This window comes from Pelodiscus sinensis, chromosome 1 (genome assembly GCF_049634645.1).
Source record: "Pelodiscus sinensis isolate JC-2024 chromosome 1, ASM4963464v1, whole genome shotgun sequence".
NCBI classification, from domain to species: Eukaryota; Metazoa; Chordata; order Testudines; family Trionychidae; genus Pelodiscus; species Pelodiscus sinensis.
In genome coordinates, this window is record NC_134711.1 from 129,988,746 (window position 1) to 131,141,321 (window position 1,152,576).

General features: G+C 44.1%; 7 protein-coding genes and 3 long non-coding RNA genes across 36 annotated transcripts; 5 read left to right on the forward strand and 5 right to left on the reverse strand.

The window, feature by feature from the left end:
* Positions 1-2,954: 2,954 nt before the first annotated feature.
* On the reverse strand, positions 2,955-18,221 carry LOC142826740 (uncharacterized). Its single transcript, XR_012900966.1, has 3 exons — positions 18,141-18,221; positions 17,520-17,600; positions 2,955-3,784 (listed from the first exon to the last, which is right to left on the reverse strand). It is a non-coding gene; the product is annotated as an uncharacterized LOC142826740 (long non-coding RNA).
* Positions 18,222-21,378: 3,157 nt separating this feature from the next.
* Positions 21,379-540,598, forward strand: CCDC91 (coiled-coil domain containing 91). 12 transcript variants are annotated; one of them, XM_075901335.1, is made up of 15 exons: positions 21,631-21,817; positions 22,965-23,033; positions 26,475-26,959; positions 64,556-64,599; positions 65,798-65,876; positions 105,802-105,971; positions 107,332-107,538; positions 110,780-110,884; positions 153,079-153,156; positions 206,450-206,557; positions 242,019-242,111; positions 242,280-242,348; positions 253,442-253,618; positions 288,197-288,310; positions 298,264-301,308. In XM_075901335.1, the coding sequence occupies exons 4-15, from the start codon at positions 64,570-64,572 to the stop codon at positions 298,483-298,485; spliced, it is 1,452 nt and encodes a 483-aa protein (XP_075757450.1). In that variant the 5' UTR covers positions 21,631-21,817; positions 22,965-23,033; positions 26,475-26,959; positions 64,556-64,569; the 3' UTR covers positions 298,486-301,308. The 12 variants fall into 12 exon arrangements, with proteins under 12 accessions (XP_075757471.1, XP_075757455.1, XP_075757427.1 ...); XM_075901340.1 differs by lacking the exons at positions 21,631-21,817; positions 22,965-23,033 and adding an exon at positions 21,380-21,605; XM_075901364.1 differs by lacking the exons at positions 21,631-21,817; positions 22,965-23,033; positions 26,475-26,959; positions 298,264-301,308 and adding exons at positions 21,386-21,605; positions 448,346-448,450; positions 538,263-540,598.
* Positions 540,599-668,867: 128,269 nt separating this feature from the next.
* Positions 668,868-909,932, forward strand: FAR2 (fatty acyl-CoA reductase 2). 5 transcript variants are annotated; one of them, XM_075901421.1, is made up of 12 exons: positions 668,868-669,048; positions 806,465-806,699; positions 851,662-851,837; positions 854,257-854,436; positions 860,091-860,268; positions 862,235-862,279; positions 877,218-877,336; positions 885,486-885,553; positions 895,039-895,210; positions 897,358-897,487; positions 901,250-901,377; positions 903,200-909,932. In XM_075901421.1, the coding sequence occupies exons 2-12, from the start codon at positions 806,511-806,513 to the stop codon at positions 903,360-903,362; spliced, it is 1,548 nt and encodes a 515-aa protein (XP_075757536.1). In that variant the 5' UTR covers positions 668,868-669,048; positions 806,465-806,510; the 3' UTR covers positions 903,363-909,932. The 5 variants fall into 5 exon arrangements, with proteins under 5 accessions (XP_075757536.1, XP_075757518.1, XP_075757531.1 ...); XM_075901403.1 differs by lacking the exon at positions 668,868-669,048 and adding an exon at positions 700,792-700,946; XM_075901416.1 differs by lacking the exon at positions 668,868-669,048 and adding an exon at positions 701,073-701,383.
* LOC112547431 (uncharacterized) lies at positions 742,383-759,218 on the reverse strand. The gene is made up of 4 exons (XR_012896569.1): positions 759,120-759,218; positions 752,872-753,001; positions 743,978-744,145; positions 742,383-742,505 (listed from the first exon to the last, which is right to left on the reverse strand). It is a non-coding gene; the product is annotated as an uncharacterized LOC112547431 (long non-coding RNA).
* Positions 909,933-939,200: 29,268 nt separating the features above from the next.
* Positions 939,201-963,200, forward strand: LOC102456816 (TRPM8 channel-associated factor 2-like). The gene is made up of 8 exons (XM_006132962.4): positions 939,201-939,395; positions 943,427-944,063; positions 945,383-946,356; positions 949,506-949,600; positions 951,738-951,951; positions 952,852-953,091; positions 956,344-956,681; positions 959,049-963,200. Exons 2-8 carry the CDS (start codon positions 943,438-943,440, stop codon positions 959,286-959,288), a joined length of 2,727 nt encoding a protein of 908 aa, XP_006133024.2. The 5' UTR covers positions 939,201-939,395; positions 943,427-943,437; the 3' UTR covers positions 959,289-963,200.
* Positions 963,201-965,734: 2,534 nt separating this feature from the next.
* LOC112547427 (uncharacterized) lies at positions 965,735-973,705 on the reverse strand. 3 transcript variants are annotated; one of them, XM_075901515.1, is made up of 5 exons: positions 973,585-973,705; positions 972,774-972,852; positions 970,310-971,017; positions 967,713-967,787; positions 965,735-967,634 (listed from the first exon to the last, which is right to left on the reverse strand). In XM_075901515.1, exons 2-5 carry the CDS (start codon positions 972,850-972,852, stop codon positions 967,312-967,314), a joined length of 1,185 nt encoding a protein of 394 aa, XP_075757630.1. In that variant the 5' UTR covers positions 973,585-973,705; the 3' UTR covers positions 965,735-967,311. The 3 variants fall into 3 exon arrangements, with proteins under 3 accessions (XP_075757630.1, XP_075757640.1, XP_075757647.1); XM_075901525.1 differs by lacking the exon at positions 973,585-973,705 and adding an exon at positions 973,528-973,581; XM_075901532.1 differs by lacking the exon at positions 967,713-967,787.
* Positions 973,706-978,440: 4,735 nt separating this feature from the next.
* LOC112547428 (protein mono-ADP-ribosyltransferase TIPARP-like) lies at positions 978,441-987,051 on the reverse strand. Of its 2 annotated transcripts, XM_025189603.2 has the most exons (7): positions 986,650-987,051; positions 985,761-985,824; positions 985,115-985,520; positions 984,482-984,653; positions 981,048-981,235; positions 980,691-980,960; positions 978,441-979,658 (listed from the first exon to the last, which is right to left on the reverse strand). In XM_025189603.2, the coding sequence occupies exons 3-7, from the start codon at positions 985,396-985,398 to the stop codon at positions 979,211-979,213; spliced, it is 1,362 nt and encodes a 453-aa protein (XP_025045388.2). In that variant the 5' UTR covers positions 985,399-985,520; positions 985,761-985,824; positions 986,650-987,051; the 3' UTR covers positions 978,441-979,210. The 2 variants fall into 2 exon arrangements, with proteins under 2 accessions (XP_025045388.2, XP_025045387.2); XM_025189602.2 differs by having other exon boundaries at positions 985,115-985,824.
* A 52,739-nt stretch (positions 987,052-1,039,790) lies between these two features.
* ARHGEF5 (Rho guanine nucleotide exchange factor 5) lies at positions 1,039,791-1,093,219 on the forward strand. Of its 9 annotated transcripts, none has more exons than XM_075901556.1 (18): positions 1,039,791-1,040,298; positions 1,058,374-1,058,434; positions 1,062,205-1,062,309; positions 1,062,449-1,062,565; positions 1,066,923-1,071,087; positions 1,075,856-1,075,907; positions 1,076,297-1,076,361; positions 1,076,704-1,076,966; positions 1,078,258-1,078,418; positions 1,079,536-1,079,688; positions 1,082,890-1,083,019; positions 1,084,571-1,084,645; positions 1,088,008-1,088,097; positions 1,088,567-1,088,721; positions 1,089,458-1,089,619; positions 1,090,326-1,090,396; positions 1,090,837-1,090,941; positions 1,091,315-1,093,219. In XM_075901556.1, exons 4-18 carry the CDS (start codon positions 1,062,524-1,062,526, stop codon positions 1,091,467-1,091,469), a joined length of 5,844 nt encoding a protein of 1,947 aa, XP_075757671.1. In that variant the 5' UTR covers positions 1,039,791-1,040,298; positions 1,058,374-1,058,434; positions 1,062,205-1,062,309; positions 1,062,449-1,062,523; the 3' UTR covers positions 1,091,470-1,093,219. The 9 variants fall into 9 exon arrangements, with proteins under 9 accessions (XP_075757671.1, XP_075757661.1, XP_075757655.1 ...); XM_075901546.1 differs by lacking the exon at positions 1,058,374-1,058,434 and adding an exon at positions 1,061,008-1,061,159; XM_075901540.1 differs by lacking the exon at positions 1,058,374-1,058,434.
* On the reverse strand, positions 1,086,863-1,097,560 carry LOC142818892 (uncharacterized). Its single transcript, XR_012896592.1, has 3 exons — positions 1,097,421-1,097,560; positions 1,090,843-1,090,966; positions 1,086,863-1,086,992 (listed from the first exon to the last, which is right to left on the reverse strand). It is a non-coding gene; the product is annotated as an uncharacterized LOC142818892 (long non-coding RNA).
* On the forward strand, positions 1,097,463-1,113,001 carry NOBOX (NOBOX oogenesis homeobox). Its single transcript, XM_075901595.1, has 9 exons — positions 1,097,463-1,097,647; positions 1,099,226-1,100,062; positions 1,100,584-1,100,690; positions 1,101,494-1,101,612; positions 1,102,857-1,102,990; positions 1,107,478-1,107,748; positions 1,108,136-1,108,482; positions 1,111,249-1,111,599; positions 1,112,733-1,113,001. Exons 1-9 carry the CDS (start codon positions 1,097,614-1,097,616, stop codon positions 1,112,756-1,112,758), a joined length of 2,226 nt encoding a protein of 741 aa, XP_075757710.1. The 5' UTR covers positions 1,097,463-1,097,613; the 3' UTR covers positions 1,112,759-1,113,001.
* Positions 1,113,002-1,152,576: the final 39,575 nt, after the last annotated feature.

Genomic DNA, 1,152,576 nt, shown 5'->3' on the forward strand with positions numbered 1-1,152,576 from the left:
CCTGCTTCCTTCCTACCCCTTCTCCAAGACCCTGCCCCTGCTCACACCCTCCTCCCTCTCTTGCCCATCCTCACTCACTTTCATCAGGCTGGGGCAGAGGATTGGGGGCGCAGGCTCTGATCTTCAATTAAGGGATTTGGAATGTGAGAGGGGCTCTGAGCTGATCTCAGGTTAGGCAGTTGGATAGAGGAGGGGGTTCTAGGTGCAGGCTCTGGGAGGGTGTTTGGATGCAGGGGTGCTCAGAGCTAGGATAAGGGCTTGGGTTGTATGAGGGGGGTTCATGACTGGGCACTGCTGCTGGCTCCTGGGTGGTGGTGCAGTGGGGCTAAGACAGGCTCACCCGTGCCCTGGCCCCGAATCACTCCATAAAGCAACCAGCAAACTCCATCCCTGGGCCTGTTGTGCCCCCTCTCTGCTCTGTGGAAAAAGGATACAGAATGGGAGAAGGGGCAACCTGACATCAGCACCCCTCATTCCCCTCCCCTGCCCTGCACAGGAAGCAGGAGACTTCCAAGGGGAGAGGCAGCTCCAAGGCAAAGAGCAGGAGATGCATAGCAGTGGGGGGAGGGGCAGCTGAAGTGCAGGCACTTGATAGCCTCTTGGCCAAACCAGTCAGGATCACCTGTCAAAGGCTCCAAGATCTACCAGTAGATCCTGATCTACTGGTTGGTGACCACTGCTCTAAGGGTATGTCTGCATTACAGAGTTTTGTCGGAAAAACAGGCGTTTTTCTGACAAAACTTGAGGAACATCCACGCTGCAATTGAAAGTAAATTGAAAGAACAGAGAGCTTTTTCCGATGTTGGTAATCCTCATTCTACGAGGAAGAAGCCTTTTTCCAAAACAGTTCTTTCGGAAAAAGGCATGTGTGAGCGGGGAGGAGGAGGGTTTTTTTCAAAAGAAGAGGCCTTCAGGAAATAGCACAGGTGCCCTGGTGGCCACTCCATACAAAGTAATCACAACTCTATAGTTCCTGTCTCCTGGCCCCTCTTAAAGCTGCAGGCATCTCAGACAAGCTTTGTGGCAAGAAGCCTGCTTCAGAGCAGCACCCTGACGGTGCAGCTCTCCCTGCCACAGGCCTGCATAGAACGGCACAGCCTCAAGCCCCCCGCAACCCTTCTGGCCCTCGCAGGGGGCAGCCCCAAGGGTCCCAGGACCCACCCAGGAGGACCAAGAGGCATGCCCCATCCTGGTCTGGCCCAGAGATCCAGTCCCTCCTCAAAATGTGGGGTAAAGAGGAGACCTTACAGGATCCCCGGGCCAAGCGCCGCATCCTGGACATTTATGGTTGCATGGCCAAGTCCCTGGCGGAGCGCAGACACCCACCCCGGACCTTGGAACAGGTCCAGAGTAAAATCAAGGAGCTCCGCCAGGGATATGTCTGGGCCACAGAGTGCAGCTCGCACTCAGGGGCAGGATCTCACACCTGCCCCTACTTCGATGAGCTGCACCAAATGCTGAGGGGTGGGAAAATGTCTTCCCCATCCATCCTCATTGACTGTGGCCTCGAGACCCCTGTGATCACCCAGCTGGAGGTCTCTGCGGAGGAGGAGCAGAAGGACCATGGCCAGCTGATGGAGAAGATAGGCACCATGATCCTCTCCCTTGAGCTGGTGCCTGTGAGCCAGAACATCTCCCAGGCCTCCTCAGGTGCCTGGGAGGGATCTTCAGGTAAGTGGTTTCACTTTGTCACACATACAGGGCGGGGGAGGTGGGCGTACAGGGAGTGTGGAGGGGTGAGTGTCACTCGGGCAGCTTGGGTTGGACATCGTGCTGTGGTCTGTGCACGTGCAACCATGTGCATTACTATGCGGCATGTGAACACAGCAGGCAGCCCCTGAGCATGGGTGGGATCCTGCTGCCAGGCTCAGAGGATGCCACACACATCCTGCCATGGGGGGTGGGGCAGCCCAGGTTGAAGCAGGCTAGCAACAAAGGTGCAGGCATGACCCCACACAGAATGAGGAGTGCTGCACATGGCATGCGGGTATGCCTGCACATGCAAGGCAACAGCCGCTCCCACAGATAGGACTGCAAACTGCACCTGTGTGTGCAGACCCCAGGGAAGCCGAGGCTGCTCCTGGCTCCTCTGCCGCCCATGAGGGGATCCCACTGTGACCAGACACTTCCCTTGTCTCCTTGTCTCTGGGTCGGGGTGGAGTGGGGTGGGACGCAGCATGGACCTCTGGGCATGTGTAGTCCACACATGGCCTTGTTCCTGGGACATTCCCATTCCTCTGGGCTGCACACTGCTGCTCACAGAGAAGGGCAAAGTCTCAAGGACAGTGTCTGCAGGAATGACTGACCACCTCTCCCTCTTGTGTGTTCTCTACAGCTGAACCAGCCGGGACTGAGGGCCAAGCCACACCACTGCAGCCACCTGCCAGAGCCCAGGGGACCCAAAGGCACACCAGGGTCCATGAAGACCTGATGTGCCAGCACATCAGTGTCCTTCGTGACATCCACCAGACCTTGGCACACAAGGTCCGCGTGGACTTGGAGTGGCAAGACTGCACCTGGGACCAGCTGATGCAGCAGTGTGACGTGTGCCGGCCTGTCCCGCCTGATGGCACAACCGCCTGATGCCGCTGCTCCTGGCTTCTAGCCTCCTGCACCCTATGCTATGCTCATTCCCCATCCACCTGCCCCCCTGCAATATCTCTGCTCCCTTCCCATGCCATGCCTCTGTGCCTTCCTCAGGTGATGCACATGCCTCCTCCCCAAGAGATGCCTATAGCCCCTCCCACTACCCACCCTGACCCCACTCCAGCCCCACCTCCTGTCCACCCGCCTGTGCTCCCCAGACTCACCCAGCTCCAACTCCGATGAGGTCCCCACACCCGAAGTGGCACATTGAGCCCCCCCCCCCCCCCCCGCTCACCGTCTCAGAATCTTTCATTAATACAGACTGCATTTTTTTGAAAACTAACAGGTGTGTTTATTGAGAGGTCAGGGAAAGGGTGAAGGGAGAGGTTGTGGTGGGGAAGGGATAGGGCTGCAAGCCAGAGGCCCCTAGGGAGGAGGCCCTGGGGAGAGTTACTAGGGTCCTTGGGAGAACCTCTCCCTCAGAACGTCCCAGATGCATACCCTGGCCTGATGGGCCTGGCAGATGGCAGCTGTCCGCGGCTGCTGGAAGGCTCGCCCCTTGTGGCTGGCGTCTGCCCCTCACCCCAGAAGGCCTCCCCCTTCCTCTCTACAATGTTGCGGAGGTCACAATATGCTGTGACCACCTCGGGGATGTTATGCTCCCCCACCTCAAGGTGGGTCAGCAGGAACCGGAAACGTGCCTTGAGGCGGCCAAAGGTGCAGTCTACCTGGATCTGGGCCTGGTTCAAGTGGGCACTGAATTGTTCCCTGCTGGGATCCAGGTGGCCGGTATATGGCTTCAGCATCAGGGGGTACGCCACGTCTTCCACACTGCATAGTGGCATCTGCATATGCCCCAATGGCAAGTTCACGGTGAGGGAAAAATGTGCCCACCTCCAGCTTGCAGGACAGGCTAGAGTTTCTGAACACTTGGGCATCATGTGCTTTGCCCAACCACCCAACAAAAATGTCTGTAAAGTGTCCCCAGTGGTTGACCAGGCCTGAAGCACCACTGAAAGGTAGCTCTTTCAATTGATGTACTGGGCCGCTCGATGGTCTGGTGCATGGATCAGGTTGTGGGTCCCATCTATGGCTCCTCCACAGTTCGGAAACCCCAAGACAGCAAATCTGGGCATGGTTGCATCCTGGTCTCCCAGACAATTCTCCACAGCAGTATCGAGTTGATGGCCCTTAACACCTGTAGGAGACAAAGAAACATACAAAACAGAGAATGAGAGAGGGGATGTCTGAGCCCTTCGGAGGTGCCCGCCCTGCTTCCCCAAACAGCCCAGGAGCCACCTCCTATGAGGCCGCCCCTCCCCCAGCAGCACAGCTGTGTGAGGACAGGATGGCGCAAGCCCCCGGGGACAGGGATTTCTCCCCCACCCCCACATCACCCCCCACAGTCCCCACCTAGGGACTAGGGATGCTAAAATGCAGCTGACTACTTGACTATTGATAGGCACTTCTGCATTCCTCCTCTGAAATGTACAGGAGTCCCCAGCTGTGTGCCGTTGCCACTTTTAAGTACCCTTCTCCCCTCCTCCTTTGCTGCCTCCATGTATTTACATATGTTCATGGGAAAATACTGTGTAAAGAATCCAAGTTTAGAGTCTGTTCCAGTTTTCATTAAAATCAATTGAAGGACTCTGGTTGGCTTTACGTGAAAATGCATCAGCATCAAGCAATAGCTCCTTAATACAGAAAGGACATTAAAAAAACCCTTTACCTTCTTAGGGAATGCAGGGCAAGGCAAACACAAGAGACAGGCCTATTTGCTTATCACACAGAAAGTGAGTTATGATGAAGTGGTAGTTATCTTATAAGAACACAGCTAGTTTGAAATTAGTCCACTTTTAAAAACGGAATAAAAAAGTTCCATGTTATATACTTGCCAGTGTTTATGACCTTATATATATGTTTTCCTATTTAAAAGTATCTTTTACTTGATATGTGAAAGAATCATTCAAAAAGGAGAAATTGATTATATATCGAAGGAACTATGTAACCAACTATATATACAACCTGAATACAAGGCCCCCGGACCGCTGGAGGGGGCCCCCAGCAGACCAGAGAGACGCGGAGCAAAGACGGGGAGGATGCGGGCGGGACTGCAGCGCGTCTTGGCGGTCCCGCCGCCCGCATCTCCCTGGTCTGCTGATGGCGGGGTGGCGCAGCTAGTGCGCCACCCCCCACAGCAGACCAAGCTTTTCTCGCGACGCCTGGGGTAGGGCAGCTGGGGTGCTGCTGGGTTGGTCCAGTAGCGCTGCGGAGGGGCGCTACTGGACCAACCCGGCAGCACCCCAGCTGTTCTGGCCCAGGCGTCCCCAAGTCAGCCGCTGCTGAAACTGATCAGCAGCTGACTACAGGAAGCCCGAGGCAGAGTTGCTCTGCCCCGGGCTTCCTGGAATCAGCCGCTGATCAGTTTCAACAGCGGCTGACTTGGGGACACCTGGGGTAGAGCAGCTGGGGTGCTGCCGGGTTGGTCCCCACAGCGCTGAGGTGCGGCGCTGTGGGGACCTACCCGGCAGCACCCCAGCTGCTCTGTCCCAGGCGTCCAGATTCAGCCGCTGTTGAAACTGATCAGTGGCTGATTCCAGGAAGCCCAGGGCAGAGCAACTCTGCCTCGGGCTTCCTGTAGTCAGCCGCTGGTCAGTTTCAGCAGCAGCTGAATCTGGATGCCAGTTCCGACTTACATACAGATTCAACTTAAGAACAAACCTACAGTCCCTATCTTGTACGTAACCCGGGGACTGCCTGTACTACTTTAATTATTTTCAAACAAGTATCTTTGAAAGTTTGTCCCTTTTAATGTCTAAAGCTTTTTCCAAAATATCTCAAAGGATACCTGTTGTTCATAAATTAACAACATACGGAGCCATACATTTTGGAAAAAAGTGAACTTTAAAGTTTTCCTACTATTCAAAACAATGAGAGTATTCCTTCCAAAGCATTGCTTCCAAAACACAATCTAGAAGAGAAAAGTAAAACTCTTTGGAAAAAGATACATTTAGCCCCAATTACTTCGTTTTTTGAAATAGACATAGTTATTAAATTATCTAAATAGTAAAATCTAGAATTCTTCCCCAGGGTGTGTCTACACAGCAGGGCTTAACTCGAAATAAGTACGCAAATTGAGCTATGTCAATTGCGTAGCTTATTTCGAAATTGAAATTGGGAGCTTCTACATAGCACTTATTTCAAAATAGAGCACTCTTCCTCCGACTTCCCTTATTCCTCATACAATGAGGCTATGTCTAGACTGGCATGATTTGCCGGAAATGCTTTTAATGGAAAAGTTTTCTGTTAAAAGCATTTTCGGAACAGAGCATCTAGATTGGCACGGATGCTTTTCCGCAAAAGCACTTTTTGTGGAAAAGCGTCCGTGGCCAATCTAGATGCGCTTTTCCACAAAAAAGCCCTGATCACCATTTTCGCGATCGGGGATTTTTTGCGGAAAACAAATCTCAGCTGTCTACACTGGCTCTTTTGCGCAAAAGTTTTGTGCAAAAGGGACTTTTGCCCGAATGGGAGCAGCATAGTATTTCCGCAAAAAGTACTGATTTCTTACAGTAGGAAGTCAGTGCTTTTGCGGAAATTCAAGCGGCCAGTGTAGACAGCTGGCAAGTTTTTCCAGAAAAGCAGCTGATTTTCCGGAAAAACTGGCCAGTATAGACACAGCCTGTGGATCACAGGAGTCGGAGTAAAAAGTCCTCGAGCTTGACAGTATTTCAACATTATTTCAAAATAACTGCCTGCTGTGTAGACGTGGACTAAGTTATTTCGAAATAACACTAGTTTCGAAATAATGTTCCTGTGTAGACGTACCCTTAGAGAGTAGCAGTCTTATGTCAAACAGCATCTTTTTTCATTTTTTATATATATTTCTGTTCTTTCTGCTCTTCATCCATGAAGATAATGTTTGTGATTATTTCTATGGCATATTGTTTGTATAACTAGAATGTGTTTACCATACATATAATATTCCAATGTATGGATCAGATTCAATTCAAAATTCTCATGCATGACCATGCCAATCTTAATTTCATCTTTCCCATATAGACCCTTTTTTAATTCATATTTTCTCAAGACAGATGTTTCCACTTCTTTAAACGTTTGGTAATAGTTCATACAAATGAAAAATATAATTTTCCATACTCATAAGTTGTTCCACAAACATCTACAAACTAAACTCTTAGACTATGTTAGATGCCAAGCCAAACCAGGTGTTCAGTATCATTTCTCTTGAACTCCATGATTGCCTACAGCAATTCTCTGTAACTAATATTGGCATTTTAATGGTTACGATGATGCAAAAGGTCATGACATAACTTTCTGATGTTATGCATGTATATGATGTGAAAGTTCCATCAATGAGTTTTTAATAAAAATTGCCTACATTGCTGGCCATCAAATTTTGCCAACTGAAACACTGACTATAAACCTTAAAAAAATCCTTTTTCAAATACATGTTTTGGTAAAATGAATTGCCAAAAACATAAAGAACCTTAGAAAAAATGTTATTATAAACTGCCTAATATTATACTTAAGTTTTCTGGCTTGCATGAATCTTATATTCCACATTACAAATAGCATTATTGTGGTGGGGATATCCTATTACAGGCAGTCCCCGGGTTACATACAAGATAGGGACTATAGGTTTGTTCTTAAGTTGAATTTGTATGTAAGTCGGAACTGGCTCCAGATTCAGCTGCTGCCACTGAAACTGACCAGGGGCTGACTACAGGAAGCCGGAGGCAGAGTTGCTCTGCCCCCAGCTTCCTGGAATCAGCCTGATCAGTTTCAACAGCTGCTGAATCTGGAGCCTGGGACAGAACAGCTGGGGCGCTGCCCGGTAGGTTCCCACAGGACCAACCCGGCAGCACCCCAGCTGCTCTACGTGAGGCGTCCAGCAACAAAAGCCTTGTCTGCTGGGGGGGGGGGGGCGTACTAGCTGCGCCCCCTCCCTCCCCAGTAGACCAGGGAGACCCGAGCAAAGCCGCACAGGCGGAGGGACCCCGCTGCCCGTGCGGCTTTGCTCCTGTCTCCCTGGGGTGCTGGGGGGAGTGCCCCCCAGCACCCCAGGGAGACCCGAGCAAAGCCGCACAGACGGAGGGACCCCGCCGCCCGTGTGGCTTTGCTCCTGTCTCCCTCGTCTGCTGGGGGAGTCCAGCAAAGCCGCTGGACCCCACCACCCCCAGCAGACCAGGGACACCCAAGGAAAGCCGCTTTGCTTGTTTGCCCGGGAGCAAAGCCGCCCAGGTGGAGGGACTCCCGCCGCCTGGGCAGCTTTGCTCCTGTCCCCCTGGTCTGCTGGGGGGGTCCAGCAAAGCCGCTGGACTCCCCCAGCAGACCAGGGACACCCGAGCAAAGCCGCTGCCTGGGTGGCTTTACGAGCAAAGCCGCCCAGGCGGCGGCTTTGCTCAGGTGTCCCTGGTCTGCTGGGGGGGTCCAGCGGCTTTGCTGGACCGCCCCCCAGCAGACCAGGGGGACAGGAGCAAAGCTGCCCAGGCGGCGGGGGTCCCGCCGCCTGGGTGGCTTTGCTCCCGGGCAAACGAGCAAAGCAGCTTTGCTTGGGTGTCCCTCATCTGCTGGGGGGGGGTCCAGTGGCTTTGCTGGACCCCCCCAGCAGACCAGGGAGACCGGGAGAAGCTTTTCTCGCCCCAGAGAACACGGATGGCGACCCGCTGCCCGTGAGCTCCGGGGCGAGAAAAGCCCCGTTTGTAAGTGTGGATCCAACATAAGTCGGATCCGCGTAAGTCGGGGACTGCCTGTTCTGAACCAAACAATGGAAAAAAAACTCCATTAGAAACAAGCTTAGCCCATATCCTGATGTCTTTACTCAGGCAGAACTCTCACTGAAATCAGTAAGGCCATGTCTACATAGGAAATCATTTTGAAATGACTAAATTTGACTTAAGAACTTCTGATTTAACAGATTCGAACTAGCATGTCCTCACTAGGGGGAAGCATAAAAATTATTCCAAGGCAGACTTTGTTAATGTGGACATACTATCTCGGACATAGAGCCACAGGAAACACACTGGGGAGCTGCAACAGGCCTCCCAGAGGCCAATAAGTTCCAACTAGTGCACTGGAGCATTCTCGCTAATGTTATTTTGATATTACTATTTCAGAATTACTATTACTCCTTGTGAAAAGGAGGAGTACAGAGTTTGAATTCCATGGTCTATTATTTCAAAATAACAGGCGCGGTAGTGTGGATGCACCGCTTATAAATTTGAACTTAGGGTGTGTGTGTGTTATTTCAGAATAAGGTCCCAGTGTAAACCTAGGATAAGGTTTGTGTATGGTTAATATGTGCTCATCATCTTTCTACATTTGGTCCAATGACAGTATTGGCTGAGTAAAAATAAAATATAGACTTTAGGATCTAAACTTATACAAATAGGAAGTTTGTTTATTGGATTTTTTTCCAGATTAGTAACTTAAAGAATGATCTTTTATGAATGTGTAAAAAAAAAAAAAATCTCCTTCACTGTGCATTTTTATGCCTGGTAACAGCAAATTCAACTAAATTGTCTATCATACTAGCAAACATATATGACTATATATAAGATTTTCCATAACATAAGGCATATTAATAATTAATATTTTAATGATTTTTGTATAGGTATTAAAATGCTCTAATTAGAAAATAAGCTTTCAATACATGGATATAATTGGGGTTGGGGATTTTTGTAATTTCTAAAAATAATAATTGCACAAAATTATTTGTAGTCATTCACAGCTACCAGGACTGTTCCACTAACGCATAAATATAATAATTCAATATTTGTGTTATGCAACAATGAATCTCATGATCTCTGCTGTCTTAAAGGGTAATGTAGGGGAAAAAATGACATTTTCAGCTGTTCCTTCCATCCATGGTTTCCTTTTTTCCTTATATCAAATACAGTCACCTCACGTCTAAAAAATGAGATTCACTCAGCATTGCTTAAATCCTTAACTCAATTAACATTTTTGTTTTTTTTAAATAAAAAGAAAATGTACATGCTTTATTTAAATGATTGAATTTTTCAAAAATAGTGTTATTTTTATGAAATTTGTATTTCAGTTTTCTCAGAAGGGATTGTTTAAATGGATTTTTTTAGTATTTTCTTAAAATTCAAACCCCATCCAGTGTATTTTTTTTCTTTATCCCTATAAACTCTTATCATTCTCTATGTTTTAACAAAAAAGGGGTATAGTCAATTTGGTTTCCAGTAACACTATATTCTAGTTTTCAAACCTTAATCATTGATTTAGCTGCTTTAGCTGTGCCAAAACAGAACACTATGCCAGACAGATTTCTCAATTTTATCTCTTTTCTGTAAGGTTTATTGAGAAGTAATCCTATTCCAGATTCATCATATTTTTGGGCTGATCTTGGTACAGTCTCTTTCAGCATTCAACCAGTTAGGTCAATTTTGAGGACTATGCTTGATTTATAACAAAATACAGGACTATGTAGCACTTTAAAGACTAACAAGATAGTTTATTAGATGATGAGCTTTCGTGGGCCAGACCCACTTCCTCAGATCAAATAGTGGAAGAAAATAGTCACAACCATATATACCAAAGGATACAATTAAAAAATGAACACATATGAAAAGGACAAATCAAATTTCAGAAGAGGAGGAGGATGCGGGGGGCGGGGAAGGTAAATGTCTGTGAGCTAATGGTATTAGAGGTGATAATTGGGGAAGCTATCTTTGTAATGGGTAAGATAGCCAGGGTCTTTGTTGAGACCCATGCTTAGAGTGTCAAATTTTAGCATGAATGACAGTTCAGAGGATTCCCTTTCAAGTGCAGATTTAAAAGGCTTCTGAAGCAGGATGCAGGTAATTAAGTCGTTGAGACAGTGTCCTTTCTGGTTGAAATGGCAAGAAACTGTTTTTTCTTTGTGATCCTGTCTAATATCTGTTTTGTGGGCATTGATCCTTTGGCGAAGTGTCTGAGACGTTTGTCCAATGTACAAAGCAGACAGACACTTTCGGCACATGATAGCATAAATTATATTTCTGGATGCGCAGGAATATGTCTTCTTGATCTTATAACTCACTTGGTTAGGTTCAATAATGGTATCAGCAGAGTGAATATGTGGACAAAGCTGGCAACGGGGTTTGTTGCAAGGGAAGGTACCAGGGTTGGTATTAGTGTGGTATGTCCTATGGTTGCTGGTAAGAATCATCTTGAGGTTAGGTGGTTTTCTATCGAGACTATCGGTCTGTCTCCCAGAGCCTCTTGGAGTTTAGTGTCCTGTTCCAGTATAGGCTGTAGTTTAGTGATAATGTGTTGGACCAGTTTAAGTTGGGGGCTATAGGTGATGACAAGTGGTGTTCTATTGTTGGTTTTCTTGGGTCTGTCTTGAAGTAGATGGTTTCTAGGTATTCGTCTGTCTCTTTCAATTTGCTTTTTTATTTCTCCGGGTGGGTAGTTGAGGTTTATAAATGCTTGGTAGAGATCCTGAAGTTTCTGGTCTCTGTCAGTGGGATTAGAGCAGATGTGGCTGTATCGAAGGGCTTGGCTATAGATGATGGATCGTATGGTGTGTGCTGGATGGGAGCTGGAAATATGGAGGTAACTGTATGAGTCAGTGGGTTTTCTGAGAGGGTGATGTCTAATTTTCCATTGTTGATTTGTACTGTGGTGTCCAGGAAACGGATCTCTCGTGTAGAATGGTCCAGGCTGAGGTTGATGGTGGGGTGTAGGTTGTTGAAATCTCTGTGGAATGTCTCCAGTGTTTCTTGGCCATGCATCCAGATCATAAAGATGTCATCGATGTAGCGTAAGCAGAGAAGGGGTAAAAGGGGACGGGAGTTGAGGAAACGTTGTTCTAGGTCAGCCATAAAGATATTAGCATACTGTGGGGCCATGTGTGTACCCATGGCTGTGCTGCTGATCTGGAGGTATAAGTTCTCAAACTGGAAATAATTGTGGGTGAGAACAAAGTTACATAGGTCTGCTATCAGGTTGGCAGTGGTGACCTCTGGGATAGTGTTTCTAATTGCTTGTAATCCATCTTCATGTGGGATGTTGGTGTATAGAGCTTCTACATCCATGGTGGCAAGGATGGTGTTATTAGGAAGGTTATCGATGTTTTGTAGTTTCTGTAGGAAGTCAGTAGTGTCTCAGAGATAGCTGGGGGTGTTGGTTGCGTAGGGTTTGAGGAGAGAGTCTACATAGCTGGATAGACCAGTAGTGAGCCAATACCAGAGATGATGGGACATCCAGGGTGTCCAGGTTTATGGATCTTGGGAAGCAGATAGAACAATCCTGGTCGGGGGTCAGAAGGTGTTTCTGTGTGGATTTGTTCCCAAGTAGCTGTAGGGAGGCTTGTAAAGAGACAGTGTAGTTTCTTTTGGTATTCCGAGTTGGGATCAGAGGAGAGAGGCTTGTAAAATGTGGTGTTGGAGAGTTCCCTTGCAACAAACCCCATTGCCAGCTTTGTCCACATATTCACTCTGCTGATACAATTATTGGACCTAACCAAGTGAGTTATAAGATCAAGAATACAGTCCTGCGCATCCAGAAATATAAATTATGCTATCATATGCCGAAAGTGTCCATCTGCTTTGTACATTGGACAAATGTCTCAGACACTTTGCCAAAGGATCAATGCTCACAAAACAGATATTAGACAGGATCACAAAGAAAAAACAGTTTCTTGCCATTACAACTAGAAAGGACGCTGTCTCAATGACTTAATTACCTGCATCCTGTTTCAGAAGCCTTTTAAATCTGCACTTGAAAGGGAATCCTCTGAACTGTCATTCATGCTAAAATTCTACACTCTGCACGTGGGTCTCAACAAAGACCCTGGCTATCTTACCCATTACAAAGATAGCTTCCCCAATTATCACCTCTAATACCATTAGCTCACAGACATTTACCTTTCCCCACCTCTAATACCATTAGCTCACAGACATTTACCCTTCCCCCCCCCCCCCCCGCCCCCCGCATCCTCCTTCTCTTCTGAAATTTGATTTGTCCTTTTCATATGTGTTCAATTTTTAAATTGTATCCTTTGGTATATATGGTTGTGACTATTTTCTTCCACTATTTGATCTGAGGAAGTGGGTCTGGCCCACGAAAGCTCATTATCTAATAAACCATCTTGTTAGTCTTTAAAGTGCTACATAGTCCTGTATTTTGTTTCAGCTACACCAGACTAACACGGCTACATTTCTAACACTATGCTTGATTTAGTGATTCTGTCTCCTTTCCGTTTGGTTTTATGAGAAGCAATCCAATTCTAGGCACATCCCCTTTTCCTGGCACAACCAATCCCTTAAGTTGATCTTCCTAACATCACTAAACCCTTATGTTATGATAAGAGGAAGCTGTATACCAATTTGGAGCTCTTATCATTTAGGAGAAGTTCTTGATCAAACAGACAAACTCTAAAATATAGATATAATTTTCACTAAGGCACTATAAACAGAAGCACCAAATGCTCCCAAATCAATACAAATATATTAATTTACCTAGGATATGAGACATAGCTGACTATTGCTACGTTCTAGCTACTTATTACTCAGTGCTAACATCATATGAAATTTATTTTAACTCTTTGTAGAGTTTTCTTTTGCAAATTGTCGCCAACAGTGATTGACCCCTTCTAGGTTATGGTGTGGGCATGTTTCCTTAACTGCTTAGCTGTCTGCCAAGCTGATTTGAAGAGCTGGACATGTGGAAATCTTCATCAAAGACAGTGAGTTAGAGTGGGGCTCCCAGTTTTCTTCCAGCACTGGCTGCAATGGTTTCAGAACGTCTATTTAGCTCAAAAGTGTGCTGCTGCAGAAGAAAACAGTTGGCACTGGAAGTGTTGGTGTGTGTGTGTGTGTGCATGCGATGGGTTGGTCACAGAGAAACTATCACCTAATAGGCTTATCATACTACTGAACCTGACTACCTGCCATAGGGGTGCCCTACCACCCTATCCTGCTGAGCCAGAAGCTCCTGTTTCCTCCATCAGAGTTGTATAATAGACCCCCAGCAGAATAACACAGACACTGAGGACAGCTCAGCTCTGGGAGAGCTCAGTTACTGGGAATTGACAGCACCCAGAAGGACAGCCCCAATGGGACCAAAAATCCCCAATTAAATCTCTCTTACTCTGTATAAAACTTTTACACAGAGAAAGCTCACAACGTTCACTCCCTTTATAAATGAAAGAGAGATATGGACAGATGTTATCTTCCTCCCCATAACAATTATTTACACAGGGTTTGATAATAAAAGTGTAAAAATAGGATTAAAGTGATTGCAAGTGATAACATACAGATCAACTTAAATTACTAAGCTAAAATAAAACAAAAAATGCCAGCTAACCCTAATACACTAATAAGTTGTTACAAACCATAGAATCATAGAATACTAAAACTGGAAGGGACCTTGAGAGATCACCAACTCTAGTCAGCACTGCATAAATCATCCCTGACAGATGTCTGACCAACCTGCTCTTAAATATCTCCAGTGATTGAGATTCCACAACCTTCCAAGGCAATTTATTCCAGTGTTTAACCACCCTGACAGTTAGGAAGTTTCCTAATGTCCAGCCTAAACCTCTCTTGCTGCAATTTAAGCCCATTGCTTCTTGTCTTATCATCAGAAGCCAAAGAGAACAATTTTTCTTCCTCCACTTTGTAACATCCTTTTAGATACTTGAAAACTACTATCATGCCCCTCTGTCTTCTCTTTTCTAAGCTAAACAAGCCCAATTTTTTCAATCTTCTCTTATAGCTCATGTTTTCTAGATCTTTAATCATTCTTGTTTCTCTTCTCTGGACCTTCTCCAATTTCTCCACATCTTTCTTGAAATGTGGTGCCCAGAACTGGACACAATACTCCAACTGAGGCTAATCAGTGCAGAGTAGAGCAGAAGAATGACTTCTCGTATCTTGTTCACAGCACACCTATTGATGCATCCCAGAATCACATTTGCTTTTTTTGCAACAGTGTTACACTGTTGACTCATATTTATCTTGTGGTCCACTATGACCCCTAGATCTCTTTCTGCTGTACTGCTTCCTAGACAGTCACTTCCCATTCTGTATGTGTGAAGCTGATTGTTCCTTCCTAAGTGGAGTTCTTTGCATTTGTCCTTATTAAACTTCATCCTATTTACCATTTCTCTAATTTGTCCAGATCATTTTGAATTATGATCCTGTCCTCCAAAGCACTTTCAAGCCCTTCCAGCTTGGTAGCATCTGTAAGCTTAATGAGCATATTCTCTATGCCATCATCTAAATTGTCAAAGAAGATATTGAACAGAACCTGTCCCCAAAACAGATGTCTGCGGAACCCCACTTAAACTGCAGCAAGGGAGGTTTAGGTTGGACATTAGGAAAAAGTTCCTAACTGTCAGGGTAGTCAAACACTGGAATAAATTGCCCAGGGAGGTTGTGGAATCTCCATCTCTGAAGATATTTAAGAGTAGGTTAGATAAATGTCTATCAGGGATGGTCTAGACAGTATTTGGTCGTGCCAAAGCTTATTGATAAAGTCATGTGAGACAACATTGAATGCTTTACTAAAGTCTAGGTTTCCCCTGTCCATCGCTTCTCCCTTATCCACAAGGCTTGATAACTTATTAAAGGAAGTTATCAGACTGGTTTGGTATTATTTGTTCTTTACAAGTCCATGCTGGCTGTTATCTATCACCTTATTTTCTTCCAGTTGCTTGCAAATGAATTCCTTAATCTCTTGTTCCATTATCTTCCCTGACACAGAATTTTAACTGACTGGTCTGTAGTTCCTGGGTTGTTCTTATTCCCTTTTTTATAGATAGGCACTATATTTGCCTTTTTCCAGTCAAATCATAGCTCCTCATCTTAGTTCTTATTTTAGGTGAAATCTTTTAAGGCTCAGGCTGCTCTTTCTGACATGGATCTAGCAACTCATCTCCACCCTTGTTCTAATATTTTTGTTTCTGGGTGTTTTCATGTATCCTCTCAGTGTGAGGAAAAGTCTGTGAAACCAGCTAAAGACCATCATCCTTTCCTTCCTATCCCTTAAAGAAAATTTCCCTGGGGTGGAAAGTCTTTGTCCCATTCCCCGACTCCTGTGGAAAAGTATGAAATTCAAGATGGATTCCAGTATCACATGGAATGGTCACATGTCTTTGTGGGCCGAAACATAGATTAGCCTTACAGAAAAAACAAGACTATTCCCAGATCCTTTTCTTGAGCACTGGGTCATTATGTTCCTTAAGTATCAGTAATGGCTGTCACTAGAAGACCTATATTAATAAACATATTTACACCTTATATTCCTAACTTCACATATAAAAAAATAATAATGCACGCAAATACAATATACACATTCAGATGATTAGAAGTTCTTGAATGGTAAGTTATTTCCCCTGTTTTGCATAAAGCATATTTGAGTTATGCTTGTTCATATTCAAAAACATTTCCAGAAAAATGTGGGTGCAGTTCTACAGAGAATACAGGAATGGAGTTCCTCTAAAGTAGCTGTCATGGAGTTCCTCTAATGTAACAATAGTGATCACAACCCAGGCTCCAACATCAATGAACAGTAGCTGGCTTTGTCCTCATTTTAAGGAATGATGAAATATTTAAGAAGCAGACTTAGGCTACGTCTAGACTACAAAGGTAAGCCGGAAAAAGATACGCAAATTGTGAACCACAATTTGTATATCTTTTCCACTTTTCTGTCGAAAGAATCTTTTTCAAAATTTGGCGCATCTGTATGGTGCCAAATTTTGGAAAAACCTGCTCTTTTGACAGATCCTTTCTTCCTCATAGAATGAGGTTTACAGGAGTGGTGAAGGAACATGTCCGCTTTTCCAAATTTTTTTTCGGAAAAGTGGACGCATTCCTCTGGTATCCCAGAAAAGTGCTGCAGTCTAGATGTAGCCTTAGTCTTGGAAATTTGATCAGGCCTACAAAACATTTTCTTAAGTCCCCTTTCTTAAACTATTCCTGTCTAATATTCCACTATTTTACATATATCCCACATGTTGGTAAAAAAATTATTTGGGTACACACAAACATATTGTTAGGTGAAACAAAATACAGGACTATGTAGCACTTTAAAGACTAACAAGATGGTTTATTAGATGATGAGCTTTTGTGGGCCAGACCCACTTCCTCAGATCAAAAAATTGAAGTGGGTCTGGCCCACGAAAGCTCATCATCTAATAAACCATCTTGTTAGTCTTTAAAGTGCTACATAGTCCTGTATTTTGTTTCAGCTACACCAGACTAACACGGCTACATTTCTATCAATATTGTTAGGTGATCTGCTTGATCTTCTGCTGCAGAAATAGAGCCCTACTGCGAGTTACTGTCAACAGTAGTCATTAATTTATACCAGTTCCATTTTGCAAGGCAATTCTTGCAAGGAAAAGGGCTAGAAAACTTTTAATCAATGTCTCTTATGCAGATTCTAGCCTCTAAGGAGGTTAATTGGTTTGATGCCACAAAACTTATGTTGTGGCTGGAAAAGCATTCAATTTAATATGCATAATTTAAAATAGTTAATCCATTTTATTTGTTGCGCTGAGGTAACTGTTATTTCTTAATTATTTAAATTTAGGATTTATGGTATCAAAGGATAAAGGAAAAAAAATCATTGTCTGCTGACTGTATAGAATGGAAAAAAACAGTTGGCTGGCCAAAACTGTTCCACCCAAGCTCTTCTTGCCAAGATACACAATTTCTGTCAAATCATGCTCCTTTCCACATATAAGATTGAACCTAAAAATGCTTTTGAGATCTATCCCATACACTTCTCTTAGCTATCAGAGTGCAGGAAAAGGCCAAAGTGGGCCAATCTAAACCCAGTAAACAAAAACATTGGTAAACAGTAGCTTCTTGTAAGGCACGGGTGGGGAACCTAACGCCCAATCCGGTCCCTGAGGCTCGGGGCTCATGAGGGGTAGTTTTTGTTTTGTTTCTCACTTGTGTGCAGATTCCAACTGACTTTTCTGTGAGTCAGTGGTCCTGACCCAAAAAAGGTTCTCCACCCATGTTGTAAGGTTTCTGTGGATGAGAAAGAATAAACATAAAAATACATACATTCTTAAGTCCTCATAGTGCTTTGAATCACTATTTATGCCATGTGATGTGAGTGATTTTCAAAATTGTATTTTCCATGCTTTTCATTACTGAAGATTGAAGTTCAAACCATGACACCAATTATTAGTGAAATGGAGTTTGGCAGTCTTGTCATAGTACTCATTTATTCATATCAGCTTTCAAATTATAGTATAATTTAGTGCAATGTTACACTCAGTTTATGATGAGAGGTCCAGGTCTGATTTCCAGGACTATCAGAAGGCAAGAATGAAGTGACTGGACAAATGTACATGTGAGTAGTTTGCATAATGATGGCCCAGACTGGTGTATGTTTGTGTCAAATCCAGAGCTATTAGTCGGAATTTCAACGTCACTAAATTCACTCAGAAATTTTAACAATCTAAACAAAGGAGGAAAAAAGACATAATCTCGAGTTACAATGTTGGTGGTCTTTATGTTGGCATTCTGACACTTAACTTAAAGTCTGTAGACTGACTTAAGTACCTTCTCACTGCTTACAGGTAGTTGCTACAAAAGTATGTTGAAGGAATTGGTGGGAAGAACTTATCTTCTCATAGATACTCTAGAAAAAACAAACAAACAAACAAAACACCTTAAGGTAAAATCTTAATGTTAACATTCCCATTGTCTTCAGTGGAATCAGGAAGGATATCCTCTTATTATCCAGTAATTTTAACCTGGCATCTCTCATGAGGGATAACTTAATATATTAAAAAACAAACAAACATGTTGCAGAATAGTCCAAGTAAACTTTGCCTACTAACATTCTAAAAAAAATTAATGGGGAAAAAGTGTAATTGATTTCAGATTGAAACAAGGTTGCTTTGCTCCCACAAAGAATTTTTAATAAAAGTTCCCAGAACTGGAGATTGGTTTAGAGAGAATTGGTATCTATCTTTTCACTCTTTCAAAGTGCAAAGAGAAGTTGTGTACATAGTGCTACAGTTTAAAGTATCATGGAACTGTAGAACTGGAAGGCACCACGAGACATTATCAAACCAGACCTCTGCATTGTGGCAGGACATGTAACCAAACACTAATCTTGTCAGGTGTATGTCTAACACAGCAGCTCTCAAACTTTTTGGGCTCCGGAGCCCTTTACATGCATAAAAATTTATGCAGAGCCCCAGCGGTCCACTGATTGTATCGATGGGTATGTCTACACTACCCTCCTAGTTCGAACTAAGAGGGTAATGTAGGCATACCGCACTTGCAAATGAAGCCCGGGATTTGAATTTCTCGGGCTTCATTTGCATAAGTGGGGAGCCGCCATTTTTAAATCCCCGCTGGTTCGAACCCCGTGTAGCGCGGCTACACGGGGCTCGAACTAGGTAGTTCGGACTAGGATTCCTATTCCGAACTACCGGTACACCTCGTTCTACGGTTCCATGAGGTGTACCGGTAGTTCGGAATAGGAACCTAGTCCGAACTACCTAGTTCGAGCCCCGTGTAGCCGCGCTACACGGGGTTCGAACCAGCGGGGATTTAAAAATGGCGGCTCCCTGCTTATGCAAATGAAGCCCGGGAAATTCAAATCCCGGGCTTCATTTGCAAGTGCGGTATGCCTACATTACCCCGCTAGTTCGAACTAGCGGGGTAGTGTAGACATACCCGATGTTTCCAGTTTGTCAGCCTCGCGGAGCCCCTGGAGATGTCTCGCGGAGCCCAGTTTGAGAAACACTGGTCTAACCTGTTTTTAAAAACTTCCAGTGATAGTGATTCCACAGCTTCCTATTTCAGAGCTAAACTACCCTTATATTTGGAAAGATATTTTTCACAATATTTAACCAATTTCTTCCTTGCTGTGGATTAAACTATGGAAGTAAGGGAGCAGTTGAGTAGTCGTCCAACTGCTAAGTCAAGGTTTATAGGTTAGTTAAGTTGACTACATGCATTCCCGCTGCCTTGCTGCCTCTGGATCAGTACTGTCTACCCCATCACCTAGGGTTGCCAGGTGTCCGGTATTGAGCAAGACAGTCTGGTATTTTTTACTTCTGTCCAGTTAAAAAATTCAGAAAATACCGAACATCAAAAATGTCTGGTATTTTCTGATTTTTTCCCGGACAGGAGGTGAAAATACTGGGTGGTTTTTTTTGGGGGGGGGGAGAGGGGGATTCAATATTTTTGGTTAAACCATCTGGCAACCCTACCTCCACCCCACACTGCTGCCTCTATCAGCCCATGGCTTCCAAAGGAGCAGCCTCTGTTCATGCTGGGACCCCCTGTGGACAGGAACTGCTAGACTTGGTGTGAAATGGGGCTGAGCTACCCCTGCTGTGACTCTTCAGTTTAAATATAGCAGGAGCCAGGCTGCTTGCCTCTTACTACATTTAAACCACAGAGCCGCAGTGAGGGGTAGCTCCCAGACCCGAAACTGAAGCTTTCCCCCCTTATCCGCTGATTGTGTTGCTGATAGAATGTCTAATTACTCGCTTCCTACCATTCCTAGATTAAACCTATTGTTTCTTGTTCTACATTCATTTGATGTAGAAAACAATTGATCTCTGTAACAACCCCTAATATATCAGTTTTCTTCTCTCAAGGCTAAAATATTCCTAGTTTTTTTTACTGTTTTTCAAAGGTCAGATTTTCTAAACTCTTTATCATTATTGTGGCTATCCTCTGAATTTCCTCCAGTTTGTCCACATACACTTTAGGAAGTATCACCCAGAATTTGGACTCAGACTTTGAGGCTTCATCTGTGCTAATTAGAGCATGATAGTTTCCTCCCATACCTTATATATGGTGCTCCTGTTAATATACCCCAGAAGTATATTTCCTTTTTAACAACTGCATCACATTATTGACTCAGTTTGTAATCCACTATAACCCCAAGCTCCTGTTCATCAATACTACCAGATAGCCCAGAGGTGGGTAAAAGGTGGCCACCAGGCTGGCTGTGGCCAGCCAAGCCACTGGATTTGGCCCATGGCCGGCTCACAAGCACTCTTAGGCAAAGAGCACACTTTAAACAGCTGGCTGCTCCTTGTTCTGGATGCTGGAGAAGGAGAAGGAGGCTTCAGGCACTGCTCCAACCCCCTAGCAAAATCTCTCAGCTCCCATTGGCCAGTTTCTGGCCAATAAGCGCTGATAAATTTTGCTGGGACGGGGCCATGTGTGAACCCGCCACCAGATCAGGTCAGGTGGAGCAGCCAGCTGACCACCCTGGGACTTCAGCAAACAGGCAGAGAACCTCCCAGGCAGAGCCTGCATATGGGATCCCACCCTCTCTTTCCCCACAAGTACCTGCCTCAGGCCACCACCCAAACTCTCTGTACCCCTTTCCCTCCTTGAATATTATCACAGGTTTTAATTTTGTTTTGCACCTGTAATTTAGTTTTCTCAAGAACCGTAAATACCTATTGGCGGGTAAACAATTAAACATATGGATTAGCAGCCTGGCCTGCGGTCTCCAGGTTTCTATCAGGAGATCCCATTTGTACACAGTCAGAGGACTAGATGCACATCCAAGTCCCCTCCCCGGGGGCAGGGAGGCGGGTGTGTCCGGCGCTGCCGGGTGCCCAGGTGACATGACTTGAGTAGGGCGGGACTCGTGGGCGCTGCCTCGTCTCAGAGCCTCCAAGGTGTCGACAGACGGCGAGTGACCCCGCCTTAGCGCCCCCGCAGGCAGCTGCTTCCTTTCACGTCACCAGGGGGCGGCGCCTGGGGAAAGCGGGAGGGGCTGTCCCCGCGCTTTGGGTTTCCAGTCCCCACCGGCTTAGAACGCGCTCGGGACAGGGAGCGTCTCTCCCAACACCACGTGATCGGAAGAAGGGGGAGTAGCGTAAACGCCACATCCGGGTGTTTCATGGGAGGATGGGACAGGTTGCTGCCGCAATAGCGTCACTGGGACGATTGTGTTGATTAGTGACGTCCGCACGCAGACACCTACGGCGGGCCCAGGGGAGGAGAGGGAGGGTAACTGGAGCGAGTCACTCTCGGCGGCAGGTAATAGAATGTTCGCAGCATTCTAAACACCAACGGTCTCAACGGCTCCAGAAGTGGGGGAGGGGTGCGTCTTAGGGAGACGTTCGGGTCGGGTTGAGGGCAGTTGGCGACCTGACTGGGACAACCTGTCCACCTCCGGCGCTGGCTGTGATGCGTTCAGTTTGCCCGGCATATCTGGGAGAGTTCAACAGCCCTGGGTGAGCCTGTAAGAGGTATGAGCCACTCCCATATTTGGGGTAGGGGCTGCTGAGACAGCTGCTGGGCAAGCCCTTGGCTGCTCTTGCAGGCGACGGTATCCTAAAAGCTTGTCTCTTGTTCCTGTCCATTTGTGTGACCAGGGACTGCAGCCCCCATTTACTAGTACTGCCAGTGGCCCGGTGCCAGGGCATGCATGTCCCACTAGCTTTTGTGCCCACATCCCTGGTGAGCTGTCACAAACCACACGAAGAAAGGGAGGTTACCAGATGAGGTTCAAAGTATTTCACTGATATTGCAAAATCTTTCATTCCTTATGCCTTAAAATTAATATTCCTCTATGTGCTTGAGTGGTTAGAGTTGTTTAGTCTGGGAATCTGGTTTAATTTCCTCCTTTGTCATAGTTAAGGATGTAAAATGTTGTGGAAAAATATAACCATATAACTGCTAAAAATCCTAGCAGTTACACACACTGCAGTGCCTGCAGCGGCAAGTTTTAAAAGTTACACAGTAGAAGCCCAGGAAAGCGTCCCCGGGAGCGGAACCGGCTGCAGGTTGTGGTGTGACAACTGGCTACCTGGGAGTGGGATACTGCACAGCTGCAGTGGAGCCCCCCCCCCCCAAGAGTAACCATGTTCCTGGGGAGACTTTGCTGCTAGGCACTGCAATATAACCTTTATACTGCAGAGCCCACAACAAAGCCGGAGAGCCAGTGCGTAACCGTTAACGGAAACCAGTAAATTGATGCTTATTGGTTAACTGTTTAAATGGTTACACTTTTACATTTCTACTGGGACAAGTCATTTTGTGCCTGAGTTCCCTCTCTGAAAAGTGGGGATAATTGAACATACCTCACAGAGGTGTTGTGAGGATACACACATTAAAAGCTGTGAGATGCTCAGATCAGAGTGTAGCCATAGATGGGCCTGGTTAGGCCTCAGCTCACCCTCTTAGCATCCAGACCCACCCAGATTTGTGCAGAGTCTCTGTCATGGCTCCTTTGGGGGGTGTGTCATGATCATGAGGGTTAGCCAGCAGCCTGGGGATTAAGGGGTTAACTATGTCCCTTACCTAGCAAGGAGGAGTGGCCAATAGGAATGTAGATTGGAATTTCAAACTGGGACAAAGTAATTTTTGGCTTTTTCCCCCCTTTGTTCTGGGCAGTTTCCTTCAGCTATTGAGGGGGACAGACACTGTTTCTCCCTCCAAGAAAAGAGTCTTTCTTCACTTTCTGTAAGTAGGGTAAAGTTTAGATAAATCTGTTAGGTTTTGTTTTTTTATGGTTTGGGTATGGGATCTTCTGTCTGTGCACTTTTTAAAAAATGTTTTGGCTTTCCTTTGTAACTAAGTTCTAGGCCCATGGAGTTTCTCCACTAGTATATTATTTTGTTACTCTTCCATCTAATCATTATGCTTGCAACAGGAATAGTGTGGTGATAACAAAAGTTTTCTCTTTTCCTTTTATTAACCTGGTATTGGTTAATGGTGGTGTCCTGCTTTTTACTTTAGAGGTGAGATTTTCCGAAATGGGGTCTCCCCTGGTTTCTTCATTAATTTGGGTGGTGGCAGCGGAGATTCTATCCCCAAAATCTAGAGTTTTAAGATTTTTGGGGGAAATTTTATACCAAAGCCTAGTAGATAAGGTTTTGGGTACACCTTGCTGGCCCCCACTTCTGCATTTATCGTGCCAGAATGGGGAAGGAGCCGTGACAGTCTCCATTTGGGGTTTGTCTGCCTGGTGCATCCTTCTCCTGCTGGTGCGGTGCACAGCTGACCTGGTCTCTGGCCCCAATGCTAACCCCACCCAGATCCCCGAAGCACACATCTCTGGTGTTGGGACTAGGGCAGCACAGCATGTTGCAGGTGGGAGAGGGATGCATCCTCGGAGGGGGTGAGTCAACCCAGATTGGGGGTTTGTTGTGGGGGTAGGTCTGAATGGGGATTGCACTGGGACTGGAGACCAGGGTAGCAGTGTACAGCGTTGGTAGGAGAGGGATACTGTGGAGTAAGTGACACTTGAGCCCTGGAAGGGCCCCTCTCTGGCTCATAGGTTCGTCCCACAGCTTGTGTGCCCCTGGCAGCCTTGTTGCTTGCTGAGTAGTAAGGGCCAGCTGGAGACTCCTCTGTTCCTCTATATCATTTCCTGCCACTCAAAATCATGGCCCACCCAGTTTTCCTGTTGTAGTTATGCTACCAGCTTAGACACTATGGTAATGGGCCCTTCTTCCTCCCCACTCAGATTGTGTCTGTTTCCTTGAAATATTATTTTAGTGCAGAAGGTGATAGTGGCCTTTTGTGCATCCATTTCTTTATAAGTGGAAGGAGTTGGGATAAAAGGAGTGAGAAAATCTACTTTGGCAAGTAGGAAACTTCCTTGCTACTTGGTGGGTAGGATGGGAAGTGCGAAAACCATCCATTTTTGAAGACTTTGTGGTTTTGTGTATGTTAAAGAAATAGTTTTCTAGAGCTTAAGGTTACCATATCTCTCCAGTGTGTCTGCTGACAGATATTTCTAATTCTCCAGGCCATAATAGCAAAGTTTTGTTGCAATTGTTCAGAGCAGCGGTGAAACTGTCAATGATCCTGTCAGTTTCACTTTGTTTCTAGTTAACACTTGTTACCAGTAGCAGAGACCTTCCCTAAAGCTTGCAAGCAGTGGCAGACGAGGCCTAAGGGAGTGGCAGAATATTTAGGATGCTCTAGTTGAGGAAGATCAAGTCAGTGCTATAACACTTCAGAGGATCAGTATTTTCGCTTCTGAGCAAAGCAAAATTCAGTAGACTGGTGATGATTTTTTTCTTATCCCTAAAGGCAGAATTTACCTGTTCTTTACTTATTCATCTTATCAGTGTCTGACCTTAACTTCTGCCCATGGAACTTTTCCTTGACTTCTTTTTTGACTACATCTTCAGTCATAGTTCTTCTCTGTTCATTACCGATACTTTGCTTCCCTTGTGGGTATCCTTTCCAAAATTTCTATCTTCCAGTCCAGGTTAGTAGTGTATTGGTTGGCATACATATTTCAGTGCTTCTGTGGTCAATTTTCAGCACTTCAATTCTTCGTGCTTCAGCACCTGTTTTTAAGCACTTACCTATCCAGTCCTAGGGCTGCCCAGAGGAGGGTGTAATCTACCTGGATTTCAGTAAAGTATTTTATACAGTTCCACATAGGAAATTATTAGTTAAATTGGAGAAGATGGGGATTAATTTGAGAATTGAAAGGTGAATAAGGAACTAGCTAAAGACTAGTCGATAAGGGCTCTTTCACCTTTGAAGTGTAGTAAGAGCCCCAGGGCTGTTGCTACACTTCAAAGATGAAAGCTCTGCAGGGAGCACGGGTCCAGCAGGGGACTCAAGCAGTCCTCCACTGGCCCTGTGTTCCCCGCGACATTTCAAAATGGCAGCAATGCATGGAGTCCCCAGCTGACCCTGGACTCCATGCGCCACTGCTGCTTTGAAATGCCACATGCATCCTGGGCCAGCTGGGGTCTCCTATCTGGTCCTGGGCTGCACGCAGCATTTCAAAGCAGCAGCACCACGTGGATCCCCGGGGTCTGGCCCCATGCTCCACGGGGCTCTGCTGCTTTGAAGAACTCTCTCCTTTTCTCCCCTTTGCTGTCTCTTTCTGATAGAGGCAACAAAGGGGGAGAAGCAACTAGTTGACAAGCCTGTTGACTATCCAATAAGCATTTGTGTATCGGATAGTTGACTGGTCATTCACATCCCTAGTTTTGTATCCAGGTGCCTGTATTTTTGGTTTCCATTGTTACTTTCAGTCACATCTGTACTCAAGGGTAAATACTTAAGCACCAATTGGCATTAGTGGTTGCAATTTAGTTGCATTCTTTTTACTTGACTGTCTCCTCAACCACTAAAGCAGAAATACTATTTACTGGCTTCAAAAGATATCTGAATGGTAGAACCTGATCAGTTGTCTGCTGTGTGGTTGCATTTGCAGTCTAACCTGCAAGTATGGAGGTATCCAATGTGCAAGCCTCTGGACACTGAGGAAACAAGAGAAACATTTCCTTTTCAAGGCATCTTAGGGAAACTCCCCAAAGTTTGGCACAATGTCATCCTAGACTGCTTCAAAAGGAAAGCTGCCAAATACAATGTGTATGTACCATCTGCCTAAGCACAAACCTAGCTTCCTCCTGATATGTCCTTTGTTCACCAACAGAAAGGCCTGTGCTATCACTCTTATGTATCAAAATTTTGAGACTTCAAGTCTCAATATTGAAATCTTTGATGCTGAGTTCTTACATACTAGATGAGGTGGGGGTAGATTCAGGTAGGGGTTATTGAGAGGAAACCCTCTACTTTCTTCTGGCACACTGCAGTCATATTCCTATGATCCATTCAATTCCACTTCTAAAATTCCTGCTGATGCATGTTCCCAGCTTGGTGCCAAAAACAGATTCACAATGTTACAATATGGTATGAGGCTGACATGTCTCCAGTGACAACTTTGAGGCATTTCTCTTGCTCTTTATGAGTCTGGAGCTCTCGGAGCAGTCTTAATTCTTTTTGCATGAAAGCTGGTACCTGTTTCCTTGGAGTTTCCTCCTAGGCACATAAACTTTTGGCTCTAAATGCTTACCCCTTTGTAACTCTTATGTTGGGATTCCAGCATGATGACTATTAGAAGTTCATGAAGCCTTTTTGGTGTTCTAGGTACTTCCATTGAATCAGATGCTTGTGTTGTGTAAGCTGAATTCAAGAGGAAAAGGACAACAGCTATATGTAGTCCTAAGTGCCAGAAGATTCCACTGGTGCTACTTGTAAAGCAAGGCAGAAAAGCAACTGAATAACATCCTGCAAGGCAGGATCCAGCCTTCTCTAACTTTACAGAAGCGGCTAAGACATCAGAGTCTTTGATCTCTGAGAAATTGGGCAGGTTCTTACACTTTGTGAAAGTCACTTATGAGGAGGACTTAAAACAACAACTGGAAAATGTTTTATGGTGTGGTGAAAACCAAGCTCTTTCATTCTCCATACTTACATGAAACAAACGTTTCTTACCACAGTATTCAACTGCATCTAAACTTTTTTTGGTAGCTTTTTCAGCCTATTGTGCAATAGTATATTTCTGTAAACTTCTACAGGCATTCCCCGACTTACAAATGTTCTGAACACCTGGTCATAACTCGATTTGGAGGGTAAGTCGGAAATACCCTTAAACGTGCTGCCCGCGCTGTTCGAAAAACTTGACATACATAGTTCTCAACTCGAAAATATTATAGTGGGATTAATGGGAGGTTGGTTGTAAGTATGGATGGTTGTAAGTCAGTGTGTTGTATTGTTAGGTTCATGCAGGGTTTGGCATTTGAAAAAAGGTCAATATTTGAAAGCTCCCTCCATCCTGGAGTGTTAATGTGTTGCTGCTGAAATGCCTTTTGAACTCAAGTTTCTTACATAAGGAGTCTTATTCCTAGTGTGTCATCATCTCTTACACAGCCAATGAGATCAGTCCATTCTGTCATACATTTGTTTCTTTTAGAACAGCTAAATTTATGGGTGGTTTGTATTTGCTGTCATCATTTATGCAACCAGTGTAACATATAGATTTATGAAGGAAGTATTTTCTCCTTTTGCAGTGTTTCCAAAATAAATACAGAAAATCTTTTTGTCATTGGCCTTATTATTACTTTCTCTTGGAGTTTTATTTTCATTTAATTTTACTCTTGAACATCCTTTTATCCACTGGACCTGATCTCCAGAACTGAGAATCTTGGAGAAATGCTTTTATCTTCCCTTAAGACTTCAGATTTCATTACAATATGATTCCTATTCACTTGCACAGTCATTTCAGAGTTTGACAGAAGTCTTTGTTTTTTGTGTGTGGTATATGTGTGGTGGTGGAGTGTGTGTCTTTTTTGGTGAATCAATTGGTTTTTTTTGTTTTGTTTCAATCTTTTGTTTTATTTTAGTGGCTTATTTGGGAATACTGTGCCTCCAGCTCAGTAAGAAACTGACTTGGAGGAAAAATGGTTAAACTCGCAGAGTTGCATGGGTATGTGAGTCTACATAAGTTGGGGGTTGGTTTAGATTCCATTCTGCTACTGCTCACCTTGTGGACCAACAGTTGTTTAGACCTTGAGGATTTCTGCTTGTCTCATCTTAGGGAATTAGCAGTGTGAATCTTCTTGAAATGGTACCTTCAGAGAAGCAGACTTAAAATATCCCTCTCAGGAATTAGGGATGGGAATGAAGAGTTGTTTAGTAGACTCTGATAAGCAAATGCTTATTGGATAGTTGAGTCAACTAGTTGTTCCCCCTTCCTGACCTGGGCTGCCTCTATCAGAAGGAGGCAGTGGGGGCGGGAGGGAAGAGGAGGGAGTACTTTGAAGTGGCAGCGCTAAGTGGAGCCTGGGGCCAGACCCCGGGCTCCACGTGGCACTGCCACTTTGAAACACTGCGTACAGCACAGGGCCAGCTGGGGTGTCACCAGGCTGCATGCTGCATTTCAAAATGGCAGCACCATGTGGAGCCCGGGGCTCCATGCAGCGCTATTGCTTTGAAATGCCGTGGGGAGCACAGGGCCAGTGAGGGACTGCCCCACTTCAAAGGAGGAGGTGCCGTATTGACTAATCAAATAGTCAATGCAACTTGCATCAACTATTCTATTAGCCAGTTACTCAAAATTTAACATCCCTATCAGGAACCACACCAGGCATTTTGAATTATGACTTGATAATTTATTACATCTACTTTGTAGAAGCTTATTAAACAGATGAAGTTCCTAAGCAATGTTTTAGAAAAGCCATCTGGTAGAATTTCTAGCACTTCTACACTTTCCCATCAGCTGGATGTGAGAACTTTGTACCTGGATCTTGCTTGTAGGACTCTGAGTAGTCTTACATACTGGCATCAGGCAAGAAGGGGGTCATTTTGTAAACTTTTCAAAACATGGAAACAGGGCTTATGGAACTGATGAATCCTAATATTAATACATCTCTTTTGGATTCTCAGGGCACGTCTAGACTGCCCGCGGCTTTTGATCCCATTTTTGGAAGAAAAAAATGTTTTGAAAAAAATAAAAGCAGTCTTGATGCAGTTCTTTCGGGGGAAAAAAACCCTCTGTGCCAAATTGAAGGAGGGTTTTTTTTTTTAAAAGGATTTTTTTTTCTTTTGAAAGCTGCGGGCAGTCTAGATGTGCCCTCAGAGTAAGTAGTATATAGAAGTAAGAAGTATTATTTAAATGATTATGGTTATCTGTTTCTTTGGGTTGGGCTTTCAAATCATCATAATGGCACTATACATACTAAGTGATATAAGTTTCACCTTAATTCTAACTGTCATGCTGACATTCTTTCAAAAAAGTCAAGCCAAGTTTAAGAGAATACTTTTGTTCTTAATTTATAAACTGAGTAAAACAAATGAGAAAAATAATCACAGGAAGGATAACTTGCTTTCTTTTCTCTAGATGAATCAGTTGTCAGTAGGTTATTGAGGGGGGGAAAAGCCTGGAAAAAGTAGCTAATAGCTGTTAATTACTGGACAGTACATATACAGCTTACAGAAAACATGGTTTCATTTTACATAGCTATAGCTCCAGTAGAAATGGAGAGCCAGCATCATGTGATCAGCCAGCAATCTGCAGCTACCTAGTGGGCCATAGATCAGTTGCAGGTGGGGTGGAAACCCCAAAAATATTAATAATTTTTGTTCTTTGGAAGCAAGTATGTGTGCATGTTGAGGTGGGAAAGGATGACTTACAAGCAAATTCTTAGGAAAAGCATCTTGTTATCCCTCAAAATTAGTATTTTTCTGTGACCTGTTGCTGGGACAGTTGCCTATATTTCCATTGGGTGATGGTGAGTTTATGTAGGGACTTCTCTTAATGTGCTGATTTTGGATAGTTGGCCCAGTGCCACATTGTAATAGGGATCATCTGTTCAAACCTGTTTACTCAAACTTTGAAATATATTTGAAGCATCAATATAAAATATATTCTCAAGACAACTTTTGTCATAATTTCTAGAAATTACCTTACTAATTTTGACTAAGTTGAGACACTCTTAAGGATAATTTATTTTCCTTGTTTTTTGAAAAAGTATGTGATTGTGTATGTTTGATTTGTGTGTCTCTTGCCTTTTTTTGTATATTTTGTTTTCTTAAATTATAGGTCAGTTCTTATGGATTGCTCTTAATTCAGGGTGGATACTACTGGAATAAAAGCTTCAGGGTATAGCTGAGTTAGTCTGTAACTGGAAAAACTTAAACAGTCTGTTAGCACCTTAAAGACTAACAAAACATGTAACTTGTATCATGAGCTTTCGTGGGTACAACTCAGTTCTTCAGATGAAATACATTAAATACTACTGGAATACTAATGATTATTAGTTCATCTGGACTGAAGATAGTGATCTTGAGTTGGCTTCCACAACTGTTCCACTTTAAGCCCATGAACATACTTGTATACGTGGTGACATGTAAATGAATAATACCATTGTCTTTGGGCAAGTTGGAACATCTCAAAAGATATTTAACCGTAAAGGTTTGATTGCATTACTGTTTATACATCCGTCTATGCATGAAAGCATAGAAAAGGACAAAGTTAAGTACTCTTCATTTATCTACTTTATAGAGTAAACAGCTTGTTACAACTTGGCTTCTACATACAAGAAGAGCTAAATAAATGCTTTCTGGACGATACTGCTTTCTAATCAGAGTACAAAAACTGTGATATCCAGTAAAAATAAAATTGGACATATAACCAATATGATGAGACTTGAAGAGGACTTGGGGTGGTCCATCCTATTTTTTACATAGCACTGTGTTAATTATGCATTGACATGCACTGCTCTTCACTTCTGTGGCTTGTCTTGATTACATTGTTAGCTTAAGCTGTACATTTTGAGTTTTGTTTTTAACCTGACTCTTATCCACACACAACACTAGCTCAAATTATTGGCACTGCAAGTTTGAACTAGCTAGGAGGGTATAAAGTGCTGCTGATGCTGTAGCTAATAATGCAGTATAGGGATGTAAGCGACTAGCTGACTATCCGATAAGCAAAGGCTTGTCAGATAGTCGGCACCCTAGTCACTTCCCCATCGTTGCTGCCTCTATCATAAAGGGAGGGGGAGGAAAGAGGAAAAAGGTGCTGGGGGAGCCAGCTTAAAAGCTGGTTTCCCTCTAGTTCCATGGGAGGGGGAGGAGGCACAGCGGCATTTCAAAGATTGAAATGCTGCATGGAGCCTGGGCCAACAGGGAGTCCCCCACTGACCCCAGGCGTCATGTGGTGCTTTCGCTTTGAAATGTACAAGAGGCCCAGTGGGAGCTCTTGTACATTTCAAAGATTGAAATGCTGGGTAGGGCTGTATGCTGCTGCGCTCCAACTTTGAAATGTACATGAGTCCCACTGGGGATTCGTGTACATTTCAAAGATGAAGTGCTGCATGGAGCCTGAGGCCAGCGGAGGACTCAGTACCCCGCTGACCCTGGTCTCCACACGGTGTTTCAGTCTTTGAAATGTACAAGAGTCCTTGTGGGACTCTTTTTAAAGCAGAAGCACCCACATGCAGCCCACCCCCCCCCCCCGACCTTGGGCTCTATGTGGCGTTTCAATCTTTGAAATGCACAAGAGCCCCTCCTGGGGCTCTTGTATATTTCAGAGGTGGAACGCTGCACTAGTCCTTATCGACTAATCAAATAGTCAATGGAAATCCAATAAACTATTTGATTAGTTAATTAATTGAAATTTAACATCCCAAATGCAGTGGAAATGTAGCAGGTCAAGTTGTGACTTCAGCTTAGTAATTAACTCTTTCAGTTTGGTTGCCTACTTGAAAAATCAAAACATTCACTTGAAGTTTGAACCAAAACACAAACTTTTCAGATTTTTTTTTTTAATGGAATGAAGAGTTGAAAAATTTGTTTGGGATTGAACAAAATGTTTTGGGAGGCTAAATGTTTTTAAAATAAGGGAATTCCAAAATGAAACTTATTTGTGAAAGAAACAAACAAATTAAAAAGGACATTTTGACATTTGACAGACACTATTTGCCAACTCAACCCAAAATTTCAGATAATTTGGTTGTTCAGAATTTGCATATTTTTGGTGGAAAAAAATATTTGCACTCAAATTTCAGAGAGTGATGGTCTAGAGAGGTTCAACCTGTACCAGAGAGAAATAAATTCTGATGTTTGAATTACATTTGAATTATAGACTAGCTCTATAATGCCTCATGTATAGATGAAGTCTGTTTTGTGTTTTCTCTCATTAGATTTGTGCTTATGGTGCATGTTGCAGTAAGGATATTGTGGGAAGGATCTGATCTGTGATACAGTAGAAACTTGTTTTATTGGATGCGGATGAGTACTGTTGCTATAGCTCCCATTGGCCAGGAACAGTGAACCACAGCCAACAGGAGCTGTGAGTGGCTGCACTTGGCAGGTGCACAGGGAAATACAGTATCTGGTGACCTCCTAATTGGGAATCCTGGAAAATCCTATCCAGTCCATGGGCCGCTTATTGTGCACCCTTGCGATAAAAGATGATTCAGTTTTTAACTTTTTCTACCAGTGAAACACAAATCACTTCAGCAGAGAGAAGTATTTATGAATATAATGACATCACCAGGATGGATTTGATTTAAATAATGATTTAAATCACTAGTAGGAAGACTCAATTTAATAATGGTTTTCTGCAGAAAAATGCATTCTTGTTGGTTATTACCTTAATACATATTCTTCACAACTCAGAGATAGATGCAGGTTTCATTTTTACAAAGTACACACTACATTTTAAAATAATGATTTATTTTAAATTTTTCAGATTAGTTTTACACTATATCAGAAAATGAATGATTGGTTATTTCATTTACCAAAGGTAAGTGGAAGCAGATATTTATGAAGTTGATGGGAAGTGTACTGTCTCCAGTTCAACAGGGTAATCATTAATATTTGGAGAATTTTCTTGCCATGTTGTATTAGGAGGAGAACATCACCAGACAGATATTTACATTGTTTTATTTAACTAAAACAACAACGTTCTACTGGATTTTTTTTCTCATCAAAAATACATTTTGCTGTATGGCTCAGAGGCATGGTGCGTTGTTCAGTGCAACACTAAGAAAATTCAGACATTTGTCAATAAATGCATTAGACACATTCTCCAGCTAAAGTGATATGATAGAATGCCAAATGAAACCTTGTGGACCACAACAAATCAGAAACCAATAGAGGTCCAGATTAAGAAAAGAAAATGGCGATGGGCAGGCCACATCCTGCGTAAGGACTGTGAGGAATGTATCATGAGACAAGCGTTAGAATGGAATCCAAAGGGAAAGAGGAAAAGGGGACGTCCCAAACAAACTTGGCATCAAAGCTGCCTGGACTAAGTAAAAGCAGCTGGCTTAACATGGGATCAAATCAAGACTATCACTAAGGATCGCATCAGATGGAGAATGACTGTGGAGGCCCTATGCTCCATTAGGAGCCCAATGTACTAATAGATAGAAATATACATTTTAACAAAACAAGCATATGAATTTAGTTATACATTTAATTTTTTTAAAAAAATCAGGTTTGTCTCTGTTAAAATTTGTTTTTAACAGTTAATTTTTAAATTTCATTTAAATTGACTCAGCTAGGTCAACTTGAGAAACCTAAAACTGACTTCTGCAGCTAATTCAGTCATTTATTTTCCTGTTTGTTTATAATTTGGAAAAGAAAAAGAAAGCTCTCCTACTTTGTCAGGCCCCAAATGATTTCTCAATTTGGAGTGAATTAATCCAAAGGAAGAAATTTTTCTCTCAGCAGCAGTAGCTTCTTCTGCTGCTGTAAAGTGAGACTATCACTTCAACATCTCTGAAGGCAAGTCTTAAGTGATTTCCACTGGTGTGATTTTTTTCCTTAAAACATTATCAGCAAACATATTTCTTGAATGGTTCGCCCTTAGCTCTGAGGTAGGGATGTTTAAATCCCAGTTGATCAGTTAACCAGTTAAATGCTAGGTGTATCCAGCTTTTAAATGGTTAACCGACTGAAGCAGGATCCCAGGCAGGGGACTGCTCCAGCTTGGCTGGAGCATTCCCCAGTCCTCATGTTGCAACTGGGGCTGGGGCTGCCTAAGGCGAGCCTGGGCTCAAATGAGCATTGCAGCTATATGTGACTAGCTTGGGACTGACTTGACTCTCTCTTCTAAATTTCTTCTCATCTTGAGTATATTTGTGTCATTGTCTGTGACCAAACTCCGTACACTTGAATTTTTTTTCCATAGCTAGTTATGGCTTTTACTGCTGCTACTTGTACGTATTCTGCTGCGTGTGCATTTCCTGATTTATCTATTGATTCTGTAAGGAAGACAGTACCTTCTGTTGTCACACAAGCGCATGAAACGGGATCATTGTGGACATTGCTCTATCCATCAAGACTCATGTTAGCAATTTTACTCTTGAGACTTTTTGCACACTGCTCAATTTCTCTTTGATATACTTTGTCCAGCAATGTGCCTGCGGCACCTGTTCTGTTGGGTGAATTGTATCCTGGTTTTAATGACTGAAGCATTTTTATGAAGTGTGGGTTCTCAATCATATGGAAAGGAGAGTTTGTTGCTTAAAAAACTTTTATCATTTACTTTTTTTTGTAATCTGCTGGTTCTTATCACAAACTTATCTGATTGTTTCTGCAAGATGGAGTTTTTTCTTTTTGGTATGGGTGATATACTGTTGCTATGTCATGTATGTGATGTGACTGAAACACTATCATTGGCAGATAACTCTGAAATTATAGAAAATGATTGTGATCTTGAAGGTGGATAGTCTTTAGAATCCTTTATGTTGAGGAGGATTTATTCTCCTAAACAAAATAAGTCAATGCAGTTATTTACTTATTATTATCATTGCGTTCCCTGACACTGAGAGTGACTTTAAAGGTGAAATTGTGAAAGGAAAATCTGCCTATTTCAGCTATTTATTTTTTTTTTACAACTGCATCAAAAAGGATAGTACGATACAGTAACAACTATATTTTTTTTGTTCAAATATGAGAATTCATACTTAAGGACTGCCTGTCTTCCTTCTGGACTATTCCTGCAGTAAGAAAGCTTACCAACCTGAAGATCCTGAATGTTCATACACATTCTTTTCATCTTCTTCAACACAGTCTCTCTGGAGAAGGAACACTTCTCATTGTTTTATTTGGGCAACCAGGCCTTTCATTTCTTTGTTGAACTGTTTACATTTTGCACACACGCCTGTCTTACTTACAGGTATTCCCAATTTGGGTCTCTCCTATGATGGCAGTAGGTCATAAGTTTTCCCTTCTAATGAGAGAATGGTATAGTAAATTTCAAATCAAGGAAGGCTATACTCAGACCTCAAGTGTTCTGGAATATGCTGCTCAATCAGTTCCGCGTCTGTTTCTACTAGGGATGTAAGCAATTAGTTGACTGTCCGATAAGCATAAGCTTATTGGATGGCTGACTAGTGATGCAGCTAATCCCCCATCCCACTGTCTCTATCAGAGAGAGGCAGCAAGAGGTGAGAGCAGGAGCCAGTGATGGAGGGGAGCCATCTTAAAAGCCAGTTTTACCCCAGCACTGTCTCTGCAGGGGACAACGGTGGTAGAGGCACAGCAGAAACTGCTTGTGTGGGGACTGAAGCAGTCTCCACGACTGCTGGTTCTGCTGCAATTCTGCTTTTAAAACGTACAAGAGCTCTGGCAGGGCTCTTGTACATTTCAAAGGCTGAGATGCTGCAGGGTACGTGGGGCCAGTGGGGGAGTCCCCTGCTGGTTCCTCACTCCCTGCGGGGCTTCTGCTTTTAAAATGTACAAGAGCCTCAGTGGGCTTTTGTACATTTCAAAGGCTCATGTGCTGCAGGGAGTGTGGGGCCAGTCCCCTGCTGGCTCTGCGGTCCTTGCTGGGCTTCCGCTTTTGAACTGTAGCAAAAGCTACATCCACGTAAAGCATCCACGTCAGCGGGAGGCAGCACTGACCCTCTCTGTTGCCCCCTTAAAAGGCAATTGCAATGTCACAGTCTAGAACAAGCAGTTTATAAGGCCCAGCCCTTGGTCAGGATGGGGCAGAAAGACAAAAGTTTACCGTGGTGGTTTGATAACAGTTTAAGGCTCTGGCTGGGTTCCAGCCGGGCAGGGGTCGGAGTTTCCTAGCTGGAGGAGAGCCGACAAATTTCCTACCTGGCTCGGGTGCTGCTCTTCAGGGTCATCTGAGGACAAAGGTGCTGGCAGTGTGTCCACTGGTTCTGGCTCTGGCAGGGGCCTGGATGGACCGTTCCAGTCATTGGGTCCCGGAGGCCTCGGCAGGTCTTCGGGCAGTGGAAGCGGTCTCAGTGGACCAGGCCTGTCCTCGGGGGCTGGCAATGGTCCTGGCGGCCTGTCAAGGCTGTTCCCCACTCTGGCACGACGAATGCAGGAGTTGGACGCCTGCAAGAGCACTCCAAAACCTTGCTTCTACAGGCTCTGGAATAAAAACTACCCCCCCCCCCCCAAATCTTGTCAGAAAAACTAGGTTTTTTTTGGTGACTAATGCTAACTCTAACAATCTACATAATTATTTATCTAAATAACCATCTACAATCGATAATTATTTTTCAATGGTTTAGGAATAGGAGAACTGGCATGTAATATGAGAGTAAGTTGGGAAAATACACCTCAAGACCCTGATTACAATTCTGATTTTGTTTTAAAATCTACCATTTGCTATAGTGCTGACACTTTTCTGTTGAGACTTTTCCAATTATCTGAAAAATTTCATCGTTTTAACTAGTGCATAGTTTAAAAATCATAGTTCTTTGATAAATCATTTCTGCATATTAGCGGGAAAAGTCACTTGTGGCCCGTTTTAAAGAATAGAAAAATATCCCCATGGCTCCTAATCAGATTGTGAATTCTGAAATAACTGTGTTTAGTAAATAAGTACTACATAATGGTAGCTGATTATATACCTAGTTCTTAAATTTGCATTAGAATGGTTCTAAACAATACAAACAAACACAAAGTCTCATCACTTTCAGGAAATAATACAAAATTCTATGTAGTGTTATTGAAACTTTGCTTCATAGAATCATAGGGCTGGAAGAGACCTCAGGAGGTCATCGACTCCAGCCCCCTGCCGAAAGCAGAACCTACCGCAACTAAATCCTCCCAGCCAGGGCTTTGTCAAGCCAAGACTTAAAAACCTCTAGGGATGGAAATTCCACTTCCTCCCTAGGTAACCCATTCCAGTACTTCATCACCCTCCTAGTGAAATAGTTTTTCCTAATATACAACCTAGACTTTCCCCACTAAAACTTGAGACCATTGCTCCTTGTTCTGCCATCCGTCTCTACTGAGAACAGCCTCTCTCCATCCTCTTTGGAATCTCCCTTTAGGAAGTTGAAACCTGGTATGAAATTCCTCTTCACTCTTCTCTTCTGTGGACTAAATAAGCCCAAATACATCAGTCTCTCCTCATAGGTCAAGTGCTCCAGCCCCCTAATCATTTTGGTTGCCCTCCATAGGACCCTCTCCAGTGTGTCCACATCCTTTCTGTAGTGGGAGGCCCAGAATTGGTCGCAGCATTCCAGATGTGGCATTACTAGTGCCAAATAAAGGGGAATAATCACTTCTCTAACTCTGCTGGCAGTGTTTCTCCTAATGCACACCCCAATAGGCCATTAGCCTTCTTGGCTACAAGGACACACTGTTGATTCATATGCAGCTTCCATCCACTGTAATCCCCAGGTCCTTTTCTGCTGAACTGCTACCTAGCCAGTCGGTCCCAGCCTGTAACAGTGCTTTGGATTCTTCTGTCCCAAGTGCAGGACTGTGCACACGTGCTTGTTGAACCTCATCAGATTTCTTTTGGCCCAATCCTCTAACCTGTCTAAGTCACTCTGGACCCTATGCCTGTCCTCCAGTATGTTTACCTTTCCCCCTAGTTTAGTGTCATCTGCAAACTTGCTGAGGGTGCAATTCATCCCCTCATTCAGGTCATTAATGAAGATTTTGAATAAAACCGGCTCTAGAACTGATCTTTGGGACACTCCGCTTGAAACCGACTGCGAACCTGACATTAAGCCGTTGATTGTCAGGCCCAACGGGCAGTAATCTAGCCAGCTTTCTATCCACCTTACAGTCCATTTATCCAATCCATATTTTCTTAACTTGCAGGGAAGAATATTGTGGGAGACAGTATCAAAAGCTTTGCTAAGGTCAAGGTATATCATATCCACTGACTTCCCCATGTCCACAGAGACCGTTACCTCATCATAGAAGCTAATCAGGTTGCTCAGGAATGATTTGCCCTTGGTGAATCCATGTTGACTATTCTTGATCACGTTCTCCTCTTCCAAGTGCTTCCAAATGGTTTCCTTGAGGATCCCCTCTGATTTTTTTTTTTTTTTTTTTGGGGGGGGCACTGAGGTAAGGCTGATTTGCCTTTGGTTCCCTAGATTGTCCTCCTTTCCTTTTTTAAAAGCTGGGCACTACATTTGCCTTTTCCCAATCATTTGGGATCTGTCCCGATCTCCACGAGTTTTCAAAGTTAATGGCCAAAGGCTGTACAAATGACATTTGCCAACTCTCTCAGTCCTTGCGGATGCATTAAATTCGGACCTATGGATTTGGGTATAATACACTTTGGTATAATATGTTGTGTGGCAGTGGGGGGGTTGAATTTTTCTTACGAAACATAATGCTGGTGATTGCTTCATTGAAGGGATGGATACATTGCTAGAACTGATTTCATTAATTTTGGAAAAGATTGGAATAGTATAGGCATATGAAAGGAACTGTGTACATCATTAACCAAGGAGCCTGTGCTCATTGGTTAACCATCACAACTACACATAGACTCCTGGTATGCATGGGAAGCTGTCTTAAAAGCTGGCTCCCTGTGCATGCATGCTGCATGCCTGCCCTCTGTCCGCCGCTGCTGCCTCTGTATCAGGGGCATCAGTAAGGGGGACAGGTGGGAGACGCCCCTCCCCCCCATCTCTGTGTAACCACTGAATTTTTCATCGGTTACAGGTTTACATAATTAAATGCATTTTAGTATCCCTAGAATAATATTCTCTATGGATTTGTTTGAATATTGGTTAACTTTATATGTTAATCAATTTCTCAGTTAAAGTATCTTGTGTTTATTGTAGGGTATGGGACTGTGGGGTTTTTAGCTTATCAAGAACAGTGTGCTACAGTAAATTTCTTTTCACTAGAGGTTTACTGTTCCTGCAACTTTAACAATGCTTTTTCTATGTTATAATTTTGTGTTTAGTAGATGTGGGTATAGAGAAATAAACTGGAAATCCTGTCTCTGTGGGTTGGAATCGTGTAGTTTTTGAAGGGAAAACAATATTTTAGCATACTCTTGCCAGTTGAGCTTTTAAATGGACTTTCCATAGGATACAACTTCTGAAATGAAAATAATGCAGTGCTTCTAAAGTGATTTCTGTGCTGATATACAAATCATGGTCAACATACATTTTGGTTTAATAAGTTGCTGGTGGTAAAATGAGTATTCCTGGCCCAAGACGACAAAAACATCCAGTTTTTTTTAAAAGTCATTTTTAGGCACTTATGACAAGTTGGTGTGGAAAGCACTGAACTTTATTATCTGCTGTTGATTTTTATGATGGTCTCGTGTAGAGATGTAAGCGGCTAGTTGACTACCTGATAAACAGAAGCTTATCAGGTAGTTGAGAAGTCACTTGAATAGTCATTTCTCCTGCCCTTGCTACCTCTATCAGAGAGAGGCAGCAAGGGGTGAGAGCAGGTGCTGGTGCTGTGGAAAGCCAGCTTGAAAGCTGGTTCCCCCAGTACCATTTTTGCGGGGTACAGAGGAGGCAGAGGCATCCCTACTATTGGAGCTCTTGTATATTTCAAAGGGAGAGATGCAAGAGCCACAGTGGAATAGCAAGCACCCCTCCTTATAGACTACTCAATTAGTTGATGAATTGAAATTTAACATCCCTAGTCTCATGCTTTGTCAAATGTATTGCCAACCTATTTACAATTTTCTCAGTTTTCTAATTTTAGCAATAGGAATCTAAATTATTTTTTCTTTAGACATTGTTGCACTACTTTGCAAGTATATTTTTGTGTTTTCTTTTTATTCTTTTTATTCTTGTTATCCCGAAAAAGAATTTAGAAGCAATTAGGCAGATATAATTACTATTAATTTATAATAAGACTACTCAGTTAATAGGGACATGTTTTCAAAACACATAGGAGTTTGTAAATATCTATCTTTATGTGATATAGTCACATTTAAAAATGTGTTTTGTTTTTTTGTCTGAGTTGCTGTAAGTGCCCAATTGCTGTAAGTAGTCTGATGAGTTAATCCTGTAGTCATCTACACTTTTGGCATTGGTAGGTTGGACCTTTTGGCCAAGATGAGTTGGACTCCTTTAACCATCCATGTCAGGTTATATGACTTTCTTTTCTTCTTTGGCTGATTTCTCAGTTGATCTTTCAAAACAAAGCCCTGCTCCTTTATCCCAGTCTCCGAATCCTTCACATGCATGTGTGGCTCCATCTTAGTTCTAAGGCTTAGAGGCAGAATTCTCTGAGCTAAAACAGGTGTTGCAGCACAGCCAAAGTTGACCACTTAATATACTTACCCCCCAAATGGAAACAATTCCAAGTTGTTGTTAATCTGAACTTAGACCCAATCTCCTCTTCCCTCCCTCTAATTGTACATGGCATTTTAGACCTCAAGAGAGCAAAACTGTCACTCAGTTCCATTAAGGTACATTTTGCTATGAAAATGTCCTTCCGTGACCGGATAGATAAATACTTAGTGGTTACTCACCTGCTGATGCTTTGATTCCTTAAGGACACTGGGAATCTCTTCCCATGTGTGACACCACTGGCTCCAGCCTGAGATCTTAACCTAGTTCTCCGGGCTTTGACTAGACCTCCTTTTGAGTCCATGGCAATTTGGTGTCTTCTACATGTGCACGTGAAGACACATGTAGGAGTGATGGTCATTTCCTTTTTAAAAGACAAACTCTAGGGCCATATCTCAGGTTTCTTCCTACCCCTTTGTATTTTCCATACAACGACTCAAAAGATCCATCTTCCTGTTTTTCCCAAACCCACTTTGTGACAACAGGAGACGGATTCTGCATATGCGATGTGTTAGAAGAACACTAACATTCTATTTGCAGAAGACTAAAGACATTAGGAAATTCCCTAAATACTTCCATATATCCACAGAAAGACATAATTTAGCAATGCAGTATAGCTGCGGCCAAGCACACATTATGGATTTTTTCAAATGATAACAAGATCTAGGGTCACACAATTACTAGATATGATTTTTGGTTGACAGGTTTATGTAACCTTTAGAATTTGAAGCCTAATGGTAGCAAAATATATGTCCTTTAGCATTGCCAGATTTTTTTTTTTTTTTAAATCATGGACGGGTCCACATCTGTTCTCAAAGTTTTCCCATTCCTGGAATTCAGTAGTCAAAGCATACAAGTTTCAAGTGTTCTATGAAATAGTATCAGTTCAAACAAACTAGGGTGAATTCCATCAAAAAGCAAATTGGCGGAGTTTGCTTATTAGGGACCCAGGTTTTGAAATGTGATTATTTTGAGATCTTTTAAATGTAATACATGAAGGCTTTAATTATATATGTTTGAGTAGATTGGACTTTTATTTAGATGAGAAAAATCAGAGGTGCTTTTCTTCACATGGTTATGAACAGTAAGTTCTTAGTCTTCTGCTCAAGTTAAAAAAAAAAAGTGTAATGGTGATAGACACACTGTTTTCCAGGTGGAAGAAAAGTGCTTCAGATGTGCTTACCCTTTTGTACCTGACTAATAATTCCAAAAAGCAAGATTTTTAAAAAAGTCTATAAAGATTTTATGCACCTCAATTTTTGGTGTCCACCTTGAAACATCTTAAAGTAGTTGAAATGTTACAGAATGATATAAAACTTACAAAAGGCTGTTACCCTCCCGGTTCTAAATGAGGTGTGTGGCTATGTCTAGACTACATGCCTCTGGCGACAGAGGCATGTAGATTAGACTACCCGGCATAGGAAAATGAAGCGGCGATTTAAATAATCGCCGCTTCATTTAAATTTACATGGCTGCCTCGCTGAGCCAATCAGCTGTTTGTCAGCTCAGCGCAGTAGTCTGGACGCTCCGTGGTCGACATCAAAGGCATGTTAATAAGTGTCAACATTGAGCTAATTGAATGCTTGTTGGGCCTCTGGAGATCAGGTGGAGGTGGTGGTTTTGTGGAAAAGTATGATCAGTGGGGCAATTTGGACTGAAAACCTGGAGATGAAGTGTCTACAAAAGTCAACTCCAGGAAGCATTGTAGCTCATTGATACTTTAGGAGGGTGTGCTCAGGCCCATATCACTTACACCTTCTTTGGTTTCATTTGGAGGTCCAGCCATGCTTTAAGAGCAGGTTAAGACCTATGAAACCTGCTTGTGGCACCCTAGAAACCCCAGATCTGTCATTGAGAACACCTAGTTTAGACTGCTTTTCTCTACAACTTTCAACTCTGCGTCAGGAGACACTCCTAAATAAAAACACAGCAGTAGTTGCCTCTGACTTGCAAATACAGGATGACTAGATATTGAGCCAGAACCTTTCATATCCTCTAGTGGGCCAGAAGAAAGATACCTTCTCTCTGTCTCTCATTTGAGCTGGCAGAGTGGAATGGAGCTCTGATTTACAGTTTGACATAGACACAAATCCATGGGACCAGTTCTACTGCAGCTGAGGGAGTTGGCTGATGGGATTGCAGAGCCATTAGCCATTATCTTTGAAAACTTGTGATGATTGGGGTGGGGGGGAGAAGGTGGGAAGTCCTGGATGATTGGAAAAAGACAAATGTAGTGCCCATTTTTTTAAAACAAGGAAAGGAGGAGAATCTAAGAAACTATACAACACTCAGCCTCATCTCAGTCCCTTGAAAAATCATGGAGGGGACTCTCAAGGAATCAATTTAGAAGCATTTGGAACAGGGGAAAGTGACCAGGAACAGTTAACTGTCATGTATGCTTAGCAGCTCTTTAAAATTAATTCTGTAGCAAAAGCACAGACAGCTATGTTTAAGAGGAAGTAGCCTAACCACAGACTACATGAATTGTCTTTTAGCTGTTGAGAAGGTTTGCTGTTAAGAAGGAGTGTATTAGGAAATGTGTTAGGAAACATGATAATTTAGGATAAGCAGTAAAACTTGTAAGAGTAAAAATCCTCATCTGAGATTCTAGCTCTTCAACAATACACCAAGTTTGGTGTAAGAAGAAAAAATTCCTTGCATCTAATTACAAGAGCTTCATCTCATTCGCTAGCTCTTGAGTAACATACAAAAAGAGTCAAATATAACACAAAGATTCTAAAAAAATCAAGAAAAACAAAGTAATATTGATAAGCTATAAGTTCAAGGATCCTCATAGTTGCAGTTCTTAAAAAAAATTAATCTAGAAGAAATTAAACTACATAACAAGTTAGCTGATGTCACTAAGTATCCTTGTAATCATGCTAGCAGAAACAATTTGCTTTTTGTGTATTTTTTTTATTCATTTTCTTTTAATTCTTAGCTGTTATCTTTTAACTTTGTTATTCATTAAGTGGCAATATCGGTAAAGTTATGCTCATTAATTAAAACACAAATTGGTACTTGGTCTAAATTTATTGACGACTTCCCAGGTAAGCAAGGGGGCAGACCAGAGTTCTGCACAGTCCTAGTGAACCCAAGGGAAGGGGTCGGTTTGTTTAATCGCGACCACTCACAGCATTAACAAGGATTCACCAAGGACAAGTGATGCCTGACCAACCAACATCTTTGAAAAGTTGTGGAAGTTGGGACAGATACCAGAAGACTGGAAAAAGGCAAATATAGTACCCATCTATAAAAAGGGAAATAAAGAACAACCCAGGAAACTACAGACCAGTCAGTTAAAATTCTGTGTCTTGTAAGATAATGGAACAAGAAATTAAGGAATTCATTTGCAAATAGCTGGAAGAAAATAAGGTGATAGGTAACAGCCAGTATGGATTTGTAAAGAACAAATAATGTCAAACCAGTCTGATAACTTTCTTTAATAGGCTATCAAGCCTTGTGGATAAGCAAGAAGCATTGGACGCGGTATACCTAGACTTTAGTAAAATATTTGATACAGTCTCGCAAGATCGTCTTATCAATAAACTAGGGAAATACAACCTAGATGGGGCTACTATAAGGTGGGTGCACAACTGACTGGATAACCATTCTCAGAGTAATTATTAACAGTTCACAGTCATGCTAGTAGGGCATAACTGGTGGGGTTCTGCAGAGGTCTGTTTTGGGACTGGTTCTGTTCAATATCTTCATCAGTGATTTAGATGATGGCATGGAGGGGTATGCTTACTAAGTTTGCAGATGATACTAAGCTGGGGGGAGTTGCAAGTGTTTTGGAGCATAGGGTCATTATTTAAAATGATCTGGACAAACTAGAGAAATGGTCTGATGTAAATAGGATGAAGTTGAATAAGGACAAATGCAAATTACTCCACTTGGGAAGGAACAGTCAGTTTCTCACATACAGAATAGGAAGTGATTGTCTAGGAAGGAGTATTGCAGAAAGGGATCTAGGGGTCATGGTGGACCACAAGATAAATGAGTCAGGAGTGTGACACTGTTGCAAAAAGGCAAACATGATTTTGGGCTGCATTGATAGAAGTGTTGTGAGCAAGTCGTGAGAAGTCATTCTTAACTCTCTACTCTGCACTGATTTAAGGATGTTAAAAACTAGTTGACTGTCTGATAAGCATTTGCTTATTGGATAGTCTTTTGACTAGTTGATAGGCACTCAGCTAGTGCATTTCAAAGAAGGCACCTGCATGCAGCCTGCAGTCAGCAGGACTTCTCGCTGGCTCTGGGCTGTATGCAGAGTTCTGCATTCCTCCTTTGAAATGTACAAGAGCCCCAGCAGGATGCATGGAGTATGCGGAGTTCCTTACTGTATGTGGAGTTCTGCAGTCCTCCTTTGAAATGTACAAGAGCCCCTGCATTCAAAGGAGGAATGTGGAAGTTCCTATCCACTAGTCGACTAGTCAATTAACCGCATTTTAACATCCGTACACTGATTAGGCCTCATTTGGAGTATGGTGTCCATTTGAGAGTACCACATTTCAAGAAGGATGTGGAGAAATTGGAGAAGTTCCAGAGAAAACCAACAAGAACGATTAAAGGTCTAGAGAACATGACCTGTAAAGGAAGACTGAAAGAATTGGGCTTGTTTAATTTAGGAAAGAGAAGACTGAGATGGGACATGATAGCAGTTTTCAGGTATCTAAAAGGGTATCCCAAGGAGGAGGGAGAAAAATTGTTCATCTTGGCCTCTGAGTATAGAACAAGAAGCAAATGGCTTAAAGTACGACAGGGGAGGTTTAGGATGGAGATTAGGAAAAACTTCCTAACTGTTAGGATGATTAAACACTGGAATAAATTGCCTCAGGAGGTTGTGGAATCTCCATCACTGGAGATATTTAAGAGCAGGTTGGACAGATACCTGTCAGGGATGATCTGTGTGGTGCTTGGTTCTGCCCTCAGGGCAAGGGACTGGACTTGGTGATCTCTTGAGGTCCCTTGCAGTTTTAGTATTCTATGATTGCCTATTATGGTAAGGTAACTTACTTTGTGGATATTGGTAAGGCGATATATGTGATATACCTTGACTAGCCAGCAAGTTAAAGAAGTACGGATTGGCTAAATGAGCTGTAAGCTAGATAAGAAAGCTGGCTGGATTTTTGGGCTCAATGGGTAGTGCTAAATGGCTACATGTTTGGTTGGCAGTCAGTTTCAAGCAGCATGCCCCAAGGGTGGTTTCTGGGGCCGGCTTTGTTGAACATCCGATCGCTACACTTACCTTCATACTTCCAGCTTCCATCCCAGACACATTTCTCAATCTATTGTATATAGCCAAGCCCTAAGATACACCTGGATTGGCTCCGATCCAACAGACAGAGACAAACACCTACAGGATCTTTATAGAGCATTCCTAAAACTGAAATACCCATCTGGAGAAGTGGAAAAAACAGATTGACAGAGCCAAAAAAGTACCCAGACATGAACTACTTCAAGACAGACCCAAAAGAGAAAATAACATAATTCCATTTGTCATTTACCTACAGTCCACAACTCAAACCCCTCCAAGGCATTATACACAATCTGCAACCAATCTTGGAAAATGATCCCTCGCTGTCAGAGGCCTTGGGAGAAAGCCTATTCTCGCTTACAGACAGTCCCCCAACCAGAAACGAATTCTTTCCGGTCACGATGGTACACAACCACATCATAAGCATCCAGGAACCCAGCGCTGCAATCAGCTGTGGTGCCAACTTTGCTCACATATCTATACAAGCGAATTCATCACTGGAGCCAACAGAAGCTACGAAATCAAAGGCTCATTTAACTGCACGTCCAGTAATTTGATCTATGCCAGCAGTGCTCCACTGCAATATATATTGGACAAACTGGACAGTCCCTATGGGAAAGAATCAATGGAAACAAATCAGATATATGTAAAGGGAACATACAGAAACCTGTTGGAGAACACTTTATATCTACCTAATCACTCTTTAAAAGATCTCCAGGTGGCTGTCTTTGTGACAAACGAATTCTACAAGCCAAATACAGAGAGGCGTTCAAATTACAATTCATGCACAAATTCAGTTCTCACACTGATGACCTCCTCAATTGAGATAACGGATGTCTGGGACATTATCAGCCTAACATTCAATGAAGGTGCCAACAGCTTTGTCTGTGTAGATTCTTGTGTTAGTACCCTTCCTATCTAATTGTTATCTTATGATCTTTATCGGCTTTTTAACTATCCAATCCATAGGTGCTTATAGGTTACCAGTTCTGTCTACTTGTTTTTCCCTTTGATATTTTCGCACCCTCTGCTCTTTGTTTCCTGTACCCTTCCTTTCCCCCCCCTTACTCCCTCTCCATTCTCTCCTATTTATTTTGGGTCTGTTCATCCTAAACTCAAAACTCTGGTCATCTGAAGAAGTCGGCTGTGCCCATGACATCTCAAGATACCATTTGTTAGTCTATAAAGTGCTACCAGACATTTGCTGTTTAAGTTTATCTTTATTAATGACCTGGATAAGGGGATATATTGCATCCTCAGGAAGTTCGTGGATGACACTTAAGTTAGGAGAGAGGTAGATATGCTTAAGGGTAGGGATGGGGTCCAGAGTGACCTAGACAAATTGGAGGATTGGGCCATGAAAAATCTGATGATATTCAACAAAGACAAAACACAAAGACAGAAGAATCCCAAGCTGTGTTGTACAGGCTGGGGAGCGACTGGCTAAGCAGCAGTTTTGCAGAAAAGGACCTGAGGATTACAGTGGATGAGAAGCTGGATATGAGTCAACAGTGTGCCCTTATAGCCAAGAAGGCTAATGGCATATCTGGGTGCATTATTAGGAGCACTGCTAGCAAATCTAGGGAAGTGATTATTCCCTTTTATATGGCACTAGCGAGGTCATATCTCAAGTATTGTCTAATTCTGGGCTCCCTCTTACAGAAAGGATATAGACACATTGGAGAGAGTCCAGAAGAGGTCAACAAAAATGATTAGGTGACTGGAGCATATGACTTAGGAAGAGAGGCTGAGGGTTTTGGGCTTATTTAGTCTACCGATGAGAGGAGTGATGGGGGATTTGATAGCAGCCTTCCAACTACCTGAAGGGGAAGAGGATGGAAAGAGTGTTTTCAGTGGTGACAGATGGTAGAATGAGGAGGAAGGGTCTCTAGTTACAGTGTGGGAGGTCTAGGTTGGATATTAGAAAAAACTGTTTTATTAGTAGGTTGGTGAAGCATTGGCAGGGGTTCCCTAGGGAGGTGGTGGAATCGCCATCATAGAGGTTTTTAAGTCCTGGCTTGAGAGAACCCTGACTGGGATGATTTAGTTAGGGTTGCTCCGGCTTTTAGCAGCGGGATCTATTATTCTATGATCTGTGGGCAGGTGTAATTACTACAAATTTTAGCTACCTTCCAGATATCTATAGAGAGTATCTTTATTGACTTGTGGGAGTTGTCTCATACCTCATAGTCCTAAAAAATCACAAGAACAAGGTGTGTCACCAAAGAACTGCAATGGTTTCTGACCCTCCTTGTTTGTGAAACTGATATAAATGCCAGAATGTGATTTCTTTTGCATTTGTCACCACTTCAGTGCTTCTTCTGAAATCATGGGCATTTCAAAATACTAATCTTGCTATTTGATGTTGCTTTCCATTAAGTTTGAAGTTTCATTTGCTTACTATGGAATCTGGGCTGTTTTTTCTATAGCCCATCATGGTTTGAGGGGTGGGAAACAATGTGTTTAAAAAAAAAAAACACCTCACCCAGATCTTTTGTTCTCTTGCTGAGGGTTCAAGCTTTAATGATTAGCTTTAGTTACTAGCAAAGGGGCTGGCAAACTTTCCGAAGTGGTGTGCCAAGATTTAATGCTCCTTCTCTGGGCTATGTCACTCTCCCAATAGGGGGGAAGGGGCTCTCTCTACTGCACACTGTGGACCACCTGCATCAAAACAAACCTTTCTGTGGACTCCCAGTTGCTAATGGAAACTCAACGTTAATTATTAAATACACCCAAGCCATTTTGCTAGTGCTGCAGCTGGGGAGAATGGTTTAATTTAAATTATTAAACAGATTAAATGTTTTAGCTTTCTCATGTTAGTTTATCAAACTACATTTTAAATGTAGTAAAATATCATGTCCAACACAACAGGTTTCAATGTTTTCTTTATTTATGGCAGGGGTGGGGAACCTTTTTTGGGTTGGGTCACCGACCCACCGAAAAATCCACTGGGGATCACACAGGTGAGAAGGCAAATACTCTTCCCCAAACCCCAACCCTCACTGATGGGGGGGGGGGGGGGCAACTTTGACACCCCACTCTTCTGGCACTATAGTCCCCACAGGCTGAGTGGAATGGACAGGGTACATTCAGGGCTTCCTATAAGCCAGATTTACTTTTCTGGGGTTCCAGAGTTAGTGGATTTTGTGGATCCTCTTAGGCTCTAGGGCAGTGGTCTCCAACTTTTTAAAGAATGAGATCATTTTTTGAATTTAAGTGCAACCCAAGATCTACCTCAAATCCAAATACCCTTGCTACCACCTCATTTCTGTTTTCCAAGGCTTCGCCCCTACTCACTCCATCTTCCCTCCCGGAGGAGCTTCTAGGTGCAGGCTCTGGGAGGGTGTTTGGATGCAGGGGTGCTCGGGGCTAGGGCAGAGGCTTGGGGTGTAGGAGGGGGTTCATGATAGGGGTAGGGTTTCAGGATATGAGCTCCAGGGGTACTGCTTTACCTCAGGCTGCACCTGGATGGTGGTGCAGTGGGGTTAAGGCAGGCTCACCCCTGCCCTGACCCTGCATCACTCCCAAAAGTAGCCAGCAAACTTCCATCCCAAGCCCTGTTTCCCCCCTCTGCTCTGTGGAGCTAGAATACTGGGTGGGAGAGGGGGCACCTTGACATGAGTGCTCCTCTTCTCTCTCCCCTGCCCTGCCCAGCAAGCAGGAGTCTCCCTTCCCCAGCACACAGCCCGCAGGGAGCAGTGTGGTGCAGCCCAGGCCCCAGAACGCCCCCGTGTGCTGGCTGATCAGCCCTGGCTCTGTGGAGCAGGCCCAACTCCGCCCCTTCCTAAAGCAGGAGGCATGCATGTGCCTCTCTTCCCTCACTCCCCCCCCCCCCCCCCCCCCCCCCCAAGCCGGAAGCTGGAGTTGGTGCTCGAGCCTGCAGCTACTTGGATATAGCACTGGCTCCCCACTGTGGGGGGGGGGGGGGGATGGGTGGGGCTGAGCTTCCTCCCCATACGCTAGTAAAAATCGGCTCATGTGCTGCTTGTGGCACTCATGCTGGTGTTGCTGACCCCTGTACTAGAGAATGTTGAATACCCATCTTATTGTAATTTTTTCTCCAAGCCATTGCTTATATTCCTCGTTGTTAATCCTCTCTCCCTGCTCCCCTTGACTTTTCATTTTCATCCCCAGAATATCACACAGCCTCAGGAAGCTCTGCTTTTAACTCTTAACAGAGGAGAGCTGGATTTCCTTTCTGTGAAGCCATTTGTTTATATGCCCAGTGCGTTAGGAAGGGTATGTATACCTGCGAGGGAGGAATGCAAATGCGGCTGAGCGAAATTGCAAATAAAGTGCGGATTTGAATTTACTGAGCTTAATTTGCATAATCGCATGCAGCCGCTTTTTCGAAATACCTTATTTCGAAAAAAGAAATGCTGTCTACACATGGATATTTTGAAAGAAAACCCTTCTTTCGAAATTACCCTTACTCCTTATAAAATGAGGTTTAAGGGTAATTTTGAAACAAGGGTTTTCTTTCGAAATAATCGCATATAGGCAGGATTTCTTTTTTCAAAATAGTGTATTTTGGAAAAGCGGCTCGCTGCAATTATGCAAATGAAGTGTGGGAAATTAAATCAGCGCTTCATTTGCAATTTCGCTCAGCTGCATTTGCATTCCTCTCTCAGAAGAGGAATGCAGTGTAGACATACCCAAAGTTTGTTACGTTGTTTACCATGTCTCTATTCCATTGCTTACCAAGAAAGCATAGTAATCCTTAGGACCGGTATTCTCTCTAACATTTTCTATATATTTCAAAGAGCTTACAAATAAGGGCTTATCTTATAAAACAACTAGCATTATACCTAGTACTTGGTACTTGTGACTCATCAGAGCCAGAACTCTAACACATAGCAAAGATCTGGACTTAATACAACACAATTTACCATGTATTAATTAGTAACATAGGATTTTAAAAAGTCAGAGTTTTAGATATTTTTTTAGATATTTTTTTCTTTCTTACCTTAAGCCATTAACACCAATATAAACTTGGTTTGAAATGCAATCTTGGAAATGTCCTTCCTCTTCTCTCCCCCCCTCGCCCCGGCATGAAATATACTTCCTCCTCCAATTCAGACACAGAGGACTCCCATCTAGCATGGAACTGGGACTTAAAAACCTCTAGGGATGGAGATTTCACCACCTCCCTAGCTAACCCATTCCCGTACATTACCACCTTCCTAGTGAAATAGTTTTTCCTAATATCCAACTTACACCTCCTGAGACCATTGCTCCTTGTTCTGCCATATGTCACTTCTGAGAACAGCTGCTCTCCTCTTTGGAACCTCTCTCCAGGAAGCTGAAGGCTGCTATCTCTCTCTCTCTCTCTCTCTCCCCCCCCCCCCCTTACCCCCCTCTTCTTCAGACTAAATCAGTGGTCCCCAACCTTTTGGGGCTGCCAGACATCTAGGGGTGGGGCCACCAACGTGCTGCATGCCCGGGGCTGGTGCTGCCCCTGTGCCGCGTACCCAGGGCCGGCCACACTCCCAGGGGCCAGCATCGCCCATATGCCGTGTGCCTGGTGCCAGCACAGCCATTGCGCTGTCCACCTGGGGGCGGGGCCGCCCATACGCTGCATGCCCGGTGCCAGCGCCACCCATGCGCTGCACTCCTGGAGCCGGCGCCACTCCTGTGCCACACTCCCAGGAGCCAGCAGTGCCCATGTGCTGTGTGCCTGGGGCCGGTGCCACTCTTGTGCCACATGCCCAGGGGCGGGGATGCTCATATGCCATGCGCCCGGGGCCGGCACAGCCCATGTACCACGCACCCGGGGGTGGGTCCGCCCATGTGCCTCACGCCCAGGGGCCGACACCGCCCATACGCTGTGCGCATGGGGCTGGCACAGCCCTTGGGCCATGCACCCGGGAGCGGGGCCACCCATACGCTGTGCGCTCAGGGGCTGGCACCGCCCATGCACCACGTGCCCAGGAGCGGGGCTGGCCCCGGTCACTCGGTGGATGCACAGAAATGGCCCGGCGGGCGCCATGGCGCCCATGGGCACCGCATTGGAAACCACTAAAATAAATCAAAATCCCTCCATTTGTTCTTTTGTTGGCTGGTTCCTGAAAAAAGGCTAATTTTCTTCAGGTATATTCCCTTTAATGTTGTGTAATAAGTGTTGTGTTTTTCCCCTATAGCTAATGGAAAGAGATAAACAAAAGTAGAAAAAGCTGCAAAAGTTGTTGATTTCTACTTTACCAGACAGAAAAGATGGATTTGGATTTATTATTTGTATTTGTGGAACTGGGTCATAGAAGACATGGGCTAAGGGCTAGAATCTGATTCCATTTCTCACAATGAATAGTCATGCTTGTAGTTGGACCTTTTATATATACTCTCAGTACTTAAAAACCCCAATTGGAAGTTTACATCTGTCTTGTCAATAAAGGCATTTTACATATCTTCAGCTCAATTAGTACAATAATGATGCTACACATTATAGTCCCAAAACCACTGTGGTCAGGACTAGTAAATAAATGTGTTCAAATCAACAATTAATTTATTTATGTTTCCTTGAAAATGTAATGTGCGGTATTTGAATAATACTCTTATGTAATGATTAAAAAAACTCTGAAACTTAGTTTCCAAGTCTAAATGCCTTTTAAGTAATTCTCCAAAATAAGAAGCTTACGTTTATTTCTTAATGGATTTTTACAATGCTTAACTTTGGCTCTACTGAGAAATATTACAGTTATCCTATTAAAAAAACTGTAGGTTATCCAAGGTTGATCAGTGAGGAACACTCAATGTAAAGTAACGTATTTCCATTTAGAAGAGTTTAGAATATCTCTCAGGAAATAATTATCCCCATTTCCTACCTCATATGTTCTGTTTTGGCACGAATTCTTAAGTTGTTAATGAAGAGTTTGTATAAATTCTATTAAAGCAATTTTTGTAAAAATCACACACAAATATTATAATTAGTAATGTGTCATTTTTCAAATTAGAAACAGTATTAATTTTCCCTTTCTCCCCCCCCTGCACACCTGATTTTGTGATGATGACTTTTGTTGAACTTTATGCCTCCTTAGGTGATAACTAATAGCTAAACTTGTATTTTAGAAATGCAGAGAGCTTTGAAAATTGACACAGATCATTCTTTACTTTTCATACAGGACTTTGAACCCTACTACTTCAGTTAAAAAGAAAAACATGAAATGAAATCTTAAATATTTGGACTTTATTCTCTTTATCAGATCTTTTCATGTATGTCTTACTGCACACTTCTAAAAATGTTTGACTGGCATCACAAACATAAGACAATGTGTATAATAAAATATCACAGGATTCAGCTCTCCACTAGGGATGTAAGTGAGTAGTCGAGTTGACTACTTGACTACTCACTTCCACCCCCACTTTGCTGCCTCTGTATCAGAGGTATCACTGTCTTCACAGTGCTGCTTGTCTCCCTTCCTCTCCCCCACTACTCTGCTGCCTCTAGCAAAGGCAGCAGGAGTGGTGTTAGGTGAGTCTGCTGCAAAGCCATCCCTGTTTGTGGCCAGCCCTGGCTGCCGTGGACAGGGGCTGTTGGAGTCCGTACGAGCCAGGACTGAACAAGCCTGGCTCAGTCCTGGCTCGCACCTGTCTGGGACTGCTGCAGCTCAGTATTTTAAATGTATTAAGTGTCACCTGGCTCTCAATACATATAAAATGCAGAGCCTCAGCAGTCCTGGCTCTGTCCTGACTCATGTTGGTCTAGGACCTACTCCCACTGTAGTTTAAATGTAGTAGGAGATGGGATGCTTGAGTACTTGGCTCCTACTACATTTAAACTGCAGAGATACAGCGGGGGTAGCTCCTGAACTGGTACAAGCTGGGACAGAGCACCATTTTTTATTGACTAATGTACTTGATACAAATTGTATCGAGTACACGATTAGTTGGTTAATCGTGTCTTAACATTCTTATTCTCCACCAGCTTCATGGGTTAGAAGTCTGTATATATATCATTATATTCCTGTAGAACTACAATTAAAATGTCTCCACATTTTATGCTACATTACATCCACTATTTTTCGGAGAGGAATTGACAGATATGCCCACCATAATTTCTAACTTCATTCCTAAAGGAAAAATATAAATTAAAAAGTGAAATATGTGATATGTTTTGTTTTTAGCAGATTCTTATTATTTTTAACTATAGATTTTTAGCAACGTCCTTTTATAAAAGTGTCTTTCTTTCAATAAGATCCCGAATTGGTATAAATGCAAATATATTTGTGAACTACAGCAAATTGAGAGATCATTTAATCTCACAGTTCAAAATGGGAGATCCTTCATCATTTGGTCGTCTTTGTAACACCCTGATAATTGAAGCCAGGCGATACGTCATAACAGCCATAATGGCCAGTGATCATCTGGCAGCCATGTCCGCTGCATTAAATGCTGGTTATAGATTCACTCTAACAACTGACTGGCCCCCATTGACAAGTAACATAACTTTGCTATATTGCCTAATGTTCTAAAATTCTTCCTAATAGTAAACATTTTTTTTTTGTACTTACGTTTATGCCAATTACTACTTGTTCCATCTTCTGTGGTGAATGAAAATAATTGAGCTTGGTTCATTCTATAACATTTTCACGTATTTTATATAATTATCATCAATTTACCTGCCCATTTCTCAAAAGTTTCCCAACCTGTTGTCGGTCCTGTTTCTGAACTTGTTCCAATTTGTTTGCCTTTGTTAAAGTCTTATGCCCACAATTAATGAATATAGTTCTACAACTGCGATCTAACCTATGCTAAGTGGAGTCAAATAAAAATTCACTCCCCATTTTAGGTGAATAAACTTTTTAATGTGATGGCTCTGAACCTGTGGTCTATGGACTACAAATGGTCCACAAAGCACTTTTTGTTCATCTTTGGAACCACTGACTACATGGTGCTGATGTTCTTTATTTCTGGTTGATCGATCATATTAGATAAAATACATTACATACTTTTCTGTCCATGGTACAGTTGCAGTAGATGACATACTGATGCTATAAGATTATAAGATACAAAAACTCCCCCCAAATCCTAATACCTGGATTTTGGGGAATCTGCTGCCACTATCAAGTGCTTTTGAACCCACAAACAGGGATGGACACTGAAACCAGTCCCAGGACACCCCAAGCTCTTTTCTCTAAAGAATTTGAAAAGAAAAGAGAAAATACAAGTTGCAGGCTGTGATTACTGTCCCCTCATCAAAGGCATGCGGATCCCACAGACAGATTTTCCAGGACACAGAAATAAACCAGGTTAATTTAAAAAAAGAAAAAAAAGAAAAAACTTTTATCCAAAACAATGCTACTGTTGCAAGCATAATGACTAGATGGAAAAAGTCATCTATTAATATACTCATGGGGGACCCCCATGGGCTCAGGACGTAGTTACAAAAGGAAGGAAAAAACATTTGCAAGAGCACAGTCATCAGATCCAAAATCCCAAACCAGAAAACAAAACCTGACTGATTTATCTAACTTTATTCTACTTATGCATTATGAAGAGTCTTTTTCTTGGAGAGAGACATGTCTTCTGTCTCCCTCAGTATCTAGAGTGAAAACTGTGGCCCAGAGACAAAGGAGGAAAAAGTTAAAAATCCTTTGTCCCAGTTTGAAATCCCTACCTGCATTACTATTGGCTGAGCAGATTCTTGGCTAGGTACAGGGACATAGTTAACCCCTTAATCCCCAGGCTTCTGGCCAACCCTTATGGTTATTACAAAATTACTAAATTATTCTTCTGCATCTGTTAGGTGTATATCAGAGAGTTTATGTATCTAATAGTTCTTCATCGAGTAGTGTCCCCGAGGGTGCTCCACTCGAGGTGCTGGGCTCGTCCCGGCGCCGCAAACCGGAGGAATTTTCACTAGCAGTAGCCCCCTGCCAGACCGCGCATGCGCGAGTGCCCCTTCACGCCTTTCATCTGAGCGCGGTCCGGTCTTGTCAGTTTCTCTCCAACCGTCCGCAGCTGCAGACGGAGTTAGTTGAGGCTCCCTTCTCCTCTCTGAGGGGAAAGGGAAAAACCTTCCTAGTTATAGTTGTTATTTGGTTAGTGATAGGTAGTTATCTGTTACACTGTTCTAGTTGTAGTTCCCCCTTTTTAAAGAAAAAAAAAAAAAAGAAGAAAAGAAAAGCTGCTTTTCTTCAGCGGTCGGTCAGGGCTTTCCTGACTGTAATTGACTAATAACCAAAGGACTCAAGAATGCCAGGATCACCCGGCTTCAAGAAGTGCCTCCAGTGCCAGGAGGCTATCCCCATCTCAGATGGACACTCCCGGTGTGTCAGATGTCTCGGGGACACTCATGTCCCAGCCAAGTGTAGTCACTGCGCGAAGATGACAGCTCGCGCTAGAAAGGATCGGGAGCTGAGGTTGAGAGTCCTTTTGTTCAATAAGGCTCTCCAAGCTCCGGAGGTCTCCGAGCCACACTCTGCATTTCCTGAGCAAGCCGGGCAAGCCCCCAAGATCCACGGGACGCCGAGCGCCACTGCGGACAAGCCGGGGAGCTCTGGCTATGTGCCGAGACTCCCCGCGGGCAAGGCGGGCAAGGGCCGTAGCTCTTCTGCCCCAACTGCAGCCTGCCCCAAAAGCTCCGCTCCGACACCCAAGAAGGGGTCGAGAGCGGAGTCGGTGCTGGCAACGGCTTTAACGGCCATTGCAGAGCCGGCAAGAGAAGCCCCGGCACTGGGAGTTCCGGCGCATGCGCACCCGCAGCCAGCTGTGACGGCACCCACAGCGCCTTCCATAGGTGCCGCTCTGGGCTCCTCGGTGCCGGACATATCGGCACCGGATGCACCTCCGCCGCAAGAGTCTCTGCCAGCCCAGCCTCCTGCTTTCACCTTTCCGGGGGATCAAGCTGCACCGAGCCTTTACTCTGCCGTTCACGTGGCAGACGTTCAAGTGGCAGAGGCTTCTTCACTGTCTGCTGTTCTGACACAAGCACCTCCTCAGCCTGCCTGCAATGCCTCGGTGCCAACCAAAGCGCAACAAAAGACTGCAAGGGTCCAGACACCATCAATAACACCGGACAGTGTCACCTTCTCACCTGGACCTGACTCACCTACCTCGTCCCATGCTGATTACCGTCGTCGTATTCACCGTTACACGACCTCCAGGGAACCCTACTATAGGTCACCTCGTCATTCATCGCCACGTCGGTACTATCGGGATCGCTACTCGAGGTCTCCCTTACGCTACTGTAGGAGATCCCTTTCACCAAGATCCCCAAGACGTACAGACTGCCATCGTCGGTATGACACAGTGAGAAGATACAGCCGTTCTCCCTGCTGCAGTCGGAGGGAGGATAGATATTATCACGAGTACTCTTCTCATTCATCTCACCGCAGAAGGTATTCGCGATCGCGATCACTGCAATCTTCTCGGCATCATTCTCCACACGGTCTGCACAAGTCTACTCTTTATGTTGCGCCACCATCCTCGGCTGGGGATTTGGATTCGCAATATCAGGAGGATAAGCAGGACCACACTGCTCTTCAAGGACAGCAGAGCCCTGATTCCCCGGCGCAGCGTTCCTCATCCTCGCCGGATGACGCAGTGGTCCCTGCGGACTTGTCTCCTACGGAGGACCACAAGCAGTTCCAGGAGCTCTTCAAGAGAGTTGCACAATCCCAGGACGTTCAGACCGTGGACGTGCAACAGAAACAACATCGATTGCTTAAGAATCTGCAACCTTCCCAAAAGTCAATACTCGCTTTTCCCTTTGATGAAGCTATACTGGAGATCGCCAACGACATCTGGCAGACCCTGGCCACTTCGCTACCAACTAATAAGCGGTCGGACAAGAAGTACTTCATCACTCAGAAAGATATGGAGTTTCTCTTTACGCATCCTCAGCCTAACTCCCTTGTCGTGGACGCCGCGCAACAGAGAACAAGATCATCTCAGACCAAGAATCCCTCAAATGACAAGGAGGCCAAACGTCTGGATATCTTGGGCAGGAAAGTATATTCCTCCTCTACTTCTGCCCTGAGGATGTGTAACTTTGCGGCACAACTAGCAAACCATGATTTCGATAACTATTCGAAACTGATCCCTTTATTTGAGCACTTGCCGGATTCCAAACGTCAGATGCTCAAGGCAGTGATACAAGAGGGCTATACAGTCGCCCGAACAGCCTTGCAGATCGCCCTTGACACGGCTGACGTAGCTGCTAGATCCGCAGCTTCGGCCATAGTCATGCGTCGGGCGTTTTGGCTGCATCAGGCCGCTGTCCCGAAGGAGATGCAGGCCAAGGTGGAGGATTTGCCCTTCGATCGCAAATCGCTATTTGCTCAGTCGACAGATCAGGTCTTCCACTCGGGCAAGGATACACGTATGACTTTGAAAACGCTAGGGATGTACACCCCCCCCTACAAACGTAGGAGATACATACCCTACAATAGACAAAGACCATTCTCATATGCAACGCCACGCGCCAGGCCATACGAGCAACAGAGGCCGAGACAATGGCCCCAGAAGCGTCGCCAGCAACCCAACAAGACGCCTGTCCAGCAGCAGGGCCGACAGCAGGTTTGATGGGTTGATCGAGGGACTTCGGACCACCCTGTTAACAGAGACTCCGGATATCACAAAAGGCGTATTCCATCATCCTCTCAGACCTTATCAGCATCGTTGGGCTGTCATATCCACCGACCGGTGGGTTCACAACATAATTACTTGAGGATATGTCATCCCCTTCACCTCTCTTCCCCCTCCCTCCCCTCCTGCCCCGTCCCTTTTCAGGGATGCCTCTCACGAGACGCTTCTACATCAAGAGGTGTCACGCCTTCTCATGTTAGGGGCAGTGGAAAGGGTGCCGACCCCCTTTTTGGGGAGAGGGTTCTACTCTCGCTATTTCCTCACCCAGAAGAAATCAGGGGGTTGGAGGCCTATCCTGGACCTACATCGGCTCAACCGTCATCTGAGAAGGCAAAAATTCAAGATGGTCACGTTATCTTCAATCATCCCGGCTCTCGACAAAGGGGATTGGTTCGCGTCCCTCGATCTTCAAGACGCCTACTTCCATATAACGATACACCCGGCGCACAGAAGATTCCTTCGGTTCACAGTGGGGTCCGACCACTATCAATATCGCATGCTGCCTTTCGGACTATCGGCGGCCCCACGGGTTTTCTCCAAGACCCTGGCGGTAGTGGCGGCCTACCTGCGACGCCTCGATATTACAATCTTTCCATACCTGGACGATTGCCTGCTAAAGGCTTCCACACTCGACGAGGCTATGAGGGCAGTGTCTATAACTACCGCTTTGTTCACAGCCCTCGGGCTCATAATCAATGTCAAGAAGTCCTTCCTAACACCTACTCGCGACCTGGAGTTTATCGGTGCAAGACTCGACTCCCTAACCGCGAGGGCATACTTGCTGGTAAAGAGGTTTCAACTCATACAGGACCTGGTACAATCATTATCCATTTTCCCGAAGTCCCGAATACTTACCTGTTTGCAACTATTGGGACACATGGCAGCCACCACGTATGTGGTTCCACATGCCAGACTCCATATGCGAAGTCTTCAACATTGGCTGTTCACTGTGTACATGCCCCAGGTGCGCAGTACGAACAGGGTGGTTTCTCTGCCCAGTCAGGTGCGGTCTTCCCTGGCATGGTGGGGCAACCCCTTCAACATGCTAACAGGGGTCCCCTTTCATGCCCAAAAAACCATCTCTACAAATCACTACAGATGCCTCTCTACTCGGCTGGGGCGCCCACCTTCGGGAGCTCCGTGCGCAGGGTCTCTGGACGCCCCAGGAATCGCTACAGCATATACATTTTCTCGAACTAAGAGCAGTCTTCAAGGCTTGCAAGCACTTTCTGCCCATCATCCGAGGACATTCCATACAGATTCTCACCGACAACATATGCACGGTGTATTATATCAACAAGCAGGGGGGGTCACACTCCCGCTCCCTGTGTGTGGAGGCTGTGCGCCTGTGGAATTGGGCTATTCAACAAGGTATCACCATAACTGCAGCATACCTCCCTGGCAAGGACAATGTAATTGCCGATACTCTGAGCAGGCATTTCCTCTCACAGCACGAGTGGGAATTGCATCCCGAAGTGCTCCGCGACATCTTCTTGCAATGGGGTTTTCCCAAGGTGTGGACTTGTTCGCCACTCGACACAACAGGAAATGTCCTCAGTATTGCTCACGAGCAGGCATCGGCATGAACTCTCTCGGGGATGCCTTCCTTCTGGACTGGAATCACCACCAATTGCTGTACGCCTTTCCTCCTCTTCCACTCATTCCAAGGGTTTTGGAGAAGATAGCACTGGATGGCGCAACAGTGATTCTGATAGCACCTTTCTGGCCCAGACAGATTTGGTTAACACAGCTGTCGAGAATGTCAGCGGCCTATCCACGACGACTACCGCAGCTGTCCAACTTGCTATCCCAGAAACACGGCACGGTTCTTCACCCAGCCATCGACCGCATGCACCTCACAGCATGGCTCCTAGTTGGCTCCAAGCTTCGGAACTCTTATGTTCCCAAGAAGTGAGACGCGTGTTGGTTAACAGTAGATGCAGTACAACGCGTAAATCCTAGCTCTATAAATGGCGCCGTTTCCATTCGTGGTGTTTGGCAAAGGATCTTGACCCTCACTTATCGTCTATACAACAGATACTGGATTATGTGATGCATCTAAAGACGACGGGACTAACTATTTCTTCCCTGAGGGTGCATCTAGCGGCAATTTCAGTCTTCCGTCTTCCCGTTGACGGCTTTTCAGTGTTCGCCCACCCTATCACCAAGAGATTTCTGAAGGGGCTAGGCAACTTGTATCCGGCCCACAGGATCCCACCAGAGCCTTGGGACTTACCTCTGGTATTGGACGCTCTGACTCGCACACCCTTTGAGCCGCTTGCAACGTGTGGTCTACGGATGCTCACGATGAAAACTGTGTTTCTACTTGCCATCACGTCGGCGCGTCGAGTAAGCGAATTAGCAGCTCTTTCCGCCGATCCGCCGTATACGCAGTTCTTCAGTCATGCGGCAGTACTGCGTGTCCAACCAGCGTTTTTGCCAAAGGTCAACTCTGCTTTCCATATAAATGAGCCTATAATTCTACCGACTTTCTACCCAAAGCCTCACTCCTCATTGGAAGAAGCACGTCTACACACCCTAGATGTCAGGCGAGCACTGGCCTTTTACCTTGACAGAACTCGAGTCTTTAGAAAATCTCAACGGCTTTTCCTTTCTACAGCCGAACGCTCCAAAGGCAAACTACTTTCTGCACAGCGTATTTCCCGGTTGGTCATTGCTTGCATCACGCAATGTTACGCCTTGCGCAACAAGTCTCTTCCGAGCGGTCTTCGTGCTCATTCCACCCGGGGCATAGCTACATCCATTGCCTATCTTCATGGAGTACCATTGCAGGACATATGCCGTGCAGCAACCTGGTCGTCCACCCTCACATTCGCTAAACACTATGCCCTTGCGAACATACTTACCTTTGATTCGAGGGTAGCTCAGGTTGTCTTGTCTACAGCCCGAAAGCGATAGGTCCGAAGCACTCAGGTCACGCTGGACCACTGCTGTGTACTCACCTCGAGTGGAGCACCCTCGGGGACACTACTCGATGAAGAAAAGAGAGTTACTCACCTGGTGCAGTAACGTCTGTTCTTCGAGATGTGTGTCCCCGTGGGTGCTCCACGTCCCACCCTCCTCCCTGCTTCGGAGCCTCTATTTATGTCTTTCAGATGCTTCCGGTTGGGAGGAAACTGACAAGACCGGACCGCGCTCAGATGAAAGGCGCGAAGGAGCACTCGCGCATGCGCGGTCCGGCAGGGGGCTACTGCTAGTGAAAATTCCTCCGGTTTGTGGCGCAGGGATGAGCCCAGCACCTCGAGTGGAGCACTCACGGGGACACACATCTCGAAGAACAGACGTTACTGCACCAGGTGAGTAACTCTTATTAACCCCCCCCCCCAAAAGATACAGTGGTTATTTCAATTGGGTTTACAACACATACTGTCAAGTGACTAAAATTAGTTTAAAAGCATATGAAAATAAAATATCTTTTATGGGATAAATAGGTTAACTTAGATACTACACGTAGTGAAGCTGAAAATGTGATAATTGCTAGGTTTATTTTTTGTATGTGTTTAAAGTTTTACATACTAACTTCCATTTTCTTTCAAATATTCTTTAGTGACCTGTTCCAAAACTTATTGTCTGACAGACTCCCATGAACTTTTAATGAGTATTGAATCAGGCCCTAAAATATTGACATAGTTTCAACATCTTTTCAAACTGTTATAAATTTATTAAATCTGGTTTACATTTTTGAATACTTTGTGTAGCTGGATAGCTGTCCTTATTTTTAGATACATGCTAATGATGTGCAATGGTAATAGTGTGCCGTGACTTATTTTGATTCCTTTACCTTCAGTAATGGGTTTTTGTCTACATATTTTCTATTTGTATAATTCCATATCACATTTCTGTGACCAGAAAACAACTCTTCATCACAGTCGTTTTTTTACTCCTGGGTTTTTTTTGGTACTGTGCATTTAACTATTAATGTTAATTAAGTGTGCAGTCATAAATAAAGGACTAGTCACTTAGGACTGGGTTCGTCCACCTTGTATCTGTGCTATGAAAAATATCCATCTGGCATCTGCATTGCGAAAAGCTGTGTGAACTTAGAGAGTTTGATTTTTGTTTTTCAGGGTTATGTGGAAATTGAACAATTTTTTTTATTTAATTGAATCATCTCTTATTAGGCATAACCATGCAAATTTCAATTTAATTTGATCAGTTATATTTCATTAACATTTGGTAAGCCCTGGAAGAGACTATTTCTGTATTGCTAATGATTTTCAGCAGCATATCGACACTCATGTCTGCCTGACTTTGGAGACATTACTCTTTTATAATGTTCTAATTCATTAGGATTTCTTGCAACTACCTGCATCTTTTGTTTTCTGCCATATGTTACTGAAATCATCACAGCTAGCCATTTAAATTAACTGGAAAATAATACATTTTATAAATTTGTCTTCCATTTTTGTTTCATTTATTGAAGTTATTTGGTTCATCCTTATTCTTAGTCTTTTATCAGGAGAAACTTTGAGTATATATTACTTGTTTAGCTGAATTCTTTCAGGAGTAACAATTTATGGCTTGATTTACTTTCAACTTACTTTGCGTGTTTCAGAAGAAACAAGACATTTTTAGCTAAAATGTGTATCAAAATGTCACATATCATGGCCACAACTCAAAAATGCTGATCAGTTTTGAAAATCTAAATCAACACCTTCCATGAAACCTAGGAAAGGACCTTTGTGGTGACAGAAAGACTTCCAGAAATTCACCACAGTCCTGTTCTAAATTGGAGTTTGTGCTATTGCTGCCAGACAGCTAAGAGATGTGAAAAGCAGAAAATATTATTAAATTGAGCCACAGTGCCAATTTAGAAAAAGAACTTTAAAATGTAAAAGTATTTTTCCATTCGTGGCAGATGAATATAACTTCAGAATACATGGTAAATGAAGAAATACAGAAATGTTTAATTCTGCTAGAAAGTTCTGCTGGAAAGTAAAACAAACAAAACCCCAGCTTTAAAAAAATCTAATAGTTGAACAGATCCCAGTTTTAGTAACGAAAAAAACATTTTACTTTAGATTAGAAATAATACAGTGGTATGTCATAAATCTAGCCACTCAGATGTCATTGAAGACATGGTTACCATAGGTGATCTCAAGTCATTTAATGGTGATGTGATATCCAAGAGACTAAGTAAGCTAGCAGCTTTTAATGCTACTGATTATAGGGTACACTGGACATGGCTGCTTTATCTGGTGGTAGACAGGCAGACTCACATTTAAAATCGCTACTTTCATTAATGAAATCTTGAACAATATTTTTTTTCCTTACTAGGGGAATTCCACTGTTGAGTCCCACATGATTTCTGTTTTCTGGCCTTCTCAAATATTTTGTGGTGATAAGGACAATAATGAAATTTCAGTAGGCTTATTATTAGGGATGTCAACATGTAGACAACTACACAATTAACTGATAAACCTAGGCAAATCCTAGGCTTAACCGAATCGGTTAATCCTGTCAGTTATACACATTTCTCCCTCCCCTCCCCTCCCCTTCCCCGCTCCCACTGCCTCTCTATCTGATAGAGAGACAGTAACACAGAGGTGTGAGGGGGCAGGTAGGAGTGATACACTTGAGAAACTGGAATTTAAGCTGGCTGTGCAGAGCCATCTGCCCCTCCATGCTGTTTCCTCTCTCTTTTGCTGTGGACAGAAGCTGCTCTGTGGGATGTCCACGGGGAGCTCAGACCCCTTGTGGACAGGGGTTGTGCCGTGGAGCTGAGGTGCCCTGCAGATAGGAATGGCAGTTAGGAGCTGGTCTGCATGGAAAGCTGATTTTTTAACCGGCTCCCCTTGTGAACCAGCTCCCGCCTACCACCTAATGCTGCTGTCTCTGATAGAGAGGCAGCAGCACTGGGTAGCAGTGGGATTCTCGGAAATGGGGTCGGTAGTGCACTGACTATCGGCCCCATCCCCAGGGATTATCGAATAGTTGTGTAACTGCTAACATTTGATGCAGTTACATGACTACTCAGTTACACATTACCCAGCATCCCTACCTATGATCAAGTCTGGATGAGAAGTCAGTGATAATAGCTGGGATTAAGAAAATAATTTAGTTGAACTAGCAAAGGTTTCTCTTGATAGAGGTTACTTGTCTTGGTATCACTTACTTCTTTCAGATGCAGCATCGTCTGTGGTTATCTATGTTTGTCTCCTTGAGACTTGCCGGTTGTAATGTGTTATTCTTTAGGATATCTTTGAAGCCTGCCTGAAAGCTTTTGCTATGCAGAACACATCTGCCCACTCTATGGCAGACTGCCAAGAACTTAGATTCTTTGATCAAATTTATTTTATATCTTCTAGGTGCCAACTGGAAAATGGATGATGATGATTTTGGAGGCTTTGAGGTATGTCATATTGCTGACCTTGAAAAATTGCTCACTTTACAAACTTTTGAAATTGCATCATTTGGAGGAGCATGCGGTATATTATGATTAGTAATAGTTCTGATGTTAACATGAAAATTGTGCATACGGGAAAACTCCAGTAGTCCGGCATCCAATTGTACGACACTCCCAGTAGTCTGGCATCAAAATGGCAAGAGCCTATTGAGAGAGCTTAGGCAAAAAACGAGTCACAAGGCAGCAACGGCAGTAGCTGAAACTAGTGAAACCAGATGGGACTGAATCAGTCTGCCACTGGCATTGTGTGATGCTGGACAGTGCTTCTGCTACAATAAAAAGGGTTAAAAACACTTTATATACAGTGTATAGTGTGTGTGTGTGTGTGTGTATGTGTGTGTGTGTATGTGTATGTGTATATATAAAAACCAGTTTATAGTACCTCCTGATAGTCCATCATATCCGATAATCCGGCACCACTTAGGTCCCAAAGGTTCCGGATTATCGGAAATCTACTGGTAAAAGTTAAATCAAAATTTACCAACCAACACTAATAAGCAGTATAATTTATTTTTTCTTTAGGCAGAACGTAAATTAGAGATGCTCAGCATCTTTGAAAATCAGGCCTCCTAACTAAATGTCTATGTATTTAAATACCTAACATTAGGCATTACAATTTTAAAACTTTGGCCTAGTTTTTAATATATCTGGGCAGTTGAATTTTTGTTCAGTTAGTTAATACCAGTTTATGTGATGTGAACTTACCTCTGCACATCACATAAAAGATATTTTGTTTAAGGTGCAACATTTGTAAATTTAAATAAAAGATTTTAGTGTGCTTGCTTAGTTGTCTGTGATTATATCTGTATTTCATATCCAGTTTATTCATAGCTTTTTCTTAAGTTTACCTGTGCTTTTAAGCCCGATGAAGCAGCCAATCCCAATCAAGTGTTTTTCTGATTAATGATGTACGTCAGTGATTTCTGTAGTTTTTTTTTTTAGTGCATGCTTATTAAAGTTGAACAAATACAGTAAAAATATGTTCTTTCACATGCACTAATTCAGTGTAGTAGAGGTCATTGTTAAAGGAGTATATTTGAAATGTTTGATAAGCTGTAATAAAAGTGATCATTAGAACATGCCTCCTGGAAAATCTCTACATAAGTTTAGAAGACTAACATAACAGTATTTCCCATATCTGTAGGCAGCAGAGACATTTGAAGGTGGAGATGGTGAAACACAAACTACTTTTCCTGCTATTCCTTGGGCAGCATTTCCTGCAGGTACTGGTAATCAATCTCAGCTCTTCTCTTTCATGTTCTCTTCCCTCTCTAGGCAACAGCTCTCTGCCAGCTCTCAGATATTCTTAGTAAAGCAGTGGTTGCTTTCTTGGCAGTAGCATGGGCCTGGCTTCAGAATGTTCTTGTGTCGAGAATCTATTTTGGGATGCTCTAAAATTTTCTTGAAAAATGCCAGTGAGAAGGGAAAAGGATGATTTTTAACCATTCAAAAGCTGAATAGAATTTCATGGGACAAAGAGAAGGCTCTTCCCTAGCCTGTGCGTACTTCCTACTAAATATCAAACAGCTGTTTCAGGTAATAGAGAGGTGCTGAGAACTCCTAAAAGAGAAGATGAAGAATCTTTGCACTATGTATGTAGCAGTAAGTTATTACAGGACATTCCAGAAGCTCTGAGATTTGAGTGTCAGCAGTCTAAGTTCTCCACATACCACAATTCTAAGGAAAGGGAGAACAGGAAAATAGAGACAATGGATTTTAGGAAGGTGGATTTTGGTAAGATCAGTGAGCTGATAGGTAAGGTCCCATGGGAATCAAGACTGAGGGGAAAAACAACTGAGGAGAATTGGCAGTTTTTCAAAGGGACATTGTTCAGGGCCCGAAAGGAAGCTATTCCGTTGCATAGGAAAGATAGAAAATATGGCAAAAGACTGCCTTGGTTTAACCAGGAGATCTTGCATGGTCTAAAAATAAAAAAGGAGTCCTATAAAAAATGGAAACTAGGACAAATTACAAAGGATGAATATAGGCCAACAACACAGGAATGCAGGGGCAAGATTAGAAAGGCAAAGGCACAAAATGAGCTCAAACTAGCTATGGGAATAAAGGGAAACAAGAAGACTTTTTATAAATACATTAGAAGCAAGAGGAAGACCAAGGAGAGGGAACAGGAAACTTGGAAATGGCAGAGATGCACAATGACTTCTTTGTTTCGGTCTTCACCGAGAAGTCTGTAGGAATGCCTAACATAGAGAGTGCTAGTGGGAAGAGGGTAGTTTTAGAAGGTAAAATAAAAAAAGAACAGGTTAAAAATCACCTAGAAAAGATAGATGCCTGCAAGGCACCAGGGCCTGACGAAATGCATCCTAGAATACCCAAGGAGCTGATAGAGGAGGTATCTGAGCCTCTAGCTATCATCTTTGGAAAATCATGGGAGACACGAGAGATTCCAGAAGACTGGAAAAGGGCAAATATAGTGCCCATCTATAAAAAAGGAAATAAGAACAACCCAGGAAACTACAGACCAGTTAGTTTAACTTCTGTGCCAGGGAAGATAATGGAGCAAGTAATTAAGGAAATCACCTGTAAACACTTGGAAAGTGGCAAGGTGATAGGGAGCAGCCAGCATGGATTTGTAAAGAACAAATCGTGTCAAACCAATCTGATAGCTTTCTTTAATAGGATAACGAGTCTTGTGGATAAGGGAGAAGCAGTGGATGTGGTACACCTAGACTTTAGTAAGGCATTTGATATGGTCTTGCATGATATTCTTATCGATAAACTAGGTAAATACAACTTAGATGGGGCTACTATAAGGTGGGTGCATAACTGGCTGGATAACCGTACTCAGAGAGTAGTTATTAATGGTTCACAATCCTCTGGAAAGGCATAACAAGTGGGGTTCCGCAGGAGTCTGTTTTGGCACTGGCTCTGTTCAATATCTTCATCAACGATTTAGATATTGGTATAGAAAGTACTCTTACTATGTTTGCAGATGATACCAAGCTGGGAGGGGTTGCGACTGCTCTGGAGGATAGGGTGACAATTCAAAATGACCTGGACAAATTGGAGAAATGGTCTGAGGTAAATAGGGTGAAGTTTAATAAAGACAAATGCAAAGTGCTCCACTTAGGAAGGAACAATCAGTTTCATACATACAGAATGGGAAGCAACTGTCTGGAAAGGAGTACGGCAGAAAGGGATCTAGGGGTTATAGTGGACCACAAATTGAATATGAGTCAGCAGTGTGATGCTGTTGCAAAGAAAGCAAACCTGATTCTGGGATGCATTAAGAGGTGTGTTGTGAGGAAGACACGAGAAGTCATTCTTCCGCTCTAGTCTGCGCTGGTTAGGCCTCAGTTGGAGTATTGTGTCCAGTTCTGGGCACCGCATTTCAAGAAAGATGTGGAGAAATTGGAGAGGGTCCAGAGAAGAGTAACGAGAATGATTAAAGGTCTAGAGAACATGACCTATGAAGGAAGGCTGAAAGAATTGGGTTTGTTTAGTTTGGAAAGAAGAAGACTGAGAGGGGACGTGATAGCAGTTTTCAGGTATCTAAAAGAAGAGTGTCATAAGGAGGAGGGAGAAAACTTGTTCATCTTGGCTTCTGGGGATAGAACAAGAAGCAATGAGCTTAAATAGCAGCAAGGGAGGTTTCGGTTGGATGTTAGGAAAAAGTTCCTAACTATCAGGGTGGTTAAATACTGGAATAAATTGCCCAGGAAGGTTGTGGAATCTCCATCTGTGGAGATATTTAAGAGTAGGTTAGATAAATGTCTATCAGGGATGGTCTAGACAGTATTTGGTCCTGCCATGAGGTCAGGGGACTGGACTCGATGACCTCTTGAGGTCCCTTCCAGTGCTTATATTCTATGATTCGAAGGTCGAGCATCCATGGGTAGCATCGAAGAAGGGAAGTTTCTTCTTGGAGTAGTGTCCCCGTGGGTGCTCCACTGTAGGTGTCTGGCTCATCTCAGCGCCTCAGATCGGAGACTTTTATTAGCTGTAGTCAGCCGGTTCGCACATGCACAGTGAGTATCTTGCGCTATTCACTCCCTTTTCCTGTCGCACGCAGTCCGCTTCCGGCCAGTTCCTCTCAACCATTCTCGGTTGTAGACGGAGCGCCTCATCTCACCTGGTCTCTGACAGAAGTTCTTCTGTAAATAGTTAAAATGCTGATATAGTTGTTAGTGTATAGTTAGATCATTGGTATTCATTATCGTTCTCGAAAAAACCCCAAATCCTTCAGACTGTTTTTCTGTTTTTAGCCATTTAAAAAAAAAAAAAAAAGAAGCGGAAGAAATGGGACACGAGTTTCAACCACTCCCACAATGCCTGGATCCCCAGGTTTTAAAAAGTATAGCCTTTGACACAAAGCCATGCCAGCCTCTGACGGCCATGTAGTGTGTATCTAATATCTGGGTGAGGCACATGTGCCACAAAAGTGAACCCACTGCTCGAAGCTGATGGCGAGAGCGCAAAAAGATAGGGAAATGCTCCTTAAATGCTCCTTTTGACAGGGCGCTTCATCCTCCCAACGTTACATCGCCAGCACAGCCCGAGCGTACAGTGCCTCAAAAATGTAGTGTGTCATCCCCAGAGAGGGGCCCAACAAGTAAGATAAGGGCATCTCCGACATGCTTCCTGCCTGCTGCTTTGCCGAGCAGAGTCAGTGCAAGGGATAAACCGGGTACGTCCGGCACTATCCCTGAGGTTTCCAAGGCGTCCATGAGCGCCAAGCGTTAGGAACCAGTAACGTTGCCACTGACAGCTTAGGCAATGCCAGCACCGAGATTGGCATTGGCACCGCATATTCCTGCGGACCGGTTGTTGGCACTTCTGCCATTGAGGAGATTTCCTGCACTGGCATCCTTGGTGCCTCTGGCACCGACACCCTCCTTGGCGCCTCTGGAACCGGCAGTCATTATGGCACCGGCGCTGAGGGCAATAGTGGAGCGGCACTGAAGAAAGCCGCAGGAAAGACTGGCGTGTGAAGCAGCCCTATTTCCCCTTCTCTGACCTTTTCCCTGATACTGTCTCCTTCACCTCTGCCACGAGATTTCCCCCATACTGAGTACCCGATGCTACCATCACAGGGACTAACCATACTTTCCTCAATGCAGCCCCCATCTCCATATTGGTAACTGCACTAGGAAGATGCAAGGCATTATGGGAGACACCATTCTTCTTCGAGTGGCCCCGTGGGTGCTCCACTCTAGGTGTCGGGTCCTGTCCCGGCGCCGCTGCTTGGAGACTTTTCATAGCCGTGTTCCGCTGGCTCGTGCATGCGTGGTTCCCCAGGATAGCGTTCGCGTCTTTGATCAGCCGCGCACGAGCCGGCAACCGTCAGTTCCTCTCAACCGCCTCAGGTTGCGGTCGGAGCTCCATGATCTCTTCTTCAGTTATGGTTTTAGATAGTTGCTTACCTGTAAATAGTTAAAATTTTTAGTGTTAGCTATGTTCCTGTTACTTGTTATGTATTCTCTTGTTTAAAAAAAAAAAGTTTTTCTTTCAAACCCGCTTTTCACTCAGAAGCGGTGCGGTGAACGCTAGACTGTGAAACTGACTACCCAGAGTGGGGGTCACAGCTGGGATCAGTTTTTCGTTTAACTCTACTGACAATGCCAGGATCAACTGGTTTTAAAAAATGTTCAGTATGCCTTGAAGCCATGCCAACGGCTGACGGCCATGACACGTGTATTAGGTGCCTGGGGGAGACTCATGTCCCTGACAAGTGCACCCATTGCCGCAAGTTAACTTCAAGAGCCCGGAGGGAGCGGGAAATGAAGATAAGGATGCTGATGTTTGGCAAGGCATTGCAGCCTATCCTATCCCTCCAACAGCCACAAAAACCTCCCATCACAAGAGGAGAGCAGCTTCTCCGGGACTGATCGGCTCCAGAGCGTCAAAGCCGTCCCCGACGCGCTCCCTCCTTGCGGCAGTCTCAACCCTGGCAGCGGCTTCTAAAGTGACCCCGGGGGGTCCGGACAACTTGCTGGGGCTGGCATAAGTGAGCCCCCACCATCCGGAAGGAGAGCGGCTTCAGCACCGGTGCCGGGAGCGGCGCCGCAGCTGACCAGCAAGCCTGCACCGGCTTCAGCCACACGCTCCTTGAAATTGACGAGCGCGCCGGCGCCGCAATTGACCAGTCTCCCGGCACCGGCTTCTGCGGCACCCAGCGGTTCGGCGCCTATTTCGCCGGCCCCGGCGGTGACGTTGGCACCGTCTCCTCCAGCACCGGGACCTGAGGCGGGACACGCCACTGCCTCAGACCCGGCACCATTGCTAACCCCGGCACCGGGGGCCATGCCGGCACCGACACCAGATCAGCAGCAGCTGACCTCTCCGGCACCGTCTCGCCTTCACTCGGTGCCTGGTTCCCCTGTGCTTCGGGCTAGGGATGAGACTTCAACATATAGAAAGTCACAGTCAAAGACCCATTATAGGGACAGATCTCTTTCCCCGTCTGCTTCACCAAAAAGGCGAAGTTGCTATCACGGCTACTTTTCCCCCTCGAGGAGTAGGTACAGCCGGCACGATTATAGGGACGCGGTGTATTTAGATGCACATCGGTCTCGTTCGCGATCCCGGTCGCCCTCCCGTCTCTCGAGGTACGGATCGGTGAGGCGCTCTCCATGCCGCGTCTATTATATCCAGCATGGTAGCGCACGTTCTTCTCGATACCCCTCTCCGTCACGCTCTGAACGTTACTGTGAGCGCTATCATAGATCATATGTCGATCGTCCCCAGCGTCACCATTCAACACCATAGCATAGGGGATCTTCTCACATCTGCCAATCACCGTTAGCGGAATACTTTCCTCATCGATCACAACCACTGCGCTCACCTTCTCCAACTAAGAGCCCAACAATCCAATTAGACCAATCCGAACCAGAGGAGGGTCAGTTGTCGGAAACAGAGGACCCTAAGACGGAAGCTCCCCAGCGGACTGCCCATCGTCTTCACCGGATGAAGCGATTTGCCCAGTTGAAATCTCCCCACCGGATGATCTGAAGCATTTTCAGGATCTCTTCAAACGAGTGGCAGACACGCAGGACATACAGCTAGCAGATGTGCCTATTAAGAAACATCGCCTTTTGAAGAACCTCCACCCTCAACAACGTGCGAAAGTCTCGTTACCAATCGATGAGGCGATTATGGAAGTGGTGGACGAAATATGGCAAACCCCAACATCGGTTGCACCTACAAGTAAAAAAGCTGATAGAAAATATTTTGTTCCAGCTAAGGGGTTGGACTTTTTATTCAATCACCCCCAACCCAATTCACTGGTGGTAGACGCAGCGCAACGTAGGGGTAAGGTGCCACAATACAGAAATACCGTTTTGGACAAGGACAATAAAAAATTGGATATTTTTGGGAGGAAAGTCTATTCCTCAGCTACACTTTTACTTCGCATTGCAATTTACTCAGCCCATTTGTCGAACCATAACTTCGATAATTACTCCAAACTAACAGATTTGTTGCACCATCTCCCAGACACCAAGAAACCACTCCTGAAAGCAATAATACAGGAGGGGTACGCGTCATGTAGCGCTGTACTTCAGATTGCTATGGATGTGGCTGACACAGCAGCTCGGGCTGCTGTGACTGGTATCGCCATGAGCAGATCATCTTGGCTTTCGTCAGCAGGGGCGCCGAAGGAGTTGCAAAGCAAGGTTGAGGATCTGCCCTTTGACAAATTTAAACTTTTTGCGGCAAACACTGATGAGGTCCTCCACTCGGGAAAAGACTCACGCACCACGCTACGTACGCTGGGGATGTACACACCTTCCTTCAAACGTAGGCGTTATTTCCCTTACCAATGGAGATATGACTTCAATTTTGCTAGACAGCAATCACGTCCTTTTGACAACCAGCGTCCTAGACAACGCCCCCAACATAAACGACCACGGCAGAACCATTCGGGTAATCGGCAGTCGACTAAGCAACAGATTTGATTTGCTTGTCGAGGATGCAAACCAATTGCCCATAGTCAATACGGAAGCTCATCATCTTTTTCACCATCGTCTACGCTCTTTTTACTACCACTGGTCTACGATCACCACAGACAGATGGGTGCTAGAGGTAGTTCAATCCGGCCTCTCCATCCCTTTTCTCTCTATTCCCTCCACCACTCCCCCCTCCCCGTCCCTCTTCAGGGACCCCTCTCACGAGAAACTGTTGGAACAAGAAGTTCAACGTTTGCTCACCATTGGGGCAATAGAGAGAGTTCCCAAGCAGTTTTGGGGAAAAGGTTTTTACTCCCGATATTTCCTCATACCAAAGAAGTCGGGAGGATGGAGACCCATCCTGGACCTTCGAAAGCTAAACCAGCATCTTCGGAGGCAGTGTTTCAAGATGGTAACCTTATCAACCATTCTTCCGCCATTGAACAAAAAGGATTGGTTTGCAGTCCTCGACTTGCAAGACGCTTATTTCCACGTAGAAATTCACGTGGCACACAGACGTTTCCTTCGTTTCCGATTGGGGAGCGAGCATTACCAGTACAGGGTCCTACCATTCGGCCTGGCATGTGCTCCTAGGGTTTTCACCACGATGTTAGCAGTAGTTGCGGCCCACCTACGCAGACTAGGGGTGACAATATTCCCCTACTTAGACGATTGCCTTCTCTGGGGTACGACCTATATGGAAACATGTCATATGGTTCGGACAGTATCCGACGAATTTGCTACTCTGGGTCTTCTCATAAACTTGAAGTCAACACTAGTTCCATCCCAAAATCTCATGTTCATAGGTGCACGCCTCGATTCAGCTATGGCGCACGCATATTTACCGATGGAACCTTTTATAATAATCAAAGCATTGATACACACAGTGGTCCACGCTCCGAAAATTCCCACACGCATCTGTCTACAGCTGTTGGGACATATGGCTGCTGCCACCATCGTAGTGTGCAACGCAAGATTACGTTTTCGTTGCCTCCAGCACTGGTTAGCCACGGTTTACATCCCATCAAGGCACAGTGTCCACAGACCGGTAGTGGTACCACAGTATGTCCGGGAATCCCTGCAGTGGTGGACCAACCCAACCAATCTTCTCACGGGCGTCCCATTTCATCGCCCTCAACCTACTACACAAATAACTACAGATGCCTCCCTCATAGGCTGGGGAGCTCACATGGGCAATTCCACGGTCCAGGTCGCCACGAGAAATGCTACTGCACATCAATCTGCTCGAGTTGAGAACGGTGCAGCATGCCTGCAAGCATTTTCGGTCACACATTCAAAATACAATGACCAGGATTTTAACGGACAATATGGCGACTATGTTTTATATAAACAAGCAAGGAGGTGCCCGATCCTGCTCTCTTTGCGTAGAGAGCATCCGTTTATGGAATTGGTGTATTGCCAACAACACTGTTCTAACAGCTTCCTACTTGCCGGGTGTCGACAATTTAGTAGTGGACTCTCTCAGCAGGCGTTTTCCACACGACCACGAGTGGGAGATTCACACGGACATACTCAATCGTATTTTCGCTCGATGGGGATTTCCGACGATAGATCTGTTTGCGACAGAACTCAATTTGAAATGTCCCAATTATTGTTCGAGAGCCGGGATAGGACAACACTCGCTGGGGGACACCTTCCTTCTCCACTGGGGAACGGCACTACTGTACGCTTTCCCACCGACAGTATTAATTCCCAGGGTTCTCAAAAAGATCAGTGTAGACAAAGCTCGGGTAATCCTTCTAGCACCAGCATGGGCTTGTCAGCCTTGGTTTTCAATGCTCCACCAGATGTCAGTGAAAACGCCATATCCTCTACCTACTCTTCCGAATCTGTTGACCCAGGACAATGGATCCGTCAGTCATCCGCGACCAGAGGTTCTACACCTCACTGCGTGGATGCTGGCTGGTTTACCAACTCTGAGCAATCCTGCTCTCAGCGAGTCAAGCAAGTGTTGATGCACAGTTGAAAACAATCTACACAAACCGCTTATACAGCTAAGTGGGCAAAGTTCCAAGCATGGTGTGCAGACAATAACGTGGACTCGTGGTTTGCATCCTTACCTTGTATATTGGATTATCTTTTACAAGTACACGACAATGGCTTGGCAATTGCATCGCTACGGGTACACTTGGCAGCAATCAATGCATTCCACCATAGGGATGACGATATTTCCTTGTTCGCTCACCCTACTACAAAAAGGTTCCTGAAGGGACTTTCAAATCTCCACCCTCCCCGGAGGCCGCCTCCTCCTCCCTCATGGAACTTGGATCTGGTCCTACAAACTTTGACTCATCCCCCTTTTGAGCCTTCAGCGACGGTAACATTGCACTTACTTACGGTCAAGCTGGTATTTCTCCTAGCCCTCACTTCAGCTCGCAGAGTGAGAGAGATAGCAGCTTTTATGGCTTCGCCGCCCTATACTGTTTTTTCGGAAGAATCGGTAACGTTGAGGACCCATCCAGCGTTTATTCCAAAGGTGTCTTCTGAATTCCACATAAACGAACTGGTAGTTTTACCATGCTTCTTCCCAAAACCCCATACCTCAACGCAAGCAGCACACTTATATACCTTGGATGTGAGAAGAGCGTTGGCGTTTTATATCGACAGAACACGGGGTTTTAGGAAAACAGACCGTTTGCTAGTGTCAGTGGCGAGTCATTCAAAAGGACAGCCTTTAACTTCTCAGCGTATTTCCACGCTCATAGTGTTGTGTATATCTATGTGCTACTCGCTGCGAGGGAAGCCTCTCCCTTCTCGTCCCAAAGCTCATTCAGCTAGGGCAATTGCTGCTACTACAGCCTGTCTCAGTGGGGTGTCCTTTCGTGACATTTGCAGAGCGGCAACATGGTCCTCACACGCGACTTTTGTGAAGCACTACGCCATAGTCGATCAGTTTACTTCAGATTATTCTGTGGCTACAGCAGTACTGAATCGTGCTGGTAGTCTTGATTCCGGAGCGCTTTAATTCTGTTCTGTGTACTGCTCCGGAGTCACCTAGAGTGGAGCACCCACGGGACCACTCGAAGAAGAAAAAGAAGTTACTCACCCTGTGAAGTAACGATTGTTCTTCGAGATGTGCCCCGTGGGTGCTCCACGACCCACCCTTCCTCCCCGCTCCGGAAATTTCTTCTTAATGTTTCTTACAGATGAGCGGATGAGAGGAACTGACGGTTGCCGGCTCGCGCGCGGCTGATCAAAGGCGCGAACGCTATCCTGGGGAACCATGCACGCGCGAGCCGGCGGAGCACGGCTTTGAAAAGTCTCTGAGCCGCGGCGCTGGGACGGGACCCAACACCTAGAGTGGAGCTCCCACGGGGCACATCTCGAAGAACAATCGGTACTTCACAGGGTAACTTCTTTTTCTCTCTCTCTGCCACTTTCCTCAAGGGTATTTGCTCATTTCCCCTGCTCGCCTCATGCTCACCTTTCTCCTTGAACTATAAGCGATACACTAGTGTCTTCTCATCCAGGAAATTGTCACTGGCACGTTCTGACCGTTACTACGGATACCATCATATACCGTATTATTCCTCACATCACCATTACCATCTTCATTCATATAGATGGTCTCTATGTTGCAGCCGTTCACCCAGTTATCAGCACCCTCCCACTGATCCACGTGAATAGCATCCGCAGATTCTTCCACCACAAAGTGCTACCTTCCGGGCACTACAATCGGAACCAGAGGAGAAACAACTGTCTGAAGTGGTAGACTAGCAATCTGACACTTCACCTACAGACTAGTGCTCGTCCTCCCCGGACGAGGTGGTCTTTCCTGGAGATATGTCCCCTCCTGATGACCTGAAACAATTTCAGGAACTGTTTAAGAATGTGGCGGAAAGCCAGGATGTCCAGATGGCAGAAGTACAGACTAAGCAGTATCGCTTGTTGAAAAATCTGCAACCTCAAGATCACTCGAAGATTGCACGCTCTATTGATGAGGTGATTATGGAAGCCGCGGAAGATATTTGGCGGACTCCCGCCTCAGTATCTCCAACAAGCAAACGGGCTGACAAAAAGTACTTTGTGTCTTCAAAGGGGCTGGAGTTCTTGTTTAATCATCCACAGCCAAATTCCCTCATGGTGGACGTGGCAGAACACATAGCCAAAACCCTGCAACAGAAAAATACCCTTGGGGAGAAGAACAATAAAAAACTGGTTATTTTCTACAGGAAGGTTTATTTGTCGGCCACCTTATTCCTTCGCATAGCTAACTATGCGGCCCTGATCTCAATCCACAATTTTGATAATTATACCAAATCGACAGAGCTTCTTCAATATCTTTTGGACTCCAAACCACCACTGTTGAAAGCAGTAGTACAAGAGGGCTATTCATCGGCAACGGCTGGGCTACAGATCGCTATGGACATTGTGAACACGGTATCGTGTTCCATGGCCACAGCGATCGCAATGAGTTGATCCTCTTAGCTTGCGTCAACCGGCATCCCGAAAGAGCTTCATACCAACGTGGAGGATCTCCTGTTCAAAAAACAGGAGCTATTTGTTAACAAAATGGACAAGGTCCTCCACTCCAGGAAAGATTCCTGTACTACCTTCTGGACGCTTGGCATGTACATGCCTCCGTGCAAGCACCAGTGGTACAACACATACCATAGGCACTATAACTACCTGTACCACAGGAAACAGCACCGTACACGTGACAGATCTCGGCCTAAGCAACATCCATAGCGGAGGCGACTGCATACCACAGGCAACAGTACCATGCATATGATCAATCTCGGCCTAAGCAACATCCATAGCGGAAGCGACCCCAACCATCCTGCATCTCCAATGAGCCTGCTGAGAAACAGCAAATTTGACTCCTCGGTTGAGGGCACACAGAATTCTCATATTGTCGTCTCGAAACATCATATTTTTCACAGTCGGTTAAGGCCATTTTACCATCAATGGGCCGACATCACTTCGTAACGTTGGGTTTTGGAAATTGTAGCATCCGGATTCACGATCCCATTCCTATCCATACCGCCCACTACCCCTCCCACCCCGTCCCTCTTCAGGGACCCTTGTCACGAGGACTTACTAAAACAAGAGGTCCATTGCCTCCTTTCCATCCGAGCCATAAAGAGGGTTCCCAGAGACTTCAAGGGAAGAGCGTTTTACTCCCATTATTTTCTCACCCAGAAGAAAACAGGAGATTGGAGACCCATTCTCAACCTTTGGAAGCTGAATCGGCACCTCCAGTTCAAAATGGTGACACTCAACACAATTATTCCATCACTAGACAACCAAGATTGGTTTGCGGCCCTCGACCTACAGGATACTTACTTCCATAACGCCATTCACTCAGCACACAGGTGATTCATTCATTTTGTTGTCGGCAATGAGCCTTTTCAATATCGAGTCCTACCATTTTCAAGACCTTCACAGTAGTGGCAGCGCATCTGCATTGCGGAGGTGTCATGATATTTCCTTACTCTGATTGCCTCATAAAAGGCCGGTTGTCAGATGTCAGATGGTTGCGTTAACCAGACAGACTTTCAACTTCCTCGGTCTCATTATCAAGAACCAAAAGTCCATGGTAGAAGCAACTCAGTCTCTAAATTTCATAGGGTCTTGCCTCAGCATGAGTGTACTTACCCGTTGAGCATTTCCAAGCAGTCCAAGATCTAATAGCTATTCTGACACACGTCCCTAATGTGTCAGTACTAACTTGTCTGCAACTAATGGGCCACATGGCTGCCATCACGTTTGTAGTTCAGCACACAAGGTTACTTTTCCATTGCCTTCAACACTGGTTGGTGGCATCAATTTACATCCCGACAAGGCACAGTATCTACTTCAGGCCCTCACATCTCTATGCTGGTGGACCAAACCGAGCAATCTCATGGCTGGGGTATCATTCCACTGGCCCCAACCACTGAACTAGATAACCACACATGCTTCGCTTACCGGCTTGAGCGCCAATATGGCCAGTATGATGGTGCAGGGAAATGATCAGCAGCAGAGAAACTTTTCATATAAATCTTCTTGAGCTCAGAGCAGTCCTTTACAGGCAGACACTTCCAGGCTCACATATCCAATATGACAATCAGGATACTTACCGACAACATTGCAATGATGTATTATATACATCGACAAGGCGGAGCATGGTCCCGGTCCCTCTGTGCAGAGGTGGTTTGGTTATGGAATTGGTGTATTTGAAACATCACCAAAATAGCATCATACTTACCTAGTACCAGCAATGCTGTTGCAGATTCACTGAGCAGGCATCTTCCCCACAATCACAAGTGGGAGATTCGCACAGATGTCCTTCGACACATCTTTCATCAGTGGGGTTCTCTGAGTAGACCTATTCACCACCTACAACAACGCAAAATGTCGTCACTATTGCTCCAGAGCAGGCATCGGACCAGGATCAATAGGAGACACATTTCTGATACATTGGGGAACTTCCGTACTGTATGTGTTTCCCAGTGCTTATACCACCCAGAGTCTTAGAGAAGGTCAACACAGATTCAGTACAAGTGATCCTCATAGCCCGTGCCTGGGCAGGACAGTCTTGGTTTCCATTCCTTCAACAAATGTCTGCACAACCACTCTATCCCATTTCCCCCCCACTTCAGGACCTTCTTACTCAGAACCACGGCTCTCTCCTTCATCCGAACCCCAAGAACCTACTCTTAACGGCCTGGCTCCTATCTGGTTTAAGGTGTCAGAAGACCTCGGTTCAGAGAAAGTTGAACGGGTTTGATACACAGTAGAAGAGAATCTACCCGAACTATGTATCTGGCAAAGTGGCGGAGATTTGTTGCCTGGTGTTCTGATAACAGCATCAACCCACAGGTTTCTCTTTTGCACCAGATCATGGACTACACTGTTCACTTACAGCAAAATGGCCTTTCAACTGCTTCTTTGAGAGTGCATCTAGCAGCAATCAATGCCTTCCAGCACCCCATAGATAGACTGTCCGTGTTTGCTTACCCAACAACTAAAAGGTTTATGAAGGGCTTGACTAATCTCAGCCCCCCGTGTAGGCCACCACCACCTTCCTGGAATCTGGACTTAGTGCTGGATACCATAAGGTATCCTCCATTTGAGCCTTTTGCCATGGCATCACTCAATATGCTCACAATGAGGCTGCTTTTTCTGCTGGTGATCTCATCTGTTCGCAGAGTTAGCAGCCTTGATGGCATCGCCACCATATACAACATTCAACAGTGAAACAGTGATGCTACAACCTCACCCTGCCTTTATCCCTAAAGTCTATTCGGAATTTCATGTTAATGAGCCTATAATACTCCCTTTTTTCTATCCTAAGCCTCACGCTTCATCATGGGAAGAGCTTCTCCATACCGTCAACGTGCGTTGAGAGCTTGCATTCTATATTGACAGATCTAAGGATTGGTGCAAGACAGACCAGACTGTCTGATAATATTAATTGCTGATTGATCCAAAGGCGAAGCTTTATCGTCCCAACGTATTGCTTGCGTCATAGTCAAGTGCATCACGACGTGTTACTTTATCTGGAACAAAATTCTTCCTGCCCAATTGAAAGCTTATTTGACCAGAGCAATGGCCACCTCTATGGCCTTCTTTATGAGGAGACCCATTCCATGACATCTGCTGAGAAGCTACTTGGTCATCCAACACTACTTTCATGAAGCATTGTGCTATTGTACAACATCTAGCTGCGGACTCCACTGTTGTCTCATTAGTACTCACACCTCATGACTAACCTTGATTCTGGAGCCCACTGTCTGGACAGTTTGAGTACTGCTACATAGTCACCTACAGTGGAGCACCCACAAGGACACTACTCGAAGAAGAAGTAGTTACTCACCTTGGGGTAGTAATGATGGTTCATCAAGATGTGTGTCCTCATGGGTGCTCCATGACCTGCCCTCCTCCTTGCTCCGTAATTTTGTTTCTAGTTTTTCCTTTCAGGTCACCAAGTGGTGAGAGGAATTGGCGGGAGCTGGGCCATGCTCAACAGGCAAAGGGCGCGAATGGCACGAGATGCTAACTGCACGTACATGGTCTGGCTGACTATGGCTAGTAAAAGTCTCCGATCTGCAGCATCAGGACAGGCCCAACACCTACAGTGGAGCTCCCATGAGGGGACACATCTCGAAGAACCATCATTACTGCACCAAGGTGAGTAACTTCTTAGATTGTGCAGTAATTGGAGTTCTTCGAGATGTCTTCATGGGTGCTCCACAACCACCCACCTCTCCTCTGCTCCGGGTGTAGAGAAGGAACGGAGGGAACAGCTGCTGGCACGCGTTTAACTATCAATCTGGGCAATTGCGCAGTAGCACAGTACATGCCGGCAGACTGCTAGCAAAGATCTCTGGGCCGTGTGCACAGCAGTGCTGACATACCTAAGGTGGAGCAGCCACGAGGACACATCTCGAAGAATTCCAGTTACTGCACAAGGTGAGTAACCTCCCCGTCTTGTGTCCTGCTCACAACACTACCGCCTGTCAGCTCCTTGAGTTTTGTAGGATGCGGGCCTTGATGACTTGAAGACATCTAACTTTTCTAAGTAATTTTCAGCTTGTTGTTTTATTTTAACCTCTACACTTATCCCATTTCCACTAGCATTCACTATGTTAGGCATCCCGTCACCATCCATCTTCTTGATAAAAACCCAAACAAAGAAGCCATTTGCAAGTTTCCTGTTAGTATTTCTCCCTCTTCACTGAGCATTGGGCCTACTCTGTCCTTGGTCGTCTTCTTGCTTTTAATATATTTATAGAATGTCTTCTTGTTTCCCTTTATATCTTTTAGCTAGTTTGAGCTTGTTTTGTGAGCCCTTTATGTGTCTAGCTCAGCAGTTCCCAGCCTTTTCCAGATGGGGACCCATTTTGACAATTCAGGAAGACTTGGTGACCCAAGGCAATTAAAAAATGGGGGAAGGAAGGAGGGCAAAGCCACCTGGGGAGACACCTGGCGACCCATATTTGAGTCCCAACCCTGCTCTAGCTGAACTGAGCTCATTTTGTGACTTTGGCTTTCTAATCTTGCCGTTGCATACTTGAGTTGTTTGCTTATATTCATTCTTTGTAATTTGACCTAGTTTCCACTTTTTATACAACTCCTTTTTGATTTTTAAATTATATAAGATCTCCTGATTAAGACACAGTGATCTCTTACCATACTTTCTATCTTTTGTACATAGTGGAATAGTTTGCTTTTAGGCCCTTGGTAATGTCCCTTTGAAAAACTGTCAACTGTCTTTAGTTGTTTTTCTTCTTAGTCTTGCTTCCCATGGGACTTCACCTACCAGCTCTTTGAGTTTACTAAAATCTGCCTTCCTGAAATCCATTCTCTCTATTTTGCTGTTCTAAAGATACCCCCCCAAAAAATCTATGAATCAACTATAAATAGTAAAGCTTTCATTGAAATATTAATGCAATATTTACTGACACTGGAAAGGAGAGTAAAAGGCAAGCTTATACATTTTCTTTGAGGAATGTTTAGGATCCATTCTATGTAAGTACAGCAGAGACCTGTAAAAACTTATAAAAGTTCTGGTTTGAAACTCGTCTTTTGTGTGCCACTAACTCAAAAGAGTAGAAGCTCCAGAGCCCTTGTCTGGAATCCAACTCCCATTGAAAGGCCAAACAAATTAACCATGGTCCATGGTAAAGTTCTTCCAGTTTTAACAATTTACCATGTATTAATTAGTAACACAGGATTTAAAAAAAGTCATTAAGATCAGAGTTTGCAGATATCTACAACACTCAAAAGAATTCTGTTAAAAGAACCCTTTTCCTTCTTAAGTCATTAACACCTATGTAAACTTTGTTGGAAATGTAATCATGCAAATGTCATGAACTAAGTCTTTTGCTCCAGTATTCAAAAGCAGCCTAAAAGCTTTTCACCCACCTGAAATTTTGTTATCACCCCATACAGCCTGCCCCAGCTCAAGAGAGTCCTACATCTGCAGCCCAGCTGGAGCTGCTGTGCTTAGATCCGATGCAGCTCAGATTGGAGCAAGTCAGCACACCCCAAACTCCCCTCCATTTCCACCTCACTGCACAGATACCGGCACCTATCCACCCCTCTTCTCCCCTACTTCCATGCAATCTGCTCCCCCCTAACTGAGCCAGAAAAGAGTCCTATGTCTATAGCCCAGTTAGAGCTGCTGTGCGGAGACAGACAGGGTGTGACTCCTGCTGCCTGCAGCCCAGATGGGAGCAAGTTAAGATACACCAAATTAACTTCCCTCTGTTCCCACCTCACTGCACAGATGCTAGCACCCTACCACGTTATTTCGAAATAACGTGTCTACACACAAAATGCCGTTTGAAATAGCATTTTGCTATATCAAAATAGCGAGTCTACACTGAGTGGACACTGAATTGCATTTAAGGTCGGCCGGAACCAGGTCCGGCAGGGCATCAGGTCAGGAGCTACTTTGTGTGGCTACTGCCTGAGGCTATCTGAGGCCTGTGCTTAAAGGGACCCCCCCGGACAGCCGGTTCTCAGCTTTCCCTGCTTGCTTGCCTACCTCGATGAGGGACAGCAAAACATTTTGTCTCTGTGTGCTCTGCTTGCCCTCACTTGGGACACCACAGCACTCTGCAACATGGAGCCAGACCTGCCCCTGGGCACTCTGGTGCTTCTCTTGGATGCGAGCCTGGCTGCACTTTCTGCAGGCTGCCATCCGGGAGGTCCATCAGGGGGCTGTCAGTATCCAGGAGGCCCTGTTGGAGAGCTTCCACCGTGAAGATCACTAAGAGCGTCCCTGGTCTGCCCCACTGAGGGCTTGTGCCTTATTCCTCCCTCACATCCTTCCACTTACCTCTCCCTAGCCCCCCTTCCTGATGTCAAATAAAATACATGTGTTTTCATGAACACAAACTCTCTTTATTTAACAAAACTGGGGGGGATGAAACTCTGGTGAGACTGGGGAAAAGGAGGCGGGAGAGGGGAGGGGGAAACCTGGGAGGAGGAAGTAAGAGGAAGAAGGGGGAGGGGAAGCTCAAGCCTCAGGGTTGGGGGTCTCGCAAGACCAACTTGATTTTCATGCAGACCTCCTTAGTTCGCATGTGGCCTTTGGTGGCCAGGCTGGCAGCTATCCTGCCATAGACGGCCGCATTCCTCCATCTAGTGCAGAGATCATGGATGTTGGGGGCATCCCCCCCCAAACCTGAATAAGGTCCATGATCTCCACCCAGGACCAGGAAGACGCCCACTTTCTCCGGGCCCTGGCAGGCTCCTGGGAGCTAGCAGACTGCTCCTGGGGAGCGGTGGAGGGCTGGCTGCCAGTGGTTTGTTGGCTCATGTTTTGGGGCCACTGGGTCAGGGGCAGTGACTGCTGGCTCTGGGCTGGCAAGCTTGGAGTTGGTACTGGCACTGGTCAGAGTCATCCCCTTTAAGGTCTCTGGGGACGGGGAGGGAGAGGAGTGTTCTTGGTTGAGGCTGGAGTGGCCACCAGGGCACCCTGGGAAGGCTGGAGGGCCCCTATTTCAAAATAGCTATTTCAAAATAAGTGCTTATTTCGAATTGGCGTTATTCCTCGGGGAATGAGGTTTTCCAAATTCGAAATAAGTGTTCTGCTATTTTGAATTAATTTCGAAATTGCAGTTTGGCTGTGTAGATGCTAGTAAAGTTATTTCAAAATAACTTTGGTGTGTAGACATACCCTTTGAGACTAACAAAGCTATTTAGTATCATGAGCTTTTGTGGGCAAAACCACTTCTTCAAATGAGCTGGAGTGGGGAAAAAAAAGTGGGGGGAGACTCAAAATGTATAACAGAAAAAGGAGAGAGGAAAAAAGTACTGTCAATTGTAATGCTTGTGTTAATGAGGCTAATTTAGTGGGCGAAAGTGTCCTATACTTAGCTTTTGATGTGGTTAAGGTGTTAAATGTATTTAGTTAATGTCATTGTTCAAGTCCAAGGAAACAGTCCTGTAGTAACTTAATTAAGATTGTATTAATTAGGAAAAAGAAATGAAACGATTATATTGTGTTATAAGACGAAATACAGACATCACAAGTAAGCTTAATTCATGCAGCAATGTACCTGGATTTTATAGCACCTAAACCCATTTTACATGTTTAATACCCACCTGGAACAATATTAGCATATTAGATGAGCTGATCTGGTTTTCAGCTCTGAATTTGTCAGTGCTCCCCTCACTTCTGAAGACTTGGTAAGAGCTGGCATCTGGTTTTTCAGTGTCACTGTATTTTCATAAATAATTTCACACCCATCATGTTATTTGTAGAGTTCTCCAAATCTATTTACTTGCATGTAAATCAGATATGAGAGTGATCAGGGCTCGCCGAACCGCGTCGAGTTCTGCTCGCCAGCTGCGCTGTCTGGTGATCTGTGCATGCACAGATCGTTCTGCGCATGCGCAGATCGCCCGAACCCGGCTCTTCCGGGTTGCAATCTACTCGCCACAAGCGAGTAGATTGCATTATTTGTCGAGCCCTGAGAATGACTTTCACATAATTAAGCCATTTTGGCTTCCCTAAACAGTATCTATTTTCTAAAGTCTGGTTTATGCATAATGTTACATCCATTTATCTTATTTTAAAAGGAATTTTAAAAATTTTGTGTGATTTATAAGCAAGTCTGCAATGATTTTTTTGTGGTGTTTTATACCAGGCTGTTTTACAATTTGAAAAACTCCCTGTATATTCTGCTATAATATAACAAGTTTTAACTGGCAATACTGCTCTTTCTGTTACTGTTTCTTAAGTTCAGTGCACTTAAAATCTTGCAAATATTTCATGAATAAAGTTTATTGCAACAAGTAATATTTTATAGGGCTAATCCAAGGTTTTATATACATTGCCTTGTAAGTTAACTTCAGTTTATTGGGAAATTGCCTTGGATCTGCATCGTTTTTCCCCAGGGATTTTCAACATGGAAGGATAGTTTTAGTAATTACAGTGTTTTATTAGAAGAATGAGCATTCAAAATGTTGATTCATGTCAATGATAATGCAAAGTTCCACTTTTCACTTTTGGTTCAGATAAAAAAAGAGAATATGCAATTTTTTGTGAGGAGGATAGAATACCAACACTTCTTTCCTATGCCCATCAGAAAGTGCTTTGGACTAATTTATCCATAATCTGGCATTGGAAACAAAAATATATGCACGATTGAATTTTTTGCTGGTATAAGGAAAAACGACAAGATAGAATAGTTAAAGTATATACACTATTTTTCTATAATAACTTCCTCTAGCACCATGTAATGCTAAAGAAATTATTGTATAGGTTGGACCTCACTTGTCTGCAACCCTTGGGTCCTGAGTGATCTCAAATGAAGGAATTTGCCTGACCAACGGAGGTTCCTTGACACTGGCCCCCTCAGCCTGCCGCCCCTCCCTGCCACCAGCTCCTTCAGCTCCACTGCTGGCCAAGCAACACAGCTGCCTTGGCCCCGTTGCCGTAACTGGTGATCCAGCCCTCCTGCTGGTATGGCAGCACACAGTCCTAGCCCTGCTGCCGTGTCACCGGTCCTGCTCTTGTCTGGCACGTGGCCCTGATTGGGCTGCCTACCTGCCACGGCTCCAGACGGGCTTCCCTTTCTGGGTTGCCATGGCCCAACATTACCTCCAGCCAAGCTGCCGTGGCTCTGACTCCACTGCTGGGCTGGCACTCAGTTCCACTCAGGCTGCCACGGCACAACCCCATTGCTGGTTCAGCACTCATGGGCTGCTCCTGCCCCACTATCGTGGCCTCATTATCACCGCCCATCTGCTGCTGCTGTGGACCTTCTTCTATCAGCCTTGCCTTTTGTGGAACTTTCAGCTCCTGCCATACCATGGATATTGCCAAATGAGCGTCCTAGTTTAGGGAGGTGCAACTTGTATTAGCTGACTGGTAGCAGTGGGTAGATTTATTTATTTATTTTATTTCTGGAGTGTATTCCAATCAGAATTAAGAACCCATTGGCTGTGTCTACACTGGCCATTTATTCTGGAAAATCAGCCGCTTTTCCGGAATAACTTTCCAGCTGTCTACACTGGCCCCTTGAATTTCCGGAAAAGCACTGATGATCTACTGTAAAATCATCAGTGCTTTTCCGGAAAAACTATGCTGCTCCCGTTCGAGCAAAAGTCCTTTCCCAGAAAACTGTTCCAGAAAAGGGCCAGTGTAGACAGCACAGACTTATTTTCCGCCAAAAAGCCCCGATCGCGAAAATGACGATCAGGGCTTTTTTACAGAAAAGCGCGTCTACATTGGCATGGACGCTTTTCCGGAAAAGCACTTTTTCCAGAAAAGCATCCTGCCAATGTAGACGCGCTTTTTCCGGAAATACTTATAACGGAAAACTGTTCTGTTTTAAGCATTTCCAGAAAATCATGCCAGTGTAGAGGTAGCCAATGTGTTAGAAACTGTGCATGAACAGAGTAAAAAGACAAAAGAGCTTATGCTTCAAAGAGCCTTTATTGCAGAGAGCTTTCACTCATATTTAAGGGCAAGATGGTATGAAGGAATGCTTGAGGAAAGACTTGGGAAAACAATAATAGTATATATTTGCATTGGCCAGCTGATGCTACTGTTTATGAGGTCTGAAAAAATGCTGACTCCTCAGACACTACAGGTACTTTTTTTGATTGTTTTATTGAGGAAGGCACAGAGAGTAATCTTTAATATGGTACCAGTGTAGGAGTGATAGATTTCAGTTCTTTTTTTCTATTCCCTCCATGTTCACATAATGAAAATATGGATGTAAAAACATCTACTGTGTGCTCAGTGAGTGGTCCACAGAATAAATTTTCAAATGAAGGGCAGTAGGAATATGTGTAGCAGACGGTCGGCCAGCGCGTCTTCTAGCCCCCTACCCACTCTCTACCTCTGTCCCCTCGTGGCCCCTACACAGCCACTCCTTTTACAGTCATCATTTGTCCTCTACCGGGAAAGTTCCTTGCCCAACGTCTCCACTGTCCACAGCCTTGCCTCCGGGCTGCTCATCCTGCTGGGCTGGTCTCGGTCTCTGACCACCTGCTCCGCCCCGGGGGCTACCTCCGTTCCGCCTGTCAGGGTAATGTTCGCTCTGCTGGCTGGGGTGGAGTCTGCTCCACCTGTTGGGGATGAGAGCACAACCAGCTCCTGCTCTCCCCCTTCCCCTGCTGGCCGCCCTCCCTCTTGTATTCCCCACGTGGTGTAACGCAGCATCCCTCCACTGGGGCTGGCCGGCCGCCGCAGGGTCCTAAGGCCTGTGGATTCTTGCTGGGGTGCCGCCACGCTTGTGTGGGTGGCCTGTCGGTCGCTGCTCGACACGTCACCAGCAGCCGCAATTGGGTGGTTTTTAGTGCGGGGGTCTGGTCCCCCGTGACAGTATGATACAAAATACTGATTTTTTTTTTTTTTGAGGGCTGTAAGGGAGCTACTCAAATATCAGTAAATAATGGATTTTACTGTTTATTCAGTTGATATTTGTAAAAGAAAACAGGAAGGAATCCTGAAGAAAAAGTTATTTGTGCCTCAAGATTATTTAAGAAGTGTTGCTGTATGTGAAAGTGTGATTCATCTGATACTACCAAGGTCAATGAGACCTATGGTGAACTATTATCTCTCAGAATAGCCCCTATTCCAGGCGTTCCCAAACTTTTTGACACGGGGACCAGTAAATCCATTCACGAGCTCTTGGAGGTCCGATAATATTCATTTGCATATTCATTAAACAAATGATGAATATTCAAATACGTTGTTTCTGGTCCTCCGAAAGCCCCCCGTGCCAGCTTTAGCAAAGCTTTTGATACGGTCACCCACAATATTCTTGCCAGCAAGTTAAGGGAATATGGATTGGATAAATGGACTGTAAGATGGATAGAAAGCTGGCCAGACCAGGGTTTCCCAAACTTTTTACTTTAGTTGGAACCCTTTTTTTATTACTGTTTTCTGCAGCCCAAAAATATAAACGCATATAAAAAATAATTAAAAATTAATAAATTTTCAGTGTTTCACCTGGCTGCATCCTCCGCCCAGCCTGGGCCAGGGCTTGGGGGACCCAGCTCCGCATGGGCACTTCAGGAGGTAGGAGCAGGAGCAGTTTGGGGGTAGGGTATCTGGCTGGGAGGGGGAGTGGAAGGAAGGGTAGGGTTGCCAGGTGTCTGGTTTTGTACTGGACAGTCCGGTATTTGAGGGTTATGCCCGGGAAACAAATTGGAAAAATACCGGACATATGCAATGTCCGGCATTGTAGTAAGGTAAGTTTTATTATTATTAGGTATATCAGTCCGTAACTGTGAATTGCTTGGCTGGTAGATGTGCTCATGCTGCTTGAGTGTGTCTACCAGCCAGGCATTTCGCAACTACTTGAGGGAGGGTATGGGGGGGGGGCAAAATGGAATGCCTGGGTCAGTCCTGCTTCCCGCCGGCCGATTCGCTCCCTGCCCCTGTTTCTTCTCCCAATCTCCCCTGGCCAGCCCTGCTTCCGCTGCTTACCCACCCCAATCTCTGCCAGACAGCCCCGCTGCCCCCTACCCTGCTTTCCCGTGGCTGTTTTTTCCCCCCTCCCCACTATATGCACACCTCCTCCCAGCCCACCCCTCCCTGCTCCCCTCCCGGCAGCCACTCTGAGGCACGGTATTTTTTTCCCATAGTTTGGGAAATGCTGCCCCATTCCTATGGTTTAAATCTCAAAAAATCAGATACAAGGTACTATAAATATTAAGAAACCTTAAATAAGTAACAGATTTATGGAACATTAATGTGCAACTGCTAATTTTTCCCTGACTTCCTTCTTCCCCCAACAGAGCCATCCCATCTAGAGGATGGTTTGGGGTGGCTGCCTCAGGCTCTGTGCTTTGGGGTCAGGACCAATGTTTCCTCTAATTTTTTCCATCAATTTGTAGAATAAATTTAATGTGCATCAAGGCATATACAGTTGTGTTCCACCAGTAGAAACACATACTGTTAGCTGCTAGCAGCTGTAGGTGCTAATCAGCTGGGCAGCATTTGAATCTCTCCTGGGCAGCTGCCCAAGCACAGCGTTTATTGACAACACTAGTCAGGAGCATGTGCACTCATCACAACTTGGGGTTGGGGGAGCAGAGTACACTGAGACTAGGTCACTCTGCTTCCAACTGCTGCTGTGGTGTAGTGGAGTGACCTGGCTCAGAGATGAAAGAAGGACAGCAGAGGCTGCTGGGTTGCTCCACTTCCTGTGGCTCCTGCCTCCATGGTGAGTGGTGGTCTGAGCCCTGCTGTCACTCGGAACTGGGGGCTTTGGGGAACGGGGGTAATGGGAGCATGAGAGGGTGGAGCAAGTGTGGCAGGGCTTGAGGGAAGGGGTGTAGAGGGTGTATATCAGGGATGGGAAGAGGTGTGCTTTGGGCAGGAGGTAGCAGGCCTGATCTCTGCACCCCTGTAGGAATGACCCTGCCCCCCACAGCAGAAGAATATTTACTTTATAGATTGATGACTCTTAGAGACTTATTTTGTTTTTCTTCTTGTATGCAACTAACAGACTTACCCAGCCTTGCCCAGATCCTTCAGGGCAGGGGACTGGCAGTGTGGGGTTGTAAAGACACATGCCTTTTCTCTCGCCTTAGTTCCCCTGCTGACTGTCAAGGTTTTTTTTTCTCCTCTCAGCACCCCCCTCCCCCAGCTGCCAGCAGCTGTTTTTCTCCCCTCCTTCTGGCATTGCAGCTAGGGGCTGGGAGGGAGGGAAAGGGCTTGGGGCAGGACAACTTACTCAGTTTTTTTGGCAGGCAAGATGGCAGAGCCCCAGCCCCGCTGTCTACTCCCTTGGTGGTATGGCTGCTCAATGGCTGGGTATTTCTGCTAGTATAAAATAATTATACATATTCTATATAAAATGTGTTATCTTGTATTGTTTACATTTGTGACCTAGCTCAGTTATTTCATACTAGCAGAAATACCCGGTGTTGCCCGAGGAAAATATAGTAGAAGGTGTGATTGAATGAACTACGTCAATGACATTAACATAGTATATTTTAATGGAAATGCTTTTCTCTTATATATGACTTTTCTCTTATACATTTGAAGAAATTAACATAGCTAGTACTTTTTATGTTATCATAGGGAAGGGATCTCATAGTTGCAGTTTGTGTGACAGGCTTAACAGAAGAGTCCAGCAAATGCCTATGATCAGGCGCTACTAAAAGCTAATTAGTGGCCCAATTGGGCTTCTGGGGGCCCAATTGGGACTCTGAGGGAACTGATTTTGAGATATAACCAACCCAGTTATTTAAGTTAGGAAATCAGTAGTCTCTGTGCAAAATTTGGTGTTTCTGGCTCTTACCGTTTCAGAGATCTTTCGGGACAAACAAACTAACTAACTTTCAGAAATATTTATAAGATTATATGTTAATCCTGAAGTGACTCTATTGACTTTAGAGATGTTGAAGGAATGCATTTGGTGCCCTATTTTATATAGGAAATTATCTTTAAAAGTGTTTGAGAGGCTGGAGTGATATCTACTGACAGCAGGAATAAGTAGGTTTCGTTGTTGAGAAAACTCGTTAGTTTTTGCTTAATACACTTTTAGTGTAAAAATTAAACAATAAATAGTAACAAAAGGAAATAATTTCAACATAATTTTTAAAAAATGTTTTCATTGTAACAGGATTTTGTCAATTTGCAATCCAATGATTGCCTGTTTTAGCATTAGATTTTTTGCTGGTTGTGGGGTGCAATCTATCAGTTGTGGCATACTTTTGTTTCATGCCCGATTGTTCAGTTGTTGTTTGTAATTTTTCTGCCTGTTAGCAGGATCTTGGAAAAAAATCTGACACCCTTAATTGCCGTGTGTTTGTATGTTGGCACATGTTTCTGGTTTTGCCTGTGTTCTTTTAAGGCTCAGAATGACATGCATCATGATGAACTGAGAATGAGTGACTCAGCTTGGCAGGACTTGTATAAGTGCTTCTCCCTGGCACATGAATGTTTCATATTGTCAGGAGCTGCAATAGCGTTTCGGACAGGAGAATCTCATATGTGGGAGCAGCTGAAAGGGGAATTGTGTGCACCATTGCAGGCCAGCAGAGGACTCTGGCCATGACTAAGAAGCACTGCATGATTCTAGCTTGATGTGGATTGCACTAATTAGAGTAAACAAACGAACAGATGAACAAAAAGGAATATTTTAAAAATGCCGAGCAATAGATGATATCTCAGTGAAATTCAAGCAGAAACTGCTGACTCCGTGTTGTGAAAACAAGAGTGCAGTTTGGGCAAGAATTACTGATTCAAGCTGTGTGGATCCAGGAACTGCTTTGTTTACAAATGCCACCCATGGCAGATTCTTCCACTATGTATTTGATGAATGCAGAGCCTTGAGATAAGCTGTGGGGAACTACCAGAGGAGCCATTTACAGAGATTCTTTCTACTGAGTGCTTGTTGAAAAAAGTTACTCACGTTCTCATAACCGTTGCTCTTCTTCGAGTGATGTCCCCATGGGTGCTCCACTGTAGGTGCTGGGCTTGCCCTGGCGCCGCAGTATGGAAATTTTTCGCAGCAGTAGTTGGGCCGGACTGTGCATGCAAGTGTCTCATGCATGGGTGTATCTGGTGGCATTCGTGCCTTTTCATGCTACTCGGTCCGGTCTCAGCCAGTTCCTCTTAACTGCCTCAGGCTCCAGACGGAGGGAACTGGTCTCCTCCAATCGTGTTGTTTGTGAGGCAATTCAAGTTGTTCTCCGTTGTAGTTACTCTCTATAATTAGTCTCCCTACAGTTCACTTCGTTCTCCTATTTAAAAAAAAAAAGTTAGTTAAAAGTTACTGTTTATAAATGCTTATTCACTTAGAGTTATATAAGTTTCTGTTAACTCCCTAGTTCAATTTAGTCAGTACCCTTCTCCCTGTTAAAAAAAAAAAAAAAAAAAAAAAAAACACCAAAAAACCAAAATACCCAAGCGAAAGAAAGGAAAGAGACAAAAACATGGAATCATGCCTAGTTCACCTGGGTTAAAAAATGTGAGGCCTGCCACGAGACTATGCCTGCCTTGGACGGCTCTTCAACCTGTATACGTTGCCTGGGTGAGAGCCATGTCTCACGGAAGTGCCCTCACTGCTCTAAGCTCACAGCTAGAGCTCGACGAGACAGGGAGATGAGGCTTCGCATGATCCTGTTTGTTAAGGCTCTTCAGCTTCAAGGATCTGCCTCCCCCCCCCCGTGGCCGTCACAAGAGCCCCGGGGCCTCTTCTCCAACTGCTGCCCCTCCAAGGAAAAGCAAATTATCTCCAACCCGCTCTCTGCCTGCTACTTCGCATGGCAGATTGAGTGTAGGCAACAAACCGGGCACTTCTGGTGTGCACTACTTCAATGGCACGGTCTAAACAAAAAAATCTTCCTGATTTACAGATAGCTGGAAATAGGGTTTCTAGAGAAGTGCAGATGGAAAAGTTTATCCATATGTTTAGTTGAGTCCTAAGAACTCTTTTTTACATGCACTCATACTGTACCTTTTCTAGTATTTTAAGGGACCCAAAATATATCACATAGAGCAATATTAGTAAAACAAGTGGATTATATCAGTATCTTTTCTGTACTCTGGAATAGAAAGCTGAGCTCTGTGAAACATTTACTGCAGGTGCAGTGGAAGTTACATGTATATTTATTAATGCATCCCTCAACACATACTTGGAACAATTTTACCATCTTATAATGAGCATCCTTTATATAGAGTTTCACTAAGCTGAAAACTGCAGTGAAGAGTTAGAGGGAAAAAATGACTCTATTTTGAATTATGCATTGGCTGTTGCTATTTGTTTAGTTGGAATAAAAGAGAATGAGCTTGGAATAGATTCCATCTTTCTCCAATAAATTTAGAAAGATTTTTCCACTGGCAGTGGTTGATAGTTTACAGTTTGAGTGTTGGTGATTTTTTTGTTTTTTATTTGTCTTTGTTCTGCTTTGTGCTAATGTTCTGTGTAATTGATTCATTTGGGCCAGAAATTGGAATAGTATTGTCTATCCTAGGAATTTCACTATCTTTCTGTGTCACTAAGTAGCTTTACAAATTTTAGAACTGTATTTTGCCTTTTCTTCCTATTGTTTTTTCCTTACTATTCTCTTTTATTCCTCTTTCTTCATTGTGGGATTTTGCTAAGTGTAAGCAATTGTTGGTTGGTGGGATTGAGCTAATAAAAGCAGTTAAGATGGTAAAACTGCCACTGTTTCTCCACTTTTATACTTTAGGCTCTTGAGTTGTGAAGGACCATCCATTTTCTGGGCATGCTTCATGGATCTGTACCAACATGTGAAAGGAGAGGGTGAATTTGACTTCAACAAGCCTTTTTAATAAATTTATGCTAGAGAATTAATTGTTGATCTTGGTTCAAGGGATTATTCTAATGTTAATGATCCAATTGGCTGAAAGTTGAAGCTAGACAAATTCAGAGCAAAAACTAGGTGTGAATATTTAGTAGTAAGAGTTGTTAACAAGCGGAACAATTTACCAGTGGTTAAAGTGTATTCTCCATCACTAGTTAAGATTGGATTGTTTTTGTTAATCATACGCTTTATGGATAGGATTTTTTTCCGCAGTATCTTCTTCTATACAGTAGGCCAGACAAGTTGATCACAATAGTCCCTTCTGGCCTTGGAATCTATTAGTCTGTGAATCCTTACATATAGCATATGTATGTAGGCAACTGCTAATAATGGATACTAATTGTTTCTGTTCAGAGTGGATTGATTTAAATCAATAACAAAAATTGATTTAAATAATAATTTAAATCCAGTTTCCCACTGATACTTCTTCTCATAGTTGTTAAACAATGGTACAAATCTGATAATTAAGACATGTTAATTTACAACTCAGTACAGCTTTTTATGACATTTAAGAAGGTATATTTTTTGTAATTTTTTTAGGTAACTTGATTTATTTTAATTTAGGAAATAGTACATAGTACTCATTCCCTGTGTCAAGCTGCAGACGCAACAGCAGTGCATTAGTAATGGTAAGAATTAAATCACACAAACACAATAGCGCTTATATTTTATTAAACAAAATCTTAAATGTTACATAAGTGTTTCACAGTTGCAACTGCTGAATTGCTGGCTGATGGCTGTCCTTAATTTTTTTCCTGTAAATTATCAAGTTGTATTAACTCTGGCAAGTTATCACAACACTACATCTACACATTCTTTAAAACTTCTACAACTAGCTCGCATCTTCCCTACTTTCACTGTTACGTGGATTCATAGAATGTAACAAATACAAATGTTCCTGCTTTTTCAGCGCCCAGTCGGTTTCTTAGATTTGAGTGAATAATACTGAATGATGAAAATATTCTCTTTGGAGAGGACTCTGCTGCTATGAAAAATTGGCGTAACCACTCGTGGAATTCTGTTTCAAATTGCTTGGCTAATGATTTTGAGATGCCCATGCCATGGTGGCAGGAGCAGTATCTTTAGAAGTTAAGCGTTTTTCTTTATATCTGGGGTTAAGAATGTTCAATAAAATGAGGTGGAGTTAGTGATTCATTCACTTCTTTACTGCCTGCAGTTTAACTTTCTGGTGAGGTATTTCTTTCGTCTGTTTCTTGAAGAGTCTTTCAAATTTTAACATCATCAGCAATACAGCAGCAATTTCTGTGAAGTTTGTTTAAAGCTCTGGGTAATAAGTTTCAGTATACTGAGCATATCTGCTCTCTTCAGTGAAGCTGAAGCAAAATGGATGAGACGGAAGTACAGTATTTTGTGACTTCAACAACATTTTCTTTTGTTTATGGAGAAGACATACTTAAGTATTTGGCTAAAAGATGCATTAAATGGGCACCAAAGCCACGAGGTTTTTAAGGAGTATCCTCCTGCTTCTTCCTTTAAGTAAAACTGCACACGTGACTGTTGAATTTTTGGTCACAGTTTATTACGGTGTGCCATTTCTTTTAAATATTCTGTTGCGGGGGCATTTACCGATATATCCATTGTTTTTGAAAGAGATACAACCCCATCTTTTTCTTCAAGGGTCCCCTTGGGTATTCCGCTTAGGTGTGTCAGCTCCATTGTGCACATGGCCCAGAGATCTTTGCTAGCAGTCTCCTGGCATGTGGTGCACAATTGCCCTAATTAAGTTAGGCACACAATGGTGGTCATTCCCTCAGTTCCTTTCAATGGCCACCAGCATCGATCGCACTTCAACCAGTCTCCCTAATACACCGGGGAGGGAAAAAAGGGGGGGAGAGGATAAATAATAAAAGAAAGTAGAAGAATTAGGGGGAGAAAAAAAGGAAAGGACAGAAAGACAAGTGTGCGAAGAGGTGCGCGGTCACTTCTGCTATGTCCTGCTCCCCTGCAAGACAACACAGACAAATAATCCTGTCATGCCCACACCACTGGGCTTTAAAAGGAGTACAAAGTGCGGAATAGCAATTGCAGCAGCAGACGGACACGGGCAGTGTCGGCGTGGCTTAGGGCAAGATCTTTCGGTCAGTCATTTTCCTCACTGTCAATAGCTCGCCCCATTCTCCAAGAGGGCAAGAGATTTACAAAGAAGACTGCTATTTATGGATATCATGGCTGAGTCACAGCCTCATTCGCCCCCACCCAGAGGTAACCTTCTCAGGGAGGAGGGCAGGAGGAGCACTCCCCGGCAGGGATGTGCCAGAGACCAGGAGCCAGAATGGAGCACAAAATGCTCTTGGTCCCCCACTGAGCCTCAGCCTCTAAACAACAAAAAAGTAAAGGAAGCTGATCGGAGCACCAGCAAACAGGGCTCCCAGAAGCAGGACAATGGATCCTGCTTAAAGAAAAGCCATGACCCTCACATGGAGCAAAGGTCTACTGGACATGCTTCAAGCTGCCCACAAAGGAAAGCAATACCGCTGGAGAACATGGTACCGTGAGGCAGCAGGAATACCGGCAAGCTATAGAGCAGCGGAATGCCGCATGTTAGTAAGCACTTGGTACCGCCGATACAGGCATACTTTAAAGTGCCAATGGTATAGACACAGACAGCGGTAGGGAGCTACACAGAGCTGCCCCCACCCCAAACTCTGGTACTGAGGTTCATAACAGAAGCTGAACTTGCAGTAACATCGTACTTGCAGTAACATGCTTGTACTATTCGGTACCGGTTCCACATCATACTCCAGATATTCTCTGTTCTCCTCGATACCCGCATCACAAACATCCACCAGATTCAGTGAGGATGAGGAGGAACAGTCAAAGGGCCAGCATAGAGTTCCTCCACATGCGGGATTGCAGCACCAGCAAATGCAGACATGGCAGATGGCACGGCGGATGCCTCCACCAATTCCACCACAGTGGGCATATTGGGATCCTTGAGCACCTTATAGAACCCAATAATTTCAAAACAATATGCAGGTCCTAGTGACACAGTCAGCTGACATGAACATCTGAAGGAGAGCTGACTGGGACCAAACTGACCATGACAGCGAAATATCTATGGAGGAGGCAACCCCGGCTTCCTCTATTCTGCCCAGTACCTCCTACTCTAAGACAGAGGAACACAGTCTCCCACGTCACCAATGAAAGGGGACGACTTCAGGAAGTTCTAAGGCTTCTTCAGGAGGGTGGCGGACACGCTTGCCATAAAATTCTCTGACATAACACAGAACAAACACAAACTCACAAGCATACTCACTTTACCTGAACACAACAGGATGGTTTTACTAATGAATGAAGTCTTGATGGATCCTGCCAAGGTCATTTTCAAAACTCTGTCATTGGTGCCTCCAATATCGAAAAAGCTAGACAAGAAATATTACCCTCTGAGTTTGAATTCCTATTCTCTTACCCTGCCCTGAATTCCAGGACCTTTCATTCAAGGGGGAGAAGCTCTTTGTAGCGGCAACAAACTCAGTCCTCCACACATTAAAGGACTCTAGGGCGACAGTCTGTACATTAGGAATACAACTGTCTGGAGCCAAGAGAAAACAATACAAATGCTATAACCAAAGGTTCAGGGTGCCAGCGTACATACAATAGCAAAGACCCTATGAAAACATGAGGCACGTGAGACAAGCCCGACACAGACAACCAAATGAGCAATCATTGACTCAGGTATCCACCTCGCATCAGCAAATTTGAGGATTTGGTCAAGGGTACAAAAGCCCCCACTTCCCCAAGGCAGGTATATCCAAGCAAACAAACACTTGGAATCATACTCACCGCATTCTACTTGGCATGGACAACCATCACATCAGACCAGTGGGTTCTTGAAATAGTACAAACTGGATACTAAATCCCATTTACAGCAGTTACACCAACCCACACGCTCCTTCCTTGTCCCTCTCCAGGGACCCCTCTCACGAGCTGATTCTCCTAGAAGAAGCAAAGCAGCTCCTGGAACTAGGTGCTATAGAGAAGGTACCCAGCACTAGGTGCTATAGAGAAGGTACCCAGCACTTACAGAGGAAGGGTTTTTACTCCTGGTACTTTCTAACTACCATGAAATCGTGTGGGGGGGGGGGGGGGGGGGAGGAATGGAGACTCTTCTTAGATCTCGGGGTCTCAACTGGTTCATCATGTACCAATGATTCAAGATGGTCATGTTGGCAAAAATTATACTTGCTTTAGAGAAAGAGTCATGGCTAGCTACCCTCGACCTCAAGGACACATTTCCATGTATATATTCATCTGGATCATAGAAGATTCCTCAGGTTCACCATCAAAGACTTACATTATCAGTACAGGGTCCTCTCTTTTGGGCTGTCCATGGCACCCAAAGTCTTCTCCAAAGTCCTGTCCATGATTGCAGCACACCTGCACAGAAAATGAATAAACATCTTTCCATATCTCAATGGTTGCCTGATCATGGTGTTCGCCTATGGCAACATGGAACACTCACTGGAGTCAACATGAGCATTGTTCAACATGCTTGGGCTCTTGCTGAATCTGGAGAAGTGCGCCCTTATCCTGACACAGACATTGGAGTTCATAGGTGCTCATTTGGACTATAATTGGGGCATAGCCCTAGTGTTGACCTAGAGATGGTCAAGAATGTACGATTTCATCATGTCTGTGCAGAGTTGTACACACACCATGGCATGGACATGCATGAAAATATTAGGAAACATGGCCGTATCCACGTTCATAGTCCCCAATGCCTGATAACTTATGAGGCCATTTGAGGCATGGCTACACTCCATGTACTGCCCCAGGTACCGTCCGCTCCATGAAACAATCCATGTGCCCAGATGGGTGAAGGACACCCTTACCTGGTGGACATACATAAACAATGTCTGCATAGGCAGGGCTCGACAAACCGTGAGCAAGTAGATTTCAGCCGGTAGCTCTGTGCGCCCCATTCACCGGCGCTTCACGCATGCGCAGTGCCAGTCTTGCACATGCGCAGTGCGGGGCTGGCGAGTAGCTCTCGCCAGGGTTTGTCAAGCCCTGTGCATAGGACTTCATTCCAAACGCTGCCTTCGTCTGTCACTATCACAACGGACGTGTCCCTACTGGAATGGGGAGTTTGATATTGCAGGGTCAATGGTCACGCAAAGAGTCCCAACTTCATATCAATTTGTTGGAACTCAGAGCAGTAAGGAAGGCATATGATCAAATACTTCCACACACATGAGACAAACACATGAGAATAATGTCGGACAATGTTGCAATGACATTTTACATCAACAGGCAAGGGGGAGCAAGATCATGCAGCCTGTGTGGAGAAGCAACGAAACTATGGCAGTGATGTATTGTATACAATGTCATACCTACTGCGATGCGCTTATCGGGCAAGGACAACGTCCTAGCAGATGCTCTTGGCAGACAATTCCCACAGAACCACGAATGGGAAAAAAACAAATCCATCTTAACTAACCTGTTCAGGAGATGGGGATGCTCAGTAGTAGGCTTGTTTGCAATGCACTTCAACTCCAAGTGCCCCCTGTATTGTTCCAGAGTGGGCATTGGACCACGATCTCTAGGAGATGCGTTTGCAATACACTGGGATTTTCCACTGGTGTAAACATCTTCACCTATACCTCTAATACACCAAACGGTAATAAAGGTTAAACAGGAAGCATCAAGAGTCATATTTGTAGCTCCCATCTGACCGAGATAAATCTGGTACCCCACCATATTAGCATATTACAACTTAGCACACATCAGTTGTACAAGTTTTCCCTGGTACGAGCTCTATTTAGTCAGGACAAGGTGCGCATACCACACCCCGGGATACATACACTGAACCTATGAGCCTGGATGCTTGTTGACTCTTATACAAGGAGCTAACCCCTTCTCGAAGAATCAGACATCCTAATTAATTCCAGGAGGCCCACTATGAGACGAACTTACCTGCAGAAGTGGGCCAGATTTGTGGCCTGGAATTTGACTTGCACGGGATCCACGCAAGGCAGGGATATCAGATATACTGGAATATAGCCTTCACCTACAAGACGCAGGATTATCAATTAGTTCTATCAATGTGAATTTATTACCCATATCAGCCATTCACCCACCCATACAAAGATACTCCATTTTCTCTCACCCTAGCGTTAAGAGATTCTGGAAAGGACTCAACCAAGTCAATGAAAGTGTTTATTGTTGACAATGTGAAAAGGAGAATTTGTGACATAAATGAACTGAGCAATCTTTTAATCTATGGTCCCTTGTTTGCATTGGCCAGTCCATACTACAAACTCATCCATGATGATAGTTTTACTGAATGACTCTAATCTTTTGCTTGCTGATGATACTATAATGTCTGAAATATATTGTTGTTGCAGCAATACTGTCAACAGTACCAACTGATGACTTCGAAGTTGTTGCAGATAGATAGTTGAGTCTCTTATGCGTAAATGGGATCCTGAAACAACATTAAAAAATAATTTTGGATAGATGTTCTTTTCACTCTGTTGTTTAGTTAATCATTTACATTTTTTTAAGCACAGATGGAAATCAAATTCCAAATTACCAAAAAAGCTCAAACTGACTGTGCTGAAAGTGAACTTTATTTTGGAATAAACCTCACTGACCTCAATGGTGGTTATTTTTATGAGAAAACAAGTATAAGATAGGGCTATCCTTGGGAAAGCTGAGTTATATAGAAGTAAAATAGAGAACAGATATATGGCATCAAGATTATGGTCTATGACTGTGATATTCCAAAATTAGGGGCATGTACTGTCTACTGTATGTTTGAAAAAGTTTGTCTGTCTGTCTGTTCAAGAGCTCCTCCAAAATGGTAAGAGCTAGGACCACCAAATTCAGTATCCAGCTTTCTCTTATCATAACTTAAGGATTTGATTATACCGGGAAAATGGGATGTGTCTGGTATGGGGTTGTTTCTTATGAAACCATACGGAAAAAGAGACACCAGGCAGGTGAAAATGGCTCACTGGGGGTGTACTTTCTTCCCTCCTCTCCCGTTCCCAGTCAGGGGCTGCCCCAACCCTGATACTCCCACCCCCAAGGGCATTTTAGGAGGGGCAGCGTGGCTAGATTTGATAGGGACATTATTCCCCTTTGTTAGAGAGTGAAAGGAAAGTGAAGAGTTTGCTACATTCCTCACTCTTACTGGCGAGCGCAGGGGGCAGATGAGCTGTGTACTTTGTTTGCTCTTGCTCCCAGACAGGAACAGGAAAGGGAAGAGCAAATAGCCCAGGTGCAAATCTCAGGATAGGGGGAGGATTTTGGCCGCCCTGCCTACCCCTCTACGCATACATGCGCACATGCAATCACTTGCCGAGAACCCCTTCTCAGCCTCCTGGCCTGAGCCTCTCCTTAGGGACCTAAGCAGCGCTGGGTGAATGTTCTAGTGTAATCTAAAAAAAAGAAAATAACAGTCAATAGCAATTGACAACTCTAGTTTTCTCTTACTGCAGCTCTCTGTATCGTATGCTTGGATGATAGATTCTAAACCTAGTTAACTGATTAAACAAGCCACAAGGATTATCTAAGCTAATTTTTTTAACTAGCATCCAACATTGCAAGCAACTTAAATTTACTTGTTAAATCACACTTACAGTAAAAGGCATAGTCTTGAATAATGAGGCATTGAAAAGTGAATTATTTGTTACTAACCAGTTGATCCACACTGTTGTTCAGATATCTCCATCTCCATCCATATAATTTTCTCCTAATAAACAGTTTTCGTTATGAAATTCCATTCTTGCAAATAGGCCCTGCATCATCTTCTTGCACTTGACACATTTTCTGTTTTTGTCCAGAGAACACATTTCTTCAAAATATTCACCAGATAGGGTCTCATGCCCAGAAGCCTTGACCACTTTCCTGTGCCAGAAATGTGGGGGAATGGGATCTTTGTGTGTGCTGAATATCTTCCTGTTTCCTTTCCAGTTCACTCCACTGTTTCTTTTTATGCTTCCTTTATCCCTTCCTAAAGATTGTCTGTGTCTTTAAGACAATGTCTTAACTAACTCCACTGCCATGCTTGACTCAGGTCTTCCACCACCACACAAGCACAAAATAAAACCATCTTATCCAGTCTGTGTCTTTGCATATTACTTTGCTATGCTGAGGAACAGAAATTGAAAGCCCAGAATTTTCAGGAAACAAGAGCTGGTAGTTAGGTCAGACAGACTAGAACCATTAATTTGTTTTTGAGATTATAATGGTAGATGTAGCATGTTTGTGATGAGATTTAATTGTACCTGTTACTTTTAAATGAGACATTTAGTATTTTATTCATGATTTAGAAAAAAAATAAAAAAATCCAATTTAAATAAACCATAGAAGACTCTTAAATTATATTGTCTTATTTCCTCGTAAGAATGGAATGCTGTAGGATTTATTTTATTTTATTCATGAAGAAGCCAAGATTGCAGTCTGGGGTGGAATTCTCTAATTTTATTAATAGAATCTCTAGTTCTAAACATTTGAAAAGACTAGTTAGTTTCTGTTTTTTTTTTTAAAAAAGCATTTTAACCATTTTAGTGACCCTGTAGATTGCATGCTAGTAAACTGGCCTTTTTTCCCCTCTACTGAAAAATCATATCTATAACTGGTGTAGTCCAACATTCCTAAAACCAATTTAATACAATATTGATGCAATCTCACTGGCTTTTCCTCCACGTGGTTACTTTTTACATACTGTTGTTTATTATTTAGTGTATTACTATTTATTCCCTTAAAAACTACCTAGTTCACTGTAATGTAGAAGTTATAAGGATCCACATGTAAAATCATGGCTCAAAATAGGAAACTCCTTTCTATGGAATGTAATGAGTGCACTGCTCTACAGCCAAAATGCTTCAAACTTTACTAATTCTGGGTAACTGAGAACAAAAATGATGCTTAAAATTGTTGATTGGCTCTAGTTTTCAAGATATGCTATTGGGTCAGTATATACGACCCTTGACTTGCGAATGGCGGAGGATAAGTGAGTTATAAAGGGAAGGGATCTCAATTTAAACCAGAAATGACTAAAATACATCTTTGACTGGATCTATGAATAAATCTATGACTGGGTTTGGACAGTACTTGCTTTTTAGGCAAAACAATGAATGATGCAATCTGAAGCTCGTATTGCGTCATACATGATATGAATTGCATCATGTTATTCCTAGAAGTCATGGATGTTTTGCTGCATAATGGCAATGTTTTGCCATCAATTCCGGTTGGTCATTCAGTCCATATGAAGGAAACCTATGACAACATGAAACAACTTTTGAGGTGCATAAACTATGACCAACAACAGCGGCAGCTTTGTGGCGATTTGAAGGTTGTTGCTCTCTTGCTTGGTCTGCAGACTGGATACACAAAGTACTGCTGTTTTCTCTGCGAATGGGATAGTCGTGCAAGAGATTCCCACTACATCAAGATAGATTGGCCACTCCGACAGTCATTGGAGCCTGGGAGGAAAAGTGTTCAGCATCCACCACTTGTTGAATCAAGGAAGATTTTGTTGACACCCTTACACATCAAGCTGGGTCTGATGAAGAACTTTGTCAAGGCCATGGACAAAACACAAGCAGCTTTCAAGTACCTCCGTGGAAAATTTCCAAGGTTAAGTGAAGCTAAGATAAAGGAAGGTGTCTTTTTTGGTCCTCAGATTCGTGAACTTCTTCGAGATGATGCATTTGACCATGCACTGCGTGGCAAGGAAAAGATGGCATGGAAAGCCTTCCAGTTAGTGGCAATAAATTTTCTTGGAAACAACAAGGCAGACAACTACAGGTTGTTGTTGGAAAACCTCCTCAAGGCATACAAAAGCCTTGGTTGCGACATGTCACTAAAAATACATTTTTTGCACTCTCCTCTAGATTTTTTTTCCACTGAACTGCGGAGCAGTGAGCGACGAGCACTGCGAGCGTTTTCACCAGGATATTGCAACTATGGAGAAACGGTATCAGGGCAAATGGAGTCCATCAGTGCTTGCAGACTATTGCTGGACAGTGACAAGAGATGCTCCATTTAATGAGTACAAGAGACAAGCCAAGAATTGCCGAGTAGACACTGAATAGGACTAAACTATGTACATAATAGTTTTTTGCTTTTTGTTTCATAATACATTTTATTTATATAACCTTTTGCTGATTTGTAAAGTGTTACATAAACAGAACAGGTGAAATATTATCATGTAAAGCAACCATAAACACATAAAAAGACCTAGGTTTACAATTCATGATTAAAACTCTATTATCTACACAATATACATAGACGTAAAATGTCAAAACTTAAATATCTTGGAAACAGTAGCCAATCAGTTGTTTTAATTGTCATATTTGAATTCAGCACATCAAAATACATAATAAATAGCACATTTTATCTCTGAAGCAGACGACTTCTAATAAATTGTAGACCAATGCTATGGAAGAGCTTCACGCATTCAACAATAATTATTACACCTGTGTATTGTTGGACATAAGGTCGTTGTATTTATTTGCTTTCCTTTGATCACTGTTGTAGATGCAATGTATAACACATGTTGTATTTAACAACAGATTGGCAAATTGTTAGGTTCCATGTTGCTTGGTGAAATGTTTATCTAAATATTCTTACGTAGAGCTGTCTTTATTCCTGTCAAGGTTGTTCTCCATTCTAACACTCCCAAGTGCCTGCAAGAAACTTTAGAATGCCTTGTCTTTATGGGCTTCTGCTTAAAATGTCCCCAAGATCACAGATTCTCTGGCCTTGGAAGGTAGCTGCCACCACCAAGTGGGAAAAAAACAACAACAACAAACCTTTCTTTTTGAACCCAGGAAGAGAGAGCACTTAGTCTTCATCCAAAGGGGTACTTTCAAGCTCTTTTACCACAAGCGAGTTTGGAATAAAAATGAGAAAACAAATTGCAATTTCTGATAGCTGACCTCTGAGTCTTAGGCATGCATACACAGACCTCCTATTATCTTCCAGGATGTAAGAATCATCGCCTTAAACTTGATTTTAACAACTAAACAAAAAGTTATACTTGGTTGCTTAGGTGTTACAGAGCAACTGAGAAAAGAACAGATTAAAACACAGAAATTGTATCTCTGGAATACAGCTTAAGATGCAGTGTGTGGGGGGGTGGGGGGTGCGGGAAGGGGGGCACATTGACTTAACATAGACAAGTTTAACCAAACAACAAAACAAAGAAAATAACCTGATTGTGACTAAATAGACGTTTCCCTGTCTACTTACAATCTGAGTTTCAAGATCCAGTCCATTTCCATGCCCAGTATTCTTTATGGCATGGTAGTTCTGCCTGGTTCAATTCATTTTCTCCCAACTCTTGGCTTTAAAACTCACACAAAGAAAAACAGCAGGCAGGTATATCTTTCCATTCAAATCTCAACACCTTTTCCCATCTGCTCCCTGCCAATACCCTCTAAATACCTGCCAACACCCTTTAGTCACCGAATGCTGGCCAGCACTATTCCTACCCATCACAGTTCTCCATCCAAAATATACTAGGTGCCTTAATTCCATACCATTAGAAATAACTACCTAGTACAGATTGAACCTCTCTTGTCCCTGACTCTGGTCCAGCAACACTGCTGGATCAGAGAGAACCTGGACCAGAGAGTTTGGTGGCTACAAGTAGTCCTGGAACAATGGAGCCGTAGCAGCCTCCGGCCAGGGGAGCTCCAACAGCCCCAGGATAAGGGAGCACTGGCACCTCAGGCAGCGGAAATACAGCATCCCTGGCAGCACCAGTGCTCTGGAGCCATGGAAGCTCCTGTGGCCTCTAGACAGCAGAGCCCTGTTGACTTTGGGGAGCTGAGCCCCGATTGCCACAGCACTCCCAATGTCCCAAGGCATGTTCGTATTATAAGTTGTATTTTTCATAACAAAAATGAACTGTTATGTTCACTAGAATTAGATTTCAGAAACATGTGTACCTAATTAACTAATATTGGATTTTTGTGTGTGTGTGTTTTCTTTCTTGCATTAGTATCTGAAGTCCATGTGCTACAAAATATTTCTTCAGATATTTTACCGGAGCATTCTCTGCCTTCTGCTTGCCCTGTCCCTTCTGATCCATTCATCTCATCAGGTGATAGCATACAGGCAGCTGTTCAAACAGTCAACTGTGTTTTAAACCCCGCTGTTGTTAAAGAACAGGTAAACACTGTATTTTTTATTACACGAAGTTGATGTGTATTATTCTTTGGCATTATCTTTTTTTCTGATGATAAAATTAGAGATTTTTTTCTCAAGTTGACTCTTGAGTAGATTCTACCATTTGACTTACAGAACAAAGATTTCAGTTACCTGCCTGTGAATATTAACTGTGAAGATGAGTATTTTTGAATCCTTTGAGATGGCAGAATATAATTACGTTACAAAGTAATGAAGGTTTTGCATGTATATTTCAGATAACACTGTACTTTATATCCACATTAAAATGCTTATCAACCTCAAAATAGTAATTTCAATACAATAATGCTCTTTTTCTATAATGATTTTTAAAGTAATATGTGAACTTATGGTTCCTAATTAAGCTATGAATATTAAAATGTGGTCAGTTTTCAGCACATATGTAAGTGCTTTGCTTAACTGGGACCATAATGCTGAAATGCATGACGCATTTGCAGCAACATACCTTGGAAACTGCTAAATTGCTGATAGATACCAAAAAATTCAAAAGTAATCATTACTTAAAATTGTCTTTTCTAGCATCCTTAGAATTAGATGATCACCATAAGATTGATGAGCCCCCTCTCTCAAAATGAAAAGTATCTTACTCCCCAAGTGTTCCCACCAACTTCAGTGTGGTTACTCGCTCTGTAAAATACAATCCAAAGTGAATTAGGCGCTAACCATCTGGTTGTTGGTAAATTTTAAATTTAATGTTATTTCAGAAGCAAATGTTTCCGTGTGAGCCCTTCAGACACAGGTCTGCTAACCACCATGGCTGTGTCTACACTGGCATGAATTTCCGGAAATGTTTAAAACGGAATATTATTCCGTTCTCATTTTTTTCCGGAAAAGGAGCATCTACATTGGCAGGCTGCTTTTCCGGAAAAGCCCTTTTTCCGGAAAAGCGTATGTGGCCAATGTAGACGCGCTTTTCCGGAAAAGAGCCCCGATCGCCATTTTCGCGATCGGGGCTTTTTTCTGGAAAAGACTACTGGGCTGTCTACACTGGCCCTTTTCCGGAACAGTGTTCCGGAATAAGGACTTATGCCCGAGTGGGAGCAGAATAGTTTTTCCAGAATAGCGGCTGATTTTGTACAGTAGAGCATCGTTGCTTTTCCGGAAATTCAAGGGCCAGTGTAGACAGCTCGCAGCTTATTCCGGAAAAGCGGCTGATTTTCCGGAATAAGTGGCCCAGTGTAGACACAGTCGATATGTATATGTTATGACAAACTGACATTTAACTTCTATTGAAAGTAAAGTTTACATATCTCTTTTATGAAAATATTTCAAAATATGGTCTCATCTCATATTATTTATTACTTTGTCTCTCCTATGAATTTAGGTTCAGTTATCAACTAGTTCTTCCTTGGATACCTCTATTCCTTCTTTGAGTTCAACAGAAGGAAAACCTTCAGAAAATTCAACCATCCCTGTGAGTGACTCTGAGAAGCAGGGGATAAATGGGTCAAAGAAGCATCTTCAAACAATAATTAAAAGTCTAGAGATTGAACTCAAAGTTGCTGATGAAGAAAAATACAGAATTAAAAAGGTATGGCTGCTCTTAAATGCATGCAAAACTTAATTATAGCAGGAGCTGGCAGTGGTTACACATAGTTCAGGTGCTTAATAGTTTCTGTTATGAGACCTTATTTTCAGTTGGTTACAACTTTTCCAAACTTGAGCTGTTCATGCTTAAATTTTCCATGTTGGGGTCTGCCTCAGGCTGTGCTGCTTCTTTTTTTGTTCTTTAATTTAAGCAGCAAGCGGTTCAACTTGTTCTGAGAATTTGATTAGGAAAAGGTGGTGTCTTTCCAGTGTGAAAACATTTACAGTCATTTTGTTGAGATGCTTTAGCACCTCTTACTCTAGAACATAAGAACATAATAACAGCCATACTGGATCACACTAATGGTCCATCTAGCCCAGTATCCTGTCTGTCAACAATGGCCAATGCCAGATGCCCCAGAGGGAGTGAATACAACAGGTAATCATCATGTAATCCCTCTCCTGTCATCCATTTCCAGACAAACAGAGGCTAGGGACACCATTCCTATCCATGCTGGCTAGTAGCCATTGATGGATCTAACCTCCATTTATCTAGCTCTTTTTTGAGTCCTGTTAAACTGCTAGTCTTCACAACATCTTTTGGCAAGGAGTTCCACGGGTGGTGCGCTGTGTGAAGAAAAACTTTTTTGTTTGTTTTAAACCTGCTACCTATTAATTTCATTTGGCGACCCCTATTTCTTATATTATGGGAACAAGTAAATAACTTTTCTTTATTCATTTTTTCCACACTGGTCATGATTTTATAGACCTCTATTATACCCCTCCTCCCCCAGCCTCCTCTTTTCTAAGCTGCAAAGTACAAGTCTTTTTAATCTCTCTTCATATGGGACCGGTTTCAAACCCCTAATCATTTTTAGTGCCCTTTTCTGAACCTTTTCCAATTTCAATATATCTTTTTTTGAGGTGAGGCAACCACATATGTATGTAATATTCAAGATATGGGTGTACAATGGTTTTATATAGATTTATAAAATATTTTCTGTCTTATTTTCTTTCCTTTTTAAAATTATTCCTTACGTTCTGTTTGCTTTTTTGACTGCCACTGCACATTTAATGGATGTTTTCAGAGAACTATCTACAATGACTCCAAGATCTCTCTCTCGAGTAGTTGTAGCCAAATTAGTCCCCATCATATTGTGTATATATAGTTGGGATTATGTTTTTCAGTGTCCATTACTTTACATTTATCAACATTATATTTCATTTGCCATTTTGTTGCCCAGTCTCTTAGTTTGGTTAGATCTATTTGAAGCTCTTCACAGTCTGCTTTGGTCTTAACTATCTAGAGCAGTTCAGTATCATCTGCAAATTTTGCCACCTCACTGTTTGCCCTATTCTCCAGATCATTTATAAATAAGTTGAATAGGATTTGTCCCAGGCAGACCCTTGGGAGACACCACTAGTTACCTCTCTCCATCTGAACATTTACCATTTATTTCTACCCTTTGTTTCCTGTCTTTTTTTAACAAGTTATCAATCCATTAGAGGACATCCCCTCTTATCCCATGACAACTTACTTTACTTAAGACCCTTTGGTGAGGGACCTTGTCAAAAAGCTTTCTGGGAATAACTACACTACATCCACTGGATCCCTCTTGTCCACATGTTTGTTGACCTTCCCTCCCCCCAAAGAACTCTAGTATATTGGTTAGGCATGATTTACGTTTACAGAAATCATGTTGACTTTTCCCTAACAAATTATGTTCATCTATGTGTCTGACTATTTTATTCTTTACTACAGTCTTAACTAATTTGTCTGGTATTGAGATGTTAAACTTAGTGGTCTTTAATTGCTAGGATCATTTCTAGAACTCCTTTCAAATATTGGCATCACATTAGCTATCTTTCAGTCATTAGGTACAGACGCTGATTTAAAGGCTAGGTTACAAACCACAATTAGTAATTGCACAGTTTCCCATTTAAGTTATTTGAGAACTCTTGGGTGAATGCCATCTGGTCCTGGTGACTTATTATTGTTAAGTTTATCAATTCGTTCCAAAACCTCCTCTAATGACAGCTCAATCTGGGGACAGGTCCTCAGATTTGTCACCTAAAACAGGGACTTGATATTTTGAAACTGGAATTGCCCTGGGTTCAGATAGGAGCCTTTTGCTGTCTCTGTAGAAATCATGTTCAGTACAGGTTGGACCTCTCTGGTCCGGCAGCCTCGGGATCTGACCAGTTCCAAATGAGGGAATTTGCCGGATCGGGGAAGTCTCCTGTTGTTGGACCCTCACTCCACTAGCTGCCCTCACTGGGTTACCAGGCTGCTGCAGCCTTAGCAGCCTGAATTGTCACATCCCCAGCCCCGGCCCCGCTTTGCTACCATGGCTACCGTGTCCCCAACCCTGCTTCTGGAGTTGCCATCGCTCTGGCCCCAGTCCTGGTCCCGTCCCAGCCCTGCCAGGCTCTGAGCTGCCAGCCCTCTTACCACTGGAGCTCCCAGCCAGACCACGGATGTTGCCAAATGAGAGAGTCCTGGTTTTGGGAAGTCCAACCTGTACAACTTTTGTAAGAGACTGGCAGTTCAATTTACATGTAATCTGAAGAATTTAATTAAAAACCAGTTCCCCTCCGTGGGAGGGGACAGGAACACAGCAGCGGTGTTCCACCTTCAAAATGTACAAGAGAGCTTTCTGGGGCTCTTGAACATTCAAAAGCAGAAGCCCACATGGTGCTTGGGTCCATCGGGGGACTCTAAGTCTGCCGCTGACCCCAGGTTTCATGTGGTATTTCAATCTTTGAAATGCACGGAAGCCTCTGCTGGGGCTTGTGTACGTTGCAAAGGTCGAATGTCATGCGGCACTTCCTCCTTTGAAATCTAACAAGAGCTGGACAGGCGCTTGCTACGTTTCAAAGCGGAAGTGCTCTTATCGACTAATTGAATAGTCAATGGAAATTCCATCGACTATTTGATTAATCTAATTTTAACATCTCTAACTACTACTGAACATGTTCTTGTTCATTTTTGGGAGGTGCTTAATGTGACCTGCAAGTCTCTGCATCAATTGGCAGAGGGGGGCATAAAGGGTACAGGGAATCCCAAGTCTGTGACATGTATGCTAATTTGCCTGAGTGGCATTTGGAGTCTTATGAGATCTGAAATATAGTCTGTTTTTTAGCCAGTGTCCTAAAACCATCAGAAATATAGTTAGCATGGAATAATTTCCTGAAGACTGTACCCACATTTATGAGAAATTTTGTGCAACTTTTTCTATTGTTAGGAGTTAGAAGATTTGATGGAAAGGCATTGTGTCCTACAAACAGATTTCTTGAAAGAAAAGGAAAGTGAATTCATCTCACATCAAGATCACTACAAAAAGCTTCAGGTAATTCTGCTTCTTTTTCTCTCATTGTCCTTCTTTCAAAGATCACGTGTAGTGTATATTTTATATTCCATAAATCTTATATGTACGTGTCCAGGGGCCTGATCAAAGTTCTGTGAGAGAATTTTGATTTATTTTTATGGCCTTTGGATCAGGCCTGATATTCTGTACTGGTAGGGGGATAGTTTTAATGACCTCACTTCTTTGAACTTAAATGGGTGTACTGGATCAGCTACACCCTAATTTACAATTCTAAGTAAACCCACCTTACCAGAGACTGGAAGAATATTATGTTCCATTTTTGTGTGTGTGTGTGTGTGTGTGTGTGTGTGTGTGTGTGTGTGTGTGTGTGTGTGTTATAGCTATTTGATTTCACATATTATCGCGTGTCTATGAATGATTATGTTTAAAGAAGTTAGCTGACTTAAATAGAAACTAGAATAGTTTGAGCTTTGTGTCAGAATCATGTTGATAAAAAATAAGTGCAATTGGGTAATTGTTAGAAAACAGAATAAAAATAATTTTCATCATATCATCAGCATTAAGCCATTGCAATAGATAAATGTCCAAATCCCCTTACACCAGCAAGAAAAGTTAATCTTTCATTTAAAAAGTTTTCAATATAATTTAGTTACTTTAGAAGAGATTTAAAAAACAAAAGCCTTTCAAAAAATTTTCATGATGCTCCAACATGACTTGACTTTTGACATTCCTAAATGTCAATTGTGTTATGTTGTTTTCCATTGTATTTAAGGTTGGCTGCAATAAAATATATCCTTCATCAGGTAGGATTGAATTCTTGACTGCTCTACCTTCAAGCCTTATGGTGATTTTTTTTTTTTAACCTTTCAGTGCAACCAGCCTACTTAAGTCAGGAATATTTGCATAATGACAGAACTCATTAAACTGGGTCAATTTGCTAACTACATTTTAAAAATAAAGTTTGCTTAAAATCCTTTCTTACTTACAAAGTCATAGTTTATATTGATTATAGGGTTAATCACTACACTGTTCATAAACCCAGACATCTGAATTACTAGGTTTAGTTTTCTAATACTTTGAGAGAGGCTTTCCTTTGATGCATGAATAGTGTTTAGGAAAAGGCTCAGGCTGACAAAAATTGGAGTGTCCATGTGGTACTTTTTCACTGAGTCTGATTCTATGGCTTTCAAGAATGCCAAATGAAAAGGTCAGAGCCTTTATCTTACTTTGAAAAAAGACTCATGTACTTCCTCTTTCCCTCTTCTGTTGTCTTGAGGGTATAGTCTGAATGAAATCTGAAAAGAGAATTGAGTCATACTTTTAGGAGTGGACAGCTAAAATTACTTCCATGAAATTTAAGTATTGGATTCTTTCTGTTAGTACAGCTATTAATGCCGGTTCCTTTTGTCTTCCTCCTTTGGCTTCTTAGCACTTAAGTCAACACCTGTGGCCACACACTAAGTAAACTTGGCCACTGCAAAGTACAGATGTCCAGCTTGCCAACAATTCTTTTTCCAGCAGAAACAGCTGGTTATTAGACTGTTGACTTGTGTAGCTTAAGAACAGACTGTATCAGAGACTATATAATATCCTTGGGAGATTCAGACTAAGCCTATAATGACTGATCCTGTCTTCCCAAACCGTAGTTTTCATATTTACCTCCTCTTATATGAAGTTTGTTTATTCTAATGCAGAAGTGGGGAACGTAAGGCCCGTGTGCCAAATCTGACCCATGAGGCTCCCACCCCCGGCATTGGGGAGCCCACACTGGCGCTCCACCTTCCCTGCCACCTTACACAGGACTGGAGCACACAAAATCTACTCGCGCTTTGGTGTAAGAGGGAGTGCCTTTCTCCTCTGTTGAAAGCCAAGTTAGTGAGGTGTTTTTTTTTTCTTCTCACTTGTGTGCAGCCCCCAACTGATTTTCTGTGGCTCCCAACCCAAAAAAGGTTCCCCACCCCATTGTAATATTTGAATATAATAGATAATGCAAGCATATCTCAGGATCCTTAGAGAAGGTTATTTTATAGAAATGCGTTGTTTTAGATGACCGTATATAGTTGTTTTATAAACATACATTATCTCACCTATACCTCAGTGCCTTTCTTACACTGAATACTGCCACCCACAATCCCATATGGTATTTATAAAAAAAATAGTGTATTCAATATTTGTAACATAAAGAATCCTCAAGATGATTCCATTTATCTTCAGTGGAGAACTAGTGATGGACAAAGTTGTTGGGAAGTGATAGATTGAAACTGCAGACCAAACTTTGAAACAATGTAAAATATGTAATATTTATATAATAGTTTAGCCCAGGACATGTTTGGACAAGCAGACTGTCACTTTACTGCCAGCAGCTACCTGTGCCTGAGACCACATACATGAGCATTGAGAGATACATCATATAAATTCAAAGAATAAATAAAAGATAAGTCTCTTGTTTTACAAGGCATGCAGGTAAATCAAAGAAGTGTAATATCTTCTGTCTTATATCTTCTGTCTTAACACAGTAGATCATTTAAACAACCTTAATGATGATATTCCTTTTGAACGGAAGGAATTTATAAGTTTTCACCATTCTAGTTCTTTTTTCTGGTAGCAGTTGTCTGCCGTCCAGGTCTCTGAGATCTGTGCTTTTACAGTCTTCTATTTTTAGTTTTCCATAAAAAAACAAAACAGTTCTACGTATCGTCCAATCCACTGCTAACATATACTCTGCAGAATATGTGATTCAAGATATTGTACTCCTTTCTTCCCTTATATATCTTTCAATCTGGAAAGAATTACTTTTGTTTCTGTGCCATAGTTGTATTCAAATACAATTTCATGACTATGTGTTCTAGTAAGGTATGTCTACACAGCAGCGTTATTTCAAAATCACTGGTGTTATTCTGAAATAACATAGTGTGCTTCTACACTAGAAGCCTTTATTTCAAAATAATGTTGCGCTGAAGGACTTCTTACTCTTATTCATGGTAACTCTCATTTTACAAGCAGTAAGGGAAGTCAAAGGGAGAGTATTCTTCCTTCGATTTCCTGCTATTTAGACAGCACCAAAAGCCGAAATATCTGTTTTAAATTAAACTCCACTGAAGTTGATGTAGCTGAAGTTGTGTAGCTTATTCTGACTTTAGCCCTGTTGTGGAGACTTACCCTAAATGGATTAGTGTGTGTGTGTGTTGCTGGGATAAAAGCCATTTAGGGCTTCTATGATCCCTCAGAGAATTGCCCCTCCCCAACTACGAAGCCGGTTAGTCTTCTCATGAACACATAAATATGAAGAAGCTGAGATGAAGTTTATAATGTTGAACCATAGAAATATTTATTTGGGATAGCTAGAACTACAGTTCAGAAATTGTATGCTTTAATACCAGCATTTGACTTAACAGATGATAATGCAGTGCTGTACTATCTGTAAAAGAGGGAAATAAATGTTTTTCAGACAGGTGTTTCTCTAAAAAGTCAAATGTGAGCAGAGCATGTGGTATTCTCACATCCTTAATGTTCTTTCCACATATTTCAAAACAACCATAAAAGAGCAGAGCAGAACATTCATAAATTGAATGGACGAATTGCTTTTAATTGATATTATATACTTTATCCAATATTAAATGTAAATTTATGGTTGAGATTTCACACACACAAGCTAGTAACTTCAGTTATGATTTCCACTTGAATATTTGTAATATTTAAAGATATGGCTCAACATATTGTAAGTTCAACTTCTTTGCATATGAAGTGTGTCCAGGTTACAATTGCTGTGGGGACTGTAGCTTTGAGTTTCCTGACTTTTCTGTATGCAACTTCTCACCATAAAATTGCACTAATGCAGTTTTATCCATATCATTTCCTTAGTTACTCAAAGAGAAAGAAAACTAGCAGGTGCCAATATTTGTGCCTGATTTTCTGATCAAACAGTCACCTGTGTATTCATCTCAAATGTCTCATGCTCTGTGTTTGTGCCCCTGAATGCCCTGTGTTGGACCTTTTCTAATGACTTTATGGATACACATATCTGCCTTTGCAAACAAAAATGTTTGGAGAAAATAAAACTATGACATATTTTGAATTGATATATTGTAGAACTGAATACTAACTAGAACTGAATACTAACTAAGTTTTCCAGCTCTGCATTCTGTGGTAAGCAGCTATGTCTAATAAGGATAGGTATTACAGTGATACTGAAGGAAACAGTACTTTATTAATAGGTGACAGTCACATATTAAAAGCACAATAGACAGGCAACATTTAATTTGAGAGAGAAAAAGTTGCATTTTATGTATTATTGTAAAACTATATTCCAAAACTCTGAAGTGGAAACAAATCCTTTTAATGCATTCTTTGATATGACTTCTTATGTTTGGTCTTTTGCAAACAACATTATGATCGTTGACTAAAATCTGGATAGTTATTATGCTTTTTTTTAAAAAACATTTTACCACACGTACTTATTTAAAGTGATGTAGCTTCTCTGTTGGAAAATTCTACTTGCAACAATACAAATTGTCTCCATTACCAAATCTTTTAGAAGTTGAGTAGTTCCCTCTTCCCACCCAGAAAAATACAATTCATGTGGGATGATGTTTCCTTTTAAACACAATTTCAAGATTTTTCTTTTGGCAGCCTGCTTAAAAAAAAATTAAAAACAATGCATATTTTTGTTTTTGAAACCCCTGACCCAACCTTGTTCTCGTTTTTTTTCTCCTTTTGTTTAGGGAATGTCTTTGCAACTTACTTACTTCCAAAGTTGATTTCATTCTGCTTGTTTGTTAACATTATTCCAATTGCGGTAATAGTCATGAGCAAAAATGATTTCACTTTGATAACATTCAGGATGAAAATCTATTGTTTTTCCTCTTTGTGTGAATTGTGTAAAATGGAGGGTCATCAGAGGTCAGATAGACAGCATGATCTCATATTGTTTTATAGGTATAAGACTAAAATGAAACTGATGCTACAGAGACACACATTTTCAATGCAACATATAATGAGTGTTTGAGTTACACAAGATCCATTATCATTAATGGGGCTTGTATCTAATTTCCTGGGTATTTAACAAAAGATTTAATGTAAATTAGGATTGAAGTGGGCGACAACTTCTAGGAATACTGTTTTACTAGATGTTAAAGGACAAGAATGCCCGTTAAACTCTCTGATGATGCCCGTTACCCACAAAAGCTCGCTAGGTGCTACAGAACTACTGGTTACATTTTCTCAATTCTGATCATAGAGCATATAAAACTGCGAGAAAAGAAATATATAATTGAAAATAATTAACTCTGAATTTTTTGGTGAGGGTCATGCCTGTATAATCTTTGAGGCATATTGATTTGCTTTTGTTTTTACTCTGATCAGTATCACTTAGTTATGCCATTTATGGCTGAATTTCTAAATTGTATTTTTTAAAGGAATTAAACAATGCAACTATTTTCTGGATTTGTTAAATCAATCATATGATTCTAATCTGACCTGTTGGGAATGATATGCAAAGCATTTCAAACAGAATATCTTTCAGTATGCAGTTAGGGAATGTTCATGACACTCTACTTCAGGAGATAATTCACTTGTACTGTTAAATGTATGGCTAAGACCCCCTGCCAGTAGGCTTGTACTGTTGTTTTATTGTTATTTTTTTTCTACTTGTTCAGGAGTATAATCAATTTTATGTTTTCAAATATTATTTGTTTGCTGAATGAGTCTTCCAGGGAATTTTTTTATATGCTTATGCACCATATGTCCTTTTAATATTTAGCTCTGGGGAAGTATCTGATCCAAAGAAAGACACCTGTAATGTGGTGTTCAGTCTTTTCTTTTATCTAAAACTATAGGGATATTTAATTTCATATTTAGTCCATTTAGCATTGGAAGCAGATATGTACATAAAAATACAAAAATATAATTCTGGGTATGCAATAAGTATTGTAATAGGTACAGTGCCAAAATCACACACAAGTTTAATATTTTGTTTATGAAACTAACTAGTTGGGAACAACCTGTACATTAGAGAAGTCTCTGTCATGCGCATCTGGTTATGTGGTGAGGCTGTCCCTTAGGTAATTCTAATTTATTTATTTGTTGATGGATTTTATAGTTTTTCCCCTCAGATAAACAGATTTTCACTGGAGAAATTTTGAAGATGTGATGATAAATAATGAGACTTAATAAGCATGTGTTTTTACTTCCCAGCAGAGTAGAACTGGTATGGTGTTGTGGTTTTTATCATATACTCATGACATTTTATTTTCTTTATAGATTCAAAATTTAGGATGCCCTGATCTTTGGTTACTATATGGCTTATGTTGAATGAAGATAATTAAAAATGACATGGTCACTTGTCTAACATATAAATCTTATTGTACCTGTAGGCACCTGAAACACTAGTGAGCTGTAGCCTATGAAGTGTTAATAAAAAAGCTGAGGAAAAATTAACATTTTTTTTAGGATTTCCATTTCCTCATGTAATGCAAGGCAAACCAAACCATGCATTTCTCAACATACTCACTTTTTAAAACTGTGAGACAAAACTCTGAGTTCCTCTGTGAAGGTTTTATTGTGGATTTGCAAGAGGCATAAGGGATCTGTCGAAAAAGGCTTTCTTTCTCAACAGATGCCACGCTAGACTGCTGCTTTTTGCTGACAAAGTGCTGAGTTGGCAAAATCCGGTGGCTATTTTTATGCAAATTAGGCACAGAAGATTTAAATGCCTGCCTCATTTGCAATGTTGACCTGCCTAATCTGCAACAGAGGGATGCAGTCTCGACATACTCTTATGTAGTGGCCAATTGCGGAAGAATTTGTATCTGGTAGGGATGGTGAGGCCTGCATTCTCCCCCCCGCCCCTCTTTCCTTTTTCCCTATATCTGATGAACCAGAAGCAAGTCTTTGGGAACATACACCACTTAAGACAAGCATTGTTGCCAGTGTAGCAAGAACAAGTATGGAGATGAGGGTAAAGGGCAAGAACGCATAAACAATTCTGTTTACCCTAACATACTGATCACGTAAACAGGGCCAAAGAACAAGAAGATCCAGATCAGAACCAGATAGATAACTAACAGCTAAGCCCTACATCAGCATAATAAGTAAACCCTGGAAATGTCCAAACTGCCAAACAAGGCAGGAAAACTGTATTTAAGGCTGCCTCAGAGCCTAACAAATCGGACTTCACCGATGGGCTTTGGGTACCGGTGCCTCGGAAGCTGAAACAACCTACCACTTCATCTGCAGCCTACCCAGAGTCCCAGGCTTGCAGGAAGGGACGTAAGATATGCCGCGTCTTTGTTATATTGTTCTTCCATTTATGGGGCACAGCTGTTAGCTGTCAAGAAATAAACTGTTTGTGTTTGACAGATACCTGTGTAGCATACTTTGTACTTTCGGAACCCAGTGTCGGACCTGAGACTTACTTTTGCTGACTACACCTTAATGCACACTGTCACAGCATTCATTCCCTATGTACATTCACGAAATATTTGTAAAACAACTTGAAAAAAATGAGTAGTCATGTGGCACCTAAGAGATTAACAAAAATATGTGTATAGTATCATGAGCTTTCATGGGCAAAACCCACTTCTTCAGATGAGATGATTCTTTTTTTGGTTACTTATCAAGTCCACTGCTTAAGAGCACAGAAAATCTTAGACCAGAATTGTGATATCCTCTGCATTTAGATCCACCAGTTGGCTGCATAGCCATCAACACATATATTCCGTGAATTGTATGGATTGATAATCTAATCTTAGGCAGTACTAAATCCTTTGTTTTGGCAGAAGTCTTGTCAATGCTGTAGTTTTGAAGGTAAGATAGAGGAGATAATTGGATACTATATGCCTTGTTTTAGATGTGCCACCGTTATGAAAATCCCATTGTCTTGAATCTGTGAATCTGAACACAAAATAGGACAATATATCTGGGCTTAACTGAAAATGTCCTTTCTGCAAGTAGTAAAATCCACAGAAGTCCTTTTTTGAGCCAAAAGAATCATCCAGCAGAGATGAAAATGGACCTCCAAGGATGGTGGGTTATGGTGTTTAGGTGGAATTTAGCATGACTAATGCTTCCCCCAAACTCTAAATCAGGGGTGGGGTATATCAGGCCTGGGGGGGGGGGGGGCCAGATGCAGCCCTTGGCTTACCTGGATACAGCTCCCAAAGCTCAGCCCCTCCCCACCAGCACTGGGAAGCCTATGCTGGTGCTTCAGCCCCCCTGCTGCAACCTGGGGAATGGAGTATACAAAATCTATTAGGCTGGGCCCCCCTAGACTCTGGTGTGCGAGGGGAATGTGGAGAGTGTCTTTCTCCTCAGTCAGGGGCCACAGTGAGGGTTTTTTTCTGCTTCTCGCTTGTGTGTAGTCCCCAACTGAGTTTTCTGTGTGTCAGTGGCCCCCAATCCAAAAAATGTTCACCACTTTGCTATAAATAGACTGAAATACCAATTGTTAATATTTTCTGGACCTTATTTTTCAAAGAAAAGACATTTATAAGCATGGATAACATTTTGTGTTCTGTCAGTCTAATCTTCGTGTAAGAGTGGTTCTTTTCCGAATCTCTTAAAAAGATACAGAAAAAAAAGAGTACCTATAATTTTATAGCTGGTATATCAAAATCAGTTTAGGCCATGGGGATCTGTCTATACTGTAGCACCAATTTGTTTTACAGTTGATTCAGCTGATTTTCAAACACAAACCAGAATTTTGTAGGAAAATTTTTCATATTGTAAGCCAGACTGGAGAGCTGGTGAAATGTACAGCTGACAAATAACGTGATTCTTTGAGTGCTTACTCATGTCTATTCAACATAGGTGTGTGTGCTCACCACATGCACTGGTGCCTGAAGATTTTCCCTAAGCAATACCCATTGGTGCAGGGGTCTCAGTGCCTCCTTAGAGTGGTGTGCATATGCTGCGCTATGTGGGGCTCTCCTCAGCCGCTCCCTCCTCAGTTCCTTTTGGCCACCAGTGAGGGAGCTAGGAACAGTGTAGTCCAACGGTTAGTTGTAGTTAGTTTTCCTTATTGTGTTGTAGATAGTTATCTTTCCTAGTGAAGTACCTGTAAATAGTTCTAACAACACTTCATTTGTTCCAGTTGGAGACTTACCCTGGCAATTGGGCATTCCCTACTTCCAGGACTTCAAAGCCTGCACTGCGTGCCAGCTTGTGCCACCTGCCTCTGGCCTAAGCCAATCAGCGATCCACATGTGAACTGCCTTTGCTCTCTGAGAGAAGGGCACGTCAGGCAAGTGCTTGTGGCAGAGCTCTGATTGTGCTTGTGGGTCCTGTGCTTCTGGCAGATAGTGTTCAGTCTCAGAGGCTTGCTGTGACCCTCTATATCGGGGGAGGGCAATAATTTTTAAAGGGGGCCACTTCACAGATTTCAGAAGTGTCCGAGGGCTGACCCAGAAGGTGTGGGGAATTGGGCTGAAGGGGCAGGGCCTTGGGTGGAAGGGGCAGTCCATGTGCTGTAAAAAGATGCCAATATGTGTTTTACCCCACAGAGTAATTACATTTTAATAATAGTTAACTGCATATAGCATTATCTAAAGATTATCAGAGAAGGCAAAACTTGTAAAATTTGTAATAATAACACTAACATTTTGAGAACACTTGTAACATTTGTAATAACAACAACACTAACGCTAAACTTCTAGTTACATCAGTGGTGGTCAGTATCCAACCTGCAAAGCGGACACTGTTCACCAGGGTTAGACCCGGCAGGCCACCAATGCTTTATTTACATGCACTTCCATTGGTACAGCTGCTTGAACCTCCCATTCACTGTGGAGCACCATCTCCAGCCAATGGGCGCTGCTTGAATTGGGACACCACCTCCTACAGCTCACATGGACTAGGAATGGTGATCCACAGTCAACAGGAGCATTAAATGGCCATATCTGCAGAGGCACATCTTAATTATTGCTCACCTGAGTTTAATGCAACTTACATGTGTTAAATTTAAATATCAAAGAAAAATGCAACTCAGTGTGAAGAAAAGTCTATGCTGGGCACTAACAAGGAAGGTAAAGTCAGGTGTCATTTCTGATGTTGCAATGCGGAGCACTACTGCACGGTGGTCATCAGTGAAAGAAGATCTGTTCTTAGATTTATTGAATTTCATCACAGAAAATGTCTGCTCGCAGATGTAACTAGATTCGAACAATACAAGCATCTTTTGAGCATGAGCCTTGACCTTGGGAAAGCTTTGTTCATTGAGAGATGCATAAAATTCCAGAAGTGGTATTGATTTGAATTGCTCTGCAAGCAAGGCATCACTCTGTAAGTCAATAAACTCAATTTGGAGGTCGCTTAGAGCACTGTCTACCACATATGCGAAAGCAGAGGAGAACAAAGCTATGCCCCCCACTTCTAACCTATTGCCTGTAAGCTGCCTGGCAGGAACAAGCCCTTTGAATAGAAGTAGTTGAAAGGGCTCATGCCTCCGGGCAGCTTCCAGGCAACTGGTCAGTGGGGCAGAGCTGTGAGCTCTTTTCAATTGCTTCTGTTTAAAAGGCTTGCGCCTGCCAGGTGACTGCCAGGCAGTGTAGCCACCCAGCAGGCGAGCCCTTTAAATAGAAGCAGTTGAAAGGACTCGCATCTCTGGCTTCCTAACAACTCGTTAGAGGCAGGGGGAGCTGTGAGCCCTTTTAAGTGCTTTTATTTAAAGGGCTGGTGCCTTCCCTGTGCCTGAGAGGCACCCCGTTGCCTAGCAGCCCAGGGAACACAAGAGCCCTTTAAATAGAAACAGCTGAAAGGGATCACAGTCCAGCAAGGCACTAGAGGCAGGGGGAGCTGCGAGCTCACTCAGCTGTTTCTATTTAAAGGGCTGGTGCCTTCCCCAGGGCTGCTAGACTACATGTTGCCTAACAGCCTGGGGAACAGGAGAGCCCTTTAAATACAAACAGCTCAAAGAGATCCTGCATCTCGGGCAATGCACTAGAGGCATGGGGAGCTGCAAGCCCTTTCAGGTGTTCCTATTTAAAGGGCTTGTGCCTTCCCTGCAGGTGCTAGGCAAGGCACAAGCCATTTAAATAGAAAGTTTGAAGGCTCTTGCCCCTCTCCTGTTCTGATCCAAAGAACTAGGGAGCAGGGCCTGAAATTGCCTCGCAGGCCAGATCAAAGCCCTAGGTGGGCCAGATCCGGCCCACTGAGAGGCTTTTGCCCACCTTTGCTCTACATGGCCTTCTCTTATTCTAGAGACAAGGGTCACAGCCTACTGAACCTCCAGCCCAGTCATCGTCCCTGGCACTGGAGGTTCAAGTCCCCTCCATGCCGGACGCCTTGCACAGGATATTATGACCATGCTGGTATTGCCACACTCAGCACTTGTTCGACCTCAGCATAGAGGAAAGCCACATCGAGTACCACACAGTCCTGCTTGCCTTCCCAATCATAGAGAAGAGAATGTCTTAGCCAGCAAACTCAGAGAGAGATTGACCTGGGCAAGACACAAGATCTTCAAGATCGCCAATTTTGGCGCACAGAGCTATGGAGGTGTGCACTCCCTCGACATTGGCAGCATCAAAGGGAAAAATTGATCCCTTTGTTATGCTCATAAGAAGTACACCGGATCTTTTTCAGGGGGATAAGGCAACATGCCACATTTATTGACAATATAAGAGCATGCGTGCACGCACACACGCGCACACACACACACCCACCCACCTCTCCTGATGGAATAATTACCAGTGTGTTCCTTAGCCCAACCTATAGGCCAGATAGGTCAGGTGCGAGGTAAGAGCCGTGTTCATGTCAGTCCGGACTGATGCCCCTCCTGGTCTTGATCTTAGCAGGACAGAACCTGAAGAATCATACAAGACTTTCATTCCATATAAGTGTGCATTTTTACCTTGTCAGGCCTTAATCAGTCATTCACAATCAGTCCTACTACGACTTGGGAAGAAGTTGTTCTCACAGTCATCTGATATCAGTATGCTGATGATCCCTCAGGGGTGTTGTCTTTCTGGTGAAAGTTGTGATTGGTTCTCAATCAAGGGGTGCTTGCCTCTAGCTTCAGTGTTCGTCAGTCTGCCAGGGTAGTTTGCATCTTCTGAGTAATTTCACTTATTTGATAATTATTTGGTGCTTCAGCCCTTCCTCTGACCATTTGAGCTTACAGTGGGCTTCACACTTATCTTTCCTAAAACATTCTCTCTCTCATTCACACAAACAATACATTTACAGAATTGCAGTATGGAACAAAGGGTACTTCTAGTCAAAGTTACAAAGTCTTTTAAAATTAAACTTCTTTCTGTTTACTACAAGGCCTTATCTAACATTAACATCACTATGTATTACAGTATTCCATCCCTTTACTTTAACATGCTAACATCAAACAAAGCTGGAGCTAAGTTAAAGCTGCCTGGCCCTGTGTGAGGCCTACATCTTGTATTTAAGTTTAATCCAATCCTTTTGCTATAACATATATTTATTACTACTGACTTATTAGTTACAAAATTCCATTCCCATGCTGCACCCTTACTTGCTGCACCACTCGAGGTCCTTGTGGCCTGGGCACCACTCACCACACCGGAGGTACTCACACCTTACCAGTTTTGCTCAGCCTTGTGGCACTGATGCTCACCTCAATACCATCGGTTGCCACACCCAACGAGACAGTCCATGGAGCTCCGGAGTTCCCGATGGGTCGCACACCCTTCACGGTTACTGAGGTCACTGTAATAGGCGTAGTCTTCCCCAGATTCCGGTACCGAGGCTCATGAATGAGGCGGAACTTGAAGTACCATTGGTACCATGCTCACTATTATTCAGCGCTGATGGAATGCCACACTCCAGATATTCGCTATTCTCCTCGACGCAAATCTCACAGAAATCTCCCAGATTCAGTGAGGACGAGGAGGAACAGTCCAAGGGACGAAATGGAGTCCCTCCACTGGTGGGAGTGCAAAACCAGCAAATGCGGACATGGCAGATGACACAGTGGATGGCTTCACCAATCCCACCACCGTGGGCATATTGGGATCCTTGGGCACCTTATAGAACCCAATAATTCCAAAACAATATACCAGTCCCAGAGACACAGTCAGCTGACATGAACACTTGGAGGAGTACTGGCTGGGACCAAACTGACCATGACAGTGAATCGTCCATGGAGGAGGCCATCCGGGATTCCTCTATCCCACACAACACCTCCTACTCCAGAACTGAAGAACACTGTCTCCCCACGTCACCACTGAAAGGGGACAACTACAGGAAGTTCCAAGATTTGTTCAGGAGGGTGGCGGACACACTTGCCATAAAACTCTCCGATGTCACACAGAGCAAACACAAAGTTACCAGCATACTCAGTTTACCTCAATATTGCAGGATGGCTTTACTGATGAATGAAGCATTGATGGATCCTGCCAAGGCCATTTGGAAGACCCTGCCATCGGTGCCTCCAACATCAAAAAAGTTACGCAAGAAATATTACGTCTCCTCTTCTGAGGTCGAATTCCTATTCTCTCACTCTGCCTCGAATTCACTCGTGGTCGAAGCAGCTAACCAGAGGGGTGGTCAACAACAACAGTACCCCAGGACACCTGGTCATGATAAAGAGATTAAAAGGCTGGACATGATGGGGAAGAAGGCAGACTCATCAGCCTCCTTCCAGCTAAAAATCGCAAATTATGTGGCTCTATTCACCAAATACTCTCATAACACATTTGAATTATTCAATCTTTTTATTCAATAAATACCAGAGGATATATAAGAGCAATTTGAATTAAATATCAGAGAGGGTTCACTGATCTCTCAAACAGCTTTACAGGCAACTTTAGATGCTGCTGACAGCCATCAGGTCCATGGCATCTGTGGTAGTAATGAGACTGATGTCATGGCTGCAGCTGTCAGGGTTCTCCAGGGAGGTTCAAGCGAACATTGAAGACCTTCCATTCGAAGGGGACAATCTCTTTGCAGAGGCAACAAACTTAGCACTCCGTACAGTAAAGGATTCTGTACATTAGGAATACAGCCTCCTGGAGTCAAGCGAAAACAATACAAACAGTATAACTACAACCAAACGTTCAGAGCGCCAGGGTACATGCAACAACAAAGGTCTGTCATGTATGCTTAGCAGCTCTTTAAAATTAATTCTATAGCAAAAGCACGGACAGCTATGTTTAAGAGGAAGTACCCTAACCACAGACTACATGAATTGTCTTTTTGCTGTTAAGAAGGAGTGTATTAGGAAATGTGTTAGGAAACATGATAATTTAGGATAAGCAGTAAAATTTGTAAGAGTAAAAATCCTCATCTGAGTCTCTGGCTCTTGAGTAACATACCAAATTTGGTGTAAGTAGAAAAAATTCCTTGTATCTAATTACAAGAGCTTCATCTCATTCGCTAGCTCTTGAGTAACACACCAAATTTGGTGTGTTACTCAAGAGCTAAGTAGAAAAATTTCTTTGCATCTACTTACAAGATCCTCAGCTAATTCGCTAGCCCTTAAGAGAAAAAAATTATTTGCATCTCAAATTAACTAGAGAATTGAATGGACAATGAGAGATCAGGCCATAAATAACCTGCAGTAATGATTGCGGGTACCTCATCATCTACAACTCATTCTGGAAACTGAACTCACATGCTGCTCTCTGATGACAAGAGGCAGGAGGTCCATACAGAGGCAGGCATCATAACAACATTCGTCGTCCTCTACTTGGCCAGTAGAGAGATGCTGCTACACCTGATCGGGTGAGTCAAAAAACTTAACAAAAAAGTAAAAAAATCTAACAAAAAAAGTAAAAAAAAAAAAAATCAAGAAAAACAAAATAATATTGATAAGCTATAAGATCAAGGATCCTCATAGTTGCAGTTCTTTTAAAAAATTAATCTAGAAGAAATTAAAAAACTAGATAATGAGTTAGCTGACATCACTAAGTATCCTTGTAATCATGCTAGCAGAAACAATTTGCTTTTTGTATTTTTCTTTTTTATTCATTTTCTTTTAATTCTTAGCTGTTATCTTTTAACTTTGTTATTCATTAAGTGGCAACATCAATAAAATTATGCTCATTTATTAAAACACAAATTGGTACTTGATCTAAATTTATTGACGACTTCCCAGTTAAGCAAGGGGGCAGACCAGAGTTCTGCACAGTCCTAGTGAACCCAAGGGAAGGGAGCGGTTTGCTTAATTGCGACCACTCACGGCAAGGTCCTACAAAAACAGGATGTGCATGCGACAAAACCGTCGCAGACAACCAAACGAACAATCATCCACTCAGACATCCATTTTACGTCCTCAGATTTGAGGAGTTGGTCGAGGGTACGACAGCCCCCGATCTCCCAGGGAAGGAAAATCCAAGCAATCGAACATTCGGAAATAGACTCGCTGCATAGTACCCGGCATGGACAACCTGGAAATAATACAAACTGGATATTTCATACCGTTCACACCAACACTTCCCTTTCCCCATCAGATGTACTGGAATATAGCCTTCACCTACAGGCACAAGAATATCACTTAGTTCTATCCACATGCATTTAGCTGCTCTATCCAACATTCACCCACCCATACCAGGGTACTCCGTGTTCTCCCACCCTTGTGTTAAGAGATTCCAGAAAGGCATATGGAATCTCTACCTACCACGTTGTCAGCCGACGGTCAGGGCAGTGTGTGTGTGTGTGCTTCCAAGAAAAGGTTTAACGTCCGTGTCTTTACTGCTAGGGCCGGGGTCCCATCGCAGAGGGTAGCCAGCAGGCCAACAGACGCCCCGTTATATAGGAAGAGCTTATTACACCTTAGATTTTAGCTGCTAGAACACAAAGTTCCTTTGCAGCGGGCAGCCTGGGGAAGGCTGAAAAGTGCCCCAACGGATCTGTCACCTGGGAGTGACACAGATCCAAATGCCCAAGCTCTCCCTATGTCTGTCCCTTTATGACCGGCTGAAGTTCTTTTAAATTGTGCTTGGTTCTATTACAGCAACTGAAGGAGTCAGGTTAAAGCTTAAACAGTTACAGGTTTATTAAAAGACTTATAAAAGCATATGGTTACAATGGCTATTGCTCTATTTCTTAAATGCTAGCAAATATATATATATAGGTCTTAAAAATGATCACAGGAAAAAGGTAAAGATAGAAAATAGAAATAATGGTACCAAGTGACAGCTTAATCTTTAAAGAGCTCTAACAGTATGTATATATATACTTAAGCAAAGGACCACATCCAGGTACAATTTTTACCCCTTTCTGTGCCTCTCAACTCCAGCGTGTCAGGCCAGGGCCGGTCTCTCAATTCCTAGGAAAGACGAATACGAGGTGGGCGTCCCCTTCGAACCTCGGGAGATCAAACACCTAACCCGACCAGCAGATAGATGATAGATTGACACTCAAAGCAAGTGTGCTGCTGGACTCATCTTTATACCCCTGGGGGCCCGTATTCTCTTTCTTATCTTAAGAGGCCAAACTTTACTGGTCTTTTTTGTGGCGCCAGTTCTTACAAGCAGATTACAAGTTAATTTACACTTGTAAGAGAGGAAGATAGCTAAATTAGGACTGCCGGATGTTCTTGTTGGGCGGGAGATTCCTCCCCCCGCGGACAGTTGTGTGTTCGTATCAATATGGGTTAAGTCAAGGGCACGATGTACAGCCTCTTAGTTTGACCACCCTCTTATCTCTGCTTACTGTTGGTCATGGTCACTGAGCCAGCATATCTAAACCTCTTGCTCCAAGGTTTTCAAAGAATATGCTGTTTTCCTGCTCTTATGTGTCCTGCATGGTTTCAAGCAGACAAAGATGGATGTAAAATGGGGGTTCACATCTGGCTACACACGTAGAGATCCAGTGCCATCATGGGATCTGAACCTTGTGCTCAACTCAATCATGAGATGACCATTCGTACCACTTGGGATTTGCTTACTACTCTACCTATCAATGAAAGTGGCCTTTCTTGTGGCAATAACATCGGCCAGGAGAGTGGGAGAGATAGCGGCACTCATGGTGGATCTACCGTACACTGTATTCCACAAGGACAAGATTGCGCTTAAAACCCACCCAAAATTTCTTCTCAAGATAACGAACTGATATACCTACCCATGTTCTTCCTGAAGCCACATAAGGACAGCAACCAGGCAATGCTGCACACACTGGATGAACGCAGAGTGTTAGCCTTTTATCTGGGACGCACAAAAGACTTCCGAACAACACCTAGACAGGTCCAGTGGTCAACTGGTCTCCAAACAATGAATATCCAAATGGATTTCTACATGCATACGGTTGGCTTACTCCCAGAAAAACAGCCGCCAACAGCTATCTGGGCGCACTCCACAAGAGCAGGGTCTACCACGACGGCATTCCTCAACGGTCTTCCAGTAGATAATGTTCACAAAGCTGCAACATGGGCCTTGGCCAATACCTTTGCACAACATTACGCTATTCAGTCATTTCAGGACACGGGCACTAGATTTGGATGTGCCGTACTGTCCAACATCCAATCCTGCATCATGGAGCGCTCACCTCCAAGCAGAAATACTGCTGTGTAGTCACCTAAGTGGAGCACCCACAGGGACCCTCGAAGAAGAAGGGAAGGTTACTCATGCAGTAACTGGATTTCTTTGAGATGCGTCCCTGTGGGTGCTCCACACCCACCCTCCTCCTCTTTGCTCCAGGCTAATACAGTCCAGCATAGAATAGGGACGGAAGGAAGAGTCGCTGGTGCGTGCCTAACTGTCATGCTGAGTTATTGCGCAATAGTGCAGCACGTGCCGGCGGCTTGGAGACTGCTAGCAAAGATCTCCGGGCTGTATGCACAGCAGTGCTGACACACCTAAGTGTAGTACCCACGGGGACACATCTGAAAGAACACCTGTTACTGCACGAAGTGAGTAACCTTCCCTTTGGATTCTCCGAGTTTGTTTTTATACTAACTTTGCCCTTTCTTATCAGCCTGGAAAGTCATTCCCTTGGACTGTTGAATCTTAACCACCATCCACTAAGAGTACACCCTCCAGCTCTCCTCCACTATGCTCTCCCACCCAACTTCCCTGTTCCTCTTCAGGGACCCTTGTCAGAAGCACCTACTCTAGCAGGAGTTGTCTCAGTTCCTGCAAGTGGGAGCAGTAAAATGGTTACCCCCTTTCTTGGATTCGAGGACCGGGGCTTCTCGTCCCACTAATTTTTACTTCCCAAGGACAAGGAGGTCTGAACATATATTTCATCTCTCTCAAGTTCTGGATGGCCTCCCTAGCCTCCATCATCCCCAACCTGAATCCCCGGTACTGGTATTTTCCCCTCAACCTCAAAGACACATACTTCTTTGAGGGACATAAGCCTTTCCTGTGGTTCAAGGTAGTCCTGAATTACTACCTTGTGGTCCTGCCTTTTGGTCTGTCCAAGGCTCCCAGGATCTTTACCAAATGTATATCTCTTGTAGCAGCATACTTCAAGTGTCAAAGTGTGCAGGTGTATCCTTATGTGTACAACTGGCTTGTCAGGGATCCCAGGAGGCTCAAGGTCCAGCATGATGTAGAGTTCCTGCCAGACATGTGTTGCTGCCTCGGTCTCCTGGTAAACGAGAAGAAATCATTCTTTTTCAAGTAGTGTCCCCATGTGTGCTTCACTATAGGTGTTGACTCACCCCAGCGCTGCAGTTTGGAATTTTGCTTAGCAGTAGCCGGTTGGGCCATGAATGCACATATGGCATCTTGTACCATTTGCGCCCATTGCTTAGCGTGTGTGACCCCACCCCTCTTCAGTTTCTCCATTACTGTCCTCAGCTGCAGATGGAACTCCGCTGTTCTCCTCAGAGAATTACCTCAGATTTTCATGTTAGTTAGTCATTAGTTCCACTTATAACCTTGTTAGAGTTAGTTAGATTAGTTCTAATAGTATTCTTATCATTTAAAAAAAAAAAGAGGAGACCAGAGCACCATGGCTCAGCTGTGACAGAATTAAAAAAAAAAAAAAGGGAAAGAGAAGGGGAGCAAAGTACCCTTACAACGACAACAATGCTGGGCTCTCCCAGTTTTAAAAAATGTGATACATGCTGAGAGGCTATGCTGGTCTCTGATGGCCACTCATCCCGATGCCAGACACCAAGATCACCGACACCTACCATTGCTGGACCGACACCAGCAATGTGTCTGTGCCTAAACTCCGGCACCAACTAAGACAAAGGAGCTGGAAAGACCTACCTCCACGGCCCCAATCGGCACCGGCGAAAGCCCGCACCAAGACAGATTGCATCCACATATCTCCTAGCCCAGAACCAACCTTCTCGTCAGCACCGCTATCGCCATCTTTGGGGCCACATTCGCCAGCACCGATTCATGGACCCTCAATCCTCTGCATTGTCACGTGTCCCTGGTGCTGGCACCACTGCATGCCAGATCCTCTAGGCAGCTTTCTCCATATCCACTCCTGTCATCCAGGGGGTCAATTAGGTTACAGAGATCCCCCGTTCACTCAATCCGGAGTGTAGTGCAGGAGCATATGAGCATCTCTTCCTCCAGACACTCCTTGCTCATTAGGTCATACTATGACAGATACAGGTACTCTTGGTCATACCATCATCCATCCCCCTGGAGAATTGAATGGGGCTATGCTATAAGACACTTCTGTCACTAGTTACCATGTTGCAGGCATTCAGTTTCACGTACCATTCTTCTGCTCCTCCCACACCACTCCATATGCAACCACAGCCTTCCCCACAATCTCACGTCCCACAAACAACCAATCATCCATAGACGGAGGAAGGTCAGATCATAGAGGATGGGGAAGCCCATCATCCAGATATGTTTCCCCACAGACCAGTCATCATTGTTGCTGGATGAAGCTATGCTTCCCCTGGCGATGATTTGAAGCAGTTCCAGGAACTGTTCAAGAGGATAGCTACAACTCAGTAGATACAACTTTCAGGGTTAAGGAGAAGCAACACTGCCTCCTCAAAAACCTACAGGCAACTCAAAAAGCAAAGATAGTGCTTCCAGTAGATGAGGCCTTATTGGAACCTACAGATGAAATATGGCAGATGGCTGCATCTGCAACTCCCACTAGCAAAAGTGCAGATAAGAAATACTTTGTCCCTTCCAAACGATTGGACTTCCTATTTACACATCCTCAACCTAATTCACTGGTAGTGGATGCAGCACAGCAACGTTCAAGAGTCCCACAATACAAAAATACACCACAGGACAATGAGTCAAAGCATATGGACATATTTGGAAGGAAAGTTTACTTCTCCTCTACATTACTGCTCTGTGTAGCCAATTAAGTTGCTCTGCTTTCAAACCATGATTTCAACAATTATTCTAGATTGACAGACTTAATGGAAAACTTCCTAACAATAAGAAGCCTATACTGAAGTTGATCATAAAGTATGCTTACACAACTGCCCGAACATTTCTCCAAATATCGATGGATGTGGAAGACACCACGGCTAGTTCCACAGGAATATCTATAGTCATGCGTTGAGCTTCCTGGCTCTCATCCTCTGGGGTGCCTTAATTGCTTCAGGGGAAGGTCGAGGACCTCCCTTTTGATAAGGAGAAACTATTCGCTGTCAGAACAGACAATCTTTCATTCAAGTAAGGACTCTCAAGTCATGCTCTGAACAGTCAGGATCTACACCCTACCAGTTAGATGGAGATCCTACATTCTTTACTATTCCTACCATTGCCAAAAAGACTTCTCTTATGCTAGAATCCAACAAAGGTCCTTTGTCCAGAGCTGACCTAGACTCCATACCCAGAAGAGGAGGCAGTAGAACAGCCGCTCACCTGCATCCCAAAATAACAAGCAGCAGGTTTGAGATATTGGTTGGGGGCCTGCCTGATCTCTCCCACATCCACCATTAGAATCACTGAGCTATTTTTTTACCATCGTTTCACCCGTTCTACCATTGTTGGGCTGCCATCACAACAGATCAATGGGTTTTAGAAATAATTATTTCCAGTTATTCCATCCCATTTATTTCAGGGATCACTCTCATGAAGATCTTCTGAGTCTAGAGATACACTTGGCTTCTTGAAATCGGCGGTATCTTCGTTATCCATTTTTCGTTTCTCTTGCACCTTACCTCTTAGTTTGAAAACTACTACTTAAAGAAATCTTAACAGCCCTGGAATAAAAGAGGATGAAATGTTTCATTTCCTTCAGTACATAAGAATCTGAAAAAAAGGTGTTTAAGGATGGTTAGAAACTGGTTCTGGAGGTAGGTGCTTTATGCAGCTAGAGTTCTAGATGATGGATGTTTTCTTACAAAACCAATATATAACTTACATCTCATTAAATACCATCTTCTAACAAAATATTTAGGTTGGTTTTAGATGCAGACATAGAGGAGACAGAGTACTAATAATGAAAAATAGTTGTGTTTTTTTTTTTAAAGTAACCTGATGTATCTTCAACTAAATTCATATATCACATTTCAGGAATTTTCATAGGTCACAACATAGTATAAATCTGTACAGTGTGAAAATTGCAGAATCCAGAAAAGCACTTTCATAGTAGACATGAGCTCTTTTGCTGAAAGTTTAAATGTAGTGTATTTATATAGGTGGCAATAATCTCCTGCCCCTTCTCTTTCAAAATTGTGCCAAAGACCTCACATATATTTGTAAGCCTTCATTTTTTTTTTGCATTACTCTATGTACAATTCCTCCTGACATATTTTTGAAAACTTTTATTATTTTCACACTTGTTTACCTTTTGGCCTTTATATATTCCATTTTGATGCTCTATATCCTTTACCTAAAATCATTTTCTTATTATATAACTCATTTTTGTTTTATTTTTTAAAATGTTTTACTTTTTTTCTGTTTAAAGATTATTTTTTCCATTACTGCCAGGGCATAGAAACATGAAAAAATACTAAGTTAGAAATAGGTCAGGTGTATAACGATGTTAGTTGTAAAAACTGCTACCTTAAGAAAAGTTCAGTTGATTAAATGATCATGGTAAACAAGACACAATTGCAGCTAATTTGGTATCCCATCAAAATTCATGGACATCAGGATTTCAAGAATCTAGTGAAGAGCAAGGAGGAGGTATGCAGTGTGTGTGGAGGGTTAAGGAGATAAAGGGTTGAAAGACAGCTCTTCTCCTGTTCTAACTCTTAAAAGTTTTTCTAAAATTAGCTATTACATTGTATGTAACTAAATACTAAATGGCTTGCATTTTTGAATGTGAATAATTCTGATTTAGTTTATATATGACCAAAGCAATGCTGTAATAACTTTTAGTCCGTTTACTGTTACTGTTTTTTTTAATTGTAGCTAAGATTTATATAATATTTCCATTAGTAAATGTCTGCATGCTCAGAAAAATTATAAGTTTGAAGATTAAAATACAAAGTATTGTGTGACATTTAAAATCATATAATTTAGCTATTAAGATCTCTTTTTTTTTTTAGTTTTCTTGGCCTAAGATAAGTTATGTGTGCATGCTGAGTTCATTTAGAGAAAACTGACACTAAACAAAACTCAAACATACATTCTCTAAGTTAAAGGATATTGAGATAAATGAACTGCCGTTTCAAACAGACTTCCCTTGTATTTCAGTATTATAAATATACCTACAGTTAACAATGCATGGAGTGTAGATTTAAATTACAAATTTAAGTAACCTCAAGCATACTACATGACTTAGGGTGAGCAGCCTTCTTTTCCAGAATTAAATACCATAATGAGACGATTCTTAAAAACCTTGCAACTGTGCTCAAAATAGTAAGAAAGGGTTAAAATAATAATGGCATAAAGGAGGAAAGAATGGACATTTTTTCCGAGCCCCTTAAATTTAGCTAGTCTTACCATTAAAAATAACTTAGGCACAACTGAAGGAAATGGAAGAGCCCTTCTAATATATAAGATTAATAAGAAAGAATCTTCTCTTCATATTTTCATTAACTAAGAAAATAATTAATGTAAATGCTACACCTCAAGGGACACCCATTTTTGTGGGGTTAATATTGTAAAACATGTTGGTAGGAGAACTTTATAGTATTTTGTTGACTGTCCTTTATTTTGACAATTTCACAAATCTAGTTTACAGCATGGAGGTATGTGAAAAATCTATGATGCCTTGTACTGTGGTAATTGAGCATCACTTCAAATTATGAAGTATATTTTTGTTTTTACATAAGAATTGCGTCACTGGGTCAGATTAGTGTCCTGTTTCTGACAGGGTATGTCTACACAGCAAAGTTATTTCGGGATACCAGAGGTATCCTGAAATAGCTACCCCGTGTCTTTTGAACACATCCACTATTTTGAAATATAGCACATCGGCTATTTAGAAATATAGTGGATGCACTATTTCACCATCCCTGTAAACCTCATTGTATGAGGAGTATGGGATGGCTCGAAATAGCACTGCATTTTGAAATTTGGCACTGTGTAGACATCGCCAAATGACGAAATAAGCTATTTTGAAATAGATTTGAAATAAACAACCTAATTTGCGTAGCGCAAATTCATAGAATCATAGGACTGGAAGGGACCTCAAGAGGTCATCGAGTCCGGCCCCCCGCCCTCAAGGCAGGACCAAGCTCCACCTACACCATCCCTGACAGATGTCTATCTAACCTATTCTTAAATATCTCCAGAGAGGGAGATTCCACCACCTCCCTTGGCAATTTATTCCAATATTTGACCACCCTGACAGTTAGGAATTTTTTCCTAATGTCCAATCTAAACCTCCCCTGCTGCACTTTAAGCCCATTACTCCTTGTCCTGTCCTCAGAAACCAAGAGGAACAAATTTTCTCCTTCCTCCTTGTGACACCCTTTTAGATATTTGAAAACCGCTATCATGTCCCCCCTTAATCTTCTTTTTTCCAAACTAAACAAGCCCAGTTCATGATGCCTGGCTTCATAGGTCATGTTCTCTAGACCTTTAATCATTCTTGTCGCTCTTCTCTGCACCCTTTCCAATTTCTCCACATCTTTCTTGAAATGTGGCGCCCAGAACTGGACACAGTACTCCAGCTGAGGCCTAACTAGTGCAGAGTAGAGCGGCAGAATGACTTCACGAGTTTTGCTTACAACACACCTGTTGATACAACCTAGAATCATATTTGCTTTTTTTGCAACAGCATCACACTGTTGACTCATATTCAACTTGTGGTCCACTATGACCCCTAGATCCCTTTCTGCCATGCTCCTTCCTAGACAGTCGCTTCCCATCTTGTATGTATGGAACTGATTGTTCCTTCCTAAGTGGAGCACTTTGCATTTCTCTTTATTAAACCTCATCCTGTTTACCTCTGACCATTTTTCTAACTTGCTAAGGTCATTTTGAATTATGTCCCTATCCTCCAAAAAAGTTGCAACCCCACCCAGTTTGGTATCATCTGCAAACTTAATAAGCGTACTCTCTATCCCAATATCTACATCATTGATGAAGATATTGAACAGTACGGGTCCCAAAACAGACCCTTGAGGAACTCCACTTGTTATCCCTTTCCAGCAGGATTTAGAACCGTTAAAAACAACTCTCTGACTACGGTTATCCAGCCAATTATGCACCCACCTTATCGTGGCCCTATCTAAGTTATATTTGCCTAGTTTATCAATAAGAATATCATGCGAGACCGTATCAAATGCCTTACTAAAGTCTAGGTATATGACATCCACCGCTTCTCCCTTATCCACAAGGCTCGTTATCTTATCAAAGAAAGCTATCAGATTAGTTTGGCATGACTTGTTCTTCACAAACCCATGCTGGCTATTCCCTATCACTTTATTACCTTCCAAGTGTTTGCATATGATTTCCTTAATTACCTGCTCCATTATCTTCCCTGGGACAGACGTTAAACTGACCGGTCTATAGTTTCCTGGGTTGTTCTTATTCCCCTTTTTATAGATGGGCACAATATTTGCCCTTTTCCAGTCTTCTGGAATCTCCCCTGTCTGCCATGATTTTTCAAAGATCATAGCTAAAGGCTCAGATACCTCCTCTATTGCATGTCTTATTTCGAGTTTCGGGTGCTGTGTACCCACAGTGACCAGTATTATATTTTTATTATTCAGAAAATTAAATAAAATTTGTGCCTGTGAATTTTGCTATTTTTACAGAATCTGTTGTCTGATATCCTGTTTACCCACCAAAAAGTTAGAACATAGACAGTGACATGACAGTTCAATTTTCCTTATAGTTCCCTGGTATTCAGTCATTGTCCGTGGCTGAGACTGCCAACCAAGTTTCCTGTTATGAAGTTAATTTATGTGATATAGACTTCTGTCTACTTTGAGACCACTAAAAGCTGGATGGAAATGGTAATTTTGTGATGTCATTGACTGGGTAACATTTCAACCAGTAATTGACAGGGATGTTCTCTATCATTAATAGAAAAAATATTTAAATCTATTTCATCATCCTAAAATCCCATGAAGGGAGTGGCAATTGTGTAAGTGCATAGTGCACTTACAAAGTGTATTAATTGCATATCTTGCATTTGTAAGAGCATTAATTGGATATCTTGCAATTAATAAACCTATCCTTGTTAAAAAACACTTGGATTACATATCTTTATTTAATAAATACATACAAACTAAAAACCAAGAGGAAAGCTCTATAAAACTAGAGCAGGTATTTACCATCAGCCTGTAGTAATATTCTAACTGACCCCTAAATAGATATAAAAGTAAATGTGTTATTGTGCAAAGTTATGATTGCACAAAATCAAGCATATTCAAAACATAATTTCTCCTGTGAGTGACTGTGTACATACACATTTAACTGCAGGTGTGCCAGTATGCATTCAGTGCACTCAAGCCAGACACTTTTATTAGCAGTATCAGGGTATGTCTACACTACAGCACTAATTCGAACTAACTTAATTCGAATTAGTTAATTCGAACTAAGCTAATTTGAACTAGTGCATCTAGACCTAAAAACTAGTTCGAATTAGCAATTTGCTAATTCGAATTAGCATGTCCACATTGAGTGGGCCCTGAACCGAGGTTAAGGCTGGCCGGAAGCAGTGCCGGCAGGGCATCAGGTTAGGACTTAGAGCATGGAGCTGCTGTCTCAGGCTAGCCGAGGGCTGTGCTTAAAGGCACCCGACCCCCACTCCAGACAGACAGTTCTCAGGGGTTCCCTGCTTCCTTGTCTAACTAGATGAGGGACAGCAAAGCAGTCCTGGCTTGGAGTGCCCTGAATGCCCACACTCGGCACATCACAGCACTCGGCCATCAGCCCAGCTGCACTTGCCGCAGGCTGCCATCCGGGGGGTGTGTCAATCGGGATTGCAGGAGAGCTTCCACCCCGAGGAGCCCTCAGAGCCACCCCAGTCCTCCCCATTGGCGGCTCGTACCCCATTCCTCCCTCATCTCCTTCCACTTACCCCTCCTCCGTAGCCCTCCTTCCTGATGTACAAAATAAAGGACATGTGTGTTCAAAAATAGAAACTCTCTTTATTGAACAAAACTTGAGGAGACTGGGAAAAGGAGGTGGGAGAGGGGAAGAGAGAGGGTGGGAGAGGGGAGGAGGAAACCTGGGAGGAGAGAGCTGGAAGGGGGAAGCCAGGGGAAGAAGGAGGAGGGGAAGTATTAAACTATGGTACCCCATATCTTGAGTACTGTGTACAGATGTGGTCTCATCACCCCAGAAAAGATATTTTGGCCTTGGAAAAGGTTCAGAAAAGGGCAACTAAAATGATTAGGGGTTTGGAACAGGTCCCATATGAAGAGAGGCTAAAGAGACTGGGACTTTTCAGCTTAGAAAAAAGGAGACTGAGGGGGGATATGATAGAGATCTATAAAAGCATGAGTGGTGTGGAGAGGGTGCATAAAGAAATGTTCTTCATTAGTTCCCATAATATACGGACTAGAGGACACCAAATGAAATGAATGGGTAGCAGACTTCAAACTAATAAAAGAAAGTTCTTTTTCGCAAAGCAAATAGTCAACCTGTGGAACTCCTTGCTTCAGGAGGCTGTGAAGGTTAGAACTATAACAGAGTTTAAAGAGAAGTTAGATAAATTCATGGAGGTTGGGTCCATGGAGTGCTGTTAGCCAAGGGGTAGAAATGGTTTCCCTGGCCTCTGTTTGTTGAAGGCTGGGGATGGATGGCACGAGACAAATGGCTTGGTCATTTTCTTCGGTTCATCCCCTCCAGGATACCTAGTGTGGGCCGCTGTCGGCAGACAGGCTACTGGGCTAGATGGGCCTTTGGTCTGACCCAGTATGGCCGTTCTTATGTTTTTATGTTCTAAGCTCAGGGCTCAGGGTCGGTGGTCTCAGTGGACCACCTTGATTTTCATGCAGACCTGCTCCTGGGTGGCCAGGCTGGCAGCTATCCTACCCTAGACGGCCACTTTCCTGTGCCTAGTGCGGAGGTCGTGGATGAGTTCCACGATGTCTGCACTAGACCAGGCGGGCGCCCACCTCTTGCAGCCCCGGGCAGGCTTCTGGGAGCCGCCAGCCTGGTCCCAGGAAGAGGCGGAGGGCTGGGTGGCAGCAGGTGGCTGGCTCGTGCCGTGCCAGGTGCAGGGTCTGCTGGCTGGGTGATGGCAGGCTTGCAGCTGGCACGAGCACCATAGCCAGACTATGCCCTTTTAAGGGCTCTGGGGCCGGGAGGGGGGCAGACAAGTTTTCCAGGTGGTGCCCAGAGTGGCCATCAGGGCAAACTGGGTAGGGCTAGCCTCCCACTAGTTCGAATTAAGGGGCTACACAGCCTTTAATTCCAACTAGTTAATTTGAACTAGGCATTAGTCCTCGTAGAATGAGTTTTACCTAGTTCGAATTAAGCCCTCTGCTAGTTCGAATTAAGTTCGAACTAGCGGTTTGTATGTGTAGTGCCTATTAAAGTTAATTCGAACTAACGTGTTTTGTTACGTAAGTGTAATTCAGTTGAATTTTCCTGGGTTTCTCTGAAAATCAGGGACCTTCACAGTATTTTAACAGGGTTCAGCTTGCAGGGCAGCGATTCCACCAAGGCTACATCTAGACTACATCCCTTTTTCAGATCTTTCGAAAATAAAACACTTTTAGTACAGGATCTTTCGAAAAAGCGTTTTATTTTTGAAAGGTCCCCGTCTAGACTGCTGTTTTTTCGAAAAAGCCCCATTTAGAAAAAAAAGCGATAGTTGCCATTATGCAAATGAAGCACGGTATATTTAAATCCAGGCTTCATTTGCAATATCAACGTGCCTAATTTAGATCCCTTTACCGAAAAAGGGATGTAGTCTAGACACACCCCAAGTGATAAATATTTCATTTGTCAGTTTTATTTTGGAGATGAGCATTTGAGGGACAAATGCTCTATTTGCATATTTTCCCCTAAAGGACAAAGAAACCTAAAGTTACCTATTTCCATAACTGGTGTTCTTTGAGATGTGTTGCTCATGTCCATTCAACATCTTTCTATCCTTTCCCTCTGTTGGAGTTTTCCAACTAGAAGGAACTGAGGGTATGTCTACACTACAGCACTAATTCGAACTAACAATTCGAATTAGTTAATTTGAAATAAGATAATTCGAATTAGTACATCTAGACCTAAAAACTAATTCACTAGGCCGCTTTCCTGTGCCTAGTGCGGAGATTGAGGACATTGGAGGCCTCCCCCCAAGTCTCGATGAGGTCCACGATCTCCACACTAGACCAGGTGGGCACCTGCCTCTTGCGACCCCGGTCAGGCTCCTGAAAGCCGCCAGCCTGGTCCTGGGAAGAGGCGGAGGGCTGTATGGCAGCGGGTTGCTGGCTCATGCTGTGCCAGGTGCAGGGTTTACTGGCTGGGTGCTGGCAGGCTTGCAACTGGCACAAGCACTGTAGCCAGACCATGCCCCTTTAAGGGCTCAGGGGCCGGGAGTGGGGTGGAAGAGTTTCCCTGGTTTGGCCCAGAGTGGCCACCAGGGCAAGCTGGGAAGGGCTAGCCTCCAACTAGTTCGAATTAAGTTGCTACACAGCCCTTAATTCGAACTACTTAATTCGAACTAGGCGTTACTCCTCGTAGAATGAGGTTTACCTAGTTCGAATTAAGCGCTCCACTAGTTCGATTTAAATTTGAACTAGCGGTTTGTATGTGCAGTCCCTATTAAAGTTAATTCGAACTAACGTCTGTGAGAGTGGAGGGGGCTGGAGGTACCGTATATGGTGTGGCATGGCGTGCCACTCCGGGGGCACTTGAGCCAGTGCCCCTACAGATACTGCTAATGAAAAATCTTCCAACACTGGTGCATGTGGCGATATCACATAGTTATGTTGAATGGACATGAGGAACATGTCTCAAACACCAGTTACAGAAGCTGGTAACTGTCTTTAGCTTAAGCAAGCTGGGGTGTGAATCTACCCTGTGCTGTTAGCCAAGTGAAGTGTTTCTGGGTGCACTGAGGATATGTTGTATCACTTTGGTTGAGTGCTTTGAAATAATCTGGTTAAAGTGCATCAGCAGGGTGTACATGGACAGACCACAGCAGGCTGTATGATTCAGACCCCAGATTGCCACAGTCTGACCATGTAGACAAGCCCTTAGTTGTTTTTTTTTTCTCAAAAATTCACTTCTTTCCCATATCCTGTTTGTTTTGAAGAAGTTCTTAGGTACTTTCCAGAAAAAAAATAACGTGCCTTCCCTTCACCTACTAGGCATTGGCATTTATTTACTGTTAATTCATTCGAAGTATGAATCTTGAAAAATAACTTATAAGAGAAGCATAGATACATTTAAGAATTACTGTGTGGTAGAACATGTATTTTTGGTACTTTTTAAAGTAAATATTTACAAGGATATTAACTTTGTTATATTGTCATATGTTTATTATTCTCTTTCTTCTCTATTTTTTTTTTATTTGACATGGAATTGTGTATATATAACATGACATTTTTAAATATGAGTGAGTGATATGCTTAATTTAAAATACACTGAGAACTTGTTGCATTTTATTTCAACCATTGACTGGGCTCTGACATGTGAATTTTGTATTTTGAAAATTAGTCTGAGTTCTTTTGCCTTAACCTTTCACAATTAGAAGAGGATTACATTTTAAAACCGAGAAAAGTGCAATGTTTGTCAAAGCTGTGTAGCAGCACAGCTTCGCAACTGCATAATGAGCCGTACCCAGGGGCTCAGGTCTGCCGCGCATTGAGCTGCCTGCCTGTGGGAGGTACACTTCTCTCTCAACCACAGAAGGACAGAACAGTGAGTTGTGTGGCATCCCTGAGCAGGGCTCATTAAGCAGCTATGAGGCTACATAGATTAGAGGGAAGCTGGATGTTTATTGATAATACATTTTAAACAATGGTACCAAATTTATTTATTTTTTCACTAATTCAACAAGATAAAACAATCTTAGTTTACATAGAGCTACATGTACTGGTGCAAAGTCTTGTTCCTAGCTCCTTGAAAATTGGTATGGGCATTTTGACTCATCTTTAATAAAATACGATAAACAGTGTCTTAGAAATGTTGCATTTAATGACGTTATTTCTCTCTATAAATTTGTCATTTTTATCTAAGATACTCTGGTCTAAATAAAAACAAAATCTGATGAGATTGATACAATATTAGATATTTAGATATCGCTGCTATAGATTTCTTCTCTGAGCATTGCTGCCTGCTCCAGATGCTTAAACAGGTGTCTGTTTACAGACAGAGAAGAAACTAAAGATTGCTAGCTCTTCTGGTCTTCACTTAATTGAGATAAAAGAGAACAACTGAAACAAGGTAGGGTGAAAGCCCTGACTCCACTGAAATTGGGGACTTTTTCAGTTACCTTCAGTTGGTACAGAATTTCATTCCTAAACTATTAGAAACAACTCCTTTTGTCATTCTTATATATGACTCCTATTTCATCTTTCCTACAGATTGACTTCATAATTTAAAAAACCCCACAAAATTCAACATTATCACACTAGGTTAGTCTCCCAGAGTCACATTTAAGCACCTAAATAAAAAGATTATTTTTTCCTTAGGACTTTTGAAAACCAAATAATGTTTATTTAACATAAATAAGGATTTAAGAGCTTAATTTTAGGCACCTTATTTTGTCTTGTGTATGTTGTTTTTTACAGAGACAGAAAGACTTATTCTCTCAGATCTAAATGTCAGACATCAATTTATTATCAAGTGATGAAATTACAGCCACCTGACCAGTTGATTGTGGTTAAAAAAAAAAAAAAAAAGAACCAAACCACAGACTGCTCCCCACCAAAACAGATGAAAAATTGGATAATTTAATCTACTATTTTGGCCATTAATAGTGAAAAGTAAATAGTCGACTCCCAGTCACTAGGGTCATAGTTCAATGGATGTGATACTCCCATGAAGTAGTTGGAATGTTTTATTCTTGTCTGGCCTGATTAACTGTTAAGAGAAACATATTAGCAATTTAGGGCAGGGCAGGAAATATATGCTTGTACCAAAAATCTGATTAATAAAGTATATGAAATATTATACTAAGCAGAATATCAGTGGTTTTAAATTTAAGTCACAGCTTTACTGAATTGCTAAAGTTTTAGTGTTTGAAAAATATCTGATCTCTAAGAACAGGAATTTGTGTTACGGTTTTCTGTGTTCTCTGAGTTTTAATCATAATAAAATGTCATTTAGGTCACATTATTTTTTCTATTTTGCTGTTATTTTTGCATGCATTTCTAAGATTTCTTTAACAAAAGGATGTTGGTGCATGTTACATAAATTAGCAGTACGTCAGCCATTCACTTCTCCTTACACAAACTCAGTGCTGATGGTAAGTTCATCAAATGTCCATTCCACCTTAGGTGTGTGTGCTCACCACTCACACCAGTGCTAGATGTGTTACATTGAGCAGTATCCATTGGGGAGGAGCTCTGGTGCCTTCTGAAATGGTGCCCACATAGCACGGTATAGGGAGCACCGCCAGGCAAATACTTTTTCAGAATTACATAGATGGAAGACTTTTAAAGAAGGAAGATAGTCTTGTGATTTAAGTTGTTTGTCTGCAACTCAAGAGACATGAATTCTGTTTCCAGGTCTGCCACAGGCCTCTTTTTGGCTTTGGTTAGTTAAGTCTCTGTACCTCAGTTTCCTCAATGTAAAAAGGGGATAATATGGTCTTACAAATTCAATAGGCAGTATTGTACTGCTAGCAAAATATAAAGTAATAATAATATTAAATATGTCCTTAGAGTGCTGTGGTGAAGGATAACTCATCTCCTGACTTTCTGTACTAATCTGTGCTTTTTCTTCAGTGGACGTTCTCTAGATTCCCTGCACTGTACTGTATGTGGGAATAGAATTCATCCATAATCTTTTTGCATGTAATATTTTAAGGGATTAATGTTCACACATTAGAGAGCCATATAATATATTACAAATGCTGAAGGGATCGAATTACATTGGCTGTGGGAATTATAACCTTACATTTCCTTACTTTTGGGCATGTAAAATCTCTACCATAACATTGCATTAACATAGTTTTTCACATTTAATCAATCATAATCTATCCCAGAAGACTGGTACATTCACATTTGCACAGCACCAACAGAAACTGGAAGTGTTCTCACCAGTATATTAAGAAATTGTTCATGAAAGTCAATTCACTACCTTACTAACTTAATTACTTGAAATTGTTAAGTCTGGTATTGTAGTACGCAGTCTGAATACAAATGGTTATTTTGTCTTACATTAATAACCAAAAAAAATCATTATTATTAGAAGAATTAATGAAGTGTACTTCTGGGACCAGGTGTAGTGTGAACCTTGTAAAGTTTGTAATTAAGATACATTTATTTATTTTTGCAGCCTTCTAGAGAAATATCTTTTTCACTTTAGTTTACATGTTCTTTGGTGCCTGTTTGACTAAAATTATGGTAACTTGAAAGTGAAAAATGCTACACACCTGCCTCAACTGGGAGGAGAACTTTGTGGGCCAGCAGGGAAGGAGGGAGACACTTGCTAAGGAGGACACTAAGTAGCTTCTCCTTGCTCGTAGAGATTCTGGCAACCATTGAGCAGTTGTGAGGATGGGGTTCTGATTAGCTTACTTTCCCTGATGCTAGGGATTTAACTTGGAGTACAGGTGATGATGAGCATGTTTTGGTTCCTTTCCTGCAGCACAGAATGTTTGGTTTTGATGCAACCTATTCCTCCGAAAACACTGATGTACCCTTGTTCTTATTATAATAGAATACACGTTCTGTGATAAAAATAGTTGCTACACAGTAGCATGCTCCAGTGGGTATGTTCATTAGTCATGATGGGAATAATTAACATGAATTCAGTGGGGTTATTCTTGCTTTACCCCTGTGAGAATAAGAGGGGAGTCAAGTCCATGTGTTGTTGACATTTAAGTACTACAGGCCTCTCTGGTCCGGTACCCTCGGGACCTGACCATCCCCGAATGAGGGAATTTGCCAGACCAAAGGAGGTCTCTTGCTTCCAACTCCCCAGACCACCTTCCCTCCCCACTGTTGGCCCCAGCTGCTCCTCTCCCTGCTGCGCTGCCGTGGTGCTGCAGCCCTGGCAGCCTGGCCTGCCCCAACCCCAGCCTCTCAATCAGGGTTGCTGCATCTGCAACGTCTCTGGCTCTGGCCCCGTTATTGGGGCTGCTGCGTCTGGCTCTCAAGGTTCTCTTCATCTTTCCTCAGCTTTTTCTCTTTAAAATCATGCAAAGAATTGTCTCCGGCACATCACTGCTTCCAATTCAAATCTTACACTTTTCTCCATTGGTTCTCCTGGCTCCTTGTGAATAGTTCCTGGATGCTACTCTTCTGGGTTTAACACTTTAGTTACTGAATGCTGGGACATCTAGAAAAGGTTAGTACCCCGCCCATCCATCATAGTGATAATGACAACTCCATCCTGGCCCTGCCAATTCTCATATGCATCACTTGTGGAAATGTCAGTGGTAGCCCCAATTATGTTTGTCACCTCCATGGAAGCCTGAGTCACCATGAACCTACCACATTTGATGAAGTGAGCTCCAGCCTACAAAAGCTTATGTCCAAATAAATTTGTTAGTCTTTATTTTTACTGAAAAAGACTAACATGAAACTTTGAAACTTGTACCCAATCTCTTCGCTGCTCTTCTGGGACTTAATAAGTCAGTACCATGAGTTGTTGCACCTCAAAACGTGGAAGCTCCATGGCTGAACCTGATGGAACTTACCTGCTCATTCCAGGTTAGGCAAGTCCTCTTTGGCAATAGGAAACCCTCCACTAGGGCTACCTGCCTTGCCAAGTGGAAGGGAGTTTGTCTGGATGACACAGCATCATTCATCCGTTATGCTTGCTGTTATACCATTTATTGTAGATTACCTTTTACATCTCAAAAATCATGATTAGTCCATGTGAAAACTAAGGGTTTCCATAGTCACCATTTCAGTTTTTCATCCAGATGCAGAGGGATTGTCAGTCTTTGCCAACCTCATCATCAGTTGTTTTCTGAAAGGTCCTGATAGGCTATTTCCACGTGCCAGGTAGCTGATCCCACTTTGGGACCTTAACTTGGTCCTTTCAAACTGATTGGTCTGCTTTTAATCACTGGCAAGGTGACTTTTCTGGTAATGATAACCTAAACCAGGAGGAACAAAAGACAGAACTATGTAGCACTTTAAAGAGTAACAAGATGGTTTATTAGGTGATGAGCTTTCGTCACCTAATAAACCATCTTGTTAGTCTTTAAAGTGCTACATAGTTCTGTCTTTTGTTTCAGCTAGGCCACACTAACACAGCTGCATCTCTATCACTATTCTAAACCAGGAGGGTGTTTGCGCTCCAGGTCTTAACATCAGAGCCACCCTAAGTTGTGTTCTGTAAGGACAAGTTTTAGCTCAGGCCTCATATGGCTTTCCTTTCCAACGTTGTTTCTCATTTAGACATGAATCTGGACATCTTCCTCCAAGTGCACTCGAGAGACAGAGAGCAGAGGCTTCACTCATTGGATGTCTGCAGAGCACTAGTTTTTTATATTGACAGAACAGAGCCATTCCAAAGTCCATATAAGTATGTGTAGCCATAGCAGACAGAATGAAAGGTCCTCCTGTCTTTTCTCAGTGGATTTTGTCATGCAAATGCCAGTGCCAATGCTATAACTTTCCAGGAGTTGCTTCCCCACCAATTACGGCCCCTCCCATTATTGTGCACTCCACAAGGGCATAGGCCTCTTTAGTGTTGTTCCTGTCACAGATTCTTGTCCAGGAAATTTGCAGGGCAGTGACATAGTCTTCCATACACACTTTCATAGTGAAATATGCAGTTACCCAGCATGCCAGAGTTGATGTGGTCTTTGGTGGAGAGGTGTTTCAATAACTCCAACACGAACTACTGAACTTGGGTTTGCAAGTCTCCTGATTGAAATTGACATGAAGAAGTACTCAAAGAAAGAATGCTTATCTTTTCATTACTGTTCTTCATGTTGTCGTGTTCATGTCCATTTCAATACCTTTCCCTCTATCCCTCTGTTGGAGTAGCCGGCAAGAAGGAACTGAAGGAGTCGGATCAGCAGTGCTCTATATTGGACGCCATGAAGGCTCAATTCTGGAGGGCACTCTGGATGATCTTACAGATAGTATTATGAACTTTCATGGGCTGTTTTGTTAGTCTATAAAGTGCCAGACCATTTGTTTTTTTTTAAGTTTATCCTGTACAGACTAACTCGGCTACCCCCTGAAACTTACGGATAGTGTTAGGGGAAAATGTTTCCAGTTGTACATGTTACATGCACACATCTGTTTGTAATGGACATGAACAACACATCTCAAAGAACAGTAGTTATGAGAAGATGAGTAACCATTTTTTACTCATCAGTTCCTTTCATTAAGAAAAGCATCTATAGTGATCTGATATGTCTTTTTTATTTTTCAAATACTTTTTAAGAGTACTCATCTGCTTAATCTGGCATTTTCATATTACTAAATATAATCTGGTCTGAGTTTAATAATCCTATATACATCAGTTACTAGTTTATACTTATCAGAGGGATAGCTGTGTTAGTGTGAATCTGCATAAACAAGTAAGGCTAAATCTACGCTACAGTGAAAATCAGCATTCTGAGACTGTTGCACCGGCAGTTGATTTAGCCGATCTAGAGAAGACCCACCATATCAGCTGCAGCTCACTCTGTAGTTGACTCTTGTACTCTACCCCTAACAAAAAGAATACTTTTGTCCTGTCAACTCCCTGTGGTAACTCAATCCATGATACTGTTACGGGAGCCTGGACTGCCCTGCCTCAACAATAATGTCTGCCTTGACCACAGTGCAGATCCCTAAAATGCAAAACCCTGGGCTCTTTCAAGTCTGGTGCACGTAGCACGCAGGCAAGGTCGAGGGAGAAGCTTTGAAAGGCAGGAATGTTTTGCATAACAATGCAGATTAAGAAGCACAGCGAGAAAACGTCAGGAACACACGACAAGAAACCTTGCACTGGTATTTCTGTTTCTGATAAGTCCTGTGGCACCTTATAGACTAACAGATGTCCCATGCATCTGACAAAGTGGGTCTTTGCCCATGAAAGCTTATGCTCCAATAAATCTTTTAGTCTATAAGGTGCCACGGGACATCTCTTAGTTTATATTTGGTATATATTGCTTAGATATAGATATGAACAAGTTATTATACTGAAACTTGAAAGATTCACTGTGAAGAGAAGCTTCTGGAGGGGCCCTGGTGTTGATCCTCGTGTTCTGCAATTTTGGATGCTTCTGTTCTAGCCCAAAGGAGACATAAACTATGATCAAATCCTGTTCTCACAGTCAATCTAACATTTTTGATCCCATCAGTCTTGGTATTGCTCACTTACATTTGAGTTGTATTTGAGATTATATTGGAAACAATATTTTCCTGTCATGACCCTTTAATTGTTTTCATTTTAAACCTTTTTTTTTAGTTTATAACTTTTTCCCTCTGCCAGAATTGTTACTGAAAATGATCTTTACCCGCAATCCCCTTTTTCATATCTATGATCAAAGATAAAGCGGTATGGAATGCTTGTCTTCTATACTTTCCCATGTTCACTTCTTACAGCTAACTTAATTTGCTAATGACTTGTGAAGTTGTGGATATTAACTCTGTACCATATTTTTCCCATGCAGTCGATTCTGTTCTTTTATACTAAAAAAAAAATTGTTTGTTCTCAGCGTATCAAGTGTGGGTTTTTTACAGTGTCTTAGTTAGCATGTGGTGTCATTGGTATGTGTCACATGATGTGAACTGACTTATTTAACCAGATGTTCTAGTCCCAATGCAATGTTATCTAAGCATAGTAGTGTATTTGCATATTAAATTTCTCTAATCCTCCAATTAAATCTTCTTCTGCTTTGAATCTGATATTCAGTACTGCTGCTAAAATTCTAATGATGGTTACCTTCAAGTAGCCAAATATTTTTGCTGAATGTAGTTGAGGAGGTACACCAGTGTGAAAAACTATGATTCAAACGCATTGCTACAGCTCTAGATATTTTTCAGTAAACAGTTAAAATTTTTAAATTTAAATATTTCTTTCACTTGTAATCTGTTATCACTTGGTTACACAAACTGTGTGTATTAAATTGAATTTTTATTTCCACACTTACTACAACTCTTTAACTTGAAAAACATTTTGTTGAGTAGTTCATTGTTCTGCTGTGGAAAGGATGATGTGTGTTGTTTGGGCATTCATACTGTATTGTCTGATGAAATAAACATTTATTAAGCAAAAGCATGTTTCATAATTAAAAAAACACATAAAATACATCCAATCTTGGGGTCTACGACCCAGGTTTTTAAAGGTATTTAGATGATTATATGAAATTAATGGGATTTATTGCCTAGGCTTATTAGGAAAATCTCACTAGACACCTATCTGTATCTTTAACTATTTAAATTTTTTTGAAAACTTAAGTGTAGGTGGTAAAACAACTTCTATAATTATACTCCACTCCAGATAAGAAATAACAGATTATGAGTAGTTTGTACATCAAAAATCTTTTAACTAAATATCCTCACTCATCACCTTTCTAAAGATCACAACTCCATCAAAATTTACTAAGAGATAATAGTGTCAAGAAGGTGATACTGAAAGTAGACCCTTTCTATTATGCTACATATAGTACTAAGCAGGAGGTCATGGTTCCTTTGATTCCCGCCTGTTGGAACGCTATGTGCTAATGTAGCTGGTGTGAAGGGCCTTTTTACTTCTAGTTACATCAAGCAGGACCTGTGGGTCGATTCTGCTCATTCCCTCCCTTCTTACTAAGCCCATTTTATAGCAAAGTGAGACTTGGTTATCCTAATAATAATTACCAATTGATTATGTCTTGTGTAAGATACCTACAATGCCCCTATTGGGTACATCCTGCTACTCAGGATGTTGCAAAAGCTGTATGCATAATTAACAGTTTTATGACAGCATCTGTAATTTTTGCTTATCAGAAACAGAAATATCAGTGCAAGGTTTCTTGTCGTGTGTTCCTGACGTTGTCTCGCTGTGCTTCTTAATCTGCATTGTTATGCAAAACATTCCTGCCTTTCAAAGCTTCTCCCTCGACCTTGCCTGCGTGCTACGTGCACCAGACTTGAAAGAGCCCAGGGTTTTGCGTTTTAGGGATCTGCACTGTGGTCAAGGCAGACATTATTGTTGAGGCAGGGCAGTCCAGGGTCCCGTAACAGTATCATGGATTGAGTTACCACAGGGAGTTGACAGGACAAAAGTACTCTTTTTGTTAGGGGTAGAGTACAAGAGTCAACTACAGAGTGAGCTGCAGCTGATATGGTGGGTCTTCTCTAGATCAGCTAAATCAACTGCTGGTGTATCAATCTCAGAATGTTGATTTTCAGTGTAATGAGATGTAGTCTTATTTGTTTGATGGATAGAAGTTCCAAAGGACAGTTGTACAGGGCTGACAATAGAGGGCTGTTAAACTTTAATGTCCACCTATTCAAATTTAGCATTGTTAAATAAAGAGATGGGTGTCACCCAGAGCACACCAGATATTAAATTTTGACTTCTAGGGGAAGGAAACTAGGCAATAGATCCTCTGGTCATGGACCATCCTCATATTTTGAGGCTGAATAGAGTTAGTTAACAGAGAAGACTATAGGGTTATAAACTGGGAAGAATCTGGTCTATTTGTTGTCTGTCTTCTGTTAATTTTGTCAGCTGAAGATAACTGAGAACTGCAGTAGAACTGCATGTGTGAACTTGGGGACCTTTGTGTTGCTCAACACAGCTTGACACTCTTTACTCCACAACTCTGCCCAACTTCAAAGGCTTAAAACCCTAATGGAGCCCATCTGGATCTGTGACAACAGCACATTGTAATAGCTTTCCAACCTCCTTATTGGGTGCAGATGAAAACAAATATTGATTCCCCAATTACTATCTTGAAAAGCAACAAAAAAATCTAAGAAGGTACCCAAATTTCAGACTCAGGTAACAGAAAACTGACAGATGCTTTAGATAAATGGAATGATGTAATGCTCACTGTGTCTTCTAGTACTTCCTACAATTCATGAACGTATATTTTTGTTAAAATTGTTCATCTGTAAAGGGAGTGCAGAAGATGCAATATTTCTATGTAAGTAAAGTATTGTATGTTCTCTACATTTTAATTACTGATTAATTCAGATTGGCTTGGAGAAGAACACTGTATGCTGAAAACTTGAAAATAAGAAAGATAACAATAAACAGCTGTACACCAAGTTGGGGTTAGGTGTGTAGTGGGTGTTCAACATGGTTTACAGATTTAATTATTGATATGCTATTGGTATGATATTATCGATCTTTTGTTGTTGTTTTTCAAGGTAGTAACTGAGATCAACATTTTTTTTTCATCTGCACCTGCTAAGGTGCTGTTGTCACAGATCTAGGAGTTAGTAGTAATTAGCATGCCATTTTACTTCTGAGGTTATGGATTATTGTAATTTGTGAAAATCTGCCATTAATGAGAAATGATGCAAAGGAACCTAGAGAATTCAGAATCATGAACAGAAAATTACAAAAGACTCAATATGGACAAGCTATTGCAATACATGTGATATGTATTATTCTGAAATGTACTGAAAAGAAGAAAATTAGTAAGCAGTAATAATAAGAGTACTGGGGTGATAATGAACAGTAAATTAAGAGATAAATTCACTAGACATTGACAGTTAAAATGTATTTTTCAGCTGTAGAATAGTTCTTTGTGACTGCCTGCCTAGATGGGCCACGCTGAGAGTGCCTTACTCAGGACAGGTTTCATGAAAAAGGGCAAACAAACTCTGAAACTATTGGTTTACACTATCTTTAGATACACCAAGCCAGTAAGAAAACAGTTGCAGTAGTACCCCACTCTTTAACAAGAAGCCAAACACAATCCCCTTCAGGTATCCCATGAAGTAAGGGATCAATGAGGAGCAGAAGAAGGTTGTGATGGTGCCCTTCGAGAACTGGACCCCAGCCTTCCACAGGGCCCATGCTCGGAAGTCTAAGAAGTACATTCTGCTGACTGACACCCTGAGGGCCCTGAGCTATGAGGTCTAGCTTCGTGCCCTATTAGTGGAAGTTCTGTGTGTGGGGAACCCCTACAAAGAGCCAGTGCTAAGAGCATGCAGTGTTTCAGTGCTATACCTGGTTCATGAGACAGCTGATGGTGGTATAGAGACATCTATATGGAGTATGTCATGGGCTACCAACAGTACCAGGATGAATGACTTGAGACTGCCAACAAGGGACATGGCCAGGGAAACCACTCACTTCTTTCTCTAACAGACAATATATCTTCCCACAAGAGACACACGAGACTGCCGACATAGGACATGGACAAGTGATTGAGACCGTTGATGAGAGATGTGGCCAGGGAAACAACCCACTTCCTTCCTTCTGTAGCAGACCATATATTCTTTCTCAAGAGACACATGAGAACGACACTGAGAGAGATGGTCAGGAAAACAAACCGCTTCCTTCCCCGACTGACTATGTATCTTCCCACAGGATACACATGAGACCACTGATAAAGTACATGGATAAATGAATGAGACAACCAACAAGAGACATGATCAGGGAAATAATCACCCACTTCCTTCCCTGATTAATTTTGTATCTCTTCACTGAAATCCCCACAAGATGCTGACAAACCAAGGGACGTACTCCACTGAGGGAGGCACTCCAGCCATATGCCTACATGTTTAACTGCCACAGATTGTGACTTTATACACTTTATGTTGGCGTCCCGAGGACATTTATTTATTGCTGCTTCAAAAAATTCACCCACCTTAATTCAGGACAACACTGGTTATGCATGATATGTGTCTTGTTAAGCACATAAACCGATGCTTGTATTTCCTCATAACCCAGGCTTGACCCCAGATGTATAATGCCTTCCTTTTTAACTTATCTTGTAAACTTTATTTGAAACAATCACTTGAATAAAATCTGTTCCTATTCATTCAGGTTTATTGCATTTATTCACATAAGGTAATTAGCCAGTAGTTGATTATAGCAAGATAGTTAAGCTGAAAACAATGTAGATAATATTATTAGCTTCTTGTAGTGTTTCACAACTTGGATTTTAAATTTAACTGGATAAAATTGCATACGAAGATCTGTGTAAACAGAAACAAATACACTTAGCAGCTATCCTTTGGTTCTTATTAATATAAATAAATGAGTTGGGGATTGATAGTTTTAATTACATTTCTTTGATACCCATAAAGTAGATTGTCTTGATTACAAATTGTAATGCTTCCTGTTGTTATGGGGTTATAGACTGATTGGTTGGTCTGCCAGCATCACATTCTTTTACATGATTATAACACAAAGCCCATGTGGGGTATTGTATTAGGTTCTGGGCAACATTTAAGTAGAAAGATACTGATAAAGTGGAATGAGTTAAAATTTAGGTAATTAAAGTGATGATGGGGCTTGAGAGGTTGATTCGAGGACAGTCATAATGTTTTGATCCAGAGAAATACAAACCATCTAAACTCTTTTTAAGGCTAAAGAGAATAAAAATGTAAAGTGTCTTACTCAAGAAAGTGCAAAGGCATTATGGTAATATATATATAACAAGAAATAAAAAAAGACAGTGAATGTTCAGATTTTTTAAAGGGGATAAATATAAAGAAAGGAGAAGTAATAGGAAGAGATTTAGAAATGGAAAACTGGAGCTGAATATTAGGAATTACTTTTTTGCACTGAATTGAGCAGGGCAAGAAGATAGTATCTAAAGAGAAGGGATGAAAACTTAGTTTCTTGCAACTTTTAAATGTAGCTTGCAGAAAATGCGAAAAACAATCCTGTATTAAGAAAGAGATGTACAGTTACTTGGTTGTTGTATCTCAATTTATATGATTCTTTAAAGTGTGTGTAGTTATTGTGTAACATTTGTTACATTGTTTTTTACAGGAGAAACACAAGCTTGAGTTAGAAGACATGAGGAAAGCTGGACATGAAGCTCTGACTATTATTGTGGAAGAATTTAAGGTAAATTGCCCCAGCAGGACAGTTAATTGGATATTGTTTTAATTTCATATTTATGTTAGGATAATTAGGACTTCACCCAGTAGTTGGTATGAAGGTTACACAACTCTTCCCTGAAGACCTTATTTCACTGGCTTATAACTTTGCCAAACTTTGACCATTTGGTTGAAATTTTCCATGTCTTTCTCAGGCTGATTTAAAAAAAAATCAACCAAAACAGTTCAAGCAAATTCTGACTATGAGGCTAAAGAAGAATATATTATGTCACCTATTAAAAAGATTTGGCAACTATTTTAAACAGCTCTATTATAAGTTGATACCTACGGTTTGGAGTTAGACACTTGAAACTTTAACAGGTTAACTGATTAATTGGGATTTTACATCTCTAATTTTAGTGACATGATCATTTGGGGAAGAGTGTTGGGCTGGAGATTACTTCTATGTTGTTGCTGTCTGATTGTTCCTGCTGTTTTGCTTGTAGAGATGCTGCCAGGTTGACTTAGGACAGGGTTCTGAGGAGAGTGCTGCTGGTTGCCTGTGTAATTCAGATAGACTTGTATTTTTCTTTTTCCAAAATCTCACTAAAGAAGAAAGTTCATGTCTCTTGCAGGGTTTGCTAAATTTACATATCAGCCTCTGTCTTTCATTGTCTAAACATCTTTATGGAATTGGCTTGGTAATATTTCCATCCAATCACTATACAGTCTCCTAACATATATGCACTAGGATGCAGTATTTCCTCTAATTTTCCCCACCCTTTTGTGGAATGAATTTTATGTGAACTAACATGGAAGTGATGTGCAACAATGTGCTGACAATGACTCTCATTTTTGTGCACATAACAAAATTAATATGGCGGAAGAGGTGTCAGGTGGTTCTGAGCATAGAAGGGGACTGAGTCTTGGGGTAGAGGGTTGGGGTATAGCTTTGTCTGGGGGTACAGGCTTTGGGTTGGATCTGGGTATGAGGAACTTGGGTGGAAGAAAAGGTTAGGGTTCAAAGGCTCTGTCTGAGGGTGTGGACTCTGGAGTGGGACTGTAGATAAGGGGCTCAGGGCTAGGACAGAGTTGGGGTGCAATGGTTCTGGGGTTGTGGGCACTGGGGTGTGGCTAGTGCAGAGGTTGGGGTGCCGGTGTGTATGGGGGCTCCCTGGCCAGGCTGCTTTGTTCACAACAGGAGTGTGGTTGGGCTCTGGGCTGCCTGGACCATGGTCTGGGATACCTCAGCCATGGCAGGTGGGGATCCAGGGTGCTCTGGCTGTAGCAGGTGAGGGTCCAAGCTGCTCCAACTGCCCAGGGGCTCTAGCTATGGCAGGTGGGCCATAGCAGAGGGAGCTGGAGCTGGGTCAAATTTGCTTTCAGGCCTGGGGGAGAGGTGCCTGGTTTAGGCTGTTGCTTTGCCAGTCACCAGCTAGAGAATAGGTCCCAACAGAGCTTTAGCTAGACAGATGTGCAACTTACTGGGATTTTGGAATTCATTGGTCTAATTACTTTTGTCTTTATGGCAGGAAATTCTCAGCACATCCTTAACATTAATTTGATCTGTTTCTTTTATTTAGTCCATTTTCTGAAATATGTCTTTAGTTATACCACATTTTAATAAGAATTGAAAACTTTGCAGGGAAAATAACAATTTGGACTCATTCAAAACAAAATTTTATCACCAAATTAGTCTTTTTTTAAAATATAAATAATTCTGTGAGAATTTGTAAACCCTAATAGTTATCAAATAAGTGCATTTGGTATGATGTCTGTTTGCTCTTGGAAAGGAAGATGGTGTCTGTATCTGCACAAGTTTTTCATGAAGCTAATAGATTTCCACTTCATACAGCTAAATTCAGTGCTTTGCTGAATTTAGCTATATGTAGTGGAAATCTATCACTTAATGAAAAACAAAACAAAACCTCATGCAGATACATCATCATCTTTTCCAAGTTATCAGATAAGGTTTTGTCCAAGTTTTGTTTTTCAGTTTGCTTAAGGAGTTGCTTAAGCATTACGGGATAACTAACTTGCATTTAATATAAATATGTCTATATTCTAATTGCCAATGTAAGAAGCCATAAGTCATCAGTTCTAGCATCTATGCTATGTTTGTATATGAAACATACTCATTTAACAATCATATCAAGCAGTTATATGAAGGCTTGCATTTAGATAGAAGACATTTGCAAGGAAGGTTATTCAATTTAAGCATTTGAGGAACAAACACATTTTCACCTTCTAATGCAAAGGAGTTGAAAGTAGTTAATATCTGCTGTAAAACATTTTTCAATAATAACTGTTCTTTGAGTGTTTTATCTGTGGATGCTTCATTCCAGAAGGCAGTGCAGTGCGTTCCACCACCATTGATTGGAGAACATTGGTAGCAGTGCCTGGGTGGGATGTTCACACACAAATGTTACATCACACAATTTTTAGGATGGGTTTGTATGTGCACGTGATGGAATCCCCTGGTTTAAGAAAGAAGTTTGGCTCCTGCAAGGATTCTCTACTGCATTCAGAGCACAGATTCACTCTGTACCAGGGTCCCCAAGCTCTGTCCACATACAGGACTATGGAGGCTCTACACAAAAAAGTTGAGGAGGAGCTTGGACCTGAAGCCAAATCACCAGAACTTGATTTCTTACCATCCTCAGATGAAGCTGTCATGCTACCCCTACCAACATAGGCAGATGATTTTTAGCAGTTTCAAGAATTGCTCATAAGAGTGGTAATCAGTTAGGACTTCTCCTTGGAGAAAGTGCAGGATACACAACACAAACTCCTGAAAATACTTCAATCTTTGGTGACATTAAAATTGATTTTTCTATACTGGAACCCATATGCCAGACACCTATTTCTGTTCCACCAACATGTAAGGGGATGGAATAAAAGTATTATGTACTGGTCAACAGTGTAATCTTCTTGTTCTCTGACCCACAGCCTAACTCCCTCATGGCTGAAGCAGCGACCCACAGGCAAAACAATCCCAATACTGGTTCACACCACGAGAGAGAGACTTCAAATGATATGACCTCCTGGGTTGAAAGATCTACACATCATCCCCTTTGCAATTCAGAATAACAAATTACATTGCTCTTCTTGCTAGTTATGACTCTAATGATAACAGCACTATTTTTTAACTTACCTCTCACATCTCTGTCCATGAGGACAGAGGTGCAGACTTTAACTTGGTCTTCATAGAGGGACAGCTAGTATCTAGAATGGCATTTCAATCATCTCTGGATATGTCTGACATGGCAGCCTTCACTACAGCCATTGTAGTGGTAATACATAGGGCTTCATGGCTTTCCCCATCTGGCATCCCTAAGTACCTGCCAATCAAAATGGAAGACCTACCTTTTGATTATCTTTTTTTTTTTCTTCCCACTCCCAAGAGAGGCCACTCTCATACTAATATAACCCACCTCAGTCAAGACCATATAACAATGGGCAGAAACCGAAGCAGACCTCCTTAAGTGTAGACAATACCAGTCGGAATAGGCCCCGTCCCAAACATTGGGAACCAAACCACAATTTTGAAGCATGGGTCAGGGGTCTGACTACATCAAAGAAGAAAGACCTCAAACGATTTAACCTCCTGGGTCGAGGCTCAAGGTCCAGTGCAATGTAAGTCTACTTCAGGACATGTGGCACCATCTCAGCTTATTGATAAACGAGAAAAAGTCTCTGTGCCAATACAAAGAATAGAGTTCATAGGAGCAGTCTTGAAATCTACCACAGCTAGAGCATCGCTCTCTCAAGAGAGGCTTGTGGCCCCACTGACCCTCCTGCAGCAACTCACTTTTGTACCCTTGACCACTGCAAGGGTGTGTCTACAGATTCTGGGCACATGCCCATCTGTACATGTGTTGTTCCCCAGCCAGACTCAGGATGAGGCACCTTCAATTGTGGGTGGCATCACTGTACGTACCAGCTAAACACTCCCTCAGTAGGGTGGTAACAGTCTCACCCCATGTGTTGAGGGCCCTAGAATGGTGGACAAAGACAGAACCCATAATGTTGGGCATCCTATTCACCATCCTCAACCACACTTGAGGGAACTAGTAGCCGACACTTCGGATTGCGATTGGGGAGCCCACATGAGAACCCTTCAAAATTAAGGGGTTTGGTTTGTTCAGGAGAAATCACTCCACATAAATATAAAAGACTCAGTGTGATCAGAAACATGTGTGGTGTGTTTCTCCCTAACCTTGTGGACAGAATGGTTAGGTGTTCTAATCAACACCATGTACTACTTATACAAAAGGGGCAGGGGCATTCCCCAGAGCTCTGCAGGGAAGCAACGAGGCTTTGAGAGTTCCATGTCCTTTATGGTATCGTGCTAGAGGTGCATCACTTTCCAGGGGTATGGAAAACAATTGCGGACTGTCTCAGCAGAGAGTTATCCTCTCACCACAAGTGGGCTGTTCAGCCAAGGTGACTACCTCCTCTCCCACAGTGAGACTTAAATTTGGTCTTGATGCAGCTCACGGGAACATTGTTCGAGCCTTTGGGCACATTCCTTATGTTGTTGCTTTCTTTCAAGACGGCCTTCCTGATTGCAATCATTTTGACTAAAAGCGTGTTTGAGCTTCAAGCCCTGACATTGAAACCTCTGCATACCTGGTTTTTCAAAAGTAAGGTCCAGCTGCTCCCTCATCCAGCCTTCCTTCCTAAGGTAGTCTTCCATGTGAAACAGGACACTTTTCAGCTAGCCTTTTATCCCAAGCCTTATGCGACCAATGAGGAGAGACGCTTCCACACATTGCGCATTCGAAGAGTGCTGGCCTTCTACATGGAAAGGACGAGGCCCTTTGCAAGTCCACACAGCTCTTTGAGGCCTATGTGGAGTGAGAGAGAGGTTCCCCGATTTACTTCCAGAGACTCTCTAAGTGGATCTCTTCCTGTATCCATATGCACAACTGTGAGTTGACAAGGACCCAGCTGCAGCGCTGATCAGGGCCCACTCTACTAGGCTTCATTACGTGCTTACTTTGTGCATGTACCAATTCAGGACATCTGCTGAGCAGTGACGTGGTCATCAGTGCACACCTTCACGTCTCATTGTACCATCACGCAGCAAGCTAGGGGTTGTTACCCCAGAGTCTCAGTAACAAGCAAATTTAGAATGAAAATTTAGAATTTGGAATAAGGATCTGATCTGTGGTGATATGTGCTCTGGTTGTCAGAAGGGAGGCCCTGACAGTACCTTATCTAATCAGTGGTTGGATAGTCCAAAGAAACACTCAGGCTGTGTCTACACTGCACCCCTTTTCCGGAAAAGGGATGCAGGTTAGACACTTCGGAATTGCAAATCTGTGGGGGATTTAAATATCCCCCGCGGCATTTGCATTTACATGGCTGCCGCTTTTTTCCAGCTTGGGGATAAGCCAGAAAAAAGCGCCAGTCTAGACGCGATTCTCCGGAAAATAAGCCCTTTTCTGTAGGATTTCTTATTCCTACTTTCAATGATACTTTCAAGTAGGAATAAGAAATATCCACCGCGGATTTGCAATTCCGAAGTATCTAATCTGCATCCCTTTTCCGGAAAAGGGGTGCAGTGTAGACACAGCCTCAGAGTCCAGATTGTTTACTAATATATTATAGAATTTAAATTGACAAGTGCATGAAACAATACCAAGAATCACCAATCAATAAAATCTAACCTCCACCCCAAAATAGAAGAAAAGACAGACAGAAAGATCCCCAATACAGGCAAGGTACATACACTTTACAGAGTCTCTGTGCCGCTGATGATGGTGACAGGGCTTGTGACCTACTAACTTTAGGCTTTGATAAGCCTTCAGGGAGGAACAGCAAGTGATCCCTTGCAGATTGAATTGATTGCCCTTGGTGGAATCCCAGGTGTTCACCACAGGAGCCAAGGTAGATGTTGGGTGGTGGCACAGTTCCCAGTCCTCATTGAGCCTTTGCAACAGCAGAGTAATTCGGGAATGGTGTTGTTGCCCGAAGGCAGATAGAAACCAATGACCCCTGTTTGGTGTATCTCAGATCCACCGAAGCTGAACCTTCGCTACAGCACAGTGTGAGAACCCACCATGGTTATGCGAGGTTCCTATGCCTTTCCGGTGATGACAGGCTGGAACAGCTGCTGCTGATGGGTGGACGACACTGGTTCCTGACCCTTCAGTACAGGACAATGGACTCGCAATGACACAGGCTCCAATGCCTGACAGACGCTGTCCACACAGACTACACAGACTGAGCACACCCCTTTTTAGGGTGCAGTACTTTTGTGTTGTCTTTTGCAGGAAAACCTGTGTAGGGTGGTGTGCACAATTCCCGTGCTATGTGCATAGGGTTTATGTTCCTTGTGCAAGCTTCTGTGTACCGTGTGCACAACTTCGGTATGTCATATGCACAATTTGGTGACGTGTGCAAAGGACTTCAGGCGGGAAAACAGAGTCCTAGATCTTTCCCCAGTCTTTGGTGACAACTGCCATTTTGAAAACACGTATCTTACACATAAACCACATAAATGTTATAAACATCATAATACCCTAGCAGGGTGACACTGCATTTGACAGGGCCGTACTGCAGTCTGCATATCCTTAACTCCTACCCACCTTGGCAGACACTGCTTGCAATCACGTATGTTAAATGAACACGAGCAAGCACTCAAAAAAGACGACAGCTACCTGTTTTTGTAATTGGTGTTCTTGGAGATGTTTTGTTTATGTCCATTCAGCCTCCCACCTTCCTCCCCTCTGCTGGAGATCCAGCAAGAAGGAACTGAGGAGGGAGGGGCCAGGGAGTGTCTGACATAGTGGGGCATATTCGCATCACTCCAGGGGGTGCTGGCCCTGATGGGTACTACTTAGGGAAAAACTTCAAGCACTGGTGCATGTGGCAGGCACACACACCTATGTTGAATGGACATGAGCAACACATCTTGAAGAGCACCAATTACAGAACAGGTAACTGTCTTTTTGCTGCATGCTTCATGCTCCCTGGGGAGCACAAGGGGCAGATGAACCTGAACCTGACCCAGCTAGGGGACATGCACCCCTCCCCCAGTTTATACCCCCTGGAGCAGTAGCAGCCGTGGAGAGGTGGTTTTTACCTGGCCCCAACTGGTTGTGAGGGAGGGTTGGGGTAGTCCTCTCTGTTACAGTGCAGCCTGCAGTCTCAACTCCTCATCCCCAGCTCTACTCCAGAGCAATGATTTAAATGAATCACATACATTTTCATTTAAAAAAAAATGAGTTAAGGACCTGAACAATGCCAGGTAAATTTTTTAATAATTAATTACCAACTAAAATTAAGCATATAAGCAATCATGTTCTCTAAACATCATTGGAATTAAAATAATTGTATTCCTGAATTCAGTAAGGGCAGTGGCAAGTTTGTAATAACCTAATGTTACAACAGCTAAGTAGGATTCTTTTCTTAATGGCCTTTTCCATCAATATTGAGTTTTTTTTCTCCATAATGTGAATCTCATGTAAATGAACAGATTGCAAGCCCTGAAAACTGAAGGTTTTAGTCCATGAATAGTTAGAGCATTACCACTGGCACTGCAGGTTTCTCCAGGCTTGCCCTATCTGTGTGCCTCAAGCCCAGTTTGGAGCAATGAACTTTGGAGAGAGGGAGTTCATTCTTTCTACTCACTTACTCCTTACCATCTCTCTGAAGACTGTTAGAAAGGGTAGAGTTGTGATGGGTAGTTTCTGAGGTGTGGGCTAGTCAACTAAGAATCTGATTGAGACTGCCTGTTCACTTTAGGCAGACTATTGAAAACTATTGAAACTTTCAACATATGCCAGATTTGAGCCACTGACCAAAAAGTGATAAAAGCTGTCCCTAAGACATGTGCTCATATTAATTTAAAATTATACTTTGGTAAATACAAGGATCTGTTTGTTATAAGTGCCCTGACTTGTTGCAGCTAAATTTTATTCGTTTTCATTTCTAAACAAAATTTTATAAAAGGTTTTTTTATATATTGGTTGTAGGAGACGTTTTGTGACCTTTGTTAATTTTTGTATTTTGTATTTGATAACTGAAATTTCTTTGTATGAGTTGTTGTGTTCTTCTTCAAGAAGTGTCCCTGTGGGTGCTCCAACTTAGGTCTTGTCATGCCATTGCGTGTCTAGAGGTATATTTACAGTAGCAGTGCCCTCTGGTATGCGGCTCATATGAGACAGACAGCACTCACGGTGCCGCTTCCACACGTGCATGGCAACCGTCCCTTTAGTTCCTTCACTACCACTGTTGGTGTCAGTCGGATCCGCAGTTGCTCTCCATTTTCACTTACTAGTTCAACATTGTTTTTCTGGTAGTTAGTCAGAATTAAGATTTATTTTTCTTTTATATGTATATCAAAAAGAGGATTTTTGGTTAGACTATGAATTTTTCGTCTAACAGTCCTACTATCCTTGGGATGCTTGGCTCTCCAGGTTTCAAACATTGCCTCTCCTGCAGGTTGTCTATCCCCATCTCCGACGGTCATTCCGAGTGTGTGCACTGCCTTGGTCAGGCACACATCACAGCATAGTGCGAGCACTGCAAACAACTCACAGCTTGCACAAGGAAGGCACGGGAGCTCCAATTGAAACTTCTCTTGCTAGAAAATACGGTGAGACCAGCTTCCAACCTGGAGCACTCGTCTCCCCCATGCCAACCATCACCCCCAGGCCATGTCTGAAAAGTCAGCACTGGCCAGCATCTGACTGAGGGGCTCTTCCTCTGACCAGACCAGTAAGAGGTTGCATTCCTCCAGCAAAGGTGACTCTCCCTCAAAAAACGGGAGCAAGCATCTATACTGCTCCTTGCTTCAACACCTACCAGGGTTCCGTAAAGGGAGGTTCCAGGACCGTCAGATCCCAATGGTTTCTGAGGGTCGAAGGACTTACATAAGCCTTCCAAACCTTCAGACAAGGCCAATGCAAAATCAGCTCCATTGGCGTCAATGCTGCCTGCGTCGGCACCATGAAAACAAAAAATCAAGCTGGCCTCCACTGTGGCACTGCTGGCACCAAAGAAAGTGAAGCCGCATGCGGTACCGTCAGCACTTATGCCGCCTCCAACACCAAGGCTCCACAAGCATGTGGTACTAACACCCTCTCACTCGGTACCATTGGCACCGCAGACTGTAAACATAGCTCCACCCCAGCTTCTCTTGGCACCACATACGCCAGGGTCAGCATCATTCACTACAGAGAAGGAGCTGAAGGTATCCTCAGTGCCCACAACACCTCTGTTCGGCACCAAGAGCACCCCTGCATCCAGCAACTTCCTGTGTTTGCTTACTGCACCTTTGGCACCACCTTTGTTGAACAACAATGAAGATGATTTGGTGGTTGGTACCCATTCTCCAAGGCATTCTTCCCCAAAACAGCCTCAACCACCGAAATTGCCAGGAGCTCAGCAACAATCTCTACAATGGTTGTCTCTTCCCATGCCTCTTCCCTCCAACTGGTCTTGTTGGGACCTGTGGGCTCTGTATCGGGTTTAACACCAGGTACAGGGTCAGCAGCTCACGCCAACAGCCCCTGCTTCCAGAGCATCATCCATGCCAACCATTGACAGGTCGCTCTACCAAGAGGAGGAGGAGATTGCTTCCAGTGACAAGGAATCATCAGTCTCCTTTCACAGTGCAACCCACATATCTTCCTCTTCTTCTGACGACACCTTTATGCCCCCGTCTCCTACGGCGGGTGATGACTTCTGATTTCCTCAAGAGCTCTTTAAACAAGTAGCTGACGTTCTTGAGGTGTCTCTGGTCAGCTTCCCTGAGACCCAACACTAACTGACCAGCATTCTCCACGCCATGCCAACCTCCAAACTGGCCTTGACTATAAATCCTTCCCTTTTCAACTCTGCCAAGGTTATATGGCAGATGCAAGATTATATGGCAGATGGAAGAGATCTGACTGCAAATACTATGCAGTGCCACAAGATATGGACTTCTTTTTTTTCTCATCTTTCCCCCAACTCTATAGTGAAGGATGTTGTCAACCAAACGGGTAAACAGAGTGCAACACATACTACCCCGTATGACAAAGTGTGGAAGTGGTTAGATCTTATGGGAAAGGAAGCTTATTCCTCAGCCTAGCTTCAACTATGTATATTGAATTATACAGCCATGTTAGCTAAATACACCCACAGCTTTGAACAGCTATTCCTTCTTATTGATAACTTGTCACAGAATAAGAAACAATAGTTCTCTGCCAGTATAAAGGAGGGAATGTTGATCTCCCATATGGCCCTTCAAGCCACCCTCAATGCATCTAACGCAGCCTCACGGTCCATTGTGACAGCTGTTGTCATGAGGAGGTCCTCCTGGCTCCACCTGTCAGGTTTTCCTCAGGTGGTACAGGCCACAATAGAGGATCTCCCCTTCCAGGGATCAAAGCTGTTCGTGGACACAACTGATGCATCCCTCCATTCGCTCAGGGATTCTAGAACAACACTGAAAATCCTTGGGATCCATGTCCCTGCAGCAAAGCACAAACACAATAGATACTTGAATCACAGGTACAAATTCTATTTTTTAATCAGACTCAGAGGCACTTCGACAATAGGAGGAAACAACGTCAAACCAAACGCAGACAATCCGCTGACCAGCCAGCCACGTCTCAGCCATCTATCTCCAGGCAAACATTTTGAAGGTCAGGTCGAGAGCCCGATACAACCCCTTCCTATGGAACAGCCTCAATCCTAACTATTTTTCCACCAATGTCTTCTACCCTCTTCCACCAATGGTCAGCCATCACGACCGAAAAGTGGGTGCTAGAAGTCGTAAGAGTGGGATACTACATTCCTTTTACCAACTTCCCTTCCATCCATCTTCCCTCCCCATCTCCCTTCAGGGAACCATCTCAAAAAGAGCATTCTACTTCATGAGATCCACGGTCTTCTCCACCTTGGTGCCATAGAACCGGTACCTCAGCATCACAGAAACAGAAGCTTCTATTCTCATTATTTCCTCACAACAAAAAAATCAGGAGGTTGGAATCCAGTTCTCAGTCTCAGGAAACTCAACCGCCACATTTGGAGGGAACGCTTCAAGATGGTGATTTTAGCTACCATAATACCAGCCCTAAACGAAGGGGACTGGCTATTGACTCTCAGCTTCCAGGATGATTATTTCCACATATCCATGCATCCTGCACATTGCAAATATTTGAGGTTTATTCTGGGCACAGCACATTTCCAATACACAGTGCTGCCCTTCAGACTTTCCACAGCCCCAAGGATCTTCTCAAAACTCATTGCGGTAGTGGCAGTCTACCTCTGTGAATGAGGTGCATCTATATTCCCCTGCCTTGACGAATGTCTGATCAGAGTTCCCACTCTCCAGGAGGCCCTCGAGGCAGTCTCCCAGGCCATGTCCTTATTCCAGATTCTAGGACTCCAAACCAACCTAGTCAAATGCAAGCTCTAACCAGCTCAGACCATAGAGTTTATAGGAGCCTATCTCAGCTGCACTCAGGCAACGGCCCTTCTCCCGTACCACTGCTTTTAAACGCTCAAGCACCTCATCGAAGTGCTGCAATCCAGCTCACAAGTTCCTGTAAGAACTTGCCTACAACTTCTAGGCCACATGGCAGTGGCCACAGCTGTGGTGTCACATGCCAGGTTGCATATGAAATCGATACAGCAATGGCTCTGAATGGTGTACAGACCCCATTACACCTCTATCAGCAAACTGATATTGTCCCCACACAGGATCAAGTGCTCATTAGAGTGGTTGGCAGATCAAAAAAATCTGTGCGCTGGGGTAACCTTCTGCAGAAGTCCCCTGATGGCTGCAATCACGATGGACGTTTCCCTTGTAGAGTGGGGAGCACATTCAGGCTCCCTCACAGTCCAAGGACAATGGCAGTTCCATAAGCACTTCCTCCACATTAGTGTGTTGGAAACTCAGACCTGTATGGTATGCGCTCCGTGCTTGCCTTTTCTCTAGAGAGGACAAAGGCAATTCATAAAACTAACAGACTTTTAATCTGCATCGCTAAAAAGGTGATTGGGCATGCAAATCTCGACACAGAGACTTTCCAAGTGGATCATAGACTGTATCTACCTGGCTTAAATCAGTTTTAACCAGCAGCCCCCGCTGCAATTTGCGAGTGCATTCTACAAGGGCCATGGCAACCTCTGCGGCCTGCCTTAGCAGCATTAATCTGAAGGACATTTGTATAGCCGCAACATGTTCTTCTGCACACACGTTTGCTAGACATTATGCCCTGGACAGTTACCTGAAAAGGGGCACGGAATTTGGATTAACAGTCCTCATCAAAGCCCAACACGATTATTAACTGAAGCATCTGCCTCCTAGCATGGGTACTGCTATATAGTTACCTAAGGTGGAGCACCCACAGGGACACTCTCTGTCTAGATGAGCAATGGTGCCAGCAAGACCTAAGATGGAGCACCCACATGGCCAGCCATCTCGAAGAACCTCTGTTACTGCACAAAGTGAGTAACCTTCTCTTTCCTGTGATGAAAAGTATAGTTGTTATCCTGAAAGAATTTCTTAAAATATGCACTATAAACATAAATTTCATGACAACATATCAATTTGTAATTCTTTGAAACCTTTCTACTCAACAGCTGTTGTGGAAATCAGTTGTATAGATTATCACTAACGTGAATTTAAACTTTCAGGTACCATGATTTGGCACAGAAGTTGAAGAGGCCAATCAAATATATTCCCCTGAGTAATATTTATATTCAACATATCATTTCTTGTAGGCTGTTTATGTTCAAACCATATAAAGACATTCTTTTAGATCAGAGAGTCCTAGGATGAATACACTTCATACAATTTTTCCTGTTGCCTCATTGGTTAGTTGCCACATTTTGGTCAATGAGATCACAGTACTCAGAGGAGGAATAACATGAGATATGCCAGCCCCCATTTAAAATACTGCAACCAACCTCTTCTACAAACATGCAATGAGTCAATCTTCAAAGTAGCATGAGAAAATAAAAAAAAGTTCATATAGAAAAAAATCAGTCCTCTCCTTATGGCTTTAATATCTTTTTAATATCCCTTTACCATCTGCAAAACAGGGGAAATTTTAGATTGCAGGGGCCTCCAATGAGGACAAGACTCTTCTTATTTGTGATTAAATGAATTTAACGTTAAAATATGCATTAAGTGGTAAATATTCCTGTATGGAGCAAGTATAAAGAATATCTTCCCCCTCAGGTAAATAAATGTCATGTGTTATGGTTTGGAAAGTATGTTCTACAGTTTTAAGATAATTTTTACTGCTCATTCATATCATTGGGGAATTTACTTAATTAAATTCTGCAGATGTGTTAACAGTCATGCTCAGTTAATAGCCACATAACCAAGTAAGGAGCCAAAGTATAGCATATTTCTTTAATGTAAAAAAGTAATGTATATGTGATTATGCCTCTGGGTGAAACATACAGCTGTCACGCTATTGAATCTCTTAATTCACTTATGTTTAGCCACTTGTAATGCTGTGTTGAAATATGTCTCCTCTAGATTTAAGTTTCTGTAACAGTAAAAGAGTGGCTTCCATTTTTCAGAGGACTTCACAAATATTAATTAATGAACTTCTATATCTGTGTGAGGTAGATTAAATATTTTCCCTATATTTTAGAGATAGGGAAAATAAATCAGAAAGCTTAAGTGACACACAAAGCCATAAAGAGAGGTTTCAGATGTAAAATTAGAATTGAGGAGTCTCTGGCCATTAGACCTGTATTGGAACCACCAGATCATTCTGAAATTGACTAGATTATGGCATGGGCAAGGTTATCCAGTATACAAATTTAACCATAGCTTCATTTCATGTTCAAAGACTGTACCTCCTATATTACGGTGCAGTTAATTACAGCCATTATATGTAGCATCCTGCATCAGCACATCTTTTTATTGCTTCAAGATGAATGTTGAAAAATTGAAGAGCATTCAGAAAGGAAGTCATTCGCTACAGTGAGAGCTTCTGAGCTTACCCTGTGGGGTTTACCATAGCAAAGATTTAAGGGGTCATTTGATCACATTGTATAAGTACCTGTATAAGCAACAGAAATTAATAATAAAATGATCTTCATTTTAGTAGACATGGGTACAAGAACAAGAATCAGGAAGCTGAAGTTAGCTGAGTTCGTATTAAACATAAAGGTACATATTTTTAATATGGAAAGTGAGTAGTCACTGGAACAATGTACCAAGGATTCTTAAAGGACTGGATATTTTTTCCTGAAAATATGCTCTAATTCAATCACATCTATTAGACTTGAAGCAGGAATTAATGTAGGAACAACCTATGTGCTATATTATGCAAGAGAACTGGTCTAAAAATATTTGAATTACCACTCATCTACACTCTTTTTACTAGCTTCAGTGTTTTAACTGCAATATTACATCCAGGGTACAATAATTACAGGTGCAGATATACCATGTTAAGTAATCCTAAAATGTAAAAAACTGTCATTATTCTATTGCATTTTCCTGAGGATATGAAAATAATTATAGATTTGAGGATGTGACAAGCCTTTGTTTTCTGATAAAGAATTTTGTGGGAGAGAATAGCAGGGAGTTTCAGAGCTCTTTTCAGAACCTAATGGCACAGGATGATATCTAAGTATAGGTGGTAAACAAACTTTTGTGGCCCACCCCAAGATGCGCAGTATATTCACATTAATATCAAGTTGTGAAAAAGGGACTTCATACATTTACAATCATAACATTTGTAGAAGTCATTTGACCATCTTACTCCAATCCTAAAAGAGCAAGAATAGAAAAAGAAACAACTAATATAACATCAGTAAAAGCTGATTACACAGAGAGCTGAGCCAAAGGGCCTGGGTGGCGGTGTGTGAGAGATGGGAGATGGCCTGGAGCCACATCCAGTCAACAAGCTGTGTCTGCACTGGTAGGATTTTGTGACTAAAGCGCTGTTGACTTGCAAAAGTCTCCAAAAATAAAAAGCCGATCAAACTGATTTTTCTGCCTCCCATTGTCAACATTTCATGGCCACATTCCTAGCTCCCCCATTGACAGATAGAGCAAAGCCATGTGGGTAAGCATCCCACAGTGCAGTGTTATGGGAAGGCAGAGTTCACCCCTGCCCTTCTTGGGATTCCTTCCCAGATCTGTGAGGAATGTCAAAAGCAGCACTGCAGTTTCTCCAGCCTTTCCTCTGCAGAAGCAGTCTGACTGAGGCTGTGTTACTGGTAGGGCAGATCAGAAGCATTCCAATGATTTGATCTTTGTTCCCCAAATGGAGCAGTTCACTCAGCTGTCAGATGTTTCTGGGAGCTCTGAAAGGGAGGAATGATTGCCTGCAGGGCAGCAGAGATCACAAAACACTGAGCACAGCTATTAGGGCAAGCATTGTGGGATACTGGGCAGCCAATTCTCTAAAAAAAAAACCAAACAGCAGAGTCCACACTGACTCTTTGTTGGCAGAAAAGGGAGGATGAAATACAAAAGTCTCTCACAAGGTGGAAGTTTTTTGTCACTAAAACTGGATGTTTTTCCTGACAAAAGTTGGATTGCATTGTAAATGGTCCCACTGTTTTGTTGCTAGTGTGGACAAGCCTTCAGAAATGTCTGCCTGTACAACAGAGATACATCAACACAAGAGTTATCTTTGTCAGTGAAGCCAAATTTATCTCATTTAATTAAAAACGGTAAATTGAGGAGAAAGAAATCTCTTTGGGACACAGTTTTGTCCATGTGAGGAAAAGAATTGGACTTCAATAAGATTTGAGTTCTTCCCTGAGACAGCGTAGGTTTTTCCAGCTTAGGTTTTTCCATTTTCAAGATGACAGCCTTAGAAAGGCCTGTCTAGGAAATGTGAAATATGGTGCTTCAGGTTAGAGCTGCAAGAAAACTAAGAATTGTGCAAATCCTTCCCTCATTCACACAAGGTATATATAAAAAGCTATTGAGAAAAATTGCACTGATCAGTCTGTGGCCTCCTTTATGGCTTACCAAAACTATTCTGGTAAGCAGTAAGGGACACATTCAGAGGTAAATCCCAGAGAGTCTGTGCTGATGTGACTTCCATGGTTTTCTGTCCTGCACAGAGTATAGATTACTCTGAGATTTGTACTCACAGATATGCAGCTTTCATGTCCTTATCAATTATCTGTGGATTGAGCCAATGACTCTTAAAAAAATATAAGTGTAATATAAATTCTGTGGTTGTTAAAGAGCAGCATGAAATAGGAAAAGGGCTCACTAAAGGAAGTCTGTGTTACAGAATCTTAGACACCAGCCTTTCTTAGCTAATGAAAGCAAATGAAGATTACTTTGATTCCTCTTTCACTAATTCATCCCTCATGAAGACCATCTATTAGTATCCATGAAACCTATGATGACCAGCCCCCTTTTTAGCATATGCATAACGTGCGTCAGGTGGTGCATAATCAAGATTCATCACCAAATTTGGTTGCTAGGCAGGGTCAGTTACTGACAGGGAGTGTGAACAGGAACCTTGAGTCCTTCATGGATACAACATTTGTATCCTTTTCTGCATCTATATCTGCAAAAAATGAGTCACAGATATATCTGCATCTGTATCAGTGGATGAGGATACCCATGGATATAAAGAAGATAGACACAAGTTTTCAGGGTTCTCAATGGGGATGTGAAAGGCTATCCAGTTAACTGACTAATCAGTAATCATCACCGTAAATGGTAATGTTTACCAGTTCCAGTCAACTGTAGGGGCTGGGGCAGCTCTCTACCCGCTCTGGGCAGGGGACTGCTCCAGCCCCTCAGGGCCCAACATAAGCAGGGGCTGCTCTAGTTGGCTGGTTTGAGCAACCCAATCCTAGAAATTCCTAGCTATAGAAAATATGTTTTAGGTGACATTAACTATGTGAAAGTAGCTGGATTTTAAAAAGCATAGGGGATATAGAAGAGCCAAAAGGCTGCAAGATGGGGACATTTTAGTTGTATGTAAAAATAAAGAACCGTTTGAAACTGCTAAAAATGAAAATGCTAGGGTAAATTAAAATAAGTTGCCAGCTACTACAGTATCAACTGGAACAATGGGGGTAGTATATGGAGTGCCATTAGAGCTGAGCAAGAATGAGAACCAAAATCATAGAAAATGAGCAAGTATTAGTAAGTAAGCAGCTAATTAGTAAAAGAGGCGAAGAAGGCAATCCATCAACAGCAGTACAGATTACATTTTAGAAATGCTCGACATTTGAAAATAGCACTTCCATTTCAGATATTCTGAACCAAGTCATGCATTCCCCCGCCACATTTAAGATTTTTATAAGGGAAGGTCAGCACTTGCCAAATGATTAATGCTTCGGTGATCGATCCCCTGGGAGTCGATTTAGTGGGTCTAATAAAGACTCGCTAAATTAACCACTGATCACACTTTCATTGACTCCGGTACACTACTGGAATGAGAAGTGAAAGGGGAGTTGATGGGAATGCCTCTCCCATCGACCTCCCGCAGTGGAGATCCCGGAACAACTTGATCTAAGGTATGCCAACTCCAGATGTGCAACTCCAGCTACGTGAATAGTGTACCTTAAGTCGACATTGCCCCCTTGGTGCAGACCTGCCCTGAGGGTCAATGCTATGGGTACGTAGCAACTGTTTGTAAAGGGAGGTTGAGAGATGGTGCGGGAGAGCAGTGCAATATACATTTTACAGAGGGCAGAAGTCAAGTACAGTGACTGTGGAGAGGCATAAGGATCTTGCGCAAAAGGTTTTTTGTGCGTAAAATGGAAGCGGATACACTGCTTCTTTTTGCACAAAAACCCCTTGCACAAAAAGAATCAGAAGAAAATATGCTAATGATATCGCAACTCATGCTTAATGAGTCCCTGCCACAAAACTTGCAATGTAGACAAAGCCTAAGAGTCTTGCAGGGAGTATTGTTGGCAGATAAATTAAAATACCAAGATACATACAAACACATCAGAAGAATGAATGGAATTCAGATCAAGGTAGTCATAGCTAGGGATATAAAATCTAGCTTAGTTGGATAAGTGGTTAAATGTTATATTTAACCAGTTTATGGCTTAAACAGTGTGGGCGGGCATCACCTGGTAAGGTTAACTGGTTAACCATTGAAGTATATTAGTCTTAGCCCAGGTCTTGTTGGGATTGACAACATAGAAATTCTCACAAGGAGAAAGCACAGGTTTTAGAATATTCCAGGGTGTAAGTAGTGGGGAAAATCTGAGTACAGGCAGTCCCCGAGTTACGCGGATCCGACTTACGTCGGATCCGCAGATACGAACGGAGATTTTCTCGCCCCAGAGGACTGGAGCAGCGGGATGCCTGGTCCCACCGCTCGCCTCCACCGGGGCGAGAAAAGCTGCTCTCCGTCTCCCTGGTCTGCTGCGGGAGCCAGCAGACCAGGGAGACGGGGAGCAAAGTGGCGCAGGACCCGGGGCTGGACCCGCGGCCACTTCCAGATCAGCTGGAAGCGCTGCGGGTCTGGCCCAGGGTCCTCCGCCGCTTTGCTCCGCGTCTCTCTGGTCTGCTGGGGGGGACGCAGCTAGTGCCCCCCTCAGCAGACCAGGGAGATGTGGAGCAAAGCCCGGGGCCTGTGGTAGAGCAGGTGGGGTGCTGCCGGTTGGTCCCGCAGCACCGCTCCTTGGCGCTACTGGACCAACCCGGCAGCACCTCACCTACTCTGCCCCAGGAGTCCTGATTCAGCCGCTGCTGATCAGTTTCAGCAGTGGCTGAATCAGGACGCCTGGGGTAGAGCAGCTGGGGTGCTGCTGGGTTGGTCCAGTAGCGCCGAGGAGCGGCCGTGCTACTGGACCAACCCAGCAGCACCTGAGCTGCTCTGCCCCAGGCGTCCCCAAGTTAGCCGCTGCTGAAACTGACCAGCGGCTGACTACAGGAAGCCCGAGGCAGAGTTGCTTTGCCCCGGGCTTCCTGGAATCAGCTGCTGATCAGTTTCAGCAGGAGCTGACTTGGGGACGCCTGGGGTTCTTAAGTTGAATCTGTATGTAAGTCAGAACTGGTGTCCAGATTCAGCGGCTGAATCTGGACGCCAGTTCCGACTTACATACAGATTCAACTTAAGAACAAACCTACAGTCCCTATCTTGTACGTAACCCGGGGACTGCCTGTAATGTTTTCTACTGGAATAAATGGCAATTTCTTTAAGATAGTCATAATCCATTATGTAAAAACAATGAGAAGTCCTGTGGCACATTAAAGACTAACAGATTTATTTGGCCATAAGCTTTCATTGACAAAGACTTCCTTTATCATATGCATTGTAGTGGAAATTCCAGAAGCTGGCATAAATATGCTGGCACATGAATAGAAGGGAGTTACCTTATCAAGTGGGGTCCAGTACTGACGAGGCCAATTCAGTCATGGTTGATGTAGCCCACTCCCAACAGTTGAGAAGCCTATTGATATCTGCAAGATTGCATGTCCAGATAAAGTTACCGTTTGAAGCATAGTGTTTAAATATCTGTCTGAAAGCAGTTTGAGAGTTCTCTTGGAATTATATAATGATTTGAGGTGGGGGGAGAAGGGAAAGAAGTGATAGGAGCATTATTGGTCAGGTGGAAGAAGGCAGTAGTAATAAATGAAAAGTAGGCAGACTATTCAAAAAAGTGCATGCCTATTACCAATTGCCCTTCTGTCCTGTCTGGATTAAATTATGGTGAGAATAGTAAACAAAACATTGGTTTCCTCTTTGGAAAACAATGGCATTATAGATAAGATGCAAAGAGATTTTAGGAGACAAAGATACATTGATCACATTGTATTTCAGTTCTTCTTCGAGCAGTCCCCTGTGGGTGCTCCACTGTAGGTGTTGGGCTTGTCCCAGCGCCGCAGATCGGAGATCTTTTCTAGCCGTAGTCTGCCGGACCGCGCATGCACGAAGTACGGCTCGTGGCTTTTCGCGCCGTTTGAGCATTGGTGGTCCGGCTCCCGCCAGTTCCTCCTGACCATCCTCGGCCGCGGACGGATCAACGTCTCTCTCATGAACCCTGCTCACAAAGACAGAGAGAGATTACCAATAGTTGTTATATACATAGTTTTAAAAAGTTATAGTTATAGTTCTTTGTATAGTTAATAGCTCTAGTCGTTTAAAAAAACATTTTTTTTCTTCAGTAGTTAGTTTATTCTTTCTTAATGCCGGGGTTCAAGAAGTGCGGCGAATGCCGCGAGGCAATGCCTGCCTCTGATGGCCATTCCCTGTGCATCAGGTGCCTCGGGAAAGGCCACATACCCCAAAAATGTCCCCATTGCTCCAAGCTAACAGCCAGAGCAAGACGGGACAGGGACATGCGCCTAAAGAGCCTCTTTTTCGACAAAGCTCTGCAACCCCAAACCCAGCAACCTAAGGGGCACGCGAAGCAAACTTAAAAAAAATGAAGAGGAATCCATCTCCAATGCGATCCCTTCCACCCTCACGATCAAGTGCTGGTGACAAGCCAGGGACATCAACGGCACCGCCTGCACGCGTTGCGGTGGCGCCCAAAGACAGTCGGAGTAAGTCGGCTCCGAGCCCTTCTATATTGGGCTCCACGGTCTCAGCCGTTCCCTCGGTTTCCAAACAGCTTCTAGGGACCTCCACGGCTTCGAGGACCTCTGCCGGTGCAGAACGCACCCCAAAACCGAGCCGCTCCCCCGCACGCAGCCGCTCCTTGGCGCCGAGACGCTCCCCGGCACGCAGCCGCTCCCTGGCACCGAGATGCTCCCCGGCACCGAGACGCACATCCAAGCTGCCTGCGGAGCCGAGCCATTCCTCTGCACAAGAGCGTTCTTCGGCGCCGGCTCATTCTCGAGCACGATCACCAGCTTTGAGGTGCTCCTCGCCCCAGGTGCATGTGGCACGGCCAAAACAAACAGCGCCGAAACCCTCGACACGGGTACGCTCGGTAACTCCTGAGCACCCTTCTTCTCCTACATGGTCGGCACCGAATCGATCATCGCCGCCCAGGAAGCAACAATCACCGGTTACACAATCACCGGCACTGGAGCATTCCTCGTCATCGACGCGCTTACTGGCATCGAGCCATCCTTTGGCACCGGAAGGATCGTCACATCACAGGCTTCCCTTAGAAGGACGTCCACCGGCACCGAGGCGGCCTTTACCCTTGAGATGGTCCCCGGAACTGAGACAATCGGTGCCGACACAATCAACTCCGATGACGCAGACCACCTCGGCATGGACTCCTTCAATACCAGTGGAAATAATCCCTCACTCTGTGCTCTCCACTCCAACTTCCTCTCCACCGGAACAGTTGCTGGCACCACCTGCCCATAGATCTAGATTATCTTCTCTCTCACCAAGTCCTGAGTTCTCTCCTGAAATACGTTCACCATCCCTGGCGTACTCTGAGTACTCTCATACTGGTCAATTCTCCCCACGATCCGGTCATTTCTACCACCATGATCGTCGTTCACCCAGCCACAGCACCTATTACAGAGGAAGGTCACGATCGCCAAGATTGCCTGCGTTTTCAACCCATTCGGAATATTCCAGGAGGTCCCGTTGTTCCACGTCACCCTACTATCACCATAGGTCATCGTCTCATCATCACCGGTCCCCTCAAGCACACTCTCGCTCCTCTCTCATCCAAAAGCACTCCGCTCCCTCTGCTCCTTCAAGGCCACCAACTCCCTCCCGGTCTCCTTCTCACACCGGACAACCTCTTCCTGTTCGGGATCCCGAACCTGATCGATCACCCACGGATCAATCTTCATCGTCACCAGACGATGCAGTTTTTCAGGGAGACACCTCACCATTGGACGACCTACACCAGTTTCAGGAGTTGTTTAAGAGAGTGGCAGAGAGTCAAAACGTGCAGCTGGAGGGGGTGCAACAGAAACACCACCACCTCCTCCGTAATATCAAACAATCTCACCAGCCCAAGATCTTGTTGCCACTGGACGCGGCCATTCTTGAAATTGCAGACGATATTTGGCAGATGCCGTCATCCGCCCCGCCCATGAATAAGAAGGCGGATAAAAAGTATTTCGTCCCCGCTAGGGAGATGGAATTCCTCTTTACCCATCCACAGCCTAATTCATTTGTTGTGGATGCAGTGCAACAAAAGGCAAAGATGCCGCAACACAAACCTACTGCCGCAGACAGAGACAGTAAGCGTCTCGATTTATTCGGACGTAAAGTATACTCCTCGGCAACACTCACTCTGCGAATGGCCAATTATTCCGCGCTGTTGGCGAATCACAATTTCGACAACTACGCCAAGCTTGTGCCACTTCTTCAACATCTTCCAGAGGCGAAACGGGACATTTTAAAGGCTGTAATACAAGAGGGCTACGCAGCCTCTGGAACGGCCTTACATATTGCCCTGGATACAGCCTACACTGCAGCGCCCATGACTGCTACATCGGTCGTTATGCGCAGAGCATCCTGGCTGCAGCAGTACTCTGCTCCCGAAGACCTCTTGTCGAAGGTCGAGGACCTACCCTTTGACAGGCAAAATCTCTTTTCTGATAAGACTGACCAACTTCTGCACTTGGGAAAGGACTCCAGAACCACTTTAAAAACGTTGGGCATGTACACTCCTCCATACCGTAGAAAACGATATACCCCCTACCAAAGGCAGAGGCCCCCCCCCACGACAACCTCCTCAGTATAGGCCTCCAGTCCAACAAAGAGGTAGACAGCGTCAACAGCGGAGACGTCCGTCACCCAAAACGACTTCCCAACAGGGTACCAGACAGCAAGTTTGACGCATCACTCGAGGGGTTAAGAACCATTCCTATCATCACCATTCTGAGTGCTACGAAGGCGATTTTTCACCACCGTCTGAGGCCGTACCTCCATCAATGGGCTTACATCACCACCGATAAATGGGTTCTTCAGACAATTCGCCTTGGTTACACCATCCCATTCACGTCGCTCCCCTCCCTTCCCCTCTTACCCTGTCCCTTTTCAGGGACCCATCTCACGAGCCCTTGCTCCGGCAAGAAGTTACCCATCTACTCGCTGTCCGTGCAATAGAGCCTGTTCCGGACGAGTTCAAGGGCAGAGGTTTTTATTCCCGGTACTTTGTAACGGAAAAGAAATCGGGGATGGAGACCGATACTAGATCTTCGCGACCTCAACCGTTCCTTACGAAAACAATGGTTTCGAATGGTTACCTTAGCTACAATCATCCCAGCACTTCAGAACGGGGATTGGTTCACATCCCTCGATCTTCAGGACGCATACTTTCACATTGCGATTCATCCGGCACACAGACGATTCCTACGCTTCCAAATCGGTACAGACCATTTCCAATACAAGGTCCTGCTGTTCGGTCTCTCGTCGGCTCCATGGGTTTTCTCCAAGACCCTGGCTGTGGTGACCGCATATCTTCGTCGTCTACACGTAATGATCTTTCCATACCTCGATGATTGCTTAATCAGAGCCCAATCATTGCAGGAAGCACGCGATGCGACAGAGACAACACGCACGGTCTTCCAGGAGCTGGGTCTCATTCTCAATATCCCGAAGTCCTCATTGGAACTGCACCAATCAATACAGTTCATAGGCGCTTGTCTAGACTCTAGGTGCGAGCGTGCGTCATTACCGATGGAAAGGTTCCAGACGATGCAGGATTTGATCCAGATCTTGCTCATCAGCCCAACGGTTCCCATACTACGGTGCCTACAGCTTATGGGGCACATGGTCTCCACAACATATGTGGTCAAACACGCAAGGTTGCGTTTTCGATGCCTTCAACATTGGATGGCACGGATCTGTCCCCCCAAAGTATGTGACGTCCACATGACAGTAATGGTTCTCACCCATGTCAAGAAGTCACTAGCTTGGTGGACAGGTCCAGACAATCTATTGTCGGGCGTACCCTTTCATCGCCCTCAGCCATCGGCGCAGTTGACAACAGATGCGTCACTCATTGGATGGGGCGCACACCTCGGCCCCGAACAAGTACAAGGCCTATGGTCACCAGACAAATCGTTGATGCACATCAACTTCCTGGAGCTCAGGGCAGTGTACAAAGCATGTCAACACTTCCTTCCCGTCCTTTGGGGACAAGTCATACGAGTCCTTAAAGACAATATGACAACCGTTTATTACGTAAACAAGCAGGGTGGAGCCAGATCCCACTCCTTGTGCGCAGAAGCGGTACATCTATGGAACATGTGCAATCGCCACAACTTCTTTTTAATCACAGAGTATCTCCCGGGCCACCACAATGTAACGGCCGATGCCCTCAGCAGGCATTTTTCTCTCAACCACAAGTGGGAGTTACATTCCACAGTGCTCTCTGCGATATTTCAACGATGGGGATTTCCGTTAGTAGACCTCTTTGCCACTTGTCACAATGCGAAATGTCCTCAGAATTGCTCGAGAGCGGGGATTGGGCGAAATTCAAAAGGCGACGCTTTCCTATACAACTGGGGACGTCACCTACTTTACGCATTTCCACCCACACCCTTGATTCCCAGGGTAGTGGAGAAAATTATTCGGGAGAGGGCTACAGTAATCCTAATAGCCCCCTCCTGGCCCAGGCAAACGTGGTATCCATACCTCCATCGCATATCGATACGTCCTCGGTGTCCTCTACCAATTCGACACGATCTGCTCTCACAAAATCATTGCTCCCTGCTCCATCCGCAGGTGGACCATCTCGCACTCACAGCGTGGTACCTAGTTGGTTCCAACAATCAGAAGCATTATGCTCACAATCTGTCAAGCACATTTTACTAAACAGTAGAAAATTATCTACGCGGACTACTTACCTCTCAAAATGGTCACGCTTCTCATCATGGTGTTTCCAAAAGGATCTAAATCCAGTCTCTACACGTCTACAGTGTATCCTGGACTACCTTGTACACCTCAAGAATTTGGGCCTTACCTGCGCTTCCATTAGAGTTCATGTCACTGCAATAGCAGCCTTTCATCAGCCTGTCGAGAGATGTTCCGTATTTTCCCATCCGACAACGAAAAGGTTCTTGAGGGGAATGTCCAACTTGTATCCACATTATACTCAACCGGCGGATCCTTGGGACCTCGAAATGGTCCTGAATACTCTGACGGGCAAACCCTTCGAACCGCTAGCAACATGCAATCTACATGACCTGTCCATGAAGGTCGTTTTCTTGTTGGCAGTTACTTCTGCGAGGAGAGTGAGTGAGCTAGCTGCACTATTAGTCTCTCCTCCCTATACGGTTTTTACACACCAAGCGGTGATATTGCGAACGCAACCACGTTTTCGCCCCAAAGTGATCTCTCGTTTTCACATCAATGAACCTATAATTCTTTCTATATTCCATCCCAAACCACACGCTTCACCAGAACATGCGCACCTGCACTCTGGACGTCAGACGTGCTCTCGCCTTCTATATTGAGAGAACCAGACCTTTTCGAGTGGCGGACTCGCTACTAATATCAATGGCGGACTGTACTAATGGTCGCTCATTGTCCGCTCAACGCATCTCCTCCACTATTGTGCAATGCATAAGGACTTGTTATAAACTGCAAAACAAACCACTGCCTTCGACTGTGAGAGCCCATTTTGCTCGGGCTGTCGCAACGTCCACTGCATTCCTCAAGGGAGTTCCCTTGATAGATATCTGTAGAGTGGCTATGTGGTCTTCCAACCTAAGCTTCGCTACACATTATGCCATCCACAATTTCTTAATACCTGATTCGGCGGTGGCGACAGTGATGTTATCCTCAGCTACGGCATGCTAGCTCCAAACCCACCTCCATTCGCGAGCTACTGCTGTACATTCACCTACAGTGGAGTACCCACGGGACACTGCTCGAAGAAGAAAAAGCAGTTACTTACCTTGTGCAGTAACAATTGTTCTTCGAGATGCGTGTCCCGTGGGTGCTCCACGACCCGCCCTCCTCCCCTCTTCGGAGTTTTCTCTACTTCGTGTCTTTCAGAGCAAGAGGCAGGAGGAACTGGCGGGAGCCGGACCACCAACGCTCAAACGGTGCGAAAAGCCACGTGCCGTACTTCGCGCATGCACGGTCCGGCAGACTACGGCTAGAAGAGATCCTCGATCTGCGGCGCCGGGACAAGCCTGACACCTACAGTGGAGCACCCACAGGACACACATCTCGAAGAACAATCGTTACTGCACAAGGTGAGTAACTTCTTTTTCCTAATTTAACAAAAAATTTGAGTCACAAGGGTTTCAGTATAGCTGTCTACATAGATATTCAAAAGACATCCTGTGGAGGGAAGGCTTGTTGTATAAAGTAGGTGTACTAGATGGAAAGTCACATGTCCATATGTGGATTTAGATGTATTTTTTAAATTTAATATGAGTAGGAGAGACAGTAGATCTTAAAACAGAAGTATACTAGTATGTAAATGAAAAGTGAAGTCTGTTCTCAAATATATACAGATGGTCTAAGAAAGGGGGAGAAACAGGAAGAGCATGGTCGGCATATTGTATATCAAATTTGGGAATGAGGACATCTGAAAGAATATCCATTTATGTATCTTTCACAACAGCTCAAGTAGTAGAAATCATAATAGCATTAAATTGGATCTGGGACGTATGCCCAGAAACGGCAGTCATTTTTAAGATAGTTTCAGGCGTTATGGCAGAAAATGATTTTTCAGTATGAAGAAGTGATTTAATCAATGCAATCATATTTCTAATAGAGTCAGTACAGATGGGAGTATATGTAGCATTAACTTGGATACAGTGCATATTGGGACAAAAGGAAATGAAATGGTGGACAAAGCAACTCAAAACTGTGTAAAAAGTAGAATAAACATAGTGTGACCTAGTAATACCTCTGTGTAAACAGGAATTCAAAAGTCTTCTTTAAAAGAGGAAGGCAAAAAAATTGAATTAATAAAAAGAGAAGATTTTTTAAAATTGTTCCCTAGAGTTGAGGATGCAGCTTAATTCAGAGTTTATAGGATTAAATAACTGCTTTTGTTTAAAGTACTAACTGGCCTTTGTGGCTTAAATAAATATATCTTTTGAATATATAGACACGAAAATGAACCATATGCAATGTTCAGAAACTTCAGGGGATAGCCGAGTTAGTCTGTACAGGTAAACTGAAAAAACAACAAATAGTCTGGTAGCACATGTTTTGTTAGTCTATAAAGTGCTACCAGACTATTTGTTGTTTTTTCATATGCAATGTGTGCTCTGTAAGGTGGAAGAAATAATAGATCCTCTTTTTAGGGGTATGTAAGAGTTTTGATAAAAGAAAGTTTTGTGAGTAATTCAAACATCTTAAGATAGCAAAAATCCAGGGATTTGGAGCAGTCACATTTTTGAATTGCACCATTCCAGCTCCACTCCGGCACCAATAGGGACTGCTCCGACTGCTCCACGTTCTGACTCAAATTAATTTTTAACTAAATAAAAAAGTGCATACTGTAATTTTGAAAAAACATTATTTTTATTCAGTTTTAAAACAATTTAAATGTCATCAACATTGATACAAACTAGAATCATTCATAATTCAGTCTGTAAAAAATTATTGCAGCAATCAAGTCGTCTTTCATAGCCTGCTGCAGATCATTTAAAATTAACTTTAAAGCCAAAAATAGTCTCTTTATACTAGCTTGAGTTGTTGGCATGCTTGAAGCAATTCTACGAGCAACTTGAATGCAGTGTGGGTAGCTGTGAATGGCCTCAAAAACAGACTTAACTTTTAACCTACCAGTAGACTCCATCACCGCACAATCTTCCCGAAAGTTTCTCTCGAATAAGGCTTCATTACAATTATGAATCTCAAAAAACTCGCCAGCATCTTTCTTGTTTATCCAGTTCCTTTTCAAAGTCATCATCTTCTGAAGAATTGGTGCTTGAATTATCTCCATTTCCCTGTGATGGTTGAAGGAGTCTCAAGAATGTACGCTTGAACAAGTTCAGAGTGGAGACGGAAGTTTCAGAACAGCCTGCTATTTCTGAAGGATGTGAACATTCAGAAACCGCAAATTTGATTGTTGATAACTCCTTTTGTTGTGTTTTGTTTTCTTCAACCTCTTTCGCCAAGTTCAAATGTAGCAATAGATTTTGTTTTTCGAGTCGTCGAGCAATATCAAAGAGCCCTTTCTTTGCCTTTGGTATTTCCCTTGAGGTAAGAAGAATCCGATACCCGTGGGTCAGCATAAACTCCAGCAAGGAAATGAATATGGTCAAAAAGCTTCTCTTTACGTTTCTGCATGGGGGATAGAATTCCTTCTGCAATTTGTCCACCATTTTCTTGCAAGAATTTTGATAGTTTTCGCCATTCCTTCATTAAAATTTCTGGGGTTACATCGACAGCTTGAAGATTCACGGTTGTTTAGTTTGGCTTTGCCAAGAGGTCTCGCAGGTTCTTCACTGCGTTTTAGTTAACTTGAGTTCTCTTGTTCCAGCAGCAGCCACTTGTTCACAGTAGGATTGAAAAACGAGAAGCTGATCAATCATCACAAATGTAGAACTCCAGTGAGTCACAGTATCCAATGATTGAGTTATCCCATGTAGATCAAGTAGAACACTTTGTATGCTTGAGGTTTGTAGTTTGATAACGACTTGTCAAATTTTTGCCAGAAATTTCTTTGCATGTTCTTTGTTCAGTGCATCCCAGATTGCCAACTGAATAGTGTGAATACCACACCTCATCAGTTGGACTTTTGAGTCATCCTCATGAAGCCATGTTGGAAGTATGAGGCTAGGGTCATTAATCCATTGTGCAGCAGCATCCATGTTGAGTTCACTTGCATCCATTCCTTTAGTTCCTTCATCAGGCAAAATAGCTTTAGTTCTGTACACATCCCTGTTCTCAGATGTAGAAATGGTTTCATTGTCCTCGCTGAAATTTTTGACGGCACACGTCATGTTTGCTGCATTGTCAACTGATCCCAAATTTGCATTTCACTGATCCCAAATTTTTCTAAAATAGCTTTTACTTGACTTTTAATGTAGGAAGAATTGTGACGTCCTACAGTGTCGATTATGTCTATGGTTTTTATCACAGCTTTATCTTTTCCTTCTTCATAGTACTGAGCATTGATTGCAAGGAAATTTCTGTTTCCACGGGTTGCCGCATCCATTTTCAGGTAGCACAATTTTTGCTCCAAATCTTTCTTGAGCTCTTCACGACTAGACTCAGCTGTGCTGACAACTAAATGACGAACCACAGTGTGCTCCGTCAAAATGCCAAGCTGCCGACCCATTTCACCTGCAGTTTTTTGGAATCCTTTGTTCTTTAGCCTGAAGGTAATGAGAAGTGTTGAACTGAAGCAAACCATTTCCATCATCCCTTTACGGAAAGTATTGGCATCCATGGTGACTGTAATCTTTGAGGACTTTAAATATGAGTCAAGTTTTGTTTGCTCAATTTTGGGTTTCTTTTCAGATTAAGCTCCGCAAAAAATCTTTTCTCCAGGAGTTTCCAAAGAGTCAGATGAACGTCGTTTAGCCGCATCAGCTTTCTGTTTTGCCTCATCTTCCTGGTCCTTTTTTGTAACCTGAGCTGCATAGTTTTCAGGGTGGTTACGTTTTACGTGCAGCCAAAGGCTGAAACTTTTCACGACTCTTGCTTCGCTTGTCTTGAAGCTACATGGTTTGAGCTCACCATTCACTTCCTTTTCTACCTTGCACATTGCCAGTTTCTTCTTTGCTTTTCCCAAAAGCCCAAATTTGGTCTTTTCAAATTCAAAGTAAAGACGTTATTGAGATCATTTTCCGTAAATTGGCAGATATGATTTTTTTTGTTGAAGCCATGGCCAAATCTTCTTGTGCTGCTACCACATCCAAATGTTTCTTGTTATAATCTTCGAAAAGCAATGAACAAAAGCATTACTTTTTTTTATAATGCACCTGCTTGTGATATCTTAACCACTTAAGGTACTTTGAATTTATTTTGGATTTCTGGACAAAAATGATCGCATTTTCTTTTTACACAAAATTATTATTATATTTTTAATATTTTAACATTTCTTGCTGTTTTAATTAAGAAATATTTTAATATACATAATTAATATCAATTTGTATTTATAAATTGCAATTTAGTTTTTCTTATGAAATTTTGCGGTAAAAATATTCAAAATATTTTCCAAGTTTTTAATTAATATAGATATATCAATGAAATTTGGTATGTGCCGTAGCGTTAGTACGTGCTATCGCTGTTCTACAACATTAACTGTTGGGAAGTAATGAGGCTACATGTTACAAGGTTGAAAATAAACACATACTAATCTAACTATCTAATCTACGCGAGTACGTACTTGCCTAACCTTGGCACAAGGGTGGGAGCAGTCTGCAGTGTTGCCGGATGTCTGATAATTATCTGATTCTTTAATAAAACATATATCCAAATAACTTTGTACTTTTGTATCTGTACATTAAATCTTGATTTCAGCCAAAGTGAGAATAACTGTGACATATTACGTAAAGTGGATGTTAATATAAATTGTTATACAATATGAAACTTTTTGGCACCTTTAGGACTTTCTTGCTAAAATATCATTCATTTTGGATTGAAAATGAAAAAAAAAAAAAAAACCTGGAGCAGTGGAGCAGTCAAGATTTTCTGTGCTCCGGCTCCGCTCCAGCTCTGGGCAAAAACCTGCAGCTCCATTGCTCTGCACTCCAGCTCCAGGCTCCGCTCCAAAGCCCTGCAAAAATCACATTGTTATCTAGTAAAAACACTGAGTAAATGGAATATTATGATTGAAAAGGAATTATCTTACCTGAAAGACCCCAGGATAGAGTGAGAGAATATAAACTAAGTACTGAGGAATTATGATTGGTAGTGGCTATCCAGTCAAGTCTACTTCACTGTAAAAAGGAGAATGAAAAATAAAGGAGTGGGCTCAAGTTAACTGAAACCCACATGTGCTGAGATCTCAGAGAAGGGAGACCTCTATTCCTCCCGAGCTCTGTGAGGGAGAACTAAAGGTCAAGAAAATACATGAGACTGTGTTGGTGCTGGCAAACGAAATCTAAATACATGACATTGTGGAACGTAGAGGTTCTGGATCATTATGATGATAGTGAAGATAGTATTAACTATAATATGAAACTGAAATTATTTCATTAATGTGCAGATTACAAAGGAAACTAACTCAGTTTTATGTTCATCTCAATTATTTTGTGTCACAATTATATTCCTTTTATACACCTGGTTGTACAGTTTAGTGTATGCAGTTTAAGAGAAAGACAGTGTTTAGTTCTTAAAAAGTTGAAGCTGCTAATGTTTTTAATACCCTGAGAGAAATAAAAATGGTTTTTCTTTTTGTCATGAACAACTTCTGAGAAGAATTTTCCAGAGGAAATACTGGTTGATTCAGTGTGTGAAAGTTCAAAGTAGGAACTTTGCTAAAGCTTGAGTAACATGCTATAACTATGAGTGGAAAAATTCCAGAAATTAACCTCAACATGTCTCTCTTTTACCTCATTTAGAGCCCACTTCATTAAAAATTCCTTGATTCAAATAGGGATTGAATAGACTTTTGGTTACAAATCATGTTTAGGAGTACACAGAATCCCCTTGATGATGGTGCTTAAAAGGGCATATCTCATTTGCACTTCATTGAGGGTGTGTCCGACATGGAACTTAATCAGAAAAATCGACAGTTTCTATATCTCAAATGCATAAAATGTACATATTCATTTGAAAAAAGGCAGCTTTGAAATATTTTAATCTATGGTTTTTAATTTATTTGGCGATAGTTAATTTATTATAGGAAACTGTCAATGAAGTGAGTTGATCATTGAGGCTAGGGAGAGAATTTTGATCATTCCCTGTTTTATTCTTAAATAATTGGATAAGTATGTTACTTATTAACACATTTGTTTTCATCTGAAGAAACAATAGCTAACTACTGCTAGATACTGAACACTGAATTAAACAGAATAATGTCAATTCTAGTGCTGAAGTAAGTGCTAAAAGTATTATAATTTGCATATTTCACTCATGGTATACCTAGATGGGTAGACTGTATTCCATTACAAAAGCTTGGTTGTGGCCACAATGGCTTATACCAATTTTGAAGTAAGTAGGGTATTTTATGAGCTAATTTGTATATAATTGTCCATGATGCCCTCTTAGCTATTTAAATGCAATATTCTATGGAAATAAATTATAAATGTGGTGTGATTTTTCAGTACTACACATTAGTTAACATTCTAACGTGAGCATCATGCAGTATATACACTAGGGATGTTAAATAATGATTAATTTGCTAGTCAAATAGTTGATGGAATAGTTGATGGAATTTCCATTGACTACTCGACTAGTACTGAGCACTTCTGCATTTGGCTGGGAACTTGTACATTTCAAAGCTGGCATGCGGCATGGAAACCAGGGTATTCCCCAGCTGACCCTAGCTCTGTGTGGCACTGCTGCTTTGAAATGCCTAATACAACCCGGGATCAGCTGGGGACTTGCCAGCTGACCCCAGGCTCCGCACAGCATTTCAAAGTGGCAGCACTGCATCCCCAGCTGATCCCGTGTGGCACTGCATCTTTGAAATGCCGTGAGGAGCCTGACACTGGGCTCCCTGTGACATTCAAAACGGCAGCGCTTCATAGAGCAGCTGACACCGGGCTCCATGCGGTGCTGCCGCTTTTAAGTATCCCCCTCACATTCCCCCATCCCTTGCTGCCTCTATCTGATAGAAGGAATCAAGGTGTGGGAAGCGACTAGTCGACTATCCAATAAGCATTTGCTTATTGGATAGTCAACTAGTCCTTTACATCCCTAATATACATTGGTTGATGTATGTAAATATGAGCTATTTTTAATGTTTTCAGAAACACTATGTTCTGATAATTAAAGGACCTATTTTTCCCAGGATTTAGAATTGTTTTTGTAACATTTCTAAGAAGAGGGAGGAAATTGATAAACCATATTCTGTTCTCTCTTCTTTTTGGCCTGATCTCTGACTGCTAATTGATTTGCTTTCCAAAAAGTAGGTGTGTATGAAATTTGACAGTGCCACTGAATTGGGAGTTCCACTATTTTTGCTCCTCCTAGGGAGTGAAAACCTAAAGAAAACCAAAACAGAACTCTTGTTCTGTGTAATTGCATGGGGGTTCTCATAAAGTCCTGTTTTAAGACATGTTCCTGGGCAAACAGAGGTGGTTACAATTGTGAGTTCAGCTTAGTCTGTCTATGTGCTAGGGTTAGGAAAACTGTTTTATATAAATGACGTGCTTGGGTTTTTCTGTTTCTGTTTTGGCAAATTCTTACTCATTAGGTTTTGCCTTTCCAATGACAAAACATTTAAATTGATTCAGGGCTGCCTTCTGATCTTGCAAATTGACAGCGTCATCTCTCCATGGGGACTCCAACCTCTGCAGAAGGGTTTGAAAGACTTTGGCATACTAGGACCTCATGGATAGGAGAAATGTCGTCTGATAAGCTTTTAGCATGCCTATTGGAACGTCTTCGGTATGTTTTTCCCCCTGTAATGCTTTTACCTGTAGAATAAATGTGCTAGTTTGTAAGGAGTTGTGTAGTAATCTTTAAATGTTGGTAATACACTATTTAGGAATACTTTTAAAAAGGATAGAGAATAAGACAGATATAAATCCATGGTATACCCACATCTTGAATACGGCACACAAGTGTAGTTGCCTCATCTCAAAAATAATATATTAGCATTGGAAAAGGTTCAGAAAAGGGCAACACAAATGATTAGGGGTTTGAAATGGCTCCCATATGGAGACAGATTAAAAATGGACTTTTCATCTTAAAAGAGACTAAGGGGGAATATAATTGAGGTCTGTAAAATCATGACTGGCGTGGAAAAAGTGAATAAGGAAAAGTTATTTACTTATTCCCATGACATTAGAATTAGAGGTCACTAAAATGAAATTAATAGGTAGCATATTTTAAAAAAAAATAAAGTTTTTCTTCATGTAGCGTGTGGTCAACCTGTGGATCTCTTTGCCAGAGGCTGTTGTGAAGACTAGGATGTTAACAGTGTTCAAAAAAGAACTACATAAATTCATGGAGGTTAGGTCCATCAATGGCTATTAGCTGGGATGGGTAGGAATGGTCAGAGGCTGGAAATGGATGACGGGAGAGGGATAACTTGATGATTTCCTGCTCTGTTCACTCCCTCTGGGGCATCTGGCATTGGCCACTCTCGGAAGACAGAATACTGGGCTAGATGGACCTCTTGGTCTTATCCAGTATGGACATTCTTATGTTCTTATTACTGGTCTTCTGTGAGAAAGCAAACCATTGTCTGAAAAGTGCAGAGGCAGCTTCAAGATTACAAAATTTAGAATTAATGGATAAACCACAGCTAAACAACAAAACTGCCCACAATTTGCCATACTTCCCTGTATCCTGCAACACAGGTCATGTACAAGGCTCCCCCTAAGCTACGTGCCCTGCAACTGCTTAATAAGAACTGCTTAGGGCTGCTGTGCACAGAGCTGCTGCAGCTGGGAGAGAGGTGCTTTGCGAAAGTTCTTCCTGTATCTCCAGCAACATGGATCTGCTGCAGCTGGGAGAGAAGTGCACCTCCTCCAGCCTAACTCAGCCTTACTGGAGCTGCCACGGCTGGCAGAGAGGTGCCTCTCACCTGTCCCGGAGCTGCTGCGGTGAAAGAGGATTGAGGAGGGAGGGGGGGAAGGTGCCCTTTCTTCTGGGGAGGCTTTTACCCAAAACCCCTAATTCCCAACCCCATTCTAGATCCCACGTCCCCAACAACAGTCTGCACTCCAACCCTGGGGCCCCCTCACCCGAAATCCCTCATTTCCAGGCCCATCCTAGAGCCCTCAGCCTGCTCCTACACTCAAAGCTCACCCCCTTTGCTGGTCATCCATGTGCACTATTAATTTTATGTTCACAAATATGGAGGTAATGTGTTGCTCATCCTCTCCATATTACTGCACATAACAAAATTCACTCTGTACATGGACATAAAAAATTAGAGGGAATGCTGGTGGCATTGTGTTTTGAGAGTATACATTCCCTTTTCCCCCCACCCACCTTTTGAACTGTGATGATGAGTTGTGTTTTTGTCAGTAATGGAGTATGTAGTTTTGTTCTTTGCTTGCCCATTGGTTATTTGAATTTTTTTTAAACCAAAAACCTAATTTATATAGCGTATGTGCCAAGAAACATGGCATATAAACAACATTGGAAGTGCATTTTTAAAAGTTGAAAGGGAGGACATTTCATGATGTGTATTATCTAAAGGGTTCAGTATCATAAGTTTAAAGTGATTGTATTACTCCACAAGTAAAGCCACAAGTAAATTAGGGAATTCTTCTGATATGAATGCCAGCATGTACACAACTCTATCGTCTATTTATGCCATGTATTTTACCAAAACTATTTTACAAGTGTTTTAAGGCATTATAAAAACGTGTTACTATTTTCCACAGCACATGGCATATAAAAACAGATTTCTTTAATTCCATCACTCCCAACTATACAGGTTTTTTAAAGAGATTAATTGTGACTAGCAAATTTTAGAAATGACTAAAGACTAGGGGTACGTCTAGACTACATGCCTCTGTCGCCAGAGGCATGTAGATTAGGCTACCAGACATCGGAAAATGAAGCGGCGATTTAAATAATCGCCGCTTCATTTAAATTTATATGGCTGCCGCGCTGAGCCGACAAACAGCTGATCAGCTGTTTGTCGGCTCAGCATGATAGTCTGGACACGCGGGTGTCGACATCAAAGGTATTTGTCGACCACCCAGGTAAACCTCATCCCAGGAGGCATACTTGGGTGGTCGACAAATACCTTTGATGTCGACACCCGCGCGTCCAGACTATCGCGCTGAGCCGACAAACAGCTGATCAGCTGTTTGTCGGCTCAGCGCGGCAGCCAGGTAAATTTAAATGAAGCGGCGATTATTTAAATCGCCGTTTCATATTACTATGTCTGGTAGCCTAATCTACATGCCTCTGGCGACAGAGGCATGTAGTCTAGACGTACCTTAAGGCTCAGTGTATTATGATTAAGAAGCAAATGCTCTATACCACTGAAAAAGGCAACTGAGGAACTCCTAAATCTCCAGTTGGATAAAACTCTTGTTTTTAACAATAATGGTACAAGAGAATTGGGAAAGCTTTATTTTGTTTTTCATTTTACTATTTTAAAAGGATCTAAAACCTCATGCATCCACCCATAATCCAACCACTAACTAGGAAGGTTTAGCTTAGAAGTGAGTTAACCGAATAACTTGAGACATCTAGTATGGACAAAAAAGATACCAGATTACTGAATTGACCAGGTTCAACAATTACTGTAGCTTTGACACTAGTCCGTGATCAAATATGGCCCACTCTCTACCTCTAGCCATTGGGGAGCAATTAAAACAAGGAAAACAAAGGAAAACAATAGAAATGTAGCCGTGTTAGTCTGGTGTAGCTGAAGCAGGACATACCACAGGACATACCACACTAATACCAACCCTGGTACCTTCCCTTGCAACAAACCCCGTTGCCAGCTTTGTTCACATATTCACTCTGCTGATACCATTATTGGACCTAACCAAGTGAGTTATAAGATCAAGAACACATATTCCTGCGCATCCAGAAATATAATTTATGCTATCCTGTGCCGAAAGTGTCTGTCTGCTGTGTACATTGGACAAACGTCTCAGACACTTCGCCAAAGGATCAATGCCCACAAAACAGATTTTAGACAGGATCATAAAGAAAAAACAGTTTCTTGCCATTTCAACCAGAAAGGACATTGTCTCAACGACTTAACTACCTGCATCCTGCTCCAAAGACCTTTTAAATCTGCACTTGAAAGGGAATCCTCTGAACTGTCATTCATGCTAAAATTCGACACTTTAAAAGTGGGTCTCAACAAACACTCTAGTTATCTTACCCATTACAAAGACAGCTTCCCCAATTATCACCTTTAATATCATTAGCCCACAGACATTCCTCTCCACCCCCCGCATTCCCCTTCTGTTCTGAAATTTGATTTGTCCTTTTCATATGTGTTCATTTTTTTAAAATTGTATCCTTTGGTATATATGGTTGTAACTATTTTCTTGCACTATTTGATCTGAGGAAGTGGGTCTGGCCCACGAAAGCTCATCATCTAATAAACCATCTTGTTAGTCTTTAAAGTGGTACATAGTCCTGTATTTTGCTAAAGGAAAACAAATATTTATGTGGCAAGCTAACTTTTACAACAAGATATTGGTTTGCAGTTGTTTTTTGGTTTGAATTGGTTTAGAAACCTCATCAATGGGAGGAGACAGAATAGGTGAAATGTTACAGGTGAAGTGAACATAAATTAATCACATGGATATCTAGTGTGTATGTAAGTTTATTTGAAATATGGTTGTCACCTAAAGACGTAGGAGTCAAGACATACCAAATATAAACAGATTATTCTCTCTCAACAATAATGGAGATAAGTTGTAGATACTAATATTTTCAAATGTCTACTATTGTTGTCAGCTGTCCATACTACCCTAGCTCTCCTCTTTATTATTATTAAAATTGATTAATGTTTCCTGTTGTTAGTTCTACAAAAATTGCAAAATCCAAAGTTTAATCATTGTTTTACACGTTCCTTCTCTCTCTCTCTCTCTCTCTCTTCCCCCCCCCCCCCCCATAATATGAACCATAAGAAGTAAAGCAAAGACTGGGAACAATTGTCTGCCACAAAACAACCAGCACAGTTAAAACTTAAAAAAAATTGTAAACACAGACCTCTTTCTGCCCCATCAGTCTGAGTTTCATCTGAAAAGTGATTTTGAAATGGGATCTCAGGTTTCATCTCAGATTTACTCAGTTTTTCACAGTAACCCTGCTGGTGGCCAACATGGGATGGCCAGTCCTAAAATAATGAGTTACTATAGTTTGGCTTAGACAAACAAAGAGACTCTGTCGCTGTAACTTATTCTCTGTAGCTTGGAATCGGTATGTAAATGGTTAACCGGTAAGCATTGCCTTATTGGCATGCTTGCTGGGGTAACTGGCCAACCAGCTGCTCTAGCCTAGTCGGGCCAACCAGTTAATAATTTACATGTGATTTTACAACCCTAATTTGGAAGTTGTGGGTGACATATAACCCACACAGGCAAGTTAGTTGTACATTTTCACAAGACAGAAAAAGCCCAGCTTGAGCATCTGTTGCTCACAACAGCTGGAATCATGGATGAGGCTAGATCCTTGTGGTACCTTCTAACTTTATGATTCTCTGAGTTTTAAGTTGTGTAACAGCCACTGTAGACCTCCAAGCCTTGAAAGAGTGAGTGTCTACAGTCTAAGCTTAAGAGAGCCAGGCTTTGTAGCTGGGCTGTGTGGATCAGTCACGGAGGGGGATGCATAATATACACTGACCAGTAGGTGTCTCTTAATTTTCTTGTCTTTCTGTTTTGTGGTGTTTAACTGGAGAGTATCCAGTAATGTTCAGTACAAGCGTTCACATTTTTTTTTTGTAGGTCACACCACCTTATAATAGAGAAATTTATTGTGGATCATTTCCCTTGCATAATCCTGCTACCCCAAATATCAATCATATAGCTTCTCTGTAGTAATTACAGTAATATGGAAAATAGTATTAGAAAACTGGGCAATATATTTTTGTTATTGTAATTCAATTTAGTAGCTATAAACAAGAAAGAGGACTGGCATTAAAATAATAGTCAACTTTTCATGGATAGTTTTTGATGCCCAGATTGCAGTTGGGGGACCATTGCTCAAATGTGTCTGCGTACAGTAAAGTGACTTACGAATAGGTCAGAACATCCAGTTCTGGCAGACTAAAGCAGTTTGGCATGAGCAATGAGGTTTGGAGATTATATACATTCTTAATGTATAAATGTACATAGCACAGAATATATTTTCACTATGAGAAGGGTTTGTGTTTGAGGTAAATTCATCTTACTAGAATCATTTGACAAGAAAGTCAGCAGTAACTGTTATCACATTCTTATATACTTCCTTTGACTTCTAGATACTAGTCACTTAGTAGCATCATTACTTCAGATTATATTTAATTTCCATTTTTCAAATGTACACTATAGTTCACCATATTTTGAATTGGCCTTGTGCACTGTAATTCAAACAAGACGTTAAAGCAGAGGAACAGAATAACCTAAAATGAGTGAGATACATGAAGAAAAATTTCAGTACTTATTTAAATTGAAAATAATAAATGCCCATTACTGGACACTTTGGGTGAGAGTCTGCATCCTGGGTCCTGAAGAGGATGGACAAAATGACTTACTCATCTGCTTGAGTTCTGTGAGAGGGGTCAACAAATTTGGACAAGGGGGATGCAGTGGGTATAGTATACTTAGATTTCCGAAAAGCCTTTGACAAGGTCCCTCATCAAAGGCTCTTAAGTAAAGTAAGTTGTCATGGGATAAGAAGGAAGGTTCTTTCGTGGATTGATAACTGGTTCAAAGACATGAATCTAAGGATAGGAATAAATGGCTAGAACTTGAACAAAGAGCTAGATAGATTCATGGAGGTTAGGTCCATCAATGGCTATTAGCCAGGATGGGTAGGAATGGTTATCCCTACCCTCTGTTTCTTTGGAGGTAGGTGACAGGAGAGGGATGACGTGAGGATTAACTGTTGTGATCCCTTCCTCTGGAGCATCTGGTATTGGCTACTATCAGCAGACAGGATACTGGGCTAGATGGATCTTTGGTCTGACCCAGTATGGCCGTTCTTATGTTCTAAATGGGGTTCCTTTTAGAGTTCATCAGTACAGGCAAATGCATGTTCAGAAATATGAAATCTTGGTGCTGTTGAGCTTGTGAATCTCTATCCATGCTATGCTAAAACAAAGTGTAGAAAGTCATTAATAAAATTAAGTAATACCACATCTCTTAAATATTAAAGGGGATTATTTGTCCTTTTTAATTTAAAGAAAACAACCAAGGTAAATTAATTGTTCTGAATCTTTTTTTCTGTTGTTTGTTTTCCCCATTTTGTCACTTAGATATTTTATTCTGCTGTAAAAAGTTGTGTTTGCGGAAATTAAAATTTTGAAAACAAATAGAGGGCAAAGGGGAAAAAGAGGTTTTTTTGGTTAATTTAATTTTATTTAGGATATTTTGATTTTGTAAAAAACAAAAACAAAAAACCCCACCTCTATGATTGACTTTAATTTATAACTTTGTGTTCTATTTGAAATCCTACATAACAAGCTTTCAACATTTTTTGTAGGATCCAGTGAAAAGGCATCTCAGACAGCGTGTCTATTGTGTCTTTTCTCAAATCCACCAAATTAACTACATTTTTCTACCTCGGTCATAGTACTGGCATGTTGATCAGAAGGTTTGGTTTTTTTTTTTTTTTAAATCAAACAACAAATCAAACTATCAGTTAAGTCAACATAGCTATAGATTGAAGTCTGAGACTTAAAAACTTGGCAAAATTGCATCTGTGATTAGCCAGTAAAGTTATTGAAGATTATGCCAAGTTGGAAACAAAGATTTGTTTCCTGAGCCAAATCTAGTCAGTTAAAATCAATTTGGACATCAATTCTCAGTTTTCTTTGTCCTTATTTTTTCCCCAGTCGAGACATGATAAAACGGAGATTATGAATACAGTGGAAGAAGTAAATGTTACTAAGTCAAAACAGGATACAGTTTAAGGAAATACAGTGGATCACCAATTAGTTGGTACAATAGTTTGATAAAGCGTTTTTTTTGGGGGGGGAGGGAGGGAAGCTGTTTGTTTTCAGGAATATGGAAAAAGATGCAAATAAAGGCTTATTTTATTTTAATATTAAGAATGAATATACTTTCTACTGTCTTTTCCTTAGAGAATCATACAGTTGCCTAATGAATGACTGGGATTGCACCAGCACAAATAGTGTTATAATTTTGTCCATGCTAACCATTTTTTTCTGAGTCCATTTATTCCCCAGTTCACATGAGCTGGAAAATATTTTGAGAGTCCAAGGGAATTATGAGAGAGAAATAAGTCACTGGAAAGCTATTTCTATGGCATATTCTGCTAATGAAGACCAGGCTAAACAACAAGAGTTCAGTTTTGGTAAAATAAACAATTTTTTTGGTAAGGGCACTTGAAGATTAGTTTTCAGTATTTCATGCTGCCCAGCAGAAGCAGTAGAAGGTGATCTGAAAATACATGTGGAGAGCCAGAAACTAAGAGTATTACGGCATGCTGTAGCGCCATTCTCTTCTGCGCATGTTCTAATTGAGAGCTATTGGAAGAAAAATATTGCTAGTGGAGTGCCACTTTTACATCAAGTTACCCCTGACAGGAGATGAATAGAAGTGCGTGTCTGTTCTCATCATCACAGTTCAGGTAGCGATGTAAAATCCTATTTAATTAGGTAGCCAGTTAAAGTTATGTTTCTTCTTCAAGTGCTTGCTCATGTCCATTCATCATGCGTGTGTGTGCTCACCATACGCACTGGTGCCAGAAGATTTTCCCTTAGCAGTACTCATAGGGGCCTGTGTCTCAGTGCCTTCTGTAGTGGCCGTGCTATATAAGACACTCCCAGCCCCTCCTTCCTTAGTTCCTTTTTGCCACCAGTGATGGTACTTGGAATACTCTGCTCCAGCCTTAGCTGTAGCCAGGGCCGGACTGAGGCATGGGCTCGTCGGGCAGCTGCCTGTGGCGCCAACTGATGGAGGGCACCAGATGGCATCTGTAAGGGGCGCGCGGCATCCTTTACAGCTGCCATCAGGTGCCATGTATCCGGCTCCCGCAGTGCTGGCCCCACAGTGCAGGCCAGCAGCGCCCTTCCCCCCACGGCCGCAGGGCCCTGCATGGCCCGGCATGCGCGCCAGCAGCGCTGGTCAGGCTGGGCTGGGCAGCGCATGCACCGTGCGCCCCGGGGGCAGGCTCGGACTGCGTGCCAGTGGCCGTGGTGGGTCTGCGCATGCGCCGTGCGCCCTGGGGGCTGACCCGCACACCCTGGGGGGCGGGCCCGTGCTCCACCGTCAGACCAGCGCACGCGCTGTGCGCCCTGGGGCAGCACCGCGCGCCTGGGCCCAGGGCACCAAAAGGGTTCTGGCCGGGCCCTGGCTGTAGCGTTATCATTCCCTCTGTTCGTAATTTCCTTTTTGTGTTAATAGAGTAGTTAACAGTTAGTTCCCTGTTGGGACTTAGTGTGGGGACAAGGCATGCTCCTTTCCCCTGACTTTTAAGCATGTGCTGCATGCTGCAGGCTTATGCCTGTTAGCGACCCACATGCTGATTGCTTTTGTTATTTGGATGTTGTTTTTTGTTGTTTGCATTTCTTAAAAGTGCAAGATTTGCACTTCTTTCTGCTCCAGGACAATAAGAAAGAGGGGCATTCGATGAAGGGTGCTGCTCATGGACCCTTCCGTACCACTGCAAGATCAGACTTGGCACCAAGCATTTCAGCCTTGGTGCGGAGTGCACTTCTGGCACCATCAACTCAGCACTGGATGTCTTTTGGCACCCAGGCTAAGAAGGCTGCTATGGACAGCTCTCCAGCCTGAAGGGAGAAGGCCAAGAAAGGGAACTGTTCATCAGAATGATCTAAAGACAAGTCCCCAGCGCAGGCAGAAAGTCCCAGTCTGACCTAGTTGCCTCTGGCTGCTATGGACCGGCAATCCCCATTTATGCTGAAGGCCTTCCAAGTGGCACAGGACATTCTTACCATGCTGGGACCATCATCAGTGGGACTAGCCAGCCCAGGCACAGGGGGAAAACGTTGCTTACAACTCGGTTACTGAGCACTTAATGCTTGCTTGTACATTTGGACAGGTATAGGTCTAGCCACGATGTCATGCCAAGGTCTCTGTGTCCCATACCATGGAACACAGATATTTGGAGGCATATGCTCCACAACCGCAGTGGTACTATAGAGAGAGTCTCTCCCCATAGGGTTCTCACCTCATGAGGCATTACTCACCCTCTCTGTGCCTCTGCTTTCTCTGGCACCAGTACGCACCAGCACCGAGTTGTTCTCATCTCCGAACCTGTTCCTACATGTTCTGATTGGTGTCCCGGCACTGGAGATCACCATCCCAGCGCTATCCCTCCAGGGACTGCAGGAGCCCAATTACCAGACACTCCAGGTCTTGTACTCGATCACTAAGATCACTTTTGGCCTCAGGTGTTTATCACCACAAGGCATGTAGAGCACGCTCTGGATCTTGGGCCTCCAGACACTTAGATTTGTTTGGAAGCAAACTTTATTCTTTGTGCAACTTTCAGTTATGGATGGTGAAACATCAGGCCCTATTCACACTATGACCTCAACCCATGGCAAACCATTGGCCAAGTTTGAGGCATTGCTCCCCAAAGCATCCAGGAAAGAGTTTAAGGTGCTGTCAGAAGAAGGCTTGGCCACATCAAGGGCAGCTCCTTAGGTGGCAGCAGACACAGTGGACTCAGCTGCATGATTCATGGCTTCCACAATCTCCATGAGAAGGGCCACATGGTTTCTTCTGTCGGGTCTGTCTCTGGAAGCCTAGGATTCAATCCAGGACCTCCTTTTTGATAGGAGCGGTTTGAAGAATTGGCAGATACCAAGTTACATGGGCTCAAGTACTCTGGCACGACCCTAAAAATAATGGGTCTCTATGTACTGGGACTGTAGTGTAAAAAGTTTAAGCTCCATCTGGATCCTTCCTGTCCTTTTCTTCCAAAAAGGGTCGAAATTACAATAGACCACTTGTTTCTGGCCACAGCACGGCATGGATATATCCTCCAGTTGATTTCTCTCCTGCTTTCTCATGCTCCCTCCCCATTCCTCTTCAGAGACCCTTCTCGCAAACAGCTTCTCAAACAAGAGATGGTGGAGCTACTCAGCCTGGGAGCAGTGGAAAAGGTGCTGACCAGGTTTCACAACTAGGGTTTTTACTCCTGTTATTTTTTAATCCCCAAGGCCAAGGGAGGGTGGGGTAGTGTTGGGGGTTCAGACCTACTCTGGACCTGCAAGACATGAATCAGTACCTGGTCCACTTCAATTTCTGCATGGTCACCCTGGCAACAGTTATCCCCGACATGGATCCGGGAGACCGGTATACCTCCCTCAGCCTCAAAGATGAATATTTTCACATCGTGATCTTCGAGGGACATATATGGTCCCTAAGGTTCAAGGTAGGACAAGGTCACTACCAGTTTGTGGTCCTCTCTTTTGGCCTAGCCACAGTGCTCCGAGTATTTACAAAGTGCATGTTGGTGGTAGCTGCTTACCTTCATTGTCTAGGGGGCTAAGTGTATCCCTATCTGTACAACTGGCTGGCCATGATCGCAGCAGAAGGTCCAGTGAGATGTCAATCTCCTCCTGTCCACATGTTGTTGCCTTGAGCTGCTGGTAAATGAAAAGAAATGCTCCTTAGTTCCTGTACAGAAAATTGAATTTATAGATCCAGTACTCGACTCTACATCAGCCATGGCATCCCTCCCTTGGGATAGGTCAGAACACTACAGGACCTCATTTGCCAAATGTCCCTCTCCTCGACAACAACGAGGGCGTGATTACTCCTCCTCGGTTGTATTGCAGCCTGCACCTATGTTGTGCCATTTACCAGGCTCAGAATGCACCCTCTTCATCTTTGGCTAGTGTTGGTATACTCTCCAGCAAGGCACCCCCTTGACTGTGTAGTCACAGTACTGCTGCATATCCTTCACTCCTGCGGTGGTAGACAGATCCCCACAATCTCCTCAACCAATGTCTTGTTTTAAGCAACGTCAGCATTTGATTAAACTATTGTCAGATGCCTTGGGCCATGGATGGGGTGCTTAACTTGGAATGCTCCAGACAGAGGTCCAGTGGTCCCAGAATGAGACAGTGCTACACGTAAACGTAAGAGAGCTCAGAGTGGTCAGGAACATGTGGAAAGTGTGTGGGGCCTTAGTTCCAGTACAGAAAATTGAATTTATAGGCCGGGTGGTCTGGGTCCTCACGAACAGCACGGCAGCCATGTTGTACATCAGAAGACAGGAAGGAGCCCTTTCAGCACCTCACTGCAAGGAAGCAATCAGACTGTGGGAGTTTTGTGCCCTCCACCAAATTTCCTTGCAATCTCATCAACTCTTGGGGATACACAGTGATGTTGTGGACCATCTGAATAGGGAGTTCTCTTCTCACCATGTGTTGTCTCTCCATTCAGAAGTCGCCCTCATGCTCTTCCAGGATTGGGACTCTCCCCATGTATATCTGTGATGTGGCGCAACACAAAGCGCCCCACTTTCTGCTTGCTGATGAGCCTAGATGCAGGCTTCATTTCTGACACCTTCCTTCTTCCCTGGATGAGCGATCTCAGATGTGCGGTTTCCTCCATTCCTGCTGATTAGCAGAATTCTCCAGAAGCTCAGGCAGGACTCTGAGCAGATCATACTGATTAAACCAGCTTGACCTCGCCAGCATTGGTTTAGCTCCCTCATGCGCCTTTTGCAGCAAGCCCCTTGCTTGCTATTGTGCTTTCCGGACTGCTTGTCCCAGGATCATGGTCATCTCCTTCACCCGGACCTTCCGCCACTTTACCTCATGGCGTGGCTGTTTCATGGCTGAGCCAACAGAAATTGCTGTGGTCAACAGAGATACAAAGGGTCCTCTTTGAAAGCAGGAAACCTTCAACTAGATCAAACTACAGGATGAAGTGGAAGCAGTTCTTGGTCTCTGCATCCCAGACAGGAATTGTTCACATGGATGCACTGCTTCAGTTGATCCTGGACTACCTTTTGTATCTGAAAGGAGGTCTCATGCTCTCCTAAATTAAGGTGCATCTAGCCATAATCTCTGCCTTCCATATGCCAGTGCTCAATGTTCTCTCAGAACCTTATGCGTTGCTTCCAAAAAGGCCTGGAATGGGCCTTTCCACAGACGCCAACCCCTCTCTTGCAATAGGATCTTAACCTGGTCCTCACTGTACTTGCCTGTCTTCCGTTTGAACCACTGGTCATCTGCCCCCTTTCTATACTGTCGATGAAAGTGGATTTTCTGGTTTCCTTTACATCCGCTAGGAAAGTCTCTGAGCTACGAGCGCTAACATGTGAGCCACCAAATACCATCATCTTCAAGGATAAAGTGCAGGTTAGCCCATACCCGGCCTTCGTCCTGAAGCAGTCTCAATCTTTCATATGGGCCAGGACATCATCTTCCTGGTCTTCTACCCAAAGCCTTTTGTGACCAATGATTAACGATGTCCGCTCACTTTAGGTGTCTGGAGGGCTCTAGCATTCCATCTGGAAAGGATGAAGCCATTCCATAAGTCCACGCAGCTGATTGTGGCCTACATGCATAGGATGATAGGCCATCTCGTGTTGTCCCAGAGGATATCCCGATGGATTATCACCTGCATCTGCATATGTTATGACCTTGCAGGCATTCTTGCCCTGGAATTGGACAAGGCTTATTCATCTAGGACGCAGGCCTTGTCTGCAGCCTTTCGGGAGAACATCCCAATCCACAAAATCTGTTGCAGTAATGTGGTCATCAGTACATACCTTTGCAACCCTCTGTATGGTTGATTGCGCAACACGCAAGAAACGACTCAGCCTTCGGTAGAGCAGTGGTTGTAATCTGTATGTTCTTGAGTCTCCTACCTGCCTCCACAAATACTGCTAGTAGTCACCTATGTTGAATGGACATGAGCAATGCATCTCGAAGATCACCAGTTACAGAAATAGATAAACGTTTTTTAACGGGTTAACCAATTAAATGGGATGGAGGGGGGCATCTTCCCAACCACTATGACTGGGCTGAAGTGGCTACGTCTGGTCTCCAACCAGGCTGGAGCACCTCTGCTTTTGGCACACCCCACAGGGCTGGAGCAGCCCCTTTCCCTTTCCCACCAATTATCCGTAACCTTTTAAGTCTCACCTGTTAAGGGTGAGGTTTACTGGTTAACCAGTTACACATTCACATTCCTAGTGTTATGCCGCCAGCTTCATCCCATTGTGGAAAATGGGAATTTAGCCTATCAAAGCTTGCTACCCAAATTATTTTTGGTCAGGAGGGCAACTTTTTGAGGTTGGTGCTGTTGTGCTGCAAGTATGTATTTAAATATATCAAGTTTTACTGTGGTTTGAGTGAACTGTGCTTGAGTTTTTAGTGATTTCAAGAAGTCTAACTGCATTAATGTGTTGAGGCTATAAACAGTTATATATGTCCACTCTCTACTCAACCCATGAAGCCAATGAATATATTTAATAGAAAAGACTACCATTCCAATATGATGCAAGCCTTAAAGCAGGGGTGGGGAACCTATGACCTGGAGTCCAGATGCAGCCTCTGGCTTTCCTGGATCCAGCCCTCAAGGCTCAGGGCTTTCCCAACCACACCCTAGCATTGGGGATCCCACACTGCTGCTCCAGCTCCTGCCACCCCATCACAGGGCTGGAGCACATAAAAACTAGCCTGGGCCCGTCTAGGCTCTGGTGTGAGCTTCTCACTTGTGGGCAGCCCCCAACTGATTTTTCTGTGGATCAGCAGTTCCTGACTCAAAAAAGGTCCTCCCCCCTTCCCCCCATCTTAAAGGAGCATTGTGGTTACTAGTTTCTATGTACTTATAGAAAATGGTCAGGCAAAGGTTATGATGCCAACATTTTTAAACTTTGGGTTATTAGGTGAGGCATAGTCTTCCCACCTTATGACTCTGTCAACAGTGAACACTATTACACTGCTCTACAGCCAAAATGCTTCTGAAATAAATGTAGCCGAACTTTACTAATTCTGGGTAACTGAGAACGAAAATGATGCTTAAAATTGTTGATTGGCTCTAGTTTTCAAGATATGCTATTGGGTCAGTATATATGACCCGTGACTTGCGAATGGCGGAGGATAAGTGAGTTATAAAGGGAAGAGATCTCAATTTAAAGCAGAAATGACTAAAATACGTCTTTGACTGGATCTATGAATAAATCTATGACTGGGTTTGGACAGTACTTGCTTTTTAGGCAAAACAATGAATGATGCAATCTGAAACTGACATTGCGTCATACATGATATGAATTGCATCATGTTATTCCTAGAAGTCATGGATGTTTTGCTGCATAATGGCAATGTTTTGCCATCAATTCCAGTTGGTCATTCAGTCCATATGAAGGAAACCTATGACAACATGAAACAACTTTTGAGGTGCATAAACTATGACCAACAACAGTGGCAGCTTTGTGGCGATTTGAAGGTTGTTGCTCTCTTGCTTGGTCTGCAGACTGGATACACAAAGTACTGCTGTTTTCTCTGCGAATGGGATAGTCGTGCAAGAGATTCCCACTACATCAAGATAGATTGGCCACTCCGACAGTCATTGGAGCCTGGGAGGAAAAGTGTTCAGCATCCACCACTTGTTGAATCAAGGAAGATTTTGTTGACACCCTTACACATCAAGCTGGGTCTGATGAAGAACTTTGTCAAGGCCATGGACAAAACACAAGCAGCTTTCAAGTACCTCCGTGGAAAATTTCCAAGGTTAAGTGAAGCTAAGATAAAGGAAGGTGTCTTTTTTGGTCCTCAGATTCGTGAACTTCTTCGAGATGATGCATTTGACCATGCACTGCGTGGCAAGGAAAAGATGGCATGGAAAGCCTTCCAGTTAGTGGCAATAAATTTTCTCAGAAACAACAAGGCAGACAACTACAGGTTGTTGTTGGAAAACCTCTTCAAGGCATACAAAAGCCTTGGTTGCAACATGTCACTAAAGATACATTTTTTGCACTCTCATCTAGATTTTTTTCCACCGAACTGCGGAGCAGTGAGCGACGAGCACGGCGAGCGATTTCACCAGGACATTGCAACAATGGAGAAACGCTATCAGGGCAAATGGAGCCCATCAATGCTTGCAGACTATTGCTGGACAGTAACAAGAGATGCTCCATTTAATGCATACAAGAGACAAGCCAAGAAGCGCCGAGTAGACACTGAATAGGACTAAACTATGTACATAATAGTTTTTTGCCTTTTGTTTCATAATAAATTGTATTCATATAACCCTTTTGCTGATTTTTAAAGGGTTACATAAACAGGACAGGTGAAATATTATCATGTAAAGCAACCATAAACACATGAAAAGACCTAGGTTGACAATTTATTATTAAAACTCTACTATCTACACAATATACATAGACATAAAATGTCAAAACTTAAATATCTTGGAAACAGTAGCCAATCAGTTGTTTTAATTGTCATATTTGAATTCAGCACATCAAAATACTTAATAAATAGCACATTTTATCTTTGAAGCAGACGACTTCTAAAAAATTGTAGACCAGTGTTATTTGAGTGCCTACTGAATCTGTATGTTTGTCTATATCTGTAAACTAATATTCAATAGTAAACTCCTCTAAGTTGTATAAAGATTTGAGTCTCATCACAGAATTCATATTTACTGGCACTTTGTTGAAGAATTTGCATAAAGATGAAAAGAGCTATTACAAAAGTAGAAGACTGCAAACTACATACTATGGGAAGAGATGTCTTAGAAGAGCCTATATATATATAATATGGGGCTAGAGCAAGGCACAACTGTGGTGTGTGGTATATTATGATATTTATGTGTTACCTTTACTTTATTGAATAAACTTCCTTATGTGCTGATACCGACAATTATGATAATTCCCCCTAAGCTAAATTGGATGTAATTTAATGCTAGTGTATTCTCTGAGTACAACATATCCTCACAAAATCATTTTTCTAAATTATATTTAGAAATTATATTTTAACTCCCTGTATGTATGTAAATATACTCTTGTAAATCTCAATAAAATCAGCCCTAAAAGAAGCAAAACAATTTATCAGAACATACAATAACTTTCCATTGTAAAACATACAAGGGGGGTTGTTACTTTTTGCAGTCAACTATTTTAGTATTTGTTTGCAGTGAAAGCTATTGAAAATATACTTAGACTACTGGTTAAATAATTTACAGGAGTGGGCAAGCTATAGCCCATTGGCTGGATCTGGCCTGTTTATCCTTTTAATGCAGTCCGCAGCCCACCTCTCCGGGACCCTTGGGCACAGAGCAAATCCAAGCCTCTCTAAACAGCTGGCTTCTCCATGTGACTTTCCATGCCAGATGCAGGGGAGTGATGGAGGCTTTGTGGGAGCTGAGATATTATGTTGGGTTTGGGAGGCTGTGTATGAAGCCTACCCCTTTCAGCCTCCCCAGACATGCAGCACAAAGAGCCACATGGAACAGCCAGCTGCTTTTAATTGTCTGGGGATGCTAATGGGCAGGGAGACTGCCTATGGGTCCCACTGGGCTGCTGGCTGGGAAATGCCTAGGTAAGTGCCTCCCAGCCGGAGCCTACCTCTGGAACACCATCCCTTCCTGCCCCAGGTTACTGTCAGCCGATGGTCAGGGCAGTGTGTGTGTGTGTGTGTGTGTGTGTGTGTGTGTGTGTGTTACACCCGAGTCTTCAACTGCTTGTATGCAATGTCCCGTCGCAGCGGGCAGCCTACGGAGGCTGACGGGTGCCCCGAGAAGTTTAACGTCCATGTCTTTAACCACTAGGTCCCTCCGCGGTGGGCAGCCAATAGGCTGACAGACTCCCCAGAGTTTACAGGGAGAGCTTATTACATCTCAGATTTTGACTGCTAGGATACATGATCCCTTCGCAGTGGGCAGCCTAGGGAAGACTGAGAGATGCCCCACGGATCTGTCCTCTGGAAGCGACACGATCCAAAAGCCCAAGTTCTCCCTATACCTGTCCCTTATGACCGGCTGGAGTTCTTTTAAATTGTGCTTGGTTCTGTTACAGCAACTGAAGGAGTCAGGTTAAAACTTAACCAGTTACAGGTTTATTAAAAAGGCTTATAAAGCATGTGGTTACAATGGCTATTGCTCTACTTCTTAACTGCTAGCAAATATAGATCTTAAAATGGTTACAAAGGAAAAAGGAAGATAGAAAATAATGGTACCAAGTGACAGCTTAATCTTTAAAGAGCTCTAACACTATGTATATACTTAAACAAAGGTCACATACAGGTACAATTTTTACCCCCTTCTGTGCTTCTTGACTCCAGCGGGTCAGGCCAGGGTCGGTCCCTCAATTCCTCGGAAAGACGAATATGAGGTGGGCGTCCCCATGGAACCTCGGGAAGTCAAACACCTTATCCGGCCAGCAGGTAGATGGCAGATCGACGCTCAGAGTGAGTGTGCTGCTGGACCATCTTTATACCCCTAGGGGCCCATTTTCTTTCTTATCTAAGATGCCAAATTGTACTGGTCCGTTTTTGTGACGCCAGTTCCTACAAAGGAGTTTCAAAGAATTTACACTTATAAGAGAGAGAGAACTAAATTAGGAGTACTGGACATTCTTTGCTGTGCAGGAGATTCCTCTCCCTTCCCCCCCCCCCCCCCCCCCCGCCCCCCGGACCAGTGTGTGATCGTATCAATATGGGTTTCAGTCAAGGGCACTCCTCGGCAGCCTCTTGGTCAGCAATTAGTTCGACCACCCTCTTACCTCTGCTTACAGTTGTCCAGGGTCACTGGGTGAGCTGGCATATCTGTGCCTCCTGTCAAGGCTTTCAAAGACTATGCTGTTTTTACTGCTCTGTGTGCCCTGTATGCTTCCAGGCAAGCAAAGATGGATGATACGGAGGACGGGGGGGTTTCAAATCTGGCTACAGTTACCGCTCTTTTCTGCCCCAGGTTACCATCCAAACCCTCTGCACCCTCCACCTCCTAGAGTTCACAATTTCCTTCTAGACCCTGCATCCCCTCCTATACCCTTTTTCCAGGCAAGAATCCTCTCTTGCATGCATACTCCCCTCCTGGACTCTGCACCCCAATACGTTGCCACAACCCCCTCCTTGACCCAAACTCCCTCCCAGACCCCACACCCTCTCCTGCACCCCAGACCCTTACCCTTAGCTTCTTTCTGCACCCCCTCCATATATAAGTCCAGCCCTTTCCCACTTACCAAAATCTTGAATTGCTCTCCTCATCAAGAATTACTACCCATGTGTGCTCAAGAGTACCTAGTGGTTCAGCTGAACCCGCGCTAGAAGGCAGGGCATGGGGGTAAGGGAGCAATCTTATTTAGGACTACATAGTGCACTTCTCTATTTGAATATATTTATTATGGGATTTAACACCATAGAGTAGACTTATGTGAATTTTTCATGTAGGAATTGGAATCTTTTGACACTTCAGTTTTTGTAATTGTTTGAATTTGTATCAGTACAGAAAATGAACAAGAAATCTGCAAAAGATCTTGTACATTTAAAGACAAGTGTAAGCCAGTAGAAAAGCCACTACATTTATTCTTGCCTTTTGATTAAACCTTATGTTTAGTACCATCTGTCATTTTTTGCTAATTTGCTAGGGTTTTTTTCCTTTTTGCTTCAATAAAACTGCTACTGACTTTCAACAGTATTCATCCTGAAGAACACTAATGTTTGCAAAACAAAGCTAATGATTGGAAAATGTCAGAAGATAGACCCAAAAGCTGTACAAAATATTTTTGTCCCAGGGATTTTTACATTTATTTGACATCATATATAGAATGTATTGTTTCCCACCAAGCAAAGTCATTTTCAAAGTAAAAATTATTTAAATAATTTCACCTTTTTTGCTTCTCTGCATGTGTGCCGATAATTTTTCTATAAATTTTAAGTCTATTTTACCTTATATTGTCATTGCATATAGATTAATGTGCAGATTTTGCTATTTAAAATTAGATTCTGCTGTTATGAGTATAAATAGTACAGTACATATTATGGAAAGAGGGGACATATAAATAGCATATACTGTAGAAAATGTATATAGCACTGGAGTATGTGAAGTGAAGGTAAAAAAAAACTAGTGTCTTCTTAAAGGAATTAGGTGGATGTGATTCCTTCAAGTAGTGATTTGGCTTTTCTTGAGAACTGTTTTAGTTTTTTCCCTTTGCATACAGATTCTTTAACCTTTGCACCACTAAGATGAAATATCTATATAATGTTCCTAATCTTATTATCTTTTTAATGTTGTCTTGGCACTTTGACTTCTTCCACATTATGACTTCCACCTCTTCACATCAGTGTGTGAATTTCTTGTGGGGGGGAGGGGATTGCTTTTATGTTTTAAACTACTCAGAATTTCCATCTGCTTTTACTTGACTTGTGGTTGTGAAGATCATGCTTGGCCCATGGGATCTTCCAGTGTGCCGAGAGGATGTGGAATTTTGTCAGCCAGTGAAATATGTCTGGGTTTTTTTTCTCTGCAGCTTTCATATACTTCTCATCTTGTGTGGTCCCACTAAACTGAGTATATTTAACAGAACTACTCACCCTCTCTCTTCTTCTGTAAGTTACCTTCTTTTATTCAAAAGGTGTGTGCAGGAAACACGAGAGCCAAAAAATATAATCCTGGCTAAAGGAAGATACAGAGTAGCGTTATATAGAAAAGTACTCCAGGAGTTGCACATTTCTGTTCTTTGGGTGCAGCAGAACATCAGATTTCAGTTGTATACAAAAGTTAGTTGATTTGTTACATGTCAGAAAACCCCTCAAGGGTGTCTCCTGTTTTGAAATTGGTGTGCTGTATTTGTTTCCAGGCACTTCTGCAGTCAACAGTACAGAAGCAAGAAGAAGCCATTCAAAAACAGTATATAGCTGCAATTGAAAAACACTCATATAAATGTGAGGAACTGCTGAATGCTCAGGTAATACAACCACTTGTCCACACAGCCCACAGGTTTTCATAGACTAACTAAATGAATATGTTTTGCAGAACAAAAAGCATTATGATTTTCATTCAGTTTCAGTGCATTTATTTTTCTGTTTTGTTTGTTTTGAAATAAACGTGTATAATAAAACTACCAAGTTTTCACTATAATATCTTTGAAATAACAGTAATTACGGGCAAAAAGAGATAGGAACTTAACCATAGCTCCTAAATCATTAGAGCTCAGTTGTGCATTATTACTTTCTAAATTGAATAACCAAGATCCCAGAGGAACATAGCACTAAAGAGAAGAAAGCTTGGAATGTAATATGTATTCCTTTATTAACTGTATAATTTTCTGTAGCTGCAGAGAAAATATTCAATATTTCTTAAGCCTGAATTTTATTTACTATAATGGACTGCAAGCAAAGATCAGATTTCTATGAAACAGACATCAGTAGATGTTTTCTGCAACTTATAAAATGGTCATTCTAACATGTACTGTCGATATCTATTTTTATTTCCATTTAGCCACTGCAATTAATATGGCATCAATGATTTTTGTAAGTAGGTTGTATACGCATTTACAGCTGCTGATCCATGTTACTGGTCTGACTGACTGTTTAAACTATTGGATCTTTTAATTATTGGCAAAGTCTTGCTTGAGCTTAAGTAAAATTTAAATTATAAATCAAATAAACTCCATACATTACACCAGGTATATATTTTTCAGTAGGCTAATCTTGAAAAATCATGGTAAAGTTGTTTGCATTGTAGTTACTTTTAAATCTGCTAGGAACAATTTTTTTAAATGACTAGTAATAGTTATTGTTTGTTTCATTTTTCTATGATGGTAAATTAAGACCTAAGTATAGGAAGCCCCAAACTTATGAATGGATTGTGCTCCAAAAGTTTGTTTGTAAGTCATTGTTTGGAACTTAGCACACATTTTTCCCATAGAAACAATGGTAGTTAGGTTGCCAGGCTAGCCCACAAAATAACCTTTTTAACCCATAATATGGCTGAAATATTGTATATTTGCAATTAAAATAATAGTAGAAATACTTTTTTATTTAACTTTGAATGCTGGTGCTTGAGGAAAGACAGGTTTAATTAGAGGAGGATGAGGAGATAGGTAGAGATTCTGACTTTTGGGCATCCCTGGATGCTATCCCCGTCCCCAGTGGATGCTGTGCCAGCTGCTATAGTCAACCCTATTCCCTCTCCTCACCTCCCTCCCTGTGGGCTGCACCCAGCCACTACTCACCAGCCATGTGAGCATGAGCCAGAGGACTGAGGAAGAACATAGGGCAGAAGTGCAGCTGGCAGGTGGAGAGAAGCAGTGTTTTCCCCTTCAGAGCACCACTAATCTCCAGCCATTGGCTATGTGACTGCCCCCTGCTACTTCTCACTCTCCCAGCAGCACTTGCACAGTTTGCCGCCACCTGTACCTGTTTCCTGCTTCCCCGAGGCCAGGAGCTGCCTTACCCTATGCAGCTGCATATTCTGCATATGGGTATCTGAAAATACGGGGCACCACTAGGTCTTAATGCCCACCCACCTCTTCCTATCCCCATTGTGTGGCCCTGTTTCCTCAGGAGAGAATCTAGTTAACTTAAAACAGAAAAGCCTACCAGATCTACTAACAGAACATTGATCCTGTGAAAGAGTCATGTAAGTGGGAATGCATAACGTGCATATGGCAACCCCAGTATATACTTTCCGTTTCTGAATTTACTGCGATAGTCTGTAAGACCTTAGGTTAAAAAGTTTGCTTTAAAAATATATCATTAGTATGTTGTTGAAGATTATAGAATCACATTGCTAAAAAAAAAAATCATCATTTCCTTCTGCCCCCACACTACTGTTGGGCATACGGGCACCAGTTTAATAATAATTTGTAGGGCCCTATTAATCCTAAGGACATCAGTGACTAAGGCTGTAGGTGAGCTTTTGTTTGTATGAGCAGAAGTTTGTAAGTCAGATTCTTGTAACTTGGAGTGCCTGTACAGCAAATGTACACTTGAGAAATTATATGACACTATAATACAGAAATATAAAGATAATAACTTGATATGGGTTAATTCATTCCAAAATTCTCTGAGGTATTTTACAACTATCTCTTTGTTATGACTATATCCATTGAAGAGTTTGCTAAAAGCATGTTGTCAATTTGTGTAAATAGTATAATGGACAATGAAAAGCACTTTGGAAAAATAATTATTCAACTTTGGACAGGGGCACATTGTGCAGAACTGCAGTGCGATTGAATGCATGCCGTACAGCCATGCCTAAAAATATTCTAAAATGGATTCAAATATTTGATTAAATATTTTGCCTTTTTCTGTTGCAGTATCCACAATAGTTGCAATACTGTTTTAATTTATTATTGTTGAATAGTAGGGCTAGATGAACTTCAGAAAAACTGGAAATTAGGTGAGAATAGACTTTCTTATAACATTGTTGGTACTCCTTGTTCTTCTCTGAGGAATGTCCCCCTGGGTGCTCCATCTGGAGGTGCGCCAGCACTGCTGTGCCTCTAATTGGATATTTATGACAGCAGTGCCCCTAGTTGGCTTTGCAGGCGTAATGCCGGCACGCAGCCTTTGAAATGGCTATCCCACACGCACAGCCAACCGTCTCCTCAGTTCCTCTCTGACCACCACCAGCTTTGGTCACAGCAGAACAGTCGCCTTCACATTACCTTGTTATTAGTTCATAGGTAGAGTTGATAGTTAATATTTATTAGCATAGTTGAATTCATTACTATGGTTTAGGTTAAAAAAAATCCTTTTAATTGTTTAAACCATGGTTCATTATACCGCATATATATAGTCGCTGTCCCACTGTTAAGTGACAGTTTGGAAGAGACTGTTTTACTGGGACATGCCTGGCTCATCAGTATTTAAAAAGTGAAAGATTTCTGTATCAGACAGACACTTGGAGTATGTCCGCCATTTGGGTGAGAAGCACGACATGGAACAGTGCCCTGACTGTAAGAAGCTGATAGCTAGAACAATAAAAGTGAGGAAACTCCAGCTAAAAATGATTAGCATGGAGAAAACCTCACAGTCTGCCTCAGACTCTGAACATGGCACACCACCCTAGTAGGTATCCCCTGGAGCGGCATCTGAGAAAGGGGCTCCCACCAAGTCAAGTCTTGGGGACCAGGAAAGGGTGCAAATACCAAAAAAGAGGTCCCTTTCTTCCTCAGAGTCTGTACCCCCCCAGTGAGGAAGCACTCTGAGTAAAAAAATCTGACTCCATGCTGATTCAATCTAAGGCACTTGAGAAACAGACAGCAAACGGACCCGGCATCAAGAATAGCCGTGACCGCAAGGAGAGGGCCCTTCCTCCCTTAAGCCAAGCACAAAGTCGAAACACAACAGCTCCATGCCAGCACTGACGAAAGTGCTGGCAATGCAAAAAGCAGTACCAGATCTCATCACTATGAACTGATGGGTTTTCAATCCCCTAATACAATCCCCTTTACTTCTATGCCCCCTACGCAACTCCCCTCCCCGTTCTTCTTCAAGGACCCTCTCACGAGCCCTTTCTACAAGCAGAAGTGCAACAATTGCTCAGCTTGGGGGCAATAGAGATGGTTCTTCCCAAATTCCAAGGAAGAGGGTTTTATTCCGACTACTTCCTGACTGCCAAGAAGACAGAGGGGTTGGAGGCCCATTTAGATCTCAGGGAGCTCAACAGTTTTGTACGCAACAAATAGTTGAGGATGGTGACCCTGTGGACTATTATACCTGCTCAGGATGAGGTGGACTGGTTCTCAGCTCTTGACCTTGAAGACACATACTTTCATATACTGATACATCCTGTGCACAGGAAGTTTCTCAGGTTTCTCAGGCAACACCACTACCAGTATCGAGTTCTTCCCTTCAGACTTTCCATTGCACCACAGGTAATCTCAAATATTCTAGTCATGGTCACTGCATTCCTCAGGAGGCAGGGCACCTTCATATTCCCCTACCACTATAATTGTTTTGTCAAAGGCACTTTACTCCAACAAACCCTAATCATGACAGATATGACCAGAGAGACTTTCTCTCGCATAGGTCTAATAAAAAACACTCAAAAATCCACTCTGGGGCTGTTCCAGAAAATCAAGTTTATTGGGGCATCGCTGGATGCTGTGTCATCCAGAGTCTATCTTCTCTTCATCATTTTCAAACTCTGTGTGACCTCATCAATGGAGTCTTCCACACTCCATTTACTACTGCTCATCCATGCCTTCAGATCTTGGGTCACTTGGCTGCTACCATTTTCATGGTACCCCTTGCGAGAGTACACATGCACTGCCTACAGGTGTGGATGGCATCTGTTTATCTTCCAAATTGAAACAACTTCACCAAACTCTCTCACGTCCACCATTAGTGCTGCAATCTCTGAAATGGTGGACCTTTCCACACAGCCTCCTCACTGGCATACCCTTCCACCGCCCAGACCTGTCAAGGGTAATCACAGCCCATCATTAATAGGCTGGAGTGTCCACTGCGGCATGCAGACAGTAGAGGGCAACTGGTCACATTTGGAGATGAGACTTCATATCAATATTTTGGAACTCAGGGCCATTTGCAATGCATGCATACACTTCCTTTCCCTCATTTGAGGCAGAACTACGTGTCCTCACAGGCAACACACCCTGTAATGTTTTACATTAACCGGCAGGGGGGTGCCCGATCATGCTCATTATGTGCCAAAGCAATCAAGTTCTGGAATTGGTGTCTGAAAAATGACATCAGACCAACAGTAATATATGTTCCAGGTCAACAGAAAATTACTGCAAACAAGATGAGCAGACACGACTCAGAACAGTACAAGAGGGAACTCAGTCTCAGCATCATCCTCCCTATCTTTTTGCAATGGGTTTTCTTAGTCATAGACTTATTTGTATCAGCATCCAACTGTAAGTGTTACCACTTCTGCTCCAGAACAGACTGAGGCAAGCGATATGCCTTCACCTTACCCTGGACTGCATCCCTCCTGTATGCTTTTCTTCCAACTCCCTGACTCTCCTGGATGATCAACAAGATCCTTGCAGACCAAGCAGCAGTTATCCTGATCAGAGTCCTCTTGGCCAAAACAACTGTGGTTTCCCTATCTGTATCATCTATTGATTGCCCAACTGATCCCCCTCCTCATCAATCCCACCTGCTGACCCAACATTGAGGGAAAACTCCTCACCCCAACCTGAGGGCTCTCAAGCTCACTGCATGGCTTCTTCATGATTGCAAAATGAAGAACTTACCTGTTCCTAGAGGGTACCAGTAGTAGCCAATACCCTCCATGAGGTACACCTACCAAAATAAATGGAAGCATTTTCAGGAATGGTTCAATCAACACCAATTACAACCTAATACTACCCTAATACCTCTACTGTGCTAGAATACCTGAAGAACTTCAGTGATGCAGGTCTCTCCATCAGCTCCATCTAGATCCATCTCTCATGAATCAGTAGACATCGTATCACTGTTTGCACCATCCCATTACCTAGCATTTCCTAGCATGGTTATAAAAGACACTCCCAAACTTATGTTCTCCCGTACCACCTTGGGATTTTGTACTTTGTATTTTAAACCTTGTACTTGGCATATTGACAAAGACCACCTTTTGAACCTCTGGATACTGCTTTTCCCCAATATCTAGTCAGGAATGTGGCCTTTATAGTAGCAATAACCTCTACCAGGATGTTGGGTGAAATTGCAGCCCTGATGGTGGACTTGCATTATATCATCCTCAGACCTCATCCAAAATTCCTTCCAATCATCTGATTTTCCTATTAATAAGTCCATTTATTTACCTACTTATTATACTAAATCTCACAGTTCCCCCAGAGAAGTGATGTTATAACATCTCAATGCTAGATGAGATTTTGCATTCTGTATTGATTGGACCAAGGAATTTAGACAATCCAATAGACTTTTTATCTGTATGTCTGCTTCCCACAAGAGAACAGCCATCTCCACACACCGTATATCCAAGTGGATTGCCAACTGCATATACACCACGTCCCATCTTCAGGAGAAAGACTCACCACAGAGTATTTCCATGCATTCCACTTATGCAGTGGCCACATCAATGGCCTTCCTACATAAGGTACCCCTCGTTGACATTTGTAGAGCAGACACATGGTCTTTGCATCATATCTTCACTCAACACTACACTCTGCAGCAAGGACCCATACCTGCCACCTCCTTAGTAGATGCGGTCCTTGCCTCTTCTCACAACTGACTCCAAACCCACCACTACAAGTGACAGGTACTGCTCATTACTCAACAGAAGAGAGCACCCACAGGGGCACCACTCAAAGCAGAAGTTACTCACCTTGTGCAATAACAATGATTCTTCAAGATGTGTGGCTCTGTGGGTGCTCCACTACTTTTCCCTTCCTTTCCACTAGCTGGAGGTCTGTTATAGGATTTCTAGTAGAAAAGGATCAGAGGGGAACCTGCACTGTACTTGCAGCCAATGGACAAAAATAGCCTTTTCCTCCGTTCTGTGTTTTAACCTTTGTAATTAGTTAAAAAAGAAGCAAGAGGGAAGAGAAGGATACAAGAGAAGTAAAGGGAAAGAACAAATTAAAATAAGAGAGAAGAAGAAAAAAGAAGAGGAGAAACAATGCCTAGTTCTCCAGGATTTAAAAAGTGCAACGCATGTCACAACCCCCTGTCTCTCTGACGGGCACTCAGCCTGTATTTGCTGCCTGAGGTACTTGCACGTTTCCCAGAAATGCACTTACTGCTGCAGCTTCACAGCCAGAGCTGAGAGAGACAAAAAACTGAGGCTGAGGATGCTTCTTTCCATAAAGACTTTGTCGTAGGAGCCAATAAGACCTCATCTTCAGAAGCCACAACCAATCAAGGCAGCCAAGAAATGGCTTGCTTCCCCCTTGCCCAGGGACTTGACAAAAAGGAAGGTCTCACCAGCGAGATTCCTGACAGCCATACCTCCTCCCAGATTTATTAGGGGAGACAGGCTGTCTACCTTCAGTACCACAGCAAGATGCACCCCTCCCGGCACAGATTCCAAGTTCTGCCATCAGCCACAATCACTGGCACCTACTCAGGCAACACCATCATTGCTGGCACCAGCATCATTATTGCTAGCACTAACATCTTTGCCACTACTACCGGTTCCACTTCCCGTGGTATTGCTCTACAAGATCGGTGCAGTGGAACCTTATGCACCTAAACAGATTTGACTGCAGCACCCCAGAACTGATCAGACTGTAACCACCTCATCATGCCATCCCCAGAGCCAGAACAACTTCACCAGCACCACACTCACTGCTGTTCAGTACCAGTGCCTGAGCCCCCCAGATCTCCAGTAATCTTGGTGCACAGCAGACTTGACTCTGAATACCAGAGGAGCCATTTTTTCTTCACAATACTTCCCCCCTATAGTATTGCATTCATCTTGGAAGTGAAATAAGGCTCGAAACCTACAGCAGCCTCTTTGGTATGGCCAATGGCCCTTCCACCCAACCCTGTGCCATGTAGTGCCTCCTATTGGATCCATGAGTAGAATATAGGCACCATTTCACTGTGCCATCCAACCCAGCTAAGAAACCCCCACCTGCCTCACCCCCTTCTCCCAGACTCATCCCCTTACTCCTTGAAAATCAGGAGGAGGGGGAGAACCAGCCCAGGAAGATGAACCAGAGTCTCAGTATTCTGGCACCTTCCCCCTGAACAATTCTTCCTGCTCATCAGATAAGGCAATAATCCCCTCTGACTCATCCCTCTCTGATGGCCTCAAGAAGTTTCAAGACTTCTTCAAGAAGGTAGCTACTAGTCAGGAGATCCCCCTTCAAGAGGTCTAGGACAAACAACAAACACCAAAAACTATTAAAAATCCTCCAACCTATGCTGCCTGCCAAAATAGCATTGCCCATTGATGAGACCATCATGGAGGCCTCTGATGAGATTACCATAGTTTCATCAGGTCCAACCATTATGGTCTTCGACTGCTTGAAGCTCATCGGGCACCTGCCCACAACCACATATGTGGTGCAGTACACCCACCTTGCATATGTGTTGCCTCCAACACTAGCTCACCACCCTTCCCATCATCCATTCCACAGGACAGTTTTGCTACCAAGCAATGTTACCTCACTACGATGGTGGATTGTTCCAAACAACCTCATGACCAGCATCCCGTTTCAGCCCAGGATAATTAGTTAACCGTTTACATGTTTATGCTGAGACATCCTACTTGACAGAGAGGCACTACACTTACAAAGGAATTTAAAGAGGTTTTAGATGGCAGCTTTGTAGGCAGCTGATTCTTCTGTTGCAGTATCAGTGAAATTCTGACCTGTTCTAATTAACAGGAAGAATTAGACCCATGCAAAAATTATTCAGAAAAAGCTATGAAAACTTTCCATTATTTAATAGATATCCAAACTATAGGTTTGTTCTAGAACAGGAAAAGGAGACTGAGGCAGTAGTCTTCAATGCCTTTTTGTCTAGCATTTAAAATTGAAGCTATGGATTTTGAAATAAAATTATTTATTTGTAAAGAAGGATGTGTGTTCATTGGCCGAGCGTGCTGTGAAACATTTTGGAAATACAATAATAGAAGATGGGATGGTTTCATTTAAAATTTTATCAGTTTTTAATGGGTTAGAGAGGCAGCTGTGTTGTCTGTTTCAGCATAAATAGTGAGTCTGGTGGCACTTGAATAGATTTGTTAGTCTTTAAAGTGCCACTGGACTTCTTGTTGTTTTTAACATTTTAAAAATATCCTTTGTAGATGATTCAGCATCATAAACATACTTTAAGCACATATGGGTTCAGTTGGTCAAAACTTTGTAACAGACTACACTTGAAAAAAAAACCCAAATTGCTAGAAAAACTTGAACAACAAATAGTCTTGAAGCACCTTAAAAACTAACAAAATATGTAGATGGTATCATGACCTTTCATGGGCACAACCCGCTTCTTCAGCTTATTGGTATTTAAGAGCAGATACAAAAGTGCTATGCTTAGCTAGTTGGTCTTCTGGAGACTCCATTATTGAGTTCTTATATTCTAATTACAAAACAGAATGGTTTTGTTTATTTGGGTTAGTGGTTTCATTTAGGCAATATGTGCTACTTATGTTTGCAGAGTTATGTTTATAAAATAAAACACAAAGTGGGTGTTTGATGTTTTATTTAAAAAAATAACAATCCTTTTGTAGATTCCTCCTTGCTTATTTTTCTGTTATTATTTTTCAAGCTGGAATAAACCACATCAACCTGCAGTTTTAACTTCTCCTTATATTAGGGCTACTCAACAAGCGGCCCACAGGCCACATGTGTTCCATGGCCAGCCCACTTGTTTGGGCCCACTGTGCAGTTTGGGTTTATGTGGGGCTTAACACACAGCCTGCGGATGGGAGCCAAAACAAAAAAAGTAGTCGATATAATGGTCTTCTGTTGATATGCATTTTGGTAGTTAAATTCATGGACAGTCATTGCTCATTAAAAGTGCTGTCATTTGGGTGGAAATTGGTAAAAATTGAATTATATTAATATCAACAGAATTGACTTAAATGAGGCCTGTGTGTTGTGTTGTCTTGCCTTAATCTTTGTATTTATGCCCATCAGAGTGACAAGATATTTGCATATATTTACATATATATTTGCATGTACAGTAAACTTCTGATAATCCGGCATCTAGGATCCAGGGGGTGCTGGATTATCAAATATGCCAGACTGTCGGAAGGGGGGGGGGCTATGAGGTGTCTGGGGTGGGGTGGTCAGTTTCAGCAGCAGAGCAGGTAGAGTGCTGCCGGGTTAGTCCGGTAGCGCTGACCCTTGGCGCGGCAAGACCAACCTGGCAGCACCCCTGCTGCTCTTGGGGACGCCTGGGGCAGAGCAGCGGGGGTGCTGCCAGGTTGGTCCCGCAGCGCCGCTCCTCGGCACTACTGGACCAACCCGGCAGCATCCCAGCTTCTCTTCCCCAGGTGTCCCCAAGTCAGCCGCTACTGATACTGATCAGCGGCTGACTCCAGGAAGCCCGAGGCAGAGCTGCTCTGCCCCTGGCTTCCTGGAGTCAGCCGCTGGTCAGTTTCAGCAGCGGCTGACTCGGGGACACCTGGGGTGCTGCCAGGTTGGTCCCGCAGCCCCGAGGGGCAGCGCTACAGGACCTACCCGGCAGCACTCCAGCTGCTCTGCCCCCAGCTTCCCCGATTCAGCCGCTGGTCAGTTTTAGCAGCGGCTGAATCGGGGAAGCTGGGGGCAGAGCAGCTCCAGTGGTCCAGCTGCCTGGAACACTTCCGGGTTCCTGATGGTGCCGGACCATCAGGAGTGCCGGACCATCAGATGCCGGACCATCGGATTTTTACTGTATATGCAACCACACTTACATTGCAGCGCTCGGCATGTGCTATGAAGTATTTCATGCCATCTGAAAGCATGGACTTTCTCTACCTGCACCCTCAACTAAACTCCTTAGTGGTTGATGCTTCCAATCGAAGGTCCAAGAACCCAAAACACATACACAGGACAAGGACCACAAATGCCTGGATGTGTTTGGGAGAAAAGTGTACTCTTCATCAATCCTCCGGCTACGCATAGCTAACTATACAGCACTGCTTGCAAATCATGATTTTGACAATTATACAAAATTAAAAGAACTCATGCACAATCTTGCAAAGGATAGAAGACCTGTCCTCAAGGCAATCATTAAGGTGGGTCACTCTGTATCCCATATGGTACTGCAAATGGCCCTGCGGCTATGTCCAGTGCAACATCCGTGGTGATGAGATGTTCATCTTGGCTGCAAGCAGCAGGAGTCCCTAAGGCCTTCCAGGCCGAAGTAGAGGACCTGCCATTCAATAAAGCAAAATTGTTTGCTGCAGGTACCGATGAAGCACTACATTCCAGCAAAGATTAGCTCACTACTCTTTGCACATTGGGGATGTATACTCCCCTTTACCGAAGAAAGTGCTACACACCCTATCAAAGAAACAGGGACACAACCTTCACTAGACAACTCCAACACCGACTCTTGAGCAAAAATACTTCAGACCTCGAAACCAACGAAAGAGAGCCCCAAACCACTGCTCTTCTGCGACCTAGGCCTTGAGGCAGCAAGTTTGAAAATTTGGTTGAGGGTCTGCCCAACCTCCCCCCAATTACAGTATCAGGTGAGCACAATATATTTCATGACCGCTTGTGCCCCTTCTACGATCAGTGGGCAGCAATCACTAGAAATCATCACCTGTGGTTATTCTATCATTTTCACAGCAATTCCTCCAACCTCCCCACCCTCTCTTTCCCTCTTCAGGGACTCATCTCACAAGTCTCTGCTCCGCCAGAAGGTTTTACACCTCAAAACAGGCGCTGTAGAGCGGGTCTCCGAAAAATACAAAGTTAGGAGGTTTTATTTGAACTACTTTCTCACTGAAAATAGAGATCAGAGATGCCTATTATCTTGTACCTGCACCAATTAAATATCTTTGAGGTAACACTTCAAAGTGGTCTCACACACCACAATAATTCCAGCACTGGGCAGGGGTGACTGGGCAGGGGCGATACCATGCTTCTCACTTGGTGGGGGAGGGCATCTATTATATGCCTTTCCATCCATTCCTCTCATTCCCAGAGTCCTCTGGAAGATACAGACGGATGAGGCCCGGGTGATCTTAATAGCCCCAGCCTGGTTCACATGTCTTTATCACCTGTCTCCCAGAACCAGGGATCAGTACTTCACCTCCAATCACAAATGCTGCACCTGATGGCATGGTACCTATCTGGTTCTTGGGAGCAGAGCAACAGTGCTCCCAAGAAGTAAAAAGTGTTTTTCTGCATAGCATGAGACAAATGACACACAAGACTTACCTATACAGGTGGCACCGGTTTGCACAGTGGTGCTTACACAGGACACTTGAATCATCCAGGGTGCCGCTCCACCAAGTACTGGAGTACATCATGCACTTGAAACAACAAAATGTGTCAATTTCATCACTCCGGGTGCACATGGTCACCATTACAGTGCTCTACCTTCCCATTGATGGGGTTTCCATATTTGCTCACCCCATCTCAAAAAGTTTCTGTAAGGGCCTACAGAACCTTAACCCACCTCAAAAACCCATACCCCCACGTGGGACTTAGAATTGGTCCTACACTCACTCAGAAGATCACCCTTCGAACCAATGCCAACCGTACCACTTACCTTTCTTATCATGAAAATGTTGTTCCTTCTGGTGATCACTTCTGTAAGGTGGGTCAGCAAAGTTACAGCTCTCACGTCCTCACCTCCATACATGACCTTTCACAAGCACAAGGTCATCCTGCATCCATACCCGTCCTTACCCAAAGTAAATTCAGAATTCCATATCAATGAACCAATAATCCTTCCCACTTTCCACCCAAAACCACATCATTCCAGAGAAGAAGCCATACTACACACTCTGGATGTCAGAAGGACTCAGTCCTTTCGATCATCCCAGAGACTGATGGTTTCCCTGGCCGAGAGGTCCAAAGGAAAACCACTGTATTTCCATCACTTATCAAGGCTTATAACATCGTGCGTTATTGCATGCTACTCGCTCCAGAAAAGGGAATTACCATTGAATCCAAAGACCCTCTCTACCACAGCTATAGCAACATCAGTTGCTTTCTTAAAGGGAGTCTCCCTCTAGAAAATACACAGAGCAGCGACATGGTCATCTAATCACACCTTCATAAAGCATTGTGTTCAGTCATGCTCCACAACAGATAGAGCAGTAGCCAGCGCAGTTCTCTCCACAATCTGTAGCAATTGATTGAAGCCCACTGTCCATCTCAATGGGCACTGCTACACGGTCACCAACTATGGAGCACCCACAGGGACATCACTTGAAGAAGAAAGAGAAGTTACTCATCTCATGTAGTAACAATTGATCTTCGAGATGTGTCCCCCTGTGGGTGCTCCATTACCCACCCTCGTCCCCACTTCTTCGGGCAATAATAGCAGCTCATGAGGGAGTCATAGAAGAAACTGAGGAGAAGCAGGCTGCATGTGCTACTTCAAAGGCGGGAACGCTGCTCTCTGCTTGCGCATGTGCAGCCCGCTCAGTCACTGCTATCAAAGCCTTCAGTCTGTGGTGCCAGGACTAACCTGACACCAGCTGTAGAGCACCCACAGGGACACACATCTCAAAGAACAATAGTCACTTCACAAAGTGAGTAACTTGTCTATCTGCTGTTGGTATTGAGGTTTTTCACTTTGTTCTACACTTTCATTATAACTAAGTATGAGGAGTATGAACCTTGGGAAACAGAATGAGTCACAGACTATGATGTCACACCCTACCTAATCCTTGGTTCAGATCCAATGCAGGTCAGTGATATAAATGAGTATTTTTGCCACTTAACAGGTGTTTGGTGCTTTATGTGAAATTAGTTGGTGTTAGTCCAATTCCTGGCTGGTACATCTCCACATACAACACGGTCCTCTAATTTACAGTATTTTGTAGTGTTAAAATATGTATTACTAATTCTTATGGATGGAAGTTAGTTATGTCTCCCCACATGCAACATAACTCTCCAGTTGTCACTGTTTTACAGTGTTAAAACTATGTCATATTAATTTCATGAACAGACATTAGTTATGCATATCTGAATTAGAATTCTGAAAACCTGGTAGAGGATGGATAATTTGTATGCTTTATAGATGATGATTCTCAGACTGAGTTATTCAAACTAATTGCTACAGACCTCTGTATTAATGGATAAAGAATAATTTTTTATTGGCAATTCCATTTATATAAGGAAAAGAATTAGTATGAAAAACTGTATCGCCTACAAAGGTATTTATAATATATTGACACCCACGTCCCTTGAACTACAAGAGTTTTATTACCAGAAAGTTTGTGGGGCACTATAGTCACAAAATAGATTTATTTAAAATAAGAAATGTTAATTTATTGAATGTATTTAACCAAGGAACATCAGAGTTATCAAAGGTGTTTGTGTTCTATCAAAAGCTGTAAAACATTTAAGTTGTATTGAGAAGCTAAACTGAAATTATATCTTTAAGGCAAACACAACGAAAATTTAATCCTGAATAGCCACAAATTTAAGTGCTTGATTAAAAGTGCACCAAGGAACACAACTAATAATCTAGAGTCATTCTAACTTTATAATTGAAGTGCTAATAAACAAGTGCTAATATAGAGGTTACAGATTCATATAGCTGTTTCATCCTTCTGGTGGATGCCAGCTGAAACAGTTGGGAAACAGATTAATTTACATAACATTATATAGCTGAGAGATGGGCTAGATGATTGAATTGGTTTTAAAATATATCAGATAATGTGGAGAGCTGTTTGCATGTAGCAAAGCAAATTACAAAACGGTCATTTGTGTGAAAAAAATAAGTTGCTGATACTGGTATTTCAGCCTGAGATGGAACACCACACTCTGCAAAGCTAACCAGTAAGATTAACCAAAGTTAACCCTGAGAAAATAGAGGGACCCTGACAGACCTTTTAAAAAGAAAAAAAAATACAAAATTCATTAAACTATGGATGTCAACACTAGAGACCATAGAAGGATGTTCTAATCAGGTATCCATTGGTTGCTTCATATTTGGTAGTTTGCAAGTGGTATTGGGAGGTCCTAAGACATTTGTAGTTTTACATTCTTTGACTTCTGGAAACAACCACCTAATAATGATGTGTATTTTACAAATAGGATGCCATGGAAAAGATGTCCTGTTTATTTTTCTATACAACATGGAAAAGGTGATGCATGAAAAACAATTAAAAATGGGTTTTATAACTCAATAGATTCACATCACATCACATTTTTAAAAAGAAAACCAGTCAATAAACTATTAGCATCTCAGCATTTCCTCCCAAAAGGGAACTTTCCCATCTTCCGTTGCAAGATGAGAATAATTGAAACATAAACTTAGCTTTGTTGCTGTAGAGGTGAAGATGAGAGAGAGAGAGAGTGTACCAGGCCAAGATCCCTGCCACCGTTTTATTTTAAAACTTTGAGTTAATGGTGTTTCTACTCCTGTTTTCCTTTTCTGCAGATGGAGAAATAGTAAATAAAAGGAGTACCTCTAGACAATTTGATAAATATTCTTCTGTTAGGTGTTGGTGAAGGGGAACCTATAATTATTGTCCATAGCCTTTTCCATTTGAATATTTTGCCTTTTAAAATCAATGTTGGGGGATAGATTAAAAAAAGTGAGATTTGCAGTAAAGATAGTAAGTAATAAAAACCTTTTCCAACTGTAATAAGCCATTTTACTAAGATTTTCCCAAATATTATGTAATTTACCAACTACATTCCACATACAGTAGTAATGAATTTGATCATTCCACATACAGTAGTAATGAATTTGAAAACCAGTGCCTTTCTTAACGTGCAAATAAAATTTAAAACATAAAATAAAATGACATTGCCTAGAATATTACCCATACAATTCTAAATTCCTTTTAAAGCATTCCATTGTCACAGAATAAAAAAATTATTCCATATGTGCATATTAATTTCAAATGTTAGATTTTTCCTCGGGTGTTCTGCACTTATAGACAAATTGTTAGATTCATTCATGAATATGTTGAAGGAGGAGAGAAAAGGTGCTTCCTGCCCCTCCCCTTTACAGTAAGACAACACCTGTGGTGGGCAAACTACAGCCCGTGGGCCACATCTGGCTCATCATCCATATTAATCCAACCCTCAAGCTCCTGCTGGGGACTGTGGTCTGGGGCTTGCCCTACGCTATGCACATGCTATGGTACTTCATATCTCTCAGAAGCAGCAGCATGTCCCTCCCTCGTTTGGCCCCTATGCGTAGGGGCAGCCAGAGGATTCTGTGTACAGGCCCTGCCGAAGCACCATTGTTGCAGCTCTCATTGGCAGGGGCAGTGTACAGAGTCACCTTGCTGTACCTTTGAATAGGAGGGGTCATATAACTGCTTCAGGGAGCTACTTGAGGAGTAAGCACATCCTAAAGCCTGCACCCCTGAGGCCCCTCCCTATTCCAACCCCAGCCATGATAGACTCATAGACTTTAAGGTCAGAAGGGACCATTATGATCATCTAGTCTAACCCCTTGCACAGTGCAGGCCACAGAATCTCACCCACCCCTCCCAGAATAATCCTCTCACCTATATCTCAGATATTGAAGCCTTCAAATACTTTGAAGACCCCAAGATCCTCTAGCTGTGATCTGTACCCCATGCTACAGAGGAAGGCGAAAAACCTCCAGGGCCTCTGCCAATCTACCCTGGAGGAAAATTCCTTCCCGACCCCAAATATGGCGATCAGCTAAACCCTGAGCATGTGGGCAAGACTCATCAGCCAGACACCCAAAAACTTCTCTAGTAATTCCTGTCATCCCTCCGTTGACCTATTTCCCACTGATAATGAATGGTCAGTTAGTTACCAAGATCATGTTATCGCATCAAACCATCCCCTTCATAAACCCATCTAGTTTAATCTTGAAGCAAGATAGATTTTTTGCCCCCACTACTTCCCTTGGAAGGCCGTTCCAGAACCTCACTCCTCTAATGGTTAGAAACCTTCGTCTAATCTCAAGTGTAAACTTTCTACTAGCCAGCTTATATCCATTTGTTCTTGTGTCCACATTGGTATTAAGCTTAAATAATTCCTCTCCCTTCCTGGTATTTATCCCTCTAATATATTTTAAAAATGCAATCATGTCCCCCCTCAGCCTTCTTTTGGTTAAGGTAAACAAGCCAAGCTCCTTGAGTCTCCTTTCATAAGACAGGTTTTCCATTCCTCTGATCATCCTAGTGGCCCTTCTTTGTACCTGTTACAGTTTGAATTCATCCTTCTTAAACATGGGAGACCAGAACTGCACACAGTATTCCAACTGGGGTCCCACCAATGCCTTGTATAATGGCACTAATACCTCCTTATCCCTACTGGAAATACCTCGCCTAATACATCCCAAGGTCGTATTAGCCTTTTTCACGGCCATGTCACAATGGCGGCTCATAGTCATTCTATAATCAACCAGGACTCCCAGGTCCTTCTCCTCCCCCGTTACTTCCAACTGATGTGTCCCCAGCTTATAACTAAAATTCTTGTTATTAATCCCTAAATGCATAATCTTACACTTCTCACTATTAAATTTCATCCTACTGCTATCACTCCAATTTACAAGATCATCCAGATCTTCCTGTATGATATCCCGATCCTTTTCTGAATTGGCAATAGCTCCCAACTTTGTGTCATCTGCAAATTTTATTAGGACACTTCCACTTTTGGTGCCAAGATCAGCAATAAAAAGATGAAATAAAATTGGTCCCAAAACTGATCCCTGAGGAACTCCGCTAGTAACCTTCCTCCAACCTGACAGTTCACCTTTCAATATGACCTGCTGTAGTCTCCCCTTTAACCAGTTGCTTATCCACCTCTCAACTTTCATATTAATCCCTATCATTTCCAATTTAACCAATAATTCCCCATGTGGTACTGTATCAAATGCCTTACTAAAGTCGAGGTAGATTAGATCCACTGCATTTCCTTTATCTAAAAAATCTGTTACTTTCTCAAAAAAGGAGATCAGGTTGGTTTGTCACGATCTACCTTTTGTAAAACCATGTTGTAATTTGTCCCAATTGCCATTAGCCTCAAGTCTCTAACTACTTTCTCCTTCAAAAATTTTTCCAGGATCTTACATTCTACAGATGTCAAACTAACAGGCCTATAGTTACCCGGGTCACTTTTTTCCCCTTTCTTAAAAATTGGAACTATATTAGCAATTCTCCAGTCAAATGGTATAACCCCTGAGTTTAGAGATTTATTAAAAATTTTTGCTAATGGACTTGCAAGTTCATGTGCCAGTTCCTTTAATATTCTTGGATGAAGATTATCTGGGCCCCCCGATTTACTCCCATTAAGCTGTTCAAGTTTGGCTTTTACCTCGGATATAGTAATATCTACCTCCATATCTTTAGTCCCATTTGTTAAGTTACCATTATCCCTAAGCTCTTCATTAGCCTCATTAAAGACTGAAGCAAAGTATTTGTTCAAATATTGGGCCATTCCTAGATTATCCTTAACCTCCACTCCATCTTTAGTAATTAGCGGTCCTACTTCTTCTTTTTTTGTTTTTTTCCTATTTATATGGCTATAAAACCTTTTACTTTTGGTTTTAATTCCCTTTGCAAGGTCCAACTCTACCTGACTTTTTAGCCTTTCTCACTTTGTCCCTACATGCTCTAACCTCAATAAGGTAGCTTTCTTTACTGATCCCCTCCCATTTTCCACTCCTTATATGCTTTCTGCTTTTTCTTAATCACCTCTGTGAGATGCTTGCTCATCCAGCTTGGGCTAACACACCTGCCTATAAATGATCCTCCTCTTGCCCTTCAAACTCCTTGGTCCCAGCCCAGAGCACGCTTTTGGTTCTCAAACTTCTCGTCCCTGGCCCCACCCCTGCTGGAGCCCTCATCTCCCAGTTTTGTGAGCATTCATGGCCAAAAAGTTATGCCCTCAGGTCAAAACCTTATGCAGCCAACCCCTGGCCTACACTGAGGCAAGATAGAAGTTGTCCATATTTACAGAGCATTTCAGTCATCCCAGGACAGTTTATTCAGTTTCTGATTTGTAACTTGCATTTTAGGATTAATAAGAATATGTTCAATGTCCTTTTTTGTAACAGATTCGACCTGATTATTAGTATTTTTATAGAGTATTCTAGAAGTACAATAACTGTAAGAAAACATCTGAATTACTTAATTCATCATGTAAATTATTTATATCATATACTTTTGCAGACCTTCTAAGGATATATATTTGCATACACAAGAATAAATTGTAACCATTCTTCAGACACATTTAATATAAAAAAATTGACTGGTTGTGATTGTGATTAAACTAGTTTACAATATATACTGAGAGACAGTCGAGGAAAAAAACCCTTTTTTACAGGAATCTAGAATAACCACGGGATTGCTGTATTTATATTTGAATCTACATCAAATATTTTTCATTTGGAACTGTTATCCGAAGAACTTTGTGAGAGGGGGGAAAATCATTGTAACTTATGTTAAATGCATTCACAAACGAACAAAAATGTTTTCCTCCCACATATTTCAACTTTCCCCATTTCAAAAAGTTTGTTTGCAAAAATATTGTTGCCTAGTTAACAATCACCACTTAGAGCCATCAAATGTAACATTTTGTAAGAACTGAATTTTGGAGCACTCGGAGAATTCCTGATAGCTAGTTTGCATCTCATTGACAGAACTCTCAAAATCTAAACTGAAATTCCAAAATTTCCTTAGCCTTCTTTGCACTGGTGACACACTGTTGACTCATCTAGTTTTTGTCCACTATAATCGCCACAGGTCCTTTTTGCAGAACTGCTGCTTAGCCAATTTGTCCCAGGGCAGGAGAGCTGCCAGCCTGGCCACCCAGGAGCAGGTGTGCATGAAAATCAAGGTGGTCCACTGAGACCCCCGACCCTGAGCCCTGAGCTTACAATGGCCGTCCTGGGTCAGACCAAAGGTCCATCTAGCCCAGTAGCCTGTCTGCCGACAGCGGCCAACCCTAGGAACCCTGGAGGGGATGGACCGAAGACAGTGATCAAGCCATTAGTCTCGTGCCATCCCTCTCCAGCCTTCCACAAACCTTGGGCAGGGACACCACTCCTACCCCCTGGCTAATAGCACTCCATGGACCCAACCTCTATGACTTGATCTCACTTCCCTTTAAACTCTGTTCTAGTTCTAGCCTTCACAGCCTCCTGTAGCAAGGAGTTCCACAGGTTGACTCTTTGCTTTGTGAAGAAGAACTTTCTGTTACTAGTTTGAAGCCTGCTATCCATTTCTTTCCTTTGGTGTCCTCTAGTCCTTCTTTATGGGAACTAATGAAGAACTTTTCTGTATGCACCCCCTCCACCGAACTCCTGCTTTTAGAGACCTCTATCCTGTCCCCCCTCAGTCTCCTCTTTTCTAAGCTGAAAAGTCCCAGTCTCTTTAGCCTCTCTTCATATGGGACCTGTTCCCAACCCCTGATCATTTTAGTTGCCCTCCCCTCTCCCACCCTCTCTCTTCCCCTCTCCCACCTCCTTTTCCCAGTCTCCCCCAGTTTTGTTCAATAAAGACAGATTCCATTTTTGAACACAATTGTCCTTTATTTTGTACATCAGGAAGGGGGGCTAGGAAAGGGTAAGTGGAAGGAGGTGAGGGAGGAATGGGGTACGAGCCCCCGATGGGGAGGACTGGGATGGCTCTGCGGGCTTCTGGGGGTGGAAGCTCTCCTCCACCCCCCCAATTGCCCCCTCTCCCCAGATGGCAGCCTGCAGCAAGTGCAGCCGGGCTGATGGCCGAGTGGTGTGATGTGCCCAGTGTGGGCACTCCGGGCACTCCAAGCCAGGACTGCTTTGCAAGCGGGACACCCCTGAGAACTGTCTGTCCGGGGTGGGGGTCGGGACCCTTTAAGCACAGCCCTCGGCTAGCCTGAGATAGCATCTCCTCGCTGTAAGTCCTCCTCTGATGCCCTGCCGGCACTGCTTCCGGACATCCTTAAGCCCGGTTCAGGGTCCACTTAATGTGGACATGCTAGTTTGAATTAGTAAAACGCTAATTCGAACTAGTTTTTTAGTCTGGATCCGTTAGTTCGAATTAGCTTAGTTTGAATTAACTAATTCGAACTAAGTTAGTTCGAATTAACGTTGTAGTGTAGATGTACCCTAACATGCCTAAGCCCCTAATGGAGATTTGCAAAGCCGTAACTTGGATTTAGATGCATCCATTCAATAATCACTACTACACGGATTTAGTGTTGCATTTTGATCCTCATTTTGGAATAGCAGTGCTGCACTCCATATTTAGTTGAATCTCCTAAGTGTTTACTTACCAGTAACTGTTCTTTAAGTACTACTTCTGTGTATTCACGCTACCCAAATACCATCCATATATCTTTGAGTTCTATAACTGTTGTGCTTTGGAAAGAAAGAACCAAGATGATTGAGGGATGCATTACCTTTTACAGAGTAGAGTAACAACATCATCTTCTCATGACAGCTTTCTTCAGCGTCTCAGTTGACACAGGTTTCACAGCAGTTCCACAGTTTGACACCAGAGGTAATATGTTCTACTAAAGTGAACACACTAAAGTGATTCTTGAAGAATAGGTATTGTTTAGTAATCTTCCTACTTAATTCCATTAAATCTATTATATTGATCCTCTTTATTATACACTCCCTCATTATGAAATGTAAGCATTTGGCCTCAAGATCTATTTCAGAGAAAGAGAATGTGCAGTATTTTTATTTTTTACACAACTCTTTCCCAATTACTTTTTTCTCTTCAAATAATTTAAGTAATTTAATACCTGAAAATTCTTTCTACCCTGCAAAAGAAAACTAACTGGGTGAATGTAAACATTGAAGGCAAATAAACTGTTCTGAAAGGTATTTCTCTAGCTCTAATACAAGAGTAGTGCTTTCCTGGGACAGTGTGTGGACAGCTGTTGCAATATTTGTGATGATCTATGAACTTCTGGAAGTTCAAATACAAAGGTAACCTTTTTTTGGAAGGATTATTCTACATGTATAAACATTTACATTACAATAAGAAAGGACATGCTAATTTATTCACAAGAGACTTGTGGCCTTCACAAAGTTCATAGCATCATAGAATCATAGAGCTGGAAGAGACCTCAGGAGGTCATCAAGTCCAGTCCCCTACCAAAGGCAGGACCAATCCCATTTAAATCAACCCAGCCAGGGCTTTGTCAAGCTGAGACTTAAACACCTCTAGGGATGGAGACTCCACTACTTCCCTAGGTAACCCATTCCAGTGCTTCACCACCCTTCTAGTGAAATAGTTTTTCCTAATATCCAATCTGGACCTCTCCCACCGCAACTTGAGACCATTGTTCCTTGTTCTGCCATCCATCACTACTGTGAACAGCCTTTTTCCAGCCTGTTTGGAACCTCCCTTAAGGAAGTTGAAGGCTGCTATCAAATCCCCCCTCACTCTTCTCTTCTGCAGATTAAATAGACCCAACTCCCTCAGCCTCTCCTCGTAGGTCATATGCGCCAGACCCCTAATCATTTTGTTAGCCCTCTGCTGGACCCTCTCTAATGCGTCCACATCCTTTCTATAGTAGGGGGCCCGGAACTGGACACAATACTCCAGATGTGGCCTCACCAGAGCCGAACAAAGAGGAATAATCACATCTCTGGATCTCCTGGCAGTGCTCCTCTTAATGCAACCTAATATGCCATTAGCCTTCTTGGCTACAAGGGCACACAGTTGACTCATATCCAGCTTCTCATCCACTCTAATCCCCAGGTCCTTTTCTGCAGAACTGCTACTTAGACAGTCGGTCCCCAGCCTGTAACAATGCTTGGGATTCTTCTGTCCCAAGTGCAGGACTCTACACTTGTCCTTGTTGAATCTCATCAGATTTCTTATGGCCCAATGCTCCAATTTGTCTAACTCACTCTGAACCCTATCCCTGCCCTCCAATGTATCTACCTCTCCCCCTAGCTTAGTGTCATCCACAAACTTTGCTGAGGGTGCAATACATCCCCTCATCCAGGTCATTAATAAAGATGTTGAACAAAACCAGTTCCAGAACTGAACTGGGCACTCTGCTAGAAATCGACTGCCATCCTGACATGGAGCCATTGATCGCTACCCACTGGGCCTGACCTTCCAGCCAGTTTTCTATTCAATCCACATTCCCTTAACTTGCTGGCAAGAATATTGTGAGAGACCGTATCAAAAGCCTTGCTGAAGTCAAGGTATTCCAGTTGCGCTTTCGCCTTCCTGATAACTCCCTTGCATTCTTGAGCTATACATTTATACTTCTCCCTAGTTATCTGCAAGTTTCCACTTTTTGTAAACTCCATTTTCGTGTTTAATTTCACCAAGGATTTCCCCAGTAAGCCAATCTGGTCTCCTATCATATTTGCCTCTCTTGCTACGCGTTGAGACTTTCCCACTCCCCTCAGGGTTTTGGTCACCGTCCCCCAACAAAACTAGTTTAAAGCCCTCCTCACTAGCTTTCCAATCCTGCCTGCGGAGATGCTCCTTCCTCTCTTTGTTAGGTGGATTCCATCTCTTCCTAACAATCCTTGTGCCCGGAATATAGTCCCATGGTCAAAGAAACCAATGCCCTCTTTCCGACACCACTTGCGCAACCACGCATTTACTTCCTTAATTTGACAATCCCACCCAGTCCTTTCCCTTCAAAGGGAGGATGGACATGAACATCACTTGCGCTCCGAATTCTTTGATCCTTCTTCCCAACTCTACGTAATCTGCAGTAACCTGCTCAAGTTCATTCTTGGCCGTATTGTTAGTTCCCACATAGAGAAGCAGAAAGGGGTAGCGATCCAAAGGTTTGATCAGTTTTTTAAGTCTCTCGGTCACATCCTGAGTTTGAGCTCCCGGTAAGTAGCACACCTCTCGAGATTCCAGGTCCAGAAGGCAGATGGATGGCTCAGTCCCTCTTAGGAGGGAGTCCCTGACCACCACCACCCACCTTCTTCTTTTTGGGGTGGTGTTCGTGGATCCCTCATCCCTGGAACTATGCATTCTATGCCTTCCAGTAGAAGTGGTTCCCTTCTGATTTCTTCCTTGTGAGGTCCCTTCCAAAGCATTCACTATTGCAGAGCCTGTGGAGAGAGCCTGAAAGTAATTACTTACCTCTGTAGCAATGGGGGAATTCCTGTGCTGGCCTTTTTTTCCGTCTAGAAGTTACATGCTGCCAGTTCTCTTCCTCGTTCTGTACTGCCGTCTCTGGCTCTTCCGCCTTCCTTGCTTGCAGGATTAAATGCTGCCTTCTACTGAGGAAGTCTTCATCCTCTCTGATCGATCTGAGGGTTGACACTTGGGCCTCCAGTCCTCTAATTTTTTCCTCCAAAATGGCGACCAGCTTGCACTTAGTGCAGATGAAATCTCTTCTTTCTTCTGGAAGGAAGACAAACATGGCACATTCTGTGCAGGTAACAGCAGAACTATCACTATCCATACCTGCTGTCCTAAAAAAGGGTTTAAAGGAAAGGCAAGAGTACCTCGTCTCCTTCCCTCTCCCCTTCTAAATTCCCTGTTTGCAATCACTTGTTCTCAAGGTGCCTGGTCACTGACTCACTCCTTTAGAAAGCCCTGGATTGCCTGATAGTCCCTCCCCCACCAAGACTCGGCCAATCAGCAGAGGCTTCTGGATTTCAAACTTTAAGTAGAAGCCAACAGTTTCCAGCTGCCAGTCACAGCAGACACTCCGTGTGGGGGGCGGGGGCAGGGAAAGGGAAAAGGGAAAAAAAAACCACACACACCACACTCACAAACACAAACTCAGCACACAGCAAGAAAGCCCCAAACACAACATACACTACAGACAGCCACTTCCCTCAAGAGTCCTGTAGTCACTTCTCCCTTACCTGGAGAACTCCCTCTCTAAACTCTCTGTTTGCAATCACCTGTTCACAAGCTGCCTGGTCGCTGATTCACTCCTTTGTAAAGCTCTGGACTGCCTGATAGTCCCTCCACCACCACCACAACTCAGCCAAGTTATGATATATTTCTCATATTTTGAGATTTTTAAAAAAGTCTTCTATTGATAATATATTGTATGAGGTCTCATTGAAATCTATCAGCATGATAGATGGCAGAAGAAGGAGCAATGGTCTCAAGTTACAGTGGTAGAGGTCTAGGTTGGATATTAGGAAAAACTATTTCCCTAGGAGGGTGGTGAAGCACTGGGATGGGTTACCTAGGGAGGTTGTGGAATCTCCATCCCTAGAGGTGTTTAAGTCTCAGCTTGTCAAAACCCTGGTGGGTAGATTTAGTTGGGATTGGTCCTGCCTTTGGCAGGGGGCTGGACTTGATGGCCTCTTGAGGTCTCTTCCAGCTCTATAATTGTGTGATTCGATAATCTGCATATTGAAAAAATGCCAAGTACATACAGAAAAGTAATATGCTTATTTCCAGTGTATAGACAAGTTACTGTACAAAATGATCCCAATATTGTTACATTTTCCAAAAGGCAATGAAATGTAAGAATGGACATCTGGGTCAGACCAATGTCCATCTGACCCAGTAACTTGTCTTCCAGTAGTGGCCAATGCCATATGCTTTTGAGAAAATCAGCAGAATAGGATAAATACAGAATGATCCAAACCTGTTTTGAAACTCAGTTACTGACTGACAGTTGTTATAATCAAAGATTGAATTTTAGTACAATTCAATTTAGCAATGGAAATGTACACAGATTTAAAGATTTAAATCCTTCCAGAAAGCAAAAAGCAATTTAGCATTCTTTATTTACAAGGCTTAATTTAGGCTGGCTGCTAATATTTTCTTTCTTTGCAAGCTACATCTGACTAGAATTGGTGGAATTTGGTAAATCTGTGAAGGTATTTTTAAACCACCTGTTACGGTAGTAGCCAATCAGTAGCAATTTGGGTTAGTAACACACTGAACACTCTAGGAATTAATTGTGCACTGTCTTTTGGGGAAAAAGTTTTTAGTTTTCAGAGATCACTTCAAGCATCAGCATCTTGTGAGTTGCCTGTGCAATAGAGATTTATTCTTATTTTTTGTTAGCTATCTTACATGGTTGTAATCCTGGAGTAGTTGTTTGAAAAATAAATTCCAGATCTCATACAGGTAATTGAATTAATGCATACTTTGAAAGTCACTAGTCCATGCTGCTCTAAGGAATGTAGGTATTTGAGCACCTGCAGAATAGAGGTAGAAAAGGGGTCCAAGTCATGTTGCAGACATCAACACAAGGGCTGTGTCCAGACTCGGGGGTTTTTTCGGGAAAAGTAGCCTTTTTCCGAAAAAACTTCACCTGCGTCTAGACTGCAGCCGTGTTCTTTCGAAATTAAATCGAAAGAACGCGGCTTTTCTTTCGACGGCGGTAAACCTCATTTCACGAGGAAGAACGCCTTCTTTCGAAAGTGCTTCTTTCGAAAGAAGGCGTTCTTGAATGTAAATAGGGCTTCTTCGAAAGAGAGCATCCAGACTCACTGGGTGCTTTCTTTCGAAAAAGCGGCTCACTCTTTCGAAAGTTCCGCGTGCAGTCTAGATGCTCTCTTTCGAAAGAGGCTCTTTCGAAAGTATCTTTCGAAAGAGGCTTGCAGTCTAGACATAGCCAAGATGTGTTTCCATTTGGCCAAATATGCAAGCTTGATAGAAGGCTTCCTGGTACTAAGAAGCACATGTTGGACCCATTCCTAGCAGGCCTATTTGGCTGGATTCAGTCATTAAGCTCCCATGCTATGAGGTGGAGGGAGCACATGTCCAGGTGGTGCAGATTTTCATGATTCTGCATGATGAGGTCTAAAAGCAAAGGAAGCAGAACTGATGGCTGTATTGACAGCTCCAGGAGTGTGGCCTACCAATGTTGATGAGCCCAAGCCGGGGCTAGTGGGATGCTATCTATCCTGACTCTGCGGATCTTGAGGAGCACCTTGTGAACCAATGGAAATGGAGGAAAGAAATACAACAGGCCAGTGTGCCATGGGCTCAGAAATGCGTCTATCACCTACCCTGGGCCAAGTTTCCTCAGTGAGCAGAAGCGTGGGCACTTCCAGCTGTCCTGGGTAGCAAAGAGGTCTACCTTTGGAAAATGGTGTGCAGGATCTCCAGCCAGATGAACCACTCAGGAGAGAAGAACCAGAAGCTGAAGTGATCCGCCAGATGGTTCTGGGCCCATGGCAGGTATAACACCTCCAGGTGAATAAAGTGGGCAACACACAAGTCCCAAGGGTTTCTTGGCAGAGTGGAAAAGTCCATGCGCTGGCTTGTTTGTTGATGTCATACTTCGCAGTCATATTGTCGGACATGACTACCATATATCTCCCCTGAATATGAGGGAGAAAGGCCAGACATGCAAGGCGAATTTCCATGAGTTCCTAGACGTTGGTATGGAGGGACATCTGGGTCATCATTGAGAAGTGATGCTCTGGAAGAAAGGCCCGTGCCGCGGTGGTGTCAAGTACTGCCCTGATGAATTTGATCCTTTGTGTGGGCATAATGGTTGGCTTCCTGAGGTATGAGTAACATGCTGAGTTGTTGCAGGGTATTCTAGGTAAAGATGACATGCAGCCCCACCTAATGATATGAACAGCCCCTCAAAAGCCAGGTGTTCAAGTAGGGGAAGATAAGGATTTAGTATTGCCATTGGAAGGCTACCACCATGACCAGGCACTTGGTAAATACCTGGGGCACTGTAGATAGCCCAAAGGGGAAGGCAGTAAACTGGAAATGGTTATCGCCCACTAGAAGATGAAGGTAGAGTCTCTGTGAAAGCTTGATCAAAAGATAGATATAGGCATCCATCAAATCCCCTGGATCCAGTAAGGGGCATGATGGAGCTCAGAGAAACTGGCAGGTGGCAATGAATTTGCTGAGCTCCCTTACATCCAGGATGTGTTAGAGATCACATTTCACCGTAGGGGTGAGGAAGTAGTGGAGGTACAAACCCCTGCCCCTGAAACCCTGAAGGACCTCCTTCACTGACCCAAAGCTCAGGAGCATTCGTACCTCCTGGAGAAGCAGTTGCTCATGAAAGGGGTCCTGAAGGAGGGACAGGAGGAAGAGGGGAGGGTGACAGGACAGGAGGGAGAAGAATGGGTTACAGTAGTTGCTCTCCACAATCTGGAGGACCCAACTGTCTGAGGTGATTTGAGATCTGGCACAGTGGAAATGGTTTAGTCTGTCAAGAAAAGGCTCCATTAGTATCAGTACTCCATTCTCAGGCACACCTTCAAAAGGCTTGCTTGAATCCCAAGGAGGGCTTGGACTGTTCCTGGTTATTACCAGATCATGGGCTAGACAGCTTTTGGAGGTAATACAGAGGATGTCTACATGAGAAATCAGTCCTTGGATGAAATGACAAAGGCCTCTGCAAAGGCTGGGATTTAAAAGCACTGTGTAACTGTTGTATGCATGCCCAAGGACTTCACAGTATTATGCAAGTCTTTGAGGCTATGCAGCCTTGAGTTTATCTGGTCTGCCAAGAGGTCCCATAGGCATAGATCAGTCTGATACCACCGAGACTTTCTGGATTGATACCAGCAATCCAGATCGAGAAAGTCAACAGGGTGCCAAGCTGGTAATCAGTATAGGGCCCCTTGACACTGTGTCTTGATGACAACGAAGTATGATGTGCTGGAATTGGGACCTTCCATGGGACTGACACCAATGTAGAAATTGCATTGGGAACCCAGAGGGATCGGTGCTCAGATCAAAACCATGATCTGCACCAAGACCAGGAAGAATACCAAGAACGAGACTGCTGTCTAGAGCAGGACCAGCGAAAAGAGCAGGAATGGCAAGAAGTGTGCAAGCAGGACACTTGTGTTGAGGATGTTGTGGCAAAGGCAGGTGCTGAGGCAATGCCATATAATCCAAAGTGTGGTGTCAGGGCAAGGATGACCATCTCTGGGGCCGTAGATTCTCTGGGCCATGGTTCCAGTCCAATGAGACATGCTCTGAAGAGTGACGCTGAGATTAAGGGCAGTGCCGTCAATGCTGAGAAAACTGGAGCTTGACGTGTGCTGGTGCCTCTGCTGCTATGACGTCCCTTGATGCTAATCTCTGTGGGAGCAGTTGGAATGTGGAGAGAGTAGCAAACCAGAACAGGACTAGCTCAACCAGAAGCTTTCAAGTGGGAATGGCTCAGAGAACTGGCTGCGAGTGCAGTGCCACAAGTCAGACTCTTTAGTGGGGCGGAGTGACTGCCCACTGGTCCCAAAGGTAGGCAGCACCTGACCAGAAACCAGAAAGAAGGGTCAGGAATATAAAAGGCCTGCGAGAAAGGCCAGTGAAGCCCCAGCAACTGAAGGAGCCAGCATCCTCCCCTGTGCCCCCAAAGGAGGAGTTGGACCTGGGGAAGCTGAGGACTGGCCTGGGCCACAGGGCCCCAAACTGAGTGACTACTGGGAAGGACTGCTTACCAGGCCAGAAGTTCCCAAGCGAAGGAGTCCAGAGGACTTGCACTGGACCCAGGTACAGCGTGAAGGGGAGTGTGGAAAGAGCTCAGGGATAGCTGACCAGTGTTTGGCTGGGCCAGAGACAGGTCAGCTTGTTGTGATGCGGATCCCTGCTGACCCAGCAGCAGACTGCCCTGCTGCTACCAGGGCCCTGGGCTGGGATGCAGTGGAGTGGGTAGTCCTGCATCCCCCCGCCATGCCACTCTTGGGTGGCAGTTTCCCCTTCGGCTGTTCCAGAGCAGCATCCTGCATCTACCGGACCCCCACCTGAGTAAGGGGATCCAGCTGGGTGCTCCTCTCTGAACTATTTGCCTGTCCCCCGACCCTAAACCAAGGCCGGGCTCTGAACTGCTTATTTGCCTGCTGCCCTGCCCTGAGCAAGGGGCTTGGCTTCTGAACTATGTGCCTGCCGCCCACCCTGAGCAAAGGCTTGGGTTCATTTTCCTGCCCACAGCTATTTGAGACTGTGGGCTGCCCCAGCACTAATTCCCTGGAAAGACCACGCCTGTTGTAGTGGGGCGAAGTGGCCACCTACTGACCCTGAGGGGGAGGAGCCCCTCCCTGAGCCCTACAGGGCTACAGATGGACACTGCAAGTCACACCAAAGGTGCCAGGACTTCAAGTGTGCCAGTATGCCGATTGTGGGGGTACTAGAGCAGGAGTAAGGGGGACCCAACATGATCAGCTTTTCCTGTGAAAGTTGTTGGGTGTAGGCCTGTCTCAAGAAGACTGGGTAATCTTGATAAAGTCCCACCTAACCTTGAACATGTTCAGCGTGGAGACGAGGCTCACAGGCACTACCTCTGGACTCAGGAAATCCAGGACAGTCAGGCTCACCACACAAATGGAGCCAAGTACCTCCATGCCATGGGGATGAGGATCCTCAGTATCCACTGATACAGATAGATTGGGGACCAGAGGTGCGAATAATAACAAGAATGTAGGTTTGACTATCTTAGAACACTCTGCTAGGGAGCAAGATTGACAGAAAATTTGACAGAATCGTCCACATCAAATGTGCTCAGGACCTAGCTATTTGTGATGATCTGAGCACAGTCATGGTAGAAGTGGCATAGAAAGTTCCCAAATGGAGAGACGGGGGGAGGCAGGGAGCAAAAATCCAGGATTTGGGCTGGTGCTCTGCCCTTGCATACACCGTCAAAAGTCCAACTTATAGACTGAAGGCTGTTTCAAATTAGTCTGGCCTGGGTCTGAAGAGGATTGAAAGGGCCACCATTGCTCACTGTTTTTGTTTCTTCTCTGAGTATAGTCCTGCTTAGGGGAACCAGGGAAGAAGCAAATGGGGCTGCAGCTTAAAGGGTTTCCTTTCAGGCAATGGCGTAAGAATACAGAGTGACTCAAAAGTAGCCTAGGAATCTGTCAGACCATGTAGTTTGGTGGCTGTCTTTTCCGAGAGAGTTTCCACACAATTCAATGAGAGATCTTGAATTGTGTTCTGGACTTCTGAGGGGAGTCAAAATACCTGAATCTAGTCACTGTGTCACATAACAATAGCTGTGGCTATGGTTCTTATCACCAAATCAGCTTAGTCCAGTGCCACCTGGAGGGAGTTACGAGCTACCATTCTGCCTTCTTCCAGGACCGCAGCAAACTCTTGTTGAGACTCAGTCGGAAGAACTGTAATGTAGATAATATGTTCCAGGAGTTGTACTCACTCCAGCTCAGCAGCCTGTTGAATCAATATGTGAACATGGCACCTCCATTGAGTAAACCTTACGACCAAACAGATCCAGTTTCTTAGCCTCTTTATTATATAGGACCTTTTCTGGCTGTCCCTGCTTTTCTTTGTGGTTTACAATATCAACCATGAGGGACCCAGGCAGGGAGAGAGTAAATACAAAATGGTTACTAATCTTTTCTAACTGTTGTTTTTGGAGATGCATTACTCATGTTCATTCCAATTCAGGTGTGTGTGTGTCATGTGGACAGCTGTAGCCAGACAGGAACCCCCCTGTAACATCCATCTTTGCTTGTCTGAAGCATACAGGGCACACAGAGCAGTAAAAGCCTTGAACAGAAGGCCCGGATATGCAGGCTGCTGTGACCCTGAATGGCTGTAAACAGAGATACGCCAATTGCTGACCAAGAGGCTGCAGAGGCGTGCCCTTGACTGAAACCCATATTGATACGAACACACAGCCGTCCACGGGGGGAGGAATCTCTCGCCCAGTAAAAAAATGTCCAGTACTCACAATTTAGTTATCTCTCTTGCAAGTGTAAATTAAGTGGAAACTTGCTTATAAAAACTGGCGTCACAAAGACAGACCAGTACAATTTGGCATCTTAGATAAGAAAGAGGATACGGGCCCCTATGGGTATAAAGATGGGTCCAGCAGCACACTTACTCTGAGTGTCAGTCTACCATCCTATAACAATGCTTGGGATTCTTCCGTCCCAAGTGTAGGACTCATCAGATTTCTTTTGGCCCAATCCTCTAATCTGTTCAGGTCACTCTGAACCCTATCCCTGCCCTCCAGCGTATTTACCTCTCCCCCTAACTTAGTGTAATTTGCAAACTTGCTGAGGGTGCAATCCATCCCCTCATCCAGGTCATTATTAAAAACTGGTCTTAGAATAAATCCTTGGGGCACTCCGCTAGAAACTGATCACCAACCTGACATCAAGCCATTGATCACTATCCATTGGGATCGACAGTCTAGCCAGATTTCTATCCATCTTACTGTGCATTTATCCAATCCATATTCCCTTAACTTGCCGGCAAGAGTATTGTGGGAGACTGTTATAACAGTTTTACTAAAGTCAAGGTATATCACATCCACTGACTTTCCCATATCCACAGAGCCAGCTGCCTCATCATAGAAGCTAATCAGATTGGTCAGGCATGACTTGCCCTTCATGAATCCTTGTTGGCTATTCGTGATCACTTTCCCCTCTTCCAAGTGCTTCAAAATGGATTTCTTGAGGTTCCACTTCATGATTTTTCCAGGGATTGAGGTAAGGCTGACTGGTCTATAGTTCTCTGGATTGTCCTTTTCCCCCTTTTTAAAGATGGGCACTACATTTGCCTTTTTCCTGTCATCCGGGATCTCTCTCAATCTCCACAAGTTTTCAAAGATAAGGGCCAAAGGTTCTGCAGTGACTTTTGCCAACTCCCTCTGTATCCTCGGTTGCATTAAATCTGAACCCAAGGATTTGTGTATGTGTAGCTTTTCTTAATAGTTTTTAACCTTGTTCTTTCTCCACCAAGAGCTGTCCACCTTCTTCCCGTACTGACTAGACTAGTGCAGTAGTCTGGGAGCTAACCTCGCCTGTGAAGACAGAGGCAAAGAAAGCATTGAGTACTTCAGCTTTTCCCACATCATGTCACTAGGTTACCACCCTCATCCAACAAGGATCTCACACCTTCTCTGATCACCCTCTTATTGCTAACATGCCTGTAGTAACCTTTCTTGTTACCCTTCATATCCCATGCTAGCTTCATTTCCACTTATGCTTTTGCCTTCCTGAGCATTCTTCCTCTTCATTCTTGAGCAATATATTTATACTCCTGCCTAGTCATCTGTCCAAGTTTCTTCTACTTATAAGCTTCTTTTTTGTCTTGAAGTCACTAAGGATTTCCCTGTAAGCCAATCTGGTCGCCTACCATATTTGTTTTTCTTACTGTGCATCAGGATGGTTTCTTCCTATGCCTTTAATAAGGCTTCTTTAAATACTGCCAGACTCTCTTGGTTGGATCCCATCTCTTCTGAACAATCATTGTGCTCAGAACAGAATCCAATGTTCGAAGAAACCAAAGCCCTCTTTCCAACACCACCTGCTCAACCATGCATTTACTTCTACGATTCCCTCCCTTTGAGGCATCTGGCATTGCCACTGCAGGCAGACAGGATACTTGTCTAGTTGGACTTTTGGTCTCACCCAGTATGGCCGTTCTTATGTTCAGAACAAAAACAATCCTATGCAACTTGTTTCTCTTCATATATGTGATTTTAGTCTGCCAAGAAATTAAAAGTTCAGAACCTTGAAGAACCAAACTGGTAGTTAAGCTAGAAAGACTAGAGTCAATAATTTATTTTTATAAGACTGAAAGTGTAGGTCTAGCATGTTTATGATAAGATTTAATTGGGCTTATTTTTTAAACGAGTGAAATTTAGTATAAATAAAAAAGAATAAAAAAATCCAATTTAAATTTAAAAATCTATTTATTTGGTTTTTTTTTAAATAATCATTGATTTTATCTACCTTGTCCTTCACTCAGAAAGGACTGTATTAAGTTCACAAACAAATGCCTTCTTGACTAATTCTGCTGCAAAAATTGGATTTTATTTTGTGTTCTAAAGCAGTCTAAATGTTCGTGTTCTCTTCAAAAGAGACTATTTGCCATTGCAGTTTGACAGTAGATTTTATGCTGGTATTAGAAAAACTCGAAGTATAGTAGATTTAATGCTGTATAATAATATATTTTAGAATATTGTAGTCAAAAGCACTATTCCTGCTGAAAGTTAAGTGTGCTTATGTGTTTGCAAGTTAAGGACTTTATAGGGTATGTATTATGGTAGCCTGAGAGCAAGAGGCTTCAAAAGCCTTGTGGAAGGCAGATATACGGGGAGCTGGATATGTGGTTTTATGTTCCCTGAATAGGCTGCCAGAGACTGAGGTATAGCAAATACCACACCTGAAGCCCATCTGGCATTAGCCTGAGAAGAAAGCTAGTTAGGACACCTGTTGCCAGTTAAGGCTGATGGGTACACTATAAAAAGCCTCTCCCTCAGGTAAGCTAGAGAGAAGGAAGGAGATGAACGCAGGAGGACAACCAGTTAACTAGGGGTGTTCCTGGACACCAGGGAGGAGGTACCTGGGGAGTGGTTGGGGAAGTGGCCCAAGGAGGGGCCTGCATTCCAGTGGGGCAGGAGTCTAGCCTCATAAGCTTACTCAGGGCTGCCCCATGGGGCCCTGGTCTGGAACCCGGAGCAAGTGGGTGAGACTGGGTTCCCCCCAACTTTTCTCTTGGCTGGTCGGGTATTGGCAAGCAGAACCACTGGCCCTCAAATCCTGGACTGACCAATGATGAAAAGAACTCTCGGAGCAGGGTACCCTTGCCTACTTGGCAGTAGTAGGGACACTGTGAGCCTCTGAGGCTCGTACAAAGACCCTGCCAAAAAGAGCAGAACACAGGGGACTTAGCCCCAACTTGCCACAGTATGTATGTATGTATGTATTTTAATAGTATAAGATTATACATTTATTTTCATGTATTGGTTTTTGATCTTATGAAATATTATTTTTACTGGTACTATACATATGATTTCAGGTTACTATAATCTTCACTTAAACAGCATGTTCCCTGATTTGCTGTCCAATTGTCTTGACATAAACACATGGCATCAATACTTTCCATTAATAACTTAGGTTTCCATCAAGCTCAGATTTTTTTTAAAGACAAACCACATCTTTCGCGTGCTTTTCTTGATTTCTTGAAAAACATAGATAAAAGGATTTTAATTAGAAACAGCGATGATAGATTATATAAGCAGACATAGACTACTTGGTCACTTACTGTCAGCATTTGCTGTCTCCCTAAAAATGTTTTAAATTACAAGAAAATTGAAAGAAAGCAACTTTTGTTCTCATCTTCTAACCTTAAAACGTTAGTGTCCAAATGGTTTGTATAGATACAAATATTTAGAGTTGCTCTCTTTCATATAGATTTATATTCAAATTATAGTTATTAGAAGCACACCTTATGTTAAAATCCACAGTTGTATTTAAATGAATGCTATTTATTGTACCATGATTTTGTAAGAATAATTATTATTTGGGTGGCATAGCCCAGCTAATTAATATACATTTTATTTTATTTTGTGTACATAACATTGAGGAAAAATAATAGAAAATAATTAATTTCTAGATATGTCTCATTTTACAGTGCTCTTCATTGTTGTTGATATTACGGGACTAATCTGTATGTAATGTAACCAGTTCTACAGGTGGGACCTCCCTGGTCTGGTATCCTTGGGATCTGAACAGTCCCAAACCATGGAGTTTGCCAGAGCAGGGGATGTCAAGGCTCCCTGCTGGCTGCTGTTCCTGTTCCTGGGGGCCAGCCCTAGTTGTGCTCCACGCCACCAGCCCCACTCCTTTCAGCCCTGTTGGGGTTGTGCTTTTGCCTGGGGCCAGGGCTGCACTCACCAGTCCTTCTGCCTCCCTGCTGTGCCTGCCCCAGCAGGGGCTGTGTTCCCCACTACATTGGAGCTGCTGCCATCCACCCTGTTGAAGCTGTGCTCCCCACTGCTAGCCCGGCCTACCCTATGCTCCTGAACTGGGCCCACTGGTGCTGTCTGGTCTAGCAGTATCCATGGTCTGGGGGCACCATGGATGTTGTGAGACCAGAAAGTCATGGATTTTAGAAGTTCAACCGGTAGTTTTTCCAGTCATCATGTAAGGAAAATACATATTTTGTTAACAGTGTTTCACCAACTCTTTTCCTTGTGTTGCAGTGAGGCTAGAATTTAATAATATTATCATCTTCTTTTATAGCATCAGAGACTTCTTGACATGCTGGATACAGAGAAGGAAGTTTTTGCACAAAAAGTAGAAGAAGCTTTGATGCAGCAATCACAAAAACATAAGGTAAAGCTTTGAGTACAACAAGTGCTTGATCCTATACCAGAGAAGTCAGTAGGACCTTTGCCATTTACTTGGAGTAGGATTAGGCTCAGAATATTTTCAGTCTTTGAACCAAATTCTACCCATACATCATAATCTACGTTGCAACTTTATTTTGCTTATTATTTTCAGGAAGCACTGGAAAAGTGTTTGGAGGAAGAGCGGAATAAAAGTGAAGAGGCTTTGGCAGCAGCTGCTAAGGTAATTCCAGTTAAATAGTAGATATACAATATAAATACCATGTGTTCCATTCAGTAGTGTCATATTTAGGAATTGGGCTCTGATTCTAAGACTAGATTCAGTATGTCTAGGTCCATGATTTCTACTGTGTTTAAAAAGGGTCATAAATCATGAGGCCTTCTAGAAGATTTAGAGGCTATCATTGAAATCTGCTAACTGCTGATAGAAATTACATTTTGTATTATTCCATTAATTATAGTAGTTCCACTATTAACTTACCTCTTTCATAATATTGAGTCTTTGGGACATTACGGGGTAGTTATTTGAGGTATCTAAATAAAACAATCTGTTTTCATAGTCTCCAGCTGACAGCAGTGGTGGTGTGTTTTTGTTTTGTTTTTAAGTGCAAGAACAGGTACCAGAGTTGTTACTGAATTTGTGAAGACACTTAACAGTTTGTTTTATTTAATATTTTACAACAGAAAGGTCATTTCCAGTGTTTCCTGTAAGCTGTGTGCTTGTGTGCCCATTCAGGAGAAATTCATATGGCACCCAGTTGATTAGCAGAGTTCCCACAGTGGGTTTTCTGTTTCTATTTGTGGTGCACATTCACACATGCATTGGTCCACATAACATTATTCCACACATGGATGGAAAAATCTGCACATGGATGGAAAAGGTTAGAGGGAACATTGGTCGTTACTAGAAAACAATTAAATATGAGTTAATTGTCTAATATGTATCATATATCCCTAATATGTATCATATATCCCTAGTAGAAAATTGTATATCCCTAGTAGAAAATTGTAAAGTTATTAACTGAATATTGCATGCAATTAATCAATGTAAACTATCCTGTATGATCCACTGTATATTGTTTTTAGTAAAAAAAAGTACATTTCACCTTTGTTTTAGTGCTTTTCATTAATGAATGCCTTGAACAAATTAAAATTATTAGATAATTAGGTGATCATTTGTAGAGTATATTTGCATATCAAATCTTGTATAATCCAGCACAAAAGTGACATATGGACAAAATAATTGTCTATCATTAAGACACTAGCAAATTCACAGTCTATTTTGATCAATTTCATAGTCCTAGGATTTAAAAAATTATAAATTTCATGATTTTAGCTATTGAAATCTGGAATTTCATAGTGTTATATTTGGAAGGGTCCTAACCCAAAAAAGAATTCAGGGAAGGGTGGGGATCATTGCAAGATTATTATAGAGGACTTATGGTATTGCTACCCTTAGTTCTACACTGGCAGTGGCACTGACTTCAAAGCTGAAAAGCGGTGGCCAGTGGCCAGGAGCCCACTTCTAATGGCAGAGATGCTGCCAGGTTAGGCATTGAGGTAAGAATGACATTGTATGGTATTCCCACTCTTACTTCTAGGCTGCTGCCTGTAGAGTTGAGTTCTCAAACAGCAGCTTCCAGTCTTTGGCCACCCTATTCTGAAGGAAGTAGCACAGAAGCAATTATGATTTGGTATGGTATGGTATTGCCATCCTTACTTCTGAGCTGTTACCTTTATAGTTATGCCCCTCACCTACAGTTACTTCTCTCGAGGTGCCCAGCGCTGAATGAAGTGTAGACGTAAAAGTAAAAATATTCTGACCCTCCCCCCCAAATCTTGTGGCCCCCTTGCAGTTCTCTTTTGAGTCAGGACCCCCAATTTGAGAAATGCTGTTCTTCCCCATGAAATATGTGTAGTATAGGGTGAAAGCACTCAAACCACCAGATTTCAGAGTTGACCAAATTTCATGGTTTGTGATGCATTTTTCATGGCCGTGAATTTAACAGGGCCCTACTTATCATGTAAGACTCTGGGAAAACCTGTAACACTGTATCTCAAGATAATTTGTGTAATGGTTGATAGTGGTATATCTGTGGCTAGTTTTCAACTCTTCTTGAATCTTAGTGCTATGAGACTTAATGTTTGGGTCTGGGAGGTTAGTAAAACTCTCATAAACAGCTGTGCCTTTATCCAGCAATTAGACTACTTCTTTGCCTTCATACTTAAGTTAATTCTTGGAACATAAGAATGGACTTACTGGTTCAAACCAAAAGTCCCATTTAGCCTAGTATCTAACAGTGGCCAATGCCAGATGCCTTAGAGGGATTGAACAGAACAGGTAATCATCAAATGATCCCTCTTCTGTCATCCATTTCCAGCCTTGACAAAGAGGCTAGGGACACCATTCCTACCCATTCTGCCTAATGGCCATTGATGGATCTAACCTGCATGAATTTGTCTAGTTTGTTTTTTTTTAAATCCGTTTAATTTCTGGCATTCACAACATCCTTTGGCAAGGATTTCCATAGGTTGTCTGCATGCTGCATGAAGAAAAACTTTCTTTGTTTTAAACCTGCTGCCTGTTAATTTCATTTAGTGACCCCCTACTTCTTATGTTATGGGAACAAGTAAATAACTTTTCGTTATTCATTTTTTCCACACCAGTCATGATTTTATAGACCTCTATCGTATCCCTCCTTAGTCTCTTTTAATCTCTCTTCATATGGGGCCTATTCCAAGCCCCTAATCATTTTTGTTGCCCTTGTTTTGAACCATGTCCAATGCCAAAATATCTTCTTCTTTTTTTTTTAAATGAGGTGACCACATTTGTACTCAGTATTCAAGATGTGGGCATACCATGGATTTATATATAGATTTATAAAATATTCTCTGTTTCATTCCATATCCCTTTTTTAATGATTCCTAACATTGTTTGCTTTTTGACTGCTGCTGCACATTGAATGGATGTTTTCAGAGAACTGTCCACAGTGACTCCCAAGATCTCTCTCTTGAGTGGTTATAGCTAAATTAGTCCCCATCATATGGTATGTATTGTTGGAAAAAATAATCCCAGTGTTGATTACTTTGTATTTATCAATATTCATTTGCCATTTTGTTGCCCAATCACCTAGCTTTATGAGATCCTTTTGAAACTCTTCACAGGCTGCATTGGTCTGAACTGTCTTACAATTTAGTATCATCTGTGGATTTTGCCACCTCACTGTTTTACCCTTTCTCCACTTCATTCATAAATAGGTTAAATAGGATTAATCCCAGTACAGAACTTTGGGGTCACCACAAGTTACTTCTCCATTCTGAAGTAACTATTTGTTTTGTTTCCTGTCTTTTAACCAGTTATCAATGCATGAGAGAACCTACCTTCTTAACCCGTTACAGCTTACTTTCAGTAAGAGCCTTTTGTGCGGGACCCCATCAGAGGCTTTCTTTAAATCTAGGTACACTATATCCACTGGATCCCCCTTGTCGACATGATTATTAACCCTCTCAAATAGCTCTAGTAGCTTAATAAGTTATGATTTCTCTTTTCCGACTCCATGTTGACTTTTTCCCAGTAAATAATGTTCATCGTATGTGTCTGACAACTCTATTATTAACTATAGTTTCAACTAATTTTCCCAGTACTGATGTTAGACTTACTGGTCTGTAATTGCCAGGATCACCTCTAGAGCCCTTTTTAAATATTGTCATCACATTAGCTATCTTTCAGTCATTAGGTACAGAAGCTGATTTAAAGGATAGGTTACAAACCACAGTTAATAGTTCCACTGTTTCACATTTGAGTTCTTTCAAAATTCTTGAGTGAATGCCATCTGGTCCCAGCAACTTGTTACTGTTAAGTTTATCAATTTGTTCCAAAACTTCCTCTAAGAACACCTCAATCTGGGGCAATTCCTCAGATTTGTCTCCTAAAAAGAATTGCTCAGGTTTGGGAATCTCCCTAACTTCTTCAGCCCTGAACACCGAAGCAAAGAATTTATTTATTTTCTCCGCTATAACCTTATCATCTTTGATTGCTTCCTTAGCATCTAGATTTATTCAGTGACCCCACTTGTTGTTTAGCAGGCTTTCTGCTTCTGATATGCTTAAAAAATGTTTGCTATTACTTTTTGAGTTTTTGGCAAGCTGTTTTTCAAACTCCTTTTTGGCTGTCATTATATTTTTACACTTAATTTGACAGTTGATTCTTCTTTCTTTTTTCCTCACTAGGATTTAATTTCCACTTTTTAAACAATGCCTCCTTTTTCTCTCACTGCTTCTTTTACTTGGTGGTTAAACCACAGTGGCACTTTTCTAGTTCTCTTATCTTTTTTTAAATTTGGGCTATACGTTTAAGTTAGACTGCTATTGTGGTGTCTTTGAAAAGTCTCCATGCAGCTTGCAGGGATTTTACTTTTGATATTATACTTTTAAATTTCTGTTTAACTAACCTCCTCATTTTTGTGTAGTTTCCCTTTCTGAAATTAAATGCCACCATGTTGAGCTCCTGAGGTGTTTTTCCCACTACAAGGATGTTAAATTTTATTACATCATGGTCACTATTTCCAAGCGGTCCAGGTCCCAATCCTGTGCTCCATTTAGGGGTAAATCAAGAATTGCCTTTTCCTTTGTGGGTTCCAGAACCAACTGCTCCAAGAAGCTGTCATTTAAGGTACCAAGAAACTTTATCTCTGCATCCCATGCTGAGGTGACTTGTATCCAGTCAGTATGGGGATAATTGAAATCTCTCAGTATTATTGAGTGGTTTTTTTTTAACATAGCCTCTCTAATGTCTCTTAGCATTTCATAGTCAGGGTGGTGGTGATATATTCCTAGTGCTATTTTTTTATTAGAGAATGTAATTACTATCCAGAGATTCTGTGGAACATTTTGGTTCATTTAATATTTTTACTTAATTTGATTTTACATTTTCTTTCACATATAGTGCTACTACCCCATCAGCACAATCTCTTCTGTCCTTCCAATATATTTTGTTCCCTGGTATGACTATGTCCCATTGATGGTCCTCATTCCACCAAGTTTCTGTGATGCCTATTATATCAATAGGCTCCTTAAGTACAGGGCACTTTAGTTGACCGGTCTTATTATTTAGACTTCTAGCATTTGTATATAAGCACTTCAAAAACCTGTCACTATTTAGGTGTCTGCCATTTCCTGATGTGTTTTATGGTACTCTTTATATTTGACTTTCTCATCTGATCTTAACTATGTTTTGTCATCTTCCATGCTCTTCTCTATTAATAAACTCTCCCCTAAAAGATGCCTTTGTCCTATCCATGTGCTCTTCCACACCTGTCAAGGCTGTTCCCCACTCTGGCACGATGAATGCAGAAGTGGGGGGCCCACAAAAGCAACCTAAAACCTGATCTCTACAGGCTTTGGTACAAAACTTCCCCCAAAATCCTAACAGCTGGACTTTGGGAAATAAAAACAACCCCGCTGCCACCACCCAAGTATTACAAGGAAAACCAGGGAAGAGGTCACTTGGGAAACCTCAGCCCTAAACTAAAACCAGGACACACAAATTATCCAATACCAGGTTAAATAAAAAAGAAAGAAGTTTTATTATCCAAAACAATACTGCCATTGCAAGCATAATGACACAATTGAAAAAGTCACCAATTAATATACTCCATTGGTGACTCTCATGGGCTCAGGACTTAGTTACAAAAGAGAGGAAAAACCATTTCTAACAGCACAGACGTCAGATCCAAATTCCCAAACCAGAAAACAATAAAACCTGACGGATTTATCTTGACTTTACAACTTACACATTATGAAGAGTCTTCTTCTTGGAGAGAGACATGTCTTCTGTCAGTATCTAGAGAGAAAACTGTCCCAGAGACAAAGAAGGGAAAAGTTAAAAATTCTTTGTCCCAGTTTGAAATCCCTACCTGCATTACTATTGGCTGAGCAGATACCTGGCTAGGTTCAGGGACATAGTTAACTCCTTAGTCCCCAGGCCGCTGGCCCTCCCTCATGGTTATGACAATACCCATTGGCTTTTCCTGAGTCCTTAGTTTAAAAAGTGTTCTATGACTTTTTGAATGTTAAGTGCCAGCAATCTGGTTCTATTTTGGTTTAGATGATCCTATCCCAACAGTTTCCCCAGTTTCTAATAAATCTAACCCCCTTTTCCCTACACCAACCTCTCATCCATGCATTAAGACCCTGCAGTTCTTCCTGCCTACCTGGCCTTGTGTGTGGAACTGGAAGCATTTGAGAGAATGCTACCATTGAGGTCCTAGATTTCAATCTTTTCCTTAGACTTTTGCCATTTATTCTGCTGAAGTGCTATATTTAAATACAGAACAAACATGCACATGGAAGTTTCTTCCATATTGCCCTACTAATATGGCTGAACCCTGGCTTGGAGAGACCACTTTTGTGGTTGAAAGGATGGTTTAGTCCCCATTTTACTTTGAGTAGCATCCCTTTGGGTGTTTCACTGTAAGTGTGCTTGCATTGCTGATCAGAGAAATTTGGTGGTAGTGTCTGTTCAGACTGTGCATGCACTGCTCTCCAGTCTCTGCCACCAGTTTAGCTAGAACAGTGTTTCTCAACTTTTTTTGTATAAAGGACCCCCTTTATAAAAAATTGTAAGTATCTCCACTACCTACAGTTTTCAGACACAATTTTTTTTGTACCATTGCAACACATTTGTTTAAACAACGTAATCGTAGCCAGACGGGCAATGACATTTTTGGGTGTAAATGGTACAAAAATAATAAAACGCTGTAAAACTTAAAATAAAAGTTCAGTTTTCTCCAAACTTCAGTTGCGTTGATGTACCCCCCAGACTTCTCTCGAGTACCCCTGAGGGTACTTGTACCATTGGTTGAAAAACACTGAGCTAGAATACATGAGCGAACCCCCCTCAGTTCCTTCTCAGCCATTCCTGTATAGACACAGCGGTTTAGATTTTTTTTTGTAGATTATTCACCTCTTTAAAATTAAAACAAGTTGGAAACTTGTTTTTCTTTTATTTTTTTGCTTTAAAAAAAGGAAAGGGAGAAAAGGACTTTATTCGTATTCTACCCTATGTAAGAGGACCACCCTGAACAGTGTATGCTTCGCTCCTTGGGCTGCAAGAAGTTTCTCAGTTACAGGGAATCTGTCCCAGTGACCCACTGCATACTCTGTGTGTCTGCTGCCTGGGAAAGAAACACATCAAACAGAAGTGTGGTGTGATCCAGCAAGTGAAGCCCAGATCTAGAAAAGGCAGAACACTGAGGCTCAAATTCCTGTTCATGGAGGCACCTTTTTCAGCTGTCTCCTGGACAGTGGGAAACCTCACCTCAGTCCCTACTTTGAAGGGAAATGAACCCAAGACCCTCAAAAGCTAGTGCCGCAGGATAACACAGCTACTCCTTTGAGACTTCTAAGAAAAAAAGTCATGAGTCCCCAAAGTGAACCCCAGTTGAGCTAAAAATGATCTCCAGTTCAACCATTATGATTTGCCTGGTCATTAACGAGGCCATCTAAATCCAGTACCCAGGACGCTCACACTTACTATCCTAATAGAGCCAGCAGTGTTGCTTCAGGACCCAAAGAGAACAGGCAAGGAAGTCTTCTGTGGTACGGACATTGACTTTGGTACCACCTATGGTAGGAGAGGCACCAACAGACCATACTATCAAGTTCACAGACCTGACACCTCGGCATCCCACTACCACTACGGAAACCTTCCAATACACAATGGATGCTTCAGTGTCTGACACACTGTATTTTCCTCTGTACAATACTGGGAACTTGATAATGAGTTCACTGTGAACTTTTGACACTCCAATTTCTTGTCATGGACCACCCTTTTTATCCTCAGTGTCAGAAAGTGAGCAAGTCTTTCTCACTCACTATATGGTGCCCTATTTCAATACAGATTGCAGTCATATCATATTCTTCTGACACCTAGTCGCTCTGATTTGGATAGTTGTATTACCAACCACCAGATCCCTTTTCTTTTCGCAATGGCCCATCTGCAATCTCTGGCAATCTCAAAGACAATATGCCTCCCATAGTTCTAGTGTGGCCTACCAGCAACCAAGGAGAGACACTTCTTCAGCTGCTGCTTCAAAAGCATCTGAGCCCCATGAACAGAGAAGGGAAGACCAGGATGTTGAAGTTGAGGAGGAAATTATCTTTCAGGCCCATTTCTCTTCATCATCACTAGATGAGATGGTTGTGCCTCCCTGCAGTAAATGGCAGATGACTAAAATGTTTCAGAACCTGGTGCAATGGATGGCAGGGGCACTACAGATAGCACTACAAGAAATGACCAAGTCACATCACAAGCTAGTGGGCATTGAGGTGGTGGAATCTCCCTCTCTGGAGATATTTAAGAACAGATTGGATAGACATCTGTCAGGGATGGTGTAGACGGAGCTTGGTCCTGCCTTGAGGGCGGGGGGCTGGACTCGATGACCTCTTGAGGTCCCTTCCAGTCCTATTATTCTATGATTCTATGATTTTACATTCTTTTGCCTTGTCTGGAATAACCCTTCCTGTTAATGAAGCACATTTGAACCCTGTCGAAATCATATAGCAGACTCCCACATCAGTCCCATCAACATATGAGTGAGCTGACACAAATTAGTATGCGCTGGTGAAAGACATGTAGTTCCTCTTCTCCCTGCTTCCTGGTTGACCATAGTGGATGCAGTCCACTCAAAGAGCTGCCAACACCCATTTACACCCCTTTCCTGTGACCTTGATCTTTTTTTGCAAGAAAGCATACTCCTTTGGGCACTATTCAGTGTTGTATTGCAAACTGGCAAGTCTTAGTGACAAAATATGATTGTCGGAATTACTTAAAACTGAATTCCTTTATTGAGCAGCTTCCAGAGTTTCTTATTGAATAATTGACAGCCAATGCCAATGAAATCCAATTGGTGGCAAAAACATGTCTCCGGTCTGTACTTTATGCAGCTGACAGTGGCATGTCCTATCATGATGACGAGGTTCTTGTTTTCTCCTATCCAGCTTCCCAAAGGAGACTTAAACATATGTAAATGACCTTCCTTTTGAAGGGACAAAGCTGTCTGTAGAAAAGACTGATACTTCACCCTATACCTTAAAATACTCTTTGATTTCTCAGGATCTGTACACCTGGGTATAAAAGAAAGCATAGCCTTCAGACCTCCTTCAAGATGTGTATTATATGTCTCAATCATATACCAAGTCATCGCAAGTGCCTCAGGATTGGGCTAAACCAAGACTACTGCCAATATGGAGTACTCCTTTTTGACCCCTCATTGACCCCAAGAGTAATCTCCAAAGTCCTCTCAATGGAGGTGGCCCACTTATACTCCCAGGCTACATCTAGACTGGCATGATTTTCCGCAAATGCTTTTAATGGAAAAGTTTTTCCGTTAAAAGCAGTTGCGGAAAAGAGCATCTATATTGGCATGGACGCTTTTCCGCAAAAGCACTTTTTGCGGAAAAGTGTCCATGCCAATCTAGATGCGGTTTTGCACAAGAAAGCTCTGATTGCCATTTTCGCCATCAGGGCTTTTTTGCGCAAAACAATACCGCATTGTCTACACTGGCCCTCTTGGGCAAAAGCATTTGCGCGAGAGGTCTTTGCCCGAACGGGAGCAGCATAGTATTTGCGGAAGAACACTGACAATCTTACATAAGATCTTCCGTGTTCTTGCACAAATTCAAGCAGCCAGATAGCAACTCTAATAGAGCATTCCCCCTTTACAGTAGTCTTCCCTGACACAGTTATGCTTCGACTACATCCAAAGTTTACTCTCAAGGTGACATCCGCTTGTCACATGAAACTGACTCATGCACCTTTCGACTTTTTATCCCAGATCTCTTCAGGATACTAGGGAAGCTGTTCTCCATACACTTGATGTGAGAACAGGATAAGAAATCTTAGAAAATCTCAGACAGGTGAAAAGGAACATCAATTTCATCCTTAAGACTCTCCAAAAGGTTTTCCAACTGTATCAGTTTCTATTATCACCGTCGCAGTGTAACACTCCCATCTTCAATACACATGCATTCTATGAGATTCCTCTCCTCAGCAGTTTCCTCCTCTAAGGGTACATCTATACTTGCTTCCTATCTTGAGATAGGGATGCAAATGAATCCGACCAAAATTGATAATGAAGTGGGGATTTAAATATCCCGTGCTTCATTAGCATAATCTCACCCACATGCTGTTCTGATCGCCAGTTGATTCGAACCAGGAAGTGCGCTCCGGGCCACGTTAGTTCGAATCAGACCTCTTGGTTCAAAGTAACATTACTCCTCATTAACGTTAGTTTGAACCAAGGGATTTGATTTGAACTAACGTGGCCCAGAGCGCACTTCCTGGTTCGAATCAGCTGGTGATCAGAATAGCACGCAGGTGAGATTATGCTAATAAAGTGTGTGATATTTAAATCCCCGCTTCATTAGCAATTTTGGTTGACTACATGTGCATCCCTATCTCGAGATAGGGAGCAAGTGTAGACGTACCCTAAGAGGATCCCAGTATCAAAAATATACAGAGCAGCTACCTCGGCATTTGTGCATACCTTCACAAAATACTATGCCATTCTACGGGACTCTACTAAAGATGCCAGTTTCAAGTGTCTCATTACTATCTATAAAGGACTGAACTCCGAAGTCCCAGCCTCTAGTGGGCACTGCTCAGGAATCATCTTTCATGGAACATCTATAGGTATGCTTCTCAGAGAAGAGAAAGTTACTCATTCTGTGTAGAAATACTGTTTGTCCTTGTGGATGCTCCACACAACCTACTCTCCTCCCCTATCTTTCAGAACTGCTTGTCATTGACTCTGAGGTAGAGCAGGAACTGAGGAGGGTTCACCCGTGCATCCTGGCTAGCCTCATGGAAGAGCACAAGGAACAGCAGAGGCACAGGCTGAACAGACACTGCTACCAAAGTTTTCCGGTTAGCAATTCAGGGACGCACAAATATTTGCAGCGGAACACCCATAGGGACACACATCTTAAAGAATCATTGTTGCTGTGTGATGTGGGTAACTTCTCGTTATTCAGCCTCTGTAATCTACTTGAAGAAGAGCAGTTGTGATGGGTTTTTTTCTGATTTGGACAGCTAAGAATTCAAAATCCTCCTCACTTCAAACTCATTTTTTAACAACTAACACATAGCTATAATAATATTTTTGGGGCATTATCATCCTAGATTCTGATATGCAATAGTGACTTAGAAGTGAAAATGTCTGTTCTTATTCTATCACATAAGCCTGTCAATCATTCAAAATGAAGGGATTTTAATGATTCACCATTTCTGTCATTCATTTTTGCTGTGTTTCAAAGATTGAAAAAGAAATAATGCAAGAGGTAATTTTAAAGGCAGTCAAAGATGAAAGAAGAAACATGGAGAAAATTCATGCTGAAGAAAGAGAAATATGGCTGGCAGAATGTGCCAAAGACACAGAAAAAATTGCAAAGGCTTTTCAGGAAGTTATACAAGAAGAAAGAAAAAACAGTCAAGTAAGTACATTTTACCTTTTCATAGATCGTAGTTGTGTTTTAATTGTTCCAAAACAATGTTTAAACTCCTATATATAACTACATAATGTTTAATTAGGTCCTTTAAAAATATAAACGGTTCATTATTATCAAAACATGGAAAGGATTCTAGGCTCTTTAACAGCATATGAATCATCATAAATACTTCATGTCCTGAAAGACAGACATATCTTTTATTTATACTTAGAATACAACAAATTTGTCGTTCTTTTACAGTTGGTTAGAATTCCAATGTCTCATTTTTTGTACACTAACTATTCTGAGATAGAAAAAAGCATTGGCGATTGGATAAATGAGAAAATAGTGTATAATCTGACACATCTAGAGCAATTCACAAGACAAATTAATCCTCCAATGAGAGTTGAGTGTGCACTACTTAGACTCTATTTCAGCTTGTGTTTCTCAACCATGCTTTAAAGGAGGTAATAGAAACTGCAAATTAAATATGTGGCAATAATGTTTATACATTTTTCCAAAAAACATGTTTTGTCATCTATTATAACCCTCTTTTTTTTCAGTAAGCAGCTAAAAAGTCCCCTGGATTATTGGCATCCTAGTTTGATATTGGTCCAAAATGTCCAAAGAATAGCTTTGAGCCAAATTAATTTAATTCAGGTGTTAAATCGTAAAAAAAGTAAATTTTGTAAACCCTACATAAGCAAACCAAAGACATTAGCATTTGAATTATAATAGACATACTTTACAAGTCACAACAAGTCTACAGAACGTCCTGTTAAGAAAGAGGCTGCATTTTCCATATATATTCTCTTTCAGTTTACCTAGATATTGTATTCTTCTTAATTTCTTGCCATGAACTCTTGCTATGCTATTAATCAGCTACTGTGTAATACCGTGTTCCCCACCTGAATTGTCTATATGTCACTGGTAAATGAATAGTGATAGAAATGTAGCCGTGTTAGTCTGGTCTAGCTGAAACAAAATACAGGACTATGTAGCACTTTAAAGACTAACAAGATGGTTTATTAGGTGATGAGCTTTCGTGGGCCAGACCCACTTCCTATTTGATCTGAGGAAGTGGGTCTGGCCCACGAAAGCTCATCACCTAATAAACCATCTTGTTAGTCTTTAAAGTGCTACATAGTCCTGTTTTTTAGTAAATGAAGTGATTCTTGTATTATATTAACATAAGTTTTATGTGTTTGTATAAACACATCTAATGAATAAAATATAATACAATTCTGAAAGTCAAACAAAAACATTTTTCCTGCTAAATTAATCTTACAAATTGACATCTCATAATCAGTAGTTGTTAGATGTAGTTTTGGTTTATCATATTGGTAAACTGAAATTCAAGGGGTACCTCTGGCACATCTTGCCTACTGGGACAGGCAATTACTCTCTTAACGTTATGCAGACGTGTTTCCAAAATAGAATCATATTTTACATTAAAGTATAATAGTTGAATAACTTGAATCTCTTTGCAGATTAAGGCTAAATTTGGTTTTCTTGCAGTGGCTGTTTACAAAGAATAACTTCACTTCAGTCTTTTTCAAGATAGTAAAAAGTAAACCATGTTAACAAGCTGAGCACCAAGATAACAAAATGTAAAAATACGGTAAAATACAAAAAAGGCAACTAGAATAAGATTTAATTGTTTACCTCAGGGGCAAGGAACCTTTTTTTAGGTCAGGAACCACTGACGTACAGAAAAGTCCATCAGGGGCCATACACAAGTGAGAAGCAAAAAACAAACAACACCCCCCCCCCTCCACTGATATGGCCTCTGACTGCCCACATTTCCCTTACACATTAGATCTTGAGGCTGGAGGGGGGCGGTCTAGTAGATTTTGTGTGTTCCAGCTCCACAGTGGGACAACAGGGGGACTGAAGCACCAGTGTGGGCTCCCCAATGCTGGGGAGGGGCCCTGAGCCTCAGGGGTTAGTTCCAGGCGAGCCAGCCCCCAGGCTCAAGGTTCCCCACCCCCAGTTTACACTTTATTATAAAGTATAAGGGCACCCTTAAAACTTTTCAGTGCAGAGAGAACTTTTATGTTGAAAGTTACTTCACACACCTGAGTCCTCACTGATTCAGGGTCATTACCTCCAGGCTTAATTTTATTATTATGCTTTGTATCATGGAAAACTTAATAAAATAAACAAAATACCTCATCTCCATTCAGTAACAAGCTGCTGCTAAGGGTATAGTATTCAAGCATTCTTCTTCAAGGAGTGTCTCTGTTGGTGCTCCACTGCAGGTGTCTTGGCACTCCTGTGCTTATAATCATAACTTTTTAGCAGAAGCATCCCCCTGGGTGCTGGCATGCACGCATGGCAGCGCAGCAAATGTGCCAATGCACACGTACTGTCCACCATCCCTCAGTTCCTTCTCAACCACTCCCGGCTTGATCAGAACCCAGCAGCACTCTGTGCTTACTGCTTAGGTAGTGTTATTGTTAGTGACTTAAATAGTTATTTGATAGTACAGTAAAACTCCATTAGTCCGTCATGTGATGGTCCGGCACTCCTGATGGTCCAGCACCATTGGTCCGGCATGTGATGGTACGGCGCTCCTGATGGTCCAGCACCATCAGGAACCTGGAAGTTCTCCAGGCCGCCGGACCATTGGAGCTGCTCTGCCCCCGGCTTCCCCGATTCAGCCGCTGCTGAAACTGACCAGCAGCTGAATCGGAGAAGCCGGGGGCAGAGCAGCTGGAGTGCTGCCGGTAGGTCCCATAGCGCTGCCCCTCGGCACTGCGAGACCAACCCGGCAGCACCCCAGCTGTCCCCGATTCAGCCGCTGCTGAAACTGACCAGCGGCAGACTTCGGGAAGCCCGGGGCAGAGGAGCTTTGCCTCAGGTTTCCCTGAGTCCGCCGCTGGTCACTTTCAGCAGCGGCTGATTTGGGGATGCTGGGGTGCTGCCGGGTTGGTCCAGTAGCGCTGAGGAGCGATGCTACCGGACCAGCCCAGCAGCACCCCAGCCTCCCCAAGTCAGCCGCTGCTGAAACTGACCAGCGGCTGACTTCGGGAAGCCCGGGGCAAAGGAGCTCTGCCTCGGGCTTCCCAGAGTCAGCCGCTGGTCAGTTTCAGCGGCGGCTTACTTGGGGATGCTGGGGTGCTGCCAGGTAGTTCTGGTAGCACCCCCCTTGGCGCTGCCCCAGGTGTCCCCAAGAGCAACTGAGGTGCTGCCAGGTTGATCTCGCAGCACCAAGGGGCGGCGCTACTGGAACAACCCGGCAGCACCCCAGCTGCTCTGCCGCAGCGGCTGAATCGGGGACGCCTGGGGCAGAGCCGGACTATCAGAAGGGAGGGCTATGAGGAGTCTGGGGTGGCATCCCCTCCCACTACCCTAGACCCCTCATAGCCCCCTCTCTTCCGATAGTCCGACATATCTGGTAATCCGGCACCCCCTGGGTCCTAAAGGTGCCGGATTATCAGAAGTTTATTGTATTTGATTTTTTTCTCTTGTTACCCTGTTCCCCGTCTCTCCCTCTCCCTGTTTAATTGTTAGTTTAAAAATACATATTTTTCTCTTTTTAATAGGTATTAAGAATAGTGTAGTCATGCCAGGCTCCCCTGGATTTAAACAGTGCCTGACATGAAGAATATCTATTCCTATCTCTGATGTGTATACCCCGTGTATTTGTTGTTTGGGGCAAGGTCATTCTCTGAAGAGCTTTCATCATTGTAAGAAGCTCTCTTTGAGGGCTTTGAAAGCGAGAGCGCTCCAGTTAAAACTCCTCATGATGGAGAAGGTAGAGGGGCCAGCCTCAGAACTGGTATCCCAGGCGTCTCCAACCTGTACCTCACTGACTGAGGCTTCTGACCCAATGGTAATCTGCACTGAGGGAGCGTCCTGCCAAGAGAACAGCTAAGAGCAAGCATACCTCATCTTATGCAGACAGGCCACCCAAGAGATTATCCCCTTAGCAGAAGCCTTCTTCAACATCCAAGGTACAGGCTTTGCGGGGTATGCAGGCACTGGGGATGTGTCCAGTATGGACAAATCCCAAGGGACAGTGTCCTCAAAAGATACACGCCCTGCATTCTTGGTAATGAAGCTGAAGAAGGCTGCCCCTGTGCTGTTAGTACCAACAACATTGTTACTGACGCAGTCAGTACCTAAAACACCACCACAGGCTGTGGCTAAGAGCCGATTAAAACTGCCAGTACAGATGCCAGCAAAGTCGGTACTGGAGTCACGTACTGGAATTTCCCCAGTACCAACCACATTGAAGGTACGGGGTAATATGGTACTGCAACTAATCCAGCCCTCTGCCCCAATGGCACTGGTCTTTCTTCCTCCAAAGCTGCTTACCACTCATCAAGAGCTGGTGGATGTGTTTGTAATGGTCACACGGTTATTCGGTGCTGATACCACACCTATATTAAAGGGCCCAAACAGACTAGGTAAACCATCAAGCTTGGCCCCTCCTCTGTTGGTAGTGAGGATGAGGAAGAAATCTCCTTTTCCCCACAACACTCATCCCCAAAGCCATTCTTACAGTTGTAGCAACAAGAGCTAACCCCAAAAGTGGAAATCATTCCCATGGTTCTCTCCCATCCCACTCCCAGAACCTTGGTGGGGGTGGGATCTCTGAAAGCTCAGGTACCAGCACCTCAATTGACAGTAATAGTGAGACCTCAGGAAGTAGTTTCTAAACCACCTGCATCCACATACAACATTGCATAGGAGGAGATAGAATACTGGAGGACACACAGGAGGACACTTTGTCTCCTTCACATATTTCATCGTCTTCTCCCGACAAGTCAATAATGCTCCCTCTGCCAATGGCCAGTGATGACTTCAAGTCTTTTCAAGATCTATTCAAGAGAGTGGCCAATTCCCTCCACATTTTCCTGATTGAGGTTCCTGAGGTTCAACACAAATTGGCCAACATTTTTACAGGCTTTGCTGTCATCTATGATAACCTTGAGAGTCAATGAGGCTATGGACCCTGCAATGATTTTGTAGCAAACTCTACCCTCAATTTCCCCAACCTCAAAAAGGGCTGAAGTATTATGTACCTACCAAAGGGACTGAAGTTTTGTTTATCTACCCGGCACCATACTCCCTCATGGTGGATGCAGCCCATACCAAGGACAAGCAGACCTAATATAAATCCACTCCCAGTGACAAAGAATGGAAGAGACTGGACATTTTGGGTAGGAAATCATACTCCTCAGCATCCATCCAGATCAGGATAGTGAATTATTCAGCATTTCTAGCAAAATAAACATACTATTATTTTGAGAAAATGAAAACCTTTATTGCACAACTGCCTGAAGACTATAAATCTTCATTCAAGTCCAACATAAATTAAGGAGTCCTCATAGCAAAAACAGCATTGCAGGCATATCTGGACACAACTGACACTGTCTTAAGATCTTTGGTCGCATCAGTTGTCATGTGTCCGGTCTCCTGGCTGCACCTTTCTGGATTCCCTAAGGAGGTGCAGAACCCTGTTGAGGACCTACCGTTCAAGGGAGAGAAGCTTTTTTCTGCCACCACAGATGCTACACTGCATTCGCTCAAGGTCATACATGATAAATTAAGAATGTTGGGCATGTATGTGTCTCAGCCAAAAAAAAAAATTGAACCACATCTGTGTATCCTGTGGCAGGGCATTATTGTCATACTCTTACCAGACAAGTTACAATCTCAGATGTCAACAAAGGCAGTAGAAGCATAGGCAGCCTCAGGAGAAAGCACCCATGTCCCAGTCCTCCAATGGCAGGCAGACATTTTGAACATCTGGTCGAGGGTTTGACATTGTTTCCACTGGCCAATCAGTACAGGTTCAGCCTTCAGCCTTTTTACCATGCATAGTCCAGGATCACAACAGACAGATGGGCCTTAGAAGTCATAGAAAAGGCCTTACAATTCCCTTCCTTACTTTTCCTTCTATCCCTTCACTAGCCCTCTTCAGGGACCCCTTTCATGAGTATCTGCTCCAACAGTAATAAACTACTTCACGTAGGGCAATAAAGTTCATACCAGAATATCAGAGAGAAAAGGGCTTTTACTCCAGATACTTTCTCACTCCACCAAAGTCAGGGGGTTGGAGACCCATCCTGGACTTACGCAGTCTGAAGAAGTACTTAAAAAGGCAATGATTCACCATGGTAACCCTAGCTAAGAGAATTACAGCTCTGGAAAAAGGGAAACTGGATGTCTTCCCTCAACCTACAGGATGCTTATTTCTACATAGCAATTTGGCCTTCACACAGGTATGCAACACTGCCAATACAAAGTACTTCCCTTTGGACTTTCTATAGCTCTGAGAGTTTTCTCAAAGGTTTTTGTGGTCATCACAGCTTACCTGCAGAAAAAAAGTGTCATCATAGTCCCTTACCTGGATGACTGCCTCCTCAGAGCGCTCTCACATAACGACTCTCGACACTTGCTGTCAGTCACAAAGCATTTATTCCAACTCTTGGGTCTATAAATAAATGAAACCAAATTGACATTATCTGCTATGCAGAAGATTCAATTCATAGGAGCGTACCTCGATTCCATAAGGACCACTGCCTCCCTTCCTACAAACTGTTTCAACAAAATAGTGGCCTTACTACAAATGTTATAATCCAACCCCGGAGCAACAACACATAAGTGCTTCTCTGTTAAACGAGAAACCTTGGCTGAAAGGAATCACAGTGGTCAGGCCCGTCCCCATACCCGCATCTATCAGCGATTGTTAATAGCACACTCCGAAGATAAGAAGACAGACCCAGAATGGTAAACTAAAGGGATTTTATTAACAAGAATAGGAAGAGGAACAAGGTATGATGGGTAAGTATTAACTGTACAACTTATATACATACAGCTCTATAAGGACCCCACTGTTACAAAGGAATATAGGAAACAGAATACACTGAACAGAACTATACTGAACTGACACACAAAAAAGGACAGGCTAGATAGAAAGCCAATAACACCGTACCATGTCTTGCAGCTTTTTCCCTTAATCTTGTGACATAGCTTCGGATCAGGAAGGATCAGAACCAGCAACCAGGAACAGCAGCAGCTAGAATGGTGGTGCTGTCTAACCACCTCAGGCAATGACAGGCCTTTATTTATCCTACCCTCCCCTGTGTCATCGTGACTGTAAGTGTGTGGATGATAAGGAGCAGTGCATAGCCACCCACTCCTTGCTTGCAAGTGAGCCTATTTCTACCCAGCTACCCTAGGCGTGAGACCAGTGTACCCACTCTAGGACTGGTTTACCAGCCCAACATCCACCCATTATCCAAATCCCTCTTGATTCTAGTACCGGTAAAAAAATCTCTGCAGTGGTGAACAAACCTGTAAAATCTTTATTTTGGAGTACCTTTCCACCCATCAGAACCATGATGAAAGATTCATCTCTCACAGGATGAGGCACTCATCTACGATATCATGCGGCCCAGAGTCTGTGGTCCAGCAGCGACAAGAACTTGCACATAAACGTACTAGAACTTCATGCAGTGAGATATGCCTGCAAGAAATTACTTCCATACATCATCAACAATCATGTGAGACTGTACAGAGACAATGTTGCAGCAATGTTTTATATAAATCGTCAGGGCAGGGCCTGATCTCAAGTCCTGTGCACAAAATCGATCGCCGTTTGGAACTGGTGCATAAGATACGGCATAAACATTACTGCTGTGCACCTTCCGGGCACCCTAAATACAACTGCCTATGCTCTCCACAGAGCCTTCCCAACTGAGCACAAGTGGCAATTAAACCCACACATTTTGTGGCAATTAAACCTGCACAACCGGGAGCGCGCAGCATACGCAGTCGCAAGGAAATTGCTTTGAAATCTCTAATTGAAGGCTCAGTGGCGGTGCACCAACCTTATGTGGAGCACCCACAAAGGACACACATCTTGAAGACCATCAGTTACAGTCCAGGTGAGTAACCTCCTCTTACTCAATACCTGCAGTAACTGCTGTTCTTTGAGATGGATGTCCCTGTGGGTGTTCCACGACCCTCCCTCCTCCCCCTGCTTCAGAGTTGTAACGTCTTTTCATGGTACAGAAGGAATTGAGGATTAGTTGATGGCAAGCACATGTTGGCATGTTTGCTGTGGTGTGAGTGGTGCCACGTGTGTGGTGGCACTTGGTCGGGGGAGGGGGTGGATACTGCTGCTAAAATGTTCCAATTATAAGTGCAGGAGCACCAAGATACCGACAGTGGAGCGCCTACCAGGACACCTGTCTCGAAGAACACCAGTCACTGCACAAGATGAGTAACCTCTCTTTTCTGCCTCTTTGCATTCCTGGTGAATCTGGATCAGATTCAAAGATTAGTCCTTCTCTTCAAAGCCCACCATGGGATTCATCCAAGTTACCTTAGCTACTTCCTCAATGGGTGTGATGTTGATTTCCCTGAATAGCTACCTTTCTTTGGGACAATGGAACTGTCAGCCTCAAAAGTGAGACTAGTAAATGCAGACAGACTTTCTCTGTGCCTGCCACACATATATCTAGAACTCAGTAATAGGAAAGATCAGTATAAACTTCTTTCGCTTAGCTTTCTGAAATTAACAGGAAGGGAAGGAAATAGGCTGTTGAGAAACACAGTTATATTTGAACACACGTTTTCATAAATTTGGAAGGTGTTCAAGTATTATGGGTGGTGAGTGTCAGGTGAAATATCTAGATGAGTACAGACAGAGAGATATTTATTGTGATTTACTTTAATGTGAAGAAATGGTCAAAACTGCAAGCTACAGGTAAGAGAAATGAAGCATTAAGAAAGAAGCATGTCAGTTAAAAAAGTGAAGCATTTCTATCCTAGCATTGCAATTTTAAAGAACAGAAGAAAAAGCTGAAAATAATCCACTATAATATCACCTATATTTAAGATAACTAGCAATGAAACAACATGGCATGTATCTATGGTATAGCAGCACTGCTCCATGATTGAAAACGCCAATAGAAGCTTGAAGCCATATGAAAAACTCTCAAACTTCCTGTGTGATAAAAATCCATCAGAATTCAAGAATAGCTAAATAAATTTTAATTGTGGCAGACCACAGCCTGTGACTTGCAAAAATCTTATAGAAGGCAGCTGTATTGGGAGGTGGGTTTTAATGCCGCCTTGTTTCCCAATTAGACTCACCTGAACACAGCCCAGCAATCGGGCAGACAATGGAAGCCTAATTAGGCATCAGCCTGCAACAGGGGTTAATTAAACACCTGTTGCTAGTTAAGGCCTCCGGGTCCCTATAAATGGTTTCCTCGCATGCAGCAGGGGAGAGCTTTGAGAGGCACAGAGGAGAGCTGGAGAGCAGGGAAGTGCCGAACCCCAAGGTAACAGGCGGAAGATAACAGAAGGAAGCGATGGGTGAAGTGGCCCAGGGGAGAGGTAGCAGTATTAGGGTAGGGCAAAAAGCCCTGCCAGCTGCCCCTCCTGTAGGGCTTCTGGGCCGGAGTCCAGGGGAGTGGGTGAGCCTGGACTCCCTCCCCCCTTCTCTTGGAGGATTACCCCGCCGGGGAGACGGAAACAGATCAAAGGCCAGGAAAGGGGGATTTGTCTTCCCCCACTCTTCTCCTACTCAGGACTTGCCTGTGATGAGAATGACTCGGTAAACGGGGACCCTTGCTTCTGGGGAAGTCCCAAGGCTGCAAAGTCTCTGAGGCACACAAGAAACCGTCAAGAAGCGCAGAACTCCAGGGGAGCTAAAAAAGGACACTTTGTCACATAATCTATAACAAAGTTAATTAGAGCAAGACAAGAAAAACAGTACCCCCAGAAAAATCCACAATGAGCCATAAAGACTGAGGAGATGGTGCAGTTGGGAGAAAACACAGGATTAACACTGAAACAGGAATTTAGTTTTATCTTAAAACTGCCCAGGACCAAAACAAAACAAAACAAACCCACAAAGAGGAAGAAGAACTTCAGTCAATATCATGCAAGTTAAAACCTAAGAAGACAGATATGTGAAGATACAAGTGTGAAAAACTTAAAAACATAAATAGGTTAGCTAGAATATCTGGCAAAGGAAAAGAACCTTTTCATAACAGATATTTCTGAAACATGTTTGAATGCTCCAAAAATCAAAGGGATTCTATATTACTAAAGTAGAAAAACATACTGTATTAGATTTTATAAGAAGGGGAGTAGCTCTACTCAGTATCTGCAGAATTCCAAAAAAATCTAATGAGGTAAAATTTGAGTGGTGAGGATCTCGTGTATGGGTATAAGCTTCAAGTTTAAAGAGTACAACTGTGTGATATGGTTGCACTACTGACTTCAGGAAAAAATATACCAGAGTCCTGTCTGTGTCTTTGTTTTGAAGAGGGAAGTGAATCACAAAAGTTCAAAGAATTAATAGAAAACTTTAAATAAAATAAAATTAGTTACTGTATTTATTCAAACTGTTAATTTTCACTTGAAGAGTTTTTGTGTATAGCCTCTCTCCGACTTACGAACCGGTTATGAACCAAGCAATTGGTCATAACTCGTTCATAAGTTGGACCCCATAGAGTTACACGCGACTGCGCTGTTCGTAAGCGCGGATCGCGTTAATTCGGGGTCCGCCATCTACGACAGTTTCGGTTGTAACCGTGAGCGGTCGTTAAGTTGACCGTTCGCAACTCGGGGACTGGCTGTAGTTCAAAAGCTTGTACCTTCCAGAGCAGAAAAAGGTTCAATAAAAGATATTACCTCACTCACCTACCTTCTTTCTCTCTCATGTGCTAAGACCAGCTCGACAACCCACCTACTTTCTCTCTCTCTCTCGTATGCTAAGACTATGCAGTTTTCTCATGGAAATAATTAAGCACTTGGATCCCAGTTCTGCTTATCTACAGATAGCTAAGTGTAAAACTGGCCAGGAAGAGTTACAAAAGTATCTCACAAAATTGGGTGAATTGGCAACAGAATGGCAGATGAAATTCAATGCTGATAAGTGAAAAATAATGCATATTGGAAAACATAATTCCAACTGTACATACAAAATGATGGGAGGTCTAAATTCGCTGTTAGCACTTGTGAAAGACATTTTGGAGTCATTGTGAATACTTCTCTGAAAGACATCTGCTCACTGTGACTTGGAAGTCAAAAAGCTAGCAATGTTAGAAACCATTAGAAAAAGAATAGATAATACAACAGAAAATATCACTATATAAATCCATGGTATGCCCACAGTTTGAGTTCTGCATGCAGTTCTGGTGGCCACATTTCAAAAAAGATATATTAGAATTGGTAATAAGTACAGAAAAAGGCAACAAAAATGATTAATGGTATGGAACAGCTCCATGTGAGGACTGAATAAAAAGAATGGGACTTTTTCAGTATAGAAAAGAGATTAGTAAGAAGGGATGTCATAGAGTTCTGTAAAACTATGAATGGCGGGAGGGAAGTGAATAGTGAAATCTTATTTACCCATTCACATAATACAAAAACCAGAGGTTCAACCACTGAAATTAATAGTGAGCAAGTTTAAAACAAACTACAGTTCAAAAATCAAACAAAGCACTTCTTCACACAACCCAGAATCAGCCTCTGGAATTCATTGTCAAAGTATGTTGTGCTGGGCAAAAGTATAAGTGAGTTAAAAAGAAATTGGTAAACTCGTGGAGGATGGGTCCATCAGTGGCTATTAGGACAGTCAGATTATCTTGCCCTAAGTGTCCATAATTTTCTGACTTCCAAAAGCTGGGATTGAACAACAGGGGGTAGATCATTCAGTAATTGAGCTGTTCAGTTTATTCCCTCTGAAGCGTCTGGAAACCAGTCATGTTGAGAGACTGGATGCTTATATATATGAGCCATTGATCTGAGCGTGTATGGTTATTCTTATGCTGAATCATCTAGTATGAATTCTCACATTGGTTTCTAAGCAGGTTACCTAAAAGAAAACAAAATGTATATTTATAGAATAGTAATGACCGAAGGGAACACATGACTTTCAGGGACTTCATAAGTCATCAAGCCTAGTCCGGTTGTGACAGAGAATGCCATTTTGTGAATAAAATGATCTTTTTGTAGATGCATAAAGTAAGTTTTCTGTGCAGGTTTTTTTCAGGCAAAGTGAACACTCTCCTTGAAAAAAACACATTTATTTGACACAATTCACTTGTATTAAATTGTTGCTTTCCATGTTTCGGACTTGGAAAGAAGTGTACACTCTATAACTGAAAACAGAGCTTGCTTCTCAGTTTATATGGTTTCTTTTATTTATTTACTCTTATCAGCTAATTGCTTTGACCACAGTCTCAGAAGCTGGTTGAGGTGACCAGCATCATTTGGTATGCAAGTTTGGTGTGCAAATGAAGTACAGTAAATGAAGGTAGGAGTCCTCCACAGTTAAATTATTAGAATTTAACCTGGTGTCAGCATGATTATGGGCCTGTTTTTAGTGGGAACTGGAAGGAATCATTAAAACATCAACACTCTGTCTTCATGAACATAGTGACTGTTTCCTTGGTTTGAGGCCTTCCCTTTGGCAACTTAGATTTTTATATTTAACTGGTGAATGCTGTACCTTGAGGCCTCAGAAATCTGGCAGAGATAAATGAGTTGTATTACATCACCAAAGGAATGTCAAGCTTTTTCTGTAGCAGTATCTCAAGAGGATGTAAGGTATTAGTAAGTCCAAGAGACTGTTTGTTTCCTTTTTGTAGAGTATCCTGATATTTTCAGCTTTCAGACATGTGTTATCCAGGTGGACAGTCAGATTTATAAAAGAGACCTGTTAGGGTCTCTGTATCCTTTTTCAGTTTGGGGATATAATATGGGGAGAAGACGCTCTGCTTCCTAAAATAAGTAGAGGCTTGATTACAGAGATTCTGCAGTGGTTTGCATAGTGGTCTCATGGTCTTTGTGCCACACATTGAAAAGTCATTATGGGTGAGGAAGTCATATGCTCAATAGGCTAGATGTATACTGGCATAATTCCAGTATTTTTGTTCTATTTTTGGTACACTGTATGCATTTTACAGTAGCACTTCCATGCAAATAGAGTTTAATATATCTCTAATAGTTGTCAATACAGAGAAGAATTCCTAAAGGAATAGGAAAACTCTCCTCCTGCAATTTTTTTCAAAATTACATTTTTAAATTCCAAAGAAATGGTAATATGTGTTGCCAAGAGCCAATGGTAGTTAAAATGGATTGAAACAAGAGAGGGGACACATAATTCCATGGTGCAATGAAGCTGTAGTGAGGGTGTTTATTCCAAAAACCAGAGAGAAAATAATATTCCTTGTGTCTACCAGAGGGTCTACCTGTTCTCCTATCCTTGAACATTTGGAAAGCCAGAAAAAAATATGGGGATATAGTATGAGTCTATTAAAAATATTTTGGATTAAGTATAGAGGGTCTGACTGTCTTTTATGAGCATAGTTATATCACTAGAGTACAGGTTGGACCTCTCTAATCTGGCACCCTCAGGACATGAGCAGTGCCGAAACAGAATTTTCCGTACCCTGAGAGGTCAATATTGTCTAACAGCCTTACCAACACTTCCACTGCTTATTGGCTTCATAGAAGACATACAGAGGTAAATTAGAGTTAAAAAACAGCACAGAATATTGAGAGCCAGGACTGGTGGCTGCAAAAAAAACTTTATGGGACTATGGTAAACTTGTCCACAGCCATGATAAATGGATATCCAACTAACTAGAATCAGGCTGGACCCATGGATGCTTCCAGACCAAAGACTACTGGACTGTAGAGGTTCAACCTGTAGTGTCATGAATTTACAAATTTGCCAACCTAATTATATAAGCAAGGTGAACATAAAAACTTCAGATATTAAGACTTGAACGGCATAAGAAAAACAGATGAAACAACTGAGCAAAAAGTATTAAATGAACCAATATAAAATCTGCTTCTTCTTGAACATGAGCAAACGAACCAAAATGTAAAGATCATAGCACTGGGAATTCAGGAAAATTGAGGCTGCAGTACTTCACTCAGCCAAGCCAGAAGTGAGATATACAAAGAAAATATATTTTGGAAGTTATGTTTAACTAAAAAAAAATGGAAAAAATGTGAACTTCCCTGTACTCTTTCTGCAGTAACTCCCTGAGCAATCAAGACAATTGAATATGTTCAGATTAATGAGGGTTCATGTAGTGTAGCTCCTTGCAGAACTATGATTTATAATTTATTATTTTGGAAAGTCTCATGTAATTTTATTGGCAAACCCAGTAAATGTCTTTATAGTTGAAACAACTTGATTAATTAGAAATTCTTAAGATGATACTCCCTGTGCTTGAAAGTATTTCATCAGTTTATGAATACCAGTGTGATCCTGTTGCTCAGAAGGTAAAACTAAATGACTGGGACATACAGTACTTAGTCCTGAAAAAATGAGTAGCTACCTCCCTGCTGCTAAATGTTGTTTTTTTTAAAATGAGTATTTATAGTTGTGCTTGAAGGAGTGCTTCTTTTAATGGACTTGGCAAGCCTTAAACAACTTTGTATTGAATCTCTGGATGGACCTCTAACTCCCCTCTGGCCCCAAAATCTCCATCCATAGAGGAGAATGAAGGCTATATAGTAAAATGCATAAGGAACTGAACATGGACTAACGGCACTTTTTACTTTTTGTTGTTTAAGTCTGTTGTAAATGTCTTGACTGAATAGTAATATTAGCCTTGTTCTGTTTTTCCTCATTGCCATATATGTGATATGGTTGAAAACCCATTTAATCCAAAGTTTGTCCAAAAATTATAATGGATTCCCTAATCACATTTTCAGTCTTGTTTATTACAAACACATAGGTCTTTTATGATCCCTAAATTAGCTAAATTTCACCCATCTCTTTCTATTTTCTCTGTTCCTTGGGATCAGTAAATGTCTCTAAGAGTTTAAGGAAGCTAACATGATGGAGAGAAAATGCATGGGTGTCACTCTTTTTTCTTTTTTATTGCCACATTGAACTATTCTGCCAGATTGTTCTTCATCGAAAATTGCTTCATCCTCCATTCTTGGGAGTTCATTCATTGGCACCATAATTGCAAAATCATTAAGAAATCGGCAACAGCAATGTCGTACCCGCTCTTATAGATCTTAGCATTTGGTGTGAATTTCACACTGAAACCATGGAAGTCTGCACTCTCTTCCTTTTCTTTCGTTGCAGTAGTATTCGGATCCATCATTGCATCTTTCTATGCCCTTTTCCACAGCAGTTGTTAGATGTAGTCGGTTTTCAGTAGTAACTGTTTAGTTGTATGATTTTTTTTAAAATAGCCAAATATATAGCACTGTTTTATGATAGGCTTGCATCATTGTGGTATCTTCTTCAGGTTCACAATAGTGATGTGAACAGGTAATTGCTTAACCAGTTACCTGGTAAGCTTCACCCTTGATAGATGTGGTCTTCATGGTTGAGGCTTACCAGATAAGTTAACCATTATCCAGGAGCAGCCCCTCCTATCCTTGGCCCACCACAGGTGGAGAGCTGCTCCAACCCTGCAGGGTTGCTGGCTCCCAAATAGTACAGACTGAGAGTAAGCAGCCTCACACGCGGCCAGAAGCAGCATCTGGGAGGAAGGACGTTCTGGCTCCCAGCTGTGCAGGTTGGGGTTTGCAGCTTCACACAAGGCTAGAAGCAGCTGGGCTGGAGCAGCCCCTTCTTGCAGTGTGGTGGCCACTCCTGTCCACCCGTTTAATCAGTTAACCAGTTAAACATTATGTTTAATTGGTTGGGGTGTATGGGGTGTTCAGGGAGGGGTAGCACCTCTGATGTACGGGCATGTCGTGTCCTTTTAGGGCAGCTCATCCACCTTTGGTCCCCACTTGTCACTCAACTCTCACCTGTGGCTCCTAGTAGCTGTAGCATGTGCAGCGGCCACACCCCGGGCAACAGCTTCGACAGGCTGGCTAAACCAGGTTGAGAGTAGCCGTCGGGTCATCGACCTTCGGTGAGATAGGGACTTATCTATCCCGAGCATGTGAAGACAGACTCCGGCGGATCGAGCGGATGAGACCTACTAGAATAGGACCAACGGTCATGAAGGTGGTTTCTGCAAGCGATGTGGTACGCTAAGAGCACGGCAAGACATGAAAGATGCCCTGGTCAACCACTGCGCCCAGACCATCTCCAACCGTCTCGACATTAGTCCTGCCATTGGAGTAAGATGGAATCTGGGAAGAGAGAGTGAGGCTGACTATGCGCACCTCTCCCTCACTTTAATCCAATTCACGCGCAAGTCTTGACATCTCGACATCTCCTAAGTCCTGTGGCGACAGGCGAGCGACGAAGCAGCAGGTGTGGATACACTGGGAGCTGTAGCCGCGGACCTGCACACAGGCGGCTCAGGTCTAATGGTCGTCTTCTTGCTGGTGGAAGCAACAGCTGGATTCGGCGTCTACCTGAGTGACTGAGCAGCCCTCTTTAGGATTGCACTGCTCACTCCGTAGTAAGAGGAAGGGGCTAGAAAAGGTGCCCTAAACATTGTTTGCTTCATAGAACCCTGGCCAGCTTACCGCGGCTGGAGGGGATCCCATCTCATGCGGTCGAACAATAAAATTTCGAACAAAATGCAAGGTGACACCACTCACTATTGGCACATGGAACGTACGCACGCTTCAGGACAACCCTTCAGCAGACCGACCAGAAAGAAGAACAGCCCTGGTCGCCAGAGAGCTCACAAGATTTAACATCGATATTGCGGCACTGTGTGAAACTCGTCTAGCAAATGAAGGTCAGCTCATGGAAACAGGAGGTGGTTACACATTCTTCTGGCGTGGACGCAGCAGTGACGAACGTCGTGAATCTGGAGTTGGCTTTGCGGTTAAGAATCATCTTGTCCGCAAACTTGCCAGTCTTCCCAAGGGCGTGAATGACCGACTCATGACACTGTATCTTCCACTACCAAGAGGAAAGCAAGCCACACTGATCAGCGCTTACGCGCCCACAATGACGAATCCGGATGAAGTAAAGGACAAGTTTTATGAAGATCTCGATGCCCTACTCTCATCCGTGAAGCGCACTGACAGGCTGATTCTACTTGGCGATTTCAACGCGAGAGTAGGATCTGATCACACTGCCTGGGATGGCGTCATTGGAAAAAATGGAATCGGTAAATGTAACAGCAATGGCCTACTATTACTGAAGACATGTGCGGCTCATGATTTGATCATCACCAATACCATCTTCCGCCTGCCCACTCGCAAAAAGACGTCCTGGATGCACCCACGCTCTAAGCACTGGCATCTCATTGATTATGTCATTGTGCGGAGGAAAGACAGACAGGATGTAAGGGTGACCAAGGCCATGCCGAGTGCTGACTGTTGGACTGACCACAGACCTATCATCTCCAAATTAAGCTTTCACATCAAGCCAAAGAGACGTCCGCAGGGAAACAAAGCTGTGATGAAAAAGATCAATGTCAGTAGACTGAGGAACCCCAACACAGCAACTTTACTAGCAGAAGATCTTGGCAACCAACTTTTAGAGCTGCAATTAGAGGAAAATGCTGAGAAGGACTGGGAACGCTTCCGGGATATTGTGCACTCTTCTGCATTAAAGGTTCTTGGACCCTCACACAGGAAACAGCAGGACTGGTTTGATGAAAACAATGAAGAGATCAAGGCCATACTTGCTGAAAAGCATCGCCTTCACCGTGCTCACCAGAATGACCCATCGTCAACAGCTAAGAAAAATGCCTTCAACAACATTCGCAGGATCGTACAGAACAAGCTTCGTAAGATGCAGGACTCCTGGTTGAGTGCCAAAGCAGATGAAATCCAGAAGTTTTCTGATAGAAACGATGCCAAACGGTTCTACGAAGCCCTTAGATCCTTGTATGGACCTCAGCCCTCAGGGAGTTCCCCTCTACTGGACTCAGATGGTGCAACTCTCATTACTGAGAAGGCTCTGATTTTACAGCGTTGGGCTGAGCACTTCCAATCCGTACTGAACCGCCCATCTTCCATCAATAACGAGGCGATTGATAGAATGCCCCAGGCGGCTATCAACCACAGCCTGGATGTCTCACCATCAGAGACTGAAACCTTACAGGCCATCAGCCAGCTGTCCAGTGGCAAGGCCCCAGGATCTGATGCGATTCCAGCGGAAGTCTATAAGGGTGGTGGTGCAGTGCTTGTCAACATACTCACTCAGCTGTTCCAGTCCTTCTGGAATCAAGGATCTATTCCTCAGGAACTGAAAGACGCATCTATCGTACACCTCTACAAGAGGAAAGGAAATCGACAAGTTTGCAATAATCATAGAGGAATATCACTGCTTTCCATCGCAGGTAAGATCCTTGCACGAGTGTTGCTGAATCGTCTGATTAACCACCTGGAACAGGGTTTATTACCCGAGACACAGTGCGGCTTCCGCAAAGAGCGTGGCACGGTGGATATGATCTTCGCAGCCCGACAGCTTCAAGAGAAGTGTCAAGAGCAGAATCGTGAACTGTACACCACCTTCGTGGATCTCACCAAGGCTTTTGACACTGTCAGTCGCGAAGGTCTGTGGTGCATCATGTCGAAGTTTGGGTGCCCTGACAGATTCATCTTGATGGTACGTCAGTTCCACGACGGCATGACGGCTCGTGTTTTGGATGATGGAGAAGCTTCAGAGGCCTTTCCCATCACAAACGGCGTCAAGCAAGGGTGTGTGCTGGCACCGACCCTGTTCAGCATAATGTTTTCAGCCATGCTGTCAGACGCCTTTCAGAACAGTTCCCTGGGAATCAGACTGAGATACAGGACCGATGGGAAACTGTTTAACCTGCGAAGACTCCAGGCTGTCACCAAGATAAAGGAGACTGTGTTACGAGATCTCCTTTTTGCTGATGACTGCGCCCTGAATGCTGGATCAGAGCAGGAAATGCAAGCCAGCATGGACAAATTTGCAGCAGCATGCGACAACTTCGGCCTTCTCATCAACACAAAGAAAACCGAAGTGATGCACCAGCCAGCTCCAAAAGCTCAGCATCAAGTGCCCACCATCACAGTGAAGGGACAAAAGCTGCAAGCAGTGGACCAATTTACATATCTTGGCAGCACCCTCTCCCGCTCAGTGACAATTGACATCGAGGTCAACTGCAGAGTCGCCAAGGCAAGCTCTGCATTCGGCAGACTGTTGACCAAAGTGTGGGACCGCCGTGGAATAAGCCTTGCTACAAAGCTTAAAGTCTATCGAGCAGTAGTGTTAACTACCCTGATGTACGCCAGTGAGACTTGGACTGTATACAGGAGGCACGCTAGGCAACTGAACCACTTCCACACGATTTGCCTCCGCAGACTTCTGAGGATCCGGTGGCAGGATAAGGTGCCAGACACAGAAGTCCTTTCTAGAGCAGGTCTGCCGTCAGTTTACACCCTGCTGATGAAAGCTCAGACACGCTGGGCAGGCCATGTTGCAAGGATGCCAGATCATCGCATCCCTAAACAGCTCTTCTATGGTGAGCTGTTTCAAGGGAAGCGATCGCACGGGGGACAAAAGAAGCGATACAAAGATACGCTTAAAGCCTCTCTCAAGTCCCTGGATATTGACACGACCTCCTGGGAGACCCTGGCACAAGACCGATCAACATGGCACACGCTGATCTACCAAGGCTGTCAAACATCTGAAGCCAGAAGGACAACCATAGCACAAGAGAAGCGAGCACTCCGTAAAGCCAGAGTTGCAAAAGCTGCAACAGTGGTGCCCACACATGTCTGCCCGACATGTGGTAGAACATTCCGTGCCCGTATCGGCCTTATCAGCCATTTGCGGACACACCATGAACAGTCCATAACCCGTTAGATGTCAAGGTCCTCTTCGAATATGATGGACGAACAACAATGTTTAATTGGTTAACTCATTGAACTGGATTTTACATCCCCATTCTACAATCATATGGATCAAGACAAATAGTTCTCTGTGATACTATGATCCAAGTCTCTGTGATACTATGTCATAGTTGTATTTATTTACTAACATTTCAAGTTCTTCCAGCATATTCCCCATACTTCTTGCATTTGTATACAGACAACTAAGATGCTGATTTGATTTTGCCCCCCAATTCTGCCTTGTCTCCCCATTGTCCCTGCTATTATAGCCCATCTTCCCTCTAATATCTGACCCGTCTCCCAGGTCTCCATGTTTTTCACTTACCTGTTGGCTTTGATTGCCTTCCCCCATCAAACCTAATTTAAAGCCTTCCTCGCTACAAGCCAGTCTGTAGCCAAACACTCTATTGCCCTTCCTCGATCAGTGGACCCCATCTTTGGTTAGCAGTTCTTCTTCCTGGAACAGCATCCCAAGGTCAAGGAAGCCAAAGTCCTCCTGGTAACACCATCTTTGCAGCCAGGCATTCATCTCCAAGAGGCATTCATCTCTGCCTGGGCCCCTACCTTTGACCTGAAGGATAGAAGAGAACAGCACCTGTGCCCCAAACTCCCAGAGCACTGTGCTCACTTTTGATCTTCTCAAGGTCCCACCTTGCTGTATCATTAGTGGCCACATGGATGAGTAGCATGAGATAGTAGTCAGAGAGCCAGATGAGCCTCAACAATCCCTCTATAAGGTCTCAGAAATGGGCCCCTGTTAGGCAGCATACCTCCTGGGATGTCCTATCAGGGCCACAGATTGGTGCTTTTGTCCCCTTCAGAAGAGAATCTAGTGAGGAAATTAGAAAGGAACATAAACTCTGTCAAGTGAAATGTAAATAATAATGATAGTAGTAGTAATTAGGTAGGCCAAAAAAGAATTTAAGTTCATCAGAAGCAGGAAGCCTGCTAAACAACAAATGGGACTAGTGGACAATCAAGTTACTAAAGGAGCACTCAGGAATGATAATGTAATTGCAGAGAAACTAAATGAATTCTGTGCATCAGTTTTCGTGTCTGAGGATGAGAGGGAGATTTCCAAACCTGAGCCATTCTTTATAGGTGACAAATCTGAGGAATTATCCTACATTGAGGTGTCATTCAAGGAGGTTTTGGAACAAATTTATAAACTAAACAGTAATAAGTCACTTATAACTACTTGATTAGCTTGCTGTTCAAAGTTCTTTCTTTCTTTCTTTCTTTCTTTCTTTCTTTCTTTCTTTCTTTCTTTCTTTCTTTCTTTCTTTCTTTCTTTCTTTCTTTCTTTCTTTCTTTCTTTCTTTCTTTCTTTCTTTCTTTCTTTCTCTAAAGAAAATTAATGCAGTTCTTAATGATATTTTTCAGTGAAAATGCAAAATGATTCCTCACATTATTTTTTTCTGTTGTGATGATTTTACAAAAACAGTTTTATAAATTCAGTTCTCCATTGTCTTTGTCAAGGTGTCTGAACTCTACAGAAACATGGTAGAATTTCATTGGTCTGTTGGTTCATCCTTTACTTGCATAGCTTACTTTTTAAAGTTTACAGTAACACGGCACCATGATACTAAAGTTCACTCTCAAATGAAGTCTTCTGTTCATCCTTTAATATTTGTATACAGTTGATCAGTGTAACATATTTTGCATCTTCAAGACAACTCTGCCTTATCACATCTGTGTTCTGTTTTAAAGAATTTATTATGGAGTTTGAATGGCTTTCTTCCCATTGTAATGCAAAACATGATATTTTGTTCTTTTTCAGAAATTAAAGCGGCATGTCAATATAGCTATGTGAGCAGCATATTTCTATAATGTGTAACTTTCTGCTACATCTGTGGTTAGTCTTGCCAAGACTCTCCAGTCAAAGATACCTTTGTGTCAGGGTTTGCTCCCTGGTAAACTACATTAAAATAGAATAAAATAGTAATCAGTTTCAAAACTAAAATGTTCATATTTGCTAGGCCCCAGAATGGAGAAGATTGTGGAGATGGGAGTTGTGAATTTGTGATTATATTTTTCTACTACTGCTACGTGGATGATAAAAATGGTGTCATTTTCACAGGTTACTATATGTGATAAAAAGTCACTAGTTTGCTTATCAAAGAGAATAAAAGAATATGCTATTGAAATAGTTCAACAAGATGCAATATTTCATCAATATTTTATATTATGGAGGCATGTTAATCCCTCTATACTTAAGAATGCAGTGTGATATAATTCTAATACTTTGTACTCCTGGAGTTCTAGAATTTCACCTTTCCAACAGGGTGAATTTCATTTAATAGCACTGAGTTCCCTTATTAAATGTTTCCGGAAGGACAATTGGGATTTTAGGGCTTCAAGGCTTTGTAAATAATTGTGAAGTGTGGTATAGTGTTCTTAAAGACAAGATCACTGTGTAGTTGAAAAATATTAGTAGCATTGCAAAACATTTGTATAAATGTATAGCCAAAGCAAGCAAATTTTAGAGATGGCCATAAATAGAGCTCACAAAAAGCTATAGAACTCAATTCTCTCTCCTTATATTGATTTTTTTCTTAATTCATATATGAATGGCCATTCTCTCTCTCTCTCTCTCTCTGTGTGTGTGTGTGTGTGTGTGTGTGTGTGTGTGTGTGTATATATAGAGAGAGAGAGATCAAAAAACCTTTTCCTGTTGGATGACAGAGTGATGTCATCACATCACTCTGCATTCACAAGCATTGCCCCACCAACTAATCTTGACCCTGCTGCAGTGAGGAAAGTTTGAGGGAGCTTGGGGAGGTGGAAGCAGGAAGCTTCAGCAGGGAAGGGCGCTCACAAACAGGGAGCAGAGCCGTGGGCAGCTCTCCGGGGTGGGGGAGAAACAAGGAGGGGGGATTTTCCTGAGAGAGGCTGCAGAGCCACAGCATGAGGAAGGCACCATGGGGCTATGTGCAGCGGCATGGGGCTGGAGCTGCTGTGGAGTGCAGAGTCAAAGCCCTGTAATGCTAGGAATGCAGAGCAGCCACTGTTCCTGTTGGGCCTGGAGATGTTCCAGGATTTTATATGTGCAAAGAAAAATCAAAACAAAAAAAGCCCAAGAGGAGGAACAAAGTCCATCCCAGGGAGGAAGAGGAGGGGTAGGCTCCTGTCAATCCTGCCTGTTGCCAGGGTTTTGGCTTAGGGAGGGGCGGGGGACAGGCTGGAGCACCAGTGTGGTTCCAGCCTGCTCACTGAGTGCCCTGCTAAGGTGCCACACTCCCCAGTCCCCTCACTCACTGCCCTGTTGAGACCCTGCACCCCCAGTCTCCTCACTAACCACTCTGCTGAGAACCCCCCCCCCCGCACTCCCATCCCCCTCATACACTCCTGCCGCCAAGCCCCTGCATCCTAGCTTGCTCTCTTACTGCCCTGCTGAGACCCAGCATTCCCAACCCCATCACTCATCCCCTCCACTGAGACCCTGCACGTTCAGCCTCCTTACTCACCCCTCCACCATTATTGTTCCCATGGCCCTGGAGCAAGAAAGCACTTACACACTTTTAAAGGTCATTCAAGTCAAGATGGGAATTAAACATGTGATTTGAATATTTTCCTCATTAGGGATGAAGTTGAGCATGTACTTAAAATGCTTTTCTGAATCAGAATCTGTTTGAATGGCTTTCTGAATATATCAGCCATGAGTATTTTTCTAACTTGAATGATATCAGAGATTTTAAAGAGAGGATTCAGGTGAGACATCTCTAATACTTAAATCCAATTACAATACTTAGTAGAAGAGAAGCAGAGATATCTGAACTGCCCTGTTCTCCTTTTAGGTTATCTGGAACATTAGGACCCACTGCAGCAGGGTTGAAACACACTAGCAAGACAATACTCTGACACACTTCCTGTTTTATGGCTAAATAGAGAACTTCTGTGTCCAGTATACTCAATATGGCTCCTTTCACCAGCATATTTGTATGGGGTTATAAAATAGTATACGATAAATTACTCATTACTGCATGCATCTCACAATTCATTTAGTGATGAAGGCTGAATTATAGTTTTAATTAGTCTTTGGGCTAGAGCTTCAAACTAAGAGTCTTTTGTTTACTGTGGACTTCCGATGTTCAGAGTAAAACATAGCCAACTTCAAGGGTAGAGTTATACTTCTTAAGTAATGATTTTATATTGTACATAGTTTAGGTTTACTATGTTGCATTTATCATTGCTCAGTTGAAAATAGCGTGTGAATGAATGTTAGGACCACCACTCTTTCTGTCCTTACATTTCTTCTGTCTCATTCTTTGTTTGCGTCTTCCAAATTCTCTGCTGCTTGGAGTCATTAAAGCAGCCCTCACAGTAATTTAAGATTACACTTATATTTGGTCTTGCGAACCACAGTAATTGAAACCAGTGTTCCAATAAGTCGATTGCAAATGGAAAATAACTAGAATGGTGTGAATCTAGTCACTTTCCCTTTCAGCCAACTATGTGTGTAAAGAGCTCCTGCACTTGCTGAAACTATAAACACAGAATATAGTTAGTTTGCCTTTGAATCTAGCTCTTTGTACGTAAAGCCAGCCAAAAAGGGAAACTGTCAATGATCTTAGGATCCTCAGAGTCTGTTTCCCTTAGTAGCTGGCATGCTGTGTCTAAAGCTACAAATGAAGCCTAATTGCAAGGCAATCTTAAAAAGTGCTAGGTGAATACATCCATTGTGACATGAGTTCTGATAACTTGATCTGAAAACGAATTAGTTACCAATTAATTATTCTTTTTTAGTAGAAGTAATAAATGTGTTCTTTAATTCTAAATTATTTTCCTTATGCATGCAAATTACGCGTTTCACATTGAATCTGTGATGAATGGGCGCCATGAATGCTCTGGCCTTACCATTCATGATCAGAGTAGGAAGGACAAGAGAAGTAACAGAAAATAATCCATCATTTTTTATTTTAAAAAACTAATTGGTTTGCTCCTCAAGTTTATATTTTAAAATAACAAATTTCTCCCATTAATGTAATATATAATGTTTATATTAAAACATTACTGTAGATACTTCAACAGTCTTGGGAAGTCCCCACAAAACTAAATATTATCCTAACTTTTTTGCATCCATGCTCTCAGCAATACTAGATGATTGTGATACTCTACCAAAATCAAGCACTGCCCCTTGCTGTATGTTATCCAGTAACCTAAAATAAACTTGTACTGTGAAGCCAAGTATCTCAAGATACATTTTTTCATATTTTTTCTGCCATAAGATTTTTTTAAAATAATTAATTGTTGTTATATTTGCCAGCAGAATTTCAATGCAAATATATTTTAACAGAGCAGCTAGAGGGACAATGTCCATATGAAAGCTAGTATGAAATTGAAATCAGGGTGAAGTAATTTCCAAATCTCAAAATAACAATAGATAGGTACAGAAATGACTTCTCAACTTTCACATAGAACTTTTGCACTTGTACTGTACTTTTACATTTGTATTTGAATGCATTGCACGGATTATAATACAACTAGAATATAGTGGAGGAAATTTTCAAAGGAAGCAGTAACAGTTAGGTGCCTAATACCCGTTGACTCTGTGGAGAGGAACCACCTAGCTAATTTTGTTTAAAAAGTATCTGCATAAAATACTAAGAAGATCATTTACAGGCATCTAATTAAGTAAACTGATTTTCAAAAGTGCAGGCATTTTCAGTTCCTTTAGGCTATGTCTACACTGCACTCTAAACTCAAAATAAGATACTCAATTTGCACTATGCAAATTGCATACTTATTTTGACTTTATTTTGAAATAGACTCTTTCAAATTTGGTGCTGTCCAATAGCACCACATTTCAAAATAAAGTGCTATTTCAAGATATCCCTTAACCCTTGTGGATGCCAAAATAGCGTGCCTGTTACTTTGAAAAATATTCCAAAATAACGGGTGGCTAGTGAAGACATAGTGTAACTATTTTGGAATAACTCTGGTATCCTGAAATAATTTTGATGGGTAGATATACCCTTAGGGAGCTAATGCGTGCTTAGCAGATTTGGAAATCCAGACCTTTTTATTTAGGTTATTTTTGGGAGATGTAATCTGCTTAGGAAGAGAATGGAGGTATAAAAGCACCCAAAATGCAGCTCTCATGAGGTTCTGCAGTGGGATTTCTGAATAAAATGTTTTTGCTTTCAATTTGAAGATTTTGGAGTGGAGGGGTATTTTGTTTCTATTTTCGTTTTGTGTGAGGGAGTGGTTCCTTCTTTCAAAAAAATTATTTTTGAGGAAAAGTTTTTTTTCAACCAGCTCTGCCATTAGTATACTTTATTTTTATAGAGTGGTGGGGGTTTTTTTGGTTAACGGATATTCCATAATAATTGTGTGATGTAGTTTGCTACTTACGTTACTGGATTCTCTTTAGACCAAAATACAAGATATAGGGTCAGATTGACGAAGGTTGTTATAGGAGAGCAAATTGCACCTTTCTGTTCCTACTAGCTCCCCTGCAGTAAAGTAGAAATTCACCCTAATGGAGCACAGATTGCTCTTTTCCTTTGGGTTTTTGCCAGGAACGACATAGGAGAGGGTATATTTAGTACATGGCAGCTCTGTGTCTCTCTTCTGAGATTTCTTTTTTAGTGTGTGCTACCCAGTTTTTGAGCTGCAATAACATGTAAAGCTACTTTCTGATCAATGTACAAGCCGCATGTTGGACTTTCATTTGTGAGGGCCCTGTACCTGGCTTTGTGCTGCCTGGAGTTGGCTTAAAACCTGGCTGAATCTAGTCCATAATTTTTTTATATATATACCTCTGTCCAGTGAATAATACATTGTGAGCCCATCTATAACTTTGTCTGGTTAGTTACTTAAGTGTGTACTATTATATATTTAGTTTTTTCCAAATCCTCAGCATTGTATCTAGTAAAATTATTGTATAATCTTGTAACAAGGTTGAAAAATGCAAATCCAAAATTACTCTTTTGCTAGCATTTCTTTCTTCTTCATATAGAAGGTTCTGTGCAGTACATCCTCCTGCTCCTGAACTGCTGTTAACTAGCACTGCTGTTACTCGGATCGTGCTTAATCCTATATCCTGTACAGTGCTTTTTTTTTGTAAGAAAAAAGGTGCCGGTACTCCAGGCTCAAAGTTAAAAAAGGCAGGAGGGAGGTTCCTGGGTGCACTTCTGTCAGGAGCCAAGTCGCCCCAGGAAATTGTAAATAGCTGCCAGTATACCAGAGGGGAATCCCATACAATTCAAATAAGATGGGAAAATCGGTGCCAGTACACTGTCGCAGGGCATACCGTCACAAAAAAAGCACTGATCCTGTACATAGGAGATTTATTAGAAAGGAAATATATATCTGAAACAACTGCTCATGACTTCTGTCAGAACATCCTTCCTACTTCTTTGAGTATGCATTCCAAAAGAGGTGTGCTTGCTTGTCGTGCATTGATGCCAAAAGTTTTTTCCCCTATCAGTACCTGTAGGGGAGTGCCTCTAGTGACCATTCAAGTTGTGCCTTTATGGTGTGGCATAAAGAGACTGCATGTTTCCCCTACCCTTAGTTCTATTTTGTTGCCAGTGACAGTGCAACGGAACTGCTTCACTCCAGCCTTGTCCCCTTTTGGCTTTTTCTTGTTTAGGTAGATAGTTTTCTGTTGCTGTAATTCTTAGTAGAAGAAGTTTTCTGGACCCTGTCACGGGCTGGGCCCCCCCTCAGGCTTACGGCCCTGTCATCATTGGGGTTGCCTACCCACGCACCTTCCCCCCCACCCGTGTTTCCCTAGTTGTTAGTGGTCTGACTCGAGGGAGGAGGGGGACTTGGGCCTGCCCTCACTCCAGGTCCCAACCCAGGACCCTAAAGGCAGCGGTGCACTGTCACTGCCTAGTTGGTGGGGATTCCCCCGTAACTCACCAACCCTCGGGGTCCGGTTGAGGTGCCGCCGCTGCCTTCTGCCTCCGTCCTGGGTCATTTCCTCCTCCTCACCGGTCTCGTTCCTTCCGCGACGAGTAGAGTCGCCTCTCATGCCACTAGGGGCCGCTCTGACCATGCCGGGCTGGTCTCCCTCAGCCGGAGCCAGTCTCTCTCCCTTCTCTGCCCTACCCGGGCGTCCTTTGAAGGGCCCGCCTTGCGTGGCCCCGCCCCTCACTCCCAGGCGCCAGCTAATGACGTCACCCGCGGGAGGTCCCTCCTGGATGACATCTAGGCCCCCGGCTACCTCCGTACAGGCGAGGCATGTGAGCCAGGGCGCTGCACGCAGGCGACCGCATCCCCGGCTCCCGACGCCTTTTGCTGCCGCAGCTGGCCCCGCGGCATCCCCGCCGGCGCCTCCCTTGCCCCTCGCGTGCCTGGTAGTGCGGGGTGCCATGAGCTCCTGGGTGGCAGGAACCGGCACCCCATCATAGACCCCCTTTGGGACTTTTGCCTGGATTGGGGCATGTTCCAAGACTCCAGACTTCAAATCTTATAACGCCTGCAAATGAGCCGTGCCAGTCAGTGACCAATACAAGAGATGTTTGTGCTTCCTGGGTGAAATTCATATCAGCAACGGATGCAAGGTTTGCAAATCCTTTAAACCAAGGACCAAAACGGAGCAGAATGTTCAGTTTTATGTCCTCCTTATAGAGTTGGCGCATTGATCTGACTTGATACAAAGCACTGAGGCCTCTGTGCACAACATCCCAGCAGTACTGTCTAGAGGCTGACACCACTCTCCCTCTATGGCTCCACCAAAGAAACCAAAAAGGATGGTATGGGGTCATTCACCCTCATCCTTAAATAGTGGGATACGTCTACGCACAAGCATAGACCGACGTCAGGAGTTCTGAGTCCACCTTGGGGGTCACGGAGCCCAAGTCAAGTAGTATGGAGTAGCCTAGCCCACTCCATGCCAACCTCCCTGGACATGAGCAGGATCCTTAGCCACATTCAGGTGTACTTCCTATTAAAAGCCCTGCTGCAGGTAGGGGAAGAGATATTAATTCTATCAGTGCTAGTCACCCAGACCTCCTCAACTTCTTAGTCACAGGCCAGCCTTGTACTCAGTCCCACACTATCAGACTCCATCGAGAGAAGAGTCCAGATGCCGCTCCCTGGCATGCGACTGCCAGGAGTCAGACTGGGACAAGCAAACCCCTCTAACTTCTCTCTATTGTTGGTTTGGGAGCCCAGATACAGAAGCTTGTGGCATGGCTTTCCAGCACGGGAACACACACCTTCTTTTTTGATGCTCCACTTCAGGTGTTTTGGTACCTTGCAATTATAGTCAGAAATTTTTAGCAGTAGTACCCCGAATGACAGTGCCTGTGCAGTACACGTCTTGCACACATGTGAGCCATTAACTATTGCGTGCCATCAGCCATCTCTCATTTCTTTCTCACTTTAGGCTTGGGTCAAAACTGTAGCAGGTCTGTGAACTTCACTCCTCAACTTCTTAGATAGTTTTCCCATTTTACTTACCCTGCTTTTTTCCCTTTCTTCTGCTTCCACCATTATTATATTTATTAATTTTATCATTTAAAAAAACCCACATTGAACCCTTGCGCCTTTTGGCACCTTTATCGGATCTCAGTGCCAAACAGCATGCCAGGCTTTGAGGGATTCAAATGCTGCACCCCTTGCAAGTTGTTTATCCCTATTTCAGATGGACACTCACAGTCCATGTATCAGAGGGGTAGCCTTGTTAGTCTGAATCTGCAAAAGCGACGAGGAGTCCTATGGCACCTTATAGACTAACTGAAGTGTTGGAGCATAAGCTTTCGTGGGCAAAGACCCACTTCGTCAGATGCATCACAGTCCATGGACACTAATCCATTGTCTGGGTAAGGCACATGTCCCACCATAAAAAATTAGTCAGCCAGGTTCCTTAAAGCCAGGGATTTAACTGAAGCTGCTCCTAATGGAAAAATTTCTCCGCTTTAGAGCCAGAGACCAGGTCTCTTCCACAAGAGACATCTCCATCAGCAGTCTCAGACCAAGGGCTTCAATCACCTTTGAAATACAGGTACCCTATAAAGCACAGGCTTCCAAATTCTCCCCAGAGACAACAAGTGAAGAAAATCATTCTCCAGGCAAGAAATATGCCTCAGTACCAATGATACTGTCCACCATTGGACTGAGACACACTTGGAACATCAGCCATGCAGATGTCCCTTTGGGCAAAAGCAAGAGTTGTCAGATCCTACCTCTGGTGCACAAGCAAAGAAATAGCCTTTTAGCTTATCCCCACTGGCGCTGTCACCAAAGAAGTTGGCACTGTCTCTTGTCCTCCTCTTAGGAGGTTACCAGTGCTTACTAAGAGCTATTGAAGAGTGTGAAGAGTCTCCGACCTTAATCTACAGGTGGAGGATCTTGGGAAATTCTCGGACTCCAGTGTGATCTGTGCTTTGGCACCTTCCAGAATGGCCTTGCCGCTTCATAAAGGGATGGCAAAGATTACTGAAACACTGTGGCAAACTCTATCTTCCCTAGGCTCTCTCTCAAAGAGGGCAAAACAGAAATATTTTGTGCCCTCCAAGGACTACGAATATGTATATTCCTATCCTGTCCCTAACTTTCTGGTGAAAATAATAAACCACAGAGAGCATCAGGACGAACCCGCAGCTATCCTTTAAAATAAGGACTCTACGAGACCAGAGTTTTTGGTAGCAAACTTCATTCATCATTCAGTTTCCAGATCAAGGTGGCATGCCATCAGACCCTCCTGGGGCAGTATGGTTTTTACTTGTGGCAGAATACGTCCCAAGTTTAAAAGCTCCCTTCCTGAGACTGATAGGAAGTATATGGCCCTCCTGGAGGAGAGTACTTCAAGTGCCAGGGCAGCTCTGCAGGCAGCTTTGGCCTCAGCAGTTTCAGTGCACGAAGTGTTATGACTTCTTAGTAGAGGCCCAAAATCACTGTAGGATCTCCCATTTGATGGGAAGGATCTGTTTGCTGAACAGACAGGTGTCAAGCTCCTTAGACTTGAAGACTCACGTGTGACATTGAAGACACTCAGTCTCTAAGGATATGTCTGCACTGCAGAGACGATCAAAGCTGCTGCTGTCAATTTTCCAGGGCTTGAAATACTGGATCTAGTGAAGAAATGCTCTTTTGAACTGAGAGGGGCCCTCCTATCAATGCTGGTAACCCTGCTTCCACAAGGAGTAAGGGAAGTTGAAGGGAGAGCGTGCTCCCTCTGACTTCCTGCAGTTTGTACAGCATCAAAAGTCAAGTTAAGGTACTTAGACTTCAGCTACACAGTTAATGTAACTGAAGTTGCATATCTTAATTGGACCTTATCCTGCACTGTAGACATACCCTTAGACCCTTTCCCAAAGGCCTCATACCCAGGGAGTCACCCCTGCCGGGAGCCTTCGCACAAGTCGTACAGGGGCTATAAGAAGGGCTCCTTTCTCCAGCCTCAGCCAGCCTCGCAGCCTGGTCCCTCCAAGGGCAAGTATGCTAGCAAGTGCCTATTTTGATGGGATGCTTGGGGTGACTTGCCCACTTTGCACAGTGGATCCAGATCTCCTCTCCCCCTCTCCCTTTCTTCAGCCACCATTCCCAGTTTTTCCCACTGTAGGCATTGATAACTTCGGACTACTGAGTCCTTAATGTCCTATCTGGAGGCTATCCCTCCAGTAACTTTCAACTACCCCTACCTATCTATCTCACAAGCATTTTCTCAAACAGGAGGTGCAATAGATCCTACAGTTGGGGGGTGGTAGTGGAAGTGGTCCCTGCATAACACAAGAACAGGGGCTTCTACTCTTATTATTTCCTTTACCCCAAGGCCGAGGGGGAACTCAGGCCCATTCTGGATCTGTGAAACCTAAACTGTTGCATGGCTAAAGTTGCACACAGACTTTCAGGCTTTGATCATCCCTTCCCTGGAGATTGGTACAACTCCCTCTGTCTTCCAGACATGTGTTTCCATATTCCCATCTTCGAGGGCCACAGGAGCATTCCCTGCTTCATGGTAGAGCTAGAATAATACCAGTTTATGGTCCTTCCATTTAGCCATTGGCAATGCATAGGGTTTTCACCAAATGCTTATTGGTAGAGGCAGCTTACCTGAGATGTCAGGGTGTCCAGGTCTTCCTGTACCTCGACAACTGGCAGGTCAAGGACAGCTCCAGGTCTCAGGTACAGAGTTACGGGATGTTCCTGCTGTCCATGTGCCACACTTTAGATCTTGGTAAAGGACAAGAAATCCACATACCAGTACAGATGATAGAGTTAATCAGAGCAGTTCTCAGTGCCTTGACCTCCAGGGCGTTCCTACTAATGGAATGGTTCAGAGACCTAACAAACCTCATCAGCAAGTTCTCCAGGTTCCCTATGACCAAGTATCAGAGGGGTAGCCGTGTTAGTCTGAACCTGCAAAAGCAGCGAGGAGTCCTTTGGCACCTTATAGACTAACCGAAGTGTTGGAGCATAAGCTTTCTTGGGTAGAGACCCACTTCGTCAGATGCATGTAATGGAAATTTCCAGAGGCAGGTATAAATATGCAGGCCAGAATCAGACTAGAGAACTACACACACAGCCTGGCAGAAGAGTCTGTTCTATCTCGGGGACTCTCTTTTTTCCCACTACCCCCACTAACGTGATACAGGTTCTGCGGTGATCTGGAAGCCTACTTTCACTGTCTCTGTCTTAAGGAATACTTCCAACACAGCACTGAACAATGCACTGACACACACATACCTTCCCACCAACAACACAAGAAGAAGAACTCCACATGGACTCCTCCTGAGGGTCGAAATGACAGTCTGGACCTCTATATAGAATGCTTCCGCCGACGTGCACAGGCAGAAATTATGGAAAAACAGCATCACTTGCCTTCTAACCTCAGTCATGCAGAACGCAATGCCATCCACAGCCTCCGGAACAAGTCTGACATTGTAATCAAAGAGGCTGATAAAGGAGGTGCTGTTGTCATCATGAACAGGCCTGACTACCAAAAAAGGAGGCTGCCAGACAACTCTCCAATACCAAATTCTACAGGCCACTTTCCTCAGATCCCACTAAGGAATACATTAAGAAACTGTACCATCTGGTCAGGACACTCCCCACACAAGCACAGGAACAAATCAACACACCATTAGAGCCCCGACCAAAGTTGTTCTATCTATTACCCAAGATCCACAAACCTGGAAATCTCAGACATCCCATCATCTCGGGCATTGGCACTCTTACTGAAGGACTGTCTAGCTATGTGGACACTCTACTCAGACCCTACACCACCAGCACTCCCAGTTACCCCCGTGACACTACTGATTTCCGAAGAAAACTACAATGCATTGGTGATCTTACAGAAAATACCATCCTAGCCACCATGGACGTAAAGGTTCTCTACGCAAACATCCCACATGTAGATGGAATACAAGCTGTCAGGAACAGTATCCCTGATGATGCCACAGCACAACTGGTGGTTGAGTTCTGCAACTTTATCCTCACACGCAACTATTTCAGATTTGGAGACAGTATATACCTCCAGACCAGTGGCACTGCTATGGGCACCCGCATGGCCCCACAGTACGCCAACATTTTTATGGCTGACTTAGAACGCTTCCTCAGCTCTCGTCCACTTACACCCCTTCTCTACCTACGCTACATCGATGACATCCTCATCATCTGTACCCATGGGAAGGAGACTCTGAAAGAATTTCACCACGATTTCAACAACTGATTGATCCCCACCGTCAACGTCAGCATGGACCTGTCTACACAGGAGGTCCATTTCCTGGACACCACGGTGCAAATAAGTGACGGTCACATAAACACCACCCTATACCGAAAGCCTACCAACCGCTATGTTTACCTGAATGCCTCCAGCTTCCATCCCAGACACACCACAAGATCCATTGTTTACAGCCAAGCACTGAGGTACAACCACATATGCTCCAACCCCTCAGACAGAGACCTACACCTACAAGATCATCAGCAAGCATTCTGTAACTATGATACCTACACGAGGAAGTGAGGAGACAGATTAACAGAGCCAGACATGTACCCAGAAGCCTCCTGCTACGGGACAAGCCCAAAAAAGAAACCAGCAGAACACCACTGGCCATCACCTACAGTCCTCAGCTAAAAGCTCTCCAACACATCATTAGTGATCTACAACCCATCCTGGACAATGATAAAGTTTGACACAATCAACTCAGGATTAAACAAAGACTGTGAATGGCTAGCTAACTAAAAAGCAGCTTCTCCTCTCTTGGTATTCACACCTCCAGATCAGCTACTAGAAGTGGGCCTCATCCTCTCTGATTGGATCCACCTCGCCATCTCTAGCCTGATTCTGGCCTGCATATTTATACCTGCCTCTAGAAATTTCCGCTACATGCATCTGACGAAGTGGGTCTTTGCCCATGAAAGCTTATGCTCCAACACTTCGGTTAGTCTATAAGGTGCCACAGGACTCTTTGCCCCTGTGACCAAGGGTCTCAGACTCCTGGCCCGTGGGCCATCCCTGGCCAGAGCAACTGCGCAATCCAGTTCAGGACTCCTGGTGGCTTGAGTTGCTGGTAGACATTACAGGCCCACAAACTTTGCCTTCTCCCTCCTGCCCTGTCCCTCAATGACCCGGCATCAGGGATCACCATGGGGGGGGCCTGGCACCCTGTAGTAGCAGCAGTTGCATCCCTCCTCATTCCCAGTGGTGGCAGGAACTACGATTTTCTATTGAAGGTATTGTTAAATATATGTGTATGTATTGATATTTATGTTGAAGATAATTATGATTGTGAGAAGAGTGCACTCATGCTAACAAATTCTAAGGGGAAAAAAAGGGATACATGTTGAGAGACTTTCCTCTGTTCCCCTGAAATATTTGGAATATAAATATGTACACATATACATATACATATATAAGTTTTCAGATTTCTTGTTCTGTTACAGGACGTCGTTAAGGCTGCAATAATGGAAGAACAAAAACAAAGTGAAAAGGCTGTGGAAGAAGCTGTGAAAAGAACAAGAGAGGAATTGATGGAGTATGTCCAAGAGCAGAAGAGGGTAGGTGTCACTCATGAATTTACATCTTCAGACACTGTTATGCAAGTGTCTAGAGTTACATGAAAATACATTTTAAATTGTAATAAATACTCTTAGTTCAATTTGTATACCTTTGATTTTGCACATCTACTTTTGGATAGTTTATCTGGCATAATAATATATCCTGTTATGCACATTTTCAAAATTTCAATTCTATCAGAAGGCAAGAAGTACAGCAATAAATACATTGATTAAAATACACAGTATTTATTACGAAAATTATGAGGTTTGGACAGACATACAGACAATTGTATCTCACTATCGGCAGTTAAGTTCAACTCATTAATAAGTTCAGTAAGCGTAGCATATTGTATTTTATCACTATACATAAAATCATTGTTCTGCGGATTGTGCATGCAACAAATTCCCTAACTGTTCAATTGCTTATTCTCTTGTGTGTAATAAGAGACTGTCAGGTATTATGTCTACATTGTCAGACACCATTCTGAAAATGTATTATGTTGAAAAAGTTAATGTACCAAGACTATAAACATTTAAAGGCCTGCTCCTATTGAAGTCAGGAGAATTTTATCATTTATTTCAGTAGCAGCAAAAGGAGGACTTATCTGGAGAGAAGTCTATTCTAGATGGATAAATTCATTTCCAAGGGGGGCAAATATTTTCACCATTGCTTTCATCCATGGGTTGAAGGAAAGACCGTTTTGAATTCTTGTAGTGATGGTTCAGAGGAACCATACCTGGAAATGCTATTTGGAAATCCAAAAACAGTGTGTACCCTAACTACACTGCTTCCCGCTCAATACAGTCCAGTTTTTAGGTTTTGCTCGATATCTGAAAGTCTTTTGGGGACCTAATATGACCTGAGGCTTCACCTCAATCAAACCCTGTAATTTTAGAACTCTGGAAACATAAATAAAACATAATGCTTGAACCTAACTGGTAACAAATCCATATTTCTTGGTGAAAGAGAGCATGTGTTTCATCTTTTAGTTTCTTGGCCAGCAAAGGCTGGCAGTAGTGTGCAAATTCAGAGTTTCTTTTAACTTCAAGAGTAGTACCTGCTGATCAGTCCAAGAGCAGTATTGGAAGAGTTCTCTGTCATTATGGTTATTGCTGGCAGTTAGTTTTAACAATAGTGAGCTTGTTGAAATGAAAGGTGAGATGGACACAGAATGGCTAACCTAGTGAGGAGGGCTTTAAACTAGGTTCGACGGGGACAGGTGAGCAAAGCCCACAGGTAAGTGGAGAACATGGGGACCTGGGAGATGGGTCGGAAATGGGAGGGAGCATGGGCTACAATGGCAGAGAGAAAGGAGGGTCAGGGCAAAATTGGGAGGCAAGATCAAATCAGGATCTTAGATGCCTAAATACAAATGCGAGAAGTATGGGAAATAAGCAGGAAGAACTGGAAGTGCTAATAAATAAGTACAATTATGACATTGTTGGCATCACAGAAACTTGGTGGGACAATACACACGATTGGAATGTTTCTATAGAAGGGTAAAGCTTGCTCAGGAAGGGTAGACGGAAAAAAGGGAGGAGGTGTTGCCTTATACATTAAAAATGAACACACTTGGAGTGAAGTGGAGATGGACATAGAAGACGGAAGTGTTGAGAGTCTCTAGGTTAGGCTAAAAGGGATTAAAAACAAAGGTGATGTCATGCTAGGAGTCTACTACAGGCCACCTACCCAGGTGGAAGAAGCTTTTTTTAAACAACTAACGAAATCATCCAAAGCCCAAGATTCGGTGGTAATGGAGGACTTCAACTATCCAGATATATGTTGGGAAAATAACACTGCGTGGCACAGATTATCCAATAAGTTCTTGGACTGCATTGGAGACACCTTTTTATTCCAGAAGGTTGAAAAAGCTACCGGGGGAAGCTGTTCTAGATTTGATCCTAACAAATAGGGAGGAACTAGTTGAGAATTTGAAAGTGGAAGGCAGCTTGGGTGAAAGTGATCATGAAATCATAGTGTTCACAATTCTAAGGAAGGGTAGAAGGAAGAACAGCAAAATAGAGACAATGGATTTCAGGAAGGCGGATTTTGGTAAGCTCAGAGAGCAGATAGGTAAGGTCCCCTGGGAATCGAGACTAAGGGGAAAAACAACTGAGGAGTTTTTTCAAAGGGACATTGTTAAGGGCCCGAAATCAAGCTATTCCGATGTGTCAGAAAGGTAGAAAATATGGCAAAAGACGGCCTTGGCTTACCCACGAGATCTTGCATGATCTAAAAATAAAAAAGGAGTCCTATAAAAAATGGAAACTAGGACAAATTACAAAGGAAGAATATAGGCAAACAACACAGGAATGAAGGGGCAAGATTAGAAAGGCAAAGGCACAAAATTAGCTCAAACTAGCTACGGGAATAAAGGGAAACAAGAAGACTTTTTTATAAATACATTAGAAGCAAGAGGAAGACAAAGGAGAGGGTAGGCCCACTGGTCAGTGAGGAGGGAGAAACAGTAACAGGAAACTTGGAAATGGCAAAGATGCTCAATGACTTCTTTGTTTCGGTCTTCACTGAGAAGTCTGAAGGAACACCTAACATAGTGAATGCTAGTGGGAAGGGGGTAGTTTTAGAAGGTAAAATAAAAAAAGAACAGGTTAAAAATCACCTAGAAAAGTTAGATGCCTGCAAGTCACCAGGGCCTGATGAAATGCATCCTAGAATACTCAAGGAGCTGATAGAGGAGGTATCTGAGCCTCTAGCTATCATCTTTGGAAAATCATGGGACACAGGAGAGATTCCGGACGACTGGAAAAGGGCAAATATAGTGCCCATCTATGAAAAGGGAAATAAAAACAATCCAGGAAACTACAGACCAATTAGTTTAACTTCTGTGCCAGGGAAGATAATGGAGCAAGTAATTAAGGAAATCATCTGTAAACACTTGGAAAGTGGCAAGGTGATAGGGAACAGCCAGCATGGATTTGTAAAGAACAAATCCTGTCAAACCAAACTGATAGCTTTCTTTAGGATAACAAGTCTTGTGGATAAGGGGGAAGCGGTGGATGTGGTATACCTCGACTTTGGTAAGGCGTTTGATACGGTCTCGCATGATATTCTTATCAATAAACTAGGTAAATACAACTTAGATGGGGCTACTATAAGGTGGGTTCATAACTGGCTGGATAACCATACTCAGAGAGTAGTTATTAATGGTTCACAGTCCTGCTGAAAAGGCATAACAAGTGGGGTTCCGCAGCGGTCTGTTTTGGGACCGGCTCTGTTCAATATCTTCATCAACGATTTAGATATTGGCATAGACAGTACTCTTTATTAAGGTTGCAGATGATACCAAGCTGGGAGGGGTTGCGACTAATCTGGAGGATAGAGTCTGGACAAATTCAGAATGACCTGGACAAATTGGAGAAATGGTCTGAGGTAAATAGGATGAAGTTTATTAAAGACAAATGCAAAGTTCTCCACTTAGGAAGGAACAATCGGTTTCATACATACAGAATGGGAAGCGACTGTCTGGGAAGGAGTACAGGAGAAAGGGATCTAGGGGTTATAATGGACCACAAGTTGAATAGGAGTCAGCAGTGTGATGCTGTTGCAAAGAAATCAAACCTGATTCTGGGATGCATTAAGAGGTGTGTTGTGAGCAAGACACGAGAAGTCATATTTCTGCTCTACTCTGCACTGGTTAGGCCTCAATTGGAGTATTGTGTTCAGTTCTGGGCACCGCATTTCAAGAAAGATGTGGAGAAATTGGAGAGGGTCCAGAGAAGAGCAACGAGAATGATTAAAGGTCTAGAGAACATGACCTTCATGAGGGAAGGCTGAAGGAATTAGGTTTGTTTAGTTTAGAAAAGAGAAGATTGAGGGGGGACATAATAGCAGTTTTCAGATATCTAAAAGGGTGTCATAAGGAGGAAGGAGAAAACTTGTTCATCTTGGCCTTTGGGGATAGAGCAAGAAGCAATGGGCTTAAACTGCAGCAAGGGAGGTTTAGGTTGACATTAGGAAAAAGTTCCCAACTGTCAGAGTAGTCAAACACTGGAATAAATTGCCCACGGAGGTTGTGGAATCTCCATCTCTGGAGATATTTAAGAGTAGGTTAGATAAATGTTTATCAGAGATGGTCTAGACAGTATTTGGTCCTGCCATGAGGGCAGGGGACTGTTCTTGATGACCTCTCAAGGTCCCTTCCATTCGTAGTATTCTATGATTCTGTTATAGTAAGGTGAGCTGTCTTCAATAAAATTCTCACTGTCAGCAACAATTGGTGGTGGTTCAGAAAATATGGCCTTCTGGAAACAAATCTAATCAAAGCCATATCCAGCAGAAAAATTCAAAATATGCATAAAATAGTTAAATGTCTGGATCAAAAGTAAAAGTTTACTAAAAATCTTATGCATGTCTTCTATTGAGTTCTTGTATATTTCCCTGTTCTTCATGAAGAGACTCAGGGGCTTTCCATCTTATTTACCAGTGCAAGGAGGGAGGGCCCGTGGCTCTCGGACACCCTCCCATGTTAGAGGGGAGGGAGCGTGGCTCCTGGACCCCCCTTTTCCCCTTGTGGGAGGGAGGAGGTGCAACTCCCAGCCCCTCCTCAGAGCACCAGAGAAGCCCCCTTTCCTCCCCTCCTGGAGCTCCGGGGAAACCAAGGACACCATGTGGTTGCCACCCTATGTCCTGGAGCTCTGGGGAGATTGGAGAAGCTGTATGACTCCCTCCCTCCCCCCCCACAAAGCTTTGGGGAGACCAGGGAAACCATGTGGCTGCCACTTGCCCTCTGTATCAGCTGCCACTTGCCCTCAGTATAAGTAGGGAGGGGTTGCAGGATGCAGAGTGACACGATCACGTCTCACTGTCCTGCAGGGAAAATTTTTTATATGTATAGAAAGATATTGAAATTTTAGACAAATCAGGGCATACTTGTTTTTCTATCTCTTCTTGTCCTTTTTGTTATCTTTTCTTCTAAATATTTTCAGTTTCTTTATTTGATCTTCCTCTGAAGTGATTGAGATAAATGGAAAGTTTATTTTCTTCCCTTTGTCTTTGTAATCCTTCACCCTTCCATGAAAAAGCTATGTTCTTTCTTATATTTTATAATGCTTGAGAACATACTCTGTTGCAAAACAGAGCTAAGGAAAGTTAATACATCTAGTAGTTATTAAAAAATCTAAAATCATGTTGTTGAAACATGTTTTTCACTTTAGGATATCACTGATATTTTACAAAAGTGGCGAGGAGTCCTGTGGCACCTTATAGACTAACTGAAGTGTAGAAGCATAAGCTTTCGTGGGCAAAGACCCACTTCGTCAGATGCATGCATCTGACGTGCATCTCACGAAGTGGGTCTTTGCCCACGAAAGCTTATGCTCCTACACTGCAGTTAGTCTATAAGGTTCCACAGGACTCCTCGCCGCTTTTGCAGATTCAGACTAACACAGCTACCCCTCTGATACTGATATTTTATTACGTGTACTCTGAACACGGCTATAAAGACCAGTGATGCAACTGGAGCTGATAATGGCTATCAGTTTTGGAAAATTATGAATTGGTGATTGTATTGCCATGCATATGTGATGTACCATATGGAAGAATGCAGTTACTTTTAGGTGCATACAAGATACACATATATAGTTTATAGATGGTAATGCACATTTTATATATAATTTCAGTTTTATTACATCTAGATGAAAAAAGAAGAAATCACGAGAAGGATGCTGTTTGTTATGTAAACCAAATGTAACTGGACAATAATGTCTCTGAATCAAGGCAAAGTTTTAAATATAAGACAAGAAAATTCAAATGCATCTAATCCTTGAAATACTTATCAAGGAGGCAATGAAAATGATATCCTTGACAGAATCAATGCTTCCTTAAATTTAAATCTTTTGCAAACAGAATTTCCATTTATTCCATAATGAATTCCAGTATTGAATGTCGAAATGCTTTGTATAAGTAGATTTTTTGTTTGTTTTACTATAAACCAGTTGCCTTACATGCGTAGACTGAAAGGATACTGCTAGGCAGGCTTAGGTGTTCCTGGTGCAAGATTTGTGAAATCTGTCTGTGTTGCCATTCAAATTGGAAAATGTGTCTAACACCAAATAATTTGGCAAAACAAGCTTTTCAGATGGCTGTATCAGAGGTACTACATATCTCTGGTCAAATTGGAGCAATTGTCAAAATAAAAAATGTACCTTACAAATTATAGTGAATTGATATAACTTTGGGAGGGACTCCTGGAAGGGCCTTAAGGGGGAGCACAGGTTTTATTTCCATTTACTGGCTGAAGTTCACTGAGATTGTTCCTATTTTTCTTTGAATATAGGGGAAGATCCGGTTCCACCCACTAATGGGTAGCATATAGTGTGTAAAAGTACACTTCCTTGCCATTTAAAAAAAATGTTTGAAGTCCTTCGAAGCAGAGGACGTGGGCATACCCATGTTTCCTCTTGGTTACCAATGATTAAGTGTTTCAGGGGAAAAAAAACATAAATAGAATTTTGTTCAGAAGCATCAGCTTATTTTGAAATTCCGTGAAATACATTTCTTTCCTTACAGTAAATTTTCTTTATAGCCAATGTTCAAAATAACTTATAACTCACAGCTGGACATATTGGGTTTTTTGTTGTTGTTGTTGATCCATCAATTTATGGAGTTCACTATAAGCAGCTAAAAAAATCTAAGAATTATAGAACTCATTAATGGAATCGTGAAAAAGTTTTTGCATTTGTTCACCAAGCAGTAGTAATAGCAGCCCAGAACTGTGTGTCAACTTGAAGTTTTAATGTTCCAAAATAGTTTTTTGCTGGTAAGTAAAACTAAAGAAGCCTTCACTTTTAACTTAATTCTCAGCAAAAACTTGTCTAGAAATCTTGAAAATCCCAGTATAATAATCATTATCCCCAAAAAACGAAAAGGAGGTATGAGAGAAAAATCTGAAAGAAATATAGTCTTTTGTTATTATGAACATGTTACAACATTTAAGTCAGAAAGCTGGTTTTAATTTAAAATATAAAAAATCCTTTGTTTAAATTTGTATAGTAATTTTCAATATTAAGAGCCTTATAACTGTTCTCACTCACATTCAGCTTTCTCTATAACATTACCCTTCTTAAAAAGAGACCTTTCTCTTTTTAAAATTATATCAGCTAGAATTTTTCCAAATGTCTTTGGAATCTATGTGAGATACCAATTTTAACTGCTTTAAAAAAGAAAAAAAATCCTGAAAATAACTTCCTTTTCATATGCATAACCAGTGTAATATCACATATAACATGCTGAAATTAATAAAAGATACCACAAGCTTTGAGGCTTTTAGAAAGAGGAGACAGAAAAGACCACATCCCCTGCCATATCCCTGAGGGAGGAAGAGTTTTTGGTTTATAAAGACCTATGGCCTTGGATTAGAATAAAGTGTTCCAATCCATCCCACAAACGAGACCGTTACACATAAGCTTGCTATGAAGAAGGAAGGAAGCATCCAAGAAGCAACAACTGCTCACATAGAAGGGGTGATTTCTAAAGCCAAGTGTAATAAGTTTTTTTTTCCTTCAATTTCAAGAATTAATCTTCTGCATTGGAACACAAATTCTAAAGAACCCTAACTTTTGTACATTAATAGGTAATGGGCTAGTGTACTGGATAGTTGTCTTTAAAGTTTTTTTGGAAACAATCAAACTTAGAATTAGTACAAAGGTCTTCCTTCCTTGTTGAATTATAAATTCTGTAGAAACATGTTTATTTTAATATAATTAGTGACTTTAACAATAATTACAGTTTTTAAAAATGTCTTATTTGATAAATTAGAATATCCTGATTATGAATGGCTCTGTTCCTTTATAAAATAGATTATCTTGGTATTCTTTTATTAAGAATCCATATAACACTAATCATGTTAATATTATAAGTAATAATAAACAATACACAATAAAAGCAATCCTAATATTAAGTCATAAAAGAGAAGTTTTAGATACAGCAAGCGTACAGATGGGGTTTGTTTACTTTTTGGATACAGGTGTAAATATGCTAATTAGAGCCACATTCTGCAGGTCCTCACAACACAGAAAATCCTTTCATTTTCCCAATTTGTAATTAATGCAGGGATGTCGGACCAGTTTGTGTTGTGTGGGTGCTAAGAGCCATAGACCCAAACAGTAAACTTTGTATATGTTAGAAACCACTTCAAGCAAAGGGGGTGGCAGCACTCCCTGGCACTCTTATGCCTCAGCTACATTAGGACTTCAAATCAAATTTAGCCACATCTCATTAATTTCCTAAGTGATGCATCCATGCTGTCAGGCCTGTTGCTTCGCTCTTAGCAGCCACTGAAGTCAATTTCTGTACCCCTGCTTTTCATCAGGAGTAATGCTATTCCTGACCTTGCATGGTTGAAGTTATGCTAGTGTAGCCACAACCTTGCTGGAAATTCAATGTTATGGTATCCAGGAGGCCTCCTGCAGCTCCCAATTCTGACCAGCACTTACTCATCTTCTGCTCTCCCGTTGAGCTCAAAAAGTCCCAAGAACAGCTGTCCCCTGTGGCCAGCATTGCGAGCCCATTGAGAGTGATCAGTACACCATGGCACATGTGGACATGAGTTCCAACATTCTGTTGTATGACTGCAAGTATTTCTGGTCCCAGGGGTTCCAGTGCCTAGCGGAGCAGAAGAGGACCAGCCTGGAGTATCTAGGAGATCTTGGATGTCATTGAGTGTGTGGGGAGATGAAGTCATCCTCACAGAGCTCAGAACCAGAAAGAGGAACTCTGAGATTTACGGTAGGATTGCAAGCTATCTCGGGGCAAAAGGATATTCCAGGGATGCCCAGCAGTGCAGGGTGAAAATCAAGGAGCTGCACCATTTATTCCATGAGATGAAGAGGGAGAGAGGACACCTCTCTGGGCAACACCTCACACATGCTGCTTCTATGAGCAGCTGGCTGCCATTCTGTGTGTGGGGGGGGAAGTTCCCCCCCCCGGTTGTGGAGTCTGGACAAGACACGCCTGGCATCAGCCTGGAAGAGAGAGGGATGGTGGAGGGGCAGGATGAAGAGGAGGAAATGAAGGAATCTAGTCACCTGCTGATACCTGAGAGCCAGGAGCTCATCATGAAGCTGGAACTGGTACCTCCTCCAGGACATCTCCAAATCAGTCACCGATCCTAGAGAGGGCACTTCTGGTGATTTCACAGATTTTTTTCTAACTACAAGCAATGGGGTGTGAGACGTGGTGTGCTCAACACTGCCTACACAGTGTGGAACAGCTTGTTAACGTATCTGCAGATGGAGTGAGTATCTTATTTGCATAGTTACATGAAGCTCTCACATAAGGACTCTTTGATCATTCTCACAAAATTTTTGGGGAGACAACATTGTGCCATCCTCCACAATAGGACACCTTCCCATGCTAAGCCACCAGTAAGTGGTCTGACATTATTTAACTACAAAGCTGTGCAGCATAAGGCCCAGGTTTATAGCCACATTCAGTCAACGTATGCTCCTGATAATGCACTGTGATTTGGAGAAGACTGATATTTTGCATGACAATCTGGAGGGAGGAGAAGAGGAAGCTCTGTGAGGCTGCGTGTGCTGCACGCGCACCCCCCTCCATTCCTTCAGGCAGGAAAAGAAGCAGTGTACCCAGGAAGCTGCGTGTGACAGACCAGACATGTACTGGACATAGTGTGTAGCTGACCCATCCCTTTCCCCCCTCTTGCCTGCAGGCTCCTGCTCTGGCTAGGAAAGTAGCAGTGTCCCCAGGAGGCACCGTGTGCTGGACCTGGTGTGTGCCAGACACAGCGGGAAGCTGCCACTACTCCCCTCCCACCTGCAGGCTCCTGGCCTGGCAGACCCCTTATCGTGCCTGCCTGCCTCTGGACCGAGTGTGTCCCAGTGCTCCCCCAAGACATCTGGGCACCTGCTGTAAGGTGCCTACTTTAAAGCAAATATTTCGTCTTATTCTGGAATCCATCTCCTTTTCTTTGCAGCTGGATCAGCAGCCAGCCTGGTGTGTTCTCCACCTAATGAGTATCTGCCCACCTGGCTCATGTCTGCTGGTGCAAATGCACACAGGAGGAGATCTTCTGCGAGTAGATGGACTGCATAAACACCATCATGACAGAAATCCGGGCAGAGTGGCAGGACTGGATCACCGAGGGCTGCCCAAGAGCAACTCGCCAGACAGCATAAGACGATGTTTACCGGCCTGACCTCTGTCATGGAGTGTGTGACATCTTGTTTTGAATGGGCCATCTGCCAGAACCCTGCCCACCCCGATGACACCTCCAATGCCTCCTCCTCCTGCCCCTTGGCTTCTACCACCAAAGGCCCCTGGGGCCCCAAGACACAGGGCAGGAAATGACTCAAGGGTAACTGGAGCCTCCAGGTCCTTGGGAGGCAGAAGGCAGTCTCACTGCCATTGCTGAATCTGCCTCCCCCCTTCTGGTTCCCAATTCTGTTCTGTCCTTTTCTAGCTGTTTTCCCCCAAATAACAACTCCTGTTCTGTAACCAACAGTGTCTTTATTGTTTGAACTGCAAGAATGGGGTGAGATGGGGGATTAAAAGGAAAGCAGGGGCAACTTGTGGAGAGCCCCGGGGAAGAATGTCAAAAAAGGCCTTGCATAAAAATGTCCATCAAAGCGTCTCTGATTTGTTCTGCCCCTTGCTGTGCTCTCCTTATGTCACTGGTGTCTGGTTGCTCAAACTCTGTCTAGGTGCTCTGTCTCAGCCCCCCACACTTCCAGGAAAGTTTCCCCCTTGTTCTTGAACAGGTTTAGGAGCACACAACAGGCCAATGCCACAAAGGGAATGTTGTGTTTCACAGAACCACGAACATTAGAACTGAAAGGGACCTTGAGAGGTCATCAAGTCTAGTCTCCTGCCCTCATGGCAGGACCAAGTACTGTCTAGACCATCCCTGATAGATATCTATCTAAACTGCTCTTAAATATCTCCAGAAATAGAGATTCCACAACCTCCCTAGGCAATTTATTCCAGTGTTTAACTACCCTGACAGGAAGTTTTTCCTAATGTCCAACCTAAACCTCTCTTTTTGCAGTTTAAGCCCATTGCTTTTTGTCCTATCCTCAGAGGCCAAGGAGAACAATTTGTTTCTCCTTGCAACACCCTTTTAGATACTTGAAAACTTCTATCATGTCCCCTCTCAGGTGTGAAAGTAGAAAGAGTTATATTGTAAGAGAAAGATGAATTATACTGAATTGTATAAGTTGAAGGAATACTGTTTGTCTCTGAACAGGAAAGAGATGATTATGTTTATAGGTATGCAGATCAGAATGAAGCCAGGTGTCTCTGGGAGAACAGGAAAAGGAACATTAGGTGTTAGAAAGTAATTGAGGTAACCAGAGAAATATGGACAGGAGATTGCTGTGTGCTTGATGTGGAAATGAAGATACTTGACTAATCTCATACTAATCATGCGAAGTTTTGCCACCTTTTAATCTTGTTAAGTTGGCTTTCTTTTGACTGTATAAATCAAAGGGGTTTGAGTCTTGTATGGTACTCACATTTTCTGGGTGTATTAGCAGAGCGGCTTTGCTAATAAACACAGCGGTCTGACAAATCTTTGAGTCCTGTGTGTCTGACTTTCATACAGGCTACTTTTAGACTACGGAGTTTTATCGGGAAAAGGTACGCAATTTGTTCTCCTTTTTCTAATTGTTTTTTCAGAAGAGGCTTTTCGGAAAAACTTCCTTTTTCGGAAGAGCCCTTATTCCTTGTGAATACAGGGGGTTCCAAAAGAGCACGTCTGCTCTTCCACAAAAAAATGTCAGAAGAACTGACACGTTCCTTAGACATTTTTCCTAGCAAGAACAGATGTTGCTCTGAGTCCATTGACTGGCAGATGCACTACCAAGAGCGCCAAGCCTTGCCTGAACAGTGCCAGTGTGCCATGCCGAGCTTCGTCCTTGTCCTCTTCCTGGTGAAGCAACATGTGTATGCTCTCGAAGTATAATGCCATGAGGCACACCACGATACCCATGAACATGATGATGCTTGCTTGCACACTGGGCTCCAGGCTTATAGTTCTCTGGCATCCGCATGGGCAACCAGGGATGAGGGCCATTCTTATATTTTCAAACCATGTTTTTAGATAATCTTTTAACATTTAACATTTATAACTCTCCTCTTTTCTTCTAACAATACTTGTGATAATCTCAGATTGAAAAGCAAACCTTCATACATGTCTCTTCCTGGCTGCTCATAGGGAGATTCGGTGCTTGATATCAATACACAATGTATATAGTTCAGCCTTTGTTGCATTTGAGCTAGTCCTAAATAGCAAGGGACTCATTTTGATATAATTATAATGCTTCAGTTAATAGTATCTCGTTATTAGTCTAGATGTCCCCTGAGAAGTATCCCTGTAGAAGATGAGTAGAAGGGAATAATCCATTCAGTTGGATAAAAGGTGAAGTACTTATACTTAAATTCTTGTACACAACTATAACATAAGCATTCAGTGGAGAGCACTCTTGTCCAAAAAGGTTAACCTAGTTCACACATTTAGAAGTTGTAAAGAACCTAAAAAATGGACCTTGAAAATGACCAGTAACTATCCAAAAAAGACAAATTGCTCTCTTGAATTTACACCCAACTGATTTTTTGTGGGTCAATACATCCCAAAAAGGGTTCCTCACCCCTCCTGTAATACCTTACACTGAATGCATTATTCTTTGAGATGTCCTTGACCACGTATTATTAGGTCGAACATACTCATCTTTTAGATTTGTTGAGGGAACATTGTGTACATAGTCCTTTCTCAGAATCAAGTAGTGAGATGTCCTAATAATGCTTCAAGGTTAGTCAAATGGGAAGTACCTCTCTGTGTAGCCTGCAAAGTATGAATGGAATGTTAAAGACAAAGAATGGGCCCTTCACTATCCCAGAATTAAATCAGTTTTGAGTTCAGTAAAAATCAAAGAGCATTTCATGTTCTTGGTCCTTTGGCCAAGATAGGTCGAAAATGATAGCTCTTTTGAAGGTATATAGGAAATATGCTGCTGTGAAAATGACGAGGTGTACAGATAGTTCGGATTAGGAAGCCTAATCCGAACTATCTAGTCCGTGCCGCGTGTAGCCGCGCGGCACGGGGTTCGCACTAGCCGGCTTTTAAAAATGGCGGAGCCGGCTTTATGCTAATGAAGCCCGGGAAATTCAAATCCCGGGCTTCATTAGCACGTTCGGTATGCATACATTACCCCGCTAGTTCGAACTAGCGGGGTAGTGTAGACATACCCATACTGTAGCAAACCTTATACAGTAAACTTCCGATAATCCGGCACCTTTAGGACCCAGGGTTTGCCGGACTATCAGATATGCCGGACTATCAGAAGGGGGAGCTATGAAGGGTCTGGAGTGGGGTGGGAGGGGATGCCACCCCAGACCCCTCATAGCCCCCCCTTACGATAGTCCAGCTCTGCCCCAGGAGTCCCTGATTCAGCCGCTGCTGGTCAGTTTCAGGAGCAGCTGAATTGGGGATGCCTGCAATAGAGCAGCTGGGGTGCTGCCGGGTTGGTCCCGCAGCGGCAAGGGGTGGCGCTATGGCACCAACCCAGCAGCACTCCAGCTGCTCTTGGGGACGCCTGGGACATAGCAGCTGGGGTACTGCCCGGTTGGTCCCGTAACGCTGCCCCTAGGGGCTGCGGGACCAACCCGGCAGCACCCCACTGCTCTTGGGGACGCCTAGGGCAGAGCAGCTGGAGTGCTGCCGGGTTGGTCCCGCAGCGCCAAAGGAGCTGCTCTGCCCCGGGCTTCCTGGAATCAGCCGCTGATCTGTTTCAGCAGCGGCTGAATCGGGGACCCCTGGGGCAGAGCAGCTGGGGTCCTGCCGGGTTGGTCCCTCAGCGCTGTCCTTTGGTGCTGCGGGACCAACCCGGCAGCACTCCAGCTGCTCTGCCCCAGGCATCCCCAAGAGCAGCTGGGGTGCTGCCGGGTTGGTCCCGCAGCCCCGAGGGGCAGCGCTATGAGACCAACCCAGCAGCACCCCAGCTGCTCTGCTCCCGGCTTCCCCGATTCAGCTGCTTGTCAGTTTCAGCAGCAGCTGAATGGGGGAAGCCTGTCCGGCTGCCCTAGCACTCCGGGTTCCTGATGGTGCCGGACCATCAGCAGTCCTGGAGCATTGGATGCTGGACTAATGGAGTTTTACTGTACTAGGACAGTATCACAAAGGTGCGTTGAGACAAAAAACATCAATCTATCTTTTTTTTCCCTTTTTTCTTGCCTAGTGACTTCTCCAAAGTTTATAAAGAATATATATTCCACAGAGTTTAACATAATTGTTGTCAAATTAAAAGCAATATACTTTAAAAACAGAATTACTTTATCTAAAGCAGGCCAACTCCATTAGGCTTCTGTGACTGATATAACAGGACTAGTATGGTGTTGCATCTTGAACAGTATGTATAGATAGAAAGGACATATGGAAAAAACAGTAGCCCTGGAAGCTAATTATTTGTGCTATGTGATAGGAATCTAACTTTGGATATGTACAATTTAATTTATAATTAAACCTACAAAGAAAAAGAGTATTATTTTACATCTTAAGTAAAATAATCTTATGCCATTGACAATTGCAAAAAATATTATAGATAAAATGCTCTTTAGACCCAATTCTTACCTTTTAATCTGATTAGTCTGTTGAGTGTTGCCAAGGCAAAACATAACTGTGGCTCAGTCCTGTAAAAAGTTGTTGGGTGGTTGCATAATGAGAGGTGAAAATATGAAGTAATGATAACCTTGCTGCTCTACAAATGTCCTTCATAAGAACCTCTGCTACAAATGCTGCCGAAGATGTTTGGGCCATTATGGAATGTATTCTCAGGGCAGGAGGAGCAAGGACCTTTGCCAGGTCATAGCTTGTGCAGATACCAAAAATAATACATGGTGAAATTCTTTGGACTAAGACAGGAAGACCTTTCCTTCTGTTTGTGATGGCCACAAATAGTTGAGTAGCTTTCTGAAATGGTTTAGTCCTTTTTCATGTAGAAGGACAGCACACACATGACACCAAATGAGTGAAGCCTCTGTTGTTCTCTGTTGGCATGTGGTTTCAGATAAAATACAGGTAGGATGATATCCAGTTAGTATGGAACTGAGAAACCACGTTTGACAGGAAAGCTAGATGAGAACACACTTGGACCTTGGAAAGATTGGCATGCCAAATAAAGTACCCCGAGCTCCCTTATGTTGATGTGTAGTGAGAGCTCTTCCAAAGACCAGAGGCCTTGTGTTTTAGGGCGCGAACCTGAGCACCCTCGACCATTGATGATACATCTATAACAAGATACATTGATGGTTGGAGTCTTGCTAATGGGTCTCCTACACAAACCATCATCAAGTATAGCCACCAACTAAGGAAGCTAATCACTGATGGGTGAACCTGATAACTGTGTACAGATGGTGTCAGTTTCATGATAATATGGATATCAGGGAGGTCTGAGTTGAAGTGTGGCATGCTGCACCACATAGCTCTATGAGACCCTGTGGCTTGAAGCAGTTCCTTGCTGTCATGAAGATACGATCGCTGAAGTTCTCGGTAAGCATCACTATTCCTTGGTGTTGCACTTCAAGGAGGAATGCTCTCGCTTGGTTGCACTTCTGGATCACCCCAATAAACTCTATCCTTTGAACCAAGGAGAGGGCAGACTTCTGCATGTTTATCAGCAGATCCAAGTACTAGAATGTTGACTGGAACAGCTTTATAGAGGAGTCAACCTAGACCTTGGTCCAACTTCTGACCAGCCAGTCATCAAAGTAAAGGTAGATCTGAACCCCTAGCCTTCTCAACAAGGCTGCAACGACTGCCATGCACTTTGTGAACAGCCAAAGGGCTGCTGACAGGCTGAATGGGGAACTGGAAATTGAAAGTGTCTGTGGTTTATGATAAACCCAACCTTCTGTGACTCTGACTTAAACATCCTTTAAATTGAGGACAGCATTCTAGTCCCTTAAGTCCAGAGAGAAGATGAGGGAAATTACAGACACTATGGGAAACTTGCTTCTTAATGGCTCTTTTGAACTTTCACAGGTCCAGAATCAGTTTTAGACTACCATTTGATTTTGAGATTAGGAAATCCTGGGAGTAGATCATTTGTCCCCACTGGCAGAACCTCTTCCACAACTCCCACCTTGAAAGCAACTGCACTTTTCATTAGAAGTTGCTCATTAGAAGGGTCCCTGAAGAGAGATGGAAAGGACATGGGAAAAGGGGGAACAATTTAACTTAATCATAGAACCATAGGGCTGGAAGAGGTCATTGAGTCCAGCCCCCTACCCAAAACAGGACCAATCCCAACTAAATCATCCCACCCAGGGCGTTATCAAGCTGAGACTTAAAAACCTCTAGGGATGGAGGTTACACCCCCTCCCTAAGGAACCAATCCAGTCCTTCACCCTCCTAGTTAAATAGTTTTTCCTAATATCCAACCTAAACCTCCCCCGCTGTAGCTTGAGACCATTGCTCCTTGTTCTGCCATCCGTCACTACTGAGAACAGCCTCTCTCCATCCTCTTTGGAATCTCCCTTCAGGAAGTTGAAGATTTCTATCGAATCCCCCCTCACTCTTCTCTTTTACAGACTAAATAAGCCCAAATCCTTCAACTTCTCCTAGTAGGTCATGTGCTCCAGCCCCCTAATCATTTTGGTTTCTCTCCACTGGACTCTTTCTACTGTGTCCACATCCTTTCTGTAGTGGGGGGCCCAGAATTGGATGCAATACTCCAGATGTGGCCTCATCTGTGCCAAATAAAAGGGAATAATCACTACTCTAGATCTGCTGGCAATGCTGCTTCTAATACATCCTAATATTCCATTCGCCTTCTTGGCTACAAAGGCACACTTTTGACTCGTATCCAGCTTCTCATCCACTGTAATCCCCAGGTCCTTTTCTGCTGAACCACTACCTAGCCAGTCGGTTCCCAGCCTGTAACAATGCTTGGGATTCTTCTATCTCAAGTTCAGGACTCTGCACTTGTCCTTGTTGAACCTCATCAGATTTCTTTTGGCCCAATCCTCTAATTTGTCTAGATCACTCTGGACCCTATCCCTTCCCTCCAACATATCTACCTCTTCCCCCTAGCTTAGTGTCATTCACAAACTTGTTGAGGGTGCAATCCATCCCCTCATCCATGTAATTAATAAAGATCTTGAACAAAACTGGCCCTAGAAACAATCCTTGGGTCATTCCACTTGAAACTGACTGCCAAGTAGACATCTAGCCATTGATCACTACCCATGAAGAATGTATCCCTCTGCCATTGTGCTTAACTCCGAACAGTCAACTGTAATATTCACTCATTCCTGATAAAAATGGGATAAATGGTCTGAAAAAAATGGGAAAGTTGGATCCAAAATCTGTCTTGGTACATTGTCCCCAAATGTCCTTCTTGGACCCACCAAAGTATCTGAAATTGCATGCATGAACGTGGACGAGTATTGGAGTAGAGCTCTTCTAAAGTGTCGTCTGCTTTTCCTGTGGTAGATGTCCCGAGCAGATAGCAGGAATAATAGAGTATCTGGCTAAGACTTCTTATGTGTTCTCATGGGTCTTTGTATTAAGTCCTAGGGACTTCTGAGTTGCTCTTGAGTCCTTCACGCTGATGGAGACTTTCTGCTCAGAAAAAAATAACATACTTTCAAAAGTAAGGTACTGGGGGATTTGTTGGACCTTGTGCAGCAGCCCTGAACTTCTATGCATTGCCACCACTGAATCCATTGCTCAGACTACAGAATCTACCATATCCAGAACTGCCAGTAGGGATTCCTTTGCTACTGACTTGCTTTCCTCCATAAGAGTTACAAATTCTGTTATGGATTTTTGAGGTGACAATGCCTTAATTTCAGAATGCAGTTCCAGGAATTAAAATTGTACTTGCTTAGAGTCCAATTAATGGAGAAGCTGCTTTTTAGAGAATGTACCTGAATAGAAATTTCTATTAGCTACATTTTAGCAATACCTGTAATGTTAAGATAATTAAGTTAAGATAACGTTAAGATAATTAAGATTCAGTTTCAGAGCACGTATTCTTGTCTTACCTACACCAAAGCTAAACAAATACACCTAAATGATTTTGCTTTCGTGAAAAGGAATGTTTGTTTGTTTGTTTGACTGCTGTTTGCATGTATCCTACCACTGCTCTTGCAGAAGTGTATTGATTCAGTGGCACTCACATATTCTGCTTCATTTTACTTTCTTTTGAATGCTTGGAGTATCATTTGAGTTATCATGACTAACACCAAAGGAATATAACTAGAAACAAGACTGATTTGGAGAGGAACCAGACATCCTAGATTTTGCTTCTCTCCTCCCCCCCCCCCCCCCCCCAAGTGAAAAGTGAGCTGCACTTCCTCAGATCAAATAGTGGAAGAAAATTGTTACAACCATATATACCAAAGGGTACAATTTAAAAAAATGAACACACATGAAAAGGACAAGTCCCAAAGGACTGAAAGTGAACAATCCATTAAGATCAACATACTGTACTGACTTGTCCTTTTCATGTGTGTTCATTTTTTTAAATTGTATCCTTTGGTATATATGGTTGTGACAATTTTCTTCCACTATTTGATCTGAGGAAGTGGGTCTGGCCCACGAAAGCTCATCACCTAATAAACCATCTTGTTAGTCTTTAAAGTACTACATAGTCTTGTTTTTTGTTCTTTTTACGTGTTAGGGATGTCAACATGTAGTAGACTACATCATTAACCGATAAGTCCTGGCTTATTGGTTAGCCTTGTCGACTATATGCACTTCCCCTCTGTATCAGAGGGACCAAAGGTGGGGGAGTGGGATCCGGTGCCCACAAGGAGCTGGCTTTTAAGCAGACTTGCCATAAGCATAGGTGGAAGCTCAGAGGGTGAGGGTGGCAGGCCTTAGCTGGTAGGTGCGGGGAGCTGGCTTTCAAGCAGGCTCCCCGCACGTGCTAGTTCCACGGGCTCACCTGCTCCCCCATTTTCTGCCTTCTACAGAGCCAGCAAGAAGGTGCGGGGGGGCAGGCAGGAGCCAGTGTTCAGGGGAGCTGGTTTAAAAGCCAGTTCCCCACAGGACCATCTCCATGGTGCTGCCTGCCTTCTCCTCTTTCCTCCCCTCCCAGGTTGCTGCCTCTTTCAGAGGTAACAGCATGTGACAAGGGAGGTTGCTGCAAACCATCCTCTGTCTGTGGTGGTCTGGGTTCTCCGTGGAAAGAATCTGGTCTGCAGCAGCAGCCCGTGTCTGTGGGGGATCTGAGTTCCCCAGGGACAAACTCTGCTCCGGAATCCCATGGAGCAGTCTTAGTCTGCGGTGAACCTGGGCCCGCTGCAGAGTCTGGTCTGTGGCAGCAGCCCCTGTCCGTAGGGGCGTCCAAGCTTCCTGTGGACAGGGGCTGCTTCTGCGGACCAGCCTTTGTCCATGGGTTCAGGAGTGCACTAGCTGCTGTCCCCATCCCCAGGGACTGTTGAATAGTCGTGTAACTGCTAATATTTCATCTAGTTATGACTATTCAACTACATGATATCTAACATCTCTATTAAATGTGGTTTTCCTCTGCTTTTTCTAACCTTTGGGGATACACTATCAGAAATTTCAAACATTGTCGTCTTTGCTCCTTCTGGAGAACTTGTTGCATGTTTCGTGTGTAAATTGGAACTCTCCCATATCTTAATTGAAAGGTGTGGTTGTTAAACCGTTAGGAAAGGCCTTCTCTGCAATGTGTTAAGCATTTGGTTTGAGGGACTGTGGAAACAAAAATTTGACATTCTTTGAACTATAAATCTCTTTCCTCTCTCAAATTCTTGTTGTTCCATCTTTTCTCTTATGACAGCGTAATTCTGTTCATTCTTCATTCCCAGAAATCCATTTTAAACAAGGACTGAATGTAATGTAAAACATGAATAAAATACTTTTAAAAAAAAATTTCAGGGGAGAAAAGTTTGGGTTTTTTGTTTGGATTTTTTTTCTTCCAGGTGACCTTTCAGATGCTTTCTCCTGAAAAAAAAACATAGTTTGCACTTTTAAAATGCATTAAATTATATATTATACAACACCTTTTATAATTGGCATATAATTTAGGTTAGAAAAGCTAAAATCAATGGAAGATTTTCCTTTTCTGTTCAAGCTTACAGTTTTTTAATTAATAACCATTTTTGTGCAGGTTGCAACTCAATCATGGCAAAATATTACTAGTGCATGGAAACCTCAAAGTGAAATAGCCAGAAATAATCTATAACTAAAAATATAGTGGCACTTTAGAGACTAACAAAAATATATAGAATCATAAGCTTTTGTGGGTTAATCTACTAGTTTGACACTGTTACCCTGGGCTTGCATAAAGACATTAACTGGTTGGCATATTACAAAGCCAAATTCTCCTGCTATTAACAAATGCATTTTAATAGTAAAAGCTAGGAATGGGACATATTGAGCCCACTTAATTAGCCCTTACAATTGACAGGTACTTCCTTTACTGCTTTATATAAATCTTGGTTTTTGTTGTTTCTACTGCAACTCATCTGATGAAGTGGGTTTTACCCATGAAAGCTCACGATTCTATATATTTTTGTTAGTCTCTAAGGTGCAATAGGACTACTCGTTTTTCAAGTTATAGATGAATATGGCTACCTCTCTGAGACTTTATAACTAAGAATGAAAATATCTGATGCATTTTATTATTCGAGCAGAGACATACAAAAACCTAGCAAAGTACGTAAGTAATGAAAAATAATGTATTAAGATCTTTTTAAAATATATTTTATTTTATTTGGACTAAAGTCCAAATATTATTATTAAATTACTTTGTGAATGGAGACTCTCTATCTAACAAATTAGCACTTACAGAGGTTTGAGGCAGGGGGAATACATAAGATGCACTACTATGTGAACAATGATCGTAACGGGCTAAAGAGCATGTGGGGTGCCTCTTGATAGCGAGCTTGCAACTTAACCTGTCTATTCATTACTTCTGTGCATTCTCTCAGTCTCTGCTCAGCTGGATTTTGTGTATATGAAAGGACTGCACCCAAAAGGAAGAATCATTAGTTGCTCAGGAAGAGATGCAAATAGAAAATGTAACTTTAAAATGAAGTCTTAGGCTATCTTTTAATTATGAACTCTTTTTACTGTTCAAAAGAGAGACTTTTATAGGAACTGAATGTACCTCAATCTCACCTGCTATAGGACTCACCTCACCCAATAGATTTGCATTTGCTCAAAGCTAATTAACTGAGTAGAGTCCTCCAATAAAGCTGGAGTAGCAGTGGTGAAACATGAATACGTGCCTTCGAGTGGATTTACTAATTGAAAGCCTCAATAAGAGGGACGGTGCATTTAATGAGTCCTGGAAACTAAACTATCCTCTCTCCCTTAAAGGTGATTGATCTTTACAATTCAGAATTGAGACACACTGATTGGGTGGTGTAGAGTTAGCTCGTGTTGATGCTGCCATTGCTGTACTTATAGCTAGAGTAATAGAAGGCTTCATCTTTCCAGGCTGTCACTTTCATACCTTTCATCAGATCAATCCCATATTGTCACTATAATTCAACATGGTAGGTTTTCTGATCATTTTTGTCCCGAATTTTATTCAGCGATCCAAGACTTATTCTTTAAGAACATCTGAGCAATAAAGTAGCTACAAGGACTTAAAAATTGCCTTTAACTTGCTAATAATGGTTTAAAACTTTCTTTCTTCAAAGGAAACCGCTTTTGATCATCTTATGACTCTATCCACTGAGTTTACCACACAGAAAAAGATATTTAGATTAGCAACTGTTTAGGTGATCAAGTTTAGTCAAGATCCTTTAAAAGGGACAGTAGTGCTATGACCAAGTGCAGTATTTATGTAAGTGTATATATTTTTGCTTTGGTATTAATTATGTGTTAAATTTTAACCTCCTCCTCCCCCCAAAAAAAAGTGCATATGGAGTTTTTATAAAACTTATTTTTGGTTGTGCAGAAAAGACATTGTTACATAAATTATGCTAAAGTTGATACATATAATAGATATATTTTGCATGCTGCTGCTGCTGAAGGGAGGAGGGATTCGTTTTTAGGGGACATCTTGAAAAGCAGAAGTGACTATTTAGTTGAACACCAAAGTAGAAATGTGGTGACAGTTATGTGCAGCTATGTATACTGAGCTTTCGGGGCAAACATTTGTAATGCTGCAACAAGAATGAATAAAACTAGAATTATATAATGCTTGTAATTTGCAGCATGCCTGGCAATCCTTCCAATCACCTGGATAGGGATGATTTATAGTAGAGGAGTTAAATGATAAATATTTTAGATAGCATTCTGATTTGGAACATGAATTGTCAGAAATTTCAATAAAAATCTCCATGGAGACAGCAGTAAAACTCCTGGAATATGATTTTATTATCAACTCTCAAAAAAGCAAACTGACACCCTCACAAGAAAGAAATAAGACCAAAGATACAAGTTCCAGGCAGACATCAGGAACATAATTTCAAAGGGGCCAGCCAAAATCAGGGACTTAAGTTTTTTTTGGCACAGATGGTGACCATTATAAAAGTACTCTGTTGATCCAAGTGGCAACTGCAGAAAATTCAATCTTTCAACTTCATTGAGTTTCAAAGGAGTCAATAATCTATAGAGATACCATATGGATATAATCCAAGACTGTTTGCAGTCATGAACGTTATAAGAGCGGTTTTATTCTGAGATGCCACTCCAAATATCACACAAGGCAATTCTCATAATGAAGCATATTCTGGAAAAAACAGTCTACAAAATGAAAATGATAGCAATTCCAGCCTTGCCTAGAGCTTCAGGCAATGAATGTGGAACTTCACCTACATATTATAAATTATTTTTATCGTCATCCTTCCTTAGAGAATCACACACTCTCTTAAATGACATAAACACCAAGACATTGACCCCCAAAAAAGTAAACGCAGCTGTTATTACTCTAAATCATTCACATAAATGATAATTCAATTGAACCCAATGATGTTCACCCTATTAACTTCCTAGAATCATAGGGTTAGAAGAGGCCTCAGGAGGTCATTAAGTCCAGACCCCTACCTAAAGCAAGCCCAACCGCAACTAAATAATCACAGCCAGGGCTTTGTCAAGCTGAGACTAAAAAACCTCTAGGGATGGAGGTTACACCCCCCCCCCCCCCCAGGGAACTAATCTAGTCCTTCACCACCCTCTTAGTAAAATAGATTTTCCTGATATCCAACTTAGACCTCCCCCGCTGTAGTTTGAGACTATTGCTCATTGTTCTGCCATCTGTCACAACTGAGAACAGCTCCTCTCTATCCTCTTTGGAACCTCCCTTCAGGAATTTTAAGGCTCTTATTAAATCCCCCCTCACTCTTCTTGTCTACAGACTAAATAAGCGCAAATCCTTAGCCTCTCCTTGTAGGTCGTATGCTCCAGCCCCTTAATAATTTTGGTTGCCCTCTGCTGGACCCTCTCCAATGCATCCACATCCTTTCTGTAGTGGAGGGCCCAGAATTGGATGAAATACTCTAGATGTAGCTTCCCCAGTGCCAAATAAAGGGAAATAATCACTTCTCTAGATCTGCTGGCAGTGCTCCTTCTAATGCACCGTAATATTCCATTTGCCTTCTTGGCTACAAGAGCACACAGTTGACTCATATCTAGCTTCTTATCCACTGTAATCCCCAGGTCCTTTTCTGCTGAACCACTACCTAGCCAGTCGGTCCCCAGCCTGTAACAATGCTTAGGATTCTTCTGTCCCTAGTGCAGGACTCTGCACTTGTCCTTGTTGAACCTCATCAGATTTCTTTTGGCCCAATCCTCTAATTTGTCTAGATCTCTCTGGACCCTATCCTTTCCCTCCAACATATCTACCTCTCCCCCTAGCTTAGTGTCATTCACAAACTTGTTGAGGGTGCAATTCATCCTCTCATCCATGTAATTAATAAAGATCTTGAACAAAGCTGGCCCTAGAACTAATCTTTTGAGGCGTTCCACTTGAAACCAACCATCAACTAGACATGGAGCCATTGATCACTAAACTTTGGGCCTGACAATCTAGCCACCTTTCTATCCACATTAGAGTCCATTTATTCAATCCATATTTCCTTAACTTGCTGACAAGAATATTGTGGGAGACAGTATCAAAAGCTTTGCTAAAGTCAAGGTATATCAACATCCACTGACTTCCCCATGTCCACAGAGCCAGTTACTTCATCATAGAAGCTAATCAGATTGGTCAGGCATGAGTTGCCCTTGGTGAATCCATGATGACTATTTGTGATCACTTTCCCCTCTTCCAAGTGCTTCAAAATGGATTTCTTGAGGATCCCCTTCATGATTTTTCCGGGGACTGAGGTAAGGCTGACTAGTCTGTAGTTCCTTGGATTGTCCTTCTTCCCTTTTTTAATGATGGGCACTGCATTTGCAATGACATTTGCCAACTCCCTCAGTACCCTTGTATTCTGGTACTGGTAAATCCGGACCATGGATTTGTGTATGTCTAGCTTTTTTAAACCATTCTTAATCTGTTCTTCTTCAGTGAGTGGTGTCCCTGTGGGTGCTCCACTCAGGTCTCGGTGCGTGCCTGCTCCTGGGATTGGAGAATTTTGCGAGCAGTGCCCCTCGCGCCGCACCTGTGCACTCAGTACCACCCACCCTCGGAGCATGTGGGGTGTGCGCATGGCGCAAGTCCCATCAGTTCCTTTTCAACTGTCCCTGGCTGAAGATGGAGTTCAGAGCAGCGCTTTTCTTCCTGACAGGAAAAACAGAAATCTTGTATTTGTTTGAGGCTTTTAACTTCACAATTTTATTTAGTTCGACCTTTTTCAACATTTACTTTGTTTAAGAAGAAAAGAAAAAAAATAGTAGGTGCCGCCATGGCAGTCTTTTTTCTCCACAACATTCCAGGTTCCCCCAGCTTTAAAAAATGTGATTCCTGCAGAGACTCGATGCCTACTTTAGATGGCCATGTCTCGTGTGTCAAATGCCTGGGGAAGTGCACTCATTGCCTGAATATGACAGCAAGGGCCAGAAAAGACTGCGAAATGTGACTTAAGACTATTTTCTGGGAAAAGTCTCTTCAACCACCAAGAGACAAACCAGAGGAGGTGCGGTCACAGCAAAAGCCCTCGGATAGGGCAGCTTCATCACCCCACAAAGACTCTCAAGCCGCAAGGGCTTCCCTGGCATCCTTCCTATCCGAGCTGCCATCTCCGAGCTCCCTATCTCGTTCCCCAGAGCCATCAATCTCTGGGTATGTCTACACTAGAAAGTTAGTTCGAACTAACGGACGTTAGTTCGAACTAACTTTCCTATGCGCTACACTAGCGCTCCGTTAGTTCGAACTTAATTCGAACTAACGGAGCGCTTAGTTCGAACTAGGTAAACCTCATTTCACGAGGACTAACGCCTAGTTCGAACTAGCTAGTTCGAACTAAGGGCTGTGTAGCCCTTTAGTTCGAACTAGTGGGAGGCTAAGGCTTCCCAGGTTTCCCTGGTGGCCACTCTGGCCAACACCAGGGAAACTCTATTGCCCCCCTCCCGGCCCCGGAGCCCTTAAAGGGCCACGGGCTGGCTACTCACTTTGTGCCAGTTGCAAGGCTGCAAGCACCCGTGCCTGCACAGCCTGCACCTGCCACACTATGAGCCAGCCATCCGAGGGCTCCCAGCCCTCCACTGCTCCCCACGACCAGCCTGGCGGCTCCCGGGAGCCTGCCCGGGGGCGCAAAAGGCGGGCGCCCGCCTGGTCAAGTGCGGAGATCGTGGACCTCATCGAGGTTTGGGGGGAAGCCTCAAATGTCCACGATCTCCGCACTAGCCACCGGAACGCGGCCGTCTATGGACGCATGGCTGCCAGCCTGGCCGCCAGGGGCCACCAGCGCAGCCGGGAGCAGGTGCGCTGCAAGATTAAAGACTTGCGGCAGTCCTACTCCCGGGCCTGCCTGCCAGGGGCTGACCCGGAGGCCTGCCCCCACTTCCATGCCCTGGACCGCATCCTGGGGCCTCATGCCGTCCCTGCCCCCCGGGACGTGATTGACCCCGGGGCAGAGGGACCGCTCCTGGACACCGAGGAGGAGGAAGAGGGCTCTGAGAGCCAGGAGCCTGCTGCCAGCCTTCCCAGGACCCGGGACCCCCGAGGCACCCCACAGAGCCGCTCGCCTGCATCATCAGAGGCCGGGGAGGCGTCCACCTGTGAGTACCCTCGTGTTCCCCTTATGTGTACGGGGGGCTGGGGCGAGAGGGAGCCCCGGGACCGTGCGCCTGGGCCTTGCCCACTACGGAGCAGCAGCTGGGGATCCTGCAGGGGCCCTGGCCTTGCAGAGGGGAGCTGGGTTTCACACACCTGGGCCCCTGGGGTAATTGACCGCTGGTCTTCTTGCACCACAGCTGCAGCACCGGGGACTGCAGGGCGCACCACCCCGCCTGCAGCAGCCGCCCGCGCCCGGGCAAGCAGGACAGCCAGGAACCAGGAGGACTACCAGAGGCGGCATCTCCGGTTCCTGGACCGACAGCTCCGTCTCCAGGACCACTGGGTCCAGGAGGACCTCAGGCTGCGCCAGAGGAGTCTGGAGGCCCTGGAGGAGCAGGGCCGTGCCCTGCGAGGCCACCTCCAGAGCCTGCTAGACCGCTTCCCATTTCCTCCTCCCCCTGCTCCCCCTCTTGCTCCCCCTCTTGCTCCCCCTGCTCCCCCTCTTGCTCCCCCTCTTGCTCCCCCTGCTCCCCCTCTTGCTCCCCCTCTTGCTCCCCCTGCTCCTCCTGCTTCCGCTCCTGCTTCCTCCACACCCCCTGTCCTCTCTGCCCCCCCCTCCACAACCATTCCCCACCGACGCCCCCGGACCCGCAGTGTGGCGAGACGGGAGAGGCACCCAGACTCCCACCCCTGAGCTTTCCTTTCCCTTCCTCCCTTCCCTCCCCTCCCCTTCCAGCTCCCTCGTCCCAGGTTTCCCCCTCCCTTCTCCCACCTTCATTCCTCCCTCCCCCACCCCAGTTCTGTGAAATAAACAGACGTTTTTGTTGGAAAAACAGGTGTCTTTATTTGACAGTAGGTAGGGAGGGGAAAGGGGAAGGGGGGGGTAGGGTGGAAGAAGGCCCCGGTGGGGCATGCAGGGAGAGGTCAGTCCTCCTCCTCCTCCACCTGGAAGCTCTCCCGCAGGGCTTCCCGGATCCGGATGGCCCCCCGCTGGGCTTCCCGGACGGCGGCGGTGCGGGGCTGACCGTAGTGTCCAGCCATGCGGTCAGCCTCAGCCATCCAGGCTGGCAAGAAAGCCTCCCCCTTCCGCTCACACAAATTGTGGAGCACACAACATGCCGCCACCACGGGAGGGATGTTGTGCTCGGCCAGGTCCAGACGGGTGAGGAGGCATCGAAAGCGGGCTTTCAGTCGCCCGAAGGCCCCCTCCACCACGATGCGGGCCCTGCTCAGCCTGTTATTGAAGGCCTGGCGGGAGGGATTGAGGTGTCCCGTGTAGGGCTTCATGAGCCAGGGCTGCAGTGGGTAGGCGGCATCCCCCACCAGGCAGACGGGCATGTCCACGTCCCCGACCCTGATGTGGCGGTCGGGGAAGAAGGTCCCGTCCTGCAGCCGCTGGCACACGGAGGAGTTCCGGTACACCCGGGCGTCGTGTGCTTTGCCGGACCAGCCCACATTTATGTCCGTCAACTGTCCCCGGTGGTCACATACGGCCTGCAGGATGACGGAGAAGTACCCCTTGCGGTTCACGTACCGGGACGCCTGGTGTTCCGGGGCACGGATGGGGATGTGCGTCCCGTCGATGGCCCCCCCGCAGTTGGGGAAGCCGAGGGCGCCGAATCCCCGGATGACGGCATCCGGGTTGGCGAGGCGGACCACCCTGCGGAGCAGCACCCGGTTGATGGCCTTGACCACCTGCGGAGAGAGACACAGCAAAGCGTCAATCAGTGGGGCGCCCGGGTGGCTGGGAGCGTGCGTGCCCTGGCAGTGCCCCGCGCCCCACTCCCGGAAGCAACCCCCCTGGCGGCGTGTAGTACGGCCGGGACAGCCCGACCCCTCCGGTGCGGGGCGCCTTCGCCTCCTCCCGCCCCCCCCTTTGTCCCTGGGGCGGCCCATCCCCTCCTCGCAGCCCCCCTCCCCCCCGGCTCGGTGGCCGACGAGCGCCGTACCTGCATGAGCACTGCTCCGACAGTGGATCTCCCCACGCCGAACTGGTTCCCGACGGATCGGTAGCTGTCCGGCGTGGAGAGCTTCCAGAGGGCGATGGCCACCCGCTTCTGGAGGGGGATGGCGGGCCTCATGCGAGTGTCCCTTCTTTGCAGGGCAGGGGCGAGCCACTCGCAGAGCTCCAGGAAGGTGTCCCTCCTCATCCTAAAGTTCTGGGTCCACTGTCGGTCGTCCCAGTGCTCCAGGACGATGCGGTCCCACCAGTCGCTGCTGGTGTCCAGACGCCAGATGCGGCGGGGCACGCCGGTGCCGGGGCGCTGCCGCGGCTCCTCCACGGCCCCCAGGGCGGCCAGGCGGAGAGGCAGGGGGCTGACGTTCCCCAGGTGGTGCCAGGCAGCCTCGAGCCATTGCTGGCAGGCTTGCAGCAGCAAGTCCAGAACGTGCACCAGAAGGTGCAGGGCGAGCCGTGGCTCCATGTTGCCACCTGCGGCGGCCCCCCCGAAGGGAAGCACCGACACAGACGGGCACAGAGACCGACGCTTTGCTGTCCCTCGGCGAGGTTGGCAAGCAAGCAGGAAAAGCTGAGAACCGGCTGTCCAGGGGGGGTCCCTTTAAGCACGAGCCTCAGATAGCCTCAGACAGCAGCCACACAAAGCAACTGCTGACCTGATGCCCTGCCAGAACCGGTTTCAGCTGCCCTTAAATGCCCCCCTGCGTCCAATCAGTGTGGACGCGCTAGTTCGAACTAGCAAAACGCTAGTTCGAACTAGTTTTTAGTTCTAGATGCGCTAGTTCGAACTAGCTTAGTTCGAATTAACTAATTCGAACTAAGTTAGTTCGAACTAGCGCTGTAGTGTAGACGTACCCTTCGGCACCACAGAGAAACATGAGTCAGTGCCAGCCAGGAGAGCTGAGGCACAGGCTAAGATCACCACATCAACTGGCACCACTGAGGCAGTAGCTTCAGACAAGCTGAATATGCCTGCTCCATCAGCTCCTGTGAGCCCTCCCTCTGCACCCAATCTAACTGGACAGAGTGATTTTGATCACCCCATGGCACTGCAGCACAAGAAAGCACTGTGCAAAAAGTGGCATTTGCAAAAATCCCCTCAGTCTGACTTAAGAGGAGTAACTGGCTCACCACGCTCCATGGTGCAGGGGTACCCTAACACTTCATAGAGTGTCCCCCACTTGCCTACACCGCTATCCCCAACATCTGATTATGGTAGCAGGTATAGGAGCAGGTTTTCATGACACCACTCCTCTCCTTCTCCATCACTAACTTCCTGGCATTCATACAGGGATCATTCCCTTTAACAACATCCCGTCTGGCATCATCAACCTATGGATGTATCCTCCACAATAACTCCCGCCTCAGTGGAGCATCTGGGATGAATGTCAAGGGTACTCATACCTACTATTCAAGACACACAGCCTCTACATCCCAGCAACATTGCACCTCTAGGTGCTCACCCACAATCTCTGCACGTTCCTCACCTCCTCACTCACCCTCAGTCATCTCTCAGGCATGTTCCAATGAGCACGATAACTTGTCCCATTCAGATTCAGAGAGCTCTTCACATAAACCCAGATCCAGGCAGGATGAAGCAGTATTCCAAATCTCACCTTCTCCTCTGGCAGATGACCTGAAACTTTTTCAGGAACTTTTCAAACAGGTAGCCCAATGACAAGACATCACATTACAAGAGGTGCAAGACATTACTCATGATATGACAACCCTCAGCATCCCCAAAAATAGCTTTACCTATCAATGAAGCTATCCTTGAACCTTTGGATGCTTTGTGGCAAAATCAAGCCTCTGTTCCACCTACAAACTGCAGAGCGGAGAGAAAATATTTTGTCCCTGCAAAAGACATGGACTTCCTATTTGCCCACCCGCAGCCAAACTCGCTGGTGGTGGACTCTGTGAATCTCAAGGCTAAGAACCCACAATTTAAATCTATGCCCCATGACAAAGAACACAAATGGCTAGACACCTTGGGCCATAAAGTTTACTCCATGACCACACTCCAGTTCCGTATATCTAATTATACAGCACTGTTGGCTAATTATGATCATACCAATTATGCCACATTACAAGACCTCCTACAGGACCTCTCTGAAAACAGGTGACCTCACCTCCAATCCCTCCATTAAGGAGGGTTTATCAATAGCTAAAACAGCTCTTCAGTCTGCTATGGATGTCTCAGACACTGCGGCTAAAGCCACAGCCATAGTAATGCGCAGGGCTTCCTGGCTGCAGTCATCAGGGGTCCCAAGGGAACTACAAAGCAAGGGTGGAGGATCTCCCCTTTGATAGGAAACAATTATTTGGTAAAAATACAGACGAGATACTATACCCAATGAAGGATTCTCGTACGACATTACACCTTGGGCATGTACACCCCTCCCAATAAGTAACGCAAATATACTCCCTACCAAAAGCCGAGGGCTTATAATTACAACTATTATAAGGCAGCAGCAGAGGCCATATGATAACAGGCTCAAAAAATGCCCTAATAGGAGGAAGAATCAGCAAAAACAGTCCTCCACAAATCAATCCACCTCTCACAAACAGCAAATTTGAAATTTTGGTCGGGGGTCTGTGAGACCACCCCACAGAGCCAGTGCAATCCAATATCATCTTCTGTCACCATCTGAGACATTTCTACCAACAGTGGGCCCTAATTACCAGAGACAATTGGGTCCTAAAAATTATCAGATTGGGTTATACAGTCTCCTTTACATCATTGCCCCCTATCCAATCCCCTACCCCGTCCCTCTTCAGGGAGCCCTGTCACAAGCCCCTGTTATGGGCAGAGGTGCAAAAACTACTTACCTTAGGAGCAATAGAACCATCCCCAAGGAACACTGAGGAAAGGGGTTTTACTCCAATTATTTCCTCACAGCCAAGAAAACAGTTGGATGGAGACCGATCCTCGATCTCAGGAAATTCAGCAAGTTTATTTGCAACACAAAATTCAGAATGGTGACCTTAGCAACCATCATACCTGCACTGGACAAGGGGGACTGATTCTCAGCCCTTGACCTCCAGGACGCATATTTCCATTGGAGTATCCATCCGTCCCACAGAACATTCCTCAGATTTGTCATGGGACAAGATCATTATCAATACAGAGTCCTCCCTTTTGGTCTCTCTACGGCCCCTCTAGTATTTTCAAAGACCCTAGCCGTAGTCACAGCCTTTCTCAGAAGACAAAACATCATTATCTTCCCTTGCATAGATGATTGTCTAATCAAAGGCCCTACCTATCAGCAAACTACTATCATGACATCTATTACCAGGGAATTTTTTTCCCAGCTTGGCCTACTTATCAACATGCAAAAATCCGCCATACAGCCCACACAAAAGATAGAGTTCATTGGGGCATTATTAAATTCAGTCACAGTAAGAGCCTACCTCCTGCCACAAAGATTCAGGGTGATTTGTGACCTCATTCAACACGTCAAACAGGCCTCCTCTCCACAGTCCAGACATGCCTTCAATTACTGGGGCATATGGTGGCCATGACATTTGTGGCCTGGTTTGCAAGACTGCACAATGCATTGCCTACAACATTGGCTCACAATCAGCTATATACCAACCCAACTCAGCCTTGCAAAGCACCTCTCGTTTCCTCCACCAGTGCTGCAGACCCTCCAATGGTGGACATTTCTGAACAACCTCCTTGTCAGAATACCCTTCCACCAACCAGATCCTTCAGTTACTATAGCAACAGATGCATCACTCATGGGCTGGGGAGCCCACTGTGGCACAGCGTCAGTACAGGGTACATGGGCCCAACACGAGAGACACTTTCACATCAATATCCTAGAGCTCAGGGCCATTCTCAGGGCTTGCGCCCATTTCCTTCCCCTGATAAAGTACAGAACTATCCATGTTTTCACGGACAACACACCATCTGTGTTTTATGTCAATCGGTGGGAGGGTGCCCGATCACACATTCTATCTGCTGAGGCAGTCAGATTCTGGGACTGGTGCATCAGAAACCAGATAAGCCCAATGGTCATGTACATACCAGCAGAATGTGAAAGCCGACGAACTGAGCAGACATTTCACAGATCAGCACGAGTAGGAGATCAATACCAATGTCATTCTTTCAGTCTTCGCAAATGGGGCTTTCCAACTATAGAGCTCTTTGCAAAACCTCACAACCGCAAATGCCACAGGTTCTGCTCTCTGGCAAGACTGGGCAAGAGATCAGAAGGAGACGCCTTCACCATCTGCTGGACAGCTCCCCTACTTTATGGCTTTCCATCAATTACACTTATTGCCAGAGTAATCAACAAGATGTGATCCGATCGGGCCACAGTAATTTTAATAGCCCCAGTCTGGCTGAGACAGCTCTGGTTCTCTTATCTATACCTGTCAATAGATCAACCTATCCTTCTCCCATTGGTGCCGAATCTCCTCACACAGCACTACGGCAGTATATGTCACCTCAGTATCAAAACCATGACACCATGACACTTGAACTGGTTTCTCCATAGTTCAAGAATGAAGAACTCACCTATTTGGACAGAGTCAAACAAGTTCTTCTTAACGGTCGGTGTCCCTCCACAAGAAACATCTATCAAAACAAGTGGAGGTGCATGATGCACAATTTGCATCCCACTACAATCCCCATACCAACCTTCCTCAACTACCTCATGGACCTTAGTGACACAGGTCTCTCCATCAGCTCCATCCAGGTCCACCTGACAGCGGTCACAGCATTCCATGAGCTGGTAGACGGCTTCTCTCTCTTTGCACGTGCCATGGTGAAGTGCTTTCGCACAGGCTTCCAGAAAATGCGTCTAAACCTCCACCACCTGGTGCCACAGTCCAATCTGAATTTGGTCCTTGACACGCTTACCAGTCCACCCTTTGAGCCATTAAACACTACGCCACCACAGTATGGGTATGTCTAGACTGCATCCCTCTGTCGGCAGAGGGATGCAGATTAGTCAGGTCGACATTGCAAATGAAGTGGGGATTTAAATAGACCGTGCTTAATTTGCATAAAAATGACCACCGTTTTTGCCTACTTAGTAGTTTGTCGGCAAAAAGAGGCAGTCTAGAGGGAGATCTGTCGAGAAAGAAAGACTTTTTCTACGGATCCCTTATGCCTCCTTGCCACCAGCAAAAACCTTGTCAGCAAAAACGGTGGCCATTTTTATGCAAATTAAGCACGGGATATTTAAATCACTGATTCATTTGCAATGTCAACCTGCCTAATCTGCATCCCTCTGCCAACTGAGGGATGCAGTCTAGACATATCCCTCCTGTCTGTGAAGGTGGCATTCATAGTGGAAATAACATCAGCAAGAAGGGTAGGGAAATGGCAGCCCTCATGGCAGACCCTCCTTTCACTACATTTACTAGGGATAAAAATCATACTCAGACCTCACCCCAAGTTTCTCCCTAAGGTTATATCCGACTTCCATGTAAATCAACCCATTTACTTACCTGCCTATTTTCCTAAACCTCATACCTCCCCCAAGGAGGCTATATTATATATGCTGGATTCAAGGAGGGCAATTGCATTCTACCTTGATAGAACCAGAGCAACCAGGAAATCAGACAGGTTCTTTGTTGCGTGGTCAGGACCACACACAGGAACAGCAGTTTCGGCACAGCGTCTGTCCAAGTGGATCGCAGGCTGCATATGTACCGTTTATGAACTTAGGGGTAGACAGTCACCACAGCCCATCAGGGCTCACTCCATACATGTGATGGCCACTACAGTGGCCTTCCTGAACAGTATGCCATTGGTAGATGTTTGTAGGTCAGCCACATAGTCCTCACACCGTACGTTTGCACAGCACCATAGCATACACAAGGGGCCAATACCCTCCACATCTCTAGCAGATGCAGTCCTTCCTTCTTCCACTTAAAAAGGCTCCAATGTCCACCTCCATTGGGCGGGTACTGCTTTGGAGTCACCTGAGTGGAGAACCCGCAGGGACATCACATGCTGAAGAAGAAGTTACTTGCTCTGTGCAGTAATGATGCTTCTTCGAGATGTGTGTCCCTGTGGGTGCTCCACTACCCTCCCATCCTCCCCTCTGCTTGGAGTCTTCAGGGACTTTAGGTAGAAAAGGAACAGACGGTACTTCTGGCGCGCACACTCCATGGGCTTCGGGGGGGGGGGCTGAGTGCGCAGGCATGGCGCGAGGGGCACTGCTCGCAAAATTCTCCGATCCCTGACAGAGACACACACTAAGACCTGAGTGAAGCACCCACAAGGATACACATCTCAAAGAACCATCGTTACTGCACAGAGTGAGTAACTTCTTTCTCCACCGAGCGCTGCCCAGCTCCTTCCTATACTGTGTTTCCTAGTGCAGTAGTCTGGGGAGCTGACCTTGTTTATTAAGACAGAGGCAAAAAAAGCATTGAGTTCTTCTGCCTTTCCCACATCATCTGTCACTAGGTTACCTCCCTCATCCACTAAGGGCCGCACACCCTCTCTGATCACCCTGTTATTGCTAACAAGCCTGTAGAAATCTTTCTTGTTACCCTTTACATCCTTTGCTAGCTGCAATTCCAGTTGTGCTTTCACCTTCCTGATTACTCCCCTGCATTCTCGAGCAATATATTTATACTTCTCCCTAGTCATCTGTCCAAGTTTCTACTTCTTACAAGCTTCCTTTCTGTGTTTAAGGCTCACCAAGTATTTCCCCGTAAGCCAATCCTGTCACCTACCATATTTGCTTTTCTTACTGCACATCGGGATTGCTTCTCCAGGATACAGCACAGCAAAGGTGTAATCTGGTTACAGGGCAGGCCTAGGATGCCTCAGCCCCCCTTGAGATGGGGGAGACTGGGCCCCTAAATCCCAGCCTGTTGCTTAGGCTGCTTCCTCCATGAAACCAGACAGAAACTAAAACTCTCTTCCAGCCCTGCACCCCAGCCAGGTGCTGGTCTCTGCCTTCCTTCCTTTGTCTCCCTCCCTGGGATGCTGAGCCTGGGTGTCTGGGTTAATACACATTTGGGAGAGTCAGTGAGAATCTCTCACCACAGCGCAGAGGGACCCCGGGTCACAGAGCAGACAGCACCCCCACTACGCCACAATAAGCCAGGCGGGTACTCGGAAGTCACCTAGTATAGGACAGACCCAACAAAGAAAGCAACAGAACACCACTGGCCATTACTCACAGTCCCCAGCTAAAACAGTCTCATACGTCATATATTTAACTTTACATACAAGAATAATACATGCACCAAAATAAGATACACAGATCCAGCAGACTGCAACATTAAAATTAATAGGTTACATGAGGTATTTTATGCAAAGCATCTTCAAGTTAGGCATATTTATATCCATAATCCAACCTCATAAAGCCTGGGGGAAACCATCACACCTCCCGCCCTGAAATTACTGCCAGAGGGTTGGACAATGTCCAATGCAGAGGCAGTATGTCCAGAAATTTGCTTGGGCTTTGTTTATATAGCCACCCAGTGTCACCAGACCCGATGCTAGCATTTATAGGAGTTTTTCCAAAGTTCTGGGTTCCTGTCTCCTGGTTGCCTGAAAACATGTTGGAGATATAGCAGTGTCCCAAGTATACAGCTAGCACTGTCTTCTAATGTATAAATGTTTTGCTTTTTAGCCATCAGTGCCATGAGTGGTGGGCCTCTGTTTCCCTTCCACGCTGAAATGCAGGTTGGTTATGCCTTTGCTGCTGCACTCACTTCTAAGCCTGTGAACAGTTATTAGCTGCATGCTCCTGTGATTTTTTTTCGCTCCTGACCCCCCCCCCCCCCCCAGCAGGTACAAAAACATTTCACTATCAACTCTGCACCCCACAACAGAAAAACTAACCCAGAAACCAAACCCTACAACAAACCCTGTTGCCAACTCTTTCCACACATATACCCTAGTGACACCATCCTAGGACCTCATAACATCAGCCATACCATCAAAGACTTGTTTACCTGCCCATCTACTAATGTGATTGATGCTATCATATGCTTGCCAGCAATGCCCCTCTACCATGTGCATAGCCAAACTGGACTGTCTCTTCACAGCAGAATAAATAGACACAAACCAGACATCAAGAAAGATAGCATACAAAAACTAGTGGGAGAACATTTTAAGCTCTAGATAGTTGCAGAAAGTCACCATTCACAAGGGGAAAAAAACTGAAAAACAGTACAACATGAAACTACTAAGCTGTAATTCATAAGCAAATTTGAATTGGGACTGGGAATGGCTCTCTCATTATAATAAGTAATGTTCCCCTTTAAATATTCTCATCTTCTTATTCACATCTGCCCTGATTGCATTACCTCTGACATAACACTCTCATCTCTGTCTTCCTACCATCTGTTTCTTTTTTTTTCCACTTCATGCATCTGACAAAGTGAGTTGCAACTCATGAAAGCTTATGCCGTAATAAAATTGTTAGTCTTCTTGGTGCCACAGAACTGTTTGTTGTTTTCCCTCTACAGTTTTTTTCTCATAATAATATCTTTCATCTGGAGAGTAACTTTCTTCTATCCAACCACCTGTAAAGGGAGGGACGTGGGGGGCGCCCATCCCCTCCCTAGTCCCGAATGGTTTGTGGGGTAGGGCTTGCCCGTAGTCACTCCACGGAGGGGCTCCCCACTACCCCTTTCCCCTTTACTCTCGGCCAATAGGGCGTAGCAAGGTTCCCTTATGCCGGGGTCACCCCCATTATGGCTGGAACCTTCCTACTTAGACCCTGGGGCCTTCCACCTGCCCGGTCCTCATGAGCCACCCAGTCCAGCTCCCCCTGGTCCGGGGGACCCACCTCAGGCAGGTGTCCCACCCTGGGGTCCCACGTCACCTGTTGGCTCCTTGGCGGTTGGGGTGGAGCCAGCTCCGGTGTGCGTTCTACCCAGCCGTCCTCGGTTCGCTCCTCCGGGCGTCAGAAGGTCGTCCGGACGCTCCTGGGCCTGCCTGCCTGCCGCGGAGCCCCCCCAGCGGGGCTCGGCGGCGGCCCCCGAGACCTCCGCGCGCCTTCCTCGGCGTCTCCTCTCCGGCCTTCCGCCGGCGGTCGCTGTCTTCCGCCTGCGGGTCGGTGTGTCCCCTCCCCCCCCCGCCGGTGTGCCGGCGCCGCTTTTAAAAGCGGACGCCGGCTTGCTGTGCATGCGCAGCAATACAGCCAGCGCTCCTCCGGCTTTCCGCTCGCAGTGCGAGCTGCCGGCGTTAGTGACGGGGCCGGCCCGTCACACCACCATAAAAATTCACTATGGTATTTGAGTGAAGAATGTTCTCATTTCCATGACTTTTCTTTTGAAAGAGAAATACTTTAGGTTAGATTGTCCTCCGAATTTCTTCTGTAGCTAAGTGACATTGTTTAAAAGAATCGTACCTCCAGTCTCACACTTTAGAATATCAGAAAAGATCTTAAATATTTACACTTACCTAGATGCCATAAGTAGGTATTAAGTTTGTTGGCGTTTCTGACTCTTCGAAAGATGGCAATTTTGTGTTAGTGTGTAATGTTGACTTTGGCATTTGTGTCCACTTGTCAATGGGTGATACCCATTCAGAACAGTGCCACCAATTAAGAGTGTTTTGCGCTCAATAAAGCCTTAAAGGAACATTGTCAACTTGACTATTTTGAATTGAACAGCTTTTTAAAAATTCAGTATAAATATCTGGAATTTAATATGCAGCAAGTCCGAACTTAAAAAGTACATTTGTATGTTTTGTTTTGTGTTTTTTTAACTTGGAACACACCTTTCTATAGAAACAATGTCATAAATGGTAGTTGGGTTCCCATGCTAGCCCACAAAAGCCTATTTAAACCATAATGTAGTTGAAATACTGTATAAATTCTCTCTGAGAGAGACACTAATGACAATTACTAATGAAAATTAGTAGACATGCTTGAGAAAAGGCAGGTTTAATTAGCGGAGGAGGTAGGTAGAGATTTTGAAGGGGACTTCTGGGCATCCCCCAGTCGCCAATCTGCCTCCCCACCACCACCACACACAGAGGCTCTGTGCTGGTTCCTGTGACTAGCCCCATCCCTAGGTATCTCCTGGTCACCCTCTCCTCCCTTGCTGTGAGCTGCACCCAGCCCCTGCAAGCCTTGTTAGCATGGGCCAGAGGACCTCAGAGGAGTAAGGGGTAGCCATGCAGCCAGTGGCTAGAGAAAAGCAGTGGTATCCTCTTCAAAACATGGCTTATCTCCAGCCACTCACTGCATGATCGCTCCCTGCTCCTCCAGAGTCCTCCAGCTAGCACTTGCACTGTTCCACACCAGCTGTGCCTCTTTCCTGCTCCTGTAAGGCTGCTGCCCTGAGACCAGGCCCATCCTGCCCATATGCAAAATACACAGATGCATAGGATGTCTGAAAATGTGGAGCCACAACTGGGTTTTACTATCCACCCATCTCTTCCTATTCTTGTCTGTGGCTCTGCTTCCTCCAGAGAGGGTCTGGTTAACTTAGAAGTTAAAATCCCAGCCAAAACTACTGGCAGAACATTGAACCTTTGAAAGAGCCATTCAAGTGGTAATGAAGCCACTTAACAAGCATTTGCCAATCCCAGGTATTTACTGTCATTTTCTGAATTTGCTGTGTTAGTCAACAGGGCCTTAGTTTAAAATTTGTTTTAAAAATATTTCATTAGTGTGTTGCTTAAGATTATAAAACTATATCTCAAAGTCATCACATACACCCAGGCTGCCATTCGGCACAGGGGCACCAGTTTAATAGTACTGCATAGGGCCCTGTAAATCCGAAGGATGACCCTGCCTGAGGCTGCAGATTGCTTGCATTTGTGGATGTTTGTAAATCAGTTGTTTGTAATTCATAGAATGATTGTATATTGTTTATCTGCTGATGTTTAGAAGTATCTTTTGCAGTGATGAGTGTCTAGGTTCAAGAATGATACTATGGCTCCTATCTCCATGTCTGTGCCTATTTTCCACTGGCTGTGACAGAAGCAGCAGCATTGAAGATAAGTCTTTCCAATATCTGTACACTCATTGTCCCAAGCTCTGTGTGTGTGGCTGGCAAGGAAAAATCAAGTACCAGGGTCCTGCAGCTTTCTATCTCTCCCTGGTCCTGGGCTGGGTCCTGGAAATGAAAGAAAGTACACACTTCTCAGGCTCTCATTGTTTTCATCCTCATGTAATATTATAGAGTAAAGAAGGGAAAGTCTTCGTGTGTGCCTCCTGCTCCCAGCTCTGTTGAGGAGTTACAAAACATGGAAACAAACAGTGCTGCTGCTTTTATTAATAATAAATGCCCTTTTCAAGAGTTTGGGAAAGAGGGTACTCGTCTGCTTGCTACAGACAATTAACATGCTATTCATGAAGAGGCAAGTGCAATTGACCGATTAAATAGTTAATTTTATGTAAAATGCTGTCTATATGCACAAAGTAAATAAACTAGGGGCAAAAATTTGTTCAGTTTTAATAACACTAAGGCTTTCTTGTCACTAAAGTAGGTATATGACATTTTCAGAAACACATTATTTTAATGTTGATGGTGTCCTTGTAAATTGCCCATAAACTGACTCCAGCTGAATTCAATACAAGCAAAAACAATATGTTTCCAAATGTCTTGTTAAAAATCCCAATCCCCAAAATAATTAATTGGTCACTAAATACTTGTAACTGCTGCAAGTGAGTTTGCCATTAATCAAGGTAGTGTCATTCTGTTTTCATATTTTTGAAGCTTGAAATCAACTAAAATCAAGCCTCTGCTATATAAATTATACATTTTCATTGATTAAAATAGGGTGTGACGTCTCAAAAATTAGACCATGTGTTCCTAAGGGAACAAAAAGTAGGAAAGCTTCAGGAAATGAAGAGGCATATGATAACTGTGTCCTCAATAGAGCTGATTGTCCAAGAACCAGTCAGATTCTAACTGCCTATTGTTATGAAAGCATCATATATATCCTGCATCAAAGCATGTTTATAGGAAAGAACCCAGTGCATATAATGTATTTTTCTAGATGTATATAAAACATGGTGCATATTACACACTTTTTTGAGTGTCTGTGGGCATTGGCAGTGCATAGAAAAGGGGATTACTGGTGGGCGGAGCTGGCACATGCAGAAATAAAATGGAGCTACCAAAGATTCAATTTTTTACCAAATAAATCTTCTCATGCTGAGTAGGCTATTGAAACAAATCTTCTGAATGACAAATAATTTACCTGCAAGACTAATGCTCACAGTAACCATTTCTTATGGTCTCATATTTCAGGACACACAACATACAGCCAACAAATTTAAGTTTCCCCTGTTGACTTTGACATTTTGCTTCCTTTAGAAAAAGTTAATGCCTGTTTCCTGACCTCACAATGAATTTCAACAGTCAAAATTCTGTCCTGATATGCATGTGCAACATCCATTGACTTCAGAGGGCATAACTTGGTCTACAAAATAGAGAAACAGAATGCCTAGTCAAGGCTGAGTAATCATTAAATTGCACTTATTCTGTCCCAAAAGCTGAGAGCAAGGATGTATCCATTATAAGCAGAATTCACTGTACTAATTTGTGCTCCCATATGATTTGTGCAGCTGTGCCTCATAACCTTTACAAAAGAACATAACCAAACATTGTCTCTATCTGACTAATACTTGCCAAAATAAAAATGCACACTTCAAAAGTATGTCCAGAGGACTTATTTTTTTAGTTTGTTATTTAATAGATATTTTTCCAGTATTATATCAAGTAAAGGACACATTTTTAAATATAAATATATAAAAATATATATTTATGCTGTAAGAGTCTCTATAATTTGGCATTAACCATGTCTTTCGTATTCTAAACTGAAGGATTTTGGCTAAAGAATCAGAGGGAGGTTTTTCAGCCATAAGTAGAAGAATTACTCTTTTAGTTCAGTGACAAGGTGCTTGTTCTGGGAAATTATAGGTTCTCGTTCTACCCTCCTTTCAATAAATGGGTGGCTTTTTGCACAATACTATTTATCTAAAGAGGTCTATCTAGGAATACATATTGATGTCTGGTATATTCTAGTGCAATAGGATTAGGTTTTTATTACGTAACTCTAAGAATTGCAATTATATCCCTTTACGTTTTAAATTAGTACATTTGGAAAAATTCACAATTTTCCATCCTAACATGCATCTTTATAGGATACATTCTTACACATTTACTCATATTGAATATTAATTTAGTGTACAAACATTACTGATTTCAATGCAATTACTCGAAGAGGAAGCAAGGTACTAATTAACATGGTCATGGACAGCAGAATCACACCTTTAAACCTTTACAAACATAAATTACATAATGTTGAAATTATAATTTAATGCAGGAGAACATAAAGATTATGACTGACTCAGAGCTATAGAGAGAATAGAGTGTATCTGCCAGGTGCAGGTTTAGAACTTAGAATGTCATGGCTTCCAGTCCTGTGACCCTTCTCTTATATTAGTGTAACTTTTTCATGATTTAACTTTAAGCAGTTTTTTTTTTCTTTTTGGGGATGCAGGGAGTTCAAGCCTTTTATCCATTACAGTAAGTGATTTTTGTTCTTGTTTTTGGATCTGATGTCATATTACATTCCAACTTGCTTGAAAGTTCTTCCAATTATATTTAAACAATTGAATATTGCAGTGTTAGATTGGACTCCCATTAACTCAGTTCCAGTATTTACCATTTTCTTTGTGACTTTGTTATTTCAGATCAAGTCCAGTCCATATAAAATATAACCTGTCATTGATATTCTGCTTGCCAACTAATTTCTCTTGAGGCCCATATCATTTTTTTTAATCCATCTAGACCTTTTCCTGCTTTTGAAAGCAGGGGTTTTTTAGTTCAGTATTCAGTAGAGAATCTCTGTATCTATTGTAACTCTTTCAAAATCCAGTCCTATGAGATCCTGATTATCCTGCAAAGTTCTATGCATTCTCTGCTGCCATTCACTCTTATGGTATATCACTTGACTAACGTGTTGATATTGATAAGAAAGATAGTTGAACCCTTGTTGTTGTTTTGTGCTGAAATACTTCTGTCACCAAAGCCTTTTATAACAGGTAAATGAGAGAAATGTTAAAAGCTCTGTTCTAGACAAGTTTAATGTCTAATATGTAGCAAAAAAATAAAAATCCAGATTTTTTCATAAATTGTCATTAGCATTAAGTCAACAAAACACAAGACTACTTGAGACTTTGCAAGTTTCATTGCAAACTCAAAATTCAATCCATATTCTTTAATATTCAACTTATGCTTAGAACTTCATTCCAGAAAAATATCCGTGCAAATCTAATTCCAATATTCCTCAGACTCATTTTTTAACATACACCTTTCTCCAATAAGTAAGTGATGGACTAACAGATTTAGTCTCTCATCCCCTCCAGCTACCTTAGCGCCACCCATATTTAGTGATGATGACAATGATGAGCCTATTCAGACACACACGCAGTGGCTCCCACCATCCTTCCGATCCACAGTAACTCCCACCATTCTTCCCAACCAACTGGCCTTACTGGGTCTCTTGGGCACCCTACAGAACACAGCAGGCACAGCCACCATTGCCAGCTCCCAGATCTCTGGCCCCTATAGCCCAGTTTTCTGCCCACTCCAATTCAGGTGACAAAGAGGACGTGGACATAACAGGCGATGACTAGACACCTGACTCACCCCCCCCCCCCCACACACACACACATTTCGTCGTCTCCAGATGATTCAATAATACCCCCCCCCCCCCCCTCTGATTTTGATGGATGATTTTAAATCATTCCCAAGAACTGTTTAAGAGCATTGTGGACACACGAGTTCTCCCTCTCAGCTATTCCAAAGACCCAGCATAAGCTGATGAACTTACTCCACATGCCAACTACTTAACTATTCAGCACTCTTTGCCAAATATACACACCACATAATTGATCAGCTCACATCTTTTATTGAGTTTCTTCCTGACAACAAAAGAGAACAATTTAAATTGAACATTAAGAGGTGGGCACTAATCTCTAGAACAGCTTTAGAGGCTGCACTAGATTTTGCAGACACTGCAGCAAGATCCCTCGCCTCAGTGGTCGTCATGAGGCAGGCATCGTGGCTCCAGCTCTCAGGTTTTCCAAGAGAAGTCCAGGCCACAGTTGAAGATTCTCCATCTTTATGCCTGGATGCTAGCTCGTTGACTCTCATAAGCTATGTCCACACTGCAGAGTTCTTCTTCGAGTGGCCTCGTGGGTGCTCCACTCTAGGTGTCAGGTCCCATCCTGGCGCCGCAGCTCAGAGAATTCTCATAGCCATGGTCCACTGGCCCACGCATGCGCAGCTTCTCCAAAGCGCCATTTGTGCCTTTGATCAGCCGTGCGCGGACCAGCAACCATCAGTTCCTCTTAACCGCCTCAGGTCGCGGTCGGAGCGCCCTGTGTTCTATTATCTCTTCTCTCAAAATGATCTTACTTAGTTTTCTTTATCTGTAAATAGTTAAAAGTTTAGTGTTAGTCATGTTCCTGTTCTTCTGATCTTCTGTTTATAAAAAAAAAGGGGGGAGAGGAGGGGGGATTTTCTCTCCAAAATCAGTTTCTTCAAAGCACTGCGGATAAGTGCTAAAGACCTGAAATTGACAAGGAGTGGAAGACGGGGATTAAGCAGGCTTGGCATTCAGCCGCCCTCACCGGCTCCTCAGAATGCCAGGGTCCCCCGGTTTTAAAAAATGTTCAGTTTGCTGGGAAGCCATGCCAGCGCCTGACAGCCATGATGCTTGCATTAGGTGCCTGGGCGAGTTACGCGTCCCTCAAAAGTGCACCCACTGTTGCAAGCTTACATTGAGGGCCCAGAGGGAGCGGGAAATAAAGGTCCGGATGATGACTTTTGGATAGGCACTGTAGCCTGACCCGATGCCTTCCTCAGCCACCGCAAAAACCTCCCATCATAAAAGGAGAGCGGCTTCTCCAGGACTGGCTATTTCAAAGAGAACGAAGCCGTCCCCGATGTGCTCTCTCCCCCCAGCAGCTTCAAAAACCTCGGCAGCATTCAAAGTCACCCCCACGGGGTCCCAACATACTGCTGGCCCTGGCACCAGGGAATCGCAACGGCTGAGGGCTCCGCTTGCTTCGGCACTGGCATCAGCTCCAGTGCCGCAATTGACAAGCAAGTTGGCGCCGGCTCCAGCCGCACCAACTCACAGCACTGCACTACTGCTGCAATTAACAATGCTGCCGGTGCTGCAACTGACAAGCCAGCCGGCACCGGCTGTTGCGGCACTGGCTTCAGAGGCACCGCTCGTGACGGCACCGGCTTCAGCGCCACTAGCTTCAGCAGCACCGGACTCGAGTGTAGGGTCCTGCCGCATCACCATCAACAGTGTTAGCAACGCCGGCACCAGGCGTTCTGCCAGCACCGGCAGCAGCACGGCTGCAACTGATCTCCCCGGCACTGCTCTGTTTCACTCAGTGCAGAGCTCCCCGCTTGCCATGGAAACTGACAGTGCCTCAGTCCTTGGAAAGCACTGTCAAAAACTCATGTAAGAGAGAGGCCTGCCTCCCCGGTGTTCTCCCTAGGACCATCTCTCTACCCGCCAAGGCGTGCACAATACCGTGATTATAGCGTCTCTCCTGTCCATGTCACATACAGACGACGCAGTTATAGAGACACAGTATATTTGGAAGCACATTGGTCCCACTCACAATCTCGTTCACCCCGACAGTCATCCAGGTACGGGTCCACTAGACACTCTCCATGATGCATCTATTACATCCAGCACAGTAGTGCACACTCGTCACGTCATTCCTCCCCATCGCGTTCTGAGCGCTATTATGGTCACTACTATACATCATACAATGATCGTCCCCACCATGATCATACATCGTCATCCCATAGGGGATGCTCCTGCAACTGCTGGTCACCAAGTGCGCAATACTTACCTCAACAACCACAGCAGTCAAACTCACCTCCCCCATCGAGGAGTCCAACTATCCAACAGAATCAGTCTGAGCCAGAAGAGGGACAGCTGTCTGATGTGGAAGATCCTAAACCAGAAACTTCTCCGGCAGACTGTTCATCGTCCTCACCGGATGAAGCAATATTCCCAGGTGACATATCTCCATCAGAAGACCTAAAGCAATTCCAAGATTTGTTTAAACGGGTAGCAGGCACACAAGAAATACAGCTGGCAGATGTTCTGGTTAGAAAGCACCGCCTCCTAAAGAGTCCCCATCTGCAGCAGCATGCAAGGATCACCTTACCGATTGATGAAGCCATCATGGAAGTGGCGGATGATATAAGGCAGGCACCAACATCGGCTACTCCTATGAGTAAAAAGGCCAATAGAAAATACTTTGTACCAGCAAAGGGGTTGGATTTTCTATTCAGTCACCCCCAGCCTAATTCATTAGTTGATGAAGGTGCTGCAGTACAAAAGTGCGCTTCTGGATAAGGACAATAAAAAATGTGATTTATTTGGTAGGAAAGTCTATTCTTCAGCCACACTTCTATTGCGCATCACAAATTATTTGGCCTATTTATCAAACCACAATTTTGATAATTATTCGAAAGTAGCGGAGTTATTACATTATCTCCCAGACAATAAGAAACCATTACTAAAAGCAATAGTACAAGTGGGATATGTAGCACTGCAGATTGCTATAGAAGTGGCTGACACAGCTGTGAGAGCCACTGCTACGGGTATCCCAATGAGAAAATCGTCATGGCTTTAGTCTGCAGGAGCAGCAAGAGAGCTACCAAGCAAGGTTGAGGATCTGCCTTTTGATAAGCTTAAGCTTTTCACAGTAAACACCGATGAAGTCCTTCATTCGGGCAAAGATTCTTGCACCACTCTACGTGCACAGGTGATGTATACACCCTCCTTTAAATGTAGGCGCTATTACCCTTATCCGCGGAGATACGATTTCAATTTTCCAAGACAACAAACACGTACCTTTGAGAACCAACATCCTAGACAACGTCCTCAGCGAAAACGGCCCGAACAAAACCATTTGGCCCATCAGTCTTCGGCCAAACAGAAGATTTGACTTCTCTGTCGAGGATGCAAGCAAGCTGTCCATAGTCAATGCGGAAAATGACACTCTTTATCTCTTTCACTGTCATCTGAAATCGTATTACCATCGTTGGTCCAACATCATCACAGACAGATGGGTACTAGAGGTGGTACAGTCCAGCCTCTCCATTCCCTTTTTCTCCGTTCCCCCTACTACGCCACCTAACCCATCCCTTTTCAGGGACCCCTCTCACGAACAACTGCTGAGACAAGAAGTTCAGAGCTTGCTCATGATCGGGGCAATAGAGAGAGTTCCCAAACAGTTTTTGGGAAAAGGGTTTTATTCCCGAAATTTTCTCACACCAATAAGTCGGGAGGTTGGAGGCCCATCTTAGACCTTCGAAAGTTAAATCGCCACCTTCAAAAACATCGATTCAAGATGGTGACCTTAACTATCATTCTGTCATTGAACAAAGGAGACTGGCTTACAGTCCTCGACTTGCAGGATGCTTACTTCCATGATGCTATTCACGTGGCTCAGAGACGTTTTCTTCGGTTCCACTTGGGGGACGAACACTTTCAATACAGGGTTCTACCGTTCGGACTAGCGTGTGCCCCCAGGGTTTTCACGGTAATGGTGGCCCACTTACACAGATTGAGGGTGACAATATTCCCCTATTTAGACGATTGTCTCCTCAAGGGCACAACGTATATGGAAACATGTCATATGGTATGGACAGTATCCAACGAGTTTGCTTCTCTGGGCCTTCTCATAAACGTAAAAAAGTCATCACTGGTTCCGTCCCAAGATCTGATTTTTATAGGTGCACGGCTCAACTCAACCGTGGCACAGGCATACCTACCGACGGAACATTTTGCGGCGATCCAAGACCTTGTACATACTGAGACACATGCTCCAACAATTCCCATGCGTGTCTGTTTACAACTGATGGGCCACATGGCTGCCTCCACCATCGTGGTGCAGAATGCAAGGTTATGTTTTCGTTCACTTCAGCATTGGTTGGCCATGATTTACATTCCAGCGAAGCACAGCTTCTGTATATACAGATCAGTACTGTTACCACAACATGTACGGGAGTCCCTTCAGTGGTGGGCCAACCCGAGCAATCTACTCACGGGCATCCCATTTCATCACCCACAACCTACAAGGCAAATAACCACAGATGCTTCCCTTACGGGTTGGGGAGCTCACATGAACAACCTGACGATCCAAGGTTGCTGGTCGACGCAGGAAATGATGTTGCATATCAATGTGTTTGAGCTATGGGCAGTACGACACGCTTGCAAGCATTTCTGGTCCCACATATAGAATACAACTACTAGAATTCTGATGGACAACATGACAACCATGTTTTATATCAACAGGCAGGGAGGTGCCCAATCTCGTTCTCTCTGACCGGAGAGCGCCCGTTTATGGAATTGGTGTATCCACAACAACACCATTTCAACAGCATCTTACCTACCAGGTGTCGACAACTTGATAGCGGACTCACTCAGCGGTCATTTTCCTCACGACCACAAGTGGGAAATTCACATGGACATTTTGACTCATATATTTGCTCGATGGGGGTTTCCGACAATAGACTTGTTTGCGACAGAAAACAACTCGAAATGTGCCGCCTATTGTTCAAGAGGCGGAATAGGGCATCACCACTGGGAAAGGTCGCTGTCATTTGTTTTTACCCCAGTGGTTCTAATACCCAAGATTCTCAAGAAAATCAACATAGAGAGGGCTCGAGTGATTCTTATAGCCCTGGCATGGGCTCGTCAACCTTGGTTCTCAATGCTCCATCAGATGTCGATAAGAGCGCCGTATCCCCTACCTCTTCTCCCGAGTCTCTGGACCCAGAACAACGGATCCCTGAGTCATCCGAGACCTGAGATTCTACACCTCACGGCATGGATGCTCACTGGTTTAGTGATTCTGAACAACTCTGTTCCCAGCGGGTCAAGCAGGTGTTATTACATAATAGGAAAGAATCTACATGAACCACATATACAGCTAAGTGGTCCAGATTCCAGGCATGGTGTGCGGGCAACAATCTAGATCCTCGCTCCACAACCTTACCTCGTCTATTGGACTACATTTTGCAGCTCCATAACAGCGGGCTTGCAGTAGCTTCCCTACGAGTGCACTTGGCAGCGATTAATGCCTTTCACCATACGGACAAGTGCTTCTCCCTCTTCGCTCATCCCACTACAAAAAGGTTCCTGAAGGGGCTCACAAACCTTAATGCACTTCGGAGACCCCTCCCCTTCCACCACCACCACCTTCATGGAATCTGGATCTAGTATTGGAAACTTTAACTCGTCCTCCCTTTGAGCCTCTGGCCATGATTCCATTACACATACTTACCGTCAAACTTTTATTTCTCCTAGCCCTTACCTCAGCTCATAGAGTAAGTGAGATGGCAGCTTTTATGGCTTCATCTCCTTAAACAGTTTTTTTTAAAGATTCAGTGACATTGAGGTCTCACCCAGCATTTATTCCAAAGGTCTCCTCTGATTTTCACATTAATGAACCGGTGGTTCTACCATGCTTCTTTCCTAAACCCCATACCTCAATGCAAGAAACGACACTACACGCGCTGGATGTAAGGAGAACCTTAGCATTTTACATTGACAGAACGCGGGATTTTAGGAAAATGGACCATGTAATAGTATCATTGACAGACCATTCAAAAGGGCAACCACTGACCTCTCAGCGCATCTCGTGACTGATAGTTTCATGCATATCTATGTGTCACTCTATACGAGGAAAACCTCTAGCGTGTCCTCCAAAGGTTCATTCCACCAGAGCAGTTTCTACTACTACAGCCTTTTTAAGGGGAGTTCCATTTCGTGACATTTGCAGGGCAGCCACATTGTCTTCTAATGTCACCTTTATGAAACATTATGCTATAGTTGAGCATTTTCCTTCGGACTCCTCAGTGGTTACAGTAGTACTTAATCATGATCGTAAATGTTGATTCCAGAGCGCTCTAATTTTTTGGGGTACTGCTCCGGAGTCACCTAGAGTGGAGCATCCACGGGGCCACTCGAAGAAGAAAAAGAAGTTACTCACCCTGTGAAGTAATGATTGTTCTTCGACATGTGCCCCGTGGGTGCTCCACGACCCGCCCTTCCTCCCCACTCCGGAATTGTTTCTTTTCTCTTTCAGATGAGCGGGTGAGAGGAACTGACGGCTGCTGGTCCGCGCGCTGCTGATCAAAGGCGCGAATGGTGCTTTGGAGAAGCCATGCATGCGCGGGCCAGTGGAACATGGCTATGAGAATTTTCTGAGCTGCGGCGCCAGGACGGGACCCGACACCTAGAGTGGAACACCGATGGGGCACATCTCGAAGAACAATCGTTACTTCACAGGGTGAGTAACTTCTTTTTTTGTGCAAAAAAGGCTAGTTTTGTGCAAAAACTTGCAGAGCATCCACAGTACAACCGCATTTTTGTGCAAGAAAAGGTACAGTAGAACATCAGAAGACAGGGCTTTTTGTGCAAGAGTTATTCCTCTTTGAGGAATAAGCCTTTTTGTGCTAGAATTCTTGCTTAACTTAATGATGCAGCTCGTGAGGCAGCTTAACTCAGGGAAAGTCTTTTAAAATTGTATTTATTCTCTTAAGAAGAGGCAGCAAATTCCATCTGATTGCTGACTTTATCTGAGGAATTTAATGTAATTCCCTCATAAAGGTCGGTCAAATTAGAAGGAAATTAGATAAGTTTTCACTTATTTTTGTTACTATAGTAGGCAAATTTGTCAGTTCTTTAATTTTTATATTGGCAGGAGTATTGTGAAGTTCCTTAGTGTACAATATGTTGTCATCATCATAAGGATATTCTACTTTCAAAACCCTTGTATATTTAGGCTTATATCAAATTTATGGAGGAAAAAATGGCTCAGGAAAGGAAAACAAAAGGAAAGCAAAAGTCTGGCTATAGCTATATTAAAGGAGTTTTGTTCCCTCTGGTATTTATAGCTTTATAATATACTTGTAAAACAAAGTAATTATCAGAAAATCTATTCAAATGTCACCTTAATAGGACTTGCTTGTTGATCCTACAATACTTACTTTTTTTCCTCACTGTTCGTTTTAGTGATACTCAAATTCTCTGTCAGAAGTTTTTGGGTTTTTCTTTTTTGTAATCCCTTTTTATTTGCCAAAAAAATTACGAAATCTAGAGGTTTTTTTAATGTTTAGTATTTCTCCCACATAGGTAATATTGCTGGGATGGAACCATATTTATCTTACACATACTTGATCCTTCAGATTTCTTATCCAGAGTTTTGGTACATTGTGATTAAGTGATTTTAGATCCCTAGCCAAATCAGATTTGACATAAAGATCACCTGTTGCAAACCTGAGTTGCATGGAAATTTACAGTTCATCTGTTCTGAAATCAGGAAATTGGCTGCCTATTAAATAACTTACTGTACTTGAAGCAAAATGCAGGACAATGTAGCACTTTAAAGACTAACAAGGTGGTTTATTAGATGATGAGCTTTCGTGGGCCAGACCCACTTCCTCAGATCAAATAACAAATTATTTGATCTGAGGAAGTGGGTCTGGCCCACGAAAGCTCATCATCTAATAAACCACCTTGTTAGTCTTTAAAGTGCTACATTGTCCTGCATTTTGCTTCAGCTACCCCAGACTAACACGGCTACATCTCTACCACTATTTTACTGTACTTGGCATTGTTTATTTTTATCCAGTATGACAGGGTCCGAGCAGAAGACTATGAAATGGTAGTGGAGGGGAAGGATCTGTAAGTCTTAGACTGAGGAGATCTCTGTTCCCAGAATTACAGGGAGGAGCTGGTTTAGAACCATCAGAGGCAATTGGGGCAGTGAAACACCTGGAGCTAACTGACCAGGCCTGCAGTCAGGCCAACCTAGGCTGATTAGCACACCTGGGGGTAATTAAGAAAATCAGTTCAGACTGGCTATAAAAGAAGCTTTGCCTACAGTTGGGGCATGTGTGTAGCTGAGAGGATGGAGGAAAGTACCACTTAGAGCAGGAGGAAAGGAGACAACTGAACACTAGGAGGATGAACTAGAGAGAAGGAAGGTGCTGGGGAAGGTGTGGGAAAGTAGCCCAGGGGTCTTGGAGCTGTCTTATAGCAGGTGATGGGGACTCACACAGGCAGCTGCTATTACAGGGCCCTCGGCTGGACCTCGGAGTAGAGGGTGGACCCAGGTTCCCCCCAACACCTACCTCCACATTTCTATTCGGGGAAAAGGATTGTGGAGTTTATTCTTCTTTTTACCATACACTGGCTGATGATAAAAAGAGCTCAGCAAACTAAAGCTATAGACATGCCTAACATTGTGGGCTGCCATGAGCCTCTGAGGCAAGCAAAACTTTCAGGAAGCGCAGGACCCACCAAGTTTTCTTAGGAGCTTTATCACACCTGATAGACATTTTATGGCCTATTATCATTATATCTTACTTTTCTTTATACTTATTTGTTCCTGGCCATTATATATCCACTTTTGTGATAAATCTTAGCATAAACGTGGTGAAAACGATCAAATAAAATCTATTTCTTGAGTTCCAATGGCACTATTTATTTTATATCCATGGATTTCAAATATATAGGGCTTGATCAGTGATGTGTTTTTTCTTAAATTTAGATTGTACATTTTGTAGTTTAATTTTGATTTCTTGATAAACTTCCTGGTCTGTTTAATCTGACTTAATTAGTAATTGCAAAATTGTTATAAAAATGTACCAACAAAAGCACAAAACCCACTTGCCTGCTCATTAATATAATACTGATAATTGATCATGATAAAACCTAAAGATATTTTTCAAAAAATTACTCTGTATAATCAAGAAATACAGTTTTGCAAGACTGATATATTTGTTTAAATAGCAAATTTGTCAGCAAAGAGCTACTGAAAGTTAGTACAAGTTGGACCTCCCTGGTCTGGCACCCTTGGGACCTTGACTGGTCCCGATGAGGCATTTTTCTGGACCAGGGGAGATCATTTCTGCCCGTCTCCTACTGACCCCACCTTTTGCCCTGCAGTCCCACCAGGCTTATTGGCTCCCATGGCAGCCCAGTTGAGACACTGAACCCCCTGAGCCATGCACCACGCTTCCTGGCATGCGTGGCTTCCCCGCCCCCTGCAGCCCAGCTGGGCCATGCATCACTTCCCCTCTCCCCTCATCGCACCAGGTTCCCAGCCCCTCCAAGCTCCACAGTGTGCCGGGACTCCCTGATCCTGGAACATCTGAGTTCCTTCTGGACCATGGATGTTACAAACCAGAGAGTTCAGTTTATAGAGGTGCAACCTGTAACAGCTTTTTAAGAGCTAAACTGTGCATCTACTGTCTTCCCTGTATAAGACCTGTAGCTGTGCTGCTTGTGGAGAAGTACAGACATGAGTCCTTCTCTACTGCTTCTTTGCCCCAGGATGGGTAAAAATTTGCTGAGACACATGATCAGCTATACTAACCAGTCATTGCAGTGTCATGAAGGGTTCTGGAAATGATGCCTTCTACCCATCTGTTTGCTTGAGGGAGCAGGCATGCAGTATCTGTTTGCCCCATCAACCCAGACCAAAGTTCCAGGAAGTCACCAAATTGGAATGGAGGGCCTCTCCGTGGCCATGTGAGCTGGGTTACAACTTGGCCTTTAGTTATTTGACAGAACTTACGATTACATATTCCAGTGGTGCTTTTAAAGTTTACCCCTGAAAGTAGAAAATAAATAGACCAGATGAATTGTCGGTCACATAGGGCACGTGTACACAGCAGGGCAAAAGTTGAATTAAGCTATGCAACTTGAGCTGTGTCAATAGTGTAACTTAAGTCGAAATAGCTTAATTTGGCTTTTGGTGCTGTCTACACAGCAGGAAGTCGAAGGAAAAACAATCTTCCTTCGACTTCCCTTACTCCTTGTGAAATGAGAGTTACAGGAATTGTAGTAAGAAGCCCGTTACTTTGAAGTAATTTAGAAATAACAGGCTCACTGTGTAGACACACTCTTTGTTATTTTGGAATAACGTTAGTTATTTCCGAAATAGTACTGCTACATAGACATACTCATAGAGTACGTAGAAATAAGCAGAATAAGTATATTATAGTATCTTGTTCTTTGAGTGGTCTTTTCACCATTTCCTGATGGTGAATTGTTTCAGAGCAGTGCCTGTTGGAGTGCTCTCACACATTCTCCTACCTCAAATGTTCTGGGCAAGACTATAAAAGTGTGTGGTGTATATCAGCTGCGTCAGTTCTTCACAATTTTGGCACGAGACAAACCAACTCTGACGACTCAGTGCTTTAGGTAGCTTTCTTAGGTTGGTGGGTTTGGTGTTACAAATTTTATCTTATTTTCTTTATACAAGTACAGCCGGTCCCCGAGTGGCAAACGGTCGACTTACGACTGTTCACAGTTATGACCGATGCTGTTGTAAATGGCGGACCCCGAGTTACGAACATGATCCATGCTTACAAACAGCATGGTCGCGTGTAACTCTCTGGGGTCCGACTTACAAACGAACTGAGTTATGACCAATTGCTTGGTCCGTAACCGGTTCCTAAGTCGGGAAGAGGCCGTATCTTTATTAGCTTTGCAAATTCTTATTTAAGTTTTTGGTCAATTGGGTGCTCCACATGCTTCTGGAGATTTTTCTTTAGCAGTGTTGCAAAGCCTACATCTGACGCTACCTATCCTCATGCTCCAAACCAGAGGTACCATAGCTCTGGTTCCTTCCCAGCCTCCTGTAACTGGTTAGATGCAGTCATGCTAGCTTATCTTAAGAACATAAGAACAGCCATACTAGCTCAGACAAAGGTCCATCTAGCCCAGTATCCTGTCTTCAGACAGTGGTTAATGACAGATACCCCAGAGAGAGTGAACTGAACAGGGAATATTCAAGCAATCTTTTTCCTGTCACCCATTTCCAGCCTCTGACACAGGCTAGGAATACCATTCCTACCTACCTATTCTGGCTTATAGCCATTGATGGACCTAACCTCCATGGATGTATCTAATTCTTTCTTGAACCCTGTTAAAGTCCTGGTCTTCACAACCTCCTCTGGCAAGGAGTTCCACGGGTTGTGTGTGTGCTACATGAAGAAAAACTTCCTTTTGTTTGTTTAAAATCTACCTATTTTGTTTTAAACCTGCTATCTATCTTCTAGCTATCCAGGCCTCTTTCGTCATGTATTTTTTAAAATTTTTATTTCATTGTAACTTAGTATTCTTTATTTACTCTAGCTCATGTTTGTGCTTTTATCTCCTCACATTCCTTCATTTTGTGTGGTAATGATTAGGACCTCCATTACACTTAAACTTGCCTCAGCTGAGGACTTTACTCTGTTGGTTATGCCCATAAGCCTACAATTCACATCTTGCTAGTCCTGCCATAGGTCTTTTCCCCTCCAGCTGCCTTTAATGCCTTGGAGATTCCCATATCCCATCGAAGTGCAAGGTCTACACCAGATCATAGAATCATAGGGTTGGAAGATACCTCAGGAGGTCATCAAGTCCCAACCACCTGTTAAAAGCAGGACCAGTCCCAACTAAATCATCCCAGCCAGGGCTTTGTAAAGCCAGGACTTAAAAACCTCTAGGGACTGAGATTCAACCACCTCCCTAAGTTATCAATTCCAGGGCTTCACCACCCTCCTAGTGAAATAGTTTTTCCTAATATCCAACCTAGACCTCCCACACTGCAACTTGAGACCATTGCTCCTTGTTCTGTCATCTGTCACCAATGAGAACAGTCTCCCTGCATCTTCTTTGGAAGCCCCTTTCAGGGGCTGCTGAAGGCTGATATCAAATCCCCTCTCACTTTTCTCTTTAGTAGACCAAATTAGTCCAAATCCCTCAGACTCTCCTAATAATTCATGTGCTTCAGCCCCCTAATCATTTCTGTTGCCTTCTGCTGGCGTAGTCCTGAATTGGACAGAGTACTCAAGATGTGGCCTCACCCATGCCAAATAAAGAGGAATAATAAATTCCCTACATCTGCTGGCAGTGATCCTATTAATGCACCCCAATATACAGTTAGCGTTCTTGGCTACAGGGGCAAAGGAGGCAAACAGATGGTCTGGTATGTTGCTGCAAACATTCCACTTCTACGCCCAGTTGCATGCAATCCTTAAGAGGGACCCGATCACCCTCTGAAGCCAGACCATGTACTTCTCCCAAGACACTCCAACAGCCTCAATAAGTGGTGCTACTAGGGAACCGATTTCACTGAGAGCCAAGAATAGTGCATCACTTTGGAGACAATCCCCTCCTCCCAGGAACAACTTTCAACAGTTGGGCATTGATCCCAGGAAAGGCACTTCTATTAAGTTCACATTTTTATTTTGGTAAAGGCAGGTTAAGGAAAATGAGTGTGAGGTGGTGAGCTGTGATGTTCTTTGTGCCTACTCAGCATAGGGGGCCTAGAACAGCTTGTTAACCTCTTCTCGAGATGGAGCTGGACTCCTCTCTGCACATCTCCATGAAGCTCTCATAGAGGAATTCTTTGATCCTTCTCATAAGGTTTCTTGGGAGGCCTGCTTTATTTCATCCTCCACAGTAGGACACCTTCCCACTCTAAGCCAGCTGTAAGTGATCTGGCATCACTGCAGCACAAAGCATTGCAGCAAAATGCCCAGGTTTCTGGCCACATTGTCAGCATTAGCTCCCTATCGCTCTCTCTGATTCAAAGAAAACTGGTTTCTCACATGGCAACTTGGATAAAGGAACAAAAAACAGGACTATGTAGCACTTTAAAGACTAACAAGATGGTTTATTAGGTGATGAACTTTCGTGGGCCAGACCCACTTCTTCAGATCAAATAGTGGAAGAAAATTGTAACAACCATATATACCAAAGGATACAATTTAAAAAATGAACACATATGAAAAGGACAAATCAAATTTCAGAACAGAAGGGAGATGGGGGGGTAAATGTCTGTGAGCTAATGATATTAGAGGTGATAATTGGGGAAGCTATCTTTGTAATGGGTAAGATAATTAGAGTCTTTATTCAAACTTAGGTGTAAAGTTGAATTTAAGCATGAATGACAGTTCAGAGGATTCTCTTTCAAGTGTAGTCTTAAAAGGCCTTTGAAGCAGGATGCAGGTAATCAAGTCATTGAGAAAATGTCCTTTCTGGTTGAAATGGCAAGAAACTGTTTTTTCTTTGTGAAACTAATAGAAAGAATTCTATTAACTGCTGCCTCTGCTGCTTACCTCCATTTGCCCATCCCCAGTGAAGCATGGCTTCAATCCCTGGCCTCCCTCCCTCCTTCCTGCCCTCCCGCTGACACACTCCTGCAGGATGGGAAAATAGCGCACTCATGGGATGCGAGGTGTGCCGGACACAGAGAGCATCTGGGTGAGCCACCGCACGACTGAACCCCTGCCCTCAGGTTCCTGTGGGATGGAAAACTAGCACTTCTGCCAGACACAGAAGGCAGCCGCATGAACCACTGCCCTGCCTGGCCAGACCACCTGGACTCCGATCTCTCTCCCACCCGCAGCAACGTGCGCCAGCATGTTCCTTACCATGCCTGCCAACAAACCAAGTCTAGCTGCTCCCCTAAGAACTCTATTGTGTATCTGCTGAATAGTAGCCACTTAAAAGCATAACTGAAACCTTGCACCGAACATTGTCTTTAAAGTGACCTTCACTGTATGTTAACAGATCGAATTTTACACTCCACAGTGTATCTCCCGAAAAGTCTACCCTTCATTTTTCATTATAATGGGAACAGCAGGGGCTTCACCATCTGACAAGGGCCATGTTCAAGGAACAGATCCAATCCACTCGCATGGACACGGAGCAATTAAGAGAATGGAGGAACATACTGCTGGAGGAAATGTGCACTGAATGTGAGGACAGGAGAGCATTCAGGAACAGATGAGCCAGGAGAGACTAATATCATCCATGGTGGATGTGATGGACCATAGGACATGCTACTGCAGAGGGCCTCCCTGCAGCCCCTGCAGAGCACCATTCCTACTTTGCTGGGGTCGGTAGACTTTTCTTCCATGGACCCAAGAATGCTGGAGGTGGTGAGTGAAGCCAAGGGCAACCTCAACACCCCTCCCCCCCCATGGCCTCCCTTGTTGCATCCTGGAGCAAAAGGCTTTCCTGCCCATGCCACTGGTTTCTCCCCATCCCACTCCTACCCTGAACTCCTTTTTTATTTGTGTTCCCTAAATAAAAACACATAATTTCTGAAACCGTGGTCTCTTTATTGCTTGTTTGGGAGGGGGATGACAAGATGAAGTGGCAAGCACACTGAAAGTTGGGGCACCTCGTTAAGAGCAACATGCATGACTCTCAAATCTGGCTATTTATAAAGCCACCTTTGAATGTATTTTTTTATTACCACTGCCCCTCACTGAGGTCTCCTTATTGCCCTAGTGTCTGGTTGCCATAATGTGTGGCGAGGTGCTCTGCCTCAACCCCCAACCCTGCAACATAAACGTCCCCCTTATTCTCACAAATATGTTGCATGCAGCAGACTGCCACTACAATGGGAATGTTGCTTTCACTGAGATCTAACTAGTCAGTAGACTAGAACCTTCCCTTTAAACATCTAAAAATACATTCTACCACCATTTGACACTTGCTCAGCCTGTAGTTGAACAGCTCCTTGCTGTGGTCCTGTTGCCTTTGTACGGCTTCATGAGTAGGTTGGATCTCCCAGGTTCACTATTGGCAATTCAGTGCCCCCAATGTTTCAGCTTTGTGAACAGGAGTTCCTAAAGATGCGCATTTCATGCACCTTTCCTGACCATCCCATGTTGATGTTGATAAAATGTCCCTTGTGATCCACTACGCCGTGCAGTACCATCAAGAAGTGCCCTTTATATTTTATGTACTCTTTGGCATTCCATCTATTGCTGCACCACAGTTGAGGAACCCCATCTTAGCAAAGCCCTGCATTATGTCCTCCACATTTCCAAGAGTCACTACCCTCCATAGTAGGAGGGCATTGATTGCCTTGGTTACTTGGATCATGGTAGCCCCCACTGTATATTTCCCCACTCCAGACTGATTTCCAACTGACTGGTAACTTTCTTACATTGCAAGCTTCCAAAGCATAATTGTCACATGCTTCTCCACTGTCACAGGGGGTCTCATTACATAAGAATATAAGAATGGCCATACTGGGTCAGACCACAAGTCCATCTAGCCCGATATCCTGTCTTCCAACCATGGCCAATGCTAGAAGCTCCACAGAGAGAGTATACAACAGTTAATAATCAAGTGATCCCTCTCCTGTCATTTCCAGCCCCTGACAAAGGCTACGGACATCATTCCTACCCATCCAGGCTAATAGCCATTTTCATTCTGGTTTTCTTGCACTTTGGGGAAGGGGGAAGCAATTTGCAAAGTTCCATGAAAGTGGACTTGTGCATATGGAAGTTTTGGAGCCACTGCTGATCATCCCATACCTGCATTACAATGTGGTCCTACCAGTCTGTGCTTGTCCGATGGCAGCAGAATTGGCATTCCACTGTGTGTCAATAGAGCATGTTCATGGCCTCCCATGTTCATGGCTTGGTCTGACAAGCCCTTGATAAGTTTTGGATATACTCCCACATAAGGTACACAATGCTTTCCATCATTATCACAGTGCTTTGCTGCACAGCATGCTCCACCGTGGAATCCATGCTTGCGCTGCTATGGCATCTGTACAGATAGCAGGTGAAGAAAGGGTGCAAAAAGAATGTTTGCCATGACAATAAAGCAGAGGTGGAGTGAGTAGATGAGTGCTGATGATGACAGCATGTACCCAGAACCACGCATTGCACAGTTTTGGTGCCAGTGTCCACTGGGAGCTTAACCCAGAATGCAAAGGGGCACAGTCACTGTGGGATAGCTTCCCACAAAGTTGATGGTAGTCTCCCAACCAGAGACGCACTTCTTCAACCTACTTTGAATACCATTGAATTCTCTTGCAAAGTGGGGACCCACACCTTGATTTAATAAAACCTGGCAGTAAGACAGCGACCTTAATAAAGTTGGTCTAATCGTGTAGTGTAACGTGGCCTAAACATTGGACCGTTTATGCATCCAAGGATTTCATTGGCCCTTTTTGCCACAGCATTGCACTGAGAAGTCATGTGCAGCTATTATCTGCCATAATTCCAAAGTCCTTTCCAGGGTCACTGCTTCCTAAGATAGATTCCTCCTATCCTATAAGTATAGCACTCAGGATTAGTGAAGGAAGGGGGACAGACGAGGATGCAAGCATTTCAGTGGATGCTCCTATGAAATGTTCCACTGTCAGAGAAACACTATTCCTGTCCCATGAGTATGAATATACACAGCCCATCTCAAAGAACTATCGTTATGAGTGAGTAACTTTCATTTATTGATCCATATGTGGATCGGTTAAGTTAATGGTAGATATTGATCCTGTCATTGTACTGTATGCAGAATTAATCTTGTAAAGCTAGTCGTCATAAATTACATTATAAGTATTATAGGGTTTGTATTCTTTAAGCAAAAATAGTATTTCAGAAACAGCTGTGAAAATTAAGTGATTTCAGTGTGCCGTGAACTATATTCCATACTTTTCAGCATCATTCATTGACCATCAGTTTCATCTGAAGCTAGAAACCCTTTATTGTTCATAAGTGAGTATTTTATTTCAAGAGTTCAGTACTATTTTATTTAAAGGCAAGTACAAGTGGGAGAGGTGTAGAAAATAAGATTAAACATTTGGAAAACTCTTAAAATTAGTGCTTTCTTGTATTTAATTTTGTTTTACTTTGTTTTACTGTGACTTAGAACAAAACAGGGTGTCGTTACCATTCTTGTTCCCAAATGTTTCATTTGGCATTTGATCCAAGGCCTCAGTTGCAGACTCAAGTGCCAACAGCTAAAGCTGAAAACAAGACTGTGGTGGGCAAACTCAAGATTTAATTTCAGAAAGAGTGTTTATATTTTCCCAGGAGTCACGTTAATGAGTGTCCAAGCCCTAAATGTTTCCACCAACACACTTTAATAGACCAGTTTCAAATGTGGTGTCAACTGGAGTATTTTTCTTATTTTTTTCTATCTTCTGACTTTAAAAGAAAAGCAATATACCTGTATCATTTTTGGCTAAATACACTGCCACAATTGGGGAAAACACTTTTCACAAGGATATATGTAATCTGTCTCTACCAATAAGATGCATTTGAGACCACTCTCTTGCATCTATTATTTTCATATTAACAGTGTTTTGATCATTCAGCTTTGAAGTAACCATATGAAACTTGGTGCTATACAAAAAATGCTATTAGCCAATATGTACACATGAGTGAAAAGGGCACAGTAATTGTGAGCTGAAACTGGTCTATGCTACATCACCAAGGCCATGTTCATGGTGAACTTCTGACCAGCAGGTTAGTGCCAAGAGCGACAGTGGTAACCGGGTCATTTAAAGTTCTGTAGCTCAGTTTCCTGCTCATTCAGCTGGGCCTGTTTTGTGGCTTTATTAGGATTAAAGAAACATTTACATTGAGGCTTTCAGAGCATTTTCACACTGCTCCTTTACCCAGCTCAAAGAGCAATATAAACCCAAAGGATTAAGTAGGGGATTTATGTAACGTTGTAGTGTAAAATGAGTTGGTGCACCTGGCTCTCCGTGTTTTCTCCCCATTGATCAAGGCATGCTGAAGCAGTGTACTCTGTATGCATGTCTGATACATTGGTCCCACCAAATTCACAGGCCATTTTTGTCAATTTCACATAGGATTTTTTTTAAATCATAAATTTCACTATTTCATCTGTTTAAATCTGAAATTTTATATATAATTGTAAGGGCTCTGACTCACAAAGGAGTAGTGGAGTTGTGGAACAGCTATCCTTGTTTCTGCACTGCTGCTGGCAGCGCTGCCTGCAGAGCTGAGCAACGGACAGTGGCAGCTGCTGGACATCAGCAACAGTGCAGAGGTAAAGATGGTATGGTATGATATTGCCATCCTTATTTCTGTGCTGCTTCCTGCAGAGCGGGGCTCTCAGTCAGCAGTTCTTATTGCCGTGCAGAAGTAAGAGTGGTAATACTTCTATTCCCTAAAATAATTTTACTGCTACTCCCTAAAAAAATCTTGTGTCCCCTTGCAACTCCTTCTTGGGTTAGGACCCTCAATTTGAGAAATGCTTGTCTCCCTCTTGAAATCTGTATGGTACATGGTAAAAGCATACAAACAACCACATTCCACAAGGGGAGACCAACTTTCATGATCTGTCATGCATTTTTAATGGCCATTAATTTGGTAGGATCCTAATAATACAGAACTGAGCCTAAGATTTTCCATTCCTAGGAAACGAGCTTAAGATTTTCCATGTCTAGTCCATAAAACTTTTGATTTTTCAAATATTAAATTGAAATATATCACTCTCATAATATTGGGAGAGTACAGAATTACAATTGCTACATCCTGCTAAGTGGAGACATATTTCAGCATCTCTTTGTGGATTTCTCTTTCATTTCATTATCTATCCCAATTCTGTACAGTAACATACATCTCCAAATGACATTACTGGATCTTTATTTTTTAAATAATAAGAAAGGAAGGGGGGCAGAAAGATGGTAGTAGTTTGGAGGAGGGGCGGTGTTTCCTCCCAAACTGCAAGACTCGGGCAAGCATTTAATTTGTACCCCCACCATGCACTATGTGGGCCTGTTGTCCTCACTGGAGCTGTCCCTCCATTCAGAAGTCAAAGTACACCTATGGACAGGAAAATATATTAATTTTGTACACTTTGCTTTTGTTTATTATAAAACATCATAAGAATAATTAAAGGCAGCTTGTGGGTCCAGGGCTTTGTGCCCAGGGAGGTTGGGGTGCTTCTCCACCAGCTAAAAGATGTTGCCATTCTTTATACCTGTTTTATTTCTCTTCTGCATCTGCCAATGTGAGTTGTAGCACATGAACGCTTATGCACCCGTACCCTAATAAAAGTGCAGGACAATGTAGCACTTTAAAGACTAACAAGATGGTATTTTGCTTCAGCTACCCCAGACTAACACGGCTACATTTCTATATCTAATAAAAGTCTTAGTCTTTAAAGAGCCACCGGGCTCCTAATTGTTTTTATGTTACCTAATGTAGAAAATCATACCGACTTGAGTAACTTAAATAAAATTTTATGAAAGAACTTAGGTGGGTGTGTGCATGCACATAAGTATTACAATTGCCATAGAATAAAGTTACAAGACTATGAAAGACTGCCCTTACAACAAGTAAAAGCTATTTAATTTATTCTTTTGTATATGTTAGTCTACAAAGAATTAGACTGATTTCGCACTCATTGTTCAGGATGAACTCTGATTGAAAGTGTGTTTTTTCTGTTAAGACTACAGAACCAATCAAAATGGGTAGGGTGGCAGTATAAATTACAACCTTCAGAATTATCAGAGGGGTAGCTGTGTTAGTCTGAATCTGCAAAAGTGGCGAGGAGTCCTTTGGCACCTTATAGACTATCTGAAGTGTTGGAGCATAAGCTTTCGTGGGCAAAGACTCACTTCGTCAGATGCATGTAGTGGAAATTTCCAGAGGCAGGTATAAATATGCAGGCCAGAATCAGGCTGGAGATGACGAGGTGGATCCAGTCAAGGAGGATGAGGCCCACTTCTAGTAGCTGATATGGAGGTGTGAATTCCAAGAGAGGAGAAGCTGCTTTTGTAGTTAGATCAGCCATACTGTCACTGGTTCATTCTCCTGCACATCTACTAACATAATATATGCCATCATGTGCCAACAATGCCCCACTGCTATATACATCGGCCAAACTGGACAGTCCCTACGTAAAAGAATCAATGGACACAAATCAGATATTAGAAATGGCAACATACAAAAACCTTGTTGGGGCTATGCTTGCTTGCTTGCTACCCCTATGTGGTCATTTAAGAGTATAACTGTCCCTGGTATCACAGCCCTCTCTTTCCATTTGATGAGAAACAATTGCATTCCATGCACATCCCATCATCCTGGCTCAATCAAACCCTGACCTTCCTTTAAGTTATGTTAAGAGGAAGCTTCATACCAAATTTGGTGTTCCTAGCTCTTGCCGTTTAGGAGGAGTTCTTAAACAAACATATTCACGTACAGACAGACTGATGCACAAACTCTCTTGAATATATAGTAGATGATGGACAAATAGTGGCAATTATTTTGTGGTTGTTTCCCCACCTACCTTGTGACTGTGATATACTTTTAACTATGTTTCTTATATGTTGTGGATCTGACCAGTTTATTGGGGGAAGGGGGGGCAGGGTGTGTATCAGAAAGGATTTTTCCCTCAATTCAGCATTGATTAGAGTTTGGGTTTCCCTTCATATTATCCTGAAAGCCCATTTTTTAGGTTAACAAAGGAGTAGCTAAACATCTAAAGTTTATTTTAATAAGAGGAATTCGAATTTTTTTTTGCAACTTTTGGCTGTTATTCACTGCAGCTCCCAGAGGCATAGATGAGTAAGAGATGTCAGGTGGTAGAGACTGTGAGTCTTTGCAAATTGAGGAACCCTTCATGAGTACCCTCATTCCCCCTTGCAGAATGAAGACAAGAGTATTAAAAGGAGAGCTGAATTCTTCAGGTTAAGCTGAAAAAAGCCAGCCCTCGTTATTGGTTATATGGCATGAGGCCATTTACTGTACTAGACTCAATTTAAATGCCTGGAATTGGGGGCACAGTCTAGAAAATTAATGCTCCTCTCTGCTATTAAAATAAACATTAGTAAAGTTGGAAGCTTCCACTTTAAATCTCTGTGTCTGTTTTGTTCACTTGCAGGTAATGTATTCCAGTAATGTATATAATTTAAACTAAATCATTGACATTCCTTCAGTCAGGCTTTATTTTGAGTACATAAAATTAGATATATTGGCAAGTATGACAGTAGTTGTAATATGTTTTATCTAATGCGATATAATCCACATTGCTGTATAAATCATTACAAAATGTAATGAGTCTAATATGATTAACATACATGAATGGCTTTTGCATAAACCTTCTGTAGTTTTCCCTCATTTTCAGTCATAGGAACTCACAAACAGATGGGTATCTTTTAAAGAAGAAAATGTGTTTACCTGCATCAATAATAGTATTAAACAGATGATGAAACTGAACATTTTTAAAAATCTTTATATCCTTTTCACTATTTTCAGTCTTAGGGCTCGAAAGAGTCATAGGGCCTCTTTGTAAGTTCTCTTTGCACCATCCAGTGGAACAGAGGGGATTTAAAAGTTGAGCTGAATTGCAGCTGAGGATTCCCTTAGCAAATTGCAATCCTCCATGTGATTTCACCTGCTCTACCATGGGCATAAGGAATGATTGGAGGCAGGGAGGGTATGTGTCAGACTTAACTAGAGACCAACTTAAAGCTACATGTGACTCCCGATCTCTTCCTCCCCCCCACTCACACACAGGTGCATCAAGCTCTACTCCAGTATATCTGGGGCTCAGATTCATTACATGTAACTTAGTAACAGATGGTCTTTTTCTTTTAAGTTGTTTGTTGTATGTCTCCACAATTGTATAATTTCTTCTTCAGCAGAAAGCATGAGCTTTCCAAAAGATGTGAAAGCTGTGTCTTCCCTATTAAGACAAAAATGTACATAATTTAGAGGATTTATCTCACATTGCTTGGGTCTGTGTGGGGGCTAAGGGCAAGGGATGGAGGATGGAGGTGTCAAGGCAGAAGGTTGGGAAGTGTGCAGAGCTCAGGACAGGGGAAGAGATTGTGGGGAGGTTAAGGAGTCCAGGCGGGGCTTTGGGAGGTATGGAGGAGCTCAGAACAAAGTGTGAAGGGTGCAGGTGTTTGGCAGGGGGTCAGGCGTGCAGGAGTGATGAAAGAGGATTGGGAAGTGTTTGGGGGGGCCGCTCAGGACGGGGGGTGGGAAGTATAGAAATCAGGACAGGAGATTAGGGAATTTGGAGGGGGTTCATGGCAGGAATGTAGGAATCAGGCCATGGGTTCGGAGATGTTGGGGGACTCGAGGCAGTCCCAACGCCAGCAGATGGCTAGTGTCTGGAGGGCTGGAGCAGCAGAGGCTGAGCTGCCCAGCTCCATCCAGTAGCTGCTTCCTGGGATGGCTGAGACTGCACCGCCCAACTGGCATCTGGTGCCCAGAGGCACTATGCCGGCAGGACCGCTGACCAGTGCAGCTCCCTCTCCCCCACTCCCTCCAGTTTCTGGAGCTGAGGGCTGGGAGGGGGGGAGGGATTGGTTTTGGCTCTGGCTTTGGGCCAGAGGGACCACTTACCCATGGCTGGCTACGTGCAGAGCCTTGCCCCCAGCCAGCCACTCTTACAGATGCGGCTGCCCCCCTATGGTCATTCAAAAGCGTAAGTGTCCCTGCTATCCTACCCCTCCTTTTCCTTTTGATGAGAAACAATCTGATTCCAGGCACATCCCATTGTCCTGGTAAAACCAAATCCTTTTTTTGTGTTAAGTTATGATAAAAGGAAGATACCTAGCAATTTGAGTTGTTCCATCTCTTATCGTTAGGGACTCGCAAACAAATGGATATCTTTTAAAAAAGCAAAAACTGAACATTTTAAAAAATCTTTATATCCTTTTCACGATTTCTACTGCTTATTTACATTTTGTACTCGACTTTTCAAAAACTAGTTGGTTTCTTTCCACTTAAGCACTTAGCTTATTGCCTGAGTGTTTTTGATATTATGAATCATTACATTTTTACATTATTTAATTTCTGAGCTAAACTACCTGGACAGAGCACTATAAATTCCCAGGGTAATTTTTCATTAACTGGACTTTTTTTGTTTTGCTATGAAAAGCTGCTTCAAACATTATACTGCATCTAGGTAAAGAAACTTCCTTTCATTGGAAGATTAATGTTACCCAGTGTTATTCCTTTGAGTCTAAGCTGATTCCTGGAAAACTGCAGGTTTGATCAGTCAAGTAATATCAAGGGAAAGCTTTTGCTGGGAATATGCTATAGTTGCGTAGTTCAGGAGTCTCTGCTGGCTGGCATCCGCAGAAGCAATTTGGAATTGATTAGAGTCCTTAGAGTCTAAAGCCTGTAGATTATTATTTTTTTCTTATGGATCTTTCCTCCTGCTCTGGAAACCTCTCCTGTGGTGTCATGAGTGATGACCTGCTGAGAGCCACAGGCACTCTATCTGTTTATGTTTTAAAACTAGGAGGTCTTTTCTTTGATGACATTGTTGCAGCTGCAGCTTTATAGACTTCTTCCCCCACAGCTGCACTGAACTTTGTTTCACTTCAGCATGAAACACTCCCAATATTGCTTTTTTAATAAAGAGTAAATATTACAATCAAAATGGTGCAACTTTATTTGTGGCTACAGTCTCACCAGTGTTGAGAGAGGAATCCAAAGCTCAAAATGATCTCAAAAATACAAATGTCATAGATTAATAGAATTTCTTTCATTGTTATCCACTTTTTAGGGCTTGGACATCTTGTTTAGTACACACATAATTCCCCCTTTACAGAGGCTGGCTGACCATAGATTCACTGCAGCACTGAGATTTTTGATTTTTTAACTGAGTCAGCCACCCAATGTGAACCCAATCCATTTCTATCTTTGGAAGAAATCTAATATGTAAAGAGATGGTTTAGGCATTTTCTAGAGTCTCATGCAATCCCGGGTCTGCAAATATACTATCCTGTATTATAATCCTTTCAGCGCTTAGAAGCTAAGCATCCTATAGGAAACACCTAATTGTCAAAGTAATGCTAGATATTGGACCTCCCTGGTCTGGTACCCTTGAAACCTGACCAGTCCCAAATGAGAGAATTTGCTAAATCAGGGGCGGTCCCCTGCCACCAACCCCCAAACCCGAAGCCTGATCAGTGCTGCTGGCTCACTACCACCTCTGCTGGGCCCTGCTCCCACGCTCCTCTGAGCTCCGGTTCTGGCCCTGCTGCCATGGGCTGCCAAGAGCTCTGGACCCAGCCCCGCATTGTTTTGTGCTGCCAAGGGTCCTGGCTCTGCCCTGCTGTGAACTTCGGACCCACGCTGCTGTGGGCTCTGACCCTGGCCCTGCACTCTGGCCATCCCACCTCCTTTCTGATCCAGAAGCATTTGGTCCTGCTGGACCACAGATATTGGTGGACTAGAGAATGACAGTTTTTAGAGGTGCAACTTGTGTTGATTTAGGCATTCTTTCCTCTAAGTTAGGTCAATATAGAACCAATGCCCCCAATATATTGTTCGGGGTCACTTTGCTGTTGGCATAGCTTTTTTTTTTCTCCTTTGCACATAACATCTACATGGCAGTTGGCACTGGTAAGTCCTCTGATGGAATACCGTGTTCTATTTTGGGCACCATAATTAAGAAAGATGTAGACAAATTAGAAAGAGTCCTGAGTAGAGGCATCATATGATAAAAATTTTAGGAAAACCTGCCTTGTGAGGAATGTTTGAAAATTCTGGGCATATTTAGTATTGACAGAAGAAAACTGAAGGGGTACCTTTTAAGTTTACAAATGTAAGTGCTGTTCTAAGAGGACAATGATAAGCTGTTTTGTATGTCCAGTCAAGGTAAGATAAGAAGTAACAAGCTGAATCTGTAGCATGGTAGATTTAGGTTAGATATTAAGGAAAATGTTCAGTATAAGGACACTGCAATAGGCTTCCAAAGGCAGTTATGGAATGGTGGTCATGGGAGAGTTTTAAGTACAAGTTAGACAGTCACTATCAGGGACACATTAGATATGCCTAATGACTGACCCAAATGACTTCCCAAGGGCCCTTCCACCCCTATATTTCTACAATAATGTAGTCAAGCGAAGATACCCTGACACTTTTTGTGAAAGCAGAGTGTTAATGCCAGTTTCATGGCTGTATTCTGACTTAGGTAACTGAACTATGCCACCTAAAATCATCTGCACAGTTTCAGTTGGATACATTTTTCCTCACTGCTCATCTTAACCTAAAATGATGATTCAATTTGTCGTGAAATTGTTAAAGACCCACCACGTTTTATCTCCAAGACAGGTGAACTGTGAGCACAATGAATACCTTATCTGCATTGGAGGGTTAATGTGATTTTTTGTTTAGGTAATATTTGTAAACCACTTCAAGACCAAGTAATTAATGCAAAGGGTAGAAGGATTGTGTAATGGTGATATGATTTACATTGTGATTGCCAAATCCTGGATTATATTTCATGGTTCCCTTATTTAGTATACAGCTCCACTGGAAGCAATAATAATATACATAGAAAGTAACTTTAGCTTGCTGTATTTCCTGATAATTCTCATGTACACAATAATAAAATAAATCATTATAAATCTATCTTTGTAGTTTGCTTTTCAGTGAGGCATAGTGACTCCTATTATTTAAATATAATGATGTCATTTTGATGCCAATAGAATTACTATAGCACATCTGTGTGAGTATGACTCACTGGAAGTCAGATTACTCTATTTCTCCATTTCATTTGCTAATGTAATTTCTTTAAATATATTAAAGGAAAATGTAGATGCAGTACTGTGAATGCATTATCCTGGCCTGACCATATTTTAATTGTAAATAGGGCTGTTAATTGAAACTAACTCAAAAAATTAATCACGATTAAAAAATTAATCATGACTAATCACAATTTTAATCACACTATAATACTGATTGAGATGTACTAAATATTTTTGGATGTTTTTTCTACATTTTCAAATATATTGAGACAAAGTGCACAGTGCTTACTTTATATTATTATTTTTATTGCAAATAGTTGTACTTTAAAATGATAAAACAAATAATATTTTCAATTCACCTCATACAATTACCATAATCTGTCATGAAAGTGCAGCTTACAAGTGTTTTTATTATTAAGAGTTTTTTTTTAATTAAGTCTACTCAGTCCTACTTCTTGTTCAGCCAATCACGTAGAAAAAGAAGTTTGTTTACATTTGCAGGACATAATGCTGCCTGCTTCTTGTTTATAGTGTCACCTGAAAGTGAGAACAGGCATTCACATGACACTGTTATATCTTGAGTCACTTGATATATACATGGCAAACATGCTAAAGTTTCATATGTCCCTTCATGCTTCAACCACCTTTCCAAAGGACATGTGTCCATGCTGATGACTAATTTCACTTAATGATATAGAACAAAGTGGACCAAAGCATGTCATTTTCATCATATGAGCCAGATACCACCAGCAAAAGTTTGATTTTCTTTTTTGGTGGTTCAGGTTCTGTAGTTTCCATGTTGGAGTATTGTTATTTTAAGATTTTTGAAAGCATGATCAACATGCAATTTTGGAATGCACTTCAATTCTTAAACCTGTGGTCAAGTACTATAGCTCACATTAGTACCCTCTTTGTGTTTTGTCAAGTCTGCAGTAAAAGTGTTCTTAAACATATGCTGGGTCAAGAGAGTGCTATAATATGAAATATATGGCAGAATGTTGATAAAACAGAGTGAGAGACGTACAGTTCTGCTCCAAGAAGTTCATTTACAAATTTAATTAAAGCATTATTCTTTTAATGATCTTCATCAGTATGGAAGCATGTCCCCTGGAATGGTGGCCAAAGTATGAAGGAGCATACAAATGTTTAGCATATTTGGCATATAAAAACCTTTAGGTACCAGCAACAAGTGTGCCATGGGAAGGCCTGTTCTCACTTTCAGGTAACATAAACAGATGCCGTCAGGATTGTCTTTTGCAAATGTAAACAAACTTGTTTGTCTGAACAATTGGCTGTACCAAGACTGAATAGAGTATAGTCTCTAAAGTTTTATATTGTTTTATTTTATAAACAATATAAGAGGATGGAGAAAGGCTGTTCTCAGTAGTGACGGATGCCAGAACAAGGAACAGTGGTCTCAAGTTGTGGTGGGAGAGGTCCAGGTTGGATATTAGGAAAAACTATTTCACTAGGAGGTTGGTGAAGCACTGGAATGGGTTACCTAGAGAAGTAGTGGAGTCTCCATCCCTAGAGGTGTTTAAGTCTCGGCTTGACAAAGCCCTGGCTGGGTTGATTTAGTTGGGATTGGTCCTGCCTATGGCAGGGGGCTGGATTTGATGACCTTCTAAGGTCTCTTCCAGCTCAATGGTTCTATGATTCTATGAGTCTATGATTTTTGAATGCAGTTATTTTTGTACGTAATTCTACATTTGTAAGTTCATTGTTCATGATAGATTGTAGTACATGATAGATAATAGTACAGTTTTTGTATTAGGTGATTTGAAGTATACTATTTATTTTGTTTTCTTACAGTGCAAAAAAAAATTAGCACTGTATATTTTGCATTCTGTATTTTAATTAAAATCAGTACATTTGAAAATGTGGGAAACATTCAAAATATTTAAATAAATGGTATTCTGTTGTTTAACAGTGCAATTAATCATGATTATTTTTAAATTGCTCTATAGCCCTAGTTATAAAATTGACGCTAATAAACAGAGCATTAAGAAGTTTTGCAGCTAATTTAGAATAGGGTGCTGAGCACACTCACTTCCCATTAACTGCCTTAATACTTAAGGGAACTCAGTACTTTGTAGGAAGGATGCTCCAGAGACATCCTTTTTTGACCTTGAGTAAGTCACGTAGCCTTCCTAAACCTCAGTTCTCCATCTGTATAATGGAATGCTATCTCTTAAGAATTCTGTGAGGATAAATGCATTACACAGTATAAGGAGCTCTTGTTCGTGGCTATCTAAGTACCTAGTATAGTTAGATAGGAGATGCTCATTCCTCTAATTGTGACTATCGTAATATATAACATATAATGCAATTCTGAAATGGCAATAATGGTCTTTTCAATACATTTCTGTTCATTTTGAAATTTATTTCATTGAGATTGTAAATAATAATTGCAGTTATATTTACATGTTGAGATGAGTTGGATCTGAAAGGATGGCAACTGAGGTTCTGGAGATACCACTGAGTCCGCCTTCTCTGCTAATGTGGGGCTCTTTAAATCTTGTCTTGCTTAACAAGGCACTAAAACCTCCTCCAGCAAAGCACACAAGCAGGACCACATCCAGCTGCAGAAGATACAGAGACAGGCTGAGACAGAGGGTTAGTGTGCAAGGGCTATGTCTCAGGGTGCAGGCTGTGGGGCGGGGCCAGAGATGAAGGGCTCAAGGCTGAGACAAAGAGTTGTGGAGCAAGACCTCTGTCTGGGGACATTGCTTTTGGGGATAAGGGGCTCAGGGCTGGTATGAGGGGTTAGGGTGCAAGGACTCTGGCAAATCAGGCTCTGGAGTGAGGCAGGAAATTGGGTACAGAGATATGAGGGGAGACTCATGGTCAGGCCACGGGAAGGGGGGCTTCAGCAGGGGGTCTGGGCCACAGGGGTGGGGGAGAGTGTTCTGGACTGCCCCAGCCACCCAGGACGCTTCAGCAGTGATGGGCAGAGGTCCAGGGCCAGACCACACCGGGAGATGGGCCAGGACAGGACCAGGGTCTTGAAAGCTTATTGCTTTCAAGCTGAGGGAGCGGCACCTGAGTGAGGCCATTCCCCTCCCAGTCACAAGTCAGGATGCTAGTTTGCAGGTGGGGCATCCCTCCTCCTTCCTTGTATGCCTTCAGTGGTGCTACTAGGCAGCTGCACAGCCTGCAGAGAGCTTAGCCCATCAATCCTGTCTGGCTTTTCCACTGTAGTCCCTGAAGTGTCCATAGTGGGAGTGACTCAATACAGCAGATATGAAATGCAGATATACAGGGCAATATTCCTAACTTCAAATGCAAAAATGATAAAAATTCAGATTTAAGTGGCATAAGTAATAGCACACAGAACAAAGTAAGTTACTAAGCAAAATAAAACAAAACAGCAGCTAAGCTTAATATATGAAGAAACTGGCTACGTGGAATATCACATACTCCATTATTCTGATAAGCTTCTTTTACAAAGTGGACAGCCTGAGTTGATCTTTCCCCCTTTTCAGTCTTAGGCAAAGTCGACGCTACAGGGGAAGTTCGAATTAAGATATGCAACTCCAGCTACATTAATTACGTATTTGGAGTTCCATGAGGAGTAACGGTAGTTCGAATTAGAGATCCTAATTCGAACTACCTACTCCATGCCGCGTGTAGCCGCGGGCACGGAGTTTGGACTAAGGGACATTTAAAAATGGCGGCGCACAGGAAGATGCAAATGAACCCCGGGATATTTAAATCCTGGGCTTCATTTGCAACTTCAAATGTCTACATTAGACTCCCTAGTTCAAACTAGGGGGCTAGTGTAGACATACCCCAACTTATTCCAGTGTTTAACCACCTTGACAGTTAGGAAGTTTTTTCTACTGTCCAACCTGAACTTCTCATTGCTTCTTTTCCTATCCAAGGAGGCCAAGGAGAACAATTTTTCTCCCTCCTCTTTATGACACCCTTTTAGATACCTGAAAACTGTTATCAAGTCCCCTTTCAGTCTTCTCCTTTCCAAACTAAACAAGCCCAGTTTTTTCAGTCTTCCCTCATAGGTCATGTTTTCTAAGCTTTTAATCATTTTTGTTCCTCTTCTCTGGACCTTCTCCAATTTCTCCACATCTTTCTTGAAATGTGGTGCCCCGAACTGGACACAATACTCCTATTGAGGCCTAATGAGCACAGATCAGAAAAATGACTTCTCATGTCTTGCTCACAACACTCCAGTTAATGAATCCCAGAATCATGTTTGCTTTTTTTGCAACAGCATCACGCTGTTGACTCATATTTAGCTTGTGGTGCACTATGACCCCTAGATCCTTTTCTGCAATACTCCTTTCTAGACAGTCGCTTCCCATTCTGTATGTGTGACACTGATTGTTCCTTCCTAAGTGGAGTACTTTGCCTTTGTCCTTATTAAACTTCATCCTGCTTACCTCAGACAATCAGGTTCACAATAGCCTAACCTAGAAATACTTTTGTTTGCCAACTCTTTATAGATATGTGGCTGGATTATACTTTGAATGCATAGCAGTAGATGATGGACATGGTTGGGTGGGAAATGTTGGACATGGTTACAACCCTTTCCATACATTGTCCCCCCCCTCTTCTCTTCCCCCTCCCCACACACACACACACGTGTCTACATGGTATTTATTACAGTAAAGGTGAACATGAGGACATAACAGATTTCAATGTTGTTCTCTGTTGATGAGAATAAGCCGTTGTATATCTTGGAAAGTTTGCTAATATGTATACACATCACAGTAGCTAATTTTCTAGAATATAGGATATTAGCGAGCACAAGAATATACAAAGGATGAAATCCTGTATCCATTTAAGTTCATCGGAGCTTTTCCATTGAATTACATGGGGGCAAGGATACACTTCAGGATCCAATATAAATTGTTTGTAAGTAGTAAAATAATTGAGTGTTTCCTTTTATTAAATCATGAAATATGGTGGATATGAGAATCTTAGAATTGTAGGACTGGAAGATTTTCTAGTCCAGACCCCTGCACTCATTGCAAGACTGAGTATTATCCTTGAAAGGAGTTTGTCTAACCTTTTCTTTAAAACCTCCATTGATGGAGTTTCCATCAGTTTATTTCACTGTTTAATGACTGTGACAGTTAGGAAGTTTTCCTTAATGGCCAACCTAAATTTCCTTTGCTCCAATTTGAACCCATTTTCTTCTTGTGCTAGGCTCAGAGTTTGATGAGAACAATTTTTCTCCCTCCTCTTGTAGCAACCATTTACGTACTTGAACATTTTTTAAATGTTCACCCTTCCCCATCTTCTCCATACTGCTACTTCTACTGTTCCCTCATAGATCATCTTTTTAAGAATTTTGATGCTCTCTTCTGGACTTTCTACAATTTGTCTACATCTTTCCGGAAACAGAGCACTGAAAACTAGACACAATACTGCAGCTGAGGCCATATGAGCAGAGAATAGAGCAGAAAAAGTAGTTCTTGGGTCTTGCTTACAACACTCCTACTAATACATCCTAGCACAATGTTTGCTTTTCTTGTAACAGTGTTACACAGTTCACTCATATTTAGTTTGTAATCCACTATGACTCCCACATCTTTTTCCATAGTACTCCCTTCCAGGCAGTCATTTCCCATTTTGTATGTGTGCAACTGATGGATCTTTCCTAAGTGGAGAACTTTACATTTCCCCTTATTGTATTTCCTTCTATTTACTTCAGACCATTTCTCCAATTTGTCGCAATCATTTTGAATTTAATCCTACAGAGTACTTGCAGTCTCTCCCAACTTGGTATCATCTGCAACCTTTATAAGTGTGTTCTCTGTAATTGTCTAAATCATTGATGAAGATGTTGAACAGAACTGGATCACATATGATTCCTGAGGCACTCTACTTGATAAGCCCTTCTAGCTTGATTGTGAAACACTGATAACTTACTTTCTGGAAATGGTTTTCGGTCAGTTATGCACCCACCTTATAGTAGCTGCATGTAGGTTTCCCCAGTTTATTAATGAAAAGGAATTGTGAGACTATATCAGATGCCTTACTAAAATCTAGATATACCATATTTACTGCTTCCCACTTATTCACAAGGCTTCTTACCTCATCAAAGAAAGCTATTATATTAGTTTGACACAATTTGTTCTTGATATCCATGCTGTTATTTATTACCTAAGTATCTTTTAGATGCTTGCAAATGAATTCTTTAATTATTTGCTCCATGATGTTTCCTGGTACAGAAGTTAGGCTCACTGTAATTCCCTGAATTGTCCTTATTTTCCTTTTTATAAATGGGAACTATATTTGCCCTTTTCCAGTCTTCTGGAATCTCCCCTGTCCTCAGTGATTTTTCAAAGATAATAGCTAATGGCTCAGATATCTCCTCAGTTCTAATATAACCCAGTTTTTGTACTTTCTAACTGAGGGAGGAGGCATAGTTCATATAACTTTAGGATCAACATCTGAATGCTGGAACAAGACCCTTCAGTTGATTCTTTTCAGAGCTGATCTCAATGTCTGTATCCTCTGCAGCTGGGTATGGCCCTGCCTGTGTGCTTTCCTGGAGAGGGTGTTAGTGCCTTACTCAGCCCTGGTCTACAACACTAGGGATTTATTTTGAAATAACCCTCCTTATTTTGAAATAATACGTGGAGCATCCACACTACCAAGCCCATTATTTTGAAATAACAGGCTACTTATTTAGAAATCTGTACTCCCGCTTTCCTCTGGGAACAACACTTAAATACCATGAGTGTGGATGCTCTGCTGCTGCTACTTTGAAATAATTACTCCCCAGAATAATTCAGAGTAATTACTTCCCAGTGCTTCCTGGGGCTCTGAGTCAAAGTAGTGCATACACAATAATGGAGCCTACCTCTGACTAATTTCGAGGCTCCCCCGTAATGGGGACATGCTAGTTTGATTTTGTTACTTCGGGAGTAATTTCAAATTTAGTTATTTTGAAATAATTTCCTAATGTAAATAATTTCTTGCCCTCAGCAAGATGCAGTGTAGGGGGCCCCAGACTGGCAGAGAAGGCAGACTCAGTGGTACCTTCAGCACCTAGGTTGGCATCCTAGGGGGGTCCAACCCATCAACATGTAAATGTAGGTGCAATGGTTATTTATAGCCACAATAAAATAAATTCCAAAATGAAAAGAAATTGATTGAAAATGCCATCATTGCCATTTCAGAATTCCAAGGTTAATTACTGGCAATCTTAGTGCTGTTTCTAAAACTTGGTTTTGTTATTTTCGGTATCTTTGCCAGCATTTGCTACATCACATTTTCAAAAATTATGAAAGACCCAGGCCAAAGCCTGAACCCCTTGAAGTCAGTTTTAAAGCTCTCATTGGTTTCATTGGTTTAGGATCAGAGCCCTAAAGAATAATTCTTTCTTAGGACACTCACCAGGAAGCTAAATAATTTTGTTCCTGTATTGTAGGAGTCTGAAAAACACTTCAGTAAAGTGATTTATTGCAGAGAAAATTGACTGGTTTTGCAACATTGAAAAAGGAAAGGATCAATAAAAATTTGAACAACTGGAAAGGAAGGTTTATTGGCCTATTAGAAAACCAATGTATTCCTTTTGATTTGTAGCACCAAACACTTTTAAAATGTAAGATCGTTTTTTTCTTTGTTTTAATGTGTTAATTCCCCTCATGCAGTGAGAGCTTTAATGTTTGATTTAATATTTAGGGTTTGTGAAGACTTGACTTAAAAGAAAATTGTTCTAAGACCATTCTATTTTGGTCATCATTTTCATGGGTTGAATATTAGACCATGTTCCTGTAAAAACCAATATTGCACACACTGCAATTCCAGTTTAGATATTACAGGGTTCTAGTGTTGTTTACATTTTTAAGGTACAGGCAGTCCCTGGGTTACGTACAAGATAGGGATTGTAGGTTTGTTCTTAAGTTGAATTTGTATGTAAGTCGGAACTAGTACATATTGTAGGGGAAACTTTAGCCAAACATTTCTCCAGAGCTCAGTTTTATTCTCCCACACCTCACTTCCCTCAGTCCTTTATTCTCAAACTGAGGTGTCTGCTGAGAAAAGCCGCTCCGCATCTCCCTGGTCTGCTGGGGGGGGAAGGGGCGCTAGTCTCCTTGGTCTGCTGGGGGGAAGCAGCTAGTGCGGGGTTGCCTCACCCCGTTTGTAAGTAGGGATCTGATGTAAGTCGGATCCATGTAACCCGGGGACTGCCTGTATATGGACGATCTAAAAAATCGATGAACTTTTAAATTGTGTTCACTGTACACACTGTAGTAACTTTAATCAGATGAATAATGCCTTTGATTATGAGCAAATTTGCATGTACATATAAATGTTTGCAGGGTCGGGTCATTAATTTGTCAGGCAATGCTTACCACCTATGGGCTAACATTTTTCACAAAGTGATCATTTCATTCTTTCAGTATTCGTCCTCAAAGGAAACCAGCATATCACCTTCAAAAGGCAAGCTTAAGAGCATAAATTCATAATGCTGCTAGATTAGGGTTGCCAACTTTATAATGCACAAATGTGAATACTCTTGCCCCACCCCCGCTCCATCCCTTCAATGAGGTCATGTCTACTGCCCTGCAAATCTGCGGATATCTGCTTTATATCCACGGCTCATTTTTGCGGCTACAGATGTGAATACTGATACAGCTTTTGCATCCACACATGGCTCTAGCCATACCCTGTCCTGTTGTACTTAATGTACTGCATGGGATCTTTTCAGGGGGATAAGGCAAAATGCCACATTTATTGATATTACAAATAGCAATCAATATTTATCATATGCATATGATACATTACATTCACGCACTCTCTCGCACATACAAGCACACTTCATCCTTTTATTGTTACCAATAGTTGCTCCCCCTAACTGTACTGGCAGGTGAGTTAGATGTGGGAGGGTTGAAGCTGGGCTTCTGCCAGTCCAGATTGGTGCTCTCATGTTGACAAGACAAAAACCCCGGGGTCCTCCTGTAAGACACCTTTGATTTATAGTAGCTCCCCTCTCATGCAAATCTATCATCTTATGCGTATGCAGAATCTGTGAGAGTCATCATACACACATGCATATCTGTGGCACCTTCTTCTGGGTGTTGTTTCAATGCTGCCACATTCATTTTCATAGAGAGTGCTTCCAAAAGCAGGCACTAGCCGCTGACTCCCAAGACCGTCCATATGTCCAATCTTCTTTCAGTGGGCCCACTTAACAGGTCTTATTGTCCTTGGATCTGGCTTCCATCCCCTCTCCATCCTTGCAACTGCCGGGAGGTGCTTGACTTCCATACCTTATCCATTCACACTTCATTAATTCAATAGGGCAATCAGTTAAGTAAAGGAGGAGAGATCTATTCTGGTTACAAAGACATTCTCTTTGTCTTACTTATTTTTAGGGACTATTCTGTCAAGACTTAATACGAAATTTCTATGTTCGTTACGGAAAGATACCAAGTTTCTATCTAAAAGAACTTAATACAAAGCTATATAAAAGGACTTGATACAAAGTTAAAAACTTAATACAGAGATTACATTAAGATGATCCACACTCCATATGAAAATGATTAATATCGAGATTTATGATTAATACAGAGATGTATCTACAGTCCCACCCCTTTTCTAAATCCACCTCCTCCTGCTCATTCCAACCCCCTCCCTCTGTCACTCACTGTTCCCCACCCTTACTCACTTTCATTGGGCTGGGGCAGGAGCTCAGTGTATGAGGGGTGAAGGCTCTGGCTGAGGATACAGGCCTCTTGGCACCACCACTGCAACTCCCATTGGCTATGGTTCTGAATCAGTGTGAGCTGCATAGTCAGTGCTTGGAGCAGGACACAGAGGACCTTCAGGCTGTCCTTGCATCTAGGAGTTTAACATGCCAGTCACTTCCAGGCACTGCATGGAGCCACGGCAAGTAGGGAGCCTGCCTTAGTTCCACTCTGCCTCCATCAGGACTTTTGTCCTATTAAAATATCCCAGATTGCTTTTAACAGTCACCAGGAAAATGAAGCTGGTTTTGGTAAACTCCTGGTCAATCCAGGATGGTTGACAACTCAGTGCTGAACACTGAAAATGATGGGCTCATCAGGCACACTGGCTTCATGGCTTATTACAGTAGTTTGTAATACACAACTCCTTGCTCACTCTCAATGGCTCATTTCAAGCCCCTTTTGCATAACAGTATCATTTCATTTCAAGTAGATTCCCATGTCTTGGAACTTATGCTTAACAGTCTGTCCCAGCACATATTTAGCTCAGACATTGTTTCAGTCCTCACACCTGAAGAAGAGCTCTGTGTAGTTCATAGAATACAAGAACTGAAAGGGACCTCGAGAGGTCATCAAGTCCAGTGCCCTGCCTTCATGGCAGGACCAAGCAACATCTAGATCAGGAGTCGGCAACCTTTCAGAAGCAGCGTGCCGAGATTTAATTTATTCACTTCTATTTACAGGTCTGCATGCCACTGATATATTTTAAAGTCAATAGTAGTCCTAGTTACATATTAGCAGCTTAATTAATAAATACATTCAGATCTTACCATTGCTGAGCTCTCTGATCTTGGGCTCATAGTTTGATACTTTAAGCAGCTCACAAGTCTCTGTCTCTAGCTCCACTCCTCCAGTGATGATGGCAGAAAGAACACCAGGGCTGAAGAGGGGGCCAGGGCTGACTTCCCAGCTATCTTGGGTGATAGCCCTGGAGTCTGGAGTCACCACTGCCATGGCCACGCGGTTCCCGGGCTGGTTCCAGACACTGGAGGAGCCGCTGCCTAAGCCCCAGTGCTACCTCCTCCCACTGCCACTGGGGAAAGGGGAGGGCTCCAGCAGCAGCGTGGACTCTCCACTGCATAGGGAGAGCTGATCTCCCGCCATGTGCCACTCAAAATCAGCTCGCGTACCACTTATGGCATTTGTGCCATAGGTTGCCGACTGCTGATCTGATCATCCCTGATAGCTGTTTATCTAGCCTGCTCTTAAATATTGCCAGTGAGAGTCCACAACCTCCCTAGGCAATTCATTCCAGTTAGGAAGATTTCCTAATATCCAACCTAAGCTTCCCTTGTTACAATGTAAGCCCATTGCAACTAAACCAATCCAGTTTTTTCAGTCTTCCTTCATAGATCATGTTTTTCAAACCTGTAATCATTTTTGTTCTTCTTCTTTGGACTCTCTAATTTCTCCACATCTTTTCTGAAATGTGGTGCCCAGAACTGGACACAATACTCCAATTGAGGAAAAACAGTTAGAGTAGAGTGTAATAATGACTTAATGTGTCTTTCTCACAACACTCCTGTTAATGCATCCCAGAATCATGTTTCCTTTTTTTTTTGGAGCAGTGTCACACTGTTGACTCATTTAGCTTGTGGTCCACTATTACCCCTAAATCCTTCTCTGCAGCACTCCTTCCTAGACAGTCACTTCCCATTCTGTATTTGTGAAACTGATAATTCCTTCCTAACTGAAGTACTTTGCATTTGTCCTTATTGAACTTCATTCTACTTACCTCAGACCATATCTCCAGTTTGTCCAGATGAATTTGAATTTTGACCCTATCCTCCAAAATCACTTGCAACCCCTCCCAGCTTAGCATCAACTTATAAGCATACTCTCTGTGCTATCCTCTAAATTGCTGATGAAGATATTGATCAGAAATGGCCCCTAAACTGATCCCTGCAGAACACTACATGTTATGCCTTTCTGGCATGAATGTGAACCATTGAGAACTACTCTCTGAGAGTATGTCTACACTACAGCATTAATTCGAGTTATCTTAATTCAAAATAGTTAATTCAAATTAAGCTAATTCAAATTAACGCATCTACGCACAAAATGCAGTTCAAATTAGCGTTTCACTAATTCAAACTACTGTGTCCACACTGATTGGACGCTGAATCGCATTTAAGGCCAGGTGATGTCGGTTACCAGCAGGGCATCAGGTCAATAGTTGCTTTGTGTAGCTGCTGGCTGAGGCCATCTGAGGCTTGTGCTTAAAAGGACCCCCCTGGACAGCCGGTTCTCAGGTTTCCCTGCTTGCTTGCCTACCTCACTGAGGAACAGCAAAGCATTTTCTTCTCTACTTGCCTTGGTTTCCTCAACTTGGGTCACCACAGCACTTGGCATCATGGAGCCAGAGCCGCCCCTGGGCACTCTGGTGTCCAATTTGGAAGACTTGCTGCAAACCACACCAGATAGCTACTGATCCGTGGGGAACCAGTCCGGCGTAGGGAGATCCACTGTCGGAGCAGTGCTCATGCAGGTAAGGCAGTCTCCAGCCACTGAGCCAGGGGAGGAGAAGGAGGAGATGGGCTGCCCCAGGGAAAAAGGGGGGAGGTGGTGCAAGTTCCCTCCATGGGAGGGTTTGTTTTGTCCCAGCCACACTACGGACTGCCCGCGGTGGCCAGGATTGCGGGGGGGGTTGCTTCTAGGGAGTGGAGGCGTGGGGCAGTGGCGGGGAAGGAACGCTGTCGGCCACCCTGGCACCCCAGTGACTCTTAATTTTGTGTCTCTCTGTGCAGGTGATCAAGGCCATCAACAGGGTGCTGCTCCGCAGAGTCATCTGCCTCACAGATTTGGTTGCGGTGATTGAGGGATTTGGTGCCCTGAGCTTCCCTAACTCCGGGGAGGCAATCGACGGGACTCACCTCCCCATCCGTGCCCCAGAACACCAGGCCTCCCACTACATTAACCAGAAAGGGTACTTCTCGGTGATCCTGCAGGCCGTGTCTGACCACCGAGGCTGCTTCCCAGATATCAACATGGGCTGGTCCGGTAAAGCATACGACGTGTGGGTCTACCGCAACTCCTCTGTGTGCCAGAGGCTGCACGCCCGGACCTTCTTCCCCGACTGCCACATCAGGCTCAGGGATGTGGACATGCCTGTGTGCCTGGTGGGAGATGCGGCCTACCAGCTGCAACCCTGGCTAATGAAGCCCTACACGGGACACCTCACCCCCTCCTGATAGACCTTTAATGCCCGGCTTTGCAGGACCCGCATCATCGTGGAGGGGGCCTTCGGCCGTCTGAAGGCCAGATTCAGATGCCTCCTGACCCGCCTCAAACTCTCCTAGAGGAATATTCCGCACGTGGTGGCAGTGTGTTGCGTGCTGCACAATTTGTGAGAACAGAAGGGGGAGGCTTTCCGGCCAGCCTCGATGGCAGGGGCCAACCACCTGATTGGCCTGTACGTGCAGTCCCACATGGCTGCCATCTGGGAGGCCCATCGGGGGGCTGTCAATATCTGGGAGGCCCTGCAGGAGAGCTTTCACACGGAGCAGGACTGAAGTCTCCCTGGCGTGCCCCACTGGGGCTTTTTTCTACCCTCGCATCCTTCCACTTACTCCTCCCTAGCCCCCCCTTCCTGCTGTAAGCAATAAAAAACATGTTTTTTCAAAAATATCAACTCTTTTTATGTAACAAAACTTGGGCTGGGGGGGTAAAACTCTGGGGAGACTGGAGAAAGGAGGCAGGAGAGGAGAAGAAAGAGGGTGGGAGAAGGGAGGGGAACTGGGAGGAGGGAGCTAGAAGGGGGAAGAAGAGGGAGGGGAAGCTCAAGGGTGGGGGTCTTGCCAGAACAACTGACTCCCAGCACCGTAGGTGCGGGGGCCTCGGTGTCCCCAGGAGGATGGGGAGGAGGGTGTGGAGATTGAGGAAGAGGGTGTAGAGCTTGTGGAGGCTGGGGCAGAAGGGGGAGCAGGAGTGGGAGGAGGAGCGGGAGCTGGGAGAGGGGCAGCAGGCACTGGGGTGGCACGAGGCAGCATGCTCTGCATCAGGGCCTGCTGGTGTTTGCAGATGGCACGGCCCTGGGCAATCTCCTCCCACTGCAGCTGCAGGTCCTTCTGCACCCAGTCCCGGATGGTGTGGTGCAGGACTCGCAGGGCCCTCAGGTGCTGATCCCGGTACCCCTGCAGCATGGCGGTGGTCCTGATGACCCCATTGGGTGCGGGAGGCTGTCCTCGGCGGGGTGGTGCGCCCTGCACGTGCAGCTGGTGCAGCTGTGGGGCAAGAACAGGAGTGGTAAGTTCTCCTTGGGGACACAGTGGATGAAGCCCAGCCCCCCTGCGAGACGAGATTGACCATTCCCTGCACCGTCAGAGCCGATGTGCTTACACAGAGGCCATGGTCAAAATGTCCGGCTCTCCAAGGGAGTGGGAGCTGCCCCAAGACTGCATCCATGCCCCTGTGCTGTGTATAGTGTGGGTGAGGTGAGGGGAGGGCATCCTGCTGTGTCCCACCCCGAGGTCAGAACGAGTCAGGTCTCTTCACACACACGTGTGGCTATCAGGCCATGGCCCTTGTGTGTCATGCAGCTGGAGCCACCTGCCCAAGGGTGGCACGGCACATACCCGCATGTGCACAGATTGCTGCGTGATCCATGGTAGGCAAGGCCCACGTGCGCGGTCCCTGGTCTCTCTCTCCCCCCACCCGCCGGGTAGGGAACGGTGATGGCACTTACCTGGTGTGGCCTCCCCAGATGACCCTGCTGACTCTGGTGCTGGGACAGCTCGGGGGTCCCGGTGACATGGCACCCTCCGCGCTGGCTCCTCCACCGCACCCAGGTCAGGGCCCTCTGGTCCTGACTCGCTGCCTCCCGGGCTGGCGCAGACCATCTCGCTCCCCAGGATGTGGTCGTGGAAGATGGGGCAGGGGTCGGCCCCTACTGCAGAGCTGCCCTTCATGGCCCTGGCGTACGCCTGCCGCAGCTCCTTGATTTTGAGGCACACCTGCTCCTGGGTGCACCTGTGTCCCTTCCTGGCCATGGAGGCCGCTATGTGGCCGTAGATGGCCGCATTCTTTTGCCTGGTACAGAGATCATGAACATTGGGGGGGCCTCCCCCCAAACCTCAATAAGATCCATGATCTCCGCACCAGTCCAGGAGGGCACACACCGTCTGCGGCCCCTGGTTGGCCCCTGGGTGTTGGGGGACTGGGCAGGGGATGGCTGGCTGCCACTGGATGCCCAGCTCATGGTCTGGCCACTGGGAAGAGGCTGTCACTGCTGCTTTGTGCAGGCAGTCCTGTAGCTGATACATGCCCAGTGGCCAGACTCTACCCCTTTACGGGCCCCGGGGCTGGTGAAGAGGAGAGGAGTTTTCCTGGTCGTGGCCACCAGGGCACCTTGGGAAGGGCTGGAGGTCCCCTAATTCGAAATAAGGGTCTACACAGCGCTTATTTCAAATTAGCTATTTTGAATTTGGCGTTATTCCTCGTAGAATGAGATTTAACTAATTCGAATTAAGCGCCCCGCTTCTATTTCAAAATAGCAGTTTGCCTGTATAGATGCTATTAAAGTTAATTCAAAATAATGGCTATTATTTCAAATTAACTTTGCTGTGTAGACATACCCTGAGAATGGTTATAAAACCAGTTATGCACCCACATTATAGAGGCTTTATCTAGGTTGTATTTCCCTAGTTTATTGATAGGATCATAGAAGATCATATAAAATGCTTTACTAAAATCCATGTATACCACATATACCACTTCCCCCTTATGCACAAGGCTTGTTACTCTGTCAAAGAAAGCTATCAGGTTGGTTTGTCATGATTTGTTCTTGATAAATCTAGGGTGAATGTTATTTATAACTTTATTATCTTATCATGTGTTTGTATATAGATTCCTTAATTATTTGCTCTATTATAGTTGAAAAGCTTATACCTTCCACTAAGAGAAGTTAGTTCAAAAAAAGATATTACCTCACCTACTTTGTCTCTCTTAGGGTATGTCTACACTGCCACCCTAGTTCGAAATAGGGTGGCTAATGTAGTCATTTGAACTTGCAAATGAAGCCTGGGATTTAAATATCCCGGGCTTTATTTGTATGTTCCCGGGTGCCGCCATTTTTAAATGCCCCGTAGTTCGAACTACCTGCCCGTGGCTACTCATTGCAGGAGGAGTAATGGTAGTTCGAATTAGGAGCTTTAATTGGAACTACCTATCCCATGCCGCGTGTAGCCGGGGGCAGGTAGTTCAAACTACAGGGCATTTAAAAATGGCAGCGCCCGGGAACATGCAAATAAAGTCCGGGATATTTAAATCCCGGGCTTCATTTGCAAGTTCAAATGACTACATTAGCCACCCTAATTCGAACTAAGGTGACAGTGTAGACATACCCTTATAAATAGAATGTCAGAGAAGCCCAAATATTTGTTCTGTTGCTTAATTTTATGTTTGTCTTTATAACCAGATCAGTCTACTAAAATAAACTATGGTAACTATTCCAGATTGCACCCTACAAAAACTAAGATGCTATGTCAGAAATCCTGCCTCATCTGCAGAATACCCATGTTCCTGTCTAAAAAAATTACAGATAGTTGTGTCAGTTGAAATATTATGCATGGAATATAAAAGTTTGCCCCTCAGCTGGCTAATGTATTTCCCTGCTAAATTGCTTGAGGTTTTTGTTTTTGGTGGTTGTTTACTTTGATAAATTCTCAATTTTTCTGCAATCTCTTGGGCAGGACTGTTACCATTTTTAGTTCCTTTCTGCCCCCAATGTAGCTTCCTTAATTGAAAACAAATTTTCCTCTTTGTATGAAGAAAGAAAATTAGTGTTTTCTTACATTCCTGTGTTCAGTTGGGAGACAGAAATGTTTCTAAGAGAGTTGACACAGGGTGTTTTCCCACCACCTTCACAGTCTCTGCAAATCTGTTTTAAAGATGTCTCTCCAGCATATGGTATTATTTTTAATAGCCTCACTGATCAAGCACAGAGCATAAAATCCTTAAGGTTTAGAAGTTGCAGCATTATTTATTTAAGGAGAAAGAAACATTTTCATATGGCACTATAATTTGTTAAACGTTTTTTTCCAAGTGGTTCAGTCCTGAACACTGATGGTTTTCTAATATGTAGCAGAATACAGTATGAATTACAGCCATGAGGAACCTTGTTTTTATATACTTAGAAAGTGTTATCAATAGTGGAAATTCACAGGTGGACAGACAAAAATGTCCTGTTCTGGGATTAACTGTAAAGTAAACTCTGCTACACACATGTGCCATCTGGATCTGTTTTCATTTTTGCACATTATAGAAAAGAGAGGAAGTAGTCCATTGTTTTCTCATCCAACTCTTAGATCTGCAGGTTCCTCAAGGTAGCAATTTTTCATATCCTCTATATAATGTGCTAGGTTGTTGGATTTTGTGTTGAATCAGTGGGGAACAGTTCATATGTTAATGCAGTGGGAAAGCTTTCTGAGCCCACAATTTTTGTAGAGAAGATAATTATATACTTGAACTTTTCCAGCTACAGGGCTTTTCAACACCATGGCTCACTCATTCATTAGTGTGAGATAGTGATGAAAAACTGTTACAATTGTAAAAATTGTACCAAACTTCTCAGCTATAATTGATTTTGTAGTTATGGAATGATACCTCCAGCTCAAAGTATGAAAGGGTGTTTATAAATCCATAATTCAGTACAGTATAGTGTTCTGCTGAAGAGTTTGGCATCTAGAGCCAATACACAGTACAGTAAAAGCAAAGAATCTTAAGAAAAAAGATATAGTAGACAGTGACTTTCCAAGGAATTTACTGAACACTTTGTGAATTTTGAGGGACAAGGCTCAGGGGCTGAAATTCAACCACCCAGGAAGAATCATAACGTCTCAAGTTCACTGCCTGGATTTTATTGCTATTCAAATAAAGGAAACTACAAAGCAAATAAGGAAAGTTGGTTAATATTTGCAACTTTACAAAAATTAACAATAGGTAGCAGCGACATTGAGAAATATATTTTAGATAAAGCCAAATATCACTGTTATAATGGATAAATTCATACAAATTTGTGCAGTGAAAATATGGCATTACTTAAGCTTGTCATTATACAATAAAAATAGTGAAAATTCAGTATACAAAGATTATAATACAGTAGTTTAGTAATGCCTCCAAATCCAGAACCCATTGAAGTCAAAGAATTTGATGTCTACATTTAAATAGTCTTTCATCCCAAACTTTCTCCAAACACTTTACCAACATTACAAACAGAGCTGTTACTCTAGTCAGCATTGAAATGTAGACACTTCGGAGTAGCATGTAACTTGTTTTCACAGTGCAGAGTGACATTAAAACAGTTTCGCTCAAGATGTGAAGACTGTTATATACAATAGAAACCAGAGGAGAAATTGAGGAAGCCAGAATGTGATTATCTAATCTAGAATTTGGTCAGCATATTAGTGGTGACATACCTCCTGATTCTGTGAAAAAGTTTGATGTGATTTTTAGACTACAAGCCATCTTTTTTTTCATTATTTCTAAGTGATTGCACTTCAAGCTGCACGGTATCCTCTTAATGCTATTCAAAGGTAGGCTTTGAAAATTAAATACTTGCTCAGAATGAAGAGTACCACTTTTACACCAATTTAGCAACCCTTTAAACACTTAACTTTAAGAAGAATCTTAAATTAATCTCTGTGCAGCAAAGCGCTCAAGAAATTTTTAAACTTTAAGTGTGTACCTAGATCCCACTGACTTAATGGGAAATTAAGCAGATGCTAAATGTTTTGATGCATAGGCATACATTTATGCACATGCTTAAGTATTTTGCTGAGTGAAGGTCTTAATCCCACAGTCATTTCCAGTAGTAGAGTACTCTGTTTTCCTTGAGGGTATGCCATCCAAGTGGTGACCAATCTTTGTAAAGTTTAAATTACTGATTCATTAAAAGTAATTCCAAAATATTTTCGCACATAAAAGTGGTAATTTAGCATACTAGTTTGTTTGTTCCCAAGAATTGGGACAGCTGCTAAGTATTCAGGAAAATGCTTTGAAATCATCTGAAAATCCATATTGAAAGTGTATTATATCCTTTGCTGGTCATTTGGTATTTACTATTTTAAAAGTTCCATTAATCTAGTCAGGAGATGTTCCAGCCAGAACGTCAGAACAGCCTCTTCCTCCAGGTCGTTCTGGCCAACCGCAGGCAGGAGCTGCTCCAGTCTGGCCAGTATTGCCGCTGCCTGCAGTGGGGGCAGGACTGCTCCAGCCCTACAGTGGGCAGGGAGGCTGCTCCAGCCAAGCTGAAGAGGCCTTCCCCCGCTCATCACCCCTTTAATCAGTTGACTGGTTAAACACTGTGTTTTACCAAGTTAGTCAATTAAAAGGGATTTTACATCCCTGTTCAAAACACAGATTCAACCAGCTGTAGCTACATTATTGAAATGTCTTTCTACTAATGAAAATAATTACTTGTACAGAAAGTCTCCAATTTACAAACAGGTTGCGTTCCAAAAGTTCATTTGAAAGTCAAATTGTTTGGACCTTGGAATGAAGTTTCCCGTAGAACCAATGTTATAAAAGGTAGCTAAATTCCCAGGCTAGCCTGCAAAAGCCTATTTAACCTATAATGTAGCGGCACAATGTAAAATAGTAGAAAGAGTTTTCTATTTTACCTTGAATGCTAGTGCTTGAGGAAAGGTAAATTTAATTAAAAGATGATTTGGAAATAGGTGGAGATTCTAAAGGGGACTTATGGGCATCCCCTAGCTACAACAGCTCCTACAGCTATCCCTATTCCCTTTCTCCCCCACCACTATGAGCTACACCCGACCCTTTCGCTAGGAGGTGGTGACCATGGGCCAGAGCATTCTAACGGAGCACAGAGTAACTGCACAGTCAATGAGTGCAGAGAAGCAGCAGCTTCCCCTTTAAAGCAACATTTCTCTCCAGCTGCTAGCAACTTCCCTTTGCTGCTCTCAAGTCCTCAGGCGGCACTTGAGCTGCTGTTCCCCATCATTTGTGTCTCCTGCCAGTTCTCTGAGGCTGCAGGTGAGCTTTTGTTTGTATCTGCCGGATGTTTATAAGTTGGATGTTTGTAACTCAGGGAGTGCCTGTCCTTGTAGAGAAGAAAGAAACAAAGCAAAATCTGGAAACATAAGGACAGCCATATTGGTCAGACTAATGGTCCATTTAGTCCAGCATCCTATCTTCTTAATATGGTTTGCTTCTCTGAGACCATTTCTTAAAAAACAAAAACCTCAATACTGGAGTTGAGCATACAAAAGTTTGATTTAAGAGTATTAAGTTGGTGAGGAATGCTGCTCAAAAGGTAGTGAGAAGCCACCAGCATATAGTAAGTAAGGTCTATACGTGCTCCCCTCCATTATCAACTTATCTAGATAAGATTGGGAAACATTTTCATATTCACATGCTCATAATCTGAACAATCTGGGTACTGAAATTTCCCATGGTTCATTTTTGCATGCATATAATTACTACCTTTCTCCCTCCTCCTACCCCCAGAGGAAAATGGATGTTTTATCAACATTTCTTAGGTTATGTTTATATGCAAAAGATAGATTTAAGGATGCACATGCTACCTTAACTTTGCATTTATTGGTTATTGGCGGTGAAATGCTGTTCCCGTTGAAGTCTATGGCAAAATTGGTCTGATTGACTTCAGTAAGACCAGAATGTCTCCTGCATCCTCCATTCAGGCTTAAAATTTTATTTTGCAATTGATATATTTCACCTGCTACAAACTAGTAACACACTATATATGTGCTATAATGGTTGGTTCTTCCTGTTATTTAGTAATCTGAAATTCTTAAACAGGTAAAAAGGCTTTGAACAGAGAAAGCAATGGAGGATATTTCCTGTCAGGAACTATTAAAGGGGAAACAGGTTGTAGCAGTAAAAGTATGCATGTGCCTTGATTTTTATGTAAAGCAGTAGAAAATATTTTCTTCCTGAGACATCAGCCATATGGAAATTCAGTTTTGTGGTAAATTTGAAATGAATGACAAGCAGATACTAAGAAGAATTTTGCTCTAAGAACAGCTTTAGAGTTCGGTTTTAGCTGTGTATTTTAAGTGATGCAAAGTAGGAAGAGGGATCAATATCAAATAAAATAGAGAAGCTGGAGCCAGAACAGTCACTTAGTGGCAATATTATATGCTGCCATCTATGGCCCATGGTTTAATTTCCTGAAAAGTAAATCCTTGTGTGTGGTCAAAGGGTGATGTAGCTGGTATCACAGAGAGTTCCAGCCCGTCATGTTTGGCCAGCAGGATGTGGAATCATATTGGACCCTTAAAGTTGGGGTGAAGATTGAAATAGAAGAAAAAAAACAGCAATTGGATGTTTTTGGAATGTACTGTTAGGAACAGTTAATTTTTGGAAATGAAAGGACTGTGATTTGTTGTGGAAACTTCAATGGCAAAAGGCATCTAATGAGTCAGGAAACAGTGTTGCTATGGCTATTAACAGTTACAGCCAAATTCTAAAAGAGTGCCACATATGCAAGTCAAAGGGAAGAATTTAGCTTTTAAGTGATTGTCATATGGTTCTAGAAGTGCAAGGAAAAAAAGAACTTGGTAAAATTAAAATGGTGTTGGTGAATGTCAAAAAAAAAGTGCTGAGACAGAATTATAATGTAAGGAGGTTGAGAGAGATTTTGTGCAAACAGTACCTAATTAATTCCTCTATGTTAAAAGAAGATATCACTGTGGAGACTTTGTGCCTAATGGTTTTCTATCTTCTGTTGTAAGCAAAAGATAAACCGTTCCTCAGTATTAACCATGGTGGCAAAGGGTGAAAAATCTGTCCATGCTGTTGTAATTCCAGATAATCAAATTAATGTGTTTTTCAGTGTGAACTGAATTAGAATTTGGGTTTTCAAGGGTGGGTAGACGCTCCAGCTCAAATAGGTGTTATTCATACTGATCATATTTGCATATGAGTCACATTCAGTCTCTAAATTTGCCAGATGTCCATTTATTTTTATTTAAATAATGAGATCAGTCTATGAAAGGAACATAATCTAAAAATATAGAAGGAAGACTATTTAGAAAAACAACATTCAAAATTGTTGGTCTCTGGTCTGGCACTCTCTGGAACTGACCGACTGGTCCCTGATGAAGGATTTTGCTAGACCAGGGAAGATCATTTCTAGACCCTCTGTGCTGGCCTCCTGGCTGGCTCCTCACCTCCTGCTGCCCGGCCGACCCCTCAGGGCAGTCATCACTGCCCTGGCTCTGGATTCTGCCAGGCAGCCGTTCATGCCACACTGAGGTTCCGAGTCCTGCTGGGCAGCCGTGCATGCTGCACTGAGGATCCGGGTCCTGCACCAGGTAGTTGCGTGCACTGTGCTGGGGATCTGGGACCCATTGGGCAGCTGCACGTTGCAGAGCTACAGCCCCACTGGGCAGCCGCACGTTGCAGAGCTATAGCCCCACTGGGCAGCCACGCATGTGTCTCCCAAGCCCTCTGGGCAGATCTGCTGCCATGCACTGATGGCAGACTCACTGCAGGCAGCCCACTGCCCTGCTGGCCCCACAGGGATCCTGGTCACTCTCTCTCCACCGGAACGCTCTGGTCCTGCAACTTCGGTGCTGGACCATGGATGTTGCCAGATGAAAGAATCCTGGTTAACAGAGTTTCAACCTGTAGTTACATATTTTCACATTCTTCTTCAAGTGGTCCCCATGGGTGCTCCACTGTGGGTGTTGGTGCATCCTCATGCCGGTGACTGGAGACTTTTTTTTAGCAGTTTCTGCCGCACCGCGCAGGCGCCAGAGTGCCCTCTAGTGCCATTGGAATCCTAAGATGCCTGCACGGCACTGCTCCTCAGTTCCTTCTCTACCGTCCTCGGCAGCAGACGGAGACACTGAGTTCTCTTCATTTCTGTTTAAAAAAAGATAAGTACCTAGTTTAACTCCCTAGTTTCCTCAGCATCCAAGTTTTTTAGCCCTTTACTCCTTACCCAGTCTGTTTTAAAAAAAATGTTTTCTTCAATTGCAGTCCACTGCTTTCCCCCCGGGCGTCTCATGCCCAGCTTGCTCAGCTTTAATAGATGCGAGGCATGCCGCAATACCATGCCTGTCTCTGATGGACACTCTAAATGCATAAAGTGCTTAGGAGAGGCACACCAGATGCAGAAGTGCTCCCACTGCCTTAAACTCCCCGCGAGAGCGTGCTGTGACCAAGCCAATAGACTCAAAATGCTACTATACGAAAAGTCCCTTCGCCCTTCTTCTGAGGACTTTCCCGCGGCTCCTCAACCAGCAGCACAAAGTAAGGGTATGGATAAAAATTGTCCTTCTACCCACTCCAGCCATACAGCCTCAAAAACAGGGCTTTTCGCCAACTCCCTCGCTCCCCTAGGCACCGACAGCTGCCCAGGTCATCACCGGAGATAGACCGGGGACCTCAGGCACAGGGCCGCGTAAGTCAGTGCCGACTCATAAGAGAGCCCACCCAGAGCCCGAGCAGAGGCCAACGGCACTGCAACCTACGGCACTGGGGGCACATGAGACTCCGACCATACCAACTGGCCAGGGTTCAGACCGAACGGCACCAAAGCACCATCCTAAACCGCCACAAATGCCTGCACCGAAGAAACCCCGCACCGACGCTCTGCCACCAGAACATTCGGCACCGGAGCCAATTGCCGTGCCGCCGTCACGTTCGGCACCTACGGTGCCCCCGGCTCCTACAACATCCTCGGCACCATCCAGACACCACCATTTGGCACCAAGAGTGGGCTGAAGTCGGTACCGTTCACTAGTGCTGAATCATACTCCTACAGCATCGCTTTCACCGGGCTCTTCTGTTCAGTCCGTGCTGTCTCAGTGATCCTCTGTGGTGTCTCGTTCCCCAAGCGAAATTGGCACCGGATCTAGAAATAGATTTTCCTCCCAACATTCCAGTCTGACACCTAGGCTACCATCTTGGCAACCTGCCACAGTGCAGTATGCATACCCTCCTCCTCCATCTCCATGGTATGCACAACAGTACGCCTACCCATCATCGCCATATGCCACCCAATGGCAACCTTGGGAGCCGTATCCAAAAAAGAACCATTGTCGCACTCCTTCGACTGTTTCTAGGCCACCACTGGCCTCACCATCCTCTACTGCGCCTGTTACTGAGCCAACCTCCCCACCTCATTCGGACATACAGAACTTCCTTTCCGAGGGGGAAGATATGTCGCCTTAGCGTAATTCGTCGTCATCTCCAGATGACACAGTCACAACCGAAACCCCACCACCAGGCAATGACGCTAAGAAATTTCAAGACTTGTTCAAGAGGGTGGCTGTGGCACAACAATGAGAACTTCAGGAGGTCCAGGTGAAGAACTATCCACTTCTGCGCACATTGCAACCTCCAATTGCCTCCAGGATAGCAATCCCCATGGACGAAGCTATCGTGGACCCATCCAACGTCATTTGGCAGACCCCAGCCTCTATTGCCCTGACAAACAAAAGAGCTGGCCACAAATATTTCATCGCTTCCAAAGACATGGATTTTCTTTTTACTCATCCCCCTCCGAATTCATAAGGGTAAACAGCCTAATTTCAGAAATACCCTACAGGACAGAGATCACAAAAAGGTTGATATCATGGGTCGTAAAGTTTACACCTCTGCTACTTTGCTCCTTAGAGAATCAAACTACACTGCCATGCTCACAGATTACGACCATACTAATTATTCCAAGCTGCAGGACCTTCTTCCACACCTCCCCAAATACAAGCGGCCAGCCCTACTGAACATCATGCAGGAGGATCATAATATCTCCCATACCGCCTTACAGTCTGCTATGGATGTAGAGGACACTGAGGCTCATATCACTGCCTCCGTCATTGTCCTCCAAAGGTTATCCTGGCTACAGGCATCAGAGGTTCCGAGAAATCTACAGCAAAAGGTTCTAGCAAAAGATCTACCTTTTGACAAGACCAACCTATTCTCGGCCAAAACGGATGTAGTGTTACACTCTATGAAAGACTCTCGGACTACCCTCAGAACTCTGGGGATGTACACTCCCCGCTTTAAGAGGACCAGATACCAGCCTTACCAGCGCCCCAGAGAGCCTTTCAGGCAGCATACAAGATATGACTCCCGCCAGAGACAAAGACCACAGCTTCGTAGGCCTCAACGCCAACAGCAACAGCACCCTACTACAAATCCACTGGGAAATAAGTAGCAGATTTGAAAATTGCATCAAGATACAGAAAGCTACTCCTCCAACACTGAAAACTGGTATTCTTCAATTCCATCACCCCCTCCAGGCTTTCTACCACCAATGGGCCCTCATTACATCAGACAAATAGGTCCTGGAATTGATCCAATACGGCTATGCTATCCCATTCACTTTCCTGCCTCCCACCCATCCTCCCATCCTATCCCTTTTCAGGGACCCATCTCATGAAACCCTTCTCGATCAAGAGGTTTCACACCTCCTACAACTAGGTGCTATAGAACCAGTTCCACTGGAGTTCCAAGGTCAAGGATTCTACTCAACTTACTTCCTAACCCAGAAAAAGAGTGAAGGATGATGACCCATTTTGGATTTGAGGCGACTCAACAAGTATATTGCCTACCAACGTTTCAAGATGGTAACTTTAGTGACAATAATCCCAGCACTCGATCAAGGAGTTTGGCTTTCAGCTCTCGACCTCCAGGATGCCTACTTCCATATCATGATCCATCCTGTTCACAGACGTTTTCTGCATTTTACCATGGGTACCCAGCACTACCAGTACCGAGTGTTCCCCTTTGGCCTCTCAAACGCTCCAAGGGTCTTCTCCAAAACCCTAGCAGTTGTAATGGCCACACACCGTCGTCAAGGGGTCATGATATACTTGGCCGATTGCCTCATAAAAGGTTCCTCTTTCCAGGAAACCAAGGCCATGACCGATACCACAATGCACCTTCTGGTCAACCTGGGTTTTCATATAAACCACGCAAAATCCTCTCTACTTCCAACGCAGAGGTTAGAGTTCATAGGTGCTTATCTCGACATGGTAGCAGCAAAGGCTACCCTATCTGAGCACAGGTTCATTTCCATCTGCGACCTGATCAATACTGCATGTTTAACTCCTACCATGACGGTAAGCCAATGCCTCAAAATTCTCGGGCATATGACCTTTACAGCGTACATAGTCACGCTCTCCAGACCCCATATGAGGAATCTACAGTATGGCTGGCAACATCCTACAAGCCTTCCAGAGATCCACTCTCCAAAATGGTGGCTATCCTACCCCGCATTCTCAATTTTCTCCATTGGTGGACATATCCGCAGAACATGCTAGTAGGTGTTCCCTTCCAGAACCCTCCTCCTACGCTAACAATTGCGACGCACGCTTCCCTTATGGGCTGGGGAGCCCATTTGGGCAACGTTACAGCCCGGGGCAAATGGTCGTTGACAGAACAAACTTTCCATATCAACTTCCTCGAAATACAAGCAGTCAGATATGTGTGCCAACATTTCAAACAATACATTGCGCACAAGCTGATTACCATCATGACAGACAACACCACGTGCGTGTACTACATCAAGTGCCAGAGATGTGCCCAATCCCTATCCCTGTGTGTGGAAGCTATCAAGTTTTGGAACTGGTGCCTTACACATCAGGTCACTCCGGTAGCCACTTACCTCCCAGGGATACTCAATGTCACAGCGGACACTCTAAGCCGCAAATTCCACAATCAACACGAATGAGAGAGAGACAGACACGCTCTCATTCCTCTTCTTCTCCAATGGGGACAACCAGACATAGATCTCTTTGCCACAAAGACCAAGAGAAAGTGCCACCTATACTGCTCCAGAGGAGCCCTGGGGAAACATTTCCTCGAAGATGCTTTTTCCATCTCATGGAACACTCATCTCCTTTATGCCTTCCCGCTCTTCCCCCTACTGCACAAAGTCCTCAACAGAATCAGGACGGACCAGGCACAAGTTATTCTGGTGGCACCGGCTTGGCCAAGACAGACATGGTATCCTTACCCTCACAGGATGGAGAAGACGTATCCATTCCCATTCCCGCTCCAGCATGACCTTCTGTTACAGAATCACAGGATGACTCTCCATCTGGACCTCCGCAAGCTTCATTGCCACGCTTGGCTCCTTCATGGCTCCAGGATGCTGAGATTTCCTGTTCGGAACCAGTAAAGGAGATACTAATCAATAATAGAAGACAATCCACAAGGAAAACATACTTATACAAATGGAAAAGATTCTCTCACTCGTATAACGATCTACAAACAATATGCCCGGAGTCCGCCCCCCTCCCTACTTTGCTGGACTACTTACTATCCCTGAAACAGTCAGGCCTCACCCTTAGCACAATCAGAGTACATGCAGCCGCCATAGCAGCCTTTTATCACCCTATCAACTGCTCTTCCTTCCTCGCTAACCTGTTAACTAAACGCTTCCTTAAAGGGTTGGAGAACACCTTCCTACCTGTCCACCCACCATTCCCCATCTGGGATCTCAACCATGTTCTCAAAAGTTTGACAAAGCCGCCGTTTGAGCCGCTGGCCACTTGCTCTTGGTCCCATTTGTCTATGAAGGTGTCCTTTCTGGTTGCTGTAACCTCCAGCAGGAAGATGAGTGAATTCGCGGCCTTGATTGCTAACTTTCCTTACACGATATTCACAAAGGACAGGGTGATACTCCGACCCCACCCGAAGTTCCTCCCTAAAGTGCCTTCCCCCTTTCATTTTAACAAACCTATACACTTACCTGCGTTTTTTCCCAAGCCACATGCCGATCCAGTCCAGGCTGCATTGCACACACTCAATGTCCGGAGGGCACTAGCATTTTACGTGGATCAAACTAAGCCTTGGCAAGCCTCTCCTAGGCTCTTCTTGTCCTACACCGAAAGATCTAGGAGACAGGCAGTCTCATCTCAGAGAATTTCAAAGTGGATCACCTCCTGTATTAGAACTTGCTATAACTTATACGATAAACACTTACCTGAATCCATAAGAGCTCATTCCACCAGAGCTATGTCTTCTACAACCACCTTCCTTAGCAACATTCCTCTTCAAGACATTTGTAACGCCGCCACCTGGTCATCTGACCACACATTTGCGCAACATTATGCACCCTCTTCTTCGATTGCGTCTTCTATGGCAGTGGGACACACAGTGCTATCTACAGTGACTCCAAACCCACCTCCATGAGCCGACAACCGCTCTGTAGTCACCCAGAGTGGAGCATCCACGGGGACCACTCGAAGAAGAATAAAAAGATACTTACCTTGTGCAGTAACGGTGGTTCTTCGAGATGTGTCCCCATGGGTGCTCAATTACCCTCCCTCCTTCCCCTGCTTTGGAGCCTCGTACTCTGGCAGGTAGAGAAGGAACGGAGGAGCCGCACCGTACAGGCGCCTTATGATTCCAATGGCACTAGAGGGCACTCTGGAGCCTGCGCAACGTGGCAGAAACTGCTGGGAAAAGTCTCTGGTCGCCGGTACAAGGATGCACCAGCATCCAGAGTGGAGCATCCACGGGGACACATCTCGAAGAACCACCGTTACTGCACAAGGTGAGTAACTCTTTCTTTCCTGTATATTGTGCTAGCAGAAGCACAGTGATATTGAAAGTACTATTTATTAAAATGTGTATGACTGGATAGCATTTCATTAAACAATAAGTTGCATAGCAAAATTGCTTGGGTTTTTTTGTTTGTTTGTTTTTCTTCCTGGCCTATTTCTACATTAAAGGAAATATTCTCCTGTTGAATGTACTTGAAATATATATAATTTTCAAAACCAGCGTAATTTCGTTATGCTTCTCATGTTATGAGAGGAAGCTAAGTGTTTATACACAATACTTTGTCATTTACTGTAGCATGAAAATGTTTAAAAATGTAATGTTTAATGGGAGGGCAAAGCTAACACAAACTGAGCAGAGAGGAGACAAGTGAGTTTCTGATCTCTTATTTTACTGAGTTTACATAAACTTTAAAACTTTTAACAAGCAATAAACTTTTCTTATGAAAAATGGTGACTAAACAATTAAACCCAACTAAAAATCCCCAAATGTATGGCTAATTCATATGAGACTTTTAAAATCTAAGACCCGTATTCTCTAAGGCCAAAGAATTCTGAGTTTGTTGAAATACATGCAAACCACTCCATGCAAGAAGTGTTTACATTAACACTTAGAGAAATAAATACATTTTAAAATACACAGTTTGAGATTGCTGCCTTGGATAAAAAAGGTAGCACTATTGTGTCACAAATCACACATCTGGATGGCTGCTTTGATTTCCATGAAACAGAATCTGCCCAATTAGGCTGAAAGGGAAAGGATGGGGGATGGAACTTGACTTTAGCTGAATGCCTTATTAAAAGGCTATAAGTGTACACACTATAATGTGTAGTAAAAATAAAAATGTTAAACATGGGTTTCATATCAAGTTTATCCAACTGATATGTCTACCAGAGGGAACAGAATATGAGGACCTAATGATATTTCTAGAGAAATGGGTTATTTGCAAGTCATACCAGATGGTCTTGTGTATTGAGCTATATCTTCACCTCTTGTGGAGGGACCAAGGGAGAATACAAAAGGCACAGAAAATGTCTGGAGGATTCCCCATGCAGAGTGCTCTGCAAATCATCATCTGGGATGCTTGGGGGAGACTTCAGAAAAGGAGAGAAGCAAGACTTTCCAACTGTACACACTGTCAAAAGACACCTCTAGATCCACAGAGATATGAGCTGAGAGCTCTCCTGCCTTCATATTGCTCCCTGGTTCACCCTGCCACCTGTAAGCACTGCTGCTTTGAGGCTTATGTTACTCTTGGCTAGACCTCTCTTCCAACCCACATACATATCCTCTGAAGGTTTGTCTATAATGAGTGTTGTTAAACTATATCAGCAGATCTTTGAAAAGCAATTTAACCTAATCTGGGTGAAAACTCTTTATAAAATGTAGGCTAAATTCAGATCAGCAGTATGTGTGGAGCGATGCAGTAGAATGAGAGGATTATATAGAAGGTGATATAAGATACTGGTGGAGGGATTGAGATGGGCATAGCCTATGTCTAAGAAACAAGTAACTTGGGTGTGGCTATGAAAAGTATTGACATTGTGAAACCAAGTATTTCAGCAAGAGCCTCATTTGTACTGCAAGATAGTATAAGGAATAGCAACAAATAGGTTCATGACAACCTGTACATCTCTCATAGTTAATTCAGTCACAGTTGTAAATAAATCATAAAGGCATTTTTCAAAGAAAAGTGAGACCATACCATTGGACTGGCACAGCACTATATATTAAAATTAAAAAGCTGTTATTTATTAGAATATAACACGTATGCAAACATTTGTGATTGCATTATGGCAACTAATAGATTGCAAACTATATACATACATAGTCTGAAACATCCCACAGGATTTTGAGATTTTTGTCAAAAGCTATAATTAAATTCATGGGTGCTAGAGTGTGGGGCATATACATTTTCATAAACTGTGGCCACTTGCAGATGCTAACCACTTAAGGTCTGCCAGGGACATATGGCCTCATATTGGTATTTTGCTAGTATTACAGCTGAATGAATAATCTGCATGACTATTAGACAGCTCATTTTATAGTTCAAAACTTTTCTTACTCACTTATGCACAACAGTTTGCTAGATCTGGTGCCAAATTAGATTTCTTCTGAATTCCAAAATCTACTTTTGTAGAATGTCTTATTAGACTTACACCACTACTTCTCACTCTAATCCCAGAAGTTTATTATACATAAACTCAGTTGAAATATAGCTGTCCTAAAGAAGGTTGTGTTGAAATCATTTCTCTACTATTACTTTATTTGCTTTATATTTTTAAAAGATTTAAAATTCTATTGTTTCTATTCATTTTGCTCACTAATGACATGTCAGAAATTCCAAAAATATTTTTGTAAACCCTTTTACCTTGTCATACATTTATGTCCTGGAAAATGTAACATTGTAGGACAAATGCTGTTACTTTTCCCCACCTTCTTTATCATAGTGGGCCATGCCCTCAGTGAAATGAGCTATTAAGTTCCACACAGCCTGATTGGAGGAGAATCATAGAATACGAGGACTGGAAGGGACCTCGAGAGGTCGAGTCCAGTCCCCTACCCCCATAGCAGGACCAAATACTGTCTAGACCATCCCTGATAGACATTTATCTAACCTACTCTTAAATATCTCCAGAGATGGGGATTCCACAACCTCCCTGGGCAATTTATTCCAGTGTTTGACTACCCTGACAGTTAGGAACTTTTTCCTGATGTCCAACCTAAACCTCCTTTGCTGCAGTTTAAGCCCATTGCTTCTTGTTCTATCCTCAGAGGCCAAGATGAACAAGTTTTCTCCCTCCTCCCTTTTTAGATACGTGTAAAGGGCTATCATGTCCTTCCTCAGTCTTCTCTTTTCTAAACTAAACAAACCCAATTCTTTCAGCCTTCCTTCATAGGTCATGTTCTCTAGACCTTTAATCATTCTTGTTGCTCTTCTCTGGACCCTCTCCAATTTCCACATCTTTCTTGAAATGCGGTGCGTAGAACTGGACACAATACTCCAACTGAGTCCTAACCAGCACAGAATAGAGCGGAAGAATGACTTCTCGTGTCTTGCTCACAACACACCTGTTAATACATCCCAGAATCATGTTTGCTTTTTTTGCAACAGCATCACACTGCTGACTCATATTCAGCTTGTGGTCCACTGTAACCCCTAGATACCTTTCTGCCGTACCCCTTCCTAGACAGTCGCTTTCCATTCTGTATGTGTGAAACTGATTGTTCCTTCCGAAGTGGAGCACTTTACATTTGTCTTTATTAATCTTTATCCTGTTTACCTCAGACCATTTCTCCAATTTGTCCACATCATTTTGAATTATGACCCTATCCTCCAGAGCAGTCGCAACCCCTCCCAACTTGGTATCATCTGCAAACTTAATAAGCGTACTTTCTATGCCAATATCTAAATCGTTGATGAAGATATTGAACAGACCCGGTCCCAAAACAGACCCCTGCGGAACCCCACTTGTTATACCTTTCCAGCAGGATTGTGAACCATTAATAATTACTCTCTGAGTACGGTTATCCAGCCAGTTATGCACCCACCTTATAGTAGCCCCATCTACATTGTATTTGCCTAGTTTATTGATAAGAATATCATGCGAGACTGTATCAAACGCCTTACTAAAGTCTAGGTATTCCACACCAACCGCTTTTCCCTTATCCACAAGACTTGTTATCCTATCAAAGAAACCTATCAGATTGGTTTGACATGATTTATTCTTTACAAATCCATGCTGGCTGTTCCCTATCACCTTGCCACCTTCAAAGTGTTTACAGATGATTTCCTTAATTACTTGCTCCATTATCTTCCCTGATACACAAGTTAAACTAACTGGTCTGTAGTTTCCTGGGTTGTTCTTATTTCCCTTTTTATAAATGGGCACTATATTGGTTACTTTCAAAATGATAAAATACATTTATCATGTATATGATCCAGCAATATGCAGAAGAGAGACACTGAGTGAATAAAAAATGTTTAGTTTACTGCTTTTTCTGTATGGACCAACAAAAATCCATCATCGGGCAAATTCAAAGTAAAATATTTTCAGTTGTTTCAGTCGTTTTTAGATGTAGTGTTCAATTTTAGATGTTGTGTTGTAGAGCAGGTTGTCTTTCATATCAAATCCAGTGGGAATTTTCAGAGACTGGGATCATTAAGATAAGCTTTTCACTTGGAATGGTAATTGGGTGAAAAGTTACAGAATAACACTTTTGGTCTTTTCCCAAAATCAGTCTTCTAGCTGAAAATAATGAGTTTTGTCAATATACTTATTATAAATAAATTAAACTTGATCATATTTAAGTTTGTATTTTATCATTTTGAAAGTAACCAATTGTCTTTCTGTTTTACCTAGAAGGAAACACTAACTTCCAAATGGCAAGTAACAATGAACAATTGCCAGTTGGCCCAAATGTCTTTTAACATTTATGTAGAAAATGTTTCCTGAAAGAGGGGAAATCTTTAAGAAAGTGTGGATAAGTTGTACCTCCCTAAGCTGGGACTCTCTGGTTCAGAAGCTCCGACTGAAACCAGCAGCCCCTGGTCCAGCAGCCCACAGCAGCAGAGCTGAGAGCCCACAGCAGTCATGGCTGGCTGGGCCTGGTGGTTGGAGGTCTGGGGCTGGCCACCCAGTCGGGCCAGAGGCAAGGGAGCTGACTGCGCTGGAAGCAAAGCCAGCAGCAGGGAGTGCCAATGGGTTAGTGGCAGTAGAGCACTCCTGCCCCAGCAATTTCCCTCGTTCGGGACTAGTCAGATCCTGAGGGTGTTGGACAAGGAGGTCCAACCATAGTTATTGTTAGGTCAAGTCACTTTAACCGTCAAACCCAGATTAGTAGTTTGGATATTGTGTAAAATATCCATTGTATCCTATTGTGTTTTTCACCTTTTTGCAATAATTATAAAGAAATTATTTTACAGCAACAAACCAAATAACAATTTTAGTGGATTCTGTACATAGAATGTCTAAAACTATGCATTAAAAAGGAAAATATACAGTGATATAAATGGTGGTGCTTTATTTTACATATTTCTGTTAGTGCCTGCTTGTCTCACCCTTTCTGCACATATAATTTGCACTGTTTTTGCATATCCATTGAACACTAGATCAGTACACGTGTTGCTCTTCTACCACATAAGATCCTTAATAAACCTCTTTTCAGATTATAGAGTGAAATCCTGGCTTCATGGAAGTTTTGCTAGATTTTACCCATCGAATTCTACCCATTCACATGGGTTTTAGAGTTTTGCATGTTGAGTATCCAATATAAGAATGCAAAAATCAAGAAGGAAACTCAGAATGGAACTTTTAAGCAAAATATGAGTTCAGATTCTCAGCTGGCATAAGCTGATAGAGCCCAATTGAACTCAAAGAAGCTGTGGTGATTGATACCACTTGAGGATCTGGCACATTGTTGTCGAGAAAGAGGTATTTCAAGGAACCTTGAATGCTACAAGTACAAAAAATATTGCCATTAGTTGTATTTTCAGATCAGGAATGAATAGTAATAGAAGGAGTCATCCTCTGTGCAGCAGTCGAAAAAGGTGATTTTGAAACCAAATCCAGGCTGGAATACCCAAACTATTTTATTGTACTCTGGTAGTCTCTCTTTCCTTTAGAATTCATTCAGGGTACATTAAACTTTTATAGCACTTTTACAGACTGTTTAAGTTGTAATAATATTTTAAATGCTAACTACTATTAAAAAAATTTCAATTATGTAATTTGGCTGGAGTCAGATTGTTCTTTTGGAGAAAATTATACTGACTGGTCACTTCTGAAAATGCATCATTGATTATTATTTTAGGAACTGCTAACAGTGCATGGGAAAATGAATAAAGTGTTGTGTTGGAGAGCTGCCAAAGATGGGATGTTCTAATACAAAGGACCAACCCCAGTAATTTTGCTGTGTATACCTTGTGGCTAGGCTGGCAACTTAAAAATGTCCAGATGAAGACAGCACAGGGTGTTTTAATTTTTTGACACTAACCATCTAGCATTTACAGTATATGTTTCTGTCAGTCTCCCCACAATATTTATTAATCTGAACATTTTAATATTATCTGTAGCCATTTATTCATTTTAGCTAGAGGAAAAACAGATATATGGGCATGTGATTAAATTTCATTGTGTCATTAAAATCCTACATGTGCTCAATGCATTTAATTTCAAAATGGTTTTATTTACAATTTGGTATTTATGTATTTATTTATTTATTTCTAGTTTCTTTGTTAATTCATCCTTTCTTTCTTTTATTGTTTTTTCCAACAGCTCGATCATGTTGTCCGCCAACGTAGCCTGTCTAGTTTGGAACTGTTCCTCTCATGTGCACAGAAGCAATTAAGCATTTTATTAAAGGAAGAACCAGTCATTTCAGAGCACAAGGGTGAAAGTGACAATGTAAACAGCAATGAAAACATGTGATACATGATTCTACAAAATTATTCTGCAAATTACAAACATCTCTCCTTTTTAAAATATGTGACTGTATCATTTATCAAGACTGACATGAAGCAATGTTTAGTAGAAACTTACGTGCAGGTGACTTCATTTGATTTTTTTTAATCATTATTATTGGTTCACAATATTAGAAATAAGAAAATCATTCGACGAAATTCTCAATATTAAATTATGCCTTAATTGTCATCTTTGTAACCTTCAGTGGCCTATTATCAATATAAAAGACAAATGAAGTTGTGATTACAAGAGATGTCATCATGTGTCCATATATTTTATTAGTATTTTGATACAGGAAAAGGCTGTAATTTGGCCCCTGATTTAGCAAAGCACTTAAGTGCATATGAAAATCTATCTGCATCCCTCTAGTGCACGATCAAGTGCATTGCTGCAATGGGGGCTTTAGAACTTTATTTATCACCACCTTTGTTATTTACCATCACTGTCAATACTGAGTCATAGGAATGCTGCTTAACATTTTTTTAAATTGTTTCTGAAGATCAGTCTAGCTTCTGAAAAGGAATATTAAAAAAACCCAAACACTACATCTTTTTACACTAATTCAAAAAAATCGTTTGTATTGTTAAAACTGTGAAGTATATGTGAAGTATATTTCTCATTTCTGTTCTCGAAACATACTGTGATTCTAAAAATCAATTTTTCTCATTAAAGTGGGACTTCAGTAATTTACTTCAGTCATAGGAAAGGATACATTTAAATAATTAGAATCAGCTGCTGCACTTCGTATTTGGGCAGAATTCCCACTGACCCCACTGGAAGCTCCACATGAGTAAGGAGTGCAAAATGATGACCGTAAAGAGCCTGATTCAAAGCCAATTTGAAGTCAGTGAAAATTTTCCAATAAACTTCAATGTGCTTTGGAGCAGGCCCTTAAATTCTGACTCTGCTGTGGAGGTGGAATGCTGTAGTGGGGTACTATTGATTGTAGACCTGAGACCTTAGTTTGTTAGAATCAAGTAAAAAACAAGTATGTTGCTTATAATTATAAATGTAAATAAACGATAAGTGATATCTAACCTAAGTTTGTGCCTTGCTGGGGAATCATGGGTATGTATTCAGTACAATTTTTATTGTAATTAGACATATTTAGCCATTGACATTAATTAATTTGGTTTTGCTATGAGTAAAGCTGAGCAAATAACTTTTTTTTCCTTCAGTGGCTAAAACAAAATAGCCAAAAATAATTTTATTTGAGTTCACCTGAGGTGGAAAAAATTTTGTTGTTAAAACAAACATAAGTGGGACGGGGGGGGGGGGGGGAGGCAATCATTTGGGGTTGAACGAAATATTTTGTTTAGTGCCAAATAGTTTTTTTTCTGTTTAGCTTAGTTTTTCAGGGTGTTTTTATCTATTATTTTGGTTTTTAAATAAATCTAGCTAAATTATATTTTATCTCATCTCTGTACTTGGAACTGGTGCAACTGCTGCTGGAATATTGTGTCCAGTTCTGGTGCCCATGATTCAAGAAGGATGTTGATCAATTGGTGAGGGTTCACAGACTAACCACAAGAATGATTAGAAAACATATATTTTAATTCCATGAGGCTATTACTGTATCTATTTAGCTTAACATAAAAAAGGTTAAAAGGTAACTTGATTGTACTTTGTAAATACCTTATGGGAAACAAATATTTAATAATGGGCTTTTCTTCCTAGCAGACAACAGTGTAACTCAATCCAATAGTTAGAAGTTGATGCTCAACAGAGTCACACTGGAAATAAGATGTACATTTTGAACAATGAGAGTAATAAACTATTGGGACTGCTGACCAAGAGTCATGGTGGGTTCTCCATCACTAAACATTTCACAATCAACATTCGATGTTTTTTCTAAAAGATATCCTCAAGGAATTATTTTTGAGGCATTCTATGCCCTAAATTATAAAGGTTAGACTAGATCATGATAATGATACTTTCTGACCTTAGAATCTATGAATTTCAAGACAAAGCATCTCTTTGAAATGAGTTGAAAACATTGAACCAAGATACTTTTTTTCAGACAAAACTATTTGCTGAATTGATTATTAGTTTTGGATGACCTGTAACTGCATTTATTGATTAAATAACTTTTCATCCAAAATCTTTCACCCAATTCTAACTGCAGATGCATCCTTTTCATATATCATGAGCTTTCTTATTGCAATAAATAAAATCATGACATATAAAAATACACATCTAGTGAAGAAAGATTTTTTTTCTCGCTTTAGACCTTTTAAAAAAAATTCTATGTGCTTTATTTTGTATTTAAGTCTAAAATTACTCATCTCTTTTATGGACATGACTATCCCTTAAGAAATGAACATTGCTGATTTTATTGGTTGGTGTTTTCTACCTGCCAGTTTGAAAATCCAGTGTTCATGCTAATTCCTTGAGATTTGTCTTTCCATTTTTGTACTGAGTTACAGATTCAATCAGGTCAAAATAATTCTGGTTAGATAGGGAAAAATAGCCAAAAGGAATGGTTTAGATGAACAGGCTCATTCAGTTTTGATTGCCCACTCAGGCTCACAACAGAGTTATTTTCCAAGCCATCAGAAGGAGTCAATAACATCAGTGGTTGGAGCACTTTTTACTACTTGTGCCAAGTCAACAGCCTTCTTAGCATATTCACAACATGTCTCAGATGACACGTGATCACCAAATTTAATCTGCTGGTTGGATCATTAGCTTTCCTAGGCCAGGCCAGGTACTGATAGGTAGAGTGACATGAATGCTGATCCATATTCCCCCAGGTCAACAGTTTACAGTCTTCTTCTTTGCATATTCCCCCCTCCCTTGGAGGTGGTAATTCATGAATTTCTTAGCACTAAATTGGATTCCATAGGACTTCATCTTAATAGTTTAGAAAGTATAAGTATACAAAGTACAGCTGTTTACATCTTTGTGCCATATCTCACAGAACATTTTACCTGTCCTTATGGTCTAATCCAGATGCACTTAACATATTCGTTCTTCAGGTGATGTCCCTGTGGGTACTCCACTGTTGGTACCCGGTCATCCCCAGAGCTTACAGTTCGGAGCTTTTCCCTAGCAGTTTACTGTTGGGCCATGCAAGCGTGGAAGGCGGCTCACACCATTGGCGGTTTGACAGCTGCCTCATGCGCGGCCCAACCTCTCTTCTTCAGTTCCTCTCTTACCACCCTCAGTCTCAGACAGAGATCCTCAGCTATCTCTCTCCTCAGAGACATTCCCTTAGACTAGCACTTGCTTCTTTCAATTTTTGCCTCAGAATTTACCCTCTTTTTATTCCTTTCTATAAAACATTTAAAAAAAGATTTTTTTCCTTTCAGTCCTTTCGGACCACTTCAGAAGCAGCAGCTCCGCTTCTCCTCAGCCAGCCACCCTTCTCCTCTCCCCTTTCTTCCCTTACTATCTATTGTTTAGTGTGTAGCCGAGTTAGTCTGTACAGGATAAACTTAAAAAACAACAAATGCTCTGGTAGCACTTTATAGACTAAAAAAGCATGTAGATGGTATCATGAGCTTTCGTGGGCACAACCCACTTCTTCAGATGACGGGTAAAACTCTTGTCATCTGAAGAAGTGGGCTGTGCCCACAAAAGCTCATGATACCATCTACATGTTTTTTTAGTCTATAAAGTGCTACCAGACCATTTGTTGTTTTTTTAAGTTTATTATTTTGTCAGAGAGTGGGCACTGGGAGAGAGAGAGAGAGAACATAAATAAATATAGAGGGGCAGAGGCTCCCACTGTTAACAGCTGATAACGGTGGGGAGCTAATTATAGCCTTCAGCCTTCTGACATCTCCTCAGCATGACACCTTTTAAGAAGTGTCAACAATGTAAGGAGCCTATGCCTACTTCTGACTGTATATGCTGCTTGAGTGAGCCATACTCATCTAAAAAATATGACCATAGCCACAGCTTGTCAGCCAGAAAGGACCTGGAGCTAGAGCTGGATGATACTCTTTGAAAAGGTGTTGCAGCCTTCAGAGAAACCTCAGTCTACCCGCTCTGTGGGAGATCCTGAGACAGAGGTACCTGTTAACCCCAGTAAAAGTCGGGGCAGGAAGCCTTCCCCCTCGAGATCATTGCCTCCTATGCTGACCCCCAGTGGGACCAGGGGATATGGGCCGAGCACCTTTACAACTGCGGTGCCAGCACCCACTACAGGCATAGTGACCGCAACAGAAGTGGGGCCATCACACTTGTTCTCGGCACTGGAAAAAACATGCTGCCACACATCGACACTGCCACCAACAGCGCTTACAAGCATAGCACTGGGATGGAGCGGGGAGCTGCCTGTCAAGTGATTCTGTAAGACTCCAGTACTGCCCTAGGATGGGCTGTCATTCTCACATGGCTCTCATGCCTCAGAGACGCTGTCAGATGGGCGACCATCAGTGCTCCCTCACCATTCTGACCTAGCCACCAGTAACCCCAATTTAACAACATGGGGTACCAATGATATATCTTTAAACTCTCTTCCCCTTTGAAGGGAGCCTTCCCTAGTGCCCCCTTCCTCTCGTTCATGCAGGGACTATACCAGGTCTCCATCACTGCATGAAGGGCTTCATTATTATGACCAGAGGAGTGTTTTCTCTTCACAACACTTCTCCCCAACCTCATCTGAACAATACTATTGTTACAATGACAGACCATTCCACACCCCATGGTATCCTGAATGGCACTATCCCCTCCCTCACTACCATTCCCGTTGGGCCCCATGGGAGCAGTGGGAATCCTGTAGACGCTCCGCCATAGAATCAGCTACTTCCTCGAAAGGGCTCCCTCTAGCCTCACCATCTCACACTATTCCCACCACAATTGACTCTGAGGAGGAGGAGTGTCACATCCCAGGGGATAACATCGATATGCAGATGCCTCATAACTCTCTGGGCAAAAATTCATCCTTGTCCCCAGAGGATGCTGTAATTCCAGAGGATAGTCATGCCTCTGATGATTTAAAACAATTCCAAGAGCTCTTCAAAAAGGTGTCCACCTCTCAGGAGTTCCAGCTCCAAGAATTAAAGGAGAAGCAACATTGCCTTTTAAAAAACATACACCCAGCTGCCCAGGGGCAAATAGCATTGCCAATTGACAAGGCGATTATGGAGGTATCTGATGACATCTGCAGACACCTGCTTCCATCCAACCAACCTGCAAAAAGCTGGACCACAAATACTTTTTCCCCCTAAGAATCTAGAATTTCTCTTCTCTCATCCACAACCAGATTCTCTGGTCGTGGACACAGCTAATCAGAGTTACATATACTTGGGCAGAAACAAGGAACTGAAGAGGAGGGGTTAGGCTACTTGTGAGGCAGCTGTCAAACCACCAATGGTGCAAGCCGCCTCCCACCCTTCCGAGGCCCAACAGTAAACTGCTAGGGAAAAGCTCCGAACTGAGGCTCCAGGGATGATTCGTCACCAATGGTGGAGCACCTATGGAGACTCAAACCTCGAAGGACAGTTGTTACTGCATGAAGTGAGTATCTTCCTCTTTTACTCTACAGATTTGTAAATGGATTATTATTATTATTTAGTTGTACAGTAGACATTACAGAGGTGCCAATCAGGACTAGAGGCCCATGGCTTTAAAAATATGGTCGCAGACCCAAAGAGTTTACATTTTAATTGGAAACAAGATTGCAAACAATGAGCATAACAATATGGGGAAGAAGAAATTAATATAATAGTAAAAACATCACGTGATTACATAGACGGATGATGTGCACAACTTACATTTCCTCTTGTCTTTCCCCAATGTAACTTACTGTTAGTGGTATGGATTCTTGCAGGTACTGCAGCAGAAGTGGATCTTAATGAGGAATTTGCAAAAATAAAAGGATGGTATCCTTACTGATTAGTTCCAGGAGGGCACTTTTTGCATATGTAGGCAGGTGTTTGTTGGAGACATTTACAATGCAGAGATTTCACTGGCACCCATTGTCTGTTTCTTCCACCAATTGTAACAATCATCCTCTTAATCTCAACACTTGGAATATCTCAGACTCTGACGGTTGCAGGTACTTTTACCTTTGACAGATTTAGTTCCTTTAATCTCTCTCTCTCCAGTCTCCAAGCAAAACTGATTGTCTGCTACTGAAATCAGGGTATGTCTACACTACCCTCCTAGTTCGAACTAGGAGGGTAATGTATGCATACCGCACTTGCTAATGAAGCCCGGGATTTGAATTTCCCGGGCTTCATTAGCATAAGCGGGGAGCCGCCATTTTTAAATCCCCGCTGCTTCGAACCCCGTGTAGCGCGGCTACACGGGGCTCGAACTAGGTAGTTCGGACTAGGGTGCCTATTCCGAACTACCGGTACACCTCGTTTCACGAGGAGTAACGGTAGTTCGGAATAGGACCCTAGTCCGAACTACCTAGTTCGAGCCCCGTGTAGCCGCGCTACACGGGGTTCGAAGCAGCGGGGATTTAAAAATGGCGGCTCCCCGCTTATGCTAATGAAGCCCGGGAAATTCAAATCCCGGGCTTCATTAGCAAGTGCGGTATGCATACATTACCCCGCTAGTTCGAACTAGCGGGGTAGTGTAGACATACCCCCAGTGACAAACACAAATCAGAATTAAACCACAGTCATGTAAAATCAAATTGAGGATTTTGATTGGATTCACAACTCAAGTCTTAAGGGAAAAAGAGCCACCCAATATATAAGCTCTGCAGCATGTAACTGTATGAAACCCCCATCTGCCAAAACGGTTTTTTACATTATTTTTTCATCACTTCGTCACTGCAGTAGAACAGAGTGGTCTATAATGGCATTTGTTTTTTTACCAATTATAGGCATGGGATATCACACGGAATATCCGTTTTGTTTTGTTTTGTGTTTGTTTGTTTGTTCTGAAACATATGTAAATATACAATAGATTAAGAGTCGGATGGAACTTTGTCTGCCTCTTTGAGAAATTGCAGTCATCTTGATGAAATGTACACTTCTATGGTCAGCCCAAAATTTTTCCTAATTTTAATATTATAACTTATTACGTACAGTAATTTTGGCAATCAGCTTCTGAAAAACAGGATGTTAACCGGACTCTTAAGAGTTGTACAGAGAACAACCAAAAACATGCATATCAGTGAGATTCAATCTTAAAAAACTAATTTGTTTATCAATTTTATTGCTAATAATCTGTAATATAGCTTGGACTCACTGATCTGGCACCCTCAGGACCTGACTGGTCCTGAATGAAGGGATTTGCCAGACCAGGGGAAGGTCCCTCCTCTTGTGGCTGTGCTGCTGCTGGACTAGGGCTCCAACCTGCCCCTGCTGCTACCTCAGCTTCCTGGGGATCTCCCCAGCCCCGCTGCTGCTGGGACTGAAGTACCATGGCCAGAGCTCTGCAGCTGCCTGGCTCCACTACTGGGGCCAGAGCTCTGCAGCTGGGGCAGAGGGCCGGAGATAGAGCTCCATGGCCTGGGCTAGTATTGAAGTTCCCTGGCCACCAAAGCCAGAACATGGCTGGAGCTCCAGGGGTGGGGACAGAACTCCTGGGCTGTTGCTGGGGTTGGAGCTCACTAGCCGGGGCCAGAGGTCCATTGCCACTGCCAGGCTAAAGCTTCCTGGCCACTGGGGCCAGGGAGCTCCGTTGGGGCCAAAACTCTCTGCCATGCCATCCATCCTCCCTCCCACGTACACACTCTAGGTTCCCAGCTGACTTGCTGGTTCCCCTTCGGTGCTCCTGCCCCACTGCCAGACCTCCCTCTTCCTGGCCTTTGTGCTCCAGGAATATTCATGGTCCATGCCAGACAACTGATGTTGCCAGACCAGGAAATCCCGGTTAAGGGAGGTACAACCTGTACTTGTTACACGTTGTAAGTGTTAAAAACAGTCATGTGTAATGAAAACTGGCTAATAGAGGCTGGCGGAGCCCTGGGCCCTTTGTAGCATGCTCTGGGCAGCTCTGAGGGATGCCTGGGGATTGGGGACCATGACACAGAGCCCCAGCACCGCCTGTTCTTCCCAAAGTCCCGCCCCTTCCAGGAATGCAGAGCCGCCCCCCTGACTGCAGGGAATCAGTGTTAGGCTATTTCTTACTTAACACGTTCATTAATTATCTAAAAAATATTTATGTGCATACTGCTATTCCCACCCCAACCAGGATCTTAATGTATGTTTCTAGATCAGCTACTGGTTCTTTCATATAGAAACTTCTAGGAAAGGGTCATGTCTAGACAAGATATTTTCCAGAGGCATTCTGTGTGCTGTCTGCAACTACAGTAACAATGAGCAAAAGTTTGAATATAGTTCTGGTCTAGGAGTTGAGCATGGCACTTAGATTCCATCACTGATTTTGCAGCAATTCTAAACTAAAAGTACATGTTGGTTAGTTTCAGAGGATGAAGACCGTGTTAATTGTTTTGAGACTTTGATGTTCGGATTGTCATTTATTCTATTGGTCCATTAGGCCATCTGAGGCTCCTGCAGTGTTCTCTTTGACCTACTAACATGAAAACTGTCAACCACTTTGTCCATGTTAGCTAAGACTTGCTGAAAAGTATATACACCTTTTTCATTAGTTTAGCTGCACCATGAGACTATAAAGTGTCCTGGTCTTTAAATGGTCACACACACAATTTCCTCCCACTTTACGACCACTTTTGCTGCTTGAGCAGTCTTAAATGGACTTAGTGCAAATGGGAGAGAAGTTTTTAAGAAGGAAGAGGACAGTATGGCAGTAATGAAAATTGATCAGAAAATTATAACCACTTCAGCATTCTTTTTTCCTCCGGGAATTTGATATGGTTTATAATCATGCAACAGAATATTACACAGTTTGAGAGGCATTTTTCCCTGTATATAATTATAGCCTTTAGTATTGAGCACACTTATCAGTTTAGATTTAATAATGTTTTCTCTCCTTTACTTAGTCCAGGAATATTGATCTAAGGCTCCAAGAAAGAGGGATTGCACATTAATAAAGCTAGACACAGATTACAAGAAAACTGCCAGTTCTACCCCTGAATAGAGATTTTAAGCCATATTCCGCTATGACATAGCTTCATTGAAGATGATGGAGTTGTGCCCACATACACAAGGTTTGAGTTTGTCCTTAGAGAATATAAGTTTCATTAGCTAATGGAAGGGGTAGGGGGGCGTGTAATTTTTTTGTTGTAGACATTACCTAACCAGTTCATTTGCCGTGATGATGCAGTATCTAAAAATAAATAAATAAATAAAATGCCTTTACCATCTCACTTGTAGAGCAAAAGGTCAGTCTTATTTTATACCATTTGCCACATATGCACATGGCATGTTTTTATGATTACTACATTTCTATGGGAAGAATCACTAACATTACTTTATAAAGGCCTACAGTAGCATCTCAGGAGCAATGACGCTCAGTTGAAGGTGCAAGTGACATTGTGGTATTTGGCAACACAAAATAAAGATGATTCATTTTTTTCTTTTGGTCTTCTCTGTTCCAGGGTGGGTATTTTAAACTTGCTGCATAATTTTTCAGAAGAATCATTTCCTGTGATAGATGTGGAATCTGTATTTTTAATGCCTTACATAATGCCTGTGATATTATAGCTATTTTAATGTCAGAGATTCATATGCGTTTACATAGTCAGAAATGTGAAAAATTAGAGTCTAACTTATAAAACCAGCATTTTTAAGATTCTTTCCATTGTCCTTCATGAGTAATCTGATACACAAAGGAAGGATGAATGAATAAACACTTGTGCTCTTTCATTTTTTCCAATGGTACTTTTAAACAGTTTGACAGTTAATCCTTGTAAAAAAGCAAGACAGAGTTTTATAATGAACATTTCTTAGCATTTCATTGAAAATTGTTTGCTCTAATTTTTCTCGTTTGTTCCAACCCCTTCCAGTGTTTCTTTTTCTGTAGGTGTATTGAAATCCCAGATCAGTCCCTCTCCCTATCTTTTCCTAGAGTTATTTCTCCTTCACCCCACACATATAAAGGGCCATATTGTATCCCTCTGCACTTCTCTGCATTAATAATAACATCAAAGCTTCTGAACAAATGAAAAGCAAAGTTTTGTATTTCCTGATTCCACTCTGTGAGGTTTCCAAAGTTCCATGCCACTACCAAATGAGGCCATCTGTCAAGTAATTTAAAAACAGCCTGTCTGTATCAGGGTGGGGGACTTCAGGCCCAGGGACTGGATTCTCCATTTGGCTTTGCCATTCCACTATGGGGCTAAAGCACACAAAATCTACTACCCTTGCTCCGCTTCCCCCAAACTCTGGTGTGTCAGGGGCCACATCAATGATGATTTGGGGATTTTTGTTTCTTCCCACTTGTGTGCAGCCCCCAACTGATTTTTCTGTGTGTCATCAGCCCCCAACCCAAAAAAGATTCCCCACCCCTGGTCTATATAGTTTTTTGTAAGATTGGCATCACAGTGTCAGTAGCCCCTTCAATGGGACATGAGGCCAAGCATACCAGCCAATAATTAGCCGCTTCCCAGTCTGAGAGGACAGGACTAAAGAAGATTAGGCAATATCTTAATAATCACGGACCTTGTAAAAGTACTGAGAGTGAGTTCAGATCAGAGTTGGAAACACAGGGAGCAGGCAGCCTAGAGCCAGAAAGTGAGTCTGAAAGGTAACTGAGAAAGGGGCTGTGAACTGGGCCCAGAAAGTGGGCTGCAGAAAAATCCCAAAGAGCAGAAGAATCTTATTTGTTTCATATGTTAGCTACCCCAAAAGAGATTGTTTGTTTGTAATTTGCCCAGGCGAGGCGGGGGGACACTCCAGAAAAGATTAGTGTCTGGAAATCTAAGGAAACCAACCTCAGGGAGGAAATCTGAGGCAGAGATTGTTTTCCTGTACCAACAAGGAGTGCTGTAGGGGCAGCCACATCCTTTGGCAGACATTGATGCCTGACCCTGATATGGAGAGTCTCTAATTTTGTGGACATAATTCTATAAATGCCAGTTCATAAACATTTTATTATCTGATTGTGCGAACAACTAGCTTATATAGATCTTTTTAGTGAAATACAGGCACCAATAAAATCAATGAAAGTTTTAGTATTGACTTCTATGGAGGCAAGATTCTACCCCTAACTACTTAGTATGTGTATTTATGTATTCAACGTGGGCAGTTTTTTGTGGATGTAAATATATTGGGAGGGAGCAAAGGGGGTTTGGGTTGAGATCCTTTGAAGCTCAGGCCCTATGTTAAGCTCTTTGAAGCAGGAACTGTCATCTGTATAGTCGCTAGCCTGTACCTGGCTGAGGCCTCCAGGCACAACTGCAAAATAAATGTTTCATTAACAATAATGATGTGCATATACTTGCACATTCTTGACATAAGCTTCTGCTCCTCCAGTATGCTGTAAGTCAGTGGGCAGCCTGTGGCCCAAGGGCCACAAGCAGCCCATTCGGTTTCTATGTGTAGCCCATGAGGCATTTTGTTTACCATTGTCCACACACTGTGTTGCCAGATTCTGCTGATTTTTGTTTGCATTGTTTTTTCCTACTGCTATTACAAAAGTGACACACTTAAATAAGTGTATGTGGAGTGAGGTGCATGCTAGTTACAATATTGTGAGAGCCATGTGTTCCCTTTACATCCAATCAAAGCGCTGCTCTGGTTCAGTAGGCACACCCTGCAAATTCTAGGTACACAAGCACAGACAGCAAAACTAGCCTATCCTGGGGGAGAGTCTTGGTTACAACAATCTGGTGGTAACCTGAGATAAGGGAAAGCAACTCATGCAGCCCATTCACTAGCCTAGGTTGCCCCTGATTGCAGTAAATGATGTCAGTGCAGTGGCATTCCATGCTGAAGTGTAGAAATACCATTCACAACATCAAAATCATTCACATCCAAAAGGAGCCAGTATAGCAAGACATAGGGACAACTCTGTCTTAGTAATGAGCATGATGATAGAAAGTGCATGTAGAAAAAAGATAAAAGTATGGAAGCTAGTTATCTATCCCACAATATCACCAAGCAAAGATTAGTATGAGGTTCCCTTACACATGCATCATTTGTTACATTTTTCCCACAAAATGACCAGATCAATAAAGTATGTAGATGGGTGGATTGAACAATATCTGTAAGCAACTTCTTGGCTCAAACCTAGCTCTCAGTTAAACCAGTGTCCCCTAGTGAATTTGTCAGTGTCACCGAGGTGTAAATTACAACAGAAATGTTTGTGTGTGCTCCGTGGGTCAAGATGACTTCAATGGGAGTTGCATCCTATTGTAGAAGGACTAAATGTGGTCTATTGAGAATGTTAGTGTTAGTGGGAGCTTCTCTGGAGGAATATTGCATGGACATATTACTAACATCATATCATTCTGCTATGTTGATGGACACAATCTTCTTTTTGGATAGTTATGTGCGAATTAAAACCTTGATCTGTTTGAAAGAGAAATGGATAGTGATGTCTGCCCAGGTTAGAATGATTCTGGTATTGTGTCACAGTTGACATACAACCAGTTCATTGCCATGGGAATGAACAAGTTTAATGGCTAAGGACAGAATAACTTTCCATCTCACTATGTACCTGAAACTCTGTTAGCAACAAGTTCACATAACACAAGTAACCATAGAATTCTCTAGTGATATATAGAGCTTTTGAAGAGCATTAATAACTGCAGCCAGGAACAACATTAACTTGGACTCTGTTTGATTATATATGTAGGTTTTTCTGATCATTGTAAAACTTTTCTTAAATAAATTTATCCACAGTATCTCAAAAACACAGTATAATTTAGGGGGAGAGCTCAGCAATGTTACTGTACATCCAGGGTAGCAAGGATCCAAATAATGATTGTTTTGTCTTTTGAAAACCTAGGGCCAAACTTTTATTCCATTGACTTAACAGGACCAGGATTTCCAACTTTTTCTTTAAATATTCAAAATCTTCATACAGGAGAGACGTAGCAAACCAGTTTCCAACCTGCTTAGTTTAGCAGTTTAAAAATCAATATTTTAAAATTAAAATGTTTTGTTTAAATATTATTTCTCATGATGGTTAACCATTATTACAGCACATTGGAATCTGGTTTATAGCCTTTCGTTTTGGCTCTGCCAATGTCATAAATGACTTCATTACAGTTGCCTGCAGCACGAGGCTCAGAAATGTCCATTAAAAACTTAAAAATAGATTTGATAGATGATTACTCATGATGAGAACTGGTTCTGACTTTATGAACTTGTCCTTGTACAGGGCAAAATAGGTGCTCTTTTCTTTTAAATATAATAAAATTAGAGACCTAAACAGGTTTCTTTTTTATAACAAAAATGGTCTCTGTATGTAAATGTGGTTGCTCTTCTCTGAAAAGTGCCTCTCTAAAAATGGTTGCTTCTAACCCAGAAGAAAACAACTGCTGAAGATTGGATAGTTAAAAGGAAGCAGATAAGAATCAAAGGATCTGCTTCCTTTTAATTATCCAATCTACAGATGCTTATAGATTGCCAGTTCTGCCTACTTGTTTGTCCCTTTGATATTTTCATACCCTCTGCTCCTTTTTTCCCGCCCCCCTCCTTTTTTCCTTCCTCCCCTCTTTCTTCTCCCCTATTTATTCTAGGTCTGCACATCCTAAACTGAAAACTCTGGTCATCTGAAGAAGTGGGCTGTGCCCACGAAAGCTCATGATACCATCTACATGTTTTGTTAGTCTATAAAGTCTAGTGCTACCAGATCATTTGTTGTTTAAGTTTATCCTGTACAGACTAACTTGGCTAGCCCCTGAAGCTGTTAAGAAAGAGATTGTTACTCTAAACACCTAGAATTAGTTGATGAGTCTAAATTATACAAAAGAATGACTTTCATCATAATCCTCAATTTAGGGATTTGTTTGGTTTCAAAAACTAGCCTAATACCTCTAGGGAATGCTAAGCAATTATTCATTAATAATTACAAATAGGAAACTCCAAAGGCAACCCATTCAGGATACTCATATGGAAGAGCATTAAACAGCCTTACTCACATTCATTGATGTACATCCTGGGTGGGACAGGTTCTGCCATGTACATAGGGAAAAATCTATTTACCCATGTTTGTACAGTTCCTATGCCACAGGCCTGCTTCCCCTTTTGAACGGGCCTGAACAGCCAGAGGCAGGATACACCTCAAAGTAGGTGTGTAGTAATGGGCATGGCAGTAAGCCCAGGAAGGCTTTTATACCTTCCAGAATTCCCTTAAGGGGGATGAGGCTCTACAGGCTGTACCTAATAGATCTGGTCTAGTTCTAAATTAAGGAGGAATCAGGATGTGTTTGAAGCCTCCTCCTTGAGACTTGGCTCAGTGGGAAGCTCTGCTCTGCTTCTCTTGCATATCCTTTAAGGGTCCCATCATTGCAGCATAGCTTAATGGGTGAATAATCCTTTGTTGTGATGGCCCTTGTGGCATGAAAGTCCGTCCTTTGGAGCCCACCTTTCCTCACTTTAAAAAGTGATTGGAAACTTTTTAAAGCTAGTCTCTGTTGATCTTTCTCTACATCTGTGAGGTTCCTCATTCCCTCAAACCCCCTTTTTAATTACCTTGTTTGTTTGATCAGCATTTTATTACATTATAAATCTTAAGCTATCTTATCTGTATTTCTTCTAAACTCCGCATGCAGCATCCAAATGACTTCTTCAGTAGGATACTCAGCTCTCTTGAAAATCAGGTCTCTTCTATATAAATAGGTATTTCAACATGGACTTAACAGTTTAATTTTAGACTGTCATGACTGCATTTCTCTCAGCATGTTATCTGTACATTTCAGCATGTCTCCCCACAGATTGACTGAGTATGCTCCTTTCTTGTTCCCTGCCCTGCAGGGGCTGAGCCAAACCTTCATAGTAGACACTTTTTTCATCTGCCAGCAGTTGCTATAGCACCAGATAGAGAAACTGAGAGCAGGGAGTCTCTTTTGTGTCTAACGCTTCCATTGCTGGTTCATGCAGCATGGAGGCAGAGCAGCAGCCTGACTGGAATGCAGAAGTGTGAAAACTGAGGGTCCCCAGGTACAGGAGTTTCACAGTCCTTGGTGGATAGGAACTCAGTGTATTTTCCTCCAATGCTACTTGGACTAGAACAGGGGTGAGAAAAAGCCACTCAGCGGGCTGGATCTGGCCTACATAGGGCTTTGATCCAGCCCACCCTACTATTCCAGGCCCAACCCATTAGCGCATTGTCTGGGAGCCAGAGCTGTGCGAGCCCTTTCAACTGCTTCTATTTAAAAGACTCGTGCCTTCCCTGTGGCTGGTAGTCAACAGCCTCAGGGAAGGCACGAGCCCTTTAAATAGAAGCAGTTGAAAGGGCTTGCGTGTCCCCAGCTCCTAGGCAACGCGCTAGCAGTGAGGCCAGGAACAGTGAGCCCTTTAAATACCACTTGTCATCACCTACAACCCCCAACTTAAACCTGTCCAACACATTATCAATAAACTACAGCCTATACTGGAACAGGATACCATACTCAAAGAGGCTCTGGGAGACAGACCCATAGTCTCCTATAGACAACCACCTAACCTCAAGATGATTCTTACCAACAACCACAGGACATACCACACTAATACCAACCCTGGTACCTTCCCTTGCAACAAACCCCGTTGCCAGCTTTGTCCACATATTCATTCTGCTGATACCATTATTGGACCTAACCAAGTGAGTTATAAGATCAAGAACACATATTCCTGCGCATCCAGAAATATAATCTATGCTATCGTGTGCCGAAAGTGTCCGTCTGCTATGTACATTGGACAAACATCTCAGACACTTCGCCAAAGGATTAATGCCCACAAAACAGATATCAGACAAGATCACAAAGAAAAAACAGTTTCTTGCCATTTTAACAAGAGGACACTCTCTCAATGACTTAACCACCTGCATTCTGCTACAAAGACCTTTTACATCTGCACTTGAAAGGGAATCCTCTGAACTGTCATTCATGTTAAAATTCGACACTTTCCAAAAAGGACTCAACAAACACTTGAACTATCTCACCCATTACCAAGATAGTTTCCCCAATTATCACCTCTAATACCATTAACTCACAAACATCCCACTCTCCCTACCTCTAATATCATCAATTCACAGACACTTACCTTCCTTCCTTCCCCCCCCTGCATCCCCCTCCTGTTCTGCAATGTGATTTGTCCTTTTCATATTTGTTCATTTTTTTAATTGTATCCTAACCCCAAGCATTCAAAAATCTTGATATTGACTTTAAAATCATGTGATGTTATAACTACGAGCTGCTTTTTTTTTTTTTTTTTTTTTTTTTTTTTGCCTTCTGGTTTTTGTTTTTAGGCTTTCCTGGGCAACAATGAAAGTAGAAAACTTTTTTTGTAAAAAGATTTTCATTGGATTACAAGAGATAGGGCTTTAAGAAAAACACTACAAAATCACAAGACTCTTGATAAAATCATCTTAAAAACACTAGCATGGATCAGTGTTCATCTGACAAAGAATGGCATGCTTCATAAAGTTATTGCTGTCTGTGTCCCTTTGCTACTGACTTCAGAGGAACCAGGATTTGGCCCATAGAGAATAAGACCTTGATTCTGATCTCAAGCCAGTTTTATCTTGGTATTGGCTTCCAGTGATTTACTTCCAATCTTACACTGATGTCACTGTGAAGTTACTTCTGATTGATGTGAGTGCAACGTGGAGCTTGCCTTGATGTGTAGATTTTCCTGCTGTAGGAGCTTAAATGTCTTAGGTAGATGACTGTTTTTATCATTATTCTCACTGTCTAGATGCACTCCAGCACACCAGGATACAGCTGGGAAAAAGAGGGATTTTAGTTCTGTTTCAAATGTGAATCTCAGTGCAGTCTTAATTAGGAAGTGATTTCTGATGTCTCCGTACTCACTTTGCAGCCATGTGTCAAGAAGTTTAGTCTCCTTTATCTTCAAACAAATTCTCACCAGTTCCTATAAAATTTAGGCAATTCTCTATTAATAATTTTCCCCATCTATAAGATCATTTGTGGACATATACTCTTGAACATTGAAGTAGCCAATGATTAGACAGCTCAGACATAGATAAGACAAAAATGTGGAAAACAAGAACTGCACACAGCATACCAAAATATTATTGACGATCCTGTTTATGTAAAAGATTCTTCACACTTGGAATTCTAAGCCTTACATGTTTGTAGTTCACATCAAAACACCAGAGAAATGTCTAGAGATGATATGACCAAACAGAGAAGAAAATATTTGCAGTAACTGTCTTGTAAAAGTTTTCAGGATTAGTTAACATGAGATTTCTAATGACCTTAGCAGAGCACTTGACATTTGGGTTAGATAGAGAAATGCCATTTTGCTCTTTAGTTAGTTTAAGTAGACTTGCAAATATACAAACTAACAAAAGTTAAATATCCAGTGCACATAATTAATTAGCACTTAATAGTGCTAATTAACATGGTGAGTAGTTGATTAGCATGCTAGGCAGCTGTGTTATGAGAAGGTAGAGCCTATCCAGGGTTTCCTACGGACTAAGGATGATAGTATTTTGTCAGATATAAACTATACTTCAGGATCACTTGAGGTTAATGTGGATGTGACATATATCAGTAGGGATGCCACTGTCTTTCAATTACTTTGGGTACGTCTAGACTACAGGGTTTTGTCAACAAAGAGCGTCTAGACTACATTCAGTTCTGTCGACAAAGCAAGCTGCTTTGTCGACAAAACCCTGTAGTATAGACACAACCCTACATGCAATAACACTTTCTGTCAACAGAAGGCGTTATGCCTCGTAAAATGAGGTTTACCAGCGTCGACAAAACTGCTGAGTTCTGTCGACGTTATGTCGACAGAACTCAGCAGTAGTGTAGACGCAGGTATAGTTTTGTCGACAAAAGTCCACTTTTGTCGACAAAACTCTGTAGTCTAGACACACCCTTTGTATAATCAGTCCTGCAAACTGTTCCATGTGGGCAGAACCCAGAGCCCCATCAGTGGGACTCTGCTCAAGTGTCAGAGTCTTCATGCATGGAGCAACTTGCCTTATCAAGCTATAAACAGTGACAATATTAAAACTTGAGGATTCAGTCCTATTCACAGATAACAAACATATACATGTATACAATAACCATCTTGATGGGCTGTCAAACCACTGAAAGATAAATTGTTTTTAAAAAATCAGTCTGTTTGGGGCTCTCTTTCCTGTCTTTCTATCCTTTCTCTTTCTTTTATTCCATCATTTCATTCCGTTCCTGTCTGTTATATCTTTTGTCTTCTCTCATTTCCTCTCCTCAGGCCTACAGAGCTTATCTTCCTGGAATAACTGTAACATTCTTGTGTTTGCAATGGAACAGCTCTGATTCACTGATCCACTCCTGTGGATTAAGGCCCTATGTAATTTGGGCAGTTGATTTTGATTGCAAGATCTGACCACTATTTTAGGGTGAAGCAACCCTTCCTCCTGCCTTATTTTAAGAGACATTTTTTTTTCAGAAATTTCACAGATCCATTTTCATTGATTTCCATCTTTAGTTTCATATATATTTTCTTCTGTCAGCTGAAGGCATTGATGCACTGAGGCAGCATCTTGATTGCTGACAAAATTCAAGGAACCAATGAACAGAGTGACCAGAGTAGAAAGTTTGCAAGCTCACAGTATGACTACATACATGTAAAAAATCTTTTTTTGTAACACTTTACTTGCATGTAAGTAGATTCTACATTCAGATTGGACATCAGTCCACAAAAGCACAGCAATTTTAGTCAGTTTGTCCAGATCTACACTACAGGAGAAGGTCAAATTAAGATACGCAACTCTAGCTATATTAATTATGTAGCTGAAGTTGACATACCTTAATTTGAGTTTCTCCGCTGTCCCCACAGTGGGAGGTCGATGGGACCATGCTCTCTCACCAGTGTCCCTGGCTCCTCACAGGAGTAGGCATATTGGAGCTGAAGAAGGCTACCTCTGAGTTTGATTTTGTGGGTCTTTAATAGACCTGCTCAATCAAACTCCAGAAGATCAACTATGACAGCATCAATCTTTCACATAGTAAAGACAAGCTCTCAGAATACAGGGATTCCCAGACTGCAGCTAACAATAAATAAATATTTTGTGATAATACAAAACAGGCACCTACAATCAAAAAAGATCTATGAGGAAACAAATGAAAAGGGGGAGAATCTATCCAGTTATGCATCAGTAACTATATAGCAACTCTGCCCTTTGATTTGCTGAAATATTCCATATTCAGAATTGAAGTTCAATGTTTGTTATTGATGGACGTGGTCAAGCTAAGTCATGTGAATCTGAACTGCTATCAGATGGACTCCTGAGTCATTTGTGCATGATATAATGGGTAACTGAGACAAAACAATGTTCTTGCCTGAAATGGGCTTGACTTTGCAGAGAGCCATAGATAGTAGCAGACCAAGTGAAAACTGTGCTTCTCATGACAACTGTGTTGTCATGTAGTGAAATAAATAAAATGTATCCAATTAAAAATGTATGATGAAGCATACAAATAGAATATAAGGGTAAACAAATGGCAATCTAGATTTGTTTGCAGTAGAGATGGAGGTAATACCAAGACTATGAAAAATGTGGCCAGCCCAAGATAATGCACTATCATGCTTTCAATAGAAGCAACCATTTTGCAACTGTATTGCTGTCATGACACATTTTAAAGAAGTACAATTAATGAGCATCTAGGTGTAGGGTAAAAAACCACTGTGAGTGAAACTTAAATAAAGTAAATTGCCAGACACTGGAGCTGGAAGTGTCATCACTGTAAGTGCCTACAAATTGATTAGTGAGCTTTTAACATTGAAATTAGAGAGAGAATGCCAGAGCACATTTCAGTAGATATGTATCCCATGAATGTGGGTTGAGCCAGACAATTAATGTTGGTCTGTCACTAGTGCTCCTTTGTATCATAACTTTGTTACAATCAGAAGGCATTAGAAGCATAAGGCTAAAGAATTAAAGAGAAATGAAGTTGATTGGAAAAGGAAAGAGAGTAGAGACAAGTGCTGAAAGAATGTATTTAATATGGAGGAAATGGGAAATGCCCATGGACTTCTGTTGTGTAGTTGCTCTACTCACCTCTGGGTGGCACTGCCTCTTGGCATTTCTGGGGGTTAACTCAGTCGGACCAATGTGTCTTCCAGTGGTTTCTCCTGTCAGTTTCTCCTCTCTAGCCCTGCTCTCACTCTAGGAAGAACAGTGGTCTACTTGTAACTCAGCTCACTGGCTAAGTCACTGTCATGGTTTCCCCTTCCAGGGCAAATGTTCCTGCTCTCCAGCAGTCTCAGGAACTCTTCTGCTTCACTTCCTCACAGTGCCATTCCCACAGTAGCTGGCAGAGGAACCCGGGCCCAACCTCTATTCCAGATTCGGCTGAGGGACTCTCCACAAAGCAGCTAAGGCCCATTCCCTGTACCTTATTGCATTTCTCTGGGTCACTTCCATACCTACTGGCCCTCCCCATGTCTCTGGATTTGCCAGTCTTCACTCCCTCCTCTCAGGGAGGGACTGCAGCTCATCTCCATAGCTGCTTATCTCTGTAGCCATCCAAACTTTCCTCCTTTCTCCCAGGGAGGGACTGCAAATTCTGCCTGTCACCTTCTCTGCTTCCAGTTTTCTTTCCAAGAAGCTCCACTTGTCCCTCATAGGTGAGCTTCTCTCTAAATTGCTGCCTCCAGCCAAAGCAGTGGGTGACATGGGAGAAGTGCTCAATTACTAAAGTTCTGAGCATAGTATAAATGCTCAGATGGATATAAGGGACAACAAAAAAGGTAGAAAAAGAGAGCACAGCTTTGAAAGCAGATGACATGGAAAGTGGGATCATTGTGAGTGGCAGTGAAGTAAGAAAGGTTGACTGAATGGGTATCAGAAGGAAAAAGGAGAGGGGAAGTGGTATATGAAAGAAAACAAAATGGCAGACATGGACAGCAAGAGTACATCTAGACTGTGGTGTTATTTTGGGATACTGGAAGTATCCTGAACCAGCAATGCTGCATCTTTAAATGCTCCCGTTATTTCCCGAAATAGTGGGTTCGCTATTCCAGCATCCCTGTAACCCTTGTTCCACAAGAGTAAGGGATTTGTTGGAATAGTGCCTTATTTTGATATTTGGTGCTTTCTACACAGCGTTGAATTTCAAAATAAGCTCTTTCGACCTAGACTCAGAATAAGATATACAATTTGCATAGCTCAAATTGTGTATCTTATTCCGACAGAATGGTGCTGCCTAGACGCACCCCCCAGCCCCCCCAAGGGAAAATTCTGATACAGATCAGAAAGAGAATGTAGCAGTCACACAGGCAGAGAAGAAACAGATAAAAAGATGCACTTCTATGCAAGATTCACTTTCAGCAGCAGAAGATGGTTGCATTATATTAAGCTTGGAGAGAGAAGTGATTCAAAGAAGAGTGAAAAGCAGTTGATTTGAGGTTTTTTTAAGGATTTCATGATGATTTACATACATCTGTCACCTCTTTAATTTTTATCTATTAGAAATTAGCTGAGGAGACATGGTTTGGATCTTTGTTCATCCTATCTATTGTTCAGTTTTTGGCTGGGCAGAATTGTTTTTGGATAGAAAAATGAGGTTTCCATTAAATAAATTACTTTGTAAAAAGTGTCTGCTTTCCAGGAAAAATGTTGAGTTTTCATTGAAAACCTTTTGGCTGAAATCTTTTAGGTTTAGATTGAAAATCTTGTTGTGGTTGTTGTTGTTTTGGTGTTGGCAATTAGTTGAAATTTGCCATGGAAAAATACCATTTCCTGACTAGCTCTACTTCTAGCCCAAATCAAGCTTAAGATTCTAGTTCAAGGTTGGCAGGATCAAACTCTCACAAGCGCCTCTCATGGGATATTGTCCCAGCTACGATTGCTATATGTCTGTTATCCAGAATTGCTTTGTTTTCAATCTCCCTCTTAACCAATAAATGGAGGTGTATTTGGATCAAGGGATTAAACTCTGTGTTGTTGTCTACCTCCTTCCTATCTACCCAAATGCATCTTTTGCATCTGTTTTTGGCCACTGTCATAGACAGGATATTGCACTCAATAGATCTTGGGTGTGATCCATTATGGCAATCCTTATGTTCCCAAATATGCACTGCTAGCTTCTTTTGCCCTTTTTGGATTGCCACAGTGAAATCTTCTCAACCATAAATAATATCAGTTGACACTAACCCAGTGTCACAGCTACTCACAAGATGCCCACACATTTAATAGCAGGAAGAATGTGTATATGTACATCAGAGGCTCTACAGCATTCAGCAAACCATACAATCTAACTGGGAGACTGTTCTGTCTAATGCAGAGGGATTTGGATTCCCAGGAGCCTGAGGTTTTGTTCCACCTTCATTCCGTCACTGAGTCAATGTGTGACTGGTAAAAACCATTTTGTGTCTCAGTTTACCTGTCTGTAAAAAGGGCATAAACCTGGGGAATGGTTTTTTCATACACTGTATGAGGATGTAATGAGTAAATGTTAGCTTTATTCCTTTTTTTGTTGTTGGTTTGTTTTTTGCCTGTTAGGAGTTATGTGCCATTGCAGTGTATAAACAAGAAGTGAGCATTTATACATGGCGGCTGTGCCTAGACTGGCCAGTTTTTCCGGAAAATCAGCAGCTTTTCCGGAAAAACTTGCCAGCTGTCTACACTGGCCGCTTGAATTTCCGCAAAAGCACTGACTTCCTACTGTAAGAAATTGGTGCTTTTTGCGGAAATACTATGCTGCTCCCGTTCGGGCAAAAGTTTTTTTCCGAATGACTTTTGCGCAAAAGGGCCGATGTATACAGCAGAGATTTCTTTTCCACAAAAAAGCCCCGATCGCGAAAATGGCGATCAGGGCTTTTTCGCGGAAAAGCGCTTCTAGATTGGCCACGGACGCTTTTCCGCAAAAAGTGCTTTTGCGGAAAAGCATCCTGCCAATCTAGATGCTCTTTTCCGAAAATGCTTTTAACGGAAAACTTTTCCGTTAAAAGCATTTCCGGAAAATCATGCCAGTGTAGACGTAGCCGGCAAGAAGTAGCTTCATGAATTACAGGAAAGCAATAAATTATGTGGAAAAACACATTTCATACCCTTGTAGGATTATAACCACTACCTGAAAAATCTAGATTACAGTGCACTGATTATTTTTCATGAGCAGGTTGGATATGTTGAGAGTTGAGATAGTATTCTGAAGAATTGCAACAAAGCCTTCTAATATCTTTCAGGAGCGAAAACACTTTAACTGCTTGTTCCAGTCTGGGTCATTGTAGGTGTGTTTCTGTTTGTGGGATTGGAGCAAATCAGGTTGTATCTTAGGGCTTGGCTGTATACAATAGATTGAGAAATATGTCTGGGATGGAAGCTAGAGGCATGAAGGTAAGTGTAGCTGTCGGTAGGTTTCTTGTATAGGGTGGTGGAAATTTGTCCATCATGTAACTATATTGTAGTGTCAAGGAAGTGGATTTCTCGTGTGGACTGATCCAGGCTGAGGTTGATGATGGGGTGAAAGTTGTTGAAATCCCTGTGAAATTCTTCAAAGATCTTTCCTGTGGGTCCATATGATGATGATGTCATTAATGTAGCGCAAGTCATTGAAGTGAGTGCCTAGTGCATAAACAAAGGTCTGAAAGAACTGACAAGCTTACAGAAGGTCAAACCCCAAAGTGCATGCTATTTGTGAGTAGAAGCTCTAGCAGAAAACTGGGAGGGGGCAGTAAATACTGCAGTACAGGTGTTTAGCAAAGGTGGAAATAACTATTTGCATCCTAATAGACTGATAGTAAACATTGCAGCACATCTGTGAGATGTGGTGCACTGTAAAGAAAGAATTTGAGATAAAAGTAGTTGAAGCTGCTATTAAAAAGCAGCATGTGATTTTGTGCATGGATCTATATACTGAACATTTACCCTACAATACAGGAACCCTTTTAGCACAAACAGATTTGCGTACAGTGGCCCCGATCCGGCAATCAGAGCTGTGTGGCCTTACATCCATGTGGGATCCCATTGACTTCAGTAGGGCTCAAAAGTCTGCTTGCCACAGATATGATCACAGGATTGGGGGCTAAAGCTTTCAGAGAGTACTTAGGCTTCTTTTTATTTTTTTTCAAGAAATAGTTTTCAGGCACAACTGGAGCGTCCTTGACCTGGTGTCTTATTTAAGACTCCATTGAGCACCTGGACAGATCCCACAGCTTTGCATTTGTTGGCATAACTTCTAATTCATTACAAATCAGACCATGCAGTAGCCCATGGTTATGGCATGTCTCAAGTGGTTAAATTCACCTGGCTTTCAGATGTCTTCCTGGTTATAACACAAGATGAGACATAATGCTCACCAAGAAACACACTTCCTGCCTGCTGGGTCTTGTCACTCAGCTAAGTCTCAGAAGCATTGTTTAATGAGAATTTAAGGTAGGGACTGTAATGAAACAGAGCTCGTGAGTTTGACTGTCTGACCCTAATCCCTTAATGCAGGGGTGGAGAACCTTTTTTGGGACAGGAGCTCTGACTCATAGAAAAATCAGTCAGGAGCTGCATAAAAGTGAGACGCAAAAATGATGTGGCCCCCAATTGAGAAGGACACCCCCCACATAGCAGGTTAGCTTTTATGGGGTCCCCTAGGCTCTGGGGTGAGGCCAAAATGAGGGGTTCCAGTGTGTGGAAGCAGGCTTGAGTGTGGGGTCTCGGCTAGAGGAAAAGTGGGTTGGGGGGATCCAGGCAAGACGGGGGCCCCATCCAGCCCCCAGGCCTCAGGTTTCCTAGCCTTGACTGAATGAATTATAAATGTTCTAGTGTCAGGTAGTGCAACAACGATAATTGATTGGCAGATAGAGTGGAATGGATTCAGAATATGGAAGTTTTGCATCTCATCAGTTAGCATGAAGTGAGCTGGAGAAATCAAATTATTTGATTTTTAATAAGAATTTCAAGAGCAATCTCTGTAACAAAACAATAATTACTGAACTTGCATATCCATATACTCTATGATCAAGTGCACAGAGCCTCATTTCTCACCACCTTGCATGCTGCTAAGTCATCTACAGCTGTGTCAAGTGGATATAAAGAGTGACCTCCAGTGTGATGACCAAGTGCAAGGCAGAGGATAATCAGTCTTCTGATACATATAATGTGCACTCCTTTGAGCTTATAGCCAGTGATGGGAAGAGGAAAGATGAGGGATGGCTTACAGTAGATAGGAGGAGCCTAGCCTGCTAAATATATCACTTGCATTAGCAGTGCCAGCTGCTGTGTCATGTCACAGTTTGGAGGAAAAGGAGCTGAGCTGCCCATTTGCTCCCATTTTGCTTTGTTCGTTATCATTCATCAAGTGTTGTGTCTCTCAAACCTTTTTGCAACCCTTTTTGGCTATATGGTCTGGTACTGCTCAACAGCAGCAACCTGTTGATTCTGGACTGCTGACTACTACTGGCTGGCATACCAGGCTGTAGGGTGACTTAACTGGGGCAGACAGATGGAATTGTTTCCAATGTACACCTAAGGAGGCCCTCAGTAAAGCAAACATTGACTTTGGAGGGTTGTTTTTTCTTTCTACTTACCTGCTGCCAGAAGGCTGTAAATAGGATCCCTATATTTTTCCCCATTAATATGAACCCATATTGAATCTTGGAGACCTTGCTGAGCATTGCTGGAAGCCTGCACACGCCTCAAAACAAAGTAGGTCCATACCAGGTCTTAGGGACCACATCAAATGGGCTAAGGAAATGGGAGGCAAAGCTGAAGTCCATGGGTGGCCTGTTACTGCTGGTGCACTGGGTTCATCCTGCCTTGATGGACTAGTTCCCACTACTATAAATTATATAGATGTGATTTTCTTCCTTCAGTAACTTGTTTGCTTTATTTATTTGGAAAATTTCTGTAACTGCACTCTCTACCGCCTCTGCTGTAGAACTTGCCATAACTGAGGCTTAGTCAAGAATGTTTAGTCTTAGCAGCGTGTGGTTTCCTTTAGTGACTTCTGAACCACATTCTAAAGAGAGACGTGCTGGTACTGAAGTATGGTAAATACACTTCCAGATATGCCACTGGTATCTCAGAAATAACCTTCTTCATTAAGACAAGGCAAGCAAGACAGCTGAGGTGCCTTCACTCCTACAAAAGGACAGGCAGGCAGTCTCTCTGTCTCAAGATCTAGGGACTGATTTACAACAGAGAAACTATTTTTAGAATAATCAGACCGCTCATTCAGAGTATTATTTATATTTAAACCAAAAATATTTATGCTTTCACTGGACCAAAAAAAACCCCAGTGTTACTGGGGAAAAACAGTGATTGCAATACATAAGGCAATTTATTTGAAGCTGGCACTAGATGCCACAGGAAACATTGTCTCTTCCCTTTAAAATAGAGGAAAAAGCAAACTAGAACAACATTGAAAAGTGGTTACCTGTAAATAATTCTCAGAAGTCAACTATGTCCTGTGTTGTACAGCAACAACTAAGGGATTGCTTGAGGGAGTGAAATACCCAAAGGTGCCTCTTTGGAACATTTTCATTTGAGTCACTTTATTTGCAGTGTGAAAAATGGCTGTTATTGTGCTTACTTTGTCACTAAATGCCTCTATGGGGGTTGCAGAAACAATATTCCAAACTGTTTACTCTTCAAGAGAAAATCCTACTGCTCACTTATTTTTTCAGAGGAATTAATTGTTACTATATTTTTATGAATACCAAGCAATTGTCAGAATCAGTATGGTTGTTCAGTCACTCTACACTGTCAGTGCATGTTTCCATTGTGCACCTAGGGCCTGCTTAGAAGATCATTCAAGTGAATGGAAAGACATTCATTAGCTTCAGGTAAGTCCTAAGCTTGCCTTAACATCCTGTGCTTCTAAATGTTCTAATATGCTATTTGCAATGGACATGGGTATGGGAATGTGTAGTTGTGCCCTTCATCTGTCCCTTTTCAGACTGATTCCACTCCCCCAAGTGAGTGGCAGTCTTGCCAGGATTAGGGGGAGAAGAGTAGAGCAGGGGTCTTAAACTTATGGCCCTTAGGCCATCTGCAGCCTGAGCAGATCCACAACCTGGCTCACCTACAGCTGCTGGCACGAGTCCCCGTGGCTCTGGAAGGGTTTCTGTATCCTTCCTCTGGAGCCTGCTGCTTCTCTGCCCCTGCCAGGCCTCTTCCTGCGCCTGCTCTGCCCTCCTCTCCCCCATTGTGCCCCCCTCCGAGTCCTCTCCCCCAAGGGCTACGACCTCAGATTACCTGGCACAGGGTGGCAGTAGGGATCAGGCTCCCCCAAACTCACCATGGTGGGTGGAATTGTGAGGAAGTAGAGTGCCCCAGTGCAAGTTGGCTTGGGAGATGGCGGCAAAGTGTAGCAGACTGCTGCATAGTTCCACTTCCTCATGACTCCCGCTGCCCCTGGGAGTGCAGCGCATCTCACCCCTGCTGAGGACCTCAGCTCACCCAAGGCCCCATGGGCTAACCTCAGTATGGGAGACCATCCCAGCCATAGGATGGTTGGGAAGGCCGCCACAGGGTCCCCAACAGCACAGAGCCTTGGTGGCTGCCCCAAACCATCCTATGGATGAGACAGCTCTGCACACGCTTCCCCCATGCCAGAGGGACATGCTGGAAGTGGCACAGAGTTACTGCTCTAGCCCTGTTGTGCTGCCAGTGGGACCACTGAGATACTCAGGGACAGGAGGTGAGGGTGCAGAATGCATGGGGCGGGAAGCACATTGAGCAAGCACTGCATGGAGCCCTGCCCTATAGCTGCCCTGCCTTGAGCACTGCCAGAGGGGGCGACCTACTGGTCCACTAAAAGAATTTGAGCACTGGCACTTGTCCTATGTAAGTTGAGTTTGAGATCCCTGAAATTGATGGGAGCAGGAAAACGTATGTTATGTTACCCGTACTTTAGTTCTAAAGTCAGAAGGGACCATTACATGATCTAGCTTGATTTTCTATATAACACAGGCCATTGTGTTTCACCCAGTTACCCCTGTGTTGAGCCCAATAACCTATGTTTGACATAATTTGATTTGTAAACTTAGTCATGGAGAATCACCATTTTTTGTAGCAGCTTGTTCCATGACCACGAGTGAGCTCACTGTTCAAATTTGTGCCTTATTTCTAATTTAAATGTGTCTGGCTTTAACTTCCAGCCATTGGTTCTTGGTGTTTTCTTCAGCCCTCAGATCATTTTTGTGAATCTTTTTGCACCATCTCTAATTTTTAACTTTCTTTTAAAAACATGGACATCAAAACTGTAGACAGTACTCCAGTGTTGGTGTCCCTCGTGCTGTTTACAACAGTAAGAACACCTCGGTTACGTCTAGACTTGCATGATTTTCCGCAAATGCTTTTCACGCAAAAGTTTTTCCATGAAAAGCATTTGCGGAAAAGAGCATCTAGATTGGCACGGATGCTTTTCCACAAAAGCACTTTTTCAGAAAAGTGTCCGTGCCAATCTAGACGCTGTTTGGCGCAAGAAAGCCCCAATCGCCATTTTTGCCAATCGGGACTTTTTTGCGCAAAACACTTTTTAGCTGTCTACACTGGCCCTCTTGCACAAATACATTTGCGCAAGAGGGCTTTTTCCCGAACAGGAGCAGCATAGTATTTGCGGAAGAACACTGACAATCTTACATTAGATCGTCAGTGTTCTTCCGCAAATTCAAGCGGCCAGTGTAGACAGCTGGCAAGTTTTTCTGCAAAAGCACCTGCTTTTGTGGAAACACTTGCCAGTCTAGACACAACCCTCATCTCCTACGTACTATTGGGCAGAATCAGAGGCAGAACTGGCTAAAGCATGAAGATAAAGATCAAACATTTGTGAAGGGAGGCAACATGAATTATAAGAAGAGGAGGAAACTCACAACCACAAGATTTTTACAATAGCTATAAAAATATTTTAGATGTAGCCTATAATTAACCTTTACACCTGTGATATTAAGACCAATCTGAAAAGAGATTTGCTTGTATGATTAACAATGACACCTGTTGTACTAGCTAGGATAAAAATTGCAAGCACAACAGCTGATTACCAGCAGGGTCAGAGAAAATTAACATTTTTAGGCTCATAGAATAATAGTGGCTGGAGGAAGTATGAGTTTGTTTCAACTTTCCTCTGAACACCAGCTACAAGCTAAGCTATTGAACTACATGACTGTGGTCTTTTCCAGTATTGCAACTCTCATCGCATATTTTTAAAACTAGTTACTCTTTTGACCCGAATGATTGCGATGTAATGCCAAAATAAAACAAAAGTGATTTGGTGGGAAACAAAAATACCCTGGATAGTCCAAACACATGAAGAATTTGGTATGTCAAAATAGGGGGAACATGCGCAACAGAGAGAAAAAGGAATATTGAGGGGAAATCTAATAAACACCTTAGCTTTTCATATACTAGTGTAAACAGCAATAACTAGAAATACTAGTGAATAGTCACAAATTAGCCAATTGGCATCACAGAAATGTATGACTGGAATATTACTATCAAAGTGGTCAGCTTGTTCAGGAAAGATAGGCAGATAAAAAAGGAGGTAGTGTTGCCTTGTGTATCAAATCTGCATACAGTTGGACCTGACATTGAGATGGAAGTGAGCAGCAGACCTGCTGAAAGTCTCTTGGTAAAAAGGGCAAAAATAAGGGTGATGCCATTATAGAGATCTACTACAGAACATGTCAGAAGAGGTGGATGAAACTTTTCAAACAAAATCATCAGAAACACAGGATTTGGTGATATTTGGGGTGGTACTTCAACTACCCAGATATCTGTTTGGAAAATAACACAGCAGGGCACAGATTATCCAACAAGTTTTCAGAATGTATTAAAGACAACTTTTATTACCGAAGGTAGAGAAAGCATCTAGGGGACAGGTTAGTCTGGGTTTTATTCTGTCAAACAGAGAGGAGTAAGTTAATAACCAGAAGATGGAATGCAGCTTAGGTTAAAGTGATCATGAAATGACAGAGTTGATTATTCTCAGGAACTCTATTGATTATTGTATTCAGACATTGAAATCTATTATAATTTCTAAGTGGTCAGCAAACATTTGGCTATAGAGTCCTGGTCTCACTATCGAGGGATAGACTGTTGTGGTGTGGGGAGGGTTGGGGAGGAAAGCCAGGCCCACCCATTACTCCACGTTCCAGCCCAGGGACCCTAAGGCAACAGCAACAGATGGGATTTGTTCTATTTCTCATGTGGTAACTACTTCCCTGGGCCACTTCCCCCAAACAATCTCCACTAGTACTTTTCCTTTGGTACCTGAGCAGCTTCTCCTGCTCCTCCAAAACACTCTGCCTGACAGCTCTTAACCAGATTCCACTCACTCTCAGAACTTTGGCTCCATTCTTCTTCTGCATACATTCCTGAACTAACAGGAGTGTCCTTTTAAACCAGCCTCAACTGGTTCTTGATTGGCCCCAAGTGGTCTGATTAGTCTGACTCCCTTCGCTCTGGAAGGCTCCTAATTAACTTCAGGTGTTCCACCTGGCTTGATTGTCCAGACTGCTTCTGGAACATTCCTGCTGGTTCTAGGCCAGCCCCTGCTAGTGTACCCAGGGAATTGAGACCTACTTACTCTAAGGCTAACATATATCCCTTCAAGTACTCTTCTATAGCCATCTGACCGGATTTTGGGATAGTTGGGTCCTGAATCACTGAGTATCATGGGGCGAGGCTGAAAAGGGTCAGTGGGTTATAGTGGATCACAAATTGAATATGAACAATGAGATGCAGTTATGAAAAAAACTGGCATCATTGTGTTGTATATTAGCAGGAGTGTCATACATAAGATACAGGAGGTAACTGACCCACTCTACTCTGCAGTTGTGAGGTCTCAGCTAGTGCGCTGTGTTCAAGTTTTCACACCACATTTCAGGAAAGCTGAGGACGAAGTGGAGAAAATCCACAGGAGAACAAAAACTATTAATGATCTAGAACACCTGACCTAGGATGAAAGATTGAAAAAAACTGGGTTTGTGTAGCATGGAGAAAAGACTTGAGTGGGGCCTGGTAAGTTTACAAATACGTAAGTGCTGTTTTAGAGAGACTTGTTATCATTTGTTCTTCAGGCCCATGGTAGAATCTTTAAAGGGTTGTGACAAGTTTTGTCATAGTTGGATGCATAGGACTTGCTTGGCCTTTGCAAAACAGGGTTTAACACAGAGTATGCTCTTCTCATTGGGTCAGTAAATGATGTCTTTTTGGTGATGATTGATGCCCGGGGATCCATTTCTGATGTTATAGTTGCCCTCATTGCTGCTAGTCATGAGATGTTAGTTCAGTTGTGGTCTCTAGTGAGTGTGAACCAAGTTGCCCACAGAGGGCTCCATTTCTTTCTGGTGGGGAGATCCCAGAACTCATTATCCTGTATATATTTCTTATCTCCTCTGAAAGCATAGGGCTCTTCTTTGTTGTTCCCTTTCTTCAGTTGTCTGGGAGGCTGTTGGATCCAAAATGTTCTCATGTTGGATGGATTGTTTTGAAAGGTGAGGTGGATTTAAATCTGCATGCTTAGTCAACTTTTGGCTGTTCAGCTTAAATGGCTAGCAAAGATGAAATATGTTGTTTTGAACTTGAAACTGGACAGAGATCAGTATCTACATATAGACCAGTGAATTTCACCTGAGTTGAACTCAACCTGCTGACTTTCTGCTGAACATCTCCATATCATATTAGCTTCCCTCCCCTGCTTGTTTCTCTTTATAAACAAACAAAAAACAATAAAAAGCCGGGTACCAAGTAATCCTGCAGTTTAGAAATGCCTATAACAGTTTGTACTAAACATTTATAACCTTAACAGGGTTGGGGACAATGTTTGAGTATAAACTTTAGAATCTAAAATGGCAATATTTAAATGCTAACTGCTAACACATACAGACTATATATTTAAGAATAATCTGGTTTTCTGTGCAAAGGAATCCAGCACCATGTTGACATGGAATGACTTGTAATGGAATTATTAGATGAGCAGTGAGAAGTCATATTTTTTTTCTTTAAAACTGCTATTTTTGTTTACATACCTAGATGAAGTTTAGCCTTGCTGCAGTGTCCCATTCATCTTTCCCTTTCCACAATTTTGTTTTATTTCTGTGTTGCTTACATTTTGGGTAATTGCAACTAGCGGATGGGCAAGACAATGACCTCATTGTCTCTCTTGCCTAGAAGTGAACATATGGAATAAATTATAATGTTGTTAATGAAAAGATGCTACTAAAACTTCTAAGAGCCATTAGTAGGCAGGATGGAAAGAGCATCCTGTGCATGCTATAGTGCATTTATCAGCCTGTGCAAACTTTGAAATAAATGAATATATATTCCATATAACATATAAAGTGGTTCAGTCATTTAAAACATCACTCTGATGTTTTGGAAGAATATGACAGGTACATAACAATCCTGAGTCTGCTGGCTGAGATTTCCTTGTGGTCTGGGTTGGATTGTTGTGATGGTAAAAAGTGGCTTCAAGGTCAGGCAATGTTACCAAGGACTTCCCTTTCTCTTAAATTATTTCAAGGAAAGTAACTTTAAGCCACCTTTATGTTCCCCTGATCCTTGGCCTGATAGGGGGCCAAGCAGTCACTAACGGTTTGTCTACACTGCACCTTTACCTCAAAATAAGCTATGCAATTTGAGTAACACAAAGTGTGTAGCTTATTTTGAGGTAATTTTGAAATAAAGCGGTATTCCGACAAGTCCCTTAACCGTCGTGGAACGAGGGTTACAGGGATGCCAGAATAGCGCTCCCGTTATTTCAAAATATATTTTGAAATAACGGGCATGTTTAAAGACACAGAATTGCTATTTCGGGATACTTCCAGTATCCCAAAATAGAACTGCTGTTTAGACATAGCCTAAGTGAAATTTAGAGCAGTCTAAAGGATGCGCTAAGTTACTCTGTTTAGAGTGGTGCCCTTGGTATTGCTCAGTTGGCCGAGGATTACCAGAATGAAATGTGCTTTGACTTTCTTCTCCCTCCTCTGGCCACGCTCTCTTCCAGCTTCTTCTTCTTTGCCACATTCCTCCCAACTAGATGGTAGAGAGGGGGTAGCATAAAATCACCTATGCTGACTATACACCAGAGAAATCCCTCGCTTTCCTGCTAATATAGATCTCTTATATAAATATGCTTTCAGCTTCAGCATATAGGTGCTAGCTTCACACACAATTGTTAGCCCTACAATCCTCTATTTCACTCGATCTATGTTCATAATTTTCTGAAACCTTCACCCTTGGAACTAAATATTTTGTTTTTGGTTTCTGCTTCAAGATGCAATGTTTTTGAACATGGAAGTTAATTGTTTTCAGCTAATGTTGAATAATAGCTGTGAGTTTACAATAACTTTTCCCTTAGAAACCATGGCTTGTCAATGTGGCTGCAGGAAGAATGCCTGAAGTGTGAAGTTTGATATAGTGCGCATTGAGGACTAACATCTTCACTTAACATTATTCAAATTCGATCTAACAAAGACTTTGAAGACTTTGAGTATGTGCAGTTAAAACCATAGGTACCGGATATGTATGCACATCCTGAAGTTATATCATTGCAAATTCTCAGGTCAAAAACGCTGAAATAGTTAAATGCATATGGTTGGTTCAAAGCACTAAAGAGTTTAAATTAAGAGATTACGGAAGCTTTATTTTATTTCTGCTAAAAAAATAGGAAATCGCATGCAAAATAACAGGATAAATGACATGTTCAGTTTTTCAAGTTAAAACAAAAATAGGCAGGCAATGTGAAAGGTTTCCAATGGCAGGGTTAACTAACTCCAGGTGGGCAAATGGAGCAAAATTCACCAAGGCACTCTCAGCACAAGCAATAGCTGGTATGATTGAACATAATTGGATTGATCCAGCATTGTGCCATTACCATAACATAACAACTGGCAGGCTGTCACCAGAAGCCCCATAGTTACATCTCTAGGTGGTATAAATTACAATACCTCCCTAACAATCCTGGATTTTTACCCTGAAAGAAGTCAGGCAATATTACCATAGCTTTTTCTTTCTCAGTTTATTTCAAGGGAAGCAGCTGGGGTCTATAGGAGCACTTACCAGGGGATGCTCTAGAAATCAATAAAGCCCCATTCACTCTGACCAGACCTTCTGCCAGAGGTGTAAAAGACCTGTGGTGCTAATCCCTCTGCCTGCTGAGGAATAATTGCTCCCTAAAGTAGATTGTCCAGTGTATTTTCCAATTCAGTTTTAAATCTCTCAACAAATGGGATTTCCCTGACTGCTTTTACCAGAAAGTAGAGTAATCTGTAGGCTCATTTCTAGAAAGTTGCTGCTTGAGAAAAGGAAGACCTGGCTTGGAAATAGAAAGCAAAAAATCTATGACTGTATCTGTAAGGCAGAGGACACGCCAGGCAGATCAGAGTTAGGGTGAGCTGTTAATCAAAAGTTTGGAGGGAAATCCAAGCCTCCAGAACTTGACAGAAAAACAGAAAAGAGAGTTTCCTATTAGAAAAGCATCAAATGTTGTGTTAAATGAAAAGGCTTCTTGGAAAAGGGTTTTTTTTTTCTACTGCAAACTACGTAGCTTTCTCTATAGGTGTGGTGCACTGGGTACTATCCTGGGAAAAGCCCACACTTTAGTGAGACAGGCATCTGTCTAGGTAAAGGAATATTCTACCTGCCAATCACTTTACATGACAATGACTTTTTGAGTTATTTATTGATCTGAGTCAGGGTTATTGGAGGCCATGATACCTCTAGATTCAAACTTCATAGGGCCTCATTTAAGAATCCATTGAATTCAGTGGAAAGATTCCCACTGACTTTAATGGGGATTGGATTCAGATCCATTATCTCCCTGACTTCTGTGATCTATATCCACGTGAGCCCCATTTCTTCAAGGCTTTGGAACTCCACTCTACCATCTAAGAACGTTCCCAGGCAACCCGTTCCAGATGTACATCATCTGATATATGGGTTTAAATAGATAAAAAAGAATAATCTTCAGACCAACTGGATTCTCATTTGCTGGGTTTATCCAGCTTCTGTTGCAAACCCTCCATCAAAAGTCAAATGCATTCCAGCCCCTACTCTAATGCTGAAAAGCTGAGACAAATGGAACAAAAAAGATGGGAAAAGAGAGACACTACAGAGTGGGGAAATAAAGACAGATGCTGTGGTCATCTGCCTATGACCTGTAGCTTATATTTTTGTATGTGTGAAAGAAAAGAGCAGGTCCTGGATCTGTCCATCTGACTCTCACAAAAGAGTTCAGATGTTTTGCTTAACATAACTGGGGTGAGTCACTGTGGGCATTCGTCCTTTTGGTGCTATGCTTACATGTTGAAATCAGCGGTAGAAATAGAAAACTACCACTCTTTGTCCACAAAATCCTGACCACATACGCTCACAGCTGGAACTTTTAGAGGGATTGTCTTTCAGTGAAATAGCAAATAACTCCTCCATAAAGCCTCTAGGGGTTTCATGCCAGTCCCAAGCCTGGATAAAGGAGGAAGGTTGTTAGTTTACAACGGTGAGAACGGTGATACAACGATAAAGGCCAACTTTGGTCCCCCCCCTCTTTTTTTTTTCCATCAACAGAATTTTTTCCCCGTGTTTTTTTTTTGGGGGGGGGGGGCAAAAATGTTTTGATTGGGGCAGCAAAAACCTAGAGCTGGCCCTGGCAACAGGAAAAGAAATCTAAGTCACTGCAGTGAGCCCTCACATTGAAATGGAGCTCTGCATGCTGGCATACCCAGTGGAGCATCCCCCGTGGTAAGGATGAAGGCAGGTGCTGACTGAGGAGTACATTCCATCTGCCACCTCTGACCTGCATGCTTCAATTGAGTCACCCCAGAACTGCACATCAGAGAGGGGTTGTCTGTCTCAGAAGTAGTGTACCAGGTATGATGGACCGGGCCAGGTCTGGGCACCGCTGAGAGTGTCTGCTCAGGGCAAATTGCTCAAACTCAGGGCTCCTTACAGCCCTTGACCAGAGACCTTCCCAAACAGGCCACCAACTGGTCACACCAAGCAAAACTCCTCACACACTACAGCTCTCCCAGTGCCACAGTCAGCCCCGGATCTACCACACAGGTGAGGGGTTTTAGAACCCAATCTCACCTACCCCAAATGGGTCTTTCTGGTCCCAAAGAACCAGCCACAAATCCCTGGTCAATTTACACTTTGGATGTTAACCACAGGATCACACTGAGCCAATCCTTTAGAATCTAAAGGTTTATTACTAAAAGAAAGGAAAGCATGAGAGTAAGGTTGTTAAGGAGAATACATTACATGCATCAAATCACCAAGTTCTTGATATAGGCTCTTAGAAGAGATGTTATAAACTGCTCTTAAAAGTCTCTTGTGTACATCCTATGTCAGGATGGGTACACAATTCTTCCCGGCTCTCTGACCCTTGCAAGGCTGCATCTGGGATCAGGAGCAGAATTGGAGACCAGATGGAGTCTGCCTCATGGCATTTTATATCCATGCCTGGTCTCTTCCATGATGAAGCAAGTCACATGTCCCAGTGACCTATCTAAGTGTCCCAAGTCAGCAATCATGATGTTGGCTGGTTTGCAGTTTCCAGACACATTCCTCAGATGTATATTCACCTCTCTGAGAGCCTTGCTAATTAGCATAGTCACTGACTGAACATTAACACAGAGTACATATTTATAACTCTACATACAGATATCACACCAGTACATGAGTAACATACATAAAATCAGTGGAACACAAGCTTTCATTTGACATCTTACACAGCCCCCTTTGTACAGACTTTTGGGGCAACCCCATCCCCATGGGTGCCACAATTATCTTTAAAATCCAATAATGTGACACCGGGTTATATTGCATGTTGTAATAAGCTACTGGTTTATTGGGACTGTACTGAACTGGGCAGTCAAGTAAAAACAATATAAGATTTCACTATAAACAGTGAGAATACACTGGATTCCTCCAAGCTTTTCCCGAGGATTTTACTATCTTTATTTCACTCTTTTGTAGCGCATCAGCATAAGGCCCCTCTATCCGATCTGAATCCATAAGGTTGGGTGAGAAAGGTGGGTGGGGCCTTGCTCTGGTTCTCTCTACTCTGGGGTGAATTTCATCCTCCTTGATTTTGTTTCTGAAACTTTTCAAAGCCTCTTCTCACCTGTGGCTGCTAGGGCCAGCAGGTGATAATATGTGCCAGTCAAAATAAAGGGGTGGAATGCATGCAAGCAAAGGGGTATCACTTCAAAATGTGTTGAACCTATTCTAAAACCAGTAATTGCTGAATTAGGAAGTAATGTGTATCTTTGTCTTGCCTCTATTTATGTGTTTGATATTATCCTACCTGAATATAAGGAGTTGCATCTAGGTTGTGGGGCAGGGAGAATGGGGAAATAGCAATGGCAAAGAGAAGGTACAAACCAAGAGAATTTGGGAGGTCATTGAGGAAACCATGAGGGAAACGCTTAGTTGGAGAATGTCCCCTATCTGCCTTTAGCAAGATTTATTCCCCTCCCTCCCCACAACTTGAATTTATAGCCAAAAGGACAATTAAATCTTAAAGGAGTGGGCCTACAAGAAAAAAAGAGTTGAGTGCTCAGCAGCTGCCCAGGGTGAGAAAAATTCAATGCAGTAGGATAGACTGCACCTGTCACCCCAGAGATGGAGATAACTGGGCTGAAGGGAATTAACAAAAGCTTGCTGGGAAAGTTCTGTTTTAGGTAAGGGAAAATACATACTTAGATGTCTTTAGAGTGTTTTCTCTTTATTGTGTGTGCTATACATCTTTTGTGGGGGGAGGGGGAGGAGGAGCATGCTTTGATTTGAAGAAGCTGCTTGAGGTCCCCTTTAATCAGCCGTTGCCTCTGGTTTCCTAAAAGGGTTAAGCACAGTTTGACCTGTCAGGTTAACATGGTTGGGAAATGGGGCTCCACCTAATTGAGAAAGGTGCAGGAATCCGCTCCTGTTGCCTCTGGGGTACACTCAAAAGGGACTAACCGTGGTCTAAAGTGCAGCTTACTATGTCAGGGTGACATGACCTAAAATCCCAATGTGTTGTAATGCAGACCTCACACTCCACCAAACTGCCCATCTCTCTCCCCTTTCCCAGATACAGGGATCAGTGCTTGGCACTTACTGCTACACCAACTATCTGGAGCAACTTCCCTTGTGATTCAGTGACTCATTCTCTTTTAAGGACTGATTTTAAAGGGTCTCAACCTGACCTTTGATTTGCAGATACAATCTTGAGACTAATTAACTTTTGCACTTACAGTTAATTACACGTTTATATCTTACCCTTTAGAAATCTAAAAACCTGATCTGTGGGTGCTTGCATGTCTCAGTGGTAGGATATGTATACACAAAATTGTGCCAACGATGAAGAACTGAAAGTCTGCTCCTTAATATTTACTTAGAAAGAGCTTTGCACATGGGCAGACCAGAATTAAGAGAACATTTTTCTAAGACCAGGACTCTCCCATGTTTTACAGTTGATATTATTGAAGGGTTTTGTTGTTGTTTTTAAATAAGTTCTCTGCTGTTTGCTGCCTAGCATCCCCTTTTGCTTCAGCCTGTGGGGAAATCATAGTCCTGTGTTTATAATGACTTATACTTGCTGTGGAAAAGATTTCAGTGCCACAATTCTGCATTGTGCCCAGAGAGATGAGCCTGAACTGAGCTCCCAAATTGCACTGAGATTTGAAACCACACCTGGACTGGTTCTTTTTCTGTCAGACTGAGCCAAAATCCTGCTTTCTACCTACATACACACATACATTTTGAAAGAGTGTTGATCCAGATTTCATGACTCAAATCAGCCTTTTTTTCTATAGTGATGATGGTGTATAGAGTACACATAGCTACACACCACAGTGAAAAGCAGGCTGCATCCACACTGCTCTATGGAGGTACACAGAGCAGTGAAAAGTTCTGGCAGGGAGGAGGCAGCCCCACACTATACTGCTAAAAATAATAGTATAAACAAAGGAACATTGCTTGGACATGTAGAGAGCCATTTAGGATGCATACTTGAAGGTTTTGGTCTGTTTTACTCTACTCACCTAAGGAATGCTTCATAGTTTAGAGTATTTTCTCTTTATTCTGTGTGCCATACACCTGTTGTTTATATCTGAGGGGAGGGGTGCAGCATTGGGGCTATACATTCCACTGTAAATGCAGACATAGTGTGATAGGATCAGGCCAGATGGCTACAGGAAAGTATTGGAAAGGAGGCATATGTGCCCTAGAGTAAGTAGGTCTCTGTTCCTTGGGTAAACTGGCAGGGGGTGGCCTAGAACCAGCAGGAACCTTCAGAAGCAGTCTGGACAATCAGGCCAGGTGGAACACCTGGAGCTCTTTAGGAGCCTTCCAGAGCCAAGGGAGTCAGGCTAATCAGACCACTTGGGGCCAATCAAAAACCAGTTGAGACTTGTTTAGAAGGGTTCCTCGTCTGTTAGCTCAGAGGCATGCGAGGAGGAGGAGGGAAGGAGCTAAGGATCTGAATGTGAGAGGTGTCTGAGTGAGAGCCGGGAATTGCAAGTCAGGCAGAGAGCGGTGGAGGAGCAGGATGGACTGCTCAGGTACGAGAGAAAAGGTGCTGGGACGGGGCCCAGGGAAGTAGTTGCTAGACCAGGACTAGAACAAACCCTGTCTGTTGCTGCTGCCTTAAGATCCCTGAGCTAGAACCTGGAATAGTGGGTGGGCCTGGCATCTCCCCAACCCCTCCCATGTCACTACAGAGTCTGCCCTCAGACAGGGAGACTGGGACTCTAAAGCAGTTTCACCCCCACATGATGGACTAGCCTGTGATGAGTATGGCTCAGTAGACTGTGACTCTTAACTCTTCTTTTTTTTTTTTAAACTGGACACTATCCACCAGAAGCACAGGCCATATGGGCACAGCCAGAGCTCTGCCACAGTAGCCTATGTATGATTTCTCCACTAAAGCAAATGGAGAGGAGAAGATAGGTTATACAGGGATAGAGAATGGCAGAAATTGCTCCCCCCCCCCCAAAAAAAAGATGAAACATCAATAAAAGTAAGGCATATAGGCATACTCTGCATCACTTACAATACTCCCACTGTGATGTTCTTTAAATGTTTCCATTTCTCTTTAGTGTGTATCTGTTTGTATGGGTCCCACAACCACAGTGTCTGAGCAGCTCACAGACATTAATGAATTTAGTATCCTCACAGTGCCTCTGTGAGAAAGGGAGTGCTATAAACCCTCATTTTACAGAGGGGGAAACTGAGGAGCAGCATTATGCTGTGACTGACCCAAAGTCACAGAAGTCATTCTGGAAGTCTCTGGCAGAGGACAGGATTGAATCTGGGTCTCCTGAGTATACGTAATGCCTTAACTACAAAACCGTCCTTCAGCTCCAATTGTTTTTCATTGTAACAAGACAAAATTTAATTCCAAATAGAACAAGTTACTGCTTGGAGTTCTATTGCATTAGGAGGCCTTGTGTTGCCCCAGCGATGTGAAGTTTCCAGTCACCCATGCCTTTTTTTTAATAGAAGAGAGATTAGATGCTGATTCAACAAATCATTTAAACACATGCCTGAATCCATCCTTATTCATCAAAGCACTTAACCAAATATGTAACTACCATTAAAGTCAATGGAACTTTCAAACAGCCTCAACATTAAACACATGTTCAAATGCTTTGTTGAATCAAGGCTGTAGAGAGTATAGTAATGGTTCTTATTTTAGTTTTTAAAGGAAAATAGCAATTGCTATGTGCCGCTCTAGCTCAATATCGTGTCCAGTGGGACCTCTAGCTCAATATCCTTTCTCTCACAATGATCTGCACCAGATGGATTTTAGAATGGTGCAGCAAATTCCATACCGGATAATTATGGAATAATCAGTCCACTTGAAAAATGTCTTCCTACCTGTAGGATGTTAGAGCTTTATTTATGATTTGAAGCTTGATTATCTATATTGCAAATATTTATAGATATGCTTTTATCATATGTAATGTCACCGTGGATGTTCTTATTATTTGTATAAATGATCTAATCTTTTTTTGACCCCTGCTAAAGTCTTGTCTTAGTGCTATCTTAGGGCATGAAATTCCACAGGTGAATTGTATTATTTTTAAAAGGCTGCCTTCATATTTTTTAATGTCTCCTTATTCCTGTGTTATGAGAGAGGGTAAGGAGGTGCATAGACTATACATTCTCCATAACATTCATTACTTAGTTTACTGTCCCATTTTAGCCACCTCTTCTATAAACTAGATAGACCCACTCTTTTTTATCTTTCCTCTTGGGAGGGTCTTTCCATGCCTCTAACCTGTTACATGACTGTCTCTGGATCCATTCTATTTCAGCTGTATATGTTTTGAGATCACATTGAATACAGTGTTTTCCTCTGCCCCAGCAGACTTGCAGGGTGCTGATCATAAGCACAAAATTAAAAAGTATTTTTAATACACACTGTGTCCGAAGGGTGGTACACATGCTTACACAAATTGTTACATGTGCCTTTTGATTTGACTTTGGACCATGTTCTTTCCTCCCACAGAGCTTTGTCTTTCCAGACCAAGATACATTGTTGTATGGGAGGTCATCCTACCGTTGTTAGCTAAACTGATGATTATTTGTGCTCAAAGAAGGCCATAACAGAGACTTTGTGTATTCCCTCCTCCAATACTTCTCTCCCAAACCCAAATGATTTCCCTCCAGCCGGGATGTTATCAACAATGTATATGAATACATTAATCCCAACATGCTGATAGAACTGGGACAGCGGGAGCATCTATGCTGTCTGCAGCAAGGTCACATCTGTATCATAATTAGGGGATACAGAGGCAAGGATATAGAGTTTGATTCTTGTTTCCAGTAATGCTGCTTTACACCACTCTGACAGTGAAAAAGGGTCTTACAGTGAATGTAACTATAATTTGCTCCCCAGATTAAGGTCCTTTTATACTATCGAAAAGTATACAATAATCTTAGCATAAATAGGAATCTGATCCACAGACTTTGCATGTTTCCCACTTTCCCCATGCCCAGGTCTTTGTAGAATTTTCTTACTTTGTGGAGTTAGAGGAGGGTTAAGGCAGAGGTTGATTTAGCAAAAAAAACCATTCTAACAACTTTCATGTTGCTTCAGCTTTAAATTTCTCCCTTCCCCTCTCCCCACCTCCCTTTTTGTTTTTTTAAAAGATGTAATCCACATAGGAAAGTGACTTTTTGTTTATTTGGGTTAATTTTTTCTGTAAAACATCACACACATTTCTCGTTTACTCAACTGTTGGTATAAAAGTAGGTGATATATTCTGGTGTCCCTGGCAGGTTACATAAGTTCCCAAACTGAGCACAAAGACCCTATTTTGTGAAAATAAATGCATTCTCTCTCTGCTCACGTCTGAAGGATATCCCTAATGTACTGTCCTGTGTTTATCGTGCAATAATATAATGCATATCTGTGCAACTCATGGCCATCTTAGAAAAGCATTCATGTTTAACACACGCTGTTGATGCATCAATTAACTTCATTAGAGTTGGCTTCTCAAACGATTGTGAGTGCTTCCTTGTACAGAATGTTCCATGCCTGTGTTGGGGAAGGGAGGCCAGCCAGAGGAACTTGCTGTTTATTTTTAAGCCAATGTAAAAGTAGACCGTGAGCAGACACCGCCTGCTGCAGGCTAGACCTGACAAAGAGGTCATCTTTGTTGCACATGGCTGACGAACTGCGTCCCCTGCTGATGATCAGGACTATTTTTAGCACAGGTTAAAACTCTTCATTCTTGACATGGTTTTTATTTCTTCTGAAGAGTCAAACTGCGTGCCTAGGGGAAAAAAAATTAAAAATTCAGGAGGCAGTGGGGCTAATATGAGCCATGGATCTGTGTAAAAAGAAACCTGATGAAATTGCTTCTACTGGTGCTGACAACTTTGTCCTGGCAGCACCAGTGCACTAATAGTTATAGGTTGAAAAAGGACCATTTTCAAAAGCAGTTCATAATGATAATGTAAATTTCACTTAAGTAGATATGATTACAGTAAATTGCACAGAATTGCAACAGACACTGTGCTGCACTGTTTATAGAGCAGTATAGGTTTACCGGCTCCACTTTTCGACAGTAAATGGAACCCTGGAGGGGAGAAAGAGGAGGCCTTTTGGCTCAGTGGATATGTAAATGTCTATGGGATCATTTTAAAACAAATGAAAACTTTGTTTGAGTCTGCCCCAGATACAGTGAGTGTAAACAATGCAGTGGTGGTCTGTCCTGCACCTCTTTTTTCTATGTGTGGTGATTCGCTATTGTAAATAATGCTTTAGTGCATGAGCCTTGTCCCCTCAGAGGGGACACAGATGAAGATGAAGATCCCTGTTTTAACACAAGCAAAGTGAGATGTTGACATGATTTTTTTCCCCATGTATTTCATATATTTTGAGATTGGAAGGAATCATTATGATGAACTGATGTAAGGTCCTACACAAGCCACAGAACCTCATCCAGTAATTCCTGCATCAAGCCATTACTTCTGTATGATCAGTAGCACATTTTTTTAAAAAAAGAATTCAGGCTTGACTTCAAGACTTCACGTGAAAGAAAACTTATCAAGCACCTAGGTAAGTTGTTCCAAAGGTTAATTTTCTTCACTGATAAAACCTTGCCTTATTTCTACTCTGAATTTTTCCAGTATCACCTTCCAAACATTTCTTCTCATTATCCTTTTTTTCCTCTAAATTAAAAAACCACCTACCATCATGTAGTTATGTGTAGCCTGTGTAGTCACCTCTTAGCTTTCTCTTAAATAAACTGAAGAGATTAAGTTTGTCATCTCTCATCTCTCTGTATAAGACGTGTTTTCCAGACTGCAAATCATCCCTTTTGAAGTGTGTATAATGGTCTAACCAATGCCATATACAGCAGTAATATCAAGTTCTCACTTCTGTATAATAGTTACCTGTTCATGCATCCAAGGATTGCTTTCATTCTCTTAGCTTACAGCATCCCACTCGGAGTTCATGTTCAACTGGTTATCCTATCATGACCTCTAGGTCTTTTCAAAGTCATCATTTTCTAGGATACAGCAGCCCTCATGCACACATTAAGGGTTTGAGCGTCATTATTTTTTCCAAGACTTATGACCTTGCGTTTGGCTGTGTTATAAGGTATAGTGCTCAAATGAGCCCATCTTATCAAATGATCTAGGTTTGTCTTATAGCTGCCCCACCTCCCTCCCTCTCTGTTTCGTCTTCTCTCTGTGTGTGATTATTTATGATTGCAACAATTTTGTAACATCTGCATATGTTAGTAGCAATCCTGTTATATTTTCTTCCAGAAAAAGATAGTGAATAGGATTAGGCAAATATAGATTTCTGTGGGATTCTAGTAGAAACACCACCATTGTATGAAAATTCCACATTCACAATTACTTCTTGTGATCTGTCAGTTCAAACAAATTTATAATCCATTTAGCTTGGCCTACCCTGATTGGCTGTGTCTAGACTGCACCCCTTTTGCGGAAAAGAGATGCAGATTAGACACAGCGCAATTATTCCTCTTAAAATCAGGAATAAGGGATCTTTCGGAAAAGGCTTTATTTTCCCAAAGGTCCCTGTCTAGACTGGCGCTTTATGCCAGCAAAGCCCTGAGTTGGAAAAAAGCGGCAGCCATGTTTATGCAAATGAAGCGGGGAAGATTTAAATCCCCGCTTCATTTGCAATTGCACTGTGTCTAATTTGCATCCCTTTTACAGAAAAGGGATGCAATCTAGACTGCCAGTGTGTATAATGCTAATTTTCTTTTCATAACAGAATATTATGTGGGACTAGATGAAATGTCAGACCAAAATATAAGTATATTATGGTGAAATAGTTACCTTTATTGCCAAACTTGTGATCTCATAAAAAAACAAGTCTGAAGAAGTAGCATGACCTAGCGGATAAAAAACTGTACCAATATTCTATTTCCAGCTCTGTCATTGGCCATCTGGGTGTTCTTGCCCAGAATTCTCCATGCCTTAGCTTCCCTATCTATAAAATGGGGAAAATGTCACTGACTTATTTTGTTAAATGTGTTGAGATCAGCCCATGAAAAGCTCTATAGAAGAGTTGGGTATCATTAGTATTTGTTCGACCAGACCTGTTTTTCATAAAATCATGCTGATAGGCTTAATTATGTTCCCATCTTTTAATTATTTACTAATTGCATCCCAAAGCAGCCTACTGTGACAAATGACAATATCCTGAATGAGCGGTGAGGAGTCCTGTGCCACCTTATAGACTAACCAAAGTGTTGGAGCATAAGCTTTCGTGGGCAAAGACCCACTTCGTCAGATGCATGTAGTGGAAATTTCCACAGGCAGGTATAAATATGCAGGCCAGGATCAGGCTAGAGATGACGAGGTGGATCCAATCAGGGAGGATGAGGCCCGCTTCTAGTAGCTGATCTGGAGGTGTTAATTCCAAGAGAGGAGAAGCTGCTTTTGTAGTTAGCGAGCCATTCACAGTCTTTGTTTAATCCTGAGTTGATTGTGTCAAACTTGAAGATGAACTGTAGCTCAGCAGTTTCTCTTTGAAGTCTGGTCCTGAAGTTTTTTTGCTGCAGGATGTCTACCTTCAGATCTGCAATTGTTTGTCCAGGGAGATTGAAGTGTTCCCCTACAGATTTTTGTGTGTTGCCATTTCTAATATCTGATTTGTGTCCGTTTATTCTTTTACGTAGGGACTGTCCAGTTTGGCCGATGTGTATAGCGGAGGGGCATTGTTGGCGCATGATGGCATATATTACGTTAGTAGATGTGCAGGAGAATGAACCAGTGACAGTATGGCTGATTTGGTTAGGTCCTGTGATGGTGTTGCTGGTGTATATATGTGGGAAGAGTTGGCACCAAGGTTTGTTGCATGGATTGGTTCCTGAGTTAGAGTTATTATGGTGCAGTGTATAGTTGCTGGTAAGAATATGCTTCAGGTTGGCGAGTTGTCTGTGGGTGAGGACTGGCCTGCCTCCCAAGGCCTGTGACACTTTCACCCTGGACAATGATCCCTCACTTTCACTTTTCATTCTTCTGCACATCTACTAATGTAATATATGCCATCATGTGCCAACAATACCCTAGTCTGAGCTGGAAGCCTAAGTGTGGCTGACTTAGCTAGGCCACTGTAAGGAAATACAGGGGTGGTTACCCTCAACTGTGCCGCCTTTCATGATTTTCCATGGGATCAGTGTTAGCCTAACATGCCTATAGATAGCCAGATCATCTCACTGACCTTTTAAAAAATAGTAATACAATGCTACCCCAACCCTCTGTAATGTCTGCTGTGTTTCCAGATTTGCTAAAAATCGATATTAGTAGTTAAGAGAGCTTCTGGACTAATTGTTTTAAAACTCTTAAGTCATAGCTCCACTTACAGGAGGGTCAACACTCTGGTGATTGACCTTCTGGGGTTTGATTTAGCAGGTCTAATAAAGACCTACTAAACTGAATGCTAACAGTGCCCCTGTCAGCACCAGTACCCCTTGCTGTCACAAGGAGTAAGGGGAAGTCAATGGGAGTGTTTCTCCCATCGACCTCTCACTGTGGAGACAGCACCAAGCCTGGTTTAAGGTACCTTGACTCGAGCTGTGTTGTTTACAGTACCTTGAGTACCTTAAGCCAACCTTCCCCTTAAGTGAAGACCTGGCCCGAGGAGTTAGTTATCTGGTCCTGCAGATTTAAATTTCTATGGTTGCTGTTTAACGTCTTCCCTGGCTAAGATGGAATAGAACGTTTGTTGTTGTTGTAAAATATGAAAACATGATTCTGCTTCTTTCTGAATACAGAAGAGAAATATGTATTGAACACTTCTGCTCCTTCTGCACCATAGATGATGATTTTGCCATGCTTGTGTAGAATCTGAATTATCTGAAGGATTCAGTTTAATCTGAGTGACTTTCCACACTTGGAAAAAACAAATAACTGGATGCAGTTTTCTCAAGAATGGCCCAGTGATGGGATAGGAGATACCCTGATAAAATTGTGTGAGGGCTCAAGAATGGACCAGCAGTAAGCTTAATAGAAATAAGCGGGGAGCCTGGTTCAGAGAGGTGCTTCAGGTCAGGCTTGTGGTACAGTGTTAGAACTACATAGTTAGGTCTAGAATAACAGGAATGCCTGTAGTCCAAGATTCATGTGCAGTATAGAGTTGAAAGAAGGCCCAGGACTGGAATAGCAAATGGTTCTGCAGGTCATGGATGAGCTGCATTCACACAGCTATCTGGAGGAGCTGCCCACAAACCCCACATCCTCTAACCAGTTATTTCATCTCTTCACATTCATGGGCATCATGAACATTGAAAAATAATATCCACACATTCTCAATGTCGTTCCTGTGTTTAATAGGCTTTCTGTTTTGGCTATGGCTTGAGCCCTGCCCAATGGCACGGCTTCAGCTCTTCTACTGCCAACTAGGAAACTTGAGGCCAGAGCACATGCTGGGCCCATTGGCCTGGCAGAAGTTGAGCACATCAAAGAAAGTCTCTGACAGCTACTGCAGCTGATCAAACTCCAGCATCTGCATCAGTCCCATTGGGAGGTAAAGAAAGAGGTCAGAGGCTATAGACAGCAGGAAAGAGGCGTTAGTGGGCAGAGAAGAATTATGAAAAAAACCTGATTGGAGAAGCCTTCACGAGTGAGCATGTAGTAGATAGTATACTATATTCCTGGGCACAAATAACAATGTAATTAATCCATAATTACCCGGTAATCACTCTTGTGAGTATCCATAAACTTGGCACTCTGGGTAATTACTCTTGGAGAGTCAAATTCACCCTTATATGTTTCCAGTGCAGCTATCTGGGGATGAATTTGATCTAGAGGCCCTATGAAAACCTGGGACCTTTCCAGGCAGTGCCCAAGAAGTGATGAGGTGATGGGTGCCACATGACCAAAATGCAAGAGTTAGCTTGAGTGTGGTGCAATCACTTACGTTTGTTATATATTTTAAATATCACTAATTCTATTTGATAATCATAAGTGATTTTCAGTTCAGAAAACTTTTTTTAACAGTCACATTCAGAGCCTGATTCTCCCCTCACTAACACCACTTGTATACTAGTAAAGTTATTGTGACTTAACTGGAGTTAATTCTGATTACACCAGCCAAATGAGAGAAGACTCCAGTTCCTTATTTTCCTTTTGTTATTATTAATTATTTGTAATATGATGGCATCTAAGGACACCAAGAAATATGAAGGCACAATTGTGCTAGGCAGAGAACAAATATTCTCCTCTCTGACCTTTGCATGGAAAAAGAACTTTAAGTGAAAGTTTTATGAGAGACTGAAGATGTCTCATCTTCATCTGAGTCACAGAAATCCTGATTAAATACTAGATCCAGAAAGAAGCATTTGTTTTACCAAAATTTAGTCACCTGCTTATTCTCTGAGCTCATTGGGAGGTCTCTCCTATCAGATGCAGTTAAATCCACAGGCTTATGACTGGAGCAGACAAAGGTGGTGGAAAAAGTCAGTGATACTTTGAAGGGAGGGCAAAAATAATGCACTACAGCACCTATGTTCATTACAACAGTAACACAACCATGAGGAAATGTGAAAGCTGAGAAAAATTACTATAATTACTAATATATATAAACATGCCTATTCTGTATGGGATTCTGTCCCCTTCTAGCACCTCAGCCACAGATAGTAGTTGCTACACCTTTAGTCAACTGTGCAGGGCCTTTTACTTCAGGGGTTAGCAACTCATGCTTTTAGATTCAGAGGTCTTATGCTTGATCCTCACTGTTGGTACCTCACCATAGCATAGGAACGGGCATTCAAATTCTGGCCCGTGGGCCGGATCCAGTCTTTGTGGTAAGTCCCTGATAGGTTCCCACCTCCATGTTTACTTGTCCTTTTGCAGGTATAAGAGAGTCGCAGCTCTTGTTGGCCACGAACAGCAATCTGCGACCAATGAGCGCTGCAATCATTGGATACCTGCAAAAGCACAAATAAACACAGTGATGGCAGTGGACTGCCGCTTTTTTTATTGCCCACCACTGCCATAGCATCATGTTGCAAATAGAGTTCTTGGTTTCAATAATTGGAAATAGGGTTTTCCAAACGTGTAAGTCAGTGTGACTATATTAACTTCAATGGAGCATATACATTGGGATTCCTGAGCAATGCACAAGTTTGAAGAATGATGATATCCCTTGTCTGCTGCACATTGCAGGAGACATGCAAAATGCCTTTATTTATACAGATTCTAATTTCTTTTAGAGCTTGAAAATTTCCAAGGCTCAAAGAAGAAAGATGGAAATGAATATTCTAGTCCTATAATCCATTTCCCTCCTCGTGCTGGAGATGTCTTACAATATACACTATAGTACTTTATTCAGCACAGATCTAAATGGCCCAAGAGTAATAGATCTTCAAGCAGGAAAAAAAATTCTAGCTATCCATCCTAAATGATTTCTTTTCTGAACCCTAGTTACTCTTCCTCTTGGCATCTTAAATAATTTCTCTCCACCATGGAGGTATATTGCCTTCCAGTAGCCTTAAGTAGTTATATTCCCCCTTAGACTTTATGTAGCCTCCCTGCAAACAGTTGCTTTCTTAAGAAATCAGTCCCTTAATAATATTGATGACCTTATTTGAATTTCCTCACATGACGCTGCATCTTGATGAAGCAAAGTATGTAATCACATACCAGCATATCGCAATTCCATTGGCTTTAATGAACTTATTTTCATGCTGATAGTTAAGTGTATGTTTAAAAGCTTTTTCCAACCAGGCCTAAGGGATGGGGTGTTTCTAGCGTGGTCAGATGAGAGCAGTATGCACAGGGACTATAGCATGCTCTGTGAAGTAACAGTTCTGCATATACAGCACAAAATTGCACTGGCCTTTTAGTCTACAATGTCTGTTGCAGAGTGGACAAACTTACTGGCCCTGCGAGCCACATACAACAATCTTCAGAAGTTCAAGAGCTGAGGTGCACCTATCTGGATTTGGGGTTTCAGCCCTATAAGAGGTGTTTCCCAGGGCCTGGGGCTTTCATCCCACTCTTCTTAAAGCCCTGAGGCCAATGGCACTGAAGTCCCAAGACTTCTAGTCCACACTGGGCAGAAGCCTTAAAGTTTGGACCCCTAGAATTACAAACTGACCAGTCAATCACACATACTGTGTTAAATATCAACTACTAAAAAATAGAAAGTTAAAAAAAAAATTGGCAAGGTAAAGGAACTGGTTCTGTGCTTGTTTCATTTAAATTAATATGGTTAATAGCAGCATTTTTCTTCTGCACAGTAAAGTCTCAAAGCTGTGGTAAGTCCATGTTGGGTTGTAAATGTTTGAAAGAACAACTATAAAATTTTGTTGAGAGTTATGAACATTTTGGAATTATGAACAATCTCTATTGCTGAAGTGCTCATCACTCTGAGGTTCTACTGTGTACAGAGCTGTAGATAAGTTAATATACATTTGGAAAGCAATTATTAAGATAGTCGATGTTCTTTCATACAAATATATTTGTAGTAAATCTAACTGTCCTCTTACAGAGTGATAAAATCCTCATCTACCGCCACGTGAACGGGTAATGTAATTTTTACCTCTAAAATGCTTGACCATAAATTCACCTGTCCCTTATTCCCCTGGCCATTGGTTTGTCTATAGTTATACTCAATATAGCAAAGTCCAAAGCAGACTGTGGAAAAGGATCTCACAAAATCAGGTGGTTGGGCAACAAAAGAGCTCACAAAAGCTTATTTCTCTCACTACCGAAAGTTGGTGCAATAAAATGGCAGACGAAATTCAAGGTGGACTAATGCAAAATAACGCACATAGGAAAATATAATCTCAACTATACATACAATATGATTGTGTCTAAATAGCTATTGCCATTAAAGAATAGTGATAGAGATGTTAGTCTTTAAAGTGCTACATAGTTCTGGCTTTTGTTATTGCCATTTAAGGAAGAGATCTTGGAGTCCTAATGGCTAGTTCTCTGAAAACATCCACTTAATGTGCAGTGGCAACCAAAAAGGCTAACACTGTTAGGAACCAAGATAATGAGACAGAAAACATAATGTCACTGTATAAATCCATGATACATCTACTTTTTGAATACTGACTGAATGCAGTTCTGGTTGTCATCTCAGAAAACAGATACATTAGAATTGGAAAAACAGAAGGTCAACAAAAATGATTATGGCTATGGAAGAAGCTCATATGAGTAGAAATGAATAAGACTGGGACTATTCAGCTGGGAAAGGAGATGACTGAAGTGGAATTTGACAGAAATTTGTATAATCACAAATGATGTGGAGAAAATGAATAAGGAAATATTATTTTAACCCTTCCACATAACACAAGAAGTAGGGGGTCACTCTATCAAATTAATGGAAACACCTTTCAAACAAATAAAAGGAATTACTACTTCACACAATGCACAGTCAACCTGTGGAACTCATTGCAAAAGGAAGTTGTAATGGGCAAAAGTATAACTGGGTTTAAAAAGGAATTAGATAAGCTCCAGGAGGATGAGTCCATCAAGTGCTGGTCAGGGATGTAGCCCCATGCTCTGTGTGTCCCCAGACCATGATTGATCGAATCTGGAACTAGATGACAGAGGTTGGAACACTCAGTGACTGATTGTTCTGTTCATTCTTCCTGAAGCACCTGGCATTGGCCAGGGTGGGAAGACATGATACTGAGCAAGATGGACTATTTGTCTGACTCGGTTTGGTTATGTCTACACTACAAAGTTAATTAGAACTAACAGCCGTTAGTTCAAATTAACTTTAACAGGGTCTATACATACAAACCGCTAGTTCGAATTTAAATAGAACTAGCAGAGTGCTTAATTAGAACTAGATAAACTTCATTCTATGAGGAGTAATGCCTAGTTCGAATTAAGGGATGTGTAGCCACTTAATTCAAACTAGTTGGAGGCTAGCCCTTCCCAGGTTGCCCTGGTGGCCACTCTGGGCCAAACCAGGGAAACTCTTCTGCCCCCCTCCCAGCCCCAGAGCCCTTAAAGGGGCACGGTCTGGCTACAGTGCTTGTGCCAGTTGCAAGCCTGCCAGCACCCAGCCAGCAGACCCTGCACCTGGCATAGCATGAGCCAGCCACCCGCTGCCACCCAGCCCTCCGCCTCTTCCCAGGGCCAGGCTGGAGGCTCACAGGAGCCTGCCCGGGGCCGCCAGGTCTAGAGCGGAGATCGTGGACATCATCGAGATTTGGGGGGAGGCCTTCAATGTCCACAATCTCTGCACTAGGCACAGGAAAGCGGCCGTCTAGGGCAGGATAGCTGCCAGCTTGGCCACCAAAGGCCACATGAGAACCCAGGAGCAGGTTTGCATGAAAATCAAGTTGGTCCAGTGAGACCCCCGACCCTGAGCTAAGAACATAAAAATGGCTGTACTGGGTCAGACCAAAGGTCCATCTAGCCCAGTAGCCTGTCTGCCGACAGCAGCCAACACCAAGTACCCTGGAGGGGATGGACCAAAGACAATGACCAAGCGATTTGTTTCGTGCCATCCATCTCCAGCCTTCCACAAACAGAGGACAGGGACACCATTCCTACCCCCTGGCTAATAGCACTCCATGGACCCAACCTCCATGACTTGATCTAACTTCTCTTTAAACTCTGTTCTAGTTCTAGCCTTCACAGCCTCCTGTGGCAAGGAGTTACACAGGTTGACTATGCGCTGTGTGAAGAAGAACTTTCTTTTATTAGTTTTAAGCCTGCTACCCATTAATTTCATATGGTGTCCTCTAGTCCTTCTATTATGGGAATTAATGAAGAACGTTTCTTTATTCACCCTCTCCACACCACTCATGATTTTATATACCTCTATCATATCCCCCCCAGTCTCCTCTTTTCTAAGCTGAAAAGTCCCAGTCTCTTTAGCCTCTCTTCATATGGGACCTGTTCCAAACCCCTAATCATTTTAGTTGCCCTATTCTGAACCCCTTCCAAGGCCAAAATATCTTTTTTGAGGTGAGGAGACCACATCTGTACACAGTACTGAAGATATGGCGTACCATAGTTTTATACTTCCCCTCCTCCTTCTTCCCCTGGCTTCCCCTTTCCAGCTCCCTCTTCCCAGGTTTCCCCCTCCCCTCGTCCACCCTCTTTCTTCCCCTCTCCCACCTCCTTTTCCCAGTCTCTCCAGAGGTTAATTTCCCCCCCCCCCCCCAGTTTTGTTAATTAAAGAGAGTTTCTATTTTTGAACACACATGTCCTTTATTTTTCACATCAGGAAGGGGGGCTAGGGAGCGGTAAGTGGAAGGAGGTGAGGGAGGAGGTCTAGATGCACTAATTCGAATTAGCTTATTTCGAATTAATGAATTCGAATTAAGTTATTTCGAATTACTGCTGTAGTGTAGACATACCCTATGAGCCTTGTATGTTCATGTAATGACTGGCTGGTTTGGACCCATTTGGTGATGTTTAATACAGGTTGGAGCTCTCTGATCCAACACCCTTGGGACCTAAGTGGTTCCGAAGGAGCAAGTTTGCTGGGCCAGGAAAGGTCAGGCTTCGGGATCTCCTGGGGGTGCCTCTCCTGGCCTCTCCTGCCCACAACTGGTGGTGGCTCTACACCCGCAGCTGGCACTGGCTTCCTTGTCCTCAGCTGCAGGAGCTCCCTGTCCCTGGTTGTCAGCAGCTCTGTTCTCCCGCTCTCCCCCGACCCTCCAGCTGGTAGCAAATCCATGCATCCAGCCAGCATGGGCTCTGTGTCCCCAGGCTGTGGCGCTATGCTCTTGAAGGGCAGGGCTCCCTGCCCAGTCCTGCTCCAAATGCCAGTTGTGGCTGGACTTCCTGCCCCAAGGCCCCTGACCCTCCAGGCTGCATGCTGACTGAGCTCCTAGCCACTGGCAACCTCTGTGGCTGGGGCTCTCTGGTCAAGATGTTGCTAGATCAGAGAGTCCTGAACCATAGAGGTTCAACCTATAGTGTGAACAGATCTGTGACTGAACATATATATTAATAAACTGAATTTCCCTAGCACCTACTCTTAACTGTCCATCAGTACAATCACTGAGCCCACCTGCTACCCATGTTCCTTCACCAAAGCTGTGCTTTAGAATCCTGTTGTTTCAGGTATCTTCACCCCGTGATGATCTACAGGAATCTTGGACTTAATGGGCCTTGAATCAAGCTTGATCTAATTGTCACAGAAATGAGTGGTGCAGATATAAAGTCTTTATGTCAGCGTAAAAAAAAAAAAAAAAAACTGGCTTGTCTTGGCTTTGTTTCAGCAATCTGATCAACCCTGCTTCACCTTCTCCTCCAGTGGGACTAATGGCCTGTAGTGGAACCATGTTAAATTAGAATCTGTGTTTTTTCACATGGTCCTCTGCAGAATCTATTTTCTTCACTATACCCTTTGGACATCACTGAGCAGACATTTCTCAGTACCAGGTTTGGTGATTTCAACCCTCCCCACCTTCCCCCCCACTATACCCACCAAATGTCCTATTTTTCATTTCCTTTGTGTCCTTATACCCAAAATAAATTCAAAGGGTAAAGTAAAACAAAAATCAGAATATATATTCTTGTGCAAGGAGGGTTTTTTAATCACTTTGTAATGATTTGCACATTAGCATAAACCATCCAAAATTTCTGTCTGTTGTAAGTTCTTCTAGCCAGGCAGCATCTTGATGGAAGCTTTATGATGATTCATAGTTTGCTTTGGATTTACACCAGTAGCCTGTCTTCTGTGAATATTTTATGGGGTTGTCTGATGCAGGGGATTTTAATTGTATGCAGTATCATTGTAGGCCACCAGTTCAAAGGCAGCAGATTGGCAGTGACAGCTGCTATTCTGATGTCTATTCAACGCTCTGGGTAGTGGCAATTCAATTCCAAGTGGATCCCAAAAGCAACTATTTGCTTTTGATTCAAATTGGCACCCTTAATAGTAGTCTTACCTCAAAGACCAAAGTGAGTAGAAATAGGGATGAGCTCTCACTTCTCCACTAGGCATGGTGTCCTTACTACCTAGCTGAGGTAGAGCCATTTGATAAAGTTTTTATTGCTACTTCCCTTCCTATTGATAAGTAAAGAACATCAACTGAGGGGTAGCAGTGGGAGCTGATTTTTTTTCTAAGCACTGGTCAAGATCATTCACAGACAAGACATGATTGCTGTTTTGAAGGTATGACCATTTGATTTCTATCATGAGACAGCCTTCAGAAGCCACGAGAGAGACAATAGTATATAACTGTGTTTGCCAGTATACAGTTATATAAGACATCTACTTTCTATTTCCACACACCAAGTCAGAAGCATTTTGAAAGAAATTCAAAGTGGTACTGTACAATATGAAGGAGCTGCAGTCAGTAAAAGACTAGAAGAACAATAGCAAGTTTATATCAGGCTGTCCTTACAGGAAGGATGGCTCTGGGTTTAGGGCACTAACTTGGGATTTGAGTGACCAAAGTTCAACTCACTGACCTGGATCAGACTTCCTGTGTGACCTCAGATGAGTCAGTTAACTTACTACGCTTTGGTTCCTCATCTGTAAAATAGCACCTCTTTACACTAAAGGGGTGTTGTGAGAATAAACAGAATATGAGCAGTGACATTGGAACAATTTGTATTGTGGGGTTGTTGAGAGTCATTGAACCAAACTGGAAAGCCTATATATGATGGAAGGTATATATTGCACCTCCAGCATCTGTGAATGTCAGGTGCTCAGATACTATGATAATGGAGCTAAGTACGTAAACAGAATTTTCTTTATAAACAATTTCAAAATACATTAATTTCACTTTCTTAATTGTATAACATACAAACAAAAACATGCCTATCCCAAACTTTAGGTGTCTTTGACAATTGTTTAAAAGCACTGATTAACATAACACTCAGCATCAACTTCCGCCAAATGCCATAGCAACCAGTCACTCACTTTTGCCAAAAGTGTGAGGAGAAGATTCACCTTTAAGTTATCCTTTGATGAGAGATTATGAGACTTTCATTAGGTTAAAGAGGAGTCATGAAGGAGAACACTCTGGCTACATCTAAACTACAGAGTTTTTGCGCAAAACCAGCTGTTTTTGTACAAAAACTTGCCTAGGGTCCACACTACAAGCGCATTTTTGCACAGGTAAATTTACAGTAAATCAGAAGAAGAGAGGGGTTTTGCACAATAGTTATTCCTCTTTCTTCGAGGAATAAGTCTTGTTGCGCAAGAGCTCTTGCGCAAAAAGGTGAGTGTGGATGGGAAACGGGGTTTTTGTGCAAAAACAGCCTATTGAAAGAAACACAGGAGGCCATTCTGTTAATGGCAATCAGCGCTTTCTTGCGAGAGAGTGTCCATGCAGTGTGGACGCTTTCTTGTGCAAAAGCGCATCACTTCAACAATGTACTTTTTCAGTGTGGACACACTTTTGCACAAGAAGCTTTTGCGGAAGATCTCTTCCGCAAAAATCTTATTGCACAAGTAGCCTGCTGTGTAGACATAGCCTCTGACTACAGCCCCCTCTCTTCTATGTGGAGGAAACTCAGCTCAGTCATTTACATGGATCTCCATAGCAGATGCCACAGGGAGAGATGATCTCTCAAGTGGCCAGATCCCAGGGCATAGTAGATTACAAATGGCCAATTAAATTCTGCCAGAAACCGTGGGGTAGGCCCCTGGTGGCCATGCAGACACCAAAACCAGTCAACTACCAAACCAGCCCTCCCCTGCTCCATAGCTCTGAAAGAGGTCACAGCCCTATGTGGTACATATGAAACCAATAAGATTTGTAATTCATAGCATCTCTTCTAAAGTGTTACCTCAGTTAAAATCTAGGGAAACATTCTAAACTGCCCATTGACAAGGTGAAGAGACACAGTGACCCTCAATCTCAGGTCCTTCAGGTCTCCTATAACAGGAGTGAGAGTTTCAAATATGTGTCAGGTTTTCTGTTCAGAAGGGCTAGCAATTGGCATTCTTAAAGCTCTTTAAGCTTTACTCCCACCAGCTTTTCAAATGCACTTGCACTGACTCTGCCAAAAATGAAACCTAAATCTCCTTGCTCCTCTTTCTTTTTACCTGTTAGACCACTGTATTCATCAAGAGTGGGGCTTCAGTGCTGTATGGAAAGGGTTATTCCTGCTGTAATGACTGTTTCTTCCCATGTTTTTTTTTGTTGTTGTTTTTGTTTGTTTGTTTTTTGACATTATGTTCTCTTTTCTTGCAGGAAAATCTACTTGCTAAAAATATTGCTGCTGAGAATATTGTTCATACAAGGCAGCGACTACCTACAAGTTAAATATCTCTGCATTTCACAGGGTCTTTGTTTGGGGTAAGTGTTGTCATTTCTTATTTGAAGTAGGGAGAGACTTGAATACTTTTGTTTACAAGAGGATCTTGTGAGTAATAGGTGGCTCATGGCCATACCTCACAATGTTGTTTGTCCCAGTGATTGTGATTGGATAGCTATGGGGCACTTTTTGTGATTTCGACCTTTATCCTGAAGAGGCTTTCAAAGGCATCAACATTTCCCTGGCTAGGGGCTGTAGAGCATGTCGGTGCTTCCACAGTACCCATGGGAGCTCTAATAGGAAGCTGGCTTTTGACATAGTGCTGACTCATCTGAATGCATAAATAATAGCCTTGGTTCTAGATGTATGAGATGGGGCTGAAATGCACTGAATATTTCCCTAACATTAACTTTTTGTGCAAGCTACTGCTATAGACCACACAAAATTGTCTTGCAACCAGAGGCACTGGAACAGTCTGTGTAGTGGGGGTGCTTAGAGGCATACAACCAGAGAGTAAACCTGTATATGATAGAAATGACTTCAAGATGGAGAGCAGCTGCACCTCCAGAACCACTAGTTCCAGTGCCTATGAATGTTATCAGAAATGAAGTAGGTTGACATGACCAAGGAAAGGCGAGCTGGTTTCCATAAGAGTCTCCCTCTATTAAGACCAGTTTTGAGAGTCTCTTTTCTGTATAAAAGTTACAGATTCTACATACATTTCACAAATAAGCAAATCAAAAAAGAGCTGTCTTATAATTAGTTGGTATAATGTTAGTTAGCAGATATTCCCTTGACTTAAAACACCCCACCCTTGTCTTTTCTCTCTGTTGTAATGCTTTTGGATTGGTTCAAGAAAAACTTGGTTTTCAAAATAGCATGCAGAACAAGATGGCCAAGGGGTTTCAGCATTTGACTTGTGCAATGGTCAAATTATCTCCTCCCTGTTCTTTGTAAACAAAACTGTTACAAGGAATATCTAGATAGCATGAAAGTGATTTTCACAAATTCAGTAGATTGCATGTGCTTTTAAGATCCCATCCACCATTGTGAAGGATTATTTTAAAAGGAAATGAAAACTGTCATGTCCTTTCAAACACTGAGAACTCCATTATGGTGTTATTGGCCATCATAGGGGAATTGGAATTGGGCGATTGAAGGGGGAAATGGAGAAGCTTTGTAAGTGGCAATGTGCATCCCAACCCAAAGTAATGTGAAGTCCTTTCATAAGTCTAAGAAGAAAAACCAGCATTTCAATGAAATGAATATTACTGGTAGACTTGGGCATGTATAGAATGGTTACAAATGAGGGACGCTTTCCTCCTCAGGGTTGTCAGGTCTGTTTTGAGAAGGTGTTAAGAAGGTATAGTTCTCAATTACTTGGCAGCTGTCAAAAGTATTCTTGAATAATTTGGCTTGGCGTCTAAAAGGGAGTGTTTCATTCTGTGTAGGTAAGAGTGGAAAAATAAATGAAAAACTTAACAGTGATACCACAGAGTATATCTCCAAGCCCACATCAGAGGGGAGACAGAACTGCTAAGATGGGGAAAAAAATCCACGATGGATGTTGCTGACTGTGATTTTTGTAATGTGTTTGAATGGCTTAGAGATGTAGAACAAGGCTGCAGTTGTCAGGGTATGAGGTCCTGCTGCTTCAGAGGTGTCAAATTATTACTCCTCAGCTGGAAGAAATAGTGCTCCAGTGCCAGGAGCCTGTAGATTTTGGCATATGTCTTATCCACTGCTGGCACGTGTAGGCTGCACTGTGAGGGAATAACTTTTTGTTCTTCTTTGAGAGGCGTCCCTGGGGGTGCTCTACATTAGGTGCTGAGCAGCTGAGCGCATCTCAACAGATTTTTCTCTAGCCGTGCATGTGCGGTGCAACCGGGCCTCCCCGGGTGCCATCGCGCATGCACAGCCCCTCCTCCCTTCAGTTTCTTTCTAACATCCCTGGCTTCAGATGGAACTCTTCAGTGCTTTTGCAAAAGAAATATCTCTTCACACTTTAATTGTTCATACTTAGTTAGAATTAGTTTTATTAGTCATTATAGTTGTTTACTATTCATTAGTGTTAGTTGTAGTGAAAAAAAAAAGACAAAAAGAAGGAAGACTTTGACCTCAAACTGCTCTCTTTGAGTAATACCGTGACATGGGCTCATCCGGCTTCAAACACTGCATGCCCTGCAACAACACAATGCCAGCCTCCGATGGGCACGATAAATATGTCAAGTGCCTGGGGCAGTCACACTCTCAAAGACTGCCAGCATTGTGCAAAGCTGAAAACGTGAACGTGCAAAGACAGGGAGCTGTGGCTTACAATGCTCCTGGCAGACAAGGGCAAACAACATGCCTCTGACCCGGGCTCAGGACAGAGTGCTACATCAAAGTGCTAAATAAGTATAATTATGACATTATTGGCATCACAGAAACTTGGTAGGATAATACACATGATTGAAATGTTTGTATGGAAGGGTACAGCTTGCTCAGGAAGGATAGATAGGGAAAAAAGGGAGGAGGTGTTGCCTTATATATTAAAAATGAACACACTTGGAGTGAGGTGGAGATGGACATAGGAGACGGAAGTGTTGAGAGTCTCTGGGTTAGGCTAAAAGGGATTAAAAACAAGGGTGATGTCATGCTAGGAGTCTACTACAGGCCACCTACCCAGGTGGAAGAAGTGGATGAGGCTTTTAAACAACTAACAATATCATCCAAAGCCCAAGATTTGGTGGTGATGGGGGACTTCAGCTATCCAGATATATGTTGAGAAAATAACACAGTAGGTCACAGACTATCCAATAAGTTCTTGAACTGCATTGGAGACAATTTTTTATTTCAGAAGGTTGAAAAAGCTACCGGCGGGGGAGATGGGGAGCTGTTCTAGATTTGATCCTAAAAAATAGGGAGGAACTGGCTGAGAATTTGAAAGTGGAAGGCAGCTTGGGTGAAAGTGATCATGAAATCATAGAGTTCACAATTCTAAGGAAGGGTAGAAGGGAGAACAAACAGCCTCTCTCCATCTTCTTCAGAACCGAGAACAGCAAAATAGAGACAATGGATTTCAGGAAGGCAGATTTTGATAAGCTCAGAGAGCTGATAGGTAAGGTTCCATAGGAATCAAGACTGAGGGGGAAAACAGCTGAGGAGAGTTGTCAGTTTTTCAAAGGGACATTATTAAGGGTCCAAAAGCAAGCTATTCCACTGTGTCGGAAAGATAGAAAATATGGCAAAAGACCACCTTGGCTAAACCATGAGATCTTGCATGATCTAAAAATAAAAAAAGGAGTCCTATAAAAAATGGAAACTATGACAAATTACAAAGGAAGAACATAGGCAAACAACACAGGAATGCAGGGGCAAGATTAGAAAGGCACAAAATTAGCTCAAACTAGCTACGGGAATAAAGGGAAACAAGAAGACTTTTTATAAATACATTAGAAGCAAGAGGAAGACCAAGGACAAGGTTGGTCCACTGGTCAGTGAGGAGGGCGAAACAGTAACAGGAAACTTGGAAATGGCAGAGATGCTTAATGACTTCTTTGTTTCGGTCTTCACCGAGAAGTCTGAAGGAACACCTAACATAGGGAATACTAGTGGGAAGGGGGGAGGTTTAGAAGATAAAATAAAAAAAGAACAAGTCAAAAATCACCTAGAAAAGTTAGATGCCTGCAAGTCACCAGGGCCTGATGAAATGCATCCTAGAATACTCAAGGAGCTGATAGAGGAGGAATCTGAGCCTCTAGCTATCATCTTTGGAAAATCATGGGAAACAGAAGATTTTCCAGAAGACTGGAAAAGGGCAAATATAGTGCCCATATATAAAAAGGGAAATAAGAACAACCCAGGAAACTACAGACCAGTTAGTTTAACGTCTGTGCCAGGGAAGATAATGGAGCAGGTAATTAAGGAAATCACCTGTAAACACCTGGAAGGTGGCAAGATGATAGGGAACAGCCAGCATGGATTTATAAGAACAAATAGTGTCAAACCAATATGATAGCTTTGTTTGATAGGATAACGAGTCTTGTGGATAAGGGAGAAGCGGTGTATGTGGTATACCTTGACTTTAGTAAGGTGTTTGATACGGTCTCGCATGATATTCTTATCAATAAAATAGGCAAATACAACTTAGATGGGGCTACTATAAGGTGGGTGCATAACCGGCTGGATAACCATAGAAAGTAGTTATTAATGGTTCACAATCCTGCTGGAAAGGTATAACAAGTGGGGTTCCGCAGGGGTCTGTTTTGGGACTGGCTGTCTTCAATATCTTCATCAACGATTTAGATATTGGCATAGAAAGTACGCTTATTAAGTTTGCAGACAATACCAAGCTAGGAGGGGTTGCGACTGCTCTGGAGGATAGGGTCATAATTCAAAATGATGTGGACAAATTGTCTGAGGTAAATAGGATGAAGTTTAATAAAGACAAATGCAAAGTGCTCCTCTTAGGAAGGAACAATCAGTTTCACACATACAGAATGGGAAGCGACTATCTAGGAAGGAATACGGCAGAAAGGGATCTAGGAGTTATAGTGGACCACAAGCTGAATATGAGTCAGCAGTGTGATGCTGTTGCAAAAAAAGCAAACATGATTCTGGGATGCATTAACAGGTGTGTTGTGAGCAAGACATGAGAAGTCATTCTTCCACTCTACTCTGCACTAGTTAGGCCTCAGTTAGAGTATTGTGTCCAGTTCTGGTCACCGCATTTCAAGAAGGATGTGGCTGAAAGAATTGGGTTTGTTTAGTTTGGAAAAGAGAGATTGAGGGGGTACATGATAGAAGTTTTCAGGTATCTAAAAGGGTGTCATGAGGAGAGAGAAAACGTGTTCATCTTGGCCTCTGAGGATAGAACAAGAAGCAATGGGCTTAAACTGCAGCAAGGGAGGTTTAGGTTGGACATTAGGAAAAAGTTCCTAACTGTCAGGGTAGTCAAACACTGGAATAAATTGCCCATAGAGGTTGTAGAATCTCCATCTGTGGAGATATTTAAGAGTAGGTTAGATAAATGTCTATCAGGGATGGTCTAGACAGTATTTGGTCCTGCCATGAGGTCAGAGGACTGGACTCGATGACCTCCCGAGGTCCCTTCCAGTGCTTATATTCTATGATTCTATATTTTAAAAAGAGGGATAAGTCCCCTAAGCCCTTGAAGAGAAGGGCACACTTGCTGCCTCGTCACTTGCCAAAAAGGCGCTCTGAGGGAAATAAATAAGATGACTGCGATAAATAACATCTGAGCATGTTTGACCGCCCAAGTACTTCGGGAGAGTAGCGTAAGAGCTCTAAAAGCACAAAGAAACCTGCCCTCATGGAGGCAACAGGCTACCCTGTGCCTGCCTCACACAGCGCGGTGCCTAGCATGGCACAGATTGCCCTCACATCAGCTGTAGGAGCACTTCACACTCCCAGCACAGCACTGCAGTTCCTCACAGGGAAGCCATTGGGCACCACTTCTCCTTCTCCATTCCTGGGGCAACCCCTCAAACTGAGGATCTCTGCTCTGGCACTGCAAACAGTGGGGCTGCATATTTCCCTCACTTGCTCCAGGGAACACAAGGATCTGGCAATCTCTCCTACGCTGCATTCGCCTATTCTCACTGATAACAAATACCCCCTCACTCTCCATTCTCCGACTACTCTGGGTCCCCTTTACCCCTCTCGGGATGAGGAAGAGGATTTGGCTGCTTTTTCACCTCAGCCATGCACAGAAGGCTTGATAATATCTGGTTATCAGCCACAGCCAGATTTTCTCAGAGCATAAATGGCTCCTTGGGCTCCTTACCTTTGGATGCCACTGCCTATACCTTGCCCCCCACAGTGGCAAATGTTCAATCAGTGCCATCAGTCACATAGAAAGAGGCCATTTAAAACCAAACATATGACGAAACTTCGCTCACCCTTAACCCAATTACCCCATATGTTCATGCCGGGGGGGGGGGGGGGGAAGGGGGCAGAGGGAGGGATGAGAATGAAAGCCAATCTCAGCTTCTGCATCTTTAGTGCACACAAATTCAATGATTCTATCAGGTCTAAGTACATGTTTAGAAATTTGTGGTACTGGCTAGACTGAAAATACAGACCCTCTGGAGAAGGGCTTTCTCAGGGAGTTTTGGCACATTGGCTTCCTGCTGGAGCCAGGAAATGCAAAGGCACCACAGAAGTATTTAGTCTGAATATTAGGCAAATGTTCAAGTCAGTTCCTCTGTTAACCAAACTAGTTCACACATCTTCAAATGAAACCAATCAATTAAGATTGTTGTGCTGAGCAAAACAAGGCTTCTTTCTTTAAACCTAATCCTGGAGCTATTAGGTGTTACAGAATCGTGTTACTGATCATGCAGCTATGAAATCTGTGCCTTAGCTTTACTTATGGAGACTTCTCCTCTCCCCACTACCATTGTTAAAGGCTTTGGGGGCAGCATTCCAACATTGAGTTCCTGCCCGAATTAAGTCAAAGGGGGCTTTACTGCAGACATCAGAGTAGCCAGGATTTCACCCTGAGTGTTCTACGTTCCTTGTCTTGCACGCTAAGCTGTTTTGCAACTGAAGCATTTTGTCTCTGTTCACTTATTGCATCTTTTCCCTCTGGCTTCCATTCTTAATAGTCCTTAGGTCTCCAAAACAGGTGCCTGGCCCTCCCAACTGCCAGATCCAAATTCTCAATTTCTGTCACAGCCGTGAACTTCACCATTCCTCCCAACTCAGGAAATTCCTCACTGCTCCCATTCATCTGTCTCTGTCTGAAAACCAGCTGGGGGACCCTTGATTGTTTTAGTTATTGGCATTCCACAAATAAATGGCAGACCAGCGTGTTAATAATAAAAGCAAAGGACTTTCACATCCTACCCTTTTCTTGTGGATTGCCTGTGCCAACAATGTTTTATACTCAGAATAAGCTATAAACCCAGAAGGAAAACTTTTTTTTAGATGATAACCAACTGTGTTTTGTATTTTCTCGGAAATACTTTATTACCTCGGAAACCAGAGTTGGAGCATAGCAGATAGTGGAGGCAGTGTTTCAATTGAAGTAACACAGTGCAGCTTCTAACACTCCACATGATAGACTTATGGCAGCTGAAGTGACATTAATAAATAAAACAACATGGGCAGGGTGAGGCTTATTAAAAATTACATCTTCCACTGTCTAAACATGAGTTTAATATGAGTCAAAGGTGTTTTCACAGCTTGGTTCATAGCTTGGCCATGGTGGTGGTCCATTAAGGAAAGATATAAATAATTAACATGTCCCTCTAGATTGCAAAAATAAGGTCTGCTTTGTGTCATACTCTGACTTCATGGCCAAGAAAAGAGGCCTGGTATACTGTGCACTGTGAATGGGAGCATCTAGCGTTGCTTCCTCCTCTGCCCACAGGCTTGGCTCCTTTGTCCATAACAAATGACTAATTTAGGAAAACTTCAAAGAAATTCTATGCTGGATTAACAGCCAATGTATTAAAAAATATCCATACCCAATAAACAGAACACAGCACTAAACCAAAACAAGGTCTGAATTCATTCTTCATATTTGGCCAGTTCTTCCTTTAAGTATGTATCTTGCTGCCATATTGAACTGGCTAGTAGCTCGGCAAGGCAGGGGGTCAGTTTTAAACTGAAAATGAGATCAGGAAGTTTGGAGAGGGTGATTCCAGGAATAATCTACATTTGTCCGAGTGCCTACATATTGGGCAGAGTGCCGCTGTCTCTAGATTGGGGATATGTTTTTCATGAGTCAACAGTGAACCAGCAGGAACTCTTGAGGGGCTGTCTTTCATCTTCTAAACATCTGATTTGAGATATAGAGTTCCCCTGATCAAATCCATGTGAATCCCAGCTGGGCTGACTCAGCTTTTCATCCTCAACAGAGAAAAAAAATGAGTTGCATGCAGTTTGCTGCATATTTTGAGTAACACTGAGGTCTCTTCTGCTATGGACAGTAAAGAACCCCAAACCACTATATATAGGCATTAAAGATCCCAAGACATTTGCTAGCTTTCCTACGGATGTGAGCTATGCTTCACTGTGTTAATGTTGTTAGTAATGAGCAAGAGTAGACGTACCCAAAGAGTAGACCTTTCTGCATCTCTAAAAGTAGGCCTTCCTGCATATCAATGGTCTCTGTGTTGTCAAACAAGAGAATGCACTCCAAGCCTCCCCCAGAGCACCAGAATCTTTTTCTAATAACTCCAGAACGTCAGCTTCGGCATAATCTTTTTAGCATAATCTCACCCGCGCACTATTCCAATTGCCAGCTGATTCAGATCAGGAAGTGTGCTCCGGGCCGCATTAATTCGAATCAAGCCCATTGGTTTGATCTAATGTTACTCCTAATTTTTTGAGGAGTAACGGCCCGGAGCGCATTTCCTGGTTCGAATCAGCTGGCAATCAGAATAGCACACGGGAGAGATTATGCTAACGAAGCGCAGGATATTTACATCCTTGTTTCATTAGCAATTTCTATCGGCTACATTTGCATCCCTATCTCGAGATAGGGCACAAGTGTAGACGTACCCTTAGAGACTTTTAGACTTTAGAGCTGCTTGCCTAGCACTAAACTGTGTCTCTTGAGGAATCTGTTATCAATAGCCTCTTTTTGTTCTTCTCCGTTTCCCCTAAAGTCTTTTTCTTTAATGCCCCAAAAAAGGGAGCAATGGGTGGAATTGTCTATCTCCTCATTGTTTTGTCCATCAATTAGATCTAATGTCCTACCCACTGGTTTTGGTTAATTCCCAGTGCAATGTCTTCTGTTTTTACCAACTGTGCGTTCAGCACTCCTTGAACCATGTGAGTAGGCCTTTTTTATTTGGACCAATCTAGCTTTTCTGCTACTTTCTTGAAACTGTTTATGTAATTTACTATTGAAAATAACTTACCCTATAATGGAAAATGTTAAAATTGGTTATTAAATCATCTTATCAACATTCACCTATCTTTTTACAATTGAATTTAGAGTAAATGTATTGGGCCAATTATCACATCAACGTTCTCATTATCTGAGACAAAATCTAAGTAAAGAGAGACTCAATACTGGAAGTACATATCAATAATTTAGGGTAAAATACATTATATGGGTATTGTAATTATCCAAACTCCAAGAATTATAAAATGAGGAATTCACAGTTAAGGTTCAACGTAAAAGAAAGCTAAACTTCTCAAAATACAGAAATACACAGTTAAGGAATTTAAACAAACTTAATTCTGACTTATCATGACACTATGCAATAGCTGGTCTCTTTCACAAGCAGAAATTAATTGAATGAAATATATTATGTCAGTGGCCTTGTCTCTCTTCTATCCTAGGACTGACATAATACAATAACAGTGCAAACAACAATTAAGGCTGAGGCATTTTTAGTATTTGTGGTCCCAGGTTTGATTACATTGGTTTTTAAAGGCAGGTTTTTTCTCCATCATGATGTCAATGTAGGGGAGAGTTAAGATGGTTTTGTTGCCCTAATTGCATTTCCAGACCAGAATGTGTTTCTTTTATGTTTAATCTTAACTCTGAATTTCTTGGTTTTGTAATGTTGGCTTTGGGAATAATTACAACATCCTTGTTCACTGAATACCAAGGTTGATAAAAGGATGTAGAAAAAAGGAGGACAAAGAGTAGGAAGCAAAGTAGTAGGAGGGGGGGATATGAAGGTAAGGGAATGAGAAAGTTGGGAATGGAAGTAACTATACTAGATGTGTAAGGTGTGGTGCAGGGGATGGAGGAGACATGGAAGGTGGGCAGGCAAAGGGGAGAGAGAAAGATAGTACAATGATGATAAATGGCAGCATCTTTTATCTAATTGTACACACACACACACACACACACACACACACATACACATACAGAGACACACACTCTCAATATTTTTTTAGTTAAAACTTAAGTTTAAATATTAAGTTTCTCATATTGGATAAACACTCCCTTCTGTTCCCCTCCACCACCTACATATCCTTCCAAGGATACATAAACCTACTATTAGATTATTAATATGTGCATGAGGGAAGCCCTGCTTTGATGTACTTCATAAAATATGTTTGAGCTTCTCTTCTGCGGAACCTCTCTGACAACCTGGTTTAACCTTTTGGCACTAACAGAGGTGTGAGAGTTACTCCTCCAACTCCTTCTGCTTTCCTGGGGTTCGAGGGAAATTGACTCTCCCAGAGCTTTCCTGCTCCTTGCTCTTTAGTGGCTGGTGGACTTATCAGGCAAGAGAGTCTGAGATAGGAGCAGTCTTATCAAAAGAAATTTGGGGCTGCGGTACATAGAAACATAGGACTGGAAAAGACCTCAGGAGGTCATCGAGTCCAACCCCCTGCCCATAGCAGGACCAACCCTAATTAAATCATCCCAAAAGCTTCAGATGGTAGTCAAGTTAGTCTGTAACTGGAGAAACATGAAAAACAATAGTCTAGCAGTACCTTACAGACTAACAAAACCTGTAGATGGTATCAGGAGCTTTCGTGGGTACAACCCACTTCTTCAGGTGAATGGAGTATTAAAAGTCCAGATCCAAAAATAGAGTAGATGGTGGGGGAAGGAAGTGAAAAAATATTGAATTAGAGTGTTCAAGTTAGAAGAAGCTGATAGAGGAGGTGCAAATTGTTCTTAAGAACCCATTGTCTAGTTGGTTAAGTCATTAGGATGTAGAAGGTAGTATGCTACCCAGATAATGTCTTTATTCATACCTTTTTTGATGGCTCCCAAACTTGTAAATGAAGCTAAGTTCCAATGCTTCCCTGTGTATTTGGCTTGTGAAATTGGCCTGAAACAACACGTTGACTTTGAGATCCATTAATGAGTGCCCAGGCAGGTTAAAGTGTTCTCCAACAGGGTTTTTGTGTGTTGCTTTTTCAGATATCTGATTTGTGTCCATTCTTGCTTTCCCATAGAGACTGTCCAGTTTGGGCAATATATGGTGGGTGGGGGGTATTGCTGGCATTTGATGGCATAGATCACATTAATGGACATGCAGTTAAATATGTCCCTGATGTAGTTGCTGATATGGTTGGGTCCAGTGATGGAATCGCTTGTGTATAATCATCCCAGCCAGGGCTTTGTCAAGCTGGAACGTAAAAACTTCTAAGGATGCAGATTCCTACACCTCCCCAGGGAACCCATTCCAGTGCTTCACCACCCTCCTAGGCTGTGTCTAGACTACATGGCTCCATTGATGGAGCCATGTAGATTAGACAGATAGGCAAAGGCAAATGAAGCCATGATTTAAATGATCGCAGCTTCATTTAAATTTACATGGCTTCTGCGCTGAGCCGACAAACAGCTGGTCAGCTGTTTGTCGGCTCAGCGCGCTAGTCTGGACGCTCCCCTGCCGACATCAAAGCCCTTTGTCGGCAGCCCCATTATTCCTTGTGGGATGAGGTTTACCGGGGCTGCCGACAAAGGGCTTTGATGTTGGCAGGAGAGCGTCCAGACTAGCGCGCTGAGCCCACAAACAGCTGATCAGCTGTTTGTCGGCTCAGCATGGCAGCCATGTAAATTTAAATGAAGCCGCGATCATTTAAATCGCGGCTTCATTTGCCTTTGTCAAAAAAACAAATCTACATGGCTCCGTCGATGGAGCCATGTAGTTTAGACGTACCCCTAGGGAAATAGTTTTTCCTAATATCCAACTTAGACCTCCCCCACTGTAACTTAAGACCATTGTTCCTTGTTCTGCCATCTGACACTACTGAGAACAGCCTCTCTCCATCTTCTTTGGAACCTCCCTTCAGAGAGCATAGAAGAATGTGTGTCTGGACAAAGGGTGGTTCACATTCATGCATGCACTTAAGTTTAGCTGGCATGGACCCACTAGTGGCTACTGATTCCACTAACATACAACATTCTTCTTCACTGAGCCGTGCCCTATCACATGAGAAGATGAAGTTTTCCTTCAATACAAGAGATTACCACCCATCGCAATACAAACATCAGCATTGGTGAGCTTCCCTTTCCTATTCTCAGGAAGACCAGCCCCAAGCATTCAAACTCATGGATCAGAATCCTCCATCTCCCAAAGTTATCCTGTTGGTTTTGCAAATAATTACATGTTGAAAATAATGCAGTCGTCCTTTCATTTGCCTTCTAGCTTTGGAGCTTTTAGCATTCAAGTTTTCAAGCTTCAACCATGAGGGCTTTTAAAAAAAAGACGAGATTCTCACATTATTGTAAGAGCTGGGCCTTTCAGAAAATCTTTTGAACTTATGGTAACATTAGTTGTAATTTTTTTCTGTTGAAAGAAAATTAAATTTGGGGGAATTATTGCTTCACTCCAAGGTCACGTAGTAAATTTTCTGCTAACTTGGCAACACTGTATTCTGATTTAACTGGACCATGTATTAAAAGTATAAACTTGCAAAGTCTGTTTACCTGGACCTACAACATGATGTACTTCGTGCCCTGTATTAGACCAAGTAGATCAGTAGTTTCATTTTTTTTATTAAACACTATTCTAATGCTCTACAAACACTAAAGAAAATATCTAGAAATCTGATTCCCATAAATCTGTGGGCCCATGGACCATATTACTTTTCAAAACTGTACCTTAATTTAAATAGACATTGCCTAGAATCAGCAGTATGTAGTCAGCAGCATATTTCTATTCCAGAAGAAAATGCAAGACAGTGCTAAATTTGGATAGGCAATGTAAGTCACATGAATGTTAGAGAGAAGGCCTCTTGTGTATGCACAAGTGCCTTGTGCACTGTGGCTCTGGTTGTGTGCTATCATAATGTATATATTTACTAGAACTGTTACCTGTACTACTAAAAAATTACTATGTCTTGCTGGGTCCCTTAATTGTTCATTTCCAAACTTTGTAACACTCAGGAAAATAGAGGCGGGTGTAAGTTACAATTTTTGTTTGTATAAAGAAAATTAAATTTGTGGGAATTATTTGCTGGACTCCAAGGTCGCACAGTACATTGTGTGCTAACTTGGCTGTGCTTAGAGGTTGACTTCTTTCTACCCTTTTTCCCAGTGATGGCTAAGGTGGGGATAAGGGATGCCATGGAAACCCTAGATTGGATCGACTAGCATGGTCCATGATAAGAATGTTAAATAGCAGTTAGAAATTCCATCAAATATTCAATTAGCTTCCTAAGGACTACTCAATTAGTCAATAAGGAGGTTCACTACAGCTCTCCTTTTTTAATATAGTAAGAGCCACCTGGCGGCTCTTATTACATTTAAAAAGCAGAGGCGCCACATCTGGGAGCCAGCACAAGTTGGGACTGCTGAGTCCTGGCTTCCACCAAATCCCCTACTGCACCTCTGCCTCCCCTGCCCCCCTCAGAGATGGTTCTCTAGTTTCTCCAGATCATTTTGAATTATGACCTGTCCTCCAAAGCACTTGCAACCCCTCCCAGCTTGGTATCATCTGCAAACTTAATAAGCGTACCGTCCATGCCATCATCTAAATCGTTGATGAAGATATTGAACAGAACCAGTCCCAAAACAGACCACTGCAGAATCCCACTTGTTATGCCCTTCCTGCATGACTGTGATCCATTAATAACTACTCTCTTAGGGTATGTCTACACTGCAAAGTTAATTCGAAATAACAGCCCTTATGTCAAATTTACTTTAATAGCTTCTATACATGCAAACCGCCATTTTGAAATTAATTCGAAATAACAGAGCGCTTAATTCGAATTTGGTAAACCTCATTCTATGAGGAGTAACGCCAAATTCGAAATAGCTATTATAGAATGAGGTTTACCAAATTTGAATTAAGCGCTCTGTTATTAAGTGCTGTGTAGACACTTAATTTGAAATAGGGGGCCTCCAGCCCTTCCCAGGGAGCCCTGGTGGCCACTCTGGGCACAACCAGGAAAACTTACTCTCCTCTTCCCCAGCCCTGGAGTCATTAAAGGGGTAAACCCTGGCCACAGTGCCTGTGTCAGCTCCAAGCCTGCCAGCCCAGAGCCAGCAGTGGCCACAGGGGCCCCTGACCTAGTGGCCCCAAAACATGAGCGAGCAAGCCACTGGCAGCCAGTTCTTCTTCGAGCAGTGTCCCGTGGGTGCTGCACTGTAGGTGTCAGCTTGTCCCGGCGCCGCAGATCGGAGATCTTTCTAGCCGTAGTCTGCCAGACTACGCATGTGCGAAGTACGGCTCGTGGCTTTTCGTGCCATTTGAGCAGCGCTGGTCCGGCTCCCGCCAGTTCCTCCTGACCGTCCTCGGCTGCGGACGGAATAACGTCTCTCTGACGATTACTGTTTCCTACAGAGACAGAGAGACTTTAAATGTTATTGTATATAGTTCCTATATAGAGTTTTCCAAGTTATACTTATATTCTAGTCATTAGTCGTTAAAAAAAATTTTTTTCTTCAATAGTTAGTTAGTTATCCCAATGCCGGGTTTTAAGAAATGTGGCGAATGCCACGAGGCAATGCCTGCCTCTGATGGCCACACTCTATGTATTAGGTGCCTCGGGGAAGGACATATACCCCAAAAATGTCCCCACTGCTCCAAACTAACAGCTAGGGCTAGACGGGACAGAGACATGCGTCTAAAAGTCCTTCTGTTCGACAAAGCCTTACAACCGGACATCAAACAGTCAAAAGGACACTCGGAACAATCTAAGAAAGTTAAAAGAAAACCATCTCCGACACGATCCCTCTCACCCTCAAGATCGGCAGACGATCAGCCAGGGACGTCAACGGCACCGCCCGCAAAAGTAGCGAGGCCGCCGAAAGACAGCCGGAGTAAGTCGGCCCCGAGCCCTTCTATATCGGGCTCAACCGTCTCAGCCGTTCCCTCGGTCTCTAAACCGCCTATGGCTCTGAGAACTGCTCCCGGCACTGAGCGTCCCCCGGCACCGATCCGTTCCACGGCGCCGAGACGTAGCCACTCCCCGGCACCGAGACGCAGCTGTAGCCTGGCACCGAGCCATAGCCCGGCACCAAGCCGTAGCCGGGCACTGAGCCGTAGCCGCTCACCGGCACCGAGGGCCCTGGCACAGAGGCGCTCTCCCGCACCGAGACGTTCTCAGGCGCGTAGCCGCTCTCCGGCACCGAGCCGCTCCCCAGCGCCGAGACGATCACCTAACCTAACACGCTCTCCGGTACCTAGGTGCTCACCTGCACCGGAACAACTACCAACGCCGAAGACCGCAACCAAACGTTCGGCGGAAGTTAGCCACCCTTCAATGCATGCGGCTCCATCGGCACCGAAGCGTCCACCGCCTCCCACCAAACAACAGGAGCCCCAATGACCATCGGCACAGAGACACTCCACAGCTTCGACCGCACCGGCACCGAGTCGCCCTTCGGCACCGAAAGACCCGTCTCACCACAGATGCTCACCGACAATGCGACGGCCTTCTCCTCTGCATACATCTCGGGAGCGCAGTCAGTCACTGGTGCCGAGTCGATCAGCGATGTCGACGGGGCCCACCTCGGCACGGATTCCCCCAATGCCAGTCGAAGTGATTCCGCATTCAGTTATCTCTACCCCGGCATCCTCTCCACCGGAGCATTTACTAGCCCCAACAGCCCACGCAACCAGGGGATTATCCTCCCTATTCCCGAGCCCTGAGTTTTCTCCAGAGCTGCAATCCCCGTCTCCACAGTACTCCGAGTACTCTCGTACTGGCCATATATCACCACGTTCTGGTCATTCTTACCGCCGTGACCTGCGTTCACCCAGTCGCAGCACTTATTATAGAGACAGGTCGCGATCACCAAGATCAACCCGCTCGGAATACTCAATGGGATCCCGTCGCTCCACATCTCCCCATTATCGCCATACTTCGTCCTATCAACACCGGTCCCCACAATCCCATCCAGGGCAGAAATACCAGTCCTCTTCTGCTCCCTCAAGACCACCAACTCCCTCCGGGTCCACCTCTCATGTCGAACAACCTCCTTCCGCTCAGGATGTCGAACCTGACCAGTCACCAGCACAACAGTCCTCATCGTCCCCCGACGACGCAGTGTTTCAGGGTGACACTTCACCTTCCGACGACCTCAGTCAGTTTCAGGAGTTGTTCAAAAGGGTGGCGGAGAGTCAAAGCGTACAGTTGGGTGACGTGGAGCAAAAGCAACATCATCTCCTTCGTAATATCAAACACACTCATCAACCAAAGATTTCCCTACCATTGGATGCAGCCATTCTTGAAATTGCGGATGACATCTGGCAATCCCCAGCATCCGTTCTACCGACAAATAAAAAGGTGGATAAAAAGTATTTTGTCCCTGCCAAATGGATGGAATTCCTCTTCATGCATCTGCAACCGAACTCCTTGGTTGTGGATGCAGTTCAGCAAAGAGCGAAGATACCACAGTACAAGCCTACTGCTGCGGGCCGGGATAGTAAACATCTCGATCTATTCGGACGTAAAGTCTATTCCTCTAACACTAACACGTAGAATGGCCAATTACTCCGCACTGTTGGCGAATCATAACTTTGATAACTACGCCAAGCTTGTACCTTTGCTTCAGCACATTCCAGAGTCAAAGCGGGACATCCTAAAGGCTGTGATAAAAGCGGGCTACGCAGCCTCAGGAACAGCCTTGCATATTGCTCTGGACACAGCCGACGCAGCAGCACGCACAACAGCCACATCAGTCGTTATGCGCAGAGCATCCTGGCTGCAACAGTCTTCTGCTCCCAAGGACCTGTTTTCAAAGGTTGAGGACTTACCTTTTGACAGGCAGAACCTCTTCTCCGAGAAGACTGACCACCTCCTACACTCGGGGAAGGATTCCAGAACCACTCTGAAAACACTCGGAATGTACACCCCTCCATACTGCAAAAAGCGGTATACAACCTACCAGAGACAGAGGCCCCCCTTCCGGCAATCCCCTCAGTATAGACCTCAGGACCAACAGAGGGGTAGGCAGCGGCAACAACGCAGACGCCCACCGCCCAAAACGACTTCCCAACAGGGTACTAGGCAGCAAGTTTGACGTGTCCCTCGAGGGGTTGAGAACCATTCCCGTCAATACCATTCCGAGTGCTTCGAAGGCGATATTTCACCATCGCCTCAGACCGTACCTCCATCGATGGGCCTACATCACCACCGACAAATGGGTCCTCGAAACAATTCGTCTCGGTTATACCATTCCATTCACGTCGCTACCTCATCCATCCCCCCCCGCCCCGTCCCTTTTCAGGGACCCATCTCACGAGATACTGCTCAGACAGGAAGTCGCCCGTCTTCTTACTGTCGGAGCGAAAGAGCATGTTCCGGATGAATTCAAGGGCAGAGGGTTCTACTCCCGCTACTTCGTAACGGAAAAGAAATCAGGGGGATGGAGACCGATACTAGATCTCCGTGACCTCATCCGTTTCTTGCGAAAACAACGCTTTCGAATGGTTACCTTAACTACAATCATCCCAGCACTTCAGAATGGGGATTGGTTCACATCCCTCGATCTTCAGGACACATACTTTCACATTGCGATCCACCCAGCACACAGACGATTTCTGCGCTTCCAAATCGGTACAGACCATTTCCAGTACAAGGTCCTGCCGTTCGGTCTCTCGTCGGCTCCGTGGGTTTTCTCCAAGACCCTGGCTGTGGTGACCGCATACTTACGTCGCCTACACATAATGATTTTTCCATACCTCAACGATTGCCTAATAAGAGCCCAATCATTGCAGGAGTCGATCAGTGCCACTCAGATAACACGCAGGCTCTTTCACGAGCTGGGCCTCCTTCTCAACGTTCCAAAGTCATCACTGGAACCACGCCAAACAATACAATTCATAGGCGCCCGTCTAGACTCTACGACCGAACGCGCATCATTACCGATGGAAAGGTTCTCCACGATGCAAGACTTGATTCAGATATTACTCATCAGTCCAAAGGTTCCCATACTACGGTGCCTGCAGATCATGGGTCACATGGCCTCCACAACATATGTAGTGAAACACGCAAGGTTACATTTGCGATGCATTCAACATTGGATGGCTCGAATTTGCCCCCCCAACGTACACGACGTCTACAGGACAATAACAGTCCCCATCCACGTCAAGAAATCACTTGCTTGGTGGACAATACCTAACGATCTGCTGTTGGGAGTGCCCTTTCATCGCCCCCAACCGTCGATGCAATTGACAACGGATGCGTCACTCATTGGATGGGGTGCGCACCTCGGGCGCGAACAAATACAAGGCCTATGGTCACCAGAAGAGTCGCTGATGCACATCAACTTTCTGGAGCTCAGGGCAGTGTACGAGGCATGTCAACACTTCCTTCCTGTCATTCACGACCAGGTCATACGAGTCCTGACGGACAATATAACGACTGTTTACTATATAAACAAGCAAGGGGGTGCCAGGTCCCACTCCTTGTGCATGGAGGCGGTTCGTCTATGGAACACGTGCAATCGCCACAATGTCTTTCTAGTCGCAGAATACCTCCCGGGCCAACACAATGTAAGGGCAGACGCCCTCAGCAGACATTTCTCTCTCAATCACGAATGGGAGCTGCACCCGACCGTGACTGCAACGATATTCCAACGCTGGGGTTTCCCAATAGTGGACCTCTTTGCAACTTCTCACAATACGAAATGTCCTCGGTATTGCTCGAGAGCGGGGATCGGACAGAATTCAGAGGGCGATGCTTTCCTATACAACTGGGGGCGTCACCTACTCTATGCATTCCCACCCACCCCTCTAATTCCAAGGGTGGTAGAGAAAATAATTCGAGACAGGGCCACAGTAATCCTAATAGCCCCAGCCTGGTCCAGGCAAACATGGTACCCATACTTACATCGCATGTCGAAGCATCCTCCGTTTCCTCTGCCGCCTCGACACGATCTCCTATCACAGGATCATCGCTCCCTGCTTCACCCGCTGGTGAATCATCTTGCGCTCACGGCATGGTACCTAGTTGGTTCCAACAATCAGAAGTGCTATGCTCACAGTCTGTCAAGCACATTCTACTGAACAGTAGAAAACTATCTACATGGACTACGTACCTTTCTAAATGGTCGCGTTTCTCACCGTGGTGTTCACAAAAGGACCTGGACCCAGAATCCTCACCTTTACAGTGTATCCTAGACTATCTCGTACACCTTAAGGATTCAGGCCTCACCTGTACCTCCATCAGGGTTCATGTCGCTGCAGTTGCAGCCTTTCACCAGTGGATTAACGGATGCTCAGTATTCTCTCATCCAACAACTAAAAGGTTCTTGAAGGGAATGTCCAACCTTTACCCGCACTATACTCAACCAGCGGATCCTTGGGACCTCGAATTGGTTCTCAATTCCCTAATGGCCAGACCCTTTGAACCGCTAGCGACATGTACGTTATACAACCTGTCCAGGAAGGTCATTTTCTTACTGGCCATCACTTCCGCGAGGAGAGTGAGTGAACTAGCTGCATTATCAGCCTCTCCCCCATATACGATTTTTACGCACCAAGCAGTAATACTCCGAACATTACCATGCTTTCGCCCCAAAGTGATCTCTCGATTTCACATTAACGAACCTATAATCCTCCCTGTATTCCATCCTAAACTGCATGCGTCACCAGAGCATGCACGCCTGCACACTTTGGACGTCAGACGGGCTCTCGCCTTTTACATCGAGAGGACCAGACCGTTCCGTGTGACGGATGCATTATTAATATCAATGACGGACCGTTCTAAGGGTCACCCACTGTCCGCCCAACGCATCTCTTCTTCCATCGTACAGTGCATAAGGTCATGTTGTGAACTACGTAAGAAACCACTGCCTTCGACTATGAGGGCTCATTCAACTCGGGCGGTCGCTACATCCACTGCTTTTCTCAAGGGAGTCCCCTTGATAGATATCTGTAGAGCTGCTACGTGGTCTTCCAACTTAACCTTCACCACGCATTACGCTATCCCGAACTTGTTAATACCTGATTCCACGGTGGCGACAGCAGTGTTATCCTCAGCTACGGCACGATAGCTCCGAACCCTCCTCCATTCGTGAGCTACTGCTGTACATTCACCTATAGTGGAGCACCCACGGGACACTGCTCGAAGAAGAAAAGGAAGTTACTCACCCTGTGCAGTAACGTTTGTTCTTCGAGATGCGTGTCCCATGGGTGCTCCACGACCCGCCCTCCTCCCCTCTTCGGAATTTATTATTATTTGTCTTTCAGACTAAGAGGCAGGAGGAACTGGCGGGAGCCGGACCAGCGCTGCTCAAACGGCGCGAAAAGCCACGAGCCGTACTTCGCGCATGTGTGGTCCGGCAGACTACGGCTAGAAAGAGCTCTGATCTGCGGCGCCGGGACAAGCCGACACCTACAGTGGAGCACCCACGGGACACGCATCTCGAAGAGCAAACGTTACTGCACAGGGTGAGTAACTTCCTTTTCTCCACCGCTCCCCGGGAGCAGTCTGCCAGCTCCCAGGAGCCTGACAGGGGCTGGAGAAGGCAGGCGCCTTCCTGGTCCAGGGTGGAGATCGTGGACCTTATTCAAGTTTGCGAGGGATGCCCCCAACGTCCATGATCTCCCCACTAGACAGAGGAATGCGGCCATATATGGCAGGGTAGCTGCCAGCCTGGCCACCAAAGGCCACATGCGAACCAAAGGAGCAGGTTTGCATGAAAATCAAGTTGGTCCAGCAAGACCCCCAACTCTGGGCCCTGAGCTTACCCTCCCCCTTCTTCCCCTTGCTTCCCCCTTTCAGCTCCCTCCTCCCAGGTTTCCCCCTCCCCTCTCCCATCCTCTCTTCCCCTCTCCCACCTCCTTTTCCCAGTCTCCCCAGAGGTTCATCCCTGCCCCCCCCAATTTTGTTCAATAAACACAGTTTCTATTTTTGAACATATGTGTCTTTTATTTGACATCAGGAAGGGGGGCTTGGGAGGGGTAAGTGGAAAGACGTGAGGGAAGAATGGGGCACGAGCCCCCGGTGGGGAGTACCGCAGTGGCTCTGAGGGCTCCTCAGGGTGGATGTTCTGCCACAGGGCTTCCTGGATCCTGACAGCCCCCCGATGGACCCCCCTGAATGGCAGCCTGCAGCATGCCCAGGGGCAGCTCTGGCTCCATGTGGCTGAGTGCTGTGGTGTCCCGAGTGTGGGCACTCCAAGACAGGACTGCTTTGCTGTCCCTCATTGAGGTAGACAAGCAAGCAGGGAACCCTGAGAACTGTCTGTCCGGGGTGGGGGTCGGGTTCTTTTGAGCACAGAGCTCAGATAGCCTCAGGCAGCAGCCTCACACACTAAGTCCTAATCTGATGCCCTGCTGGCACTGGTTCTTGCCAGCCGTAACTTCAGTTCAGGGTCCACTCAGTGTGGATGCGCTATTTTGAAATAACAAAACGTTAATGTGTGTAGATGCATTAATTCAAATTAGCTTAATTCAAAATAGCTAATTTGAATTAAGTTAACTCGAATTAATGCTGAAGTGTAGATGTACCCTGAGATTATAACATTGACAGGGCCCTTATAATGCCTACAATAGGTAGAAATACACTCCAAGAATATTTTTAAAGAAATATTTTAAAAGAAAATTAAGTATATTAAACACCATCAAAAGTAGGTTGTGTTTACAACACTTACAGATGATTCTTGATTGATTCATTGAGAAAAGACTCTAGAGGCAATTAAAGCCATAGATAAATAAAGCCTTTTGGCTCTAAATTTGGGAAATTAGAGCTGAAGAAGCCCATCACAGCTCTTTATGGCATATACTATATAAACTTTACTCACCAGTTTGAAAACTAAGGCTGAGATTCCTGTGCATCGTAGATCCATTCACTGTCTGAGCAAGGGTGTGATGCTCAGCTCATGTACACAAACTTGCATGAGCAGAGTAACAATATGGTAGCACGCGTAGCAGCGTGCATGTAGGATATGGTCTGTGAATGGTACACTTGGAATGAGGAGAAGTATATACATTGTGCAGGAGAAAGTGTTCTGCTGCTCTCCAGGAAATAGTTTTATAAGATGTTCTTTCTGTGTCAGCAGATTTCTATCTTAAATCTCTAGGAAATTCTGTGTCAAATAACAATATTGATTAATTTATAGAAAAAAAGCTAAGACGTACCAATGTTAACATTTCCTGAACAGCCTTAATTAAGTCCTTTTATGCACATGCTTTATGACTGGATTTTTATGGAATCATCACATGCTATATTTTTACTAGGCCCTTGTCTCACCGTGTATAGGACAGTTGAGGCAGAATCTCTTGCTTCTCTCATAGGAATTAATGAGCAATGAATCACACTGGAAATTAGACTATTTTTATTTTGGTTCCCAACAATGAATAATAATAAAATTGCCTAACTTCAGGCCACCTGGTTTGCAATTTTTTTTAACTTCATGCCTCCACAGGCTCTTCTTTACCTTAGCTGGCATGGATGCTGTGATATTTAATTAATTAATGTTTATAACAAATTTTGGGATCCTGGGTTAAAATGAAGCAATCAACAGAAATGCAAAATGTTACTTAAATGCTAGGCCCCTTTTGGTATTGTGAAAGTGCTCAGGATATTGTGAAACTGCTTAGAAATCTCAGGAGAGCTTGTGTTTCATGGGATTTCCAGCTAATTTTGTAGATCATAGTATTCTGGGTATGTTGGCTGAGGGATGGAGAAAGGTTGAAGAGCTTTCTATAAGAACTGGCAATACTCAAAGGTGTTTTGAATGTGAATTTGTTTGAGATAAATCTCAAAAAAAAGTCAGATGCTTATCAGACTATCTTGAGTCTGCAAAATTGGGGTGGAAATCATGGTATCTAAACATTATTGTGATGGGCACATTAAGAGCCTGCTCCTGCTCTCATTAACTTTAATGGGACCAAAAAATGCTTCATCTGTCTCTTCCACTGGTGCCTTTGGCTAGAAATATTGAGAGATAAACCTTTTCTTGGCATTGCAGTACTGGAAACTGGAAATGAAAATATATTTATGCAAAAATTCCAGGCTCTCAGAAAAAGGGAGAGGGCTACTTTGTTTTTGAGAGCTTCTGTGTGGTAGCCGAGTTAGTCTGTAACTGGAAAAACTTAAAAAAACTAATAATCTTGCAGCGCCTTAGAAACTAGAAAAATATGTAGATGGTATTATGAGCTTTCTTGGGCAGAACCCACTTCTTCAGATGAGTGGAATTCATGTGAAGAAGTGGGTTGTGCCCACGAAAGCTCATGATACCATCTACATGTTTGTTAGTCTCTAAGGTGTTGCGAGATTGTGCTGTTTTTTAAGTTCTTGTTTTTGAGAATTAGTGCTGGTTCTGGTGGTTCTTTATCTAGCCCACCCTTGAGAATTATCTAAGGTAAACTGAATAACCTAGCACTATTACAATTCCTTTAACAGGAAGTGGCTTGAATTTGTACTAGAAATTTTAAGTGAAATTTTGACTAGTGTCAGTAGAAACAACATTGTGTATTGGTGCTTACTTTTATTTTTTCCTGGGGGTGCTCCACTTTGAGGCCAGCTCCCAATTTGCCTCTTTTCTTAGGGCTCTGCCCTCACATCACCTCTTCTTGCTCTACTCTGCCCCCTTCCCAGAAGCTGCCATCTTGCTCTAACTCTTCCTGCCCCTGCTCTGCCTCCTCCCCGAGGCCGCCACGCCCCACTCTCCACCCTCTCTGAGACTCTCCCCTGCCTGCCACACAGCTGCTCAGCAATCCTGCCGATAAGTTACTTGGATGAGGGCTCCACTGTTTGGCTTGTGGGTGCCTTGAAGCACCCATCCTATTGTCACCTATGACACTGAGTACAGTGATGCTTCTCTATTTCTTAATCCAGAGGTGGGCAAAAGCCTCTTAGTGGGCCAGATCTGGCCTGCCTAGGGCTTTGATCTGGCTGCAAGGTATTTTCAAGCCCTGCACCCTACCACAGGGGTTGGCAACCTATGGCATGTGTGCCGCTTTTCAACAGCATGGGGAAGGGAGCTAGCCCCACCCCTCCTTCCCCGCGCAGCCTCTGGAGAGCACTCCCTGCAGCAGGTCAGGCTGTGGTGTGAGGAGGCAGTGCAGGGGCTGAGGCTCTTTAGGAGCTCCTCAGCAAGGACTTGGAGGCACCATGGCTATGTGGCCACATGGTCTAGGGCTGGCCCCAGAGGCTGGAGGTGCTGCTCCCTCTGGAGATGGCCCTGGATGACATGGCCACGGCAGCGGCACCTCCGGCCTCAGGCCAGCCCCAGACTGCGGTGGCAGCCGGGACAGCGTGGCTGCAGCCATTGCTGCAAGGAGTCACAAAACCAGGTAAGGTGCCCCCTCATGCACAGACCCCCACCCACTCCGTCACTTCCCTCCCTGCCAAGACCCAGTACGCCCACCTTGCTCCGACACTCTCCCTTGTTCCTGTTCTTTCCATCTGGCCAGACACCCTACTCCCAGCCTGCTTCTACACCCCAGCTCCTTCCCAGATCCTTCAACCCATTCCTATCCTTCTTGCTGGCAGCCCTGTGTCATGCACTATACTCCCTCATTTTTGTCCCTACTCTAGAGCCTAAGGAGGTATATAAAATCCACTAACTCTGGAACCCTGAAAGTAAATCTGATCTATGGAAAGCCCTGAACCTCTGCCCTCCCCGCCTTCACCCTGTGAAGTTTGGACATCAGAGGTGTCTCAGTTGGAGGCCACATTAGTGAGCGATGGGGTTTTTGGAGGAGTTTTTTTGCTTCTCACTTGTGTGGTCCCCAACTGATATTTCTGTAGATCAGTGACCCCTGACCTAAAAAGGGTTCCCCACCGCTGCCATAAATAAAGAAAACATTGAAACCTTTTGTGTTGGATGTAATATTTTACTGTATTTAAAATGAAGTTTGATAAACTAACATGAGAAAGTTAAAACATTTCATACGTTAAATCAAACCATTCTTACTAGCTGAAGCTGGTTCAGAAAATAAGGTCACCATACCCCAGCCTAACTTTGCTTCCCATCCCCGCTCCTTCCCCCAGCACACAGATCCGTAAATAAGTTAAATCTCAGTACGTCACTTCTGAAAGGTTGCCGTCCATGCACTAAAAGATAAGATCTGCATCTTTATTTATTAACAAAGCTGCTATGAGTAAGACTATTATTAACTTTAAAGGTATCATCGTCACTCAGACCCATATATAGAGGTGAATAAGTCAAATCTTAGCACTCCGCCTCTGAAAGGTTGCTGACCCTTTTCCTAGCACGTTGCCTGGGAGCCAGAGATGGCTGTGTTGCCTGTCAGCTACCCAGCAGGTACAAGCCCTTTAAACAGAAGCAATTTAAAGGGCGCACACCTCTCGATCCCACTGGCCCATTGCCTGGGAGGTGCCTGAGAGGCGCAAGCCCTTTCAACTGCTCCTATTCCAAGGGCTTGTGCCTGCCGGGTGGCTGCCAAGCAGCAGGTTAGCAGCGGGGCCAGGAGCTGCCAGCCATGTAACATGAATTTTAAGCCTCCACCTCAGGCAACTCTGGGAGGAGGCCAACCCCCAGCACCCTCCCATCTGCTGCAGATCCCTTCCTTTGGCCAGAAGTCAGGGGGCAGGTACCTCAGGTCAAGCAAAGCTCCCAGAAGTGTAGTTCTCAAGCCCACCCCTTCCGCCCAAGGCCCTGCCCCTTCCGGGTTTCCCTGCAGCCACTTCCAAAATTTGTGAAGTGGCCTCCCCCTTCCAAAATTATTGCCCACCCCTCCCTTAAGCAAACATATTGGTCTGACAGGCAGTTTTTCACAAAAAATGGGTATCTGAATACACTCAATTTTCCTTCTGACAATGTCTTTTCCCATAGTTCTGTTCATCTGGTGCAGACAAGTATATGCCCATGTCCTCTCTGTATTGTCAGAAAGAAGAAAAAAAGAGTGACACTCCCCATGAATTGTTTGTAATTAGTAGCTAGTGCTCAGGAAAGGCCCTGGAAACTGTCTCCTTTGCTGCACAGTAGCAAAGACAAGTCAGACCAGCTGAACTTTCCTCTCCTGAGCTCTCAAAAGCTACCACTGTGGAGAGTGGGTAGTGGCTGGTGACATACATTCTTCAGCATCTTCTTGTGAGCCTTTTTCTCCATTTTAAGTAAGGTTAACTTAAATTTTGTGTAAATATGATATGGCCCAGCTCCAGGTCCAACACTCTTTTGAAAAGTAAATACAAACACAAATGTAAAGCTTAAATAAATAAAAATCTTCTTCAAGAACAAGAGTCTCATTGTCTGGGCTGGCAAATTTACCTGAAGCTATTTTTTTTTAAATCCTTAATTGAAAAATTGAGCCTCTAGTGGCCAAAACATACACTGAAATATTAAAAGACATTTGGACACTGGCATCTTCAGGAACCTGGCAGGGGTGACTACAGCAGTGAGTTTTTTCGCTGAAAGTCTGCTTTTGATTTATTTCCATAATAAAGTGTGAATAGGTGTAGCATCATAAGGGTTTGAGATTTGTTCCCAGTTTACAGGTCTCTGGAGGCCTCGTAAGATTATTATGGCAGCACATGTTAGGAAAATGGAACCTGCCTGACAGATACTACTTTTCTCAGTCCCAACATAACTCTTGCAGGGGGTACAAAACATGCTTTCAGCCCTCCCACCCCAAAAAATAAATCACTGTGGCACGGCTCTCCTGTCTATATCAGCAACCTTATAACTTTGCATAACCCTCTCTCATTTTCCCTCCACTTTCACAGACAAGCGTTAGAGTTCCAGAAATTTTCTTCTGGCATCACCCTGCTAATACCAGTCAGAAAAGTCATGTTGGCCTGAGACAGCTCTATGGGAGGCTGGATGGGGAGGGTGGATAGAGAGGGAAGACTCAACTGCCCTCCCAAGAAGCAACCGATCTAATGAGTAACTGTGAAAGACTCCCTAGCCTGGCATGTTAATGCTTAGAAATATACCATGGAAAATCAACACTGTCTCTCCCCAGAGCAATAATATTTCACCCCCAGGCTTGGGGAGTCACTGTGCCAGTTCCTACTTCAGATGCATACATTTATTTTATCTGTTTGAAACACTTTTTTTTTAATATTAGTTCAGCTATTTCTGAGAACTGGTCGTACTTGTCAAAAAAAGAAACTGAAGTTACATAAGAGGCTTAATGCATTACTCTGTGTCAGCACAAATGGGAATAGCAGGCTTAAATACAAGCAAGACAGATGAACTTGGCTTTGGTTCCAAGCATCTCTGAGAGGAGTATCACTTAATCCATGTCACTTGTCCCCCGTTCTCCTCAGATCTTACTCCATTTATTAATTCATGTGGCTCAAGCTCCAGAAATGTAGTTAGGGTCCCCTGCTCAGGACACTTCTGTTTTAGTGCTTTCAGTCTCCTGAGGGAGGCAGGATGGTCAGGAGGAAAGCAACATGGAGTGGGCAGTTAGGTCAAGAGTTTCATACGGTGGCTCAGCCACTGGCTTGAAGTGTAGAATTAGGCCAATCCATTCACTTCTCTGCTTTAGTTTCCCTGGCTGTGTCTACATTGTCACCCCTTTCCGGAAAAGGGAAGCTAATGAGACCAGTCGGAATTGCAAATGCCGCGGGAGATTTAAATATCCCCCGCGGCATTTGCATGAACATGGCTGCCGCTTTTTTCCGGCTCGGGGTTTTGCTGGAGAAAAGTGCCAGTCTAGACGGGATCTTGCGGAAAATAAGCCCTTTTTGAAAGTAGGAATAAGGGATCTTCCGGAAAAGGGCTTATTTTCCGCAAGATCCCGTCTAGACGGGCGCTTTTCTCCGGCAAAACCCCGAGCTGGAAAAAAGCTGCAGCCATGTTCATGCAAATGCTGCGGGGGATATTTAAATCCCCCACTGCATTTGCAATTCCAAAGTATCTCATTAGCATCCCTTTTACGGAAAAGGGTGCCAGTGTGTAGACAGCCCCTATGTTTGAAATTGAGATAAAACTTGTGTGGACCACGTCTTCCTCAGAGGTGATTAATGGTTGTATAACAATTCGCACATGCAGGGAAAAACACTAAGTTGGTGGAAAGCAGGATATCTCTATTGACATCATGGAGAAGAAATCAAGCAAAATAGATGATGGTGTATTTTGGGCATCCCCAGAGGGGCGGACAAACTTGCCAGCCCTTGACAATGTGCGGGGACAGAGGGCAGGGAAGAGGATGGCTCAGTTCTTCCAGAAGGAGCAGGGCTTCAGGCAGGAAGGGTGGGCAACTGCCCCCTTTGCACACCAACCTCCTCTTGGCAGCTTGAGCATCTGTATAATTTACAATGCATAGTGATTTAAGTGGGTGGAGATTGTGTGTGGAGTTTTGGTGAGTTCTTCCCTTTCTTTGTGTTTTCCTACTCAAGCTTTGGTACTTGCATTTGTTTGAACCAGTTCGTTCAACATGTGGCTTGCTGTTGTTGTTACCAACAGTTTCAGTTTTATCAGGGCTCAACAATAAAATCGTAACAAACTGATTCAGTTTCTTTTCTAGATGCAACTTTTTACACCCAACGTATGATTTTCTTGAATGTATTAGTTTTATTATTCATAGACTATTTCTTGTGAAACATTGTTAATCAGCAGATGATCTGAAAACAGCTCTTTGTAAGAAACTGAAATTTGAGTTGTACTTGTTGGTTTTGATTGGACATGTGAGCCACATGATATGCCTTCTGACCCGGCTGGGACCAGTTCCACCAATTCTGAGAATCAGGTATTTCTTGTGAATGTTTGCTTTTCTGCATTTTTTGTCTGTGCATATCACATATATAGTAGCCCAGTGTCTGAGAGTCTGTAATGCCGAAATACTGGTTGTTCCCTCTGGGCGGCTTTGTTGCCTGAAATGCTGGCTGTTCCCCCTGGGCGGCCCGTGCTGCATGGGAAGTGCGGGGCCCAAATGGCCGCTTGCGCCACTTGCTCCGCCGCGGCGGCCCAGCTGAGCGGCTCAGAAGTCAGCCGAGCGCCATGGCGGGAGGCGAAGGGGGGTGGGGTGGTGACATGCGCTGTGACAGTGGCTCCAGGCCCTGCCCGTGAATGTCACCGCCCACCACCCTTCGCCTCCTGCCGTGGTGCTCGGCTGACTTCTGTGCCGCTCAGCCAGGCCGCCACGTGGGAGCAAGTAGCGCAAGCGACCGTTTGGGCTCTGTGCTCCTTGTGCAGCATGGGGAGTGTGGAGCCCAAACAGCCATTTGGGCTCCGCGGTCCCCCAAGTGAGAGGCAGGAGGGGGAGGAGAAGAGAAAGAGAGAGACAAGAGAGAGGCAGGAGTCGTAGGAGAGCTGAGCGTGGCCGGGGGGTGGGGGGGAGGCAGAGAGAGAGGGAGACCGGAGGCTCAGGAGAGAAGACTGACATGGAGGAGAAACCTGAAAATCCTGTCTTATGACGGGCTAATTGACTAGTTCCATAATAGTCACTTAAAATTCACTGCAGAAGTTACTGACAGCAAATGTGTTCTTAAGAATTTTTGTTGAAAATTAACACAAAATGAACACAATCACATCCAAAACCTTTTTTTTTTAAATCTGAGATATTTGTCTAGCTCATAATTGCTTATTTTATTACTATGTTGTTATTTTAATTTGAGTGCCCAGCTGCCCACTTTTGTGCAATCATAAATAATGAGGTGATGTCTGCCTGAGAGACTGTGCAGTCTAAGGCCCTGGTATTTGAGAGAGGCTATGTCTAGACTACAAAGAAAAGTCGAAAAAAGATACGCAAATTGTGAACCGCAATTTATGCATCTTTTTCTGCTTTTCTTTCCAAAGAGGCTTTTCTGAAATTTTGTGCATCTACATGGTGCCACATTTCAGAAAAACCTGTTCTTTCTAGCCATCCCTTTTTCCTCATAAAACAAGATTTACAGGGATGGCAAAAAACACATCTGCTTTTCCAAAAAAATTTTCGGAAAAGCAGATGCATTCCCTGGACATGGCATTGCTTTTCCAGGATACCTCCAGTATCCCAGAAAAGTTGCTGCAGGCTAGACATAGGCAAAGAGAGAGAGAATTGCATTAGAGGCATAGCCAGGGTGTTATTCACCTGGGGGCAAAGGCAAAATTTGCACTCCACAACTCCCCACTGGCCCGCCCCTTTACCTGTTCTGCTACCACATGGGGCTCCCTCCAGTGCATGGGGCCATTCTGCTTCCAGCCAGACTGATGCGCTCTCTGGCCAATTGGTGGTTGCGGTTTCTCGGAGGGGTGGGCTACAAGCGAGGACCCAGATGCTGCAGCCCAGTGAGCAGCGCTTGGATCGACTGGTGGCAAAGGAGATTGTGGGGGTTGTAGTCGCAGACAGGGCCTATGCATCAGCCGTGTTCTGCACATGCTCAGCCTGAACCCCTGACCTCTGTGCTGCCCCCGCCGGGCACTTCACGCTCTGTTTCAATTTTCTGCAGGAGAGGAAGCAGCTGGCACCCACGGGGTCCTAGTGCTGCCCTTCCCTCCACTGTCCGGCTGGCGCCCGCGGGGTCTTAGGACTCCTAGTGCCATCCTTCCCTACGCTGCTAAATTGGCATCCCTCTAGCATGGTGCCCAGGAACAACTGCCCACCTGCCCCCCTCGCTACGCCACTGAGATGCATTATCAAAAACTACTTGCTCAGAACACTATTGTGGGACTCCATGCAGCAATAGTTGATTGCCCGTGCAGTTCTATATGCAGACTTGGAATGCTTATTGGTTCATCCTGCAAGTCTTAGGCCAGATCTATGCTACAGAATTAGGTCAATATAAGCTGCCTTGCATTGATTCAAGTGTCTTCTCTGAAATTTGGCTCTCACCAATCTGATTTAGTAAAAATCATTCCCCTAAGCATTGAAGAGTCATGGTCAATGTAATTAGGTCAATGCAGAAATTGTGCTGCTTACATTTGTCTTTACTGGCTTTTAGGAACAAATGCACAATGTTCCACAGTGGCAACACAATTAATACAAGCACTCCGAGTGATGAGATGCACCACCAACACAAGAAGCCATGTGTGTGTGCACTCAAATGCTATAATAACTTTTGGGCTTATGCCAACATGGATTAGTTAACTAAATTTTGTAGCATAGATTTGGCCTTATTCATGAGAGTAAACCCATTGAAGACAAGATCATTATGTACTTAGATTCCATCTACATTCTGTAAAATTGCTCTTAAACCATTGTAACTCCCTGATTTAACAGAACGTATCAAGTTGAGAAAGTCTAAACAAATGATGTCTGGATGGTTTAAGACCACAGTGGCTGCTGTGGAATCAAGATAGTCTGTAATAGCAATTCTAGTCTATATGGACACTTTGTTTAGGAAAAAAAGTCACTATTTTGGAATAATCACTTTGCTTTGGAAGGACACTGATTGTTGTGGTGTAAAAATAACTTTCTGAATGGATTGTGTCCACATGAGGAGTTATTTCTGACTAGCTCACTTTGCAATTGCTATTCTGGTTAATAACAATCCCTAAGACCCCTTCAAACCACTGAAAACAATGTTCTAAGGGTTCTTTACACCATTACAAGCTATGATAGTGTACAGGAACCATAGTTGAGAGTAAATTACATTTACACCTACTTTTAGGCCCTTGTAGACACCCAGGTCCATATCAAGAAGCTGGGGGCTGGTGAAAGGCCCTAATGTGCCAAGCCCTGTGTGTGTTTGTTTTCTTCTTCAGATAAATGTTTGCATTTTGTGGATCGTTGCTGAAAGGACTCCTTGAAGAAGTATGTTCTAGGTATGAATGAACAGAGAGGAATATACTTTGAAAAACAAAGAGAAACAGTATTACCCCCGTTCATTGCAGTGGGAGATGTGTGAGAAATTGATGGTAAAATTTGCCCCTAAGGACTGGATTATTTGCCCTCACTTTATAGGTACTTGATATGACTATTCAGATAAGAGGATACAGCACTCAATGTTACTTTCCTATGAAGGAATCAGAGATCAAAATGACAACAGCATAATCCTAATGAGCTGTAATAATCCAAAACATGTAGGTTTTCTTGTGACTGGTTCCCTATCAGTCTATTGAATGTAATTAAAGTTTTCCAGAACCTTGTGACTTCTTAAGGTTGCCTACACTGGGAAAATTAAATCAGCAAATGGTGCAGCAGAATATTGTTTAACCACGATTTTTTATAAAAGTGAGACATGTTCAGTGTAGTTTCCAAAATGTGGGGTTGACCACATTTTGTTTTCATGGGCACCTTTACTCTAATAGCATCAGAGACATATCAAGGGTGTTATGCACCCATGGGAAAAGGCAAAATTTGTGTCCTTCTGCTGCCACCACGTGGCGGGGCCCCGTACCTGGCACACGGCTGAACCCAACCCTGGGAGGAGGGGAGTGGAGCTTGTACCATGTCTTCCCCCATCCCCTCTAGTTTGGGACCAGGCCCCCACATGCACTAACCTGCCAGCGGAGATGGAGGAGGGTCGTGCTGGGGGCAGAGAGGTGGGGAGGAGGCTCCAGCTGGTGGTGGCAGGCGGAAGAAGAGCAGGTGAGCCAAGGGATGACAGGGGGAAGTGGAGGGGGATTAAATTGGTGCCCTCCTAGCATGATGCCCAGGGGCAACTGCTCCCGCCATCCCCTCTTGCTACGCCACTGAATAGCATCCGACACCTAGTCAGCTGCCCCTTTTGCTGATGCCCATTGTTAGTGGAAGGATCAGGAAACTAGGGAAACAAATGAGTTTCCTAGTCTGGTTGAAGCTTCACAGTGCCGCTCTATATGCTCATTATTTACAGGGCTGTGCTATCTATTAACCATTATTATTATATACACAGATATGAATGTTTTAACTAGAAATTTCTCTGCAGCTTTTAAAATAAAGCGATGGATCAGTCTATTTCTGGGGCTTGCACCATTTTTTAAAAACTTATCCAAACTATAAAAGGAGTTTGTTGAAAAATATGAAGGGAATTATTAGTCTAGGAATGCATCTACACAGCAGGGATTAACTTGAAATAAGGTATATAAACTGAGTTACGTCAATTGCATAGCTTATTCCAAATTGGGAGTGTCTACACAGCACTTATTTCGAAATAGAGCACTCTTCCTCCGACTTCTCTTACTCCTCATAAAATGAGGTTTACAGGAATCGGAATAAGAAGTTCTCCATCTTGACAGTATTTCAACATTATTTCAGAATATCTGCCTGCTGTGTAGATATGGACTAAGTTATTTTGAAATAGCACTAGTTACTCTAAATAATGTCGCTGTGTAGACACACTAAGAGTGAGCTGTTCCCTCCTCTTATTTAGATACAAGATGAAAGTTAGATTTTATAGTTTTTGTGTCTGAATGTTACAATTGATGTTTATACTGTGGGACTGGGAAGAAATCTGGGTTATCTTGACACCCAGCTGGAGGGACTCAAACTTTTAGTGTTGGAAAAAGGACAATCATGTTTTAGGCTAGTCAGAGAACTGTCCTGTCCCAGGGGAATTTGTAGAAGGGACCATATCTCTGAGAGACACCGTCAACTTAAGTGTTCTTAAGAGCACTGCAGGAATAAGCATGATGTACCATCCATTCATTTACTAAGTATTATAATTTACAACATACATGTGGGAGTAAATTATTATTGCACTTGTTTTAGAAATGAACAAATGGGGCAGGGAGATTTAATGGTCTGATTGTCAGAGGTGCTGAGCATCCAACCTTTCCCATTGATTTCCATGAGTGTTGCTGGTGCTCAGCATTTCTGACCATCACAGTGTATGTGATTTGTTTAAAAGTCATTGTTAAAAATGGATCTCCCCCCCCCCCCCCCGAAGTCCTGATTTAGAACCCAGAGTCTTAAATGTTTATCCTTTAAATTGCTGGATCATGCTTTGCCCAAATAACAATTTATTTGTTAAAGTAATTTAAAAAGCAAAGTAAATATCCATAACATTTCACTTCACATTCAAGTTTACCACAATCCTACAAAACCCAGAAAATTCAGAATTAAGGCTGACATGCTATCCTTCAGAGCATTCTGTTGTCCCCCTTCCCCACAAAAAGAGACATAAATGTCAGGGATGTGGACTGTCGGCCTTAAATAGACAGACTGTCCTCTTTTTGATGCTTTGTCAAAACTTAATGTTACTGAAATGTGAAGGGTTTTCTTTTCATATTGTGCAGAACAGGGTTTTGATTCAGGCTTTCCATGTCAGTGTTCTGAACTTGGAAAAATTGCATTCCTCATACTGCCAGGCTAGTAAAGAAGAGGGATTAGGTGATGAGTACTGTATATTTGTTGGCAAAATAGCTCCCAAATATTAAATGAAACTTTACTTTTTCTGACATTTTTGCCTTTAGCACATACAGCTAGTCTGTTGAAATGTAGGGGTCTGGGAAGGTGCGCTGTCGGGTTCAGCACAGCTGCTAAAAGTGGTATCATTCTATAACCAAATTTCTGTGTGGACTTTGCTAAAGAAATCAAACCACACATCCCAAAGTGAGCACGTTTGTCAATCTTATGCACTGTAAGCACCATTTGTAACCAAATATTTTTGGTATCAGTACGTCAGGGTAATTAAGGTTAATTATGCTCAACTACAGAGCTCCACTATTGGCACAACAATCTGCTTCCATGACAACTTGAAATGTGTTTGATCTTTTCATGTTTTGAAAGCATGGGTAATTTAGCTTTTCTTGTGCCCAAACCCAGCAGAGGAAAAGGTTTCACAGTGTTTAATTTTAAAAAAAATGAGAATACCTGATGGACTTATTTAAGAAATATTGCATGTAGCCCAGTGGTGCTCAGAAAACTTCCGTAGACAGTAATATTATTATTGTTTCTCATTGTGAGAAGTTCTGTGGGTTTCCTGTTATTCTGCAGACCCAGTAATTAACTCCCCTCTCCTCAGGGGAGGAATAACAGTGGATCTTTGGGATCTTGGCCAGGCATTCAGAAGGAGCCCAGTACCCAGCCAGGTGCAGTGACGAGCAACGAGGCAGAGCAGAGCAGTCTTAAATTGCAAGGGCTGGCCATGTGTATATTGGTGCTCTAAGCAAAACACATTTCGATCCTCTCAAGGTAGGAGGGAGAAATATAAAAGAGGGTCTATAATAAACCTGGTTTATAGAAAAATAAATCTATAAATCACCTATTAAGGCCTTCCCCTCGAGATACTAGCCAAAATGTATGAAGGTGACTCAGGGCTACAGTGGTGCAATTGTAGTGCTTTAGTGAAGACACTGCCCATGCTGATGGGCTTTTCCCATCAACACAGGTAATCCAAGGATGACAAAGCACTATCTACACCTGAAATTAGGTTAGTATAACTGAGTCACTCAGAGGTGCAGATTTTCCCCATCCCTGAGTGACACTGTTATAATGAGGTAAGTTGCTAGTTGTAGACCAAGCCTAAGAAAAATATTTACTCATCCTCATGATGAGTGTAGCTTACAGTTTTTCTTTACCTCTTTTCCATTTCATTAGCCCCTCTTATAGTTCACATTCACTCTATCCTTATCTTCCTTTTTACTTTCTCTTCTTTCCTGACTCTTTCCCCACTTCCCCCCCCCCCCTGCACTTAGCTGCTATGCTTTCTTTCCCTACTACACTCTCCCCCAGTATTTCTTTCCTACATCTGTACCCTTTGCTTGGATCTCCCTCCAGCCATCTCTTCCTTCACTAGTCCATCTTCTCATTATATCTTTCTCCCCAGGTTCTCCCTTTGCTCTTCCTTCCACATCCCCATTACCATGACTGGGAAATAACCATACAAAGACTCTGGAGATTTGACAGGGCCATCTACCAGCTTGGGCACAGGGAAATTCTGTATCTGATGGTATGGGGATAGGGATTGTTGCATAATCAAGTATCAGAAACTGTACAAATGCTTGATTATGCAGTAATTCCTATCCCCAAACCACCAGCTACACAAGATTCCCTGCACTCCAGTTCATAGACGGCCTTGTCCAATCTCCAGTATCTCTCTATTCTAGCTGGCTGTGTGATTTTCATTTCAGTATAATTGGTGTTTTCGTTTTCAGATCCCTGTCCTGTGAATTGCCCAGAAAACATGTATTTTTGTTGAATCTAGGCTGAATTTGTGGACAATTATATCTTGGGAGGAAATACTACTTGATTTGTTTGGAGGAAATGTATCTTTGTCACCTCAAGAGATGTATGCAGTTTTGTAGCTGTTTTTGTCCCAGGCTATTAGAGATATTAGGCCCAGACTTGAAAAAGAGCTCTATGTACCTTGAAAGCTTGTATCTCTCACCAACAGCAGTTGGGCCAACAAGTTATTACCTCACCCACCTTGTTCTCTCATCTCAAGGAAGGCAGTGGCAACCTATGTATTCGGGCCAAGAGCACAAAAAGGTATCAAGTTTTCCTCTGAGAATTGCCACAAAAAGACCTGTGAGTACTGAATGACTTGAAAGCATGAGGCACCTTGGCAGAATGTGCTGTTCAGTAGAGCTCCTCAAGGTTGATTAGCTCTGGCTTCAGAACAATAAACATTCTGGCTACGTCTAGATTTACAAAAAAGGGATGCAAAAGGATGCAAATTAGACGTACCGCAATTGCTAATGAAGCGGGGATTTAAATCTCCCCTGCTTCATTAGCATAAAAATGGCTGCCACTTTTTTTCGGCACGGAGCTTTGCTGGAAAAAAGCGCCAGTCTAGATGCGGATCTTTTGGAAAATAAAGCCTTTTCCGAAAGATCCCTTATCCCTCTTAAAATAAGGGATCTTTCGGAAAAGGCTTTATTTTCCGAAAGATCCACGTCTAGACTGGCACTTTTTTCCGGCAAAGCTCCGTGCCGAAACAAAGCGGCAGTCATTTTTATGCTAATGATGTGGGGGAGATTTAAATCCCCGCTTCATTAGCAATTGCAATACGTCTAATTTGCATCCCTTTTTCGAAAAAGGGATTCAATCTAGACGTAGCCTCTGAGTGCCCGTAGTTTCAACCATATTCCGAGAGTTCATTAGAGAAAATGATATTAGGATAATAAACAAAACAAGCCAATGCCATTCTCCTAATTATAACAATAGCTACAATATAGGCCATGTACCAGACCCCCCTCAGTCACATAACTGCCTGCTAGGTACAATCATTTTCAAAGGGGAGTCCTGTTTTTTGCAGTTCAAAAAGACAAAGTGTGTGACAACACTTTTAAAAATTTGGGTGCCACCATCCATATGAAAGCATCTAAATTTAGATGCCTAGCTTTAGACACTTACTGAACATGGTGGCCTCAGCTCTTAAGTGATGCTGTGTTCACTAGAAACGTTCAGATTCTAAGTGCATAGTAGCCGGTCGTCTTATTGGCTGGATATGACCACTCTATTTTGTTTTTTATACAAACATCGGTTAAGAAAAGTTAGAGTTCTGTGCCATTTGCCCACACACCTCGTGCCATTTGCCTCTCAAAAAATCTTAGGAGTTGTAGGGCCACATTTTACGTTGGGATGAATGTGTGTGTGCCACTGAGTCAATGTGAATGGCATGAATGTATCACAGGCAGGATTTTAGCCATGATATATGTGTGTGTGTGTGTGTGTGTGTGTATTTACAGCTAGAATCTAAAGCAAGAGATTTGTTTTTAAAACAAGCTCTCCGATAAGGAATAATAGGCCTGCTTTAATCTGGGTGTGAGACTAGTTGTTAGCTTGTTGTAAATGAAATTGAATTATATCTGTAATGAAATCCTTCCAGTGACTTGGATCTCAGCACTGGTGACATGTTCTGATTGTACAGTGCCCATATAAAACCAGCTCAAGTTTATAATGTCATCCCCCATCATTATAAAAATATTGAAGTACTAGGGGAACTAGGGTATCAATTTCCAAATGATATGATGAACATAAGTAAAAGAGACAGTGTGTCAGGGAACCCAGAGGAGGTCACATTTCTCTTACTCACAAAGAAGCTCGGAAAATCTTGCTCTCTCATGAAGTCTGGTGGTCTTGTTGGCTGGAAATGGCAAGGACTCTGAGACTGTGTGCGCTACATGGTAGTGGAGTCCCTTGGACCGTGTTAACATACTGTCTTCCACCAGTGGTATTCTGGAGGTAGATTCACAAATCATAAAGTATTCTTGTCTGGATCCACAGGAAACCGATTGTCTTCTGATGCCTGCATTCTGGGGTACATGTCCCAAAAAGGAGGCCATTCTGAACTTCTCTCCTTTCACCTTGGCTCTGGGGATTCGTTCCAAAAGCCGCATGGAAGGTCGGCTTAGTCCCGCCAGGCCAGCTGACAGCACCGAAGGTGTGGCAGGTGCCAGCACCGAGAGCCGAGTGCAGAGCTGGCTCTGCACTGCCAGCACAGCTGGCGGCAACAGAGCAGCAAACACAGGTGCCGGCACAGAGAGCCACACACGGAGACAACTTTGCACCACCAGCACAGCTGGTGGCACCGAAGGAGCAGCAAACACTGGCACTGAGAGCCGCGCGCAGAGATAGCTCAGCACCGCCAGCACAGCTGGCGGTACCGGGGGTGCAACACACACTGACATCGGCACCGAGAGCCATACAGGCTGATGGCTCAGCACCGACAGCAGAGTTTGCGGCACCAGACACACTTCGACCACCGCCAGACACATCAGCACCTGGGGGGAGGGGGGGTCAGCAGCCATGGAGACAGCAGAGCACAGCGGAGAGCCAGAGCACTCTACTGCACTGATAGTGCATGACAATGGAGACCATGCCCAGCTGGACAACAGAGTGGCTGCAGCACAAAGAAAAGCCGCTGGCAAAACGACCATGTGCCTGTCAGCTCTCTTCCCGTCGCCAACTTTCTCCCCGGTACCGTCTCCTTCGCCTCCTAAGCACTATTCCCGCATACAGGGGGCCACGTACTACCGCAGTACTCAGGGGTCTTATTCAAAGACTACCTGTCCGTACCATCTTTGATCAGTCCTCAGGCACAACCACAACAGTCCGATCCTGAATCGTTACCTCCGGAAACAGAGGTTCAAGATGGTGACACTAGCTTCAATTATCCCATCGCTCAACAATGGGGATTGGTTTGCAGCCCTCGACCTACGAGATGCTTATTTCCACATCGCTATTCACCCAGCACACAGGCGATTCCTTCAGTTCACAATAGAAAGCAATCACTTCCAATATCGCATCCTACCCTTCAGTCTGGCAGCCTCTCCAAGGGTTTTTCCGAAAACGCTGGCAGTGGTGGCGGTACATCTCCGTCGGATGAACGTGGTGTTATTTCCTTACCTGGATGATTGCCTCATGAAGGGCAGGACACGGCAGAAGGCGGCACACATGGTTATGTTGACTGTTCAAACTTTCAACTCCCTGGGCCTTATAATCAATGAGAAAAAGTCCACTTTGGATCCTACTCAGAACATAAAGTTCATAGGTGCCACACTTGACTCCATTTCTGCGAGAGTGTACTTACCTGTAGAAAGGTTTCACGCAATACAAGACCTTGTGTCCATGCTCGTCGATGCTCCCATGGTGTCAGTACACACTTGCATGGAATTAATGGGCCATATGGCCGCTACCACTTTTGTAGTTCTCTATGCCCAGCTACATTTTCGATGCCTCCAGCACTGGCTAGCGTCCGTATACATACCTTTGAGGCACAGCATCCAAAAGATAGTGGTGCCCCCAGCCTACGTCCACAAGTCCCTCACATGGTGGACAAAGCCTCACAACCTCAGGGCGGGAGTTCCATTCCATCAGCCGTAACCTTCCTACCAAATAACCACAGACGCTTCCCTCATCAGTTGGGGTGCAGATATGAACAGGGGGAGGTGCAGGGCAGGTGGTCGAACTCCGAAAGACTTCTCCACATAAACCTCCTAGAGCTGGGAGCTATTTTTCTTGCATGCAAACACTTTCACACCCGTATCATGGGCACTGTGGTCTGGGTGTTGACAGACAACATTGCTGCAATGTATTATACCAACTGGCAAGGAGGAGCGAGATCACGTTCCCTGTGTGCAGTAGCAGGCCATCTGTGGAACTTCTGCATCCAAAACAACATCATCATCACCACAGCATTATACTTACCTGGGTACGATCACAGACTCTCAGTCACCAATTCCTGCTGGATCACAAGTGGGAAATACGTATGGACATCTTTCTTCAGATTTTCTGCAGATGGGGAACACCTCTTGTAGATCTGTTTGCCACTCCATACAACAGGAAATGCCAATTTTTCTGTTCAGACTCAGCATGAGTAATATTACTGGCCCCGGTGTGGGCAAGACAGCCCTGGTATCCATTCCTCCATAGGATGTTAGTGGAACTGCCTTATCCACTTCCGCCCCCATCAAATCTCCTATCCGTCTTTCATCCCAGGCCAGGAACTCTCCACCTGATGTCCTGGTTCCTGATTGGCTCAAAACAAATGAGCATCTCTGTTCGGAGCAAGCGAAGACAATCCTTTTGAACAGTAGGAAATTATCTACCCGAAAGACTGGAAAAGTGGACTAGATACGCACGGTGGTGTTGCAACAGTCAGACTAACCCCAAAATAGCTCCACTCCATCGAATCCTTGATTATGTTGTTTAGCTGCAGGGTTCCAGTCTGGCGATCTCTTCTCTGAAAGTACATATGGCAGTGGTTAGTGCTTTTCATCATCCTATAGAAGGATTCTCCATGTTCTTCTTCGAGTAGTGTCCCTGTGGGTGCTCCACTCTAGGTGAAGGGTCGCCCTGAGCCGCAGATTGGAGCTTTGTAAAGCAGTTTCTCCCATTGGGCCGTATATGCCCAGGAGGCATCTCGAGCCCTTCCTGCAGCGTGCGGCTCACCCCCCTCCCTTTCAGTTCCTCTTGAATCGTCCTCATCGGTGGATGGAGCAAACAGGAACTCCCTGTCAGTCTCTGACTACCCTCCCCTTTAGTTAGTTTTTAGTCAGAGTTGTTTCCCCTGTTGTATTCCAAGTTAGCTTTCCCTTGTGTTTTTTTTTTAAAGAAACAAACACCACACACTAGTAATAATAAGAATAAACTTAACAAAAATCCCCCCTCGGGGGCTTGAACTCAGTTCAAACTGGGGCCCCGGTGAACCGGGGCTCTCCTGGCTACTCAACAAAATGAAAAAGAAAAGAAAAGAAACAGACGACAACGATGATAACAGAGAAAAAACAAACAAACAGAATAAGGTGAAGGAGGAAAGAACTGGCCATGTCCGGCTCCTCAGGTTTTAAAAAAATGACCAGTGCTGCAAGCCTATGCCGGCTTCAGATGGCCATTCGAAGTGCATTCACTGCCTGGAGGAAACTCCCTCTCCCCACAGCTGCACTCACAGCGAGAGCTAGGAAAGACCGAGAGCTCCACCTGAGAATGATCTTATTTGAAAAGGCTTTACAGCCTACTGAGGAGCAGAGGACAGAATGGCAGGAGCCCCTCCTCCTCCCCCCGCCTCCAGGAGCAAGCCAAGATGGAGAGCCTCACCATCCCACTCTTCCAGCTGCTTCCTCCCCAAAATGCAGAGGAGAGGCACAGCACAATATGAGGACCCCTGCCACTAAGGCAGCGGGACTCTCCTCATACTCTGCACCGGGACCAGTGTGTGCCACATCTGAGCTGTCCCAGGAGCGCTCCAGGCACCCAGCACGGCAAGAAAAGCCGGCGCTGCTTCAAACCGTGGCACCACTTCCAGCCCCAGCACCACAAAAAGCCCCGGTGCCACTTAAAGCTGTGGCGCCAATTAAAGCTACAGCAGAAGAATCTTCACCCTGCTAAGCCAGCACCAGCTACAGCTAAGCAGCATGACGCTGCACCAATGCCGTCAGCAGAAGCAGACAAGCAGCCAGATGAGGCTACTACAGAGCAGCCCCAGCAGGAAACTGACAGGCATAGCAGGCAGCAGTATCCATGCCTGCCTTCCACGGCTTATTCAGCTGGGAGGTCTCCATCAAGACAGTCCTCTCCCAGGTCTATATCACCATTGTCCCTTCATGAGGCTCCCCTGCCGGATGATGACCGTCACACGGTGTACTCCTCGTGGCACGCATCACCTAGGAGGTTTCTCTCCTACCACTTCTGGGCTCCACCACAGCACAGCCCATGGCACCCATACTGGCCTTACCCACCCCTACCTTATCCACTGCAATGGGGGCCCTGGGACCACTGGGACCCATACAGACATTCGTCCTCAGCTAACTCCACTCCATCCTGGGGAAGCTTGCCTCAGCCACAGTCCCTACCTCCAGCAAGTCATTCAGAGGAGGAGGCAGAACAGATTTTGGACAACAAATCAGACATTCATTCAATAGATGTCACACACTCTGATACCCTCAGTGCACAACCGGATGACGCCATTGTACCATCAGACACTGTAACGATAGACGACCTGAAACAGTTTCAAGAACTATTCAAGAGAGTAGCAACAAGCCAACGCGTCTCCCTGCAAGAAGTGCAAAAGAAACAACAACTACTAAAGAACCTGCATCCTACATTACACAGAAAGATTGCCCTACCAATAGACGAGGTAATCATGGAAACTTTGGAGGACTTGTGGAAGACACCCGCATCCATTCAACCAACTAAAAAATAAATAAATAAATAAACGACAGAAAGTACTTTGTTCCATCAAAAGACAATGACTTTCTCTTCACACATCCACAACTTAACTCCTTAGTAATGGACTCGTACAACAACGAGCGAAGCTCCCATAATACAGGATGGGCAGCGCAGACAAAGACCACAAAAAGCTGGATTTGTTTGGCAAGAAAATATACTCCTTTTCCACCCTACAACTCAGAATATCAAATTACTCCACTGTTAGCAAATCATGATTTTGACAATTATTCCAAACTAGGTGAACTGATACTACACCTCCCTGACTCCAAAAGAGCCATCTTGAAAGCAATAGTCCATGAGGGCCATATGATCGCCCGCACCGCTCTTCAAACCACAATGGATGTTGCTGACACCGCAGCCAGAGTGACAACTACGGCAGTAGTGATGCGTAGAGCTTCCTGGCTTCAGTCGTCCGGAGTTCCCCGTGAACTCCAGCCCAAAGTAGAAGACTTGCCATTTGACAAGCAAAAGTTGTTTTCAGCTACTACATATGAAATGCTCCATAACTGCAAAAATTCTAAGACTACACTTCACACGTTAGGCATGTACACGCCACCCTACAAATGCAGACGATACGCTCCATATAACTCATACAACCGATATCTATATGGGCAATACAATCGACCACAGAGGCCCTTTGAGGACACTAGACCAAGACAACGAGCTACCAGAAGGCACCCCAACCAGGGCCGCCCACCAACTACCCAACCCTCCAAGCAGCAAATTTGAGGATGTGGACAAGGATCTGCAAGACCTCCCTTACAATCTAGTACCAGTTCAACATGGCCATCTATTCACCCACCATTTGAGGCCATTCCTTCCACAATGGGAATCCATAACATCGGACCATTGGGTACTAAAGATAATCCAAGTAGGCTATACCATACCATTTACTGCTATTCTACCTACCCTTCCCCCTATCCCGTCCCTTTTCAGGGAACACTCTCACGAGACCCTACTAAAACAGGAGATTGATCAGCTCCTTACTATCGGAGCCATAGAAGGGGTACCCGAAGAATTCCACAGGACAGGATTTTACTCAAACTATTTCTTAACTGAGGAAAGAACAGGGGGTTGGAGGCCTATATTGGACCTCTGCAAACTGAACAAGTTTCTCAAGAAACAACGTTTCAAGATGGTCACTCACAACAATCATTCCTGCGCTTGATCAAGGGGACTGGTTCACAGCCCTCGACCTGCAAGATGCCTACTTTCATATAACTATTCACCCGGCCCATAGACGCTACCTACGCTTTATGCTCAGCCCAGAACACTTCCAGTACAAAGTTCTCCCTTTCGGTCTCTCATCAGCTACAAGGGTATTTTCAAAGGTACTAACAGTTGTAACCGCATACCTCAGATGACAGAATGTCATCATATTCCCCTACCTAGACGACTGCCTTATAAAGGGATCGTCGCAGGATGAAACAGCCTCTATGATACATATGACCACAGGCCTCCTCAATCATCTAGGCCTTCTAATCAACAAACACAAATCAATGTTGCACCCAGTTCAAGATATAGAGTTCATTGGCGCACACCTGGACTCCGTTACAGCTCGAGCATACCTATCTTGACAACGCTTCACAACTATACAGGAAATTATAAGCGGGATGCTCACAACTCCCACCACCACTTGCCTCCAACTAATGGGACACATGGCTTCCACTACCTACGTAGTCCACCATGCTCATCTGCGTTTTCGATGCTTTCAACTCTGGGTAGCAACCATTTATATTCTGTCATGACACCCTCGAAACAAAAGGGTTACCATTCCGCCAAACGTTCTTGCATCCCTACGATGATGGATAATACCGAACAATCTTCTGGCAGGTTCCATGCCAACAAACCAAACCCACTATCCAGATTACCACAGATGCTTCCATGCTCGGCTGGGGGGCACATAGATGGTTGCAAGGTTCAGGGCAGGTGGCCCTCAAGCGAGACACTATTACACATCAACCTCCTCAAATTAAGGGCAGTAAGGAATGCCGGTGCACATTTTGCCTTCGACATCGCCATCATACAGTTCACATCCTAACGGACAACATTTGCATGATGTTCTACATAGACAGGGCGGAGCCCGCTCCCGCTCCCTCTGCATGGAAGCTGTCTGTCTGTGGAACTCGTGCATCTGCAATCAAGTCACCCTTGTAGCATCCTACCTGCCTGGGGTGAACACCACCAAAGCGGACTCCCTCAGTGGCAACTTCACCTTGGACCACGAGTGGGAGTTACATACAGAGGTCACAAATTCAATTTTCCACCAATGGGGCTGGCCATCTATAGACCTCTTCGCTTCTACCCAGAATACCAAGTGCCCCCAGTTCTGCTCACATTTGGGACTCGGCAAACACTCTCTGGGGGATGCCTTCCTAATCAAATGGACAGCCCCCCTACACTACGCTTCCCCCCCATACCGTTCATCCCAAGAGTCCTACGCAAAATCTGCAGAGACAAAACCCTAGTCATCCTGATTGCCCCATCATGGTCTCGTCAAACTTGGTATCCATACCTCTACAGGCTAGCAGTTCAGCCTCCCCATCCACTACCATACCGAATAGACCTACTATCTCAGGACAACGGCAGAATACTGCACCCACAGCTCCATACCTTACATCTTCAGGCAAGGCTTCTCTCTGGTTCTCAGAGATAGAAGATCACTGTTCTCAGCAAGTTAAAGACATCCTCCTCCATAGTAGGAGGCAATCTCAGAAAACTTACCTGCAAAAATGGACATGATTCTCCCACTGGTGTCAACAGGCCAAAATAGAATCCCGTGTCTCCCCACTAAATACCATCCTGGACTATATTCTAGACATTAAAGCATCAGGACTGTCTATCTCTTCTCTAAGAGTACACCTCTCTGCAATAGCAGCATTCCATACCTCTGTGGATGGTTTCTCCATTTTTAACCATCCTATCACGAAGAGATTCCTTAAGGGACTCCATAATGTGTACCCACCATATAAGGCCCCACACCCCTTGTGGGACCTAAATCTCGTTCTAGACTACCTCACCAGACCTCCTTTCAAGCCATTGGCAACATACCAGTCCCCTTTCTTTTTATGAAAGGCTAAGAGGAAGCAGACATCACCTCCATCAGGAGGGTGAGTTAACTTGGGGCATTAATGTCAGAACTTCCTTACACAGTTTTTATGAAGGATAGGGTCATACTTAGACCCCATCCGACATTATTGCCAAAGGTCTGTACAGAATTCCATGTCAACAAACCGATCGCACTACCTCTCTTTTTCCCAAAACCACACATTTCTCAGAAGGACGCCAGCCTACACACTCTGGACATTCAGAGGGGGCTGGCCTTCTTCCTGGAAAGAAAGAAAACAATTTCATAAATCTGAAGGACTTTTTATTTCCATTGCTGAACGATCCAAAGGTACACCCATATCATCACAACGAATCTCAAAGTGGATATCGACATGCATAATTAAGTGCTACTCTCTGGGCAATAAACCACTACAGCACCCACCATGAGCGCATTCCACTAGAGCGACGCCTGCTACTACAGCCTTTTTGAACAATGTCCCCTTAAGAGACATTTGCCGGGCAGCAACATCGTCTTCAGACCATACCTTTGCCAAACATTACGCTATCCTGCCACAACTCAAAGATGACTCAGCAGTTGCTACAGCAGTGCTCTCCACTACCACTAAACACTGACTCTGGCTCCCTCCAGCCATATATTGAATACTGCTTTGTAGTCACCTGGAGTGGAGCATCCACAGGGACACTACTCGAAGAAAAAAAGGGAGTTACTCACCTCATGCAGTAACGAGTGTTCTTCAAGATGTGTGTCCCCGTGGGTGCTCCATGACCCTCCCTTCCTCCCTCCCCTCTGCTCGGAGACTAAATTACTCTGGCAGAGATGAGGAACTGAAAGGGAGGGGGTTGAGCCACGCGCTGTAGGAGGTGGAAAGGCTTGAGATGCCTCCTGGGCATGCACAGCCCAACGGGGGAAACTGCTTTACAAAGCTTAGATCTGTGGCTCAGGGCAACCCTTCACCTAGAGTGGAGCACCCCCGGGGACACACATCTCGAAGAACACTCGTTACTGCACAAGGTGAGTAACTCCCTTTTCTCCCACCCAACTACTAAAAGGTTTCTAAAAGGTCTGACTAACCTTCACCATCCACGGAAACCATCTACCCCTTAGTGGAATCTAGATTTGGTACTCGATACCATGATGTATCCTCCCTTTAAGCCTTTAGCAACTATACCATTTTGAATGTTAACAATGAAAGTAGTCTTTCTACTAGAGATTACATCTGCACATAGAGTCAGCGAGTTGGCTGCACTGATGGCAAATCCACCATTCACAGTTTTTGTAAAAGAGTCGGTCACATTATGTTTGCAGCCAACATTTATTCTGAAAGTATGTTCTGTCTTTTCATCCTAAGCCTCACTCGATGTGTGCAGAGCACTCTCGTTCTATATCAGTAGAACTCGGGACTGGCGCACAACAGACAGATTACTAGTGTCAATAGCACAACAATCCAAAGGCAGCGCGCTTTCCAGCCAGTGTATTGCAAAGCTCATAGGCACATGTATTACTGTCACGCTACCCGAAATAGACCTCTTCTTTCACAACCAAGAGCTCATTCCATGAGAGCAGTAGCTACAACCACAGCCTTCGCCTGTGGGGTATCCTTGGAAGATATCTGCTGGATGGCCACATGGTCATCAAATACTACCTTCACGTGACACTATACAATCACGCAATGTTTAACAAAAGACTCGGCTGTGGCCTCGGCAGTATTGTCAATTGTGGACAAACATTAAGTCTGGAGTACTGTCTGGGTACTGCTCTACGGTCACCAAGAGTGGAGCACCCAGGGAGACCACTCGAAGAAAACAACGAAGTTACTCACCTTCGTTCAGTAACGATGTGTCTTCGAGATGGGTCCCCATGGGTGCTCCACGTCCCACCCTCCTCCTTTCTCCGGAATTTGTTTCTTTCTCGTTGCAGACAACCAAGTGGTAAGAGGAACTGACGGGAGCCAGACCACGCGATCAAAGGCGCAAAAGCCGTGAGACACTGACCGCACACACGTGGTCCAGCTGACAACTGCTACTGATCTGGTAACGTTTTTCCATGTGAAAAAAATAAAGAAAATCATTCATTTCTCAAAGAAAGAGGGTGTAATCAATGGGGAATGTGCCAGTTTCTCTGTTGCAAGATATAACGTTCCTGTTTGTGATGGCAGGAGAGACAAAAAATTTTCACAGACACTGGCAAATCTTCCATGTGGGTCTGGCACCTGGGGCACTGCCATTTCACCAAGAAAACTATCTTCTGTTACAGCATGGTAACCATGTATACTAGCCAGGGATGGTTTTGGAATAGCTAGTTGCTTTTGGAAAGAGAAACCCTTTTTTGTTTTGGTAAATTTTTTTAAAAAAGGCTATTGACTGATTCACAGGTTAAATCCTTTCAGAAGCACAAAGTTCTAATTGTTGGGGTGGAAAATCAGCTATTTAATAAAATGTTAAACACTTTTTTGTTGTTGTAATTTCAAGTTTGAAACAGTGACTTTCTGAGCCAGGACACACAAGTTTTAGCTTACCTTCTAGGGTTTGGCACTTCACTTATCCTGGCAATTAGTTTGGCCTGTACAGGCAAATACTGAAGTGAGGGCCTGAGTTTGATTAACGGAGCATTTATGAATAACATCCTCAGAGAATTTAAGGCCACAGCCAGGATCAGGCCACAACGGCAGTGGAGTAATATGCTGTATGGCTAAGCTGTTCCATAAAACAGGAGATCCAGGCAGTTCATAACTCTTTAGACCTATGGCAGTCATCACCCTCCTTTCACTACTTGCTAAGCCCGGTCTGAAATTCCTGACATTTTCGTTTTACTGATTCCTAAGTAAATCTGCCAGTTTCAGAGGAAAATACCAGGCAGCCCTGACACGGTGGTACATTTATGAAAATGATGTTATTGACATGATGAACAAATCCCAAGTTTTCAGAGGACTTGGTGAGATCAATCCATTTAATACCCAATTTTTAAAGGATATTTACACACTTAGGGCCAAATGCTGCAGGCCTTGCTCCCACTGAAATCACTCCTCTCCCTCATGCACTCCCTGGCCCGAACCATTACTGTTGTAAGCATTTGGAGTTTATCAGTCTTGCTTCCAAAGCTAAGAGGAATAACTAGTGCTGGTTCGTAGCCCCACAAACTGATTGCTCAGAGGGGCTGCAAACTTTTGATATGGTGAAATTTACAATAGTCTGGCTGAGCACACCTGTGCCTCAAAGATCTCACCTTACCAGACCTCTCACACATGTTAATATCTGACAAAGTTTCCAGTGAGTCCCCCGCCACACACACACACAAGCCAAACAAGCCCTTGAACCAGGCCTACTTAGAACACTGCAGTGAAAGACAGCCAAGGAAGCTGGCTTGCTTGGCTTGGGAGAGAGAACATAGGTCACTCCTTTCTCTCATCCTTTCATTCACACAATATGTTGATGACACCAGAACCAGCATCCTCATCCTGCATACCTGAGCTCCACCTCATCTTGAGAGAGGCATCCTTTTCTTTGGGCATCAAGTGAGCAGGCTTGCTAAACAAGACATACAGGTGAGTGGATATTTCTCAAAGGTACTAACTGCTGACTGAGTTCCAGGCTACTGCAATTCATCTGTGTACTTGGTAGCTGTTGTCCTTGTGGGTCAGATTAATTCAAAGCCTGCACTGGCAAAAGGCAGAGCAGACCTTGATAATAACTCTTAACAGCAGAAAAAGCCACTCAAAGAGGAGCAGGGCAGCTGCCAGACTTTGCTGGGCTCTGAGGAAGGTGTGAAGGGGCCAGTTCCAGCTCCCTTGCCCCTGAAGGGGTGGGGCATTGGTGGAAGAGGTGAGGCTGGAGCTAGTATCCCCTGGCAGCCCTTCAGCGGTGCTCAATACATGCCATCTCCAGTGTTTTAAAGGTGTGGGCTCCAGATGTTTCCATTGTAGCAGCAGTAGTGGGTGGGAGCGCTGGGCCCTTTCATATCGATGGGTCCGGGAGCAGTTGCCCTCTTTACCTCCACCCCGTCAGCTTGCTTGAAAAGGAGTTGAAGTCAGGCAAGAGATTCACTGGGGCTGGAGAGGAGGTTCACACAGATAACATAGCTAATGTAAGGGTGAATCCGCTTCTCACCAAAGGGGTTAAGACTGGAGCATTGCACAGCTAATATAGGCAAGTGTCAGGGTGCACACCCCCCACTGTGCCTCAGTGCCCCCTGACTGTCCTCATATAGCCCCTCTCAGGGCAAGTTACAGTCTGTATGGGTTGCTCATCATTGGCATTGGGATTATCTCCATGGCCCTGCTTACCTAAGATGTGCTGTGATCCGCATCCAAACCAGGGTTTTGTCTCCAGCCCCTAGCCAAGGGGAGTCTTGACTGGCTATCCCCAGCTTGTCTCCCTCCTAGGAGCTCCTGCTTCCTCCACAGTCAGCCCTTCACTGGCTCCCCCCCTCTAAGCAAACTGTGCTTCTCTATATACCTGCCAGCTGGGCTCTCACTCACCCTAATGGTTTCAGCTAGCTTCTACAAACCATTTGTGCTGCCCTAGATAGTTGCCAGCTGGGCTCTCCCTAACCCAAACAGCTTCAGCTGGCCTCTGTTTCCAGCCCCAGCTCAGGGCCTGAGTCCTGGTCTTAAAGGGCCAGTGCAGGGCAGGCGCCCTGTCACAGCAAGTCAGCCAGGAATGTACTAAATCCGTGTATCCATTCTATAGCCTCTGCTTGCTGGAACCTCCTGCAGAGATTAAAACTGCCCTTTTCCTTTAAAGGACATCACATGCACTCCCTGCAGTGAATCCAGTGCTTATTTTGTATTGAAAGAGGTGCCTGGACTCAAACATGTGTGACTATTTTATTTTAAACTTTTATACCTGACATGACAACCCCAGAGCTGCTGGGGCTAGGAACTGTCTCACTGAATGGTGCCAGGGGTCAGCCCTGGCAAGCCCTGCCACAAATTAAATACTGAGTGAATCCCAAATTTTCACTTCTCTGTACTCCTACAAGTCAGTCCAGCCGAAGGCATTCTAATCTTCTAAACTGTATTGTCTGCTGGTACTTAGTACAGGCTAGAGTGTTCCACCCACCTGTGCAGTCACATATCCTCGTGCTTCAAGGCAAGTTGCATTTCGTTGGTTTTGGTTGTCTGTACAAACATACATACCAATTTATTATTTTGTGGACTCTCTTATATGCTTTATCTGGGGTGAATTGCAGTGTTTGGTCTACAAGAAAGTGCACTGGTTGCCCAAGGACATTAGTTTAAGAGCAGGAATATGGTCCCTCCCAACCTGCAGGTCCTAACTGTTATCAAGTTTGAGTGATTTGGTCTATAATTATTGGAACTCACTATTGGCCCATATTTTAAAACTATGTTTATGCATTTTTATAAACTGTTTTTATGCATTTAATATACTACAAAGAAAGCGATGCGGGAGGAGAATTCATAAAGAGGCCCAATAAAAATAACAAGCGTTTTAAAGAAATTTCTTTCTAGCATCCACTAGCTCAGTAAGGGGAGGATACTCTGCATCTCAGTAGGAATTTTGTGTAATAATTAACAGTGCTAAAATGCTGAAAGACCTCCATAGTATTGTTATGTCATCTAACATGCAGATGACTCATTTTAGTCTAATCAGCAATGACAACCAATTGGTCAAAATGATTCTCAGAGCCACTGGTAAGATTTTAAGCCTAATATATTCTTTTTCCATTCTACAGCCTCTCTTGTGGTTGTGTCCTTTCTTTTAACATAGTTTTATACCTTTTTCTATAGCCTAACAGCACAAGAGATAGGTACAGTTCTGCAATTCACATCCTGGCAGCTTCCACAATTCTGATTGGCCCAGTTTATAGCAGCCTTTCACCACTGCAGAACTGAGAAAGAGAGAATCTCTTCTGTGGAAAATGGGAGGACGGGGGATTGTCCTGAGTTTGCCAATGCTTTCTAATACTGTAGCAGCAGCAAAAGTACTTCCCAGCTTGCTCTTAGCTACTCCTCAATTGTTCCTCAGCCACTGCAGAGTCACTCTTTCTAGCACTCCCTATCGATGTATAGCCATTTAGAGAAGAAACCCTACAGCATTCTAGGAGCCACAAAAGCAAAGCAAGAAGGCTTTTTCTCTGCCTGACTGATGGCATGACAGCCTAGGAAGAAGCTTATGTTTATGATGGATGTTATGGACAGAATGTGCCAGAAGTGAGGGGCATTTTGAAGTTGGCATTGGGCCCCCATCTGCAAATCATTACTTGACTGATCATAGAAGAAGCAACATTTCCTAATCCCAGTGTACAACAGGGAACAACATTACCCTTGTAGTCTACAAAACTGTCCAGGCTGATTTTCTAACAAAGACCATCCCATGTTGTCTTGAAATTATAATTGGAGAGAAGGGGGGAGAGATGGGCAACTCTTAATACAAATGGTTTATTATATATAACGGGACAACACCCTTCCCCAACTGGATAATACACAGCTCTGTGCATCACAACAGGAATGTTCCAAGTGCAGAAGAAATGGTTGAAACATGAGAGAATGAAGTCTGTATGGCTGATACTGTTACTCATATACTTTCATCTCATTTTTAGCTTTGCCTCCTGTGTAATTCATGGTATTACTAGATATATGTGCCAGTAAAAAGCAGCCCTAAGCAGTCTAGATAAAAGAATTTTATACTTTCTAAGAGACACACAATATTCATAGTCAGTTAAATCAGCCTAGTAATTAGTTGGCTTAATTATTTCCCCTCTTCAGTTTAAAAAAGAGTTTTCATGTAAACAATTGAAGACAACAAATCACATATTTGTATTCTAGTTCTGTCTAGTCAAATGTCCTCTAAAATACTGATTGTTCTATGTGACGTGCTTTGTTCTGATTATCTTTCAGCCTTTTCTTGCACATTTAATTAAGCTATAATACTAATCCATTTATTATAGGACTTTTTCTATTCCTTAAAGTTAATTCAGTTGAAGGTAGGACAATAGCCATTCCCACATAACTCTATATGTGGACTCTCTTATTTCAGCATAAGTGTGATTGCATATGGATTTATTCTGGAATAGTTATTCTGAAATAGCTCTTTGCAAGTCCTAACATTTAGCTGTCCACATGGAAATAACTAGCAATATCTCTCACACAAAACAAGGAGCTATGCCAGCAGAGATAACCGTGACTGGAATACTGTTTTGATTTGAATCTTTCAAAGCCACTTTTTTTAGATGCACAACCTTCAATAATATTAAAGTGAATTATATGCCTGAATCTTCAAGGCAGCTTTGAAAAATTCAGCTAGGCTTTATGTGCATGTTTGTTCACAAAAGTTGGAAAAGACTTTCAAGAAATGCTCTAGGATTCTCTGTATTCTTTTATGACTTTTCTTCTAAGAAAGCTGTTCAATATACAAAACCTTTGCAAGTTTACAACTATGCTTGTTACCATCCACAAAACCTGGGACTGGTTTGAAAACAATCTGTGGTGTCAATTCATGAAGAAAATTCTTGTTATTGTGCAACCCCCTATCACATAACAAGACACAGTTCTACTCCTGACTAAGGTTATGCCTTTTAGCTCTTAAAATTAGGGAAGGTTAAAAAATGTTCATCTATATATTTATTTGATGAAAAATGACTTTTATTTTGGTTAAAATTTCTTGGGTTTTGATGGGAAAATGTAATGTTTTTGTTTTGTCTTCCATAGTGTTTTTAAAAAATGAAACCTGTGTTCTAAAACTTAATTTGGGGAGCAGGTGTTTGGGATGGGGTTTTTTTTTTTTCAATAAAACAAATGTGGGAGAAGATTTAAAAAATTCCCATGAAAAATAATTGGCATTTTTGACCAGTTATACTGCAGTGTCTTAAAGGTTGACACCTGGAAACTACAGTAAAACTCCAATAGTCCGGCATCCAATAGTCCGGCACTCCTGATAGTCCGGCATCAAAATGACAAGAGCCTAGTGAGTGAGCTTTGGCAAAGAATGAGTCACAAGGTAACAGCGACATCAGCTGAACTGAGCAAAAAGGGTAAAAAAGGCTTAAAAAAAGAAAACATTACAGTATACTGTATACAGTATGTACAATAAAAAGGGTTAAGAACACTTTATATACAGTATATACTGTATACAGTATATATATAAAACCAGCTTATAGTACCTCCTGATAGTCCGGCATATCTGATAATCCGGCACCACCTAGGTCCCATAGGTTCCGGATTATTGGAAGTCTACTGTAGATGGCTGAATTTATATATTTTGGAATAATTTGAGAGAGGCACTAGTCTGCGAGTGTTTCTGGTATCTGGGGGGTTTACATCATCTCTCCTTTACCTCCAGGTATGTACTTTCTAAGTATCCCACCTCCCCAGGTGTTGAATCTGGAATTTGTAGTTGGGAACACACAGAAGAGGCAGAATAATAGCAAATGTGGCTATTGGAAGGCATGATGGAAGGAGTGGCTTGTCAGAGAGTTTTAAGCAGATAATTTAAAATAGAGAAGTGTGTGAATTCTAACCTTTGCACTATATATCATTTTCATTAATAAGATAAAATGATATAAAATTAAGATGGCACACAATAGATGGATTCAGCCCTAGCTAACTGATAGGTTTCAACATGTATTTGTAAATGAGATTCATCATTGAGCAGATGTGTTTCTAGTGGGATCCCACAGAGAATTGTTCTGTGCCCTGTGCTATTTAACAGTTCTATCTGTAAGCTGGAAGAAAGCTTGCAAATGACACACAAATTGGGGGAGTGGTAAATAATGAACAGGACTAGTTCCTGTTATTGAGCTTATTTGGATTGCTCAGTAAGTTGACTACAAGCAATTAGACCTTTTGCATGTCTAAATGTTAATGTATACACCTAGAAACAAAGAATGTAGGCTACATTTCCAAGATGGGGGACTCTGTCCTTGGAAGCAGGAGCCCTGCTTGGGAGTTAGAGTGGGTAAACTACTACTGAGCTCTCAGTGCAACACAGACAAAAAGGGCCAATGCAGTCCTTGGATGCATAAACAGGGAAAACTTGAGTATGAGTAGAAAGGCTATTTTACCACTGTATTTGGATTACCATCTCAACTTTTGGAGTCAACAATCCAAGGGGTATATTGATTAAATTGGAGAGGCATGCAGAAGAGCCATGAGAATAATTAAAGGATTAGAAAATATGCCTTCTAGTGATAGATTCGTGGGCTGTGTCTACACTGGCAAGTTATTCCGGAAAATCAGCCGCTTTTCCGGAAAAACTTGCTAGCTGTCTACACTGGCCGCTTGAATTTCCAGAAAAGCACTGACAATCTAATGTAAAATCATCAGTGCTTTTCCGGAAAAACTATGCTGCTCCCGTTCGGGCAAAAGTCTTTTTCCGGAAAACTGTTCCGGAAAAGGGCCAGTGTAGACAGCTCAGTAGTGTTTTCCGCAATAAAGCCCCAATCGCAAAAATGACGATCAGGGCTTTTTTGCGGAAAAGCGCGTCTAGATTGGCCACGGACGCTTTTCCGGAAAAAGTGCTTTTCCGGAAAAGCGTCCTGCCAGTCTAGACGCGCGTTTCTGAAAATGCTTTTAACGGAAAACTTTTCCGTTAAAAGCATTTCCGGAAAATCATGTCAGTGTAGATGTAGCCACAGAGTTCAGTCTACTTAGCTTAACAAAGAGAAAGTGAAGGGGTGACTTGATTGTAATTTCTAAGTATCTGTATTGGAATCAGATATTTGATAATGGGCTCTTCAGTCTGGTGGAGAAACCTGTAGCATGAGCCAATGACTAGAAGTTAAAGATAGGAAAAACTCAAATAGGAAATAAAGAGCAAATGTTTAGTAGTGAAAGTAATTAACTAATAACATTAACCAAGAGTTGTAGTGGAGTCCTGACCACAAGTAATTTTTATTTTAAGATTGGATGTGTTTCCAAAAGTTGGCATTATTCTGCAGGAGTTCTGTGGTCTGCACTGTGTAGCAGACTGTCAGACTAGCTAGATTCTTCATGGCCTTGGAATCTACAAATCTTAACTGTGGTTTCAGTGTGCTTCTACAATACGAATGGTAAGTACTACAGTACACCCGCTCTATGACAAACTTGTCAGGACCCAAGCCGTCTCATTGTTATAGTGAAAAGGCTGACAACCGGGGAGAGGTGGTACAGGGGGCACCTGACAACTTCTCCTGTCCCTGACACAGCCATAGTGCTTGAAGTGAGATCCAGGGACTGGGTTCATTGTATATGAAGATTCATTATTATGAAGGGTACAGTAGTTAGGGTGTACTGTAATAAATAGTTAATAAATAGCGATAAATAGAGTTGTTGAAACTTTATTTTGAAATAAATGCACATCACAGGAATGGTGACTAAGAACTGATCATCATGTGAAAACAAAGCAATGGGTGAAATAGATAAGGTCACTTTCTTTGAAGGAACACCCTCAAAATCAGAGCTGGTGAAAAAATTTTCAAGAAAGCAGGGAAAATGCTAATTTAACAACATTGAAGTGTTGTGCAGTGGGGCCATGCGTGTACCCATGGCTGTGCCGCTGATCTGGAGATATAAGTTGTTCTCAAACTGGAAATAATTGTGGGTGAGAACAAAGTTACATAGGTCTGCTATCAGATTGGCAGTGGTGTCCTCTGGGATAGTGTTTCTAATTGCTTGTAATCCGTCTTCATGTGGGATGTTGGTGTATAGAGCTTCTACATCCATGGTGGCAAGGATGGTGTTATCGGGGAGGTTATCGATGTTTTGTAGTTTCCTTAGGAAGTCAGTAGTATCTCAGAGTTGTTCTAGTTTGAGAACAACTTATACCTCCAGATCAGCGGCACAGCCATGGGTACACGCATGGCCCCACAGTATGCTAATATCTTTATGGCTGACCTAGAACAATGTTTCCTCAACTCCAGTCCCCTTTTACCCCTTCTCTACTTACGCTACATCGATGACATCTTTATGATCTGGACGCATGGCCAAGAAACACTGGAGACATTTCACAGAGATTTTAACAACCTACACCCCACCATCAATCTCAGCCTGGACCATTCTACACGAGAGATCCATTTCCTGGACACCACAGTACAAATCAGCAATGAAAAATTAGACACCACCCTCTACAGAAAACCCACTGACTCATACAGTTACCTACATGCTTCCAGCTCCCATCCAGAACACACCATACGATCCATCATCTATAGCCAAGCCCTTCGATACAACCGCATCTGCTCTAATCCCACTGACAGAGACCAGAAACTTCAGGATCTCTACCAAGCATTTATAAACCTCAACTACCCACCCGGAGAAATAAAAAAGCAAATTGAAAGAGCCAGACGAATACCTAGAAACCATCTACTTCAAGACAGTCCCAAGAAAACCAACAATAGTACAGCACTTGTCATCATCTACAGCCCCCAACTTAAACCTGTCCAACACATTATCAATAAACTACAGCCTATACTGGAACAGGATACTAAACTCCGAGAGGCTCTGGGAGACAGACCCATAGTCTCCTATAGACAACCATCTAACCTCAAGATGATTCTTACCAACAACCACAGGACATACCATACTAATACCAACCCTGGTACCTTCCCTTGCAACAAACCCCGTTGCCAGCTTTGTCCACATATTCATTCTGCTGATACCATTATTGGACCTAACCAAGTGAGTTATAAGATCAAGAACACATATTCCCGTGCATCCAGAAATATAATCTATGCTATCATGTGCCGAAAGTGTCCGTCTGCTATGTACATTGGACAAACGTCTCAGATACTTCACCAAAGGATCAATGCCCACAAAACAGATATTAGACAGGATCACAAAGAAAAAACAGTTTCTTGCCATTTCAACCAGAAAGGACATTGTCTCAATGACTTGATTACCTGCATCCTGCTTCAAAGGCCTTTTAAGACTACACTTGAAAGGGAATCCTCTGAACTGTCATTCATGCTTAAATTCGACATTTTACACTTAAGTTTGAATAAAGACTCTAATTATCTTACCCATTACAAAGATAGCTTCCCCAATTATCACCTCTAATCTCATTAGTCACAGACATCTACTCCCCCCCCCCCCATTCCCCTTCTGTTCTGAAATGTGATTTGTCCTTTTCACATGTGTTCATTTTTTAAATTGTATCCTTTGGTATATATGGTTGTGCCAATTTTCTTCCACTATTTGATCTGAGGAAGTGGGTCTGGCCCACGAAAGCTCATCATCTAATAAACCATCTTGTTAGTCTTTAAAGTGCTACATAGTCCTGTTTTTTGTTTCAGCTACACCAAACTAACACGGCTACATTTCTATCACTATACTTTGGTAAGGGAGCCTTAGATAGAGAGGAGAACTTTCAAATGTCCATTCCACCCTACAAACACCCAGGATAGTGCCTCTACTGAAGTGAATAGACCCACTGAAATACTTGTGTGAGGAGTCACTGTGTGTGCAGATGTGCCAACAGCCTTCAAGGTTCCCTGGGCAAGGTGGGGAGAGCAGCTCAGCACTCCTAGAAGGGACAAGGCCTTGGACAAAAGAGAAGAGACTCTGCAGGACTCAGAGTGCGTTATGCCCCATCCTAGCCCTCAGAGCCACCCAGAGAACACTATTTTACCAAAACCTTTTTCAAACATCCATTTGTAGGCTGGTGGGCTTGGGGGGCATCTCTCACTGAAAACCACAAATGCTGGGAATCAGAGTCTAGGCGGTCACTGCTTTCTTGCTCTCCCCTTCGTGGCTAAGCATAAAGCATCAGAGAGCTCACCAAACAGCAGCTGATATGTATTTACTGCGCCCTTTTCTGAAGAGTGCATTAAGGTCGGAGTTTCTGTCAGATTTAACTGTGGATCCAGACTTTGTGGATGTTGGTCAGACCCTTATAATTTATTAGAGATTTTTCCATTATGGTTTAAATGCTTAAGAAATGTTCTGTAATATACCCTTGTAATTCAACTTATCCACATATTAGCCTGAGTGTATAAATCTCGTTTGTCCTTTAAATGTAAGGAAGCCCTTCATGTAGCATGTAAGATTCACCCCCTTGGTCTTGGAGCCCTAGAGGGGAAAAACAACTATTATGTATGGAAGATTCTCTGTGAAACAGTGAGGTATGTCACATTGTTGGAGAGGGGCAATGGCTAAAGCCTGTTAAAAATGTCTTTAGATCAGTCCCTGAGTCCTTTATATCAGTGACTCACAAGGCAGTGGCGATCATTTCTGAGTCTGAGCTTTGCAAATGAATATGGCACAAGGATGAGATTTTTTGTTTTGCAATATCTCTCATTTATTACTGTCCATCTCTGTAAATAATATGGGCCAGATCTTCAGCTGGCACTCAGTCAGGAAATGTGTTTGCCTGGGCCAACAAAGCGCTTCAGTACACATAGGCAAGGGGAAGTAAGGGAGTAGGGGGGGGTTATGGATGTCCTGGCCCCTACCCCCTGCGACCTGGGGTCCTGGCCATCAGGCCCACCACTGCCCATCCCAGCTCCCACTCAGACGCTTGGCCCATGGGTCATGGTCAGTTTCCACTACAAGTTCTAGAGGAGCAGTGACGGTTTTGTACAGGTGTAAGGAGGGGTGCAGCTCAGCACTCCCATGCCAAAAACTGTTCCTCTGCTACTGCCAGAATGTTCTTAACATGTAAGGAAGTCAGTCATTTCATGTAAGTTAGTAGGGCTGCTTACAAGCTTAAATGTCGTCATAATTGTTTTGCTGCATAGAGCCAGGTGCTCAGAACCCCACAGGTTTGAGACTCTAATTCAAACTGCCATAGCTCTATTGATGTCAGTGGAGTTGTGTTGACATGCATAATCTGAAAATCTGGTCCAACATCCTTTTCTTTTACTGCTTCATCATTCCTTCCACCATCCCCTAAAAGAGAAGCATCTACCCTAGAGAGCACAGTTTTTAATGTGAGAAGGATGCACCCCTCTAGGTCCCTTCCTTCCATTGCAAAATAAAATGGTAACTGTTCTTTATTCCATTAAACTGGCACTTAGTTTTTCTGGGGGAGCTGGAAGGGAAAAGAGCTTTGTCAAATATATATCGCTTTTCTGAATGCATGTCGTCTTGAATCAGTGAGAGATGACCTATGTCCAAACATGATTAAAATCCCTGTACGTTAAGTCATTTTGAGCTGACTGCATGTTATAAAAACCTCTCTGAGTCAATGACAATTTTACAGACTTAGTTTTGTGTGGTCCTGACTTGGAGAGCATTAGGCACAAAGTTTGTCTGAGTAGAGTCCTAGTGGGTGTGATTTATGAGACTTACTGCCTAGTGAGAATGAAGTCATGTAGTGTATCAGGATTGCCCCACAAATGAAGCAATTAAACTTGTTGTCTTTTCTCCAAAGGTGTCCATTGAAAAAAAGCAAGGCACAAGGGAAGTAAAATAAGAGAGATGGGAATAATTTGTATGGTATATTGATAGATGCTTACGGCACTAATTTTTTTTTTAAATCTCTAATTGAATTTCATTTGCTGAAGACTACTACCATGCCTGGAGGCTACAGAATATCTGTTACTTGCCAGTTCTATTTATATGCCCGTGAAGTAGATCATTGTAATGAACACAGATGGGCAATAACTACAAAGTTATTGCATAATTTTTCAAAATTTTATGATTGCCTTTCCTACTTCCTCTTAAAATAATGACTCCTCTGTGCAGTCTGGAGACCATTCACTATATCTTTCGTACATTTTACCACTTCAGCAAATTTAAATTTATTGGAGACACACTAGAAGTGGTGGGTAAACAATCCACAGAACGAAACCGATTTATAAGACATGGAAGATTTGAACCGGTATTAAGTTGCTTTGAAGATCACTTGGTAAATGTGAGCATACATGAATTTTCTTCCCTCTGACTTGGCAGTGAAGGGGAGTGTGAGTGTATGTGGGGAGGAATTAAACTGAAAGCCACCCACCATCACCATCCCATAGCATATAGCACAGGTTTGTGATAGGATGCCTAGTGACATGGTATAAGCCTGTACCAACATTTCTTACCTCTGAGTTGGAGGCACATGCTCTAGGAAGGATAGAATAGCTGAGAGTCCATTGGTCATTTATTGCTTGACCTCCTAACTGAAACTTACCGTAACAGTGAGAACTGTTGTGATGGTTTCAGGAACATCAGATAACCAGTACACAGACAACCAAATGCCCATCCCACACAAGATAATTAATTTTGATTGCTGTTTATCTGAGAAGGATTTATACTAGTAAAATGGAAGGTTTTCCCATTGTTGGTTCTATAACTTTATAATATATCATATATTCACTAACACTATAATGAGTCTGATCCTAGTTTACTTCTTTATTTTAGGGGGGGTTGTACTTTTTATTTTCTTTGTCTGACGCATGAGGATGTTAGACTTGTTTGGTAAATAGTCTGAGATGAGCCATAATCCTTGTTTATTACCTGTCCATCTATTTTATAATGCCATAGGGAAGAGAGCACAAAGACTTACATGATTCTATAACTCTAAGGGTACATCTACACTAACCCCCTAATTTGAACTAGGGAGGCTAATGAGGGCGGCCGAAATTGCAAATGAAGTGCAGGATTTAAATATCCCGTGCTTCATTAGCATGTTCCTGGGCGGTCGCCATTTTGGAAACTGACTAGCCCAGAATTACCGCCCGCGTCTACATGTGGCAGCGAAATGGTAGTTCAAAGTAAACCCTTTAACTCGAATTAGCTGTTAAAACTCATTCCACGAGGAGTAACAGCTAATTTGAGTTAGGGGTTTACTTCGAACTCCCGTTTCACTGCCGCGTGTAGATGCGGGAAGTTATTCTGGGCCAGTCAGTTTCCAAAATGGCGACCGCCTGGGAACATGCTAATGAAGAGAGGGATATTTAAATCACACGCTTCATTTGCAATTTCGGTCGCCCTCATTAGCCTCCCTAGTTCAAACTAGGGGGCTAGTGTAGACATACCCTAAGTCTGTTGTTAACACTAGAAAGCACAACTGATACCACCACCTTCCTAACATCTCAGAGCCTTACTGTCCCTAATTGGAACTCTGCCTACAGCCTTCAACCTGCTTCTCTTTCAGAATGGACGCTAGAGAGTTTTTGTACCTCCATGCATTTCCTATCTTTGTTCACCCCAAGCATTGGAATCTTTATTATTAATATTCCAAATCACAGTCCCCCTTATCACATAGAGGAATATGGTTTTTAATATAAGGCCAGCCTACAACAGGTTCTCAATCATCTCAAAAAGTGCTCTTTTTCATTTTTTTAATATGTTGGCACACTAAACTCTTTCACCATATGGAACCACTTCTACCTCCTTATCCCCTGCACACTCTTTCCTACTCAACACGATGACATGTGACCACTCAACTCATAAATGGGAGTTAGGGAAACAGAGGTTAAACCACGGCACCAAAATTGGTTTTGAGTATGCAAATGTGGAAAAAGTGGTATAATCCACAAGCATGTGGTTTGTTACCATCCACCTCATGTTCCAAATGTATAAACATATTCACTCAGAGCTTACAATTGGAGAGATAAAATGTTTTTTTCCTTCTGGTAAAACACTGCTCATTTTGGCTTGGACAGCATTCCTACTTCCAATCCAGTGGTGAGATTACAGGTGCTACACGCTGCTATTATGGTTGATTTTTTAAAAATAAAGATTCCACATAGGCCATGATACCAAACAAACAAATCTGGCATATTGTGGTAAATTCCCTGTGTTCCCTACTAGAGTATCCTCTTCCTGTAGCCCCATCTAGTGGCTGAATGACACTTCTCTTGTATATTTACATATATAAGTAATATGCAAATTATTTACAAAACATTCCAATGGAAATATGTCTACACACAGATTTTCAAATGCATTCTACATAATCTATCCCTTTATATAGGCTGACCTCTTGAATGTATGGCACCCTATATGTTGTGAGTGACTCAGTAGTAAAATTTGTGTTGAGATGAGAAATTATAATAAGGATTAAGTCCTTTTCATAGTTATGAAAATCTGTATAGATCCTCACCAAATATATAGCATTTAGAGTGTTCTCACATACACCAGTGGGGGAGGAGGGGAAGGAAGAGAACCAGACCAACTAACCACACTAAAGAATGGGAATAGTAAACATTTACACCTGTTTTTCTCTGATGTAAACCAAGAAACTTCTCTACTGCCCAGGATTGTAGCTAGGTCCTGATTTCTGGCTTCAGCTCTTTCAACAGCTCCTGCTCTCTGAATCAGGCCCAGTGTTCCCTCTAAACTGCCGGGCAGCACAGCTTCACAAGTGATTAATCCGCCCTGCCCATTCAGTCAGCTCTGTGCATGGAGCCCTGAGCCTCTAAGCTGATTAATCTCCTGTAAAGCTGTGCTGCCACCCACCTTAGAGGAAACACTGATCATGCCTCCAGCAGCCCTAGATTGGTAGGTACAACTCTAGCTCTAAATCCTGGGTCTTAGTCACACTATTTAGTTTTGATGAGACTTGTTCCTTTCCCTGCCTCCTTGGGTCTTTGCACTGAGTAAGTTCAGCACTCTTGTGAGAATCAACACAGGACGTGGGGTGATCCTATTTGGTGTCCAGGAGGTGTGCTGGTGTCAGCCCACCCACATCTAAAGGACCCCCCAGCCTACGGGAAGGGTTCACATAGCCCAGATAACCAACTAATTATTTGGGACAAATAAATAGAAAACAGGGATAAGTGTGAGGGTCAAAGGGCTAATATGAGGGAACTGGATGGGGACACCAAGCAGAGAATCCTGGATAGCACCAACTGCCCCTCAAAGGTCTCGAGAGCTAGCAGATGCCGCCCAGTGAAACTCTGCCCAGATGCATGAGCGGATGCAGGAAAGGAAATAGGCCCCACAGTTGCAGGCCCCTCAGCAAACCTTTGCTCTCTGGTTTTGTAAATTGCCAGTTTGGCAATAGCGAGGAGGAGGTTGACCAGGAGGTCCCGCAACTTTGTGGGGCCACGGATGGGGTGTGCATAGATTAGCAGGTGAGGGAAAAAGTGCAGCCAGAACCTCAACAAGAGGTTCTGGAGGAGCCGAAAAAGGGGCTATAACCTAGTGCACTCGAGGTAGATGTGCACCAGGGTCTCCCTTATGCCACAGAAAGGGCAAGTGTCGGGAACAGGGGTGAACTATACCCATTGCTTCTTGTCCTATCCAAGAGGCCAGGAAGAACAATTTTTCTCCCTCTTCCTTGTGACACCCCTTAGATACCCGAAAATTGCTATCATGTCCCTTCTGTCTTCTCCTTTCCAAACTAAACAAGCCCAATTCTTTCATTCTTCTTTCATAGGTCATCTTCTCTAGACCTTTAATCATTCTTGTTGCTTTTCTCTGGACCTTCTACAATTTCTTCATATCTTTCTTGAAATGTGGTGTCTAGAACTGGACACATTACTCCAAATGAGGCCTAATCAGTGCAGAGTAGAGCGGAAGAATGACTTCTCGTGTCTTGCTCACAACACTCCTGTTAATGCATCCCAGAATCGTGTTTGCTTTTTTTGCAACAGTGTTACACTGTTTACTCATATTTAGCTTGTGGTCCTAGATCTCTTTCTGCCTTACTTCTTCCTAGACAGTCGCTCCCCATTCTGTATGTCTGAAACTAATTGTTCCTTCCTAAGTGGAGTACTTTGCATTTGTCCTTATTAAACCTCATCGCCCATCCCCACCTTCAGGGAAACAGAAGCTAGGGACAAATGGAAGCTGTTCCGTATCCCTAATCATTTCTGTTGCCCTTTCTGTACCTTTTCCATATTCAGTATATCTTTTTTTAGATGGGTGACCAAATCTGCATACAGTATTCAAGGTGTGGCCATATCATGACATTATATAAAGGCAATGTGATATTTTTCTGTCTTATCTATTCCTTTCCTATTGATTCCAAATATTCTGTTAGGTTTTTAGACTGCCACTGCACATTGAGCTGATGTTTTCAGGGAACTAGCCACAATGATTCCAAGATCTCTTTCTTGAGTGGTAACAGCTACTGTAGACCCCATCATTTTTCTATGTATAGTTGGAATTATATTTTTCCATGTACATTACTTTGCATTTATTAACACTGAATTCCATCTGCACTTGTTGCCCTGTCACCCAGTTTTATGAAATCCCTTTAACTCTTTGCAGTCACCTTTGGATTAGTCCTTGTTCACCCCCTTTTCAAGAACATATATAAGTTTAACTCAGTGATCCAAATGCAAATCCCAGCAGCACAACACCTGCTTCCCTCTTTTTATAACAAACTCCCTGCCCCAAAGACAAACCTGCAAGAAGCTCAAATGCTGTTGCATTTAAGAACTGCTTCCTGAAGCTAGGGCATGCAGCTTTAAGCAGAATTCAAGTATCAGAACCAGGGGTTCAAGCTTCAGGGAGGGGCTACTGCCCATTACCCCCCCCCCCCCCCCCCCCCGCTTAAATGGCACCCTTGCCCAAGTTATGCTGTTTATGCCTGGAGAATTCTTTCCCAGCCAGTTGTGCACATTTATGGCCCCTATATAAAAAATTGGCCCATAACATATGATGTAAGAAGCATTCTGACACTGTCCCACGTTTTAGACACATGTTCACAGTCTTGCCCAGACTGGCCATAGGAACAACTAAAGATTTCCTCTCCTCCACCTTACATGATTTGCAACCTGCAAAGCAGCTCCAGGTATTTGAGGTATAATAATGGCAGCTCCTGAGGTGACATTCCAGGACCAGATAGGTAGAGAAAGAGAGAAAGGAGAGGCAGTGTGTAGGTGGAGCTATGGCTTTACCCCCAGCTCCACATCTACTCTCCTAAATAATTGTACACACTTAGGGTATGTCTAGACTACATCGCTCCATTGATGGAGCCATGTAAACTAGTTTACCTGGCACAAGCAAAGAAGCGGGGACTTAAATAATCCCTGTTTCATTAAAATAAACATGGCTGCCGCGCTGTGCCAACGATCAGCTGATCCGGCACAGCGTGGCAGTCTAGACGCGGATCTGTCGGCTGGGGAAGCCTTTGCTGACTGATCTCTTATGCCTCGTGAAACGGAGGCTATTAAACCATTCTGGTTGTCTTTTTCTTGATGTCAGTACTTCTAACCTGCCACATTCAAAAATCACAAGAATTGACTTAAAATCATAAGTTTTAAAAACACATTCATTTTAGGTTATTTTTATTTGCCTGCAGACTATTGAGTCTTTGAGCCTATTCAGTGTATATGTTTAAGCTGTCCTCTACTATCATGGGTCCTTACTCTGGGCTTGACTACGGGACTGGGCCCTGCACATAAATAAATGTCTCTTTGCCCAGTTTGTGACTCGCTCTGGGACTATGTCAGGGAGCTAATGAGCCAAATGCCTAGTGTGAGGTGGCAGAGCCCAGTGGCAGAAACCTATGTGACTTTTACTATGAAAACTTAGGTGCCAGATAAGTTTGTCAGATTTTGACAAGAAATCTTGTGAATTGCAGTGGACCAAACTGGGCCTCTAGCACCTTTCTGGATATTGGCTAGAGAGACTCAGTGACTCACTTTAGGAAGACTGTAGGGGAGCTAGTAATTAAACACAGGTTTTGTGGGGCTGAGGCTAGCACCCTAACCCCAAGGTCATTCTGTTTCAGAGAAACCAAGCTGCTGCCCTTGCTTTCAATGAGTAACACCTTTCTCCAGGCTTAGTCCCAGTAAAACCAATGGGACTGAATGCAGAATGAAATTCCAATCAATATAAAGGTTGGGAGAATTGCACTCAGTGTCTCAAAAGGAAAAGTAATTTGATTGGTTTATAAACCCTCTGCCTCTTTCTCCATGGTAAGCTTGTCACATTGCAGAAGTGTCCTCTAATGTTACTTGTGGAAAGGAAAGGCTGCTCGTTCAAGCAAAGTTCCTGATAACTGCAGGTGTATTTGTCTTGGGAGCAAGATTGCTAGAGAAACAAAAGTTTTGGTTAGTTTAGGTTGGCAAATCAAAAATGCAGTCCTACGGGAAGACTTTATTTAGCAACTTTATTTTTCCCCTGTTAACTTGGATATTTCATGGGGAAAAAAGGTTAAAGGTTCAGAAGTTCACATTTTTTTAGTTGTACCTTAAAAATAATAATAATTAAACAATTCCCCAGCTGGGCAGGCCATTCTATAGATTAATGCCTGGGAACTCATTGATGCCCTGGAACTCATTCAACATAAAAGCAACATTTCTTCTGTTTTAGTGATATAGTTTTAATAATTTTCTGCATAGCTCACTTCTCATAAAAATCCTGTAATCATTGTGCATATAGGGTTTAGTGTCTAATAGAAACTGTGAGTTAATTCTACCAGTGATGCAAGCATTTGCTTTTTTCCTTACAGAAATGAGGATTTTAATTACAAACATTTCCTCATTCTCATAAGGAAACACTCCTGGCTATTAGATGCTTAATCATGACATGACTTATATCTCTCCAGACAAAAGCAGGAATGTACAATGAGCCTGAAGGTTGGTTACCTGGTGACCGTTAGATCTCACAACAAAGAAGGAGAAATAGTCTAGATTTTTCATACGTGCTGATGGGGAATGAATTTTTGAAATATTTTTGAGGGAGAGGATATGGGAAGCATTGTGAAGAGAGAAGCAGTCCACAAGGCCTTGCAGACGACAATTGCCACGGCAGTATCTACAACGTCTAAGGTTGCTTGGAGTGCCTTGTGGGCAATGGTGTGACCCAATATTCCCTTTATGATGCACAGCAGCACAGCTTCACAGGTGATTTAATCAGCCCTACCTAGTCAGTCCACCAGGAAATCCTTGTATCTATAAATGGAATAGATTCTCCACATGGATACAGGAAAAACACAGCACCCCACCCACCACCACTCCTCTACCAATCATACTGCATTACCTTTTTGAGCTGAGAGAGTCTCTCTTTTAGTTCAATAAAAGTCCACACAGTGGCAATTACAGCATTTCATGAACCAATGGATGGGATCTCACTTTTTTCACATCCCATGACTAAACACTTGTCAACAGGGCTCCAAAAACACATTCACCACAGTGAGACCATCAGCAGTGGCCCTTGTGGGACCTCAGTCATGTCCTTAAGAGTCTCACAAAGCAGCCTTTAGAACCACTCACCACATGTTCATTGCTATATCTCCTAATGAAGGTGGCCTTTCTCATATCCATCGCTTCCATCAGATGTGAGGGAGAAATAGCAGCTTTGATGGCAGATCCCCCTTACACCATTTACAGCAAGGACAGGGTCATAATAAGACTTCATTCAAAATTCCTCCCAAAAGTCCCACATCCTTCCATATTATTGAACCAATCTACTTACCTGTTTTCTGTCCAAAAACGCACAATGACACAATCCAAGCAGCAGTACACACCCTTGACATCCAACAAGTGATCACTTTTCATCTTGACAGGACCAAGTCCTAGAGAAAGTCCACAAGACTTTTTATCTCCTTTGCTGAATACTCAAAAGGACAAGCTGTCTCTTCCCAATGGATTTCAAAATGGATCTCCTCCTGCATCCATACTTGTTATACTATCCATAACAAGCAACTGCCACTAGTCATCACAGCTCACTCCACCAGAGCAGTGGCTTCCACCACAGCTTTCCTCAGCAATATCCTGTTTGAAGACATCTGCAGAGTGGCAACCTCGTATTTGAGATGTGTATCCTTGTGGGTGCTCCACTACCCTGCCTCCTCCCCTACAGGATGGAGCCTGTTTAGGGTACATCCAAGGTAGAGAAGGAATGGAGGCACTGCATGCACAACTAACACACATTAATGGCATGAGGAGATACCATTGAGCATGCACAACGTGGCAGGGCACTGCTAGAAGAGGTCTCTAATCACCAGTGCAAGGATGCACCAGCACCTAGAGTGGCGCACCCACCTCTTGAAGAATGGATTTTGAAGAATCCCCGTTACTGCACAAGGTAAGCAATTTTCACTTCAGCCATGTTGTGGGTTCTGGACAGGAAAGAAGGAAGATGGGTCCAAGAAATAGGAAACAGAAGTTTCAAAGGGACTTTTGACATTAAATTGTGATCATGAGCCTCTGCTTTCCCAGAACTCTGCCTGTGTGGAGAAGAGGGTGATAGGGGGTTGTTCAAAGCAAAGTGACTGAGGGCACGTCTACACAGCAGAGCTAAAGCTGAAATAAGCTACACAACTTGAGCTATTTCAATTGCATAATTTAAATCTAAATAGCTTATTTCGGCTTTTGGCACTGCCTATATAGCAGGAAGTCTGAGTTAGAGCACTCTTCCCCCAACTTCCCTTAGTTCTCGTACAATGAGGGTTACTGCAGTCAGACTAAGAAGTCCTCCAGATTGACATTATTTCAACATTATGTCAAAATAACTGCTTGCTGTGTAGGCATGTCAGTGGTCCCCAACCTTTCATGGCTGCTGGGCGCCCGGGGCAGGGCCGCTCACGTGCCGCGCTTCCAGAGGTGGAGCCGCCCACGCTCCCTGTGCCCAGGGCTGGCACTGCGTATGTGCCGCGCGCCGGGGGTAGGGCCCGCCCATGCGCCCTGAGCCCAGGACTGGCACCGTGCATGACCGTGTGCCCGGGGCAGGGTCCGCCCATGCGCCATGTGCCCGGGGCCAGCACCACGCATGTGCCGTGCGCTGGTGGTGGGGCCAGCACAGATGTTTCGGCAGGTGCACATAAATGCCCCGGCGGGTGCCATGGCGTGGACCACTAGACTATGTTATTTTGGAATAGTCTTAGTGAACTGGTAAATAGACCCATATTTGTCTTTTCCTTCTGTTTGGTTTGCTGGATGTTTTTTACATTAGGCTAAAGAAACTCCTTCCCTGAATTGTTGTACATTAGGCTGTGATGGAGCAATGTCTGAGCAAAAGTGTGTTTCTTAATATAGCAGGTTGCAACACTTGATTTCTTATTTCCTTTGTTTTCCTCTTTTCTGTTGCCTGCAGTTATAGCTTTGGCCACTTTTGTATAAAATTGTTTTCATGTTTAGACAGAGGAAATATAAATTAGGAGGGGTGAGAGTGAGTGACGAATGTTTACATAACAGTTTGAAAAATGGGTGGGTTGCTTTAATGTTTAATCCAGTCTTTCTAAAGAATGCTTTTGTGTTGTTTTTTTAAAGGTATAGAAAGTGCAAGGGTTTTGGGGGGAGGAGGTGTGCTTGTTACCTGGATTCCAGCAAAACACACTTTCAGCTTGTACTCTTTATTAACCAAGTTCACTTGGATAGTTTCTTTGGAAGCTGAGCAACACTAATGCTTAAGAAATGGGCCAGTTCCAGGCAGCAATTTTTCCTGTCTCCTCTTTATAAATTTCTTTTTCTTTGACCAGGAAGCTCTAATGACTTGAGGTGAATGGTCAGAAGAAGAGCAATGGCTTTATAAAATGGAATGGTTAACGCTTTCCCTATATTAATGTAAAGAATAAAGTACTTTTCAGTAGGCTTTCATCTCCTCCCAGTATAAATATTGTCAAACATCCTCCTGCCCTCTTTTCCTCCCTCCCCCCCTCCTCCATAGTTTAAGCATTAGCATTTAGGCCCTCCCCCAAATGTTGAGATTCTATTAAAAAATAATGCTTTTTTAAAAAAACAAAAACCACACACATTTTCAGGAGTTGTCTTTCAATTTGGGGGCCTTTAAGAGAACACACAGGTTATGTTGTCCAAGTTTGCCTCTGTAACCATGAGGGCTAGAAACTTACTTTTCTAATGAAAATTTTGATTATCATAACATCAGAGGTCTGGAGATTCAAGTAAAACACCAGCCATAGTGAAACCTGCAATAAAATTGTAAGAGTTGGCAACATTACAGTAGTTGCTTTACTCAGTCCAAGCAACTCACCTGGTCACTTCCTTCATCCACACTCCTCAGTGCATCCCCTATGAGACTAACCCTTAGCCGAACCCCATCAGCCATACCTCCATTCTATCCTGTTTTGAAATCCTCCTCAAAATATACTTCTCCACTGAGGTCTTGCTAACCATAGCTTTCCCCTTTTATGATACTAGCAAGACATAAAAAACATTTAACGCTATTCCCCCTATAAATCTCTGAAAACACGTGTCACATACCAAAATCACCATTCAGGCTCTGAGAAGTGTCATTTAGGCTCTTCCTCCTTCAGTCCCTCCTGCTGTATCTTTTACCTGTTGCCTTCCCTCTAAATTAAAACCTTTTCTGGGCAAGGATTAGCATGAGCTGCACACAATTGTACAAACAGCCTGGAAGGTGAGCCCTTCTTTGGGAAGCAACCTCTGACAGGGAAAGGACAAGGACCATAGCTGACAAAAGTTACATATGCATATTCAAGGGAGAATTATCTTCTCTCTGCACTTTATTCTAATACAGATGTGTGGGAATACTGAAGCCACATGCAGTATCTAGTGAAGATAAACATTTACTTTGGCTGAGCTGGTATATCAGTAGATAGACATCTGGCTTTGAACTCAATCTCAGTTTGTAGCCTGCTGCTGCCTTGGGATTAATTTCAGAATTTCTGTTTGTTTTTAATATTGAGAAATTGATTCCAGCTGATTTTTAAAGGCCTTCATACTCTTCAAACAAGCAACATACTAAGCAAGGAGGTGGGAGGCAGAAAATGACAGTAATTTTAGATGACATCCACTGCTCCTTAATCCTTCCTAGAAACACTGGGTGAAATCCTGACCTTAGTGAAATTAATGGAAATTTCATTGTTGACTTCAGTAGAATAAGAGATTTCACCCACCATTTCTGGGCATGCTATTCCAGTGGTAGCAATCCCACCTGTCACCTTGTAAAGATATTGACACAGCAAAATATGAGGTTACTTACTGCTATTGCTATCTATGAGTGTATACAGACAAGATGGCTTTCAGTCTGCTTACCACTACTTATGTTATTTTGTAGCTGCCTTTCACCTCTTATTATAAGTCCTTTTGGATACTGAGTCTGTCTGTTTGGCATGCTTTAACAAGCTGTACTGTTCACACACACAGTGTTGTATAAACACATAATGGTCAGCAGAGGCTGTTGAGTTCTGCCATGCTGTGCTGGATCTCTGGAGATGGTGGCTTTCAGGAGTGACATGGGAAAGGAATGGAAGGATAGATGATAGAAGAAACATCATGGTAGAAAGAGAGATGGTTGTAGCAGGGGAGTAAATGAACTTCACTATCACAGCTAGAACATCTACGTGCAAGCAGTGCTAGCTTAAGAAAGAATCAAATGGATCCATATAATTTGAATGTTCAAAAGGATTCTGGGAATGGCTGATCCAAATCTGTACTTCCAAGCTTTTGCCCCCCAAGCTGCTCTCCCAGCTCTACTGCTCTTATGTAAACAATGGAATTTGAGCTCACAGCAAATGAGAATCATCCACTGTATGCAAGGGGTGGGAGGAAGTCATATATCGGTGTCTTTACTTCATGTATTGTATTTCAGCTTCAAGATATTTTGCTTTCATGAACCAATCAGCTCATTCTGATCATTCTCTTTCAAGTGCATTCACCATTCCACTTGACACTAGATGATTTTCAGAAGTAGGTCAAGTGATGTACTTTACAGAGTCGTGAGGAACCCTTCAGAAGGCAAGCCATTACATGAGAAAGAGGTCATCTCCTCCACTCCCCTTCCCTGTGGCAGAACTGAATATTACTTAGACGTAGGATGCCCATCAGATTTCACTGGACTTTGGGCAAGGTGGGAGGGGAGCAGTTCCAGTACTCTGGAATGGGCAAGGGCTGAGACAGAAAGTGCAGGGCTGGGGATAGCTTCAGTGCCACCTGGTAAGCGCTGCCCAGAGCTCCGATTGCTGTTTTCACTGTAAAGGTGGTGGCAGCTGGGAGACCTGGACCCTTTTAAATCACCAGGCTTTGGGTCAGCAATACCCTTTGTCCTTCATTGGTGGGCCTGCCTAGACCATCCCTGACAAGTATTAATCTAGCCAATTATTAAAAATCTCCAATGACAGAGATTACACAGCCTTCCTACAGAATTTGTTCCAGTGCTTAACTACCTGCCAGTTAGGAAGTTTTTGCTAATTTATAACCTAAATCTCCCTTACTGAAAGTTAAACCCATTATTTCTTGTCTTGTCCACAGTAGATAAGGAGAACAATTGATCATTCATGTCTTAATAAAACCTTTTATGTCCTTAAAGACTGTTATTGTGTCTCTCCTCAGTCATCTTTTCTCCAGACTAAACAAGCCCAATTTTTTTAGTCTTTCCTCTTAAGTCATGTTTTCTAGGTCTTTAATCTTTTTTGTTGCTGGCTTCTGGACTTCTATCAACATGTCCATATCTTTCTTCCAGTGTGGTTCCCAGAACTGGACAAAGTACTCTAGTTATGGCTTTATCAGTGCTGAACAGAATAAAAGAATTACTTCTCATGCCCTGACAATACATCCCAGAATGAAGTTTGCTTTTTTTTTTTTTTTTGGAACAATGTTTCATAATTGACTCATATTTAGTCTGCAATCCACTGTAACCTGAAAAACTTTTCTAAAGTACTCTTTCCCAGGCAATCATTTCCCATTTTTTATTTGCACAATTGATTATTCCTTCCCAAATGTAGCAATTTGCACTTCTCTTTATTGAATTTTATCCTGTTTAATTTAGACCACTTCTCCATTTTGTCAAGGTAATTTTAAATTTTTATCCTATCCTCCATAGCACTTGCAATCTCCCGCAGCTTGGTTTCATTTGCAAACTTTAGAAATGTATTCCCTATACCATTATCAAAAATTCTAAATAATTCATGATTATATTGAATAGCATCAGACCCAGGACGCATCCCTTTAGACTCCACTCAGTTTGACCTCCTACCTCAAGTGTGAGCATAGGCATGCACAGCACATTTCATTAGGGCGTGCACCCAAAGAATTTTTTTTAAATGTACTTTGACCCCCATTAGCCACACCCCTGATCCCATTAGCCATGCCTCTGGAGGTAACACTTTCGGGGCAATATGGACACATGACCAGAAATAAAAGGTGTCATGTGACCCTCACCTCCCCACGGACTTTTCCCACCATCCTCTTACCAATAGTGATTAGTTTGGCCCTCACCAAACCCCCTTCATGCAACTATCCTGCAATTGCATTAACCCAATGTGTGTGACATTAACTCTGGGGCAGAGAGGCTAGGGGAAGTGTTCCCTCTAAGAGTTTCCTCCCATGAGCACGATACATTTTTTGCTCATGGACATGGATGTGGGGGGAGTGGAGAGGGACTGGCTGGGGGGCAGGGACTGGCTGGGAGGAAGAGGGGATGGGAAGCAGCTCTGCGGGGGGCGGGGGCCAGCCACACTGTCCCCTCCCCCAAACCCCTCCCCCCCTCTGTCCTGGAGCCAGCCACACTGCCCCAGATCCCCCCCCCCCCCCCCCGTTCCCGGGGCCAGCCATGCTGCACCCGATCCCATGCCCAGGGCATACACCCCCACCTTCCCGCACGGGGTTTAAACTCATCTCGCTTGATGGGGCAGCGGGGTGACATTGCTTGATGGGGCAGCGGGGTGACCCTGCCACATCTTTCTGTGGGGTCCTAAGACCCGCTGGTTTTGGCCACGCATGAGCGGCAAACCTGGCACGGTGTCCGTTCCCCAGAGCACCAAAGCAGCGCTCCTTCACTCACACCCCCTTTGAAACATTAGGGTGTTCCTGGGCACACCCAGCATACCCCGTGCACATGCCTATGATTGTAAGCCACTGATAACTACTCTCTAAGTATAGTTTTCCATACAATTATGCATCCACCTTATAGCACGATTGTCTATACTATATTTCTCTTGTTTGTTTATGAGCAGGTCATGTGAAACAGCATAAAAAGCCTTACTAAATTTGAGATATATGACCTCTACTGTTGTTCCTCATCCACAATCCTGTAACCTTGACTAAGAAGGGTATTGAGCTGGTTGATAACTCCATGTCGACTGTTACTTTATTACTGTAATTTCTTCTAGATACTAACACATTGCTTGCTTGAGTATTTGCTCCATTATCTTTCTGGATACCAAAGTTAAGCTTACTGGTCTAAAATTTTGGGGGTTGTCCTTATTTGCCTTTTCATAGACAGGTTCTATATTTGTCCTTTCCCAGTCCTCAGATATCTCTCCCATCTTCCCCAAGTTCTCAAAGATAAACAGCAATAACTCAGAGATCTCTTCAGCAAGAGTTGTAAGCATTCCAGGAGGTATTTCATCAGGCTCTGCTGACTTGAAGACATCTAAATGTCTAAGTAACTTGTAACTTGTTCTTTTCCTATTTTAGCCTCAGATCTTACACCATTTACACTGATGCTCTTTACATTAGTCATCCAATCACTGCTACCTTTTTTGGTGAAAACTATTAAATGCCTTTTTTATTTCCCTTTGGCCATTGCTGCATTTTCTGTTGTTGCCTTTCTCACTTCATTTAGCAATGGGCCTATCTCTTGCTTTTCATGTATTTTTAAAATGCTTTCTTGATACACTAAATATTCCTATGTAATTTAATCTTGTTCTGTGCCATAGCCTTTCTCATTTTGTCCCCACATGCCTAATTTTTAGATTAATCCATTTGTAATTTGACTTAGTTTGCACCTCTTATATGGCTCTTTTTTGAGTTTCAGATCCTTGAAGACCTGCTGACTAAGTTAGGGTGGTCTTTTGCCATACTTCCTATCTTTCTTACTCATTGATATAGTTTTGTCTTATGCCATTAATAATATCTCTTTAAAAATTGCCATCTCTCCTAAATATTTTCCCCATTAACCTTATTTCTCATGGGATTTTACCATCCAATTCTCTGAATTTGTTAAAGTCTGTGTTTTTTAAATCCACTGTTTTTTATTCTGCTGTTTTCCCTCCCACCATTCTTTAGAACTGTGAACTCATCATTTCATGATCACTCGTCCAAGATGCCTTCCACTTTCAGATTCTCAGTTGGTTCCTTCTCGTTTGACAGAATCAAATCCAAAATAGTTTCTACCCTCATTATTTTCTCTACCTTCTGTAATAAGATTTTACCTTCACTGATCCCCAAAATTGTTGGATAATCTGTACCCTACTGATGATTTTCCCAACAGATATCTTGGTAGTTGAATTTCCCCCCATCGTCGCCAAGTCCTGTGCTTTGAATGACTTTATTAGTTCTTTAAAAAATGTCTCGTTTACTTTCTTGCTGAGTTGTCTAAAGGTTTCTCTTTGTGAAGGAATTGTTTTCTCTCCCCGTGGTGCTGGTACAGCCTTCCTCTTGAGGTGGATCTCTTCCTTGCACTTGGAAGCCTCCATAAGTATGTTTTCAATTAATTCCTCCCAGGCACAGATGCACTTCAGCATAGCTACTGCCTAATGTAGCTCTCTCAACTGCTGTCTGAGAGATTCTACCAATGGGCACCTCTGACACTGGATGGTCCCCGATCCTGTTTTTCTATGACAACCAAATTAAGGCCACAATCTTCGGAAATCTACATCAGGGCCTGAGTTAGAGGCATTAATGGTTGACTTCTCTGTCGAGACCCAGATGCAGCTGGAGTACTTAGAAGCAATGTTGGTATTGGCAACACAGCCTTTCCAGACCATTCTGATTTTATTCTGTCTTCTTCCAACAATCTCCCCCTCAGATTCCCATTTGCTGCCTTTAGTTTACTTGTTTCCCTTGGTTGCTTAGCCTCTGCCTTGGGAGCCCTTCTCTCCTACTTCAACCCTGCCACTTCTTTAGCAAACTGAGGTAGAGGGTGTTCATAAAGCCAAAGGAACAAAAGACAGGACTAGAACCTCAATATTATCCTCTCAACTGACCCCCACTCCAAAACAGTCCCCAGACAAACACATAATCCCTAGCACACCACACACGTAAACATTTAACAAACTAAAAGAAAAAGCCAAACAGATTTGCCCACAAAGAGTTAGTGCTTGCTGCTTCTTCCACAAATTCTCCTATTTGCTGCCCTCCATTCACCAAAGCTGTGGGGTCTGGCTTTTTCCAGCCATTTCAGTTATTCTTCACAATTGCCTATCCAACGATTAGGTGATCTGTGAAGCCAACATATTAATTGGAATATTTAAATGAACAAACATAATCATATTTTCCTACTCAAAAAATACATCAATCAACCTACATTTCTACAAATAACATAGAATAGGCTTGTAATGCCTTTTGCTAGCTACTTCCTGATGATGGTTTTATTGCTGAATCTTTGTGAACTGAAACTGAGTTGTATGGCACTGCTTATTTCAAATGCTCCCAAGGAGCATGCTACATAATTTCTACTCCAGATCTCTGAGAATGAATGAAACAAGCACACAGGGGCAGATGACTGTTTTGCGGGGCCCCGGGCAGCGTAACTCCGCGGGGCTCCCCCTTTGTCACGGCGCATGCGCGGGGCTTTTTTAAGCGCGGGGCCCGGGACGACCACCCCGTTCGCCCTGCCCTATATCCGCCCCTGCAAGCACAGTTTGCTTACACCTTCCCATTCAAAGTAGCATCAGTATCAAATAATAGAGACAGCGGAGACCCTGCACAATTCCAGTCCAACATGGCCTCCCCACCTACAGCCCACCCCACAATAGCCCACGGGATTCAAGCATCATATGCAAACTGTAGCATGTCACAGACAGATTAATCAGTGGAACAAAAGAGACCAGCAGATTACCACAGAGTTTTTCCCTTTGGCTCCCTGCTTCAAATCCAGTTTAGATTGGCAGTGATTTTTTCCAGTACCAATTTGAAGAGTGTTTGGACTATGTGAAATTAATTGATGATCTCAATCTGGGTGCAAATAGGCAACCATACATGTCCCAAAGGCACTATTGAGGCTGGTGTTAATTGGTATGCTAGTGGGAAAATTCAGAAAAGTAACCAAAGACTGAATGAGAAGAGACTCAAGTTGCTTCTCCCACCCTCTGAAGTGCATGTGGCAGCTCAGGGTTAAGGCACTTTGATAGGGGTGCATGTGCAAAGCCAGGTTTTGGAAGCTACAGTCAGTGTCTGGGAGGGTCCATAATTTGTTAGATAGGCCCAAATATATGACAGTATCTGCAATCTACTGCTGTCTGAGCACACTTACGTAGGGGATAGGGAAAGGAAAGTGAGGAATTAAGATGATATGAGTGACCCCTCCCCCCAAATCATAAAGTTAGTCCGTGGTGAGAGAGAGTTTGAACAGCCTCAGTTTGTCCCATGTCTGTTCTGTGGATGAACTGAAGTGCCCAGTGCTCTTAGTCTTGCTTCTTTAATCAGCCTTAAATTAATTTGAGAGACATCAACAAATCTTGTCAATAATTAAAAAAATATATGTTATATCATGCATTGTATTTATACTGCACTGCTGATGTGCTCGTAGCACTGTACAGGCAAGCAAGAAAATGGACGAGGTTATGGAATTTAGGGTGGGAGGGATTGTTCTTCTGCTTTGAATTCTTGGTTGCTGTGTTGTTCAGGGATTATTCCCGTATGGACTCTGACTCTAATTTACTGTCAGGGAGTCTAGAGCTGCGGGTAGGTGTCTTATTAAATCTGTTTGTATTTAAATCTAAGTAACTATAGAAGAGAGTTCTGCCTTGTCTATAACCTTTTAAAAGAAAATCTCTGGCAAATACTCAAAGTGACTGAGTGGTCAAAGCAGCCTCATCTTGAACTGGAAAATCATAGTAGTTTATCATTGAAAAACAAAACAAAAAACACCCAAGGGCACTAATAATTTTACATTTTCATTTTCACTCCTAAAGTGTTGAATCCATTTCAATCACATTGAAGGATAAGGGCAGCCAACAACAACACTCCTCCTGGTGTGAGACCTTTTCATGTCCTCTTTTGGGCTGTAGCAAATGTTTATGACCAATTTATGACCCCCTTTGAAAAGTCAAACTTTTGCCTGTAGACATTGGCCAAGACTTTCAAACACAGAGGGGCTGGTCTTCACTGAAAACTTACATTGACAGAGCTATGTCTTTCAGGGGTGTGAATAATCCATGCCCAGTGAGAAATTTAGCTATGCTGACCTAATCCCAAATGTAGACAGCAGTAGGCTGACAGAAGAATTCTTCTGTTGACCTAGCTATTACCTTGCAGGAAGGAAGGTTATAAACAACAATGGGAGAACCCCTCCTGTTGCTCTAGTGAATGTCTACACTGGAGTCATACAGTGGAGCAGCTGCAGTGCTGCAGTTGTGACGCTGTAGCATTTTAAGTATAGACAGAGTTTAGGATCCTAGAGTTAGATCCCAAAGTCCTTATTAAAATGCATGCTTATTAATGCGTCTTTATAAAATGTCCTTAGCACCCAACCACATGCATTGAACTCATGCAGAGCAGCTGGGAGCTTGGCACTTTGCAAAATCAGGCAGGTGGCAATATCTAGATAGAGGAGCTAAACTGTAGTCACCTATTCTTTGAAATGTTGGCCCAGGATTCCTAAAATTCACCCATCTTAGTGCACAGGAAGCCTGGATCCACAAAAGGACTTCCGTGAGGCAACACCCAACTTTTAGATTCCTTGAAAATCACTGGAATCCACAAACCTTGGATTAGCTGGCTAAGATCCCTGTATAATACATGGAGTGAGATAATTTTCTAAGAACGGGCTCCACAAATGTTAGTACAGAAGACAGGGAGCAATGTAAGGTAGCCAATGGGATGTGGTGACGAAAGAAGTGTGCTCCCTTCATAGAGATGGGTACCCACGTCCTGGCTATAGTGAGACACCTATTTCTGCATTCAGTTCCCCTTTTGGAAACAGTTCTGTTGAAGGAATGGCAACTTAGGCACCTAAGCCATTTCTTGCCAGTATGATTTAGGTGCCTCCTAACACCACAAGAAAAAACTAGAAAAGAGGGCTGTGTGGAAGCAGATGTCACCTTTTTTTATAATCCTTAGTCTAGTTGTTGGGGCACTTGCACTGAATTTGGGAGACCCTGTTTTAATTTCCCCCTCTAGTTGGCAAAGAGAAAGAATTAGAATTTGAGCAAGGATTTCCCACCACTCAGGAGAAAGCCCTAGTGCTGGGCTATGGTATATTTTGATGTCTCTCTCGGCATCTCTTGTTGAAGCTATTCTACTCTGTATACATAAGGAGGAGCCAGAGCCAGAGTAAAAATGGCTCTGTGGCTAGGGAACTCATCTGAAAGGTGGGACACCTAGATTCAAATCTCTTTGCCTCATCAACCAGAGGGAAAAGTTGAACTGGGATTTCCCATGTCCCAGGTGGGTATCCTGACCACTAGGCTGAAAGTTAATCTTCCCCCACTTGTCTGCACTCCCATGTTGTGTGGCTTTAGGAATGCTCTGAGCATGGCTACTGAATAAGGACCCACAGATTGGATAGGCAGTGGAGTGCCTATCTTCATCTGGTGTGATGATTATGCTGGAGCTTAGGTGGAAGACTGATGTCCAGCTGCCTAGAATGAGGCAGCAGTACACATTCCCAGAAGCAGAAACTTTGAGTCATAGAAGACTTTAACAACAGAAAATTAGGTGCTGGGTTTAAGCCCATACTGGGTTATGTTACAGCTCAGTATAGGTTTTGTCAGCTATTGGGATCCATTTCTTTCTTATCTGATACATGGGTTGGCAATAGTTATGGGTGAGCTAGAAAAAGTGGTGAGGTGTGGTTGAAATGGACACTCAGATTCTTAATAACAAAGTTCAAGGTATCTGGCCTTCCTGGTTCTGGGAAAGTAGGCTGGATGACATATTAGAATAAGCTTTCTGCAACTCCCTGTTACAGGGGGATTATGCCTGTAACATGTTCAGAATGGCTCGTCTCTTATGTCACCATTTCCCACTCAGAACCAGGATGTTCAAAAGAGCAAGAAAGTGGCTGACAGGAGGGAATTTACTCAAACTACATCACAATTCAAGGAAAATTGTGTTAGGTTTAGGTTCAGTTTTCCTTTGATTGGTAATATTTATTACCATGTATCTATTACAGTCAGTTATGAGGGTGTGCAACCAGAAACTGAACTTTAGTTCCAAACATGCACACCTAAATCTGAGATACCAAATTATCCCATTGGAGAGATGAAAGAAGTGATTTAAAGATCATTGAAGTCAATGGAAAGACTTATTCTATTAACTTCAAAGAGATTTGTTTTCAGCCCAGGGCATGAAAATGGTGGGGGAGGCAGATGTCCAGTGAGGGATGATAGGAGTTACTACAGAGAACTTTCTGGGTGTCTGGCTGATGAGTCTTGCCCACATGCTCAGGGTTTAGCTATTCGCCATATTTGGGGTCGGGAAGGAATTTTCCTCCAGGGTAGATTGGCAGAGGCCCTGGAGGTTTTTCGCCTTCCTCTGTAGCATGGGGTACAGATCACAGCTAGAGGATTCTCTGCATCTTGGGGTCTTCAAAGTATTTGAAGGCTTCAATATCTGAGATATAGGTGAGAGGATTATTCTAGGAGGGGTGGGTGAGATTTTGTGGCCTGCACTGTGCAGGAGGTCAGACTAGATGATCATAATGGTCCCTTCTGACCTTAAAGTCTACGAGTCTATGAGTCTATGAAACCAATGAGACCTTTGCTGTAATTCGGTTAGGTCAGGATTTCTCCCTGTTGGTCTATGTGATGTCCTGATCATTGGCTTTTCCTCAGCATATTTGCGTGATTTCAGACTTTCCCAGAGCTAACTGCTGATCTTACTAAGGTTGAGCCTATCCCTTCCTACTTTTTATCATTGTCTGAAGGAAAACCAAAGAAAGGGTTTGATCTTGCAGTAGTGCGAAAAATATTTCAAAATAAAAAGTTAGCGTGTGCAAATCTCTTCACAAACTTGAGTTTGAACAAGATCAGCAGGGATACTGATGGTATTTCATCAACTATAATCTTGAGGTAGATTTCCAGTGTAAAATTATTTTCCTGAATATTTAATTAGGATTGATATTTCTTATTTATTATGATGATAGTAATTGGACTTTATTACTAGTGGAAATCAACTGCGTGCTGCCAGTGGTGAACATGTAGGAGAAAAAGAAAATTATATTAGCCATCTTCTTCTGGGAATTATGACTAGAATATATTAGACACTTTCTGGATTTTAAAAAAAAACTGAAAAATTATTATTCATTAAATTATTTTTAAAGACAACTATCTCTAGTAAGGCTATGTTTACACTGCAGGGAAAAGTCAGAAAAAGATATGCAACCATCTTATTGCCTCTATGTAAAACCATGGTACGCCCACATCTTGAATACTGCGCACAGATATGGTTGCCTCATCTCAAAAAAGATATATTGACATTGGAAAAGGTTCAGAAAAAGGCAACAAAAATGATTAGGGGTTTGGAATGGCTGCGATGCAAGGAGAGATTAATACAACTGGGACTTTTCAATTAAGAAAAGAGGAGACTAAAGGGGGATATGATAGAGGTCTATAAAATCATGGCTGGTGTGGAAAAAGTGAATAAGGAAAAGTTATTTACTTATCCCAGAACTAGGGGGTCACCAAATGAAATTAATAGGCAGCAGGTTTAAAATAAACAAAAGGAAGTTTTTCTTCACTCAGCACACAGTCAACCTGTGGAACTCCTTGACAGAGGATGCAATGAAGGCTAAGATTTTAACAGGGTTTAAAAAAAGAGCTAGATAGATTCATGGAGGTTAGATCCATCAATGGCTGTTAGCCAGGATGGGTAGGATTGGTGTCTCTAGCCTCTGTTTGTCTGGAAATGAATGACAAGGAGTGGGATCACGTGAGGATTACCTGTTGTGTTCTCTCCCTCTAGGGCATCTGGCATTGGCCACTGTCAGCAGACAGGATACTGGGCTAGATGGACCTTTGGTCTGACCCAGAATGGCCATTCCTATGTTCTTATATCAAGTTAACTGCATATGGGAAAATAAAAAACTGAAAATGACAAAGTTTTTAGCTCAAAATAGTTGGGTTTTAGATGAAACAGAAAAAAATATTCAAAGAAAGGAGACTGCTAATGAAAATGTTTTGTTTAGTTGAGAATAGTGTTGGATGGAACAATTTTTACCAGCTTTAATTATTACCTTTATTATATGTTGAAATTGACACATAAAAGCAAGTTGACTTTCCTGAGACCACATAGTAGATTAGTGGCAGAGCCAGGATGAGAATTTAAGTTTTCCTGTTTCCTAACCATACGCTTAAAGCCATGGAATGTTCCGTGTATTTGGGACTTATAATTAGTTCTTTTACATAAACAAAAATCACCAAACTCCAAAAACAGAATGGAGATTCCACAATATGGTCCAAATATTCAAATGAGTCTATAAATTTGTACCTGTAATTGTCCATGCTTTTGATTTTTGGTAGAGAAAGCAATCACTTCTGTGTAAAATAGTGATAGAAATGTAGCCGTGTTAGTCTGGTGTAGCTGAAACAAAAAACAGGGCTATGTAGCACATGGTGCTACATAGTCCTGACTTCTGTGTAAGAATGCCACATTTATTTAAATGAGCTTCCTGACTTGTACAAGCCATGTCCAACAAAAATCATGAAGATATAACTTCACTGTAGGCTAGAACTGGGTGCATTTTTGGTTGAACAGTAAATTCAGTGGAAAATGCTATTTGGGGGAAACTACAACTATGAATTTGGGTTGAATATGGTAAATAGTTTTGTCTCAATACGAAAATGAGGAACAAAATCAAAAGAGTCAAAATGGTTCATTTAGCACTAGAAAGAGGGGAGAAATATAGAACATACCATTCATACAACTTAGCAATAAACACTCAAACACCCTCAGATGAGTACCATACCAAGCAATATGAGGGGACAACTTAAACACTCCATCACTGTATAATGTATAGCAAGCTATACTTTAAATAAAATACCAAAGATGAAATTGCATGTTTCCAGTGACACCTGTATGCATGCTTTTACACAACTGAATGAATTACAAGAATAAACATGCAGCATGGACTTGATAGACATGTACATCTACTGCAGATTTTTATTTATAGGCAGCAGGGCCAACAGCCACTGTAGACCCTGGAGTAAGGTTATGCAGGAACCTGACTCCACACCCGTTGGAAGCAGTGGAGCCAGGGGTAGCTGGCATGGCCCCTCCTTCATCTAATCCAAAATTCAATGGTTAACTTCCTTGTCTTCTAATCTGTAGGATTCACTGATTCACATCATCCTTTTCATGGCAGTATTCCTGAATGTCATTCTCTTATATTCATTGGGATTACATCAAGTGGGAAATAAAATAACACATCAAGGAAGATGTCTGCCACTATAAAATGATATCATGACATCCAGTGCAAGCTGCACTGTGCCTGGCTATAAGTGTTCAGCTGTTGTTAGGCTTTATACCAGGGCTACTCTACACACGGACCGTGGGCCACATGCAGCCACCACCTATTTGTTTATGTCCTGCAGTGTGCTTTGGGTTTACACGGGGCTCAACGTATGGCCCATGGGTGGGATCCTTTGAACATGGCCTCTACTAGGAACATGTTCCACAATGGTGAGTCAATATAATGGTCTTCTGTTGATATGTGTTAGTAGTTAAATTCCTGGACTGTAATTGCTCATTAAAAGTGCTGTCATATAGGTGGAAATCGGGTAAATATTGTATTGCTTTAATATCAGCAGAACTGACTTAAATGGGGCCTGCATGTTGTGTTGTCTTGCCTTAATCTTTGTATTCATGCCCATCAATGTGAAAGAAGCTATTTGCGTATATTTGCATATATATTTGCATGTATATGCAACCACACTTAAGTTGCAGCCCTCGGCATGAGCTGTGACTATCATTGTGACCTCTGGGGCTTCCAAAGTTGAGTAGCCCTGCTTTATATGGTACACAGAAGCTGTACAGAGAATCAAATTTTATTCAGCTTTAGGGCACAATCCAGCAATGCCACTCCTTTAAGGTCCAGCCAAGGCCTTCAGCAAAGTGAAGGAACATTGGGAAAGTTCTTTAACCTTTGCTGCCCTTCCAAAAAAAATAACAAAAAAAACAAATGAACAAACTCACTGTAAATTGAAGACAAGCTTCAGTTCTTTGTCACTGGATTCAGAGAATTTCCCTGACTTAGACAGCAGAGGGATCCACCTAATGCATTCCAGTCAGCATGCACTGGACACCTTGCTGCAGAATGTGAGAGAGTGTATATCTCAGCTTTGTTTCTATTCAACTTCTATTTCTTGTCGTTAATCATCTGAAGCCTGCTAGAGGAATGTGATTCCACTAACAACTCCAGAACTGAAATGTGCCACTCTTTTTCAAGTTTTATTTGACCTTCTAATTTATTTGCTCCATTTGTCCTTTATCCCTAGTCTCTCTGTCTCCACATGTACCCCTATTCCGAGATTTTTATGTTAATGCCCTTTTCGTTTTCCTTTTACCTCATTTTATATATTGAAATCTATTCCTTAAAAAATAAATATTAAAAAGGCCTTCCAGTTTTTCTAGGTGAATTCAGGACTGGGGAAAGGCATATCATGATTTATCAATTAATCAGAAGCTTGATTTTTGTAACCCACAGTAATTTCCAAAGTATATAAGGGCCTTTTCTCATGATTACAGAGCTTGTCTATATGATAAATTAGGGCTTAGCAAGGTGGGGTGTGAATTTACAGGGCACTGGTTACTCCTCGCTAACTCCGCATGTAGGTGCTCTAAGGCTGTATCTAGCATTGGAGCTAGGAGTGTGATAAAAGAGACAACAGAAGAAGGGAAAAAGAGAGAATTTTTAAAAGTGCTCCTGCTTGGATGTGTTGGTAACTGGGTGATCATTGTTGACAGTTGTTTCAGGCTGGAATCATTGATATTTCCTTGACCAAGCAAAGTCCTTGGCCCACCTGAGGTCAGGTTGGAAGACTGGATCAATTGTCCAGTGACTGATGAAGGTTTCCATTTTCTTCCATTAACAGGAATCAGGAGAGGCAGAGTTGGATGGGTGAAGCCCTAATCTAGGTGTCTCATATAGAGTATGCTGTAAAGGCTGAGAAATATCATTGCTTCAGGCTCAGTAGTCTTGACACCTATTAGACCTGTCTCTTAGAACAGAAAGATACAGAGAAAAAATCCACACCCAACAAAAAACAAAGCAAGGCACCTCCTCTCTTCCACCTTTACCATTTTACAGTATTACACTGTAACATTTTCAGCATTAACAATCCAAGAATGCTATTGGTGCCACAAGCTACACTTTTATTGACATGTTTCAGACCTTTTAGCAAAGTTCAACGAAATTCCCAGCACGCATCAGACCCTCATTAGAACTACTTTGGTCATGGGATTTATGTTTTCTCTCCCAAAGTCAAATGGACAACAGTACATGACTAGAGGCCTCAAATCTATTAGCGGCTTCCTCCTTATGACAGGTTAACTCAACTGATCTCACTGTTACAAGGATGCTATCTGTGCTTCTTGATGATGTTCTTGTCATCTTGTTCCACAATAAACTTATCAGGCCATGAAGTCTGGTGACTTTTGCAGTGTCCTTTGTAAGGCCTTTATCAAAGGTATCAAATCTAAAGAGCACCACTTTTCTTGCAATATTGCATACATAAAATTCGACACTTACCAACAAGGACTTAACAAGTCTTTGAACTTTCTCACCCATTACCAAGACAGTTTCCCCAATTATCACCTGTAATACCATTAACTCACAAACATCCCACTCTCCCTACCTTTAATATCAGCAATTCACAGACACTTACCTTCCTTCCTCCCCCTTCCCACCCCCCCCCGCATCCCCCTTCTGTTCTGCAATGTGATTTGTCCTTTTCATATTTGTTCATTTTTTTAAATTGTATCCTTTGGTATATATGGTTGTGACTACTTTCTTCCACTATTTGATCTGAGGAAGTGGGTCTGGCCCACGAAAGCTCATCATCTAATAAACCATCTTGTTAGTCTTTAAAGTGCTACATTGTCCTGCATTTTGCTATAAATGTGGGCAGGTAGTTAAAGCCTGCACCCAACACACCTTGTGGAATGGATATATCTTGCAGAATGAATATATCTAAATCCCATCTCTGTTGAGATGTCATTCCTGCAGTGTGCTCTATCCATAAATCCCACAATAGTGGATATTAATTTCTAAAACATTTTTCATAATTCTAAGAAGATTTTTAATCTTTTAACCATTTCTGCTAATATTTTCCTTGTTACAGAACATCAGTAACTTTGATTGTTATCATACCTACATGAGTTTCTGATCTTCCAACTTTGGCTAGAACATCAGTTACATCACTTCTCTATATAACATGTGTTGGAATACACTGAAAAGTCAATTTATTACCTTGCAGTCTGATCCTCTGAACCACCTTGAGAACTACATTCATGATGATAATCTGATTTTTTCTAACAGAGCCAAAGACCTGTGAGGCAGACATCACAACATCCACCTCTACTACTGCTTTGCAGTGCAATTCGAATATCTTTCATTTCAACCATATAATTTGAACTGGTAGTGCAGAGGTGAGCAAATACTGGCCTCTGGGTTGGATCTGTTTTGCCAGATTTAGCCCCTGATGGGCCACCACTACTATATTTACCAGCACCTCCACAGGTTTGGGTGATAGCCACTCCTGTTGCCTGTGGATCACTGTTCCCAGCCCATGGGAACTGTGGGACATGGTGTCCTTGTCCACACTACTTCCTGCAGCTCCCAATGGCTGGGAATGGTGATCCACAGCCAATGTAAGCTGCAATCACTTGTACCTGTGCAGGTAAAGGAAAATATAGTGGCAGTGGCCTGCCAGATGGCTAACCTGGGGGAATTGCTGCCATTGTATTGCCCACCCCCGTGATAGACCATTAGTTTGGAATATTTCTTGTACATTTCCTACTAGGCTACTTGATGAGGACATGAGCACTGTTCTTGAAGGATTTGTCTGATGCAACATCAGCGTACATATTAATTTGTTTAACTTGTGACTGATATAATTGGATGGTCTTTTCTCCAGTTTGTCTTAGTATATATAGCCACATCTGTGTAGTCCTTTGAGCAAGGGTAGGTTCATGTCAGGGAAGAATTGGACCTACAAGCTTCTTCACGTATACTGCCTTCCTAACCTTAACTAATGCTTTTAGTTCCTTCAGTAGCTTTCACACACTTTTTGAAACAACAAGGAGTCTAAGATGATCATTTCAACATTGATCTATTTTGCCAATTCCTGAGCAGACCAAACAGAGATGACATTCAGCTGATTTCTACACCCAATTAGCTGTTGTTTTCTACAAAACACAAGAAGTTAAACATCAGACTGTTCTATACACATTGCTGTTGGGGAGAATCTTACAGCCCCAATTATGATATGAACTGAGGCTGACTGCAAAACATTGCCCTTGGCTAGATTATTGAGAGCAGTATGTTACTGGACAGGTGAGAGATCGTCAACTCTCAGGTGAGCTATCGAGCAGAATGTTTTCAGGCTCTTCTTTACTTTGTCTGCCATCCTTCTCTTATGAGTCAAGTTCTTAGTTCTTTATCCAATGTCACTCTGCAATATACTGAGTTCCTCTCAAAGGCAATACCTTCTCCATCCAATGTCAATTTCAGACAGTGGTTGAACTTCTTATGGTTTGTGGTAAAGTAGGTTGACTCTATTTTTGCTGGATTCAGATAAAATTTGTGTTTCTTTGTCCATCAAGGTGAAATTTCCAAGTCTTGATTCAATTCATTCTGCATTACATCTGTTTCACAGGATACAAAGCACAGCATCATGTGCATATGAGCACACAAAGAGATGGCGTTAGGCACCCTGATAGTACAGCAGAAAAAAAAGGACTTCAACCTGATTCCTGAGGAACTCCTGGCCTGAATGACCTAGTCTTTGAAAAACATAACATTTAGTCTTCCTATTATTTTCCTGCAGGAAATCTCTTGTCCAATTATATATTTTTCCACAGATTCCCGCCTTGCTGAGTTTCAGTAGCAGCCTATTATGTCAGATTATACCAAATGCTGAGATCCAAAACAATTCTTCCTGATGATGATAATGGTGACTTTTGTTAGAATTCATCAATGCTAGACTGACAGAAGGTCACCATTAATTGCAAGGGTCTGCCTGATGTTTTGGTTAGCTTCTATCTTCCCTTCTTCTAGAAGTCATCATAGAAACCTTGATTGTACTGTTCATCCCGTCATCTGAAAGATTACTGGTTAAAAATACATCTTGACAGGACTGGCAAGGATCCCTCTTTTCTGAGCAGCTAAGAGGAGGAACAATAACTGCTGACTTCCAGTAATTAGATAGCCTTCATTTTTCCCATGATTCTTTTATTATCTCCAGAAGTCTGGTTGTAGCCTTCTTCCCCAAGCGCTTTCTCAGATGGTCATAAATGAGGTCCAGTGTAGATGATGTTTTTGGTTCAACCCATTGCACCTTCCAGATTATGTATGAGAAAAAGCTTTCTGAAGCCAGAGTACTCAGTGCACATTTTTAGATTTCTTTTTTCCTCTTGAATAGTCCATTTTGTATTTTTTATAAAGGCTCTGTCCTCATCAATATATGTGAACATGCTAGTTTTGGCATAATGTTCAACCTGCATATTTGCAGACTGTCATCTAATGCTTCTCTACCTTCATTTGACAGGATATTGGTGTTCTGTAGATTGCAAGACTTACTCTGTTTATTCTTGATTCACTTCAATATCATCCTTAATTTTTTCCCCTGTGAGGATCCGTAGCTGGGGTTGTGGTTTCTGTAATGTGGGCACCAAGCCACTAGGAACTGGACTGAGACCACCAACTATTCCGCATAGGCCACCTGATGATAACTTTCAGCCATTCATTTTCCTTTTAATGTGAGTGTTTGAAAGGCCAAATTTCTTCCATGTTGGGTTTTTACCTGCTGCCAGATAGACAGCATGGGATAGGAATATGCCTCATGCCAGACATAATTTTAAATTTATTAACTTGTCATTCTCTTTGCTCTTGATGGGATTTGACAGACTGGCAGACATGCACCTAAATTAAGTTAGTTCTTAACCAGCCTCAGAAAAGCCAAGAAAAACAAAGATAAATTGGGGGAGGAGAGAAGGGTGCACGAGAGGAATAAAAAATGCACTTTGGATTGGAGAAGTTTAAAAAATTATTCTGAGTATAACAACATGAGATGAGACTGCCAAGAGAGTCTCATCTGTGAGGGGAGGTTTAGTGTATGTGTAGTAAGAAAATCCCAGATGCTGTTGCAGTAGGATAACATGGATTTAAATGTAAACTGACTTTGTAAAGGAAAATGCATGTAGTGACCTCAGCTCTGGTCACTAGAGAATAGTAGCCCACCGCATTACAAAACCACTGCTTGAATTAGGCACATTTGGCAGTGTGAGCATTTGGGATAGGCCCAAAGATGAGCGAGTATGAGGATTTGATTTCATTTCCTAGGAGGGTGGTCTTTCCAGTTCAGGGTCACCAATAGGACAGTGCAGTGGGTGTAGAGATGGAAAGGGAAGCACATAATTTGGCTGACTGTCATGACCTGTGGATAATTGGAGATTTAATTTTCCATGTCTCGGCACTCCTTTATTCTTCCAATATAAGCTTAGTCAGCCCCACTCCCCCCCCCCCCCAAAAAATAGACACAGACACATACAGATTTGATGGAAGAAGGTACACAGTAGTTGATCTGCATTATTGACATTTTTCCTCATGGGCTTTGCTGTCATAACAGACATCAGTTTTTAAAGTACATAATATACGCACATTTTGTGTTTGGTTTTTAGGACTGAAGCTGTAATAGATGACATGCCAGCCTGGAAGTACTTGGAATGTGTGGAAAGAGAAGACAGTGAATATTGGTTTGACTTTTATTAAACAGTGAGTTATGTCTACATCAGAGGAGTGTGTGCATATGCACACGTATCCAATGATACAAGTTATGTTTCAGATAAGTCACATTTTCATTTGCAATGCAATTATTATGATTTCATTCTTTGCCCTTCTATGACACACCATAAGGCAAAATTAATTGCTTAAGGTATTGTAAGGTACATGTGTAGCTTTAAACAAACATGATTCTAAAGGTTGATAGCATGAATCACATGAGAAACTCCTCACCCTCACAAATGTTAAGCGACCAAGTTCAAACCTGGGATGAAATGTGTTGCACATATATATTCTGGTAAAGCATCTAAAAATAGAAATAGACTTAAAATGGAGGGAAAGGATCTGATTTTTACAAAGGATCAGAAAAAAATCCCACCCAAGGCTTATAATATTGGTCTGTTTGCAGGAATCTTATAAAGTATTGCCACTTTAAATGTTTTCTCAGGAGAAGTAAATATTTAACATTAGGCTTAAATATCCTCAGTAATTACCTAGCTTCCTTTAAAAAGAGCCCCAGAGGGGTGTCTTGAGACGGTCTCTTTCTGATAGACAGTAGCACGGCATAGAGGCACCACATGCTGATATCCTGTTTCTGACTCTGCCAGAGAATTGAGGGGTGGAGTGAGATTGCTACAGCAACAGCACGTCCAGCAGCAGATGTGCATGCTACTGTAGGTTTAAGCAGGAGACATGTAGGTAGATAGAAATACCTGTGGTGGTAAATTACACATGAAAAAGTAAGTGGCCTCCTTCCTGCGGATGCTGCCGAACCTAGTTAATTTACTCCAGTCGCATATCTGGGATTTAATACACAGAGTAGCAAAGAATTTGCCAGTGACTAAGGCAGGGTACCTGGCCTTGTTTAGAACTGCACCCACAGAGGAAGTGCTCAGATAGTTTGTGTTTTGTTCAAGTGTAGTGCTCTAAAATTGTAAATACAGATGAAAGTATAAAATAGAACTGGCTGAAAATTGGAATTTCTTCAGGAAGAGATTTCAATTTTGCAGAAATTGAATTTTTTGTGGAAAAAACATGTATCATCTACTTTGTGACTGGGACTTTGGTACCCTCCAAAATAATTCTTAATTGTTAATTGAATTCAATGCATACTGGGATAAGACTTTGAAAGTTTAGTCTGTGTTCTATGAAAATTGATGCAGTGCCTACAAGATCACTGATGCTCATAATAATGTATCCACTCTTGGATATCTGAGCTTTGAATTAAGAAACTCTGACTAATATAGGACATATAACTAGGGGGAGATGGTGGTATCTCACACACCACTGTGTGGTAACATTGACTTGTAATGGCAATAATTTCAGATAATGCATCTGGTTATGCAGGTAGGATATCAATAAATTATTTTTGTTTTGTTTTGGAAGTTAACCCAATACCAAGTTCAAGACACAGTGCTTGGTAATTCCTCTTTGACTATTATATAGGAGACTTTAATAAGGGCACCACTTCATTTGATATACTTTACTGGTTTTGCTTCTGTAGAGACAGTGCCCCATATAATGGCGGCATACTCAGCTCATGACATAGGAGACATGAAATAGTGAGTAATGTGTTTTTATGACACATTTGTATTCCAGAAAAGAAGCCTTACTAATCTACTCGGCTTCCTGTTACTTGTTCATCATTCCCCTTTGAGAGAGATTTATGAGGACAAGCACCCGCAGTCTTACGTTGAAAGAAATTAGGGGGTCATATATGTCTACCCATCACAGTGCAATAGAAAGATGATGGGCTTAGATTCTTGAGTGTGTCTTAGCTCTGTTTGGATAGAATGGGGTAGTAAAGGAGCCAGTAAAGGTGAAGTCCAGCAACAGAGTTTTGCATGAATCTAATTTTTCTAGAAATGTTTTGTCAGGATGTCTTATGCCCCAATTGATAATACTCGTATCATAATAACACCCAAAACACATGGCAGTGTACCAACAGGAAGACAGTCCCCACAGAGCTTCCAGTCTGAATCTATTTATGTCACAACAGAGCTATGTTAGAAAATGATTCAGCATGGTTTTCAAACCTATTTTGAGCAGCCAGTGTAGACAGAACCAGTCCATATTAGTTTTGATCATTGTTTTAATTTGGTTTACTAATGCTTTGTCCAGTGCAGTTTGTTAATGTTGCTCATTGATTGCTTCTAAAGATTCCCTTCTTAAAGTAACCCCCTATGACTCCTCATTAAAATCTGTTGAAATAATTTCTGTCTGTTCTTCTTTCCAGCATTTGTAGACTATGACCTTATTCCCCATTACACAATCCTTAGCCATGCTGTGGACAAATGGTTGGTTGAATCCCTGAAGCAAATTATGACAGACGTGCATAAAAATAATACCTGTATACACAACTACAACCGCTCAGGGCATAGACAGGATGCAGTCAGGGCTCAGCAATTACTGCTTCATATTCTGACACATATTAGCCTGCTCTGACCTAGCTGGGATTGCCTGATAATCCTAGAAATTCCAAGTCTTTAAAAAATAACCCCACAAACAGAATAAAATGACCAAAGAATATTAAATAATGCAAAGGCTTTTTAAAATCACAAATACATTTTTGAAGTGTATTAGGTCAAGTTCTTTTCTAACGTACATCTTTTCAATTCAGGGAATTATGACGGGGCCAGATTGCTCTATTCTATGCAAGATTGTATACATTTATTTATTTTGCCCTTTAAGCAAGCCATGTCTACACTATGAGTGAAGGCAGGATTCCCCTGCTCATGTACATCTACTGCTAGCTCTCATTGAGGTAGCTCAATTATAAATAGCAATGTAGCCACTGCAGTACTGGTAATAGTAGCTAGTGCAGTTTAGCAATGTGAGCGGTGTTCTCTGTAAATTGTGCACTTGTGTGGCCACTCAGGAGAGATTCAGATGCCACCCAGCTGATCAGCAGTGCACCCACCGCTGGGTTTTTGTTTCTACTGGTGGTGCACATTTGCACATGACTCGGCGCACATGGAAAAAAATATTTTGCCCATGAATGGAAAAAACCCACACAGGAAGGGGAAAGATTAGAAAAACTTTAGTGCTGAATACATTCCCACGCGTTTTAAGCAGGTTTGTAGTCAGCATGGCTCAACCAGTGGTGCTGACAGCCTCGCTGGGCCTCTAGGCAAAGTGGAAGTCAGGGGTTGCTTTGCAGTGCACAAGAGGCTGGGCTGGGGATAGGTAACCCTCAGTGCTGCCCAGAAAGTACCACACCTCTTCTAGACCACCCTCAGTGCTGCCTGGAGCATGTGATGCAGTGCTCCCTCAGCAATTTAAAGGGTCCTTTAGTATCACCAGGTCCCAAGGCAGTAGTCCCCTTTTTCTCTCACATACACACAGACACCTCTCCATTGGCAGGCCTGGGCTCAGCCATCCTTCCAGTGTCACTACCAGTGCTAGTGTAGCTGCAGTGCTATTTATATTTGCATTAGCTCAATGAGTATGTGTACACAAGCAGGGGAGTCACACCCCAGGTCTATGGTGTAGACATAGCCTTAAGGGAATGTGAAACAAATGCCTTCAGAAAGGAATCAGCTGCAATGATTGGAAGATACTGGAGACCAACATTCAATTCCCTGCTCTTTCACAGACTTTGTGTGTGACCTTCAGTTAGCCACTTAAGACTCAATTTTTAAAAGTATGCAGATTACCTCTACTGAGATTTTCATAAGCGCCTAGCACCTGAGGGCTAGATGTCTTAGGGATTCTGTCTTGGAAAATGGGGATACTTGTGCTTCCTTGCCTCCTTGGGCATTATGTGGATAAATGCATTAAAGATTGTTAGTCAAAATTCAATTTTTATTTTTGATAATTTTGGATGATATATGTGTTTGTAAGCATTTACAAATATTTTTAGTCCTTTACATTTCCATGATTGCAGAAAGCTATAGGAAGGGCAGACAATTATTTAATGATAGTAGAGTCCAAAATCAATAAAAGTTAAAACTTGGTAAAAACACAAATTATCAGGATCACAGGTCAAAATATACAAAGGTTGCATGTGATGTAGTTTATATACATGTACAATATCCTTAGATAAACACATTATACCTGTTTTGACCTTTCATTCATTAATCCATTTGTAATAAGCTTAATTCAAAAGTCTAAATTGCTGGATTTAAATTCTAAGAAGTTTGTAGGCAGCATATTTCTTATTTTGCCCTTACCTGTAAATTTCAATGAAAATATTGATGAGGAATAACAGTAAACTAAGGACTTAGTTCGGATTTACTTTAAACAGCCGTGTGTAGCCGCGGGCAGTTCGTTCGGACTAAGGGGGATTTAAAAATGGCGGCCGGATGGGAACATGCAAATAAAGCCCGGGATATTTAAATCCCGGGCTTCATTTGCAACTTTGATTCCCCTGATCTACCTACCTAGCTCGAATTAACGAGCTGGTGTAGACATACCCAGACAGCTTACAACAAAGGGAGGAGCAGCTTCTGAGAATGGAGAGAAAAGGAAAACTTGTACATAAAGCTTCTTCTCACCTCCAAGTTCTTTCTGAGTTGGGTGGCACCAAACATTCCTCCATGCAGAGAAGTGGGATGTGTGGAGGCAACCACTGACAAGTGGGTGGGAATGAGTCTCCACAGAGATTGGCTTGTTTGATTTGGACCTAAGTCAGCTCAACTCCACACAGACAGTAGTTGTCCCTCAGTCCTCGCTCTGGTGCTAAGATTTGTGTCTCAGGCTTATTGCCATCCATCCACCCTTCCTTTCCTTTTTCAAACTGGATTCCCCCCTCAGCTCTCTTTCTCAAACCAGGGTTTAAGTGTCAAGCTGCTTGCCTTTAAATAGTCAGCGGTAAGGCTTTTGCTAGCTCCTTTCAGCTCTATCTGCTCTCCAAACAGCTTTCCAATCTGTAAGGTTCATCAAGCCAGCCCTCTCCTGTCAACATCTGTGTATTCATGGCAGGCTTTATGTTGATTCCTTTCTCCTGTTTCATCTTCTAGCTGGGAGGGAAAGAGGACCCTTGCCAATTGCCATGCCCACTCTGCCAGGCTCCTGGGCCCAGTCCTTTAAAGAAACAGTGCTTATGTTTCTCCCAACCACTATTTAGTATTGGAAGCACGTTTCTATCTCCCTTCCTTCTAGGTCTTTATATATCTTTGCTGGGCCTTTTGAAATCAGCTCATATGGTTACAGCACACTGTTACAGACTGCTGTTTACAGAACCACAGCATATTAATATGGCTGGATTATGTCCTGAGTTAGGTTTTCATCTCCAACTCTAGATTAGAAAACAGCTTTCAAAAATTGAATTAGTTTTGAACACCTCCATGCTGTCCATGGAAGATGTCTTTAAGCCATTTAGTATAAAACCATTTGTATAAGGTGGATCCAGCTAACTTTTATTCTCTACTTGTAAAGATGAGCCCTAGATTTCTAGCAAATCCATATAATCAACAATGGCAAAAATGTAGGCAAACTGAATCACAACTATTGTTAAATTAATCCTATTTTGGAAAACTCTCTAAAAGTCTGTACAAAGGAGTTGTAGATACAGAAGGCTGTGATTCCTTTCTTACAGCTATCTATGGATACGTTATAAGATCTCCTTTGAAAAGATTTCATTTCCATGACTATGAACAGAGATCATTTACTGTTATCACCACCTATTTGCTTTTCTTTTTATTGCACATCTTTTTCAGATTGTCTGGACAAATTGGTTTCAACAATCTAGGTGGGAGACTGCATTCAAGAAAGGCAGTTGGTGATGCAATAAATTCAGGCCAAAGCAAACTGAGGGCCAACCAAAGTTTATGGAAATGTGTACTGATGTAACTACATTGATTTTTATCTCAGAGGGATATCTGTGTTAATTTGTAACTTTAAAAACAAGTAGTGAATTTCTCCTGGCTTTAATCTCTGCATTTCCACATTAAATGTTATGTATGGGACACATGCAGCCCACTTAATTAGCCTCATTAGCATGGGTCCTAGAATTGACAGGTACTTCTGCTGTTATATACATATCTTGGTTTCTGTTATTTTTACTCCAATTCATCTGATGAAGGAGGCTTTGCCCATTAAAGCTCATGATTCTATATATTTTGGTTTAGTCTCAAGGTGCCACAGGACTACTCATTGTTTTTACCTTGCTTTAGTTATCCTGGTGCAAATACCCTAATGTAGATACACTGCAACATTGGAACTTAGAAGTGCAAGCCTTGTAGTTTTATCAGTCCAAAACAAAATTCAATAGTAGAGTTGCTCTTTGGAAAGAGATTCATTTTCTTGTGAAAAAAGTTGATGGAAAATTTTCATTTGTATCTACTTTTTGGGTTTTCATCAAAAACTTGAAAAACTTTGCATTTTTGATTGCCATTTAAACAAAAACCCAAATACTTTGGACAAAAATTGAATTTTTGTTGAAAATTTTAATTTAGCTGAAAAGCTCTTGTAAGAAATTTCCTTCTCTTCTGCTTTCAACAACACATTGAAAATCTTGTGTTTTGAATATTCCTCCCAATCTCCTCTTTCTCCATCTTCATTGCCTTTATTTTCTGCATTGGGGCAGCCCCGTGCCTTTATTTTCTCCATTGGGGCAGAGTGGGCATGGTAATTGGCAAGGGTCCTCTTGGAAAACATCTTATTTAAAAATAATTCTTCTTTCACTGTAATCTGTATTGTGTAGACTTTGCCTCATTTCTTAGGGACATCTATGTGAAAGTAGCATGTTTGTTCTTTGAAAGCTTAGATGAACCTTTGCTTATTCTCATCTGATGTCTGCTTATGGCTTTGCATACATCTCTACAACCATTAGTTGTGAGACTGCAAAAAGGAATTATGACTTCAAGGGAAGACTAAGAAGCAGGTTTTCTATGCATCAACAATCTCCTCTATATTTAACTCTCCTTAGAAATCATCAATCCCAAAGAGGTCAAGAGTGACACTGAAAATATGAGGAATGAACAAATTTTCTGAACAGAAAAGGGATATCCTCATGTCAGTGACGTTGGTGGGAATTTTGCCATTGACTTCAGTCAAGATTTCAACCAGAACATTTACAGTTTTCAATGAGACTTCAGTAGTTTGTTATACATGTTGTTTTATTTAAAGCACAAAAAATGCCTTGAGCTATGAAGCCTCCTACTGAATTCCATTGGCTATGCCAATATTTAGTACCTCCCTTGTTCCTATTCCATCCAAATCCCTTACGGGCACTGAATAGCCTCTGCATGGAGCCAAAAAGTAAATATGCCTAAAAATAAACAAAATTAATTTTAAAAAATTGAATATTGTAACTGGTGAGGGGAATGTCTGCTACAGTTAAATTTAGGACCCAAATTCCTTTTTATCATTCTATTTCATGTGGTTGAAGACTTGTTGACTCTATTTCATAATTCTAAAGCTAATGAAACTATTTTCATCTAATTTTGTGATTTCTCAGGCTATATCTAAACTTAAACCACTACAGCGACACATCCAGGCACCAGCCCCAAAGCTCAAGTGGCTGGGCAGTTCAGTCCCTGCCACCCTGGTCAGTCCCAGGGATCCAGGAGCCAGGCAGCATGATGGCCACACTCTCAGTCTGAAGGCTCCTGACACCTCTTGCCCTGAGCCCTCGCCACACCACAAGACCCTTTCCTGAGACCCCACACACATCCAACCTCCTGCCCTTACTCCTACACCCCCCCCCCCAATATTTCTGCCTTGAGAACCCTAGGCCTCACTCCTGCATCCTGCCCCACACCCTGCCCTGAGCTCCACATCTCCCAGCCTCCTGTGCTGGGTCCCCTACATCCCACTCCCATGCCATGAGCTCCCACATACACATCACAACACTCTGCCGCGAGCCCCCAGCTCTCCAACCCACACTTACATTTCTTACAAGTACTGTCATATCGCACATACACCCCTACCTCCTACCCTGGGGGGGGGGAGGTTAGTGTTGAGATATGACAGTTCACCCCTCCTTAGCATTGTCTGCACCAAGAGTTAGGTTGGTAAAGCAACATTTCTCAGGGGGGTGGATTTTTCATACCTGAGCAACATAGCTGGGTTGATCTAACTTTTTAGTGTAGACCTAGCCTAAATTTCAATGACATCTATAAAATAGTCACTTTTAAGTTTCTAAAATCAGCTTGTTTTGAATTTACCACTCTGATCTAAGGAAGACAGGGTTCAGGAGACAAACTTAGACCATAGATCCAACTGTAGTAATGGCCTGAACTCACAACTCTTCCCCAATGATTTGCTGTATTAACTGATCCTAAAACCCTATTCTAGCCCAACCTCATTGATTATCACAAAACTTAGCCCAGGACTCTCATAAAACTGGGTGACTAGGCAACAAAATAGTAGATGAAATTATAAAGTAATGCAAATATAATTATATTTGAAAATATAATCCCAACTATAGACAAATTAGCTGTTACCTCCCAAGAAAGACTTCATGGAGTCATCATGGATACATAACCATATTCAAAAAGGAATTAGATAAGTTCATGGAGGAGAGGTCCCTCAAAGGCTATTAGCCAAGATAGTCAAGAATGCAGCCCTATGCTCAGGCTGTTTCTAAGCCTCTGACTGGACTGATAAATGGTGGGACTAAATGACAAGGATCACTTCACAATTGCCCTGTTCATTTCCTTTGAAGCATCTGACATTGGTCACTGCTGAAAGACACGACAGTGTGTGACCCAGTGTGGTCATTCTTATGTTCTTATGCCTCTGGCACTAACACTCTGGTACCAATCATTATTGAAGGCCATGAATTAGATCATTTGAAAGATTGCACTCAAGTCTCACTTTCTCTCTTTCTAAATATTACATATAAAAATATTATGTTAAGGTTGAGAAGTCAAATACTCCAAAGTTAGGAAATGACAGAATTAAGGTTGCTCATGCAACATAAATTCAGACTTGTATGCATGCATTATGATATAGTCTTCCATTACCTAACCATATAATATTTTTCCTGCAGGACCTCTCCCACATTCAGTGCACATGATGGACAATTTTCAGTTAAGGAGCAGCCATTCAATATTTTGTATTTTCCTTATTATTTAGTAAGTGGCTACAGCTTTTCCTCACTTCACACTATTCATAACCCGCTTTGAAGATGGCATTATTAATTTCCTTCTGGGCTTTTTTATGGTATTGATCACTATGGTATCTGAGTATTTCAGAAACATTAATTTATCTTCACAAAATTGTGGCCAAATTTATGTTTGGTGAGATAAGAGGTAACATTATCTACATGCTACGAATGGACAGTTGAGGCCCAGATAGATGAAGTCCAAAAGTATTAATTTCTTGTACCTAATTTAATGTACCTTTGATGTTTCAGAGTACCTGGCATGATATAGCACCTTATATATTCAGGTATAGTTCCCATTGGTTGAAACTGTGAGTGTTCAATATTTCCTCAACTCAGTCCCCAAGATCTCAAGTCGGGGACCCAGAAAATGAGGAACACAACAGTTAGGGAAGTGATTTGCTTGACATCACATAGGAACTCTGTGGCAGATTCAGGGATCAAATTCAGTTCTCTAGGGCAGCATTCAACTGACAAGTCTTGCCTGTCTCTCTCTGCAGTCCCCAGCCTGATTCACCCCACACCCTCAAACATCTGCAAGGGAAAATTCAGGAATCCCTCACACAGTAGCCTCCTGAGTCATTTCCAGAGCAGGTTCATTCTGTACACTAAATGAGTCAGATATCCTATAGAAATATTAACACGTAATTAAAGTATTATAAAGGATACACTATACAGAAGATTTTTAAAAGGTGCCAAATTGAGATTGTCCAGGCACCCAATTCAGCTTTGAGTTTCACAGATATTTGCTGACAGCAGAAGATTCCATTCCAGAATTCACACTAGTTAAGAAAGCATCTTCTGAACATTCTTTCCATGTTTGGCCTTTTGTGCCCTATCTGTCCCAACCTGATCTTGTCTAAGGTACGTCTTAGTCCTCATTCCTCAGACCTCAGCTTCTAGTCCAATTCTATTAGTCCAGCCATTCCTAGTCTCCTCCTCCAGGGTCACTGTCCAAGTCCTCATCTTCCTTCCTCATGCCCAGTCCTGGTCCCCTTCTCACACCCCAGCTCCTTTTCCACAGTCTGCTTGCCTAACCAGTTCATGTTCTCCCATTCTGGCTCCTCACCTGATCTGTCTCCCCTCCCATGCACTCTGAGTTCTCATATGCTGCCCCAGACTCTTCATCTCATTTCAGCTTCTCTCAACAGCTTTCCCTGAGCTCATTGTCTGAGCCTCCTCCTTCCCAGTCTGCTTATCTCAGTCTCTTTATGCAGCCAGTCCCAGTTCTCTACTGTACAACCTTGTTTGTCCACTCAGATTGTCCATTCTTCTTATCTGATCTTCTTTAATGCTTTGAGTCCCAGTCTCCCTCCTTAGCCAGAGAACCTTATCCGATCAGTGTTCCCCCACCTCTCCAGCCAACTGGCTGCCAGTCTCCCTTACCCCTCCTTCACCAGCTTCTAGTACCAGCCTCCCTTTACCTCAGCTGTCAGTCCCAACCTCTTGCCCTGTCACATTTTCTCTTTCTCTACCCCATTCCCAACATCACCAGATTGTGTCCAAATCTGTTCCTTTCCCTCCTCCCTTGTCCATCTTCTGTCTTCTCTGAATTTGAAGCACAGAGCTTCCTCCTCCATGCTGCTTGGGTGCTGGAGTAGGCAGGAGTGTATTTGAGAGCACAGGAGACAGGCTTTCTGATCTCAGGTCTTGTGCCCGACCCCAGAAAAGAGTAGCCTTTACAGAAAAAGTCTGGCTTCCCCCCAAGGAGCCCTGGTCTGGAGACATGCTCAGTTAATCTGTGATGATAGCACATGCGCAGCCCAGTGAGCACTTGGAGCTGTGAGTGGCTAAAATCAAAGATGCTTCCGCTCAGCATCTGTGATGTTTGAAATGCTTATAACTTGGCCAGAATTGTCATGGGAAAAGCAAAAGGCACATCTCTGGCAAAAACAAAAAGTCCTGCAGCCACCAACTCCTGCCAGACTTCAAGTTCCTGCTCCAAAGCATGGGGGAGTTAAAGCTGTCCAAAGGAAAGGTCACCAGAATTCTTAACGTGGGCAAAATATTGTATGTTTCCTACCCTTGTTCATAGATACAGCTGAACTGTTCTGGCTGAAATTTTCCAACAAAATTCATCTTGAGGCAGACACCCAGAAAGGAAAATTTCATCCCAGATAGTATAAGATTGTCAAAGTTATGAGCAACTGAAAACAGGATCACACTGTGGGAAAGCTTTGGTAACCTTATAATAGATAGGACCCTCAGCACTGACTAATACAGATAAATCTAGTGATAGAAATGTAGCCATGTTAGTCTGGTGTAGCTGAAGCAAAATACAGGACTATGTAGCACTTTAAAGACTAACAAGATGGTTTATTAGATGATGAGCTTTTGTGGGTCTGGCCCACGAAAGCTCATCATCTAATAAACCATCTTGTTAGTCTTTAAAGTGCTACATAGTCCTGTATTTTGCTACAGATAAATCTGTTTGCAAGGGACAATCAAATGAGAGGATAAATATAGGTCATTATTCATACCCATTCATTCCAAGGTCTCATGCTTATATCTTCCAGGAAAGGAGCTGATTAGAGTCGAGTACAATGACCATTTTAGTATTGTGCTTGCTGTGCATGAAAGTGGATTCTGATAGTCAAGGAAATGATCCACAGCTGATTAAAGTCAATCAAAAGATTCCCATTGACTACAATGAACTTCAAATCAGGACCCAGTTTTAGTTTAGAGAAATCATTGAGCAGATAGGTATCAGCTGACAGTGATTTAGGAATGGGGCCACAAAAGGATTTAGGTAGCTAAAGTTCAGATTCAGGGAAGTCCCAGTGTGAGGCAACACTACACTCCATATTACCCTCATTTAGCTACTGTCCAACACTGTAGACATCAAATACATTGCTGTAACAGTCCACTTGTTACCAAAGTTTCCATCTCTGGGAATGAGCACTGTTTCCTCAGACAGTTTTCTGGATGTCTGTCTCCTGCTTAAGCTCCAGATCAATCCTCAGACCTGGAAAAGGTACACACCTTCCTCACCTGTGGGACCCAATTCAGTAAGCATGCTCAGAGCAGTACATATGCCCTTTTCTGGCTCTGGCCTTAGTCACTGTCAAGTTGAACTGGATTTCAACCATAGATTTCAAAGTGAAAGGCTCTTGTTCCACTTTTAAAACTGTCTGAACTGGTTTGTTGAAGGGATGGATAATACAATATAGGACCTCCTAAGTGAACCATGAATAGCTGGCAACAGTTTTAATAAGTAATGGGGTGGTAATACATATGTGAACCTAATTGGCTTTCTTTGACACAAATTAAAAATTAGAGCTAGTAAATGTTTTTAGAGTGCATTAGGAAGGTTTGTTTTGTTTTGTTCGGTAAGAGCTTAAATATGTAATTTAAACCGCTTCCAAGACGAAGTAGAACCTTCCAATGGTGTTTAGAATGGCAACTCTTTCTTCATGCAAAAGTGGCTTGGTGGTAATGGAAAATCTGCTTCAGTGGGAAAAGAAAGTGGTTTGTTGTTAAAGGTGCGGCAAAAGGTGTAGTAAATTAATACATAAATCAGTCAACCTTTACTTTAATTAGTTCTGCCAAAACTACTTGTATGAAAATGTTAAAAGTTGTTTCAGAGCTAAAGGTAACCCATAAATCATTACCTAATCACAACTTTTAATACATTGGATGAGATTTGCCTACCTGTAATGCCCACTCTGCTGACATGTCTGTGGAGGTAATATGGATATTGCTTTAAAAAATTACAGGAAAAGCTGTGAGGATCTTCAGCCTGGTTGACACTGCAGATTGAGGAGGATGTAAAGCACTAAGTCACGCACTACACCAAATTAATAACTCCACCTCAGTAAGAAGCATAGCATAGCATAGTTAGGTGAACACTGTGTAGACTATTCCAGCTGTGAGCCACCCAAAGCTGACAGACAGAGACCTGCCACCTGGAGCTGATGGCCAGAGCCCTGAAGCCTCACTGCCCTGAGGTTGACAGCCAGACCCCCACCATCCACCACAAGCTGCAAGACCCAGGCAGCAGGACTGGGGTTGTCAGTGCTCCACAATGCCCAAACTGGTGAGAATGTGCACCATGACAGAAGGTGCCAGAATGGACATACAAAACCAATTGAATTAGTTTGATGGCTGTATATGCACATAATTTAAATTGACTTAATCTTGCAGTATTGACATGTCCTTCCTGTTTTATTTAAGAAACATTAGAGTCCTGGATTATAAATCTTACCCATGACCTCTAGCTCCAGTTAACCAAGGTATTTTATGGAAGTTCTTGCCCTCAAGTGAGATACTGTTTGTATTAGCTTGTGATCCTCAGGTGGACATGCCCAATAGAATATGTTACCTTAGCAACAAGTGTAACTACTAATTACTGAACAAATCTGACCTATTGCATTAATTAAGATAATATGTCTGGATTAATATATGGCACTATGTCATGTTACACAGAACTCTAATATATACCATCGGGAACTTTATAGAACAAGTCAAGATAATATGGCATCCAAGCAATTGCCACGTGATTGCAAGTTATGTACCTACAACTAAGAAATAAGAAGTTGTAGCAGCACTGTGGATAGCAGGCATCAGATTTGTGAATTTGTTTAAGAATAAAACTGAGAGAACCCACTTCTTAGAGAAAGTCATTTAAGACATTTAAGATGATCTGTTGGAAACCTAGGAACTGTGCAACAGATGTATGCCCAATAACCTTGCTTTTCTGAATTCAGCCAGTTCCCATGACAGGAAATCTTAGAAGTACTGCAGAAAAACTGACTCTGATTCATGCTGCTGGCTAGTGACACAGAGATGATAGAAACTGGGACCTAGTCTATCTGGGAATGTGAACACTTCTTTAAAGGGAGATTTACTTTGAATCCCCACAATAGAAATATGGCCTTCCCAAGCCACTGCTAAATGCAAACAACCTTTCTAACTAACTACAATCTGGTATCTGATCTGCTTTTCCTGGGCAAATTATTGGACATTTTACAAAGACTGCCCCGAACCACAACCTAATAGAACCAGTATCCTAGAACCCATCCCCCAAACGGGGTTCTGCAGAGATGTCACTGAGAGGTGATTACCTCTTATTTGTGGTCACATGCCTTACATCCCCATCTATGCTGCTGAATCTCTCCTCAGTTTCTGACACAGTTGATCTGCTATCCTGCCTTTGAAATGTAGCAGGGTTTAATTTATCATGCTGAAAAATGGCTTCAGTTTTTCCTTTCAGGAGGCACTCAGAGTTGTGATAGGCTCCTCTGCTCCCAAGACCCTCATCTGATGAGTCTTATGGGGATCCATTTTGCCCTTCACTGTGTTCTACAGTTACATGGAACCACTAGGGGAGACTGTAAAACAGCTTGGATTTGAAAAGCCACTAACATGTAGAAGACATTCAGCTCTAATTCACTTTTTCACCAAGTTTAAACAGCACAAACTCCAAGCTGTTTAAAGATTTAGCCAAGACCAGCAGCTGAATGAGGAGCAGCTGATGAAAGCTAAATCTTGGAAAGGCTGAGGTGAATTAGGTGGAAAGAAGTAAGTAGTTTAAAGAACTCTCCTCCACTATAATGATATCCCCTATTCAAGGCATCTGGTCTCAGCATATTAAGAAGATCTGCCACCTTGATAGTCTGCTGGAGTAATAGTTTTGACCACCAGAAAAAAATCCCTTTCCATCTACAGCTGGGAAAAATGACTGTGTCAGTCATGTCAGATTCAGGATTTCCCACTGTTATTTTTTATGAGCTTCAGACTTGATTATCATAACTTTCAATAGTGGTTAGGAATCTCTTGACCTTAAAAAAACCTATGGTTAGTTGAGATTATAGCAAATTTGAGGTTTCAGTCTTCGAGTTATGGGCATGATGTGGGAATTTTTAGGTGGGATCCCATGGCCTGTGACCATAATGGTCACCTCTCACCTTAAAAATCTATGAATCTTTAAAATTCTCCAAGGTGCTCCTCCCAGTTTGGCATTGCTGTGCATCCATGCAAGGAACAAAACTTCCATTGTGGTCACTACAAGTTCAGCTCGGGGTAAGTGTCACGTTACTGGCTTTTAGGGGGATCAGACAGGTCACTGCTGCACCTATGGGGGGGGGTGTTTGCCCCAAAGTATGTACAAAGGGGGCCATGTGAGGTGTCAAATGAGAGCTTGTGCTCTACTGATTCTATATATTCTACTCATACTTGTGTGATAGCTGTATGTGGAGTTATAAATATGTACTCTGTGTTAATGCTGGAAGATTCTCTGTCTGAGACAGAACGATGTGCCAGGAATGTTCATTCAGTGCCTCTGCTAATTAGCAAGGCTCCAGGGACAATGGCTCTTTAGGTGCCAAATATACACCAGAGGAATGTGTCTGGGACATGCAAACCAGCCAGTGTCTAATGACCGCTGACATGGGACACAGGGATAGGTCACTGGGCCATGTGGCCTAATCTGGGCAGGAAGATGCCAGGAGAGGTATATAAATGCCATGAGGTAGACTCCATCGTGTTTTGAATTCTGCTCCTGATTCCAGATGAAGCCTTGCGAGGGACAGAGAGCCGGGAAGAATTGTTGGCTCATCCTGACATAGGATGTACACCAGAGGCTTTTAAGATAGCAGTTTATAACATCTCTGCTAAGAGTCTACATCAAGAACTTGGTGATTCGATGCATGTAATGTATTCCCCTTAACAACCTTACTCTCATGCTTTTCTTTCTTTTATTAATAAACCTTTAGATTTTAGATTCTAAAGGATTGGCTCAGCATGATCTTATGGGTAAGATCCAAAGTGTAAATTGACTGGGAACTGTGGCTGGTCTTTTGGGACCAGGAGAACCCATTCAGGATAGGTGACAAACCTCAAATTTGCTATAATCTCAACTAACCATAGTTCTATAACCCCTCACCTGTGTGTTAGGCCCTGGGCTCATTGTGGCACAGGGAGAACTGGGGTGTCTGAGAGGTTTTTCTTGGTGTGACTGGTTTGTGGCCTATTTGGGGATGGTCTCCAGTCAGGGGCTGTAAGGAGCCCTGAGTTTGAGCAATTCGCCCTGAGCAGACACCCTCAGCGGTGTCCGAACCCGGCCCAGTCCGTCACAGTGGGAGAAAGATTGCAGGATCAGGCCCTGGTTTTTCATCTGGATTTTATTTTTCTTTCCCTTGCTCTGTTTTCTTTTGAATATGGAGAGTTTTCCTCATGCAGTCCTCTTTTCATTTGAACTAAGTTTTTGTTGTAGATGATACTGTGAATTGCTTGGCCTAGCTGTCTCTGTATTTCTCCGTTTCAAAGGGAACATCAAAATTAATATGTATGGATTTACTTTTCCCTTGTAAATCTTTTCTTCTGTTGCTGCAACTTCAGGTCCAGTTAACACCATCACTGCTTTCTCTCAGAATTTGGCTTTCTTTCGTAGTGTGTTTTACTAATTTTTATATTATTTAACTTTTTATTCTTTCTGATAACTTGAAAATTAATTTGGTGTTAATGAAAAGTACTAATCCATGATAGAAATGGAGGCTCAAATCTTCTCTATCCACTGTCCACACTGAATCTGTTCTAATAATACTGTACTTAGTCCCTATATAATGCATTCCATCTTCAAGCATGCTATTTTTCCTCACTAACCAAAGGACAAAAATCTTTTAATCAAGATGTGAAGTAAGGAATATACCAAGATCATGCCTATAATTAAGGCTTATCATGGATATTCCATTCATGGTCCTTAGAGGTTTAGTGATATGCGAGTCAGTATCCTTTTGAGGAAGATAGAGCAATGTAATTATCACCTTACTTTTACACATGAAAGAAACTGAGGGCACATCTTCATTTCCCAGAAGATCGACACTATGGCGGTCACTCTTTTGGAGTTCAATTTAGCGGGTCTAGTAAAGACCCAATCAATCAAATGCTGAGGTTGCCCCTGTCAATGCCAGAACTCTTACTCCTCACGAGGAGTAGGGAAGTTGATGGGAGCCAACTTCTCCCATCAACTTTCCACTTTGAGGATGGTGCCAAAGCTCCAGGTATATTGACTCCCGATACATTTTTTACGTAGCTGGAATTGTGTACCTTAAGCCAACCTTCATCTGTAGTGTGTGGACCTAGCCTGAGGAAGGGAGGTAAAGTAGCTTGCCCAATGCAACAGAGAGGGAGTCAGTGTAATAGCTAAGATATGCAGTCAAGAGCTTTTTCTTTCTATTCCTCTGCTGTGGTCGTAGTTCTCCCTCTCTTGAGAATAAATAGAGATCTTCATCCTTCATAGCTGTCCGCACCTTTTGTCAACAATAAATTGACTGATGCCTTTTAAAAAAAAAAACTTAGTATTGTGGGCAAGTGGGGATAGCTGGCTCTGCACTGTAATATACTGACTTAAAGAGAGCACATACAAGGCCTGGTCTGAGCCCTGTCATCAGAAAAACAGATACACTTCATTGTTTTATGTCAAAGGAGATGATTTGAAATAGTTCTTCCCTTCTGAGGAAACTTTCTAAGTTCTCAGGGTAGCATTTTGACACCAAATCATGTAGGGCTTTGTATGTGCATAAGTCCTCAGATATTTTAGTGATCGGTGCAGTACAAGAACCTACAAAGAACATAATAATGTATAGGGAGAAACTCCTCTCCTCCTATCCTTGTGCCCACACTATGTGAAAATGCATTTCCGAAAGTGAGACTAAAGCAGAGAAATTAAGGAAGTAAACAAGCTTTTAAGTATTTCTCTCAAAAGCTAACTGCTTATATGCATGTAGTCACAGCTGAAGACAGACTTCTCCAGATCCTGGACAATGTGGGATGGAGGGATTCAACTCCAGAGCCCCTGGAAGGGGCAGGACTTTGGGCAAAAGGGGTGGAGGTGGGGCTAGCCTCCCCAGCCAGCCCTCAGTGCTGGTGCTGTGGTAGCAGTAGTGCTGTCCCAGAGCCTTGGGCCCTTTTAAATCATCGTGGCCCAGGGCAGTTCCCTCCCCACCCCTGCCCCCATCAATGGTCCTGCATGTAGTTAAACAGAGCTTCCCAAAGCCTCTACAAAAAAGCCATCTAATGAATCACAATAATATTAAATGCATGTGTTGCTGGTTAGCAGCACAATTTTGTTTTCCTGGATTTTTGAAATAGTATCATCTCACAAGCAAAAAGAAGTGTTTTCACAGCATACACAGGCTATTTCATTTACAAAATGCTGTTGAATATTTTATGTTATTTTTTAAATGGTACACTTCTATGTCAGGGAGTGTTCAGAGTTTGTCTCTGGATGGGAACTAAAGTTTATTGTTTTCATTGCAAACGGCAAAATCTGATTTTATTGGAACAAATGGTGACATTGCACCACACAGGAATAACTGGCCTTTGTCTACTAAGTGAAACAATATAATTTCAGCCAATTCTTCTGCTGATTTGCAGAGCTGAAGCAAGTTTCTGCTCCAATATACTCTTAAAAGCCTGATTTAAATAGGTTGAAAACGGGGAGGGGAGTTGGAAGATACAACAGAGGAAAAAGTGCTGTGATCAGCTAAATTACATGCGTTAGTTTGTAGGCGGGGACTTTAAGGACATGTCTACACTCAGAAAATATTAGAAATAACTGAATTTGAAATAACTCTGGAAATAACTATTTTGAAGTAAGTTTATTCCACAAGGAAAGTAGGAGTATAGATTTTGAAATAACCAGCCCGTGTGGATGTTTTGCTTATTATTTTGAAATAAGGGGGGGTATTTCAAAATAACACCCTAGTGTAGACCAGGGCCAAAATATTATACTCACTGGTAAACATTCTGTTTACCTTGTGTTTCATTTCTGAGCAGAAAGACACTTACTTGCAAGATCCTGAGACCACCCAGGTTAATGTGAAAATGCCCGTGGATGAGTGGCCACCTCAGGTGGGCCTGCTGGGCACAAGTTTCCCTGCTTCTGATGGGCATTGCATGCATACCCATAAAAGGTCCCGTGACATCTCACATGGACACCCAAGATGGAGAGACACCTTTTACAGAAGCTTCTTAGGATTCAGTTCCGTAGTTCAAGTTCTTGCTTATATGCTGCTGCCTAGAGTAAAGAGCTTCTGTTAGATTTTCCCTCTGTGGGTTTAGGTAATAAAAACTACTGGTCTGCCTTGAAGGCCCTCTAATTGATTTTCTAATCCTGCCAGAGAATCCCTATAATCCTGTGTTCTACCTTCTTGAAAGTCTGTCGTGAATCTGAGCGTTACAAAGCTTTCCAAGTCTGTGTGGTTGCCTCATTCATTACTCGTGAAAGAAAAAGCAAGACCCAAATCTCATTGGACCCTCTGATCTTTACTTTACTCTGCTTGTTTGTTTGTTTGGCCATGGCTCATGATACAGGCTAGGGAGTTTCAAATGAGACCACTGCTCTCAGGATTAGGCTTTTCTAGAAAGAGCATTCAACTCTCAGGTTGCCACAGGACTAGTTTTTTTAACTGGCTCAGCCAAGATTCCCCATCCCCTGCCTTTTGCTTACCACGAATACTGATGGGAGCAAAGTAAAAGCCTTTCTATTTGTTTGTTTGTTTGTTTGTTTAAGACACACAAATAACAGTAATACTGTATGTAAATAAAAAAGGAAAGGTACTTCCTGTAAATTTCTGAAGGCTTCTGAAAATAGTCCCAAATCTCAGCCAAAGTTAATACAGCCAAAACTTCTATGAAAGCGTCTGTACCAGTAAATTTGTGAAAGTAGCTACAGCCAATGTCTTAATCACATTTCTTCTGCTTCACAACTAGTGGGCACCTTTTTTCTTATGATGAGCGTGGTAGCACACTTCAGTTATTTTAGAATTAGTACTCTGTAAAGAAAAACATGGGTTGCCTTAAGAGGTGTATCATTGTCATGGCCTATGCAGTCCTGAAACCAACATGCTACTCTTTGTTAGGCAACATACAGCTCTCAGAGCCACAAAACTATCTTTACTTTTGCTATACAAAATGAATTATTCCCTCATTATTAAGTATTTGTATTACAGGAGCACCTAGAGACTGTCAGCTGATGGTGTTCTCTCAAAGAGTCCCAGCTTTTTTCTGCTTCCTTTCAATTAGTCTGCAGTTAGATCAGTCCATAAACTCTTACTGTAAATTGAGTCTATCAGCCCCTAAACTCTGGGATTTACAGTTTGCTTTTGTCTCCTTGTTGCTTTCTCAGAGGCAGCTTAGCATGGGGCTGCTATCCCTTTGCTATCCCAGACTTTTCTGTCCCCTTTTCCTTATCTGTTCTCCCTCCTCATTTTCTTTATTGGTCACAGCTGTGGGTGCATGTCTCCAGGACTGGCAATTCTAGCAGCTGCATAGGGGTGTGATTGGCCTGACTGCCTGTAAGCAAGGAAGACTCTCCTCTCAGTTCTGCTTATGCTCATGATGGGCTTTGTAATCTCAGTACGTATCAACCTCCTTGAGGCTGAGGTCTGGCCTGGGCTGGCAAAGGTTACTTCTCTTGCCAGAATATCAGGATTGCAATGCAAACTTACTGTGTGGTGGTGTGTCTGGAAGACATAGGGTTGTAGTGACAGGTCCTGTCTTATGTTCCTTGGGATCATGCCTTTCATTACATTCAGCCAGCCCAAGCCAAATGATGCATGATCAGTAACTAATGTGAATTCGTCTCCGAGGATGTAGTGTCATAGACTCTCTATTGCTTAGTTGTCAGCCAAGCATTCTTTCTCTATCTTAGGGTATGTCTACACTACCCTCCTAATTCGAAATAGGAGGGTAATGTAGGCATACCGCAATTGCAAATGAAGCCCGGGATTTGAATTTCCCGGGCTTCATTTGCATAAGCGGGGCGCCGCCATTTTTAAATCCCCGCTCGTTCGAACCCCGTGCCGCGTGGCTACACGGGGCACGAACTAGGTAGTTCGAACTAGGCTTCCTAGTTCGAACTACCGTTACTCCTTGTGGAATGAGGAGTAACGGTAGTTCGAACTAGGAAGCCTAGTTCGAACTACCTAGTTCGTGCCTCGTGTAGCCGCGTGGCATGGGGTTCGAACGAGCGGGGATTTAAAAATGGCGGCGCCCCGCTTATGCAAATGAAGCCCGGGAAATTCAAATCCCGGGCTTCATTTGCAATTGCGGTATGCCTACATTACCCTCCTATTTCGAATTAGGAGGGTAGTGTAGACATACCCTTAGAGAATACCCATTTGAGAGGAGAGAGTTTCTGGGTGATGTTCACTACTAAATGTTCTTTTCTATCTTCTTCTTGAGAAATGACTGTCCTTAGCCCTACTTCTGAGGCAATATGAATTCCTTCTTGAAGTTTGGACTATGCAAGACTAGGTGTTGCAGAGTATACCCTGGACCTTTTAAAAGGTCCTTTGGTAGGTGGGGATCCATAGCACCCATCTTGGGGCTGTGTCCCTAGATAAATCAGTTAGCAGGGCTACTATGGGACTCATTTATGGGCTACTAACTGGCATGATGCACAGATGTTTAGGACCCCTGGAAAAAAGCATTGGGCCAGGATCCTAAGCTGTGTCTTGTCTTCCCAAAATGTCCTGCATGTGAGATTACATATGCTAGATGAAGGAGGTCCAGGTCCTAATAGCTGTAACTGTATCTCTCAGGTTGGCTCGTCCTGGCTTGCGTGATACAACAAATCCATTTTAAAAATGGAGATACTATCATTCACTATGTAGGCATGGGGAGTGGGCCTGGCAGAGTGCTTAAAGTCATGGGTCTGGTGTCTCAGTGAAGTCTTTCCAATGACCCTAGCCTGCCTGCTGACCCGTCAGTTCCTCTGTGGTCTGTAGTTTACCTACTATGGACCACCACTTCCCTTGGATAGCTGTCTCTTTCCTTTTCCAGGGAATATGGAACAGTTAATTCCACATCAGAGTGTCCCTGGATGGCTTGAGTGGCCATATAGTCATCCATGAGGCAGGCTGCATCAACCCGGTTTTACTGGTCAATGCTGCAAACTCAGTCTCAGGCTGCAGATAGAAGAATCTGTATGAACTGCCCTTGATGAGTTCTGCTGCCTGGGGTCATTCAGGGCTTTGGTTTTAACCAATACCAGCAGAACACCGGCAGGTGGGCCATCACCTAGCACTTGTGCTTTCAGGGTTTGCACTCCTGGCAAAAGCACTGATGATGGGTGTCTTCATCTAGACTTAGCTGGTCCAATGTGGCTGCCTTCATTTGTTCATAGTCCCAGGCTGCTGCATCATCAAAAATGTTGCCTGGACTTCCCAATAAGGAATGAAGTAAGCAGGATTGCCCATTGCGTTGGAGGACATTGAGAAGCCAACATCACCCTTTCAACAATGACTCAGGATCATCTGTCAACACCTTTGGAAGCATCAGGGTCACAGTAGTTCCTGAATTATGGGAGACTCATTCCTCATGGGGTGGGATGCAGAGAAGTAGCAGCTGATACCAGTTCTGCCACCCATTGAAGCAACTGTTGTTGATATGATGTCATCTATCTTTGTTGCTGTTGTGCTTGTGTTTCTGCTTGTTATTGCAGGAGCTGATTCACCTCCACAGCTCTCTTGTATATATGAAATATACAATTTTTTTTAAAGCTTCCCTTTTCTGCAGGGACTGTTAAAGTCCACTCCATATCTGCTCCTATATTGACAATTGCTCTGAGTGTTACCCTTCAATTTGTCTGCAATTAGATCAGTCCATAAGCTCTTACCTTAAATTGAATCAATCAGTCCTTAAACTCCAGAACTTGATTTTCTTTTCTCTCCTTGTTGATTTCTCAGAGGCAGCCTAGTATGGTGCTGTTCCCCCTCTGTAATACTAAGTCTTTCTCTCCCCCTTTCCCTCTCTGTTCTCCCTCCTTGATAGTTAGGCTTATTTTCTTTATTGGCCACAGCAGAGGGTGCATGTCTCTACAACTGGCAGTTCTGGCAGCTGCACAGGGGTGTGATCAATATAATTTCCAGCCCTTCTATCAATGCTCAGAATGGGGTTTATAAAATGCATTATAGGATCCTACTGAGATCAGGGTCCCATTGGACATGGGGAGACAGATGATACTACCTGTCCCAAATAACTTACAATCTAAATAGATAAAGAGAATATAATTTTTCATAATTTACAGATGGGGAACTAAGGCACAAAGACATTAACTGATGTGCCCAAGGTGGCACCAAGGTCATGTCTTCACTATGGGGGAGATTGATACTTCCATAACTAATTTTCAAGAATTTGATTTAGCAGGTCTAGTAAAGACCCGCTAAATTAAACACAGAGGGTGTGTCCATCAGCACCGATACTCCTGCTCCTCATGAGGAATAAAGGAAACTGAAGGGAGCATTTACTCCTGTTGACATCCTGCTGCGGAGATGGTGTGGAAACTTGAGTTAAGGTACATCTACTCCAGTTACATAATTAACATAGCTGGAGTTGTGTATCTTAATTCGGCCTTCCTCCAAAGTGTAGACCTGGCCTAAGGAGTCAGTATAGAGCTAGGTCTTGAAGCCAGCTCTGTTGAGTCCCTTTCCTGTGTCTTAACCACACGACCAGCTTTCCTCTGAGACAGAACTTCAACTCTCAGCCTCCTGGTTCCCCACCTAATGTCCTACCTTCTAACACACAAAGTAATTTGATAACAGCTATTGTGCAAATAGGCCTTCTCATCAATGTGCATGCTATTTGCTGCAGCTCACAAGCAGGGATCTGCATATAGTGACTGGTTATTGTAGGTGTTTTTACTAGCGCTGGTCTACAGACATTTCTATATCATTCTAAGGTTGCTTGTAAAGGTTGGCCAGCTGGCATTAATATCTGTGATTTCTTTTGGTTCCTCTGTTAGTTTTGCATAATATTTTATTTGTCACCAATTTTGCCTCCCTTACATCCTGGCTCCCAAACATGTGCTGCCGTGGCCAGTTAAAGAGGTTTATTCTTTTATGGCAAAGGATAAACAACCTGCAACTCTTGACAGCTTTCTAGCCTCAGCCAGCTGTGCTCCAAACCTTGCAGCAGCAGCCACAGGTTGCTTCCTGTGCCTCTCTTGCTCCAGTGGCTCACGACAGGAGTTAGCTCCCCTCCTGTGGGGCCTTTGCTGCCCTGGACTCAGCTTGTCCCAGTCTTCCCTCCCAGAACTCAGCCAGTCATTATCCTACTCGCAACCCTTTATAGACCCAAGTGTGACACCTTTCCATTAACAAAATGTGCCTATCAAATTCTAGGTAGATTTGGAATTAAAAAATAATAATGGATGATTAGCTAATTCAGGGCTACACTTCAAACCCAACTGGAATCCCAATTCGATACTTTTTTTCTCAGTGGAAGTACATGACCGGGTGGCACTGTGATCTTCACTGGTTATCTTTCAAATGGAGTTTATGGTGTTAGTTTTGACCTAGAAAGCCCTAAGTGACTCGACACTTGCCTACTTCCTCATGCTCTAATTGTTGCCATTGTGATCAGTGCAGGCATCTAGCCAGGGTTGCACTGATGTGAAAGAGGGAGCTTCAATAAAGTATTACCTGAGGAGGTCTCTGAGCTCCATAATCTTAGAATCATAGAATCATAGAATAATAGAACTGGAAGGGACCTCGAGAGGTCATCGAGTCCAGCCCCCCGCCCTCAGCAGGACCAAGCTCCGTCTACACCATCCCTGACAGATGTCTATCTAACCTGTTCTTAAATATCTCCAGAGAGGGAGATTCCACCACCTCCCTTGGCAATTTATTCCAATATTTGACCACCCTGACAGTTTGGAATTTTTTCCTAATGTCCAATCTAAACCTCCCTTGCTGCACTTTAAGCCCATTACTCCTTGTCCTGTCCTCAGAAACCAAGAGGAACAAATTTTCTCCTTCCTCCTTGTGACACCCTTTTAGATATTTGAAAACCGCTATCATGTCCCCCCTTAATCTTCTTTTTTCCAAACTAAACAAGCCCAGTCCATGAAGCCTGGCTTCATAGGTCATGTTCTCTAGGCCTTTAATCATTCTTGTCGCTCTTCTCTGTACCCTTTCCAATTTCTCCACATCTTTCTTGAAATGTGGTGCCCAGAACTGGACACAGTACTCCAGCTGAGGCCTAACTAGTGCAGAGTAGAGCGGCAGAATGACTTCACGAGTTTTGCTTACAACACACCTGTTGATACAACCTAGAATCATATTTGCTTTTTTTGCAACAGCATCACACTGTTAACTCATATTCAACTTGAGGTCCTCTATGACCCCTAGATCCCTTTCCGCGATGCTCCTTCCTAGACAGTCGCTTCCCATCTTGTATGTATGGAACTGATTGTTCCTTCCTAAGTGGAGCACTTTGCATTTCTCTTTATTAAACCTCATCCTGTTTACCTCTGACCATTTCTCTAACTTGCTAAGGTCATTTTGAATTATGTCCCCATCCTCCAAAGAAGTTGCAACCCCACCCAGTTTGGTATCATCTGCAAACTTAATAAGCGTACTCTCTATCCCAATATCTACATCATTGATGAAGATATTGAACAGTACGGGTCCCAAAACAGACCCTTGAGGAACTTATCCTATCAAAGAAAGCTATCAGATTAGTTTGGCATGACTTGTTCTTCACAAACCCATGCTGGCTATTCCCTATCACTTTATTACCTTCCAAGTGTTTGCATATGATTTCCTTAATTACCTGCTCCATTATCTTCCCTGGGACAGACGTTAAACTGACCGGTCTGTAGTTTCCTGGGTTGTTCTTATTCCCCTTTTTATAGATGGGCACAATATTTGCCCTTTTCCAGTCTTCTGGAATCTCCCCTGTCTGCCATGATTTTTCAAAAATCATAGCTAAAGGCTCAGATACCTCCTCTATCAGCTCCTTGAGTATCCTGGGATGCATTTCATCAGGACCTGGTGACTTGCTGACATCTAACTTTCCTAAGTGATTTTTAACTTGTTCTTTGTGTATCCTATCTTCTAAACTTACCCTCTCTCTGCTTGTATTCACTACGTTAGGCACACCTCCAGACTTCTCGGTGAAGACTGAAACAAAGAAGTCATTGAGCATCTCTGCCATTTCCAAGTTTCCTGTTACTGCTTCTCCCTCGTCACTAAGCAGTGGGCCTACCCTGTCCTTGGTCTTCCTCTTGCTTTTAATGTATTTATAAAAGGTCTTTTTGTTTCCCTTTATGCCTGTAGCTAGTTTGATCTCATTTTGTGCCTTTGCCTTCCTAATCTTGCCCCTGCATTCCCGTGTTGCTTGCCTATATTCATCCTTTGTTATTTGTCCTAGTTTCCATTTTTTATATGACTCCTTTTTTATTTTGAGATCATGCAAGATCTCCTTGTTAAGCCAAGCTGGTCTTTTGCCATATTTTCTATCTTTCCTACACAGTGGAATTGTTTGCTTTTGGGCCCTTAACAACGTCCCTTTGAAATACTTCCAACTCTCCTCAGTTGTTTTTCCCTTCAGTCTTGCTTCCCATGGGACCTTACCTACAAGTTCTCTGAGCTTATCAAAATCTGCCTTCCTGAAATCCATTACCTCAATTGTGCTGGTCTCCCTTCTACCTTTCCTTAAGATCATGAACTCTATTATTTCATGATCACTGTCCCCTATACTGTCTTCCACTTTCAAGTTCTCAACTAGTTCCTCCCTATTTGTTAAAACCAAATCCAGAACAGCTTCTCCTCTGGTAGCTTTTTCAACCTTCTGAAACAGAAAGTTGTCTCCAATGCAGTCCAGAAACTTATTGGATAGCCTGTGCCCCGCTGTGTTAGTTTCCCAACATATGTCTGGATAGTTGAAGTCCCCCATCACCACCAAATCTTGGGCTTTGGATAATTTTGTTAATTTTGTTAATCTTCCTTCCTGTGGTTCCAAATACCCTTTTCAGTGACCTTCCAGATATATTGCAAGGAGTGTAGTTGGATTCAGGCTCTTGAGGGAGGGAGAGGCATGGGGTGGGAATGAAGTCTGGAGAAGGAAGAGAGGTGTGGAGAGAGAAGGGAGCTTTCTGTAACTGAGAGTTGGTGGGTGTTGAGTTTTGTGAGCGCTTCATGTTGTGGTTGGAGCTGTTGCTTGTTAGTGGGTTTAGAAGAGTAATGTTTTGTTAATTTTGTCATCACTCAGGTAACTTTTTCAACTATTTTTACATATTTTAATAAAATATGCACAAATCAATAATGTAAACAAAATAACTCCAATACCAAAGTAGACCCCTTCCACTCCACCTAATCTAATCTCTCAGAAAAAGCTAAAGAAAGTATATGGGCCTTCCAGTATAGCTGAAGCATGGCTTCTATTGTACTGCAGGCATTGCTTCTCTATAATCCAGGCAGCTTTCACATCTTTGAATTACAAAATACAGCATCTAGCCTAAATCTCCAAGTAGCAACAAAAATAAACAGTCTGTTCAAATCTAAAGGCTCGGCTCACTTTCTCCCTCTGGATGGTTTACAGAAAGGAGTCCCCTCCTCTCCTTCTTTCTACATCTTCAAGGTCATGCACATTCGGCAGCCCTCATCCTCTAGGAACATGCAGCCATGCCCATAATGATCAAAGAGGATGGCTGCTTCCACCCAGCTGCGAGATCAACTGTTTCTTGTGCAGCACGGTCTTCCTTGTCTTACCACACAAGAAGCAAAAGAGAATATTATAACAACAACCCTCCCAAAGATTTTAGACTGCCTTTCCTGAGAATCAGACCCCTTATGACTCACCTTCCTGGGAGCGTGATGTTGGCTCACCAGCTTGGATTTTGGAAAGCAACTAGCTGCAGCATGTTGTTTCAATTTGTCATCTGCCATCAGAAAGGTGGCCGCAGTTCCTGATGGAGTTTCCTCACTTAAACATTTCTCCGTATATAAAAAAAGTCCATGCAGTTATCCTGCCAAGATCTGCATATTTGGCCAGAAGTTTAGAGAGAAAAAATATGTTACATATAAAGTGCACCATTGAAAAGTGGGAAAGCTAGTGAATGGAGAAAGAAACAAGAGGATTCTTTTCTTTTTCCTGGTGAGATCCTATCTTTCTTTAGATCCGCATCTAAAGTACAGGCCTTCAATGTTTTCTTGTAAAGGAGTGATTCCATCACTGTCTTTTAAAGGAAATGTAACTGGTGAAAGGTGCAACATAATGTTCTGTAACTTCACAGATTTAGTGCCTTACACGCTCTTTCCAAATTCAGAACTGAAGAGTATACCATTGAAAGAACCAGCTCAGTCTGGTCCACTACTGAGGGTGGTAAAATAGGTGTCCTGCAGCTAGATGAATAAAAATAATTACAAAATAATTCTCAATTTATGCTACGTGATATCCTCATTTTTGTAAATTTAAGGGGGTCTTATCTTTTGGGTATGTGATAAAAACTAAACTAACAGAATGTGTGACTGCAGTGACTGCAGGAAAGTCTCAGATGTACTCTACCCAATCAAACCAGAAGATGAATTGATACCATACATCTGACTGATATTACTCCTCTGCCTACATTACATATCTATCTCCGTTAACAACCTCTATTTATCTCCTGGGCCACAACAGCATTTAAAGAAGTACCACCAACCAAAGAGGATAAATTCTGATATGAAGTTGGGTTTGGGTGGTTTTTTTTTAGGGGGGTTGGATTTTTGGGGATGGAGGGCAGCTCACCATTCTGATGTTGAAACATTATGGAAAGAACTTACTTTAGGAGACCACACTTCCAGAAGTGGTTTCATAAAAGAAATTTGGCATGCAGGGTCCCAAATTCAGAGATGCCCATCTATTAATGGGTATGTATTAGAAACAAAAAAACAGGACTATGTAGCACTTTAAAGACTAACAAGATGGTTTATTAGGTGATGAGCTTTTGTGGGCCAGACCCACTTTGCAGCTAACACTGATGGATCCAGCTCCTGAGAGATCTCTCCAGTGATATCCAATTAATGGTAACTATCCATTGATGGCCACCATCGAGCCACACATGCCATTATAAATACTAGTATTTGGCAGTAAAAATAATGACAGTATAAAAGGCAGGTGGATTACAATAGTTCAGTGAATTGCTAGGCAAACTGGGGATATTTTCTGAGCAGGAGCTGTGCTTATGGCACCAGAGCATTCCATTTGCCTATCGGCCTTGTTTTATTCTAGCTGGGACCTGCTGACAGTAGCTCAATGTGATGCATCAGGAAACAGTGGAAGACTCTCAGAATGAACCTGAGCACACCCGCATTGCTTTTTTATTGAGCAAGAATGAAGAAGGATGGACTGGCTTCCTTCTTAATTTCTCCATCTCCCTGACTGCCACCCCACAACAGTCTAATTCTGCCATAAGGGAAGATGGTTGACATTCCTGGTACTTTTTGGCTCCGTTAACATAGGAAAAAAATAAAACCAACTGATCTTGTAGGAATTTTAAGCCATCTTATTAAACTACCTTTTCCCTGTTGATTGCCTCCTGAGATGACCTACCATAAATCCATGATTACATTGCATGAACATGGGAAGAGATGAGTTGTTTTATTGTTTGTCTATCTAGTTTTGGTATGCTGTCTCTGGTCATGCTCTACCTCTCCAGCTAAAGAGAAGCTACTATAGTTACCTTGCATGGGATTTTTAACTCTTCCCCTGGTTGCTGTTGCTCTAGAAGGAGGAAGAGCAGCTTGGTCTATTCTCATAAGGATGTGAGGGATGGATGTGGGAAAATAGTCTTTAATGTTCATGCAGCCATAGATGGCAAAATATTTTTGTTTGCTTGCAAAAAGCGCTGGATTGTCTGTCCTAAAGACTTCAGACCTCTATTTTAGACACATAATTCAAGTGTGGGTTAGGTTCCTGTTTCATTTAACATAGGTATGTCACTAGAAAATACTGTATTTAAAAGTGGGGAAAGGGAGCTGTACTACAGGATTAAGCAAAAGGTACGATCTGACTAGAAGAGAAATTGTGAGAGAACTAGTACGAAATTCCCACCCAAGGGCTGAGAAATCCTAGCAGCTGGATTGTGTTTATCAAATGTTAATATGGATAGCAGAGTAAGCCATTCTAAAAACTCCAGACTAACTCTGATTGAAAGGCAACTGGGGCAGAGAGTAAGCATTAGGGCTTTTCAGAAGAGCAGCTTGTTTTGGTAGAGCTAAGCAAGGCATAGGGGATTTTTAAGGCATAAGTGATTTCACTTGGGGTTGGTGGGAAAGAAAGGCTACTTTCTCGCCATGTTGGGTACTGTACATTTCAACTCTCTTTTTAACAAAGTTACATGTGAGAGAGGCTGGTTCTTGGAGCTGGGCTACAAATGATTAATTGTATCAGGAAAAAGAAACAGTGTCTCCTTGCTAAGCTTTGTAACGGGCTTCATATAAATTTGCGTGAAATATTATGTGGGATTAGTGCAGCCAGCCAGGAGTTCAGCAGCAGGAGCCAAAAGAAGAATGGGAGCCAAGCCAACAGGAGAAGCAGGAGATGAAGTGGATGATGTTTGCCAAGTCCAGGAGGAGAGCCAAACCATAGCTACAGTAGCATAGTAATGAGAAATGGGAATTACATTCTGCATTTGTGTTTATTATTATTATTATTATTATTATTATTTTATTATTTTATTATTATATTTTGAATATAATTCTTTATCCCATCCCCACCTCAGTGCTCAGCAAAATGTAAGATTGCAACAAACAGTAGATAACATAAATGACATGTATTCAAATTGAAAGCTCTGAGGGCCCAGGCATAAATCCCCCACCCACCCACCGTGGCAGGCAAGGCCTGCAGTAACAGAAACACTCTCTTTACCTGGGGGAACATCAAATGCCGCTTTCCAGCTACTTCACCCACTGAAATGATTCAGTAGCAGCATGTTGACTCAAGAGGATTAAGGAGAATTGGAGCCTAAGGGCAGCATTTGTTTCACCCTTCTTTACCCTCAATTTGTGTTGACAGTGCCCCTTCAGTCTCCATCTTGTTATAGCTGGTGAAGGGGAAAGAAATGCAGTGATCCAAAGCAATGGGGATTTTGTGTAGATAGATGTATCTTTCATGTTTGTTCTCAGCAACTAAGAGACTCCTGGCTACTGCTCCAATGCAAGAGGGGATTGTTATTTTAAGCAGAGCAAGGCCTGAATGAGAATTCAAATCCAAAAGAAACTTCAAGCTGTGAGGATGTGTGAACATCACCTCTGACTCTTAACTCCAGACTAGAGCAGAGCAAAGTCCCAGGTCTGAACACCCTGTAGAAGTTTGGATCTGAGCCTGAATTTAGCAGTTGGCCCCTATCTCCATAAGGACCCCAAATCAACATCTGATTATATGTAAAAATGCTTTCGCCCTGGTTTCTGTTCTAGTGAAGACATGTGCTGCATGTGGACGTTGCACCGGTCGAGATGTACACCGAAATGATCTTCAAGCAACAGCTCAGAGAGTCAAATCCAGGAGGAACCACCCAGCAGGCCTCGCTGGTCTGGCAGGAGCTGAGCAAAGCTTGCATTTGCTGGAAATCATATTTTTTCCTGTCTTACAATGCTTATACATATACAGGTTCACTAACTGATCCATGAGATTGAACTATATTAATACATCCCTTTCCTACAGAGGGGCAGGCAAATGTGTACATGCAGTAATATGAAATAATATATTCTAATCCTTGGTGGCACATGAGTTCTGCCTGCTGCTTCTCCACTCCTCCCTCCCTCCCCCAATGTGTGTGGAACCTCAATCTGACTGAGAAAAGGGTGACTTTTTTCTAGTTTTCCCGCTAGCTGGAGTGAAACTCACACAATCGTCTCATAAACACAGACTAAGAGATTCTTGCTTTCTGGAAGGAGACAGGGTAAAAACCTGGACTTCAGCCTAAGCCAAAGTTGAAAGCATTTCCCTCATGGAGAGAGAGGTAATGTTAGCCAACATCACTGAGTGTCACAGAGTGCCCATAAATAGGGTGACCATCTGTCCTGTTTTTACCAGGACTGCCCCATATTTAAGCTGTCTCCCAGGAATCCTGAGTTTTTTAAAAGGGGCAAAATGTCCCGTATTTGCATACCCACCTCCTGTTGGTCCTTGAGTTCCCTGGTCAATGCAGCTGTAGCAGCCTCCTATTTGTGACAGGCGGTAAAGCAGGCACCAGCATGTGGTATGTGGAGTCAGGCAGGGTGCTGAGCAAGAAACCAGGTAGTTGTGGGTGTCTTCCCTGCCTATGCGCCCTAAAGAAGGGAGGAAGTCTACCAACCTTTCAGGAATGTGGGGCTGAAGCCTCAACCATTGGGACCCCTCTCCAGGCTGAAACCCCTTTCTTTGGCACCCCCCCTCCCCACACTGGCTGTAGCCCCATTCCCAGACAGCCCTCACCACAGGGCTGAAGCCGTGTTCCTGGTGCTGCCCCCTACCCACCGTGGTGCTCAGCCTGCTTCCAGGCATCCCCACCCACTGTGGGGCTTGCCCCATTCCTGGGTGGCCCCTGCTATGGGGCTTATTCCCCCCCATCCCATTTCCTTCCCCCCTCCACTGGGGTTGGAGCCCCAACTACCAGCAGCTGACTGCTGCAGGGCTGAAACCCTGAGCACTGGTGGCTCCCCCTGGCTCCTACTGTGGGGCTAAAGCCCTGCATGCTGGCAGCCCCCCCACTTTGGATTAAAGCCCTGAGCACCAGCAGCTCCCCACCTTGGTGTCCCGTAGTGGGTATAGGAAAATGTGGTCACCCTACCCATTAAACATAGTGCCAACACAGCTCCATGTATCAGTGTTTGTGGACTCATCTGTTCACCCTCCAATGACATCTTCTGACATCTCATCACCTGTCCAATGCAGCATCTGTCTCTTCCATGGCTCACTGAAGAAGCAAGACACAGCCTTCCCTGTTTCTTCTGTCAAAGCTACCCTTGATAGCTGTGGGTGGTATATGAGCCCCCACTATATTGAAACAGTAAGGGTGAGGGCTTCAAAGCTGCAAAAGAGACAATGTGTAGTTTTTCTTAACATCTGATAGTCTCCTGGGAGATTACAGATTTTTTCAGATCTTGGGCTGCAGCCCAAGATAGGTTCCAGTGGGGTCATAAATGAAAGCCTCTAGTAATGGGGGAAAAAAACTTCTTCCACTGAGGAAACATTTCAAACAGTAAAAGAGATCAAAATAAAATAGTGAACCACTCCAAATATCATGGAGGCATCATGAAAACCTAGAATGGGCACACGAGGAATATTATTTTGTTTTCATTTCATTTTGTGGTCTCTGTGCATTTTAACAAGTGGCTGATCTTACCTGTACTTCTAAATCTCACACAGCATTCACCACTTTGGGATTCTTCTCTTGCAGGATCCAAACGAAATCTGAACTCTGAGCAGAAATGCAGAGTCTCTGGGGTAGCGATTTTGTTTTTGTTTGGTTTCTTTTTAAAGTTCCAATGGTAAGAAATATTTCTTTGCTTTGCCTGTGCTGGGACAGGAAACAAAGCAGATAGCTTGTTTCTCCCGTGTTTAAACCAAGGTTTCTGGTTAGTATGCGATAGCCTCTTTTTTCAAATGTTCAGATGAGCTAATACGTTTGTGTGATATTTATGCTGAATTGAGTACAAAGGGCCCCTCAACCCATAGTCTCTGTTATTGCTAAGTATAACACAGATCTTGCACTGCTTCTTGTAATCCTCTCATTTTCTCTATGCTCATTAAGAAAAGTGATATGTAACAATAGGGCACATAAAGTAAATTCCACTTCTTGTATTTGTCCATTTTTAAACAGTCTCTCTGCTCTGCCAAGGGCCCATTCTAAGATCTTCCCACCCTTCCTTCCTCCCCTGCTTCCCTGTTCACACTTTTTCTCTTTTTTAGCAACTAAGCATATTAGGTCTGTGAGCTACATCTCCACTGTCACCCCATCTTCATTCTGCCAGAATTTGTCTCTAAGCTCTTCCTTTCTACAGGTTGAAACTCTCTTGACCAGGATTCTCTGCTCTGACAACATCTATGATCTGGCATGGATGTTGCAGACCCAGAGAGTCCCAGTGGAGGGTCAGTGGCAAGGATCTCTGCAGGGACTGTCTGCTGACGGTAGGGCCACCCAGCGCGTGGCAGTAGGGCTTGAAGCCCCGGTGTCTGGTGCACGCAATGCACGTGGCTACCTGGACTCCCAGCGCTGGGCTGCCCAGCAGTGCCACAGCAGCAATGGCTGCCCAATGAGTTGGCAAGGCAGCGGGGCCATCAGGAGGTGAGGAGCCAGCTGGGAGGCCGGTGGCTGGGCCAGGGGGGCCAGTAGCAGGGGTCCAAAAATGACTTCCCCAGGTCCGGCAAAATCTCTCATCTGGGACGGGTCAGGTCCCAAGGGTGCCAGACCAAGGAGGTCCAATCTGTAGAATGCAGTGAAGTTTGCAATCAGGTAGGACAGTCTCCACTGAATGTGACAGGCCCCCTCCATCGTTCTTGCCAAGAAGCCTTTCCCCCCATTACATTGCCCCTAGTTTTGACAACAAAGGCAAGATTATTAGTGTAGTGATTTATATATATTGCCTGTGGACCCTTTCTCCACCCACAGTCCCACCCACATTATGTGTAAAGAGCTGTATACAGACTGCAGTAGCTGCAGGTCTCTATATAATGTGTATACTTGGGCACTATAAGTAGAAAGCTGGAAAAGGAAGTAGCTGAGGGAGACAAGAAAGACCTTATGAATTATAGTAGAGGGAACAATATTGCAGCTTCACAAGGAATTAATAGGATTATGAAGCAGTTGAAGCTAAAAGATCAGAAAGGAAGAAGTTTGTTTGAGGTCCTCCTTGCAAGAACTGCGGCTGTGACACACATGCAACCTAACAGCCCTTGAATGGGTTAATACACCTTGAAGGGTAAAATGTATTCCTTTTCCTCTTGGCCTCAGCATAAGGCAGTGCTCTATTATATTTGACCTTTCTTAATGCGAATTAGCAGCTTGGTGGAACAGGATCCAGAACTCAGAGTACCTTCCCTTTTCACATCCATGCATTAATGTAACAAAAGCAAAAAGGTGTCAGCAAGGCTAAGAATATCCGAACAGATCGTGTGCCAGTTTGGAATAAAATACAGGACCCTCCAGACATCGGAAGTAGCTGGTTCCTTCTGAATTCAAGGTAGGGCAGGTATTTTAAATTCACCCCCTAGAAACCACAGAAATGAAAGCATGGACAAATTTAGGCACTGGATTTTTTAAAAGTTCTTCATTTAAGTAGGAAAAACTAAATATCTCTTAGTATTGAAATTACCTCTCTCCTCTAGAAATATTTTTGCTAGATTGTTTTACAATTTTAAAAGAACCCATTCTTCGATCCTTCCTGTAGGGGTTTCCTGCCTGTCCTCCCTGTTTTTTGCTTGAAATCTCTCAGCAGTCTTGTCACCTCAGGTCCTATCCTGTCTCCTGAGGTGATTGATGAATCGTAACTAGACACAAGGATGTGCCATCCAGGAAACCAGACCAAAGCTGATGTATTTAAAAAACATGTTTGAAGAAAGCACAAGATGATTGGGGAAAGGAATTTTTTTCAGCCATTCCTTCCCCCCATGACCTCAAAACTGATACACTTCTTTCTGCAGCCCACAGAAAGATTTTGGATTGTAGGTGGGGGCTATCTGATAACCAGACTTTCATGGTACATCTGGTTTTAGGTACTCACAAGCGCTGCAGCTGTGTAAAGTGGGGGGAAGGGAAAAGGGGTTTCAGCTCCAACTTTCTAGAGATGAAGTTATTTTAAGCAATGTCTTTGAAACAAAAAAACATGTGTTCTCAGTTCTGTAAGGCACTGGGCAAGGCTTAAACATAGGGCTGGGTTGCCCAGGGTCGCAGACCCCGCCAAAAATAATAGAGAGCTCTGAGGTGGGTCTGAGGCAGGTTGGTCACTGGTGAGGGAGCAGTGACACGGCCAAGTCTGAAGTAGTGCGCTCTGATTGGCAAACAGGGAGTGCAGTGTTGACTATTCCATAGGTATTTTCCTTTAAATGTGCTGCTTTTTTCAGACTATGTTGCTACTAGCCAATGTGCCTCAAGGACAGGGCCTTGGACCTGAGGAATGAGCTTTGTGCGCATTTAACATAAGAATTTACTTAAATTTGTTTTCCAATTTTTTCTGGTGTTGATAGCAACTGCTTCTTGCCAGTCATGGGATCAGCAACACATCAAACCCTACCATGATGTCACACTGGGTTTCTCACCAGCTCCCTTCCACAAAGCCTGATAAGTCACATAACACCTCCCTGACTAATAATTCACACCATTGCACCTTGGTACTCATTCTGCACCTGGAATAAAAGATCAGTTTCCTACAGCCTCAAAGAGGGGACAAGATGCAAAGTCCAGATCTGGATAAGAACATCCTCAAAGCCTGCATGTTTTCTGAGATGGGGTAGTGGCTTGGCTGCATTCACCAAAGCAGGGTATTGTTACAAATACAGTTAAACAAGCATTCCCAGCCCTTCCCAGCAGTGCAATTAACACCATTTTTAGGTAGTGACAAACCAGCTGCCTTTTTGAGAACACTTAAAATGCTGCCATTTGAAACACTGTTGTTTTTGAAAAATTGTGAGGAGACTCCACCCTTCTCCTCAGGCCGCCCACCAAGAGGCTAGTGCACTGGACCTGACACTGGCGTAACTCCATTGATTTTGAGATTAAATCTTCTCTCCCTCCCCACCCCCCAGGGTTTACTTGTGTGTGATGAGCTGCTGCTCCCATTCTTTGAAACTCAGTAAAGCAGGCAGGTGGGTGACTGATGTCTGAGTCCATCGCAGAAATATGAGAAAGAAGCTGCACTCACGCAGAAAGCAGCAAAAACCTCTCCTGTCCTTTCTTGGTGGTCCTGTTGGAGATGTACACAAGTATTTTTTCTTCTGGAGAGGACTATCCCACAGGGCAGGGGTGGGGAACCTAAAGCCCAGGGGCTGGATGCAGCCACCAGCTTGCCTAAATCTGACCCCTGAGGTTCAGGGCTCACCCCAGCATTGGGGATACCATGCTGGTGGGTTTTTTGTTTGTTTCTCACTTGTGTGCAGCCCCCCAACTGATTCTTCTGTGGGTCAGTGGTCCCTGACCAAAAAAAGGTTCTCCACCCCTGCCATAGAGAGAAAAATAAATATTCCATAGGTTGTTTTAGGCTATAGTTTTACCAGGCATGCCTATATCATGATCCATGGCTCTTTAACTCAGGTCTGTAGGCATCATCAGGCTCCATCCATCCACCTGATAGCTTACTAGCAACAATTAGAACCAGAACACCTTGAAACCCAACCCAGAGAAAAGTCTTCACTCTCAGACCATGACCGGTGGAACACCAAAGCTTCTGAATGGCCTGCTTGCCTTACTTAAGCCAGAAGGAGGAACAAAAAGCCATCTCTCCAAATGAGTTTCACCTGGCTTTAGACAGTTCACCCAGTGCTACCTATTCCTGTCTCCTAATCTTGACTTCCTGGCTTGGCCTAATTCCTGGTACGACTTGTGCTTCTTAATCTCAGCCTCTGACCCCTGGTACTGAATCCTGGTGGGTGTGGGGGCCTGGCCTCCTGTCTTGTGTAACCAATGCACCTGGCCTGAAAATACAGTGATATACCGTGGATAGTATCCCACTGAAACCAGGGAAACTACTCGTAAAGCTAAATATGTGCATGAGAGTTTGCAGAATTAAGGCCTAAGGTTTCATAACAATATATGACATTGGCATCTCTTCTGTAAACTATATGATGATATGGTGCCCGCTTTGCTGAGTACCTACAATTCCAATTGAAGTCAGTGGAGGCAGAGGGTACTCAGCATTCCTGAAAATAAGCCTCATGATGTATCAGGGTTGTATTAAGGACCCTATCATTTTTGGCTAGTTGTAGGGCTCTTTAAAATTTAACACCATATATTTTATAGGATTTTTCTCCTGTGTAGGAGTGGTAATGTTGAAATGTATTTTAGAAAGTCTCTTGTTGCCACAGTATATTTGTTTATATAGAGGTTTTTTTTACTGGCACTCATCAACACAGAATCTGAGTGCATCACCTACATTAAGGCATTTACCCTCCTAACACCCCTGTGAGGAAGATTGATGTTTTCTCTATATTACAGGAGGGAATTAGCTCATGTTTAGACCAAGATCACACAAGGCTTCTGTGGAAGAGTCAGAAAAAGAACCCAGATCTCACCGATATTCAATCACATGCATTAATAACACGACTAGAGTTAGCTGATTTTTTTTAAACTAATAGTTCATTCAACTTAAAATGCAGTTTGGAGTTGACCAAACTATTGTCAAATTTGACAGAAATTTGCTGCATAGTTTTGGATAAAACAAAAGCATTAGGGCTCAGTACACAAAGGGACTTTGGCATTAATCACCAGAACACACAGGTAGTGCCAGCCAATGGCCTAGCCTGGGATGTAGGAGAATCATGTTCTACTCCCCACTCCTATTCAGTACAGGGATTTAAACACCAATCTCTCACATCTCACATGAATGCTTGCACTACTAGGCTATGTGGTACTGCATTATGAATGGGATCACTCTTAAGCTCTCTTGTCAAAGACATCGCACTTCTATATAAACTGCTGAAATAGTCACTAGGGCATGAACTGTAACTCTGGTAGTCCTCTTCCCAAGGTGAGTCCTCAGAAAAGGAGGTCATATAGAGTCATTCTTGGTTTTTTCCTCTGACACAATGAATACTCATTGGCTACATCTACATTGGCCCATTCTCCGGAAGAGGCATGTTAACTTCCAACTTCAGAATAGGGAAATCCGCGGGAGGATTTAAATATCCCCCGCGGGATTTAAATAAACATGGCCGCCGCTTTTTTTCCGGCTTGGGGAAAAGCCGGAAAAAAGCGTCTAGACTGGCGCGATCCTCCGGAATAAAGCCCTTTTCAAAGTAGGAATAAGAGATCCTCCGGAAAAGGGCTTTATTCCGGAGGATCGCGCCAGTCTAGACGCTTTTTTCCGGCTTTTCCCCAAGCCGGAAAAAAAGCGGCGGCCATGTTTATTTAAATCCCACGGGGAATATTTAAATCCCCCCGCGGATTTCCCTATTCTGAAGTTGGAAATTAACATGCCTCTTCCGGAGAATGGGCCAATGTAGATGTAGCCATTGGCTATAACTGGGGTGCATCACAACCACCCCCCTCCTTGGTTGGTTTTGTGATTTAGATGTCACATAGTGCTGCACAGAACATCCTTCCTTCCTGTTAGATCAGTTCTCTTAGAATAGGTGAGGCCTATTCTAAGACCAAAATTATGAACATGGCACAAATTGGACTACATATAGGATTTGTCTGATTTCCCTGCTCTATTAAACAGAGCTTTCCTGGGGTCTGCTAAACTACCAACAATAAGGGATGATATCCCTTTGGGAGGTCTGGGAGGGATAAAATTCAAAATGGACCTTGACTACTTGAAGCAATAGATACTGTCTGAGATGACATTCACACAAAGGGATGCTAATGGCTTCTCTTTCTCCCCATCACCAGTAATGCATGTGGAATTGATGAAAAACAGATGGTTTAATTCTCATACTATCCTGTCAAGGAAAAATGATACAGTACAATATATAATTACATACATACAAAGACCTACCATGTTATTTCTTCCACAAAAGTTGAAGAGTATGAGCCAAAGTCTACTGACATCAGTGGGCATTTCCCCTTTAGTGTCATTGGGCTTTAGAAAAGGAGCTTCATCTTTGCCTTTGATTTTTTTTTTTAATTCTTCCTTGCTGGTGGTGATGCTGGTTGGTTGGTTGGTTGGTTGGTTGAACAAGATGAAATTTCTAGTACTTAGGAGAGCCAGCAACTAATTCTCTGACTAATGCCAATGCAAGTAAGAGCTGGACAAGCTTCCCCAGTCAGATCTTCCAGCACCTCATTCCCATCCTGCAACACTCTCAATATTCCAGTCCTCAGTGTGTTTTTGAGCAGACTTTCTTAGCGTTCTAAGGTGTGCCTAGTGGTCCATACAATTTGTGATAGACATGAGTCAACATTAACTAGATTACGGCTGCCCAATTCCCAATGTGAACTTAGGATAGCAAATGCTGGTTAGTTCACTCACTGTGCTACCTTCCTTGTCCTCCAGCACTCTCCCCCTCTGACCAAATTCAACACTCAATTTTCTTGTGTCACTTGAGTAGCATTCATGTGCCAAACCACTTAAATATTTTAATCTTCTTTACCTGGGAGGAAACAAAAGCAGACCCATGCTTGAATTCTGAATAACACTCAGACTTATTGTTAAACACTTGTCTCAAGTTGTTTCAGCAGAAAAAAACTTGGAGGTTACAATGGATGAGAAGCTGGATATGAGTCAACAGTGTGCCCTTGTAGCCAAGAAGGCTAATGGCATATTAGGGTGCATTAGGAGGAGCATTGCCAGCAGATCTAGAAAAGTGATTATTCCACTTTATTTGGTGCTGGTGAGGCCACATCTGGAGTATTGCGTCCAATTCTGGGCCCCCCATTACAGAAAGAATGTGAACATATTGGAGAGAGTCCAGTGGAGGGCAACCAAAATGATTAGGGGGCTCGAGCACATGACCTATAAGGAGAGGCTGAGGAATTTGTACTTAGTTAGTTTGCAGAAAAGAACAGTGAGGAGGATTTGATAGCAGCCTTCAACTTCCTGAAGGGGGATTCCAAGGAGGATAGAGTCTGTTCTCAGTGGTGATGGATGACAGAACAAGGAGCAATGGTCTAAAGTTGCAGGGGAGGGTCTAGGTTGGATACTAGGGGAAACTATTTTCACTAGGAGGGTGGTGAAGCACTGGACTGGGATACCTAGGGAGATGGTGGAATCTCCATCCCTAGAGGTTTTTAAGTCCCAGCTTGACACAGTCCTGGCTGGGATGATGTAGTTGGGGTTGGTCCTGCTTTGGGCAGGGGGCTGGACTAGACCTCCTGAGGTCTCTTCCAGTCCTCCGATTCTGTAATGCAAACCCTCAGCTCCTGATGTTGTGAAACTGCTCAAATGGAGATGCTGTGCATCTTGGAAAAGTGTCATTGGCAAGATAGGAAGAATTCTCTTCTGGTCATGTGGGAAAAGTTGCAACATGTCTTACAGAAAATTCATAGTCATACAGAGGCCATTTCCTCCTCCTTTGTTAATACAGTGCTGATGTAAGTTATTTGTATAGCAGCCACAAAACAGTGGGGAGTGTTTTGCAATAATGTAATTTTAGTGGAATATCCATAGATGCTAATGGACATTTCAATTACATGAGTTGGGCAAAAGGGACTGCTGGGTGAGAGAAGTTCCTGCTTCCTCATTCTCCAGGGTCACCTTGGAAACGGGCTGACTTTAGTTGTGATTTCACCCTGGACTACTGAAGCTCATTTAATACAGCCACTATCCCATGGAATGGGGTCTGTTAATTCAGTGTTTATGTTTATCTTACTGTGAGCTTGCCATGTTGTGGACAAAACACTGGCATTAGATTGGAAAAGAACATTACCTACTGGCTTTAAGGTTACTGCCACTCTAGATGCTATTACACCCTTGCTATGAACAGCCAAAACAGATTTCCTCATTGAAGACAAAAGTGCTAATGAAAGCCTGTGTCAAAACCAGAGAAGTCTAATTAAAGAGTTCTGCCTAGCCTTTGAACATGCTTAGCAATAAGGTCAGGTTAGGCCTATAAAAGGGAAAATAATATAACTAAAATGCAAAAATGTGCTATCAAAAGCTTTGTGTGTCTTAATAGATAATGCACATTTTATTATATTATGACAAGTGCCAGTTTTAGCCTTCCTTCTAAGTGGCTAGTTGATTTCAGCTGAACCCATCAGGCCTTGAGTAATAAGACACCTGACTGTGAATGATAACGAAGGTTGGAGAGATGGTGGTTTTGGGGCTCATGTTGCCTATGTTTGCTGTCAGTGCCACTCAAACAGGAGCCTATCCAGGGAGCTCTCGTCCTAAAGTCCAGGACTATTGTCCAAGAGTCCAGTCCAGAATATTCCATGTAAGTAAAAACAAAACCCCACGAGTCACTGTGATTGGCGAGGAATCTGAAGGAAACAGGTAATACTGTCCTCCAGCAGGAATGGTTTCTGCATAGTTAGCAGGATTGGAAAAATAGAGCATAATGAGTTTTTTGTGTCGGCATGGATAATGAATGCTTTTTTAATGTCTACAGGGCTTTTACAGGTGAAATTCGAGCCAGTCAATGGGCACCATGCCAAGCCCAACTCAGCTCCCCTCCCAAATTGGCTGCAGGGCATAATTATATTCTCTGTTCCTTCTCCCTCCTTTATCTCTTAAAAGGGTAATTCCTTATAAATTTACATTAACCGGCAGCTTTTGGGGGGTGTCTCTCTTTCCTCCTGGCAAGTGTTGAACTTCAGGTCTTCTGTCAGGAATAATTTATATCTCATTTACCTGATTAAAGGGAAGTGGGAAACCAAATAGTCTGCCTTGTAAGGTATACCTTCCCTGCTCCTCGGACTTTCAAAACAAGCCCTGATGCAGCGTGTCCCCCACCCCGGTGCTCCCTTTTCTAAGAATCAGAGCTCTGTTCGATATAATACTGCCCATTGGGTCCTGAGCAGAGGCCATCACAATTCCTTCCCATATGACCAAGAACCATAGTTAAAGCCATACGTGGCAATGTTAAGGTTGGAGAGAAAGGAATATTCCTCTTGGCTTGTTAGCTTGCAATTGGTCAGTGCCATCATGTTATATTACCATCATCCCCTGGAGAGGTTGTGCTCTCAGCTCTTGTTGCCCATTCACAACAGAAACAATGCCCTTTTTGTTGTTGAGGAGAATGTGGGATTACTCTGCTGCTTAAGTAGTATTGGAAAGCCCTGGAGCAGTGATTTGCCAGCACATCACCCCTAGAGAGCATAGCATGTTCAGGTGATTTATGGGGAAATGAAAGAAGCAGTTAGTGTTATTCCTGTGTGAAACTCCCACTTCCAAAAAGTAGGTTCAGACTGACAGTGGTGCAATTGGTAGCACTATGTATTTCTTGGGAGAAGATGCAGCTCTGGTGGTGATGCCTGCTTGTGCATGCCTTTTCCTCTCCTTTAGGAAGGACAATCAATGGCACAGGCTGTACAGAACACCATGCTAAGGGATGTTTTTCCATGGGGTCTCACAGACAGTGGCTCCCTGCCAGTCTTACACCCAACATGTATGGAGACCCTGCCTGGAAAGGTGGCTGGAATCTATACTGTGGAGGAAACATGCTGACATAAGTGTTTTTATAGTTTTTTTCACGTATTTTTTAACGTATTTTTTTCCTGAATCCATGACATTTCGGTGCTTCATCATGGTGATAACTTGCCATCAGTCAGGTTATATAATGGAAGTTCATATAAACAGGCTAGTAAACAGAATTGTTGTGTTAAATAGGTTTATTTCTGTTGTGCTTACAACCCTCCCTAGATTTAGTCTGAGCTCTCACTCTGCACTTCCAGAGATTTTATTTTTACATTGGCTTTGAACTATGAAGCCAAGGCATTTTCATTCCTATCATCCTTTTTTGATCATCCCTACAAACTAACTCCATAACTGGTAGGGTTGTGAGCTCTTGATTCTCTAGTAACTTTAAGAAAGATTTCAGGTTGGACTGAAAACAATTTTTTTTTTCCAAATGGATAAAATCAGGTTGGGTCAAAAGAAACATTTTGCTGAAATGTTTTAGTTTCAATTTCAGTCATTTCAAAATGTCTTTATTGTTTTCATAGCAAAACTAGCAGAAATTTTTAAACACATGCTTCAAAATAAAAAAAAGTTGAAGGATTGTATTTCATTTAGAAAATGTCAAAATGAAATTTTTTTGATTTTTTTTTTTGCATATTTTTTTAACCCAAACGGTTTAGTGAAACCAAGATGAATTTGTAGGCATTTTGATATCCTCATATATGCTCTTTCTTTGAAAAAAGGTTCTGGAAAAAAAATTGCTTATTTCTTGTGACTTTATTGAGTTTTCACTGAGGGGGATGGGTCTGCAGATCTTAGCTCAGTTCAGAAGTAAAACTGAGCATGTTGGCTGCCTCTTAATTCTTAGTAGATTTCTGTCATGGCAAACAATGCCCTTTGTGAGCCTAGTTTTGGAATTCTACCAGACAAATCTGTGTGGAAGCCCTGTGGCTGATCCAGCAAACACTGTAGTGATTATCTCTCCCGGCTTGTCTGGGAATACTGGGGAATCCACAGGATGAACTGGAATCTGTTGCAGAGGAAAGGGAGGTCTGGCCCCCATTACAGAAGGATGAGGATGCACTGGAGAAAGTCCAGTGGAGGGCAACAGAAATGATTAGGGAGCTGGAGCACATGACCTAAGAGGAGAGGCTGAGGGATTTAGGCTTATTTAGTCTACAGAAGAGAAAAGTGAGGGGGGATTTAATAGCAGCCTTTAACTACTTAAAGGGAAGTTCCAAAGAAGATGGAGAGAGGCTGTGCTCAGTGGTGACAGATGGCACTACAAGAAGCAATGGCCTCAAGTTGCTGGAGGAGAGATCTAGGTTGGATATTAGGAAAAACTATTTCACTAGGAGGGTAGTGAAGCACTGGAATGGGTTACCTAGGGAGGTGGTGGAATCTCCATCCCTAGAGGTTTTAAAGTCCCGAGTTGACAAAGCCCTGGCTGGGATGATGTAGTTGGGGTTGGTCCTGCTTTGGGCAGGGGGTTGGACTCAATGACTCCTGAGCTCTCTTCCTGCCCTAGGATTCTGGGGACTGGATTCAATGACCTTCCAGTCCTGGTATTCTATGATTCTGTGAACATAACCCTTGTGATGTCCAGGTAGGTAAATGCTAGTCAACTAGCTACATGACTAGGGGAGGCATTTGACTCTTATGGAAACTACGCCCCTTTACCCTATCGACCAGAAAGAAGAAAAATATTGTGAACTCATATTCCTCACTGCTTCCCCTTTCATAGATGATGGCATGTTGTCATCTTAAAATACCCTGTGACAGATGTTTATTTAACCTTGTTCATTTTTGACCTTTCTGTGTTTCCCAACTTACATCATATCATTTTTCTTCCCAAAGTAACCAAGAGAAATATAACAAATAAAGGAACCAGCGGAATATACAAACAGAAATATCTGCTCACCATTTCCTGAAAGCAAAGGACAACATAGAAACCAGAGATGGAAAAGCCTCATTAGGTCATTTTCCAAGTACGGGATGCTATTAGCCAAGTTTTGTTCTTCACATTTCCAGGCCTGCCTTTTAAGTGTGTAGATTGTTATCTATGCTGAATGATGCTGCAGGGGAATGAGCTAATGATCTCAAAGATGAAACGGTTGGTTCCCAAGAGCCTTGTTGGCTCTTTTCAGTAGATGATGAGGATGCAGCTGATGAGTACTACCCTCTTCAATAGGTGTTGCCCTAATCAGCAGTAATTACCAGCATGAATTTTGCATATAACTGGCTTAGCATGAAAGGTTAAAAAAAAAAACCTAACAAAAACAAGACCCAGTCTTATGAAGTCAGAAATGGCAAAGAGGATGCAAACAGAACATTATGATTTGGTGGGAAGCCAAGTGTGATACTATGAAGACTTGTGTATCTTCTGTCTGTTAACCTCTGGGTTAAATCAAGTCAGCAATTGAAGTCATACAAGCAGTATGAGGGAAACTTGTGTGTCTAATTAACTACCAAAGGAAAGCATATCTGGCTCCAACAAGTAGGGACATTCGTTCAGTATCCTGGTTTTACATTGTTTTCTTCAGTCTTGTTTCATTCCTTGCATGCATCTGTAGAGTTCAGGCTTCTATTTTATGTTTTAAAACTGAACTTAGTGCTGTCGAAAAGTACTGGATTCATAATCTTAGCGTCTGGGGATCTCTCTAGACCTACAGGATATCTACAGGCAGCAGTAGTGAAAATGTCCTCAAATTACATTGCCAATATGCCTGAGCCCTGACATCGGCTGAGAGAAGAGGGCTGAATCCATTTCCACTGAATTCTCAAGCATTTAAGATAAGTGGAACATGTAGTGGATTCATGATTTATAAGGCTGGAAGATAGGGCTGGATTCACAAATGGAGTAGGGTGCCAAGCTTCCATATTAGGTGTCTTGTTATGGGATTCAGAAAACAAATTCTCAATGCCACTAAACTCACTTCACACCTAAGTAGTAGAAGTAAAAAGTTCTCTAGGTGCCTATTTTTCTGCCCCTGGTTGTGCCCCAGTGCAATGCACAAACCAGAGGAAGTTAGACATTCCTTCTCCTGCAGGACCTGTTCCAATAAGCATGAGGCCTGTCTGTATGTGAACTCTCATGAGAGAGGCTTCTTATTTCAGGTACCTTTTCTGCCTCAAGAGGAGAAGAGGTTTGAACAGGGATCTGTCATCTCTCCAGAGAGTGCTTCAACCATTGGCATATGGGATAGTCTGATGTGGGGAATCTCTCCTCTTGAACCTGTTCCAAAAAACAATGAGTGAAAGAGAGAGAGAGAGAGACTAGAGCCTTCTTAGAGCCTTTACCTGGGATTTGGAAAACCCAGGATTCAGTCCCTCTTCAAAGATGTAATTTTAAATTGTTTAATCACAATGGAACAACTTCAAAAAAACAAAAAGAGACCGAGGAATACCCCCTATCAAAATAGCCTATATGCCAAAGACTATGTTACTCACCTTTGAGATGGCAAATCCCTTCTCCCCCTCAATTGGGGTGCATCTACACTGCACCATTTCTCCAGAATAACTAGCATCCGCACAGCAATTGTGTTATTTCTAAAGAAATAACGGAGGGCTTTTTCTGACGTTCGTAAACCTCATTCCACGAGGAATAACACCTCTTCCGAAAAAGCTCTTTCGGCAGAGGGTGTGTATGGATGCTCCACTCCTGCTATTTTGAAATAGCCCCTCACCAGGGTCATTCTAAATTATTCCTCCCCAGTGCCTCCTGGGGCTCTAAATCAAGGTAGTACATCCACATTAGGGAAGCCTGCCTCAGACTAATTTTGAGGCTTCCCTGTAGTGTGGATGCTGTGTTTCAAAAAGCTTGCAATGTAGACATACCCTTTGGAGTGGCGATTTGAAATGTGGGTCTCACTTATCCCAGGAGTGTACCCTCTCAACTTGGCTAAAAGCTATGAGGGGGCATTGGGGCAACTTCCATTCACAGTTGTGTTGAGTGAATTTGCAGGGGAGCCCCAATCCAGTGGGTAAGCTCTGAGCATGCTTACCAAATCAGGCACCAACAGGTGAAAGAATGCCAATCTTCCTCTTGTTCCTGCATTGTTCTGGGAGAGAGGCACCTGGAAATCTAGTGTGGAGCTACAGTGCACATGGGTAGAGCCATTCATAGGGATGTGTGGGGTCCAGGACAACCCCACCCCAGTGTCCCAAGTGCAAGGGTCTGGGGCAACCCCACCCCGTGCCTCTGCTCTGCCCCCACTGTTAGGGGCCCTAGTTGGGGCACAATGGATTTGGCTCCTATCCTCTGCCACCTCACTATAGGCCAGGAGGCCTATGTCAATCTATTGCCTGAGCACTAGACAGTTTGGTGTTCACCCCTGCCTGAAGGCTGGACTTATAGATTTTTACCTGCTCTATCTGCCTGATGGCTGGAGCACAATTCTCCTTAGCCCTCCACCCTGACTAAGGTTGTGGGCCTCTGATCTGTTTGGTGTTCTACCTTACCCACAGGTTTGAGCCCTAGGAACAGCTAATTTCTCCCTTTTGCAGACTGCTGTTCCAGGTGTATGATAGCAAAGTGGTTTGATGCCCTCATAGATTGACAATGAGGAATGACCCTGCATGCCTACAGGTGTCAAAGGAACTTTACTATAAAAATGTAGGTTCTGAGTGAATTTAAGCACCTATAGCATTCAGCATCTGCTAGGACATGGGGGTAGGAAGTTGTGAATCCAAGAGGGGACTGCTATTTGGGTGCCAATAGTGGCAGTTGAGCACCAAAATCTTTTTGATACCCTAGCCGCAAGGAGGGAAAACAGAATATTAAGGTTCACTTACAGGGCTCATCAAAAGCTCAACACTCTTTGTTCATTCTGCTTGCAGTTTACCTCCTGCTGTGCCATGGTCTCTGTTACTCAAGCATCATCTCAACTGTCTCTTCCCTCTCCCCACTTTGGTCTTTTCATTGAAGATAGTTGCCCACTAAAATGCAACTTGATTAAAAACATACTTAAATGGATAAACCAGAGTGCATCATGGGCTGATTGCAAGCTGTCAGTACAGTTTAGGGAAGCAAAAACATCTTGAAGGTAACTAAAGAAACAATCATGAATATTAACCTCTGTGTCCAAAGCTGATGAACATACACTAGAGCCATGGTCCCCAACACGGTGCCCGCAGGCGCCATGGCGCCCATGGGGGCACTTGCATGCGCCCGCCAGGTGCTCGGGGCTGGCCTGGCCCCAGGCACATGGCGCGGCGCTTGCGGGAAGCGTCGGCCCCGGGTGCGCGGCGCTTGCAGGAGGGAGGGGGAAGCGCCGGCCCCGGGCGCGCAGCGCTTGCGGGGTGCTTGCGGGGGGGGCACCGGCCCCGGGCGCGTGGCTATGGGGGGGCCCCGGCCCCGGGCGCGTGGCTATGGGGGGGCCCCGGCCCAGCGCGTGTGGCTATGGGGGGGCCCCAGCCCCGGGCAAGCGGCTATGGGGGGGCCTCGGCCCTGGGCGCGTGGCTATGGGGGGGCCCCGGCCCCGGGCACGTGGCTATGGGGGGGCCCCAGCCCCGGGCAAGCGGCTATGGTGGGGGGAGCCGCCCCCGGGCATGCAGCTATGGGGGGGGGCCTCCCCCGGGTGCGCAAGTGTCCCCGCCCACTGGCGCCCGGCGGGCGAACGGCCACGCCCCCTGGCGCCCGACAACCTCAAAAGGTTGGGGACCACTGCACTAGAGAGCAGCACAAAGCTATGGGCTCTGTACTGCACAGTGGTTGTCATAGTACAACATGGAAAATGCAGCACAGCCCACTGGACCTCATAAGACATTTTTAGTTTGTGAAAGTTCCAGTAAAGGATGTTTGGGCAAAGGAACAAAGCTGAAGCTGAGGAACAGTGTCCCCAGGATCTCCAGGGTGGAATTACAGCCTGATACACTGTTGAGTAGATTTTATTATTAAAAATTCATGGTATATTAAAGGTCTCATATGCTCCTGATTTCACTGATTTTAAAAATAGAGAGTGAAAACTCCCAGCTGGGGGGCACAGCTGCCGCTACGCACTAGTAAAAACCATGGCCTGGAGAATTGGTTGTAAACACGGAAGTCTGCAAATCAAGTGGAGAGAGAAAGCGTGTTCCTTCTTCCTATCTGCAACTGGATCTTGCTAAGGGGGGCTCCCCCCCACTGCCTGAAGGATGAATTGTCTTTAAGCAGACATAGACCTATTTAACTACCAAGATCCCAAATGCTGTCAGCACACAGCTCCATTGTGTTTCAAGGAGTCTGTTAAAGTGCTATTGTGAGAATTGTTCGGACACTGTCGTCTTTTACAAACATTCCGGCCCAAGCACTCTCATGCTAACATAGTGCAATTGGTAGTAATGGATTTAGGCTACCATCTTGGTAACACTTCATGTTCAGCTGGGAGGCTGAGTAGGTAACAAGTGATGCAACCTCTAACAATCTAAAGAACTGATGAAAAGAAAAATTAAAATATTTCCAAATGTACAAAACTTGTCACGTGGCCAGATTATATCTGCAGTTAAAGGACAAAATCGACCACACTAATAGCATGTTGGATGAGTGAAGGCTTCCATTGAAATTTCCACATAACTGGTCTTTGTAGGTTCTGTTGGGGATAATCTGAGATGACCACCTTGTGCCAGCAGACCTTGTCATCATTATCTTCCCGATAAAGTAGAAATCCCTGCCTGGGGTAGGGGAGTGTTATTCTGATTTGTTTAAAATGTCCCTGTTTGAAAGTTTTGTGAAAATTCAGTTTATCTTTAGGATTTGCCAGAGGAACAACTTTTTGGGCTTTTTGTAGAAATGGACTTTAAAATACAAAATGCTCCTTGAAAAGAAACTGTGAAAAGTAGTATTAATCCATTTGGTGAGGCTCAGATCAGGGGCTGTGTAATGAGAGATTCCAAGAAGAACAGTTTTTGCACAGCTGCTGTGTCTTGCTCTTAAATGTCTACAGTGATTCTGACTTGTAGATCAGGAAAAAATAAGAAATGCTATCTTGTTGAACCACACTGTCTCTTACCTGGCTTAGCATTTAGGTTGCTGGACTGGACCACCTAACTTGAAGACCTGCTTTAAAGGAAATACTTTGATGGCGAGACATGGGATTCAGAGATTTTTTAAACAAGACCGCCCTCTACAGGTAACAAAGAGGAAGCAGCAGCTATTGGACACAATGCTGAACATGTTCTCTCATGTATCCTGTACCAGGAGAGCAAATGCTCATGTTAGATCCAGTTAGTTTCCACTCCCTACCTTCAGTAGGGGGTTAGTTCACTTATAGTATAAACGATTTGTAGACAAAACATCAAATCAAAAACCAGGGCTTGTTAAAAGTAACACTTTGCATTTGTATAGGTCCATGCAGCCCAGAATCAGAAAGTGCTTTAGAAATATTAAGCGATAAATTGTGCCTTTAGCAAGAGGTAGGGCAAAAAGTACATTGGCCCAAGAAGCACTGGGACCCAGAGTCACCCCCTGAGGCGTAATCCCTTCTCTGAGAAGCTAGTAACTTTACTGCTGGGTTCGATCAGCAGCAAATTGTGACACGCTCTGTGCTGGAAAAGTTGCGATTGGGGGAGAGAAATTGGCATGTAGCATGCACTGCACAGTTGGACCTCAGATCCCCATAGCTGGAGCATGGCCACAAGGAGCATTTGTATTCCCTCACACTGGTGCATAGCTCAAGTCACAAGTTTGCCTTAACTCAGCCGCAATATAGGTCTGAGCATTAGACGTTATTGCGCACATTTTGTAGATGGGGGGAGGAAACCAGGGCACAGAGTTTCAGTGATTTGTCTAAGATGATGCTGCAGGTCACAGCTTCTCTGTAAGAACACTTAGTTTGTGAACTCTCCCCCACATTTTCCTTCTGAATGCAAAATGTCCAGATGCAACCTGCTGCCAAGCACTAACCATTCTCTAGTGTACTTCCATCTACACCACTTTCTGTCTGGTGTGCAGTTGCAGGGTCAACATGGAGACCGTGGCTATGTCTACACTCCCAGGTCATTTCAAAATAAGTTATTTCAAAATAATAGCTCTCAAAATAATTATTTCAAAATAAGCTTATTCCTCGTCACAAGCAGGAGTTGTTATTTCAAAATAACAAGCCCATTATTTAGGGTTGGTAGTGTGGGCACTCACCTTGTTATTTCAGTGTAGACATGCCTTTAGTGCTCACCAGCCCAATGGGGGATAGCGTTTTATTGCAGCTTGCTGCAAATCAAGTGTTTTGTATAGACAAGCCCTATGTTATAGAGCTAGGAATAGAACTCAGGTCTAATTCCTTATGCAATGTTCTGACCTATCAGATCTGGTTGTCTCTCTTCGAGGATGCAATTAGTGCAATGATGTTCTTAAAGCAATGAATTTTACTCACATCTACTTAAGGTTTCTGCACTGCAGTTTTCCACATCTGTTGTGTATCTTTCTCACATCTCGTCCCACAATTTGATTACAGTAGGCTGTGAAAACAAAGTTGTTCAGAGTCCTTATTTGCAGATGCACTATATACAGTACAAGAGATTTTCATTTTATCTGTGAAATGCCAGCACACGGGCTCACTAATATTTAGCCAGTGTAATTTCAACCTGAGCCCAAGCAGGGCCCTCTTGGTGATGCAATGGAAGGATGTGCAAGGCCAAAAGAAGCCACATCAAACAACATAGGTGTGCCATGTTCAGGCATGCCAACTGAGTCTATTGAAAGAAACAAACTGAAACATTTCCCTAAGATTGGTGAGTTGATTAAATCAGCCCAGAGGCATGTCTCGACTCTATGGGTTTTTTCCATGTCTTTCTATGCTGCTGGTCAATAAAATAATAAGACTGTGTAGACTCTCTGCCCCAAAATCAATGTATGTGTACATAAATAAACACAGCACACACACCAAGACCTTGCTTGGTAGCATATACAATATTGTAGTGAAAGCTGCAAAACAGTTTCTGTTATAAATCAATGTTTTCACTGCTCATAGCTCTCTGAAAGGTTCTACTTTCTAGGCTGAAATTTTCCATCATTGGTCTCAGCCAAAAAGTGAATTTTATGGGAAAGTTTGAGGAAAATCCATTGAGCTGTTTTTTAGTTCTGCAACTAAAAGCTGGAAAAAAATCTTTTCTTTCTCTTATAAACAACTTAAAATATATTAAGCTACACATCCAGTAAAGAAAACAAGAATTGGAAACACAAACCTATACACCATGACTGTTTATGTAGCTAAGAATCTTAACTTTTACCGCGACGTTTTATTTTATTTTCAGGGCCCCATGTTTCTCTCACTTAGATTTATAGTGGTGTACCTCCACTGCTTCTACTAGAGTTACTTTTGATCTGCATTGATTTAAGTAAGACCAGAATTAGGCGCCAAGTGTGTATGTTTGCCATTGCATTGAGGTTTTTGCATTTGATATGTGCATGTATATAGAATGTAAACCCATTTATCTCAATGTACAGTTTATGCTGCTTAACATTGTATGATAAGAAACTAGAATTCCCATATTTCATCAGACCATGAATCTACCAGATATGTCCTTCCTGCCTGTGACCTTGGCCAACACCTGGAGCCTAAGAAAAGGAGTGAGGGGGAAAAAGCAAACACCAGTAATGCACCTAAAGTGAAATTCACCCCCATGAGAGGGCCAAGACAGACCTCTCTTACCAGTGAGAAAGGGATACGTAAATGATACATATATTCCTTGTGCGAGTTATCTGTACAGGGTGAATTTCACCCCAAGGTAATTGAGCAATGATGCACATGAGAGATAGGCAACTTCCTTTCTGACCAGAGGGAGGCTCAGTTCAAACCCTGCAGCATGAAGTTTGTTTTTTAACATAACTACAAATCTCACTAACCTTTCAGGAGTGGGGAAAGGGCTCATGTTAGTGCACTTCTGAGCTGTAGACAACTAAGTACAAGCAACTGGGAGTGGAGTGTTGTGAAGGGAAAGGGGAGTGGTGTGTTAAAGGAACAGTTGTTTGTACTTTCACATCCCAAGGTGGCAAAATGGCACTCCCCAACATACTGTGGGGTGGGTGTTTGTTTATGGTTACTTGCTTTTCAATGTGGTTTCAATGTTCTTCCAAAGTAATGCTGCGTTTCCTGTCCCCTTCTAATGTTTTCCTTTGTTGTATACAGATTCAGTGCGGAGGGGAGGGGACTGGAGGGAAAAGATGGAAAGTATTGCCTTTTACAGGTGCCCTGGGGTCATGTTTAGTTTTCTTGGGTCACTGGAGGCTTGAGACAATTCTGTTTTGTGTGGTTAAGAGGAATCCCTTGATATTGTACCCAGCCCATCTGTGTAAGCTTGAAAACATGTCTCTCTCATCAACAAATGTTGGTCCAATAAAAGATGTTACCTCACCCACCCTGTCTCTTTAATCTCACTAATAGTCATATACCTACCTGCCTCTTATTAAAATGCTACTGCAGGACTTGACATTGAACTGACATTTATTTCTCAAAATGCCTTAGGCATAAGAGCATGTATTTTCCCACGCTCCATTTACTATAGCAGGAGAGTCTCTAAGGTTAGCCACAGAGCTCTGCCCGATAGTGACCAGTATAGATGATTTACTATCATAGATGCAAAGGTTCTGATCTCTGCTCATGTAAATCAGTAAAGCCTCATTGGTTTGAATGGGGCTATGATGAGTTATACCAGCTCATTGATGTATTGGGAAACCATAGTGTCTGATGTGTCTAATGCATTATGATAGCTCTCAAGTTTGACACTGAACATCCTGAGGAAATACTTATCTCAGAAAGTGTGTGTGTGTGTGTGTGTGAGAGAGAGAGAGAGAGAATGAGAAGAGAAGTGGGTTTGTGTATGTGTGTTTGTATGGGGTGGAATTCCTAAGTCTTTAGACTTGGAAAAAAACAGAACTCGGTTCAGTACTTTCATTAATAAACAGAACTTCTTTTGCCATTTGTCTTCTAGCCCTTCATCCATTTTTAAAAAGAACAATGGGTCTCATCTAATGAGTCTAATTAATTTTTCTGTGTGTAGTTTTGTCAAATCTTGTGCTTACCTTCACAATAGGAAGCCCAGATAAGAAACCTTGATATGGTCACCAGAAAAAATGAATTAGGTTGCCTCATTCTAGTCACCATGTTGCATATCATTATAACCGTCAAGTAGCTTGTCAGGAGTGGTGATCTCTCCTCCAAAGGCAGGACTCAGGAACAATGAGAAACCTGGTGTGAGGCAGGATACATAGCACATTGATTGTCTAGCATGACCACTATGTCTGTCTTAAACCTGTGCTCTTAATCCCTTCACACTCATAAGCAATGCACTGATGTACATAGTTTTAAGGGGGAGAAATCAAACCTTTTGCAACTATTACTCAAATACACACTCTTTCATTACTGTAAAACTTAAACCAGAGAGTCCTCTAGTGGCAATGTTTTAAATCTGTGTTTTCAACTAATATACAAATAAGTAGAGAGACTTGTTCAAATTCAGATACACATAATATATTTATGGAAAATATATACACAAAAGATTCTCACTAGAGGATAAATCTAGTGGAATAAATGTCTTATATTGAATGAACAGATTACAAAATATGTTGATGACCCCTGTGTGGTTTCAGCAAGTATTTGAGCTACATGTTGAATAATACTGAGTATGCTTTAATCCTTTCAAATATGACATGAGAACTGGAAGTGTATGCATTGTGTCTCTGTTTATCTAGAGACTAACATGTTCTCTGGATACATGGAATAGCACTTTAATAGGTTTGCAGGCCAATCAGTTTGGCAAAGGCTGAACACTGTAGGCTAAATTGACCCTCATGCAAAGGGCTAGCACATAGGTTATACACAGTGACGCCCTCCATAGAGGCTTTACTTGTCACTTTAGCATTGATTAGGTACCCTGCACAAAGGTGAATTTCATCCACGGTTTGTACTGAATATTTTGCATTCAATATATACAAATTTAATTTCATTTTCTGTAACCAATCTAGCATAAAGTTCCTTCTCTTCATATTTATGTTTGCAATATTTAAGCATTTGTTCACAGAAAGCAAAGCCCAAAAAAGATACAGTGAAACAGAATTTCACTTTTGAAGTCACAGTTTTTCCACTACTGACTCAGGTCTAGTCAGTTTTAACATTGATCTAATCATCTTTCAAAATGTGCAGCTATCATCAGTGTATTTTCCATCCTCCTCTGTGCCTGATTCACAGAATCTGTGAATTTCTTATAACTCCCAGCTATGGAACCATATTCTTTAGTTACATGCTGTTAACAATAATAAAAACTGGTTCCCTGAAAGTCAGCGAAGACAGGACATTAGTCTTCGAGAAGTTGTGCACACAATCACAAATGCTATTGGAGTGTGGGCCTCTTGTTTATTGGAATGAAGAGCCTTTTTATCTGAGATCTCTCTTTCTCTGGATTCCATTTGGGACACATATAAAACCTGATCCTACAGTCACTTAGAAGATGTTTAAATTTAAGTTTGTGAGTTCTTCCATTTAGGCTATTCACATGCTTAAGTTTATGCACATGGGCATGTGTTTGAAGGATTGGGACCACATTCTTAAGCCACACCTAGTTAAACAAGAGTTCAGTTTGAGTTTGGTTAAGTGAGGTTGTAGCATATAGAAGATTTAGTTTCCATGATTTTTTTCCCCATAAAGATCTGTTGGGTCCAGAAACTTTAATGTCAAACATCTGTTTTCATGGTAGAGGTCCCAGTTTTGCAAAGTATTATGAACATGCTTAAAAATTGATGAAGCTACTTATATGAATAAAGATCTGCATTTGCATGACTGGGGTCATCGATGATGGTCATTATTTTTGCTGCTGAGTACATTTTACTGTTTCTTTTTCTTTAACTTTTTGAGTGTATTTGTGTAACTGAAGAGGCTCTTTATGGTGCCTCAGTTTAGCATTTTATTTCCCATCAGTTTTCTTAGTAGTCAAATATCATTACAGTTCCTTTATTTCTAGTAGGGTGTGGGTTTTTTTTCCAACTAATGTGATCTTAATCTTACTACTTTGCTAACAGGGAGCTGGAAAAGATGTGGAATGAACTCCACAGTACACTTATACTAATATATCACATTAGAAATGTAAAAAGGCCAGTCATTTAAATGATCTGGTCACTGCAAAAAGAGTCTCTTGTAGAAAAGGAGTCACCAGTGTAATGATTAATTACATGTGAAACACTGGTCACTAACTTTTATCCCATTCACCAAAGCAGCACTATTTGCTGAGGGTATATCTGGCCTGGAAGTGGAATTTTCATCCTTATGAATCATTTGGCAGTGTTCCCAACTGGCCAGCTTTCCCACTGTGCTGGCTGTCCCAGAGGCCTGGGCAGCCTAGGGAACCAGGCATATCTGCAGTAATCCAGGAAAGCAGGCTGGCCAGCAGAGGGTGTTTTTGCATGGATTTACTGCTTTGAATTCCTTTTGCCTTTCCTGAAGGTGAGAGTAATTCTTTTATATAGGCTTCAGTAACATAAGGACTTTCTTCTGTTTATATGGCAGCACCACATAGAGCAGAACAATTTTTCTAATCTAAATTTCTATATGAACAAGTTTGAATTATAATTCAGCCATAGGGTGCCGGATAACTTGTGAAAAATCAGGATGGGAGTGGGGGTAATAGTCCTATGTAAGACAAAACCTCTGATATCACAACAGTCCCTATAAAATCAGGTCATCTGGACACCCTATTCAGACGTAAAATAAAGTTGGATAAGAGAAGTTTCTGTCTCTAGGTCAGTGTTTCTTAAACTGTGTTCTGCAGGACAGCGGTGTGTCACGAGGCAGTTGGAGGTGTGCCATGGAGAACAACAGAATTCAAAATGGCCACCTTAAATGGGCAGGTGACCTTTTTTTTCCTCAATAACTTTCCTGCGACTCTTTTTCCCCGCAACCTTTTTATTTTTATTTTTATTTTTTTTGGCTCAACAAAAAAATCCTTGGTGTTCCTCATAAAAAAAATTATTGTTTGGTATTCCTCGGTCTTGAAAAATTTAAGAAATCCTGACTACAATAAAGTTAGTAGCAAACACGCCGCTTGACTTAAGTAGAGCCAGCATTTCGCCCTCTGTGAGTAATAATTACGCTTGGGTTTTTAAAAATCTGGTTAGTTTTGAGATGGGAAGAAAATAATAGAAATGATTATTTTTCAAGAATATTTTTGTTTTCTTCTAACTCAAGTCTCTTATGGTCTCTCACACCCTATGACCAGTTTTTGAAGAGTGAATTTCTCCCAGAGCGCACACACCTTGATGTTCAATGTTCAGAGGTCTCACTGGGACATTGGCCTCCTGAGGACCTGGTGCACTGGATTGAATTTCACCTACATTAGACTAATATGGGAGGTCTTGGAATTTAGAGTCTGGCAAACATCTGGCACATTAACTGTCTCCTGTGTCAGCACAGTACATTTTTTCCCCAATCTGAAATTCACATAGTTTCTTAATCTGAATTCACACACATTAATAACACCAATAACACAGCTTATGTGTGGCTGCAGCCTAATTATGGAGTATAGTACTCCCCTTCTAATTACATAGCCAAGATCAAGAACAATTTTATATCACAAAATAAAGAGTGTGAGACCCATATAAATGCAGTAAATTAATGTGGGTTAATTTTCTTAACAGTTTGGATGCAAATTGGTGGTCTGTCAGGGCCAGATCTTGTACTCCTTACCTAAGCAAAATTCTGGCTGAATAGGACTTTTATCCTAGGAAATGCTTTAAAATATCTCCTAAAATGATGTTATTGATTTGTCCTGCGTTTTTCAGATCAGTTTAAATCATTTTTGCTAATCAGATGTTCAGATATCAGGGCCCGATCTCAACTTGCTGCAAATCAACAAAGTTCTTTTGAGACGAGTGGAGCTGCTCCAATTTATAGTAGATGGGAATCTTTCATACAGTGTTTATCATAGAATCATAGAACTGGAAGGGACCTTGAGAGGTCATTGAGTCCAGTCCTCTGCCCTCATGGCAGGACCCAGTACTGTCTAGATCATCCTTGATAAATGTCTGTCTAACCTGCTCTTAAATATCTCCAGTGATGGAGATTCCACAACCCCTTTAAGCAATTGAATTATATGTTCTAATTCAACATATATTTGTCTCCCCCTCAACCCACCTCTCATGGTGAGCTCTACAGTGAAGTCATAATGTTGACTTTATTACATTATCATTCTGTAATAGGATGGCTTGTCCCATTGGCTGGACAGCCTGCAATTAAGCCAACCCTTGTTACAGGGCGAGTCTCACCTCAGAGCAATCAGATGCTCCTAATGCAAAAGGAACACGAAGTCCCCTTGAATGGGGAAATTCAAACAATTATGCTAAATCTGTAAGTGCTGCAGGGAGTCAGACGATGCCTATAAGTTCCTGAGATGCTTGGGAAGCCACAGCTGTGCCCATAGATGTAGGGAGTGCTGAGAAGGTTTTCATAAGGCCTTCTCCTCTGAAGGAAGCTGAGGAGAAGAGCAAACTCTAGGCAGGAGAGGAGCTTGGGGGAGGCAATATGCTGAGCTGAAACTGATCTGAGGAGTGTATGAGTTTGTGTTCCACTTGAAAGATTCTTGTGATCCTGGATTACCAGGAAAGAGATGCTGATCTAGCTTTGGGACCTAGGGAACTAGTTTGTATCTGAAGGCTTAGGATGTGTCTACACAGCAGGGTTTAACTCAATATAAGCTACACAAATTGAGCTACATCAATAGCGTGGCTTATTTCAAAATAGCTTATTTCAAAATTGGGGGCATCTATGCAGCACTTATTTTGAAATAGAGCCCTCTTCCTCCAACTTCCCTTACTCCTTATACAATGAGGGTTACAGGAGTCAGAGTAAGAAGTCCTCCAGCTTGACAGTATATCAACATTATGTTGAAATAACTGCCTGCTGTGTAGATGCGGACTAAGTTATTTCAAAATAACAATAATGCTGCTGTGTAGATGTACCCAAAGTGAATTTGATCCTCACTCCCACCCCTCCGAAAGGGATTGTTTGACTTATCTTTGAATTGAATGAGTTTTTAAGGGGCCTTGAAAAGCAGTGGGGAGAATATGCATGGAAGGCAGCTGGCCATGTTATGCATTCCTTTGGAAAGTCTCTGTGTGATTTCATTAACAGGAGTTGATCCTAACCTTGTTGACAGAGCTGGCCTAAGCTACGAGCTGACCAGGCTATTAGCTGGGGTATCCGGACCGGGAAGGGGTGGGGCCACCATGCGCCAGGCGCCTGAGGCCCAGGGGGGCTGCCCGCCCGGGGGCGGGGCTTTGCATGCGCCACACTTCCAGGGGTGGCGCCGCACTCCCGGGGCCCAGGACGCACGAATGGCTCAGGCCGGCCCTGCTTGTTGACTGACAGATTAAACAGCATGCTTAGAATCTGAGCTTCTCCCAGAATCCAGACTTCCCTAAGTATTTTTAATAATATTTATTTAGCAATGTACAGGCACAGAAAAATGTTTAAACCTAAAGGCTACGTCTACACTGGCCCCTTTTCCGGAAGGGGCATGTAAATTTCACCAGTCGTCGTAGGGAAATCCGCGGGGGATTTAAATATCCCCCGCGGCATTTAAATAAAAATGTCCGCCGCTTTTTTCCGGCTTTTAAAAAAGCCGGAAAAGAGCGTCTACACTGGCCCCGATCCTCCGGAAAAAGTGCCCTTTTCCGGAGGGTCTTATTCCTACTTCAAAAGGGTCTTATTCCTACTTTAAAAGCCGGAAAAAAGCGGCGGACATTTTTATTTAAATGCCGCGGGGGATATTTAAATCCCCCGCGGATTTCCCTACGACGACTGGTGAAATTTACATGCCCCTTCCGGAAAAGGGGCCAGTGTAGACGTAGCCAAATGCTTTTATTTCTTCTTGTTTGTCCCAACATGAAAGTCCCTCTGTAATTACTTGCGACAGTAGCTGCCTGCCAAAAATGGAAGGGAGAGCTCTGTTTTAAGGAAAAGGTTTCAGGACTCTTTCTTGTTGACATCCTAGAAAGATCTTTTTTTTTTTGGTGGAGGGAGGTGTGAACAGCTGTCTGCCTTCTTCAGTGTGAGTTGAATATTGATTGTGTGTGTGTTTGCATACAGCATACACCAGCATGCAGGCAGAGATTCCACAGCCCCATCTGTAGTTTGTCTGTAAGCTTGGTAAGGGTTATTTTTTCATCACCTATAGCACTTCATTCTCCGTGATTCCAGAAAGCTGAATAACCTCTTAAAAGAGCATTAAATTGCTCTAGGGAGTGGGGGAGAAGCAAATGTAGCAAATCCATTGTGCTCAGGTGAGTTGGGGTTGTGTGGATGATAATTTTAGGAACTGCCTGTTTGCCTTAGAGTAGTTTTGTCAGGCTTTGCATGTCTTTTTTTTTTTTTTTTTTTGGTACAATCTGTACTTTTTCAGAAGTATTAAGGTTTTTCTGGATGTCTGGTTCCAGCACTACAAAACTCCAGCCAGAATGTAAATAAAATTCAATTCTTCAGTAAAATTCAATACATATAAGCTAATATAAATTGGTGAAATCATACTCTGCCAAGCAGTGTTAAACTTTGTGAACTGCTGAAATTCTTCACTTCAACTCTTTTTTAAATACCAAAACTAATATCTAAGGGTATGTCTACACTACAGCACTAATTCGAACTAACTTAATTTGAATTAGTTAATTCGAACTAAGCTAAGTCAAACTAGTGCACCTAGACCTAAAAACTAGTTTGAATTAGCATTTTGCTAATTCGAACTAGCATGTCCACATTGAGTGGACCCTAAACCGAAGGTAAGGCTGGCCGGAACCAGTGCCGGCAGGGCATCAGATTAGGATTTAGAGCGTGGGGCTGCTGTCTCAGGCTAGCCGAGGGCTGTGCTTAAAGGGACCCGACCCCCACCCCGGACAGACAGTTCTCAGGGGTGCCCCGCTTGCAAAGCAGTCCTGGCTTGGAGTGCCCTGAATGCCCACACTCGGCACATCACAGCACTCAGCCATCAACCTGGCTACACTTGCCGCAGGCTGCCATCCAGGGGAGGGGTTAATCGGGGGGCTGCAGGAGAGATTCCATCCCGAGGAGCCTGCAGAGCCATCCCAGTCCTCCCCACTGGGGGCTCATACCCCATTCCTCCCTCACCTCCTTCCACTTACCCCTTCCTAGCCCCCCCGATGTACAAAATAAAGGACACGTGTGTTCAGAAATAGAAACTCTCTTTATTGAACAAAACTGGGGGAGACTGGGAAAAGGAGGTGGGAGAGGAGAAGAGAGAGGGTGGGAGAGGGGAGGACAACTAAAATGATCAGGGGTTTGGAACAGGTCCCATATGAAGAGAGGCTAAAGAGACTGGGACTTTTCAGCTTAGAAAAGAGGAGACTGACGGGGGATATGATAGAGGTCTGTAAAAGCATAAGTGGTGTGGAGAGGGTGCATAAAGAAAAGTTCTTCATTAGTTCCCATAATAGAAGGACTAGAGGACACCAAATGAATTGAATGGGTAGCAGGCTTCAAACTAATAACAGAAAGTTCTTCTTCACAAAGCAAATAGTCAACCTGTGGAACTCCTTGCTGCAGGAGGCTGTGAAGGCTAGAACTATTATAGAGTTTAAAGAGAAGTTAGATAAATTCATGGAGGTTGGGTCCATGGAGTGGTATTAGCCAGGGGGTAAGAATGGTGTCCCTGGTCTCTGTTTGTGGAAGGCTGGGGATGGATGGCACGAGACAAATGGCTTGGTCATTGTCTTCGGTCCATCCCCTCCAGGATCCCTAGTGTTGGCCTCTGTCGGCAGACAGGCTACTGGGCTAGATGGACCTTTGGTCTGACCCAGTACGGCCATTCTAAGCTCAGGGCTCAGGGTCGGGGGTCTCACTGGACTACCCTGATTTTCATGCAAACCTGCTCCTGGGTGGCCAGGCTGGCAGCTATCCTGCCCTAGACGGCCACTTTCCTGTGCCTAGTGCGGAGGTCGTGGATGAGGTCCACGATCTCCGCACTAGACCAGGTGGGCGCCCGCCTCTTGTGGACCTGGGCAGGCTCCCAGGAGCCACCAGCCTGGTGCCGGGAAGAGGCAGAGGGCTGGGTGGCAGCGGGTGGCTGGTTCGTGTTGTGCCAAGTGCAAGGTCTGCTGGCTGGGTGCTGGCAGGCTTGCACCTGGCAGGGGCACCGTAGCCAGACCGTGCGCCTTTAAGGGCTCCAGGGCCGGGAGGGGGGCAGATGAGTTTCCCTGGTGGTGCCCAGAGTTGCCACCAGGGCAAGCTGGGAAGGGCTAGCCTCCCACTAGTTCAAATTAAGTGGCTACACAGCCCTTAATTCGAACTACTTAATTCGAACTAGGCGTTAGTCCTCGTAAAATGAGGTTTACCTAGTTCGAATTAAGTGCTCCACTAGTTCAAATTAAGTTCGAACTAGCGGTTTGCCTGTGTAGTGCCTATCAAAGTTAATTCGAACTAACGTCTGTTAGTTCGAATTAACTTTGTAGTGTAGACATACCCTAATAAACACACATTCATAGTAGTTACTAGTGCTATACATTGAAGCAGAGAATTATTTGTTGCATTATTTTAGGGCGCTATTTTTAAGTCAGGTTATAAATAAGAGCAAAACTCGTCTCTAAAATCCAATTCTATTAAATAGTATTGTCTTCAGAAAATAAATGGTTTTGGTTGAATATATATATTGTAGTGTGTAATAATTGAGTAGCTTAGATCTGTTACATAGACTCAAAGGTTAGACTTGATGCCAAATTCCTTCTAAACTATAGAGTCAGACACACTAGAATCTACTATAAACATTAGGCTCTGAATTCCTAGAAAGAGGGGTTAGAATAACAGAAAAGAAATGTACAGCTCATTTAAATATTAGGATCTGTCGGCTTTTATTTGTGTGGCACTGCCTATTGGCTGGTTGTGGTGGAGCAGCTAGTGCCTGAGGTCTTTGACTTGGCTAGAGAAGAATGGTGAAAAGCCTTGCGCAGAGGATCCAGCAGTGACAATGTTCTAGGCAGTGGACCCATCTTGAAGTCAGTGTGACAGACAGAAGGGAATCAACTACTGAGTAGCACTGGGTTGGTGGTTCTTTCATCTAGTTCAAGTGACATCTTTCTAAGAACTTTGCTTACCCTAGGGAATCATACCATTGCAACATACACTGGTGTGACTGAGCTCTTGCAGTGGTGCATTGTGTCCCCCACTTCGTATGCTGTTTGGGGTCGTAGGATGGGGTCTATCAAGCTTTCTCTGTCTCCTGCTGGAAAGCCTTGGCACTCTGACACCTCCTTGCTTAAGAAAAACTGACTTAGGCAAGGCTACAAATGAGGTACAGTCCTCACGAAGCCTAGAAGGACCAGGAAGACACACCGATCAATATGGAACCAGTAGGCCAGTTTAAGAAGGCTTGTCTGCTTCCTCTGAAGTACAGTTCTGAGTGGGTGTGGCAAAGAGGAGTTCTCCAGAACAGGTCTAGTACTCTAGGGCCAGGTTGGGTGCTTTGCTTAAATATCGTGACTGAGCAGTCACCTTTCATATTTAAAGGTGCAGGCAGCTAAATCTTCAGTTACAATTAAATAATTAAGACTCATCTTGAGGTCACCTTATGAGTCCTTCTTCTCTAGCCTGGCTTCCACAGGTGCACACAGTTCCTTACCTCCGGCAGGGCCTGCAGAGAGTTGAATTATCCCACTGGGCCTGACACATCTTCCTGGAGCAGGAGCATACTGTAGGTAGTCTCCAGTACACACATTCTCATTTTGTTCCTATGGATGCTTTGAATGGTTCTGTCCTACATAGGGATGTTAAATATCAGTTAATTGAATAGTCAAGTAACCTTATGAAATTTTATTGGTTAGTTGACTATTCTATAGTCCCCGGGGGCAGGGCTATCAGCCAGTACATCAGAGGCAGCAGTGTAGGGTGTCAGGTGGGAGCTGGTCTGTGAGGGGAGCCAGTTTAAAAACCAGCCTCCCTCACAGACCAGCTGCCTGTCGTTCTGTGCTACTGCTTCTGAGAAAGAAGCAGCAGTGTGGGGTGGCAGCAGTTCCTGTCTAGTGCGGGTCTGAGCTCCTGGACCTGGCATGAGCCAGAACTGAACTGGGCTGTCTGCCAACCTGGCTTTTAATACACTTTAAATGCAGAGCCTGAGCAGGGGTAGTTTTCAGACCTGTTGCAAACCAGGACTGAGCCAGGCTGCTGGACAGCCTGCTAAAAAATTTACTAGCAGGGAGAGAGGGGGAGGGAAATTCATGTAGTCTATAGCATTAACCTATAAACTTTTGCTTATCGTTTAATCCATTAATTGACTATATGATTAAATATCTAGTCTTACATAAGGAGCTGCATATTTAACTTAGGGAGCACAAGTAGGGTTGACAACATTGCAGGATTGTCCTCGAGTCGCCACGAAATAAAAACTAACCCTTGATTAAAGATTGTTGAGTGATGAAATTTCAAGAATACATCAAACCAAAATCAACACCTGTAGGCACAGGCTACGCATGGTATCACCTTCCCACCTACAACTGCTATACACCAGTCTCCCAGCAACCCTGAACTGCTTCTGGTTTGCCTGTGGTTGTGGGTCCATTCTGATGAATGCTGTAACCTTTTGGAAAGTGGAGATTAGGAGCTTGATGTTTTTTCTCATTTCTACAATTATTTTTACCATTCCAATTTTGTTGCACCGAGACTTTCTCTCTTGTCTTATATTTTGCTTTTTAGCTGAACTAACATTTTCTTCTCACATTTCTACGTAGGAGCCAGGATGGGAAGGGCTCAGAGTTGGATGGGAATTCTTCCAGTGTCCTAATGTCAAATCTGCCTACCCAACTCTCTTCCGTCATCTAACTCAGCAGGGGTCAGGTGGAAGTACTGATCCTCACGAGTGAAGAGACAAGCAGGTGCTGGAGAACCATGGTGAGAAGTAAGTAGACGTAGCTAGGGGCATGCATCTGCAGGGCAGGACTTGCTGTGTAATCTTCAACTATCTTTTTTCTGTTGGTTTTGGGGTGCAGACCAGAGTCAAGAACTTCCAGGCTCTACCTTGACTAGGGTAGTGGGACCAGTCTAAGCCAAGAACAGTCAAGTACTACTTCAGGTGTTCTCAGGCCTGCATGCAGCCAGTGGCTGGCTTGACAGGTGTCTCAGTCACTGATCTGAGCAATGAAGGCTGATGCTAATGGTTGTGTTGGCGCAACATGGCACTGAACAGGGAAGAGTCCTTTCTATAAAGCTCAGGGCTATACAATATTGCCCATAGGTTTGATCAAAGAAGATGAGTTGCAATTGGTTGATGAACCATATGCTGCTGAAAAGGGAGGTGGTCATCTTGGATAGTCATGTGGGAAGAAAGGAATCCAGATAGCACAAATGGCAGAACAGGTTTGAAAAACAATTAAACAATTAGTAAAATACACTGATGGTTGTACTGGAAAGTCACTTGCAACCTTTTCTCTACCATTCTACAGGTGAAAGGATATCTTGCACAATCCCCTGCAAATGCCACTCCATGGTGTCGATTGTAGGTTATCAAAGCATTTTCTTGTGGTGTGAAGGCATTCCAGTGAAATACATATAAGGGTGGAATTCAGCCCTGCACAGTGTGGGCTGAATTCGTGTACTCTTTGATGGTTATTTGGGGGCCTTATGTGAGACTTCACTGGTGTGTAGGCCTAGTGATCCTCTACACAGAGCTGAATTTAACACCATCACCATCATACATCCTCTTGTGGCTTATCTTACCTTCAAAGGAAGACTTTGTAGCTTCTCATGGAAGAAGCAGGCTTGTACAAACTAGTCTATTCATGGGTGCTTACACCTCATCACTTTGTTATCCAATGATCTGACAGTTATTTTGTTTGCTATACGTTACTTTGTAAGAGAAACAAGGCAATTAATAGATGCTGCTACGTAGTAGTTTGTGTGTCACAGATAGTAATTCCAAGGACTTTAGTTATGAATAATAACAAAGGACAAAATGAGGCTGAAATGAGCCAAAGAGCATTTTAAGGGCTAATGAGGCTACTGATTAATGTCTTCACAAGCCATGTTCTCAATGCTTTCTGCTTTAAGTACCAAGGAGAAGTTGTTATTCTTTTCCTGCATCTTCTATGAACATAGTGTGTTAAATCAAAGACCAGAAATAATATCATTGTTTGGAAAGCTATAGGTCAGATTCTCAGCTGGTGTAAATCATTGAAGTCAGAGTTATACCTATATAAAACAGTTGAATGTCTGGTGCATCAAATTCTGCATTGGGGGAGTGAACAACAGTGATGAAAACTCTTGGTCTTACTAAACTGTGACAGAATGACCATTTTTATTGAACATGATTCGTCACAGGCTGAACAAATGCTGTTCAGATTCTCTCATTATTCTCCTTTCTCTTGACTTGAGTTTGCTGTAGCTTTGTGTAGCTACATTTTAGAGGTGAGATTCAGGACTCAGTGCTGTTAGTCTTATAAAAAAGTGAAGATCCCTATGGGGTGCATATCCTGTTATTGTTGTATGAACCTGTTCAGTAGGGGGTAAAATTCACACACATGCAGAGGCCAGTATAGGGTACATACCTCGCTTCAGTCACATGTAAGACTTACTTAACTCCTCAATACAAGGCTTAAGTATTGCATAAACTATTCTGGCCTTCTCCATGAGGGGGAATTAAGAATAGCCGTGCTAGGTCAAACCAATGATTTGTCTCTCTCTAGCCCAGTATCCTGTCTTCCAACAGTTGGTCAATGTCAGGTGCTTCAGAGGAAATGAACAGACCAGGCAATAATCTGATCCATCCCCTGTCATCCACTCCCAGCTTCTGGCAAACAGACACTAGGGAGCCTGAGAGCAGGGTTTGCATCCCTGACCATGTTGGCTAATATCCAAGGTGTGGGCATATCATAATGCTACTACATAAATAAATCCATGTTATTTTCTGTCCTATTTCTATCCTCCTTCCACCAACCATGTATAGCTACCACTTGTGTTTAATATAATCATCTTCATAAACCTCCTGTGCTTTGTTCCATCTGTGCCTTGGTTCTTCCCTATGTAAAATGGGGAGAGCCACTTTGTTATAAAGAAGTTTGCGCTTTCTAAATTTCTGTCAGGCAAGGAATCTCAATTGTTTCTTCTTAGCACTATTAGATAGTTACTGTTAGAGAGGAGGGATGGTCCAGTTGCTAACATGTTGGTTCTCTAGGACTTGAGACACCTGAGTTATAATCACAGGTCTGATTATGATCAGAGAAAAGTACAGGGAATATGTAGGACAGTGGCTGCTATAGAAAAGTCAATTTGGGCCCCTTCCTAATGATTGTGGTGCATCTGATCTCCTTAGTACTTATTTGGATTGCAGTTTCTTTGGGGGGTAAGAAACCTTCATACAGGTTTGTAAACTGGGGTGGGAAGAGGTGTTCTGAAGCCTTTGGATGCTGCCATAATAGAAATCAAGCCCAGCCTTTGGGCAAGGCAAGCGAGGGGGTCACCTTGGGCCCCACATATTCAGGTCCCCACAGCTCCACGCATTCAGGACCCTGAGCTGCCTAGCTCCCGACTCCACCTAGCCAGGAGTCGCGTAACCATGCAGCTTAGCATGCTGCCTTGGGCCCCTCACACTCTTTGGCTAGGCCTGATAGAAATATTCTAGCAGTAACAGTGGTTCACTAAGGGTACATCTGGACTACATGCTCCATCAACGGCACCATGTAAAATAGTTTACTTGGCATAGTCAAAGAAGCGGGGATTTAAATAATCCCCGCTTCGTTAACATAAAAATGGTCGCTGCACTGTGCCGACGATCAGCTGATCGGCAGTCTAGAAGTGGCACAGTCGACAAGGGAAGCCTTTGTCAACTGCTCCGGTAAACCCTGGATCAGCTGATCGTCGGCACAGCGTGGCGGCCATTTTTATTTTAATGAAGCGGCGATTATTTAAATCCCCGCTTCTTTGACTATGCCGAGTAAACTATTTTACATGGTTCCATCGACGGAGCCATGTAGTCTAGATGTACCATAGGTGTCCCTGTGGATGTATGGAGGGGATGGTAGTGCTGAATGCTGGAAATCATTCAGTATAATGTCTTCTGGGTAGAAAAAGAAAACACTGGAAATGAAGACTGAATTGAAGAGCAGAAAGAGGAGAGTCACAGACATGCATAGTGCAACTTTTTCATGCTATATCTGATACCTAAGTTCTTCAAAGGTAAGTGTATTGGATATGCATTGAAATGGTAAATACAGAAGTAAGTTTCATAATGGCGAAGTGAATGAGCCAAACAGCTCCTTCCTTGGAGCTCCATTATTTAGAGATTGTTTTTGTGCTTACAAGACAATACATTAATTACAAAGAACACAAGTAAGCCTGCTGCTGTATTTACAAGCAATTAATGCATACAATTACCTTGCATTCTTAGCTGGCTGCAAGCAATCGACATGAACGGGTCTCATAATGGATTGCTATCACATACATTTTTCTTCAAGACCTTGAAAACTAGCAACATCTGTAATCAAATATGCATAGAAAGTATACTGGACTAAGTGTTGTATTCTTTGTCTTTTGCTGAGTGAATATAAATGCTTTTGGAAAACCTGTACATGGAGTGACTTACATCCCCAGGGTACAATTAATAAGGTTTGGAAAAGTGGCCTCAGGGGTTTACACTTGGCAGTGTTTGGATTATTGCAAGAATATGTAATGCAATTTGTTCAGCAAATTAAACAGTGTTACCAGCAATGATGTCTCAAAGTCGGCAATGACATTGAGCACTACATCTTTTCAATCATCTCTCTCCCATACCAGGAGCACTACTACCACCATGTAGGTTCTGTGATTTTGTTCACAATACACACGGCACATTGTATTTCTGTATTAAGATGTGGAAATAATTTCCATCAACCAATGTAGACAAATGTTTTATTGTAGCAGAAGTACTATTGAGAAGAATTGGCTGAGAAATTTGTACTCCAAGGGCAGAGCTCTCAAGACACAAGTGAACCAATGACATAAAAATTGCTATTGGCACTGGGGGAGTTCTGTTTACCAATGTCAGTGCACTACTAACTGTACTTTTGGGAATATGTCATTTCTTCCACAGAATTGCCTCCCCCTCCCCACATACACACCAAACCTGTGTTTGTTTTCCCCAGAAGTTTAATCTAGCTTTCCTGGGGCATCAGAGGTCAGAATTTGGCTCCCTCTTGGCAGTGATATGTCTTAAAATTAATGTTCTCATTTTAAGTTCTTCAAGACAACAGCTGTCCATACATCGCCTGGTACAGTGGAGACCTGATCAGTGCTGCTGGTTGCTACCATGATAATTAATACCGCTGTATTTCTCCATTTCCTTTTTGGTTTTTAAACCAAAATGAAAATGTCACTTTTAATCAAAATGTGAATGTTTTTAGTTTGTTTCCAATTTCCTATGGGAAGGTTGTAACTTTTGGTTGGCATCAACTTTTTCCCACAATTTTTTTTTCCAAGTAGACCATGTATTTCAGTGGTTTTCAGACTGTGGTCTGCAGATCCCTAGGGGCCCACCGACTATGTCTAAGGGCTCCACCAAAGGCCACTAGAAAAATAAAGTTTTAGATCCCAGAAAAGGCATTCAATTTTTCTGATCAATTAAAAAATATGCAAATAACCCCATTTACAGGTCAAAACACAGAAATGTTACTACTATAGGAGTCCATAGTTTAGTGCCCTTTTTCATGTCGTGTCAAATGCCACACTTGGCACATGCAACATTTATAGTTGAATTCCATTTCGTCAGCTTTCAGTGTAAGGGCGTGACTGCACAGCAGGGCTTAACTCGAAATAAGCTAGGCAAATTGAGCTACGTCAATTGCGTATCTTATTTTGAAATAGGGAGTATCTAAACAGCACTTATTTTGAAATAGAGCACTCTTCCTCCAACTTCCCTTACTCCTCCTACAATGAGGGTTACCGGAGTCAGAGTAAGAAGTCCCCCAGCTTGACAGTATTTTGACACTATATCGAAATAACTACCTGCTGTGTAGACGCCGACTAAGTTATTTCGAAATAGTGCTAGTTATTTTGAAATAGTGTTGCAGTGTTGACGGACCCTAAGACTTTTATGATAGGAGAGCACAGGTTGAATTTCCAAAGGGGTCCACATGTCCATTAAAAATTGTTTAGGGATCCATATAAGAAAAACTTGAAATACATCTGTGTCTTTCAATGGGGGAAACTTTCTCTGCCAAAAATGTTAACCAGCCCTAATTAATGTTTTGCCTGTGCAAGCATCCTGCATCACAGGTGGATTAGTTCAGAAGTAAATCCGAGTCATTAGGAATATTTTTGTTTTCTAATACAAGGGATGCCAGAGCTCACCTGAAGGTTGTTAGACAAGAACCACATGTGTAAGAATTTAAGGATGTAGCGAAGGAATGTAATGGTGGGTGGATGAGAGGGAAAGGTCATGTATGGGGATGGGCTGCCAGATTAGGAAAGCCAATGTGAAGGAATGAGCCTCAAACAAGGGGTTAGATGTTTGAGGGGAGAAAGGAGTTTACAAAGGATGTGCTGGTGAACAGAAGGGTGGAGTGAAGATACTTGCAACATAGCATCTGTTTTCTCCCTGGAAGTATCTCTGCCTTTAAAGCAGGGAGTTGAAGAATCATTTGTGAAGAAAAGCTACAGCCAGATCCGTGCTAATAATCATCCCATGAGGAGTTATCTTCTGCAAGGGTAAAACCCAGAGATGGCAAATGAAAGTAATTGATGTTCTCCAAGCTCTTGGGTGGCCCTAGTCAATAGCCTGAACACATCTTAAAAATTAAACTACTCTTGATGAAGTACTTGTCTGATTTTTAATGGGCACTTACTATTCCAGTCTGTCTGGCTGAGGGAGAATCAATATGATCCTTTTCCAGTCTATTCATCTTTGATAAGGTATGGTGTCTCCATGTACAATGACAAGACAGCAGTATGAAAAATTGGTACAAGAATGGGGAGGTAATAGGTTTCTATATAAGGCAACCCCCCACATATCATGTCTAAAGATAGAGCATCTAGACATCCTAATCCACTGTATTTAGTGGATATGTATGTGGTTGTTAACCAATTTGCCAGCTCTTTTAATTGTATTTTAAGAAAAATCAACTTGCAACATAATAAAGCATGTCCTAAATATATGAATTACACCGTGTACATACACTGTGTGGTAATGTATTAGTAGCCTGATAGAAAAAATACTGTATATATCAACTAATCTATGTCATGGATTATCAAACAAATCTAAACAATAGACATATGAAACCAGAAATGAACAAATTGGAAGATGACATTGCAAGAGAGACTAAACAAAATATTAAAGGGATTGATCATGACTTTTCATTTGGGAGTATGATACAAAAACATGTCTTAGCTAATGAGTTATTACAGTACTCCAGAGCCCCAATTTTTCACCCAGAAATCCACACCATTTAAAATGCAGTTAATGGCTGCAAAATGAACCAATAATATGTTAATTAATCTGTGTACAATTCAGTTAGTGGTTCCCACCACTGCCAGTATATATTCATAGAATCAGAGGGTTGGAAGAAATCTAAGGAGGTCAAGTTCATCCTCTTGCCAAAAGCAGGTCCAATCCCAACTAAAGCATCCCAGGCAGGGCTTTATCAAGCCAGGACTTAAATCTCTAAAGTAATCACCATCACATCCCTAGGGAACCTATTCCAGTGCTTCACCACTGTCCTAGTGAAATAATGTTTCCTAATATCCAGCCTAGACCTCCCCCACTACGACTTGAGACCATTGTTCCTCTTTCTGTCATCTGTCACTACTGAGAAGTGCCTCTCCTCTTTGGAAGCCCCTTTCAATAGTTGAAAGCTGCTATCAAATTCTCTTTCTTTCTATTCTTCTGTAGACTAAATACATTCAATTCCTCAGCCTCTCCTCAAAATTCATGTGCTCCTGCCCCCTAATCAGTTCTGTTGGCCTCTGCTGGTCTCTCTCCAATGAGTCCACATCCTTTCTGTAACGGGGGCCCAGCATTGGATGCAATAACCTATATGTGGCCTCACTCACCAGTGCCGAATAAAGGGGAACAATCACTTTTCTAGATCTGCTGGCTATGCTCCTCCTAATGCACCCTAATATGCCATTAGCCTTCTTGGCTACAAGAGCACACTGTTGACTCAAATCCAGCCTCTGATCCACTGTAATCCCCAGGTCTTTTTCTGCAGAACAGCTGCTGTGCCAGTGCTTGGGATTCTTTCGTCCCAAATGCAGGACTCTGCACTTGTCCTTGAACCTCATCAGATTTCTTTTGGCCCCATCCTCTAATTTGTCTAAGTCTCTATGGACCCAATCTCTACTCTTCTGCATATCTACCTCTCTCCCTAGCTTAGTGTTATCTGAAAACTTACTGAGGATGCAAGCTGTCCCTTCACCCAGGTTGTTAATAAACAAAACTGACTCCAGAACTGACCCTTGGGGCACACTACTTGATACCAACTGCCAACCAGACAGTGAGCCATTGATAACTAGCTAAGCCCAATGATATAGCCAGCTTTCTATCCACCTTTCAGTCCATTTATCCAATCCAGACTTCCTTAACTTGCTGGCAAGAATACTGTGGGAGACTGTCAAGTTATATGCCATCCACAGCTTTCCCTTTATCCCCAGAGCCAGTTACCTTGTCACAGAGGGCAATCAGGTTGGTCAGGCATGACTTGCCCTTGGTGAATCCATGCTGACTATTCCTGATCACTTCCAAAATATTTAAAACATTCCATTTTGAAAGTATCAGAATTAATTCATCTGATATTTCTGATTTATATTTTATTCAAGCCAAACTATTTGAGGAAAGGAACCCTTATTTATGCATTATTCCAGCATACCTAAATATTTTTGGCAAATTAATGGTTTGCGCAAAAATTTCACAGCACCCTAGTTTATAGTACTATCGTATCTGTCTCTTTAGTTATAACTAACCTATATAGTTACATTTACAGCAAGAGCTATTAAATCGGTTCTGTTCAGATTTTACAGTTTGAACTACTGCAATCAATAGGGACCAATAGATGAGATTTTGCTCCCATTTGTTCTAGGACTTGTTCAGCAGTAGAGATCCTTGTAGCAAGCAGAGGATGACTATGGCACACTGGCTTGGTAAGCTGGGGGAATGGTGGCATAGCACACAAAGCAAATTGCTGTATGCAAACCCTCCAGTGATCTGTAGTTGTGGTGTTGATGAGTCAGGAGAAGGCCTCTGAGGATCTCTTTAACAATTAGCTCCTCCTCTATAAGTATTCCTAAGCATAACTCCATGCTATGAGTTAGGAACACAGTACAGTGCCAATCCTAGTACCACATTGCAGTGTCTGATCTGGGGATTAATCTACTGCTGGCCACTGCACAGCTCACACTCAGTTGATGAGCAAGCAAAAAGGTTGAGGTCAGTTACTTCTCTATGCCTAACCAGCAAGTTATTGGTATGGCTAAATTATTTTGGGGTAGAAGTTCCACAGCTGAGAACTCCTCTTAATGAACAATCTGACACAAGTTCCCTCCTGTGGGAGCCAGCTTGAATTTGTGGGTATCACAGAGGGAGTGAGGTAATTTCAGGTTCCTCTGAGAGATGAATATTTTCCATGTGCATCCAGAATCTCTGTGACCCATGCTGGACAAAACATAACCACAGACTACTGTACTAAGCCACTGACCTTTCACCATTGGTACTGATGCTTCAGTCCAGATCTGAGACATTTTATTAGAGGGGATTTCTCCTGTTATTTTGCTATTTAAAGGTCGTTATTGCAACACATTCTTGACCACTAGGGACTTCACAGTTGTATTGATACAGCACTCAATAGCCACTTGCTACTTTTTGGTAGCAACAGAGATGGAGCCTGGGTGCTCTTATAGCAAAAGCATTGAATCTCCTGGAGCAGGGGACAATACGCGGGGCTTATGACATACACTAGAGGAGTTCTGATTCCATATACAAGAGTAAAATAAACTCCACATTGTCCTAGATTCTCTCAATCCATCATTCTGTTATCAAGATCTCAGACTCTGTTGCATGCCTGTGTGTAATAAAAACACATAATAATAGAGCAGCGCCAGGAAGACACATTCAAGACCCTATTGTGCTGGAGGCTGTACAGAAACAAAAAGATATCACTGGGCTCTCAGTTCATCATTAAAATATGGAGTGAAGTACTAAAAATGTGTGGAGGGAGAGGCCAGCTGTCTATTATTGTGAATGCTAGAACAAAATCCTGTTAGTGTTACAAACTGGGGTTCCTTTGCCAAAGTTGGGAGTTCCCAGGGAATTCTAGAAAAAGAAGACAGGACAGCCACTTGTAGCATCTAAAGAGGTCTCTGAGCAGTGTTATTTCTGAATAACTGATGTTATTTCAAAATAACATAGTCCGTTTCTATAATACAAGCAGTTATTTTGACATAATGTTGAAATAATTTCAAGCTAGAGGACTTCTTACTCCGACTTCTGTAACCCTCATTTTATGGGAAGTTGGCGGAGGAGTGCTGTAACTCGGACTTCCTGCTATGTAGACAGTGCCAAAACTCAAGTTACGCTATTTCGGCTTCAGCTACTCAACTGATGTAGCTGAAGTTGCGGAGTTTATTTTGGCTTCCGCCTTGCTGTGTAGATGTGCCCTGAGTAATGAAAGGCTCTCTTTAAGTGGGCTGAGCACACTCTGCAGTACTCCCCACTAGCTTCAAGGCTCAATGATGAGGGCCAAGAGGGACGGTGAGGTCCCTTGTGATGCTTAAACATTAAAAATAGATATTTTTTTAAGTAACACTGATCTCTTGCTGATCAGTAATAAACACAACTACTGACTTGGTTCCTCCAAAGCACTTTGATGATAAAAAGCTAGAAAATCTTATGCTTTAATATGTGAATGTTGTTTCTTCTAATTCTTCTTGTTGTCTTCCCATTTGCCCCTTATTCTAGTCCATTGCCCTGCTTTTCAAAAAGCTTGCTATGTTCCATTAGGCTGTAGCAGTACAGTGAGGGCTGGTCTCAAATGACACCAATTTCCACCATTGCTAGGATCAGGGCCCCCTTTTGTTGCATGCTGGACAAATACATAAAGAAGTCATCCCCACCCCCAGGGGATTACAGTCTAAAGCCCTTCATGCTTAAAATAGAATTTCCATTTTTTTTCCAGGAAATGAACTAGTTATTTAAGACTTCGTATGTCTTTGTTTTGCAGCACCCTCGTTATTTAAAGTCCTTGGGAGTTTAATGTTCCATTTCCAATGTTAGGATTAGTATTTGAATAAACTGGTGCTGAATGTCACTGGTTTACGGTCTTTCATGTGCCAGAGGATAATTGAAGCAGAAAAGTGCCTTTACGTCACATCACATTCAGATGAAGACATTAGTTTTCCCATAAGCAAAACTTCACTTGCCCTTTTCTCCTTTGAAGCTTGGGTGATTCATGGTCAAACAAGCAACAGATTTAAGTGTTGTTGCCTTGAGGCTGACTTCACCTTGTAAGCATGAGCATGAGCTTGCAGGGTGATGAGCGCCTTCAACTCCTGTTCAGTTGAGAGCACTTGGCGCTTGGCAGAATTGAAATCTCTACACTAATTCACATGTTCATATACATAGGAAAGGATAAGTGCATTTTCATTTGTTTGTTTAAAGAAGTTTCATTTTCAGTGTTTTATTCTTAATTATTGCAGACTATTGCTCCCAAGCCTTGCTGGTTTGTGTTGTTAAATGTCTCTTCATGCTGTTTCTCAAAAGCTGTGATTTTGCTGATATTTTAATTACTAATCAGGGTTCTTTCTGTAAATATCCCCACCCCACCCCCCTTTTTTTTTTTTTTTACTAGCAATGATGAAAGGCTAAAATGAAGTATCAGAGGAAACTGGTTGGATCATCCATTGGTTAGAATGGAACTAAGAAGGCCTTTCCTGTATATTTTATATCTCCCCACCCCTTCCCCGCCCCAACAGGGCTGGAGTAACTCTTCTGGTTGCCTGTGGCTATTAGATTTTATGGGACCATAGGCTCTGGGATGGGGAACCAAAAATGAGGGGTTCAGAGTGTGGGAGGGTGCTTTGGGTTTAGGGAGGAAGGTGACTGCAAGAGGGGGAGGGTCTCTGGGGTGAGGCTAAAGATGAGGAATTTGGGGTGTAGGAATGGGTTTAGGGTAGGTGGTTGGCATATAGGGTGTTTACCGGGGCAGCTCCCCTTTGGTGTGGAGGAACCTGGTGACTCAACAGAGGCCTCACTGCCCTTTGCTCACCTCTGTCATTCACCTCACAGAATGAGAGGCCTGAGCCATTTTCAGTTTAGAGGGTCCACCCCAGGTCCCCACTGTAAAACCAAAAGAATATATGAAAATGAACACTTGAGACATTTATTTATTAACAATGAAGTTGCTATACCAATAGCATGTATATTAAAAATGTAACTTTAATTGTGAGTTTCCATTGCAAGCAAAACTCTTCATTTTGTGAATGCTTTTCTGGCTTTGTTGTGTGCAAACTCATTTATAATTGAAGAAAAATCTAATTTATTTGCAATATCACTGTTAATGTTAAACTTTGCAAGCCCATTCAAATGCTCTTGTCCCATTATAGAACAATGATAGTTCTTTACTTGTTTTAACGCACTGAATGTGGAATGTGCTATCACCCGAAGCCACAGGGAGACTGACAAAAATATGTAATACAATTGTGATATTAGGAAATATAGTCAACAGGCTGAGATTGAATATTTCTTGAAGCGGTTCTTTTGGCTTGCAGTCTAATTTAAAGTTGGTGGAATGTACACATTTCAGGAAGATGATCTCATCACAGAGATCTCTTGAAATGTGTTGTACCTTTGTTGAAACTGTTCAGCTTCTGAATATAGATCTTCATCACTTAGTTCTCTGAACTCCCAAAGGAATCCAAAAATGATACAGATTTGTTGCAGCAACTCATATTGATTTGTAAAACCAGATTTGTTGGAGTCGATAGTAACAACAATAAAATGGACTTAATAGTGCCTTTTTGCAGCAGATTGAGATGTTAGGCTGCAATTGGTGGAAAATTCAGGTGAAATAGCAATAACATGTGCTACTGATTTGGACTCAGAAAGGATTGCATCCTATTTATCACGAATCTTCAATGTTATCCCTCTTAACATCTAATGTAGTATTGCATGCTTTAATTACAAGATTAGTTTCATGGATTATTTTTAGCAGCTTCTTCCACATGGATGACATTGCAGTCAAATTTAGATGTGTATTTCTGAATTGACTTAAGCTCAGTGCGAGCCTGTGCTTTGAGAGTAAGAGATTCAAGCTCACTTAAAGCCTCTCTCACAGAGTCAAAATGCTGTGTAATTGCTTTAATGCCATCAATTCATGTTGACCATCTCGTTGTCAACATGCCATTAAGGGAAACAGGCAGATGCTGCTTCAGAATTTCCCACTTTTGTAAAATTGCTGGATTGTTCCAAAATATGTGATTGCCTCCTTGTATGATTCAGCGCAATTGATGCCAACAAGGTTTAGTGTCTGATTGCCACAACTGGAGAAAATACAGTTGGATTTTGCTCAAGGACTGCTTGTACTCCATTATACTTCCCATCCATATTGGATCCGTTGTCATAGGCTTGGTCAATGTAGGCTTGCAAATTTAATTTGAAGCCTTCCAGAATTCCTAATACATGAGTGGTGATTTCTTTTCCCATTTTTTTTCATGAAATTATTGAACAAAATGTATCATTCTTTAACTGAAACCTTTGAACTTCCTGCCATTTTAATATAACGAACAACTAAGGTAGTCTGTTCTTCATGAAAACAGTCTGGAGTTTCATCAATAATAATTGAAAAGTACTTCACATGTTGTGTATCTTCAAGAATTGTTGATTGCACAAATATCCGTTATGCTCAATAAACTCATTTTATATTCTGGTAGACAGATAATGAACTTGCATGCATTTTCCATTCTCTTGTGATTCATGAACACGCTTAACATGGCCTGATAAAAGTGGGTCATACTTGCTAAGAAGTTCAAGTATACCAAGAAAGTTTCCAATTGTAGAGTCACCGATATGTTGACTTGAACCAAACAACGCCAATCCCTGTTCATAAAGAAAAAGAATGGCATTTAGTATGCGCTCAGGGAGTTTTTATCAGTTATTAGTTTCTGTGTTTATTTCACTCAGGAGTGAGTTTTCAGTTGAACTATCAACTAGTGATGATCTACTAGCTGTTTTCCATGTAACATAGTTATCTGTATGCAATACTGAATTTTATGTGCAGGTATTTGGTCGTTCAACTTCCTCCAATTTCTACTAATGCTCAAACCAGATGGATCAGACAGTACTGATACATCTGAAGTATTTCTGTTAAAAATGAAACAGGGTACACAGTACAGAACCTGCTTTTCCATGCTCCATCAGAGCCAGTCTCATGTATAGACCTCTCCATTTAGAAGAGTTTTTACCAGCAGACAAATGGGAAAAGCATGATTTTCAGCATCTTTTGGTATATTATTTGGAATCTGAAACCAACTAACTTTGAGACACGACTGCATTTGAGCAACATTGTTCTTATCGAGAAATCCACTATCAAGTTCTGATGCCACTGTTGTTACACTGTGCTAGTCATAATTTTTTGCTTTTGCTATGCAGCATCTCTGAGATCCTCATTTTCTGCCTCCACAGTCTCTAAATCAAGCATAGATTCTGCATCTATCGCTACTGTTGGCATTTCTGTGTCTTGATTTATGATCTCCTCATTTTGAGGCAGTGGCATTGAAATGGCATTTGTGGGTACAAACTTTTCATCATCAGGTCTGAAAGTGTCACAGTCAGTATGGTCACCATCTAATGGCAGAATCATCTTTTCTGCGAGAAATGATGTTATTGGCTTTACACTCTTAATTGCTGCTTCACTTTGTTGTTTTCATCAACTCTTGTACCACTTTCAAATTTTCAATTCATTTTTATAAAAGGGTTCTTTTAAACACAGTAACATACAATAAATTAATTCACTAAAAGTTATTGATTATACAAAATTTTAAATGCATATACTTTGCAGTGAATATTACATAGAGGTTTGAGAGTGTTATTTACTACGGCCTTTATAGCCTTATTTCAAAGTCCTGAAATTTCATCTGCTAAAATGTTCTCATTACTAAATTCCTCTAATAACTGGTGCGTTGTTATAAATATGAACATGAGGCCATTGCCGATTAGATATAAAGTTTATTAAACAACTAGAAGTAAAAGTTGATTATAATAAAAAAGCCTTTAAAGGTGAATCCAAAACTGAATGAAGAGGTAGTTAACAGCTGAGCCTGATATATTTGTTGTATACAAAGACACATAAGAAAACACAGGAATACGAAAATCTCCTAAGCAGGGCTAAACATCGGTAGGCAAACTGGTTAGGTTTAAAATTCTAGGCTGTGTCTAGACTGCATCCCTTTTCCGTAAAAGGGATGCAAATTAGACACATCGCAATTGCAAATGAAGTGGGGATTTAAATTCCCCCCTGCTTCATTTGCATAAAAATGGCTGCCGCTTTTTTCCGGCTTGGAGCTTTGCCGGAAAAAAGCGCCAGTCTAGACGCGGATCTTTCGGAAAATAAAGCCTTTTCCGAAAGATCCCTTATTCCTGAAAATAATCAGTGTAGCGGCATTGCGCAAGAGGGTTTTTCTTGCGCAAGAAGGGGCATTGTAGACAGCTCCTTCTGATGCAAGAACTTCTTCCACAAAAATGGTGGCTTATTAGATATGCAAATGAGACTCAGCGATATTCCACACTTAGCTTCATTTGCTTACTTCTGGCGCAAGATCGCACCAGTGTAGACATAACCTAAGTGATTAACCCACCATTGTCCACTACCAAGTCTGTCAAACAAAAGCTAGGAACGCACACAATATGGTGTTGCTCCCCTCCTCACCCTGGCTAATAGCCACTGATGGGCCTATCCTCCATGGACTTATGTAGTTCACATTGGAACCCTGGTATTGCTTTGGCCTGCACAACATCCACAGGTTTGATTATGAAGAGATACTTCTGTTTGTTTTAAATCTGCTACCTGCTATCTGTTTCCTCTGGGTATCAATATTCTGTTAGCTTTTTTTTATTGCCATTGAACAGTGAGCAGATATTTTCAGAGAACTATCCACAATGACTCTAAAATCTTTCTTGAAGAGTATCAGCTAATTTAGACCCCCTCATTTTTTACATATAGTTGGGATTATATCTTGCCATGTGTATTACTTTGTGTTTATCAACATTGATTTTCCTCTGCCATTTTGTTCTCCAGTACCCAGTTTTGTGAAATTCCTTTGTAATTCTTTGCAATCAGCTTGGAGCAGTTTTGTATCTTCTTCAAATGTTGCCATCTCCCTGTTTACCTCTTCTTCCAGATAATTTAGGAATATTCAACAGTACCAGTCCCAGAACAGACAGGTAGGGGACACCACTGTTGACCTCTCCATCCTCATTATGTGTTCCTACCCGTTGTTTCCTGTCTTAACTGGAGTACCTGGCAATGTTTTCAGGGTCTGATGATACTTAATTTAATGTAATGGTAACAAAAGGCTCATTTTAGGGAGCCTGCACTGGTTCTCCAGCCCCTCCAGACACCCCCCAACCCACATGGCTGGAGCACAGAATCTACTAGCCTGGGCCCACTATGCTCTGGTGCGAGAGAGGGTGTTTGGGGCCACCCTCACTTCTCACTTGTTTGCTTCTCACCCTGGGTCAGTGGTCCCTGAGCCAAAAAGGTTCCCGGAATTTAAAATACCCCTGCAGGAAAGCAAGGAAAGGGTTAATACTTTTTGCACTCCCCAGCTGGAATTGGACACTCGGATTTGAGTAAAAGCTCATATCTAATATATAAAGGAGAATGTTTGTAAGTTTGTGCACTAATAATTTGGACGCTATAAGAGCTACCACAACCAAACTTTGCATGGGATAACCTTTCATCTAGGAGAAGGTTTTAAGGTACTTTTGGACCCGATCAGGCCCGAGCTCAAGTTATAAAATTCAAAAAGTAACCGCTGTGCTGTGCTGTGCTGCATTGTGCTGCAGGGGCCGCCCCACCCACCCTAGGTCCCATGCCCGTTGCCTGTGGCTCCCATCACCGTCCAGGACTCTCCCCTACCCACCTGCAAGGTTACATAAGCAACCCTCTTCCCCCCGCCCCCCGCACCAGCAGACAGTGCCCCGACCCCCACGTGCACAACAGCTCGGACACCTGCCCTGCCCCCCACGGCACCTGCAGCCCCAGAGCGAGCTGGGGCGCCCCTCCCATGTGTAACCTCCCATCCACCCGGGGTTGCAACCTGTCACCCCCCCCCCCCCCCCCGCTGGGGATGACGCAGACTTATATTTTAATCCCTATAGAAATCAGTGCAATTTTTCTACCATACCAAAAAAAAAAGATAATGGACTACTGTTTTTTTACATTTTGTTCCTCCGGTTTCCTGAGCAACACCAGGTAACTCCAGTTAGTCTCTCTATAAAGCCCACTACACTGGAAGGAGACAGGAGTGAGTGATATACTGACTGGAGGGTCAGATCAACCCCCAGTAAAAGACAGATGAACACCAGGCATGATGATATCTGGGTTGCATGTGGGAGAAGAATGGCCATCACACCCAGTTCCAGGAAGACAGCAAACAGTATGTTGTGAATTTCTGTGTTAGGGAACCTCCTATCTAAAGAAGTTCCGAGAATGAAGCCTCAGAAATCAGTGGGTGTCTTCATTTCCAAAGAAGCATTCTGGTAGATTTGCTTGCAATAACTGCAGAAGATCTCATTTTCCTCAGAACTTTGTTTAAAACCTCAGAGTCGCTGCTCACCAAACTTTGAGCATGCCTTATTAGGTCTTTTCTGTTGTGACTTTGTTTCTCACCTGTCAAAGTAAAACTTTCTCCAGCTCCATGATACTTTCTGAATTCAATCATCTGATTGGGTTAATATTGTTTCTAAAATAGGGTTCAGAACCTGGTATTCCAAAACTATTCTGAGATCTGATGGCTTCTGCAAATTCCTCTGGTATTACTTTCCTCCATATGTATGTCTACTCAGCACCATTATTTCACAATAACTAGAGCTATTTCGAAATAACTTAGTCCACATCTTCACAGCGGGAAGTTATTTTGAAATGATGTTGAAATACTGTCAAACTGGAGGACTTCTTACTCCGACTCCTGTAACCCACACTGTACAAGGAGTAAGGGAAGCTGGACGAAGACAAACTTATTTCTGTTTCAAAATAAGTGCTGTGTAGACAGCACCAAAACTCAAAGTAAGATATTTTGAAATAAGCTACGCAATTGACATAGCTCAATTTGTTGTATAGCTTATTTTGAATTAAGCCATGCTGTATAGACACACCACAAGACTATTTCTATCTAAGGGTATGTCTACTCTACAAAGTTAATTTGAACTAACAGACGTTAGTTCGAATTAACGTTGATAGGCGCTACACATGCAAACCGCTAGTTCGAACTTAATTCGAACTAGCGGTGCGCTTAATTCGAACTAGATAAACCTCATTCCACGAGTGTAGAGAATCAGCAAGTATAGTGCTTTGGCCGTGTGACAGGGTATCCCTAGGACGAAACCAAGCAAGAGTCCTGAGCCAACAATAACAACATCTGCCCGAGTCAACGACCTTCGAGAATGCTGTGTTAGGGCTGTGAAAAAGCACAGTTTGTGAAAAAACAGGATGTGGACTTTTGGGAAGTTGAGAGGGTATAAAGATAGTTGTAATCTTGCAATAAAATGATTTCGTGCTTGCACCAGCCGGAGTCCGTGCCTTCATACACCACAAATGGCGCCCGATACAGGGCTTGAAGTGAACTAGTGATTCGAACCGGTGGTGTATCCGTGGCTCCACGGAGGATAAGCTGTTGAGAGGAGCTCCCGAAATTACTGACATCACCATTCGCAGGACAAACAGGTGAGCAGCCGCGGACAGAATAACAGTATGGGGCAGTCTGCCACGGAAGAGCAAAACCTGCATCTTGAGATCTTGCAGCGCATTGTGAAGGAACAGGGGTTTAAGGTTCCCCCTGTACAGCTGGTTCAGCTGTTGGTTTGGATACGAGACCACTGCCCGTGGTTCCCGGAAGGGGGTTCTTATGATTTGACCTTCTGGGAGAAGGTGGGCAAGGAATTGAGAACCTCTGAACATCTTGAATTATCCCTCCCAAAAGGGATCATAGTAACATGGCAAACTGTTTATACAGCCATACGGGTATTGCATCCCGCTGAGCGGGTCCTGAAGGAAGTGTCAGCAACATTTGATCCCAGGCTATATCAGGACCCAGAGGATCCCTCGTCCCCTCCCCCGAAATCCTCCAGGGAGGATTGTGAGCCAGTGTATGCCACGGTCCCGGTCTCCCCGGAGCCTGAGGACTTCTGCCTCGGCCCTGAGGACAGTGAATCTGAGGACGGCAGGCACGAGGACCCCTTTGACACAGGGACGGCGGCGGTCGGCGTAGGGCCTGACTCGTACCCATCGCTAGAGCCCGCCAAGGCCCTGGCAGCATCTGCGCCGACGGTGGAGCAAATTTTACAGACTCAGAGGCTATGAGCTGTTTCTCAGTCCTCGATTGTAGCCCCTCTGCCTTTTGCCCCAGCATTAGCTCCCGCTTCTTCATACAGGTCCGCAAGCCACACGGTCGCTCCATATGGGCCCCTCTTGGCGGCGCCCTCGCATAATGAACAGGCAGGGGTTTTATCTGAATGCCGACGTGAGGCTCTTCGGCGAGGAGATGTGCAGCTTCTACAAGCTTTTCCAATTGTATATGCGCCCCCAACGGCCCGCCCGACATGAGGCTTCGCCATATGAACTCGTAAAAGAGTTGCGCAAATCTGTGAAGGATTATGGATTACAGTCTTCTTATACAATGAATTTGGTTGTGGCTATTTTGGAGTCATATGTTATGGCCCCTCATGATTGCCGCGCGCTATTACACCTGCTACTTAGCCCGGCGCAGTATGCAGTTTGGGACACCGAGTATCGTGACGGTGTTACGTCGCAAGTTATGGATAATATTACCAATGGGGTAAACGTTGGCATGGATGAACTTATAGGGCAGGGCCAATATGCTACTCCCCAGGCTCAGGCTCAGATGAATCGCTTGGTATTTACGCAAGCCACATCGCTGACCCTTCAAGCCTTATGACAGGTCCCTGATGCGGGCCGAAGGGACACATCTTTTGCTACGGTCCACCAGGGCCCCCAGGAACCCTATGTGTCATTTTTGGATAGGCTCCAAACCACCATAGAACGACAAGTAGACTCAGAGGAGGCTCAGCACCTGTTGCTGTTTCAATTGGCTATTGAAAACGCTAATATAGACTGCAGGAAGGCTTTGGACCCCCTGCGTAACAAGGCAATAACTCTTTCAGCTCCTTTTGCAATTGTCACACCTTTTATTGGCTCAGACACACCTGTACTTTGTGGTCCATATTCGCTCACATACCACTTTACCGGGGCCCATCACGGAGGGTAATGCTGTGGCTGATGCCCTGACTATGCCAGTTGTCTGGCCCAATGTGTTACAACAAGCACGACTTTCACATGATTTTTTTCACCAGAATGCTAGATCATTAGCTCAGCAATTTTCCCTTACTAAACAGCAGGCGCAAGATATAGTTCATGCCTGTCCGGATTGCCAGCGTTTATCTGCCATACCGGTATCTAGCGGTGTTAACCCGCGAGGCCTACGGGCCAATGAACTTTGGCAGTCTGATGTGACCCATTTTTCCGAATTTGGCAGATTGCACTATGTACATGTTACTGTTGATACCTTTTCCCACCTTATTGTTGCTACTGCCCATGCGGGAGAAAAGGCTTGTGATGTTGTTCGGCATTGGTTACATTGTTTTGCTGTTATGGGTGTTCCAGTTTCTGTTAAAACTGATAATGGTCCCACTTATATCTCCCACAAAGTTCAGTCCTTTTTGCAGGATTGGGGTGTAACCCACACCACAGGCATTCCACACTCCCCCATGGGCCAGGCGATTATTGAACGCACGCACCGCACTCTCAAGACCCTTCTTGATAAACAAGAAAGGGGTAATCCACTGGGAATGACCCCATAGGAGCATTTGGACAAAGCTATGTATGTGTTAAACTTTTTAAATCTTTATGATTTGTCTTTCACAGCAGCACAGCACCACTTTGGGCAAGACTCTGCGTGGCCGGAGCGGCCACAGGTTTACTACAGACACCTGGAATCCGGACAGTGGCAAGGTCCCGTTCCATTAATCACGTGGGGACGCGGGTATACCTGTGTTTCTCTTCCCTCAGGTCTCTATTGGCTTCCTGTGCGATTTGTTAAGCCAGCCAGGATTGGTACGCCATCGGCACAAGAGATTCAACTCGAGAATGAAGGGACCACTGCCGATCCGTAGCGACAAATCCATGACGGTCACCGCTGCATTTTTGTTGTTCCTGTGGAGCGGTTTCTGTGTGCATACTGCGACAGTGCATTTGTATTGGGCGCACATCATTGATCCCCCCCGTATTCAGGCCTGTGACGTGGTGGGATCCCTCACCGCCCATCAGTAACAATGGTACCGATTGGGTGGGAGGGGTGTGGATACCCCCTACAGCGGAACAAGAAACCGAGGTCGTTAATGTTACCAATGTCACCTTTGTCACTGACCTCCCACCGCTTTGCTTTTCTACCCTTTATGACTCAGGTTGTGTGCCTGTGCAGCCACAGTTGCACCTAGTGGCGCAGGAGCACGACGGAAGGGTTAACTATACCTTACTGAGCATTCCCGGGATGCATGGAAGCGGTAACGACTCTTGGGAGCCATACGCCCCTGATTTGCCCCGCTGCATGATAAAGAGGATATCAGTGGACACGGCACCAGTTTGGCAGGCATATCGTGGACGCAGCCCCCTGGTACTCCGGGACGAATTCGGCACGGTTGTGGATTGGGGCCCTCACGGTATGCTGTGGGATAAAGTGGACAATTACACTGTCCCCTTCGGCCGGTATAATCATAGCCTTTCATGGCATGGGGGAGGCTCTGCCGGTCCTGTGTTACAATTTATTACCAATGGGGATAACGCCACAGCCTCCACGTTACATAAGGGGGTGTTGCAGATAGGGTTAGCATTTATGGGTTATAATTTAGGGAGTTTGATTTTAGAGAATTATACATCTAACTATATTAAGCAGCAAGATAATAGTGTTATGGTTTGTACTTCGCATCCATATGTTTTTGCCTTGGCACAAAATGCAAGTTTTAAGAGATGTAATTTTTCCCATTCTTGTTATTTTGTTATGTTGTCTGAGGTGCGATATAAGACCTGCATTTCCATGAGTGATAATGTAACCTTTGTGTTCCCTCTTCGACGACGCCCTGAGTTATGGATTCCTGTTAATCTCACACGAGACTGGGAGGAGATAGTGGCTTTGGCCATCTTACAAGGTTGCTGCAGGAGGAGATTACTAACACTCGTAGACGTACGATGCGATTTTTGGGGTGGCTGATTTTTGCTCTCGTGTCGGCAATTATTATTCTTGCTTCTGCCACTGCTGCTATTGCCTCTTTAACTCAGTCGGTTAAGACTGCAAAAATGGTAGGGGAAACTCTAATAAACGTTACACGGGAGTTCCAAACGCAGGAGACCATTGACGAAGAGATATTGGCGCGGCTTGAGGCCGCAGTCATTTGGCTTGGTGATAGGCACGCAGACTTAAAGACTAGGTTGTCTCTGCATTGTGATTGGGAGCACACTGCTGGAGGTCTCTGTGTGACATCCCTCCCCTGGAATTCATCAGTTCATGATTGGAGCCTTGTTAAGCACCATTTACAGGGTGCCTTTGATGTTTTTTTACTTTCTCATGTTAATTCTTTGTATGCTCAGTTCAAGAACCAAATCCAGCAATTGCAAGAATTAACCACACAAAAGGTTTTTGCTACTTTGCAATCTGATTTATCTTGGCTTAATCCTACTACGTGGTTTTCTGGATTAAATTTGCGCATGTAGGTGTTTATTGGACTTGCAAGTGGGCTTCTTATTGTGCTTTTTATAATTCTTTCTTTACTTTTTTCTTGTATTCGTTCTGCTCGGAAAGTTGAGGCTCGTGTAATGACAATGTTACTTATTAATGGTATTGCTTTGTATAAAAGAGGGGGAGATGTAGAGAATCAGCAAGTATAGTGCTTTGGCCACGTGACAGGGCATCCCAAGGATGAAACCAAGCAAGAGTCCTGAGCCAACAATAACAACATCTGCCCAAGTCAACGATCTTTGAGAATGCTGTGTTGGGGCTGTGAAAAAGCACAGTTTGTGAAAAAGCAGGATGTGGACTTTTGGGAAGTTGAGAGGGTATAAAGATAGTTGTAATCTTGCAATAAAATGATTTCGTGCTTGCACCGGCCGGAATCCGTTCCTTCGTACACCACACACGAGGACTAACGCCTAGTTCGAATTAACTAGTTTGAATTAAGGGCTGTGTAGCCACTTAATTCAAACTACTGGGAGGCTAGACCTCCCTAGCTTTCCCTGGTGGCCACTCTGGGCACCACGAGGGAAACTCTTCTGCCCCCCTCCCAGCCTTGGAGCCCTTAAAGGGGCACGGGCTGGCTATGGTGCCCGTGCCAGGTGCAAGCCTGCCAGCACCCAGCCAGTAGACCCTGCACCTGGCATGGCTCGACTCAGCCACCCGCTGCCACCCAGCCCTTTGCCTCTTCCCAGGACCAGGCTGGCAGCTCCCGGGAGCCTACCCGGGGCCACAAGAGGTGGGCGCCCGCCTGGTCTAGTGCGGACATCGTGGACCTCATCCACGACCTCTGCACTAGGCACAGGAAAGTGGCTGTCTAGGGCAGGATAGCTGCCAGCCTGGCCACCCAGGAGCAGGTGTCCATGAAAATCAAGGTGGTCCAGTGAGACTCCCGACCCTGAGCCCTGAGCTTAGAATGGCCATACTGGGCCAGAACAAAGGTCCATATAGCCCAGTAGTCCAGTAGCCTGATTGCCGACAGCGGCCGACACTAGGTACCCTGGAGGGGATGGACCGAAGACAATGACCAAGACATTTGTCTCGTGCCATCCATCTCCAGCCTTCCACAAACAGAGGCCAGGGACACCATTCCTACCCCCTGGTTAATACCACTCCATGGACCCAACCTCCATGACTTCATCTCACTTCTCTTTAAACTCTGTTCTAGTTCTAGCCTTCACGGCCTCCTGCAGCAAGGAGTACCACAGGTTGACCATTTGCTTTGTGAAGAAGAACTTTCTGTTAATAGTTTGAAGCCTGCTACCCATTCATTTCATTTGGTGTCCTCTATTCCTTATATTATGGGAACTCATGCTTTTATAGACCTCTATCATATCCCCCTCAGTCTCCTCTTTTCCAAGATGAAAAGTCCCAGTCTCTTTATCCTCTCTTCATATGGGACCTGTTCCAAATCTCTGATCATTTTGTTGTCCTGCCCTCTTCCACCCTTTCTCTTCCCCTTTCCCACCTCCTTTTCCCAGTCTCCCCGAGTTTTGTTCAATAAAGAGAGTTTCTATTTTTGAACACACGTGTCCTTTATTTTGTACATCAGGAAGGGGGGCTAGGGAGGGGTAAGTGGAAGGAGGTGAGGGAGGAATGGAGTACGAGCCCCCAATGAGGAGGACTGGGGTGGCTCTGCGGGCTCCTCAGGATGAAAGCTCTCCTGCAGCCCCCCGATTAACCCCCCCCCCCCCCGGATGGCAGCCTGCGGCAAGTGCAGCCGGTCTGATGGCCGAGTGCTGTGATGTGCCGAGTGTGGGCACTCAGGGACTCCAAGCCAGGACTGCTTTGCAAGCGGGGCACCCCTGAGAACTGTCTGTCTGGGTGGGAGTCGGGACCCTTTAAGCACAGCCCTCGGCTAGCCTGAGACAGCAGCTCCACACTCTAAGTCCTATTCTGATGCCCTGCCAGGACTGCTTCCGGCCAGCCTTAACCCCGGTTCAGGGCCCACTCAGTGTGGACATGCTAGTTCGAGTTAGCAAAACACTAATTCGAACTAGTTTTTAAGTCTAGATGTGCTAATTCAAATTAGCTTAGTTCGAATTAGTGCTGTAGTGTAGACATACCCTAAGGGTATGTCTACACTACAGTGTTATTTTAAAATATCTAATTTTGAAATAGTTAATTCGAAATAGCTTATTTCGAAATAACGCATCTACACACAAAATGCATTTCAAAATAACGTTTTGCTATTTCAAAATACCGCATCCACACTTAGTGGATGTTGAATCACATTTAAGGATGGTTGGAACCAGTTCTGGCACGGCATCAAGTCAGGAGTTACTTTGTGAGGCCTGTGCTTAAAGGGACACCCTCCTTCCCCCCCCCCCCCCCCCCCGGACAGCTGGTTCTCAGGTTTCCCTGCTTGCTTGCCTACCTCGCTGAGGGACAGCCAAGCATTTTTGACTCTTTGTGCTCTAGTTGCCCTCATTCAAGACATCACAGCACTCTGCAGTATGGAGCCAGAGCTGCCCCTGGGCACTCTGGTGCTTCTCTTGGATGCGTTGCTGTGAGCCTAGATGCACTTTCTGCAGGCTGCCATCCAGGAGGCCCATTGGGGGTTTGTCAGTATCCAGGAGGCCCTGCGGGAGAGCTTCCACCCTGAGGAGCACTAAGAGCTTCTCTGGTCTGCCCCACTGGGGGCTTGTGCCTCATTCCTCCCTCATATCCTTCCACTTACCCCTCCCTAACCCCCCTTCCTGATGTCAAATAAAATACATAGATTTTCATGAACACAAACTCTCTTTATTTAACAAAACATGGTGGGGGGAGAATGAAACTCTGGTGAGCCTTGGGAAAGGAGGAGGGAGAAGGGAGGAGAGAGGGTGGGAGAGGAGAGGGGAAACCTGGGAAGAGGGAGCTGGAAGGGGGAAGCAAGGGAAAGAAGGGGGAGAGGAAGCTCAGGGCTCAGAGTTGGGGGTCTCGCCGGGCCAACTGTCTCCCAGCACTACGGGTGTGGGGGCCTCGGCGTCCCTGGGGGGAGAAGGAAAGGAGGGGGGGAAAAGCGGGAGGGGAGGAAGGCGTGGGAGGAGGAGCAGTAGCTGGGGAGGCAGCAGTTTGGAGTGTCAGGAGGCAGCACGCTCTGCACCAGGATCTGCAAGTGCTGGCAGATGGCACAGCCCTGGGCAAGCTGCTCCCACCGGAGCTGCAGGTCTTCTTGCACCCAGAGCTGGAGGGTGCTGTACAGGGCTCGCAGTGCCCCCAGGTGCTGCTGTTGGTTCTCCTCCACTGCACGGGTGGTCCTGCGGAGCGCTGGGTGTGGGAGCATGTCCTGGGTGGTGTGGTGCGCCCTGCATGCTCAGCTGGTGCAGCTGTGGAGAAACAGGAGAAGTGGTCAGTTATCCCTGGGGACACAGGAGGTGAAGCCCAGCCCCACTCTGCAAGGTAAGGATGACCATTCCCTGCACTATCAGAGCCAATGTGCTTGCACACAGGCCATGTTCGGAACATCCTGCTATCCCTGGGAGTGGGAGCTGCCTCAAGACCACACCCGTGCCCCTGTGGTGTATATAGTGTGTGTGTGGGAGAGGGGGGTAGATGTCACCTGCCTCTGTGTAGAGTGGCCTTGTGGAGGGAGGGCGTCCTGCTGTGTCCCATCCCGGAGTCAGGAGAATGTCATGCTTCCTCACACACGTGTGTGGCTAACAGGGTAAGGCTCCTGTGTGGCAGCCAGCTGGGGCCACATGCCCAGGGGTGGCATGGCAAATGCTTGCACATGCACAGGTTGCTGTGTGATCCCTGGACAGCAAGGCCCACACGTGCAGTCCCTAGCTTCCGTCCCTCTCCTCCCCCACATAAGGGGACAGTGATGGCACTCACATGTTGTTGCCTCCTTGGCTTGAGATGACACCGGCGACAGGTCCGCTGGGGCAGCTCGGGGGTCCGGGCTCATCTGGGTGGTGATGATGGCCTCCTCTGGCTCCTGGCTCTCCTCCTCCTCCTCGATGCCCTGGTCGTGGCCCTCTGCCCCAGGGTTGATGACCACCTGGGGTGCACAGACTGTCCCGCCCCCCCCCCCCAGAATGAGGTCCAGGGCGTCAAAATAGGGGCAGATGTGTGGGTCTGCCCCTGGTTGGGAGCTGTCCCCTGTGGCCCTGGCATATGCCTGCCAAAGCTCCTTTATTTTCATCCACACCTGCTCCTGGGTTCGGATGAGGCCTATGCCGGCAGCTATCTTGCCATAGACAGCTGCATTCCTCTGTCCAGTGCACAAATCATGGACATTGGGGGCATCCCTTCAAACTTGAATAAGGTCCATGATCTCCTCCCTGGACCAGGAAGGCGCCCGCCTTCTCCAGCCCCTGGCAGGGTCCTGGGAGCTGGGGGACTGGTCCTGGGTAGTGGTGGAGGGATGGCTGCCAGTGGCTTGCTGGCTCATGTTTTAGGGCCACTGGGTCTGGGCAGTGAATACTGGCTCTGGGCTGGTGGGCCTGGAGTTGGCACAGGCACTGTGGCCAGACTCTACCCCTTTAAGGGCTCCAGGGAGGTGGGGAGGGAGAGAAGTTTTCCTGATTGGGGCCAGAGTGACCAGCAGGGCACTCTGGGAAGGGCTGGAGGCCCCCTATTTCTAAATAAGAGTCTACACTGTGCTTATTTTGAAATAGCAATTTCGAAATAGGTTTTATTCCTTGTGGACTGAGATTTACCAATTTCAAAATAAGCCCTCTGCTATTTTGAATTAATTTCGAAATAACGGAATGGCTGTATAGACACTAGGAAAGTTATTCAAAATAACTTTGCTGTGTAGACATACCCTGAGTCAATATTCCTAATGTTACCTGCTGAATTTTATGTTTGAACACCTTTGCTCACCATATCAGCTATGTTGTCCCAGATTTTCTAATATTTCTTTAAAATAAACCTTGTAGTACCCTTCTGGATGATGAGGATGGCAGTGAAATCTACAAAGCAATGAAAGAGGCCCCAATAGTTCATTAAAGGAACTCTATGGAGGGGGCTAGGGCCCCTTGATAGAAAGAAAGATCAAGAAGTTTAAAAAAATAGGGCCATATACAAACTCCTTACAGGCCTGAGTCTGGTTCTACTGAAACCATTTGACACACTTCTCCCCCCTCCGCTCCTGGCTGCCTTTTCTTTGTAATTTTTGCAAGCATAACAGAAATCTGACTGGATAATAGTGCAGTTTTATTAGTCCACATCACCCATAGCTGTTCCTCAAAGAACAAAAAACAAAAAAACACAACCCTCCAGTGAAGGAGGGATAGAAGTTAGAGGGCAGAAATGTTAAACAAAATACACAGAACAACTACTGCTGCTCTGACATTTAAAAATAAATTACTGACTCATTGGCTTGTTTTCCTTCCTTTTTTTACAAAATAATCATTTGAATGACAAAGAAATTGCATAAGGAAACAGTATAAATTGGACTCAAATATGTTCCTAAGACATCCCACTAATCCCAAGGCATTTTTTGCCTCAAGTGGAGCAGAAATGGAGCGGGAGCAATGCATATTGACATTGTATTTCCAGCTGTGAGAGCCAATAAAATGGTCCAAAAGAATGAAGATTGTAGGGAAAAGCTAAACTGAAGATGTTTCTATGTAAATAAAGGAAAATATAAACCTATTTAAAAATAGATGAAGAAGGCATGAGTAATTGGTAAAAGACCATGGAACTTCTGAGAAATCAATTCAAATCCTGCCCATATTTTTAGTCAACATTAGACTAAATGTTATCTTTTTTTTATTAAAATCAGAAATTTTCTCTCCCAAAAGTTGTTTTTTCCCCAAATTGTCCATTTTTTGGCAGGGGAGACAAAATGAAAAAGCAAGTTAGGGTTCCCTATCCCCATCATTCTTTTCCCTTTTTCTTTTCACTGCCTTCTTCTGTGGCAAAATGGAAATGGGAAAAAAAGGGGAAGAACAACTGAAAGATCTCAACAATGTGAAATGAAAAGCATTTCAAAACTAGATTGATAAACTTTCATTAAAAAATTCAAACACACAAAAGATCCTTTTTAAAACCTGATGAATGAAAAGTTCTTGAGAAATATTTTGCAAAACATTTTCCATTTTTTCACCAGTTCTATTTGTAACAATTTGAAAGTTACTGCCTTTTGTGTAATTATGTAAGAAGTGACACAAGAGAATGCATAGTCAGTGAGAAGGATGTTAGATGATGATATCTGGTGTGGCATGTTGCCTTTATGCTCTTAGGGTGAGGGAGGAGAAGTGCTGTTGTGCACAGATGCTAGGTACGGACATATCTGAATCAGAATATTTCAGTTTTCAGCCAGTCATCTTTTGTGACTGTCAGGACTGTTCTCCACTCTGGCACTCTGAGTACAGAAAGCAGGGGCCCGCAAAAAACCCTTAAATACCTTGCCCCTATAGGCTCTGCTTACAAAAAAACTCCCCATAGTCACAGATGCACTGGCTCTGAAAGATAGGTTGCCACGGTCAAATGATTTAAAAACCCCTGGAAAACCAGGAAGGAACACTTGAATTCCATCATCGAGCTCTTCTGCCACAAACAAGTTTGAAAAAAGAAACAAAAGAAAACACAGAAAACAAACTCTCTCTCTAACAGTTGATCTCTCAGGCTAGACAGGCGCACACACAGAGACCTGTTACCTTCTGCGACACAATAATAGAATCATCACCTTAAAAACAATGATTTTATTAACCAAAAACAAAAATCTATCTTTAATAGAGCATACTTGGTTGCTAGATGTTACAGAGCAGCTGAGAAAAACAAATGAAAACACAGAGAACATAGTATCTCTGGGTACAGCTTAGATAGTGAATGGTGGGGGAGCACATGGACTTTACGCAGAGAAGCTTAACAAAACAACCAAAACAAAGAAAAATACCCTGATCACAATTAAATATACATTCTTCTCTTTACTCATGATCTGTGCTGATCTGCACTTCAAGGTCCAATTCAGTCCCATGCCCAATATTCCTTGTAGGCATGGTCATTCTGATTCCTGCATCTTATTCTGTCCAGCCCTTAACTTAGAATCACACAAAGGAAGAAGCAGCTAGGTATATACAATTCATATTTCAACAGCCTTTCCCATTGGCTTTCCTGGCTTTCTGCCAACATCCCCACTATCTACCTGAGTTTAACCCTATAGTCGCCAGGTGATGACCAGGACTCCTCCTATCCAACAAAAAAAAATTATGGAAGCAACCACTTGTCATGAAAAACATCATTTAGCTAAAAATGGAACTTTCTGTCCAAACAGCTTTGATGGGATATTTTGACCAGTTCAATTAATAAGTCATGGTTGTACACAATCTATTAACATGTTGGACTCTCTAAAAATTCATTACCCATTTATTAAAATATATTTTAATAAACTACTTATAAATTGAACCATCATATAAAGTATGACTTTATTTTTACATTGCTCTGAAATTTGCTAGATGCCTCGTGATAAAGCCGAGTAGCCATGACCCTCTTTCCCAAAGACCTTACTGTGGCAGGTTAGACCACAAAGGTCCCCTTGAGATTGTCACCTGCTGGGCTAATGGAGCCACTGAGACTGCCTTCCTGCCCTCTGGGGCTCCCCACCACCCTATCCTGTTGGTTCAGAAGCTCTGGTCTTTCCCAGCCAAAGCACAGAGTTGGGTAACAGTGCACCTCCCCTCCTCAGCAAAGCAACATAGATACTGAACCAGCTGAGCTCTGGGAGGACTCAGCTATAAGGCCATTGATAGCACCCAGGAACACAACCCTCAAAAGGGACCCAACCATCAAACAAATCTACCTTACACTTCATAAAAGTTTTACATGGAGAAAGTTTATGAGTTTCTTCTCTTTATCAATGAAAGACATGCACAGTGGTTGCTCCTCCCACCCCATGTAACAATATTTACACTGGGCTTAAAAGTAAACAAAAGTGTTTTTGTCTAAAACTTCTTACATGTAAATTCTTACTCGAAACAGCTACACTGTAGCTCTTTTTCTAAAGAGGCTTTTCTGACATTTGGCCTGTCTACACGGGGCCAAATGTGGGAAAAACCTCCTCTTTCAGCAGAGCCATAAAATGAGGAATACAGGGCTTTCAAAAGAGCGTGCCCACTTTTTCGGAACTGATCCAAAAAAGCAGACACGTTCTCTGGATGCAGCAGAGTTACCAGATACCTCTGGTATCCTGGAAAAACTCTGTAGTATAGACATAGCCACAGTTGTTCTTACGTCAGGTAAAATGCTTCAAGTCAGAGTTGATCTTTACTCTGACCTGGGTCTTCAGTTTTTTAGAGTTTTTTTCATGCCTTCATAATGGTGGCAAGGAGAGTAACTACTAGCACTTTTTGGAACTCACAATTTCCATTTAGCAGGAAATTTTGACATTTTGAAATGTGCTCATTTCAAAATGAAATTCCAAAAATTTCAATGTGGAAATTCCAAGAGTTAGCTTAGAGTATTTTATTTTGCAGATTTTTCACTTTTATATTTCTACATTAGTTCATGACATCTGTAGCATAACATTCCCTACTACTATTGATGTGTCATAATTAAGGCTAAGATTTTGTCTTACATATATTTAGTAAAAGTCACAATAGGTCATTGGCAAGAAAGATCATGGGCTTCCATGAATTCTTCTTTCTTGCCAATGACCAGTTGTGATTTGTACTAAAAAAATATGTAAGGCAAAATGTAGAGCAGTGGGGTTCCCAAATCAGAGGTCGAGCAATTCCCAGATACCCTGGGTTCAAGTTAGGGTGGTATCTGGAAATTACAGATTCCATGATGTATATGAAAAAATCACAGCCCATTTTTGCTGAACTCTGACCCCAAACAAGCAGATTTTTATTGGCAACCTTCCAGATTTTCCTGCCAGATCACCTTGTGCCCCAAGGCAGCCCCACCATGCACACTGTCCCGGAGCTGGGGACCCAGAGCTTCCAGCTTCCCTGATTCAAAGCCTGCATGGCCTGGGAATCCTGGGTTGAGGCAAGGGTCTCATAGCCCTGGTCTACACTAGGGAGTTATTTTGAAATAACATGCGGAGCATTCACACTACCAAGCCCATTATTTAAAATTAACAGGCTGGTTATTTCGAAATAAATTCTGCTTTCCACGAGGAATAACGCTTATTTCAAACTAGTTATTCCGGAATGTGGATGCTCCAGTGCCACTACTTCAAAATAACCACTCCCCAGAGCCATTTAAAGAAATTGCTCCACAGTGCTTCCTAGGGCTCTAAGTAGAGGTAGCACATTCTCATTAAGGGAGCCTACCTCAGACTAACTTCAAGGCTTCCCTGTAGTGTGAACATGCTATTACAAAATTACAATTTTGGGAGTTATTATTTCAAAATAAGCTATTGCAAAGTAATTCCTTAGTGTAGACATGCCCATAGCTTTTAGACTTCCCAGCTCCAGGAGCAGCTTGCGGGAGTCCTGTGATGTAGGGGCATCTGTCTAGTCTGTACTATTTTAAACAAAATACCTAATCACGTGTATTTGATTTTTCTGCAACAACTGGGGATTTTGGGAATTTCTTTTCTATGGGAAATTTTGAAACTTCTGATCAGAATAAAAACACTGAAATGTTCCAAGTAAGATGTGACTATCTCTACTCTACTCCTTAGTTCTATGCTGTAACCACGAGTCATGAAATACACGGATATCATTTTGCTGGAGAACTGAATACTAAGAACAAATGCACCATGGGGGAGCTTTTTTTGGATGCCAAAAGCTCTTGACATGACTAGAAAACATACTCCAGTTAATGGCAGACATATCAGAGTTAAATAGATTTTTTTATGTGATGCACTTGAAATTTTCCTTTCCTAAAAAGGTCTTTGTGGTATGTGAGAACTTAAAACTCATGCCATGGTTGTCATAAGAACATAAGAACGGCCATACTGAGTCAGACCAAAGGTCCATCCAGCCCAGTACCCTGTCTACAGACAGTGGCCAATGCCAGGTGTCCCAGAGGGAGTGAATTGAACAGGTAATGATCAAGCGATCTCGCTCCTGCCATCCATCTTCACCCTCTGACAAACAGAGGCTAGGGACACCATTCCTTACCCATACTGGCTAATAGCCATTTATGGACTTAACCTCCATGAATTTATCTAGTTCTCTTTTAAACCCTGTTATAGTTCTAGCCTTCACAACCTCCTCAGGCAAGGAGTTCCACAGATTGACTATGCGCTGTGTGAAGAAAAACTTCCTTTTATTTGTTTTAAACCTGCTGCCCATTAGTTTCATTTGGTGGCCCCTAGTTCTTATATTATGGGAACAAGTAAATAACTTTTCCTTACTCACTTTCTCCACACCACTCATGATTTTATCGACCTCTATCATATCCCCCCTTACTCTCCTTTTTTCCAAGCTGAAAAGTCCCAGTCTCTTAAACCTCTCCTCATATGGGACCAGTTCCAAACCCCTAATCATTTTAGTTGCCCTTCTCTGAACCTTTTCTAATGCCAGTATATCTTTTTTGAGATGAGGAGACCACATCTGTACACAATATTCAAGATGTGGGCATACCATGGATTTATATAAGGGCAATAAGAGTATGTCTACACTACAAAGTTAATTTGAACTAACAGTCATTAGTTCAAATTAACTTTGATACGCGCTACACATACAAACCGCTAGTTCGAACTTAATTCGAACTAGCGGAGCTCTTAATTCGAACTAGGTAAACCTCATTCTACGAGGACTAACGCCTAGTTCGAATTAAGTAGTTCAAATTAAGGGCTGTGTAGCCACTTAATTCGAACTAGTGGGAGGCTAGCCCTCCCCAGCTTTCCCTGGTGGCCACTCTGGGCACCACCAGGGAAACTCGTCTGCCTCCCTCCCGGCCCCGGACCCCTTAAAGGGGCACAGTCTGGCTACGGTGTCCGTGCCAGGTGCAAGCCTGCCAGCACCCAGCCAGCAGACCCTGCACCTGGAACGGGATGAGCCAGCCACCCGCTGCCACCCAGCCCTCCGCCTCTTCCTGGGACCAGGCTGGTGGCTCCCAGGAGCCTGCCCGAGGCCGCAAGAAGTGGGCGCCCGCCTGGTCTAGTTGCAGAGATCATAGACCACATCCAGGTTTGGGGGGAAGCCTCCAACGTCCACGACCTCTGCACTAGGCACAGGAAAGTGGCCGTCTAGGGCAGGATAGCTGCCAGCCTGGCCACCAAAGGCCACATGCGAACCCAGGAGCAGGTTTGCATGAAAATCAAGGTGGTCGAGTAAGACCCCAACCCTGAGCCCTGATCTTAGAACATAAGAACGGCAGTACTGAGTCAGACCAAAGGTCCATCTAGCCCAGTAGCCAGTCTGCCGTCAGCGGCCAACACTAGGTACCCTGGAGAGGATGGACCAAAGACAATGACCAAGCCATTTGTCTCATGCCATCCATCTTCAGCCTTCCACAAACAGAGGCCAGGAATACCATTCTCACCCCCTGGCTAATACCATTCCATGGACCCAACCTCCATGACTTTATCTAACTTCTCTTTAAACTCTGTTATAGTTCTAGCCTTCACAGCCTCCTGCAGCAAGGAGTACCACAGGCTGACTATTTGCTTTGTGAAGAAGAACTTTCTGTTGTTAGTTTGAAGCCTGCTACCCATTCATTTCATTTGGTGTCCTCTAGTCCTTCTATTATGGGAACTAATGAAGAACTTTTCTTTATGCACCCTCTCCACATCACTTATGCTTTTATAGACCTCTATCATATCCCCCCTCAGTCTCCTCTTTTCTAAGCTGAAAAGTCCCAGTCTCTTTAGCTTCTCTTCATATGGGACCTGTTCCAAACCCCTGATCATTTTAGTTGCCCTCCCCTCTCCCACCCTCTCTCTTCCCCTCTCCCACCTCCTTTTCCCAGTCTCCCCGAGTTTTGTTAAATAAAGAGAGTTTCTGTTTTTGACCACGTGTCCTTTATTTTGTACATCAGGAAGCGGGGCTAGGGATGGGTAAGTGGAAGGAGGTGAGGGAGGAATGGGGTACGAGCCCCCGATGAAGAAGACTGGGGTGGCTCTGCGGGATCCTCGGGGTGAAAGCTCTCCTGCAGCCCCCCGATTGACCTCCCCCCCCCCGGATGGCAGCCTGCGGCAAGTGCAGCCGGGCTGATAGCCGAGTGCTGTGATGTGCCCAGTGTGGGCATTCAGCGCACTCCAAGCCAGGACTGCTTTGCTGTCCCTCATCGAGGTAGACAAGCAAGCGGGGAACCCTGAGAACTGTCTGTCCGGAGTGGGGGTCAGGTCCCTTTAAGCACAGCCCTCGGCTAGCCTGAGACAGCAGCTCCACGCTCTAAGTCCTAACCTGATGCCCTGCTGGCACTGCTTCCGGCCATCCTTAACCTCGGTTCAGGGTCCACTCAATATGGACATGCTAGTTCGAATTAGCAAAATGCTAATTTGAACTAGTTTTTAGGTCTAGATGCACTAGTTCGAATTAGCTTAGTTCGAAATAACTAATTCGAATTAAGTTAGTTCGAATTAGTGCTGTAGTGTAGACATACCCTAAGATATTCTCTGTCTTATTCTCTATCCCTTTTTTAATGATTCCTAACATCCCGTTTGCTTTTTTGACAGCCGCTGCACATTGTGTGGACGTCTTCAAAGAACTATCCACAATGACTCCAAGATCTCTTTCCTGATTAGTTGTAGCTAAATTAGCCCCCATCATATTATATGTATAATTGAGGTTATTTTTTCCAATGTGCATTACTTTACATTTATCCACATTAAACTTCATTTGCCATTTTGTTGCCCAGTCACTTAGTTTGGTGAGATCTTTTTGAAGTTCCTCACAGTCTGCTTTGGTCTTAACTATCTTGAGCAGTTTGGTATCATCTGCAAACTTTGCCACCTCACTGTTTACCCCCTTTCTCCAGATCATTTATGAATAAGTTGAATAGGATTGGTCCTAGGACTGACCCTTGGGGAACACCACTAGTTACCCCTCTCCATTCTGAAAATTTACTATTTATTCCTACCCTTTGTTTTCTGTCTTTTAACCAGTTCTCAGGCCATGAAAGGATCTTCCCTCTTATCCCATGACAACTAAATTTACGTAAGAGCCTTTGGTGAGGGACCTTGTCAAAGGCTTTCTGGAAATCTAAGTACACTATATCTACTGGATCCCCCTTGTCCACATGTTTGTTGACCCCTTCAAAGAACTGAAAGGGTATGTCTACACTACCCCGCTAGTTCGAACTAGCGGGGTAATGTAGGCATACCGCACTTGCTAATGAAGCCTGGGATTTTAATTTCTCGGGCTTCATTAGCATAAGCGGGGAGCCGCCATTTTTAAATCCCCGCTGCTTCGAACCCCGTGTAGCGCGGCTACACGGGGCTCGAACTAGGTAGTTCGGACTAGGGTGCCTATTCCGAACTACCGTTACTCCTCGTGAAACGAGGAGTAACGGTAGTTCGGAATAGGCACCCTAGTCCGAACTACCTAGTTCGAGCCCCGTGTAGCCGCGCTACACGGGGTTCGAAGCAGCGGGGATTTAAAAATGGCGGCTCCCCGCTTATGCTAATGAAGCCCAGGAAATTCAAATCCCGGGCTTCATTAGCAAGTGCGGTATGCCTACATTACCCTCCTAGTTCGAACTAGGAGGGTAGTGTAGACATACCCTAACAGATTAGTAAGACATGATTTCCTTTTACAGACACCATGTTGACTTTTGCCCAACAAATTATGTTCTTCTATGTATCAGATAATTTATTCTTTACTATTATTTCAACTAATTTGCCCGGTACTGACGTTAGACTTATCAGTCTGTAATTGCTGGGATCGCCTCTAGAGCCCTTTTTAAATATTGGCGTAACATTAGCTAGCTTCCAGTCACTGGGTACAGAACCTGACTTAAAGACTAGGCTAGAAACCATAGCTAATAGTTCCGCAATTTCACATTTGAGTCCTTTCAGAACTCTTGGGTGAATGCCATCTGGTCCCAGTGACTTGTTGCTGTTAAGTTTATCAATTAATTCCAAAACCTCATAGAATTATATAATCATAGAGCTGGAAGAGACCTCAGAAGATCATCAAGTCCAGCCCCCTGCCTTAGGCAGGACCAATCCCAACTAAATCAACCCAGCCAGGGCTTTGTCAAGCCGAGACTTAAACACCTCTAGGGATGGAGACTCCACTACTTCCCTAGGTAACCCATTCCAGTGCTTCACCACCCTCCTAGTGAAATAGTTTTTCCTAATATCCAACCTGGACCTCTCCCACCTCAACTTGAGACCATTGCTCCTTGTTCTGCCATCTGTCACTACTGAGAACAGCCTCTCTCCAACCTCTTTGGAACCTCCCTTCAGGAAGTTTATTCCCCTATTAGTTCCTCCCTGTTTGTGAGCAGAAGGTCAAGCTACGCACAGCCCCCGGTCGGATCCTTCAGCACTTGTGTCAAGAAGTTATCCCCAACATTCTCCAAAAACTTCCTGGATTGCCTGTGTACTGCCGTATTGGTTTCCCAACAGATGTCAGGGTGATTAAAGTCCCCCACAAGACCCAGGGCCAGCAATCTGGAAGCTTCTCTCAGTTGTACGAAGAAAGCCTCATCTACCTCATCCACCTGATTCGGTGGCCTGTAGCAGACACCAACCACAACATCACTGCTGTTGTTTGCTCATTTAAACTTAATCCATAGACTCTCAACAGGTTTTTCTCCCTCTTTATACTGGAGTTCAGAGAAATCATAGTGCTCTCTTACATATAGTGCAACTCCTCCTCCTTTTCTACCCTCCCTGTTCTTCCCGAACAGTCTATACCCTTCCATGACAGCGCTCCAGTCATGCGAATCATCCCACCAAGTCTCTGTTATCCCAAGTTAATCATATTTCTTGGACTGGGCCAGGGCCTCCAGTTCTTTCTGTTTGTTGCCCAGGCTTCTCGCATTAGTGTACAAACACCTCAGGAAACCATTTGATCTTCTCTATTCGAATCAGGGGTCCTCCTTTCTTGCTCGTTCCTCTCTGCATTTCTTCCCGGTATCTGACTTTCCCACTGCCCTCAAGATTTTGGTCACCGTCCCCCGATGAACCTAGTTTAAAGCACTCCTCACTAGGTTTGCAAGCCTGCCCACGAAGATGCTCCTTCCTCTCTTCGTTAGGTGGATCCCATCTCTTCCTAACAATCCTTGTGCCCAGAACAGAGTCCCATGGTCAAAGAAACCAAAGCCCTCTCTGCGACACCACCTGCGCAACCACGCATTTATGTCCTCAATTCGACGATCCCTGCCCAGTCCTTTCCCTTCAACAGGGAGGATGGACGAGAACAACACTTGCACTCCGAATTCTTGGATCCTTCTTCCCAGAGCTACATAATCCACAGTAACCCGCTCAAGGTCATTCTTGGCCGTATCATTAGTTCCCACGTGGAGAAGCAGGAAGGGGAAGCGATCCGAAGGTTTGATCAGTTTGGTAAGCCTCTCAGTCACATCCTGAATGCGAGCTCCCGGTAAGCAGCACACCTCTCGAGATTCCAGGTCCAGACAGCAGATGGATGGCTCAGTCTAATGACACGTCAATCTGTGACAAGTCCTCAGATTTGTCACCTACAAAAGATGGGTCAGGTTTGGGAATCTCCCTAACATCCTCAGCCACAAAGACTGAATCAAAGAATTTGTTTAGTTTCTCTGCAATGACTTTATTGTCTTTAAGTGCTCCTTTTGTATCTCGATCGTCCAGGGGTCCCACTGGTTGTTTAGCAGGCTTCCTGCTTCTTATGAACTTAAAAAACATTTTGTTATTACCTTTTGAGTTTTTGGCTAGCTGTTCTTCAAACTCTTTTTTGGCTTTTCTTATTATATTTTTACACTTAATTTGGCAATGTTTATGCCCCTTTCTATTTACCACACTAGGATGTGACTTCCACTTTTTAAAATATGTCTTTTTCTTTCTCACTACTTCTTTTGGTTGTCAAGCCACAGTGGCTCTTTTTTAGTTCTTCTATTGTGTTTTTTAATTTGGGGTATACATTTAGGTCGGGCCTCTATTATAGTGTCTTTGAAAAGTGTCCATGCAGCTTGCAGGGATTTTACTTTAGTCACGGTACCTTTTAATTTCTGTTTAACTAACCTCCTCATTTTTGCATAGTTCCCCTTTTTGAAATTAAATGCCACAATGTTGGGCTGCTGAGGTGTTCTTCCCACCACAGGGATGTTAATGTTATTATATTAAGGTCACTATTTCCAAGCGTCCCTGTTATAGTTACCTCTTGGACCAGAACCTGCGCGCCACTCAGGGCTAAATCAAGAATTGCCTTTCCTCTTGTGGGTTCCTGTACCAGCTGCTCCAAGAAGCAGTCATTTAAGGTATCAAGAAATTTTGTGTCTGCATCTCGACTTGAGGTAACATGTATCCAGTCAATATGGGGATAGTTGAAATCCTCCACTATTATTGAGTTCTTTATTTTGGTAGCCTCTCTAATCTCCCTTTGCATTTCATAGTCACTATTACTGTCCTGTTGATTCATTTAAGATTTTTACTTACTTTGATTCTAAATTTTCTTTCACCAATAGTGCCACTCCCCAACCCACACAACCTGTTCTGTCCTTCCGATATATTTTGTACCCCGGAATGATTGTGTCCCATTGATTGTCCTCACTCCACCAGGTTTCTGTGATGCCTATTATATCAGTATCCTCCTTTAACACGAGGCACTCTAGTTCACCCATCTTATTTTTTAGACTTCTAGCATTTGTGTACAAGCACTTTAAAAACTTGTCATGATCTAGATTAGAATCCCTTACTCTAATAGTTAAGAAAAAACTGTTCAGTTGTCCCATAAAGCTCATGAAGCTGTTTGAAAGGTTGTGCACAAGAAATGAAGTAACTCTAGCAGACACTAATGTGACATTTAAAGTAGCGCAGATGAAGCATTGTACTTTTTATTTTGTTTATATATATTTCCTTCCCCTGACTCCACTTGGAATGGACAAATGAATGACTCACAATGGCTCAGCTTCAAGGTAATCTGACTCATGGCAGCCCAGACAAGGCAAAGCAACAGCAACCAGAGGGGAAAAAACCCACAAAACAAAAAAGATGTCAAAATGCTCATCTGTAGCAACAAAATGCTTTCTTGAGTGGTGCAGGAAAAATAGATCTCAGTGCTCCGAGAAGGAAAAGGGAAGGGCAAAGATATAAATCCAGCCATCAAAGCTCACTGCAGCTGTTATGGGTGGGGAGTGCAGCAGGAAGAGAGCAGTTACAATGTATTAGTCTGGGCTAAGGTTTGTGCTGAATCTTCCTTTGCCAAAAAAATGCAGATTTGGGTCCAGTGAAACAATTCAGGAATTTGAGTCAATTTTTGTAAATTGTTTTGATCAGAAGAAAACAAACACACACATTTCAAAAATATCAAAATAGTTTATTTTAGCATTTCCAAAACAAAATGTTTTGATTTGTTTCAGAAAGAAGTCTTTCCTTGGAATTCCAATCAGTTTTTTTTTAATTACAGTTTCTTTTAGGATGTGTTTAAAAAAACAAACTTGGAAATAAGAATGAAATCTTTAGTATCAGGCTGAGCAAAACATTTTGGTCTACCTCTTTTTGATCAAATTTTTAGGCAAAATGAAAACATGTTCATTGTGGGTTGATCTGGGTTTTTTTTTCCAATTTGGAAAACCAAAACATAGTTTTTTTCACAGCTGCCTGCTATTTGTGTATGTGTAACCACCATGTCTGGCTCCAGAGTTTTAAACTAAAACTAAGCTCAGTTTTGCTCCCCTTGACTTTCAATAGAAGCTACATGGAACCTTTGTTTAAGGCAAGCATTTGTCCTGGGACTCATAGCCAAGTGACTTGGGTAGCTTACATGCAATGCCTGACTGCAAGGGCAACTCAGCCATGTTTTTTTTGTGTTTGTTTGTTTGTTTGTTTGTTTTTGCAATAGCAGTGTGTGAAGAGACAAGATAACTCTCATTCCAACACCTTGGAGCAACACATGGAAATGAACAGATAACTACTGAAAGTCTTGGGGCACTAGCTTTGTGCTCATCTCATTCAAGAGGCAAGCTGTTGCAGTCTGCATTAACATAAGTTTCAGAACCTTTTTAGGCAGCATTGTCGTTAGCCTGTATTTCTAAATTTTCCCTCCATTGTATTACCAGTGTATTTCCATCGTTTGGAGTTCTAATATAAATTGGCCTGCATCGGGGAACCAACAGCCTCCATAGGCCCCTGGGCCAGGTATGTGTGTATGTGGGAGGGATGAGCTTCATGCTCCCTGAAGGGCTGGAGCCTCAGGTGGAAGGGGTGGGGCTGAGGGCAGCCAGCCCTCAGAGCCACTTGAAGCACAGCAATAGCCCCCCACCCCAAACCCTCAGAGCTGTGCGAGTGGCACTCCAGCAGCAATTTAAATGGCCAAGAGTTCCAGCCACTGCTGCAGTAGCAGTGGCAGTGGCAATGGCTGGGAGCCCTGGGTTTTTTTGAATCACCCAGGGCACCTACCCCTTCATCCTTACCCCATTGGTGGACCAAAAGACCATCTAACATTTCAAAAGTGTAGGTCTGGACGACATGGTGGTTGAATTAGCTGTCTGACCTGGTGCTACCCAGTGGCAGGCTGTAACTGTGGTAATCATGGTGGGATAGAATCATTGAATACTAGCACTGGAAGGGACCTCAAGAGGTCATCGAGTCCAGTCCCTTGCCTTCATGGCAGGACCAAATACTGTCTAGATTGTCCCTGACAGGTATCTGTCTAATCTGCTCTTTAATATCTCCAGTGTTGGAGATTCCACAACCTCCCTAGGCAATTTATTCCAGTGTTTAACCACCCTGACAGGCAGAAAGTTTTTTCCCAATGTCCAACCTAAACCTCCCTTGCTGCAGTTTAAGCCCATTGCTTCTTGTCCTATCCTCAGAGGCCAAGGAGAACAATTTTTCTCCCTCTTCCTTGTTAACACCCTTTAAGATATTTGAAAGTTTTGAGGAAAGGGTTAATGCTGATAAAGGTCAAGAGGATAGCCTCAAAGGGTACACCTCCACAGCAAGCCAGATCCGATGGCAGCAAGCCTGGGTTTTCAAGGTTGGGTTTTCTCTACAGTGCTAAAAATAACCTGAGCCTCAATATCTACTAGCTATTTTTAGCACTGTAGCCTAAGCTCAATTCTACGGAGTGGGCTGTGACATTCAAAGCTTCAGGATCCTGCTAGCTGTGGAAACGTACTCAAATGGGCCATGTTGAAGGACTCTGGGTATGAGATTTATAAAGGATTGGATCCCTTACAACATTTGCATCAGAGAGTTATGGACACAGGTCCTTACTAACCATAGATGGAAAGAGGCACTATCTGCCACTGTTATCACTTGAGAAACAGGGTTCAGTGATATATCCAAAGTAACAGCACACATGTAACCCATGCTTGCTCAGCGTGGCTCTCCGACACCCTCTAGTGAGCTTTGAGTTGGTATGGCTCTTGAGCTAGCAGTGCAGTCTTTTAGCTTAGGCACTGGTGATTCGTGCTTTTAGATCCAGAGGTCTTGGGTTCAGTCCCTGCTATGACAACTTAATTGGCAGCAGTGCAAGGAACATCCAAACCATATTGCTACAGGGTAGACAAATAAGACCGGATGCACCCATAGCTGGTACCCATTCCTTTAGCTACGTCCCTGCAGCTGCCAGTTGTCTTTCTATCATAAGGGCATTTAAGTGCATCCAGTAGGCTCTGGTTGGTGTGCTTCAGAATTCATACCTCTCTAGTGAACATGGCTCTTTAGAGCAAGGATTATTGATGGTGTGTGTGTTTATTTATAAATATAGTCCCTTGCACAATGGGGGCCCCTGTTCCTGGTGTATTACAAAGACAACAGAAGCGAAAAGGAACGTTATAACGTCATTGGTGTTATGCCTGATTATACCAATGTAAATGAGATAAGAATCAGGTCTTGTATTTTTAGAACTGATGTTCTGAGAACTGGAGCTTATTACATTTAGAGTTATAAAACTGAAAGCAACAAACTTCTGTCAAGCTGTCTAAACTCAAAAGGCAATTTTTGTGTGTCCTTTCTTCTGTCAAGATTTTTCCACGCTCTCATGATACATGGCTGGTTCAGTGGATAGCCTAAGGCAGTGGTCCCCAACGCGGTGCCCGCGGGCACCATGGCTCCCACCAGGGCATTTATATGCACCCGCCAAATCATCTGGGCTGGCCCCACCCCCGGGCGCGTGGCACATGCGCGGTGCCAGCCCCGGGCACAGGCCTTGCCCCGGGTGTGTGGCACATGTGTGGCACACACCGGCCCTGAGCGCAGGAAGTGTGGGTGACCCCTGCCCTGGGTGCGTGCCGACCCTGGGTACCCGACAGCCCCAAAAGGTTGGGGACCACTGGCCTAAGGTATTCTATTTAACCTTTGTTCCCAACATTTGGAATCTTTCTCTTCGAACAGCTACAGCAAAGCAATTCCCTTCCTATTTCCTAAGCCCATTTTGTCTGTACTTCTTGTACCTAATTTAATTGCAGTGAGACAGTGGTTCATAAGGGTTTGGGTTTTTTATCTTGCATCATGACACCATCTTATCACAAAAAAAGTTTTGGGAATACTCCCGCACTCTGCCCCTCACACGCACAAGTGCACACAACCATCTCATCTAGCCTTTGATTGCAACCCGAACACCTGATTGTGACTCCCATGGTTTATGACCCACAACTTGAGAACTAATGCACTAACACAACCTAACTGACTCATGCTACATTAGGTGTGGCTTTGGTGCCTTCTGATCTTGCAAAATAAGCATACTGAGTCAGTATTTGAAAGAGAAACCTCTAAAGCAGTGGTTCCCAAACTTTTCGGCATCATGCCCCCCTTTTTGATTTTTGAGAAACCCTCATGCCCTCCACCCCCCAATAGAAGAAAAACTTTTTGAGCAAAAAAAAGGGGCCAAAAAACAAAAATAGCAGCACAACTTGGGAGGAGAGGAATTGATGGGTGGGGGGCTGGGTTGCCTTCTGCCCCCCCGGAATTTCTTCACGCCCCCCAGTTTGGGAACCCATGCTCTAAAGGACCACATAGGTGCTAAGGGAAGGAATAGTGATAAAGGAGGTGATGTTTTCTTTCCTGAGTTTGTTAAGGATCACTGTGAAAGCCAACCTAGTAATTAACATAGGTGGCAAGGGAATCTGGAAGGGTGAGGGTATCACTGTGTGATGGTTGCTTAGTCATCAGTTTAGGCACATATTCATATCTTGGTGGGTCTCTTTAAGTTTTTGTTTTGTGTTGAAATATTACGGAGAAAGTGAGTCGCTTTGAAATATTGAAGTCCCCAGTAGAATTTCAAGAGGGAAAGCCACAGTATTTTTCACTTTCTGTCTGAAACTTGAGATTATGGATAATTTTGCTATTAAACAGTTTCTGAGTCTCACCTTTGTATTTAGTTGCATTGTATTTAGTAATATTAGATGTAACTATTTGCTTTTTTTGTCTATTTGAATCCCTGATCAGTTTAAAGTCCTGATCTTGCAAACACTTTGTACTTGAGTAACCTTACTGATGAGAATAATCACTCTGAAGTCACAGGACCTGACCCTAAACAGCTTTACATCCCTCTAGCAGTGCAGAGGGATCATAAATTGGGAATAAATTACATATGCAATTTATAGCCTCTTTACACAGCAAGAGTAATGTAAAGGGGCTTTCGTGTAAATAAGAACCTAGCCCCAAAACTTTACTCTCATCAGTGTGGCTGTATTAGCACTTGAATAATCATGCAGAACATAACACATCTGCTTCCTTGGGAAATAAATATTCTGTATTCATACAGAATAGTGATAATCTTACATTGGTACTGAAACTTTTATCCTGGAAAACCCACAAAAAATAGTTACAAACGTGGGTCTTGCAAGCACTTGTTTACCCCTCAATGGTTCTACTGACTTCAACACCTGCTCGGTTGTGCTTTACAGCAAATACATTTGCAAAGGTTTGAATATTTTTCTGTGTGTTTGGCAGGAAAAGCACATGGAAGAAAAATGTCTGGAAATCTTTATATATGTTTATACACTGTTCCCAAAAGAGCTGTAACACTGGTAAAACCAGCTATGAAAATAAACACAGAGATACTGTACACGTGTTGGGGATATTTTTAGAAATTTCCTCTGCTGTAAATAAGAAAAGTAAAGGTCTCTTTATTCGAGCCAGAGCAACATGTTTCAAAATGGAAGGCACACAGGTAATACAGGACAAGAATCAAAGTTATTTATTGATGTGGATGAAAAAATTTAACAATCCTCTTATTACTCTTTGCACTGATATAGCACATTTCCTCTGAGGATCTTTGTTTTAATCTTCACATTCTACTTGTGAGACAGGTAGGTGAAAGGCGCAAGGACTTAGATGCCAAATTTCCATGTTAGGTGCTTAAAGTCATTAATGGTCATAAAATCTCTACTCAGCTGAGTAACCCAGGAGGTGCCTAAAACTGCTTTGTGCATGAGTTTGTACTGTGAGGTTCCTACATTTCCATAGCAGGACATACATATGCTCAGATGTCTTATTGCTGACACCACCTAGCTGCTCAGCACATAACTCACAATGGATTTCACACAGACGGCATTCCTCTGCCTTTTTGTCCTTCGGGGCTGAATTAATAGGTGAGTTCTGCTCACTCCTACATTTGTTGGAGGATGGCCAGAGAGTTATGGGAATGACTTTATAGCCTGGTGGTTAAGGTGCTACTGTGGGAGAACCAGGTTTTGGTCTCCCTGCTCTGATAAATATTTTCTTTTTAAGCAAAGTGGAAAAGCTTCTTCAGAAGAGATTGAGTGACCTGTTCCATCTAGAATGCCCAATAGGGCAATGGCAAGAGTAGACGCATGAAGGAACTATCTTGGGAGATCTAAGTTCAAGTCCTTGCTTCACATCAGAGAGAGGAGAGGCTTTGAAGCCAAGTCTCCAATGCTCCACGTGAATTCTCTATTCATTGGGTTAAAGGCTGAGGGCTAGGGATCCCCTTCAGCTTTTCTTGAGAAACTGGTGACCTATCTTATATGCATAACCCCAGCAGAGAAGGTTTGTGGCAGTAAATCCTGCATGAAGATAGGTACCTCCTTTTGGCCCAGAATAGGTGCCTAACTCACTCTTTCTGAAGGGCATGGCTAAGGCCCTATCCCTTTCTTCAGCATTTCATGGCTTTCCACTCAGGATGCTGGCTTTTGTGAATCCCTTTTTGGGTGCCTAGCTTTCACCTGATTAGCTTTCCATACTTTGTACAGGGTGTCTAACTGCCTTAGTCAGAGAGGTACTCTGCCGGTGAGTAGAATTCACAAACGTCTTCCTCTGAATCTGACCCATAAGCTTTAATATCTCAATTCTGCAGAGAAGTAAAGTGAGCTATGGAGAATGTGATATAACTCGCGCCGTGTCTGGCTGTTCTTCTGTGACAAATGTGTCCTTCCATTTGTTCACTAACTCCTCCTAAATCAGTGGTCCCCAACCTTTAGAGGCTCCCGGGCGCCTGGGGGCGGGGCCACTCACACACCGGGCGCCTGGAGGCGGGGCCACTCACGTGTCGGGTGCCCGGGGGCGGGGCTGCACGTCCTGGGGCACGCCAGGGGCAGGGATGCCCTTGCACCAGGCACCGGCATGTGCCCCAGGGCCAGAGCCGCCCGAGTGCCTTGTGCCATGGGCCCGGGGCCGGCGCCGCCGCCCGAGCCGCGTGCCTGGGGCCAGCATCGGCGCCAGCATCGGTGCCGTGTGCCCGCATGTGCCCCGGGTTTGGGGCCGCCCAAGCACCGCACACCAGGTGCCGGTGTGTGTCGCGCGCCTGGGGCAGGCGCCTCCAGTGCGCCGCGTGTCGGAGGCGGGGCCGGCCCAGGTTGTCGGCGGGCGTACACAAATGCCCCGGCGGGCACCATGGCGCCCACGGGCACCGTGTTGGGGACCACTGTCCTAAATGATAACAGCTAGAACAAGGGCTGGGCAAGATGTGGCTGGATCCGGCCCTCCTAATTCTTTGATCCATCCTGCAGACTGCATCTGGCTACTTTCTATTTATATCCTGCTGCTTGTTCCACCAAATTTCCAGGTGGTGGCTCAGACAGCAGGATACTATTTAGATGGCTCATGGCTCGTGGTCACAATGCTACTCTGGAAGGGGCTGGAGCCATGAGCCCTTTAAATAGCCTCTGCAACCCTGGGTGGCTGCCAGGCAACGCAATAGCAGCAGGGCCAGGAGCTGCAAGCCTTTTGCTTTGGTTTTACTTCAAAGCCTCTGGCTCCAGACAACTCTGGGGGAAGGCTAGTCCACAGTCCCACCCTTTCCACCCCAGACCCTCTCCTTCTGAGGGAGGATATGAAGCTGGCCTGTGACCAGTACCAAAATTCATTGCATGCTCTTCCCCCTGCCCCCTCCCTCCCCCCCCCCGGTAAAATTATTGTCCACCCCGAGCTAGAATCACCAAATTTGGTATGTAGCTTTCACTTACAACTTACAATCAAATCCAGACTTTGCTTTGTCAGGACAATGGGGTATGCATGAAATGCAATCGTGTCCCATCAAAAGAAAAGGGAACGGTTTGGTAGCAGGGACAGTTATACTCACAAATGACCACGGGGGCAGGGGAGAAGCAAGCACAAAGGATAGTTATGACCACAGGGGGGCAGCAAGCTCCTCAGACCCAGGAGCAGCCACTGGTTGGTGGTATGGCCCCCACCACTCCAGCCTGCCCCTGGGGACAGACACTGACTGGCAGCGTGGCCCCTACTGGCCTGGGCTCTCTCTGTCCTGGGCCACGCAGTCCCCCCGCACCTTCTAGCCTCCTGCTTTAACTCCTGCACCTCCAACACCTTGCCCTGAACCCCTCCTCATCCCCAACCCTGACTCCTGAACCCCACACATCCCTAAGCCTATGCCCTGACCACCCTCTATACCCTCTGTCCCTGCCCTGAAGGACCCAAGCAACGCCAGGTAAGTCTTCTACTTTTAAATATAGAAAAATTCTGCCTAATAGATTGTGGCATGTGGTAACCCCTTCATGATGTAAACATATGCACCTTGAGCATCGAGTTTATTACATGCTATAGAGATTATGATTGTGTGAGCCTCTTGTTAAAACATTGGCAGCACATTGCTACAAGAATGCAAGAATTGTCCCACGAGAAATGGTTATAGAGTTTTGAAACAACTGTAATGTACTTGTCCCTACTTTTTTCCCTATTCTATTGTGGAATGTTGGCTCTCTCAGTGACATGCAGAGGATTTTTTAATTTTGGGTTTTTCACACACACCTGAATTAAATTGGGTTTTATATCAAGCGTGTATTTATAGATAGTTAAAAGGTCTGAATGGTTTCAGTGTTCTAGCGTATTGGCAGGAGGGATTCTACTTGATTTTTTACTTTAGAAAAAGAATCTAGGCACCTAAGATGTGTATATTTTGAGTGCTCAAACTTTAACTGAAGGGGGAGGAATATTGAACCTTTAACAAATACAAGTGATCATCCACATATTGATTAGGCATTGGTGTTCAACAGGTGCTAAGATCAGTGGCACTCAACCTTTTTTCTTTCGTGACCCCCGGAGCCAGGAAAATTCTTGTTAAGCAAAAAACAAAAACTGCCAAAACCATTTTGTTGTCGCCTCTTTAATTTAAAGCACAGATTGGCTCCTCTGCCACTCCCCCCATTATAATATGTCAACATTTTTGCTAATTCTCAAGTTGCAATAGATAGTATTTCGTATATAGCAAACTAAGGTAGTATTTCTGTTTAATAATTCAAGGTAGACCAGCAATTCCCAAACTGAGAGTCATGGGATTTTTAATGGGGATTGCCAGAGATGACTTAGATTTCCTGAGGCCTGGGACTGATGCCCAAGCCCCACTATCCAGAGGCTGAAGGCAAAACTTAAGGGCTTCAGCCCTAGGAAGTGGGGCTCAGGTTATTACCAGTCCCCTGCCCGGGGCTGAAGTCCTTGGATTTCAGCTTTGGCTCCCTTGCCTGGAGTGGTAGGACTTGAGCTTTCACCAAGGGTGGGATGGTGGGACTTGGGTGGGTTCAAGATTCAGTCCCCCCTCCTGGGGTTGAGGAATATTTTTTGTTGTCAGAAGGGGGTTATGGTGCAATGACATTGGAGCCTACGGGAGACAAAACCAGAATTTCTAATGTCATTTTTTTTTAAAAAAGCCATTCACCTAATTCACTAGCTCACTTTACCTTTGCTGGTCACCTTTATGAAAACTTTAGTAGCCTTAACTAAAAAAAAAAAAAAAGTAAAAAGTCCCCTCCCTTGCTTCATTGCAAAGTACACTTAAAGAAAGTCCATTAATACCTTGCTAAAAATTATGAATAATAATGGCTTTCTGATGCTTTAAACCAGATGGCAGAGGACTGAGAGGGCACAGAAAGGAGGCCAAGAAGAGATCATGCTGTCACCAAGTAATTTTCCTTTTGGTAATGGAAAACCACTATTTTTGCTCCCACAAAGACTTCCTTTCCATTTTGTTGTAATGTGGATTTGCATGCAAACCATGTCTTTCAGGATTTCTGAAGTCCAGTAAATTCAAGATGTGCTTGTACACATCCCAAGGACCCATAACCTATGTTTTTCCTGACTTGTTCTGAAGAGAGTTTAATGAATCTTTCTGTTTCTCATTGGCACATCAAACAATTCAGACAGGACTCAACAGCCCTTCACTTTTGCCAGTTATTTCAGCTTCTTTGCCTCTCAGCCCAGGTTTCTTTCAGCATCTAAACAGGAATACTGAGTCACAGCAATATTTTTTTACTTCTCAGCTGCAGACAATTATCTTATGATTTTCTGAAAGCTAAATTTATGATCAATCCTACTTTCCACATATGAACCTCAGAAAAAATATTTTAAGAAAAGAGAATTATCAGCACTTAATACTCGAATCCAGACTATTGGGGGAAGATTTTCATAGGCACAAATAGAAAGTATCTGCTCAAAGCCCATCAACTTTCAATTTCAGTTTACACTAGCCTTTGTGTCTCTTCATTCATCAGCAAGAATTATACTTCCATGAGTTCAGCCTTTTAAAAAAATGTGCCCATTTTATTTTATTCTTGTATTTTAATAATATCTTCCTACTAACTCCCATTGGGGCTGTAGGGTTCTCAATGCTTTTGTAAATCAGGCAGATGACTACATATACATTTAGAAGTCTATTTTTAGGATCCTCCTCTTGCTATGATTAATGTTACTTCCTAATAACATTAAAGACCAAAATTTTCAAAGAACTTGTCACATCCTGGTTCATCAGAAAATTCCAGTTAATTGAACTTGAAGGCTGTGTCTAGACTGGCCAGCTTTCCAGAAAATCAGCTGCTTTTCCGGAAAAACTTGCCAGCTGTCTACACTGGCCGCTTGAATTTCCGCAAAAGCACTGACTTCCTACTGTAAGAAATCAGTGCTTCTTGTGGAAATACTATTCTGCTCCCGTTCGGGCAAAAGGGCCAGTGTAGACAGCTCAGATTTGTTTTCCGCAAAAAAGCCCCGATCGCAAAAATGGCGATCGGGGCTTTTTTGCGGAAAAGCGCATCTAGATTGGCACGGACGCTTTTCCGCAAAAAGTGCTGTTGCAGAAAAGCGTCCTGCCAATCTAGACGTGCTTTTCCGAAAATGCTTTTAACAGAAAACTTTTCCGTTAAAAGCATTTCCGGAAAATCATGCCAGTCTAGACACAGCCAAAATGTTTTGTAGAAATATATCTGATTTGACAAACTTCTTGTGAAACACAGGTTTCCTGTCAGCACACATGGCAGTCTTCTGGGGACCTCATGGCTTCCAGAGTTCATGGCTCCAGGACAAACCCATCATGCCCAAGATGAGCTTATCAGGTCCTCCAGGTTCTTCTTCGAGTAGTGTCCCTGTGGGTGCTCCACTCTGGGTGCTGGTGCATCCTCATGCCAGCGACCAGAGATTTTTCTAGCAGTATCCACCATGCACATGCCATGGTGCCCCCTTGTGCTGTTAGCGTCCGTTAGGCATGCGCACAGCACGGCCCCTCAGATCCTTCTCTACCATCATCGGTAGCAGACGTAGCTTCTCTCCTTCCACTGTTTCTAGAAAAAAATAACATAAAACTGGTTATTTCCCCTTAGTTTCCTCACATTTCCAAGTTTTAAGACCCCTTATCCCTATAGAAAAAAAAAGTCTTCTGTCGTCATCGGCCCACCGCTTTTTGTCTCACCTGATGCTGAGATCTCCCAGCTTCAAGAGGTGTGAGTTGTGCCAGGATGCTATATCCGTTTTGGACAGGCACTCTGCATGCATAAAGTTTCTTGGAGAATCTCACCAGACACAAAAGTGCCCTCACTGTTCTAAATTGATGGCCAGAGCATGCCGCAACCGGTCCAACAGGTTGAAAACTTTCTTCTATGAAATATCACTCCGAGTGTCTTCTGAGGACACACCAAATGCCTCAAAACCAATTTCTCAGCCAAAATGTAACACATCTCTCTACCTCTTCTGGCACATCCCTTTTGAAAAAGAAACTGTCTCCAGCCCGATCCTTACCCTCGGCACCAATGGCCTTGAGGGTCAGAACCACAGATAAGCCCAGTATATCGGTCACGGCACTGCCCAAGATGCCAGCACCACATAAGAGGGCGCACTCGGAGCCTAAACAAAAACAAGTGGCACTGTCGGCTCCAACTGCACTGCTGAGCCAGCATAAGCACTGTTTGGCACCAAAGCCACCACCTCAGTTGGCACCAGTCTCGGTACCTAAGAGACCCCACACCAAGATGCCACCTCCTGACCAACCGGCACCGCCTACACCATTGGCACCAAGTAAACTGCGTACCTCAGTACCATCTCAGGAACACCTACGACATGAGTCTCCCATAAGGAGCCATCCATCACTGGCATCGTTATTTCCATGTTCCTCTGTTCAGTCGGGACACTCACACAGATCACCAAAGTGAAGCTGGCATTGAGCCACACAGCTGTTTTTCTTCCCAGCATTCTAGCCCATCACAGAGAGCTCCATCCTGGGACACTAGTCTATTACATATGCATATCTGCCACCACCACCACCCTGATATGCGCATCATTGGAATCATGGGAATCATGTCCTCACAGGAAGAGCCATCATACCACACCTTCCACAACATCCAGAGAACCACCTCGTTCTCCCTAACCCATGACATCTATAACAGCGCTTAACTCCCCAGACCAGACTGAGATAGAGGACACTTTGTCTGAGGGCAAGGACAGGACACCCATGCACAATACTTTGTCCTCACCAAATAAGGCAGTTTTTTCCAGCACCCCGCCACCAGACAATGACTCAAAGAAGTTCCAGGAACTTTTTAAAAGGGTAGCCTTAGCTCAAGAGCACGATTTACAAGAGGTTCAGGAAAAACAGTATCACCTTCTGCGAACCTTACAACCTCCTACCTCCTCCAGGATAGCCCTCCTGATGGACAAGGCTATTATGGACCCAGCAGACAACATTTGGCAGACCCCAGCATCTATCACTCCACCCAACAGAAGAACAGATTGAAAATATTTTGTCACACCAAAAGGAATGGACTTCCTTTTTACTCACCCTCCACCAAACTCCCTGGTAGTTGATTCCGTTAGACTTAGAGCCAGACAACCTAATATTAGATCAACACCGCATGACAAAGATCACAAAAAAATGGACATTATGGGTCATAAAGTGTGCTCCTTGGCCACCCTGCTCCTTAAAGAGGTGAATTATACCTCCATGCTTGCAGATTATGACTATTCTGACTACTCCAAGCTTCAAGAGCTTACTCAATATTTACCTGAACACAAGAGGCCTATCCTCCTCAACATCATGCAGGAGGACCAAACAATTTCTCGCACTGCTCTACAGTCTGCAATGGATGTAGCAGACACAGTTTCACATGTCACAACTTCCGTAATTGGGATGCGAAGAATATCCTGGCTCCAAGCATCAGGGGTGCCAAGGGATTTGCAGCAGAAGTTTGAAGATCTACCCTTCAATAAAACCAATCTTTTTTCTGCAAAAACAGATGAAGTACTTTATTTGATGAAGGATTCACGTACCACCCTGAGAACCCTGGGGATATACACACCCCCATTTAAGAGACCCAGATACACCAACTACCAGAGACCCAGGGAGCCATACAGACAGCAACCAAGGTATGACTTCCAATAAAAACAAAGGCCCCAATGACATAGGCCCCAACGCCAACAGCAACATCAAACAGCGTCAGCCCAACCATCCACATCCAAGAAGCAAATCTGAAGGTTCAGTCAGGAGCCAGAAAGACACTTGCCTTGTGGTCACACTATCGACCAATTGTCAACAATTCAACCACCGCCTCTGCCCCTTTTTTCAACAGTGGGCTCAAATAACATTGGACAAATAGGCCCTAGAGCTCATCAGCCATGGTTACACCATCCCTTTCGTTTCTTGTCCTCCTACCCATCCTCCCACCCTCCTCAGGGACCCCTCTCACGAGACCCTCCTTGAGCAAGAGGTGCTTCACCTCCTCTGTTTAGGCACAAAGGAACCGTACCAATGGCTGAGGGTTCTACTCGATTTATTTTCTAACACAGAAAAAGATTGGACAATGGAGGCCCATTCTGGATTTAAGAAAGCTCAACAAATATGTCGCTTACCACCAATTCAAGATGCTGACCCTAGCAACAATAATCCCAGCATTAGATCAAGGAGATTGGCTTTTGGCTCTCAACCTTCAGGATGCATACTTCCACATAACAATCCATCCTGCCCACAGGTGTTTTCTATGATTCATAGTTGGCCATCACCATTACCTATACCGAGTGCTCCTTTTTGGCCTTTCAATGGCTCCCAGAGTGTTTTCCAAAACTCTAGCCATCGTAGCGCCTGTCTATGTCATCAGGGTGTCATAATATTTCCATACTTAGACGATTGTCTCATAAAAGGCATGTCCTTCTGGGAGACAAAGGACGTGATCGAGACTACCACGTACCTCCTCCTCTGCCTTGGCTTCCATATACCGTAAACTACGAAAAGTCCACTCTCCACCCCACTCAGAAACTGGAGTTTATAGGAGCGTACATCGATACTGTTGCAGCCAAAGCACAGATTTGACACCCTATGCAATGGGTGACCCCTACCACAACAATTCGCAAATGCCTAAAAATCCTGGGACACACGGCCGCCACAACCTACGCTGGCAAGGCTCCACATGAGATGCCTTCAGTCTTGGGTAGCCACATTTTACATGCCATCCAGAGACCCGCTCTCCAAGACAGTTACCATTCCACCATGGGTCCTCAATTCCCTGCACTGTATTAACTGGAGTTCCATTCCAGCAACTTACCCCTACACTTACCATAATGACCGATGCATCACTCCTGGGGTGCTCATCTGGGAACTCTCACAGCCCAAGGCAAATGGTTCTTTACAGAGCAAACGTTCCATATCAACCTTTTAGAACTGTGAGCAGTACGGTACGCATGCCAGCGTTTCCTATGCCACATAGCTCCCAAGACTATCAACATCATGATGGACAACAGCACTTGTATGTATTATATCAGTCGGCAAGACGGTGCACGATCCCCATCCCTATGTACGGAGGCTCTCAAGCTGTGGAATTGGTGCCTGGCACACCAGATTACCCCTGTTGCCACCTGTCTCCCAGGGGTGTTAAATGTTACAGCAGATGCCCTCAGTCACAAGTTCTACAATCACCACGAGTGGGAGATAGACATGCATGCCCTCAGTTACATGTTTTGCCAATAGGGTAAGCCAGACATAGACATTTTCACGACCAGAAACAATTGGAAATGTCATTTTTACTGCTACAGAGCAGCCTTAGGGAAGCATTTCCCCCCAGGGAAAGCCTGGGGGATGCTTTCTCCATCAAATGGGATGCACTGCTGCTCTGTGTGTTCCCTCCTCTTCCCATACTTCACAAGGTCATCATCAAAATCAGAACAGATCGAGCTCACGTAATACTCATTGCACCTGTGTGGTCAAGGCAAACATGCTATCCTTACCTCCGCAGAATGGCAGCGATGGATCCATACGCTTTTCTGCCTCAACCCAATCTTCTCTCCCAGAATCATGGTGCAATTCTGCATCCCGAACTGCGCAAGTTCCACCTCTACGCCTGGCTCCTTCATGGTTCCAGGATGCCAAAAACTCCTGCTCATAAAGAGTAAAAGAAGTATTAATCAACAGCAGAAGACAATCCACCAGGAAAACGTACCTCTACAAATGGAGTAGGTTCTCCCAGTGTCTCAAATGTACTCACACTATAACCCCTGAGACTGCCCCTCTCCCCATCCTACTGGACTACCTCTTGCACCTTAGGGAGCCGGGCCTGGCTCTAAATACTGTCAAGGTTAATGCGGCTGCTATAACAGCTTTCCATCACACCACAGAAGGTGATCCTTTCCTCTCAAACCCAATCACCAAAAGATTCCTCACTGGTCTACAAAACACCTTTCTATCCGTTTGCCCATCAGTTCCCATCTGAGACCGAAATCACATACTTAAGAGCCTGACAAAACCGCCTTTTGAGCTCTTGGCAACCTGCCCCTGGTCGTAGCTATCTATGAAGATCTCCTTCCTAGTTACAATAACCTCCAGCAGGAGAGTAGGGGAACTCGCCACCCTAATGGCAGACCTCCCCTTATACAATTTTCACCAAGGACAGAGTCACATTCAGGCCTCATCCTAATTTTCTCCCAAAATTTCCCTTCCACTTCCACATCAATGAACCCGTACACTTACCTGCCTTTTTCCCCAAGTTGCATACTGACCTATCGCATGCTGCTTGGCACACCCTCATCATCCGCAGAGAACTTGCATTCTACATTGATTGGACGAGAGTCTGGAGACTATCCCCTAGACTCTTCCTATCCTTCTCAGAATGATCCAAGGGACAAGCTGTCTCTTCTCAGAGGATTTCCAAGTGGATCTCTTCATGCATCCACACATGCCATACCATTCACAACAAAGAAAAACCTGGCATTATCACGGCCGTTTCACAAGGGCCATGTCCTCTACTACTGCCTTCCTCAAGAATGTACCTCTCTACGACATTTGCAATGCAGCCATGCGGTCATAAGCCCACACATTTGCACAACACGCTCTGGCATCTTCCATCGCATCATCCATGGCTATGGGACAAGCAGTATTATCCTCAGTGATAACAAAAGGGCTCCAAATCTGCCTCCATGAGCTGACTAGTGCTTTATAGTCACCCAGAGTGGAGCACCCACAGGGACACTACTCGAAGAAGAGCTATCTTGTGCAGTAACGGTGGTTCTTCGAGATGTGTCCCCCCGTGGGTCCTCCATTATCCTCTCTCCTTCCCCAGCTTTGGAGCCCCGTGCTCCACTAGTACAGGTAGAGAAGGAATGGAAAGGCCGCACCATGCACCTAAGGGATATTAACAGCATGAGGGGGCGCCACAGTGTGTATGCAACGCTGTGGATACTGCTAGAAAAATCTCTGATTGCCGCTGTAAGGACGCATCAGCACCCAGAGTGGAGCACCCACATGGACAAACATCTTTAAGAACCACCGTTATTGCACAAGGTGAATAATTCTTTCTTCCCTACTCGACTGCAGGGAACCTGGAAGTCCTCGCCGGATCAAGGGCTTCCATGGCTTCTAGGCTCTTCCTCCTTTGTAGAGGATTTCCCAGACTCTGGGGGGACTTGCGGCAGCCAAGGGAGTCCTCTAGAGTTGATTGCTCTATTTCAGGGATGGGGAATCTTTTTGGAGCTGTGGGCTGCTGGCCCACAGAAAAATCAATCTGGAACCACACACAAGTGAGAAGCAAAAAAGAAAAACCAAACTCTCACTGACATGGCCCCTGACTGAGAAGGAGAAAGACACTCTTTACATTTCCTTCACACAGCAGAGCCTAGGTGGACCAAGGCTAGTCCACAGTGGGACAGTGGGGAGCAGGAGGACTAGAACGTCAGCACGGGCTCCCTAATGGTATAGGGCGGAGGTAGTCTTGAGCCTCAGGGTGCTGGATGCAGTCAAGTTTGGGGCCACGTCCAGCGCCTAGCTCTTAGGTTCCTTATCCCCACTCTATTTCACCCCAATAAAATTGAATTGAAGCTGCTCAATGTTTCCAAAATTTTCGATTTTTCTTTTCCATGGCAAATTTTGCAGTGCTTTACTTTTTGTTCCAAAATGGAATTAAAACTTCTTTAGAAGGTCAGAATTTCCCATGGAAGAGAAATTCCAAGTTTTGAGCATCTTTACTCTTTACAACTTTCTATGAATTATAATGGCTTAAGTAGGGCTATGATTTTGTTCTGGTGAGCACAGAAGCTGTGTGTTTGAATAAAATGCATTAAATGCCCCCAAACAGAATGACATACACAGGATCTCAGAGCCACTCAGATTTGGCCCATATGCCTCTCCATCCTCATTTACAGAGAATCAGAGAATCACAGGTAAGTGGCACTGTGAAGCTGTGCAATAGTTTGCAATGCCAATCCCATTTTGTCCTTTCCTCCTCTGTCTCCATCTAGGAAGGGATGGATATACCAGACCTGAAGTGATATTGCTACCATGTGTGCTATGTCACGATTATCCAATTGGGGAGCTAGGGCCCAGCCTCAAAAGACAGGAGGTGCCATTGTGGGGTAAAGACAGCATCTTCTCACTCTTCAACCCTATCACCTGAGGCCCTTGCTCTCCCCTTTAGCATGACTTCAATGGTTTTTTTCCTGCATCTCTGCCATGACACTTATTTTAAAATTCCATGGCAAAATCATAGCCTTTAATCATAAGATACATTCTTTATAGTGCTTTAATTGCTGCAGATGTACTTTATTTTAAACAACACAATATTATCAGATGCAAGTGGCCAATTTTAATAGTTACGAAAATATCTGCCTCTCCTTCACATTGCTAAATACCCTTACTGTGCTGAATTGTGCTGGAATTTCCAGTTATCCCTTTAAGACTGGGGCAGGGAGGGATTTCAGACTAGGAGTAGTGAAGCCTGCCATATGGGAAAAGCTGTCAGGGTATGTCTACACTAGACCCCTAGTTCGAACTAGGGAGGCTAATGTAGGCATTTGAACTTGCAAATGAAGCCCAGGATTTAAATATCCCGGGCTTTATTTGCATGTTCCCGTCTGACCACCATTTTTAAATGCCACTAGTCCGGACTAACTGCCCACGACTACACGCGGCAGTTAAACAGTAATTCGAACTAAGCCTTTAGTTCGAATTACTTGTTACACCTCATTCCAGGAGGAGTAACAGGTAATTCAAACTAAACACTTAGTTGGAATTACCATTTAACTGCCGCGTGTAGCCGCAGGCAGTTAGTCCGGACTAGTGGCATTTAAAAATGACAGCCAAACAGGAACATGCAAATAAATCCCGGGATATTTAAATCCCGGGTTTCATTTGCAAGTTCGAGTGCCTACATTAGCCTCCCTAGTTTGAACTGGGGCTGGTGTAGACATACCCTCAGTCTGAAGAAAAATAGACTTGAACAAAAAGGGGTGATTTGTGCCTCTTCTTCTTTTATGGAGTGGCCTGTTTTCTCTCTTCCTGTTTTTGATTACTGAGGCTACGTCTAGACTGTAGCACTTTTCTGGGATACCGGAGGTATCCCAGAAAAGCAATTCTGTGTCCAAGGAATGCGTCTGCTTTCAAAAAAAATTTCGGAAAAGTGGACGCACTCTTTCTCCATCCCCGTACACCTCCATTCTACGAGGCAGAAGGGATGCGTTGAAAGAGTAGGTTTTTCTGAAATCTGGTGCCATGCAGATGTGCCAAATTTTGGAAAAGCCTCTTTTGACAGAAAAGAGAAGAAAGATACGCAAATTGCATTTGGCAATTTCTGTATCTTTTTCCAACTTACCTTTGTAGTCTAGATGTAGCCTGAGTGTTCTCATTCTGGATTCTAAGATTAAAATATAGTGTCATGTTACAACCTTCTGGCAAGAGTGTTTTGTTTTGGTGTTTTTTTTTAATCTTACTTATATGTTTTTTTGCCATGAACATAACATTTGCTTCCCATTGGGAAGATGAAGTCATCAGTGCTTCGTTTGATTGAGTTCTGGGTCTCTTTCTTTTAAATTGAAAATGTGCCATGAAAGAGAAGAGAATTTTGTTTTGATCTTTTGGAACAATGTTATCCTTTTGCTAGAGATTCCCATTAAGCAACGACAAAGTAGCTCCTTGTCTCAGTGTAGCTGACCCCTTCAAGTGAAGTTAGTCCAGTAACCCTGTGCCAGTGTAGGGGCATCCTCAGGGATCCCCTGTTACTGAGAGTGGGACAGCATCTGCAATTAATAGATGAGAAGAAGATAACTGTGGTGAAAAGAGGTCCCTGGAGGGAAAGGCTTAAATTCACGGGGGAAAAAGACTTAGGAGAGCAGCAGAGGAACCAGCTTGCTGACCTTCTGAGCCAGGTCAGTGTCTGGAGTCAGTGCCAGGAGTTTGAAAAGGGCTGAGGCCTAGGAACAGTGGTGAAAGTAACTTAAAATTTCCTACAGGTACTGTCCTATTGGGGTAGATTTAAAGAAGTTAAAATAAAATAACAAGTTAAAATCACTTAGAAAAGTTAGATGCCTGCAAGTCACCAGGGCCTGATGAAATGCATCCTAGAACACTCAAGGAGAGCTGATAGAGGAGGTATCTGAGCCTTTAGAAAAATCATGGAAGTCAGGAGAGATTCCAGAAGAGTGGAGAAGGGCAAATATAGTGCCCATCTATAAAAAGGGACATAAAAACAACCCAGGAAACTATAAACCAGTCAGTTTAACTTCTGTGCCAGGGAAGATAATGGAGCAAGTAATTAAGGAATTCATCTGCAATCATCTAGAAGAAAATAAGGTGATAGGGAACAGCCAGCATGGATTTGTAAAGAACCAATCATGTCAAACCAATCTGATAGCTTTCTTTGATATGTAAGTGGGGGAATGGTTCCGCTATTGTGGGGAACTTTCCTGGCTTCTATACTACCCCAGTGAAATGGACCAGTGAAAGGATCTGAGTCCCCGCTCCCACTTTTTTTACCCAAAGGCCTCCCTGACCCTGAGGCTCCCCTTCCACTCTCCTGAGTAGCAGAGTCCTCGAAATCCCAACAAGGCTGGGCCCAGGTTTTCTGGGGCTTAATCCCTGACCTTGTAGTCACTTGGGGCAGGGGACAGGGTGTCCCCACTCTGGGGTGCTTTCTTCACACTGGATGTTTCCTTGACCCACTGATCATTACATACAGTTCAAAGAAAATACAATTTATTAAACAGCAATTGATTAAAAAGAAAAGAATAAGGAAAAAATGAGAAAGGTTAAATGAGAACACACAGTCCTGCTCTGTAGCATGGGGACATCACAAACAGCAGTCTGCAGAGTGTAAGGACAGTTCACAGTCTGTTCCTTATAGGTCCCAGGGCTCTCTCTCAAACCCTGGCTGTGCTGCAGGGGGGCTGCAGGTTGGACACGCTTGCTCTGGCAGTGACCACACGACTTCAGGCTCTAGGTGGCAGGACCCTTCTCCAAACTGGAGTTACAATCCCTCTCCAAGTCTGGCCTGCAGGGCCTCTTGGCTGGTGGTGTCTCCCTGCCCAGAGCCTCTCCCCACACTTCGCTGTCCCAGCTGCTCACCACACCCAGCTGCAGACTGTGCTGTTTTGCCAGTCTCCAGCTCCTTGTGTTGCTCCTCTGACCCTTTTGGCTCTCTGGTCACTGCCAGTCTGCTGCTCACCACAGGGTCTGCGCTTCTTGGGCTGTGTGTCTGGCTCTGACACTGCAGGTCTGCCCCTCAGCACAGCTTGGACCCCTTGCTGCTCTTCTCAGCTCTCTCTCCTTTTCTCAGAGAGACCCAGAAAATCCCAACTCACATAGAGGACGGAACCTGGCCTCCTCATTTCCTCATTGGCCTGTCCAACCTGTCAATCACGCTGAGCTGGAGTGTTGGCCTCTTTCCATTGTCCCTGGGGTCTGTCAGTCTCAGGACCATAATTTCTCATGAACCCTTCCCTTTTTGGTATTGGGAGCTGGCCAACCAAAAACTCCCACTGAGTTATAGTAAGGGACTAGCAGTCCCTTTACAGGTAGGATAACAAGTCTTGTGGACAAGGGAGAAGCAGTGGACGTGGTTTACTTAATCTTTAGTAAAGCATTTGACATGGTCTCACATTATCTTCTTATCAATAAACTATGGAAATACAACTTAGATGGGGCTACTATAAGGTGGGTATATAACCGTCTGGATAACCGTTCTCAGAGAGTAGTTATGGGATTCCACAGGGGTCTGTTCTGTGGCCGGTTCTGTTCAATATCTTCTTCAGTTATTTAGATGATGGCATAAAGAGTATGATTATTAAGTTTGCAGATGATACCAAGCTGACAGGGGTTTCAAGTGCTTTGGAGGATAGGGTCAAAATTCAAAATGATCTGGACAAACTAGAAAAATAGTCTGAAGTAAATAGGATGAAGTTTAATAAGGACAAATACAAAGTACTCCACTTAGAACATAACAATCAGTTTCACACATACAGAATGGGAAGGGATTGTGTAGGAAGGAGTATGGTTGAAAGAGATTTAGGGGTTATAGTGGATGACAAGTTAAACATGAGTTAACAGTGTGACACAAAAAAACAAACCTGATTCTGGGATGCATTAAGAGGAGTGTTGTGAACAAGACACAAGAAGTCATTCTTCTGCTCTACTTTGCACTGATTAGGCCTCAGGTAGAATATTGTGTCCAGTTCTGGGCACCACATTTCAAGAAAGATGTGGAGAAAGTCCAGAGAAGAGCAACAAAAATGATTAAAGATCTAGAAAACATGACCTATGAGGGAAGACTGAAAGAATGGGGCTTGTTTAGTTTAGAAAAGAGAAGACTGAGAGGGGACATGATAGCAGATTTAAATTCTAAAAGGATGTTGTAAGGAGGAGAGAGAAAAATTGTTCTCCTTGGCCTCTGAGGATAGGACAAGCAACAATAGACTTAAACTGCAGCGAGGGAGGTTTAGGTTGGACATCAGGAACAGCTTCCTAACTGTCAGGGTGGCTAAACACTGGAATAAATTGCCTGAGGGGGTTGTGGAATTTCCATTACTAGAGATATTTAAGAGCAGGTTAGACAGACACCTGTCAGGGATGATCTAGATGGTGCTTGGTTCTGCCACGAGGGCAGGGGAATGGACTCGATGACCTCTCGAGGTCCCTTCCAGTTCTGTGATTCTATTATTTTATTGCAACACAGCTCCCTGCCAGCGCTTTACATAGCTCCCTGCTGGCTTTTGCCACAGCCCACCCAATACCCACTTACTTTCATCTCTGCCTAGGAAACCAGTGGAGGGGCTAGCTTATTATTATTTCTCAGGCATAGGCTTGGAAGACAGGAAAAAGCCTGGGAAGAACTCCCACTGGTGGCTTTGATAAAAAAAAAAGGCAAAGCATCAGGAGTGTCCAGTTATGGCAGAAGATGCTGGAGCTGGGATATGAGGGGTGATGTTACCGGACTGTGTTTTGGACCTTTCTGACTATGTGCATGGTGTATAAATGAGATTATGTTTCAGGGCTTTCAACGTTTGCCCTATACGGAAATTGGCCCCAGATAGGGATAATACTGAATGCAAGAGAAATTGTGGCAGAGTCTTTAAGGGCTAATTACGTCAAATTACATCAATTGCATCACTTAAGTTGTAATAGCTCAACTTTTGGCGCTGCTTATGCAGCAGGAAGTCAAAGGATAAGTCAGAGTAAGAAACCCTCCTGCTCGACATTATTTCAAAATGAAGGCTTGTAGTGTAGACGCACATTATGTTATTTTGGAATAATGTGAGTTATTCTGAAATAATGCTTCTCTGTAGACATACCCTAAGTGTCCTGAGAGAAGAAATTAAGGTACTAATCTTGGCAGTATTGCATCCCAGCTACAAAATAATGCTCACAGATGAAGGGGAATTGTGAAGCTCCTTTTATTCCTCTCCTCAATAGCTTCAGGTTGGGATTTGCAGCAGTTCTTGCGCCGGATCTTCTTAGTAGGAGTAACTGACTTCAGTGGAAGTAAATTTAGGCCACAGCTGAGTGCTTTTGAAAATCTCTCTGAAAGCTTTCTGATAAATATGGCTCTCTTGTATTTGTATATGCTCAGATGAACTATCTACTCTTCTTTTGCGTTAATTTGTAATATGGCTTAGAACAAAATCCCTTATATGTTTAACATCATATAACTTTCTGATGATTATTTGCATACTTCTGTGTATTAATTGCTTACAAAAGTCATTTGTTCTGGAACTGGATGGTCTTTGGTTATGATGCATGATAGCTCTTAGCACTCTACCAGCTTAGCAAACATCCCATTGGAAAACAGGGCTCCTCCTAGCTTCTAAAGACAGTAGTACCAGTTAGAGAGCATCAGATCACATGCAATACAACTGCCAATACCTCAAGGTAGCCTTCCTGTTGTGGACCCTCAAATTCCATCCGCTTTTGTGTGTGAAGCAGTTCAATTACTCCCACTAGGAAGCAGTTCAAATCTCCTTTGAATATGCATATAGTGTGTGCACTGCAACAGATTAATACTCAGAGATTTGCTGAAGTCCCAGTGCTTTGCAGATTGCTCAAAGGTGAATGCCCCAGGCCTGTTCCCAGAGCAGAAGCCACTCTCCACTACTATAGCAGAGGTGGTGCCTGCAGGAAACTGCTTCCCTCACAATGAAGCAGGTCTTGCCCTGCTGTCATGGTCATACCCACACTTGGCCCCTCGACTCCTGGATGGAACCCCCCGCTCCAGTATGGCAGCTGCTTCTCCTCCCTAGCGGCAGAGAGACAGCCCTTTCTCAGAGAGTCCACTCCAGTGTAGGGACCCTTTCTTGGGGTGCCCACTCTCATTTGGGGGGTCCGCCCCTCCTCCTCCAGGACGATGCCTCTCAGGGCCTTCAGCATGCCTGCCTCCGACATGAGCCCCTTTGGGGGAGCCCACTCCCTCTGGACCCCTGGGGCCTCCACTCCCAGAAGGAATGGTGCTACCCTGTTCTCTAGACCAGAGCAACTATCAGCCAGTACGAAACAGAAGGGCTTATTGAGCTTTGAACACAGCAACGGGTCTCTCAGGCCCGTAGGCCTGGGCCCTCAGCCCATACGTCAGCCTCCCCCTGCAGCCAGCTGAGCTCCACCTGCTATGCTCTCAGTCCCCCAAAAAACAGCCCCCAGGCTCCCAGCAGAGCCTCCAATAACCCCAGAAACAGCCCCTCCCCCGTCCATTGTCTTCTCCTCAGGTAAGAGGGTCTCCTGGGCCCCTCTCTTTTCTGCCTCCCTCCTCTGTCCAATGTTCTCCCCTCACTGGTGTCAGCTGGGCTGGTTGCTGGGTTCCTCTCTGCAGCCTATTGTCTGTCGTCCAGCCAGAACCAGCCATGTCCTCTAAGCAGGGCCGGGGTCACCAGGGCCCCAGACATCATGACTCCAACTCCGGGCTGTTCTCTGAAACAACAAACTCCCCACCTTTGTCACGTTAAGCCAGTAGCTTCGGGGCACTGAGTACCCCCCGTATGCAACATCCCCTTTGAACCCCCAAAACTCTCCACTTCCTCACACCTGCTTCATTTAGCAACAGCTTTTAAGATGGGTTGGGACGGAGGTAGTACACCCTCTCTAAATCCCAACACTTAGGGCTGGATTAATCTGCCTGGTGTTGTTGGCTGAAGCTGCTTAGCATCTCTGCTTACCCCTCCTCTCCTTGAGAGGCAATGCCCCACAATTTGAAATTATTTGCTCTATATCCATAGGGAGGTGGTCACATGGCCCCCCAGACCCTTTGAATTGCACCTCCCTCCCCCCACGGTCATAGGTTACATGTCAGTCTGTGCTGGAGGGATGTCAGAGGAAGAAATGTAAGTTCAGGAGAACATCTTCATACTTGGCTATGTCACTACCCACTCCTTAACAATCAGGGTGGCTCTCATCTATTTCAGGGAGCTTTATTTGTTTTGGTCATGCCTGCAGCCCACTCTACAATAAATCCTTTATGCCTATTGCTTTATGCCTAAATGCCTCCTAGCAGTTGGAGGCAGAATGGAATATTTTCCTTGGATTCACGAAACTGAATGTGATTCACAGAAACTGTACATTTTACAAAAAATTGATACCTCTGCCCTAGAGTTCTGTCTCTTCACCAGTTAATGACAATATTTAGTGCTCTGAGACTGGAAAGACCTCAACAAACAGATTCATTTATAATAGTGTTTCTTAAAATTTGTAAGGTTGAGGAACACCAAACAATAATTTTTTTATGAGGAACACCAAGGAATATTTGTTGAGGAAAAAAAAAAGGTCATAAGGAAAAGGGTCGGGGGGAAAGGTATTGAGGAAAAAAAAAGTCACCTGCCCCTTTAAGGGCAGCCATTTTAAATTCTGTTCTCTGCGGCTCCACTTCCAAGTGCCTCGCGGCACATCAGTGTGCTACGGCACACAGTTTAAGAAACACTGGTTTAGAACATAGGCACTGGAAATTGTTTAAAGCAAACAGCTCATATTTTATTCAGGTCTTATGGCTTTAATAAAGTCACACCTAGTAAATAACTGTACCTTTCCCATTGACCGTTTCCTTTTAAGAATTGCGACTGGAATGATAGGGCTTAATTAAGTTCATGTAAATCTAGGCAAATCACCCTTAAGTATAAATAACCTAGATTTGAGAGAAGACAGCTTGAGGAGCAGCCTCCAATCACTTCCCTGACTTTTTCTTTTTGTTGTTTAATCCATACAACTTCAAATGAAGCTTCAAAATTAAAATCAAGATCTTTCACTGGCCTGTAATAAATGGTTCCATATTTCAGCAGCTGGCTAGAGTGTAGTAAAAAGCAATAAAGCATCTAATTTAGAATGATTGTTTCTGTCCTTCAGCATAGTGTGTTAGCAATTAAGCCTTTTAAAGCAAAACTAATATTAAACAGATGTGACTGTAAAAGTTGCTATTGAGTTCATTTATTGTCCTGACGAATGCAAGCAGGCTTGGCTATTGAAATCTGTAATGCTTATAAAATAGTTATAAGTAAAACAAAAACACCCAGGTACATGTGAGAGGGAAATGTTGCTACATACAATGGTCATCCAGTCCTATTCAGCTGGAAAAATGGCAGCTGTAAAATGGCACAGATAGGGCAAAATTAAAGAGCACTGGGGTGATGATGCAAGGATCCTCCAATCTCCATTGGTGTGGCCGAAGATGTCTAGAAAGAAAAAAGAGACCGGTTCACATGAGTGATAGCGGTGAAAGCACACTTGTGATTGGAGCCAAGAAAGAAAGGACTTTTGTGATGCATCTGTTGAAGAACATGCAGAATTGCTGTTGATTTTAGTAAGTGCAGGATTAGGCTGGAAAAAAGTCACCCAAGACACTAATTGCGCTGCACCAGATTTAAAATATCTGAGTGTTTACCCAAAACAGATACTTTTGCTCCCTACTGATTTGTGCATCAATCTGAAGACTCTAGTATTACATTTAAATCTCATTTTGACAGATATTCTGTTTGTAATTATGGAGAAATCAGTGGCAGAATAGCAAGCCTGACCCCTAGGGTATGGAAACAGAGACAGCAGGAAGAGCTCCAGCTCTTACACAGACAATCCCAGAGAAGACTGAGGGAGTGGCTGACTCTGCGGCAATCAAAGTGGGAGGAATTTCCCACTACAGAATCCTTGGCTCTGCTTGGCCAAATTGAGTCTTTCGATTGCTGACTCCAAGTGTCTAGCATATGAAGAAGAAAGGTGGGGGCTGTTAGCCATGGTAACAAAACGGAAAGGCACTTGGGGATGCTGATTGCAATGTTTGTGGAACCACATGGCAGTTGTGGGTGAGCAGCCCCGTTTCTTGTGAAGCTGGTTCCAGGGCTCATCAACTATTCGGCAGTAAACAATAAAAGGTAATTAATTTTTCATCCAGTATCTATCTTATGGTTCCTCCAACTCTGGTTAGTCATCAATCCCAGATCTTCCCTATGCCATTGTCCACAATGACCCAGGTGTTTACCTTTGCTGTGGGGGGGGGGGGGGAAGGGGAGGAAAAGAGTAACAGCTGGTGTTCCATGTGGATAAGAGAAGTTCTGAGAGGAGATGCTGAGCTGGTAATCGAGGTGAGTTAACATGGAGCAATGGAGCAAGTTGATGTGATGTTTCCTGCAGTCCATGCTAGTCAGCCAGTGCTGGAGGGAAAGCTCCTGCCCAATGAGTCTACATTGAAAAAATTCAATTTAATCAGGCTGCACGGGAGGGAAAGATTTTATTCAAGCAGCTGGAGATAAAGACTTTGTTGGATCAGCAGCTACAAAGCATTCAGGCTGATCTTGGAGAACAAGATCAAGATGTTAAATATGAAATGATGACAAGAGATAATGAAGACCCAAAAAATCCTTAGTTGATCTTCAACTGGCAAACAGAGTTGAGCTGGAAAAAAGGATTAATAAAACTGGAAAGGAGATTTTTGGACTTGCAGCCCACCCTAGCAACCAGTACCTTTCAAAAATATTGCACTCCCATTTCTTTTCTTAGAAGGGATTAACCAAGCCATCCTCACAAGGATCATGTGGAAGCCCAGTGTATTTAAGAGAAAACTCCTTAGAAAGTTTATTTAACACTGGTTGACATAATATGCCCAATAAAAAGCTGGGGAGAAGCAGATAGGGGACATTTTCTGGCATTTAACCAGGTGGAGTGTCCCTCGCTGTGCTGCTGATTTTGCTCCAAGAAAAGAGACAGAGCTATAAAGATTTATTGCAAGCTTTGGACATGTGATTGGAGCTAACTGCCAGAGCTGGCTAGGGCTCAGCTGCAGGCCAGCTGGAGACAAAAAAGGGAGATCCCACTAGAGCTGACAGAAGATCTGCAGAGGCTGGTTTCATTGGCTTACCCTTTTACCAGTCCAGACATTTAAGCCCAGCTGGTGACATTTCTGACACCCAGCAGGCTACAGACATGCAGCTGAAACTGCAGGAAGTGACCAGACTTGCACCATACAGAGTGGAAACCCTCACTGAGGAGAGTCTCCTTGCTGCAGTTCAGCAGAGAGCATGGCTGCCATTTATGAGGAAGGGGGAAGCTGAGTCCCGTGAGAACCCATCGACATGCAATGCAAGTGGAGGAAAAGGAGAGTTTGATCAGGTGACTGAGCTTGTAGCGCAGTTGAGAAGATGCATGAAAACACAACCTTCTAGCAGTGATGGGGAGAATAGAGCCTGGCTCACTTAAATGCTGGCATTGCGGCAGAATTGACCAGGTTAGTGGAGAGGGTCACAGGAGCTTAAGAAGGTTCCCTCACACAATTCAGGAAATGAAGCTAACGGAGCAAATCTTAGGGGTGCATGTCACAGCCTCAATGTGCTTGTGCAAATCTGGGTAATTGAGTAACCATGATGGAGAACTGGCAATTATACATGAAGTGGGGAGTGCAGAATGCAGAGGGATTTTAGATACTGGTTTAGATGTAATGGTAATTAGACCAGACTTGTTAAGAAGGCCAGAGATTCAGGGTTCCAAAAATTGGCTTAATTAGTGACTGAAGATAGTAACTAGAGCAGAAGCACCAATCCCAAAATAGAGGACATTGGTCTTAAAAATTAGCCCCCTAAAGCTTAAACAACAGGTCTGGGTAGTAGAAATAAAGAATGAGTTTGTTCTCAGGTTAGAATTTATTGATTCTAATAAAGCAGTTACTGCTGCTTAAAAATATTTCTGCACTTATGATCAGTGGTAATTCCCTTTGCAGATAGGAAAACTAATGTCTTGCAGGAGGTTGACAAGTTGTCTTAGCTCCTGGAACTGAAATTATTGTGTCAACTAAATGTGTGGGAGACATTTCACCAGGAAAGAGATGGGGAAATATTGAGACTTGCTTGCACAAGATTAGTCAAAGAAAGTTTCTCACCATTAAGGCTCTAGTGCACTGGTCTCCAACCTTTTTAAGCACAAGATCGCTTTTTTGAATTTAAGTGTAATCCAGGATCTACCTCAAACCCAAAACATCTTGGCCCCGCCTCCTTTGTGCCCCTTCTTGGAGGCCTTCCCACTACTCACTCCATCCTCTCTCCCTCCCTCTTTCTTCCTCCTTTCACCAGGCTGGGGCAGAGGGTTGGGACACAGGCTCTGGTCTTGGGCTAAGGGATTTGGAGTGTGAAGGGCTTTGAGCTGAGACTGGGGTAGGGAGTTGGGGTGCACAAGAGGGTTTGGGGTACAGGCTCTGTAAGGGAGTTTGGGTCCAGGGCTCAGGGCTAGGGAAGAGGCTTGGGTGCAGGAGGAGGTTCATGACTGGAGCAGGTGTTCAGAGCTGAAATAGTGGGGCTAAGGCAGGCTCACCCCTGCCCTGGCCCTGCACCACTTTCAAAAGCAGCCAGCAAACTCTCTCTATCCCAAACCCTGTTGTGCCTCCCACCCCATTCTGTGGAGACAGAATACAGGGTGGAAGAGGGGACACCCTGACATCAGCACCCCCTCCTCTCCCTTCCCTGCTCTGAACCTCATGCAGGAGGCTCCTGGGGAGGAGGGGAGCTCCAAGGCAAAGAGCAGGAGATGTGCAGCAGTGGTGGGAGGGGCAGTTGAAGTGCCTGCACTTGATAGCCTCTTGGCAAAACCACTCAGGATCACCTGTCAGAGGCTCCAAGATCTATTAGTAGATCTGGATTGACTGATTGGAGACCACTGCTCTAGCTGATGAGAGTCAGGAATTTTTCCCTGTCAGATTATTGAATGTCTTACATAAACCTCAGGTCAATAAAAGGAGTACTACAATTACATAGTTTGAACCCCAGTGAGTGCAGTAGCATTTGCTGCAAAAAAGGAATCTGTGAAGGCAGGGTGTTAAATAAAGTTCCCAGAATTCTTTCTGTGCAATGCTTTCAATTTAGAGGTGAAACAGCAAGGAAGCTCGAAATATTTTCTGAAGAAAAATGGGTAGTTTTCCTGGTCCAATAACTATATAAATAAAAGTGCACAGGCACCTCACAAGATAGACACTGGGGAAAACAGATCAGTAAAACAGACATCTTATTGGTTGTAGGCAATGTTATGGTAGTCATGTTGGTCCCAGGATATTAGAGAGAAAAGGTGGGTGAGGTAATATTTTTTTTTATTGGACCAACTTTGATTGGTGAGACAAACTCTCGAGCTTATGCAATTCTCTTCTTCAGCTCTGTAAAACTTTATTCAGTGTCCCAGCTGAAAAAAATCACATGAATTCTGTGTGTGTGTGTGTGTGTGTGTGTGTGTGTGCGCGTGCTCGCAATTTTCCATCCGCACAGATTTGGGCACAAACTGAGAGAATCACTTTGAACTTCATGTAGCCTTTATATCTAATTTTTAATTTTTTCCTTATTTTCTATATGTTTACATTATCAGCTAGTACCTCTAAATTCCTACTGATGTATATGAAAGCCTAGTCGTCTTAGTGGATATACTGTTTACTTAATGATTGCAAATACAGGGTTAGATCCAACCCAATGGAAATCATTATAAAGCATTCCCTGACTTCAGTAGGCTTTGGTCCATTGCAAATAAGCTCTTCCAGTGAATCGTGCCCACACTGCACACACTAGAATGTTTAGGGGCAAGCTTGCTAAACGGCACAGCAAGACCACTATCAGTGATTCAGCATTAGCATACAGCTAGCGCAAGGGCCACACTCACATGTCCGTTTTACTGTCAACATGGTGGGAAGAGGAAGAATCCAAGCACCACAGAGTGCTTACATGGCTAAGTGTGGTTATACTTGCAGATGGAGGAAATGAGATTAATTACCTTGCCCAATGTCACATAGTAAGTTTGGGAGTGGAGCTAGGAGCCAACAGCTTCCATGGGCCCCTGAACAATATGTGGGTGATGGTTCTGACCTCTGGAAGGGGCGGGGCCTCAGGCAGATGGGGTGGGGTCAGGGCAACCAACCCTCAGCACTGCCTAGACCATTTCTATCCCCTCCTGCATCCTCGGGTAACTACATACACCTCCATAAGACATTTGCCTTGGTAGCTCAAAAAATGAGGTTTACAGGATCTTTCGAAAAAGGGTTTATTTTTCAAAAAGGCGGCCATGTTTATGCTAATGAAATGAAGGATAGTTAAATCCCTGCTTCATTAGCAATTTCTACATGCCTAATCTACAGGGCTTGACAAACTAGATTTCAGCCACGCGCTCCGTTCAGTCGCGGCGTGCACATGCGCAATGCGGCTCTTGCGCATGAGCGTTATGGGGCTGGCAAGCGGTTTTCGCCAACGTTTGTCAAGCCCTGCTAATCTACATCTTTCTGTCGACAGCCTAAGTGCCTAGATGGGGAACAAATATTTGATAATAGGCTCTTCAAACAAATAGGAAAAGGTATGGCATGAATCAGTGACTGGAGGGCTAAGCTAGATAAAATCAGACTGGAAATAAGGTGCGATATACAACAGTGGTTTCCCTCCAGCACTCTGTGAACAGTGCTGTAACTACTAACTCTTTTCATCTTCCACTCTAGACACAGCCTGAGTAAATTGTTCCCGTAATTAATTACTTTCACTGTTAAAAAAACATTCCATTACTTGATAATCATTTGAAATGTGTAATAGTTCATGTTATCTAAACAAAATAAAGTAGTATTGAAAGACAATACTGAGTTTCCACATTGAAATGAAACAATGAAATGTACACAACTCATAGATAATATGCTTAAGTTACATTTGGCATATGGGTTCACATTATTGAGTACACGTTCAACATGTGCGCCATTCGTAGCACCGATTATGTCTCACCAGTCCTTAATTTCCCACCACACATTGTCTAACATTGCAGGTTTCAATCTGAAACATGGAAAAACATAAGGACAGAAACTTAGATACACAATGTGGTATCTGCACACGATTCAACATTCTCACATTCCTACATAAAAAATTATAATGCTTCAAAGTTGTTACATTTCAGTGTGGACACCCTGTACTTTACTTCCTTAATGAGGTGGCTGGTGCTGTAGAGCGGATGACAGAGTGCGGATGTCTGGTTGGATTGATGATCTGATTTCACATTCAGTCAGCTCGGGTACTTCAATTTTAATGCCACCAGTGAGGAAAATGCAGTCTTACAATGTAAGTTGTTGGAAAAGACATCAAGTATTTTGCAGCCTTGTAAGAAAGTTCTGGATACTCAGTAACAACTCATAGCCAAAAGTCAGTCAAGGGCTTTTGTCTGACAACAAGCTTCAACGAGTTGTCACATGTTAGTTCAGCAAGATTGTCTTGTTCTTGGGGTGTCAAACTTGTGCTTATGTCAGTAGCAAAGCCCACAAATGGGTTTCTGATTCAGTTGTTGTTCATGTTGGTAACAGGAAAGTACTCACGAGGCTGTACTTGGCGATTTTGCATATGTGCTCTGATTTCACATTTTACATTATTTGTGAGTTGCATTTATGAGCTGGCCAAAAAATCAGACAGATTTGGGAAAGAATCATAGTTGGACTGATGAAGTCGAGATGTCCACAGCCCAATTTCTTGATCATAGCATCAATTTGGTCATGGACATGAAAGATGGTCACAGCTTTTCCCTGTAGACTTAGATTAAGCCCATTTAGGTAGCTGAAGATATCGGCTAAGTAAGCCAATTTAGCTAGGCAAGGAAACTCAGTGAGGTGATGGGAAAGCTCAGAATGATGGTCCATCAAAAAAAAATCCCCACTTCATCACACAATTCAAACAGGGCGAGAGCACCTTTCCTCTGGAAAGCCAGCAAACTTCTCTGTGAAGAAGTTGCCTACGATCACTGCCCATCACGTCACACAAAGCAGCAAATAGTCTTGAATTCAATGGACAGGGCTTGATGAAATTGACGATATTCACTGACTCATCCAAAACCGTCCTTAGGTCAACAGGTTTTTTTTTTTTTTTTAAGCAGCTAGTGCTTCCCTGTGAATGCTGCAGTGTATGAATGTAGCTAATGGTGCCCCTGCTTTAACTCAAGTGACTCCTTCAGCGTACTGGCCGGTCATTGCACGAGCCCCATCAGTACTGATCTCCTCACATTTCGGCCAGTCAATATCACGCTCCCTTATGAAATCACACAACACATCAAAAATAGCCTCACCGGTTGTGCATTGGGCAAAGATTTGCAAAAGAGAAAGTTCTCTTGAACTTCTCCATTGTATTCATATATGATGACTGACAGGAGGTTTGAATGGTTTGCGATATCCATTGGCTCATCAATTTGCAAAGAATAGAAGTGACTTTTCCATACCCTCTCAGTCAGTTGCTCCTTAAAATTCTGAGCCATTTCATCAATTCTGCGCCAAACTGTGTTTGAGAGAGAAATTAAACCAATCTGTTTGCCAGCCTTATCTCTGAGAAGTGCACTCACCATCTCCTTTGCTGTGGGTAATATCAATTCCTCTCCAATGGTGTTTGGCTTTCCTGTCCTGACTATGTGTTGAGCCACCTGATAAGAGTCTTCAGCTCTTCCCAGGGTCTCTTCCAGCCCAGCAGGGCAAACTGCTGCTGCACTGGGACATTTTAGCCACATGGAGTGTCTTGCAGACGGAAGCTGACGGGCTCCACAGTCCCTGCCTTCACCAGTCTGGGTCAAGGTGGGAAGTGGCAGCCAGTATTTCCCTTAGCCCATGCTGCTTCCTCAGCTCCCACCCCCTCTGTCCCCTGCCCATCCACAAAGGATACGGCACAAGGGCAGAATTTTGGGAGGGTAGCGAGGGCAGCAGCTGTGTGCTCCAGGACACGGCTTGTGTTTCACCCCGTTCTGGGGACCCTAAGGGAGTGAGGGGAAAGTGCTTGCATTCCATGCATGCCTTTGTGAGAGGCATGAATGGATTGCAAGCACTTTCCCCTCACTCTTGGGATCTGGCAAACAGGATAAAAAGCAAGCTGTGTCCTGGAGCGCACGGCTGCTCCCCTTCCCCCCCCCCCCCGAAATTCCGCCCTTGAAGGCAGCTCCTGCCCCAGCTCTCTACTCTTGGTGGGCACAGAGCCCTGGGGGAGGAAAAAAAAAAAGAAAAGGAAAAGAAAAGTAGGTGGGCCCAGTCCTTTCTTTTAAATTATCTGCAGTACCACAGTAGACCACCAGGGGTCTGCAGACCACAGGTAGGGAACCACAGGTCTAGTCCCTAATCAGGTATATTGTGATAGTCTAAACTAGCTACTACCACTACTTCTCTGTCATCTTCTTCCTTTTTCTTTATTATTATAAATTTCCACAAACCCTGCCTTTTGTGCCTTTTGTCCAGCCTCTTTCAGGAATCCCTAAGCATCATTTGTGCACATGTATCCATTCTGGAAGCATTAACAATGAATACACATTTCGTGACTTATCCTCTTGATTTTCTCTCTGCTTTTGTTTAATTTCTTTCTCTCTTTCTCTTTTCCCCCTTCATCTCCTTCCGTCTACATGTGTTTGTGTGCTTAATCTTTCTTGGTCATCTCTGAAAGGTGACCATAGAACAATTGTACATTGTAGAGTATGGCTAACTTTATGGTTATATTTTTTCTCTTTATCATTAACATTTGTGCAATTTTGTAGACTTAATTGTTTAATATACCCAATGCATATGCTTTTCTTGGAAAATGCATAGTTTGGTCTAACTATATATGTTGGCACTTCTTAATTCTGCGATTAAGACTTTGTTCTCCTGTGCAATAGACCTTATTTGGAATTTTACTAATTGCATATTTCCCTCATAAAGTGAGAAAAGGGATGAAATCTATGTTTTATTTTTAATGTTTCAATAAGTATAAATAAAATGAAACCTCATTTTTCAAAATGTTACACTACTGTGCTAACATAGCTCAAATGTTCCATCTTACTATTGTGTTGCTGCAATCCTTGGGGTTACAGATGTGGAGTGTGTTAAGATTTCCTGTACATGTACAATGCCTCTGTTGTCTCCTAAACTTTGGGAAATAGAAGGAAATCATCAGCTAAGCTACATTATGAATATTATTGATTACCTAAAACAGCCAGGCAAGGTCGAAAGTAGATAGATCACTTCCTCGGAAACACCACTAGGTGTCCTCTGTTAACAGCATCACTCAGATGCTGGATAGTTTTTTATATACTGATGGGAAAGCTAGTTCCCATTAAATGAAAATTTGGCCTCAGAAACCAAATGAAATTTAAATTTTGGGTTTTTTTTCTAGGTTTTTCAAAGTTACGTGATATGTGTGAAACTCCATGTGTGATACTATTGGAATTCTTGTGATCGTTTTTGTCAGATATCTAAACCATACAGGCTTGGATAAATATCCACATTTTGAGATAGGTAACAAATCAATGGAATGCTCACACTTATATCTCTCCTTGACTATCAGCAGAAATGGATTTTAGGTCATCTATTAAATAATCTAACCCACCTCATGTTAGGACCTCAATAGTAAATCCTTAGGGAAAGAATACTTATATTACAAATATCTATGTAACAGGAAGAAAAGCAAGGTGCTATGGTTAAAGCACAGAGGTGGAGTCATGAGATGTGGAATCTGTTCCTGGTTCTGGCATAGACTTACTTTGTGCCCGTTATTAAGCGGCTTTTTGCCTCAGATTCACATAGACTCCTAGGGCTGGAAGAAACCTCAGAGGTCATCAAGTCCAGCCCACTGCCCAAGGCAGGACCAATCCCAACTAAATCAACCAGCCAGGGCTTTGTCAAGCCGAGACGTAAAAACCTCTAGGGATGGAGGTTCCACCATCTCCCTGGTTAGCCCATTCCAGTGCTTCACCACCCTCCTAGGGAAATAGTTTCTCCTAATATCCAACCTAGACCTTTCCCACTCTAACTTGAGACCATGGCTCCTTGTTCTGCCATCTGTCACCACTGAGAACAGCCTTTCTCCATCCTCTTTGGAACCTCCTTGCAGGAAGTTGAAGGCTGCTATCAAATTCCCCCTCACTCTTCTCTTCTGCAGACTAAACAGACCCAACTCCCTCAGCCTCTCCTCATAGATCATGTGCTCCAGCCTCCTGATCATTTTGGTTGCCCTCCACTGGACTGTCTCTGTGTCCACACCCTTTCTGTAGTGGAGAACTGGACGTAGTTCTGTAGAAAGGGAATAATACTAATTTCCTACAGCATAGTATCTCATGCCATCTCTTTGAGGCTTACATCATTCACATTTAAAAAGCAATTTGAGATTCTAAGGTGATAAGCATTTCAGGAGAGCAGAGTAATGTTAGTTATTATGTCTGCTTATTCTTAATTTGGGCTGGAAAGATATGAAGAGCTTAATCATTGCTTTATGGCAGAGGTTTTCAAATGTTGGGTTGCAGCTTGTAAGGGTAAATCAGAAGCTGACCATGAGGCACTTTTAAAATCTGTGCGTCCCCAAGCATGGCTGCTCCCAGCGGCCATGGTATGCTGTTCCTGGCCAATGGGAGCTGCAGAAAGCAATGCAGTCTGGGCCACCACTTCCTGCAGCTATCATTGGCCTGGAATGGCAAAACACAGCCACTGAGAGTTACCAGTGGCTGCTCAGGTAAACAAAGCATCTCATGGCCACCTAGTGGCTTTCTCTTATAAGATGAGACCCCAAGTTTGAAAACTTCTGCTTTTTGGTACATGATGATTTCCAGGGCTGGCTCCAAAGCAGTGCAAAACAGCAACCAATTGAAACGTAGCCCTGTATGTTAATCTGATCTTCTCCCACTTCTCTGACCTTCTTGATACCATTCCACCTTTAATATTACTTCACATTGTCGCTCCTGCACCAGCCCTATTCTTTTAAAAGTTTGCCATTGATCTTCTTTGTTTACACTTACAGCTTGCCATCTTTCATGTCTGCTGGCATTTATTATGAGCAAATATGGAAGCTGCAAACAGCCGTATTATGGCTGCTCAAGGAATTCAACCTGTCTGAAGTCTCCAGTGATCTTACTGCTGCATGGCTAGGGCTCTAATCAGCACCTGGTATTGTGATGAAGGAGTATCAAGCTACCGGGTGTGAAGATGTCACTTGTGCCCTCTGAGGGCATGTCTACACTGGGGAATTATTTCAAAATACTTTATTTTGAAATAATAACTCCTGAAATAATAATTTCAAAATAGCACATCCACATTACAAGGCAGCACCGAAATAGCTCAGAATTATTCAAAATACCACATCCACACTGATTGGAGCTTGCATCGGATTTAAAGTCCAGGGAGGGCACCAGGAGGATGGACACTTCCTGTGGCTGTTTGCTGAGGCTAGCTGAGACATGTCCTTATGGGGGCTCCTCTCTACAGCCATGTCTCACAAGCCACTTCTCCACTGCCTCCCCCCTCGTGGGACACGAAACGCATGCTGTGCATTCTGATTGCCCTTGCGGATTCCGCAGAACTCACAGCATGGAGCCAGAGCTGCTGCAATTCAGTGCCAGGCTCATGGGCCTCATGCTGCGCCTCAAGGTGCAGTTCATCCAGACTACCCACGTGCTGCTTCAGCACCATGACAACCAGCCTGAATCGGAGGAACCTTCACCCAGGTCCTGAAGCTCCTGCTGCAGCAACTGATTCTCAATCCCCTGAACACCATTGAATGCCGTTTCTAGTGGAGAGAGACCAATTCAGACTAGTGGGACTGCATCATCCTGCAGTTGTGGCTCCACAACTTCCACATGCAGAAGGCCACCTTCCTAGAGCTTTGTGAGTGGCTCGCCCCTGCCCTCAGGTGACAGGACACCCAACTGCAACCTGCCATCCCCCTGCAGAAGCATGTTGTCATTGCACTATGGAAGCTCACCACGTCGAGCAGCAACCACTTGCCATGCACCTTTAGGTAGTCAAGGCCATTAATACCATCTCGCTGTGAAGGGTCATCACTCTGGGGAATATTGACACCATCGTGGATGGCTTTGCTGCCATGGGCTTCCCCAACTACAGGAATGGGGGACAATAGACGGCACATACATCCTTAATCTGGCCCCTGACCACCATCCCTTGGACTATATAATCAGAAAGTGAATCTTCTTTATGGTGCTTGAGGTCCTGGTGGACCACAGGGGATGGTTCACGGACATTACTGTCGGCTGGTTGGGGAAGGCACACGATGCCCACATCTTCCAGAATTCATGCCTGTTCCAGAAGATGCACACTGGCCCTTCCCCCCCCCCCTCCCCCCTGGCCACAAGGTTATTCCTCATGGAAAGAAGAAGTTATTGTTTTGAAATAACCAGCCCGTTATTTCGAAATAATCGGCTTGATAGTGTTTGACACTCTGCTTGTTATTTTGAAATAAGGGGAGTTATTTTGAAATAACTCCTTAGTGTAGACCAGGGCTTAGTGTTATAAAATTACAGTTAGGCACAGCTGTGCCTAATAGTTTGGTTGCTCTATGCATCCCAAGCACTAGTACCTCTGCTCCCCATGCATTTATGTGGTTATAAGTAATAGTACACAAAACAAAGTAAGTTACTAAGTGCCAAAATTTGTAGGCTTCAAGCCTCATAAAGGATACAAACTAGTAGGTTCCTTGCATTGTTGCTGAATACAGTGAAGCAGAATATAGTGCAAAGCCATGAATATAATAGAGGTAAGCTGATCCATTGGGCTACATGTCCTCCCCACTTGATAAGGTGATTGCTAATTAATCTTATGTAAATGTAGGGCCTCACTGTATGGTTAAAATCTGTGCTTTACGTACCCTGGTAGATGCCTGAGAGAAGTGCCACCTGCCCCATTAGAATGTATCTAAAAGTGTCTGAGTTATACCAAAAAAAATAAATAAATAAACTGTGTGACCTTATACTTCAACTGACTTTAAAATACTTTGCTCTATTTGGTAATTGCCATACTGGCCAACTTCACTATACATCACCTTTCTTATAGACACTCCACTTGATTAACCTGGTAGGCTTCCAATGACAATGATGGATTTGGTTGGTACCTTCCTCTGGTCACACTGCAGTTTGTCCACCTCAGACATCTCTTTTTCACCAATGTACTGATACCCCTTTTCAGAGCAACAGACCATCAGTGGAATTTCCCCCATTGAGTGATAGACTTCCAGAGGAGGTACACGGATGCATTTGTTGTAGAATAGTGATAGAAATGTAGCCGTGTTAGTCTGGGGTAGTTGAAACAAAATGCAGGACAATGTAGCACTTTAAAGACTAACAAGATGGTTTATTAGATGATGAGCTTTCGTGGGCCAGACCCACTTCCTCAGATCAAATAGTGGAAGAAAGTAGTCACAACCATATATACCAAAGGATACAATTAAAAAAAATGAACAAATATGAAAAGGACAAATCACATTGCAGAACAGAAGGGAGATGCGGGGGGTTGGAAGGGGGAGGAAGGAAGGTAAGTGTCTGTGAATTGCTGATATTAAAGGTAGGGAGAGTGGGATGTTTGTGAGTTAATGGTATTACAGGTGATAATTGGGGAAACTGTCTTGGTAATGGGTGAGAAAGTTCAAAGTCTTGTTAAGTCCTTGTTGGCAAGTGTCGAATTTTAACATGAATGACAGTTCAGAGGATTCCCTTTCAAGTGCAGATGTAAAAGGTCTTTGTAGCAGAATGCCGGTGGCTAAGTCATTGAGAGAGTGTCATTTCTGGTTAAAGTGGCAAGAAACTGTTTTCTCTTTGTGATCTTGTCTGATATCTGTTTTGTGGGCATTAATCCTTTGGCGAAGTGTCTGAGATGTTTGTCCAATGTACATAGCAGACGGACACTTTCGGCACATGATAGCATAGATTATATTTCTGGATGCGCAGGAATATGTGTTCTTGATCTTATAACTCACTTGGTTAGGTCCAATAATGGTATCAGCAGAATGAATATGTGGACAAAGCTGGCAACGGGGTTTGTTGCAAGGGAAGGTACCAGGGTTGGTATTAGTGTGGTATGTCCTGTGGTGGTTGGTAAGAATCATCTTGAGGTTAGGTGGTTGTCTATAGGAGACTATGGGTCTGTCTCCCAGAGCCTCTTTGAGTATGGTATCCTGTTCCAATATAGGCTGTAGTTTATTGATAATGTGTTGGACAGGTTTAAGTTGGGGGTTGTAGGTGATGACAAGTGGTGTTCTATTGGTTTTCTTGGGTCTGTCTTGAAGTAGATGGTTTCTAGGTATTCGTCTGGCTCTTTCAATTTGCTTTTTTATTTCTCTGGGTGGGTAGTTGAGATTTATAAATGCTTGGTAGAGATCCTGAAGCTTCTGGTCTCTGTCAGTGGGGTTAGAGCAGATGCGGTTGTATCGAAGGGCTTGGCTATAGACGATGGATCGTGTGGTGTGTTCTGGATGGGAGCTGGATGCATGTAGGTAACTGTATGAGTCGGTGGGTTTTCTGTAGAGAGTGGTGTTTAATTTTCCATTGTTGATTTGTACGGTGGTGTCCAGGAAGTGGATCTCTCGTGTAGAATGGTCCAGGCTGAGGTTGATGGTGGGGTGTAGGTTGTTGAAATCTCTGTGGAATATCTCCAGTGTTTCTTGGCCATGTGTCCAGATCATAAAGATGTCATCGATGTACCGTAGGTAGAGGAGGGGTGAAAGGGGACGGGAGTTGAGGAAACGTTGTTCTAGGTCAGCCATAAAGATGTTAGCATACTGTGGGGCCATGCGTGTACCCATGGCTGTGCCGCTGATCTGGAGGTATAAGTTGTTCTCAAACTGGAAATAATTGTGGGTGAGAACAAAGTTACATAGGTCTGCTATCAGGTTGGCAGTAGTGTCCTCTGGGATAGTGTTTCTAATTGCTTGTAATCCGTCTTCATGTGGGATGTTGGTATATAGAGCTTCTACATCCATGGTGGCAAGGATGGTATTATTGGGGAGGTTATCGATGTTTTGTAGTTTCCTTAGGAAGTCAGTAGTGTCTCGGAGATAGCTGGGGGTATTGGTTACGAAGGGTTTGAGAAGAGTGTCTACATAGCTGGATAGACCAGTAGTGAGCGTGCCAATACCATTTGTTGTAGACATTGTCTTTGAGATGACCTACTGAGTGGATACCTGCCAAGTGACCAAATGTATCCTTATCTGGAGTGAACCCAATCAAGGAGGTGCCATGATGTAATTTTAGTTAAATTAGAGTCTTAATTAGGGTGCAGTCTCACAGACCCCATATCTGAATTGTCCTTAGTGGAGTGCAGTAACACTTTTTGATAAAACTTAGAACAAGTGGCTCTTCCTGCTCTATAGTTTTAAACAGTTTCAACAATATCATTTTTGCAGTTGCCAATTCTTAATTAAATGTGGGGCTTTTCTAATTGTAAATTGTGTTATGTGTGTACGTTGTATGCAGAATTTGCTATATGGCAGATGATATTCATTATACTTTTGGTATAAGTACAGCCACCTCCTACTCTGGAGTTACTGTTGAAAGAGTAGGCCATTTCCCAGCATACTAAATATGACATGGTTACATTTTTTAGCTTATAGGCCTTTCACCTGGTATGCCCTTTAACCATCCATATATCCATTTTAGATGTATATTGTGTTCTGATAAATAGATATCATTAGTTCAGGCAATAAAATTCAGTACTGACCATGTTTTGATTATTAGTCTTCCTCCAAGTTTTGTATACTGCCATTTGTGGACCAGATAATATGACTTCAAAGAAGGCACTAGTGCACCAAACATGTCCATGCACAAATGTGCCAAACGATGTTTATTTTCTTTGCTCCCTTTACATGGTATAAAAACTGAAGCTCATGAGTCTGTCTCCCTGAACAAATCATGAGGAATTCAAGACTGCTGCAGGAGGAACAATGCTGTCAGCTCCAGGTGTTGTGAACTGGGTTTGGCTTGAGTCTTCTCTAGGGGTCTTGTCTTATTGCTGAATACCTGTAACAGTATGTCCCTGAACCAGGGCTTATACTTCTAGCTGCTTCCCTGTACTGTCTAGTTGCCTGTTACCCCCTCCTTGCTGTAGGGTTGGGCTGGAGGATGGCCCTTGGGGATATATTGTTGGCCTGCCCAGAACAAGGGCAGACACATGAAGACTCTTTGACTATAGACGGGGTGTGGTGTAGTGGGTCGGAGTGGCCACCTACTGACCCTGAGGGGGATGTGTCCCCCCCCTTTTTGCACCCCACTGGGCTACACTAGCAAAGTCTGCTACATGTCACTAGAGAGCGTCTTCAATATTTCTTTAAAAGAATAAATCCTGTGTAAAGCATAAAAATTGTATGTTGCTGGCTCCCTTTAACATGCTGGATATTCCAGACTTGCAACTAACTTGATACCTGTTTTTGGAATAATAATGCACTACTTGTTAGTTAAATTAAGGTGATATGCATAATATAAACATGCAAGTAACAAATAGGGTATGTCTACATTACAGCACTAATTCGAACTTAGTTCGAATTAGTTAATTCGAACCAAGCTAATTCGAATTAGTGCATCTAGACTTAAAAACTAGTTCTAATTAGCATTTTGCTAATTCGAACTAGCATGTCCACACTGAGTGGACCCTGAACAGAGGTTAAGGCTGGCCAGAAGCAGTGCCGGCAGGGCATCAGATTAGGACTTAGAGTGTGGAGATGCTGTCTCAGGCTAGCCGAGGGCTGTGCTTAAAGGGACCCGACCCCCACCCCGGAAAGACAGTTCTCAGGGGTTCCCCGCTTCCAAAGCAGTCCTGGCTTGGAGTGCCCGGAATGCCCACACTCGGCACATCACAGCACTCGGCCATCAGCCTGGCTGCACTTGCCGCAGGCTGCCATCCGGAGGGGGGGTCAATCAGGGGGCTTCAGGAGAGTTTCCACCCTGAGGAGACCGCAGAGCCAGCCCAGTCCTCCCCATCGGGGGCTCATACCCCATTCCTCCCTCACCTCCTTCCACTTACCCCTCCTTAGCCCCCCTTCCTGATGTACAAAATAAAGGACACGTGTGTTCAAAAATAGAAACTCTCTTTATTGAACAAAACTCAGGGAGACTGGGAAAAGGAGGTGGGAGAGGGGAAGAGAGAGGGTGGGAGAGGGGAGGGCAACTAAAATGATCAGGGGTTTGGAACAGGTCCCATATGAAGAGAGGCTAAAGAGACTGGGACTTCTCAGCCTAGAAAAGAGGAGACTGAGGGGGGATATGATAGAGGTCTATAAAAGCACGAGTGGTGTGGAGAGAGTGCATAAAGAAAAGTTCTTCATTAGTTCCCATAATAGAAGGACTAGAGGACACCAAATGAAATGAATGGGTAGCAGGCTTCAAACTAACAATAGAAAGTTCTTCACAAAGCAAATAGTCAACCTGTGGAACTCCTTGCTGCAGGAGACTGTGAGGGCTAGAACTAGAACAGAGTTTAAAGAGAAGTGAGATGAAGTCATAGAGGTTGGGTCCATGGAGTGCTATTAGCCAGGGGGTAGGAATGGTGTCCCTGGCCTCTGTTTGTGGAAGGCTGGAGATGGATGGCATGAGACAAATGGCTTGGTCATTGTCTTCGGTCCATCCCCTCCAGGGTATCTAGTGTTGGCTGCTGTCGGCAGACAGGCTACTGGGCTAGATGGACCTTTGGTCTGACCCAGTACGGCCATTCTAAGCTCAGTGCTCAGGGTCGGGGGTCTGACTGGACCACCTAGACTTTCATGCCAACCTGCTCCTGGGTGGCCAGGCTGGCAGCTATCCTGCCCTAGACAGCCACTTTCCTGTGCCTAGTGCAGAGGTCGTGGATGAGGTCCACGATGTCTGCACTAGACCAGGCGGGCGCCCGCCTCTTGCAGACCTGGGCAGGCTCCCGGGAGCCGCCTGCCTGGTCCCAGGAAGAGGCGGAGGGCTGGGTGGCAGCGGGTGGCCGGCTCGAGCCATGCCAGGTGCAGGGTCTGCTAGCTGGGTGCTGGCAGGCTTGCACCTGGCACAGGCACCGTAGCCAGACCATGCCCCTTTAAGGGCTCCGGGGCTGGGTGGGGGGCAGAAGAGTTTCCCTGGTGGTGCCCAGAGTGGCAACCAGGGAAAGCTGGGGAGGGCTAGCCTCCCACTAGTTCGAATTAAGTGGCTACACAGCCCTTAATTCGAACTAGGCGTTAGTCCTCGTAGAATGAGGTTTACCTAGGTCGAATTAAGCGCACCGCTAGTTTGAATTAAGTTCGAACTAGCGGTTTGCATGTGTAGTGCCTATCAAAGTTAATTCGAACTAATGTCTTTTAGTTCGAATTAACTTTGTAGTATCGAAAACATACCCATAAATACTTAATGCTTGAACTTTCCCTAGAGGTATTACCTTGTTCCTTTTCCTACTGCTTCCCCACCACTTACGGGTTAGGGGTCATAGAGATTTACTTTACCTTGTACATGCACATGGACATAATGATGTCTAAAAGGATAAGGAACCTTATCTCTTAATTTGTGGGATATATATTTTAAAATAGACATCTATGATTAGATGTTTTGCCACATTCAAGTAAAAAGCAATGTTCTTTGCATACTTCCCTTTTGTTTTTCTCCCATGCACAGTGTACAAAAGCACTTTCCCTTTCCTGCAATGTGTTAGCTGCTGGTCAAAGCCTCCGTGCTTTTTGCTGCTGAGGATTACTTTGATGTGTGTCTGTGTTACTACTCTCCCCAAGGAGAGCATTCCTTTCCCTTTCTTGCAAAGAGAAGCAGACATAGCATACTTAAGGCAAAGAACCAGAAAAGAGGACGAACACCTGGGGGAAAAGAAATCATCCCTGGTGAGTGCCAGTGAATGTTTCTAACAGGCACCAAATTCTGATGGAGAGGTTATCTGCATTTTATTTCAGAATTTTAACAAAGGTGAGTTTCCCTATCCTGAGTTGGGAGGTTAGCCCTGTGGATGCCTCAGGGTCCCTGTAGGGTGTTAAATCTGTAGCCTGAAAAGATTCTCACTTATTACTTTGAGGCTTGACCGATTCTTATCCCAAGATCAGATCCAGTGAAAGTATTATTACAATTAGTCAATGGTTGGGTATCTCAATGTGCACAGGTTCTTGCAGGACAGGAACTTTTTATTTTTAGCAAAATCACACACCCTGTAACTCAGCACGGCAGATAGAAATAAGACAAAGTACATCTGAACATCCCCACTCACACCATCTTGTGCAGAACAACTTGAAATGTTGAAGTGTCATGCTAACAGCTAAAGCTAACATCTTATGGGATACAAACCTCTAGGTTCCTTCCATTATTGCCAAATATAATAAACCAGAACAGGGACCACTAAATTAATTATTCTAATCTCCTGCATAACACAGCCATAGAATTTCACACATTTTATTACTATATTGAGCCCAATAATTTGTTTGTCTAAAGCAGATCTTTCAGGAAGGCATCTATTTTGGATTTGAAGATGTCAAGATATGGACAATCCACCACTTTCGTAGGAGTTTGTTCCCAGAATTAATTATTTTTGTTGATAAAAATATTGTGCTTCAGTTGAAATCAATACTTTTATATTCACTTCAGAGACGGGAGAGTTAGAACAATGCTGCGTGTGTTTGAAAAACCCACCCTTGGGCTAACAAGGAAAATAACAGAACACAACTGGTCATCTCCTACAGCCACAAGCTTAAATCTCTCAAGCTTAAACAATCTACATCATATCCTGGAAAATGATCCCTCACTCTCACACCCCTTGGGAGATAGGCCAGTCTTTGCTGACGGACAACCCCCTAACCTAAAGCAAATACTTTCCAGCAGCCACACATCACACCTCAGATATACTCACCCTGGAACCTACCCTGCAACAAACCCCATTGCCAACTCTGTCCACACATCTATACACATGACACCATCATAGAGCCTTGCCACATAAGACACAACATCAGGGGCTCGTCCAACTGCACATCCTGTAATATATGCCTTCAGATGTCATCACAGCCCCTCTGCCATGTATATTGGCCAAACCCAAAAGGCTCTGTGATGAAGGATACATGGACACAAATCAGACATCAGTAATGGAAACACACATACACCTATAGGCTACGTCTACATTGGCATCCCTTTCCGGAAAAGGGATGCTAATGAGATGTCGGAATTGCAAATCCGCGGGGGATATTTAAATATCCCCCGCAGCATTTGCATTTACATGGCTGCCGCTTTTTTCCGGCTTGGGGATAAGCCGGAGAAAAGCGCCAGTCTAGACGCGATTCTCCGGAAAATAAGCCCTTTTCCGGAGGATTTCTTATTCCTACTTTCAAGTAGGAATTCCTTGCACTTGACTTTGTGCTGCTTCTGATAATAAATTGTATATAACAGATTTACAGGTCATGGCAGTTTTTTTAATACCTTCTATTTCCTTTAGATCTGCAGGGCTTTCATGTTTTTAACTATGCTCGTAACCCTAAAAGTATAGTTTTCACCACAGCATGATGCACTGCTTTGTCTGTGGACTTTTAAAGGTATTGATACTCTGCTTTCTTGGGTAGCCATAAGAACTACTTTCTATTTTATTTTGATTCTTTTCTATATTTGTAACACAATTTTCTTGCAACCTTATTTTCTTCCCTTAATTGATGCAAACATTGCTCTGCACTCCTTTCCTTTGCCTGGGTGGAAATATGGTGCTGTTCTGCATAAGGCATAGGAAGGTACTTTGCATATTGGGCCAGGTTCCTGAATCACACAACAGAATTGGAGCTGCCAAAATTTGGGCAAGAACTGTCCATTACGTTGATAGACTGCAGAGCTAGTTCTTACGTCAGTTGCCCTCTCACTCTGGTTTAGGGATATGTGTCAGGGGAAGGAGGGACATGTATAGTGGGAACAAGCACAGATATGCTCTGCCAATTCACAGCTTAGGGACCACAGTCAAGAGCTGCAAGTTAGAGCTGCTCCAAGGCTGCACTGGCATATTGGAAGGCTGGGGCCGAGGTAGCCTGACAATCAGGAAGTAATCAATAGCTTCCTGGTGGTCCCCCTTTCCTCTTCTGCATTAAGCAGGTCTTAGCACAGGATATAACCCATCCTATAGTGTCACCTTCGGGGGAAAGTATATACTGATGCTTTACATAAAAGCATAATAAGTAGATCCCTGCAGATCTGGGGATATCTGCTTTATATCTGTGGGTATCTGCAGCTGCAGGTATCCATGGCTCATTGCAGTTACGGATGTGCGTGCGGATACGTATTTTGTATTTAGAAACCTGCAAATTTGCAGATATCTGCTTTATATCTGTGGGTACCTACAGATTGTTTTTGCAGATGCGGATACTAATGTTTTATCTGTGCATGCTCTAATAATAAGGCTGTTTGTAGATAGTCAGGCTCTGTCCAGTGTAGAGCACACACCAGGGTGATGCTTTGTGTAAGAGTGTAATGTGCTCCTCCATGGCAGATGCACAGTGGAGCTCTGCACTGACTATTGTGGCTTGATGGTTTATGGTGAAGGATATGGAACGTTGCATAGAGAAGAGTAAGATAACATGCAGATAAAAGCAGGCAGGCGATCAGGAGAACTCAGGCTTTGGCTAATAAGGGGCAGTGCTACACAGTTGGCCTTGCCTAGTAGCAGAAGCCAGGTTTTTGAAGGGAACATGGAGAAGAGCACCTTGTTAGCATGAGGAGGATGGCATTAAAGTTCCTATTTTCATGAATGCTCATTTGTCCAGTTGCTTTTCCCCCTGTATATTTGTAAACAAAGGAGCAAGTCTGAAACTTGCAAATCAGTGCAGAGGACTGCATGTAGCACTTCATCTTACTTTCTGTCACATGAACCCTACCCTCACACTCGTGCTGAAATTCAAAAGCCTTTTTCCTTGCTAAATAATTGTGCAAAATAGCCAGAAAATATAGGTGAATCTGACAGTACTCTGTAATTTAACTTTCCATATGTGTGTCAGAAATGCTTATTATGTTTGACATTTTATAGATGCATGTAATCAATAATGGTAACAGAGAAATACTACTAGATCTTCATTTGAATATAATATTAGTTACCAGACACAGAATTAAAACTAATCAACTTCCTCCTATAGATTCCTACAACAGTTGAGGCTTGACAGGTGCAAACAAAAATGAAGGGCTTGTTTATTATATCCGGAGATTGGCATGGCAGAATTAAAGACAAACTCTTTCATTCTCTTTGTATCATGAGATGAGAAGTCTGGGATGTTTGTTGATGAAGGCTGAGTTCTGCCCTCGTGGGACTTATCATAATTCCAACATGAGGTTTATTTTTCACCCCCATAAGTTTATATTCAAACAAAATCACAGGAGAAATGTCTATTGAGAAAGTATTCCTGCTTACTCACATGGAGTGAGATTTATGTTCTGTGTCAAACATCCTTTTCCCTCTAGTAAACCAAATTCATGGCAGAGTAATATAAAGGTAAATGAGAGTTAATAAGTAAACTTTTATAGTATGTAATATAACTATATTTTACCATATAATAACTAAAGCTACTTTCCTCTTTTAACATTTATCATTGTGCATTACAGGACTTGATGGGCCAGTGTCAAAAGTTACAATCCAGAAACAAGTCATACAATCACTGCCTTTAAGAATCAGTAGAAAGTTCTGAAAGTGAATCAAGATCAATTCATTCATTATGTCTTTGCAATACTGTAATTCCTCATTTAACATATAGATGCATTTCTGAAAATATCCGTGTTAAGCGAAAACGTGCTATGCGAGGTCAATTTTCCCATTCAAAATAATTGAAAAGGTGGGGGTTGCATTTCAGGTTGTGGTGGTAGTGGTGGCAGTGTCAATTTTTTGTTGGTGCTGGGTCGTCAACATCAATATTACGTATCTAGCAACACAAGATAACTAGCAACACAAGTCGCTGCGGTTTGTTAAAACACAAAGACTATGTCTACACTGGAGGCTTCTTGCGCAAGAACGGTTTCGCACAAGAGTTCTTGTGCAAAAGGTTTTCCACAGGAGCACGTCCACACTGCCATGTGCTTTTGTGCAAGAGCATCCATGGCAGTGTGGACTCTCTCTTGCGCAAGAAAGCTCTGATGGCCATTTTAGCCATAGGGGTTTATTGTGCAAGCAGTTCATGTTGCCTGTCTACACTGCCTGCTTGTGGAAGAGCTCTTGTGCAAGAGGGCTTATTCCTCATGTGGAGAGGAATAACTCTTCTGGAAGAAGCCCGGTTTTCCGCCGCTGTACTGTACATTTACTTGCGCAAGAACATGCATGCAGTGTAGACGCTCTGCAAGTTTTTGCCCAAGAACAGCCATTCTTGTGCAAAAAACCAGCAGTGTAGATGGAGCCAAAGATAAACATGTGAGTGAGCGGAGGAGTGCTGTGACCATGTGTATTCATACGCTCATGCGTATTACCACTGTTTTCAACAACTTATACTGCCGTGTGAAATAGTCCACCACTTGATTATTTTCATGTTATTTCGGAGATGGTCGCGTTATTCGAAATATATTCCCCAAAAAGAAAATCATGCTATTTGTGAAAATGTGTTAAGTGGGCACGTGTTAAACAAGTAATTACTGTAATGCTTTTCTCTCTGTGTTTCCCTACAATGCTTAGTGAAATTTGATTGATCTGATATGGGTACCTCAGACTGAATTTAAGTCATCAGAAAGAGTGCAAGCAAACAGAGAGGCATTGCAAAGGAGCATAAGAAATGTTTATCATCTTTTTTTAATAAAAAAAACCAGGCCTGAGAGTGAGCTAGGGACTACATATCAAGAGTTCTGCAATTGTTTTCTAAGTCTCAGTGCTCTGAGACTGTAGGCAACAGCTCATGGCTTAAGATCATCTAGAGAACTGTTTGAAGGCATTTTTATTTCATGGCTTCCTCCAACTGTTCATCTCTGCCTTTTCTACACTAGAAAAAAAAGGAAATAGCTGAGTCTTTCCTATGCAGTTCCATGAGACATCAGCTGGGAGCTCACATTTGCTGTTACGTGTGGAGAACATTTGTACAGTACATAGAGAATAGTTTCAGCTGACATTGGAAGGTCCTTCCCAGGGGAACCTCACCAAAAGCAAGCTACAAATTTCTAAATAGGCGCTAGCATAGGTAGCAATACTGTGGGAGAGGAGGGGGTAACGTAGCTTGATTCTACCCTAATTTATTTTCCATAATTTATGGTACAGTTCCTCCTGAAAAAAATGCTGATGAGCAGCATCTGTTAACTGGTGATTACATGTATTTTTTGTGCTTCATCTTTTTTTTCTGATTTATTTAGAATCAGACTAACCTATTCTATATCAAGAAACCTAGAGAATATGTAATAGAACTTGGGAAACTGAGGCTTTGGGGATCCGTTGTAAGGGGTTAAATGTGCGTGAACAGCAATAGCAAAATCTACAGATTGTTTTTTTCCATTTTAAGGCCAGTGAATTCTCTTAACTGACAGTAGAGGCAACACAACTTGTCAAAGAAATGTTGGCTTTGGAACATGCTAGAAATAGTTATACTTTTTTTTTCTTCGAAAGTACAGTACATACGATAGTGTAGCTCAGTGTTCAATTTGTGCTACTTAAAATGGAGTGCAGATGGGAAGGCCTTCTACAAAATTCAGGATTTAAATCACATTTCCTCTCAACCAAGCTGAGGGCAAAACATTAAAATGCTCAATGCAAAGATTGTTTTATTGTGGGTTTGAATAGTGGCTAGCCCAATGGGACCCTAATCTTGTCCATAGCCTCTAAGCTCTTTTGCAATGCAAATAAATAACAATAATATTCACTTCAAAGTAGAAGTCAGCTTTTAATAAGGGGCTCCTGAGAAATCACAAGTTACAGGTTTATGAGCAATAGCTGTTAATAAACTGTTAATATAACCTGAAGATATTCCTCATTTATCCAGGGGGAAGACACATGCAGTCTCCAGTGAAACAACACACACCATGGATCGGAAGACATTTATCAAGACTATTTGCTTATTCTGCCATGAAATACTATCAATACCTAGAGCTAAATGGGTAACATAAGGCAAATAAAGAAAGACTTGCAGCTGGAACATGACTAGCACAGCCTCTGCTAACAAAGTTTGTGTGTGAGACTCATTTACAGAGCTATATCTTTTAGGCTGTGTGTGAATCCAGACAAAGGGATTTTATTCATTTGGATTCTCTGTTTTGGTGTCTGACACAACACTTGTTCCAGGGTTTGTTTCCCGTAGCAATTGTAAAGGCTGATAGAACTGAATTGATAGGAATGAGTTAGTCAAACTTGAGTCTCCCTCTCATTCCACTTATGTCTGCTGGCAGAAAATAGCTTCTCTTCTTGTCACCATAGGCCCATGCAGCTATGAAAAGAATGTATTTATGTTGGACTGGAATTTTACATTCTTGCTGCCAGACATGAGGTGCACAAGCTGCCTCTTCACTCTTAAAATAGGGGAGCATGGAACAACATCCTCACCGTTAGTAATATTCCCTGTAGTTGCACTTTCTAATCAAGCTGTGCATTTTATTACCCTTTCTTAAAAAAGCAAAACAAAACTGTTTTTGACCTATAGAGATAGATGGGTTCTTCCCTCCACTTCTTAATGGCATTTCTACATGGCACAGGAATGCTTATGCAGAATCATTTTCTGTAGAGTTGAATGACTGTTTTGTTTGGCACCCACAGGAAGTTGGGGTAAATGCTATTTCATTAAAACAAGCAACTGAATTTCCCTGATCACTGCAATTTCAGATCTGTTCCTTTTTCTCTCTTTTCTACCCTAACTGCCAAAGAACGCAACAAGTGTCATTTCCATTTAGCCTCACAGACAATGGATTACAGTGCTTTTTAGTAAAAACACCCTAATGCTTTCCGAAATCAAAGTGCCACTTTCATTATAGGCTATTAACCCCATGCTGCTCAGGCCTTGTTAGAATTTTTGAAGAACACTGCATTTAGATGTCATTTTGCTTTGAACATTATCAGACTTGTTATGATTAAGGCTGAGAAGAGCATTTCATTCTAAAACTTTGTCTTCATTTTCTCAAACCAAAAATATGCACTCAAAACTACAAGTAGTCATTGAAAATTCTACTCGTCACAGCTATAATGTGGCTTAGTTACCACTCCTCTGGGGATCTTTTATTTTGAAAGATCTGACTTTTGTGGTCTTGGGTGTTCAAGTGGACACAAGTGTACTTGAGCTCATGTACAGCTTAGAAGAGTCTCTTAGAACATTACTCCTATGGGCTAATTTTTTAGCTGGAGTAAATCGTCATAGCTCCATTGACTTTAACGGAGTTAAAGCCCTTTAACACCAGCTCAGGATCTGGCACTATGAATTCAACTGAGGGGTAAGCAGATATAATAAACAGACACTAGTTCTCATGCATAGCTCACATGAAAATAAGTTAGTCAGCAATATCTAGAACTGGAAAGAGTTTCTGAGTGCAGACACTTGTGAAAAGACACATTGCTTGTGTCTGGGATGTAATATTTACCGAGAATAAATTCAACTAAAGTGTCACTTTCAGATCATCTTGAAATCTCAATCAGTCAAATGACTGCTCATGACGAGAGTAAAGGGATTGTTTTTCATGATTGACGTGGCCCCTATTTTGCAAATGTATGAGAACATGTTCCTAAAAATGTCCCTGATCATAGCTGGAACTATATTAACATCTCTTGAATAATGTTTTTATAGGTCACAAAATATGATACATCTGCTATATTTTGAGACAATCCAAATTTTTGTTTAGAGTCCGTATCACAAATTCTTGACATGCCTATAGGTATGTCTACACTACAGCGTTAATTCGAGTTAACTTAATTTGAAATAGTTAATTTGAATTAAGCTAATTCGAAATAACGCATCTATACACAAAAACTATTTTGAAATAACGCTTCCACACTGAGTGAACCCTGAACCAAAGTTAAGGCTGGCTGGAACCAGTGCTGGCAGGGCATCAGGTTAGGACTTAGTGTGTGGGGCTGTTGACTGAGGCTAACTGAGCTCCGTGCTTAAAGAGATCCTACCCCCACCCCAGACAGGCAGTTCTCAGGCTTCCCCGCTTGCTTGTCTACCTCGATGAGGGACAGCAAAGCAGTCCTGTCTTGGAGTGCCCTGAGTGCCCGAACTCAGGACATCATAGCACTCAGCCACATGGAGCCAGAGCTGCCCCTGGGCATGCTGGTGCATCTCATGCGGTCATTGCCATCAGCCCGGCTGCACTTGTTGCAGGCTGTCATCAGGGAGGCCCATTGGAGGGCTGTCAGGATCCAGGAGGCCCTGCGAGAGAGCGTCCACCCTACATCTCCCAAATGACTAGGAAGAAGCAGATAGGGAAAAATTTCTGGCAGCTAACCTGGGGCTATGTCTACACTATGGGGTTTTTGAAAACTCTGCCATGTCCAGGGAACGCGCCTACCCTTCCGCCTTTTTTTTTTTTTTTTTTTTTTTGGCAGAAGAGCAGACGCGCTATTTCAGAATCCTTGTCTTCCCCTTTCCACAGGGAAGAAGGGCTCTTCTGATAGAGGAGGATTTTTCCGAAATTTGGCCCAGTGTAGAAGGGGCCAAATTTCAGAAAAGCCTCTTCTGAAAAAACTATCGGAAAAAGGTACGCAAATTGCAGAGCGCAATTTTTCTGATAGATCACTGTAGCATAGACATAGCCTGGGTGAGGTGGCCCTCACAGTGCTGCAAATTTTGCTATAGCTGTAAAGATTTGTTGCAGGAAGCTAATCACCAGTTAGAGCTGGGTAGGCCTCAGCTACATGCCAAACGGAAGGGCAGAGGAACCCCATTGGAATTGTCACAGGACCTGTAGTGTCTGGTTTCACTGGCTTACCCCTGTACCAGTCCAGAAACCCAGGAGCCGCACATTTAATTGATGCCCAGCTGGATACAGACAGGCAGCTGAAATGGCATAAGAGAAAAACCAGACTTACTCCATACAGAGTGGAAATCCTCATTGGGCTTGAGAACTTCCTTGCTTCAGTTTAGTGGAGAGGATGGCTGCCGTTTGCAAGGAAGGATGAAGATGAGTGAGCCAATCTCATTTATATGCTGAAACAAAAGACAGCACTATGAAGCACTTTAAAGACTAACAAGATGGTTTATTAGGTGATAAGATTTCGTGGGCCAGACCCACTTCCTCAGATCAAATTGTGGAAGAAAATTGGCATGACCATATATACCAAAGGGATACAATCAATATATGCTGGCATTGTAGTGCAAAATGTGCCCACAAAAAGAGATTGTTATAAATAGAAAGTAAGCCAACAGAGAGATAATAGCTCAAGGAAGTGCCCTCATAAGGCTTAGGAAATAGGCTGCCATTAACAAATCAGGGAAATACAACCTAGATGGAGCTACTATAAGGTGGGTACATAACTAGATGGAAACCATTCCCAGAGAGTAGTTACAGGTGATTTGAAGTCACCCTGGGAAGGAATAATGATAGGGATTACACAGGGATCAGTTTTGGGACTGGTTTCATTCAATATATTCATTAATGACTTTGATAATGCCATAAAGAATGCACATATAAAGTTTGTGGGTGATATCACGCTGGGAGGGGCTGCAAGTGGTTTGGTTAGAGACAACAATGAATTTTTTCCTCATCAAGATAAAAAATTTGAACACAAATTTTTTTGAATCAAAATATATACATTTGGTTGATATTTTTACCTCCTTTTTAAAAAAAGAACTAAATTTTAAACAAATCACAGTTGTGAAACAAAAAAGTCAGAACATTTCAGTGAGATGTGTGATCACCTAATTCACTATTCCTCTATATGCATGCCCACCTCATGATTAGAATTTGGGATAGAGTGTATAGCTTTGATTTTTTTTCTTAGCTTTTTATATAGAGCTCAGATAAATTTATTGGAAGAAAACATTGTAAATTTTCTCATTGATTTAATCTCCATATGAAGAAAGTTTGAAGCATTCAGTTTGTCAAGGACAGGTAATGCCTAAGGTTGGGCCACATAGTGCCTAAGAATAGTGAATAGTTGATGCCTTTGGATTTTCTCAGTGTGGATTAGTTACTGGGAAATTTCCAAAAGATTGGGCTGGTGCATGCAAATGTGACCTCAGACTTCAGAAAGGGCTCCTGCTATGGATGTTCAGATATATTTTCCTTTTTCTCTATATCTGCCTTGTTGCATTAGAGTGTGTGTGATTTTGCTAAATATATTAATACATTATTTATTTGTTATATACAAATATAAAAGAGTTCCTATGTTGTGAGTGTTGCACCTGTGCACAAAGGGGTTCCCAACCACAGAATAATTTTAATAAGAATCTAACTGTATCTGATCTTGGGACAAGAACCAGTGTCAACCCTGAAAGTGACAACTGGGAATCTAGATCAGGCTACAAAGTGCAGAGAGCATTGTGTGTGGTACTATAAACTACTACTAACAGTGGTTAGCATCAATGATCTCTTTGAACATGTTTGCAAATGTACAGCCCTAGAGTGTAACCCTTTTGGAGAGGAGACTGTATGGATTGCTTTATTTGACTGCATGGTGCCTGACACACTTGTGGACATTTAAATTAGAAATAGTAATAATAATTGGTTTTGTATTGAAAATTCTATTTATTGGTATTTTCTTATTTTAAAATATTGATTTATACTGTTATGACACTTCTGTCTGCAGCCAAGTCTCAGGGTTCTAATCCCAGCTGTGACACTGACTGCCTTTGCAGCCATAGGTAGCCTCCTTACCTCTCTGTACCTGTTTCACCATCAGTAACTTAAAGTTAAATGATTCAATTAATATTGCCTCACAAAGTTAATGAGAAGCTTAATTGATATTTATATGGAACATTGAAGGTGTGTAGCACAGTATAATTGTTGCTGTTTAGCCCACATATTGGACTGAAGAATTTTCTTGGATATCAAGGGCAAAGCTTGTGCTGCAACTAAAATGGGACAACTAACATCCTTGGCAAAGCCTCAGTAAGTAGGGTTTTCCCCTCCTTATCTACCTATAGTACCTTAAATAGGTGGAATAGGACCAGTGGGAAAGAAACAAGTGTACCATTTGGGGAGGGTGAGGAGTCCCCCCCCCCCAAGTTTTGTATAGGAGGTGTCATTCCAAATGGAGCTCTTAACACTACAGCACAACATCACTGTGGTATGTGAATTCTGCAGAAGAGAGATCCTGCTACCAGAAGCAATGAGTCAGTATTTTGTTTACAAATAGAGGCAGGGGATAAAGCTGAGAAAGGGCTGATGATTATAAACCATTAAGGGTATGTCTAGACTATATTGGGTTTTATTTTTAAAAACTGCCCTTTTAAAAAAAAAAAAGTCACCTGCGTCCACACTGCAATTGCATTCTTTCGAAAGAATGCAGGGCTTATTTCAAAATTGATAAATTATGAGAAATAATGCCTTTTTCTAAAGAACTCTTTTGAAAAAAGGCGTGTGGACGTGGAAGAGGCAGTTCTTTTGAAAAAAGAGGACTCCAAGAAAAACCACACGTGCCCTGGTGGACAATCCATCTACACTAATCACAGCTCTATAGTTCCTGTCTTCAGCCATGGCTTAAAGCTGCAGGCACCTGTGGCATTGTGTCAGGAAGCTGGCCTCACAGCAGCACAGTGACTGTGCTGATCTCCCTGCCACACCATCAAGCAGCAATGGCAGAGCCACAAGGTTCCCGAGGTCCCCCGGCCTTCCAGGAAGCCACCCCAGGACCCACCCAGGGGCACCAAATGACGGGCTCCATCCTGGTCAGGGGCTGAGATACAGGCCCTCCTGGAGCTCTGGGATGAGGAGTCATCCCTCCAGGCCCTGCAGTCCAAACTTACCAGCTGTCTACACTGGCCGCTTGAATTTGCGCAAGAGCACTGACTTTGTAACAAAATCAGTGCTTCTTGCGCAAATACTTTCACGCTCCCGCTCGGGGAAAAAGCCCTCTTGCGCAAGAATACTTGCGCAAGAGGGCCAGTGTAGACAGGGAAGAACTGTTTTGCGCAAAAAAGCCCCGATGGCTAAAATGGCGATCGGGGTTTTCTTGCGCAAAATTGCATCTAGACTGGCCACAGATGCTTTTGCGCAAAAGCATCCGTGCCAATCTAGACGCGCTTTTGCGGAAATACTTTTAAAGGAAAAACTTTTCCGTTAAAAGTATTTCTGCAAAATCATGCCAGTCTAGACGCAGCCTATAATTTTAAACCCTTAAGGGTACATATACACACTCCTAAATAATAGAGTCCGCATCTATACTACAAGCAGTTATTTCAACATAATGTCAAAAGAATGGTGAGCTGGAGGACTTCTTAATTTGACTCTTGTAACTCTCATTGTATGAGGAGTAAGGGAAATCGGAGGAAGAGTGCTCTCTCTCAGACATCCTGCTGTGTAGACAGCGCCAAAAGCAGAAATAAGCTATTTTGACTTAAGCTATGTAGATGTACCCAAAGGGTATGTCTAGACTACAGAGATTTTTCAAAAAAAGTGGCCTTTTTTCGAAAAATCTTTACCTGCGTCTAGACTGCAGCTGCGTTCTGTCTAAAGTAAATCAAAAGAACGCAGCAGTTTTTTCGACTGCGGAAAACCTTGTTTTATGAGGAATAATGCCTTTTTTCAAAAGTGCTCTTTCGAAAAAAAGACGCTATGTAATGCAAAAGGGGCTTTTTTGAAAGAGCATCTAGACTGCCTGGGTGCTCTCTTTCGAAAAAGCAGCTTGCTTTTTCGAAGGTACTGATTGTAGCCTAGACACTCTTTTTTGAAAGAAGCTTTTTGAAAAGATTCTTTTGAAAAAGCATCTTTTGAAAGAGGCTTGCAGTCTAGACATAGCCTAAGTGACTTGACATAAGATACCATATATATAGTAGCCCAGTGTCTGAGTCTGTAACGCTGAAATGCTTGCTGTTCCCTGGGGGAGGGGGGGCTGTTGCCTGAAATGCTGGCTGTTCTCTCTGGGGGGGGGGCGCTGTTGCCTGAAAAGCTGGCTGTTCCCTCTGGGCGGCCCGTGCTGCATGGGGAGTGCGTGGCCCAAATGGCCATTTGCGCCACTTGCTCCCCCTCGGTGGCCCGTCTGAGCGGCGCAGAAGTCAGCCGAGTGCCACGGTGGGAAGTGAAGGGGAGTGGAGTGGTGACGTGCGGTGTGACAGCAGCTCCAGGCCCCGGCCCCTGGGTGTGAACGTCACCGCCCCGCCCCCTTCGCTTCCCTGACTGAGAGGCAGGAGAGGAGAAAGAGAGAGGCGGGAGGAGGAGGAGAGCTGAGAGAGAGAGAGAGGGGGGAGGTAGTAGTAGGAGGGGGAGAGAGAGAGAGAGAGAGAGAGCGTGGAAGCTCAGGAGAGAAGACCTACGTGGAGGAGAGACCTGAAAATCCTGTCTTATGACGAGCTAATTGGCTAGTTCTAATATGTTTGTGTGAAAGCTTAGTGGATCTAATACTTAATTTTCTTTCTTTATATAAGAATTAGATACAATGCTCCTCTTAGCAAATGTCTACATTATCTTTAAAAAACCCAACAACCAAGAACTGTCAGATGTGTAAAGAGCCCCTAGTATCAGGGCCCCAAAAAAGCCAAAACCACAAGGCCAATAAAAAACTTTTAAAACAAGGAATGGTCCTGCAGCCACTTAGAGACTAACAAAAAAAGATAGTATCATGAGTTTTGGTGGACACAACCCACTTGTCAGATGAATGGAGGAAGGGGTCCAGAGGAAACAGGCCTTGAACCAGCCTTTTGCTTGGGTTACAATGGGTAGCGCTTTCTGTGCCTGTTCCTCAGGATCAATGTAGAGAAAGCTAATTTCCCACTTAGCCCTAACGGCGTCTCGTTGGCTGGTGTGAAGACTGGAGTCCAGACCGCTCCCTTTCTGTCAAGCTTGGCTGCCCGCCGCCCCCTTTCATTTCACGCTGGAATGTAATAGTAACAAGTGAGTTGATGATGATGATGATGATGATGATAAGCGAGCTAGGGAGGCGCTGTTAAGCCAGCAAGGCGAGGCAAGCGCAGCTGCAGCTCTTGCTCTCTCCTGGCTTCCTAAGTTCCAGGGGCTCCTAAAGCCAGGCAGCGCCCGCAGCGGAGCCCGACTGAGGAGATCCATGCTCACGGTAAGGAAAGACACTGCAAAAGAGTCCGTAGTTTCCGTGCGGGCTCCCTGCGGCGTGGCTCGGGGGCACGCGGGAGAGGCAGAGCGCCGCAGCGGTGCGCTGGCGGGCGGTGCCTGGAGTTCATTCATAGCGAGGTGCGGGCCGGCTGCCTCCGCAGCGCGTTTTCCCGGGATCCAGGGGAGCGAGCCAATTGCAGTTCGGCGTCCCGGCCCCTGCCGCGCAAAGGCTCCGGCGCCAGCATAGCCCAGGGCGGTCCGGTCCGGCCCGCAGCTCCCGCCCCGTGCCCGGGCTGTGCGCGCGCAAGGGTGGCGGCAGCAGCTCGCCCTGCAGGGACCCGCACCCGGGCTCCCGGCCGGAGAGCTGGCGCGCGCGGCTGGAAGGGGGAGGCGCCCAGAGTTGCCCGGGAGCGCCCGCAGCCGGGAATTGCTCGGCGGAAGGTAACAGGCTGCTGGGGCGCGGGGACCGTGCGGGGTTCAGCCCGGCAGCGGAGCCTGGGCGGCGGGCAGAGCCGGGAGGAGGCGGAGTGAGCGAGCCCGGCTTAGGGAGGGGCTGCTCCGTGCGCGGATTTACGCAGGGGGCGGCTGTGGGCAGGGGCAGGCGCGCCACAGGGTACGGAGCCACTGCGGGGGCCGGGAGGACCGACCCTACTGGCAGCGCTAGGGCGCGGATGCCTTTCCCAGCGGGTAAGTGTAGCGGGCTAGGCAGAGAGGAATGGGGACTGGCGGGGCGGGGGCAGAAGCCTAGTTACACGGAGGCTGTGGCGGGACCTGCGTCTGCATCGCACGCGGCTCGGTTCCCCAGTCCCAGGCTGACCCGCTTCCAGCCCAGCCTCCCCCCCCTCCCTCCCGCACATGGTTACTTGGGCTTCTCCTGGCGGGAGCGGAGCACTAAGCGAGGGGATCTGAACGAGGACAGGAATGCCATGCGGAGGTATGCACGCTCTGCTTCACAGCCTCGAGACTTGATCTGGGGAGGAATAGACTTTAGAGTGCAGCGAGAAGATCCAATGTGCGCTCTCGGGGCTTTTAAACAGTAGGTTGCTCCCTCCCCAGTCTCTTTTTTTTTTTTGTCTGTCAGTACAGAACAGCCTAGAACAAAGCTCGAAATTAACTATTTAGACTTTTAATACAGGGGAGGAGGAGGTGTGATTTTTATGATCCCCACAATCACTACTACTGCTCCCATTTTATCACAAGTATGACAGTTGCAAGAACAGCATAGGCTCTTCAACATGAAAACAAACAACCTCAATTTTAAATTAGGCTCCTCCTAACTTTTCCTAAATCAGATACTATCCTTGGCGTTTCAGAAATGAGGTCTCTGGTTTTTGCTGTCTTTTGTACAGTACTCTGAAGATACATGGTGACCAATTACTATAAAAGCGCTAACTTTTTGGGTGGTAGTAATGAATTTGCCTCTGTGCCTTTAAAGGATGCTACCTGATACAGACCATATCTTTGTAATAATAAATTGGACAGTTATTGCTCCATCCCCTTGTTCCATAGTCCTACAAAATTTGGTGAGCAAATTGGACACATGTTGATAATGAAGAATAAAACTTTGTTTCTGTGTACACACAGCTTCCCCCAGTTCTGATGCCCCATTCTAACATTTAAATTGGCATTTAAAATAAAACTCCTGAAGTATAGACTGACACAAAAGCCATGAGTTTTTAGGAGTTTTTCAATTGGGAATCACAAGTTATTACATCCCCTTGCAGACTAGACAGTTTACTGCAGTTGTCTGCACTCTGGATTTCCCAGCTCCACCCAAGTGGCTGAGCACATGTTATTTATCATATAGGTACATATCGTTGTGTCTCTTTTGATCTGAGGCTACAGTGTCTGAAATGCAGCTAACAGCCAATATACATTGTGTTTATTATCACTACAGTGCTAAAGCAATTTTCTTACTAAACAGAGAAATTGCTTCTCTGTGTGTGTATGTCTGTATAATAGAGAGAGGACTCATTATCACAGAATCATAGTGACTTCTTCGGTAAGGTTGTACTGAGATTTACACTTAAAACAGGTCTAAATCCTCTCTCTCATATAATTTAATGATTGAGTTCAGTCTCCGGAATTGACACAATAGCTCTCCATTGCTGCATTTTCTGGGTAATAAGTTTTAGTAAGATAGTTACTAGTTTTTGTAGCAGCGAGGTTTGAAAAAGGTCTCTTTTTGAAACTTTGCCATTTCCTTGGTATTTTTTTTGAGAGGGTGGGGGTCCATTAGTTAAGGACCTTCCCTGCGAACTCCACACTTTTAACATATGCATATTCAGATGAGAGTGTGTTTAGGCCACAGTGGAAAAACTAGTTAACACACAAAGGAATTATTCCACTCATTCAAGAAAACCTCAGATACATAAGATCAACTGCTGTTCTTTGCTTATGCTTGGAGAGACACCTGTTTTTATAATGGAATTGCAAGCTCTTGGTCTCACAATTTGGATTGCAATTTTCTCTCTTGCTCTAATCCCTACTAGGGCTTGTCTAGATTGCAGGATGCTCCTTTAAACACAGCTCTGGGTGGCTTTTTGGCCACACTGGCCAGTGAGCGCACAGTGTAACTGCCACCAGGCAGATTTGAACTTGGGACCTTTGGAGCGGAGTATAGGAGCCACTGCCCTCTGAGCTAAAAGCCAGCTTGCTTCCAGCCTGTGCTGTAGAGATCTCTTGATCTTAATTGTTGCTGTGGCCTAGGTATCGCTTGCATTGCTCAGTAACCACACTAGGGCTATGTCTACACTGGCGGGTTCTTGCGCCATAAATATGCAAATGAGGCTAAGCGTGGAATATTGCTGAGCCTCATTTGCATATCTGAGCAACCATTTTTGCGGAAGAGTCTCTTGTGCCAGAAGTAGCGTCTACGCTGCCCCTTCTTGTGCAAGAAAAACCCTCTTGCGCAATGCCAATATTCCTGAAAATAATCAGCGTAGCGGCATTGCGCAAGCGGGTTTTTCTTGCATGAGAAGGGACAGTGTAGACGCTCCTTCTGGTGCAAGAGCCTCTTCTGCAAAAATGGCGGTTCATTAGATATGCAAATGAGGCTCAGCGATATTCCACGCTTAGCCTCATTTGCATATTTCTGGCGCAAGAACCCACCAGTATAGACATAGCCTAGGTGTGTGGGTTAAACATCACTCCTGTTAATGCATCCCAGCATCCTGTTTTCTTTTTTTTGCAATAGTGTCACATGAATATGTGGGAGGGGAAGGAAGGGTTAACTATAGATATATGGGGAACTAGTAAAGGGGCATGGATAATGTGAGAGAGTGGCACAAAAGTGGTCACTGAAGCAAAGTTTGAGAGCAGGAGTGAACAGAGGAGCTCCTCGTTGTCTCTCTGGCCACTGGTCTCTCGACCTGCTGTATAGCACAGTTTCCTGCATTTTGTGGGCAGTGTGGTCTCCCTAGTCACATGGGCCTGCCACCTGTATGCCATACAGAAAACTGTTTGTCCCCTTTTTTTGTACATTTGCTATAATGACTGTTTGTTTTGATCCATAAAAGGAAATGACCATGTAAGTAAACGGGAAAGATAATTTTCTATTTGGAGTGTGAGAGAGAACCAGTCAGTCGGTTGGGACCAAGGAAGTGGGTGAGGCTGGGAAGTAGAGGGCAAGGGGATCAGGCACTCAGTCAAGAACTCTGCTGATTGATATCTGTTTTGTATGATGCATTTCATGAGTGTGTGATTTGGCTCTGCTGGACTTAGCGGAAATGGCAAGGAGACAATTGCATATTCCTTATTCTGTTCACTGTGTTCTCTGCTGGAATTTGGACACACATGTTTTTGATTAGCCAAAGAGTTAAAGTTTTAGGCATGATGGATAAAATTGTCAACAGCACTAAAGTAACTTACACTCAAAGGTGAGATTCACTTCAGTGCTAACTCTGGTCCTCAGACACAGCTGATACAGATTGATTTTCATTTTGCTACCACTGGGAGTATTTATAACAGAGGCATCTCCTGCCTTGTATTATATCCTCCCACCCCCATTCTTTTTGGCTTAAACAGGTATATTGCTCCTATTTTTTTTCTGATACCATCTGAGTTAGCATTTTATCCTGTTTCTACTTTTTTCAATATATTATTCTTTAACTAGTCTTCCAAATTGCTGATGGCCCTTCAGAAAAGATAATAGCTCTTGGGTGATGTCTTTATACAGAACATGGTATCAACAGTAATGGTTAAGTGGGACTCTGCACAGTAAATAGTCAGAAATACATTCTGGTAACTAAGATAAATTATGGCTAGAACATGTAATTTAACTTACTGAGAAAATATAGGTGTACTGAGAATCCTTTTCTGCAGTTATTGACTAAGTTTGTTTTTATTAAAACACTTGTGCAATATTGAATGTTTGGCAAGAATTTTTGTAAAATGTCTACAGGCTTGTTCAGACTTAACATAATACCGATTCTCTCTTGTTCACAAGATTCAATGGTATGTACAATCACCTGAATATACATGCATAGAAGTGGTGAATAGTCACAAATGGCTAGATTGTTCCTTACTTTCTCACAGGGAGTAACAAGTTACTCCTTCACAAGTTGTGTGATCACACCTCACTCCTGTTTTTTCTTCTTGCCAAGAATAAAAGCTTAATAACTGGGCCTATAAGATGTGTGTCTTTATAGTCTTTTCCTGAAATTTTTTTTAAATGGCTGGATTCTCTCATATTGTGCACGCTAAGAAGTAGTTTACTCCTCAAGCAGTCCAATTTGAAGTTAATGGGACAACTTGCAGAATAAAGTACTCCTCAGTGTGTGTAAGGGTAAGATCCTGATTCAACATTGCATTTAACTTCAGTGGGACTTCAGCACGTAGTTAAGTACATGCAGATGCCTACTTCCTCACTCTGTTGTATTTGTTGCTAGTTTACCATTTAGCATAACTTATTAACAGTTTAGACTTACTTTCCAAGCACTGAAAGGGTAACATGGCAAGAGATGGAAGCTTCAATAGCTGGCTTTGTTTTAGTTACCTGGAGCCAGTCTAATGTTATACTATAATGAGCTGTATCAACAAAGTTCAGTAGCTGTTTATACTAATGCTACAAGATTTCAGTGAGGTGCAGATAGTTGGGTGCAGTATGAATATTCACCTATGTAATTCTCCTCCTTCTCATGTGTCTTGGAAGTACCAGTAACCCCATGTCTCTTACAGAAAGCAGAGTATAGCTTCTAATTTTCTATTCCCTTCTGGCATTCAGGCGGTGGCAGAAGGGAGAAAATGAGTCATTCTTTCCATCTGCTTTGGGATGGAATATCAGTAATTGTCTACCCTGAATTCTGCTTCAAGCTACACTTTTAAATCTAAGGTTAATCTGAGTGGAGGGTTTGTGTCTTTTTAAATCTTCAAAAGCATTTCACTTGAGGCACTTCCACAGTTTGTGGCAAGCCTTAAAGAAACTACAGTAGGACTAATATTTTGACTGACTTCTTTATTGCTGCCATATCCTGATTTGGAACGGAGGCATCTTCATTTATCTTGCAGGCTGACTTTCCTTGTGTTGAAACTTTGTCTTAGTTGAAGTCCTTGGCAAAACTCCCATTGATTTCACAGGAGCCAGGATTTCACCTCTGGATTTGTTCTGACAGGGTGGAATCACTGCTTTTAGCCACATAATACAGACTCAAGTCAATATATTTCCCAGGTTTTTTAATTGAATTGTTGGTTTCTGGTAGCACTTTATAAGCCAGTCTCTGCTCGGCTACCTAATTCTTTGGTATTGAACTATTTTTCAGTGTAACTGATGTGAGGTGCCCAGATGCTTTGTTATCTAACACATTCAGGAAGAGATTGGGGTTGCCGTGATCTCCACACGGTGAATGAGGCCATCATCCTGGATAAATACTCTGCCACAGGAAACCTGACTCCTTAATTGATTGTCTCTGTCCAAATTTCTAAACTTGACGTGACAGAAGAATCATTTTGGATTTCCCCTTTATGAGAACAGTTGCAACCTGACTGCTTTTACTTGTGGGCAGTAGAGAAATGGGATGTCTGCTTTGTTGACAGATTTTGTGGTATTCACACGGAACCACAGACACTGAGAGCTCTGCAGTGTAGTATTGGAGCCAATATATTCCCCTTTGGACAAAACCATTTAATTACCAGTTTCAATTTTATTTCAGTTTTATTTGGGGGAAATCTCTAACTCTGGCAACTTGTTGTGTCATGCCTTTTTGTGTCTGCATTCTTCCTTTGTTGTGGATCTGCTTGTGCGTCTCCATAGACTTCATCAGCTTGCCATTTTCAGGAAGAAATTAAAGTAAGTCTCTATTTTACATGAGACTATCTACTCCAGGTCATTGGCTCATTGCCTATTCCATATTGGTTGCTCTGGGACAACTTGTCTGAGATGATTCGCATTCAGCTTTGCTTTCATTCAGAATAAATGTGCTTTTTTTGTTTAAACCAGAGATTCCAGGACATTTATGCTCTATCCTGACAAACACTTTATTTAAATTCTGCAGAACCTGTTAACTCAGCGGCAAATCTTTGGGACCCCAGGTAACAAATTGACACTATAGCTAATTCAGATTCTGGAGAATTTCTCCATATCCCCGAAGTACCTGCTCACTGACTGTCCCTTCCTCCACATCCTTAGATGTCCTAGAGTTATTGCAGTTTGGGCCATGACTCTTAGGGTGTGATCTGTTAGTTTTATGGAGTGTCCCATATGTTGCCACAGACAGTAGTCCCCATTTACTGCCTGTCACTTGCAGCATTTTATCTCCTTTACCTACTTTTGCCATTAGCTGGCTGACAGAGAAGCTAAGAGGTTTAAGTGTACCCTTAAAGAAGGATTGACTTCTCTTCTGAACCATAGACTCATCTTCTTTTTGGCATTTCACTGATCCTTCTCAACTGCCATAACACTATACATACTACCACTATGCCTCCTTTATTCATGGAAGGGAATTCAGTGGTCTCATTTTTAGGTTCCATTGGAATGAGCAGAACTGCTAAAAGGATATTATTATTATATCCATGCATAATAAAAATGAGTCCCCCAAAGTTCTTCATGACAAGTACCAAAAATTAGCATATTATGCAGGGAGCAGAAGTGGGCTCCGGAATGGTCTGGGCTTTTGAAGGTGTAGCAGTATTTCTATGGAGTGACCATATCAGGGGATACCCAACTTGATGCAAGAGATACCTGATCTGCTGGCGACAGCACCGTCCATTATGTCAGATGAAAGCTTCATACTGAGGACACTAGGGTGAGTCCCAATAGAACTCCCACAGCCACTGAAAGGCTCTGATTGGGCATCACTCGCCACTTCCAAACCTATTTCAGACTTCTTGGGCTCAGACAAGATCAGCTCTATTGCAGGACTATACAATGACTTCCCACTCCTGAAAACGAGGACATTGGACTCTACCAAAAGCAATGGAATTGCTATGTTTGTGATTGGATTAAAATAATGTTTAGTGTGCCTTTTAATACTCTAGCAGTGCAAAGTTCATTTGAACAAGATGTGGAAGTTTCAACAACTACCTTAATTGTAGTAACTAGTAAACATTTAAACTGTAGCATATCTCAGTAGCCTTCTATTTCTCAGTGCTATAGTTCCCCAGGTCAGGATTAAGGCACATAGGCAGGGAAGATAGTTTGTCACTCTCTATGTTGTACCATTTAAGGAGAATAAATAGAGAGCTTCAGTCTGTAGGGTGTCATTTAAGTTATTCTGAAATTTGCCTTAAAACTGTGTAACATCACAAAAAATATTCTGAAACATGAGTCTTCCCAGCGCTGATAATAGCCAACTACTTAAATTTGAAAGAATCTAGCCTTTATGTGTAAGAGTACCCACAGTCCTTTTAAAAACAAGTATTCTGCTGTTAAATAATATTTAATTTCCATGGCAACTTAAGCATCCTGCACTGCTGAAAGCTATGAGAGATACAGATCCCTTTCTTTCCCTGTTGTTTTATCCAGTGTTCAAATGTATCCACAATATTTTAAAAGGAAAAAAACAACAACTTTAAATCTCAGATTTGGTTGTCAGCAAGAAAATGTGCCTGCAACTATTTTGTAGCCAAAATATTTTTCTTTCATACATTTGTACTAAAACTAAGACTGACTTTGTCTCTGGGGCATGTGGAAGCTATGGTATGTTTCATTTTGCTGAGTTCACTTGTTGGAACTGACCCTGAAGCCTACAAGTTACTGTTCCTCATTTCAATGCAAGGTTCCCCCAGACTTGCTATCTTGATGGATATACTCTGAGTAGAGGGAAGGCTGACCTCAGGCATTATGGATTTGGGTTGTTAGTCTACTTGAGAGGAAAGCACTGTGTGCCCATTACCACTTCCTCTCTTGTTTCTTAGCAGTGACACAGCTGTATTTGAATTCGTGGTTTTGTTTTTCTGGAGTTTAAGTGTGATTGCTACAGAGACATAGCCACAATGTGTTCTATGTGGCAGAGCCAGTGTTCGCTTGGACTCAGAGCAGTAAAGGGAACTAGGAGAGTAGAATCAGGTGTGGCTGGGTATGAGGAGTGTGGACTATCTGGCTGATTCTCAGTGGTTGAAACTTTGCCTGGAGTTCAGGCAGGAGGAAGACAGCTAGGTGATTTTTGGGTGATTTCTCTCCTTGATGGAAAAGCTGAGGATCTGATTTAACCAGTACTTAAAAATCTTGGCCACGTGGAGCATTCAGCATGGACAAGCTACTGCTGAAAATGAAAATTAGCCTTCAGCATAATGTTACCTGTAAATGTCACTGAACAGCAAGTGGAATCCCAAAAAGGCACTGGGGAGTTGAGTGTATTTGCAGTTAAGCCATGGGCAAGTTTCTGAAATGCTGAATGAGTGTAACTGGCTTAAGTGTCAGTGGAGGAGTTTGAGCAGAGTAGCAGCCTTTAATGGTGGGCAAAATTTCCTGCTCTTCTGTTAATAGTGCAATTTATGAGGTAACTGAGTGGAAAGGAGGTCATTCTTCACTTTCAGCATCAAGCCTGACCATGTCTCTCTCTTCATATCCTGTTCAAGTTCCCTAACTAGACCTAAGGCGATATGGGTGGGCATGACCGAGAGGTACATAGTTACACTCCTACACTACCATCTCCTCCTATTCACTGCACTCCAGCCAGACTCTTCTGACTGTGTGTGTTTCCCTCACTCATTCAAGTATTTTTGTGGCAATTTTTCTGCCTGTCTTGCTACCAATTACTGTTTGCTGATCCCTCTTCTTCTCCCACTCACTCTGGAGAGTTAAGCTGCTCTGTGAAGAAACCAAGCTGTAAGGAATGCTCTTCACTTTGAATCAGTTCTGTGTCTCTGTGTGTACTCCTCTGACTTTTGATATGGTTTGCCACTTTTTACATATGTATTTTGTTCATATTGCGAAGCTGCTTTTAATAGCAGCACATCTATAAATAATCATTTGAATAATAAAATTGGTCTTCATGTTTGGAGCTCCCAGGTTACATAACTGCAGGTTAGTAGTTTGTTGAATGGGTAGAGAGTAAATTTTGGCTCTTGAAATTGGAGTTTTGATTCTTCCAAGCTAATAGACAATAGGATTCTTCTAAGCGTCATGCAAGCAGGACACATTTTGACATTCTTTTGTTTTTGAAGATTTAAAGTGATCAGGAATAGCCAATGTGGATTCACGAAGGGCAAGTCATGCCTGACCAATCTGATTATTTTCTATGATGAGGTAACTGGCTCTGTGGCTATGGGGAAGGCAGTGGATGTTAAGGATGTTAAGAGGCAGGTGATTGGGTTATTAGTTGATAAGAGAAAGGGCTCAGAAGGAGCTACCTCCACTGCAGCTCTGCAATTTAAATGTGCACAGTTAACTCAGCTCCTACTATATTTGAAGTGCAGAGTTGCAGCTGGGTAGCTCCTGGACCCAGCACAAGCTGGGACTGAGTTGGGCTTGCTCAGTCCTGGCTTGCACTGGGTTCAGCAGCCTCTGTCCATAGGGCAGAACAGCCTCTGTTTGCAGCCAGCCCGGGCTGCTGCCAGAGCAGCCTCTATTTGCGGTGGCTGAGGCTGGCCATGGACAGGAGCTGTTTTGCGGCAGCAACTCCCATCCACGGGGTTAGATAGAGGCAGCAGCATGTCGTGTGTGTGTGTGTGTGAGAGTGAGAGAGTGCTGGGGGGAGCTAGCTTTAAGCTGGCTGCCCCCAACTCCTGCTCTCCCTCTTTGCTGCCTCTGATATAAAGGCAGCAAGCCAGGGGTGGAAGGAATGAGAGTACAGTAGTTGACTTGACTACCCAATGAGCCTGGACTTACCAGGTAGTCGGTTAATCAACTACTCTTATATTTCTAGTGGACAAAATATACCCGGATTTAAGCAAAGGTTTTGACATGGTCTCACACAGTATTCTTCCCAGCAAGTCAAAGTAGTACAGATTGCTTAAATAGATTGTAAGGTGGATAAGAAAGCTGCCTAGATCGTTGAGCTCAACAGGTAGTGATGAATGGCTCGACATCCGGCTGGCAGTCAGTATAAAGCGGAGTGCCCACAGGGTTGTTTCTGTGGCTGGTTTTGTTTAACATCTTTATTAATGATATGGATGAGGGGATAGATTGGACCCTTAGCAAGCCTGCGGATTACACTAAGCTGGGGAGAGGTAGAGATGCAGGAGGGTGGGGATAGAGTTGAGAGTGACCTAGACAAATAGTAGAATTGGGCCAAAAGAAATCTGATGACATTTAACAAAGACAACTGCAGTTCCACCCCTGCACTTGGGATGGAAAAGTCCCAAGCACTGTTACAGGCTTGAGACCGACTGGCTAAGTAGCAGGTCTGCAGAAAAGGACCTGGGGATTACAGTGGATGAGAAGCTGGATATGAGTCAACAGTGTGCCCTTGTAGGATTTGGGTGCATTGGGAGGAGCACTGCCAGCAGATCTAGGGAAGTGATTATTCCCCCTTTATTTGGCACTGGTGAGGCCACATCTGGAGTACCGTGTCCAATTCTGGGCCCTCTGTTACAGAAAGGATGTGGACACATTGGAGAGATCCTGCAAAAGGCAACAAAAATGATTAGGGGGTTAGAGCACTTATGAGCAGATACTGAGAGATTTGGGCTTATTTAGTCTACAGAAGAGAAGAATGATGAGGAATTTGACGGCAGCCTTCAACTACCTGAGGGAGGGTTTCAAAGAATGGAGAGAGGTTGTTAGTGGTGACATATGGCAGAATGGGGAACAATGGTCTCAAGTTGTAGTGGGGGAGGTCCAGATTGCATATCAGGAAAAATTATTTCCCTAGAAGGGTGGTGAAGCACTGGAATAGGTTAGCTAGGTTGGTGGTGGAATCTCTATCCCTAGAGCTTTTTAAGTGTCAGCTTTACAAAGCCCTGGCTGGGATGGTTTAGTTGGGATTGATCCTGCTTTTAGCAGGGGATTAAATTTGTTGACCTCATGAGGTTTCTTCCCACCTTTAGGATTCTATGATTTTAATGCATTTTTTCCATATCTTGATACATGTCTTCTCAGCTATAGGTTTGACCCAAAGGGTGTATATTGGCTGCATTAGAAGGTTTTGTATAAATTCCATTTCTTGATATCTTACTAATTCCTTGCATTTGCAGAGTAAGAGGATGCTTCCATGCACACCTTTTTGTGAAATTTATATTTGCAAAATGCCGTTCCCTGCCATGCCTACCCACATGTTCATGATAATCATTGTCTCTTATGCAAAATGCACTGAATTTTTTAAAAATGTTTTTCTTGATACCTGGCACAATGCATAGAAAAATCCAGCCTTTTTGGTCATTGGCACCTGGGCAGAATTTGTGTAAAATTGTGACCAATAAGAATTCTCCACTCACAGGATGAAACCTGATGGCTTAACTTCCAAATAGGAAATCTGCCACCCATAAATCTTACTCTTAGAAAACTAGCAGCAACAAAGATCTATGCCTGCTTCATAGTCTCTTTGCTGTCTGGGCAGCACAGTCACTGAAAGATTTAAGTTTCCAATTGAATTCACTTCCCTTGTCCCATCTAAATAGTTGTCTAAAAGTATTTTACCAGACCAGAGAGGCAATCTTATCAATATCAAACTTTAATGTGACGGCTGGGTAAAGATGTCTTTCAGTTATTACCAGTTCATAGCAAATGATAAAATGTAGAAAGCACAAAAATTGTATTTACCTGACCTGCTCTTCTTTTTCAAAATAGAATTATAAGGAACCTGACTGAAGAAGAAAAGCTAGAAAACATATTGTTCCTTTTTTGTTTCAGCTGTCTGCCTCTTCAGGAGTCTGCTCTGAAGAAATGGTCAGATGTAAGCAAGCAACTTTGTGTATAGAATCCTTTTGCTTTTTGTAGTTTGCATCCTCATCCATCTCCCTTCATTGCAGGTCTTTACTATACACTGCAAATACATCTTCACAGTAGTGATTGCAGTGAATGTGCAGTTTAGTGTTTTGTGTAGAGCCACCAAAATTCCATTAGGTGATTCATTTAAAGACACATGAATACAAGAACAAAATAGCTTAAGTATATGTGTTGGTCCAGAGTTGTCCTGCATGATCTTGTGAATGAGTGCATTGTGCCCTCTGTCAGGGTATTTACAAGTGTCCTGTACTTACTTACAGGTTGAAGAGCTCAATCATCTTGTAGATTTCTTAAATGTCTATTTTATGTTCCTATCTGTATAACATTATTGGCCCTCAATAGTGGAGGTAGCAAAGCAGAGGAGAAGAATGATAGTCATGCATACAGCTATAGGAAGGTGAGGTTTACTGAAAATAGGATAAATTTCAGGCTACCATGAAGATACCCAAGGCTACCAATGCGTTCTACAGAGAAGGCAAATAGTTATAGAACTGTTTCCACTTCACAAATGTATCCTCAGCTTCAACATTAGTCTCTAAAGAGGATGAATCCAGGGATGCAGAAAGTGAACAGATACTTAGAGAAATACTAAAGTGTATACAACTGTTCCCTTCAGTGGCAATGACTTGCTCTGTTTTGCTCTGAATTAGCATGACAAGGAGGCAGAAGGAACTCCTGTAGCAGATACATATTATACACCAGCAAATAACTATTGCTGAGGTTCTCAATACAGCACTTTATGGTATCTTTGGTACTAATGAAATTGGTTTTTATTTTTATTCTTTTATAACAAAGCCCATGTGAATACCTCTCATTTTTGTTCCTGTAGAATAGTGATAGAAATGTAGCTGTGTTAGTCTGGTGAAGCTGAAGCAAAAAACAGGACTATGTAGCACTTTAAAGACTAACAAGATGGTTTATTAGGTGATGAGCTTTCGTGGGCCAGACCCACTTCCTCAGATCAAATAGTGGAAGAAAATTGGCACAACCATATATACCAAAGGATACAATCAAAAAAACGAACACATATGAAAAGGACAAATCAAATTTCAGAAGAGAAGGGGGATGAGGGGTCAGGTAGATGTCTGTGAGCTAATGAAATTAGAGGTGATAATTGGGGAAGCTATCTTTGTAATGGGTTGGGTAATTAATGTCTTTGTTTAGACTAGGGTGAAAAGTGTCGAATTTAAGTATGAATGACAGTTCCGAGGATTCTCTTTCAAGTCTGGTGTTAAAAGGTCTTTGAAGCAGGATGCAGGTAATCAAGTCATTGAGACAATGTTCTTTCTGACTGAAATGGCAAGAAACTGTTTTTTCTTTGTGATCCTGTCTAATATCTGTTTTGTGGGCATTGATTCTTTGGCGAAGTGTCTGAGACGTTTGTCCAATGTACATTACAGACAGACACTTTCGGCACATGATAGCATACATTATATTTCTGGATGAGCAGGAATATGTGTTCTTGATCTTATAACTCACTTGGTTAGGTCCAATAATGGTATCAGCAGAGCAAATATGTGGACAAAGCTGGCAACGGGGTTTGTTGCAAGGGAAGGTTCCAGGGTTGGTATTAGTGTGGTTAGGGAATGGTGTATTCTTCTTAATGGGCTAGTTAATTCAAAATAATGCCTGCTTTCCACAAGGAATAATGCTAGTTTTAAAATAGTTATTTCAAAACAGTGGTAGCATGGATGCTCCACTGCTGCTATTTCAAAATAACTACTCCCTAGAGTAATTCAGACTAATTGCTCCCCAGTGCATATGAAGGGAATCTGTCTCTGACTAATTTCAAGACTTCAGACTAGGGTGGACATGCTGTTTTGAAATTATTTCGGGAGTTGTTTCAAAATAATTTCCTAGCGTAGACATGAACTAAAAGAGCTACTGTGGTGCAATTGTAGTGCTAGATGTGTAGATAAATCTTACATCTGTGGTTCTTGGCCGGTCACTTAATGTTAGACTGTCTCAGTTCTCCATCTGTAAAATGAGATACAATTTTAGTGCTTTCCTATCTCACAGGGGTGTTATGAGGCTAAATACATTCAAGATTGTGAGGCACTCAAATACTATATTAATCGGTACCATATAATTACCTAAGATGGGTCCCTACAAAGGAGCCTTTTAGATAAGCAGAATGTGATTATCCAATATGGATTTTGGCCTGTTGCACAGTGGACACTGCCATGAGAAACAACCAAATAGGGCATTAATTTTACATCTCACCTAAAACATGTGTGGTACTTCTCAATATCATCTTCAATGCTTGCTGCCTGCAAGACCTTGTTACATTTCAGCTTACAACATTTTTATGTTAATGTCAACTACATTTTAAAGGCATCTGAGATTTGAACAGCGCATGTAATGTCTTTGAAAAGTTTAAAATACAGTGAGAAAAATGAGAACCGGAATCATGTTGCTTTGAGCTTAACAACCGTATTTAGTGGTCATTCTTGTGGCAGCACCTCATATGTGCTATATGCTGTATATATGTACAGAAACATATGGTCCTCACTCCAATTAACTTATCTGTAAGGAATGAGACAGACATTCAGAGTTACTAGTGTGGTAATAGTCACACAGCCTGAAAGCTCAGTTTTGTGTTTTTAAGATAGTCAATTCAATATTGTATTTATACTTTTAAAAACTTAGTACCAGATTCTCAAAGATAAATTCTCAATGCTCATTGATTTCAGTGGGCATTAAGTACTTAAATACCTTTGATCTGGATCTTAGAGGCTTTTTGATAAGGGGTTGAGGCGAGGGAAACACACAGAGGCGAGAGGGAAGGATGGACAATGAAAGGCCCAGGCCAGGATATTGAGGTTGAGTATCAGAAGAGTCAAAGTGATAGGAGAGGGACAGAGGGAGTAGGACAACAGCTAGTGCTGTGTTGTAGGAGCAAAAAAATTAAGATCTCCATAGTCCAGGTTTCATGGTTAAGAGGAGGAGGCTGGCAGCTGTGAAGACGCCTCTTGGTTTCTAATGTTCCTTGTGTGGTATGGGAGGTAGAAAGCTGCTGAGTCTGGTGTCGAGGTGGTTCCGTCTGGGTGAGATGGTTTGGGATTGGAAGACCCTGTTTTACCCTCTGCATCCTTAAGTGTGGCTGACATTACATACATTGGGGGTCAATTCATATCTATAAATATATAACTTTACTTGACATGTACTCTTTCATATTCTAGCTCAGGCTATTTATTCTGGGAGTACAATAACAGCTCTTAATATTTCCTAGACTACACCCATTTGGTTAGCTCATACATTTGGACTTTGCTATTGGTTTACTATAATTTCCTTTGTTAATAAACTGTGCCAGCGATGAAGTTGTAATATGTAAAAACAAACTTTGAGTCTATGTGGATTTCCTATGGTATATATCACCATAGTGACACTTCCGTGGTTTGGAGAGAGAGAGAACTGTAAAAGTTGCTGTTGCCCTCAAAAAATTGAAAATTAAAAATATATCTATCTCTAGTACTATATTTACTGAGAAAATGAACAGCTTAATTGTCAAGAATAATTAGATAGACCTGAAAAATGCACCATAATCTAAATTTCAGTTCAGCAAAATTATTTATACCACAAACTTTTTCTAATGGTGACCTGAGAAGTTGTCACCAGAAAAGAAACATATTTGTAATTGTTGCTTCTAAAGATTTTATATATTCACTAGTATTACCTGTCCCATTGAGATGGTAGATGGGTCTCCTCCCTTCCCGCTGTTCTGTGATGTTTTAGATGCTGCTTGTAATTATTAGAACTGGGAGCACTGGCTGTTGGGAGTCTGGAAACACAGGAAACAGGAAGGAATGGGGAGGAGATGAGATAAGGCTGAGTGAGATCTACAGAGGGGGCAGCAGCCGCTTTGTAAAGAGGTTTCACCTTTGGTAAATAAAGGCCTGTTGAAGTTTTAGTACCTTGCTTGCATGATACAACATTTTGGCAATGAGGATGGGGTATTCTGCCTCTGAACCCACCTGCACCCTTTCTGCAAAGCCCAGGTGAGCCTCCAATTGCTTTTACTGCCTGGATCCATATGTTTGAGACTTATCTGCTTGCAATCAGTGCTACAGAGATTTCTGAAGTAAGAAAGTGTGCTCTGCTAATCCACTGCCTTGGAGCAGAAGGGCAGTGTATATTTTACACTTTTCTCCTTGCAGATGATAAATATGAGACTGCACTCACTGCATTAAAGAACTTTATTTTGCCAAAAGTGAATGCAATAGCTAATCACTACAGATTTTGCCAGCTTGAGCAGAAACCAGGGGAAACTATAATGCAGTATGTTGCTTCTCTGAGGAGTCTGATTGTAATTTGTGACTTTGGGATTATGGCAGATGAGATGATTAGAGACCAGCTCATTGAGAAAACAACCATGTTTCGTGTAAGAGAATGCTTACTTCTAGAACCACAATTTACACTGGAAAAAGCAATAACCATTGCTACCCAGATTGAGTCAGCAATAGCAGAAGCCAAAATAATGAGCATGGATACAGGAGGCCCAGTCCAGGCAGTGACTTCTTCTCAGAAAAGTCCACTATCGCTGCAGACAAACAATTACAAGGGGAAAGCTAATGGAAAAACCACAGAATCAGCAAATTGAAAGCACTGAAAAAGCATGCTTTCACTGTGGATCCCCACAACACCTTGCAAGCTACACAAGATGCCCTGCAAAAGTAGCTCAGTGCAATCACTGCAAAAAGATTGGGCATTTTGCTAAGGTATGCTGCAGTATCCAGTCCAATCAACAGGTGCATGTAGTTACAATACCCGATGTTACTGTGCTGTGTGGACAAAATCACTGCTGCACATATTCCAGAACAGATAAGGTGCACTGTAAATGTTTTTGTCATACCTTCAGGCAAATCACATCCTATTCAGCTAATGTTGGACACTGGTTCAGCACTATCTATGCTACCTGATTCCATCTATTTGCATTACTTTAAAGATGTGCCTCTTACTGAACCCAAACTTCGCTTTTGCTATTTGAAAAACCAAATTCCAGTACATGGCTACCTGCCAGCAACAGTGACTTTGGTGATTGCTGTGTAACTGCAGAGTTCTACATTGTCCACAAAGGCACTCCTATCCTTGGCAGAGATTTATTGGCTGCTTTAAACCTCAGGATAGTTAATGGATGAATTCATCTTCCTCAGCAAAGCACGCTTGCAGTACACACACCAGTTTCAGCTGGGACCCAAGACCAGGTTGAAGAGAAACTTGGCTGTGCATATGAGTGTTTGCATAAAATTAAAATGCGACATAATGTGACGCCTGTACGACAGAAATTACGGCGCTTACCGTTTTCAGTCAGGGAAGCTGTTTCAGAGGAACTTAAATTTGTTCAAAAGGACATTATTGAAGAGATTGACTCCTTGAAATGGGTTTTGCCTATAGTTGTGACACAGAAGAAGGATGGAGGCATTCGCCTTTGTATGGACTTAAGGGAGCCAAATAAAGCTATTGTGATTGACTGCCACTCTCTTCCTCACACTGAAGAAGTATTTGCAGAACTCTGTGGAGCAAAGATGTTTTCTACTCTTTATTTGCAGAGCGTATACCACCAGGTTACGTTGCATGAAGATAGCAGAGACCTCACAGCATTTATTACACATGCGGGTCTATTTCGTTTTAAACGTTTCACTTGCCAAATGCATGCTAAGACACCAGTGACATGTACCCCATCATTATAGCCTGTTCCTCTTCTTCCTGATTCTGCATGGGAAAAAGTTGTGATTGTCATTATGCCATCACTTTAATAGACTATCAATTGGAGCAGTATCAAAAGGTCCTACAATGTCAATTTCTGTAAATGGCCTGAGGTAGCATTTACATAGCAAATCTCTTCTGCTACAGTAATTAAGTTCCTCTCTACAGTTTTTAGCAGAGAAGGTAACCCCAAATAACTGGTTTCAGACAATGGTAGTCAATTTACTTCCTTGGAATTTGAAACTTTTCTAGCAGAGAGGAACATTTTACATAGAAGATCATCCCTGTATTACCCTCAAGCCAATGGGGAAATTGAAAGGTTTGAAAGAGAGTTTGCAACCGGCTAAACTGGAAGGGCGATCGTGGATAACCTTCACTACTGATTTCTTGCAAGCATACGGGGCTACATGACATGCCACAACTCAAAGATCACCCGCAGAGTTACTGCATGGAAAACAGATGACTACTAAACTGAACATTGCTGAATTGTTAAAGGCAAGACCTGATGCATCAAAAGGGGATGATGTGAGGAAAAACAGTTGAACAGAAGCAAGCAAAGTATAAGGCTTTCACAGACAAATAGTGGGGTGCTAAGGAACCGAAGTTTGAATGTGGTTCCTTTGTTAGAGTAAGAAAACCTGGAATTTTACGCAAAGGGGACCATAAATTCACATCTCCTCTTAAAATCATAGAAAAGAAGGGACCATATACCTATTGACTTTCTGATGGGTGGGTATGGAATGCTTCTTATCTTGCACCTGCCTGTGCACCAAGAGGAGATGATGCGAACACCCAGTCTGTATTGTATGACTTCACCGTAGCACCAACACAACAAGACATTGCACTGGAACCGGAGTTTGAGACACGGTCCGTCAGACCCAGATGACTACCTGTCTGGACTAGAGACTGTTATGTAGTATTTACAGTGTTTTCAGTGTAATATTTCTGCCAACAGTATAGTGTTGTCTTCCATGTTTGTTGCTGTTGTTAGAACAACAATGTTTATTTTATAATTGAGAGAGCTTCTTAAGAGAGGAGGGAATGTGATGTTTTAGATGCTGCTTGTAATAATTAGAACTGGGAGCACTGGCTGTTGGAAATTTGGAAGCACAGGAAAGGGGGGAGGAGAGGAGCTAAGGATGAGTCAGCGCTACAGAGGGGGCAGCAGCAGCTTTGTAAAGAGATTTCACCTTGGTAAATAAAGGCCTGTTGAAGTTTAGTACCTTACTTGCATGATACAACATATTCCCGGGGCGGGGAGGCTTAGGCTGGCTCCCTTCCTGCTGCTTTGGGGCCAGCGAGGCTTCCTCCATCCCTGCTGCTCCTGGGAATATGTTGTATCATGAGCACCAGATCTGCCTCCTTACCCAACACCGCTGCCTCTGGTAGAGAGGCAACAGTGCAGAGGATGAGGGGGGCAGGCTGAAGCCGATACACATGAGGGAATTGGCTTTCAAGCAGGGTCCCCACATGTATAGGCTCCTGCAGACCTGCCTGTCCCCCCCGCCCCCCTTGCTGCCTCTTCCAGGGGCAGTGGATGGTCAGGGTGGGCAGGTGGAAGCTGGCTTAAAAGAACAGCAGACAAGCCAGTCTGTGCAGGGAGCTGGTTTTTAAATGGGCTCCCCTCACAGATCAGTTCTGCCTGCCTCCTAGTGCTGCTACTTCTAATAGAGAGGGAGGTGGCTCCCTGGGAGTGGGGTTGGAGTGCATTGGTTGCCATCCCCACTCCCGGGAACTCTCAGATAGTTGGATAACAGCTAAGACTTCATGTAGTTACATGACTATTCAATTACACTATATCTAACATCCCTTGGAAAATTGACTAAACAGTTATGGACAATATATCATTGCCATGTATTGAAGCTTAATCAGTTCCATATGCATTGTCTGACGAAGATCGCCCACATGAATTGGTTGGACAAAATTCCTAACATGGAGGTTCTTAAGCTGTGTGGTGTCATGGGCATGGAAGTAATGTTTATGAGCAGAGGGAAAAAAAATACCGGGCCTCAGCATAGCTGCTGGGAGGGAAGCAGGCTGGGAAGAGGTGTTGGGGGGGGAGAGGAGGGGGGGTTAGAGACTGGCCACTGGGAAGTGGGGTTGGGGGCAGCAGGGCTATCTGGCGGAGATTGGGGGGGAGGGTGGGCGGGTGGCCGGTGGAAGCAGGGCTGGCTGGGGGAGATTGGGAGGAGGAGGATGGGAGAACCAGCCACCGGAAGCAGGGCTGGATGGGGGCAGCAGGGCTGGCCAGGGGAGATCGGGATGAGAAGTGGGAGAGAATTGGCTGGCTAGGAGGTTGTCAAGGGAGCGGGGCTGGCTGGGAGAGATCGTGGGGGGCAGGGGAGAAGTGGGTGCTAGAAGCAGGGCTGGATAGGGGAGATCGGGAGGAAAAGCGGGGGGGGAGGAGGAGGAGACAGCGAATCAGCCGGCAGGAAGCAGGACTGACCTGGGCACATGCAGACCTAAGCACACGAGTGAGTCCGGCCCCAGGGATTCCATTTTATATGTCCGGTATTTTTTCAATTTGTTTCCTGGACAGAACCCTCAAATACCGGACTGTCAGGTATAAAACTGGACACCTAGCAACCCTACCCCTCTTTGCACCCTCCCTCCTAGCCAGATACCCTACCCCCAATCTGCTCCTGCCTCCTGGAGTGCCCATGCGGCGCCGGGTCCCCTAAGCCCTGGCACAGGCTGGGCAGAAGATGCAGTTGGGTGAAACAATGAAAATTTATTCATTTTTAATTCTTTTTTTTAATATGCGTTTATATTTTTGGGCTGCAAAAAACTACTGGAAAAAACCTCGGATTCCAACTAAAGTAAAAATTTTGGGAATCCCTGGTCTAGCCAGCTTTCTATCCGTCTTACAGTCCATTTATCCAATCCATATTCCCTTAACTTGCTGGCAAGAATATTGTGGGTGACAATATCAAAAGCTTTGCTAAAGCTGGCACTGAGGGTTTTGGGAGGACCAGAAACAACTTATTTGAATATTTGTCATTTGCTCAATGAATATGCAAATGAATGTTACTGGTCCTCCAAAAGCTCATGAATGGATTTACTGGTCCCCGTGTTAAAAAGTTTGGGAACCCCTGCTTATGAGCAAACAGTTTTGCTGGATTGGTCATGGTATGAGGATGGATGATATACCAAAGATGGTGGTCTTTGGCCAGCTTGCTCATGGAAAGTACTTTATCGGTGGTCAGTATAAGAACCATAAAGACATCTTGAAGGCCAACATGAAGTCATGCGGCATATCACCCAATGATCTGGAAACCCTAGTTCAGGACAGATTGTCCTGGTGGCATACCATTGCACTGGATCTTAATTGCTTTGAGAGTCAGCGTATCCAGACATAACAGGAAAAAGCATAGGATCCGAAAAGAACATACTATGCCTGCAGTTGGCGGTTTTTTATGTGACATCTATAATCTGATCTGCCGATCAAGGATTGATTTAGTCGTTTATCAACGAAATCATAGAAGATGAGATCTGGTGATCAATGGCTCAGTCCAAGATCTAACATCCCTCGTCATAACAGTTGGATAGTTTATACAAGAAGATAAGTATGGACTTGACTAAGTTACTGAGGGGACAGAGATGAAAGTAGCTTGACATGTTGGGTAGCACACATAGGCTACGTGTACGTTACAGTGCTATTTCAAATAGCTATTCTGTATCTTTTGAGAGAGCCCATTATATTTCAAAATAACGGGAACTCTATTTCAACGACCCTCTAAACCTCATTCCATGAGGAGTAAGGGACGTTTCAGAACAGCGATTTATTTTGAAATAAGTGCTATGTAGACCATGCCAAATTTTGAAATAAGCTATGCTTATTTTGAGCTCTGGTTGCAGTGCAGATGCACCCACCCACATAGAGTTCATAGAGAAAATAAACTGCTAAGGACCATTTCATTTGTAAATTTGAGCTTCATAATTCTTGTGGAAAACATGTCCTACCTAAATGTGCTGCAACTATTGAAGAAAGCCAGCTATGGATTGTAATTGAAAGCACCATAGATGGCTAGATAAATACAGGAAGCAGGAATAGCACCTGGAGAGTAGAAATGTTCTAATGAGCCTGTTTGGGACTTGAAGATGTATTATCAAGAGGCAAACTGATTGCTTTGCTCAGGCAACATAGTGCCTTGCTTCATGTATAGTTACACTGTTGTTAATGTTCATACAAATATTTATTGTAGTGGTATTGTAGAGGAAGGTATTACTTAAACTGAGTAGGGATATTGGAATCTGAACCTTGACTAAAAAAATAAATATTTATCTTTTATATAGCCTGTTACTGACTCCACAGAATGTATTGTGTAATGCCTGTGTAACTGCTGCAACAGCACAGGAAGTGACATAGGCTCATGTCTCCTATCTTCCCTGTTATATCTGAGCATCTCTTCTGATTGTGGTCCTTGCCACTAACATTTGGTTGGATTTGTCACCAAGGCCGTCTTGTTTGTTAGTTTGAGCTTCATATCTGGTGGAAAAAGTGTCTTGGCCCAAATGTGCTGCAACTATTCAAGAAAGCCAAAGCACCATAGCTGGCTGGATAAATACAGGAAGCAGATTAGCAGCTGGAGAGTGCAAGTGTTCTAATGAGCCTATTTGGGACTTGAAGATGTAGTATCAAGAGGCAAACTCCTGTAACAGTGAGTAGTAAAAGTTTGATCACAAGCTCAGGATTAGTGTAATGGGAACAAATGCATAAACTTATTTGGTGTTAAATATTTTCTTGTTTGCTCTTTGGGATATCTCTGGATGGTCTAGTCTCAGAGCTGGCCCAAGCTATGGGCTTACCGGGCTACTGCCCGGGGCGCCCCATTGTAATGGGCACCGCGCGGGGGGGGCCACACTCCCGGGGCGTACGAATGGCTCGGGCCTGCCCTGTCTAGTCTCCAAGGCCCAAAAGAGTTTGCCCCAGTGAATGGTGAAGAATCTTCCCTATAACCTCAGAATAAAATGAAATCTTATTCTGTTTTGTCTTTTCAAGACAAGTTGGTTCAAATTGCATCATGATGACTGGCCTCTTGACTTGGCTAACAGAACATTTGCACTGGGATCTGGTTGGGGAATGACTTTTTACATGAAGATGGAACTTGGTTGATCATATCATACATTGAAGTGTACTGTGTGTGATGGGCCAGGGAGAGAGACAGAGAAACTAAACCTATGTGTTTGGTTTTCCTAGACTTTTAAGAGAGAATAAAATACAATGTCATAAAAATATATAGAATAAAAATGAAATCACTGGTCTCTAGAGGAAAGCAATTACAGCATAGGGGTATAACATCACACTGTTGGCTTTTCTAGCCTGCATACTTCTAACAAAGCTGATTGTAAGTGTGTTGAATTGGTGAGAATTATGTGAGTCTTCCACAGCCATTAGTTACACTTGAACATATCAGCATGTATTGGGCCACTGCAGAAGATTATTGGAAGAGTAAAAAGTAATAAAAAAGAGGAAAAAAATGTGGAAAAGTGATCCATGATTTCTCTTTTGCTATCAGATGGTTTTAGTAGAAACCTATAAAAACACCAGAACATGAGCACTAGATGTTACAAAGTTCCCTGTTAGAACATACTGCTCATATGCAGGCAGTCCCCGAGTTACGCGGATCCGACTTACGTCGGATCCGCAGATACGAATGGGGATTTTCTCGCCCCGGAGGACTGGAGCGGCGGGACACCTGGTCCCGCCGCCCGCCTCCTCCAGGGCGAGAAAAGCTGCTACCTGTCTCCCTGGTCTGCTGCGGGAGCCAGCAGACCAGGGAGACGGGGAGCAAAGCGGCGCAGAACCCGGGGCCGGACCCGCGGCCGCTTCCAGATCAGCTGGAAGCGCCGCGGGTCCGGCCCCGTGTCCTGCCCCGCTTTGCTCAGCGTCTCTCTGGTCTGCTGGGGGGGACGCAGCTAGTGCCCCCCTCAGCAGACCAGGGAGATGTGGAGCAAAGCCCGGGGCCTGTGGTAGAGCAGGTGGGGCGCTGCCGGTTGGTCCCACAGCACCGCTCCTTGGCGCTACTGGACCAACCCGGCAGCACCCCAGCTACTCTGCCCCAGGAGTCCTGATTCAGCCGCTGCTGATCAGTTTCAGCAGTGGCTGAATCAGGACGCCTGGGGCAGAGCAGCGGGGGTGCTGCTGGGTTGGTCCAGTAGCGCCGAGGAGCGGCCGCGCTACTGGACCAACCCAGCAGCACCCGAGCTGCTCTGCCCCAGGCGTCCCCAAGTTAGCCGCTGCTGAAACTGACCAGCGGCTGACTACAGGAAGCCCGAGGCAGAGTTGCTCTGCCCCGGGCTTCCTGGAATCAGCTGCTGATCAGTTTCAGCAGCAGCTGACTTGGGGACGCCTGGGGTTCTTAAGTTGAATCTGTATGTAAGTCAGAACTGGTGTCCAGATTCAGCGGCTGAATCTGGATGCCAGTTCCGACTTATATACAGATTCAACTTAAGAACAAACCTACAGTCCCTATCTTGTACGTAACCCGGGGACTGCCTGTATGCTGAACCATGATTAATATGGGTTCTAGAGGTTATGAGGCCCATACATGGGCAATAAACATCCCTTTTGGTTGAAAAGATGTCCACTGTAAAGTGTTTAACTAAAGGATGGCCAGAGACGCATGTGCTAATGCGTGCGCACAGAGCAAATGGCATACGAACAAAGTGTTCTAATCCTGGAGCTCTTACTCAGCCAAAAAGCCTTAAAAGCTCCTGCTCATTTTGAGTAAAAGCTTCAGGAGGGAGCCCATCTTGAATATTCATTGTCTAATAATCCTAGTCTTGCCTTTTCTAAATGGACGCAAATGGTCATAAACAGTTACATTTCAATTAATCAACTAATTGAGTAGTCGATGGGATTTCATCGATTACTCGATTAGTCAATAATAGGGGGTGCTTGCTATCCCACTACGCCACTCCTTTGAAATGCACAAGAGTTGTCCATGGAGACAGTGCTGAGGAAAACTGGCTTTTAAGCTGGCTCCCCCCAACACCAGCTCCTGCTCCCCCTCCTCTTGCTGCTTCTCTCTGATAGAGGCAGCAAGGTGGGGGAAGCAACTAGTCAAGTGATTACTCGCTCTCCAGTAAGCTTCTGCTTATCAGGTAGTCTCCTTGTCACTTACATTCCTAGTTGTGAATGAAGCATGTAAAATTACAATTTATTAGTGTCTTGTATGTTCTTTTCATTTGCCTTCTGGTTCTCTATCCTTCATGGCAATGGTCACATTTTCAAGCATTTTTCTGGAACCATGAGAGCTAGAAACTTAATGAAAGATGGGATCCTCATGTAATCATGGGGCTTCAGGAGGTGGTGCTTTCAGAAAAACAGCAGATATCACAAGGCTCATGATAAAATAACAAAAGTTGGTAACACTGGGTGATGGTAAGCGCTGCAATTATTATTTAGCTATGTCTGGGGAAAAAATGATGTTGATATTGAAATGAATTTATGGTACTAGTACATCTTAAACTCCATGTGACTTTCTTCAACCTGGAGGTCGAGTGAGGGTAAAATTTATATGCGCTGTGCAGCCAGGGCCTTAGCAGCCAGAGCTCCCCGCTGCACCACCAGACCTGCTGATGCTGGGGTCAGGGCTGGAGCTTCCCGCTGCTATTCCAGATCCGCCCCCCCGCCACTCTCTTGACCTTGCCATCAGACCGCTATATCCCTGGGCTCTGTGGTCCAGCAATATCCCTGGTCCTGCTGAACCAGGGATGTTGCCGGACCAGAGAGTACCGCTTTAGGGAAGTACAACCTGTAGTTGTAATGATACTTTTTAGTGTTAGCCTGATGAGTGTTTATACTGTGGAGTGTTTATACTGTGAAGTTTTGATTATTTTACAGCTCTTGAGCTCATTCTTTCTTGTCCACACCCAGTTGAGTTTCACATAGTTTTGGGTTCAGAATGTAGGCATTGTGCAACTTCAGTTACTAATACAGAGTCATTTCATTTTTTTTTAATTAAAATGAATGCTATTTGTTGACATATTATTGCTCCTTGAATTACGTGATTTAATCTCCGCACAACATGTTTTTAAGTGGAGGAGCTTTCAAGTCATACATCTAACCACTTCCTGGTGTGTTCTTTGAGTAGGGAGATGCAAATTTGTGGACAATTTTTTTTTTTTATGTCTAACCTGTGACAGTTCAGAACTGCAAAACACTTAAAGTAATTCCCAAACCCTATTAGATTGTTTTTGTAAATATGGAAAATATCTGTTTTTTAAAAATAACTATAATTAGGCAAAGAGGGAGAGAGTTTTCAACCATCTTTGTTTCCTGCAGATTTAGAGTATCATTTTCAGCATTTTACATAGTCGAAGAATTTTCTTTGAGGAAAGTTTCTTCTATTGTTTTAACCACTGTACTGTAAAGCAGGAATTTGTGAGTTCTAATTCTGCAGCTGATGCTAACCTGCCCTATGGCTTTGGGCAGATCACTTAATTTACCTGCCTCAATTTCTCCATCTGCAAATACTCAGTTATCGAATTCCCATGTAGGATGTGACACCTGTTTGGTTTGCATGTTTAATTTATTTCAGAGACAAGAGACATTGTGTAATTTTATTATAAATTTTTTGTTAGTGCTATGTTTGCGCTGACTTGTCTTATAATTCTACAATGAGCAATTCTCTTTGGTTTTTTTTTAGATAAATTTCAGTCTGACCCAAGCCAGGTGCGATGTATTTGCTAAAGCCAAATCTTTCTTAGAGCATGCTAAAAGAGTATAACAGTTTTTTATTGGCCAATTTTAATCTAATGTTTATATACTAATTTAATCTTATTTATTTTTATTATCTGCAACTGTGAAGCATTAGACATTAAAAGCTCACTGGGAACATCTTGAATCTAGTCCATTTTTTTTTTCTAAAAGATTTAAGAGAGGGCACTATTGTTCCATGGGTACTTACATAGATTAACACTCATTGACATTTGCTGATGTCCATCTACATTTACAAATAAAATATTTGTTTAAAAATCTGGTTGAAATTGTGTCACAAGGGAGCATAAAAATTTAGAAAATATCTACTCTAAAAAAAGACTAGGACATTAGAACATCTTTTGTTTTCTGTTAATACCAAGGGTGGGCAATAATTTTTGATGGGGAATCAATGTAAGAATTTGGAAAGTGGTCAAGAGTCACACTCTTCCATATTAATGAAGGAGGTGGGGTCTGGGATGGAAGCTGGGTGCCGAAGGGAGCTAGCAGTAAGGGAGAGGGCAAGGGGTCTGGGAGGGAGTTTGGGTGAAGAAGGCAGTTGTGACCTGGGTTAGGGGACTAGGGTGTAGGAGTTAGGGTTGTAACCTTGGTCAAGAGGGGGTTGTGACCTGGGGAAGAGGACTGGGTACAGGAGGGGGTGGAGGGGTTTGGGCTGTGATCTATGGCAGGATGGGGTTGTGATTTGGGGCTGGTGTGCAGGATCTGAGTGGGAATATGGGTACAGGAGGGAAGCACAGAATTTGGGTGTTGTGAGGTTGGGGTGCCAGAGGCAGGCTGTGGTTGGAAGACTAACCTGCTTGACTCCCAGCCAGCAGCCTTCCCAAGCAGACTCCCTGCCTGCCCCGGTTGTGGGGGCCATGTGATTTTTGAACAGCTATGAACCTGTGGGGAGGCTTTTTGACAAAAGCCAGCTCTCATTGGCAGAAAGCAGCCAATGAGATTGTACTGGGGGCAGGAGCAGCACGCGAACCCTTTTCTCCCTAGTGTTGCCAGGTGTTCAGTGTTCGCCGTCTGTTAAAAAAACAACAGAAAATACAGGTATTTCCTGTTTCCATCGGACGGAAGCCTGGCGGGGACAGTTTCCCCCGCCACGTCTGATGGGGTGGGGGAGTGAGGAGCGTGGGGCCATTTAAAGGTGCAGCCAAGGGGGGGGTAGTTTTTGTGTGTGTGTGTGTGCGCGCGCGCGCGCCTGTTTTGGTTGGGGGGAAGTTTGCCATGTTCTGGATTTTTGTTGAAAGCATCTGGCAAGCCTGTTCCTCCCTCCCTGCAATCACTATATTTCTCAGCGGTGTGTCGGGGGTAGGCAGAAAGGGAGCCAATGGGCCTGATCTGGTGGCTTGGCAGGATGAATCCAGCCTGCGGAGGGTATTTTACCCAGGCCTGGTCCAATGTTCCCTCTAAGCTGCACAGTTTCACAGGTTATTAATCAGCCCCACCCAGTCAGAGGCTCAGTTCATGGAGCTGATTGACTGGACGGGGCTCATTAATCACCTGTGAAGCTGTGCAGTTTAGAAGGAAGTTTGGCCTAGTCTATACCACTAATCTATGTCAATGGTCTAAATCCCATTGACTCTGCTGGACTACACGTGATTGTCCCTTTGAAAAGGTAAACGTGTTTGAGACTTAAGCATTTACTCCAAGTTAAGCATGTATATCAGTTCTGTCCTGAATAGGGATGCTTTCCACAATCTGAGCCTAATGAACTTGTTTGACCCATTCTTCTGCTACCTTTGCAATTTCCCTGCAAACTCATCCATCCTAAAACACTAAAAAGCACTATTTGTTGATAAGGCCAATGGAAAGAAACTCACTCAGCCTGGCATAGGTTTTAGCATGTGAAAATCAGGGGCATTGTTTCTTTTGGTGGAAGTGAGTGTTAAAAGTTAGCTTTCCATTGCAAGCCCATCTTAAAACTAATTTATGGAGCATATACTTTTGCTGCATTAAAAACCACTTGCATTAAAAGCACGACTGGCTATTTTTTTGCGAAGTAGCTGAGTAATATTCACTTTTCAAAAAGAAGACCGTAAACATGCCAGTTAGTTGGTGACACTTCCTTTAAAAAAACATCTGAATTACAGCAAATCAGAGTATCAACCAAAGCAAAGCCATTGCTCCTCTTCCCTCCTCCCACCCCACGCACAAAATGTGCAATCCTGGCCCTGCTGAAGTCGAGCAGTTTATCATTATTTTCCTTACATGTACACTCTTAAGTGTTAATTTATACCCAAAATACTTTGTCTCAGACACGTTTGAGGGTGCTTGAAGTGATTTTGCTTTCAGTTTGCATAACTGAACTTCGCTGGACTGGGGCAGTGCCTTCTCATTGGAAGGCTTTGTCCTTTTGAGCTGTCTCTTTGTGTAGGTTCATTGGAGTCCTTTTTATGTTCTTCAGGATATACTGTAAGGCACCCTTGCTTGTTAAAGCTTGATTTTTGTTCCTAACCTGACCATCTTGAGGGTATTCTTTTAGAGGAGGCTTTCTTGGCACCAGCAATAACTGTTGGGATATTTCTACACATGATTTCTGGGCTCTTTAACTGTGATAAATTGCATTTTTTTAAAAAATGATGCACTTAAAAAATCTTAAAGCAGCTCTCCTCCTTAGCTGCTCCAGAAAGACTATCTTGAGCAGTTAGCATGAAAGATACAGAAAGTAGTGTGATTTTATCAATCCTAAAATTATTTGGGTTTTGTGGCATCTCTAGTAAGTGATCTAGTCCATTGCCTTGCATCATGGCAAGACTCATGTAATAAGATTTAAGCAAGCCATACTTGGTAAAGATGATACAATGTAAATGTTTTATTTCATTGACTTTTCTAAGCACTATGCCAGACATACATTAAAAATAGGCATACACACACAGATATTCTGTTCCATTTTTCACTCATCTCTTCAGAAATACAAATTATACTTCAGTGATAATCCCTAGTAAAACAGATGCTTCACTAGACCTGTTTGTGTTGCATGATGGACATTAGATCAGTGAGTGGAGGCTCTGGGGGACATCTAGAAGGGGTGAGTTCCACATCTAGTGGCATTTCAGATACTGATAAGTAACCTCTTTTTCTTCTTCTAAGCATATTCCCCCCCTTGTGAGAATGTGGCTCATGATACAACCTCCAGGAAGCACAAGACTGTAAAACAACACCTGATGTGGAAGCAGAATTAAGAGAGCAGTGCTGTATAAAAGTGTGCTCTGAAATCCCATGTGGCAAGTTCATTTATTTCTGAAAGTGTTCTGTTACAGAGGCAGGCCATAGATGCTGCTGAACTTTGAGTGAGTCTGCTGTACCTTGGGGAATGAAACCTTCCCTAGAGTGAAACAGACCTGCAGGACTCGGGGGATTCATTTTCCTAGCTTTATTTTTTCCCTACTGCATCTTAAACCCAGCACTACTTACTATATTTTCATTGACTAATGAGAACAGTTAATGCCTGTACTCTTCATATTGCCATGCTTCCCCTCACGTTTCTTTCCTGAGACTGAACAGCTCTATGGGAACTTTTAAATATTAGTTTCACAAGCTGTGCTTCAGATACTGTTTTTTGGTTGTTTTTTTTTCATCCTCCTCCTTTTCTCAGTAGCAACTCAGCATTTCACTCATTTTGAAGTGGAATTATTCAGAAGTAAAAATCCCTCAGGAAACTCAGTTTTCAATGTGGATATAAGAGAATCCAGTAACTTGGTCCGTCATGTTGTCTTCCTGATTTTTAACCCTGAACAAATGTTTGGATCTATAAATAAATACAAGATCTCACTCTTTAGAAATTCCAAGTGATCAGCGGCCAGTCCTCAGGAATTGAAGTGAGTTTTAATACGAAGCCACTTCTGAATACATAATTCACCATTTGTCAGAAATGGGACCATCCAGAGGTAGGCCTTGGAAAGCATTTGACATTTGGCCGGGTGGTTTCATCCCTGTGTCTCACAGCATATGAAGTAGATGTACAAATAATGAGAGGAGATATGATAATCTGTCTTTGGGAGATATAACTGTAACAGTCACACCACAGGTATGATCCCAAATAACAGTCCTCTTGCTGGGATTACAGCATTAATATGTTTGTTGTCTCCATCCTCTCTGTTAGTCCTTTGGAGGATATAAATTGCCAGAAGTCTCTGAGGAGCCGCCAGTGTATACTGGAAGTAGGGATATTAAGGACTAGTCAGCTATCTGATAAGCAAATGCTTATCGGATAGTCCGATGAATAGTTGATTCCGCCCCCCCTCTTGCTGCCTCTATCAGATAGAGGCAGCAAAGGGGGTGGGGAGAGGGGGTACTTCAAAGGGGCAGTGCTGCACAGCTGAGCCTGGGATCAGCTGTGCAGTGCTGCCGTGCATGGAGCCCAGGATCAGCTGGGGAGTTTCCAGCGTAGCATTTCCGCAGAACCTGGGATCAAACTGGGGAGTCCTCAGCCGACCCTGGCTCCGTGTGGCATTTTAAATTGGCAGCATGGCATGGAGCCTGGTGTCGGCAAGTCCCCTGCTGACCCCGGCTTCCATGCTGCATTGCCACTTTGAATTGCACAGGAGCCCCCCCTGGGGACTCTTGTACATTTCAAAGCTGGCACCTGCATGCAGCCCAGAGTCAGCGGGAGTTCCGCATTCCTCCTTTGAAATGTACAAGTGCCTGTTCAGTAGTCCATGGAAATTCCATTGACTACTTGACTAATAAAATAACTATTACTTTACATTCTTAGCTGAAAGTGTGCAGAGAACCTTCCACAACAATAGTACCTTTAAGATATAAAATCCTTTGTTATGCCTAAAATCTTTGGAAATATTTTTAACGTTCACATATGATGAAATTTCATAAACCTGTCTATTGTTATGGAAATCAAACAAAACAAGTTAGCATTCCCTTTTTTCTAAAAGCAGCAAACTTTGTTATGAACACACCAAATTGTTCTGACTAATTTAAAATAATGTCTTTGTTCCAGTGAGTTAAATATGCAGTAATATGGAATGATTACTTTATGAAGGTTTAAGAGGACTTTTAAAATATAAAAAGAGCTGCATTGTGTATTCCATAATATTTAATGTTGTCTTCTGGAGGACAGCCTACTTGCCTTTACCACGTTTATGCAAATAAATCTGACAGATGTCAAGATATATCAAAATCTGTGACTGATATGTTTTATTCCCAAATGCAGTATTTTTAATTAGGTGCCTTCTGCATGACCAGTATTCACCATGTGGCCTGCACTGGAAAACATGCTCCATTTTCTTTAGAAAGGAATTTTAGAAGAGTGTGTGTTTGTTTGTTTTCAAATATAATTTGCTGAATTTGGGTTCTGGGATTTGGCTGGAAGGGATGAGCAGAGAGGGGGAAGGAAGAGAAGAGGGAGACTGGGAAAGGGCAGGGCCTTGGCAGGGTAGGGGTGGAGTATGGGAGCTTGCCCCCTAAGCAGCAGCTTCACCCATCACCCATAGATCCTCGCTTCTCTAGCATCAGTGGCATAATTCCAAATGATTGTCCAAGGGCCAGGATTAAACTCCAATGTTGCCATAAGCCAGAAGAAAATTTAAGCAATGAGTCAATAAGCATCTATTGCCTGGTACTGATATAGTCAAAACACCTTGAAAGTAAAATCCCAGATTTTCAGAGTGTGTTCAGTTTGTCCATTTTAGTAGGAGAAAAATTCTTAAATATATATTGTTTTGTAATAACTTTGTGTGTTATACCTTTCACCATCAATTTGACAAGCCTATTATCAGGCTGCGTCACCTCCTGTTTTTCAAGCTGGTGGGTAAAATGCTTCCAGATTGACTTTATTAACTGGACAGCCTTTTCCAGCTGGCCATCCCTGCTGAAAGGGGATCAGAGACAGGCACTCCTGCTCACTAGGAGTGACAGTATGAATAAGCAAGGCTTGTAAATAAGGTGAGAAAAGAACTGCCAGACAGACACTTGTAGTGCAATGCTAATTGGGTTAAGAGCTTAGGCTTTTTTTTAAGAGAAAAAGGAAGGAGAGGCTGTTTTTAACCAGTTAATATTTGGCCACCTTTTTTTCATATGGAGAAAATGAAGCACTGAGAGGGAAAATGACTTGCTCATGGTCACCAAGCAGGTCAGTGTTAGGGCTTAGAATAGAGCCTAGGTTTCCTGCATCTCAGTCCAGTGCTCTGTTCACTAGACCACATTGCCTCTTAGTCATGAAGAGTAAACTGAAAAAATCACCTTTTCACAGATTTGAGGGAGGCCATGGGGTGCATCGGAAGAGTGAGGCTGTTGCAGGCATGTGAGGGTGAGGAGGTGACATAAAATATAAAGTTAAACATTACAGCCAAAATATAATGGGCTAAGTTACTAATATTCTAATGTTTCCTGGGAAGCTTTTCCAAATGAACAGATAACTTGAGAGATTGCATTTGCTTTCTGGTGAATTTTAGAGTGTTTTGAAGTGACTAACTCCACCTTCTGTGTGTCAAAATAGATGCAGCCTCATAGGGGTTAGAGATCTCCTTTCTTCCCAGATGAAGTTGGCATTCATGTAAATAACCATCTTAGCCAACTCACTTGATTTTTATCACCACAAGTATTGCAATATTTCTTTTTTCTTAAAGCCTCTGCCTTACTCGTGTGATGACATGAGAATCTCTGCTTTTGGGGTGTTGTGTGGGGTGGGGGGGGTTGTATTTTTTTTTCCCTAACCCTCATGGTTGCAGAGACAAGCTGGAATTTTTGGCCTGTGTGCACCTTAAAGGCTCAAACTCCACGAGATTCAAAATAAAGAACCTGCATTTATTATATTTTTAAATCCTGTGATTTTTTTTTTTTAAAGACAACCCTGTGATTTTAGTGGGCCTTACTCATGAGGCTGGCACAAACTTTAAGGTTTGGTAATACAGTAAAACTCCAATAGTCTGGCATCCAATTGTACGGCACTCCTGATAGTCCGGCATCAAAAAACGAGTCACAAGGCAACAGTGGCAGCAGCTGAACCGAGCAAAAAGGGTAAAAAAGGGCTAAAAAAACGAAAACATCACAGTATACTGTATACAGTATGTACAATAAAAAGGGTTAAGAACAGTTTATATACGGTATTTAATGTATACTGTGTGTGTGTGTGTGTGTGTGTGTGTGTGTGTGTGTGTGTATAAAAAAAAAAACCAGTTTATAGTATCTCCTGATAGTCCGGCATATCCGATAATCCGGCACCACCTAAATCCCAAAGGTTCTGGATTATCGGAAGTCTACTGTACTGAGTAAGTTTGAATAGAACTGAAAAGGATGCTGTTCAGGTAGGCTGCCAGAAGACCATCTCCATTCTTCTACTCCACTGTCATTGGAGTGGTTGTGTTGTTTTACTGATTAAAAAATCCAGTCCTCCCCTCCCTCTTCCCCCTGCCCACAAATGGCAGAGGAACCAGGAAGTCATTAGCTAGAAGAAAAACTTTGGCTTTTGTAGTTTCAACATCGAAGGCAGTTATGGGGTCACCTTACTCTGTCCTTTCACCAGACCTCCTTTTTTCCGTTTCTTACTGTGTGGGCACAGGCTTGAACTCCCGATTGTGGTTAGAAGCATTGGAGATATGAGTAAGACTACTGGTAGTGATGGTTGCTTCATGCATTTTCCTCCCTCCAAGTTCCTCATTCTGCTGCACTAGCAGAAATGCTACTTGGAGCAGAATAGCCTTCCCTGTGGGAACAGGAGTCAGATGTTACAAGGAAGCAAAGAGGAAAGCAACTTTAAAATATAACCTCTAACCTAGGGGGCAAAGAGAAGACTGATGGGCAAGTAGGCAGCTATTTGGTCTGTAGTCTACAACGCTCCTAGGGTTGCCAGGTGTCCACTATTCTACCGGACAGTCCAGGATTTGTGCTCTTTGTCCGGTTTAAAAAAAAAATCAGAATTCTGGATATGTGCAGTGTCCGGTATTCTCTGATTTTTTTTTTTCCCGGCTGCGCACCGGATGGAAGCCTGGCATGGGCAGGGGGAGTGGCTGGAAGGTAGGGCCATGATCGGCACTAGGAGCCTGTGATTGTTCAGAAGCCTAGCGGGGGGAGTGGCTGGGACTCCCAGCCACTCTGCCCGCCCCCGCCAGGCTTCTGTGAAATCACAGGTTCCTAGCACCAGTGGTGGCCCTGCTTCCCATCCTGGCAGTCCCAGCTGGGAGGAGGGGCCGCGATTGCCGCTCTGGGTGCTTCAGAAGCCTATCTGGCAACCCTACAAGCTCCCCGGTCTACCTTTCTAGATACTTTAGGCAAGTGGGGCAAACAGAGCTGACTTGGGCCTGTTTCTTCCTAGGAAGACAGCAGACTGTGCCTCCCATCCATACTTCTTCAGAGACGTTTTCACATTGGTTCCAGATAGTGTTACACACATTATTTCCCATATGGGAAGTGAACATGGTAGTGAAAGCAGCTGCTCAGGAAAGGGACAGAGGAAAAATTTTTTTTTTTTTAAATAGAGAATATTGCTCAGAGGTTTTCTGGAAAATGGAGATTTTGAAATTAATTTTCAGTCAGGTTGAGGCCCCATTTGCAGACATAATTTGGAACTGCTATTAATGTGACCACAAACCAACTGTAGGCAAAAATCTTAGCTTCGTGTCTAATGACCTGATTTGTACTTGCACCAAGTAGTTAGGTATATAACTTCTAAGATTTCTGCCCAATTAAGAACAAGTTAAACTGCTGACATCTTGGTAATTTGGGTCCTGGAAAATTCATTAGTGCCAAACTTGAGGTGTTAAGCTTTATGTTATCAATAAAAGGTTCCTTTAAAGGATTTTCATACTGGGGAGAAACTCCATAGCTATTATACTTAAACAATGCATCCTTTCATCGGTAATATCATTTCCCTTGCTTTCCTTACTTCCTTTATTTTTATCAGAGAGATTGGCAACACTGGGGTCTGAGGTGTTAGTTTATTATTAGTCAATTGTATTACTCTATGTAAAAACTTAGTCTCCTAGCTGTTTCCTCCTTTCTCAAAGTAGCAGTCAAGTCATAGTTAGGAATGTGGTAGGCATGCTGGCGTGGAATAAGTGAAAATCGTGGATCCAATATTTGCGACATAATCCTCTTCCTCCTCCTTTCTCATCCTTAGGGGGCAAAGAGGAGATAATTAAAACAAAAAACCTCCCTGAAACCCCACTCTTGACAGACTACACTGTATTTTATAAATATAAATAATTGCTTCATTGTTGTGCCTAGGCTTGCCGCTTACAAATTCATCAGCAGCCTTTGCTTCACACCCATCTTCCTCGATCCACTGCAAGTCTCTCATTAATGTATCTTAGCATTTTAACATTATGTGCAGCAATGTGCTAATTACTAACCAATCAGGATGCTTATACTATATTATTAACCAGTTGTAACGGATAAAATAATATTTTGTCAGTCATGTTGCTATTAGACTAGACACACACACTCACACTAATTATTTCCCCTGTTGTATTGAATTCATACTACAATGTTGTTTTGGGTAATGTTGATTGCTAATTTGGCTCCTGAATCACTAAGGTGCTCTAAACATTTGTACTTAGCCCACCAATAATACATCTCTTTTATTACATCTGACAAGTTTTTTTTTTAAAAAGAGTGGCCCTGTCACACTTTAGAGACTAACAAAACATTATAGATAGTATCATGAGCTTTCGTGGGCACAACTCACTTCTTCAGATGACACATATGGAGGAAGAGGCAATGCACATTATGTGGGGGGGATCCTTTCAATAAATGTGCATGAGACAGGCATGCCACAGTAGACAGACTCACCAGTGTATATGCACATACTAGCAATGCCTTGAGGCCCCAACCTTGCTAGCTGATCTTGAATGCTTGTAAGACAGAGAATAATCTTCTTACGTGTTGAAACAGCTTGTTATATCATTAACCATACTCTACCAAATGAGAGGAGATGGTGATCCAGATTGAAACAGACATAATTGCTCAGGATAGTGCCCATGCCATTGAGAGAGACCCTGGATTGTGCCACATATGTAGTGTAGAACAGGGATGATGATCATGAGTCTAAAACACACCTCTCTGGGGTTGATTCCAACACAAATATCTCCCATGTCTAACAACATTATGTGGCTTAAATAACTTCCACGATAATCAGGTGATATGAGTCACCTCACCTGGGACAGTTAGGAAACATAATCGGAGTCCACAAATGACAAGACATACATGAATTTTGTATCTACACAAACAATTCTGCCAGTGAATATTCCAAACATCTGTGCATCCCCAACATATATAAGAAGATACCTAGGAGCCATCATCACCTTTCTGGCTGCTGATTGTTTAATGCATAAGAGTAGTGAGCAGGGGTGGTCACTTACTGACCCCAAGTGGGAAGAACCCCTCTCCGAGCCTGGGTGGGCTGAGCTGGGTCCTGCCCCTTTAACTCCATGGAGGCCCAGGTGCGGGGCAGGTAGGATAAAAGCCCAGCCCAGGAGCTCAGTAGGGCCCCAGCCACCAGAGGAAGCAGAAGCCTACTCTGAGCTCCCAAGCCAGGAGTGCCCTGAAGACCTTGCAGAGCGTGAGGACAGGCCCAGACCACCGGACTCTTGCTCCAAAGAGGAGACCTTCTACACTAGTGTGTCTTAAACTTTTTAAGACCGAGGAACACCGAACAATCATATTTTTTTTTTAATGAAGAACACCAAGGATTTTTTTTTTTGAGGGAGGGGCGGGAGAAGTTATTGACCAAAAAAAAAATCACCTGCCCCTTTAAGGGCAGCCATTTTGAACTTTGTTCTCTACGGCACATCTCCGACTGCCTCTAAACTGTTTTACATCCTGCCCAAGCATTCAGACTACCACGACCCCAAGGACCAGCAGCTGGTATGGAGCCAGGTAGATGGGGAGGGGGAGTTAGGCAATGGGCGAAGGGAAGCAGGAGATTGTCATAATGTTGTAGAGCATGTCAGTGGGTTTCTGGCCAGATCCCCGCTGATCCCAATAGCAGCCAGGGCTGCCACAACTAGGGCCCTGGGCTGGGACACGGTGGAGTAGGGAGGGCCCGCTTCCCCCCCGCCACATCTCGTACCGGGTGGCAGTCTCCCCACCCTGCTCGTGCCAGGGGAACTGTATTTGTTTGTTGCCCTGCCCTGTACCAGGGCCTTGGCCGTATTAACTTTGGGACTGCGTTTCTTTGCCTTCCCGACCCTGCACCAGGGCCTGGGCCTTACTAACGGTGGGATTGTATTTGTTTTGCTGCCGCGCCCTGCACCAGGACCTGGGGCCTTATTGACCGGGGGACTGTGTTTGCGTTGTTGCCTGCCCTGCCCTCAGGCCCTGTGGTTTGAAAGCAGCCGCTGGACCTTTACATACAGGCCTGAGCACAGGGCTAAGTAAACCAGGACTAAGCCAGCCAGCTTACCCTCATTTTCAGTGTCTCCTTGTAAGTCATGTATGCTCAATGTGGTGGTGTGGGCTTCTGTCTCCTCCTTATAGTGGCTAAGTCAAAAGTTTGCAAGTCTGCTACGGTCTTGTAAATGATGCTAAGGGTTTGTTGGATCAAGCAGAAAATGCCCATACATTAAGATCCAGAGATCTCAAATTGGATATCCACCCAGAGCATCCATATTGCATGAATGTAAAGCCAGAACATTTGGTTAAGACATTGATGGTAATGTGTCAGCCATTACAAAGCATTTACATCTTGAGAATATGGGCCTCTTTTCTGAGACCGCACTTCTTTCCCATCCAGCTGGATGTATGGGCATGGGAATGGAGTCAATGAGAGATGATTAGGAAAACCTAATAAAGTTACTGTGTGATCAGCCTTAACATAGTTACTGAGGCTTTGAACTACATGTGTGTAAAATGATGCACGAACTATATATTGGGTAAGATCTAGTCACATTGGTGGCAGCTCTGATTTGTGTTTAGAATAATAGAATATTAGAACTGGTAGGGGCCTTGAGAGGTAATCAAGTCCAGACCCCTGCCCTCATGGCAAGACCAAGCACCATCTAGATCATCTTGATGTTTGTCTAACCTGCTCTTAAATATTTGAGAGCATTTGCTCCAATGACGGAGATTTCATAACCTCCTTAGGCAATTTATTCCAGTGCTTAACCACCCTCGTAAGTTAGGAAACTTTTTTTTAATGTCCAACGTAAACCTCCCTTGCTCCAGTTTAAACCTGTTGCTTTTTGTCCTACCATTAGATGTTAAGGAGAACAGTTTTTCTCCCTCCCTTCTTTTAACATCCTCTTAGGTACTTGAAAGCTACTGTCATGTCCCCTCTCAGTCTTCTCCTTTGTAGCCTAAATAAACCCAGTTCTTTCAGTCTTCCCTCATAGATCATGTTTTCTAGACCTTTAAACGTTTTTGTTGTTCTCCTCTGGACTTTCTCCAATTTCTCCACATCTTTCGTGAAATGGGGTGCCCAGAACTGGACCCAATACTCCAGTTGAGACCTAATGAATGCAGAGTAGAGCAGAATTATTCGTGTTTTGCTTATAATATTCTTGTTAATGCATCCCAGAATCGTGTGTGTATTTTGTTTTGGGTGGGTTGGTGATGGTGTGTGGATGGTGGGTTTTTTTTTTTTCTCAACAGTGTCACACTGTTGACTCATTAACTTGTGGTCCATTATGATCCCTAGATCCCTTTCTGCAGTATTCCTTCCTAGACAGTCGCTTTCCGTTTTTATGTGAAGAAACCAGACTGCAGTCCTTATACTATTGAACTGTTTAAAGTGTCACTGTAACAACACACATGGTTTGTGTATATCCTACCAATACATTGGACTCAACCTTCAAATAAGTGAGGAAGGTGTGACCACTTCAGCATATTCAGACTGTCAGATGATAGCTAGACAATATGCCTGGCTACATGTGAAGTTTTCCCACAAATCTGAGGTTGGCAAAGATCCCCCAACTTGCACTAAAGGGAGGGGGGAAAGGTAAGTAAAATATGAAGTATAGATACAAATGTATAGCCTGCTTCTCCAACAATGAGTGAATAAAATACTGAACCAGACCATGCAACGCAATACCTCCCTAAATGTGGCCTATAATGATGAGGAGATCCTGTATCCAGATGCAGTCGTGGCATATTTATGTAAGTTCATCTTAAATAATACATATATGTGATTTACAGGCTTGTTGATTACTTTTAAAAAACTGTTTAATGCATGGGAATGAAGATCACAATTGGTGAAATGAATACTAATGAGGGTATTACTATCTTAAACTAGAGGACCTAAATGTGTATATGTAACAGATACTCTCCTGAAGTATGATCCCAGAAACTGCATGTCCCACAAAGAAATGGACATATTCGTCACATAATAAGTAAGCAGTGTGCTGTACTATATTGGCAGTGGATGTCAGAGCAGACAGGTCCTGACCAAAGAGATGTCTCTAGCCAGCTACGTAATGAGAAATGTACAATGAAGTACAAAAGGCCTGCTGATAGCATCACATTTCCCAAAATCAGTAGGATCTGTTTTTCAGAATGGTTGAGCACTTGCAGCATTTGGCATTAGCTGGAGTTCAGCATCTCTGAACATCAGGCCCAGAATATATAAAACAGCAGAAGCAACACTGCAATATGACACATGCATTTTCTGCACACAGAACCTCAGGGACATTTCATCAGCTGTAGAGATACACCCGTGGTCAATTTCATGTCTCAGAGCTCAATCTCAAACATTACAACTTACCATATAAGACATGCTAACCATTGTCAAGCCATGGTTGGCTCCTCACAGCACTGCGTAGACTGGCACATATTAGGGACCTAAATTTAGACAGTTCATCAATGTTTCTCTTTAGATGATCTGCAAAAGAAACAAAATCCCAGTAATTAATCTTCCAGATATAGTGCTGTGGACATTTACTGTGATCAGTAACATCTGGACAACAGTGGCGGGCTGAGAAAAATGTCTTCCCCAAATAAATCGGACTAATGGAAAATAATTTTGAAATTGATAAGATAGGATGATGTATTTGAGTGAAAGATTCCTTCCAACATGTGACTGTTAACTAAGGCTGATATTTGTTGCAGATGTTAGATGTCTTTCCAAAATGGTATGCTCAGGCCAACCCATCCAAAAACAGCTAGTGGTTACGTCTAGAATTACGTGAAATAATATTGCTGAAAAATGCAGATTTGGGTTGATTGACACATTTCAGAAATGGTTTGTTTTAAAAAAAAATTCTGAACAGAAAATCACATTTTATGGAGACACTTTCCAAATGAAACTTATTTTATAATTGAAAATGAGTTTTCATTTAGAATTTTCCTTCAATTTTTTTTGAAAGTGTGAAAAAAAATCTCTAAAATTTTGAAACACTGAATTTTGGACTTAATCAAATGTTTTGTTTGACTTGAAATTATTTTTTTCAACTTTGTTAAAAAATTTGCTTCAGCTTCCATCCCCAATGACTTTTTTTGGTTTAGATTACAAACTTGATTGGTTGATTTTGCACAATTGTAGTCAGTCCCCATTCCATGTTTGTATTCAAGAGCGACAGGGAGCGAGCGACTTTTCCACCGATACCTGTTTCCTTGGCAAATAGCAGGGTAAGATTTTTTTTTTTTTATAGCTCTTGAGAGTAGTAGGAAAGAATATCATTTTTGTACCACATTGTGGTTTTGTACTACATTGTGAGAGTATTAGGAAAGAATTTTAGGAAAGAATATCTATTGACTTACACCAAATGACTTATTTGAAGCATAAGCTTACAGTTTAGGAAGATGGCTCCAGCCCCCGCATGACTTATTTGAAGCATAAGCTTACAGTTTGGGAAGATGGCTCCAGCCCCCGCCGCTAGGTAAAGTATGTCGGTGTTGTTGGGAGCGGCTATTAGGTTAGGCACACTTGGCATCTGTTGAAAGGAATGGCAAAATATGCTTCTGAGCATGCCTCTTAGGGCCACTGTGAGGTAATGCACCCTGGCTGGCAGGACATCTCTTTTAAAAAAAAAAAAAAAAAAAAAAGTACAAAGCACAATGTGGTTTGTTCCCTTTTTGCTATGTCAAGCAGGCCATGGATTTAGTCCAAAACATAGTTAAAGTAAGGAAAGCGGAATGAAATACCTTTGTCAAATAGAGCAAGCTGTATAGTCTGAACGAGAGGAAACACACAAGGGGTGGGGGTGCCACTTTGTAGTGGTTAGGGATGTAAAGTCCCAATTAGTCAGGGTTAACCAGTTAACTGATTAAGTGGGATCGGGGGAAGGGGAAGCTGGTAGCAGGAGCTGGCATCCCCAAGCATGGGTGGGTTGCTGCTGGAGGCCTTCCCTACTCTTGGGGCTGCTGGTTTCTGCTCCCAGCCCACCCTGTGCAGAGTGGGGGGAGGGAGGGGTTGGCTACCAACCCCCACGGGGCTGAAGAAACCCTCCCAGATAATAATTAACCAGTATCCCATGTGGATCACCTGTTAAGGGTGGTGATAACTGGTTACCCATTCACATCCCTAGTAGTGGCAATATATACTTCAACAAATATATATATGTGTATATATATTTGGACAACTATGATTAATTAATACTGAGATCCAGCATAGGAATGTTAAGCATATAATCGATAAGGGTTGGCACTGCAAGCACTCAATTCAGGCTCATGCTGAGTCCCAGAAGCTACCCCCTGCTGAGGCCCTGCACTGAAAGGATTTTAGGAGCCACGCAGGGAGGCAGCCTGGCTCAGTGCTGGCTCATGCCGACCAAACTGTGTGTGTGTGAGGGGGGGAAGAGGAGGAGGAGGGTAGCTCCTTTGACTTGGCAAGAGTCAAGACTGAGCCGGACTGCCTGCCTGGCCCTCAAATTACTTTTCTTGCAGAGCCACAGTGTGAGCTGGGATTTAAATGTTAATGGTGGGAGGAAGGAGAGGGAGGGGGCAGATGCATGTAGTTAATGGTATTAACTGATAAGCTTTAATCAACTACACTGTTACATCACTAATCCTGCTAATATTTCACATCTCATTTCATAATCATCTGTAATCCAGAGTTTACTAGTCCATCCCTGGTATCTCTCATCACTGTTGTAGATTGTGTTCCTATGTGTGCTAGCAAGGTGGCGGAAGTCACTGAAAGTTTATGTGGTGGTGTTTATAGCCATGTTGGTTCCAGGATATTAGACACAGTGAGAGAGGTAATAGCTGGTCAGCTGAAGAAGAGACATTAGTGATAGAGACAAGATTTCAATCTTCTAACAGAAGTTTATCCACTACAAGATATTCGTTTACCCACCTAGTTGCTCTAAATGAAAGTTTATGCCATAGGTAGATGCTAGGAAATGTGCCTTAGTTAACATCTTTACTACTGTAAACACAGAAGTGCCCCTGTATTCATTGTTACCTTGTGCTTTCAGTCAGCTGAATGTGGCTGGGTCAGTCCGTGTGAGGAGTTGGGTTATTTGAGGTTGTAGCTGAGCTTCATGGCTGGGATGGTGCTGATTCTCTATTAAGAATATATGGGCATCTTCTGGTTCTTACTGTTCATGGTGTTGTGAGCTTGTGGGTGACACTGTTGGTGGTCATACATGGGGGAAAGAGGTAAGTTAACAATAATGTTGGATCAAGTTATAGATAGGAATGGCTAAAAACTCTGAGTGACGAGATGGGGACACCTGGAGCATGAGACTGTGAGGCCTATTATCAGAGATAACAAGCACCTGCTGCTTCCACTGACTTCAGCTGGAATAGTGGGTGCTCAGAATCAGTACCTTTGGTAGTCTTCCCCTGAGGGGCCTAGAGAAGAAACACTTGCAATCAGGCAGTGTGGAGGTAGAATGTTATCTACCAGGGCCACAGCTAGTCATTTATAAGTGCACTTATAACTTGCTCCAGGTTCCACAATGGCTATCGGCCCTGCTGAACAGGTGTAATGGAGTATGGTTCAATATCTATCTAAGTCACAGCCACTTAGAAACTACAGGCAGTCCCCGAGTTACGCGGATCCGACTTATGTGCCCAGATGTGCTGCAGTCCCGCCGCCCCCATCCTCCGGGGCGAGAAAAGCTGCTCCACGTCTCCCTGGTCTGCTGGGAGAAGCCCCCCCCCCAGCAGACCAGGGAGACCGGGAGCAAAGCCGTGGAGGACGTGGGCGGTCCCACCACCCGCGTCTCCCTGGTCTGCTGGGGGGGGGGGTGCAGCTAGTGCCCCCCCCCCTCCTCAGCAGACCAGGCTTTTCTTGCCTACGCCTGGGGTAGAGCAGCTGAGGCGCTGCCGGGTTGGTCCCGCAGCGCCGCTCCTCGGCGCTTCTGTACCAACCCGGCAACACCCCAGCTGCTCTGCCCCAGGCGTCCTGATTCAGCTGCTGCTGGTCAGTTTCAGCAGTGGCTGAATCAGGACACCTGGGGCAGAGTAGCTGGGTTGCTGCTGGGTTGCTCCAGTAGCGCCGAGGAGCGGTGCTACTGGAGCAACCCAGCAGCACCCCAGCTGCTCTGCCCCAGCCGTCCCCAAGTCAGCTGCTGCTGAAACTGACCAGGGGCTGACTACAGGAAGCCCGAGGCAGAGTTGCTCTGCCCCGGGCTTCCTGGAATCAGCCGCTGATCAGTTTCAGCAGCAGCTGACTTGGGGACGCCTGGGGTTCTTAAGTTGAATCTGTATGTAAGTCAGAACTGGTGTCCAGATTCAGCCGCTGTTGAAACTGATCAGTTTCAGCAGCGGCTGACGCCAGTTCCGACTTACATACAGATTCAACTTAAGAACAAACCTACAGTCCCTATCTTGTACGTAACCCGGGGACTGCCTGTACATTAAATGTTTGATTTTCATGTACTTGCTTTTTTTTTTAATTCAAAATAACCAAAGAAACAAAAACAAAAGGATTTCCCCCCTTTAATATCTTGCTACTTATTTGGAAGGACACTATCCAGACTACTAGCTCTAAAATTTAGAACTGTTGTACCTGCTGTGGTTTTGATTTGTGGATGCATGTTACGACGTTTCTGTATGCTGTCTGATGGTTCATGTGAGCAGGTAGGTTATTGAAATGATTACGTCAGAGAACAAGATGTTTGTAATTTCTCATAGGGTACGTCTAGACTACATGCCTCTGGCGACAGAGGCATGTCGATTAGACTACCCGGCATAGGAAAATGAAGCGGCGATTTAAATAATTACCGCTTATTTAAATTTAAATGACTGCCACGCTGAGCCGATCAGCTATTTGTCTGCTCAGCGTGGTAGTCTGGACGCTCCACAGTCGACATCAAAGGCATTTGTCGGCCTCCCAGGTATGCCTCCTGGGGTATACCTGAGAGGTCGACAAATGCCTTTGTCGACCACGGAGCGTCCAGACTACCGTGCTGATTGGCTCAGCGCGGCAGCCATTTAAATTTAAATGAAGCAGCAATTATTTAAATTGCCGCTTCATTTTCCTATGTCGGGTAGTCTAATCTACATGCCTCTGTCGCCAGAGGCATGTAGTCTAGATGTACCCATAGGCTATTTCTTCATTAGTATATTTTCTGCCATTTCTTTTTGCGCAAAAAAAAGTGTGGACTTTTTGTGTGTGTGCAAAAACCCCATTTTGTGCAAGATTCTTACCCTGGACAGGCATTAAAAAAAAAAAAAAAAACCCGTCCACACTGCTGCTTTTTGCGCAGAAACCCCTTGCACAAAACGAAATGGCAGAAAATATACTAATGACATCATGACTTATGCTACTGAGTCCCTCATTAGCATATTTTCTGCTGGAAGATCTTTCATTGAAGACGTAGCCATAGAAAAAGAACCTGTTATTGGGCTCAGTTACCATATTGGTGGCTTTTCTGAAGCCACTGCATTTTCTTTCCTTTTTTCCTCCTTTGTGTATCCATTACTTGCTAAGTGTGTCACGTCTGTGGAAGTGAGCACCTGTATCTGATTGATGTGTATCATGGAGAAGCAGCAAGAAGTGCTGTGGACAGGAGGTTGGGAATCTGAGTCCGATGTCCATTTACTCTTCGGTGTCAGGCTGCCAGAGATCAATACAGTGCTCTTATGAGGCTCTGTATTTATTGTGACATCCACATTATCAATCTGGCAAAGTCTGCACGAGTAGCTTGCTACTCAGAGCAATGTGTCTTCTGATGAGGCAGGTCAAGAATTCAGATGACGGAGTTTGATGGCTGAGAGCTCTGGTTTCACCAACAGGTAGCTTATTTTCCCATCCCCACACACCTGCATCCTTAGTGTCTTACCCACAACTACTCCTGATGCGGAGGTCTCAACATCAGTCCCCCGGAAGGTGCTTCCTTGTTCTCTACCTTTCATGAAGTGCTGTGTCAACCTGAAATATTTGAGCTACAGGATTGGAGTTGAATTCTCACTATGATATTCATCTCCTTCTGCTTCTACAAGTGGCAGTGGCTGCTGCTGTGGCAGCTCAGACACTTTTCTTTCCTGCAGTGCAAGTTAAGCTGCCAAATACAATCTGTCTGAGGAGCAGGGATCCAGGCTCATGACTGTGGCATCTCCATCTCCCTTATGTTGTGTAGCACAGTCATACTACTTCTCATTCTTCAGTGCAAACATTAACAAACTAATCCTCCCACCACTCTAAAGCTTGCACATAAATATTATGATCTCATTTTACAGCTAGGCTATGTGATTTGGCCCACATCACAGGCAAATCAGTGCTAGAGGTTGGATTAGAACTCAAGCCTTCTTGTTTTATGCCCTGTCCACTGAGACCACACCTTCCCCTAGTAATCAGACTATTGAGGTTAGGGGTGGAACTATTGGACAGATAGGAATATCTAACCTCTGCTTTATAAACATAGTTCCTGCCACTCCTAAATTCACTAATGAATGAGCTGGGAATGGGTGATCACTTACTTGATGTGTATCTGTTTTGTTCATTCTCTCTGAAGCATATGGCCTTGGCCATGTCAGAAACCAGGATACTCTAGATCAGTGTTTCTCAACCAGTGGTACGAGTACCCATAGGGGCACTTGAGAGAAGTCTGGGGGGGAAGTGCGTCAACACAACTGAAATTTGGAGAAAATTGAATTTTTGTTTTAAGTGTTACAATGTGTTATTGTTTTTGTACTTTTTACACCAAAAAATTTCATTGCCCACCCAGCTATGATTAAGTTATTTAAACAAATGTGTTGCAATGGTAGAAAAACATTTGGTGTGTCTGAAAACTGTAGGTACTGGAGGTACGTGTGTGTGTGTGTGTGTGTGTGTGTGTGTGTGTGTGTGTGTGTCATATTTTTTTTAAAGGGGTACGTTATACAAAAAGGTTGAGAAACACTGTTCTAGATGAATCTTTGGTCTGATCCAGTATGGCCGTTCTTTTATTCTTATGGTCTGTTTAACAGTAACCCCTTCAGCTTTTGACTTATCTTCCGTAAAGTCGAGTTAATGGTAAAAGTACATTTCCCTGAAATAATGCTGCTTTGATGGAACTGCTCCAGGAGTAAAAGTTAACAATTTTTGTCCAAATAAATATGTTGTAAATATATGCGCAGTCTGTGTAACCACAGTTTATTAATTATATGAAACATCTAGATTTCATTGTGTGACAAAAACTGCAGTAAGTCAAGTCATTTCAAATACAGAAAAAGACTACTGTGGCCTTTTCCAAAGCATCTAGGTACGTGAGGAGCAAAATAGGACTTCTATTCCTAAATCACTTAAATGTTTTTGCAAATCCCTCCCTATATTTGTTACCTGACTTCATCCACTTAAATTTCTTTAGGTCTGTGTTTTCACTCAACCTTTAAATGCACTTGTGAACTCGTTTTTTCCTATACAATCCCTATTGTATTCACTTTGCTCTTCCCATTGTGAATCTAAATGTTGTTGATGACATGAAAAAAACTTCTAAGTAAAATTACCCTTTGACCTACACTGCTGCTCTTTTTTGTCCCACTTCTCCTCTTAAGCTCCATGAGATATAAATATGGTTGTCATTAATGAAACTTATGCTCAAATGGTGGAAAAATCTGTACAAACGTTACAGAGAAAAACAAGTAACTTTCTCTCTAGACTTCTGGCAATACTTGCTCATAGACTCATAGACTTTAAGGTCAGAAGTGACCATTATGATCATCTAGTCTGACCCCCTGCACAGTGCAGGCCACAAAATCTCACCCACCCGTCCTAGAATAATCCTCTCACCTATATCTCAGATATTGAAACTTTCAAATACTTTGAAGACCCCAAGATGCAGAGAATCCTCTAGCTGTGATCTGTACCCCATGCTACAGAGGAAGGCGAAAAACCTCCAGGACCTCTGCCAATCTACCCTGGAGGAAAATTCCTTCCCGACCCCAAATATGGCGATCAGCTAAACCCTGAGCATGTGGGCAAGACTCATCAGCCAGACACCCAGAAAGTTCTCTATAGTAACACCTATCTTCCCTCCATTGACCTATTTCCCACTGATAATGAATGCTCAATTAGTTACCAAGATCATGTTATCTCATCAAACCATCCCCTTCATAAACCCATCTAGTTTAATATTGAAACCAGATAGATCTTTTGCCCCCACTACTTCCCTTGGAAGGCCGTTCCAGAACCTCACTCCTCTAATCGTTAGAAACCTTCGTCTAATCTCAAGTCTAAACTTCCTACTAGCCAGCTTATATCCATTTGTTCTTGTGTCCACATTGGTATTAAACTTAAATAATTCCTCTCCCTCTCTGGTATTTATTCCTCTAATATATTTAAAAAGTGCAATCATGTTCCCCCTCAGCCTTCTTTTGGTTAAAGTAAACAAGCCAAGCTCCTTGAGTCTCCTTTCATAAGACAGGTTTTCCATTCCTCAGATCATCCTAGTGGCCCTTCTTTGTACCTGTTCCAGTTTGAATTCATCCTTCTTAAACATGGGAGACCAGAACTGCACACAGTATTCCAACTGGGGTCCCACCAATGCCTTGTATAATGGCACTAACACCTCCTTATCCTTACTGGAAATACCTCCCCTAATACATCCCAAGATCGTATTAGCCTTTTTCGTGGCTCATAGTCATTCTATAATCAACCAGGACTCCGAGGTCCTTCTCCTCCTCCGTTACTTCCAACTGATGTGTCCCCAGCTTATAACTAAAATTCTTGTTATTAATCCCTAAATGCATAATCTTACACTTCTCACTATTAAATTTCATCCTATTGCTATCACTCCAATTTACAAGATCATCCAGATCTTCCTGTATGATATCCCGATCCTTTTCTGAATTGGCAATAGCTCCCAACATTGTGTCATCCGCAAATTTTATTAGGACACTTCCACTTTTGGTGCCAAGATCAGCAATAAAAAGATTAAATAAAATTGGCCCCAAAACTGATCCCTGAGGAACTCTGCTAGTAACCTTCCTCCAACCTGACAGCTCACCTTTCAGTATGACCCACTGTTGTCTCCCCTTTAACCAGTTGCTTATCCACCTCTCAACTTTCATATTAATCCCTATCTTTTCCAATTTAACCAATAATTCCCCATGTGGTACTGTATCAAATGCCTTACTAAAGTCGAGGTAGATTAGATCCACTGCATTTCCTTTATCTAAAAAATCTGTTACTTTCTCAAAAAAGGAGATCAGGTTGGTTTGGCACGATCTACCTTTTGTAAAACCATGTTGTAATTTGTCCCAATTGCCATTAGCCTCAATGTCTCTAACTACTTTCTCCTTCAAAAATTTTTCCAGGATCTTACATACTACAGATGTCTAACAGGCTTATAGTTGCTGAAATGCACTTGTCAGTTTTTAGTTAAAGCATGAAGCATTGTTCCTACATGCTTCTGTTGCATATCAGGCATTGGATATCATGTGCTTCCTTCCAATTAGTGGAGACAAAATGCAAAGTTGTGGGATCTTACATCAGACCTTTTCTGACATTACAGACTGGATGTTACTGTGTCCCCAGAATGTGGCAGGGCCAGATTAACTCAGGACATGGGGCTATTGGACATGGGGCTATTGGATTTTGTAAGGCCTCTTAAGCTCTAGGGTGAATTCTGTCTGAAGCATCTGGCCTTGGCCCCTGTTGGAAGGGTGGGGGGGTTTTCTGTACTGCTTCACATATAGTGCCATATACTTGATATGTTTCATCTTCAAAGTGTTTTTCAAGTATGAAGTGATTAATCATCACTATTCACTAGAGGGGTAAGTCAGATTTTCCTTTCCCAGATAGGGAAAGTGGAGGCTGGGAGGTAAAGTAATTGGTTTTGAGGACACAGCAACTCCTGAGTTCAAAATTTTCTAGCTCTCACTCCTGTGATCATCTCATTAAATCATGCTGTTCTGTAACATAAAAAGATAAGTGTTTCATGCAGTTGTTGTTATTATTTTAGGGGGGAGAGAGCCTTTCTTGCCTTCATCAGAAGTACATGTTGTCTATACTTTAAACTCCTTGGCTGCTTTTAATAAGAGGATTCCTACAGGTGTTTTATGTGGAATCTTACAAAAAGCAAGTCTTTTTGTGTGGTCATTTTAAATAACGTACTGGAAATTGGCAATCTATCTAGATGCCTTTCCTTGTAACATTTAAAATTTTAACACAGGCTCTGGGGGTGGGGGTAAGGAGGAAGCAAAATGGAATAAACTGAAGTGATGCAAGAGGCATCCATCAAGTTATCTCTTGATAGAGGCTGTACTGTGCATCCCTGCCTGGTGATATTAGTCAACTGGTAGATGATACCTGCGTCATAGCATTAGTGTTTTGTATAAATTATTTCCTTTGCTATTCATATGAGAGTTGCAAAATTCCCTCTTGCCTCCAAACCTTGTGAATGCAAAGGTTAGCAGTTGAACTAGGAGAACAACACCAGTTATTTTACTCCTGAGGGCGTTCTACACCAAAAAGGTTCTCTGCACAATATTTTCAAGTTATGTAAATTACATTGCATTGGAGAGCACAGAGGTGGGAGGTGCAGCTCCCCTAACCTCCACCACTAGGACACAGCCTCAGCAGTGAGGCTGCATCCAATCCTGATGCAGCACAAGGACTAGCCTTGCCCCAGAAACACTCCTGGGCTGTCCATGCCAGCTGCACCAGGTATAGGCAGAAAGGATCCAAATTTGGAGAGGCTTAGTGAATGTGGGCACATTGAGGTGTGGGTTGAGATCATTCTTTGTGGCTTAGACTGGGTGTGGGCAGCTCACAAGAGGAGGGGGGGATCTGGGTTCAGGGGGGACCTGGATGCACAGGGACTTGTGGGATTCTGGGTGCAATGTTAATAGGCCTTTTCAGAGGGGTCCAGATGAAGGTGGTTGGGGCTCAGTGGGGAAGGTCTGGGTTTCGGGGGAATAGAGCTTGGCAGTAGGATCTGAATGTGGGAAGTCAAGGTGCTTGGGGGAGTGGGGTTCAGTGGGGGTGGGGATTTGGGTTAGGGCCAGTCTTCAACATTAAAAGTGTGGTGCAATGTGAAAATTAGATGCAAGCCCATCTAAAAGTAATAATTGTCTAGGGCGAATAAGATACTCCTTACTCTTCATTAAAAGTGGTTACAATTTATTGTTATATTTTAAAAATTGCATCTGGCATGTTCATAGTGTAAAACTAATATGGGAAAGTTTGTGGGACATTATGGGTAGTTCATTATGGACCTTCTTGATTCAGAGAAGTTTTGGGGTCATTGTAAACAAGCTGAATATTTATCCCCACTTTAGCATAGGACACTCAGTCAGTTAGTGCCCTGAAATACACTTCTTCTTGCAAGTCCTCTTCTATTGGCAAATTAACAGCTTATGCTCCGCCTACACTTTCCGCCCCTTGCTAGGCTACTCCTTGGATTCGCCTCCAGCATTGCTTTTGTTCCAGGCCCCGATTTTCTCTGTCTAGAGAAGTATTCCTATCTCCCTTTTGTTCAGGATGGGATAATAAGCCTCACTTGATGTACTGAGCCAAGCAATATTTCCATGCAGGATTCAAAGACCTGCTGGGATTTCAACAGAAACCCTTTCTGCTCTGTTAAAGTATAGTAACTGGGAGCAAAGGCTCCAAACAGGACTTTTAAATGGGATGAGTTCAGAAAGTATCTATGGCAGCACTGCTCCCTGAAATATCAACAGCAGACTTTGCCACAGAGTTAATGTATACACTCTGAATAACCACAACAGTGATAACTGAGCAACTTCCTTCCATACTCACTGTTAGAAACAAGTTTAACGTTATTGCTGGGAATTTCCTTTTATTTACAACAAAGTGTGAGAGAGCTGATGTGCTTCAGACGGTTCTGAAGAAAATCTAAGTCAAGGAAATAGTTTTGGTGCTGGCTGGGAATGAAGCAAGATTTATGATCCTTCTAATTTCACCTGACAGAGAATTCCAAAATCATTGTCCAGCGCCTTGAAAATTCCATCTCCTGGGGATATGAGTCTTCGATCTTTGTTAACAGCTTCATTCTTCTGGTTGAGTATAACTTTTTTGTGTGAAGCCACCATTCTGAAAGAAGAGACAATCCCGGTTAGAGCCGCTGCTATGTAGGTTTTGTAAACCAGCACAAAGACCTGGAACTGATGCTGTGCTCAGTGAAGAGACATTGAAGGGAGTGGCAAATCAGTATTCCGAGGAACCCAGGTTACTGAGCAGGCACAGTGCTGAATTCAGGGATTGTTGTTGTTTCCTTGGGAAGTGGCATTTCATTCCCAAGTACAGAAATTGCATGGATGCTGTTCTTGGATGGTATAAATATGGGTATGTGGGGCCACAGCAGTGTCTGATAGGATAGAGTGTAAGCCTCTAGCCAGGTGCAGAGCGTTTTGCCACCATGGCTACATGGACATCTGAGGAAACTGAGTGTGTGGACAGTGACGTTCAGTGATTTGGACTGGAAGAAAGGTAGTGAATTCTTTAAAAACGCTCTTCTTCCACCTTGTCCCACCTCCATCTTGTCAAGATTCAAATTCAGGCAACTACTAGTTAGAGCAGATGTTCACTATACTTTATAATGAGATCTGCTATTAAAACCGCTGGTATTTTGCCTACAAGTGAAAAGATAAGACAGACTGCAAGAATAATGATTTTTCCTGGAAGTTGCACGTATGCTGTGCACCTGTAAAATGGTGGCATGACCCCCAAGACTTTGATCTGACTTTCTGGTCTGGCAACATCTATGATACAGCACCAGCCACGGATGTTCCTGGACCACAGAACACTGGTACAGGGAGGTCTTGCAGTGGGACAGGAGTGCCGAAAGGGACACCTGCAACTCAGCTGGAGACCAATGTGTGGGGTGGGAACGGATAACATAGCAGGGAGTCCTGGCCCCAGCAGCAGATCTCTGGCCCAAGCTGCAGAGCCAGGTGGCTATGGAGCTCTGTCACAGCTGCAGAGCTCTGACCATAGTGCACTGGCCCTGGCAGCAGTGGGGTTGGCAGCATCTAGAGGCCCCTCAGGGTCTGGGGCAACAATGGGGGCAGGCTCGAGCCCTAACCTGGTGACAGCCCAGGTCAGGAGAGGAGGGATTTCCCCTGGTCTGGCAAATCCCGGCATTTGGGACCATTCAGGTCCCAACTGAGCCTTTTAATCTAAGGATCTTCTAAAGAAAAATTCTTCGAATGGCATCGTAAGGTAGATGTTGTATCCATTTCACATGTGGGTAAACTGAGACACAGCGTAGACATGGTATGTGCTGTGTGTTTGCAGAATAGAGAATAGTGGACCTAGACCTTTGTTTGAACTACTGGAATGCTCCCCATTTTGTTAGTCCCAAGAAAGTCCGATGTACTTTGACATATGCTGTTGGATTGCAGTAGAAGTGGTTGGAAAATCTGAATTGATAAATTGGTATTTATTCCTGGATAAGTGTGTTATCTTGGCATGGGGGGAAAAGAGGGGGAAGTCTGAACAGGAAACAGCTGGTATATGAGATGTGCTTGTCTTAAGTTTAACATACCAGCATGTCATCTTTCATGTGTCTGACTAGTCTAATGTTATAAAGAGAGGGATTGGTAAATACAGGTCCACAAGAATCTAGCTGTTTGGAATTGTGGATGTGTTACCATGTCCCACCTAATGTGCTAATGATAACAGACAAAAATGGATAGCTTTTATTTTTAACCTGGGTATGCAAAGTTTAAAAGGACAAGAGATCTCTTTTGCTTAACAAACTAAAGAGCATTGTTCGATGGGATGAGGTTAAAGGCTTTAGGTGTGAAATTATATCTGTTGGCTGCAGTTTATTGGTCTGATTCTCTCTCTCTCTCCCTCCCTCCCTCTCTCATATATAGGGCAGGGGTTCCCAAACTTTTTGACATGGGACCGGTAAATCCATTCACGAGCTTTTGGAGGACCTGTAACATTCATTTGCATATTCATTAAGCAAATGGTGAATATTCAAATAAGTTGTTTCTGGTCCTCCCAAAGCCCCCGGTGCCAGCTTTAGCAAAGCTTTTGATACGGTCACCCACAATATTCTTGCCAGCAAGTTAAAGGAATATGGATTGGATAAATGGACTGTAAGATGGATAGAAAGCTGGGTAGACCGGGGTTTCCCAAACTTTTTACTTTAGTTGGAACCCGTTTTTTTTTCAGTACTGTTTTTTGCAGCCCAAAAACATAAATGCATATTTAAAAAAAAAAGAATAAAAAATGAATAAATTTTCAGTGTTTCACCTCGCTGCATCCTCCGCCTGAGTCAGTCCCGCTTCCCGCTGGCCAATTTGCTCCCTCCCCCCGCCTCTAGCTTCTCCTCCCGATCTCCCCCGTCCAGCTCTGCTGCCGCTGTCCAGCCCTGCTTCCGGCGGCCAGTTCCTCCTTACCCCCCACCAATCTCCCCTGGCCAGGCCAGCCCCGTTCCCCCTGACAACCAGCCCCGCTCCCCCGACCCCCTCCCAGCTGGCCGGTTCTCCCCCGCTTCTCCTCCCGCTGCCCCTGTCCAGCCCTGTTTCCAGAGTCTGGTTCTCGTGTTCTCCTCCTCTCGATCTCCCGCAGCCAGCCCTTCCCTTCCCTCCCCCCTGCGTCCTGCCCTGCTTCCTCTGTCTACCCCCCATCTCCGCCGGACAACTCCACTGCCCCCAATCCTGCTTCCCAGCAGCCGGTTTCCCCCACACGCACACCTCCTCCCAGCCTGCCCCACTCCCCTCCTGGTAGCCACGCTGAGGCCCGATATTTTTTTCCCAGGGCAGCAGCCCATAGTTTGGGAAACGCTGAGGTAGGGTATCAAAATTCTCAGCTGCAGCCTCTCTTTCTCTGTTTCCCTCATGTGTTCCTAGCACTGCTCTTATCCCCTTAGGTTAGCTGATACAACTTCTCTGCAGAGAGTTACTCTGAGTACTGTGCCAACTCTTGCTGCTTCCCTTTGGCAGGCTGTGCTTTCAGTTAGGATAGGCATCTCTTGATCACACAAGACATTCCAGCATTGGCCAGTGATATAAGGGTTAAGTGTCATGCTAGGTTGTGTGTGACTTTTCAATCTCAGCCTGCTTGGCACAGCAGTGGAGTCACTCGGAGGGAATGGAAACAATTCAGCCACTCATGATGACATCGTTTATGTGAAGGATGCAGCTGGAGCTCAGCAAAATGAATATATCAACTGTACAAGAATAATCAATGAAAGGCATTGATTGGGAAATAGTTTTCAATTGACTATTTGATTCCATTAAAATATATAGTAAATATCTCTCCCACTCTGGAGTCAATAGATTTTACCTAATGAGAGGGAAATTGGAATGATTGACCTGCCTTGCAGAAGAAAGGTCATTAATTGGAGATGGGAGTTGTAATTGAAAATGGAGAAATCAAACCTTTCTAAAGCATTAAAACAGACCTGTGTGAAGTTTAGACTGGAGATAAATTTCATGTGGCTTTGACATAGGGGCAGAGGGAGAGAAGATGCAATCCCGGCTCCCCTGGAGTTCACACAATGCATCCAGGATTTCATCCATTCTGTATTTCCTTTTCAATATATTTATCAGTCTCAGATACAGAGGGACTAGCAGAAGTTGCTGTTAGCATTTGCAGTGGAAGCTATGTCTGACTAAATGTTATCTGTGTGCATTTGGCAGTTAAGACCTTCTGTACAGGCTGGACCTCCCTGGTCCAGCATTCTTGGGACCTGACCAGTCCTGGATGAGGGATTTTGCTGGACCAGGGATCATCATTTCTGGCCCTCTGTCCGCCAGCCCCCTCCAGCCCTGGCTTAATCACTGCCCTCTCCATTGGCTCCCACTCTCGCTGGCCCCGCTGCCCTACCAGGCAGCCCCGTCACCTCTGCTCACTGGGCTCCCACTGCTGTGCCAAGGACCACCGCCACCTGTGCGCACACTAGGCTCCTGCTCCAGCGCCCAGCAGCCCTGCAGAGCCTTGCTCCTGCTGCCACTCTGGGCAGTCTCTGTGCCAGGCTTCCACAACTGCACATGAGGCTCCCACAGCCCTGCTGGGAAGCCCTGCTCCCCTCCTAGGTGCTAGCTCTTCAGTAGGACTCTCTTCCCAGACCAGAGAGGTTTCAACCTGTACTTGGTTTACATCTTTGTTCATTGGGCATGTCAGAAAGGATATAACTTCTATAACTCCACACACGAGCGCTCTGGAGGAAGAGGCACTGTCGCCTAGCATGACCCTAGGGAACTATTTCAAGAGGAAGGATTTAAGCCTTAGTGGAATGGAGAACAAAGTAGAGGTGAAAAAACCATTTAGAATGAAATCGATACTGAACAGAACGTTTGTCCAGGATTCAGCTCATACTAAGCCATTTTTTCAGAAGTGGATATATTTGGTTAATTTAATCCCTTTAGATTGGTTTTGCACTGCCTGGATTTTGCTAGGACAAGAAATGCAAGTGTGGGAATCTCACAAGAGAACCTGATCTCTTGAGATCAAGCATGTACAGAAGCATGTACGCCTGTCAGAACCAAACTGAATCTTTCAAGTTCCATTCATCATGAGGAATGAAATAAATGCCTGCAGCCTTGAATGTAGGTCCACACACAGGCATTGACTTCCCCTCTACCTAGGAGGGGGGCTGGACACCTCCCACCTCAGGCCCTAACCCCTTGCACCCCTTTCCCATAAGACCCTTCCCATTACTTACCACAATAGCTTTGTCTCTTCCTCATCACCATTCCACCCCGTTTCCCAAAACCCTGGCCTGTTTCCTCCCCGAGTATGCTGCATCCCTGCTCCTCCCGCTGCAACTTCTGAATGCTGCAAATCAGCTGTTCACCGCACTTCACAAGTGCTGGGAGGGTAGGGGAGAACTTGGTCAACAGGGCCACTAACGGGCAACAGGCTTGGAAAGCAGTTGGGGGGTGGTTGGCTGCTGGTGGTTACTCAGCACCCACTAATTTTCACCCATGTGTACTCCAACCCTGGAGCACCTACAGAATCAGTGTCTAAGGGTGTAGCTATTAAGTTAGGATAGTTTTAAGTCAGGTGTTCCTTTAAGAGTAGTCCTACTCAAACCACTTCTGAAAGTACTAGTTCCCCCTTCTGCCAAGTTAAAAAAAAAAAAATCTAGCCTACCTAAAGTTGCTACCTTAAGGTAAAAAAAAAGTCTACAGAGCATATATCCTCTAATTTCAAAGTAAAAATGTTAATTACCTCTCTTATTCTTGTAGATTAGAGATTTTTCAGATCCAATTGTGTGAAGAAATTCTGTTTCCAAATAGTTATGTTCCACACTGCCCACATATGGCTGCTTGTGGGATCAGGATCAATGGATTGGCTTCACTGACACTAGACTACATCAAATTAAGTCCATTTCAAGCCTTCTTACAGGCTTTACTGCTACTAGAATTTCTAATGAAGTGTGACTGAGCGCACCTCCTAAATCCCCTGTCTCTTTGGTCCCTCTATAAGGGCAACTGACTTCTGAAACCTGTTTTACTCCCTTTTTACTCCTGGCAGCTTGATGATATTTCTTGGTGTTGTGCAGTGGGCTAGCTTCCCAGACACAGGTTACATCTACACTATGACTGAGATGTGATTCCTAGCTCATATAGACATACCCCCCACACCGCAGTATTCCCTGTAATCTGTGCACTTGTGTTAGGATGTAAAAGACTAGTTGCATTTTGAGTAGTATAGTATTTTGACTAATCAATATCCCACCCCCTTTGCTGCCTCTGAGAGAGAGCATGAAGTGCTACGTGGAACCCGGGGTCAGCTGACCCTGGGCTCCTAGCAGCATGCAGTGTAGAATGGAGCCCGGGGTCAATGGGGGACTATGAGTCCCCTGGTGATTGTGGGCTCCATGGCTTTGAAATGCACAAGAGCCCTGACTGGGGACTCTTGTGCATTTCAAAGCAGGCACAGTGAGTGCAGCCCAGAGTCAGCGGTACTTCCCACTGGCCCCAGACTGTACGCAGAGTTCCGCATTCCTCCTTCCTATTCCTCATTCCCAGGAGAGGCTCTTGTATGTTTCAGAGGAGGTATGCGGAAGTGCCTATTGCAGCTGTGGCCAACCCAAGACTCATGAGCTGCATGTGGCTCTTCTTCCCCTTCCCCTTCTTTTCCCCCCCCCCTCCTCCCTCCCGAGTGCGGCTTGCAAAGCTCCCCCGTGGCTCAAAAGCCACCCCCACGCCTGCAAAACGGCCCTCTCCTCCCAGCTCCCTGTGCTGACCTGGGCAGGGGAGCCGTCCCGCACAGCCATGAAAGCTGCAGAAGTAAAGATGGCAGCAGGTGGCGGGAGCCTGCTGTGGCCAAAAAGCCTCAAAACGTGTTTAAATGTGGTTTCTTAAAGGGGAAGAGCCTTTTTTAGAGGGTGGTGTTTTTTTTTTTAAATCGACCAAATGCGACTGGGGGCTCCTTTTAAAGAAGCAAAAGGAAAAGGGGCAGTCCTCTTTCCCTCCCCTCCCCCTGACAGCTTTTCCCTGGTTCTTCGTGCTGGATCCACTGCTATCTTGTGTCTTTGCCCAGAATGGGCTGGCCACCCCTGGTCTATCGACTAGTTGACTAGTCAATTAACCACACTTTAACAGCCTTACGCTTTTGCAGCCACTCAGGGCAGTTTTTAATGTCGCCCAGCTAATTAGCAGAGTGCCTTCAGCTAGAATTTTTGTTTCTACTCTTGGTGCACCTTTGCACGTGCCTTGGTGCACATTAAAACATTTATTTTGAATATGGATGTTAAAAACTCCTCGCGTGGATGGAAAAGGTTAGAGGGAACGTTGTTACCCCCTGGAGTGTTCAGTGAGCTAGTACCCTAAACTGGCCATGTAGCTGTGGTACCGTAGGCAGCAGTAGCGTCACAGATACATATGCCCCGATTTACAGTAGGTTTGAAATAGGCGCAGCTAGCCCATGCCACTTCTGCTGCTGCCTGTGCTACTGTGGCCATGCTGATATTTTTAGTCCACTTTCTTGACAAGAGCTAATGTGAACTTGTTATTCTGAGCTGGGATTTCACACTCCTAGTTCATAGGGTAGATGTAACAGTGTTAATTCCTTCCTACCCTGATCCAGCGTGGGATTTGCCTGCCACATGACAACAAGGAAAATACAAGTTTAGTATCATTGTGTTTTGTTCTGTAACATTATAAATTGTGCACATCTGCATAATGTACTTGGTAGTATGATATTTACTTCTGTATGAACCTCTTTCCTTGGTATAACTTAGGAATACTTCTCACATTTTATTGAAATAACCTGCCTTTTTGTATCTAATAAACATGAATGACAGTACAAATCATTTGAAGGCAATCCTTCCTATAACTGTTCAGCATGCCCTATATTTCTTTTTCATAAGGAGAGCTGAAATGTATTAATTTTCAATTGATACTGACAGTATATAACAGGATCCACGGATAATCTTTTTGTGCCATCATTATGCCCAGTGAAACCTACTTAGCTTTTGCTTATCAAATGTCCGAGTCCCATGTGGTCTGCCAGAATACAGACACTGGAAGAAACCATATTTTTGATGCATCCGTTTAAGTGGATCGCTTTTTTACATGGTTGTGACAAATGGGCCAATAGAACAGGTACAGAAATGGAATTCCAGTTCCTAGATACACGTTGTACATTCAGACCAACCCACCAGCTGAGCACCCTGCACCTGCTATCTAGTTTGTATCCAGGAAATGAGGGTATGATTTTTGGACAAGAACATACTACGTGCTTTCAGTTGTAGCTGTGTACAGGATAGCAGTGGACGTTTCAACTACTCTTTCACAGCAAGAGTAACAGGAATATACAGTCCACTACTCTTCCATGGTGTCATTTCAGCAAATCTGTATATAAAGTTCTTGTCCAGGGGCCAAACCAACATCTCTAGGTGAGTTCCTCCTTAAGATTATTTTCCTGATATTGGGATTAGTGAGGCAGGTCCTAGATACAGATAGCAGGCTCTGTGGAAGGGAACACAGCTGTATTTATGACTAAGCTGTTTTTAATGATAGCATAAGTAACAAAAACAAAACTCTAAAAGTGAGAGACTTACATTAATATTGTGAGACTTGATGAATTGTCAGCTTCTGTGTACTCGGAGAGACCATTCTAAGCCATCTTTGGAATTCCCATTTTCTCCTGTGCAGTCATGTAAGGGATCAGGCCATCTATATACAACTTTGCCTACACCTCATCTGCTCGTTTTTCCATTCATTTCTGTTCCAGAAGAGGATCTTATCTGTGATTAATTGCCATTAGGATGTAATCCAACACTTCTGTTTGGTTTTTAACAACTCTGTCATGCGTTCATATTCTCATTTGGTTTTTTCTAAGGGTGCATCTACACTGCACTGTTATTCCAGAATAACAATGCTAGCATCTACAACAATGCTAGCATCTACACAGCAATTGCATTACTTCGAAAGAAAATTGAAATAAAAAACGGCTTTTTCCAGTGTTTGTAAATCTCATTCCCATGAAGAATAATGCCTCTTCCAAAATAGCTGTTTTGGAAGAGGGCATGAGTGGAAGTTGCACAGGGAGTTTTGTTTGTTTGTTTGTTTGTTTGTTTGTTTGTTTGTTTGTTTGTTTGTTTTAATAAGGGGCCTCCAGGACATCACACAGGTGCCCTGCTAGCTATTCCATCCACACTCCTCAGGATTTCATAGTTCCTCTTCCCCTGCAGCTCTTAAAGCTGCAGACATGGGGGAAAGAGCTTGTGGGAGGAAGCTGGCCCTCCTAGCCTCCAGCCACACTGCAGCTGCCACAGCATGTCATCTGGCCAGCATGGCAGACCCTCAAGCCCCCTCCCCCCCCCCCCCCAGGAACCTGCCAGGTGCTGCAAGAGGTGTGCATCATCCTGGTCTGGGGTGGAGATCCTGGCCCTCATCAAGGTGTGGGACAAAGAGGAAAACCTCCAGGATCTGTGCTCCAGATGGCACAATGCCAACATCTACAGCTGGATGGCCAATAGCCTGGCCACCAAGGGCCATACGCGGACCCAGAATCAAGTCTGGAGCAAATTGAAGGAGCTCCACCAGGCCTTCACCAGGGCGAGGGAGTGCAACTCCCACTCTGGGGCAGAAGATCTGCACGGCATCCGGTGGTGGACTCAGGGCTGGAGACACCCATTGTCACAGGCGGGGATGAGGAGGAGCAGGAGGACCCCGACACGGCCAGCTCTGTGACCACCATCACCCTCGAGTTGGTACCCCACGGCCTGGATGCATCCCAGGCATCCTCTGAGGTCGGGGAAGGATCATCAGGTGAGTAGTCTTAGTTTTCTCTCACAGACAGGGTGGAGATGGCGGGCACAGAGAGGTTGGGGTACAATTGTCACTCAGCTTGGGCATCGTGCTGCAGTCCATCGCCAGTGCACCATGCAGCCCCAGGAGGCAGCACCCCTGGGCTCCTGCTCACAGGCTCTGGGAAGGCTGGCCACACATCTGACCTGGGGGAGAGGGGATGCCCTCCCACCAGGGGGCGGGGGGAGGAGGGAGAGAGAGACAGAGAGAGACAGATCGATAGACAGACTCTACCCACCAGGAGCCACCGCTAGGAGGAGGATGGGAACAACGAGACACACACACACTCTGGAGTGCCCTCCCCTCCACACACTTTGGAGTGCCACACATAGGCATGCCTGCAGGCTGGAAGCAGCACCCGTTCCCGGGGAGAGCACTGCCAGGCACATGTGTATCTGCTGCTCACCCCTTCCCCCACAAAACCTCATCCCTTTTCCCCCAGTGGTCAGGGACACAAGGTCTCTCACCTGGGACACCACCACTGTCGGAGCCGGCGTGTGCGCACTGATGAAAGCCCAGGCAGTTTGAAGCCCCTGTCCTGCCCATTCGATCCCAGTGTGGTCAGCAATTTCCCATGCCTGATTGTCCCCAGGACACGGAGGGGTAGGAAGCATGGTTCCCTGCGGACATCTGGGTCCCTGTAAGAAAAGGCCCGCTGTCCAGGCACATGGCCTTGTGCCCAGGACATCGCCTTTCTTTGATCTGGGAACTGTCGGTCTTGGCTCGCAGTTGAGGGCAAAGCCTCAAGGGCAGTGTCTCCAGGATGGCTGACTCTCTCTCTTCATTGTCCCCAGCTGGACAAGGGCTACACCACCTGAGCCAGCCACCTGACCCCGGGGGAGCTGCAGGCGCCAGAGGACCTAGGAAGACCTGACACAGGATCATGTCTCCATGCTCCAGGACCTGCATGAGATGCTGGCCCAGAAGGTCTGGGACGACATGCAGTGGCGGAGAGAGACATGGGCGGAGTTTCTGCAGTAGGGATGCAACATGTGTGTGACCATGTATGCTCTCCTGACCCACCCAGAGCCAGCTCCTGCTCCAGTCCCAGTCCGCCCGCTCTCCCATGCCTGATCCTGCCTCCCTCCCCAGTCGTTGTCCTGTGAGAGTTTTGATTGACTAACACTGATATGGTCCTTTGTTTGGTTCTTTTCAGGTGAAAATGGTTTATTTATAAATGGAAGAAAGATATAAATTTGGAGTGGGTAAAAGGGCTAGCTGCCTATCTTAGTCCAAAACAAAATTGGTTGACACATTGTAATACAGTGATTCTTGATGTAATAAACCTTCATCCAATTATGTCAGACATCATCATGCCCTAATGTAGTGTAGCAGTACTTATTTGTGTGCCGTCAAAGTGATTTCAGGACCAATAATGCAATGTTTTGCATAATTCAGAATCACCATGACCAAACTGGAGAGGATGCTGCAAAATCCAGTGTTACCATCAGCAGTAGGTGTGGTTCTGAACATGCCACATGGGTTGATGTCCATTTTCCCCCCATACTAATTTTCCTGATTTCTTCCCTTCCCCCCACCCCACCCAATTTTAAGTCTTGTGTACTGCCTAACAGCCTTTAACAGGGCATCTGGGACACTTATGAACTGATGTCAGCACCCGTTGCTGCACCAAATTTAACCAAGTCAGTGGGAAGTGGGTGGTTTGATAACACTGTAGAAGGTAATTGCCATGCCCAGAAATGTCTACAGTGGCTGATTATGGATGTATGCAGTTTCCTTTGGAATACATAAAGCATCTAGGCAGAGGTTATAAAGCTGAGGTGCAGAAAAGCTGTGCAATGGAGAATCTTTAGCTCTCTACAGGGAAAAAAAATTTTCGTAGGGAAAAAATCAGAAATGTATAATGTATATAATTTTTTAAAATATGCATCCGTAAGGAACATGATGAGAAGAAGTGATCATTAAATGTTGATAGACTGGTATGTTCTAGGGCTTGAGACCATATAATAAATGTTAATGACAGAAGTATAATTATACCTCTAAGTTGTAACTAGTGGCTGCAGTGCGTAGGTGCATAGGTGCTTGGATAACTTGGTGACAGGTATCTATAGACACTGGAGGCAGGCAGGTAAGTGAGGAAAGGTTAAGAAAGTATGGAGCATAGGTGAAAAAGTGAGAGGACAGAGGAAAGAAAAGCTGTAGAATTATGTAGAACCACTTCTTAACTCAGAGTCTCATTGCTCACTGTGCTTACGGCAGTATTAAGATCCATGTCTATACTTCAGAGTCAATTAATTGAAAGATTGGCTAGAAGAATATTCAGTGTAGGTGTTGGCTTTCCAGCAGCCCTGGAGCTTAGCTTTCAGAACTTATTACAGCTTTTACAATACCACTAGTCTCAGCAAATTTTTGTCTTGCTAAGAATCTTTAAAGGGTTGGGATTATCTCCCATCAGCCAGGTTTCCCATGTAACTGGGCTGTTAAATTTGCAGCCATTCCTTCTGCTTTTTTTTAAAGCCCTCAGGTCAGGCTGATGGCTTATGAAGCAATATTTTGATTGGAGCTCTATACAGCTACTGGCAGGAGCCTGTAAAGGGAAAGCTATTTCTCTATTCCAGTGTTTCTTAAACTTTTTAAGACTGAGGAACACCAAACAATGATTTTTTTTTATGAGGAACACCAAGGATATTTTGTTGAAGGCTGGGGGAAAGTTATTGGGGGGGGGGATAAAAAAGGTCACCTGCCTCTTCTGTTCTCCACGGCACGCCTCCAACTGCCGGTGTGGCACGGAACACGTTTTAAGAAACACTGCTCTATTCCCTTTTAAAAGGGAAATATTACAGAGCTAAGGGAAAGAATGCTAGGAAGAAGGGAAGTAAACCTGCAGGAAAGTAGAGAGCAGCCAAGAGTGGTGAAAACCGTGACAGCCAGCAGAAAGAGGACAATGGGAATTTTTTTTTTTTTTTTTAAAAAAGGACTTTTCTACATTCCTGGGATTGGCTACCAGGTATCTCTTTTTCTGTTTTCTGTAGTCAAACACACACATTTTTACACTGGAAAAAAATGCCATTATTAAAAAATACTTTCAGTGCTGAAAACCCACATAATTTCAGGGTGAACTTTTTAAAAAATGTTTTCAAAATCAGCTGTGTTCTATAAGTCTTTGCTTTGTAAATGTAGCGGGAGGAACCTCTTAACTGAAAATGAATTTAAGGTGAAATCTGCTATCTGTTCCAGCTCGGACACTAATTATTTTTTATCACATGTATCACTTTCCTGCCTTGCAGCTCTGATCAGAAATTTCCATTGCTTTGGTTGATGTCACTGCTTTTATATGAAGGAATCCTTCTGACTGCCCCCTCTTGTTTCTGTCTTCAGTTGGGCAAAGGTAGAGAACTTGCTGTGTCTAATGATAAAACAGTATTTTTCCTCCATCCTGTGTCCAAACAGAGCACTGGTGAAGTTGTGAAATGAAGCTCTGGTGAGCATTCTGAGGTGGTAGGCCTTTCTTCTTCTCCTTCTTCTTCTCCTCCTCTCATGTTGTTTGAGCAGATACTCTGGAGGCCTTTGGAGGGAATGAATGGGCTTCAGTTCTCTCTGATGATTTAGAGAATCTGCCTGTTCATTTTATGAATTCTGTGTGAGATTACAAATGCTTTGTGACTTTACCAGACCACAAACTCCATTTTGAAGGTTGTTAGTAGTCATTAGTAAATATTAAGCCTGTTGGTCCTCTTTTTTTATTGTATATTAAACTCATCCCCATGGTGTTCCAAAACCTCTATGATAACAGCAAAGAGTGTGTTTGAATTTTCAAGTCAGAACATTGGTTCTTAACATGTGTGAGACCTGGATTTGGTAACTTCATGTGACCAAACACTGCACTGTGCTTCATTATGGCTGGTGTCTCCAAGTCTGCGGGAAGATAGATGTCTAGGTAAAAGACCCACTCAACCTAATAATGGGTCTAAGTAGTATGGTATAACCGTGATTAAATGATGGATAAGAGGTGTCTATGATTTAATTATGCTCTTTGATTGATACTTGTTGTTGCAGATGTTTTTGGTAATGGATGAAAAAAGATTAATTGAAAGATGACTGTAGCTCAGTAAGAACTGCTACTTATCACTTGTCATTAATAATAACAGGATTAGAATTCTCTTCAGTTCATTGATCATGTAACCTAAAGTTACCATAAAATGTTACACGTAATTGTATAATGTGGAAATGTCAAAACAGAATATAATGAAATGAATTGTGGGAAAGTAATTTTCCCTATATAGAAGGAGGTTTTGTCTCCGACACTATAAAAGGAAAGAGGGTCAGAACATTAGATTGGGAATGAATGGCTTTCTGCCAGGTACAAAGGAAGGAAGGAAATGATCTTCTTTTCACCATCTGTGGGGATATATTTTCTGTCTGTATTCTGCTAGTGTTGTATTAATGTTTGATTAGTAATCTTTGATTAAATTCCATTTGAGCCTGTCATATGAGAATCTTAAATAGTCATTAAGTGGAAAACATGCAACATGCTACAACATTGTCATCTTTGTTGTGCTTTTATCTCCATGTTGGATGACAGTTTCTAGGGCCATAGATATAGGTCAATGGCCCAGATAATAGAGGCCCATTAAATCCGGATATTCCTCTGTTCAAATAAAAACCATCCTAGACCACAGAACAGCTCCCAGCCAGGCAAACTGGCTTGTCAGGTGAGTGGTTGCCTAGAAATGTAGGCATTGGTTATCAGTCCAGGATCATCTGGCAGCAGCAGTTCCAGGAGACAAAAGTGGGTCTTTTCAGGATCTTCGGCCATTTCCACCAACTCAGACAAAACAAAACTGCTGCAGGAGCCTGATGGGAGACTGGGAATCCCTGTCTACCTAAACTCAGATGGTCCCCCAAGGACTTACAATGGAAGGGTGAGGTAAAGTGAAGGTCATTGCCATCAGGAAGTTTGTTTTCACTATGGTCTGTACTCTGTGCTTTATCTGTCCTCTGCAAGGACCGTATGTGTGTCTGCTATGACTCTCACATGGCCTCTTCAAGAGATACACCAGAAAGCTCTCACCTTCAGATGTTATTCTGGGAGAGAAGTATTTAAGATACCAGGAGAGAGTCTAAGAAGGAGTATTGCGGAAAGGGATCCAGGGGTCATAGTGGACCACAAGCTAAATATGAGCCAATAGCGTGACACTGTTGCAAAAAAGCAAACATCCTGGGATGCATTAACAGGAGTGTTGTAAGAAATACATGAGAAATCATTCTTCTGCTCTACTCTGTGCTTGTTAGGCCTCAACTGGAGTAATTTTTCAAGTTTGGGGCAACACATTTCAGGAAAGAGGTGGAGAAATTGGAGAAGGTCCAAAGAAGAGCAACAAAAATAATTAAAGATCTAGGAAACCTGACCTGTGGGGGAAGACTGAAAATCTCTGGGGGTCTGCAGCTCCTCATTCTTCGCAGCAGCTATGCTTATAACGCATGGGCTGCCATGGATAGATTCGCTGCTCTTGTCCCTCAGGACTCTGCTGTGAGTTCAAATCCTACTCAGAGGACGGTAGGGTTCTTTCGCAAGTGGCCCTCAGCTTTGGCCTTGGTGGATGCTGCGGCCTGCACTATGGCCTTAGACTTGGAGCTCCGTTGCAGTTCCTGGCTACAGGTGTCTGGGATTCTCCCCAAACTCCTGACCACAATCTAGGACCTGTCCTTTGAGGGTCCTGGTCTTTTCTCAAAACAGACTGACCACTATATGCATGGCCTAAAGGACTCATGGGCTACCCTAAAATCTTTAGGGAATCCTAACCATGCCCCCCAGAGATGTTCCTTCTCTAGTAGGAACACCCTTTGCCCCTCTCAGTAAGGTGCTCACCCAGATTTTTTTTATAGATGCAGGGTAGGAACACGAATGGCAGGAACAAAAGGTGCCATTCCCACTTTTCCTCGGATCAGGAGTGTGCTCCTCCCACAAACCCCAAGGTCCTCGCCAGGGGTTTTGATGGTGCGCCCACGCACAGCCTACCAGTCACTTCTTGTCCTTTTCTGAACCGCCTACCACCTTTCTACCATGTTTGGGGGTGGGGGCATTAGTTTGGATTGTTGGGTCCTAGAAATGGTAGGGAGCAGTTACACCAACCCATTCTCCTCACTTTCCCCTTCCCACTTCCCTGCCCTATCCCTCTCATGAGCCTCTCTTGCATGAAGAGGTGCAACAACTCCTAAATCTTGGAGCAGTGGATGTTATCCCCTTAGAGTTCAGGGGGAAGGGTTTCTACTCCCTATATTTCATGGCCCCCTCAAGGGGAACGGTGGTTTCCAGCCCATCTTGGATTTCAGGGACCTCTGTGCCTTCATCACCAAAACCAAGTTCAAGATAGTGAGATTGGCATCTATCATTCCCTCCTTCAGCCTCGGAGACTGGTATGCTGCCATCAATTTGAAGGGCACCTACTTCCACTTTTCCATTGCCCCCCAAGATAGCACTGGTTCACCTCTCTCCTGAGCCTCTCACTCGAGAGGCCAGTTGCCCTCTCTCTGTTTCTAGACATGGATGATGCAGAATTTTGGCAGCCTTTGCCATCTGAACCTGGCATGGACGCTCCATGACTGACAGCATTGGAGTTTCATAGTTCAGAATGGGTGAAGGTGGACTTGCTAGGGAGTTAGGTGGCTCTAGTGGAAGGCTTCCTATCTGGCCAAATGGAAGCATTTCTCTATCTGGGCTACTCAGAAGGGAATCTCTCCCATGGACACTTGGGTTCCGCTGGTCCTGGATTATCTCCTTGATCTGAGGACCCAGTTGCTGTCCTCCTTATCTATTAGGGTCCTCCTAGTGGCTATTTCCACTTTTTACTCAGGCTCCCAGGGAAAGATGCTTTTTGCAGACCCCATGGTCCACTGGTCCTTAAGGGGGGTGGACGAGCTTTACCCTCATGTTTGGCAGCCAGTCCCACTATGGGATCTCAGCTTAGTTTTGGCCAAGCTTATTGGGCCCCCTTTTGAACCTCCAGTGATGTGTTCGCTGCTACTCCTGTCCTGGAAGGTGTCGTTCCTGGAAGTTATCACATCAGCCAGATGCATGTCAGAGCTCAGAGGGCTTACCTCAGACCCTCCTTACACGTTTTTTTTCCAAGGATGAGGTCAGGCTCTGACCCCACCTGGCTTTTTCTCCCTAAAATGGTGTTTCAGTTTCATGTTTCTCAGGACGTTTTCCTTCCAGGGTTTTACCCCAAGTTCCTGGTAAAGAACAACCCTTGCACACACTGGATGTTAGAAGAGCTTTAGCTTTTTATTTATATAGAATAAAGCCTTTCCGTAAGTTCCCACAGTTGTTCGTGGCAATTGTGGAGAGGCTGAAGGGTCAGCCAGTCTCTGCTCAGAGAATTTCCTCATGGATCACTTCCTGTATCCAAATGTGTTGTGATTTGGCAGGGGTGCTGGCTCCTCCTCTGACAGCTTACTCCACTAGGGCCCACACCTCCTCCATTGCCTTTGTGGCCCAAGTGTCCATCCTAGATGTCTACAGGGGAGCCACATGGTCCTTGGTCCACACCTTTGCCAACCATTATGCGCTGGTTTACCAGGCTAGGGAGGATGCCGCTCTTGGTAGGGCTGTTCTCCATTCTGTGGAAGGTTAGGACCACCCCCTTGCGCTCCCCCCGCCCCCCTCCCAGGTTTCTGCTTAAGAGTCACCTACATGGAATGTACATGAGCAAACGAAGAGAAAACGATAACTTACTTTTCGTACCTGTTGCTCTTCGAGATGTGTTGCTCATGTCCATTCCCAATCCCACTCGCCTCCCTTTCATTGGAGTAGTCCAGTAAGAAGGAATCGAGGGGGTGGGGTGGAGGGACAGCCAGGCTATAGTCAATATAGAGGTGCCATTCCACGGGGCTTCCCTACTGGCCCAACGAATACTGCTGAGGGAATAGGTTTCTGTTGGTGTGCACGTGGAGTGCGTACACCTACATAGAATGGAAATGAGCAACACATCTCGAAGAACAACAGGTATGAAAAATAAGTTACCGTTTTTTATTCACCTTGCTTTAATGTAAACACACGTTCGATCACTTGGAGAGCTCTTTGCTGTCTGTAGTTATAAAATCACTTAATAGGTAGTTTCTTTTGACTTAAACCAGTTAAGGTGTGTTTTTTTTTTTTTTTTTTTTAAAGGAACAGGTTAGAACAAGAGACTTAGAAGCTTTTAAGGGAAATTCCTCCATGCCAAGCATTGTGTAAGCTCCACAGAAATATCTGTGCTCGTAAGCATGATTTATGGTAATAAGGCATTTGGACATGTGATTAATGCTGCAAGTAAGCAAGCGAAGAAGCTAGGAAAATTGGTTACAATAAATCTGCAAATCCTAATTGCTTTAAAAATGATCCTGATTCATCTCCTTGGAAAAATGAGACTGCTCTATAATTGGGGAAAATTGTCTGAAGTTAAGTCTGCCTGCATTGATTAAATCTTGTAATCTGTTGTAGCATTTTTTTTTTCAGTTTGAAATGGGAGATTTTTTTCTGTTGAATTTCTTATCTTTTCTTTTTTGAAGCGTTTTTTAAATTTTGTTCTTAGTTCTAATCTTACATGTGTATAAGAGAGTGGCATTCCACTTACTGCAGACATGTGAAACAGAAAATCTTAACTTGGGAAGGGAAACGAGAAAGAAGAGGGTATTCCATTCCTAAGAATAACGACGTCTTTCTCTGTTTTGCACTATGAGAAAACCTGACTAGAAACTTGGTTGTGTTTCTAGTGAGTCATAATTTGGAACGTGAATGTCCTTTTCTTTATGGGAATAGTTATCATCTGTGTCCACATCTGGGAACTTGAGCATGTGTGCAGCAGGGTACCCACTGAATGCCCTCTCATGGCCTGGGGCCACTTTCCAAGAACCCTGCTCCTATTAGCGCTCTCTCTCTCTTGAGAATCCCCTTAAGTACTTCGCATAGTCACTCTTGTGGCTAACAGCACCTCTACCCAGGAGTGGTTTTAGTAATAGAGAAGGTTAAAACAATCCTTCAAATCCCTAATAACAAAAATGTTTCAAACTCTCCTGAGAGAATAACCCCCACAAGCACATCACAGTGAGACAGAGGTTGGTACTCAGTGCAGGTTCTTCTGCCAAGTCTAGAGCTGTTCCTGTGTCCCAGGTGGCTCTGCCTAAAGCTGTCAGGCTCAGCCATTTCTGGCTGGAACTCAACGCGCTGGCCCTGGCTTCTTTCTCCTGTCAGCCACTCTGTTAAGAAAATTGTTAACCATCTGATGGGAGTTCAAAGAAGTAAAAAACCAATATAGGTTTTAGAAGGGATAGACTTATGAGGAAACATTAAGACAGTGGTGGGGAATCTTTTTGAGACAGGGGCTGCTGTTCCACAAAAAAAATCAGTTGGGGGGCACACACCAGAATGTTGGGGGTCCTGGGCTAGTAGATTTTTGTGAGCCCCTTCCAGGCTCTGGGGTGGGGCTAAAAATGAGGGGTTCAGTGTGCAGGAGGGGTTGCTGGGAAGTGGACTTGGGGGTGAGGGAACTGACCCAGATGGGGGTACAGGAGTAAAGTAGGGGTCTGGGGTCCGGGTAGAAGATAGGGTGTAGGAATGAAGTGGGGGTAAGGAGTCCAGGCGAGAAGGGTGTGCAGGACCAGACTGGAGGTTGAGGGGTGTGGGAGAGTGGTAGGGAGCAGGAATACTGGAGTGGGCTTGGGATTGCGGGGTCTGGATGATGCTGGTGCTGGGTACCTAATATGGGGGGAAGCCCCAAGCTTCAGGGACCGGATTCAGGCAAGTCAGTGGGCCTTGGTTTCCCTGCCCTGGATTAAGAGAACTGAATACATGCAGTACTGCTAAGCAAAGGAAGGTAAAGTTGATTGATTGATAATTGGAATTTCCATTCTGCAGAAATTCTGATAATTTCAGTCTTTTTCCTAAATTAGGATGGAAAGTCAAAATGTTGACTCTTTCAAAAAAAAAAGATTCCCAATGATTTTTTTTTTTTTGAGGGGTGAATATTGCTAAATTTTGCTTTGGGTTAGTTTGACATTAAGCTGTGTCCACTGCTCTATTGAATGATGTCTCATGGGAGTTGTAGTTCAGATGCCTCTTGCCCCATTCATCTGTATGGGCTCGCTGGCTGGACTATTTCTCTCAGGATGCACCAAACTCATAAGACTCTTATGTTGCAGTGCAACAGTTCAGCCAGAGAGGAGATGATGGTGAATCATAGGATTCCCAGGACTGGGATGTGGCTTGGCCAGGGAGCCCTGCCCATTAGAGACAATGGAGACATGAGTCATCCAAACTAGAATTCTGATGAGTAATTACAAGTGCTCAGGTAGCCATAGAGTAATACTGAATTGAGCCAAGACAAATATTTTGAGTAGGTTCGGTTTTGATTCAGGATGACTTGACCCCAAATTAAATATTTTGTTTTGATCTTCCTGACAGAAAATCTAAAAAATACAGCACAATTCAACATTTTTCCATATAAATGACAGTTTTTGTGGAAAATACATTTTTCATCAAGGAAACGTGTTGAGTAAAAATTCGGTCATCTCTAATAACAAATTACACATGGTAAACTCTACAACAAAAGAATTCTTTATATATTGGATGGTCCAGACTTAAGTATAATCAGGAGTAATGGGGTAAGAATAAATATAGGATAAATTAGTTTTTAACTTTCCAGAAAAGGACTGAAAGCAAAGGGGAGTGTTTATCCAAATCTTTCTAAAGTTCAACTTTGATTCAGATAGTTTAAGACCTTCCATTTCTCAACAACTGTCCCCACCTCAAAATTAGCAGTGGTTTCCGTCCCAACTGTGGCTGGTTGTTGTCTTTTGTTTTTGTTTTTGTTTGTTTGTTTGTTTTGTTTTGCTCCTCTTATGTTATTAAACAGTGTATTCCAACTGGTTGTCCCATCATTCTGACCACTGCTCTGAATGCTCCCACTCCATTTCTCATCCACATCCAATTCAAGATTTTCATAAGACCCTTCACAACTCCATCCCTTCCCTGCTTATCCTCTGTTATATGATATCATGCACGCCTCACTAGGGATGTAAGGAAGTAGTCAACTAACTGATAAACCTAGGCTTATCTGTGAGTGAGTCAACAACTCGCATCCCCCTGACTAGGCAGCAAAGCGGGGAGACACCAACGCGGGGGGTCGGGTGAAAGAGGGAGGGGACGACAGGAGAGACTTCTGCAAAGCAGGCTCTGCTTGTAATGGGCCCAGGCTCGTCACGAACAGGGACTGCTGCTACGAAGCAGCTCCTGTCTGTGAAAGCCTGGACTGGCAATGAGCACAGACTGCTCAGGCAGCAGCTCCTGTCCACAGTCGAGGGTGGGGTGGTCTCAGCTCTGTGCTAGGACACCCCTGCAGATAGGGGCTGCTGGACCCCGCACAAGCCAGGACTGAGCAAGCCTGGCTCAGTCCTGTCTCGTTTTGGGTCCATGAGCTACCTCCACCGTGGCTCTGCAGCTAAAATCTATTAAGAGCTGCCCAGCTCCTGCTACATTTAAACTGCAGAGCTGCAGCGGCAGTAGCTCCCAGACCTGGTGTGAGCTAGGACTGAGGTTTCCTCCCTCTTTGAATAATTGTGTAGTCAATAGAAATTCTATCGATTACATGATTTGCTAATTACTCCATTCGTAACACCCCTGCTCCTTACACGGCTTCTCTTCTACCAGCAGTGCTCACCTCAGTTACTCATCTGTCCACTTTTCTGAGTACCTTCACACTTTCTTCTGTGACACCCTGTTTTTTCCAAATATTTCCTGAAGACCACTTTTCACATGCAGCCTGTATCAAGTCACCAGCTACCACAAAGCTGCCTCATTCTTCTGCTTCAAATCCATTCTGAAAATGTTTCTTTACCATGATGCCTATTAAAACCCTTAATAGTGGGTGAGCAGATAGTGTGCTGTGACTACAGTTTATCATGCTGGCAGGTAGCAACTTTCTGTTCCCACTGTATATTTGTATCCATTTATTGTCTCTAGTCTTCCAATTAGATTGGAAGCTCTTCAAGGCAAAGCCCACAATAGCGTGCTGGCCTGTGGGAGCTAACATGCTACAAACAACATTCTAATACTCATACAAACTGAACCTCTCTAGTCTGGCATCTCGGGTCTGACAGCATCTGTGGTCCAGCATGATTTTAGTTAGTAGGATGCCCACTTATTATGGGTATGCCCAAGATATGCTGGAGGGCAGGGATAGGGTCCAGAGTGACCTGGACAGATTGGAGGATCGAGCCAAAAGATATCTGATGAGGTTCAACAAGGACAAGTGTAGAGTCCTGCACTTGGGACAGAAGAATCCCAAGCATTGTTACAAGCTGGGGACCAAATGGCTAAGTAGCAGTTCTACAGGAAAGGACCTGGGGATTACAGTGGATGAGAAGCTGGATATGAGTCAACAGTGTGCCCTTGTAGCCAAGAAGGCTAATGGCATATTAGGGTGCATTAGGAGGAGCATTGCCAGCAGATCTAGAGGAGTGATTATTCCCCTTTATTTGGCTCCGGTGAGGCCATTGGAGAGGGTCCAGCGAAGGGCAACCAAAATGATGAGGGGGCTGGAGCACATGACCTATGAGGAGAGACTGAGGGATTTGGGTTTATTTAGTCTGCAGAAGAGAAGAGTCAGATGGGAATTTGATAACAGCCTTCAACTTCCTGAAGAGAGGGTCCAAAGAGGATGGAGAGACTGTTCTCAGTAGTGACGGATGGCAGAATAAGGGGCAATGGTCTCAAGTTACAGTGGGAGAGGTCTAGGTTGGATATTAGGAAAAAGTATTTCACTAGGAGGGTGGTGAAGCACTGGAATGGGTTACCTAGGGAAGTGGTAGAATCTCTATCCCTAGAGGTTTTTAAGTCTCGGCTTGACAAAGCCCTGGCTGGGTTGATTTAGTTGGGATTGGTCCTGCCTTGGGCAGGGGGCTGAACTTGATGACCTCCTGAGGTCTCTTCCAGCTCTATGATTCTATGATTCCCCATGTCCCATAAAGTCTGTGTGCAGACACCAGTCCTGGTTCTCAGTGTTCTGTGCTGTTATTTAACTCTGCTTACCAAGCTCTTAGAAGACATTTAGGGGTAAATTAGTGGCAGTGTTTGTAATGCTGCTAGACAACATTGACCTTTCATAGTTTGGCAAATTCTTTGGTTTGGCACCGGTCAGGTCCCCAAACTAGAAATGTTCAATCTGTATCTGATAAGTTGGAGGCTTATTAATATCTATTTTTTTTATATCTTACAGCTTGAAAAAAACAAACAATAAAAACCTCCACATGACTGAAAATCTACTGTGTGTTTTTCTCAGTCAATGTCCTCACTTCCCTCATTTCATCTTTGTATCTTATGCCATCTTGATGTGTTTTGCTTACAAGCTAATTTGGGGCTCTTCAGGGCAGGGACGGACTCTCTCTCTCTCTATATGTGTGTACAGTGCCTTATTTAATGGAGCCTTGATCCGTTTTGCTGCTGTGCTACAAGATAATCATCGATGACACTGCAAGCCCCACCCTGTACTAAGATTCAGCCTGTTGGTTCCATGCAGTCACTGGTTCTAGCTCTGCCATGATGATTTCCATTAAAAAGGGATACTCACTCAACTCCTTGCTTCTTTCTGGAGATGGTATTTAATAAGGACAGTTTTCCTGTAGTTTTCATAGAAAGACACCAGGAGTGGGTCGTATGAATTAGTTTGTCACACTGACAGTATATGAAGCTCCCATTCTGTGACACTTGGGTAATAGAAAAGACATTGATTAGCTAGTGCAAGTGTCATATATTACATGAAAATCACAAATTGGATACTTTAGTTTTCTCTCTGTGGGCTAAATTCATAAGTGCTGTAAATCCATTAGTCACAGCTGAATTTCACCCTGACACTATTTGCTTGCTTAAATCACATGTATTCTTTGTTCTGTGTTGCATTTGATGACTGATAGCTTCACTCTCTTGGAAATACAAGTAGCATTCCCAGAGTGAAAGGTAAACTTAGTAACTGTCTGACATAAGATAAAAACAAATTGTTTCTCAGTAACATTCAAAGATAATCTGAATGTACTTTAATGACTGATAAAGATGGGATTTGGAGAGTGTCTGACTGGACCAGAAGGTATGAGGCTGTCTAATTTCTCATGGACCAATTACAGCGTGTGGGTGTTAATTTGCATCTCTTGTATCAAATGGCTCATTCCCTGGCATTGAGCTGATGATTTAAATATGGGGTTAAGGGGTGAATTTCAGGAAAAAGAGAGTGGGAAGAATTCCCCAAGTTCTTGGATTTCAGATGGAAATAGCATAATCTGAGTATGGCTGGCTTGGTCATCCTTCATTCCTAGGCCAATGGAGTGAGCATGTTAATTCACTGGGTAGTCCTTTGTATTGTGTTTGTGAGACACTCTCCCCAACATTCAGAAAGGCATACCACCCTGAGGGGTCATGTCCATTCCTGATAGTTGGGGTGGGATTGGCGTGGTAGGAAGAGGCATCCATTTAAAGATAGTGATTGGTGGTAGAACGGAAAGCATCTCCTCCCCCTTGAGAAAAGGATTGAGACTTCGATAGTACTGCTTTCCCCCCCCCCCCCCCCCCGAAGATGGGTCTTAGTTCCAGAAGGGAATTATCAAGGGCAGCTTTTCCATGTAGAATGTTTAGTTGCTGCTTGTGAGTGTGAGTGATGGCAGCCTATTGACTAAGGATGGCAGTTTGTGCCAGGAAGTATAAAGACAGTCATATGAGGAAAGATGTCTGTTAGCAGTGATAATATCATCTTTGGTAAATGGATACATTTGTTGTATGGGTCAAGCTTTAACTTTTTTGTTTCCTTTTACTAAAAATTCCAAGATAAAATGGTAAACTTGTAGTACTGGTAAGGTTTCACGGAGGTAGCCATGTTAGTCTGTTTCAGCAAACACAATGAGGACACTGGTGGCACCATAAAGACTAACAGTTATGCCATACACTTTCATAAGTTGCAACTTATTTGATCAGATACATGAAAGGAAAGAAAAAGAAACTGATAGTAGGAGTACAGAGATGGGAGTGTTACATCAGAGCAATTTTCCTCTCTAGGAATTCTCATCTTTTCATCCACATCCACCTGTATTGAATTAGCTCTGAGGTAACACTCCCATCTCTGGACTTCTACTGTCTGTTTCTTATTCTTCCCGTTCATGCATCTGATAAAGTGAGTTGCAACTCACGTAAGCTTATTCCATAATAAAATTAAGTCTTCCAGGTGCCACCGGAGTACAGGTTGAACCTCTCTAGTCCAGCACTTTCTGGTCTGGCAACATCCATGGTCTGCCATGATTTTAGTTGCCAGATGTCCACTTATTATGGGTGTGACCAAGATTCCCTTGGTCCCATTAAAATTTGTTTGCAGCCACCAGTGCTGGATCTCAATGTTCTGTGCTGTTAGCTCTAATTTATCCCTAAATGTCTTCTAAGAGCCCATTAGGGAATGGAAGTGTTGGTAATACTGTTAGACAATATTGACCTCCTGTGGTTTGGCAAATTCTCTGGTTTAGCATCAGTCAGATCCCGAGGATGCCAGACTAGAGAAGTCTGACCTTTGCAAGTAGGAGCATGGATCTGCTGTATGATTAGTTTGAGCTACTTTTTATTTTAGATCTCTCAACTTTCCTGATTTGGTTTCTATGAGTGGAGGAACTGACTGGAATTTCTTACCAGCAATGGTATGAGCACAATGGGATTAGCACTAAAAAGTGCTCCAGTTTGTTGCATTATTGAAGATACCAGACTTATTTGGCTCATGAATTTTAGTTTGGGGTCAATACAGTCTTTCAATGACGGTGAACTCTACAGAAGCTCTTTTTCTTGGATGTGGAATGAGAATCCCATATTGTTTCACTTAACTGCTTTGTGCATATTGCACAACTATATGTAGTGCTCTTAACTTACAGGGAAGTTATTTGGTGAAAACAGTGACTCACCTTTTTCAGAGGGTTGAACTGTCAATGACAAAAAAAAAGTAGAAGCATTATGCATAAACAGGAAATAAATCTTACAGAAAGATAAGTAAGAAAAAAACTGTCAGTTTTGTGCCATGTGAGCAAGTGTGTTAACACTTTCAGTGCCATGGCATTTATAGCATCCCATGCCATCTGAGAGTATGCTGTCAAAGCAAACATTCATAGAACTATAGGTAGGAGTGGAAGGGTTCAGCATACTTACAAATTGTCCATAATAATGGATGGTTTTCATTTCCTGCAGACATAATCTTCTCCTGTTTTTATACTCTTGGTATTCTCCTGCTGTTTATTGCTGCTATCACTCCAGTTGCTGCAGGCATTTGTGGATAGATTGGTGGCCCACCAGTCAGGCTTCAGTTACTGTTTGCATTGGTGCAACAGTATTCACACTGAGTGCTCTGACCTGCCAGCTTTAAATGTAAAAAGCAATGTATCGTATGCCACAGACTATGCTGTGCTGTAGTGGGGGAGAGGAATGTGAAGGGATAGAGTATTCTTTCTATCCCAGTTCACCACGTATGAAGGGACTTAAATGCATGTATAGCCCTTGCTTTAGTTGCTTTTTCCATCCAGTTATTCCATCCATTGATTTCTTTTTATGTGAAGTAATTTCTTGATCAAATTCCCTATTTAATTCTACACTAAGGTATTCTAATGCGATTAGTGGAAGTCAGACCCTTCTATGTTGTCTCCATGTGGGCACCCGAAATCAATAGTCACTTTTCAAAATCCTTAAAAACACACACACATATTTGGATTGTGCTTCAATTCTTTTAGCAGCGTGAACTTCTAATTATCAGGCTGATGTATCCAGGTAATAATTTTGAAGAGTTCAGTTAGATCACTTGAAATTATTTGTCTTTTTAGTAAAAAATAATCTAAAGACCCTTAATTTTTCCTTGTGATGCAACCAGGATAGAATAAGTGACGTTACAATACATTTTGTGCTATACTTTTTCTCTCTGCCAAATTACTCACACTTAAGGTCAGATATGTGTTTTCTCCACCCTATTCCACACACATATCTAGGTATGCCTCTCTTGTGCCAACAGCTCTATCCTTCAGAGCCTCTGGTCCAGATTCCATGACTTGCCAGAATTGTGCTCATTGGAAGGTAGGGGGGGGGGGGGCAGCATAAATCCTCGAGGTGCTCAAGGGCTCATCTAACTTACACTGAAGGCTAGTGCAGCCTCAAAACTGACCTGTGCACACTTGCCAACAGTCTCAAGAATCTTTCTGACAGGGAGCCCTGGGATATAGCGATGTCTGGCCACAGGCTGGTTTTCCCCTAATGCTGCGGACAAGAAAAGAGACTGGTGTGCATTACAGGGAGTCTTTGCTGACTGAGTGTCCAGTCCAGGAATTCGTAGTAGGGCAGATCTGCCATTTTTCTGGCTGCTTTGCATCATCAGTGCTGATATGGTCCCCAAAACAAGACCCTAGATATGTTAGAGAGATTTAAAAAATGTTAATACTGAACCAGGGCTTTTCTCGTCTCCCTTTTTCAACAATAAACAGAATCTTCTTAAGCTGGTGAGGGGAAACATGGTTGTTACGCAGAGTGTAAGCTTTTCCCACTAGCTTTTCTCCTAAGATGTGTAATTGAGCTTTAGGCTGCTCTGTCTGCTTATTCTGATAAACGTCTTCATAATACAGGACATACTGTGTCCCCAAACCCGATTTTTGGCAGATAAAATGTATGTTTTGGCTGACAGTATATACATGATTTTATCATCCATTTTTAAAATGCCTTCTGTAGACAATACATTCCCTCCTTGTCTGATTAAGCCATGTCTTGGCCAAGAACCCCCCTGAGCACAGCAGATCTGGACAGCATTCCCTTCAGACCCCTCCAATACAGTTGTTAAGTTCGTTAGTAATATAGACTGAGATTTACTAGTAACATTCCAAGACAAGGGAATGTCAGATAAATATCTCAATGCTTTGTGCTGAGGAGAATGCTTTAGCCTGGCTTTTTCAAACATCATAATGCAAACCATACTGTTATGAACTACAGAAAAGGATAATGCAACTCTTGGCTAGAAAGATACTGAATTTATAGAGCCAGACATTAGACAGTAACTTATTTGTGAAGTTGTAGCAATGGAAATTTCTGTTCCTTCATGTATGCCTCTTCTAAATTAAGTTCTGGTCACTGGTGAGTCATTTACATCCATCTTCACAGCAATTCCAGGATAAAGTCAGAGACACCTAACATGATTTGAACCCAAGTGTTTCACATGGCAGTACAGCAAAATAGCATAGTTGATTGAAATTAGCCTATTTTAAATTAAGAAACTAAGGCTTATTTAAATGCATAAAAAAAGAGAGATGCAAGATATTGTGATATTTTCTTTTGATGTCTTAATGCGAATTAACTAAAAGGGTAAAGAAATAATTTAGTTCAATTTCTGTCTCAGAAGCAACAAGATTGATAGGCATGCTGGTATCCATAATCTTGAAGAGTTGGCATGTCTCAGTTCCCTTTGCCTCCAAAGCAAACAGTCTCATAAAATCAAGGAGTATATGGTTTTCATTTTCTGAAAAATACAATAAAATGTTAAATGGAGCATATAGTCATTTATTTATTACAATGCCAATAAAATCTTTCCATTTGACAAGTGGGCCTCAGCAGCATACTATATGTTTTATTATGTTTGATCAGAGATTAAAACCTGTGTCGTCTCATTGCATCTATGTAAATTAATTTGGTCCATAACAGTTTCCAGATTCTACAAAGCAGAAATGGACTATAATAAACATCAGCTCAAATCACAAAGGAGCTGTGCGTATAGGTAACTGCACTTCAGACCAAAATCACTGACTTGCTGTTGTAACAGTATACTGGCAAAATGTAATGACCCAGAATGTTTGCAGTTATGTTTAATGTACTTGCTCACATTATATATTTTGTAATCCAACAGCCACATTCTTGTGACTGGAAAGCAGTCATACTCTGGGATAAATGAGCCATCCTTTGGTGCAATGCCTAACACCTAGCCTTCTATTTAGAGAACCTCCTATGTTCTTTGAAATTTTGGGGCAGGCTTTTGTTGTCAATTCAGAAGCAATGGCGTTATACCAACTAGAATTTTATATTATATACATTAAGGCAAGGGAAGAAGAGAAGAAAGTGTTTTCTGGCTAACTGGGCTGAATGGCCATTGTCCTCCTTAGATTTAGGAACTCCTGAAACTGTTCTACCTAACCATGCTGCAAGGTATTTTGGTTGCCATGTGCCTACCCTAGTCTGTCATCTGAAAACTTGACTATGGATCGACTTAAACGGGGCTATGTGGAATTTCCCTCTAAGAACAATTTCTTCTTTGTCTTACAGGATTGTGGTAGATAGATACAAAATGAGATTTGTACTGCAAAATTCTACTTTGCAGATGATCAGTGATTTTGCTTATTCTGTTTTTTATGAAAATGTAAAATATTAATTGTTTGAAAATGTTCTGAGTAAATGGTGCACAGTAAGTGGGCTGGTAAAATTTGCAAGGCTTTATTACATGATTGAATTTTCTATTTCAAAGATAGGAAAGAGCTCAATTCAGTAAAATATTCAAGCACGTGCTTTGATCTTGCATTGACTTCATTAGGATTATGTACATATTTTAAATTAGCACATGTGGAAATGTTTTGTTGTATTAGGCCCAGACTCTCCTGTTGTTTGGGAGCATGTGTATTATAATTTGGGTGTAAATTCCTCAGGAGATTAACCCAAATGAGACTGTCTTCAAAGTTTAGTTAAGAAATTACAGTTGAAAGCTGAGGAATTTAAAATAAATATTCTGCCAAAAAACCTAGTTAAATGACCATGTGTTCATTCAGTGAAGCCTTTCATGTACTTACTGATTTTTGAGAGGGTTTGTGTGAAGAGATGCTCTCTCCTTTATAACCAACACATTTCTCCTGTCTAATGCATTCACTGATGTTACCATGCAATTTGTGAGATGACTGAATGTGCTGAGAAGAGGAGCTATATGATCATTAACTCTCTCTCTCTGTGTATATATATATAAAAAAATACATACATACTCCTTATAATAAAGTTTCATTTATCATCAGTGATAGGGAAAGACAGCATAAGAACATCACAGGCGTGTTCTCTCTCTCTCTGTTGTATCACCACAGCTGTGAATAGTGCTGCTGTGTCTGTCAGCAAAAGCTAGCAGTCTAATAATACTTCTCAGCAGGCGAGCTAGTTTGATGACAGAAAAGTTGAACAGGAAATCAGCTTCACCACTTGGAATGCTTGGGAAATCAGCTTATCAAAGTAGTGTAGTATAAATTATATTGTCTTTTTTTTTAGTTCCATCCATAGTTGAGCTGATTCCCTGGGTTCTCTTCTACACCATCAAATTATTTTATTATTTTCATTATTACTAATCTTTAATAGCACTTAGCTATTCTATAATAAGCTGATTCTGATATTCAGGTTCTCCTCAGTAGATCTTCAAAGCACTTTACAAAGGAAGTCAATATTGTTCTCTCCATTCAGCAGATGGGAAACTGAGGCACAAAGCAGGGGAATAACTTGTTTAAGGTTATCCAGGAGGCCAGTGGCAGGGTCAAAAATAGAAGGCTAGTCTCCTAAGTTCTAACCATCTGATTTTATCCACTAGGCTACTATGCATCTTTAGAACTTGTTTCTTCCATAGTTCTAAAAATACTTTCAAGTCCATAATAAGTACTCTTATCCCTCTTTTGTAGCATGAGAATTTGAGGCGTAAAAAAGCTCTAATGACCTGCCTAAGGTTATACATGGAGCCTGTAACACAGTAAGGAATAGAACAATTTAAACTAGTGATTTATTAATCTTTTTAGCTTAAATACCTTGATTGGACTTATTTTATATCTTACATATGCTCCTGTGTATCTTCATTTCAGTGATTGTGTATGTTTTGTTTGATCATACCACACATTTATTTTCTCTTTCCCCCTTTTATTTTCCTTCCCTCTCTGCGTTTTGGTGCACAGCTGGGCATTAGAAGCACTAGTATAGCTTGACAGTTTTTTCTAGTATTGCTGTTTTATTCAGTGTGCCTTTTTGAAAATGTATGAAATGTAAAATGTCATCTTTCATCAGCTCCTTGCCTAAATATTTGGGCAGAGGGAAGTGGAGGAAGGACAGTCTAATTATATTTTGAAGAGACCATCTTTTTTCTGCACTGATATCTGTCAGCTGAAGGCATTTGTGCTCTTGACATTTTTGTTTTGTTTCATTGGTGAGGCTATTTCAGAGACTTCCAGCGCTCCAGGGATTCTTAAATTCTTTTGGGAATTGTTGGTGTGCTAAGCAATTCTCCTTAAGGCATTCTTCAAAAACCTGGGAGAATTCTTTCTTTCTCTCCCTGTCTCCTTGGGGGTTGAATTGCTGTCATCCTGGAAAATTTTGGAGGGAAAATGCAGCTAACTTCTCTCTCTTCTCCCCACCCCAGAGAAACTGAAAGACATCCAAGGAATACTAATACAGGCAGTCCCCGGGTTACATACAAGATAGGGACTGTAGGTTTGTTCTTAAGTTGAATTTGTATGCAAGTTGGAACTGGTGCTTATTGTAGGGAAAACTCTAGCCAAACATTTCTCCAGAGCTCAGTTTTATTCTCCCACACCTCACTTCCCTCAGTCCTTTATTCTCAAGCTGAGGTGTCTACTGAGAAGCCGCTCTGCGTCTCCCTGGTCAGCTGGGGGCGGGTGCTAGCTTTGCGTCTCCCTGGTCTGCTGGGGGGAAGCAGCTAGTGTGGGGTTGCCTCACCCCGTTTGTAAGTACAGATCCGATGTAAGTCGGATCCATGTAACCCGGGGACTGCCTGTATTTAATTTTCACTTGGCTTGAAGATAGGATAGGTCAAAAAACAAAATAGCTGCAAGTTCAGATGAAAAACAATTATGTATTTTTAACATTAGACAGTGCTGTTATGATCATCTTGTCGGACTTCAACAATATATGCAGTTCCCCCCATGGCTCTGAGTACAGAGTTTGAATCCAGGCCTTTTAAGAATACAGCACAGACTGCTTTTGCTTCAGCTACAGGCATAATTTCATAGTACACATTTTTGTGAATAAGATGTGTAATGTACAACTAGTTCTGTGCCTGTAAATAGGTCATATTTTGTAGGCTTTCACATTTACAATAGTGTATTTGCATATGACTCATATCAGTTCATAATACTGCAAAGAATGCATCTCTGGAAATGTATTGACATATTGTTATGCTACACTTTCTTCTTTGGAGTTCTAATTTTTTTGGTTTCAAGAGAGGACAGTTTTATGCTCCATTCCAACATGACCCCAAGTGCCTAAAGGACTGTGCACAACAACATAAAAGTGAGTGGGAACTCTGTATCATCTTTAATTACAACATCACCGTCCTGGCCCAAACTCTAACGATGACCTTGGACAAGTCATGGTCCTCATCTGAGGATAATGAGGATAATGTTATACATAGGGTTGCCAGGTGTCTAGTTTTCTACCAGAGAGTCCGGTATTTGCACCCTCTGTCGGGTAGAAAAATTCAGAAAATACTGGACATGTGAAATGAATTTCTGGCTGGGCGCTGGATGGAAGCCTGGCAGGGGTGGGGGAGCGACTGGGAGGCGGGGCGTGATTGGCGCTGGGAGCCCTGTGGTCACGTGCAAAACCCGGGTGGGGGTGGGACAGTGGCTGGGACTCCCAGCCTCTCCTCCCTCCCCCCCCGCCTGGCTTCTGCACACAACCATTGGCTGCACTCCCCCCACCCCCCCCCAGCTCTGCTTCCTGCCCCCCTTCCTCCTGCCCCCCTCCTCCCGTCCAGCCCTCCCAGCCCCGGATCCACCCCCAGCTCTGCTTCCCGCTGCCCCGCAGCCCCTGACCCCCCGCCAGCCCCACCTCCCACCCCCCTTCCTCCCGGCCAGTCCCTCCCCCCCATCAAGTGTGTCCAGTGTTTTGGGGGGGTCTACCTGGTAACTCTAGTTATATATACATATTCTATTTTGTGGAGCATTTAAAAGATAGCGTGAGAAGACTGCAGTTGTGAAAAATCAGGACGGGGTGTTGAGGTAAAAAGTGTCAATATAATAAAAACACAACTCTGAATATCAGGACCGTCCATCTAGAATTGGGACTTCTGGTTTCCCTATTCAAAGAAGAATGATTAGTGTACATTAATAAACTTTGAAGAAGGAAAGCCCTGTCCAAGGGCTTGCATATATGAACCCTTAGTTCTCAGCAAGCCAGAGTGTTAATTTACATTACATTAGACTATCATACACTAGCTGTCCATATAGGCTGGGCTGCAGCACACTAAAAGTTCCCAATGCACCACCACCTTCCTATTTCAAAGTGGGATAGATCAAAGCAAACTAGAGAACTTTCAAAAACATGGCAACAGATACCGTATAGACTATTAGTACTAGCAGGCTAGATTTACATTCTAGTTTGCTGCAAACTAATTGTTCCTACAGATAAGCCCAAAGTGTAAAATATTGTTATAATAAACCATAGACCTGGGATGGGTCTAACATTGAATAGCTACATGGGGGACTAAAGATCATGAATCAAAATACAGTAGACTTCCGATAATCCGGAACCTTTGGGACCTAGGTGGTGCCGGATTATCGGATATGCTATCAGGAGGTACTATAAACTGGTTTTTATATATATATATATATATATATATATATATATATATATATATATATATATATATATATATATATACACACACACTGTATACATTAAATACCATATATAAATTGTTCTTAACCCTTTTTATTGTACATACTGTATACCGTATACTGTGATGTTTTAGTTTTTTAACCCTTTTTTACCCTTTTTGCTCGGTTCAGCTGCTGCCGCTGTTGCCTTGTGACTCGTTTTTTGCCGAAGCTCACTCACTAGGCTCTTACCATTTTGATGCCGGACTATCAGGAGTGCCGTACAATTGGATGCCGGACTATTGGAGTTTTACTGTAGTCTATTTTAGGTATATAAATCTAAAAATTTAGCTCTTAAAGGCCAACTGTGGTGTTGATCCTGTTTTGATGGGCACTTTAGGCTAGAGACTGTCTCTTATTTTGCAAAGAACTTATGCCCCAAACAGAAAAAGAGTAATGGGGAAAGAAACGGGGTGAAGTGATTTGCTTGGTTTCACCCAGCTGATCAATGGCAGGGAACCCACATCTCCTGAATCCCAGCTGAGTGCCTTCTTCACTATGCCACTCTTCCCCTCATGAGGTCCTTCCCTACTTCCTTCACTTAGGTTCCATTTTCACTCTTTAAATTAATACAGAAAGCCATTTCTAAGAAGGCATAAGGCAATCCAGGACAGGTATTGATATAACATCAGGTATGAAGACATCCAAGGGAGAATTGCTAAAGTGTGGCCAACTCTCATGATTTGATTGTGAATCTCTCACTATTGGGTGGTTTTCCTAAAGTCCTAGCTGCTGGTATCTTGTGATCATGCAAGAATCTCAGTTTTCATTTTTTTAAAATTTCTAATCCTTATGATTGTAGAGGAAGGCTTGAAAATGTCCATTTTAAAGGCTCAAACCTACGAGGCAAATAAAAGGAAGCCAAACTGTATTATTATGAATAGTAATAATTAATAATAATTGCATAACTTTTAAGCCAATATTATGGTGTTTTTTACGTTTTGTTTCTCAGGCCTGACTCTCAATTTTGGTGTCTGCAAATAGCAACACCGAATAAATGATCTCATGAACTATATTAGCATGTGTCTTCTGAAAGGTTTTATAGAATATCTGAAGCAAAATGCAGGACTATGTAGCACTTTAAAGACTAACAAGATGGTTTATTAGATGATGAGCTTTCGTGGGTGGGCCTGGCCCACAAAAGCTTATCATCTAATAAACCATCTTGTTAGTATTTAAAGTGCTACATAGTCCTGCATTTTGCTTCAGCTACACCAGACTAACACGGCTACATTTCTATTACTATAGAATATCTATTATGCATAATTTGTCATTATCAAAATAATGAAAACATAGTTCCTGAGCTCATAACAGAAGTGTCATAAATGTCTTCCCATTTTTGGAGGGAGGAATTCCTTCAGGCTTTTTCTGCTTAATGTGTGATTACATGCAATTTGATTTACTCTACAGTAACCATCTATCATGCGCTTAATTGGACTCTGAAAAAGCCTGCACAATACATCTTTATATTATGTGTATTAGCGCCATCCAATATACAGTAAAGATATTCTAATTCAGATTTATAGCACAATCTGAAAGAAAGTACTAGGCACAGTCGAAGGAGTGTGTCTCCTTCAGTCTGTGAAGTTCAGCAAGGACAAGTGCAGAGTCCTGCACTTGGGACAGAGGAATCCCAAGCATTGTTACAGGTTGGGGACTGACTGGAGCAGTTAAGGAGAAAAGGAACTTAGGATGACAACGTATAAGAAGCTGGATATGAGTCAGCAGTGTGCCCTTGTAGCCAAGAAGTCTAATGGCATATCAGGGTGCATTAGGAGGAGCATTGCCAGCAGATCTAGAGAAGTGATTATTCCCCTTTATTTGGCACTGCTGAGGCCACATCTGGACTATTGTGTCCAATTCTGCCACCCCTTCTCCCCCACTACAGAAAGGATGTGGAAGCATTGGAGAGGGTCCAGCGGAGGGCAACCAAAATGATTAGGGGGCTAGAGCACATGACTTATGAGGACAGGCTGAGAGATTTGGACTTACTTAGTGTGCAGAAGAGAAGAGTGAGGGGAGATTTGACAGCAGCCTTCAACTTCCTGAAGGGAGGTTCCAAAGAGGATGGAGAGAGACTGTTCTCAGTAGTGACGGATGGCAGAACAAGGAGCAATGAACTCAAGTTACAGTGGGAGAGGTCTAGGTTGGATATTAAGAAAAACTATTTCCCTAGGAGGGTGGTGAAGCACTGGAATGGGTTACCTAGGGAGGTGGTGGAATCTCCATCCCTAGAGGTTTTTAAGTCTTGGCTCGACAAAGTCCTGGCTGGGATGATGTAGTTGGGGTTGGTCCTGCTTTGGGAAGAGGGCCCAAATGACCTCCTGAGGTCTCTTCCAGCCCTAGGAGTCTATGATTCTAAGAGTGAGATTAAAGAAAACAAGTATACTCAACTCTGGACACTGTGGTGAAAAAAGACTAGAAAATAGAAGATTAAAATATTGTTATAAATGTAGTTGTTGTCTTTGCACTTAGAAAATCTGTATAATTGGCAGCAATGAGACCAGTTTCAGGGTAGCACATACATCTTATATCATGGGCTACTGACTGAGATCCACTTACTTTAGTTTTCTTGGCATTTTCTCACAGTAGATACTTCTACTGGATTGAAGTGTGCATATGGAAAGAGAGGGGTGTGTGTGTGTGTGTGTGTGTGTGTGTGTGTGTATAAACACTTATTAAAACCGAGTTTTCACACAAAATGGTTGGTTCAGACAGTTTTCCTGTTCTGACGTTTTCTAATCAAACGTGATGTTCTTCAGTTCTAAACAATATTTCATTTCAAACTTTAAGATAATGCTAAATTAGAAGAAAAAGAGAAAAGGCTGAAATCAAAATGAAAAGTTTAAAAATTAGTCATATATATATATATATATATATATATATATATATATATATATAAAATTTTGCAGACCATAAAACAACATTCTTTTTGAAAATTCTTTAAAACATTTTATTGACAGAGAAACTGTTTCTTGCCCAGCTCTTAATGCCAAAATTGTGCGTGTTTTGATGAGGAATGGAGGCAAAGAGACCTAAAAACCAAATAATGTCATACAATAACACTCAAATACCACAGAGTAAATCTCCACACATGGGGTAATGTGACAGGAGAAATAGTCGGCTAATTAAAACAAGGTTTTTTTAATATAAAGTACTAAAAATATTGTCTCAGCAGCATGCAATGTACATTAATTCAAGTCCCATCAGTTCCTCCTAGTGCAGCTGTCAATTTACTAGCAGAGATTAGCATGAAATGACTTATTTTAGAATCTTGATTTCATAATATGGCTATTTTTTTGCATTGGTGTTCAATTAGTTTAGTTTAATTTTACCTTTCATTTTGACCATTTTTCCTATTACTAACGGACACTGTTTGCCAGCTGGGATAAGTAGAGAAATAACAGGAGATTATTTTACTTAAAACACCTGCCCTTTAGGTGTATTTTGTGGCAGGTGTTTTCTCCAAACTATTTTCTTTTAGTAAGAATGAACTGCAATAATAGAGTTTTCAGGATGAGGGAATGGCAGATAGCAAAAGCAAACGGGGTATTTCTATATGAAAAATGCTAACATTTCCTTTATAAAGTTGAATGTATTTTGTGAACCTACCCTGCTTATATCTTTAAAATAGATTTTAACTGCTGTGGAATTGCCCAATTCCTGGACTATTTGAAGTGTGGGTGGATCAAGGAATGGTAACGACCAGGTTATCATCTAACAGCTGTTTGGAACCCTATATGAAGTGAACTGGTCTCAGCCCATTTCCTAATGGGAAGCTATCCAAAATCCTGCTATCATTATGAATGCTAATTTTACTTTTTTGGAAGATTCAAATACCAAATGGCCATGGGACCTTTGTTAACAGAGTCCATTGTAACTGATCCCTCTCATCCTTAAAGGTAGCCCTTCCAAATCATGTTAGTTCAGGAATTTTCCATTGCCTAAGTTTGATCTTGTGATGTTGCACTTGCCTTTAAATACATTTCAAACAGCAGTGATCTATATTTATTCCTGGAGTAACTCCCAGCAATTACACTCATGAATTTGACCCAGTAAACGTTGGGCTCCTAAAATTATTCTGAAGGGCTGAGTAGCATTGCGTAGATGTAGGCACAATGAAGACAAGTGTTGCAGGCAGTGAGTCTGACAACCACTGCAGGCCCTGGGACAAGGTGTTGGGGGGAGGAGAGGCTCTGCGTGGTCCAACATCCTTGGGCAGAAGGGCAGGACCAGGGGCAGCCAACCCTTAGCATCACCCAGGCAGTGGTTCAAGAGCCCCCTCCAGCCCTCATAGCTGCACAAAGCAGCACTCCGGCACTTTGGCAGCAATTCAAAGAGGCCCTGGGCTCCAGTCTCCCTTTGTCCCCATTGTGGATAGGCCTGGCTATACTAGATTCACCTACATAGCCCATTCTGGGAACCATTTTCGTGGTGCAAGAAAGTTGGGTGGCTGCTCATATGTCATATCAATCAGGATAGCAATCAGTGGCACAGCATAGTTCTGGCGCTCGCCAATGAGCTGTTCTCTGCCCCCCTTCACTGTTCTCTCCCAGATGTTTCTCCTGTCTTGTTGGGAAGAAGCAGCATTTTGTATCCTGTCCCCTCCCCCCTAATTCTCTTGTTTGGCTAGTCTTTCCTTTTTGGTCTAGTCAAGTTGGAGGGGGGGAGGTTAGCATTACTCAGAGATATTTTATATTATTCCTCTCCTTTCCCATAGGGTAGTTACATCTTCTGGTACCTCACCTACAATGCAAGCCCTCAGGCATCTCCCGGAAACAAGTACAGTTTGGCTGATTCCTTGTCCCAATAGGATGGAGAGTGGGTAGGGGGAGTGCCCTTTGGTCCTGGACTGTAGGTGTCTAATTCACTTTATCGTCTTTCAACTCCATTCCTTTGGTACTCAATTGAAAGGATTTTCTGGCTCTATTAGACATGATTGATCCTTATTAACGCATTCCACCTGCTAACATGCATTTAATGAAGCGTTCAGCATTAAGGCCTGAAAATAGCTGTGCTTAACTCTATTGCCTGCTGAAATTGCAGGGAATTACTTACTAAAAGATGGAGCCAATTGTTTAACTACACTTGCAACTCATTCTTAAAAAAATGTTCAAGAGTCCAAATAACTAAATTTAGCCAAATGTATTGTCTAAACAAAGCAGTACAATACGAAAAGGAGACATGCATACCTTCCTTCTGGGCAAAAATTGTCTCACGTTTTCACTTTACACAAATTTGCTTCAAACTTATGCATTTTTGCTGCTTGTATTTGTAGTATGATTCTACAAGCTACAGTAGAGTCCCTATCATCCGACATAAACAGGACTGAATATGTCGTATGATAGGGACTGCTGCCGGGGTAGAAGCGGCCCCGGCAGGAGCCCCATCAGCTGCCCCTAGAGAGCACGGGGACTGCTGCTGCTGCCGGGGAAGAAGCGGCCCCGGCAGGAGCTGCATCAGTGGCTCCAGGACACGGGGCGGGAGAATGGCCTCACTCGCTGCCCCGTTGTCCCATGCAGGAGCGGCAGCAGCTACTCTAAGAGGGTGACGGGGCAGCAAGCAGGGCCGTTGTCCCCGGGAGCTGCAGGGTCGGATACAGCATGGGTGGGGACAAAGTCCCTGGGAGCTGCAGAGTCAGATAAAGCGGAGTGTCGGATTACCAGGAGTCGGATAATCTGGACTCCACTGAACTAAACTCCTTACACCAGGGCTGGGAAACCTTTTTTGGGTCAGGGCCTCTGACCCACAGAAAAATCAGTCAGGGAGGCGGCGGGAGGGCTGGAGTTCCAGCACAGGCTCCCCAATTCTGGGGTTTCCCTAAGCCTTGCGGGCCAGATCCAGGCAACCCTAAAGCCACATCCAGCCCCTGGACTTTTGATTCCCCACCCTTGCCTTACACAATTGCTAAAATCCACCCACCAGTTCATAACTGTACCTTAACTGGTTCTTTTGTTCTGGACTTTTCTTATCTCTGTTTTGATATTACATTCCAAACCAGGTAACCTATGCTAAGATATCTTGCCTATCATGTATCTTGCCTTTAACAGGCTTTCTGTTTTTTCATACCAAAGCTGACTTCAGTTTTGCACACTGCTGTGGAGTGAACAGAATTGTGGGGAGAGCATCATATATTCAGTTAACGTAACATCCTAACACTTGCATGCATATTATAGTAATGCTGTGCAGGCATTACCCATCAATACAGTGTATAATATGTCTGATATGCACACACATACAATGCAGATGTCCCTGTTGTGATCCCCACACGCAGCACTCCTTGCTTTCAGGGAGGAGTTCCAAGGAGATTGCTTCTAGTCTCCACTCCTTTCTTTCCATATGGATGGCGTCCCAATGGCCTTATTGTGCAGCTCCTGCCTCCAGGCCGTTCATCTCTGCAGTCCCAAACCTGTGGAGTAGTTTAGGGGACGAGAAAACCTGCCAGATGCCAGTGCTCCATACTTCCCTTCTCAGCCTAGTTGTAGGGGTCTTTGAGTGAATATCTAATTGCTCCTAACTGTGGTTCTTGCTGGTGTTGTAAGGTAGAGTGGAGAGATACCTGCCTCAGTGCAAGGGTCTGCAGCAGGGAGACGTGAGGCCAGTGCAAAGCAGACTGATCTCTCAATTGCTGGGCCTCAAAGTGCTGTGAAATGTTCAAACTGGACCATGAAAAAGAATTGAAAAAATACTTTCTTGGCTTGTCACTTGACACAGTGGTAAAGAAAAGGTTTGTAAGAGTATTGTGCTAAAAGGACAACACTATCCTCAAAAATCATTTTTTGAGGGTGATGTTTTGAGGAGGATGATGTTCTTTTTAGGCACAATGTGAAAATAAGATTTGATTGGATCTTAAAGATGCGTGTAACAATTTGGGCCATAGAGATCCCCCCATGAAACACCTGCTGTGTTGATTCCACCTATCTGCCCTCTTGGGTTCCCCACCACTCTGTCCTGCTGCACCAGAAGCTCTGGTTTCCCCCCAGCAAAGGTGCAGAGTTGGGGTAACAATCCACAGCAAAGCAATACAGACACTGAGAGCAGCTTAGCCCTGGGAAATCTCAGCACAGTAACTTGACTCAGGACCCCTTCCAATGGGATCAGAACGCCAGATGAATGTCTTCATTTGTATTAAAATTTTTTTTTAACAGAGCAAGCTCATGTGATCACCCACTTTACCAATGAATGAGAGATGCACAGCTGTTGTTCCCCCTGCCCTTATCCCGGTAACAATTATTTACACTGGGTCCGATTATAAACAAAAGTATTATTGAGTATAAAAAGTAGGCTATAAGTGGTTGCAAGTGCACAGATTAAAGTAAATTACTAAGGTAAAATAAAACAAACTAGTTAAGCCTAATAGACTAAGCAAAGTTGTTAAAAATCATAATTTTTCACCCTGTTTATCATTTCAGATAAAGTCCTTCTAAAGCCAGAGCTGATATTTTTTCTGATCTGGGTCCAGCAGCTTCTCTTCACCTCTGTCATTAGAGTAGTTTTGTTTCCAGGTCTTTTCATATATCCTTTCTGGTCGGAGAGCAGTCTGTGAAGCCAACTGAAGACAATTGCTGTTTGCTTTTCATTCCTTATATAGAATTTCACTAGAGCATGAAGTCTTTGGTTCATTTCCCCACCTTCTGTGGGAAAGTACAAAATTCAAGATGGATTCCAGCACCAGGTGATATTGTTACATGTGTTTGTAGAGCCAACCATAAATCAGGCTTACAGGAAAAAACAAGAGTATTTGCTGATCATTGTCTTAAGAATCTGGCCATTAAGTTTCTTGAGTACTGTTAATGGCCTTCACTAGCACATCTAGATATATAAATGGGTTTTAAACTTCATATTTCTAACTTCACATACAGGAAAGATACAAGCACATAGGTAGAATATACACATTCAGAAGGTTACAAGTTCTTTAATGATAGTTTATATGCCCCATTTTGCATAAAGCATATTTGTGTTAGGCATGTTCATATTAAAAAAACCTCTTTCCATAAAAATATGGGGGTGCAACATCACAGTGTATATTGGAAAGGATATGTATTTGTAGCTGTCTATGAATTTGACCACCCTTTAAAAGACCTGTTTCTGTGGGAAACTTTCTAAACATTTTGGCCTTTTAACAGAGTGGCTTGCTTTCTCCTCCTTGCCCTGAGGAGGGATATAGGATTAGCCTTCCAAAGAAGCCTGCAGATAAACACACAAGCTGCTGAGCTCAGCTTTCCATCAAACCCAAAATTAAGGCAGAACACAAAAGTAAAATTTTCCAGTCTATTAGACCTCGTAGTACGGTGTGAAATTACACTTTAGCAGATGTCAGAAGCCTGTGCGTTGTACTTGATATTTAGTGGTGTGGCAGAATGTCATGTATTGCATATACACACTCATCAAAAGATTTTGATGATAATACGGCACAATTTCTCCAACTGTGAGGTTGACTCTAGAAGGCCTGTAAGCAAGTTCTGGGAATAAGAATGTGGGGAAGAGGAAGGAATATTTGTTCTGCTAGGGCCTGGCAGAGGCAAAAAAATAAATGTTCCATATTAAATGCACAATGGATAGACATCTCTGGTGTTGATGTGCCCAAAATAGCAACCGAGACCTGACCTAATAAGAAAAGAAAATTAAATTAAATTAGCAAATGCCCTCACTCTGCCCCTCCTATGCACATAAACATACATATGGGCATGTGCAGTCAGGTAGAAAAGACCTTGTAGAAAAGTGATCACTATTAGATGCTTAATATTTTGTGAGAGTTTGGTAGAGGAATAATAAAGTTTGGGCTATTCATCATTTATGCTAGTTGTAATGGAATATTAGCTAGGTCATCAGATTCCAGAAGGGTGCGTATGCACATGTATATACTTTTATTTTTTTCGTGCAGCTAGTGTCAGAGTTTTTTCATGTGCAAAATGAAATATAGAGCATTTAGCATACAACTTTAACAAGAGAAATTTTAGTAAAATATCCAGAAGTGGTGCACCAAGCCCCTGACCTCTGCATTCAAGCCCCGTTTGTACCCTGATGCCTACAAAAACTAGCCATTTATTAATGGCTAGGTATAGAAGCATTTGGGAATAATTAAACATAAGAATGACTATACTGAGTCAGGCCAAAGAGCCATCTAGCCCAATATCTGTCTTTGACAGTGGCCAATGCCAGGTGCCTCAGATGAAATAAAAAGAATGGGAAATTGTCAAGTGATGCCTCTCCTGTCATCCATTTCCAGCCCCTGACAAACAGAGGCGAAGGACACCATTTCTACCCATTCTGGCTAATAAGTATTGATGGATCTAACCTCCATGAATATATTTAGTTCTTTCTGAACCCTATTAAAGTCCTGGTATTCACAATATCCTCTGGCAAAGAGTTCCAGAGGTTGACTGAGTGTTGTGTGAAGAAACACTTCCTTGTGTTTGTTTTAAACCTGCTACCTAATAATTTCATTTGGTGACCTCCCTACTTCTTGCGTTTTGGATACAAGTAAATAACTTTTCCTTAATTACTTTCTCCAGGCATGTTTTTATAGACCTCTATTGTATTCCCCTCCCTTAATCTCCTCTTTTCTAAAATGAAAAGTCCCAGTCTTTTTATCTCTATTCATATGGCAGCTGTTCCATACACCTAATCATTTTGGTTTCTCTGTTCTGAATTTTTTCCAGTGACAAGATATCTTTTTGAGATGAGACAACCACATCTGCACGTAGTATTCAAGATGTGGGTGTACCAGGGATTTATATAGACACAATAAAATATTCTCTCTCATTCTCTATCCCTTTTTAATTATTCCTAATATTTTGTTTGCTTTTTTGACTGCTGCTGCACATTGCATGGATATTTTCAGAGAGCTATCCAAAATGACTCCATGATCTCTCTTGAGTGGTAATAGCTAATTTGGTTTCCATCATTTTATATGTATAGTTGGGATTATGTTTTCCAATATGCATTACTTTGCATTTATCAGCATTAATATTCATCTGCTATTTTCTTGCCCAGTCAGAGTTTTGAGATCCTTTTGAAGTTCTTCACAGTCTACTTTAGATTTAACTATCTTGAGCAGTTTAGTATCTGCAAATTTTGCCACCTCATTGTTTACTTCAGTCTCCAGATCATTTTTGAATATATTGAGTAGGACTGGTTGCAGTAAAGACTCCTGTGGAACACCACTACTTACCTCTGTCCATTCTGAAAACTTAACCATTTGTTCCTCCCCTTTGTTTCCTATCTTTTAACCAGTTATCAGTCCATGAGAAGACCTTCTCTCTTATCCCATGACATTTCTACATAATTTTTTTTTTAAACTAAGGTATCCTAAAGTCAGCACCTTGATCACTTTTCTCATATGTTGCCTTCTTTCTCTCCTTCCTCTGTTTGCTTATCTTTTTAGGCCCCCATTCCACAAATCATAGACTGGCTGGAAGAGAATCCTCATGCACATGATTAAATGTAGACACATGAGCAATTCCACTGACTTCAGCAAGACTACACACATTCTTAATGTTAAGCAAGCGCATAAGTCTTTGCAGGATCAATACGCACTAAGGGTGTGTCTAGACTACAAAGAAAAGTCAGAAAAAGATGCACAAATTGTGAACCGCAATTTGCGTATCTTTTATTGCTTTTCTTCTGAAAGAAACTTTTCTGACATTTGGACTGTCTACACTAGGCCAGTTGTTGGGGGAAAAAAATTCTTTCGGAACATCCCTTCTTCCTTGTAGAACGAGGTTCACAGGAATGCTGAAAAAATGCATCTGCTTTTCCAAAAAAATTTTTGGAAAAGCAGACACATTCCTTGGACATTCTCTGGTATCCCGGAAAAACTCCGCAGTCTAGACATACCCTAACTTTTTTGTGCAGAAAACATGCCTTCCTATATGTCTGTACAATGCCTTGATTTTAAGTGCTACTGCAATGTTAATAATTGCCAATCACTCTGCTTTTAATTTTTAGGTAAACATGAGTTTAGTTTTCAACTTCCAGTTTTATTTTAGGCAACGTGGCCTGATGGCTTGAGCTTTGGACTGGGACTCAGAACACCTGGTTTGAGAGTTGTTGACTCGAGTCGTCCGACTTAAGTCGCATAGATGTCTTAACTTGAGACTTGACTCGGGTTCATTGTGTTTGACTTGAGACTTGCTAATTTTGTTAAATCGACGTGGTGAAAAAATTGTCCGAAAATGCTGATATTGATGGCTTGTACAAAAATGACTTGACATTTTTTAAATTTAAGATTTGAGACTTGACTTGGAACTTGATTCGAAAGTGACTTTAGGGACTTGAGACTTGAACTGTAGTGACTTGAGACTCAACTTGGACTTGACAATGACGACTTGAAGACAACACTGCCTGGTTTCTATTTTTAGCTGTGTTCCTGGTCTGCTGGTTGGCCCCTAGACAAGTTACTTTCACTTTCTGTGCATCAGTAAAATGAGAATAATGATACTGGCCTCCTTTTGTAAAGCTTTCTGAGCTCTCTGGATGAAAAAGCATTATCTGGAAGGGTACGTCTACACTAGCCCCCTAGTTTGAACTTGGGAGGCTAATGAGGGAGACCAAAATTGCTAATTAAGCACGGGATTTAAATATCCGGTGCTTGATTAGCATATTCCCGGCCGGTCAACATTTTGAAAACTGACTAGCCCGAAGTAACTCCCCGCATCTACACATGGCAGAGAAGCGGGATTCTGAGATGAAACCCTTAGTTCGAATTAACTATTACTCCTTCGCTTCCCACTGTGGCACTCGGCTGACTTCTGCGCCACTCAGCCGGGTCGCCGCGGGGGAGCAAGCGGCGCAAGCGGCTGTTTGGGCCCCGCACTCCCCATGCAGCTCGGGCCGCCCAGAGGGAACAGCCAGCATTTCAGGCAACAGCGCCCCCCAGAGGGAACAGCCAGCATTTCAGGCAACAGCGCCCCCCAGAGGGAACAGCCAGCATTTCGGTGTTACTGATACAGACACTGGGCTACTAATATATATATATATATATATATATATATATATATATATATATATATATAATGTCCGAGGACGAGGCAGGCAGCCAGTGCACTCCAGCCCCACTCCTGAGGAGCCCCCTGCCACTCCACACTGCTGCCTCTGTATCAAAGGCAGCAGCATGGGGTGCCAAGTGGGAGCTGGTCCACAGACTGGTTGCCTGTCACCCCACACTGCTGCACAGCATGGAGTGACAGCAGCTCCTGTCAGGGGAAGGGGGCGGTACTGAGCTCCCAAACCCCATGCGAGCCAAAACTGAGCGGGGCTGCCTGTCTGCCTGGCTCTTAATACACTTTACATTCAGAGCCGCAGCAGGGATAGGTCCCAGACCTGGTGTGAGCCAGGACTGAGTTGGGCTTCAGGCTTGCCTGATAAAAAAATTTACTGGCAAAGAGAGGGGGAGGGAAATGCCCATAGTCTATAGTATTAACCTATAAACTTTTGCTTCTCGGTTAATCAGTTAATTGACTATACTATTACATCGCTAATTCAGTAGCTCTTAATTATACTGTCGCTATGCGTTAGCTATTTGGATTTAACTGTTAAAATCTTCAATGGATTGCAAAGCTCTATAAATTTCAAATCACGATTTGCGGGGAAAATCAGGGATTTTTTTTTTTATTGTGCTGTTAAGTAAAACAGCTTTATTAGTAAACTAAAGCCTTGTCAACACTGGCAAGTTTTGTCACCAAAAACTTTTTGGCAAAAGAAACCCAGGGAGCCTTCACATTGTGATGCAACAAAAGTCGCAACAAAAGCCCAGTTTTGGCAACATAGACGTCTACCTCTGCATGGGACTTTTGTCTCTCCCCTTCCCTTTGATGTCAACAATCATTTGATTTGTACTACAGTAAGTTTTTTTTTTTTTTTGGTCAAGTTTATTGACCTCCATTTTTCCCACAATGCCCAATTAGCACTCCGTCTGGCGCTTTGAACTCTGCTGTTCTGCAGCCTTGTATGCTGATGGGATGAAGCAGGGAAGTAACCTTAATACACAGAAATGTCAGCACCCCTCATTTGTCAGAGTGGTTCCTCAGAGCCTCCCTGACATTGATGGCTTCCCTGTGGGCTCCTCTGACAGCACAAGTGCCTGGTTATTCAGACTGGCAATTCAGGTGCTATGTGTCTTTGTTCCACCCACAGCCAAACACTTCACCCTTTCTGTCACACAAATGATGTCAGCAACAGCAGGCAGCCACCACCTTGGGGATATGATCCTCCAAAAGGGTCCAGCCTGCCGTAGAGACACCACCATCTCCTTTTTAGTCTGCCAAAGGTTCATTCAACAATCTTGCAGCATCAGCTTTGCCTGTGGGTGAACCATCCCTGGTTGCTGTCCAGGTACCTCATGTAAGATTTCATGAGGCAAGCAGTAAGTCACATCACCTAAGAATCTCTGTGGACATTTCCACGTCCCCCACTATAATTTTCTGGTCCCAGCATGCCGCTTTTTGTATAGGCCACTGTTCCTGAAGATGCTTGCATCATGCACCTTTCCAGACCACCCCACAGTAAAGTCTGTTAAATGCTCACGGTGATCCACAAGTGCCTGAAATACCATGGAGCAAAGCTGCTTGTGATTGGTGTACTCTACGGCTAGGGGGGAGGGGCTTGCTACAGGTGGGAATATGTAGCAATCAGCTGTGGCCAGCTTCCACCAAGCAATCGCAACATGCTTCTCTACCGAGAGAGCAGCTCTTATTTGGGTGTCCTTGCACAGCACTTCAGGGGACAGCTCAGCACCCTACTCCAGAAAAGTTTGTTTCCCTAGCCCAAAAGTGATGCTCTGCCGTGCACAGTGACAGCCCAATGCAGTGCCAAGTTGGTGCTTTCCCTGTCACTCACTTTGTCATCTGCATCGAATCTTTGCCTTCTGCTGTTAATTGCATAAGTAGCTCTCCTACAATGCGTGATGTCCCAAGCACATTGAACACAACATGGAAAAGAATTGTGGGGTCCAGGATTTCTCACAGCAGATGCTGGAGTTCACAGCAGATACTTTCATGCCACTTGAATGGCAGTAAGCGGAAATCACAGGGAGGGCTGGGAAGAAAAGAGATGGCTAACAGGACATTTTTCGCATTCCCACAGGGCTTAGCAACTGAAGATGATGCCAGGCATTGTGGGATGCCTCCCCACATTGCTTTGCTCTTTCTGTCAACAGAGGAGCTAACAGCATGGCCATGAAATGTTGACAATGGGTGTCAGACCAGTTTGAGTTTCCAGTTTTGTTGACTTTTGAATGTTGACAGCAGTTCAGTCACCGAACCTTTCCAGTGTAGGCATTGCCTAAGATCAGAAATGTATTGACCATTGAAAGAAATATTGTCAAGTGATTTAAGGCTTTGGGCTATTGCAAATAAATTAATATGTGGGTATCGCGGGGCACCTGCTCCTTCCCCCCCTCCTGGGTCTACAGTCCGCCCCCTGTGCTCCCTCTAGGCTGTAGCTGGACGTCTACCCCAGACGTTAACCAGCCACTCAACCAGAGCTAGTAATATAGAATCGCTTGCTGGCCCTTTAAATCCAGGCATGGTGGCCCGCAAGCTCGAGTCCCAGTAAATAGCTGGCCCATTGTCCAGAGTCACTTGCTGGCCTGTGACAGCAAGTCATGAGTAGGGGATGTGCCCCTTGTAGGGGGACCCGGGCCAACCCTACTCCACTGGGTCCCGGCCCAGGGCCCTGTGAGTGGCAGAAGGACTCACCACTCCCTCAGCAGGGAATCCGTCCGAAACGTGCCAAGGATCCTGGGGCTGGAGAAGCGGCTCCTGCCCCCTCCCTGGGCCACTTCCTACCTGATCTGGTGGGATAATATCCCACGTGCTCGCCAGGTCCGCTACTTCCCTGGGGGCTGCTTCTCCCTCACAGACGGCAGGGGAGACGTCCCAACTGGCTCTTGGGTCTCTGCTGTCTTCCCTCTGATCAGCGGCTGGTGCTGGTCAGGAGCTCCCCTCTGAGGTCCTTCCTCTCTGGCAGTCCACCCAGACTGAGTCTTCCTCCAGGCTTCTGTATCTGGGCTGCAGTCTGAGTATGCCCAGCAGAGTCGTAGAGGCAGGGCTGCTTCAGCCAGGTGGGCCTGATTGGGCTCACCCTTCAGAGTGCAGGGCTGATACACCCTGTCACAGTGGGACTCAGATTTGAACCCAAGCCAGCCTTCTGTCCCCGTTCTCATCTGGCCCAACCCAGAAAGCACTCAAGAGCTGGATGAAACAGTCCTGGTTAGTGGAGACTGAGTCAAATCCCACTGCAATTTGGGTCCATTTTCTGTCATTCTCCAATGCATGTATGTCAGTCCACAGGCATGAATCACAAGGACTGTATGGATGGATTAGCATAACCTGTGTACAGAAATTGTAAGCCTGGGTTTATAATGCAGTGTAGGAATATCCATATTTCAGTGTTTTTTATTTCCCATTCAGCTACAATTTAATTTATGCAATGTAAGCTTCTATAATGCATTTTTTCTGACAACTGAAATACAAGTTAAACTTTTCTAATTCGGAACTCTCTGGTCTGGCAGTATCCGTGGTCCAGCATGATTTTACTTAGCCGGATGTCCACTTACCGTGGGTGTGGCCAGGATGCCCCTGGTCCCATAAAGTTTGTTGTCAGCCACTAGTCCCGGCTCTCAGTGCTCTGTGCTGTTGTTTAGCTCTAATTTGCCCATAAATGTCTTCTAAGAGCCCACCAAGCAGTGGAAGTGTTGGTTAAGCTGCTAGACAATATTGACCTTCCATAGTCTGGAAAACTCTGGTTTGGGTGCTGGATTAGAGAGGTTCATCTTGTAGTGATGAAGCCATACAGTTCTAATACATAGATCCAGAAATACAGTAAGCATTATTCAGACAACTTAGAAATTGTGGCTATTAATAGTATCCACAGCTTTTACACGTTCTCTTTTCACAAGATCAAACAAAATCACTGTAGTCCAGGAAGAGAAAATACATTCCCATTGTAAAACTGTCATCTACCCTTAAAATAAATCAGTAAGAACAATAAGAAAAAGGCCATTCTGCAAAGCAAAAGTTGTGCCAGCATTTGTCGTCTTCAATAGAAAGAAAATACCTTAACAGTACTTTTTTTTCTTTTGGGGGGAGGGAGGGGCGGGGTTTGTGGCATATTTTACATATTTTGACTGTTCTAGGACTAAATGTTGTATGCTGCATCAACTTGTGATGTTGTACCTCATGGCCCCACTAAAGTCAATAGGGCTCCAGAGGTTCAGGAATCTGCATATATGGCAAGCTTGCACTATCGGGGCCCAGATTTGTTATTTCACCAACTCTTCAGTCACGTATCACCTCTCCATGTATACATACTCATGCTTATAATAAGTAACATAGATGTATAGCGCATAAAAGTATTGTGTTGTCAAGGTCTGTCAAAGTCTATGAAGGTCTATCCTAGTTAAGGAAGGAAGAAAAAGAACATAAGCAGTGTGTCCCATTTAATTCTTCCTGAGTTTCTTCTGTTTCAGAGGCCTTACCTGAGCATTGTCTAGATATTGTCAAGCGATTTCATCTCTGCTGCCTGATCTCAGACTATTGTATTATTTCCCATTAAAGAATAGAAATCAGAGCTATTCGAACAACAGATTTTTTTGGTTCGGTTCCACAGTATCCTTTTCATGATATTTCATTGATACTGAGTGGAAACTGTAGGTTGTTGTGAGGTAGTTTGGTGTACAATTGCCATTAACAGAAGAAGATTGCATAGTCCAATTTGTAGCACAAAGCACTTAAAATGTGCTTTTTTTGTTAGTGAAACATGCACAGGTTTCATATGCGAGCAGTCTGATGCAATGACGTAGTAGGCTGATATTGTAAAATGACTGGAATCATAGAATCCTAGAGCTGGAAGAGACCTCAGGAGGTCATGAAGTCCAGCCCCCTGCCCAAAGCATCTAACTAAATCATCCCAGCCAGGGCTTTGTCAAGCCAGGACTTAAAAACCTCTAGGGATGGAGACTCCACCAGCTCTCTAGGGAACCCATTCCAGTGCTTCACCACCCTCCTAGAGAAATAGCTTTTCCCAATATCCAACCTCGACCTCTCCCACTGCAACATGAGTCCATTGCTCCTTGTTCTGACACTGAGCACAGCCTCTCTCCATCCTCTTTGGAACCTCCCTTCAGGAAGTTGAAGGCTGCTCTCAAATCTCCCCTCGCTCTTCTCTTCTGCAGACTGAATAAGTCCAAATCATGCAACCTCTCCTCATAGGTCATGTGCTCCTGCCCCTTAATCATTTTGGTTGCCCTCCGCTAGACCCTCTCTAATGTGTCCACATCCTTTCTGTAGTGGGGAGCCCAGAACCGGATGCAATACTCCAGATATGGCATCAACAGTGCTGAATAAAGGGGAATAATCACTTCTCTAGATCTGCTGGCAATGCTCCTAATGCACCCTAATATGCCATTAGCCTTCTTGGCTACAAGGGCACACTGTTAACTCATATCCAGCTTCTCATCCTCTGTAATCCCCAGGTCTTTCCTGCTGAACTGTTGCTTAGCCAGTCGGTCCCCAGCCTGTAACAGTGCTTGGGATTCTTCCGTCCCAAGTGCAGGACGCTGTAGTTGTCCTTGTTGAACCTCATCAGATTTCTTTTGGCCCAGTCCTCCAGTTTGTCTAGGTCACTCTGGACCTCTATAAACTGGGACTCTCTGGTTCAGCAACATCCATGGTCCAGCAGAACCATGGATGTTCCAGTATCAGAGAGTCCTAGCATGCTGGAGTGTTGGAAGGCCCAGGAGCCCAGTGCAATGCAGAGGAGGGGACAGGGCCTGGCCCATGTCCCAGCTGGGCTATGGGGGAAAATGGCAGAGGGGGAGCAGGAAGTCCAGTGTGTGACCCAGCCGGGCTGCCATGGGAAGTCTGGGGAGGCAGCAGGGCAAGGGGTGGGACTGGCAGCAGGGGGGCCAGAAATGACCTTCCTTGGTCTAGAAAAATCCCTCATCTGGGGCCAATCAGGTCTTGAGGGTGCTGAACCAGGGAGGTCCAACCTATAGAAACAGACTCAAAGAGCTCAATCTATTTAGCTTAACAAAGAGAAGGTTAAGGGCTAATTTGATATTACAGTCTATAGGTATATTTTAGAGGATAAACAGAAGCCAGAAACAAGTGGCATCATTATTGGCAGCCTCTTTCTCAAGGACTGTATAGATCTACAGGATGACTTTTATAGGTGGTCATCCTTTTATGGCATTGTTGTGGCCTACTGGGTAGGTGGGTCTGGAAAACTTTATACTCCGAGCCCTGCAAATCCACAGATATCCGTTTTATATCCATGGATATCCACATCTCATTTCTGTGGCTATGGCTGCAGATACAAAATTTGTATCTAGAATCCCACAAATTTGTGGATATTGGCTTCGTATCCACAGGTATCTGCCTCCACGGATGTCATTGCAGATATCCGTGGCTCATTTTTGCAGATACGGGTGCAGATACAGATTTTGTATCCACGCAGGTCTCTAGTTGTACTGATTATCTTCATTATATATTTATTGGATCTACAGGCAGTCCCCGAGTTACGCGGATCCGACTTATGTCGGATCCGCAGTTACGAACGGGGCACTCCCTCTCCCTGGTCTCCAGCAGACCAGGGAGAGGAAGCAAACCAGCGGAACACGCGGGCAGCGGACAGCCCAGATGCGTCTGGGCTGTCTGCTGGCTGCGTGCTCCGCAGCTTTGCTCTGCTCTGCTCCCTGTCCCCCTGGTCTGCAGACCAGGGGAACGGGGAGCAGAGCAGAGCAAAGCGGCGGAACACGCAGCCAGCTGACAGCCCAAACACGTCTGGGCTATCCGCTGCCCGCGTGTTCTGCCGCTTTGCTCCCCGTCCCCCTAGTCTGCAGACCAGGGGACCGGGGAGCAAAGGAGAGCAAAGCCACGGAGCCCGAGGGCAGCAGGATAGCCACGGCGCGTCTGGGCTGTCCCGCTGCCCCCGTGCTCCGCGGCTTTGCTCCGGACGCCTGTGGTACAGCAGCTGAGGCGCTGCCAGTTGGTCCCGTAGCGCCGCTCTGGGCGCCACTGGACCAACCCAGCAGCACCCCAGCTGCTCTGCCCCAGGTGTCCCCAAGTCAGCCGCTGCTGAAACTGACCAGTGGCTGACTACAGGAAGTCTCTGCCCCGGAGCTTCCTGGAATCAGCTGCTGATCAGTTTCAGCAGCAGCTGACTTGGGGATGCCTGGGTTCTTAAGTTGAATCTGTATGTAAGTCAGAACTGGCCTCCAGATTCAGCCGCTGTTGAAACTGATCAGTTTCAGCAGCGGCTGAATCTGGACGCCAGTTCCGACTTACATACAGATTCAACTTAGGGACTGTAGGTTTGTTCTTATCTTGTACGTAACCCGGGGACTGCCTGTACATGGAATTTTAAGCCTCAGAACTAAATTCACTATAGGGGAAAAACAAGTCCTCCTCTAACTGCACAGAAGCCCAGATGTTTGTTAGTGAATCAAATCTAGTTGAAATATTTTCCTAAGCCTTGTAGACTCTGCACTATATAATATAAAATAAAGGAAAATCCCATCTTTAGAAGACATCAAAACCAATCAGCAGGTGTACCATCCAATTTAGAAAATGGGTCAAACAGAAACTTTGCTTTCAAAGGAGGTTATTTTACAAATTAATAATTGTGAGGACTCTGGCTCAGGAAGCTAATGCCCTAGCCTACTTGCAAATTCACCTAGGTCACAATTAAATGAGTTGAATGTAGGACCTTAAGTAGTACATATTAAAGTTGCCCATAATCACAAAAGTGTCACATGATTGGTCATATATAGCCCCAGACAGGTATATAGATTTTGATTAAAAGATAATTAGATTACCAGTAATGGATCAAATAGATAAGAAATCTCTGCTCAGGAGAAACCCAGGTGAGAGAGGGAGGGAGTGGGGTGCCAGAGGCAGGCTCTGAGCAGAAGAGGCTTACCTGAGTGACTCCTGTCCAGCAGCCCAGCAGGTTTTTCATCCAGGCTCCATGCCTTCCATGCCCCTGCATGCTGCTCGTAGCATCTGTGGGGGCCATGCGTGCCTCCACATTCCACGAACCCAGAGGGGGAAGGGTACTTTGCGAGCTTCCTATCTTGCCAACAGGCAGCTCTCATTGGCTGGTCTCCAGTGGGAGCTGTGAGATTGTGCTGGGGATGGTGGCCATGCGCAAAGCCTCTCCCCACCCTCTGCCTAGGCTCACAGCATTGAGAGACATACACATAGCCCCTGCAGTGGCTGCTCTGATGAGTGTGAGGGAGTGCAGCAGGGAGAGAGCTTGGCTGAGGCCCCCTGTATACGGGGGCTGGATCCAGTGGCTTGGTGGGCTGAATCCAGCCCAAAGGCTGTATTTCCCCCTCTTCCCCCCAATAAAAATAGCAATACAGAGGCTAAGGCTGCACAGACATTTAGACTATGCAAGTTCATGAGTTTGCATGGTGCACGTTCAAACCTCTATTTAAAACAAATCTTTAAAATTGCCACTGTGGGAGCTGCCTTAGCTAACAGACTGAGAAGTTTTTGCAGATGTCCTCTACCATGGTTTGCTGGGCCCTGTTGGTCCTCAAGTGTGCACTGTATTCTGAATCAAACTTTCCAGCATCTGATCTCTTGCTCCATTCCTACTTTTTCAGGTACCTCCATCAGGAAGTCAGAAGGAGGACAGAGAGAGAAAGCACCATGTCTTCAATTGCAGCTTACTACAATGGAAAGACCGTACTCATCACAGGAGCCACAGGCTTCATGGGAAAAGTACTGATAGAAAAGCTGCTGCGCTCCAGCCCTGATGTGGAAGCTGTATATATCCTTGTGAGGCCAAAGGCAGGACAATCAATGCAAGAGAGAGTGGCAAATATGGTGAAATCCAAGGTAAATTGCTGTTTTTTATAGAAGAATCTAAACTGAAACCCACAGGACATTTAAATGTGTACAGTAAATGACTATATTACATTTTACCTGCCGAGGACAATATCACTCTCACTACAAATCCACATAGGTTTAAAATAGAAAAGATAAGCTGCACACGGCACACTTTAACCTTATAAAGGGTTTGAAAACTCTATAGTTATTTCTTGATTTTCATACAGTAAATAATAACTTCCATAAATGTGGTGAGGCATCTGTGAAATCACCATAATCACAATGCAAAGTTGGTGCATCCATAACAGATTTCAGTGGCATTTAACAAATGTCGTCATTGCAAATATGGCAGCATTTACCAGCCATTAACTAATTCTTCGCCCCCCACCCCTGAAAACGAAATATTGGTCAAACATAAATGAACTTCAGAGTAACCTCCCATGGGATCCCACCGCCCTACTCAGGGCGTCCGAACCACCACAACAGCTAACAATTATGACACATAGTCTGGCAGCACTTTATAGACTAACAAAACATGTAGATGGGATCATGAGCTTTCGTGGGCACAGCCCACTTCTTCAGATGACTTGTTTTCTCACAACAGTAAAGTTGATAACCCCATGGGAGTGGCTTGTAGTCTATTCAACTCCCATTGTCCATCAGTGCCAATTATAGGATCATCTTCAATTATGAAACATTAAACATACTGTGAAAAATTAGTGTACAGAAAGTACATTGAGGCTACCAGTAGCAACCAGAAGAGAATTTAGAGTATCTAAAACTCTGTCCTGGGGAAAAACTAACTAAAGGATGCTATTTGATGTCCCACTAGAGGTCTCCAGGGAGTTTAAGGCATAAGAAACAGAGCCAGGAGGAGGAAGGGATTCCGTAAATTATTTTTTCTTTGCTATTTCCTTATGGCCTTGCATTTTTCCATGATTTTGCCCTCAGTGAATGTAATTTTCCACATATTTCGATGGCTTTCTTTATTGACAACTGCAGCTAATTTTTCATCATAAGACAACAAAAGCCCAGATGCAGTCCTTTCCCACAAAAGAAAGTGAAGGATATCATTGTTACAAGACTTCTAAAAGCTCTGTTTGTATTTTCTGTGATAAACACTAATGACCCATTCATTCAATAGCTCAGCAGAGCATACTGTTGTTAGCACTCAGTAAGGTACCCTAGTAGTTATTTTATTGTTACAGCTGTCAGTTACTAGATATTTCTCTCCTTTTGTAATGTGTCAGTAGTTTTAGACACACTGGCAGCATGGAGGACTTGATAACTTCTCCTGGAATATTATGGCTAGGGCTTGACAAATTATACAATCTACTCACCTGCTCCCACATGGCGACCTGGCTGAGCAGCGCAGAAGTCAGCTGAGCGCCACGGCAGGAGGCGAAGGGGGGCAGGGTGATGATGTTCATGGCCGGGGGCGGGGGCCTGGAGCCGCTGTCATGCCGTATGTCACCGCCCCGCCCCCCTCCTCCTCCCACCGTGGCGCTCTGCTGACTTCTGCGCCGCTCAGCCAGGCAGCCTCGGGGAGCCGTTTGGGCCCCGCACTCCCCATGCAGCACAGGCCGCCTAGAGGGAACAGCCAGCATTTCAAGCAACAGCACCTCCCAGAGAGAATAGCCAGCATTTCAGCAACAGTGCCCCCAGAGGGAACAGCCAGCATTTCAGCAACAGTGCCCCCAGAGGGAACAGCCAGCATTTCAAACAACAGCACCCCCCAGAGGGAATAGCCAGCATTTCAGCGTTGCAGACTCTCAGACACTGGGCTACTATATATATGATGCTTCACTGGGCTCCAAAGGAGTAAATGTTAAAGAAAATGGGTGGATAAGTTTCCAGAAATTAGTGTGATGCTCAGGGATCAGACAGATAGAAGGTCAGAACAGATAAGTAGTCAGATATCACACAAGAGGTCCAGTATCCAGGAGATCTGATCCAAGGGAAAAGTACAGCAAGGCTGATGGTGTGCTTGGTGAGATAGCAAAGCAGAATTTAAGTAAGGGGTAGGATTGAATCAGGTGAGGTGGCACAGCAGAATCATGCAAGACCCAAGTACCAAGCAATGGCTTGTTCTTCGGGCAAGTTCAGGAAGGAAGCAGGAAGGGTGTATATATAGCCACCACTACTAGTAACCACCGGAATAATGCTGAGCATGAGCAGTGGATGAAACTGTTGCTGGGGATGCAAGCTCCCTAGCCTGTGCCCCCACATTCTTCACCCTTGCTCTGCCCACACACCCCCTTCCCTCCCACTTTTTCTCTCTTCTCACCTATTCCAGCCATGTCCTTGAACCCTGATGTAGCAAATGACATTTGGAAAAAAACAATCTACTAAAATGTCTTTCTAAAGAAAATGAAGCATGTTTTCCTCTGCATGCCAGACTGTGAAGTATGGACATGCAGAAAGGTACCTAATTAAAAGCACTAAATTTGGAATAAAAAAAGTCAGATTTTGTAATACAGGCAGTCCCCGACTTTACGAACGGGGCTTCCCCGGAGGACAAGGACTGCGGGACCTTGCGGTCCTGCCGCCCGTGTACTCCGGGGCTTTCTCCGCGTCTCCCTGGTCTGCAGACCAGGAAGACGCGGAGCAAAGCCGCGGGGGGGGCTCGGGCAGCGAGGCAGCCCAGGCGCGCCTGGGCTGTTCCGCTGCCGGCTTCCCCGCAGCTTTGCAAAGCCTCAGGGAAGCTGGCAGCGGGACAGCCCAGATGCCCCGCGGCTGTCCCGCTGCTGGCGTCCTCAGAGGCTTTGCTCCCCGTCTCCCTGGCAGACCAGGGAGACGGGGAGCAAAGCCGCGGAGGACCCAGGCGGCGGGACCGCGGTGCGTCTCGGTCCGCCGCCCGCGTCTTCCTGGTCTGCTGGGGTGGGGAGGGGGCGCAGCTAGTACGGCCCCCCCTCACCCCCCAGCAGACTAGGCTTTTCTCCAGACACCTGTGGCAGAGCAGCTGGGGCACTGCCGGTTGGTCCCGCAGCGCCGCTCTGGGCGCTACTGGACCAACCCGGCAGCACCCCAGCTGCTCTGCCCCAGGTCCTGATTCAGCCGCTGCTGGTCAGTTTCAGCAGTGGCTGAATCAGGACGCCTGGGGCAGAGCAGCTGGGGTGCTGCTGGGTTGGTCCAGTAGCGCCGAGGAGCGGCGCTACTGGAGCAATCCAGCAGCACCCCAGCTGCTCTGCCCCAGGCGTCCCCAAGTCAGCTTCTGCTGAAACTGACCAGCGCTGACTACAGGAAGCCCGAGGCAGAGTTGCTCTGCCCCGGGCTTCCTGGAATCAGCTGCTGATCAGTTTCAGCAGCAGCTGACTTGGGGACGCTTGGGGTTCTTAAGTTGATTCTGTATGTAAGTCAGAACTGGCGGTCAGTTTCAGCAGCGGCTGAATCTGGACGCCAGTTCCGACTTACATACAGATTCAACTTAAGAACAAACCTACAGTCCCTATCTTGTACGTAACCCGGGGACTGCCTGTATACCCTGAAGTTTCAGAGATTTATTTGCAAAAACTTTGTAGGGGCAAGTCAGTTGTTCTGCTGAATACAACATTAAATAGTATGGAATACATAATGCAGCCCATCTCTGTTTTACACTTTCTTCATCAGTATTTCTAAGCTGATTTTATATTTCAAGTATACTCTTAAGCCTTCATAAAGTAATCATTCCAGATTACTACATAATTTAACGCACTTGAAACAAAGACATTATTTTAAATTAATCAGTCAGAGATTTAGTGTGGTCAAACCAAAGTTCCTTGCTTTTGGAAAAAGGGAACACTAATTTAGTTTGTGTGATTTTTCAAAACAAGACATGTTTATAAAATTTTACTATATGTTTATGTTAAAAATGTTTCCAAAGATTTTAGCCATAACAAAAGATTTTATGTTTTAAGAAGGTACTGGTTTTGATGGAAGCTTTTCTTAAAACTAGTTCATCAAATAGTCAGTAGTAAAAGAGAAACTCATTTGTAAAAGGAAAGGAATGTTGTCCCTTTGGGCTTTTCAGCAGAGGCGTAAGAATGGATCGAAAGGCCAGGAAGACTTTGGAAGCAAGCTTTTATACTAGTGTAGTAATTGACATGTGTATTTTAGAGAAGGGTTTTCTTTTCAAGAATTTATTTTAAAAAACTATGCATCTGAAGATCCAAGCATTTAAGGCTAAAGCTGAATACTCAGACAGTGCATCTCAATATCTATGCAAGGATTTTTTTAGAGATGTGATTTTTATATTCTTCAGCAATACATTTATGAATGGTTTAAAACCACTTTTCAGCTACGTTCCTGAAGACATAGTAATGCACAACTGCTTGTCAGTAAATTGAGAGTTGATGCATGCCTGTTAAATGGTTTCATTACAACTTCATGGCTCTTTCACAGGTTCAATGTTGTTCTAATAGTTCTGGCAAGATGAAAGGCTTTTAAGTTAACAGATCCACTTCAGGGGAAAAGTTGCCAGTCTGCAAGCTGCAACAGCCTGTTGTGGGAGCCTTCAGGACTGGTCAGAATAGGGATAGGAAGAGGGTAGGGGTTGAACACTAAGACCCAGGAAAGACATTGCCTCCCCTTGCCTTTGATACATACTGCCTATGATGCTGAGTCACTGGTTATAACTCAGGATCTTCCCCTAAGCAGAGCTCTTTCCCTGCTCTCCTACAAATGGAAAAGGGCTATAAGCTACTGCTCTGCAGTTCCTCAGAACATTTTTTTTTTTTATCAGTTGTAAGCTGAGGTCTCGGATTGGGACAAGAGCTCTGATATTTATGAAAGAAGGCTGTGAGGGGACTGGAAGACTTTACTGCTTTCCACTGTAGGGTTAACATCCCTCCAGGATTGGCCCAGAGTCTCCCGGAGCTGGCATCAATCTCCAGTTGACTACTGGGAGCAATCTGGGAACTATTGTTGGATATCTTAAGAAAATGACAGTTATGTTGGGGGGGGGGGGGAGGAGGGAAATTCTCCCGGAATAGTTTGAGAGTTGGACACCCTATTCTACTGTAATCCATGTGCAACTTGATCCTGCAGTATATGCAGTGTTATAGCTAATACCAAGAACATGGATCACTTGTTGGTTTGAACTAGAGTTAAGGATGGATACTTTGTAACTTAGTATCTTTAAATCAAAATTTGAGGGCTTTAGTAACTCAGCCAGAGGCTATGGAGCTGTTGAAGGAGAGGGTGGGTGAGTGAGGCTGTGGCCTGCAATGTGCAGATCAAACTGGATGATGATTATGATGATTATCCCTTCTGACCTTAAAGTCTATGGCTATGTCTACACTACATGCTTCTTGCGCAAGAAGCCTTTTGCACAAGAGGTTTTGCGCAAAAACTTTTTGTGCAAGAGCATGCCCACACCTCAAAGCACATGGCAAAAAATGATGTGCTTTTGTGCAAGAGAGCGTCCACACTGCATGGACGCTCTTGTGCAAGAAAGCTCTGATGGCCATTCACAGATTGGCCATCAGAGCACCTGTGCTTTTTCCCCATAGGGGTTTCTTGCACAAGAAACCCCTCTGGACCGTTTACACTTGCCTTTTTGTACAAGAACTCTTGTGCAAAAGGGAGTTATGCCTTGTAAAAGGAGGTTTACCTACAGCAGAAAAAGCCTTCTGTTCTGCTGTTTTACTCTTGATTTCCTTGCGTAAAAGCACATTTGAGGTGTGGACACTCTATGGGGTTTTGCACAAAACAGCTATTTTTGCGCAAAAACCTTGCAGTGTAGTCGTAGCCTATGACTCTAATGCACACTCTCTCTTTCTCCATTTTCTTGTTGTCTTCTCTGAAGGTTGGGTTGGAGCCACACTTTTAAAATAGGGCTGTACACTGACAAGCGACAGTTGTTTTTTTAAAAAGGGATTGTGGGAGGCCCACATTTATTGTCTTTTAATAATTTCCTAATCAAGTGTGTTTAGTTTACAGGCAAATGTATGTTGGTTGGTTGTCCCTAACTGCTAGCCCTGTACACTCGGCTTCGGATTTGAAAGTAAAGCTGAGCTGAGTTTCCCTCACTCCATCTGTGTATCACCATTAGTAAGAGGGTTTAGTGAAGAAGGGAGAGAAAGATTAATATTACCTGCTTTGGCAGCGAGGAGTCCTGTGGCACCTTATAGACTAACCGAAGTGTTGGAGCATAAGCTTTCGTGGGCAAAGACCCACTTCGTCAGATGCATGTCATGCATCTGACGAAGTGGGTCTTTGCCCACGAAAGCTTATGCTCCAACGCTTCGGTTAGTCTATAAGGTGCCACAGGACTCCTCGCCGCTTTTGCAGATTCAGACTAACACAGCTACCCCTCTGATACTTACCTGCTTTGCATTGTCTACCATGCTAGAACACTTCTGGCTAAGCCCTGCTTATACCAAGCCAGTCTGTAAAACATGCATCACTGTAAAAAGATATTATAAAAAGACGGAAACTTCTTATGCCATAGATTTGTTCCTTGTGTGTGTTCCAGATCCTTTAGAAAACAATCAAGTAATCTATTGGGTTATTCCTTGTTGTGCAGTAGAGCTACTGCATCTATCACTGGCTGAGCTAGACTGTATTCTGTCTTGTGCATGATCAACAGAATTGTTTTACTAAATGCCACCTAAGCAACAGCAGTGAGCTGGCAGGAATGAAAAACGTGAAGACCGTGCAGGAGCCATTGAGATCTTATTTTGGCTTGCAGAACTTCCCTACTCACCCTTCACCATCTTGTTCCATCCCATCTCACTCTGTCCATCTCCATTTTCCTTTCCCCTTTGCTTTTTGATGGCAGGTAAATTCTAGCCAGCTTCCCCCCACGTCCCTCCCCCCCGTCTTGCAGTTTAAGGAAAGGCTCCCAGAATTCTCAGGGCTTCTAGAAGAATGGATGTTTCCTGAAGTCAGACTCCTTATTTAATTATTTTAATCCTGCACTGCTATAGTCACAAAGGGGTTAATGAAGGGAACAGTCACTTTCCCACCTGTGGCTAATTTATGGACTGGCATCAGCTGGCACAGAAGGCGGAAGCTCAGGCAAAAGAGGGTGGCTCCAGAGGGACTGAGGACTACCTTGAGGAAATGCCTCAGCAATGATCGGGAGGGGAGATGCCAAGGACTAGATCAAGAAACTTTAGGGAAAGAGGTGAGATTGCTGGGGGCAAAAGGGAAGAGATTAAAGTCAGTGAGTATGTGAAAAACGACAACCCTGGCAACCGGGGAGACAGATGAGAGAATGGTGGAAGAGGTGAGGGGGGGGAAAAGAGGAAAGAAATCACCAAGGAGAGAGGTCTTAGCCCTTTGCAGTGTCTTCTGACTAAAATATTTATATGGTGATAGCACTTAGGAGCCTCCGCCATAGACCAGGGCTCCCTTTGTGCTAGGTACTGTACAAACACTGAACAAGAAGATGGCTTCTGTCTAGTCCATGAGTGAAAAAGTAGGTGCTAATTGCATTATTATGGCAGAGGGGGCGAAATTGGGTCTGAGTGTTAACAGGAAATGAAGGGGAGTGAATTATCAACTGGGATTGAAATTACACAAGGAGCCATGCCTGATTAAGATTGAAGATCCTGTATCTGCCATAATGCATTTATCAGTTTTCCCACCTCAAAACTTTACTATTAAGTAGTCAAGATTTACTAAACATTCTCCTTCACTGTGGCTTTGTGGTGGGAGGGTGGAGCTTGTGGGCTCATTCGGGATGTTCTGTTCTGAGAAGGTCTATATTAGGGGTGGGGAACCTTTTTTGGGACAGGGGCTGCTGACCCACAGAATAATCAGTCGGAGAGCTGGCAGTTGCGGGGAAGGAGAGGGGGCTGGCATGCCAGCATGGGCTCCCCAATGCTGGGGGAGGCTCTAAGCCTCGGGGGCCAGATCCAGGCAACAGGCCAAGTAATTTGAAATCAATAGCCTTTTGAACTAAACTGAGGTATCATACCTTCCCAAATCTTAATCACATTGCATAACAGAGAGATTAAGTGTGTAAATTAAATGTTCTGTGTCCCCACTGTTTTCTGCAATCTTTAAAGATTACACCAGGCTATTTTATTTATTTATTTATTTTGTGGAACAAAATATTTGCAAAGCTCTTTTGGTCAGTTAAATTCTCTCTCTCCCCTTCCTTACCCCCCAACTTTATGCCTAGTGTGGACATATCTAAGGTTCACTAGTCATTCATTACTTTTTAAGCAGGTATGAAAGAGGCACTGTACACCATAGCCAATCAAAACTATCTGTTTTGCCTTTTTAATTAAGAACAAATTTGGATATTAGCAAGATATAGAAAATACATTCCCAACAAGTTTCATGTCCTATTTTTAATCAGTGGGGGATCTTAAAAAGAACACTCCAGCTGTTTTTCATTGTTTGTTAAAATATTTTTCTATTCACTGTGGTTTTTACTAACCCTTTTCAAACTTGAAAATGTACATCATTGTCATTCCTGAGCTGGCTCCGTGCTATTGTCTGTACACATTATATTGTTGTATCATTTGTTATATATCCTGGATTGCTGGCAATTATTTGTTCTGATTTTAGAAGGTAGAAGAGTACTGACATATTTAATTTCAGAAAGTTAATTTAAGTTGGTTTACAAATGCATTTAATCAGATTCTATTAACAGTAGCAATAAGCGTGAAATACAGCCAATACCCAAGATGCCAGGGACATCTCATACATTATTAGTCAAATTTGAGATATTTTAATTTTATAAGGGTTGTAAACCTTCATACTTCAGGGCATAAACCAAAAGTGGTTCCCAAACTTTTCGGTATCACCCCCCCCCCTTTTTGATTTTTGAGAAACCCTCAAGCCCCCCCCCTCCCCGCCCAAATAGCAACAAAACTTTAGCAAAAAAAAAAAAAGGTTGTCCTTTTAAGAGCAGAGCCCTTTTAAGGTGGCCATTTTGAAGTCTGCCCGGGACACTCCATTCTTCCCCCCACCCCAGCCAATCGACCTGCGTGTGTTCCAGCAGACATCCGAGTCAGGAAAAACAGAAAATACTGGACATTTCACATGGTATTTTCTGAATTTTTTTACTGGATGGACCAGGCTCTTTCTTGGGGGGAATTGATGGGGGGAGGTTGGGTCACTTCGCACCCCCCTGTAATTTCTTCATGCCTCCTCAGGGGGGCATGCCCCCCAGTTTGGGAACCTATGAGACCTAAGTGATAGGGGCTAGGAAGGGATTTCTCTTTTGAACAGATTATTCCTTTCTTAGATATTTAGAAGTTTCCTGATTCTCATGGGATACATCCAGCGTTCTTAATTAGCACAGGTCTTTCAGTTGAGAGGTACTACTTTTGCTGTTATATATATCTCGGATTCGTTATTTTCAGTGCAGCTCATCTGATGAAGTAGGTCTTACCCACGAAAGCTCGTGATACTATATATTTTTGTTAGTTTCTAAGATGGTACAGGACTACTCATTGTTCTGGAACATGTATTATCAATAGTATTTTACATAGATGGATCTCTGTTAGCTTTAGAGTTTGTTGATATTACTTTATATTCATATTGGACTAGCCCCCAGAAGCCACAATCAGAATTCTGGTCCCATTGCTATAAGCTCTGTACAGAAACAAGGTTTGACTTGATCACTGCCCCCAAAGAATTCGGTTCCAATTCAGCTGTCACTTCTGTGCGTAACTTCAGCTATGGGGACTACTCAAAGTGAATAAGAGTTTGTAGGATTGGGCCTTTCTTGAAAAGGGTAGCATGAAGACTGACTGCTTCACTCACATGAAGTCCCACTGATATCCATGGGTTTCTGTGTAGGAATAGTACTCCATGTACAGGATTGGTGGCAATTCTTAACACTTAAGTTGTGTCCAACAAGCATCTATGAACACAATACTTCCAAATCATTTATTTGTGTGTGCATGCTCAAGCTCCCCTTTTGTGTGCTTAAATGCATTATCTGCATGCACAGTTACCTGTTTGTATGCACAATTTGTAGTTTGCAGTTGACTCTAGATCTCTCATCCTTGAAAGTTTGGCTTCATTAATGTAAAGCTCATTTAAATCCTGTGATAGGAAGTGCTGACTGATTTCCAGCTCCTACTCTGTTCTCGTGTGCTGCCATAGAGAAATGCAATTACCTTACTACCTCTAGTAGTAGTCTTTTGCACATGTACCCCATGCTTACAGCGTATGGTATAGGGATGTAAGCGACTAGTCAACTATCCAATAAGCAGAAGCTTATCGGATGGTCAAGTATTGACTCGACTAGTCGCTTTCCCCCCACCCCTTGCTGCCTCTATCAGAGAGAGGAAGCAAGGTGGGGGAAGCAGGAGCTGGTGCTAGGGGGAGCTGACTTAAAAGCCAGTTCCCCCAGCCCCATCTCCAGGGTGCTGCCTGCTCCCTCCCTGCTACCTCTATTAGAGGCAGTGGGGGGTGGGAATAAGGGAGGTTATTGCGAAGCAGCCCCTGTCTGCAGGGGTCCCAGTGGGACTCCCAGCCCTCACCGCTGGCCGTGGAACTCCACAGCTACTCTGCTTCTTCCCCCAAGCAACCCACTGTCCCTATTCTTTTCCCCCCTGAGCTTGAGCATCCTAAATGGGCCATTTGCAGCACTCTGGGAAGGTGGGGGATGAGTTGCTGAGCGTGGGGCCCAGCTTTTCCCCACGAGTGCTCTAGCCCAGGAGCACTGGCGGGGATGCTGGACCACAGATGCTGCTGGATGACAGAAGTCTGGACTACAAAAGCCCAACCTGTACTTGAGATTCAGATGTCCCAAGTCCAGTGCTTAGAACTGATTACCCACCCAAAGCTTTCCATTGCACATAGCTGTGTCGAGTTTTAAATACTATTTTATATCTCGAAGGATAGAAGATATATTTTTAAAATCTGCATGGAGTACAGGAGACTGCACTACATGTGCCTATTAGTCCCTCATTTGTATGACCACAAAATACATTGATAAATACTATTACCCCTGTATTGGAGCTATGCCTTCATTGTTTTCAAAATATGCCTGTTGTGAACAAAGCCTGAAAAAAGTGCTTGTCCACGTGTTACTGCTGAACAGGCAACTTTCCCTGGTAAGTGGGTGAGTGCTGAGAGCAGCAGAGTGTCTCTGATAAGTGTCTGGATGTTCCAAATTCACCAAACATCTACAAGCAAAACCAATGTGAAAGAAGGAGCCCACCAGCACAGTCTGGTGGAAGTAGCTCATTTCTGCTACTTCTAGCAGAATTTTCAGCAGGGCACCACCTTGGGACGCCACCTGGGGAATTCCGTCTCTCATATCACTTCGGGCTTGTGGGTGTCTGGGACTCTTGTCAAGCCCTGCATAGAAGCTGTGCAACAAATGGCAAGTGAATGGAAAATATCACTGGGATGCATGGTCAATCAGTTCCTTAAATAGATTACCTCAAGATCTTTCCGTGCTAAAGCACAGTTCCCAATGCAACAGTGTAACTCAGAGCAGAGCTCTGGTAGAAAAGTAAAAAAGTTAAAACATCCAGCATTTGAAAAGTAGCATTAAACAGCATTCGGTTCGTTTTTGTCTCCCTTATGTCTTCCCCATGTCAGTCTCCAGCTATCACGTCCATTATAAAAATAATTGTAATAGCTGGAATAATAACTATTATTAGGTAGGAATAATATAATCTATAAAGATTCGCAAAATGATAAAATATGGTACTTTATTTCCTCGAAAAAGATGCCGTCCAATTAAAATATGGTCTAAAGTACACATCCAGCATAAAATCCAAATAAACCACAAATGTAAACGTACTATGACAATTCTTCTGATTCATTCCATTTCTGGGTGGGAAAAGGAAAGAAATAAAGAGTAGAAATCAATCTGTTCTTTATTAGACTCTGATCCAGTGAAACTTTCAAGTGAATGGATAACTGCAAATGTGTAGCTCTGTTTAAATCAGTGAGACTGGTAATAAATGAAAAGTCGTGTGTATATTTCAGTACTTTAGAGTGGGGTACAAATATGCTTTATCAGAACAGATGGTTCTGTTTACACAATGTAAATGTCACTGTCACGTTTTATGTAATCTCTCATGTACCCTTTTGGTTTTTTTCTGTACCGTGCTCATTTGTTTGAATTTCTTGTTTCAATTAATTGCTCCCCATATTACTGGGCCATTGTGCTAAATGTGTCAATAAGGTAAATGTCTCCCCTCCCCATTCATCTCCAGCCACACTAGCCCAGGCCCTTTGTCTCCCTGACCCTCCTCTCCCACCATCTAGTTGAGGTCATGCCAGGCCCAGCTCTGCCCCGGTGGTCGGGGAGGGCCAGGCTAAGACTGTGATGCCCCTGCCCCGACTCTGTCCCTGGTGGCCAGGGAAGGCGAGGCCATGGCGCTCCAGTCCTGGCTCTCCACTAGGCTGCTGGAGAGGGCTGTGCTGGCAGTGGGTGGTACTTGGCTCAAGGGATGGGGATGGTGCTGGGCTTTACCTGCCCATGCCTACCCTGTCCCCAGCCTGTGGATGCTGTGACATGAGGATGTCATTCTGTCATGCCATATTTTTATTTATATATATAATGAGGGAGAGGAAGAGGGATTCTCACATCAGTGATAGTATAGAGCAGTGTTTCTCAATCTTTTTTTACAATGTACCCCTTTACAATAAATAAGTACCCCCCAGTACCTACAGTTTGCGCACACACACACACACACACACACACACACACACATATATTTTTTTCCTTCCTTTGCAACACATTTGTTTGATCGTAGATGGGCGGGCGATGAAATTTTTGGGTGTAAAAAGTACAAAAATAATAAAATGCTGTAAAACTTAAAACAAAAATTTGTTTTTCTCCAAATTTCACTTGTGTTGACGTAACCCCCAGGCTTTGTTGGAGTACCCCTACTTGTACCACTGGTTGAGAAACACTGGTATAGAGGGCAAATTCAAGCTTTGTGCCAGTTTAATTGAAATGGAATGCATTGTAATGGTGTGTAAGCAGTGTTATTTTGAGCCATTGGTGTCGGCAGCCCGGGTTACAGCTACTTGTGCATATCATATTAGGTAAACACTTAGAATCATACAAGATTAGGGTTGGTAGAGACCTCAGGAACAGTGTTTGCTGTAAGTTGTGTACTTGTGTGGCCATTCAGGAAAGATTCAAATACCACCCAGCTGAATAGCAGAGTGCCCACACTAGAGTGGTACACTGGTGGTGCACATTCTCACATGCTTCAGTGTATCTAGAAAAATCATTCCATGTGAATGGAAAAGATTAGAGGGAACATTGCTCAGGAGGTTGTCTAGTCCAACACCCTGCTCAAACCAAGATCAACCCCAACTAAATCATTCCAGGATTTGTCAGTGTGTCTTAAACTGCTAAAGATGGAGATTCCACCACCACCCTAGACACTCCATTCCAGTACTTCGCCACCCTCCCAATGAAATGGTTTTTCCTAATATCCAACCTACACCTCTCCCACTGTACCTTGAAACCATTGCTCCTTGTTTTGCCATCCGTCACCACTTGGAACAGCCACTCTCTGTCTTCTTTAGAACCCCCTTTCAGGTAGTTGAAGGCTGCTACCAAATACCCCCTCACTTTTTTCTTCTGCAGACTAAATAAGTCCAAATCCCTCAGTCTCTCCTCCATAAGTCTCATGCTCCAGCCCCCTAATCATTTTCATTGGCCTCCATTGGACCCTCTCCAATTTGTCCACATTCTTTCTGTGGTGGGAGCCCAAAACTAGAAGCAGTATTCCAGATGTGGCTTATCCGGTACTGAATAGAGAAGAACAATAATTTTCCTTGATTTGCTGACAATACTCCAACTAATGCAACCCGAAATGCTGTTAGCCTTCTTGGCAACAAGGGCAAATTATTTACTCATAGCCAGCTTCTCATCCACTGTAATCCCCAGTTTCTTTTCTGCACAACTGCTGTTTAGTTAGTTACTCCCCAGCCTGTAGCAGTGCATGAGATTCTTCCATCCTAATGAGCAGGACTCTGCACTTGTCCTTGTTGAACCTCATCAGATTTCTCTTGGCCCAATTCTCCAATTTGTCTAGGTCACTCTGAACCCTGCCCTCCAATGTAGACACCAGGAACTGAGGTGTCTCTGTAGCTCTCTGGAATTTCCTTCTTCCCCTTTTTAAAGATGGGCACTATCTTTGTCTTTTTCCAATTCTCCAGAACAACCTCCAATCATCAAGAGTTTTCCAAGATAATGGCCAGTGGTTCTGTAATCACATCAGCCAACTGTCCCTCAGCACCCTTGGATGCATCATAACTGGCCTCATGGGCCTGTGAATGTCCAGCTTTTCTAAAGAGTCCTTAACCAGTTCTTTCATCACTAAGGGCTGCTCATCGTCTCTCCATACTGTGCTGCCCAGTCCCCATGTCATCTGTCACAAGGTTGCCTTCCCCATTCAGTAAGGATCCCACATCTGCCATGCACATGGTCTTGTTGCTGACATACCTGTAGCAACCTTGCTTTGCATATAGGCACCTGAGATCACTAGCAGATTACCTACTTTCTCATTATGAATTGGGAGGCTTCTCCTGTTGCTGCATCCTCGTGTTTCCTCTCCTGGTTTCCTCCTTCCCCAATTACCTTAGGGCTTAGGTCACTATCCCCTGATGAATCTAGGTTAAAGCCCTCCTGAGTAGGTTAGCAAGCCTGCCTGTGAAGAGTCTCTTCTCTGTCTTTGTCAGGTGGATTCCATCTCTTTTTAGCAATCCTCCTTCCTAGAACAACATCCCATAGTTGAAGATTCCAATGGCCTCTTTCCAACACCACCTGTGCATTTACCTCCATTATTCTGTACCAAGGCCTTTTTCTTTAATAAGACCTTGGTACAGAATTATGGAGATAAATGTATGGTTTACTGTAGGATGGATGAGAACATGACTTACACCTCAAACTTCCTTATCCTTTTCCCCAGAGACGTCTGACAGAGATAGTCTAGATATACCTAGTTCTTCGATGCGTTCAAGGGCATAGACTAGCTTACCTCTCCACATCTCTTCCTGTTCTATTAGTCTGTGATGATTTCTGTGAAGGGGAAGAAGAATCTGTAGGAAAAAATAGAGAACCATATCAAAGATTTACTAAGTGAGGCTGCAGCTCAGCTGAACATTTAACCGTGTGCATAACTCTGCTTAAGTGCTTTGCTGAATCAGGCCCTGTGCCCGCAATCCAACACCAGTTGAAGTCAATGAAATGATGCCTAAGTCAATTGAAATCAGTGGGGAAATTCCTAAGAGTCCTGGTGCACCAGCAAGTTGTGAAGTCCCTGGATTGTTAGGCTGACAGGAGCTAACGGTAACAATAGCACTATACAGTGCCCCTTCCTGCTGCCTCTTTCTCACTTATGCAGAAATGAAAAAGGTAGCCTGACTCTGGTCCAGCCATACTAGATGTTCAGAATAAAGTTCCCATTATGTAACTGAAAATCTATTTATTGCTTGCATGTCATCAACTGAATCCAGGGATTCTTTCTCCCGGATGATATGATGAGCACTTAGAGCAGAACATTATACTGCACTTAAGTGCTTTTGGTGTCCACTCTAGGTTGTAAGAATATAATCTTGATATCACAGCTTTGCAGGTAAGTAAAGTGAAAAAGGCTGGATTCTGTGGTCCACTGAATTGACACTGTGCTCATGTACACCAGCCAGGGATTTTCCCTAGAGAATTCCCCCTGCAAAGGATGAAGCTGCTGCTGATGTAAAGCTGACAGAGAGGACTCCACTATCACCTGCTGCTCCTCTGCCAGAGCAATGTAAGCGAAAAGGAAGTGGAAAGTTGCATAATAGGGTCAAAGAGAGGGGGGATGTCCAGAAAGAGAGGAAAAATCATGGGACATGGCCCAACAAAGATCCATTGTATCTGATCCACAGATGACATAAAAGCCTGTACCAGCAGCATGAATTAAAGCTGCCTCCTAGGGCCAGATAACTTATACCAGGGCCAGACAACTGAAAGCCAGGGACCCACATTTGACATGCCATCATCATCACTGCCTTCCCCCACTCCTCTGCGATGAAATTTTGTTCTGGGTCAGAGGACGAGTGAGCCCTAAGTATTTTGCACTTCTGTAGCATGTTGCATTTTTTGAAATTTTGCGACCCTGATAATTCATGGCCAAAGCCTTGCTTTTCCAGAATCTTATTTTAAAATGTCAACTGTCACTTTAAGTCTATGTGCCACATCTTCAGCTAGTCACTGGGTTCATGAGCAACTTTGCTGAAAATGAACGGGGTTCTTCAAGATAATCTTTTGCCTAAGTGCTTTGCCCAGTTATGCTTTCCCACTCTCAGCAGTGGGGCTGGCCTTCATAAAACAGAATTTTTTTCTTTGCTATTAAACAAAATATACTAACTAGCTCCTTTTTTCATCTTTCATGCCTCAAACTATTACATTCCATAACAGGTGGTTCTTTCTCACTTTTAAAAGAAAGCTTTTAATTCCCCTTAAAAACAATCACTTCCCTCATCTTGGCTTCTATCATCCAGCAACTGATTACGATTGAACGACAGATGTCAGGACCAATTTTCTGGCAGTACAATGTGTGAAGAAGGAAGGCTATGTAAATAGAATAAGCTGTGAAAAAATAATTGTCAAAATATTGGGCTAGTTTCTCCAGTGTTCGACTGGTGCAAAATTGGTCTAAAGGTGTCACATAGGCATGAGAGGATTTTCCCTATATACAGGCAGTCCCCGAGTTACGCGGATCCGACTTATGTCGGATCCGCAGTTACGAATGGGGCCGTCTCCCTGGTCTCCAGCAGACCAGGGAGAGGAAGCAAAGCGGTGGAGCACGTCTGGGCTGTCCGCTGCCCGCGTGCTCCGCGGCTTTGCTCCCCGTCCCCCTGGTCTGCAGACCAGGGAGACGGGGAGCAAAGCAGAGCAAAGACGCGGAGCCCGAGGGCAGCAGGACAGCCACGGCGCGTCTGGGCTGTCCCGCTGCCCCCGTGCTCCGCGGCTTTGCTCCGGACGCCTGTGGTACAGCAGCTGGGGCGCTGCCGGTTGGTCCCGTAGCGCCACTCTGGGCGCTACTGGACCAACGCGGCAGCACCCCAGCTGCTCTGCCCCAGGACGCCTGGGGCAGAGCAGCTTGGGTGCTGCTGGGTTGGTCCAGTAGCGCCGAGGAGCGGCGGCGCTACTGGACCAACCCAGCAGCACCCCAGTTGCTCTGCCCCAGGCGTCCCCAAGTCAGCCGCTGCTGAAACTGACCAGTGGCTGACTACAGGAAGCCCCTTCCCTGGGCTTCCTGGAATCAGCCGCTGATCAGTTTCAGCAGCAGCTGATTTGGGGATGCCTGGGGTTCTTAAGTTGAATCTGTATGTAAGTCAGAACTGGCGTCCAGATTCAGCCGCTGTTGAAACTGATCAGTTTCAGCAGCGGCTGATGCCAGTTCCGACTTACATACAGATTCAACTTAAGAACAAACCTACAGTCCCTATCTTGTACGTAACCCGGGGACTGCCTGTAAAGGAATCATTGGCTGGCATAGAACCAACGTAATTGCTTTTGTAGTATGCCTTTGCTAGCTGCTAGCATAGGGTTGTGGCTAGGGAAAGGAGATTCTAACCTAGGCATCCTTAATTTCTGATCTTCAGCTGGTAGAATGGGCTCCAGACAAGAGGGCTATTAGTAGCCAGAGAGATTTAGAGCAGCATTCAAGTTATTCTAGCCTGGGCCAGCAAACCAGCCCAAAACAGATTCAGCCCAGGTGCAGGGAGTCAAAAGGTAGCTCTAAGTCACTTTCTCCAAGGCTTTCGAGGTGTGAGAGCACTATATTGGCCTGTGCTTAGTTCCTGGTGGAGTGAAAAGGGAGCACTTGAGATTCATTTCTGGAAAGTCTCTGGCTAATGGAAGTTGCTGCTGTCACTGAACTCAGAGAGAGCCATAACTGGCTTTGGACTACTTGAGGGTATGGCTACACTAGCCCCCTAGTTTAAACTAGGGTGCTAATGTGGGCATTCGAACTTGTAAATGAAGCCTGGGATTTAAATATCCCGGGCTTCATTTGCATGTTCCCGGGCGGCCGCCATATTTAAATCCCCTTAGTTTGAACTGACTGCCTGCGGCTACACGCGGCAGTCAGAAGTTAATCCAAACTAAGGACTTAGTTCGGATTAACTTCTGACTGCCGCGTGTAGCCGCGGGCAGTCAGTTCGAAAAAAGGTGATTTTAAAAATGGCGCCTGCCTGGGAACATGCAAATGAAGCCCGGGATATTTAAATCCCGGGCTTCATTTGCAAGTTCGAATGCCCACATTAGCCACCCTAGTTCGAACTAGGGGGCTAGTGTAGCCATACCCTGAGAGAGTTCTTAGAGAGGACGAGAGGGAACAAACAAAATAACTCCACTAACATGCCTGGAATGGAAAGAAGATTAAAAGAAAACTGTAACCCCTCTCCCCCTCCCCCCCAACCTCCTCCCCCTCCACACACACACACACACACACACTTTGTTTTACAGGACCAAATCGGGAAAATACAGTGAGGCACGGCAAAAATAGAAATGACAGCAGTCACATCTTCTCCTCAGCCAATGGGCTGGGTGAGTATGCATGATTGGATGCATTGTGTTTTCAGTGAGCACAACCATCCAGGTTATGTATGTCATTTCTCTCAGAATGAAATTGTCCAGGAGTCCTTTTAGCTTCCAACTCAATCATTGTACTGTTTCTCATGATAGACCAAGAAGCAAAGAGGTCAGCCCAGAGCAAAGAGCCTTTGATCAATGGTAGAGAATGGTGTGCCTGCAAGACGCAGTTGGAATGTGTGCTTTTTGTATTGTTGACACTTAGGGTTTGTCTGTACTACACAATTTTAGCAACACGTCTGTGTTGACACAGCCTTGTGACTAAGGCTGGGTCTATACTACTGGGGGGAAGGGGAAGTCGGTTTAAGGTGAATAACTCCAGATACATAAATAATGTAACTGGAGTTGACGTACCTTAAGCCGAACTTGGTGCCCTCTCCACAGTGGGAGGTCAACGGGAGAAATGCTCTTGTCGACTTCCCTTACTCATTGCTATTGCAAGGAGTACTAACATCAATCGGAGTGGGGTTCCCTCAGCATTTGATTTAGTGGGCCTTGACTAGACGCAATAAATGGAGTCCCAGAAGATCGTTCATGAGAACGTTGATCCTCCAGTGGCATTTGCTTTGTGGGCAGGACAGCACTCTTGCTGACAAAGCAGCATTTACACTAGCACTTGCCAGGGCAAATCTTTAGTTGTTAAGGGAGGAGAGGGGTTTAAACATCTATGAATGACAAAAGCTTTCTTACTCAATTGCCAGTGGGGAGAAACCCCGAGTCCCCAATGATCCTGCCCTTACTTGGTTATCTTCAAGCACAGGAATGTTTCCATAGAGTTCCCAGTAGGAAGCACTGTGACATAGTACTTTGCTTTCTTTTCTTCCACAATGTGTTTGTTTCTTAAAAACATAGTGTGGGAGCCCATCTGTTTATTATAATAAAGAGCAAAATTGCAGATGATCTACAGTACATATTTATATTGTGCTAGACTTGAGTACACCTAAATATCCACTTTTGAAATTAACTTGAATGTTAATGGGACTCATTCTCTTTTTAATGTCTGATACATTTAGTATGATTCACTGTTGCATCTTTTTTGAATGTTTTGGAAATCTGTTTGACCAATATTGATGATTATGCTTGCATTAAAAACCCAATTCTTAATATTAGCATAAACTCCAGCATAGTAGATTGAATGACAAAAGAAATCAAACTGGGAAAAAAACAGAAAAGAGGAAACAATGTTTTTGACAGTCAACCTTTGACCTCAAGCACAAAGGTTGGGAACTGTTTCCGTGGCAACTGTGCTGAAAATCAAGAGCCATCATATTCAGTTTAATTGGAAAGTCCTTGTTAAATGTTTCTCCAGTGTTTTTTCTAGTCTAAATAACTATTTTAAGTAGTAATAAATAAATACAAAAACACTAGCAAAAATGGGAACATGTGTACATATAGATCCATGCACTTTGCATTTGACTGAAATCTGAACCTTCATCATGCAAAATACTGTGGAAAGCAATTATAATTAACAGAAGTCACAGGTTTTCAATGCAAATATATAGCCTATGTATGTTTACTTATTTGTAATGGACAGTATTAATCTTATTTTTGAAAAATTTCACTCATAGGTAGATTTGTCAAAGTAAAATTTTTATGTCTCCTTTCTTTGGGAGAACCCAAGCAACACATTTTGGAAAATAAGATTCATTCATGATGTAATATCAGAGTGAAGAAACTGCTGGAAGAATGTCAATATTTTTTCCTAACAAAAGGCTCAGAGTGTTGGCTAAATAGTGCCCTGGATCGTTATAAGATGCCAACATGCAAGAATTAACCTCCTGCTAAACAGGGCATGAAAGAGCAGCTCTAACTATCTTTAGTGTTTCGTTTGTGAAAAGGTTTTGGTGCCTGAATGCTGTTTATATCATCTGCACACATATATCTTAGTCCAAGTGCACAAAGCCCATTAATTTACAGAATATATATGATACCAGATTGCTCTTATTTTGATGTGTTGCGTTTAGAATCCAAGATTATGATTCTGGTGAATACTTGCACTGTCACACTGCTGCATTAGAAGGGCTGTGGGTCTACATATAACCGAATGAGATCAAATGGTATTTATCTCTTTTGTAGAGTGCTTTGAGATCTACTAATAAGAAGATGTATTTGTGGAGAGAGAGTGCTAGGTGATATTATTCATTACTGCAATAATGAAATTATTTCATTTAATAAATAGTTATAACAGAGAAAGAGGAAATGAAAGAATATACTGACCTATCATTTTTCCTGTACTCTGATCCAGAAAGACTGACCCTGATGGGGAGAAGGTAGTTCAGTCTCTGTGAATCCATGCATAGAACTTCTTCTGTACTATGCATTCCATAGCTCAAAGGCTGTATCAAAAAATTGCTCACAATGGACAGGCTTGCTAGAAAAACTGTAGTCAGTTCATGGATGGATATTAGAATTTGTTTTATTGAAAGTATTTTTCAAGACTCTGAAACTAAGAGGATTAAGAAACATTTGTTGCGCTAAAATCTACTTCCTCCACCAGTGGCACATTCTGTACTGATAAAAGGAAATACTTGTTCACGCAACATGCAATTAGACTGTGGAACTCATTGCCACTGGATGTTGTTGGGAACAAAACCTAAGCAATTATTAAAGGCGATTGGATAGTTTGCATAATTAATTATGACAAACGTTGGAAGGGAGATTTAACTTCATGCTTCAGCATCAATCCAATCAGTAACTATTGGAGACCAGGAGGAAACTGAGCATGTTGGAGCAGGTAGGGTCCGTTACCCTACAGCTGCTTACTATGGAGCTCTTACACCGTTTTTGCAGCAACGGAGACTGGTCAGAATCGGGATATTCATCTATGGCACTTGAGTCTATTCTGCTGTGGCTAGATAAGAACGGCCATACTGGGTCAGACCAAAGGTCCATCTAGCCCGATACGCTGTCTTCAAACAGTGGCTAATGCCAGGTGCCCCAGAGGGAATGAACAAAACAGGTAATCATCAATGATCTGTCCTCTGTTGCCCATTCCCAACTTCTGACAAACAGAGGCTAGGGACACCATCTCTGCCCATCCTAGCCATTGATGGATCTATTCTCCGTGATTATTTTTTTTGAGCCCTGTTATAGTCTTGGACTTCAACATCTATTTCTATATGATTGATCCATCTGAGCCTCACTTTTTATTCTATTTTCTAGCAACTGCTACATCCATCTTGCCAACCCCCCTTTACTATCTTCCCCTTAGCTTTCACTTGAGCAGCAGGGTTAACTCAGCCACCACCTCAAGGCATGAATAGTGCCTATGCAGTTGTTCCCTGCCAAAGCTTTGAAACTGTAACACTGGGGGGAGCCTAGAAATGAAATTTTCATTCTGGGTCCTCTAGTAACCTCTCTAGTGCCAGCAGCAGTGCCCCAGGGATTTGCTTTAGCAGGTCACTGTAAGACTAAGTGAAAAATGTCGTATAGGTAAAATGTAGAGAAATGCCGTTTCTTTAACAACATCCCCTCCTGACCTGAATATAGCCGTTGGCTTTCTCACTGCTTCCCAGGTTGTTTTCTATTGCAGGCATGCCGTGTTTTATACACTTACTTCTACAGTGCAATTTGTTGCTCCCCCCCGCCCTTTTTTTTGCTTGAATAGCATAAATGAAGGTGACAGCTACCCATGAGACATTTGGGCCTAGTATTTGGTGAAGCATGAACACAGAGTGCAGGCTGCAATTTAGCTTCTGGTCTGTGCTCTGCAGTTCGTATGAGGTCTCCAACATCAGGTTCATTGCTTTTTTTATTAGACCTTTTGATTTGATCTTACTAATGAATCTCGGTAACTGAGGTTTTTGAATGTGACCTTCAGCACCGTAATGTCTGAGTCGCTATCCTCTCAGCTCTTTTGGTGGTTGTGCAAAGCTATTACTCCATCTTACAGATGGAGAATCAAGGCACAGGGAGACTAAGGGACTTTCCCATGATGACACAGAAGGTCTGTTGCAGAACAGGGAATTTATTAGAGGTTTCTTGAACCCCAGGCTAGCATATTATCCACTGATCTATCTTTTCTTCTTGTACAGTGGGTATAATTATGAAGTTCTGTTCTACAGAGAAACCTTTTATATAGTCTTTCACTTACACATATACAGCCATGTCTTCATCTGGAGTACATGGCATAGCTCCACTGAAATCAATGCAGCAATATCAGTTTTATAGAGCAGATGATCATATAGTCTCAGAACATGAAGCCTATAAAATGTTGTGCATGAAGTAGAGTTGTGACTGAATAGGGAGGTGGCAGTGAGGAAGGACTGCTTCCCTTATATATTTCTTTTCTTGAGTTGGACTACTGGCCCCAGCCGGGTTCCTGTCCTCAGGCCCTCTTGCCACTCAACTTTTTGTTGCCAGGGCTCTCTGGTCTAGGAACATCCATGGTCCTGCCAGACCATGGAAGTTGCTGAATCAGAGAGTCACAGTTTTGAGAGGTTTAACCTGTACATTTTATGCCTGTTAACCCTGCACAGCCAACACAACTCTAGGATGATGAGCAAGAGCCTATTCTGGTGCAGCAGAATTTTAAAGCAAGCTCCAGTTGTGGAATATTTTCCCACAGAGGGGAAAGAGAATCCGCAGGTAGCCAGTTAAACCAGCTGGTCAAACGCTCTTTGCTGCCAGAATAGCATGAGAGAGAATGATCTCTTCTTTTGCATCTAGTGCAATACTGAATGAACACCATGCTAGGGCTTAGGGAATGGTCAAAATAACACTAAAGTTAAAATTAATTTCATCTGGGCACACACAAATATCCAGTTTCTGCAGTTCTGCTTACTTTGGATTTCTTTTTAAATGATCAGGGCATTCCTGCTGAATCACTTTTCTTCATATCAGTCCTTTCTCTCTGCAAATACTGTGATATATTGTTTAAAATTGGGCCACAGCCGCTAAGTAACAGTCCAACATCAGTGCTCTGTCAGCAAGTGCCTGACACAGGCAAGCCCATTTACGTGGGGTGAACAATGTTCCTTTAGCCTTCTCAGCTTTTGAATGACATTTTCTGCTCAGCACGAATATTTGCATCTGTGTCTATTTCCTGCTCCTCTTGTTTTTCCTCTCACTCTCACTAACTAAAAAGTTGATTCTTTGAGACTAAAGTTGTAATTGTGTTTGATAAGTATGGGATACAGACAAAAGCATTTGCTTCGCATCCTTCTGTACTTAGTGCCAGAGGTAAATTTAATAAACTCTTTGTGACCTCTGCTGAGCCAGCAGCTGCTCCATGCCAGCAGTAAGGAAGGATTTGTAGATAGATTTGCCTTCCTGGCACTTTACCCAGAATTAGTCTCAGTCCTATTCTATAAATGCCCCAAATTGCTTCAGAACCCTCCTCCCCTCAAACAGAAAAAGGGCACAAAAGTTGAACTAATGTATTATATCATCAGTGTTTGTTCCTCCAAATCAGGGACTAGGCCCAAGGGTCTTAAAATGCTTAAAGTGCTGCTGCCCTGGATCCACCGTAAATTGCGAGTATAATGCGCACCTATGTATAATACGCACCCTGACTTTGGAATCTTAGCGTAATGAAAAAAATCTGAACTCCTATGTATAATGTGCCACGGGGGTTGAAGCCATCGAGCTTAGCAGCTCCACAACTTCTGCCAACTGGTGGCTGTCCCGCAGCCAGGAGCCAACCCGCCAGCACCAAGCCCAGCCTTGCCTTCCTGGAGGTGGCCCCGGGCTGCAGGAGAGCGGGAGGGAGGGATGCGCCTCTCCCACCTGCAGGCTCACCTGGGAAACACGTGCGCAGCCCAGGGAGCCAGCGGCGGAGTTTGAAACCTGCCCCCTGCCCTCCTGGACAGTTGCCTGCATGCCACGCCAGCACCAAGCCCAGCCTTGCCCACTTCCCAGAGGCAGCCACGGGCTGCAGGAGAGCGGGAGGGAGGGACACGCCGCTCCCACCTACAGGCTTACCCTGGGAGGTTTGGGCTGCACAGCCTCTTCCCTCCCTGGTGCTCGCCAAGCTTGTGCCTGTCGTGGAGACCCCCAGGCACAGCCTGAAGGAGCACCGGGCAGGCAGCGAGCCAGGGTGCTGCAGCCTGGCGGTGCCGCCAGTTCCTCGCCTTATCTGGGAGTATAATGCCGGGGCGTTGACCCCCGCGCCGCACTGCAGTGGGAAAGTTTGCGGGTGCTTTCCACTGGGAACACGCTCCACAACGGCAAGGCATCTCACAGGTGGAATGAGCATTGAAAGACGCCAGCAGACAGGCTGGCTGGAACAGACGGGTACAGGGTGTCGGTGTTTCTAGCCCCAAGGAAAGTGATGCCGGGAGCATCGGGGCATTGTGGAAAGTGCTTTGTCTTCATGCCTGTCAGTGTGAAAGGAGCTATTTGCATATATATTTGCATGTACATGCAACCACACTTAAGCTGCGGCCCTCGGCATGTGCTGTGAGCATCATTGTGGCCCCCAGGGCTTCCAAAGTTGAGTAGCCCTGCTGTATAGAATAAGTGAACGCTGTTGCATATCATGGTGTACTGCCTTAGGAAAAATCAGATCCTGAACTGATCATCTGTTCTGAGCTATTTGATCGAGTACAAAGACATGAGTATATATGGGAAGATCCCTTAGTCTTAGACACAGGTTGATGTTACTCAGATTGTAAGTTCTCTAGGTCAGGGACCATCTTTATGTTCTGTGTTTGTACAGCTCCTACCACCGTGTGGTCCTGCTCTATGGCTGGGACTCCTAAATGCTGCCACAATACAAATAATAATGAATAAATTGAGCTACTGCTTTTCTTGGCACTGAGGCTAGCAACCTGCATGCTGATGGGGATTTTCACCTTCCACAGCTTTTGCTTTTCTTCCTCTTTCTGAATATGTAATGAAGGTCATAAAGCTGGAAAGGTTTGCAGGGATATATCCATCAGGAAAAAAGACAGCATGTCCTTTTTTTTTAGGAAGTTTCCTCTGATCTTTTGTACCATTTCTTGCCCCTCCTCTCTTGTTGCAGTGGACAGGTAAACTGACCCACTACCATGGACTGACCGTGAGATTTGAGTAGAGTTGCTGCTGTTAGTAAAGAAGGCTCCAAACCTGAATGCCATTGTCTCCAAGAGAATAAACCACCATGTAGTGTTCATTGTTAGTAGGAAATGAGCCCAGAGTGTAAGTGAAATGGAGTCACTCAACTCAGCCCTCATGTTCTTCTTAAGATGTCCAGTAGCAAACACTTTCATTGAAAACAAATAAAGTAAACAGATTTTTTCCAGCATTAACATTCATATGCACTCAATCCAGATTTGGCTATCTATATGTATATTTGTGGGAAGAAGTATCTGAACCTACTTTTATATGATCCCAAATGAAAATATGTATGCAACGGTTTGCTCCCTCCTTCCAGGTTGCCACCCAATGTACCCAGCTCCTGCCAATTCCACCAGACTGGTCTCCTTCATCCTGTCCTAATTGTGCCAGACTCTCAAGCCTTCTCTAACGCGCGCGCACGCACACACACACACGCAGGTAGGGCAACACTCAGCTGCAAAAGGACACAGACATTGACATCAGTATAGTGTGGCAAAACTCAGGTTAGGGATTGCCCTGCACTCAAGTGCACATCTCCTATGGGGTGCAAACCCATCATTGTATTGTCATGCACTGCATATGAAACTCTATTACATAAGCTCATGAAATTTTCACCCTCCCTCAATGTGGAGGAAAATATGCACATCTGTTTGCCTACCCCCAGTTTTTAATTGCATAAATTAGGTTTTAGAAAACAAAACAAGTTTATTAACAACAAAGAATGGATTTTAAGTGATTATAGAGGATAGCAAACAGATCAAAGTAGATTACTGAGAAATACAAGAAAAATGCAAATTAAATACAGTGCAGTACAGGGGCTGTCTATAAGTAGTAAATTCCTTACCCTACATATTGTTTTAAACATTTGCTGCACTGGCCAGATACCTTTCCAGCCTGGGTACAGTCCCTTTCTTCCCCAGTTTGCTCTTAAGTGTTTACAGCAATCATCTTGGGCAGGGATTTCTTGAAGAATAGAACGGACAGTGGTTATTTTCACTCCACTGTCTTAAATAGAATTTACACAAGGCTGGAACCCTTTATTTCCCAGTCTGACCCCCTCTCCCTCATAGTGGAAAAATACCAGCAGTTGAAGATGATGATTAGTACCAGGTGGCATGATCACCTGACCCTGAAGTGTCAAATCAGCACCTCAGGAAGGTGGAAAATGAGTATCTTCAATGTCCTATTGTCCTCCCGAATAGCCCTGCAGACTGATTGCATTTTTTCTGGTGGGAGTTCTCCAGGTGCAAACACAGTTATAATTGGTACATAGTTTGTATTCCTAACTTTAGATAAAAGAAAGATACATGCAAACAAATAAAATAATCATATTCAGTGAAGCGTGATCTTTCCAATGAGAGTTCACCATGACTCATCTTGCATAAAAGGCATCTTAAGTTATGCCATATTCATTTTATAATGATTTCTATGAAGAGTGAGGGCTATAGCATCACAGCATGTATAGATGAAAGAGTAGGAAATACTTCAGGACTGGTGTTCTTGCAGCATTTTCAGCCTACAGTCATCAAGCAGACTGTGTGTGCAACACTCATATATATATATATATATATATATAAACACAGGAGCTGCAAACATGTATTCAGGTAAGAATAGATGAGAGCAGATGATGGGCAACTGCAGTCAATGATAATTCAGACTCCTTTTCTTTTAGATTTATATTTCATCTTGCTCTGCACAGCAAGTGGAGCTGAGGGAATGTATTAGTTGAGCATTCACTGCTTCTCCAAGCACTAGCAAAGCACTAAATGATGTTCAGTAAATCGTATTACTTGAGTGGCGACCAACCTTAACCCCTCTCCGCTTTGGAATATGCTGTAGATTTTCTCACTAGTGGAGAGCATGCATTGTACTTCGCCACTGTGATTGCACAAGAGAAGGGCAGACCGGCATGGCATAATGGTCAACGCTCACAAATAGAAACTAAAAATTCCTGGGTATAATTCTGCTTTGGCACGGGCTACTTTTTGGCACTGGATAAAACACTGTTTAAATGGTGATCACATTTATCCACCTTCAGATGCCTAGTGAGAAATAATAAATACTGTCTTATGCTTTGAAGATGAAAGATGCCACATGAGAGGGAAGTAGCGTTTGCTGTTAGATGTGTGCTTGTGCAGTCGCTTAGGAGAGATTCCAATGCCACCCAGCTGATTAGCAGAGAATCCACTGATAGTTTTTGTTTCTGCTGGTGGTGTATGTTCACACATGACTTGGGGCTCATACAAATATATTCTGTACACGGATGGAAAAGATTAAAGGGACATTTCAGGAACGCATATTGGTATTTATATTCTGGTATGTTAGTTGATAGATTTCTAATTCACTTTTCTTTGAAATGTTGCATTTCTGGAGGACATTTTGTAGTGAAATTAGGTCTGTTCTGTGGCCTCTATCACAATGAACTAGAAATTGGGTCACACCTGTTCATTTTCCCTGCGTGATTGGATGGCCTAACTGCCCACAAGACTCCTCCACGTCACATGGAGTGACACTGTGGTGAGATGTCAGAAACTATTCAAATCTTGTGGTGCTGGTGGATCCATCGGTGATGACCAATCACATCTGCTAGCAATGTAGCCTTGTCCTAGAAGTGACAGGGCACAGCTCTGGGAATCAGGATCCTGTTCCTGGGGTTCTCTTACAGAGACTCAGCTTGGTCACCAAAATTAATTTCTAGGTGCTTTATTTTCAGTATCTGTTGGTAGTGGTGGTAAATATTAGGCCAAAATCCCTAATTAGAATTGGGGTTCCATTGTGCTGGAGGTTGTACAAATATACAAATGAGGCAATCCCTACACTGCAAGATTGACCGTCTACAGATATAAAACTCACAAGCCTGTGCGGAGTGCTTTGTTATCTATTGATTACAAATTATAAGTATTCCGGGGACCTGGAAAACTTACCACCACCTCAGGGCTGGCTCTAATAACATTAGGTAGAACATGTATTTGTGTTATATATAGATGAGTGGCAAGTACCATAATTTAATCCATAATCTAGATATGAATTTTGTTGTATGAGTGGATCTTTGGAAAACATAATAATTCAGCAGATATAACCACCTTCTAATTTTTTATTTTATTTTATTTTATTTTGTACAAGAATTTCTTCATAGGTAATTTGTTTTGTTTCCCTCCTCAGACAGTTTTTATGCAGCAGAGTATTGCATTTAAATCATTTATAATTTGGTAGGTCTGGTGCCATGTGATGAGGCTCATTATCAGTAATCCCCACTCACAGATGGCTTTTGCAGACTTTTGGGTAGAGGCAACATTTTTGTGTTCCATCATTTATTGAAAATGTTGCTTGTTTGCTGACTCATTGGTAAATGGCTCGTTACACTCAAAGCTTAATTAGCAAATTCCTCATCCCGCACAACACATGCTAACTCTTATACCCTGCATGAACTGGATAAATGGTGTATAATTAATCAGTGAAGTCTAGCTTTGGGAGGCACATAGAATCCATGAATGCCATTTTGGTTGCAAGTGTTTTCTCCTTTGTGGTTTTCTTCCTGGGGATGTGTGCTTAACATTAATTGAAGATGGAACTAAGTTTTCCATTAATGAATCTACTTTTTAAAAGTTAATTCATCTATGACTAAAGTGGAGGTTGCATGTCAATTTGAAACATATCTTAGATGGCAGTTTTCCTGATTAGCAATGCTTTAGACAAAATAGCTTATTTTTGACAATTAAAAGGAATACAAGCTCCAAAGATAACAAGTGAGGCTTCTAAATGTCTCTGAAATACACAGCAAACTCCTGTGTTACCCAAGTGAGATCTTTGAGTCCTGCCTTTAAACATTGATCCCAGATGGACACTTGATAGGGCTCTTTTGCTATTCTTTAAAATATATATTTCACTTATCAAAATATCTAGATTCATTTGCTACCACATTTGACCAGTAATTGGCTCACACATATCACTCTTGTGGACCACGTTAACACAATCTTAGGTACCTTTTGGCTCACATTAGCAGAGTCAACACAGAGCAGTTTACAATATAACACGTTAGTGCATGCTTGAATTCATTCATACCACTAGACAGGAGCCCTAAACTAAAACTCTGGATCTGAGTCAGAGCTTCAAGGGCTGAATTCTCTTTTCATTTCACCATTGCAATTGCTTTGACTTCACTGGGGTTAGGTTATTCTTGATTTACACCAGTGTACGTGAGACGCGAATTATATCCACTGAGTACCTCTGATATGGCAAAACCAAAAGACCTCAACACTCACAAAAATGTGATTCTATATATGCAGAACACAATTTAAACTTTCCTATTGTACACCGGAATCCTCGTTTTTGCAGATTTTGTTTATTTGTTAAAAAATGAACACAATCTGAAGCATTTCTACCAGCTCTCAACAGTACCATCACTACTAGTATATGATGCAACAAATCTGACAACAGGACACTATAAAGAAAATAAGAAAATCTCACTTTAATTACATGGATTTGAAAGCTTAGATGGAATTCCTCCCTTTGTATGTACAGTGTTTATTTCCTATCTCCCCTCCCCCCCATTGTAATGCTGTGCGTTTATTAGTAGCAAGTCTACCACGTCTCCTATTCTTGCCTTCAGTGCTTTCTAATCAAATCTACTTCAGTCATTTTCCTTTTTGTTAGCTGCACCTTTGCTTTTAGTGTCTGCAAATCTGATTGGTTCTAAATGTACATAAAAGAAATGCCTTACAAAGAAGGACTTGAAGTGTGTGCACAGTGAGTTAACTAGTTTTTTATAGTTGTTGGTCAAAACTACATGAGAATCCTAAAATATTTCAGAACTGGGTTATAACTAGCAGCAAACATTCCCCAAAGACTGAAAAATGCCCATTGGGCTTAATACAGAATTAACTAGATGTAATTCCATCTTTGTCCTATGTAACGTTGGAGGTCAGACTAGACTGATCTAATTATACCTTCTAATCTTAAAATCTAAGAATCTGTAAAGAAACTTGCCAGGTTGCAGTTTGAGCAACAATACAGTTAGAGCTATAATTTGGTTTTACTGTCTTCATTCATAATTTGATCAGGCTGTAAACATTCAGTTCAATCAGAAGAGCCATAGCTTTGTTTCCATGTGATGCAGATGAGACACACAAAAGATATTGGGATGAATTTCACACTAAAGAAGAAAATGCAGCAAGAAAACTTGTTTAGACGTGTTTATGTAAGTTTGAGTCTCATAGACCTGGCTTAAGAAGTATCCCTGTCACTAGAGATTCTAAGACAGGTAGACAAGCACCAGTCAAAGATCATCTCTAGATCAAGGGTTTCAAACTCCAGGCTCATAGGCTATCCCAGGCTGGAGCAATTGCACAATCCAGGCTGGGAGTCCCATCGGACTGGAAGAGGGCTGTCCATTGCCATTTTCCAAGCCCCGCCCCGTCCTACCATCATCCCACCCTCTTACCCCCATGGCACTCTATACGCAAGAATGTGGCTTTGAGGTTCGCGGGGGGGGGGGGAGCGGGAAGGGCTCTGGAGCAGGCCGATAGCTGCAGTCGGGGCTTCCAACATTCCCCCCAACTGGACGGAGCCATTGCTCTAGCCAGGGATGGCCCAAGGGCCAGGAGTTTGGGACCCCTGATCAAAATTAGGGATGTAAGCAAGTAGTTGACTACCCAATAAGCATATGCTTAGTCGAGCAGTGACTCGACCAGTTGCTCTGCCCCTTGCTGCCTCTGTCATAGGAAGCAGAGGTGTAGTGGGGGACCAGTCACAGCTGTGAATCAGTTGTCCTGGCTTGCACTTGGTCACGGAGGTGTGGCAGGGGGAATGAGTGCGAGCTGGGAATCGTCTGACTCAGCTCGGGCCTGGTCCCAATACTGCCTCTGCCTTTTAAATGTATTAAGAGATATCAGCTGATTCCAACTCACACCCGGTTCCCCCCGCTATGCCTCTGCTTTTTAAACATATTAAGAGCCTGGCAGTTCTTAATACATTTAAAAGTCAGAGCTGCATTGGGGCTCGCTTCTGAGGTTGGGAGCTAACCCTGCTGGGGCTCTGCAGTTTCCCCCCTTATCGACTAATTAAGTGGTTGATGGAAATTCCATTGACTACTCAGCTGATTAAATGCAATTTAGCATCCTTAATCTAAATATAGATCAACACAAAGGGATGGACTAGATCATTTTTCTTAACTTTTTTATTCCAGGGACTGGCTTGCTGCCACCTTAAACCGAGTCAGGGAGATCTCAGAGACCAGCTCCGGTCCGTGGACTGTTCATCGAGAAATACTGAACTAGATTAACCTCTTGATGGTTCTTCCATCCACAGTTTCTGTGATTCTACTGACAAGAGTGGTTGTGTTTTAACACTGTCAGATGGCTGTGGTTAACCCTGCAGGGACGTGATATCAAATATAGTCCTTGATTACTAAGTTATGTTTCACATCATTATATTTAATGTGTTCTAATGTGACCCGTGTGTGTGTGTGTGTGTGTGTGTGTGTGTGTGTGTGTGTGTGTGTGTTACAGGTCCCCCATTGTGCTAATCCTTGGCTCATTAACTAAAGATGAAGCAGCTTTTGCTTTTACTGTTTTAAGGTCCTCAATTTGCTCCCTTGTGTCCTGGCCAAGATGGCAGCCATCACATTACTTTCCTGGTGTGAACAAGCCCAGAGACGACAGGAGTATCACCAGTCCATGACACAGTAGTTTTGATAGTGAAGTAGGTCAGAAGACTTTGCGTCGATGAAATGCCTTTTTTCATGGAGTTAAGACAGCTGCATCTTACATGTAGGATCTATCACATCAGGCTGGTACCATCAACACCCCATATGCCAAAATTCTTGTTGCAGATGAAGTCTACGCTTTCGGCTCTGTTGCCTTTCCTATCACCTGCATCAACTCACCATGCTGGGCTTTTGGTGTAGGAGCAAACACATATAACTGGAGATGGGTGCAGATGCCACACAGCCAAATATTCTGTATTTTACCCAGAAGAAGTTGAGCAATACAGCTATTTGGCTTGGATAACCTGACCTCACCTACCAGATTTTACATAAGAGTTGGTGTGAATGGTTAATTTTGAGTTGAATCAAAAATTCTTGAAGGCCTAAGATGACTGTGTCTGAATAGCAGTGCTGTGACCTTGCACCCTGTTTCAAAAAGGCAGGAAAAACAAACCTGTGTTCTCTGTTCCCCATACTGGAAAGCTGTGACCTATAGTGACCTCCCTTTTTCAGACAATTGGGGAGCAAGTAGTGCTTCCAAAGGGGACTCCCTGTTGTGTCTGCATTCATGGGCGGTGAGTTATATGGTCTCGTGGTGCCCGTGCTCCAGCAATATTCAGAGCCGGGGGAGGGGCCCTACTCCACCAATATTGGAGTAGGCCCCCACCTAACAGCCCCGTGCATCCTCCCCCCTTTGCCCCCAGAGCGATCCCTGCCAGGCGTGCGCACAAGGTGAGACTGGCTAGATGCTGCTGAAGGAGGAGGGGTATGACGGGGCAAGCCTGTCCCGTGCCCCTGCAAGAAGACACTGGCGGCTGCGGTGTCAGAAGCTGAGCAGCCCGGCTGCTGCACATGCTCCGATAGCCCGTGGGCACTTCAAAAGCTTCCCCAAGCACGGGCAGGTGCGGAGCCGGCGATGGCTGGCGGCAGCCAGGCAGGAGGTTGAAGTGGTAGTGGAGTGAGCCGGCCAGCCAGAGGTAGGGTGGGCGTGCAGGGCGAACCTGTTGGGCATGGCAGGAACCGAGCCCGGCCCGGCTGCAGAGTGGGGGGATGCTCTGGGGCTGGGGAGGAGGACGCACAGAGCCGACCGCCTTCCTCAGGCCGCAGCCTAGCCCATGGCATGGCTGCTGCGCCCAGACAGAACAGCTCCCGCGGGCCAACCCACTGCGGGCAGACTCAGTGGCAGGGGAGGGACTAGCCGTACAGGGAAGGAGCTTCACGTGTTCCAGGTTCTGTCCCAGGCTGTGCTGCAGGCTTGTATTTGATGGACCACTTGCTTTGCCTCATTTTCCCCCATCTGAATAATAAGGATTAAGAAGCCTCTCCTGCTTTCGTTAATTGCTAGGATCAGGGCTGGGGGAGCTTCATTAGTTCTGTGCTGGTGCTCTGGTTTGCCACAATTTCAGAGGAAACTCATCCATTAAGTGTAGTTTCTCGCTGATATTTTAAAAGCCACCCCTCCAGCACTCCCTGCCCTCACATGGCTGCTTGTAAAGCCTCTTCGTTAGAGCGCTTTGGGCTGGTGGGGGCCCTTTAACAAAGCCTTCGCCTTGGTCAGTGTGAAATTGGGAGCCAAAGGAAATAAGCAAGCCTGGGTTGCAGGAATGGAGGGATTTACAGAAGGAGCAGAGTGGCTCTTTTCTCTGTCCCTGGCACTGGGGCAACAGCTGCTGGGATGCTGGGCCCAGGTGCAGTGCCCACAATTCCAAAAGGCAAGAGGCACAAAAAGGATCAGAAATAAGTTGCCAGGAGGCCAAAAGGAAGGCACACTTTGGAGAAATAAGACATCTAGTGAGTTGAGATGAGAAGGTGGGAATCAATGTGCCCTCTAGTCTTTTCCATCAGTGTGCAGAATAAATGTTATGTGCACCAAGGTGAGTGTGAATGTGCACCAGCAGGAAAACACAAACCTAGATGTGGGTGCGCTGCTAATTAGCTGGGTGGCACTAGAATCGCTCTTGAGCATTCGCTCAAGCACACGGGTTACAGGGAGCACTGGTGAGAATGTTAAAATGTACTTGTGTAGAAGAAAGAGGACAGAGCAGAATGAAGGCCTAACAGATCATAAAGTGTGCAGACCCTAGAAAGTGTGCAGCAAAGACAGGCAGACGAGAATCTTTGGGGGAAGCAAAGTTCCCGGCCCCCGGGGTCTGAAGATGAATTTCCCAGATCAGAGAAGTATCCATTTTGTACTTATGATGTTAGCTCGTTTTGATCTGTATTTACGGAGCTTCTCCCCCACTAAACAGACATTCTTGCCTATTGCTGTATCATTTGGCTTTTGCTCATTTCCGGTTTATAGGCCCATGCACGCTCTTTCTTTGAGGATGCAATATTGTAAATGGAAAAATTACATTAAAGACGCCTTTCTCGCTTCGGTTCATGGGGCTCAACAGTGAGACTGAAAGAGTTCGGTCTATTTGGCTTAAAGTTAAGGGATGCTTGGTGATAGCCTATAAATACCTGCGTGGGGCAAAATACATTTGAGAGTGGGCTCTCCAGCCTAGCAGAGAAAGGACTAACCCAGCCCAATTAGTTGAAACTAATCCAATTCCGATGGAAAATAAGGCCTGAATTTGTAACACAGAGTAACTACCCTGTGGCACATTTTACCGGGGGGCCGATGCTCCATCACTGACAATGTTAAAATCAACAATGGTTATTTTTCAGATCTGCTCTGGGAATTATGTGGGGGAAACTCTCCAGCCTGCCTTCTACAGCTCACTCTGGTTCAGTGGTTCTCACACTTTCTGGATTCAGCCCTCTCCTCTCAGTTCTGAGTCAGGCAAAGGGGCCCTGGATATCCCTAGACCAAGAGGCAGTGAGCCCCATTTCTCCTCCTGCTGACTGGTGTGAGTGAGGAGTAACTGCACTGGTCTTAACGGATATACATTCTGCTCATGGGAGGAAACTCTTAGAGGGAACACTTCCCCTAGCCTCTCTGCCCCAGAGTTAATGTCACACACATTGGGGGCCAAACTAATCCCTGTTGTTAGGAGGATGGCGGGAAAAGCCCTTTGAGAGGGGTGACATGACACCTTTTACTTCTGGTCATGTGTCCATCTTGCCCCTAGCATGTTACCTCCAGAGCGTGGCTAACGTGGGGAAGATTGTCAGGAGGTATGGCTAACGGGGGCCGGGGGACGTGGCTAATGGAGCACCACCAAAAATTATACAAACCTGCCGCCCATGTACTGCATTGAAGGCTCAGGTTACAATTCCTCCTCAGGGAGAATTCCTGAGAGCAGAGATAACGAGGAGTTCTGTGGCACCTTAAAGACTAACAGATTGATTTGGGCATGAGTTTTCGTAGGTGAAACCCACAGATGCGTAGAGTAGCGAGTTAGCCTTCAGGTACTTTTGAGCTCAAGAGCTATGTGATGCAGAAGAAAAGATCCACTAAACAGCTCCGATTTTTTTATTTTTCCTACCAGTACAAGGTGCCTGAAAAGGAACTTATAGCAGCCACTTGAAAATAAAAGCAGAGACAGTCATAATTTGACTGGATTTTAGAAGAGACTGGATCATTTTGACGACGGCATTTGTAAGTAGGCAAATGAAGGCTGGAGGAGTTATCAATACTTGTTCTTCAGAGAGAGATTGAAGCAGAAAGGGAAGAGGAAAGAGTGTAGAGTTCTAGTCCTTGCCCACTTCCTGTGCTGCCTGTTTGATAGCTGCTGACTCCCTTTTGACTTTTCCCCTCATTCATTTGAAACCTTGAAGTGTAACTAGGATAGTGGATAGAAATGAATTGAAGAAAATTTTAGTCTGGGAAAATTTCAGAAAGGCTACTTTCAAGGTAAAAGATCTGTTTAGAAGTTGGAATGGTCTCTTATGGGAAATAGGGAAAACTATCATTTGGGCAATTTACACAATATCTGGACAAATCACTAGAAAAAGTTCCTGACAAACTCACCTACCTTTTGTTTGAATTCTTCTGCCTTCATGTCTGTTCTTTCCATTGTATCAATGTCCATACCTGTGTCTGTTGTCTGGCTGGCTGTGAGTATAGCCCTCCACTTTCTATGTATATGCGGCCTCTTAATTATCATCTGGAGAACAGAAAACCAGTATCCGCTCCCTAATTTCTCCTCTGCTTTTGAAAGTCATTAAAATAATCAGTCACACTATCAGTTCTGATGGCAATGCATTTCAGTATAGGGCATAGAGATCACAAGGGTGTGTGTGAGACATGAGATGTGACTATGACTAAAAGCATCTGACTTTGACCCTTGTATTTCTTCCTGCATGATAGTACCACACACCATGGAAAGCTTTCCTGTTTATAGTCTTTAATATCTACCTCTCTTTATAAGGTTATATTTGCAAGGGCTCTTACAAAGCAGAGGAGAAATTAGGGAGCAGATACTGGTTTTCTTTTCTCCAGATGATAATTAAGAGGCCGCCTATAAATAGAAAGTGGAGGGCTATACTCACAGCAAGAACATGCATTTAAAAGCACATCTTAAGTAGCTAGCTGGGCACATTAGCCTTTGCTGACCCAGAATAGAGTTCATGTTTCATCCTCTCTGTATCTCTGTTGTCACTATTTGCCTTGGAATAATCAGCTCTTTTGTTCGCTAGTTATTGGTCACCGGGTAGTGCATTTTCTCGGCACTTGCTCTACTTCTACTTAAGAAAAGGCTGTAATCTCCATATGATTAAAAGTGAGTTGTTGCCTGATAATCAGGGAATCCCTAATGACTGATGAGATGAATTATGCCTCGTTTACATTGAGAAAAATCAGGGTTGAAAGTAAATCTCAGGAGAGAAGAGGAAGCAACAAAAGGGATGGAGGAGAAGGGCAACAGCATATCCCTGGTTAACACTACTCAGGTTATGGTTTGCACACATTGTCTGGCTAAGCAGAATAGGCCATGTTAAAATTAATGGTGGATTAATTATCTGATGTTGGTAAGATGACTAATTAACTGAGAATATTGCTATAATGGAAGTTCTAAAAGTAGGCACCAGGCACACACAATTTTTGCAGACTATTGGAATGGGTTTATTAGCAATAAACACAACTGGGATGTGTTAGGTAAGGTCTTTTCATTAGAAATAGAAAGCAGAGATCATTCCAGCTCTTGAGGAGCTATTTTTGTAACTTGAGTAAATCGTTCTAAAATTTTGGCATGTTGATTCATTGTGTCCATTTATAATTGGGCTAGATTTTCACAGAAATTAGATTTAGACCTAAATAGGGAGGCATAGTATAAATATATTCTTATTACAAGATAATATATTATCATGATGAGACTGTCCCCTACATTGTATACACCAGTGGTTATTGTCCAAATTACTTTTAAATATCCCAAACAAAATGATAAGCTTAAAAAACAACAAATAGTCTGGTAGCACTTTATAGACTAACGAAACATGTAGATGGGATCATGAGCTTTCGTGTGCACAGCCCACTTCTTCAGATGACTGGTTTTCCATCACCTGCTTTCTGAGATACTCTGCAGGCTAATGGAGCTCACTGCTGGGAATGGATTTTGTTTTGATATTGCTTTGACATTCAACCTAAACTTTCCTTTGCTTAATTTACTTAGTTTATCTTTAATTAATGATTTAATTACTAGAAGATTTACCTGGAGTTGCTTGGGTCCTTAACTCAATTAACTTTTGTTTTTCTTCATTTAAATCAAGCCACTTGAGTAACCTTTTGACTGGCTGCTCTGATGTGTTTACTTACCGGCGCCATGGCCATGGCCATGCTGCTTCCTGCAGCTTCCCTGGGCTGCAAACAGTGAAACAGAGCCAATGGGAGTCATGAAGTTCTGTGGCCATGGCACCATTAAGTAAACACACTGACGCGGCCAGTTAATAGGTTTCTCAAAGTGGTTTTGTGGACCACTGTGAGAGACACTGATTTAAATCATTGCTCTGGGGTGGAGTTGGGGATGAGGGTTCAGTGTGCAGGCTACCTCAGGGAGAGATGACTGCCCCAGCCCTGTCTCAAGGCAGCAGCTTGGGGCCAGGGAAAAATTGCCTCTCCATGGCCGCTGCTGCTGCAGAGGGTTCAGCTCGGGAGCAGTTCGTTTCCCCGGCTGGGGCAGGTCCAGGCTTGTCTGCCTCTTGCATTCCCCAGCCAGATTGAGGAATGGAACAAACTGTGCACTTTCCTCTCGCTCCCTGACAAAAGGGAACAGCCAGCAGTGTTCTCATAAGAATGTGGGAAAGGGAGCTGCAGCCCCATCACTCTCTAAAAGGTGCCTGGCAGATAGTGATTCTATCTCTCTCCTATATGGTTTCATGCATCCCTATATGCATGGGGTATTCTGCTCCCCACAACTAAACCCTGACCTTGCTTTAAGCTATGATAAGAGGAAGCTGCCTACCAAATTTGGTGGTCCCAGCTCTTACCGTTTAGGAGATGTTCTTGGATAAGTGGATGGACAGACAGACTCATTTGCTCCTCACAAACAAAATCTCTCAATGTAGATGATCCCTTGGATTATGCTAAACAATTCTTTCCCCTTCTTGGTGTTTACTTTTAAATACTTGTAGACAGATTACTTCTTACTCCTTTTATCATCTATTTAGTCAAACTCTGTGGATTTGGTCCTGTTAATCTTTCCTCACAAATCATACATTTCATGCTTATTATCATTTATTTTGCTGTTCTCTGAACGTCTTTCAATTTAACAGCTTTATGGTATTGCACTCTTCAAAGTTTATCTTTTCCCTGCTCCCTTCACAGAAGTCTAGTAAAATGGCACGTGTTCAAGATCTGCAGACACAGAGTCTGTCATACCAAACAGGGAACGCATTGCAGAGCTCAGGGTCTTTTTATACAAATCACCAGCACCTCCCAGTGAAAGTAGGAGACTGGTAGCTCAGACTGTCCAACTACTTTAGTACCACAGAGGCAGAGAGGCAGTCTCACCCAGAGTCAGGCCCCAGACCATATAGGGTCTTAATGCTGAACCCTGAAATGTGCCAAGCACTCTGGCCCTGATCCAGCAAATCATATAAGTACATGTTCAGCTGCCCATATGGTTCTAGTTAAACACATGCAAAGGGCTGTTGGCCCACATGCTGGGGACTTTTGGAGCTGAAAGTGTGAGCTGCTACAGCTAAAGTGAAAGAGTCAATGCTTCCAAAGTGAGGACGATGACAACTCATACTCTGTGTCCAGCACTTCCCAAACCCACCCATCAGTGCATGAGAGTCTGCTAGATCAGGGCCTCAGCATTCAGCATTTCACGAGATCACTCCCGTAAGGATTAAAAACAGCACTCTGCCTGGCAGTTAGAAATAAACTGCTAACCAGTACAGATGGCAGGGAGGAGGGGGAGCACTGGTGTAATAGGCTTGCTGTGGGAATCAGTGTTAAGCACACTGAGCCCTTGTTTCTAATCTAGCTAAAGTTTCTGAGTGGCCTTGTGCCCTGCATGGAGCATATGACACTTATCCTGTCTATGGGCGATAAAGATATAGCTAATTAGTGAGTTCCACATCTGAAAAAAAGACTGCAGCCTTCTGCAAACAGCTATCTGAAAACGGAAGTGATCCTGCCAGCTTTGACAGCGTTCCTTTAAAGCAGGTGAAATTTTAGGCCCTATCTTAGTGTCTTTACTTAAAAATATTACTTCACTGGGAATTTTGCCTGAGTAAAAACACTGGGTTTAAGTGTTTGAGGGTATGTCTAGACTGCATCCGTCTTTCGGCAGAGGAATGCAGATTAGGTAAGTCGACATTGCAAATGAGGCAGGGATTTAAGTATCCCAGGCCTAATTTGCATAAAAATGGCCGCCACATTTTGCCGACTCAACACTTTGTCGGCAAAAAGCAGCAATCTAGCGGGGGGATCTGTTGAGAAAGAAAGCCTTTTTTGAGAGATCCCTTATGCCTCCTGAAAGGAGGTTTACAGGATATCTCGAAAAAGGCTTTCTTTCTTGACAGATCCCCCTTTAGACTGCCGCTTTTTGCCGACAAAGTGCTGAGTCGGCAAAATGTGGCAGCCATTTTTATGCAAATGAGGCATGGGATGTTTAAATCCCTGCCTCATTTGCAATGTCGACCTGCCTAATCTGCATCCCTCTGCCGACAGAGGGATGCAGTCTAGACATACCCTGAGATGCTAAACGGCCTGATGAGTTCCTATTTTCAATTTTGCAGGTGATCTGAGGTGAATTGTTTAACTGAAGCTTTTATATTGAATTATGCAGCAATCATTCTAATTAAAAGATTGATGGGAAGGAGCAATTATGAATTATATTCACCCTCTGGGATGGGTGTTGGGTACAAAGCATTGTGTTTTCCTCTCTCTCTTGGGAAAGTGAGATTAAGCCTCGGGTAGATAATAGAAAGCGAGAGTAAACATTTGGAACACGCAGCATGCAGATGTTTTCGGCTGATGCATTGCATTAGGAATGATCCCTGATGCAACTCTGTAAAGCATGTAAAACTGAGTAAATTTAAATCCCAGGAAACTGACTAGGGACAGGGAAATTTGGAGGCAAGGAATAAGAACAATTCTGCAGATTCTGGAATGAAATTCGCCCTTCTGCAGAGAACCAGCACAAGATTTATACATCTCATAAGTCCCACGTAAGGACTTTTGAGGATTGATAGCACTTAAGTAGCACGTGGGTTTTATGATGGCTTGTTATGCAGGCATGAACATATCCAGTATGACAATCCGAAGAAATAAGTTACACTGAAACCATGACATACCAGCATACATTTTCCTGTTTTTTTTTTAACTGTGGCAATTAGGTGGCATGTGTGGGGGAAAAAAAACACTTTTTTCCTTTCTCTCTGCTGTATGCTGAATTAAAAGCAGCCTTTTGGGGTGTTCCTCTGACACTGTACAAACTCTATGTATTAAGTTTAGCAGTTCCAGCTGGCAAGCAAACTGACACATCTGTCTTTTAAATACTTGCTTACCTTTAAAGATACTTTCTGAAGGGAAGGAGCCTGAACAGTTATGAAGTCTCAAAAAAAAAATTCAACTGATCACAGTTTCAACTGATAATCACTGTTCAAAATTATTGCCTAACCCTAGCATACTCTGACTATGTATGCTAGTCATTTCTCAAGCTAAAAGCTGCAGCATAAAATTGGCTGTGTCTTCTTTTTAAATCTTTACAGTCTGAGTCTTTGTTAGACCTTCAGATTCCTTAAATGGAGTAACAGACTTTGATGAAACAACTGTTCAAGTGGTAGGATTTACCAAGTTTCTATCACCCAAAAGGATTCCAAAGCATTATACCGATTTACAAACTTCCATTTAGAAATATCCTTGCCTTTCATTGACATGCAAGGAATCTTTTGGAGTTAAACTCAACAGCCTGAAGCAATGTTGCACAACAGTTAGGAGAAACTTTGAAGAAAAATCGTATACATTATGGGAACAATAGGTGGAATTTAGCTGTAGGCGGGATGTAATTGCACAAACTGGAGCGTTAACTCGCTCCAGTTCAGAGTTTCACACGCTTTTTGCACCACTGTAAATGACTAGACAAGAGACATGGCAATGGAGAATCAGGTTTGAGATCTTAAAAGACCGCAAGTGGTCAAGACTTTAGTATTACAATACCTCTCATCCAAAAGAGAGCTCAGTTTTTTTCTCATCAGGACTTATGTACTGATCCTTCATATATTGAGACATTTAAATGATGCAGATTAAGGCACTTTCTCTTTAGACCCTCAAATTACACAGGGATATTTCCAAAAGCTCATTAGGGCACCCAACTCCCATTGAAACTAAATGGGAATTGAGCACCAACCTCACATTGGTGCCTTTGAAAATCTTGCCCATTTCAAATACAGGCAGTCCCCGCGTTATGTACAAGATAGGGACTGTAGGTTTGTTCTTAAGTTGAATTTGTATGTAAGTCGGAACTGGTACATATTGTAGGGGAAACTCTAGCCAAACATTTCTCCAGAGCTCAGTTTTATTCTCCCACACCTCACTTCCCTCAGTCCTTTATTCTCAAGCTGAGGTGTCTACTGAGAAAAGCCGCTCCGCATCTCTCTGGTCTGCTGGCGGGAAGCAGCTAGTGTGGGGTTGCCTCACCCCATTTGTAAGTAGGGATCCGATGTAAGTCGGATCCATGTAACCCGGGGACTGCCTGTACTTTGTATAGGATTTTGTTGTTGTAAGGGACAACCCAGTTTCCATAGCTAAAATACCACTCTCCACACATACCTGAGAACGGTGTTAAATTTGGAAAAATGAAACATCCTTATGTCCAGGCTCTTGTTAACTTGCTTATTTGGAGTTTTTTTGTTTATTAAGATTACACCTCCATATATTCTGTTCAATATCTTCTTCAACAATTTAGATGATGGCATAGAGAGTACGTTTACTAAGTTTGCAGATGATACTAAGCTGGGAGGGGTTGCAGCTGCTTTGGAGGACAAGGTCAGAATTCAAAATGATCTGGACAAACTGGAGAAATGGTCTGAGGTAAATAGGATGAAGTTTAATAAGGACAAACACAAAGTACTCCACTTAGGAAGAAACAGTCCGTTTCACACATACAGAATGGGAAGTGACTGTCTAGGAAGGAGTACTGAAGAAAGGGATCTCGGGGTCATAGTGGACACAAGCTAAATATGAGCAACTGTGTGACGATGCTGCAAAAAATGCAAACATGATTCTGGGATGCATAACAGGAGTGTTGTGAGCAAGACACGAGAAGTCATTCTTCTATTCTACTGTGCGCTGATTAGGTCTCAATTGGAGTATTGTGTCCAGTTCTGACCACCACATTTCAAGAAAGATGTGGAGAAATTGGGGCAGGTCCAGAGAAGAGCAACAAGAATGATTAAAGGTCTTGAGAACATGAGCTATGAATGAGGACTGAAAGAATTGGCCTTGTTTAGTTTGGAAAGGAGAAGACTGAGGGGGACATGATAGCAGTTCTCAAGTATCTAAAAGGGTGTCTGTCACAAGGAGGAAGGAAAAAAATTGTTCTCCTTGATCTCTGAGCATAGGACAAAAAGCAATGGGTTTAAGCTGCAGCAACTGAGGTTTAGGTTGGACATTAGGAAAAACTTCCTAACTGTCAGAGTGGTTAAACACTGGAAAAAATTGCCCAGGGCGGTTGTGGCATTTCCATCTCTGAAGATATTTAAGAGCAGGTTAGACAGACATCAATCAGGGATGGTCTAGATCAGTGTTTCTGAAAGTGTTCTACGGAATCACTCTCAGAAACACATTAACTGGCCGTCCCTGTTTGCTTATTTACTGGTGCCATGGCCACGGAGTCTCGTGATTCCCATTGGCTCCATTTTGTCCTTTGCAGCCAAGGGGAGCCGTGGGAAATGGTAGCCCAGCCCATACTACTTCCCGCGGCTCCCCTTGGCTGCAAAGGACGAAATAGAGCCAATGAAAGCCACAAGGCTCCATAGCCATGGTGCCAGTAAATAAACAAACCGGGGCAGCCAGTTCATGTGTTTCTGAGAGTGATTCTATGGAATACTTTCAGAAACACTAGTCTAGACAGTACTGGGTCCTGCCATGAGGGCAGAGGACTGGACTCAATGACCTCTTGAGGTCCCTTCCACTTCTAGTGGTTTTTTTTAATTATTATTCTATGTTGAAGTAAAGAAACATAGCAAACAACACGCTGTATTAGGGAGAAGACTGATCATATCCCAGACATTGCTATATTGCTGCAGACCTGGACGCTTATCTGGGTTTTTTGACCAACTGAACAGAAGGACGATAAATCCTTAGTCAGATGAAAGAATATTTGCTTTAGTTACAATTTAATATATTTGTACCTCTTTTTATTTAGTATATGTTTAATTTAAATCAAATAGCTCGTACCCTTTCGTAAGCACAGAACAAGTCACAGGTAGGACAGTATGTATGACAACAGGGATCATCATAATGGAAAGATACACAACCTTATCCCCTCCTCCTTGTTATGGGCAGATAACCTGTCGTTAATAAGAATGAAAAAAGTGTTCCTCAAAATATGGTTCTACTCTGAAATCTGACCAGGTTATACCTCTGTGGTTTCATAGGTATTCTAGTTCTCCACTCTTTTGAGACCTTAGCAAAGGCAGCATGTAAATGCAAAGTAGTTTATGCTGAGCTCACTTGTCTCTGAGAAGCTGCATGAAGAGGAACCTCCATGCAAAGGATAGACAGTGACTCATATACTACATTGCTGTGAGAGCGAATTGGCAGGCAATGTTAGGAAAGCTGGGGGCAAGATGGTGCTTATTGTCTCCCTCCTCCCCTCAAGCCCTTTGTAGAATCAGTAGGCAAGCTAACAGAGCCTAATGTGGCTTTAATTTTGTCCCACTCTATACCATGCCCTCATGTCCCCTCCCTGTTCATATAAGCGTCTAGAGGGACAGCTGCCAGAGGAGGAAGCAGTGGCCACATAGCTCCATTGGTGCATGCTAGCCAGATTGTGTGCAGGGGGTTGCAGAGCCACTGTGGCGGCATGGCAGGAGACAAGGGATGCTTTATTCATTCTGCAGCAGGCCAACTCCCCTCTATTCAAATCCTCTGGAAGGCACTCTCAGGTTTTTTGACATTCAAGTCCGTTATTATTTATCAGCCTGCATGCCCCAATAAAATACCTCTTGCCACAGTCACATCTGGCAATATCAGTCATGTTAGTTTAATCCACTGATGCAAATACAAATGCAAATGGGCTGTTAATCAGAGTGAAATTACCATTAATAGGACTGATAGCAATAGTCTGTGAGACAGCCACTGATCATTGTGTTTCTGCTTCTAGGTCTTTGACAGAGTCCGGGAAGATTGTCCTAACTTCCAGGAGAAGATTAAACCTATTAATTCAGAACTCACCCAGCCAAATCTGGCCATCAGCACCAAGGACTCACAAGAGCTCTTGTCCAGGGTCAATATTGTCTTCCACTGTGCAGCAACAGTTCGCTTTGATGAGCCACTAAAGTATGTTCCTTTATTCTATGCTGTTTTGCTTTGATTAAGCAGAATTTAGCTTTTAACTGGGGTACACGCCATCTGAGAAACTATGCAATGTCTTTTTGTACAATTACAATATTTAATGTTTACATACGTTTTCAAACTCTACGTAAGTTCAGGACTGGATGTACAATTTCAAGAGCTCAAATTAGTGACTATCTAAAATACCATGAATGCCCGACCTTACAAAACACACACAGACATGTCAAGATAGAAGTACTTTGGCATTGTGTCATGGAGCCCAGGATTAGAATAAAAGCGAGTACTACAAATTGGGATTGTAGTGCAGCCCCAGAACTGGATCAGCAGGAGGGTGCTATGAGTTGGCTCTGCAATATTTTGTCAGAGCTATCTGGAAGGAGAGCGAAATGAATCTAGACTATCTTTGATTCTACAGCTAGTGTTAGTGGTCCTGTGTTTTCATTAAAAGTAACTTGAGAGAAATTATATATTTTTGAAGTAGAATAATTTAAATAGCAAATCACCAGGTGCCTTCACATTTTAAAATATTCACCCAGCTTTGGAAATGTTCTCTTAATTGTAATGAGACATTTTAAAAAGATGGCCAGTAACTGTGTAAAAGTGCTACACAGTCCTCTTTTTTGTTCCAGTAACTTAGATTTCCTTGAGAAGTACATGGTTTGTACATTGTCACATATTAACAAAAGAGTTCCTAGAATAATGGGGTCTGAATTATGGTTAGTACCTTCGAGTCCAACTTTAATAATGATGATGATATGATTGTGGTCATAGATACAGGCCCCAAAAGAGTTTCAATGTCCCTCTCTGATACATTATATTGATTATGTCTCCTTATCAATCAAATGAGGGGCTTTCCCCCACTTATTATTACTATAACTATTTTTAGTTAAACACTACAAGGGCCAGGTGGGAATCCCCTCAGAACATTGTATGAATGTGGTATGTATTTTTTGCCTTCCTTTGAAGCAAGGGTGAGTTCCTGCTGTGGGCAAGATAGTGGAATTCGTGGACTGTTGATTCTATATGGCATGATAGATCAAATGTTTTTGTGTTCCAAACACAAGGTTGTTAAGATGAGATTGTAGGTAGAATCGAGAGAATTTTTTTCAGCCAAAACTTTTTTATTTAAAAAAAAAATGGAATTGGCTACTGTGAAAGGTTTTGCAAGTTCATGTTGGTTTCTCCAAATTGTTCACATCAAGGGAGGGAAATGCTGAAATATTTTGCTTTTATATTTTTTAAAGTAAATATTATGATTGTTAAATTTGAAATTACTTGTTTTATTCAGAATTTCTTTTACTTATATTTTTTAAGTGTTTTTAAAACTTTAAATCAAAATTAAACATTGTATGTTGAGTTGAACAACCTTGTTTTATTTGCTGAACTTTTTTAAAAATAATTTTAATTTCTCCAAAACCATTTTTCCCCAGAATTGTCAGTGCACTGTTACTCATCTGGCTACACTTTAGACTAGGTAATATGGTGTATTGCATGTAAAATAAATTACTTTAAATGTACTTCTTTGTCCAACAACTATAACTCAGGGTATTTCTGTCCAGCCCAGCTGAATTGAGTTAGAGTTCCTCTTTTTTTTTTCTCCAAAAAATCTGAAAGCTCCTCCTGCTGATAAGTTTGCTGAAACTGTCCCCATCTTTCCCAATGTCTCTGCCTCCATGGAGGAGAGCACATTTCCTCTAATATGAAGTCTGCAATCATGCTCAGGTACAGGGAGAGCAGGTATCCATCAGAACTCAAGCAGACAACCACCAGAACACTTTGCACATATTCTTAGTGTTTCAAGGAGGACCTTCACATTGGTACCCTCTTTCCCTACTCCTTTGACAACTCTTCCCCACAACTGATTCACTAGTTTTAGTATCTGTAACTTTGGCTTTTTCCAGTATCGTTTCATTGCTCTGTATAGGAGCATTGCTCTGGTATTTATCTGGAATTCCTAGTATGTTGATATAGCTTATGTAATTCAAATCCTGACAATACTAAATGGACCTAAAAAGTCAGTAAGAACAACACTTCATTTTCTTCTGTTTAAATACTTGTATTTACCTTGGGGTGGAATGGTTGTTCAGCAAACATGCCTGCAAAGAGATGTTGTCAGTTTTCGTTTCCATAAAAAATTAAAGAGGAACTTTCTTCCCATTCTACTGGACTGGAGGCAAATACCCCTGCATTATAGTTTTTGATAAGAGTTGCAGATATATAGTAGACAATTCAAACACTACAGGTTTGAAACTAATTTTGCCTCTTGCATCTCATTTAAACTTCCTCTTCTATCTTCACTGTGGAGATTTGCCTCTGAGGAGTGGTTTGCAGTACTGTATGTGTCATTTTAATACAGTCATTCCCTGTGAATTCCTTTTGTTTGTTTTTCTCTGCCCTTGTCTAGACATGCCCTGCTGCTGAATGTCATGGGCACACAACAGCTCCTGTTGCTGGCCCGGCAGATGCAGAAGCTTGAGGCCTTTATCCACATCTCCACTGCCTATGCAAATTGTAATAGGAGAAATATCGATGAAGTCATCTACCCTCCACCTGTTGAGACCAAGAAGCTCTGCGACTTAGTGGAGTAAGTAGAAACAGACATAGCTTTCCTTTCTAATGCTAGTGTGATGCTACACCTCTGCACAAAACCTGGATTGCTCACAAACCTCCCCCAGACCTGTTATAGCTGCAGTGCTCCGCACACTTCCACAGCAGCTAGCGTGGTGTGATGTGGGTGTGTAATAGAAGAAGGAGACACCAGGAGCTGATAACTTGAATTCCAAATATCTTCAAGAGATCAGCTTTCAAAATACTCTTTGGAGAATCATTCCAATGTGATTGTATTCCATAATGTTAGCATTTTTGGTCTTCCCCTTCAATCTATTTTTATTTACATTTTCTGGAAATACTAGCAATAGAAACATACCTCTGAGTCTTTATTTGAAGGTCCGTAAAAGTCCCATTGGATTGTCATTTGGATTGACCTTCCAACTGTAGTTTGATTTCATTTTGAATAGGAAATACAATACAATGATGCAGATATATTAATTCTAATATTTCAGCTATTTTTTCCATAGTCTTTCTCTATTGTGGCATGTGATTCTTTATAGTCCATCATGAAGTCAGCTGATGGTGCTTGTTTGTGGTAGTGAGAATGGCACAGTGCTTCTTTCTTCTCTGCATCCCAATGCTCTTGCTCCCTCCATAGGAGCTGTATCTCTTCTGAAAGTGAGCATGATTCACCATTGTATTATCCTATAGTTAATCAGTGTAACTTCACTTATTTCAGTGGAGTGAATCAGTTTAAACTATTTCAGAAGCAGTTTAAAATGATGACACCTCACTCTAACCCTGTAAGAACCAGGAGCCCAGACTGCCGAGTTCAGCGCTTTCTAGTGGTTCCTTTCCAGTTGCTTTCTCTCTGTGTCCATCTGCAGGGCCAGGTTCATTCTCTATTGAAAATCACAGCTCAGCTGGAGAATTCAGTAAATCTGCAGGAGAGCAAAAAGAATGGTTGGATAATTAGAAATAAAAACAAAACTTGCTCACAGGGGTCCCAGAGAAGCCTTCTCCTGAGAAGAACTAAACTTCCCCACAGCTGTATGTTCTGCTATCCTTTTCCTTAGCAAATCATTTTCCATTTGCATATCAGCTCTAATTCTGCCAGCCATTAGCCCAGGTTGCAGGTGTAAGCTTTCTTTTCCCTCTGACTTGTTCAGAGATGGGCATTAACAGTATCTGCTCACCTTTTCTTTTAGGTAAGAACAGAAATTGGCTTTTGCCCTTGAATCCCAGTATGCTAAGAGAAATTGATTTCACTTTCTGAGTACTAACCAGAAAATGTAATGTCAAATATTATTCTGTCTTTGATTTTTCTCTAACAGCCTGGAGTTTTGAATATAGTTCTCCCCAGCCAGCATATGGAGTCAGAATAACTTAAAAATTCCTTTAATTATATCAGTACCTCCTGCCTTCACCACTCACATTGGGGTATGCCAGTTTGCAGAGTTCAATTGTCTGTCACCAGCAAGTGCTGGCTCGGAAAAAAGACCTGAGCAAAGAACAAAATGAGCTTCAGAAGCCAGAAGGAATTTCTGACAATACGTTTGTGTAAATCTGCCTCTAGAGCAGGCTCCAGGTTGCACAGGAAAAGAGAATAATGAGGAAAGCCTCAGAGAGATAGAGGATTCGGTGTTGGTGCTTCACTGTTCTGCTCTGTGTTTGCCTCAGCAGTTTATACAGCTTTCAGTCCTTGGTGGCTGTGTGGTTTGGTTGGTTGGTTGGTGATTTTCTTGTCTCGCACTTTCTCATGGTTGTCTGAACTCTGGCGGCATTCTTGTGAACCTTGTCCTTACACAACATGTTTTCTGTTTTCCATTGCTCACAATGGGATGGAAGCCACTGGTTGCCCTCAGTTAAGATGGCTGCCACTTCCCTGCAGCCTTTGCAGGTGACACAAAGGGTGCCCATAGCAAAAACAACCTCTGCCTCATATTGATTTTTAAGGCTCTGAAGCTCAGGATCCCTCAGCAAGGATCAGTGGCTCTTAATTTGGAAAGTGGTCTGGAAACCGTAAGGGTGCAAGAAGGAGACTTGGGGTGGGTGTGTTTGCAGAGGTACATGGGAAAGTAAGAGGGAGAAAGTCAAGAGCAGGGACTTATGATGCGGAAAAATAAGAAAAATACAAAGGTAGGTGGGCACCAGGAGACTAAGGGGGAATGTGAGAAGCAGAGAATTGATTGGTTCAGGGAGAGAGACAAAGAATGGGCAGGAGGACAGACACAGGAATGATGGTCTTAGACTACTGTATTATCCTTTCTTCAGCTATTGAGGAGGAACTATATCCAAGCTGTGCATGAGTCCAGAAGGGCTCAAAGAAAAATAATTAATAGGTAAGGAAATTTTCCCTTTAATCCTTTTCCCCATCCCACATATATCCAAAGAATTACATGGATGGTATCAGCAAAAAGGGATAAGAAATGACAAGTTACATGCAGCCAGATGTGAGTGTCCCTTCATAGCTATATCAAATGCCCACTTGAAAACTGGAACAAAAACCAGGACTATATAGCACTTTAAAGACTACCAAGATGGTTTATTAGGTGATGAGCTTTCGTGGGCCAGACCCACTTCCTCAGATCAAATAGTGGAAGAAAATTGTCACAACCATATATACCAAAGGATACAATTTAAAAAAATGAACACATATGAAAAGGACAAATCAAATTTCAGAACAGAAGGGGGTGGGGGTGGGGGGTAAATGTCTGTGAGCTAAAGATATTAGAGGTGATAATTGGGGAAGCTGTCTTTGTAATGGGTAAGATAATTAGAGTCTTTGTTCGAACCTAAGTGTAAAGTGTCGAATTTGAGCATGAATGATTGTTCAGAGGATTCTCTTTCAAGTGCAGTCTTAAAAAGCCTTTGAAGCAGGATGCAGGTAATCAAGTCGTTGAGACAATGTCCTTTCTGGTTGACATGACAAACTGTTTTTTCTTTGTGATCCTGTCTAATATCTGTTTTGTGGGCATTGATCCTTTGGCGAAGTGTCTGAGACGTTTGTCCAATGTACATAGCAGACGGACACTTTCGGCACATGATAGCATAAATTATATTTCTGGATGCGCAGGAATATGTGTTCTTGATCTTATAACTCACTTGGCCCACGAAAGCTCATCACCTAATAAACCATCTTGTTAGTCTTTAAAGTGCTACATAGTCCTGTATTTTTTTCCAGCTACACCAGACTAACACAGCTACATTTCTATCACTTGAAAACTGATTTTAAAGCATTCTACTGAACAAGCATCTATATGTCTCTCTTCTTAAATGTCACAGACAATTTCTTAAAGGTCTGTATGTCTGAGGATGGCAATACATTACTGCCTTGCTGTGCCCCTGTTGTTCAGGATTATAGTAGCCAGTACCAGTAGAAACAGGAACAGGTCATTCAGATTCATGTTTCTACAGTTGTAGGACTTTGGCTATTATGCTGTGTAATGGGAATTTTACGAAGCTTTATAGGCCCAATATGAAAAGAGAATTTCTACAAAGCTATTAAAAGGCATGACCCTGCAGTCATAGCTAACTAACAGATCCTTTAACTCTCAATGACAGATTTAGTTTGTATTTATGATTATTTACTCAGCTACACTCCTTGGTCACAGCTCCAAGCTGTTTCTTTTCCCATTTTCCTCCTTTTATCTCCCTGGTTTTAAATATGATATAACTGAAACCTTAAGATTAATCTGTGCAAACCAAAAAGTCACACTTCTGATTGTCACCAGGTCAATAGAGGAAATGTATAATCTACTACATCAAGTAAGGTTTGTCTTAATCTAAAGCTGAGGGAAATCAGCTTTGGAAGGTGTACTGAGGTAAGGAGCACAGCACAGTGTATAAAATGTGAACTAAAGCAGAGTGCTCACTGTCCCTGGTTATAATAGCATAGGAAATGTAAAAGGAGGTCAGTTCTAATTTACATAAGGGAGCATCTTATTTGTGTTAAGTGGAAAACCTTAACCCAGAAAGTCACTTTTTCTCGGGGGGGAAATTCCATGTCTATTTGGTAGAGCAGGGAAGCAATGGACAGCTAGCCACAGCATTTTTCTTTGATTTCATAAGGCACCAAAAACAGTGAGCAGAAGCAGTTCCTACATGAGTTAGCATTTCAAAACCTTGAATGTAGGTCACAGAAAATGTAGGGAAGCATAAGGCCATAAGGAATTGTCGGTTTGGTGCTTCCATGATGGAAACACTGATTAATTATATCACAGTTGTGAACTCAGAATGACATGAAGGCATATCCAAGATATTGATGTAGTTACAGGGCATGTTAGCTGGGCATTTGACAGTATATTTTAGATGGACGAGTTGCAACATCTGGTAAATTGGCCCTGGTACTCCTTATGATTTATTCCCATGATGGCTCAATTACATTGGGAAAACAAAAGCAGTGTTATGGAGCAAATACAGATGCATAATCATAGCTATGACTGAAGGCAAGGTTTCTGTCTTTCACTGAGCAAGCCTAGCATTCATTCACTTCCATAAAATGCCTTTTGGCAGAAGGAAAAGCAAATATAATTCATCTCCTTTAACAAATGGGGATACCGAGGATAAGAGAGGCTCTACAAAGCTACCTCTGGTATAGAACTCAGGTCTCTCAAATAGCAGGCTCAGCTTATCCACTGAGCCTCACTACCTTGGGGAAAAAAGAGGCCAAACCTTTGTGTTTGGCTAGAGCAAACAAAACACATGAAAATTGGGGGAAGGAAGTTGTTTTAGTGTTGGGAGACAGGGGATGTGGATTTTTGGGAAGAGCCCAGCATGCAAATAAAGTCATAATGGCACATATTCATATAATAAATGCAACTACAATATCATTGAAGTGGATAACTGACATTTTAAACGTTTCTAATCTTGCTAAACTTTTGGTGGAATCAAATTGTACCAACATTTTTCATGCCTAGCTGGGGACGAATAGGGCCAGGTTATGAACTTTCATCATGACTCATCTAGACTAGGGAAATTTTCATCAGTAAACAGTGTTAGTGCAGCACATCTATATCTAGTCTGAAATCCTTGGTCCATTATCATAAATGTCTAAACTCCCATTGGCTTAAGTGGAGCCAGGATTTTATCCCAGTGGCTCACTGGTGTAGCTAAATTGGTGTAGTTATATAAGTGAAAAAAATCTTACCGTAGACAGAGCTTCAGCTGTCTCATTCCCTTGGAGGAATGTGTGCAAACTGGTTGCATCTACCCTTGATTTTGATATGCCAAAGATGATAGTTCCAGGCTTTTAGACTATGAAAGTCCTGTCTCTTTAGCTCTATTTGGCTGGGGCAGGACTTCTTCAGTCTGGGCTGTTGGCTGAAAAACTCACTTCAAAGGAGAAAAAATATGTAGCTGAAAATTGTTGCCTGTTTCTACTTAGGAAATATAGGTCAGAATAGCTGATCTGATGGCCCCTTTTGGCTTTAAAATCTATTACCCTATAAAGGAGTATTAATTCCCTATGTGCCAGATGCCATGGATCTCTGTGGTTGTGTCTTGTACGGTGCTTGCCAGTTATTCCTCCTTTAGCCTAAAAGTATTCTAGTTGTTGATTTCCCTGCTGAAGCTAAGAGTCTTGAAGCTGTAGACAGCAGAGTGCACTGACAAAGCTGTTGTCTTCCTCCTTTCATTCATCTGTTTGTGTTGCTTATGTTAACAGAATTCTTTCCTTTGTTCTTCTAGGTGGATGGATGAATCAATCATTCAAGAGATCACACCCAAGCTGATTGGGGACTGGCCCAACACATATACCTACACCAAAGCCTTGGCAGAGTACCTGGTCCAGCAACAGAAAGAGCACTTCAACATTGCCATCATCAGGCCATCCATCGTGGGAGCCAGCTGGCATGAGCCTTTTCCAGTAAGCCTGATTACCCTTCTGTTAACAGTTTCCCACTGAGTGCTCTCCAGATCCAGCTGAGGCTCCTGCTCTGCATCCAGCCTTACTGCCTAGGGGCAACCCTTGTTACAAAGATGCCTGCTGGTCATCTTAGATGCGGTTCTTCAAAGTCCCCAGGGAGGACAGTGGGAGATGGGATTGGGCAGCATGTGGTGCAGAACGTCATGACTCAATCAATGTCTCCGGAAAAAGATTCACATCTGTATGTTGAAAGGGGCAATTAAAAAAAAAACAAACAAATAAATTGGATTTAATGTTGGTGGGAAATGCTGGACTTGCCATTCTGGAGAGGGAGGTCTCGCTTCCAGAGGGCTTCTCCCCACTGCGATGCTAATGTACCTCAGCACAAGGTGGGGGAACACTCCTCAGGCTCACAGGGTAAGTTTGGCTTCCTGCACATTCAATCCCTGACCTTTATACTGAGCAGTCTACTAGCAATGCCAGGTAGGGCCAGTTGTAAGGGGTTTTTTGAAACAGGGTCTAAATATCTTTCTGATGACATAAAATGGCATTCTGCAACTCCCAGATGTGCATTTATAGGAAATGTTGAAATATTAGGCATATCACACATGCAACTGAATGCAGCTACATTTATATAGTGGAAAAAATATTTTAGGCCAAGTATAGCATTGGCATTAGCAGGTGCAACATGTCCTAGGCTTGTACTTGGTCATATAGGTGATTTAGTCACCTTTACATCTCTTGGGCTGCGTCTAGACTGGCAAGTTTTTCCGCAAAAGCAGAAAAACTTGACAGCTGTCTACACTGGCCGCTTGAATTCCCGCAAGAACACTGACTTCCTATTGTCTGAAATCAGTGCTTCTTGCGGAAATATTATGCTGCTCCTGTTCGGGCAAAAGTCCCTTTTGCGCAAAAGGGCCAGTGTAGAAAGCTCAGATATGTTTTGCGCAAAAAAGCCCCGATCGCGAAAATGGCGATCAGGGCTTTTTTGCACAAAAACGCGTCTAGATTGGCACGGACACTTTTCCACAAAAAGTGCTTTGCGGAAAAGCGTCCGTGCCAATCTAGACGCTCTTTTCCGCAAATGCTTTTAATGGAAAACTTTTCCGTTAAAAGCATTTGTGGAAAATCATGCCAGTCTAGACATAGCCCCACTGTCTGAGTGGCATCAAGCAAAGTTCAGACACCACCTTGGATCTGGGCCAAAATGCCCATCTTGGAAGGTCAAAGTGGGGCATTAACATTAACTTCCCCCAAGATGTGACTTTCCTTACTGCAACAGAGTGCTGTTCAATATTATTCTTTCCTGTCCTTTGAACACCTCAGAAAATCAAATCAATTGCCTGCAATCTGACCCTTACACAGGCAAGCCACTCTGATCTTTATAAGCAGAGGTGTGAAACTCTGTGGATATCTACTTTATATCCATGAGTATCTGCATCTGTAGATATTGATGCAGATATCTGTGGCTCATTTTTGTGGATATGGATACAAATTTTGCATCTAGAACCTTGCAAATTTGTGGATATTTACTTTATATCCACAGGTGTCCGAATCTGTGGATGGGGAGGGGGATATCCAGGGATCATTTTTGCAGATGCAGATACCAATTTTGTATCCACTCAGGGTACTAATTATAAGCATGGGATGACTGCATAAATACTGAGATTACATGGAATTTGGAAAATCAGATTTGGGGGACAGTCAAATTATCACTCTAAAGTGGTGATCTTTAAAACAAAGACTGTATCACAAATTGCAAACTAAACTGTCTATTTAACATGTATCCTTTATTTAAAATCAGTACTTTATGCTATTGCTTCCTGGCATTTGTCCCAGCTAAACTAGCATCCTTTTTAATTAAATGACTTCATCCACACCACAGCACTGTAACCCTTTTGAAAGACTGTATGAGCTAAATACTGTTTAAAGAAATAATAAAAAATGTCGTTTCCCATTTTTGTAGGGTTGGATTGACAACTTCAATGGAGCAAGCGGAATGATTATTGCGGTATGTATAGTTACAACTTCAAAAAAATCCTTTGATCAATAATTGTTGTGCAGAAAATGCTATAGATAGTATTTTGTAGATTATAATAGACACACATAAAGTACAGTTTTGTGAGCATATGCTTTCAGCCCCTGATAGCTTTGTCTGTTCATACTGACAACAAAAACTACCTTAAAAACATTAAGGTTGCATGGTCACACACTGAAAAGTTAGGAAATAAAAGAACGTTACCTGTGCAAGCTCATTTTGTCTCCCTTCTCCTGTATCTGTATGATGAAACAGTTTTTTTTGACAAGGTCCTGGACTCCTACCTAAAGTGCACCGGGAGCATAGTCTCCCTGATTTGAGTTCTGGTACCTAGTGCAGCAGTGGCAACCAGGATGAAGCATATGCAGAGCTCTGAGGGGATACCACATGCTTATCCTGTCATCATGTAGGATCTGTGTATGCATGGAACATGCTTGCTGCAGATGGAATATTGGGAGAATCTAGCTGGCAGCTTCTATCAAACCTCTACTGATTTGGAGCAGAGACTTATACGTTGGTCAAAGTCGTACAAATTTTCAAGGGGCTGGCAAAAGGCAGATTCCCGAGGGTAGGCCACCTCCTGCCAAATGTCCAAGTCCTTGCTCCAAATCATGGGGGCATGAGAGCTTCTCAATGAAATGGTGGATAGAATTTTTTAAGGTGGGCAAAACAATGTGTTTTTTTCTTTCTTAAACTCAGAAATGACTAAATCATTTCTGCTGAAAGTTTCCAAGGAGTTTTAGCCCGAGACAGATACCTGGCTTGGAAAACATCAGTCAAAACAGTTCAAATCTGCCACAGTTATAAGTGAGTGAAAATAGTGCCATAAAATAGAAATCTTAATGACGACACATGCCATTTCAAGGACCACCTGTATGTGCTTCATTTGGAAGCACTCAGTTCTAGGCAAAGACATAGGTTCACTTATTCCCAGAAAACATGTGCAATGTGGTGGTTCTTATACTGTTTCTCATTATATGTGGATTTGTCACATATATCACAATGAAGTGTACTTGATCTACAAACTAAAACAGTGGGTCTGATTCTCCACTGTGTTCCTTGGCAATCATTTTTACGTGTGCAAAGTGCAAGGAAATAGTGTGTAAAAGATACACCAAATTAGAATTCTTCAGTCACACCAGTGATAACATTTTATACTCAACTTCTGTTCACGTGACAAAGGCATAAGTGCAGGATAATGGAACAAAGTGCAAGATAATGGACCATAAAAACCTGGTGTTCCTTAAAGAATTACCTTGCAGAAAGATGCTATAAAAATAAATCAATAATAATATGAAAAGCATTATCCTTTTCCATGCCATTTCCCTTTGGTTTGATTTTTGTTTTAAAGTAAAACTTGCACTACCCCCCCAACCATAAGAATGGCCATACAGGATCAAACGAATGGTCCATCTAGTTCAGTATCCTGTCCTCTCACAGTGCCAGATGCTTCAGAGGGAATGAACAGAACAGGACAATTTGAATGATCCATCCATTTCCTGTCACTTAGTCCTAGCTTCTAGCAGTTGGAGGTTTTAAGGACACATAGGGTACGTCTAAACTACATGCCTCTGTCGGCAGAGGCATGTAGATTTGTTTGTTCAGCAAAGGCAAATGAAGCCGCGATTTAAATGATCGCGGCTTCATTTACATTTACATGGCTGCCGCGCTGAGCCGACAAACAGCTGATCAGCTGTTTGTTGGCTCGTGCGCTAGTCTGGACGTTCTCCCTGTCGACATCAAAGCCCTTTGTCGGCAGCCCCGGTAAACCTCATTCCACGAGGCATAACGGGGCTGCCGACAAAGGGCTTTGATGTCGACAGGGGGAACGTCCAGACTAGCGCGCGAGCCGACAAACAGCTGATCAGCTGTTTGTCGGCTCAGCGCGGCAGCCATGTAAACGTAAATGAAGCAGCGATCATTTAAATCACGGCTTCATTTGCCTTTGCCTATCTGTCTAATCTACATGCCTCTGCCGACAGAGGCATGTAGTCTAGACACAGCCTTAGGGCATGGGCCTAACCACCTTGACTAATGGACACTGATGGGCATATTCTCCATGAACGTTTTTTTCCCTTTTGCCCTGTGATTGTGCATTCTGTGAAGAATGCCCCCCCCCTTTTTTTTTGCTGTAAGTCTATGGCCTGTTAATTTCACTGGGTGACCCCTAGTTCTTGTGTTTTATGTGAAGGGGTACATAACACTTTCCTATTCACTTTCTCCACAACATTTCTGATTTTATAGACCTCTGTCCTATTTCTCTCACTTCTCTTTTCAAAGATGAGCTGTTTCAGTCTCTTCACACACAGAAACCATTCCAAACCCCTCCCCATTTTTGTTGCCTTCCTCTCTACCTTTTCCAATTCTAACATATCTTATGTAGAAGGAGCAGCCAGAACTTCATACAATGCTCAAGGATGGCATTCATGGATTTACAGTGACATTATGATATTTTCTGTTTTACAATCTATCCCTTTCCTAATGGTTTCTAATTCTTTTAGATTTTTTTTTCCTTCTACTGTACAATGAGCAGATAGATGTTTTCGGAGAACTATCCTTCAGGAACGCTAATAACTCTTTCTTGAATGGTAACAGCTTATTTAGAATCCATCACTTTGTATGTATCTTTGGAATTTATTTTTCCGATGTGCATTACTTTGCACTTATCAACATTGAATTTCATCTGCCTTTTTATTGCCCAGTCACCTAGTTTACTTTCTTATGTTGTGTAACTTTCTCTCACTGGCAGATTTTGCCCCTTCATTGCTCACCCCCTTTTCTCAATCATTTATGAATATGTTGGACAGCACAGATCCCAATACAGATCCTCAGAAGACCTGGCTAGTTACTGCTCTCCATTCTGAAAGCTTACCATTTATTCCTGATCTTTGTTTCCAGTTTTTTTAACCAGTTATTGATCCGAGAGGCCCTTTTTTCTTATTTTATGACTGCTCAGTTTGCATCAGACTTTGGTGAAAGACCTTGACAAAAGCTTTCTGAAAGTCCAAGTACACTATTTCCATACGATCTCAATTGTCCGTGTATGTTGACCCCCTTATAGAATTCTCATAGCTTAGCATGGCATAATTTCTCCTGACAAAAACTGTTCACTTTCTTCCACAAATTATGTTAATCAACCAGTCTGATAATTCTGTACCTTACTATAGTTTCAGCCAATTTCTCTGATACTAAAGTTAGGCTTACTAGCCTGTAATTGCAAGATTACCTCTGGAGCCTTTTTTTTTTTTTTTTTTTTTTTTTTTTTTTTTAAATAAGCATCACATTGACTACCCTCCAAACACATGGTACAGAAGCTGATTTCAGTGACAGGTTCAATATCGCAGTTAAGTAGTTCTGCAATTTCAGAGTGAGTACCTTCAGAATTTTTGGGGAAACACCACCTGATCTAGTGACTTGTCGCTGTTTAATTTTCAATTTGTTCCAAAATTTCCAAAATTTGCCACTTTCGTTTGGGGCAGTTCTTCAGGTTTCCCCTTAAAGAAATGGCTTGAGTGTGGGGATATCCTCTCCCTCCTCCCCCAATCCTCTTCAGTGAAGACTGATAAAAAGAGTTCATTTAGTTTCTCCACAACAGCTTTGTCTTCTTTGAGTTCCTTAAGCTCTTCAATTGTCTGGCGGCCCCTCTGACTATTTGGCAGGCTTCCTGCTTCTGATATACTTTAAAAATATTGCCATTTGGTTTTGGGTCTTTATCTAATTGCTTTTTGGTTTTGTGGCAAGCCTTATTACATTTGCATACATGACTTGCCAGCATTTGTGCTTCTTTCTTTTTTACTCTCTAGGATTTGACTTCCATTTAAAAAAATACTTTTTATCTCTAACTGCCTCTTATTCTACTCTGAAGTCACAATGGCATTTTGTTGTTGTTGTTCTCTTAATGGTTTGGGGGCATGGTGGGAGATAAATTTAATTTGAGCCTCTCTTACGGTGTTTTAAAATAGTTTCCATGCAGCTTGCAAGCATTTCATACTTATGACTACAGGCAGTCCCTGAGTTACGCGGATCCGACTTACGTCGGGGCTTTTCTCGCCCCGGAGGACAGGAGCAGCGGGACGCCCAGATGCACCGTGGTCCACCGCCCCCCTCCTCCGGGGCGAGAAAAGCTGCTCACCGTCTCCCTGGTCTGCGGGGAGATGGGGAGCAAAGCCTTGGAGCACGCCCGCAGCAGGACAGCCCGGGCGTGCATGAGCTGTCCCCCTGCGGGCGTGTTCCGCGGCTTTGCTCCCCGTCTCCCTGCAGACCAGGGAGACGGGGAGCAAAGCCTCGGAGCACGCCAGCAGTGGGACAGCCGTGGCGCGCCTGGACTGTCCTGCTGCCCGTGTGCTCTGCGGCTTTGCTCTGCATCTCCCAGGTCAGCAGACCAGGGAGATGGAGCAAAGCCGTGGAGGACTTGGGCGGTCCCGCCACCCCCATCTCCCTGGTCTGCTGGGGGGGGGTGCAGCTAGTGCATGGCACTAGGCTTTTCTTGCCTACCTTTGGGGTAGAGCAGCTGGGGGCTGCCGGGTTGGTCCCGCAGCGCCGCTCCGGACCAACCCGGCAGCACCCCAGCTGCTCTGCCCCAGGCGTCCCCAAGTCAGCCGCTGCTGAAACTGACCAGCGGTTGACTACAGGAAGCCCGAGGCAGAGTTGCTCTGCCCCAGGCTTCCTGGAATCAGCCGCTGATCAGTTTCAGCAGCAGCTGACTTGGGGACGCCTGGGTTTCTTAAGTTGAATCTGTATGTAAGTCAGAACTGGCATCCAGATTCAGCCGCAGTTGAAACTGATCGGTTTCAGCAGCGGCTGACGCCAGTTCCAACTTACATACAGATTCAACTTAAGAACAAACCTACAGTCCCTATCTTGTACGTAACCCGGGGACTGCCTGTATTCCTTTCATTTCTATTCAGTTAGCAGCCATGTTTTTATGTAGTCCCCCTTTTTGAAGTTAAATGCTACTATGGTGGTCTGCTTTGGCATTTTCCCCCCTACGAGGCTGTTACATTTAATTACGTAATTGTTGCTGTTTCTGAGCTGTTCACTTCTTGGACCAGATGCTGTGCTCCACTTCATTGGGGCTAAAGTGCCTCCTCTTTTGTGGTCCCAAAACAAGCTGGTCCAACAAGCAGTCATTTTTGGTGTCTAAGATTTATCTTTGCATTCCTTCCTCAGAGGACACATACCCAGTCATCTGAAGATACCTAGTTGAAATCCCCTAATTATTATTGTGATTTCTGCCTTAGTAACCTCTCTAATCTTGCTGAGTGTCTCACAGTCACTATCAACGTTCTGGCCAGGCGGTCAGGAGTATATTCCTACTGCTATACTCCTATTGTTGAAGCATAACACTTCCATTCATGCAGATTCCATCACGCACTTTGAGTCATTTAAGATTTTCACTATATTTGACTCTGCTTTCTTTCACATAGTGTCAGTCTCCACACCAGTGTGACCTACTCTGTCATTCCTATACATTTTGCACTGTGGTATTACTGTGTCCCATTGATTATCTTCATTTCATCAGGTTTCTCAGATGCCTCATGTAAGGCCATCCATACAGTGTACTACACCAGGAACACATTCCAATAAATGGCAGTGCACTGTATATTTCTGTTGTTCTATATTTTATGCAGGTTGATTACACTATTAAACTATTATTGTCAGCTTTGTGCAGTGAATAACAGGATTTGTGGTTTGTAGTCATAGCAGTAAAGGATTATATTCAAATTGCATCTTAATACGAACAGGCTGTTTATCCATTAAGAACTATAGAAATGTAGGTTGTTATCATTACACGTGGAATACACCTGTCATGGTACTGCAGGTTTGGTAAATAGATACGGTCATACTAATGCGTTCATCTGAGGCTGTTGTTACTGTAAGTAAGTTCTCCAACATACTAAATTGGAACAGTGGAGGACTTTTGATGTAGAAGACACCTATAGAGAGGCTGGAGAAGCTTTTTAAATGAGATCCCTTCAGAAAAACATACCATTACTGAGAGTGTTAGGAGGAAAAACATACAGCATAATATGCAGAAAAAGCCAGAAAGCAAAACTTTTCAAGAGAGAGTGCAAATTGTTCTAGGGAACTTGGTGCCAACCCCCTAATTATCTCCTAAGTGTTTTGGGTTTCATAAGCAGAGTCCACCTGAAGGTGAACAGAGTTTGCAACAGAGTTAAAAAGATTGTCAGGACCTTTTAAGGATTATATTAATGAGGCACTGAGAGACAGATCAGTGTGGACTATTAACATTCAGAAAAGGCTCTTAACTAAGGAAAATCTTATTTTTAACTGTGCAGTAAACATTGGAATAGTGATGGAAACTGTAGTAATGGATGCAGTAGGATTGCACACTGCAAGCTAGAGCCTGTACACTCAATATTAGTGTACAAAAGGCTCCCTGCTCCTTCTGATTTTCAATGTAAAGATTTATATCAACAAAGCTATCGTTAAAAAGTCCATATCCAGATGACTTGTCACACTAAAAGAAATTATGAGACCAAATCAAAGTATAGAAAAAGGAATATTTCAATGTATGTTCTGTAGACAGAGCTAGCAGTGACATTGACTGAAAAAAGAGGAGTAGCAAGCCTGGATACATAGAATGTGAGCCAAAAAAACAAGTCAGCAATCCTGGGTGGTTTAAAAAATACTCAGAATGAAATTGGACACAGGCTTCACAGCATCTGTTAACTCACATTCAATATATGAGGAAACTTTTAAAAATACCAAATTGAAGGAGATAACAATGTTGCTAAAAAAAAAATAGATGAGAAAAGATAGTGCCATTTGGAGTGATGCAAGTAAAGGTGGGTGTGTCACAATAAGCAATGTTTATTTGACTTGTATGTCATTGAGTAGTGGGAACCGGTCTGGGGGGTGGGTGTCTAGTGTCTAGTACTGCTGCAGCTTCTGCTATATGGTAATGGACAGTAGACCCACTTTGCAAGGTACTCTGAGAAGATAGTGTTATTTGGATGAACTTAAAAAACAACAAATAGTCTGGTAGCACTTTAAAGACTAACAAAACAAGAAGATGGTACCATGAGCTTTCGTGGACACAGCCTACCAGACTATTTGTTGTTGTTTAAGTTTATCCTGTACAGACTAACTCAGCTACCCCTGGCATTTATTTGGATGACACTGTTGTGACTGGTGGAAGTGATGAACAACAGATGGGAACCCTGAAAAGGATGGCTCATGTGGAATTTATGTTGTGTGCACAAAGGTCTTAGAAGAGCTCTCTATAGGTCACCTAGGGATGATAAAAATGATGGCACTTGCCAGAAGTTTTGCATGGTGTCCAGGCCATTGAACAGCAAATCGAGCAGCTTGCTAAGGAAAGTTTGGACTGCCAATAGGTACAACACATGCCTACACCAGCATCATTATCTGCCCTAGAATGACCATAAGTCTCCTGGCAATGTCTGCATATTGGCTGTGCTGGACCATTTAAGAATGGTGTATTCAGTGGTCGTGCATGCCCACTTCAAATGGCCAGATGAGTTTTGCACAAAAGCCATCACAGCTGGACAGACAATAGAAAAACTTTGAAATCTGTTTGCAAGAACTGGTCTGCTGGAACAAATTGTGAGTGACAGTGGTCCTGGGTTTTGCTCAAAAGAATGTTGGTAGTTCATGAAGAAAAATGGTACTAAAAATGTCACTTTAATACCATACCAGCCAGCCACAAAGGTTTGGTTGAAAGGTTTCTACAGAAGTTTAAGAAAGCCATGCGATCTAGGACAGCTGAAAAGGGGTCATTTGAGCAGAGCATGCTTCTTGCTAGCACATAGAAATATGATACATTTCGTGACAAACGAAAAACCTGAAATGCTGTTTATGGGCAGAAATCTTAGGTCATAGTAGGACTTACTAATACCAAATCTACTCTACAAGTCAGAGTTTGTCCAGCAAGTCAAGCTATGGTGAGAGAGACCAGTGCACCTTATCAAATACACATGGGTCAAATGGTGGCTGCATGAATTTCGGGGAACCCGTATGTGGCTTCTGGCAGTTATAACACAAATGGGTCCTTTGCCCTCTATAGTTCGAGTGGCATGCAGTACAATTTGGTTCCACCCATGTTGGCCAAGAGCAAGATTCAGTGATGAGTCTGTTGCTGACAAACAGCAAAATTTGGGGAGCTGCCAGTTATTCTGATATCAGTGCCCTAACTTGAAGCAGCAACCAATAATGCGATACTGGCAAGCATCTGTGCTGAATAACCAGCATCATCTTAGCGAACATCCGGATCAGAAATGGCTGCAGACACATCGCTTCCTAGGAAAAGTGTTCAAAATATTGGCAAAGACACTGTCCAGAAAGAAGACATAAGCCCCCTTTAAAGATTTCATTTATAACTGGACCTCTGATTGTTCCTCCACTAGTAATTCTGAAGGTTTCTGTCCATTTCAGGGGGTAGGACCAGAAATGAGTTCACAGTGCAGGAGGGGACTCTGCTCAGGGGCAGAGGGTTGCAGTGTGCGGGAAGGATTATGGGTGCCGGCTCTGGAGTGGGACTGGGTATGAGAGGCTGTCTAGGGATGTTAGCATGTAATTGAATAGTCATGTAACTGCATGAAACTGTAGCGGTTACACAATTATTTGACAGTCCCCGGAGGCAGCAGCCCCTGTCCGTGCGGGGGTCCAAGCTCTCTGCAGACAGAGGCTGGATCATTTATCTGCACAAATGAGTATGTTTCTATTTAATATTCATAAACAGTGGGGGTGTAGAGCATTTTCCTTTGCCTACAATTGTTCCTGTTGCAGTGCAGACCAGCTTTGTTTCGTCTGTTGATTTTGCAGGTTCTCTGAAAGGAATCGCATTTCTGCTAAACTATAACTGGAGAATTATCTCTTGGTATAGCACAGCCTTCCTTCCCCCCTGCAAAGCTGTGATTAACTGCTGGGGGGAATAACTCTGCTTTTGGTGTGTGCCCTGAATAGTGATTGGGCCCCAAGCTTTTCAGCTGGGATACTGCCTAAAAATGTCAGACTCACAGGCAAGAGACCTCAGCTGAAGTGCCTTTTATTATACCAAAGGGAAAATGTCAACAATCTGATACAAAAATAGGCCATGCCTTATACAGAAATAGTGTACCTAATATAACGAACCAAATGCGGTGCTGTATTCAATTAGTTTGAGTTCATTGCATATTAACATTTATGTATTACAGATCTACTTCAAATGTATATGGCAATCAATGTGAGCACACGGTATGGCTACGTCTACACTGGCATGATTTTCCGAAAATGCTTTTAATGGAAACGTTTTCCTTTAAAAGCATTTTCAGAAAAGCGCGTCTAGATTGGCAGGATACTTTTCCGCAAAAGCACAATCTAGACGCGCTTTTCCACAAGAAAGCCCCGATCACCATTTTCGCGATTGGGGCTTTTTTGCAGAAAACAGTACTGTGCTGTTTACACTGGCCCTTTTGCGCAAAAGTCTTTCGGAAAAAACGGGAGCAGCATAGTATTTCCGGAAAAGCACTGGCGATCTTACATGAGATCGTCAGTGCTTTTCCGGAAATTCAAGCGGCCAGTGTAGACAGCTGGCAAGTTTTTTCTGCAAAATCATCTGATTTTGCGGAAAAACTTGCCAGTCTAGACACAGCATATATGTTTATAACATGTTATAACTACCATAACAAGTTAACAGACATGTATCAGCCTCGCTCTTCTAGTGGGTTCAAGTAGCAATTTGAGGCACAGGTGAAAGTGAGTGTGTCTACCAGTATGTGATCAACAGTTGCTTGCATCACAAAATTCAGACTGCAACATTACTGCCTGTTCCTTCTGAAGAGAGTACTAATGCTGTATCAACACTTCATGCTTCTTTGGGAGGAATGGCACGTACGCCCCGGGTAGCTCTCCATCCCAGGGATTGGTTAGCTGGAGAGGCATGGCTTAGGCAAGTAAAGTAGAGGCATGCCTCAAAGGTGTGGGTAAGTACTTGAGAATGTACCTTACACTACTTGTGACTCACCCAAGTTGTTTGTCTTTGTCTGCTGTTTGTAGCAGTTAAGTGTCCTGCTGCCTCCCAGCCGCAGAAGATTTTCCCTGCTGAAGGAAAAGACCTCTGCCATCTCCTTACTGCAGTGAAAGACTCCAGTGATGAGGGAAAGTTCTGGCAGAGGGGAGGCGGTAGAAAAAGGCCCAGCCTTTCCTTACTGCAGTGAAAGGCTCTTGCAGTAAAGATAAGCTAAACCCTTCCTCCAATGCCTTCCCTCTGCCAGAAACCTTTCACTGACGTGTGTAACTGCACACCACAGAATGGACAGGGTGCACTTTTCACGGTGGTGTATAGGAACACTTGCTTTCCATGCTGTTGCCAATGGCCTGAAGCCTAGAAATGGGATAGCAAAAAGTGATGTTGTAAGTTAGGACTGAAGTGTTCTGGCGGAGTTGTTTTGTAGCCCATGACTAAAACAACAGAAGATTGCTGGAGGATGTGATTTGAGATGCATTGTCAGAGCTGGGTGGGGAAGCTTACATGTTTATTCTTTATCTGCAACTTTCTTGTGACTCTTAATTTTACTCTTTAATAAGCATCAGAATGACATCTTACTATATATTTTAGAAATGTCTGTCTGTGAGTTCATTTGTTCAGGAACTCCTTCTAAACAGTAGCTGTGTTAGTCTGAATCTGCATAAACAATGAGAAGAAGTCCTGTGGCACCTTACAGACTAACAGATTTATTGGAGCATAAGCTTTCATAGGCAAAGGCCCACTTTGTCAGATACATGCGTCTGACGAAGTGGGTCTTTGCCCATGAAAGCTTATGCTCCAATAAATCTGTTAGTCTATAAGGTGCCACAGGACTTCTTGTTGTTTATCCTCCTAAACAGTAAGAGTTAGAACAACCAAATCTGGTATGCCACTTCTTCAGTATTACACACCCTGATGATGCTTAAGAACAAATCATAACATGGAAGATAAACTTTGTGACATATGTAGACTAAATCCAAAAGGTCAGGGTACAATTTCATAGAATCATAGGACTGGAAGGGACCTCGAGAGGTCATCAAGTCCAGCCCCCCGCCCTCAAGGCAGGACCAAGCTCCACCTACACCATCCCTGACAGATGTCTATCTAACCTGTTCTTAAATATCTCCAGAGAGGGAGATTCCACCACCTCCCTTGGCAATTTATTCCAATATTTGATCACCCTGACAGTTAGGAATTTTTTCCTAATGTCAAATCTAAACCTCCCTTGCTGCACTTTAAGCCCATTACTCCTTGTCCTGTCCTCAGAAACCAAGAGGAACAAATTTTCTCCTTCTTCCTTGTGACACCCTTTTAGATATTTGAAAACCGCTATCATGTCCCCCCTTAATCTTCTTTTTTCCAAACTAAACAAGCCCAGTTCATGAAGCCTGGCTTCATAGGTTATGTTCTCTAGACCTTTAATCATTCTTGTCGCTCTTTTCTCTGTACCCTTTCCAATTTCTCCACATCTTTCTTGAAATGTGTCACCCAGAACTGGACACAGTACTCCAGCTGAGGCCTAACTAGTGCAGAGTAGAGCGGCAGAATGACTTCACGAGTTTTGCTTACAACACACCTGTTGATACAACCTAGAATCATATTTGCTTTTTTTGCAACAGCATCACACTGTTTACTCATATTCAACTTGTGGTCCACTATGACCCCTAGATCCCTTTCCGCCATGCTCCTTCCTAGACAGTCGCTTCCCATCTTGTATGTATGGAACTGATTGTTCCTTCCTAAGTGGAGCACTTTGCATTTCTCTTTATTAAACTTCATCCTGTTTACCTCTGACCATTTCTCTAACTTGCTAAGGTCATTTTGAGTTATGTCCTTATCCTCCAAAGAAGTCGCAACCCCACCCAGTTTGGTATCATCTGCAAACTTAATAAGCGTACTCTCTATCCCAATATCTACATCATTGATGAAGATATTGAACAGTACGGGTCCCAAAACAGACCCTTGCGGAACTCCACTTGTTATCCCTTTCCAGCAGGATTTAGCACCATTAACAACAACTCTCTGACTATGGTTATCCAGCCAATTATGCACCCACCTTATCGTGGCCCTATCTAAGTTATATTTGCCTAGTTTATCAATAAGAATATCATGCGAGACCGTATCAAATGCCTTACTAAAGTCTAGGTATATGACATCCACTGCTTCTCCCTTATCCACAAGGCTCGTTATCCTATCAAAGAAAGCTATCAGATTAGTTTGGCATGACTTGTTCTTCACAAACCCATGCTGACTATTCCCTATCACTTTATTACCTTCCAAGTGTTTGCATATGATTTCCTTAATTACCTGCTCCATTATCTTCCCTGGGACAGACGTTAAACTGACCGGTCTGTAGTTTCCAGGGTTGTTCTTTTTCCCCTTTTTATAGATGGGCACAATATTTGCCCTTTTCCAGTCTTCTGGTATCTCCCCTGTCTTCCATGATTTTTCAAAGATCATAGCTAAAGGCTCAGATACCTCCTCTAACAGCTCCTTGAGTATCCTGGGATGCATTTCATCAGGACCTGGTGACTTGCTGACATCTAACTTTCCTAAGTGATTTTTAACTTGTTCTTTGTGTATCCTATCTTCTAAACTTACCCTCTCTCTGCTTGTATTCACTACGTTAGGCACACCTCCAGACTTCTCGGTGAAGACCGAAACAAAGAAGTCATTGAGCATCTCCGCCATTTCCAAGTTTCCTGTTACTGCTTCTCCCTCCTCACTGAGCAGTGGGCCTACCCTGTCCTTGGACTTCCTCTTGCTTTTAATGTATTTATAAAAGGTCTTCTTGTTTCCCTTTATGCCTGTAGCTAGTTTGATCTCATTTTGTGCCTTTGCCTTTCTAATCTTGCCCCTGCATTCCCGTGTTGCTTGCCTATATTCATCCTTTGTTATTTGTCCTAGTTTCCATTTTTTATATGACTCCTTTTTTATTTTGAGATCATGCACGATCTCCTTGTGAAGCCAAGCTGGTCTTTTGCCCATATTTTCTATCTTTCCTACACAGCGGAATTGTTTGCTTTTGGGCCCTTAACAACGTCCCTTTGAAAAACTGCCAACTCTCCTCAGTTGTTTTTCCCTTCAGTCTTGCTTCCCATGGTACCTTACCTACAAGTTCTCTGAGCTTATCAAAATCTGCCTTCCTGAAATCCATTACCTCAATTGTGCTGGTCTCCCTTCTACCTTTCCTTAAGATCATGAACTCTATTATTTCATGATCACTGTCCCCCATACTGTCTTCCACTTTCAAGTTCTCAACTAGTTCCTCCCTATTTGTTAAAATCAAATCCGGAACAGCTTCTACTCCGGTAGCTTTTTCAACCTTCTGAAACAGAAAGTTATCTCCAATGCAGTCCAGAAACTTATTGGACAGCCTGTGCCCCACGGTGTTAGTTTCCCAACATATGTGTGGATAGTTGAAGTCCCCCATCACCACCAAATCTTGGGCTTTGGATAGTTTTGTTAATTGTTTAAAAAAGGCCTCATCCACCTCTTCCACCTGGCTAGGTGGCCTGTAGTAGACTCCTAGCATGACATCACCCTCATTTTTTACCCCTTTTAGCTTAACCCAGAGACTCTGTACTCAGCTATCTCCTACGTTCATCTCCACTTCAGTCCAAGTGTGTACATTTTTAATATACAAGGCAACCCCTCCTCCCTTTTTTCCCTGTCTGTCCTTCCTGAGCAAGCCGTACCCTTCCATACCAACATTCCAATCATGCGTCCCATCCCACCAGGTTTCTGTAATACCAATGATATCATAGTTGTATTTATTTGTTAGCAATTCCAGTTCTTCCTGTTTATTACCCATACTTCTCACATTTGTATATAGGCATCTAAGATACTGATTTGATCTTGTCTCCCTGTTGTGCCCTGACCCTCCTTTCTCCTTGCCATTATAGGCCGTAGTCCCCCCTATTTCCAACCCATCTCCCAGTCCCGCACATTCAATACTTACCTGTGGGCTTTGCTCACCTGTCCCCATCGAACCTAGTTTAAAGCCCTCCTCACAAGGTTAGCCAGTCTGTGTCCAAACAAGGACTTCCCGCTCCTGGAAAGGTGAACTTCATCTCTGCCAAGCAGTCCTTCCTGGAAGAGCACCCCGTGGTCAAGGAAGCCAAAGTCCTCCTGGCAACACCATCCTCGCAGCCAGGCATTTACCTCCAGGATGCACCTCTCTCTGCCCAGGCCCCTACCTTTGACAGGAAGGATCGAAGAGAATACCACCTGCGCCCCAAACTCCCTCACCTGTACTCCCAAAGCCCTGTAGTCACGCTTGATCCGCTCAGTGTAACACCTGGCAGTATCATTTGTGCCCACATGGATGAGTAGCATGGGGTAGTAGTCAGAGGGCCGGATAATAGTCAGATAATTTCAAGTGACTTAAGAGCCAGAGTCTCATTTCTAATAGTGTTTATTCACTTTCAGGAGATGGAGGCTCCTAAGTGCCTTCTGGGAATGGAACTTAGGCTCCTAAGTCATTTAAGCACTTTTGAAAATGTTACACTTAGGACTTGGGACCTGAAATTTCATTAAAAATCAATAGCACTTATGTGCCCATGTGACTTTTGAAAATGTCAATTAGGCTCCTAAGTTATTTAGAAGCTTTTTACCACAAAAGGTAAAAATGTCTGTCTTCCTAGCTGTGCTTTTATCATCATTAGTTAAATGAGACCACTTCCTTTTCATATGCTACTACTGTACTTACATTTGCTCATCACATTTCCAACTTCCTCTACAAACAATAACCAGTTGGATTTACACAAGAACATAAAGTTCTGGCTCTGCATAGAGACACCCTGATCTTCTGTGTCACACACTGCGCTTGAAAAGTGACTAGCTGATGCTGCATCCTCACTAAAACAAGGAAGTCCAGTCATGGCGTATTGTCACTGAGTGCTTCCCTCTGTCTTACAGGCTGGTAAAGGCATTCTGCAAACTGTCAAAGTCAATCATGATGCAGTAGCTGATCTGATTCCAGTCGATGTTGTCATCAACCTCACCCTGGCGGCTGGGTGGTACACTGCAGTTCACAGGTAGGGATGAGCACTTGTGTCTCAGATTGCTGGTAAGACATTATGGTACCATGTGGATTTTAAAGGGACACCAAATATCACCCAACTTAGACTTCATAAGATAGCAGCATTTGATTACCAAGTTGAATATCTTACTTCCTCAGTGTGATAGGGGCTACAAGTGCTACAGAAGCCATGAAAACAGATTGTGGGGTGTGATTCTACAAGAATCTCTTTGGTCAGTGAGATAATTACTTAGTGCTTATAAAGTCCATAGAAAGCACATGGAACCATACAAATATTAACTAATCATAATGAGAATGGTGTTCAGGAGTTAAAGGCTTTCCAGTCTTCCGGACCCTCTTTAACCAGAGGAAAATCGATGGAATGCAGATTTCAGAAGATGACTGTGTGTAAACAGGACATTAAATAAATACTCACAAGAGGGTTGGTGTGGTAAATTGGGAAAAATGTTAGAACCTGGTGAGGAATATCCTCTGGATTCTATATGGGCTAAATCCTTCATCATGAAAATCGTGGATTTTATTGGGACTTTACTCATGTATTTTCTCTGGTAATTCAGAGCATGCCTATATGTGTAATTGGTGTTCTCCTGTTTAGTATACAATGTTTGTAAGTCAGAGCTCATCTCCAGTTACAATCATAATAACATTATCCTTAGTAGCCAGCTTACAACTGGGCACAAATTTAATACATACTTATATGCCACATCATCACCTCTCTGAAGCAGCTATGTTGTACTGCAGAATATCAGATTTCATTTTAAAAAAGGATGTCTCTCTGCCATGGCTGCAGAGAAAAACTCTAAAATGTGAATTGAGCATAAGGGCTTGTCTCCATGGGGAAGTTAAGGTAGGGTATGACTTTACAGTGCGATAGTTATTCCATTATAATTCTCTGGCCTATTTAAACTTAAAATGCTACAATAAAACATTTGTGCTGCTGTATTGCTTCAGTGTTGACACTATCTATGTATGACATAGCGGAACGGATTTTGCCAATGAGAGGCAGTGGTTAGGTCGAATGAAGAATTCTTCCATTGACCCTCACACCTTCTACATGAGGACTTAAGTGGGTTTAACTATGCCACTCAGGGTTGTGGATTTTTCCATAGTTATGTCAACCTGTAGACCAGTCTTCCTTGGGGGTATTTTTATTGCAATAGAAAAGCGCCGTGTTCTGGGTTAGCTTAATCATTTTGGAAGCAGTATAAGAGAGTGGAAAAGGTTACTCACATTCTGAATATGAAGAGCTAAACTTGTATAACTCCTGCAGTTTAACTTCACTGATCTGTAAACAAGTCATGACTGATTCAGAGGAAAATCTGCAATGAGCCTTAAACAGCTCTGAGGATTTTGAACTTACCCACTCATCCCAGGGGAGTATTAATTCAGAGGCCCACTGATGATGACTCAGACTTTAAAAAGAAAAGGGGATGTACAGATTTGTGTGGTTTACTGTAAGTGACATTTCACCTTCGTGCCATATGTGGGTGGCATCTGGGACATAGCACCACTTCTCCCTATCTCTAATCAAGAAAGAGCTATGCCCAAGGGTTATTGCAACGTGCAATTGCATATGCATGAAGGAGAGAGGGACGAGCTCAAGGAGCCCAGGAGAGGCAGGTGGCACACATGGTCATATTTTGAATATCTGCCCAGTCTACCATGAGTGGCATTTTATTTTGGTAACTCACATGGCAAAGTCCATTTTGTGGGCAGTGAGTGGATGAATACTGGCAACATATTCTCCTCAATATGACTTCCGGATGTGAGGCTAAGGATTTACTTTCTCGCTTCCTCTCTACAGGTAGAGAACTCACCCTGTAGTGATTGGCCAGATAGGATCCTTCCTCCCAAGCCATGACCTAGGCCTATTCTTCTGTGCAGTGCAAGCACAGCTGGCAGGCCCAAGGCTCTCTCTTCAGCAGTAAGGTTTCTCCCGCTACCTACAGTCCTGAACCTTTACAGGTCTATCACTTTTTCATATTCCCTGCCCTGTATGGTCACTGGCATTAAACAACACTGAGTTCTTATTAAAGGCGGTCCTTGCCAGAGAAATGGAATTTTAAGTCTGCCCAACTGTAATAACACAATGGTTCATCTCTTGAGATGTCAAATGAAAGTCATTTAATTTTTCTCCTTTCCAAAACAGGGCACTGAATTAGCTATTCATCTGAATGTTTTCAAAATTGATTCTAGTGTTTCATTGATTGAGATTATCAGAATATATTTAGAAAAATTGCATGATTTAAATGGGTAACTATGTTATAGGTCCATGTGATGGAGAAGATAATATTATACCATACATCTTTGCTTGGTAAAGGCACATGAATAAACTCTATTAATGATTTATCATCTTTTCCTCTTTAACTTCTTGCTCTGATAATTGTTTTTTATGTAGTGGAAACTATGATGTAAACTTCATGGATTATTATAGAAGCCTATATAAAAGTGTGAAATCATTACAATACAAAAAAGGGAAAAAACATGAAAGCCGGTTTTATCCTCTGTCCTTTGCGCCTAAGGTGAAGAAAAACCACAAACAGGAGCCAGAAATGAGCCTTAAAGACAGCTCAAGCTTTGAAGTTTTTTGTTTTTCTTCTTCTCCATCCCCAACCAACAGCAACTGGCAAAGGAGAGGAATGATCAGCACAAGGAACTGACGGCACAATAAAGTTCCAAAAACCATATGCCTCTTCCATCCACCGGAGAGAAGCGCCCTCCACAGGGTAAGGAGTGTTCCCTGACCAGCTAAGCAGGAAGCACAGAGGTCAGGTATCAGTCCCAAAGCTTGACTTCCTGGGCCTGAGAGTTTTGAAACCAGAACTCAGGAAATGCTAGCACCCTTTCCCTCTCCAGAAGAAAGAAAGGTCCATCCTACCACAGGGACCAGGAAAACCACAAGCCACAGGCTCACACCTTCCATCACTTCCCAACTGCCTAACACATGTACCTAGAACAGTAGAGGTGGAAATGACTTCTACATGAAAATCCCTCTTTCTGGAGTAGAGTTTGACCAGCATTTCTTCTTCTCACAGCAATAGCATAACCCCCAAAGGTCTTGAGAATCTTTCACCCCAAGGTCTCCATCCAAACCAACTACAATTACCACCCCATACTTCTCCACAGTCCAAGTCTTATCTGGAACAAATGCAAACAGGAAGTGCAAACCAGGACCCAGAATGCAGATTAGTAGAAATTTGCAGGAAATTGTATGCAGTCATACAACAATCATCTCACACAAACTTACAATAGAGGAATACAAGCATTAGGATATTGTGTTCCAGCTTATGAACATGAGGTGAATTGTCAGCAGGCCCTCTATACGCATGAGGCCCTGACATGTGTCACTGAAACCTCAATATACCACAGACCTACATCTGTACAAGATAAGGGTGGAGGATTGTCAGAGGGGTGTCAACATATTTCAAATGTTAGGGAAACCACCTTGCAAAAACAAAATGAGAAGAACCAGTTGTTCTGCACATTCAGAGACAAGTTATACATGAGCATTATACTAATCTATACACTGCAAAAGGTAAAGATTTCCTAGGGCCCTAGGCTCACTATCCTGAGATATTTCATATCAATGTTGACAGCAACTTGGATATATTTTCAACCTTCTGTTTTTGGCAGGTCATCTTTGGACTCACTGCTGGTCGTATGTGAGCTTGATTTTTAGACTTTGTATGGATACACGGAACACAAGACACTGCTCTTTTCCTGAACTGATCACATTTTCCACCAGGCTGAGATAAAAATTGATCTAGCGTCTAGGGAAAGAGGAACAATAACAGCAGTTAGCCTCAGAATCAAAGACTGAATCAATTTCCACATCTCTATTGTAGGTAACACCAAAAAGAGCATGGAAAATAAAAATCTAACTAGTCACTATGACAACTCATTAGCCACCTCTGTCATTGAAGTGCTTTTCTCCTCTTCAGATCTCCTTTGTTTCTTTGATGTGCTGAAACAGAAGCAGCAGGAGGAAAGCAGCTTAGCTCTTATTTGTGTGGCATAAAACTTTGGCAGATACAGACATGGACCAGTACAAAGTATTCTTGTGACTCTGTATTACTTGCGGAAGAAATAAACTAACAAATAATTCCACCTCTTCTTCACCACAACAATTGTTAAATCATACTCTGCTGTACTTTTCTGGACTATGAGTGGTCTTGTTAATGCGGAATGCCCTTGCTCAGCTCCTGAATTCACTATTTCCTGCTGCAAAGAAAAATCACTTCTCATAAAACATCACCAACACTATGTGTTTCTGGAACACTATGTGCTGTACAATGGACATATTCCCCATAACACAATATCATCCTCCTCTGGACAGAACACAACAGGAAGTTCTAGAGATACAGGAGTAAAACTGAGCCACCACCCAAGATCTATATTTGCATTGACTAGTGAAAGAGTGTCATGAGCATCTGAGACTCCTACTGAGATATTTACATCTCCATTGAGTAGGAAAATCCTGCCAGTCATCATCTGGCAAATATTTGAGACCATCTGTGACATAATCAGCTACTGTGACTACCACCCTTTATCTAACCTAACTGAGAAGTTCTCCAAGTGTCTCCTTCAACACTTACTAGGTGCTAACAATATCTTTGACCCCTCTAAATCATGCTTCAAGCCAAGACAGTGCTAATGGCACTGGAGGATGAACCTCATTTAGCCATGAACAGGGGCTGTCCATCCACATTTGTAGATAATGCCCACCCGTCTGGTGTACTGCTTCAGACATGCAGCAGAAGTTAGTAGGCTCATGCCATGGTGATTTCAATCCTTCCTCTCAGATCACAACCAGAAAGGCATGTTGGGTGCCTGCTCCTTCACCTGCAGAGCTTACCCTTTTGGAATGCCTCAAAGATCTGTTCTCTCGGCCGTCCTGTTCAACATCCATATGAAATCACAAGGGACAGTGTGATCAGCATAAATTGCAATGCCAACAATGAGCAGATAATGCAGAGGCCTCCGTCACCTTTTCATCAGCTATCCAAGGCCTTGGCTGCAATCATCACCTAAGTGAAGAACAGCCTCCTGAAGCTGAAGCTTGGGAAGGGAAAAGAAAGCAACTCCAAGAACTCCTCACCTCTATAACAATACCCTTCACTGAAGGCATCTGACCTCAGATGAAGTCATTGCTACTTCAGTGTGCATTTGATCTCTTCACTGCTTATGGATACCAGCCATGGCAATGAAAAAAAGCCCTTTCCCAGCTTCTGGCAAGATGACTATGCCTCCACTTGTCCGATTTAGACTTAGCTGTGGTGATTCATGCATTTGTGACCATTAGGCCTTGTTCCTCTATTTTTCTGTATCAGAGTATAAAACCAAAGAATTTAAAATGCTACAACTGATTCTGGCCACAGTGGAGCACATGCTCAGTAACACATGCTGTTCAGAGTCCGTGGCTCCACTTTGCTCACTGGTTCCCTGTTGAATACCTGGTGAAATGTAAGACTTCAGTGCTCCTCTTCAGAGACCACAACAGAATTTGCCCACAAGGGATCATTTCACCAGTATCCACAGTGGTGGTTGAAATGGGTAACCCTGGGCATGGAGCAAGCTGGCATTATTCTAAGCAGAAGTATAACACTAGATCATGTTTTCAAGGGAGTTGGAAGGTGAAGAGATGCACTGTCCGCAAGGAACATTTAGTATATTGCCATGTATCTTATAGATGAGAAAACTGAAGCAGAGAAAAGTTAAGTGATATACCCACAGCTAAAAAGTTGTGTTAGTCTTACTGAGTTTTAGTGAGTGACACTAAGGCCCCTTTGCATCACTTTGGCAGTGTAAGATACTTTCAAGCAAGCATAAATTATACTTACACCCACTTTAATACCTTTGTATGCTGCCAGCATGATTTCCAAAGGGCCTTAACATAACTGAGAATCAGGCCAAGGGAGTGTGTAGCTGAGCTGGGAGTATAACTCAGGTCAGTTCCCCTGTTTGCCCACACTCCCCAGTCCCAAGGAGAGTGCTAATCCAGCTGTAGTCTTGTTTGCTACATGTCACAAAGGAGCTGGAAAGATGACTCATTGCACTTCTTCATCTCCTTGTGGACCTATGCATTGCCAGTCACAAATAGGCTATGGTAAACATATTAGGGGATAGCATAGTTTCTCTAGTGAAATTTCTACACAATAATATTGCTGAATGCAATAATCTACAGCAGACAATGTAGGATAGGATTCAATTTATTAAACTGTTCCCTAGGCTAAGATTTAACTGTGTTTGTTTTTCCTGTGGCTCCGATGTTTAACATCTGTGGGACTCAAAAGCAATTACAGATTTTCATTATACACTTCATTTGGCGGGTAAAAAGGCTGTGTGTTGAAATGAGATATTTTGTTGTATGTAAATCTAAAGGGGGAGTTGAGCTTTCCTAGCTTACATTTCTACTATCTGCCTAAAGGCCTTAGTGTATTAGTGTTGTTGCTTTAGGACTTAATTAAAACATCAGAGATCAAGAAGTTCACTAGCCTTTCTGGTCAGGTGACATTTTACAGAAAAACCTTATTCTAAAATATATCAGAGAAATGTGAATGATAACAGAACTTGCAACTTCATTCCAGGATATGATTCTCTCTTTCTCATCCAGGTAAATGAGACCTGAAAGATAATATGCACATTATTGGGAGAAACTGGAGAAAAGGCAAAAATTACTTCATGTCCCCACTGACTTTTGGATCTAGTTTAAATGGCATATTTCAAGTAAATAATTTATAAAACACATAGTATCTTCCTGATTTTACTTGGACAAATCATCTATAACACATCAAGGGAAACGCTAAAATAAATCAAAAGCTGCTTTTATTAATACTTTCCTTTGTTGTTTTCATAGTTTATTTGATAACAGATATATAAATAATTTATCTCAAGCCAAATCTGTTATTTATTGATTGATTGCATACACAACTGGATTTGGTAAATCTTAATTTTTTAAATGGATTTTGCATTTATATATAGGAAGAACCTTGCAATCGTTGTTTTATGAGCTGTTAACTGTCATGCTCCATTAATAAGCATTTGTGTGTTTTACATAGCCTTAACTAATAGCTTTCACATTTATGTTAAATTAAGGTTTGTTTGTTTGTTATACATGCACTTATTGTCTTTAAGTATGAAGTTCATTATAAAATCTATTTTAAAATAAAGGGTAAATTTTCATATGAGAATCTGATGTGATATATATTTCATTCTAATTTCTCATTGAGGCTGAAGTGAAGACTTACTAGTCATAGGGTATGTCTAGACTGCATTCTAAAATCGAAATAAGATACGCAATTTCCACTACTCAAATTGCGTATCTTATTTAGGTTTTATTTTGAAATAGGCTATTTTGAAATTTGGCACATCTATACCACGCCAAATTTTGAAATAAAGCACTATTTCGAGATATCCCTTAATCGTCGTGGAACAAAGTTTACAGGGATGCTGAAATAGCGCATCTGTTATTTTGAAAATTATTTCAAAATAGCAGATGCATTCTTTGGACGCGGGGTAGCTAGTTCAGGATACCTTGGGTATCCCCAAATAGCCTGGTGGTCTAGATGTACCGAAAGGGTAAACATTTCAAAAGCGTTCAAGCATCTAAAGATGCAGATGGGCATCTCTTGGAATATTCATAGCATCTAAGAAAGATAGACATCTACTCCCACTGAAATCAATAAGGGCCCTAGTGTACTTGGCTAATATTTGTCCTCAATTCTCTACTGGACTCTTTGGTTGTCATGTTCAACCACAGATAGATGTAAGTTCTTTTAATTAGTGCTGCATGTTGTATATAGGCTAAAGGCATTTGGGAATGAAAGACCCTATCTAAAAGTAAGATTTTTTTTTTTTTTTTAGAATGTATTTTGTTTTATTATTTATTGTCCATTTAGCTTGGATTAAGCTATATAGAAATAAAGTCTGCTCTCATGTATACCTAACTATCTCCACAGAAGTCAGTGAAGTTACAAAGCTATCCCGTAAACTGAAATAGTGCAGTGAGATGTGGTTGGCATATTTTAGTTAAAATGTTTCTTGTTCCCATTCCCTCATCCATGATTTTACACCCTACCTCAAGATAATGGGATAATTTTTTCTGTTTTCTTTCCACTTCATTTTTCACATCATCTATTTTCCAGACCAAAATCAATGCTGGTATACAACTGTACAACAGGTGGAATCAACCCTTTCTGCTGGGGAGAGATAGGTAAGTTCTAACTAAAGCAACAAAGTGTAAACCAGACCTGGAATCAGTAGTCCTGGTTTTAGCTGACAGACTAAGTAGCAGCAGCCTGACTCTGTAAGTGCTCAGCACATGGAACTCTCTTTACAGTGAACAGGAGTGTTGTGTGCAGTGGTTCCACAGATCCAGCCTTAACTCCTAATTCAAAAAGCACTTTTAAGCATCAATTTCATTTTAAACCTGTGAATAAACTCATTCCTGTTCATCAAAGCATTTAAGCACATGATTAATTTTAAGTGTTTGAGTAATCCCATCCCCATTCATCAAAGCATATGCTTAAGTGCTTTGTTGAACGTTTAAGACTGTGAAGAAAGGAGCCATGACTTCAGGTTCCGTAGGAAGATTCTGTAAATATCCATACCCAAATTTCCTCTTTGCTTTCTTGTGTTTAAATCCAATTAGAGAACCCTTGACATGAATAACAAGGAGTCCAGTGGAGCTTTAAAGACTAACAAATTTATTAGTGTATTACAGCATAAGATTTTGTGAGTTACAACTCACTTCCTCAGATCTATTCCCAAAGGCTACTCTAATTATCAGAATAGGAAAAGTATGTTAAGAGGAAATAAAATCCCTATATCTTCATGTTCCTACACCACATTTTAAGGGTAGAGATTTGAAATAAAAATGTCTTTGACTCACTTGAAATGATGACTCTGCAAATAAGACTTAATTTAACAGAGTTTGCCTTCCCTTCTAAAAATCTGCCCATTGGTAATAGTGAAGCCATTTTCATGGTGGTTTTTTTTTTTTTCTTTTTGAATGAAATGTTTTAAATATGGCATAATGCTGAGACAGTGGCAATGGAAATGTAAGGCTAAAGCCTAAGGTCATTACTCTGAAAAATTGCCAGAGAAATGATTAGCAGAATTTGACCCACACTTTTAGAGAGCTTCAACTACAGTACTGTAAATCAGACAATATACAACAGCAGAATCATAGTGGGCATGATTCTCCACTGCCTTGCATTAAATGTCTTCATATAGCTAATCAGCACCTATGTAACACTCCCAGTTGTTGCCTTTTCTGTAATTTATTGGTGAGGATGCTGATAAATGAATGGATCGTATCTAATCTTTTCCTATTAAAATGATTATTGGCCTAACTAGGAACTTGGATTCATCAGCCTGTGTAACAGAAGCTTGGTTCTGATGGTTCAGCTGCATCCACTCGCAGCTTGATGCACAAAGCAAGCTTGTGCATAAGCAGCTGAGCTTTGTTAATGGACTGAGGGCAAAATTTCTCTGATCCGCACTGCAGATCTGTATTGCATATTCTTCCCAGAGCTCCCATTGAAATCGGTAAGAGTTTGCTTAGGGACTGAGTGAAGAATATGCAATGGAAAGCTGCACTGTAGATTTGAGAGCAGAATTTTGCCCTTAATGAAACAGTACTGTTGAAGAAGTGGGTTTGAAAAGGGATTATTGCCACATTCATAGTTCAGGCTTAGCACGTAAGTGTTGTCTTCAAAAGCAAGTACCCCAGTTTGAATTTCCAAATGGGTCTGCTTTCCATTTGTTATAAATAAGAATACTTGCTTTTAAAATGGTCTTTCGATATGGTCTTTTTGAACCTTTATCTATTAATCCCCTGTCTATCCTCTGTCCGTTTCACTTTGACCCCTACACCCCATGAGATATAATGGGTACTTTTCATATACACATATTTAAAAGGCCAGAAGAGTCATGAAGATCATCTCATCTTCTCACCTCCTGCCTAACACAGGCCATAGAATCTTACAATTCTTTCTATAGGCAGGACTGAGAGCACCTCCCATTATTATATCTTGTTTTCAGGTGCTTAAAATTTTCCCAACATTAAATTATTTGGACTGAAATTTCCCGTATCAAATGTTTGCCTCATGCTGAAATTGTTTTGGAAAATTACAGTCAAAATGGTCTACCAATCCCCAAGAATAAAGGCAGAGAAAAATACATTGTTTTGCCTATGTTAAAAAAAGCAACATTTTTCTCTGAGATCTTCTAGCATGCCATGCATTGGAGTAGATGGTTGGTATTTGGAAGAGGAGTGGCCGCTGGGTCATGAATGTTCATTATGCCATCCCCATAAAAACGTACCCATAACTGGCTAAAAATAAGCCTTTGGAAGAAAAATCACAATTTACACATGCTCAGTAAAGACCTCTTGGGGTGTGTCTACACAGCACCCTAAACTCAAAATAACACACTATTTCGAGCCATCCCTTAAACTTCGTGCAATAAGGTTACCGGGGTGCTGAACTAGCATGCCCTTTATTTTGAAAAATAGATATGCAATAGACCCTCGTTATAACACCCTTCACGAAAGGGGCTATAGCGAAATGGTCCCTGAAACCCATCTCCAGCCCTGCCCTCTGTAGATAAGGGCTGCCAGCTTCTCCAGTCCAGGGCGATGGATAAGGCAGAGTGCTCTTCCTGCCCCACAGCTGGGACAAAAATCTCCTCCTCTGTCCCCCGCTGCCGTCCCAGAGCCAGAGGAGCTCACACTGCCCTGACCACAGCCACCTCCCCGCCCCCAATAATGAGCCCCTGGCTATACAAAACAAATGGCTTGGAGTGAGAGTGTACTGTATTGTATAAACACTTTTTCTGCCTAATGCTAAGATTAGATTGCTAACTCAGTTCTTTACATTATCAGGTTGCTGACTCAACTCTCTTTCCTTGCCAAACAAGCAGGAAATATACCTTCCACATATTGCATTCTAGATAGCCCCTTCTTTTCTTGATTTGTGTGCAACAGCGTCCCATGACTTTTTTCAGTTCTTTATTATTCTCTTGTCCATTTCTTCCATCTCAGGGTGTCTCCAGAAGAATACCCCCTTCTTGGTCTGTGTTTATAAGTAGGCCTGTTTGTTGGCCTGGAATAGAATTTGGGGGTTTAACTTTCTGATACTCTTCTATCCTTACCAATATATGTGAACAAAGCCAGATGGGCTGAAAAGAGATAAGAAGAGATGGAGTTAAAAGTATGACAGGGTATGGTGCGGAGCTATATGCACAACTGTCGTAGCAAATAAAACACACAGATTATAATTATAATTGATTACCAATAGGTGCAGGATTAAGAGTTGTCTTCCAGTTTTCACATAAGAGTGCATTAAATCATCCCGCCTGTTATTGGCTCCTGCTGCTCAAAAGTCTGTTCCCAAACTCATCCACACTTGAGGATTAGTTTACTAACTCAGTTCTTTGCCTGATTAAGTTGCTGACTCAGCTCTTTCCTTGCTTGTTCTCTTTCCTTGCCAGACAGGAAGGAACTATACCTGCCATGTATTGCATCCTAGATAGCCCCTCATTTTGCAAAAGGAAGAAACAATGTGTTAGGAGTGTAGAACAGCAGTTCTCAAAGTGGGGTCTGTGCACTACGCGTGGTCCATGACTGTCTTGCAGTGGGGCCAAGGACTTGAGGCTCACACTCCCTTGCAGCAGGAGCCTGGAGCATCAGCGCTGGCTTCCTGCAGCAGGAGGGGGAGCCCTAAGCCTTGCAGACTGGATCCAGCTTGCAGGGGAAAGAAGCAGCTCCGTGTGCTACCACTAACCATCACCCTGGCCAGGGGAACTGCAGTGCAGGAAACTGTTCACCTGGAGGTTTCCCCACTGCTTCCATTGGCCAGAAACATGGCCACTGAGAGCAGTGGGGAGATAATGCCTGGGAACAGCAGGAGGCACGGAGCCAGGCATGCTCAGACCCGTGCACTTCCATCCCCCTCCCACTGAGTCCCTACATCCCCATCCCACTCCTACACTCTCCCTCCCAGATCCCCTACCTCCATCCTGCTCCTGCACCCTACCTCCTATCCAGACACCTCACCCCCAGCCTGCTTCTGCAACCTGCTTCCCATCCAGACCACCACCACCCCCATCCTCAGCCTGCTCCTGCCCCCAACCTCTCATCCAGACCCTGCACTCCCACCCCCTCCTACTCCTGCTCATCTATTTCACGTATTCCATTGGTTGATTCCAAGGACTTGTTTACACCAGAAATAGCCATTTTGAAATAGTTATCTAAGTAAAAGCCCCTGCCTGCACATTCTTATTCTGAAATAAGAGTGTTCATGAGTACGTACTGTTCCCAAAGCACATTGATTCCTTTCACTAATCCCTATATAATACAGGCTTTCTTCTATCCTTCACTTTCTGATCTAGGGTGATTACTTTAAGGGACTTCTAGCTCTCCTCCCAGATCCCTGTTTTCTGGGGAGAAATATCATAGGGACCTCCCTTGTCACTAACTCATACTTCTACAAAGCTAACCAGCAAAGCCCGTGATTACATGACATGCTTCCTCTCAGGACAGATTAGGCCACGACTCTTACTTTATACCAACCAGACCCCACTCTAGTCCTTCAAAATTCCCCGCCAGCAGGGGCAGCCCGTGAGTATAGGCCAACTCGGCTGTCACCTAGGGTGCCGCTTTCAACGGGGCACCCGATGATGACGTCACACCATTGATGGCCATGCAGGCAGGGGTGCCGATTGCACATTCCACCTGGGGTGCCAGCTGCCGCAGCCCACCTCGAGCCGCCCCTGCCCGCCAATCTATGTACTCACCAACCATTGTGGCTCCACTCCCAGCCACGGCACCAAACAGCTGACCAGTGTGCTGTCCAGAACACTCAAGTTCACAGACAGACTTCTGAATTGAAAATGCATGTCATTTATTTGCTGCTTAACTAAAGCAGGGCACGGTATAGAATTAAATGCTGGCACACATCCACATTCAGGTGTGCCTTAAATACAAAAGCTGTTCATTATATATATATATATATATATATATATATATATATATATATATATATATATATATATATATATATATATTGTATAAACACTTTTTCTGCCTAGCTCTAGCATTAGTTTGCTAATTCAGTTGTTTGTCAGACTAGACTGCTGACCAAGCTGTTTACCCAGTCAGATTGCGGGCTCAGCTTTTTACCTGGCTGTTTTCTTTCCTTGCCAGACAAGCAGGCATCTTTTCATATATCCCAATACCTATATTATAACATACTTTCTACACATTACATCCTACACTAAGGAAACAAATTATTCATAAATTTTAAAAGTGCATTATTAAATGTGCAGTGAAATCTGCACCCATGCACATCTGTCATAGCAGACGATCTTTGGAAAGACACTGTTTTGGTACCTAGTACAATTTTGCTCAACTTTCAATCAAAGAAATTTGAACTACTCAAGGAATATTTTACTGATCCTTTGAGTGGCTGATTCTAGGAGGTTTTAGTGTCACATCCAGTGTTTTATTTTATCTTTCAGTTTAGCTATTTTTATCTTTTTAATCTAGCACTCCCTCTGGTATAAATCTTCCCTTGATATAAAGCAGTGTTTTTCAACGTGGGCCATGGGCCCGCTTTGGGAAAGCCGCTAGCAGGCCCACACCACTTTGTTTACCTAAAGGGTCCACAGCCATGGAGCCTCATGGTTCCCATTGGCTCCAGTTTGCCATTTCCAACCAAGGGGAACCTAAGGGTTGAATTTAAGCTAAAATGTGTTTGCTCTACAGTTAATCTTTCTTTAGTTCTCATCTATTTCACGTATTCCCTTGGTTGATTCCAAGGACTTATTCGCCCCTGAAATAGCCATTTTGAAATAGTTATCTAAGTAAAAGCCCCTGCCTGCACATTCTTATTCTGAAATAAGAGTGTTCACAAGTGGGCACTTTGAAATAGGGTAATAATAGCTAATGAGTAATAATATTAATAGCTCTGGAATAGTTTTTTTTTTTTTTTCACTAAATTTCCATGTGTAGACATGCCCTAAATGCCAGGTTATCTAATTATTTAAATTAGTTTATTCCTTTTCCAAATAACAAAATGCCTTGGAAAGCATATTTGTATCTCTTTTCTATTGTTGTTGTTATTATATATTATCGTTGTTACAAAATCTGTGCCTGGCAGCTAAGCATTAACCTGAAGTAATCTCGAAGCGATTTGTTCTGCTTTACTGCAATTTAGGTCCAGCCAATAAAATCAAACTGGGTTAATCTTGCTGTCTCCAGCATACTCTAGATGTTCTGAAACGTCTAGTCAAAAGCAGTTATTCAAAACTGGCTGCAAGATGAGTTTCACTGTGTGAATATTAATGCATTTCAATCCATCCACTTTTTCCTTGATGAACTGAGATTGGCAGAATGTGTTCTGATTTTGATCCATGGAAATTCCAAATGTATTTCTAGAGCATGGGGAAGGCGTCCTAGTGTCATTTCAGTAAATGTATTGGGGTTTTTATTTGTGCTCAGGGTTCTTGGCCTTCCCTGAGCAACTTTAATTTAGCCCTCTTGTATACATGCATTATGATTAGTGCTGGATGAAATGTTATGGCCAAAGAGAATGTGTGGTGGACTTTATTTTGTTTGCCTGCATGTTGGTTGGTTTGTTTGCGGGAGGGGAAGAAAGTTCTGGAAAATACAGATTTAGTTTAGCAGAAACTTTTAATGCATTTGTCACACATTACTTCAGTTGAAAAAACTGGAGGAAAAAAAACCTAAAAAAGCCTATATGTTTCAACTTGATATTTTCAAAATTAACCACTCTGACATTTTGATTTGAGCCAACTTTTCATTTTGAAATTTACTTGAATGCGAATAGCTCACATTAGGCCCTGATTTACCTCTTTCCCACGCAAAACTAGTTCTTGTACATTTATTACAGGTTGAAACTCTCTTAACCGGGACTTTCTGGTCTGGCAACATCTGTAGTCCTGCCAGACCATGGATATTCCAGGACCAGAGAGGCCCAGTGGAGAACTAGTGTGTGGGAGTCCTGCAGCCTGGCAGGACAGTGGGAGCCCAATACACGGCAGCGGGGGCTTCCCAGCAGGGGAGTGGGAGCCCCACACGCAGTATTGGGGCAGCCCAGTAGCAGTGGGAGCACAGAGATAGTGGGGCAGCCCAGCACAGCAGCAGGAACGAGGGCTCGGAGGTGGTGGTGCTGCCAGGTGTTGCAATTGGAGCCCAGTGTTCATGGATGCAGCAGGGCTGCCGAGGAGGATAGTGGGGGCCAGTGAGAGCAGGGAGCCAGCTGGGAGGCTGGCAGGCCACACCACGGTTGGAGGGGGCTGGTGGCAGGGGGAGCCAGAAATGGGCTCCCCTGGTCCAGCAAAATCCATTATCCAGGACTGGTTAGGTCCTGAAGGTACTGGACATTGTTTACAACAGAATTGGTATACAAGGTAAGAGAAAATATTCTAAAAATTAATTATCTCTTTTGATACTTCCTACACCCCGTGTCTTTATATATCTCAAATCTTACATCCATCACAAACAGTGACATACATGTATTTGTGTCCATAATGGCCGTGTTGTACTGAGAGCTATGATACTCTTATACTGATTTGGGATTTTGAGCTGTTGTGTCTGATTCTCAAAAGGATTCAAGGCCAGATGTTGGAGCCACATTTTCAAAAGAGCTCAAGTATCTCCCCTTTATGCATGTAAATAAAGCTCAGATTCCCCAAAGTGCTCAGTACGCAGACCTCTTTTGAAAATCTAGGCCAGAGCATATCTGAAAGTCCAATGCAACATGTGTAGGCATATAGAGGCTAGTAAATGTACTATATATGTGAATGCAGCAACTCCGTGAAATAAGGGCTGTGGTCTCCCCACTAGAAGTTTTGAGAGAAAGAAATTAGAGGTAGGAATTAAGCTATTCTATCTTTTTACCAGATAGAATAAGATGGTTTTGATCATAAATTGGCCACAGCACCAGTTGTGCCAATTATGTAGCATGGTTTTATATCTTCTATCAATCACTAAAACACCTTTCACTGAGAATTTCAGGTAGGCCATCTCATAGTCATCTCAAGTTTTTACTAGAACAATACAAGGATGAGGTTTACCTATTGCTTTTTTATTTTCTCTCTTGTCTTTCCTCTGCCTTTTGTTAAACATGATTTCCACATCAAGAAGGAATCGTGCTGCACTGTCGATACAGCTGTTTTGCTGGAAGCCTTAATTAGCTAACATAGGGAAGGCATTGCTGATTTGCCCAGATTCAATGTATGGTATGTGATTTGAAATGACATTGGCTGCATTTTAAAAATATGACCAAAAATGCAATTTTTTGTTACATTTTTAAAGTGCAGAAAATCAAGGCTAGCAACAGTAGTTTGAGGGGGGAGAGCTAAATGACGGTTTCCAAAAGAATACCCCCTAAATCTGTTTATGATTGAAAACTGGATTTGCAAAAGTTTGGGTTTAAATAAAAGCAGATGATGCTCTAAACACTTGCTGCTTGATGGTATCAAAGCTCTACCACAGCTACAGGATATCACTGCCAGCAAATAAAATATGTGGGTTTGCATTAGGAAAAGGAGAAGCTAAATAAACTCTGAAACTGGAACACTGCTCAGGACTTAAAGAGCCTTGTTAAAGAAGAAGGAGCAAAATTCATGGGATTTCCCACCTGATGCACAGATTCTTACATAGTATTAGGTATGCCTCATGATTATTTGCTGAGCACCCATATGCTAGACACTGTAAAAGATACAGCCTGGACATTGCCTTCAGTGTCGATGCATTGTGACATCCAACACTTTAGCCTTCCGTTCACCTTGGTTGGTTTATATCCCTAAATTCCAAGCTCCAGTACTTGGCAAGATTTTTTAATACCTAATCAAATTATCCAGAATTCTTCTTTTCCTAACCCACCACCCAGCTTTATAATTACTCGAAAGTGGGATTAATGGGGAGGGAAAGAAAGCCAGACAGGGATCTGGAGATTGCTTCAGTCTGAAATATGGAACTACTATATGTTAGCTCGCATATATGTGGAGGAACAAATGACCAAATGCAGATTTTGAATAGCCCAAGAGTGTTCAGGAAAATTCACAGGGGTATAGCTGTCGCCACTGAAGCACAACATTGGCACAGCTGCCACACTGTCACGGTGTCATTTTAATATTTTAAGTATAGACGTATCCTTAGTATGTGATCTAAATACAACAGTTGCCATTTTAGTCTCATTTCTCAGGCACCATGGATTATGACTATAATGGAATTAACTTTGTTGTTGCACAAACAACAAAATCCCTCAAGAATCTGTGGTGTAGCTGATGACTGCACCCTAAACCAATTTTTCCCTGCAGGAGCAATGAGGAGGATTTTCAGAATATATAGCACATAGAACATACAGCTATGCTAATTGTTTCTGCTCAGTATAGCCCAATATGTGCACTAGGATTTTTGAAAATGAAAGTTCTCTTAAGAAATGCAATCACAATTTAAAGTTAATGGTCAAGTTTTGCTCATTTCATGAGTTAATCAGCATGAAACAGCCATCTTTCTCCCCTGACAAAATGTAAATAATTTAATCCAGCTATTTTCCTATTAAGTTATTGCCCAGTGGTATTAATAGATTTGAGCACATTGGTATGCACATAGCACTTGTTCTAAAAGTGGTGCATGCCTAATTGAAAACATTTGTTTTCTTACAGGATACCATGTCATATCCACATTCAAGAGGAACCCTCTTGAACAGGCCTTCAGAATACCCAGGGCTCAGACGACCTCAAACTACCTGATAAACCAGTACTGGATAGCTGTCAGTCATAAGGCTCCAGCCATGCTCTATGACTTGTACATGAGGTTAACAGGAAGAAAGCCCAGGTGAGAAGTTGCACTAATCCGTATAGCCTCAGACCTAAAAATATCATAGAGGAGAAGGATGCTCATGTATCCTGAGAAAATGAGCCCTTCAATATTTCTTCTCGCTTTAAAGTTCTTGGTCCCCTTCCTTTCTCCAGTATTACTCTTGAGCCATTTACTCAAGAAAGAAAGAATGGAGCCCCATTTGCACAGCCCATTATATGTAAGTATTCTTGCACAAGAGGGCTTATCCCCGAGTGGGAACGTCAAAATATTTGTGCAAGAAGCACTGAATTCTTACATTAGAACGTCAGTGCTCTTGCGCAAAATCTTGCCAGTCTAGACGCACCCCTAGAGTCCCAGTTATCCCCAACTTCAGGAATGCCCCTAGGACTCATAAAAAACTGGGCATAAATTATGGATGTAAAGGACTAGACGGCTATACGATAAGCAAATGCCTATCGAATAGTCAACAGGATAAGTGACTAGTCACTCCCTTTCCTCCCCCTTCCCTCCCCTCCGCTGCCTCTACCAGATAGAAGCAGCAAGGTGGGGGAGAAACAGGAGGGTACTTAAAAGCAGCAGCACCGCACGAAGTCCGGCCTCAGCTGCTCCATATAGTGCTGCCACTTTGATGGCGCCTTATGGCATTTCAAAGCGACAGCGCTGCATGGAACCCAGGCTCCAGGGGCTCTTGTGCATTTCAAAGAGGAAGCGCAGCATGGAGCCTGGGACCAGCATGGGACTCTGAGCCCATTTCAAAGAGGGAGTGCCCACGTGAAGCCCAGAGTCAGCAGGACTTCCCGCTGGCTCTGGGCTCCACGTGGTGTTCTAACTTTGAACATGCCTCTTGAGGGTGTTCCTCATCCCCCAGGGTGGAGCTGCCACAGATGGTGGAGACACACCTTCTCAAAATTGTGTCTCACTGTCCCAAGTAGCATGGACCTGCCATAGCTGGGGAGAGGCATCTCTCCCCCAGCCGAGCCCAACTTCACTGGAGTTGGCATGGCCAACAGAGCAGCACCTTTCACCTAGCCCAGAGCTGCTACGAGAGATGACTAGGGAGACAGTCTCTCCCAAGGGAACCTGTACACAAACCCCTTATTCCCATCCCCATCCCATATGCCACACACCCAGGCACAGCCATAACCCCTTAGCCAAGTTCCCTCCTACATCCTAAATCTCTCGGCCCCACCCCACAACAGATTGTCCATGTGCAGAATGAATTTTGTTATGTGCACCAATATTGCATTTACTGCACATGGACATAAAAAATTAGAGGAAACACTGGTTATGTGCAGCCTATTCACAGTGAGCAAGCACTTAGGCCAGGTCTACACTAGCTTGGAAGCTCAGTGTGAGGTATGTACATAGCTGGAGTTGGCTTATCTTAAGCTGAGCTTGGTGGCGTTCCCACAATGGGAGGTTGATGAGAGCAAAGGCTCCCATAGCTTCCCTTACTCTTCGCAAGAGCAGGAGTGCCGGATGCTTGCGGAGGCATCCTCTAAGATCAATTTAGGGTGTCTTAACTAGATTCACTAAATTGAATTCCAGAAGATCCATCACAGTGATCATCTGCAGAGTGAAAATTCAACCTAAAAAACAAAGGAAATGTATATATCTTAGTCCTGGGGGAAATGTGTCAATTGTTGCACTTAGAGCCATAGTAAAATTGCAGAATTCCTCTGTCCTGATATCTGAAAACTGGAGTTATGTAATGCTCTCTCTAATATGCAAAGCTACCTAGGAATTAGTCAGCTTGTTCCCATTATTTGGTTCAAGCTAGTAAATTCGGCCATGATCCTGCAACTGTAGTTACACCCTCATACTCATCTGAGTCTCTCGGAAGTCAGTAGTGATCTTTTCAGGGCCTGTCTTTGAGAAGCCGGCTGCAGAATCAGGGCCTCAGTTGGGATTGTTAAATACTTACTAAGCAAGTTCTCAGCCTGCTGAAGAGCATATGATGCTGCTGGACGTCTGAATCCCAAAGCTCAGATGCATGATAGCTAGCAAAAAGCAACTATGGCATGAAACTCCACGGGGCAACCTATTCTATAGAGTAGGTGAGCCCTGACTGAAATGTTAATCGGATCAGAGCTAACTCTCCTTGTTTCCTTATATGAGCTGCTGTAGCTCTGCATGGTTCAGACACTTCTGCACTGTTTCAGGATGATGAAGATCTTCAATCGGCTGCACAAGTCTATGATGCTGCTGGAATATTTTACCTGTCAGTCCTGGGAGTGGTCTTCTGATAATATGAACATGCTAATGGCCCAGCTCAGTCCAGAGGACAGGAGAGTAAGTATACCTATTGCCACTAATGCTTAATTGCTTGTATTTCCAGCCATAGCTGTGTTCACCTCCAGTCTTCCAGCCCATCATACTTGATTTATGAGTGAGCCTTCACATAGCATCTTCCAGGGATGGTCAGCATTGAAAATACTTCTTAGAAAGAAAGAGAAATAATTTATCCCCATCCCCCTCCACAGGTTTGTTAATTAGTCTTGTATGAGCCTTTTTGTTTAGAAGGATGTTTCCTTTTCTGCATTGCAAAAGCAGATGGCTCAATCACTGAAGATGGCACTCGGTGTTTACTCAACCCGCGGCTGTTCACTTGATGAAAAGTCTTTTCAATAGCTTCCCACCAGTCCTAAAACCCATGACTCTTTGAGATCTTTATTTTGTCCTCTCCACCTTTTAACCCAATAGCAGCATGCTCCCTCTCACATCTCTCTGTGAAGGGTAATCCTCCTTGTGGCCATCACTTTGGCTCAGTGGATCAGCAAGCTAGCAGCCATGATGGCTGACCCTTTACCCCCACACTTACACTATGTTTCATAAACTCAAAGCTTCCTTGCAACTACATCCCACATTCCTCCCAAAGGGGACCTGTGTCTTCCATCCTAAGCCACACTTCTCCCCTGCAGATAGGAGAATCCAGTCCATCAACATCTCCCATGTGCTAGTATTCCGCTTCCACAGTATGTATGTCTTCTGCATATTAACAAAATTGTTAATTTCTATTGCTGACTGACTCAAGGGCCAAGCACTCTCCTCCCAGTGAATCTCAAAATCGGTATCTAGGAATGCTACACATTTTCCAGCATCCTGCCACCTGGCAAAATTATGGTGCACTCGATGCAGACACAAGTAGCCACCTCTACCTCCCTAGCAGATGTTGCCTGGCAGGACATCTTTGCAAACATTTGGAAGATTACAAGGTGATAAGTAACAGCATGGATTTTGTCAACAACAAATCTTTGCCAAACAAATCTGATAGCTTTTTTGGACAGTGTAACTATTAGGTAGGTATATAACCGCTTGGATAACCATTTCCAGAGTGTAGTTATCAGTGGTTCCACAGGGATCAGTCCTGGGACCAGTTCTATTCAGTATCTTCATCAATGATTTAGATGATGGCACAGAGAGTACGCTTATAAAGTTTGCCGATGATACTAAGCTGGGAGGGGTTTCAAATGCCTGGATGAAAAGAGAAAACTGAGAAGGGATACAACAGTTTTAGTTTGTTATATGGAGGAGGGTGAAAAATGGTTCTCCTTAACCTCTGAGAACAGGATAAGAAGCAATGCATTTAAACTGCAGCAAGGGAGGTTTAGGTTGGACATTAAGGAGAACTTTTCTTAACTGTCAGAGTGGCGAGGCACCGGAATAAATTGCCTAGGATGATGCGAAATCTCCATTATTGGAGATTTTTAAGAGTAGATTACACACGTGTCAAGGATGGTGCTTGGTCCTGCCATAAGAGCAGGGGCCTGGACTTGATAACCTCTATAGCAGGGGTGGGGAACCTTTTTTGGGGACCTCTGGCCCACAGAAAAATCAGTGGGGGGCCACACAAAACAGAAGAAAAAACCCACTCTCACTGACATGACCCCCAACTGAGGAGAGAGCCTATCCCCACATTCCCCTTACACACCAGAGATGGGGGGGGGGGAGGAGAAGAGGGGCAGCTAGTAGATTTTGTGTGCTCTGCATCCAGCCCCTGGGCCTTAGGTTCCCCAACCCTGCTCTAGAGCTTCTGTACAGTTCTATGATTCTATGACATCTACTGGGCAGCAACATGGCATTCAGTACATATCTTCACCACCCATTACACCATCCCCCAAGACACTGTGGAAGATGCTTCAATGGGCCATGCCATATTGCAGGCTATGCTCTCTATTGCATCCTCACCCCCTTCTCCATGCTGATCACTGCTCAGTACTCACCCACACTTGGAATACATATAGGGACCACCACTTTAAAAAAACACAGTTTACTTGCGTCTCCAGAGAGTACCTGTACCAGCTGATAGTGGGGGAGGGGACCGAGTGAGGGCAAAGGCTTCATCAAATGTTACTGAGTCTGCTTGGTCCATGTGAGCATGCTCGGTACAAGCCAAGCAGCATCTTGGGGGGAGGAGGACCATATGATCCATTGTGCTTCTCCCCACACATTGTCTCTTCCTGTAATTTGTGGTTTCAGATGTGCAATCACTATTTGTATTTCAATACCTGTCCTCCTTCCTCTCTGCTGTGGACTCAGTGGTAAGAGTGACTGAAGAGATGTTGACCTGCACAACCTAATATAACCTCACCTGAGACACAGCATGACAAATGTACAGTTCCACAGGCAATACTTCAGAAATCTTTCAGAGCTTGCACATGGCACCCATGCGCACAAATATTTGGACTACAAACAGGAATACTGTATATTTGGAATACTTGAAGACCCTCCAGTTACAGACTTTTTTCCATCGAGCTCAGCAGGAGTTGGACAGGGCTTCCAGTACAATACTTGAGAAAATAGTACAGTGTCTTAGCCAGAGAGAACATACAGTATGAACATGTCCTGGATTTGAACAGCCCTAGAGCAGTAACTGCAGGACGTCAAAACCTAACATACTCTCTATTGGTTTAAGTACTTTTGCATAGGAGTGGGGCAGTAATGATTAGATAAGCAACAGGTCTGAAGAATCTAGGCTGAGTTTCAGCATACATATCATATATGTGCAGAGAGACAGGACTCCATGATCAAATAGAATTAGTCTAGTTCTTTGTGAAATTCTCATATGGATCCCCAGTATGGGAGATGTGGTACAATGCCTCACAAGACATGGAACTCCTATACCATGGATCCAGGAAGGTAGCTAATTCCAGGTATAACTATGTCATCTTCCTGTTTTCTATGGCTATATGCGGAGTTCTTGTCTAGCTCGGAACCAGGCTGATGCCACTGCTTATGCCTCAAGCTGGAAGGGCTGGATGGCATTGCGAGTGAAAGAGTTTGCGTCTGCATATCTTCCTTGAAAATACTTCCGTGGAGCCACATCAGCTCTCTTCTTATTCATGCATAAAGCCCTGCTTCACAATTAGCAGTTCTCTCTGCTAATCAAAGCACTTTCTCTTTATACTTTATTGATTAACCTGTTCCATAGACATACAATCGCTTAGGTCTACAATCCCCTGAGAGCATTGCTGATACTTGTTGCATTTAAAATCTCAAAGTATGAAACTATATGTCATTAGCAATTCAGTTGTTTGACATCAATTTGTCTGATTGAACAATGTCTTGGATTTCTGGAGCAACAAATGCTGAAAGAGAATGTAGCTCTGCCCAGCTGTACTATTGACACTGAGTGACCCTGAGTATTCAGTATGTCTGTATTTTCATTACAAATATAACCCCAGTATGATACGAGAACAGGACCTTTTGAAGTATTCTCAATATGCAGCATCTGTTACAGGACGATAGTATTTTCTTTAGTCACACTAAAAACATAGATAACTATATGTAGCACCATTGGCTGGAAATCTCCAGTTTCTAAAGGCCAGAGTTCCCTAAGCTGTGAGTTGAAAGCAGAGCTTAGGGAACTCTAATGAAGAGTAGTAGGATAGAGCTGGAGTAGAGTTGCTCATTCCTTCAGTTGAAACTCGTGGTTTGGAAATCTTTAGGCACAGGCTTTGTTCCAAGTGGAGCTCAGTTCAGGATCACAGCTTTGCTCTTTTACTGAAAATTGGACTGTGGTCTTTAATAAACTTCCCTTTTCTTTAATTCCAGTTATTCAACTTTGATGTGCGCCAGCTGCATTGGTCAGAATACATTGAAAATTATTGCATAGGTGCGAAGAAGTATCTGCTGAATGAGGACATGTCTGGGATTCCTGCAGCAAAGCAGCACTTACGAAAGTAAGCCACGTATGGTCAAATGTGGCAATGGCCCCTGGCTGCCTTGGATAGCTGTGTATAAGGGTGTTTAAGACAAGGGTTTCATATTTAATTGAAAGATATGGTTCCTGGGACAAGGCCAGGTGAATCAAACCCGTGCCAAGTTGTGAATGAGCTCCTTCAAGATAAGAAAGGCATAGCTCCCTACTTACATCAACTAAGAATCTGGCCTAATATTTCCTTGCCAATCTTATGGGGGGGAGGGGGTGGACAGGTCCCATGGTCCAGCAGCAGCACATTCTATTAGGAGGCTAGTAGCCTACCCTCCTCACCACTGAGTTACCCACCCTAAAGTGGCAGAGAGGCATTACAGTTCAGTTCATTCAGGACAAGAAAAACAAAAGCAAGGGGCAGTTCTTAATTTTAACAAATGCCTAAAGATTTATGACAATGTCCAAAGGTTGCATAAAACTTCAAACCAGAATGTAGAAATGCGCTTGTTCTGGAGATTGAGGCGATTTTACCTTTATTCCCTGACTCACATTCCTAGATCAAATAGAGTTTTCTAAACTGGATTTGGTATTTTGGGATTAGAAGCTATGAAGTTCTAACACATTGTGAATGAAAGATCTCGGGTTCCCTTTTTCAGTTAAGAAAAGTGTAAGCCCGTCTCATCTCCTCCAGACCAAATACCCAGAAGTGCCAAAAACCACAAAAAGGGGGCCAGAGGTGCTTATGCTGGAGGACCAATGCTATGTCCTTCAAGGAACAGCACTTTGCACTCGGGAAAATGCTGGCTGTTGTGAAGCTACAAGTATAAAACGGGCTGTTGCCATTGCTGGGATGTCATAAATGAATCATTAATTTGTTGTGTCATTTTTAAAGATTGATAATCCTCACATCTAAGTGCTTCTATAATAAATCAGGAACATGTAAGACAAATGGGTAGTACAAACTCCATCACTACCAGTATAAGCCAAAATATCAAAACAAAGTGCACACACAAAAAAGACTAAGCTATCTTGACCAGGCTAGATCACATCTACTTTGCTTTATGCTGATCTTCATCTTGATCAGACTCTGGGAAAGTAAGGAATGTAGAGAACTGTATAATCTTTGTTTGACAAAAAGCAGGCATGGAGATTAATATGATAATCATAATAATGACATCTTAGCCTAAATCATTTTACAATCTCCTTACATTTGCAATGATCCAGGGCCGAGAAAAAACAGATTGCTGCTAGACCCTGAAAATGGACCCCTGGGGAGGATGAACAGTTGCCTGACAATACCAGACTGAGATGTGTCAAAGAGGAAGGAATAAACCCACTAAAGAGTCACTTTGTCAATCCCTGCAAACATCCCATAAGCCAGTTACCAAAACCTCATTTTCAACATTTTTAAAAGTTGCTGTCACATATGATTAAAACATGGACAATAGAACATCTTTGTCCATCCCTAGGAAATCAACTGTCAGGGTTAATTCAGACTCAGTTCTGATCTGAATTCAGAATATATGGAATCCAAGAAACGTGGGGCATGCTGGTGTAGCTGAATCTATCACATCACTGCATTCGTTACATTATAATTTCAATGCAAGGTCGCGAAGGAGGAGGTGACTTTGAAACACAAAGGCAACACCTGTTTAGGCACCAAAATGCTTCTGAGTAAACAGTAAAGGTGGGGAGGGGAAGAATATCATTCCTTTTTATAAATAAAATCACTTTTAAAGTCTTCTGCAATGCAGAAATTCTTCTTCAAGTCTGATCCAAAGATGTTCAGGCTGCATCTGAAGTATTGTTTTAAGTAATTTTTCTTAATGTCCTTCTCTTTTGTTTGTCAGGCTAAGGAACATCCAGTATGCATTCAACACCACCCTCCTTGTGATCATCTGGCGCATTTTCATTGCAAGGTCACAGATGGCTCGCAACATCTGGTACTTCGTTGTGAGCCTCTGCTATAAATTCCTTTCCTATTTCAGGGCATCAAGCACCCTCAGACATTGAAATAGTCCATCAGCAGTCAACCTCTTCCAAAAGGACCTTCCTCTCCTCTAAACAGCATCTGTGGGCATCTGGGCTTGAAAGTAGCAAGGAATTCACCACCACGAACAGCAGCCTGCAGTCCATCTGTCCTGTTAATCCGATCACAATTATCTTTTTACTAATGCTTTAACATGTGTGATGGTCTTTCCTCCATAGGACCAGGCTAATTTAAAGCCATAACTAAAGCTTTAGGCACTGGTCATTCTAGGTGTCTTGTCTAGTTTCTATGTGTAAGACGATTGATTAACCAAAGCTGCCATGTTTCTATCCAAAGTGTAAGACCTAGACACTCTCATCCCCATTTCCCTCTTTAGTAGTTCCAGACTTTAACGGCATAGAAATTAAGAAAGAAATATGACGGGACAAGGGAATATCAAAGAAATAAATCAGTGAGAAGTTTTCTTAAATGCAATTCATAAAGACTAGCTCAATTAAACCAAATGGACCAAATATTTGATTAGATTATGAAATGATGTTTTCCATGTCACTCAAAGCTAAGTAATGAAAAAAGTAAACTGTGGATGGCTGATGAATGTGGTTTAGATCTCTTTTATGTTGCTAAGAACTGATACTTTCAAGCCTTCATTGAAGAAGTATACAGAAGCTAGATTGTGTTCATGCTGACAAAAAAACCTCACACACACACACGTGACTTGATCATGGAGAGGCATTAGTCTCTCTCTAATTTGGCTTCCATTAAAGAGCTCTCTTTTATCACGTCTGTAGCTCTTGCTTGGAAAATTTGTGTGGCCTGAGTTGCTGTATTTTCAGAACACGAAGGAGAATACTTGTGCAAAGCTTGTAGAAAATTAATAAAGGTGTTTTTGAATCAGAGTCACTTAAAAAATATCACCAAGCTTTGACATTCTGATTTTTGGCTAACATTTCTGTCTAGCTGAAAAACAGCTGATTACTTCCCCTTTCAAACTTTCCATATAATTAAATACCCTTGAAAATGTATGCACCTGCTATGTTGAAAAAAGTGCAATTAAGCAAAGTTGTTAAGAATTTGTTTTGAATGATGCAGCCTGATCCTCCTCCCATTGCTGTCACTGTGAGTTAAGGGGCCAATCCGGTTTTCATGGCTGACAGCACTATTTTTGTTGACTTCTGTAGGAGAGGAATTGTGCATGAAATACATAAGAGCATAATGCTCTCGATTGGCTTGTTGAAAGCTTATAAGACACACAAGGTGCTGCAACTAATGTCCCACTGAAAGGCTGATTTTTGTGCCAAAAAAAAATTAAGCTTTGAGTTATTTAATAATTGTCTAATTAATTGACAACTGGAACATTTTCTTTATATTTTGCATGAAATGAGTGAGCATTTTTTAAAAATGTTTGCAAATTTCCAATCTGTCTAACTTTGTGTCCTTCTGCCTGTCTGAGCAAGTAACAATGCATCACAAAATTTTGATACCAGAGGCAGTTTTCAAGGCCAAGAATAATCAATTGTCTATGAAATGGCTGTTTCAAAATTATATCAGCTTTTATATCAGTGAAGGTAATGGAAGAAAATATCATGGATACAGGCAATATTTTCCTTTTAAAAAGTGAAAAGAACTAGTAAAGTTACCATTTCTTTTGCATCCTCTGTGGGCCCATTTTCCAAATGAGAACAACAGAGTTTAAGCAAGTGGCCAAAGTAGGCTTATGGTGGATCCAAAAACAGACCCCTCCCCCTTCCTCTCCAGCTCTCTGAAATAGTAAAAACCAGTTCTTTTCACACTAGACCACAGTATCCATCATACAAATTGCTCTGTATCTACGTCAAGTGTAAAAATAGGATGCTAATGCTTAACCACTTTGGAAGGTGTGTTGAGGTTTTAAGATGATAAAGTGCTATATAAATACAAAGCTTTACTGTTAGCCACATTTTTTTCAGGTGGCGTAAGACAGACAAATTCAGTGGCAGGTACTGCATTCTACTGAAATAGCTGCTGTTCTTGCAATCAGGAGGTGTGGTTTTCTATCTCTGAATATGGCAAGCCATGTGCTATGACTCTTTAGCAGTGTTTAAAGTGAAAGGTGTGTTGTACTTGGATGTCTCACCCACACAGCTACTGAGTGAATGCGCCTAGATTGTCAGGTCCACATGGAATGAGGTAGGGCTCTCTGCAGGATCCATTATCAGGTAGACCTGCTCCTTTCACTCCTTTATTTTAATAATCGAGTGACCCATTCATCCTGCTGCTTTAAAACACTGTATCCTCATTACTTGTACACAAGACAAAACAATAGGTTAAAAATAAACAAACTGGGGTCATTTTGAAAAAAAAATCACTAGAAAAGGTCAGTGAAGGATGCTAATTAGGTCAGTTCATTGACACTTGCACAGGGTTTACAAAGTCCAAGCGCCAATAAAAAGAAACAAATAGCTACAGTAAATCATAGCCCTTCCAGTGCCCATGTGAACAGAGGACCAGCATTGCCAGCAAATAGCCCCTGAACTGTGTTGCCTTTCTAGTGTGGTTACTAATGCCTCTAAATCTTTCATGTGGTTCACGACATCATCTCCTCATTGTCTGGTCCACAGAAAGTTCCCAGAGAAGCTCTGCAAACACATCTCTGGCCCAAGGTGTTTGGGTGCTTACCTTCATGATACATTAGAAATTCCCACTCAGCTCAGGCTTGCAGTGATCTTCTTGGGCTCTTGAGATCTTTACATCCTTGCACCTATGATCGTTGGAGTTTTTGCAATGGCCTCCAAATGCTGTGCTCATCATTATATAGCAACTCCCTCTCCATGAACTCAAAGCCCTGGAGAAGTTCTCACTTTAAAAAAAAGAGTTGCTTGCTTTTCCTGCCCGCTCCTTCCTTTTGACAAAGTGAAGCCAAATCCAATTTGTTTTAATGAGAGCTATAGGAAATAGCACTTTGATTTAGTGGCATTACACTCCTGAGTACAGCTGCACAAATAATTGATTTCTCACTTTGGTGTAAAAAAATTAGCTTGGGTCAAACAAAGTGAAAGTGTTTGGAATTTTTGGTAAGCTGAACAAAAAAAGGCCACTGTGGGTCCTTTCCAGGGCAGGGATTTCAATTAAGGTCTTCCACCTCCCATGTGAGTGCCTCAACCACTGGACAAAAGAGTATGAAGGGAGAGGGAAAATAGCAGCAGTACCATCTCCACCACTTGCTCTTGCAGCCAAAATTATGTGTCCCCCATTCGTGAATAGTTTTGGGTTGACCAAAGCTGCATTCCGGTTGAATAAACTTATAACAATTCCTTCCAGTGCTATGAGTCACGAGTACACTACTCACCAAAAGGGAAGGTTGCAGAAATAGGCCAAAAGTGTCCTTATGATCTGAGGCCACGTGGGCTAGAGGTTTTTGCAGAGGCAGAATGCTTAGTTCTGGGGGAAGAAGAGATGAGAAAGTAAATTACATCACTTACCCGTATCATTTTGTTACGGTCAGAGCTACATCCAGCTACTTTTCACCATAGGTGGGACTCTGCAACATCCTAGCACATGTCTAGAATCTTCCCCAGCTGCCCTTTATAAACAGACAGCTTACTGTACAATCATGAGAGTTTATTTGGCGCATCATCACAAAACAGGATAGGGTCAGTTACTGTTTGTAGCCAGAGAGCTTATCCTGTCCTTACCACATCAGATTGTAACAGAATGCTGCAGTGTTGTCAGTTACTCGGGGAACCAACCTGTGGCACACTGCTGCTGTACTGTATCTGCTGCACTCTGGTTTTAGTCCATACACACATAGGCTATAGCTATAAGATGAGTGACAGATAAAAGCTATGGAACACTAAATATCATTTCACTGGCAAAAAGTTTCCATATATGAGGAGTCTGTCATAAGCTGTTAGCTTGCAAATAACAAGTTGTATGCCTTTTAATTAAATACCCCTACTAAGAAATCCCCAAAATCTGAACATGTCATTTGACTGACAAGTCAATTTATTTCCAGAGTATTTGCTGCAAAATGAGGTTTTTCAATACATGTGCAGGAAAGCTTGACAACCAGACCGTATTTTCTTAGGGACACTTGCTGCTGCTGCTGCTGCTGCTGCTGCTGCTGCTGCTTTAGGCATCCCTCACAATATTTTCAAGATCACCTGAGGCACCTCAATGTATGTGTATATACATGTCTGTATGTACATTTATACATTTTCAGCCTCACATAACATCCAGAAATGTTACAACAATCTGAGCTTTTTGAAATACTAGGTTGTAACCAATTATTGTGTGATGTTCTAAGTCAAATTAAGATGAAGTCAAAACCCCTCCTACTTTCCCATTGTAAAAAAATAACTTTTACCATTACTATTAAATAATCAGTCATCATTCATTACTCCTTATGCAGAGGGGAGGGGAGGGATTTTTTGTTTGTAAGTAAACTGCGGCTTCATGATTTAAAGCATATTGTTGCTACTTCTGCACTGAAGTTGTACTGCAGACAACAAAGATGAACTTTTTGTTCAATTGGGCCTTGTATTTTAGCATGGAATAGATAATATATTGTACATTCCCAGCAAACTTACCAGTAATGATCTTGCTAAATGGTGCTAAACCTTGGTAAAAAGGTGATTAAAAACTTACTTGAGGACAAATAAAAGCATATTCATACTAGGAATAGTTTAACAGATTAAAAAAGGGTACTATCCAGTTTCTCAGTTACTAAAGAAATAAATTGTGATTTTTTTTCAACAGAGTACTATAAAAAATGAAACAGCTTATATAGTGTTTCTTGATCACTATACATAATTTTGACTATAGAATGAACCCACTTCATAGCAAAATATTTATTGTCCCACTGCCCAAAGTTTATATGGTAATAACTGATATTTCTGTACACTTACCTATGAGACAATTTACTGTTATAAAAGTTACTTATGAAGTTTCTAACTCAAGGGTGTAATGTTTGGAGTTCTCATATTGTACAGAGTTGTATGGTCACAGAACACAAGAATCTCAGCCATAAAACTGCTAATATTAATTTTATGTTAAACACTTAATAAACAAAGTACTTTAAAATAGTTGTTACTATTGTTAATCTACTGGAGTTGCTAAGGAAATGTTACTTTAAACAATGATGTTTTTCCATATACTTCTTAACCATTCCAAAGCTTGGGGGTGGAAAAGCGTAAGTTTTATAGGAACTTAGCTCAAGCCACCTACAGGATTCAGGAGACAAAAGGCAGCTAAACAGTTCCAGTTTGCAAAAAGGGATATAAGAGGAACATTTCTACATGTAGCTTGGGAAAGAGCATGGCTTTGAGCATCCTTACTGGTTTTTAATTAAATGGGTGCCCACTAAACACCCTTATACCTATAAAGCAAAAGGGACATTGTTTCAGCACGGTGTAAATGGTCATGCCTCTGCTGACTTCTCTGGAGCTATGACAATTTCCACCAGCTGAGGAGCTGCCCAAAGATACCTTATGTGAGTTTAGAAATTCAGGATTTGATTCTCAGTTATGCTAGAGCCAATTTGCATCACTCTGGCATCTTAAAACCAGTATAGATGTAATATAATCCCACTTTAAGATTATTTTCATAATCCTGAAAATGAGACCCAGGCTCTAAATTTATGTCCAAAAGTGCAGAAAGACATCTCCACGTTAAAACAATAAGATAGCTCCTACTCTTAATCTAGCAATAGGTGTGGCCTGCTCCCAAAAAAAGGCCAGAGGACCTAGGGCAAGTGCAATGCCTGAACACAGTTTGAAGTGACTTCATGCTTAGATTCTGACTCAGTTGCAGCCACTTACAAATGGTGACATAATCAGGTGGACTATATGAAATGTGCCCTACTCGAGATAATAGAAGTACTAGCAGGCAAGGGCCATTTTACATGCAAAACAGATCTCAGTTTTCCTCAACTGAAGGCCTCATTCTGGAAAATCAGCTTGGCCTAGAACTTGGGATCTCAAGGTCTCCAAATGGTATGGGTTCATCAATAATCTCTTAGGACATCTGCATAGAAAGAGAGGTGTGACTTCCTCACAGGTTTATAGTGTCTAAAATGTGAGCAGAGGCCCAACTCCTTAAAGGTGTTTAATCTCCTAAATTCCACTGGTTTCAATGGATGTTAGGATCCTAATTACCTTGAGGATCTGGGCCACAGAGACCTCCTTTATGTCATTTAGGCTGTTCAAAATTAACTCTAGTGAATTCTGGACATCTGCCCTCGAACAGTCTGAATTGCAGAGATTTCTCTTAACAACCCCAACCTGTTCATGCTTGCTTTATTTCCTGATGTGAGTCAAGAAAAGGACCAAACATAGTAAAGCCAAGTCCCTATGCAGTGCAGGTTGTACTTTTTGTAAGCTTGCATGAATTGCAAGGTGGCTGTATGCAAAGTGATGATATATCAGCACATAAACATTATGCAAAGGAGGTGTGTCCTATACATTAAAATTAATCTTGTGGAGAAAAAAGTAAACAGTGCATCTTTAAGTACAAAATGATCAATTTTTTACAGTTTTTGCAATCAATCCTGTGTTTAGTGATGGGAAACTGTCAGAAAAAATATTTTAATGATAAAATAAAAATGGCTTTCCAACCTGCATTGTGTCTCATGATTGTTTCCTATCCTTTGGATCCTTTCAGAACACTACATATGATCTTTAAAGGATGCATCTCCTTTCTTACTAGTCTGAGGGTAGGATGCAGCTTCAGAATGTTCTCGGCTATATTCCCATGTGCCATTATTTATAGCCACCTTTTGTCCCACCCCTAACCCTCCCCTCCCCTCTCCCCCCCAGCTCCAGTGACTAACAGGGTCTTTATTTACATAGGAGAGGTTTGTCCAAATGAAGCCAGCTGCAGGAGCAGGGCCTAAAAAGAAAAGTAGATGAAGTGACACAAGTAGAGCTATTTGGGAAAAGCCCATTCTGATTTGCATGAAAAAAAACCACCATCACTACTAACAAAAGCAAACAAACAAACAATCCCACACACTTTGTTCCAAATTTCAAATATTTTCCCCCCAGAAAGCAAAAATGTGATTTTTTTTTTTTTCAAAAACTTTCTTTTGCAACGTATTTCAGTTTTTGGTAAAAAGTTTTGATTTTTATATGTATTTTGCCAAAACCTAAAACTTTTAACATAGACTGTTTCTGATTTGGTTTTTGTTTTGTTTTTTCATTGTAAAACTGAACAACACACAAAAATGAATCTTTTCTGTGAACATTTTTGTTCTATTAAAAATATGCTTTGATAAAAAATGTCAGCCAGTTCTGAATATTCCCCAGTGGTCCAGATGATGACTAGCACCTCATATTAGTTGCGAGGAAGAAAGTCGTTGTGGTATGTAAACAAACTACAGGTTGCACTTCTGAAAACCAGCACCCTCTGGCCTGGCAAGACCATGGATGTTCCTAAACCGGAGAGCTGAGGAGCCTAATGGCAGGCAGGTTGGCCAGGGCGAGGGCTGGAGCCCCGTGGCAGCCCCGAGCAGCATGGCAGTGCAGGGCCAGGACCAGAACCCTGGCAGCCCATAGCAGTGTTGTAATAGCCAGTAGTCCTGATCAGGCAGCCGGCTTGGGCCAGCAACAGGGGACCTCCCCTGGTCTGGCAAATTCTCTCGTTTGGGACTGGTCAGATCCCAAGGGTGCCAGACTAAGGAGGCCAACCTGTATCATTCAAGTACTCCATTACCTAGCCACTTTTACTTGGCTCATTTCTTTCAAACATGTTCATAGAAGGCAATCTCTGAGAAGGCACTACATGTAGAGAGGATTGTGGTCCTAAATAGCTAAGATAAATGCCATCCTCTTCTCCAGCCTTCCTTGCTGTACCATGTGCTGCAAACTGTATTGCGTGATCTCACTGAATTCTACATTAGTGTTCACTTTCATGGGAATCTGCCTCATTTCACAGTTGTTTGACTCCAGATCAACGGCAGCTTTTGCAAAGACTTTTGGCTTGGTTGCGAGAATTTTCTCTCTCTAATAACGCTTCTGCACATTCCAGAAGTGTTTGATCTCAGAGGATTCCCTGGCCAAGTCCATGGTCTTAGAATCCCAGGATTGCCTACCCGTCTCCCTGAGAGTTTTTCCTGCCTATTAGTTCTAGTTTTTTAATAAATTGCTCAACATTTTCTTTATTATAAAGAAAGTCTGGCAAAAATAAATTTTACAGAAGGTGCCAAGCTTTGATTGGCTGTAATGAGGAAGTAAGTGGGCCTAATTAGGAGATAAGTGTGTTCAGCTAGGTCACGTTTGCTGAGGGTCACATAAATAATTTTTTGGTAAATATTAATTTAAAAACTGGCTTTGTTACTCAACTTTTCCCTGGACTTTTTAATTCAAAAACACTGTGGACTTAATTCTCATAAAGAACTACCAGAAATCATAATAATCTTATAACTAAGCAGATTAAAAACACAGAGACTAGGTTCTATGTACCACCAGGACCTCTCATGTTGCTCCAACAGCAGAAACAAGCCACATAACTGAAAGAGTTCCTCAATGTAAGGCATATTCCCATCATGGTGGAAACCTGTTGGAATTAGGGATGTTAAATATTGGTTAATTGAACAGTCGACTAACCTCATGAATTCTTATCGGTTAGTTGACTATTCTATAGTCCCTGGGCAGCCCCTGTCTGGCAGGAAGGGGTCTGAGTTCCCAGACCCAGCATGAGCTGGAATTGAGCCGGGCTGCCTGCCTGCCTGACTCCTAATGCACTTTAAATGCAGAGCTGCAACAGGGGTAGGTCCGGGACCCAGTGCAAGCCGGGACTGAGCTGGGCTGCTGGCCAGCCTGCTAAAAAATTTACTGGCATTGGGTGGGGGGAGGGGGGAAAATCTGTGAGGTTTATAGCATTAACCTATAAGCTTTTGCTTATCAGTTAATCAACTATACTATTACATCCCTAGTTAGGATGGCTCTTAGCAAACTGCCTTGTGCAGGGCATGTGTTGGGAAGGGAGGGAATGACAGAGCATACGTGCTTTAGGTACTTCCAGTCCCCAGAATATCCCCCGCCTAGGTGGCCACTACAGCTGAGTGTAGATTACAATAACCCTGTGAAGCTATTTCAACTTGCACTAGAGACCTCAATATATGTGGAAGGGCAAAGATGGCTTCTATTTTCCCCCACCACCAGTCCTTTCCTGCCACTCCAAGTGGACTTTGGGAAGAAAAAAAAATCTCACACATGCGCTCCAAATTATTTTTAAAAATGTATGTGCTTGATCTTTCTTCCATTCATCTATGGAAGCAAGATCTGGCCTCTAGTGATTCTATTTCAAAGCAGCATTCGGAAAACTTGCTCTGAGTTTGCAAGTGGTGGTAATATCTCTCTGTGATAAGGAAGGAGATTTTTCAAAAGCAGTGATTTTGAAAACTGTCCCTAAGAACACAAAATACTCTTCATGATGCTGGCCCAGTATAAAACAATAGGAATCTTCCATTGCCACCTTGTATGCCTATATATATATGCGTGGTAAATGAAAGTGCCATGAACAATGACTTTTCAGTTGACAATATAAACACTATCTGGCTCTTCAGTAAAATTATTCCCATATGCTGGAGCATGCATGGACTGAAAAATAAAATCCATATTTAATAACCTTAATCAAATGCTTCTCTTTGAATGCCAACACATTCCATTTTTAATGTAAATATGAGTTGTAGGGAAAAAAGTCAATTTTGTCATTAACAGCAGCCCCCAGTGAATTAAAGCCATCAGCAAAAAAAGTTCAAATTTAGTCATCAGAAAAAAAAACTTTGAAAGGTTAGCTTGTAGGGTTCGATCTTTTTAAACCGTTCTGCTGAGTAATCTGTGCTAGCGTGCCCTTCAGTTATATAAACTGCAGCAACTGGGACACACATGGTAAAAGTTCAGCCAGTGTTAGACCAGACCTCTGAGGCACCCTTCCCAAGCTGTGAAAGAAGGGGTGTATTGGGCAGGGGTGAGAGAGGCAGCAATTCAGGGCAGCCTGCAGAGAGGACTGCCACTTAAGCAGCCAGGTGGGCCTCTCCAGCCCCACAGGTGCCCTGGATTGAGTGGGCAAACAAGGGGCTTACAGCTGCCTTAATATCCCATTCCCCTGGCTGCGAGTTCTGTGCTGTGCACCTCTGAGAGTAACCCATAGGACACCAACAGCTCGCCTGAGAAGTATCACTTTGAGACCAGAACCTTGGGTAACCCATATGTTGAGATTCACCACACACACCTCCAACTTCATGAGGAAACTACAAAACATCAGTAACCTTCCTGAAAATACCATTCTGGCCACCATGGACGTAGAAACTCTTTACACCAGTGGTCCCCAACCTTTTGGGGCTGCCGGGAGCCTGGGGGCGGGTCCACTCACGTGCTGCGCGTACGGGGGCGGGGCCACTCACAGGCCACGTGACTGGGGGCGGGGCCACGCATGCGCCGCACACCCGAGGCTGGCAGCGGCATGTGCTGCGATCCTGGGCAGGGGCTGCCAAGGTTCCGTGCGGCCGGGGCCGGTGCGGGCACGCACGGCGCCCCCAGGGCCAGGGCCAGCGCCGGCAAGGGCATGCACGGCATCCCCGGGGCTGGGGCCAAGGCCAGCGCCAGGGCCGGCAAGGGCACGTGCAGCGCACCTGGGGCCGGGGCCGGCCATGCGCCTGAGGTTGGCACCTGTCGCACGCCCGGGGGCGGGGCCAGCCCTGATTGCTCCGCGGGCGCACGTAAAGGGCCTGGCGGGTGCCATGGCACCCGCAGGCACTGGGTTGGGGACCACGGCTTTACACCAACATTCCACATGAAGACAGGCCATCAGGAACACCATCCACGATGACAGCACTGCACAGCTGGTTACAGAGCTCTGCAACTTTGTCCTCACCCACAACTACTTCCATATTGTCAAGTCAGCAGCACAGCCACGGGCACTTGCATAGCCCCCCAGAATATGCCAATGTCTTTATAGCTGACTTTGAACAACATTTCCTTAGCTCTTGCCCCCCCTAAAACCTTTAGTCTACTTACGCTACATTGATGACATCTTCATCATATGGATCCACGGGAAAGAAACCTTTGAAGAATTTCAACAACTTCCACCCCACCATCAACCTCAGCCCAGATCAGTCCACACGAGAACTCCACTTCCTTGACACTACAGTACAATTACATGATGGTCACATTTTCACCACCCTATATGGAAACCTGTCGATCACTACACTTACCTTCATGCCTCTAGCGTCCATCCCAGGCACATTTCTCAATCTATTGTATGGAGCCGAGCCTTAAGATACAACCAGATTTGTTCCAATCCCACAGACAGAGACAAACACCTACAGGATCTAGAGCATTCCTAAAACTGAAACACACACCCAGAGAAGTGAAAAAACAGATTGACAGAGCCAAAAAAGTACCCAGACATGAACTACTTCAAGACAGGCCAAGAAGAAAAAACAACAGAATTCCACTTATCACCTACAGCCCACAACTGAAACCCCTCCAACACATTATCAACCATCTACAACCTATCCTGAAAAATGAGCCTCGCTCTCACAGGGCTTAGGGGAAAAGGCCAATCCTCGCCTACAGACAACCCCCTAACCTCAAATTCTTTCCAGTAACCACACAACACACCTACATAATAATCATCTGGGAAGCCACCCCTGCAATCAGCCTTGGTGCCAACTCTGCCCACACAACTACACAAGTAATTTCATCACTGGCCCCAACAACATCAACCACTACATCAGGGGCTCATTTAACTGCACATCCACTAATGTGATCTATGCCATCAAATGCCAGCAATGCCTCATTGCCATGTATCTTGGCCAGACTGGACAGTTTCTATGGGAAAGAATTAATGGACATAAATCAGGTATCCAAAAAGGCAACACACGGAAACCTGTTGGAGAACACTTTAACCTGCCCAGGCACTCAATGGATCTTCAAGTCACCGTGTTGTTTCAGGCCAATTCCACAAGCCAAATACACAGGGAAGTGTTGGAACTTAACTTCATTTACAAAGTTTGATTCTTATCAGAATGGAATGAACAGGGATATCTGCTGGCTTGCACACTACCTTCCACATCCTAATGACTTAACCAACCAATGAAGGTGCTAATTGTTCTTATCCGCCTTTTGTAACTACTTGAACAATCCATTCACTTTTTTCCTTCTTCTCCCCCCATTTATTCTTGGATCTGGACTTTTACTACTCCGGTCAGCTGAAGAAGCGGGTTATGTTCACGATACCATCTACATGTTTTGTTATTCTTCAGGGTGCTACTAGACTATTTGTTGTTTTTTAAATTTTTCTAATTACAACTAACTCGGCTACCCCTCTGAAGCTAGCGTACACTTAGGTAACCATTCGTACTGCAGCCTTCAGAATTTCACGAATGACCATCACACATTCATCACCAGTGACAGAACCTTACCTTACTCTATGTAGGCACTAAACCAAAGAGTCAGTAGGAGTCCAATGTGCCACTGCCTGAGTTGTTTTGCTTTGGTAACATTTTACACTCATTTTGCGCTGACGTAAATGGCTGCACAAGATTTGAGGCCCTGTGACGCCAGTGATCTTCTGGCCTGTAGCACTAGGATGTTTTATCTAAGGGGCAAGGTCTAAAAGTGGCATTAATGATAGGTACATGGTGATTTTTCGCATAAAACCCAGGAGTCTCATTAAGAGCTGCCAGAGGGCATGTCCACTCATACATCACTGAACTAATATCCCTGCTGACTGCAATTTAAAGTCTCTTCACAGAAATCCGTTGTAGGAACAAAGCTGAAACTATTATTTAGGGTCATTTTCTCACCAGCCCCTTCCACCATTTTGCTAAAAATAAAAGTAAGTCCAAATCAGGGAAAAAATCCTGTTAATGGGTGAAATTCATTTCTACAGAGAGGGGCCACCACAAAAGACTATGCACTACTTCTGTCCCAGTTATACCCTCAAAGTAGTGCTTAATTGGCTTTAGGAGATGCAGACTGCTTCTCCTGGCCCTCTGCTGAAGATCTGCTATGCTAGACTGTAGGAAAGACACCGAAGGGAAGTACTGACAGCTCCACTGCTTGGAACATTTAAATCTAGACTAGAAAAAATGCCAGAAAACATTCTTCAGAGACCAGACCTGCACTGGGGGTTGGAACAGACCTCAGGACAGGAGTCAGCAACTTTTTCAAACCAAAGAGCCAAACTGCATCAAAATTCAGAACAAGTGGTCAACAAAGAGCCGTATGAGACTGCCCATTTGCAGGACTGAAAATATACAACTTAATATTATTGATAATTGACATGATGATTAATAATAGCAGAACTGAAACATTGTACTCATAGGGCTCGTCTACATTGGCCCCTTTTCCGGAAGGGGCATGCTAATTTTTCAGATCGTAATAGGGAAATCCACGGGGGATTTAAATATCCCCCGCAGCATTTAAATAAAAATGTCCGCCGCTTTTTTCCGGCTTTTAGAAAAGCCGGAAAAGAGCGTCTACACTGGCCCCGATCCGGCCCGATCCTCCGGAAAAAAGCCCTTTTCCGGAGGATCTCTTATTCCTACTTCCTGCCCCCATTGCCCTACTTCGAAGTAGGAATAAGAGATCCTCCAGAAAAGGGCTTTTTTCCGGAGGATCGGGCCGGATCGGGGCCAGTGTAGACGCTCTTTTCCGGCTTTTCTAAAAGCCGGAAAAAAGCGGCGGACATTTTTATTTAAATGCTGCGGGGGATATTTAAATCCCCCGCGGATTTCCCTATTACGATCTGAAAAATTAGCATGCCCCTTCCGGAAAAGGGGCCAATGTAGACGTAGCCATAGACTTTAGTTAATGGAACGTCTGCAGTTGCATCTTTTCGCACAGTTCTTTGACATTTACATCATAACTGGTTGCAACCAGCTTCACACACGCATTCAGGCTATCTTCTGTCAATCTTATGGCAGGGGACTGGTGATGTGGAGGTGCTGCAGTCAGGGTTGGGGGCTCAGGGCACAAGATTGGGGTGTGTGGGGGGTGCCGGAGTGTTATGGCAAGGGGAAGGAAAGGTGGGGGTGCAGTAGTCTGGGGATGTGGGGGTATGAGGGGCTCAGGGCAGGGGATTGAGGCATATGATGGGCTCAGGATTGTGGGGGGGGGGGGCCCAGGGAGGTTATGACACTGCAGCCAGATGGGGGCTGAGCCGAAACCGGGGGCTTGTTGGCCAGGCTTCATTTTTAAACAAAGTAAAATTATGTCCAACACAAAAGGTTTCAACATTGTCTTTATTTATGGCAGGGGTGAGGAAACTTTTTTGGGTCAGGGACCACTGACCCACAGAAAAATCAGTCAAGGACCATATAAGAGAGAAGCAAAAAACCCTCCAAAAAAAACCCCAACCCTCACTGATGTGACCCCCCAACTCAAACACCTCATTCATCTGGTGCTCCAGCCCCATAGTCAGGGGAGGGACAGGGAGGAATGAGGTTCAAGGCCTCAAGCCAGATTTACTCTTCTGGCATTCCAATGTTAGTGGACTTTGTGAGCCCACTAGTCTCTGGGTGGGGGCCAAAAATGAGGCATTAAGTGTATGGAACAGGGCTGCCAGTGAATGGGAGTGCAGGATCTGAGTGGGAGGTGGGGTATAGGAAGGGGTGAGGTCTGGCCAGGGGGCAGGAGCAGGGGGGATACTGGGCTAGGGGTAAGGAGTGTTTGACCAGAGAACAGAGGGATTTTGGCCAGGAACAGGTCGACTAGCCAGGGAGCAGAGGGGATGTTTGCCAGGGGGCTTCTCGCAGAGCGCAGGGGGTGTCTGACCAGGGGGATTCGGCCCACGGGGGTGGGGAGGTTGACAAGGGGACAGGTGGCCAGGGGGATTTGGGGCAGGGGGATGGAGGCGAGGGGTGTCTGGCCGGGAGAGGGTTAGTGGGGGGGGTACTTGTTTTCCCACCACACGGCAGGCCCCGCGTAACACGCCTCCAGCTGCCCCCATTGCCCGGAAGCGGCCTGAGGGGCGGAAATGCCGGTGCTTAGGGAGCCTCACGCCGGCTCCCAGCTCCCCCACGCGGGGGAAGGGAAACGCTGCCGCGCGGAGTCACATGTAGCCTGTTTGTTCCCCGCGCGCCGGACCCGGAGGGGGAGGACCCCTTCCCGACTCACTCGCCCCTCCCCGCGGGAAGCTGCGCTGATGCTCCGGTCTTGCTGGGGCTGTGAGGCTGCAGCGCAGGCTCCCTGCTGCAGGGTGGGGTTGAGCTGGGGCTCCAGAAGAGCCGTATCTGGCTCCCTACAGAGCCATAGGTTGCCGACCCTGCATAGGGTTACCAGATGCTTTCAAAAAAATAGGGACACACTTGATCTCAGATGGGTGGGGGCAGACCGGCCTGTAGGGGAGCGGGACTGGCCGGGGGAGATGGAAGGGCGGGGGGGGCGGAAAACCGTCCAGCGGGAAGCCGGGCTGGTGGAGGGGTGGTGGGACAGGCTGGCGGGAAGCAGAGCTGATCGGGGGGAGAGGGAGGGGAATCGGTTGGCAGGGAGCAGGGCTGGCCTGGGTGCATGCAGATCCTGGAGTGCTGCCCGTCTCGTGCACGGTCCTGGCAGGGTGCATGGGTGAGTCCGGCCCCGGGGATTCTGTTCCGGTCCTGCCCCCCCTCTACTGCGTAGTTACGTACTGCCTGACTGGTAGAAACGTTTACGCAGCGTGAGCTCATCTACCAGTCAGGAAGTCCGCAACTACATACTGATACTCGTGATAAAAATGAAACTTAATTAGAAAATACTGGACATTTATATGTCCGGTATTTTCTCAATTTGTTTCTCGGACAGAAAGCTCAAATACCAGACTGTCCAGTTCAAAACCAGAGATCTGGCAATCCTACCCTGCCTCAGGGGGTCATCAAGTCCAACCCCCTGCCCAAAGCAGAGCCAACCCCAATTAAACCATCCCAGCCAGGGCTTTGTCAAGTGGGGACTTAAAAACCTCTAGGATGGAGATTCCACCACCTCCCTAGGGAACCCATTCCAGTGCTTCTTTGCCCTCCTAGGGAAATAGCTTTTCCTAATTTACAACCTAGACCTCCCCCGCTGCAACTGGAGACCATTTTGTCATCTGCCACCATTAAGAATAGCCTCTCTACATCTTCTTTGGAACCCCCCCTTCATATATTTAAAGGCTACTGTCAAATCTCCCCTCACTCTTGTCTTCTGCAGACTAAATAAGACCAACTCCCTCAGCCTCTCTTCATAAATCTTGTGCTCCAGCCCCATAATCATTTTGGTTGCTCTCAGCTGGATCCTCTCCAATGTGTCCACATTCTCTCTGTAGTGGGAGGCCCAGAACTGGACGCAATACTCCAGATGTGGCCTCACAGGTACTGAATAAAGGGGAATAATCACTTATCTAGATCTGCTAGCAATGGTCCTACTAATGCACCTTAATATGCCGTTAGCCTTCTTGGCTCATATCCAGCTTCTCATCCACTGTAATCTCCAGGTCCTTTTCTACCAAACTGCTGCTTAGCCAGTCGGTTCACATCCTGTAGCAATGCTTAGGATTCATCCGGTCCAAATGCAGGACTCTGCAGTTGTCCTTGTTGAACCTCATCAGATTTCTTTTGGCCCAATCCTCCAATTTGTCTCTGTCACTCTGGACCCCATCCCTGCCCTCCAACATATCTACCTCTCCCCCTAGCTAAGAGACAGCTGTGAACTTGCTGAGGGTGCATCCATCCCCTCATGCAGGTCATTAATAAAAACGTTGAACAAAACCAGCCCCAGAACAGACCCTTGGGGCACTCCACTTGATAACAACTGCTAACCAGACATCAAGCCATTGCTCACTACCTGTTGAGCCTAACAATCTAGCCAGCCTTCTATCCACCTTTCAGTCTATGTATCCAATCCATACTTCCTTAACTTGCAAGCAAGAATACTGTGGGTGACCATATCAAAAGCTTTGCTAAAGTCCAGGTCTATCACATCCACTGCCGTCCCCATATTCACAGAGCCAGCTACTTCAACATAGACAGCAGTAAGGCTTCTCCATTGCTAAGTCTTGTTCACTGCTAATAGCTATTATCCTATTTTTCATAAGTGCAAATAATCTGCGACTTTCCTCTCTTCTGCCTATTTTTGTTGTTGGTTCTCTGTCATTAGGCTAGAAAGCAAAGAAATTGGTGAAATGAATGCTTAGATGCATTATATGGGAAAAGAGAAAAGTTCATGTGTCCATTTTAACCTCCCATCAATCTCAAGCCTCTTTGGGAAGTTGCCACCACTTGTGATAAATAGGCTGTCAGATAGGATTTGCTGTGGAAATGCAAAGAAGCACTAAGTCCAGTGAAGACAAATTCACCAGTGAATAGGCTAATGAGGTAAACAAGATTGGAAAGGTGAACAGTGCTAACATGGCAATAAATCAGAGTTCGCTCTAGGTCAAAATGTACCATGCAAACCTGTTACACAACAGCAGCCATACAGCACCACTATAAAAGAAAAGTAAAATGTAAAAAAGAAAAATGGGACAGAAATCCCTCCTCTTTGCCCATGAAAGCTTATGTTAGTCTATAAGGGTATGTCTACACTACAGCGCTAATTCGAACTAACTTAGTTCGAATTAGTTAATTCAAACTAAGCTACTTCGAACTAACGGATCCAGACTAAAAAACTAGTTCGAATTAGCGTTTTGCTAATTCGAACTAGCATGTCCACATTAAGTGGACCCTGAACTGGGGTTAAGGATGGCCGGAAGCAGTGCTGGCAGGGCATCAGATGAGGACTTAGAGCATGGAGCTGCTGCCTCAGGCTAGCCGAGGGCTGTGCTTAAAGGGACCCGACCCCCACCCCGGACAGTCAGTTCTCAGGGGTGCCCCACTTGCAAAGCAGTCCTGGCTTGGATTGCCTGGAGTACCCACACTGGGCACATCACAGCACTCGGCCATCAGACCGGCTGCAGTTGCTGCAGGTTGCCATCTAGGGAGAGGGAGCAATCGGGGGGCTGCAGGAGAGCTTCCACCCCCAGAAGCCCGCAGAGCCAGCCCAGTCCTCCCCATCAGGGGCTCGTACCCCATTCCTCCCTCATCTCCTTCCACTTACCCTTCCCTAGCCCCCCTTCCTGATGTACAAAATAAAGAAAACGTGTGGTCAAAAATAGAATCTCTCTTTATTGAACAAAACTGGGGGAGACTGGGAAAAGGAGGTGGGAGAAGGGAAGAGAGAGGGTGGGAGAGGGGAGGGCAACTAAAATGATAAGAGGTTTGGAAGAGGTCCCATATGAAGAGAGGCTAAAGAGACTGGGACTTTTCAGTTTAGAAAAGAGGAGACTGAGGGGGGATAGGATAGAGGTCTATAAAAGCATGAGTGGTGTGGAGAGGGTGCATCAAGAAAAGTTCTTCATTAGTTCCCATAATAGAAGGACTAGAGGACACCAAAGGAAAGGAATGGGTAGCAGGCTTCAAACTAGTAACAGAAAGTTGTTCTTCACAAAGCAAAGAGTCAACCTGTGGAACTCCTTGCTGCAGGAGGCTGTGAAGGCTAGAACTAGAACAGAGTTTAAAGGGAAGTGAGATCAAGTCATGGAGGTTGGGTCCATGGATGCTATTAGCCAGGGGGTAGGAATAGTGTCCCTGCCCAAGGTTTGTGGAAGGTTGGAGAGGGATGGCACGAGACAAATGGCTTGGTCACTGTCTTCGGTCCATCCCACCAGGGTCCCTAGGGTTGGCCGCTGTCGGCAGACAGGCTACTGGGCTAGATGGACCTTTGGTCTGACCCAGTATGGCCATTGTAAGCTCAGGGCTCAGGGTCGGGGGTCTCAGTGAACCACCTTGATTTTCATGCACACCTGCTCCTGGGTGGCCAGGCTGGCAGCTCTCCTGCCCTAGACGGCCACTTGCCTGTGCCTAGTGCGGAGGTCGTGGACGAGGTCCACGATGTCCGCACTAGACCAGGTGGGCGCCCGCCTCTTGCGGTCCCAGGCAAGCTCCCAGGAGCCGCCAGCCTGGTCCTGGGAAGAGGGGGAGAGCTGGGGGGCATCGGGTGGCTGGCTCGAGCTGTGCCAGGTGCAGGGTCTGCTAGCTGGGTGCTGGCAGGCTTGCACCTGGCACGGGCACCGTAGCCAGCCCGTGCCCCTTTAAGGGGTCCAGGGCCGGGAGAGGGGCATACGAGTTTCCCTGGTGTTGGCCAGAGTGGCCAGCAGGGCAAGCTGGGGAGGGCTAGCCTCCCACTAATTTGAATTAAGGGGCTACACACCCCTTAATTCAAACTAGTAAGTTCGAACTAGGCTTAGTCCTCATGGAATGAGGTTAACCTAGTTCGAACTAAGCGCTCCCATCTAAGTTAATTCGAACTAACCTCCGTTAGTTTGAATTAACTTTGTAGTGTAGACATACCCTAAGGTGCCACAGGACTCCTTGTTATTTTTGCAGATCCAGACTAAGGGTATGTCTACACTACAGAGTTAATTTGAAATAACAGACGTTATTTTGAATTAACTTTAATAGCTGTCTACACATACAAACCGCTATTTCAAATTTAATTCAAAATAGTGGAGCCCTTATTATGAATTAGGTAACCCTCATTCTACAAGGAATAACACCTAATTCAAAATAGCTAAATCAAAATAAGTGCTGTGTTACCAGCAAAGGCGCACTAGTAAACCAATTTAGACTGGGGCTTCTGACTAGATGGTGAATGCCTTTGTCCCAGAAGGAGATCCAGCCTGGAACCCACTGTATCTATCACCAGCGGATTTCTCAGATGGAAATAAACACAAACTCTGATTTCAAATTTAAAAGATGTAAAAGTGTATTGAATACAACAGGTAACCAATAAACTTGAACAAACACAACACAACACTGTAAAACCAACCCTATACCCTTAAAAATGAGATGTATGTAGTGTGTAGAGGAGATTATACTCAGTCTGTCCGGAAATGATAACCGACAGCCAAGGCTCAGGACCTACAACCCTTTAGCTCAGATAGCCTCTGGAGAGGAACACTGAGGAGTCCTTGGTGTTCTGTCGATGGTGTGACAGTTGATTTGTGAGTGGCACACACACAAGATGGTCTTCCCAGCTCCGGAGTAGAGGGCATTTCCCACAGCAATCGGAGTTAGGCAGTGTGTCCGGTTCATCAGACAGGTAGCTAGAGTCCACTTACACCAAGTTTTCGCCACAGTGGTGGTCTGAAGCACCCTGCTAGATGCTGGTCTGCTATCAGGATAGGTCCCAGCCTTCACCACGGTCCTGGAGACAGCACGTTAGACGAACGATGAACTCACAAAGAATCAGGAACTCAGGAATCCAGGAACCCAAAAAGAAGAAGAACCTAAACTCTCTCAGGGTCCAAGCTTATAAACGCCTCTGGGCGGGAAAGCAGCTGGAATGCCGAGTGCAGAGAATGGTGCTGGGTGCAGACAGACTGGTGCGGTGTGCATGGACACGTGCCGTGTGCACAGGGTGTTTTGGCGGCAAAGTCCTTTCAGTCTGTTGGGTTCCATGTTAAAGTCCCATCATGCACCACAACTCCATCTTGGATTGAACCTTTAGTCACGGTCTCCATTTTGGTTTCAGTGCATTTCTATTAACAATAAATTCCTACTAACAGCTGTGTAGACTCCCCTCTCCCACTCTAGGGAGTTTCATTCCCCCTCCCCAGCTGTGTTAAATAAAGTTTATATTTTTGAAAATATGTGTATTTTATTTGATATCCGGAAGGGTGGGCTAGAGAAGGGTAAGTGGAAGGACGAGAGGGAGGAATGGGGCACCAGCCCCCAGTGGGGTAAACCAGGGAGACTGTTAGCGCTCCTCAAGGTGGAAGCTCTCCCGCAGGGCCCCCTGGATCCTGACATCCACTCGATGGTCCTCCCAGCTGGCAGCCTGCAGACAGTGCAGCCAGGATGCTGGCAATGTGTCCACAAGACGCAGCAGAGTCCCCAGGGGCAGGTCTGGTTCCATGTTGCAGAGTGCCGTGGTGTCCTGAGTGAGGGCAAGCAGAGCACTCTGAGACACAAATGCTTTGCTGTCCCTCAACGAGATAGACCAGCAAGCAGAGAAACCTGAGAACTATCTGTCCAGGATGGGGGGGGGGAGGGTCGGGTCCCTTTAAACACAGACCTCAGCTAGCCTGAGGCAGCAGCCCCACACATTAAGTCCGATCCTGATGCCCTTTTGGCGATGGCTCCAGCCTGCCTTACCTTCAATTCAGGGTCCACTCAATGTGGACACGCTATTTCGAATTAGAAAAATGCTATTTCGAATTAGTTTTTGTGTCTAGATGACTTATTTTGAATTAAGTTTATTCGAAATATCACTGTAGTAGTGACATACCCTTACACGGCTACCCCTCTGATGCTTGTAGTATTTATGAGTTACATTTTACTTTACTTTCTAAGGGTATGTCTAGACTACAGGGTTTTTTTGAAAAAAGTGGCGTTCTTTAATGCAAACAAGGCTTTTTCGAAAGAGAGCATCCAGATTGCCTGGATGTTCTCTTTTGAAAAAGCAGCTTGCTTTTTTGAAAGAAGTGGTTGCAATCTAGATGCTCTCTTTCGAAAGAGGCTTTTTCAAAAGATTCTTCCAAAAAAGCCTCTTTCGAAAGAGGCTTGTAGTCTAGACATAGCCTTCCTTATCTTGGTTTGGTAAAAGTAAAGTAACAGGATGCTGACTTCCCATGCCCATTATAATCCCAGCTAAACTGGAGGCCTATTATTAACTACTATGTTTACTAAACAAAAATATGGAGGGAACTTATTTAAATATCTACCCTTTGCTTTTAAGGTTAACGAGCGACAGGGACTGATTTAATTAGGCATTAGGAATATAACAAATACACTGGCTGGGGATAATTAAAGGCAAAAATGAAGACGCTTTTGTGACAACTAGTTCCCTCCTGGTTTGTATAAAGACCCTTACCATAGTAATGTGAAAGGAAAAAAACCCCTGCAGTGATGTAAATGTTGGTTCCTCTAGCAGCATTACAGAGTTGAGCATAGCGCTAAGCAGTACAGCCACTGGTTATTGCAATAAAGGTGGGACACACAGGAGTGCTGAGATTGATCTTTATTTTCTGTCCCTCTTGTCTATTTTCTGCCTCACATAACACCAGCTCACAGTTACAAAGATTCAAATTCCTGTGTCACATAACAAGAGCTCCTCACTGAACACTCTAGGGAAAAGAAGTTGCTGATGAGCTGAACAGACTATTTCAGACAGGCAAAATCCCATCATCCTTTGCATGCCTGATTGATGATGTGTCTAAAGACTGAAGTGTTAGCATAGTGTTTCTCAAACTGTGCTCTGCGGAGCCCCTGGGGCTCCGCGAGACATCTCCAGGGGCTCCACGAGGTTGACAAACTGGAAACATCGATAGGTACAACACGTACAATCAGTGGACAGCTGGGACTCCGCATAAATTTTTACACATGTAAAGGGCTCCAGAGCCCAAAAAGTTTGAGAACTGCTGTGTTAGCATATTAAAGGAATTGTATCATTTAGCCAAGTTACTAAATCTCCTTTTAAGATTACATGCTCACCCAGCCTTAGAATTAGGGATGTAAAATCCCATCGAAAAAATTAACTGGTTAAAAGTTACGGGCCTAGCCAAGCTCGAGCTCCCCCCATCCCTCAGCCTGTGCCATGGACTGCTCCAGCTGGGCCTGCCTGGGTCACCTGTGCTGTGGGCAGAGAACTACTCAGGCCAGGCCAGCCACATTGTGCCACTCCATGGGTGGGGGACTGTGTGGACTGCCACACTACACCTCAGGCAGAGGACTGTTTGAGCTTGGATGGGCAGGGCCCACCATGCCACGTTGTAGGCGGGGGACTGCTCCAGCTTGGCCGGGCTGCCAGTTAACCAGGAAAGCATGCTGGTGTGGCTGATCTTTACCGGGTAACCGGTCAACCCTTTATATCCCCACTTACAATGTCCATAGCAAAGGGGTGATATTAAGGTGATAAGGTATGTATTTTTGTGGACATGTCAGCAATTCCTGGCTATATCTTTAACCCAAGAAAAAGTATAAATTGCTTGGAATCACACTCTTTTGCCCTGTCTTCTCTGCCAGAATGAATAAATTTTGGCAAACAAATTTAGTTTCGTGTCTGTTAAGTTTTGCAGTAGGACACATCCCATTCAACCAAACAGTGGAAAAAAAGAAGCTAAGGGGAAAGAGCTGTGTATTCATTTCCACCATCATGGAGACTACACAAGTGTTGTTAACACACTCTTATGTGCCAATAAGGCTTTCACTTCCAACACCAACAGAGGAGAAAAAGGAACAGGAATCAAAAAGCATTCCAAAGCAAAAATCTTCCCAGTGACCTCATGTGTTCTTACTGGAGCAGATTGGATTGGCTCACATTTGGTGCACTTGCAAATACTGATTAGGTCTCTGTTCAGGTTTTATATTAGAGTAGGGCATATGATTGATTATTTGATGTCCAGTATTCTGTTGCAAACAGGAATCCTGGAAACTGGTGACTGTATTGTGGCAAATTAGTCCTCAAACTATCTGGTCAGTGTACCAGATTTTTTAGCTGTAATGGAAAATGTTACCAAATGCCTATAGACAAACATTACCAACCTATCACTGATATTCTAAGAATCATCACATGAAGAGCAACAATGTTGCCAAAGGACAGAGTCCAGTGGTTTTTAAGTTGCTTGCAAAAGGTTGTATTTCTGTTCCCCCAAAAAAAGTAAGAAACTCCAGGGGAAAATTTCCCAAAGGGATGAGTTTTAGTCTTGTAGTAGTTCTGCACCCATCCATTTTTATCAAACCAGAATGAAAAATTCACAATGCTCAAAGTTTCTATTTTGTCTTCTGCCATTTTAGTCAGACGTTTTGTAAAACAAAACAAAGGAGTAAAGCTACTATTAAAACTGAACTTAGTAACACAATCCTAGTAATGGTGCAACTACTGCTGATCCATACCACAGTTCAGTGCGATTGCCAAGGATTTCTCCTACTCTTTCAGGCAATAAAATGGGGAAGGATGTATGTGAAGCAGAAGAATTAACCCTGACTAGAGAGCTTATACAGCTCATGTAGCCCCTGTGTGGCCAAACAAGGGAAATACCTTTTTGATGGCTTTGTTCCTCCTAGCTTTAAATTCTTGTGACCCTCATTTTGGGTCACTCATGCACTGTATTTCTTCAGCAGTTGCTGCACCTTTGCTGGCCCTGAGAACACAAGACTGTGGCATAGCAGGAGCCCTGGGTCTGCAGGAGAAAAGGGAGAGGTGACCCTGCTTAACATGCAATTCCAACTCACCCCATGAAACAGTGCTGCTTCGCTGCACTTCCCTCACTGCTTTGGGAGCACGTCCCTGGGGAAGGACGGGTGGGAACTGGTCCCTTCCTACCCCATCCTTTTGGGTGCCCATATAGAACATCCTATGATACACTTGTACCTCAAGGTGTCTCAGGTTACTAAGAAGATAACTCTTCCTGAATCTTCCTATTGATATTGCCATACATAAGAACATAAATAGGAATGGCCGTACTGGGTCAGACCAAAGGTCCATCTGGCCCAGTATCCTGTCTGCCCACAGTGGCCAATGCCAGATGCCACAGAAGGATGCCAGATGCCCCAGTCTTTCTCCTGTCACCTATTCCGAGCCTCTGACAGAGGCTAGGGACACCATTCCTACCCATCCTAGGTAATAGCCATTGATGGATATAACCCTCATTAATTTATCTAGTTCTTTCTTGAACCCTGTTAAAGTTCTGGTCTTCACAACCTCCTCTGGCAAGGAGTTCCACAAGTTGTCTGTGTGAAGAAAAACTTCCTTTTGTTTGTGGTCTCCTCCCTCCCCCGCTGCCAGGCTTTCCTATGCCAGTGTCATTTTAATGAACGCTGACTCAGAATCTCAAAATGTTCTGAAGCTAAACGTGCTGATGTTCTCCACCTTTCTGGCCCATTTTTCTGCTTGTCTGTGGAATAGTTAATGTCACCGCAAAGTTGAGCCAGATAATTGATGAATGATCTCAGTTACTTGCTAGAACATAAAATCACTCATGATTAGAGCTGTAATGCAGTAACTCCTCTGTACACGGGCTGATTGGCTGTTAGCCTCATGTTGCCTGACCTGGTGGTGTTCAAGGGGGAGGGAGGGGAATTCATATGTGGCTCAAGAAGGGTAGCAATGGGTGGGAGGGCCAAATGCTGCTTTCCCTAATGGACTCAGGCTGAAGAGTGTTGCAGACAGAATGACACATCCTAGGATGAACGGAGGCCAAACAGGAATGAGAACTGTGGGGTTGTTTGCAGTGCTGGTGCAGCCTGCCACACACATGCACAACAGTACCATTCCTTGTTGAGCCACCTTCAGAAGCAGCCTCCAGTCCTGTAGGACTTCTACTTCCCCAGAAATGTCAGTGCCTCACATTCTTCTCCATTTGTATATAAAGTACCCCGGCCCTATTAATCTTTCCTCCCCCATCTAAAATCCTAGTAGGATGTAGCTGTTCAATAGCCATGGGACATTCCACAAAATTTACTATTTCTTTAATGTGCATACAGTTTGTGTGTACGTTACTGAAATAAGAGTAAAATTACGTATCTCAGGGCTGATATACACAGTGGAGTAATGCGCTTTACAGGAGTGCAATATCTAAAGTGCACTTACATGTTCCACAATGATTGGTCCTTATTGACCCTCAGATGTGTTCTAATATGGTGCTGACTTCAGCTCACTCCCCGGCTCCCTACTAATACACTATCTGTAATCCTACTGCTCTTCCAGGCAGCCAGACATGCAGACCATTCTTCTCCAGCTCCAAGCAGCAACTAACTGCTTTGCTGATCTGCAGCTCCTTTTATATGGCCCTCTTAGGCCCTGATTGGCTGCTTCCTCTGCAGCCACTCTAGCCTGCTTGGAGGACCTTTCTGCTGCTTCTTTTCTGGGATGGATGAGACAGAAACCTGCCAGCAGGGGGCTTGTGTGCTCAGACCACTGCATCACAGATATCCAAAGTGTAAATTCAAAATAGAGGTTAATAGCAAGAGAAGATTTTGAAAAGGACAGGAGATAGATTTATCAATGAACATAAATTTGAAAAAAAAGGTTAGATTCTCTCAATATAACTAGCATGAGCAGCTTTTAAAATTCTATTAAGTTTCTCCATAGACCACATCCCATGATTTAAACAAATTACCTATTTACTGAAATAATGTTGGAAGATTTCAAATTATAACGCAACTGTCATTTCAGGCGCAAGGGGTGAAAAGACTCAATATTTAATGTCTTTGCATCCTAATAATGCTAGCCCTGGATAAGAATTAAATCTTGCTTCAAAAATATGGGAACAATGAAATTAAATTTGCTGCTAAGAACATTTATCAAATGGACAATTCTATTTTGTGATTAGTAATTGCTTTTTCTGCAGACCCTGAATGTGCTTTAGAGAAAAGCTTCACTATAAAAAAGTTATGCTATGAGTGGATCCCACTATATTATCCACATTTCACATCTTTGTAAAATGACCAGAGATTTGGTGACTTTCCAAGGTGTTATAGTGAGAGTAAGTAGAAGAGCCGAAGCAACATGTATGCAAAAAGTCCGGGCAATAAAATGGAGGAAATGGAGCTACTAGTGCAAAAAGTCAAACCAAATAATATAGGCAGGGGCAGATGACCGTTTTGCAGGGCCCAGGGCAGCATAATCTTGCGGGGCCCCCCTTTGCCACGGCGCATGCACGGTGATGCAACGCGCATGCACGGTGGCGCCATGGCGCATGGGCAGGGCTTTTTGAAGCGCGGGGCCCAGGGCGGCCGCCCCGCTCGCCCTGCCCTCTATCCGCCCCTGAATATAGGGATTTCAGAACCATGGCAGAATCACACTCACGACTGGAATATAGATATTGAAGGCTATGTGTGTGTGTTTTTAAAGAGAGATAGAAATAAAGAAAAGGAACATGGGGAAGCATAGTACATCAACAAAGCAGTGAACTATAAAGAAATACAAAATGATAAGGACAAAACAGAATCTGTTTGAGTCAGAATCACCGTGGGGGAAGGATTTTGGACTGTGTTTGAGATCTTTTACAGACTTTGTGGGACAGATTCAGAATGGATAAGTGATCTCTCTGAAGTTATCAGTGTCACAAATACTTCTGGGAATTGTGTCCTAATGAGAGACTTTAAACTTCCCAAAGATAGGTTGGAGAGTAAATGCTACAAATAGGTAGAGCCCAGTTCTTCCTGGATGTGACAGATGACTGGTCTCTTCATCAAATCATCGCTGAACCAGCAAGAGGTGATGCAATTTTAGACTTGATTTTAGTAAGTGGTAAGGACATCACAGAAGAGCTGATCATAAGAAATAATTTTGGAATGAACTGCTTCCTAAATGAATCCATTAAATGGATGTATAATCAAAAGCAGGTCCTTTCAAATATTATTTGTCATTCTAAAAGGGCAGACTCTAGGGAATTAGCTAAGAAATCAATTGCTCTGAAGAGCTCAAGAGCTTAAATACAGAGGAGGCTTGGAATTTCTTAAAATCAGCTATACAGCCACTACCTGAAATGTCCATCGTGGCACGGCTACACTACACACTTATTTTGAAATAAGCTATTTCTGAATAATAACTCCCAAAATAGCTATTTTGAAATAGCACGTCTACACTACAAATCCCCATTGAAATAGCACACAGCTATATTGAAATAGTGCATTGTCAGCCGACAGTCAGGGCAGTGTGTGCGTGTGTGTTACACCCAAGTCTTCAACTGCTGAGACACAAAGTCTCGTTGCAGCGGGCAGCCTAGGAGGCTGGAGGGCGCCCCGAAAAATAGTTTAATATCCGTGACTTTACTGCTAGGATGGAGGTCCCGTCGCAGAGGGTAGCCAAACAGGCTAACAGATGCCCCAGTATGTACAGGAAGAGCTTATTACACTTCAGATTTTAGCTGCTAGAATTCATAATTCCTTCGCAGCGGGCAGCCCACGAAAGGCTGAGAAGTGCCCCAGTGGACCCTGTCACCTGGGAGTGACACAGATCCAAACGCTCAAGCTCTTCCTATAACTGTCCCTTTATGACCGGCTGAAGTTCTTTTAAATTGTGCTTGGTTCTATTACAGCAACTGAAGGAGTCAGGTTAAAGCTTAAACAGTTAGGCTACGTCTACACTGGCCCCTTTTCCGGAAGGGGCATGTAAATTTCAGCAGTCGTCGTAGGGAAATCCGCGGGGGATTTAAATATCCCCCGCGGCATTTAAATAAAAATGTCCGCCGCTTTTTTCCGGCTTTTAAAAAAGCCGGAAAAGAGCGTCTAGACTGGCCCCGATCCTCCGGAAAAAGTGCCCTTTTCCGGAGGCTCTTATTCTGACTTCAAAGTAAGAATAAGAGCCTCCGGAAAAGGGCACTTTTTCCGGAGGATCGGGGCCAGTCTAGACGCTCTTTTCCGGCTTTTTTAAAAGCCGGAAAAAAGCGGCGGACATTTTTATTTAAATGCCGCGGGGGATATTTAAATCCCCCGCGGATTTCCCTACGACGACTAGTGAAATTTACATGCCCCTTCCGGAAAAGGGGCCAGTGTAGACGTAGCCTTACAGGTTTATTGAGGAAGCTTATAAATCATATGGTTGCAATGGCTATTGTTCTATTTCTTAACTACTAGCAAAATATAGATCTTAAAAATGGTTACAAAGAAGATAAAGATAGAAAAATAGAAATAATGGTACCAAGTAACAGCTTACTCTTTCTATGTGTACACTTAAGACAGAGGACCACATCCAGGTACAATTTTTACCCCCTTCTGTGCCTCTCGACTCCAGCATGTCAGGCCAGGGCCGGTCCATCAGTTCCTAGGAAAGACGAAAATACGAGGTGGGCGTCCCCATAGAACCGCGGGAGGTCAAACACCTAACCCGACCAGCAGGTAGAGGGTAGAATGACACTCAAAGAGAGTGTGTGCTGGACCACCTTTATACTCATGGGGTCACGTATTTCTCTTTCTTATCTGTCATGCCAAATGGGGCTGGTCTGTCTTTTGTGAGACCAGTTCTTACAAGGGAGTTGTGAACTTAATGTACAATTGTAAGAGAGATAACTAAATTGGAATTACTGGGGATTCTTTTCTCAGTGGGAAATTCCTCTCCCAGGGACTGTGTGTGTGTTCGAATCAACATGGGTGCCAGCCGGGGCAGTTCTCGCAGCCTCGAGGCCAGCTTATTGCCTTAATCGCTCTCTCCTCATATCTATGTTTTCAGCTTCTCAGGATCAGATGAGCCAGCATAGACTATGCTGATTTTACTGCTCCTTCTCTGCCCTTTATGCTTCAGAGAGGCAAATAAGATGGATGAGATGGGCGGGGGGGCAGTCTGTCTAGCTACATGCATCCACATTGATTGGAGCATCAATCGAATTTAAGACCCTCCAAGAAGCACTTCAGGCAGGGTATCAGGGCATAAGTCACTTACTAGAGCTGCTGCCTGAGGCTATCTGAGGCTCGTGCTTAAAGGGGCTCCCCTCCACAGTCATGTCTCAAGCTCTTTACCTTTGCCTACTTCCTCGAGGGACAGCAAACTCATCTCACTGCCTGCTCTGGTTGCCCTTGTGGACACCACAGCACTTCTGCCATGGAGCCGGACCTGCTGCAAAGCTCTCGCCGGCTGTTAGACCTTGTGCTGCACCTCCTGGTGCAGTTACTGCAGGCTGCCCATGGGGCACTGCAGGACCAGGATGCGCAGCTCACTCTGGGGCACCTCCTCATCTCTCTCCACATGCTGCTCATGCAGCACAGCCCGTCCCACCCTCTCCTGAATAAGGTGCACTGCTGCTTCTGGCGCCGGGACACCAGTTCTAACTGGTGGGACTGAACTGTCATGGAGCGGTGGGACGACTGGCTGTGGCTCCAGAACTTCTGTATGCGAAAGGACACCTTCCTGGAGCTGTGTGAGTGACTTGTCCCTGCCCTCTGGCAACGGGAAATTCACATGTGACCCACCATCCCCCTCCAGAAGTGGGTCACCATGGCTCTTTGGAAGCTCTCCATGGGAACCAGTTTGGTGTGGGCAGATCAACTGTCGGGGCCGTGCTCCTGCATGTATGGCACTCTCGTGCAATTGCCCGAAGAGGCGGTGAAGCACTGGACTGGGGTTCCCTAGGGAAGGGGGGCTAGACTCTCCCTCCCTGGAGTTTTTGCAGTCCTGCCTTCACTAAGCCCTGGGGTAGTTGGGGTTGGTCCTGGTGTAGGAAGGGGGATAGGCTCAGGGAACTCCCAAGGGCTCTGGCTACCCTGTGATTCTCTGATGGTATCCTTCTACAGGTGCTGAGGGTCATCAACACCATTCTGCTGTGCAGGATCATCATCCTGCGTGATGTGGACCCCATCATCACTGGCTTTACTGCCATGGGCTTCCCCAACTGTGGGGGGGCATTGATGGCACCCATACACCCATCTGGGCTCCCAACCATCAGGCCTCCGATTATATCATCTGGAAGGGGTACTTTTTAAGCATGCTGCAGGCCCTCATTGACCACTGAGGCCGATTCACCAACATCCATGTTGGGTGGTCAGGGAAGATGCATGATGCCCACCTCTTCAGGAACTCCAGCCTTTTCCAGAAGATGCATGCCAGCACTTTTTTTCCCCACTGCACTAGCAGGGTCCGGGACATGGACATGCCAATGTGCTTCGTGGGGGATGCGGCCTACCCTTTGCTCCCATGCCTGATGAAGCCCTACACGGGCCACCTAGACCCCATGAAGGAATGTTTCAACAGCAGGTTCAGCAGGGCTCACATTTTTGTGGAGGGTGCCTTTGGCCATTTGAAGGGGAGGTTTCACTGTCTCCTCTCCCACTTACACCTCAGTGAATGGAACGTCCCCCAGGTGGTGGTGGCCTGCTGTGTCCTGCACAACCTTCGTGAAAAGAAGGGGAGAGTTTCCTGTCAGGGTGAGGGGTAGAGGCCGAGCAGTTGGTCTGGACCTTTGAGCAACCATGAACCACTGCCATGTGCCTTTGAGCAGCCATGAACCAGAGAGCTGTGTGTGCATCTGGGAGGCCCTGAGGGAGAGTTTCAGACAAGGCCAGCTGTGACACTTTCCCCTGGCCCTCCCCACAAGGAGCCTCTGCATTGCCCCTCTGTGCCTTTCCTCCCCCACCCTACCCTTCCTCCCCTGACTTCCCTTCCTACCTCCCCTTCTCTGCCACGCCCCCACCCTCACCCCCCGCAGCTGCAGATACCATAAACCAGGATTTTTGTTATGAAAGGATACACTTTTTTTTTAATTTAGGGTAAATTTTCCCGGAAGGAGTGGACTGGGGAAAGAGCCTGGGAGGGGGAGGAAGGAAGAGGTGGGGCTCAGGGATGGAGCTGGGACTGGTTCCCACCCCACCCCCACAGTGGGGGCTAGGAGGAGAAGCTGGGGGGCAGGAGCCGGTGTGGGTACAGGGGGACTTGGAAAGGAGCATGTGGAGAGGGCCGGCTGCTGGACCACTCAATGGCCACAATCAGGCAGTTTATGATGGTGGTGTATGCCATGCACATGCTCCAGGCCTGCTGTAACAGCTCCTGCCAGATAGTGTGGCGCAGCTCCAGGTCAGTGTTCAACCTCTGCTCCTGCTGCTTGAGAGACCACTGCAGGGCATACAGGCAGGCGATGTGTTCCCTCTCCAGGTCTTCCCGGGCTTGCCAGCTCCTGTGGGTCTCACAGGGCCCAGAAGCTGGTGTGGAAGCTGTGGTTCATGCCCCACTCATAGCTGGTCCAGGTGTGCAGAAGGGCAGTTATCCCAGGAGAAGGCTGCATGAAGCCCAGCCCTCATCTCTGAGCCGGCACTGAAATGTCTCAGTTCAGACAAAGGAGATGTGCTTTGAGCAAGGCCATCTGTGGCCTACACAGCGGGCACTATCCTGACGGGTCAGAGATGTCCTAGGGGAACCTCATTACCCCCACACTCTGGGGAAAAGCAGGCATGGGAAGGTGCCAGCCAGGCCGGGAGCCTGTGGGCAGCAGAGGGGGGATTGGGCAACTCACCGTCTTTCTGTGCCACACACACTCTGGATCCAGCAGTGGTGGCATCCTGCAGAGAGAGGTCTTCAATCCCTGCCCACTGGAGGAGGGTGGGGAGAGTGGTGGGGGCCATGTGGTCCTCTCCTCTTCCTTCCCCCTGGCAGGTTCCCATGCAGGGGCTCGGTGTCCTCTGCCTCGCTGGGCTTGACTAGGAGCAGATGCTGTCCTGGGAGTGTGGGCATGCCTTAGTGTGTCGGGAGCACGTCAGGCCTCTCCAGAAACCCCGTGAGCAGGAGCACAAGGTTCCTTTGTGGCAGCCTCATGCGGCTGTCTGTCTGCACAGGCTGATGTGCGACCCTCAGGCCAAGAAGACCAACGAGGAGCGTGCAGCCCCTCACTGCCCGCTGGCTCCCCCTATGTGTGTAGTTTGGGGACCACTGTAATAAATGCAACACTAGCAAATCTGCAGTCCCAGACTTTCCTCAGGAATATGCACCTTGTACTGCCCAGATCTCTCCTGGACAACAGAAGCTCATATAAAAAGTCTGTTGTTTTATTAATAGAAAATGACATGCATGGGTCCTGTTATCCCAAATGGAGGTTCCTAAACACCCTGGTTTATATAAAACAATAAAATAAGTTTATTAACCACAAAAGCCAGATTTTAAGTGATTACAGTTAATGAGGCAGTCTACTGGCTGCCCTGCCTGAACACAAGTGGGGCCTCTATCACATGCGTACTGATGCTCTGTTGTTTCAGAACACACTCAAAGCTTCCATGCTCTCACTTGTCTTTTACAGCTACAGGTTCTCATTAGTCTATGGATCATGGTAGCAGTGCAGTCACCCCACTCCGGGGCGTGTGGGGCGGGGGATTAAAAATGGCCCTAGGAGAGGGCTGTCCCAATAGCCAACAGGAGGTGAGCTAATGTCAGCCAATCAGAGCTGGGCCCTATAGAAGGGCTCCTGGAGGAGAGGAGCAGACACTCTCACGCCAGCTCTGGAGAGAGAAGGGCCTAGCTGCTCGCTAGCATAGGTACCACAGACAGAGCAGTGCTGCGGAAAGGCAGGGTGAGCAAGGGGAGCCCCAGCTTGAGCCGTCCCAGGCTGAGGCACAGCAACGTGAGTCTGAGCAGTACTAGGGCTGCAGGGAGGCAACCGGGCAAGGAAAGCAGCAAGTCCACACCCCCTTGCTTATGATGGGTGACTATTTCAGACTGCAGTTTTCCCCTGAGAGAAGGGGCTAGATGATGCCTGGCAATAGGGTCACTGAGGCAAGGTGGGCATAAGGGGTGGGATGGTTCCCTGAGGGGGAGGACACAAGAGTGTGGGGCACTGAGGCAGGGCTGTATCCTGCAGGAAGGGTGCTTTGGTCTCGAGGCACATAGCCTATTTGTCCTAACATAAAGTGGCAGAGCCATTAACACACAAACAGGTAACAGCAGCAAGACGCTGGCTTGAAGGGGGTTCTCTAGTGCTGAGCTGAGCTAATTCCCATGTAACCAGCAGGAGGCACCATGGCAGGGAGTTGCACTGTGTTACAATCTTGCTGTGTCATGCTGAAATCATTTATCAAGAAACTAATCATTTGCAAAACTGGCTTTCATCCTCTTATCTCATACTTTGTTCTTGTTTTAGGGCGGATGCATCTGTACTTTAGGGTTGTTTATCTGCACTCATCTGCTGTTAGATCAGGGTGATACTGGTGTCTTCACTCTCCCTCTTGCAGTTAGGGCAATTCACTGATAATTTTTTTCTCTCATCTACTTGCATCTTACACTTCCCTCATTCACACGAGAGAAGAGACTTGCCACCCCAACTCTTAGAATAGCAAAGAATAATTTCAGAACAGAGTTAAATCACTATCTTGTGTAAGTCTGCTTCAATGAAAACATTTCACATAGGTTTGATCCAATAGTTAAGTTTCATCTTCATATCCAATATCCTTGTTGTGTATACTGCCAATAGGGCTAGCTGTGCACAACAAAGGAGTTTTCAGCAAACAGCTAGTACTGGTGTATTTATTTCAGATTGAAAGGAAATGTCTTAGTGTGATAGGGCATTCCAAATTCCTTATGGGAATGAGCTTATGAATATGACATAACTGGACTATGCTTTATATGAGACACTTCATGTGAAAGCAGGCCTGTTTATGGCAGTGGCTGGAGCCCTGAGCCCTTTAAATTGTCACCAGAACAGTCTCAACTGTGCTATGCTGTGTCCTCCGGGCAGCTCTAAGGGTTGGGGGAGCAGCATGGCATGCTTCAAGCAGCACTGAGGGCTGGCTGAGGCTTCCCCCCTTCTGGGAGCGTAAAGCCGGAAACCACCATCCCCAGCTTGCCCTGGGGTCTGACATGGCTGTTGCCCGCCCCTACCCCCCCCCCCCCCCGTGTGAAATATCATTGGATGCTTATCCCATTTGTATGCGTGTATCTTTTTTTAGATCAAGTTAGGAATATTGATCTGTGTATCTATAATTGCATATTCACTGCTTTGGGTCACTCCCGCTGATTACACTTCAGGGTGGTAATGGCCCATTGGCAAGAGATAATGGAGCTTTACCTTCCTGTGAGCAGGTGAGTCAACCTGTGAAGTATGGAGACAGGGATCCTGCGAAAGCATGAGACTGTGTCACCTGATGCTGGGACCCATCTTACATGCTGAATGTTTCCACAAGAGCACAGGGATAGTTTAGACTGAACACAAATGATCCCACCTTTTCCAAGAGTAGTGGGTAAGGTAACCTTGGTCATCAGTTCTCCCCAGCTACCTCATCCAAGATGACAGCTGAAAACAACTAAGACTGAACTGGGGGATAAAACCAAGTCTAGTCTGTGAAGATTACTAGAACCTTAGAACATCTTTTAGGGTGTAATTATATGTCACTAGTTTATTCAGTATATTGAACCGTGTTTCCATATTCAAGTTTTATTTTGCTTAATAACATACTTTTTTCAGTGTGCTATCTCCTATGACCACTTAAACCTATATTTTTATACCAAATAAAATTACTTTTGTTTATTAATAAACCCAGTGTCAATAATTGTTACTGGATGTGGGAGGAGTCTGTGCATATTTCTTTACACTGAGAAAGGGGTGAATTTCATGAACTTACACTGTACAGCACATTGTAGTGTCAGATGGATTTATCTAGAGTTTAGCCCCACAGGGTGCAGCTACACAGCACCCTTACCTCAAAATAAGCTACACAATTTCTGCTACACAAACTGTACAGCCTATTTCGAGGTAATTTTGAAATAGCTTATTTTGAAATTTGGCACTGTCTACACAGTTCTAAATTTCAAAATAAAGCACTATTTCAGCAAGTCCCTTAACTTTCATGGAATGAGGGTTACAGGGATGCCAGAATAGTGCGCCCGTTATTTTGAAATCTATTTTGAAATAATGGGTGTGTATAAAGACACAGAATTGCTATTTTGGGATACTTCTGGTATCCCAAAAGTGCCACTGTCTAGATGTAGCCAGAGAGGCTGTGTAGTTGAGTACTGAATTAAGGTCTCACTCTGTGCTGCTTTTACTTGAGGGGAATGGCTCTGTCCCTGTGTCTCGGTTGAAACAGGCTAGCAAGCTAGGCTCAACAGATCAAAGTTACACAGTGCCCAGGCTGTCAAGGGAAGCAGGGTCAGTGGTGTCTTGGCACATCAGGTCACTGTTTTAAGGGGGTCCCAACTTGTCACACTTAGCATGTTCTGATAAAACGGGACAGAGGTCAACATCAGAAAATTACAGCCTGCACGATTCATTTAAAAAAAGATTTTCAGTCCAAAAACCACCCTCTGCATATGAATCCAGTAACTGAATCTATAGAAAATCAAGTTTGCATATTGCAGCCCAAGAGAAAGCTCCAACCAATTGAAACACATACACAGTGTAGGCAGGACACTATCCAGATGAAAAAAAGGAAGTTGCAAAAAAGACCTGAAGAAACACTGTTCTCATAACCAGTGACAGGCTATCGCTGAGGGGAAGAGATTCAGGCTGGTAATTATCAACAAGGTGACCTCCAGCTTCTCCTGAAGAGGAAGAGGCCCCATCTCTTAAAACACATCAAGGGGCTATTCTATTGTCCAGACTACATACTCCAGTAGACAAAGCAAGAAACTTTTGAAGACTCCCTGGTAGACTGTCCATATCCACTGCTGGTAAGTCTGAACATGGCCAGCATTGCAAACAGCCATTGAGTAAGTTTAGATAATAGCACAGAGTCATAGCTGAGCCTCTAAGGGAAAAACAGTTATCCAATGAGTAAGACTATGTACTATTCAATGTTTTGGAAACTATTCCATATATGATAGCTCAGTGTCTAGGAGGAATGTGAGATTAAATACCCTATATTCCCCATTAACCTGAAGCTAGTATCTGGGAATTCATATATGCTGGATCTCTTCATCTGCCAGGAACTAGGGCTGTGTCTAGACTACATGCCTCTGTTGTCAGATGAGACACATAGGCAAAGGTAAATGAAGCCGCGATTTAAATGATCGCAGCTTCATTTACATTTACATGGCTGCCGCGCTGAGCCGACAAACAGCTGATCAGGGGATGAGGTTTACCGGGGCTGCCGACAAAGGGCTTTGATGTCGGCAGGGGAGCGTCCAGACTAGCGCGCTGAGCCGACAAACAGCTGATCAGGGGATGAGGTTTACCGGGGCTGCCGACAAAGGGCTTTGATGTCGGCAGGGGAGCGTCCAGACTAGCGCGCTGAGCGGACAAACAGCTGATCAGCTGTTTGTTGGCTCAGCGCGGCAACCATGTAAATGTAAATGAAGCCGCGATCATTTAAATCGCGGCTTCATTTACCTTTGCCAAAACAACAAATCTACATGGCTCCGTCGACGGAGCCATGTAGTTTAGACGTACCCTAGATGGAAAGAGGAGGTATCTGTCACCAGCAACATTGGTGAAGACTGAAGTAAAGAAGTCTTTTAGCTTCTCTGCAATGCTCTTTTTCATTTCATTACTCCCCTTACTTAAAGGAGAGTTCCATCAACGTTTTGATTTATTAGGAACTGGGCAAACTCTTAGGAGAGAAGGAGCCTACACAGGAAGGATGGGCTCCACCTAAACCAAAATTGGACCAGATTGCTAGCACTTAAAATTAAAATGGTTGTAGAGCAGCTTTTAGACGGGAGGATGTCTACACTGCAGAGCTTTTTTGGAAAAACGGCTGTTTTTCTGAAAAAAACTCACGTCCATACTGCAATTGCATTCTTTCAGAAAAAAAAATCAAAAGAACAGAGGGTTTTTTCCAACATTGGTAAATCTCTTTCTGCGAGGAAGAAGCCTTTTTCCGAAAGAGCTCTTTTGGAAATAGGCATGTGTGGACAGAGGAAAGGGAGTTCTTTTGCAAGAAGAGGAAAGAGGAAAAAGTACAGGTGCCCTGGTAGCCACTCCGCCCAGAGTAATCACAGCTTACATGCAAGATAGGTCCATTCAGTGCTATCGCTTTTTCAATGCACTTTGGCAGTGTGGACACTCTCTTTCAGAAGAAGGGGTTTGGGTTTTTTTGGAAGATCTCTTCTGGAAAAGAAATCTGCAGTCTAGACATAGCCTAAGGACTGGGGGAAAGTTGACAAGTGTGAAGAAGCACATGGAACAGAGACATAACTTGTGGAGGATCCATTAATGAAAATTATTTATGTTCTAATGAGGAGGAGAAGATGAAGATGATAAAATATGCATAAAATCTGATGGGAAACTGTCAAATGAAAAGACTCCCATTCAAACACATCTTGTAAAGGCAGAAAGCTAAAATGTGACAAGTTTTAAAGTGCTTCTACTCAATAGCTAGAAGTCTAAATAATAAGATGGGGGAACTAGTGTGCCTCATATTGAATGAGGATATTGATATACAGTAAAACTCCCAATTGTCCAGCATCCAGTGGTCTGGCACTCCTGATAGTCCGGCTCCAACTGGAACCCGGAAGTGCTCCGGCCACCCGGACAATTGGAGCTGCCCATAGGTGGCGGCGGAGAGGGACCGAGAAGCAGGCAGCTGTTTAAGGAAGGCAGTCAGGCGGGGGGAAGGGAGGTGTTGGCAGGGAACAACGTGGCGAGGGGCGAACCCTCCGTCGTGTTGCGAGTAGGCGGTAGAAGCCCCGCACTGCCAGCTTGCAAGCGAGGAAACTTGTAAGTGGCGGTGGCGGCGGCGATGGGGCGAGAGGCAGGCAGCGTTCCCCACTGATCCTCTCACTCCCGCCCACCTGCCTTCCTTAAACAGCTGCCTGCTTCTCACTCCCTCTCCACCGCCACCATTTATAAGTTTCCCCACTTGCAAGCCAGCTGCGTAGGGCTTCCACCCCCTCCCCGCAACACAGCAGAGGGTTTGCCCCTCCCTGCACTGTTCCCCGCCGACCCCCCCACACAGTGTGGGTCCTGGCAGATCTATCACAGCACCCCGCCAGAGTACCTCCCAATACTCCAGCATATTTGATAATCCAGCACCCCATGAGTCCCAAGGGTGCCGGATTATTGGAAGTCTGTTGTAATAGGCATCACTGAAACTTGGTGGAATGAAGTATCAGAGGGGTAGCCGTGTTAGTCTGAATCTGCAAAAGCGACGAGGAGTCCTGTGGCACCTTATAGACTAACTGAAGTGTAGGAGCATAAGCTTTCGTGGGCAAAGACCCACTTCGTCAGATGCACTCATGCATCTGACGAAGTGGGTCTTTGCCCACGAAAGCTTATGCTCCTACACTTCAGTTAGTCTATAAGGTGCCACAGGACTCCTCGTCGCTTTTGGTGGAATGAGGACACAGTCATACCAGGGTACAAAATAAATTGGAAGAACAGAACAGGTTGGGCTCGTCTACACTGGCTCCTTTTCCGGAAGGAGCATGTAAATTTCATGAGTCGTAGTAGGGAAATGCGCGGGGGATTTAAATATCCCCCGCGGCATTTAAATAAAAATGTCCGCCGCTTTTTTCCAGCTTTTAAAAAAGCCGGAAAAGAGCGTCTACACTGGCCCCGATCCTCCGGAAAAAGCGCCCTTTTCCGGAGGCTCTTATTCCTTCAAAGTAGGAATAAGAGCCTCCGGAAAAGGGCGCTTTTTCCGGAGGATCGGGGCCAGTGTAGACGCTCTTTTCCGGCTTTTTTAAAAGCCGGAAAAAAGCGGCGGACATTTTTATTTAAATGCCGCGGGGGATATTTAAATCCCCCGCGCATTTCCCTACTACGACTCATGAAATTTACATGCCCCTTCCGGAAAAGGGGCCAGTGTAGACGTAGCCGTTATGTTTCTGAGAGAATGACACTCTATATTAAAGAAAGCATAGAATCAAATGAAGAAAAAATCTTAAATGAACCAATCTCTATAGTAATTCTATGCTCTAATAATAATAATGCAGTAGGAATATGTTGCAGGCTACAGAAATACAGACTGTGAAATGCTAATGGAAATTAGAGAGGCTATTAAATAAAAAAATCTCAATAATAATGGAGAATTTCAACTATTCCCATACTGACTAGGTACACATGACCTCAGGATGGAATGCAGAGATGTATTTCTTGACCCCTTAAATGACTGCTTCTTCTAGCAAATAGTCTTAGAAATCACAATTCTTGAGTTAGTCCTAAGTGGAGCCCAGAATCTGGTTCAAGAGGTGAATATAGCTGAACTGCTTGGTATTAGTGACCGTAATATACAGTAAACTTCTGATAATACAGCACCTTTAGGACCCAGGGGGTACCGGATTATCAGATATGCCGGAATACTGGAAGGGGGCTATAAAGGGTCTGGGGTGGGGGGGCGGGCGTCGGCAGGGAACTGTGCCACGTGAGAAAGTGTAAGATACTTCCCCCCAATGTCAGAGAAGAATTAGGGGAACAGTGTGAAACCTGTACCTGCAGTGAGAGAAACATCAACACTACAGAAAAAAAGGTTTAAAGTGACAAATCTCCCTTTTCCCTGATAGTAACTACACCTATATTCATCCGCTCTGTCCTGAATGCCACCCTCCACAGAAGGCATTAAAACAAGCATTTGGGGGGCGGGGGGGGGGGGGTTGGAAATGGAGGCAGATCATCCTCTAGGAATGAGATATATTGGTTATGGTTTTTGGTTATGGTTTTTGATTGTATCTGAGCATCCTGCATGTTGATCCAATACAGGCAAAGAAGGATAAATAAATCCCTTAAATGTCTTTACTGTACGAACAACTATTTCTCTTTTCAGTAGAGACGACAATGCTGAACATGACTGCTTCAGCTGCCTATGATTTGCTGGTGGCCGGTGTCCAGAACTGGGATCTGACCGGTGATGCTGTTCCCTGTGAACTGCTGCTCATCGGCGAATCTGCCTTCCCAGTGCTGGTGAACCCCCAACAGCAGGTCCTGATCGCTGCCTCTCACTATGGGAAGGGCCGGATGGTGGTCATCTCTCACGAGAGCTACCTGGGCAGTCCCAAGATGGCTCGGTTCCTACACAATGCTGTGGTTTGGCTCAGTTCCTCCCCAGGAGCGGTGGTTGGTGTCCAGGAGAGTTTGGGCTCCCTGCTGGACATCCTCACTAGTTCTGGCATCCAAGTGCAGCCCAGTGCCCAGCTCACTGCCTCATTTGGGGTCTACTGTATGGATGCCTATAGAGCGGCACAGGAGAAAGAGCTAATCCAATTTGTGAAGAGAGGTGGGGGACTGCTCATTGGAGGTCAGGCTTGGTACTGGGCCTATAGTCACAGTGCAGACAGAGTGCTCTTCGATTTCCCTGGGAACCACATAACCAGTGTAGCTGGTGTGTATTTCACGGATAAATATGGTGAGGGAGGGATCTTCAGCGTCTCAGATGAAGTTCCTCCATTTCCCTTGAACAGCTTGTGAGTATCTGAAATAATTTCCTATGTATTAAATCTTACAGTTAAAGCTGCAAAAAGATATTCTGAAATGCTGCAATGTTGGAAAGGGGGTTAAGTTCCAATTCTCAGAGGGGATGCGGGTTCTTATCCCTAGGGGTGGAAAAAGGAATCAACAGGAAAGGAGTAAAACCAGAGTCCTGCCAAAAAGTTTGGGGAAACGTTTGACTTGTGGGGACCGTGATGTTCTGAATGAGCTCAGATGACTCTCAAAGTTCTAAGCATGAGACAAGACAAATAAGTGAATCCTTTAACTTTGTGCGTGTGCATGTGCGTGTGCGTTTCAATAAGCAGGGATCTTGTTACTTATTTGTGATCTGAAATACTGATTTAGTAAGAGAACATGACCAAAAGTTAACCTTTAAATAGTTGTGCACCACAAATGTCTGTTTGCTTATGAACGGTGTGGTCACATAACAAAATGCTGCCATATACTTTTCTGAAATACAATGAGCCCTTTACTGCTGATCAAAGGGAATTCTTTAAATTCTGATTATGTAAATGATCTCAGAACCAATAAATACAAAATACACCTCATAGCTTAGTCTCCTCTCTGTCCTTCCAGTATTTCATCTCCCATCATCCATCCCCTTACACTGTGCTCATCTCCTTACCCTCTTCGACACTGGTTTTGCTATGTCACATCTTAGGCTATGTCTAGACTGCAAGGTTAAATTGGAAAAAAAAAACCACAATTTGCGGTACCAAATTGTGTATCTTTTTCCACTTTACTTTCGAAAGAGGCTTTTCCAAAATTTGGTGCATCTACATGGTGCCAAATTTTGGAAAAAACATGCTCTTTTGACATATCCCTTATTCCTCGTAGGGATGGCGAAAGAACATGTGAGCTTTTTCGAAAAATCTTCCAAAAAAGCAGACACGTTCCTTGGATGCAGCGTTGCTTTTCCGGGATACCTCTGGTATCCCGGAAAAGCAATGCAGTCTAGACATAGCCAAAGATGACAAAGAGATAAGAAAAAGTGACATCAAATTGTCAAAGATCAGTGCCGGGGTAAGGGATGAGTGGACTGCTTTGTTTTAGAATGATCATTCAGAACAACTGTAACTCAAACCAGAGCAGCATCTCTCAGAAGAAGGCAGCTAAATCTTAGCACTTTCTGCAACAGATCAAAAAATACAGCCTAACAAGTGGAGATGATTTAAGAATATTTGGATATTTCTGTGGGGCCGAGCAAATGTTTTACACAACCTTTCTCTTCCATCTCATGATGCTGTGCCAGTGCTGGCATGTTGCCTAATAGGAACATCTCTTGGTTTTGCAGGCATCGGCTGGATTTCAGAAGAGACTTAAACCTTGTCCTAAGAGGTGTGTCAGAGCTAGACATAGTGACCGATGGTGTCCCCTCTCACCTATTGGTCCATGGTACAGTGGCCTTCCCTCTGGGCTTGGATGATGCTTATCAGTGCTTTCTGGCAGCAGCCCACTATGGCCGGGGACGTGTGGTCGTGGCTGCACATGAGCTCTTTCTTAGCACCACAAAGCTCACAGACTTCATTCTCAATGCCATTCACTGGCTGGGTGCTGAGAAGGAAGGCAGAATTGGCATCAATCCCAATCTGAAGAATCTTCGTGAGCTGCTGATTCAAAGTCAGGTGGAGTGCGAGATATCAGAGCTTACTGACCGTCTCAACATCTACTGCTGCCAGTCCTACCGTGACGATGAGGCCCAGAAAATCCATGAGTTTGTGGCAGAAGGAGGAGGGCTGCTGATTGGAGGTCAGGCTTGGTGGTGGGCTTCTCAGAATAATGGCAAAAATGTTCTGTCTGAATATCCTGGTAACAGGATCCTCAATAGGTTTGGGATCAGTATCCTGGGGGAAAGCATGAAGGCAGACAAGTACCCAGCGCTACGACCTGAAGAGCAGAGGGGACATTACCACTTTCTCAGGGCACTGTCTCAGTTCCAGCAGCATCTGAACAAGAAGGAGGATCTCCAGCCTCCTGTGACTGGCTGGCTTCAGAAACTGTGCCAGGACTGTGCCAAAGCCCTTCAGATCCCCGTCGAAAACGGACACATCTATGCCTCATTGTACCACATCCTGTACGAGATGGTGCAGAGCAATGGGATCCCATCAGTGAGCCTGGAACACCCAGTCAAAGGGAACTCCAAGGAGGCTCTGCTGCTTCACGTGGCTACCGCACTGTCCCAAACTATGACGGACTGTGCGAAACTAGTGCTCTGTGACCTCCCCACAGTCCCTAGCACCACTGTGGAAATCAATGGCACAAACCCAGGTGAGAGAATCCCTCCTTACTCACTAATCTCCCTACTCCCTGCTTCAGGATGGAAAGGCCTGTAGAACATGGGGTAAACAGTGTTCAACTCTCCACAGCCCTGCTCATATGGGTCACACCCATCACAGTGCATTCAGAACAGAGCTGCTCGTCAGAGATGGAAAGGCTCCTCTTAGGTTACATTTAGTTTCTGAGTCTCAGAGAGGTAGCCATGCTAGTCCATAACTTTAAAAACAACGAGCAGTCCTGTGACACCTTAGGCTACGTCTACACTGCAAGTATTTGTCGGTAGAGAGAATGCTAATGAAGTGCTCGTTAGCATTTGTCGCGCTGTCATTTGCATATCTCTGCCGATGCTTCTTGCGCAAGAGGTTTTTGAGCAAAGGAAGAAATGGAGATGGGTCTGTTTTGCACAAAAAAACCCTTTTGTGCAAGATCCCGTATACCTCCTTTTTTGAGGCATAAGGGTTCTTGTGCAAAAGGGGTTTTTTTGCACAAAACAGACCCGTCTTCCTGGCTTGTTTTTGCACAAAAATCTCTTGTGCAAAAAGCACTGGCAGAGATATGCAAATATCTGCATTATACTACAAATACCTTAGAGGTTAACAAAGGTATTTGTAGTATCAGATTTTGCCCAGGAAATCTCATGATACTAAATATATTTTTGTTAGTCTCTAAGGGTGTGTCTATACAGCAAAGTTATTTCAGAATAATGGCCATTATTCTTAAATAACTATGTGAGTGTCTACACAGCAATTCCGTTATTTCACAATAATTTCAAAATAACGGATGGATTATTCTGACTTCTGTAAACCTCATTCTACAAAAAATAATGCCAATTCTGAAATAGCTATTTCGAAATAAGGCATGTGTAGATGCTCCACTTCTGCTATTTTGAAATAGCCCTTTCCCAGGGCCATTCTAAGTTATTCCTCCTGGGGTTTTAAATCAAGATAGCATGTCTACATTGTGGAAGCCTGCCCCAGACTAATTTTGAGGCTTCCCTGCAGTGTAGATGTGATATTTTGAAATAAGCTATTTTGGAATAACTGTTCTGAAATAGCTTATTTTGAAATAACTGTGCAGTGTAGATGTAGCCTAAGGGGCCACAGGACTACTTTTTATTTAGTTTCTGCTTCAAGACCCAGATTACTAAGTTTTCTCTCAAAGCCTATTCTCCATTTTTTTCAAATAATAAATTATTGGATTGATGGGGTTTCTGCAATTTCATAGAAATTCATTCCATGAGCTAATAATTCATTCCTCAGGAAATGTTTCTAAACATTCAGCCTTAATTTCCTTTCTGCAGCTTCAGCCTACTACCGTTAATTATAGTTTGTAGTGCACCCTACCCATATGGCCCCCAAATTCACATTTGCTTTTCCCTGACATTGCAAACTCATGTCTAAGTACAGCCCATTGTCACTGCAAGCACTGCTTTTGAAATCTTCTGCCTCTTGTTAAATGCATGTTTCTGTCAAGCTATATTGACTGCAATTTGTCCAGGATGAACTCACTTTTGCCCAGAGTCCCAAATTCCTCTCCAAAGTGCTAACGGAATGCCACCTTAAAGATCTTATAGGCCTGCCAACATTCTCCCCATGCCTGCATGTCCATGCTGGTGAAACACTGTTTCACATACTTGATTTTAAAAGATCCTTGTTATTCTTCTTAGAAGAGACTGAAGCTCTTAGAAAGTCCATCCAACTGTTTGTTTCTTTTGATACCAATCCACTGGGCAATGCTATTTTCTGAGAAGATGTTATGTAAATGGCTATCCAAGTAAATCGTCTATTATCTTTTCCCTGTCAGGAAGCTACAAGTCTGTATCAATGTGTGTTCGGTCAGATGCAAAACTGCCACAAGCAATTGTGACAGGGTCAGGTCAGATGACTATAGCAGAGTGCTCGAAGGGAGGCATATGTGCCCTAGAGTAAGTAGGTCTCTGTTCCCTGGGTAAACTGGCAGGGGGTGGCCTAGAACCAGCAGGAACCTTCAGAAGCAGTCTGGACAATCAGGCCAGGTGGAACACCTGGAGCTCTTTAGGAGCCTTCCAGAGCCAAGGGAGTCAGGCTAATCAGACCACTTGGGGCCAATCAAAAACCAATTGAGACTGGTTTAGAAGGGTTCCTCGTCTGTTAGCTCAGAGGCATGCGAGGAGGAGGAGGGACGGAGCTAAGGATCTGAACGTGAGAGGTGTCTGAGTGAGAGCCGGGAATTGCAAGTCAGGCAGAGAGCGGTGGAGGAGCAGGACGGACTGCTCAGGTACGAGAGAAAAGGTGCTGGGAAGGGGCCCAGGGAAGTAGTTGCTAGACCAGGACTAGAACAAACCCTGTCTGTTGCTGCTGCCTTAAGGACCCTGAGCTAGAACCTGGAATAGTGGGTGGGCCTGGGATCTCCCCAACCCCTCCCATGTCACTACAGAGTCTGCCCCCAGACAGGGAGACTGGGACTCTAAAGCAGTTTCACCCCCACATGATGGACCAGCCTGTGATGAGTATGGCTCAGTAGACTGTGACCCCTGCCTCAACTAAAAAGAAAGAGGCTATGTGGTAGGACACAGTGAGCCTCTCAGGCTGATCACCATCTACCAGAAGTGCAGGACCCCTGGGCACAGCCAGCGCTCTGCCACACAATATTGTAATTGTCTTTCCTGAATCAATGAGCAAAGAAGTAATGTGGTCCTCCCTCCATGTGCTCCTTTCAGCTTTATTACTTATTTGTGCTGTGAAGCCCGTCTTGGATTCTGCATTCCAGAACTTGTTTTCAAAGTGGGGGAGAAACCCATTTCTATCTCCACAGTACAAGTTCATTTGTTCAGGGAATGTGGATGTCCCTTATTCTTTGTTGGCCAAAGATTTTTCCTCTGATGTCAGCAGGAGAATATTGTACAAATCAACTTGTTACAATGTCAGCATAATGGTAATATTATGAGCAAGAAGTTAATTTCTGGGGAGAATGCAACAGGAAGTATTAGCCCTCCCCTATTCTATGGCACATGGACCCCCCCCCTCCAATGACATTCAGTGTGAGGAGATCCATCCTCAGGCAGACCGGCCAGGCCTTTGTGCTGATGCTTTCATGCAGGAAGCCAGATAGAGGTGTTTAGGAAAAGCTGTGTTAGGTCTGTCCTTTGTGCCTTATTCCAGGTGATGCTACATGGAGAAGTACAGGACTTTATCTTCCACGTGGGAACACAGTGACCTTTCTATTTCCTAGCACTGTTATTGGAGCTGGCCTACAGGTGAACTAATTTTCCTTTCTGCTTCTGTTTTCACTTCAACTGCAATTCTACTTGGAAAGTGACTACATACAAATAAATTCTTATTCTATAGCTCTGTCCCCTGGGCAAATTCAGTTCTATGCAATCAGCATGCCTACTTACTTTTTACAAGCATTCATCCATCCAAACAAAAACCAAAAAAACCAAACCCACAGGTAGTAGATTCTATTTTTTCATATGTATCATCAAAAGAATTGTTTACTAAGTTCTAATAAACTGCCATATATAAGCTATTTGATATAGGGCTCAAATATTTAAGCCCCTCACTCCTACTGAAATCAGTAGAAGTTAGATGCCTAAATGTCTTTCAGAATGTGGCTGAAAGTATGTCCTTCTCAGGTAACTGTATCATCAATAAGTGGTTAATAACAACCTGGCGGGCAGCCTCTGAGTGGCTATGGGGCTTGACTATGATTCTGGACCTAGTGGAATCCAGTGTTTCAGCTCACACTGAAAGGCTCCCTGCTCTATAGGCTAGGAAAGTCAAAGAAGGTTGGAAGTGACTCACACTGCCACATCACTGCATTCTCTCCCATAGCGATGGAAACAGATGCACCTTAAACTGCATCAGCCTGATGAGCTATCTGTGGCTGGAGGCGGACTTTGAATAACAATAACCTGTGCGGACCCATTGCAGCAAAGGCTACAGGCCAGAACTAGGGGTACGTCGAGACTACAGGCTTTTGTCGACAGAAGTTTTGTCGACAGATACTGTCGACAAAGCTTCTGTCGACAAAGAGCGTCTAGACTACATCTAGTTCTGTTGACAAAGCAAGCCGCTTTGTCGACATGACAGTGTAGATGCAAAGGACAGTGCAGATGTAATAATGCCTTCTGTCGACAGAACTCTGTCGACAAAAGACATTATTCTTCATAGAATGAGGTTTACAGCAGTCGACAAAACTGCTGAGTTCTGTCTACGTTATGTCGACAGAACTCAGCGGTAGTGTAGACGCACTTATAGTTTTGTCGACAAAACCGTGTAGTCTAGACACACCCTAAGAGTCCTGGCACCTTCAGTAAATCAATGAGAAAAGTGACCATTGATGTCACGGGAGTTGTGAGTGCTCAGTGCCTCTGAAAAGCTAGGCTTTTGTTTGCCTGTGCCTAGGTTTCCTCCCCTGTAAAATGGAGATAATGCTCCCTCCCTCACTGGGAAATTTAAGTCGCTGACACCTGTGAAGTGTTGAAGAACATCAGATGGAAGGTGGGGTGTTATTAAGCAATTTATTGAAGCACAAAGTATTATCAAATGCCACACTGGAGATGTAATAAAATGCCACTACTCATATGCTTTTGCCCCTGTGCTTTGTGAGGCCATTTTGGATACAGACTCTAAAGGAGAAACTCAGAACATCGAGGTCTGTACAGCTCATATATCTGATCATTGCTCTATTGATTCCTTTAGATTATAACTAAGTCCTTCCCTGAAAACAAGTCACCTTGGCTCAGATTCTCAAGGTATTTAGGCACCAAGGTTCCTTTACAATCCAGGAGAGCGAGGATCCACCTCCTTAGCCCCAGTTTTAGGTACCAGTACCACTGCAAACCACAAAACTCCTGCGTGGCTGCCACATCCCACTGTATGCGACAACACTCATTTGGTGCCTAAATGATCAAGGTTCAGTTTCCCTGGGTGCCTGAGTTTTTGCCTTTGGGTCTGTGCACTGTTACCTCCCTCTAAGCATCCAGACATCTATCTGCTACTTAATCCCCTGATTCACAAAACAGAGGACGTTTAGCATCCACCCTCCTTTCTTGCCTGAAAGGCCCCATCTTTCCAGAAGGGGAAAGAAGTGCTCACCGTGCAGCTTTTAACCCAGTGATTGGTGCACTCAGCAGGATGTGGAGTTCCAGGTTCTATACCCCGCTCCATCTGATGGTGTGTATTTGAATAGGGGTCTAGTATCTCTCAGGCAGGACTCTAGCCAGCAGGCTGTGCGACAGTCTGGTGTGGGGGTTCCTGCCATCTCTTCTATTGAAGCTGTTCCACTTGGACAGATGATTTTACAAAAGGCTGTAGATATCATTGCACCGTTCCTTCTACTGAATTCTGACCACATCTTTGCCTGTAACCAAGCCACCTTTGCATTTCCAGGTGCAGATTGGGTGTCACTCGGATAACCTCAGCAGTGCAGAGCAGCTGAAACGCTCCCCGGTGGTGATACACAGATGTGACATCAGAGATAAGAAAATGTCAGTCTCCACTCTCTGGGGGGGCCTAATTTACATCATAGTGCCAAAGGGAAGCCAGCTGGGGGAAGTGTCTATCACTGTGAAAGGAGCTGTGCAGGCTCCTTTCTTCAGATTTGGTAAGTGTGCTCCTTGCTCTTTCATACCCTTCAGCTCCCAACTGCTTTTATTGTGTTGCTTGTTCTAGTCTTGCGTCTGAGCAAGATCTTCTTTAGCCTCCTTCTTCATAGTCACTTATGCATTTACCAGACCTTGTTCTTGTCTGTCAGAAAGATGAATGCAGCTCTACCAATCTGGTGCCTTTATGTTCTTCAGCAGATATTAGAGCAAGAACAAAGTTTATTTTGATAGCACCTTAAAATGTTCCTGTAAGTCTTTAATACAGGGAAGATGATAAAGACAGAAGATTAAACCAGAATGGCACATCTTGCTTTCCTGCATTTTTCATGTTTTCTTCTGCTTCAAAGTTTTGGGAGTGCATGAATTTTGTTGACATGGATAGCAGCAACATTAACCAGGAGAGGAGATGTTCTACAAGTATATTGGGAGCAAGAGGAAGACCAAGGACAGGGTAGGCCCACTGGTCAGTGAAGAGGGAGAAACAATAAGAGGAAACTTGGAAATGGCCGAGCTGCTTAATGACTTCTTTGTTTTGGTTTTCGTCAAGAAGATGGATGGTGACGAGATGCCTAACATAGTGAATGCTTCCCCATTTTTTTCAGGAAGAATGGCTCTTGTGCAAGAGAGGGTTTTTGCACAAGACTGAAAGTAAGTGCCTGGGTGCTCTCTTTCGAAAAAGTGGCTTGCTTTTTCGAAAGTACTGGTTGTAGTCCAGATGCTCTTTTTCAAAAGACGTAGCCTTAGTTACTTAGGTTATTGCTCATCTTCAAGGCTTCAAAAGGACCCAAGTACTTAAACTTATGTTAAAATATAAAATGAAATCAGCTGTACCAAGCTGACATGGAACCAAATCCTCATGGGAATTGTGCACTTAATCTCTTTGTCCCATATTGATTCAGGAAAGACATCTAGCAGCGAGTGGCTGACCAGCATTCGCCACTATCCAGCTCCCTGGGCAGAACTAGCAACTCAGAACATCATCCTGACAGTGCCTGCAGATAACATCCGTCCCATAGAAGATCCAGAGACTTTGCTGAACCTCTGGAAGCAGATTATGGCAGCAGTGGCTGAGCTGGCAGCTATTCCAACCAAGTTCCCCAGGCCGGAAAGGATTGTAGCAGATGTTCAGATCTCAGCTGGTGAGTAGGGTGTGTTGTCATTAAAAGCAACTTAGTGATGCTGTGGGGTAAGAGACTCAGCTGGAGGCTGAGAGCCAGGAACATTTACACAGCAATCCTGGGCAGTGGGTTTAGGAGGCAATGCCTTCTCTGAGTCTTAGTGCTCAACTTTTGCCTCTTCCTATTTCTATTTTGACCTTTCCTACAGGCGTCCACAGCTGGCTGTTGCAGCTTGGTGAGTCTTTCTCCAGACATGATCTAGCAACTGAAAAGTAAAAAGCCTTCCAGCTTGCCAGATTTGTTAGCATAACACTGAACCTATGAAAGAGCTGTTAAGTGGTAATGAAACATTTAACGGGCATGTGCCAACACAGAGGTCTATATACCGTCAGTTTCCAAACTGTCTGACAAAACAGTTGTACATTACTGTAAGATAGCTACAGAACCTTAACATTTGCTTTAAATATTTCATTAGTTGGTAAAAATGATAAAATAACATCTTTAAAAAATCCTTGCATAGATTTTAGAAGCACACTCTGAGTATTCTGCTTTAACCTTAAGGCTGTGTCTAGATTGGCAAGTTTTTCCACAAAAGCACCTGCTTTTGCGGAAAAACTTGCCAGCTGTCTACACTGGCCACTTGAATTTCCACAAGAACACTGACTTCCTACTGTCTGAAATCAGTGCTTCTTGCGGAAATACTATGCTGCTCCCGTTCAGGCTAAAGTCCTTTTGCGCAAAAGGGCCAGTGTAGACAGCTCAGATTTGTTTTCTGCAAAAAAGTCCCGATCGCGAAAATGGCGATCGGGGCTTTTTTGTGGAAAAGCACGTCCAGATTGGCCGGACGCTTTTCTGCAAAAAGTGCTTTTGCGGAAAAGCGTCCGTGCCAATCTAGATGCTCTTTTCCGAAAATTCTTTTAACGGAAAACATAATGGAGCAAATTAGTTTCCCTTTCTTTATTCCTGACTATTTGATGGTGTAATTCTAATTATAGTGAAACTTTTCTCTAAAGCACACACCTATTTGGGCTCTCAGCTCCTGCCTCAGTTTACTGTACAAACAAGGAAGAAGGAGTTAGTCAAATCCAACTGACAGTAAAGCAGCCTTCCCTCCATTGCAGAATTGTTCTACACAGCTAGAGCTGGTCAAAATACTGAAAGGGGAAAACAGATTCCGTTAATACAAGGGTTTTAGTTTAGTTTAGTTAGTCTTCATCCAGACTAATTTCTTACTCAATGTTCAATATTTATTCAAGCCACTAATGAGCTGCCTAATCAATTGTGCAGCTTCAATCCCAACACAGATCCTTTGCAAATGCTTCATACAAATGCCTTTTGTTTGCTTTTGATATCTGTCAAAGATATTAAATGCCAAACCGAAGAGCAAATAATGTAACTGGCTTAGTTAGGCATTAGTGAATTGAACTTCAGCAGATTCATAATTCAGCAAGTGTTATTTAATCCCCTCCACATACAACATACTTTCTAGTAATTTATTAATTCCCAGTTTTACAGGACTCCAATCACAAAATTTTCTATGGAGAAGACTCTTCCATATTCTATTTTAATATCTCTCCACTCTAAATGTCTCTTGGTCAATTTCATCACACTACTTAACACATTTTTGTCCTAGTGTCTAGTTAGTTAATGAGGCTACAATCCTGCTGATTAAGTGCATTTCTGGACAGAGGCTAGTATGCAGCATTTTTCAAGACTGGGTGCCATCTGAAGATGATTCGGTGGTCTGTCTGAAATTACTTGGTGGGTTATCAGTCCAGTCCCCAGTGGATTCATGTCCACATTACAGAACGATCATCATAATTAGAATTAACTGTGCTCCATACCAAGAATCAGATGCCGAGGATAGACTGGATCATAGAATCTTAGGGCTGGAAGAGACCTCAGGGGTCATTGAGTCCAGCCCCCTGCCCAAAGCAGAACCAACCGCAACTAAATCATCCCAGCCAGGGCTTTGTCAAGCAGGGACTTAAAAACCTCTAGGGATGGAGATTCAACCACCTCCCTAGTGAACCCATTCCAGTGCTTCATCACCCTCCTGGAGTGTGTCTACACAGCAGGGCTTAACTCAGAATAAGCTACTCAAATTGAGCTATGTCAATTGCGTAGCTTATTTCAAAATAGAGCACTCTTCCTCTGACTTCCCTTACTCCTCGTACAATGAGGGTTACAGAAGTCGGAGTAAGAAGTCCTTCAGCTTGACAGTATTTCAACATTATTTCAAAATAACTGCCTGCTGTGTAGACGCGGACTAAGTTATTTTGAAATAATGCTAGTTATTTCAAAATAATGTTGCTGTGTAGATGTACCCTTAGTGAAATAGTTTATCCTAATATCCAACCTAGACCTCCCCCACTGCAACCTGAAATCTGCAATTTGGGTCATGAAGACTGAACTAATTTCTCCCCAGAAGGGATGGTCCAACCAAGAAATTTAGATCAATTAAGAGGAGATGGTGGGTAATGTAGAATCTTGCTCTGCCATAGGCTCTCTCTTTTGTGGATTTACTGTTTCAACCACAGCTGCCAGTCTAGCAATTTTCATCATGCTGAAATTGACTATAACAAAGAAATTATATATTAATATTAAATCATATGCCACCTTGCCCTTTTCTCTCCCCACCCTTTAAGTTGACCAGCATCTCCAAAACTCTGACCCTCTATTTCTAAATAGCTGTATAATGAACATGGTAGTACATTCTAAAATACAATAAAAACATTAGATCTGCAAACAATACTAAATTAAAGTTTACAAATATCAACTGTGTTACTTTAATGTATTCTCCTTTGTGGTGTTGCGGCCTCTCTAGGCTTTGATTTCCACCAGCATTTGACTGTTAGTGTCACAAAAACTCACAGTGAATGTGAATTTCAGACAGACGTGCACGAATCTTTGCAGAAACTGATATTTTCATTTACACATAGGAGGATTTTCAGCGGAAAGGCCTGCACATAACCCCCTCCCCCCCCCCCCCCGGCTCCCACAAGGAACAGAAACCACCACGATATGACTTTTCTGACCAGTCACAACACAGATCACATTTTCATTGTCAAACATTCACACTGTTAACAGTATTCATCCGGTAATACTGCCTCATTCATTTGAGGAACTGTCCAGAGGATAAGCCCAGACCACAAGAGGCTAAATTGGTCAGCTTTGTTGTTCCTTGTGAATTATTTCTCCATTTCTAAAAAATACAGAACTTCCTTGAGCTGAGATCTCGCCTTGATTGTCAGCCCTGTCTTCTCCCTTCAGGTTGGATGCATTCTGGCTACCCAGTCATGTGCCATTTGGAGTCAGTGAAGGAGCTGGTGGACATGGAACACATACAAGCAAATGGAATGTGGGGTCCCATCCATGAGCTGGGACACAACCAGCAGCAGGCAGGCTGGGGATTCCCTCCTCATACGACTGAGGCCACCTGCAATCTGTGGTCGGTCTATGTGCATGAGAAGGTGCTGGGGATCCCTAGAGAGAGAGCCCATGGAAGCCTACAGCTACAGCAACGCAAGAAGACAATCAGCGATTACCTTGAGAAAGGAGCCCAGCTAAAGGACTGGGATGTCTGGACAGCCCTGGAGACCTACCTACAGGTAGCACAATGATTCATAAGAATGTGTCCGAAGGCAAATGTTTCTGTAAGGCAGGCGTGGCCGACCTGTGGCTCGCGAGCCACATGCAGCTCTTCCCCATCAGTGCAGCTCGCGAAGCCGCCCCCGCCTCCTAGCTCCCCTGTGCTCACGGGGGCAGGGGAGCCATCCGGATCCAAAATGGTGGATCTAAAATGGCGGCCATGGACAGGTGCCTGCTGAGGCCAAAAAGCCTTCTTAAAAGGCCAGTCGTTTTTTTCCCCCTATCATTTTGGGAGGGAGAGAGGACTCCTTTTTTTTTTCTACCATTTTTTTTGCCCTGGCTCTTCGTCCTTGATCCAGCTGGATCGTGGCTCTTCATCTGAAACGGTTGGCCACCCCTGCTGTAAAGGATGCTGGCTGGTTTGTGTTTTCCACAATCATCGAAGCAGGCACCATAGGGAGAGAACTCAGGACCTTCTCTCTCAAACTTAGGCCCCTCCTACTTGGGATCCATGAAACTCAGTCAGTGGAAGGCTTATTTGTTCTACAGGCCTCAGGTCAGTGGAGCACAACACACTGGCACAGAATTACAGATCTACTTCCATGTGTCTAGTAGAAGGCAGTTTTTCTAAAAGCCACTGTGTAAAAACAAAACAAAACAAAAAACCCACCTTTAGTCTCCAGACACAGTTCCGGCATGCAAGGCAGAATTAGGGTATGTCTAGACTGCAAGACTATTTCGGGATACTGGAGGTATCCCAGAATAGCTACCCCGCGTCCAATGGACGTCTGCTATTTCAAAATATTTCCACGAGGAATAAGGGATGTCTCAAAATAGTGCTTTATTTTGAAATGTGGCTTTGTGTAGATATGCCAAATTTTGAAATAGCCTATTTTGAAATAAAATCAAAATAAGATATGCAATTTCTAGGGGCAGGCTAGACGTACCCTCAGGCTGTGTCTACATTGGCACCCTTTTCCAGAAAAGGGATGCTAATGAGACAAGTCGGAATTGCAAATGCCGCGGGGGATTTAAATATCTTCCGCGGCATTTGCATGAACATGGCTGCCGCGCTTTTCCAGCTCAGGGCTTTGCCGGAGAAAAGCGCCAATCTAGACGGGATCTTTCAGAAAATAAAGCCTTTTCCAGAAGATCCCTTATTCCTGATTTTAAGAGGAATAAGGGATCTTCCGGAAAAGGCTTTATTTTCCAAAAGATCCCATCTAGACTGGCGCTTTTCTCCGGCAAAGCCCTGAGCTGGAAAAAAGCAGCAGCCATGTTCATGCAAATACCGCGGGGGATATTTAAATCCCCCGCGGCATTTGCAATTCCGACTTGTCTCATTAGCATCCCTTTTCTGGAAAAGGGTGCCAATGTAGACACAGCCTTAGAGTCCTTCATTTTAGTGACAAATAGAGTCTGAAGGGTATTAAAGTGCTTAAAAGTGTAGGTGGGCACCTCCTGGGATTTTCAAAAGACACCCATTAGCATCTGTAGGGAACTAAATACTTTTGAAAATCTGACCCTAAAAACTAAGTTATTACTCCAGTTAGTCATGCGTAATCAGCAATCCAGGAGAGAGGAAGGTGAATTCTACACCATCAGAGGTGTTTAATGGATTTGCGCAAAGGCTGCTGATATGAAGTCCATGATGTTACACAGAAGCTAACCATAGCTAATCAGAAGCTAATTAGATCATTAAAATATTTCTCATTGATGAAAATTTATAAAAAGGAAAGACCCCAGTGCAAATTTCAGAGAGCTGGTGGCTAGACAAAACATCTTTTTCTCTGTAAACTGAGCATACTAGGTAGTGAAATAGTTGGGAAAAAATAATCTTGGAGTCCCAGGATACAATTATTTTGAAAGCAGTTGCTTTTCAGAGTAGAAATATACTGCAAAATTCCCTTTTTCCTTCCACACTTAACTCTGATCACTGAAATATAATTTCTGTGCCTTACCCCAAAATGATAACATGATCAGATAACCATTTAAAGGTCATAAGGTGTGATTAGCAAGAACTGTAGATTTTGTAATGAAGGCTATGTCTACCCAGCAGCATTATTTCGGAATAACTGACTTTATTCCAAAATAACATAATGTCAAAATAATGTCGAGCTGGAGGACTTCTTACTCAAACTCCTGTAACTCTCATTGTATGAAGAGTAAGGGAATCGGAGAAAAGTGCTCTAACCCAGACTTCCTGCTGTGTAGATAGCTCCAAAAGCCAAAATAAGCTGTTTAGACTTAAGCTATGCAATTGACATAGCTCAGGTTGTGTGGCTTATTTCGGCTTTAGCTCTGCTGTATAGATGCGCCCTAATATGCATAACACAGGATCAAGTTAACCTTGGGGGACTTTTAATGCTGTTTTTCATGCTTTTCAGCTGCAGGAAGCCTTTGGATGGGAACCGTTCATCCAACTCTTCTCTGAGTATCAGACAATGTCTAACATCCCCGAAGACAACCCTTCCAAGATGAACCTGTGGGCAGAGAAGTTCTCTCAGCAGGTGAAAAAGAATCTGGCCCCTTTCTTTGTGGCTTGGGGCTGGCCCATCCAGGAAGAAGTCTCTAAGAAGTTGGCATCTCTGCCTAACTGGGATAAGAACCCTATGAAAAAAATGTGATGGCAGCTGTAATTTCTAGACACGATTCAAAGAGTCAGTTATCTTTTTTATAAGGCTAAATTACAATGTAGGAGGCAAGGATATTATCTGTTTCATACTCATTGGTATTTGCAGAGTAATTTTTCTTGTCCATGAGAAAAATGTGACCCTGAATTATCTGTTCATTTTTTTGGAACTGCTCCTACTGGCTTTGTTCACATGGAACATCATCCTACTCTTTGAGAAATCCCATTGATTGTAATGTGGGGCTACTTATGGATAAAGACGACTACTTGTAAGGAACAGATAACGCCAGATGAATCAGGGAAACAAACAAAACAAACCACAGCATTGGGTATCCTCCAAGCCTCTAACATTTTCATAACATATTGTAGTTGTGTAGCTCAGTCACTGTTATCTATAATTTGTCGCGAACCATTTGGAGAATAGGGTAATTTGTCCATTTCTTTCACTCATTTTTTGATACCCCAGTTTCTCAAAATGCTTCATCTCGATTGTCTGCATAAAGTAGGTATCTGCCACATGCCTTTGGGTGAAAACAAGCAAACAAGCTGATTAAAAGAAGTTGTTAGGGTTTCCCCCGCATATTTCTTCTGGTAGATAAATCTCCCATTTCTTCGCTTTTGGAGACCATTCCAAAGTGTAAGAAGAGATGTTTCCTGATATCCAGTTCACCTCTGCATGTTGTGCTCAGTTGCACATTGATCATCTTAACCCAGAATTAGCGACGTTAACTAGTGGGTATTTGTATAAATGTGTAACCACTGGACATTTTAGCCATTACATGTTTACACGCTTAAAAGCCGGCTCCTGCAAATATTGGCTCTTGCCTGCCCCTCCTCCACGCTGCTGCTTCTGATAGAGGTCGTAGTGCGGGGGGCATGCCGCTCTGCGGGAGCTGATATGTGCGGGGAGCCACCTTGAAAGCCACTTCTCAAGTGTACTAGCCCCTGCCTGCCCCTGCCACCCCGTGCTGCTGCCTTTGTGGGAGGTGAGGGGAAGATGGCTCTGCAGAAGCCGGAACACATGGAGAGACAGCTTAAAAGCTGGGCATGTCCCCCCCCCCCTCTCTCCCGATGCCTCTGTGGGAGGCTCCTCAGAGCCAGTATGCATAGAGAGCCAGCTTAAAAGCTGGCTCCCTGCATGTATCAGCTCCTGCCTGCCCCACACTCCTGCGCTGCTGCCGCTGATACAAAGACAGTGTGTGTGTGGGGGGGAGGTGGGGAGGATGCGTGTAGTCAATAGGATTAACCAATAAACCCAGGTTTATCGGTTAATCGTGTAATCAACTACATGTTGACATCCCTACCTGGCATATCCATGTTGTTCCCCTTCTGGGTCCACATACAGTTCTCCCAGTTAGGGATGTGAATAGGTAATGGTTACCAGTTTTGATTAACCAATGGGGGCTGAGCTACCCTAGCCCCACGGGGCCCATCACAGGTTGGGGCTGCTCCAACACGGGCAGTGCCACTCCAGCCCAGCAGCAGGTAGGGACTGCCCAGCCCAGCGTGGCAGCCTCCTCTCCCACCCTGTAGCCTGTACAATTAAGATGCTTGCCTGCCATCCCAGATAACGTGTTTCTGGGTTGATTTATACTAATTTAGGATTATATTCATTATTGCATTGTATTCATAATATTTATTCTCTACGTAATAGATATTATATGAAAGGCTTTCATTATATTAAGCTGTAATGCAAGAAACCTACAGGCCTGTATCCTGTAAGAGCAGCTAAGGCATATTGTAGGGAGTTGCACAGGCAACTTTTATCCCAATTATAATGCTTGCTCAGCTCCATGTGCTGTCCCTCATCTACAGGCACCAACCCCACAGCCTCTACTGGCCATGGCTCTCCATTAGTGACCAATGGGAGCTGCAGGAGTGGTGTCCACAAGCATTTGGACTAAATGGGAACTAAACACAGGAATCATAGTGGAACCATATCATTTTGGAATTAGTCTGTCTGACACCAGAATCATTCAGTAACTGCAAAAGTGCCAACAAAGCAAAGATGTTACTGGAAGGGTCAGAGGCAATGGTTTCAGGAATGAGACCATTCTAATGAATATGTAGTAGTAAGTATCATACTCAACTAACCTATAGAATAAGTGTACCCATTAATTTTTAGGGTGCAGAAGTAAATTGTGGTCAGAGTAGCCTGGGGTGGAATCAAGCAGTGCCAAGACGCTATAAAATATCCACATTGCGTAGATTAGGTAGCCTCCCTTTTTTGTTTTAAACTTTTTTTAAACCTTTCTTTGACTTTCTTTACTTTATTAGGCTCTCTAAGTTCTTTAAACTCCAGCTCTCTATGCTGTCCATTCTATTAGCTTAACTTACAGCAAGGGTGGGCAATAATTTTTGAAGGAGGGCCACTTTGCCAATTTCTGACGTGGCCGTGGGCCACTGTGGAATGGGTGGGGCCAGGAGACTTTGCCACCCACAGACTCTGATTGGCCTGAGGGAGGGGGAAGTCTTAGCCCTCCTCCCTGCCAGGGGTGTGCAGTGCCTAGAGAGAACAGCCAGCTGTTTTGAATTGCTGGCAGTTCCCTCTGTGCCATGTGCCCCTTCACACACTCCCCCATCCCCAGGTCTCAATTGGCCAGGGGGCAGAGCAGTAGCAGGGTGGCCACAGGCCAGGAGTCCTTTCAATTGCTGCTATTGAAAGGGCTCCAGGAGCTGGGAACCCTTTAAATAGCCACAATTGAAAGGGCTTGCACTTCCCCAGTGGCTCTGAGGAAACATCTTAGCAGCAGAGCCAGGGTCTGTCACGGGCTGGATCAAAGTGCTAGGCCTCTTGCCCAGCCTTGGCTTATAGTATAGCTTAGCTGCTTTACACTCTACCTACTAGGACCTTCAACTTCATTGGCATGGCAGAGGCAAGGCTGGTCTATGCTTCCTTACATCAGGTCTCCAGGAAGGGTTGTGAGTATGCGGGGCTAAGGAATTCTTTAATTGTAAAGTTACCAGAGGGAGTCCTTGATATATATAGGCTACGGCTAGACTGGCGTGATTTTCCGCAAATGCTTTTAACAGAAAAGTTTTCCTTTGAAAGCATTTGCGGAAAAGAGCGTATAGATTGGCATGGATGCTTTTCTGCAACAGCACTTTTGCGGAAAAGCGTCTGTGCCAATCTAGAGGCGCTTTTGCCCAAAAAAGCCCCAATCGCCATTTTCGCGATCGGGGCTTTTTTGTGCAAAACAAATCTAAGCTGACTACACTGGCCCTTTTGTGCAAAAGTTTTTGCACAAAAGGACTTTTGCCCGAATGGGAGCAGCATAGTATTTCCGCAAGAAGCACTGATTTCTTACATGAGATCCTCAGTGTTCTTGCAGAAATTCAAGCGGCCAGTGTAGACAGCTGGCAAGTTTAGACACAGCCATTGTGTTTTAGCAACTTCATGCCTTTTGATGTTTCTCACCTTTTTACTTGTTTTAATAAAGGTAGTAACAAATTGGTCTTGTCCTCTACTTGCCTTTGCCACATGAAATGAAATGAAATGATTCTCACAGTTTATGCTCGATATTAAAGATTATGGCTCTTGGCTTGACACACTTGAAAAAAACTTTAGCTCTTTTATATATGCAAAAAGTGTATATATAGTCTCTTTTGCTGTTGTGACGGGTGTCCAAACACGTTTCATTTTATGTTTCACAATAAATTATTCATTTATTTTATTTAGGAGACCACTAATCACAGTTCCTGGAATGAGACCCATAGCCACTAGTTGACACTGTCAGGCTAGATGATAGTGCAGTGACTTGCTGCCGGTCATCATGATAAACACTTTCCCTTCTGCCTTTAGCAGGTCCTCCCAGTGTTCATATACAGTGTCTTCTTCTTTCACTTCATCACAAAAAAGAAAACCACAACACTATTTAGACAGACCCTTATGCCAGTACAATCTGGGACTGAGCAGCAGTATTATTACTGAATATGCATGTATTCAACAGGAAATACCCGTTTCAGATTCCAACAACATTCAAGGACATGACTGTGTATGTCACCGAAGAGGAGTGGGGTCATTTGGACAAAAGGCAGAGGGTGCTCTACATGGACATCATGCAAGAGAGCATGAAGACTGTGTTCTCTCTGGGTACAGATTCATTTCTCCTCAGTAGTTAAGCTTTGTCGTCTCTAAAAAACCTGTTAAACTGTGGCTCAAAGTTCTGCTCTTGGATCTCTAAGGGCTCAGTCCTTGTGGTCCCCTGAAACTTTGTGAGACACACAGGCACTGCCACACAAGCACTTTTTTCCTAAATTGCTCTCTGAATGCAAGGAGGAGATCTACAGTCACACCTCAGCCCCATTGCTGTGGCTTAGCTGGGGAGTACAATCATAGAATTGCCCTGTCCACCCTCCCCGGGACTACAGCCAACTCTGAAGGCACTTGACTGAGAAATGAGTACATGGATTAAGATTTATACTACTCCTGGCTTACCTCATCCCTTATAGTTGGATAGCCTGGAGTTTCCAAAAGGGAAAAGAAACTACACCAGCTACACATGTTCTGTCCCTGTACATTTCTGTGGCTATCATCTCCTCTGGTAGGATTCTGTAATGCCCACAACTGCCATGAAATGATAGGCTGGGTTCGCAGCTATGAAAATGTGTAATAAATGCTCAGAAAATACATAGCAAATCATGGTACTGGCTGGACTGTTTTAGTCTGTGCAGGATTTAAGACTCCAAAACCTGGTGTGATCTCAGATGGAAAAAGGGGAAGAGCCTTGGATCCCAGATTGTCAGGATGCCAAGGAAAAGGCACTACCAAGAGAAGCCAGCACAAGTGAGAAATAAGTGACACCATCTCAGAAACCACCAGTGAGGGAATTAAAAACTGTAATTAAACCAAGCTGTGGTGAGATTTTTGCTGTCATAGCAAGTAGCAAAACTGCCACTTTTGGCATGAATGAGATATCTGCATAGACTAGGAGATGAATGGCTGTATTACAGGTCTGTGCTTTAGAGACAACCTACAAGTAAGGTGGGTTGCATGGATGAAGAATAATATAGGATGTGTACTTGCTGGAAAAGCATGATTTGGGGGGGCGGTTCTCTGATCAGCAGAAGCAGTCTGCTCCCCTGCTGCTGATTACGGTGGTTTTTATGCAGCACTGCTATGAGAATTTGCATACCTCATGGCAGATGTTAATCATGGCTTCCATGCAAACTGTAGTGGTTTCTGGCAGTGGACATCTCTATTCCCATATTATGCATTGAAAGCTGCAGTACCTTAAGGTAACTGCCACTTTTCCAAAGAGTTTGGAAGTAAGGGTTGTTGTCAGATCCTTGGTTATGTCAGTGTTCCCTTGCGTGTGCTGTTTGTCAAAAACAACTTTAACATACACACACAAGGATCTTGAACGTGAAGAATCCAGCCCAAGATGAGACATTGGGACTGAAGTACCAGGTCCATCCCTCATACAGGAAGAATTCCCTTCGGGCCCAGATTTGGGCCCACATTCAGACATCGGATGTGGAGAACTCAACTGAGGCCCAGATCCCAGCCATGAAGAACTCCTGAGGTAGGGTGCTTTTAAGAAGGGCCTAGACTGGTCCAGCAGCAAGGTGGCTTTTTAAACCCAGAGTAAGACCTAATTATTTCCTCTCAGGACAGAGGAGTTTTGATTGTTTATTTTTTGCCTTGTAGGAGGCAAAAATATAGATTTAAGTCTATTGAGCAAACCAAAAGCAAAAAAAGGGTGAGGGGAGCGAGAGACAAGGAAGTACTGGAGAGAGATGGAAGTGACAGATACGGGCAGGCCCGGATTAAGGCATGGGCTAGCCGGGCAGCTGCACAGCACCCCTTATAGCTGCCATCAGGTGCCGTGCTCCCGGCTCCCAGATCGCAGGCTGCAGCAGCTCCCAGTGTCCACCCTGTAGCGGCCACCTGGGGCGGGGGCTGCATTAACCCCTGCAGCGCCAGCCAGCAGCGCCCTTCCGCACGGCCAGGCTCAGCCCTCCCCGGGCTGTGCGCCAGCAGCAGTACCCAGGCTGGGCCAGGCCGAGCATGTGCGTCCTGCCACTGTCAGCTCCACACACTCTCCCCCACGTGCCGGGCAGGGGTAGGGCCGCACACCCGCCCTCCCCCAACCCGGGGTGCAATTAAACTGTCTGCCCGGGGTGCCAGAATGGCTCAGTCCAGCCCTGGATACGGGATAGAGAGTGGACAGGCAACTGGAGTAGGGAGATATAAAAAGGAGCACAGACAGGTTTAAAGGACAAGATATGGCAAGTCATGAGTTAGGGAAAAGTATTTAAGAGGGGAGCAAGAGAAGCATTGAGGGATGTCTGAGAAGTGCCATGCTAGGGCTAGCATGATCCTTAAAATGACATACTCCAAAGCCCCATAAAGAAATTGATTCATGAGCGCACTAGTACTCTCTCCTGCTTTGGGCCAGAAAAGAGACGGAAAAAGCACTGCACAGACACACTATTAAATACTTTAAGAAAATGCAATATTTTAATTTCCTACTTTTGAAGAAATTTAAAACACCTAAGTGAGAACCATTATTAAAAAAAACATTTTCTTTCAAAAAAAGAAAGTTAAGGGTCAGAATCACTATACAGACAGCAATCAGAGGAACATGTAGAGTCATAAAATTCAGCTTTACACACTTCAAAAAGGATATGCTTAACTCACAAAAGATGGACTGCTTGGCAATGGCCGATTGATGTGAATTTGTACTAAGACCTTTTTAGTTAAGCTGATAAAAACCCCTGTGTTCACCACTCGAAGGAAAGCCACTTCTATAACAAGTCAGTAAAGAATGGACTTATTTTAAAGAAACTGATTTAAGAGGGTCCACACAAACCATATGCAGTCATAACCAACTTATGTTTATAATTCAAAGACAATATATTAGTATGAGTTAGGGCAACAGAATCTAATCCATAGATTGTGGACTAGACTGAGTTGCACCTGTGGGGTCACTCCTGACCTGACGTGCTCCTCAACATGAGTAAGGAAGTGAAATCTAGCCGTATAAAACAAACAGCAATATATGGAAGAAGTGTCATCTGAACACATCTTTACCAAAAAAAAAAGGGACGGGCTAGAGCTATGAACCCCCTTAGAGCCAGAGGCAACTCCCACTGAATTCAAAGGGCACTGGATCAGAGCTTTAAAGGGTAAAACTGAGCCTGCTCTTCCTAGGAGGCACTGTGCCTCAGCCATCCAACCCCTAATTAACTACTTCGAAGAGTTTTAAATACCTACTTACACATTAACAAGCACCACATTTTTCATACAGGAAAGTATGACATTTAAATAGATTAACTGTAGCTGTGCTAACACTTTGAACACAAACTAGAGTACTCTATTAAAACTAATGCAGGTTTATAAACCTTTTCTCATGGGAGAAGTTTTGGAGACCAAGCAACAGCATCCAATTTATAGCTTTATTAGAGAGGCCAGTCAGCAGGGATCTTAAGTGGGAATCAGTTCAGGTCACTTTATTTAAATCCACCTGAATTAAGGAAGCCTTAGTTAAGTGAATTATGTGAAGACACCTTCATTTTGAGACCCATGGTTAGAGACATTTAAGAACCCCTTAGCTAAATTCACCTCATTTAAGAGCATAAGCATCAAGGGTCATTTAGGAGTAGCAAGCTGCAATGAAGAGAGCACCAACAAGGTGCATCTAAAAGTCATCTCAAAGGCCATTTAAATACACCTTATACTGTTCGGGACATCTCTCAGAGTACCTCAGACAAGTATGCTTAGCTGCATCCCCATACAGAACAACTTTAACAGAGGGTGCCTGGTCCAAACCCATCCTTGGTGTTAAGCCACTTACTAGAGTAAGCAGATGTGGGAATGATTTGATCCTCTAAGTTTGCTGACTACATCACAGTAAAAGATGGCTGAGGGCAGGGTCAGTTCTATAGCACTTGAAAGGCCTCTCACTTAACTACACAGTATAAAAACCATGTTTGCCTTAGTGGGGTGTAAGTCAGAAGGATAGCCACATATAGCAATGCTTTGTTTGCCACGTTTACAGTACGAGGAAGATGGATCAGGCAGTTGTTGGAGCAGCGGGAGGCTGACGTGGTGTGGTAGCGAGGGTTTCAGAAGTAGATGCCTGGGATGCAATTTGAGAAGAGAAAGGCCGGGCGATTTCTGGGAGAAGGTTACTAGGATTAAGAAGAAGGGGAAAAGGCAAAGAGGCCACAGCAGCAGCCTGCTGGCCCAAGAGAAGTCCCAAATTGTATACATTGGAATTAATGAGATCATTACCCGGGAGGAGGACATTAAGCTGTTTCTGAATCTCTTGCAGGACCTGTAGCTGACTTTGCTGATTCAGAAGAAGCATATCCATGTTCTCCCTCATTCTCCTCACTGTGTAGAGATAAAAGGGTTAATTTCTACAATTGTAAGTGTCATGACTGGTACTTCAGAAACCCTTTTTATACTTACACTCTTCAAATATAAGTCTTGACCGGTCCATTGCTACTTGCTCTGCACCACCACTTTGTTGTTCCTCATGACATACTACAGAAGAGGAATGAGAATAGCGTGTACTGCTCTAAGTTCTTTTTAAAGTCACATATTTACATTTAGCATGAATTATTTAGTAAACTTAAGGCAGAATGGAAAATATAGGCTCAATTAAAGCCACGTGGATAAGCTCTTTACTGCCTTGCTCTAGATCAGGAGGAGTGCATATTACAAATGTGAAGTTAGGCCATTTTAAACAAACACACAGGAGTCATTTCATGACCTATCTTAAGTTCCGAGTTCACTATAACAACATTACAACTTAGTGTTAAAAGTTTTCAAAATTTGATTGTAAGCACCTAATCTTTGGTCCAGCCTACTTTCTCTCTCAGTTATAGCAGGCCAATAGAGGAAGGGCAGAGACTTACCTCACACTCCCTTGATTGGCACTGGTGAGAGGGACCAACAAAGTAGCAAAAACTAGATTTCTCAGAGTCAGGTAAACATTTTTGCTGATTGCAATTCTGGACTCACTTTTCTTACTCATTTCAAATCTGACAGGCAAATATCTAATTGAGAACCAGGCTGAATTCTATGAATTCTGAGAGCAATGTGACTTCTTTCCATGTACAGCCGGTCCCCGAGTTGTGAACGGTCGACTTACGACCGTTCGCAGTTACAACCAAAAATGTCGTAAATGGCGGACCCCGAGTTACGAACGCGATCTGCGCTCACGAACAGCGCGGTTGCGTGTAACTCAATGGGGTCCGACTTACAAACAAACTGAGTTACAACCAATTGCTTGGTCCGTAACCAGTTCATAAGTCGGAGACAGGCTGTACTTAATGTGGATTGGGCCCCCCATGTGTAAAATACACTCAGTTGCAACAACTACGGAGGAACAATTACGCTCCATAATAAACTGAATCAATTTTTCTCTTTTTAAAAGTAGGATTAGTATTAAGCTGATGCTATGTTCCTTGATTAGAAATTCGCCTATCAGTCTGGAGTAAGACAAGTGGGTCCAGAATTGCAATCACCAAAAATGTTTACTAGACATTGAGAAATCTAGTTTTTACTACTTTGTCGGGGAACTATTTCTTCCTAATAGTAAGATGTAAAAAGGAAGTGAGGTTGTACCTTTTTGGAAAGGAGAGTTAATTGTGTGTAAAAACCTTGATTTTTTTTTTATTGCAAGTTCCAGGAATATGAAGTTTGTAATCCTTGTTGTTTATGTTGGGAGGGTCAGCTAGATAATTCCATTATCTATCGATTAGGAGTTTTACATGCTTAGTTTAAGGGAAGTTAAATCTTTGGACAAAGCTTCTCTCAAGTGTTTTTATAAGATGTGACTATTGAAATAAAAATCAATTCCCCTCTCAATTATGCTGTGATTAAGGCCCTGATTCATCAGAGCAGTTAATCAGCTTTCATTTCACTGGAGGTCATAAGACTAACTCTCTAGTCATCCATTGTAGGCCACACTTGAATTTCTCATTAAAAATGAGAATTTAATGCTCTCCAGCTAATCATTTGTGTATGTGATATACACAAACAAGAAAGGAACTCAGTTTTCTACCCCATATTTTCTAGGCTAATTTAATAATATACAAGATTATGAAGTTTGTGCATGAGATTCTTATTTAGTAACCCCTTGACTTTAATATCATGAAGTGCTCCCAGAAGAAATGGGTACAACACTGTACCATGTATATTAGAAGATACCTCTGTTAAATAACCAGCTAGTCAGTCTCTTCAATGATTGTGTAAATGGGTTTACGTCTACCTATTTTATTGCATAACGAGCAATGGATTCTTTTTAGAAGGAGAGGAAAACGGTTCTTTTCTTCCAGCATCTCAGAAGGGATTTTTTGCTTAACAAAGAGTCAATGTGTAAGGACTCTTGTTATGCTGGTTTATAGGATAAAAGAGGGAGACTTTCAATAATTCACTGATAGCTTGCATGCATCTAATATTTCATAGCTATCTTAGGGTATGTCTAGACACCTGGGCTATTTTGGGATACCAGAGGTATCCTGAAATAGCTACCCTGCGTCTTTGAAACACGTCCATTCTTCCAAAATATTTTTAGAAGTAACGGGTGCGCTATTCCAGCATCCCTGTAACTCTCATTCCACAAGGGATGTCTTGAAATAGCACATTATTTAAAAATTTGGTGCTGTGCAGACACATCAAATTTCAAAATATAATCGAAATAAGATACGCAAATTGCATATCTTATTTTGAGTTTAGGGTGCTGTAGATGCAGCCTTAGAGTTTTATGCTGCCATGCATCATCATAGTATCTGAGCATTTCTCATGTGAAATCAATAGTAAAGTCTCTAGGGGACTTCCTGGATTATTATATAAAGGTGTCAGTATTGGCACTATGGATGCATTTAAGTGGGTTTCTGTTAACATTTCATAGATATTCATAAAAACCAAAGTGTGGTGAGAGCCAGGGCAAGTATTTAGACTCAGAGAGTACAGGACTGTATACTAGACTGCCTATGAGCTGGAAATAAAGCAAGTACAGATTGTGTCCTCTATTTATTTAACCTAATCAATCAAATTACCTGTTGCACATTCACTGGACGTCTCTCTCACATGGACTTTCTGATGTTTAATGAAGTTTGAGCTCAGACGGAAGCTCTTCCTGCATTCAGTACATTTGTAAGGTTTCTCTTCCGTGTGGGTTTTCTGATGCCGGACAAGGGCTGAGCTGCAAGTGAAGCTTTTGCTACATGCAGCACAAGCATAGGATTTCATTTTCATGTGGGTTTTATAGTGTGCCATGAGATTTGAGCTCCGGCCAAAGCTTTTCTCACAGTCTTTACACTTATAGGGTCTCTCTCCTGTATGGATTCTCTCATGTACCACAAGGTTTGCCTTCCTGCTGAAGTTTTTCCCACACTTGGTACATTCAAATGGTTTTTCTCCTGTGTGGATTTTCAGATGGTTGAAGAAAGTTGAACTCCCCTTCAAACTTTTCCCACATTCTGTACATATGTATGGCCTCTCTTCCCTGGGGGTTTTCTGTCGTTTAAGGGTGACATTTAGTTTCTTCTTAGACCCTTTTGCTTGATGAGTGGATTGAGTGCCTTTCTTCCTCTGCTGCCTTTCTGGCCTGACTTTCCTCCAGCCAGGACTCTGGGCTTCAGCTACTTGCAATAACTCATCTTGCTCAAGATCTTTTTGATTATGTATTTCCTCCTCATTTTCACTGATGTTGCTATCACTTCCTGGAATAAAATCAGGAGTTCTGATATTGTTCATTCCTGGCCCTGGGGAGAAAAAACAAACAAACTCTTGGATCTGTATATCTGTAAAGCATTTCTATCTATTCAGTGACTGGTCATGAAGTCTTAAATCCAAAAAAAGTCAAATCCCAGCAAGCCCTTTCCCAAAGGGAAGGAGGAGGTGAAGAGAGGGGTCGAGAGGACAGAAATAAATAGTCGATAGAGGAGTGGGAGGAAGAAGAGGGAGACAAAGGTGAGCAGATAAGTCTCTCCATTCTCAAGAATTTCCATCCTTCAGAACAGTGTAGACCAAGCCAAGCACTTAACCCACATAAATCCTCCTGCAAAGCAGGAAGGGAAAGGAATGGGCTCAAACAAGTGAGCTATCCCAATAATGTCATTTTAACCACATACTCCTCTTCCTTCAGCCCACAAGCTCTCTACCCCTACTCATTTACCAGAGCAGGACAGCACCTTGCTGCAGTCTGCTTTGACATTGGGCTTTCCTCTGCCTCACACCAGAGGCTGAAGCTTCCATCTGTTTTACAATCGTGTATGTTTTAGAGGAAACTTTCTGGATGAGACTATCAGGCATATTGGCAGTAACCGAATCATTTAGTGCCAGTAGCAAAGAACTAGTCTATTGCCTACTTTAGACGTAGCCTAAGTGCCTAACTCCAGACTACAAGCCTCTTTTGAAAGAGGCTTTTTCAAAAAAAAGCGCTTTTTCGAAAAGCCTCTTTTTTGAAAGAGAGCACCCAGGCAGTCTGGATGCTTTCTTTCAAAAAAAGTACAGTTTGCATTACATAGTGCTCTTTTGAAAAAAGGCGCTTTCGAAAAAAGGTGTTCTTCCTCATAAAACGAGGTTTTCCACAGTCTAAAAAACCGCCGTATTCTTTCAATTTACTTTCAAAAGAATGCGGCAGCAGTGTAGACGCAAGGGAAGGTTTTTTGAAAAAAAAAAGGCCACTTTTTTCGAAAAAACTCTGTGGTCTAGACACACCCTTTTTTTGAAAAAACTTCCTCTGCGTCTAGACTGCTGCTGCGTTTCTTTCGATTTACTTTTGAAAGAACGCAGGTTTTTTTACCACGAAAATCCTCGTTTTATGAGGAATAAAGCCTGTTATCGAAAGAGTACTTTAGAAAAAAGGCGCTTTTTCAAAAAATCTGCTCGTCATCTAAACACTCTCTTTCCAAAGAGGCTTCTAGTCTAGACATAGCCATAGGGGTCTAAAACGCCACAACAACCCTTTGGCATTTTTCCCTCTAGTGGGAGGAAGGAGCAATGTGACTCATTGCTATAGGATTGTTCTGGGGCAGACTCCCTATTCCAACAGCTGCAGTTATTTGCAGAGGCTGTGTCTCTGCAGTGACCATCTGCCTCCATATCCTTGGATGTCCAGCAAAACTCTGGTAACTGTCACTACTCTCCACCATGCCTGTAAGGGGTAAAAGAGAATAAAGTGGAGAGTCCCAATACCCCTGCTCAGAGCTTCTGGAGTTCTCCCACTTGTGGAGGTGAAAAGGAAGGTCAAGCCAAGCAAGAGAGAAATTCTGGCTTTTGTTTTCTCTGATACCAGTTGCATTTTGTTCCCCTGTTTTTAAACAGTAGAAAAGTTTCCTGGGGCAAACTGGAGCACACATAGTCACAGTGAGCACTTAACTCCAGCTAGGTGCACAACATGTGCTCTGGCACAGCAGAGCAAACAGATGAGAGAAGACAGACCCAAAAGCTGCCACTGATAGCCCAGCTTTTTAAGATCACTGATTGTGGGTGACTTTGCTGTAAGTTACTCCTCACCTGTGCAGGGCTCTCCTTGGATTGTGCTTTTTCTGGAGCCCTGGAGCCCAGAGACCATTGGCTCTTCCCCCAGCTCCATCTAGAAGAAGAAAGTGGATCTGAGTCTGAAACCTTGGTTAGTAGAAAGGAAAGTAGATACAATGCACCCCAGCAGCGATAACAGGTTTTGTTAGGACAAGGGGAAGAGAATTTGCCAATCCCACACTAGTGAGCAATCAGCAGTTAGCCAGGGAGCTCAGAATTTGGAAGAAAAAGTATCTAGTTATCTCACCCATTACAAAGATAGCTTCCCCAATTATCACCTCTAATATCATTAGCCCACAGACATTCACCTCCCCCCCCAACCCCTTCTGTTCTGAAATTTGATTTGTCCTTTTCACATGTGTTCATTTTTTAAATTGTATCCTTTGGTATATATGGTTGTGACTATTTTCTTCCACTACTTGATCTGAGGAAGTGGGTCTGGCCCATGAAAGCTCATCATCTAATAAACCATCTTGTTAGTCTTTAAAGTGCTACATAGTCCTGTTTTTTGCTTCAGCTACACCAGACTAACACGGCTACATTTCTATTACAGGAAAAGAGAGTTTATTCTAGGGAAAAGGTTAGGGTTAGCTAACAGCCCGTGGCCTGCTCTCAATCTCTTTCCTAGTGCCAACAATCCCCCCTTCTGAATTAACCTGCCCTCTAGCCTTAATGCCCCCTCCAACTCCCTCAGATTCTCTACTGCTAGCTCCTTCCAGAATTTAATTACCCCAATGCCTTAGTTTCCCCAGGCAGGCACACTACCCTGCAGTCAGGCCAGACTCACTTGATGACCCAGGCTGCTGGTACCAGTGCTTAAGCCACAGCTCTTGCTTCAATCTCAATCTCCCTCTCTCTCTTCCCTGAGCTCCACCCAATGCCCCCCTGTGAGCCTTCATTGGAGAAGAAGCTGAAGGCAGTGATTGGCTGGCAGGATCAGGGTGGGGATGACTCCTCCCAGGGCAGGAAACCAGAAGAGAGACTGCTGCAAAAGGGGGGCTGGGGAAATGGTGGAAGTGTTTACTAAGGCAGTATGTGCTTTGGACCCTTCCTACATGCAAAGAGCTGGAAGTCAGCATGCAAGCAGCAAAAAGTAGTTTACCAAAAAGCTTTACTAAGATGTCTGCAGACAATCCCCTTTAGCTGCTTGCAGGTATATCAGTTTCTTTGCAAACCTTTTCATTCTGTTAGGCTGTCTTGCTTACTCCAGTGCATTTTGTCTAACTTATGTGGCCTGTCTGACCCTCAATCTGTACGATCTGTGGAGCAGGAGTTCTTGTGTTTGGTATCTCTCTGTATAGCACCTAGCCTAATAGAGCCCTGATCTTTGGGGTTTATAGGCATTTCCTCCATTCAAATAATAATAATAATAATAAAATAATATCTTCTATTATTTATAGATAATAATATCTATAATAATATCTTTATTATAGAAGTATCTGTGCCTGGAGCACTCAACCCCAACCACAGTGAGGCCAAGTGGTAGGAAAGAGAGACACCAGGAGATCTCAGTGGCTTTGTGGTCACAGATAATTAAGGATGTGTGATAATGCATGCTGTGCAAAATGGAGGCAGGAGGCCACTTGAAATGTGATCTCAAAAACCAGGAAGATGTATGGGCTGAGGTGAGACTGGTTTTCTCTTAAACATTCTGTACTGGCCAGCAAGTTTCCTGTGATTCCTTAGTCACAAGTCTCCTGTCTGTTACAAAAACCTGTGCCAGACCTAGCAAAATAAAACAAGACACTTTTCCCTTGGAGTCACCAAGGTAGTGTGTTTCATCTGCAAGAACTATGGCTTCTCACAAAGCGATCTCCTTTCATCTTTTTAACATAGTTGAACATTCACTGTATTAGTGGATAGGGAACATACACGAATAAGAGAGAACTAGCTCAACCTAATATATCTGCTGTTCTGAACTGAGATGTTAGACCCTTACCATCGTACTATGGCCTCACGTTTATCCCTTCACAGTCTTGTTAACCCTAAGCATTCAAAAATCACTACTCATGCTTCTGAGAGAGATGAGACTTACTTACAAATCACGAGATTGTAAAATAAATCTGGAGTTCTTTGTGTATGCCTGCTGGTTTCTGAACCTTTCCAGTTCTCTTGGGTTACATTTTCCAATTCTTTTTCCAGTCTGGAGGGCTAGAAACTAGAGCTGCTCTTAAAATAGAATTTCCATTCCCCAAGAAAGTCTGACAATTGTTGTGGTCACAAATTGGGATGAAAAGTGGGAAAAAAAATGTTTAGCAGAAGGAAATCCTGCAAAATATTTTTATTCCGAAACATTATAATGGCCTTATTGACAAAACATTTCAACATTTTCTAAAGGAAATGCTCTAACCTGACAGGAAGTTCAGAGGAGGCCACTTGGAATAAAATTGTTAATGCGTCAATCAGTGAGGTAAGATGATGGTGGGAGAGAGTGTGTGTGTGGGGGGGACTTTCATTTTATTTGTGAACTACTCTGTAGGATGGCAGGTGAGGAAGTGGGAGGTGAAAGGACTGGATGTACCTTCCTTTGTCTCCTTTACTAGTTCAGAAGGAGGTGCTCCCGTATCTGGAATCATGTCTTAGTGGTGTCTGGAGCTAAATGTGGCTGCCTGGCACCACCACCACCAAGAACCCACATACCTTACCAAAAGTGGGGGTAGTCCAGGACCTGTATCCCATGGTTCCATCTCTGGAGGAGGCAATCAGAGGTCTTGGAGAGGCACCATAGACCTCATCCTATAGTTGTCTTTTTTGCCATCCACCCCAATGTCAGGCTGGCTCCTCAGTCCCCACTCCTCCCTACTACACCCCAAGTGCAGCTCTAATGCTTCACCCAAGTCCTGTCCTTACAGAGTGGGCCAGGAATGGCTGCATCTGGCAGTTGTGAGGGAGTGGACTATAGACCTGCTCTCCTCTCTGAGGCAAAAGAGGAAGGAGCTGCAGTCACGGGCCCATGTTCTGCAGGAGTAGGCTGTTGCTGCCTGCAAAAAGGTGGGGGACACCTAAGAGTGCCTTCATGCCCACTACCTAGAGGAAGGGAAAAATTTCCTGGAATAGAGGGTGGAGTCTACATGCAGGCTGCTCCAGGAGTCTGTAGCTTCTGAATGGTGCCTGCCCCAGAGATGGAAACAGAGGGAAATGGTTTATCTTCTTTTGTAGCAAGAGGAAGCAGCCTTAGTAGAAGATAGGTACAAAAATTAACTCTCGTTTGTTAATTTACAAAAAAACTCAAGTTGTTAAATGTTAACATGAATATTCAGCATGGTATTTGATGTGTGTTATTTGGGGCTGCCCTCTTACAGTGCATGATGCTGGTTTCTTTATACGCGTGTGTCTGTTGTATTCCGAGCACCACAACACAACAACTGTGGTTTGCTCCTCAGCTCCTTCTGCTGCTTCAGGGCTATGAAGAATCCTTGATTAGCACTCCTTTACATTCCTAGAGCTGATGCAGAGAAACTGTGCTGCAATCAATTTTTCATTTTAAACAGACTTGTTTTACTGAGAAAGCTAGTTTTAAAACAGCAACTGGGAAATGTTATCCATGCCAAAACCATCCCAGTATGCCTTCCTTGGAGTCACCGAACCACTTCAGGCCTACATATCATCCACCAATACTGTAGCTTCTATACTGAAATCAGAGCCAGGCCAGATGTGAGAGAAATTGTGTGTGAAGCATGCACAACGCTATTTGGATAAGTTTTTAAAAGGTCATTGGAGCAGAGGGACTGGTGCATAGTCCTGCCACTTCCCAGGACATGTGTGTCAATCTCTGACCCAATTATTCTTTCATTATTTACTCCAGAGTGTAACAGCTTCCACAGAAGAGACTGAGAGAGCCCCATATAAAAATACCTCTCACCTGAGAGGTAGCAAATCTCTTCCCCCTCAGGAGGAGGGTCTTGAGCCAAAGTTTTCCTATAGCTGAGCTCTCTAACCTATGGTTGGGCCAAATCTGGCCCACCTAACACTTTGATCCTGCCCACAGACTGCATCTGGCTGCTTTCTAGTTATATACTGCTACCTATGCCACCGAATTTCAAGGCAGAGGCTCAGGCAGCAGGAGCCTAGTTAAATGGCTCATAGTCGCAGCCCTCCTTTGGGTGGGGATGGAATAGTGAGCCCTTTAAATAGCTGCAGCTGCCAGGCCATGTGGTAGTAATGGGGCTGGGAGCTGCGAGCCCTATGCTGTGTTTTTAATTCAAAGCCTCTGGCCCCAGACAACTCTGGGGGGGAGGCTAGTCACTAGTTCTGCCCTAGGCCCTACCCCTTCCAGGGGTGGAGCTGGCCCATGACCACGTACCAAAATTAATTAAGTGCTCCCCCCCAACCACTAGGAGAACACACACACCACCCTTTTCTTGCTGGAACAGTGTAGGTGCTTAACACCAAGAGAAGGGATGCAGCTGAGAATCTAAAACAGGGAGGCACCTTACTCCAGCCTGGATTAAGGTGCACCTGTCAGAGAGAAGGGTGGGTCTGAACACAAAACTCTCACCTTGGCTGGTTATTTAGGCAAGGAACCACTTAGCATGCTAGCTTCTGTGAATCCCCTTCACAGGTGACTTTCTCTCCCCATTCATGATATAAGGGGCCTAGGCACTACACTCAGGCTCTGTGAACTGCAATGATTTCCTAGATGCCTACCAGGTGTGGCAATCCTGAGGCCTGTCATGCCTATATGCCATGTAAATCTAGCACCAGGTGTTCAAACTATTTATTTTTTTAAAAAAAGTAAAGATGTGATTTGATCACAGTCTGTGAGTAATTACTCAGGGAACAGATATTTGATCAAAGAAGGCTTTTTAGTGCAGTAGACAAACTGTATAGCAAGATCCAAAGGCTGGCAGTTGAAGCTAGACAAATTCAAGCTAGAAATAAGGTGTAATTTTTTTAATGCTGAGGAAAACATTGGAACAAGTGATCAAGTAGCAAAGAAAGTAACCCAACAAGTAACCAACAGTTGTGGTGGAGTCTCCATCGCTAGCTATTTTAAAATATTTACAAAATATATGAAAAACTAGATATTTTTCTAAGATACATGCTTCTTGTTCCATCACAGCAATTGGAGTTGAAGGAGGAATTAGTATGAGGAATGCCCATGGCTTGTATTATACAGGAGATCAGATTAGGAAATAGCCATTACTTGCCTTAATCCACAATTAATCCCACTGAAGTGATAGAACAAGGACCAGGTTCATACCATGGGTAAAGGGCATCAGAATCTGGCCCTGACTGAGCACTAGCAGAAGGCTATTGCAATGAGGTGAACCCACAAAAAAATGGACAGTACCTTCCCCAGCTTCTAGCTAAAACCATGTAGGTATTTAACAGCAAAAACTGTGTGAGGAGCTTCTGGAGACCAACTGCTTTTATAGGTATTATGGATCAGGGAGGAGGGGCCAATGTGAGAGAAACATGAGGTTTTCCAGCAGTAAGGCGGGAGGATGGGAGGGTGTAAGACACTTTTGCCCAGAGCAAATCCTGATCCACTAAAAACCCTGACATCCTAAGACTGTGGACTCCCTCCATCAGATACAGAAGTTAATTACATGTACATTTTGTAAATTACCTATTAACACTTCTCTAGTTTTAATCATTCAAGAAAACCCTTTCCCAACAAATAAAGCTATTACAGTAACAATAATTGAAATAAGTATTTAATACAAGAACAGTTAGCAATCCCACCTCCAATATTTATATTGAGAGCTGGCTGCATGTAGTCATTATTGACAGAAGGAGGAGTGGTTTTAGAGAGAGGCAGGTGTTAATATTTCACAGAAACAGAAGAGTGGTATTTTCGGTGTATTTGAGAACATCATGGTCCACAAGACCCTCTAGACTAGAGAGCAGGGTGAGAAAGAACAACTTCCTTTCATGCAACAGTGCCTCCTTCTGGCAATGTACACAATGGTTTTTAGCAGAATCCAGAGGGGACATCTTAAACAGCCATTCTTATTTAGATGGATGGTGAAATGAGTTGGAGGTGACCAGGATAATGTCAGAGACTGGTAAAAGTGGACATGGGGAAAGAATGGAGGGGATGATCAGTGAGAATACAAGGAGATGGTGGAGGAAATTAGTTAGGAATGTTTTCTCGTGTACTGAAAGGATTAAGGATCCTCTGAAAATCCCATTCTAAGAGTTTGGTATCCAACTCCCATTGGTACCAAATTCCCATTCTAATTCAATGGAAGTTGGATGCCTAATTCCCTGAGGCATCTTTGAAAAACCTAGACTACACGTATTTGCAGACAGCACTCTGTACACCCAGGAACTTTTTGTAAATTCCTATACAAGGAGTGTAGGTCAAAGGAATGTGAAGGCCTAAAACGAGCCCTTTCACACTCTCATGGGAGAAGTCCTCGTGCCGGGATGATTCAGAGGGAGCAGAAAAGCCCCTATTCCTTGTGCTATGAGCTGTACAGCACCACGGGGTCAGAGAGGAGTTTGTAATGGATAAGAAAGTAGGGGTAGCACTGGAAGTTATCAAAGACCACATACACCTGGGGTTTGGTCACACTATTGACACATGAATCATAGAGTTGCCCACCAGGCTCTTGTTCTGGAGGCCGGCGGTAATGTGCTCTCCCAGCCACAGTCTTGCCCACCAAAACCTTGGCCAGGAACATACAACGCATCCCACCTTTCTCTGGATGGGAGTATCTATGAGAATAATCTGCTCTCAATGAGAAATAAATGCCCTGGCCGAAGATGTGGCTGTGCTGTTTTGGGAGGAGCTGGCTGAAGTTTGTCTTGCAGATGGACTCCACATTTCTGGCTGAGGTGCCAAAGAAAAGGTGCTTCTCCAGATGTTGTTTCTCAAGTTTTGTTCTTCCCCAAGACATGAATTTCTTCCGGCTGAATTGGGATCAAAGAAGAAAGAGAAGAAAGTTAGAGTCTCTGCCCTGAGGGGATGATGCTGAAGAGCCATCGGAAGACCCGGAAGACTAATCCCTCCCATCCATCCCTCAAATCTTAAGTAAAAGATAAGTAGCACAATCTTAAATTCCATGGAGGTAGGCTCAGTCTCTTGCTCTCCAACTGAGAGTTCAGAAACACTCAAACATCTGCTCACAAAATCCAGGCCTTCCCACACTAAGCCATCATGGTTGGTTACATGCAACCATACACGCTCACAGATGAGTGTACCACCCAGTAATGCACAACCGTTCACCCACCAGATCAACATGTACAACTAATACCTACACCAAGGCACTAGGATTCACCCAATAAGCACACTCTGGTGTAGATGTAGCAAACAACTAATGTACAAAGAAATACCTAACAAGCAATTATGTCTGCTTTAGTGCAGTGGTGTCCACAGTTCAGAGCAATATCAGTAAGATTTTTGCTGTCAGTCTCTGAGCATAGAGCAACCAAAGGAAAGAAAGATGATTCAAAGCTTAGGGTGCTAGTCTTAGACTGTGGACTTGCTCATCACTAATGTGATGTTGGAGAAATCATTTAGGCCAACATCCAGAAAGTTATGTAGATCTCTACCTTCCACTGAAATCAGTGGAAGCTAAGAGCCTAAATATCTTGTGGAGCAGGGCCTCAGTTTCCCAGCTATAAAATGTGAATAATATCACTTGGCTGCCTCACAGGGGTGTTGCAAAGATAAATACATTAAAAATAGTGTGGTGATGAGGACCACCTAAGTATCTAGGAGGCTGGGATTCTGTCATGCTAGCACTGAAATCACATTCCTGTCCTTTGATAGCACCAGCATTCACAGTCTCTGCCTCTGTATGTAGAAGCCACCCTGATAGCTCCACATTCATATTCCTCGCCTCTGAGGATGGTAAGATGCTTAACCCTGGGTACTAGCACTGCAATTCACACAAGACTGATCTCAGGTCCCTCTCTAGCAATATCCACTGGTTTTTTTACTTAGCATATCTTTGCCAGAGATCGTCATTCCGGATCCTGTAAATTGTCAGCACCAGGATCTCATCTTCTGGAAGAGACTGGTGGAAGAGAACACAAATTGAGCGGTATGCAGCTTCTGATGGTACCACTTCCATTTGCAGGAAAGCTTGATCAATTGTTGGCTTTGGAATCCAGGCAGCAGGGTATGGACCATGATAACCATCCATGGGATCTTCCCCAAGGATGTCATCAGTAGGATAGGAGGCTGTCCTGCCTTTACTTGAGATTGTCCTAAAAAAGTAACAAGAAGAGAAAATTAATTTTTCCACAGGTTGTTAAAATGCCCGTAAGAGCACTACTGCCAGTGGAGTCACATACTGCAGGTATGGCACCATAGTGAGGAATGATCGGCAGGAAGGTCGGCGCTGGATGTGGCGAATGTATCCCTGTTCCACGTTACATTGCACAAACTTCTTCAAATCCACACTGTAGTGCTTGCCCCGGAACTCAAAGTTGTAGAATTCCTTGTCCTCCTCAAAGGCAGAGAGTAGATCACTGAAGATGGGCTGAACATACGAAAATAAGAAGTGAGGACATAATGTTAGGATAAAGAGAAAAATCAGGTATTCCCCCACTGTGTCCCCTCAATAGCACTCTGGCCTTTCATTGACGAAGTATCACCCCACAGTCTGGATGTCAGAGGGCAATCTGCATTTGGATGCTCAGTCTTTCTTCACCCACTTGTTTCTCCTTTAGTCCTGGCTCTCTCCAATTATGACCAGTACTTTGCTTTTGTTCTCTTCCCCAACACTTTCGATTCTGTCTTTACCCATCCCCTTCTTAGGGTATGGCTACACCACAAGTGCTACAGTGGCACAACTGTGGTGCTACAACTACCCCATGTGATGGAGACGAGTGTTTCTCAACCTTTTTTTGCTCATGGCCCCCTTCTGAGCCTCATTCATCATACGCCTGGCAGTTAAATTTGAGTGGTCCCCTCAGAAATTTACTGTGGCCCCCTAATGTTCCGTTTTTTTCCATGTGACCCCCTAGAAGTAAGGCATGGCCCCCTGGGGAGCCATATGGCCCATGTTGAGAACCACTGGTGTAGACACATATTACAGAAATGAAAGGGATTTCCCACCACTGCAGTAAATCCATCCCCTCTCCATCGATTCTCTCAACCTACTGGTGTCTACACCAAGCTTAGGCTGGCTTCACTAATGCTCTTGGAGGATAGGGTGAGGGGGATTTTTCATACCCAGGGGTGATTATCTAGGTTGACCTAACTTTTAGGCACAAATCAAGACTTTCACAAGACTTTCTTGACCCTCCCATTCCAACCTCTGCCCTGTCTCTAATGTTCCTTTTCTCAACAAACTGCAAAAGAAATCGGCACTTCTCTGTCCAACCGGCTCTCAGGCCATGTCTACACTACCACTAATGTCAGCAAAACATACGTTGCTTGGGGTGTGAAAAAACCATGCCCCCAAAGCAACACAATTTTTGCTGGTATAACTCGGAGTTTGCATAGCACTATCTTGGCCTCAGAGTTTCTCCCACTGACACAGCTACCACCTCTCTTTGGCTGTGTCTAAACTACATCTCTTTTCTCGAAAAAGGGATGTAAATTAGACACTTCAAAATTGCAAATGAAGCCAGGATTTAAATTTCCCGTGCTTCATTTGCATAATGGTGGCTGCTATTTTTGAAACGGAGCTTTTCGAAAGAAAAACGGCCATTTAGACAGGGATTGATCGAAAATAAAACTCTTTTTTGAAAGATCCTGTACTCCTCAAAAAATGACTTAGTTCTCAATCCATTGTTCTCTTTGGTCTGCTGTTGACCCTTCCAGTCACCCTTTCTATAGTGAGAGCATGGTTGTATATCTGACCCGTGCTTTGAAAGGAGGCCATGGTTATAAATACACAATATAAATATGATTAAAAATAATTTGGGTGAGGGAAGATCTGGGGGCTTCTGGAAGCTCCCCTCCACTAGCTAACATAATCCCAATCTCTGGGCTCTGGGAAGGAGCTCCCAGCACTTAGGAATCTCTTGGGAAAAGGCTACAATGAGAAACCTCTCATCAGCCCCTCATTCCTTCCCCTGAAACAACAGCAAGACCTAGGATAAGATAGCATCAAGTGCTCCTCTCCCTGAATCTCCTGCATAAATGAGGTCAGAATCAGCACTAATGTCCCCTCCCCCTAATAGTGAGAGAGGGAGCAGGCAAGAGGCATTCCCAGAGATTGCTGAGCAGGAAGTGTGGAGATAGCAGGGGCTAGGGGCTTCACACTGTTTATGTGCTAGGTGTGTGGAGAACTTGCACTCTACAGTTGTTACAGCTGCTGAAGAGTAAAGGGAAGGAGAAGGAAGTGCAGCAGCTCAACTGGCTACCTGGGTCTTGGCTTTTCTGCCCACCATCCCACCCACCCCTGAAGAGGCAGAGTCATCCTAGTGGTCTGCTCAGGCAGCCCCTTTGATCTACCAAAGTGGAGGGGAGGAACTGAAGGTATTATTTGCCTAGCTCTTGGCTATTGTGCTTTGTAGGGAATGCATGCAATCTTGGTCTAGCAGTGGCCAGTCTGTAGGGCAGCTTTGTGTCTCTGGCAGAGTCTAGACTGGCCAGTTTTTCTTGAAAATCGTCTGTTTTTCCGGAAAAACTTGCCAGCTGTCTACACTGGCCGTTTGAATTTCCGCAAAAGCACTGACTTCCTACTGTCTGAAATCAGTGCTTCTTGCGGAAATACTATGCTGCTCCTGTTCAGGCAAAAGTCCTTTTGCGTAAAACTTTTGCGCAAAAGGGCCAGTGTAGACAGCTGAGATTTATTTTCCGCAAAAAAGCCCGGATTGCAAAAATAGCGATCGGGGCTTTTTTGCGTAAAAGCGCGTCTAGATTGGCACGGACGCTTTTCCGCAAAAAGTGCTTTTGCGGAAAAGTGTCCGTGCCAATCTAGACTCTCTTATCCGAAAAAGCTTTTAACGGAAAACTTTTCCGTTAAAAGCATTTCTGGAAAATCATACCAGTCTAGACGTAGCCTCTGTGTTTTAGGTTCTGTTTTGTTATCATTCTGAATTCTAAGAAATAAAGTAGTGTGTGCTTGCAGCCTTCCAGCAAGACTATGTGGCTGTGTCTAGACTGGCAAGTTTTTCCGCAAAATCATCTGCTTTTGCAGAAAAACTTGCCAGCTGTCTACACTGGCCGCTTGAATTTCCGCAAAAGCACTGGCATGTAAGATTGTCAATGCTTTTGCAGAAATACTATGCTGCTCCCGTTCAGGCAAAAGTCTTTTTCCGAAAGACTTTTGCACAAAAGGGCCAGTATAGACAGCACAGTACTGTTTTTCCGCAAAAAAGCCCCAATCGCGAAAATGGCGATCGGGGCTTTTTTGCAGAAAATCGCGTCTAGAGTGGCCACGGACGCTTTTCCGCAAAAAGTGCTTTTGCGGAAAAGCATCCTGCCAATCTAGACGTGCTTTTCCGAAAATGCTTTTAACGGAAAACTTTTCTGTTAAAAGCATTTTCGGAAAATCATGCCAGTGTAGACGTAGCCTGTATGTTTTTCTCCAGTTTCTTGATGTATATTCCATGAACTCTTGGCCTCCTTGGTCTTAATAGGATCAAAGCAACAGTTTTCTATTCTACAGCTCCTGGTGGTGTGGCCAGGCATTCTGCAGTTACCTCCCTCACTGACACACTAACCCTGTGTAATTGCATTCATTACCATGAAGCATTATTTGAGGAGACAGCTCGCATGACAGACACTAGCCAGAACATCATACCGTGAAGCCGCATCTTCTTCCCCTTACCTCCTCATATTTTATCCATTTATTACCATTTTCCCAAAACACTGACCACTGTGTGGGGAAATAGGGGTTCTGCTGTGAATCGCAGGTATTGGAAAGACGCCTCACTTTGTCATAGGTCTCAGAGGTTATCACTTCCAAGGAAGTCAGGGCAAGTTTCCCAGAAGAATTATTGCTATGAGGGAAAACAAATACATAAATAATTACAAGCATGTGTGCTGCCGGGGGAGTGAGCCTGCCATTGTGTGACCTCCCTAGAGCAGCAATAGCCCTCCACCATCCTCTATAATGGCCTCTGCTGGGAGTGACTGGGACGGGAGAAACTGTCTTTGTATTCCTCACAGCCAGTGCTATAGTTCTGTTCTGCACCTCCAGTTGAGAGGGACTAGCATTGGAGCATAGCTGGGAGCTCTCCACAGCCAGAGCTTCTTCCCTATTCCCTAGTGTTCATCCTGTAAGGGAAGATTCAGCCTGTGCTAGAACAATTAGAACATCTTCCCCATTCCCGGCCTTGTCTCCTACTGTAAGAGCAAGGACCTGTGTTGGAATGGTCTCACTACGGTTTGTTCTCTTGTGCTGTTCTTCACAGCACCTCTTGCTGGGAAATAATGGGGCTGGAATTTTTCCATCACTTACTTGTCCAAAAAATGAGCATGGCTTTTGGTAACATTGCAGTAAAGATTTTCCAGGTGGCGCTGAGCTGAGTCACTCAAATTCTGCCAGGCCTTGTTGTCACTCCGCCTTAACTGCCAATGGTAGGGGTAGCGGGTGTGGTGGAGTGGACAGCCCGCTCCTTCCACACAGTTTCCTAGGAGGAAGCGGTCACAGATTCTGATCTGCTCTGCCTGGTGGATATGGAATTGGGCCCCATCTGCACCGGATAGGCGCTGTGGAGACTGTCTCTTCTTCTGGAAATCCATTGAGATGAAAATATTCTTTGTGTTCTTTGCACTGGCAGATTCCAACTGGCTGAAGAAGCTCTGAGATCCCAAGAGAAGTGGAGCTGTAAAGAGTATCCCAGATCTTTGGAGGAACTCAACTCCTGGGAGAAAGATGGGGAAATGTAATGAGGCAGAAAGCTGCTCTGAATGCAGAGCTGCCTATATAGGACAACTTTCTTTAGTGCTTCTCAATGCAGGCTCGTTGGATCACATCTCCAAAGGTATTTAGATGTTATTGAAATTAATAGCAGATCCCCCAGTAACTGAGCGTCCCTTCTTCTTTATTTTCTGCCCTTCCCAACGGTGCCCCACACCCCGTGACCTTCTCCCTATTGGCAAACCTTTCCTAGTATGGGAGTCTCATGGATATCCACACCTCGCTCTTCCTCAGAAAGCCATCATCTCCTGTCAGAATAAAATCAGCAGTTGGTACCATAAAGAAGAGTAAGATACTCCTCTGTACTTGTACTTGCTCTCTCTAGACTCTCCCTCCAACCCCCAAGGTTCCTGCTCAGATATAGGTGCAATGTCTTTAACTCTAGTTTTGTCTCCTCAGTTTTTCCTTTGCTCCAGTGGGAAGTGGATTCCATAATTGTGCAGGAACTCAACTCCTGCAAAAGTTGCATGAAGCTGCTGTGTGCAGATCTCTAGAGCTAGATTCTGGGCTGTGCCTAGATGAAGGTGTCGTACAGATGGCATAGCTACAGAGAATGCAATGGCATAAAGTAGAGGAATCGTAGCAGCTGCTGTAATTTATCCCAGAAATCCTGGAGCCCAGAATCTCCACAGCACTCTGTGCTACAAGCAGGGGCGGATGAGAGTTTTGTGGGGCCCAGGGCACGGGGCCTATTGAAGCGTGGAGCCTGGGGCAGCACAATTGTGCACATGTGCCACGGCCACAGCCGACAGGTAGTAGCGCATGCACGGGGCCTATTGAAGTGCGGAGTCCGGGGCAGCTGCCCTGCTCACCCTGCCCTATATCTGCTGCTGGCTACAAGCCAGGCCATTCCCAGCTCCAGCACAGCTACTACACCAAAGCCTGCACAAAGAGAAGGCTTCCTGGTTTGTCACAGCCTCTGTACATGGCCTTAAGAGCATATAGTGGTCAGGGTGGAATCTGGACCCTAGTCCTCAATACCCATGCACCTGTCAAAGAGCCCCTTCCCCGGGCTTCATGCCCTACAAACAAACCCCGTATTTCCCATGGGATCATCCTCTCCTGAGCTTTACCTCTTGCAGTGGGATCCGAGCCCTACCCTGGCCTGACATCCCCCATCTTCACCCTGGCCCCACAGTTCTCAGGAGAAGTGGGGGATTCAGTCCAGGGTGAAGGGGGTGGGAAGAGACGTTATTTAAGTTGGTCTCTAGTAGGCCCTCTGGGAGATTCTTTGATCCCCCTTGTTAACTTCTGGGGCCAGCTGGTTCGGGAGGGTCACATGCTGATCAGCCCCAGGCTCAGCCCCTCCTCTCGCTGCCTCTGGAATAAATCAGGCGTTAACCCCACATGGCAGTTGAACAGTCGCCCCTGGCGTTCCATGGTCACCCCCCAGCCCAGTTTGTTGGGTGCTGATTGGCTCCAGTCTGCCGCCAGTGACCAGCAAAGGGGGGGAGGGATAGCTCAGTGAGTTGAGCACTGGCCTGCTAAACCCAGGGTTGTGAGTTCAGTCTTTGAGGGGGCCATTTAGGGATCTGGGGCAAATCTGGCACTGAGGGCAGGCGAGTGCACGAAGCCTCCACCCATCCTGCCAGGACTACGCACCGCTTTGAAACATCACACGCTGCTTGCAGGGCAGGGCGGGGCGGGGCGGGGTGGGGTGGGGTGGGAGGAAGCATGGAGGAGGCTTCGCATGCTCCCACGCCCCCAGACCCTAATTGGCCTAGGGGCAGAGGAGCAAGGGAACTCTCCTCCCACGCCAGGGGCATGGACACGTTGAGGGAATGTGGGGTGAGGGAAAGGCACTCCCTTACCTCCAGACCAGTCGCCTGGGGGTGGGGAACCCGGAAATAGCTTGGCCCTACCCCTTCTGCTCGATGCCCTGCCCCTCCCTATGCAGTTCGGGGCCACTTCAAAAATTTCCAAAGTGGCCCCCGGCAAAAAATGATTGCCCACCCCATCCTATGTGCTTTCAAAGCACTTACCACTCTAGGGGTATATTTACACTAGCTCGTTAGTTCGAGCTAGGTAGGCAAATGAGGGCAACCAGAGTTGCAAATGAAGCCCAGGATTTAAATATCCCGGGCTTCATTTGCATGTTCCCAGGCACTGCCATTTTAAAATCCCCCTTAGTCCGAACTCCGTGCCTGTGGCTGAACGAGGAACAAGGAGTAATGGTAGTTCCAATTAAGATCTCTAATTTGAACTACCTACTCGGTGTCGCATGTAGCCGCGGGCATGGAGTTCGGACTAAGGGGGATTTTAAAATGGCGGCGCCAGGGAACATGCAAATGAAGCCCGGGATATTTAAATTCCGGGCTTCATTTGCAACTCCGGTTGCCCTCATTTGCCTACCTACCTCGAACTAACGAGCTAGTGTAGACATACCCTAGGTCCCTAATCCCAAAAAGGGCCTTTGGAAATGACAGCAATGTAACAAGAGAGACATGGTGGGTGAGTTAATACCTTTTCTTGGACCAGCTGTGGCTGAAAGAGATGAGCTTTTGAACTTGCACAGAGCTTCTTCAGATCTAACGAAGCCAGACCTGAAAAAGAGCTCTGTGCAAGACTGAAATCTTGTCTCTCTCTAACAGAAGTCAGTCCTATAAAAGATATTATTTCACCCACCTTGTCTCTCTGATTTCCTGGGACCAACATGGCTACAACCCTGCAGACAGCAATCTAATAATCAGGGCTCGACAAATTATACAATCTACTCACCCGTGGCGAGTAGATTGTAACCCGGAAGAGCTGGGTTCCGGCGATCTGCGCATGCGCAGAACGATCTGTGCATGCACCGATCGCTGGACAGTGCGACGGGCGAGCGGGGCTTGCCACGGTTCAGCAAGCCCTGCTATTAATGCATGTGAACACATGCTGTGCCCCATTAGGAGTCTGTTAACACAGGTGCCATTCTAATTTATATACCTACTGCTCTTGCAACAGAACTAATTTCCCTGCATTTTACCACGTAACAGATGAGTTCAGATACTGTTTTTCCACAGTAGTAGCCACTATCCCTGGTGGCTAGAATTTCTCCCTTATCACTGGAGTGCCCGTTCATGTTCCCACTTCAGTGTTGGATCCTTCCTTCCCAAATAGTGCTGGGGTCTCCACCCTGCCCACTCCCATTGAAGGTGTCCATCTTCCTTTCCCTGGGAGATACCAAAAGTAGGCCAGAGCCCACCACTATTGAGTATCAGAGGTGTTGAGCACATCAGATCATGACAGAAAAATAATTATATTGGTATAAAAATATTATCTATTTAGAATGTAATTAGAGATAGTAGTGGATTGTTATTTAACAAAAAATAAATGTTCTTTGCTAATTCACCCACACAATGAAATGAAGCAGCTTAGGGCGGATTTTCAAAGGTACACTTAGGGTATGTCTACACAACACACAAAAGTGAACCTCCCAGGCCAGGTCAACAATCCACTCCTTCCGTAGGATTCAGAGTTCCAGGCTAACTTGCAAAGTCAAAGAAACATCTACACAGCTATTGCCCTGTAACTCAAGTCTGACAGCCCAGGATGGTAGAGTTACTTATGCAGGCTGTTTAAACATATGTAGGTGCCTAATTCCAAGAGGAAATCAATCGGAAATAGGCAGGGATCAAAATGCCATATAATCTTTTGAAAATCTACCCGATTCATCTTATATCTAAGTGCAATGACATGAGGAAGTTTATCTTGTATCAAGGCAAACAATACAATGAAGATATTTTCACTAGATATGTTGAATCACCCCATAACATTCCACTAGTTTTGTTGTTATTTTAAAACACAAACAAAACCAAAGAATTAAATTAATCTTTTAGCCAAGTGAAAATGTAAACAAAAAAAGAACAAGTTATGTTTAATGACAGTTAGAATTTTTGAAATCTTACATTTAAAAAAATAAAAATAATCTTTAAATAAAAGGTGTAATCTGTTGGATATTCTTCAAAATATTATTCCCATTTGTTTGGTTTTTATTGAAATGCCAGCTTTGATTGGTCAGATCAGACACACGGTGAAATTATATATTAAAAATTAAAATGTTCATTTTTTAAAGTATCACAGTTCAAAGCTGAAAATTTTACTTAGAAAAATATTCTGAGGAAAAAAATCAGAACATGAAAAAAGTTGAACTGTTGTGAAATACAAGGCAGAACATACTTTTAACTATGCCCAAAGTTTCTAACTACTTTTTTTCTCCTATTTTTGATCCATTTTAATTACATTGCCCTCAGTCACAGTCCAGATTGTTTGCTATTGGGGTGTATTTCATTAATGAAGCAGAAAGTATCTACATTACAATTTTATTTGCCCTCTGTGGAAGTAAATAATGCAAAATAACTTCATTAATCTCAACCCTGTGTCCATGTGATTTCATATGATCAATCCACAACGATGTATCATGCTTTGTTACTGAAAGACAGAGAAATTAAATGAAGGGAGCCTTTTGCACTTACTGGTAAAGACACAGGCTCCTAGAACACAGGCCACTGCACGTGGGTACTCATAATTTCTCTCTTAAATCTTCCATGTTAATAACACCAAAAGTAAGTGAAATTTCACTGGTGCTTCACTATGACAGTTCCTACCATGAAAATCAAATCAAAACCAATCAACCTGGAACAGAGACACGGACTCCTGAACAACAGTCCATTTTCAGTGTTAATTGCTCAAAAAGTATTGCATGCATATTTTCCTCCAAATATGAGATATGAAAGGCTAGTCCTGCAAGAAAGATATCAGTCTCTTAGTATGATAATTCATGCAGTGGGGTGCAGAAGGGAACCTTAAACTCTATAGTTCTCTTGTTCACTTGGTCCTTTATTTTCTTTTAAGGGAACTTTAAGCATGGGGCTGACTTTCAAAGAATGTTGAATACAACTAACCACTCTCAGATTTTGAGCAAGGTGAGTTACTTGTAAAACTCAGTTATCTGAAAAAGCAAAAAGGAAATGTATCCCCAACGTGTAGCCATTTCTCTGATTTTTTCCTTGATTACCCAAATTAAACAAGTGCCCTGTTGTGACTAAATATTTAGAGTGGTTTACTGTGGAGTACCCCATCTTAATTCTGTTTCACCAGTTATGGGATGGCAGCCAACACTTAAATTGAGCTTGTTTACCTTTCTGGAGAAAGTCAATGCAATAAAGAACTGTGCACCTAATTTGTACCTTGTGGTTCTCTTGTTTACTTGAGGTTCCATTTCATTTTTTGAGGTGCCTACTGAAGGTATGTCACTTGGCTAAACAAATTGAAGACATCTACAAGTTTCTGAAGGATGGAAACTCTGGGAGTAGGTAGAAATGTTCAGTCCATAGCAGTCCAAAGGGAGTGCTGCTGTAGGAAGATGATGGAGTCTTTAGAGGGCCCAACAGTATGATCCAATTCACTAGGCCAGACACTCTATATGGCTCCCAACAGCAGCAGAATTTCAGTCCCTTTCTTCAGAGATAAATGTATTTAATCCAACATACATTTAAAAGATTTCATTATTTCCAGAAACCTACCTGCTGCATTTTAAATCTCTCTCCTAAATTAGTTCCTTTATCACCCCATCGGCTGGGTTAGAGAGTTGAGGCCCCAGATCCTCTTTACTCTTCTCTGATGAGGCTTTCCTGTATCTGCCAGGGTTTCAACAGATTAATATGATAGATCTGTTTTAGGTCCAAACAATACAATTCATAATCTATTCTTCTACCTGACAGAGTAATGTAAAGCATTCTTAAATCAATTTAACAGCATTCACACAAGTTACAAGTGCACTTTCTGTGTGTAGACCAGGCCAGAAAAGAGGCAGGAATGAGTATAACTGAACTTCACTTAAAAGGGTGAACTGGGAGCTGGTTTAGGGATTCTCATTCAATTTCTTCACTGCAGTGATAACTAAAACCCAGCTGCCTACAACAGAAACATTTGGACAAGGAGAGAGATGCTGGGGATGCATTGGATGTCCTGTCATCATCTGGCTAGGGGGTAAACAGAAAAGGAAGAGGAAAAGTAAAGGGGGTTACTGGTTCTGGCTGCCTTTCAGTGAAAGCTAGTAAGGGTTAAATTAATTAATTAATTAATTAAAATATTCATACATTGTGGAGAAGGGAGTTTCCCCACTTTTTCTTCTCTGTTATGCATTATATTCAGTGCTTGATATGTAATGAAAGAGGTGTGAGGACACAAGCAATGTGTTTACATTCATAACTGATGCAGCAAGCCCAGAGGAGCTGGGGCTATGAACTACCAAGCCTAGAGGTGCTGGGGCTCAGCCGTGGCACAAATTATATTGGAACAAATCCAAAGCCACATAGGTTTATGCAGATACTTTGCTACTGCACTCTGTGGTCACTTGGAATTTCCTAGTGAAAAACCCATTCTCTCACTTCAAAAGCAAAAGCTCCCATTGTCTGAGTGAAAGGAGCCTCTCCATTAGTTGTTTGCAGAGTAAAGCACACAAGTGCTCTGTTTTAATTCCAGACAGTAGCAGGACAGTAGGACACATGCATAGGGATCCACCTTTCCTGAACCCCAATCACCTATTTTCTGCCAAACTGAAAATCATAATGTAGGTGACTAGAATGTATTGAAGGACAAATGGGTGTTGGTATGTGTGCAGATATACAAGAGGAGTGGCTGTATCTGTTTCCATGGAACATGGTCATTAGGACTGCCAATGTTCTAAGTTTCCTCAGGATTGTCCCTTTTCTGAGGTAGCTATCCTAGGAAATCTGTAAGAGTGGTCAGTAGATACTGCCAACTGTCCAACTTTAAGGGCTCACCATCATCCTGGACATCCTTGGTTTTCATCCCGAATGGGAGGCAACCCTAGTGGATAGGAGCATGAGTTTCAGAGCCTCAACCTGAGAAATGTGGTAGGATTTTGTTCTTGCAATCTGGCTTCTCCTTCAGCAACAGAATCCTGCGCAATGTTCAGTACTGCTCAGATGCTGCTCAGATTTACCTCCTTGCCTCTGCAGAAGGCCTGGTCCTCCTGTTTCAATTGTCAAAGGGACACCTGTTCTCAGGGGAGTTGACAACTTCCACAGGCCTCTGGGCAAGGTGTATGTGGCCCGCTCTGTGCCCCAAAAAGGCAGAAGGGATGGGGGTGGGGACAGACAGGGCAATCAGCCCTCAGCACCACCTGGACTGTAGTGCTGGGACCCTCCAGCCTTCAGAGCTGGCAGATCATATCAGAACTGCCTCTACAACATCTGGTCACACTAACTGTGCCACTTGCCACTTCTGCAAAATGGGGAAGCAGCAACTTGTGGGGAAGGACAGACTGGGGAGGGGGAAGCAGGGAACTGGCTCAAAGTCAGCAGCTGATGCAACTTGTTTCTGCCTCCCACCATAATCTCCATTTACTGCTGGAGTGGGGTGAAGAACAAGATTTAGCAATTAAGGGGAGTGAAACAAAGGAAGGGGCTCAAGAATGTATGAACCTCTCCAACCTGAGTGAGCCAGCTCTAGCCAAGTTGTGCTTGTCTTCTTCAACCTCTCCAGCTTCTGGACTAAAAAAGGACAGTGTCCCAAGAGGCACAGCCTCCAGTGCAAGGGGATGGAGCAGACCTGTGAACGTCTTAAGATACAAGAAGGCAGGGGACTGACTGTACATTGGATGAAAGGGAGCTGAGCAGTGCCTCCCTAGGGATGTTAGCAAGTAGTCGACTGAAGTATCAACTACTTGCTTCTCCCCCACATGCTGCCTCTCTGAGAGTCAGCAAGAGGGAGGGTGGACAAGAGCCGCCTTCTCCCCTCCCCAAGCAGTGGGGGGGGGGGGGAGGCGGGAAGGGAAGGGAAGGGAGACTGCTGCCAAGCAGCCCTGTTAGCAGCAGCCTGGACTAGCTGCGCTCAGGAGCTGTGACAGCAGCAGCCCCTGTTCGTGGCAAATGGGGCTGGCCTCCGCGAACAGAGGCTCCTGGACTCAACATGAGCCAGGACCGAGCAGTCCCGGCTCAGGCTGGTCCGGGATGTTGCACCTCTGCATTTTACATGTAGTAAGAGCCCAACGGCTCTTACTACATTAAAATGCAGAGCCGCAGCGCTCAGGTGGTTCCTGGAGTCAGCACGAGCTGGGACTGCTCAGTCCCGGCTGGAGCCAGCTGCTGGCGCTACCCCCAGGCTGTGTCTAAACTGGCAAGTTTTTCCGCAAAAGCATCTGCTTTTGCAGAAAAACTTGCCAGCTGTCTACACTGGCCACTTGAATTTCCACAAGAACACTGACAATCGCATGTAAGATCGTCTGTGTTCTTGCGGAAATAGTGCTGCTCCCGTTCGGGCAAAAGCCCTCTTGCACAAATCATTTGTGGAAGAGGGCCCGTGTAGACAGCACAGTACTGTTTTGCTCAAAAAAACCCCGACTGTGAAAATGGCGATCGGGGCTTTTTTGCACAAAACCGCGTCTAGATTGGCAGGGATGCTTTTCTGCAAAAAGTGCTTTTGCGGAAAAGCGTCCGTGCCAATCGAGACGCGCTTTTCCGAAAATGCTTTTAACGGAAAACTTTTCCGTTAAAAGCATTTCCGGAAAATCATGCCAGTGTAGACGTAGCCCCACTGTGGTTCTGCAGAGCAGCTCTCCTAGACTAATCCTGAAGTCAATACAAATATCGAGTGGGCGATTAGTCCGCTCACCACAATTTAACATCTCTGCACCTGGCTGGGGGAGGGGGGGTCAGTGTCCAAGTGAAGAAGAGAGCAGCCTAAAGGCGAGGGGAGCTGGGGAAAGACCTGGGAGCAGAGCAGCGCAGCCTGGGAGAATGCACAGGGCCGAAAGGCCCCCGGGGCGGGGTTGGGTGTTTCTCCTGAGCTTGCCCCCCCCCCCCCCCCAACAGGCCACTCTGCCCCGCAGGGCCCCAGCCCGCCCACACCCCTCGCGCAAACGTGACTCCTCCGCCCGGCGGCCGGTGCGGGCTGCGGGCCGGGGCCGGAAGGGTTACAACCATAGAGCGCGGGCCCGCCCCCGCGCCTAGCGCGAAGCAGGAAGCATTTGCGGGCAGGGGCGAGAGGAGGGCGGGGGGCAGGCTGGCGGCGCGGGGGGGGCTTCCTCTTGCCGGCAGCCCATGGAGCCCGCCGCCGGTGCCCGCTGCCTGGGGCTGGCGGTGCAGCTAGTAGCCCGCGCGCGCGCCCCCCTGCTTGCCATGGCCCCTCCCCCGCCCGGGGCAGCGAGCACGAGGGGCTAGCCCGCGCCCCTGGGCTGCCCGCGGGAGAGGTGAGTCAGGGCGGGGTGAGCCTCCCATCACGGGAGAGGGGGGGGGGATGCAGCTCCAGGGGGGCGGGGAGGGACCCACCAGCCGAGAGGCGCTGCCCGTGAGGCCGGGCTGCAGCAGCAAGGGGACCGGCGGCTGGGAAGGAAGAGAAACACCCACCAGCCAGCTGTGAGACTGCACACACGGGTCTGTGTGGCTGCAGCCCTGCAGGGTCCCCTGCCAGTGTCACAAAGGGCGGGGAAGCCATAAAGGCTTGTAGGTTGCCTGAGGGTCCCGGGGTGGGGGGACTGGGATTTATGCTGCTTGTAGCCCCAAATGTTGTCAGTTAACTGCGAGGGGGGAGAAGTAAGTGGGGAAGCAGGAAAGAGGACTCTGCTGTTTGGCTGTATGTCCTAGCAGGCATCCTTTCCCCGCTGAACTCAGTTGTTTCACATTGGCCTAGGAGCACGGATATGAAGATCCCAAGATTCAGACCCCTTGCTTTTTCTGTGTCTCTTCCACCTCGTTTTGCTCCCCTGTTTGTTTCTGCTTAGTTCCCCCTTGCTTCTTTTTTTTAATTGCCACTGTTTCTACCCTCACCTCCCTCCCACATCTTCGTTTTCACTATTCTACTTCTTCTCTTTCTTTTCCCTTTCTCAATTCCCTCATCTTAAAGTCTTTGTGGAAACAGAGTCAATGCTTTGTTCAAGGAAAAGGGTCGCAAAGGGGACCAAACACATACCTGGTGACCAGATAGTGATGAACTGGGATTTATGAACAGGAGAACTGTTGGGTCCAGTATTCTTTCCCATTCTTTTCAGAGTAGGAGATAAGGGATGACAGGGAAGGCTGCTTAATCCCATTGTTTGCAGTCCAGGTGTTTGCTTCCTAAAACTAATTCATCTCTCTTTTACACCAGTGTAACTACAGAGCCACTCAGATTAAATCACTGGTATGATGCTGGTGTAAATTAGAATAGAATCAGTCTCTTGCTCTCTTCCTCTGAGGGTATGAGCTATTGGTGGAAATAGGTGGGGGTGAAGGATAGAGAGCACAGGACTGTCACAGCTGCAGATCGGGACTGAGATGTGGTACCAGAGCTCCTGAGTCCATAGGAGTAGCAAGGGGAGGCATAGATCAGAAATGAAATGCTTTGGCAGAACAGTAAAGAGAGGGAAAGCCCAACACTGGAACAACAGGACTGGAACAACAGGGAGTGCTGTATGTCTGGATTCTCGTTCTGTTCCAGCAGGTGATGGGAACATGAATGAAAATGAGGAGGATCCTCAGCTGGAAGGTCCCAACCAGGTAGAAGCCCCTGGAACATTATCAGACTTTTTCATAAGGGAAGCTTTTCTGAGTTCTGACCAGGACACAGCCTGTGAGAGGCAAGAAATAAATTCTCCTGAGGGGAGACAGGCAAAACCCATTCGTTGTGAAAGAGGCTTCAGGAAACGCAAAGACACCATCGTTCACCAGAAAACTCTCCTGGGTGAGAAGCCCTACATCTGTATTGAATGTGGGCAGAGCTTCAACCGAAGCTCAGACCTCATCCGCCACCAGCGGATCCACACAGGCGAAAAACCCTATGTGTGTACCGAGTGTGGGAAAAGCTTCAGCCGACGCTCACATCTTATCCAGCACCAGAGAATCCACACAGGGGAGAGACCCTACCAGTGCAAAGACTGCGGGAAGAGCTTCAGCCAGAGCACACACCTCGTGCAACACCAAAGGAACCACACTGGAGAGAGGCCCTACGTGTGTGCCAAATGCGGGAGGAACTTCTACCAGAACTCTGGGCTCATCAGACATGCCAACTTCCACACGGGTGAGAAGCCCTACAAATGTCCTGAGTGTGGGAAATGCTTCAGTGACAGCTCCAACCTCATTGCCCATCAGCGGCTGCACACAGGCGAGAAGCCCTACAAGTGCACGGACTGTGACAAATGCTTTAGTGAGAGCTCCAAGCTGATCATCCATCGCCGGACCCACACAGGAGAAAAGCCCTACATGTGTCCCGAGTGTGGGAAGAGCTTCAGTCAGAGGTCCCACCTCGTCCAACACCGCAGGACGCACACCGGAGAGAAGCCCTACAAGTGCTCCGAATGTGGGGCAAGCTTCAGTGACAACTCAACCCTGATCCGGCACCGCAGGACCCACACTGGGGAGAAGCCCTTCAAATGTGCTCAATGTGGGAAGAGCTTCAGCCGCAATTCGTACCTTGTGTCGCATCAGAGAGTGCATGTGTGGTAGGGAGCAGCAGTGGCTTGGACCCTGGGCAAGTATGGTGCCATGTAGGCACATGAAACATTTGCAACAATTTGGAGGGTGGATGACTAAATCAAGGAGGAGAGTGGAACACATTCCTGGGGTGACCAGCAATGTTAGGAGTCACGGAGTGGTGGGAGCCAATGAGCTGTGACATCAATCACTCTGCAATCTCAGACATGGAAACTGATGAAATAAGAGTCAGTTTTCCTGCTTGTTTTGATGTTGGTTCCTTTTAAAATGTTATCTTGTTGTGAAGGTAAAAATGCCAAGTGGTCATTTGGCTCTGGGTTACATCTGCAGTTTATAAGATTGTGGCACATAACTTGCAACCGGCCAATGGCCCCAAAGTTTTGCAGAATTTAAATTCTCCTCTCTGTACTTATATTAAGTTTGTAGCCCTTCCAGTTGTGACCAGCTGCTTCGGAATGTCACTCAGCATAATGCTAATAACTGCCTGATTCTGCAGGCAAGAAAGCAGGAAACCACTCTGAGAGATACCCTGCTCCTCTGTTTAGGGTGTTGACACTGAAGACTCACCATGATGTATTTAAATTGTAATATGTTTGACTGTTTTACTGCTAGTTATTTTAGCAAAAGTATCAAGCTGATGTGTTTATCCAGTGTGGCTGGATATCCTAGAAATTAGGAATAGAGAAGATGTATTAGTGGTGTGCTTTTTATTCCTGTCATTGGCTTCATGACTTCAGTGTATCTCTGGAAGAGTGAAGGGCTAGTGAGAGCCAATAGAAGGTCTGGGGGCAGGAAAATGAAGAACTCCTGTGTGCGCTAAAGCTGCCAAGCGGATCCAGGAGTTGGAGCAGTTGCTGGCCGAAAGCATGTGAAAAACTCGTTCTGCAGCTAGCTCTGTGAAACTCGCCACTCTTCAAGGGATTAGAACTCTTTGGGAGCCTGAAACCACTTCTGGACTCTTTAACAGATGACAATATATGATTGTAATGTATTTTGAAGTATTAAACTTTGAGGGGCGCAGGGAACTTGCAGCTCCTGGAGGAGCAGGGACCTTTGCTTCCAGCTGCTCAAGGAAGTGGAGGAACTTTATGTAGTGGACGCCTTTGTTTGAAACCGCAGAGGATCTGAGGCTTTTGCTTGCAATTGCAAGTATTTTCCGAGGACAACTTCAGACCAGTGGGTTTTGGGGTCTGAATTCCCAACAACTGCTCCAGAAGTCTGACTCTGAGAGTCAGCCAGTCGTTGAATGGATCCAGAAGCTCTGAGAGTCATTGGCTCAACATACTTTCCAAAGGTCATACATGCTCTTCACTTTGCAGACTCAAAGATTGAGCCAAAGTTCAACTAGAGTTGACTGACTTCTACTAGTCCGATCTTTTCCCATCCAAATTTTATGAAGGAAACATACTGAACTTTGGTAAATGCTTGCTGTACAGCTGGTGGGACAACTCTCTAGAATTCAGTCGTGGGGGCTGCTGTTTAGGGTAGTTCCTTTGGAATCATTCACGTTTGTGAATGGGGACTTTTCTGTTCTGAATCTGAATAAATCAAAACACGGCAGCCAATTAATGGACTCAACTCTTAATGGTTGAGATCAACCCAAAGGAGAATCCTGGCATCAAGAATTTGGTCTCAGAGAAGCAGCAGCACTTTCCTCACTGAAAACCCCTTCCCCTGAGGTCCTCAGAGCATTTGTTGTCTTTCTATGTGCTTGGTAAAGTGTTGCATACACTCAGTAGTGCTCTATAAATTAAAAATAACTGTGCACATTTATTTCTGATTAAAATCTTTATGTAAACATTTAAAATTGTATGCAGATTCAGTGTGGTCTTGGGGTTCAGGGCCCATCGTCAGAGCAGCTAAGGTTGTTACACCACTCTTCTGAAGACCTGTCATCAGTGTCTTTGGGATTTCCTTTGTGCCCCGTATGGGAGTTATTTGCCCTGTTCCTTGCCACACAGCTAAAATCGTCCTGGGTTTGTGATCATCTAGCTGAAGAAGGCCAGCCTGGGCACTGCCATTTCTTTGCTCATGTAGCAATTACAGTGTATGTTCCTCTTCCAGCAGGACTTTAATTTCTACTGGTGGCAGAGAGCTTCACAAGCAGAATGTAGGAGAGAGTGGTCTGTGGAAATCTCAGAGGTCACTGAGAGCTGGAAAGCCTTCTTCCAATGTGCTGGATAAATGGGCTCTTGCTGATGAGGTGAAGCCTGTCTCTTCTCTAGTAGCTTACATTTGTCTCCTCTCTCTGGATCATAATTTGCTACTTTTGGAAAAATCTTCATAAATGGTAAATTTTCTTATTTAACCAGTAATTCTGTGGAGACTATCCAATGTTTTAGTCACACTCCCATCTCAGGCTATTGGTTCCAGTCAAAAGTTCTGTCAGTTTAATGGTGCTTTCTATAAATTTTAGGTTCTGCTACTGGTGCTTTGTAACCACAGTGATACCATGGCACTTTTGAAATACCTAAACCACATAGATTAATGGAATAATGTTGTCTCTGCAATAAAATCTCTCTTCCAAATACTATGTTTTCCCATCTTTAGCTCCCACCCTCCCCCAAGTGATGGCTGAAACTCAAATTCTATTATAAACCCATAATCTTTTTGTTGCTCCTGACTTCTTCAAATTCTTTTTGTACTGAATTTTTCTGTGCTTGGTCTCAGGAACCACTTGTATGTGTGTGCATACAAACAAACCAACCTATCCTAATGGTGCACACAATGTCAGTTTAATAAGTATCCCTTTGCACCAACTACACTAGCCCAAAGTGTGCCGTAGGCCACTCCTGTGAAATATGTCCAGTGCATGGGGGCTCTGTGCCAACTCTTCAGGAGCCCCTTCCCCCTTAGTAAAGGGTATCAAGGATGTGTCAGGGACATGTGAGAAACAGAATGGAGGAGAGATGGAGCATATCAAAGGCAGAGGGAAGTATAGCCAGGACAACCTGGGTTTTCCCTGCTATCACAAACCCTATAGGGGCTTAAGAAAATCTCCGCTGAAACAAGATACTGCATAGTCTTCTCTCTTTGGGGTGAGGATGAGGAAGAAATACATCACATCAGTGGCATACTAACCTGAATAAAGAGGAGTGCAACATGGGGCTGCTCTTGCTTACAGTGTGTGGCCTTACATTGGGGGAACATAAAGGTGCACAGGGATTAAGTGATTTGCTTCAAGTTACAGACTCTCAGGATCAGCCTTTAGTCCACTAGACCAGGGCCCTAGTGCATCCCCTTGGGCCGTGCAGACAGTCATCAGGTACAGCAACCCAAACTGCCCCCCGGGACCAGAAAGCATAGAAAGTGGGTTCACAGGCACCTTTGCTCTTACACCCTTGGTCCTGTGCAAAGCACAGCTCAGTGAGACCTGGCCTAGTGTAATGGCTTCAATGGACCAAGGGCACCTCACTAAATCTCTGTTTTAGCCATCCCGTGGCAATTCTGTATGTGCACACAGCCTAAGGGCCCATTGTCTAAGAGCACAAACACAGAGCTGGTCAGCCTCTCATCTGTCAGATCATCTTCTGCAACAGCAGTGTGGAAGCAGTGTGTTATAGCCAGAAACTGTACATGCACATGTGCCATCTGACAGGGGATGCTGCTGCTGCACTGAACCTTGCTTCCTGTCCAGGTGTCCTCCCACAGACATGTCCTATTGGGTGCTGTGACACACACAGGGTAAGTGCTGTGATCACTGGTACCCATCCGTGTCATGTTTATGAGCTGCCTTCCCACAAGCCAACTGAAGTCATCGAGTGACAGTTAAACAAATGACAGCTTTGCATTGAGCTAGGTAAGCCCCTGGGTGCCTCTGCGAATCATTTCTCAGACAGGGAACTGAGACACAGGGCCAGATCCTGGGGCCTCATACCGCCTTTTGGCGGCATTTTAACAGGGCAAAGCAGGACAGATTTAAGGCCAACTAAGAGGTCAGCTGAGGATTCCCCTGCTGTAGAGGAATCTCCAGGTGGCATAGAACCAGTGTTGCTGGCCCTCTGTCAGCATGCTGGGGGTGCGTCTACACTACACCTTTACCTCAAAATAAACTGCTTATTTTGAGGTAATTTTGAAATAAAGCGCGATTCCAAATGTCCCTTAACCCTGGTGGAATGAGATTACAGAGACGCTAGAATAGCGCGCCCACTATTTCAAAATCTATTTTGAAATAACAGGCTGCTTTAAAGACCCGCAGTAATTATTTCGGTATCCCAAAATAGCTCCACAGTGTAGACGTAGCCTGGGAACATGAGAGGACACGATCGGAACACATTATTCCCCTGTGGGCAGTGCAGGCACTCATCAGTTACAGCAGCACGTACTGGTCCCAGAGATCAAGAGCATGTGGAGGGGATTCATCGCCACCTTTGCCCCTACGCTCTTGGGTCCTGTACGAAGCACAGCTGAGCTCAGCCTGAAGGATGGGGCCAGTGTGAAGTCTAGGGAATCGTGGAGCAGGCATAGGCCTCGCAGTTTGGAGACCTGTTTTGTAATCCTTGCTGTGCTCGACTTGCCATGCAAGCTTGAGCAATTCACTAGGGCTACGTTTACACTGGCCCCATAAAACGGAAGAGGCATGCAAAGCAGGTAAGTCAGAATAGGGAAATCCGCGGGGGATTTAAATATCCCCCGCGGATTTAAATAAACATGTCCGCCGCTTTTTTTCCGGCTTGGGGAAAAGCCGGAAAAAAGCGTCTAGACTGGCGCGATCCTCCGGAATAAAGCCCTTTTCCGGAGGATCTCTTATTCCTACTTTCAAGTAGGAGTAAAACATCCTCCGGAAAAGGGCTTTATTCCGGAGGATCGCGCCAGTCTAAACGCTTTTTTCCGGCTTTTCCCCAAGCCGGAAAAAAAGCGGCGGACATGTTTATTTAAATCCGCGGGGGATATTTAAATCCCCCGCGGATTTCCCTATTCTGACTTACCTGCTTTGCATGCCTCTTCTGTTTTATGGGGCCAGTGTAGACGTAGCCTAACAGTAATCTCTCTGCAAAATGGGGGTCATGCTATTTACTTATCTCATCAGAGGTATTTTGAGGCCTAATTTAATACTGTGCCCGATCCTATGATTGGAAGTCAGGCTGAATCAGCTGGAGAGAATACCTGCAGGCAAAGGGATTCTCCAGGTGTGGTACAGCTGATGTACATGTCTCTCCTGCAGGACATGCATATAGGGGGATTGGCTGGGGGCATAACCTCAGCGCGGAGGATGTGACCACAGTGCTGCTCCGCTCCAGTTATGGGCTGCTATTAGGCCCTGAAGGACTGGTGTTGTACAGCACTACATAAATTAGAGAAGCCCTGTGGCTGCTGTTCCTTACATGGGTAACCATGCAGACCTCTGGAAGGAATGAGAATAGGGCGAGATGCAAAGGTGACTGAAAACAGACTTACACACACACAGACCTCCCTCCTCATCCATTTCTGCACTGAGTGTATCTAGAATGAAATGGAAAATTGGGCCCAAAGCATAAACACTCTGTAGGCATAGGCCTTTATTACAGTCAGGTAGCAGTAGAGGTAGGACTAGAATTCAGTTTAGGCTTCCAACTCTGCATTCGCTCTTCTGTAATGGGCATAATAAAGCCTTGGTGATGTTTATTCAGCTTTTAGGGCTTGATTTATGATTATGGATACCTAATACTGTATGAACATGATTTGTATGTGCAAACACCGTAAGTCCATTATGAGCGATGTGAGCAAGAGTCACAATTGGGAGAAAAGCCAAGGGAGAAGCCTTGAATTCCTTTACCTTAGGAGAGAAAGGAATTGACCTAAGGGAGAGAGAGTAGAAATGCCCCATATCCCTCAATTCTCCAGGGTGTGGAGGCGCTGTTCCCAGAAGACCCTACAGAGCCTGCTGTTTTGCCCTAAGACAACTGTCAGCAGAGGGAACTGTGGAGGAAAGAGGTTGTTTAGAAATTGAATAGTACATGTCTGTGGGAAGGGGATCTCTGTCCAGTCATATAATCAGACAGACTTCTGAAAGTATGTTTTCTTGAGGGCTCAGACTTCCTGAGGGTTTAAGAATTAAAATGTTTCTATTAAAGGATAAGCGGAAATCTGCAAGAATGAGCACACAACCTGCTGGCTCAGGCCACCCAGTATTGTCCATAGGCATTATTCTTGTAAGTAGTATGTTAGTGGAGTTGCCATAGCATCTAGGTGCCCTGGTCCTGGAGCAGGACCCCACTGTACTGGGTGTAGTGCAATCCCAGAACAAAAGTCAGTCCTTGGTGACTTTAGCCTAAAGCGCTTACAACCTTTGTGTAAGACAAGAGAAAAGAGGTGGATGCAGATAAACTGACAGGAAACACAGGGAGACGACAAGGGCTGGCATGACAGGCAGTGGTTACACATGCACACCAGCAGCCCAACCATTGTCAAGTGTTTTGCAGAGCGCACAGCCCAGGAGAGTGTGAAGGAGGGTTTGGCAGGAGGCTAAATGAAGCCATTTTGCAGATGTTTATGGGAAGTTTCCCCCACGTGTGAGGGGCAGCATGGGAGAAAGCTGTATGGAGCTTGTTTGATGCTGTAACAAATGGGCAATGGAAGTTGGAGACAGAAGTTGATCACACTGACCACCATTTTCTAATTAACTGGAGGGAACATCCTACCTGCTCCCACAGCTGCTCCCCTCCAGCCCTGCTAATGGCCGCTGCCATCCTCTGACTCCCTCACAACTGCTCACATTCAGTCTTCCCCACCCAGTGCCTCATAGTCCCATCTGCAGTGTGGGGCTCTGGGCAGTGTTCAGGGAGGCAGGGCCACAATCACACCCAAGAAAGCAGAGACGAGACAGCAGAATAGAACTGGGCAGAGCCACCTGCAGTGAGTCCCAGAAGAGGAGGGGCTATGACCTCTCGGAGATCCCCCTCTTGCTAGAGAGAATGGGGAACAAACACCCCTACCTGCTCCCTATACCTCACCAGCGACACTTTCATCCCCCTCCCATTGCAGCCAAGGCCTGGGAGAGAACGTGGGGTTGCCAACCCTCCCAATTTTGCCAAGAGTCTCCTGGAATCAAGCTCTGTCAGAGGCTACTGAGGCAAAACTGGGTGCATGACCCCTCCTTGACACACAAACCAAAGAACCTCCACCACACGTCTACTTCCTCCTTGTGCCATGACCACTGTGGTGCCACATTTCACATCTATCCTGCAGCCCTGCCACTGGCCACTAAGCCTGGCTGACCCCACCTCTCCCACACTCCTATTGACGGTCATGGAGCAAGTCCAGTCCTCTGCCCTCATGGCAGGACCAAGCACTATCTAGATCAGGGCTACTCAATTTTGGAAGCCCCAGGGGCCACAATGACACTCACAGTACATGCCAAGTACTTAAGTGTGGTTGCATATACGTGCAAATATATATGCAAATAGCTTATTTCACACTGACAGGAATGAATACAAAGCACTTCCCTGTGCTCCTGGAACCTCCTCCCTTGGGGGCTAAAAACACCAACACCCTGTACCCGTCTGTTCCAGCCAGCCCGTCTGCTTGTGTCTTTCAGTGCTCATTGCCTCGCCATTATGGAGGGTATTCCCAGTGGAGGCCACGTTCAAAGGATCCCACCTGCAGGCCACATGTTAAGCCCCGTGTAAACCCAAATTGCACTGCGGGCCACAAACAAATGGGCCGCGGACCACATGTGGCCCACGGATCGCGTGATGAGTAGCCCTGATCTAGATCATCCCTGATAGATGTCCATCCAATCTGCTCTTAAATATCTCCAGTGATGGAGATTCCACAACCTTCCTAGGCAATTTATTCCAGTGTTTCACCACCCTGACAGGATGTTTTTCTTAATGGTTTTTTTCCAACTTAAACCTCCCTTGCTCTCTTGTTTCTTATCCTATCCTCAGAGGCTAAAAACAATTTTTCTCCCTCCTCCTCGTTACCTCCTTTTAGGTACTTGAAAGCTGTTATCATAATATTATTAACTATGTCCTTGGAAAGGAGTAAAGAATCAGATCGGTGCAGTTGCTAGAATGTTTATGAGAGGGAAAGGGGTAATAAAAACCACAAAGGTAATTTTGAGCTGTATTCTGAAATCACTAGAGTGGAGGGGAGGTATTTGGGGAAGAAATTGATGGGGAGAGGCAGTTTAACATTAAGATTGTTTGCAAACATGTTTGGCTTCCAGACAGCTCATGGCTGTTTCTTGAGATCATGCAATAAAACCTTGATGCAGCTCCAGTTTTTAAAAGATAGTAAAAGGAAGAGTTCAAGGAGCAGTCATATGAGAGATGGCACAGGGGAATGGGAACATGAAGGAAAGAAAAGAACATGTTTGCCTCACATTTGGCAGGTTAAGGGTTACAAACCACACAGCTCCTAACTCCTCCATGTCAGAAGGAACTATGGATATGGTAAGATGTGAATTTCCTGATCCCAGCTTTCTGTCCCCAATCCCTGTGTAGAAACCTACCACCAAATCAAGAATGGACAGTGCTGGCAAAGAGGATTAAAGTAAGGATGTTAAGTATCAGGTAACTGACTAATCGAATAGTTGATCCATTTTTGCATCAACTATTCAATTAATCAAAAGGGCGCCGCCACCTTTGAAGTGTAGCAACAGCCATATGGCTGTTGCTACACTTCAAAGGCAAAAGCGTCAAAGCCCAGAGTCAGCAGGGGACTCCTCCACTGACCATGGGCTCCATGTGGCGCCGCCTAGAACATAAATATTTTTAGGCTTGGCCCTCACTGTTTAGTGAGTGGCCGGATTACAGCCACTGTGCTAACTGTATCAATGCAAGCACCAGTGCTAACTGACAAAGTTGCCATCTGCCCTGGGGGTACTTACCCTGCGGTTTCAAAAAGGCATAATCGTCCCAAGTGCAACCAGTATCATTGCCTGCCTCAGCTACACTGATGACTGGCCACTAATGGCTGAAATGGCACAAATTCCCTGCCCAAGACAAGGCTGTAGAGGGGTAGCTGATGGGGCAGGTGCTCTCAAACCACTGAGAGAGGAGCTGCCATAAACTCGCCACAATACTGAGACCCAAACTAAAGAGGAGAAGCTGAAAGGCCTCACTTCATGACCAAGTGCTTTTGTTCCTAACTTTATCCTGCAGCAAATTCATCTGCTGCTTGACCTCTGACACACGTGCATAGACAACATACACTCACATGTGAACCTCATACTTTGGCCCTACTCCCCACTTGGAATAACCCTAAAGGGAGACCCACTTCTCCACCCTCCCAACCCTTTTGAGAGCAGCATGAACGGCTGCCATCTTTAGAGTCATCTTCGGCACCCATTCTTTAGAGAGGCATTAACAGCACAAGACCCCCTTAATACCTATCAGGAATCCATCCCCGTGGCCATTTGTTTGCATGGTGAGGCTCAATGTGCTCTTCTCCTCCTCGCATGCAGAGTCCTCTGCTTAGATGATGTTGGCAGGGCTCTAAGGACAAAGAAATCAACATGCCATTAAGAAGACTTAGAAAATTCATCCCATTGTTTTCAGCTTGCCGCAGACTCAGGCAGACATCCCCGTATCAGTTAGGCTGAGGTCATGTCTTCGGGAATTTCTTCACAACCACAAGCACTAGAAACTTAAACAAAGAAGTGAAAATTGAGATGCAGGTGTAAAGATATCATTCCAAGAGCTCTTGTCTTATACACAGGCCAATAGTATGTATTCCTCAATCCAGCCCTGCCTGCTTCCTTGCTCACACACAAACCACAACGTCCTGATCTGCCCCTGCACACGTTCACAGAAATTTCCCCCCACCCCTCGTTAGTTAATCTACAAACCCAGTGAATGAATATGACTTTCTCCTCCCATACTGAGCATCCACCCCAATTGGTTACCCCACAGTCCCTGGTATCATTTGGATTCCCTCAGCACATCTCCTTTTCCTTGGGCTCTTTTCTTTGCTCTTTAGCTTCATCATTCCTCTTCAGATAACTTGAAAGGGCACAGAACTCAGAGCCCCAGGCATCAGTTGGATTCTCACCCTCGTCAGCGGCCAACTATACGTAGCAGACTGCATTATACAGTGTGCTGGTTTTATGCATATGTAAATAAACAACATGCTTAGAACAGTGATAGAAATGTAGCCGTGTTAGTCTGGTGTAGCTGAAACAAAATATTTTGTTTCATGCTTAGAACAGTGATACTTTTCATTCAAACTAGCTAAATGAGGATCTCCTACATAAACAAAAAACCCTGTAAAACAAACTCACAGAGCTTCAGTTACACAAATTACACTTCCTGGAGTGACTGCCCCATCTGAATGATATTTACTTAGGGCAGTGCTGGGTGACGCATCTCTCTAATCAACAATATTTTCAAACACAGGGTAGCAGCAGAGATGAAATTTCAATGGCCTGCTTCATTCTGATGGTGAATATTCCCCAAAACAATGTCAAAATAAATATTTCAATGTACCACTTAGCATGGAAATTAGCACTTGCTCCTACTGGAGCACACCAGTGATGCTCCATCCTCTCCCAGGCAGAGATACTGGGTAGGAGGCCTTGGAAACATGGCTCTGAGCCCCGATGATCAGAATCAGAATTCAAACTTTTGCAGGGTACAAAGACTAGAAAAGGCTTATGTGAATCTGAGGTCTTCACGCCTCTGTGCTTCTGGTTGCAGGAGCTGCAGGAGGAGGCTTGTCATTAACAGTGGCAGGAACAGGACCGAAGTCACTGGGCTGAAGAAGGGCAATCGGGCTCTCCCATTTACACCTTGAAAGGAAACAAACAAACTTTAAAGCGGCTGAAAGGAAATGCATCTGTTTTGTGTGACTGGCCTGTGAGACTCACTGCCACTGGACATTGTGGAGGCCCTGCCTTCCAGAAAGATTTGAAAAAGGATTAGATATTTATATGGACAAAGAGAACATCCACAATTATATTTGATAGAATAAATCTGAGTAAGGAGGCAAATCCCTGATGCTAGGGTATAGGCCAACCCATTACTGCCAGGGGCTAGGAAGAAACTTCCCCCATGCAGTGGTGACAATTCTCTCCATTTTATTGTGTGTCTTGTGAATATTTAGTGTTTGTCTTAGAGTCCCAGTGGAGTTGTCTGAATATATGAGAAGTTCAGTTTTCATTAAAGAAAAAAAAAAGTCTGTACCCACAGAGGTTGTCCAGAACAGCTTGAGCTGACTGTGCCCTAAAGCCTCAAAACTGAGGGGCACATTAAAAATACCCATCATGCATTTTAAAATAATAATTTTAAGATAATCTCCTGCTCTTAGGGGGCCTAACTGAATTTTGTAATTTTGGGGTTAATAATATTACTGGGGGGCAGGTTATTCCTGGTCTATTACAGACAAGGTTCCTTTGCATTTTCCCTAGAGCCACCATTGGAGCCAGGGGACCGGACTAGATGACCTCAAGGGGACTGGGAATGGCTGTTTAACTTGTGATGAAGAGAACTGGTAACATTTTAGGAGTTAATTATTTCTCTGACTTTGGGGAGTGAAGGTTTAAAACCCAAGAGCATCCAGCGCCGCCAGTTCCCAGAAAGGACCAGGAAGTAATGTGAGGGGAAGCGAAATGCACTTGGAACATCCTGTGCCAATCATCCCTTGTGCCAGCTGAGCCGTGAGTCAGGGGCTCTGGGATGCTGAGAGAGCCGTGGCACAGAGAGGGCTCCAGGGGTTGGACACGCACGGAAAGAAAACAGCAGAAAGGCCAGGAATTGCTAGCAGCAGCACCTGGTAAGAGCAGAAAGGGGACTGGAGCCTGACCTGCACCAGGAGATAATTCAGCTACTCCAGGTGCAATGCATGTAGGGAAAAATCACCCATGTGCTGTGCCCACCACAGCCCCCTCTCCATAGATCATCACCTTGTAGTGGTGGAGAGGCTTGCGTGTTCCAATGACCCCTAAAAGCGACGCTGCCTGGAGTCATGTACTCCCTTAGAGTCACCCATGCCAGAATGGTCAAAGGCGAGTTTCCAGACAAAATGTGATCCAAGAAGTCCTCAATGGCAGAGCAGATGGAGGATAACTGCACAGTGGAGGTGAAACTGTTGTGTAATGTTACAGCAGCTGTGAAGACAGATGAAGGCTGCAGCAGATAGAGGATCTCCAATCAACACCTGCACAAGTCAAAAGTCTGGTGGTGATCGGCGAGTGGCACTGGGAACAGGACAGTGAGATCTGGAAGTTCCTAGTCACAGACCAACAGAGGTGGTGGGTGTGTGATTGAGTCATCTTGCTCCAGGACTGAGGCAGGTTGAGCATCTCTGCTGCTGCACCCATGACTGAGCAGTCCTCTTTAGGACCCACTGCTCACCCCAGATGGGGAGAGGGCTAGAAAAAAATGCCTCTTTTCTTCCTGGCTGAATAGCTTCATCCAGCAGGATCACCACTCCAGTGGTCAGAAATGTAAGAAATTTTTCAGTTTTGGAACCTGGAACATATGTACCCTGATGGACTACTCAGACAGTCACCGAGCAGTGCAACGTACAGCTGCCAATGCTCGTGAATAGAATCAGTTTAACATCGATATTGCTGCCTTGTCCAAAATTAAAAGAGCTGATATAGGACAGGTGAGGGAGAAGAAAGGAGAACCCACCTACTTATGGAAGGGGAAAACTTTAGATGAATCTCGATTGTATGGAGTAGGCTTTGCGATAAAGAATAAGCTCGTAAGGTGCCTCTCTGAGCTGCCAGTTGGCATCAATGAGCGGCTTATGACGCTCTGATTGAAGATCACCAAAAACCAACAGGTAACGATTGTGAGCACCTATGTACTAACAATGGACGCCGATGAGGATGTAAAGGAAGATTTCTACTCTCAGCTGGAAACCTTTTTTTCAGAGGCCCCTAAAGAAGATAAGATCATATTTATGGGGGATTTCAATGCATGTGCTGGATGAGACTCAGGCCTGTGGAAAGGAACAATTGAGAAAGAAGGAGTTGGCAAAAGCAACTCAAATGGAATCCTGCTCCTGACCAAGTGAGCTGAACATGAACTTATCATCACAAACACCCTTTTTTGACAAAAGGACAAGTTCAAAACATCTTGGAGACACCCACGTTCCAAGCACTGGTACCTTCTTGATTACATTATAGACCATGCTCGGGATCGTAGTGACGTACTTCTCACAAGAACAATGATGAGTGCTGGTGACTGCTGGACTGATCATCACCTCGTTCAATCCACAATGAAAATTAAGACTGCCCCCAAATGGGGGCTGCAAAAGAAACAGATCAGGCACAAGCTGAAGGTTCACGATCTGAAGGACCCCATTAAGCATGACCACTTCCAAACAGCCTTAGAAGAAAAGTTTCCATCAGAGTTTCCAGAAGAAATTGAGGAACACTGGAGCCAGTTGAAAGCAGTAATCATCGTACCTGTGAGAAAACCATTGGTTACCACACCAGAAAACATCAGGACTGGTTTGATGAGAATGATGTTGAAATCAAGAAGCTCAACAATGTGATGAGAATGACATTTTGTGCTTGGAAGAATGATATAAATTGCAAAACGAAGAGAGAAGCCCATACTAAGGCAAAGGCGGAAGTCCAACATAAAACCAGAGAACTCGAGCAAATGGTGGACTGAGAAAGCACAAGAACTCCAACATTTTGTGAATACCATGATACACGTGGTTTCTTTACTGCCATTAATGCAGTTTATGGGCCAGCTTGTCATGGCATGAACCCCTTTCACTCAAAGGATGGAACCACACTTTTGAAGGACAATGAAGCCATTCATTTTCACAGAAAAGAACATTTTGAAGATCTTTTTAATCATGATCCCATGGTTACAGATGAATTGAGCAAATCCCCCAACAATCTTCTAGGGATGAGCTCAGAGACACCTCCCCCCCCAATCTGTATGAAGTATACAATGCCATCAAGCAGATGAAGAACAAAAAGGCAGCAGGTCCAGATGGGATCCTGCTGAAATCTTTAAAGACAGTGAACCAGAGTTAATTCGGCACCTTAGCCTGCTTATCCTTAAAATCTGGATAAGAGATACCCAGTGAAATGAGGGATGCCTTGCAGTGTTCTCTTTAAGATTTCCCATCTGTGAATCACTGTGACAAATTTGTACCCTTTTTGGATTCCTTTGGGAGTTCAGAGAACTAAGTGACGAAGATCTATATTCAGCGGCTGAACAGTTTCAACAAAGGTACAACAACGAAATTTCAAGAGATCTCTGTGATGAGATTGTCTTCCTGAAATGTATACATTCCACCAACTTTAAATCAGACTGCAAGCGAAAGGAACTGCTTCAAGAAATATTTGATCTTGGCCTCCTGACTGTATTTCCTAATATCACAGTTACACTAGCTATTTTTGTCAGTCTTCCTGCATCAGTGGCTTCAGGTGAATGCACATTCAATGTCTTAAAACAAGTAAAAACTATCGTCGTTCTACAATGGGACAGGAGCATTTGAATGGGCTCACAATGCTTAACATTAACAGTGATGTTGCACGTAAACTAGATTTTTCTTCAATTATAAATGAATTTGCACACAACAAAGCCAGAAAAGCATTCCTGAAATTTGCTTGCAATGGAAACTCACAATTAAAGTTACATTTTTAATACACATGCTATTGGTATAACAACTTCATTGTTAATAAATAAATGTCTCAAGTGTTCATTTTCATATATTCTTTTGGGTTTAGTATGAAAGACCCTGTGGATGAGACATTAGATACATGGGGGCCTGGGACTGGGCTGGGGCCTCTAAACTCAAAAAGTGGCCCAGGCTTCTGTCATTCTCTGAGGGTATGTCTACACTACAGCGCTAATTTGAACTAATTTAGTTCGAATTAGTTAATTCGAACTAAGCTAATTCGAATTAGCGCAGCTGGACTTAAAAACTAGTTCGAATTAGCGTTTTGCTAATTCGAACTAGCATGTCCACACAGAGTGGACCCTGAACAGAGGTTAAGGATGGCCGGAAGCAGTGCCGGCAGGGCATCAGATGAGGACTTAGAGCGTGGAGCTGCTGTCTCAGGCTAGCCGAGGGCTGTGCTTAAAGGGTCCCGACCCCCACCCCGGACAGACAGTTCTCAGGGTTCCCCGCTTGCAAAGCAGTCCTGGCTTGGAGTGCCCTGAGTGCCCACACGCGGAACATCACAGCACGTGGCCATCACCCCGGCTGCACTTGCCACAGGCTGCCATCCGGGGGGAGGGGACAATCGGGGGGCTGCAGGAGAGCTTCCACCCCGAGAAGCCCGCAGAGCCAGCCCAGTCCTCCCCATCGGGGGCGCGTACCCCATTCCTCCCTCACCTCCTTCCACTTACCCTTCCCTAGCCCCCCTTCCTGATGTACAAAATAAAGGACACGTGTGTTCAAAAATAGAATCTTTCTTTATTGAACAAAACTGGGGGAGACTGGGAAAAAGAGGTGGGAGAGGGGAAGAAAGAGGCTGGGAGAGGGGAGGGCAACTAAAATGATCAGGGGTTTGGAACAGGTCCCATATGAAGAGAGGCTAAAGAGACTGGGACTATTCAGCTTAGAGAAGAGGAGACGGAGGGGGGATATGATAGAGGTCTATAAAAGCAAGAGTGGTGTGGAGAGGGTGCATAAAGAAAAGTTCTCCATTAGTTCCCATAATAGAAGGACTAGAGGACACCAAAGGAAAGGAATGGGTAGCAGGCTTCAAACTAGTAACAGAAAGTTCTTCTTCACAAAGCAAAGAGTCAACCTGTGAAACTCCTTGCTGCAGGAGGCTGTGAAGGCTAGAACTAGAACAGAGTTTAAAGGGAAGTTAGATCAAGTCATGGAGGTTGGGTCCATGGAGTGGTATTAGCCAGGGGGTAGAAATGGTGTCCCTGCCCAAAGTTTGTGGAAGGCTGGAGATGGATGGCACGAGACAAATGGCTTGGTCACTGTCTTTGGTCCATCCCCTCCAGGGTACCTAGGGTTGGCTGCTGTCGGCAGACAGGCTACTGGACTAGATGGACCTTTGGTCTGACCCAGTACGGCCATTCTAAGCTCAGGGTCAAGGGTCTCAGTGGACCACCTTGATTTTCATGCAAACCTGCTCCTGGGTGGCCAGGCTGGCAGCTCTCCTGGCCTAGACAGCCACTTTCCTGTGCCTAGTGCGGAGTTCGTGGACGAGGTCCACAATGTCTGCACTAGACCAGGCGGGTGCCCGCCTCTTGCGGTCCTGCCCAGGCTCCCGAGAGCCGCCAGCCTGGTCCTGGGAAGAGGCGGAGGGCTGGGGGGCATCGGGTGGCTGGCTCATGGCGTGCCAGGTGCAGGGTCTGCTGGCTGGGTGCTGGCAGGCTTGCACCTGGCACGGGCACCATAGCCAGCCCGTGCCCCTTTAAGGGCTCCGGGGCTGGGAGGGGGGCATACGAGTTTCCCTGGTGGTGCCCAAAGTGGCTACCAGGGAAAGCTGGGGAGGGCTAGCCTCCCACTAGTTCGAATTAAGGGGCTACACGGCCCTTAATTCGAACTAGTAAGCTTGAACTAGGCTTAGTCCTCGTGCAATGAGGTTTACCTAGTTCGAACTAAGCGCTCTGCTAGTTCGAATTAAGTTCGAACTAGCGGAGTGCTAGTGTAGCGCCTATCAAAGTTAATTCGAACTAACATCCGTTAGTTCGAATTAACTTTGTAGTGTAGACATACCCTGAGAGGGCCTGCTCAGGAGGGCACCGGCATTGGCAACCTTTGATCTTAGGTATTTACATTTTCACTCTTCTGACTCTGTAACTGTGATATCCTTTATGGTGAGTCTTTTATCACCTTGGTCTTATCAATGCCCACTATAACCCTAGTCTGTTGTAAACCATGTTGATTGTGTTTGGAATTGACTGGGAGGGTTCTTAATCTTCCACTAATAACATGTGCAAACAGCATGGCTACGTCTACACTGGCATGAATTTCCGGAAATGCTTAAAACGGAATACATTCCGTTTTCAGCTTTTCCGGAAAAGGAGCGTCTACATTGGCCACGGAGTTTCCGCGATAACGATGCGCTTTTCCGGAAAAGCAAAAAGCCCGGAACCATTTTGAAAAGGGCAAAGGCTACCAGACCTTTCCGGGGGCGGGGCCGGAGCTCCGTCCAGATGCGTGGTTAAAGGGGTCTCGCCGGGCAGCCGTTTGTCTTGTGCTCCCGTGCCTTGGGACCTCTGCCAGAGACTGGCACCCTTCACAGGGTCGGTGGTTGCCCTGTGAGTTTTGGAGACACCACCCTTTGGCCCCCCACCAGCTTTTCCTGGCATTTTATTTTTTCTGCTCTGCACTGTCTGCTATGGAGCCGTGGGTGGCCATGTACCTGCTCGGGCCCCTGTTAGACCTGTACAGGTGCCTGGAGCTCGTGCTGCAGGCTGGTGCCCTGGTGTTCATGTACCAGGAGGCAGAGATTGCCTTGGACTCCCTCACCAGGGAGGTCCTGGCAACCGCGTGGCATCAGCACCCGACGATAGACCGGCCCATTTGGACTTTGGAAACGAGCACTGACTGGTGGGACCGTGTGGTCCTCGGACGATGGGACGACTACCAGTGGATCCGGAATTTCCGAATGAGAAAGCGGACCTTCTTGATGCTGTGCACCTGGCTGACCCCCGCGCTGCAGAGAACCGCCACCCGGCTGCGGGCACCCATCCCCATCAACAAGAGGGTTGCCATCGCGCTGTGGAAGCTGGCCACACCGGACAGCTACCGCTCGGTGGCACACCAGTTCGGGGTGGGAAGATCCACCGTTGGCGTTATCGTCATCCAGGTAAGTCCCAGGGGGAGTGAGATGGGGGGAGGGTGCTCCACTCCAGGCCCAGGGACACCCAAGACTCCAGGCTGGGTCGCTCAGGGGTTTCGACCGTCCCTCCCTTGCACCGGCCCACTGGTGGGGGGGGGCGTGGGGCGAGGGGGGCCTTGGGTGTGTGTGTGTGTGTGTGTGTGTGTGTGTGTGTGTGTGTGTGTGTGTGTGGACAGAGGGAATCAAGGGGGGGACCCAAGGGAGCGCACACTCACCCCTGGCTGTATGTAATGTGTTCCCTTGTGTTTCTCTGCACCCTTCTGCAGGTCGTCCACGCCATCAACGACGTCCTGCTGCCAAGAATCATCCGCCTGCGCGACGTCGATGAGACCATGGACGGCTTCGCTGCCCTCGGGTTCCCCAACTGCGGGGGAGCCCTGGACGCCACCCACATCGCCATCCGGGCCCCGGAGCATCGAGCAGCCCACTTTATGAACAGAAAGGGGTACTGCTCCATCATCCTGCAAGCCCTCGTGGATCACCGGGGCCGCTTCCTGGACATCTACGGCGGCTGGTCCGGCCGGGCACACGACGCCCGCATCCTCCGGAACTCAGGACTATTTCAGAGGTTGGAGGCGGGCACCTACTTCCCCCGGCGGGACTTGACTGTCGGGGATGTGCCGATGCCCATCTGCATCGTCGGGGATGCGGCCTACCCCCTGATGCCCTGGCTCATGCGGCCCTACACGGGGCAGCCGGACCAGAACCGGGCCCGGTTCAACGACCGCCTCAACCGGGCCCGAAACCCAGTGGAGCTGGCGTTTGGACGGTTAAAAGCCCGCTTCCGTTGTTTGCTCACCCGTCTCGACATGGGTGAGCAGAATGCAACGGAAGTGCTGGCCACGTGCTGCGTACTCCACAATATTGTGGAGCGCAGTGGGGAGGCCTTCCTCCCTGCATGGGTGGCAGCTGAGGCACAGACCTTGGACCAGCCCGACACAGCTGCCATCCGCCAGGCGCGCCAGGAGGCGGTGCGCATTAGAGAGGCCCTGGTGGACATGTTTGCCCAAGCCCCGTAGCAGGGTCGCTTGGGTCACCCCAGAGTACTCCGTCCCAGCTCCTACCCTTCCCCACCTCCTCCCCTTACCTCTTCTCCCCCCCCCCCCCAATAGTATAGTAAAGCGTCGGGTCACAGCACATCACGGCCGTCATCGAGTCTGTTCGTCGGGTGCGTCGGGTGTAGTTAGGGTTTTTCTTTTAAGTTAGGCTAGGGTTTAGGCCACCATCGCCGTCCTGAGGAACAGCCAACAGGATTTGGGACTTGTGTGGAAGGCTTACATCAGTGCCATCTTCAATGGATCTCCTGGCTGTTCCTCTCCTGAGGCCCGGAAGGCCCAAAGGACTGACATGGCCAGCAACACCACAATCATCCGTCGAGGGATCTCCTGGCTGTTCCTCTCCTGAGGCCCGGAAGGACCAAAGGATCGAGGTGGCCAGCAACACCACAATCATCCGTCGAGGGATCTCCTGGCTGTTCCTCTCCTGAGGCCCGGAAGGACCAAAGGATCGAGGTGGCCAGCAACACCACAATCGTCCTCCCTGCGCCTAACTTATGTTTTTGAATCTGTACTGTACTGCATATTGTAACCATTTTTTTCTGCTTGTTTGTTGCTATGTAAATATAGTTTCTGGTTTACATCTTTACTGAAAAGTCTCAGTATTTCTTTATGCGCCGCGAATCAATGACCACTGAAAAAGGCCCCCCGCCCCCCCTGGTGATAGAGTCATGAATTTGTTGTCCACAGTTGTAACCCTCTTAAATTGAAGTGGCTAATTGGCATCTCACATAATTTCTGTACAGTTACTAGAGGAACACAATAACCACACAAGATTGAAATGAAAACAGAACTTTTTATTTACAAAGGAGGGGGGGGGGGGAGCTTTAACTGCGAGAAGGACGGGGGGGACCTTTAACTGCGAGAAGGGGGGGGACCTTTAACTGCGAGAAGGACGGGGGGACCTTTAACTGCGAGAAGGAGGGGGGGACCTTTAACTGGGAGAAGGAGGGAGGGGCAGTTACTGGGACGGGTGGCCCCTGCGAGCGCCCCTCTGGGGGCGGACCTGCCCACGCTGGGCAGACCGCGTTGGGGCAGCCTGCACGCTGAGGTGCCCACGAGTAGGAGCACGAGTAGGAGCACGAGTAGAAGCACGAGTAGGAGCACGAGTAGGAGCACGGTCTTCAGGGTCAGGAGCAGGAGCATGAGCAGGGTCAGGGTCAGGAGCATGAGCAGGGTCAGGGTCAGGGTCAGGAGCATGAGCACGGTCAGGGTCAGGGTCAGGAGCATGAGCAGGGTCAGGAGCAGGAGCACGGTCAGGGGCAGGGGCAGGAGCATGAGCAGGAGCAGGGAGAGGAGCAGGAGCTGGGAGAGGAGCAGGGATAGGAGGGGGCATGGGCTGTGCTCCCGGAGGGATGGCGGGGGCATGCGGTCCGGCCATGCCATAGTGGATGGCATGTATTAAATGTGCCGTCAGGGTGCCCATTGTGGCACGCATCTCGCGGCATTCCTCCAGGAACGCAGCCCATCCCTTCTGCCGCCACTCCTGGTCCCCCTGCACACGCTCCGCAATGGAGGTCTGGATCCCCTCCACCGCGGTGACATGACGCCGAAGCAGCTGGTCCCGGTGTCGGAGCCTGGTCCTCCGGGCTTGGGCAGCTGGGGGTGCCGCTGCTGCTGGAGTCACGGGTCTGGTGCTGGGTCCCGCTGCAGGGAAGAGAAGAAAGGACAGGTCAGTCAGGCAGGCCATCCACTGTCCCCACACCTCCATGCCCTCCACCCCAGAGCCCCAGGTGACCGCACAGTTGTGGCTTGGGCCCACTCAGTTCCCCTCCTGCTCCCGGGGGGTGTTGTATGTTGGCAAGAAGGACCACCCCTGGGAGTAGGGTCCTCCCTGCAGTATTGTAAGCACCGGTCTGTATCCTGGCTCCGTGCAGGGCAGGAGGGTGCTTGTGCTGCGTTCACCTGTGGAACTCCCTGCCGGTGGACACTGTGAAAAGCTTAGGGCTAATCACTGGTGTTTGACAGGGAGCGAGATGCATCCCCACGCAGTGCCTGGGAGCACATCTGTCAGTGGCGGTCTGGGCTCTCAGATCCCATTGCGTGCGATATCTCCTGGTCAGAACCAGAAAGGGTGACTGGGTGGGGGGATGTCCCATCCTTGCAGCAAAACTCAGGGGCCCATCTCCCTCCCACTATCCCTCCCGCAAGCCTGGTAGCCCAGGGACAGGTGTGGCCGCAGTGGGGACTTCCCTCGGGGAACCTGCCAAGGCACTGGGAGCAGGTGAGCGGCTCGGTGGCGGTCCACGGTCACAGGACTGTGACGCTGCACTTATCCCAGGAGCAGCTGGCTGTGCCTCACAGCCAGGCCTGGGACAGTGTGCCATTCCCTGTGCTGCACCCCTTGGTGGAGCAGCAGGCTCTGGGCTGAGTCCCTCGGGCCCTGGCCGGTTCCAGCCGGCATCCACCCTTCCCCCTGATCCCGCTGAAATGTGTGTGAGAAGCACGGTCCCAGCCGTGCCCGCAGCTGCCTGCCACGGCCACCTGCCGCTCAGTCACCAGGCTGCACGTGGTTGCACGTGCTGCTAACTGCCGCATGCTATGCAGCGTGCAGCTCACGTGGCCTGAGTGACATGCTCTCCCTTTCCCCCCTCCGGACACTTGGGTCTCGCTCCCCCCCGCCCTCCGCCCCCCGCCCTTTGGGAGTGTAACCTTCAAAGACTCACCAGTGGGTTCCTCCCCGGCCACAGAGGAGCTGCTGGAGGGGGCCTGCTGGGTGGCAACGCTGGCCTCCTCTCCCGAAGCGCCGCCGCTCTCGTCTTCCTCCTCCGGTTCGGTGGGACGAATGATCGGGGGGTGCTGGCAGGTGTCAACGGGGACAGCTGGGCCTTGCGGGGCTGGCTCGCCCAAAAATGAGTTCAGCCGCTCAAAATAGGGGCAGGCATCAGGCCCTGCTCCCCTCCCCTCCGTGGCCCGCACGTACCCCAGCTGCAACTCCTTAACCTTCGAGCGGACCTGCTCGCAGTTGCGGCTGGGGTGCCCTTGCTGGGCGAGGTTCCGGGCCATCCGGGTGTACAGCTCAGCATTCCGGCGGCGGGACTGGAGGTCATGGAGACCCTCCTCCTCCTCCCACAGGTCCAGGAGGGCCTCCAGCTCCCTGGGGGTCCAGGATGGGGCCCTGCGCTTCCGGCCCCTGGGGGCTTCCTCCTCTGCCCCGGGTGACGGTGGCTGACCACCTCGAGCTGCCATGCCTCCGCTGAGGTGGCTGGGCAGCACACTTGCCACGTCGCAGAGCTGGGAAGGGAGGTCTCTGAGGGCCTCCTGCCACGTGCGGCCAGTAGTGTGCGTGCTCTTTAAGCCCTCGGGTAATGCGGAAGTCCGTGGCTTCTACGGGGTCTCCCGCCGTCCAAACCGCTTTTTTACGTTTCTTCTGCTTTTCCGGAAAAGCTGTCTACACTGGCCCTTTTCCGGAAAAGCTTTTCCGGAAAAAGGACTTATGCCCGAGCGGGAGCATCATACGGTTTCCGGAATAGCGGCTGATTTTGTACAGTACAGCATCGTTGCTTTTACGGAAATTCAAGGGCCAGTGTAGACAGCTCGCGGCTTATTCCGGAAAAGGGGCTGATTTTCCGGAATAAGTGGCCCAGTGGAGACACACCCCGGCTACGTCTACACTGGCCCCTTTTCCGGAAGGGGCATGTAAATTTCAGCAGTCGTCGTAGGGAAATCCGCGGGGGATTTAAATATCCCCCGCGGCATTTAAATAAAAATGTCCGCCGCTTTTTTCCGGCTTTTAAAAAAGCCGGAAAAGAGCGTCTAGACTGGCCCCGATCCTCCGGAAAAAGTGCCCTTTTCCGGAGGCTCTTATTCTTACTTCGAAGTAAGAATAAGAGCCTCCGGAAAAGGGCACTTTTTCCGGAGGATCGGGGCCAGTCTAGACGCTCTTTTCCGGCTTTTTTAAAAGCCGGAAAAAAGCGGCGGACATTTTTATTTAAATGCCGCGGGGGATATTTAAATCCCCCGCGGATTTCCCTACAACGACTAGTGAAATTTACATGCCCCTTCCGGAAAAGGGGCCAGTGTAGACGTAGCCCCCATGTTTTGGGTCAGCTCTCCTTGTATATTTTCACTTATCACAAAAAAGGCTCAGCACTGACTTCTGATGTGGGCCAATATGTACTGGAAATTCTCTATTGTAGCCCCATTTAATTTTGATCATAATATTCACTCTATCATAGATATCCTGGAAAGATGGGCATATCCTTCTGGCACATTTTTGTGCTTCAGTCTCCGCTAACTTTATTCTCTTGGTACATGATCATGATCTTTTTCAGATACACAAAACCTATACTCAGTTGCAGTGATTTTTTTCCTCTGAACTTTCCATGAGGATTCATTATGCAAACATGAATCCCCCTTCCAAATTTAAACCATTATATGCAGATGATTTCCAACAGTCTTCTTCTATACTTTTATAGCATGTGATGACAGCTTAATTGAGCAATAATTAACTCACAGTGTAATATTTCCATTATGTTTAAAAATAGGCATCGCAAAACTTTTATGTCGTTCAGCTGACATTTTCTGTTCTTAAGGATAGCACTGAACACATCTGTAAGATACTGGATGTCTTCCCTGCCCAGTGATTTCACTGTACCCACTGGCATTTCATCTGGCACAGGTCCTAAATGCTTCTGTGAACTTTTCCTTACTTATTAGTCTATCACAGTGATGAGCAACCAAGGAGAACTCACAAAAGCTCATGATACCATCTACATATTTGGTTAGTCTCTAAGGGTACGTCTACACTACAGCGCTAGTTCGAACTAACTTAGTTCGAATTAGTTAATTCGAACTAAGCTAATTCGAACTAACAGATCTAGACTAAAAAACTAGTTCGAACTAGCGTTTTGCTAATTCGAACTAGCGCGTCCACACTGATTGGACGCAGGGGGGCATTTAAGGGCAGCTGAAACCAGTTCTGGCAGGGCATCAGGTCACTAGTTGCTTTGTGTGGCTGCTGTCTGAGGCTATCTGAGGCTCGTGCTTAAAGGGACCCCCCCTGGACAGCCGGTTCTCAGCTTTTCCTGCTTGCTTGCCAACCTCGCCGAGGGACAGCAAAGCGTCGGTCTCTGTGCCCGTCTGTGTCGGTGCTTCCCTTCGGGGGGGGCCGCCGCAGGTGGCAACATGGAGCCACAGCTCGCCCTTCACCTTCTGGTTCACGTTCTGGACTTGCTGCTGCAAGCCTGCCAGCAATGGCTCGAGGCTGCCTGGCACTACCTGGGGAACGTCAGCCCCCTGCCTCTCCGCCTGGCCGCCCTGGGGGCCATGGAGGAGCCGCGGCGGCGCCCCGGCACCGGCATGCCCCGCCGCGTCTGGCGTCTGGACACCAGCAGCGACTGGTGGGACCGCATCGTCCTGGAGTGCTGGGACGACCGACAGTGGACCCAGAACTTTAGGATGAGGAGGGACACCTTCCTGGAGCTCTGCGAGTGGCTCACCCCTGCCCTGCAAAGAAGGGACACTTGCATGAGACCCGCCATTCCCCTCCAGAAGCGGGAGGCCATCGCCCTCTGGAAGCTCTCCACGCCGGACAGCTACCGATCCGTCGGGAACCAGTTCGGCGTGGGGAGATCCACCGTCGGAGCGGTGCTCATGCAGGTACGGCGCTCGTCGGCCACCGAGCCGGGGGGGAGGGGGGCTGCGAGGAGGGGATGGGCCGCCCCAGGGACAAAGGGGGGGGCGGGAGGAGGCGAAAGCGCCCCGCACCGGAGGGGTCGGGCTGTCCCGGCTGTACTACACGCCGCCAGGGGGGTTGCTTCCGGGAGTGGGGCGCGGGGCACTGCCAGGACACGCACGCTCCCAGCCACCCGGGCGCCCCACTGATTGGTGCTTTGCTGTGTCTCTCTCCGCAGGTGGTCAAGGCCATCAACCGGGTGCTGCTCCGCAGGGTGGTCCGCCTCGCCGACCCGGACGCCGTCATCCGGGGATTCGGCGCCCTCGGCTTCCCCAACTGCGGGGGGGCCATCGACGGGACGCACATCCCCATCCGTGCCCCGGAACACCAGGCGTCCTGGTACGTCAACAGAAAGGGGTACTTCTCCGTCATCCTGCAGGCCGTGTGTGACCACCGGGGACAGTTCACGGATATTAATGTGGGCTGGTCCGGCAAAGCACACGACGCACGGGTGTACCGCAACTCCTCCGTGTGCCAGCGGCTGCAGGACGGGACCTTCTTCCCCGACCGCCACATCAGGGTCGGGGATGTGGACATGCCCGTGTGCCTGGTGGGGGATGCCGCCTACCCACTGCAGCCGTGGCTCATGAAGCCCTACACGGGGCACCTCAATCCCTCCCGCCAGGCCTTCAATGCTAAGCTGACCAGGGCCCGCATCGTGGTGGAGGGGGCCTTCGGGCGACTGAAGGCCCGCTTTCGATGCCTCCTCACCCGTCTGGACCTGGCCGAGCACAACATCCCTCCCGTGGTGGCGGCATGTTGTGTGCTCCACAATTTGTGTGAGCGGAAGGGGGAGGTTTTCCTGCCAGCCTGGATGGCTGAGGCTGACCGCATGGCTGGACACTACGGTCAGCCCCGCACCGCCGCCGTCCGGGAAGCCCAGCGGGGGGCCATCCGGATCCGGGAAGCCCTGCGGGAGAGCTTCCAGGTGGAGGAGGAGGAGGACTGACCTCTCCCTGCATGCCCCACTGGGGCCTTCTTCCACCCTACCCCCCCTTTCCCCTTTCCCCTCCCTACCTACTGTCAAATAAAGACACCTGTTTTTCAAACAAAAACGTCTGTTTATTTCACAGAACTGGGGTGGGGGGAGGGAGGAATGAAGGTGGGAGAAGGGAGGGGGAAACCTGGGACGAGGGAGCTGGAAGGGGAGGGGAGGGAAGGGAGGAAGGGAAAGGAAAGCTCAGGGGTGGGAGTCCGGCTGCCTCTCCCGTCTCGTCACACTGCGGGTCCGGGGGCGTCGGTGGGGAATGGTTGTGGAGAGGGGGGCAGAGGGGACAGGGGGTGTGGAGGAAGCAGGAGCGGAAGCAGGAGTGGGAGCAGGGGGAGCAAGAGGGAGAGCAAGAGGGGGAGCAGAGGGAGGAGGAAATGGAAAGCGGTCCAGCAGGCTCTGGAGGTGGCCTCGCAGGGCACGGCCCTGCTCCTCCAGGGCCTCCAGACTCCTCTGGCGCAGCCTGAGGTCCTCCTGGACCCAGTGGTCCTGGAGACGGAGCTGTCGGTCCAGGAACCGGAGGTGCCGCCTCTGGTAGTCCTCCTGGTTCCTGGCTGTCCTGCTTGCCCGGGCGCGGGCGGCTGCTGCAGGCGGTGTGGTGCGCCCTGCAGGCCCAGGTGCTGCAGCTGTGGTGCAAGAAGACCAGCGGTCAATTTCCCCAGGGGCCCAGGTGTGTGAAACCCAGCTCCCCTCTGCAAGGCCAGGGCCCCTGCAGGATCCCCAGCTGCTGCTCCGTGGTGGGCAAGGCCCAGGTGCACGGTCCCGGGGCTCCCTCTCGCCCCAGCCCCCCGTACACATAAGGGGAACACGAGGGTACTCACAGGTGGACGCCTCCCCGGCCTCTGACGATGCAGGCGAGCGGCTCTGTGGCGTGCCTCGGGGGTCCCGGGTCCTGGGCAGGCTGGCGGCAGGCTCCTGGCTCTCAGAGCCCTCTTCCTCCTCCTCTGTGTCCAGGAGCGGTCCCTCTGCCCCGGGGTCAATCACGTCCCAGGGGGCAGGGACAGCATGAGGCCCCAGGATGCGGTCCAGGGCATGGAAGTGGGGGCAGGCCTCCGGGTCGGCCCCTGGCAGGCAAGCCCGGGAGTAGGACTGCCGCAAGTCCTTAATTTTGCAGCGCACCTGCTCCCGGCTGCGCTGGTGGCCCCTGGTGGCCAGACTGGCAGCCATGCGTCCGTAGACGGCCGCGTTCCGGTGGCTAGTGCGGATATCGTGGACATTGGAGGCTTCCCCCCAAACCTCGATGAGGTCCACGATCTCCGCACTTGACCAGGCGGGCGCCCGCCTTTTGCGCCCCCGGGCAGGCTCCCGGGAGCCGCCAGGCTGGTCCTGGGGAGCAGTGGAGGGCTGGGAGCCCTCGGATGGCTGGCTCATCCTGTGGCAGGTGCAGGCTGTGCAGGCACGGGTGCTTGCAGCCTTGCAACTGGCACAAAGTGAGTAGCCAGCCCGTGCCCCTTTAAGGGCTCCGGTGCCGGGAGGGGGGCAATAGAGTTTCCCTGGTGTTGTCCAGAGTGGCCACCAGGGAAACCTGGGAAGCCTTAGCCTCCCACTAGTTCGAACTAAAGGGCTACACAGCCCTTAGTTCGAACTAGCTAGTTCGAACTAGGCGTTAGTCCTCGTAAAATGAGGTTTACCTAGTTCGAACTAAGCGCTCCGTTAGTTCGAATTAAGTTCGAACTAACGGAGCGCTAGTGTAGCGCCTAGGAAACTTAGTTCGAACTAATGTCCGTTAGTTCGAACTAACTTTGTAGTGTAGACATACCCTAAGGTGCTGCCAGACTATTCAGTATTTTAAAAGTTTTTTCAAGGAGAATAAGTGGGCCACATGAGTGGCCCTCCTTCATCTCAGTGGGCCACGAGATTAGATACATGTTATAACCGAGAGTGTCTCCTGGGATAGGGTAGGTTTGCTTACTGCGCTTGCACACCTAGAATTTGCAAGGTGTGCTGACTGACCCATAGCAGCACTTCGATTGGATGCTGAGGGAGCACATGGCTCTCTCCATGTTGTGTGCAATTACCACACACCTCACTTCACGTGCCCTTGCTTTGCGTGCATGTCACTTTAGTAATATCTGTACCCTATGTGGACGGAAACCAATGGAATGTGGTGACCCTGCACATGGGCAATGGTAAACAAAATGTCTCATGGGCCACACAGAGAACCATGATGGCCTGCATGCAGCCCGCAGGCCGCATACCACTGTGCTATTATGCCATGGTTTGGCATATGTGGTCCCAATTCTTCCTTTGGGTTGTCCTCATTTAACGTTTCAAAAATTGCCTGGGGCATTGCTGTGGATCTGTATCATTTGTTGATGGGTAGTTCATATTGGAGGAAGAGAGGGCAGGCATGGATTGAGGAGTAGGCACTATTGGCTAGTGCCTGGAACAACACTGTCTATCTCTTGAGGTAGTGAAGAAAAGCTTAGGGACACGATTTCAGCGTAACCAATGCAGGTATGTCTGCTGGAGTGCGCAGACAGTCTGAAGAAACAGCTCAATGAAAGGTCAGTGTCCTCAATTGTCTCAATGGCATGTTGTCTTCTTTGCTCTCCGAGTCACACCAATACCAGTGCTGCCAAGGTGTGTGGCAGGAGGAGACGAGTGCCACAGGCCAAGTTCCATTAATGCAAGAACCAGTACTATGGATTTCTTTGTACCTGCCAAGGGATCCTCTGCTGCCGCCGCCTCTCTATAGGGTCTAGAGACCTGCAGCTCAATAATGGGGCAAGGGGAGGCCGCTGCCATTCTGTGGGAGAGAAAGCTGTCCTATGCCAGTGCTACTGCTCTTGTATCTGCAGGGAGGGAAGATGGCCTCCTTGTGGTGCTATTCCAAGTAGAGGGTCTACACTACAGAGTTATTTCAAAATATCTTATTTTAAAATAGTTAATTTGAAATAAGTTATTTCGAAATAATGCATCGACACACAAAATGCAGTTCGAAATAGTGTTTTGCTATTTCGAAATAGCGCATCCACACTGAGTGGATGCTAAATCGCACTTAAAGCTGGCCGGAACCAGGTCCAGCAAGACATCAGGTCAGGAGTTACTTTGTGAGGCTGCTGCCTGAGGCTATCTGAGGCCTGTGCTCAAAGGGACCCCCCCAGACAGCTGGATCTCAGCTTTCCCTGCTTGCTTGCCTACCTCGATGAAGGACAGCAAAGCATTTTGTCTCTGCATGTTCTGGTTGCCCTCACTCAGGACACCACAGCACTCTGCAACATGGAGCCAGAGCTGCCCCTGGACACTTTGGTGCTTCTCGTGGATGCGTTGTTGCAAGCCTGGCTGCACTTTCTGCAGGCTGCCATTCGGGAGGTCCATCGGGGGGCTGTCAGTATCCAGGAGGCCCTGCGGGAGAGCACTAAGAGCCTCCCTGGTCTGCCCCACTGGGTTCTTGTGCCTCATTCCTCCCTCACGTCCTTCCACTTATCCCTCCCTAACCCCCTCCTCCCCTCGCTTCCTGATGTCAAATAAAATACATGTATTTTCATGACCACAAACTCTCTTTATTTAACAAAACTGGGGGGCTAGGGAACGAAACTCTGGTGAGACTGAGGAAAGGAGGTGGGACGGGGAGAAGAGAGGGTGGGAGAGGAGAGGGGAAAACCTAGGAGGAGGAAGTTGGAAGAGGGAAGCAAGGGGAAGAAGTGAGAGAGGAAGCTCAGGGCTCAGGGTTGGGGGTCTCACCGGACCAACTTGATTTTCATGCAAACCTGCTCCAGGGTTCGTATGTGGCCTTTGGTTGTCAGGTTTGCAGCTATCCTGACATAGATGGTCGCGTTCCTCCGTCTAGTGTGCAGATCATGGACGTTGGGGGCATCCCCCCGAAACCTGAATAAGGTCCATGATCTCCACCCTGGCCCAGGAAGGTGCCCACCTTCTCTGGGCCCTGTCAGGCTCTTGGGAACTGGCAGACTGCTCTTGGGAGCGGTGGAGGGCTGGCTGCCAGTGGCTTGCTGGCTCATGTTTTGGGGCTACTGGGTCAGGGGCAGTGAGTGCTGGCTCTGGGCTGGCAGGCTTGGAGCTGGCACAGGTACTGTGACCAGAGTCATCCCCTTTAAGGGCTCCGAGGAGAGGGGAGGGAGAGGAGTGTTCTTGGTTGAGGCTGGAGTGGCCACCAGGGTACCCTGGGAAGGCTGGAGGCCCCCTATTTTGATATAAGCATCTACACAGCACTTATTTCGAAATAGCAGTTTTGAATTTGGCATTATTCCTCGTGGAATGAGGTTTACCAAATTCGAAATAAGTGCTCCGCTATTTCGAATTAATTTCAAAATAGCGGTTTGTCTGTGTAGATGCTAGTAAAGTTATTTCGAAATAACACTGCTATGTAGACATACCCTCAGGGAATAAGGAAGGCCATAATGGAGCCTGGTTGCCTTAAGCCAGACATGGGAGAGTGTGTGATGGTGGAGGCAGTGCAAATTGGACCTCTCTCGTCTGATATCCTTGGGACCTGACCAGTACCGAACAAGGGAATTTGCCAGACCAGGGGAGGTCCCAGGCACCCACTGGCTCTGCTTCTGGCCCCAGCTGCTATGCCCCCCTTGAGCTGGCTTTGCTGCCAGCGCTGGCTGGATGCCTCAGCCCTGAGCTTCTAGCTGTACTGCTGGACCCCCTTGCCATACCAAAGGGCCCCGTGCCATACCAAAGGGCTCCTTGCACTGCCTGAGCCTCTGCCTTGCTCCTGGCTGCACTGCCAGAGCTCTTCACACCGCCTGAGCCCCTTGCCCCAAGGCTCACGGGCCACCACTAGCCTCCTTGTCTTTGGACTCTCTAGTTTGGACCACAGATGTTCCTGGACCAGAGAGTCCTGAGTTAGGGAGGTACAACCTGTACATTAACTCACTGGGAATTATGAATGACACAGCACTTCTCAATGGAGGTTTTCAGCATCTCTTCTTTGTCTTGGATTCTTGTAATATGACAGAGGAACTGCCATGAACTCACTAATGGATTGAGAACATCTGTGCCGTCAGTAATCCCTCTATGAAGGAAATGTGCATGCTTGTAGGTGTTGGTGTAAACAAGCAATGCCACTCTTTGCACATCTTGACTGCTGCTTCTTGAAACCCTAGGATGAGCTCACTGGTGCAAATAGCAACACTGCCTGACAACAGTAGGGCTTGCACAACTACAGCTACACCAACAACTGAATCAGCAGTCTAGCGTAGGCCTAAAATTATCTATGCACATTTTAAAAAATGGTTTTTGCACATAGATATTGGCCAATTCAAAGATCCCAAGACCAAACCTTCCTCCAGTGTTCTTGGCATCAGACATGAATTTGAGGGCTCAGGTACATTTCTCAGAGACCCCGATCAATGTTGTCTGCCCGAAAGGGGCAGCATCTAGCTAGTGTCCTCTAATGGGAGGAAGGGCTAGTTTGTAATGGGAGTATTAATTATCCCTTAGGGTATGTCTACACTAGCCCCCTAGTTCGAACTAGGGAGCTAATGTAGGCATTCAAAGTTGCAAATGAAGCCCGGGATTTAAATATCCTGGGCTTTATTTGCATCTTCCCATCTGGGTGCCATTTTTAAATCCCCCTAGTCCGAACTAACTGCCCGCGGCTACACGCAGCAGTCAAATGTTAACTCGAACTAAGTCCTTAGTTTGAGTTAACTGTTACACCTCATTCCAGGAGGAGTAACAGGTAATTCGAACTAAGGACTTAGTTCGAATTACCGTAACTGCCACATGTAGCCGCGGGCAGTTAGTCTGGACTAGTGGCATTTAAAAATGGTGCCCGGATGGGAACATGCAAATAAATCCCGGGATATTTAAATCCTGGGCTTCATTTGCAAGTTCGAATGCCTACATTAGCCTCCCTAGTTCGAACTAGGGGGCTAGTGTAGACACACCCTTAGATATTATTTTGGGAGTTATTCTTTGTAAGAATAATGAAGAATGTGCTGCTTCAACTGTCCTTTGAAGAAGTGGATTTCAAAAACCTGCAGATAATAATGAGCCGTGTCCCTCTGAGCTTAGTAATTGTTGGTCTGGGGTAGGTAGCCACTCTCAGAAGCATAACTTATTGCTCTGCCTTTTACAGGTTTATTCAGTATGGTGTCTCTATGTTCTAAGGCTGCCCTGTTGGGCGTTGCACTCTGAGTTACTTTAAGGTTCAGAGCTTCCAAGATGCATTGAGATGAAGACCATTTCCCCCAGCAGAGGTAGTCAGTGTCCTACAATACAGGCAAAGCCTAGGACTGAGAGTTCCCTGGGTGTCTGAGTGCTTGGCATGTTGAACTGGGTCTTTTTCCTCAGACTTTGGCTCCCTCTGCAGCTAGAGAGCTGTTCAGCGTGCAGGCTGTACTTTCTAAAATGTACAGAACTTCCTGGTATGTCTTGGCACCATGATAAACAAACAGTAAATAACAATCAGATCTGCCTGTATTTTTCCCCTCTGTGGCATTTTATGCAAATTACAGAATGAGCTGATTTGCATATTTGCTGATATCTGGCGTATATAACCAGAAAGTCAAGCTGACAGGCAGAGTATCTTGTCCGGAGGAGCAGTGTGATAAGACAGGGAACCGCACAAAGCTCTCCCTGGGACAAGCGGCTGGGTGTTTGCCAGAAGGGGAAGAAGCTGAGTGGGAAGCTGGTGTGGGGTGTAGGAAGCTCGGGGTAGCCTGTCCATATGGGCGAACTAAGCGGTCGCCTAGGGCGCCAAGTTAAAATGGGGCGCCAAATGGTAGCGCAATATCATTGAGGGGTTTGGAGGTGGGGGGGCTGATTGCACGGTTCGCCTAGGGCGCCAGTTGCTGGCAGCTAGTCTAGGGCCACCCCTGAGGAAGCTCAGTGCTTTCTGGGACTGTGGGTATTGTTGGCACCCAGGGTAGGCAGGGTTGGAGCTCCAGGGAATTGCAGGAAGAGCAGAAGGTGCTGAGGCTGCTCGGGGGTACAGGTGAAATGATTCTAGGTAGGGAACCTCCTGTGTGTAAGGGCAGGTGAGTATTTGGGCTCCTGGAGGAGTAGATGCTGGGATGTTGAGGGGATAGGTTCTTGAGGTTAGGGACTACCAGGGGGAAGGGACAGTTCTCTTAAAGTGTGATTTGTACCCCAGCGGCATCTAGCGACCACAGGCACAACTGCAGGCAAATGTTTGCTGCCTCCCTGCAGCTCTGCCAGATATGTGCAAGAAGGGTCCCCGTCCCTTGACATAATCCATCCGGATCAGACTGTCCTCCAGATGTGCAGCGTGCACGCATCACTATCTGCTCTGCGAATCTGACCATCCTTGTCATTAATAGCAGGGGAACTGTGACCTGAAGCTGTAGAGGCTCATGCACTAAGCTCCAGAGGCCCCAAGTTCAGTTGTGCCTGCGGGCGTTACATCATGCCTCATCGATCCATTAAAACCCTCTCAGGTGACAAGAAGTATGTAGGGAAGGGTGATCTGGTTGACACATTGTCCTTGGATTTTCAGAAACCCTTGATAAGGTTCCCCACAAAAGGCCCTTAAGGAAACTAAGCAGTCAAGGGCTAAGTTCCCTCTAAGCTGTGTGGCTGCATTCAGACACTCAGGGCTGCAGCAGGGGGAGGTGCGTCTCCCCTCAACCCCAGAGCTGCCACCTCAGGGAGAGGGAGCAAGGGAGGAGTCCTCTCTCCCTGCAGCAGTCCAAGGCAACTTGTGCCCCAAACTCCTTTCCACAGCCCACTCCAAAACCTGGAGCCCTCAACCCTAAATCCCAACCTTCTGCCCCCTCATCTCTGGCTTTACCCCAGAGCTCATGCTCCCATCTGGAGCCCCCACCCCTCACACCTAACCATCTGCCCCAGCTCTGAGTCCCCCTTCCACACTCTGAAGCCCTGGGCTCCAGCCCCATCACACACCAGTTCCATATTGGTGCACACAACAAAATTTATGCTGCATGTATATGGGAAAAATTAGAGAGAACATTGGAATGAAGGGAAGAAACAATAGGAAACAAAGGCTAGGAATAAAGGGTGCATTCTCACACTGGAGTGAGGTAAATAGTGATGTTCCCCAGGGATCTGAAATGGGATCCATGCTGTTCAACATATTCATAATTGTGGTCCCAACTAGACATACAAAATGATGGGTCTGGCTTAGCTGTTACCACTCAAGAAAGAGATCTTGGGATCATCATGGACATTTCCCCAAGACATTTGTTTAATGTGCAGTTCAAATCCTTCTCTCTGATATGGAGCGGGGATTTGAACCCAGCTCTGCTATCTGGGTCCTCTCAACCCAGGGCTACAGATTCATCCTCTGTCTCACTGGCCTATTCAGAGGAGCCTAACTTTCCCCCAGTCAGTGTATTACAAGAAACTTGGGCACCTAACCTGGGACTGTGAATTCCACTAGGTGGCAGAACACCTAAAAGTTAGGCACCTCAATGCTGAGTCAGTTCCCTTTGTGGATCTAATCTCTAATAGGGCACGTCTACACAGGAGAGCTAAGGTCGAATTAAGCTATGCAACTTCAGCTATGTCAATTGTGTAGCTTAAATCAAAACATTTTAACTCGGCTTTTGGTGTTGTCTACGCAGCAGAAAGTTGAAGGAAGAGCACTCGTCGTTCGACTTTCCTTACTCCTCCTGAAATGAGGGTTACAGGAGTCAGAGTAAGAAGTCCTCCAGCTCACCATTATTTCAAAATAACTGCTTGTAGTGTTGACGCACACTATGTTATTTCGGAATGACATCAGTTATTCTGAAACAACGCTGCTGTGTAGACATATCCTAATTTTCAATTGTACCTTCTGAACATCTCCCCCACATTAATTAAAGCTAACTGCAGGCTTCACCCTCTCTTGTACTGTTGCCACCCCATGTTATCCTTTTCAAAGGCAGTTCAACAACTGTCATGAGCTCCAATTTGCTGATGAACTCACTAATAAAAAAATAAAAGTTGAAGTATCTCATCAACAAACATGTTCCAATGTCTGACCTTCAGCACTCTGAGGCCAGGGAGGAATTCTAGGGTTTCACTTGGACATGCCAGGATAAGGCAGAATGCCGAGGTCACTGCATAAGTGTCATAGCTTATTACTTGAGTCTGTGCACGCAGGTCTCAGAGCTCTCCAGACTCAGGGAGAGATAGTTGACAAAGACTCAGGAAGGGGCCAATCAGAAAGCATAGTTCACTGAGACAGAAAACAAATTAATCTCACAAGAATTGCTTCCTCAGCTCCCCCAGGACTGGCCTAATTCCAAACCTACCTATGCACTCACCTTGCAGTCAGGGTGAACAAAGGTCTAAGATGTAAGAAAGGCCACTTACCAGATAAAGTCCTATATTCATCTGAGCAACTGAAGGGAAACATCTGTGCAATGAAAGAGAGAACATTAAAAGTTATCATGAGAAAAGCATTTTTAGTTCACGTTTGCTATACACACGAGCAAAGAGCAAAAAATAATGACTCTTTTATACTGAAATACTTCATGCCGTCTTCTGATCTTCTTTATGTTGGGGCAAGTCCAGAGCAAATCTGTTAAAGCTAATGGAATTTTATGTGTGTAAAACTGGTCTTGGCTTGATCAGCTTCATAACCCTTTTCTCTGTATTTTATACTACATGCTAAACAACACAACCTTTATTTTTTTAAACACATCATTGAGTCATAGGTCAGATAGTTTACTTCCACCTCCATCATCTAATCAGATAATCAGAGAGTCGAAACTGAATTTCACCAGAAGTAAGCCCATCATATTTCCAAACATAAACCCCACACTTTGGGGGCGACATTTTTAGGGTTATGAAAAACTAACACAAAATATTAAAGTACTCTTTTATTTTTCTAAACACATACTGCTAAACACATCCTGCCAGTTGCTGATACTGCAGTAGCATGTCTGTATCTTTCTTATTAAAATGGATGTTTTTTTCATGAAATATAAGTGCAAACATTCACTCTGAGCAAAGGGCAGCATGGATAGCATTTGCACTCATATGACTTTTCTCATCATTAAAAACACTGTCACACTGAGCACTTGTTGTACTGGACTGATTGCTTCTAGTAAATGCAAAGTAAATTCTACTTTGTATAGCAATATGGGTTGAATAAACAGTATAGAAAAAACCCTAAATGTTTGGAAATGAGATGAAATCTCAGATATTTCAAGTGTCACAAAAGTAGTTGCTCAAACTCTGTGATGTCATAAAAGAAACTGGGTATAGTATTGTGCATAATGGGCAAAATTAAAAATTGTGTTTAAAAGTTCAAAATTTTTACACAAAAAAGTGATTGAGTCCCAGTATTCTATCATTGTTCTTTGTTTTTAGTTTCAGCTTTGCTTCTCCTTGTGATACTGCTTTTTAAAATATATTTATTTATTTTGCTTTTATTATTTTGTTAGATGATGTCTAACATTCACTGATGTAAGATTATTATAAATTGTACAGTCTGGTAAAGTTCAGTATAATATCTATATGCTGTAACTAAATCCTCAGTTACATGTACACACACTGACTGATCAAAGTGACACTCAATTTTTCTACTACAGTGTTATTTCTACAACTGTTTCATGATTTTGCATTTTGAATATCTGTCATATAATAATAGTGCTTATACAGAACTTTCACTAGTAAATCTCAAGCACTATTCAAAGGAGGTGAGTAGCACTATCCCTCCTTTACAGTTGGGGAAACTGAGGCAAAGGGCAGGGACATGATTTGCCCAAGGTCGCCCAGCATACCATTGGTGAAATAAGGAATAGTACCCTGAATTCCAGTCTGGTGCTATATCCACTGAGGGTATGTCTACACTACAGATTTTTTTTCAGAAAAACAGTATTTTTTCTGAAAAAACTTCAATTACGTCCACACAGCAATCATATTCTTTTGGAAAAAAAATCGAAAGAACTGAGGGGTTTTTCTGACACTGGTAAACCTCTCTCTACGAGGAAGAACCCTTTTTTCGAAAGAGCTCTTTTGGAAAAAGGCGTGTGTGGATGGGGAAGTGGGAGTTCTTTCACAAGAAGAGGAAAGAGGAAAAAAGCACAGGTGTCCTGGTGGCCACTCCGCCCATAGTAATCACAGCTTACATGTGAGATAGCGTCCATTCACTGTGGATGCTATCTGTCAAAAAAGCAGATCACTTTTTCAATGCGCTTTGGCAGTGTGGGATGTCCGTGCCCCTACTAGGAAGCACCCGCTGTCTAGACAACAGATGGTCTTGCTCAAAGCACATTTCCATTGTCTGAACCGACACCTTCAGTGTCAACTCAGAGATTAGGTCTTGGGTTCAGACACACTGTCTCCTGGGATCACTGCTCTTGTAACTTTTCTTCACAACAGGGCCAGCTACAAGCTTGGCCCATCCTCCCCTCCACCTCCATGCCTCTGTGGGATTCGCCAGAGGAAACATACCTGGGAAGACCTGTTGTGTGACCAGATGGCCTGCCTCCAGTCCCTCATCTGGGGGCTCGACAAAGAGTACCGGGGACAAGCAGGCATGAGAAAGTGCCAGCTAGGCCGGGAGCCTGCGGCTGGGCGGGGGGGAAGCATGGTTCAGCTTCCTTCTGCAGAGAGAGAAGTTCTGTCTCTGCTCATTGGAAGAGACAGGGAGGGTTTGGAGGGAGGTGTGTGAGTGCCAGACACCACTTGTTAGAGAAAGTGCTGCTGGGGTCTCCATACCTTCCTACCCCAGCAGGTTCCCGTGCAGGGGATCAGTCTCCTCCGCATAACTGCGCTTGACTGGGAGGAGATGCTGCCCGAGTGCAGGCATGACCCATGCCGCGCGCAGCCCTGTTGTGTGGTTCTATGACTTCAGCCTCCTTAGCTGTCATGGCTTGTCATGGGAAGGTGTCCCACCACAGAGGCTGGAGTACAGCAAGCTCTTCAATAACCTTGTGAGAAGGAGCGAAGAGTTCCTGTTTGAGAGCATCTTGAGGCTAAGTGCTCTGAATTGGCACTCCATGTGCACAGGCTGTTGTGCAGTCCCCACGCCAAGTAGGCTGAGCGAGGAGTGCGCAATCTCCTCGCAACCCACCACCTGCCCCTACGTGTGTATAGGGAAAGTTATAGACCTCACCTGAAGTGCTTTCCCTGGGTTTTTCCGATGCCTGGGAGCCATTCTGAGAGGGGGAACTGGCTTCAGGATAAGATGTGGTCTCCTCACCTCAAAAAAGATATTTTAGCCTTGGAATGGGTTCAGAAAAGGGCAACTAAACTGATTAGGGGTTTGGAACGGGTCCCATATGAGGAGAGGTTAAAGCAACTGGGACTTTTCAGTTTAGAAAAGAGGAGACTGAGGGGGGATATGATAGAGGTATATAAAATCATGAGTGGTGTGGAGAGGGCAGATAAAGAAAAGTTAGTTATTAGCTCCCATAATAGAAGAACTAGAGGACACCAAATGAAATTAATGGGGAGCAGGTTTAAAATTAATAAAAGAAAGTTCTTCTTCACACAGTGTGTAGTCAACCTGTGGAACTCCTTGCCAGAGGAGGCTGTGAAGGCTAGGACTATAACAGAGTTTAAAGAGAAGCAAGAATATTTCATGGAGGCTAGGTCTATAAAAGGCTATTAGCCAGGGGATAGAAATGGTGTCTTTGGCCTCTGTTCGTCAGAGGCTGGAGAAGGATGGCAGGAGACAAATCACTTGATCATTGTCTTCGGTCCACCCTCTCTGGGGCACCTGGTGCTGGCCACTGTCGGCAGACAGGATACTGGGCTAGATGGACCTTTGGTCTGATCCAGTACGGCCGTTCTTATAAAAAACAGCTTTTGCCTTGCAGGCATGGTGGCCTGGCTCCTTCATCTCATCTTCCTCCCCTTGTGGAGGCTGACGCTGGGCATGTCCTGGCCAAACTTGACAACAATGTGGGGAGGTGACCAGCCCCTCTCTCAGGAGAGCATCAAGCTGCTCATAGTAGTTGCACGTCTGAGGTGCTGCCCCAGAGCAAACACTCTGTTCCCTGGCGTTGTTGTAGGCTTTCTGGAGCTCTTTTATTTTCATCTGGACCTGGCTGTGGATCCGGGTATGGCCTTTCTTGGCCAAGCTGGCAACCAACCGACTGTAGACATCAGCATTTCTCTTTCTGGTGCACAGATCCTGGAGGTTGGTCTCCTCTCCCCAGATCTCAATGAGGTCCAGGATCTCTGCACGTGTCCAGGCCAGAGCTCTCCTGCGTCCCTGGCCAGTGGCAGCCGAGCGGGCTGCAGGAGTGATGCAGCTGGGAAGGGGCTCAGAGGGAGCAGTGGGGCCTGCCATGGCTCCTAGGATATTGCTGTGTGGCCCGGCACTGGCAAAGGTCTGCATATGACACAAGCCTTTTTCCTGCAGCCTGTTGCTGTAAGTTCTGCAGGAGAAGGGGAGCAGTGGAGCTGGCAGGGGTGGCCAGAGCGGCCAGAAGTGCAGCCGTGAGAGGCCGCTGGAGGCCAATTATTTCGAATTAGCAGCACCGGAACGTCCACACTCACACTATTTCAAAATAACAATTTTGAAATAAGCGTTATTCCCTGAAGAAAGCAGGAGTAGAGATTTCAAAATAACCAGCCCATTATTTCAAAATAATGGGTGTGGTAGTGTGGACACTGCTTGTTATTTTGACATAAGGGGAGTTAGTTTGAAATAACTCCCTAGTATAGACCATGGCTTGTCGAGAATCAGGTTGACCTCAATGAAAAAAGTACCAGCAGGATCGATACAGGATATGAATTAGTAACCACTCTTCTTTCTTTTGTGCTCGCAGGCACATCAATTGTGAGAGGAACACTATCCAAGGGAATAGAATGAAGGGCATTTGGGCGTCTATATTATTTCATTGTTTCATGCTACCACCTCACTTTGTGCCATCTAATTATCTCCTCTATTGCTGAGGTTCCTATCCTCCTTTTCTGTCTCAAGTGATGAAACTGCCTACAGAATCAATCTAGGGATGCAGCTAGAAGAAGTTACTCACCCTGTGAAGTAACGTTTGTTCTTCGAGATGTGCCCCGTGGGTGCTCCACTCCAGGTGTCGGGTCCTGTCCCGGCACCACAAATCGGAGAGCTATCAGAGCTGTGGTCCGCCGGACCGCGCATGCGTGGCTGCCAGAGATGGCGTTCGTGCCTTTGATGTGTTGCGCGCGGTCTGGCTTGCTCAATTCCTCTCAGCCGCTCCCTGAAACGAGAAAAATGAAAAATTCCGGAGCGGGGAGGAAGGGAGGGTCGTGGAGCACCCACGGGGCACATCTCGAAGAACAATCGTTACTTCACAGGGTGAGTAACTTCTTCTTCTTTGAGTGGCCCCACGGGTGCTCCACTCCAGGTGACTTCAGAGCAGTACTTGAACACTTGAGCGCTCTGGAATTAAGGTTTTTGAATATGGGAAAGAACTGCCGTAGCCACTGAGGAATAGGCAGCAAATTGGTTTACTACAGCATAATGCCTCATAAAGGTAGAATGAGAGGACCATGTTGCTGCTCAACAAATGTCTCGGAATGGAACACCTCTGAGAAAAGTTGTAGTTGTGGCTACTGCTCTCGTAGAATGGGCCTTAGGAGAACACACACGAGATTTGTTACGTATGGAGTAACAGGTTGTAATACACGACACTATTAATCTCGCAATCCATTGGGAAGTGATGGGTTGTCCCTTGGTTTGATCCGCTAATGACACTATTAGGCGGTCCGATTTCCTAAAGTGTCGCGTTCTTTCGATATAAAAAGCTAATGCCCTCCTTACATCGAGCGTGTGTAGCACTGCGTCTTCCCTTGAAGCATGAGGCTTGGGATAGAAACAGGGAAGAACAACTGGCTCATTTATGTGGAAATCCAAACAAACTTTCAGAACAAACGCTGGATGAGATCTCAAAGTCACCGACTCCTTAGTAAAAATCGTGTAAGGAGGTGACAACATGAACGCAGCTATTTTGCTCACTCTGCAGGTCGATATAATGGCAAGCAGAAAAAGCAATTTTGTGGTCGGAAGCTGTAATGGTATCGTAGCTAAGGGTTCAAAGGGGGGGCGTGTCAGGGAATCCAGAACGAAGTCTAAATTCCAGAAAGGTGGTGGTGGTTGTCATGGTAGATTGAACTTCGTAAGTCCTTCTAGGAACCTCTTTGTGATGGGATGAGCAAATACAGAAAACCCATCCTGACCCCAATGAAAAGCACTAATTGCTGCTAGATGCACTCGCAGCGAGGCTATTGCAAGGCCCGTGTCATGGAGGTGCAAAATATAATCAAATATCTGGGATATTCTTGCCACGTGAGCGTCCCTGACATCACTGCCACACCACACTTCAAATCCGGCCCACTTGGCAAGGTAGGTCTTTCGAGTAGACTCCTTTCTGCTATGTTCTAATACTTGCTTGACTCTCTGTGAGCATGAGCATTCAACTGGGTTGAACCAGCGAGCATCCACGCTGTGAGGTGTAAGGTCTCGGGTTTCGGATGATAAAGGGAGCTGTTGTCTTGAGTCAAGAGATTTGGAAGCAGAGGAAGGGTGTACGGTGTCCTGATGGACATCTGGTGGAGTATTGAATACCAAGGCTGCCGTGGCTAAGCTGGAGCCATGAGGATTACTCGAGCCTTTTCCATAATGATCTTTTCCAGGATTCTGGGAACTAAGACGATCGGGGGAAAGGCGTATAGTAATGACATTCCCCAATTGCGAAGAAAAGCATCTCCTAAGGAGTGGTGTCCGATCCCTGCCCTGGAACAATAATTGGGGCACTTGGCATTGGCTGCCGTAGCAAACAGGTCTATCGAGGGGAACCCCTATTGGGTGAAAATACAATGCAGAATGTCCGTGCAAAGTTCCCACTCATGGTCGTGGGGAAACAGCCTGCTGAGTGAGTCTGCAATAGTATTCTGGACGCCCGGCAAGTAGGTGGCTGTCAGGATGGTATTTCCACAAGCACATCGCTTCTATACAGAGGGATCGGGATCGAGCCCCTCCCTGTCTGTTTACGTAGTACCTGGTGGCAATATTGTCCATAAGGATTCTGATGGTCGTATTCCTTATATGGGACTGAAAATGCTGACATGCGTGACGCACTGCTCTTAACTCGAGAATGTTGATGTGTAAGAGCATCTCTTGCATAGACCAGCGACCTTGAACTGTCATGTCATCCATGTGCACTCCCCAGCCAGTAAGGGACACATCTGTTGTTATTTGCTTCAACGTTTGTGGGCGGTGAAAGGGAATGCCCGCTGTAAGATTGGTCGGCTTGGTCCACCATTGCAGGGATTGTTGTACATGTGGTGGTATCACCACCACCTTGTGAACGCTGTCCCTCACTGGAGTATATACTGTAGCCAGCCAGTGTTGGAGGCAGCGAAAATGTAACCTTGCATTTTGAACAACAGTTGTTGAGGCAGCCATGTGTCCCAGTAGTTGTAACGACACTCTGACGGGAATCATCGGGGCATGTGTCAGCTACGCAAATTGCATATCTTATTCTGAAACATTTTGAAATATACCACTATTCCTAAATGTCCCTTAACCTTCATGGAACGAGGGTTATAGGGATATCAGAATAGTGAGCCCATTATTTTGAAATCTGTTTTGAAATAATGGGCTGGTTCAAAAGATTTGGAATAACTATTTTGGGATACCTCTGGTATCCCGAAATAGTGCCACAGCCTAGACGTACCCTTACTGAAGCAATTTGACAGAATCAACACTAACTCGTTTAGTATTTCAGTGGGACTGAGTCTGCATTTTTCAATAAAAAAAAGTTTTGGTCAAAATATTTCACTCAAAATATTCACAAAATATTTCTAGCTGCAACCTGCCTAGAAGAAAGGGATCTAGCATTGGCATTTCCTCCACATCACACCCCAATGCACAGGGATATGGGGAAGGGTTCATGAGAAGATTACTCAGGACATTTAACTGACTCATGTTTATATGTGCCTCTGTGAGTGTGCTTGCTGTGGACTAGGAGTTTCAGAGGAACCGAAGACAGTTAGAGTTCCAAATCTCACTGAATCTCTATGGGTTTCAGGTGCCTAATGCCTTTCGACCCCACTGAAAACCCTAGGGATAGTCATTAAGTCCCCGCAGTTCCTTTGCAGAAGTGGGGCCCTGCTGCTTGTTCATTTTATTTCTGTCACCTTGCAGCGTTGCCAACTCTCACAAAATGTGGTGTTTTCTCTTCAGGTCCAGCTGTTGTACGCAAGACTTGGCATAAGACTATGTGCTTTTGTATAAAAATAAAATTGCTAGCCCTCGTGTTTGTTGAGAAATGATGGAAAACATGACTTGAGTGAGCCTGTATGGCTCAGAAGCCAGAAAGCACAAATAAACCTCCTCCCTATATTTCTTTATTTAAAACAAACAAAAAAAAACCCTCCTGATTTTTAAGACATTATTTTTTAGGGCCTGATTGTTGAATGGTTGTGGCTGGCAATATTAGATCCAATTACAAATTTTAAGGTGAAACAAAAAGAAAAGCAAACCAGTTGTGATTCACCTTTACATTTCTAGAGGGCACTGGCCCAAACACTGGCATTGCCTCCGGAAAAAAATCCCAGATTCAGATATTTTAGTTTTTTAAAAGTATGGTGTATTTTTAATGGGCAAATTATCTAATGTTGTAATCTTCCTTCCGTCTCTCCTTTCTTCCCATCTCCCTGTATTAATTATTCTTTCACTTTTCCTTGTGCTCAGCTTTCTCTCTCTCTTTTCTCTTAACTTGGTCTGTGATTATGCATTCTGCATTTCCTTACTAGACTCTGCTCTGCAAAGGCCAATCAGCCTATAGCTCTCCTCGCTTCCTGTCTCTCCCAGCTAGAGTAGGTGTGCCCTACTCACCTGAAAAGTTAAACACAAATGAAATACCTTCAGCCTCGGGGAAGAGAGAAAATCTTAAACCTGATTCCAACTGCAGGAGCGACAGCAGGAACAGCTACCGGAGCTGGGCTCAGAGCAAAACACTGGCCCAAAAATCAAGGATGTGACACCCAGCAGGTAAGAGAACCAGATTCTGTCTCTCTTAGTAGTACTATGTTTGTGTGGGGAGGGGGAGAACTTTGCTTTATTGCCACATTCCAGGAGGAACAGGGAAGGGAGAGACATGAGGCCTTATATAGGAATTCCAGCTGAGCCATGTCAGAAGATTTAATCAAGAATGTAATGGTGGCTGACAGGCAATTTCACCAAAGAAGCCAGGGGAGAGGGAGGAAATCCGCCCACCATTTTAGGATATAGAGTGGAATCTCCAGGGAGTATTCCCTTCTAAGGGAAAATAACCAGGGGCCTGGTAATTAGGTGTATTTCCCTTCCTCACGCACAGTCATCAGGGAGCTACATTTAATTCTTAATGGGGATTTCTCTCTGCAGAGTCTGAATTTAGTCTTCACTGGAAACAGACCCCTTGGGGAGGTTGCACCCTGGGAGTTCTGGGGTCTGTCTTTGACAGATCTGCATCCTTAGGAATAGTAACAAGGGGGCTTGGTTCAAACCCTGAGGGGGTGGAGCCCTGTGGGCAAAATAATCAGGGATTCTGTTCAGTGGTTAGAGTGCCCCTAACCAGAGGAAACAGGAAGCCTGGGTTTACTTTGTCCAAAGGGCAAATCTCCTTCTGTCCTCCCCCTTTCCTCCACCCCTCTCTCTCATCTTCCTGACAGTAACTAGAGCCTGAGGCCCACACCTACTCCTGGTTTCAATTCCCTCCCCAGAATTTAAAAGTGTTCTCCGAGGTGGGTAACCATGGTGCCTGCTCTCAGCCAGAGGAGGCCACTGAGGACAGTGACTGGGTGCTCTGGACTATCTGAACTCTGGACACTTTATTGTTTTCCTGCTCAGGTTATCTGCTGAGTCTTATGACTTTTATGGCACATTGGAGAAAGAAAGGAGTTTGCTGGAGTCAGGAGAGTGAGGTGCAGGGTGCCTAAATACTATTCTTCTCCTCTTGCTCTCCCAATAGTTTGGAAATCCCAGCCTCCAGTGCTTACCCCAGCAACCATGATGGTGATGAACAGAGGCAGTCATGAAAACCTACCTAAAAGCCTCAACACCCATATTTCTCATTGCACTGTCCCCAGCTCTCCCTAACAGCCACACACACTTCCTGTTGTGCTCATGTCACAGATCCAGAGGTTGCTTGGGAGCTTGATTATATCTGGGAAAGAGGCTGCTGTGGATCCCCTAGAGAGCAGTGTCAGAAGGAAAGATTTAGAAGGAAAGATTTGTTGAGATGAACTGGTTGTGAGGAGGAGGCATTTGTGATTGTTCCAGGGGTTATACGTGAGATGCACATAGTCAGAGGAGGAGGCAGCCATGTGCAATTTCCTAAGGCTGGATTGGGTTAGAGAGGTTTCTGTGATGTGGTTTTTAACCATGTTTTGGAGCTAGAGAGTGTCAGGAGAGATGGATCTTAAGACTTGTTAATTGGATAATCTATTAGGGTATGTCTACAACAGCAGTGTTATTGCAGAATAACTAGCATTTTTCTGAAATAACATAGTCCGCATCTATAATATAAGCAGTTATTTCGACATAATAGGACTTCTTACTCTGACTCCTGTAACCTTCATTGTATGAGGAGGAAGGGAAATTGAAGGAAGAGTGCTCTTTCTCAGACTTCCTGCGGTGTAGACAGCTCCAAAAGCAGAAATAAGCTATTTCAATTTAAGCTACGAATTAACATAGCTCTAGTTGTGTTGCTTATTTCGGCTTTAGCTCTGCCATGTAGACGTGCCTTTGGAGATGAAGTGGATGATGAGAAGATTTTTGACCCCATTCCTGGAGGGTGTATGCGAGCTGGACTGGTTCTGGGGAAACTATATGGCTATGTCTAGACTACAGAGTTTTCCGGAAAAACTCCATTGCATCCAGGGAATGCATCTGCTCTTCCAACATTTCTTGTGGAAGAGCAGATGTGCTCTTTCGGAAGTCCCGTTTTCCTCATTTCACGGTGAAGAAGGGCTCTTCCGAAAGAGGAGCCTTTTCCGAAATTTGGCCTAGTGTAGACAGGCCAAATTTCAGATAAGCCTTTCCCGAAAAAACAATCAGAAAAGGGTATGTAAATTGTGGAGCACAATTTGCGTACCTTTTTCTGAAAAAAAAACAAACCCACCGTCTAGACGTAGCCTATGCGTGAGCCATACTCCACTCAGAGAATTGGAACCGAGTAACATTTCAGGGAGGGCACACGTCACCCAGTCCATGAAGCTTAATATATATTTCAGGAGAAAAATACTCCTCATCCTTATGGATGGACAAGTCCTATTTTCTTAGATCCAGTCCATTACTTTGCTAATGTGGGATTGTCCCCTACAATGCATGTTAGTAGTCCACACAACAGTCTATTCATGTGTTCACTATCCCAAGCAATGGAGCTTCTGAACTTTCTTTGGGAAGCTATTTCAAAGCTTAATCAATCTTAATGACAGAAAGTTATTCCTGATATTCAGGCCTTTCCTAATTGCATCCCATTATTCTGAGTCACAGCCTCTTGCACTGCCCTAATAATTTCTCTCCTTCCTTAGGGTTCACTCTTTTCAAAGGCTTGAGGTGAATTCACATGGCAAAAAGTTTTCTACAAATCTGAAAATAAATAAAAACAAACTTTCTCCATTTGTGTTCATGCCCCTTTTGTGGTCCCCTTCCATGGTTATCCTAGTAAGGCTTGTTTTAAGAAATATTGTACAATATTTGCAAAAAGTAATTTTTGCAACCAGACACCTCATTCCAAGCGTTAGACCCTCTCATCAGGGAATGATGGAGCGCTGTCTCCCTGCACCAGGAGGTGAAGCCTTTCTTATGCAGCACAAAATTAATATATTCTGAGTTTCTGAGGCCAGAATGGTCCTCTAGTGTGACACCCTGTATTTCAATGAATCTCACCTATTCATTTAGATACCAAGCTCAACATTTCTGTTTGAACTTTCTGTTAGAAAGAACATCCAATCATGACTTAAAGACTTCAAATTGTGGGAAATGTAGCACATCCACAGATACATTGTTTGAATGGTTGATTACCCTTACTGTCACACATTTATGCCTTATTTATAGCTTGAATTTGTTTAGCTTCGGCTTCCAGCCATTGGATCTTGTTATGTTTTTTCTGCTGGGTTAAAGAGCCATCCACTATCAGAATTACACAGGCCATTTTTGCTATGATGCTGCATTGAAAACTCCTAGCTCTTGTCCTTTGTCCAATACATTGTCCATTATCATTCCCCAAATGTCATGACTTCTTACGCTGTAGTAAATTAGAGCAGCCTCGAGTGATGCTGTAGTTTACAACTGGGGAGTTGACCCAAAATATGTAGTTGGGGCACAAATGTGTGTGGAAGTCACTTTGTCCCTCAATTTCCATTCTGAGGATGGGCAGAACATGGTTGGGAGGTAGAAGGATCTGAAAAATGGGTTTCTGGTCCCAGTATTCAGGGTTAGGAGGGTGTTGTTTAATGTCAGAGGAGGGAGCTCTGAAGTTGGGAGGAGGGATTGTGATATATGAGACTGACACTTACCATGCCAAGGTTTCTGGGTAACAACTGTTCTGCTCTGTGGATGCAGGGCTCTTGCTTATTTCATGGATTGAGTTGTGTGGGTGCAGTTCTGGAATAACTTGTCTGAACTCGTCTTTTCCACTCACAGGAGCGTCTGGCTCTTCTGCTTGTGTGGCTGAATTAGTTCAGTGGTTTTCAAACATTTTTGGTGATCTCTTTTACACAGCAAGCTTCTGAGGTTGAGCCCTATTATCTATTTAAAAGGAGGATTAATTTAACTGATCGGGGGGTTGTTGCTGTCAGCCTCATGGAGCTGAGAGATAATGACCCCCATATCACCATGGGAGGATCTTCCAGTTTGAGAACCCCTAAATTAGTCTGTCAGTAAAGCACTTCTCCCTCCCCACCTAATTCACCTGTTGAGATTTAAATATTTGTATGCCAATACAACTCTAGGGGAATACTACAGGGGAGGAAGCAGCTGGATTGGCTTGGGGCCGCAGTGTCCATGACATCAGCGTTGGAGGATGCTTCTTTGCTCAGTCAGAACATGGGAGAATTAGCCTCAGCCAGGATGTATCCAGCACTGGAGCAGGTCAGGAGAAGAGGCCTTTGGAGTAGAGTTAGGGAACTGTAGAGGAATCATTTCACAGGAAGAAGGGCAGCAGCCCCATTCCAGAAAGTTTAAGCTTGATGGGAATGTGTCATGGGAGGAGAGATTAGAGTCTGGCCACCAAAAGGCAGATGGGACCTGGTCCAAGTAAAAAAAGGAAATGTTCTGCCCATGTCTCCGAGGACCCAGCTCACAGCTGTCTCCTGGCAGGGGTGCTCATTCTAAGACTCAAACGTGCTAAGATAAAATAACATGAACTTTACAGGATGACCCAGGATGCAGGACCTGAGTCAAGGCATCTTGGATGCTGCTGTTGTTCATGGCTGCCACAAGATGGCAGGATAACCCTAACTCCAATAGCCACATTTACGTTTTCCATCAATAAGCAAATCAAATGTGCTCAAATCTGTAGCACCCTGGGCATGTACAAAAACATTCCATGTGCGGGTATCTGTAGATATCTGTGGATTTGCAGGGGTTGACACAGGGGGTGGGGCTTAGGCTTTGAGGTACACCGCCCCCAACATCGCAGGCAGGTGGCAGGGCTGCCATGGTCCCTTTGTGGGGCTCCATGCTGGTCTGGCTGGGAGAGTGGGGTGGTGACCCGTGGAGCTGCCTGGTGGCTCCTCAGCCCCCAGCACAGGGCAGGTGGAGATGTGCCATGGTTCCCCACAGCTGCCTACCCAGCTCTTAGCATGGCCAAACTGCAGCTCCAAGCTGCCCCCTTCCCCTGCCAGAGCTAGGTTGGGAAGAGTCGCACTGGCAGCTGTGGGGAGTCTGGGTCCCTCCCCCTGCCCTGGGCAGGAGGGCTGGGGGTGAGGGGATACTGAGTAGGGGGCTCAGGGAAGTAGCGGGGCTGGTGGAGAGTAGGGATATAAGCGACTAATCAACTAGTCGACTAGTCATTCTCCCCGCTCTTGCAGCCTCTATCAGAAAGAGGCAGCAAGTGGGGGGGGGGGGGGGGAGAGCAGGGCTGCAGCAGTGGCATTGCACCTTTGAAATCTACAAGAGCCCCAGTTCAAAGATTGAAATGCCAGGTGGAGGCCAGGCCAGCAGGGAGTCCCCCTCTGACTCCAGGCTCCATGCAGGCGCTTCCACTTTGAAGTGGACAAGAGACCTGAGCAGATACAAAAGTTTTATTCACATCCGTGCTGCTGTCTGCAAAAATGGTCCGTGCATATCTGCACCCACGTCTGTGGATGTGGCTATGCACAGAGATAAAGCAGAGATCCACGGATTTGCAGGGCTTTACAAATCTGCTTTGTTGATATAAAACTCAGATGTTTAGATACATATCAATATTGTAAAAGGGAGAAAACATTTAAAAGACACATCAAAATAATTTGAAAAACAGGAAAACACCAAGGCTCTGTCTACACTGCACCCCTTTTCTGGAAAAGGGATGCAGATTAGACAAGTCAGAATTGCAAATGAAGCATGGGATTTAAATATCCCCCGCTTCATTTGTATAAACATGGCTGCCGCTTTTTTCCGGCTCGGGGCTTTGCCGGAGAAAAGCGCCAGTCTAGACCGGATCTTTCGGAAAATAAAGCCTTTTCCAAAAGATCCCTTATTCCTCTTAAAATCAGGAATAAGGGATCTTTCAGAAAAGGCTTTATTTTCCGAAAGATCCCGTCTAGACTGGCACTTTTCTCCGGCAAAGCCCCGAGCCGGAAAAAAGCAGCAGCCGTGTTTATACAAATGAAGTGGGGGATATTTAAATCCCCTGCTTCATTTGCAATTCCGACTTGTCTAATCTGCATCCCTTTTCCAGAAAAGGGGTGCAGTGTAGACACAGCCCAAGTGTGTAAGTGTGTGTGTGTGTGTGTATAATGCCTAGTAAAATTCAAGCCCACTATATACATAGATATTGCCATGCATACTTTGTTTTATTCACCTGCTTCTTTCTAGCTGAAACTATATTGTAAGCCCTTTGTGGAAGGCCCAGCCCTTTGCTCTATGTTTGCATGATGCCTAGGACAAAGAGGTTCTAACCCTGAGGGTACTAGTGGTATATAAATAATTAGTAATAATAAATCTGTCCCTGTCCACTCCCACCATTCAGCCCCACTTCCCCTGTGCACATTCTATGTGAGGCCTATCTGTGCTTACCTGTTAGACAATGGAAGGAAAGGGAAAAATGAGGTGGCAGTTTTCAGATAGGAAACTACTGGAAGAAGGAGGGAGTGTGAGGATTCAGCTACAGGCTAAGAAAGGTAGGGGAAGAGGTGAAATGTGTTAGGAACATATATACTAGGGTTTGGGAAAAAAAAGAGGTCCCCCTTTTTTTGGAAGACGGGGGGACAGTAGTAGAAACCAATGCTTCCTCTAAGGTTTCCCATCTATGTGCACAATAAATGTTGTTATGTGCACCAAGGCATGTGTGGATGTGCACCAGCGAGCTGACTCTCTCTTGGGCTGCCACCCAAGCACTCAGCTTACAGGGAACACTGGTGGAGACTGCAGCAAAGCACAGATCCATTGGGAGTGTAGCTCATGCTTCAATTCAGGGCAAGGAGGTTCTGGGAAAAGGAATGGCTCAGAGGGCAGGTAGTCTAACCCTCCTAATGAGCCCCAGAGAGCTTCCTCAAGGCACAGGTGGTTCAGAGATGCCGTTTCATCCCGAAGCCATCCAGGACCAGGGGGGCAAGCTGAGGAGGAAGCTAGAAATGCTGAGTACAATCTGTGGAAGTCTGAGTCAACACTGCATTCAGCATCCTTGCCATTGGGTCCTCTCCAGGCACCTTGACATTAGCCAGTCTAGTCCCTCTATATGCCTAGACCAGGGTTTCCCAACCCATGGGTTGGGACCCAAATATGGGTCGCCATTACATTTCAAAAGGATCACCAAGTGTCTCCCAGGTAGCTCTGCCCACCATTTTTGAATTGCCTTGGGTCACCAAGTGTTCCTGAATTGTCAAAATGGGTCCCCATCTGGAAGAGGTTGAGAACTGGTGGCCTAGAGGATTACCCTGTGGGATTTAAAACAGGACTATGTAGCACTTTAAAGACTAACCAGATGGTTTATTAGGTGATGAGCTTTCGTGGGCCAGACCCACTTCCTCAGATCAAATAGTGGAAGAAAATTGGCACGACCATATATACCAAAGGATACAATTTAAAAAAATGAACACATGTGAAAAGGACAAATCAAATTTCAGAACAGAAGGGAGATGGGGGGGGGGAGGTAAACGTCTGTGAGCTAATGATATTAGAGGTGATAATTGGGGAAGCTATCTTTGTAATGGGTAAGATAATTAATGTCTTTGTTTAAACTTAGGCATAAAGTGTCGAATTTAAGTATGAATGACAGTTCAGAGGATTTTCTTTCAAGTGTGGTCTGAAAAGATCTTTGAAGCAGGATGCAGGTAATCAAGTCATTGTTTCAGCTACACCAGACTAACACGGCTACGTTTCTATCCTGTGGGATATAGACATTCTTAGAGATCCCCGTTTGATTCACCTTCTCCTTCCTTCTCCGCACAGCAAGCAGTGCTACTTCTTTCTACTTTTGTCCTCTACAGCTGCAAGGAATCAAGGACAAGAAATCTGGATACACTCTGGGACCATGAAATTGGCTTATCCAGGAACAACAAGCTAGACAAGCCAATTTCATCAGCATGACGTGTGCAGTACTCAGTCACAAGGGTGGGCCAGGGCCCGAAAAGGCAACCGTAGACCGTGATCATGTGAGAGCTGAGTTGCCTGCTGGATATTTTCAGAATTAGTGAAAAATAGCTGTAGTCTGTTGAGCTCCATGCAAAACATCATGCACCTCTATGGTACTGCTCTGTACGCAATAAAAATGAGGCTGAGGCATGACGATAAGCACCAAACGTAAACAACAAGCAACAGAGTCCAGATTTGTGTGTGGCAGATTACGCAAAATGGGGAAAGTGGCTAGCACAAACGGCTGTGGACATGCATGCAGTACAAGCAGGCATTTGACAGAAGCATGTCATGCCCAGCACAACTAGCAAGCAATACAAAAGCAAATAATATTCCTAAGAATGCAACGGGGAGGAGGCAGGGAGCAAGTTCCCTGGTTTCCTTGAAACATTAAAGAGACATGAAACTGAAATGAATGAACAGAAAACAAATTGAAAACGGGCAGGATCCGACTACCGAACTATTGCAGCAAGTCCATGCAAAAAGACTCGTGGCCATTCAGTGCGAAAATCAAAAGCCAGGCATCTTATGGTGAGAGAAACACTACCGTGGCAAAGCATATTTGTTCAAACCTGCATATTGCAGGGTAATAATCATGAAGTTTCCACCAGGGTTTAAAAAATGGGTGTCTAAAGTGAAGCTCCTAAATCCATTCCTCAGCACCTAAATGAGTATGGCCTGACTGAACAATTGCAGTGTTGCCATAGCTTGTGATTTTCTCACCAGCCTCACAATATCTGGTATTCTTAAAGCCTCGCTTCCTACAGCTGAGTGTTATATGAGGATTCTCCGCCTTCTTTAAAAATATCTAGCTTTCATGGTTGCAGAGAAAAGCATGAATGTGGACAATCTAATGGTACCTAAAAGCTTCAAAGCAGAAAACCTAGAAAAAGAGCCCCTGATTTCATTTTCTAAAACCTCATGAATTTAAGATCATTTCATGCTTTTTTCCCCCTTTGGGCACTGACTTGTGTTTTTTGAACATGTGGGGCTGGCAATACTACAATTGCATTTGAAAGCCATTTATTTAGGTGCCTCACAATGGACTTAGGAGCCTAACTTCAGGCATCCATTTTTTAAAAACTTGGTTTCAATAGGAGTCATTAAAAGAGGTAGATAACTTGTGTACAGAAGTGGTTGCAGAAGAGAATCAGTTAGGTGTTCAATGAGCTGGAATGGTATAAGCCTGAACATTACAACACACCGGCTTTTGACCTTTTTTTCATTTTCAGCCCCCTAAAAATTTTGAAAGGTGGTATAGCTCCATTTAGAAATCTTAAACATAGTCTGTGAACCTTCCAGAGACTGCAGACCACAGGCTGAAAACTACTGTTCTGTGGTATTGAAAATCTTTCACAGACTCCTTAGACATAGTCTGTGGAATCCTTCCCCCCCCCCCCCATCACCCCATCATCCAGAGACCACAGATTAAAACCACAGCTGTGATACATCAGAGCTATGTTCGGCACAGTGACCCACCAAAATACAACTGCCATGTAAAATCTTCTTAGCCCTGAGAAATAAAATAGCAGAGGAATGTGACTGTTTTGTTAAATAGTAGATTACTGATAAGTGCTCACTTTGAGCACCTAGGTTAATAGTTATGATACTGTGATTCAGTCGAAGATGGTATGGATTGATATAGTGTTTAATTTTTATAAAATCTTTATATGGCACCATACCTCTTACATAGTCGTTTACAAACACACATATGACAAATCTCTTATCTTACAGAGTCTGCAATATAAATAAGGCAAAACACACACCCACACACCAGGGTGTAGGACAGGAGCTCAAGAGAAGGAATAATTGATGAGGAGATGGGATTGCTTGAAGGGTTTTGCCTACACTTATGATATTACACAACATTTATATAGTGCTTAATATGTTTGGAGCCCTGCCCACACACTTATGAATTAATCTTCACAAGACCCCATTTGAAAAGTGGGTAAATATTATCCCCAGTTTACAGAAGGCTTTCAGATAAAAAGTTGAAGTGATTTAGCTGAGGCCATAGAGGAAGTCAGTAGCAGAGCCACAATTAGAACTCAGAACCTCCAAACTTCTATCCTTATGCATGTTCCTCCCGAACACGCCATCTTGAAGACTTTCTTTGATTACAACTATTGGTGGTCAGCCACTGCGGTAGCTCCATCGTCATTCAACCCCCCAGAAAGCTCCCCATGTACCAAGTAAGGGATAATGTCAATGACTTTTTCCTCAACTTTGAGAGGGCCTGCCAGGGGTACAGCATTCCTCCAGATCAGTACATGAGAGAGTTAAGATCCCTCCGCTGCCACCATGTCATGGCTCCTTCCCCACTCTGACACAATAAATGCAGAAGTGGGGGCCACCAACTATACCCCAAAGCCTTATCTACCAGGCTTTGGTATAAAATTTCCCCCAAAATCTTAAAAACCTAGATTTTGGGAATAAAACTTCCGCTGGCACCACCCAAATATTAATAACGAGATTAGGAGAAAGATCATTTGGGAAATCTCACCCCTATTATAAAAATCAGGACACACAGTAACCAATGCCAGATTAATAAAAAGAAAGGAGAAAACTTTTACTATTACAACAATATTTCTGTTGCAAGCATAAAGATCAGATGGAAAGGTAACAAAATATACTCATGGAGGAATTACACCATGGGCTAGAACTTAGTTATAAAGAAAAGCCAAAACATCTTTTAAACAGTGCCAGATCTCAGATCCCATACCCAACCCTTAAGACAATAAAGCCTAACGAAACTACCTAAACTTTACCCTACTTACAGAAAGTGAAGAATTGTTTTTTGGAGAGAGAGACATGCTTATCCTTCCCTGTAGCTGCAGAGGACTCACTCAGAGAGACAAAAGGAGAAAGGAAAAAAACCCAAATTCCTTTGTCCCAGTTTGAAAGTCCCACCTACATTCCTACTGGTCACTCTACCTGGCTAGGTGTAGTTAACTCCTTAATCCCCAGGCTGCTGGCTAACCCTCATAATCATGTATCAGAGGGGTAGCCGTGTTAGTCTGAATCTGCAAAAGCGACGAGGAGTCCTATGGCACCTTATAGACTAACTGAAGTGTAGGAGCATAAGCTTTCATGGGCAAAGACCCACTTCGTCAGATGCATGTGTCATAATCATGACAACACTACTGATTGTTTTTACACATGGTGAGCACCTTTCCAGGAAGTGTGGATCTGTCAAGACACGTTGACCAATTTGTTAAACAAACCAAAAGAGTAGGTCTTGTGCCCTCTTTGCTTGTTTTCCCCATGTTCACGTGTTTAGGCTGAATTCCTATTAGCATACTTTGCCTGCATGAAAATAGAATAACACTATTCCTTTAAAACCGCATGAATGAGGCGTCATCTCCGTGGTTGTAGCTCTGTGCGATTATGCAATGACATCTTTCCAGTGCCTGGCCATCCATGGGGTCTTGCTTGTTTCACAACTTTCCTTTGTTCATTTATGTTGGTTGCTTTTTTTATTTGTCATTTTCACTGCTCACTGCTGGATTCTGGAGCACCATGAGGAGCTGCGTGACCGTTCCTTCCTGAGTGTTCTCAATGGAGGATTTTTGTGAAGGACACTAAAGAGGAAGGCTCAAGAGATCTCAGCTCAAATTCTGACTCTGTCACCGACTGCCTGTGTGATCCAGGACAAGTGAGGCGACTTCTCTGCCTCAGTTCCCCACCTGTGAAATGGGATAATTTTTCCACACTTGGTCTGTTTCATCTAATGAGGCTGTAAGCGTTTCAGGGTGGACACTGCCTCTGACTATGTGTTAGTTCAGCATTTCACACAATTGAGGCTCTGATCTCAGTTGCGTACCACTGTAATACTGCTACTAATAATGTCAGGTGCAAAATGTGGACACTATCTCTGGAGTTGGAGAATCATTCTAATGGGCCTACGGTATATGGGTAAGTTCTGTAATGCTTAATTCAGATTCATTTTTGATCTTATTCAGCTCTAACATGGCCAACTGCATGCTCAGGTTTGGGTCTAGATTTGCTGACCTTGGTGCTCAATTAGCAGACTCCTGCTAGCCCAAGGATTAAGCCTCCTACTTGGCAGCAGAAGTAAAATAAGCACAGGACCCTGGGGAGAAGCCCAGCACACTCCCTACTGACTGCCAATGTATTCTCTCTAGAGATCTTTAACTCTTTTGGCTCGGCTTTAGGTTCACAGCTGGCTTTAGAACTCTGGTTCACAGCTTTAGAACTTTAGGTTGACAGCTGGCTTTAACCTCACTTTGTCTCCTCCCTATCTGTTGTGATGCAGGGCTAGATTTAGGAGAGGGTGATTCAGGGGACACTGGGCCCAGGATATTGTTTTTGTTGTTTTGCAAAAAAAAGGCAAAATACAATGTTTGCAGTAAAATGTTTCAAGTATTCCATAAATCAATTCATTTTTCACTAACCACCTAGAATGTGCTGGACCTTTGCAGAATCTCGTGGAACCTTCCAGACTTTCTGAGAATTACATTTTTGTTGAGCTTCCTAGAAAGTTGTCAGCCATGCCCTCAGGGGTATATAGGTTGAACCTCTCTCAACTGTGACTCCCTGGTCTGGCAACATCCGTGGTCCAGCAGGCTGCAGTGTTGCTGCAGTGAGGCCAGTGGCTGGGAATCCTGCCGCAGGAGTCTAGTTGAGCCGATGGTGGGGGGGCCGGAATGCCAGCGGATCTGGTGGAGCGGTGGTCTGCTATGGTAGAGCCAGGAGCCCCGGCAGTGGGGCCAATGCTGCTCTGGCAGGGCAGACAGGGTCAGGAACTCCAGTGGCTGAGCAGCAGTCTTCCCCCCAGGGGAGTGGGTGGGAGTCTCAGCGGTGGCTGGTGAGGCTGGTATTACCATGGCAGGGCCAGGAGAATGGGTGGGGGAGGGGTGGCAGTGGCTTGCCACAGCAAAGTTGAGTGCCCCAGCAGCAAGACTGTGGGCAGCCGTGGCCAGGCAGCAGGGCTGGTTGCATGTGAGGGGCCCACTGGGAAGCCAGCCCAGGAGTGGAGCTTGGTTGGGGGGCTGGAGGTAGGAGGGCAGAAATGACCAAGCTATGATGGATGTGATATAAAGGCCAATCAGTTCCGTTCATGAATGTTTTGAATGCGAGCTTCAGGACTGTTGGGGCCAGGGCTAGGACACTGGCGCTGATATGAAGGAAGGAACTGTGGCCCACAAGCAAGGATCCTTGCCCTGAACCTGAGAGCTTTCCTCATGCCTTGTGACTGCCATTCCCTCAGCCTGGTTGTGCCACATGCTGCACCACCATCTTCAGCTTCTATATGTCTCCGTGGAGTTCTACAAAGGATATCCACCCTCCTTGCAGCATCGCCTCTCAGATGACAGCTCCTCCAGGGCAATGATAGAAATCTCCCCATGAAGTTGCTAAGTGACCCTCTCTGGGAGGCCATATTGACAGCATAAGATCAGCGAGGTACCAAGTGACTCAGGTTTACAGTGCGCAGATAGAACCAGCGAAGTTGAGGCCGGATTCCCACCCAAGGTGCAAAGGTTGGCCAACCAGATCACTGACTTCAAACTTCTGGTCTCAGTTGTGGTTTGGCCTGATGCCCTGCTCCAAGTAAATATTGTCGGCAAGGCACGACAAACTCAGTTGATGGACATCACAATCATTACCACTTTGATGAGTGTGTTGATTTCACTGTGATCTACAGAGACTATAGATTTGAAAATGCCCTCATTGCTGCTAAAGAAATGATGGAAAACTTAGAGTTGAGCCTGTCTACTGGAAAACGTATTCATTGGAAGAAGGGACAGTTTGTTACCAGGGCAAACATGAGGTGCTTGGTGACCCTGCTCAAGTGTCCATCAGGGAAAGGTATGTACAAATGAAGCTCCACGAAAAGGCCTGGGGGATTTTATATGGCTACAGTAAGTTGCCAGCAGCCAGGAAAATACTCCATAACAAATTGCATGAACCGTCACTGGACACATGGGGAATGTTTGGACGTCGTGATAGCCCTGTATGTTGAATTGGACAACATCTGTCACATTTTGCAACATGAGAAGCACTCTTCATTCCAAGTTCTCTGATTCATTCATGAGGCAGACTTGCTGGACACTTTTCCTTATGTGGGGAGAGCTTGGAGGATTCTGTTCACACTGCCGGTCACAGTTGTGAGGGTGAATTTTTCAAAGCCGAAGCTCACTAAAACATATCTTCACCAAAGGATGGCTGATGAAAGGCTCACATTGCTTTTGCTATTTTATTGCTTGAAAGTGCCCTGGGTCTGTCTTTGAATCTGTATGATGCAGTGCTTCAGTTTGTGAGGGGAAAGGCAAGAAAAGTGACCTTTTGAATGAAAGGGCCTGCGAGAACATTCGACGGCTGTCACCTGCTGGAATTCTATTTCATAATAGCCCACCCACAGTTCAGTTTCTTGATGTTTGTACATTTCAGTTATTCTTAAAATTAATAAGTTTCTATAAGCTTAGAAAAAAATTATTTGCTTATATCTGATATGCATAAATAGAGAATTACTGATCCTAGTCTGCAAATTTATCATCTAGAGAGAGGGATAAATCATGCAATGCAAATTGTGTGTCAAATTCATACAATGAGCTAGAAATGCAATAAAAATAAGGTTTTCAGAAGTTTAATAAATGGAGCTGAAGATGCTCATTGAGCTGTGGCACCATTTGGTCTAGGACCAGCTCTGACTGTGAGGGAGGGGCTTTGCTCATTCTTTCTTTCATCTGGTCCCTGCCTCCCTCATAACTGTGAGAAGCGGACTCCTGTCCTCTCCTCGTCGCCTGGCTCCTACAAAAGATGGGCTGATTTTCTATCAGGAGGTGGGGTCTGTCTTCTCTCCTCTACACTACATAAGAGGGAGAATCTTCCTCTCTCCCCTTAGTGCTGCAAGAAAGAGGCTCTTCTCTATTTCTCCCTGCCCAATTTCTGTGATAGCCTCTCTCTCTCTCTGCTTTTTCCTCATTCGCTGCCTCTACACTGTGGAGGGAACCACCCCTGGCCCTAGCCTCTCTTCCCTCTCCCTCTCCCCGCCCACATCCCCACATAGGATAGTGGAATCTTTCCACTTTCTTCCTTCTTCTTCGGCCCCCTCCCTTATTTTGACCCTGGACCAAGTCTCCCTCTCTTTCCAAACTACTCAAAAATATACCAGTCTCAGTCCTCTGCTGCTGCAGCCTTTAACGCTTTGAGCTCAGTAAAGCAGTCCAGAGTCTGCCATGTCTCACTGATTTTTGCAGAGGAATTTGATGGGGGATGACAGTAGTTGCTGCAGGAGCTGGATGTTCCAGGGTAGCTGACTGAATACATGGGGAAGTGGTTTTGCAGTTTCCTTGCTCTGTACATTGCTCCAGGCAGTGGCAGTGAAAATGAATCAAGGCTGGTAAATTTCACTCTGTTGGTGCTTGTAGTCTAAGGAAAGTTTGCAAGCCTGGCATGTGCTGTTGTTCACTCCTGGCAGCTGATCTGTTGAATCCTTTAAAGTCTCCTGCATCTTGTGTTGAAATTTATTTATAGACGATGTTGTAAGGCAGGCAAAGGAAACTATCTGCCACAAGCTCCAGTGTGAGTCATGATGACTGTTCAGAGACTTTAGCTGCCCCACACCCTGACTTCCAGCCAGCACAGTGAAGCAGTGAGCACCAGAGAGTTTAGGCCGATTGACCCTGCTTCTTCATTCTTTTCCTCCTTTGGGCACAGGAATGGGGAGGAGGGCACAGAGGTGGTTTTAAGCATGAGCTCCCATATTTTTGGCCAATCCCCTGGCATAAATTACAGCAGCCTCAAAGCTGCTTTATCTTATGCTCTGACTGCAAGAACCGTTCTGAGCCCTCTGTCAGCCAAACACAGCCAAAGCACAGAGCATTTTACCATGACATTCCTTCCCCCAACTCGCCTCCTATGTTGAGAGCTAAGAAGAGGGATGATATAGATCCATTTCATTGGCTCTGTGACTGTCCACTGAGAACCCCTTTTCTCTGCCTGGTTTATGGGGACATTACACCACTGGAAGCGGGGAAAGAGGCTGTAAGCCAATCAAAATTTGGGGCCTGTGTCTGTAAAGGTTGGCAAAGGTAATATGGACTTTTTGAACAGCCGGTATCTCAAGGAGACAGTCCGGTTTCAAATCTGTTCACTCAGAGCTCCCCTACAATTAGCGAGTTAATCCATATTATAGGATATGTCCCTAGAAGGAGGATTCTTGGGTTTTCATTGGCTCTGGTTCCATCCTTTGATAATCGCAGAGTCCATGTGATACTCTTCTTCGTAAAAGACTGGCAGGGTTTATAGGCAGAAGAAACATTCTGTGAATAGCTCAACTCCTTTCAAAGTGGCTGATAATCGAACTATCAAGCTTCATATTTTCCAGCTGATCAAGACACTTAAAACATTAATTGATTAAGAGATCATAAGGAGTGGTGTTTCAATGACTATAACATATAATTAATGCTTCAGTTTTGTTGGTTCATTCCTTCCTGCTTTCTAGTTTGCATTTGCTTCATAGTCTGAAATGTTCCCTGTCACATCCAGAGAGACACATGGGAACTGGAGGGATTCATATGCAGAATTTACATACCAGTATGTTTACTTAGGCACCAGTGTCAAATTGAAATCTAATAATATACAGACCTGATCTTTGGACGTGCTGAGTGCCTTCTACGTGTATTGACGGCAATGGGACTTAAGGTTGCTGATCATCTTTGCAGGATTGGGCTAGAAGCAGATGGACCCAACAGGATGTCAGCAAGTATTTCATTTGAGCATGATGGATCAGATTGCTGAGGAGCATTGTTAGAATTGACTGTGATCACAAAATGAGTGTCTGCCAGCAATTGGTTACTAATATGTGCAGCACAGTGGGCCAAATTGAAATGATTTTGAGTTATAATGATTTAATTGTGTAATGTGGGCAAGAGACAAACAATTTAAAACTGCACAGAAGAGCTAGCCAGACAGTTACAGAATGGGAATAGAGAATGGAATGGTTGGTACAACCCTTTCTCAGCCAGCCTTCAAGAAATGCTTTTTAGAGAAGGAATCCTCTTTTCATAGAAAAGGGCTTGAATGTACAACGAGCTGATGGGCTAATAGCAGCACATTTGCTGCTGAAATGCACAATTAAAATACAGTTGCTTTCTGCAGTTAGAAAATATTTAAATATTGGCAAGTACTCACTGCCCAAATAAAGAAACCAAGAGGAAACCCCCACAGAAAACCAACATTACATACCTAAAGCCACAGAAATTATATTGGGACTGAACAGAAAGACACTAAAGCAGAAATATAGAAAAGACTACTGCTACTCCAAATGTAATTCCAGTATTACTGAAGAGTATCCCTGATGAAGAAAATCGATGCAAAATACACAACTCCAGCTACATGAATTGCATAGTTGGAGTCAACATACTATGCATCAATTTTCTGGGGCAGCTCCACAGCGGGAGGTCGATGGGAGAAACTCTTTTGCTGACTTCCCTTACTCCTTGCAGTCAATGAGGGAGGGGGACACCTCAGTGTTCGATTTAGAGGGTCTTTACTAGACCTGCTAAATCGAACCCTGGAAAATCAATCATTGGAGTGTCCATCCTCCAGTAAATGGAGACTGTGGCCTTGTCATGATTTTATTAGATGCCTCAGGCTATTTTCAGCTTTTCTTAAAGCCCCACTTCCTGGAGTCATATATCTGAGAGACTCGCAGCTTGCATTTAAGAAGTATACTTCCAGGCCTCCTGGTGGGGATGATTAGCTTGAAAGCATGAACCCTGAGGACTCAAAACACAGAAGGCAAAGAAAAAGAACATCCCCAAATTAAAACAAAAGAAAACATAATCTTTAAGCCAATCCCATGACTGGGAGGGGGAGGGGAACTAACTCATGTTTTTTAACACTTGGGGTTGGCAACACAAATCAGCATTACCAACTCTTTGCATTTTATCACAAGTCTCATGCTATTTGCTGTTTCTTTGAAAGCCCCAGACTCAAGCAAGGTGATTGCATGAGATGGTCAGCTTTTTTTTTTTTTTTAAAGTTGTGAGCTCTCTTAGTTGCAAGAGAAAAGCCTGAAATTTGTGAACTTTAAAAACTCAAAAACAAGAGGGCAAATAAACAGAATCATGTATTTAATATTTTTAAAGTTGTATTATTGTGGGGTCTATCTCCTGATTTTTTGAACTCCTTGGGGTCGGCAGTACTGTTATCCCATGCCTTGCACAATTGACCCAATATTGAGGACAGTTAAGCTGTGAGGAAAGAGGACAATCTTTATTCAGCTAACCATTAGCTGAGATATTGTTGACTATTGTTTGCCTTTATCTACACTTGCAGCTTAACTGTGCTCAGTACCACTACAGCTGAAGTGATTGTTGACTTCTACACTTAGTAACAGGTCAGTGGTTCCATGCAGATGAAGCCAATGTTTAAAGTGTTTTTACTTTATTGGGGCAGTTTAATGGAATTTGTATCTATCACAATCCATAGTTGCTTTAGGTATAATCTATGCTTTATATTTACAAAACTAGACCCTTGCTATTCCACACTCCATTAACCTGCACAATTCTGTTTTTTGCTATGGCCCCTGCCTACCTTAGTGCCTTAGTGACAGAGATGCAACTGTGTTAGTCTGGTCTAGCTAAAACAAAAGACAGGACTATGCAGCACTTTAAAGATTAACAAGATGGTTTATTAGGTGATGGCCCATGAAAGTTCATCACCTAATAAACCATCTTGTTAGTCTTTAAGGGTACGTCTAGACTACATGCCTCTGTCGCCAGAGGCATGTAGATTAGGCTACCCGACAGAGTAAAATGAAGCGGCGATTTAAATAATCGCCGCTTCATTTAAATTTACATGGCTGCCGCTTTGAGCCGACAAGCAGCTGATCAGCTGTTTGTCGGCTCAGCGCGATAGTCTGGACGCTCCCCTGCTGACATCAAAGGGAGCTGTCGACAACCCAGGTATGCCTCCTGGGATGAGGCATACCTGGGTTGTCGACAGCTCCCTTTGATGTCGGCAGGGGAGCGTCCAGACTATCGCGCTGAGCCGACAAACAGCTGATCAGCTGTTTGTCGGCTCAAAGCGGCAGCCATGTAAATTTAAATGAAGCGGCGATTATTTAAATCGCCGCTTCATTTTACTCTGTCGGGTAGCCTAATCTACATGCCTCTGGCGACAGAGGCATGTAGTCTAGACGTACCCTAAGTGCTGCATAGTCCTGTCTTTTATTTCTACCTTAGTGCCAGTGTATCAGGATAGAAAATAGTTCTGCCACCAGGTGGAGAGACTTTCCCCCTTTATATGCTGACACCATGCCGTGGTTTGAGAGTGGAACTCAAAGGGGGCATATCAGGAGCATGAAGAAGAGGTGGGGAATGCCCATTACATACATCACTATGTGGTTTCTCATCTGTCACGGAACAACTTATAGGCAGCCCCTGGAAAAAAGAACTGGATCAGGTACCGCCGCTCCTGGCTAGGAGCTGCACTGGCAACTGACACAACCCAGGAAGGATGCAAAGTTGATTTAAAGGTCCTTTCATCCCCACCGTCCCAGAACTACATTGTCTTTGCTGTGTCTCCAGGAAGTGTAACATGTGGTCTTTACCCACTGCTCAGCAAAGATTCAATAGCAGATGCTGTAGTGGTGTCTCATTGTACCAAAATGTCATTTTTACAAAAATGCTACAGTACAAGCATGCAGTAGTAGCATCAGTTAAACAAAACCAAACTGGCCAGCTCCAGGAACAAAGTATAACTGTTGCTCTTTCAAATGAGTGAATCAGGGAATCTTTTAAAAAGGTCAGTACATCATATTGTGTCTGCTGTCCATTAGTGCAAATTAGTGAGGTGCTGCTGTAAGCTGAGCATCTTGGAATAATCTGTGCTTGCCTGCTATGGAAAGCCTGTCCTTTTCAATCAATCTACAGTAGCAAATAGGTCCACTTCCCTTTTCTGGGTGTTCCTTTCTAGGGGAGCAGATAATATCAGTTCCACAAGTCTACTGATTTTCCCAAACACGCATACACACACTTATGGTTTTTGGGACAGTGCCAAATTTCCAGGCCGCTAAAGTAGAAAAGCCAGTAATATTAATAGCAAGTGTAGCTGGCCGTATGTTCTATTTCTGACCTGATGGGATGTTCAGTGTTTTATGTAAATATGCCAGAAGGACACAGATTTCTGGAAGAACTGCTTTGATTTCCAAATGCAAGACAGACACTCACCCCAAAGCAACCACTCTAGCAGGAATGTCTGTACACAGCCTAGTGAGATAAATGCGACTGATGACAGCACGTTCTGTCACAGAGCGGGTCCAGGGAGCAGGGTCATGGCTAGAAAAACTCCTGTCATCAGTTGCTCCCTTCCCTTTAGTGCTTCTAAAGATTGGTGGAAGGGCAGCCACCCATTCTCTTGGGAGAGCCGGATAGAGCAAAGTTAGCCAGCTTGACATGGGGAGGAGCAAGGGGGCAAATTGCGTAGCTTATTTCAATCTTGTTTCGAAATAAGGCGCTATTCTGAAATGTCCCTTATCCCTCATGCAATGAGGTTTACAGGGACATCAGAACAGTGAGCCAATTATATTTTGATATAACGGGCTTGCTCTTGTGATGCGGAATAGCTATTTTGAGATACCTCCTGTATCCCGAAATTGCTTCGCAGTGTAGAAGTAGCCTGGGAGAACAGGAGAGAAAATCAGGGCATGGGGGAAAGAAATGGTTGGTTGTAGAAGTTGAAAGGAAGACCCTGAGCCAGAAGGCCCGACTCCTCTAGAAGCACTCTGCCCTTAGCAAGAGGTAAATATGACAGGCTCAGAGATTCATTTTCTTACCAGAAGCAGACAAGTTACAAACAGTGGGCACAGCTCTTAGAGGGCCATTAAAACTAGCAGAGCTGCTTTAGAACCACTGGCACTAGTGAGCTGTGAAGGTGCTCATCCGTCTGTCTATCCCTCATGCTCCTCAGGACTCTGGGTGCTGCTAAGTGTCTGAGAGGAGCTGGAAACAGAGAATGGAATGTGCAGCAGTAAACACAAGGCCACACCCTGTACTAATGGACTCCTGGAACTGGCCTTAGTTTGAGAAGGGGGAGGGACTGGAGAGCAAATGGAGAGCGAGGTAGGTTCAAAAGCGAATAGGAGGGAGGTTTTTATGTCTTAGGTAGCTGCCCCCACAGCAAAGGAAGAGCAAGTAAACCAGCTATCTCTAGCCACAGTCTGTGTTAGCTCAGCTCCGATACGGAGACATTTTAAGGGTGGAGCAGGGCTCTCTCAGCCAGGTGGTGTGTTTCAACAGCCCGCGTGTGTGCGTGTGCAAGCTCGGCTCTGCCTCAGCACAGCTGCCAGGGCCCCGGGCAGGGGAACTGGAACAGACAGGCAGCACTAGGTGTTCCATACACCGTGCTAATGTGTGTCTGTATTTGGAGGGAACGAATCTGAGAGCCTTTTGAATCCAGGTAAAGAGGGCAGAGAAAGCTAGAGCTTTTCTAATTTAAGGAGAGTGAGCATCTCAGGGATTGTCTATACCTGGGAATCATTCCTGAGTAATTGCACGAGAGACTCTTTTGCCAGAGTGCCCTGTTCCTGTTTTGTTAAAGGGCTCATCCATTGTTGAAAGTTGTTGCAGGTTAACTTGGGTTTCTTGGAGGTAAATTGCTGTGCATCCACACATAAGTTTGTTTTTAATAATCTACCTCTGCATTAATAAACCCACTTTGAAAGCAAGTTTACTGACATCCAGGGTGAGTTCTCCCCATAACCAAAGCAGGGGTGTGACAGATTTGGCAGACAAGCAGGGACAGATATGGCAGTTTCCTGCTACATCCTTGGGAGGCCTTACCGATTGTATATTACATTGTATATATAATTGAGGGTCAAGGGTAGTACGTAATTCCGTGGTGAGGGTGACCCACACCTCCTCCAGGAACTAATGAGAGAGGGACAGGCAAAGGGGGATTTGTGTATGTGGGGGTGGTGGGGTGGGGTGGGGGGAGGGGAGGAGTGATTAGGAAAATTGTCAGTTGTAATACCTCCAGAGAGGTGCCATCTCACGAGAAGCTCATGTAGTAGTTCCAGCTGAATTCTGCAGAGACTGACAGACAAAGAAAAGACTTTTGACTTAATAGTGGGAACTTACACTGACTTAGGGTTTCTTTCCAATCCAGCGAAGGGATGGGACCTTCTCTCCAAGGGTAACCCTAATCCTTCCTGGGACGGGTCGAAAGGACTTTGGCCAGCTGAGACCACCTAAGACGGATTGGTGATTTCAGGTAAGCTTTTAGCATGTGCATAAGACCTTCTAATGATGTTTGTGTTTTCTCTGTAATGCTTTCACCTTAATAAGAAATGTACTTGCTTATAAATTACCACACAGCCCTTTATAATTGCTGGCAATTATGTTGTTCATAGTCTCCAAAGAGAAAGCAAAGGGTGGATTCCAGAGTATTCCAGCAGTCTGATTAGCTGGGAATAACAAGGCACAGAATGGTGCCACCCGGAAAAATCCTGATCAAGACGGAGAGAGATGTGAGTCTCTACCCATGTTCTATGCTTCTGCATAATCCTACGTAGCATAATCCTTTGCCCTCTGTGGAGAGAAGTGTGCCCAGGCCCAAGTGAGCAGAATGCCCAGGCCTACAAGTGGGTGTCAGAAAAAACTAAGGGGGGGTGCTCCTGGGACCAGAGCAGGGTGACAGATTTTCCTTAAAATGTATGGGGGAAATGACACCCCCCTTGACTAAGCCAAAAACCAGATTTGAGGAAGGTAATCTGACCCGTCACACTTGTTTTTTTGTGGGGGAGGAGCAACCTCAGCCCATATTCCTGCCTCTTGGGACAAATGAAAGGTCCACAGCTCCCCACACAGCTCTTAGCTTCATTTCCAGCCTGGAACGTTCACTCCCAGGAAGCCAAGCAGAAAATATTAATCCAGACAGCCAGGATGTCTGAGCCACTCAGCCCAAAGGCAGACAGTGCAGATGCCACAATGCCGGGCAGGGATCCTCTTCCCTTCAGTAGTCTGTGGGGGATTTAAACACCTTTGTTCCTGGTGCTATCTGGGCACTACCAGGGAGCTGACATCCTCTGCAGGCCCCTGGGCAAGGTGGGTATGCCAGCTCTGTGCTCCTAAAAGGGGTGGGACTGAGGGCCAGCTCTCAGTGGTATCTGGAGCACATCACGCCAGCCCCCAGGCAGCCCTCGGTGCTGCCCAGAGTGCAGTGCCCTTACCCCCAGCTCTTAGCACTGTCCAGGGTGTGTGGGGCAGCACTCTGGCAGTGATGTAAAGGTCCCAGGACTCTGGCTGCTGCTACTTCAGTCAGTGGTAGCAGCCGGAGTCTCAGGCCTCTAAGCCCCACACCCTCACCCCCGTCAGTGGGCCCGGGTACCATCATGTTTAGTTACCAACTGTCCACTCCTCTTTGAGCCAACACACTTCCCCTTGTGAGTGTGGGAAAGCCCTGACTGAATGGCTGTGTCTACACTGGCATGAATTTCCGGAAATGCTTAAAACAGAATAGTTTTCGTTATAAGTATTTCCGGAAAAAGAGCGTCTACATTGGCAGGCTGCTTTTCCGGAAAAGCCCTTTTTCCGGAAAAGCATCTGTGGCCAATGTAGACGCGCTTTTCCGGAAAAGAGCCCCGATTGTCATTTTCGCAATCGGGGCTTTTTTCCGGAAAAGACTACTGGGCTGTCTACACTGGCCCTTTTCCGGAACAGTGTTCCGGAATAAGGACTTATGCCCGAGCGGGAGCAGCGTAGCTTTTCCGGAATAGCAGCTGATTTTGTACAGTAGAGAGTCGTTGCTTTTCCGGAAATTCAAGGGCCAGTGTAGACAGCTCGCAGCTTATTCCCGAAAAGCGGCTGATTTTCCGGAATAAGTGGCCCAGTGTAGACACAGCCTATGGGAAGACAGAGGGATTTCCTTTGGCATCCCTACCACTCCCACCCCTTTGAAATTACCTTTTATTCTGTTCTGACCATTCCCTTTCCACAGTCACTCCGGTCTCACTTGCGCACACCAGTAATTCCAGTGATGGCCTTGCTACAGATGTCCAACATGAGTCTCGCTCTCCCTGCGCATCATTAGTCCTCCTGCTCTCTCCCTCTTTACACAGAGGGGGCCCAGTCCTGAACTCCCCCACGCACCCTTCCTTCTGGCACAATGGCACAGTGAGTTCAGTTTTCTGATCTCGGATGCTAAAGAGTTTGGCAATATGCAGGTAGGGAGGGGTCATATATGTGCTTATCTAGTTTGGGGTCAGGGAGGAGGAAATCCCAGCTCCTTTCTGCTAGTAAGGTGAATTTTTCACTGGGCGGTGTTAGCTGCTAACTCCAGAGACAGACTTGGACACGTAGGTGAAGTAGGCTTTTACCTGAAGGGATATGGGGAGATTTTTGTAGCCAAGACTAGGAGGACTGCTCACTGGCTTTCTGGACAGTTTGACACCTGGGAGGCAGGTTGGGAAGGAGGGTGGTACAGGTTTGTTTGGGGAGGGACCTGAAAGGACTGAGATGGTTGGGCATTGCAGAGGGGAGCGTACTGTGGCTTCAGGGCTAAAATACAGGCTGTGGCACAATATCCAACACACCACGATGCATGCAACTGTTTGAAAGCATGTCCCTCTCCCATTGCTTTCAGTAAGGAAGAGGCTAGAATATTAGAGAAAACGTTCCAAGGGTAGCAGGCACATGGGAACCTGCTGAGGCTAGGAAGAGAAACCATCTTAGGGAGGGTAGGACCAGGACATGGCCCAGACAGGTAAAGGCAGTCAGGCCTGTATGCAGAGGGGGTGTGGGTGTGAAAGGTGTGAATGCAGCCCCCCATGGTCCCTCAAGGAAGCAAGAAGAGTTTCTGTAAGGGCAGTGGGTCCATGCTTGGGCTCACTCCCCTTTATGCCCCCGCAGCATGGAGCCCCCACTGGCACTCCAGCCTCATGCTCCCTCCCCCCCCTGCAAGGTTGGAGCCCCAGTGCTGGCTTCCCGCTTGGTGGGGGTGGGGTGAAAGCCCCAAGCCTTGCTGTGCAATTCAGCTTGCAGGGAAGAAGCACTTCCCCTTTCCCTCCTCCCTTGGCTGGGAGAACAGCAGCACACAAGTGCACTGCCTGGCAGCTTTTCCCACTGCTGCCATTGGTTGGAATCTGGCCAATGGGACCAGAGGAGGCCATGCCTGGGAATGGCATGGGATGTGAAGGCAAGTCAGGGCCCTTCCGCTCCTCATGTCCAGACTCCGCACTCTCAGCCTCCTCACATATTCCCTTCCCCCACTGAGACCTTGCACCCTCCCCCCCCCCCCCCCCCCCCCCCCCCAGGCCAGACACTTTACCTCAAGCCTGCTCCTACTTCCTGGCCAGACACCTACCCCCAGCCCACTCCTGCATCCTCCCTCTGGCCCGACACCCTACCCCCAGTGTGCTCCTGTATCCTTTCTTGCTCTTACCCCCTCCCCCTGGTCAGACACCCTACTCTCAGCCTGCTCCTGCACTCCGTGCCCCACCCAGATTCTGTACCCCCAGTCCTCTCACTGGCAGCCCTGCCCCACACACTGAACCCCTCATTTTTGTCCCAACCCAAGAGCCTGGGGGATCCATAAAATCCACTAACCCTGGAACCCCAGAAGAGTAAATCTGGCCTATAGGAAGCCCTGAACCTCAGTCCTCCCTGTCCCTGTCCCTCCCCCAGTGAGGCTGGAGTGTCTCAGTTGGGGGCCACATCAGAGAAAGGGGGGGGATTGGGAGGGTGGTTGGTTTTTTTTGCTTCTCACTTGTGACCTGACCCAAAAAAGGTTCACCACCCCTGCCATAAATAAAGAAAACATGGGATTCTTTTGTGTTGGACAAATTAATATTTTACTTTATTTAAAATGAAGTTTGATAAACTTTGATAAGAAAGTTAAAGTGCTTAATCTATTTAATAATTTATATTAACATTTCCTGTCTTACTAGTTAAATTAAACTGTTCTCTCTAGCTACAGCACTAGCAAAATGGCTCGGGTGTAATTATGTGATTAACGGTGAGTTTCCATTAGCAACTGGTGGACCACAGAAAGGTTTTCAGTGAGCCAGATGGGCCACAGGCCAAAAAGTTTGAGCGCTACTGTGTCAGGGGGATGGGAGAGTGCTGTGTCGCGGGGAATGGGTGAGCTGGTGGCAGCATGGTAGGGCTGGGGGGAATGGCGCCCCAAACCCAAGAGGAGCGGTCTGGGCCCAGTGCCGCTGGCTGGAAGCCCCACCCGCACTCACCTGGCATTAATCTTGCCGAGCAGGTAGAGCAGCAGTAGGCAGAGGCGGCTGAGGGAGCAGGGGGCCAGCGTGGCTGCGCTGCCTGCCATGATCCCAGAAGGTATTTCTATAAACCCTTTATGACTGTATAAATGTTTAGTGTGTTATAACAAAATTGTTTACCAGTCACTGTTTACACTTAGATATTTCATTAACTTCTCTTATGCACACTCATTGTATGACTATTTTGAACTCCTTTATCTTTCAAAAAATTGTGGTCCACATTAACAACCTACCCTCCCCCTCTCAAAATTCCTGTGTACGGGCCTGGGCAGTAGACTAAATTCTTTCTTGTTTATCACGCATGAACCCCCTACTGAGGTCAGAAAGCTTCTCTGGTATAAGTGAGGCTGAATTAGACCCACTGTTTTTGACCAGCACTGCCCAGAATGTATGCCACCCAGTATGACACCAATTTGGTTTGTTACTTGAATCACATTACAAACTTGATTTGTCATCTACCATCACCCCGCACACTGTTGTTTCCTGACTCCCTCCCGCTCATTTTCATTCCCCCTCCCCAAACACATGAGCTTCTATCCTCCAATCAGATCACTGTTTCCAACCTAGCCATAATATAAAATATGTGTGTTCTCATTTACAGGATGTCTCACTGATGGAATCTGAAGAAGCCAATGGAGTAGACCCCATTCCCCTAGCAACCAGCAGCCTTAGTAAGGGAAACCCTGACATTTTACCAGCCAAAAGGGGACATCATGCCACCAGTGAATCTGTAGTGATGAGCACGGGGCTGCCTGGTTCTGCAGCAGGAGTACAGCTCTCCCTTGCCCAGGACCTTCTGAGGCATCTCTCTGTTGGGGAATCAGCAGAGATGTGTGGCAGATCTTCTAACCCTGTTCCAGCAGGCCCGGAACAAGAGGAGAAAGATTTAAGGCACCCAAGAAGATTCTCAGAGTGGGAGAAAGATCCTGCAGAGACACCTGTGCAAACAGAGACTTGGGATCGCTCCTCAAACTCTGATCAGGGAAGGTTAGCTCATCCTGAAAGCAGTCAGTATTCTTCCTCTCCCAACACAGACCCACAGGCACCAGACTCTGATGACAAAAACCTGCAGGTACAGTCTCCAGCCCTTCATATCATGTTTCCTCAGGATCAGAAACAATGCCTACCATGTCATGCTGTTGTCTCCCACATACAGCATGAGGAAACCTCAACAACAGACACTGTTCCCAGCCAGCGGGAACCAGGCATTAAACACTTCCTGGTGTGTAAACAAGTTTCAGAGGTTTATTGCAAGACTGAGACTTTGCACGATGACAGCGTTGGGGATTCCCCTTTGCAGGGGGTGGATGTAGCAAATGGGACCATCAGAGAGTTCCCGCCAAGGACTGAAGCAGTGGCAGGGGCTGACAAGGAGACAACTCCTGGGATGGATGCAGCAGGCAGGACGGATCCCATGCCTTCTGGAGATGGCGATGAAAAAGCAGGAGGCTTAGAGGGAGGAGGAGAGGATACAGACTCTCCTTCTTCACATCAGCCACCCTGTCCCTTATTGGATGACGGCCAAGGAAGTTCACAGCTGACCGGAAGAGATGTGAATGGAAAGATAGCCCCGCCATCCCACGAGAGAGGGAACAATGCCTTGGCCACCGACCAGAAAAAAGAGGTGGTTGCTGAACAAAGTCTGTCTGGTTTCATAAATCTCCATCTGGAGGAGGAGGAGAAAGAAGCAGACAATGGAAAAGCAGAAGGCAGCACTGAACCTCCAAGTGAGTCCGTGTTCCACATACAGAACGCTGCGAAAAATACAGAGGAGGAGGAAGAGCAGCACGAGCAGCTAGAAAGCAGGGAGGAGCCAGAAGAGGAGGAGCAGGCGGAACAAAAGCTGCTAGAGCTGGAACAGGAAGAGCCAGAATGGGAGAAGCTGCAGAAGAAAGTGAAACCAGTGCAGGAGGAGCCTGTAGGCAAGAGAGAGAATCCAAAAGAAAACAGGTGGGACCAGCTGGAACAAGAGCCGGGGAGAGAAGAGGTGGAGCTGGGGGCTCCACCAGAACTCAATCCGGCACCACTTCTCTCCCAGGAAAACTGGCACCTCCATGATGTGGGGGAGAGCAGCTTCTCAGCTGAGGGAACAGGACCAGTCTCTCTGCCTCAGGAATCATCTTCCAAAGATCAGCACCCTGGCGAGGATATTCTGTCTGACAGAGGGTTGGAGACCTGCACAGGAGGAGTAAGTATAAGAGCTCAGACACCTGCTGTGGCAACGTCTGAAAGTCAGACCCCAGTGGATCGGAGTCCCGGGATATCCTCCCTCCCTTGCCACGTGTCTGAGCATCGGGGGGAGACAGGGATTTCTAGCCCTTCCAGCTCCATAACGGGCAATGGCCAAGATAGTGGAGAAACCAGTCAGGATGACACAGGCAGTAGCGGTGAGGATAGCCATAGCGATGGAGATGGAAGCAGAGTTCAGAGCTTTGATGGAGGAGGAGCCATCTCTCCATTTTGCGCGGAAGTAACCTCATCTGGTGCAGGGAGCTCAGACTCTTCTAGGACTCTGGACCCTTTTTCTGGTGCCAGGAACTTAGAATCTCTTGGTCACACTGATCCTCATCCTGTTGCAGAAAACTCAGCGTTTCCCGGTCATTACGATTCCACTCCAGCCTCACCATCAGAACTCAACTCGGCAGCCGCTGCAGCGGGCCCATCTCAAGAAGATGCTGTTGAAGGATCCCAAGTGAGCCCTGGGGGATGTACCGACTTGGACAAAGAACAGAGCTCTGTACAGGACATGTCCAGCCAGACTTCTTATCTGCAGGAGGCAACTTCTGGCGAAGGTTCCTTGGGGTCTACCAGCAAAGAAGGCGACCAGGATTCCCATGGGCTGCTTATACCTAGGAAGAGCCTTAATGAAGAGCCTAGTGCCCAGCCTTTCACCTCCCAGGCTTTCAGAAGTCCTTTTCCCAGGGAGAGCTTGTCCAAGGACAGAAATGAAGTAGAATCTACTCTTGCAGCTACAATGCACTTGGAGCCATCCCAAACACCAGACGTGGCTCCCACTCCCCCGAATTACCTGGAGAAACTCCAGAGGCCCCAAAAGCCCCGAATGAGAAGTTCTGTTTCTCAGGGAACAGAAATAGAAGCAAACGTGGCTCATGCAGCACAACAAAACCCGTTACTTGACCAGTCACATTTGAGCTTAGAAGTGGAAGCGCCAGGTACAGGGAGCGCCCATAATGCCGGACCTCAGCTCCCAGAAGAAAGTGAAGCCCTTGCCCTGGAGCAGCATGCACAGCCTTCTCTTCCTGAGCCTGAATCCAGCTCGCCCCTAGCCCCTGTGCTTGGCACTGAGATGCTCAATCACCCTGTGAGCCCAGCGCCCGGCACGGCCCTAGCTCCTGTGCCTGACGCCAACCAGCTCACCCAACCTACAGCTCTTGTACCCAGTTTGCCCCTGGCTCCCATGGCTGATGCTGACCAGCTCAATCTCCCTTCACCTTCTGTGCCCAGCTCGCCCCTGGCTTCTGTGTCTGATGCCAACCAGCTCATGCACCCTCCAGCTCCTGTGCCCAGCTCGTCTCTAGCCCCTGTCTCTGACACCGACCAGCTCATCCACCCTCCAGCTCCTGCGCCCAGCTCACCCCTGGCGCCTGTGCCTGACACCGACCAGCTCACCCACCCTCCGGCTCCTGCGCCCAGCTCTCCCCTGGTGCCTGTGCCTGACACCGACCAGCTCGCCCACCCTTCGGCTCCTGTGCCCAGCTCGCCCCTGGCACCTGTACCTGACACCGACCAGCTCGCCCACCCTCCGTCTCCTGTGCCGAATGCTGACTGTCTTCTCCAGTCTCTTTCCCTTGTGCCTGAGTCCAATCAGCCTGCAACCCCTGTATCTGATACTGACCAGCCTCTGCCTCCTTTGTCCAACGCCAACCCATCTCGAGAGTGTGTACTGGACTCTGGTCAGGTTCTGGCCACTGCTCCCACTCCCAGCTGCCCGGCTCAGGCTCCAGCCTGTGTGCACATTCTGCTCCCTGCCCCTGCTGTTGAAGATGGAGAAGAGAATCCCCTCCTAATGCAGATGACCCAAGAGGAAATGTCTGCTGTCCAGTGGGACCCTGTCATCTCGCTTACCCCAGATGTGGTAGACACCAGTGACTCAGGGGTCACTTCGTTGGCCAAGAGCTCAGATTCTTCCATTTTGGACAATGAGGCACCTATGGGCCACAATGACTGCAACCCTGAAGTAACGGGTCAGTACTTGGCTACACACAGTAGAAAGTCCACACCTGATAGCTCCTGTCCCTCCCTGGGAGGGTGGGGAACATCCACAGACTCTCAGGGTAGAGATTCAACACAGCCACCCCCAGTATTAGCTTTCTCCAACCCAATCCACTTCCTTCAGGTCAGCCCTCCCTCACCACCAGCCATCAGAACACTGTTCCGACAGGAGGCTGTCTTCGAGGAAATGCAATGGGACCAGGCACAGGCAAGCCCCACCAGCGTGGATGTGAGGAACACAGTAACCCCTGCAGTGGTGACAGAGACAGCAGAGGGCCCTACTACATACAAGCAAAGGATGAAAGGGCAGGAAGAACCACCTTACCTTTCGGCCCAGGTGAAAGAGGTGGTGGCCAGACATGCTCCCTTGGAGAAGTCATCAAGCTGTCCAGATAAAGTCATCAGGGTGGGCATGAAAGAGCAGGGACTCGGTTCAGGGAGTCAGGAAAACGTGATCAAACGCCGAGCAAAAAGCAAAGACTGGCACCGACAGGGCCTGAAGAAGACATCAGTGCTGTCAAGCAGCTTACAAGGTGAGACCCCTCTATTCCTTCTGGTGTGCCAGATACCAAATCTCAGCCTAAAACATATGATGGAGGAGTGGGAGAATTAAAACAGCTGTAGCCAGAGATCCCCTTCCGAAACTACCCACACATGGCTTTGCCAAAGCCTCTCTACCCTGCCCTGCAGCCTCCTTGCTATTCCTTTCCTGGGCTCTGCTAACACCCCTCAGTCCCTTTGGAAATCACTAAAATTAAATCACCCCTTATCACTAAAATTGAGCTGAATTATTGGAGTTTCCATAGATAAAATATTATGGGAAGCAAAGCTATTTGTGTGCTTTGGACTACTGTACCCAGCAGCACACCCAGCTCCTATTTCATTAAATTAATTCCGCCTCAATTACCCGCCCAGCATCTCTTCTCACCACCATCCCAGCCGGCTCCTCCAGCTTCCCTTCTCTCCTGCCTTGCCTGCCCAGTGAACCCCTCCCTCACGTGTATGCCTACACAGCATTTTGGAACAAGCTTCCTAGTGCCAGTTAAACTGAAGCTCAGGCTCTGAAGTTTAAGGAAAAAAGGTGGGCTCTGGAGCTAGGTTCCCTGCAAGCTGCGTGCCCTTGTGGGCACACAGCCCTTCTCTGAGCCCTGCACAGAGGTTCAGAGCTCCCTGTGCAGGCAGGGAGCTCAACTGATTGGCTGAGAAAAAGGGGGACGGGACACTCACCCTCTCAGAGCAGCAGCTGCTGCCTGCTATAAATGGAGAAGCTGGCTCCAGCTTTACTCCAGGGGTGGGAAAAAGATGATCTGAAGGCTGGATCTGGGCGCAAGGGCCTCAGCCAGCTCCCTGACTGCCCTGCATCTGCTTGGCACTCCGGAAACCCAGGTGCAGGGCCATGTCTTTGTTTCTGAATGCTGAGCAGGGCTGGCCTTACCGTGAGGCAAACTGAGGCGGCTGCCTCAGGTGCCAGACTGTGGGGGGGGGGGGGGGGGAGAAGGGGGCGGTGCCACTAGGACCCAGAGTGTAGAAAATTGTGTCTGCTGCTGGTGCACATGTATTCTCTCTGCTCTAGATGCACAGAGATGGTGGAGTGCTGTGCTGGAGGAAGGAGGGCACAAGAGACATAACAGGCAGGCTGGAGAAAAGAGCATGGGGGCGTCATTTGAGCTCCCTGCCTCAGGTGCCAAAATGTTGTGGGCCGGCCCTGATGCTGAGAGCCTGGACGGAGGGGAGACAGGCTTCTCATGCTGTCCCTGCCCCCAGTAGCTCCCCTTGGCTGGTTTTGACCAATAGCAGCTGTCTGTTTGCAGGACAGGCAGCATATGAAGTGCTCCTCCTCCAGCATCCCCTGGGCTTGCAGCATTCAGATCAGAGAAGTAAACATGGCCCCTGCAGCATGTACAGGGCCTGGAAGGCAGGGACCCTGGCTAAGGAACCTGCTGGGCTGCTGACTGGGAGCCAGGTAAGGTCTCCCAGCCAGAGCCTATCTCTGGCACCCCAGCCCCTCCCTTCCTCCCCCAATCCTTTGCCTCCTTTCTGCCCTCCTACCCCATGTAACCCAAACCTTCTGCACCCCTGCTCTAGCCCCTATACACTTTCCCAGACACTGCCTCCCCTCCTACACCCTTCCTCAGATCACAACTACCCCTCAGACCTTGCACCCCAATCTGCTATCCCTGGTTACAGCCCAAAACCCTGCACTCCCTCCTGCCCCAGGACACAACCCTCTCCCAGACCCTGCATCATGTCCTCTCCCCAGTCTATTGACCCAGATCACAATCCCCTATTGCACCCAAACTCCCTCCCAGATCCCACACCCCAATCTCCCTTCTGCACCCAACCTCCATCCCAAGATATGTCTACACTACCCTCCTAGTTCGAACTAGGAGGGTAATGTAGGCATACCGCACTTGCAAATGAAGCCCGGGATTGTGCAAATGAAGCCACGAGGAGTAATGGTAGTTCGAACTAGGAAGCCTAGTCCGAACTACCTACTTCGTGCCGCGTGTAGCCGCACGGCACGGGGTTCGAACGAGCAGGGATTTAAAAATGGCGGCGCCCAGTTTATGCAAATGAAGCCCAGGAAATTCAAATCCTGGGCTTCATTTGCAAGTGCGGTATGCCTACATTACCCCACTAGTTCGAGCTAGCGGGGTAGTGTAGACATACCCCCAGACCTCTGCACCTCCGCCATTAATATAATGGAAGAGTGGCCCTTGACCACTTACCAAATTCTTGGAGTGGTCCCCATTAAAAGTTATTGCCCATCCCTGTGTTAATGACTTAAGATGAGAAAGAGAAAGATTCTTTTAACATAATTGTTTTGAGGGTTGCAGATATCTAAAACTCTAATCTTAATTATTTTTAAAAATCCTGTGTTACTAATTAATATGTGGTAAACTAATTTCCATAAAGGACAGATCTTTGCTATCTGGCAGGTTCTGGCTCTTATGAGTCAGAAGCAGCAAGTACCAGGTGTGATGCTAGCATTTTTGTAGAATGAAACCTTATTTGCAAAATCTTTGAAACATGCATCTGTCTGTTAGAAAGGATGATGATATATGTATTCCAAAGTAGCCGTGTCAGTCTGTAACTAAAAAAATTAAACAATTTAACAAAGAAATATAAATAGTATCATGGGCTTTCGTGGGCACAACCCACTTCTTCAGCCACAGGTAGTGTTAATTTTCTTTTTATTTGATTTCATATTAAATAAACATAAGCACAGCTCTTTGTTAATTATCCCTTGTTCAAATATATTTTCTTCCACACCTATGGACTATTTACAGCATATTTATATCTACAGTTTTTGTTTGTACTGATGGGTGCACATCCATACACTACCTCAATATTGGTGTTGCACAAGAAATTTCAACACACCCAAAAGAAAATTCAACCTGCCCAAGGACGGAAAATCTTAGCGGGAACACTGCTTTGGAGCCCAAGCTGCAATTATAAAGCTCTGTCTACACCAGGGGTGGGCAAAACATTTTTAAGTAGGCCAGCCACCCCAGAAGGGGCGGGGCCTAAACGGGAAAGGATGGGGCCTAAATGGGAAGGGGCGGGGCTACCCCAGACCATGATTGGGCTGGGGGTGGGGGAGCCTCTTTGCCCCCCCTTCCCACTAGGCACCCATGACTTGGAAGAGGCTTGGCATGCTCCCCCACCCCCAGGCCAATCAGGATCTGGGGGCAGGGAAGCGCGGGAAGCCTCATCCCGGCCTGCGAGGAGCATGTGGCACTTTGAAATGCCACAGCTCTTGCAGGGCCAGGCAAGAGTGAAGGAAGCTTCACACAGCTCCCCGCCCCCAAGCCCTGATTGACCTGGGGGTGGGAGAAGCCTCCTCCACTTTCTCCCCTTCCCCCCACCCTGTGAGCAGCGCTTCAAAACGCCACGTGCTTCTGGCAGGTCGGGCGGAGGCTTCATGCGCTTCCCCGCCCCCAGAACCTAATTGGCGGATCCAGCCCACGGAAGCCCTTTTTCCTACCCCTGGTCTACACAGCTATTTTTAGAGCACTAGCAGGGGCACTGTTAGCCTAAATCTGCCAGAGGGTTGCCAGGCAACTGGTTTTTTTTTTTTTAACAGAAAGCCCAGTCGAAAAGGGATCTTGGCAGCTCCAGTCAGCACAACTGATCAGGCTGTTAAAAGTCTGGTCAGTGGCACAGAGGGGCTATGGCAGGCTCCTTGCCTGTTTTGGCTTCACGTATCTCAGAAACGGCCGGCAGATCCAATTCTCAGGTGGGGAGGCACTAGGCAACTCAACACGCTACCTGTCCCAAGCACCAGGTCTGCAGTCCCATTAGCCGGAAACCACAACCAAGGGGAGCTGCAGAGGCATTGCCTGTGGGTGAGAGCAGCCCCTGGAGCTGCCTAGTGCCCCTGCCAAGGAGTCACACTTGTTGGCTGTTTCTGGGGTACAGTGTGAAGCCAAGCTAACACCTCTGCATCGCTGACTGGGAGCTGCCAGAGATAAGCCTCCACCTGAACCCTGAGCCCAACCCCCACACCCTAGTCCTGAGACCTCCCAAACCTGGAGTCCTTTCCTGCACCCAAAACCCCTCATCCCTGCCCCCATCCCAGAGCCTGCACTCTCTCCCACAACCAAGCCCCAAGCCTGAGCCCCCCAAACCAATAGTCCTTTCCCATACCCCACATCCCCAGCCCCACTCGCCCAGGTCAGAGCCATCACCTCCTACCCCCCTCACCCGCTGCCCCAGCCTAGTGACAGTGAGTGAGGATGTGGGAGAGCAAGCCACCATGGGAGGGGAGGATGTAGTGAGAAGGGGGCAGGGAAGTTGTTTAGAGTTTTGGGGCCAGAACATCTTCAAGGAAAAGGCTCAGATTTTCAGAAGTGACCAGTGACTTTGAGTCTCTCGGGTGGTGGGCGCCCACCTTGAGTCACTTTAAAGGGTCATCACTTCTATAAAATGCTGAGTCACCCACCACCTGAAAAATCAGGCAATCTCCCTGCATGTCAAATTGGGCACTCAAGTCATTGTCCTATCCTCTACCTATTTGGTGGATTAGAAATATATGTGTATGAAAGATAAGAACTGTTGTCTAAATGAGGGGTGTGAAGTGTTAAGTAAATGCCAAGCTGCAGCAGAAAAAAAAAAAACCTACCAAAAAATCCCCTTAGGAGTGCACTGGTCCCAGTTCCAGAGTACTGCCTCTATATGCACAGGGTTTGGGATATGGTACCCTCACACTGAATCATGTCCTTAAAGGTAGCTACTTGGAATCTCTCTCACCTCCTGTCTCATTGGCAGCAAGCGGGATAACCTCTCTTGTCCTTTCAGAGGAGAGAACATTCAAGGACCAGCCAGTTAGCCCAGACACGGTTATATTCCGGTGAGTCTCCCATTTGCTTCTAATCCCTTCCACTTGAGATAAAGACACTCAAAACTTTCCAGTGATTCCTTAGAGACCCAAGAAACAGACTGAGAAAAGTGTTCTGAGAAAATGACATTTTATCTAAGCTTCATCCCAGGCTGCCCATGCAACAGGATCCCCTTCCTTGAGGGGCAAAGGGGGATTCATGACCCTTTACTTCTGATTTTTCATCCCTCTGACAATGGCCCTTTGTAGTAGAATAAGGAATGCAGACTCTGAATATGATGGAGAAAGAAATCACAGCTGTTCCAGATTAATTACCGAGCTCTGGATATGCTACATCCAGAGCAGCATTTTTTATTTTCCTTTATCCCCTTTCATCCCACACCTTCTCCCCTTCCACACAGGGAGAAGAAATCTGCAGCCAGCCTGGAGAACTTCAAGCGCCGACACTCCAAACTGATCAACTCCTGTAAGTACCTCCCACCTAAGTACTCTAGACAACCCCAGCCATTTCCTTTCCCCCATGGAGAGCTGAGAAGAAGGGATCTGCAGCCCCTTGAGAAAGTGAGGTTAAGCGGGAATGTCAGTGAGAGCAGAGAGCGAGGGCAATGCAGCCATCACCATTGTTAGAGATGTGCAGTGCTGTACTGGTGATGGGTGCCTTATAAACACCACAGACTGCAATGTGCCCATTTGTCTCAGACTGACAGTAATGGAGACAGTAATGGAGCCCTCTCCCCACACGGAGAACTCAGTAGGAAGGGGAGCCGCTGCTTTAGAAAGAGCATGAATTGTAGGCCTCTCTCCACAGCAAGGTTACTGTATCAGGAATACAGCGACGTGGCTCTGAACAAGGCAATCCAGAGCCAGAAGAGAGCTGACTCCTTGGCAGAGGACTTAGAACTGAGCTCTCCAAGCTCTCCGAGGTTAAGAAGGAAAGTGCAATCTCCACAGAACTCTTACCTGCAGCGTCTTTCGGTCTCGTCCAATGCATCCCTCTGGCAGGAGATCCCCATGATCAGAGGAAGCAGGATGCTGCTGAACATGTCCCGAGATGATCAGAAACTGCAGGAGGTAATGGATGGGTGCTATAGGCACACGGCTGGGGATTGGCTGGGTGGGACAGCTTAGACGGATGGACAAATCAGAAATGCATGATACTGAGATGCAGATGGGTGAATAGGAAGAGAAATGATCAGCAACGTGAATGTGTATCTAGGTTAAAAGGAAGCTTGGTACCTGTGGCTATGAGCTAACTACACCCCGCAGAGTACGGAAAAGGTGTACAAGGGTAAGGAGCAGGGTGATGGAACCCAGCAGTACATTATACAGGCAGTCCCCGGGTTACATGGATCCGACTTACATCGGATCCCTACTTACAAACGGGGTGAGGCAACCCCGCACTAGCTGCTTCCCCCCAGCAGACCAGGGAGCTGCGAAGCTAGCGTCCCATCCCCCCCAGCAGACCAGGGAGACGCGGAGCGGCTTTTCTCAGCAGACACCTCAGCTTGAGAATAAAGGACTGATGGAAGTGAGGTGTTGGAGAATAAAACTGAGCTCTGGAGATATGTTTGGCTAGAGTTTCCCCTACAATATGTACCAGTTCCAACTTACATACAAATTCAACTTAAGAACAAACCTACAGTCCCTATCTTGTACGTAACCCAGGGACTGCCTGTACAAAGACACATTTTGGAGGCATTAAGAAGCCTTATGAGCAAGGTACACTAGGACGAAGCGTTAGGGACATCAGCATGGAGGAGATCCCCTGGGTCCTGAAGTCCAGTCTTCTGTTATTGAAACAGACCAGGCATGGAAGAAGCGGGAGATTACTCTAGTCAAGACTATAACTGCTGTGGGGAAAATAATACCGGGATCAAAAGTTGGCCATTGAGAACAAGAGAGGCTGTGCAGGAACTGGAGGACACTGGGCAGGCAGATTCAGAGAAGTGGTATAGGAAGGAGAAGGGAAATCAGGAGAAACAAAGGTAGCAGGGGGATAAGAGAATCCAGGGAAGTAGGAGAAAATTAGGATGTGGAGGGAATTTGAGGATCTTGAAAGGGGATTAAGAGGTATAGCCAAGGAGATCAGACAACTCACGAGTAAGGCCACTCTCGAGGTCTTTCCATCCCAGGAAATATATAGATGAAGAAAGAACAGGCTGATGTCCCCAGCTGTTTCTGCCAGCCTCCCTCCCACCAGGCCTCCCTCCATTAGTGCAGTATGCATCTCTTTATACTGCCTGGTTAGAGAGAGCTTTTCTGGCACTGGACTCTTTATTGTCCTTCAGTAGCACCTCGTTTACATCCCTCATAGACATGCCTGCTATGCTGAGACTGTGTCCCTCCTTTTTCTCCTCTACAGGCCAAGTTTGAGTTGATTATGTCAGAGGCTTCATACTTGCGCAGTTTAAACGTGGCGGTGGATCACTTTCAGTGCTCATCAGAACTCCAGGTGCTCCTCACCAATCAGGAGCACAAGTGGCTTTTCTCTCGCCTGCAAGAAGTGCGTGATGTCAGTGCCTGGTGAGTCCTGGTCCTTCACTTCAGAGACCTCCAGCATCTGTGAAGTGCAGAGACAGCCCCGGGATGGAAAACAAAAATCGGACCAGTCAATAGACCTCTCACCCCTACTCTATGTGTCCATTCAGTCCTGGGGAACACCATTTCCTCAGAGGGACAGCTACCTTTCCTGGAACAAATCTCAGTCCTCCTCTGGGTGAGAGAGTAATTAAGAGACTTGTTCATTTAGTGTGGTACATGTAGAAGTTGTGTTGCATTTGTACACACAGATGACAGCAGGACACCGCCACCAACCAGAACACAGGCCCCACCTAAGCTGAACCGAAATAAACAAGAATGATCAGGAAGGAGACTTAAGCCCAAATCTAGCACCAAGCAGACATAACCCACTTTAAGAAAACTAGAGTCATATCTGGCAGATCCCAACCTGGCTCAATCCAGCAACAGCCATAAGCCTGAACCAGACCAGTGCCACCACATGCCAGACATTTTGATGTCCCTTCTATTATTTCAGAGCCTTTATTTTTCTCCTGTAAGGCTTGGCTGAAGTTATTGGTTCTTAGCCACTTTTTACATGTCTACTACAAAGCTGAGTTGTGTTTGTTTTAAACTCTCAGATCCTTACGACTGGGCCTTCAGCAACGGTAATCTAGATTTTATAAGAGCTGAAATCCCTTCTGCCTTAATTAGGGTGTATTTTGTAATTCCCCAGCTCTCTTTCACTCTAGAAAACAAACCCCCACCACCCAGATCTCTTCTGTCACCCAAAAGTGGAGAGAAACCTTGTGGTTAGTGTATGGGCCTTGTGCATAGCACAGCAAGGGAAGGAAAAGGGTGGCTGATAGAGACAAAAGGACCTTCTTGCTTTTCTTGTGCTCTCCCAGTCTGTCTGTACCCATCTACCGTCTCTTGTCTTATCCTCAAGAGTCTTAGCTTCTTGAGGTAGGGGCCATCTTTTTGTTCTATGTTAGTGGAAGGCCTAGCACGGTGGGATCCTGGCCTATGACTCTGGTAACTAAGGGCTATAGTAATACAAGTAACAAACACCACCATCACCGATCACTGCACATCACTAATGGAGTTTCTCTCTCTTTTCATGGTGACGTATGGGGCACTACAGCTTCCTCTTCGACTTGGAGGAGAAATTTGAGGAGAACATGTTCAACTTCAATGTGTGCGATGTGGCTCTGAGGCACGCTCCAGAATTCCGCCGGGTGTATCTTCCATATGTGACAAATCAGACCTACCAGGAGCAGATTTTCCAGAGGCTCATGTAAGAACGTTGTTTTGTTCCTGTCCCTCCTTGCTGCCCCTCATAGGTGCCCTTTATCAAGCAGGGAGAGCTGAGCAGTTGTAGGTTGCTCCCAGGTGGTCATGCACTGTCTACTGGGGGAGGGAGGACACAACAGTTGTCAAAGTCTTCAGTGTTACAGAAATAATCCTTTGCAGGAAGATGAATCAGCATCTGATTCTGCTAAGGTTGCTCCCAGGTGGTCATGCACTGTCTACTGGGGGAGGGAGGACACAACAGTTGTCAAAGTCTTCAGTGTTACAGAAATAATCCTTTGCAGGAAGATGAATCAGCATCTGATTCTGCTAAGTATCAGAGCCCCTTGCGGGACAAAGCAGAAACACCAACGTTACCACTGTGGAAGCAACCTACCCATTGAGGGGGGAATTGGAATGTGGCTATTCCCCCATCAGGAAAAGCCTCCCCATTCCAAAGGGCTCCATCTCACCAGGGGACTGCTTCTCTTGCCCAGCAAAAGAGGCAGTGAACAGGGAAGTGGCAAAGTGTGCAGACGATACATTATTCAAGATAGTGAAGTCCAAAGTTGACTGTGAAGCGTTACCCAGGATGTCACAAACTGGGAGACTGGACAACAAAATGGCAGATGCGACGAGGAGTCCTGTGGCACCTTATAGATTAACAGATTTATTGGAGCATAAGCTTAAGACCCACTTCGTCAGATGCATGTAGTGGAAATTCCAGAAGCAGGTATAAAAATACAGGCATAAGAAAAGAGTACCAATCAAGAGTAAGGCTAGAGATAACGAGGTCAATTCAGTCAGGGAGCATGAGGCCCACTTCTAGCAGCCGATCTGGAGGTGTGAACCCCAAGAGAGGAGAAACTGCTTTTGTATTTGGCTAGCCATTCACAGTCTTTGTTTAATCCTAAAGTGATGGTGTCAAATTTGCAGATGAACTGTAGTTCAGCAGTTTCTCTTTGAAGATTTTTTGTTGCAGAATGGCTACCTTTAAATCCGCTACTGTGTGTCCAGGGAGACTGAAGTGTTCTACAGGTTTTTGCATATTACCATTCCTGATCTCTGATTTGTGTCCATTTATTCTTTTACGTAGGGACTGTCCTGTTTGGCCGATGTATATAGCAGAGGGGCATTGCTGGCACATGATAGCGTATATTACTTTGGTAGATGTGCAGGTGAATGAACCCGTGATGGTGTGGCTGATCTGATTAAGTCCTATGATGGTGTCGCTGGTGTAAATACATGAGCAGGGTTGGCACCAAGGTTTGTTGGTTTCTGAGTTAGAGTTACTGTGGTGTGGTGTATAGTTGCTGGTGAGAATTTGCTTCAGGTTGGCGGGTTGTCTGTGCGCAAGGACTGGCCTGCCTCCCAAAACCTGTGAAAGTGAGGGATCATTGTCCAGGATGGGTTGTAGATCACTGATGATGCGTTGGAGAGGTTTTAGCTGATGACTGTAGGTGATGGCTAGTGGTTTATTTGTTGGGCTTGTCTTGCAGTAGGAGGCTTCTCGGTACACGTCTGACTCTGTTAATCTGTTTCCTGACTTCTTCGGGCAGGTATTGTAGTTTCAAGAATGCTTGGTGAAGAAAGCTTATGCTCCAATAAATCTGTTAGTCTGTAAGGTGCCATAGGACTCCTCGTCGCTTTTGCAGATTCAGACTAATACGGCTACCCCTCTGATACTTAAAATGGCAGATGACATTCAACATTGATAAGTGCAAAGTAATTCACAATAGAAAATATTATCCCAATGACACATGTATAATGGTGGGGTCTAAATTAGCTGCTACCACTCAAGAAAGATCTTGGAGTCACCATTGATAGTTCTCTGCAAACTTCAGCTCTGTGACCAGCAGCAGTCACAAAGGCTAACAATGTTGGGAACTATTAAGAAAGGAATAGAACATGAAACAATCTCATAAAACTACTGTATAAATATACTAGAAGATCTACCCGGCATTGCTTGGGTCTTTAATTCAATTCATTTTTTTTGTTTTTTCTTCATTTAAATCATTGCTCTGGGATGGATATGAGGGTTCGGTATGCAGGCTGCCCTCGGGAGAGAGGACTACTTCAGTCCTCTTTCACTGTAGCAATTTGGGGCCAGGTGAGAAGCACCTCTCCATGGCCACTGTAGATCCAGTGATCACAACCAGGAGAAGAGTGCACATCTCCAAGCTGGGGCAGGTCCAGGTTCGTCTGCCCCCATGATCCCCAGCTAGGGTGAGAAATGCAGCAAACTGTGGAACTCATTGCCATGGGATGCTATGATGGCCAAAAGTATAACTGGATTAAAAAAAAGTAGTAGGTACATTTGCAGAGGATAGGTCCATAAGTGACTATTAGCCAAGATGGTCAGAAATGTGGCTATGGGGCAACCCATAGCCTCTCACCACCGGAAGCCAGGAGGCAAAGACAGTATGGGTCACTCCCTCATACTCTCTTCTATGCATTCCCCCCGGCACCTCTTGTTCTGGCCATTGTCAGAATTAGAATACTGGGCCTGTTGGACAACTGGTCTGACTCAGCATGACCATTCATCTCGGGAAGGAACTAGATCCATGTGGCACCACTGATGCTGAGTATCTAATCTCCCCTGTGGCGTGCCCTCCCAGGCCCCACACCTGCTCCACACCTACCCCCAAGGTTCCACCCACACCTTTCTTCCCATCCTTGCTCTGCTCCCATGCCACCCAGTTCTGCCCCCTCCCAGAGCAAGTGGTGTCTTCATTTCTCCCCCCTCCTCCCACAGCACCTCCTGATATAACAAAACATCTGATCTGTGGAAGTACAGGTAGCCAGAGGGAGGCACACAGATGGTCAGGGTCTACCGGTGGGAAGGAGGTGCTGGGGGAGGGGGAGGTTCTGGTAGGGAGCTGCTAGTGGGAGCACCCACCATTTTTTCTGGGTGGATGCACCAACCCAGGAGCACTCACGGTGTCAATACCTATGGCTTTCTCAATGCCACCCTGCTGAGAGGTCAGTTCCCAAAGGGCCAGCCTGCACACTGCCTCTTCCCCAGCAGAAGGGTTCAGATCGTTTCTCCTGCAGGGAAGGAGCTGCTTCCAAGGTACAAGCAGCTGGCTCTGCTACTTGATCAAGTCAGTCTCTGATCCTGCCTCTCCCCTTGTGGAAGGCGCCACTGCTCTGCTATTCTGTGCAACTCCTAGACATCCCTCTCTCTCTCTCTCTCTCTCGCTGGCAGGAATGGAAATACACGGTTCCAGCAAGTCCTGGAGAGACTGGAGAGTGACCCAGTGTGCCAGCGCCTCTCCCTCAAATCCTTCCTTATCCTCCCCTTCCAACGCATCACCCGACTCAAACTCCTCCTACAGGTAACAGCGCTGTGGCCACAGAACAATCCAGCTACAAGGTTAGCTCCTCCCCCACTGCACAAACACAGGTCACTGCCCAGGAAACCTGTCCAGGGGCAGATAGGGAAAGAAAAAAGAGCTGAGGGGAACAGGGGGGGAAGTTTGCCTGTTCAATGGCCTGCCTAGCATGGCTGTGATCATTTTTGACAGTTGCTCTGACACCAAAGCAGGCTATATTAGAAATGTTAGACCCTTCCCATCTAGAGTTTAGGAGTTCTTCATGCTCAGCCAAAGTTTTAAAAATACCTTTAGCTGCACTCAGAAGCAAACAGGAGCCAGTATACCATACAGAGTCCCAGTGTGGTGTTCAGCATGCCTACTCGTGGACAGACAAAAGACATCTTGGACAAATAAGAACCATATTTTTGTACCTAGGAAGTTTTGTGCCATGACTAGAGTTAATTTCCCCCTACAGAAGTTATTGTGTGTGATCAGAGCCAGTCTTAGGGGGTGAGCTGGGTGGTCGCTTGGGGCTGCCATTTTCAAGGGGCTGTCAGCAGAGCTGGTTTTTTTTTTTTGCTCAACAAATTTTCCCCAGCGGATTTTTGTTTGTCAAATTTTTGTCCAGTATTTTTTTAAAACCATCTGGCAATCACCTGGGGCCACCAATTGGTTAGGACTGGTCCTGCTTGTGATAGATAAGTCTAGTACTACACCTGCAAAGATGGGAGTAGCACATGTAACAGGAAGGGACCCCAGTTGTCAGCGTGCAGGATCGAATATGGGACCTCTGAAACTAAAAGTATGAGCCTCTACCACATGAGCTGAAAGCGGCATGGCTCTTAGCTTACTAAGGCTGCAGTGCAGACTCACCAATCTCTCTTTCAAAACTAAGAGCGGCCCTGTGGCACCATAGGCTATGTCTAGACTGCAGGCTTCTTTCGAAAGAGCCTCTTTCAAAAGATCGCGTCTAGACTGCAGGCGGATCTTTCGAAAGAGCAATCCGCTTTTTCGAAAGAGAGCACCCAGCGAGTCTGGATGCTCTCTTTCGAGGAAGCCCTATTTACATTGAAGAACGCCTTCTTTCGAAAGAGGAACTTTCGAAAGAAGGCGTTCTTCCTCGTGAAACGAGGTTTACCGCCATCGAAAGAAAAGCCGCGTTCTTTCGAAATTATTTCGAAAGAACGCGGCTTGAGTCTGGACGCAGGGGAAGTTTTTTCGGGAAAAGGCTACTTTTCCCGAAAAAACCCCTGAGTCTGGACACAGCCATAGAGACTAACCAAAGTATATAGAATCATGAGCTTTGGTGGGCAAAACCCACTTCATCAGATGCCTCTCTGTCTCTCTAAGTGGTCTCAGTGTCACTAGATAGGACAGAACACCACGCCCAGGAGGTGGGTGGGTTACACATTCAGATTCCTGTGTTCATTGGTTCTCCTGGCCCCCTGCCCATTGCTCATCCTGTTGTTTCCTTGTCCCTGCCTCCCCCATATCTACACGCCCTTTTCTTTTGTCCTTGGGGTCAATTCTCTTGGCCTCTGTTCTGAGACCCTGCTTGTGCTTGTTCTGCAGAACATATTGAAGAGGACCCCTCCTGAGTCTGATGAAGAAGTGCAGGCCACACAGGCTTATGATGCACTTGAGAAGGTAAGGGGCACTAGCCCACTCTCCACTAGCAGTGCCATAGCCAACACAGCTGTAGGTAGTGAACCCAATGGCTGCAGGGATTCCCAGCAGCATGGAACTTCTATCAGGGACAGACTGAAATGCTCACATGATCTTACTGCTCATCTGTACCACATGCTCCTCAGGGGTAAGCAGGGAGCCCAAGGGCAAGAACTAGCCAGAGACTGAGGCTAGCACAGTCCCTGCTGAAGTAATTTAAGCAAGGGGCTGCTGGACATGAATGATGACAGATAAGTTTCTTTAGTTTTTGTTCTGGGCTCTCTCTCCTATGTGCTGATTGGCTGTTCACTCCCTTTGTCTTTCATTTATCCCAGTGGATTTAAACAGAAACCTACATCGCAGTAACTGCACCTGTGGTCTAGCAAGGGCACCCTCTCTCGGGAGGAGAACCCAAAGCTCTCTCCCTCCTGACCAGAGTTTTCCCAGGATGCACAGGGCCCTGCCTGCACCAAAGTCTGACTTGCAGGAGAACATCTCAGTAGGCCTGATGCGAAAGCATTAGTTGTTAAATTCATGGGGGAGCTTTTTCTGAACTATAAGTTTCTCTTTTTGCAGCTTGTAGCTTTGATATCTCTGTTCCAAGAATAGGTAATCACCAGACAATGGGTTTCTTCCTATGGCACAGCTTCAAAGGGCTGGGTCCAGAGATGGGAATTTGCATTCACCTCCTCCCAAATACTTCCTAAGAAACCCTTTCAACTTTGCTTGTCCCAAAGGCTTTCTTGTCTGGCATATTGTCTAAAGCTTGGAAGCTTATAATGCTGGTCACATCTCCCCCCTAGAAAAGTTGCACACAATTCTACGACAAAAATGTAATGGATTCCAAAGATACTTCATTCAAAATAAGGGCTTTTCAAGGCTACTGCAGGAAACTCCTATATCTGTCTCATAGACACCCCAAAAATCATGGCATTAATGTACCACTCACACAATCAATCTGTATGTGGTTTCTCTTTTCCCGACCTTTTTTCTGTTTAGACTGAAGCTTCTGTGGGCAGGGCTGTCTGGTAATTCCTGTTCACACCATGCCTGGCACAAAAGGGTTCTGCTCCTGGTTGGTCACTATAGTAATAAACATGATAAACAGGGCAATAATTTGTGTTGGAGGGATCATGATGCCACCCTTGTCACTGCAGGTATTTGCCCCCCTGCCCCTCCTCAACTACTCAGATCAGTTTTGGTGCATGGCTTGCTATACAATCCCTCCCCTCCCCAAGTCTCATAGAAGTGAGTCTCCCACAGCACAGCATCTAGAGTACAGGAATTTGGGACAGCTGGGTGTGGGGAAGAACATCACGCTCTGGTGGTCACCAGTTGGTCAATTGTGATGGACTGGTCAATCCTGGAGAGCCTCCCAGTCGGTCATGAACTCTGGGGGTGGAGCAGGACTGCTGCTAAGGCAGGCTGCTGGCCGACTCTGGTGACATGCTGCTGGCCCATTCCCAGAAGCAGCCAGCATGGCCCTGAGGCCCCACAACTCCTTGTATGTGGAGGGGAGGTAGGGGACAGGAGACTCTGCACGCTGCTCCTGCCTGCAAGCACTGCCTCCTGCAGCTGCCATGGGCCGGGAACTGTGGCCCAAGGGATGGTGCCAGCAGAGAGGGACAGCACATGAAGCCACGTGCCCTCTGCCTCCCACTCCCCCAAGACCAAGGGGCCTGTTGGCCTCTTCTGGGAGCAGCATGGGGCCAAGGCAGACAGAGCTGGCCTTAGTCTCACTGTGCTGTCAACTGGGAGCCACCTGCAGTAAGTGCCACTCATTGGGAGGCCACACTCCAACCACAGCCCCCTCCCATAGCCAGCACCCTATACGCCCCTGTACCCCAAGCACCAGCCCTAAGCACTCCCCCAGAGCCAGCACCCCATACCCCCTCCTATAACCCAAGGCCCTACCCCAGGTTCAGGCCAGAGCCCCCTACCACACTGCAAACCCCTCAGACCCAGCCCAGAGCCCTCACCCCCTGCCAAATCCCAACCCCCTGCCCCAGCCCAGTGAAAGTGAGAGTGTGTGGGGGACAGTGAGCAATGCGGGGGAGGGGGAGGTGTAGTGAATGGGGCAAGGCTTTGGGGAAGAGGTGGGGTAGATCTTGCTTGGGATGCTGTTAAAATTCAGAAAGTGATCGTCAGCACAAGAAGGTTGGAGACCACCGTCACACACCCTGGAGCAAAGCGGGTCGTAGATTGTACTTGAGCTAGTCTTGCCAGTTTGCATGTTGCTCCCTTCTGTAAATCCACATTGCTACGCACTGTTAGCGGCTGCTGGGTTTCAATCCCATTAGACATCTCTATACTGCTGAAGAGCATCTTCCTGAAGTGGGGAGAGGGACCACAATTTAGTGGAGGAGGAGCCAAGTCGGAACCATGGGGGTTGGTGGTTATGTATTATCTCATAACATTTCAGTTTTCTGCATGCCTAACATGTTGCCTGTAGGAAGTATTGCTCCCAGCTAATCAGTGACTTGACCAGACTTCCAAGAAATAATAGTATTTTGAAGCATTCACTACTTCCCACAGATCCCGGTATTATCCTAGCACCAAAGAGCCCTTCATGACAGGTGCTGTACAAAGACAGGGCTGACAGCTTGAAACATGTATGGTGCTAGAACTAAGTATAAGCAGGAGACAAGAGATTGGAGTACAAAGAAACACTAGTGGTTCACATGATAGCCTGTGATTTTTATATGCCGGCAGCCTACCCCTTGTTGATTTTTTTTGTAGGCATCGCTAACAAAGGCGGGATTTGAACATGGATAGTGGGCAGACTAAACATTTGCAAAACTCAAGTCTGAAGGTGTTTGTTCAAAAATGTAACTAGTAGCCAACGGAGGCTGGTAGCCAGAGGCAGAAGCTGACCCTTTGAGACCGAATGATGGGTAGTAGCATGATGGAGGCTCAGGTGGAGAAAGGCCGTGAAAGGCTTTTCATGTAGAATACAAGTAGCTTAGGTCTGATGTGACACAGAAGGGAGTGCCAGTGCAGCCAGGCAGAGCAAGGGGTGTCATGGTCAAAACAACAGGCTAGGAGAGTGCTCCTTGCAGCAATATTTTAACAGCTACAAACAGGACAGGCCTAGATTTGTCAAAACCAAACACAAGGAGGTTGCACTAATGGAGACATGAGGGGCAACACACCTTGCTCAGAGCAAAACTCTGTCAGGGACAATACCTTCCTCCTCCCCCCCAGGGAGGAAAAGTTGTTTGGCTGAGAAAGCACAGCATCCGCACTTGGGAAAATAAGCTTCTGGGAGAAAGAGTTCTGAATTTTGTGCCACCTACATCTATTGTATCCACTCCCAACAACCTCTCTCTTCTTCCTCTCTGCAGCTCATAAAGGATTGCAATGAGAATGTCCAGCGCATGAAGAGCACTGAGGAGTTGATCTACTTAAGACAAAAGATTGATTTTGAGTGCAAGGTGAGAACTGACCCACTCTGATTTTTATTTTAGTTTTTCCTACTACCCTGGCCCCGCGCCACTCACCCACCACTACGCCCTCTGTCCACCCTCTCCACATGGATGACCTAATATAGATCGCTCAGAAAACAGAGCTGCAGTGCACGGTGAGACACTTGCCCCCTTGCTCAGTAACCTGACCCACTATCGTACATCTACTCAGCACCTCACTCCTGTACAAAGAAGGGAATGAAAGCTGATCTTGGGGTTTACTCCACTGAATTACGCCAGGGACAAGAAGAGGCAGGGGCAACATTTCCCTTGCCCTGGAGCTGGAAGAAGCAGACTCAGGTCATGACTTGCCACCAAAAAGGAGGGGAGATGAGAGCAATCTCATCTTATGTTTTCATCAGGGTTCCAGGTAAACTCCAGCTCCGATGCAGCAACTCCAGTGGCTTTTCTGATCATGGCGTTCTTCCCTCTCCTACAGATATTCCCACTGGTCTCACAATCAAGGCGGCTGGTGAAGTGTGGTGAGCTGATGGCACTGGATTTCAGCAGTTTAAGCGCCAAGTGGAAACTCAGCACCCGCCCCATCTACCTGCACCTCTTCAATGACCGCCTGCTCCTGTCCCGGCCCAGGGAGTGAGTCCCTCAGACTTCACCTCTCACAGATCTCCTTACTTTTGAATCCAGAAAGGGGTGGGGATGTTGGTGATACAGCATCTCTTCCCCATCGCACAACCACCTTTATTGGGTAGATTACTCAATTGAGCAATCTTATATTACATGAAGAGCCTGCAAACTTTATTATGCAGTGCCTTCACTTCCAAACTCTTAATTACCACATTCTTATGTCATTCTACATATCTTGCTTCCCCTACTTCACAGCACAATTTAATTCAGTTTAGTTTTATTAAAGGCTACAGCATTTCTCCCCCAACCTGTTTTTGCTTAAGGACTTTATGGAGACCTGAGAGCCAATGGGAATATGGCATGACAAGAAGCTGAAACCAGAATAATTGAGGAAAAGCGATTCTTTGGTTCTGACTTTTTGTATTAGTTGTAAAATATATTTAACCAGATTCTGATGAAAACTTGGAAGGAAAAATTGCCTGAAAGATTGAAATACTCCTGCCCCTTCCCTAGAGGGCTAAGAAAAATCCTGTTCCAATTCTCTGGTCATCCAAAGAGACCTCTAGCAAAAAAACCAGGGAAGATGAGACTTAACATATTTAAGGTAGAAACCCCTCCCCATGCCTGTTAAGTCTTCTTGACCTATCAGGGCAGCAAGAAAAGGCCCAAACCCAATGCTTTAACCTGAGTAAGTCACTTTTAAAGCTAACACAGTTTCTCTAATTCTCCCTCTCTTCCCCTTTAGGAATGGGCGCTTTGTTGTGTTTGATCATGCTGCATTTTCAGATGTGCGTGGGGAGAAGTGTGAGATGAAGCTGCATGGGACAAACAAAAACATTTTCCGCCTTTTTCTACTTAAGAATAACCAGGGGAAAAGAGTGGAATTCCTCTTCCGCACAGAGACACAGTAAGAGCCAGACATTATTCCCACTGACTCCTGACCCCACTTATAGACATGGTTGCAGTTGCCAAAACTCTCATCTAGGGATGTTGGAGGGATTAAATGGTTAGCTGATAATCATTAGCTCAATGGTTAACCTTCGCGGTTAAACTCTATGTCACCGCTGGGTGCCTGTGAGTCTAGAAGCCACTGGGGGCATTTAACCATGTAACTGACTGAAATCTAATCGGTTACACAGTTCGTGGGTTTTTTAATTTCTACATCTCTACCCTGTACCTCTCTCAGCTGCCTTGATTCCAAACATGCCCCGCTGCTTCTGTGATTCAGAAGACACTATTATAATGAAGTTGCACATCTCCCACCCCATTTTCCAACTATCTTACTCCCTGTCATCTTGACCACCTTAATTCCATTCTCTGATCCATCTTTCTCCATCCTGTCCTGTACCCAATAACTCTTTCCCCACCCTCTTCTCAGTTACCCTATCAAACTAGCCAGGCAGATATCTCAAGCTCCTAACACCATGCCTGGGCTATTCACCCACAATATGTGGGAAATTTTGTTTTTCAACCCACTTCCCTTCCCTCCTCCACTTTGCTTCAGATTCTCACTAACCCTTCTGTTTTCCTCAAGAGGTGGTGGCAGACACTTTTCTCCAATCCCTGGCTGCTCCACTTCTCTCTCCCAGCATCTGTATTTTGATGTTTTCTAGCAGTGAGAAGCTGCGGTGGATCTCCGCTCTTGCACCACCACAAGGAGAACCAGATCTCTTGGAAAGCCCTGGTGAGACTGCTTAGGCATTGTAGGGATGGGTGGGAGGACTTGCCTTGGGGGCAGAGTTATGAACCAGTAAGGAGGGAGATACTAAGGTAACATGGCCCTTGGTAACAAGTGACTCCCAAGAGGAGCATTCATCCTCCCCTTCACTTATTTTACAATCATCAAACTTGACACTCTTACCCCCCTTCCACACCCTCCCCCGTGATCTCCCAACGATGCCCTTCAGTCTGTACCTTTCCCATCCCCTCCACAGCCTTACCCCTAACAGGAGCACACTTCCACCTCCCCACTTTTCAGGTACTAGGCTGCACCCTAATTATGTCTCCTTCGCCCCTCAGGTGTTGTGCCTGCCCCTCTCTTTCTTCCTCCCTGGGAGAGAACATGATACCTCATACTTGGCAATCCCTCTCCCACCTCACACTCTGCACCCTTCTCTCACTTAGACTCACCTCAGGTTCAGTGCATACGGACATACAAAGCTCGGGAGAATGACGAACTGGCTCTGGAGAAAGCAGATATCATCATGGTCATGCAGAACAGCAATGATGGTGAGTGGAATCAGTGGTGACCTTCCTGGGTGGGAGGAAGGGGAGGAAGAGGTGAGAACTGAGCTGTATTAGGGTATCTTTTTGATGACAGGTTCATCAGGCTATATTACGGATGGAAGGGGGCTCTCTTCTCAGAGAGTATCTTGCCCTTGCATATGAGACTGGGATGAGAGACTCCCTTGCCTGCATTTTATCTGGAGTCTCACTAAACAAATAGACTATGTGGCCTCCGGGCTGCAAGGGGCTCTTCTTTTGGCTGGTGTTTTGTTCTTGCTTTTTCAGTTGGGATGGGGCTTTTGGGGGGGCTGGGATGAAAAGGAGAAATCTCAGTCAGTTTGTCCTATGCATTCTGTGTTTGCCTTCACCGCTGCAGGATGGATGGAAGGAGTGAAACTCTCAGATGGAGAGAGAGGTTGGTTTCCCTCTGAGCATGTGGAACTGATCTCCAGCAAACATGCACGCCAGATGAACCTAAAGGAGGAACAGCGTGTGAAGAATGCCAAACAGCAGGTCTTCTGCAAGAAATAGGACTCCACCGTGTTCCCTATAAGCTGTGTGCTTGGGTGGCCACCCAGGAGAGATTCAGATGCCATTTGATTAGAAGAGCATCCACAGCTGGCAACATGTATTTCTACTGGTGGTGCACAACCACCCATGCCTTGGTGCACATAACAAAATGTATTCTACACATGGACGGAAAAAATTAGAGGGAACATTGCTCTCCACTTCCTGTTGCACCCTGTACAATCTCTTTGGCACGGAGAAACCTGATTAAGAAACCTTCTTTCTACCGCATACTGGAAAAAACAACTCTGCAGAAATAAAAAGAAATGAGCACTTAGTACTGTCAGACAAAGTGCTGCTACTAAAGAAAGCAGGAACTCAGCAAGGAGTAAATATGTTTACTTCTACTGCCTCTGTAGTCATGGTGAGACCAAGGAAGAAAAAGAAGCTGCATATACTGCTTGCTTTGTAATAGTAGGGAGGGAACATAAATAGAGCAGAGGATTGAGAGTCAGGAGTGTTGGCAATCTCTTTGCCTGACTTTGTCACTGACAAGATGTGTGACTTTGGGCAAGTCACGTCAGAACTCTGCCTCAGTTTCCCCATCTGTAAAACGGGGATAATACTTATCTACCTCACGGAATGTTGTGAGGCTAAATTCACTTGCATTTGTAAAGCGCTTTGAGTTCTTGAGAAGGAAGGCACTAAAGATGTACAAAGCACACTGTAGTTAAGGTTGAGAAGAGCTTTCCATTACAAACTCTTCTTAGGGTTCTTTAAGTGGTCTTAATTTCCACATATTTCCATTTAGGATTATATATAATGGGCCAAATTTTCTGTCTATGTTATTGGGTACAATTCCATTGACTTCACAACCTTTCTGCATTTTTATACCAGCTGAGTTTATCCCAGAATCTCAGCACAACAACTGATTTTAGTTAGTATGGGAAAAATCCATTTGAGTTATGTGAGCACGAGCGAAGACATGTTTCCCTCTAAAATGTTTTTCAGATTTTTTTGGCAAAAGTTTTAAAAATGATCAGTGATTTTTAGGAGGTCAACCTGAGATACTTTGAAGGAGCCTGATATTCAGGAAGTTCTGTTCTCCTGCCTTTGGAAAACACAATCAATCATTAGTCACTTTTGTGTCACCATCATTAGTCACTTTTGAAGGTCTTAACCAAGGTTTTGTTTTACAGGTTGGCACAGGCCCCGTACTTACATTTAAATGTTTAACACAGGAAAATGGAACCACACTGCATATACCTAATCTATTATAGCAGACATGATGCAACATTTTGCACAATTATAAATCATGAAGAAATCCATAGATTTTTTGGGGGGCAAAACATGTAACTGCAGATAGCTGAGGTTCCATTTCTGTGCTAAGTCATCAGGTGTTAAGTGTTTTATGTGCGGAATCTGTCCACTCGAGAAAATTGCTTCAACTGTAAAATACTTTTCCTTCTGTGTCAAAGGAAGGTTTTTGTCTGTAATTATGCTAAGACAATATCTAGGTTGAAAATGTAAACACACCCAAGTATGAAAGCAACACATTTAGCCTTCTTGCTTCTAATGTATTTGAAGAATTATTGACCCTTGTATCTCTGGATCTTTGTAATACATTTTTTGCCCTTTCGATTTACCATTTATATTGTATCTGGCCTAGTTTGTTCCAGCCTATTTATACCAGTCATTTGAGCTGGACTTACACTTAAAAAGTAAGTTTTTTTGACCTAATAAACTTATGCACTTCTCCAGTTAGGATATATAAGTGTACCTGTTCCGTTTCATCTAGTTTATCTATTCATAGAACCACAAGCTCTGATGCCTGTAATAGCTTCCAACATTTGAACATAACTCTCACCGCAAAAGACTAATTTTTCATATATGACTACCCTCAAGATTTCAGCTGGGAAAGACTTAGCTGTCTTCTCTGCATTGACAACTTTAATTATTTCTACAGCAGCCATGGCACAGAACATTACATGGTAAAGTTAAGACTGTCCCTGCAGTCTTCATATGAAATGCATCATCTGTCACCAATCATCCATACACCTGGTGAGCTGGAAGCAGTGCCATTCTTACCCATATGCAGAATACACAGCTGCATAGGGCACTTGAAAATCTGGAACACCACTGGGTTCACCCACCTACCTCTTTCTATCCCTGTTCTGTGGCTCTGCTTCCTCTAGAAGCTAATTAACTTGAGTGAAAAAACCTGCCAGAGCTATTAGCAGAACATTGAACCTATGAAAGAGCCCTTCCAAGTGGTAATGAAACCATGTAACAGGCATTTTGCCAATCCCAGGTATATACTGTCAGCTTCTGAATTTACTGTATTAGTCTACAGCCCAGGGTCTCCAACTCAATTTACCTTAGGGCCAGTGCCAGTCCTCAGATCCTCCTAGCAGGCCAGCAGACACCCCATTCTGGCAGCGGTCTCTATGTTCCTCCCTTCTCTTCCTGTGTGCCCCACCTGCCCATCTCCTAGACCCAGCTGCTGCCCCCACGTGATTTAACCTCCTTTCCCCAGGAGCTCTCACTGCCACTGCAGCAGGGCTAGAGTAGCTTCTGGCTGCTAGCTTTGCACCCATTGCTGGCATGTTCCTCTGGCCCGGGGCGGCGTGTTCAGTTGTAATGCAACTAACAGAACCTGGAACCTCTGGAGCTTAATGCACGAGCCTCTATGGCAGGCTGTCAAGCAGACTCATTGTTCTCTCTGGAAGTGATCTCAGGCGACTAGATGGGACAATACATCACACCCGGAAGATGTGTGGGTTACAGAGAGTAGGGATGTGAAGGACTAGTCAACCATCCAATATGCAAATGCTTATCAGATGGTCAACAGGATAGTCGACTAGTCGCTTCCCCCTCCTTGCTGCCTCTATCAGAAAGCAGCAGCACCACATGGAGCTTGGGACGCATTTCAAAGCAGCAATGCCGTGTAGAACCTGGGGTCAGTGGGTGAGTCCCCAGCTGATCCCCAACTCCACGGGGCACTGCCACTTTGAAATGCTGTGAGGAGCCTGACCTGGGCTCCCCATGGTGTTTCAAAGCAGCAGCACAACATGGATCCCAGAGTCTCCAGCTGACCCCGGGCTCCATGCGGCGCTTTCACCTTTGAAGTGTTAACAACAGCCCTAAAGCCATTGCTACACTTCAAAGGCGGAGGTGCCCTATCAACTAATGGAATAGTCAATTACAATTTAACATCTCTAACACAAAGCCATCCCATCCACAGGATGGCTTGAGACAGCCACCCTGGGCCTTGCACTTTGGTTGGAGTGGTTGCCGTGGGGTCTCTCCCATTCTATGGATGGGACAGTCTAACATACTCAGGTTATCCTGCAGAACCCTAGGTGGGCTGGGGCCAGCAGCAAGGGTTGGGCCCCCAACACTCACCACAGCAGCAGGAGCCATGGTGAAGCAGAGCAACCAGGCTGGTCTGAGAGATGGCAGATGAGCAGAGCAGAGGTTGCTGGGTCGCTCTGCTTCCTCACAGCTTCTGCAGCCACAGTGAGTGCATGGTTGGGGCAGTGACCCCTGCTGCTGCTCTACACTAGGCTCCCCAGCAATCTCAAAATCTGCATGCCTCAGGAGACCGGGCTTGAGGGAAGGTGTTTAATGGGGAGAGGTGGGATGGGGGTGGGCTTGTGGGAAGTGTACAGACACATATACCCCCAAGACTCATGTTCCGGTAGCTGCCCACAGACTACATTGTGGAACTGCTCAGGCCATACATGGCCCGCAGGCTGTGAGTTTGAGACCTCTGGTCTACAGAAGCTTAGTTTCAAATACACTTTAAAAATATCTTGTTAATGTGTTGCTGAAGATTATAGAAATCACATCTCTAAAAAATTGTCCCCCAGGCTGCCATTGAACATAGGGGGCACCCCTTTAGTAGTACTAAATAGGGCTGCATAAATCCTAAGGACAGCCCTTCCTAGGAGGATGACCTATTGAGAGAGGATATCTACCATACTGATACTGAAAGACAAGGTGGTTATGATGTCCTACTAGCCATGCAAAAGATTGGCCCACAGACTGTACAGTGCCTCCTTAGAGGAGAATGAAAACTGATCCTAGGTCCATTTTTAACAGCTGAAATTTAATACTTGGAAAGAAGGTAAAGGTAACAACTCCAGATTGGAGGAAGTGACAGACTAAGAAAGGTAATCCTCAGCCACCCTCCTAAACTCCCATCATAGTCCAAATACAAGATTCCAAGCTTCATGCATACGTGGTACAAATGAAAACTGGGACAAACTCATGGTTCTCATGAGTTCATCTTCCTAAATCACCATTATGGAGTGCACAATCTTTGAACGGTGATAAGTCTCTGGGGGTAACCGTGTTAGTCTTTGTTTTTGAAGATAATGAGGAGTAAAAGATTAACAGATTTGTGTGGGTATTAGCTTTTGTGGTAAAATCCACTTTGCCTACATCTGATAAAGTGGGTTTTACCAGGAAAGCTTATGCCCAAATAAATGTTAGTCTTTCCTAGTTATAATCTTTGCATTACTCAAGCGAATAAGCCTGCATGAGAACTCTCATGTCAGAGAGGCAGTCTCAGATTCAGTGATGCAGTAAGGACACCACAGGTCTGTTTCTGAAGGGGAAACTTTGTAATAACATTGAGATTAGACCCATTATCCATCTAGAACACAACCTTAACAGTGATTAGTACTAGATACTTCAGAGGAAGTTACAAGAAATCCTGCAACAGGAAACTATCAAACAATCTTTCTATAGGGACAGTTCATGTATTACCTCTTGCAGGTAAACTGGCACAAACCTCTAAGCATAAGATTTACCCTATCTAAAAATAAATCTTAAAAAAAATCACTACTGAAACCGATGTTCTCATTAACTATATAAATTGATTTTTTTTTTTTTTTTGGTAACCTGCTAAATTCTTAGTCTCAATTCTATTGTGGCATTGAGTTCTATAGGCTTACTGTGCACTGGATTAATACAGATAAAGAGTATTTCCTTTTATCTATACGTCCTTCCAGTTGGACAAATGTTCCCTTGTTCTTATTTTAGGAGAGACCGAGCACTTGTGTTTTTTGTTCCATTTCTACACCAATTGGTTTTATACATCTAAAATCAGCTGCAGAGTATTACAGCTTCTTTCCTAGCCATCTCTCAATGCACGAAAAAAAATAATCTGTAGAAAGTGGCACTAATAAGGCTTGCTGTATCATTCAGCCCAGTCTTTGTAACAGAAGCAATATCAGGGCCTCATCCAAAAGCAATGACGGACAGCAATAATTTGCTTCACCACTAAGGTTGCAATGAATGACCTGAACAGAAAGTGCAGGGTCACTGCCAGCGAGTTCCCTATCATACAGAGACAGGAGCCCCAAAATACCACTGGGACAGATGGGCAAATAGGATCTATGAGAAGGCCCCAGCCCACTCTGTCTTTCCATTTCATTAGCAGAAATCAGAGACCTCTCTCACCAATGAGCCTACATCACCCCCCTCCCTCATCTAGTTGCTCAACTACATCATCTAGTTGCTCATCCATTTCTTTAAGTGCCAAGGGTGGGAAAGGCTCTAGACTTCCAGCAGCGTACAAGGCATCACAGATCTTTCCTCACCTTGCTGAGGACAAGCTCCTAGGTCTACAGATTGACACAGAGGTGCATTTTCATTGCTCCCCTCCTAGCCCCACCACCTCACTGCACCTTCAACCACCCAGTTCACCATCCCACCCAGCACACTGGGTTAGCCTGGCTAACTTGCCATGCCAATGGATTTCTCAGTCTCTCCCACCCTTCCCCTTTTCCTGGCCCCAAGCACTCTAGGCAGGTGCCAGAGGGCCCTGCTCTGTGCAGGGAAGACCAGCCATAGATGAGGTGAAGGGGTCACCGAAATTGCTGCGCCCCTGCGGGAAAGGCGTAAATCCAGCCTCCTCAGGGGCCAGGGAGGCAGCTCTCCCCTTGGCCCCCCACCTTGCCCCTTGCCTGGGGAGGCCTTTGAGGACCCGCTGCCTCGCTCCCTCAGCTTCTGGGCGGGTCCCAGCGGCCGCAGGTGAGTGTGATGAGCCTCCCAGCGCGGCGGCCCGAGGGGTTCACGCCCGCTGCTGCTGGACGCTAACACGGCGCCCCGCCACACGCCCGCGGGCTGGCTGGCGCCGAGGCGAAGCCCGCCCGGAGGATGGCGGGGGAGCAGCGCCAGCCCCAGGGCTCGGGTAAGCGCCGGGCGTCAAGGTGGAGCCGCGCGGGGCGCCGGGCTTAATGACTCCGGGGGAGGCGCCCGGCAATGGGCCTAATGAGCGCAGCCCCCGCGGGCTCTAACTAGCCCAGAACCTGCCCCGCTCCCAGCCCAGGCGGTAGCCAGTGCCCAGCGGGTCTGGAGCAAGCCCCGCTGCAGGGCAGCTCCCCAAGGGGCGGGTCAGGGCTGCTGGGAGGGGGCGAGTAATTGCTCATTAGCTTTCCTGCTCCTCAGCCATTGCCACGGCCCCAATAGCCCTGCCGGTCCCACTAGGCAGCACCCCCTTCGGCTCTGGCCTCCTCAGCTCAGCCCCAGGGGCAGGGAGGTGGGTAGGAGGTGCCAGCATTAGCACAGCCTGGCTCCCCCAAATGGTTGCTGTAAAGGACCACAGGAGTGCAGAACACTGTGGTGGTGGCTTCCACCAGTGCTTCTCAGCCAGTGGTACCAGTACCCTCAGGGGTACTCCAGAGAAGTCTGGGGGGTACGTCAACACAACTGACATTGGGAGAAAACTGAATTTTTGTTTTAAGTTTTACAGCACTTTATTATTTTTGTACTTTTTACACCCAAACATTTCATCGCCCACCTGCCTACGATTAAGTTGTTTAAACAAATACGTTGCAATGGTAGAAAAAAATGGTGTGTCTGAAAACTGTAGGTACTGGGGGTACTTAGAATATTTTTTAAAAAGGGGTACTTTATTTTTAAAAGGTTGAGAAATACTGGCTTACAATCTCAGGGACAGTTGAGCGCTCTGGGACGTCCCCAGGAGCTTTGCCATTGACCTCTGTGGGTACAGGGCCTGGTCCTAGCTGGTTACTAGTAATGCCACTAAACTAAAGCTCAGCTCCACCAAGGCATTTAGGTTCTCAGCCTCCAGAGCTGTGTCCCTTATTATGACTGTATGAAACAGAAACACGCTACTGTTCTCTTGGATTTCTAAAGAGTCTGTTTTGCCACTCTCCATAAGCTTGTCGCCCCTTTGCTTTCCTTCCTTCTTTCTCAGGTTGGTCCCTACAGCCCTTATTCTGGCTGTTTACTAGTCCTAAACTCTGTGGTCAGGTTATTCAGAGGTGGTGCATGTATGTGGAGAAGGGCCAAAGGGTTACGTGCTCCTCCCAAGTGCCAGCCAGCATCTCACCCGGCAAGGCTGGCAGCTGAGGCTGGGAGCCAGCAGGCAACCGCACGTGGGGCTGGGAAAGGAAGCCCTGGAGATTAGGAGCTGTGCCCTGACCAGGATCCCACTTAACTGATCATTTAAGATTTTGAGCTCCCTGACTACTATCAGGGTCCATCTTTCTCCCAAACCTTCCATTGTCAGTTAGCGCCCATATTGTCAATATGTCCCTGAAGTATATGTTTCCAGGCCCTTATAAAGAGCTGGTGATTGATTATCCTTCTCGTGATACACCTGAAAGTGAGATCCCCGCAGAGGGAAGAGCTTTCTCCCTGAAACATCTTCCCTCTTCCCATGAGCTTTCCTACCCAGGGACTGCCTACTCTTCAACTGGAACAGGTAATGGGAGTAGCATTACTGTGTGCATTTGCTTCCTAGTATGTGAGGAGGAACAAGAACAAGGAGGGGAAGAGTCCCCACTGAGCACTGAACACTTCATTACGGATATGGTGCATGGCCCAGGGAACACCTTGCTATCAACTTTCCACACCGTGATTATAAAAGATGAGTCTGGGAGTATCCTGGAAACAGAAGACAGCGCTGATCCCTTAAAAGAAGAAGAGGGAGATGGAAACTATTGCATGGTGCAAGTGGCAGGGTCACCCACCCTGCACCCACCAGCCCTAGACTGCCAGCCTGGGACTGTCCTGGAAACCAGGGATGGCACTGATCCTGTAGAGGAGGAAGATGGAGGTGGAAACCACTGCTTGGTGCATGTATCTGGGTCACCCACACTGCACCCACCAGCCCTGGACTGCCAACTCAACTATACCACAATGTGTGGGCCACTGCCAGCTTTCTTTGGCAACATGAACTCTGTGTCCCAAGTCCCAGCAACTGAGTTTACCCAGGAGATCCCGGATCAGACACAGGAACGAGTTGAGGGGTATTACCCTGACAGCACAGAAAAAGAGGCCAAGAAACAAAAAATCCGTGGCAGCAGTGGTATGTGCTCCCCAAAGACATCCAGTGTTGCCCCAGGGGATTTTTACAGCCTGGCTCAGCTCCAGGATATGAATCTGAATCTTGGCCATGCAACCCGCAGATCAGCCAGGTGTGCAGCAGCCAGCATTGCAGGTCGGCAGTCCTACAGGGTTTCATTGCAGGAAACTGGAGGTGGTCAGGGTGTGTCCAAGGAGAAAAAAATGCCACCAGAGAACCCAGAAGAACCTCTGCTGCCTGTAAGGAAAAAAACACGCACCTTCTATAGTGCAGGTAAGAATTCAAAGATACTGCAACCACTGGCAGATAATGCCGTCCCCATCCTACCCAGCTGGGGAAACAGTAGCTCACAGAGACACTTCCCCTGAGGCCTTTCCCCACCATGGCATCCAGGGGCGGTGGCGGGGAGCATGCAGCCCCATGAGTGGGGGTAGCAGGTAAGTGCCTCAACCCCACCCCATCATGCCCAGTTCCTGCAGTGCCCTCCTTGTCCCAGCAAAATCTTTAATCCGGCATACCTTTGGAAACAGGACATGCTGGATTAAAGAGGTTCAGGTGTATCATGAGCAATGTAATTTGTTCTCATGCAGAAGATCTACGTTTAATGGGGTAATATATTTCTGTTTTGAAGATGTCGTTTTTATACCATTTTAAAAAAACTGTGAGTATTTTGAAAATCAAGTTTTCTCTCTTCCCCCTCCCCCTCCCCTGCCTCGGTTTCTTTCTTGCACTCTCTCCTACTGTCTGCATCATTCCTTCTCTTCTTCGCTCTTTCAACAACACCTCAATTCCAGAGCAGCTAGAGGAATTGGAGAGGATGTTCCAGGAAGACCATTACCCTGACAATGAAAAGAGGCGGGAGATTGCTGCTACTGTTGGTGTAACGCCACAGCGCATCATGGTGAGTGTCTCGTAGTTTTAGGCACCCATCAGAAGAGCAAGAGAAAATGTGCAATAGAGCCTGGAGGTATGTTGAGAGAGGAGAGAAATTCAGTCAGAAAAGAAGGGAGACTGTAGCTGCCAGTGATGTAAGGGGCAGGAAAATAACTCACAGGGAGAGATGGTGATGAAAAAAAATGGCAAGGGAGCCCGTGTTGATTTCACCCTCTCTTTTCCTGCTCCTTAATGCGTGCTCAGGTATTGCGAGTGGGAAGGGATGCAGATGACAGTAGGTCCCTAGCTCAGTCTCCTTGTCTTGGGCTGCTTGAAGAAGAATGGGGGTAAATGGATCCAGGGGGCTGATCTTCCTGCTGACATGTCCCCCTCTCCTGAGGGCGTTCAGGCAGGACAGGAGGTTGGGGAGGCTTTCTATAGATTTGTCTCTTCCTTTCTTCTCACTCGTCCTCAGGCCAGCCGATGGGGAAGGGGCTTTAAATTCCCATTGGAGCACCACAAGCAGTGCTGAGGGGGGAGGTGTGCCGAAGGACGGCTGCTCTCAGCCCCACCCCTTTTGAGAGCACGGGGCCAGTCCTCCCCACATTGCCCAGGAGCCCACCAAGGCTGTTGGCTCCACTGCTCTCATTTGCCCCCTGGATGGGCCAGCCGGATGCTTGCAATGGCATCGAGTGCAGGGGAGGTGCTGATTTCTGTTTCCCAGGGTAGACTGTGGGCATGATCTCTCTTCATTTCTGTCTGTGTCCCAAAGGGCTTACGAGGCAGGGATGCAGAGGGTCTCCTCACCAAGTGTTTCTCTCCTTTTATCAGGTCTGGTTTCAGAATCGCAGAGCAAAGTGGCGAAAAATGGAGAAACTGGCAGTGAAAGGGAACAAGAAATGCCCAGCATCATCAACTCTGTCAGTTCCTTCGGGAGCAAGCACTTGTGGGTAGGGACCTACCCCCCTCTTTTCTCTTTGTTACTAAATTCCTACCCTCTCCAGTGCCCCATTTAATTGGAACCAAGATCCATGTGGGTAGCTGTAGCTTCTGCATCATGCCAGCTGGCAGTGCTGTCCATTGGGAAGTGCAGGGTCTGGGACAACCCTACCCTTTGTTCCAGGCCCTGCCTCTGCCTTGCTCCACTCCACCTCTTCCCCAACTCTATACCTAATCTGCCTCTCCCTACCCCTACTTCGCCCTTTGCATCCCTTCCCCCAAACTCCCTCCCCCAAGCGATGCGGCCCAGGGAATTACCAGAGGAGGGGGAAGCTGGCACCAGCAGCAAGAATGGTGCTTGCCCCTGCACTCACCACAGTGGTGGGAAAGGGAGCATCCAAGCCCCAGTCCTCTGGGCCGGCTTGAGCACAACTCCCCAGTGCATTGCTTAGGGGAGTGGCCCAGGTTGTGCAGAGTGGGAAGCAGAGCAGCCTACCTTGGAGATGGCAGCTCAGAGCAGGCTGCCAGGTTGCTCTACTCTCCATGGCTCTTGCCATCAGGGTGAGTGCAGAGGTGGGCCTGGCCCCTGCTGCTGATACCAGGCTCCAAGTAATCCCCCAGGCCACCCTCATGCAGGGCTGGGGCAGCCACCCCAAACCTCCCTATTGACAGGATGGCTCTTCCAGCTGGTGAGAGACTTGGGACCCCTCTCTCATATCAAAAGCTGACTTGAATTGGAAGTGGAGTTTAATGCATAATGCTACCCTGAGGTTGTGGTTTATTAGCCTGTATTTCCAAGGAGAGTGTTGGAATCTCCATTGCTTACAATAGGCAGGGGATGAGATCAAAGAGAGATTTAGTAGATTTTTTCCCCATCATTAACGCCTGTGAGCATGTTGGCCTAGGCCCCTCATGTACTTTATTCTCCTCATAATTTAAGTGCTGTTGGGTCCATGGGGAATATATGGACTCTCTCACCCACTCCTCTTTTCCTTGCAGAAAATGAGACTCATTGGAGAAGTAGAAGTTGGAGTCTTTAGAAGGAAGGGTTTATGTGCAGGAGTGAAATGGGTGTATGGAAAGACTTTCCAGGTAGAAGAGGCTCCTCCAAACAAGAGGGTGGAAGGGAACATCTTTCAGAGGTAGAGACAGGTAGAAGGAGAGTTTAAAAAGTGGGTATTTCCGCATCAGGGTTTGTCTTGCTGTGCCCTCTCTTCTTTTTTTTTCTGCTCATATCTTTTACTTCTTTCTCCAGGCCATCTCTCCTGCCTATGCCTCCTTTGCCTGACATCATTCATGAGCAGTCTGCCATGCTCAACATGGATGCCACCGTGGGAAACTATCCTAACATGCTCAGTGGGCATCCTGCATCATTCGTCTCCTCATCAGGTGAAAGCCATTAATGGTTGTATCTCAGTAAGAGTTTGCATTTCTGTGTGGAATTGCTTGGTGGGTTTTTTGCTGCCTCCAGGATTTTGAATGCAGCTTAAGGAAAGTCACAAAGGAAACTGTGAAATGGATTGAAAAATACACCCCTGCACATGCCCTCTGTGTAGTGTGGCTTCTCAGCATTGTAACTGGGGTCACAGTCTGCTAAAGTTATTACTATTCCTTACCCGGGTCTGACCTCTATAGGACCAGAAATGAGCAGCCTCACTTCCTTTAATCCCAGTTTTCTCGAGGTGAGATACTGGCAGCGGTAGTGGTGTTTCCCTGAATGACCATGTCAGGTTGGTGCTAATTGTTCATGCTACTGTGGAAGATATACACACCACCTGTAGGTGTAAACTATAGGATAGAGATAGGGATAGGGCCACCGCCTTGCCATTGTCCTACCCCATCCGTACCCCCTGTAGAGTTACTACTATTACTGTTGGCTTCAGACTTCACTGGGTCACTGTGCACTGACAGCCTAAGGACCAGGATTATGCTTGGGCCAGAGGGACAGAAATAGATGAGACTGAAGATCTTTATTTAAAATCAATGAGGAGTCCTGTGGCACCTTGAAGGCTAACAAATTTATTTGGGCATATGCTTTCCTAGACTGCAGCCCACTTCATCAGATGCATTAAATGGAAAATTTGGTTTGGCAGGGATACCCTCACATGCAAAGATGGGAGTGTTACATTACTATGTGGAGGACCAGTGCTCCACATGTGAGTGTACCCCTTCCAAACCAAATTTTCCATTTAATGCATCAGACGAAGTGGGCTGCAGTCCATGAAAACTTATGCCCAAATACATTTATTAGCAGGGGCGGCCCATCCATATAGGCGAACTAGGCGGTCACCTATGGCGCCAGGTTAATTGGGGTGCCATGGGGCATCAAATGGTGGCTCAATATCCTTGAGGAGTTTGGAGGTGGGGGCGCCAATTGCATGGTTTGCCTAGGGTGCCAGTTGCTGGCAGCTAGTCTAGAGCTGCTCCTGTTGGTTAGCCTTTAAGGTGCCACAGGACTCCTCATTGTGTTTGCTGAAACAGAGTAACATGGCTACCCCTCTGGTTCTCTGAAGAAGTGGCTCTGCCCCACGAAAGTTCATCACCTAATAAACCATCTTGTTAGTCTTTAAAGTGCTACATGACTGCTTTTTTTGTTTTACCTCTAGTTGTTATTTAACTTCTGTTGCAATATCATTGGAAGTCAGTAGGGTGTGATCTTGGACAAGCTTTCTACCTGAGATGCTGCTAGTCTTGGGAGAATCATAGAAAGCAAGAGAAAAGACTTGGAAGATTTTATATTTCATGTCTTAGGAGCCAGTACATCTCATGGAATCAGGATTTGTCTTTATGGCACATTTCTCAGTACCGGAGGCCTCCGACTTGTGAAGCGATCCATTCCTGGGGAAGTGTAGCAAGCTGGGGGCGTTGTAACACGAGCCCTCATCTATGATGGGAACTGTGCACCATCGTAAATGCAGGCCAAGGACGTACGTTGGGGGTTTCTGGCCCCTTTTATACATATGGTTGTAAGTGTGTGGAGTCAGAACTCGGGGTTGCATGTCAGGGGCCTCCTGTATTTACTTCAGATGATATTTTCTCCACTTCTTTAGGGAGAGTAAACCATACTAATAAATCTGATTTGTAGCAAGTGGTTTTCTGATATTTAGCCTAAATTGCCTTTTCATTAATTTCATATGCTTAGTTATAACCCTTTGTACCATTCTAACTGTTTATTCCACACCAAAATATTTTTGATTCATAAATACTCAATAAAAATGTATTTATAAGTTTACTCAGTTTTTGTAATCAAATATATAAGCTAAAAATAAAGTACTAAAATTAAATATATTGCAAATGGTATACTATAGTATTTGACGTCTGTCACTTAGATATGTCTGTGAGATGTAGTCCAGAAGTTAGGACTGTTTATGAGTAGATTCTACAAGCTTTATAACTGAAGTGTCTTTAAATCTATTAGTTGATTCCAATATTTGCACCTTTTGTTGCAGCTATACCAACATTGTCAAGGTATTTGAATAAACCATTGCTTCCCAGAATGATGCTGTACCATAACTGATGAGTCCTGCACTTGGTGAAATAAGCTCAAAGTGCTGGATGTTGCAAAAGTGGCCATTTACTGAAAGAAAACAAGCAAACAAAATATTCTGGAAGACCTGTAATTGTCTATGGATGAGCTCCAGGATCCATAGCGGTTCACAACATATTTCCAGTGGAGGAAACCTCTGCTCTAGTGTCTGAGTTGAGCCCAACCATTTCCCTTTCCACCTTCCATCCAACTATAGCAAGTTATCTAGCCTTCCTGAGTGCTTTTCCTCTCAGAAACCTGTATACCTGGACATGCACCCTTCCTTGACTATAGATTTCCCTCAAAGTGCAATACTCATAAAGAAACTTAAAATATATAAGGGCCTACCCAAATTCTTCATGTGCTGTTTGTGGCAAAAGAAAAGAGGAATTCCTGCCCATTCACTCTTTAGTGTTCTATTCTCAGGGATCCTAAAATCAAAGAATAAATACAGTAGAGTTCTACTTCCCTGCCCAAAACTGCATGCTCTGGAATTTGCTGTCTACCATCAGCATTGCATCCTCTGCGTGTACATTGAGCTCTCATCAAATTTGACTTTCACAGATACCTGTGCAAACCCAGTGACTTCAGTGGCATCTGCACACATCATGATTGGAATTGGATGTACATAGTGAAACAGACTCCAGTGTCCTCTCTCTTAGCTGTGTTAGTTCTGCAGGCCTCAGAGGAGCAAACAGCAGAGAAAAGTATTTTTGTCCACTAATGACAGCAAATATGAGCCTGAAAGCACCCAGGAAACCGATCTATTCAGTAAGAAGATGCCATTTTTCACAATGTCTTTTTCCAGGAAAGAACCACACTTTGACTGTACAGTGTTTTTAAATAAAGCGTCAACTGGGCTGAATCTTTGGTGAATGAGAATTAGAAAACTAAGTGGAAAGAAAAATAAATCATCTGTTTTTTACATCAGCTTTCTTCTCGAAGAAGACAACCTACCAACAAAATTGAAACAAGTTAAAGCTGTGGAGCCTCTTCTTGGCATCATTAGAAGATATAAAGAAAATGTTGGAAGAGATCAATAGAATAGGATGGAATCCAGAATAATGGGACTGAATGAAATGAGTGGCAAAGCCAATTAATTACAAGGGCAAAAGTGATTCTAAAGAATAGGCTCAGTGAAAGCAACACAGAGAAAGTAAAACAAACAAAAAAAATTCTTTCAGCAAGTGGTAAATTCCAGCAAAAGTAATCTAAACAACTAACTACCAACTTATGCCATTAGAGAATGCAATATGAACATATAATATTTGCCTCTCTGATACAGAGGATGGGTTGTATGCATGTATAATAGTGTACCTCATTATTGTCCTTGTGTGAGCAAAACAGGTACTTGGTTGTACAAGTAACAGATTATCGATATGTGTGTAAATACCTGTCTGTGGCAATTCTACAAGCAAATTAGGCATAGGCAATCGCAACATCCAGTTTTGCAATGGTCCTGGGCTTCTGGTAGTTTGAATATCAGGCCTTTGTTGTGATGGCCACCACAAAAAGAGAAGAAAAGTTCTAAAATGCACATTTGCCTACACCATTTAATTGGTTCCAGAACACAAAGATTTCATTTCTGATACTAAAGAGAGACTTTCCAAGTCTACAATGAGAGAGAACTGGCTGGGTCTGGAAAATTCTATAGGCACTATCAGAGATATTCTTAGGGCTCAGTCCTGAAACCCAAAGAGACAGCTCAGTGAAGGATTAAAGAACAGCAAGAAAACTGGTCGACATGGTGGGTTTTTAAGTTCTATAGTCCCCTCAGGGCAAGTAAGACTGTGTAAAGAGTTCTGCACTGCTCCAAAACTGGGCTATGTTAAAAGGCATAACTGAGCCCTAAGAATAAGAATTAATGTGTATTCTTGCAGCGGTGGAATGAAATGAAAAGCTGGAACTACAGAGAAAGTGGTAGAAATAACATTTATGTTTGGAGCCTTTTCCAAGCTGGCATTCTGGAATCTGTTTCCGATAGCACTGATAAGCAGCATGTTGGCCTGGACAAGGTTGCCAATAATGCTTAGAGAAAGAATTTCTGTCCCAGAAAACTCTTGTGTTTAGCATCACGCATTTTGTGTAAGTGAATGCTTAGTGCTAAGCCAGTGCTTAGCTCAGCCCCAAGAGCTAAACTGAACTATAAGGCAATAGTGCTTTTGTTTATTATCTCTGCCTTTCTACTGTCTGGCCTTTTTTCACTCCCACCATATTGTCCATCCCATGGGACTCCACACCTCTGGCTGGTGAGCCTGGCTCACTGCCCTACTTCTCACTGCTCTTCCACACTCCCTGCTTTCTCCATTTGGCCTGTTTATGACACAATCTCTTGCTTTTTTATTTACAGTCTCTTCGGTAACTGGAGCGGTGACGTGTTGTGAGGCAGGTCAGACAAAGGCACTATCCCAGGGCAGCTTTGGTCCCAACAGAATGGAGTGCTTCCCCGCAATGCCCAGCCCTCCGCCCATTCGCAGGACCAGCCTCCCTCTCAATATGACCTTCAACCCAAACAATCACATTGTTCCATTGATGCTGGACACTCCTAACAGTGAATGCAGCCCCTCCAGTCAGGACAGCATCTCCAGGGAAGTCCTCGCTTACAGCTTCCAGAGTCAAGGGTATGGGCAATGAGATGTTCTTCAAGAGAGAGATGGGGAAAGCAAACTTTAGAGGGGTTGGTCTGGGAAACCAAGAGCACTGGAGACTGCTAGAGGACAGAAATCTAGGAGTGGGGTGTTCATACTACGAGTAAGGGAAAGAGCATTCAGTTCTGTTGCAAGGTGGGGAAACTTGAGTATTAAAGATGCCACCCCATTGCCTCAACTTCACATCTGCTGACATGTCTTCCTCTGCTCTTGCTCTGTGCTTAGGAGTTGGGGAGGCAGAGTAGGTATCAGCTGGGAGTTGGGAGCCAGGGAGGATTTAACAGTTATTTTCAGCATATGTTGCTTTAATGGCTCTTTCCCTCCCAACCTGTGAACTGTTTCTTTCATTGCACTCCACAGTGTCAACTCTCCAACCTCCTGCAATTACCCTGAACAGCTGGAGCCCACTGCCAACCTAGAGACCCCATACTATCACTACAGTAACCAGCCTGGAACCTACCAGCTGCCCCAGTATCCCCAGCAGCACCAGCTCTCCCAGTTCCACCACCTTCCAGTTCCCCTGGCCAGCAATGTGCTGCCTAATGTCCGCCTCACACCTACCACTCCCAATGAATCCAATTCAGCTTTCTTCACCGTGGCTGGCAATAGTGGGGTTGTGACCTGTGGTGCAGCAGGTGCCTCACGAGGGTATTTACAGCACCACATAGGGGGACAGATCCTGTTACAGCAGCCTGCTGGGAGCTCAGGTGAGTACCCCCAAATCTTTTGGGATCCTATTCACTTCAGCCTCTCTGGGGCTACTGGATGATTTAATGAAGGCCAAAATGTGCAGCAATTCAACCAATAATCATCAAACCCCCTTACTCTGCCTTTCACTTTTTGGAATTCTCGGAATGACCCCAAATATTGTGAATTCATGGGACATGTATCTTGGAGTATAATGTATCTTGAAGAAAATACACTATTTGAAATAGATAGGGATAGATTAGTGCCACCGTGACATATAGTCAGGGTAGACTCATCAAGGAAAACAAGCTCCTAATCCTTTTGGGCCCCTTCTGAAGCCATCTTAAGAGTGTTTATGTCATTTAGGACATGGGGAATCAGGTGCTTAGAGGCAATTCTGTCTGGTGGTTAGTGCATGGAAAAAGGTTTGATCAGAGATATTCCCTTAGGGCTGTCACCTGGTGTGCTGATCTTGCCACTGACCCCCCCCCCCCACCTGCACTCTGGGCTCCCCATCATCCTGTCTTGCTGTGCCAGAAGCTCTGGTCTTCTCCAGCTAAAGCACACAGTTGGGGTAATAGCCCCGCCTTCTTCCTCCCCAAGCAAAGTAACACAGATGCTGAACCAGTTCAGCTCAGCTAGGCTCAGTTATAGGGCCTTGACAGCATCCAGGAACACAATTTTCAAAAAGGACCAAAATCCCAAAAAGTGTTTTTATTAAGTGTAAAAAGTAGGATTTAAGTGAATGCAAATGAAAAAACCAGACAGATGAGTTACTGAGTCAAAATAAACAAAACATGCCATTAAGACTAAAACACTAAGAAACTTGTTACATGTAAGTTCTCACCTTAAAAGTAGTTCAAATCATCTCTTTCACAAGTAGGCAGCCTCCTAGCTTGGGCCTAATCCTTCTGCCTGTTCCCACTGAGATGTTTCCAGCAGGCCTCTTGAGTGAGGAAGTCAGGGTCTCCTGGTATCTGGCCACTCCCTCTATTGTTTTGGTTTCCATCTTTATACCCCCTTTGCCCAAGGCAGTTATTCTTTGTGCTCAGTTCAAACTTTTCTCATCTTGAGTGGAAAAATACAAGAATTTTATTTTTACCACTTAACTCACTGAAGGCACGGGAGGAACAGACTCTTGGATGAGAGTGCCATTTTTACATAGCGCTCTTCACATTTTAATCATTCTGCCCCTGAGTTTTGCCTCCTATCTAGTCTAGGTTGTATACACTTACTATGCTGCAAACTGGAGATGTAAGTGACTAGTCGACTATCGGATAAGCAAAAGCTTATTTGATAGTTGACTAGTCCCTCATCTAGTCACATCCCTCCCCCCCCCCTTGATGTTTCTATCAGAGGCAGCAAGAAGGGGAGCAGAAGCCAGTGCTGGGGTGAGTCAGCTTAAAAGCCAGTTCCCCCCAGCACCCTCTTGGAGAGGGGAAGAAGGGAGTAGCGGAGACCAGGCACGAGCTGGGAAGCAGCTGATTTCTGGCTCGAGCCCAGTTCCAAATGCTACAGCTCTGCTTTTAAAATGTGTTAAGAGCCTACTGGCTCTTAATACATTTAAAAATCAGAAGTGCATCGGGGGGGGGGGGGGGGGAGGGTATCCAGCCTGAACTGAGCCAGCTGATTCCTAGCTTGCGCTGGGTCCCCACTGCTGCACTTTAGCCTTTTAAATGTATTAAGAGTCGTCCGGCTAAAGCACAGCAGGGAGTACCTGGTGCAAGCCAGGAATCGGCTGGCTCAGTTTGTGCTGGGTCCCCCCCACTATGTACCAACCTTTTAAATGTATTAAAAGCTGGTAGGCTCTTAATACATTTAAAAGGCAAAGCTGCAGCGGGGTTAGCTCCTGGACTCAGGAACTAACCCTGCTTCTTGTAGGGTAAATTGAGGCAGCCCATGGTATTTTGCTGAGAACTGACAACCTCAAATCTGAAAGTATCAGGCCAAGCCTGAGAAGCGTACAGTACAGCAGTTACTGTGACCCTGGTTCCCCTGGCAACCACATTCCAAAAGGGCCTCACTTTGATAAGGCCGGTACCAAACAACCGCGCGGGATTGTTTTTCATTGTCTTCTTTGTTCCTAGAAAATAAGCTTGAATCCCAAAGATCGTGCCAAGGCAATGCCACCCCCGCAGGAGACGCATTATATTTCCAGCCGACAAAATGACTATCAACATGCCTTTGTTTATGTTGGCTTATTTAGCTTGTTAGGAATAACTACCTATATTAGTGATAACATGTTAAATTGGTAATGGGTGGAGATGCTGTGTAACTGTCGTAGACCATTGGCTTATATGCATATCTCGCTTTCGCTGCTAGACCTATCAAATCACTTCTCCTCCATCCATCTACTACCTATATAATCTAATGCATGTTTTGGTTAAGTTAGTGCTCTCCGGACTAACCCCCTGATCCGCACTCCACCAGCGCTGTATGTTCAATAAATCCTCTGCTTGTTTTCACCAGCACCCAGTGTGTCCAAGAATTATTCCCAACACTTCTCAACTAGTCAATGGAAAATACATTGACTAGTCGATTAGTTAATTAATCTATATTTAACATCTCTATTGCAAACCACAAAGTCAGCCTTTCTTTTATTGCAATACATTGCTATACATTTCTGTAATGGAATATTGTCTTGCATTGGACACATCTTACTTGGCTCCCAGAAATATGCATTTTTAGTTTTGGCTCCCTTTGAAATCCTCTGACTAGGGATGCTATCTAAATAAAGTGTATTATCTCGCTTTCGTTATCTCTTCCAACTTCTCTGTTTTTTCCAGCGGGTATTGCGGCCTACCAGGCTGTCCCCTGGAATGAATTCTACATGCAGGGACCTCCTTTCTCCAATCAACTTTGCTCTCGAATGCAGTTTTCCAGCACTGCAACAGGGCGTTACTCTACAGAGCAGGTTCCCTACACTCAGAACCCTGGTATGCAGCCCACTCCATGTTTTCTTCAGCTACCCAGAGGGGGAACATCAGGATCGATGGTGTTTACTGAAAACCAAAGAGCAATGCCAGCATCAGACCAGACTTCCTATCAGAACCACCAACCACAGTTGGCAGCAGCTGAAAGAGAGGACCCAGAGAACAGCAGCAGCAGCATTGTCAAGGAGGAGGAAAATGCTACTGGTAATTGAAAGGTCTCGTAGGCTTTGTGGTGGGGAAGAGGGGATGAGGAAGGCGTTTCTAAAATGGGCAGAGCCCCCTGGATAGACATCTGTGACCAGAGCTGTAAGGTAGTTGGGAAGGGTGGCCGCTCCTGGGCTGCACAGGGAAATTACACCAGTTGTGGAATCTGTGATTGTTCCTGTGGTTCGGAATATAGGGCAGATACTCCCAGGGGATCTCCTGGATGGAAAGTGATGTGAATTTGGTGCAGGGTATTTAAAGATGAGTCCTGTGTTTCCATGGGCACACCTTCTTGGTATTCTCCTGACTTGGGTTCTGACTGGGGAAGCTTTGTACAGGTGGTGAAAAAAGAGAATCAGAGTGTGTGTGTGTGTGTGTGTGTGTGTGTGTGTGAGCATGAGTGAGAGAGAGAGAGTGGGAGTGCAAGAATGTGTGTGTGTGTGTGTGTGTGTGTGTGTGAAGGAGTGCGTAAGAGAGAGAGTGTGAGCATGAGAGAGAGCATGCGTGAGCGAGAGTGTGAGTTGGTGAGAGTGAGTGTGAGTTGGTGAGAGTGAGTGTCAGTGAGAGAATGAGAGAGTGAGAGCGGGTGTGAGTGAGTGAGAGAGACGGTGTGTGTGTGTGTGTGAGAGAGCATGTGAGAGTGAGTGTGAGAGTGAGAATGGTCTGATCTCTGGAGTTGATATGTGAATGCACCTGGGTGATGATGGTGCAGAGGAAGGCAAGTCTGAGAAACTGCCAGAATGAATCCTCTATATGACATCGATCATACTGGGCTTCTCTGGGCAGCCACCCTTGGCTTATTATTTTGAAGTTACTTTACACAAATAGCTCTACCTCTCCTGTGGGGAGAGCTGGTTAAAAGAACAAGTTTGCAAAACTATTATTTTCTAAATTTTACGTTTTAAAAGTATTTAAATAAAAAAAAAGGACTGACTTGTAATTGGCCAAAAATCTAGGGAAAATGTCATCAAATATGTTCTTGGGTCAGCTGTTTGGTTTTTCAGAGGCATTCATGTCTAATATTGAAATGTCAAAATTTTGAAATTGTAAAAAGTTTGGACCAAGTCTGACTCAAGATGACTTTTCCATAGGGTGTCCTGCGATTGATCTTTCCTTTGTGTTTCTTCTTTCAGATGACAAAGAGGAGAATACGAGTTGACTCTGCACTTTGAAAGAAACAAAGAGGAAAGGATGTTGTTATTATTACTGTTGTTATTATTATTAAACACTGCACTAGGAAGGAAACAGAGAAAAGAAGGATTAATATTATTTGCAATGGAAATACTTTTTTGTTTCTTTTAAGGTTTTTTGTTGTTGCCATGATTGCTCTCCTGCTGAGTAAAGAAGCAGTGAAGTCTCAATCAATAAAAGTTTCTGATCTGTGCTTTTTGCAAATCTCCTGACTTCTGAATTTTATGAAGAAAGACGATCTTCATTAGTCTAAAGAAGGCAACAAGGACTCAGTGGAAAGGTGTGGCTGGATACCAAGATCCACTGATTACAGCTATGGTGCAGAAAGGAGAGTCCTTTGACTGGAGTTTGTATAGGATGACCAAGGGAAAATGGGACATTTTGTGGATCTAGCTCTCCCCCTCCATGTGCAGTGGCCCGAGACACTTGCTGACCCTCTTTCCCCCAGACTGTGAGGCTGGGGTCACTGCTTATTCAAGCCTCCTCTGTTCCCTCCCCTTCCCACCCCCACATATGAGGCTAGGGCTGGCATCACTGCTCACTTAAGCTCTGCTTGCTCCACACCAGAGCCATGCCTTCATCCCCTTCATGGGGCTGGCATTGCTGTTCACCTCCTACATATGACTTTTGACAAATGTGGACATTTGTCCCATTTATTCTTGCTAACTGATCAAGTTGAAAAGAGCAACAAATGCCCACTTTTGCTAAAAGTCCAGATGGACAGAATAGTGTTTAAAAAAGGGACTGTCCCAATCAAAACAGGATAAATGCTCACCCTATATTTGGACTGATGGACAGTGTTATAGCCAGAAAGTCAAACAGAACCAACAGAAAATCCTGTCCATCCTGCCTGCCTCTAAAGAAAGTTAATGATTTTATATGTTGTGCTTTGTTTATTATACATTATTATGGTATTTCAGAGGCCCTGCACACATATCCTCTCCCTTAGACATTCCTAGTGAAAATGTCATTTAAGCAGTTAGACATGGAAGACTTAATAAGCGATGTTTCTCACTAAGTTTTGTTGTTAAATTATGCAGAACAGCAACTGTGGCACAGAAGCCAGCAAACAGAGCTGTAAACGGGAGTTTGAGTGGGAGTTCTGTTGGAGGAGAAGTTTGTATTTGGTTTTGCATTTGCATTGTTTGTATGTGTAGAGGCTTGTAGGGGCAGTGTGCTGGGAGAGAAGCTGAGTCCTGATTAGGGGCGGGGCCTCACTGATTAGGGGTCCTATAAAGGTAGCCTTCCAGTCAGGCAGTGGCATAGACACTAGCAGTGGCACAGGAGCCAGCAAACAGAGCTGTAAACAGGGGAGTTTGAGGGGGAGTTTGGATTGTGGGATTCATTTAGGGTTTGTTTTTGCCGTTGGGGGGGTGTTTTTGTTTGTTTTTCTGTTTGCCGGACTAACAGGATTTAGGTGAGAAGGCTGATTAACACAGAGATAGCAGTGGCCATGACCCAAGCAGTGGAGGACACAATGAGACTGAGTGGATGTGGCATCTGTGGTATGTACATGATTCTAGAGGGGGTACCTGAAAGGAGTTTTGTTTGCATAAAGTGCTGCCTAATAGAACTGATGGAAGAAAAGATCCGAGGATTGGAGATGCAGGTGGAAACTCTGGTTGAGTTTAGAAGGGGGTTCGAGCAGATGATGGAGCAAAGGCATGAGGTGGCTGAAGGAGAAAGCTTAGACATGCAGACTGAAGCAGGATCAAAGGCCTCTGAGGGGGGACTGCTGGGTGAAGAAAATGGACAGTGGAAGCATGTGACTATGAGAACCAGGCAGAGGAAAAGATGGGCCAGTGAAGGAGAAATAGAGCTCAAGAACAGGTATGCGGAGTTGGAGAAGGGATACAGCAGGTGGCCACTGAAGGTGGAAAGGCAAGGAAGAAGAGAAGAGTGGCTAGTCCCATACATAAAGGGGAAGAGTCGATGGAGACAACACCAATAATGAGCACCAGGAGGATAGAGGATGGGTTGAAGAAGATTACAAGGGAAGATAGGAATGGAAAGGACTTGCAGCCAGAGGAAACAAGGGATAGACCAGAGAATCGCACTGTCACCAGGAAAAGGCAGGTCTATGTGATTCGGGATTCCTTATTGAGAAGAATAGACAGGCCTGTAACGAGAGCTGATCCAGAGAATAGAAGGGTGTGCTGTTTGCCAGGTGCCAAGATATGGGATGTGGAACTAAGGTTGAAAAGGATCCTAAAGGGAGCAGGAAAGAATCCATTGATCATCCTTCATGTAGGAACAAACGATAGGGTTGGATAGTTGCTGGAACAAATCAAGGGAGACTATGCCAAGTTGGGGAGGACGCTTAAGGAAATCGAGGCTCGGGTGATCTTTAGTGGGATTCTGCCTGTTCCTAGAGAAGGGCAACAAAGGTGTGATAGGATTATGATGCTCAATAGATGGCTCAGGCAGTGGTGCTATAAGGAGGGCTTTGGGATATATGGCCACTGGGAGGCATTCACGGTCAGAGGACTGTTCTTTCGGGATGGACTTCACCTAAGTAGGGAAGGAAACAGACTTCTTGGATAGAGGCTGGCACAACTGATTAAGAGAGCTTTAAACTAGGAATTTGGGGGAGATATTTGGGAGATGTCCAGGTAAACTCTACGCTGGATTTTAGCATTGAGAGGGAGGAAAACGAAGTAAGAAAGGAAATAGCCGGGGGTAGGAGAATGGACATAAGAAGGAAGGGCAGAGTGGATACTAGTCTAATAGGTCATATTGGAGGTACAATGTCCATGCCAAATGGGGTAAAGAATGTGAGTGAGGCAAAACAGCAAAAATTAAGATGTTTGTACACCAATGCGAGGAGCCTAGGTAACAAAATGGAGGAACTAGAGCTACTGGTCCAGGGAGTGAAACCACATATTATAGGAATAACAGAAACATGGTGGAATACTAGGCATGACTGGAGTACAGGTATTGAAGGGTATGTGCTGTTTAGGAAAGACAGAAATAAAGGTAAAAGTGGTGGAGTAGCATTGTATATCAATGATGAGGTAGATTGCAAAGAATTAAAAAGTGAAGGAATAGAGAATACAAGAGTCTATCTGGGCAAAAATCACATTGGGGAAGAAAACTATTAGATCCTCCCCTGGGATAATGCTTGGGGTGTGCTATAGACCACCAGGATCTAATTTGGATACGGATAGAGACCTCTTTAATGTTTTTAAATACTAATGGAAACTGTGTAATCATGGGAGACTTCAACTTCCCGGATATAGACTGGAGAACAAATACTGGTAATAATAATAGAGCTCAGATTTTCCTAGATGTGATAGCTGATGAATTCCTTCATCAAGTAGTTGTTGAACCATCAAGGGGGGAAGCCATTTTAGATTTGGTTTTGGTGAGTAGTGAGGACCTCATAGAAGAAATGGTTGTAGGGGACAACCTTGGCTCAAGCGATCATGAGCTAATTCAGTTCAAACTAAATGGAAGGATAAACAAAAATAAATCTGAGACTAGGGTTTTTGATTTCAAAAGGGCTAATTTTAATAAATTAAGGAAATTAGTTAGGGAAGTGGATTGGACTAAAGAATTTATGGATCTAAAAGTGGGGGAGGCCTGGGATTATTTTAAGTTAAAGTTGCAGAAGCTATCAGAAGCCTGTATCCCAAGAAAGAGGAAACAATGTATAGGTAGGTGTTTTAGAACAAGTTGGATGAGCAAGCATCTCAGGGAGGTGATTAAGAAAAAGCAGAAAGCATATAAGGAGTGGAAGATGGGAGGGATCAGCAAAGAAAGCTACCTTGTTGAGGTTTGAGCATATAGGGACAAAGTGAGAGAGGCTAAAAGTCATGTAGAGTTGGACCTTGCAAAGGGAATTAAAACCAACAGTAAAAGGTTTTATAGCCATATAAATAGGAAAAAAACAAAAAAAGAGGAAGTGGGACCGCTAATCACTGAGGATGGAATGGAGGTTAAGGATAATCTAGGCATGGCCAAATATCTAAACAAATACTTTGCTTCAGTCTTTAATGAGGCTAATGAACAGCTTAGGGATAATGGCGACATAACAAATGGGAATAAGGATATGTTGGTAGATATCACCAAATCCAAGGTAGAAGCCAAACTCGAACATCTTAATGGGAGTAAATCGGGGAGCCTCAAATAATCTTCATCCAAGAATAGTAAAGGAACGGGCACATGAAATTGCAAGTCCATTAGCAAAAATTTTTAATGAATCTCTAAACTTGGGTTGTACCATTCGACTGGAGAATTGCTAATATAGTTCCTATTTTTAAGAAAGGGGGAAAAAAGTTACCCAGGTAACTACAGGCCTGTTAGTTTGACATCTGTAGTATGCAAGGTCTTGGAAAAAATTTTGAAGGACAAAGTAGTTAGGGACATTGAGGTTAATAGCAATTGGGACAAATTACAACATGGTTTTACAAAAGGTACATCGTGCCAAACCAACCTGATCTCCTTCTTTGAGAAAGTAACAGATTTTTTAGATAAAGGAAATGCAGTGGATCTAATCTACCTCGATTTCAGTAAGGCATTTGATATAATACCACATAGGGAATTATTGGTTAAATTGGAAAAGATGGGGATCAATATGAAAATTGAGAGGTGGATAAGGAACTGGCTAAAGAGGAGACTACAGTGAGTCATACTGAAAGGTGAACTGTCAGGCTGGAGAGAGGTTACTAGCAGAGTTTCTCAGGGATCAGTTCTGGGACCATTATTATTTAATCTTTTTATTACTGACCTCGGCACTAAAAGTGGGAGTGTGCTAATAAAGTTTGCGGATGACACAAAGTTGGGAGGTATTGCCAATTCAGAAAAAGATCGGGATATCATACAGGAAGATCTGGATGATCTTGTAAATTGGAGTAATAGTAATAGGATGAAATGTAATAGTGAGAAGTGTAAGGTTATGCATTTAGGGATTAATAACAAGAATTTTAGTTATAAGCTGGGGACACATCAATTGGAAGTAACGGAAGAGGAGAAGGAACTCGGAGTCCTGGTTGATCACAGAATGACTATGAGCCGCCATTGTGACATGACTGTGAAAAAGGCTAATATGGTCTTGGGATGCATTAGGCGAGGTATTTCCAGTAGGGATAAGGAGGTGTTAGTGCCGTTATACAAGGCATTGGTGAGACCTCATTTGGAATACTGTGTGCAGTTTTGATTTCCCATGTTTAAGAAGGATGAATTCAAACTGGAACAGGTACAAAGAAGGGCCACTAGGATGATCCGAGGAATGGAAAACCTGTCTTATGAAAGGAGACGTAAGGAACTTGGCTTGTTTACTTTAACCAAAAGAAGGCTGAGGGGAGATATGATTGCTCTCTTTAAATATATTAGAGGGAGAAATGCCAGGGAAGGAGAGGAATTATTTAAGTTCAATACCAATGTGAACACAAGAACAAATTAATTTAAGCTGGCTATTAGGAAGTTTAGACTCAAAATTAGGCTAAGGTTTCTAACCATCAGAGGAGTGAAGTTCTGGAACAGCCTTCCAAGGTAAGTAGTGTGGGCAAAAGACCTATCTGGCTTCAAGATTAAGCTAGATGGGTTTATGAAGGGGATGGTTTGATGAGATAATATGATCTTGGCAATTAATTGACCTTTCACTATCAGGGTAAATAGGCCAATGGTGGGAAGATAGAAGTTACTATAGAGAACTTTTTTCTGGGTGTCTGGTTGGTGAGTCTTGCCCACATGCTCAGGGTTCAGCTGATCGCCATATTTGGGGTCGGGAAGGAATTTTCCTCCAGGGTAGATTGGCAGAGGCCCTGGAGGTTTTTCGCCTTCCTCTGTAGCTTGGGGCATGGGTGACTTGCAGGAGGCTTCTTTGGGGTCTTTGAACCATCATTTCAAGGACTTCAATATCTGAGATATAGGTAAGAGGATTTTTCTAGCAGTGGGTGGGTGAGATTCTGTGGCCTGCATTGTGCAGGGGGTCAGACTAGATGACCGTAATAGTCCCTTCTGACCTTAAAGTCTATGAGTATGAGAACAGTTTCTAAAACAGAAAAGTATGTCTGGTCAAAATTTTGACCAAAATTTAGAATCCTCAGAATGATTTGGATTAAAGTCTTTTTTGTTCCAACCCTAAATTAGCAAAATTTCACTTGGTTTGGCATTTTCAGATTTTTTTGCCACATAGCTAATCACAAATGTGATTTTCATACATCAGTTTGCAGAGGGCTCAATTCATCCTGAGTGCAGCTCCACTCATTTTCTTGGAGTTAAACCAAGGGTAAGCTAGGTCTAGGCTACTTCACTGAGATCTTGAAATCCCATCCCTTTCCACTGTAATTCCACTTATCTCCCTTCTCCAAGATTTGTTCTAAGACTTTGCTAACAGCATAGCACTGAGGTCATTTTCAAAGAAAAGGGTTTACCAGTCTCTATCTATTTAATAGAAAATGTTGTGGGTTTAAATTCCTTGTGTTCTGCTTACAGACTTTCATCTAGGATACAGAAAGTCAAGCTGAATGTTCAAATCTCTGTAAGTCTTAAAAGGATAGGGCCATAGTGAGAATCCTTTATCTTACTGAAGGCCTATGTTTCCTCAGCCAGAAGTTATCAGGCATAGACAGGAATTGGACTACATCTGTTGTTTGACATAATCTGTACTAAACATATTAAATATAAAGTATTAATAAGCAACTTTCCAAATGAGTCATGAGCTGTTTGCAAATGAGACATGGAGCAAAGTGGAAAAGTTTTCATTTATAAATCAGGAGCAATTTTTTCCTCTAACAAAGTGATTCAGCCTGTGAAAAGCCAAATTTTGGAGTTATTTATTTGTTCAGCACTCATGCACTATTGTAAATGAGACCAGAAGTTGATACAGTATGTACATCCATTCCCCACCAGAAAAAAATAAATACAGAATTTTTTTTATCAAATTGCCCATAGTAAATGTTCAGTTACATATTTCACTTACATAGTCCTTAGTCTTAACATATATTTTAATAATTCAATCTCTAAAATTGTGCTTTTAAACCAAAAGTCCGAATATGCTTCCATAACATACCGTAGAACACTTAAACTCAGTGAGGATGGATAAGTTCAGAACATCATAAAATGGAACATCTTAAAATTACAGTGAGTACAGAGTATAAGTCGTGATACAGTGTACTGTGTCACTTTCTTCTTGTTCTGCAAACTGCCAAGCAATTTCCAGTGCATTAGAATGAGATGGCATGGTGACTTGTTCTTAATCAGTATCACTTTTCTTATGTGATTATTTTTTGCTGTTAGGGGAAAATGGTTCATATAACTAGTTATTCATAATATTGGTGTTCATAAAAACCAAGGTTCTACTGTCTGTCATTAATCTTTGTGCATGTCCAGAAGCTTCGCTAGCACGTGCACATTATTCCCTCCATACGCATCATACTTCATATGGCTTCATCATACAATCAACAGAGCAGCTAAAAGTCTGAATTAACACTTCTGGCTTAGTTAAGAAGAAAAGTCTCCTTTTCCAGGATTCTTTAAGTTTCTGGTAAAGTGAATAGCATTATGAACAATCAACATCTACCTTGCATAATAATTAAATAACCCATGGTCCTTAGAGGCAGGGCCACATTTGCTGCATCTCTGAGTACACAGACAGCATGGGAAAGTCAGCAGTTGCTGGATGGTAAATATTGATTTTTCTTCATTTTGCCCATTGAATGTTTAGGCTAATCTGGGGTGGCAGGGTTAAGCACTGTTGTTAAAAAAAATAAATACAACAAAATAGTGCAGTAAGAAAATCCATAATATGTCACCATTAAAAAAATAACCTCCATAGATGAATGTTGACCACCATATACATCAATGTTGAATGTTCTCATCTGTGAAACATCACTTAATGATGAATGTCTCTTAAGAGTCATTTATAAACTTATAGAGTTCACTCTGTGGACGTGGCCTTGCACTGGATGAGAATAATAAGAATCCTGATTCACCATTTAATCCCTAGATGTGATACAACATGGACTGTGGGACTTCTGAGCCTTCCAAACACATCATCTAAGAGTGCTTCTCACACCATGAGGCTGCTGTCAAGCTACAAACCTCTGATAGGACTTATACAGACATACTAAGCTGGACATGCACCAGCCTCTGCAATTTAAGCTGAGATTTCTTGAGCAGGTCTACCAAACACGCTGTTAGATAAAATATAAAATGGATATATTAACTACAGAAAGGTACATTTTAAAGACTTTCGAAGTAATATCACATAAGGTATACTTCAAGGTGATTTAGGGTGCTACTTTGAGTTACAGTCTCACACATCACCCTTAGTTTCCTGCAAGAATATTAGTCACTGACTAATCCTAAAGTCCTCTTTAGGTTTAGACAATGTAACTTCCAAGTGATGCTAAAAATTGTAATGTTACCCACATGTGTGCTTGCAAAGTTCTGTGTACCTTTCAATATTGTCAGTTTTTGGAACACATAGCTTGGAACCAGGAACCTAAACAAGCTGCCAGCAACTGGCGCCCGAGGCGAAAAGCGCGATCGGCGCCCCCGCCTCCAAACCCCTCAACGGCCATTTAATTTGGCGCCCTAGGCGACCACCTAGTTCGCGCCTATGGACAGGCCGCCACTGCTTGGAACACATAACTGTACCTCAGAAAAAATACACTGTTTTAAATAAATGGCTAAAGGATATCCAAATGTCACAACAATATATAGAAAGGGTAGACACATTAAGGCTCCTAATCCTGTTGGACCTTTTCTGAAGTCAATTTAAAAGTATTTGTGTAGTTTGGGACATGGGGAATTAGGTGCTTAGAGGCACAGCTGTCTGGTGCTTAGTATATGGGAAAAGAAGTCAGGACTGTTTTTTCCCCTGGCTCTGATACTGAGTTTATTTATGACCATGGTAAAATTACTTCAAGTAACTGTTCTCCAAAATGTAACTATAAAAATTGCATCTCTGGGCTCCGCATTTAGTTTGTCCCAGTGATTTCTGGATCAAATGTGATCAGTTTTCAAGTAAAACAAGATGTTTCTTTTTCAAACTGGCAGCCTTGCAAACTCTGCCTGAGATCTGAGGACTAGGTTGGGTTCTTAGCATTCCATAATAAAAGTTCTTCCGGCCAAATGCTGCCCTTGGTCACATACATAAGCACAGTCCTGTTGTCTTCAGTGGGTTTGCACAGTTGTTAACAATGGGAGCCTAGGCCCTGAGAGTGAAAATATTTACTTCCATGTTTAACTTGAAACAAGTGACTAGACATTCATGGGCACCTACTATTCTTTGCACAGTTTCCTCCACCCCTCCGTCCCTGCCCCGTCTCTCCAAGCTCTCTAGAGTAGGGTCTGTCCTTTGTTGCAACATGCTGGTGGCTTACATCCTGGACAGTTTCCTCAGTGACAGGCTATGACAGGATTTACCAACCCCCTCCCCACTGGGCCAACAAGAGCTAACCAGGCCTATATGGCCCAGAGAGCCCCACCCCCATAGCCCTGCTGGGCATGCGCCAACTGCGGACCAGTATAAAAGCCAGCAGAGCAGCTTAGTCAGGGCTGGCTGCTGCAGGGGAAGGAGCTGCTGTAGTTGCCAGAATGCTCAAGCAGGAGCAGCAGGTGGCTGCCACAGCAGAGACTGGCTGGGGAAGAGTCCATCTTGGAGGATGAAGGTGGGGAAGATGCTGGTAATCCTGGACAGGGTAGGAAGTATCCCAGGATGGGGAATTAGAATCCCTGAGTACTCAGTAAGTTTTGGGTGGACTCCCTGCTGAACTAATGGTGTGACATGTCTGCCACTGACAGGGCCCAGGGCTGGGACCTGGTGGAGAGGGAAGGCCTGGGTCCACCTACCCACTCCATTAGCCTCCAAGGGGGACATCACACCTGGACTGTTTTGCCCTGCTGACAGGCAGTTACTGGCCTGGAGATGGTAACAATTATGGAGTGGAACAGCCCAGACAGGGCCTAAAAGGTACTGTGCCCCATCGTGTGTGTGTGTGTGTGTGTGTGTGTGTGTGTGTGTGCGCGCCTTGCTATGCACCCTAGGATGTAGGCATTACACCATTTTCTCCTGAGTTGGTGTTGCCTTCAGCTGCAGTGCACGAGCTGGTCTTAACTTCTAGACTCCTGCTCCTTCCCCCACTGCAGAGCAATCAAAATACTCTCCCAGTCCTTCGAAGTAGAATTCCTGGGGCTTTTCCCTTCCCCTGAGGTTGCAGGAGCATATTTCTTCTTGCTGTGGCTAAACACCTCACTAGCCTGAGCCACCCAGAAAACAACATTCTCAATAAGTGTGTCAACGAGGCTATCCCCCTCCATGCTCACCTTTCATACCCTTTCCAAACCATTGATTTCTCTGCCTTTTGGCAGAAGGTACAAGATTCCTGAAACCTACAGGCTGAACCTCTTTCTTCCAGGACACTCTGGTCCGGCAACATCCCTGGTCAGGCAGATGTTACTAGGCCAGGGAGCCCTAGCTGGGAGTGGAGTTGGTCTGGTCGGTGGCTGCCTGCAGGACTAGTACCCTGAGGGCAGGGAGCCACTGGAGTTGCTGCACACATGGTTGGGGAACCCCGGGAGCAGCTGCTACCTGGCATGCAAGTCTGGGAATCCCAGGAGCAGCTGCCACCCTGTGCAGGGCTTGGGGCAAGGAGCAGAGCCCCATGAGCAGGCTGGGGGCAGCAGAGCCAGACAGGTGGGCCAGAGGAGATCAGGCCTCTGGATTCTTTCTGAGCATGCTGGGGGCAGAGAGAGCCCGGATGCTTGACTTTCTCTGGTCTGGCAGATTCCCATGTTTGAGACCACTCTGGTCCTGAGGATGCCAGACCAGGAAGGTTCAACCTGTATTAACAGGAGCTGTGCCCTTTCTTCTAGCAATATGTCACCTTTTTGAATTGCACTCTGCTTAACCACAGAAATTTCTGCACCTGTATCCTCCCATCCTAAAGTATTCCTTGCTGTTGATCCTGACAGTCTTCATGTCCTCCAAATCTGGTTCTGCAGAGACTAACCCCACAAACAATTTATGATAACTGTCAGGTATCCACAAGGTTCCTGTTTGAGGACAGCAGCATTTACATGGGTTATTTGTTGCCTGCTTCCTTCCAACACCAGGCATTTATTCCTCAGGCAATCTGTGAGCTGAGTGCTGGCACCCTTTGACCTCTTCTGTTTTCAGGAGCGATTTGGGCTGAGGTTTTGAGAAGGTGAGTGCCCCAGGCCCAGCCACCCTTCATTAACCCCGGGGTAAAACGGGAAGCCTGCTTCCCACCTGCTTGAAACCCCTCCTTCTGTGGCTTGTTCTTCATAGATGCCTGGCTCTGTTTGAAGGCATCAGCTAGACCTGCCATCTCACCCCATTGTCATTTGTTGTCCTATAGAAATTGTTTCACATCACCTTGATACATGCTGAGGAAATGCTCCTGAGACACAAGGTCAAATATTTCTTCAAAGCTTGCACCCTCTCTTCCGATCTCCCATTTTCCCATCAGCTCTTTCATCCTGTCTATGCATTCCCCATGCTAGCATCCCTTGTAAGAGCCTACATTTTGCACTATGCTTCAGGGATAATCTGAAATAATTCAAATAATTTCTTTGAATTTAGAGTAATTCACAGCATCTGGAATTGACACTTCACTGAGTATATGCTGAGCTTTACTGGTCAACTTTGCAGCCAAAGTGAAGGTTTTCTTGTTCTTGGGAAACTCATGAACCACACTCAGCCTTGCAAAAGAAGTAAAATATTTTGTAACGTTGCCTGCCTCTCAGTTGTTCCTACTTGTGGATTTTTGCAGAGGTGGGAATTGGTGGGATGAGGGGGCTCTGGTTCTACTTTTCTAACAAGTCTAGTAGTTTGGTGTCTCCCCTTCCTTTCCTGCCCTTCCATGGCTTGTTTCTGGCCCTCAGCCCCATTGGCTTTCAATTCTGGGGCTTGTTGATGTGCTCCCCATCAGCTTACTTCTGAGCTCCTATTTCCAACTTCTTTAGCTCCAAGATTCACTGATGTTCTTTCTCCTTTTCTTACAGTCAACCAGAGCACCCTCTTTCACCTCAAACTGTTCAACTCAGCCCCACCCAATAGCCTGCACCACCAGCTAGAGCCTTCACAAGTCTTCCCCCCAATCCTCTGCTCCAGCCCTGAGCCCCTCATCTCCAACCCTGCCCCAGAGCCTGCAGACCCAGCAGGAGCTGTCGCATCCTTAGTTCCCAACTTCCTGTCCCAGCTCCGAACCCTTCATCTCTGCCCACACCCCAGAATCCTCACCTCCAGACAAAAGCCCTCACCCCTTGCACCTGAACCCTCTGCCCCCAATCTGAGCTTTCTCCCACACTCGGGCTATGTCTAAACTGCAGGTTTCTTTCGGGAGAAGCTTTTCTGGAAGAGATCTTCTGAAAAAACTTCTTCTGAAAGAGCGTCCACACTGCCAAAGCGCATCGAAAAAGCAATCTGCTTTTTCAAAAGATAGCGTCCATGCTGAATGGACGCTATCTTGCATTTAAACTGTGATTACTATGGACAGAGTGGCTACCAGGGAGCCTGTGCTTTTTCCTCTTTCCTTGTCTTGCGAAAACTCCCTCTTCCCGTCCACACGCCCTTTTCCAAAAGAGCTCTTTCACAAAAAGGATTCTTCCTTGTAGAAAGAGGTTTACCAATGTCAGAAAAACCCCTCTGTTCTTTTAATTTTTTTTTTCTTTCGAAAGAATGTGATTGCAGTATGGATGTAAGTGAAGGTTTTTTCGGAAAAACAGCCTTTTCCAAAAAAACTCTGCAGTGTAGCCATACCCTCAGAACCCCTTGGCCCCACCCCTGCCACATGCATTTTGTCATATGCACTAATATCGAAGGGGCTATATCCCATAGCACCTATATTGGTGCACATAATACAACTAATTCTACTCAGAGGTAGGAAATATTAGAAGGAACACTGCTTCCTTCCACCACCAGAATTCAATGGAAAGAGAATGCCTAGTCAGCTCCTCTGAGGAGTCACAGGCTCCTTTTAGATATATTTATTCCCTTGTCCCCATTCTCTTCTTTGTCCCAAAAGATGAGGTAATGTCAATGTCATGTCACTTCATGACATCAACACACATGGTGATGCTGGGAAGAGACTCCTCCCATTTTGATCTGTTTGCACCCCTGCAGGAAGAAGAGTGCAGAGGGGCAGGTAGGAAAAGATAGGGAGGAGATGATGTAGGAGGGACAGAAGAACGGAATGGGTGTGGGGTGAGACAGGCATGAAAAGGTCCAGTCTATGACCCTGTTTTTGCCATAACTAAAATCCTGACTTTGGGAGCATATTCATCTCCACTGATCACATCTTGTTAATAGCGATACTTAGCTCTTATTGGGTGCTTTGCACAGGTAAGCCCTTTGCAGTGAAGGTCACTAGGATGTTACAGATGGAAAAGCTGAAGTATAGAAGTGACTTGCAGAACTGAGAAGAGAACTAGTTCACCATTCTAGCCACTAGGCTACACTGTCACCCCACTGCATATGATTGAAGTACAAAGCTTTCTCTTTTATTGCTTATTAGAAGATTTATCCAGCATTGCTCGGACCCTTAACTCAACTTTTGTTTTTGCATGTAAATCATTGCTCTGGGGTAGTGTTGGAGGTGAGGGGTTCAATATGCAGGCTACCCCGGGGGGGGGGGGGAGAGGACTGCCCCAGCCCTCTCACTTCAGAAGCTTGGGGCCTGGTCAGAAGCGCCTCTCCGTGGCTGCTGCAGCTTTAGTGGGCACAGCCAGCTGGGGCAGATACAGATTCATCTGCCCACTGTGCTCCCCAGTCCCAGTGAGGAATGCAGCAAACTGTGCACTTTCCCTTGCTCCCTGAGGAAGAGGAACAGGCAGCAATGTTTCTGTTGGAATCGAGGGGGGCGTGGAGCTCCCAGGGGCTGGGACAGCCCTGGGTGCAGGTGCTCCCCGCCAGCCTGTTTTATCTCCTTAGTAATTGTCTAAGCAATTCTGTTCCAGGCATAGCCTGTTTTTCTGGCACAACCAAACTCTCACCTTGCTTTTTCTTATGGTAAGAGGAAGCTGCCTAGCAAATTTGGTCGACCTAGCTCTTATCATTTAAGAGGCGTTCTTGGACAGACTCATTTGTCCAGAGCAAATTTCCATAGGGAACACGGGCTAGCCAAACAAGTGGCCTCTCTGAGCTGCAGCCAGATCCCCTTGGCAGAGCTGCCAGGAAGGATTTTTGCTCTGGAGTGCAGTGAAAGCTGACTTTCTGCAGCTGCAGTAGCCACACCTCTTCCCCAGAACCGAGTTGGCACATCTTGCTGCCACAAAGAATTGCTTGCTTCTCCGTTGTTGACACTGTGTGGCGCTTGCTCTGTTTGAGGACAACAAAGCCAGAGAGCTGAAAATATTTCCCATAGCTTCTGGTCTCTGACGAAAGCCGGTGTTTGTTCTCACTGAGTTTTCACATTTTGAAAGGCACCTTCCTGTTTTGTAACATTCCCCGGCCACAGAAGTGTACAGACCCTTTGAGCCCTCTGAGTAAATGGAAGATCCAGTCCTGTGACTGGGCTCTGGCGCAAGGCTATTCAATGCATCTGTAGGCATGTTCTCTAGGATGATTCATTCCGTTGATGATTTATAAAGAAAAAGCCCTTTGTACACAGACGGCTGAACCACAGCCAACTTAGTCATCAAGCAAAAACCTGACTACTTTTTCACCAGGCTCCACGCCCTTGTGAGTTCTTTAGGCATTTTGTTTGTTTGAAGCCTCTTTTGAGTGATTAACAGCAGTTATAACAGAGGCAGGTGACACAAAATAATAGGTGGAATATTTTCTGCTGTGTCCATCTAGGGAAACCTGTATCCAGGATTTTTGGCATAGCCAATTTAAAATGTGGTTTTGCTCTAAAAAGAGGACATCACAGAGGCTCTATGTTTACAGACAGTCATTTCCATAGCAAATATGTTTAGTTTACAAGGAAAATACTACGTCTCTTCTCATTGCCTGAGAATAGTGTGTGGGAGTAATGAGTCACCCTCGATTCTTTGGTCATTGTGACCAGTAATAAAGGTTCCGTCCAGTGACGCCTCTGCAGCCCCCGGTTACTTGTTTGGTTTTGCACAGGTTGAGAAATCATTCTGGTGATGGTAGACAAAGAACAGAAAGCAGCTTCCTCTCTTAGGGTGCGTCTACACAGCACCCTAGAACTGAAATTGCATATCTTATTTCGACTTTATTTCAAAATCAGGGGTTCTGTGTAGATGTGCCAAGCTTAAAAATGCTATTTTGAAATAAACACCCTATTTCAAGACATTCCTTAACCCTTGTGGAATGAGAGTGACAGGAATGCCAAAATAACAAGCTGTCCGTTATTTCAAAAAATATTTTGAAATAATGGGCATGCTAAGATGTGGACTAGCTATTTTGGGATACCTCCGGTATCCCAAAATAGCTGTGCAGTGTAGACATACCTTAAGCTGGAAGGGTGAACAGGATTTGCTCAGTCAGCCTTAATTCAGCCCCTTTACGTGTATACATTGCAATACTCTTGTTACATGATCACATACTTCCCCCTCCACACACACACACAGGACCCTTCCCTCATTTAGCTGGCCAATACTTGTTAATTCTTCTCCTGGGCTACGTCTACACTGGCACCTTTCTCCGGAAATGCTTAAAACGGAATACTATTCCGTTTTCAGCTTTTCTGGAAAAGTAGCATCTACATTGGCCGCGGAGTTTCCGTGATAACGATGCGCTTTTCCGGAAAAGCGTGTCTACATTGGCGGCGTGCTTTTCCGGAAAAGCAAAAAGCCCGGAACCATTTTGAAAAGGGCAAAGGCCACCAGACCTTTCCGGGGGCGGGGCCGGAGCTCCGTCCAGACGCGTGGTTAAAGGGGTCTCGCCGGGCAGCCGTTAGTCTCCTGCTCCCGTGCCTTGGGGCCTCTGGCAGGGACTGACACCCTTCGCAGGGTCTGTGGGGGCCCTCTGACTTTTGGGGACACCACCCTTTGGCCCCCAACTGCTTTTGCCTGCGTTTTTTTTTTCTGCCCTGCTCTGTCTGCCATGGAGCCATGGGTGGCCATGTGCCTGGTCGGGCCCCTCTTGGGGCTCTTCAGGTGGCTGCAGCTCGTGCTGCAGGCCGGTGCCATGCTGTTCATAGACCAGGAGGCAGAGATCGCCTTGGCCTCCCTCACCAGGGGGGCCCTGGCAACCCTGTCGCATCAGCACCCCACCGTATACCGGCCACTCTGGAGTTTGGACATCAGCACCGACTGGTGGGACTGGGTGGTCCTCGGAAAATGGGACAACCACCAGTGGATCCGGAATTTTTGGATGAGGAAGCGGACCTTCTTGATGCAGTGCACCTGGCTCACCCCCGCGCTGCAGAGAACCGCCACCCGGCTGCGGGCACCCATCCCCGTCAACAAGAGGGTTGCCATCGCGCTGTGGAAGCTGGCCACACCGGACAGCTACCGCTCGGTGGCACACCAGTTCGGGGTGGGAAGATCCACAGTTGGAGTGATCGTCATCCAGGTAAATCCCAGGGGGAGTGGGATGGGGGGAGGGTGCTCCACTCCAGGTCCAGGGACAGCCAAGACTCCCGGCTGGGTCGCCCAGGGGTTTGGGTCGCCCCTCCCGATGGGGGGAGGGGCCTGTGGCGAGGGGGGCCCTGGTGTGTGTGTGTGTGTGTGTGTGTGTGTGTGTGTGTGGACAGAGGGAATCAAGGGGGGGGACCCAAGGGAGCGCACACTCACCCCTGGCTGTATGTAATGTGTTTCTCTGCACCCTTCTGCAGGTTGTCCACACCATCAATGACGTCCTGCTGCCGAGAATCATCCGCCTGCGCGATGTCGATGAGACCATGGACGGCTTCGCTGCCCTCGGGTTCCCCAACTGCGGGGGAGTCCTGGACGCCACCCACATCGCCATCCGGGCCCCGGAGCATCGAGCAGCCCACTTTATGAACAGAAAGGGGTACTGCTCCATCGTCCTGCAGGCCCTCGTGGATCACCGGGGCCGCTTCCTGGACATCTACGGCAGCTGGTCCGGCCGGGCACACGACGCCCGCATCCTCCGGAACTCAGGACTGTTTCAGAGGTTGGAGGCAGGCACCTACTTCCCCCGGCGGGACTTGACTGTCGGGGATGTGCCGATGCCCATCTGCATCGTCGGGGACGCAGCCTACCCCCTGATGCCCTGGCTCATGCGGCCCTACACGGGGCAGCCGGACCAGAACCGGGCCCGGTTCAACGACCGCCTCAACCGGGCCTGAAACCCAGTGGAGCTGGCGTTTGGATGCTTAAAAGCCCGCTTCTGTTGTTTGCTCACCCGTCTCGACATGGGTGAGCAGAATGCAACGGAGGTGCTGGCCGCGTGCTGCGTGCTCCACAATACTGTGGAGCGCAGTGGGGAGGCCTTCCTCTCTGCATGGGTGGCAGCTGAGGTACAGACCTTGGACCAGCCCGCCACAGCTGCCATCCGCCTGGCGCGGCAGGAGGCGGTGCGCATTAGAGAGGCCCTGGTGGACATGTTTGCCCAAGCCCTGTAGCAGGGTCGCTTGGGTCACCCCAGAGTACTCCGCCCCAGCTCCTACCCTTCCCCACCTCCTCCCCTTACCTCTTTCCCCCCCCCCCCCCATAGTATAGTAAAGCATCGGGTCACAGCACATCGGCCGTCATCGAGTCTGTTCGTCGGATGCATCGGGCGTCGTTAGGCTAGGGTTTAGGCCACCATCACTGTCCTGAAGAACAGCCAACAGGATTTGGGACTTGTGCGGAAGGCTCACATCAGTGACATCTTTGATAGATCTCCTGGCTCTTCCTCTCCTGAGGCCCGGAAGGACCAAAGGATCGAGCTGGCCAGCAACATCACCAATCGTCCTCCCTGTGCCTAGAATGTTTAATTATCTGTTGTGTGCATCGTGTAACCATTCTTGCTAGTTTGTTATCTATGTAAATATAGTTTGTGGTTTACATTTTAGTGAAAAGTGTCAGCATTTATTTCTGCGCCACAAACCACTGACCACTTACGAAGGGCCCTCCCAGTGATAGAGTACAGATTTCGTTCTCCACAGTTTGCCACCATGTTACATTTAAGTGGCTACTTGGCATCTCACATCATTTCGTACACTACCTAGAGTTACACAATACCCAACACAGGAATGAACAGCAAAATAGAGAACTGTTTATTTACAAGGGGGGGGGAGACCTTCAACTGGGACAGGAGGGGGGGGCAGTTACTGGGACGGGCGGCCCCTGCGAGCGCTCCTCCGGGGGCCAGCCTGCCCACGCTGGGGAGACCGCATTGGGGCAGGCTGCACGCGAAGGTGGCCAGGGGCAGGGGCAGGGGCAGGAGCTGGGATAGGAGGAGGGGTGGGAACAGGGGCAGGAGCTGGGATGGGAGGGGGCATGAGCTGTGCTACGGGAGGGATGGCGGGGGCCTGGGCTCCGCCCATGCCATAGTGAATCGCATGCACAACATGTGCCGTCAGCGTGTCCATTGTGGTGCGCATCCCTCTGCATTCATCCAGGAAGGCAGCCCAGGCGTCCTGCCGCCACTGCAGGTCCCCCTGCACCCGCTCCGCGATGGAGGCCTGGATTGCCTCCACAGCGTTGACGTGGCGCCGAAGCAGCTGGTCCCTCTGGTGGAGCCTGTGCCTCCGGGGTTGGCCTGCTGGGGGTGCCGCTGCTGCCACAGTGGAGGGTCTGGTGCTGGGTCCCGCTCCAGGGAACAGAAGAAAGGGTGGGTCAGTCAGGCAGGCCGTCCACTGTCCCCACACCACATGCCCTCCACCCCTGAGCCCTGGTGACCCCACAGTTGTGTGGCTTGGGCCCACTCAGTTCCCCTCCTGCCTGCCCCTGGAGTAGGGTCCTCCCTCCAGGGTATTGTAAGCACCGGTCTGTATCCTGGCCCCGTGCAGGGTGGGAGGGTGCTTGTGCAGCGTTCACCTGTGGAACTCCCTGCCGGTGGAGACTGTGAAAAGCTTTGGGTTAATCACTGGTGTTTGACAGTGAGCGAGATGCATCCCCACGCAGTCCCTGGGAGCACATCTGGCAGAGGCGGTCTGGGCTCTCAGATCCCCTCGCGTGGGATATCTCCTGGACGGAACCAGAAGAGTGACTGGGTGGGGGGATGTCCCATCCTTGCAGCACAACTCAGGGGCCCTTCTCCCTCCCATGATCCCTCCCGCAAGCCCGGTAGCCCAGGAACATGTGTGGCCCCAGTGGGGACTTCCCTTGGGGAACCAGCCAAGGCACCGGGAGCAGGCAAGGGGCTCGGTGGGGGCCACGTTCACAGGACCGTGATGCTGTGGTGTACCCAATAGAAGCTGGCTGTGCCTCACAGCGAGGCATGGGACAGTGTGCCGTTCTCTGTGCTGCACCCTTGCCGGAGCTGCGGGCTCTGGGCTGAGTCCCTGGGGCCCTGGCCTGTTCCAGCCGTCATCCACCCTTCCCCCTGGTCCCGCCGAATGTGTGTGAGCAGCAGGGTCCCAGGCGTGGCCTGCAGCTGCCTGCCGTGGCCACGTGCTGCTCGGTCACCAGGCTGCACGTGGTTGCACCTGCTGCTTACTGTCTCATGCTACGCAGCGTGCAGCTCACGTGGCCTGAGTGACATGCTCTCCCCCTCCCCCCTCCGGGCACCTGGCTCCCCACCCTCTGCCCCCCACCCTTTGGGAGTGCAAACTGCGCAGACTCACCAATGGGTTCCTCCCCGGCCTCGGAGGAGTTGCTGGAGGGGGCCTGCTGGGAGGCAATGGTGGCCTCCTCGCCAGATGCGCTGCCACTCTCTTCTCCCTCCTCCGGCTCGGTGGGACGGTTGATGGGTGGGCGCTGGCAGGTGTCCACAGGGACCGGAGGGGCTTGAGGGGCGGGCTCGCCCAGAAAGGAGTGGAGCTCCTCAAAGTACGGGCAGGCGTTGGGTCCTGTCCCCCTGCCTCAGTGGCCCTGACGTACCCCAGCTGCAACTCCTTCACTTTTGAGCGGACCTGCTCACAATTGCGGCTGGGGTGTCCCTGGTGGGCCAGGTTCTGTGCAAGCCGGGTGTACAGGTGTCAGCCGACGGTCAGGGCAGTGAGTCCCTTATGACCGGCTGAAGTTCTTTTAAATTGTGCTTGGTTCTGTTACAGCAACTGAAGGAGTCAGGTTAAAGCTTAAACAGTTACTATTTTATTGTTACAGGGTAAACTTAGCTGTTAAATGCTACTACTGTGTTACAGATAACACAGACACTACAAAGGACAGGACAGAAATTACACTAATAAGTCACTTACAGGTACCATGAAACCCTTTTGGTTCTCTGAGCTCTTATTAAATGCATGCAAAATAGACACATAGCAGGTATATATTCTCACCCCTGTGTTCCAGACTTGGCGTGGCCAGCGTCTTTCTCTCAATCCCTCGGGAAGAAGTAGGGCGAGGTTGGGCATCCCACAGACCTCGGGAGACAATCAATACCTGCCAGCAGGTATAGATGATTGGAGCTCAAATGGGGTGGGCTGCTGAACCTCTTTTATACCCCTTGGGTCATGTAGGCTTCTTCCTGGTCTCAAGCGGCCAATTAGGAAAAATGGCTTAGAATGCCAAGTTTCCCACGAAGGGTGCAAAGCATAATTTACACCTGGGAAAATGCAGACAATGGGCACCTCTGGTATGTGATGGGCGAAGATTCCTCTCCTGGGACAGTGCAGGCGTGTCAATTACTGGTACTAGCCATCAGGGCGACGGGAGGCCCCGGGTCGTCAGCTAGCCCATTTACTGTCTGGTTTCTGTTTATGGTAGAGTCAGGGACAGGCAGCACACCTGCGTTCCCAGGGCATCAAAGGCTGACTGCCTTTCTCTTGCTCTCTGGGGGGGGGGGGAACAAGATGGGGTTCGTGGAAAAACAAGATGGGGTTTGTGTCTGGCAACAACAGGTCGGCGTTGCGGCGCCGGGAATGGAGGTCGTGGAGACCCTCCTCCTCCTTCCATAACTCCAGGAGGGTCTCCAGCTCCCTGGGGGTCCAGGATGGGGCCCGCCTTTTGCGGCCCCTGGGGGCCTCCTCCGCTGGGGGTCCAGGGGGCTCTCCGGCTGGAGCTGCCATGGCGCGGTGAGATGACCTGTTGGGCAGCACAGCAGGTGGCAGAGCTGACCCAGGCAGGCTCCTGGCACATGCGCCCAGCAGCCTGAGAGCTCTTTAACAGCTCGGGCTTACCAGGAAGTCCGCGGCTCCTACGGGGTCTCCCAGCGTCCAAACCGCTTTTTTCCGTTTTTTCTGCTTTTCCGGAAAAGCTGTCTACACTGGCCCTTTTCTGGAACAGTGTTCCGGAATAAGGATTTATGCCCGAGTGGGAGCAGAACAGTGTTTCCGGAATAGCAGCTGATTTTGTACAGTAGAGTGTCGTTGCTTTTCCAGAAATTCAAGGGACCAGTGTAGACATCTCGCAGCTTATTCCGGAAAAGCGGCTGCTTTTCTGGAATAAGTGGCCCAGTGTAGACACAGTCATGTAGTGTTTAGCATATGCCCTTATTTACTGCACACAATCCAATTCCTGTTCTGAATACACAAGCATTAATTTCTTTGTGGATGTTTGTACAATGCTCATTGGTCATTATGGTACCTGGAAGGGGCCTTGAACTGGAAGGGACCTTGAAAGGTCATAGAGTCCAGTTCCCTGCCTTCACAGCAGGGATGGTACTTGCTCCTGCTGCGAAGGCAGGGGACTGGACTCGATGACCTTTCAAGGTCCCTTCCAGTTCTATAAGAGGTATATAACATGGAGATATACCTATTACTTCACAAACATTCATGAATTTCTTCACAAAGCCCCTATATGATTAGGTGCCATTATCTTTGACCCCTCAGGAGGATTTTTATACAACCCCCTTTCAGGCAAATTGATAGGCTCACTAGGTAAAGGTTCAGAGGTCCTATTTCCCTTTCCAGCTCTCTTTTGATCATAGCAAAACTGCTTAGACCCGCACAACTGTTTAGTCATACACACACACACACACACACACCTTAACAAATCTGTTAGTTACAGATAACACCAAAGTAACATTCCCACTTGTTTTGGGACTGGGTTATGACATTAACCTGATTGACAATGATATGACATTCTGTTTAAACAAAATAGTTCTAAATGGGGCTTCCAGCAGGATACAGTTTCTGCTGTTCTTCCCTTTCTCTTTTGATTTGGTGCTTAAGTCTGGCAATCCTCTCCACAGCTTGCTTGGCTTCTTCTGCAGCTGGTCTGACTCTCCACAGCAGCCAGCAGTTCCATACACTTTTCTGTCCTTATAGTTTAGGCTTTCCCTGCATAAAACCTTCAGCCAGGGGTGGGGAACCTAAGTCCTGATGCAGTCCCCAGCTTGCCTGGATCTGGCCCCCAAAACTCAGGGTTCCATCCCCCCAGCATTGGGGAGCCTGTGCTGTCACTCCAATGCTCCCGGCCCCCGCTCTACCACGTGACTGGTATAAATTTTCAACTTATTCATAAATGATCTGGAGAAAGGGGTAAGCAGTGAGGTGGTAAAGTTTGTGGATGATACCAAACTGTTTAGGATAGTCAGACAGAAGCAGACTGTGAGGGACTCCAAAAATAATAACTTACTGCCTCTGTATAAAACTATGGTACACCCACATCTTGAATACTGTGTACAGATGTGGTCTCCTCACCTCAAAAAAGATATTTTGGCCTTGGAAAGGGTTCAGAAAAGGGCAACTAAAATGATTAGGGGTTTGGAACGGGTCCCATATGAGGAGAGGTTAAAGCAACTGGGACTTTTCAGTTTAGAAAAGAGGAGACTAAGGGGGGGATATGATAGAGGTATATAAAATCATGAGTGGTGTGGAGAGGGCGGATAAAGAAAAGTTAGTTATTAGTTCCCATAATAGAAGAACTAGAGGACACCAAGTGAAATTAATGGGTAGCAGGTTTAAAACTAATAAAAGAAAGTTCTTCTTCACACAGCGTATAGTCAACCTGTGGAATTCCTTGCCAGAGGAGGCTGTGAAGACTAGGACTATAACAGAGTTTAAAGAGAAGCTAGCTAATTTCATGGAGGTTAGGTCCATAAAAAGCTATTAGCCAGGGGATAGAAGTGGTGTCCCTGGCCTCTGTTTGTCAGAGGCTGGAGAAGGATGGCAGGAGACAAATCGCTTGATCGTTGTCTTCGGTCCACCCTCTCTGGGGCACCTGGTGCTGGCCACTGTCGGCAGACAGGCTACTGGGCTAGATGGACCTTTGGTCTGACCCAGTTCAGATGTTCTTATGTTCTTATAACTTGTATTGCTTCTAATTTCTAACAAGACAGGTTTGCACTTCAAAGTTCTATCTTGATTAGCATTAATACTAATTCTCACTTGCATACTTTCCTCACGTGCCTTTACAGGTTGAATCTGGATCATGTTGCCTGGAATTGTTTAATCCTTTCTTGCCTTAAATCCTACTTGGCATAAGATTTGTTGTGACCACCGTCATCTAGTTGCATCAATGTTTTTATGGCCATATGATAATCAGTAATCTCACACTCTCTATCTTCTTGGGCCTGATCTCAAATGAACATCAAGTATGAATGGTCATGAAGCAGGGTCAGAATCACATAAGAACATCCCCTGTCATCCAGGCCCAGCACCGAGCAGGGACACATCCACCACTTCCCCCTATCCGTAGAGCTAATTGCCTTCTGTGATGAGATAATCATATTGGTCAGGCATGGCTTGCCCTTGGTGGATCCATGTTGACTGTTCCTGATCATTTTTCTCTCCTCCAAATGTTTCAAAACAGATTCCTTGAGGATCCCCTCCATGATTTTTCCAGAAATTGGTGAGGCCCACCAGTCAATAGTTTCCTGGATTCTCCTTCTTTCCCTTTTTAAAGATGGGCACTACATTTACCTTTTTCCAATCGTCCAAAACCTCCCTCGATTGCCAGGAGTTTTCAAAGATATTGGCCACTGGCTCTGCAATCACAGTAGTCAATTCTCCCAGCACCCTTGGATACATTAGATCTGTCCCCATGGACTGTACCTGTCCAGCTTCTCTAACTAGTCCTTAACTTGTTCTTTCTCCAGTGAGGGCTGCCCACCTACTCTGCTTTCTATGGTGCCCTAGACTCCCACTCTGCCCTGCTCCTTCTTTGCTCCTAGCCACTCTCCCAGTGGATCTCCTGCTTCTACAGGTTGTACCTCTCTGCTCTGGCAACATCTGTGGTCCCACAGATGGGGCTCTGGTGGCGCAGCACAGGGCTGGCCTTAGGGAAACTGGCTCCCTGGGCAAACTTGTGTTTTGGTGCCCCGACCCCTTGTGGGTAGAGCACCACCATCCTGTGCCCCCTTCATCTCAGCCCCTGCACTTTCCTCCCACCTGTGCCCCTAACCCCAGCCCTGTGCTTCTACCATGTTCTGCCACACTGCCCCCTACCTACACTCCCTTTACCTAGCAATACCTTTGGCTATGGCGCCCTGGGCTTAGGCCCAGTTTGCCCTGCCCTAAGGCTGGCCCTGGTGCAGATGCAACCCCACAGCAGGGGTCTCTAGCAGCCTAGTGGGCAGCCCCGGGCTAAGGGTGTGGTGGCATGGCTGGAGCCCAAGTGCTGAGGGGTCCATCCACAGCTGGCAGAACAGAAGCAGAGCCAGAGGGGAGCTGGGAAGCAGGTGGCAGGGGACCTCCCCAGGTCCAGAAAATTCCCTTGATCAGGACTGGTCAGGTTCTGGGGGTGCTGGATCATAGATGCCCAACCTGTATTACCTCTGCACTTATCCACTTCATATCCTGGCTCCTCTCCCTCCACTAGTTCTTGCCTTCATTTGCTTCCTCTTCCAGCCCCTGTCCCTCCCTTGTCTGCTTCAGTTTCTGAGGTCTGACATTAAAACAGCCAGAAGTAGCAGTTGCAACAAAAATCATGCTCTGCTTCTGCTGAGCCTTCTGCACAAGGAATCTTGGAAGAATCTAGCTGCCAAATTTGAACATGTCTCTACTGAGAATGTACAAGGTTTTTCAAAGGGAGGCTCACAACTTGGCCAGCCCCCCTCCCCCAACCTCCTGTGCCAAAACATGGAGGTGCTAGAGCTGCTCTGTGAAGCGGCTAAAATAAGGTTTTTTTTAACATAAGGGCAACACCATGTTTTCCTCCATCTCATTCTTAATGTCTGACGCATTTTATTTCCTCTGAAACTTTAAAACAAATAAACAGGCCAAGGCAGACACCCAGCATAGACAATTCCTGCCCAGACACTTAAACCATGACAAAGTTATAAGGAACTGAAAATGGAGTCTAGTACTGCATAATACTGGACAACCCTATTCATAGCTGTCCTTAACTATGCTGACTATAATATTGTCACATTGCTCTGCAATATATGTCCATTGTAAAACCAGTGCCCTTGCAGGAAAGATTTTTAAACATGGCTTAATGCAATAGTATTCTCCTTTAAGCCAAATGATGCATTGATTAGAAGTTCTGTGAAGGGCACTCAATAAAAAGACTAAAAATGTGATAGCAACAGCTGGTTTGCTCTTATCAGTCAAAACCTTGTGGATGAATGTATGTGGGTGTGAAGAACAGGAAATCCCTGAATAGGGCAAAAGCCAAACAGCTCACCACCAGGGGACAGGAAGGGTGGAGGGCCAGATATGAGAGTATGGGAAAGGGAAACCCATGCTCAAGAAGGGCTGGGGAGTGGAACCAATGCCAGCAGCAGAAGCCTTTTTAAACTGTGACATGAAACGAAGGACAGATTTGACCTGTCCTTGGCGCAGGGAGGTGCTGAATCGTTGTAGCAGGATCAGGTGTCTGTAGATGGCAATGTTGATGGAGGAGATAGAGACCTGGATGCCAGCAGCTAGTGTTGAGATCTTTGAGTCCAAAGAAGTGGCACATTATTTTCTGTTATATAATTTCCCCCTCTACTTCCACCCTCTGTCTGTCATCAATTTTATTCTCTTATCAGTGGCCAGATCTCCCCATACTGCTGGAAAGTATTTCTGAACTGATGCTGCATCCTTTATGATTAAGGCTACCAGTTTAGTCAGAGGTTAGAAGTCATGGACTCCGTGACTTCCAGCCTCCTTCATGACTTCAGTCTGTAGTGATTGGGAGCTGCAGGATCCTCTGCTGCTTGTGGGCCTCTGAAACCACCATGGGCACCCCCCCATCTCCCAGCCACCAGAAGTGTTGGGGGAACTCCTGAGCTCCTGCCCACTGCAGCCCCTGGAGCTGCAAGTGGTGGAGGGTACCCTGAAGCTTTCAGCTGTTACAGGTGGCAGGGGTACCCCACAGCTCCTAGCCACTGTGGGTACCACAGACCCCTGTTTTGTCAGATATTTTGAGTCAGACAGGTCATGGCTTCCATGAATTTTTATTTTTTGCCTGCAACTTACTAAAAAATCCATGACAAAATCATTGTTTTGTCTAGGGCTGGTTTTGTTCAACATCTTTATTATTGACCTGGATGAGGGAATGGATGCACTCTCAGCAAGTTTGTGGATGACACTAAATTAGGGGGAGAAGTAGACACATTGGAGGGTAGGGATAGGGTTCAGAGTGACCTCGACAAATTGGAGGATTGGGCCCAAAGAAATATGATGCGATTCAACAAGGACAAGTGCAGAGTCCTGCACTTGGGACAGAATAATCCCAAACATTGTTACAGGCTGGGGACCTGGGGATTACAGTGGATGAGAAGCTGGATATGAGTCAACAGTGTGCCCTTGTAGCCAAGAAGGCTAATGGCATATTGGCATCCATTAAGAGGAGCATTGCCAGCAGCTCTAGAGAAGTGATTTTTCCTCTTTGTTCAGCTCTGGTGAGGCCACATCTGGAGTATTCAGGGCCGGCCTTAGCCATTCAGGCACCCCGGGCTCTGGGAGCACCGCCCTGCCTGGGGTGCCTGGCACACGTGTGGCCCCGCGCAGAGCATGCACAGTGCCACTACCACCTGGCCTGGCAGCCCCGCTCAGCACCCCTTACAATGGGGCACCCCAGGCAGTAGCCTGCCTTACCCGTACCTTGGGCCGGCTCTGGGAGTACTGAGTCCAGTTCTGGGCCCCTCACTACAGAAAGGATGTGGACGCATTGGAGCGGGTCCAGTGGAGGGCGACCAAAATGATTAGGGGGCTGGAGCATATGACTTATGAGGAGAGGCTGAGGGAGTTGGGTCTGTTTGGTCTGCAGAAGAGAAGAGTGAGGGGGGATTTGATAGCAGCCTTCAACTTCCTGAAGGGAGGTTCCAAAGAGGATGGAGAGAGGGTACTCATCAAAAACAAACCATAAAAGAAGGGAACAAGCTGTCTGTGGAATGGGGAGTAGCGCAGGGAAGAGGAGTGGATTTTTGTTTCCAGGGCCATGCTCACACCCGGAGTGCCTTGCCAGGATCACTACTCTAACATAGGACACTTGCAAAATGCTTTAGTGTGGGTGCAGCTGAACTGGGAAAGCTGTGCTTTGCTGGCATGGGTTATTCCACCACACCCCTGAGCAAAGCAAGCTGTACTAGGAAAAGAACAGTTCTGCCAATATAACTGAGGCTCCACTAGGAGCTTCTGATGGCACTTACCTCACACTGCTTCACACACCTACCCAACAGGGCTATGCTGGCCAATGTCTCTAGGGTAGACCTGGCTGCCATTTAAATGATTTGCATCTGTAAGAAATGCTTGTTTTCCCAGTGTTCAGTTGCTCCAGCCTTCTGCTTGGGAAAGATTGAAGATGAGGCAGTGGGGAGGGGGAGAGGGGAGCTGTGTTAATCTACCTCTGCACTCCCTGTGCTGTGGAGAAACACTGGAGCGCTTCCCAGTCCCTGGTGTAAACTAGAGGAGCCTATTTCCCCCAGGAGGCAGAGAACCACTTTAGGGCAGTGCACTCTGGCTATGCCTGCTTCCTGCTGCCTTATGTTGGGAGCTGAGAGCAGGGTCAGAGCTCAGATGCCAGCTCTATGCCAGTCGGAGGTCTCCTGATTAACTGCTATGTAGAGTGAAGGGTCCCTGTTGGACTTGTGGTAGCAGGACTTGTGTATGGTGAGGGGAGGGGGTTGCTGGGTGTGAGGGGGAGCAGTTAGTTGATGGATGCGGGGGAGGGGGAACGCAACATTACCTTACTATAATGTTTGGTTTGGGAAAAAGCTAGAAGCTCTGAAGCAGCATTTTATACGAACTGGTGCAATTTGACTTGAAGTGGGTCTTCCAGTGACAACAGAGGCTGGAATTGCCTAAGTCTGGAAGTGTTGGCAACACTGCGAAGTTGTCTCTCACATACTGTGAATGGCGGGGGCATGAGAGGAGCTCAACAATCAAAAGGCAGATCAGAAAACACTCTAATGTTTTTTAAAGTCTAATGATTTTACAGCCAGACTCCAGACTTTGGGGGTCTGGCTCAAGTTGTGAACTTCTGGGGTGGGCAGTCTGGGAATCCCTTCCAGCCCTCATAGCTTCTTCAACTCAGTGTAAATAGAAAGGGACCCCAAGAGGAACTGACGCTCTGAGCTGGTAATTAATTTAAGCAGAGCCAGAACGTTACATTTTTGTGTTCAGCTGCTGGCACAACAAGCAGTGTGTGGGTTTTCACTCTGATGGTGCAGGGGCAGGGCCCTCTCCCCTCACATGTATGACTAGCCCCACCAAAGCATGCATGTGACCTCGGCGAATGGGATTTGGCTAACAGTTATTTTTAGCATTCAAGGCCCATGTGCTCGGTTGGCTTCTTTTCACCAGTTGTTTATTTTTATGCTTCTAAACAATTCCCAGCTGTATATGGAAGGAGTCGCCAAGAACGACAACTTCTGTACTTGCCTGGGCTAGATACACTGCTGGGAGGCGGGTGGGAGTTCTTCGTGCACCACAAAGAAGGCTGAATCTCAAGGCCGGCCCACAACACTTTGGCTCCTGAGGCAGGGAGCTAAAATGATGCCCCCATGCCCTCTCACTTGGGCCAAAACTTTGAAAGGTCTCAATTCTGCCTTCTTCCTGTTCTACTCCTCTCATGGGACCGCAGAGAGAATACATGTGCACCAGCAACAGACAATTTTCTATAGTCTGGGTCCTAGTGGTGCCCCCCCCCCATCCCCACCCCACAGTCTGGCACTGGAGGCAGCTGTCTCAGTTCGCCTCATGGTAAGGCCAGCCCTGCTGAATCTTGTGGCACATAAGTAATTAAAACAATAGCACACTTTAATCCTGCTAATCCAATGGGAATAGTGGAGTGGTGAGCCAGCAAGCACAATCCATGCGTCTCACAGGGGCACAGTCTTTTAAGGCTGGGGTGACCAGGAGTTAGTCTCCACACACAACATGTGATGGGAAGAACTCAGCTGACCAAGCATCATGTGACCTCCAGCATCCAGTGCTTAATCTGTGCCAGGGCTTGCCAGGACTGAGCCCAAGCAACTATAGACTTGGCAGTTCCTAGCCCCAGCACCTGTGGGCCTGCTGCATCCAGAGGAGCTGACAGCCTCAATGAGCTGCCGGTCAAGGTGATGGTGGGGGTGCGGCTCTGCACTCCCACAATAGGAGGGACCTTGCAGGGGAAGGGGTGGAGCCTGGGGCAGCTGGCCCTTAGTGCCAGCTAGACGGCATTGCAGCCTCCAGCCCTCACTGCTAGCTGGAGCTTGCCATCCAGGGCTTTAGAGAGCAGCATGTGCTGCTCCAGGGGGCAATGAAAAGGGCCTGGGGCTCCAGGTGCCACCACACTAGTGACTGCTCCATAGGACCTTGCAGAAGGAGTAGGGAGATGGCTGTGAAGAGCTATCTAGGCCAGGGAAAGTCTGAGCCAAAACAACCATCTTGTGGAGTTTTGTATTTTCTTGAGTAAAGTCTAAAGTAGATAATGGTAGCAGGTTTGTATGATTTTTGTATGTCCAAGTCCCCCCCCCCCCCCCCCGCCCCCATCAGCACCTGCGGAAGGCTCTGGGAGAGTTTGGGCGTGGGAGGAGCTTTGTGGCACAGGCTCTGGGATGGAGTTTGGGTTCTGGGGGCAGACTCTGGAGTGGATTTAGATATGGAAACCCTCCTTCACCCAGGGGCCAGAGGGACATGCTAGCAGCTGTGCCCGGAGTGAGAGTAAGCAGGAAGATGCTCTAGCCCTGCTGTGCTGTTGGTGTACATCCTCCATACTTTGCCCCCCCCCCCCCAGCACTGACAGTGCAGCAGGGGGTCCAGGCCCTTTTAAATCTCCTAGGAGCAGCAGGTGGGGCTGGATGCACTGGGGAGGTATGCAAGGGTGGCAGGCAGAACTGGAGGAGAGACCTGGCCTTGAACTTTGGAGTCAGGTCTAGGTTTGCCAGACTGTTTCAACAAAAATACCGGACACACTTGCCATTACGTCACAATCTACATTACATCTTATTTAGAAAATACCGAACATTTATATTTTCTCAATTTGTTTCCCAAACAGAAAGCTCAAATACTGGATTGTCTGGTTCAAAACTGGACACCTGGCAACCCTAGCAGATCCCCATGCCCAGAATGTTCTTGGTGCCTGGGCATCATAGCTCCATAGAACTTGACATCCCTGAAAGCAAACTGGGAAATACTGCAAAGAGATCTCACCAAAGTGTGTGACTGGGCAACAAAATGGCAGCTGAAATTCAATGCTAATAAATGCAAGGTAATGCACTTTGGAAAACATAATCCCAACTATACCTATAAAATGATGAGGGCTAAATTACTTCCTCAAGAGAGATCTTGGGATCATTGTGGCTTGTTCTCTGAAAACATTCACTCAATATGCCGTGGCAGTCAGTAAAGCTTACAATGTTAATCCTTCTGAAATCATTCAGAAAAGAATAATTCATCAGACAGAAAATATCAGATTGTCCCTATATAAATCCATGGTACTCCCACATCTTGGATACTGCATGCAGATGTTGTCATCCCAATATGTGTGCACAATTGTTGGAAAACTCTTCCCTAGCAGTATCTGTCAGCTTGGCAGTAGCGCCCCCGTGATGATGCCTTTAGGCGTCACATCTATATCCCTGCTGAGCCGACTCCTGCTTCAGTTCCTGCTTGCTGGAACAGACTGACAGAGGGGCAGGAGTAGGGCTGGAGTGGACATGAGCAACACATCTCAAAGAACAACCATTACAAAGGTAAATACGGTAATCTTTCTCCTTCGAATGAGCATTCCAATATGTGACTTCTGAGTAGTTTGTATGAGGAGGGGTTGGACCAGCTTTGGGACTGCTGGGGGAGGGTGTAATGAGTCATGAAGGCATTTTTTGTGGACTATGTAACTGCCCTGCAGATGTCCTGAATTGGGACTTGTACCAGAAAGGTCACCGATGAAGCTTGGGCCTGAGTGGAATGTGCTGTGATAGGTGGAGAGGGCATCTTGGCCAAGTGATAGTACAGCTTGATGCATGGATGACTGGTGACGTAATCAGGAGCTGGTTCACATGGTCAGCAAGGGAGATGAAGAGCTGCATTGGTGCAATGGTTTAGAGTGCTTGATGTAAAAGGCAAGGGCATCCAGGGAGTGTTGTTCTCTTTTAGTTCATGGATTAACCCCCTCGCAGAGGCTGCACTTTGTCTTGCTGATGGCTTCTCCAAGGCACTACAGGCAGGCAGCATGCGGGTCACCTCTGGGCCTACACTTCCCACACTTAGCACATTGTTTAAAGCCCTGCGGTCAGTGCATGGTCCCCAGGGCTCCAGTAAACAAGCAGAGGGAGAAACTCCCACAGAAGAACTAACTAGCTAAATGAACCAGCAAGAACTCTATCCACACCACAAAGAACTATGGAAACGACACACTGGGGAGTAATTACTTGCAAAGCAGGAAATCAAACTCCAACAACCATCAGTGGCAGAAACAGAAGCAGGAGTCAGATTTGCAGGGGTTTATATGTGAGGTGTCACCACAGGGGGCGCTACAGCCCACCAGACAGGTACTGCTAGGGAAACATCTTCCAATAGTCATGTGCATGGTACATATGCACACACATTGGAATGCAAATGAGCAATCGCTCAAAGTGTTATTTACACCTCATAACACAAGAAGTGGGTGTCACCAAATGAAATCAATAGGCAGCAGTTTTAAGCCACAAGGAAACTTTTCTTCACACTATACCCAGTCATCCTGCAGAATTCTTTGCTAGAGGATGATTTGAAGGCCAAGACTATAACAGGATTAAAAAAAGAGCGAGAACCATTGATGGACCTCCATGGTTATTAGTCAGGATAGGCAGGGACAATGTCCCTAGCCTTTTGTCAAAAGGAAATGGGCAACGGAGGATGGGCTGCTTGATGATGGCCTGTTCTGTTCATTCCCTCTAGTGCATCTGGCATAGGCCACTGGGCTAGATGGGCATTTGGTCTGATTGTGTGGCCTTTCTTATGATGTGTTCCCTTCCCAGCAGGTGGAAAGTGAGAGCTTTGTCTTTTGTTAATTTAAGCTGTTTTGCATCTTTTATTTGTTAATAAAACCAACCCTGAGGAAAGGGATGTGGAACTGAGCTTGGGCATTTAGAATTTATATTGACTAACCGGGCTGCTGAGGCTGCTCTCCCACTTGCTCTCCTGGGGTTTGATTTAAGAAAGGGAATGAAAAGCATTGTTCGTTCAGCTCAGTCTGTGAGCAAAATACTTGCACATTTGTCCACTGCTAGTGTGAAGCAGAGAGGAAGATCTGTAAGGGTACGTCTACACTGCAGCGGTATTTCGAAATGAGCTATTTTGGAATAATAACTCCCAGAATAGCTATTTCAAAATAGCGTGTCCACATTACAAATGCCCATCGAAATAGTGCGTCCACACCGGGTGCATCTGCTCAATGTAAGCTATGCAAATTGAGCTACGTCAATTGAGTAGCTTATTTCAAAATAGCTTATTTTGAGTTTGGGTGCGGTCTACACAGCACTTATTTCGAAATAGAGCCCTCTTCCTCTGACTTCCCTTACTCCTCGTACAATGAGGGTTACAGGAGTTGGAGTAAAGTCCTCCAGCTTGACAGTATTTTGACATTATTTCAAAATAACTGCCTGCTGTGTAGACGCTGACTAAGTTATTTTGAAATAATGTTGCAGTGTAGATATAACCACCGATAGGAGCCTGAATCTCATTTAAAGGCCTGTGGAAGCACTTTGGGCAGAGCATCAGGACAGCCACTTCCTGGAGCTGCTGTCTGAGGCTCGTGCTTAAAGGGGCTCCCCTCCGCAGTCATGTCTCAAGCTCTTTACCTTTGCCTACTTTCTCGAGGGACGGCAAACTCATCTCACTGCCTGCTTGAGGACACCACAGCACTTCTGCCATGGAGCTGGACTGCTGATAGCACTTGCTGGCTCTTAGACCTCATGCTGCACTCCTGGTGCAGTTATTACAGGCTGCCCATGGGGCATTGCAGGACCAGGATGCGCAGTTCACTCTGGAGCACCTTCTCACCTTTCTCCACGTGCTGCTCATGCAGCATAGCCCCTCCCATCCCCTCCTGCATACTGTGCACTGCTGCTTCTGGCACCAGAACACCAGTTCTGACTGGTGGGACCGGACTGTCATGGAGCGGTGGGACGACTGGCTGTGGCTCCAGAACTTCTGTATGCAGAAGGACACCTTCCTGGAGCTGTGTGAGTGACTTGTCCCTGCCCTCTGGCAACGGGAAACCCACATGTGACCCACCATCCCCCTCCAGAAGTGGGTCACCATGGCTCTTTGGAAGCTCTCCATGCTGGACAGCTACTGCTCAGTCAGGAACCAGTTCAGTGAGGGGAGATAAACCGTCGGGGCCGTGCTCATGCAGGTATGGCTCTTGTGCTATTATCCCAGGAGGGTGATGAAGCACTGGAATGGGGTTCCCTAGCAAAGCGGGGGGAAATCTCCAACCTTAGAGGTTTTGCGGTCCTGCCTTCACAAAGGCCTGCCGGGAATGGGTTAAGTTGGGGTTGTTCCTGCTTTGGGAAGGGGGTTGGGCTCAAATTTCCAATGGCTCTGGCAAACCTGTGATTCTCTGTTTCTATCCTTCTACAGGATATGAGGGCCATGTTGCCTAATCTAGGATTACATTTTAATTTCTAATGACCACCTTTATGGTTGACAGGCTCTTTGTCCCAGGATCAGGCCCAGTATTCAATTATTCTACAGTTGGGAACCCTGATGTACATAGTTGCAACACTCACACTATAGAAACTCTTGTATATTTACACATATAGTTTATTAATACAATTAGCACAGTCACAAACATCCCAATTTCATAAGACAGGGAGTGTACATCCCTCTTTCTATACCATAGACTTACATCATTCCTTCTAAAACAGTGGTCCCCAATGAGGTGCCCGTGGGCACCATGGCGCCTGTTGGGGCTTTTATGTACACCCGCCTAGTGACCAGGGTCGGCCCGAGCCATTCTTGCACCCTGGGCGCGCGGTGCATGTGCAGTGCTGCCCCCGACCGGCCCGGCAGCCCCAAAAGGTTGGGGACCATCATTCTAGAACAATCTTAGGTTTGAGCCCATCATCTGTATCGTTACCTTCAACTTCCCCATTATCACCAGGGGCCATCACTCTGGCTCTTCCAAGGACTACATCTTCTTTCTCTCGCCCCTAGGCTGGGGTCCTACTATTATAATATGTGATGCTGACGCTGAGATGTTTGAATATTCAGTAGGGGATGTTTCTAATGATGAAGTGTCCTTTTCCTATAGGTCAATGTATCATTGCACTCAACTTATTATCATATACATCAGTTTGTTACCATGGGCCTTTGTGGTCATTTATCAAATCCTGCGTCCTGATTACTCAGCCTGAACCAGTTATTTTGGGACTTTTTATATAATAATGCAGCTGCTGAGTCTGAGGGTATTTTCCCTACCATCCTATATGGGGGACAGGTCCCAGACCCATGTTTCCCTTTTCAGTCCATAAGCTATGATCTGTGTCTAGGTGAGATCAGTGTCTTAACCACAGAAATCTGCTAACCGTAGCTTCTGTTGATCTTGCAAATGGGCAAGATTTAGCAGATTTCTTGCATTACAGCTCTTAACTAAATCTACCCATTAATATGTTAATGAACTAATCTAAATCAACACAACCATATTATTAGCATGATAAGCACGCAACTTGACAGGCTACAGCCATCAACACCATCCTGCAGAGTTGTCATCCTGGGTGACGGGGACCCCATCGTCACTGCCTTTGCCACCAGAGGCTTCCCCAGCTACAGGGGGGCCACTGACAACACCCACATCCCCATCTGGGCCCCTGACTGCTGGGCCTCCAACTACATCAACTGGAAGAGGTACTTTTCAATAGTCCTGCAGGCCTTCAGGGACCACCAAGGCCGGTTCACTAACATCAGCATCGGATGGCTGGGGAAAGTGCATGATACCTGCATAGTCGAGAACTCCAGATGCTTCCAGAGAGTGCACGCTGGCACACTTTTCCCCGACCGCGTCATCAGAGTCGGGGATGTGCATTGTGGGAGATGCAGGCTACCCTTCGCTCCCTAGCTCATGAAGCCCTACACTGGACGCCAGGACCCAATGAAAGAGTGGTTCAACACCAGGCTCAGCAGGGCCCGCATCATTGTGGAGGGTGCCTTTGACTGTTTGAAGGGCGAATTTTGATGTCACCTGCCTGGATCTCAGCGAGTGGCCAGTTCCCCACATGGTGTCAGCCTGCTGTGGCCCGCACAACCTGTGCAAGAACAAGGGGGAGACATTCCTCCCAGGATGGGGGGCATAGGTTGAGCAAATTGGCCAGGGTCTTTGAGCATCAGTAGGCTGTGCACATCCAGGAGGCCCTGATGGAGAGTTTCAGACAAGGACACCTGTGACACACTCTCCTGGGCCTCCCCCCAAGGGGCTTCTCCAGTGCCCCTCTATGCTTTTCCTCCCCCACCCCTGCCTTCCTTTCCCACCTTCACCTCCCTTCCCCTGCAGATCAAATAAAAAAAGACTATTTGTTTGAACCAATAAACTCTCTGATTTTTATATGGAGAATGTAGAACTGGGGAGGGACTAGTGAAACAACTTGGAAGGAGGAAGGAAGGAGGAGGGTGGAAGAGAGGCTCAGGGATGGGGATGGAGCTGGTCCCACTGCCTCATGTGTGGTGCCCTCAGTGGCCATGGGGGGAGGCTAGGGGGAGAAGCCAGAGGGGCAGAGCCAAGAGCAGGGAGTGGGAGTAAGGTGGGGGAGGGAAGGGGAGAGGCTGCTGGATCACTCAGTGGCCATCACCAGGCAGTTGACGATGGTGGTGTATGCTGTGACCATGCTCCAAGCCTTCTGTGACAGCTCCAGCCAGATGGTGCGGCGCAGCTCCAGGTTGGAGTCCAACCATTGCTCCTGCTGCTCCAGAGAGCGCTGCAGATCAAGCAGGCAGGCAATGTGTTGCTTCTCTAGGTATTCCCGGGGTTGCTGGTGCCTGTGGGTCTTGCAGGTTCAGGAGGGTGGTGTAAGAGGCGGTGGACGTGCCTCAGTCACAAACTAGTCCAGCTGGGAAGAACAGTGAGAAGGACGGTCATCCCAGGGGACAGGGTGCCTGAAGCCCAGCCCTAGTGCGTGCGCTGACACAGAAAGGTCTTGGGTCAGATGAGGGTGATGTGCTTCAAGCAAGGCCATCTGTGGCCTAGACAGCAGTTCTGCAGGGCATGGATGTCCCCTGGGAGCTTGGCTGCCCCCACATCCCGGGGACAAGCTGGCATGGGAAGGTGCTGGCTAGGTTGGGAGCCTGCAGGTGAAAGGTGGGGTGACAGGGCAGCTTGGCTTCCCTCTGGGCCATGCACACACTGGGTCTTTTCCGACATGGAAAAGACTTCTATTCCTGCCGGCTGGAGGTGGTGAGGGTGTTGGGGGAGAAGTGTGAGAGCAAGAGAAGCTGCTTGCTGGGGAGGGTGCTACTGGGGTCTCCTCCGCTTCCTCCCTCCCAGCAGGCTCCCCTGGCAGGGGGTTAGTATCCTCCGCCTCACCATGCGTGCCTGGGAGCAGATGCTACCCCAGGTGTGTGGGCACAAGCCTGTGCCATGTGCGGGCGGCACTGCTGTGTGTGTCCATGACCTCATCCTCCTTAGTGATGGCTGTGGTCCCACACAGGGGATTAAGTGGTAATTTATACCCTTTTGGGCTCCTGCACAGCCATGGGGAAGCATGTCACCTTCTGTTGAACAGAAGTGAACGTAAGAGAAATATGGTGTGTGATCTCAGGACATTCCTGATCTTCTCTGAAGCCTGAAGCTTCTGTGGGCTTCTCTTCCCTATTCGGTGAATCCAACACTGCAGTGATTGATCCACCAGCAGTCAATTTATCACACCTGATTAGATGCAATAATCTGAGTGCTTTCCCGTCCACTCTAGTACTCCTACTTCACTAGGACCGGAGGAGTAGCTGGAGTCAACAGGAGCGCAGCCCCCTCTGGCCTTACTGCACTGAAATCACCGTGTAAGTACATTGAGTTCAGTGACGCTGTTCATGGAGCTGACATTAGATAGGTGAGACTGGCCGGGGGTGAAGGGTGCAGCGTAGACTAGGGGGGCTGTATCTCAGGACACATTGCCTGTACAATGACAATAAATGCACTACCCTGCCTCCCAAGGCTGCTGAAGTAAATACATTGAAGCTTGGGAGGTGCTCAGACACTATGATAAGGATGTGAAGGGCTCTATAGACTAAGTACCTGACCTATGGTGTCTTCATTAGAAATATTAAAAACATCTTATGGTCTTGAATTTAAATGCCATTTTTATTTCACAAAACATGGCACTGAGAAGATTAGATAGGAGACACTTGAAAAGTATTGAATACTTGGAAGAGGAGGTGCTTAAAAACAAACTCATAGGCTTTGACCCAAGTGCACTATGGAAGTGCGAAGGTGGTTGGAGAAACATTGACATACTTGACTTTTCAGTCAGATCATGAGCTTGGATTTTCTTCCATTGTGTAATGATTTTATAATCTTAAATTCATTCACATGTCCCTGCAATACACCAAAATCTTAAACACTTCTGCCATACTTCATGTTCACAGATTAGCAAGAGCTGTTTCTGCACTACAACACCACAGCAGGGCTGTGACAACTGGATTTACTGGAAATGTATGATAAAACCAGTGTTAAGAAAAATGCATAAAAGGTCACTACTTAGTCTGAATTTCTATTGAACATCACACAAGCATTTGGCAAAGTGAAACATTCAGACTCTGTGAATAGCTGCCTTGTGGATTCATTTTCTACAAGACCAGAATGTAGAAGTCTACATCCCACAGTGGAAAATCTTACTCATCTATTATCTCTGCTAATGAAGCCTGCAAACATGTAGATGCTACAGCTTTATTTAAAAGTGACTTCTGCTAGTACTTGAAATCCTGAATGCTGCCAGGTTGAACTAGGTCATTTTCATACAGCTGCTGACAAGCAGAAACAGAGATGTGGATTCATATAGGATCATAGTAATTATACAGTAACCCTCAGGCACAAGCCACCTTCTAAACATAGAAACCCAGGAAATTTAGCTCTGGACTGTACTGAGTTAATGTTCATACTTGTCTGTTTCCTAGTTTTAATAGTTGTTTTTCTGAGAACAGTTTTTGTGGAAAAACTTGCCAGCTTGCTACACTGGCCACTTGAATTTGCGCAAGAACATGGATGATCTAATGTAAGATTGTCATTGTTCTTGCACAAATACTATGATGCTCCTGCTCAGGGATAAGCCCTCTTGTGCAAATGTATTTGCACAAGAGGGCCAGTGTAGACAGGGGAGGACTATTTTGCGCAAAAAAGCCCCGATGGCAAAAATGGCGATTGGGGCTTTCTTGCGCAAAACTGCATCTAGATTGGCACAGATGCTTTTCCACAAAAAGTGCTTTTGCGCAAAAGCATCTGTGCCAATCTAGATGCTCTTTTCCGCAAATGCTTTTAGCGGAAAAACTTTTCAGTTGAAGGCATTTGCGGAAAGTCATGCTAGTCTAGCCATTGGGTTTTCCCCTCAGGGAGTCTCCCATGCACAGAGGGAGCTGAGCCTAGCCCTGCTTGCTTTGAAGCCCTTTCTGTCTGTGGAACTGTGATATTAGCATTATCCTGAATGATGTATGCACAACTTGCCTTGTTGATTTTGAACTAAAGCTAGGAACCCTTAAAAAACTGCATGTTAAGCATGCACAGCACAGGACTTTAAATACATACTGGCATACCGTTCTCTATATGAAATGTAGGTATTAACAGTCAATAGATGCAAATTCAACTAAACTTTAAGAGGAGCAGGGCAGGGCAGCAATTCAGCCCTTACCAAGAAAAATATGCACTCTCTGGGGTCTTTGCATGGCAAGATAAACATTACTTAGTCTTGCAATAACCACCCTAATGTTGCCTGTCCACACTTGAGCAGAGAACAAAATAGTGAACACATTATTTATGTTGCAGTAATACCTAAAGACCCCAATTGAGATCAGGACCCCATTGTGCTAAGCACTAGATTCACCTAGTGAGACTCTCTGCTTCATAGCTTGCAGTGTGAGAAGTGTGTGTGGAGTAAACTGAGGCACAGCAATGTGCTCAAGATCACACTGCAGGTCTCTGGCAAAGTAGAAATTAGAGTGCAAGTCTTCTGATTCAATGGAATGCTCTAGGTTGGCAAGGAGGTGGCAAGACACACCTCCAGCACATGGTTCATCAGAGTTAGCCACTGGCAGGCTGCAAGACTGTTTGTTTACCTGAGCATCTACAGGCAGAGTGCCACAATTCCCAGTGGCTGCAGTTCACCATTCCTAGCCAATGGGAACAGCAGGAAGTGGTGACCCGGCCACTTTCTACAGTTCCTATTGGCTAGGAAGGGCAAACTGCAGATGCTGTGAGCAGCCATGCCTTCAGCTGCTCAGGTAAACAAACAGTCTCAGAGCTTGTGGCATGCCAGAGACTCAGCACCCCCTGCTCTAGCCAAAAAAAATTTTTTTTTTTAAATACAGAACCCCT

Bases quoted from the DNA above. Each gene is read 5' to 3' on its own strand.
- CCDC91 (XM_075901340.1), top strand. From the start codon at position 64,570: ATGGATGATGATGATTTTGGAGGCTTTGAG. The intron at 153,157-206,449 runs GTAAATTGCCCC...ATTTGTTTCCAG, and splicing joins TTATTGTGGAAGAATTTAAG to GCACTTCTGCAGTCAACAGT. The intron at 253,619-288,196 runs GTAAGTACATTT...GTTCTGTTACAG, and splicing joins AAGAAAGAAAAAACAGTCAA to GACGTCGTTAAGGCTGCAAT.
- LOC102456816 (XM_006132962.4), top strand. From the start codon at position 943,438: ATGCTGAACATGACTGCTTCAGCTGCCTATGATTTGCTGGTGGCCGGT. The intron at 944,064-945,382 runs GTGAGTATCTGA...TTGGTTTTGCAG, and splicing joins CCATTTCCCTTGAACAGCTT to GCATCGGCTGGATTTCAGAA. The intron at 949,601-951,737 runs GTGAACTAATTT...TTGCATTTCCAG, and splicing joins TTATTGGAGCTGGCCTACAG to GTGCAGATTGGGTGTCACTC.
- FAR2 (XM_075901421.1), top strand. From the start codon at position 806,511: ATGTCTTCAATTGCAGCTTACTACAATGGAAAGACCGTACTCATCACA. The intron at 851,838-854,256 runs GTATGTTCCTTT...GCCCTTGTCTAG, and splicing joins CGCTTTGATGAGCCACTAAA to ACATGCCCTGCTGCTGAATG. The intron at 895,211-897,357 runs GTGAGAAGTTGC...GCACTGTTTCAG, and splicing joins TTAACAGGAAGAAAGCCCAG to GATGATGAAGATCTTCAATC.
- LOC112547428 (XM_025189603.2), bottom strand. From the start codon at position 985,398: ATGGATTTCCAGAAGAAGAGACAGTCTCCACAGCGCCTATCCGGTGCA. The intron at 984,654-985,114 runs GTAAGTGATGGA...TTTCCCTCATAG, and splicing joins CATGCTCATTTTTTGGACAA to CAATAATTCTTCTGGGAAAC. The intron at 980,961-981,047 runs GTATGTGACTCC...TTACTTTTTTAG, and splicing joins ACTATGGTGCCATACCTGCA to GACAATCTCAAGTAAAGGCA.
- LOC112547427 (XM_075901515.1), bottom strand. From the start codon at position 972,852: ATGGAGCTGGGGGAAGAGCCAATGGTCTCTGGGCTCCAGGGCTCCAGA. The intron at 971,018-972,773 runs GTGAGGAGTAAC...TTTTCTCCCCAG, and splicing joins CCAAGGAGAGCCCTGCACAG to GGCCAGGAATGAACAATATC. The intron at 967,635-967,712 runs GTAAGTATAAAA...ATCTCTACACAG, and splicing joins AAGACTTATATTTGAAGAGT to TGAGGAGAATGAGGGAGAAC.
- ARHGEF5 (XM_075901556.1), top strand. From the start codon at position 1,062,524: ATGGTGCCACCCGGAAAAATCCTGATCAAGACGGAGAGAGAT. The intron at 1,075,908-1,076,296 runs GTGAGTCTCCCA...CCTTCCACACAG, and splicing joins CCAGACACGGTTATATTCCG to GGAGAAGAAATCTGCAGCCA. The intron at 1,076,967-1,078,257 runs GTAATGGATGGG...TCTCCTCTACAG, and splicing joins ATGATCAGAAACTGCAGGAG to GCCAAGTTTGAGTTGATTAT.
- NOBOX (XM_075901595.1), top strand. From the start codon at position 1,097,614: ATGGCGGGGGAGCAGCGCCAGCCCCAGGGCTCGG. The intron at 1,100,063-1,100,583 runs GTAAGAATTCAA...CCTCAATTCCAG, and splicing joins ACGCACCTTCTATAGTGCAG to AGCAGCTAGAGGAATTGGAG. The intron at 1,111,600-1,112,732 runs GTAATTGAAAGG...TTCTTCTTTCAG, and splicing joins GGAGGAGGAAAATGCTACTG to ATGACAAAGAGGAGAATACG.